The sequence below is a fragment of the Balaenoptera musculus genome, chromosome 2, assembly GCF_009873245.2.
Source record: "Balaenoptera musculus isolate JJ_BM4_2016_0621 chromosome 2, mBalMus1.pri.v3, whole genome shotgun sequence".
NCBI lineage: Eukaryota > Metazoa > Chordata > Mammalia > Artiodactyla > Balaenopteridae > Balaenoptera > Balaenoptera musculus.
This window is the reverse complement of record NC_045786.1, coordinates 151262611-152336528: the sequence shown is the minus strand read 5'-3', so window position 1 is coordinate 152336528 and position 1073918 is coordinate 151262611. Positions and strand designations below refer to the sequence as shown.

Here is a 1073918-nt window from a genome sequence, read left to right as displayed (position 1 = left end):
AATGAAGACCCAACGCAGCCAAAAATAAATAAAATTAAATCTTTAATAAAAAAACCATTCCCATTCAATCCAACCACTCCTTGATTTTGTCCTCCAGATGGAGTCCCACTGCACTTTGGACTTAGTCTAACTCTGTAACGTGGCCTTAAAGAGACCTAGATGACCTGGCTTATACCTAATTCTCCAACTCCATCTTCTGCCAGATGACCCCTTACTCACTACCTTCCAGTCTCCCAGACCCACTTTTTGCTCTTTGAATGTGCCAAGTTGTTTCCCAACTCAAGGCCTTTATACTTGCTGTCCCCTCTTCTCTGGAACACTTTTCCCTAAGATTTTCATGTGATTGGTTCATTGTAGATGTCCACCTCCTCAGAGGCCCTCTCTGGCCCCTCATCTAAAGTTAGCCGCCACCACCCTGAAAGGCACTTTATCCCATTACCTTGTTCTATTTCCTTCGAAGCACTCTCCACTTTCTGAAATTATTTTATCTATAACTGTTCATAGTCTATCTATCTCCTTAAAAAGACTGTAAGTTCCTGAAAGCTGAAACTTTGTCTTGGTCTCCCCCTCTATCTTCTGTGTGTGGAAGAGTGGGTAGCACATAGTAGAAGCTCAGTAAATATTTGCTGAATTAATGAATCCAGTGAATCAACTGCCAACCTCATACTCAGATTTTTATATAGCATTCATTCCACTGACATATTTAGCTGGCTTTAGTGACACTGATCCCCAGAGACACACATTTCCACAGGTGATGAGTTGACCACCTCTCCACTTAACGTTTTTCCTTCTTTTCTAAATTGGCACTGAGTGTTGGAGAATGTTTTTTTTCTCCTTCATCCCAAGGAAGGATGGGAAGCTTAGATGTACCTTCCAATCAATTCTCTGCTAGGCAACAAAGTGAAAAATAAAGCCTTATTGCTGTAACAAAATCTGGAAATGCTGCTGGTGCATCACAGCTGGAACTATTCATTTTACCTGTCATGCTTATAATTATTTATTTACTTTTTGCAAAATGTCAAAAGAAGTATCTATGAATTCCAGTAAGGCTGATTCCATTTGGGGACTGAGTTGAATACTGAGAAGACTTATCAGAGGACAAATGCAAAGACTGGTTTATTTTACTTCTTCAACTTTAAAGAAATAATCTACAATTATCCTGATAAAATGAATGTCCTCCAATTTAACACATTACTGAATTTTTTTTTTTTTTTTTTTTTCTATCCCTCCTCTCTCTTCCTCTAGTCAACACATTCCTACTTAGGCTTCTTTTCTAATTCCCATCATTCTCAGGTCTGTTAGAGTTTATTTTAGGCTGATATATTAAGTATTTTTTCTTAGGTTTTTAGCTCCAGAGATAACTCCTAGACACAGCCTGCATCTATAGTTCCAGCTGAAGGATTTGTCATCACCTAGACTACCACCAAAAGCTCCCCTCTTTCCTCCTGAGTTGTCTTTTCTAGTGGGCCCTTTGAATGAGAACACTTAGCAATGAGCTCCAGGATGAAGACGAGAGTCTACTTTTAAGATAGAAAGGAAGAGAAATAGATTTAGAAACGTTATGCTCACCACAGATTTAAAGTTGAAAAGTATAAATAATTTCACAGGAACAACCACGCTTAGCTCCACTTGGATAAACCCCCATGGCATCCTAACCAGACTTTCTGGAACCTTAAGTTTCTGAATGGAATGCAGTTTCAGAAAAAAAAGAAGCCTGTGGCTGGATTTGCCTAGTTAATAGCTTGGTTTGTCTATTATTTCAATCTGCAGAATTTGGCATTATAGATTTCTTCCCCTTGTTTTAATCTCCCCGCTTCTCCCCTCCCCGAAAAAGACTGTCTCAAGACAAGGTACGAGAATCCTGACCCATCTGACACTCTCTGTCTTCCTTCGGTGGGTACCTCAGCTATAAAGTAGTCTGGCGAATCTTCTGGCTCCTAAAATAAGCCTCATGATAGTACTTAATCGTGTCAGGTGCCAGGAATTCTAAATGTGGCGCTGCCCTGTCAGTCTCTCACAATACATTTTGTCTCTGCATGTGCCTTCTCTCACTTGCACAGACTCTGACTTTCCCACTTCGCTGCTGGCAGGAGACACCCATCCGGTTGTTGTCGCAAGTACAGCTAATCTGACTGCACAGACACAGAAAACACTGGAGCAGTCTGTTTCTGTGTGAGCCCTATACTCCAGTGAGGGCCCTTTTCTCCCCTAATATAAAGAGTAGAAATCCTTACTTTTTCTCTTGAAACAGAGTTCCAAAAAGTAAGTTTAGGGAGGAGAGAAAATAAAAACAAAAACGACTAAACTCTCATAATGTGAAATGAAATAAAAGTCCTGAAAAAATACAGGTGACTGTTAACATGGCTATAAATATATCCAAGCGTTCTATAAAACAGTCGAACTTTGCTTTATTATATGTCAGTAGGTTTATTTATAGCCACATAATTCATCCTTCCGCTCATTTATTTAAGAAAGCCATCCTGCAAAAAGGCAGATTTTGATGACACTTTACATTTGGGAGTATAAAATAGAAGCTTTATCCTTTTAAGTATAACTCCTACATGTATCTGATTAAAAAAACAAAGACAATGGCATTGTTGTATAATTTTATAGTTTGGAGACTATATATGTGGCTGCTGTTCCTTTAACTTATCCTTCATATAAACATCCGTAGTTGTTTTCTTATCCTCCTTGTGGCTGAAATGGGGATATCAGGAGTTTGGATGTTGAGAAAAATCACTCTAGGAAATTTTCCCAGTCTCTTGATCAATGGCACTGGGATATCTGCTTTGTTAGAATCTCACACATTACTTTAAGGAAAAGAAAAAAATATGAAATATTCCTGTTTAAACCTTAGCCAGCTTCGTTTGCAATCCAAGTGAAATTATTTTATACCATGGAAACAAATGTTTGCGTTTAGTCAGGACAGGAATTCAATTACTTCTTCATAGAGAGATTTGGACATTTAAACCCCTGTTAGTCTTCTCTAAGCTTACACTGGCTATCAGAGATCATGTAAATTTTTATCCAGTTTTAATGACCCAAACAATGATAATGATTGTTCTATAATAACGGAAGTAATAATATCATTTGTATGTTTAGAAAAAAAAATTATCAAATCAAAAATTTAGAAGAGACTTTGAGAGTGCATACAGATTTCGATTTTGGGCTCTGGTGCTTGACTGCCTAGGTTCAAATCCTGATTTTGCTTGTTAGCGGCTGTGAAAAATGTTGGCAAGATCCTAAGCCCCTCTGTATCACAGCCTCTCCATCTGAAAAATGGGAATAATCATACTATCTATCCAAAAGGTTTGTTGTGAGGATTTAGAAAGGTATCATCTGTAAACTGTGTATAAACAGTGCCTGGCACACAGTAAATGGTCAATAAATGTGAGTAATGAAAATAACTGTCTTTTTCTCCAGAGGACTCCTTGAAATTTATCTCTGCTTATGGTTTTCTCTTCTTGTTGACAAATCTCAAGAGGACTGAATAAACAAAAAGCTCCCCTTACAATTCCCAAACATAGAATGGAAAGTCACTTCCGTGTGTTACCCGACTCATTGGATTCTCTTGGCCCATATTTTGCAGAATGGGGAACAGCTTAATCACATCCTTCTCACAAATATCCTTCAAGCCAACTCCAAAACAATAAAGCTCACCATGGCCCCAGAACCAGATAATATGGACTACCAGAACCCAGCCCTGTTTCATAGCTAATCATTTTCCAGCAGAGGGTGGAACTCACACAATCTCAGTCTGCTTTGGGATCTGGAAGGGCTCTCTGGCTACTTCTCTTTCCCATCTCTTTATTTTCTCACCCTCTTTTCTTAAATAAACAATAAATTCCAATTATTTCGCCTTCCCCCTAAAAAGCATGCCTTCTAAATATTTTAATAATTTCCACTTGATTTATTTGGTATTTCATTAGAATTCAATAATTTATTTTATTTAAGTTACTGAGAATGTACCTCTGAACTAGGTTCTACTTAGTATAGAAGAAACAATTATTTTGCTGCATCAATTCATCTGTTTCATGAACATTCCATTTATGCTAACCATGGGCAAGGCACCAGGTGAAGTGGGTGGACTTCCAGGGGACTCCGGCATGAAAAAGAAAAGATTTAAGGGCTTAAGAAGTTTATAATCTAGCAGGAAAAAGCCATCAAAAACAAATCATAAATTCCATCCATATATTCAGCTTCCCAAATACAACGTGTTATTAGAATAAAGGTATAAACAACGTATACAGAAGAAGAGAGAATGGAATTAATCCACTGGAGGGAGAAAAAGGACTATGAGGAGGGATTCATACACAAGGTGACAAGTGACCCTAATGTCAAAGGACTAGAGTTCAAAACCTGATCTCTACTTGGCCCTGTGACCTCGAGCAAGTCACTTTAAACTCACTGAGCCTATTTCCTCAATAGTATAAACATGAATAATTCAAAACTCACAGGATTGTTTTGAGGGTTAAATGAGAAGATATATTTGAAAAGAATATTGTAAACGTTCAGGTTAACTATTACCATGAACCTGGACTTGAATGATTTCAAATAGGCAGAGAAGCAGAAATGTAAAGTAAGGAGATTATCAATGTGGGGTTGGAATCAGCCACAGAGGGCTTCCCAGTGGAGGGAAAGCTTTAAGCTTAGCTTTCACTTGTCGTTTAGATTTTGCTAAATCCTGAAAATCTCAATGGGGACAACTTTTATTTCAAAAAAGAAAAAAAAAAAAAAGCACAGGTGTTTCATGGGATAAGGAAAGGAAACAAAAGGAAAGGAAAGGAAAGGAAAGGAAGAGAAAGGAAGCAAGGGAAGAAAAGGAAAGGAGGGAAGGGGAGGGAGAGGAGAGGAGAAGAAACTCACATGTTGGAAACTAGGTCTTTTATCTCAAATGACAGGGTTCCCCTATTCAGAGATGTCAAATAAACACCACATAAATAAAAAGTTAAATTGTAGCACAGCCAGGAGTTTTCCTTGTTCAATTTCTTCCACACAATTACTTGTCAGATACTAAAATACCATTGGATCCAATTCATAAACTATCGTTTAATTCTAGGAACATCATAGTTCAAACATCCAATCTTCTCATTCAAGTAGTCTATCTCACTCACAACGCCATGAAGAGTATATATTCTAAGAACAGAGGCACAGATTTAAAATAACTGGCCATTTTCATTTTCTCTTTCATATGATGTAGTCTTAAACCCACTTAACAGAGAAATCTTGGTGGGGGGGTGGGGAATGAGATGAATGTTCCCCAAACAGAAGGTACGAAGTGTTATCTAAGCAGTTCCAAAAATGTCTGCAAAGGTGAGTAACAAGGGCATTTCTCAGTGGTATTAGGATTTAGCCCTTTCCAAACTGATGGTGAGGACAGGGGAATATTGAGATGTAAGTTTATGTCATAGTAAGAGAAACAGGCTGTTCTTAAAATAGATGAAACAGCCATTTAAGATAAACATATTTTGTCATTGATGATACCTATGTCTTCAAAATCTACCATTTCCAATCTGAAAAGCAGAATTCGTTGTTCTTTCCTATCTTCTGTTAACATTTGTCACATTCTATTATTATCAGTTGGGTTTGTATTGGGTCCCCTACATGATTTACAGACGAAATCATGTAGGGAGCTGGGGACCTCATCCTAGAGTCAACAGCTTAAGTTCTAGGGCCAGATAGCTTATTTTCAAATCCCTTCTCCATTATTTATAGCTGTGTGACCTTGGGCAAGTTGCCTATCCTCTGAAAGTCTGTTTTTTCATCAGTAAAATGGAGATCACAATATTCCCTATCTCAACTTGGCACAATACCAGGACAGTATAAGGACACTTCAACGGATGTTTGTGCAAATAGTACTGACATACATTTAATTACTATAGGAGAGAACCTTTCATAGATAGATAGATAGATATAGACACATACATACTTACATACATACATAGGATATATATCTCTCCAAATATGCAAGTATCTCATTATAAGAAAGAACTTTTCAACATTTGGAGCCATTACAAAATTGGAAGGGATGCCTTGCAAGGCAGTGGGCTCTCCATCACAGGAAATGTTCAAGCAGTAGATGCCTTTTAGGGACACTGAAGTTGCTGTCTTGCAGTAAATGAGAGGATGGAGTATATAACCTCTAAGTTTCTTTTCAAATTTATATATAATACCAATTAAAATTTCTTTTAAAATTAATATTTGCCCTTAACCTCTGCATTTACTTAAATGTAATCTCTTGGCTTTATTTTCAGGCTTAAAACCAATTCCTTCGTGCTACAAAAATCATAGCACACTGGTGTTTATTAAAACCTCACACCATGAGGTGAGAAATTTTAGACTTCTGTAAAATGAATCTAGTATTGTTGCACTAAAACTTCATTTTTCATTACTGCATGCAGTACAAGTTGTCTTTAGACAAATTAACAATTTTATGTTTCTATTTTAAACACCAAAGATTACTGTGGGTTTTTTTCTCCCCCCACTAGCAACACCTACACAGCTGCTGTTCCTGTGATCTAAGAGGACATTTTTCATTGGTGAAGAGCTCATTGCTATGGGAAAAGTATGCTGACTTGCTTGCCCTATTGTCCTTTATCTCCCAGCAGGGAATCCTGGTGGACTGAACATAAATAAAACTGAATTCCCTTAAATAAAGACATGTGTCTTAAAAATCCTGAACAAAAAGAAAAACTACTCTTCTCTCTCTAACCAAGACAAGGCCATTCCTCCTCAATAACTGGTTTGGACAAGAAAAAGAAAGGTATTCAGAAGACACTTAACAAAGTTAGAGAAACTGAGATACTTAGACAGAGAATGACTTGTTTAATAACACACACCATTTCAGTGTCAGAAGAAGCTGTAATATTCCTCTAGAATATTACTCTATAGAGTGTAGCATGCATGGCTCCTACAGCAACATCAACATAAAATAAGATTATAAGAAAAATAATTATCCAGTAAGAAGATTATCCACCATGAGAGACAGTTAATAGACTCAAGAGTGGGAGAATAAGAAACCCAGGAATGTGAGATAACAGAACAATCTGGAAGAAATTGTCCCCCAAAATGGTTGAAATGACTAAATAAAGAAATTATAGAAACCATAGAGGAGAAAAAAAAAGAATGTGATAATGGGCATACTTAAGAAAGAGCTAAAATCATTTGGAAATGCAACACAGTCAATGAAACTTTTTTAAAAAGTCAGTGGATAGATTACATAACTGTAGTCGAAGAGAGAATTAATGAACTAGAAGAAAGAACTAAAGAAACTTCCTAAAATGTAACACAGAGGGAAAAAGATTTAGACAATACAAAAGAGGGTAAGAATTATGAAAAATCAAATGAAAAGTTCAACATACATCTATTAAGATTTCTAGAAGAAGAAAGTAGAGAAAATGGGGCAAAGGGTAATATTCAAAATGATAACAATTTGGAAATTTTTTATATTTAAGTAATGTGAATTCTTATATTAAAGGATCCTAAGCAGGGAAAAAAAAAAAAAGAGAAAGAGAGAGAGAGAAATAGCCACACCTTGGTTCATCATCATGAAACCAAAAACACCAAAACTAAGATAAAAATCTTAAAATCAACATATGACTTTTAAGTAAAGCTCACAAGACAATGAATATAATAGCTTTGTGTTGAAAGAAAAATGCCTTTCAATCTAGATTTATTTAACTAGGCAGATCGTTTAAGAGTGGAGGCAAACCTAAGACATTTTCAGATGAAGGAAGTTTGAGAAAGCTTACCACTCACAGATGATCACCAGCATAACCAGTAAAGGACATACTTCAGTATAAAGAAAATAATCCCAGAGAAAGGGAGTGACATCTAAAAGGAAATGATGGGTAAAAGGAACTGGTATGATAGGTCTAAATTTAAGTAAGCATTGTGTAACTATCACTACCACCACTGTCAACAACTTGTTTGTGGTGACTTCAAAACAAGAATAATAATCAACATTTTCTTAATGCTTATAAACTAGGTATTATTATTGTCCCTATTTTGTAACTGGGGAAAGGAGGTACACATTGTCACTTGCCATAGCTAGTAGATGGTAGAGCCAGGATTTGAACCCAAGTCACCTATGTACTGAATCTATGGTCTAAATTAATTTACTCTTCTGTTGCTGAATGCTACACAAGTAATGTATGCAACTTCCAACTCACATCTTAAGAGAATGACACTTGCTTTCTAAGTGCTTTCTACTTCCTCTTTGTCCCTTTTCTGGAATGCAGATGTGGAGATAAGCCAACTTCACCATGTGAATGAGGACATTATATCTGTTTTCTTTTGGTTGACATTTGCCAGATATATTAATTAGGACATTGATTTGTCAGTTTTTAACTGAGACCACATAACTATGTTTAAACAACACAGAAGGTTCCTTTATCTCACACAGAAAAGCCTAAACTGGTAAGTGGCCCAAGGCAGCACGACCGAGAAACAAGAAAAAAGTAACCTGTGGCTATGTATGACCTAGAGAAGCATAATTACCATACCCTCAAATCAATATTCTAACAAATGTACTTGGCAAATGTTAACCAAAAGGAAACAGATTCAGAAATATTACTGTCAGACAAAATAGACATTATCACCAAAAATGTTATCATTGTGTCCTGAGAAAAACCATTAACCCAGGGGATATAACAGTCCTGAATCTGCATGTACCTAATAACATAGCCTAAAAATATATAAAACACATATTGATAGACTGAAAAAAATGACAAATCCATGATCAAAAACCCCACTAAAATGTATGTTCCATGGGGGTGGATATTTTTGTTTGATTACTGCTAATTTCCAGGACTTACAACAATGCTTAACCCATGTTAAGAGCTTAATAACTATTTATTGAATATAAATACTATATCCTTTTTGTTAAAACTTACAGAATAAGCTGGGAGAAAAAGGCTATAACTCTTTTAAAAAGCATAATTAGCAGACCAGAAATAAATGACATACCTACAACCCTGGATAAACAATTAGAGGGTCCCATCCTTTCAAAAACATGAGACATAATGCAAAAAGTAGTCATGTATTAGAATCATAAATAAATAATGAAGAATCAATAATTTTATTCCATATCTTCTGACCACAATGCAGTAACGTCAAAATCAATTACAAAAATATCTGCAATATTTGTGACTGAACAAATTACATAATCTCTCATTTTATCAATAAAATGAGAAAAATTCGATAAATAAAAATGATAAATGAAAGGAGATAAATTAATGCATGCTTAAAAATATTGTGTCCTTAATTATCACTTTCTGTATATAATGGAATATTAGAGGGATGCTTTCAGAAAGAGACCTGAGATCAAATTCTTCTAATTTTCTCCTTTTTTAAAATAATAATGCTCATCACAAGTTATATAACATACATATCAAAATGCTTGCTCTGTAATGAAATAAAGCAAATTACATACAAATGGTTGTCTCAGAGTGTTGGCTATTAGATGATAGTTTATACACCCTTTGTGTTCTTTTGTGCAACACTTAAAGCCAAAAAATATGTTTCGTATAAACAACTTTCAATTATATATATAAGAATTAAATGATGCCCAAAGTATTTGCATTAGATATTGATTCATATTACATAGTGCCTGGGCAATTTATACTTTACAGACTAAAAATAGTTTGTGTTCACTATCTGAAAACAGAAAGGCCACCTAGGGTTGCATTTAATTAGCTGCTAATCCACAATATATTCTGTATTCAGATAACCTGTAGCTATTCATAAAATTATTGGAGTCTTAGGAAATACAAATAAATAAATTACTGCCTGTGCTCCTGTCACAAATGACAGCCAAGCTCTTTATCTTGGAAGTTGCTCCCTTCCCTTCGTAGGTCAGAAGGAGTCCCCAGAACACTTACACCAATCTTGTTACTATTTTATGAATAGAGAAGATGTTCATTTCCCAAGATTGCCAGTCTTTACTCCAAAATCCAAGAACCTGACAAAATCAATTATAATTTTAAAAACTACTGCTCAATCTGGAAACTAAATGCAACGAAAATGCTTCTGACACCCTCTGATTTTTGATCCTCTCTAAGTGAAAATCCTGGAAACAATATTCCAAAAGAGAACTTTGATATGAGCAGTATCATCATTAACAATAAGGTACACGGAGTTTATTTTTAAGCCATGAAAGAAAGAGAAAGAAGAAGACAAAAAGCATATATATATATATGAAACTTGGAGCTAGAGAAAATTGGAAGGATTTTGAAAAGTTATACCAGAAGAAAGACCACATTTTTGTCCCCTTAAACCAAGTTTTAATGAAGAAGGAACTCTATTATGTATGATTTCCAATGGTTTTAATATGGTGTGGTTGAGAGATGTATTTGTCATGCTGCTTTAGAAATGGAAATAGCTGGATTTTAATTCTTTGCGCTAACATTAATTGCCAGACGTTAAGCAACTCAATCATAGGCTATCTCATATGGATTATGAGTTTTTTAAAATTTAAATGTGGTGGGGGGCGTGAGATGAATTGGGAGATTGGGATTGACATATATACACTCATATGTATAAAATAGACAACTAAAAGAACCTGTTGTATCAAAAGTAAATAAAATAAAATTCAAGAATTAAAAAAAATAAATAAAATTTAAATCTGTATAATAGAAACTGAGGCTAACAAGTACACAGCTTTGGGATAATAATACCTACTGTTTATTTCCCCTGCTGTACCTCTCCCCGGCCTTGCTTGGCCAACAACTCACTTGTTAATTTCAAGCAAATGAATGCAGAAGACGAAGCGTTTGCTGTGGATTCTCTAGGAATCAAGAAGAAGATTCACAGGGGAGTGATGGTATGAGAGGCAGAAGTCTTCAGTGCCATATATCTTAGCCCAATTCAGGGAGAGTGAGCCACTTCATCCAAGGGAGTGTATCTGTGCGGCAGTAAAGGATCACAGAGGGAGTCATGGTGCTTGACAGGCGCAACTTCCTAAAATGCGTACCTCGTTGGTACAGAGAAGATGAACACAGAAAGGTGGGTGCATCCGAAAAGAGAAGGACAAAAGGACAGTGTGCTCTTGCGTGGTGCTGAATATTCTTGGAGGGTCTGTAACACCACTAACAGGTTTGACTCATTGCTAAATAAATTAAACCATCACAGAGTCATGGTGAAGCTTTAGGAATAACAGCATCCAGCACATTTTTTAACCCTCTTCTCTTTGAAAGTCTCTTCCTGAGCTCCTGCTGGGACTAGGGGAGTTAGGGGTGGGTGTACAATGGCTGTTGCTTTGGGAGTTACTCAGCGGATGGTGGTTACTAAATGTGATGCTGGGGGAGCGATAATAAATTTTAAAAACTACAAGAAACTCTTGGCCTTTTCTCCTCAGCCCCCACTCTCCCACTACAGTGAAAAGAAAATTGGGACTAGCAGAAATAGCCACCCCCAGCTGCCCCACCCCCAGCTACCAGATGTGGAAGACACTTCTGGTTGCTTGATTTACGTCATAGGAAGATGATTTCATGCATGGCCCAAAGAAAAACAAAAACTAAAAATATTTATGGGTTATTATAATTTCTTCTCTCCCAACTCATTCCCTTCCCCAGTATGTACAACCCTTGACCAGGGCTCTTGATGACCAATTCCAAACAAAGTTAATTTATTTCTACAGTACCAAGTTTTTAAATAGTTTTTTTGTTTTGTTTTGTTTTTGTTTTTTACTACTAAAAACAAACAAACCAAAACAAAAAACCTCTGTGAAAGTGTTCCTTCTAATAAGAATAGTAGCATAAAGATTTTGGTTATCAATTATAAATCCCCATTTCAGAAAGCAGCATAGTTTATTCTAATTTTTGATAGACCTATTTGTGTCTTTTTTGATGTGGAGGAGATTTGAAAGATGCTTTGATTCACCTAGCTGTTAACTATTACTCTCTGCAATGCATTTACCAAGTTGGGGTTTGGTATAGACTGAATTGTGTTTCCCTAAAATTCATATGTTGAAACTCTAACCCTTAAATGCGGCTGTTTTTGGAGAAAGGACCCTTAAAGAGATACTTAAAACTAAATGATGTCATAAAGGTGGGAACCTGATCCAATAGGATCCATGTCCTTAGAAGAAGCAGCAGCAACACCAAGAGTACGCAGGCATGGAGAGAAGGGCCATGTGAAGACAAGAGAGAAAGTGGCCACCTGCAAGCCAAGGAAAGAAGAAGCCTCAGGAGAAACTTCACCTACTGGCACCTGGATCTGGGATTTCCAGTTCCAGAACTATGAGGAAGTATACTTCTGTTATTTAAGCCAGTCTGTTGTATTTTGTTATACAGCCTGAGCTGACCAATACAAGGCTTTGGATAATAATAATGACATTTGTGGAATTAGGGACATTCAAATCCATAAAGAACCTTAGAGCTCACTTGGCCCAAGAGTTCTTAGCCTGGAGTTCAAGGAACTGCTATGAAGAGGGCCACCTCTTTGCACACTTCTGAAGGGTTATCAACAGTCTATATGAATTGTGCCCCTTAGAGTTGTATAATTCTAAACTACATATTTATGTAGTGCATAATATCTATGGTTGAATATGACAACCTTGAAAATGGTCTGTAAAACTCCTTCCTGAAACTACATTCAATTTAGTCTGGTTGTGCATTTTTTTTCCTTGGAAAGAAGGTGCAAAGATTTCTTCAGATTTTTAAAGAAGTTCATGACCCCCCAATTATTTAAGAACCACTGATTACTTCAAATCCCTCATTTTACAGATGAGTAAACTGAATTCTAGAAAGAGAAAGTGCTCAAAGATGCATAAAAACATGAGTAAAATAAGATCCATATCTCTTACCTACTGATTTGATTGTTAACATGTTCCTGCTTACCTCCGGTTACTAGTGAATAAGATCACACACACACACACACACACACACACACACACACACACCTCTTACAAAGATACTAAAATATGCTTTTATAGGAGTTGAGAATTTCACCTGAACCCAGGGCAAAAGAGAGCTTCCGAAGTACATTGATGGGTAGGTAATACTCAAACTTTAGCACGTTCATTTAGATAATAGGGTTGGTAATTTTTTTTTTTTTAAACGTATGCCAATACTCACCCAGCATGTTATACAGACATGATATTCCATGGCTGACAACATGGAGGTTTCTGTACATACGGCTAATAAGAGCATTCCATCAAAGAATGCTGTTTAAGCCTCAAAATTACAGCTTCCAAGTTGCTCTGAATCTTAATATAAAGCCTTGTGTCCTTCCATTTGGGAATGGTCAAAAGACAGTGAATGATTAGAATTCCATTTCCCTAATAGTTCATTATTAAGACTGGGGTCAGGCACGCAGGCCAGAGAGAATGTGTGTGCACACACTCACATTACACAAACATTTAAAGTGTGTAATCCCCTAACCTCCAGCTGCAGAGATCTCACAGAGGAATTCCAGCAGAGGCAGGACTTAATAGCTGGCAGAGGAGTGGAGGCCGAGAACCAGCCACCTCCTCCCTCACCTTGTACCTATCGACTGGGGAACCATCCACTCTCCCCAGGCCTCTGTGAATGTCAATAGCCATTTACCTTCTCCTAAATGTGGAGCTCGCTCTGCTTTGAAGGGCCTCTTTTTTTTTTTTTTTTAACATCTTTATTGGAGTATAATTGCTTTACAATGGTGTGTTCGTTTCTGCTTTATAACAAAGTGAATCAGCTATACATATACATATATCCCCATATCTCCTCCCTCTTGCATCTCCCTCCCATCCTCCCTATCCCAGCCCTCTAGGTGGTCACAAAGCACAGAGCTGATCTCCCTGTGCTATGCGGCTGCTTCCCACTAGCTATCTATTTTACATTTGGTAGTGTATATATGTCCATGCCACTCTCACTTTGTCCCAGCTTACCCTTCCCCCTCCCCATGTCCTCAAGTCCATTCTCTAGTAGGTCTGTGTCTTTATTCCCGTCTTACCCCTAGGTTCTTCATGACCTTTTTTTTTTTTCTTAGATTCCATATATATGTGTTAGCATACGGTATTTGTTTTTCTCTTTCTGACTTAGTTCACTTGCCAACAAACACATGAAAGAATGCTCAACATCATTAATCATTAGAGAAATGCAAATCAAAACTACAATGAGATATCATCTCACACCGGTCAGAATGGCCATCATCAAAAAATCTACAAACAATAAATGCTGGAGAGGGTGTGGAGAAAAGGGAACCCTCTTGCACTGTTGGTGGAAATGTAAATTGATACAGCCACTATGGAGAACAGTATGGAGGTTCCTTAAAAAACTAAAAATAGAATTACCATACGACCCAGCAATCCCACTACTGGGCATATACCCTGAGAAAACCATAATTCAAAAAGAGTCATGTACCAAAATGTTCATTGCAGCTCTATGTACAATAGCCAGGACATGGAAGCAACCTAAGGGTCCATCGACAGATGAATGGATAAAGAAGATGTGGCACATATATACAATGGAATATTACTCAGCCATAAAAAGAAACGAAATGGAGTGATTTGTAGTGAGGTGGACGGGCCTAGAGTCCGAAGGGCCTCTTCTGAGTGCAGCACTTGCAGTCGGTTTGGCTGCCTCTCTGTCGGCGTCTGTCCTCTCCCCTAATTCCTGACACAGAAATGACTGTTTCAAGTTTTTAATAGAAGGCTTATGCCTTTGAAAAATGTTTGCAAAGATTCTTCTTCTCCTACTCCTTCTTTTCTCCCATGTCTCAGAATTCAGTGACCAGAGAGCACCCCCAACCTTAGCATAGGGACTTATGTGCATGGGGAGAAATTTGAGCATCAGGCACTTCACTTGTCGTTTTAGAAGAAGTGGTGGGCAGGAGAGCCCAAGGAAAGAGGGGCTTATGATTATTTCACAAAATACAGACTGACGCAGTCTTTCTTACAACCAATTTCATACAATGTGTGAACCAGCATTCCAGGTCCTCCCCATTTGCTCAAAAATTCCCTTCCCCCATGTTCCCCTGTTGCTGATGTCTGGGATACCCTAAGACATGATCTGAGCTCCAAAACCATGCTTCTCTCCCTACCCCCACCTGATCAGGATCTGAGAGTGCCACCATGGGTTGGGTGGCATTTGGGCCAGAGAAGAGGCAAGAAGGGGGGAAACCTCCTTGACCACTAGCCCCCAGCTGTCAGCTTCTCAAAGCCCCAGGTCCTCTCCCCAGTACCCTCTCCCATCCTCACTCCTTCTCGCCCACTACAGCTCCTACTTGCCTGTGGGACTGGAGTCTCTTTGGAGGTCAAGGAGGATATATGGTGCCGAAGAAGAAACTCCATCCTAGAAGGTAAAATCATGACTTCCCATCCCTTCTAATCCTCGACACTCTACAGGCATGTCCTCCTCGTTCTCTCCACCTCCCCTGCACTGCCCCACCTGGGGACTTGGATCTCACCCGCCCTCTTCCTGGATTGGGCTTATCCTTCTATTCCCTACCTATCTCAGGTAAGTAAAATCCTCAGGCCTACCACAAATGCTTCCTCTTCCATCAAGTATTTCCTACTCCTTCAATCAGAATAAAGCTCTCCTTCCTGTGCTCTTACTGAATTTCTGGCCTCGTACTGAACAGTTCCTCTCCATGAATGCTAATCTGCATATATGTCCGTCTCCTCCCCTCACAGAAGGAACTGAGTATCGATCAACTTTGCTCACTTTTCTGGCACAAATAGGATTGGGTGTGGAACAAACTGAACAAAAAGTGTGGAATTTCACTGAACTATGTTCTGCTTCTATTCTTTATTAACCGCTGAAGCCCCACTCCTTCAACTTCCATCCCTTCTCCTCCACCTCCCCATCCCCAGGGCTCTGATGATTCCCCTCAACCAGATCTCACTCTCCTCTTCACTCCATCCCAGAGCATCCAGCCCAGCGCCTCACCACAGCTTTTCTAGTTGGAGCCTCTTTCTGTCCTTGAATCCCTCTTCACGTCCACCTTGACCCAGATACAAGAGCTACCCTCCCTGGAATGTTTGGAGACAGAAAGTGCACGGTTGGGTAGCCCAGGCCTTGTTATCAAATCTGCAGTGGTAAGAAATATGTTGTTAGCACCCCAAACCCGAATTCCAAATATATACTCCTTTAGAAAACATTTCCTATGAAGCCAGGTACCTGATAATAGTAGTAGTGCTAGACTAGGATGTGGGGAAAGTCCTAGATGTTTGAGTTCTGGAAATAGAATACATTGTATCTCTGGGAAAACGTAATCTGAGCTCTGAGAATTCATCAAGTAACTTCCGGAATACAGCCCTTTCGGAAACTGAGGTCTGCCTGCTCTTCTGTTAGGCTGTGGGCGGCAAGTGGGGTGGTGGCATGACTATGATATCGGGCTTTCTATTTCTGTAACATGGCAAGGATGCTGAGGAATTCAGCCCCCAGACTGAGAAATGCAGAAGAGCACCCGATACTAAATCGTGCAGAGACAATATACACCTATGTTGTGGGTGGCTATGGGGGTGGGTGCAAGGGACTTGTCAAAAGTACCCTTCAACACGTGTCTCCCTGTTCTCTGGTTTAGCCTAGTTCTGTGAGTCCTAAATGGAGGAGAGTTTCCTTTTCCATTTCATTTTTTTGTTAATCACTTTCTTTTCAGTGCTCTTTTAAGATATGCCATCCTTCCTACCTGTTGGCACCCCAAGACTTCTCTTTCAGTTTTCATTCTGACAACATTATTCAATTTTAACTAGACCCTTTAAGACAGAATGTAGGGGCTTCCCTGGTGGTGCAGTGGTTGAGAGTCCGCCTGCCAATGCAGGGGACACGGGTTCGAGCCCTGGTCTGGGAAGATCCCACATGCCACAAAGCAGCTGGGCCCGTGAGCCACAATTACTGAGCCTGCGCGTTTGGAGCCTGTGCTCCGCAACAAGAGAGGCTGCGATAGTGAGAAGCCCGCGCGCCGCGATGAAGAGTGGCCCCCGCTTGCTGCAACTAGAGAAAGCCCTCGCACAGAAACGAAGACCCAACACAGCCAAAAATAAATATAAATAAATAAATAAATTTAAGAAAAAAAAAACAAAAAAGAAACAGAATGTACATATAGCAATGAATCCTCTTTAAATCCATAGCGTATGTGTATTTGTATATGAGAAACATGACGTATCTCTTTAAGGTAATGATAAGGTAAATATGTATGTATTGACTTACCACAAATGTGAGAAAAATGTGAAATAGAAAATACATTGACAAGGCTTGAGTAAATTTCAGGGTAACCCATAATCAGTGTCATTCCATAGTTCAAATTCATCAGCAATTGCCCTCTGGTACAGTTGGGTGAATGCCATTCTTCACAGCATGGACAGGTAAAGAGAAGGGTGCATAACAAGGAACAGGAGAAGAAAATAGACTTTCTTCCCAAGTTCTAACCTTTCCATGGAATATACTGAAGAGAGCTCAGCACTGCATCCAAAAGACCCCAGGATAGCATTCTCGGGCTCAGTTTTCATTCAACATTATGACTCCAAGTTGAAGAAGAAAAAATTGTATATGCATAGGAAAAACTGAAGCATTACTATTGATGTGAGAACCGGAGTGATGTTCCCTTCAGAGAAGGGTCTTAGAAAAACACTAGAGAAGCTATAATTGCTGACAACAGAACAAGTTCTTCATCTGAAAGACAGAAGTTTTCTGTATGAGATAATGTGAATCAGAAGGTAGGAAAAAAGGCTGGAAGCAGAGCTTAGAACAAAAACTAATACCTCTTCTCCTATCACTGTGAACAGCAGATAAGGAAGGCCATTCCTTTTGACACACAGTGTTTTTATTTAACTTCATAAACAAAAGCTCAGCCTCTCCTGCCCTACCAAGGGACTAACTAAAGATCGGATAGTGGGATCCTTTTAGCAGCGGCCACACAGGGACCACATAGGTTGTGATTCTTCTCTGTTTGGTTGCCTCTTATCTCTTCCTGCAAATGTGTCAACCTGGGATGCCTGCAGAAGAATCCAGAAAAGAAAAGGCAAGGAAAAAAAACTCCCACAAACCTTGACCATAGTCTCTCTCCACGTCAGTTTGTTTGAAGGACATCTGATCCCTCTGGTGTTTGACATAACCAAAAGACACCTCCATTTTGTTCCTCAAAAGAGAGAGATGTGAGAGTTGAAGGAAAATACCAAACTTTCTTCTCCAGAAATTCTACCTTCACTCAGTCACACATCCCTCTTTTCTCAGACCACCTGTATATTTGGGTGTCTGATTCACACAGGGCAGTAGGATGATTTGAGCCCATGTCATCTCCAACCAGAAAGGAAGGACTAGTTAAGTAAGTTTGCCACCAACAATAAGCCAAGAGCTGAAAGCTAGCTTATTTCATTTCCACACAGAACCTAAAGAACTAATCCTCAGAGAAATGATAAAACTCAATAACTACAGGAGCTCCAGAAGATGAAAGAACAGAGCTCAGATTTGAATTAAGAAAAAAAAAAAAAATCAAGTCTGAATTCATAGAAACTGAAGGAGAACAGATTGTTTCAAAAAAAAATTATAGCCTTCTGCAGAAAGTTTTCAGCATGGATGTGGTAAGAAAACACCACATGAGCTGGTGGAGGGGAGCAGGCATTTACTATAATGAAGATTAAAACACCAGTGCTACACATTCTGAAAATGAGAAGCAAAACTGATCCTATCTTTTTATTCCAATCATTACTATCTCACATTGGTCAACTTACTTTCTCCTATAAAGGAGTCTTTAACCACTGGGATTCAAAATATTACAGAAGAGAATAGTCACAGGCTGTTTGTTTTCAGGCTGTTTTAGGTAAAACAACAGAAAAAGTTTAAAACTGAATTTGAAGAATCCTTCCTCTCATTCTACAATTTCCTGGCCTATAAGTCAATTTCTCAAGGATAATATAATTATTTTCTGGGGGGGAGGGTTCCTGATGTTGCTCTTGCTTCACACATTTAAAAATCAGATGCTACTTGTACTAAATTTGGTATGATGCCTTTCAGAGCTATTTATTCAGTCATTTCTTCTCCTGTCTAACTTTTCTTATTTCCCAAATACACAAACGCATTCTCACATGCACTTGTTGTTGACAAAAGTTTCTTCGAGACAGGCACCCACCTCCAGTACCAACCATCACTGCCAGCACCACCGCCATGACCACTACCAGGGCTGAGAGAGACAGTTGCCGTCCACAGAACTTCTAGCACGTGCCTCTTTATTTATTTTTTTCTTGTTGCTCATGGAAGATGCTTTAAATTGTAGTAAAATACACATAACATAAAATTTACCATTATAACCATTTTAAGTGTACAATTCAGTGGCATAAAGCACATTCACATCATTGTGCAACCACCAGCACTGTTCATCTTCAGAACTTTTTCATCATCCCAAACTGGAACTCTGTACTCATTAAACAATAACTCCCCATTCCCACCTTCCCCCAGCCCCTGGTAACCACCCTTCCACTTTCTTTCTTTATAAATCTGACTACTCCAGGTATCTCAAATGCATTGAATCATATAATATTTGTCCTGTGTCTGGCTCATTTCAGTTAGCATAGTGTTTTCAAGGTTTGTCCACATTGTGGCATTTATCAAAATTTAATTCCTTTTTCATGCTGATTAATATTCCATTCTATGCATATACCACATTTTGTGTATCCATCCATCCCTAAATGGGCATTTGAGTGGTTTCTTCCTTTTGGCTATAGTAAAGAATGCTGCTATGATCACTGGGGTACAAATGGCTGTTCACGTTCCTGCTTCTAATTCTCTTGGGTATATGCCTAGAAGTGGATTGCTAAATCATATGGTAATTTGATGTTTAATTTTTGAGGAACTACCATACGGTCTTCCACAGTGGCTGTACCGTTTTACATGTCTACCAACAATGCACAAGCTTTCCAATTTCTCCACATCCTCACTAACACTTGTTGTTTTCTGCTTTGATTTTGCTTTTTATAATAGCCATCCTAATGGGTATGGAGTAACATCTCATTGTAGTTTTGATTGCATATCCCTAATGATTAGTGATGTTGAGCATCTTTCCATGTGCTTATTGGCCATTGTATTATCTTCTTTGGAGAAGTGTCTATTCAATTGGGTTTTTTTTGGGTGGGGTGTTTTATTGTTGTTGTTGAGTTGTAGCAGTTCTTTATACATTTTGAATATCAGTCCTTTATCATATATGATTTGCAAATACTTTCTCACATCCCATTGGTGTCCTCTTCGCTCTGTTGATAGTCTCCTTTGATGCACAGAAGTTTTTATTTTGATGAACTCCAATTTATCTATTGCCTATGCTTTGGTGGTATATCCAAGAAATCATTGCCAATTCTAATCTCATGAAGATTTTCCTCTATGTTTTCTTCTTAGAGTTTTATAGTTTTAGTTCTATATTTAGGTCTTTAACCCATTTTTTTAAACATCTTTATTGGAGTATAATTGCTTTACAGTGTTGTGTTAGTTTCTGCTGTATAACAAAGTGAATCAGCTATCATATTACATATATCCCCTATCCCCTCCCTCTTGCGTCTCCCTCCCCCCCTTCCTAACCCCCCCCTCTAGGTGGTCACAAAGCACGGAGCTGACCTCCTGTCGCCATGCCTCTTTAAATAGCTGGACATCTGGGGGACTATCTGATACTTGTTACACTCCGTCGCATGAACGGAGGTTGGCGGGAATTTAGCAGCATGTCGTTTTTTTACCTCCACCCTCCCCGTCACCCTCCCTGCCTTCGGAGAGCGGTTTAAGCATGCACTCTGTTCTGATGCATGGCCTCCCACCTTCCTCCCCATGCTGCTTTAAACGAGCGGCCCAAAGCTTTTGTTCTACGCCAAGTGGGCCCCCCTTAAATACATAGACCAGCCAACCCTCTTCATTTCAGCAATAAACTATGTGAACTTCATAAATCAGGTTACCTCAATTGTTCTCTCTCTCTCTCTCTCACACACACACACACACACACAGACACCAGCTTTAAACATTTTCTAATAAAAGTCCGCCCACTCCTTTATGAAACTCTTCCAAAGGAAGATCATTAGCAGCTTAAGAGAATTGCGTTGACTTGACAAAATTAATGGGACTCTTTAATTCAACTGTGACCTGACAGAAAGCCACCTGCTTTGCCTCCAGCAGATCAGGCTCTCTGAAAACTCTCCTTCCCTATTCCAGTTGCTGGGAAGTCAGATGAACAAATATCCGGAGATCAATGCTGGGCATTTAAACTCTTGGAGAGCCTAGATCCCTCAATGGTGAGAGCTGCCCCAGATATTTAGTAGCTGTTCTTTAGGGTCTTGGAGCAAATTGAACACAGAGGTGTGTGGAGGTGCTAGGGGGTGCTCTACCACAGGAAATGGCGTTGGTGACTTAGTATGGAGCTTGCAGAAGGGGGGAGTTCTGTGTAACTGCTAACAGTCTGATAAGTGTTATCACAGAAAGTGGCGATACCCACTGTTGACTCATGTAAACAGTAATTGCTATTAGGAATAGTGCTAATAAAACAACTCCAAGAGTTTGAGAATTTTACCTTTCTTGGAACAGCCCACAGTATTTTATAAGGTCGAATTCTATAATTCTTCTTAACATTCCTTCAGGTAGCAGAACTCTTCTGGGAAGTGCGTGAGTGTGTGTGTTTGTGTTTGTGTGTTTGTGTGTGTGTGTGTGTGTATGTGTGTGAGACAGAGACAGAGAGACAGAGACAGAGAGAGAGGGGGGTGGGATACACAGGAAAAAAGCAATGCATTTAATATATATATAAGCAAAGTATTCACCCTCAAGCACTCCCGAGATAAAGCTTTTTGTCTTTTCCTTTTCCAAGAGTGAGTATGGGATTATTATACACTCTCTAGTTATGTGCCCCCAGATTCTCCATGGCAATATTCAATCCTAGATTCCAAAAGCTCACAATTGGGGAAATCTGATAGAATCATCCTCGCTTTCAAAAATAGAGGAAGAGAGGGTAGTGATCTAAGACAGCACTGCCAATCAGTTTCTTGAGCAGAGATTTAAAATCCATTGTCTGAAGAAGAAAATGTGCCCGGCTATTATCATAACTATCATCCCTCTGGTCTTCAGCCACCAGGTTTACTGTGTAGCAATTTCAGAATCTAAGATCCTTGCCATATAACAGGGTGTTGAAAATTATGCTTAAGCGTTTGGAGATATGCAATGGATGAGAAGAATAATAAACATTTATTTTTTTACTACAGGCTAGGTATTATGATTGTTCTAACACAGATGATCTCATTTAACACCAAAAACAACTTACAACAGCTACAATTATTCCCATTTTATAAAGGAGAAAATTGTGGCTTAGAAAGGTGAAGTAACTCAGCCAATGTCACACAGGGATTAAATGGCAGGATCTGAAAATGTCTCTGGCTCTGGACATCACACATTTGTACCCTATTCTGCCTTTTAATCACTACCTGAAACACACCTGGCATGGTAAGCAACCTGAACGTATTAGCTATCATTAGCTGGTATTCCCTGGTGCTAGGATGATCCGGCTTGTTGTGGAGAAGGTCCAGAGTACATCTGGAATGCTGAGAAAAAATTTTATTTCCAGCATTATAAAGGCAGGAAACATAGTTGAAGCAGATGGCCTGGGCCACTTCCTGATAGTGTAACTTTGTGATCATTTCTAAGCAATGAGTTTGGGAGGATTGAAGAAGAGTTCCATTTCAACATAGGGTCAGGGAATCCAGGAAAGCTTCCTGAAAGAAGAAATGATTGAGTTGTATCTTTAAATGGTCTGTAATGAAATGAGGATGCCATTCCCTTGCAACGAGACAGGCCTTAAATCAACACTGCCCTTCTGAGGATTATGAAAGTGGAGGCAAAATTGTCAAATAAAAGCAGGTGAAAAGTGAATGAAGTGAAAAGATGAATGAAGGGGAATCGAAGAGACATCTATTAAACAACAAAAAATAAAAGTGGGGATTAACCAAGATGCGGAGTAGAAGGACGTGCTCTCACTCCCTCTTGCGAGAGCACCAGAATCACAACTGGCTGCTGGACAATCATTGACAGGAAGACCCTGGACTTCACCAAGGAGGATACCCCACGTCCAAGGACAGAGGAGAAGCCACAGTGAGACGGTAGGAGGGGTGCAATCAGAGTAAAATCAAATCCCATAACTGCTAGGTGGGTGGCTCACAGACTGGCGAACACTTATACCACAGAAGTCCACCCACTGGAGTGAAGGTTCTGAGCCCCACGTCAGGCTTCCCAACCTGGGGGTCCGGCTACGGGAGGAGGAATTCCTAGAGAATCAGACTTTGAAGCCTAGTGGGAATTGATTGCAGGACTTTGACAGGACTGGGGGAAACAGAGACCCCACTCTTGGAGGGCACACACAAAGTAATGTGTGCATCGGGACCCAGGGGAAGGAGCAGTGACCCTGGGGGAGACTGAACCAGACCTACCTGCTGGTGTTGGGGGGTCCCTTGCAGAGGCGAGTGGTGGCTCTGTTTCACCGTGGGGATGAAACCACTGGCAGCAGAGGTTCTGGGAAGTTCTCCTTGGCGTGAGCCCTCCCAGAGTCTGCCATTAACCCCACCAAAGAGCACGGGTAGGCTCCAGTGTTGGGTTGCCTCAGGCAAAACAACCAACAGGGAGGGAACCCAGCCCCACCCATCAACAGTCAAGTGGATTAAGGTTTTACTGAGCTCTGACCGCCACAGCAACAGGGAGGGAACCCAGCCCCACCCATCAACAGTCAAGTGGATTAAGGTTTTACTGAGCTCTGACCGCCACAGCAACAGTCAGCTCTACCCACCACCAGAGCCTCCATCAAGCCTCTTAGATAGCCTCAACCACAGAGGGCAGACAACAGAAGCAAGAAAAACTACAATCCTGCAGCCTGTGGACCAAAAACCACAGTTACAGAAAGATAGAGAAGATGAAAAGGCAGAGGGCTATGTACCAGATGAAGGAACAAGAAAAAACCCCAGAAAAACAACTAAATGAAGTGGAGATAGGCAACCTTCCAGAAAAGAATTCAGAATAATGATAGTGAAGATGATCCAGGACCTCGGAATAAGAATGGAGGCAAAGATTGAGAAGATGCAAGAAATGATTAACAAAGACCTAGAAGAATTAAAGAACAAACAAACAGAGATGACCAATACAATAACTGAAATGAAAACTACACTAGAAGGAATCAATAGCAGAATAACTGAGGCAGAAGAATGGATAAGTGACCTGGAAGACAGAATGGTGGAATTCACTGCTGCGGAACAGACTAAAGAAAAAAGAATGAAAAGAAATGAAGACAGCCTAAGAGACCTCTGGGACAACATTAAACGCAACAACATTCGCATTATAGGGGTCCCAGAAGGAGAAGAGAGAGAGAAAGGACCAGAGAAAATATTTGAAGAGATTATAGTCGAAAACTTCCCTAACATGGGAAAGGAATAGCCACCCAAGTCCAGGAAGCGCAGAGAGTCCCATACAGGATAAACCCAAGGAGAAACACGCCGAGACACATAGTAATCAAAGTGGCAAAAATTAAAGACAAAGAAAAATTATTGAAAGCAGCAAGGGAAAAAACGACAAATAACATACAAGGGAACTCCCATAAGGTTAACAGCTGATTTCTCAGCAGAAACTCTGCAAGCCAGAAGGGAGTGGCATGATATACTTAAAGTGATGAAAGGGAAGAACCTACAACCAAGATTACTCTACCCAGCAAGGATCTCATTTAGATTTGATGGAGAAATCAAAAGCTTTACAGACAAGCAAAAGCTAAGAGAATTCAGCACCACCAAACCAGCTCTACAACAAATGCTAAAGGAACTTCTCTAAGTGGGAAACACAAGAGAAGAAAAGGACCTACAAAAACAAACCCAAAACAATTAAGAAAATGGTCATAGGAACATACATATCGATAATTACCTTAAACGTGAATGGATTAAATGCCCCAACCAAAAGACATAGACTGGCTGAATGGATACAACAACAAGAACCATATATATGCTGTCTACAAGAGACCCACTTTAGACCTAGGGACACATACAGACTGAAAGTGAGGGGATGGAAAAAGATATTCCATGCAAATGGAAATCAAAAGAAAGCTGGAGTAGCAATACTCATATCAGATAAAATAGACTTTAAAATAAAGAATGTTACAAGAGACAAGGAAGGACACTACATAATGATCCAGGGATCAATCCAAGAAGAAGATATAACAATTATAAATATATATGCACCCAACATAGGAGCACCTCAATACATAAGGCAACTGCTAACAGCTATAAAAGAGGAAATCGACAGTAACACAATAATAGTGGGGGACTTTAACACTTCACTTACACCAATGGACAGATCATCCAAAATGAAAATAAATAAGGAAACAGAAGCTTTAAATGACACAATAGACCAGTTAGATTTAATTGATATATATAGGACATTCCATCCAAAAACAGCAGATTACACGTTCTTCTCAAGTGCGCACGGAACATTCTCCAGGATAGATCACATCTTGGCTCACAAATCAAGCCTCAGTAAATTTAAGAAAATTGAAATCATATCAAGCATCTTTTCTGACCACAACGCTATGAGATTAGAAATGAATTACAGGGAAAAAAATGTAAAAAGACAAACACATGGAGGCTAAACAATACGTTACTAAATAACCAAGAGATAACTGAAGAAATCAAACAGGAAATAAAAAATACCTAGAGACAAATGACAATGAAACACGACGACCCAAAACCTATGGGATGCAGCAAAAGCAGTTCTAAGAGGGAAGTTTATAGCTATACAAGCCTACCTAAAGAAACAAGAAAAGCTCAAGTAAACAATCTAACCTTACACCTAAAGAAACTAGAGAAAGAAGAACAAACAAAACCCAAAGTTAGCAGAAGGAAAGAAATCATAAAGATCAGAGCAGAAATAAAGAAAATAGAAACAAAGAAAACAATAGCAAAGATCAATAAAACTAAAAGTTGGTTCTTTGAGAAGATAAACAAAATTGATAAGCCATTAGCCAGACTCATCAAGAAAAAGAGGGAGAGGACTCAAATCAATAAAATCAGAAATGAAAAAGGAGAAGTTACAACAGACACCGCAGAAATACAAAGCATCCTAAGAGACTACTACAAGCAACTTTATGCCAATAAAATGGACAACCTGGAAGAAATGGACAAATTCTTAGAAAGGTATAACCTTCCAAGACTGAATCAGGAAGAAACAGAAAATATGAACAGACCAATCACAAGTAATGAAATTGAAACTGTGATTAAAAATCTTCCAACAAACAAAAGTCCAGGACCAGATGGCTTCACAGGTGAATTCTATCAAACATTTAGAGAAGAGCTAACACCCATCCTTCTCAAAATCTTCCAAAAAATTGCAGAGGAAGGAACACTCCCAAACTCATTCTATGAGGCCACCATCACCCTGATACCAAAACCAGACAAAGACACTACAAAAAAGAAAATTACAGACCAATATCACTGATGAATATAGATGCAAAATCCTCAACAAAATACTAGCAAACAGAATCCAACAACACATTAAAAGGATCATACACCACGATCAAGTGGGATTTATCCCAGGGATGCAAGGATTCTTCAATATACGCAAATCAATCAATGTGATACACCATATTAACCAATTGAAGAATAAAAACCATATGATCATCTCAATAGATGCAGAAAAAGCTTTTGACAAAATTCAACACCCATTTCTGATAAAAACTCTCCAGAAAGTGGGCATAGAGGGAACCTACCTCAACATAATAAAGGCCATATATGACAAACCCACAGCAAACATCATTCTCAATGGTGAAAAACTGAAAGCATTTCCTCTAAGATCAGGAACGAGACAAGGATGTCCACTCTCACCACTATTATTCAACATAGTTCTGGAAGTCCTAGCCACGGCAATCAGAGAAGAAAAAGAAATAAAAGGAATACAAATTGGAAAAGAAGAAGTAAAACTGTCACTGTTTGCGGATGACATGATACTATACATAGAGAATCCTAAAACTGCCACCAGAAAACTGCTAGAGCTAATTAATGAATATGGTAAAGTTGCAGGATACAAAATTAATGCACAGAAATCTCTTGCATTCCTATACACTAATGATGAAAAATCTGAAAGAGAAATTTTGGAAACACTCCCATTTACCATTGCAACAAAAAGAATAAAATACCTAGGAATAAACCTACCTAGGGAGACAAAAGACCTGTATGCAGAAAACTATAAGACACTGATGAAAGAAATTAAAGATGATACCAACAGATGGAGAGATACACCATGTTCTTGGATTGGAAGAATCAACATTGTGAAAATGAGTATACTACCCAAAGCAATCTACAGATTCAATGCAATCCCTATCAGATTACCAATGGCATTTTTTACGGAGCTAGAACAAATCATCTTAAAATTTGTATGGAGACACAAAAGACCCCGAATAGCCAAAGCAGTCTTGAGGCAAAAAAATGGAGCTGGAGGAATCAGACTCCCTGACTTCAGAGTATACTACAAAGCTACAGTAATCAAGACAATATGGTACTGGCACAAAAACAGAAACATAGATCAATGGAACAAGATAGAAAGCCCAGAGATTAACCCACGCACCTATGGTCAACTAATCTATGACAAAGGAGGCAAAGATATACAATGGAGAAAAGACAGTCTCTTCAATAAGTGGTGCTGGGAAAACTGGACAGCTACATGTAAAAGAATGAAATTAGAATGCTCCCTAACACCATACACAAAAATAAACTCTAAATGGATTAGAGACCTAAATATAAGACTGGACACTATAAAACTCTTAGAGGAAAACATAGGAAGAACACTCTTTGACATAAATCACAGCAAGATCTTTTTTGATCCACCTCCTAGAGTAATGGAAATAAAAACAAAAATAAACAAGTGGGACCTAATGAAACTTCAAAGCTTTTGCACAGCAAAGGAAACCATAAACAAGACGAAAAGACAACCCTCAGAATGGGAGAAAATATTTGCAAATGAATCAACGGACAAAGGATTAATCTCCAAAATATATAAACAGCTCATTCAGCTCAATATCAAAGAAACAAACACCCCAATCCAAAATGGGCAGAAGACCTAAATAGACATTTCTCCAAAGAAGACATACAGACGGCCACGAAGCACATGAAAAGATGCTCAACATCACTAATTATTAGAGAAATGCAAATCAAAACTACAATGAGGTATCACCTCACTCCTGTTAGAATGGGCATCATCAGAAAATCTACAAACAACAAATGCTGGAGAGGGTGTGGAGAAAAGGGAACCCTCTTGCACTGTTGGTGGGAATGTAAATTGATACAGCCACTATGGAGAACAATATGGAGGTTCCTTAAAAAACTAAAAATAGAATTACCATATGGCCCAGCAATCCCACTACTGGGCATATACCCAGAGAAAACCGTAATTCAAAAAGACACATGCACCCGAATGTTCATTGCAGCACTATTTACAATAGCCAGGTCATGGAAGCAACCTAAATGCCCATCAACAGACGAATGGATAAAGAAGATGTGGTACATATATACTATGGAATATTACTCAGCCATAAAAAGGAACGAAATTGAGTCATTTGTTGAGACGTGGATGGATCTAGAGACTGTCATACACAGTGAGGTAAGTCAGAAAGAGAGAAACAAATATCGTATATTAATGCATGTATGTGGAACCTAAAAAAATGGTACAGATGAGCCAGTTTGCAGGGCAGAAGTTGAGACACAGATGTAGAGAATGGACATATGGACACCAAGGGGGGAAAACTGCGGTGAGGTGGGGATGGTGGTGTGCTGAATTGGGCGATTAGGATTGACATGTATACACTGATGTGTATAAAATTGATGCCTAATAAGAACCTGCAGTATAAAAAAACAAACAAAACAACTAATACTAAACTTTCATTGGGTTATTTGTATGGAAATATGTTAATATAAATGTTTCAGACATTACATGAAATTTCTAAAAATCTTATATTTGTATTTGTATGGAAATATGTATGGAAATACGTTAATATAAATGTTTCAGACATTACATGAAATTTCTAAAAATCTTATATTTGTATTTGTATGGAAATATGTATGGAAATATGTTAATATAAATGTTTCAGACATTACATGAAATTTCTAAAAATCTTATATGTTCTGGTATAATGTTATAAGTAATAATCCTAGTTATTACTTTAAAATGTGTATCTCAGAAATAACTAATTTTCTTGTCAACTGCATTATTATGAACTTTCATCAAATCTTTAACCGTGGTCATTTTTAAGTCTTTTGTCATTTACAGACAGTTCTGGGTGTACTCTGATGATTTTGCAAATATGTTCCTATAAAAGGGTTTCATCTTCAAGAAATTCATGGAAAAGACTCTGACAAGTACAGGTTTCTGGTAACTGACTGTACTGCTGAACTGAATGAATAAGCATTTTCAGAACTCTAATGAAAAACTGATGAACTCATAAAAGTGCTAATAGAAGATCAAGATGAATAAAAAAATGAATTACATGGGACTGAGTGAACTGATGAGGATGAGAATAATTTTTGTGACTTTCTGTCTGAATTTAAAAAAAAAAAAATCCCACAAGGACTCAGAGGCAAAGAATATACAAATCAATTTTCACTGCAAAGTAAAGGAGCTGTTACAGTGGAGGATTACTGGACTGAATGTCAATATTATGACATAGTATGAGTGTGTTTCATGTTTGGTAATTGCAATCATTGTTGCTTTTGTTGTGGTCATCCATGTACAATGCTTGGTGTCAGTCTATTTATCTCTTGTAAAAATAAAATACAGTGTGTGTGTGTGAAAAAAAAAAAAATAAATAAAAGTGCCTCCCAAAGCACGCGCAATGTTTTTTGCTGGTGTTTCCCTCTGAAGCCTGCAATGCAGGACAATTTTTTTCTTCACATTTCTTTCTTGTCCTTTCAGCTAATTGTAGCTGAAGTGGTCTGAGGCCAGCATGCTAATGTACTTTGGCTGGGAGGCGGGAGGTCTCTGATCCTAGGCAACCTCCTCGCTGGTCTGCCTGTATACCCATCACCTGTTTAGCACCACTTCAACATAAATCATTAAAGCTCCTATAAAGGAAACAAAGAAATACACTTAATACCTCCCCTCTCTTCTGCTGGAGCCTGCACAGCACAGTGAGAAGGTGAAATATCCATTTTCAATGTCTAAGATTGTCTCTGAAAAGTCACCAAGGAGCCTCATTAAGTAACAGTCTTTGCAAATAATAAGCTGATTTTCTCCATGGCTTGAGACCAACTGCTCTTTTTGTTGTTGTTAACAGACAACAGATTGCTGAAAGTGAGTCTCTGACACACAGTCCTCAGCATCAACTAGGATTAACAACGTATTTTGGGGGCATCACTGCCTGCCATGCTTTCTTGCAGCTGTGAGGGCAGCACAGGCCATTATGCTGGACTCTTCTCCAAGGAGGACACGGGAACTTTTGGAAGAGCCATCAGGTTGCACCCAGGGTGTCATGGCAGAAACACATGGCTCTCAGACTTTCCCCTTCTTGCCTATAGGAAGAGGGGAGGCCCAGAATAAAATAATTTAGACCATAGAACAGAAATGAGGAATGGACCCCTTCATGTTATAATTTTCTTATTTTTTAGCTGACCTTATGCTGACCAAATTAGAGCAAGCCCATGAGCTAAAACCATGAAGTTACCAATGTGCCCTGCTTAGAACCCCACACTTTGCCCCAATATTTTGAACACACACTTTCTTGATTAGCAAGAAGTCTAGCCTTGCCCTAGGATCCCCTGCCCACTCCATTTATTTTCTAGAAATTCCTGGTTGGGAGAAGAGCTTACATCTATCAGATTTCCAGCCTCATGCTCTAGAGGCCAGTGTGTCCTTGAAAGCTTTTACTCTGTCCCCAGTAGAGCTGGCAAGCACATCTAGACAAGTGTCTTCTAGGGCGCTGGTCCCTCTACAGCCAGTGGTAGAACATCTTCCTCTTGTCACAATGCAGCACTTTCAGGGGCCTCTCCCGTGGAAGGACAGGAAAGCCCTGAGAGACACGTTCTCTCCTTTGCAAACTCTCTCTTTCCCAGCACCCACAGGCAATGCAGGGAAAGAAGATCTAAGGATATTTAGAATTTGTTTCAAACTTGACCTGGAACCACTTCTTTTCCTCGACATCCTAGGCATGCTATTTAGTCTAGCTGATGGGTCACTCATGGTGAGCTTCCCTGAGGACCCCCATTTCTCTCTTTTTGGTCTCAGCTCCTTGGCAGCCTTCCGGTCTTCACAAGATCTCTATGTGACTGAATCCCATGGGTTCCATGGAAATCAATGAATGTGGCTGGGCAGCCCTTGCAGTGCATTCTGAACATTTTCTTAACAGTTAAAAAGTTCTCCAAATGTCATATTATAAGCGGGAGGCTCATCTTCCCAGAGCACAGAAGAAAGGTGTGTTCTAGCTCCACAAGCCAGTAGAACAATCTTGTTTCTGACTTCACCAGCCCCTACTCCTCTCCTGTGCTGGTCATTGGTCTGAAGGTCTCATTCACTTCTTTCAAAGTCATTTTTGCATGATCTTACTTTTCAAATTCCCTCTGAAATGCCATCAACTTTCTCTTAGATCTGAGACAATTCCAAAAGTACTATCCCTGGCCACCCACCAATCTCCACCCCCCCATCCCCCTGCCATACATATACACACATCCTGTTTCTATTTACCTACCCCTCTCAATATCTAATCTCCTTCACACTGATCTTTAGGGAAACCATAGATGATAAAAGGAGATTCTACTGCAGCTTAAATAACTGGCATGATGGGAGGAAACAAGACATCAACCACAAGATCTTACAGAAATTAAAAAAAAATTAAAAACGGATCCTGTTTTCCATATAAATATCTCTAGTAATTAAAAAAGGACAATGACAGAAACAGATAGGGTGAAAAATAAATGAAAAGTAAATAGATTTCACTTCTAAGCCTGATAAGTCAGAAAGGTTTCCTCCTGAGGAGGATGCTCTATTAAGATCTTGGAAGATAAACCTAATTTCTGGTTATTATGCATTACCGTTATGCCAATCACCTTGACATCCAGATGTACCTCATTCGAAGAGGTAGAGGTGGAGGCATCTGATTTACCTACTCTAGTGGGCAAGACCTTTGGTTACAATAGGATATGTAACTACAGGCTAAATAAGTAGCTCTTATTTTGGTGGAGGGGATTGGTTACTGTTATAAATTCTTGATAAGGGTATTCTCAGACAGGGAAAAAATGAGGGTAATGGTGCAATGAACCTGACAATTTCTCATTCTCAAACTTTCCTTTAGTTTGTCTTCTATCACCTACAACTTAAAAATGTGTTCCCCCCAAGGCTCTATCCTCAGTAACATTGTTCCATATTCTGTCTCTTGATGACTTCATGTGAATCAACCCATGGATTCAGCTACTACTTCTAAGCAGAGGACCCCAGGTCTATGCTCTCTAATCCCATCCAAAATCTAAGCTATAACCAACTATTACAACCAACTCTTTCTATAGATGACCCAAACTCACCATTTTCATTACTACTTTCCATATGCCCCATATTACCCCAAACTTACTATGTGTTCCATACCTTACTTAGTGACATAATTTTTCCATTTACTCAGGCTCAAAACTTTAAAGTCATTCCTTGGTCGCCCCATTCCCAGAGCCCAGTTCAGTCCCTCGATACCTCTTGGTCTGAACAAATATAACAGCAATATAACAAATATAACTATAACAAATATAACTAATAACTGATGCAGTTATTAGTTGCCAACTCTTTTTTTGAAAAGGGCCTGCTACACAGTTTCCCCAGCGAAATCTTCCTAATGCACAGTTCACATAATTTCACCCCTTTGAACAAAATCTTTCAGTGGCTACTTATTGCATACATATGGAAAGTTCCATCTCTGTATTATGGTACTCAAGGCCCTCTGAGGTGTGCAGTATGGCTGGAATCTGGATGAGGGAATGAAACAGATGCTTCTGGAAAGGGAGAGAGACAGCAGACCATGATAATCCTTGTGAGTGATAAAGCATTTGTATTTCAACCTGAGGTCACTGAAGTGTCATCTGGAGGGTTAAGTGGGGACAGATATTGATATTACGTGGACTTTAGAAAGTTCACTCTGGGGTTGGGTTACTTCATAAACATTTAAAAAATATCACAGGCTATGAGAGAGCAGGGTTGGTGACAAGTGGTGAGATGTAAACTTAGAATGTTTTTCATAAAGGTCAATAAACACACACACACACACAAACACACAACTTAAGGCATTGCAATGCAAAATAAGAGAGGTAGAAAAATTCCCAAGTTTTTTAAGCATTAAGGATATAAGCCTGAAGAGCAATATAAATGCAAGTTAAAATATAAAAGAAGCTTATTTACGTAAGCAAAACTTCAGAGAAAAACATATACATAATGTGAAAAAGGAGTGGGGAATGGATTCAAGGAAAAAGAATAAGGCAACTACCTAGCTCTTGGCGGCTATTTCCATTTTAAAATAAGACTGGGAAAGTTAGAAGGGAAAAAATATTTATTTTTGAAATGGAAAAAAAAATAAGATGATAATTTTCTGTCGAATAGAATTGTGTGGGGGGACTTGCTGGTCTTTCTTCGCAGAAAAAGACCTGCCGTGGAAGGTTCTGCGGATGAAAGGGTTTGATTAGTTTTAAGAAAGTGGACTTGTGAAGTGGGCACATGAACAGATTGTTCTATTACTGCCTGTTAGTAGGGCAATAGCTATTTCGCTAATTTTTTCTTAACCTCTTCTTGATTTAGGGACATTTAACGCCAGAAGTGCAAAATAAGACTGCAGGACTTAGAAGCAGAATTTTTCTTCTGGTCCATAAGCTGTAAATCTTTTATAATTCATCTTCCATTGGGAGTAAAGATATTTAGGTAGCTGGGAATGGGGAAATGTAAGTAGAAACTGTGGAAGTGACAGAAAAGAGAGACTATAATTAAATAATAGCATGTAACACATCTAGTTTGGTATTTCCTTTTCCTGTCCTTTATAGCACGGTTTGCACAATCAAATGCCTCCAGAGTTTAAGCAGGTAATGCAAATTAATAAAGTAGTCTGGGTTTAAGAATTCTAGTGTTCAAGCATTTTCATATTTAGTTGTCATTATCAGAACTGGCCATCAGCTTTGGTGTTGGTGGGGAAATAGAGAATTCTGGAAACTGCAGCCACCCAAAGAATATCTAAAATAATTGCTACTGATCTCTAGCAAAATTTTGCCACATGGGAATGCAGGCCCAGATTTTGCAGAAGATATTTTTGCAATGTCTTCTGACTTGCCAAGAGTAGCTAACAATTTTCATTTTTATGTGAAATTCTCCATTTTTAAAATGTTATCTCAAAATTATTTTTCAACCTTGTTACAGGAAAAACAAAACTCATCTGAAAGCCCCATCCAGCTCTGCTTTATAGTAATTGAATACAACAAACTTTAGAAAAGAATTAGCTTGTATCTTTCTCTTTCACTTTCTAGGACCTTTGTTTCTTTTCGAAATTCCTGACCTTTAAAGAGGCCACAACGTGAGAAGAGACACAAATGCGTGTGTCAAGAAAGGCTGTTCGCATGTTTGAAGACCGCAAGGGAAGGGTGAGATTTGTGCTGGATAAAGACAAGGCTGTTTGACTAGATGAATGGGATGTATGGGTGTCCCAGGCACAGAGAATGTAAGAAGAGTCTCAGAGTTGAGACTACAACCAGTAGTATAAAACACTCTCACTAAGGGTGTTTCATTTGGCTCCTTGAAACTACCCCATAAGTGAAAGAAAAAGGCATGTGGAAAATTCTGGAACTAGGAATAGGCCAGTCAGGCTGGATTAGAAATCTGAGCTTCCCAGGCCAAAATCATCCTTGGCTAGGCCAAATTGTTTTAGCCTAAACAGAAACAGAAGCAATTCAACTCCCTTTGCGATGTTGGCTATTGGATCACAAGTCCACTTTCTTAAAACTAATCAAACTCTTTCATCTGCAGAACCTTCCATGGCAGGTCTTCCCAGCCAGAAGATGCTACTTTGTGAAAAGTCTCCCTTAGAGTATCAATTCCTCCTATAGGAAGAAAGGAATGGGGAAAATACATTAAAATTCAAACACTATAATGTGTGGACATTTGGTTTGTTTGTCTTGCTCTTCTGGCTTTGGTGAAATGCTTTCAGAGGTAGAGCTATCACTTTTCAATAGGAACTGCAACTTTATGAAAATTCTGGCTAGAACCTAAACTGACCTGCTACTCCTGCAGTGTTTGCTAGGTTACCACCCTGTGTAGCTTCTGACACTTTATCAAGCACATTACTGTATTCCTCCTTCCTTCTTTCTCTCCCTAACTTCTTGTTTTGTTTTGTTTTGTTTCTTCAAAAATAATCTGTGAGTGTTTTTGTGTGATGCACGCTGTCCAGAGATGAAAAACCATGGACTCTGCTTTCCTCAAAGACTAGCAGAGAAGGTAGAAATTGAAATGAACAATGAAAATCGGAGGATGGAATCTAGAACATAATGTGTGCTAGGAATGCTCATAACAAAAAGGAACCTATCATCAGAAACGATAATATTAGATTCTATTAATAAGAGTTTGTTACGTGCCAGGCACTGTGGGAAGCATGTAATAGAAATCATCCCATTTAGTCACCCAAATAGAGGTAAGACGTGGGCTTTATTATTTACTGCTTTACTGATAAGGAAACTAAAGTTTAGAAAGTATAGACATCTTGTCTTGGCCAAGATTTCTTCTCTTATTCCCTCTCTGTCTCTCTCTCCTCGCCCCCAACCCTTGGACTCCATTTCTCTCTATTTCTCTCTCTTTTCCACAGTCGCTCTCCCTATCTCTTGATCCTGAGGATGGGCTATTGGATCACAAGTCCACTTTCTTAAAACTAATCAAACTCTTTCATCTGCAGAACCTTCCACGGCAGGTCTTCCCAGCCAGAAGATGCTACTTTGTGAAAAGTTTGCATGCAGAAAGCATGCAAACTATGTTGCACAGTGTATGGCAACTTTATAACTTCTCAATAAATGGTGGCTATTATTTCTTGGGCACATCAGGAAATGCTTTTCAGGGGAGGCAGTGCTTGAACTAGAAATTGAAAGATGCTCAGGTCAAGTAACTGTGACATTTTTCATTTCATTTAATATTTATTAGGAACCCTGTGAGATGGGTATCATTAACCTCACCTTTCAAACAAGGAAACCAAAGCTCAGCAAGCTTAAATGACTGGCCCATGGCCAAAGAGCTAGCAAGCTGGAGGCTTGAGACTGGGACCCAAGTGTCCTAATTCAAAGGCTTAACCTCTTTCCACTATTATATCTCTGTCCTGATGGCTTTTAGACCCAAGGGTTGAAACCCCTAATCCTTTAGTGAAAGCAGGGGGAGACACAGAATTGATACCAGCTTCTTGTTAATCCTTATTCCCTGGAGTATAAGCGTTCCCTTGGAGAGTTAAAAGATACATACAAATGAGTAAAAATCATTGCCTATTCAGTAATGCTTCTGATATGTGCTTGTATCTTCTCAAGTAACTGAAATAATTATATGAAAGAAAGGAAAAGGAGAGAAACCTGGTGCAAAGAGTGTGTTTACAGGAAGGTCTTTTTAATGAGCTCTCTGCTCAGTACATTTTGTTGTCTGTAAAAGAAAGGTGTGAACAGAGCCAGTGTGGATCTGCTAAGAATCAGTCCAACTTGCTCCCATCAATTATACTGAATTTTTTGACAAACCTCCACTACTCATGGGAAATTTCCTGACAGGATGCTAATAAATCTACCTAACCTTGTCACCCCCCACCAATATGCCAAATTTGCAGCATTCAAGATAAATAACATTCATGCATTATGAGACTTAACTTGACTTCTCAGAATTTCCATAAGGCTCTAGCAGGTTAATGAGAGAAAATGCTATTTTGTCTCCAGAATATAAAAGAAAATGCTTGTCTTCAGCAAAGCACTACCCTGGCAGGCAAAGTATTTTGCTGCTGGGCCCATTTGAGATGCCAAGGACCACGGGGTTGAGAGGCATCAGGCCATAGTCATGTGTTATCTGTACAATACAGTGCCATGCTGGAGAAGTGTGCAGTGAATAATATAGAGCATTGCATACACGTACTTAGAGGAACCCAGATGCCTAGACCTTGGGGCTAAGCGGCTAACAGCAAAGCTGATATCTGCAGGTTTATTTTCCACCCAAATCATTAACTTCCATTTCAGAAAGGAAATTCATCAAAAGCTAAAACCAAACTCATTGCCCGAGGGCAAGAGTGACTACTGAGTCCAAGAAGAACTTTGCTTTGCTTGGGGGTATTCCAAGGTGACATACCAGAGTTAATGGTAGTGTGGCATCTTTGTGAAGAGCTGGGCTCTGAAGCCAGAGAACATGTGTTCAAATCTCTGCTTTGCTACTTGCAAAGTTTATAAAATGGTGATAATAATAGTACACATTCCATTGGGTTGTTTTAAGGAAAAGATTAATTTTGACAATGCACGGAAAGCACTCAGCATTCAGTTCAACACACAGTATACCCTCAGAAAAAGATTACCTTTGTGTAGACCATGCTCTTAGTTCATGCTCTGCCCTGGTGTCACATCCTATAGGAATCTCCACCTCCCAAATCCAGCTGAGCCAGTTGGTCACCTGCTCTGCTCTCATGATACTCCACCTATGCCTCTATCACTACACTTCACACATTGTATTATAGACTATGTCATTGTGTTTGCTTCCACCAGTAGATTACAAAACCCTTAAGGGTAAAGAATCTGAACTTTTACATTGTATTCCATTGTATTTATCTCCAGTGCCTAGTATATGGGAGGTTATCAAAAATGTGTGCTGAATTAATGTACAAATACATTGTCTCATTTTGCTCACCTGAAACATAGAAAACACTAATGTCTCAACTTCTAGGTTGAAAGGGCAGCTAAACAAATTGTTAATTGTGTCACGTTAATGTCAACTAAGATTCTTCTGGGTTTTTTCTCTCGATAAAGTTATGGGAGCAAAGACCTCTTAAATTCCTATACATTAATGGTATAATTCCCAACGTGGATGTGAGGATGTCCATTGTAAAATAGTTTTCACTATTATTGCCCCAGTAGAGAAAGTACATAATGAATGAACCACAAGTTCCTTCTTAGAAAACTCTTCCTTCCAGGCAGACGCTGCAAAAGGACACTTGGGTTGCACAGGCCTCTGCTGGATCTGCCTGATGAAACTGAAAGAGACATTGCCCTCTGAGATGTCTTTCCTCATTAGAAGACTGGAAGAGGAAAATCACAGAACTAAGAGAAAATTCCATTAGAACTGCAACTATTCCTCACCTGGAGGTAACAACCTTCACTCCAGCTTTCGGTCCAGGGTAGAGTAAGTAAACTCCCCCAATGGAATCCAGAGGGCATACAATCAAAACACCCCACAGAGCTGCAAATATTTTTTTAAACAGATCTTGAACATTCAGCAGGAGTGGACAGACAATAGACAGGCAGTCTTCTAGCCTCAGAGCCAGTATTCCTGCTGACTGGCATGGCATATTTCTTTAGCCGATCTTCTAGAATCTGGGCTTTACCTCTCCATAAGGATATAGAATTTCAATCAGTTAAAAGCCTAAACTTTGTGCTCAGACAGACCTGGGCTTGAATCAATGGATGTGTTACTTTGGACAAGTTACGTGAGTTTTATGAACTTTGTTTTTCTCATTGGTAAATAGGTGTAATCAGTTACCTACTTCTTAGGGTTGTTACAAGGATTTAATTTTTAAACATGTGAAAGTTACTGGCACAAGAAATCACCAAGAAATGCTACCTTTTGTTGTCTTCATCACTATAGCCTTTTGTATCATCCACCTTGCACTTGGTTCTCTTTCTGATAAGACTATGATCCACGTTAACTCATTCTGAAGGAAAAATTGGCCTTCTAATGTTGGTCTTCCTTGATTTTTACCAGGCTATTTTTTTGTCTGTCCCATCTGAGAAAAGTTCTTCAAATCTGTCCATGTGACACCACCACCATATAAATACTGCTCTGATAAAGAGTGACTGTTTTTACTCTAAGTTCTCTGGGATTTGTGCCATTTCTCCAAGTAAATTCAAATGTGGTTTAAACAATAGACTGTATTTTATAAAGATAAATATAGAGAGAAAGACACACACACACACACACACATATACACACACACACTTGCACACTTTTAAATTTTATTGCATGGACCCAGTTGGGAGAAACAAGATTTCACTTTTAGATTCTCCACCTGCATGGCATGGGTGTAATGAAAACGTCTGTCAGGGAAAGTAATGTGTTTAATATTGCACCAGTCTTAAACATCAGCAGAGATTTCTGTGCATTGCAAATAATTCCATCACCTGCCCATGTTACATCGCTCTGTGTTTCATCTGTGGTAGAATGATATCAGTATGTCAAGCATGAGGAAAAGAATGTTTTATGAGATTGATGTAAGGAAGCACAATGACGAGCACATAAAAAGGGCAGCCAAAGATGCCAAAAAAGTTGTCAGATGGGCTTCCCTGGTGGCGCAGTGGTTGGGAATCTGCCTGCCAATGCAGGGGACACGGGTTTGAGCCCTGGTCTGGGAGGATCCCACATGCCGCGGAGCAACTAGGCCCGTGAGCCACAACTACTGAGCCTGCGCGTCTGGAGCCTGTGCTCCGCAACGGGGGAGGCCACGATAGTGAGAGGCCCGCGCACCGCGATGAAAAGTGGCCCCCGCTCACCACAACTAGAGAAAGCCCTCGCACAGAAACGAAGACCCAACACAGCCAAAAATAAATTAATTAATTAATTAATTTAAAAAAAAAAGTTGACATTAAAAAAAAAAAAAAAAGTTGTCAGAGGAAAAGGCCGTGATCTCTCACTGGTGTGCACTGAGTTTATTTTTCTCACCAAGGGTCCAGAGGCCATCAAGGCTGCCTGTGGCCTTGATTAAGGATTTTAAAGAAGATTAAACCACACTGATTTTAGAAAAAGGCCTTTCAGCAGCCACTGAATGTCTAGGAGGTGAATAATAGGTTAAGGCTGTTAGTGAGCCTATAAAAAACAAACACCAGAATGTTCCAGGGTGTACTAGCGAGCAATTCCCAAGAGAGGCTGATTTTGCAAGACACCATGGAGGGAAACTTCCTTGGGACCTGGATCATGATTGGAGGGAGGAGGGTAAATTTTTCTCTAGAGAAGAAATTTGCATATGGAGAAGAAGAAAGGTGATCTTCAATCTAGATGGATACCATTCTTACAGAAGCAAAATTAGAAAAGAGAATCTGGAGATAATTTTCTTAATTTCTACTCTTAGTGTCCCATTTTTGGCCTTTGTTACCTCTTCTCATTGTATTATTTAGTATTCCTTTTTATATACTGGGTACTTAAAATCAAATTAACTGCTTTATATTCCCAGTGCTTACCCCACACCTTCTCACCTCTGTATGCCTGCCATGCTATTTCCATTACTTGGAATGCCTTCCTTGGGTGTCTTCACCTACATAAATACTTCTTATCCTTCAAGGGCCAAATAAAATAGAATTTCATCCACAAAGCCTTCTCTGATCACTTTAGATTTAAAGATTCCTTGCCTCTGAAATTCCATGACACTTGACTGACATCTCATTGATTTGTTTTTAATTTTTTATTATAGTTGTTTAGATATAGGTACTGGAATACAAGCTCCTTGAGGATAGGGTCTACACCCTTAGTCATGGGTCAGAAGGTGAGACTGGCACAAAGTGGCTCTCAGTAAATATTTGCTGAGTGATTTTTTTATATATACTTTTATTCACTATAGTGTCTTGTACAGTGCATATAGTAGGTGCTCAATAAATATTTATTGATGGAATAGATAGATGAAGTTAAGGAAGTCCCTGAAATGCTGAGAATAGCTTTATATGTAAAAAGAAGCATGAAAAAGAAGGAAAGGAGGAGGAAGAGGAGGAAGTGGAGGAGAGGAATTTCCTATAGGCACAATGAAACAACTTCTCAGAGCTTTATCTTTCAGAAAATGTGGGTGCGAATAAAAAATCTAAATTACCAGTGAGTATTCTTCTGAACATATATACTAGTATATTTCTAACTCCCTTTTCATTCAAGATCTCTGATACAAGGTGGATACGTGACAGGTCACATTTCTAGAAGCTGTTTCTAAAATGTACTTGCCCCTAATTTGGTTAGCTGCATTTGCAAACAATCTTACACTAGTGGTGGCTTGGCATCCAATAGGGACTGGATTGTATATAGTGTATTGCTTGGTGAAGAAAACACCTTACAGTGATTTTGAACAGGGGCCCAAATAACACAGAGAAATTCTAGTTACAACATTCTTTTTTTTTTCCTCTGAGGCTGCTGCTGAGGGCTACTAGAAAAAAGAGTCACCAAATTCTCCCACTTATAAGTAAATATGAAAAACACAACATCAGCAATCTTTTCACTCAGTGTTTGGAGAGCATGTCTGGAAACAACCTGCATCAGAAGCTCTTGGGGCACTTGTTTAAAAATGCAGATTCCTGGCCTCTTTCCAGACCTATGGATTACTTAGATTGCCATATTTTTGTAAGGTGGAGAATAAGATATATTACTAACATCTATCATTTATTTCATTATATATAGTCACATATACACACATATATATACACAATATGTATTTATATATTTTCATAGTTCTTGGCCTTGAAACATAAAAGAGGCTTTCAATTACTGATATTTATTAGATTTAACTTTTTTTTTTTTTTTTTTTCAAGTTCACCTTCTTTCCTGGCCCACAGACCCATACATACAACTTTCACTCCTCCACATTTCCTGCATGGGAGAGTATGTCAATATGCATGTATGAATGAATAGATGGGTAACTGTTAGATGTATAAATAAATAACTTAGTGATTACTGTATTTGGTATGCAACTCAAGGAAGCACTTATACACTCAATATGTCCACATCCAGGATTGGTTACATAATTCACGACACCCAATAAAATGAAAATGTGCAAAACTGAAAACTATTTAAAAATTATTGAAACTTTACAGATGGTGACGGCAGACCATTAAAATAAGCTCAGCACCCTGTGCAACTGTGCAGGCAATCTGACCTTGCCTACAACATAGACAATGTTCTTCTCTGTGGAATGAATGAATGGAGGGAAGGCCCAGCGTGTCTTCTGATCTCCAGGTAGAGAGATGCGGGAAAGGGCCACCCAGCCCTGCAGCCATACTTCTATCACCTATGGGCCATCTGCTTCTTGGATTTTCCCCAGGCACCTTTGGTCATATTCATTTGCATTTCCCCAGGTCGTGTGGAATTTAGATAGCTCTTATTTGTTTCTAATATCCTGCTTTCTAGCTCTCATCTTCCCTGTTATCTTCAACCATCAATCTGTAACTTGTAACCTCACTAGAGCTAGCTATTAAGCCCTTACAATATTCTAAATAGAATCTGAACAAGCCCTGATCCTTTCGTAAAACCAGTGGTTGCCTCTTATCCAATCAGTTGCTATTGCTAGTCTCCTTCCCTCTTCTGCATTCCTGGGCTGCAATGAAATGTTGAGACACAAGTTCATTTTAATTAATTTTTCAAGTTTCCTCCCAAATTTAACAAAAATATTACAAGCAAAAAAAAAGGTAAAATAAAATAACAACACCCTTGTGACACTACACAGTATATAATTAGTGAAGAACAATTTTTTAAAAATATATGTACATGTTTGCAAGCAGTGAATATTTTTATCGAAAATAAACGCAGGGGGAGGAATCTCAGTTCGTGTCCTTTTATGATATATGGATCTAACACACTTTAATAAGAAGCAGCCCCCAGGCAAAGAGGTAAGTATAATTTCTTCACCCAGGGGAATAGTTAATATGCAGTTTAACGCTCTTATGAATGTTGATGGAAAAAAAGAATTTTCATATATTTAAAATTTTTCTCCTAAGCTTAGATATTGAGAGTTTGTGTATTAAGGAAAAATTAAAGTAACAGTGGCTAACACTAGCAAATTATGAATCATCTCATATCTCACAATCATACGTATGAATCACATATTACACATACATAGATACATACACACACAAGTATACTATGTAGATATTTATATGTCTAATGCCTAGAAGTAAATCATGGAGTGTTTTCTTGTATGAATTTGTGGAAATGTGAAGGTGAGTACAAGCATACGTATGTGGTATCTGGATTTGAAACTATTTTGGAAAGTTGACATCTCAGGTTTATAAATATATCTCATGTTTTCACAGCTTCAGCCAGATTTTCTTTTCTACTTTTTCTCATGGCATTGTGAGAGGATATCAATAAGGTGTAATTATTCTCTTGCTGGGCCATATGCACAGTAAATTTCCAGATAACCAAATTCTGTAACTGTTGGAAATTTCAGAGGGAACATTATTTTAGAAGAGCTGGTATTTTAGGTCTTCAAATGGTAATTAAATATGGTAAATCTCTACAGAATAAAAAAGAATGAATAGAATCAGATGACTAAACTCCCACTGATCTTAGGTCATTCTTTGTCTTATGAAAGAACATTTTACTTATGGGGGAAAATAGTGGTAACGACTATAACGTTTACTCACAGTCATTCATTACAGTTTTACACCTCCATACCTAATCACTTTGCCCCATAATTATTTTCTAGGCTTGAGTAAATAAACCCTGGACTAAAGATCCACCATGTGTGTTTACTTGTCTCTTGATCCAGGGGGTGTTTTTTTTCCCCAACAATTATTTTTCCTCAAATGGACTTTTCGCCGAAACACAAGTATTATTGACAGCATCTTAACTATACGGAGGGAAAACAAGTGAACAAATGACAAGGAGAAGGCACTAAGAAAAAGAATAAAATTAGAACTGGTTAGTGAATGGGATCATAGACATACATTACATTATTGGTTAGAAATGAGGACACTTTCTTTTAAATCACTGAAGGGATTTACTCAAAGGTCAAAATTCTGTTCTTATTTAATCCCCACATCATTCACTTTCAGGTGGTGGGAAGTAATAGTCATTTTAATTATACAGTAAGAATCAGAGAGGTTATTTGTTGGCCCCAGTCTCACAGCAAGTCATTGGAAAATAAAGGTTTCCTGACCCTTTTATCCAGTTAATTTCCTCTTATTACTATCCTCCGCTGTCACATAGTTTTTAGTGGCTATTCAGAAGTAGGCTTTTTCCCTTTCTTATATAAATATAGATATGCTTTCTTTCATATGGCGTAAGAAATGTCCTGAAAAGTTGAATATAAATTGAGCTCTCATAAATCAAATGCTGAAGCAAAGAAATGCTGGACTGGGAGACAGGGTAGGAGAGGGAATTATAAGCTTAAATTTTTAAAAACATGTTTATTATCTTTTCAAAAGTGATTAATGCTTTTAAAAACCTCTTAAAATACTATTTTAATGCACTTGAGAAACTCACATTAAAGGAAATCTGCATAAAAGACTTAAATAACTTATTAATGTAAGTAAGTACTCCATTACTTAGCTGGATTCCCCTGACTTATTTTATACATGTATTTTTCTAGTGTAGTATTTCCCAAATTGTGTTCCCAGGAGCTGAATATTAATAAGTGTTATATCAATGAACATTATACAAGTGACTGCTCAAATGAATATTTTTTTTTGCATTTTTGAGTGTTTTATTTATATCAAACTGGATAAAATGTGTGTATTTCTCAGACAGAAAAGATATGTCGTGGTAGAAATGTACCTTTCAACTATTCATGGGTATACAAGCACACTGGGGAGATTGTAAAAGTGCAGATTCTGATTCAGTAGTTCTGGTGGGCTTGAACTCCATTTTTTTTTTTAACATCTTTATTGGAGTATAATTGCTTTACAATGGTGTGTTAGTTTCTGCTTTATAACAAAGTGAATCAGTTATACATATACATATGTTCCCATATCTCTTCCCTCTTGCGTCTCCCTCCCACCCACCTTTCCTATCCCACCCCTCCAGGTGCTCACAAAGCACTGAGCTGATCTCCCTGTGCTATGAGGCTGCTTCCCACTAGCTATCTATTTTATGTTTGGTAGTGTATATATGTCCATGCCACTCTTTCACTTTGTCACAGCTTACCCTTCCCCCTCCCCATATCCTCAAGTCCATTCTTTAGTAGGTCTGTGTCTTTATTCCTGTCTTGCCCCTAGGTTCTTCATGACCTTTTTTTTTTTTTTCTTAGATTCCATATATATGTGTTAGCATATGGTATTTGTTTTTCTCTTTCTGACTTACTTCACTCTGTATGACAGACTCTAGGTCCATCCACCTCACTACAAATAACTCAATTTCGTTTCTTTTTATGGCTGAGTAATATTCCATTGTATATATGTGCCACATCTTCTTTATCCATTCATCTGTTGATGGACACTTAGGTTGCTTCCATGTCCTGGCTATTGTACATAGAGCTGCAATGAACACTGTGGTACATGACTCTTTTTGAATTATGGTTTTCACAGGGAATATGCCAAGTAGTGGGATTGCTGGGTTGTATGGTAGTTCTATTTGTAGTTTTTTAAGGAACCTTCATACTGTTCTCCATAGTGGCTGTATCAATTTACATTCCCACCAACAGTGCAAGAGGGTTCCATTTTCTCCACACCCTCTCCAGCATTTACTGTTTGTAGATTTTTTGATGATGGTCATTCTGACTGGTGTGAGATGATATCTCACTGTAGTTTTGATTTGCATTTCTCTCATGATGAACGATGTGGGGCATTCTTTCATGTGTTTGTTGGCAATCTGTATATCTTCTTTGGAGAAATGTCTATTGAGGTCTTCTGCCCATTTTTGGATTGGGTTGTTTGTTTTTTTGATATTGAGCTGCATGAGCTGCTTGTAAATTTTGGAGATTAACCCTTTGTCAGTTGCTTCATTTGCAAATATTTTCTCCCATTCTGAGTGTTGCCTTTTGGTCTTGTTTATGGTTTCCTTTGCTGTGCAAGAGCTTTGAAGTTTCATTAGGTCCCATTTGTTTATTTTTGTTTTTATTTCCATTTCTCTAGGAGGTGGGTCAAAAGGATCTTGCTGTGATTTATGTCATAGAGTGTTCTGCCTATGTTTTCCTCTAAGAGTTTGATAGTGTCTGGCCTTACATTTGGGTCTTTAATCCATTTTGAGTTTATTTTTGTGTATGGTGTTAGGGAGTGTTCTAATTTCATACTTTTACATGTACCTGTCCAGTTTTCCCAGCACCACTTATTGAAGAGGCTGTCTTTTCTCCACTGTATATTCTTGCCTCCTTTATCAAAGATAAGGTGACCATATGTGCGTGGGTTTACCTCTGGGCTTTCTATCCTGTTCCACTGATCTATATTTCTGTTTTTGTGCCAGTACCATACTGTCTTGATTACTGTAGCTTTGTAGTATAGTCTGAAGTCAGGGAGCCAGATTCCTCCAGCTCCGTTTTTCTTTCTCCAGATTGCTTAGGCTAGTTGGGGTCTTTTGCATTTCCATACAAATTGTAAAATTTTTTGTTCTAGTTCTGTGAAAAATGCCAGTGGTAGTTTGATAGGGATTGTACTGAATCTGTAGATTGCTTTGGGTAGTAGAGTCATTTTTACAGTGTTGATTCTTCCAATCCAAGAGTATGGTATATCTCTCCATCTATTTGTATCATCTTTAATTTCTTTCATCAGTGTCTTATACTTTTCTGCATACAGGCCTTTTGTCTCCCTAGGTAGGTTTATTCCTAATTATTTTATACTTTTTGTTGCAGTGGTAAATGGGAGTGTTTCCTTAATTTCTCTTTCAGATTTTTCGTCATTAGTGTATAGGAATGCAAGAGATTTCTGTGCGTTAATTTAGTATCCTGCTACTTTACCAAATTCATTGATTAGTTCTAGTAGTTTTCTGGTGGCATCTTTAGGAGTCTCTATGTATAGTATAGTGTCATCTGCAAACAGTGACAGCTTTATTTCTTCTTGTCTGATTTGGATTCCTTTGATTTCCTTTTCTTCTCTGATTGATGTGGGTAAAACTTCCAAAACTATGTTGAATAACAGTGGTGACAGTGGGCAACCTTGTCTTGTTCCTGATCTTAGTGGAAATGGTTTCAGTTTTTCACCATTGAGGATGATGTTGGTTGTGGGTTTCTCATATATGGCCTTTATTATGTTGAGGTAAGTTCCCTCTATGCCTACTTTCTGGAGGGTTTTTATCATAAATGGGTATTGAATTTTCTCGAAAGCTTTCTGTGCATCGATTGAGATTATCATATGGTTTTTCTCCTTCAGTTTGTTAATATGGTGTATCACATTGATTGATTTGCGTATATTGAAGAATCCTTGCATTCCTGGGATAAACCCTACTTGATCATGGTGTATGATCCTTTTAATGTGTTGTTGGATTCTGTCTGCTAGTATTTTGTTGAGGATTTTTGCATCTATGCTCATCTGTGATATTCGCCTGTAGTTTTCTTTCTTTGTGACATCTTTGTCTGGTTTTGGTATCAGGGTGATGGTGGCTGCATAGAATGATTTTGGGAGTGTTCCTCCCTCTGCTACATTTTGGAAGAGTTTGAGAAGGATAGGTGTTAGCTCTTCTCTAAATGTTTGATAGAATTCACCTGTGAAGCCATCTGGTCCTGGGCTTTTGTTTGTTGGAAGGTTTTTAATCACAGTTTCAATTTCAGTGCTTGTGATTGGCCTGTTTATATTTTCTATTTCTTCCTGGTTCAGTCTCGGAAGGTTGTGCATTTCTAAGAATTTGTCCATTTCTTCCAGGTTGTCCATTTTATTGGCATAGAGTTGCTTGTAGTAATCTCTCATGATCCTTTGTATTTCTGCAGTGTCAATTGTTACTTCTTTTTCATTTCTCATTCTATTGATTTGAGTCTTCTCCCTTTCTTTCTTGATGAGTCCGGCTAATGGTGTATCAATTTTGTTTATCTTCTCAAAGAACCAGCTTTTAGTTTTATTGATCTTTGCTATCCTTTCCTTCATTTCTTTTTGATTGATTTCTGATCTGATCATTATGATTTCTTTCCTTCTGCTAACTTTGGGGTTTTTTTGTTCTTCTTTCTCTAATTGCTTTAGGTGTAAGGTTAGGTTATTTTTTTTGTTTTTGTGTTTAAAGATTGGAGCTTTTTTTTTTTTTTAATTTATTTTTGGCTGTGTTGGGTCTTCGTTTCTGTGCGAGGGCTTTCTCTAGTTGCGGCAAGCGGGGGCCACTCTTCATCGCAGTGTGCGGGCCTCCCATTATCGTGGCCTCTCTTGTTGCGGAGCATAGGCTCCAGACACACAGGCTCAGTAGTTGTGGCTCATGGGCTCAGCTGCTCCGTGGCATGTGGGATCTTCCCAGACCAGGGCTCGAACCCGTGTCCCCTGCATTGGCAGGTGAACTCTCAACCACTGCACCACCAGGGAAGCCTGGTTAGGTTGTTTATTTGAGATTTTTCTTGTTTCTTCAGGTAGGATTGTATTTATTAACTTCCCTCTTAGAACTGCTTTTGCTTCATCCCATAGGGTTTGGGTTGTCGTGTTTTCATTGTCATTTGTTTCTAGGTATTTTTTGATTTCCTCCTTGATTTCTTCAGTGATCTCTTGGTTATTAAGTCGTGTTTTGTTTAGCCTCCGTGTGTTGTCCCAGAGGTCTCTGAGACTGTCCTCAATTCTTTCATTCTTTTTTCTTTATTCTGCTCTGCAGTAGTTATTTCCCCTATTTTATCTTCCAAGTCACTTATCTGTCCTTCTGCCTCAGTTATTCTGCTATTGATCCCTTCTGGAGAATTTTTAATTTCCTTTATTGTGCTGTGCATCACTGTTCGTTTGCTCTTTAGTTCTTCTAGGTCCTTGTTAAACGTTTCTTGTATTTTCTCCATTCTATTTCCAAGATTTTGGATCATCTTTACTATCATTATTCTGAATTCTTTTTCAGGTAGACTGCCTATTTCCTCTTCATTTGTTAGGTCTGGTGGGTTTTTACCTTGCTCCTTCATCTGCTGTGTGTTTCTCTGTCTTCTCATTTTGCTTATCTTACTGTGTTTGGGGTCTCCTTTTCGCAGGCTGCAGGTTCGTAGTTCCTGTTGTTTTTGGTGTCTGCCCCCAGTGGGTAAGGTTGGTTCAGTGGGTTGTGTAGGCTTTCTGGTAGAATGGACTAGTGCCTGTGTTCTGGTGGATAAGCCTGGATCTTTTCTTTCTGGTGGGCAGGTCCACGTCTGGTGGTGTGTTTTCGGGTGTCTGTGGCCTTATTATGATTTTAGGCAGCCTCTGTGCTAATGGATGGGGTTTTGTTCCTGTCTTGCTAGTTGTTTGGCATAGGGTGTCCAGCACTGTAGCTTGCTGGTCGTTGAGTGGGGGGGGGTCTTGGTGTTGAGATGGAGATTTCCCTTTCTCTTCTTTGTTTGCACAGCTCCCGGGGTTCAGCTTTGGATTTGGACCCGCCTCTGCGTGTAGGTCACCTGAGGGCGTTTGTTCCCGCTCAGACAGGACGGGGTTAAAGGAGCAGCTGCTTTGGGGGCTCTGGCTCACTCAGGCCGGGGGGAGGGAGGGGTACGGATGCGGGGCGAGCCTGCAGCGGCAGAGGCCGGCGTGACGTTGCAGCAGCCTGAGGCGCGCCGTGCGTTCTCCCGGGGAAGTCGTCCCTGGATCACGGGACCCGGGCAGTGGCGAGCTGCACCGGCTCCCGGGAGGAGCGGTGTGGAGAGTGACCTGTGCTCGCACACAGGCTTCTTGGTGGCGGCAGCAGCAGCCTTAGCGTCTCATGCCCATCTCTGGGGTCCGCACTGATAGCCGTGGCTCGCGCCCGTCTCTGGAGCTTGTTTAGGCGGCGCTCTTAATCCCCTCTCCTCGCGCACCAGGAAACAAAGAGGCAAGAAAAAGTCTCTTGCCTGTTCGGCAGTTCCAGACTTTTTCCTGGACTCCCTCCCGGCTAGCTGTGGTGCACTAACCCCTTCAGGCCGTCTTCACGCCGCCAACCCCAGTCCTCTCCCTGCGATCCAACCGAAGCCCGAGCCTCAGCTCCCAGCCCCCGCCCGCCCCAGCGGGTGAGCAGACAAGCCTCTTGGGCTGGTGAGTGCTGCTCGGCGCCGATCCTCTATGCAGGAATCTCTCCTCTTTGCCCTCTGCACCCCTGTGGCTGCGCTCTCCTCCGTGGCTCCGAAGGTTCCCCCCTCCGCCACCCGCAGTCTCCGCCTGCGAAGGGGCTTCCTAGTGTGTGGAAACTTTGCCTCCTTCACGGCTCCCTCCCACTGGTGCAGGTCCCGTCCCTATTCTTTGTCTCTGTTTTTTCTTTTGCCCTACCCAGGTACATGGGGAGTTTCTTGCCTTTTGGGAGTTCTGAGGTCTTCTGCCAGCGTTCAGTAGGTGTTCTGTAGGAGCTGTTCCACATGTTGGTCAAATTAATTTGAGAACCCTTGAGTTAAATAAAATTTAAAATGTATTTATACTACAAGACTTCTTAAAACCTTTAATTTGCTAATACGCACTGTGAATACCTAAGGGTAGGAGCTGTATTAAAAAGCTTCCCAATGTATTTTTACACAATGTATTCTTTTTTTTTTTTTTGGCTGCCTTGGGTCTTTGTTGTGGTGCGCGGGCTTCTCATTGTGGTGGCTTCTCTTGTTGCGGAGCACGGGGTCTAGGCACGCAGGCTTCAGTAGCTGTGGCTCGCGCGCTCTAGAGCACAGGCTCAGTAGTTGTGGTGCACGGACTTAGTTGCTCCACGGCATGTGGGATCTTCCTGGACCAGGGCTTGAACCTGTGTCCCCTGCATTGGCAGCTGGATTCTTAACCACTGTGCCACCAGGCAAGTCCCCCAATGTATTTTTACTGAATATCTTCCCTCTTTTAATTCCCAAGGACCATACCGTAGGACTGTTTTTTTGTTTGTTTGTTTTTGGCCACACCACGTGGCTCGTGGGATCTTAGTTCACCGACTGGGGATCAAACCTGGGCCCTCGGCAGTGAGACCGCAGAGTCCTAACCTTGGACTGCCAGGGAATTCCCAGGACTGTTTTTTAAGAGAATGTATTTTGGGAAACAACAGTGTAATGATATTTTTCTTTAAGTGAGACCACCAGTATGTCAGTTGCTATCCAATGCTGGGCTAAGGCATGGCCCCAAGAACACATGATTTTGTTTGTTTCTTATACATCCATTAGGTACCGAACTGAAAAGGTCCTATTCACTTCCAGAGGTGAAAGTTCTATCCTCTTTGTAACCAAAACAGCATTGCTCAAAAGAAATGTTTAAATATTCCACAAATCCTTTCTCTCAAAATATTCCACAAATCTTTTCTCTCAAAATTATTTAGACCCTTCCTTCATGTCTGGCCTTTCATTAAGTCAAACAGCAACAAGTTTAGACACGGTCATAGTTTGGTCCAAAATAATTTTTTTTTTTAAATGAAACCAAACTTAAAATTTAAACATGGATATCCAGTTTAAAAGGGTGTCTTAATTGTTATTCTCTATCATTTTTCTAGGATCAACATGGGACCTGCCCCTAGAGTTTATCTGGAAATTGTTGTGAAATTTAAATCTAATCATCTTTTATACAGAATTTCTCTCTCTCTCTCTCTCTCACACACACACACACATACACACACACGCATCACACACACATTGAAGTTATACTAGAACAGACATCTCTGGACCACTCCCGTTTTTGAAAAGACCAAAGTCTTTCCATTCTAAAGTAGAGCATGATCAAGTCTCTCTAAATGTCACCTGAACTAAATGGAATCCATTACAGGCTCTTAGGACTAAGAGCCTATAATGGACTAAGGGCCTATGAATCAGACTAGGTGTACATATGTCAAAGCCTAGGTGATCTGATGACCTGTCCAGTAAGAGGAGGACATTGGATGAAGAAGGATCTTGCTAGTATATTTGGAAGAATTTCCCAGCTCTCTCCCACTGGACCCTCAGCCCTATTTACCATTTTATGTCCAGCACTGTGCACACTGCTGACTCTCACCACATATTGTTGGAGGAATGAATGCAGAGAGTGAGCTAGGGATGAAAAAACTCCATCTAGAATAATGGTGTTAGAAGTCAAATCTCTAATGAGATTTCAAAGCAATAAAGATTGTTAGGCTGCTATGGAAACTTGGTGCTATAAGGACTTACCGGTTAGTAAGATTGACCTGTTTTTTTCAGAGAAATTTAACAGAATTTATTTGACAGAATATTCATGAGGATTAATGAGCTCATTTTGGGAAGGTACTTTGAGATCCCTTGAGGAAATGTAAAACGATTTTAAGTAGTTTAATGAATCACTATTTCAGTTATATAAATAGAACTCTGTCTCAAATGTTAACAGTATTTATTTTGCTGCATATTAAATACTTATCCATGTATGACAACCATTATACACAGCACATTATGTCATAGGTTCAGATTTTATACTCTGTGCATAATGAAGTTCTATAAGAAAGCTTTAGGATAGCAGAAAGTTGCATGCTGCTCTTGGCCTTGTGTATCTGCAGGATGCTAATGGGGAAAATTTCTTCCTGACCATCATAGGTAAGCAGTTAATTCCCTGAAGGATGAGATCGGATTACCTTTACCTGTACTTCACACCCAGGCAGTTTATTGGATCTGTCATCCTAACGGAAAGAAATTCTGATGTGGTTCCCATGATTTTAAGAATTTCTCCAACTAGAAAGCAGGTGTCACTGAAAGTGAGCAACCTGTAAGGGAATTGTAGGAAGAGATGCACTCTAATTTAATATTGAGATGTTCAACAGCCAAGAAGTATGAAGTATTTTTCTATAGCATTCAAGAGGGAAAAAAAAAAAAACAGTCTCCCTGTTTGAGACTATGCAATTGATATGGATTTTCAAACTTTTAAAAATGAGGTCCTCTATTTAACACAATTTCAAAATAGTAGATACCTAGATATCAACTCACTCGTCTAACATTTTGTTCCTTAGTCAGGATCCTAAACTATTTTTAAAAAGAAGGAACAGATTAAAGAGGTGGGGATGGACACAGAGGATGAATAAAGGTGGAAAAGAGTAGCAATTCCAGATTCCATAAGACACAAAAGCTGACCAATTCACTCTTCAGAGCTATAGTCAGATGAACACAGGCTCAGATCCAGATTCTAACACCAGATTCTCCTGCCATATGATCTGAGCCAAATTACTTTTTCAGCCTCAGGTTTCACTTCATAGCATATAAAATAGTTTTAATGTTTCTTCCCTTTCTAATTACTTCCCTAGGTGTTCGTCTTCTTCTCTGAGACCATTAAAGTAGCTAATTAATTTTTTAAATGCCTAATATTTTTTGTTTTCTTTTTCCTGTGGCTCCTGAAATCTCAACTTTCTCCCATCATTCCCTCAACCCTCGCTCTACCACAACCAGCTTAGCATTTTCTTCCCAGTGGAATGGTCATTTTAATTGCCCCCATTTTAGAGCAGTACCACTTCATAAAACAAAAGTCTATTAACCTATGCTTTAAACGTGCTTTCTCTGTTTAAATACAGGCATGCTTCTAAGACAAGCTAAACTGCTGCTAGTAAGTGAAAAAATTGAGAAGATATTCTTCCCTTTGGTACGCTGGCAGAGAAGTCAGAGCATCCTGGCTATTTAATCACTGAACGCCTCTGCCTCTTATTGCTGGGCTCTGAACTGCATGGTAGTCTTGGTCCTCCGTCTGAGGGAAGCACCCCTAGAGAAACAGGTTGGCGTTGCCACCCTCCATCTAGCTGACAGATGAGCAACATACCATCCTACTGAAACAGTGGGACACCTTTACACCAAAGTCGACTATTAAATGGGGGTGGAGTGGGGGACAGAGAAGACATTTGGTTTTCCTCAATGATCAGCTTAACCGCTTTTGCTACTCATCATTATGACGCTAACAAGCACCCACGTTGGCTCTGACTGAAATCTATAAGAAACAAATGCTATCTCGGCCTTTTACGTTTTGCAAACTAACTGTATTAAGGGACTAAATGGCAACTGGTCTATTCATATCCCTAAGGACATTTTAAAGAGTTCCCTTTAGCCTCAGGATAAAACCTTACCTAGTTCTTTTTTCAGTGAAATAAGGATGGGGAAAGCAAAGTCACCGAGTCAAGACCCCCCAGTGGTGTGATCCAGAGAATCTAATTGGTCTTGCTTTTGAACATCCTGCTTTGAAACAGACACTACTTGTGTGCCTGAGGAATGAGAAAGGCCTTAGATACCATTAGTCAGGAATAATAAGATAGCCCAGAAGAGTTTAAAATAAAAATCAGCCTCTTTGAATGAACATAACTTACCCTACAACGGCTCATGATAGTATATAAAGCACTCTCAATATCTCTTGAATGCTAAGGAAAGGATAAAAGCAGGGCAATTATTGCTCTCCCCAGTTTACAGATGAGTAAAATGAGGCTCAGAAATATTAAGCGGCAATAGGTGGTCATATTACTAGCAAGTGTCTTAGCCCTTTGAGAACCCAGTCTTCTGGTTCACAGGTGAGGGTCTTCTGTAAACTTCAGTGCCCTGCCTAGGCCTGTCGGGAGGGAAGTGGGCAGCAGAAGACAGGATCACAAAGATACCTGCTCCATGAAATGAGTTATTTAGGACAGTAATTCCCCAAATAAGAAATCCTCCCTCACGGATCCCCAAGGCCAGTGAACTTTCAATGAAATGAGCTTCTGGGCTATAGCTGCTCCCAGGGAGGATTTAAAATATAAACAAGATCAGACAGCAATAACCAAGGTTGATGGTTTCAACCTGTACTTTATGTGGCTAATTCACAAGGGTGGAAGGTAAATTCATGTCCCACTTACTCCCGTAGGGAACGTAATGACCATGGTTTCAAACTTCCAATCTTCATTCAACGGAGCGGAGATGCTGTACTAGAACCCTTGGCCCGGCAGCCCTTGTGGCTTTAAAGAGACAGGTAGGGTCCACTGGGTAGCTCAGCCTCCAACAAAGGCAGGAAAGTGTCTATGGTTTGGTTGTATGAGGTGGTCATGCCCACACCAAGCTTCCCTCTTATATCAATCTTTCTTCAAAACTGTTGCCCAAGAAATATGCCCTGAATTCCCTTTGGGAAATAAAAAAGATGAAATATTTCCAGTGTACTGTGTGCTTTCCCCAGAGCCTTTTCCTTTCCCAGATGCCAGTTTGAAATGCTCAGGCTCAAGTCCAGATACCCAGCGCAGCAGATTACTTCATTTAGTTACTGTGAGCCTCATTACGGCTCACCTCTGGTTATGTAATCAGCCTTTTATTCACCTAACAGGATCATTCTCTAGTAAGGTGTTCGTTTAAAGAGTTTTCCCCACAGGGTCTGTCTTTCTGAGAGCTTCTGGGAGCATTGATTGGAAAAATGAGCATGCTGAATAGTCACTCACTGTAAACAAGTTTCCCCTGCCTTCCAGGTCTTTAACTATTCCGAAGCCTGTGTGGTTGCATTAGATCTATAAGCACAGGCTTGTCACTGGTAGAGGAAAGGAGGGAAAAGACAGAGACATGGTAGGAAAAGACGGACAGCTGGCAAATTATATCCAAGTGGGCTGCTGCCCACCAGGAGAGCAGTCTGGACTTCCTGGGGTAATCCATCTTTCTGACACATCCCCTTCCTGGGAGTTAGTTTTCTCTAACATACTTTTTGCTCCTGACAAACAGGACGGATCTGTCTTTACTCTTTCTTCCTATTGACAAGCTGCAAGAGTCACCCCTGGCATGCCTTCAGCACTTGCCTTCTCTCATGAAACAGTTATCTATCTACCACCTTTATTAATAATTATCAGAGAACTCAAGGAATGCGGTGGTTAGATAAAAGTTTCTGGCCAGAGGGGGCCATTTGCCCCTTCAACCTCACTTTAAATCAAACAAATGGGAAATTAAGTATCAAAACAGAATGGAACTGTTAACCTGGTGAAGCGTCACCAATTGTGTCAAATTTTATTCCAATTAAACTGATTTTAAAGGCACAGAAATCTGATAAAATATGCTTAATGGAGATTAGAAAATACACTATTAGGTGACCTCTTAAAGAAGAGGAAGAAACATTCTGTATTTAAGATGTTTATTTAAGCAACCATAATGTCAATGGAGAAAAGGGGGGAAAAAAATAAACACTATGCTGGAAATTAGATTAACCTAGGTCCTAGTCCTGGCCAGGCTGCTAAATATTTGAGATTTTAAATCTCTTCTTTAATCTCTCAGGGACTCAGTTTGCCAATCTATAAGAAGGGGGTTGTAACAGCTGATCTCTTTGCTCCATTTGAGGGTTAAAACTCCATCTGGAATCTCATTCATTTCAAAGGTGATGTGAATAAAGAATGTGCCATGACTGCTCTCCTCTAAAAAATTAAAAGGTCAACTTTAGTACATGTGTAATCCAGAAAGATATATGGTATGTTTACATTTCCAAATGTCTCTCTGATTTTTGATAGGAAGAACTTTCAAAGCTTCCCAGACTCAAAACCTAATTGTAAATCTCTTCTCTTTGGAGACCATAGGCAGGCACCAGGTGCAAATCAGTCAGCTATAGCTAATATATTTTGCTAATGAGCCCAAGGCACAAATATACTCTTTCTCCATATATGTAAGGAAAAGGACTGAAGCTATGTTGGATGTCTCTTTAATTCTCTTTACCTGCTCACTGCTTCTTTTAAGACTCTGGGATGACTCTGATATGGGATGAGAAGTTATTTCTGGTGAAGCAGTTAGGCATTAAACATTTGTCTTTGTCAAGTACCTGACTGGCACCGGAACATCAACTATCTTGCTGCTTAGCCACACCTAAATTTAATGCAAATTTTTTATATTTAACTGAGTTACTCAAAGTGATTATTTTTAATAATTTTTTAAAGATTTTAAACAACGAATTATTTAATATTCCCCAAAAGTCTTTCAAGTGTTCATTTCTCCCCTTTCACATCCAAGAATTCAAATGCAGGAAGCTTTATCAGTGAAACTTATACTACTGAGCCCCTAAGGTGATATGTCTGCTAACACTTCAGGGAAGTTTTCTGCTATCTCTCAAGAACTGCATAAGCTCTGGGAGGTCACCAATATCAGCTCCATTGAGGAGATCCTCACCTAACAGGCAAATTAATATGAAGAATGGAACATCGGGGCAGGCAAAGTTACCTAAATCTATAAGACTTTCTCAAATATGTAGTTTCTTCTTCTTTAAATGTGAGTAACTTGTTTACCTTGACCTACTTAAATCATTATTTGAAAAGTGGCCTTTCTACTTCTTTGGGGGACGATGTCACTAGTTTGTGATTAACTGTCACATTTGAGATCAGGGCTGGTCTCACCATTTGGGAGATGAAGTGAAGAGGCCTAAAAAGGAAACATTGGAGGGGCACCAGGAAGGGGCCCTAATAAGATATATATATATATTATCTTTAGTGGCCTGAATAGTATAGCTACAATTTCACCAATAGAAAGTTAATTTTTGTGGGTTATAAGGAAACCCCTTGACAGATAGCAGATGTATACAGAGCTAACACATTTCACGTTTTGGTGGCATTTTCTTAATTAAACTCTTTCCAAGTAGAGTCATTCAAAAGCTGAGCCACAGGCAAATGAGATGTAGGATATGAAATTTGGATAACAGAAAGGGTAACAAAGATGTATAGATGTCAAGATAAGGAGAAAAACAAAATCTAAGTAGGCAAGGGTTAACCATGAAGGGGAAGAGAAAACTTAATAAAAACAAGTTTGTATTAAGGCAATGCATCCGACAGGGACCTTGAACATCTGAATCACTGGTGTGTTTCCAGTGCTTAGAACAATACCTACTACAGAGTAGGTAGTCCATAGCTATGATTACATGAATGAATGGTCTTCAAAGACATTTTAAAAATATATTTTTGTAGTGTTTCATTTTTAAATAGATGTGAGAAGAGAAGGAATGCCAAAATATGCATGAAACCCGCATGAGAAAACAAGAAATAAGTAAGTGTCCACACTTGGTGATAAAATCACTAAACAGAGCTGAAACTAAAATGGGAGTCAATGACTGTTATCAGTAATATGCCTCTTAGGTTGTTTAAAAGGGGCAGGGAAATAGAAGGTGATAGATAAATGGTGTAATAACTTGATGGGATGAAATATTCTAATGGTAACTGGATGAAATTAAGTAAGCAAGGAAAATTTAAGTTAAAAAATGTGTTGGCTGATAAGAAACCAGTCCCATCAAAGATGTGTCTGATGTTCTTAACAGTCAAATATTTTCCATTAAGTAGATTCAGGTTTTAAATTTCAAATCGACAAGTTGATAACAGGACAGACTTTTAAAAATACTGTGCAGATCACGTGGAGGCTGGCTTTCTCTTCTTGCTTATTTTTAACATTTGCTGCGTTTCGATAAAGCTCTGTTTCCTCCTCACAGGTTTGCTGCTCCTTCTCCTCAGTCCTGTTGGGAAGTTGTGCTGTTCAGCTGCAGATAAGCTGCGGTAGAATAATGGTGACCCAAAGATGTCCATATCCTAATCTCCAGAATTTGTGAACACATTGAGTTACGTGTCCAGAGGGAATTAAGGTTGCAGATGGAACTGAGTTTGCTGATCAGCTGACCTGAAGAAAGGGAGATTATGGATTATCTGAAGGGCTCCATCTAATCACATGAGTCTTTAAAAATGGACAAGGAGGCAGAATGGGTCAGAAAGATTTGATGGGAGAAGGACTTGACCAGCTGTTGCTGGCTTTGAAGATGGAAGAAAGGGGCCATGAGCTAAAGAATGCAGTAGCCTCTAGAAGCTGGCAATGGCCCTCAGTTTATAGCCAGCCAAAAGGCAGGGCTCTCTCTCCTACAGCTGCAAGAAACTGAATTCTGTCAACAACCCAAATGAACAGGAAACAGATTTGCCCGTAGAGCCTCCAGAAATGAATGCACTTTGATTTTAATCCAGTGCAACCCATACTGGACTTCTCACCTAACTGCACAATAATAGGTTTGTCTTGTTTCAAGCCATAAAATTTGTGGTGACTTGTTATAGCACCAATAGGAAACTAAGACATAACCCAACCATTTCCAGAATAATTCCTGGGAATGTGGACCTTTCAGGATTATTATCAAGAAAGATAAAGTAGGTAGAGAAGCCTCAGATAATACTGTGTTAAATGTACATGAGGTTCTCTATGGATGAGGAGAGAAGCTATGTGATCAGGGATGGTTGCTTCCTCTTTTTCAGTGTAAAGCAAGATACCTGGGCTTTTGGTTATACCTTACCCCATGTTTAAGGGTTTGTTCAAACCAGAAGTGGTCCAACCCACAGCTGTCCATTAAAGTGACTTGGGTAGTGAGCAGATAGAAATTGGCAGAAACGCTGGCATCTGGTACAGGTGAGTGCCAAAAACTCTTTTGCTGACTATTCCTCATTAGTCTCCCTGGCTCTTGGATCTCTGCCTACATATCTGGCTTCTGAGATCTAGTTGTGGCCACTCCAACTTGGTGGCCTCTGTGGAAGTCCCTCAGTGGCCAACTGGGCTCAGCAGCCTCCTTGATTCTTGTATTATTTGCTAGGGCTGCAGTAAAAAAGTACCACAAACTGGGTGGCTTAAAAAAACCAGAGATTAATTTTCTCCCAGTTCTAGAGGCTAGCAGTCTGAAATCAAGGTGTTAGTAAGGGCCATGCTCTCTCTCTCTAAGCTTCTGGTGGTTGCCAGCAATCCTTGGTATTCCTTGGCTTGTCCTGCATCTTTCCAATCTCTGCTGTTTTTCTCTGCATGTGTATATGTATGCATGTTTCTTCTCCTCTTACTATAAAGACGCCAGTTATGTTGGATTAAGAGCTCACCCTATTCCAACATGACCTCATCTTAATTATATCTGAAGCAACCCTATTTCCAACTAAACTCACATTCTGAGTTTCTGGGAAGAACATATATTTTGAGGGGACATCCATTTCAACCCAGAATAACTCCTAATTCTGAATAGGTCCTAGATGTTGTCATCTGCCTAAACTCAGGTGAGTGAGTTTCTTCATCTACTGTCATCTTGACCACTCAATGCTGCCCTGACTGTCAAGTACTAAGAATATGTTGAGTTTCATGTGTGAGAAACTAAATTGAACCAATAATTATTTTCTTGTATTATAATTTATTATTAAACTTATAAATGACTTTATATATCCCCAAGAGATTCACACTTATCTCACCTGTGCCTCATATGGACAATGGTAATGCAAATCTCATTATCTTCATTTTGTAGTGAGATAAACAGAAACATACCAAAAGAGAATACATTATCCAAAATTGCACAGTTAGTTAAGAACCAAGTCAAGCTAAAGACTAGACTTCCTGACTTCTGGCCCCAATCTTTCAGTCTCCTCTTTACAATCATAATAGGAAAAATCACCCTTGTGTCTACAACTGTCCAAAACAGAGTGTTCCTAAGAGCTGAAAAGAGCACAATGATGATCTATAGAATCTCTGATCACTGCCACACAGTATCTACATGTCCTCTCTAAGCCATTCTATTCTATTGCAAATGAGTCCTTTTTCCTTTTATTCCCCTCCAGGATAAAATAAGATGCAAAATAAAATATGAATTGAGGACCAAGCATGGTAAAACTATTCTTCCTGCTCTGTCACATATAGAACATATTTGAGCACAATAAAGTTATATGAGGTAATTTGTAACTAAAAACATAGTTTCAAAAAAAAAAATACCAGTCATATGAAAAGTTCAAACTTATGTATGTTTGCCACAGCTCTGAGAGGAAATCCCTTTTGTGTCCTAACATAGTGTCTTGATTTATTATCATCATGAATAGTGATGGTAAGCTGTGACTGGCTGAAGCAAAGTGCTAAACAATGTGTAAACCATGGATTTGATTCTTGAAGGGGACAGGAAGCTCTTCTTTATTCATCTGCATGATCTCAAGTATTGGCAGAGGGTCAGCATCATCAATGCATACTCTACATGCATTTGGGTAAACACCATTTTTCTTTTTCTAATAAGAAATGTGATTCAGTAACATGATATTCCCATTGAAAGTATTTAATTGCCCATAGAGATAAATAGCTGCATCCCCTTTAGATTTTCAGTGGAATTTCTAAAGAGAAGACAGTGGTAAATTTCTAAAAGGAAAGACAAGAGTAAAAGGAACAGAACAGGAGAGTATTTAAACACTTAGAAATGCCCAGCAGGACCCTTACTTCAACAATCTAACCTAGATCACTGAGACCTTCATGGGGAAGGAAAACAAAATCCATAATATATTTCCAGCAGATTAATGAACAATGTCCCCAGCTCCAAGGTATAGTTCAAATAAATGCTTTACATATTTGGTATCTGCCTCTCTTTCTCTGTAGGTAGAAAATTGGGACGCACGTCTCTTGACTCTAACTTTTAGTGAATTTGCTAAGACTTCCTGATCCCTTTCATTATATTTCACTGAAATTGTTGTGAAAGAGAAAATTGGTACAGGTCAGTTTTCTAACTCAGATGAAACCAGGAAAATAGAAGATAATGTGCCCTCTAAATAAGATTACTAAGCTTTGGTTATTCCTTTGTCTAACTCTACAATTAAAAACATGATAGAACTTTCACGAGAATGAAAAGATAAGCCACAGACTGAGAGAAAATATTTGCAAAAGGTGTATCTAATAAAGGACCGTTATCCAAAATATACAAAGAACACTTAACACGAAACAATAAGAAAATGAACAACCCAATGAAAAAATGGACAAAAAATCTGGACACCTCATCCAAGAAAATATACAAATAGAATATAAGTGTATGAAAAGATGCTCAACATCCTATGTCATTAGGGAATTGCAAATTAAAACAACAATAAGATACCACTACACACTTATTAAAAAGGCCAAAATCCAGAGTACCAACAATACCGAATGCTGACAAAGATGTGAACAACAGTAAACTCTCAACAATTAAACTCTCATTCATTGCTGGTGAGAATGCAAAACGATACAGCCACATTGGACGACAGTTTGGCAGTTTCTTACAAAACTAAAAAACTCTTAACATACAACCCAATGACTGCACTCCTTAATATTTACCCAAACGAGTTGAAAACATGTCCACACAAAAACCTGCATACTGATGTTCATAGCAGCTTTATTCATAACTGCCACAACTCGGAAGCAACCAAGATGTTCTTCAGTAGGCAAATGGATATATAAATTGTGGTACATCCAGAAAATGGAATAGTATCCTGCACTGAACAGAAATGAGCTATCAAAACCTGAAAAGACATGGAGGAACCTTAAATGTATATTATTAAGCAAAAGAAGCCAATCTGAAAAGACTACATACTGTATGATTCTAACTATATAACATTCTGGAAAAGGCAAAACTATAGAGATGGTAAAAAGATCAGTGGTTGCCAAGGGAAGGAGGGGAGGAGGAAGAGGAGGAACACAGAGGATTTTTAGGGCAGTGAAATTACTCTGTATGATACTATAATAGTGGATACATGTCATTATACGTATGTCAAAACCCACTGAATGTACAACACCAAGAGTGACCCCTAATGCAAACCATGGACCTTAGGTGACAATTATGTGTCAATATAGGTTCATCAAGTGTAAGAAATGTACCACTCTGGTGGGGCATGCTGACAGTGTGGGAGCAATGGGTATAAGGGAACTTTGTATTTTCTGCTCAATTTTGCTATGAACCTAAAACTGCTTTAAAACATAAAACCTATTTAAGGGGGAAAAACAGGATGGATAAAACACTATCATCTCTACCTAGGAAGCCTCTCTTTTTAACGTTCTTCAAGTACGGAAGGATGATTTCACTGATGCAGGCAGCATCCTTTAAACTGGAAAGCATATCTTAATCTCAGTTTACAGGCCTGAAACTGAGAAAAAAGATGGCAAGCAGTTTTCTAGTAGAAAGTGAAAAGTAGAGATATTTAGGTTGAGAACTGTAACCTACATTTCAATGCAGACCCTTTGCCTTAATTATAAACTACCCTTCGTTTATATGGCCTGTCAAATAGCTTCCTACAAGTAGCCTGCTCCTACAGTGAGCAGTGAGGATTTGCATTGGTCTTAAGACCAATGCTGATCAAATTTAACATTCTGAAAGGTAGTATTTATGCTGCTTTTGCATACTTGTCCCTATTTTGATGGGGAAATAATACTGCCTGTATAGGATCATGAAACTAATTTGGGTTGATCATAGAACCACACTGTACAAAGATTAAAAACTGTGTTGGGATGCTAAAATACAATTATTTGACCATCAGATGTGAAAATAAAAATAAATAATAAAAATAAACATCCATTAAAAGTGTTGGCTCTTTGCACTTACCCTTATTTAACCCACATCACTAAATTAAGTAGCCTCCCTCTATAGAGACCTTAAGCTAACCAGGCCCTCTTAGTATCATAGCACACTCAGGGGGAAAGCCTTTAAACATGATACATACATTTTGAAAAAACCTCTCTGATTTTCTTATTAAATCTTTCTGCAAAAGCAGTGCTAATGACAGAACAAGATCTTGCCTTAAGGTTTTATTAACACTAATGATAATATAACCAGGATAATAGCTAGTATTTATTGAGTGCCCACAATGTAAAGCTAAGTGTTTTACTTACATTTATGTACATTTTTAAAATGGTTTCTATTTTAGCGCAGATTTAGGTTCACAGCAAAATTGAATGCCCCTTTTTCTTTTTTTTCATTTCTGTCGGCACCAATCTAAAACAAGACACCGTCGTATCTCACTTGGACAATTACAATAGCCTCCTAACTGGGTTTCCCACTTCCCTCTTGACTCTCCATAAATAACAGTAGGTAATTTACTCCCTTGCTTAAAATTCTACAAATGCTCACCCTCAGACTTACAACGAAGCTAAACTGCTCCCCCCGGCTTACATAACCAAGCCTCCACCTAGCTGTCCACTCTTACTCTCTTCACTCTGTCCATTGCTGATTACATGCCAGCTCTCTGCCTTTTCTTGGTTCTCAAACAAGCTAAGCCTTTTTTTATTTTTTATTTTTATTTCCCTTTACTTCAACTTTTTATGTTTTTTAAAATTTTATTTATTTTTGGCTGCGTTGTGTCTTCGTTGCTGCGCACAGGCTTTCTCTAGTTGTGGCGAGCGGGGGCTACTCTTCGTTGCGGTGCGCGGGCTTCTCATTGCGGTGGCTTCTCTTGTTGCAGAGCACGGGCTCTAGGTGCACGGGCTTCAGTAGTTGTGGCTCACGGGCTCAGTAGTTGTGGTGCAAGGGCTTAGTAGCTCCGCGGCATGTGGGATCTTCCCGTACCAGGGATCGAACCTGTGTCCCCTGCATTGGCAGGCAGATTCCTAACCACTGTGCAACCAGGGAAGTCCCAAGCTAAGCCTATTTTTGCATAAGGCTTTTCCATTAACAATTCCTCTTAGATGTGCTTTTCTGGTCCTTGCAGAGCTACCTTTTATCATTTGGGGTTTGAGCTTTTCCTATTCACACAACCTAAAGTATCTCCCAATCATACTCTCGCTCCACCCTGTTTTATCGCAGCTTATATCAGAAACTGACAGTATCTTCTTTTTAACTTACTTATTGCCTTTCTTCCTCAAACTGTCCTACTCATCACCATACACTCTTTGTACAGAACAGGATCTGGGAATAGCCATGTGCTCAGTCAAGGTTTGCTGAATGAAAAATGAATGATTTTAATTCCTAAGGCCATTTCATAGAACAGGTATTCTATTTTCTCCCAATTTATGGAATCACAGTGAGCTAGAAAGATGGCTGAAGGTTATTCAGTTATATAACTGTGGCAGAGCCAGGATCCAAACCCAGATCCATCTGCATTCATGGTGAATCTGCACAGCAGATTGATCAGGTAATCAAGAAAACGTGCTTGTAGGTAGGAATAGTTCAAATGCTTTTGGTTGCAAGCTATAGAATATCCTAACACCTGGCTGAAAAAAGTAGGAAACATCATCCCACATAAAAATAGGGCAACTATAAGGTTGCTCTTTCAGTGGTTCAATGATCATCATGGAAACAAGTTCTTTTCTGCTTTTTGCTTTAGATATTGGCATGTGGGCTTTGTCTCCATGTCACTCATGAAACCAACAGAGTCTGCTGTGGAATAATCTATAGAAGAGTGAAGAGGCAAATGAGTGGCTGCTTAGATTAGCGTCCTATTGATAAGAATTCACTAAGGCAACTAAGCATTACAATTAAAGGTGTTTTTCTTGTATGCTCTTTACAAAGAGTTTATGAGAACAATGGTTCACAAGGCTGGCTGCACATGAGAATCTCCTCGGGAGCTTTTAAATTCTGACGTCTGGTTCACACCTCAGACCAATTAAATCAGTGTTTCTTGGTGCCAGAGTTTTTTGTTTTTGTTTTTTATTTTTTAACTCTGTAGATGATTCTTTTGAGCAACAAGGGTTGAGAATCACTAGAACTTCGTTGGTGTATGCTACTATGCCCTAAATATTTCCACTCCTTAATTATTCATTAATTTCTCTTCTTGCTTGTATGTTCCCATTTCTTATTTTCCATTCTCTGATGTTTTTCCTATAATATTTATTAAATAATGGTTATTGTTAATTGAGCTATACAAATAAAGAAAGTAATGTCGATTAGTTCCCATATATTATCTTAGAGCATTCCTAGAAAGATGAAGAAAGGCAGCATTTCAGATACAGAGCACTTTAAAATGATCCATCTTATATTAGCATGATGAAGTGCCTGATACACTTCTCAAACAAACATTATAAAAATACAATCATATCATACTTTTTGAAAATGACCAAATAATGTCTGTGGAGAAGTGTATTTTTCCAGACAGCCATAAAAAACATCTCCCATCCAACTTGCTCTTTTGCAATGTGACCTTGCCTCTCCCTAATCAAAAGGGGGGGGGGGTCTAATTTTCTCTCCCCTTTAATCTGATTGGCCTGAGTGACTCACTTGTAACCAATGAAATGTGGTGGGAATGTCTCTGTGTGCTTCTGAGGCTCGAATAGGCAATGCAGTTTCTACCTGGTTTCTGAGAACGTTCCCTCTCAGGACAGTCTCTCTCAGAAAACCAGACTGTGAATAAGAAGCACAAGCTGCATAGAAATGCCAAGTAGATAGTCCCAGCTCAGCTCAGCCTTCGAATCCTCCCAGTTCAGGCACCAGACACATTATAAGTAAAGAACCCTCTGGGTAATTCCAGGTCCCAGCCATGCAAATCACTCTCAGCTTTTCAAGTCTTCCCAGTTGAGACTCTAGATATCAGGGATCAGAGACAAGCCATTCTTGTATTGCTCTGTCCAAATTCCTGCCCCACAGAATCCATAACATCAGAAAAATGATTGTTACTTAAAAGCCACTGGATTTGGCGTTGTTTGTTACACAGCGTAGATAACCAGAATAATCTCAGCAGAGCCACACCAGGAAAAGCACAGAGAAAACATCTATCTCTTTAAGTTTTGTTCTTTTATTGTTTCTGTTTTCCAACTTCACAAACTCCTTCTAACACGTGCTTCTAAAACTTTTACCACTCTGACCCCTTTAGAGACATACATATAAAACCCGCAACTCCATTTCCCATTTCTATTGTTTCAAAGAGCTTTTGAATTTATGTAATCATTTAACAAATATTATTTGAGGTATTATATGTATATAGATATAAATATATATAATTTGACAAAATCCTTCCCTCAAATAGTATTGGAAAGGACCATCAATATTGTGGAGATCTATAGCTCTAGGAAAGCTAAAGATATAATAACTACAAAATGGAGCTTTCTTTTGAAAAGAAGGATCTTAATATAAGATACAGCTTTATGCCCATTCTGTTGAGCAACCAGTAGTACCTGTGCCAGTCTCAGAACCATCCAGTAGTACCAGTCTCAAGAAGGAATGAAGCCATGTCCGCGGTTCAAAATAAAGATTTCCTCTAACTTTACTGGAACTTCAGCTCACAATGTATCCCTAGAATTCTTTTCACTGGTGTCCTTTCCCTCTGAATTTGGAGAAAGTGTGGAAGAGGGAAAGTAAAAGGAAATAGACCATAAGTAAAAGACTGCATGTCAATGGAAGTCTAAAAGAAAAAAAAGAGAACACTTATAAAAACAAACTAAGAACTTGCTGCTGAAAACGTCACCATGTTGCCAACCCCCGATAAAGGCTCTTTGCTCTTTCCACAAAATACTGACAAAGATAAGAAAATGTATACTCACAGAGAACCATGAACACAAAAACTGATAACCTATTGCCAGAACTGGAAGGAAACTATATTCAAACGGATCTGGCTCAGGAATAAGGGAAAATCCACGTAAACTTTGATTTGCAGCACATTCCTCGATTTTGCTTTCTGAAGCAAAGACCACTCTAGAACAGCTAGGAAGACAATTTGAGTGCCCTCCACGTTTGCCCTCTAACTCAGACACTGGGCTCTTTATCACCCAGAAAACGGGACTGTCTTCTTTTATGGACCAATGGGAGCCATTCCAGGTGACCAGAGAATTATCCTCACAGCCACCTCCTCTCCACATACGCTGTAGACAGCGACACTCAGAACACAGAAGGACAATGAACTCATTTATTTCATAATCAGAAAATGTTTTCTTTAATATAACTAGGAGCCTCATGAAAAATGGGTAGTATGACGGAGCCCAACGTAGGATATATGTGGTTATGACTATACCAAGTTTAACAATAAAACGTTTTCATTTCAACACATTGTTTTATGAAATTAGTTGACTTGGAAGGGAATAAAAACATGTCTTTATGATTGATTTTTTAACACCAAATATCAATAGCATAATTTTCCAAGAATGGAAATGCTACGTGGTTGTGTGAGTGCTTTACATTATGGCAGTCACAAGGACCAGTCTCTCCTAGAATCAGTGCTGACACACTGAGAGAATGAGCTGGGCCAGAGTTTGAAGCCCAACAAGAGAGTTCTTGACCCCTGTCACATGGGTTCTAAAATGTGCTACCTACTATGGTAAGAATCTCCTTTTAAGGGCTTCCTTTTGCTTTCCCATTGTTTCTTTAAAGTAATTTGTGATATAGTGTATTATGAATGCTACATTAAAAAAAATTGCATTGTAGCTTTACTCTGTTACATTTGACTCCATAAATTTATGTTGATTCCATGAACATGCCAAAGTGAAACTGATAATAAAAAACATCTTTAAAATGTGCACAAAGACAAATCCAGGATATGTTTATTTTTCATACAATTTCTTGATATCTAATTAATAAAACCCACCCACAGATTACTTGCATACAGCATAACTAACATACCAATCCACCTACAGAGGAATGAATGTACCTCTACCACTTCCTTATCGTTCTTCTTTTTATGTATGCTCATGGCTCTATAAGGTCAGGAGAAAGATGGAGGGGGAATGAAAACAGGGTAGCTACTGAGAGAATGTTCCTGCAGAAGCTTCTTAGAACCACAGCTTCTGGGAGTTACTATAAAAATACACTTGTAACATGAAAAATTATCCATAAAAAAGTTCACTCGAACTAACAAGTCAATTTACCCAAGCAACAACATAAATTTGTGAACTAAATCTTAAAAATGAAATGAAAACGATCTAGTCCATTGTTCTCCAAAGTGTTATCTAATAGAACATTAGCCCCTAAGCCACTCCTAAAAAAGCATTCCAAGGTGAGTTTTGTTTTTTTTTTTTAAGGCTCTGAGAACACCTGCAGTGAAAAGACCTACTTAATATTGTTTCATCCAGCATTTCCCACACTTATTTGAGCACAAAACTGTGTGCGTGTGCATGTGCGCACGTGTGTTTTCTTTTAAGGAGGATATGGGAGGGAAGATAGGTAAACTATCCATTGTATCCACAGAGTAAGAAAGAGCTGGTCTCGTTTTGCAACAACAGGTATAAAGCATAGCTGTTAACAGACCCAGTTTCCTATAAAGGACTTCCCAGGAGCAGGTGGGAACAGGGAGGAAGAGACAGTGGTTGGGATTATTTGAGATCCTTCTCATCTTAGTTTTGTAACACCTTCATCCATCTTTCTTGTCCCTTTTCCCCCAAGCAAGTTAATAGATTAACCTAAGAACACAGAGTATCAGAGGCCAAAACTCTGCACCTGAGAAAACACTGTAGCTTCACATGTACAGAGGAATAAATCATTTCACAGTCTTTCTCCAATGAAGCCCAGAAAGAAAAATCACAGACAGGGGGATTTGTCCTTTAGACGATTATTACCCATAACAGGTGGTGGAAATGCCAATGGTTAAAAAATGCATTTTGGCAACCAAAGCTGCAGCCCAAACCCAATGATGTTCACAGGGGCTCCGTCTGTTTTCTGGCTGCTATGATACTATATTAACATCCAAATAGTGGCAGACAAATTACTGTGCTTGTTCCCTTTGCCACAGATTCCTGAACAGGTACAGGAAGTTCCCCTTCAAGCCAAGATTGAAAAAGGAAAAAGTAGAATGAAGGAAAAAGAAAAAAAAATACCAGAAACAACGACTAAAACAAAACAAAACAAAACAAAAATTCTTTCAACATCCAGCCTCAAGTGCTTTAATTCCTTAATACTCAGAGCAACACCAGGGAAAATTACATTGTTAGTGCAATAACAGGGGAAAAGGCAACTTAGCTGCACATCTTTAAAAGTTGTTTATAGAGTTTTTAATTATATTGATAGAGTTTATAAAAATCCTGTGTTTTCAGGATTTGGACTGGCTTTGAAAGTAAGTGATCAAGGCAAGGATTCAGAAAGATTCCTCTGGAATAGCCATCAGAATTTATAATACAGGACTAAGGCTCAATGAAGGAAGATTATAGGTGTGACATAGCATAAGTTTTAAAGTCAGATGGAGCTACATTCAAATCTGAACTCCACCACTTAAGAGCTATTTAACCTTGAACAAAGTATCTAATCTTCGGGATCTCCAGTTTTCTCACTGGGAACATAGAATAATAATCATACATACTTCAAAAAGTTGCCAGATTTAAACTGCATAAGATAGACAAAGCATTCAATTCAGTTCCTGGACGTGTCAAATAATCATAACTGTACTTATTATCATCATTATCTTAGAGTTGGAATGAGCTAGTGGTCCTTTTCCTTAATTCCCGATAAGTAAGTGTACATATATCCCTTCCTAATAAAAGCAATTTAACATTGAGAACTTGTGATGCTCCAGTCATTCCACTAAGCTCATTTTATGTATTATCTCACAATAAGCATATGGGGAAAGTACTCTTAACAACCCTATTATAAAAATGAGGAAACTGAGGCAAAAAGAGGTTAAGTAGCTTGCTCAAGGTCAGTAATAGTGAGTAGTAGGACCACGACACAAATCTAGGCTATTTGGTTCTGAAACCTAGACACTTCACCTTTAGATACAGGTAAATTAAATGACTTGCCCACAGAAAAAAAATATATAGTTATTGTTATAAGGGAGACTAGAGATCACACTTCCTGCTTGTTTTACTAGAGGAGTATGAGGGATGGGTAAGGGACAATTAAGTCAGGTGGCAAAGAGGAAAGGGCAGTTCAAAGAGCCCTGTGTTTCACCATCTAGACAGGGCTTACAAACCCCCAAGGAACACCATGGTCCCACCAAGCAAACACTACTAAGAGTCCCTACAGCATCAGACTGGCTCTATTGTCTTATCTTAGCTAACCATGTAATCCACAACAAATGAACTGAGAAGTGACAAAAGAAGTGACTTTGTAGAAAACAAACATATGGACACCAAGGGGGGAAAGTGGCGGAGTGGGGTGGTGATGGTGGGATGAATTGGGAGATTGGGATTGACATATATAGAATAATATGTATGAAATAGATAACTAATAAGAACCTGCTGTATAAAAAAATTAATTAAATTAAAAAAAAGAAGTGACTTTGACCCAATCATCTTTTCTGGGCAAACAGCAAATATGCAGAAGTCAGGAATGTTTGTTATAACCTTAGAGCTCTACATGAAATCCAGACAGAACTCTTGGGAGACCGGGGCTTCCTACATTCAGGGAAGTGGGTAAGCATTCTCCCCAATAAGACAAATAACACCTCAAAAATTCAAGCCAACTAAATCCCTACTGAAGCAATTTCTGCTGCCCACACTCAGCAGTTCAACTTAGATATAAGTAAGAGAGAACCAGTCACACAAATTCTCAATGCTCAAAGGAGTTACCCAGAACACATAATAGATTCCAACTGGGTTTCTTGATGGGTAGGACATACTTTGACTAACTTGTTCACATATTCAGTATTCTTTTGGAATGCTTCCTATGTACCATTTTTTAAGTGTTGGGGATTCCATGGGGAACCACACAGATGACACACTTCTCCTGATAAAACAAGCATATTCATCTAGTTGAGGTACATGGTAAATTGTTAAGATACTTGCTTTCAAAATAGTATCTCTCAGAACACCCACTAGTGGACAGAATAATCTTAAGAGGATTTGAAAATAGGATATTTAATAGCTCATGGCTTTATCCATGGAAGACAGGGATTGAGGAAATTGATTAAGATGGGTACCTAAAGGACACAGCCCTTAAGAAAGCATAGAGAAAAGTGCAGCCAAACTCATCTATAACAACAGCCTAATATCATTAAATGGCAACTCCTAGGATAAATCCAAGGGGAAATTAGCTCCCGTTTGTAACCAAAGGGCCAATGTTACTGATGCTTTAATCATTAGTCCTTTCCTGTTTACCTTCATCTACAAGGCTGAGTTTCTTAGATAGGGTCATAAAGGATACTTTGCCCCATGTGCATATTTTGTCTCTTAACAGTGTTGTACTGCAGCCTAACAGCTGTGAATGAGAGGTGAAATGGTGAACTTAGGCATTTAATAGGACCAGCATTCATTCATTCACTCACTGATTCATCATCTCTGGGTGTCTTCCATGTTTCAAGCACTGTTTCAGGCCCCAGAGATAAAATGACTAGTACAGGAAAGGTCTCTTGACTCCTAGAAGCTTATGTTGTAATGAGGAGAGAAGCAATGAACAAACAGAACAGTGATAAGTGCTATAAAAATGTTAAGAGAGGAATGGGATAGAGAGTGACTGGCAAGTTGGGGAGACTATCTTAGATAGGGTGGTAGGAAAAGATTCTCTCTAAAGGTGACATTTAAACTGAGACCTGAATGATCTAAATGATGACAAGGAATGAGTGTCTCTCACATACCAGGAGTTTTGTTTATGGAGCAGAGAATTTGTAACACTTTACCCCATGTGACTTTTGGAGAAATTCCTTAGTATCAATACTTATATGGCAGTGTATTATAGACAGACGGAAACATATCCTTGATTCCCTCTTTTGAGGCAGCAGGTAATTGGACATCCTGGTTCTTGATAAAGCCTGGTAGACATCTTAAAAAGAACTCAGAGTTTGTTCATTCACAAGTCATTTCTTTTAAACTTTTCATAAAAATCTTCCTATGTTGTTGGTGGAAATATAAATTGGTGCAACATTCCTGGCCGGAAATCTGATAAAATGTGTTGCAAACTTTAAAATATGCACGCTCTTACACTGGCAATTCTACTTCTGAAAATTTATTATAAGGGTATAATTACAAATATTTTCTATAGTTTAGCTACAGATATGATTTGCTGCAACACTGTTTATAATGGCAAAAATTGGAAAATTAACATAATGTCCAATAAAACTGAGTTAGTCAAAGCAAATTGTGCCATTTCATACAATGAAATATGGATAAAACACTTGAAACAGTGACCACACAGAGTAAGAGCTCACTAACTATAAGTTATTGTGAATATTATTGTTATTCAGCCAGTCATAGAAAATTAAATTTTCAACAAATATTAATTGATACAGAAAGATGTTTTGGGAATGTGGAGATAAAAAATATATTCTTGGCTAAAAAAAGATCCTTGGTAAAGACTTCAATGTTCTCAGTGTGAGATCTTGAGCTCTTTTGGCCAAAAAGAAATAAAAAATTAGGGCACTGATATTCTTGTCTCAGCTTTAGAAAAAAAAAAAAAAAGAACCATCATGGCAGAGTCTAGTGGATGAATTCTGATTCTTTAATCCTACCTCATATGCCCATTTCCATAAATCCAGGAACTGTCCTACATGGGATTATGTAACCCCACCCAATTTATCATCATAAGAAGCACCAGAAAGTTACATTTGCTGCCACAAGTGTTTGAATTCTTTTTGAGCTGCAGGTTCCAACTCTTACAGAGTTATTCAGTCTAATTAATTCAAATAGCACCATTTGCGATGGACTCGAAATGTAGTTTTCCTTTACATACAAATGATGATTTGTTTCCTCCCAAGTGTGGAGTCATTACGCTTGCTGTCTCCTCTTTATGCCCTTTGGGGAAAGTTACCCAACTTCCCAGTTTTCTTGTCTGTAAAGTGGTTAAGAAGATTAAATGTGCTAATGTATATCCTAAACCTTTAGATGTGCTTCTCAATTACTGATAATCAATTATCTCAATTATTGAGATAATTCTCAATTGAATTATCATCTGGGAGGGATTCCTTGGTTTTCTTCCTGTTTAAGATCTCTCTCCCATCTTTGTCCCTTCTCTTTAAACAATGCCAAAATACATACCTATCAACAAACTCAGAAGATTCCAAGCACAACTTGCAAAACCTTTCCTCTATGCATGTTCAACAATTCCCTGAGACCCAGGTCAATTCTAAACAGGATCTTTCGTGGCAGGTTGGGGCAGGGAGAGCTGGCCAAAGAAATAAAGGGAGGAAGCTGAGAAGGGGAACTCGTATGGTGATCTCAATTTTGGCTTGTGCTCGGGCTCATCTTCAGAGCCGTCTCCTTCTCAGTGCTCCCAGCTCAACTGCGTCTCCTCACTCGCCCCTGTTCTGAACCTTGCTGCAAAAACCCTATCTGTACAGCAATCGTTAGTCGGATATATTTATATGATGCCTCGAGAGAGGCAGTCTCACTTTCTTTTGAAATGCCTGCTCTTCTTACTTCAGTTTCTTTTGTCCTATCATGTCCCAAATGTTTATTCATGTGCACTTTCGCTTTTCTACAAGCTAAGCTGGTGTTTCTCAAAGAGAAGTCTGTGGACTGGCTACATCAAGGTCACCCGGGGGGGGGGGGTCAGTGATTGGGGCTCAGATTTCTGAACTCCATGCCAGACCTAAGGAATGAATCCAGGGCTCAGGAATTTGCATTTATAAAAGAACCCCAGGGGACACTAATGCACACTGAATCCTGAGAACTGCATTCCAAGGAATGACAGACAGTGATGGACACAGGACAGGGATTTGTAAGCAATGTTCCATTGATACAATGGTAGTTGAAAATACCTTCAAAACTCAAAGGGGTTTGAGAGCTTGCCTCAAAGGCCAGAGAGCCAGGAAGTAGCTATGAAGTGTTGTAGCATGCTGCGAGATATTCCTCTCAGAGTGGGAAAGGCTATAGACAGGCTAATGTCTGAAATTTAATCTGGTAGAGAAAGAGGCTTAGTGTTCTTTTCTTTCTTTTCTTTTCCTTTTTTTTTCTTTCTTTCAAATTTCATACCAAAAATGCAAATGAATTTAATAGTTGTAATGAACACTGAGACTTGTACATTAATCTCCTGGTCACACGCATTGTGTTCTGCCTTTCTAATTAGGTAATCAAGTTATTAATTATGACTAATATTTGTATGTTTGCCTATTAAAATTAATTGAAAACCAAATGTTTCCCATTGATTAAAAAAAGAAAGAAAAAAAAAAAACCCACAACACTCTTCCCACTTACAGCCCAGAAAGCAGCATTGTGATGTTAATGATAATGACTTAGTAGAAATGGGGCTGGAAAGGCAGAGTTGTCACAGCAGAGGGTGACAATAGTTAACATTCTAGAGCATGGACAATTTTCTGGGCTAGCCTTCGGACACTCGCATATTTCAGCTCCACCCTGTGAGGTTAGTATTAGTCATATCCTTAGTCGTCATTTACAGTCAGGGAGAGAAGGGCCCTTGGAACTGCCACACAGCCAGTAACTGGCCGAGGCAGACCCTGAACCCACGTAGTCTGGTTCCAGTTTACTCTCTTACCTCTATGACTCAGTGATCAGCTCCTCCAAAGGAAACTTCTCATCTAGAACATGGGGATATGATATTATCCACCTCAAAAGGCTTCTATGAGGATTAATACATGAAAATCCTTTAATAGAATGTCTGTCATAGTACCATATGTATCTGCTATAATTTATTATTATTAATATTAATAATTCATGACCAATATAATTAGGACTGATGTAACTATAGTAACATATAATAGTAATCACAATAATTATTTATTGACAGTCACATTCCATTGGACAGTAATATAACAAAAAACATAGGCAGAATAATGAATGCCTTTTATGAGGGCTGAGTGGGACGTCCCTTAAAATGTGTTCTTCCAGACACCCTATATCAGAAGCATCTGGAATGCTTGTCACAAAAAATAGAGAGAGAGACTCCAAGAGCTCCAACAGAGACCCACTATGATGAGATACCCAAATTTGTTTATTTTGCAAAGTTCCTAAGTGCTTCTTCTGAACACTAATGTTTAAGATTCCTTGATAGAGAAAATTAAAACATGGGCGAATAGAAGAAAAATCAGCTGTCAGACAACCTACATATTTCTCTGCATGTATGAGTTAAATACCTCAAAGGCATATATAACTTAGTCCTTCCAGGAGGTGGTATTTCTGACTTCTGTCATAAAACTAAATGATTTCTGACTTGATAAAGTTTGCACTTATAATGTAATTAAATAATTTCCATACCATTGTGCTCTATTAGGACTGGATTAATCCAAGCAATAAAAATACGGTAATAATGATGATGGATAATAGTAGATAAAGATGGATGATGATGATAATTATGAGGTGCTTGATGATCTACATCAAAATTATACAGTCCTATTTTCATTACCTTTACGCTAAACTATGGTGACAAGAGTGACTTACAAACTTTTTAAGCAGCAATTCAGGAGTAATTCCAAATGATTGGTTGTATTTATGATGCGTTCTTGTATAGCTCTACCTATCTTTGCTGGCATCTCTATGGTAGGACTTCTTAGCTCTAGAATTATAGCTTTAAGGTGTTTGTTAAAATACCTCAACATTAATAAGCATTGAAAAGTAAAAACTGTCTAATAAATGGATTGAACAAAACACTCCAAAAGCAGAGCCACTATAAAATTAGGTTCCCAACCTACAGGGTATTCCATTTTCAAGTATGATGAAATGTCTAAGGAAAACTTACTACTAATGGAAATTATATATCGTAATTCCTTGTCCAGTTCCACCTGGCTATTGCCACTTCCCTGAATCAACCATCAAGTGTCAAGGAAGAAAATATCTCCAGTCTTTGAAGCATAAAAGCAATCATTGCTCTCACAATCTACAATGCTCAAATATTTAGTAAACACAAAGGGAAATAGTTGGTAATGATGTTCAGAGAGAAGAATTTGATTCCTCCTGCCAAAGAGTTGCCAGAAGGAAGCGACCAGCACATAAATACAGCACTGTGCATGTATCTATATGAAGTCTCATCTGTGTCATGTTGTGAGGACTGTCCAAAAAGCAGTGCTTTCTAAGGAGACAGCTAGAAAGGAACCTGGATGCATGCTCTTCGTTTCCTTCTCTGTGCATAAATATCTCCACCTGTGCCAGGAGACTAAAATAGGAGGGCAGCACGAAGGGTGCTTTTCTTCACTATCTACCCAACAGATGCTTGGTTTTCACTGACAGCCGCTGGAGGTAGCCCACAAGAAATGTGCCTGCAACTCTGTAATTGATGATGACTTAAAGTATGAAAATGAGCATATTCAGACATTTCTCTTCATGAGGAAAGAATAAACAGTCAATATCAGAAAAACCCATTTCTCTTATGCCAAGATTTTGATGGTGGTTTCTTTGGGTAGGCAAATGTTTCTTTTTATACCCAACTCTTAGCTGAATGCTACGTATTGATAAAACATGGATACTTTGTGTTCATTTTTCTAAATAAACCTTGGAATTTCTTATAAAATCCTTCACTTTCCTGGATAACTGTTGCCATATAAAGCATTTATTGGAAGAGGAAAGTAGAAAGGGAGGGTGAGACAGATAGAGGTAAAGAAAGAAAAAAAAAGCAAACAAATACAGAAAGAATAACTGGAGCCCCTGTACCAGAGCAGGCAAAAGAAGTTTCACAATTAGAAATGTAACTAAAATCATCACCTCTCCTTTTCAGGCAGTATCAGTACCTGATGGGAGTTCTTTGTAATGGATTTCTTTTTTCTGTGTATCTTGTAATTTACTTATTAATGCTGCAAATCTTATTTGTGCCTGGGAATGGGAGTGAGCATGGGACACACATAGTGACATAGAACAGGTTTGTATTGGCTCCCAAGAGCCATTTAGTTGTCCGTATTATTTCCCAACTCTGTGTTGGGTGATGCCACAATGGTAGCTTGAAAGCAGCTTTGGTGGGAGTACTTTCACCACAGAAATCAGCAAATGCTACAAACCAGAGCTTCCCCCCCCCAGCACCCCAGGAAGACGATTGTTAAATAAACATCTACCAGAGTCCACCAGCCACACAGACTCTTCTTGACATGTATCTGTAATAATAATTAAGCACCTACTATGTGCTACAAATATAACCTGTGTATCATATTTAATCCTTACAAGTATCCTTAAGAAGGGGTAACATATCTGTTGTTATTCCTGCTAGACAAGGAGAATGAAAGCTCAGAGATTAAGTAAATCATCCAATATCACAAAGCTTTAATTAAGATATATTTTTGAATCCAAAATCCACCTTCATAGCCTATACAATGCTGTCTTCCAAGGTTAATGGATGATTAGATCCTGGAGAAAAATGCTGGCCAAGACTTTTTTGTTTTTGTTTTTTTTTGGCTGTGTTGGGTCTTCGTTGCTGCACGCGGGCTTTCTCTAGTTGCGGCGAGCAGGGCCTACTCTTCGTTTTGGTGTGAGGACTTCTCATTGCGGTGGCTTCTCTTGCTGCGTAGCACGAGCTCTAGGCGTGCGGGCTTCAGTAGTTGCAGCACATGGGCTCAGTAGTTGTGGCTCACGGGATCTAGAGCACAGGCTCAGTCGTTGTGGTGCAGGGGTTTAATTGCTCCACAGCATGTGGGATCTTCCTGGACCAGAGCTCGAACCCATGTCCCCTGCATTGGCAGGTGGATTCTTAACAACTGCGTCACCAGGGAAGTCCCGAGAAAGTCTTGATATGCATGCCAGTGGACAACATTGTAATCAGGATGGAAAGATGCAGGCTGGATATTCGAGAAGTCCTGGGGGAGTGTCCAGGGGCCAGTTGCAGGGGTCCACACTCTCCACTGCCCTAATCTTTTATATGTTGCTCAAAGGAAGACACAAAAGGCATGCTTATCAAATCTACTAATGCCACCAAACTTGGAAGGATATATTATCTTACTTGTCTATGAGGTATATTTGTGTGAACCATCCAATACCCTTTCTGGAATAAGGCAAATTTTACAAAGGAAATAAATAAAACAAATGCCATATGTGCAGGTGAAGGAGAAAATGATATGAATCCTGAAGAAAAAAGATTTTTGGAGGAGTTTGAAGGCTGCCTTCAGCTTCTGAAGAAGAAATTCTTCCATCTCTGTAGAAGAGACTCTTCCATCCAGGGAGTAAAACTTAACCAACCAAGGAGAGGTATAGGAAGGAAGATTCCATTTCAACAGAAGGAGGAATTTTCTAGTACAAAGTAGTGCACTTCTCACCTCTCAATTTACTCAAGGAGAACCTGGAAGTCATCTCTCATGAAGTAATTATTAAATATGCAGGATTTGGAGCCAGGAGACCCAGGTTCAAAGCTGACCTCTATTGCTTACTAGCTATATGACCTTAGGCAAGTCTCAGAGGTTTCCTCATCTGCACAACAAGGATAATAGTACCTAATGCAATGGGTCGTTATAAGTATTAAAAGAAAGAATGTAAAAATTATGTAGAAAGTCTTAGAATAGTGGCTAGCTCAAGGTCAGTCGCATGTAAACATTCAGTTCCATTTTGCTATCAAGAGAATTCCTGCTTTGAGATAAATCATAAGCTTTATCAACCTTAAGAGTCTCTAATTTTGGGTTTACTTAACTTCCCCTGGAACACAGTGGCAAACTCTTGCTGGGCCTTCAACAAATACTTGTTGATGAATTGAGACTCAGAGTCCTTAATAATCTTTATTAAGACTGCCATGAAAAATGATAGCATAAATTCTAGGGAGGAAGTGGAGGCAACACTTATTAAAAGAGTTTTTAACAACCTCTGAGTGTTTATGAACATATTAAAATAAAGAAAATATCATACCTCTAAGAAACAGCCCAACAGACTAGCCTTGACTTTTAACAACCTTTTAGAAATCATATTCCTGATTTCATATCTTAGTACTTATTTTTTTACCCTTACTTTCATTCAAACAGGAAGTGAGTTGATACACAGTTGTCATTGGGAGTAAGAGATAAAAGATAAAAGCTACGTTTCTTTCCACTTGACCACAAATTTTATGTTTTTGAGAGCTGTCCTATGTACCTATTAGTTTTGATAAGTGCTCTCAGGCTACAAAAGATGCACAGAGTTGTTCCCAAAAGGAGTCATCATCATTTCATTCTTTAATTTCCACCAATAGGCAAACTTGACTCCACTGTGGCTCTCAGTCTGAGCCATTGCCCTAGGAAGAAATGCCCATAAAGAAAGGATAAACTACTTAGTATTATTTAGCCTGAAGAATAGAAGGCTAGAGAGAAAAACAAAAACAAAACTTGTGCAGTACCTATTTCAAAAATATGAAGATTATTACTTGAGAAATAGTTACCATATGTTCTTCATGTCCCCTGAGGATAAACAAAAGAAAGTCAGAAAAAAAATACAGCTTAAATGAGAGCAATAGAGATTTTGGATAATGATTTTAAAAAGAACCCCTGGGTAACAAGTGCCACTGAGGATCAGAACAGGTTAGCAAGAGACAGTGTGAAATCTTTTTCTCTAGGAGTGTCAGTTGTGTGTACATTGTTTTCCAATTTGTTTCACCACCTGTTTTTCTATTTGTATTAATGAAGAAGAACCAGTAAAAGCTAGCCCATTCCTTCCCAGGGATGTTAGTCTACAGACAAACATATGATCACCACAAAAGACTTTTAAGTCGCCGTCTGTTCTTCATCCCAGGTGATCCACTTTTTCCTCCATGATATGCAGCTGGCCTTAGAGTCCAGCTCCCCCATGGTTCTGAAACACACATTATTCCATCCACCGCCTGGGTTCTCTTGTTCTTCTAACTGCTCCTCTTTTCTTCAATAGTTCCCCACTCTCTTACTATACATTCATCATGGATATGCCAAACCCTCTGAACACACTTCTTTTGTGGAAAATGTCATCCATTTTCATGGATTCAACCATCATCTTTAGGTGGCTAACTCACAAATGCACAGGTGAGATTTATACTCTCTCCCAAACTCTAGTTCAGGATCTCCTTATTGATTAGTGGGTATTCTCACTTGGCTATTTCATAGTCATCAAAACCTCAAAACCAACACCTTCACAAAGCCACCTCCCTTTCTTGACTTTTCAAAATATTTTTCAACTGATGCTTTCATTCACTCTATGTGCTGACCTTCAAAATGTATCCCATTTTTATCCTTTTCTGGTCTAGGCACCTCCCACCCCTACTCTCCCACCCCCAATCAGTGACCTGGCCTCTCAATTCCTGTTCTATTATATTGCTCACAACTTTCTTTCCCATAGTTATTATCAATGATTCTCAAGCATGTACTGATTAGACTGCAAGTTCTCTACTTTGACATTCAGGGCCCTTCACAAGCTGACTTCAAGTCACTTTCTCATACTCATCCACATTTAAAATCCTTCTACATGAGCCAAACTTCTCTAGAGCTGCCTCTGACCCTTTGCTCAAACTCAGACCCAGGCATGGTTTGTCTGTTTGAACCTCATGCAGTGTCGTCCAAAATCCAGCTCAAGGCCCACCTTCCTTGGACCACCCCAGCGAACAGTGCTTGTCTCCTCATCCACACTTCTATCTGTAACAGTTAATTTGTTCTTAACACATACTACCTTAAACTGTTATTTTTCTTTCTCATGTATCGTTTTCAACTCATAACTTTTTCAGCTTTCAATGGATTGCAAACAGTTCTAAAGCATGAACTCTTATACATCTTTATATCTCCTCCCTTAAGAAATACATATTAGTGAATATTGATTTAATTGATTTTGCTCATCTTTGATTCTGTGTTTTGCTTCTTTTTCTATGTCATAAGAAGAATCGTAAACAAAGCCCTACACACTTAATTTTTTCCTTCTCATAAGACTAGCAGTTTCTAATCTTATCATTTCACTCTAAGGCCTATTTAATCCCTCATATGAAAATTGGAAGGAGCAAGAGGAAGAGAATAAGCTAAAGTCAGGGAGAAAAGAAGGAAGAAATGGAAAGTAAAGAAGGAAGATGAGGAAAGACAAAAATAAGAAGAGAAAGAATGCCCCTTGTTTTTGCTTCCTCCAAGTCTGACAACTCAGAAATTACTTGTGATACTTCTCACAGTTCAATCCCCATTTTGGAGAATCAGTCAGGAAGATTATTGCTCACATCAGTTATTCTCAGGAGACTATTCCTCAGTTTCAAGGTTTCTAAGTAAAACAACTAACAGCTTCACTTCTACTATGAAGCAAGTTCCTGGCCATTCAATTGATCTATTTGAATGGAATTACTTCCAGTCAACTTCTGAGTATCACAGCTGAATTTCCTTCTGTTAATTCTAGGAATATTGCCTCTTTGGCTACCTTAACATTTTCTATCATTATGATTTTTTCCCCTTTAGCATTAAGTAAAGAGTAATGTATATCCTTCTGCTGTGGCACTGTTGTTTAGCAAAGCAAATTATATCATTCTCACTAAATCCATCAAATCCACATACTAAAAATGAATTCCTCCTGGTGGCATAAACAAACTGGTCTTTAATACGAAGAATATCATAACAGATTGTCCTTTGCTGTTCACTATACTGTATGTTCTGACACTTGTTGGTATGTTTACAGTGTTTCTGCTAAAAAAAGAACTGATCAAGGGAAAACAGCCAAGTTCAGAATGTTTTAAATCTACATTACATACTGTCAAAATAACTTTTAAATATATGTGAAAATGAATATTTGCAATTCAAAACAAGAATGCATAAGGGGGAAATAGAAAATGCTTCCATTCCATATAAATCCTATTAGAAAGAAGTTATTTGGATCAACCCTTTTCTACCAGACTCATGGAGAAATTGATGGCAGAGTAAGAGCATCACCCTCCCAGAAACTGGCCTTATAATAGAAAATAACAATCTCTAGAAAGAAAGAGATAAAGACTAAATACGAATAGCTGAACAGGAGATAGTTCGGAGAATGATGACAGATAGCCTTCTGATCGTATAACCATCATTTTGACATGCTAATGGGAACTCTATAATCAGATAACAAGTATTTATTAAGCAACTACTATGCAACTGGCACTGTCTCTGGTTCCTGGGAAACACAGAAGAGGCAGAAGATTTGGTGCCCCTGCCAAAGGAGTAGGTAAATCTGGTGTGGGATATAAAGACAATGAAAAGAGAAATTGAGAGACTACAAGGCAGTATGGGATTAAATCCAAACCACTGGCATTGGCTAAAAGAGAAATTACAGACATTCAGAGAAGAGAGAGAGAGCTGTTTAATGGAATAGTCCATGTGGCTTCATAAAGGAGTCAGGGAAAACATGAGATTGAGATGGGGGCTTCATGAATTAACACATTTTGATTCAGTGGTCAGAAGAGGTGAGAGGACATTTTCAACAGGAATCTTCAAGAAAAGGCATGGCACCAGGTTTGATAAATGGGGAGCAGTTGAGGGGGCCACCCCAGCTGGGGAAGAGGCTGTGTACTGTGCAGGAGAGAAAAATCAGTGTTGATGAGCCAATTTTGAATGGTCTTGTAAATAGGAACTTGAGACAGCACTGCATGTGGTTAAGGCCACCAATGAGATGCCTGGCTTGGATCTCTGACTGTGGAGCCAGCAACAAAAAAAGGAATGAATAACCAAAGTTGAATCAAGTACGCTTTTCGGTTTCCAATAAATCATGGAACGAGGAAAACACAGAAATCGCAAACGTAACAAAGAAATAGAAAAAGAGAAAGAGACGCTCTGAACAACCTATCCAAAGGTCTTTCCATCAATAATCAGGTTCAAATGACTAAGCTGATTGATTTATTAAGACCCTGTTCTGTGTAAGCAACAATTGAGAATAATCTCCTCCTTATCCCTACTCACAGCAAAGTTAAGGAATTCAAACACTCAATGTCATTAATTATTACATTATTACTATTTTTGTCTTTTGCACATTCTTTTATTTTCCAGATGGTTCCAGCAAGCCTAAGCAGTTACCTTACCTAACATAACCATACCTCCTGACTAGAAAGTTCCTTCCCCAAGCATTTAGATTGGGACTTGAGGATGTCAATTTGGCTGTTCTCTTAAATGGGCGTGAGGCACACCTGAGAATGAGAATGGCCATATAGCTGTTTGGCCCAGGAAGCAGCAAAGACTAATCTGCAAAAATAGAGAAGAATATTCCAGAGCCAGGCAGCTGGACACAGAAAGAGGCTGAAAGATGTGTCGTTAAAACTGACCCAACCCAGCCTAGTAAAGCCCACATCACTGAACCTCATCTGACCTCCAGGCCTATAAACAAACGCAGCTGAGATTGGCAGAGTTATTCAGCCAATTCCAGGCTTCAGTGGCTAACCCTCAACCAACCCACAGCTCCACAAAAGTGTTTACTGTCCTGTGCTGCTGAGATTTTGTGGCTGTCTGTAATGCAGCTAATTGACTGAATTAATACCATTCCTGACCTAATTTGAGTTTCACAACATACCTCTGAATTCTTACGTTTCCTTTTTTGCATAAATCAGTTCAAGCAAGCAAACAAGATCTAAAATACTAAAGCATGCTAAAAAGGAAAAAAAAAAAAAAAGCCACAACATATTGAGGTCAACATTCTCTTTACCTATAATGGGGAGGTTCTTGTGCAAAACATGGGGAGACATGATCCAGGCCACCAAGTCATTCATTTCACTCCGCCTGACTAAATCTGCTAACACCCCCTTCACTCCTTCATCATTCCTAAACCCTTCGACCCCCACCCTACTCCCAGGCTGTGCGATGTCCCTTTCTCAGAACTTCTTTTCTCCTCCAACCCATCTCAACTTACCTATTCCATTTCCCATGCTTTCAGGGCTACTGCTGTCAACTAGCGATCTCCCTAATATATGGATCTGCTAAGGAAATTCGTAAGAGTACAGTTGATTAGGTCATACTGTATCATCTTTTCTACCTAGAATCACTTCTGTTTCATGGCACCCCGTGGAGATGCAACATCTTAATCCAAAGGTATGAATCTCTAAAAGCAGAATTTCCAGCCCTGCAATGGGTTGGGTAAGTTTCCTCCCCAATCTCCTCAATTAAATAAGAGTACAGACTGGGTCCTATGGTGTCCAGAGACATAAACCAATCATAAAATGAATGGGAGATTCGTCAATTTTTTACAGAGCATGTTTGCTTTTGTTTCCTCTGAACACTTGGGAAAAACAAAATTGGAGAAACAGTAGAGAGTATGAGTATGCCTACAAGTGTGCTTCTGGGTTGGTGAGTGAAAGGAGGCCTAGGTGTCTAAACCTTGGGAAAGACTCAGGACTCATCACTTTCTAGCACTATTGCAAAGCCATCCCTCCCTGAGTTTCTCACAGTATTAAAACCCAGGGCATTGGAAGAAGTGCAATGCAGGGATGAGAACTTTTTCTTTCTTCTTTGTTTCTGCTTTTCCCAAAGGCCCGCTGACATGGAGAGATCGATGGTGGCCAGTGATAAGAATCAGAAAGTCTACCCCTTGATGCCTGGGATCCAGGAGACACATTTGTCATTCCAGTGCTTTCCCCTCGGTGGGAACTTGTTGTCATGGGGCCTGGCTTGAATGCTCCGAGGACAGGGAGCCAGGGGCACAACAGAAGTGACATCATTCTTCATCACTCAGGCAGGAAAAGAAAGGATAGAAGAGGAGGGAGAAGAAGCCATCCATGACTGAGTGTTGATTAATTACCAGTCGTGACAGTGACAGGAATGTGAAAAACAGAGCACAAAGGTAAAAAAAAAAAAAAAGAAAGAAAGAAAGCGGCTTTATAGCCTCCTACCCAGAAAATAACTGTACCTTAAATTAGAAAAATCAGTTAATCACATCAGATGTCTTACAGTCAGAATCTGAGAATTTGGAAGCTATAAATAAACAGAGTTCAAGGTTTGTATTTTCTGGAGGGTCGAGCACATCTAGAGACCTGAAGGTAGAGGAAAATGATCTCTGAAAACCGACCCCAGGTTTCTGTACATACATTTCATTTGTATCCTGTGTGCCTTGTTTCTGTACTGTTGACGAAAAGCAACTGTAGCCAATAAACAGAGACACCGAGTTCTCTCAGGTCTTACTGCCTAACCCCTCTTGGAAGTGAGCCTTCCTAACCCCTGGTTTCTTTTGTGGGAGTCCTCTAAAGGATATTTGTTCCTTAATTTCTTCCACAGCATTGACTGGCCTCCAAACTACCCAGCCAAAAAAAAAAAAAAAAACCAAAAAAATGCCCTCCAGCTACCTTCTGGTGTGTTAGAAATTCCCAGAAGTAGAATTGTTCCTTTAGGTTGGAGGAATCCCATTCCTGGGAGGCCTCGGTCAAATGCCAAATACGTTCATTTGGAAATTCTCAAAACAAACTGTCAGCTTCACAATGTAACCCAAGGCTAGGAAGTTCCTAGTTCTTTCTGGGAACAGGGGGAAGGAAAAGGTTCTGGGTTTTTGTTTTTATTTTTATTTTTTTGTTTTTTGTTTGTTTTGTTTTGCATGTCAAAGGAAATAAATGTATGTCATCAGTTGAAATAATCTGAGCAATCATTGGAAACAGGACAAAGTGAAGGTTAGAGGAATTCTGAGAAAATAGAACATCAGGGTCTGAGTCAAATGGAAATTGTGGTTATCCAAGGATCCAGGAAACCTCTCCTAAAAAGTTTCTGTTTCTCCATGGAAGTATTGTTGAAATAAAACACATCCTCTTAAAATTGTGCTAATCACTTAGAACAATAAATTGTATCATTGTCTAAGTGTTTGAAGAAATTTAAAACACTTTTAATTTTAAATTTGTATGTAGTTATTCTTGATAATACATTATGAGGTTGTCTTGTTTGGATTGCATTATTCATATCTGCATTCTGAAAAGTCCTGTCCGGGAACTAATTGACATCATCAGATAATGTTCTATGGAGCTGTGTTGCTCATTAGTAAACAATATGTTCCATTTTTTTGTAGGAACTGTAAGATACTCTCATCCAAGAAAAACACATTAGAAAACTTTTTATTCATTCAGGACTCTCCTCCAACATATCTTCCATCCATCTTTTTTTTTTTTCTTTTCTGTACTAATCTCAAGGTGTTTCAACATAACTGTGATTGAACGAACTGTTTAAACAGATTTTCCCCCCACTTACTAGTTACTTTGGCCACTTGGAACCTCAATTTCATTTGAGAAGGGTCTTAATGGTTAAAAATGTTCAGAGCTTAAATAATTAATAAACATTGCTAAAAATTTGCAAAATTAAAAATAAACTGCAACCTATGATTAAAGTACTTAGAACAATGATTTATACAAAGATTAAAGCAAAAGCAAAATAATCTAAATTTAAATAAATTAGATTCCAAGACGCTCATGCTTGTTCCTATTTTTCCCTCTCTCTCTTTTAACCATACCCCTTGTTCTGTGACACTGCTAATACACTACTAAAGGTTGAAATAAATCTCTAAAACCAATCTCTCACCTGTGCAATTTAAAACCGGAGTCAGATCCAGAGGGTAAAATCCATCTCTCTTTTCTTTTTAGTGTTCCCTTTAATTTAGATTCCTTTAAACATCACTATTCTTATTTAGAGGCTACAGCATATTTATATTATCACCATTCTTCCCAGAAGTTCAACTCTTGTCACATGTATCTTTTTATTCTCTTCAAAACCCTTCTATGCCAAAGCCAAAGAGTAGGTTTATCATGTGGCTAATTCTATAGAAGAATGATAGGTCTTTTAACATACTGCTTTTCTGAGTGTATCAACCCCATTCTTCACAGTGACAAACTTTGCACATAGTCGGTGCTCAACAATCTTAGTCAGACTCTCAGAGCTGGAAGAGATCTTTGGGAACATCTAAGTAGTGATTCTGAGAACAAAGGAGGTGAGTGAAGTCACTTGTTTATCTTTCAGTGTTCTTTCACTATACTGGATTAAATGTTGAATAGCGTTGGTTTGGTAATTATTGTATATGTACCAGAAAAGATGTCTAAACCATCCCTGAATACTTCCTGCTGGGTCCATTTTACCACATCAAATGCTTCAAGGCTACATATGGCCAACACCTGCTTGATTCTTTGATGAGATAATGAAGAAGATGACGGTGACCATGGACTAATGATACCATGTGTCCAGCACTGAACTAAGTGCCTTAATCTTGACAACTATCTAAAATAGGCACTATTATTATCCTCGGATTATCACATTTTACAGAATAAGAATCACACCCCTAGAGAGGCTGAGTAACATGGCCAAGTGGCACAGCTAGTGAATGGAAGAACCAAGATCTCAATCCCACTCTAATTCCAGCACCTAATAACTAGTTCCTACTAACTATATCCGTAAGGTAGAAAGTGACCAGGAGTTAGTAAGCACTGTCCTTTCTGGGATCTCCTTTGTTTCTATAGCTGCCTGAGCAATCCTATTTGAGATTCTTCTGAGAATCAACTTTTCTGTTAAATGGGAAGACAGCCTTACACACTGCCACTGGAATATTCATATATAGCATTTAACACAGCGGAAAGTTCAGAACATTAAATTGGGACATATTAGCAGGCAAATCCATATTCTGCCGATTACCTGCTAAGTAGTTTCAGCCAAACTTGACTTCTTTGAGGCTCAGTAGGCTGTTCCAAGAGTAGGTTGCTACAAGGCTTCAAAATCTTACGTCAAATGCCTGGCAAATAGGATGCTCTCAATTAATAGTGTCTATTATTGTTGTTGCTAAATGGCAAGTTCTTATATTTGTCCATCTCTGCCATGATGCTGCAAAATGTGGGCACTTCCTATTTTCTGTCAGTGGACAAATTATGCCAAGATTCCAATGAAAGTGGATACACAGTGATTCGGGAAGTCAGAACTTGGATAGATCCCCAAGCATACTGGTTTATGGCTCCTTTGTGAATGGGTAGGAGTTTCAGGCCACTTTGATCCACCACCATCAAAAGGCTGCTTCCTTGCAGAGCAGTCATCAGACCAATTGCTTGCACTAGTTGTCTTTACCTATCATGCATCTCTGATCTGCCCTGATCTGGCTATCGGCTATGCCTTTGCATTTCAGCTTGCTCTCCCTACTTCCATAATTCATTTGATTTGGTATCTGGCCTGTGTTCTAATGTCAGTTTCCCTTCTGAAATATTTCTGAAGTATTCAGAGTGATGACTTCTCCATAGTTCATGTGTCTTATGTGATGGGCATAGCAGTGTCCTTAGAACTCTACTCTGGCTGACACGGACAGGCCTTCACCCAAAGACCACCTGAGAGTATTTCCTGCTGGAGAGCTCCCTGCTGGCCTCTGCTGGCTTCCAATTGTTGTACCCAAGGCACAGTGACCCTGATTCACTGGAGATGGAAAGCTCTATAGGGTATTCAAGCATGTATACATTTGACCCATGCTGAATCTTTGCTCCTATCAATCATGCTTCAGATTATGTGCAGTTTTTATAAGGGTAAACCCTGAACCTTGAAGACTCTCGCTAGGGCATAATTCCTTCATAACGTCTGTGTAAACTCATTCTCAACAGTTTCTAAGAGACTTAGTAGACGGTTAAGAAGGAGTTATACAAACGAATTATTTACAAAACAGAAATAGAGTCACACCTGTAGAAAACAAACTTATGGCTACTAAGGGGTAAAGGGGGGGAGGGATAAATTGAGAGATTGGGATTGACATATACACACTACTATATATAAAACAGATAACTAATAAGGACCTACTGTATAGCATGGGGTATTCTACTCAATACTCTGTAATGACCTATATAGGAAAAGAATCTAAAAAAGAGTGGATATATGTATATGTATAACTGATTCACTTTGCTGTACAGCAGAAACTAACACAACATTGTAAATCAACAATTCTCCAATAAAAATTTTTAAAAAACGATTTAAGAATCAGAAGAGGTTTTGAATAAACCAGATCAAGTTTCCCTTTTTTCCTCCCTGTATCTCCACCAGGATATTCAGAATTCCAGAGGACCTCAAAAATAATTTCCTTTTTCAGAGATTCTCTGGATTAGAATGAGAATGGCTGTGACCCCTTTTGATCTATAACCTTGGAGAATTGAGAGAAATCAAACAGCCTTAGAGTTTGGACATTCACCTTCAGAGCACATCAGGGCCAGGAATATATCTCAATGCCAGCAATGACCCTAATGAATCCTGAATTTCAGGAAATAACAACTAAGTGTCCATTAGAAAATGACCAGTGGTTAATACCGCATTTTACAAAGCGTAGACCTTTAAAATAAAGAATTTTTATAAGTATGTATAAATTAGACTTGAATCCAGTTCATTTATTCAGTAAGAGTTACTGAATAGTTATTATGCACCATGAGCACTGGGGAGATAATGGATATAGAAGGGGAGAAAGAAAAAGAAGAGAGAAAATATGTCAATTCAATGGGGAAAAGCTGATATTTTACTGACTGTCAAGCATAGCATGATGACAATAAAGAAAATTTTCAATAAGGATGATAGACCTGTTCAACTTAATGTGAAAATGTCTCCATGACAAACATACAGGCATGCCTCGTTTTATCATGCTTCACTTTATCGCACTTGGCAGATATTGTGCTTTTTACAAATCGAAGGTTTGTGGCAACCCTGTGCGAAGCACGTCTATCGGCACCATTTTTCCAGCAGCCTTTGCTCACTTCATGTCTCTGTGTCACATTTTGGTAACTCTCGTGATATTTCAAATTTTTCATTATTATTATATTTGTTATGGTGATCTGTGATCAGTGACTTTTATGTTACTATTGTACTGTTTTGGAGTGCCCATATAAAATGACAGACTTAATCGATAAATGTTGTATGTGTTCTGACTGCTTCACCAAATAGCCAGTCCCCCATCTCTCTCCCTCTCCTCAGGTCCCCCTATTCCCTGAGACATGACAACATTGAAATTAGGCCAATTAATAACCCTGCAATGGCCTGTTAAGTCTTCAAGTAAAAGGAAGAATCACGTCTCTCACTTTCAATTAAAAGTTAGAAATAATTAAGTTTAGTGAGGAAGGCACTCAAAACCCAAAACAGGCTGAAAGCTAGGCCTCTTGCGCCAAACAGTTAGCCAAGGTGTGAGGGCAAAGGAAATGTTCTTGAAGGAAATTAAAAGTGCTACTCCAGTGAACACAAGAATGATAAGAAAGCTAAACAGACTTATTGCTGACGTGGAGGAAGTTTCAGTGGTCTGGACAGAAAATCAAGTCAGCCACAACATTCCCCTTAAGCCAAAGCCTAATCCAGAGCAAGGCCCTGACCCCACTCAATTCTATGAAGGCAAAGAGGGGTGAGGAAACTGCAGAAGAAAAGTCTGAAGATAGCAGAGGTTGGTTCATGAGGTTTAAGGAAAAAAGTCATCTCCATTACATAAAAGTGCAAGATGAAGCAGCAAGCACTGATGTAGAAGCTGCAGTAAATTATCCAGATCTAGCTAAGATAATTAATGAAGGTGGCTACACTAAACCACAGATTTTCAGTGTAGACAAACAGCCTTATTATAGTGGAAGAACATGTCATCTAGGACTTTCATAGCTAGAGAGGAGAAGTCAATGCCTGGCTTCAAAGGACAGGCTGACTCTCTTGTTAGGGACTAATACAGCTGGTGGCTTTAAGTAGAAGCCAATGCTCATTTAGCATTCTGAAAATTCTAGGGCCCTTAAGAATTATGCTAAATCTACTCTGCCTGTGCTTTATAAATGGAAAAGCAAAGCCTGGATGACAGCGTATCTGTTTACAACATGGTTTATTGAATATTTTAAGCCACTGTTCAGACTTACTACTCAGAAAAAAAAAATTCCAAATATTACTGATCACTGACAATGCACCTGCTTACCCACAAGCTCTGACAGAGATGTACAACAAGATTAATGTTGTTTTCTTGCCTGCTAACACAACATCCATTCTGCAGCCCATAGATCAAGGAGTAATTGTGACTTTCAAGTTTTATTATTTAAAAAATACATTTCACAAGACTATAGCTGCCATAGACAGTGATTCCTCTGACGGATCTGGGAGACGAAAATTGAAAATCTTCTGGAAAGGATTCACCATTCTGGATGTCGTCCATTAAGAACATTTGTGATTTATGGGAAAAGCTCAAAATATCAACATTAACAGGAGTTTGGAAGAAGTCGATTCCAACTCTCATGGATGACTTTGAGAGGTTCAAGACTTCAGTGGAGGAAGTAACTGCACATGTGGTGAAAATGGCAAGAGAACTAGAATTAGAAGTGGCACCTGAAGATGTGACTGAATTGCTGCAATCTCATGATAAAACTTCCACGGATGAGGAGTTGCTTCTGATGGACGAGCAAAGAAAGTGGTTCCTTGAGATGGAATCTACTCCTGGTGAAGATGCTGTGAAGATGGTTGAAATGACAATAAAGGATTTAGAATATGACATAGACTTAGTTGATAAAGCAGCGGCAGGATTTGAGAGCATTAACTCCAATTTTAAAGGAAGTTCTGTGGGCAAAATGCTATTACACAGCACTGCACGCTATAGTGAAGTCATTCACGAAAGCAAGAGCCAGTCAAGGCAGCAAACTTCACTGTCGTCTTATTTTAAGAAATGGCCACGGCCACCCCAACCTTCAGCAGCCATCACCCTGATCAGTCAGCCGAAACATTAAGGCAAGACACTCCACAAGCAACAAGATTACAGCTCACCGAAGGCTCAGATGATAGCATATTTTAGCAAAAATTATTTTTTAATTAAGGTACATACGTTGGGGGTTTTTTTAGACATGATGCTATTGCACCCTTAACAGACTACACTTAATAGTCTATTATGCCTAATAGACTATGTGTAAACATAACTTTTATATGTATTGGGAAACCAAAAAATTTGTGTGACTCACTTTATTGCAATATTTGCTTTATCACAGTAGTCTGGAACAGAAACTGCACTATCTCTGAGGTATGCATGTGTTCCCCTCTTCCTTTTGATGCAAAAGGAAATCTGAGCAAATGAGTAGATGAAACGTTATTTCCCTTTAGGGGATTTTTCAAGGAATGTCCAATATAGCCTAACTTCCAAATGCAATGTGCTTCCTAGTCAGAACTTATACCCGAGTGTAATGTAAATTCCTGCCACTGCTATAAGTATTGTTTTCAAGGAAATCTTTCTCAAGGAAGAGAAAAATCACAGTATAAGACATATGGATAGACACAACAAAACTGTCACCCTTTTGATGAATCGATAAATATGTTTTTATTGTTACTGTGAAATAGGTTATATAGGTATATAGTTGTATGACTCTTTTTTTATGCATGAAATAATGTTGCATTCACCATGGATTGACTTACAGTTTTCACTGTTCTGTGTCACTGTCAAAAGTTATATTCACAGGCGTCCACTGCATATATCTTTCTAGGAAGGAACTCGGGGCGGGGGCGAGGTGGAAGGGTAGTCTTTGCTACAAAAATAAAAGCCATACTCCTCTTTAGATGACTCCAACTTTGCTTTGGAAATTCTCCATCTTTCAGATTCCTGGGACTGTTCCTTAGTCCTTCCTCCTTTATCTCTTCCTTTCTCTTCTTCTCCTCCCTCCTTTCACTGAGCAGCTCATGAAAAACCACATGACCTCCCAACAAGGACCAAAGAAAAAAGTCCTAAATACCTACCAATGTCAGTTGAAACAGAATGATCAATTAGCTATTCAAAAGTGTGATGGATTTAAGGGTGGCTGGTGCTCCCCTTGGGGAGTTTGAAGTCATTTGACTCAATTGCCTTGATGGGTTTGCTTTGGAGAAGAAGCTGCCTTTTCATGGAGGTTCATTAACCACATGTGCATGGATATCCTGTGAAGAGGAAACTTTTCTATGAAGGTTATGCCCCCAAAAGATATCCACTAGAAATTTCATCTTTGTACAGTCTAAGGAAAAGAATCATGTGTTTTACAGGCTAAATGGCTAGCAGTAATACAAATTTGCTTCCAAAAACCCTATTTTCTTTCACATATCTCTAATTTAGATATTTAAATAATTCTGGGGTGTCTGAAATAGGGGACTTGGAAATACTTCTTAATGCTTGGCCATGATGTTTGGAAAGAGACTCACCACCATAACCTCCACCTCCACCACCTCCACTTTATTTTACAATAAAGATTCACTTTGAATTCATTACCAAAAGTACTAGAATTAATAAATTCATTCTACTTTTTCACTTTATTCAATGCCCCTTAATAGTGACACAAAGCATGTTATAGGTATTTTCTTTGCAATGTTGAATGAAGGAGCAAAGGAAACATGTATAATTACCTCTGTGTAACAAGACAGAAACTCTAACTGACCTCTTATGGTAAAAACCTTATGCCCACCAAAGGCAAACAAGTACCAAGATAACAACCTCTTGGATTACAGAATTGGGTATTCATCCATATGCACAACAAACATTTCCTGAGTTCTTGCCTTATGCAAGCACCACGGTAAGAGACATGTGGGATGGTGCATACCAGGGCATGACCCATGCCCTCAAGAAGCAAATGGTTTAGTAACACCAGCTGAGATGATTCTCAGCCCCACCAGGAAGGGTTCATTGTTGAAAATGTCAGAAGGATCTCGTTGTAATAATATATCACCTATAAAAGTCTAGTATGATCCTGGAGAACAACATATGCCTTTTTCCCCCATGCCTACACACTCTTCAGAATGATTAATCCAGAAAACTGCATTATCTGTTAATAGGGTAAATCTTTACGGTGAGCATTGAATACTTCTAGGGGGCAGTATGACATTTACTCAAAACCCAAGAGAAAGGGTCATTTAATCTGATTTAGCTCCAGATGCCTCTTCTATAAACAGGATATAGTAATACTTTCTACCTCATTGGTATATTAGAAGGATTAAGTGAAATAATGAATTTGAACCACTTAGCCCAGTTCCTGAAAATAAATTTTATCTCTTAAAAATAATAAAAATAATAATATAGTGTCCTGCCACCTGTGAAAACTGCTAAGTGGTTCTGAAAATTTACCTACCTGCTTTATAGATGCGTTCCAAACATGCTCATGGTACGTAGATTAGGAATTTGTTCAAAAAGAAAAATTTATTTACATGCTTGAAAACTGCAAGCACCACACTTTGGTGCTCTGGCCAGCATCCTCAATTTTAGAATGTTTCCAGGTGAATGAAACTCATGGCCTAAGTCTACTATCAAGGCTGAAAAGTGGGGATAAGGAAACTCAATAGCAAGAAATCTGTCCAAATGTTTATTTCCCTTCATTTAGATCCATAAAACATATAGATCAAATTCTCAAAGCTATTAGGAGCATAGAAAAGTGTCAGAATCGATGCTGCAATGCATTTGGTGCTTACCCTGAATTAATGTTTCTAGATCAGCGTTGTTCCTTATTTAACTTCTTGTTAATGGCCTAAAACGTTTGATTTATATCTTTTGCCAGCTCAGATACAGAAAAATCCACATCATGGATTCCCTATAGAGTCACGAGGAAAGGAATCTGCAATGCCAACAGAGATGGCTAGGAACTATGCCAGGTTTGAGTGACACTTCCCTTCTTGGGAAGTAATCATTATAGAGAAATTTGATGCCTTTACATCACACAATATAACTACTATCAAAAGAAAAGCTTTCACTCTCACCAATAATTAAAATCGAGCTTGTTTTTAAAGAGTAGAAAAGTCTCAGGGAGTTGATTCCTTTTCTTGTTCTCCGCTTTTAGGACAATTTCAATAAATAACTGTTGAAACCACAGAATGATCTAGCAACAACTTTGGGGTCTTCAGAAGTATGTCTTATTATGACTGGACCACTGCTTTCCAAACTGAATTCACTGGAGATGTTAGTAGGTGGTGCATGAAAAAGAAAGCTACTCTGATAAAATAATATGAAGAAACATATCCATGAGCTATAATGGTATGCACAATTCATATAGACAACTAATGAGAACCTACCGTATAGCACAGGGAACTCTACTCAGACCTAAAAGGGAGGGAAATCCAAAAAAGAGGGGATATATGTATACATATAGCTGATTCACTTTGCTGTACAGCAGAAACTAACACAACATTGTAAAGCAACTATACTCCAATAAAAAAATTTTTTTAAATGTCTGAGAAGCCCCACAGTAAAGCAAAATTTTTAAATGTGTATGCCACTGAATGTTTACCAAAAATATTTAAGTAAGAAACTTTTTTTTTAGATAACACCTTTGGCATCCTGGTATAACTATTTACTGGCAAGCTTATCAATTTCATGTTAAACCACAGAAATGGAATGGAGTAAAGTAGAATAGCTAACATTTACTGAGTGCATAATATATGCCAGCCAGATATTCTTCTAAATACTTTGCATGTATACTATAAACACATTTTATCCTCCCAGAAACTCTATGAGGTATGTACTATTATTAACCCACTTTACAGAGGAACCAAGAGGTTAAATAACTTCTCAAGGTCAGATAGATAGTAAACAGTAGGACCAGGCTTCAACCCAGGCAGTCTGGCTCCAGGTCATCTCAAACTAGTGTACAGGTAGAAAACTCAAGGTGATTTTTAGAGAAGTGTCAGAAAATAAAAATGAAAGTGCTTTTTTTCATCTAGAAAACAGAATGCTAAAAAGAAGGAATAATATTCTCATATATAAAATAGGATTCAAATTAAAAAAATTTAAATTAACCATAGGAAAAATCCCCAAGAGCAAAATTGCTGAAATAGTAGAGAAAATAGACATTGCAGAATTGTTTTCTCTATGAATCTTTTAAAATAAGAATCTTTCACTATGTATACCTCTTAGGACAGTCTTTACTAGAAGCAATTGGATTAATAATCCCTAACCTCTCATGAACATGCAAGTGCCCCTGGTTTCACAAGAAGAAGTTGGTAGAAGACAGTAAGTGTGGGGTGACTTTCCTTCATTATAAGTGAGCCAGCCCACAGCAAATTTCCTAGGTATTATTATTTCCACCTGAGAAATGAGCTATGATGAAAATGATGTTTAAAAGGCACAAATAATAACTTAATCACCTCTTGAGATGATGAAAGCCTTTATAAACAAGTTGGCTGTGTGAGCTGCACTTCTGCAAAATATCCTGAGGTGACAAAATCGTTGACAAAAATACAGCACCACTTTATTGACACAAATACCACAAAAACTTGAGAGTACCTAGAGATAAGTCAAAATATTTGTTCAGCATCCTTAACTATCCACATCATCTTTCCATACACAATAAAAATTAAAAGACTGGGGGAAATTGGGGAGCCATATCCATTAACAATTGTCAATGAAGGATGGTCCCTAATAGGGAAAAAATGTTATGGTATTAAGAGTGAAGTCCCAAGTACGACATTTTCTTTTGATAGTTACCCTCAGGCACTCATTCCCATACCCTTCCTCCTGGTTCTAGCCATTAGTGAAACTTAGGTCCTACATTATTCAGATCTTCTCCTTTACTGTCCTCCAGAGGACTCAGGTTAGCATGTGTAGGAGAAGGTTCTTTAAATAAATGTCTATGATGGAACTGGAATATGTGAGTACATTGGTTTGAGGAATACCTCTGCTTCCAATAAAGACAGTATTGGTACACTGCCGAATTTCATAAAGGTAGAAATAACACAGGTATCCTAGGTAATATTCTCTGAGAAGGATAATGGAAACCTAAAGCTATGATCCATATCTAGCAAATGTTATCTTGGAAACTTTTTCCTCCGTTTTTCACAGACAAGCATAAATCATCTTCTCTTGCTGTTTCCTTTCCTTCTTTGTCTCCTTTTTATTACAAAATTAAAAATTATTGGCCTGTATCCCAATACACTACAGATTTCACATCTTGTGTGGGCTAATTATATCATCCAGTCTGCCAAAATGGTTTCATCAATGAACCTGCATTGCAGAAGCTCTCCTAATCAATTCTTTGACACTTAATTAAGGACTGTCTGTCTCTGAGGATTTGGAGCCTAAAACAGGGAGGTGCTTCTGTGTGGCAGGTAGTTGTCAGAGTTCCTTGCAAACAGAAGCCCACATCTCTCACCACCTGTGCTATTCTGGCTGCTTTGATATTACTTTGAACTTAGGGACTCTTTCTAGCCCACAAGCCTCAATTTTCTTCTTGGTTACTATCATCTAAGACAAACTGCTAGTAATGGCTTCAAAACCATTTGAGGGTTCCAGATTTGCTCAGAGACAGATGTGCCAGGCTAGAGTATGGAAGTCTACTTTGAGGGTTAGAAGCTTCTTTCAGCTGCAATCCTTTCATCTCTCATGAGGTTGAATGGAGAAGGCCTACCAGATAGGAAAAGTTTTAAAAGTTAATAAACAGAATGCCATTACAGGCAATGGGTTGCGATTTGAGGGTGAGAGGCAGAGCCATTATGTGAGCACAGAGCAGAAAAGGGAACACCTACCAGGGCTGTGGTTATAAACTAGAATTGGTCCCACTGAGAACTTGGATGGAACTTTAAAGTTTTACCTTTTAGATTAAGTAACTAGATACTGTTTAAAGAGGATATAATCAAGATTCCCCAGAGCAAATGGCTTTACTGAGCATCTGTGGGTTGCATGGCATTTTACGTGCTGCTATGGAGTTCATGTAGGGTTTGGACCTTCTTTTCAACAACCTTACATTTGAATGAAGACATACGGGAAAGAAAGCCCATACATGATATAAAGAGCCACTGAAGTACATGAGGATCAAGGTAAGGATGGGACAGAAGAAGATATGGTTGGGCAAACTCTAGTACAAATCTTGCTAAAACACATGGGAAAAACTCAGTTACGGGGGAGTGGAGCTCCTGTTTTAAGCATATTGATGAGTCTTTGCTAACAATTTCAATTATTTAAGCACAAATGAATCAAATACATGAATTTTAAAGTTTAATAAAATCCAAAAAGATTAGAATTAAGGATATGAAAAATTAAAGTGTGCTCAGAGCAAAATAATAGACAACCATATCTTCAAAATACATGCTTAACAAACCTAACACATGGTAGAATTCAAATGCAGATTTTTATAGTATTTAGTCTGACTGTATAGCAATACTCTTGTTTTAATATGTCTCAGATTTTTCTTTATGCTTATATTTGTAGTGAATGTTTTTCAACGTCACTTCCCTGTTAACAATTGGTTTAATCAACAATACTAGCTTTCAATGATGAGCAAATTTATTTGACAACACTAAATAATTTTGTAGTAAATTTTCAGAGATCTCTTGTAGAATTTATTATTTCTCCTCATCATAATTGAACTTAAGTAATTTATTGTATAATTACTTGTCTAATGTGCAAGCCTACTAGGATGTAGGCTCTGTGGCGGTAGGGACAGTATCCATCTTATTCCAAGCTTTGTCTTAGCACTTAGAATATTTTTGCCTTCACATATTGTAGGTACTCAATAATTATTAATAAGTGAATAAACAAATAAACACTGTATTGATCATTTTATCAATGCCATAAATATTTGGAAGACCATGATTGTAGATAGGGGCAACAGCAAAGATTGAAAATATCAGTGGAAGCATTGTCTCTTTTGTATCGCAAGTAAACCAACCCAAAAATGTCTCCATTTTCATAGAACAGGGGGCCATCTAATTTCTAAGTCGTGTTATTCTTCCTAAAAGCTGAACTCTGGAATCTGTGATTGAGATGCTTTTCACATAAGGCACCCCAGCACTGTGTGTACCCCCAGTAATGTAAATGCACATTTTCTGGGGTCACTTCATAAAAACTAAGTCTTCATTTCGTAGTAATTTCTTTAAGGGGAGAGCCTATATTTCTTATTCCCTTGGTTAAATCTTAACCCACAACCATACATCTCTCTCTATCCTAAATACCTATTATACCCTCCACATGATCCAAGAAAACAAAACTCTATACTGGGAAAAGAGAAATCATCTGATCTCATTCAGAAAAGGATTGAAAGTGAGGGAAAATGAGGTAGGAGCCATCTAGCTATGATTTTTAGTTTTCAAAAAGGACTGGGAAAAATAACATAAGAAAGAGGATTATTATTAATAAGATATCAGATTAGAGAAAGAAAATGCTAGAGAAAGGTCAAAAGGTCAAAGTGAAAGCTAGGATTTGACCCAGTCTTCCATTGACATCTTTGTTAATTTTAGACCAAGTTCATACCTTTTTTATAGTTTGGAATATCATGTCTATATATTATTTGTTTAGTTACTATTTTACTTTCATTTTGATAGCTGTTTGCTTTGTTTTCCATATTAGATTTGTATCCCTTTTTGGAATGTCTGCTGACATAGAAGCTCTTTGTTCCTGACTACACTTAACAATGTCTCTCTCTCTGCTACATGTAGCACTATATACTACATTGGAGTGTAGCTTATAGTTGTGCTACCACATAAATATCATCAGATTGAAGGCATTGTAGAAGAGGCACTGGCATAGAACTGGGGCCCTATGTGACTGAATATTTATTAATACTGTCTATTTTTTCAATTGTTTAAAAGCTTCCACTGTGCCTTATGACTAATTTTAAAGTATCTTATGCTATCTGCTGTGAGTTTCTAGGTATAAATGAAATTCAACAAGTATATCCATTAAAGATTGTACTATGTAAGATATACCATGCAGGATAGGCTGTTAAGATTAGAGACTTAGAGAAATAATAGATAGCTGTTAATTAAGAATCCAAAAGCATAAGAGCTAATTCAATTTTTATTCAGCAAAATACTACCCTTCATCTGTTTCTGATACACATGAAAATGCTGGAAAACACACTCTTAAAAACCTTGATATTTACCTTTAAGAAAATGTGCAAGTATTTCCCATTTGTACTTATTATTTGGGTGGTCAGGGGGAGAAATGGGGAGAGAGTCCATTTATTTCTTCCTAGAGACTACGATTTCAAATTTCAATTAAAATGAAATGAGCAGCACGATTATCACTATAGAGCAGGCTGTGGGTAGCAGCAATAGGCCTTCTTTCATCGCTATGGCAACTGGGCTGCATTGTCAAGGCTACCTTGGCGCTACATGTAATTGTCAGTGTGTGAGCTAAACTGATAATACACAATCAATACCCCATAAGCCGAAAAACACATTTTGAGCCTGAAAGAAAACCTACAGCAAAAGAGGTAATTTATTATTATTTTTATAAACATAGTCTGGGACAGACACAGGTATTGTAGCAATCTATAACTTTTGCTAGAAGGGGAAGGAAAGCGAACCTGGATTGCAATATCTGGACTAAATACCTCCCACAATTATGCGGGATACGCCTTCAATGGTCAGGGGCACTGACTGCACATAAAACAGCATAGAATGCAATGCTAGTTGTGACTGGGGGCTTGGGAGAACTACCAGCTCCCCCGCAAGGGGAATTACCCATGCAGGGGCTTAGAATGAAGTCTAGAGTGTGGGGTTTGAGGGAATAGAGTACGTGTGCACGGTGTTCCTTGGGTAACCTTTTCACCACTGCCAAGCTGCCAGTTATTTGCAGCAACCAAATAAAAGTGTCTCAGGCAGACACCGATTTCAGTCAAGGATACATGAATATCAAACAGGAAGAGGGCGAGACTCCTCCATGTTTTCCACCCAGTCCTGCCCTTCCTTCCAAATCCCTTAAACTGGTCGTTGCCCAGCCGTAGTATACACGAGAACCTCCTGAAGGGCTTGTTAAAATACAAATTGCTAGGCCCCTCCTTCAGAGTTTTTCACTCAGTAGGTCTGAGGTAGGGCCTGAGAATTTGGTAAGGCTGTTGGTTCCAGACCACACTTTAAGAACCACTGCCTGAAACTAATCTCAGTGGTGGTGTCACTGCTTATAAAAAATAATAATGATTTCTCCTAGCAGAGTAACGATACAACTAAAACATGTATGTTTTGGAAGGAAAAGGCAGTGAGACAGTTGCATTAACACTGAGTGACCTTGGTCCTAGACAAAACTCAGACAGGACTTTTGTTTGTTTTCTTGCCCCTTGTATATGTCTTACTTAGGAGTTTGAAATAGGATAAGCATCTTTGAAGATAATTAACAATGAAGAGCATCAGGTATGCCAGAGTAAAACCTATGAAATCATAGAGAAATACATCCTTTAGGTATAAAGACAAGCCTGAGACATCAGAAGTACATTTTTTAGGTGAAAGGAGAAAAGAAACACTGCAGATGGGTCTCTTGACCTGTTAACCCTTACCATTGGCCTCATTTTGGGAGTAGCTGCTCAGAGAAAGTCTTCCTTTTAGCAGAGAGTAAGCGGAACAAAGCCAGAAGACTGGTGCTGGGAGGGTTCTTCAAGGAGGAAAATGCTGAGTGGTAGGAAATCTCTGAAGTGGTTTGGACTTGGGCAGAGATTAATGATTTGGCAGAAAACTGCTGACCTAATGACATTCACAGCACAGAATAAAGTCATTTTATCTCTTGGTTTCCAGTGTGTGGTATGGTCAAAACATGTATGCTTTGGAGAGATATTGATAAAAGACACGCCCCAGAATGTATGCATAAGATATGATGCTGTCTTACTGCTTTTCCTGGTCTTTACTGTACTCCCGAGGATAGGATCTGACAGCATCTACTTAAATCAGGTTTCAACTATTCAGATTTACTCTCAACCTGATACATGGAGAAATATCATGGGTGTGTTTCAAGTAATAGCAATAAAGTAGTGACAAAAACTACAACTCAGTCAAGAGGCTACCCAGTTTTATGAAAGTAAATGCTGTTTTTCCGTTCCTTTAAAATAATGTCCATCCCATGTTGCCTTGGAAAATGTAAGGCAGTTAACGTTAACAGTGAGTATAGCAGAATTTCAATCTTCAGAATAGTAGGTTAATAAAATGGCATTTTAAAATATCATCCAATTTTTGAAAAAGAAAAGAGAAACTCACTAAGACACTTAAGGTTCACAAAATGAGCCCAGCATTTAACCACAGATGATCATTACAGTAAATTTTCTTTTCTTTAATCTTACCAAAATATTGGAACAGAACAATGATTCCCAAAGTGTGGTCCTAGACCAGCAGCATCAATTTCACCTGGGAACTTCTTAGAAATCTGGGTTGTATCAGGCCTAAAAGATGATGCTGATGTACGAAGCTTCAGAATCACATTAATAGAGTGTCCCTCTCTTCGTCCTTGCTCTCAGTTACTGGCCTTATATGACACAGTCTACAGAACACAATCAAACAGCCATTTTTTGATGACACAGTTACTGGAAATGATGGACTATTCTTTAAACACTAGTCATAAAAATAAGGATCTCCACCATCCTTTACCTTACCTTTTATTATGATTTTCCCCTCTGTTCACACTCAATTCAATCTCGATATGCATAAAAAATCAACAATAATGATAATAAGCCAATTTACCACAAACTTGAAAGCAAACAGCTAACTATACTATTTTCCTCTCATTTTTGTTGTTAACAATTTAGCAATTTAAGATCCAATCGTCTCTTCCCAGAATTCACCCACTTCTCAAATGCTACAAGATCATTTTTCAAATGTAAATGTATCAGAAGGAAAAGACACCTGAGAGTTTCTTTTCTCCAGTGAAACAATTTGCTCATAGATTAAGTTTAAATAATCCCTCAGAAACCCTAGATTGCAGCATTAGGTACTCAGGTTGTTTTAGAAGGTATTTTTCCCCCCACATTCATTAAAATTAACTTGTGCATTTTATGACACGAAAACTTATCAAAGCATCTTAACTGTGAAACTAAATAAATATCCCCAGCATTCCCCACATTTAAAGAGATTATTTTCTCTGAGGGCTGATAAAAGTTCTGATGGCACATTTTCTAATTTTAAAACCATTTTCATTTCACACTTCTGAAAAACTTGAAGTCAGGAGCGAGCTGGTGGGTCTGTGTGAAGTGTGATTCACACGTTATGCTCTCTTCCCCCAACAGCTCATGCATATTTATAACGCCAACCAGACTTCAGGTTTTAAACATGCCAAAGAAAGGGACTATTTTCGAGGATAATAAGTGTGCTGTCGTTATGTAGCCCTTTCTGTCCAAAATATCTACCCTGTTTACAAATTTTAACTCACAATTTCCAAAGATAAATAATAGAGAAGTCCTCCTCACCTTCGTCTTATCCTACAAAGGTCTTCATAAAAAAAATTTTTTTCTCTAGAGCTCTTTCAACAGTAACTTTCCACTTTCCTTTTTCCAGATCTATAATATTCACTATTTCACTTAATGATTCGTTCATTCATTTATCAGCCAGTCCATCCATCCACCTACCCACCCAACAAGTAATCTGTCAGTCAGTCAACAAGCACCATTACAGGGATTCTGTGAAAAAGCCAAGGATAGGCCAATGAGATACAAATAGAGTACCCCATCTTTCTCCTTTGAGAGTCAGATAGGTAAATAAGTTATTATATCAATATGAAAAGTGCCACAGTTGATAACTAGATGGAGTAATAAAGAAGCAAATACTTAACTTTCTCCAGATATGCTTTAAAAAGGCATCATGAAGGCAGTGGCGTTTTAACTGAATGTAAAAGGATAGAATGGAGTTCACTAGGTTTATGGGGCACAATAAGCAATTCAGCACAGCTTCCTGTAGCTGAGGGACCACCAACTCAACACCATGGGCTAGGGGTTTCCTATGGGAAAACCAGAGTGTACCTCACTTAAAGGCATTCTAATTCAATTTATTTAAAACATCAAGCAGGCTCAGGAAAGCACACTTTCAGGTTCAGATTCAGCACCTCTTGCTGATTCCTAAAGCTAACTGGAAACCATGAGAAAAAATTAAAGGGGTCATACGATTGGATTTGCATTTAGCTGTGTGGAAGACAGATACTAGTGGAGTGAGGCAGAGGGCAAAAGTACTGGTTAAGAACAGCTGTAACAGTCCAGTTCCTGTTAATATGTTCGTTCATTCATTCATTTGTTCAACTGATATAACTGAGTCCTTAAAATGTGCAAAGCCCCAAGCTAAGCTCAGAATCAGATCATGTAATTGTCTTAATGGAAAGCTCACTGAGTTGCTTTCTGTTGGTTGTTTTTGTTTTTGTCTCCCTTTAGTCGGTAAACTTCTGAGAGGCAGCAGCAACACCTCTTTTAAATGCAATCATACGCTTGCCTAGAGTGCTACTACAGTGCTGTGCACGCTCCGTGCATGCCACAAATGTGTGCTGATGACATTCAGTTTCACGGCTACAACATTGTTTTGTAACTTAGCCAGGAAACAGAGAAGTGCTGTGATTCAAACACACCATCCCACTTCCTCCCTGCCAGCAACACAGCCCAGAAGCCAAAGCTCTGGGCTTGGGAATCAGATGGCTGGGAAAATTCTGGGACTCGACTGCAAGCAGTGCTGACTCTTGCCTACTCTGAAGTAGCCTACACTTTTCAAGTACGCAAGTCACGCATCGGACTGAGGCAGTATCATGGAGTCCTCTCAGTACCCCTCTGTTAGGGGTATGATTTGTTTTCTTAAGTGAGAAAATATACAGATTTACCACTTTTTAAAAAATACATAGTTTTTTTAAAACATAGTTTCAGAAAATTTATTATAAAGGAGAACTCTATAAGAGCTTACTATTCGTATTTATATTGAACAGAATATAAAGCACATACAGTAAATTCTTTACAAGTTTCTAAATTCTCCTCTTAAGAGAATGGGTGATAACATCTAATCAAGAACAGCTCCAAGTGAATTCTTAGTCTTCTGTTCTTTATCCTACACTGGCCCTGTTGTACCCAGTTCATTTGCTGTGGTTTCTCTACCTTATTTCAGCTCTTTTTTTATTTTTTTATTTTTTTTTATTTTTTAAAAATTTATTTATTTATTTATTTATGGTTGTGTTGGGTCTTCGTTTCTGTGCGAGGGCTTTCTCTAGTTGAGGCAAGCGGGGGCCACTCTTCATCGCGGTGCGCGGGCCTTTCACTGTGGGGGCCTCTCTTGTTGCGGGGCACAGGCTCCAGACGCGCAGGCTCAGTAGTTGTGGCACACGGGCTTAGTTGCTCTGCGGCATGTGGGATCTTCCCAGACCAGAGCTCGAACCCATGTCCCCTGCATTGGCAGGCAGATTCTCAACCACTGCGCCACCAGGGAAGCCCTTCAGCTCTTTTTTAAAAAGCTGAATTCTAAGTTATTTTACTTATGCACATATCTAAAGTTTGATTTATTTTCCTCTTTCACATTCCAAATTTCCCTACTGTTTCCCTTCTTCTTTCCATCTCTTGGCAACCCAGATTGACAACTTGTTTTATTCTTATCTCTCCCTATTATTATCTTATTTCCTCACTTAACAATATATTGTGGAAATTCCTCGAAGTCATGTGGTTTAGATCAAGATAGATCAAGTTCATTCTTCTAAGAACTGTAAAACAGTCTCTAAAGGGGATTTATTATGACTTACTCAACAATTCCATTTCCCTATTTATAAACATTTATTTAATTATTTATTTATTTATGGCTGTGTTGGGTCTTTGTTTCTGTGCGAGGGCTTTTCTCTAGTTGTGGCAAGTGGGGACCACTCTTCATCGCGGTGTGCAGGCCTCTCACTATTGCGGCCTCTCTTGTTGTGGAGCACAGGCTCCAGACGCGCAGGCTCAGTAGTTGTGGCTCACGGGCCTAGTTGCTCCGCGGCATGTGGGATCTTCCCAGACCAGGGCTCGAACCCGTGTCCCCTGCATTGGCAGGCAGATTCTCAACCACTGCGCCACCAGGGAAGCCCAATATAAACATTCATTTAATACTTCCTCTTTTTTAACCACTATAAAAAAAAAAGTCGCCAAAAAACCTTTGAATGTATATACTAAGATACTGATATTTTTATTTTTATGAGATAGATTCTCATAGTTAGGATTCCTGAGGAAAAGGGTATATGTATTTTAATTTTAATAGAAATTGCCACGCAAAAGTTAATCTTTGTTTTTTTTTTAAAAAAAGCTGTAACGATTTAAATTTTTTCTCCATCTTAAACAGCAGTAGGAGTTGGCACACTTTCAAATTTGTGCCAATCGAATGAATATAAAGTGATATTTCATTGTTACTTAAATTTGCAATTCTTTAATCACAAAGGAGATAGGACATCTTTTCATAGGTTTAAGGGCCATCAGAATGCTTTCTTTTGTAAAGTGTGTATTCATATTCATCACCCATTCATCTACTGGGCTCTTTTCTTTAGTAATCAATTTGCAAAAATTCTATATATAATCTATCTTTGTTTGTGGGAGGTACCGCTAGCCACCTATCCAGAATTATTACCGCCCTTTTCCCCATAAAAGAACTCTAATGTTAAGGTTGGAATATGCCCAGATGAAAGAAACAAAAACAACAACAAAACAAACTGCATTAACCAATCTCCCTTTCACAGCTGCGATAGACACAGTTATGGTGAAAGAAATGTAAGCTGACATCGCACGGTGAGACTTCCAGGTAATTTCTTTTGAAAGGTGCAAACTTAGCTGGTATATACTTTTTTGCTTTCACCCTTCCTACTTTTTCCTTCCTAGAAGTTGGATCAAATACTGAAGGTGCAACAGCCTTTTAGTGAACATTAGGTGACAAACGTGAGGATGAAAGCCCATGGTCAGGACAGCTGCTTAGCGATTATTGTACAGAGCTGCTGTATGAGCTCTGGATTGCTTACCTTCTGACTTCTTCTTACGTGAAAAAAATTAAGACACCTAACTTGTTAAAACACAGCTATTTGAGTTCTGGGTTACAACTGCTTGTAATTCTAATAGACTTATTTCATTATAACTTTTCCCAAATATATCATTTACACATTGAAGTGTTAATGGAATCTTTTACTATAAGTTTTTCCTTAAAATTTTAATATGTTGACTATTTTCTTTTTATATTATAGCATCTGAGATTCCTGTTTTGGTTAGATATGTTTCAACCAATCACTAGGTTGTATAGATAGTACACGCTTTCTTCCAATATTTTTGGTACTTAAAAAAAAAATCTTTAAGTCTTTAATTTGTTAGGAATTTATTTTATGAAGTGAGATAGATACCCATATGGATTTCTTCCATATGGATGGTGGGTTGTCCTTCTACCATTTGTCAAATAAACACTTTCAATCTCTGCACTAAATTGTGATAACAGCTCTGTAAGCAATTAAATTCCCATGTATGCTGGGGACTATTTCTGGGCTACTCTTCTCTTCCTTTAATCTACTTGCCCATTTCTATGCCAGAACTACATTATTTTTTATTTACTACAATGGTTTTATATTGGAATTATAAAGTATAGTCCTTCCTCAAAATCTTCTTTCTTAGATTTCTTTTGGCTATTCTCAGACATTAATTCTTTCATTTGAACTTTAAGATCACTCTGGGTCACCAAAAAGCCACCAGCAGATTTTACTTGCAATTACAGTGGGGGATCACTTTGATATTAAATCATCCCTCCAAGGCCATAGTCTGTCTTTCATTTGGCCAGATATTGTTTATTTATTTCTATAGTTTAAAAAATAAATATGGGGTTTTCATCTTGTTAAATATATCCCTAGCTATTTTTGACTTTTGTTATCTTTTGTTTGTTGTCCTATATCTAGTTGTCCCAGACAAAATAACAAATATATACCTTTCTTTTTCTCTTTCCCATCCATCCTTCCTTTTTTTATTTCTCCTGTCCTTCCTTTCTTTCTTTTGGAGATATTCAACATTGTTAAAAGTAAATGCAACACAATGAAAAAAAAGATAAACTGGTCAGAACAAATATGAGGCAAAAAAGATAAATTTATCTATTTTTACTGATATTTTGAGGGCTTTTGTTTTTCTCTCCATTCTTCAAATAAAGGCAACTGAAGCTCAAAGTTAGGGGTCTGGTAAGCATCATAGTCAGGATTCAAACTCAGGGCTGTATGGCTCCAGAGTCGTCACCTTTTTCCTAGCACGTCATTGCTTCTCTATGGCAATTTTCTGCAAATATTTTGTTTCATTTATACTTGCTTTCTACATAGATGCATTAAGAATAATTAAGCCAGATGTCAAAGGTGAGAAGATAATTTACAATATGCCCCCATCAGTAAAAGAGTTCTTTCCTATTCTCACTGTGTTATATCTAGAATGTGTCCTTTTATTTTTAGGATTGTTGCAAGATAAAGTTAAATATTTTTTCCTGGTTTTAGATGTACTGCGATATTACACTGACCTTTCTTTTACTCCTGAAAGTTACAGTTGCACACAGCAGAACCCACTAAATTTTAACACAAATGGGTTTATTTTTTCAACGGGACAGGAAAAAAACAAAACAAAACAACAACTAAATAAGCAAAAAACTCTCCAAAGAACAGGAACTTAAGATTCAGATGCAGGGCTATCTCTCTTGGCTATAATTTTGTTTCCATACATTTTCAACAATAGCCAAAAAAGACGGGAGGTAGAAAAGCAAAAAAATCTGACATACCTGCACACACATAAACATCATACCCACTCTTCTGATCAGGCATGCATTTAAAAGCCTTGTCTATATTTAAATGTAAGATGAATTATCATTTTGAGCTTTCCCTCAGATTCTATAGGATGATATCATTATGCATGATATTGAACTAATTAGAGAATTGAGTGTCACCAATGTATGTGCAGTATCTTCAGTGATTTTGGTTTTGTTAAGTACAAGGAAATATAACTAGACTCCAGTGAGAGGTAAGGAAGAAACTGGAGTGATTTCTGGGCACTCATTTCAACTACTTTCTGCAAGTACTGCTATCATAACTCCCTGTGACTCTACTTCAAAATCCAATTTTCCTCCATTCCAAAAGAGAGAGAGAACATTTTGGGTACACCGTTCCCAAGGAAGAGAGAAGAACAAATGTACTCATGTCCTTCCCTCTACCTGTCCTTTCTTCAATGGAAAGCAAAATAAAAAGCTTGTGTAAAGGTTTAATTAAGGTCAGAATTAAAACACAGATCCTGCTTCTGTGCCTGGGGGAAGTCCAGTGCATGTTTCTTGAATTCTAATTTCAAGGGCAGAGTAGAACCTTGTAGAGTGGGTTTTTCCTTCTAAATGAACCCTCAGTGAGGAGTCTATGTGTTTAAACTTCTCCTGAAAGGGTTACCTGCATTCCCCTCCTCCTCAGAAACATACATTAAAGGAGAAATAATTCTCCCCTTGGAAAAGTTTTATTTTGAGATGTGCCAGTCCTTGATTTGTGACAGGGACAGACAAGAGATCCAAGGAGCCACCAATTGATATCCCAAACTCAAGAAGTTGGGTCCATTCAGACATCAAGAAAGCATAATCTTCTCTTGAAATTCTAACTACCTCAAATTCCTGTATCACACAGAACACAGGTTCTTTTAAGATATTTGGTATGACTAAAACAGCTAGATTCTGAAAATGTAGAAAAAAAGTGGAGAGATAGAGAAAATCCAGAATGGGAAAAGGCAGAACAATTCTAGATGTACTTCTTGCTAAACCTTCCACCACCCCACTCCCCGCCCCCCACAACACACACATACAATAACTATCAGGTAGTGTATTCTCTCTGTAACTTGCCCACGCTATTCGGTGATGGAGATTGATTTTTCACCTAAGTCTATCCTTTAAGGCTCAATTCAAATTCCAGCACCTCCACGAATACCTATCTACCCCGATTTCCAGATATCTTTCTTTTCTGCGTACCTATAGGACCTATTATGGATAACACCCATCTTACATAAATATGCAGCCATGAAAATGGCTACTTTACTTGGAGTTCTAGAATTATAAGGAAACTAAAAGACCAACTCCAATCCCTCATTTTGCATATTAAAAAAATCTTGTTAGATATGTTAAATAATTTGTCTAAGTCACACTGACAATTTTAACTGGGTGTCTCTTCTCCCCAACTATATTGCAGACTCTTAGAATGCAGAATAAATGTCTTACACTCCCTTGGACCCCTGCTTGTCCTAGCCCAATCATTTTCCCATAATAGATGCTCACTAAATATGTTTTGATTGAGGTTTAACATTAAGCTTTAAGTAAATTTAACTTAACCTTGGTGCAACCGAAAAATATCTCTTGAATATGTAGTAGAAGAAGTACTGTTAAGTGAAGAAGACTACTGTTCTCAGAGAGCTTGCAATCTTGCATAAAAGATATGATGTTCCAGCTATGTCTACCCCAGTTAGAGTCATGGATGTCTTATATACATTTAGGATTGGTCTCTACTGGATGGTAAGCCAATTCTAACAAAGGAAGGGTGTATTCTTAAATCACAATCTCACTGGTTGATGGGCTCGCAATGACTGTATTTGGAACACTTTATGGGCCTGAAATTACCATACTTTGGAACAATTTGGCCTCCTCCCATTGGTGGATCTTCCCTATCTCTGTTTCCTTTCCTTCTGGGACTGCAGCCTTCCATGAAACCGACAACTACTAGATGAAACCCACAACTATTAGATGAAACCCTAAAAAAATTATTTTCAATCTCCACGACTTCAAAGTATGTTTACAAAGTATGCTTCAAAGTATGCTCATTCAGTGATCCACGCACTTTACGTAGATTACCTTATGCAATAGTCACGTAAACCTGAGCTGTCAGGGTGCATATATTTACTTTATTAATGAGAAAATGGAATTTCAGATGGCTGTAGCATCTTTCTCAAGGTCCTATACTTTACTAAATAACAGAGGTAAAAATGAAATACAGGGCTATCTGGCTTCAAAGATTCTTCCTTTTTTTAATCCATTCCATACACTCTTCCTAAGAAAAGTTACAATGAACCAGTCAATGCCAATTCTATTAATCCTTGGATCTCAGAAATAAAAATAGAGACTCTCCTTAAAATTTAGGTCAATATCAATTTTAACTTTTCTGGACTAAAAAAAAAAAAAAAAACTCAACTAAATAAAACCAAAAAAATGAGCATTTTCCACACATACAAGATGAGATGAGATTCTGTCTTAATTTCTCAGTTATCATGTTCAAACTACCAATGCCACTCTTTCTGATAAATTTCCATTTTCTATAGATGAACTTTTGTGTGACCCACAATAGAATCTTTGTGAAATTTGCCCATTTTAATCAATGCAGCAATAAGAGTGAAGAGGAAAGAGGAAACGGATCAGGATGGATGTATCAGTGATTAAATTAGGTTTAACCCTCAAGCTGAGAATAAGCCAGCTTGATGAAAGACTATTTGTACTACTTCTTAACTCTAGATTTCTAGGAAGTTGCCCTCAACCACCCCCCCGCCACTCCCACTCCCACTACAAGGAAAAAGCTTTCAGAAAAACCCAGGATCAGTGGCACATCCCTTGAATTCTTTCCAGATATACATGATCTAGAAGGGACTACTGTAAAATAATATTTGAAAAAATAATAATATGACAGAAGTAAACCAGTATTGGAATTAAAGGCAGCTGCAAAAGAAGCTGTAGAAGGGCATGCATTTTTAATACTGCAGCACATAGAACATTCTCTCCCTGATCCCCAGGTGTATTGCGACAGCCATTTGTAAATCATTTTTAATTGTCTTATTAAGCAGCTTAGAATGCAGCAATCCAAAGCTCGTGGCATTGTGAGTCCTGGCACAGGCATCAGGCATGGATCAGCAGTCAGGCCAATGGAAGACGCAGGATTATATAACCAGTTATGGTCAGCAGGGAAGGCGATTTGGAGAGAAAGCGGTACATGGTTGATTTTGAAGAGATGCTAATCTCAGACAATATGAAACCTGACATTATGGTTCCCGGGAACGGAGACCCCTCCTCACATATGCACACACATCAGTCATATGCAGTCTGATGACTGCATTGAGAAAAGCTAACTGTCAAAAGCAGTGATCTCTTTTCAAGGAGAAATTTCTCATGCCGTGTTCTGACTCATGACATAAAAGATATTTGGAAAACAGGCTGCAAAGGTTGGAATTTTTTTGATGGAAATTCCCAGAAACTACATCAGGAAGTTGGTTCTTGCTTTAATGAGCACATACAAAATTGCATGAGAGTGGAATCTGAGACAAGATACAGCTGTAATTCCATAAAGACAATTTTCTGAGGTAAGTGTGTCATGTCACAACTTTGTGATTCACAGTTATGACATCTTTAGACCTAAAATAGATCAAAGATTCCTTCTCATTCCTCTAAAGACTTAATTGTCTTACACTGCCCTAAAGCATCCCAGGGAAAAGAAGCAAACTCCTGAATTAATTATTATGCCACTTTAGGCAGTAGCAAGAGCCAACAATCTGTGGTCATCGAGATGAGGGCTGAGCAAACACATGCTGAGTTCCTAACTGAGTGATCCAATGAAATATGTTATTCTTCATAAACCACCTCTTACTAGACAATAACCATTTTCAACTCAACCACCAAGAGTTTGGCCAAAAACGAGGAATGTACAAAGAAAGAACTTATGTTTTTAATGGCAATGCATTTGTAAACACATTAAGAGAATTCTGTTTTAATACAACATTAGTGGGGAAAAAATACCTGGTCTCTGGGATTTATAGTTCCCAAATTATATGCAGCAACATAAATAATATATAGCTTTCAATGTTTTCTCTTGATTTTCTAGCCATAGGCAAAAATATTTTAAGTCTGTTTTCACATGTGTCTGGCCTTATCCAGAGAAAGAAAGCATAAAACTTTCAGTAAGGACACTGTTGGTCAAATGTTGCAGCAGTCTTAGAAATCTCATGATTATACACTATGTGTTTTTCTGAGCAACGATTAATTTCTTCTAGCTTGAGATTTTGAAATAAGTCTAATTAGAGACACAGTATAAATCATCTCATTTGTGACAAATATGCTTGGATAAAGGATATAGAATGGGAAGGATTTCCCACATAGGTATTCTTTATCATTTTCATAAGGGATACCTCCTTTTCCCCAAATATCCCTCTTTCGGTTTAACCATGCATATAGCATTTCAGAAACATTTTGGTAAAATATCCGTGAACTTTCTCCATGGAAATTATAATGATTTCACAAGTGGCCATACTCCCGAATGTCTCCCAAAGTGATTACATTAAATAAAGTAAAATTAAAATGATTTAACCAGACCCATAAACCAAACTGACTAAATATTTACCTTTACAATGAAAATGGAGAAAACAAAGAAGGGCATATATAAGTCACTTATTTTATTGTTAGGATTTGTCGAGCCCTTGCTTGAGAGTCCAGGGGGATCTCAGCTTGCTGGCTAGGTAAAACAGACTAGGTAAAGCATCCTTGAGCTTGGTCTTGCTTTATCAGAGATATGTATCTACACTAAAGGGTCCAAAGCTGTGTAACATTAGCAGACATACAAATTACAGTTGAGAGGTGTATCTTAAAAAGAAGCAATGATGAGTGACAAATCTAAAGAGAGATGCAAGACATGCAGAAAACTTAGCCATAAGATTAAAACCAGAAAAATCAGAAAAAAATTGGTAAGTAAAGAGCTAGGCAGGTCAGAACAAGGCAGAGAATAATGTGTAGGATCAAGAGGAGTCTTTTATATCATGCTGGCTGAATGGGTCTAGCATGGCTTAACAGTTTAAAGGAGCCACACAGCACTGGGACAGGGATAACAGGAGTGCTGTTGCTGTTGTTGTTATTATTATTTTATATTATAACAATTATTTTTAGACAAAGAGTATTCTTAAAAAGGATAGGAAAGGGGCATGATTTTATCCTTGTTGTGCCATTTTCTTCAGTTTATTAAATGAAAGAAATTGCTTTGGCAGAGCTAATTTTGTAATTAAAAAGCTTATCATGGTTTTCTGCAATGAGTTTAGTAAACAGACAGTAATTCATTTTCAATATTTACATAGCTCATACCAGGGGATGTCTGCTTACTAAATTAAATAATATGGGGAGATGAGGAAGAGATCATATAAAATGGGGGTGAAGAGAGTGTACCAAGGGCAAGAAGGAATTCAGATGTGGCAGGTCATCGCTGCATTTCTTATATTGGCACCAGGTCAGGAAGTTCGCTATTTGCATCTCCCCAGAGACAGAAAACACTGTGGCCATTGGCTTCATTAGACTGTGACTCCCATGAACTCTGGTTCATCTCCCTTGAGAAAGAAGGTAATCTACTTGAGACCAAAAGATGCCAGGTTTTCCATTCTCATAAAAGGAATTCTTTTCCTTATGATCCCAAAGAGTTCCCTGGAAATCACTATTTATCTTCACTGGGAGAGGAACACAGATATCACTTCCTGAAACAGGGAGACAACGAGGGAGGAGTAAGGATGGTAGTTGAGAAGGTAGTTGAAAGCCTATCAAGCCTCTGTGGAGGTAGACTACAATTGCTCAAATGATAGCCTCTCAAAGTCCCAATAAGTTTATTTTTGAAAAAAAGTGTCAAAATAACTATAAGTTTCACCACTGATCAGTACCTCTCTTTGAAATGTCCTCTGAAAGATGAAACCCATAAGGACCCATATCCCTGAATTACCAAATTTGAATATTGACTCAGAGTAATTCAAAGAGAGACAGAGAGAGACAGGCAGAGAGACAAAGAAGGGAAGAGAAGAAAAGAGAAAGGAGAGAGTGGGAAAGGATGGGAGGAGTGGAAGGGAGAGAGAAAAGAAGGGAAGAGAAGGGAGGTGAGGAAGGTGAGGTGAGGAGAGAAGGGGGGAGAAAAGAAAAGGCAAGAAGCCACAGCCTCAGTATCTCAGCACCTGGCTTTGTCTTTCGATTTGATAATTCAAGTAATGATTAGGCCCAACACTGCTTGCCTTAAAAAAAGAGGCAAACTCATCACCTCAGTTAATATAGCTGCATTTAGTAAGACTATTCAAAACCGCTTTTGAAAATTACTGCTTTGGGATAAACCACAGGACTCAAATTTTACAGCTGAACCTGCAACTTAGGTGTTGCTGTGCTGTGAACTGTAGTCTGGGCTACTCTTTACCACCTGCCTCTACTCTTAGTTTGCTAAATTCCATGGGATCCCATTATCCCAGTACCTTTATTACTAAAGTCAGTGCAGGTCAAGGGATTCCAGTCACTTTCCTTGGAATCTTGTGTCCATCCTCATCAAAGCTTAAGCCACTCAAAATCCTCAACGAAACACTAGCAAACAGAATCCAACAGCACATTAAAAGGATCATACACCATGATCAAGTGGGGTTTATCCCAGGAAAGCAAGGATTCTTCAATATACGCAAATCAATCAGTGTGATACACCATATTAACAAATTGAAGGAGAAAAACCAGATGATCATCTCAATAGATGCAGAAAAAGCTTTTGACAAAATTCAACACCCATTTATGATAAAAACCCTCCAGAAAGTAGGCATAGAGGGAACTTACCTCAACATAATAAAGGCCATATATGACAAACTCACAGCCAACATCATTCTCAATGGTGAAAAACTGAAACCATTTCCTCTAAGATCAGGAAGAAGACAAGGTTGTACATTCTCACCACTATTATTCCACATAGTTTTGGAAGTTTTAGCCACAGCAACCAGAGAAGAAAAAGAAATCAAAGGAATCCAAATCAGAAAAGAAGAAGTAAAGCTGTCACTGTTTGCAGATGACATGATACTATACACAGAGAATCCTAAAGTTGCCACCAGAAAACTACTAGAGCTAATCAATGAATTTGGTAAAGTAGCAGGATACAAATTTAATGCACAGAAATCTCTTGCATTCCTATACACTAATGATGAAAAATCTGAAAGAGAAATTAATGAAACACTCCCATTTACCACTGCAACAAAAAGAATAAAATACTTAGGAATAAACCTACCTAGGGAGACAAAAGACCTGTAGGCAGAAAACTGTAAGACACTGATGAAAGAAATTAAGGATGATACAAACAGATGGAGAGACATACCATGTTCTTGGATTGGAAGAATCAACATTGTGAAAATGACTCTACTACCCAAAGCAATCTACAGATTCAATGCAATCCCCATCAAACTACTAATGTCATTTTTCACAGAACTAGAACAAAAAATTTCACAATTTGTATGGAAACACAAAAGACCCTGAATAGTCAAAGCAATCTTGAGAAAGAAAAATGGAGCTGAAGGAGTCAGGCTGCTGGACTTCAGACTATACTACAAAGCTACAGTAATCAAGACAGTATGGTACTGGCACAAAAACAGAAATATAGATCAATGGAACAGGATAGAAAGCCCAGAGATAAAGCCACACACTTATGGTCACCTTATTTTTGATAAAGGAGGCAAGAATATACAATGGAGAAAAGACAGCCTCTTCAGTAAGTGGTGCTGGGAAAACTGGACAGCTACATGTAAAAGAATGAAATTAGAACACTCCCTAACACCATACACAAAAGTAAACTCAAAATGGATTAAAGACCTAAATGTAAGGCCAGACACTATCAAACTCTTAGAGGAAAACATGGGCAGAACACTCTATGACATAAATCACAGCAAGATCCTTTTTGACCTACCTCCTAGAGAAATGGAAATAAAAACAAAAATAAAAGAATGGGACCTAATGAAACTTAAAAGCTTTTGCACAGCAAAGGAAACCATAAACAAGACAAAAGACAACCCTCAGAATGGGAGAATATATTTGCAAATGAAGCAACTGACAAAGGATTAATCTCCAAAATTTACAAGCAGCTCATGCAGCTCAATATCAGAAAAACAAAAAACCCAATCCAAAAATGGGCAGAAGACCTAAATAGACATTTCTCCAAAGAAGATATACAGATTGCCCACAAACACATGAAAGAATGCTCAACATCACTAATCATTAGAGAAATGCAAATCAAAACTACAATGAGGTATCACCTCACACCAGTCAGAGTGGCCATCATCAAAATATCTACAAACAATATATGCTGGAGAGGGTGTGGAGAAAAGGGAACTCTCTTGCACTGTTGGTGGGTATGTAAATTGATACAGCTACTATGGAGAACAGTATGGAGATTCCTTAAAAAACTAAAAATAGAACTACCATACAATCCAGCAATCCCATTACTGGGAATATACCCTGAGAAAACCATAATTCAAAAAGAGTCATGTACCACAATCTTCATTGTAGTTCTATTTACAACAGCCAGGACATGGAAGCAACCTAAGTGTCCATCGACAGAGGATTGGATAAAGAAGATGTGGCACATATATACAATGGAATATTACTCAGCCATAAAAAGAAATGAAATTGAGTTATTTGTAGTGAGGTGGATGGACCTATAGTGTGTCATACAGAGTGAAGTCAGAAAGAGAAAACAAATACTGTATGCTAACACATATATATGGAATCTAAAAAAAAAAATAAAATGGTTCTGAAGAACCTAGAAGCAGGACAGGACTAAAGATGCAGATGTAGAGAATCGACTTGAGGACATGGGGAGGGGGAAGGGTAAGCTGAGACGAAGTGAGAGAGTGGCATGGACGTATATACACTACCAAATGTAAAAGAGATAGCTAGTGGGAAGCAGCCGCATAGCAGGGAGATCAGCTCAGTGCTTTGTGACCACCTAGAGTGGTGGGATAGGGAGGGTGGGAGGGAGACACAAGAGGAAGGAGATATCAGGATGTATGTATATGTATAGCTGATTCACTTTGTTATACAGCAGAAAGTAACACACCATTGCAAAGCAATTATACTCCAATAAAGATGTTAAAAAAAAAAGAACTTGTACACATACAGAGAAAAGCTTAAGCCATTCAGGACCATGGACAGTCCCCTGCCTCCCAAAGTAAAGGTCTACAGACCTGAGGGCTTAGTTTGCTCCACCATTTTAAATCACACATGGAGTGTATCATGGAACAAAGCAAATACTTGTCTTTGTTCAACTGAGAGGTTTTCAGCCTTGAGTGAATGGTATCACCCACATCCTTGTGATTTAAAAGATATTTCAAAACACATACTGCACATACTTTACCACATGTCCAGCTGCATTTGTCCTTTCAATCTTTCAAAATGGGATGCTGTTAAAATCAATTCAAATAATCACTATGTGTCAAAAATATGCCCATCAGGATATTTCTGCATCGTGCTCTACATTGGAAAATGCTGATGGAAGCAATCAGATGTCAAAAGTCTCTTACCTTCAGCATTAAGAAACAGGGTCAAATTCTCTGAAATTTTAGAATGCAGAAGTTTCTGGAGTCTGTGATTAAGAAGGATGTATAAACTCTTCCCAGTGTCAATATTTTATAAATATTTCTCGAAAATATATTATGTTACATACCACAGCTGAATAAGAATATGTCCAAGGAAAACAAAGTTTTAAGAAATGCTCCACTTAGCCCTCTTTGCTCCCCCATCCCCAAGGTAAATTATGTTGCTGTTAATCTCCAGTTATAGAAATCCAAGTAAATGCATTATACAAAGAGGAGGAACAAGAATCTTAAATTGAGTAAGCATCCAAGTTGTATGGCTTAAAATTAAAGGTTAGGATAGTCTCCTTACCAACAGACATAAGTGATATCCCCTTGCATCACTACTTACAGGTTCCCTCCTCAAAGACCAACTGCAAAGTGTTACTGAGAATATCTATAAACTGGCTATTTGGAGAATAAAGGAAGTAACTAATTTCCTATGATTTAAAATATGGCCGTGACCTTTTCCCAAGCTCTTCCACACCAGTGCCTACTTGGCTCTGCCTTTGCTTCTTGTGTTGCACCAGCCTACCACCATGTGCCATCTGTCAGCTTCTGCCTGTAACAAGTGAAACATCCTAAGTATCTGAGTATCATTTTAGATCCTATTTTTCAGGTTAAAAGCAGTAAACTGCAGATGGCAAGTGTTTTTTTTTTTTTTTTTTTCCTTGAGATTACTGAAAGCTGGGGTAATTTTGTCGTGAGTCACATTAAAAAAAGAACAAGTGATGTTATACAGCACCTACTCAACATGAATATGCGCAAACAGCAGCCATCCACCCAGCCATCCATTGAGCAAAGGAGGCAATGATTGTGCTTTGCTTTAAGGTGACAGATTTTGGAGTGAGAGAGTGTTTGTAGTTCAGTGTGCCCTGTAAGCACAATCAGAAACCATGTGTGAAAATGCAGGTGAAAAAAGCAACAAACTTGGTGCAGCACCTCCAGTGTGCTGAGTTATGCTAGGCCCTACATAGAACTGACTCATTAAAAAAGCTGGGGAGGGGGAGATCCAGGTCAGGGGAAAGGCTAAAATCAATACGGCAAAACACTTTCACTCACAGTCTAAGATTAAGAATTCATGTAAAAAGTTTTAAATTTTCTTTATATATGTTGATTTCAAAGTTCTGGGCTTAAAAATTCCAGCTTCAACTTAACTGTTGAATTTTAAGAAGCCCTGAACTATGTTTCACTGTTTGAAGTGAAACCATTTTATAAGCATCCTCAAAGGAGTACTACTGCAGCAGAGGTTACAGCGCACAAGGAAAAGCTTTGGGTAATGCTGGAGCCCAAGAAAGGAAGAGGTTGCCTCAACTTATTTTAATAACACTTATGATTCCTGGTAGCATTATATCCATAATCCATCTCTTTTTAAGGGATTTTATTTTGAAGTCTCCAGCAGATGACATTTGAAGGTTTCTGCAGCCTTGAACTCTCCAATTCACTTAAAATAACCCATGGATGGTTCCTTACTGGAATCAATCTATGTCCTCATTTCCCACTATAAATTTTAGAACATAGCATAAGACATATATGCAGATGAATAAACTTATTTAATTATGCTGCTATCTACCCTCAAAGCTAGGCACTGATGAATGATAAATCAATACATCTAAGACACAGAAACAAGTCATAGTAGAAAAGAAGGGTGCTTACAAAGTAGGTAGGTGAAACAAGGAAATTTCATTAATAATAACACTAAACCATATGTTCCAATGAATGTTTTTGGGTTTTTTTTTGAGTTACAGCAATAAAAGCCTTGATCAGCTTCATTCATCATAAGAACAGGTGTTTATGAGGTTCTCAAAATAATTTCTAGCCTAAATTTATCCCACCCTAACTAATCCATTAATCTCACTATTAAATATGCAAGAGTAGTGCCTTAAAGCAAATATATCAAAGTATCAATTAGTAATAACTTCTGTGTTTTAGAAAGGTGTAGGGTACCTTATTAGAGCCATTCCTAAATGGTTTGATTTGAACATTTTTCTTTGAACACTGGTTTTGATTGTAGGGAAGTAGAAAGGAATACTTCTGAGAGAGAATAAATCTAGAGGAGAGTCTCCAGGAATAAAAGAGGGGACTAAACCAATCATGCATCTGAGTAATAAGAGTAGAGTAAGGAGCTGACAATATAAGGACATGATGGAAACAGAAACAAAAATTATTATCTTTTCAATGTAACCAAAAGCACAACTCACAAAAGAAGACCTGCTTCCAAGAGTGGATCTTTACTTAACTGCCACCTCCTTCTCAGCTTAGCCTTAGCATAGCAGCAGTTCAGGAAAATATTATGCACATAGGCAATTTCCACGTGGCAATATGTGAAAAGTGGTGCTTGCTAGGTTCCATTGCAAGCACCTTTCTCCTATAAAATCCTTCTCAAGTCTTTTGTTCTAAGTTCTCCTTTGTACTTTCACTTCCCTCTGCTCCATCATCCTTCCCAACAAAGTACCCCAAGTTCTTTTACTGGTCTAACAGGTAAGAATTTGAAATGGTGTTGTTGATATGAATTTTGAGTCAATTATCCATCAAATGATGGCACATGTGTCTGGGGGCTCCAAAAGGCTTCAAGAGCGTTTCCCTAAGTAGTGATGATAGGGCAATTATTATAATCTAGATGGGGAATATATGAGTATGGTATCTTCTGGCCCATGTCACTACACCATATGACAAGATGAGGATCTGCTCCTTTCTCTAATTATGCAAACACAAAAAAGTGAGGTGCAATACCAGCTTATGCTGGTGAAAAAGAAAAAAAAAAAGCCCCTGGAATTTTGGAAACCTCAGATTAACCAAAAAAGCAATCATAATGTTGTCCATTCCTTTTCTGATTTCCACAGTGATCCCAGGCCAGCTCAGGCTGATAAGAGTCCCATTCACTTCTGGAAGTCACCGTGCTTGATTAGTACCTTTAGAAAATATCCTTCTTTGAGAAGACAATCTGATAGAAATCTAGATTCAGTACTTAAACTAAAAACATTTAGATATATATGTTATAATGCCATTGTTTTTTCTACTTCACTGTTATGACTTGAAAATCGAGAGAGATTTTATTAAGACCTAAAGGATTCTAAGCCTGTCCTCTCTCTAAGCAGAAAGAGAAACCTTAATACAGGTAAAAAGTGACAACAATAACACCACTACCAGCAACAATAGCAGATATCAATTAACAGCAAAATGAGCAGAAAAGTACCGTGAGCTTACTTAGGTAATCCCATGGTTCTTCACCAGGAACAATTTTGCGAAGTCTGATAATATTTTTGATAGTCACAACTGGGGGGATACTACTGGCACCTAGTGGGAAAAGCCCAGCAGTACTGCTACACATCCTACAATGTACAAGACAGCCACTTCCAGTGAAGACTTATCTGGCCCACAGTGTCTACAGTACTGAGGTTGAGAAACCCTGCCATGAAGGAGGTGGAAATAGGAATGAGGTAATGATGAAAGGGCATGGAATGAAATATTGGTGGGAGTCATTGCTAGCAATTTTAAATGAAGTCTTGGGTTCTATAGACTTCTGAAATTTTTACTTTTCCCTGGCTCTATGAATTCCCACAGAACCTTACTCTCAAATTTGTCTTCAGAGTCTTTTTAATAAAATAGCATCACTTTAAGGAATTTAAGTAAAGCAATACGAAGGAAGGAAGGAAGGAAAAAAAAAAGGAAGGGAGAGAGGGAGGGAGGAAGGCAGGGAGGGAGGTTCATTGAACATTCATTTGAAAAAACAAACAAAAAAACCCAAAGTGATCAGTAAAAGGTTTTTTGTTATTGTTGGATATTTGCTTATTTATTTTACTTTCTGAACCTAAATCCAAATTGTAAAATTTGATCTTTCTAAGGTACAGAAATTTCAGAATGCCAATCTTAATTTCAGTGAGGTAGATGATTAACATACTTTACAAAAACAATGAACTGTGGCCTCTTACTATACTTAATAATCTTTTTTTTTTTTCCTTAGAGGTAAGATTATTTCAGGAAGAGTTAAGATTTCAGGCTCCAGAATCAGATTGTCTGATTTACTAGCTATGTAATCACAGCAAACTAATAGATTCTATTGTAAGCCTCATTTTCCACATCTGTAAAATGGGTACTTTAATAGCATTTACTTTATGGAGCTATTGTGAGGACTGAATTAGAATATAAAGCACGTCCACTGGTATCTGAATAAATAATCATTTAGTACTTTCTTGTTGTCGTGGTTGTTTGATTATCGATAGTGAAGACTTTGGTTTAAAGAAATAAAGTCCCTTATTCCTTTAATTAAGAAATGAGGCAAAGAATAGATTTTTTAATAAAACTTAAAAGATATAACATCCCAGCAATTTAGATCACATTATGGAAAACATCCACAGATAAGGATAAAATCTCCATATACCATCAGAATACATGAATACCCCATGTTTGTGACTACTATATTGGATATGTCAAATTATTTGAAGCCATAATAAAGAAAACACTAAATACTAAAACATATGCAAAATTAACTTTTTTTTAAACTTTTGAATTTTATTGTATCTATTTTTTTATACAGCAGGTTCTTATTAGTTATCCATTTTATACATATTAGTGTATATAAGTCAACCCCAATCCCCCAATTCATCACACCACCACCTCCATACCGTGCCGCTTTCCCCCCTTGGTATCCATAAGTTTGTTCTCTATATCTGTGTCTCAATTTCTGCCCTGCAAACTGGTTCATCTGTACCATTTTTCTAGGTTCCACATATATGCGTTAATATACGATACTTGTTTTTCTCTTTCTGACTTACTTCACTCTGTATGAGAGTCTCTAGATTCATCCATGTCTGTACAAATGACCCAGTTTCGTTCCTTTTTATGGCTGAATAATATTCCATTGTATATATGTACCACACCTTCTTTATCCATTCATCTGTCGATGGGCATTTAGGTTGCTTCCATGACCTGGCTATTGTAAATAGTGCTGCAATGAACAATGGGGTGCATGTGTCTTTTTGAATTATGGTTTTCTCAGGGTATATGCCCAGTAGTGGGATTGCTGGGTCATATGGTAATTCTATTTTTAGTTCTTTAAGGAACCTCCATACTGTTCTCCATAGTGGCTGTATCAATTTACATTGCCACCAACAGTGCAAGAGGGTTCCCTTTTCTCCACACCCTCTCCAGCATTTGTTGTTTGTAGATTTTCTGATGATGCCCGTTCTAACTAGTGTGAGGTGATACCTCATTGTAGTTTTGATTTGCCTTTCTCTAACAATTAGCGATGCTGAGCAGATTTTCATGTGTTTCTTGGTTATCTGTATATCTTCTTTGGAGAAATGTCTATATATGTCTTCTGCCCATTTTTGGATTGGGTTGTTTGTTTTTTTTAATATTGAGCTGCATGAGCTGTTTATATATTTTGGAGATTAACCCTTTCTCTGTTGATTCGTTTGCAAATATTTTCTCCCATTCTGAGGGTTGTCTTTTTGTCTTGTTTATGGTTTCTTTGCTGTGCAAAAGCTTTGAAGTTTCATTAGGTCCCATTTGTTTACTTTTGTTTTTATTTCCATTACTCTAGGAGGTGGATCAAAAAAGATCTTGATGTGATTTATGTCAAAGAGTGTTCTTCGTATGTTTTCCTCTAAGAGTTTTATAGTGCCCTGTCTTATATTTAGGTCTCTAATTCATTTTGAGTTTATTTTTGTGTACAGTGTTAGGGAGTGTTCTAATTTCATTCTTTTACATGTAGCTGTCCAGTTTTCCCAGCACCACTTATTGAAGAGACAGTCTTTTCTCCATTGTATATCCTTGCCTCCTTTATCATAGATTAGTTGACCAGAGGTGCGTGGGTTTATCTCTGGGCTTTCTATCCTGTTCCATTGATCTATATTTCTGTTTCTGTGCCAGTACCATATTACCTTGATTACTGTAGCTTTGTAGTATAGTCTGAAGTCAGGGAGTCTGATTCCTCTAGCTCCGTTTTTTTCCCTCAAGACTGCTTTGGCTATTCGGGTCTTTTGTGTCTCCATACAAATTTTAAGATTTTTTGTTCTAGTTCCATAAAAAATGCCATTGGTAATTTGATAGGGATTGCATTGAATCTGTAGATTGCTTTGGGTAGTATAGTCATTTTCACAATATTGATTCTTCCAATCCAAGAACATGGTGTATCTCTCCATCTGCTGGTATCATCTCTAATTTCTTTAATCAGTGACTTATAGTTTTCTGCATACAGGTCTTTTGTCTCCCAAAGTTAAAATACCTAGGTAGGTTTATTCCTAGGTATTTTATTCTTTTTGTTGCAATGGTAAATGGGAGTGTTTCCTTAATTTCTTTTTCATATTTGTCATCATTAGTGTATAGCAATGCAAGAGATTTCTGTGCATTGATTTTGTATCCTGCAACTTTACGAAATTCATTGATTAGCTCCAGTAGTTTTCTGGTGGCATCTTTAGGAGTCTCTGTGTATAGTATCATGTCATCTGCAAACAGTGACAGTTTTACTTCTTCTTTTCCAATTTGTATTCCTTTTATTTCTTTTTCTTCTCTGATTCCGTGGCTAGGACTTCCAAAACTATGTTGAATAATATTGGTGAGAGTAGACATCCTTGTCTTGTTCCTGATCTCAGAGGAAATGCTTTCAGTTTTTCACCATTGAGAATGATGTAAGCTGTGGGCTTGTCGTATATGGCCTTTATTATGTTGAGTTAGGTTCCCTCTATGCCCACTTTCTGGAGAGTTTTCTTCTTAAATGGATGTTGAATTTTGTCGAAAGCTTTTTCTGCAGCTATTGAGATGATCATATGGTTTTTATTCTTCAGTTTGTTAATATGGTGTATCACATTGATTGATTTGTGTATATTGAAGAATCTTTGCATCCCTGGGATAAATCTCACTTGATCGTGGTGTATGATCCTTTTAATGTGTTGTTAGATTCTGTTTGCTAGTATTCTGTTGAGGATTTTTGCATCTATATTCATCAGTGATATTGGTCTGTAATTTTCTTTTTTTTGCAGTATCTTTGTCTGGTTTTGGTATCAGGTTGGTATCATGGTGATGGTGGCCTCATAGAATGAGTTTAGGAGTGTTCCTTCCTCTGCAATTCTTTGGAAGAGTTTGAGAAGGATGGGTGTTAGCTCTTCTCTAAATGTTTGATAGAATTCACCTGTGAAGCCATCTGGTCCTGGACTTTTGTTTGTTGGAAGATTTTAAATCATAGTTTCAGTTTCATTAGTTGTAATTGGTCTGTTCATATTTTCTATTTCTTCCTGGTTCAGTCTTGGAAGGTTATACGTTTCTAAGAATTTGTCCATTTCTTCCAGGGTGTCCATTTTATTGGCATAGAGCTGCTTGTAGTAGTCTCTTAGGATGCTTTGTATTTCTGCAGTGTCCATTGTAAATTCTCCTTTTTCATTTGTAATTTTATTGATTTGAGTCCTCTCCATCTTTTTCTTGATGAGAAACCATTCTGGCTAATGGTTTATCAATTTTGTTTATCTTCTCAAAGAACCAGCTTTTAGTTTTATTGATCTTTGCTATTGTTTTCTTTGTTTCTATTTCATTTATTTCTCCTCTGATCTTTATGATTTCTTTCCTTCTGCTAACTTTGGGTTTTGTTTGTTCTTCTTTCTCTAGTTCCTTCAGGTGTAAGGTTAGATTGTTTATTTGAGATTTTTCTTGTTTCTTCAGGTAGGATTGTATTGCTATAAACTTCCCTCTTAGACCTGCTTTTGCTGCATCCCATAGGTTTTGGATCATCGTGTTTTCATTGTCATTTGTCTCTAGGTATTTTTTGATTTCCTCTTTGATTTCTTCAGTGATCTCTTGGTTATTTAGTAACGTACTGTTTAGCCTCCATGTGTTTGTGTTTTTTATGTTCTTTTTCCCTGTAATTGATTTCTAATCTCATAGCGTTGTGGTCAGAAAAGATGCTTGATATGATTTCAGTTTTCTTAAATTTACTGAGGCTTGATATGTGATCCAGGATGTGATCTATCTTGGAGAATGTTCTGTGTGCACTTGAGAAGAAAGTGTAATCTGCTGTTTTTGGATGGAATGTCCTATAAATATCAATTAAATCTATCTGGTCTATTGTGTCATTTAAAGCTTGTGTTTCCTTATTAATTTTCTGTTTGGATGATCTGTCCATTGGTGTTAGTGAGGTGTTAAGGTCCCCCACTATTATTGTGTTACTGTCAATTTCCTCTTTTATAGCTGTTAGCAGTTGCCTTATGAATTGAGGTGCTTCTATGTTGGGTGCATATATATTTATAATTGTTATATCTTCTTCTTGGATTGATCCCTTGATCATTATGTAGTGTCCTTCCTTGTCTCTTGTAACATTCTTTATTTTAAAGTCTATTTTATCTGATATGAGTACTGCTACTCCAGCTTTCTTTTGATTTCCATTTGCATGGAATATCTTCTTCTATCCCCTCACTTTCAGTCTGTATGTGTCCCTAGGTCTTAAGTGGGTCTCTTGTACACAGCATATATATAGGTCTTGTTTTTGTATCCATTCAGTGAGCCTGTGTCTTTTGGCTGGAGCATTTAATCCATTCACGTTTAAGGTAATTATCGATATGTATGTTCCTATGACCATTTTCTTAATTGTTATGGGTTTGTTTTTGTAGGTCCTTTTCTTCTCTTGTGTTTCCCACTTAGAGAAGTTCCTTTAGCATTTGTCGTAGAGCTGGTTTGGTGGTGCTGAATTCTCTTAGCTTTTGCTTGTCTGTAAAGCTTTTGAGTTCTCCATCAAATCTGAATGAGATCCTTGCTGGGTAGAGTAATCTTGGTTGTAGGTTCTTCCTTTTCATCACCTTAAATATGTCATGCCACTCCCTTCTGGCCTGTAGAGTTTCTGCTGAGAAATCAGCTGTTAACCTTATGGGAGTTCCCTTGTATGTTATTTGTTGTTTTTCCCTTGCTGCTTTCAAGAATTTTTCTTTGTCTTTAATTTTTGCCCATTTGATTACTATGTGTCTCAGCATGTTTCTCCTTGGGTTTATCCTGCCTGGGACTCTCTGCGCTTCCTGGACTTGGGTGGCTATTTCCTTTCCCATGTTAAGGAAGTTTTCAACTATAATCTCTTCAAATATTTTCTCTGATCCTTTCTCTCTCTCTTCTCCTTCTGGGACCCTTATAATATGAAATGTTGTTGCATTTAATGTTGTCCCAGAGGTCTCTTAGGCTGTCTTCATTTCTTTTCATTCTTTTTTCTTTATTCTGTTCCACAGCAGTGAATTCCACCATTCTGTCTTCCAGGTCACTTATTCGTTCTTCTCTCTCAGTTATTCTGCTATTGATTCCTTCTAGTGTAGTTTTCATTGCAGTTATTGTATTGTTCATCTCTGTTTGTTCTTTAATTCTTCTAGGTGTTTGTTCTTTAATTCTTCTAGATCTTTGTTAAACATTTCTTGCATCTTCTTGATCTTTGCCTCCATTCTTTTTCTGAGGTCCTGGATCACCTTCACCATCATTATTCTGAATTCTTTTTCTGGAAGGGTGCCTATCTCCACTTCATTTAGTTGTTTTTCTGGGGTTTTATCTTGTTCCTTCATCTGGTACATAGTCCTCTGCTTTTTCATTTTGTCTGTCTTTCTGTGAATGTGGTTTTCGTTCCACAGGCTGCAGGGTTGTAGTTCTTCTTGCTTCTGCTGTCTGCCCTCTGGTGGGTGGGGCTATCTAAGAGGCTTGTGCAAGCTTCCTGATGGGAGGGACTGGTGGTGGGTAGAGCTGGCTTTTGCTCTGGTGGGCAGAGCTCAGTAAAACTATAATTCACTTGTCTGCTGATGCGTGGGGCTGGGTTCCCTCCCTTTTGGTTGTTTGCCCTGAGGCAACCCAGCACTGTAGCCTACCCAGGCTCTTTGGTGGGGCTGATGGCGGACTCTGGGAGGGCTCCCGCCAAGGAGTACTTCCCAGACCTTCTGCTGCCAGTGTCCTTGAGCTCATGGTGAGCCACAGCCACTCCACACCTCTGCAAGAGACCCTCCAACAGCAGCACGTAGGTCTGGTTCAATCTCCTATGTGGTCACTGCTCCTTCCCCTGGGTCCCGATGCACACACTACTTTGTGTGTGCCCTCCAAGAGTGGAGTCTCTGTTTCCCCCAGTCCTGTCAAAGTCCTGCAATCAAATCCCACTAGCATTCAAAGTCTGATTCTCTAGGAATTCCTTCTCCTGTTGCCGGACCCCCAGGAGGTTGGGAAGCCTGACGTGGGGCTCAGAACCTTCAGTCCAGTGGGTGGACTTCTGTGGTATAAGTGTTCTCCAGTTTGTGAGTCACCCACCCAGCGGTTATGGGATTTGATTTTATTGTGATTGCGCCCCTCCTACCGTCTCATTGTGGCTTCTCCTTTGTCTTTGGATGTGGGGTATGTATTTTGGTGAGTTCCTGTGTCTTCCTGTTGATGATTGTTCAGCAGTTAGTTGTGATTCTGGTGCTCTCACAAGAGGGAGTGAGAGCACGTCATTCTACTCTGCCATCTTGAACCAATCTCCAATGTCCAAAATTATTAACTTTTAATTTTTCTTTTGATTCTTATTTCCTCATAGAGAAAATTGGTACTTATAGGTCTTTAAGAGTTTAAGACTTGTCAGTTTCCTTTCTTTTTCTCCTTTCTTTCTTTCTTTCTTTCTTATAAATAGAGAGTAGCCCTTGGTTTTGGCAGGCTATAATATATAGCTAATATATAATAACATTTTTTTCTTATTGCTTTTATATTTACCATTATCTTTTATTTGTGAGAAGTGATACTGACTTTTCATTCACTTTATGGTTATATATTTTGCTTTTAAAATAAATGTATTTCTTTTAAGTAAAAGAAATCAACTTAAGACAAACAATGGCACAGGTGATAAGTGAATATGACAAAAATGGTGAAGGTGGTATTCATATGACACAGGTATAGCAAATACTCCATGACCCTTCATGGCTCATCTCTGAATGAGTACTCAAATCATGTAATTCCATGGGGTTTTACACAGTCTATATTTTGCCTATCATTTTGCTTAATATTTTACCAAAGGATACATGAAAGATCCATAATATTCAAGAGCCAAATATATCTTAAGGTTTGGAAGTGTCTTGTGATGGGTATTCCATTCTAACACACATGGTTTCAGATTTCTCTTCTCCAGTTTTAGGTGGATACTCACCATAGAGGAAGCAGAGGTCAAGAGTGAAGAAGGGATACTCCACATGACACCAATTTTCTGTCATCAGGAGGAAAACGTCCAGAACTTGACAATGAATAGACTGCCACAACCTCTTGAATGAAAGGTGGCCTCTCGATCTTTGTACGGTCACAAGAAACCACAGGGGAATATAGAGAGAATGAAAACATGCCCAGAAATTTAACATTCTACAGGCTTTAGGCTGGTCTGCCAACCAAAGGATGAAGATTCACTCTTATAATATTAAAGTCAAGAAGCTTTACTTGCAGATACTAGATGTTGGGTTTGATCACATTTCAATACCATCAAAATAATAATCATAACACTATTAATGAATTTAATGATAATATATTTTATTACACTGTGCTTTGTAAGTTTTACAGTCCTTTTGCCTACCTAGATTACCTCTTTGGGTCATCGGAAGGTCTCATCATGTACGCAGGGCAAGTAGGATGGCAATTTTACAGATGAGAAAACTGCCATCCAGAGAGGTTAAATGAGGTCCAGAAAGGCCAAGCCACATATCAAAATTCCTATAGCAGCCTGGCAGGTATCATAAATGTGGGAATAAGCTTGCCATGACAAAACAGAGTGATGGGGCCTGAGGCAAAACCTGAGCGCATATGACCCGCCAGAAACATGACATAATTTCAAATGTTTTTTAAAAAAAAAAAACAAAAACTTATTGCCAAACAGCTCATGTCTGTGGGGCAGATTTTACTCTTGGGAAACCAATTCATTCCTTCTGGTAGTCAGTGGAGTTAGGGCTGGTCTCCTGACTTGGTCAATTTAGTTGAAAATTTATTGAAAACTTTTTGTATTCCATAATCTCTGCCCTTTAAACATTTACATCCTAGTCGGGCACTGACAACAAGACTATCAGGTCTGGTTATGCAGGCCATGCAGGCACCCACTAGAAGAGCCATTCGCACCCCAAATTCAGTGAAATGAGTTGTGCCATACACTGTCTGGAAACCATCCTGGTTTACCAGCATATAAGAAAACATAGGATAATCATGTGAGGTAAGAGACACAGGAGAGTACTAAGTGCCAGATGAGTGGAATGGGAAAGACTTTACAGCTCATTGGTGAACACCATGCCCTGTACACAATGGCCAATCCTGCCTGACCACAGTCCCATTTGCAGAGCCCCAGGCAATGCAAGCAGTGTCATTCAGACGTCCTCTGTGAGGCTGCGACTCCTTCCAAATCTGGATTTTCAGCTTCACAGAGACTTAGCCTTCCATTTTCTTCTCTTCAGGGTTCCACCAGGCTTGGGCCTCTGCATTTCACGTACAAGATAAACTAAAACATGCATTGAGGAGAATGGAGTGAGGGAAAATCTCTTGACAAATCACCAATGAGTAGTTTATTATGATATCCTTAAGAAGGACAAGTGAAGAAGAGGTCTACCAAAGACAAAACGTTAGAGACTTTTTAGCAGTATATTCCTCTAAAATATAGTCACAACCCAAGTATCAGTGGTGAGCTAACCAGGTGTATGGATTTTCCTCATAATATTTCAGTAAAAGTGATTGATGTACTTCAGTTGAAAGTTCCCAAGACAGGGCTCCCTCTTCTTTAGTTGCCTTCATAGTCATATTTCTAAATTTGTCATATTAATTTCTTCAAATAAAGGAAGAAAATCTAATCTTGGATTAGAAATCTTGGATTTCTTGGATTCAAATCTTGGATTCAAGAAATCTTGGATTTCAAAAATCATTTTATGAAGATGGAGAAATGTTTTGAAAATGGTTGTGTGTAAATAGCTTTAGATAGAAATGCTGAGGTCGGGATGAGACAAGCCAGTTGTTAGGCTGCATGTCATCCAGATACTCAGTTTGTAACAAGATAAATTTTTCGAGCAGATCAAACTGCACCTTGGGAACTTGTTTTCCCACTCCCCACCAGCCTTCCCAAATCAGGAAAGGTTTCATGTTACAGTGGTAATCAGCTGGTTTCCTCAATCTCATGGCTTTGTGAACCCTAGATTTTTTAGGTCTGGTATGCTCAGGAAATGACCTAGGAGTGGTCAAGAGTAAAATGTAAGCCCACGGGTCTCATTTCAGGGTCTTCTACCTCTCCCCCACTTATGACCCTGACATTTCACTTTTTATCCAAAACTTCCCACCACTGCCTCTTTCCCACATACACATAGAATTATACGTGCATTGGTATTTGAGTGTGCGCAAGGCTTAGAACCTCCAAGCTGATTCAAAATACACTGATAAAGTTCTCTGTATTTCCATTTGGTTACCAAATGAAGAGTGTGAGATTCAAAGAAGGACTTTTAAAGTACAAATAAGAAAAGAATGTGATCCGAGACAGCTGTTACTAGACTCCAACCAGCTGACTACAAATAAAATTCAAAACATTCTATCTTCATCCTCTCAGTACTTCGCACAGTACATGACTGTCTAGTGGAAGGAGGAAAACAGGAAGAGCACAGTGTCTGTAGAAAATCCCTGTTCAAAACAGCAAGTCACTCAAAGTTGAAAAGAGACCCAAATACACAACATGGAAAAATAAAAGTGGTTAGAGAAAAAAAAATAGGGATGAAATAAGCCTAATTATTAGCACAGTTGTTTTGGGAGGATGGGAGTAATTACTTTTTTTTTTTTCACTTTTCTTTATCTCTCATTTTTAAAAATATAATGAGCACATTTTACTTTTAGAGTATGAAAATATAAGATAATGTTTTTGAAAAGAAAATAAAGCACATTGGCTTTCAAAAGATACAGATTAGAAAAGTAGCGTGTCATAAATTCATTGACAGCATAGTGGAGGAACTCAGGTTGAGTCTGCACGCTCTGGGCCAGTTTTCTCAGTAGCTAAGAGTTTGTTGACATGTTTGCAGTGGCTGCATCTACCCCGAAGGACCTCACAGAATGGTGAGACTCTCGCCTCTCAGTGGCTGGCTTCCATGAGTCCCTGCACTTTTGAGCTTCTAATTTGAGTCGACCATTGGTTAAGTGGCTTTCCTTTGTCTCAGCTCCTTAAACAGTGCACCTTACTTCTGGGACATCACCAAGTCCAAGGCCAGTGTGGATCATGGAACTGGAGCTCTAGATTCACCTCTGTCCTGGAACTTGCCCCCAAGAATGTTATTACAGAGAACTGTGAAGAGTGACAGGGCAGGACCTCAAGTAGGTATACAGTAGGAGCCTGTGAGTTGTCAAGAGGCCTGAGATTTTAGAAAGCCTAAGCTGGAGATTTCTCACCCACCAGAAGCAAAATTGTATCACGCATACAGACTTAATAGTCTGGCATCTTCAGTTGAGGATAAATCAAATACTGACATCAATCAACCAGGCCCCAGTTCACCACTATTTGATAAACATTTTAATAAATATGTATCTCTGTGAATTAATACCAAAGACTTAAAATCCTTTCAAAGCCTGACCATATTTGTAAACCAAAAGGCTTTCAGAAGAATATTTTTCTTTTCATGGAGTCAGGCAACCCCTCAAAAACCAGTTTCACTTCATTTTGTAACTGCATGAAGCATCATTCATCACCTGTGTCACTGCACTGAGATCTGGGACTTCTGTTGATTCACTGGCTCACAGAGAGGCCACCACGTGGCTTCCGCCTTTATTTAAGTGATTGGTGGTTTCAAATTATTTTGATTTTTGAGAAAGTTTAAAATTGTGTAACTGATTTAGTTTGCCTTATTGGAGTTTATCCTACTTGTATTTAACGAGGTTGTAATTTCCCTTCATTTTGTTTGCTCTAATTGGGCTAACAGTATCTGCAGAGAAACAGCGGTCTTTATTTTAGTTCATGGGGTGGATCTCCTGGGAGGTGGCTGCATCTCCTCGATAGCTGGGTCAGAGGACAACCCCCCACGGAAGGTGGACAACTGGATTAAAGCTGGAAGTGTGAAGTGCTGGCTTTGGTTAGAATGCAAGCAGCTCTTGCCTCTTTCTCGGCCTGTCACTCTGTTTGGGAACATGTCCAGGAATTAGTTGAGGCAACAGTCACTTCTTCTCTCACTCTCATTCATCCAGTGAGAAAAGAGGCTTAAGAGAAGTGCTGAGTACTTCTGCCAACCTTCTCGGCCTTTCCAACACAGCACACGTGACTCCTGTTGCTAGATGTAGTGGGGGAAGAGGGTGGGGTGCAGAAAGCTATAGGCAAGTGCCAGAGGGAAAAATACACAATTTTCATTCTTCATTCCGTTTCAAGAATTGGACCTGACCTTGATTAATATCAGAACTGATCTCCACTCCTGGGCGATAGGGCCCAGGAATAAAATTAAGTAGTTACCATCAGGAGTCTCCACGAGCAAGCCAGAACCCACAGTTTGTGAAGTGGATACTCCACAGTCATTTCAACCATACACAAGGGCAAGATTTAGAATGGTCCACGCTAGGCTTGTCTGTGTCTCATGTGAGAACAATTATGCTAAACAACAACAACAACAAAAACAAAAACAAAAACCCCAAACAAAACTGATGTATTGGGGCTTCCCTGGTGGCGCAGTGGTTGAGAATCTGCCTGCCAATGCAGGGGACACGGGTTCGAGCCCTAGTCTGGGAAGATCCCACATGCCGCGGAGCAACTAGGCCCGTGAGCCACAACTACTGAGCCTGCGCATCTGGAGCCTGTGCTCCGCAACAAGAGAGGCCGCGATAGTGAGAGGCCCGCACACGGCAAAGAGTGGCCCCCGCTCGCCGCAACTAGAGAAAGCCCCCGCACAGAAACGAAGACCCAACACAGCCAAAAATAGATAAATAAATTTAAAAACAAAAACAAAAAAAAAAAACTGATGTATCATTTTAGGGCACCTGGTTTCTTCCAGAAGAGGGATTCCAGAAATAAATAACCACTTATGACCTAATCCATTCTCTTCCCCAAGATAAATCAGGATCCTAAGAAAGCTGGTGCTTTCTCAGATCTACCTTTTCTTTCCTTTCTGCTAGCCATCATGCTAAGACTTTTTAAAAGATTCTCTTTTTCCCCCTATCCAAGACAGTGACACCAAGAAATAGCTATGGAATGGTGCTACCAGATTGCAGGTGGGTGCAGACTGGACTTGAGCTTTGGGACTTTGGAAGTGCCCTGACCTCTCTGAGCCCCAGCTGGTCTCCTTCTACAGTGTTCTGCCAATTCTTGGGCTGATGATCTCCCCAGGTTTTTGTGAGAATCACATGAAGTGATACTTACAGAAACACTTGTGAAATCATAGTGCATATCATAAACTATACATGTGAGGTTTTCATCTGCTAATGCAGCAAAGTCAGGGGAAAGTACTGCACATACTGAGCAGGATGCGGGGGCTGAGAAAGCAGGATTTGGGGATTCTCATGGTTTACTTTTAAGGTAATCACTTCTGCACTGCATATAGTGAAGCAAAGGGGACATCTGGATAGCAAAGGTGCATTCCTCCCATGCCCATCCCTGCTCACATCAAAAAAGACATCACTGCTGCCTGTCTCCTGAAGATGGACGGTGAGAAACTTCTGACACGAAACAACATATGCCTCTGTGTCTGAAGTCTTCTGGGCAGCTTGGGAGGGATCGTCCCTCTTAATTCTGTTTGAAAGGCATTTATTAACCAAGTGATAAAAGAGGGAAGATTCAGAGCAGTAAGTCTTTATAAGAAACCAGGTTCACAAGGTACAGAAGCTTATTTCCTCCTGTCTAAAATTGGGCAAAATTAAATAGGGTACTGCGGAAATAGGCTTTCCCAAGATCTCCTCTTCCCAGTGTCAATCTCTACAACCTTCACAACTCCGCTTCTGAACCCCTGCAATGATGGAATGCAGTCAGTTGACTATTAAGATATTCCTCATCTATTAACAGAAAAGCTGCTAAATTGCTACTCTGAGCAAATTTACATAGAAATCACCAAGGATACTCAACAAACAAGAAGGGAATTACCACAGAGAAAAGCATAAGCGTCTGACTTCTGGTCCCTGTGGAGCTGCTGGCTTCCCAGCGCAACAGTCAGTGCCCGGTTACTGGGAATGCAGAAGAAACCGCAACTGGCAAACAGGAAAATCAGTCAGTGCTCCCCTTGGCTGCTCCCACCCTCTTACACCCATTTGGACTTAATTTACATCTGGCTTGCTAAGACGTTGGTCCTTTCCCAGCTTTTACTCCATCATCCCCCTCCTACATTTTCTGCAGCTCCCTCCTCCATATAATGGAAGAAATTCTGCTCTTAATTAGAGTTTCACACTCATCACCAAAGGTTAATCGCTCAGTTGTCTCTGCTCCGCTCCGTCTCAGCACTTGCTGCTGCTCACTGGTGTTCGACTTAGAGCAGCGTGCAGTGAAGTGTGTTGGGATAAAACACCCCCCAGAGTTCCTAAGGGCTGGGGGCGCCTCTCTTCCTTCCCCTGCAAATGTCCTTTTCTGCTCTCTTTCCTGGTATCCAGATGAGCTCTCTGGGTTCAGACAGGCTCTTCTTTCCTGAGGCTTTGCCCAAGAATGGCTCTTGCTTTGCTGTTCTGAATTTCTCTCTCCTTCCGGGGTTAGACTGCAGCCTCAGCCTGCCTGGGCTGAGTGATCTGCTGTCTGCTCAGGGTTTGCAGTGCACACTTGCTTCTCCAGGCTCTTCGAAGCTTGCCCTCCAAAGCCTTTCAGACCCCATGGTTGCCGCCCTCCCCGAAGTCTACTCCCGCCAACTCCATACTCCAGGAGAATAAAGTCCTCTCCTTCGCATATTATCGTGTCACATATTATAGCTCTATGCAGAACAAAAAGAAAATAAAACGGACTGTCCATGCCATTCCCATGTCTCTGGGACACCCTAGCCTTCTCCCCTACTTAGACCAAAGTCCAGATCACTCTTCAAGAACCACATCAATCTTGCCTCCTGTGTTGCTGTTGTCTTGCCATCTATAATCTAGCACCACAAGGTAGGCCCACGATTTGTAATTTTGTAATTTTCTGTAGTGGTTAAGAACACAGGCTCTGGAGTTCGACAACCTGGGTTCAAATCTTGAATCTACCACTTATGAACTGTGAGACAGTGGCTGAGTTACTTGATTTTTCGGAGTCACAGTTTCTACACCAGCAAAAATTGGGATAGACAGTACTTACAAGGCTATGAGGATTAAGCAAAATAATGCGTGTAAGATAATTACCATAATAAAAACTCAATTAATGTTAAACGTTGTAGTTGTTACTTTGTATCATTCATGGTGCCTAGTTTAAAATGGAATATTTGTTGTTGGATTCAATTCTCTCTCTCTCTCTCACACACACACACACACACACACACACACACACACACACATGCAAGGAATCATTCCTAGAAAAGACCTGATAAATTCCCAACCCTCTTCAATCCAAAAGAACTCCTCTGTAAAAAGTGCTGCAAAGAATGCTGCTGGGATCTGAATAGGTAACATAAATGAAAATCTTGTGAAAGTAGTAAAGCATTCTAGAAACGTGAGACCCCTACATGCGAGAACAACCCATTAGTTGTACCCGGTAGTCCTGCCCCGTGTGGGAGTTACAAGGTTTATGTGAAATGAAAGAGGCAGCTTATTGTGGAAAGAACACAGGGTTTTCATGAAGAGCTGGATTGGAGCTGTGCCTCTGTCGTTTACTAGTTGTGTGAACTTGTGCCAGGTAAGTAACTAATCTTTAGTGTCTCAATTTCCTAATCTGTAACATTTAGAAAAGACCTCACTAGTTTCCTGAAATCACTGGCACTGCGTAGGTATAAATAAATCTTGACTGGCTTCTCCTCGCCCTCCTGCCCCATGATTTCAAGGGAAAGTTTGGAACCACAAAACAGAATGACACTCATGAATGCTTAATTGAGAGCTGCCCTTTACAAGAGAAGAGAATTGTGAGCAGCTTTAACAAGCATCCTAAAACCATTGCAAAGGTGAAGATACTAGATTTTCCTTGTGAGGAAGATCTGCCTGGCTTTTTCTAGAATCATTTGCTGCTGGTTATAAAACAATTTAGCATGTAAATCTGTCCCTATAGGCTCTGCAGTGGCCCATTAAAAACTTCACAGAACTATGCAGGGATCAGAGCATTCATAACATGCCATCACTTTGGGGGTGAAAAATAGCACCATTACTATTTCATCTATTCTGAGTATCAACAATGGACTAGGGATTGTACAACTAAATGGGATACGAATTTTGGTGTCTGATGCTGAAGTTAGGCCTGAGGTCTCCCAATAAAAAGTTTCACGAAAAAAAAGGGACAAAGAGAGGTTATTTTTAAATGGCCCAAGGGAAATTTTGAAAAGAAATCTGAAGACACAAAACTGCACTTATACCCTTTAACCAAATAACACACATGAATCGAGACTTCTTATAGATTAAGGCACAGAGTTACCTGATGTATCTCAATGACTGTACTAAGTATGCACGAAATACTCAGGAGAACTCTAGAATCATGCCCCTTGATGAGCAGGCAGGGCTTTCAATTTAAATGATTCATCTAAAGTGAGTCTCCCACACAGGAAATTGCATGAGACTTAATTCATTTACCTAAAAAGGATAAAGGATTGACTCAAGCCAAGGAGAATTCAAACATCAATTCTCCAAGCTTTATGACAGAAATTTCTAATCACCTAATTTTGAGATCCTAAGTCCATTAACTCTTGCTAAGATTTTCTAAAGAAATGAAGAAAGAAAAAGAGACAGGAGAAAGAGGGTGAGAAGGAGGGAGGGAGGGAGGGAAAGAAGGAAGGAAGGGAGGAAGGAAGGGAGGAAGGGAGGAAAAGGGAGGGAGGGAGGGAGGAAGAGAGGGAAGAAGAAAGAAAACAACCAAGGAGGCAACATAGTCCTAGCTCAGAAGAAAAGTGAAGGCATTAGATCTAAAAGAAACAAGAAAATGCTATGCTTCCAAGACTGCTCAAAAGGAGACCATTTCAGAAAAAGCATTACTAGCTTTGTACCTTAACATCTTTACTGGCCAGGACTCTCAATCAAATACTTTCATGACACATCATCTTGTAGAGCAAGTGCTACCAGGCTGGCAAGGGTGACGGTTCAGAGTGGCATGGGAAATGGAAAATATATTGGCAAACACTTTATTTTTGAGAAGACCTGTGCAACTTCTAAGGTGACTTGGGGAGACAGTCCAAGAGTGCCTTAATTGAAGGATGTTTGCCACTTGTTCACTGCTTTCTCAGGAACCACACGTCTGACTTCATTGCTAGGGAGGAACCACCTTCAATCAAAGCACACAGTTACACTAAAAACCTTTAGCAAGGCAGTCATACTCACCTCTTCTGGGAGTTGGAAGTTGATACACGTGTGAACTAGGTCAGACATTATACAATAGAGGTGACGGTGCCTGTGTTAAAATGGAAAGGTCATGCTCAACCTAGTATCATTTAACATGGGCCAAATATACAGTTTCAGGGCTAGATTTTGCCCCCGGAGATGCTAGTTTGCAATTTCTGTAAGAGAAAATGAATCCAACTTTTGTCAACTGCAAAGATGGGTATGTGACAACGTAGGCATCTTTTGGGCTCCTAAAGGATAAGAAAACGTTTTCTACCACCAGCAACAGCGTCACGTAGCCATTATTCCACCTTTTCCCCTTCACACCACCTTTATGAGTTCAAATCCATTTTCTTTCAACACAGAAAACATCAACAACAACAACAACAAAAAAAAAAAACCCCTATGATATTTAAGGCCTCCATAGAAAAATGGAAAACTATCTGCTTACCCCCTGTCTGGAGGAATATATACTTCAAGATAAAGACACAGTTGCATACAGAAGTATCTGTGTGAGTCTTCCAACACCTATATCTAGTTAATACAAATAATCACATAGGGAGAAAAAATAGGATTCCTTGAAAGGTAATAAAAACCTCTGTAACAAATATCTCTAAAGTTGAAGGAAATCTCCCTGTAAAAAGGGAGCAAAGTCACCATAACTCCTCTAGGCTTCTAGATCTTAAAGCAATCAGCCCGCTAATATTTATTCAACAATATGGACAAAAGTCTCCCTTCTGTCAGGGGAAGAGAATGAATTGTTTTCTTTTCAATCAATTTCCCTTCAAGCTTGATTTAAGAAGGTACCATGTCAGAACCTTAGCCTGGTGGATGAAATCTGGGACAGTTCCCCATCAAAGGTGAAAATTATGAGAGGCAAACCTGTGCAGTTCAATCTAGATGCTGCAATACCCCCTCCTCCTCCTTTTCACTCACTCACTCACTCTCTTTTTCTTCTTGTCAACTAGAAATGTTTGCAGCGCTGGAAAAACCTCATAGGAGCCAAAATGAAAAGGCTGAGATAGGGATTTCCCTGAGATAGGAGCCAAAACAAAAAGGCTGAGATAGGCACAGCGGTTAAGAATCCGCCTGCCAATGCAGGGGACATGGTTTCGAGCCCTGGTCTGGGGTCCAAGCCCTGGTCCGGGATCCAAGCCCTGGTCCGGGAAGATCCCACATGCCATGGAGCAACTAAGCCCATGCGCCACAACTACTGAAGGCCACACGCCTAAAGCCCGCAAGCCACAACTAGCCCGCACGCCTAGAGCCCACGCTCTGCAACAAGAGAAGCCACTGCAATGAGAAGCCCGCACACCACAACGAAGACCCAAGAGAAAGCCTGTGCACAGCAATGAAGACCCAGTGCAGCCAAAAATAAAAAATAAGTAAATAAATTTATTAAAAAAAAAAAAAAGAAAAGAAAAGGCTGAGATAAACCAAAGAATTGGAACACAGACAAGAAAACCCCCTAGGCATTTTTCCTATTGCCATTAAGTACATTCAACCTCAATCCAATTCATCAAATATGCGTGGAGTTCTACTCTGTGTCAGGCACCAACATGCTGGGTATTTAAAAGATGAATGACATAGACTTGGCTGTCTTTGCCCTCAAGGAGTTTAAAGTCTAGGTAAACTACTAAAATACAGTGTTAAAGGCTATTATAACTACTTTTATATCAAAATACAAGATGTGGGGGCTTCCCTGGTGGCACAGTGGTTGAGAATCTGCCTGCTAATGCAGGGGACACGGGTTCGAGCCCTGGTCTGGGAAGATCCCACATGCCGCGAAGCAACTAGGCCCGTGAGCCACAACTACTGAGCCTGCGCGTCTGGAGCCTGTGCTCCGCAACAAGATGAAGAGTGGCCCCCGCTTGCCACAACTAGAGAAAGCCCTCGCACAGAAACGAAGACCCAACACAGCCAAAATAAATTAATTAATTAAAAAAAAATACAAGATGTGTTACTGTAACAAATATGGCAAATGAATAGATGGTATTCTTGTAATTAAATCTAATCTGTATTGAAAAAAAGGAGCTTATTTAGCTCTCTGTGCTGGCAACAATTATCCACTCATCTATCTAAGCCAGTTTTCTGTCTTCTCCATTTCACTTATTCTGTATATTTCATCAGGTGCTAAGCCCTGTCAAGTATATCCACAACATTTTTCTGACATCTTTTCTCTTGCCTTCATGGCCACTTCCTTAATCTCAACCCTCATCATATCACTCCTGAAATCATGCAATGGTTTGACTGCAGTTTGAGCCCTGGCTATTCTTCCATCACACTGCTGCCAGTGTTACTTTTCTAAATCACAAATCAGGCTATGGCACTCTTCTTCCTAAAAACATCTGCTGCAGCTCACATACTACCAAATCATCTTCAAACTCCTTAGCCTAGCACACAAGGCGTTTCACAGCCAGACAATAGTCACTTTTGCCACCAACACAGTTCGACCATATTGGATCATTCACTGTTTCTTGTTCCTTAATGCCTTTGCTCAAATGGCTCCCTCAGTCTGAAAGGAGCCACCCTACCTATGCCCTTCTGTCTGTATTAATTGTCTATCCATCATTTAATACCGAATTCAAGTGGCACCCCTCCTAGGAGCATTCCCCGCAATCCCAGGAAGAATTGCCTTGCTTCTCCATGTGTACTCACATAGTACTTTATATGTAGCTTATCATATGATGTTATGGATATTCTCAATAGATGTTGATGTTGGCTGAAAATAAAATCAAGGGGGATTGACCTATGAAAATTTCATAAGATTGTGCTTAATGTAACATACTGAACATACACAGCAGTTTGAGACCACCAGTAGAGGTTATTTAGAACTACACTTTGGCTGTCACCTCAGGTAAAATGCATTTAAGTTTATTAAGTAAATCCCTGGCTTTTAAGACAAGGCATGAGTTTAAAATCAGGCAGAAGATACAAGAGAGATCTGGTGTCTCCTTTATTTTCTTGGGAATATTTTGGGGAAAAAAAGACTCACTTAAAAGTTTGGTATAGAAGAATAAGCACTGGCCTAAAATATTGGAGTTCTTAATTCAAGTACCTATATTACCGTTCACTAATCCAGAGACCAGAGACAAGTCAGATAACCTGCTAACCTCTGTCAGTCTCAGATTTCTTCTAATAAAATGGGGATTAAATTATTTGCCCTAAAAACATCAAGAGGATGTGGGAAGGATCAAAGTGTAATAACGATAGTAGCTTACATTTATTGAATACTCACAAGGAGTCAGACACAGTGCTAAGTGCATTCCACAAATAATCTCATTTATTGGTGACATGAGGAAGGCAGGCAACAGCAAGATGGGAATAAGGGGATGGTTACGGACAGAAGAACAGGATAGAAAAGTAAAGGCTCTTGGGAGAGGTAGGTATAATCTATCTCCAAATCAACAGAGAGAGCTTGGCTCTTAGACACTCCAGTGGTTGTAGGATTCCACCACTGGGATGAGCTCTGTTGCCATATCATGTATCATTCAGCACACCACACTCAGAAAACCGACTTCTACAGCAGGCGTCAGTAGAGTTGAAAGATATACCTGTTATATTTGATAAAACTGCTGCATCTTACACAATTTGTAAATTTTTTCCTACTACTCACTGTTTCTCTTAGCTTAAAGTGTTTATATTTTTAAGTATGTGCACATATATACACACATCATATAAAATACATAAACCTGTGTGTGTGTTTCTGTTTCTGTGGCTGTGGGTTTGTATTTTCATTCAGGACATACGAGAACACATCTGCTGAAATGTTAAACACTGAGGACAAGTTAAGACCCTCTGAAAATCATTTTATTTACTGAAACTAGCGCCCAAGGTAGAGTGAAAGGAGAGAAAAGGTCAGCATCAACTTTTCTTGTATTCCTGTATATTCCATAGATGCGGCTACTTCCTGTGGCACAGTTTTCTTTATATAGGTGACTTGTGCTCACCCTGCTTTTGACAACAAACCAGTACTAAAGACCATTTAACTTCACAGACACACACTCAGAAACACGCACACACACAGATGTGATAATAACAGTTGCATCCTTATGGCACTCTTATGGCTAAAGAAAATTATTATCCACTTATCCTCAGAAGTTATATTGGGAGTGATCCAACATTAAGAATACACCTAGTGGCTGCAACTGTTCTCAGCTCATTAGAGGACATCCTAGCTGGGTACAGAGGCAAACAGCATACAGTGCCACTTGCTCACAAAAGGCAAGGAAAAGGCCAAGCTTTCCAAGTCTCTCAAACCCCATATACCTGTCCAAACATATGTATGTAAGGACAGTGTATTAAAACTCAGACTAGCTCAAATCAAGGTTTTCCGGTTCATCTAAGCACCATATGTCCAAACCAAGCATCTATCATTAATTTCTTAATTCTGTTAGACAGAGTCTGAGCAAGAATTATTTTCCCATGGCATTTTCACAGCCTGTTTCCCCTGTCTCCAATCCAAGTGAGAAGAGATAGAAAATAATAGATAATGGAACAAATGGATTTGGTTTGAACGACAAACAAGTTTACTGTCTTTTTAAAGATGACAACTAATATAGCTTCCAAATATGAACAAAAGTGGGGTTTTTTTCACATAATTTCCTGTGCTTCTATTGTCAATTATAAAATACATGTGTATGGCATTTGTATAAGCCGTTTTTTCAGGAAAGCCTCTGAGTGTGCAATCCTGACAGTATTTAATTTTAAGTTGGACTTAAACGCAGATTATCACCTGAAATATTGATTTTTTTAAAAAATTTTGATTTTGAAGGCTAATCAGATTTTTTATCAAAAAAATCTTATTTGGCATGTATTACTGGAAATTCTTTGAAGTTTAATCATCAATTAAGAACTTTTAAAAATAATATGACGTTTGCTACATTTTGAAATAGAGGTAGAATGCATACAGCTAACAAAGGGTTTAAACAACCCATTTGTATTAACAGATATTTTCTAGATATTCATTTGATATGTGTGAACTTACAGAACAGACATAATACTGTAACCTTATTATTTTTTATATTCAACATGACATGAGAATAAAATTTCAATTATAAAATTAATTGATACAAGTGAAATCCATAAAACACATGCCTGGAATATGGATGTATTATTTATTAGGACTTTCTTCCTTTCCGTACAACAGAATACATAAATTACGTCAAATAACAGGATGCGTGCATACAGATAGGCTTAGCTATCCAGGTCTCTGTTGACTTGCTGTCCAAGGGAACTCCTAAAGTATTCTGAGACAAGACAGTCAGTACTCCTTCCAGAAAGGCCAAATGGAACTAAGTCTTTTATTTTTGAAAGTCATTAGATGACCGCATGCATGGAGACCCATGGTGCCACATTCACCACTCAAACTAGATCCATAAGCAAAGGTCATTGGACAGTTCTCTTAAAATACTTTAATGTTCTCATTTTAATCATGTCATTTCTCATTCAAAGGCACAATTCAGGCAGCAATAGTAGAGCCATCAGCTCTGAAAATGAGAAAGAAACATGAAATCATAGGGTTATAAAGAACTTGGAGAAGAAAGGCGCTTTACTGGCAAAGTTTCCGTTAAGTCATCCCTCACAATCGCTCGCCCTCTCCTACGGAAATTCACCCCCTAGATGCCTGGTCTCATTTCTTCTGCTCTGGGGTCAGCTCAATAGCTTGGTTCATTCTCACCAACTTTTGTGTACTATTTTCTGAAGGAAAAAATAGGTAGTGTTTTAAGCTTGAGTTGCTGTTTTGGAATATCAATTTTGCTTCATTTTTCAGACCATGGTCATATATCTAGAACTACTTTTGTCCTGATGTTTCAGAAAAGTTCTAATGCCAATCACTACCTCCTGCCTCCTTTAAGTTCCCGAGCGATTTTAACAAGATATGCAGTCATTCACGTTCTGTCCAACACTGATAATTTACAACTCTGATAGGGTCTTGGTCCTATAAATCCCAATTAGGCAATGACCTTATGATTTAGCCTACAAAGTCTCACACTTCTGCCATACCCAATCCTTCAAGAATCACTCTACTGGGACTTCCCTGGTGGTCCAGTGGTTGAGAATCTGCCTTCCAATGCAGGGGACACGGGTTTGATTCCTGGTCAGGGAACTAAGATCCCACATGCCGCGGGGCAGCTAAGCCTGTGTGCCACAACTAGAGAGCCCATGGGCTCTGGAGCCCGCATGCCACAACTAGAGAGCCCACGCGCCACAACTAGAAAGAAGCCTGTGCGCCACCAGGAAGAGCCTGCGTGCTGCAAGGAAAGATCCCTCATGACGCGACTAAGACCCAACGCAGCCATAAATAAATAAATAGAACCACTCTACTTCACAGCATCTTATTTGCAGTGATCCCAGTAACTTCTGGAATATAAGAGTCATGATACTTAGATGTCCAAGCTTTATTCCTATTCCTATGTTTTATTCTGATTTTTTTAATTTAAAAGAATATCTTTAAAAGAATCATTTTTTAATATTTTCTGTATTTTTAACTGCTTAGCAAAGCACTTTGCTTCTGAGAGATGCTACCTCACTGTTTTCTACACAATGATCCAAAGGATGTTTTCCTGGCATAAGACATGCCATGGAGATAGACTGGCCTTCTCCAATGACAGTGAAATGCCAAATTGAACTTCTAAGGCAGAAACTTTCATGGTCCCTTTTTGAACTAATCCTTTGAGGGACTTTACGTATTACTTTGTCTTGGCCTATACCCTGGTACCAGAGGGAAAATATGTATCTCAAAATAGAGAAAGCAAGAAAAAAATATAATTTAAAATAAGAATTTAATAGTTCAGCCATTTCTTAGGCTATGATACCCTGGGCAAAACCACTGAGCCTGGCTTTCTTTGTCTAAGAAATGGGTAATAAGTAAATACCTTACAAGGTCTTTGTAGAAGGACAGGAGAAAATAAATATGAAAGCACTATTATAAAACTGTAAAGTACCATAGAAATCTGAATTATTTTATTAGAACCAGGTTATATAACCCCAAATTTCTGTTATTACTCACTCTTCACAAATGGCTGAATTTTTATATTATTTGAAGTGCTCTGTATGAGTGTTCACAGTTCTAGACGTTTGTGTCATGTCTCGGGTTTTCAGGTGCAGTGTGTGTGTGTAGGGGCGGTATGCATCACTTTTCATAACTGATTCACACCAAAATGCTAGCTTTCAAGAGGCAGAGCAGTACACAGCAACTGTATGTAGGCAGTTGCTGTTTCGACTGTACACAGTTACTCTGATGACAAGCAGATTTTCTGCAGGAACAGAATGCTTTCCTGTCATCTTCCTCCAGATGAAGGCCAAAATACTCTAGAAATAGCAGATGGAGACAAGTTGGGACCTAACTGAAGATCTACCTATTGAGAGAGTAGCAAATGCCTGAGAACTTCAGGGTTAGACTTTCCTCTCCAACCAGGCAGCATACAGAATCCGTGACATACAGAACAAAAGAGACTTACTTCCCACTGGGTTGGCAGAATATTTTCCAGCCACGTGGTCCCTACATGGCCCAAGGGGTAAATGCAGATTAAGGAGTCGTGAGGAGAACACAGCCTTGCCAAAGTTTTCTAGCACCAGAACTCTTCTGTGGTTCTCGGATGGCTCGTGGGATCTCTGAGATCTTTTCTACATCCCAATTCCTGGTATTTCACAACAGTATTAGTGACCAAGCTTGGGGAGTAGGACTCTATAGGTGTTTTAATTGTTCTGGCTTGTGTTTTACAGTGTTCATTCTTGCCTTTATATCCTAAGAATTTCTTTAATACTTTCATTGTATACTTTAATATCTTACAATTTTGTCAATTACACTTCCATAAATTTCTTTTCTAATATTGCTAAGTAAAGCACTGGCAGTCCCTGGAGAAAACAGTACAGTCAGTCCTCCGTATCCAAGGGTTCCACATCCACGGATTCAAACAACCACGGATTGAAAATATATATATGTTTTAATTCCAGAAAGTTCCAAAAAGCAAAACTTCAATTTGCCACATACTGACAACTACTTACATAGCATTTACACTGAATTAGGTATTACAAGTAATCTAGAGATGATTTAACGTATACAGGAGGATGTGCATAGGTTATATGCAAATACTTTGCCATCTTATACAAGGGGCTTGAGCATCTGTGGATTTTGGTATCTGTTGGGGTCCTGGAACCCAGGATATTATTTTCTCTTTTCATCTGCTCTTATCAAGTGCTCTGTGATGCTACAAGCACCTTGGCCCCATGGTAAAAGGGGCAAGCCTGGACTCAGCAATTGTAACAACTGTGAAGGTAATACATTTATTTGTGATTCACTGAGTCCTGTTCTCCAAATCCTATTACCTTTTAATCCATTCAGGTTCTTCTAATGGATTTCCCCTTCTAACTTGCAAATTACCACGGGAAGCTGAGGAGTCTGGAAGTAGAACAAACCCCATCACTTATTCATTTTGAGTGCTTAGCGTTGGTCATTAAAGAGGAAAAAAAAGGAAACACGAGACAGCACAGATTATTTCTAGCTTAGCAACGTGTTCTGCAGAGGACACTTTAGGTGTGGACCAACAGACCTTGATCCGTGTCTGGTCCTGTTTGGTTGAAGGTTTCTGGGAAAGGCAAGCACAGTGTGTTCCAAACAGTATGAACACATGCGTCCAGGGACTGTGGAATAAATTATACCTTTAGGGAGTATCACAGAGACCAATGAAATTACCTCAGACACCATCCTTCAGTGATTTTATATAGGATATTACTAATTCCTAGAATTTATGCCTCTGGAAATTCAGTCTATTGGTTTGGAGACAAAGACTTTTATCCTGCTTTATGGCTATAAATTAAACTCTAGACAGGAGTTCGTGAATGTACCCTTGGAGGAAAAAAAGACAAAGACAATCAGATACTACATGATAAAGAGAGTAAAAAAAAGGAGGAGGAGGAGGAGAAGTAGTAGTAGTGCTGGATAATTACATGGAGGCAGGATAGTACCACATGGTGGAAATAGCTCTAACTCTGAATACAGCTCTGGTTTCATATCAAGGCTCAGTCAACAACGAGCTGTGTGATCTTGGGGGATTGGCTTGACTTCTCTGAACCTCTCTGTTTTCTCATCTATAAAATACTTCATAGAAATTAAATCATTTATGTAGGTCACCTGTACAATTAAAGTATCTCTGCATATGATAGCTAATGTTTATTTAGATCTTTGCTCCTTGAAGTTAAAAACAAATGTAAAACCGATAACTAGTGGGAAGCAGCCGCATAGCACAGGGAGATTAGCTCAGTGCTTTGTGACCACCTAGAGGGGTGGGATAGGGAGGGTGGGAGGGAGGGAGACGCAAGAGGGAAGAGATATGGGGATATATGTATAGCTGATTCGCTTTGTTATAAAGCAGAAACTAACACACCATTGTAAAGCAATTATACTCCAATAAAGACGTTAAAAAAAACCCCCACTTATTTGGCTTAATAAATCATATGCAGAGTCACCAACTGTCTTATTGATATTAAAAAAGGTTTCTTTTTTAATAGGAGGAGGGGAGGATACTGTGGATTGCCAGAAAACCCTTCTTAGTCCTCTATGTTACTCCTATATTTCAGATATCTGGACATTCACATCAGAGTCAGCCTGAAAGTTACCTTAGGAAATTGTTTTAGCAAACCCCTAGAGGACAGGGATAATAATACCACTGTCATTTATATTGTGCCATCTTTCTTAATATCTATGACTTTATTTTATCTTCCAAATCTCCCTGGAGGAAATCAATAGGATTTACCATATATATATATATATATATATATATATATATATATATATATATATATATATATATATATATATATATATATATATATGGAGAAACCATGGGAAGGAGGGGTTTCATGACTTTCCTGAAGTCAAAAAGTATTGGAGGTAAGACTGAAAGTCACATTTCTTTTTCCCAAGTTGTTTAAGTTTTCACAGGCCTACATACACATTATGTCACATATAAATAAATCTTTGGATAACCATGATCGGGGACAAATTTGTTCTAAACTCTCCCAGAGCTGAAACATTTTCCCCAAGATGTGTCTCATTCCATATCATGTACTTCTCATATTCATTTCTATCATGTCTCAATTACTTACACATATGCAAGATGAAATGAAAATTACCAGTGGCATTTTAGCCTGAGTGGCAGAAAATATCCACTAGGCACTCTGAAGGAAACGTTTTTAAACCAGTTCTAACCTTGGTCAGCAGTGCAAGGCAGGGATTCAATAAATGCCAGTGAAATGAATGAAATTTCAAATTTCTCATATACACACAAAATATTTGATATTTTATTGACAGTCAAAGAGAAGCTAGAATAGAGAATGAGTCTGAGAAAGAGAGAAAGCAAGAGTTTGTTCTCATTTCTGCTAATGGATAACTTGAAGCGAGACAACAAACCTCAATGAAATTCAGTTTAATTATCTCTAAAATGGAGATGATGAGATGATTCCCTTACATCTCCCTCAAAAAGATAATTTGAAAATGGGGAAAAATGATACATTGCCTGGAATTTTCTACACATAGGCAACACAGAATTCAAGTTACTGCTGCTTCTCTAAAGCCTCAAAGCAGCTGCAATTTCTCTGTGGGAATGAGGAAGACAGCATTATGTAATACCGCATCTGCCCTGATGGTCCATTTCTAAAAAGAGCCCCACTGAAGGACCCAGCTAGCCTCGTTCCAAAACATTGGCAGGACTTTGTTCTTCCTTTTAACTGAAATTAAATTGCTGCCTAAAGAATGGAGGATATATTTAGAAGACAGACTCTTTCCATTTTTTGTTTTCTTTAAAGTTTCCTAATTGAGATTCATATTCCATAAAATTGCGTAGCAGTGTAAAGGACCGGGGAAACAGTCAGGAGGACTGGAGGGAAAATGAAGTCTTACTCTTTCTGACCTTTTCCCTCTCTTCTCTCCATAACAAATACATAGCTGATCTTTTCTGTTTGCTGACAGTATGTGCCCCCCCATTCCACTCAGATATTCTCTTTCAAATTCACCACAGGTTAACACTCACAGTCAATGTATTAAATCTTTTTAAATGTCAAAGACATGCAACACAACTCTGAATTTTATACCCAAATTTCCAACAAAGGGTTAATGAAGATTTCCATATTTTATTTCTTTACTGCTGAAAGGCGAGGGGGAAATATCAAGGATATAATGGCACACAAGCATTCACTGAGGATGTAGATATAGAATAAGGACACTATTGGTTGTCACACATATTTATTCTTTCAGTGAATAATTTACTTGGTAAGCCTCTGATGTAAAACAATCTTTGAACAAGGCTGCATATATATATATAATATATATATATATAATATATATAATATATATATATACATAAAAAATATATATATATTTTATATATATATATATATAATATATATATATATATATATGGTCCCTGTCTTCAAGGAGTTAACTTACAAGTAGCAATGAGAATTTGACAAATACAAAAGTTCATTTTCTTGTAAACTTTCATGGAAAAACATAAAGTCTGGCCAATGTTGTCTGCAACCATCAGAGAGCATTACATGTGGTCCCAATCATGGTGGGGCTGAAGTCAGTCTGGTCTGAGCTTATAAACCAACACAAACATCTAGAGGAGCCAGGCAGTAATGAAACAGGAGCTAAGCCAGAGAGGAGCCAGGAGGGAGAGAGAGGATCAATGAGAAACACACAGTTCACACCATGGCCTAAGAAGACAGACTTAGCTTCAGCTATGACTTGGTGTTAGCCAATACCTATGATAAAAAATGACAATAATCAAGATGTTTAATGTGAAATTTTTAATAAAAAATGTCAATATGATGGACACTGTGATGTACTGCCCAGATCTCCCCGCAACTAAGGACATGTCCAAGCTGCCAGGAGTGCTACCTACAGAGAGCCTTCAGCTGTCAGCCCCTTCAGGGTTAGCCTCAGGTACAGAGAGTAGCTTATCCGAGATCATGCTCTTCCAGGATGATTCAGTGACTTATTGATGCAGAGGTATAAAGGCCTGGCCACCTTGGCCCAACTCAGGACAATGTGACAGCCATTTCAGATCCAGAGCTCCCCGTGGGCGCCTCGTGGGGTTGGATGATGCTATTGCTGGGCATGCATCACAGCTCAGCTCCTCCCACTGCACAATCCTACTTCCGTCCCCTCCCTTGCACATGTGGTGACCCCCAGGAATCTCCTACAAATCACGTGGCACACTAAACTCCAGCTCAGAGTCTGCCCCTGGGGAACCCAACCTGTGACTCTTAGCAACTGATGGTTTCTTGTTCTGTTCTGTTTTGATTATTATTAACATGATAGAGATCAAACAAAACCAATACCATTTTAAATTATCTGGCCTAAGCCAATAAACAGTCTAGGCTAAGTGTTTTCTGATGGGAATATAATACAAAGCAAATATGTACTTTTTAATTTTTTAGTAACCACATTAAAAAAAATAAGGAAATTAGAAAAAATAATTTAATAATAATATTTTGACTATTTTGGATTAAATAAAATATATCATTCTAAAATGCAATCAAAATTTTAAAATATTAGTGAGATATTTTACATTCTACTTTTAATATTAAGTCTTCAAATCCTGATGTGTATTTTATACTTACAGCACATCTCAATTCAGAAGCTTAATTTTTAGTAAAAATATATGATCTGTGTAGGAATTTCATAAAATTTACAATTAGAAAAGCAGATTCACATACCCAAGTTGACTGAATTGAACATCGATTTTGATAGTTAAATTTAAATTAAATTAAATTAAATTGCATTAAAAATCCAGTTCTTCAGCTGCACTAACCACATTTAAAGTGCTCAATAGCCATGTGTGGCTAGTGGCTTCTATGTTGAACAGTGTAGGTGTACGCTGTGCTCCATTTTTTTTAGGTACTTTAACGGATATTTTGAATGCTATGACATTCATTAAATGCAAAAGCAGTGAGTAAAATAATTGAAAGCAGAGTTATGTTAATAATGAAAACAAAAGTACAACACATGTTTTTAATGAAAGTGGTTGTACAAGTATGTGAAATCATTCATTTGACAATAAGAAAAATTCTGAGTGACAAAGTATAAATCATGCAGTGCATGAAAGTGCTGTGTCTTTGCAGTTGACCATCTTCAGCAAGAGATGGAAAAGATGGACAAGAGGAAGTTGAATAAATGTTTACTCACATGACAAGATGATTAACATTGCATGGCATGCTACTATACTGAGGGTGATTCAGGAGAAGGCTGAGAATAAACGACATAAAGGTCAAGCATAGCGAAAGGGATGCTGATGAAAATCTGGTTCCAAGATGTGGCAGAGTCCATATTCAACAAGGTTATGCAATGAGTCCAAATTTAACCATATGGGGGTTACGCAGCATCAACCTGGTAGTGAAGTGGTGAGGGCAGGAGCTGGAGGTGCTAAGAAGCTGCCTATCTAGTCACAAAAAAATCATGAAAGGAGAGGAATGACTATTGCAAAAGATGTTCAGTAAAGACAAAAATACGGTCTATTTTCTATCAGTCCATCTAATAAGCAAGTATTTACTGAGTATCTACCTGTCGTCCTGTCTTCAATATTCTTACATCCTAGTAGGAAAAGCATACCATTAATTCATTGGTAAATAAGCAAGAAAATGTTATATACCAATAAATACTGAGAAAATGACGTAAGAGCAATGTGACAAAGCAGGACAGGAGTCTGTGAGTCACTTTAGCTGTGGTGACCAGCAAAGGCCTCTCTAAGAAGGGTACACTGAGATGAGATGACAGGATGAAAAGGGGCAGCCAGAGGAAGATCTGGGGGAAGAGTGTGCCAAGTAGTGCTTCGACTGTGATAGGTTAAGTACTTAATCTTAATATAAAATTTACAATTGTCCTTGTACGTATGTTTTAGCCTGAATTGCAATGTTTTCTTGAATAAAATCATTGCAGTCACTTTCTAGGCACTGCATACAATTCTGATATTCCCGTGGGAATGTACTGTGCATGAAAAGGACAGCTATCTCATGTACCTCAGTAAAAATTTTAGGGAATCTTTGCTTAAATTTAAAGTTTTCCCAAACTTATAAACTCATGAACTGACTCAGTGACTCATTGTCTGAAGTCTTAGCCTACTTCCAGGGCCATGATTCATGTGTTATTTGTGTTTCTCCTTGGAAATTTCCCTTCAGACAGAACAAATGGCAAGATCATCATATATCCCTTAAGAGTCCCTGTTTGCCTAGGGATGTCCCACTGTTATGCTGGTATGATTATTAACAGCACCCTCTTTTACCCTCCGAGGTATCCTAGTTCGGAGATAAACTGTATATGTTCACTCTAAATGGCATCCCGCTGACTACACTGGGACGGTAGAGGTTAATGCTCCTAGTGGATCACTCTGGCACACAAGCACACATGGGGGTATTCTGTACCCTTGTGTGCTCCCAGCCAGTTCCCATCTGCCAGAGATTAAAGGTAAATCATGAAGACTGTAAGCAAATGGTGTGATTTATATTAAGCGCCACAACTTGCTCTCATGCAGGGCAGTGTATTGTCTCTGAGTGTGCTCATCCCCCCTTGCCTCCCCCTGACCTTACCAGCAAAGAGAGCTTCTTGATTTGATGATGCCTGACAGCAGGCACTGAAGACTCCTGGCGTTTTTGATTCTACATCTACCTCTTCATTTCATTTAGCTTGGTTTTACTTTTTGTTCCTCACCTACGGCAACCAGCATGACCCTTTGGGCCTTGTGTTTAGAGCTGAAGCAATCAATCCTGATTTCAAGTAACACGGACAAGCCCCAGACCTACATCAGAGCTGTAAGCAGGACTTCTGATTGGAGCCAGATGTTATCATTTTCAGGAGAAAAGATGTGTTGCTCATACAGTGGTGTGACATGGAGGTGGGCAGGGTGGGGTATAGAGCCATCCCATTACACTGATTAGATCCTTAAGGCACAATTTAGAAATAGTTAAAAACCGAGAGAGGAATTAGCAGAGGGTGTTAAGGATGAGAAAAACAAATCTTTCAAAGAAGCAAAAAAAAAAAAAAAAAAAGAAGAAGAAGAAAAAGAATTTGCTGGCTGGAATGCATTTTTCTCCATCCACAATTTTGCTTACTCGGCCTGTTTTGCTTATTCATTCTTTATACACCCTCCTTAAAGCATAATCACCACCGAAACACCTTCCCTGACTTATACCCCAGCCTCCAAGACAGAACTAAATATCTCTGTCCACTTCTACAGTCCCAAGGACATTCTATTAGAAATTACACCAAACGTTTTCAATTTTATATTTGTACATCTGTCTCTCTCTAGATTTCAAGTTCCTTAAGAGGGGACAGTTTCTTATCCATTTCAATAGTCTCAGCCTAGAGCTTGCATGCAGTAGTCACTCAATAACTGTCCTCCAAATTTAATTGAAATCCACATATACTGATGCATTTTAGGTCCTTCTGTTGAGGGAAGGAATGAATAACTGGGTGAATTATAGCACTATTATATGGCTATCTTATTACATAGCTATTTCCTAGCAGACAGACGAGCTCTAAACTCTACACGAGAGATTCAATTTAGGGGAAACAATGGAAAATTGGAAAACCCATCTTGACAGTAAACATTGAGATGCATAATGGACAAAGAAGTGGGCTCTTCTTTTCCAGGCATGCACATGCACACGCACACGCGCGCGCACACACACACACACACACACACACACACACACACACGGCCATACAAAATCATTTAGTTACAGCCCCATGCGAATGGAGAGGAGTAGACCTGAGGGCTTTTCCCATGATGAGTCTACCCTCTAATTGGCATCCTAAATAAAGGTGAATTATTGCATTCATTATTTCTGTACTTGGTGGGGTGATGACACAAGCTGAAGACAAACTGAAATATACTCTACTCTCTCCTCGGTTATGAACTTTATCACTGAAAATTATATTTTCATTACTTCCATGAAATTATGTTATACTCACTCCTGGCTTTCAAAGAAACATAGGAGAAAAATAGGTATCTTCATACCACAGAGCTGCCTTTTGAACCAGGTATGTGTGTGTGTGTGTGTGTATGTGTGTGTGTGTGTGTGTGTGTTTAAATAGATTTCAGAAGTCTAAGAATCTCACAGGTGAGAAACTTGAAGAAGTGATTTGACCCTGATGGCATAAGCCTGGTGTGGTGCCTGGCACACAACAGGCCATAGTAAAAACGTGTTGAAAATAAATTAATGAATAATTAATGAATAAATGAATGATGAAACATAGCTAATAACTGGCAAGGCCATGAGTTAAACCTAAGTACTGCATATTCCAAGTAAGGCTGTTTCCATTGTACACACTCATACTAACACTGGGTCTAACTATCTTAACAAACATACTTATCTTCGTTGAATTTACAAAGAACATTAAAATCTCTCTCCAAAAAGCTGTTCCCAATTCTTTTATTTACCTATCTATTTAGTATCTGGAAACGGGAATGCTAACTGAATCAGCATTGTATGGGATCATGATAGCATAGTTCCAGTGGGGAAAAAGTCTCCCAATATTTGTACATTATTAACAGTGCTGCCATTCTCTCCAAGTCATCCGAAGTCAGAACATGCTTCTGGCCAGTTTCTTTCAGCCAAGCTTCCCCTCAGGCTGCAGTGATGTGTAAGAGTATGCCTCAAAATGTCAGAGAACTCCAGTAAGTCCCTGCCTGCTACTCATTATTCTGTTTCCTCTACCAGCACCCCAAACCCTTGGGAAACCTTCGTGTTAACAACTAGAGTGAAATTTCATTTTTGCTTCTGTGCATGACCACCTGCACGTATTTGTCAGCTATTACGGGTCAAAACTTTTCACCAGAACATAGAATACATTGCAGGACAAAAAACCACATTGGAATAAATGGGCCAACAGAGATAAAATGAAGAGTATTTGTCTTAGAACACACTAACCTAGGCATTATAAGGCATCAAGTTTGTGGCATGGTGTGCTGAAGCTACAAAGTGAAAAATACTAAACACACACATACACACAGGTAGTCCTTATTTTACATGGTTCTGATATGTACAGGTTTTGTTTACCATGATTTAGTTAATAACTTCAGTATCCAAACAATAGAGTTTAATTTTCAGTTACAGGAATAGTTCGGAGACATTGCAGGTTCAATAACAGACCAGCACAATAAAGCGGATATCGCAATAAAGTGGGTCACATGAATTTTTTGGTTTCCCAGTGCATATAAAAGTTATGTTTACACTATACTAGAGTCCATTAAATATGCAGTAGCATCGCATCTAAAGAAACTGTACATACCTAAATTAAAAAATAAGGTATTGCTAAAAAATGTGAAACATCATCTGACAACACAGGGTTGCCACAAACTCAATCTGTAAGAAACACAGTATCTGCAAAGTGCTATAGAGGGAAGTGCAATAAAAATGAGGTATGCCTGAACTATGCTATACTAACTGTGGGTATTTGCATGAAGTGTAAACTTCGCTGCTAGTTTTTCAATCCACAATCATGACATAAATCACAGATGTACATCATGACCCATGACCAATCCTGTCAGTTCATTCAAAGTCTGACAGTGAACGGTCACCAAGCATCTGTTACTCAATTCATGCACAGACAGCCAAACAGGTAGGGTGTTGCCTCTTTTCTCCCAGTGATGCATCCGTGTGATATTTTATAATAAAACTGGATAATCAAAATAGAGAACTGGCCAACAAAAAAAAAAATGAAAATGCTGAAAGTGAAATTTAAGTTGGATGTAAATGGAACTATGGAAGAAACAGCTGACTGTGTGAAAACGTTGAGACTGTCACCACTCAAGAGAGGTTTCCAGGTCTGCATGCAGCCAGGAAGCTCTTCCTGAAATCCAAAGTTGCTTCTTCACTTATAGAGGCACGTTTCATTGTTGATGTATGTCATGCCAATGGGTTCACGATCCCATGCTTTTACGACACACACATCAACGTGGCCGAAGGAGGCCTGAGCAGACTCCCTGTTGTCCTGAAAAGCCACTCAGAATACTGTCCTGTTCCCCACTTTTGGATTCAATGCTCTTACAATGATGACTCTAAAGCAGTTAAAAGCACCACTTGCTACAGCAATCATGAGAAAGCTCTTCTTTTAACATTGTTCTGAAAGATCTATGAGCCCATATTCCCCTGGAATTGCATCTCCTCTTTACTGCCTTCCACCTATATGCTCACAGAAGAGAGTTCATGAATAGAACTCAAGTGACAAGTCTTTTGCTGTTAATTTCCCCCCCAGAGAGCAACGCAGTGAAGTAGAAATATGATATAAAAGATTATCTAGAATCTTCTTCATTCTAAAGGGAAAGCATGGACACAAAAGCAAAATATCACCTAGTTAAAAAGAGTAAGCAATCTTTGAGATTTTATGAATATGCTGTGTATACAAGATTCAGTATCATGAAAAATACACAGAGCTATTTCCGGCTAGAAATTTTTCTTTCATTATTTAAAAAAATAATATTTTTGCATTCTCATTACAAGTTAAAATATGCTTAAAAAACAAAAGCTGGATAATATGAAAAATTTAAAAGCATGGCGAGGAGGGTAAATCAATTTTAGAGTAGACCCTTTCAGGCTTTTCTTCAGGGGCATGCATGGATACTTAGTAAATACAGTCTCACACTCTACCTGCTTTTCTAGAGTTTGGTTTTTCTATCAGCCCCTGTTATGAACATTCCCTGATATTTACAGTATACTGATCATCTAGATGAAAACTGTAAGTGGGAATCAGCAACCAGTTGGAGAGACATTACCAAAAATTATGCCCTTCTCATGGAAAAAATCAGTATGAACTTATGACTTTAGAAAGAAATACATTTTTCAGCTTTATTACTTGAATTGCTAAGAACAGGGGCACTCGGGCCCACTATCCACACTCACATATGCAAGATTCTCTGCAGTCCTGTTGATTTCATGTCTTGGGAAAGGAAATAATCTCCATGAGTCTAGAACTACTGTTGTTGCCAAAACACAAGTATGTTCACAAAAATATCAAAGAAAATGCTGAAAGGACAAACAGCTCACTTAAAGGAGATCCTACTAGCCAGCGGGTGATAATTTGAACACTAAATAAGATTAATAACCACAAAATTACTCATTATTTTTGTTGTTGATTAAAACAAGCTAAGTCTATGAAATTCATAGTGATGCTCAAAAAACAGTTATATAATATAACTCATATTACATGTAGTTGTAATATAAAAGAAGTATGAACATAATAAAATACATTTAATTTTTATTGATTTCAATAAATACGACACACTAATCTAGTAAGCTAAGGAGAAATAACTACTCAGATTCACCCTCATCTCTTGGGAGATGAAACTGCCAGATGGTCCTCGACTTTTTAAAAAGTTGCTTATAAGAACATATGTTTTTAATAATGTTAAATAAGGACAATATCTAATAATGAACATGGTTCATATAATGTAGCCAAGTGTAAATATAGGTAGATTATTTGGGGGGAGAGACAGCAAGTTGCAAGAAAAAATTCAGACTTTTGTGAAGGCAGTTATATCTTGAAACAATAAATGAATTTAATGGTTAAAAAAATAATCTCAGCCAGCTGACCAGAAGCTGAGATTCGATTCACCTTGAAAAGCGACTGCTACTCAATATATTACCTGGGTATTAATATATAACCCTGGAAAACATAAAAACAAGTCCAGATTTTTTGATGATGGCCATTCTGACCAGTGTGAGGTGATACCTCACTGTAGTTTTGATTTGCATTTCTCTAATGATTAGTGTTGTTGAGCATCCTTTCATGTGTTTGTTGGCAATCCGTATATCTTCTTTGGAGAAATGTCTATTTAGGTCTTCTGCCCATTTTTGGATTGGGTTGTTTGTTTTTTTGATATTGAGCTGCATGAGCTGCTTGCAAATTTTGGAAATTAATCCTTTGTCAGTTGCTTCATTTGCAAATATTTTCTCCCATTCTGAGGGTTGTCTTTTCGTCTTGTTTATGGTTTCCTTTGCTGTGCAAAAGCTTTTCAGAAATAATGATAAAATGAATCAAACTCATGACTTGCTATAGATTTAAGTTTAAGAGTAGAAGTTTAAGTGTAAAAGGTGTGTATTTTAAGGTATTTGAAATGTTCTAAAAAACCATCCATACAAAATATGGAATTAATATTTAAATTTTTAAGAGGAATTAATTATCTTATAAAGAAAATTTAGTATTTAAAAGTTTGAATTTTAGATACATAATTTAAATAAATGGAGCATTAAACAAAATACAGAGAGTAATGATTGCTCCTCTCCACCCACAAAAGCCCCTCAGATACTAAAGCATCCACCAACACAGTGTTTACGTTTTGTCATATCCCCAAGCATTGCACTTTTTAAAGTGGCCTTAAGTCTTCCAGGACTAAAATAAACAAAACATCTTTAAGGAAATTGTCCTTCATGGATAGGGCTGTGGGTATAACAGGATGGTAATTTGGGTTGTGAGAAGAGGTTTATAACATTATACAAACTTTTGCCTCTATTCGTTAAGAAAAATAAAACATCTTACACTTACATTTAATCAAATGTGTCCATTATAACAGGCCAGGTTATGCTGCTGTGACAAACAAGCCCAAAATCTCAATGGCTTAACGTAAAGGTAAAATAATGGTCTATTTTTGCCTACGGTGGGTGGACTGCAGGCTTTGCTGTATATTGTCATAGTGCTCACTCCAGGGGCCAGGCGAATGGAATGGCCACTGTCTGAAGATTGCTAGCAGCCTTGGAGAAGGGGAAAGAGAGAGCTATAGAGGGTCTCATATCAACACCTAAATGCCTGGCCTGGAAGGGACACATGTCCCTCCCCTTCACAGCTCACTGGCTCGAAACGATCACATGGCACTATTCAATACAGGAAGTTTCAGGATGTGAAGGCTTACTATGTGCCCAAAACAAGGAAAGTCAGAAATATTTGATGAACTTTGTTTTGTGCTGGAATTTGCATGAGCAAAATAACGCTATAAAACTACATGTGTCCTCTGGAAAAAAAAAAAAAATGACACCAAGTTCAGAGATAGGGGCATGGCTTTGTTAAGAAAAGAGTCATTACTTTTTCTTTTCCCCTGCTGATGTCTGAGGATGATTTGTGCTCCCCACTGGGATGGGATTCACCATTTTTCTGCTGACTTGCCATGATCTCAGCACCAGTCAGCCCCATCTTCTTTCACTAAAATGTGTGCCCTGCATCTCTGAACTGGTTTTGCATCTTTGCTCAAGCAGATTCAAAGAGAGAGCTTTCTCTATTCACTGCTGTCACTCCCTCCACATCCCTATCCCACCGCGTAAAATCTCTCACTCTCTGAGCATACATCCAGGTGTTAGTATCATTTTCTCTCCAGGCATAGCCCAGACCCTGGTGGGATCATTTCTCTGTCAACTCCAGCAGTGACTTTTTTCTTATTTTCCTTTTCTTAAGGGCTCAACTTGAAAGGAAGTGTCTCCTTCAATCTGTCTGATGCTGACAGGTTAATAGTTGGAATCTGACAAATGCCTAAAAAGACAGAAGTGCTGCCCAAGACCTGAAACACGTTTTTTTGTTTCTTTTGTTTTTGCCACTAGTGCTTCCCCTCTCCCACCCAACAGCTACCTCTGCTCCTCACATCTGTCTGTGCAGCTTTAAAAATGATCTTACAAATTTATTGCTGCACACACTTTTGAGGGGTACACTTCAAAAAAGAAAACCCATGATTTCAGGAAATGTAATAAAATCCTTTAGGGACAGCTAATGGTCATTTTTTAAAGAATCTACAACCCAGACCATATTCACATGTCCATGATTCTTTTTAACAGCTTAGTAGTGAAATATAAATATGTTGTAATGACTAATAACACTCCTATTTTTGCAATTACATTAAAAGGAAAGACACTCTGTACCCTTCTGTGGTTATCTTACTTCCATCTAAGTCCTTTCCTCCACGTAGACTATCACAGGCAATAACAACAACAAAATATATATATATATGTAATGTTATATATATATACATTTTATGAAATGTGTGAAATAGTCAAGAGAGATGTAGGATAAAGTAGAGAATATATGAGAAACTTATAAATGAGATATGATATGTTATGTATTATATATAGTATATGTCATATTTCATATAAGAAATATTATGAATGAAAGGACAACATTAATGGATGAATAAAAAAGATGTGGTACATATATGCAATGGAATATTATTCAATCACGAGAAAGGAGGATATTCTCCCGTTTGTGACAACATGGATAGACCCTGAGCACATTATGTAAATGAGACAAATCAGACAAAGAAAGACAAGTACTCTATGATATCCTTAGATGTGGAATCTAAAAAAGTCAAACCTATGAAAAACAGAGTAAAATGGTAGTTACCAAGTGACGACGGAAGGAAGGATAAGAGTGATGGTGTTTAAGGGTACAAACTTGTAACAAGTAGTAAATAAGCCATAGAGATCTAATGCACATTATAATTAATATAGATAATAATATTGTACTATAATTGTATAAAGTGATAAATATAGCTACATTGACAATCATATTACAACATGTAAATGTGTCAAAGTAACACACTGTGTAAGTATACACCCGAAACTTACACAATATTACATATCAAATCCATTCAATATTTTTTTTTTTAAATAAAAGACAACCTTTTAGAAACACATGCGGCTACTTTCTGGCTAATATTACTAGAATGTAAACTCTTGGATAGGAGCCATGTTTGTCTTGTTCCCTGATATATCTACAGTGCTTAGGAAGGTGCCTAAATAGAGTAAACACAGTATTTTCTAATTGAATGAATGAATATCAGAATCTCTAGTAGAAAAAGATATAAAAATTACTACCAAAACAAATTTGTTCATTTTTTCCAATAAGGATTACCGCTAAGTGTGGTGGCATAGGGGGTTGCAGAAATTTTTGGAAAGGCCTGGAGAAGAAAGAGGAAGGAAGGCTGAGGATGATCAAGACCATTATTTTTCCATCCTGGTATAGCTTTTGCTGTTCCCTAACAAAATATTATGAAGACAAAGGGATGTTGGAGTGAAAATGAAGTCTCTCCAAAGTTCTGTAATTATTGCATTTGAAACTATGATTTCTTGATATCTCTGACCTGACATTCACTTAAAGACACTTCACACATCAGAGAAACATCAATAAGGGAGATATAAGTAGGGGTTACTCCATCAGCATCAGTGATCAAAATAATATCCACTCAGAATGAGTCAGGTTTCCTTGTTTCTAAAATGAGGCAGCCCCTCTGGAACTGTGGCCAAACCTTATTCATCCCCGCTCACAGGAATCTTGAACATGCAAACAGTAACTAAGCCAGAGCTTTACAACTGTGGCACATGTAAGGGGTCAGCCTGGCAGAACAAAATGCTGCAGTAATTTTGCATCCATTACAGCCTAGAAATGGAAGTTATGAAAGAGAAAGGGTATGCAGGAGAGAGTCAGAGGTCTGCAGATGTCTCTGTAATAAACTCCCACAAAGAAAAGCTCTCCTCTGTGTCCCCTTCCATTAGCCAGCTACACTGCTTCTCTCACTAATGGGTAACCACTTCCACCATCCCCTGGAGGTACAGGGTTGAATTGTATGGCCTCTCCTTTTGCACCCAGGTCTTAGATTCTGAGGAGGATGGGTCTGGTTATTCACAAATACCAGGTTCTGGGGATCATGTCCTAGAGCAATTGAATTCTGTGCTATTAGAGAAGCATCAATTTGGTTGTTGGCAGCCTGTCTTCAAGTCCTGATTCTACCAGTTATGATACGTGACCTTCAGTATATTCATTATCCTCTTTAACCTTTAGTTTCCATGGGTGCATAATGGATACAATATCAGAATCTACCCAATAGGCTTACTATATATAAGATGACATGCAAAGTACTTATTCTGATGCTTAGAAAATGCTCAAAGATGGTGGCTATTATTAGTATTGCTGATAATACCAATAACAAGGACAATATACATGGCATTCGATCAAGAAATAAAATATATGGTGGCTTCCTCTAAAGCAAACCTAATGAACAGATTCATGTTTGTGAGAAGATAATATCCTCATACTACTTCTTTGTCTGAAGCATAACACATCAGATTAGCACTTTCTTCAAGCAGTATTGGACTGAGTTCTACACAGGCATATAACTTTGCTTTTCCTGGGAGTAATGGGGCATATGCTTCCCTGGCCAATCAAAACACTAGATAATCTCATATGGAATGGTGAGGTTCTCTTTTAGTTTTCCTGAATATTTGTGAATTCCGTGCATTGCTGCTAGAGTGATATTTCTGAACCATACATCTTATTTTACGATTCTCTTCTTAAAAGAATCATCTTTTAGCATTTGTACAAGTTAGGACTGTTTAAATGGGTAGAGACACATCAACAATACACATTTGATTGGTTACAAAAGGAAGGGAGAAAGACTCGGAAGAAATAATGCCAAATATTTTTTCCACAGTGAATTCTCCAGTGATGATTACCATAATGGAAGTAAAGAAGTCTCGTACAATAAGGATAAGTTTAGTTTGGGCATATTAACCTTAAGATACTGGTGGCTCATCCAGTTGATATTCATCAGGCAGTTGGAAATCTAGGTGAGGACTCAAAAGTAATGCCATATTTAAAGATATACCTTTGGGAGTCATTTACAAAGAGGCTTGAGCTGAAGCTCTGAGAATGTCTGAGATTGACAAGAGAGAAGTACAGTCTAGAAGGAAGATAAGAGGGTCATTCTCCTTGGAAAATGCCTACCTTCATAGCAGTGTTTCTCAATCTTGGCACTTCTCACATGTGGGGGTGGATAATCTCCTTGTCGTGGGAAGCTGTTCTGTGGATTATAGGATGTTTAGCAGCATCCCTAGCCTCTACCTACTAGATACCATTTGCAGCTGGTACCCTCTGCCTCCGTACCTCCCATCCGCAGTTACCTGTGATAACCAAAAGTATCTCCAGACATTGCCAAATGTCCTCCAGGGGGCAAAATTACCCTTGTTGAGAATCACTGAGAAGTAGAGGGAACTAGAAAATGTGACCTAAATTGTCAGTGGGAGTCAGTGTTAGGAAACTATGATCATGAAAGGCAAACTGAAGCACTCAAGAAGAGAATAATCAAGACGTGGCTTTTGAACTGTGATCCCCACACCAGCAGCATGGGCACCACCTGGGAACGTGTGATAAGTGCAAATTCTCAGGCCTGGAGCTTACCAAGTATGAAGCCCAGAAATCTGTGCTTTAACAAGCCCTCCAGTGATTCTGACACACGGTAACATTTAAGAACCATTGATCAAGAGTAGCAAAAGTTGCATGGAAGTCAAAAAAGATGAATTCAGGAAAAGTTCAGCAAATGTGATCATTGGGATATTGGATTGCAGCATTTGGGCAAACTGGGATATGTTCCAGAAAGTGAGGAGGTGAAGGCAGACACTGAAGATTACTTGTCTAAGTTAGTCATGATGTAAAGAAAGAAAATATAGTCATTTTAAACCTTTGTATCATCAAGAGCCATTTTGATTTGCTCTAGGATAAAGGAGACAATCAACTCCATGATCAGAGAAAAGAAGTCAGGAAAAAGTTAGAGACAAGATACGAAGGCTAGAGAGGATAATTAACTGATGGAGGAATGCTGTTCTGCTGGTCAACTGGCCACTGTTTACCTACCCTTTGCCCACATGGCATAGATATTTAAAAGGTCCAATAAACAATGAGTCCCCCCAAGTTAGACTGCCCCACCATACTACTTATGGATTTGGTACAAAGAGTACATCTTTTTTGTAAGAGTACAGATCTTCCTTCTGGTCAATATGTGCCATGGCAATAGTTCTAAACTAGGCATGTTTTTCTTCTTCCCCACCCCTCGGGACATTTGGCAAAGTCTTGATTTTCATAAGTGGAGGCAGGTGCTACTGGCATCTCCTGGGCACAAGTCAAGGATTCTGCTAAACATCCTACAGTGCACAGGACAGCCCCTCACAACAAATAATTATTTGACTCAAAATGTCAATGGGCGCTGAGGTTGAGAAACCCTGGTCTACTGGGAACAACTCCTTTTATCACTTGGTTATACTACGTGAATTTTATGTAACAAAGTCCTGCCTCTTCAGGTATGAAATTCTCATCTCAATTCTAACTTCTGCCTTATCTTTTTCATCATTGCCATCCTACTACAAAGAGGGGCTCACCTAGTTTGGCTATAAATCCTATGACATTTCAGCTCAAGAAATTTACTTTGAACTTTATCACTGTGTATTTTGGTCTATATTTGTCCATATGCTAACAGATGTGCAATGCTACATGCAGATGCTCATATTTTATCCACTTGTGGCCAATGGGATATCTTTATTCAGAAGGTAAACTGTAAAGCATCCAGAGACCAGCCCAGCTTTCTCTAAGGTACTACAGTTTACATTGTCTAAACTCTAAAATACCAGACATGTGCAGACAACACTTCTGAAAGTGCTTATTTCGCTTTTTTATGTACACATAGTCTGTTGAATAAATCAACAAAGATGCTAGCTCTTTATATTAATACCATGTCCTACTTTATTCATCCAAAGTTTCAAGAATCCAGACACACAGCAGAGAACTCTGCCAAAAATTACAGAAGGAAGGAACAGACAATGTTCTGTTTGTTTGAAAGATCCATTGTCCACAATACTGCTACCAGCCGGGCTTCAAGGCTGATGAACAACTGAATGTAGAATGCAGCCTTCTCCCTTCTCCCACCAGTCCACGCCTACACGCTGGAATTCTTAAAACTGCAAGGTGACAAGGAAGATAAAATAAGAAAAAGCAAGCAGGGGCTGGGAAGAAGAGGGACATACAGCTCCAGAAAGAAGCACTAGTTCTGCAAAGGGTTACTTTTTCAACATCTCCTCTTAGAACATTTAAGATTAATGGTTATGCGGAGGAAGAAAGAATCTGTTGATATTTTAGTCACTTTTATGTACTCAGCATAGTTTTTAAAAATAAGATGATAAAATACCATAATTAAATGATTACTCAGAAGTGGACTATATTAGGTTTTGTGGGTATTGCTGAAAATAGACTGTAACTTCTTGGAGATTCTGGTTTTGAAAGTTCTGAGCACATAACTTAGTCACGCACACACTGGACTCCTTCTCCATTACGGAGAACAAGTTGATGAGAACACTGAAGTTAGATGAACTCGTATTTGTTGCCTTCACAAAATCATTCTAATGGCTGCCCATTTTTTTCTCTTCCAAACTCTCCTTTGTTCTAATGTTCTTTTAAGACTTCCGATTATATAAGAAATTACACAGTTAAGTCCTACTATCTTAGCACTTGTTAATGCAATTTTAAGCAGAGAGGGGAAATCTAGAATTCAGAGCTGTGAGCAGTTGGTACCAGCAACCATCAGGGAGCAGGCAAAGTGGCACAAGTGAAAGATAGCAACTGGTGAAACTTCATAGTAGACAACGAGTATTTGAGATTCCAACTCCAGATTTTCTTATGGTTTCAAGAAAAGTTAGGTAGCAGCCAAATTCAATTTAGTCCTTCAGAGGCACCTGCTTGCATTCACATCAGGTATTTCTTGCCCCTGTACCCATACTTGTCTTCCTGCACCGCTCCAGAGTCAATGGTTCTCATCCCTTTCATATCCTTAGTCCCCTTCTTCCTCTTCCATTCTCAATTCTATGTCAACTTTTTTTTAAGGTAATTTCTGACTCATGGAAGAGTTGTAAAAATAGTACAGAGTTCCCAGATACCCTTCGTTCTTCTTCCCCTTGTGTTAACGTCTTACATAATCATAGGATTATGATCAAAACCAGGAAGCTGACCTTAGTGCAATGTTATTATTTAACCTACCAATCGTCATCAAAACAATAAGTGTCCTGGGTTAGAGCCCCGGTCTGGGAGGATCCCACATGCCACGGAGCGGCTGGGCCCGTGAGCCACAATTGCTGAGCCTGCACGTCTGGAGCCTGTGCTCCACAACAAGAGAGGCCACGATAGTGAGAGGCCCGCACACCGCGATGAAGAGTGGCCCCCGCTCGCCGCAACTAGAGAAAGCCCTTGCACAGAAACGAAGACCCAACACAGCCAAAAAAAAAAACAATAAGTGTCCAGTTCATTCATCCATTTGGCAAATATTTATGAAGTTCCTACTATATGCTGTGCACCATTCTAAGCATCTGGAAAAAAATCAGTGGATAAAGAAGGCAAAAACTATATTGGAACAAATCAGTGAAAAATGAAGGCGAAAATGACACTGGTGTCCTCGTGGAACTTACATCCTAGCTGGTAGAAGACAGTTCAGTTAATTATGAAGGCAGCATTATTACTGAACATCATTTTAGACAATACAAGAATGGATGCAGAGGGAACAGAGGACAATCTTAGTTGAAAATTGGCCCATACCACTAGTTCACAGGAGCTATCTTCCACACGCTCTTAGCAGTTCCATATGTGCACTCTTTTAAACCTCTTGGAATTTTCAAATACCTTTCTTCTTGTCTCTGTTTATGTCATGAAAATGGCTGTTTTCAAAATATTTATTATTTTTCTTGAATTTATTTTTCAATTACAACAAAGCTGGGAAAATAGAATAATGTAACATTATACAAATAATTGTCTACTACAAGCACATTATTTTAATCTATTATTTTATAATACCAAATGAAAGAAGGATAGGAAATTTTTATTTTTTACATCTTATTAGCCATGCTGCCCAATTTTCAAGGCTTTCATATCTTATTTTTTATAGAAAACTGTAGATTCAGAGATTTGGCCTAGTGTGCTTTTTTGGTAAGCACTGGGAATACAGGCCAATGCTTATTTTCCAGGTCAGGTTAACTCTTATATTACCAATTGGTTTTGCAAACACATCTAATAATTTCCTTAAACCCTCTTTATAAGAAACTGAGGCTATATGGTTTAATATTAAAAATACTGGGTACAATTGCTAAAATGGTCACCCGAAAAATACGTAACATGGGAAAGAGAGACAGCTTAACAGAGAAAGAAACTCTTAATTCTAGGAGGGCTCTAAAGCCAGCGAGATCTTAGCACAGATAGAGCAAGAAGTTGCCAAATCCTCACAAACTTGGGGAAAATCTGTTTAAATGGTCATTTCTCTCACGCATAACATTAAAAAGAGGGCTCTGCCAAATATTCAGACCCTGACCCCCTCCTCGTCTAGTTTCGAAACCCTTCTGCTTCTGCTAAAGACATGTCCTTTATTCTCCCAGGCTTTGAAGAAAATTACCCTCAAACCTTTGCTTATAGAGCATACATAAAGAAATAAATCAGAAGGAGACACAATTATCTAGTTATTGTAAGTCTGGTTAATGAATCATCATTTCTGGGTAAACTGATAAGGTTAATTTTCTGAAGCTATAAACCTCTTGGCAATCCCAAATCCTAGTTTAAAAGTATCAATGGACAGACACTCCACAAGGCTCAAGGGAAGTCCACCCTTGTGAATACACAACAGAAAAAGACTGAGAAATAAGCAACCAACAGGGAAGTCAATTACAATCAATGAAACACTCATTGACTATCTATTATGTAAAGGAGTATGTCTTTGGACATTGAAACGATACGCTCTACCTGAAGAGAAATTGTCATATCATCCATCCTAGCCAGTAGGTTATTTTTAGAGTGATTACAAGGGAAATAAATGTGCTTCAATCGCACTAACCTCAAAACCTTAAGAGATTCTGAGGTTTTATTTACCCTAATAATGTTGCCTCCACATGAGTTCTCCCCAGATTTTCTCCCAGCAGCGTAAAGAACATAATTCTCCCATCTCTCCTCCTTCTGTCCTCCACCACAAACTACCTCTCCTTCCCCAATGCAGAAAATAAGAAGGTTTTTTTTTTCCCTCCTTTAAATGAGTTTGGAGTATGTGTGCCTTACTGTACTGTATTAAGCTAGAAGCAGAGAACTGATTCATTTTAGCGAAAAATTTATCCCTTTCAGTGCCATTCAAAAAATATGGTGTGTTACAACGTGATAATCATGGCTGTGGACAGTTTGAGATTGCCATCTATTAGTTTTGATTTCAAGTTTCAAATTTCAGACAGACATTCTTAACGTTTAGAACTCTAAAAGCAACTATGCCCTTCATAGCTGTTATATAACCTTTCAGTTTGATGTTCTACATATCTGGCTAACATATGGTTCTCTACTGAGTGCTTTACTACATCTGTCAGGTAGCAAAATCTGAGACCAGTAAAAATGAATATACTCTTGAACTTCCCCAAATATTTATTGATGATGAATGCATAACTGTTTTCATTCTAGGCAAAAGAGAATTAGTCTGTCTATAATTCCATGAATATTCACACAAAGCACTATTCTTGAAAATGGTTTGGAAAGAAAAATGATTAGGGTTTTCTAAAGATCAACCATAAAATACCTTAAATTGCCACCTAACCCAAGGGCATCCACTTTTATAAGCTCACAGTGACATCCTGTCCTCACACATTACCACACAGAGGCACACACACACTCACCACGCACAGTGCAGTGACACACATCCACTATCATTTCCACATTCACAAATTCTACCAACTCACATCCCAGTGCCAAGATGACCTTCAACCACTATGAAAATTAATGACTGTGTTGTTTGTGATATAGGGAGAAGATATTATCCATATTTCATGATTTCCTTTGGCACTTTCATATTGGTCCTGACCAAAATAAAATATACTTGGCTCTAGGTGAGACTTAATCTCTTTTGATTTGGATTAGACAACCCAAGTCAAATAAAATATAAATGCTAGTTTAATAAAATATATTCCTGTTCTACCCAGCCTTCCCCATCTCAGTAAATACTACCATAGTCCACTCAGGCTATCAAGTCAAAAAGGGTAGACATCCCCAGTCTCTCCCTTGTCAATCCTCCCACCTCCATATCCATGAGCCATCAGCAAATTTTGTTATCACTGTCCCAAAAATATACTTCCAACACATCCACTCTTTCTCCACACTTCCCACTGAAAGCCTCCTGAGTAATTTTCCCTCTTCCTCTCTGTCCCCCTCTCCTACAATCCACCTTCCATAAAGCAACGAGAGTGACCTTTCAAAATATAAATCAGCTGATGTCATTCTCTCAAAACCCACCAATGTTCTCTATTGCTTTTAGAATTACACCTTCATTGCTTCCCACGGCCTTCAATGCTCTGCAGAATCTGGCAAGATGCCTCATCAATTTGGTTTTTTACCCTTCTTGCTCACTGGTCCCTTCCTCTTTCCCAAGCACAAATTCCCCTCAAAACCCATGTACTTATCACATGCCTGGCCATTGCTCAGCCTTCATGTCTCAATTTCAATGCCCCCACAGAAGACTATGCTACATACTCTTCCTCCAAGCCAGTTACCACCTATCACGTCACTATGATGATTTCCACTGTAGTGCTGGTAACGGTCCATAGGTATTTTATTTGCATATCTATATACTTATAGATTCTCAGACTCCACCATGAGAATTTAGGTTCCTTGATGTCAGGAATTTGTTGGTTGTTCACCTGTATCCCCAGTGCCTAGCACAGTACCTCTCCCCAGATAAGGCCCTCAATAAAGTGCTGGTAAATGAAAAAATATGCATTGAAAGGATGAATTAATTCCCCCTCTTGGCTTGTTGGCCTTGGGAATCACCTTCACACTGGCTTTAGGAAGTGGGTGTACTCTGTTCTCTGTTCCCTAAAGGCACCTAGTGCCCTTATCAGTAAAATAAGATAGTTGTATTCAATAATCGTTACAGTGTCTATTAGCTGAGGAGACTTGTTAACTCAAGGTAGGAGAATAATATAAGCTATTAGTAGTAGAGTCGGTCATGGAATACAAGGCTCATCATTTTCTTTCTTTATTCATTAGTTAGTATGCTTATATTTCATTTTCTATATTTGCATAGGGAAGCAATCTCTGTATGTACGTATGCATCTCTTTCTCTCTCTACCTATCTAAATTAGCTATTTCTATCTCTACCTATCTACCTATACTTCTATAGTATTTTATCACAAGATAAATAATTAAGTCAGACTTCAAAACCCATTTTTATTTGGAAACAGATATAAAAATATACTGCATTAACTAATTATATTCACTGATAAGGAATCACTCCTATATACCTTCTCTTGAACCCCCTGGATATTGTGCATAAAGAGATTCTATCTGGTGAATTTTATAAGCCTTTCAATTGTTCTTATTTTAAAAACTGCTCTTTAAGGTAAATTACTACATATGCTCGATTATATTAAGTTTCATATAACACTCTCAAATTTAATGGAAAATTTCCAAGATATTAAATACTTTAAAGTTTCTTTGTTTAAATTACTGGATGTGCTCAAAGGTGTGGAGGATGAAGAAATCATGCGGCAAGATCAAATGAAAATGTACTTTTTTATTAGTTTAATTTTCCTTTTTTTGCTCATTTTTTTGGGGTATGTTTTGCTTTTTCCTTATGTACTTAACTTTTTTCCTTTCTTAAAATGCAAAACTCCTAACTAGTATCTTCCTATAGGAATCGAAGAAGAGAAAACACATCTGAAGAATCTGGGCTTGGGTATAAGCAGTTCTTCTGGCTTATTCTCTTTCATTCCATTAAAAGAAGGAATATCCCCAAGATAATATCTACACTCAGCAAACAGGTTCCAACTCCTGAGTTAGGTTTCAACCCGAGTCATCTCTCCTCACCCCAGTATGTGCAGCTGTCCAGGGCCATTGTGTTGGAAGATTATGAACTATGACATCATATCATTCTCTGGTGCCCATATGGAGATGATAGACCTTAAATTTACTAACCTTGAAGACACAGGAAAAGAAGGTCTATGGTGCCATACTGAAGGGAAAGAAAGGAGGTTTGAGGTCAGAAAATGGAGAGCCTAATTCAAAATGATTGAAACTATAGCAAGAGCTGCCTGTCTCTAGATATTTATTTAGTACCTACTATGTGCTAATTATTGGGTATATAGTGGTGATCAAGACAGAACTTATACCTGTTTCAGGAAGCTTAAAATCCAGTAGGCTTAGAAAGAGAAAAGGCAGGAAAAATAATAACAATAGAAGAAGAAAAAAAGCTAGAGCAAAGAAATGAGTGCATATGTTATGATCAGGAGGAAAGGATTTATTTTAAATCCCTTATCCTCCCCATTGTGGACCTGCCTCCTGGTCTTTGATACATTTTCTGGTGCCTGTTATAATTGGGAGCTTATGCTCCTCCATTGTTTCTCCGACGCTGCTTTTTCTGTTAACTCCTTAAATAGTTTTAGCCTTTTGGCAATCTTCTCTTTCTCTCTTAATTTCTCTGCACGGAGAGAAAGCTCTATTTGCCAGCTCTGCCTGAGACTGGGTAAGAATTTGGTAGTGGGGGTGTGGCATGGGGAAGTACTTGGCAAAGAGGATGGAAACTAAAGAAGCCCATTCTCAACTTTATCAATAGTGTGGAATTCAGAGAAGCCAGGAGAAAGGAATGAATGACTGCTCTGAAACTCCAAGAGAACTGTATTAATGTGTATTGGGAGACTCTTCTAAGGTATAAGTAGATGGCCATTCTCATTTCGGTGATGCATATTGCTTTCATGTACTTTCTTTAACACAGATGTCACATGTGAAATAAACAAAACCAAAAAAATTACAAAAAGTCATTTGAAAAATCCTATTCTTATTTAGAAAGCTTTCTATAGGATATTTTTATGGAAAGGTAGACAGCCCATCTGTGACTAAACAAGTTCTCTCTTTGGCTGGAGATGATTTGTAGAGATAATATTTGTGCATAAGATATTAAAATGATGTTCATAAGTGAAAGTGATGTTATGGATCTGACCGTGGATTATTTTTTGTGGTGGTGGCATAGCTGTGCCATGAGCAAGTTACTTTTTTCATCCAGTTTTCCTTATAATTAAAAGCACATCCCTGAGAAGTGGCTGCCTGGGATTAAATAAAAGGATCCTATGATCACAGGCAAAACCATATTATTTAAACAAGGATTAAGCCACTATTTTGGTCTAAATGTGTTCTGACCAAATGAGCAACTGGACCTAGCCATGAAATACCCTGAAAACTGTGGAAGTGTTACATGCAGTGAGTGAGTGCTGGCAAGATAAAATCTTAATGAAAGGACACCTCACTTCACTAAAACATGGCTTTGAAATGCTGGATGAAGCAACTGCTAAAGGCTTACCCAAGAAAAAAATAAAACCCTATCATAAGATTAAAGATTTTACAAAACCCAGAAAAATTAGGATGTGATAACTAGGGGGAAGGTGAAGTTCCTTTAAGTGATAAATAGGAAAGTGATGATAAATTAAATGTTCTGAACTCCATGCCAGCAGTAAAAGGGAAAAATACCATCTAATGAGAATTCTTAATGAGAAGTTGATTACTCCAGCACTGGTGTCAACTCATGAGATAGTTCAGACACTAACAGAAAGGACTGTCTAGTTTTCCTCATATATTTTCCATACAACGTGGCCCAGAGCATAAATGGAAAACTGCATCTTCTTAGAGGTCAAGAAGTTTGAAAGAAAACACTCAAAGTTTACCAAAGCAGTAATCCTCATTAGAGAAGACAGTAAGTGAGTTGGAAGTTCATTGTGGAGTGGGGAGGATCCTCTGAGCTCTGCCTATTTTCCCCAGAGTGCATGTCCACTCTGTACATCTCACTGACACTCACAGCCTCATTTATTCACCCATCCACCATCTATCTATCCATCCATCCATCCATCTATCCATCCATCCACTCATTAATGTACACCCATAGTCTATAAATTGAATTGCCCATTCATGCTAGGTACTGTACTCAGAGGTTAGAGAAATATGTAGATTGTTGCTGCTGACATGAAACTCCTATTCTAATAGGGAAGAAAACATTAGAGCACAAATTACTCACACCTCAATAAGTGTTATGGCATAAAAGAGAAAGGAAAACTGTTTTAAGTGTGAGGTCATGGATAGATAGATGTTTCCCTTATAAAAGATGTTTCAGCTGAGCATGTGTGGAATGAGTTGGAACTGACTAGGTGAAAGGTATGCATGTGTATGTGAGCACGCATGTGCGTATGTGCACGTGTGTGGGTGTGCATACAGGGGGCACCTATGTGTGTTCATAGTGTGTATACATTAACCTATGTGCACGTACACATACTCATGTATGTGTGTACTATGAGGGTGTGCACACATGTGTTCACATGTTTGTGCATGCATACTTGCATGTGTGTGCTGCTGCATGCATGTGCTGGTGTACAGGTGACTATGTGTGTTAGGGGGGTGCTTCCTGTGGTGGAAAGGAATCTCACAAATGTCTCTGAGAACTGAAATCCAGAGCCTGAGCCTGAGGGCGAATGTACCTCAGGATGCAGCTGGAGACACAGGCAGAGCCAGATCACAGTGCCTTGCCAGTCATGTTAAGGCTGTAGGTCTTTTTCTTGAAAAGCTCCATGTAATTGCTGAAGTGACTTAGGCAGTGGAATGACAGAAATGAGATTTATATTTGAAGAAAGGTCACTCTGGCTGTACCACCATGTTGACAAATCACAAATGGATCTCTGGCCCTGGCTTCCCGCCTGAGCTCCAAACCAAAATTTATAATTGTCTGCTGGACCTCTTCCACCAGGCACTTAAAACTCAAAGCAGCTAAAAACAAAATCATTATTTCTTTCAAGACTATGTCGTTCCTCTCTCTAATTCACCTTGAAGAATGGCACCATCCTCAAACCATTATTCAAAGCAAGAACCTTAGAGCCAATACTCTCCTTTTTCATTCCTTTCAACCATCAGTTGACAAACTGATCATCAAACTTGGGCAAATATGTCCCCTTCTTTCCACCTGGATTCCTCTTTTTAATCTCACATCAACTCCTTCCTGTAGTGCCATAGCCACACTGCCCCCGGTCTCTGAAGTCCAGTGAATCTTCCACTCAGGCTATATAACTGCTACTGTTTCTCGAGAGCTTCCAAACTTTCTCCGTTTCTCTTTGCAGCACAGTGTAGTGAGAAGAACAGGGGCTGGGGATTTAGGCCTGGCTTGAACTCTGGCCTCAACCACCTACCATCTGAATCTGTTGAACAAGTTACCTGTATCTCCTAATTTTCAGGTTGATCCATTACATAATGCCGCCTCTCAGGTTTGAGAACATAGTAGAAACAACTAGTACAGGACCTAGCCCATAGTAAGCACTCTCCAGTAGTTTACAGTCTGGCCTTAATCCACCTTCTCCTCATTTGTTACCATTCTTTTCACCCACCCAATAGTCTAATAATACACACTAACTCCCTCTTTTTCGAAGTTACCATGTAATTTCTCATAATATTCCCTTGTCCTAGAACGTCCTTTCCTGGTCTGCCTGACAAAATCCTGCTCATCCTTAAAGACGCAGCTCAAAAATGACCTCTAAGTGAGGACTTTTATGATGACCATCCAGTCCTTACGAAACTCACACCTTCTCTAAGCTTCTGTGATGCTTTATAAACATGGCTATGTAACTCTTTGTGTCCCTCTGGATTGTTGGCTCATTGAAGACTAAGTCTCTTTCCTCATTGCCTTGCACATGGGACGTTCTCAGTAAACATTTGCTGAAAAAAACTGACAAGTCAAAGTTGTAAGAGACACTCTTTGGGAAGCGTATGGCAGAGTGAACAGTCAGGAGAGCAGGAGGTTTGACCTTGGGAACTAACAACCTCTTGCTCCTTGTATCTTTCCCCCCAAAACCTGCCTCCTGAAAATATAAGTGTAACAGAGTGAAATATCTGAAAAAGACTAAATTGTACCAGCATTTTCTTTATCCTCTCCAACCCCAGGAAGAGTAGCCAGCATCGTACTTCCAAATGCTCAGTGGAGAGGGATTATGCTCAATGACCCCAGTGAGGGGGAGAGACAGCGGAAAGGACTTGGTAAGAAACACAGCATCTGCACAAGGGAAGGGAAAGAAGGGGACTGTATTATTTACCTAAGATTGCTATAACAAACCAGGTGGCTTAAAATAAGTGGGTGATGTATTTTTTGACGGTTCTGGAGACCAGAAGTCCAAAACCAGGCACAGGCAGGGCCATGTTCTCCCTGAAAGCTCTAGGGCAGAATCTGCCCCATGCCTCTCTCCTAGCTCCTGGCATTGCTGGCAATCCTTGGTGCTCTTTGGCTGGTAGATGTATCATTCCAACCTCTGCCTCGGTTGTCACACAGTGTGTTTCCTCTGTGTGCTGTGTCTTCTCATGGCAGTCTCGTCTCTGTGTGTGTCTGCCTCTGTCTCTTCTCCTCTTTTATAAGGACCCCAGCCATATTGGATTAGGGACTTACCCTACTCCAGTATGACCCCCTCTTAACTTACATCTTAATCACATCTGCAAAAACCCTATTTCTGAATAAGGTCACATTCACAGGTATCAGGAGTTAGGACTTCAACATATCTTCCGGGGGACTCAATTCAACCCATGACCAGGATCAAGGTAGGAAAGACAAGTGCTCTGCTTCCGCAAAAGACCAGAATAGATGTTTACCAGAAGCTGGATGGTGGCCGGCGGGAGCATGTATCACTAAACACAAGTGGAATGATAGCGTTTGAGACGAAGCACAGCCTGAACCATCCAGAGCCAAAAGAACGAAAATAAAGATGACCCCACAGCAAACTGAAAACTATTCTCTTCCTCAAGCTTTTCTGTGATCACTAGCTAGAGAATCATATACAACTCCATTATTAAAAAAGCAAATCTTTGCATTTCCTGCCAGTCCTGAAGGTGGGGGAACTCTGGGACAATTTAAAGTTGGATTGGAGGGCTTCCCTGGTGGCGCAGTGGTTGAGAATCTGCCTGCTAATGCAGGGGACACGGGTTCGAGCCCTGGTCTGGGAAGATCCCACATGCCACGGAGCGGCTGGGCCCGTGAGCCACAACTACTGAGCCTGCGCGTCTGGAGCCTGTGCCCCGCAACGGGAGGGGCCGCGATAGTGAAAGGCCCGCGCACCGCGATGAAGAGCGGTCCCCGCACCGCGATGAAGAGTGGCCCCCACGTGCCTCAACTAGAGAAAGCCCTCGCATGAACCGAAGACCCAACACAGCCAAAAATAAAAAAAAAAAAAAAAAAAAAAAAAAAATAAAGTTGGATTGGAAAAATAGAGAGAAGAGTAATTCTTACATATAAACGGTGCGGCTAAACGCCAGTGCCAGTCTCACTCCACAAGTACGATAGTGTGACACTCACTGTGAGGGGTGAGGCTGCTGAAAACAGCACCTCTGAGTCTCCCCTGCTTTGTTAGATGGCTGCCGGCAGGGCTGTTGGCTGTATGTCAAGAGTAAGTAGAGGAAACAGCCAGGTCTTCCAGCATACGCGCTTTAGAGAGCTGAATCTGTTATCTTCTACCTGAGTATTAAGTGTGCTCTGTACCCACGTTCTTACCTACCCCTTAGGAAACAAACGTAAAGATCAGAGAGATAATTAATTATGGGCTGCTGGGATATTCTAGCAGTAGAGCTGATGTTTCAACATTCACACGAATCCACCCCATCCACCTATTTCTCTGCAGTTTTGGACCAAACAGAACGCTCCCTGGAAGCAACAAACAACCTGCAGGTGATGAGCCCAGATACTGGAACATGATATGATTGACCACAGTGACCTTTGATTACACCCAAAGGCGAGGGGTTTCTTGTACCCACCTTAGGGTGCTGAGTTCTGTGACAGGGTATTTCATGCCTTGTTTGCCATCTAAATCACAATACTGTCATCAAGGCCCAGCGGATGACCTATTCCTTCTGGGAGCCCAGACCGAATGTAGTCCACAGATTAGCAGCTTTGCAGATCAAGAAATAGCCCCTTTCCAAAGCAACAGAAGCTTGTTCAGAAATACGAGGTTTCTGTTAAATTCTTGACGGAAAGCTGGTATTTTTAAACTACTCATTTCTAATATCCATGCTCTAATTACATAAACCAGAAATCAAAGCAACATCTTAGTGTCAATCACAATTTCTTAGAATTATTTAATAAGGGGCACACTGGACCAATAAGAAAAAGCAAGAAACTGGATCCTGTTCTTAAGAAGCCGGAAGGAAAGACTGAGACTACAATGTAGGGAAGTACAAGTCTCTTTACTATTCGTAAAACGTTTACATTAGTATTTAGCTGAAACTGAGTGGAAGAAAGGGATGATCTGGGGTTTTCAAAATAATTCCTCTTACTTTCTCAATAGCCACACTCAATTTTGAAAATACCTTCCCTAGATGTATGTTTAGGTTTCTTCTTGCACCTCTTATTCTTTCAGATATATATAGATGGTCAGCTGGAGTCACTAAAACAGATTCAGTGATCTGTTTCAATGAAAAGGCTCTCCTTTATTGTGACTGACAGGTAGAGAACATTCTGTGAGCACAAGAGCAAAATGCAAAACTAAATTACATATGGGAAAGAAAGTACCCTGGCATATTTTCTTGGAGGGCAAAAATCACTGGTTTTCCCCTTCCTTTAGCAAGATCATTCACATGTTTCATTCACACTTGAACACATTTGTCTGTAGAAGATTAGTCTTCTACTGTTTTGGTTATTCTCTCACACAAAGCTGTTTTTCAGGCTTCCATCAGCAGCCAAGACCAAAAAGATCCTTAGTACAAAAATATCAGTGATAGCTAAGCCTTGGCAGGTTAGAAGAAATTAGAGGAACACTTGGCACCGACACGGGATAAAATAAAAGATAAACATTTATAGTTTTCCAATATAAATATTTGATTTTACATATGCTAATATTTTTTCCAAATTCATCCTAGAAGATCCATACGTTCTGAGGGGTAAAAAAAAAAAAAAGTAACTGTACCTTCTATAATAGTCTACTTCTAATGTCTCATAAGATTTAGGATTTAAACAAAATTAAACATAAACTTTGCATATACATTAGGAATTTTCTATGATTTTAAATAAATGTGGCATTTTCTCCACCTAAGAAAACTTTTTAAAAATAAACTTTTGCTTTTCCACTAACATTTTAAAATAGACTCCCTCATATAGACCTGGCTTGGACATATATTTTACTTTGCCCAGGATGATTTATACCTGTTGACATCGTAGAATTATTCATAGCATCTTCTTTGACTCTCAAAACTGTCATGATTTAAATTATAAATTATATTGTCACTCTCCTTATAGGGGACTCTTTTTAGATGCCCATTTGCTTACATTTTTCCCAGGACAACCCTACGTCCTCTCAAGCCTTTCTCTCTGCATGCAGTAAAAGAACTGGGATCCAGGGTGGCATCGAACAAGGAAATAGCAATTACGTGAAAATATCCCAAACGAAATAGAAAATTCTGCTTAGACCCTTGCACATGGCATACAAAATACCATGAAAGCCATCCACGACTCCTCCCGTAGCAAACACTATTGTATGGTCACCTACTCCACATCTATTCTCCTCTACCTGTTAACTAGCTGGACTTTGGTTTGGCTCAGGAATTGGGTAACACCGTGCTCAGGAAGATGGGCCCAGCCCCAGGAGATACATCATGATCTGGGCTCTACTGGGCTCTACTAATCATGGAAACCCTATTCTGCTTTGCTGGTGGTTGATTTAGGGGTGACCATAGGTCCAATTTTGACCAATCAGACACAAGGGAAACTCTGCTGGAGGTTGGGTGGGGAGGCTTTTGGGAAAAGATTTCCTCCCTGATAAAAAGTGAGGTGCATGAGAAAAATCTATCTTCCTTTTGGCCTTTGAATTTGGCCTATTGTGAAGATATTTGAAGCCGCAACAGTCATCTTGTGTGACAAATGGTCAGGACTCCCAGTTACTTGCTGCCCAAAGGACTCTGACATGCTTCCTATTCCAGGCATCACTGTGGCATCCAGAAAACTCAATAGGGAGCATTTCTCTGAGTGCTTGAATTCTGCAGCTTTGTGAGCATACGCATCAGATGTCCTCAATGCAACTTAAATTAGGGAAAGGGTCTAAATTAGCCAGACTTGGCAACATTACAGGAAAAGTGTGGTAGGGTGAGAATATGCGGAAAGACAGGTAGCACACCCAGAGCCAGAACAATGCCATGAGTTTCTTCCCTAGGAAACTACCCAATGAGGAAAAAAAATACTCACCTTATTGCCAAGAGATGATGCATATATCTACTGATTAGAGAAGAAAAGGCAATGAGGCTGCAAACAAAAAGGAACTGCAAAGTAAACTGCTTTTTAACTCATGTGCAATAATGCGTGTACTTTCTGGGGATTGGGGTAAAAGTTTAAAATAGAGGGGAGGGCTTCCCTGGTAGCGCAGTGGTCAAGAATCTGCCTGCCAATGCAGGGGACACAGGTTCAAGCCCTGGTCTGGGAAGATCCCACATGCCGCGGAGCAACTAAGCCCGTGCGCCACAACTACTGAGCCTGCGCGTCTGGAGCCTGTGCTCCGTAACGGGAGAGGCCACGACGGTGAGAGGCCCGCGCACCGCAATGAAGAGTGGCCCCCGCTCGCCACAACTGGAGAACGCCCTTGCACAGAAACGAAGACCCAACACAGCAAAAATAAATATAAATAAATAAATAAATTAAAATAGGGGGGATACGTTTTCATTAAACAAATCAGGTTAATTGAGACTGTTCTTGTACTGTAAATCTGAGATCAACTAAGACAGAGTGCATCCAGAGCAGGATGACGGGCATGCTTATTTCGGCAATAATAAAACATTTTAAATCCCAGATAAAGGGAGCATCATGGGCCGTCCTCTTCCCAGGCGATTCCGTCAAGGGCTCATTATTCTAGTTTGTTCTGCCACGCAGGTTTAGATAGCAGCCCAGAAGAGTTCTCCAGAAGAATAAGGCAGTAACAAGCACTTTGTAGAGGGATCCCTTTCTGAGAGGCAGTTGTAGGAGAGTAATGTAAACCCAAACAACCTGCTGAACCCTTGTTAAGAATGTATATGTGTCTCCTTTATTTGATCTTCAGGGCAGACTTTGCAGCCAACTATCGGGATATTGTACAGCATTTCTGACATGAAGCACAGACTGTGAGACTCTCATGTATTAGCACCATGCTATTCACTGCATTGAGTAGCAGGGGAACACTACATTAACATGAAAAATATGCACAAAATTCCCCCTCTACAGTGATAAGCGATGTACTGAAATAAATGATAAGGGGGTTATTCATTCCTGGCACATCCATTGAATGCAATGTGGAAAATAAGAGGAAGAAGAGATGTACCAGAGCCACAAATTCTAGTCAGGAAGTGAGTATTGGTTCACTTAGTTCATCCACAAATTACTCACTCAGTGATGTTTTTCCCTCTTCCTTCTGGACTCATCAATGCAGCCTACAGAGCCAGAAACCCTTTTGTAAAGCTCCAAGTGAATTCACTCCCTAATTTTCACCTGATGGTGCTTCATGATGCACACCAAGGTACTTGGTTGGCACAGCTACCTTTGGAAAGCAGGCAGAAAATTACTATGTCTCTTCCTCTTACCAAGTTACACAGAGCCAGGGCTTTCTTAGATATTGGCAGCAGCAAAACTCCTAGGGTTACAGCAAACATGGCAAAAATGTGGTGCAAGAATAAATTTGCTTCTGTTGCTTTCTCTTCTCTTGTTTCCTTTGCTCTCCAACCTTAGGCTATGCTCCATTTCGGCAAGACCTTGATCTCGGTTTAGCCCATCTCAGGTGCCAACTGATGATGATGTCAGATGCTAACCAGGAGGATTTCAGGTTGAGAAGAAAAGTCTAGAAACCTAAAAACCTTTAAAGAGCCAAGGAAAGCATCTATACTGAAGAAAGTCCAAGCACCACGGCAAAGGGTAGAAAAGGTCATTTTGACCAGGTAGTCACGTTGGCTGAACACTTAAAGGCTGCTTTAAGATTGAGCCTATCATCACGATATATCAAAATTATCTCAAAAGCTCAATTTCTCAGAAGCACACTGACTTACTATGAAACTGGATTTCTCCGTGGCAGAACAGGGTCAACATAAGAGATCAAAACCTTACCTGGAGAGGACTTAAATATGCTAGGTATGAAAAGCCAAACAGAACACTGCACAATAGGCTCAAGCACGAAAGGGGCATTGGTATCTATGGCGGGTGGGGCGGGATGTGGGTGGAAGCAATGGAAGCACTGCATTGGGAGTCTGGAGAAGGCAGGGGGGATCCAGGCAGATTCACAGAGAAGACTGGTGAGAACCAAGCATGGGCAAGTAGATGATATGGTGCTAGTATTTTTTTTTTCACATAATATCGCAGTCCTTACAGGAAGTATTGCATGATTCTACAGGTAAGGAAATGTGGCTCAGAGAAGTTAACAAATAACTGAAGTCACATATTTATTAGTGGTAGAAACACAGCTAAGAGAGAAAAGGAAAATCATTCTCTGTATGCTAATTTACACAGTTTATGATTGCTCTTTCCTGCCAGCACACTGAAGCGTAGATTTTCCAGAGAGAGGAGGAGAACTTAAGAAAGAATCAAAGAGACAGAAAATCAATCAACCAGCTGGGAATAGTACAACTGGGAGAGTTGGCAAGAAAATGTGAAAAATTTCTAGAATCTAGAATTCAGAAGGTAATATCCTGTTCTTGTCCAGATGCATATGAATTCTTACAATGAAAATTCTTACAACACACACACACACACACACACACGCTCCACCATCTTTTTGAAGCCAAGAAGTATGAGTCAGAATTTTTTTAAAGCCTCATTTTAAACTGTCTCAATGTCTACAATCCTTTCTATTGCCTTCAACATATATAGGTTTCCAGGGATTGTTTCCACGTTCCAAAGTAATCATCAGTAAGAAATAAGGAAATATTTTTCCTAGGTCTTTAGAGGGATAGTACTAATATATCATCCCAGTAAAGGCAAAAACAACTCCTTGAAATCCAGAGGACAGACAGAAAAAACAATGAAAATAAAAGTTTGCAGAGGTTTCCCACGGAGCTGTGTAGATAAAACCATACTGTGACTATCAGCATGGAGAAGTATTTTTCCTCAAATCTGACTTGTATTTCCTAGAAATTCCTGGTAATATCTCTCCCCCCTAATGCATATTGCTCACAGTTTTATCTTCAATGCCTAAAACATTGCCTAGTATAAAGTATTCAGTAAATATGACTTGCATGCATAAATGAATGAAACTCCTTGATAAATCACCAGTCTGCCTTGCAGGGGTTACAAATGTTTAGCATCCAAAAAAGTTTAGCTTATTTCTAATGACAGATTTGGATTTATAAGGGCGAAGAATCATAGCTAACTTAGACCTAAGTCTATAACGATATTTTACAGAACGTGAAGGAAAGAAATAAATTGTAGACTCAAGTGCTAAATAAGAATAATAATTTATAATGGCCTGTGGTGGCAGCCAGTTAAATTGGTAAAAGCTGACTGTAGACACCCAGGCCTCTACCACTTCCATTAGAGGGAAAATTAAGCAGGAGTAAAGTGGCTGTCTCAGCAGAAGCATACAACAGAGGACAGCCACATTAGCATAAAGCATGACTGCCAGGAATTACGACTGTTCCTAATCTCTGAATGCTCAGGAGTTTGGTTACATTCAACGAAATGACCTGTCCATTTTGATGCATTGGCATTTCTTCCCGTTTCATACACACACACACACACACACACACACACACACACTCCACCATCTTTTTGAAGCCAAAATGTATTGGTCAGAATTTTTTTTAAAGCCTCATTTTAAATGGTCTCAATGTCTACAATCCTTTCTATTGCCTTCAATTTCAGCCCAGTACTTTTCCCTTCGATATTTGATGGCCAGAGGTTTGCTGGAGTCCAAGAGAAAGCTGATCATCACTGCATACATTTCTACAGCTTTCTAATGGGTATTAACTGTCGTTTTTAAAAAATCTCAGAATTCTCTTAAAACATTAACAGACATATGTTCCTTCAAGGGCAAAGGATACATATATATTTTGGAAGGATTGTTTTGTCCAAATATCCTAATTCCTTAAAACTGTATCTGTGAACTGGAATAAGCCAGAGTTGTATAAAATCTGAAGAGTGAATAAAAATTCTGCAGAATAGAGGGACTGTCTTCTGAAGAAGTGGTTGTATTTTATTGTAATACAATCCCACCCACTTTCCACAATCCACTTATCTTTACAAAGGATTTTTTAAAAAAATACACACACACCTTCAGTCTGCACCTTTCTGCTTTAATAAAGATGAATGCTTAAGCTTTGGAGTCTTTGCCTTTGGAGCCACTGGCACTAAGAATAAAGGAAGCTAAAACAGAAAACATAGGTGAAAGCAAATCCAAGCCTTTGGGAGCAATGACAGCTGTCGTCGGCAATTTAGAGCTTAGCTGTACCCCACTGCTCAGGACACTGGTTGGTCATTTCACACCTCTGCTGTGGCCCCTTCTTACCACTCCCCTCTGGCAGAGACCAACACTCTCCAAGCTTGGGCTGCTGATCTATTTCCCCTTAGCTGCTGCCTGACCTTATTCCACCCTCCATGTCTCTAGCTCAGCTCTGAGTAACAAAACAAGAAGAGGACAATAGAGCTAGACTCAGGGGCTTGTGATAATTGCATATTTGGGTTGAGTTGCCCTGATGTTGTCTCATCACAATCTCTATTTCACCCCTCTCCCCCTTTATTTGAGTGGGGGGAGGAAAAAGAGAAAAAAAATCAATCAGAATGATAAATGACTCGTCAGTTCTGAAGCAAAGCCCAGTCATGTAGAAAATAGAGCAGGCACTGTACCCTGAGTCCAAAAGATAGGGTGAGCAAGCGCCAGCCTCAGATGCAATTATCTCTCGAAAACAAAGCAAAATAAAGAATGCACTCATATATATACACCCTCAGAGACAGATATTTATCTAACCTCCGCATCAAAAGCATTCGGCTTTGCAATGTCAGAGTTAACTGCTTCGCACGTGGTTTATGCAGTTTCTGAAGCCAGTGCTTCCGCAACTGCACGGACTTGCTCACAGGATGCAAGAAATGCCTCCCAAAACTCATCACGTTTATCCAGCCCCATAGCCACTGCCACAGTTAAAGCCACCATCACCTCCTACCCCAGCATCCACAATAGCATCCTAATGGTCCCCCTGTCCCATTCCATCTGTGCTCCATCTTATAAACCTTATAAATCACACCTTGATGCCTCTTAACATTCTTCAGTTGTTCCCCATGACTCTCAGAATAAGGTTCAAACTCCTTTAGGAGGCCTTTAAGGTCAAAGAGATCTGCCCTGCTTCCCTGTCCCAGGAATCACTTGTCCCAACCTGCCAATCCCTGACAGGCGCTCTTGGACCTTTGGCATGTGTTCTCCTCTTTCTCCAACGCTCCTTTCCTCCACAGCTCTCTTCACCCAGCTAAGCTGCAATCATCCCTCATCCCTCAGTACTCGGATTAGATGTCTTGTCCAGGAAGCCTCTCCTCACGCCCTCAAGTTTGCCTAGAAGCTTCTGTACACTGCACTGGTCAATGCACAACTCACACTTTCTTGTAATTGTCTGTGTCCTTGTTTGTGTCCCTCACTGATCTGTCATGTCCTTCGGCAATGACTGGACCGTGTCTCTTTCACATTCCTATCTCTAGCCCTGTGCTCAGTGTCTCTGCCATATGGTAATGTGAGTATGAATGAATGAATGTGTGAATGAGTGAAGCCAGATGAGAGCCTCTAGTTGTCTAAAAGCACACCATCATCTTCAACCCCAGGCCCTGCAAGCCCAGCGCAAGCAGAGCTAGAAACCTGAGAATGTAACAGGGTTGGGATCCGTTGGACAAGGCCCTTGGGGAAAATGTTTCTTTTCTGCTTTTAAAACTGGGAAGAAGGAAGCCCCAAGGGTCTGTAACTGCCCAAGGTCTTCGAGAACAACGCAGCAGGGTGGGAGCTTGCTGCGCTCACTCCTTCCCAGGGCTCGTTCATCCACAGAACCAAGTCATCATGCTGTGGTAGAAACTGGCTGGCTAATTTCAGCCACATCTTATCCACTCCAGCCTGAGAGCACATATTCAGGAGGCAGCTCCAGCAAACCTTCACATTTCACTTTGACTTTCAATAAAGCTTACATATTTCTACATATACCAACCGGGGAAGATATCCAGGATATATATTTCTTGTATTACCCTGTATGAAGACTAAACAACCTTTTAGGGCAGTATGTATGTGTACACGTATGCATGTTCCTATTTGTAAAGGTAGATTAACAGGTTTGGACGTCTGTACCTTGAGATGTCAACAGTGATTCCCACTTGAGAGAAGAGTAGGGTTGGAGATGGTCAGAGGGGACTTTTATTTTTCTTGATATTCTTCAGTATATTTTGAAATCTTTTCAATAGCATGCATTAATCACATAGTTAAAAATAAAAGAAAGGAGAGAAAATAAAATAGGTCTCTGATCTGCTCCGTAGGGATGGTCCTAATTCAACCGAGATCCAGTTTCAAATGGATTCCCTACATATTAAGATTAGTGGCCACAACTGGGACACAAACCATAAGCCTCCTGAATCTTTCATTTCATCTCAAGTTTGATGTAGAATTATTTATTATAAATAACCTTAAGATAGAAAAAAATGTAATAAAAAATACAGCTAATTTATTATTCTTTTCATTTTCTTTTTAAAAACAACTATCTGTTGCTTTTTCTTCAGGTTATCAGAGGAAGCCATGGTCAATTCTCAGCTGTGATTTAATTCCGTTTTCAGTGAACAAAGAAGCCCAACAAAAATATAAACATAACAAAAAGGGACACATTAGAAAAGATAAACTTGGAGGGATTTTTTTTTTTCCCCAAAGCACTAGAGGAACACACTGTCCCCTCCTTAATCATTCACTTTTGTTCCTGTTTGGTAAGTGGTGCCACCACACTTCAGAATGTGCCATTGCAAAGGTATGGGAAGCAGCCCGGTCTCCAGGTCTCCTGGGGCACTAACTAGGTCTTTAAGATCACACATCGCCTGATGTAACCGCCTTGACACCATCACCCACTGGCTCAAACAATCACCCTTATAGTAATACCCTCAGCATGCAGAGTGCTCCTGATTATATAAGCTACAAGCAGGAACACCTGGGACAAAGTGCCCTGTGGGGAACCTCTAAGATAAGCTACTTGACTTCTTAATCCTTCTGTCCTTCTGTCAGCTCAGCTGGAAAGCAGGAATAGGGGAGGGGGTGTGAAAAACCTCCCGAGGAATCCGAGGCTGAACGTGAGCCAGATGCAACTTACATTTCTTACATTACAAAATGTCACTATTATTCCTCCTTTTTGTGCTTTTCACATACAGGTGAAAAAGAACATGGAATGTGAAGGAATATGGATGGAGCTTCCCACTACCTATTATATTAGTGCAAAATTCTTATCCTGACATCCAAGGACTTATATACTGTGTCCTTAAGGTTCTTCAGCGTTTTTCACAGTCAAAAGTTTTCAAATAATAATTAACTAAATACCTGGCAATAAGAGGTGCTTTCATAACATATAGCACATCCGAACACAAAAATGACACTAATCAAGACAGAATATTGTTGGGGTGAAAGAGGGAGGATGCTTATTTCATTCTGTTTGTTTTGGGTCACTCTCCTTACAGAGATGGGAGGTTGTTTCTACCAAAAAGTAATCTGGGACAAACCTCAGTAACACAGGACCCTCCCCGTGGGTCCCATGTTGTTCTTGGCAACATGGCTTGTGTACTCTGTGATTTCTGTTTTTTCTATCAGGTCCTTTACCTTTAAATGTTGGGGTTTATGTCCCTGCTAAAAATTCCAGGCTTTGAGTCCTGGGAAATTATCAGTCAATTTCTACAAAAGGCTTTGCTTCCTTGTAATACCATGTATGTCTGGGCAGCGCTACAGGCTTGATTCTGTAAGCTTCATATTCTTTGAATCCCTACTAAGTGTCACGTGATGTGGTGGACAAAGTCTACTTCCTAAAGAGGCTAAAGAGTTTGGACTTGCTCTGTTGACAAGAGGTGGAGGGCTGGGAATGAAGATCTTTGAATCACGGATGGAATGACAAGAAGAGGTAATGGGGAGCAAAGGGACACTGAGGCTGAGGGGAGTGTCAGATATGAGACTGTGGCAATTTAAGAAGCTGGCAGGGAGAATGGAATGATTAGGAAAGACATGGGGGGTAGGATGACCCAAGATGCATGAGGTTCTAGTTACTTGATAAGTCAACTAAGGGGAGCAAAAGACCAAGGAGAAAGATGATAGAGATGACAAAGACAAAACCCAGAATCTGAATATCATTGGAAGACTGGGATTCTGCAGGGGCAAAGGAGCAGGTCTATTATAAGAGTTGCTGCCCATGGTGGCCAGAATTATCCTCTTCTCTAAAAGGGAAGGCAAGGATTTCCAGTGCCTGGGTACCTTCACTTGATGCTAGGCGTCCAGACATGCATATTCAGAGACCTTAATAATCACTATTTTACATTAACAGGAAGCAATCAGAAGTCTAAAAATAGCCTTTCTGCATAAGGAGATAAGTATTATACTACACAATCTAGAACTAGGAGAGAATTAAGCCCTTAGCCAAAATTTCTTGATATTTAAAAGAGAAAGTGTTTCTGAAGTTACAGTGTAGTCAGTCCTCCACAAAACTGATAACTTGGCTACGTATTCTTTGAACTATCAAAGCGAAGGTGGCTTTATCATCATAGCAATCCAAATTGTGTTAGTTCAGAGGCTTGGCTCAAGGAAGTACTCAGATACGATTTTGTGATTATTTCAAAAACAAAAATAATGCAAAATTCCCACTTGACTTATGCCTCAGACTGAGAAATGAAAAGTCACTATCTTAATTCAGGTCAATTAAGTGTTCTTGAAACAGGCCAAGAGGTACGATAAAGTTAAGAGATCCCTCTCAGAAGTCTTCTGTGTTCCTTTCAAGTCCCCTAAATGGTGCCAAAATGTACAGGAGAGATCTTGACTGCTCTCTGCATGAGTTTGAAGGTGTGAATGAAAAGTTCTGTAGTTGTCATCTCCGTGGGAAAAAATCTGATTTTAGTAACATCTTGCTGTGTACGAATTATTTTTTGAAAAGGTTTCTAAGCTTGTCAAAATATTCCTAGGTGCGAGTATAGTGTTTCTTGAAAAAATGAAGAGGCAGAAAGCAAAAGGCAAACCCTATGACTATGTTTGGCCTTTTTCATTCATGTATGAAGTAACTGTCAATTAAGGAAGAGACATAAAATTCCTTACCTACAGGGAACTGCGCTCGCATGCTTGTGTTTATGATGTTGTTCTCATCTATAGGCTTTTACTCCTCCTCTCCTGTTATTGGACTACTTCTTGTTGATGGAAGCTCAAAGCAAATAACCTTCTTACCAAGGCAACTTCCTTGTTTGTTGCCAACAAAATTTCTTGGAAACTAAAAGCAGTTATTCTTTTTTTTAAACATCTTTATTGTAATATAATTGCTTTACAATGGTGTGTTAGTTTCTGCTCTATAACAAAGTGAATCAGCTATACATACACATATATCCCCATATCTCCTCCCTCTTGTGTCTCTCTCCCACCCTCTCTATCCCACCCCTCTAGGTTGTCACAAAGCACCGAGCTGATCTCCCTGTGCTATGCGGCTGCTTCCCACTAGCTATCTATTTTACATTTGGTAGTATATATAAGTCCGTGCCACTCTCTCACTTCGTCCCAGCTTACCCTTCTCCCTCCCCGTGTCCTCAAGTCCATTCTCTACGTCTGCATCTTATTCCTGTCCTGCCCCTAGGTTCTTCAGAACCATTTTTTTTTTTTTAGATTCTATATATATGTGTTAGCATATGGTATTTATTTTTCTCTTTCTGACTTACTTCACTCTGTATGACAGACTCTAGGTCCATCCACCTCACTACAAATAACTCAATTCCATCTCTAAAAGCAGTTATTTTTTATTGGACTCATTTAATATTTAAGTTGGGCAATTTAATATATTGTTGGGCACTCATGTCATAGTTTTCATATTAAGTTTATTAATACCTTGAGGTCAGGCGTACCTACCTCATCGTGTCGCCACATGGTTTTGCATATAGCAGTTGCTCAATTGAGCTTCCATTGGCTGATTCCCTCGTAGGCAGAACAGATAAGGAGGATTATAAAAGATGCCTGAATTCTTCTGCCCCTGCCTGCCACCAATACCACATCCCCCCAAAATCCTGATACAGATACTCAAATCATAAAACTATGGTATTTTTGGTTTTATATTGTTTTTTGGGGGTGGGGGGTTGTTGTCATATGATCATCAATAAAAAGGTTTAGCTGTGCAGAATATCCTTGCTTTCTAAATTTCACTGAAATATCCTACATGTCTAGGACAATAATTGCATAGATTAGAAGAGATACCTCTTGAAATTAAACAGCTGCACCACGATTTAAGATGCCTTATTTCTAAATATCCAGTCTTGACTGACAAGGCACATTTTCAACATGACATACAAAAAAGAGCTAATATAACAAAGAGAAAGTGAAGAATATGAAAGCCAATACAATAAAAAACAATTATTTGCATTTAAAGAATGAACTTATCTTCTTTCTTATATAGACTTTAAGCAGATTCTCACTTAACCCTACCCTTCCACAGGTACTGCATCTGAAGAACTATTAAGAGACTTCTTTTTATATATATATATCTTTACTGGAGTATAATTTCTTTACAATGTTGTGTTAGTTTCTGCTGTACAACCAAGTGAATCAGCTATATGCATACATATATCCCCATATGCCCTCCCTCTTGAGCCTCCCTCCCATCCTCCCTATCCCACCCCTCTAGGTGGTCACAAAGCATCGAGCTGATTTCCCTGTGCTATTCAGCAGCTTCCCACTAGCTATCTATTTTACATTTGGTAGTGTATATATGTCCATGCCGCTCTCTCACTTTGACCCAGCTTCCCCTTCCCCCCACACCCCGTCCTCAAGTCCATGCTCTATGTCTGAGTCTTTATGCTTGCCTTGCCACTAGGTTCATCAGTACCATTTTTTTAGATTCCATATACATGCATTAGCATACGGGATTTGTTTTTCTCTTTCTGACTTATTTCACTCTGTATGACAGTCTCTAGGTCCATCCACGTCTCGACAAATGACCCAATTTCATTCCTTTTTATGGCTGAGTAATATTCCATTGTATATATGTGCCACATCGTCTTTATCCATTCATCTGTTGATGGACATTTAGGTTGCTTCCATGTACTGGCTATCGTAAATAGTGCTGCAATGAACATTGTGGTACATGTCTCTTTTTGAATTATGGTTTTCTCAGAAAACCATGCACTTGATCATGCCCAGTAGTGGGATTGCTGGGTCATATGGTAGTTCTATTTTTAGTTTTTTAAGGAAACTCCATACTATTCTCTATAGAGGCTGTATCAATTTACATTTCCACCAACAGTGCAGGAAGGTTCCCTTTTCTCCACACCCTCTCCAGCATTTATTGTTTGTAGATTTTTTGATGATGGCCATCCTGACCGGTGTGAGGTGATATCTCATTGTGGTTTTGATTTGCATTTCTCTAATGATTAGTGACATTGAGCATCTTTTCATGTGTTTGTTGGCAATCTGTGTGTCTACTTTGGAGAAATGTCTATTTAGGTCTTCCACCCATTTTTGGATTGGGTTGTTTGTTTTTTTTTTGATATTGAGCTCCATGAGCTGCTTGCATAGTTTGGAGATTAATCGTTTGTCAACTGCTTCGTTTGCAAATATTTTCTCACATTCTGGGGGTTGTCTTTTCGTCTTGTTTATGGTTTCCATTGCATGCAAAAGCTTTTAAGTTTCATTAGGTCCCATTAGTTTATTTTTTATTTTATTTCCATTACTCTAGGAGGTGGGTCAAATAGGATCTTGCTGTGATTTATGTCATAGAGTGTTCTGCCTATGTTTTGCTCTAAGAGTTTGATAGCGTCTGGCCTTACATTTAGGTCTTTAATCCATTTTGAGTTTATTTTTGTGTATGGTGGTAGGAAGTGTTCTAATTTCATTCTTTTACATGTAGCTGTCTAGTTTTCCCAGCACCACTTATTGAAGAGGTTGTCTTTTCTCCATTGTATATTCTTGTCTCCTTTGTCAAAGATAAGGTGACCATATGTGCGTGGGATTATCTCTGGGCTTTCTATTCTCTTCCATTGATCTATATTTCTGTTTTTGTCCAGTATCATATTGTCTTGATTACTGTAGCTTTGTAGTATAGTCTGAAGTCAGGGAGCCTGATTCCTCCTGCTCTGTTTTTCCTTCTCAAGATTGGTTTGGCTATTTGGGGTGTTCTGTGTTTCCATACAAATTGTAAAGTTTTTTGTTCTAGTTCTGTGAAAAATGCCATTGGTAGTTTGATAGGGATTGCACTGAATCTGTAGATCACTTTGGGGAGCACAGTCATTTTCACAATGTTGATTCTTCCAATCCAAGAATATGGGACATCTCTCCATCTGTTTGTATTCTCTTTGATTTCTTTCACCAGTGTCTTATAGTTTTCTGCATACAGGTCTTTTGCCTCCTTACGTAGATTTATTCCTAGGTATTTTATTCTTTTTGTTGCAATGGTAAATGGGAGTGTTTCCTTAATTTCTCTTTCAGATTTTTCATCACTAGTGTATAGGAATGCAAGAGATTTCTGTGCATTAATTTTGTATCCTGTTACTTTACCAAATTCATTGATTAGCTCTAGTAGTTTTCTGGTGGCATCTTTAGGATTTTCTATATATAGTATCATGTCATCTGCAAACAGTGACAGGTTTACTTCTTTTCCAATTTGGATTCCTTTTATTTCTTTTTCTTCTCTGATTGCCGTGGCTAAAACTTCCAAAACTATGTTGAATAATAGTGGTGAGAGTGGGCAACCTTGCCTTGTTCCTGATCTTAAAGGAAATGCTTTCATTTTTTCACCATTGAGAATGATGTTGGCTGTGGGTTTGTCATATTTGGCCTTTATTAGTTGAGGTAGGTTCCCTCTATGGCCACTTTCTGGAGAGGCTTTTTTATCATAAATGGGTGTTGAATTTTGTCGAAAGCTTTTTCTGCATCTGTTTAGATGATCATATGGTTTTTCGCCTTCAATTTGTTAGTATGGTGTATCACATTGATTGATTTGCGTATATTGAAGAATTCTTGCATTCCTGGGATAAACCCCACTTGCTCATGGTGTATAATCCTTTTAATGAGTTGTTGGATTCTGTTTGGTAGTATTTTGTTGAGGATTTTTCCATCTATGTTCATCAGAGATATTGGCCTGTAATAGTCTTTTTTTGTGACATCTTTGTCTGTTTTTGGTATCAGGGTGATGGTAGCCTCGTAGAATGAGTTTGGGAGTGTTCCTCCCTCTGCTATATTTTGAAAGAGTTTGAGAAGGACAGATGTTAGCTCTTCTCTGAATGTTTGATAGAATTCACCTGTGAAGCCATCTGGCCTTGGGCTTTTGTTTGTTGGAAGATTTTTAATCACAGTTTCAATTTCGGTGCTTCTGATTGGTCTGTTCATATTTTCTCTTTCTTCCTGCTTCAGTTTTGGAAGGCTGTACTTTTCTAAGAATTTGTCCATTTATTTCAGGTTGTCCATTTTATTGGCATAGAGTTGCTTGTAGTAGTCTCTCATGATCCTTTGCATTTCTGCGGTGTCAGTTGTTACTTCTCCTTTTTCATTTCTACTTCTCTTGATTTGAGTCTTCTTCCTTTTTTTCCTGATGAGTCTGGCTAATGGTTTATCAATTCTGTTTATCTTCTCAAAACCAGCTTTTAGTTTTATTGATCTTTGCTATTGTTTTCTTCATTTCTTTTTCATTTATTTCTGATCTGATCTTTATGATTTCTTTCCTTCTGCTAACTTTGGGGGGTTTTTGTTCTTCTTTCTCTAATTGCTTTAGATGTGAGGTTAGGTTGTTTATTTGAGATTTTTCTTGTTTCTCGAGGTAGGATTGTATTGCTATATACTTGCCTCCTAGAACTGCTTTTGCTGCATCCCATAGATTTTGGGTCATCGTGTTTTCATTGTCATTTGTTTTCTAGGTATTTTTTGATTTCCTCTTTGATTTCTTCAGTGATCTCTTGGTTGCTTAGTAGCATATTGTTTAGCCTCCATGTGTTTGGTTTTTTTTACAGCTTTTTTCCTGTAATTGATATCTAGTCTCAGAGCGTTGTGGTCGGAAAAGATGCTTGATACGATTTCAATTTTCTTAAATTTACCAAGGCTTGATTTGTGACCCAAGATGTGATCTATCCTGGAGAATGTTCCATGTGCACTTGAGAAGAAAGTGCATTCTGCTGTTTTTGGATGAAATGTCCTATATATATCAATTAAGTCCATCTGATCTAATGTGTCATTTAAAGCTTGTGTTTCCTTATTTATTTTCTGTTTCGATGATCTGTCCATTGGTGTAAGTGGGGTGTCAAAGTCACCTACTGTTATTGTGTTACTGTCAATTTCCCCTTTTATGGCTGTTAGCGTTTGCCTTATGTATTGAGGTACTCCTAAGTTGGATGAATAGATGTTTACAATTGTTATATTTTCTTCTTTGATTGATCCCTTGATGATTATATAGTGTGCTTCCTTGTCTAAGAGAATTCTTGACTTAAGTGCAAGTCATAAGGAAAATCCAAGAAATCTGTTTTCTTCAAAGAGTATAATTATTTACACTATAATGAAATATTCAAGAATATATTGCACACATATGCATGAATATATTAAAGCTTCAGGGAAAGGGGGGAGATCTTGAAAGCATTCAAACCTTTGTTTGCTCTCGTCATCCTTCATCCCGACAGAATTTGGGATGAAGCTGCTAACTCGGGGAGGCTGAGGCCGAGCATAGTTAATATCACCACCTTTAGCAGGAGGCAGTAAAGGGCTCTCGTTTCACCCAGGCTTTCGAGTCACCTTACTTGATGCTGCTCTTTGGGGAGAAGGGTATGATGGTAAGAAGAGTGGGAGAGGCTCACGCAATTTTTTCTTATTAATTGGAAGCTGAGACACTTCAAAGTTCAGACGGTTAAAGGGATTTATCTGAAAGACTGCAACAGACTTTGACAGAGGTTTGTAAGGATCTAGCTGACCCCCTTCTCTCTGACCTATCAGATGCCATCTCCCTCCACATAACAAAGGAGGACTCTGCTTTGTTCCAGAGGAAATTCACCAACTCACTTCAAGTGCATTTGGCCTTGGGCAATTTCCAGTTATTCTGAGATGACTCCAACTCACATGAATACTGCTCTTGCTTTAACTAGAGAAGGGTTAACTGTGATTTCTCAGAAATACAGGTGACCGAGCACCTCATCTTCTTCCCAAGTGCAGCTGAAAGCATATTCTTATCTTCTGTCCAGGAAAGTTCTCAAAAATAAAAGTTTTTTTGGTTAAGATGGCAATGGTTGCCTGGTATTTCTTGTTCAAGGAGTTATGCATGTGTTTCTCTAAAAAAAAGTGGTAAAAACGTGGATATCCGTTTTGATTGGGTTAAATGGGACTGTATTGGGGTAGGCTTCCTGTGAAAACACGTGGGGGTCTATGTTTCCCCAACTCCTCCACCAGAATGCTCTCCTATTCTCTACCAGGAAATCCGCATTCTTCAAGTCTCCACCTAAAGGTCAACATGACTGTGAATACTTCCCTGCCTGAGGCTGGCACAATTGGTTCTTTGTTCCCACACTGCTCTGTTCATACAAACATTAGACTTGCCAAGCTGTTGTTATAAATATGTTCTTCCCCCTCTAGAGTATTAATCTTTTCAGGAAAGGTTTATGAACTCTTCCTCATCAGAACTCTTACAGCCAATTTATGTCGTTAATATCCATTTCTTTCCCCAGTTTCCTTTCAAATTTTCATGAGGTTTTTTGCATTAGAAATATAAGAAATACCTTTGCCTATGTCTTAATAAATACCTGTTCATTTCCGTGGAGAACACCTAATATTTTGTAGAGTTACAGATAGACCATTAAACTTTTCATACAGCAGTCCAAACTTGTTTCAATATTTTTATTTTATAGTTAAATCTTAACTATATTTATTAGAAAAATAAATATAAGAAGTATTGAATATAAATTACCTCTAAGGTCCTTGAAAGCTGAAGAAAAACTTTCAACTTACACACCTTTCATTAAATGCTGACATCATAGCTCAAGAACGTGTGATGATTCTGCAATATCCATCAGCTCAAGTGCTAAGTGGTCCACTGAATAACAGAATTTCCAGGTTTCCTATGCAAACTTAAATCTCTGCAGCACATACCCTCAATTTAAAATGGGACAAGTGATTCAAGATTGGATGTTAGTGTTACTCTTTTCACCTTCCCAGGCATATAGCTCCTGGCACAGACAGAGGGAAGGTTAAAAAACCACTTCTCAAGCATTACAAAGAGAGCATAAGATCCCATGTTATAGGAAGGAATGATGTCCTAGTGGAGAGGAAAATGAAATGGGAATGGGAAGATGTGGGCTTCTTTCCTGCCTCTACCTCTGACCAGATGTGTAACCTCCAAAAAAAATCACTTTGCCCCAGGAGTGCTCAGGAGTTTCCTACTCTGTGTAATAAAGGAGACAGGCTAAGTGACCTGCATGATTTCAGCCAGTCTAAGAGGTTGTGATTTCATTTGAATTCTCTCTGGCTTTTCCTTGCAGCTCAAGATTCTGCAGACCCCATATCCTATCTCCTATCAACCTAACACAAACTCTCTGCCCCCAATATCAAGCTATCGAAAGTGTACAGCATAAGAATCATAAGAAATGACTTTTAAAAAAGAGAAAGAAAATCATCATGGAAAAATTTAGAGACTCTGCAGCTCTTATCATCATTCCTTAGTGATCTTAATTATGCATCAATCAACCTCAGCTCAACTGGGAGATGAGAAAATGGGACTTTTTTGCTGATCTCAAAGGACAAGCTTAACAGGCAAGATCATCAGAATCATTACAGCTGAACAGGTAGTTTTATCCACCCAGAGGGAAACCATTCAAAATTTCCAATCATTTTTCACTCTTCATATTCAGAGGTTTCTAGAAAACTCCAATATGAGTCCTCTCCAGAAAACTGTCTGCCTTATTTATTTAAATCATCTTGTAGTCAAATTCTTTTTCTCCCTTTCCCTCACTCCTTCTCTCCCTGAAGTTCCCCTCATTGTTCCCTCTTTTTTTGTGCTTTCTTACATTTGGGTAGGACTGCTATGGCACATAAAACCCATTCTATAAGCCCAAGCCGTTACATTACTTGGTAGAAATGAATATTTTTGATTTACATCTAGTAGCTGAATTTTTTTTTCCCTTTTGAAGAAGACCATTTTCCTGTGAACCATAAAGATGTGTTACTTGAATTTCTTCTCAGATAATATACTTTAATGTGTTAAAAATAAAATGGGTACATTCAAACATCTCTATTTTATTATGAGATCACCAGAAAATTATAATATAATTCACATAGCTTTAAGGGTGATTTTAATACCAGGTCACTCATTTCATAAATTATTTTTATCTTGGTTGACATTGATAGCCCTAAAAGATAGTGCTTAATATTTTAATATTGGAGACAATAAATTTCATCAAACAACCACTTAATAGTAGGTAATCACAAATGATAAGTACCCATATAAATGTGTTCAATTTAAACACTTTGAAACTCCCCCAAACCCCCAACATAACTCCTAATTTTTTCCTATTTAAGCTAGTTATTTAAAAAAAATATACTTCAAATGTGTTTAGGATTCCATCCCAGCAAATGAATAGCAGCAGATAAAAGGGTAAAACCAGGCAGGAACCCAGGCATAATCACAAAGGATTGCAAATAAAATGTCTCATCAGCTTTTAAGCCTTAACGCATTTTACCTTAAACATTTACATTAACAGATGGTCCCCGACAGTGCTGTAAACTTACTCCTGAGTTCATTTCTGTGTCACTCTCAACCCCATTTATCACTATCCATGCAGTAGAAAGTGCCACAAGGGGTTTAAATCAGAACAGTAAGGAGCAGGGACAAACTCTGAAGCAACTGGTGTCACCTACAAACATGTGTTTGACCTTCGTTTAAAAAAAAAAAAATCAGAATTTTTTCAAACGAGGGCGCCAAGCTGGCCGCAGAGCCGAGGGAGCACGCATGCGGGACCTTAGTTCCCTGACCAGGGATCGAACACATGACCCCTGCAGTGGAAGCACAGAGTCTTAACCACTGAACCACCAGTCTGAGCTGTGTGGATGAAAGGCTCTTGGTGCTCCAGCCAGGCATCAGGGCTGTGCCTCTGAGGTGGGAGAGCCAACTTCAGGACACTGGTCCAGAAGAGACCTACCAGCTCCACGTAATACCAAATGGCAAAAATCTCTCAGAGATCTCCATCTCAACATCAAGACCCAGCTTCACTCAACGACCAGCAAGCTACAGGGCTGGACACCCTATGCCAAACAACTAGCAAGACAGGAACACAGCCCCATCCATTAGCAGGGAGGCTGCCTAAAATCATAAGGCCACAGACACCCCAAAACACACCACCAGACGTGGACGTGCCCACCAGAAAGACAAGATTCAACCTCATCCACCAGAACACAGGCAATAGTCCCCTCCACCAGGAAGCCTACACAACCCACTGAACCAACCTTACCCACTGGGGACAGATACCAAAAACAACGGGAACTACGAAACTGCAGCCTGTGAAAAGGAGACCCCAAACACAGTAAGATAAGCAAAATGAGACGACAGAAAAACACACAGCAGATGAAGGAGCAGGGTCAAAACACACCAGACCTAACAAATGAAGAGGAAATAGGTAGTCTACCTGAAAAAGAATTCAGAATAATGATAGTAAGGATGATCCAAAATCTTGGAAATAGAATAGACAAAATGCAAGAAACATTTAACAAGGACGTAGAAGAACTAAAGAGGAACCAAGCAACGATGAAAAACACAATAAATGAAATTAAAAATACTCTAGATGGGATCAATAGCAGAAAAACTGAGGCAGAAGAAAGGATAAGTGACCTGGAAGATAAAATGGTGGAAATAACTACTGCAGAGCAGGATAAAGAAAAAAGAATGAAAAGAACTGAGGACAGTCTCAGAGACCTCTGGGACAACATTAAACGCCCCAACATTCGAATTATAGGGGTCCCAGAAGAAGAAGAGAAAAAGAAAGGGACTGAGAAAATATTTGAAGAGATTATAGTTGAAAACTTCCCTAATATGGGAAAGGAAATAGTTAATGAAGTCCAGGAAGCACAGAGAGTCCCATACAGGATAAACCCAAGGAGAAACACGCCAAGACACATATTAATCAAACTGTCAAAAATTAAATATAAAGAAAACATATTAAAAGCAGCAAGGGAAAAACAACAAATAACACACAAGGGAATCCCCATAAGGTTAACATCTGATCTTTCAGCAGAAACTCTGCAAGCCAGAAGGGAGTGGCAGGATATACTTAAAGTGATGAAGGAGAAAAACCTACAACCAAGATTACTCTACCCAGCAAGGATCTCATTCAGATGTGATGGAGAAATTAAAACCTTTACAGACAAGCAAAAGCTGAGAGAGTTCAGCACCACCAAACCAGCTTTACAACAAATGCTAAAGGAACTTCTCTAGGCAAGAAACACAAGAGAAGGAAAACACCTACAATAACAAACCCAAAACATTTAAGAAAATGGGAATAGGAACATACATATCGATAATTACCTTGAATGTAAATGGATTAAATGCTCCCACCAAAAGACACAGACTGGCTGAATGGATACAAAAACAAGACCCATCTATATGCTGTCTACAAGAGACCCACTTCAGACCTAGAGACACATACAGACTGAAAGTGAGGAGATGGAAAAAGATATTCCATGCAAATGGAAATCAAAAGAAAGCTGGAGTAGCAATTCTCATATCAGACAAAATAGACTTTAAAATAAAGAATATTATAAGAGACAAAGAAGGACACTATATAATGATCAAGGGATCGATCCAAGAGGAAGGTATAACAATTGTAAATATTTATGCACCCAACATAGGAGCACCTCAATACATAAGGCAAATACTAACAACCATAAAAGGGGAAATTGACAGCAACACAATCATAGTAGGGGACTTTAACACGCCACTTTCACCAATGGACAGATCATCCAAAATGAAAATAAATAAGGAAACAGAAGCTTTAAATGATACATTAAACAAGATGGACTTAATTGATATTTATAGGACATTCCACCCAAAAACAACAGAATACACATTTTTCTCAAGTGCACATGGAACATTCTCCAGGATAGATCATATCTTGGGTCACAAATCAAGCCTTGGTAAATTTAAGAAACTTGAAATCGTATCAAGTATCTTTTCTGACCACAACGCTATGAGACTAGATATCAATTACAGGAAAAGATGTGTAAAAAATACAAACACATGGAGGCTACACAATACACTACTTAATAACGAAGTGATCACTGAAGAAATCAAAGGGGAAATCAAACAATACCTAGAAACAAATGACAATGGAGATACGACGACCCAAAACCTATGGGACGCAGCAAAAGCAGTGCTAAGAGGGAAGTTTATAGCAATACAAGCCTACCTCAAGAAACAGGAAACATCTCGAATAAACAACCTAACCTTGCACCTAAAGCAATTAGAGAAAGAAGAACAAAAAAACCCCAAAGCCAGCAGAAGGAAAGAAATCATAAAGATCAGGTCAGAAATAAATGAAAAAGAAATGAAAGAAACAATAGCAAAAATCAATAAAACTAAAAGCTGGTTCTTTGAGAAGATAAACAAAATTGATAAACCATTAGCCAGACTCATCAAGAGAAAAAGGGAGAAGACTCAAATCAATAGAATTAGAAATGAAAAAGGAGAAGTAACCACTGACACTGCAGAAATACAAAAGATCATGAGAGATTACTACAAGCAACTCTACGCCAATAAAATGGACAACCTGGAAGAAATGGACAGATTCTTAGAAATGCACAAACTGCCGAGACTGAACCAGGAAGAAATAGAAAATATGAACAGACCAATCACAAGCACTGAAATTGAAACTGTGATTAAAAACCTTCCAACAAACAAAAGCCCAGGACCAGATGGCTTCACAGGTGAATTCTATCAAACATTTAGAGAAGAGCTAACACCTATCCTTCTCAAACTCTTCCAAAATATAGCAGAGGGAGGAACACTCCCAAACTCATTCTACGAGGCCACCATCACCCTGATACCAAAACCAGACAAAGATGTCACAAAGAAAGAAAACTACAGGCCAATATCACTGATGAACATAGATGCAAAAATCCTCAACAAAATACTCACAAACAGAATCCAACAGCACATTAAAAGGATCATACACCATGATCAAGTGCAGTTTATCCCAGGAATGCAAGGATTCTTCAATATACGTAAATCAATCAATGTGATACACCATATTAACAAATTGAAGGAGAAAAACCATATGATCATCTCAATAGATGCAGAGAAAGCTTTCGACAAAATTCAACACCCATTTATGATAAAAGCCCTGCAGAAAGTAGGCATAGAGGGAACTTTCCTCAACATAATAAAGGCCATATATGACAAACCCACAGCCAACATTGTCCTCAATGGTGAAAAACTGAAACCATTTCCACTAAGATCAGGAACAAGACAAGGTTGCCCACTCTCACCACTATTATTCAACATAGTTTTGGAAGTGTTAGCCACAGCAATCAGAGAAGAAAAAGAAATAAAAGGAATCCAAATCGGAAAAGAAGAAGTAAAGCTGTCACTGTTTGCAGATGACATGATACTATACATAGAGAATCCTAAAGATGCTACCAGAAAACTCCTAGAGCTAATCAATGAATTTGCTAAAGTAGCAGGATACAAAATTAATGCACAGAAATCTCTTGCATTTCTACACACTAATGACGAAAAATCTGAAAGTGAAATTAAGAAAACACTCCCGTTTACCATTGCAACAAAAAGAATAAAATATCTAGGAATAAACCTACCTAAGGAGACAAAAGACCTGTATGCAGAAAATTATAAGACACTGATGAAAGAATTAAAGATGATACAAATAGATGGAAAGATATACCATGTTCCTGGATTGGAAGAATCAACATTGTGAAAATGACTCTACTACCCAAAGCAATCTACAGATTCAATGCAATCCCTATCAAACTACCACTGGCATTTTTCACAGAACTAGAACAAAAAATTTCACAATTTGTATGGAAACACAAAAGACCCCGAATAGCCAAAGCAATCTTGAGAACGAAAAATGGAGCTGGGGGAATCAGGCTCCCTGACTTCAGACTATATTACAAAGCTACAGTAATCAAGACAGTTTGGTACTGGCACAAAACAGAATATTGATCAATGGAACAGGATAGAAAGCCCAGAGATAAACCCACGCACATATGGTCACCTTATCTTTGATAAAGGAGGCAAGCATATACAGTGGAGAAAAGACAGCCTCTTCAATAAGTGGTGCTGGGGAAAATTGGACAGATACATGTAAAAGTATGAAATTAGAACACTCCCTGACACCATGCACAAAAATAAACTCAAAATGGATTAAAGACCTAAGTGTAAGACCAGATACTATCAAACTCTTAGAGGAAAACATAGGCAGAACACTCTATGACATACATCACAGCAAGATTCTTTTTGACCCAGCTCCCAGAGAAATGGAAATAAGAACACAAATAAACAAATGGGACCTAAGGAAACTTAAAAGCTTTTGCACAGCAAAGGAAACCATAAACAAGACCAAAAGACAACCATCAGAATGGGAGAAAATATTTGCAAATGAAGCAACTGACAAAGGATTAATCTCCAAGATTTACAAGCAGCTCATGCAGCTCAATAACAAAAAAACGAACAACCCAATCCAAAAATGGGCAGAAGACCTAAATAGACATTTCTCCAAAGAAGATATACAGATGGCCTACAGACACATGAAAGAATGCTCAACATCATTAATCATTAGAGAAATGCAAATCAAAACTACAATGAGATATCATCTCACACCGGTCAGAATGGCCATCATCAAAAAATCTAGAAACAATAAATGCTGGAGAGGGTGTGGAGGAAAGGGAACTCTCTTGCACTGTTGGTGGGAATGTAAATTGATACAGCCACTATGGAGAACAGTATGGAGGTTCCTTAAAAAACTACAAATAGAACTACCATACGATCAAGCAATCCCACTACTGGGCATATACCCTGAGAAACCATAGTTCAAAAAGAGTCATGTACCAAAATGTTCATTGCAGCTCTATTTACAATAGCCAGGACATGGAAGCAACCTAAATGTCCATCGACAGATGAATGGATTAAGAAGATGTGGCACATATATACAATGGAATATTACTCAGCCATAAAAAGAAATGAAATGGAGGTATTTGTAATGAGGTGGATGGAGTTAGAGTCTGTCATACAGAATGAAGTAAGTCAGAAAGAGAAAAACAAATACAGTATGCTAACACATATATACGGAATCTAAGGAAAAAAAAAGCCATGAAGAACCTAGTGGCAAGACGGGAATAAAGACACAGACCTACTAGAGAATGGACTGGAGGATATGGGGAGGGGGTGGGGTGAGATGTGACAGGGTGAGAGAGTGTCATGGACATATATACACTACCAAATGTAAAATAGATAGCTAGCGGGAAGCAGCCGCATAGCACAGGGAGATCAGCTCGGTGCTTTGTGACCACCTAGAGGGGTGGGATGGGGAGGGTGGGAGGGAGGGAGATGCAAGAGGGAAGAGATATGGGAACATATTGTATATGTATAACTGATTAACTTTGTTATAAAGCAGAAGCTAACACACCATTGTAAGGCAATTATACTTCAATAAAGATGTTTAAAAAAAAAAAAATCAATAGGAGAACTGATGGCTGATGCATGGAGAAAGACAAGGATAAGAACCAACCAAAGTCACCACATTTGACCCGCTGGAAGGAAGATGCAACAGGGACATTTACCTATCACCCTGAATCCTTAAATGCCTACATTTTTCTGATTCTCCCAACAGCATGAAGGCATAGGCAATGATATAGCCATGGGTTACTACAGAAGACACAAAAGAAAAAATTTTAAGAACTAGATGTAAAGATCATAATTTTATCTTGTGTGAGAAATGATGCTACTTCTTTTTTGTCATTAATTAGAGTTTAACAGTCAGTTGACAATATTGTCAAATAATATCATTTTTGTTAGACATCCACCAGCATAGAGTTGACAACCTTTTATTGAAATGTTTTTACGTTTTATTTTTTAAATCATCATGGAGTAAAATTGAGGGTTTTTTTTAAATTTTGGTGTACATTTCTATGAAATTTAACAAATGTATTTGTTCATGTAACCACCACCATAATCAGGATAAAGAATATTTCCATCCCTCCCCAAAACTCCCCCATGCTATCCTTTAAGAGTCACTATACTTCATATCAAATAAAACTTAGCTCTGATAGTTGTAAACCCTCATTCTAAGGAGATTTTTAAAACCATTTTATATAAAACCTCTAATGACATTTCCTGCATGTTGCTATACTTTTACTATTTTTGCCTTCAAGATTCTAGAAATTTTCCAGTCACAAAATATTCTACTGGGATCTTGAAGAAACATCCCTTATAGCAGATGTCATATTATCTTATTTTTTACATAGGGGAAAACAACAAAAATAAGAACAATTTTTTTTTTACATTGTCTTCTCTCTCTCTCTCTCTCTCACACACACACACACACCAATTGATGCTAAAGGAAAAAAGTGATAATGCCAGTTCACTGTTTCAAGTATATGATGGGAGGCTAGCAGAAAGCCTGGAACATTGAGTGAGCTCAGTAAAATTTCCCTTCATCCTTGCTTCATTTCTAAGGTTCTATTTTCAACTGGGTGTTTTACATGACCTTTGTTTTTGAGAATGCACAAAAGCCATCACTTCTGACAGGCAGTGCTTCCCCTTGTGTGGTTCCCATCCAGATTTACAGATCAGAGTTTCAGACTAATTGCTTTAGTGAAGTCAGATAAGTCTTCTTCAGTCTGCCAGTACTCCTGACAGAGTGACTGGCAACGGAATTGTTATTTTTATGGGAGTTCCACATTGCTGCAAGAATAAAACTTCTGTGCCTCAGGAGGATCAAACTTAGACTTAGTAAAACATCTCGCACAGTGCCACTGATGGGAAATAAATGGGAATTTGTCATCTTTTGTTAGGAGATGTTGCCGTGAAGCATGTCACCGTCCATTTAAAAATGAAGGAGGCAGAAAGAAATGTTCCATCAATGTCCTCCTGCCCGCCTGTGTTATGAATGCAAATAGCAGTTGAGTAGTATAAGAATCCTTGGTCTCCTCCACAAACCAAGTCTCATGTATTTGAGGCTGCAAATATACAACAGAATCCATGCTATAGTGTATCGGGCCTTTATTTGGCCCATCTGTAAAATCAGGAAATTATTTTATTTAGCTGAATCTGAATTCCTAAATTAATTTGCCAAAAGTATAAATTTCCTTTAGGTTTTGTATGGCTTGTATATTCTACTTGTTTCAGCTTGAACTTCTCTCCAATTTGGGTGCGTTAGACAGATTTCCAGTATTTCTTCCTGATGGAAAAGGCGTGGCGAGGTAGAAAGAGGACTCATCTGGAAGACAGAACTTTGAACCCTAAATATGGCTCCATCTATTGCTCCTTTGTCAAGCCATTTAAGTTCCCTTGGCCTTAGTTCTCATGTGTAGAAATGGAGACTCAGGCTCGAGATAATCTGCAACAACTCATCTAGTCCTAGTTTCAATGATGCCTTCACTATGACTCGGATTATTACAATCATTTTAAGTCCTCTTCTAAGGTAGAAGAATGAAGTCAATGCCCCACACAGTACTTAGATGGGATGAGGTATAAACAAAAGATTTGGGGTGCTCTGTCGAATCAATTTTATTAAACATCTAAATTTTAATGGGCCTTAAGCTAGTAGAAGACAGCTTCTTGAAACGTGATGTATGTGTATATATCTGTGTGTATACATATGTATGTATAGATATTTATGTATATATGGATATGATTATGTATATTTATGTATATGTGTATGTATAAATATGTGTGAATATATATGAAATTCTTTATATTCCCTCTTGAGCATTAAATCCAAATTCAGGGTATTATTTTGATCTATCAGCAGAGGTGGCAGACTGTTTTGCCCTCATGTCTTTTCAAACTTTCTTTCCTATTTATAATACCATCCATATCAACAACCTATGGGGAAATAGTATGATATCTGACGTAACCATGAAAAGCCTGCTTTTATGATAACCTGGACTATTTTAGGACACCCTCAGTTTGCAATGAGGAAAATACATGTCTTCTTGCTTATTTTATCTGCCACAGAATGTTGCTATACCTCTGTAAGAGCACTTTAGTACCTGTTGTAATTTATGTTTTGTACACCTATCTCCTTCATTAGATGGAGAGCTTGGACAGAATCCTATCTTTTTTCTCTGTTTCCATTAACTAGCATAGTGCCTAGCACAGCATAGAGAAGTAGTCTAAACATTAACCGTTTGGGATCACAAGTCAGCAGATTTGGTCTTAATACCGGCACTTACACTCACTACCTACAGGACCTCTGAGCCTTAGTTTTACCATCCAAAAAATGGAAGTGATAATGGAACCAACTTTACTAATTGCTCTAAAGAGTTAATGAGATAATAAGTGCAAAGTACTTAGCACAGTACATTGTATTCATGAAATGCTAAAAGAACAGCTGACATCTCTAGTTTAGGAGATGGAGAAGGGAAGCAGAGGTTTACAAAACACACCAACACAAAAGTTGTTGGCAGAGGGATAGAAGATAAACCACCAAATTATGGGATGAGTATTTCCTTTTGGCCAAAAGACAATTAATTATGTTTGGGTCACTAGATCTTAACTAATCACGAAGGCCCAGCTGTAGTTGGGGGGATTACTGGAAGAGGAGTAAGACAAAGACCATGACAAGTACATAAAAGGTGAGCAGGACAAGTGTTCAGGAAGGCTCTGTTTTGGGAATCTGAAATCCAAAAATTGTCAAAGGCTTTCTTCTTTTCCTTCAGAAAGCTCTTGTTGGATATGGGACTCAAGAAGAAAGCAGAGGGGCTTCCCTGATGGCGCAGTGGTTGAGAATCTGCCTGCCAATGCAGGGGACACGGGTTCGAGCCCTGGTCTGGGAAGATCCCACATGCCGCGGAGCAGCTGGGCCCGTGAGCCACAACTACTGAGCCTGAGCGTCTGGAGCCTCTGCTCCGCAACAAGAGAGGCCGCGATAGTGACAGGCCCGCGCACCGCGATGAAGAGTGGCCCCCACTCGCCGCAACTGGAGAAAGCCCTCACACAGAAACGAAGACCCAACACAGCCAAAAATAAAACATAATAAATAAATAATAAATAAAAATTAAAAAAAAAAAAAAAGAAGAAAGCAGAGGAAGCTAGTAATGTATCTAAAGGGCAAGACAGAGGAGAAAGCATCCACGTGAAAGATTTGGAGGGTCTTAAAAGAATGAGAGCTGGGAAAAGAGACGAGAAAGGGGTATAAAACCTCCCCATAAATGAGGGAAAACCGGTGTGGGAATCAGAAACTGCTAGAATGTGGATATAAACAGATTCCCTTTAGCCACTGATCCTAAATGATAAGACTTTAGCCTTACTGAGTACACTGCTGGTATTTTGGTGATCACTCCCAAATTAAAACTCCTCAGAGAGGCTCCATCTGTCTTTTATCTGACATATAAAAAGCTGCACATAATCAATGTATACAACTTAATGAGTCTGAAGATAAGTATACGACTGTGAGACCATCTATCTTAAAACAATGTATTCCACTTGCTTACTGTAGTTCAAAGAAAATAGTTTATCTACCTCTCTTGCATTTCTTAAAACCATCTTTCAAATCCCTTATGTATCTGCTTCTTCCTCATGCTTATGCTTAGGCAAAAGAGCACTACTGACTTTGTTTCTGAGGTGAGTGAGTCAAGGACATTCAGAGGTTTAACTATCCTCAGTAGAACCCAGGGGCTTTAAATGGTCCGGTTTCAGATTTCCATACAAACCAAACCACAAGCTCACATGACTTCGGGATTCCTCCAGCTGTCGATCCAGAAGTGTCAAGTGAGGGCTGATTTGGAAGAGGTTCCACTTTCCCTTCAGGTGGCTTCATCGGATCAAACGGCATAGTGATCTTAACATACTAACAGCTAACTAGTGAATGATGATCCAGTCTGACTTTCTCCTTCTCTCTTACCTGTAGCTTTTGATCTCTTCGCCTGCCTATTGGAACTTCTTCCAAAGTGTAAGAGAGGCAGAAACATTATAATCCTTCTACTATTCTCTTCAGAATATCTCTGGGCAAAATTTTAAGGTGTAGGATGTTAAAACAAGCAGTTGGTATGAGACTTAAAAACATATATTCAGTTGACCCTTGACAACATGGGTTTAAATGCAAAGGCCCACTTTTTCAATAGTAAATTTTATAATACTACACAACTTGCAGTTGGTTGAATCTGCAGGTGCAGAACCACAGATATGGAGGAACAGCAGGTAGGGTAGGGAGGGCCCACTATAAATTATATGTGGATTTTCGACTGTGGGGACGGTTGGGGCCCCTAACCTTTGCATTGTTCAAGGGTCGACTGTATTTGAAAGTTTAAATTATCCATAATACCTCTGATCTCATTAAAAGGCTGGTTCAAGTTTTAACCTTAATATAATGATTTACAACATCAAATAATATATTCTGTTGGTTTATCTAAATATCCTTTTCTTCACAGAGGAACAATTATTTCAGTAACATATTATCTTTCCGGTTGTTATTCTGCAGTAGAGAAAAGGATAGTTTTAAAGGCAGATATTTTACTATGAAATGGGTTTCCAATCAGTCTGCAGTTTCATAAACAAATTGATTTGTTTCCCCAGATCCCAAGATTCTCCCCATCAGTTAGGTATGCATTGATAACATTTACCTGGTAATTTAGCTCAAGGGTCTTTCTACAGCTGAAGACATCCCCCACGAGAAAGGGACCGTGGAACTGAGTACAGCCAGCAGGAGTCAGAGCAGTGCTGGGATGAGAACTGCTCTCCAGCAGCACAGTCGTCTCCATAAGAAGCAGAGGAACACAGGCTTGCTTTTGTCATTAAAAGAAGCAGTGTTGACTCAAGGACACACACACGATACCATGAATCATAAAGATTGGTGACAGAAGAGAAGTTAGGTCCTCTCTTTTATCATCTCCCAGTATCCCTACATAAGAATCATGGACTAATAGGACGTTAGAGCTAGAAGGGAACTTTATAGATCATCCAGGGCAACCTCCTGCCTTTACATGTACTGGAAGTAAGGCCCAAAGAGAGGAAGTCATTTGCTTAACTTGTGCTGCAAAAACAACTCAAATTCTCTACTTGTAAGTATTCCCAGAAATGGCCGATCATCTCTTAGAAATATATATGTAGGTGTAAATAAAATTATATCCCAGGGGGTTTTTTAATCTGACAAAACTGTACATTACATAGCAGGGACAAGCATTAACAATCAGAGCCAAGTTATTAATACATTCAATGAATTGAAGAATACCTTATTTTGCCACCTCTTGCTCTCCTGTTTAGAAAATGTACATATTGAAACAAGCTTCATCTTATTCAATCTCCTCATACATGGACCAGTTAAAATAAAATGGTTTAGGCATCATTTTGCATAGGCTTCTGGAAGGTATACAGAGCAAGCTCGGGTGGATTTTTACGATATAAGGCCACTGGGCAGTATTATAGTGGAAATGGGCCTCTGCCACTTATTTCCAAAGGAACAGTGAAAAACATGATATCTACTCCCACGCATCAGCTGCCAAAAGTCTAACCTCCCACTGGTCGGCACACATGTGCTTTGTTCTACCTTGGAAGCTACTCTGACCACTGGAGTAGCCTAAGTGATCATAAGTTTAACAAAAAGATCTTCATGGCTGAGTGAACTCAATGACCTCTAAAGTTTGATTCAACCCTGAGATTCTAATAGCAGCGACAGACGCCCTGGGCATATTTCAAGTGTCATTCTGAACAAAGCACATCAGAAGGGAAAAATCTTTTAGATTCATTATCTTGTCATTTCAACCAATATAAAAACCAGCTTCATTACCTAAAAGCTTTATTGGAATGTCTACATAAGTCTACATACATTTCTAAGTATCTCCCTCAAGCAAGCATCCTTGTCTATAAGACAACTCAAATATACCCTATTTAGGTACCCCTGATGAAATAGGCGACAAGCTCCCAGACAGATGCTTTTATCCCCTTGTTTGAAGATAATGTAAATGGAGCAGAGCCCTACCATATAGTATAGCATTTTATCACAGTCTGGACTGTATGACTTGTCATACTTTATGCCTTATATCGCAGTTACATGTAATTTGTCTCATACCATATCACCAATTATAAGGGGCTGATCTGCATTACAACTGATAGGTCTAGTTCTATGGGGCATTTCATTTCAGTTATAGTTTAATTTTCAGTTTTACACCTGGGTCATTGTTATCTCTCCTTATAATCACCCAAAAGGTCAGGAACCACATGAAATGTGAAGTGCTTTTCGCACCTACCCATGTGGAAGTAGAAACCTAATAAATACCTTTGACAATGGGATTGACAAGGATGATGATTTCTCATCTTCTGTAAGAGAAATCAAGGATGTGACTACAGAAGAATTCAGAAGGAATAGTCAAAAACCACTGTCTTCCAGATTCACAAAGGGCAGAGAATATCTTTCCAGCGCTTCAGGCCATGTGGTTAAGATTACACACACAGTGTGTTTTGCCTGCTAGTTATTGAACTTCCAGATGAGACCAGATTAGCAGAGAGAACGTTTTCTAGGTCATGAGGGAATTAATTCTTATCATCTACTGTGGAAGACTGGCAACAGCAATCCCTGCCCTAAAGAAGAAACTCCTAATTATGGTTAAAAAGATAATTCAAGCAAGGTCACTCTAGACCAGCTTTAGTTATTCCTTATTTTTGAATGATTAATTTCAGATTTAAATCCATTCCCTTGATGCCAACTGGAGCAGTGAAACACAAGAAGGACATTGTCTGTAAAGGATAACATCAAACATTAATCTCCTTGTAACAGGGAGACGCTCATCTTTTTAATAAAATAGACGGAATTTCACAGGCATGTTGGTACTTGAGTGCCCAGTATGCACCAGGCAATGTGCTGGGGGTGATGGGAAACAGGATGTAATGCTGCTCTACTCTGTGGCAGGCACCATGATAGTACTTCATATATGCAACCCCAGTAAGCCCTGTAATGTAGGCATTCTAATGTCCATTTCATCCTATTTCCACCTGTTGGAAGCAGTGTGCTACATGGTCCCCAATCATCCCTGCCTCCTGGTATCCATGCCCTTATGTCACCCTCTCCCCTTAAATATGTACTGGACTTATCACTTCTAAGGGATGGATAGAATATAGCAAGAGTGATAGAATTACTTTCAAGATCAGATTGAAAAAGACAGTGGTTTTTAGCTTGGTTACCCCATCTCTCTCTCTCATTTATTCTGAGGGAAGACAGCTACTATACTGTAAGCTGTCCTACAGAGAGGTCCATGTGTCAAGGAACTGATGTCTTTGGCCAACAGTCTACAAGGACCTAAGGCCTACCAACTGTCATACAAAGGAGCTTAGAAGAAGATCCCTCCCAAGTTGAGCCCTGAGACTGAAGCCCCGGCTGGCACCTTGGTTGCAGCCCTTGAGGGACACTGAGCCAGAGTCACCCAGCTATGCCACACCTGGATTTCTGAGCCACAGAAACTGGGACGCATTCCTATCATTTGAAGGTGCTCAGTTTTAGAGTAATTTGTTTTACAGCAATAGATAACAAATATAACACTATTTCTTCCTCGCTAGTCACCATGATCTAAGAAGCAACCCCATGAAAGAGGCGTAATTGAGAGGTGGGAATCAAGAGTCAAGTGATGGACCAGGCAATCGCATGACTGCCAGCATCTCTCTTCCAGAGGCTGCCCGTCTTCTCTAAGACAGGACTCCAACCCATGAGGATGTCTCTCACCACAGAGTTGCAGGAGGCCCTTGGCTGGTGTAGCAGTACAGGTAAGAGAGCCCTGCAGACCAAGTCTTACATAGTGACCATGTCTCAGCTAACACAACTACAGCTCAGATTGGCAAAGGGCCAGTGGCATCTGACCTTCTGCTTTCCATTTCCACCATAAATTAGTTAATGCCTGGGAAGGACATCCACCTCATTTTCCTCCCCTGCCCTCTCTCTGCCACATGCATTGAGGGCCAGAATGGTTCTTTGTAAGACTACCTGAAATACCCTTGATCTTAGCCAAAAGGCCAAGAAGCAATTAAACAAACAAACAAACAAACAAAAAAACTACCTGAAATAAATGATACTTCCCTAGTCCTCTTTGCAAGCAAATCTAGATGGCAAGTAATCAAACAGCATGCATTTGGCATCAACTTATGTTTGAGCATTGCAGGAAGAAAAATGAAAAATATGCTTTGGCAGAGAGTTAGACAGAAAGGAGGACTTAATTAAAGATCTGAAATGTACACCACTGGAACCAATTAATAATCATCAAGGAATCAGAAAAGGGAGGTCAGTACTAAAAATAGTCTGCAAAGTCAAATTTTTAAGTGAGAGAGAAGGAACCCCGTCCACACTCTTCTGAACCAGTAGATTGGTAAGAGGCATTTATTTCATATCCTTCTGACTAATATTTAGTCATTATCAGTGGCCTACTGGCCTCAAGAAGTTTATGGTCTCCCTGGGAAATCATGACATGTAAACCATGATTATAAATGGGAAAAAAAAATTAATACAATGTGTGTCAAAACACAAGCTCTAGTCAGGGTTTGACTGCTTTGAAGTTCCTCAGCCCCCACCTACCAGCCCATGTGGACATTTACACAGTCTCTCTTCAACAAGAAAATAATTGTACTATGTAAAAATCCGCTGGTCAACTGAAATGGAGCAATTTATATAGGTGGGGAACCTAAATCATAGGGCAAAAAATAAAATACATAAAGATCACCCAGCAAATTAAGTAAGAGATTTTAAGCTCTGACACTATTTGACTTTCATTTTTCTCTACCATGATATCCATCACAGAATAGTGGCAGCAGCTTGAAAAATCAAAAAATAAAAGTAGGTATGTTGAGGAAGGAAGAAACCTGCCCCCCTCTTCAATGGTTTTGCAAATTTGAGTTAAAAGATCAATTGGCAGAGGCTGGAGTGTGACCAAGGAGGACCCCATCTTATCCTGGATCTTTCAGCCCAAGTAGAAATCAGTACAGGCTTTTCTGCCACCTGACTATTTTGTTTCCACTCAAGCAAAACAAGGGGCTTATCTCCCTCAGAGATCAGCATATGAGCTATGCCTCAGATATGTTTGCCTGTCAGACTCATAAACGCAACAAGGTATGCCAGCAGCAATGGAAGAGGAGCCCTGCTTCGGTTCATGGATTACAGACTGCAACATCCATCAGCATAAAAACAAACAGCTCCAAACCACTGTCCTTGGAACATGGCCTAACAGTGTGGAAGGATGTGAAAAAGGAAGATTAAAACTCCCCAGGCTTGCTAAGGTTATCTTTCATAACAAGAAGCGGCCAAATATAGACAAGAGCGCTGGTAGGCGAATGAGAAGCCTCCTTCTTGACTGAGATGGGGGACCTTGAAACACTTTTTCTATATTCCCAAGAATTGACACAGGCTGCCGGTTTCTAGGTCATGGTGCTCACGATGACAGCCAACCTCTGGATCAGGTACGTCTGTCAAACCTTAACTATTTAACACAGCATAGTTCTCCCTGAAATTGATTCAGTAATTTGATAAACACTATAATCCCTCACATTTTTTTAAACTCATTAGAAGTACATTATCACTTGGATAATTATGATTATCCTTTGAAATATGTTGGATAAATATTATTTCTATTTTACAAATAAGAAGACAGCTCCAAAGAAGTTTAAACTGCTGTGCAAGGTCACACAGCTAGCTATTCAGTAGAAAAATGGAATGCAACCATGTGTCCTCTGTCCCACTCTGATTTATTGATGCATTTAGTCACCAAGTATTTATTGCATATCTACTGTATGGAAGGTACTATGCTAGCTAATGTGAGCAATGCAAGTAATCTACTAAGCCTTATTTTATATAACAAAACTTATATAGTGCTTACTGTATGCCAGGTGCTTTTCTAATCACTTTACAGAGATTAACTCATTTAATCTTCCTAACAAGCTTCCTGTGAAGTGGATACTGAGGCACAGAGAGGCTAAATAACTTGCCCACGGCCACACAGCAAGTAAGTAGCAGAGCTAGAGTGTGAACACAGGCAGTCTGGCTGTAGAAAATGTTCTCTTACCACTGTACTATGCTACCTTACAAAGACTGGTCTTTGATAGGACCAAAGAGGGAATGAGTGTTCAATAGCAATTGTGCGATAGGAAGGAACAGAATGGAAATAGAATCCTTCAATACATCCTGGCTTAGCTTTTAAAGAAAGGTTGGTAATAGTTGCAAAGCGAAGGGACTAAGAAGAAAAGGCTTCACTTAACGCAGTCTGTACTGCAAAGAGTTTTCCAGTTTCTTTAAGGCTCTAAGGCACACATAGAGGTCTCGTTAACACCTATCACAGAGATTAACTAGGACTCCCATTTCAGCATTGACCTAATTCACATCCACAGGAGGAAAATACTGGTCTAATCTGCAATTTTCTTACACAGTCCAATGAGATGTCTGTAAGAATAAATGCTGATTTGCCTCTAAGATATACATCTGGAGCAGGTACCTATGGAAAATAGTTAAAGGCATGTCAATATTCTCTTTGATTCTGAAATCTATCTGTAGAATTAATACTTGGGATCCCTAAAGTCGTTTCTGTGGTCTAGAGTATCTCCAGAAGAGGGGGTAGAAATCTGTTAACTGTAGACAGCATGACTTCCAGCTTAGAAAATAACATATAGATAGGCTCATAGTGGAATGTCAACACATACTGACCGCACTGGAACAACAGGGGAGGAAGGGGACGTGGGGAGACAGAGTATAAGGGACAATCATTTTAGTCATTGAATAGTGACTATTCACCAGAGTGAACTCCTCAACCCAGCAACAACAGTACGAGTAACTGGTAGTCCTTAAGAGTAACTAAGCATTTGCACATGCTTTATCTCACTTGGTTCTCATTACGGCACTATGAAATTAGCCTAGTTATCAGCTAGGTCAAACTGGTGGACACATTCAAGGTTGCAAATGATTTTGTGTTAGAAGAGAGACTTGATTTTATATTCTCAAACCACAATAACTGTATTCTTTCCATTATACTACACTATGGCATTAGTTTTATATTCCAGCCCAAACCACTCAATTTTTACTTGGGCTTGGAGATTTATGAACCACCCAATGATTTTTTTAAAAAACAAAAGCAAAAACAAAGACATTATCTCCAGTCAGTGCCATCTACTCTACAGCCAAAACCTGGAAAGTTTTGGAGAAGATCAGGACACCACTGGTAACCACCTTAAGAAGAGTGCAAATGCTAGCTGCCTAGTTCCTTCCTCAGTAGAATCTTTGGAACTGGCAATCTATCTAGAATGGCTTGTAGAAGCACATATCGGTAGCTATGTTACATATGTTTATCAGCTTCACAGACATTCATAAAAGTCAGAGAAATATTTTTCTCCTACTATCCTGCATTGGGTCTAAATGACTGTTAAAAGAAAAATCAGAAACCACCAGCCACTCAAGAATGGCAGTAACCCGTCTCCCACACAACAGTTAGAGCACATCGTGGATGAGTGACAATCAAGGGACCTGCCATGACCCTCTGAAATCAGAAAGGAAATCATAAGGTAGTTACTTTATTATCTATCTACATATCTATATATACATTCATAAACTCACCCATCCTTTCATCCATCCATCCTTCCAAATTTGATTTCACTGTTAATTCAATGGTTGGAGGCCAACTGCTAATGACAATACATGAAAAAAGCAAGTGACTTTTATTTCTCTGTCAGTTTTTTTTATTTTTAAGTCTTTATTGAATTTCTTACAATATTGCTTCTGTTTTATGTTTGGTTTTTTGGCCCCGAGGCATGTGGGATCTTAGCTCCCTAACCAGGGATTGAACCTACACCCCCTGAATTGGAAGGGAAAGTCTTAACCACTGGACTGCCAGGGAAGTCCCTCTGTCGTTTTTAAAATGCACTTCTCCCACTGAATTGGAAAAGTGTTGAATTGGAATAGCGTTGAAATTCAGTATTGAATAGAGCATCTGAGAAGCCACCAAAGAAGCATACTCAGAGATACCTGATTAGGTTTTCAAGGATTCCAACTTTCCAAAGTTCTCAAGTTCAAAGAAGAATAAAGAAGCCAGAGAACCAATAGATCAGCTTAGAATGTTAAAGAGTAGAAAGAATTTAACACTGATTGCTCTAGGGCAAGAGCGTTTCCTACACACAGGCCTAAAACAATGCTGTTACACCATCAAACTGAGCCCCACCCTGTGTTTTTGCCCTGTCCCTGAGACTTCATGTCTACATACACACCTTCAAGAAGGATACTGAAAACCTTTGTAAATGATTGTGATTTATTTTTTCCATGACAGGACCTAAATTCGTCCACAATAAATGTATTTGTGTAAATAGCTATAATAATTGCTATTATTAGGACAATTTACTTAAAACTGGATCGCTTTTGCTATTGTTATTGTTTTTTATTTGAGGTTTAGTTAACTTATTTCCCCTGTCAGAAAAAAGGAAGGCAAAAAAAGAGGGGAAAGTATATTCAGGTACGGAATAACAGCAAGGAAAAAGCAAATTTTTCAATTCCAACTGCCTGATTACATGCAACTGTCTCTAAGAGGGAAAATAATAAAGAAACACACAAGGGGAGAAAAATGTGGAAATAGGTTATTAAGGAAGCCCTGACTGTGGCTTGAGTGTTGTCCAAAGTTTTCCAAGAGATACTGAAGGAACTTTAATTACTCAAGGCTACCAAACATCATAGAGCCGTGATTTGTTTCCTTTTAAACATTCAGCTGACAAAGAGGGGCGCTACAGTCAAGAGCGGTGATTTGTGTTGAGAGTGCGCCTAAATTTGCCATTTCCCTTTGTTCTCCTTTTTTTTTTTGAGGAGTAGAGGGAACCCTACCCCTTCTCTTTACCATACAATCTGAGGATCAATGTTTCAGATTAGAATCACATAGAGTTGTGTTTGTTTAACTGTCAAGGGCATTATGGAAACTGACAGTCAAATTACCAATTTAAGGGAAGCCTGGTGTTATTCAGAACAAACACAGGAGGCTTGTGTATAAATGCAGTGGCCAATTAGAGGGTCATCATATGCTTCTTAATTTGTTGTGACAGTGATTTGCCAAATGAATGAAATCCAACACATACAAAACACTATGTCTAGAGCAAAGGAAAAGAGGTAGAGATGGAAGGATACATACAGAAAAAAGAAGTTAACTGTCATATCCCGCTTATCCTGAACAGCTCTCTTACAAATTATCATATTGTTTTCTCTTGTCATAGAGCTTTCATCTATGACAATTCCAAACACATGAGAGAAGAGGTCCTGAGGTTCCATGTCCTGCGATCATTGTCTAAAATTATAAATCTATCACATTCTCCAGGCTGGAAGCAAAATGCCCTCCTAGTTGTCCATTATGATAAAATTTTTTAAATGACCGTAATGTGTTGTTCATCATTGTTTGTTTGCTCTTTAGTTCTTCTAGGGCATATACCCAGAGAAAACCGTAATTCAAAAAGAGTCATGTACCACAATGTACATTGTGGCTCTATTTACAATAGCCAGGACATGGAAGCAACCTAAGTGTCCATGGACAGATGAATGGATAAAGAAGATGTGGCACATATATACAATGGAATATTACTCAGCCATAAAAAGAAACGAAATTGAGTTATTTGTAGTGAGGTGGATGGACCTAGAGTCTGTCATACAGAGTGAAGTAAGTTAGAAAAAGAAAAACAAATACCATATGCTAACACATATATATGGAATCGAAAAAAAAAATGGTCCTGAAGAACTTAAGGGCAGGACAGGAATAAAGACGCAGACGTAGAGAATGGACTTGAGGGCATGGGGAGGGGGAAGGGTAAGCTGGGATGAAGTGAGAGAGTGGCATGGACATATATACACTACCAAATGTAAAACAGATAGCTAGTGGGAAGCAGCCGCATAGCACAGGGAGATCAGCTCGGTGGTTTGTGAGCACCTAGAGGGGTGTGATAGGGAGGGTGGGAGGGAGACGCAAGAGTGAGGAGATATGGGGATGTATGTATATGTATAGCTGATTCACTTTGTTATAAAGCAGAAACTAACACACCATTGTAAAGCAATTATACTCCAATAAAGATGTTAAAAAAAAAAATGACCATAATGTGTCACAATTTAATCACCAAGGCCCAGATACTGGTACCCAAATGTCACTTTCAGGGAAAGTTCCTGGAAGTTTCAATGCCCACAGAATAAACACTAAAAAAATAACAGGGTCACAGCTTTATAATTCATCAGAAAAGCAGTCTCTTCTCTGACCATTCTATAAAATTTTAACCTCCCAATCTTTATCCCTTTTCCCTGTTTTATTCTTTTTGCAGAATTTAGCACCATCTGATAAATTATATAACTTATTTATTTTGTTCACCACTCCCAAACTCCCCCGAAAAAGAAAATTCCACAAAGATAGGGAATTTTGTCCATTTTGTTCAGCTCAGCAAATAGTTATTGAATTAATTAATGACTGTCTTCACCATACGACTGAGTGTGGGTTTATAGAGCTAAACTAATTTGGGCAAAGGGAGAAGATAAAGATAGAGAAGAGAGATGCAGAAGATATAATCAAGGCAGTGTTAGAAAAGAGTTGGTCAGGCACACAAACTGCTCGTGGATTCCCGATCCTCGCTCTATATTTTCATCTACTGTTTTATTGATGCCATTTCTTCTCACACTCTAACACTTTCATTTTAGCCAAGAGTCCCAGCAAAAGGAGTTCTTTGCCCTGGAGGGAAATTCAGTCTATGCTCCTATTCATCCTCCCCTTATCGGTGGGAACCACATCACAGAAAGTTATGCCATGTTAGAGTCCCTAGAATATAACACAGCAACTCTCCTATTATTAAGATGCTAATCAATCATTTTAAAGGCTTTGAGAACCTGCACCCCATAAGGCCGTTCCTCCTCTGTCTTCTTCCCTGCCCTTTCCCTGAAATCTCCCGTCAACTTGAATAGCATAACTGAGAATACAGCTGAAAAATAGGCAACGTTGAATAATTCTTCACTGGAGTATGTTTATTTGGATATACTCCCAGTGTGCATATGCACTCTGCATATTATTAAACTACATATTTATTGGTATGCACCATTCTTTCCTTTTTGTCAAATTTCATTTTAAATGACTCACCAACTAGAACACAAATAAAACAAACACACAGAAAAAAACATCTGGTACCCCCAGAAAAGTAAATGCTAATATATACTATGTTAATTCAACCAAGAAGTAGAGACTTTAAATGTGAAGAAGCCAAGAAAAATCAAATTTATGCTTCCCACTGTCCCCATAACAGCTAGGCTGCATATGCACATTTTATTAAGACATAAATATAACGTAGCAGACATGATCTAGAGTTAAATAGGCAACTTAGAGAGCAGTGCTGTCTTTGACTCAGCATGTGACCATGATGAAATATTATCAGTGTTGAAAGTCTCATTCCTTCCTTCTCCTCCATTTTTTTTTCAGGAAGACATTTAACTCAGAAATTGTAGAAGTTAAAAAAAAAAAAAAAAGAAAAAGAAAGAAATTGTAGAATTTATAAACCCTTTTGTCCAGCAGGTTTACAGTTAAAGTATTTTTATGATAAAATCATTTCCTATGTGATTAAATTAAATGGACATTCTAAAATAAGTGTGCCTTGAACAATGAAAAACCTGCATTGGAAAGTAAAATAAAAGAACTAGGGACAAACGAGAGAGAAACGCTCATACTTCATTTCCAGGAATCCATAGATATTTTTTCAAGTCTCTGTTTTCCTTTGGGTTTTTTAAGGAAAAGTAAGGTGCCTAGAGAGGGTAAGGATTTCCAGAGGGATTGGATTGTATTTGACTGGCTTCCAATCCTTCAATATGTTCACAGCCTCATATGTGTTCTCCCACCATCATTTCTCTATACTTCAGCCTACTTTAAACAGAGTTAGAATTATCATCTGAAAGAAATATTTTTTGTCACTTCATGTTACTGGTTGAACTATGTCCCCCCCGCAAATTCATATGTTGAAGTCCTAAGCCCCAGTACCTCAGAATGTGACCTTATTTGCGGTTAGAATCCTTACAGAGGTAATCAAGTTAAAATGAGGTCATTAGGCTGGGCCCTAATTCAAAATGATTGGTTTAGAAAGTAGAAATCAGGACACAGCATGCACACATACAGAATGCCACAGGAATATCCAAGCAGAGGTCAGGGTAATGCAACCGTCAGGTAACGGCTGTACAAGACAAAGAATACCAAAGATTACCAACAGCAACCAGAGGAGACAGCATGGACCAGATTCTTCTTTACAGTCCTCAGAAGGAACCAACCCTGCCAATACCTTGATCTCTGACTTCCAGCCTCCAGGACAATATGTTTCTATTGTTTAAGGCACCCAATTTGTGGTACTTAGTCACAGCAGCCCTCACAAACTAATACACTTCACCTTCATTTATAACATCCCTTGGCTCCTAGTAAAAATTCAAATTCTCTGGTCTAGGCTATATGGTCTAGATTACTTAATCTTCTATATGAGATTACTTAATCTTCTATATGAGACACCTCAGGCCCCCAAATTCTAGCAACCTTAACTTTCCACAGTCTATTCCATGACCTTACAAAACTCAGTGCCAATGCATATAATAATGTCCTACCTGTCCCTTTCCTTTCTTCCCTGGCACAATCTTATCCATCTCTCAGGATCCAAATCAAATGCCACCCCATTGAAGAATATCCAGTCTATCAGGAGCTTAGCCATCAAAATCACAAAGCTGAAAGAAAGAAGCATGATGCAGAGCAGTGCAAACAGCATTGTACTATGTAAGTAAATTGAATAAACTATATAAAAATATCATATGCTGGGCTTCCCTGGTGGCGCAGTGGTTAAGAATCCACCTGCCAATGCAGGGGACACGGGTTCGAGCCCTGGTCCGGGAAGATCCCACATGCCGTGGAGCAACTAAGCCCGTGCGCCACAACTACTGAGCCTGTGAGCCACAACTACTAAGCCCATGTGCCACAACTACTGAAGCCCGCGTGCCTAGAGCCTGTGCTCCGCAACAAGAGAAGCCACCACAATGAGAAGCCCATGCACCACAACGAAGAGTAGCCCCCGCTCGCCACAACTAGAGGAAGCCCGCGCGCAGCAACGAAGACCCAAAGCAGCCAAAGAAAAATAAAGTAAATAAATTAAAAAAAACATCATATGCTGAGTTTTCTCTAGACACATATATGTGCATGTAAGTGCATATTTTAAAAATTACAAGTATCCACGCTGTGATAATTAATTTTATGTGGCAACTTGACTGGGTTAGGGGTACCCCATTATTTGTTTAAACATTATTCTGGGTGTATCTGTGAGGGTGTTTCTGCATGAGATGAACATTTGAATTGGCAGACTGAGGAAAGCCGACTACCGCCCCCAATGAGAGTGGGCCTCCTCCAACCAGGCAAGGGCCTAAACAGAACAAGAGGCTGAGCAAGAGAGAATTTGCTGTCTCTACCTGACAGTCTTGAGCTGGGGCACTGGTCTCCTCCTGCTTTCAGACCTAGACTGGAACTTACACCTTTGGCTCTCCTGGTTCTCAGGTCTTCAGACTCCAGATCTTGAGACTTCTCAGCCTCCATATCACACAAGCCAATTCCTTATAATAAATTTGCAGCTACAGATATAGTATGTAGATATAAAAATATATCTCCTATTTTTTCTGTTTCTCTGGAAAACCTTGACTAATATACACACCAAACTCAAAATAGCGATTTCTGGGACTTCCCTGGTGGCGCAGCGGTTAAGAATCTGCCTGCCAATGCAGGGGACATGGGTTTGAGCCCTGGTCCCGGAAAATCCCACATGCTGCGGGGCAACTAAGCCTGTGCACCACAAGTACTAAGCCCGTGTGCCACAACTACTGAAGCCCACGCGCCTAGACCCTGTGCTCCGCAACAAGAGAAGCCACCGCCACGAGAAGCTCGCACACCACAATGAAGAGTAGCCCCCGCTCACCACAACTAGAGAAAGTCCATGCGCAGCAATGAAGACCCAAAAATAAATTAAAAAAAAAAAAAATAGTGATTTCTTTGGGGATTTGGGGGGATAGAATATAGTTGAGGTGGAAGCACACGAGGACAGTTTAACTTCATATTTTTTTAAGAGAAGAAAAATATATCTATATGCTGCTTTACAAACTATTAATAGTGGTTGATTCTAGGTAATGGGAAAAGTACTATCCTCTTTGTAATTTAGTAGAGTTTCTTTTTAATTTATCTTTAAAGTGGAATAGTAAGTCCAGTCCTTAAAGATAGAGGAAGAGAAGAAAGGATGTTTAGTGTTTAAAAAAACAAGACAACAGACTCCAAATGGAGTCAATTATGCCAAGCCCCACGTCCCAAACGGAGACTTAATCATAGTTTTGGCTCTCCCAGAAATGGAATCTTGAAACAGTCAATCAGGAATCACCAGATCAGCACTAGTTAGGTCATCTGCCTGATAGACTCCTGCAACCCCCAAAGGAAAGTAATTCTGTAATAACCAACCTGCTTTTTCGCCTAGAATAACTTCCTGTAACTGCTCCCTTCTACCTGGTAGCCTTTCATTTTGTACAGATCCCTGAAGCTCCCTTCTATCCATTAGATTGGATGCTGCCCAATTCGAGTTGATTTTTGCTCAAATAAACTCTTAAAAATTTTAATATGCCTCAATTTATCTTTCAACGTTAGGAAGCCATCTGGAGAGCAAGAAATACCTTTAGGAATTTGATCAGCCAAAGACACCCTCCTTTTCCCGTAGCCTCAATGGTCTTCCTCCTGTGCATTCCCTTGGGGCTCTTCTTGGAAGGATAAATGGAACATTATTTCATCCCTAGGAAGACTGTAGTGACTCCCTAAACTCCTGTATCTCTTCTAGTTTATTAACAACATTGAGAAGAAACTTTGTGCCCTCGTAAACCTGGTCTTTGTGAAGACTTTACTTCTACTTCCTAGCTAGCATCGTGGTGCTGCTTTGAAAGAAACTGTCATGTGGAAAACAGGAACCCTGGGTTCTACTCACGGCTGTGCCACTATCTCCACGTTTGACCTGGTGATTCTCTCCCAGATAAAAACCACCAATGATCATGAGAAACTGATTAAGTAGCTTAAGATGCCTTATAAGCTTATATAAACACAAGCAATTTACCTTTTAATTCATTAGGAATTCATCTTGTCTTCCTTTAGTTTTACATAAATACTCAGAATACTTATAGAGTCATGCATATGTCCTCACACACAGGTTTTTATGAATATGTGGAACAAGGAAACATGTATGTAGGCCAAGATAAATAATAGGAACATATACATATTTTGAAGAGTGGATTTAAGTGAAAAAACTTTCAGGAATAAAATATTATTCCTATATCCATTTCCTCATTTTTTAAGTCAATATACAAAAAAGGCCTACTATTCCAAGATGTTAAACTGTTTTATTTGGCTTCCTTAAGGGTAATATTTTAGAAGTCCCTCTATCTTGAGCAAACATAAATAGGTTGTGAAACCTTAAAACAGTTTCTTGTTCTTGACTTTTTCTCTTCTCATCAGCTTGTATTCAAAGATGGCACAAGCTTGTTTGTGACACATCACTTTGTCACCTTGGAAATGCCTGTGATGATGTGGCAAGATATCTTTCAAACAAGATTTCCTCTGGGTTCTGAACTGCAAGAAGTAGGTTTTGTTAATATAAAAGGTAGAATAATTGTCAATTCATTGTTTGCCTAACCTCCTTACCTTAAAGGATAACTGCATTTGGGTCCCTTTCCTTTCAAGATTGTGTAAATTCTCAACAAAAGAATTCAGTGTTTGGAAGCTGAGAGCTTAATTTGACATTCAAACCAGAATCTGTTCAACAGAAACAAAACCAAATGCAAATGCACATCCTTAGTTGAATACACCAACAGTTTGCTTCCTCATTTATCACAAAATATAAAGATAAGCTGTGTTAAAATTCACCTAAATTGTTACTTAGTCCTCCCCGCTTCTTTAAAATATATACTATACAAATCATTGCCTTTAAGGGAGTAATTTCAGGTTGTTCACCTCAGAATCATTGCTGCGAATTGCTATTATGGTAAAACCAATTTTCACTGCAAGAATTCACAAAACCCAGAGACTTGGGGGTTTTTGTTTCGTGTTTTATATTTTTCTCTTGTACAGAAAAAAAAATTGAATAGCGACAGAGAAACAAACATGAGAGTATTACAAAACCTTTGATTACTCTAATTACACCTAAAAGGAAAATAAGACCCCTCTCTTGGTACCAGAAGTATTAATAATTAATGGAAGGAAGGAAGATAGAAAGCTATAAACCACTGTTAACTGGTCTGCAGGGCCACCAGAGAAGGTGTTGTGCCCTGAAAAAAGTGACTCCTTATTGCATTTTCTCCCCAACACCTGAAGAGCAGAGCTCCTCCTCTCCTTTTTGCCCCTGGTCTTATAACTCACTGTGGAGTTGTTTTCAAATGTATTACTACCCTTCTGGGCGGCCTGTGTCAGTAAGAAAGACATTCCTGGAAACTTTGTCATTGTGCTGTATTTGGAAAAAGAGTGAATTGTGAATGGTCACCTTCTTAAGGGCAGTCCCAGAGAAAACTGGAGCTTTGTAAATGTTTTAATTACAATTTCCCTCATTGAATTGAACCCACTGAGCATAACGAAAGAAAGAAAGGACGGAGGTGTGGAGGGAGGGACAAGCACAGAAAGGGAACTGGCAGGAGGTTTCAGCCTGGCCCCTGCAAGAACCGGCTGCTTGCTGCTCCAAGCAATGAAAATCCTCGCATGTAATTAATTCCAGAGATCAAAAGCCTGCCTTGTTTTTCCACGTAATGGGGAAGCACTGTTCCTGATGGGACCCCTTGAAGATACCAAGTAGCCAGAGGCTAAATCAAGCAGTTTAAAAATTATGGGCATTTTGCTAAATAAATGAGCATGCTTCAGTGGTGACAAAGAGGATTTCCAAACAGCTCCCTACTTATTTATTTGCTTGTGTGTTTCACCTTAGGACAGAGAATGCTCAGCGAGCAGAGCTGGGGTCTCTGGGTGAAGTGTGATAGATTAGCTCAAGCCAACTGAAACAACAGCTGTCACTCTTCTGCCCACTCTGGCACCAAGCACACTGTGCTGGTCCATGGACCATGGAGGCGGGGAGGGGCACGGGGCCAGAGGGCACTGCTCATCCTCTTCTAAAGGTGACAGGGTGAGCTGGGACAAGGACATGCACAGCCCATGTATAACCCAGTGTGGTTAGCACAGACAAAAAGGGGGTAATTCTTTTTTTTTTTTTTAATTATTTATTTATTTTAATTTTGGCTGTGTTGGGTCTTCGTTTCTGCGCAAGGGCCCTCTCCAGTTGCGGCAAGTGGAGGCCGCTCTTCATCGCGGTGCGCGGGCCTCTCACTATCGCGGCCTCTCTTGTTGCGGAGCACAGGCTCCAGACGCGCAGGCTCAGCAGCTGTGGCTCACGGGCCCAGTCGCTCTGCGGTATGTGGGATCCTCCCAGACCAGGGCTAGAACCTGTGTCCCCTGCATTGGCAGGCAGACTCCCAACCACTGCACCACCAGGGAAGCCCCGGGGGTAATTCTTGATGACACAGATCTTGTCACGGATGTGACAAGATGTCCTCCAGAGAGCAGGCCGGGCCCACTTCTAGGTGCCAGCTCATTCTTCAGATGATATCATCTCTGCACAGCTTTCCACCGCAGCTTGAGTAAGAACCAAACTTCTGAGCATGGTCCCCCATGCAAGTCTTACCTTGAACCTTGCTCCCTGGGCTCCAGCCACGCTGGCTTCATCTCGCGTCCTCATCACATTCCCTCATGCTGCGGGTGCTTCCCACACTCTGTTCTCTATGACTGTGAGGCCCTTTTCTCCCTCTCCTGGTTACCTCTGCTCATCCTGAAGATCGCTGCCCACGGCTACTTCCTCAGACAAGCGCCTCCTGACCTTCTAGATTCCATCAAATCTCTGAATTGAGCAGCACCAAGTTCCATCACTGTGTGGCCCTCATCACTGCTGCAAATGTACTTTTGCTTGTGACGGTATTTGATTAATGTGTGTCTCTCCCTCTAGGATACATGCCCCACATGAACAAAGACAGCGTCTCTCTTTACACACCGTCATGGCCGCAGCCTTAGCACATACGAGATGCGTAATAAGTTCTTACTGAATAAATAAATTAGGGAGCTCCTCTCCGTTGCAGATCATTTCTAATTTTCTGGTTTCTAAAAAAAGGAGAGTTGGCTGTACATATAGACCACTGAGTAGATGTTTGTCCACTACTAATTATTACGACCCTATGGTGGACAATGGTACAGACAGACTAACAAGGCCAGAGCATGTCACACAGTATCTCAGGTAATCACTGATGCACAGCGAGCACAGACTTTCCTCCCAGTCCCAGTAAGAGGGGACAGCCATGGACTCTGCCCATAACCTAGTAGAAGAGTTATAGCAGAAGCTATAATACAACACACTCATAGACATATGGGGAAGGTGTAAGAGGAGGTTACAGGGGAAAAAAGGAGGAAATTTCACCCTATTACAAATCTAAGAGAGAGATCTCATAATCCTAGTATTACAGGAAACTTAGGTACAGAGAGGTTAAGCGACTTACCCATACGAAATTGACATGCTGTTGAGTGAGAACTCAAAATTGGGTTTCTCAAATTCTCAAAACGAAATTATCTCCATCACAGCATTAGGGCTCCTTTTGGTGGTAGGATTTCTCTAGCATTTGCCACTGTAAAGAACCTAAAGTTTTTGGCTACACGCACAAAGTAAAAGAAGTTACTTTACCATTCATAAACCACTGGAACAGAGATGGAGGTGGGAAATTGGCATCCTGACATGTGGGCAATTTCCACTCACACTTAATGAGCATGTACCATGGGGCAGGGTCTGTGCTTTAGAGAAAGAAGCTTAAATGCCGTGATATCAAAGTTCCTACAGACAGCTCATGCTGTTGAATCTCTTGCTTTCATTTCAAGGCTACTTTCGCTCTTGAGTTCCCAGTAAATATTCTCTCCTCCAACAGAACTTGTGTGGGACTTTGATCTACCTCAGAAGTACACCAAGAGGCACTAAAGCCCTGGCAAGCATTCAAAGCCCCTGGTTCCAGAGAGTCTGGGGCATATTTCAAATGTGTTGCTTAGTGCTTTTAGCTGTCTCAACAGCAAGGGACCTGGTCCCCAGGGTGAAATCTGCGGGTTCACTGAAGAAATAACACATATTTGACCTCTGTGTCTCCTAAAACCTGAAAGCAAAGGCCAGAGGGAAGTGAACTGGGTTTACTGGTGTTTGTACGGAAATTGGGAAGTACAAAAAAGAGCTGTCCAACTCAAGACATGGGATTCGGAACGGGAAAGCACCTGGCATTGAATCTCACCCTCTGTTCATCTCAAGTCCACTAGGCTAATTGCTCCATTCTTTTTACTCCTCCTCCTCCTCACATCACCTCCCGTCCAGTAGAAGTTGTAAGAATTAACAAGAATGAAACAAAAGGAAGGCTGTCTTGTGACCTGAGTCAGAAAGACCAAAAAGCTGACTTGAGACTGAAGCCCCTTGTAGCTGCACTGAAATGAAAATAAATAACTAGAGACCAGATATGGATCTACACAGAAGCAGAACAAGTATCTACCTAGAGGTTTTGACTCGAGTAGGACCTAAGGACAGCCTTCCTATCGGAGAACAATGCCCTCATTAGCTTGATCCACTAGGGATACAATGAAGGAATGAAAGATGATACTACAAAAGGAGAGAAGTACAAGTGAGAAATATCACCTAATTTATTTTTCTTGAGGCCATTCCTGAGAGAGACACCTTGGTATATCTAAGACTTTTTTGTACGTACTATGACAATTATGACAACAGCATAGGAACTGGCTGTGGTTTCTCATGTCTAGAATAAAAGAATCTTGGAATTAGAAGGAACCTCAGAGGTCACTCAGATCCAAGTCTCACCCAGTGTAAGAGTCCCGCATTCCAATATCCAAGAAAAATAGTTATCCCAGGGGCTCTCTCTTTTCTCTCATCAAATGTGCCCTCTCCTGATTCCTTCTACTTCCCTCCCAAGCTTGTCTTCAATTGGCCATTTATTTACCTGTGCCCTTATCAGCCCTTTAATCTTCTGCTGAATCTAGCTGGTCATTCTCCAATGCTGGAGCAAACCAATTCCTCCTTTCTTTGTTTCCTGTTCCTGGGCTCCCTGATACTGTTGGAGAAATGTTCACAGCTGTGCTGATCATTACTATTTAATGGTTTCCAATCTCAGTTTGAACCATAACAATCCTTTCATTCACCCCTGTTAGATTCCCTACAGCAGATGTTCTAAACTTGTTTCTATTTTTTTTTCCCAGCCCACACCTCTCTACAAACCCTTTCCTTCACATTCTACTTCAGAGAAAATGTGGAGTCATCAGGCATCAGCTCCCTCAATTTTCCTCTCTGCTTCCTCCAAAGATTCATATTTTTACCTGTCTAAAAGGAAGACAATTCCCAATTGCTCTAATTTGATCTTTCCATTTTATGCCTCATTCTATACCTGGCTTCATCAATGATCACTCTCCTCATCTCAATATATTATCAATTCTACTCCATTAAAAAAAAAAAAAAGTACCACCTTTCTTTAACCTTGCTTCATCCTTGGAACACAACTGCCTCTCTCCTTCCCCTTGCTGACAAACTTACCAAAAGAGCAGTCTGCAATCGCTCCATTCACTGACTTCTGCTCACTGCCCAGGACACAGCAACCTGGAATCTTGACAGCTCTTCTCCTTAGAGTGTCCTCTCAGAGGTCAACAGAAGCCCCTACCTTTCAGAACTGATGGCCTCACCATTTTTCATCTGCGTAATGTGCCAAAAGGATCTTTCTTCTTAAAGCTCTCTCCCCTCTTGGTCTTGGTGATACTCCTCTTGGCTCATTCTAAAGCCCACCTTTTTTGGTCATCCTCCTCACTCATCCCTAATGTTACTTAGGATTCCATCTTTGGTCCCTGTTCTCTGCAATGACTCTTAAAACATTTTCTTTTCAGTACCATCTTGGGTGCTAGGGCATGAAGTGGCACATCTGTAGGGGTTAAACCCACATTAATTAAAACACAAGCACTATGACAGAAAAGCAATGTTTTCTGATGTCTGAAAACACAGCCACAGTTACCACCTTATGTACTTGATTACTCTTTGTAAACAACCAAATCTTCACTGGGCTCTAGGTTAACATCATGTTTTTATCTCTCTTTGTCTTTTGTATCTTGCTTGATAATATACTGCATCACCTCCTCAGGCATGACTATGGCATCATGAATCCTCAGATATAGAAGAAGGAAAGGCTGTATATCAAGTAAGATTTGATTGCCCACTTGAGAAAGATTATCAGTGTATACAGACTAGTGCTCAACTCACTTGGAAAAATTTGTATTCATAGCTTCAACAATCACCTTAAAACATACAAGGCAATGACAGTCTTTGGAACATAACAGATCAAATATATACAGTGTGGAAAAAAATTTAACCAAATACATAACATAAATATCCAAGTGTTTGTTTTCATTTAGAAAGTATGAAGATCTGGCTGCACAGACTAACCTTCCTACACGGTAACATTCTATTAGAGCTGAGCAGCACTGCCTTCTGGAAAAGGCATTTGCTTTACAATTTTCCACAGTCCTCAGTACTCCTTATTGTCTTATGCCTTGTCCACTTCACTTATTTATAATATCTGCCTATCTTCTGAGGACTTTTGCTTTGATGATTCTTGCTTATACTGAAAACTCCACAATATATTACCCCAGCCCTCACTATTTTGTAAGCTCTAGATTCATATTTCCAAGTGTTTCCTGGGCAATTCCATGTAGATGTCCTCCCGATACCATACAAATTTTCCCTCTATTTGACTCCTCAGCCAGTTTTCATCATCTCAGCTAATAACTCCTCTCGACCCTGGACAGAATGAGTTTCCATAGTCCTTTGTTCATATCAATAATAAGTATTTCACTCACTTTAATTAGCTGTTAATTATCTCAGGATCTCAGGCTCCTTAAGGGCGGGCTCAGTGTCTTGTGCATTGTTACCCAATCTACAGCACATACAAAGCATTTAAAAATATGTCTCGAATTAAAATGCTTAGACACATTCAGTGATGGATGGTAAACTTAGGCTTTCAATTTTTGGACCATCCTATTGTACTGAAGTTAAAATATATTTCTCCCATTAATCCTTACTATGTCATCTGTAAATAAACAGAACAAATAATCTCCTTCTTTCACAAGACAGCCCTCTAAATACTTTTTAAACTGTTAGATATCCCTATGGACCCTTGTTCCCAGGTCTCTGTCTGATTAAAATCTTTCATATCTGTGCTCTTTTATCTACTCTCACTGTCATGACATTAAGTTAGAACCACCATCATTCCTCACCTGGATTACTGCAAAAACCTCCAACTTCTCCCCATAAATCCATACTTATTTTACACATTAAAGTCAAATGAAATCATACTACACCCCTGCTCTAAATGCTTCACTTCTGCAGAGCCCTTAGATAAGGTACAAACTCCTTAACATTTCCAGACCCTTCATGATCCATTCTCTGCTTGCCTCTGCAGCGTTGTGTCTCTGTTCTCCCTAACTTGGGCACTATGCTCCAGCTACCCTAAATGACTGCAGTCCCCAAGTTTGCCTTCTCTGAGTTGTTATACATGTTGTTTACTTAGCCTAGGATGCACCCAATGCCAGCCTACCTTTCTCTCCCTAAAATCTATTTATTCAGGACCCCATTCGTTTCCTGGGCTAGGTATGATGGTCCTTCTGTCTATTCCCACAGCATCTTTTTCCTTCTCCTGCTGTGGTAAAAACATTAACACATAAATACTGCTCGAGCTCCCCCAATGAGTCATGTGATTTTTCAGGCCTGTTGTATTGTGCCTGAGAAATGTAGATAGATTTAATTAAATCATCTTGGATGTTTCCCCGACCTTTCTTCATTTGCCAATGTTTCCCTTAAAACGTGTTATTCAGATCTTAACACAATTCCCCCCACGTGGTTAGACCTCTGCAGGGTACAATGAAGAAATTACATCACTTGCTTCAATCACTACCAAGCCAAGATTGCTTTAGCTTCAGTTTCTTCATCTGTACAGTAGGAGCAATATCACCTTCCTTTAAAGCTCTGAGGACCGAGGACTAAATAAGATGATGAATATAGCAGTTGGCCCAATCCTGGCAAACAGTAGGTGCTCAAGTAATAACAACTATTATTACAATGGAGTGTAGCATCACCATGATCTCCCTGTCTTGGAATCCTATAAGAAGTAGTCTTATGAATAAGAAAGAAGGCGAAAGGATCAAAAAGTTCTGTTTTGGTGGAATGGAAACAGAGGGGCAGTTAACACCAAAGCTGTCTCTATGTGTCCTGAAGGAACAGAAATGGAAGGGGCCATGAGAAGTCACAGTGGTAGGTGGGGATAGTGGAATCCCATACACTAGTGCAACGCAGTGCATGTGGGGATGACTGCTAGACACAGCAGCTTGCGAGCCACCACTGGATTTACATAAAACGTCTACTTCAACTGAACCCTGCGGTTCACAGAAAGTAATCAAAATAACATCTGTTTACATTTCCAGCAAATGCTGTATTTTGTCCTCTACTTCAATAGTCTTCAGCAGATAGGAGACTCCTTCAAAAAGGGACTACTCTTGTTGTTTTTTACTATCCCAAACTGCTGCTATCAGATATCCATGGATAAGGCAATTAAGCAGAAAAAATTATTAATAAGAAACTTCAGGGTGCCCAAAAGAAAATTTTTAAGTAGCACTGGCCCTACTTCCAAGTGTTCAGAGTAAAATTTCCATGCTGCACCCACAGAATGCTCAGTTCATCCCTCCTACTGGGGTTCACTCAGGGCCTTGATTCTCAGCATTTCCAATGGCATATTCTGACCAGGAAGCCTGCTGAAGTGGGGCTCCTTGCACAGAGGGCGAATCCCCATATGGGAAATATTTGTGTGAAAAGTTTCTGCTTAAGTCACAAATCCTCTTGTAGGGAATGGAAGCTCTAAGTGCAATGAAGTGGGAGATGGCCATCAGGGAAGCTCTGTAACCGAAGAGCACACACAGAGCCTTGCCATTCATCCAAGGCCACGCCTCCTTCATCTCTTGCCTGGACCACTGCAAGAGCCATGGACCCTTGTATCATGACAGCAAGAATGATTTTCTTTTAACCTCAGTTGAATTATTTTACTTATTTTGTTTAAAATATTTCCATGACTCTACATTCCAAACTTGGCATATAAGACCCTGCAGCCCTGCCCCTGCCCCACACCGTCCCAACCTCACATGTATCCCCAATTCTACCATAAGCTTTCACCCAACTGGCCTTTCCATTTGAATTGCCCAAGCCTCCATCTCTCTCTTCTCACTCCCAACCTCCTTTTCCTCAGGACCATCATGCATGCTGCTTCCTCTGCTAGGAAGCCTGTTAGGCTCCTGCTCTACTCCAAACACAATACACACACACAACACACATACAACACATACAATACTCATGTAAAAACCATACATACACACACTCACTTCACCTGCAAGACTTTCTCATCTTTTTGGTTTCAGCTTTAATGACCTTTCTTTTGAGAGTCACTTCCTGACCATCCAATATAAAGGAGATAACCCCCATTATTCAATGCATTATAGCATCTTGACTAAAATCATGAACCCTGGAGCCAGACAGCTCAGGTTCAAATCCCAACTCTGTCACTTCTTAGCTTTGTGGCCTTGGTCTAGTTCCCTAAAGTCCCTGATTCTTCAGTCTCCTCTTCTTGAAAAGGAGATCATAGTAGCATATGCCTTATACGCCAATTGGAAGACTTAAGTTAATATACAGAAAGTCTTAAAACTGCAGCTGCCATGTATCAAGTGCTGAGTAGATGTTAGGTTAGCTCTCATTCTCAGTGAGTTTAGCTGCTTCAATTTCCACAACTAGATGCAATCCACATGAGAGTAGCATCCTTCTTTGTTTCCTTCATTCAGAGATCTCCAACACCAGCACAGGAAAAGGCACATGGTGACAACATGGCTAGTTTTGAATGAATGGATAAATTTAATTAAATTTGAGAAGTAAAACATGGAAAGAAAAGAACCTTAGCATCTTCTGAAAGAATACTGTTCATCACACCCTCCTCTCTTTGTTTCACTACCTGGTACTCAAAGACCAACTGCTTCTGGGTGTCCCTGTTAGGTAAGCACATTTGTGCATACTCAAGAAATGACATGGGGGTGGGGGAGTCGATGCAAGGAAGGAAGCCCAGAAAACACTGCAGATGTGGGCTCTAAACAGGCAACCTCTGATCCCTAATGGGCAGGTGAGGTGAATTTTATCTTATCTACTGGATTTTTGCATCTTGATTGGAGGAGTGACATTCTTTGGGGATAACTGTTCATAAGATAATAGTCTAAGAGACAAAACTATGGCAGAATAGTCCTTTTAGTGTCTAAAAGCTAGGAAAGTTGTGTGCCATCTGGCAGTGAAAAAGCTCCCTACAAAGAGAAACAGCTTATCTCTAACCCTGGGGACACAGAGGTTCAGGCAGGGTTTTCTGTCTCAGCCTATTAGGACACAGACTTGTGCAGACTGCAACCCGACCTTCTCTACAAGTCAAAAACCAGTCCGGGGTAACTATGAGAAAGTCAGGAGTAAGTAAATGAGAATTAGCAAGTCTCAGGTGTTCTGGGAAGCTGGTATTCCAAAAATTCAGCCTTAGTTCTTTGTAACAACATGAACTCTGAGTTTCTTAGCCCAAGCCTTATCTGAGTTTTATCCTAGAAATCATTTCCTCTTCCTACTGAGGGCCTGGATTCCCTAGACACACTTCCCATAATTTTGAAGTTCCAATACATGTACAGAATTCACTTTGGATGAGGAGAATCCAAACTCTTCAAAATGCCTTAGAGCCACCACTAGGACTTATTTTCAACCTGTCCACACCAGGGACAGAGATGTGACAGCTACTCCTATCTCTGTTTAAACCAGTTTTCTTCAAATTTAAAAAAAGTGTGTTCCTCAGAAAGAAAATCTCCACACTCTCACAAAGCTTTAAAAATTAAATAACTTAAAAAGTGTGACTCAACACAAATCAAAACCAAAACAATTTTAGAAAAAGAAACACTTTTTTTTACTCCAATCACAAGATACCAATGTGAATGCTGACTCTGCTTGCCTGATGCAAACTTTTCCATCCTAGATAGGGGAGATGGAAGAGCAAGTCCTAGGTCAAGTTCAAAATCACTCCTCCAGCTCTGCTTTCTCTTTGGAACAAGCATCCCCCCACCCCCTGCCTTCCAGATGTTGACACCTCCTCTGGGAGGGCACTGCCATCCCTCCCAATGCTGCCCTTTCTTGAGAATTACTGGTTTAAACCACAAAATGTGTCAGGTCACACTGACCAGGGAGACCTTGGAGAAAAGCCAGTTCTTTCGAAAATCGGTTTGATGCCAGCTCCATAAAAATGAAGGTAGTCTATATCAAACCAGAGACCTTCCAGCTCAAAAACAGCTAAGTGTAAATGTTTCTCCAGCGAAACTTTATTTAGTGCATTTTCTGTTTAGTGTCTCATCAATTAGAGCTGGACTGAACAAATGCCATTTTATTTCGACATCTCTGCAGTCCTCCAGGGGGAGCAGCTCCTGGAGTCAGTCTGTCCAGGTCCACACTCTTCCCAGCTGTGTGGCCATGGGCAGGTTCCTTTAACGCTGCACATCTCGGTTTCTTCACGTGTAATGGGGGATGCAAAAAATAACACTTTCTCGTGAAGTTGTGAAAATTCCAGTGAAATAAATCACTTTGCACAGTGACAACTGTCTATTTAATATCACCTGTGATCATACACATTCACTGATCACTCATTGGTTTACTTCACTGAGATTTTAGTTCTTTTTCCAGAGGAAATAAACCTCCTCTACCTGCTCTCCCACAGAGAGGAAGCAGGTTGGAGAGGTGTGGCTGCTGGAAGCAGCATTCTGCATCTCCAGGCTGGCTCTCTCACTTGCAAACTGCATTTGGGGCAGGTTTTTAACCCCCATATGCTTCAGCATCTGCAACTGTAAAATGGGGAGTCACAATAGTATCCCCAGTAGTATAGCAACACAGCAGGATATCGTGAGAATTAAGTGAATTCATGCATGTAAAACATTCCACGGAGTACTGGGCATGGAGTGCTTACTCCTCAACTGTCAGTTACTATTAGACTCCTTGCAGTGTGAGAGGATGTTTGCATTATTTATTTAATACTCCATGCCCGAATGAAACAATGCATTTAAACATTTCTTAAAGGCTATAACTCCAAATATAGGAGAGTCCAAGGAATAAGGAAATCTCTTATGTGATCTGGAACACATGAAGACTGCAGTGGCAATGGCTCAGGGCTGGCAGTCAGCAGATCTGGGAGAGAACAAGCTATGTGACCTTGGGCTTATGTGGCCTGGGTTTCAATTAAGTCAACAATAAAATGATGGAGCTGCAACCCAGCCCTGAAATTTTATGAATGAACGCATGAGTATTTTTAATAGATGTCCTTATGGCTGTTTCAAGACGAATGGTATGTACTGCTTATCAGACCCCTGTCTAGTCCTGGTCCATTTCTTCTCTTTCCTTGTCCCTGCTCTTAGCAGATCCATGTGCCAAGTGCAGCATGGCACATTCTGTAAGTGTGGCCTGGGATTTCATCTCTGTTTCAACCACTGTACTGCTATCAATCTGGCGGAGGAATGGGGGTGCATCAATTCTTGTTTCAAGTGTTTGCACTGACATTGATTTGAAGTGTGACTACAGGAAGATTATTTTAATTGGTGCCATGACCTCTCTTTTTCACAGGACATTACCATTTTATGACGATGTTAATGAATTGGAGTTTGTAATGTGCATGGAAAAATCTGAATGAAGAGTCCAGCTGAGGTGGAAAGGGCCATCAATTCTATTCTACAACAGAGAATCCACGATGAGGCAGGGACAGGAAGGCCGAAGTTCAGAAGCCCAGAAATGAAGGGCAGCTGTAAGAGATTCCCCCTGGAGAGGATTCACAAAGGAATAATTGATCTAGAGGGGAAGGTACAGGCTTTTAAGAGATGCCCATAATTAATTAAAAGGGCTTTTGTTTACATGTTATGATATTCCTATTGAGACAGGCTGGGACCTGGACCCTTTGCTGCAGTGCTTGCCCCTGGACACACCTCTGCTCAAGCAACAAAATACAGAGAAACTATATGGGACCAAAAATAACTGTGTGCATGTGCAGTTGGGGGAAATGCTGGACAAAAAGATACAAAAAGACAAAAAAAACCATCTGTCACTTCTGAAGAGCCAGGAGCAAAAACAGAGTGTCTGGAGCAAAAGCAGGGTACTGTGCACGCCCCCTGCACTCAACACCACCTAAGCGGTGGGCAAAACCCCTAAGCCACCCCTCGGCCCGACCCTTGGACACACCCTTAACCCTCACTCCATGTAAGGAACCAGCTCGCCACCCTCCCTGCCAGGGAGCGAGCAAGGGAAACCTGTTACTTGTTCTTGCTCCCCCACTGCTGCAGCAGGGGCCCCAATAAAGCCTTGCCTGAATTTCTTGTCTGGCCTCTAGTCAATTTCTATTGATTGTGGAAGGCCAAGAACCCTGGTAGGTATCACTATTTCTCTGTTTTCTAGATGATGGTCAGCTGCAGAGAAGAAATTCTGATGGAGGAAAATAATATAATAATCTGGGCTCAGAATGATTTTAAGTATACAATTGGGTGAGTTTTAACAAATCAATATATCCATGAAACCAACACTCTCATCAGGATACAGAACATTTCTACCACCCCAGACAGCTCTCTCATGCCCCTTCTTTTCAATCCCCACCCCTCATAGTTGCTCAATGTTATGATTTCTAATGCAGATCGGTTTCGCCTGTTCTTGAAAAGGCAAAACCAATTTTTATAATTCCATAAATTTTAATTCTATAAAATTTATGGAATTTTTATAATTCCATAAATGGAATTATATAATATGTATCCTTTTGTGTTTTTTCTCCCATACAATACACTATTTTGAGACATATATCTTGCATTTATCTGTAGTTCATTCTATTTTATTGATTATTAGTATTCCATCATATGAAAATAACATATTTTGTTTATCCACTCTCTTGCTGGTGGACACCTGTCCCGTTTCCAGTGTGAGGCTATTATAAAGCTACCATGAATGTTTTTTACATAAGTATTTTTGTGAATATATATCTTCATCTCTTTTGGATAAAGAAATTTGCTGGGTCTTAGTTTAGACAGACTATACTTAGTTGTATTAGAAAATGTCAAACAACTTTCCAAAGTGGCCATGCCATTTTTCCTCCCTATCTGCTCTGTATGAGAATTCCTGTACTCTCATGCTCACCAATATCTGGTGTTGTCAGTCTTTTTAATTTTAATCATTTTCATGAGTATGAAATGATACCTCATTGTGATTTTAATTCCCCTGATTACTAAAGATGTGGAGCATCTTTTCATAGGCCTATTGGCCATTTGTGTCCCTTCTTTTATGATATGTCTATCCAGTTCTTTTGCCCAATTTTCACTGTCTCTTTATTAGTGATTTGTAGAAGATCTTTATATATTCTGAAGACAGGTTGTTTTCATATATATATCTTGAAAAATATTCTCTCCCAGTCTATAGCTCACCCTTTAATTTCCTTAAGGATATTTTTTGAAGAGCAGAAAATTTTAATTTTGATCAACACCAATCTACTACTTAGCGATTTTGTAGTCTCTCCAGGAAATTGTTGTCTACCACAAGGTCGCAAAGATATTTTCCTATATTTTCTTCTAGAAGCTTTACAATTTTAGCTATGCATTTAGGTTTATGATCCATAACAAATTAACTTTTTCTCAAGGCTATAACTCAAAACATTTAACTCCTGCCAGGTCTGAATTGCTCCAAAGTGGTCCAGGAGAATAACATTTAGATTATTGTACCAAAACTAAAAGTAGGTGGTTGTTGGTGGTGGTGGGTGTTTGTTGTTGTTGTTTGTTTTGTTTTGTTTGTTTGTTTTTGGTGGTGGGGCAGAGGGGACGGTTGCTGCTGGGTTTTGCTTGCCACTCTCTAAGTACAACTAGAAGAAATATATAAAATCTATATCATAATATCAGGAACACTTACCATGTGCCAGAAACTCTTCTAAGTGTTTCACATGTAGTAACTTAATTAATCTTCAAAATCCAGGAAAATGAGACCAAGATAAACTAAAGTAAATATATCAGTGGCCACATGGTAAAGAAGTAGCTGAGCCGGCTTTCAAACCCAGACAGGTAGACTCCAGAGCCCCCAGAAGTAGTCTACCACAGACTGCTTAATTCTGTCAAATTTCTTATAAACAACCTGCTTCACGGTAGAATGGAATTAAAGTTTATTGAGTGACTATTGTGCCAGATATTATATTAGGCCTTTCTGTTTCATCTCATATATCTTCAAAAATATCCCCTTAAGTCCCTATTATCAGGTTTTTACAGAGGAGGAAATTTATGCTCAGAGACTTAAGCAGCTAGAGCCAGGCTGTGTAATCAATGGTGGGTCTGAGAGTTAAGTCCAGGTTATCAGACTCAAACCCCATGCTTGTTCCACTACAAGACCCTGTGTCTCCACAGATTCAAGTCACATATCACTGGAAGAAACATGTAGGGAAGGGTTTGATGAGAAAGTAAAGTTGAGTTAGGTCTATAGCTTGTTTCATTTAGGCAAACAGATCAGGGGAGTTCCTGTCTCGGAGCATGTCTTAAGATTAAATCCTTTAGCCACAAGCATACTCTTTGCTAGTGTCAGCTTATAGGTCTTACTCATCGAAGAAAATGACCCCATCCAGGCCTCAGGCACATGGACAAATTATTAGACCTTCCCTGCCTCTCGCTTCTTCCATTCACTGCCCTTTTGCAGGGACCATGATAGACCCCAATTGTGTCTCTTGAACTCAAAGCATAGACTACAGTTACTACTGTCAGAGCTGGAAAGGAAAGGAAAGTTTCTGGAAACTGTAGAAAGGTGCAACATAGGTTGGGTGTTGCTCTGTTACCTAAACCTAGATCGATGGGTGGAAGCAGATTCTGACAAACCACCAGCATTGTTACACTTGCAGCTGAACAACAAAAGAACCAGCTGTTCTCTGCAGTGCTGGCTTGAGACCGCTCAGTTGCAGCAGTGATCTGAGAAGAACCTGGAAGGCCATTTACCAGGAGACTTTTTTTTGAATCATATTAGGGGAAGGAGACTACACTCAATAGTAACTATATGCCTATAGTTCTCCGGGTCTCTGATATTTCATAAACATAGAGGAAGTCTGTTTTACCCAAACCAACTGAGGAGATTACCACTGTTTCCTGTAAAAGAGAGCAAGTGCCACTCCAAAAGAAATGATTCTGAGTTGGGGAAAAGAGAGCTCTGAAACACTCTAGGATCTCACCACGCAAAATGCGGTTGAGAGATGAGCCATGCCAGCCTCACCTGGTGGCTTGTAAAAATGCAGATTCTCAGGCCCCACCCAGACCAACTGAATCAGATCACCCTGGTGATTCCCACACATACACACTAAGAGGCAGCTAGAGGAGGAAGAAGGGATCTGTGAAAGGTGTGTGCTTATTCCCCAAATGCTTCCCGTAGGAATGTTATTCCAGGTGATACCTTCGTCAATCTCTGAGCATCAGTGAGCTGCAGTGGCCTCTACCATTTCATAGGGATCCCTTAAAAAGCCTCTATGGATCTATGAGTGGGTGAGTTCTCTTAGTTGTGAGATTACTTGGAAGTGTCAGGCCACATCATGGAGAGGGCATCCTTGGGGACCCTTTGCTCCAGGTGAGGAAGCCCTGCCTCAGGGCTCTGCGCCACCTGCACTCACTGCAGCTCCCCTGCTAGGCTCTCTCTGAGAGCATGATTCATGGCGCGAGTGCGACGCCGGCTTATTCTTTACGGTCCCATCAAGCTGTCATACCTCTCCCAAACAGGAATGTGCAGTGCCTGGGATTAGGACTGGCCTTCTCTGTTTACGGCCTCTTCTTGGTCATAAATTTGGAGCAGGAGGGCAGAGTGATTGCAGGTTGTTGTGGGGCTGGAAGGGGAACAGGAGGAGGTAAAAGGGGAGGGGTGTGGTCAATGCCATGAAAAGCTAACACAGAGCCGGTGCTCCCTCAAGGTCACTTTGCTTCTGCAGCAAAAAAAAAAGGATTTTCTCATTTCCTACATTTCTCCGCCATTGCAGACACAGATTTGATAAAGTTCTGGCCACAAGAAAGCTGCTGTTTTTTGGCTTTTGCTTCTTAAGATGCCATGGTGTTTATGAGGAGGCCTAACCAATGAAGCATAAAATCAAAAGTCACTATAGGAGTTTTCTCATTGGTGCAAGGGCTGCAAATCAAGGAGATGATTTGTTCTTCGTCTAATGGTGGCTCCAGAAGGAAAGAATGGGAGGAAAAAGCTGGGAACAGTGAGACCAAAAGCAGAAAAAAACAGAAGAGCTAATCAGAATGTCCAGGATTTGTCCAAAGATATTGTGTAGCTAATCAGACTGTAATGTGTGCACATATGTGTAAGTCTATTTTCTGAGATTAAAAAATGTGGAAAGTATCTTGTAAAGAAAAACATAACATTGGTAATAATAACAAGATGACTAATTTTTCCAAAATTTTATCAGTGATAGTAATAATCACAGGAAACATCAAGCACTCACCTTGTGCCAGGCACTGTGTTACAAGTTTTCACCACGCTGTCTCATTTAATCATGACCACAACAGGATGAAAAAGGTAGAATTGTCATTTTCCTCATCTCACAGATACAGAAAGGGGGACTTAGAACTGTGAAGTCTCTTGGCCAAGGTCACATAGCTACTTGGTAGCAAATCATTAACTCAAACTCAGGGGATTCTGGCTCAAAAATATGTGAATATAACTACTGCCTTCATCAACTTCCTATTTCACATGTGGGGACAATCAACCACTAAAGATTAAAATGCAGTACGTTTTCTCAAAAAGAATCAGAGATTTCTGTTGGAAGTCTATCTTAAACGAAGGCCTCGCATTGTTGAGCATAATTAGGAGGAAGAAATAAAATCGGTGGTCTTACTTCAAAGGGCACAAAATCTAAGGCAGTGGTTTTCATGCAGGAGCAATTTTGCCCCCCAGGGGACATTTGGTAATGTCTGAGATGTTTTTTGTTGTCACACTGGGGGAGGGTGCTACTGGCTTCTAGTGGGTAGAGTCCAGAGATGACGCTAAACGTCCTACAAGGCATAGGAGAGCTCCGCGACAAAGAATTATCCAGTCCAAAATGTCAGTAGTGCCAAGACTGAGGAATCCTACAGCCATGCTATAGTCAGAAAAGATCCCCCACGTGGTAGCTTTAAATTTTTCTCAGTGAAAACGAATGTCTCTCAACCTCACACTGTCATGCTATCAGAGACAAAACAGACCTTTTCACCACGCTTTGCAGAACTGGAATCAGCAGGTTAGACAGCCAGCACACACTCACAAAGAACCACACCGTGCTTTGCTGCCTCTGTGGGACAGTGGCCATACACAGCCTGCTGCAGCTTCACACAAGATCAGTCCGTCCAGGACCAGCACAGCAGGGGTTGTCCCAGACCACAGGTCCCAAGATGCCGGGACCAAATGAACTTCATCGAGTCTACTGCCATATCTCTAGGACCTGGTACTTCTCAGAAATAAAGGATTTGGGAAAACTGGATGAGTATGTAATTTCAAATCCTGCAACTTGTTTTTCTAGCAGGAATCCTTGCCAGGCCTAATACGATGGAGGGTCATAGTGCAAACTGGCTTCGTTCACTCAAGCAAATAGTCACCTACTAAAATCTTTGATCCTAATCCGTATTAACCCACACCTTTCCTGACTTCCCGGCGCATGACATAGCCTTGCTTTGCTCTCAAGTCTATCGGCCGCTCCCAGTATCTAAAATGGATATTTGTCAAGGATTCTAGGTAAGTGGTGTTGAGGAAAGCAAACTGATGAACTGTAAAGATGCCAGTGAAAAGAGAACCCAGAGGACAATAAGTTTTAGGTGCTTATTAACCAATTCACTTGGTAGGGCTTTTGACAGAATTTAATATTTTTATGACAATTCCCACCATTTCATTTTCTTTAATTCCTTTTTCATTGCCTGGTTGCCTGATTTAACATAGGATTATTCTAAAAAATAAATTCTTGATTAACTTTTTTTAAGAGGTAGAAAAAAATGAAATGGCATTTGTTTGTGCCGTACATTCTGAAGCTTTATTGCGCTGCTCATTGAGTGGAAATAAAAGATTTCTGACTTTGGCCAGCCATTCTACCACAGTAGTAATTAAACAAAATCTCACCAAAAAAAACACCCAAACAAACAAACAAAATAAACCACACAAAAATCCCTTAGCTTCATTTTGAATCCTTTCCCCAGCACTAGTTGCTCCCTTTCCAAGACAGCAGGACAGACCATACCAATTTAGGAGAATGTGCAATAACCCAGATGGCAGAACTTTATTGTTCAAGTGAGCAGTTTTAGCTACTCCCAGCACAAAGGCACACTTGCCATATCTTTCCTATTCTAATTTTCAAACAACATTAAGGACAGAAAGAAAGAAAAAGATACTTTCTCCAAAGATAATCTTATATTTCAAAATTAGCCCTTAATAAAACATAATCTCACCCTACTTATTATGTATACACACTAATTTTTATTTTTATTTTTTAAATTAGAACATACATTATGAACTTTGGAGTCAGAGAGAACGAAATTTAAATCTGGTTCTACCACTCAGGGCTTATTTGACCCTAGGTAAATTATTTAGCTAATCTTAGCCTCAGTTTTCTCATCTCGAAAATAGGGATAATAGGAAAACCACGTGTTAAGTATTCATCCAATAAGAGTGACTGTGGATGGGATAAGATTCCGGAATTTTAGTGATTTTTTTCCCCTTGTAAGATGACCTCCTCAAAAATCAGGCTCAAGTTTGCTTATACTGTTTATTGCTTACTGAAAAAGAGCTATCAATCAGCCAAGCCTTACAATTTTGCAGGTATTCTTACAGAAAATAGGGATCCAGTGGAATGATATTCAGGGAACTGTCTGCTTGTAAAGAAGACTGACAGGCCCCCAACACAACTGCTCACTTTTCAAAGAGGCAGCCATACAGTGAAGAGGAGTGGAATGTTTTGTTAGAAAAATGAGAAGGCTCTCTTCCCTTTTGCACAGATTTCCCTCCACTTTGGTTTCCTCTCACTGTGCTGATCTGTTTCACCACTTTGTTTTTCTTCTGTGTTCTCCCTTTCCTTTTGTTTTCACCTCTAGGCTATCTTTAACATCTTCCTAGTTGCTCCCTATTCTTCTAACCTTACCAGTTTCCCATTCTTTTTAAGTATGCACTTGCTAAGTGACACCGCAATTCACCATGACAAGCCTTAGAACATCAGGAGATCTGGCCAACCCCAGAATCATTATTTAATTTATATACATCTTCGTATAAAATTATGAACTGCGGAAGCACCTCTGCACTGTGAAAATGATTAAGAGGCTGCTCCTCTTTCCACATCACTTTCATTATAATACTTCAAAAAGCACCTTCCTGTGTAAGCTTAATGTTCTAGAGAGAAATGATCTTCGCTTTCCTTATTGAAACCCTCAAGAAGAGGTTAAGTTCACATTCAGGTATTTTTGTAATAACAATAAGTTTAAGGACAAGGATATGGAGACACTATGAATTGATTTTTTGGAGTCCCCCAGAACCCAAGGTTATACTGAGATTAGAACCTATCTCCCCAAACCCCAGGTCCAGCCTTCTATGAATAAACTACATTTACTCACAGTATAGTCCCTTTTCTGCAAATGTGATTATCCATTCTAATTATGGCATTATAATAGACCTGCTCCTTGACTTTAAATAACAGTTTTCTAAATGTAGCAGGTCACCTAAACTCAGTTACAATCTTCACGGATCAAAGTACCTGCTAAAAACCAGATTCTTTGACATACACTATTTCATTAAAAATTCTGAACCATAGATTATGATCCCTACTCAGCAAGCAACGAAACTGAGATTCAAAGAGAAAAAAAAGGTGACGGTCTTGTGCCTGAAATTTAGAAGGCTCTCAAAAAATGTTTATTAAACACATGGTCCAAAATCAACAGCCGTTAAGAGGAAAAGTCAGGATTCTTACATTGTTATTATACATCCATGTTTACCACACAGTTCTATCTGTGTGTGCTTGTTTATGCTGCTCCAAGAAGGCTTTCCCCACTCTTTGTAATCTTTGTATACTGAAACCCCACCCATCCACCAGACTCAGGTCATATATTCCTCCAAGAACATCCTAATATTCCCCTACTATTCTTTCTTCCTTCCTCACCCATCTTTATCTCTATCGTCACAGCATTTTGCTGAAATTTTTGTTAGAATATTTAACAAACTTCTCCTGGGATTATAATTGTTTGCTTATATTTCTGTCTCTCCAGGAACATTTACTCACCCAGGTATTCACTTGTTTATGAAACAGTTATTGGGGCTTACTCTGTGTGGGACCTGACAGTATAGGATAAACAAGTTAGGCAGGATTCTTGCTCTCATGGGGTTTACATGGGGAGGGGAGGTGAAACAGGCAAAAATAATTACAAAATGTGATCACTGCTGTAAACGAGATCATCAGGGTAACAGACAGAGGGTAACCGGGGAAGGCCACTTGAGATGAACCGGACATTCCTAGGGAGTGACATATGATCTGAGGCTGAAGAGGGAGAATAAAAGGCTATGAGAAGATCACGGAAAGGGCGCTACAGGCAGGGACCCGGGTGAGTCCTGGACTACTGAAGTAGGTCAGAGTGCCCGGAGAACTCAGAGTGAAAGTGCCAAGACCTGAGCTTGGAGGGGGCAGGACAGACAATGTTCACCTCCTGCCTGCAGCAACGGTGTGGTGCAGAAGATGTGTTCTGTACTCAGGCACAACTGGGTCCAAAAACTGTCTTGTCCCTTACAGGCTGTTTGACCTTGGACAAATCTCTCAATCTCTCTGATTCTCAATATCCTCATATGAAGAAAAAGTGAAGATAAAGAAAGAAATCAATAAAAATGTATTGAATGGGAACTGTTTTGATCTAGTCCTGAGTTGGAAACCTGGGGAGGAATGAGGCCCGTAAAAAACAGCTATGGGTTCCGCTAACATAGATAAAGGGAAATTACCTAAAATTAGGCTCAAGCAAATGGATTTTTCTAAGTACGTCCCTTGCAGTCAGTTTAAACTGAGGAAGAGGCAGGTCAATACAGGCATGATTTATCTAAGGACAAGCTCTAAGACAGAGGAACCTCAATATTCTATGGAGATGGTTGCAAGGTTTGCAGTCACGCTGAGGCCTCTCCTCAGAATGGAGAGTCAGGTTGTGGCACTGTCACTCTACACCGCACTGACAAACGAGCACAACACTCTCAGAGGCTGACTCTGTCTTCTGAGTTCTAAAAGTAGAACCTACTTGACAATAGCTTTCATTCTTTCCTAAACCCAATTTCCCATCCTCCTCACAACCATTAGAGATGGTACTCCAGGGCCCTCAGCCACTCGCTGAAATGAAGAAGTCATACTTTATGCCAAATAACGATGGAGAATTTGTCCAGAGATAAGACAGAATCAGGAAAAAGAAAGCCATGTGGTCAGCGATCCTGTTTGCCTGTGGCTCTGCTGAGCAACAAGTATCAGGGGGAGCCTCTCCTTGGAATTCATTTTGATGTGAGTAGGGCTCCTTGCTGCAAAAGAAAAACGTAAAGCGCAAAGAAACAACTGGGATTTTGTAACACTTTTGGAAGGTGAACCCAGTCACCCTTGCCCCCAAATAAAATGAAACCATAATCAGTCAGCACTAATCACCTGGAGGTAAGAACAGTAAAGAAAGCATGCCCACTGTTAGAAGTCAACTCATAAATGCAGAGTCAACTTTAAATGGAAAACCAGAAATCTGCTAGAAATTTTGGTCCTACAAAGAGATTCCAAATCTATTCTTTTTAACTGACTAGCCACACTCAAAAAATAAGGTAACACTATTTTTCTTCATAATTGAAAAAGTAATCCAACGATTTAATCTTTGGCTTAGCGGCCTAACTCAACTGCACTTTCCCACAAAGCAGAAGTCCTCTCTCCACTGTTATTAAGTGTTAAGTCTACTAAATTGTACCAGCAGGGTATAACTGTTTATCAGTTCTCTGTCTTTTCATTACATATTTTTATGCCTGTAGGTCTCTATTTCTTGACTCTGGGGTGTGGAGGAAGAAATCATATTCTCAACAGTTTTTCCCAGATAAATACTCTATAAATTGCAAATAATGTTTCTTGTATTCAATAGAGATTCAATATATTAGATTGAAAAACAGGTCTAGATTTTTACATGCTGGTATTTACTGACATTAATAATTACATGGATTTATAAATATCCATACACAGCCTCTTCATAGAGCGCCTTAATTAACTTGTCCAGGATTTGGAATCCCGACAGTCTACGAAGTCAGCAGGATCATTAAACCCAATCATATTTTCAGTCTAACCCAATATTTCACTAGAGCCATTCAAATCAATTTACCCAACAGAGACATTTGTCCCTGGCCTGTCACCACAGCCCGTACCAAGCGTCCTACACTTCTTTATCTTTTGGCAGGGCCATCATAAGCGAGCAACACTGAGGGTGATGTATGAGAACTCAAATAAGTCATAAATCCTGCAGCCCTTCATCTCCCTTGAGGAGGACTGAATTTACGCCCACTGGCCTTGGCAATGGCTCTCAGCTGAGCTCTGAGAAAGTCAACTTAAAATGACACACTCTCTCAGGAGTGAATCTCCTCTCAATGTGGCAGGGAGAAAGAAACCACAGAAGGGAAGGGAGAAAGAGGAGCTGCCCAGATACTTTGCTCTGTAACAAGGTAGAGGCCACTAACCTCTTTTCCCTCTAGAATTAAAATACTTTTACAGAACAACACTCCCCCTTGTTTCACCCCAATTCTAAAATGACCAGAAATCATCCATTTTATTTTATATTCTAATTGGTATGAGTGGCACAGAACTAAGAAAGTAGGAAGTGGTACTCAGAGAATATGTGGCTATCATAGACCACAGCAACAAAGATTTGCCTAAGGAACTCAGGAACCGGGCAGCTTAAGTGCTCTGTAAATAACTGAAATAGGTCCTTGTAGATACAAGAGCTTTCTGCCGTGTGCGCATTTGTGCCTGCATGCACATATGCACATGTGTTTTTCATCAGGGCTTTAGTTAAAAGCAAAGCATTCAGATTGGGAGTTCTGTCAAGCCCCACTCTTTAGGTGAAACTACCCCAATAGTTCATGGAATCTCTTGGAAACAGGATTTTACACATGAGCTATGTCTGTTTCTATATGAGGAAGCTATAGCACTCCCTTCCTTTTTCCTCGTCTAAAAAGAAAAATGTTACTTGTAATCCAAGTAAATTTAAACAAATGTGATGTCACCTACCAAGACACTAGGAATTTAGAGTAAATCAAAGGTACTGGAAGTTAGAAAAACAGATTGAAATAGCTGCCAGTAGTAGTTTGAGACACTTTTATGTGTTTTTATCCCTCTAAAACAAGTGGAAACTTTGTCGTTCATAATGTGTATTAAAATTAACCCAAATAGTTCCACCTGGTCCCCTTTTCCCTTCCACTCATTTTGATCGTCAACAACACCATAAAACCAGCAAGCCATCCTGCCTTCTCCATATAGCTCATTATCAACCCTTCTTAGTATACAACTTGAGCAGTGCAATTTACTTCAATGTCACCAAGAAAGCCAAGTCCCTTCAGGACCGTCATTATCATAAACCACAGTCTGCTGCCAATTTACATGTCCTTAGCTGCTCCTTGTCGTAACTTCCTTTAAAAAACAAAACGAAATCAAAACAACAACAAAATGATGACAAAGTAGTTTGAGTCCTGGTTTCCATTCAATCCTGTGACTTTTCCATCTTTGCCGTTGGTTTGTTTTTGTCATTGTATTTATCGATTATTCATCCAGGGTACAGAACTAGGGATAAGTGGAGAATACATCTTCTCATGCCCTTTCCCCATCCACATGCACACTCCTACCAGTATTGTAAATTATCTGGCATCTCCTCATTTTACTTTGGGAAATTTTTTTTTCTTGTGTTCAGAAAAGACATCAGAACATGATCATAAAAGCAATCAATTAGTCACAGTGTTTAAACAAGGAACACCATTTGGTGATTTGGAATTTTGTTATAAGAAGCTGGAGGTGGGAGATGTATCTTGTTGAATATTATATAAACAACTTACTGATTTCTGAATTCAGTAATTCTACAGTTATATTTCTCTTGTCCAAAAACAGCTTGCAGTGCTGAGTAAAATGCAACTGTCCTTCAACATGGAAAGATCATGTAAAAACTTTGCAATGCTTTTCATATCTCAAGAAGAAATGATAACATTGAGGTAAACAATATCACAGCCGATTAATTTTCCCTCCCAGAAAGATTTAAATTCAGGCCAATAAGGTTATCAATCAGATACTAAAATTCCACTATCAGAGTAAAAATACACACACACACACACACACACACACACACACACACACTCTCTCTCTCTCTCTCTCTCTCTTAATATTTGTTTATAAAATAGCAGAGGAATGATTAGCTCTATCTATCCTCCTCAAAAAAAAAAATCTAGAAGGACAAATTTTACTTCAAATTAAAAGTAGCAATACTTAGACATGTAACTAGAGAGATAAAACAGTACAGCAAGTCTTCAAGATTAATTTGGGGTTCATGCTCCCTGAGCTGGTGATTTTATTTCCTGTATTCCTGTTCCTCAGTGTAGAAAATGGAAATCACGTAATTTAGACTGAGTTGGATTTGGGACTGAGAACCCTTGACCACATGTGTCACTTGACAGAAAGGGAATATGATACAGTTACTGACTGAAATCTTTAAATTTCTGGGATTAATACGCTCTATAAGCATAAAGTATATTTTACTAAAAATCTATGATTTCTATGAATATGTACATGTAGGCGATGGACAGAAATAGGACCTGTTCTTTTCACATGAATGGCTGTCAAAGGAGAATATCAGATCCATTTTCATGAAAAGGCCAAATGTGGCATGTTTTATGCAATGAAAAGAATACATTAAAATCCTTGTGAAAGTGAAAAATGAGACAAGACTGGAGAGGAAGGCCTATTAAAAGGACAGTACTCCAAATAACTTATCTCAGTATCTTCAGAACTACTGTACATGAACAAAACTTGGATTTCACCTATTTTCTGTCAAAGTTATTTTGTCTCCTAAGCTTTTTCAATGTACTTTGATAGACTGAACTTAAATTTGTTACCATTTAAAAAAAAAAGTTTACACTTACAGAAGGAAAAAGGACTTTTCTTAAAAGTATAAAACAGCTAACTTAAACTTGATGTCAGGCTTTGCGAATTTTCCCCATTTATTTTAATGTGCTATGTAAATCTGAGGTGGAATTCTTAGACATGACATGATTGATAATCTTACTCCCACAGCATCAGAAAAAGGACTGATTTCATAATGAATGTCCTATTTGTTTTCCATAGCATTTGCTCATAATGTGGAATCACCTTAGAGTTTAGCATAATGATTCCTAACATTTAACTATTGTTAGAATCAAAGTGAATGCTTTATAAAAATCCTGTTCTAAGCAATCCCAGAGGTCTCCCTTACTTCTAACAATCATGTTTAGTGTTTAATAAATCTGAAATCAAGTGATCAAAATGTACTCTTAAACCCCATAGAACAGCAAACCAAACTAGGTTACTTAGAAAAATATCATTATGTGTAACAAGACTACCATTTCACCGAATCTGCATTTATGTATCATAATACCTTATTTTTCATAGCACTTCATATTTCACACTTGATTTTCTGTCTTTCTTGCTTCATTCTCTCTACCCCCCATGCAGAGGAAGGTCAGATGGCACCATTCCTGTTTCACAGACGATTACTGTGAGGCTCAGACAGTGAAGTGACATGCTCAACAATCTTTCTTCTCACAGAATAAAACATCTAAGTCCTTATAACTTTTAATATGTATATCACATATATATATATACATACAGATGTATATATGTGTATATATATATGAAACAAGGACCATATTGATGATAATTCCACATGTAATAATTTTATGACTTAACAGAAATTACTTTGTAAACCTTGGACCTATTGAAAGATTTCCATTTTCAAAGTGGCTTCTACTCAGGGTCAATCCAGAACCATAGATCTTAAACATTTGGGGGCATAAGGATCACAGTGGACCTCGATACAAATGTGGGTTATTAGTCTCCCACTCACAGACTGCCTTATCATTAAGTCCAAGTTGAGGCCTCAGGAGTCAGCACTTTTAATAAGTGATCCAGGTGATTTTGATTCAGATGATAGGAAATCCTTAAAACTTATATTGTGTCCATAAACCCTGAAATTCTGGGTCCTGCCTTTTTAAAACCACTATGCCCCATGTTCTTTGCTCAGAGAAGACCTCTGGAGGGTATTATATGAAGCCAGGTTGTAATAGCTAAAGCAATTCTGTATCTCTGAATGGCTTCAATTTACTCTCTATAGTACCCATTCAAGATTCCAGCTCAAACTAGCCTCTACGCAGAGCTGAAGCCCTCACTGGGTCTCTCACAACCTCTTGAAAAGGTCCTAGGACTGGGGGAAAAAAGAGAAGTCTTGGTTACAGCTGCTCTGATTAGCTCTGAATTGCATTGCCCAAACTGTGTTCCTTAGGGCACTCTGCTTGGGTTTCACAATTTATTAATAAAGGTGGGTTCCAGATTCTGAACTATTTGGGAAACTCTAGGTTGCACATGCTTCTTCACTGCAGTTAGAGCTTTGCTAATCAAAAGTGCAACTCTTTAGGAGAGACCTACCCCCAATTCCCTATCTTACTTGACCACGTATTCATCATTCCAAACATACCTGGGAGCATCTGGAGATACCAGTGTTCTACAGAGACACCTGCCTACTCTTAAACACATACACCTGAGCATTCAGATATTTAGTAATTAACCTACATCCCTTTCCTGGATGCTCACTCTAGATTTGCTCATTCAGCGGAGGCAGGAGGCTCCTGACTGCATCCCATGAACGAAGCAGTGTCAGGAGCTAGAGCTGCCAGATGCACAAGGCAGAGTTTCTGCCCCCCAGGGGTGCATACTGTGGGAGGAACAGAGAACTAAACAAGTAAATACAAGGTGTTGGGACAGAGGGAAACTCAGCACATAAGAGGGCTGCCCATCCTTCAGGGCAGAGTCCGAAGTCTGGGTCCTAAAGGTCAAGTTGGAGTTAGTGAGTGAAGGGGATGAAAGGAACAGCATGCAGAGGTTCCAGGAACTCAAAACCACCCAGTGGAGAATAAGAGAAGGGCAGTGTGAAGGGATGAGGCTACAGAGGTGGCAACAATAATAATAGTTAACATTTATTGAAGGTTACTGTTTCTCTACAAATCACCTCACTAGCACTAACTAGTTTTCATTAACATCAATCCTGCAAAGTGGGTGACATTATTATCCCTATTTCACAGATGAAGTAACTGAGCGATAGAGACGTAAAAGAACTTGCTCAGGGGCATGCGAATAGATAAGAAGGGAAGATAAGATTTGAACCCAAGCTCTAGCTGCTTGACTTCCTACCACTGCATACCATATGCTTCCCAAGATAAGTATCAAGCAGGACAAAAATCTCAAATGTCATGAATCAGAGCACAGATTTTTATCTAAAAGAAGTGAGGAGGGCTTCCCTGGTGGCGCAGTGGTTGAGAATCTGCCTGCCAATGCAGGGGACACGGGTTCGAGCCCTGGTCTGGGAAGATCCCACATGCCGTGGGGCAACTGGGCCCGTGAGCCACAACTACTGAGCCTGCGCGTCTGGAGCCTGTGCTCTGCAGTAAGAGAGGCCGCGATAGTGAGAGGCCCGCGCACCGCGATGAAGAGTGGCCCCCCGCTCGCCGCAACTAGAGCAAGCCCTCGCACAGGAACGAAGACCCAACACAGCCAAAATAATAAATAAATTAATTAATTAATTAAAAAAAAAAAGAAGTGAGGAGCCATTGACTAGTTTTAACCAATACAGAGCTACCAAAGCTCATTAAATATCGAAAAGAGTTGGCCATAGTGTGGAGAATGCACTTAGATGGAGGAAGAATGAAGAAACGAAGAGACCAGTCATGGTGTTGCTCAGTCCTGGTGAGTGTGCAGATATAAGAAATATCAAGTGGAATTGACAGACAAGGAGACTGGCAGATGTCACCTTCCTCTCTCAGGCATCCTCAGGTTAGAACATGGTTTCACGTTATACATTCACATACTTGTTGCCACTTTGGTTTATGGTAGAAACATTATTAGCCGAGGCAGTGATGTTTGACAAAAGTTAGCGGAGAGCCCGGTCAGAGTGGAGATCTCAGTGATACTCTCCCTCCCCAACCCTAGCACAACGACCATGGAAATAAATACTCAATAACTGCTAGAAGCACAGAATTTGATTGAACTGAACTTAATTACTAGAAATTTTAGGAAGCTTCAAGGGCTTGGGTATTTGCGTGATTTTTCAGAGAAAACAAATGCCCCATCTAAAATATCAAGCACCCTCCAAATATCAATTGCCTAGAGCAGTCTTTTTAATGATGTATTATTGTATTCTTAAATTTATTTAAGTCCAGACAGGGTACTGAAAAAATTTATCTTGAACTAGAAAGAAAAGAAACACTTCCTTCCCTTGTTTAGTTTCTGTTTTCCCGGTCAAATCCAAATTTCCATCCTGGTTTTCTTGCGTTTGTTTTTTGGTTTTTGTTTTTTTGTTTCAGAAACCTTAACAACCCTCTTCACACAGTCCTGCCATTCTCAGCAGCCATTACTTTTCCCTGTACCACACTTAAACAAACAAACAACAAGAACAACGAAAATACTTAAGAGCCATAACTTGATTAATTTACATATGGTCCAATTAAGCTGCATGTTTTTAACATGTTTCTACTATAAAATAAATTTTACTGAGCTTACAATTCCCTCTTGTTTTGGTGAACCAAAATGATTACACATTTTAATTGATTAACTCTTGATACTGGTTTTGATTTTGGATACACAGTATAAACAATCATTAAAGGAAGATTAATTTGGTTACACCTGATGGATTCCAATCTGTTTTGCAAGTTTATTACGATTCTCATACAAAAACGAGAAGATTGAATAGTTTTCACTGTCCTTGAGAACCTCATAGGGCCCTCATTCTTGGTTTGGACATTCTTTAGGAACCAAGGAAAAAGGTAGGTACTTTACAAATAGCCAAATCCTGTTCTTAAAGTTTTTTATTCCCAAGCCTCACCTAAAGCAATGTACACATCTCTACAAATTATTGATTTCATTTCACCTAGCATTAGAAAAAGAGTTAATCTCAAGAATGAATTACCTATTAGTTTTCTAAGATAATTGCTTATGATGTAGAATCATTTAAAATATATTTTTATGATACTGATTTTATGAAAGCTTAAGTATTTAACCTCTGTTGGATTCAATATTCTAAATGTATAATTTATAAAAATTCAATTCTATAAAATAAAACAAAGTGTTGCCTCTGAGCGGTTAACTGAAAAGTCCATTCCCTGTCCTCCCCCTGAGGCTTATCATTCAATAGAAGTACAAGGTTTTCAGAACATGCCTAAAGAACTTCCTACCCAGAGAAAGAGATCTTGATAGAAGCCTGGTACAGATGGATCATTTCCAAAGAAAGGCAGAAATGGAAGAGAGGTGAATAAACAGAAAAAAAGACAATCAAAAACAGAAATGTCATGTAAATATACCAACATCCTCCAAAAGTGAGAGGGGGTCATGAAAAATACCTGGAGAGATACAAACAGAGAGAAGGAGACTAAAAGACAAGCAGTCACTCAAAAAATTTAAGGAGAAACCCAGAAACACAGTCATTAAAAGAATGATACAGACTGGGGAGATAAACACCAAAAGGCTAAGCCCTAAAATGAGATAGAAATCTGGGTAGAAAGACAGACATTGATACAGGCAGAGAAAGGCTCCACATCAAAAAGGGATAAAGGAGACACACAGAGAGACACCAAAGCAATACAAATCGAAAGGAAAAATAAACAGAGAGGAACTGTACAATGAAAAGTTAAAAAAAAATAAATAACAGAGGTAAATAGAGAAATAGACAAAAAGCCCTTTACCTCTGCAGTTGAGGCACTGGAAACTGCTAAGTGTCCTTTGAAAGTGAAAAACTGCAAAGATTCTTGTAAAGTACTGAACTGGGAAGACGCTGTAGATTAGATTATTCCCTTGCAGATGGGAAGATGAGGTCCATAAGCAGGTGCCCAGGCATGGCTCTTGGGGTCAGCAGGATTCCAGGCTGCTGCGTGTTCAAAGTCTTTCCCTGGCACTCTGAATCAATGGGTAAACAGCAGCACTCTGTCCTAAAGCAGTGATTCTTGACAGGGGATGATTCTGCCCCTCTCCAGGGGACATTTGGCAATGTCTGGAGATAGCTTTTATTGTGACAACTAGTGTGTGTGTGCGTGTGTGTGTGTGTGTGTGTGTGTGTGTTTGGGAAGGGGGGGAGGTTAACTAGAAGCATCTAGTGGGTAGAAGCCAGGGAAAGGCCAAATATCCTATAACATACAGCACAGTCCCCCCTAAGAATAATCCAGTTCAAAATGTCAGTAGTGTAGCTGTTGAGGAACCCTGCCCTACACTGTATTCTTACAAAGAGAAGATCCTTCCCATTCATCTGTAAACTGGAATTTGTGATCCCTGAAACAGAATCAAGAATTTGCTTGTCTCAGATATAGTAAACAAACTAGTGGTTACCAGTGGGGAGAGGAAAGGGGAGGGGGTAAAACAGGGGTAAGAGATTAAGGGATACAAACTACTATGTATAAAATAGGTAAGCAACGAGGATATATTGTACAGCATAGGGAATTATAGCTATTATCTTGTAATAACTTTAATGGAGGATAATCTGTAAAAATATTGAATCACTATACTGTTCATCTGAAATTAATACTATAAATCAACTATACTTCAATTAAAAAAAAAGAAGTTTCATGTCAGAGTCTCATAAATCATCCCTTTCCATCTTCTGGACTTTTGGGTATGGGAGTAAGCACTGCAAGAGACCCAGTGCAGCCCATTAGGAGACCTGGGTCCTGCTACCATTAATCAGCTGAGTGGTTTGTTCACATAACTGTCCCTGTTTGGATTTCCTTTTGTCGTCAGTGAAGTGGAAGGCCAGACTAGAACAGCTGTTCCCAACCTTTCTAAGTTCAAGGGTTCCTTTTAAGGGTTAAAAAAAGGATACAACTATTTGAAAGCAATCATACTTTTAGTACTTTAGTGTCTGTTGAGACGATACAGACTATTAAAATTTAGTGAGATTCAAATATGCATTTTATTCATTATAATTTGGAATTATTTTTGCTTTCCAACAATAATTATATATACTCATACAAAACAGATTATTTATTATTAATATGATTTACAGGCAATACTTAGATTGCATATGGATTTATAGATTGCTTACAATAATCCTGAGATACCTGCCCCTCTTGACTCAAAATGGAACCACGTTTATGATTATCTCACTAATGTCTCTTTCTGAAATGGACTACATAGTGGGGACGGGAGGAACAAGTAAGGAGTGGAAACCTCCAGGGCCATTCAGGTAACAGAGACGAGGAAATAAGCTCAGGAAGTAACAGAAGTGAAGAACTGTTCCCTTAAAAGACAGCAAGTGCTATTCAGTTGCAGCAAAGGATAGCCTTCATGGGGATACCTATTCTTTACTCCAAAGCTTACCATTTCTCAAAAGAATTCAGACATTTGGGTTTTGCAGTGCGGGCTCAAAGATTTAAAAAATTGTGAGCCCAAACATCATGTTTATAGACTGAATGTGGTCCACAAAAGGGCCATTTTGTGATCTTTGGGTTATTACAATTTATAATTTAATATGATTGCCTCGGGCTTCCCTGGTGGCGCAGTGGTTAAGAATCCGCCTGCCAATGCAGGGGACATGGGTTTGAGCCCTGGTCCGGGAAGATCTCACATGCCGCGGAGCAACTAAGCCCGTGCGCCACAAATACTAAGCCTGTGCTCTAGAGCCCATGAGCCACAACTACTGAGCCCGCCTGCCACAACTACTGAAGCCCGTGTGCCTAGAGCCCATGCTCCACAACAAGAGAAGCCACCGCAATGAGAAGCCCGCGCACCGCAACGAAGAGTAGCCCCCGCTCGCCACAACTAGAGAAAGCCCACGTGCAGCAACGAAGACCCAACGCAGCCAAAATATATATATATATATATGATTGCCTCAAACTCTTCATTAGAAAAGCCCATGAAATAACTAAGACCAAGCCCTGAACTTAAAGAACAACATTTTTAAAATAAAAAGATATATAAACTCACCCCTCACATCTAATCCATAATCAAATTCTATTAGATGTTCTTCCAAAATATATCCCAAATCCAAGAATACCATCTTAGTCCGAGTCACCAGCATTTCTACCCTGGCTGTTCTATCACCCTTCAAATTGGCCTCCCAACTTTTACCACCATCCCTATCATCTGTTCTCTACACAGCAGCCAGAGCCATACTTGTATCACAAGTATCACATTAGTTTACTGCCTTTTTTGAAACACTCTAATAACTTACTATCCTGAAAGGTCCTACATCGCCTGGCTCCCATCCACCTCTCTGTCTTCATCTCCTATTCTCTCATTTGCTTCCTTCTCTCCGGACACACTGGTCTCCTTGACAACCCTCTAACACATCACTCTTACCTCAGGGCCTTTGCACCTGCTATTCCCTTCAGATGGAATGTTCCTCCTTAGATGTCTACATAGTTTGATCATTCCTTTTATTTTGGCCTCTGCTCAAAAGTCACCTCCTCAAAGATGTCTGCTTAAGCATCCTATCTAAAATAGCAGATATGCTTCCCCCAATCCTATCATTCTCTAACCCTGTACAACGATTTAGTTGACTTCACATCATCTATCATCACTCTGTAGTATATGATATGATATCATATATATTGTTTGTTCTCTCCAATTTATATGCAAGTTCCACGAGGGCAGGTATTTTTGTTTGTCCACTTGTGTATCCCAAGTACCTAGAAGTGACACAAAATAGATGCTCCATTAATATTTGTGAGGAAAATGAATGAACGCATGAACATAAAACCTCTGACAAAGCAGAAGGCAAATACAAGTTACAATGGTGATGTGTTTGCAAACACTGTCTGACAGCCTGCCTTATATTATCATAATAATAATTATTATTATTGAAACTAAGCAAATGGATGCTAAATGTTTATAATAGCTACAAATTAATTGCAGGCTTCTTATGATTCCCTGGGGCAAGTTAGACCATCACGAGTTCACTCAACTCAAATATATCAGATGTAGATTAATTGACGCGCTAGATTCCTTCCCTTCTTCTCTTTTCCCTCCTTCCTTCCTCCTTACACTTTCTCGCATGCTTCCCTGCTTGCTTGCTTTTTTGCTTTCTTGCCTTCTTTCAACCACATGTATTATTCTTTCTTCCTATGTCATCTTCCCCTAGGGATCTCGCAGCTTGGCTGAGCAGAGCTCCATTCTTACCCCTCGTGCTTTCTCTCTGGGGAGATTGCTGCACTTTGACCGGAAGGAGAGCTATATTTGAGTGAATGAGGCAGTGAGAAAAGAGCAAGAGAACCGGACCCTTTCACCGTCCCTTCCATATATGGCACAAAAGCTTTGGATCAATGGGCTAATTGAAAAGTCTTCTCCATGCACTCTTCATCCCCCTGAAACTCCCACCAATGACTTCCCACTGCCAGTCAACACCTCAGTCAACCATGACTCTCCTCCACCGCAGAAACCTGGAAATCATTTACGTCCATACTTGTGCTCTCTCTCATCTGTCACTTCCCAAACATCAGTCATTTATACTGCAGTAAACAGTACATTAGCCACCAGACAGTTCCTAATCTATCATCCCTTTTTGTCAGATCCGCTCTATCTATTCAACAGAGGGGCTGATCAGAGAGACTTCCCCTCACTAATGAAGAGTCAGACTTCTAACCTTGCTCACAGTTTGTTCTTGGGCAAGGTGGGTGGAGGGTGCTAAAAGCCAAAGTGTGACCTCCTTGATCTTTGTGATTTCCTTTTTCAGACTCCAATTTAGATAAGATGTTTAAAGAATATTGAAGGAGAGCTCTCAAATGAAATAGACCATTTGGCCATGCAATGGGAGAACTAATCATTTGATTTCAGTGTCTTATTCTACATGCCTAGCCCTGCGAAAACATGAAAGGAATAATGAACAAAAAGAGAGATGGAGTCATCATGTTTTCCGATGACCAAAGCAGTGAATTAGATATCAGGATTCTGGTCCTGTTTCTGCTATTAATCTTAAGTATATCTGAACATTCCTGGGGCTCAGTATTTTTGATGATGATGACGATGATGATAATGATAATAATAATAATAAGCTCACATTTAACACAATATATGTTATGGTAAAAATTTTACATACATGATCTCAAATTTTCTTCATAACAATTCTATTACGTAGATTATATTATTGTCCCCATTGTATAAATTAGAAAAATAAGTCTTATTGGTGACATGCCCAAGTCACACAGCTAGTAAGTGGTAAGGCAAAAACTTAAGTTCAGGGACTTCCCTGGTGGCGCAGTGATTAAGAATCTGCCTGCCAATGCGGGAGACATGGGTTCGATCCCTGGTCCAGGAAGATCCCACATGCCGTGGAGCAACAAAGCCCGTGCACCACAACTACTGAGCCCATGTGCCACAACTACTGAAGCCTGTGCGCCTAGAGCCCATGCTCTGCAACAAGAGAAGCCACCACAATGAGAAGCCCACACCTGCAACAAAGAGTAGCCCCGCTCATCGCAACTAGAGAAAGCCCAAGCACAGCAACAAAGACCCAACGCAGCCAAAAATAAATAAATAAATATTTCTTAAAAAAAAAAATAACAAGTTCAATTCTACCCAACTCCAAAGACAAGGTCTAAATCAAGTTCTTAACATTTGGCAGGGAAGGGGTGGCAGGCTGGCGGACCCATACCTTCCTTTGGATATGATAAAAGCTACGCTTTCTGTTCCTTAGAATATATATAGCACATGCAAAGAAATGACACATACAACTTCAGACAGTTCACAGACTCTGGACGTGACAGCAATGTCTTTCCAGAGCTTAAGTTCTATGACCCTGTGATTCTCATGCCTGAATCCTTGGCTACATAGTTAAGCTGGTGGCTTGACCCTTAACTAAAGAGGACATTATATTCTAGACACCTAGATACAGATTGTGCTATATATGCCATGGTCAAATTTCAGACAAGTGACAGCTAACTGCTATCACACGGCAGTAACTTTCAATTCATATTAACCTGTACCAGCATTATGACCAGCAACTGGAGGTAACAGATTCTTTATTCTAGATCCAATTCTGCATCCCCAAGCCATCCAGCCCCCCAGCTGTTCCCTTTTCTGTTTTGCTTTGTTTCATAAAGATAGTCATTTAAATTCACATCATCATCAGCTCCCAATTGCCACGACCAGAAGGAATAACTCACTGCTGGGTAAATCTGAGACTATTTCATTCTGTGACATTGACTGAGAGAGTCCATGTCCCCACAGGAGAATTCTAATTGAATCATTTGGTTACCATTCTTCCCAACATCTGGCAGGGTTTTGCTTTTGCTTTGATCAAAAGAAAAAATGGGGGATTTTCAACACATTTGAGAGAGAGAGAGAAAGTTATTTAATTTAAAATGCACACATACAGGTTGTTGTACCATAAAGTTTTTTTTTAATACTTTTTAAAAAATTCATTTATTTATGTTTTGGCTGCGTTGGGTCTTCGTTGCTGCACGCTGGCTTTTTCTAGCTGCGGCGAGCGGGGGCTACTCTTCGTTGCGGTGCGCGGGCTTCTCATTGCCGTGGCTTCTCTTGTGGAGGAAGGGCTCTAGGCGCACGGGCTTCAGTAGTTGTGGCACACAGGCTTAGCTGCTCCGTGGCATGTGGGATTTTCCGGGATCAGGGCTCGAACCTGTATCCCCTGCATTGGCAGGAAGATTCTTAACTACTGCGCCACCAGGGAAGTCCCCTGTACCATAAAGTTTTAAAGTTTTTTTTTTTCTAAGAACTTCAAATTTCCTACTACATGGGAAATTTTGTTCTACCTTTCCTGGTAGTGGGAGGTAGGTGGCTTAAGAACGTGTTCTGTCATATAAATATATATATGATATACACACATAAACACTTTTTTTTTCAGGGATCATGCATGATTCTTCCACATGTACCTCTTTTGCAAATCTTGCTAGATGGATATCACTTTGCCATTCCCTCCCACCAAGTGTCACTTCTCAGAAGCAGGGTTCCTCTGTGTGATTTCAGGTGATGGGACTGTACAGCTGACGGGCCCACAGATTGTTATTTATCCTCATTAAACACCTGAGATGTGTGAGTTATTTCCACATACCTCAGTATCCACAGGTCAACCCTTACAAATATTCAGAAATTTCCTGCCCTCTCTTAACTACAAGAGAAATGAATCTCAAACACTTCTGTAGTTCTGTTACTGGGGCAATACTTTTTACCTACTGAGAAGAGTTTATGGGGCCTGGCTGGTAGGAGATATTCTCTTCTTTGATTCAACTCTTGCTTTTTGTTATTGTTTTGGGGACTTTTCAGTACACCAGCCAGGGCCTCCAATTGGAAGAGAGAAAAGGGACGGGCATTTAGTCAGCACCTTCTATGTGCCACATAATATAGGCTGTGGGCTTTACCTCATTTGGTCATCACAATAACTCAAAGAAGCAAGTGTTACTATTAATCTAATTGTTTAGATGAGGAAACCCATCTTAGAAAGATAAGTAACTTAAGGCCATATGGCCACCAGGCCATGTATTTGATAACGAGGCAATCTAACTGTTCACATTTCTTTTTTTTTTTTTTTAACTCCAATGTTCTCCCATTGAAAAAGAGTAGAGCATCATTTGAATTTAAGAATTTATTCATTAACCTTTGCTATGTCTGATACTACAGGCCGGTTCACTTAAGACCAATTTTTGGCCACATTTTTCCAGTCTTGCCTCCCCTATAGAAGCTTCAAAGCCCCAAACTCAATTTCCCAGCTTCCCTTGCAGCTAGAGGTGTCATGTTACATAATTATAACCTTGCTGACCAATGAGGTATACCTGGATTTCTGCTGTTCCATTCCTCCTGCCTGGAGGTACAGCACCTATACTATGACTAAGGTCAATAAAAAGGAGGCTGAAAACCAATATACAGAGAATGTTGAAGCAGAAAGAGTGTGGGTCCCAGATGGCATAAGCGCGTAGCTGTACCACCCTGGACTACACACTTCTGGACATTTTGTTACTTAAGACCATCAACCTCTAACTGGTTAATAAGTCAATGGCAGTTGTGTTTTCTGTTAGTTGAAGCTGAACAGTTGCCAATCACTAAAAATAACAATAATAGTAATAATTCATCCGCAGCAAGGGGCATCTTATGTAAAATAAGCAGTTTCTATTGAAGGTTTATTTCAAATAGGACCATTTTATAGACCTTTGGAGTTTACAGAAAGTGTTTAAGAAGGGAGAGAGCAATATAGCCAGAAAAAGGGAAGATGAATTTCATGGATGAGATAGAAATTGATCTAGATCTTTTAGACAATATAGCAAAGGAGGCTGCCCTTTAAGTAGGGCAAACAGTGTGAGCAAAGTTATCAAGGGAAGAACATACCTGGCATGTTCCAGGGACTCTCGTGAACTCAGCCACGTGGCTGAGATAATGTTGGATAAATAAGCTGGGGTAGATTACGCAGGGCTGTAAAGCCAGCGTTCAGAGCCTGACTATTATTACACTGAGAACAGTGGAGAGCACTGAACAATTGTAAGATGAGTAGCAACGTGGCAAAGTGGTACTTAAGGTAGTAAATCTGACAACAGTCTATAAAACTACTTGGTGTGGCAAACAATTGGGGGCTGAAAGACAGGCAGAAAAGTACAATACTCCAGATGTAAAAGGATAAAGGCTCTGTGAGAAGAAAGGAGTAGGGCTGCAAATGAATGGATAGATTACAAAGAATCTTCTAAGAAGGATTCCACAGGACTTAAGGAGGAAGGAATGGGAATAATAGAGAATGATAGTGAAGTCTCAAGGGGAGGAGAACAGTGGGATGTTTTGGGAGATGACTGACAAAGAGAGTGAGCGGAGGATTGGCTTCACAGGCAGTTAGATCCAGGGGCCATCAGAGCCTTCCATTTATACTGTGGGGCTCTATGCGTCTTTAAGTCTCAGGGTGTTTATCTGCACAGTAAAGAGAACTAGGTTCTACGGATGATTGTGTTAGAGATGACACAATTTAACAGTTGCTTAGTAGATACTTTCTATTGTTATTATTATTATTAGCAAGTGGAGAAGGTACACAGGTTACCTTGTCTGTAGGGGAAGAATTTCCCTCATGAGTATGACTTTCAGGATTTTTAAGAAACTGACAGAAAAATAATATCAGGGCTTCAAATATTATAGGCACAGCTTTGGGGATAGTTACAGAATGATGCAGATTACAGTGTTACACCTACCTCTAAAAAGGCATCCCTACCATGACTGTCTCTACAGATCATTAGTGAGACTCAGCATCCCTCTGGCAAAATGGCAATCTAAATTGCCAGGTGCCACAAAAGTCTCAGTTGCCCACAAAACTTACCCTTTTCTACTTTTGCCCCACTCCAATACCTGACTGGGATGGCTCTCACCACTACGTGTGTGTGTGTGTGTGTGTGTGTGTGTGTGTGTGTGTGTGTGTGTGGATTGTGGCATGGGAAGTGGTTGTGGTATTATTGATACGTTATCACAGATAGTAATCACTAATTCACTCCAGGTTACATTTCATTCATTTTAAAACCTGAATTTGAGGCACTTGTGTTTCAGGAGACAGGGAACAAGAGAATAGGAGGGGAGGAGGGAGAAGAAGAAGTGAAGGGAGAGGACTGAAGAGGTGGAAAGGAGGGCAGAGGAAGAAAAAAGGAGAGCAAGGGAGGGGAGGAGAGGAAAGGGGAGGGAAGATGCTTCCCAGTGACTTGCCTAGAGATATAGGATGTGGTGTTCAGACAGTAGATGGTAGCAGCCCTCTGTGTGTGAGAATTCATCTTAAGTCATTTCCTTGAGTTGCAAATGGAGAGGAAGAAGCTCACATTTTTCTGAACACCAGTAAGGTACTAGACACCGTGCTATAGATTTACCTACTCCAGGTCATACGATATTACTTGTGCACATTGAATGATTCCTGGTAGGTGCTCAAGTTGAAATAAAATAAAATAAGATGAACACAGACCACCTGAAGGATCAAGATGAGCTCTGCACTGGCTGTCCTCTCTGCCTGGAAGGCCCTTCTTACGACCATAGGTATCCGTCACTTCACTTCATCTCTCCTCAAATGTCCTTTCCTCAGAGGAGTCCTCCCTGACCACCACTTGCCCCATTCTTTCTCTCCTTACCCAATTTCTTTTTCTTCAGAGTGGTTTTTTTTTTTCACTTCTGGTGTATGTTTATTTGTGTATTATCTGTCTCTCCCACTCAGTGAGAGCTTCAGAAGCTCAGGGCTTGGTCTGTTGTGCTCTCCCCATCTCCCCAACATTCTGAATATTATTGGGCACAGAATAAGTTTCTAAACTATTTAAAGCAATATGCCTGACTCTCAAAGAGAGTAAGAATCTGTCCTCAACGTTTCCCAGACGGTTCCAATCCCCAGTGTCACCCAGGAAGCAAAGAAGTGGCAAGAGGCTGTTGCTGGGACTCCACCCTGATTGTGTCAGAGCTGCACGCTGCCCTCCATCTACTGGAGTGCTGAATGAAGAGGTACCCAGACTGCACACCAGCTTGCGTTCTTCCCTACGGATCCCTGGCAACCGGGGGCCCCACTGTTTTTCCTTTCCTCTCCTGGACTTCATGCCATTGGCACTTGCTCCAAAGGCACCTACCCTCTGCTTTATAACAAATCACCGATTACCTGATCTGAGGTAATGCAGACTCTGATCAAGGCCAATGAAGACATGGGGGCCGAAACCCTGTTTGCAGCGCATAGTACCATTCGGGAAGACTAATCACCTTCTAACCAGCACTTCTGTATTCTGGCTCCAAACAGCTGGAGAGGAGAGAGAAGCATCCATCACCTCATCCAAGCAACACCAAAGGCAGCTGCAACCAATCCATCAAGGAGGCACTGACCGACTGCACCAGGGGCGTGCGGCAAACAAACTGCAAGGGTGTTCAGATTAATATGGAGACAAACATCCACAGGCCGACAGAGAATAGCGCAGCGTGCTGAGAAAGTTAGGGAAGGAGAGCTCCTGCAGTCAGATGTGTATTCCCAATAACGTGGCAGTGGCTAGCTGACTTCTGACCTTTCGAGGAACCATATCCCCCTGATTGTTCTATTTAGATATAAACTCTTAGAAGACAAAAGCAGTGTTTATTTCAGCTGTGCATTTCAGAAATGATTGTGACAGCACCTAACACACGTAAGTGACGCCAGCAAGTGAAGAATCAGGAAGCATTTATTAAATGCCTATTTGTGCATGGTACATTGTACTAGCTCATGTCTTTGGTTTTGATTCCCTTCTTCCAAAAGCTTGCAGTACACTTGAAAAGGAATTGTAGTGTAGTGTCTAGTACCCTCCTTTTACATCCCTATGAAAATGTATTACAAGATTGTTTACCCAGAATATGTAGGACGTGACCTTCTCTGGGCTCACAGTATTTCTGGAGTTCAGATTCCTTAACTCCAAAAAAGTACCCTAAAAGAAAAATTAAAACCAACAACTCTATATAACATATATGTTTGCACAGTTGCAGTTCAATGTCCTGAACAGCTCTTACCTGCCAAAACACACCAAGAAGCCGGAAGAGCCGCAAGGCTATGCACCACCACTGTGATTGTTGCATCCTTACTTCCTTGCCCATGAGGCTGGAATCACCTATCCCTACAACACAAACTGGGCAGCCACTAAAGATGACGTCATTGCCATCTATACATTCTTCACTTATTACACAGTCTAGATTCAAAGAAATGGATGATCATGCTTAAAATAAAGACTCTTTAAAAGAGTTCTATTGTGCGACACTTCCAGTGTTTAGGCATGACGACAAGGCCAATTTTCTAATTATTCACATAGCCTTGTATCTCTGAATTAAGAATCCATTGTCTGTCCACCTCTTACGGTGCTTATCACATTCAATCTAGTATTAGAGCAAATTACGCACTCCCATCCTCTCCACTAGATTGTAAACTCTTGAAGCATGGGCTGAATCACACTCATCCATAGATCCCCTGAAGTGCCAGGCACTTTGCAAGTGAATAGAGGCACTTAATAAACATCAGTAGAATTGGATTTTTTCAAGAGACCATACATCAAAAGAAGTAAAATGAAATTAATTTAATTGAAGCTTATTAAAATGCACTTTCTCCTCTCCCTCCACTGCACAGGAACTTCAAGCCAGCAGGAGCTGAAAAGCATCTTCAGTATCAATTCAGTATCAAAACTAAAGAGTATTATTGTTCTTCAAGTCTTTTGCTGTAACTAGGTGACAGGGTGGTGGTTAGGGTCAGAAAGACCCTCATTTGCAATAAAAAAAATGTCCCTTAACAAGCTGGATGACGTTGAGCAAATTCTTTCATATCATTGAATCTCAGTTTCCCCATCTGTCAGCTCACAGTGTGGCTGCAGGGACTGTAAATGGGGTAACATATATACCAAGTGTCCAGCATAGTCCTGGATCACAATGAGCATATGTCTATAAAAGTTCCAACCACATTTTGTGGCTAGAATTAAGCTCCACTGTGGTATGACCTGAATCTAAACTTTACACTATTAAATAGCACAATGTAAGATCATATACCTAAATTAGAAACTCAATATTAAAAAAAAAAGACTCTACGATTCCAGAATTAAGCTAAAGAATATTCACCATTATATTCAATTGGTTATGAATTGATAGGGATGTAGAGAGGTGTAGGTGTGTGTGTGTGTGTGTGTGTGTGTGTGTGTGTGTGTGTGTAGGTAGGTAGGTAGAGAGCATTTTGTAAGGAGCTTGGTTTATTGATGTGTTTATGCAGAAAACCCTGCCATTTGGAAAATGTGATTAGAGGTTGTTTCTATGATGATACCCTTGTACACTGTAAGGATTAAATGGCTTTCTTCACCCAAGATAAAGAAAAGAAAAAACTTTGTTTTTAAATGTTCCCTGATGAGTTTCCTCTCCTACTTGACCTAACTCAAATCTCCACCTTTCTACTCAAGCTCACCACCTAGCACCCCCTCAACATATTTCACTAAGAAACTTGAAGCCAAGCCATCTCTAGCCTTACCCACATTCAATCCTTCTCTCTTTGCTCTGCATGTGGCAATGCTCCTCTGACCAAATCATCCACCCCTGCCTTTCCTTTCATCAGCTCCTGCCTCCTTCAAGACCATGCTCTATCAGTCATCATCTCGCTCCTAAATTTTCAGTTATCGCCTCTCCTTCTGCTAGATTCATAATAGAATTTTTCAAATTAAACTATAATCTTCCCTTTGACATATTTCACCCTCTGGCTACTGCCCAGTCTGGTCCTCCCTCACTGCTTGACCTCAGGGGACACCCCCTTTACTCCTGAACCCACTCTTCTCACCACTCCACCAGCCCTGCTCTTACCCACTTATTAAAGTCATCTCCCACTTGCCAAACCCAGGAGGCATTCTCAGCAGTTCTCTTTCTAGACCTCTCAGGAAGACAGGATTCTGACATTTAGGATCTGAAGCTAAGGATCACTTCCTTCTTTGTAAAACTCTGTTGGCCTCTGTGTCACTGAGTTGCTCTTTCTGACCTTCCTTCACCATATCCATCAAGGGCACTGCTTCCTCTCAAGCACAAGGCCTGGTGCTCTCCATCAATTCATCCAATCTGTAGTCAAATGTCCCTTCCTCACAGAAGCCTTCCCCAACCACGTTACCCCTGGTCCTGTGCATTCTCTCCTTACCTTGCTTTATTTGTCTTCTTAGCACTAATCATTATCTTCATTATATGATACACACTTATTTACCTATTTTCTAAAAGCAAGTTAGATATTAGGTTACTGAAAAAGATATGTAATCCTTGAACTTACACTCTAAAGAGTGAGATAAAATATGTGCAAATAATAAGATCAGTTGCCTTTTACTGAGCCCTCGATAAGTTCCAGGTATCAGAACAGGCATCTTGTATACAGGTCCTCATCTCACATTCTAGACCAGATGTCCTACTGCAAAAGTTTATTATCACCATGAGGGAACTCAGGGTCAAGGGAGGTAACTGCCATCCCTGAGTGGCAAAGGTAGGACTTGAACCAGCGTACTCACTCCAAAATGCTTGTCTCTGTATTATCGATGCTGAATGAATGAGAGCAGCAGTTTGTTGTAATAGAGATCAGGAAAGAAAAAATATTTTTCCAGATCTGGTACATAAAGAAAGGCTTTACTGAGTGAGGAATTAAAAATTAAGCTAGTCTTGAAGGATGAACAGGATTTTAATAAATGGGGAAAAGATGGGGAGACAGATGTACTGAAACAGATTGATCGGCAGCTATAATTCCTGAGAACCAGGGCAGGCGTGCTCAGCAGCCTGGAAGCACCTGGACATTTTAGTAACCCTTTATTTAGAGAAAGATCATTTTTTTTCTGAACCAGATAATTTATCCTTTTGGAGGCAAACAGTGAGACACTAGTAATAGGTTTATTGGACTACATTTAAAAATCCAAGGCAGGGAAGAGAAAAAGTATCAGAGAAGTTAGAATTAATATATCTACTACATATTTATCTGTTGATTCACTTATTCATTCTACACTTATTTATTACGGACCTAGTCTCTATAAAGAACAGTGAGAGATGGAAATACAAATAAAACACTGTCAAGAAGGAGCCCACAGTCCTATAGGGATTAAACAAAGTACAAAGTAGTACAAAGTGATCATAATGGTAGAATTATTATCAGAGAGATCCCAGTTGAAGCTCTCTAGGATCTCAGAAAGTGAAGAAATCACTTCTTTTGATGTACATTGAAGGGGCAGTGCTATGAAGCGGTGAGGGAAAGCAGTGGTGTCAGAGAAAAATGTGTTTCTCCCATGAAGGCTTTTTTGTTTTTTTCTTATTGTTTTTATTTTTAACTTTCTATTAACAAACGCTTTTATTATAAGAAGTGCCCAAAGGATTCCCTTTGATGGTAAGGACTCAATTGTTTTCTTGATTCTTTATCAGAGAAGTTGATTTGCTGTGTATGGTGGCAAGCTGGCTTCACCAGCTACTGAGAGCAAATGTCCACAGATTGGCTTCCAGGTGCTTCTGTGGAGAGAAGTTTCAGTCCCTTACAATCTTTTCCTGCAGCCCATCATTTAATTCCCAAAGCCATAGCCCACTGTTAACAGAGAACCTTGCACACAAACTGTGATTCCCTCAGCATTCATGTGGTATAGAATATCGAGGCTTACCCTTGCCCCTAAGGGTAAGCTGGGACAAAGTGAGAGAGTGGCACGGACTTATATATACTACCAAAATAGATAGCTAGTGGGAAGCAGCCACATAGCACAGGGAGATCAGCTTGGTGCTTTGTGACCACCTAGAGGGGTGGGATAGGGAGGGTGGGAGGGAGACGCAAGAGGGAGGAGATATGGGGATACATGTATATGTATAGCTGATTCACTTTGTTATAGAGCAGAAACTAACGCACCATTGTAAAGCAATTATACTCCAATAAAGATGTTAAAAAAATTTTTTTTTAATAAATAAATTTTAAAAAAGAAAAAAGAATGCCTAGGCTACCCTATCTACTGTGATAATTTGCTTCAGTAACCTTTGGAGTATTGTGACTGACCCTAGTCCTAGATGGGACCTGAACATTTCTGGTCAGAGTGACTTTTCCCATATCCCCTCCAAGCAACCTGGATAACTTCCCTAACTCCAGTGCCCTTAGGCAAGACTAGTGGAGTCTGAGCTCCACAGTGGAATGTAACATAAAAAGTAGGTAACTCAGGAAGGCAGGAGGTTAGGGGAATGAGATGGCACAGTAGCAGGACGACTCTCATCTAAGATGAGTCTCTCCAAGTGGACGGAGCTGCCTCGTATTTTGTTGTGGCTCCACAGCACCATGACGGGACCAGATGCTTCTCAGGGCTGCAGAACTAGAGAAGTTCTTGTACAAAGAGTGGATGAAGGCAACCTGGTGGCCCGTGGGCTGGCCCACACTAGGGAGGCAGTGGGCATCTGAGCCACCCACTGACGCGCTCCACCTATGGAACCAACTGCTCCTGCCTGTGTTCCCAAGAGGGCTCGACCCTAGTCTTAAGAATCAGGCACAGCAAGTGACAGTGACGGCGGTCAGCCATCCACCCATCCCACGGATATGTGAGGGTCACTGTGCTAAGTGCCGGGTTTATAGCAACAAGCAAGAGAGACGGAATGTCTAGCATGGAGGTTACTGCCTGCCCACAGGCCTTTTCTCCACTTTCCACTCGATGCTCCGGAGCAAACGAGACGCCTCCTCTGTCATTTGCTCCGTACGTTTCCTCTCTACACCCAAGCTGACTGCTGTTGGCAGCATTCTCCCCTGTCACTACAGCTCACAGGCTTGGGAGCCTGAGTTGGAGCAGAAAGGGCTTGGGGAGATGGGGGCTAAAAAGAACGGCTCTTAATTACAGAAAAGTTAAGTCATTTGCTCAGGGTCATTCAATCAGACAACGTTAGAGTTAAACAAAAAAATCCCCAAATCCCCCAGATCAGGTTACACCCTTCCGCTGTTTGCATCTATGGTACCTTGAATCTTGCCTTTTGTAGCCTTCAATGCTCTTGTAGCTGTTTATTTAATGCCTGTGTTCCCCAGCCAATTTCAGGCTCTACTAGAGCTGATACCATGCCCATTATTTTCACTGTGCTAGCCCCTACATGTGTATACCCTTGGTGTAAAGTAGGTGGACAAAAATACTTGTTGAATTTATTTTAAATTTGCAGTCACCTGCCCTAGCTGTCTATTAAAAGTAGTCTCCCAAATCTAAAAATGTTTCCCTTGCAGAAATTTTTGAGCCTGGAGATCCAGTGTCACTACAAAAAGGGCCTGGGACCCAAGGCAGATTTTAGAGAGATGGGACTCTAAACCAAGACAAAGACAGATATGAGCCAGAAGTGTGGATAAAGATGTTCCAAGTGTGTAATACAGATGTGAACCAGTGTAGACTAGGAGGTCTTGGGTGTGTAGTATTAACACAAAGATTTCTTCCCCATTGCACAAAGCTGCTTCTATTCAGCTCCTGCCACTTCACAACAAGCTCCCTTGGCTTGTAGCTGCTGTATTAGCAAGGCTTCTATATTCAGAAAGAGCAAAGAAAGGGTACAAGGGGACGTGGGTGAGGTGAGAAGGAAAAAGACATTTGCTTTGGAAAATCACTAGCAGCCAAAGACGACTACCCTTTCTGATCTGGTCCTAGACACTGAGGAGCGAGTTGATGGTACCCTTTAAGAGGAAGGAGTAGAGAACAATGAGGTATGGAGGACAGAGCAACCATTCACACTAGAGAGGCCAGAAATCCCAAGGCTGGAGAGAATTTATATCCTGTCCAGAGAACCCAAGAGAACCATAACGAAACGGCTGTCTGCTGCAGGATGTCATACACCGGTGCTGGACTTCTGTGCTTAAATGTGCTTGAGCAGCTGGCAATGCATGGCAAGGCCACACCCCCTTTGGATAGAACACAGAGCCTCTCCTCTAGGTCATGAGTCCAAGTGCCAATCATCTTGGGATGAGCTAGACTTTGAGACTGGAAATTAAAGACTAAGGAGGTAAGCCTTAGAATAAAAGAAAGGGAAGTTTTTCTCAGGCCTCTCTTTGCTTTGGGCTCAGAATTCTAGTCATGCTTAAGGATCTTAAGACAAGGGTAGCCTCTGACTGGGAGGAAGCCCTGGAGGGACCCCATGAGGCATGACCGTGGCCCGTGGGCCCTCTCTGAGCACCCACAGCTAGTAGCCAGTGTGCCTCCCCATCCATGATTCCAAATCTATCAGAGGAGTCTTAAATACTGCAGCCTGTCTCAGCTGTGGTTTACAGACTCGAGGAAAGGATCCATTGCCCACACCTGGGTCAGAGCAGGGGTGTGGCTGTATTTCTCTCAGCTGGTACAGCGGTGGCAATAGAGAAAGGGATTCTCAGGGACAGAGAGAGGTCCAGCAGGTCCCACCATACAGAGATTTTCACTTCTCAGCTCACTTCAGAGAATGATAGTGCCAACATCATTGATTCTGACCAAATGGATTTTCACACCTGGTCTTGGAGAAGAACTTGTGGTTCAGTGAAGTATGGGTAGTGCAGGTGTTATAAACTTCATGAGGGCAAAGATTTTTTTGTCTTGTTTCCCATTTTATCTCTAATGCCAAATACAGTATCTGCTACACAGTAGGAATTTTATTACTGTTTTTATGAACAAACTAATTAATGAATCCTACATTTTGCCTTGTATACCAGTAAAAACAATATTTGTGAATGAATGTATTAAAATGAACATCCACTTTAGAAACATATAAAGTCATGTGAGGTGGTTACTTAGAGATTTTCATTTACCTATTTGGAAATATTGGTAAATTCTCTAACTACTAAATTATTAAGGGGAAAACAGAGTTAGTTTAATGAAGACCCTGACCTAGCATTTCATAGTCAACAAGGTGGTTGGCAAAATCTAACATGAATGGAAATGCATTCAGCATTTCAAGAACAAAAGCTTCTTTAGAAGAAGTTAATAGTCCCTTTCAGAGCACTGCCTACCCACAGAAAATGAAGTGGGCTGTTACTGGGATTTTGTTTTTGTTTTAGTGGGTACTGAATACCAACGTGGTATAAGTAACTTTGGTACACACAGAATTAGGCAAAAACTGGTCTGCTGTAAATCCTGCCACTCCATCAAAGCAAAGAAAACCAGCGAATAGATGCATCAAGGATAGTACAAATTCACAGCGGTTATGATCCAAGGAGTTTTTGGTAAGCTAGTATCATACTCATGCAGTAAGATTTTTTTAATCTCCTTTAAAATAATATTTTAATTTGGGAAGAAATCACAAGCATTGGTGGGTTTTAAAACAATTTAGGAACCCTTACTGCCTTGCTGGAAATGTGACTCCACATATTCTTATTAGGTGAATTTAATACAGGCAAAGCTGAAAAGTCCCTGAGCTAAATCTTTACCACTGCTGCCACCTTCTACCCCGTGCCACCATACACACACACACACGCTGTATTTTTCCACCACCTTCCAATACAGCAAGACCGGCAGAGAATGTAGGACCAGAATCAGTGTCAAAAACATCACTATGAATTTCTGCTTGAAAATGCTGAAGGAAATATGCTTACCAAAGGTTAAATGAGTATGATCGTAGTTAAACCATTCCAAGGCCATTCTGTCTACAGTTTGAGGAAAACTAAAATGTTGAAAATAGCAAGCAACCTTTAAATAATTAAAACAAGGAGCTCATCTGCTCTTGCATAAGCTATTCTTCAGTAGCCTGGAAAGCTTGAGAAAGAGAGCCAAGATCTAAATTCCCATGAAAGAAAGACCATGATAGATGGTCTGCACAGACTCTGAATCTGGGTGGTCACCTGCGGCAACTCATCTGCTCTCTGGGATCCCCTTGTGCCTTCTGTAAAATGGGGATGAATGACCCACCCTTCTTACATGGTTATGTGGGGAGCTATAGGCTCTCCTATAGCTTATAGAAAAGTAGCTCACACTCAGCTTAGCACTCAAAGTCTCCCAAATTCTGGCCCACCTATGTCCTCAGTGACATCACTATGCTTCAGGTTACCAAACTCTTTGTCACTCCCCACACTCACTGAGGGTCTCAAGCTTTTTTACACCCTCCTTCCTCTGCCTACCTCTCTCCCTTCTTCTCTTGCCAGTCTAGCCATCCTTCCAGACTCGGCTTGCCTGTGTCTTATCAGCCGTGCCATCTTCATTAGACTGCCCTTCAGGTTTCTCCCCCGCCACCAGACTTCCTACTTGTAACCTATGCATAAGGCCACCAGTCACTGAACACACAATTATTCAGCTGTCTCTTTACCTTTCTCATTAGACTTCAGGATCCTTAAGGGATTGAGCATAATTTCAGTATCCTCAGTACCTAGCACCTTGCTTGGTACATACTAGACATTCAGAAGTGAGTAGATAAATAAATATGATTTCACAGCCAAGCCATTTAAGGAACTTGTCTGTTTCACCAACTACTATCTCATACTCTGGCCTTATCCCAGAAAATTACGCCCTGACAGCAGGAATGCTTCATTTGTTGACAAGTCAACAAATAAAGTCCTTTCACGGTAATGGAAATGAGTGATTAGGTTTGTTCGATTTGGACTAATGCTATTTATTTCCCCATTCAGCTGCTTCCTTCCCACCCCAGTCCTCTTTGATGGCAATGTGTTTAAATCACTGTCCACTCCCCTTTTTGTCTCCACTGATATTAAAATAGGAAGAAGAAAATCACATGTTGGGTTATGTGTATGTCCCAGAGCAATGTCAGGAGCCAGTGTGCTTTACATACGGACACGCAAATGACAAACTCGGTTGACCATAGTTTCAGTCACTTATGACTTGCTCCACTTTGTAGGAAGAAAGACCCATTACAAGTGCAGGCTGTTGAGACAATACGCTGATGAGATAACTGAGCTACTTCCAACCACTGATGCTCCTTCCCAAAATGCGTGAATACAATTTCTGCAAAAAAGAAGCTGAAAAGGAGTATCTAAAATTTTTCAATGGGTTTAATTATCTTGGTTATACACAGAGATAATGATGGAGAAAACCCAAATTGAACAAACCTGACTGGCACAGTACTCTTAATCAGCCTTCTCCTGGACCAACATCTAGGAGGAAAAAAAAAAGAAAAAAGAAAAGAAAACGAAAAAGAAAGAAATGCAGGCTCATTAAATTTGACCTACGAGATTAAAGCACCACCTAGAGGGAACAATGAAAATCAACCACTTTTGCACAGGATCTCCTTTTTTTTTTTTTTTAACATCTTTACTGGAGTATAATTGCGTTACAATGGTGTGTTAGTTTCTGCTTTATAACACAGTGAATCAGCTATATGCATACCTATATCCCCATATGCCCTCCCTCATGTGTCTCCCTCCCACCCTCCCTATCCCACCCCTTTAGGATCTCCTTTTTAAACCCAACAAACAAATGTTTCCTTGGATCACCAGTCTCTCAGTGTCTAGTGAATTTACAAATTCTTCCCTTTTAAATTTATGCTAAAAATTAATTGCAGACTTGCAAAGAAAGAATAAACAACAACTTCTTTTATTATCCCACAAACCTGTTAACACAAACACTTGGGGCCTCGATGTAAATAGACATGTGTGGGTTGTGCACCATCTGTGTGTGATGCTGTTTGCCAAGTACCCTCTTACAGCAGACAGCATGGACACAACCAGAGCTCCTGGCCATCTGTATCTTCTCTGGACTTTGTCTGATCCCTCTCTGGGAAGGTGGTGAGGTCAAAATTCTATTTTGTGCCACAGCATATGGAAAGACAATATGGTAGAGGGGTTAAGAGCATGAACTCCTAACAGACAAACCTGGATTAGAATCTCAACTCCCTACTTCCGAGATTTCTGGCTTGTGGACCAGACATCTCCATGCTTATATCTCAGTTTTCTTCACTGTTCTAAATGAGAGCAATAATACTATCTACTTGCTGGGGTAATAATATCTAATTGAAAGACTGTTATAAAAATCAACCATGAGGACCAGTCCCTCCCATCGGGAAACTTCCACAAGCCTCTTAGACAGTCTCATCCACCAGAGGGCAGACAGCAGAAGCAAGAAGAACTACAATCCAGCAGCCTGTGGAACGAAAACCACATTCACAGAAAGATAGACAAGATGAAAAGGCAGAGGGCTATGTACCAGATGAAGGAACAAGATAAAACCCCAGAAAAACAACTACAAGAAATGGAGATAGGCAATCTTCCAGAAAAAGAATTCAGAATAATGATAGTGAAGCTGATCCAGGACCTCGGAAAAAGAATGGAGGCAAAGATCGAGAAGAGGCAAGAAATGTTTAAAAAAGATCTAGAAGAATTAAGGAACAAATAAACAAAGATGAACAATACAATAACTGAAACGAAAAATACACTAGAAGGAATCAACAGCACAATAACTGAGGCAGAAAAATGGATAAGTGACCTGGAAGACAGAATGGTGGAATTCACTGCTGCGGAACAGAATAAAGAAAAATGAATGAAAAGAAATGAAGACAGCCTAAGAGACCTCTGGGACAACATTAAATGCAACAACATTCACATTTATAGGGGTCCCAGAAGGAGGAGAGAGAGAGAAAGGACCTGAGAAAATATTTGAAGAGATTATAGTCGAAAATTTCCCTAACATGGGAAAGGAAATAGCCACCCAAGTCCAGAGAGCAGAGAGTCCCATACAGGATAAACCCAAGGAGAAACATGCTGAGACACATAGTAATCAAATTGGCAAAAATTAAAGGCAAAGAAAAATTCTTGAGAGCAGCAAGGGAAAAACGACAAATAACTTACAAGGAAACTCCTATAAGGTTAACAGCTGATTTCTCAGCAGAAACTCTACAAGCCAGAAGGGAGTGGCATGATATACTTAAAGTGATGAAAGGGAAGAACCTACAACCAAGATTACTCTACCCAGCAAGGATCTCATTCAGATTCGATGGAGAAATCAAAAGCTTTACAGACAAGGAAAAACTAAGAGAATTCAGCACCACAAAACCAGCTCTACAACAAATGCTAAAAGAACTTCTCTAAGTGGGAACCACAAGAGAAGAAAAGGACCTACAAAAACAAACCCAAAACAATTAAGAAAATGGTCATAGGAAAATACATATTGATAATTACCTTAAAGGTGAGTGGATTAAATGCTCGAACCAAAACAGTACGTTACTAAATAACCAAGAGATCACTGAAGAAATCAAAGAGGAAATCAAAAAATACCTAGAGACAAATGACAATGAAAACACGACGATCCAAAACCTATGGGATGCAGCAAAAGCAGGTCTAAGAGGGAACTTCATAGCAATACAATCCTACCTGAAGAAACAAGAAAAATCTCAAATAAACAACCTAAACTTACACCTAAAGAAACTAGAGAAAGAAGAACAAACAACACCCAAAGTTAGTAGAAGGAAAGAAATCATAAAGAGCAGAGAAGAAATAAATGAAATAGAAACAAAGAAAACAATAGCAAAGATCAATAAAACTAAAAGCTGGTTCTTTGAGAAGATAAACGAAATTGATAAACCATTAGACACACTCATCAAGAAAAAGAGGGAGAGGACTCAAATCAATAAAATTAGAAATGAAAGAGGAGAAGTTACAACAGACACCACAGAAATACAAAGCATCCTAAGAGACTACTACAAGCAACTCTATGCCAATAAAATGGACAATCTGGAAGAAATGGACAAATTCTTAGAAAGGTATAACCTTCCAAGACTGAACCAGGAAGAAAGAGAAAATATGAACAGACCAATCACAAGTAATGAAATTGAAACTGTGATTAAAAATCTTCCAACAAACAAAAGTCCAGGACCAGATGGCTTCACAGGTGAATTCGATCAAACATTTGGAGAAGAGCTAACACCCATCCTTCTCAAACTCTTCCAAATAATTGCAGAGGAAGGAACACTCGTAAAAACATTCTATGAGGCCACCGTCACCCTGATACCAAAACCAAACAAAGATACTGCAAAAAAAGAAAATTATAGACCAATATCACTGATGAATAGAGATGCAAAAATCCTCAACCAAATACTAGCAAACAGACTCCAACAACACATTAGAAGGATCATACACCATGATCAAGTGGGATTTATCCCAGGGATGCAAGGGTCCTTCAATATATACAAAGCAATCAATGTGACACACCATATTAACAAATTGAAGGAGAAAAACCATATGATCATCTCAATAGATACAGAAAAAGCTTTTAACAAAATTCAACACCCATTTATGATAAAAACTCTCCAGAAAATGGGCATAGAGGGAACCTACTTCAACATAATAAAGGCAATATACAACAAACCCACAGCAAACATCATTCTCAATGGTGAAAAACTGAAAGCATTTCTTCTGAGATCAGGAACAAGACAAGGATGTCCACTCTCGCCACTATTATTCAACATAGTTTTGGAAGTCCTAGCCATGGCAATCAGAGAAGAAAAAGAAATAAAAGGAATACAAATTGGAAAAGAAGAAGTAAAACTGTCACTGTTTGCAGATGACATGATACTATACATAGAGAATCCTAAAGATGCCACCTGAAAACTACTAGAGCTAATCAATGAATTTGGTAAAGTTGCAGGATACAAAATTAATGCACAGAAATCTCTTGCATTCCTATACACTAATGATGAAAAATCTGAAAGAGAAATTAAGGAAACACTCCCATTTACCATTTCAACAAAAAGAATAAAATACCTAAGAATAAACCTACCTAGGGAGACAAAAGACCTGTATGCAGAAAACTATAAGACACTGATGAAAGAAATTAAAGATGATACCAACAGATGGAGAGATATACCATGTTTTGGATTCAAAGAATCAATATTGTGAAAATGACTATACTACCCAAAGCAATCTACAGATTCAATGCAATCCCTATCAAATTACCAATGGTATTTTTTACAGAACTAAAACAAAAAGTCTTAAAATTTGTATGGAGACACAAAAGACCCCAAATAGCCAAAGCAGTCTTCAGGGAAAAAAACGAAGCTGGAGGAATCAGACTCCCTGACTTCAGACTATACTACAAAGCTACAGTAATCAAGACAACATGGTAGTGGCAAAAAAATCGAAATACAGATCAATGGAACAGGATAGAAAGCCCAGAGGTAAACCCACACACCTATGGTCAACTAATCTATGACAAAGGAGGCAAGGATATACAATGGAGAAAAGACAGTCTCTTCAATAAGTGGTGCTGGGAAAACTGGACAGCTACATGTAAAAGAATGAAATTAGAGCACTCCCTAACACCATACACAAAAATAAACTCAAAATGGATTAGAGACCTAAATGTAAGGCCGGACACTATAAAACTCTTAGAGGAAAACATAGGCAGAACACTCTTTGACATAAATCACAGCAAGATCTTTTTTGATCCACCTCCTAGAGTAATGGAAATAAAAACAAAAATAAACAAATGGGAGCTAATGAAACTTCAAAGCTTTTGCACAGCAAAGGAAACCATAAACAAGACGAAAAGACAACCCTCAGAATGGGAGAAAATATTTGCAAACAAGTCAGCGGACAAAGGATTAATCTCCAAAATATATAAACAGCTCATGCAGCTCAATATTAAAAAAACAAACAACCCAATCCAAAAATGGGCAGAAGACCTAAATAGACATTTCTCCAAAGAAGACATACAGATGGCCAAGAAGCACATGAAAAGCTGCTCAACATCACTAATTAGAGAAATGCGAATCAAAACTACAATGAGGTATCACCTCACCCGAGTTAGAATAGGCATCATCAGAATATCTACAAACAACAAATGCTGGAGAGGGTGTGGAGAAAAGGGAACCCTCTTGCACTGTTATTTTCTCTATCATTATAACCTAATTCTTGGTGCTATTTTGACAACCAAATCATGACTGTTTGTTTTCACTTCCAGGTCTTTAAACCTGTGGCTTTCCCCGTCTAGAGCATTCTTTCCAGGATAGTCATAGGGCTGGCTCCATCTTATCTTTTCACAGCTTGAATATCATTTCTCAAAGACCCTCTCCCATCTCGACTGCTGTTTCAAAATGTCTCCTCTTAGAAAAGGGAACCCTCTTGCACTGTTGGTGGGAATGTAAATTGATACAGCCACTATGGAGAACAGTATGGAGGTTCCTTAAAAAACTAAAAATAGAATTACCATATGATCCAGCAATCCCACTACTGGGCATATACCCAGAGAAAACCATAATTCAAAGACACATGCACCCCAATGTTCATTGCAGCACTATTTACAATAGCAGGTCATGGAAGCAACCTAAATGCCCATTGACAGATGAATGGATAAAGAATATGTGGTACATATATACAATGGAATATTACTCAGCCATAAAAAGGAACGAAATTGGGTCATTTGTAGAGACGTGGATGGATCTAGAGACTGTCATACAGAGTGAAGTAAGTCAGAAAGAGTAAAACAAATATCGTATATTAACACATATATGTGGAACCTAGAAAAGTGGTACAGATGAACTGGTTTGTAGAGCAGAAATTGAGACACAGATGTAGAGAACAAACGTATGGACACCAAGTGGGGAAAGCAGCGGGGGGTGGGGGTGGTGGTGGGATGAATTGGGAGATTGGGATTGACATGTATACACTGATGTGTATAAAATGGATGACTAATAAGAAAAAAAAATAAGTAAAAAGTAAACATTAAAATAAAAAATCAACCATGAGAATATAAATAACCTATCATTGTATCTAAAATTAGGAAGCATTCTACAAATATTTGTCAAAAGTTTTATCATTCTATTTATTAGCTTATTCTAATTTCTACCTAATTGTTTCAATGATGCAAAACAAAATCCATGAAGTGGAATTTCACTAAGGTGAAATGCTATCCCTTTTTGCAGTATGCAATTCTTTAAAGAAGTCACCTGATATATTTCAACAGAAAACCTTTAGGATTTTGTAATCAATCTAGTGATGAATTATACTCCAGTGGGTGCTAGATAAGCTCCTGCAGACACCATGTGTGATGTGTAGACATGACCCAAATGTGGTTGATTGGTTTTATGGCACAAAACACCGCTGAACCAAGCAAGAAAGACAGGACAATAGTGTCCCCAAGTCATCATGCACAGGGCTTCCCTGGTGGTGCAGTGGTTAGGAATCCGCTTGCCAATGCAGGGGACACGGGTTCGAGCCTTGGTCTGGGAAGATCCCACATGCCGCAGAGCAACTAATCCTGTGTGCCACAACTACTGAGCCTGCACTCTAGAGCCCATGAGCCACAACTGCTGAGCCCGTGTGCCACAACTACTGAAGCCCACACGTCTACAGCCCGTGCTCCGCAACAAGAGAAGCCACCGCAATGAGAAGCCTGCGCACCGCAATGAAAGAGTAGCCCCCGCTCGCCGCAACTAGAGAAAGCCCGTGCACAGCAACAAAGACCCAAAGCAGCCAAAAATTAATTATTTTTTTTAAAAAAAGTCATCATGCAGAAAGCCAACATGCTTACTAAATTTCATTTTCCCTAATTGGAATTATAGACTCCCTTCAACCAATCAAGCATTCTACTACAACACAGGCTAAAAATGAAACATATAAATGGATCTAGCTGAAGGCTAGAAAGAACTGACATTATAAATTCTGAAGGTCCCCTTTGTGTTTTCCAAATTGTCCAATACTGAGAATAGTTTTTTTTTTTTTTTCCAATAATATGTTTGCATCAGAGCCTTTAAGGAATCTGCATATTTGAGTTGGAAGGAAAAGAGTCATTCCCCTTATTCCTCAAAAGAAAAGGTGACAATACAGGAATATCTTGTTGTCTCGTCTTATTTGCTGGCTTTTTCATTCTCTTGCAAAAGAAGTCTGCATTTAATTTCAAGGAAGAAGGGAATGAACCAACCACAGGCATTTATAACAAAGAGACAGATGGCTGAACTGGTCACCTGTCTGCAGAAATTATTCATGGAGAGGAAAAAAAGCAGCAGAGAACAAATAATTCTTATGTGTATGTATGTGTTTTCTAATAACCTCAAACTACCCTTTCGTTTTAAAAGATGAATCTCAATCAGAGTAGTAAAAAAAATGGAGAAAAGGACAGAATTGTTACTACTATCCTCACTGGAGATGGATGATATGAAATACTCCCATTTGATCATGATAGATGATCCCTGCTCTCTACTCTGGAAAATGAATAACCTCCCTCAGAAGCACCTCCCTATAGCCTCCCTGAGGAAAAGGAGGGATCTCTCCTGTCCAAACCTGACAAGTGGATTTAACGGTGCATGGAAGTAAAGTGTCCCTGGGGTGTAGCATCACGTTGACTCAGAAGTGGTAAATGAATTCAGCTTGGTCCTTGCACTTTCAGTACAGACAACCAAAAAAAGAATCTCTTCTTTTTCAATATTCCTTTGGCTATGTTTTCAATCCAGATCTGCATGTGAGATTACCACTTCTTTTTTATGGAATCTATTTTTCCTGGCTCTCAAAACCAATATCACTAAGAATGGTACCATTTCAGATATTGATGGTTTTCCCCTCAGTCTTATGAAGAACCAGCATGAACCAAAACTTGATAAGCACTTAAAACATTCATACTTAGTAAGTATTTTAACATGTATAGAGAACACCGCTTTCCCAGGAATAAGCGGGGAGGACTAATGAGGGAACAGAAGAGACCCTAACAAGATAGGACCATAATTGGTTAGGTACTCAAATCTCTTTCTAGCAAAAATCATTCTCATACCACCTAATTTAAAGACCAATAGGAAAATTTTCAGATTCAATGCAGACATCAGAATCTAAACCCCACGAGTTTCCTTTTTTGCATCATTTTTTGTGGGGACAAAGAAGCCTGAACTGGTAAACTCACAGTAATCGTGATTTTTTTTTAAGACAATGAATCTATAATTCTTAAGTTGGGTGGTAGGTGCATGAGCATTTATTTTGTTATTTTTATACTTGACATATATTAACATATTATAAATATTATTTGCATGTTTTCAACAATTAAGAAAAACATGACAAGTATTTAAAGAAGAAATGAAAAGGTAAATTACAATCTTCAACAATTATGGTAAAAAGCTAACACTTTAAAATAAGGATGGTGGGTACAAGGGTGTTGAATATTTTCTGCATTTTCTAAATGCTTGAAATTTTTCATAATTTTAAAATTAAACTGGACTTTAAAAAAGAATCACATGCTGCTGCTGTTTTTCACCTAATTTAGTTTTTGGTGACAAGGTATAATAGTGTTGCTTCTTAGGAATGATTTTCTAATTTCTCAAAGGGAGACAGTTTCCATCTTAAGCCCCCCAAATATTGAATAACCCTTTCTTCTGTGGATATCTAAACAATTTACAAAACAGTGGTAGCGTTTATTTCTCAAAAGGTAAAATAAAATCACAAAGAATATTAGTAACCTTGGGTTGTCCTGCTTTAGCTACTTGACAGAGCCTAAATTTCTAAGCCAAAGAACCAGAAAATCATAGGATTAAGAAAGAGGCAAATAGTAGCTGACCTTGCACCCCTCTCCTCAGGGGTGGTATATGCCATGATTTATCAGTTTCTCCCACCTAATCCTATCAACACAATTGCTGTGTTTTCTGTTAAAAAAAAAAAAAAAAAAGTCTTCTTTTTGAGAGATAATCCCAGGCATGTAACATGGCTGAATTTCACCCAACAGCACACTTTGAGGATTCTCTTCAACAGTAACAGTTGACAGAAAAGACAATCAGCTGTGAACAATAAGTGAAGCAAGGAGGTAGTGAAGAAATGAATGGAGCTCCATGTTTCAATGTGCATGGCCTGAACAAAAGTGTTAGAATACATGTATGCCTTACAGATGCCTTGATAACTCACACCAAATGGTGTCAAAAGAAAAAAAAAAAAGAAAACCTAATATATTTGATGTACCTCATGCCTTTGCTACATAAATTTTTTTGACCAGAATTCTGTAAGATTAAAAAAAATGTATCAAAAGATTTTCCTGTTGCAGGGGAGGTTTCTCGACCCTCTAAATGTTCAGAATGTGTCCTTTTTAAGAAGGAAAAATTGCACACATTTCACACTGAGGCAGGAAATAAGTTTTGAATGCTTCAAGCATTTCAGTTTAGCAACAGGGAGCTTGGGAAGGATTCTGAGGGCTGAAGAGTCAGAACCCTCTGGTATTTCTATCAGCGAGAAACCTGGAGCCTGGGCACAGGGGCAGAACTCAGATGACCGCAATTCTGCCTGCATCAGAGGAACAATGAACTTGGAATGAACTTGTTCCTAGACATACACAACCAAGGGTATTAAAAGTATAATTTAATCAGAGAGACCATAACAGTTCATTCCATTAGAAATCATACAATAAATATGATCTAACAATTTTTAAACCAATGTATGTCTGAAATACTACACACTGAGTAATAGAGAAAGAGGTTTTAATATGAGAAGTGAATTCTTCTTAACTTTTAAAAAAAATTTTTAGTTGGAAATAAAAACAAAGTGAAAGCTAAAAGGAATAATTATCAAAGCTTATAAGATTACAAAGTAGATTTCCTAAATCCTTGCCACCTTACCAATTCTTTGAATATTACAATTGGTTGTTCCTGCCTCCACATGGCTTGTACTCTGTTTTCAGTTGAGGCTAACGCTAAACTTCTCACTGCCAACACTAGCTCTTGCCACTTTGCTATATACCCCAGCTATAACAAGAGCCTCCTAATGGCTTTCTTGCTTTCACTAGTTCTTCCAAAAAATATTCATTGGATCCCCCCTGTGTATCAGACTCCGCTCGAAGGTCCGATTATTTCAGTGGTAAACAAATGGATGTGGTATCTTAACGTATATGGGCCTTACTACCTTCTTTCAACTCACTCCTCACACTCCGCCAGGGGGCTCTTTCTAAGATATACTTTGCCCATATCACGTATTTGCCCAAAACCTTCCACTGGTCCTCTTCCTCCAAAATCTTCTGCCCCTATGAGCCCATGATCAGACCTCATCCAGGCCGCCTCTCACACACCCTTCACCCTCCCTCTACTCCAATTAAACTTTCTACTCCCCAAACGATCCCTGACCTTTCCCACCCCCTGCCCTTGCTCACCTTGTTCTTTCTATGTAACACTGAGCCTGAGCAGAACTGGGCCTATATTCTAATAAAAAATAAAGGAATACATTGGACTCTGTAAAAGAAAGGGTACATCTAGATCCACTAGTTAGGGAGGCCACTTGAAATGGGTTTAGTTTATAGTGAAGGTTAGAAAAAAAAAAAAAAAGAATAGAGGAAATACTTAAATATGAAGTCATCTACAAGAACAAAATTATTTTCTTGCAAGGGACAGGGAGTAACTCAGCACACATATTAAGTTGCTTTTACTCTTTATCTTTAGGATACAACACAGTAATTTTTGCTGTAGAGTCATGCACTTGCCTCTCCAAGTACAGAGACTTCCTTCTAACTTGTCCCTTCTTTGAACACCCATTACCTCTGCCCTCTATTCCCCGGCCCTTTACTTCAGTCTAGTCAGTAAATGTAAAGGAGAATGAGAACTAGTGGGACATGATATTACACAAAACACTGTTTAGAAAATATTGACTTAGGATCACTGGCTAGAGAACCAACAGTCAGGAGTCCTGGTTCTTGCACTCTGCTACTCATTAGCTGTGCGATCTTGGAAAAGTCAATACTTCGTTTTGAACCTTATTTTTTTTATATGTAAAACAAGAAATAAATGAGATATTTATTTATAAATAAACAATTAATAAATTATTTGTCAACTAATAATGAATATAATTTATAAATCAATAGTTTTATGCCTTGCATGGCCCAATACAGTAGTTTAATCCACACTATATACTTCCAAAGTAAGCTTCTGGTTATCTTCATTACCCTTAATTGGTATCCAATGTTTCCTATACCCACCAAAAATGTACTGAACATCTATAATCTGCCAGTTTCCTCATAAAATACTGAGAATAGAAAGATAAATAAGTCATTGTACCTATTCTATAGAATTCACAGTTAACAAATGAGCCAGAATAATTAACAAATACTTGTGTGATAGGCACTATAATGGAGAAATATTTAGTGAAAGGAAAAAAGTGAGGAAACCTCTCTTTTTCAACAGCTGACACTACGTGAAGCACTGTACAAGGAAAGATAATCACACAGTCCGGATCCAAACTAGAAAAAAAAAAAAAATACACAGGTAAGCATGTTGTATAAACATGGAAATTCTGCACAAATATTCATTCAGTACAAGGCCCCATTCAACATATATAGATGAATAAAGTAAGGAGGGTGAGCCAAATAGATGAGGTGAGTTTAGGACACATTTGGAGAAGAGAGTTTTCCCACTGGTGCTTGGGTTTATGAAAGTGAGTCCTAGAAGACCTGAAATGGGAAATTATGTTTGAAGAAAAAATCCTGGAAAGTCTTAATTTCCATACCATGGAGATTTAAAGTGTTTAAACAGGCAACAAAGTTTATGAAGAAAGACTTACAAATAGCTCCTACTAGGTGAATGCTAACTAGCAAAGTAGAGAATAGGATATCATTGGAGAGAAGACAGAATGGTCAGAATTTAGGGTCAAAGCTTGGATGGCCACAAAAAGAAACACATTGAGGGCATTGCTAAGAGTAAGAGGATATGATTTTTGCAGTGAAACCAACTGCCAAGTGCCTGACTTTCCCTAAGTCATAAGGTAGCAGCCAAGAAACCAAGCAGAGGAATTTACTTGAAATTTGGGTAGTGTGGCCAGGTCACAAGGCAAGGGATCTAGAGTACTGGTGGGAATGTCATTTATATTATTGACTTGGAACTCCAGATGGTGTACAAAGGCAAGTGAAACCTTTGACACTATGGAGGGTAGAAGGTAGAGTCAGGAGGCCAAGGTCAGAGAGAGGTGAAAACATAGGAAGTGGTAACAGCAAAAGAAATTCTCTTTGCTAGGTAGCCAGGCTTCTGAGGAAGTCAGGTTATCGGGAAAATCATAACACAGAAATTGAAGTCACCAAGGTTAATTGCAAAGGATGCAGTGTGATGAAGGCTATGATCAAGGAACTCAGTTCAGACTGTCCTTCACATCCTGAAGGTCAGGAGATGCTGATGATGAGGATGGGAGAAAATGGCATTAAAGGCATATGGACCTTAAAAGAAGAGATATCATGGAACAACGACTGTGAACTGTGCTCTAGTTCCAGGAGTAAAAGGATGGAAGAAATTAGTCTCCACCTAAGGAGACTTCAAGGGATGTTACATCAATGCAGTATATCCAGATTTTAGTTAAGGCACAGATGCTGAAACTGTAAGAGAATTTGTTCACATTAGGTAAATACATATGAAACAATGGTGTGCCCATGTGGTGGCAATTACTTAATCATCTGTGGTCTACTACTTACTTGGCATCAAATATTTGTCATTAGAAATAAACACTATTTATATAAACACATTTCTACAATGCAAAGGCTGAGAAGTAAATAAATCACATTTTCCTCTAATAGACTGAATATAAAGAGAAGAGTCATTCCCATGTGAGTACACTTTAAAAAGAATTTCAATCTCCATCATCTAAATATTCTAACCAAATTCTTAAAACCCTTTGAACATGTGGGTTTTAAGAACCACGTTCTCAGGAACAACTAGGCTCTGGAAGTGAAAATTCTCTACATAATTATTCTCATTAGTGCCAGTTATTAAGAAGACTGAAATTTATCTTTCAGATTCCCTCTCCACCAATCTTCCTCCCAGACACTAAGCAGTCACACTTATCATACTTCCTTTCCTCAAATACTACCAGCTTCATAGGTTCCAAAGAACTAACGGCATTCTGCTCGTTGGAACTGATTATCACAATCACCGTGATTAAGATTTTGGTCTAATCGCCTAGCGTTCACAGCTGAGTCCATTATGGAGGACCCCTGGGTAACTGGATAAATATAATAATGTTACTGAGACACGACTTCTTGTTCAGTTAAACTCCACTGGAAATCAATATGCAGCCATCTTCCCACGGCAGGCGATAATTAGCACATTAGGCCACTCAGATAATAAATCAGTACTCTACAGTTCTGTTTTTGTTTTGTTTTCTTTTTTCTGGTCAAGAATGAATAGGGAATAAGAGGTTGGCTATGGGTCTTCTACTACCTGGGCCTCATGTTCAAAGTTAAAGCAGATCAGTGTCAAACTTGGCCTGGCCTGATCTTAGAGCCTCAGGCTCAAAGAGTTTTGAACTGGGGAGAGATAACTAAAGTCATCTACTGTAAATAGTCCATCGTGAACACTAAATTAGGTTATACTTTACTCCTGCAGATGAGTGGATTTTAAAATGAGTTAATTATCTACAAAGTTAAGATTATATATTGATATTCTGATAATGACAGAGGCTGCAAAGATTGTGATTTTCTTCCCTTGGTCCTGTGAATGACAAGAACCAAAGATTCCCCCTGGATAGTAATTCTTCCATATACCAGGAAAAAACCAAAAGTAGGACCTGAGATTACTGAAGGTTCCAGAATCCTTCACACTGCTCTTAGAAGCCTGTGCAAGTATTGCCTTAAAAAGTCCTGATATTTACAGGAAAGGTAGTAGGCCCTCTGAAACTTACTTAGGTTTTTGGTTGAATTACACAGACCCCAAATCAGGGACATGTTAAAATTTAAAATTAGAAGAGACAGAACATCACTGCTATTTGAATAATCTAATCCTAGTAACCCTTCTACCCACATCCACTCAACACAGTTACCATCTACTCTAGAGGAAACTATAGTCACCACCACAGGCAAATTGATTCTCTAGGGAATAGGATGAATACACAACAGAAGTGGTCCTTAATCTACTCAAAATTCTACTTGTTTTATTCATTGGTGACATTTTGCTTTAATGGAAGGTTCACGGGTTTTTTTGTTTTATTTATTTATTTATTTATGACTGTGTTGGGTCTTCGTTTCTGTGCGAGGGCTTTCTCCAGTTGTGGCAAGTGGGGGCCACTCTTCATCGCGGTGTGCGGGCCTCTCACTATCGCGGCCTCTCTTGTTGCGGAGCACAGGCTCCAGACGCGCAGGCTCAGCAATTGTGGCTCACGGGCCTAGTCGCTCCGCGGCATGTGGGATCTTCCCAGACCAGGGCTTGAACCCGTGTCCCCTGCCTTGGCAGGCAGATTCTCAACCACTGCGCCACCAGGGAAGCCCAAGGTTCATGTTTTTAACTTAAGTTGCTACCTTGAACTTTACAAAAACTATTCTGTTAAGTCCAACGCTCTGCTTTACATCTATTATTTCTAACCCTATTAACAAAACTGGGACTTTTGCAAGGTACATATTGTGAGGTTGTGTTGCATTAATTGCCAAAGACCACCCAGTTAGGAAGGAAAGGAGCAGGATTTGAACCCACTACTCACTCTCAAGTCCATATTAATTTCTTTTATGTGCTGAGTCATAATGTCTCTCAGTTCTGAATATAAATGTAGTGGGATTTTGGAGAAGTGATCAATATAGACTAAAGTGGTCAGAGAAAACACAAAGGAATAGGGGAGACTTGGGCTGGACCCTAAAAATTGTACAGGATTTGAAAAGCCATGTCAAGAGGAGGGAAGTTTCTCAGAAGGGAGGAATGAGAGTGGCAAGGGCATAATGACCATAGAATATGCTAGTGACAGTGAGGACACTGGCCTTATTAGAGGGCACGGTAAGCCATGAATATTAAAGAAAAACTAGTTCAAGAGACAGATTTTAAAAAGTAGATTACTGAAGACCTTGAAAACCAAGTGTGGGGTTTTAACTACATCAAGAGGGGGCCGTAGAAGGTTCATGAGCAGAGTAGTGATTAGACAAAAACGGTGTCCTGGGAAGATAAATCTGGAATGGGTACATAGGACAGATTTCAGAAATAAAAGCAAGGAGGCCAACAATGGGGAGCTCAAAGCCTGCCAAAGGAAGCAGCCGGAGAATCATCTTTAGCACGCTCTATGTTACCCAGGTGATTTTCACTACCATGGCTTCGAAAGAATTTCAACGTAACACTCCTCCCTGCCTTGCTCTATGTCTGATGAATCTGCCACCAAAACATTCCATGTGACAAGTAACGCAGCTTTAGGAAATATAGCCACAATCAAATATTGCCTAGGAAACCAAATGTAACTAAATGCAAAATGTTACCCCATACTGGGAAATAGCTGTGAGATTTGGTTATAGCTGTGTTTATTGTTTATTAAACTTTATATAATAAGAAAATATGCTAAATTAATTCAAATGCAAATTAAATAAGTTAGATGTTGGAAAGACATGTGGTGTGTTGGGATTGGAATAAAGCCTCTACCAACGCTGAGAGTTTGTTTGGCTGAACTTACTTGTTTTAATACATTCTTTTCCATTTGTTCCATTCTCATGATTTTTCATGAGTCAGGGACACACAGGTATGTGTGACGATGTGTGTGTTGAACTGCAGGCCCTTTGCCAAAGGTCCCCCAGTGCCAGGTCCCTGGTGTGAACTTTAACTAGGTGATACCCTTGAGCACTCGCATGAAGGAGCCACCTGGGAGTTTCAGGCAAGGAGAGGAGAAAGAAAGATTACTCTTAAGGAAAAATAAATCCCAGATGATGTCTCCCTGCCAAAATCCTTTTTTCAGAGATAAAATTATACCCCAAATATTGAGTATTCAGTTCAGATAAAGGGGCTTTCTGCTAAATATCCTCAACAGCAGACAGATACCTGATCTGCGGCTCCCTGACACACAGAAACAAAGGTATTTGGATAGAAAAATTATTTCAGAACAATTGGGAAAAAATTCTAAAGGAAATTTGTATTTATTTGTAATATGTATATATGTACAGGTACTTATTTTTATTTATATAAACACGAATTTGGTTTTACTCATATAAAGATATCTGGGTAAATTGCAGTTTTACAGTTAGTTGAGGGTTGATTACAAAAAACATCCAGTGAACTGACTAGGAAATAATGCCCAGAGTCAGAGGCTGTTGTTTCCTATCAATGCTCCTGAAAGTGGTTGCAAAGAGTCTACTAGGTTTGGATGAATTCTCCTGCAGAGATATAAAAATTCTGAAATGCAGGGTGTACAAAAATCAAGAAACCTTTGTGTTTTACATTTTTCAGTATACAGTGCATCTAAGTTCTTCAATCACGTATTATGTACTAATTTAGGTCAACATAAAACTCAGCAGAAATTGATGAATGATATTAAAGCAGAAGAGTTCTTCTGTCTCACTAGACCTCTAGAGTACTAGAGTGTTTCTCGAAATCTCATCATGTGAAATAAACCACAACATCTCTCTGGAAGCAAATGCCATGGAAAACAACTGGAACCCGAGAGGCTCCTTCCCTATACACATTATAAGGGCCTTTCCCTCAGACTACAATCCACTGCAAAACTATTCCACTTATATGCAGACGCATCCATGTGTAACTGCTCAGAAACTGCACGGCTTTCTGTGAGAAGGGATAAGGGCAAGAGAGAAAAGAAATAAAAACATCTTGACATTTCCATTTTTCATCCAAAGAAGAAAACTGCATATTGGGATGCTCATTATAATTCCTGCATGCCTAAAAGCATTCCTTCTGGCAAGAAAACACCTAGCCCTGGTAGAAATGCTATTCATCTCATGAAAAGAACACTAGGACCTTTGCACAACTCAGACTCTGAAAATATGCAAGGCTCAGTCATTCAATCAACAAATATAGTTTGAGCATCTATTATGTGCTTGACACCATGCATAGCCTGAAACAAGGTCATATTAAATAATTGGTAAAATCATGCATGTTTTTTCTTGTACTTTTATGCATTTTCCAGATTGTCAACAGTGAGCTTGTATACCCTTAATTATCAAAAAAAACTCAGTTAAAACTAAAAAGCATCAACAATGCAAGGTCCCTCCTTTTTTTCTTTTTGTAGATATGCGTCAAAAATAAGTACACGAAAGCATCTAAAGATCAAAATGAGGACAGTCAACAGCCAAAACACTCCCTGGCATAGAAACACCTCCACTTCCCTGAAGAATCCAAATTTTTTGTTTGAAAACACTTCTTAATTTCATTTGGCCAAGAGACATGGATCAGGCGGCAAAGATCCACAGGACAAAGGTAGGTGAGAAAACAGACTATAATTCTAGGTAAAGAAAATAAGAACTGCTAGCTGCCAAGAGCCAAATCAATCCCTGCACCCACTGAGCTTAATCAAGTGTTAGCAGAGGGACTGGAGGGAAAAAGCAATAGGGACCTTATAAATGAAACTCAGATGAAACACTTGATGGAGACACATTTGCAGGTATTTAGCTTGGTGCAGCTTCTTTTGCTATAGAAGGCTGTTTGATTACAGAAAGTCTATAACTGGAGTTGAAGGATACCTCACACACACACCAAAAAATTAATGAATTAATTTTAAAACCAGGTTCTAGAATATTCTAGGCTACCAGGGCTGTTCCAGAGCTAATGCAAAGCGTTAACTCATCTCTAGAGGTTGTGGTTTAAATCACAGCACACTAGGTGTTATGTCATCAAGCCTACCTTTCCCTTCCCCCAATGTCAAAGTGTAAAGGTGAAGTCAAGTAAAAAGAAACAGGTTGGGGGCTTCCCTGGTGGCGCAGTGGTTGAGAGTCTGCCTGCCAGTGCAGGGGACGTGGGTTCGAGCCCTGGTCTGGGAAGATCCCACATGCCGCGGAGCAACTAGGCCCGTGAGCCACAACTACTGAGCCTGCGCGTCTGGAGCCCGTGCTCCGCAACAAGAGAGGCCGCGATAATGAGAGGCCCGCACACCGCGATGAAGAGTGGCCCCCACTCACCACAACTAGAGAAAGCCCTCGCACAGAAACAAAGACCCAACACAGCCAAAAATAAATAAATAAATTAAAAAAAAAAAAAAGAAACAAGTTGACACCCACTTCCAACCTCAATAGAGTTATAGTGATTGGATCTGAAACAACTGACCTGAAACAAACAAGAAAAGGACAACAAATGTGAAACAATGGCTTGCAAGACACTGGACATCAGGCAAAGGACAGTGATTCCTGAAAGGGAGAAGACAAACAAGGTGAGCTGCAAGATTGTCCTCGTTTATGGCCTTGGAGGACGTCTGCACCATGGCACAGGGAAGGAACCCCAGGTGCTGCCCGGCAGACTCCTTCAGATGAGGAGATGGAGCCGAGAGTCAAGAGAGAGCAAGGCAGCCAGAATGCACAGGGACATGGATGCATCTTAAACACATTCCATGGAGCTAGAGAAAACAGAAATAAAAGACCCCATCGTGGGCGATCCCATTGATACATATTCAACAACAGACAAAACTCATGTATACTGATACAAATCCAAGCAGTAGTGACCTCACAGAGGAGAAGGAATGACTAAAAGAGGCTCGAGGGATCACTCTGGGAAGATGAAACTGTCCTTTATCTTAACTGGGGTGTTAGTTACGTGGCTATAAACATTTATCATAATGCACTTAAGATCTGTGCATTTTGCTGAATGTAAATTTTACCTCAATCAAAAAATGCCCCCCCCAGAAAAAAAGGTAACAGAAAAAAATAAGGGAAGGGAACCAAATTATATTTATTAGCTCTATTTTACAAGGGAAGATAAAGTCATTTGCATCTCTTTTGCCTTTACATGTAAATGCTAATAAATGGAAATGAAAATAAATGTAGGAAATTATGTCTATATTAAAAAATACATTAAAATTGTACCTGTAGGTGACTAACAAGGTAATATAAAATTATCCTCTGTGAACCAATAGGCTCTCAGTGGATTACTACCATCACCATCAATAAGTAACTAGCCAAGCACACCAGAAATAAATGGGCCATAATTAAACATAAGCAATAAAAATAGTCTATGAGGGACTTCCCTGGTGGCGCAGTGGCTAAGAATCTGCCTGTCAATGCAGGGGACATGGGTTCAAGCCCTGGTCCAGAAAGATCCCACATGCCGCGGGGCAACTAAGCCCATGCGCCACAACTACTGAGCCTGCACTCTAGAGCCCGCGAGCCACAACTACTGAGCCCTTGTGCCACAACTTCTGAAGCCCACCTGCCTAGAGCCCATGCTCCACAACAAGAGAAGCCACCACAATGAGAAGCCCGTGCACCACAACGAAGAGTAGCCCCCGCTCACCGCAACTAGAGAAAGCCCACACGCAGCAACGAAGACCCAACGCAGCCAAAACTAAATAAATAATAAATAAATTTATTTTTTAAAAAATGGTCTACAAATACAGCATGCTGTAGATGGATGAAATGAAATTAGTGAGGCCACAGATTGCAACAACTCAAAACAATCCCTGACAAGCTACAGGTCCCAGAAGTGCAGAGACCATTTCTCCTTGAACCATAAGTCCAAGTGTCAACTGGAACTTGTAGAAATGAATGCTTTACCTGTGAGTCCCAGATCGTTTCATGCAGGGTTGTGTAAAACAAAAGCTGCAAGCAGTCCTGGCTCTTGCTGAATCTATATGACACTGTGTGTGTATTAATATCAGCAGTACAGCAGATTTTAGGTACAAAATAGCCCCTTCTTGATATCAGGGGCATTTATAAGCAAGAGTGATTCCCATGGGCAACAAGCTAGCCACAACCTGCATCTATGAAACTGTTCTGAAGAGTATCTATACCTTCATCCTCACTCTAAGAAGACTCTGGGTTTAATTGCCATCCCCTGGCCTTCTTTTAGACACACTGAATATCTGTGGGCCCAGGAATGAAACACAGATGCAGAGAAATAACTTGGAGCATTCCTTTTGACGCTGCCCACTCATGAATGCTTCTTTTGTATCTGTCTTACCTTCTGGATCTTGCCGACCAAGGTACCAGGCTGCTCCTCCCAGCCTCCCTGACTTCTCTGGACTCAGCCTCTGCCTGCCTAGACCTACCAAACCTGCAAAATGGCACCTGTTTGATGGGACTTCTGATCTTACTACCTGAGGGTATCAATCCTAATGTTGCCCCCTGCCCCATAACAATGTAAACACTAGAATATACAGTGTAATTGTTGCCATAAAAGTAGTAAATTTCTGGGGCTAATGTTAATCCCTATGTGTTCAGATGAGTGCTTATTAAGAACATTCCTTGAGGCATTCAGGAGACCTTGGCAGTCAAGAGCCCAGACTATGTGGTCAAATGTAAATCTGAGTCTTTGTCTCCCCACCTAACAGTTTTGTGACCTCGAGCAAATCACTTGACTTCTCCATGTCTCAGTTTCCTCATCTGTGAAACAGGGATCGTAAGAATGTCTTACTTTCTCGGGTTGTGTAAATGACAAAATGACACAACAAATTCAGCACGGTGACTGGTACACAGTTAAGTGGTTAAAAAATAAAAAGTGATGGTATGAGAGAGATATTCAAGGTAAAAAAGGATTTGTAATTGAACAGAGCATAATATTATTAACAAAAATTATCTAAAACTTAAGAAAAAGCCTAGGAAAGACACGTGTCCTTTCAATGTCATAAAGGGATATTGTTTAACATATCCACACAAGAAATACTTAATTCTACGGGAAAATGTACCTGTGTTTGGCATAGGTATTTACTATTAATTAAGGCACAGAGTCTGTGAGATGATACATTAACCTGTATTTTTTTTTTTTTTTAAACTTTTATTTATTATTTATTTATTATGTTTATTTTTTGGCTGTGTTGGGTCTTCGTTTCTGTGTGAGGGCTTTCTCCAGTTGCGGCGAGTGGGGGCCACCCTTCATCGCGGTGCGCGGGCCTGTCACCATCGCGGCCTCTCCCGTTGCGGAGCAGAGGCTCCAGACGCTCAGGCTCAGTAGTTGTGGCTCACAGGCCCAGTTGCTCTGCGGCATGTGGGATCCTCCCAGACCAGGGCCCGAACCCGTGTCCCCTGCACTGGCAGGCAGACTCTCAACCACTGCGCCACCAGGGAAGCCTAACCTGTATTTTTGTTCAGTAAAGACACAATGTTCAGTAGAAAAGATAACATCAAAAGTTAAGAGCTCTTTACCCTGTGAGACATTCACCAGGTTATTTAAACTAAATTTGTATTTTAATATTTTTTTTAATGCCTATAAATATCAGTTCTTCAAATAATCTTTTGCGATCTTGTTGTTTATACTTCAACCATATTGTTGTTTCCCCCGTTAAGGAGTTAAATACACTTGGCACACATTCTATTCTATTCATTCCCATTTATATGAGTTATGTTTTAACTTTATGAAAATTACATTTGTATGAGTCATGTTTTAACTTTCTGAAAACTGTATTAAAGAGTAGCTAATGGTTCTGTAGGGGCTATTACATGTCATGTCCTGAACTTCACAATTATGAATCTGACTTATCCTTACAACACTCTTATGAGATGGAACATATAAATATTTACATTTTAGAGACATTGAGGTGTTAATTAATTACTAGCACCAAGGTAACACAGCTATTAAACAACAGAGTCAAGATTTCAACAGAAGCCATCCACTCTACATCAACTGTCTCATCCACTATGCTTTATGACATATATTGAAATTGCAATAAAGTAAAAATTAAAGATGGAAATCAGAAGATGGTCAACTGAGAATGCAAATATAAATATTTGGGGCTATGGGGGGATATTCTGATTCTAAATCTATAATATCTAAAGATGTTCTAACTAAATGGCCCCATCTGAGTGTTAAGACAGAAACAACTGAAGTGTTCAGAATTCCAGAATGTGATAAAATAAACAACCAAGAACACAGAGCTTCTCTTTTCCCAGCCTATATTCTTATGTATCAATAATTTGGTTGTCTGAGAAGACTTGCCCACCTGGAATTTTAAGCCCTCTAGTCTAGTAATTAGTGCAGATGTTCACTGTGATTATTTCTAATAATGACTAAGTAGTAGCAAATCTAATAATAATGTGAGCTTTCATGTCAAACAAACCTGGATTCAAGTTCTGACTCAGCTACTTCCTAACTGTGTGACCTCAGTTTTCCCACTGTTAAAATGAGGACAATAGTAGTATGGTATTTCTTAGGGACTTTGGGATGATTAAAGGGACAACATCTTTATAAAGGTCATAGTAGAACGTTAGGATTTGACAAATATCGAGGGATTTGACAAATATCAAATACTATTTGATTTGACAAATATCAAATACTATTAGTTATAATAAAAACTGTTACTACTCCTATTTATGATGTGTGCTGAAACAAAGGAGGCTAATTCAATTTCATAATATTAGAGTTAGAATTGGCATTTAAAGCAGTGTGATTCTAAAGCTAATTAACCTAATGACTATACTATGAAGTCTTTTATAATGTAATAAGTTATATATATTACAAATCAACCTTTTAAAAATATGGTTTATTGTAATTAAATTTCCAAGATAAATGTCTACCAATGGTTCAATGAAATAAGATTTGGGCCCTACTAGGCCTACACCTAGGATCCAGCAAGAGATTCAACACAGGGGATTCTTCCCCAGTGAACTGGGCACCGTCATGGGCATTCTACTGAAGAAAATTAGAAAATCGAATGGTTTTTACACTTTGAAAATGCATATCATGCAATGAGAGCACAAATTTTAACCTGAGTGTAATTTTAACCATACAAATGCTTAGAATAAAGACTGGGAAGAAATGTGGTAATCACAACAGCATTTTCTAAATAGGTAGGGGTGGAGCTGAATCCACACAATACCGGAATACCGTATTCTGACTTGGTGCCAGAATAGGCAGGAGCTGAAGAACAGATTCCCTGAGGGAAAAAATGACCTGCTCCTTAGAATGGGAGCCCTAAGATCTGTGGCAGGAGGGACAGCCAGCCGGAGACCCCAAGGAGAATTAGTCACGCACTCATTCACGCAACACGCGCTGACTGCTGCAGGCTCTGTGCCGTCTCACGGGGAGAGAGGGAAAGGGGCCAGCTCCTGTCTCAGACAGCTCACCCCACCCAGACACCCACTCTTCAGAACTAAGCTCTAAAGGGCTTGACCACCAAAAGGAAGGAATGCTTCCCTCCAGGTCCCTTGGAGCCCACTGAAGAAGGGCCATCGAGGCCCCATCCCTGACTCAGGCGGCTTCCAGAACCTCCTCTGGCTCAAGGAGGGTTGCTGGACAGGTAAAGCCTGAGAACTGAGGTAGGAAGTAAACACATTACCCAAAACATGAATATACCGTAGTCTGATATCCTGGGAAATTATTGCTATAAATATAACAACATAGGCTCATAACATAATGCCAGGGTACCTATATGGACCCAAGAGACAGAATCAGCATACACACACGTCTGTCCCCTCCCTACACAGTCCCACCCCACTCCCAACCAAGGGAGGGGTCTTTGAAAGCTCCCTTGATCTCTGACAGCGACAAGTGTTGGCACACGGGTTTATTCACAGGTACAACACCTGAGCAAGAGTATGCCCATGCGATTTGCAAAAGCTTGGGGGGGCGGGAACTGGGAGGAAATAGCCAGAACATTAACAGAGCCTATAGCATATTTCTCTCTGCTTGCTGGAATGCCACTTTTCCTTTCCAACCCTAGTTCATACCATATTTGCTTAGGAAGTATTTACAAATTTTTCAAGACTCATTTGTCAATGAAAACTTTTCTAAAAGCAGTAGCTCTTCTTAATGGAGTCTCAACCCCAGGGAGAGTTGATCTCACTCCGCTTTATGACCTCTCACTGTACACTGTTCATATTTCTATTAAAGCACGTTCATATGTGTCTTCCCCCATTAGACTGTAATGTCTTTAAGAACAGGATGTATCTTATTCATGATCATATCTGCAAATAAGAAATGTCTGGTGAGTGAATGAATGAGTAAATGATAAAGTATGTTCTAAGCAGAAAATAGATGTCTTAATAGTGAACTTCTCAAATACGGCCTAGTTGCTGGACAGGTAAAGCCTGAAAACAGAGGTAGGAAGTAAACACATTACCAAAAACATGAATATACTGTAGTCTGATATCCAGGGAAATTATTGCTACAAATATAACAACATTGTCTGTCCCCTTGTTTGTGCACTAAGTAATGTGCATATTGTTTATTTTTTTCTGAAGCCTGAATGGGAAATGTGTTTTTAACAGATTTAATCAATATACCAACCTACATTAAAAAAATAAATAAACCCACACAATAAATAAAAAGCAAAAGGCCAGTCAATAGCTAACAGTGCAGCTTAACAGCCATTCCAGCAGAAAACTGTCTGAAAAGGCGCTTCACACGCCACTGTCTGCACAATCCACAGTGGCTTGCTATTGATTTGTTGCAAGCAAAGAACATCTATTATCACATGCCAGTATGAACCAAGCAATTTCTCCAACAAGTAGCCCACAGTGTACATGGAGCAATGTTGTGTGGGCAGCTGGCTGCTGAAGGTGGGCTGAGAACCCACATTTATTCCCTTCTTTTCACCCCACGAGGCCATTATAAACACCCGATTTATAAATCCAAGAACTTGATGTGTGCACTCACATGCCACAGACTGTCCCACATTCACTGCCCCAGGGCACAGAAGCAATAACGAGACTCCAAAATTATACAACTCAAAACAGTTGTCATGAACACGCCTAAAGGTAATAGCTGTGAAGTGCTTAAAATCGCTATTTTCAGAAAGTGCTCCCAAATGATAACTTTTTCGCATATGTGTGGGAATGTGCGAGTGGGTTGGGTTTGCTGAGACCTTGTGTGGAGTTGTGAAGAAGAGAGGAACTCAGCAGTAGGTTGCCAATGGGGTTGGCATTGCCATTCAACACAGGAAACGGATCCTGGATTCACCTGATGGTGTAAGGTCTACCACATACTGAAATTGCTCAGACTCTCTGTCCTGATTTAAAATACCAATAAGAACCCAATATCCAAAAGGAATCTCCTTACAAGGACCCTTAAAAGGCTTCCTTCCTTTTGTTGCTCTTCAAATGTAACCCCTACAACATGTCATTAAGTTGTATGCAGGTGGTGCTCACCCTCGGGGAAATCAGCCTCCCTCTGCTTTGAATTTTTCAGAACTGAGGATATTCTTTGGAGAATGTTCCTTGTGTGTCCTTTCATGGATCTTACTGGACCCTACATGAACTCAAAATTGCTTCTGGGATGATTTCGTCCATTGTAGTTTCAAACCAGCCTGAAACATCACCTAATGAAACTCCCTATGATTTTACCATTAAACGAAATGGTGGAAAGTCATGTCTTAAAACTAGATAAGACAATTAATAAATCAATTATACTTGAGTTTCCAATCAGATGATTTTTGTTTTCTATCCAATACAAGGAAATCACTCTCATACAAGGTAACCAGCTACAGAGAATACATGTCATACTTTCACAACCACTTATATCAGTTTTACAGCTATCTTTGTAAGAATGAACAAGAAATTTACCCCACTGGCTCCATCAACCCACCATGCTTTCACAAAGAATGACGGAATAAAGTTAAAACCATCCAGGCTTGGTCTATTCATACTAAACAAGACACAGTTTTTAAATGTAAACTCTACTCATGGAGGCCGTATCTATGTGACAGCACCTTGACATTGTCAAACAAATGCCAAACCTAGCAAACAGGCAAGAAAAAAACAAAGGTTATAAGTGATAGAACCAATTCTAGAAGAAGTGAGCAAGACTCTAAAATGCAGACATTTCTTTAGAAACTTGCAAGTCATGTCCAGATATAATTGACTTTTCTACATATGATGAACTGAGCACTTTATTTTGAAAAACACCATAGTCTAGCCATTTCCCTTTTGAACAAGTTTCAGTTCTTGGATATGCAATAATAAATAGAGATGTTTTCATTTCTATTAATTGAGGATCAATCTGCCGTCCTGAGAAACTGCTCAAGGAAAATGAAAGTATTCAAACATTTTCCCCCGCAAAAACAACTTTAGCCATTAGATTGAATTTCTAACCAATTCACATGGTCTTATGACAGTATTTTAAGGAATATAATTTATTTTAGACATATGCAACATTCTACAAAACATGCTATTCCCAAGAATTGGGTAAAGGCCAGATTTCCTTGATGTCATTCCACTCACAATGCATGGCCCATTTCTGTTATTTAGGTCAAAGGCAGGCCACCTGTGACATGCATGTTACCAAAGCAACTATTAACCACCTTTGTGCTCTCTCATAGAAGATGCAATCTCTGCTTTTCTCTATATTCCTTCTCTTTCATCCTTCTTCATCTTCTATTCACTTATTTTACTCTTTCTTCTTTCTTTGCAATTTTCCCCACAGCTTTTGCCAATGATAAGCATGAGCCTTTTTCAAATCTGCTGGTGACACTGAGGGTTAATACTCAACTCCTGATGCAAACAAAGCTACCATGATTTGCTAACAAAGGTAGGCACATAGCGTATTAGATAGGTAACATCATCTTGAAGTTGTTTGTGGAGTAGCAAATTACAACTCTAAGGATCAAGGTTGATACAGAAAATAATAACCTATGATGTAAAGAATTGAGACTGATTTTCTTAGGTGGAACAAACTGGCTCTGATGCTAGTTCCCAAAGTAAAGTTACCCCAAATACTTTAATACAGAGACATTCATTGTAACAATTTTAAGCAACCTACCATTTTGATATATTTGGTTGGGTTTCATTAAAAGTTTACATCTGAACTTCATAGTTACATCATGTATATCTGAATTCCATATATTCCCCACATTCTGCTATTAAAATGTACTTGCTCACATATCCATATAGCCATCCAGTCACAGAAGCCCTGGTCCACTCTCCAAGAGGAGGATAGGCAAGTAGATTATTTTAATGATTTGGGCTCAGAAGTCTTTTACAAGCAAAAATTCAACTGCATTGTTTATAGAATAAAAGTCGAAATACATTACCCTAAACCTGGAAGTCTTAGCAACATTTTTGAAGGATGAGAAGCTATTGCCACAAAAGAACGCTGACCTTTCCCAATCCTGGTTCTGGTACTTCATCAATCAAACACTGACAAACTGTTCAGGTCAGATAATGCAATAGTCCTCATCCCAGACTGAGGCACAATCTTTTCTTGACAAAATCAGAAACAATCATAGAAAACTGGAAAGAATCCTGGTTGATTTTTAGCAGAAAACAATGCCTAGCCTGGGTGGTAGAAAGGAACTTTTCAGTGAGCAAAAAGTGCATACGTACCTTCTGAAGACTGCGCCTCTGCACCGCAGTTAGCGTAACTTACCTTTCTGTCCTTCCTTTGTGCAGTCTCTTCCTGACCATGTTTTACTGGGAGTGGTATGTATGTGTGATATGCAATAAACTTGTGAGGATAAAGAAGCATTATGCTACCACTTAGGAAAAAAGCCTCCCATGCAGACAAATTGGAGGGAAAAGAAAGAGCATATAGAACAATTCCTCAGGAACTCTGGATGGGTCCATCACTGCCTGCTTCAGAGTGGAACAGTATTTCCAAATCATAAATATGGAAACAGGACTTTCAATAAAAATAATACCAAATAATTGGAAAGAGCCATCTAATGCCAAAGCTTTCTGCAGACAGTGTGTCCTTTGCATTATAAATCCAGAGGCAAATGCTGACACCTAGATCAATGAGGTTCAAAGAATTTTCTCTCTACATTTCCAGATTCCCCACTTGTTTCTCCTTAGTGTATCTTAAGAGACTGACAGGGTACATAAAGAAAAAAGGCTATGAAAAAAATGGAAAATAGGACAGGAGACAACTACACACATGAAAAAAGTTGAGATATAAGGAATCAAGGAAAACCAGATAGACATAACAGAGATAGCACTGTAACTGGCGCCTGCTCCCATGTGTACAAACTGTAATGTAACTTTAGTATTTGCTCAGATAACATTATGCATCTTTTTTATAAAACCAACTGATGACAACTATGAGTTCAGGTTATAAAATAAACTCCTACCATTAAGGCTGCACTTAGAAAATGAGAAGGTCAGCAGGACCCACTAAGTCAGGGCTTTTCAACAAATCACTTTGCAATAGGTATTCAGAAATTTCAAATGTTTGCTCATTTCTAAAAGTGGCCATGTTAGAAGGACGTGGAGACACAGGCTATAGGCTCCCACAGAACTGAAGTCTCTCCACCATCAGTGCTAGAATCACCTTCATGAAATCAGTCTTCTCCTAGAATTAAAACAGTTGATGTACCCGAAGCATCACTAGTGGACAAAAATAACAACTGGCTCTCTTCCAATACGAAGCAAATACACAGATACATACGTATAAACATACTCACAGAATAGAAATACATATATATAAACAGAATGCCTATGTATATATAAACTAAATAGATATCAATAAATTTAGCCAGAGGGAATCTCTGCCTACATTTGAAAGACCCTTGAGAATGCATTAAACATTTCTAGTTGGAAAAAATAATAAACTCTCTTAATGTCTTCATCATTTGGGAGGCCTACGAAATTCTCTAAATTCAGACTTTTTGAGAAAATAGCTACATTCCTTAAATGTCCTCCAAGTTCTAGGCAATGTAAGTGGGAGGGTCTCAAAATTGTTATCCAGATGATTTAATTAATGGAAAACTGAACTCCTTAGAACAAAAATATTGTCATAATTGTTTTGTTTGTCAAAGGTAATCTAATCTAAAGAAAACAGGGAGTAAGTAAATGGAAAAACATCTAGTATTGTTGAACAAGAAATGTCGCTTTGCCATTAGACCATTAGTCCTTTATTTTCCCAGTTTCTGGATGAGAAATTGCTTATGAATCTTTCAGAAGAGCCATCCTTTTACGTAATGTCCCTTATGGTTTCTCCAAACCTCTGAACTCTTTGAAAATATCCCAAGTATGAAAAGGTTGTACTCACGATCATTGCACTGGTTTCCAGAATAGGAGGTCATGGAACAGTCGCAGGTGAAGCCTTCCCACTGCTGCATACAGACCCCCTGGTTGGCGCATGAATCCTCCTGGCAGGTGGTACTTGGTCCTAGTAATTCATAAGAAGAGCAGGAAAGAAGAAAAAAGGAGAGAGAGAAAAAAGTGTTAAAATTAATCAAATTCAAAGCAATCACTTGAATTTACTATTCTCATGCCCCAAAACATTCAAAGACACAACCGCCAAAAATGTCAACTCTATATCATGCAAGAAGAATTGACTACAAAAGACAACAGAAATACACACTTAGCTACAAACTATCAACAGTTACACACAGAAGGGAGAGGGCTGAACACACTGTTCTCTTTTTGGCAGACTTTGCAAAGGAGCTTCATCTCTACCATTCAAGTAGAAAGATATCTCACTTGGAGCATGGTCTTTCTAAATGAATAATGTTAAAGCAGAAAAATGCATTCCCATGATTCTTGTGAATTAAGGCACAAAAGTTCTTACAGTCTACTTCGTGACACTAGAAAGATGTGTGATGATAATGAGGAGGAGAAGGAGGAGGATAAAGCAGCCAGCATGTATTGTTGTTTTGTAGGCGATAAGCACTGGGTGAGAAGCACTTTGTCTAGGTTATCTCATGAAGCTCGCCAGTGACCCTAAAATGTAAGGAATTATGATTACCTCTGTACCACAGATTTTAAAAACTAAGCTCACAGAACTAAAATAATTTACCCAAGGTCACACATTGGATAATTAAAGGATCCTGATGTCGAACTTAGGTAAACTAACTCTGAGACTAACTACCTCAGGGTTCTTAAAGCATAGTTTCAGACCAGATCACCTGGGAAGTTGTTAGGAATGCAAATTATTGGGCCACCCCATACCTACTGAATTAGAAGAATTAGAATTAGAAGAAACCTACTGAATTAGGTTTACAGAAGAATGCATTCAAACAGAGTGTGCATATACCAGAGGGTGTATTTGAGGTATAGGAAGAAAATATTAGAAATTATGTTCATTTTCTTAAAGTATACCTATCTTGGGGACATTCTCAAAACCTTTTGCAGATATGAGTGAGCAACTGAAAAAGTTTGGCGATCTCTGCCATTTTCCTAGGTCATCCTGGGACCTCTCTTTAACCATTCTCTTTTTCACTTCTATTTTCTGCCTTTATCTTGGCATCAAAGATAAACCTACACCTTTGGAATTATCTAAGCTAACAAGAAATATCTTAATATTCAGGATAACTCCATGAATTTCCCAGAAAGCCTCAGCAAAGGAGGTGGGCCCTTTGACTCATCAAATGTAGTAGTCAGGATCTGATGCAAAAAAGCCCTTGACACAGTAAAAATATATCCATTGCAGTAAGCGCATATTCCACAATTTCCAGGCTAAGCCTCACACAGGCACAGAATATTGAACTATAAGCCTATCGGGTCCTAAGGGTGCATATTCAAAAGAGATGCATGACTACAAAGGGGTTGTCTTCTGGGTGGCAAGACATTTTGTATTTAGTCATGAAGGGTAGAAGCAGTACAGACCATCACTCCTAATACAAAGCTATTAGGATATGACATAAGAAAGTTCAAGACAATTACTAACACTGGGGGAGCAGCACAGCTGCTGGGTTTCTGCAGCTCCTATATGCCATGTGGTTCCCCCATGTGGAGATGAAAGGAGGTTCATGGTCATGTTCTCAGTGGGTCTTAAACTTGAGCATTGTGTAGTACACGGCTCATTAACAATGGCAAATCACGACAGCTTCTTTCAAAGGACAAAAGCTTCTGAGAAGTCCATGGGGCTCCCTGACCAAACAGCTCTCACCAGACAATGGGCTAGTAATTCAATTGTGCTCAAGAATCAGAAACACATGGAAAGCTTTCCCTTGGAAGGCAGCAGAACAGCAAAAACTTTGGGAAAACAATAATTCTTTGCATGTTCATTGAATCTGAAGACAAAAGTTTTCCCATGTCTTTCTCTTCCCCTTTAGCCAAATTTTAACCATTTTCTAAGGACCAGCTAAAATGCCTCCTGGATATCAAACATTCCCCAGTAACTTCAGACAACAATTGTCCCACTTCCTAGTGGCCACGGCACGTATTATCCGCATCACTAACATTTACATATGATAATATTTAACACTTTATTACACATGGCACTCTACTCTGCTTACATAATCCTCTAATTCTTTCACATTTTTTTACTATTTGTCCCAAAAAGAGTGAATGCTGCCTACAGTTAGAAAGCATGTACTATGCTTTGGTTATGTCGCTGCTGTACCAAGCATGTACTATGCTTTGGTTATGTCCTACGTTGTGCCAGATGCAGAGAAAGTATTTCAGTAAATGTGGAGCTGATCTGAATTGCAGCCCCTGGATTTGCCATTATCTCATACTTCTAAAACCTGGGCGTGGGAGAATGGTTCTCTGCAAAGCAAGCGATCAGTCTCGTTTGTCAAAGGTTGGTCGGAATCCCATACAGAGGGAATTATAGGCCATTTCCAAAGTCCACGGGATTTGTTTCCCATGCATTAATGGAAGAATGCCATTCAGAATCAGATAACCCTCAAAGACTGACTACACGGTAATCGTCTAAGAACAAGGGCAGTTTCAGGGTTTCAGTGAGGACCAGGAGAACCTGCAATGACTTCTCATCCATCTGAGCCTGAAATCGTACTTCCTTTCTAGGGTGAGATCTCAGGGCCCCTGCCTCCTCCTCCAGACTCATTTCCTACTACTCACCTCCAGCATACCACGCTCCAGCCATCCCTTCTTCCTTCCAGTTCCTCTCTAACACAATGGTGCTCACAGCGTAGGCCTGAGTCAGAGTCAACAGCACCTGCATCCCCTGGGAGCTTGTGAGAAATGCATGTTTTCAGGCTCCACCCAGACCTACTGGCTGGAGGCGGGGCTCAGGAACCTGAGCTGTGACAAGCCCTCTGGGTGGTTCTGAAGCTGCTCAGGTCCAGGACCCCTGCTCTAACACTTCAAGACCATCCCCTACCTTCAAGGTCCTTTGCTCTTGCCCAACCCATAGCCTGAAATGTCCTTCCTGCAGATTTTCAAATGACTGGTTCATTTATTCTTTAAGTTTCAGCTCAAAATGATCTTTCTTCAGACTATCCTATTTAAGGAAGCCATCAGCATTTCATTTACTCTCCAGCCTATTTCCCGCTTTATTTAACTCACAACAATTACATGGGCTGTAACTAAGTTATTTATTAAATTCTTTATTGTCTGCCTCATCCTTCTGGAATATGAGTTCCTTGAGGGCAGAAGTCTTGTCTGTTTTGCTCACCTTTTATATCTCTAGTTTCTGATAAAGAATTCGGTGTAAAGTAGGGGCTCAGAAAATATTATTGAATGAAAGAAAGAACAAGACACTACCATATATAAAATAGATAACTAATAAGGACCTACTGTATAGCACAGGGAACTCTACTCAGTACTCTGTAATGGCCTATATGGGAAAAGAATCTAAAAAAGAGTGGATATATGTATATGTATAACTGATTCACTTTGCTGTACACGTGAAACTAACACAACACTGTAAATCAACTATACTCCGATAAAATTTTTTTAAAAAAGAAAATTCAAAAGATGTTGGAAGAAATTTAAAAAAATAAAATAAAAACATACTTCTACTTAATAGATGAAATTTAAAAAGAAACAAGAGAATAAAAAAAATAAAGAAATAAAGTCATTCTTTTTTTTTTTTCCTTTTTAAAAAAAAATTATTTATTTATTTATTTTTGGCTGTGTTGGGTCTTCGTTTCTGTGCAAGGGTGTTCTCCAGTTGCGGCAAGCGGGGGCCACTCTTCATCGTGGTGCGCGGGCCTCTCACTATCGTGGCCTCTCTTGCTGCGGAACACAGGCTCCAGACGCACAGGCTCAGTAGTTGTGGCTCACGGGCCTAGTTGCTCTGTGGCATGTGGGACCTTCCCAGACCAGGGCTCGAACCCGTGTCCCCTGCATTGGCAGGCAGATTCTCAACCACTGCACCACCAGGGAAGCCCCAAAGTCATTCTTTTGTGACTTAAAGCCATGTGGTTTTCCTAACTAATTTATCCATAGAATTTACAAGTATCAACTTATATAAGCAATGTTCTACTTGGAACCAAACATTTTGGGGGTAGTGGTGGTATTTAATTGACCACATTTCCTCTTCTGATTTAACTGTTAGACTCATTTAATCTCAGCAGATGTTGGGACAAAGACTCTCAGGTCCCCAATGCCCAGGGACAGTATGCAATAACTGCGTTGAATGAGTGCAAGTTTGGACTAGACTCTAAAACACTTTCTAAATGGCAATATAAGCTCCTTTTCTTATTTCAAACTATTTAAGGACATCCTTTCCTGAACAGACTATATCTTAGATCTGTATCTATTTCTCATATTCTCACATTGTCTTCAAAATTGAGAGGGAGAGAGAGAGAGAGAAAAGGGAAGGGAAGGGAAAGAGGGAAGGAGGGAGGGAGGGAGAGAGAGAGAGAAGGAAGGAAGGGAGAAGAAAAGAAAGGAAGAAAAAGAAAAGGTAAAGAAACATATCAAAATGCTCTGGAAAAAAGGAAAAAGAAAAACTTCAAACAATGTTTCTAACTGCACATCCATTGATATAATTTGATCTTATACGAATCAGACCGAGGATATAACAATAACAAAACAAGGGACTTACCTAGCACTTATCATGTGCCAGACAACGTACTAAGTGTGTTTCAGATACTAGTTCATTTAGCCTTCATAAACACATGATGAAGCAATTATAAGTATTAAAGAATCAGAAAAACAGGAACAATTTTCTCATGGAAGACATCCAGAACTTCAAAAACAAAAGAATTTTTTGACTGATGATCAAGTTGGAAGGCAAGGATTTCAGAAAAGTAAACTAAGTCACAGAACCATCAGGTGATTTTTTTGCAAGGTCCCACAGGTAACAAGTAGCAGGGTGAGGTCTCAAACCCAAGCTTGCTAACTCTACAACTGATCCACCTAACCTCTATGGATGTGGATAAACCAGAGTGTGTGTGTGTGTGTGTGTGTGTGGTGTGTGTGTGTGTGTGGTGTGTGTGTGTGTGGTGTGTAGTGTGTGTGTGTGTGTGGTGTGTGTGTGTATGTGGTGTGTGTGTGTGTAGTGTGTGTGTGTGTGGTGTGTGTGTGTGTGGTGTAGTGTGTGTGTGGTGTGTGTGTGTGGTGTGTGGTGTGTAGTGTGTGTGTGTGGTGTGTGTGTAGTGTGTGTGTGTGGTGTGTGTGTGGTGTGTAGTGTGTGGTGTAGTGTGTGTGTGTGGTGTGTGTGTGGTGTGTGTGTGGTGTGTAGTGTGTGTGTGGTGTGTGTGTGGGGGGGGGTGTGTGTGTGGTGTGTAGTGTGTGTGTGTGTGGTGTGTGTGTGGTGTGTAGTGTGTGTGTGTGGTGTGTGTGTAGTGTGTGTGTGTGGTGTGTAGTGTGTGGTGTAGTGTGTGTGTGTGGTGTGTGTGTGGTGGTGTGTGTGTGGTGTGTAGTGTGTGTGTGGTGTGTGTGGGGGGGGTGTGTGTGGTGTGTCGTGTGTGTGTGTGTGGTGTGTGTGTGGTGTGTAGTGTGTGTGTGTGGTGTGTGTGTCGTGTGTGTGTGGTGTGTGTGTGTGTGGTGTGTGTGTGGTGTGTAGTATGTGTGTGTGGTGTGTGTGTGGTGTGTAGTGTGTGTGTGGTGTGTGTGTGGGGTGTGTGTGTGTGTGGTGTAGTGTGTGTGTGTGTGTCTTGCCATTAGATTAGCAAGAGTACGCTAACCTACATTTAATGTAAGGATGTGGCTATTTTAACAAAGAAAATGTTCAAATGCTATTTCTGTTCAAAATTCAATTAAAAATAAACAGAGAGATCTAGTTTTGTCTAAGTATATGAACAAAAATCTATATCAAATGTGTATGTTTATAAACATAACAGATATTTCTGAAGACTTAATGATTTTATCTAAAACATTCTTCCAAATCAACCTAAAATTCCAGATACTCTAAGATAACATAAACCTTTGGAATTACATATTTAGAAAGTTTTTAAATTATTAATAGTAACTTCAAACTGCACTAAGGCTTCAGGGACCCCCTGTATAGGGATGGTGCATTAAATATGTAATGAATCCTCACTAAAATAGTCACATATTCTTTTGAGAACGGATGGTGACTTTCTTTGTGTAGTAGGGAAAGTGACAAGGCAACAGAAGAATGCATGAAAGGACTAAGTAAGTTGTCAATGATGTTTGTAGGTATTTCGGTTTTAACTCCCAGCTCTGTTTTTAGTTTACTGGAAAGCACTACACTGTGTCTTTTTTCTTTATTTTTTTCACATGGTAACTCTGATGGCTGCCACAAATTCCTCATTATTCTGCTTGAATCTGGGGTTGTTTTTATTTTTAAGAATTGTCCCAGACAGTCATTTCATGCCTGTTACTGCTAAAATCCACCTTTGCTGTACATGCAAACTGACTCAGTCAACTCCTCTTCAAGGTCTCGAAAAATCACAAGTTGACAGACTGCCTTTTATTACTTGCAGGTCCTTGAGACAGAAGGGCTGTTGGAAGCGCAGGACACTTGTATCAGAGTGTATTTCTGTTAATGCCTAAGTAGGATTTAACCAAACCTATGCCTCAAACATCCCAATTTAAAATGGATAAATAACCAGCACCAGCTGGTCTTGGCCATAATGGAAAGATAGGCTTGGTGAGTGGGGGAGCCTGGAATGATACATCTGGGCTGATTCCCAATATCCATTTATCCTAAAGGGCAAGGCTGGTATCCCACTGGTGGGACCAGGTGGGGCTGGTTTAACAATATTCATCATCTTTAATCACACAGCATGAGGTGTTTGTCAAAGGGCTTAGTATCTGTGACGGGAACCTGATTGTGAAGCATCACCACAGTAGAACTTTGTGCCAGTCAAAGGGTTTGCTGGCCCCATATAAAGCCCAGCTGCCATGGGAAGAAGCTGTATGAGAGCGGCCATGGGCTGCTTAAAGAGGTATCTTCCAGCTTCAATTTTATTTCCCACTTCTGTAAGTTCATAAACCCTTCCGCTTTTACATTTTTAAATTTACATTGTTTCATAGAGGAAGGATGACTGAGCAGTAATTGAGTGGGAGAGGAAAAAAGAAAAAACAAAAAAAGGAAGATGAATATACATAGATATATGTATCTGTGCATATGTGTGTATGTGTGAAAGATTCTTACCAACTTCCTGAACAATCTACAGTCTCTATTGCTAAAATATAAGAATTAAAGTGTTGAGGCTTCATGAAAGGTATTCTTGACATTAGGGATAAGGTTATCCTTACTTAGCTGCAAGTAGGTCTTGGTCCCTACAACAAAGATACTTCTGTAGCTCTCAAAGTACTTCTACATTTACAGTGTTGGGTCCTCTTGGGTTTTCCAAAGGGAGTCATTTACAGGCAACATAAGATTCATCCCTTTTAATTGGCAGAAACCCAACTCACTTCTATTTAATTTTAAAATAAGAAAGCAATGATCCTTAAATGTGTCAAGCATCCCTCTTCATAAAGAGCCAGCTGAGAAGTGAATGCTCTAGTTCCCACTTTACAGAAGATTAAGCAAAGTCAGAGAACAGGGTCCTAAATGTTATTATAAAATTCCATTGGCAGAAAGACCTAAGAGCAGCTGTGTTCCCAAGATCTTCTTACTTTTTCGTCTTGAGGGCAGGACCTATGCCTTGCTCATGCTCAGAAAGGCACTGAGACAGGGCTCATCAAGCATGCTCAGGTGTTTACGGCTTCCTCTCCTCAAGCAAGGGTTCAAAACAGTTGCTTAGTTAGGGCGATGAGTGAAAAAGACCAACAATAAAATCCAACAGTTGTGGGACATGGGGACAGTTTCAATAACACCCCGGTTCTCCTCAATCACTTCAGCCCTCTCACCATACAGTGAGTTAAAATAAGTCAAGATGGGCATGGGAATTGGTTGAAACCAAGACGCCTTCATGAGTTCTTTATCTCCAGTGGCCTTTGATTTCCTGTGTTCCTGTTAACAACTAGAACTCCGAGGGAAAAAAAAAATCATAAAACCTGATCTGTAACATTTATGTAAGCTGATTTTCATGGCGTAAAATACTCCCACCACAGCCAATTTCAAGCGAATATGTGTTACATGATGCCAATAAGCTTACAAAATTCCTGAAAATTCCTGTGCTGGTGCCAGCTCTAGCACAGCACTTCCCTCAATGGCCAATGAACAGCAAAGAATAATTATACTTGGTGAGTAAAGCAATTTACCCACGTGACACTTCCAGACAAGAGAGGTAACAGTAATGCCTGCCCTTGTTGGAGTGTGTGTAAAGGTGAGAGAATGGTGTCATCATAAAGCCTTCTTGCTCAATCCACCCTGTTTTCAGAGGGTGCCTGGGTAATAAAGGTCAAATGATTAGATCATCCCTTCTTTTTAAAATCATGAACAGGTCCTCAAAAGTCAATGCTGCCTCAGAAAATGTAAACTGGGACCTCATTTTCTGCTTTTCCTTCTTTTCTCAGCACTGATGTAGCAGCTTGTTGGAGCAGTAGAGGGAATTTTTTAAAAGAGAGAGAGAGACAAGGGATTTCTAAGGCCAGGCTGGACAAAAAGCTAATTTAAAATACTTTGTTTTAATGAACATTGGACACAAATCATCTAGAACTTAGTGAAATAGTATTGCTATGAAAACCAGCTATCATCAAGTCAGCTGGAGGACACTTGGACACTCTCTGGTTATCTCTGTACTGTTTCTGCTTTGGAAATATGCAAATCCAGACTCACACCATATAGCACAGTAGGGGAAAGGCCATAAGCTTTAAAATCCAGCTTTATTACTTACTAGCAATGTGATCTTGGGCTAGTTACCTAAATTCTCTGAACCCCAGTTTCCCCATCTATATAAAGGAGAAATTGTTTCTACCTCACACGGTATAAGGATTGAATCAGATAATATATGTAAAATCTATAAAGTCATCCATGAACTGGGGTAACAATATCTACCATGCAAGGTTGTCATCTTCATGGAGACACAATATCCTTAGCATGTGCCTGAACTAAGGAAACCCTCAAATAAAGGGTATTCTCAATTCCACTGGAAAGGAAAATCAATTTCTACCCATTTCAGTTGGGTGTGTAATTGGTCAGGAGTGCAGAAATGAACACATTGAGGTAGTTAAGTCATAGTTTCAGTTCTTTTGTGAAAAACCTCTGTCATGCAACGTTGAGAGACAAGAGGCAGAAACCACTGTGGAGAGTTCCATTTAATTCCTGTCTCTCTTGTTATTTCCCATAATGCAAACCATCTTTGAGGAAGTGATTTCTATGAGGTCAAACACTATATTTTACTACACAAAACACAATAGAGAAAGTAATGCATCTCTTAGCTTTGGATAAAATGAAGTGAGGAACTACAGTCCTCACAGTAAGGAAAGTTGGAGAATTACCTATTAGAAGAATTTGGCTGATGCCAACTCTTAACCTAAAATGACTTGGAAGAATCTTTGGGTTTTCAAGGTATCCAAACTCAAAAAATTTATTGACTTACTTAGGATACGCAGCACTTGGAACCAAATCTGATCAATCCTTGGCCCTCTCCTACCCACCTGCCCATCATCTGGGCAGAGGGACAACTTACATTTCTAGAAAAGAAGCCATTCAACTCCAAAAATAGAAGCTGCTAAGGGGCATTATAATGGAAAGCAGGGAGAGGATATTCTGATTAATCCCCTAAACCAATAAAGAGCTATTCTTTTATTTCTCATGATTATGACTCATCTGCCTCACTCCCAAAAGATCAAACTTAATATTTCTTTTATAGTTGAGCAGGTCCGTTCTTAAATGAACATGCTTTTAGGGAATCATTTCCTGTCTAGGAATACCCCTCTTGCAAATAAAAAGGAATTAGAAAATTACTTCTGAAAAGTCCATAGATATTGTTATTCTATTCAAGGGACCTTGAGGTTCAAGGGGCTGTACCTCTCAGCAATGCAACACCTCCCATGGACCTCAGGGGAGCTCCTACTCCCTCTCTTAACCTGGAGGGACGCAAAGTGTGACCTAAACCAGGGCCGTCAATCAAGTCCGTCCCTGACACCTTTGGTCACGATGTACAAAAGCATCTGCTATGAAACAGAGCAACACTGCAGGGGTGGGAGGGAAACACACAGGAGAGAAAAGCTCATCTTCTTCCTCACCCCTCAGAGGCGTCATCGGAGAGAGAAACATGTTTATCTTCTTAGCCCACAAGAGTAACAGCTGTCAGGTTCACACCTCTTCCCTCCGTCCCGGAACACGCTACTTCCCTCCTAACCACTCTCTGCGTCCGCTTCCTGTCCTCCTCGTGCATTCTCCACTCTGGTGTCAGAGTGACCTTGAAAAGGTGAAAATCTGATCCAAGTCTCTGTCCTCCTGACAGCGCCCTTGGGGTAAAGTCCAACTCCTTACACAAGACGTCTGTCATCACCTGTCTCCATCCTACTGCTCCGGCTGTGTGTACATCACATCCCCACGTGAGTATTATTTCAGCCCAGTGGAGCTTCCTGTAGGTGCCCAAACTGGCCGAGCTCTTAAGTGAGCTTCCACCTCTCATCCATCTAAAACATGTTGCCCTTCAGACTCAGTTCAAACTCTGCCTAGAAAATGTCCCCCGACTGCCCACCGTGATCATCACGACCCCACACAGCGCAGCGGCCCTCCTCCGCAGACACACTGCGTGCTCCATGTCCGCTCTAGCACCGCAGTTTTCACTCTGCACTGTAGCTACTGGCTGATCTCCTTCGGATTTATTTGATGTCAGACTGTACCTCACCTGTAATCCCAGTACCTCGCTAAGTATCTGATACACAGGAGTAGCTGAGTTCCTGTTAAACTCAACAGCACAATCACTGGAGAAGAATGAATGAATGAATGAACAAACAAACAAATAAATAAATAAATATTTTTAAAAACACCACTCCAGCAACACGATGACAAGAGGATTCAAGCTGTTGACTTGCCCCGACCCATCTCACCACTTCCTAGACCCACTGTTATATTTCCTTATGAATATAATGTGCCTTTACTTTTCAGACTGCCTCATTTCTTTGTCATATGTTTTTATTGTCCTTCACACTTAATGTTAATTAGTCCTATCCGTGCCCACAGGTTGTAGCTGAAAAAGCCAGCATGAGTAATGGTCCATACCCCAATGTCAGGAAAATAAAAACGAAAGGCATTCACATCCTAAAGGTCTTTTGCCATAATACTGGGAAGGAGTAAGATGACTCAGAATAATTACAAAGAATAACAGCTCCTGCCACAAAGAGACTGTTAAGTCATTACAAGAATGGAAGAGAGTTTGAGTCAATGGACTAATCACATAAAAACCATACTGATGACTAGACTGCTTCTATAAATGAGCAAATTAAGACACTCTATTATGTCCCCAAATCTATATCTACACTTTGGTCAACAATTTATAGTAGGCATAGAAATCAACTAGTTCTTTGTATGAGTCCTACAAACCATTTCTCCTTTGAATGGAAATTTTAAGATCGTTTTGCTACATATGGAGTCCCCATGTAAGTTTCTGGGGATTCAAAATCCACTCAGTTACTACCATGAAGAACGGTAAAGTCTAGGGGGAGATGCAGGTGTCTAGTTTTATCTAATAAATCTGGTCACAAAGAGCTTTGACAACCTTGAATTGTCTCATTATAGATCAAATCCTGTCCCCTTCTCTGTCCCCTCCATTTACAGAGTGACATGGAGTAGAACTATTTGGAAAATTGAATAGAATGTCTAAAAACAACAGCCTTCCATATTACTGAAAGGACCCTACATATTTGAAATTGAAAACTATTGTACAGCTACCTAGAACTTCAAAGTACTAATCCAGTGCATGTTCTTTTCATTAATTTTATGAAATATTAGCATATTTGTGAATCTGCTAAGAGGGGATGAAGAAGAGTTATAGTAAAATGGCTAGAGAGACCTCATCTAGTTGATACGCACCCGAGAGAGACACTTGTACTGGTTACCTTCATGACATATAACAAGTCACTGCAAAGTAAATGATCTTTTAGGTGAAAAGTAATTTGTAAAGCTACCTTTGTCTTAACCTCTTCTTACAATTTGTGCTGATCGCAAATTCGCAGAGGCCATCCAAGGCTCAATTCTCCCCTTAACTATCAGCTGAAAGATACCTAAAATGCAGGTTCTCGTCTTGCTACTCTGAGTCAAAGTAGCCTGACACGACAGGACAGGTGAACCATTACAGACTTTGCAAGGTGCCTCTTTGAATGGTAGAAGAAGCAGTATCTGCAGTAGATATTCACTGATATCTAACATGCAGGCATTTTAAAGGGTATTCAGGATAAAATCAATAGATCGATAGATCCTCTTCTTCCCCAAGAGTACTTTTTTTCTTTAGAATCACAAAACAGGAAATTAAAGTGCTCAATCAAAATGCCCAATAGGAGACATAAAACTCTAGAATGTTTTAATGAGATTAATATCTCCCAAATGCCTAAAAGATTTCTTTAAAATGAGTTAAGAGAAAATGGCATTCTCTTTCATAAGGTCTAAGCACTCAAAAGTCCTGCTCTGAGAAATGACCTCCCTGACCCAGAAAATAATAAATTAAGAACTCAAATGGGCTTTTTCTTTTTCTTTTTCCAAGTGCTCTCTTCTGTCTCTAGTGAATAAATTAAAAGGAGCCAACCCCTCCATGGCAACTACTTGGAGAGGCATTTCCAGAAGTGGATTAATATGCCCGTGGGTAGTCACAATATAGGATGCTGTCAAACCTCTCTGGTCCCCCCAAAATGGAATCATACTCCCATCCCCAAGACGCCTCGCCTTGGTTGTTATTTTTCATGCAGTGATTTGGGTTTTCTGCCACTGTTCATAAAGAACACAGGGTTCAGCCCGCTCCCCATAACCGCTGCTGTCCAAGAGGTGTGACAGCTTGAAGTCCTCTAAAGATAAGATACCAAGGGTTACCCAGGACATCTTTCAGTCCAAAGTGGTAATGGGAACAAGAACCTTCTCTACCTTGCAGGTCAGCTTTGGTCAACGCAACTTTGTTAGCAAAAGAACAGAAAAGGCGAAAACAATAACCAGAGGTTAGTAAGAGGTACAGCAAACCAGGGTAACATTACAGAAATGAAAACACAATCGGCGTAATCAACATCACTGGAACAGACAATTGAAATACTCTACAGGTTCTCCAGAGACAGCACAGACAGGGGATGCACAGACCAGGGTGCAGCAGGCCTCGTCAGAGCCACATCAGCAGAGCAGGGGCAGGGAAACGTTGGACTGGACAGAGCACAGGCAGTGGTTACAAGAGCCTTCCCACAACCATACAGCCAACCCCAAGGCATATGGTCCAGAAAAATGATTTTCCATTAGTCAGGATAAACATCAAGAAATAAGGGTAGTACATGGCCAGACTGAAAGACACGTGTGCACAACCAGACAGAGCCCACAAAAATAATTGTGAACATTTAGGAGTTAAGCATGGAAGAGTCGCTTGGGAGCACTCCTTGTAACCTCCAGAAAATGCCACCAAGGAATTTGGCACTAGAATTGGGCATTTGTATGAAGGTGATTTGGGAACACCAACAATCTCAGTTGGCTTAATTTATAAAAATGTAGCCAAACCCAAATGGCTGTGGGCAAAATGACACCAAACCAATGTCCTTTTTATTTATTTATGCCAGTCTCAAAATGAAGCACGTATGCTTCTCTCAGATGTTTACCACCTGCAGTTGCGGAATCGAATTTCTAGCCAATACATGCCTTGGTCTCTGCAGCAAAGCTGGCCTCAAGATAGAAAGAGATATTTACCAGCCAAGTACTGAATCAGACATTATAAAAAATTCCTAGTCCAAATTGAGAGGTTGCAAGTCACAGCTAGATGTTGGCTAGGCTGTCCAGAAATTGCACTTAATTTCTAAATTATATACTCTGAATATATTAGAAACATAAAATAAAAACCTAATTCAAGATTTTTTTTTTCTTTCTTACTATAAACAATCAAGAGCCAAAGAGTAGTGTCTTTAAAATAATTTCAGACTCTTTTGGGTTAGATATAATATGGAAAGTAATCCAATTGCTACTTAGGGATCTTGAGTCATTATCAATGACTTTGACACATATAAGAACATATGATATATCCTAGCCTGTGTACCCCAAATATGTTAAAAATAAAACACATTCACCATCATGACAAGTTTCAGGTTTTAGTTCTTAGTAATGAATCCTTATCCCCTATTTGTTTCCTATTCTAGGCATAGAAATGATAAATCAAGAATTGTGTTCTGTTTCCTATGACTTGCCTAACTGTCAAAGGCCTTCCTGAGGGTCCTGTACTATGTACAGAGATTCACAATAAGAATGATACTTTTCTGCAGTCTTTCCAACGTTTTGTGCCCTTCATTTCCCTCCCCATCATCTTCCACAGTGCCCTAAAAAGCTCCTGGTATCTCTTACAAGGGCTTATTCACAATAGTGCAAACTTCCAATGACAGTAATTTATGCCTTAACGCACTCTTTGGCCATTTTTCCTGGCCACTTAGGCTAATTATCCAAGTCATCTGTGTACAATAAACAAGGGCTTTCTTCCCTCAGAACTCATCCTCCACTTCATGCCACCCAGTGGGGTGGTCATAATGCTCCATGGGTAACCATCATAATTATCTCCATGGCAATAGAGTGCAGTGTTATTAGGCCCCTAGGACTTGCCATAGATGCAGATGGTAGAGCCAGCAAGCCAGAATATTCCGCTTTGAACAGTCACCCATACTCAGAGGAAGGTCAGAACCCACCATAATGCATGTGATGAGTCATGCCAAACTGCACGCAGAGCTGTAGGTAGGGACAGGAACATTGTCTCCAGTCAGACGGGCAGTTTCTTTTCCCTAATGCTCCCACAACTTCCCCTAAAGCTCTCGTAAGTGGAGTCCATTCCACCTTCACACTATACATTTTAATCCACTTTTATAAAGGTTGGTTTAGACTTCCTTTTAATCAAATGCTACAGCTTTACCTCCTTACACCCCAATTTTTGTACTCTGTAGAACTGTGCCTCCGATACAGTAGCCATAGATGCATGTGGCTACTGAGTACCTTAAAGGTGTGGTCTGAATTGGGGTGTGCTACAAGTACAAAATACACACTTGGTTTTGAAGGCTCATATGAAAAAAATAAAATGTCTAACTAAAACTTTTATATTGATTATATGCTGAAATGATAATATTTTGGATATATTAGGTTAAGTTAAATAAAATGTAAAATTAAACTTAACTTTACCTGTTACTTTGTATCTTTTTTTTAAATGCAGCTACCAGGAAATTTAAAATTACGTATGTGACTCACATTATATTTCTATCAGGCGACGTTGCAATGGAGTTAAATGGATGATTCCTGTTGACTTTTAAATCTACAGAACTGATGGCATGATAAAAATATTTAACATTTGAAGAGAGCCTTGTGCTTTTGAATATGTGCTTTTATATTATGATTTTACTAGATGTGATTAATTATTCCAGGAAAACTGGAATTTCTATCATTCCACAATCTCCTAAACTAATATACTCAAATTAATTCTCAAATGGTGCATCAATTTCAGGACTTCCCTTAACACCCAAAAGAACTAAGAGCAGGCCAATAAGACAGAAACTTTTGAGTTGAATGAAATTGTGCATTTTCAGGAGAAGAAAGCAAAGTGGCTGCTTTAAATGCTTGGTGATTCCCAACTTCCTGTCCCCCCTGTACATAGACAACACATTTGGCTAACAGAATTTAAGAAATATTTCTGGCTAAAAGAAAACTGGAGAGGGTTATAGGGACAATCAGCCTTATTACTAGTGCAAACTGGTAACAAGAAACTGACCCTTAGGCAAAGGGAAATGACTTCCATACTACAAATAAGCCAGGGAAGCTGATTAGAAGCTTTTATTAAAATGTGCGTTAAGATGGCAAGTGCAGGATCGAAGCTGGTTAAGAACAGGAGTGATAAATGAAGTTGAACAGTTAGAAGATGAATGAACAGGTTGGATGTGGTAAATTAATGAGGGATACAAGAAAACACAGTATATTGCACAAAAAACCATGAGGCTTCATCAGACAAAAGAATACATAGGTCCTGGTGACTGATCAGATCATCCTCTTTGCCTTTCAAGTTAGACACGAGTCACCTTTTCAGCCTACCCAAGGAGTCTGGGGAAGGCTGAAAATGTGTCTGCTCTCCCCTGCTGGTTAAAACTAGATAGCTTTTATTGTAAAGAGCTATTGGACTCGACCTATAAAATTCAGTAGTATCTCAAGAGACAGTGGATTATCTACAGAAAGAGGGTGAGCATGGTTTGTTGTGCATGGGTGGGCATGCAATGCTATTAAATGTCTCACATGAGATAATGTTTGTAAATAATAATCCTACCACTTATTGAGTATCTACTATATATGTACCAGGCATTCTATATATAACTCTGACTTATATATATTACCTTCCAAAGTAAGTTTTATTGTCCCATTTTACAGATGAGGAAGATATCATTCAGCGAGGTTAAGTAACTTGTCAAAAGTCACACAGCCAACAGGAACTACTACCTGGACCTAAATCCAGGTCTTTCTAACATCAAAGCCCATGCTGTTCCACTACACCACACCAAGAAACTGCCAAATGATGCCTGACATCTAGTAAGTACTCAATAACTGTTACTTCCTTTCCTCCATCATGGCATTCTGACATCATTTTCCTACCTTCTGCTCAGTTTGCATTAAATAATGCAGTCACTATTAGCAACATAAGAAATATCTTATTTATGGTGACTCTCATATAAAAGTCTCTGATTTGTACCTCCCTGTGTATTAAGATATAAATAAAAGTCCTTGATACCCTTTCAGCCATGCTGGAAGCAAAGGCACAAGTCAGGAGAAGCCTGATGTCAACGCCAGGAAAGGTCCTCTGTGGCAAGTCTGTGACACTGGAAAGACATCTGCCAACATACTGTACATTCCTGGAGCCTGTGCCACATGTCTTGACATACTCAGCCAGTGACGGGAGGACATCAATGGTGATGCAACGTCAGACAGTGAATGGGATGAGAGGGGACTGGTAAACCAAGGAAGGAGGCGCTGGCAGAGGCAGCAAAGAGGCCTGAGACAAGAATGTAGCTTAAAAAGAAAAAGGTTGTACCTTCACAGCCACGCTCAATCTGTCCACTCCGATGGAGGGCATCGTTGATGAGGTCTGGCAGGCGTCCATTCAAGTCCACTGATGCCAGACAGCCCTGAAAGCCATCCCGGGAGGCCACGAGCTTTGGGAGGTTGCTGTACATGCCTTGGGCCAGACCTGCCATGTAGAGGTCACCTAGAAAGGAAAACAGGTAGTAAAAGCAAATGGGTAAATGGTATGGAAACCATGTCAACAAAAGCCAAGTCACATTAGACTGTTTACTAGATAATGGTAACATAGCTGGGGGGAAACAGCATAAACAAAATTATTACCAGAGTTTCTACATTGTAAAAAGAAGAAACTAACATTTCTTATGTGTCATTCATTTTATACACATCATCTCACAAATTTTCATAACTATATCCATTCTATGAGGTAGGTATTGTTCCCATTTTATGATGAAGTAAAGATTAACAACATTTTCAACAAAGCAACCACTACTGAGTGCTTTTTATGTGCTTGTTACCAATAGCATGCTGAGGATTTTACAGACATTATTCCATCAAAACTCCTAATTGCCCATAAAGGTAGTAACAATTATTATCCTCATTTTGCAAAAAAAAAAAAAAAGGAGATAGAAGCTGAACAAGGCTAAGAAATTTTACCGAAGTCACCCAGGCGGTAAATGACTCAACTGAGATTCCAAAACCTACATGCCTTCCTCTGTATTATGACCCCTCCAAATTTTGGCATTTATCACCTCATCACTCAGCTCCCACATGCCCAAGGTTTACAGAGAAAACAAACCATCCCTAAGGAGTGGTGGAAGTAAAAACTGAACAAATTGCATCATGTTATAATTCAATGTTGTTAAAATAGGATATGCATGATGTATCAAAAATGCATGGCGCTCCTAAACTGTAGTTTACCTCTGGAAACAGCCTTTCCACTGTAAGCTCTAAAAAGGAGAAACTTCTTTACAAGGTTTACCTTTCAAATCCAGATTTTTGGCACCATTGATAACCTGAGTGACCACCTTCGTGTCCACTTTCAGGCTGTGGGTGTTGCTGTTGTCCCGGGTGATGACGACGTTGTGCCACTGGTTGTCATTCAAGGGGCGGTCACTATTGCCTTTGATCACATTGGGGCCGTTTCCGAGGTCAAACACGTAGTGTATGTACCTGTGAGGAACCACAATCACCCAATGACTTGAGATTCCCTGGAGTGGTTTAAAGGCAATGTGTACATAACTGGCATTGGGGGCTTCAAATCCCCCAAGCTAGACTGGCATCATGCAAGAATAACTAAAGCTTGATTTAAGAATATAAAAATAATCAGTTCCTATTCTACCAGACTTCACTTTAGTTCTATACTCATTGAATCTATTTCTTTAACACTACCTAGTAAAAATCCAGAGACACAAAGCAGTACAGCTGGTACACTCCAAAACATTAGGGGGCGACATTTAAATTCACAGTCAATCATGCATCTGTTTTTTGGGTTTTGTTCTATTTTTTGTTTTTGTTTTGACTACTTCCCAACACACAGTAGTAAAATATCTTGGAGCAAGAACAGCTTTTAAAAATTTGCATCTATGGGCTAATGGTAGTACTGGAAATATCTGTATTTCATTTCTTCCTATAAATTTGGTGGTTGCAGACTGTATTGCCCCAGAGATAGATGCAACACATACCCTATCCCTCTTTTGCAAAAATAAGCTTTTTTCCCATAGGTTTAAAGGACTACAGTTCAGATTAAAAAGCCTGACAGTATTGAGTTAGAAGATCTTTAAATAAACTCATGAATCTCTCTCCCTTCCAGCGCTAATGATTACAAAGATATTTTTAATCAATGGGGATGAGAGCATAAATCAGGAATACAGGGTACAGAGTAGAACAGATAGTTTTTTCTGTGCATATTTTATTCAGCGTTTGAGCTAAGACATTTAGTATAAACTAGGCGATCTCTTCCACTTACCCCTTGACTAGCTCAACAGCAATGAAGTCATTGCCATCACCGCTATTGAAGAGAATGAAGCCGTCAGCGGAGGTGGTCTTGAACTGGAAGAAGAGGTGCATGGAGGTGTAGGCCTGGAGGGTGGCCAGGCTCAGGTAGCTGCTCTTGGTCTTAAAGGTGACAGGGTCAGCGATGATGTTCCTCAGTCCAAAACGAGCCTTCAGTTCGCAGTAATCAATGTCTCCATTTTTGCACAAGTCAATGTAGAGCAGCCCATTAAACATAAGGCTCTGCAGGTGGCCAATGAAACTGGAGGGGACGACGGAGATGTAACGTTTCTCTGTCATGATACCAGTTTCAATGTTGTGGAATTCCAAGCGGGTATGGTCTCCCACCATTGTACCTGTGAAAATCATAGATGAGATACATACAGGAGAAGTCACCATGTTTTGTCATAGCACCCTTACTACATCTTTTAGGTCTAATTTGTTTCCACACAAAATATTCAGTTCCAGAAAACAAAATACTCAATATAGTAGATATCTGACTTGGCTTCAGCCGGGGAGCTGATGACTGGCCCAGCCCAAGTTAAACGCCCTGCATCCCATGCCCTCCTGCAGTTGCTCAGAATGCCCCATCATATAAAGGAAAATATGAGCTCATGGGCAACTCAAGTTAAAGGATGAAACTATTTGCTTTCTCCATTCAGGAAAATAATTGGGTACTAGTACATACAATAAGAAGGAAAACTTTTATTGCTCTAACCCTTGTAAAGATAAAATAAGCGAGCCTTAGGCATTCATTATTAATATTTCTTGGTGTAATAATTCACCACCCAGTACTTGTGGAAAAGTTTCTATTGTAGAACATATTAATTTTATCTGACCAGCAACCGTTGCTTTTTCTGATAATAACAACTAATCTTCCTTTGGGAAGATACCCTCCTCACTTCACCCTTAAACCATCTGGGCTGGATGAAGATGACCCCATCCCAGCCCCTGAAGTAATCAATCTACCTAGGCAGAACCACTCAGTGTATTTTTATCCCTCTAGCCATAGAGTATGGTCTACGGACTAACAAAGTGGTCTTCGGACCTTAGCATGCATCGGAATCACACAGTTCACTGAGCCCCACCCTTAGAGTTTATTATTCAGAAGTCTGCAGTGTAGCCTGAGAACCTGCATTTCTAACAAGATTCAAGGTGACGCTTACGTGACTGGTCTAGGGACCACCCTTAGAACACTGGATTAGCAGCAACCCTAGTTGGTCCAGTAATATTCCCCCTGGGTTTGTGCTGGAACACTTCGGAAAGAGACGTTCTTTGCATACAAGGCTTTCTGAAGGGGTAAGAAGAAAACCCAGGGCTGCTGGAGGCCACGTGATAACTGGAGGGCTAGGGCCTCCCTGGTGAGACAGCTGACCCAGAAGACAACCACAAAATGGAGAGGAAGAGTTTCTGCAGGATGATGTCATTTGAAGACCTGGATCTAGCTGGCCAAATCTGGACTTTTAAAAACTATATGGCAATAGATTCCCCTTTATGCTTAAAGCATTTGAGATGGGTGTCTGATATTTGCAAGTAAAATATCTCCAGCTGATACAAATAAACTATTAGACCGCTCATTACCTGGTTTACCCAGAAGTAGTGAGAGGCTGGGGCAAGGGTAATGAGGTCGGCTTGAAATAAATACAAAGAGACTGGAAATTTTAGTAACAAAGTCAAGGAAAACAGCATTAGTATGGCCAGAGTAGAAGGTGGCTCTCTCACATTTCTTTAGATAAATCATATTAAAATTCAACAAACCATGTCCTAATGCCCCAGAGGTAGAAGGAAGAGAAGAGGAATTCCCTCTTCCTTCCCTCTCCTGTTGTTACCCTTCACTTTGAAGAAATTCCATTAGCAAGACACTCCTAGAATCTCTTACTGCCTCTTTTATCAATTTCCAGAGTAAAGGAAGTGACAAAATCTGAAATATTAAGGATAGTCTGTAAAGAGAAACCATATGTGCATAGCTCAGCCTCTGGCATGTCCGTTAAGGGAGCAAGCCGCCTTCAAGAAACACCAGTTTGGGCTTCCCTGGTGGCGCAGTGGTTGAGAATCTGCCTGCCAATGCAGGGGACACGGGTTCGAGCCCTGGTCTGGGAAGATCCCACATGCCGCGGAGCAACTAGGCCCGTGAGCCACAACTACTGAGCCTGCGCGTCTGGAGCCTGTGCTCCTCTACAAGAGAGGCCACGACAGTGAGAGGCCCGCGCACCGCGATGAACAGTGGCCCCCGCTTGCCGCAACTGGAGAAAGCCCTCGCACAGAAACGAAGACCCAACACAGCCAAAAATAAATAAATAAATAAATAAAAAAAAAAAAAAAAAAAAAGAAACACCAGTTTACCTCACTCACTCCTCCGCAGCATGGATGTTAGAGGAACAGGCCTTGCTTCAGTCCTGCCCCAGTCCTGAATTAGTTAGTGTTTGACTGGGCAATTCTAATTCTGAAATTCAGTACATGTAAACCACATGTTTAAACATCAGTGTTATCACTAATAAAAATATCTCATTTCCACCAGACTTGCATTTGTTTTTCTCTATTGGTATAGAACTCAGGTGGCAAAAATTAAAGGAGAGGAGGGGATCGTATTTTCTTGGGTCCTTAAGCTTCAGTATCTGGGAGCTTCAACCAGATCACACCCTTGGATGCTCAGTATTAATTTAATCCCTTTGGGAGCATACACAGACCTAATTCAAAGAATCGCTCATAAGCACAAAAATCAAATTTACATTTTATGAGCTTCTATGGTGAAGACTGGAGTTCAAAAAAAAAATCTAAAGAGACAATTTTAAAGTTAATTGGGATCTTTTAGAGAAAAATAGATAAGTTTATAGATAAATCGGCCCCCAGAATTGAGGGGTTAGGAAATTCTGCTCATTAGGACATGAATTTCATAAAGCAAGAAAATCATGTACAGTGTTGACTGAGCTCTTCAAGAAGAGCTTGAAGAAAGGCTTGGACAAGTAAGAGAAGGGAAGCTAACAATGAAATTTGAGAATTTAGCCCAGGGATGCAGACTGATTTAAAATTCAGGATAACTCAGACAGCTTCAACTTGAAGTTGGTGGGGTTAGGGGGGGCGGGTAGGGGAGTGAAGAAGGTAACCAAATTAGAAAGGGGCCAAATTAGAAAATGAACTAGCTTCACTATGTGCTAAAGGAACTCACTTGGCTGCAGACAGAGATTCCAAAAAAACGTATGCTATTGCACCTAGAAAATGCATTGAAGAGATTGCTTAAGTTTGAAACTTGCGCCAAACTAAGCAAATATACATATATTTTTAAATCTGTGTATCACCTAAGCAAAATTAATAACCGGGAACCTTTTCACTCAACTCTTCTTTTTTAAGTCATTTCAATAAAATAATCTTTATTATGGTGTAGTATGTAATGTTAAAGTTATAATAACACCATCAATTTAGTTGTATTATTCTCTATAATAGTCTTAGGTTTCTCAGGTAGGTGTTACCAATCTGCTTTTTGTTGTTGCTTCCCAAAGAATCAATCAATCAATCAATCAATTTATTTATTTCTAAGAGACGTCCCTTTATAATTTTATTTTTTTATTAATTTTTATTGGAGTATAGTTGCTTTACAGTGTTGTGTTAGTTTCTTATTGGGACTGACATATATACACTACTATGTATAAAATAGATAACTAATGAGAACCTACTCTATAGCACAGGAAACTACTCAATGCTTGGTGGTGACCTAAATGGGAAGGAAATCTAAAAAGGAGTGGATATGTGTATACATATGACTGATTCACCTCACTCATCTCTTTTGAATGCTGTCTGTAAATTAAAACTTCCACTTAAGGGGAGAATGTATGCATACTTCACAGTAGCTGCTTTCAAACTTCGGAGGAGAGACAAGTAACTTGGGAGAAACTAACAAGCAAAAACCAAGACTACTGAATAGTCCCTATATGCCAGGCATCTTGCTAGGCACTTTATAACCACCATCAAATGTCACTATCACAATAAAACTGTAGAGAGGCACCACTGTCTTGCTTTAGAGGTGAGGACGCTTTGCTTACAGAAGTTAAACTTCTATCAAAGTTCATACAGGTGATAAATGGTAGACCCCCAAATTGAACACAGGCATGTTTTAGTCCAAAGCCCATATCTTATCTGGTACACTATACTGTTTCTGGAGAAAAAGCTTGACTCGTTCCTTGCATTATTGCCCAAGAAAAGCTGTAGGTGGAATTTAACTGGTGAAATTTCCATGCAGAAATTGTGATGAGTTCACACTCCTTTTCAGTGGCCGAGTATCATAGTGTCATTCCATCTAATTCACGGGTGATGTATCCAGCACCTTCCCCAGGACAGCCATGCTGCCTTGACTCCTATTCACACGTTCACTTCCGTAGTTCACTGATGGCCAGCAAGCAGTTTACAGACCAGCCTGACTCAGAGTATCGAAGTTTGTTGAGAACATAAACCTACTCAAAATTTTGGCCAAGTTCAAGTTGTAACTTCCCCCACAAGGCATTAGCATATAGTGGATGAGCATGTAGGCTCTGAGGCTTGACTGCCTGGGTTCATAACTTTTCTGTGCCTCAGTTTCCCTGTGAAATCAAGAGGAAATTATCAGGGTTAAACGTATCAGTACATATAAAGTACTTAGAACACTGCCTGCTAACTATTACTAATTATGTAGCTTTCATTTTTTTTCCTTTCTCTGAAGTGTGTTAAGAATTTCCTGGTGACTTCATTTATTGCTTTCTCCCTTTTACCAGAACACAAGCTCTTTTTAAGTAGGGACCACGTCTTGCCTCTTCTCTACGCCCGACAGGGTTTGGCAAAGGAGCCCAGGCACAGCAAGCATCCCTCACCTCTGCGGAAGGAGGCTGTATCTGAGACATCTGCTTTGGGGTCACCACTAAGAGCAGGCCAACACCGAGAGCTCAGCAAAGACATCCGGAGAGGCTTAGCGGAGGCAACTTGACCTCCCTCGGCTCACAGACATGGGGAGAGAAGTTAAGAAAACTTAAAGGCTTACAAAGCCTTAGTAAAGAATGCACATTTTGGGCTTCCCTGGGGGTGCAGTGGTTGAGAATCCGCCTGCCAACACAGGGGACACGGGTTCGAGCCCTGGTCTGGGAAGATCCCACATGCCGCAGAGCAACTAGGCCCGTGAGCCACAACTACTGAGCCTGTGCGTCTGGAGCCTGTGCTCCACAACAAGAGAGGCCACGATAGTGAGAGGCCCGCGCACCGCGATGAAGAGTGGCCCCCGCTCGCCGCAACTAGAGAAAGCCCTCGCACAGAAATGAAGACCCAACACAGCCAAAAATAAAATAAATAAATTTATGAAAAATAAAGAATGCACGTTTTGCCCACAGTCCTCCAGCTCTACCACTCTCACACCCTTTTCTCCTCGACATCAACATTTTTCAAAAGTATATACTGTAACATGCTTTAGTAATTTAAAAGAAGTTCTGGTGCCAAATAAATTGGGCAAACACTGCATATGTAATTATTGATGATGAGCAATGTATATTAGCATATTAAAGGGTCTTTAATAGGTCTTTCAAGTAAGAATTCCACTTCATTTTGTTTAACCTAACATTTTCCAAATTGATCTCATCCCTCTTTTTTTTTTTTTAATTAACGTGAGAAACAAGTTTTTTCCTGGAAAATGATTTTTACAGCTTGGTGCTGTATATGCTATATAGGATGAGGGAAGGAAAGGAGAAAGTCAACATGGACCAGAGGAGTCAGAAGAGAGGTGAATTTCTGCACCAGCAAGAAGTTCTGGGTGGCGCAGGTGGTCCCTGCAGTGTCAGGTCCTAATGCTGAGGAGCGTAACCCAAGTGAGGTGTTCTTTTAATTTACTCTTAATAATAGAAATCCAGCTCAATCAATCAATCAATCAATCCTTATTAACTGTCAACTGAACTTAATACTTTTTCCAGGACCACATTATATTACAATAAATGAAAACTGCCAGGCCGAGGACTATTTCTTTCCTTGCTTTAGATTTCTTATACGTCTGACCTATTCTTCGCATCATTTCTACAAACTAGCTGAAAATCTGACCTCCCGGGCAACTTTAAACAGCATGAAAGGCATTACTAAATAAGCCAATAAGACACTACTTAATAACCTGAGGACTATGCGGTTTTTAGTTTCATTGCCTGATTTTATGACTTCTGTGAGCTAAAATTAAAATTCCCAAACCCCTTATCACTGTAAGAAGCAATCCAAGGTTGTGGCTCATAAGCAAAATAGCTCTTTTCTTCTCCCAAGTTTCTTTATCCTTATGGCTGCTTTTTTTCCATCAGCAGCAAAGTAGGGGGTAAGGCAGAAAATGAAACAGCTTCATTAATTTCAAATATCAAATTACTGGATGACTTGGGCATCCATGGTTTAATCCTGCCTTTTAATTATTAGTGGTAAGAGAAAGCACGCTTATAATTACCTTTATTGTAAAGCTTCTAAAAAAGAATAATGACTGAGGGAGGCAATACACATTACTGTACCCTCAGTCCTGCAGTTCTTTATGACTATAGATTTCAGGGTATATAATTTCCCTATGGAAATAAAAGGAACTTGCTGTCTGGAAAGGGCAGGGTGAGGTCGCCATCTAGTGGCTGTTTATTCAAAACACACTGCAAATAGCACTGTTGGCTTTACTGGGCTAAACCCAGAGGAGGCACCAAGGGACGTGAGACGTATCACTGCTGCCTTTGCAGGCTGCTCTCTGCATTCCCTCACGGGGATTTCTTGAAGAATTAATTCAGGTTGCCTGTGGGTTCTAAAGCTTACAATCATTCTGCTTATTTTCATTACATAAAGCTAAGTTACCCTTCAGGCATAGAGAACAGCAACTGTTATCTCCCACTACTAAGTTATGTCTATGTACAATTGGAGGGTGTTGGCTAATCACTGTAGTTCTGTTTGTCTTCTCTTTGGGAGGGAAGGGGTTGGATACTGTTGTGTACCCACCGAAATGTATTCCTCACCTCACCCCAATCCATTCCACTATATTTTACCTATAGTGTAAGACATCATTTTCTTAGGATGAACTGGGAAGTCTGACAAGCAGCTTGATTTGGTCAAATCACACAGACATGAATTTAGAGCTTACGCACACAACTCCCTCTAAGTTCATGTTGCCCTTACGTAAAATGACAATAAGAACACTTAACCTGCAAGGCAATGGTGCGCTCCAGAAGATTACAGGAGTTGCTATGTGTACAATGGCTAACCCAGCACCTAATGCCAGCTGGGCACTGGACATATGTGAGCTGTTCTTCCTCCTTCCAGACTCTCCTTCTTGACTCACGCACACCCCCCCCCACACACACACACTCCTACCTGCACAAACACATACATGGCTCACTATAATTCCTGACTCCAGGAGAACAGAAGCTCAGGCTCATGATTATAAAATTAAATTACAGAACCCAAAATTGCAGAAACTTCATTCTGAAAATAGTCTTAGCAATAATAGAATTTCAAGGTATAAAGCATTTTAGTGACAATGACTGTTAACCCCGAAGGCTGCTGACTCTAACCTGTCTTATTCACGGAAGAAACTGTAGAGATGGCTTAGGCCACTGACTTCATTTGACAGGTCCAGAAACGGTAAGTGACCTTCCCAACATCCTGCAGAGAATCAGCATCAGGGTCCAGGTCTCCTGACACCAACAGCATTCCGCCTAATACCCCATCCTGCCCCATGTTTTCCCTTCCCACACGGACAAGAAGTCTGCATAACAGATATGCACGGCTCGCAAATATCGGAGAGTAAAAATTTTAGAATGGGGCTTCCCTGGTGGCGCAGTGGTTGAGAATCTGCCTGCCAATGCAGGGGACACAGGTTCGAGCCCTGGTCTGGGAGGATCCCACATACCGCGGAGCAACAGGGCCCGTGAGCCACAACTACTGAGCCTGCGCGTCTGGAGCCTGTGCTCCGCAACAAGAGAGGCCGCGATAGTGAGAGGCCCGCGCACCGCGATGAAGAGTGGCCCCCGCTTGCCGCAACTAGAGAAAGCCCTCGCACAGAAACGAAGACCCAACACAGCCAAAAATAAATAAACTAATAAATTAAAAAAAAAATTTCAGAATGCAGCATGTAAGATGCACTTAAAGATGCCTTCTCTCTTCTGCCCTAGATCTTATTAAATTATCCATCAAATTCTGCCCAAAGATCTACCTTCCTAAACCACTCCAGATTTCTCCAGCCCAAACTGATAATTGAGAAAATTATCTTCTGATTGAAAACTATAATCTTACCCACCTGAATTAGAATCTCATTATATATTCCTTGTCTTATTTTCAAATTCCCAAGTCCTATCTCATCTACAAAATTGGTTCATTGTTGAAGGAAATAGGTAATTTTGTTCTTCCTTTTTATCTTCTACAATCCCTAGCACATTCCTGAAATATAACAGGCTGTCAAGAAATACTTACTGCTTGTGTGAGGGTCTGAATGTTCCTTTACGCTTGTATGGATTCATTCACTTATTCCTTGCCCTCCTAGAATGTAAATTCCACCAGACCAAGGACTTGCCTAATTGTCCACCACCACATTCCCAGTGCCTTCTAAAGCAGTGCTTAGTACAGAGTAGGTACTCAATTAATAATGATTAAATAAATGATTAAATAAATGAATAATTATTCAGCACCTTCTAAGTATGCATGCACTTACTTCGGTACATACTTGTACCTATAATGTTCTGAATTTCTGGTTTATCCATCTCCCTCTACTGGAGAGTGACTCATTCAAAAGGGAAGGAACTGGCACTCTGAAGGATGACTGATAAGTGGTTTTTGAGTAACTGAATAATAGAAGGATCTGTAGAACTCTACGTCTGTTCTCCAGACACATACTCTGTGCCTAAGGAGAGAGCCCCATCAATATGTAACCACAGTAGTGGATAAGTTCTGTAATACAGATCAATGAAAAGGGATTATGAAAATATAGAGGAAGATCTTCTTAGTCTTACCTGAGCTTGTCACACAGAACAAGACATGTGACTTCTGTTTAGCAAAATACAAGGTTTTCAAAAACAACACTTTGCTCACTGAACGACCAAGAGGAGTCTGAGAGCAGAGAGACAGATTCACTGCAGCTGTACTCACCCTCAGCCACATCATCGTCCACGGTTAACTTAAGGCTTTTTCCCCTCCGCACCACCCGAACGGTGTGCCATTCGTTGTCATTGAGCTTCTGCCCCGCATACAGGGTCTCTGGTCCTTTGCCTAAGGGCAGTGGTAAGTGCCAAAGTTAGAATCAATTCTAAAAGTAGTGTTCATGGCATCAGAGTTGTCAAAGCCACACTGGTGCACATGACCCAGTAGCATTCAAGGAATCGTATCCCTCCAGAGCCCATCTGAGTTTCACTGATCCAACAGGGTCCTCCACAGCAGTACCCAGAGCAAAATCTCAACTGAATCATAATGGACGATAACAGATAAGTGCCCTCCTTTATCTAAAGGTGCGAGATATTTAAAATGCCAATGGCAACAAGCAAACATGTACAGGGAACAGTAGTCAGCTGTCATTTTGTTTCCTAAAGGCTTAGACTTCAGATGAATTTCTTGAAGGTACAGGAAATTCATCATACATTCCTTTAGAATCATTGGTCACTCAGGCATAATACACCAGTCTGGCTTTTGGAGAGTATCCACCAATTCGATGAGAAAAGAGCTATGCTTTTAACTTGACATTTCCATTAACCCATGGTCTTACCAGAATTCAGTGACCATAGAAATCACAACAGTAACTGTTACCATAATAATAATGTCAAGGCTTAAACCCCATTATAAATAATGCTCCTGAAGGGAATATGATGGGCCCCAGACCTATTCATTGTTCATCATCTTCCAAAAAGATCCAAAGACTTAAAAAATGAAACAATGCAAAATTCCAAAATTGAACCTGTTTAGGTCAAAAGAATATTCATTAAAACGTGCCACTAAATAAAGGAATAAACCAAGTTGCCTCAAAAGATCCATGATCAAGATGCTCAAGATGATGTTCAAGTGAACCCTAGGAAGAATCAGGTGCAACAAGGAATTATGGTATTTAGGGGCAGAAGTTGGCAAGACAAACATTGAGGCATTGAAACATTTCAGTTAGTGATGAGGGGGAGTGGAATATTATGTTTCACTCGCCATTGAACTGAGATGTAAGTTGAAAGGACAAAGAAGATTGCACAGAACCAGAAAACTCAGAACAAGTTTGCTCTCTCTACATAGATAGCTGATCCCATGCAGAAAGATACTGCTTAAATCTTCCTACATTAGTCAGTCAATATATGTAAAGCCTTACTTCCGGAAATAACTTGCAAAAAAAAAAGATGAAACAGGTAACTGGGCAATGCATCTCTATGGATGTTATGCATCTGCAATATTTCAGAAGACTACACACTTGGCTCCAACATATAGGAGCACAGGGCCAGGTACACAGTAGGTGCTTTAATGAGTGCTTGTTGGATAACTGATGTCTACCTATGTCTTTACTTCTTTGGAAACCATCAAATAAGGTCAATATACTTTTATCTAAGTAATTTTGAAACTTTTATTATATATCTTTCTTTAACCACTCTCCCCACTCCTCTACCTCCAAGACTGAAGATATTATATATCGTTTAGGGGAGAAAAGAAAAAAAGAGTATCACTTGGGTAGAGATCTTTTAAGCTAGGTCATTTTAAATTGGATCCTTTAATTTTGAGTAATTAGTATTTCTATTAAGTGCTGCTTATAAGAGTTATGACAGTAGCTGAAGTTTGGGGAAATTTCTTTCTTGAAAAATAAACAGGCTCTCAAAGTGGAAAGGTTTCTTTCAATCACAATGTATTCAGCAGGTAATTTGTGTTTAATATTTTTCAGAATGTACCTATACCCCACGTGCAATCCATAGTTACAAAAATCCTGAGAATTCAGTGAAGAAACTTAGAATGGACCAAATATACCCAGAACTGAGTAATGATGCTATGAGACCAATGAAAAAAATAATTCTACAACAAAAGATGTAATATGCAATCTTAGCTTCTCTTTGTGAGTATTCCTGTCTTTCATATTATCGAAAATGTATACACTGTAACAGGCTTTTCCCTACATTTCAACTGATTAGATAGCACTGTTCCTTATCTCATTAAATTTAGGTCTAAGAGTGATAACAACAGCACACTGTGTGGGCATTGGGAGAAAATGGACCCACATCTTGTGGGTACTTTGAAGCAAGAACAGATGTTCTCAGAAGAAACAAATCTGCCTTTGTTTTTTTATGTTTTTATCCTCTTTATTCTACATGCAAATGCTTCAATAAGAAAGAAGAAAGTAAAGAAAGATGTGGAAAATATTGGCTACGGAGGCAGAACTGCTACAAACATAGGCTATTTAAAGAGCTCTTATAGGTGGCATCTGTTCTTTAGACAATTTTCGCACATCGCTTAATTTTTAGGATTGGGAACAGATAAGAGGGAAAAATACTAACACAAACACAATCAGTTATAGGACATTGCATTAGTGCCATATCAGCCATAGAGATGTAAAAACAAGCTTTGCCTCAGCCCAGTGTGTGTTAAATGCTGCTGATATTTTGCAGGTACTTCTGGATTCCTTGAAATGTCCACTATGGTCAGATTGAAAATTTGACCCTAAAACTTTAGGATGTGATGGCCTGTGACCAAAAATGTGAAAAAAATAACTGAAACCTCTCATACCCTGCTGCTTGATTACACTTTACCTCCCACCCCACTAATCCTCATTACTCTAAGAGTAGAAAAAAAGATTCATACTCATCTCCATAAAATGGCAGGGAAATGAGTATTGTTTGATATTTATTTTCTAGCGATAAATAGAGAAATCTCAATGAGCTTATGGAAAACTCTCAGCCTCCAAAAGTGGAGAGTCAATGGCATTTATCTTTAATCAAGCAAAAAGGTCAATTTGTCCTACTAGAAGGAAAATGAGGTTTAAACTCAGCTGGAAATGTTCACAAATAGAGGGGAAGGGCAAATCTAATCTGTAGCCTAAGTATAAAAATGGATTGATAAGTGATGCAAGATGCAGACACAAGCTGAAAGTTGAAACATACAGATGGATAGGTTTTAGGAATAAGAGGATTCAGTTTGGAACAACTTCTCTGGAAGATTCAAGCATGAAGCATCAGTAAAACAATGAATGTGAAGAGTTCTTTGCTGTTAAGTAAAGGATGGTCCAGATAAGAAGGAGGAAATCATTTTGTAAGTTGAGATTTAAAATGGAACTGGTGAGAACTTCAAAAAATATTATCAAAGCTATCAATTATCCAGCACTGTCCTTTTTCTTTTTAGTAGCTAGGAGAAGTATGATCTGCAATTGGGTACATATTGGATGCATGTATTAGATGCATGTTTCCTTCTTTTATAGTTTAAGTAATAAAGATTGATCACAAAACAATCCTTTGATTCCCTTTAGGCTGCTTAGATCATTAATGTTTGATCTAAATACAGAAAACTAATAAGTTGTCTGACACCCTGTAGTTGAATTTCCCAGGTAATGACACCCATGACTGGAGTAAAGAAGCAAAATTGCAGATGAAGATTTCTGGGATGCAGCAGTCTGTAGCAGTGGAGCATTGAATCATTTGTTATTGTAGAACAGAGATCCTTCAATGAATCCTCTGGGTAACACCACACAAATGCCCATTCAATACAGCCTCACTGCAAACTCATGTAGTATCATCTTTTTTAGTTAAGGCTGGTCTCACAGAAGATCCTCTGATGAACAGGGGATAGAGAATGAGAATCATGGATGAAGGACACAAACTAGACTGTTTTCTTGACCTATCCTACAGTAACCCCATGGAAGCTGGAGCTAAGAATAAAATCAAAATGAAAAATTAGGAGAAAAGTACCCTTTGAGAGAGAAATCATTGCTGATTGCTTGGAGGAAGATGACACTCAGATATGAGCAGAATGTCCCCTCTTTTGGCAGATAGGGAATAGAAGTATGTGGGAAAGATCTACATTTGAGCATTACTAAAGGCACCCACCTTCACAAGGTGGACTTTGGATTTTAATTATTTTGAACCCATTTAGTTGTGTGTTTCTTCTTAAACAGACTGTTCACAATACATGCATTTGTTATTCCCCCCAGGAGCAATATAACCAGCAAAACTACAAGATACCCAAATATCTCGTATTTCAATAATCTGTCAATATATTTCTAAGACCTGCCCAAACCAACTAAACCAGATGGTTTTGCTCATATGCAGGGAGTAGAAATTCCTTCCATGTTCCACAAAGTGCTATTTCTAAAAGTGGGTGGGTACCACTTAGAAACTTTGGCGGGAGGGGTAGGAGGGACTAAGGAGGCAACACCTGCACCATAATCACTGAACATCTTCCTATTTGTGCAGGAAGGGAAAAGGGACAATATCTTGATTTCTCTTGGAACTATGTTTCACATGAATCAAAATTCCTACAATGAATTTAAAAAGATGAAATTCACTCCTTTAGAAAGGTATAGTGAAATGCATGTGATTATACATCTAAATGACATGGCAAATAAATACACAAAGTGATGGACCGTGTTAGGTTTAAAGAACACCAAAAATATTTAAAAAGAGAAAACTTACCTTATTTCCACCAGCACCTTAGGTCGGGCTAGCTGAGCTGTGACAAACATTTTACTAAGCCTATATAGCACCATATATTTTATGAGTCTTCCTCTCCAGAGAGAATAGATTCAGCAAGTAAAGCAGGGGTAAGGAGGAAAAGAATGGGACTAAAGAATAAGGAGGGTGACAGGGAAGTAGGAAAAAAGCATTTTATTTGTCCCCCAAAATTTCATGTTCTGCTTGTTTTCTTTGGGCTGACAACCCAACAGAGAGTGAGAAGTGTTTTGTTTTGTTTTGATCAAACTTATTTTTGTCAAAAGCACTCATTTTCTTTGAAAAAAATTAAATCATATTTACTTATAGAGCCAGTTTGGTGAAATATTTCAAATAGATCATTTCATTTTTTACTGGAGTCTTCAGGACTCAGGAAGAGCTGTCATATTTCCTACAATAGATACAAAAAGCAGAGGAGGCTTTCTGGAAGCGTTGTATTAAGAAGTCTCCCAGTGAAGTATGTGAGAAAGACAAGTGAGCAAATCGTTCAGCTTGAGCCCATACACCCTCCTGGAGGCCTGCTTCTAGTTAAAACCCACTGAAGACACCAGCGATATGTATTGGGCTTGAATAGGTCCATGTCCCACCAGGCCTGCCACATGCAACATGTATGTCTCTGGGCTGCCATCCCTTTCCCTGTGGCTCATTCTCTACTCTGCTTTTCCAGGTGCTGACAGAGTCCTGTTACTAACACCAACCACGTATCACAGAGTTTACTCACATATTTAACAAATGGTAAAGGAGCATTGGCTTGGGTGCAGGCACCATTCTAGGTGTGAAGGATGAAGAGGTGAACAAGACAGACCAGGTGCTCGCCCTTTACAGAGCTCACAGGCTAGTTTGGGGTGGGGGGCAATGAAGGATAAAATACAAATTGAAGAACATGAGATAATTTCACATAGGTTGGGTTCTATGAAGAAAATACAACAGGGTAATAGAAGTAATTGGGGTGGGGAGTGGGAATAGAGGATTGGCTACATCACAGAATGTTCCAGACAGGCCTCTCTGAGGTGGCATCTCTATTCTGGCCCTGTACCAGGTTGGATGGAGAGCTATTAAGTGAGATGGTACATTTGAGAAGGAGCCAAGCATGCAAACATCTGAGGCAACAGGAACAGCCAGAACAGAAGCCCAGAACGAGGCTGGCATGTTGGAGGAGCGAAAAGAAGTCCCTTATGTCTGCAGAGAGGCTGTGACAGGAGAGAAGATGGCAGCGTACACAGAAGCCAGATCACAAGAGGCCCTAGAATCTGAATGCTGCTCTAAATGCAGCAGGAAGCCACTGGGAAGTTTTCAGCAAGGGGATCATAGGACCAAATTTAAGTTTTAAAACTCACTCTGGATACTATGGATGCACTGGCCCAGAAGAGACAAACAATGGAGACAAGGAGATGTACTAAAGAGCTGTTAAAGGCAGGAAATGAAAGTGACCTGGACTAGGGAGGCAGCAGTAGAAACAGAAGTGGTGAGGTTTGGGATGTATTTTAGAGGTGGCGTCAACAGTACTTGGAGATTGGTTTGGGAGGTGGATTGGAAGTGGGAGAGAGAAAGAGAAGAATCAGTGATGACTCCCAGATTTGGTCTGGGAACCTCGGTGACGGAGGCACCTTCAACTGAGATGAGAAAGATTCCAGAAAAAGCAAGACATGATTGATCCTATTAGCCAGGGGAGCTTACTTCTGTTATTTGTGTCTTTCCTACCTAGCATCGGTCACACTTGTTATCGTCTCCTGCCAGCTTCCTACTGATGAGAAGTGTGAATCAGAGTTCACTGCTTGCAACCTTGACACAGGGTTGCTGGGTTTCTGTTATCTTTCTTTCTCTGACTCTGTCTGTCTGTCTCCCTCTCTCCCCTCTTCTTCCCTCTTTCTTTTCTCCTTTCCTTTCTCCCTTCCTTCCTTTAAGAAAAAACATGCTACCTTTGTAATCCCCAACAACTAAGCAGAGTATCTTACACCAAGGAGGTGTTCAACATACTAGAAAAAAAAAAAAAACAACTACTGAGTGAATAAATAGAATTGAATGAATTAAATAACAAATTAGTAGACAGGTTGAGGGAGGGAGAAGAAATGGAAGGGGAGCTGAAGAGAGTTACAAATAGTATTTTAGCAATATAATGAATTGGACCAATTTCAGGAAGATATTCAGTACAGAAATAAATACATTTAGTTGAATTAAGAAGTGAATACGTAAAATTGGATGAACAAATAAATAACAGAGTAAATTTGTTGAAGGTAGAGGAAGAGAAGGAAGGGAAAGGAGCATAAGAGACCTGAACATTGCATTTTGTGAATTAGTGAATTAGACAAATCTGAAGCTAAAAGACACCAGGCAGCAGATATAAATAAAGACACTACCTTTCCTTTTAAATATATATATATATATATATATATATATATATATATATTTTTTTTTTTTTTTTTTTTTTCCCCCAGCCAGAAGACAATGCATCCTTCTGGGAAACTCACATGGGGATAAAGGAGCTACCAAGTACATTCATACATGATATTATTTAGGTTCATAATATGAGGCTGATACAGTTTACCCAACTTTACAATAAAGAGGCAGGGCACAGCACCACAAGGTCAAGGTCACACAGCTATAGGACTCAACCCCCAGTCAGTCCGTCTGCAAAATCTCTCCACTGAGCCTCATTTGTTCTCACAGCTCCATCAAGGTTACACTCCCAGGTCGTCTCAGTCCAGGTATTTGAGGAGGATTGAGGTGAGCCCAGGTAAAGGACATGGAGAAAATCAGAACACTGCCTAATATGAAACAGGAAATCTAATTTGGGGGGTTAATGAAAAGTAGGACCTGAGTTCACTTTGTTTTTCCAATTTCCAAGACTAGGATCTAGTCTTAGCATATAGGACCTACTAATAAAACCAAAAGAAGTTAAAAGTTTATACTGGAAATATAAGTGAAGGGTAAATACGCCATCATATTTTGGTGCACCAGCAAGCGACGCTTTCGGTGTCCCACATCGCGTCCCGAGCCAACCTCAGATCTCAGCCACAGAGGCAGCGGGCAGTTACTGCTACACACCGTCTCACACACAGTCTGACAGTCCCCGCCTCAGGCAGGGCCAGCTCTCAGGTCTTCTCAGGCTTCTCTGAAGCCTTCCTTCTCTGCACACAAGAGCAGCAAAGTGGGGTAGTGGGGCTGACAAACAGGGGGGATGGAGCTCAAGGATAAACGTCCCAGTCGCCTGTCTCTCGGGCAGACAGCTCTTGGAGGTGCTCATCACCACACCCTCCATCTGCCCCACTTCCATGTGGCTCACGGCAGAATCCTTGACCATGGACGCTTGCATTGGTGTTTCTTCCTTCATGCTCGCTATCTCTGCTCCTTCATTCCTACTTTTGGGATCCCTCCCAGATAAACCACCCGACCCAAGTCCTTGTCTCAGACTCTGCTCCCAAGGGAATGCAGACTACGATGAAACACGTAGCACTTGATCCCTTCCTGTTGACCTCTTCCTCCCTAGTAACTTAAGATGGTACAACCACGCTGTGAGGTGGGTGATACCACTTATATGATGAGATCCAGAGAGGTTAGGTGACTTTCCCAAGGTCACAAGGCTATTATATTATGACGTTATTAAATCAAGAATCCAGGCTTCCTGACTCCACAGATAGAGCTCTTTCCATTAACCTCTAGCTGCCTGAAGTCTATGAAGTCCAGGGAAGACAGGGGACAGTGGTCTGCTATCAGCACTGAGGGCAGACTTCGGGGCTATGGTTGTAAATTAGCAAATAGTGACCAAATGCTTGAGGTTGTGAGAAAGCGGCATAGGTCTCCGAGGACAATCACCGGGCTCTCTGCTATGAGGACCCATGAGGACCCATGAGGACCACGGAGGGCTTTTGAGAAGGTGAGATCACCATCATTCTTAATTAGCTTAGGTCTGTTCAAAATAAAAGTTAAGAGATATGGTCTCCATACCCACAGTCCCTTCAGGCTCTATGTTTTTAATAATTACCACATCCCAGGTGGTGGACTTTATTTTAAATATAAAGATATAGTCACTGGGTTTTAAAAAGTATCCCCCAAACAAAGAGTTCTGTGAAATGGCATTTCCATATCAATCCCCTGTCTGCAGCACCTCCTTCCCACAACAGAAAGTACTAAATCTAAGGTAAGAATAGGAAAGCAATGGTATTTCCAGCCTATCTCCTTGGGAGGATAATTACAAGGTCTACTGGCTTATGAGATTGATGACATTAGCTGATCACCCACTGTGGACACGGGCAACTGCCACACAGAATGGTCCTATCACCTGGGTGGACCCTCTTATCCTTTTAACATCTGGTTTGTGCAACTGGGGAATCCAGGAGGTTGGATTAGCAGAAAGATCACTCTATTCTGGTCCTAGTTCACTAAGATGATGATCCTTTTCCCCCCTAAAATAATGTGTATGTAGGTTTGAAAACATGAGAAATTATAGCTCCCCATCTCACTAGAAATATCATCTCTTTATGGTACTCACCAAAATAAAACTTGCAAGACAAGCACATAGAGGAAAAAAAATTAAAACCAGAGCATTAACAAAAATAGATCTAGTATTTTAATTCAGATGTATTTGTCTCCCCTTAAGTAATGTAAATGCAACGGACTGCTCATGCAGCAAGTGCAGCCTTGGGTCAGACATGCAAAGTGGCTACCTTGGCAAACATGACTAATTTCCTTGTGCTGTCTTTGCACCTTGGTGCGATGCTTTGGGTATGGTATGGACATGAACTTCAGACTGCTGAGTGCTTTATCCATACACCCTGAATTCCTGACTCAACTGGGGGCATCAAACAAAAGGAAATTGTTACTATTGAAGAGGGTGAAATCACCACCCCACTTCCAGGCTGTATAAAGGATGGTAAGTTTAATTGAGAGGTTCACTAAGTGCTATAAAGCATTGTGGAAGTTTCTGTAGGTGCAAAGATGAAAAAGACACACTCACTGTAACCAAGGAGTTCAGAGCCTACTGGAACAGTTGAACAAATAAAAACCAACTGTGTGGGAGGAATGGGTACAGAGGTTTGCCCTGGGTACCCTGGTGGTCGGGTGCTTAGTCTATCAAGAAATCTGAGTCATTAACTACCCTTTTCTCTTCATATTTGTTCATGCAGGACCATACAGATCGTATAAGCCAGAGACCAAGACCTTCATTTCTATAGTCTCAACTCTAAATAGTACTATCTTTGGCATGCACAGTGGATTCTCAAAGTTGAAGAGTGAATGAATAAATTTCTTTTTCTTCTTACACTTGTATTAGACTCTGTTAATAATAGCTAATACGTATATTTTACTTACCAGACACTGGTGACTGGACACCAGTCTAAGTCTTTCACTAATTAATTAACACATTAATCACATAAGGTTGTCGTGGTTGATTGTATTATTGACAATATTTGCTGCCCCTTCCTATCAGCCTTTTCCTAAATAGGTCCATCCTCTCTGGAGGATTATATTTCCTGTCCCATTAAGTCAGACATTTTGTGTGGCTTGCTTTATAACCAAAGAAACATGAGGAGAAGTGTCTTGGGCCGCTTAGAAGGTGTATGAGCCATCACATCACATCATAAGCTCTCTTTTCCCTTTGCCACAAATCCAAGATGTGACACATTAGGGCTGCTTCTTCAGCCAGGGTCTAGAAATGAAGAGGACGTGAAGCTGAGCTGTAGCAGAACCACGATGGACAGAACCAGGATGATGCAGGGAGGTGTTTTTGACTGAAGTATAACTGAGCAGAGCTGATCTATCAATATCCACACTTGAACTTGAGGAAACCAAGGTAGAAAATATTTCAGTCAATTCTCCAGGGCCACATAAGTAATCATTGCTGGGATTTGAATATGGCAGCCTGGTTCCATTTTGCCCTTAACGATTACACTCTACAGCCTCTATTAGCCGAGGGATGAACTAAGGATGGCTAAGGATGAACCCTCACAGTGAAATATTCTACACATGCCCTCGAGGAAAAACATACAAAATTATTAAATCAATGTATACAATGGAAACACCTTTAATTTCTGGGTGTATAGAAGACAAAGAAAGGCAGAGAAGAAAAAGAAGGCAAAATAAAATGGGACAAGAGAGAAACATACAGAGAAAATGACAGGGGAAAGAAACAGATTAAGAGAAATCTCAATGTTTGTCAAATTGCTCAGAGGCAAATCTCTCTACTGGAAAAATAAAACTCTTAAGATTTTTTATGTCTAAAATGCTGCCAGAACACAGAACAAACAAAAATGTTTAGAAGCATGTATTTTGGAAATTATCTGGGTTTTTCCACTTTAATAAAATATACTCCTCTGTTTGTGATCTATATAGGATGACAAGAGGCACATCTCACCCAGGGGAATGTCATTTAAATGCATGGAACGGTCCTGTCATTTTAACTTTCAGATTTTCCAGCGCTGTTAGGAAGTAATTTAGGCCAGTGGATCTCACATTTTAAATGTGGTAAGAAGCATCTGTGGATAATGTTAAGAATTCAGATTCCGGGACTCCAGACATTTTATTTGTCTTTTGCCAATCTTTATTTCTCTCCTCAATTCTGTTTTCCTATTTCATTTTTTTTCCAGGTTATCTCCTAGACATACCTTATTTTCCCAACCCTTTCTTTCCTCTGGTAAAGAGGAATGACCTCTTAAGGACATCACCACCCAGCTCTGCAGGCCATTAAGCTGGCAGTCATCCTGGACTCTCCTTTACCTCACCTTCTGCACCCAAACCACAGCCAAGCCAGGCAGTTCTATCTCCCAGGTACTGCCTGAGTCTATTCTCTCCATTAGCTCCCACCCCTGCTGCATGGGTTCTGGCCTCCCTCTGTTCCCACTTTAAGGAGACTGAGAGCGCAACTTTAGCAATACCTATCTATCAACCTTTCACACTCTGGTCAGAACTACTATCCTTCAACAGAAATTTCTTCACGACAGTTCCTACTGAAAATCCCCAGAGGCCACTAAATGTCTAGGTACAGTGAAGGCATACAGAGTCCTTGGGGATCTGGCCCCAGCATAAGTTGTTATAACCTCACTTCTCACAGCAAATATAACACACCAACTGCACCACCTTGCACCTGGCTATTTCATCAGCTTAACCCTATGCACTCTCAGAACCTAATTAAAACATTGCCATACCGAAGCCCTCCCCACCAAATTCCTTAAACTCACTGTAACTCTATTTTTTTTTTATCTGTATAGTAAAGAATAGTAACTACCTCACAAGGTTTTGTGAGGATGAATCAAGGTATTATGTGTAAAACATTTCATAGTGACTAGTGCCTACTACATGCTAAGGGAACATTACCAATCATAGCGATGGCGTAAATAGCTTTCTCCCTACCATGTATGTGATTATGAAACCCACATTCAAGGCCTGAAGTAGAAGCCCACAGCAAACTGAAATTTGAACAGTATCATGTGATGGGAGACATGGTTAACGCAACGCCGTCACATCACAAAATCAACTTGGAACATGACATCTGCAAGCAAAGCGATGGTTTTCATGAAAGTTTCTCCTCTTTCTCCCTCTTCCTCTCCTTCCCCCTCTCCTTCTCCCTCTCCCTCTCCTCCCTTCCTCCCTCTCCATTATTGGTTGAAGAAGAAACAAGGAGGAAGAAGAACTAAAAACACTTGCTGTTTACAGGCTACCTAGTATGGACCAAGCACACTATTTTCTATATCCCACTTACCTCTCATAAGCATAGTTATCTAATACTGCCTGAAATTTGAATTTCTCATCCTATTTTACATGGAAAACAACTGAGGCTCAGAGAGTTTAAGCACCATGAATAAGGTCATTTAGGTTGAAAGTGGCAGAAACCAGGTTCAGACATCTATCTCTATGACTCCAATGGCAGTGCTTTATTCAGACACCTCAACTTTTTCCAGAGCCAATTATTTTTATTAGCCAGTACGTTAGTGCTTGAGATAAATTTCAGTGGCTATTAAAATAATATTGCTTATAGAGCATTTAGAGCTATTTATCATTTTCTTATAATACTGTATACCCTTATCAGCAAGTGTTTGGCAAAGAGACGTTTTAAAGATATCCTCTCAAGATACTCATTTTTGTTTCTTTTAATCCATTACTAGGAGTTCTCCCCCCATTCTTATATATTTGGAAAATTCTGGAGAACCAACTTCACTTGAAAAAATCATTTCAAATGCATAATTCAGTGTGCTTATTAATTCCTTTTTTTCCCAACCTTTCACATCTGGCATATGGGTACCAGAGATTCTCCGGGTCTCCTTTACTAGTTGTGGCTCCCATGGCTGGGGATAGAGCCTCAATACAAAGACAGGAGGAGCCGGAGACTGGGCTGCTGAAGGTCACAGGGAAGGCTGGGATGAATCAGTCACAAGACTGCTGGAGGCTGGTGATAGGCTAGCTGGTGAGGGAGGAGGAAAGGGTGTTCTGAGGAGAGGAACTAGGAGGGACTTGGGAGAGAGCTTTGCGGGGTACACGGTGGCTCCACGCGTGAAGGAAGGAGCTTTGTCCTGCTGGGGTGACTCTCCTGGACAAACCTATGCACTGGCTCCAGAGCTATACACACCATATTGGCTCCTCATCGCACTGTCTACCCAGATGACCTTTCACTTGGTCAACATTGGACCAGCATCGGTCCCCTGTAGCTAGAACACAGCCTCGCAGTTCTACTACTCTCTGACCCAAAAGCAAGCTCTTTCCGATTTTCTAACACTAAATGATGCGTCCTTTCCACACCCCTTTTGCTAATAGTGGGTCTGTTAGAATACAAAGCACTAAAATAGGGTCCTTGTCCATTTCAGAGGGTAATTAGACAGTCCCAGAGACGGCATAGGGTTGCTAGGGTGAAGGGCTGCGGGAGAGCTGTACGGATGATGGGGCATGAAATAACTGCTATACTTTGTATTGGGGCTTAATATTTAATTCTCACAATACTGTGAAGTAAGCATTGTGATCCCATCTTATAGATGATGAAAATTAAGGAAAAGCTAATAAGCAGATCCAAAGCCACGTTTATCTGAGTGTCAAGCCTTCATTCTTATACTAAACTGCCTTCTGGATGGATGATGAATGTGTGAGTGGAAGGTGGACCAGGTGTAGCGACCAATGCTGTCCTGCAGGAGTAGTAGTGGAGGTTGGGGGAAAGCACCCTGGCAGGAGAACCAGAAATGCTTCTTTGAACTGATTCTCAGGCTGCGTAAGAATGAGGGTGGGTAGGTGGGTGAGGCAGCAGGGGAATCCCAAGGAGGGACATGGATGGGAAAAGGGAAATGCCTGTGGGCCTTGGATCATGCTTCTGGGGGAGGGACATTTGCATATTGGGGTATTTGATTATTCAATGAATTTACATTGACTAGGACATGCGTTAATATTTGTGGGAACTCAAGTGTCCCCCCCCCCCCCGGTTGGATTTGAGGTGGGTCACTCTGGTCTCAATAACCTTTCTATTTCCCAATGATTCTGAGGTCAATGGTGGCTGCAAACTCCATATGGCCAGAGACTGCGTCAACCTTTTTAAAGTTCTCATCCAAGGCTGAGATGTGGTCATTACTCAACATGCACTTATGTGAATGTATATAAATGCAGCTTATGGACACTGAAATTCAAACAGTGAATCAATCAACATGCTCGAACATGGAAATAGGGGGAAAAGTGGTTATGTGCTATTACATCTAATTATCCTGTTTGAAGTAACTTACACTCCAACCGCCTCATAATCCTAGCTACGATTCATACAATGTTGTGATTTGATCCAGTTCCCTTGGGACCAGTGGAAAGACAAGTTCTAATATACAGTTTCGCACACAGTAGGTGTCCAATAGATTAGTGTTACTTGTTGTTATTATTCATTTATTAAGACATATTTAAGTGATTTTTAAAAATCAAGTAATAGGAATAAATAGTACTTTGGATAAAACATTCAAAGGAAGAAATGAAGGGAAAGAAGGTCCCATAAGGACTGAATTTTAAAATGACAAGTGTAAAAATCCTCCTCACTTCAAGAACAAATATCCCCCCAATGGTTGCATAGTAACATTCATTTCTTTCTTATTAAATATTCATTAACTCAATAACTCGGCAAATACCACTCATTTATAACATGCAGGGCTTTGGCTAGTGGCTGAGGATAAAAGGAGAAATATATTAAAAATCCCTGAATAAAAGTTACTCAGAGTCTCATGGAGGACAGAGTAGTGTAAAAAATGTAATACAATGTTTTCAGTGCTCTCATAGTAGCATGTGCTTCTTACACTCTACTTTAGGAGCATAGCGAGAGGGAGGAGGTATTTCTGTATGTGTGTGTACACGTGTTTGCCTTTTGGTCTGGGTTTGGAGTTAAGAAGACAGCCGTGTTCAAGTAAGACTTCCTAGAGAAAGCAATGCTTATGCTGCGTAAAGGATGGACAGGAGCTAGTGCTCCAGGTGGACCACAGACGGAAGAACGTTCTGTACACAGGCAGATTTGCAAGAGGCTGGCAAGTGCAGGGAATATGTGGGGTTCTATGTGGTAGGGAAGTGGAGGGCACTTTTAATGAGAGGTAGGAGATGAGTCTAAAGAGTGCTAGACTGTAAGGACCTTTATGCAATAACATATGAAATAAGATTTTTTATTTTGTTTTCTAGACCAAAAAGAGCTCTTAAAATATCTTAAATAGGCTGCAATGTGTGTCTGCTGTATTATTTAGGATTATTCAATTTTACTATAGATTACAATAAAAGCAAAGGGCTAATAAAACTTATAGAATGTATTTAGTATAGAGAGCAAATGGTAACCTCTGACACCTGTTAAACATACAGAAAATAAAGAGAGCATATGTATTTTAAACAAAGATAAAATGGATGGACCAAACAGAGAGGTACTTGCCCATAGAAAGGGATGGAAGTACCTAGTAAACCATATATATTTATAAAGCTCAGACCTTGTCTGATTGACAGCTGTCATCCCTAAATCGGTCAACTCATTAGTGACATTCACTATGGCCCCATTTTTTCTCCGCTTGAGACACATAGATAAAACATATATGTGGTCATCAAGCTAACTGGTGAGCTATAGCTGTGGCCAGATCTATTTGCTCTTGTGTCTCCAGTAGGGCAAGCGTGTGATGACCCCAGATGCCTTCCAGCTGCTGTAATCCCTATCTTAAGCTCAACTCTGGTCCTTGTAACCACCCATCAGCAGGAAAGGCTGATATGGCAGAGAGGGAACAAACTACATGAACACTGTGTGACCAAGGATCCAGGTAGAGTAGTCTTACCATCCTGCTTATTATCCGAAGTGTGATCATCTGCCTGATCTCTTTCCCCTTGCTTTTTGCTGTGCACTTTAAGTGATTTAATGAACCATGTAATTACACATCTTAATCTGGTCTATGAGCATTTCTGTGCCATGACCCTTAGGGCAGCCTGCCTGAGTACACTTGGAGTATGATGATGATTTCCCACATGCCACAGGGATTGATATGATCAGATCACAGTTTTAGAAAAATCACTCTGGCCCTTCAAGTGTGAAGCCTAGAAGAGGGGTAAGGCTGGAGGTAGAGACCAATTCCTGAACCCCTTTGCCAGCCAATGAAACGCAACTCGGATTTCACAAAGCAAGGGTTAGATGAGAACTAGAAGCTCTAGTCCCACACAGGAGAAAATGTCCGGAAGACCCCAATTCTTTACTGTTAAACCAAAATAAACTCCACTCCTAAAACACCACAAAGACCATGCAAAAACCACTTAGAAGAAGAAAAAGAAGAAAAAATAACTAATGTCAAATAAAGGCTGAGATTCCTCCACATCCACCCAAGGTTATGCACCCTTCCTGGTACACTGATGGTGTCAGGAGAGCTTGCAGAGTTAACGGCCCACCACAATTACAACACAGTTCCATAATCTCTCCTGCAGGCCGGCAAGATACCCCGAAGAAACTGAAACCAGCACACTAAAAACACCAGGTGAAGGAAATGGCCAAACGATAATTCAAATGCCTCACAATGAGTAGTGAGCCGGAGGGCATGACAAAGAATGTTGGATTTCAAGCTAGCCAAACTTGGCTTCCCAAATTCCTGCTCCATAAGTACTAGCTGTGTGACCTTGGACACACACCTAAATGTCTCTGAGCCTCAATGTCTTAGAGTTGGAAACTGGTACGAACAATCGTTTTCATCAAGGGGCTATGGTGAAAGACATATGAGATAGCACAACGAATGTGTCCAGCTTGTCTGAATGTGACTGTCGTACTCTTATTTCTTCAGTCTCTGGTTTATCCCAATGCTAAAAATGTATTCCTTTAAGCATCCTAACACTGATGTTACGTTGCTAAGGAAACTTTTCTAGAGATAACCAAGGCTAGCATTGGGTCATTTAGATTTAAGCGCTTAGGCTTTGAGAAACGCCAGCAAATTCTCCTCTCTGGGGAACACTGTTCAGCCATGAGCTTTGGGATGACTTAAGAACCTTACAAATTCCTCTCACAGTGAACTCAACTTCAAGGCCACTGTGTGAAGCCAGTGTCATTTACAAGTGCCTCAGAGATGGAAAATTTCCCAGCGATATCTTCCATTCTATAAAGTCTGTCATAGTCTCATAGAGCATCCTTCTATTTCTCATTTTTCCTTGCATTTCTTTTTTAAAATTATGGTTTTTCAACCTAACTAAAAACATCCAATTATTGTTAAATTGTGAAAAGGAGAAGATGAATTTGCGAGGCTAAATGATATGATGTGCAATTCAGATGGGTAATTTACCCAAACAAGGAAACTGGAAGCCCAATTTCTCTGCTACTGTAAAGGAATATTGTACCAGATGAGCCCCTGCAGTTTCAAAGAGGGATGAAATACATAGGAAAGAAGCATGTTTAACAGCCAAGGCATCACCTACAACAAAGGAAGGGTAGGTACACACCATTAACATACTACTTGAGTAAGTATAGGTACCGCCAAAATATCTGTGGAATGAATCTGTAAAATCGAGATGAGAGAACTCTAGAAATTCAGAAGCTGACTTGAAGATGATCAAGTCCAGTCCTATTTTATCTTTGACGAGGGTTCAAAGGCACAAAAAGGTTAAGTGACATGCCCAAATTCTTAGAACTAGTAACAGAGCGTGAGCCCAGGACTCTGGGAAATCACTTCAGTGGCCTCTCTATCAAGACACGAGTAACTCTTCAGGGTAACCGAGGCTGAGACTATGGAAACGCCTGATGGGAATGTTACCGGTAATGTTTTCCTTTAGAGTGAGGTGTAATTGACATATAATAAACCACACATATTTAAGGTGATCAATTTGATAAGTTTTGACATATGAATAGACCTATGAAATCACTACCACAATCAAGATAAGGACCATATCCACCACCTCCAAAAGTGTCCTTGTACCAGCTTGTTATCCCTTCTTTAGGCCCCTCTCTAGGCAACCAAAGATCTACATTGTCACTATAGATTTGTTTGCATTTTCTAGATTTATATAAATGGAACCGTACAATATTCTTTTTTGTCTGGCATCTTTTATTGCGAGCACAGTCCATTCCTTTGTTCTAATAAAAGCTTACCTTCTGTGAAAAGAGGTGGTGGGGCATATTTGGCTTGCAGCTTGTAGTTTGTCAGCAGCTGCTCTAGTTCTAGAGCCCATGTGCTTATTTCTATGCTGCACCCCATCCAGCAGAGGTCACTGGAGGTAAAATATGACTGACTGCTGGAGGTCAGACAAAGTAGGGAGGGCATTTGTGTTTGTGTGCATTGGGGAGCAGAGTGAATGTGAGTTACGAAGTGAGAGTTAAGGCAGGAAAGACAACAGATGATGTATAATGCTAAGGAACTGGACATTATTCTGTAAACAATTGAGAACCTTTGGGGAATTGAATAATAATATTAAGAAGAGAGTGGAGTGGATTAGATGAAGACCAGAACAGACAGACTACAGAGAGACCACTGAATTTAGGAAAGAGGTAAATAATCTTGAATTTAAAATACTCTATAGCAGAAAGAAATAAGTAAAGGGTGTGAATAGAAGAGAGAGCTAGGTGATCAGCTGGGTGACAGGGTTGGGGGCTGGGAGGGGCAAATTAAGGATTACTTCCATGTTTCCAGCCTGCTTAACTTGGTCTTGCCACTATTTTAGATGAAACAAAGAAAGATAGATCTGGGTTTGGAAGAAACACTGTTAAGCTCTATTTTGTATGTCCGGAGTTTGTGGGATATACGTGTGGGAATGACTAGGAAGTAATCAGAAATGTGAGCCTAGTATTCCAGAGCCAGATGGAGAAGATGAGGGCTTACATGCTCATATACATATATCCACAGCCCTTTGAGTCTGAAGAACTAGTTTTCATTGATCACTGTCACCTACAAACTGCCAAAACCTCCCAGTGACATCATGAGTTGTGCCTAATGATGTTATGGGAGCCATGGCTGGTGTTTTTCAAATTCTTATCAGAGACGCCAAGCCAGAAATTGATAAAGCACTGTTGTCTCAAAACTACAGTGACTGACTTACCTTTCCCAGGTACCTGGGAGGCATCTGCTTAGGCACAGGGAAGTACATGAAAGTGAGTCAATGTTTAATCCCACTGTCTTTCTCTTCTTAAACCAGCACCCTTGGATCTCCACCACCAGGATAAACTACTGTGGATTGAGGGGCCTGGAGTGAAGGCATCCCTAGAAGCGTTGGAGCTGCCATGGTTTGTGAATCTGCCCCAGAGCTTCCTCTCCAGAAATAGCGCTCTGCTGGGCCAAGGGGGGACCCTTAAAATGCTTTAGAGCAGCATGTGTGCAAGGACACTTTCTAGGATCTCTTCACATGTGTCCCCTTCCCGTCATGCACAGGCATCTGCCTGAGCTAGAAATAGGCTGCAGAGTGACAATAAATTTAGCAAAGTCCCTATTCAAAGCCAGCAGTTCAGTGGTTTGCTTTGTTTTGTTTCTTGTTCTCTGGTGCCCTCCTGTGTTCTATTCTCAGATAACACCTGATTTACAAGATTTATAACACTTGATTTAAAGTAAGTTCAAGTACAAATGACTCTTCCTTTGAGAGCATAAAAAGACCACATGACCATATCCTACAGGCTTCAGTTTGTTTCAACAAATACGTTTCCATATCAACACTGTTTTAAAACAGTAGAAGACAATCCCTAACGTTTAACACATTGCCTGCCATAAAGTAGAAGCTCAAAAAATATTTGTCAAATGAGTGAAGGTCCATTAGCCACAGAGTTAAATAAGGAAATCTGTTCAGGCTTTTTGGTATATTTCATTATAGCAAATTTATAGGGAATTGCTGAATTGCTTTCTTTAGCTTGGATTATATTTGTAACTACTTTATAAACTGCAACAACTATAAAGGAAGAGTCCACCATTTATTCTTTCATGCATTCCTTCATTCAGATATTTATTGACTTTGAACTATGAACTACACTCTGTTTTAAGTGCTAGGAAGTCAAAAAGGAAGATACAGTTCCTGCTCCCAGGTAACACACAGTCTAGTGGTAAAGACAGAAAAGTAACCCTAACATTTCAGCACAAGTAAAACCTGCTATAATAGAGAAATGCTTTGGCCATCTGCAGAGCACAAGGGAGGGACAGATCATTCAAATCACAAATATTTTATGCTGCATATCGCAAACTCCGGAGCTGCTTGTGGGCTATCTTTCCAGCCCCACAGCTAGACTTTGAGTCCCTACAGGGTGAGTTGGTAGCTCCTATTTGTACAAGCCAGCATCTCCAAGAATTCTAATTAACACATAGAAGGTACCCAGGATTTTTAACCTATTCACTGAACTCCTCTTATATTGGTTTCTACATCATTTGACAATAAGAACATATAAAGCTGGAAGGAATATGTCAAAAAATATTCCTTCATCCGCCTAATGCCTGGGAAGTTAGAGCTGAACGTTTGGAATTACAAGCATATGCTCCTTGCTTGCCTCTCTTGGTCACATCTAAGTTGCTAAATTCAAACACCACTTTCCAGCCACAGTTCACAAATGTGTTCACTCCTTTTTCCTACCCTCAAGACACTTGTCCACCTGACTGCCCTACATCTACATTATCAGAGCATTCTTTTTGCAGGAGTTGTATCATCCGGTGATCTTGGGATATTTTATCCTTTGCAAGCAGACTCTGATTCCATATCCACTATTTCAATAAAGCCACTATTCCACCTCATCCTTTGAAACTCTTCTAGATCAAACAGAAAAATCAGACCACTTTTCAACAGGGCCTGGGGCTAAAATCTAAGGCACTAAACTGCCATCTTCCTTAGGCTGGAGATCTGCCTTAATTTTGTTCTCTAGAACTTGACTCCAAAAAAATGTGAGTTCAAAAATATCACTGAATTCAACCAGAACCATGTGCTGACTGCAAGCTCCTCCACCAGCCAGCACCACAGAGCCTGACTTCTCCCATTTTTACCTAATTGCCAAGCTCACGCCGCTCTCCCTTCTAGTCAAATGGTTTTCTTGGCTTCCTGGCTCACAGTCTTCCGCTTCCAAGAATTTGCTTGTGAACTTCAGTGTTCTTGAGACAACTGCAGCATTACCTTCCTCTCCTCCTTGGAAACTGCAACCCCAAACCAGCTCCTTTGGGATATTTTCACCTAAACAACATGGTCTAGAGTGGAGAGAACAGTTTTCTCAGGGCTCAGCACTGAACCTGGGTTCAAGTTTCACTTCTGCCCCTTCAGGTAAGGCACTTAACACTAAATATCTGATTCTCAATGCCCCATCCGTGAAATGGGACTACTCATACCCACAGCATGGAAACCTTCAGCAAGCATTCAATAAATGCTGGTTTCTTATCCTCACTTCCTCTCTGATTAATCCCACTCATTTTCTTATCTAATATCATAGAGTTCTATGATTATTGGACATTGATTATATCCCTGGGTTGGTTTTATTTTTTCATATTTTCTTCTCTCTCATTTGATCTTCTAAGAGCAGAGACCATCACGTATTTCCGGTAGGATGCTAATTAATATTTTAGACACCAGATGCTATTGGTCCTTTACATCAGTACCCCCACCAATCAGACTGCTCCCCAAATCCTGCTTTACAACCCCAAGGCCTTGACTTTTTTTTTAATGAAAACCTCATTAGTTCTATGTCCAAATAATCTGATAAATCACAAGGGTTGAATAAGTCTGCCTTATAGTGGAGGTCACCTAAGGGGGGCAAAAAAAGACAATTTCAAGTTGTGAATCAATGAGAGGGCAAAAGACAAAAAAAATCTGTGTACAGTATGCCTGATCACAATTCCTTCATCTTACGCCTTACGCTCTAGATCTTGCTTAGGAAACAAAATTCTCCTTTTATTACTGTTGTAAATAGCAGGGCATCCAGATACTTCATCGCTTTTTCTCTTTCCACTCAAATTACATATGTGTGAATTACCCCAGTTTCATATGAATATATTTTAAATTTTGTTAGTCACCACCTGTACATTACATCACCAGCACTTATTTATCTTATAATGGGAAGTTTTTACCTTCTGACCACCTTTACCCACCAGTTTCATATTATTTTTTGTGCAATGAACAAAAAGAAAATTCCAAGTGCCACATGCCCTGGAGCTCTATGACCATATATTAGGAGAATCACCAGGATTTTCTGCGAAGGGGGCAGGTGGCGGGTAGAACACGCCTAGGGTATGGCTCACTGTGCCCTTCCACCCATCACCACTAGAGCCAGGCATGATGGAAAGAGCCCTGGAGAAGGAAAACTTTGGTTCAAAAGCTGGTCCCCCCCCCCCCCCCCCGCACGTAGCAGCTGTGGGCCTTAGTTGACGTGCATGTGTTCTTTGAGCTTCAGTTCGTCATCTGCTAAGCTATCTGCAGGGCACATTAAAGTATATAAAAATCTCCTTCCTTCCTTCTTCCCTGTCTTAGCCCAAATGAACTCTTCTCCCTTCTCGGTACAGCCATGGCACTTTGTGCTGTAATCTACCTGTTTATGTGTCTGTCTCCCTGACCAGACTTGAAACCAGGAAGCAAGTCACATTTGTCTTAAACACCGAGTATCAAACAGAATGTCTGGGACATAAGAGGACCTCGACGGATGTTTGTTAAAATATTCCTTCTTAACATACCATGTTATACTTAAGCAGAGGCACTACTGACAGAATTTTTCAAAATTTTAGCAAAGCTCTGGAAAACCATCTATCTCCCTAGTGTGCCAGGAACATGAATTTCATTGTCAATCCATTTTGCTTGTATTTCATGAGGCTTTCACTCAGCGCCCACATCAGACTTCCCTGAAGCACAGGAAGCCTGGCCTTTCACCCCACTAGCTTAGTCCTTTCTTGAAGTCTGCACATCTCCTCCACTGGCACAAGTCTATAACTTACAGGCCAGCAGGAACTTGAAGAACTTCCAGGCTCCAAAAGTTTACACAGACATGAGAAAGCTGCCAGAATTTTTAAAACCTGTAGTTGTCTACAGCTGTTCACACCATCTCTTTAGAGATCATGGGAAGTAAACCAACATTAATAATAATAACAATAATAACTAAAGCTACGTTTATTGAAAACTAATGTGGCAGACATTATGCTAAGCACTTGATTGGAATTATTTCAGTTAAGCTTCATAGAAGCTTAACTCCATTATTATCACTATACCTTTTATAGAGATGAGGAAATGGAAGTAACAAGATGTCTAATCATTTCCTTAAGTTAAAAACTGTAAGTCATAGAGCCAGAATTTGCCAGAAGGCAGCCCTGTTCTAAAATCTGTACTGTCTTCACCTGGGGTCCTTCCTAAAAGCAGACCTTAAGACAAGGATTGGACTGCAGGTAGTTTATTTGGGAGGGGATCCCAGGAAGCAGGGGGAGGAGGTTGGGCAGTGGAACAGGGACGGGAGGAAATCAGGTTAATAGCCAGGTAATTGCTGTGGACAACTGGGGTGTGGTCTCACCAGGGAGCCTCCAAGAGAGGCCCACCTTTCTAGCACTTTTAGTCTGTCTTGAGCAGGCAAAGCAGGCTCTCGTGGCTGGCAAACACCCTCAGGTAGACAGAGGCAGCTGCTGGTTCAAAAACTGTCCACAAGGGACCTCAAGACAGGCTGAGGGACGTACTGACAGAACGAGCGAAGGTGTCCTTAGCCACTGCACTCTCCCACGCAGGGGAAAACGCACGAAGGTGAGCCAGGGCAAGCTTAGAAACATCTCTTCAGAAAACAGACCGCCACATTCGACGTCAAGAACAGGAAATACAAAAATGGATTACTTCTCTCTTTGTTTTCTTTCTGTTGCTAGTCTGGGGACAGAGATGTGTAACAAAAAAGTTATGTAGCAGGATGTTAAGTGAGAACTTTTCTGATGTCTGAGGATTGTGCCCAAGACCCACACAGAGCCACCAATAAACTGGCCACAAATTGGAGACACACACCTCCCACAGCCAGGTCTTCCTAGAAGGGAACAGAATCTACCCAACTACCACCAACTGCCAGACTGACGATGGGTGGAAGGGAACTGCATTTTTATGGGAAACGCGGCTTTTGTGAAGAGAGTTGTCTTCTTCCCTTCCCCAATGAACACTTGGCTTTAGTAAGGAGCAGTGGTAGTCTTCACTTGCAGTCACTCATGGAGGACGCATCTTCATCTCATTCCCTGACTAAATGCTTGCTGGGCCCTGCAGGTGCACCCATTGCTACTCCTGGAAGAGCCATAATAAGAGACTTCTTAAAGAGTTTGGCAACTGTCCCCTGGAATACGGAGGGATATGTAAAAATTATGACTGATGCTTATTTCCAGTCTAGAAATTTTGAAAGATTCAAGCCAGCCATAGTAGATTGTGCCCATAGAGCTTGGAGAGGCCAAGCCTGAAGCCTAAAAGATGAGGCAACCCCATCCCAATTCCTCAGGGACTCTGGGGGTCCCAGAGAGACCCTCAGTAGTTCCTGTATTTCTACTTTAAGGAGTGTGAAGGTGAGAGGAGAAAAATGCCCTTGGTCGTCACTAGGTCAAGCAACCAGGTTTGCCCAACCAGGAGAAGCTGCAGGTGGGATTGTGGCAGGGCTCAGGGTCAACTAGGCTGACCCGTCTCAGGGGGTCTTCAGAGGAAAAGGGGCCAAGACAAACCTGACCACCACACTCTGGAAAAGGATATACCACCTAGGCAGATCACCACAACCACAGTGAGTGGAACAGACTCAAGTTGGCTAAGACTGAGGCGCTTTCCATAAGCAGTATGAACCCTAAGAAGACTGTGCACTTCCCACAGAGACCTCTTCCAGGTTAAAGCACTCCACACCTGAGGAACCTGGCCTTGAAATCAGCCTCTGAGTCACAAGTCTAGTCTATGATGGGGGAGGGGAGCTTTACATCAGGTAAGAGAGGAACACAGGCTATACTGGACTAAATTTTTTTTTTTTTTTGGCTGTGTTAGGTCTTCACTGCTACGCGCGGGCTTTTCTCTGGTTGCAGCGAGCGGGGGGCCACTCCTCGCCACGGTGCACGGGCCTCTCACCCACGGAGCACGGGCTCCAGGCACGCGGGCTTCAGTAGTTGTGGCACGTGGGCTCAGTAGTTGTGGCTCGCGGGCTCTAGAGCACAGGCTCAGTAGTTGTGGTGCACGGGTTTAGTTGCTCCGCGGCATGTGGGATCTTCCCAGACCAGGGCTCGAACCCGTGTCCCCTGCATTGGCAGGCGGATTCTTAACCACTGCGCCACCAGGGAAGCCCTGGACTAAATTTTAATAAATGAAATGAATGATAAATTGTGGAACTTGTTCAAGATGTAGCTAAAGGAGTAGAAGTGAATATTGGACATAGTATGGTTGAAAGAGATTACTGGAAAAAAAGACAAAAGAAAACCATGACATGTTTATTCCTCAAAGAACTGAGACTCTATAATAAATTCATTACAAGAGAAAAAAATCCCTGACACTTGTCGGTCAGGATTTTCACTACAGAGTGAAGTGAATAGATTTAAACTCTTATTCTAATATTAGTTAAAAGCCTACATATTTAGTTTATGAAATTTTTTAAAGCTACACAATCCCACCCATGAGAGAGAGCTCAGCCCACCTTGTGTGGAAATCAACACTGGCCTCACTCTTCCGTAATCCTGAGCAACTCAGAGTGCTTCTCCCCTTTTCACTGCCCACAAAAGGCGAGTGCCACTTGGAAAGGGGGCTGCTGTAGCAACGCTGACAAAACTCCCACTTACGTGAAAGATGGTAGAGAACATGATTATTAACTGGAGAAACCAGCTGAATAGTAATACAGTATATTCAAAGCCGCTTACACTAGCTGTGTCTAAATTGGTTGAAGGCCCATAAACAGGATGAACTTGATCTGACAAACATAGCTCTCTTTACCTTTGATGCACAACTGTTTTGGTTTTTGTTTGTTTTGTTTTTTTTCTGTTTCGTGATCTTGGCCTCAAAATTGGAGACAATATTTTAGAAACTATGATTCAAAAAATTCACAAAGTAAGATTCTGAGATAAATAGATTCCATACTTAATTACATTCTAGAAAATTCAAAATGTTTAAACCAGAGACTAGAGCATCTTGTTTTACTCACAAGTTTGACTCAATTGGATTCAACCTCATTATGAATATTGATATTTTTATAAGAGGGAAGGGTTTACTCAAAAGGTATAAAATACCCATAAATGGCAGTGAAATATCCTAGCTGCACTCTTCGTTACTGAGTGAAAAGAAAACCTCTATGTTCTTACATGTGTGATCATAGCGAAAAATTAGTTGTGAGTAGATCGATTTCAAAGAAACCATCAGGGTTACAACTTCGGCAGAACTAAATAAATAACTTCCTATTTAGAGATGTGGAGAAGTCATAAAGGGTAAGGAGAACAAGAACAAAAGTAACAAGATGCGAGCATTCTGAAAAGTATGCCTTTTCAGGGATTTTTTTGAGTGATTCTCAAAGGAAGTTTTAAGATTTCCATTAAGATTTCACACTGAAAATCTCCTAAATTCAAAATTCAAAGAAAGAAATGTAAGCAATCTAATATAGTTCTACATATAACTAGCTTATATGCAATAATCTATTAATTTATATTTTTAAACAATTTATCAATTCATGTGTTCATTAATCCATGTATGTATTTGTACATGCATGTATTATTCTGCATGAACTGTATAACCTAGATTGCACCCTGCAGTAGTATTTAAAAGCATCTTCTCTATTTGCCTATACTTTCCTGGCCCCTCCATCCAGCATGTGTCTGTGCTTTCATTAGAAAAATATGCCAACCTTAGACCACATCTAACAGATGGGATTAAAAGTGATTCAGGTCATAAGAAATTCAGTGTCAGCTTCTCCAATTTTCATCACCATCCCATACCCAGCATCTCCTCCTTGCTCCCAGTTTACTCCTTACTCACATATGGAGGTAAATGCTTATGAGAATACAGGTTATGTTTCATTTGTCTGTTTTCAACTTTCACTAACACTTCTCTAGGCTGATCTCCCCTTCACTGAGTTTGCCTAACTTGAAGTCCACAAGGACAGGGACTGTCTATTCCATTCATCACTGTATCCCCATGCACCCAGCTGGGCATGTAGGTGTCTGTGGTACAATAAAAATAAATACATGGTCTTTCTCCCAGGTTCTGGGCACAGAGTGCCCAAAACCTTCAGAATTTATTGCTTGTTTTGTATGTTAACAAGATGACTCATGGGGGGGAGGAGGCGCTAGAGAGCTTCAGGGTGGGGCTGGTGGCCAGAAATATTGTTAGATTAGGGCTAGAATTCTCAGTTCTACCTCCAACCTTCAGACTGGGGAGACAGGCTAGAGACTGAGTTCAATCACCAATGGCCAATAATTCAATCGATCATGTCAGCATAATGGTACCTCAATAAGACCCCTAAATGATAGGGTTTGAGGAGCTTCCAGGTGGGTGAACACATCAATGTGCTGGGAGGGTGACATGCCCAGAGTGGGAACGGAAGCTCTCCACCCTCCCTCTCCCATCCTTGCCCTCTGCATCCCTTCAACTTGGCTGTCCGTGAGTTGAATCCTTTAAAATAAACCGAAAATCATTAAGTAAAGTGTTGCTTGAGTTCTGTGAGTCACTCTAGCAAATTACTGAACCAAAGGCAGGGATCATGGGATCCTCCAGTGTGAAGTTGACTAGGCAGAAGTATGTGTAGCCTGGACACCCCATTTGCAGCTGGTATCTGAAGGCAGGGGTGGGGCTGTCTTGAGGGACTGAGCCCTTGACCTAAGGGGTCTGCATCAACTTCGGGTATTGTCAGAATTGAATAAAATTGTTGGACACCTAGTTGGTGTTGGAGAACTGGTGTCATCGGAAAAAACACAGTGTTCAATATTTATTTGTTGAACAACTGATTGACTGAATAAGTAAAATCAAATCTATGCCCTTTTAGAAACAAAATTGCAGTTTCAGGTTCAGAATAATTGAGCAAGATCCTATTTTTTCCTGTATGCCTTGACACTTTGCTATGCTTTATAGTTCTTTGTACAGTGGGCCCTCAATGCTGAGTGAACAAAGATGGAAAGAAGGAAAGGAAATTTTTCCTCCTAAAGAAGGAAAAACTAAATGCCTATTTCTCGTAAAGAGGGTAATTCTAGAAATGACAAGTGCTGTCTGTTTTGTTATCCCACTGCCCATCTGTGGCAGGCATTAGTGTTTGCAATCAAATATTTCCAGTACCTTCGGGCACAGGGTAAGATTGCACTCCCCACTTCCTTGATGCTTGGTGTAGCCATGTGCCTTGCTTTGGTTAAAATAGCTGGCATCACCTCTGGGCAGAAGTGTTAGGGACCAATGTATGATTCACCACTCTTCCCTCTATCATGGTGGCCAGTCATGTTCTAGATGGCGACTGCCCTGTCAGCCTTGGTCCCTAAGTAAGGACAACATGAGACAGAGCTCCCAGCACAGCAGAGATGCAGCAGAAGATGCAGTATCAGTGAGAAATAAATTTTGTTGTTTTAAGCCATAAGACTTGGTGGTTGTTTGTTATCATGGAAGATCCTAGCCCATCCTGACAGAGAACATTTCCCACTTCTGTATTTCATCATTTAGAATGTTGAATGCTATGCTGCAAATAAGTATAACTGAACACTGGCATTTTCAGAGAATGGCATGCATTCAAACTGAGCAAATTAAATGATGAATATGGGAGGCTTAGCACATTGTGACTAAAATATAAGTGGTTAACAAAATTAACTATTATCATCATTATTATTAACAGAGTTAAATTTGAAAACTCCAAATTAAAATTATGTAATATAAATATCAATAACACAGCTAGATTTTTTTAAGAGACTCTAATGAGTCATACAGTAATAAGGTCAAATAAGTTATATTATCTTTTCCCACATAGATGTTTAACATGTGTTCACATATGTGACCTTGACTAAGTCACTAACCTCTCTGACATTTGTTTGCTCATCTATAAAACATATAAATCATACATTAGAAAAAACCCATGTGAAAAGCAGATGACATATAGAAGCAGCAAATGCTAAAGCATTAGTTTACCATGATGAAAACAGAAGAAAAGGGATTTTGTCATTTATGATTCCGTCTAGTAAAATCCACAGGAATTATTTTGCCCCACCTCAGTTTAAATGCCCATTTGATATTCTAAAACAATTTTTTTTATTTAAAATCTAATTCTCCCCCATGTGTCTAATCTGATAATATCAACTCATCTCCTTCCCTGGAAAACAGATATTGAAAATCATTGCCAACATTAAGGTAAAGTTACATGAGATAACTTAGTATTTTGGTGCCGTTCTTCAACAACTGTATTCCAAAATTTCTGTGTTGTTATAAATTGAAAAAAAAAAATTACCCTGCTTCCAGGAAGTTGGCCAATTATTAGTAATACACAGAAGCATGGGTATTAGCACTGGATGCACCTTTAGAGGTCATCTATTTCAATTCCCTGCAGGCAAAAAACAATTTTAATGGAGAATGTTCTAATAAAAGAAAACTAGTAGTTGGTGTGTTCTATTTGAGGTGAAACAAGCATCTCTCATATAACAGATGCTGAGAAAGACTACATTTTTAAATTTAATAAAAGTCTGTCAAACTATATTTGGAATTACATGTTTTCCCTTGATGGAAATTATGTGTATTCATGTTCCCAATGTTTAGACTAATCGTTTTTCCTGTAAATCTAAAATTGTCTAAAATCTCTCCTGATCACTCTCTGTGAGACAGCCCTGAGGCGGTGGGTGCTGGTGACGCCCAGAGCCAGGAAGACCCAGTCCAGTCACTGGACTAGGGCTGGGTCAGTTAACCACTTAGCCTTTGCAAATGGTCTATGAACTAGATGTGTCCCTTAGACAGGAAACAAGAACTTAGGTGGAGGAGCCATTGAGAGCTGCATCTTACACCAAGTGAGAATATTTAGTTGAGGACTGCTTCAGAGACAAGAGGAAGAGGACATACTCCCAAGCTAGCTTCCACCTTGATTATCACGATTCCTTCCAATACATCTAATCCCTTCTCAAAACCCAGCTCTTCAATTTCGCCCTCATGGCATTAACGCACACTATTCTGTTCAGGCTTTCTCCCTCTGCTCCCTACACCCCGCCAGCAGGGTTGATCCCGAAGCCTCCTACTCCATGAAATCTTGTTTGTAATTCTTTGATATTTCTTGGTAAGATCATATCTTACAGTGAGTTCAAAAGAAAATTATAATTGATAAACTGCCCTCTCTTATATCACCTATCATCATGCCATCTTTTCAAACTATTTATTTAACCTTCAATTTATGATCCTTTATTGCTCAAGACTTATGCTTAAATAGGTTTTTAATTCCCTTCTGCCTTCTCAAAAGTCAACTCATTTGGAGTTTTAGCTTTTCTGATCCTAGTTCAACAGCCATTCATTTCTCTTTTGTTTTTGTACACTACTAAATGTCTTTCCTTCCTCCTTCTACAGTGCTGTTTCACCATGAGTTTTCCAGTCACATCATCTTTCTCAGTGAGGGTATCCACCACCATATTGTCAGAGGTCAGATTCTAGAAGGGCCTCTTCTGCTTTATGTAGATTCCACTTCTAGGCAAGTAGAGAGCCTATAACTCTATGTGACCTGGAACTCCAGGACACAAAAAGGCGAAAATGGCTTAGGGATGGCACAGGAAGAAGGCCCAGAGCAAAGGAAAAATGAGGATGTGCTCTTGGTGAAGGAGTCTTAGGTACTGAAGGGGCAGCCCAAACATCAAGTTCAAAAGGGTAAATACAAATGAAGTAAAACAAATTGAGTTCCTGAGTAGAAAGTGGAACCAAGAGAAGGAACATGAAGCAGCTCAACTCTGAGAGAAGAAACTTGTTTATGGTACTTATATGCACATTAGTTCATTTAATAGGGTTCAGTCATAATATTCTTTCTTTTCCCTAAACTGATTCAGACAACTTCAAGACACAGAAGTCAATATTTCCTATACTAAATGCCAAGATGTCATGGTTACTGTTGTCCAAGATCTCTGTTCTGTTCTTCTACCTCGTGACCCATACTCACATTCATCAAAAGTTTTTCTGGAATAACTGTTTGCCTCATCACTTGCTTATCATGGAATGACCAGAATATAGCTTTCAAGATTCTTTTGAGAAATTAAAGTTAGCAAATGTTCTGATTTAGTTCTTTCTAACTCATACACACACACACACACACACACACATATATATAGAATCATATATCCAGAAAATATTCAGAGAGTTTAAGATAACCACGACTTTTAGACCTTGCTCCTGGATCAACTTTGTAATAGACATTAGGAAAATATCTCACGTAAATATCACCCCACCAAGTAGGGTGCCGCTCTTATGCCTGTGTTTTCACACTCCAGTACCTGGAATTTGGACAAGCAGGTGACCTTCCTCATGTGCCTCCATGTATAATTCCTTTTTTCCTTCTGTTCTATCACCCATGAACAAAGGACAGTCATCCTTGGCCTTTCCTAGGTCCTACCACTCCAGACCTTGGTGCCACCAGGATCTCCTATATACCTTATTTTGACAACCATTCAAGATTTCATGTTTTGTTACACACAGACTGTTCTGACATCTAGACAACTGAATAATGTCTTCCCTTAAGAAATCTTAATACTACCCTCTACACAAAGCTTCTTTCTATTTTACATCATGACCTCCATGCTAACTGGAAATAGAGATATAACTGTTTTTATCCATCTTCCCTTTAAAATTGAGTTTAAATATTTCTTATTCAGTTAATGGAATCTCCCCCCCCATTTCTTTCCAGACTTATTGAGGTGTTATCAGCTGAATTATATCTCTCTGAAAATTCATATGTTGAGGCCCTAGCCCTTGATACTGTAGAATGTGACCAAAAGGAGATAAGGTCTTTAAAGAGGTAATTAAGTTAAAATTAGGTCATTAGAGTGGGGCCTAATACAACATGAATGATGGCCTTACAAGAAGAGGAAATCTGGACACACAGACACATATGGGGGGGGTGGGAAAACAATGAGAAGAAATGAGGAAACAACAATCATGGACAAGCCAAGGAGAGGGGCCTGGAATGGATCCTTCCCCCCTGGCCCTCAGAAGAAACCAACACCGCCAACACCTTGCTCTTAGACTTCTATTAGCTTCCAGAACTGTGAGAAAATAAATTTCTATTGCTTAAGCCACTCAGGCTGTGGTGTTTTATTACAGCAGCTCTAGCAAACTAAATACATGAGACACTTAGCATAAAATCCAAATTCCTCACCATACCTACGTGTATGGCCCAACGTGAACTAGCCTCTCCCTACATCTCAGACCTCGTCTCATTTTCCAACCGGATAAGTTTTCTCTAACAGGCCTTGCTGACTCCCAGGACAGGACTTTTGCTGTGTACCCTGCCTGGAGCACTCCAGCCACAGATCTCCCCATGGACTGTTCCTTGTCATTCAGATCTCAGCTCAAAAGTCCTTGCTCAGAAAAACCTTCCTTGACTTTCTATCTAAAAGTAGTTATCTCCGGGCTTCCCTGGTGGCGCAGTGGTTAAGAATCTGCCTGCCAATGCAGGGGACATGGGTTCGAGCCCTGGTCCGGGAAGATCCCACATGCCACGGAGCAACTAAACCCATGTGCCACACCTACTGAGCCTGCGCTTGGGAGCCTGCGAACCACAACTACTGAGCCCGGGTGCCACAACTACTGAAGCCCGTGTGCCTAGAGCCCATGCTCCGCAAAAAGAGAAGTCACCGCAATGAGAAGCCCGCACACCGCAACGGAGAGTAGCCCCCGCTAGCCACAGCTAGAGAAAGCCCACGCGCAGCACTGAAGACCCAACGCAGCTAAAAATAAAAATAAATAAAATAAATAAATTTATAAAAAATAAAAATAAAAGATGACCCAACTACATGCAGTCTATAAGAAACTCACTAAAAAATAAATAAATAAAAATAAAATAAAAGTAGTTATCTCTTCTACCAAAACTTCGTATCTACTTTCTTGGTTTATTTTCTTTATAACATTTTTTTAAATCAGGGAACTTAGTTTGCACCATCAATAGGTATAATTATGACCACTTTGCAATGAAAAACAGATACCATTTGGTGACCATATGCCTGGGTTTGCCAGCACAATTCTAATTTATACCTATTCCAGTGTAATTATTAAAAGTACCCCCTTTCAAAGTAAAAACTGTCCTGATTTGGATAAAAAATGATAAAAATACACCCTGAAAGTCATTAAAAGGTTTGAGCTGTTTTCTACACTAGATGATATATCTCAGCTCCCGAGACAAGACCCTCTCTTAAGTTCCGTGCATCTCTGCTTTCAAATACTAAATGAAAAAAAAAAAACAAAAAAACCCCTAAGTGAGCCATGTGATTTCACCCCTCTGTTCCTTGGCAAGTGAAGTTTCTTCCTCTCCCTACCCACCACCCTCAAATGCTGGCTCTCCTACTCATCCTTCAAGACACTGCACAGAGGGAAATTCCTTGATTCAATTCAACAAGAATTAGGCAATCCCCTTCTGTGTATAACACTATAGTATAATTTCTTTCTTTATTTCTATATACTTCCCATTAGATTATAGGCTTCCCTTGAGAATAATTTTGTTTCACTCATATTTATATATCCAGTATCTAGTATCTAGAATATTTGTCATAACATGGTGGACATTCAATGATGCCCAATAAATGGTACTAAATGGACCACTGAATGTTCTCTAACTCTTCTAAACTCATGTTCTTTTCCTGTTCCACATACTGTAGGATTTGGGGAAAGGTGGAGGAAAAGGTAGCTCAGTCATTCATACGGTTATAAAATAGATTAAATAAAAGTATTTTATAGGACTTCCCTGGTGGTGCAGTGGTTAAGAATCTGCCTGCCAATGCAGGGGACGTGGGTTCGATCCCTGGTCCAGGAAGATCCCACATGCGGCGGAGCAACTAAGCCCATGTGTCACAACTACTGAGCCTGCGCTCTAGAGCCCACGAGCCACAACTACTGAGCCCGCATGCCGTAACTACTGAAGCCTGCATATTCTAGGGCCCGCGTGCTGCAGCTACTGAAGCCCAGGTGCCTAGAGCCCATGCTCCGCAGCAAGAGAAGCCACTGCAATGAGAAGCCCGTGCACTGCAATGAAGAGTAGCCCCCGCTCACCACAACTAGAGAAAGCCCTCGCGCAGCAACGAAGACCCAACGCAGCCAAAGAAAAAAAAAAGTATTTTATAAACCATACAGAATTCCATATATCTGAGACTCTCAAACTGAAAACTCTATCCTTGAATTTTCCCCCTACTTTTATTCTAGCGTCTTTAATTTACATTTTCATATCCAATTGGCAATAGAAAAACACTTGTGTCTCAGGATCATCTTTTACATGCTGCTCTTAGACCTCTCTTTCCAATATTTCCTGTTCCATCATTACATCATCACCTGTTTACTATCTCAGATAATTCTGACATCTTATTTCCTTTCGTCTCTATTAACACCCTATCCACTAAGTTCTTCCATTCTTCTATCAAATGGAACAAAGGGAGAAACCCACTTGAGCAAATTATCCCCCATCCACAGTCTTTATTTCTCCCCTGTTTTGTGGCAACCACTTCCAAATGATGTCCCTGCACCTGCCCTTGCCCCCTTCATTCTATTTTCCACACAGCAGACAGGGTGATCCTTTTAAAACCGAAGTCAGAACATGCCACCCTTCTACACAGCCCTCCCTCATAGTAGGGGCCAAAGTCTCAACTACAGCTACAAGATCATTCAATGGACCACTGAATGTTGGTCCTGGTTCTCTGCTACTTTTCTGACTGCATCTCACTCACTTTGCTTTAGCCACACTTGCCCCTTGGTTGTTTCTCAAATACGCAGGCACCTGGCTAAGTAACATCACACCTGCTGCTTTCTCTGGAATACTCTTCTCCCAGACAGCCATGTCATGACTCCTTCATGTCCGCTCAAATTTCACCTTCTCAGAGAGGTATTCTTTGGAAGGGTAAACTTTCACCCTCCCCACCCGGACGCACCCTATCCTTCTTTGCTCATTATCGTCCAAAGAGCTCATCACCATCTGTTTTACAATCTTATTTTCTTCTGCATTCGTTTATTGTCTGTAACCTCCACTAAAACATATGCTCCAAGAGGGCATGGATTTGAAGGGGATTTTTGGTTACTGTTGTTCATTGTTTTATTCCAAGCTCTTTGGACAATGCTTGGCACATATTTGGAGCTCAAAATATATTGACTGAATTGATGGATACAATTTCCTTCCTTTCTAGTCTCCTTCACCAATCCATGCCTGGACGGCAGCTGGGCTAATAGGTGGCTGGTTAAGAAACCTGAGTAGGAAGTGGATGTGAGAGTAATCACTGGTGGGAACCACAGAAACTGAAGAAGGTCCAGCTCTGGTTGCACAAACCCAAAGAAGATGCCAGAGTTTCTTTCTTGGCTTGGGTCAGTACATGAAGCATTCAGAGAGTCCAGCACAGAACTAGGAACAGTGCTGGGACTGGGCAGTTTAGGCACTGTCTGCAGAGCTTATTTCTGTCGCCTTATTTATTGGGAAGCCAATAAACAAGGAAAGCCTAGATAGTGTTGAGATTTCTAGAACAGTCGTTTTTCAAACTAGTGCCACAGGGTCATAAAGAGATGATCATGGGACTGCCAAGTCTAGAAAAAGTCCAAGGATCCAGAGCTCCCACCTACCCATAACCCAACCCCAAACAAGAGCAATTCAGATTTTTATGATTCCTATTGATCACAGGTAAAGTCTGTAAAGAGTACAACAAGCCATTTGTGATTAGAAGGCTATTAATATCTTAGAGGCAACAGCTTCCATAAGGTAGAGATGCTCTCTTCAAACCAGAAAGGGTTAAGCAGTGAGCTGGACTGCCATTTACATGCTTACTTTTAACCCTGTAATTGTCTTCAGTAGATCTTATCAAAATTCTAACTAAATAATTAAGTAGTATCTTGTTTAACATTTGCCCTCCCGGCTAGAATGTACAATCTATTGAGAGAGGAACCATATCTGTCTTATTCACTGTTACAACCCAGGTTTCCAAGGCATAATAGGTGCTCAATAAATATTTGTTGAAAGAATGAATAAAGGAATAAGGGGTGAATACTTAAACAGCAGAGGTAAAGTTAATTCTCTCTTACAATAAAGTTAATTTCTCTCTTACATATAGATATGAAAAGGGACTTTATTTTTTTTTAAGATTTTTTTTGATGTGGACCATTTTTGAAGTCTTTATTGAATTTGTTACAATATTGCTTCTGTTTTATGTTTTGGTTTTTTGGCTGCGAGGCATGTGGGATCTTAGCTCCCTGACCAGGGATCGAACCCACGCCCCCTGCATTGGAAGGTGAAGTCTTAACCACTGGACCACCAGGGAAGTCCCTGAAAAGGGACTTTTAATTAAACAACAAAACTTGCTTCAATCTTTAATTTCCAGAAAAGTCTGCCATTCTCTACATCTTCTCATCCATTTCCTAAAATACATGCATCCAAGAGTAAACCATCCAGAACACTTCAAACAGTCTCCAAAGAATCCTACTTTGAGCTCTCTGCTGCCCAGACAGCTGATTCAAAATCTCAAGTAAGATAAATGTATTGATAAATGGAGGACTGTTGGAAGAATAGATAGTCTTCTAAGTTCTATCTATCCTTTGACCATACTATCTGGGTTTTCCACTCCTTCTAGATTTGCTTTCCTTGAATAATGCTTCAGTGTCTTACTCTCAGCTTTTACCAAGGGACAAGACAAGGAGGAGTCACATGAAACCAAACAGTTCGTGGTAGGTATGCTGCAGAAGTCTTTGTTCATGCTATCACTGACAGGCCCATGTAGAAATGTATTATCAAGCTATGAAATTGGAAAATTGTGTTTTCCTTGAATAACTGGCATGAGTTTTCCTCACTGATAATAAGAACTGATCGTGTCTCTATTTTTTTTAATTGGCTATCAGGCAATTTAAAAAAAATAGAAATTTCAGGTTCAACCAAGGCAACTGTGTGTGGTTCCTTTAGGTCTGAATATTCATATATCTCTCAGACCATACTCCACCCCAGAGTCCTGTGTTTTACTTTTATTTATTTTTCGCTGACCTGATTTTTTATTCCTACCTACAACATCATTATTTTAGAATATATTATTGTGGCTAGTTACTGTAAATCCTCTGGGAAATAAGATGAGATGTGAACATGCAGAAAAGAATATGCTTTTCAAACTACAGCAAAATAGGTTTGGTAAACTATATTTCCACTAGAAATACTAGTTTGTAGTTCACAGAAAGGCCATATAGTGTATCTTGTCTTTTATTAATCATTTACCAACTTCCCCACAGCAACTTCATCATGTGTTCAGCCTTATGGATACAGAGCTGATTGACAACATGATCAAAAGGTATTGACTGTTGGCTCAGTATGAAAGGCACTGAAGTGTCACAAAGGCTTAGCCTTGGCTTGGGCATCTTATCATCACAACTTGAACATAGATACAGGTCCCCTCTACTTTGTGAAAGTTCACTCTATGCCACTTCACTTTTACAAAACACCTACATTAGTACCTGTTTCCACTAACCGAAAGAAATCCAAAGAAGATTTTTGCTTTTATGAAAAAAGGAGAAAAGTGAAAATAGCTTTCAGCGTTTGTTTTGCCATGAGCCCATACAGAGGCAGCACACAGCCCAAGTGGCCAAGAGTGGCACCGCCAAGCTCCCTCCCCTAGAACTACATTCAGCATCTCACTACCAAGGGGCCATAGATTTGAACTGTGTCTGTGAGCATCTGTGCTTTACCTCGATTTATTTTGTACAGTCATTAGCAAGATGCATCCTAAGGTAATTGCTTCTTCACTTCACATCATTTCAGCTTATGCAAGGTTTCATAGGAATGCTATATTGGATAGCGGAGGAAACCTGTATAGATGAAACACAGATCAAATTTGCAAATAATACAAAGCTCAGAAGAAGGTTATTTATAACAGTGATGAACATGCAGCCTATGAAGTCAGACTTCCTGGGTTCAAATCCCAGCTCTATGACCTACTAGCCGTGCAACTTTGGCAAGTTACTAGCCCTCATTGTGCCTTGGCTTTCTCATTTTTAAAATGGGAATAAAATGATTTTTGCATCATAGGGTTGTTTTATGTATTTGGTTGGCCAAAAAGTTCATTTGGTTTTAAGTAAAAATAAAAGACACATTTTTCATTTTCACCAAGAACTTTATTGAACACCATATTCACTAACTGAATGAACTTTTTGGCCAACCCAATATTTTAAATAAGACACTATGTCAAGGTTTATGAGTGCTTCTTATACAGTAAGCACTCAACACATGCATAATGTTATTGTTACCATAAAATGACCATAGTTGCTAAAAAGTTCAGCATCAAATTCAAAACACTATGGGAATACTGGAATTCTACATAGAAAGCAAGAAGTCATATTTATTAAGGATCAGTACAGGTTTGGGACTTAGGTTTTAAAAATTCATTACAATGAGATGGGATGGGGGAGATCGATCTTAGAAAAAAATCATCTGAAAAGTACCTGGATGCCTTCATGGACTCAAAGCTTTTATGCAACAAAGTTTGCTGTGTGCTTAGCATGTGCAAGACATGATTCTAGGGGCTGTGAACATCAATCAGTAAATGAGACAAAAGAGATCTCTGGCCTCATGTCTCTCATATTCCAATGGAGATAAAATAAACTAATAATTACGCAGATTAATGAAGAAGTCAGTGTCAGACAGTGATAAGATCAGTGAAGAAAGTGAACTAGAGCACAGGGATAGGCAGTGACCAGGGCAAGAGGAGACTTTTTTTTTAACATCTTTACTGGAGTATAATTGCTTTACAATGGTGTGTTAGTTTCTGCTGTATATCAAAGTGAATCAGCTATACATGCACATATATCCCCATATCTCTTCCCTCTTGCATCTCCCTCCCTCCCACCCTCCCTATCCCACCCCTCTAGGTGGTCACAAAGCACCGAGCTGATCTCTCTGTGCTATGCAGCTGCTTCCCACTAGCTATCTATTTTACATTTGGTTGTGTATATATGTCCATGCCACTCTCTCACTTCTTCCCCGCTCACCCTTCCCCCTCCCCGTGTCCTCAAGTCCATTCTCTAGTAGGTCTGCGTCTTTATTCACGTCTTGCCCCTAGGTTCTTCATGACCATTCTGTTTGTTTGTTTGTTTGTTTAGATTCCATATATTTGTGTTAGCATACGGTATTTGTTTTTCTCTGACTTACTTCACTCTGTATGACAGACTCTAGGTCCATCCACCTCACTACAAATAACTCAATTTCATTCCTTTTTATGGCTGAGTAATATTCCATTGTATATATGTGGCACATCTTCTTTATCCATTCATCTGTTGATGGACACTTAGGTTGCTTCCGTGTCCTGGCTATTGTAAATAGAGCTGCAATGAACATTGTGGTACATGACTCTTTTTGAATTATGGTTTTCTCAGGGTATATGCCCAGTAGTGGGATTGCTGGGTCGTATGGTAGTTCTATTTGTAGTTTTTTAAGGAACCTCCATACTGTTCTCCATAGTGGCTGTATCAATTTACATTCCCACCAACAGTGCAAGAGGGTTCCCTTTTCCAAGAGGAGACATTTTGAAACAGCAGTCAGAGTGGGAGAGGGTCTTTGAGAAATGATATTCAAGCTGTGAAAAGATAAGATGGAGCCAGCCCTATGACTATCCTGGAAAGAATGCTCTAGACGGGGAAAGCCACAGGTTTAAAGACCTGGAAGTGAAAACAGTCACGATTTGGTTGTCAAAATAGCACCAAGAATTAGGTTATAATGATAGAGAAAATATTCAGAACAAAGGGCTCCCTGTTGGCCAAGGATGTGATTCTCTTCATAACCCTACCAGGTAGCTACCACTGACTGATACCTGCACTCGACAGGTGGAAAAACCCATGTGCATAGAGGATGGGACTTGCCCAGAAAGAGGCGGAGCCACAATATGAGTCCATGCAGCTGGGCTCTGGTCACTGGGCTCTTCCTGACACATTCAGAATAGAAGTAAACTGCACATCACAGTGAGCAAAGGCCCGATGGACTCTCTCCTTTGGCAGGAACAGTTTACTTTGTTTTTGTTTTTTAATTTATTATTTATTTATTTAGTTAGGCTGCGCTGGGTCTTTGTTGCGGTGTGTGGGCTTCTCTAGTTGCAGCACGCAGGCTTTTCTAATTGCGGCAGGCAGGCTCTAGAGCACGCAGGCTTAGTTGAGGTATGTGGGATCTTAGTTCCCGGACCAGGGATCGAACGTGGGCCCCCTGCATTGGGAACACAGAGTCTTAACTGCTGGACTACCAGGGAAGTCCCCAGGAATAGTTTACTTTGGATGGTGTATTTTAAAAAGAAACTGAAATGGAACAGGAATGGCCAGCAGTAAGAAAAGTATCTCGCCAGGAATGACTAAAAGATCTGAATGTGGCCAGCAACATGAAGAGAGAAGGCAAGAGGAAGATAGGATAGCTTTATTTAGGTGTTTGAAGAAAGCTGTATAGATAAATAAATGAGAGGTAGGTGGAAGGAAGGAAGGAAGGAAGGAAGGAAGGAAGGAAGGAAGGAAGGAAGGAAGGAAGGAAGGGAGGGAGGGAGGGAGGGAGGGAGGAAGGAAGGAAAGAAGGGAGGGAGGGAGGGGGGAGAGGGGAAAGGGAGGGAGGAGGGAAAAGAAAGAAGGAGGAGGAAGAAAGAAGTGTGCAAAAAACATTCTTATATAATTCTAAAAGAAAATAATATGATCAACAGAAGGACAGTAGGTGACAAAAGATTCTGGCAAAGATTGGTCAGGGGAAGGAGTCCCAGCAATCCAGAAATCTGAGCTACGACACTATGTTCTGGTGAGACGGCAAGGTCCTCATAGCCTATAATAGTACATATTTAAAGTAAGAGAACATGACTCGTCGTTATAGGTTTGCATAAGGACTTCTGCAAAGCTGAAGCACTGGACTAGATAAATTCAAGTTCCTCTTACAACTCTACATTCCTTGTTTCTATAGTGGAAGTCATAAAAGAGCACATTGGATTTAACCAGAAATGTTATTAACAACAGTTCCTGTACAGCTCAGGAACTGTAGGGTGACAGAGACAGAAGAGTCGAATGTGTTCCCTGGTGACACCTCTGGCGTGTTCAGGAAATGTGATCCCACAGCACCCCATAGGTTGACGGAGGGTTTACTATGGAGCAATGCTGACTTTATAGTGATAAGAAAACAAGATCCAAAAACCATATAAAAGTGGCCGTATCTGCAGGTTGTGCATCTGCAGATTCAACCAAACATGGATCAAAAATACTCGGAAAAAAAAATCCCAGAGAGTTCGAAAAAGCAAAACTTGAACTTGCCATGCTCCATCAACTGTTTATCAATACATAGCATTTACACTGTATTTACAGCTATCTACATAGCATTTACATTGTATTAGGTATTATAAGTAACCTAGAGATGATTTTAAAGTATACTGGAGGATATGTGTAGGTAATATGGGGACTTGAGCATCCGTGGACTTTGGTATCCACAGGGGGTCCCAGACCCAATCTCCCTCAGATACCATGGGACGACTGTATGTAGTCCAATTTCAACAACGAATGGAAAAAAGACTTAAAGGAAATGTCTTACTGTTATCACTGCCTGTCTTTGTGTGTTGAGGCTATGAACTGTTTCTTCTTTTTACTTTTAGGGGAGATACAGGCTTTGTCCGCCTGGCACCACTTTCCTTACTTCTAGCAGACACTACTCCCTGACTGTGAGGAAAACCATGACCCAGGCCAGGACAATCACTGCACACACCATGCTTGGCCATAGTTATTGTTCCAGGGATGAATACTTGCCCCAGGTCAAGGTTATCGAAGTCCTTCCCTAAGTGGATTTAGCAGGAAAAAATTTCTTTTCCCTCTGGTAATATGGCTGTAAATATGTAAGCCTGTATCTGCCAAGGTCATGGCTCCAGTCTTGTGGGGACAGCAGGTCTGAAAGAAAGAAACCAAACTACAAAGAGAAGAGAAGCGGGGCAGAGAATATGAACGAATGGGTCCTGAATGATTGAAGTTTCTGAATCTGGTCAATGAGGCCAGTTCAACTCTTGCCCTTTCTGTAGTTAAGGCCATGGGTCTGCATGGGGTCAGGGGGATAAGATGTACTGGAGACAATTATTTCCCTAAAGAAATCCTGTTTGGTAGAAAAGTTGTGTCACGCCCATTTGCACCAACTGGACATCGTAGAAAGATAAGTGCCACAAAAGAATAATAAATGGGTAAGGGAGTTCAGAGAAGGGTCTGATTATTACTAGCGATCAAGGAAAGTGAGTTGGTGGTATAGGTGATATTTAAGTAGTGTCAGGAAGGGGTTCAGACATGGGGGAAACTATTGGGAAGAGCATTCTGGGTGGAAGAAACAAGAGAAGCAGTAAAGATGGGAAAACATAGGGAGAATTAGTTGGCATCTGGTTTGGTTGGTTTGTAGGACACAGCATGAAGAGAAATGCTGGGAAATAAAACTGGAAAATTTGACCAGGGCCAGAATGTAAACAGCCTTCAATGAATTTGAATTTGATTCACTGAAGTTATAATTATACAATGTAACAGATCTCCCGGTTCCATTGTTACTACCATTGAAGTTTCATCTTCTAATAACAAGTAGAACTGTGCCATAATCAAGTTCAACAAATCAGTCAAGTTAACAAACAATGCACTGATTTTTATGGCTTAATTGTCTATCAGTGACATAGGAAATATAACTGTTTTTAATTTTATCTAATCATTCCCCTCATAAAACATGAATGATCCTATTTTTTCCCCCATTGCCATTCATATTTTCAATTTTCCCTTCCACCAAATCTTGGTTTTATAAACAATTTTTTTATGTTAGCTTACGTAAAAAATTTGCAAGTCCCCCAACATAATGATTTTTAATATAATACTCACATAAACTCTATCAACTTTAGTTTCATTATTTTTATGTATTCTCTATAAACCTTATAGATTATGGATAATTTTTCAAATGGGTAGAATATTAATACGCTTTGTAGAAGAGTGACACATTATGTCATTTTTATCATTTTATAGATGATTAACTCTCAAAATGATTTCATTTTACCCAGATCACACAGTTAAGACTTTTATTCAATAAGCTATGATATCAGGCCCTGGGAGAGAAAATGAAAAATTCACAAATTTTCCTTTGGAAAAAAAAAAAAACTGTCCAGTTGGAGTGATACAATACAAACATATAACTATTTAAATGAAAATTCAAAGGGAGAACATAGCCAACATAAGTGGTATAGAAAAGGGGAAGAATAAAAGGAAATGTAGATGATCATAACAGTCTTAAGAATAGGCAATCTGGGCTTCCCTGGTGGCGCAGTGGTTGAGAATCTGCCTGCTAATGCAGGGGACACGGGTTCGAGCCCTGGTCTGGGAAGATCCCACATGCCACGGAGCAGCTGGGCCCGTGAGCCACAACTACTGAGCCTGCGCGTCTGGAGCCTGTGCCCCGCAACGGGAGGGGCCGCGATAGTGAAAGGCCCGCGCACCGCGATGAAGAGCGGTCCCCGCACCGCGATGAAGAGTGGCCCCCACTTGCCGCAACTAGAGAAAGCCCTCGCACGAACCAAAGACCCAGCACAGCCAAAAATAAATAAATAAAACCCTACTACCAATAAAAAAAAAAAAAAAAAAAAAAAAATTTAAAAAATTTAAAAAAAAGAATAGGCAATCTTTGTGTAGGTGGAGGGGAACTGGGGCAATCCATGTGGAGACCACAGTGTGGGCAAAGGGATGAGCATGGGATACTCAAGAGAAGGTGAGGAGGTACTTCAGATGAAGATGACAGGGTGGAAAGACAGGTGCGGGTCAGATCCTGAGGGATCTTAAGTGCTAGATGCAATCTGCACTGTACCAATGACAGAAGGAGATGCTAAAGGACATGGGGCCAAAGAGTTAGTTTAGGGAAGTTAACCTGATGATTGTGCAAGATAATATTGAAAGAGAAAAAGAATGGAGTCAGAGAGATCAGCTGGAAGACTATTACGGTAATGTCACGAGACATGAAGACGACCTAGATCAGGGTTACGGTGAGGCAAACAGAAACTGTGAAAACCAGCTTAGGAAAAGGTCATCAGTATCCAGTTACCAATTGGAGAGGATGCAGTGACAGGGAAAGTGGAAAGAACAGTGCAAAAGAGAAGAGGAAATGAATCCAAGTTTCCAGCCTGGCCAAGGAGAAAACAGTCCCTCTGATTTAAAGGATGAAGCCACAAAGGGAGAAATAAGGAGTGACAGGTACTTTGAATTTAAAGATCCTGGGTTGGAAGTGTGGGAAGAATCGTTCAAATAAAGTGACCTCCTGAGAGCTGTAAATAAGAAGTCAGAATGCTATTGAGAGGTCAGGATTCTGTTTATAAATCATCTAACTTTGATTTTTGGAAATCATCTCTGTAGCCTATAAACTCAGTTGCCATGAGTTCCTACCTGGTTTGTTTCTGTTAAGCAGCCTTCCTTAACCTGGGCACTATCAGTATGTTAGGCTGGATAATTCTTTGTTGTGATGACTGTCCTGTGCATTTGAGATGTTTAGCAGCATCCCTGGCCTCTACCACTAGATGCCAGCAACACCCCGTCCCCCAGCTGTGACAATCAAACACATCTTCAGACATTGCCCAACATCCCTGGCCTCTACCACTAGATGCCAGCAACACCCCGTCCCCCAGCTGTGACAATCAAACACATCTTCAGACATTGCCCAATATCCCCTGAGATGCAACATCACCCCCAGTTGAGAACCACTGCCCTAAAGAGAGGCCAGTCTTTATAACCAGAGTGCCTGATTTGGAGTCCCAGTCTGCCTTTTACTATTTGAACAATCTTGATATATCACTTATTCTCTCTGAGCCACAGTTTTATCTGCAAATAAACAAAGATAATAACTGTCCCTATATCATATTGTTGGCGGTAAAGATAAACTGTGATGATGCAGAGAAAGTGCCTGGCATCAAGTGAGTACACAATAAATGGAGGCTGTTACTGTGCTGTATACACGGTAGGCATCACCTAGTCTATGTCTCTGAGGTCATTCGCCATTCACTTAGGCAGGCAGAGAGGCCCGATGACTACTGACAAGGCAAGAAATGCATGTTTTTCTTTAAACAGCACTTTGTTCAAGGCCTAATATAAAAGTGAGCCAGTCAACAAATGGCATCTATTATTATATGTTGTGTTATACATCAGTCACACATCTCCAGGGTCCAAAAGGTCACATGGACCTGACATAGTTCTTCACTGACGTCAGTAACAGTGATTTTTCTCTAAAAGAAAGACTAAAGTGTGTACTGACTTAAAAGGCAGAGTCATAATAAAAGGTCATTTTTTAGGTGAGTTAGAAATTTCAGCATCACCTGAAAAAGATTTTAACTTTTGTGTGCTTCACGTTAGTTTGACATTCCAGGAAATGGGAAGGATGCTGTTTAATATATATTTCTTAGGCCCCCTTAGGCCCTAAAGCTGGACTAGAAAGATGAAACTTCATGGTTTCGGTCCTCAGAACATAGGTCTAGAGAGGAGAAAGGGAATGGCTAGTACAAAATAAGAGCTCAATATGATACAGTGTTATGGGAAATTAAGGGAAAGTAGTTTCAGCCTGGCCAGGGAACTCAAGGCTCACCTCACAGAGGGAGAGGCAGGTGAGCTGAGACTGGAAGGCTGAGCCTGAGTTCACAGGGGGATAAGAACAGGGCACATGTTCCGGATGGAAGGAACACACAGAATACACAGTCATAGCTGTGAGGGTCATTGATCTACTCAAGGAATTGTAATGGTGTGTGTTTCTGGAGCATAAAATTCAAGGTGGGCAGTTGTAGGGTTGACTCTGGACTCAGGTAGGCAAGGGTTAGATTGTAAAGGGCTTTGCATATCAGGCAAAAATACTAAATTTCATTCTACAGTCAGTGGGAAACCATTAAAGAATTTGGTGGTCACTATCGATGTTCTCTGATTAAGAAAGAATGTTTTAGAATTAGGTGTTAATTTTGATTTGTTTCAGCATTCGAACCTCTCCTTCTTCTCCTCCGCCTCCTCCCTCTTCTGTTTCTCCTTCTTCTTTACTCCTACTACTTTAAATGCCTCCAAGAAAACATTAAATGGCATTTTTAAATATTCTATTTTAGAGTAACTATAAAATGCCTGTCGTAACTTACCACTGTACCACAGATAATCCAAAATTAAATAAACATAGAAAAAAATAAATACATAAGAAGTGACCAAACACATTCTAGGTTAGAACATAAATTGGCAATAAAGTCTTAATGTCACGTAAGAAGCTATTCATGGGATAACTCGGCCACACAGTCAGGCATGTTTAGATGGTGCCACTAGAGGGAACCAGACTGTGAGAGTCTGCACAAGGCCTCATTACCAGCATGCCAGTGAACCAGGAAACAGAATTATTTTGCAAATCCCTTTGTCTGCTTGTCTATTTTGATCAAAATACTTCAGTCTTGCAGAAATAATTCAGCTGATGCCAGAGTCTATTTAACACACCAAAAGGTGGATCATTACTGATGCCTGGTTTTCAGGCTGGAATCAAACTCTCAGTCCCTATTTCTAGCCTCTTTGTATGTGAGACATCCTTCAAATAGGCCTTGAGTAAGATGGATTGCTGTCTCAGACTCAAGTGTCACCTCCATCGTGTATATCTGGGGGGAGTACGAGGAGAGGAAAGGAAAAGAAGAAGACGAAGTAACAATCTAGGGAAAGGAAAATTCTTAGCTCAGACTTTTATAAATCAATGAGGAACCAGAGATTAATTAGAAGTAAGGAAGCACCCTGGGACAGTCAAGGATGGCTGAAAGCAATTCCAACGGAGGGAAGGAAAAGCAGCCTGTTTTCCCCATTCATCTTGCACACCTTAGATCTGGAACTGAAAGAGGAGGGGAGGGTGACCAGGAGCTCCCTAGTGCCCACGCCCAGCTCTAGTTTGGAGGGTGAGGCTGAAGGGGATGTAGGACTGTGAACTGTTTGACATTCAACATGAAAACAACAGCAAACTGAGCTGCAGTTAACTTTGGTGGTGATCATTTCATTCTCTCTCAAAATAAATACATTTTACCCAGATCCCATAGTTAGACTTTCATTTCATAAACTATAACATCAAACCTGGGCAAGAAAACAAAAAATTCATAGGATCTCCCTTAAAAACACCAACTGTTCAGTTGGTAGGATAAAATTCAGACATGCAAAATATTTGAATAGAACGACAAAGGAATTAGCACATGAGTTAGGGCCATGGTACATGGCATAAAAAAGGAGAATGAGAGGGAATTTAAATGGTCAAAAAAACTTCCAGGTTGGGTCCATAAATATGGACACCTGTAAAGAAAGATCGTTCAGGAAACACAGAGAAAATTAGATACAAATCCTCCCCTGGAAGGGCACCCAGGCTTGAGATGGGCCATGAATTGAGAAAAAGATCTTTTTTAGAAGTATTATTAGCAGGTGGAAAAGAACATTTATAAGTCATTCTTTTAGAGGTGGATCTGGGAGGTGGATGAGAGAAGGGATGGAATATTTATTGCAAGAGGCAACGGGACCATACGTGGGGGAAAGAACTGGGACTTCCAACTTGACCAGTCTGGAAATTTCCACCCCACCCACAATGCCTCTGTGACCTTGGGCAAGTCACTTAATCTCCCTGAACTTGTGTATCTTAAAATGGGGCTTATCAAATCTACCCGGCAGAGTTGTTTTGAGGGATAATGTAGCAAGAACAGGCACCAATAAATAGTGCAGTTTAAGTAACTGATCGTAGTGATGCCAACAGCAGGCATCTCTCACCCCTCCACTCCTCAGCCTTTCTCCCTTCTCCCTGGGTCAATCCAAACTTGGGGACGTGCTAGTGTTATTCTTAGGCTGCAGGAAAGTTTTCTTTAAAGTAAAGGAAACTTTACGTAAAGTAATATCTATGAAAACATAGATATTATTATTTTATTTTTTACAGACTAATGGACGATATTACATGGATTCACCTGTGTCCCAGGCTTTGCAGATACCCCACTGAAGAAGAAAGAGCACAGGATTTCCAGGCAAAGGAGTATTTTAAGTTCATGTTTAGAGGCCCCAACTCTGCACCAAACATATGATAATGACAGTTATTAAAAAGAGAAAAAGAAAGAAATGAAAGTACATGCTGCCTTCAAAAAAAGACGGAGTCTTCACAAATGAGAAAGAGGACAGAAACCCAAAGTAAAAGGTGGGGCTGAAGCCATGAGCCCACTGGACTCAGAAGCAGGCAGAGGTCTCAGGAGGCCAAATTCCCTCAGGCTTCTAACCCAGGCATTCTGGCTCCTGAGATCTTAACCACAAACTAAGGACTTGCTTGAAGCTTCAGTTTCCTTATCTGCAATAATGGGAATGATAAGAGGACTCACTCCTTGGGTTATTGTGATGACAAAGAAGGAATGTTAGACCACTTAGAGAACTAAGCATGGAAACTGGCATAAACTAAATGTTCAAAAATGTTCATGGCAGTCAGTTTAGTTGTTTTTAGATGGGAGAAAAAGTACTTCACCAATTAAGTTGGAGGAAGTCAAAGTGAAAACAGATAATGACAATTATCGAGAAAACAATGTTTCCAGGTTGGTTTCCCAGAGCTCCTTAAAGACAGAAGGGAGAGGAGAAGACAGGTCTGAACACAAGGGAATCATGGACAAAAGTTCTACCTTGTCTCATTTGAAGGAATAATATCACTTCCTTAAAAATGAAAAGGAAGATTAAAGGTCTATCTAAATCAAGGTAGAAAAGAACTTGAGGTATTTTCTTTTCAAAATAAAACTTAGATCATCAGTACTTTTACAGGGAAATCTCAGAGTTTTTTACTTTAGGTTCACAAAAATGATTGTGCTGAGCAATATGAATTTATATGAGATGCAAACTGGTACTGCATCAGCTAAAATGTCCTCTCTGTTCTCATAAATGTGAACATGTTGCAACAATTCTGTGAAGATTGAATATTACATTAAAATGATGGGCATCCATAAAGCATAATAACCCTTCAGTCTCCCAACTCCAGAGTGTCAAATACTAAAAAGACTGCAGAGTCCCATGAGAAGAATGTGACCTGGGCTGGTGGGGAACCGATCGCCCCTGGAACCCACACAAGCAAACCAACACATTCTAGTGAATTTCTACTACATGCCATGTGGCAGATGTCACACTTCCCATCTGATAAATATGATACAGGTGAGTAAAATCTTCCCAGGTGAAACAACCTAGAGCATAAGGAAGAACCAATTCTTATATTTGGGGCTGGGCATCACCAGGGGACGAGGCTCCCCATCGGATGTGTTTCTTGATTTCTCAGGGAGTGCATACCCACACCGTGGTGTAATATTCTCCTTTTCCCCTTCTCCTGCCCTCTCTTTATTCCCTTTCTCTCTTCCCTGGTTTTCCAAAACAAAGGGTAAAAGAAGTTGCTGCTAGGGGGTAATTGTTGTCCCATTGCTGCATCTCCAAAGCAGCATCCTATCTTACTTTTGGAATTGTATTTCCTTGAGGAAAAGGTCTTGCCACCTTTCCTCTGGTTCCCAGCAGAGGGACGATGGTCACTCAGACGGAATGCACTCTCTCACACAAAGCCAGCGCTCTGGCCGGCCATTCGCTCTGGCCCTCGGACTCCCACTGCAGGAAGCATGCTGGAATACGAGAGCAGGAGGGTTTGGAAAACTTACTGTAATTAAAAAAAAAATCGTTTCCAAACATCGCTAAAATACCTCACAACTTTTCTCAATATTTTAATTGAGAACACCTACACTAGACCAAGATGTTCCCCTGAAATTCTACAATAAACGAACAGGAAAAAGCACTGAAGTTGTTACATAATTATCAATCATCCAATTATTTTCACTCAAGACAAAATAGGCTTACAAAAATAGGTGGGCAAAATGAGTCATTTGTTAGAAAGATACTAGAGATGGAACATGGAGAAAACTAAAGAAGAGGAGACTATGAATCCACAGACTATAACCTACAGCACAATATATAAGCCACATCTTCAGACACAGACATGTACACACACCCATACACACGACAAACCAGCTGTGCTTTGGACAGCGCCACCTGAAGAAGTTTATGCATCTCTGCTTAACGTGGACAGTTCCTGCCATCTTTCCTTTCTGGTTCTTGCTCCTTGAAGATAAATGTAATAAAAGTCCAACACCATTCATACCCTTAATGTCCCTGGGGAGTTCTCGCCACAGCTGCAGGTTCTCTGGGGAAGTTTAGCCATGTTTGCATCATTCTTCAAGGGTCTCGTTTAAATTAAAGGCTAGATTTTTTTTAATGCACTTATATAGATACCTACACATCCTCTGAATTCTCTCAACAGAGAGTCTCCAGTTCTGAACAAGGGGCACCGATTAGCTTGAGAGCTCTCCAGAAGTTTAACTTCCAAGTACTTAATAAATATGTCACCACCCTTTTATGGCACCATGTTGGCCCCCTTATGAAATTCCATGATTATTCCAGTTACAAGTACTATATTTATTACAAAGCAGGGGAGAAGACAGGTGCTCCTTTTCAGCCCTTGTGCCTATCAGGGAGGCACCTTAAATGGGACCTCTTGATCCCACTGTTGAATTTTAAAAAGGCAGAATATAGTCTCTGCCGCTGAAAACTGACAAAGCCGTTATTACGTGAGCTAAATGCTGTAACTTTTAAGTGAGTTAACCATGCAGAAATTATTTTTAAAAGATCACTAAGTATAAACTAATAAAGTACATGCCATCCATTGAGAGCCAAAGAAGTTGCTGATGATGAAACAAAACCAAACAAGGAATTTGCACATGTGAAATAACCCTGGATTAAGTCTTCCTCCTTCCACCCCCATCTACAAGTGGTAAATAATTGATAGGTGCAAAGAAGGAAGCTCAAGTGCATTATCTGTGAGAAACATGTAGTGTTTGAGGGCTGGGCGCTGGCTAGGGCAGAGAGAAGGTGGAAAGTTAATGTAAGCAGAGGTAGGGCTGCCTTGAATGTTTGAAAAGTGTCATGGCCAAAGTCCATCAAGACTGTAGCTTCACCCTCTGTGAATCACTTCTGGTGACACACTTGCCCAGATGTATTCAGATGCCTTTCCCCAGAAAAACTGAACATGGTCCAAAAGGAACTCTGTCCTCTAACTACTCTCACATTGGTCTTTCGTCCAGAAAAAAAGCAAAACCTCCTACTGTTACCATGATATCTTAACAGAAATATATATTCACTCATTCATTCATTTAAATATTTAAGCCTCTAAGTGCAAAACTTCTGCTCTAAGAAGCATCTATGCTTTCACCACTGTCCATTATGACCATGGATTGCCTATCCTGGCATAAAAGAATGTTTTACTTCATGGAAGTGAATCAGGGGTCAGCTGGATTTCTATAAAGGGCCAGATGACAAATATTTTCAGTTTTGTGGCCAGATGGTCTGTATCACAACTATTCAGTGCTGCCACTGATACATGAAAGCAGCCACAGACAATAAACAGATGAGGGAATGAGTATGACGTGTTCAAATAAAACTTTATTTACAAAAACAGACAGTGGGCTGGATTTCATCCGTGGCCCATAGTTCGCCAACCTCTGCTCAAAACCATTAAGGGTTCCTCACTGCTTGCCAAATTAAATCCTATGTCACCTTTCCTTCCCCAGTCTACCTTTCCAAACTATACCCCACCGACTCTCATAGTCACCAGTCCCTCCCAAATATGAGGTAGGTACCCACAAACACTTCCTGTACTCTTCCATTTCCATGTCCTTTACTCTGCTAGAATGTCCCTTCTCTTCTTCTCTATTTATCAATATCCTCAGTTATTCATATTTCCTCCGATGGCTTCTGTAGACTTTAGAAATATATATATATATATATATTATATATGCACACACACACACAAATACATTCTATCTCTTCCTCATTCAATTCTCAACCTCTGGAAGCTAGTAATCACATCCCATTCACCATTAAATTCAGAGCATCCAACATAGAATCTTGAGCACGGATGTTGAGTTGAATATATTAGAGAACACATAAGGGCCTCTTTGCTTAAAATATTGAAATAATAAAATGTTGTAATAATCATCGTATTTAGCTGATTCTATCATTATTATTATTATTGTTAGTATTATTTTACTGAATGGAAGAGAGAAGTGTTCTGTGCTGAAACAAAAATATGTTGACATTTCTAGTGGACGCCAAATGTCCTTTTGAGACCTTATATAATTTCATATTCATTAACAATGAGATTACTAGGCAGTGCCATACAGTTAGCTGTTGTCTAAAAGCCTCCTCAAAGGATAGAAAAGAAATCTAGTATCTGGATCACTTAAAACTAGACTGGATAAAGGACTTTTAAAATCCTGGACTAAGTAAATTCACACCCTCAAGAAGTCCAAAACTGAAGAAAACAAATGTGTGTAGGAAGGCTCCTGGAGTGTTAGATGAAATATGCTCAAGAAGACATAACAGTTTTGCCACGAAATCCTGCAATTCCATTAGAAATGTGGGAAGGATAGCTGGAATGGTCCCATTAGGGCCTAAAATAAAAGGCCCTTTCTGCAGACGAGGTAAATGATAATCAGTACTTCTGACCTTTGTGACTGACTCAATCCCTCCCCAATTTGAATATCATGAATCACAGCTATTTCATCAGTGGGCTTTTACCTTCCTCACTCAACAGCAGACCCAGCATGGACTCCCTCACCACCAGCATGATGGATACACAAAGAGATTACTCAATAGAGGGAGAACGAGCTGGCTGAACCAAAGATTGACTAAAGATTGGTGCAATAAAAGAGAGATGAGGAAAGATTCTTTTTTAAGCAATAAACCAATTCATCCACCTGCTCTTGCAAAGCAGTGGATCAATTATGCCAACAAAAGAAGGCACAATGAGGACCGCAAGGAGAAAGCCAGTGAATGAATGAGCTCATCCAGGGTGTGGATGGATTGAACTATACAGGCTGACCCGGGGAAGGAGAAAGATGACGTAAGTAGATAATGAAGAAAAGGAAGGTGGGTGGCCAAGCAGGTGCCCACAATACCGGACAAACAGAAGTAATCAGGGATAGGGACAGAATTATTTCCCTTCCGGAGGACTCTCTTGTGATGCTGGTTAAGATGCTGGAGTTAGTATCGGGAGAGGCCACCTGCACCACTTCCGAGCACAGTCACCCCTCTGACTGCCATATAACAAAGGAAGCACAGGCAGGTGGCAACATTTTTCTTTGTCTTTATGCAGCTTCCTAAAGCCCAGCTGAATTCAAAAGCAGCTGTGTGACTCCCCACAAGCAAAGAGAGCATGTGTGAACGCACACATGCACACACACGCACACACACACATACACACACACACGACCCGTGGGCATTGCTGAGTTATTGAAATTAAGTTGCATCTGTCAAAGTAGTCAAAAAAAGAACAGAGATTGTCATGGCTCCAGCCAGGGCACATAAATAATTCTTAATGTTTAAGTGTTCTTAATGGGGGGAAAAAAGATTGATTTAAGACTGTGAAGTTCTATTAGCTCAGTACATCTGCTGAATTACATTCACTGGGTACCGAAAAAAAAGAGGGGGGAGTAGCTCTGATCACACTTCAGCCCCCACTCAGAAACTTTCAATCCTTCAATGAATCCCTATTGCTTTCAGAATAATGTCTAAACCCACGCAAGTCATTCAGAGCCTTCGCCTGACTTCCATCCAGGTTTTCAGCCATAGGCAGCCTGCACTCTGACCCAAACAAGCTAATTTTGATTCATGCTCTTCTCTTTGACTTTATTCCCTTTCTTATCCATTCTACCAGCCAAAATCTACTTGTCCTCCGCGACTCTGCTCAAATACCACCCCCCTTCAAGTCCTCTCAAATGTCCCCATCTGAAAGTAATCTCTGGCTTCCTTTAGCACATTCAAGCTCTCCTGTAGCCCAGTGGTTCTGACACTTTCATGTGTACCAGACTTCCCTGGAGGACTTCTAGAAACATAAATTGCTGGGCCTGCATCCACAGCGTTCTGATCCAGGAGGTCTATGGTGGGGTGAAAACATCTGCATTTCTAACAAGCCCCCAAGTGATGCCAATGCTGCTGGGCCAGAGACCACACTTTGAAAACCACTCCCAGAATAACTGTGAGTGTGTCTCACCTCCCCTCAAAAAGCTCCTTGGGAGCAGAAAATAAATCTGTGATTTCCGCCACTCTTTCAGTCCAGGTTTACATTCAGTGAGTACGCAACAAATATTTGTCGAATTAAACGTACGTGTTCATGTTGCTTCATATATATTTGTGTATATACAGTCATATTCATTCAACAAATATTTATTGCAGACATATACATTTGAAATATGCATCTATATGGTGAGAATATTTAAAGTACAAGCAGGTTTCTTAATCGTCTCACATTTGGCAAGCTAAAGGGAAGTATGAATATGCTATGATCCATCTTGCAAATGTGTTCTTCAGAAGAGCACCATTAAAATTCAATATGAATCTCTGTTTGAAGAGTGTCCATCTGTGTTCATTTGCGGCAAATGTAATGAATCTCTCATTCTGCCTGAATATCCAGTTAACCCATGCTATCTAGTGCCTCAGCTTCAAGACAAGGAAGCGTGGGATAGTCATTTCTCATTCCCTGGATTTAAAGTCAGCTCCCTGAGATCACTGTAGACATGACTCATATTCCAGATACTTAATAATTCTTCGGCAGACCACCTCTACCCACCAAAAAGGCGTAAGAGTACAGATGCTAGAGTCATCCTGCCTGGGCTCAAATCCTGGCTCTGCCCATTTTAAGAGTCTGACCTTGGACAAATTGCTTAACTGCTCTAAGCTTCAATTATCTCATTAGTGAAACAAATATGGACAATAATCCTATATGTACTTCCTGATTGTCATGAAGACCGAAGGAGTAAGTACCTGGGAAACGTTTACCCTGGCACGACCTAGAAGTCGCCGTTAGTGCTGTTGTATGATATAAATACAGATATGGCAGCCTCCCACCAGGCTCCCACTGGCCTGTATCTTCTGAGGCCCAAAATCTTATTTCACCCAGTTATCAGCTGGAGTCACCATCAACTAAGCTAATCAAAGCTAATAAATGGAAATGTTAGTATTTTAAACTTTCACAGTACTTAAAAATTATGTATAGTACTCATTAACATTAGTGCCTTACTCTGAGCTATTTTGAAAACTAAAGGGAATGGTCACCACATTTTGAATGGGGAGTGCAGTGCTGCCTCAGTGCCTTCCATTATTGGTGAACTGATATCACCACTCAGATCCCATAGCCACCACCAGCGAACAACAATCATTTTGCTCCAAAACTCCCTAACTCACATGAGACTAAAAGTATGGGTGCCTAAAGATAATTTTGGCTTTCCAGCTTCTGAGACAAATACCACCTCATCTAAATTTCCTGATCTACTCTCTAACACCCCTGGTGGGATCTATAGGAGAGGGCCCGCCCTTCTGTGAGGCTTCAACACTGTTAGAACTGTGGCCACGTGAACTCTGTCAAGTTTACACACATGTATTGTCTGATAAGTTAAAAAGAGACCATGAAAATGCAGAGGTCATTCCTGTTTGTGATTTCACTTGTACTGCAGCTTGATGTGGGCAGGGAGCTGCATTTCTCCTGTTTGAAGAACACTGTTCCATGAGAAATTGGCAATTGTTTCTTGAGATGGCAATTTAAAATTAAACTTTAACATAGGATGTTGCCATAAAACTGAAATTATAGGAAATAATTTGTGCTTAGTTTGTTATTTGCAATGTTATTATTGCAATATAACTGGTGCATATCAGGCAATGATGTTTTCATAATTCAATGCTTCTAGACTGATTGTACAGTAAAGACCATCCTTCCAATAAGAAGTAAACTTTGGTGTGTTGTGTCATTTTATATATTGTGTAGATTATCCTGTTCCATATTGTATTAGATTTCTAGGGCAGCCCTAATAAATTACCCAAAATTTGGTGGCTTAAAATAACAGGAACTTATTCTCTCATAGTTCTGGGGTCCAGAAGTCTGAAATCCAGAATTCAGCAGGGCGGTACTCCCTCTGAAGGCTCCAGGGGATACTCCATTCCTTGCCTTTTCCAGCGTCTGGTGTCTGTCATCATTTCTTACAGCTGTACCATTTAATCTCTGCCTCCCTTTAATCTCTTCACATGGCCTCCATATGTCTCTATGTCTCATATAAGGAAGGACACTTTTCACTGGATTTAGGGCCCACCTAGATAATTCAGGGCAATCTCATCTCAAAAGGCTTAACTTAATTATACCCGCAAAGATCCTTATTTCAAGTAAAATCACACTCGGGTTCCATGGGACATATCTTTTTGGGGAGCACCATTCAACCCCTACACTTGCTATACAGCGGGTATGTCTTTCATCTCTCTACTGCAGGTTCCTTGAGTTCAGGGATTTGTTTTCTGTATCAGTGATTCCAGCAGATACTCCATGCTCAGTACTCAGAGTACCTGCTCATATTAGGTGCTCTTTAAATGTGTGTTGAGTGAATGAATGAACATCATCACAACTCCTGCATTGTTTAGCAGCAAAACATTGGGGAAGTGTTCAGAAGTGGAGGGATGGCCATTCCAATAACCATCAAAAGGGCTAGTCATAAACTGTGCTAGGAGCCAGGATGCAGCTGGTGAAGTAAAGCGATAGAGTAGAAAAAATGATAATAAGATCATGATCCCAGATTCAAACTGCACACCAAGCACAATGCTTCTCTGAAAGCAGACTGCTCTCAGCAGCTCAATGGGCACTCACAGAAAGAAGGTTCCATGAAGGAAAACGCATTCAGACATTTCCCCAATGAAAAGATGAATAATAAAACTTGTAACAGATTTATGGAAAGTTAATCTTATTTATCCTTCCCCTTTGAACAAGATCTTTTGCTTGTCAGATTAAACATCACAAAAAATGAAGTCGGTTATGTGAAATCGGATTCTAAAAATGAAAAAATAAACTTGTCCTCCTGCATCTCTAAATATGATTTAGATAATGAAAACTAACATTTTCATCATACTTCATAGTTTTTAAGATATTTTTGTAAGTGTGATTCCATCTGACATAACCAATAGTCTCCTGAAATCAGATATCTCCCCTATCACACAGACAAGAAAACATGTGTTGAGAAATTAAGTGACTTGTTCAAGGTGACACGAGTGACAACAGGCAGACATCTACGTGAACGTTGTTTTTCTGGTTCCAAATCTGGGGTGTGTGTATGTGAGTGTGAGTGTGTGTGTGTGTGTGTGTCTGTGTGTGTGTGAGATTCTTCTCCCCCCTCACTTACAGGCTCCCTCAGGGATCTGACTTCTGCATCAGTGATTCTACCAGGTACTTTCTTATGCCTGGTTGTATAATTACATTACAAAATATTTTAAAAATCTGACTCATAAAGATTTAATTTTCTTCACAAAAGTCTGCCTGAGAATAATCTTGGAAAACTTTTATGGATTCCAATAAAGAGCAATACGAAGAAAATTAGACCTGGATTCAGGAGGAAATGGGGAATAGAGAGAAAAAGTAACACATTGCTTAGAACTTGTCTATGCCTTCGTAGAAGAGGAAAACTTACTTTTCCTGGAAACAGGAAAAGTGCTGTTCTAAAAATGTGTCACTTTGAATTGCACTAAATCAGAATACCATTTAGCATTTGTTAACAAAATGTTTTGTAATGTTCCCATGTTGGTACTAACTATACTGACCAATTATACGTTTCTAAAGGGCAGGAGTTATGTCTTACATTAGTAAACAGTTAGGGTCCACATTTCCCCCAGCTTACCCTCAAAACGAATGCTGGACACTCAGAATTCAATAACTTGCTACCGGCTTAGAAAGAGAACAGATTCTCTTGATTGTTAGGGGTCCCCAGGAAATCTCGTTCTGGGGACATGGGCTCCCCTGCATCTGCCATTTTGCGGTGAATCATGATCCCCTTTTTCCTTAAATTAATCAAAGCCTGAACTAGAAAGCTGAATGTTGACTATAATGTAGCAGTTGGAATTTAGACATAAATGCTATTTCTGAAATGTCAGTGCATAACTTGCTTTTAAAGGACTACTGGCTTCTTAGCCCTGGTCAGTCTACTCCTAAGTGCTAAGAAATGAGAGCCAGGACCATACCCATGTGACCCCAGGAATAAGAAGGACCCAAAGGCCCCCCAGGAAGCCAGAGGCAATAGGAGGTACCTCCCATCCCAGGTGCTACAGGTACGCAGCCTGAGACCCTAGGCAGAGCCCTCAGCCACCAGAGCGAGATCCTGTCCCTAGTTCCCTCAGGACACGGAGATATGAAATAACCTTGCCACTGCCAGCGACACCACTTCCTCCTCCAATCAGCTTGAATCAGCAAGAAGCTGTGAGTCTTCCTCTCCTCTCTGTTAACATCAACTCTTTCTTCTTTCCAGGCTCCACAGAGGCCAGGAGTTTGCTATAAAATCTTGCTTTTAAAAAAATTTTACTCACATTCTGTGAGTCTGTGTAATTTCTGTGAAGACTCACTCATTTATGGGGGAATCTATTCCTTACCATACCTGTGAAATTAGAAAATTAGCCTTTAGTCAAACAAGCATATCTTTGCATGTTCAGGAAGAGAACATGGTACTTAACCTTCTTGAGGTCGTAGGCCTTGAAAATCTGATACCCTATGGGCTTAATTTTCATAATAACACAATGCCCTAAATTCAAGAGGTCCCTGGAATTCCTGTAGCACATTCAGAAACACCCTGGGTTTCTTGAACCCTGAACAAAAATACGCAGGAGCCCATACACTTGTGTTTTAGTCCTCACCCTACATTTTGAAAAAGTTACTATAATGTCTGTGTAAATCTCTCTTTCTAGAAAAAGAGGATAAAATTATCTTTCACCCTTAATAGCCTAAACAAATGATCATCAGCCAGAGGGCTTGAGTACACAGGCTTTGGGGTCAGGCAAATCTGTATTTGGATTCTGGCTCTGTTCCTTTCTAAGACAGATAACTTTAGACAATTTACCTAACCTATTTGAACATAATTTCCCAAATCTCTAAATATGTACAGTGAGACTTATCTAACAGGGCTGATGTGAGGAGTAAAAGAAATAATATCTATAATGTGATTGATGCAGTGCCAAGCCACAGTTGCTAATGCTGATTAAATGACCCATGCCATCATCAGTTTCACCATCAGAAAGAACACAGTTGTGATGCAGGTAGGACTGGAGCATATTAAATTACAAAAAAACACCAAGAGCCATATAAGAAAACTCGAAACTCTATGAAAAACAAACCAACCTAGACAATCCCCACCACTAGAATGGCCAGCTTACCACAACACAGATCTTAGATTACGCTACCATTCCCAGCAAAGCATGAGAGGGCTTTCACCACGAAGTGGAAGTGGTCTCTCACCTATGCAGGATCCCATAGACTGGGCCCCGAGGGCCGCATTCTGTTAAGGCTGGGGTCTCACTAGCACAAGTTAAAGATGGAGCTGAGTGTAAACTTCCTAGAATAGTATATCCATGTTTGACAGAGGATTACTTAGTCTTTCTTAACTCTGGTAAACATTTTCATGAAACTAACAATTTTGAAATGTTTACTAATACGTTACATCAATGTCATTTTCTTTATTCTTGTTTTGGTATGCCTTTTCCCCAAGATTAAATTTGTCTTTGATTCCTCATCACTCGTCACAGTGCCTAGCAGAAAATAAAGCCTCTGAAAGCCTTTGAAATCAGAAAAAAAGAGAGATTTACAAAGGAAGGAAGGAAAGGAGAAAGAAAGGAAGAATGAGGCAAGAAGATGGGGAGTGTGTGTTCATTCGATCACTCAGGGAATACTTAGTGAATATCTAATACATGCTAAGCTCTGAGTCAGGCACCAAAGGTACAATGATAGGTGAAATAGGGTTCTTATTCTAAACAAGCACATCCAATTCAGTGCTTTTTCTTTCTTTTTAATTAAGGAAGAGGAGGGAGAAAAATGAGACTAGCTCTGTTGTTATAACGCTACTGTAATAAGGGTATGGCAGAGATCATTCACTGGCCACCAAATACTTGTGCTCAGCACTGAGCTGTTCAGCTAAGCAATGTCGGCCAGAGACTACACTTCCCAGCTCCCTTTGCGACTAGAGGTGGGACCTTGGAACTAACCTCTGGCCAATGAAGTGTGACCAAAAGTGATGTTTGCCACTTCCAGGTACTTCTGATACCTAGAACCACCTTGGAAGCCCAATGTGGAAGACAGCAGGGCCTCTGTCAGCTTGGGTCCTGCGTGACTGCGTGGAACAGAACCTCACTTCCCTTCACTGATTCTAACTGCTTGGACTACATGTGAATGAGCAAAACTAATACTGAAACAAAATTCTTCTTTTGGGTTAGTTTGCTGAGATTTGGGGGTTTGTTCAAGTTAGAAATCTAAATTCAATTTTCAGATAGCCTGAGATATATCCTACGTGTACTGATAATAGAATCAAACCGTCTAAGCTGTCAAGATTCTTTGCTTTTGAACTAGACTTCTGCCAAGTTAGCATAGTAATACTCTTTAGCATATTCTGATCGGATGCTCTATTAAACTGCCAATGATGTCACAGAAATTTGGAGACATGAGTGGTGGACTGTTATTGCAACACATGCAGAGTGGTCAAAGTAGGTGTCATTGCTTTGACAATAATTATTTTAATGGGAGAATAAAGGAATCATTACATATTACATGCAATTCTTCTGGTTGGTAAAATCATTTCAAAACACCTTGAGTTTAGCCTCACTTGCAGATTTAAATATAAGACTTTTGAATCAACACTTCTTTTGCAGAACATGAAACTCTCTCCCTTTCCACTTTATGTGCTTTTTTTTTATTAGTAACATTACAGATAATTTCTTCTAAAAATAATTACCATGGAGACCTTCAAGATGGTGGAGGAGTAAGACGTGGAGATCACCTTCCTTCCCATAAATACATCAGAAATACATCTACATGTGGAACAACTCCTACAGAACACCTACTGAAAGCTGGCAGAAGGCCTCAGACCTCCCAAAAGCCCAAGAAAATCCCCACACAGGGAATCCCTGGGTAGGGCAAAAGAAAAAAGAAAAAACAGAGACAAAAGAATAGGGATGGGACCCGCACCTTGGGGAGGGAGCCGTGAAGGAGGAAAAGTTTCCACACACCAGGGAGCCCCTTCACTGGTGGGGAAGAGGGGTGGGCGTGGGGGAAGCTTCGGAGCCACGAAGGAGAGTGAAACAGGGGTGCAGAGGGCAAAGCGGAAAGATGCCCGCACACAGGATCGGTGCCGACCAGCACTCATCAGCCTGAGAGGCTTGTCTGCTCACCCACCAGGATGGGTGGGGGCTGGGAGCTGAGGCTCAGGCTTTGGAGGTCAGACTCCAGGGAGAGGACTGGGGTTGGCTGCGTGAAGACAGCCTGAAGGGGGCTAGTGCACCACAGTTAGCCAGGAAGGAGTCCGGGGAAAAGTCTGGACCTGCCGGAGAGGCAAGAGACCTTTGTTTCATGTTGTGTGAGGAGAGGGGATTACTTCCCTGTCTGCCCATAGAAAGCGGAGCACCACCTAAGCTACCTCCAGAGACGGGCACAAGCCATGGCTAACAGTTCGGACCCCAGAGACGGGCATGAACCGTTAATGCTGCTGCAGCCACCAAGAATCCTGTGTACAAGCGCAGGTCAATATCCACACACACACACCGCCCCCGGGAGCCTTGCAGCATGCCACTGCCAGGGTCCCCAGATCCAGGGACAACTTCCCCAGGAGAACACAGGGTGTGCCTCAGGCTGTTGCAATGTCACCCCAGCCTCTGCTGCCTCAGGCTCACTCCACATTCCAAATATGACTACTGTACCCCTCCCTCCCCCTGGCGTGAGTAAGCAAGAGCCCCCTAATCAGCTGCTGCTTTAACCCCCTCCTGTCTGGGTGGGGAACAGACTCCTGAGGGTGGCCTACATGCAGAGGCGGGGCCAAAACTAAAGCTGAACCCCAGGAGCTGTGTGAACAAAGAAGGGAAGGGAAATTTCTCTCAGCAGCCTCAGGAGCAGCAGATTAAATCCCCACAATCAACTTGGTGTACCCTGCACCTGAAGAATACCTGAATAGACAATGAAAGTTCCCAAAACTGAGGCAGTGGACTTTGGGAGCAACTGTAGACTTCGGGTTTGCTTTCTGCATCTAAGTTGTTTCTGGTTTTATGTTTATCTTAGTTTGGCATTTAGAGCTTATTATCATTGGTGGATTTGTTTATTGGCTTCATTGCTCTCTTCCTTTCTTTTATATATATATACATATTTTTTTATTTTCCTTTTTCTCTTTTTGTGAGTGTGTATACGTATGCTTCTTTGTGTGATTTTGTCTGTATACGTATGCTTTTACCACTTGTCCTAGGGTTCTGTCTGTCCGTTTTTTTGTTTTAGTCTTTTTTTTTTTTCCTCTTCCTTTTCTTCTGAGCCACATAGCTGGCTGGGACTTGGTGTGCCAGCTGGGTGTCGGGCCTGAGCCTCCAAGGTGGGAGGGCCAAATCCAGGACATTGGACCACCAGAAACCTCCCAGCCCCACATAATATCAATCAGCGAGAGCTCCCCCAGAGACCTTCGTCTCAACACTAAGACCCAGCTCCACTCAATGGCCAGCAAGCTCCAGTGCTGGACACCCCATGCCAAACAACTAGCAAGACAGGAGCACAACCCCACCCATTAGCAGAGAGGCTGCCTAAAGTCATAATAAGTTCACAGACACTCCAAAACACACCACCAGACGTGGCCCTGCCCACCAGAAGGACAAGATACAGCTGCACCCCCCAGAACACAGGCACCAGTCCCCTCCACCAGAAACACTACACAAGTCACTGAACCAACCTCACTCACTGGGGGCAGACACCAAAAATAATGGGAACTACTAACCTGAAGCCTGCAAAAAGGAGACCCCAAACACAGTAAGTTAAACTAAATGAGAAATATGCAGCAGATGAAGGAGCAAGGTAAAAACCCACCAGACCTAACAGATGAAGAGGAAATAGGCAGTCTACCTGAAAAAGAATTCAGAGTAATGATAGTAAAGATGTTCCAAAATCTTGGAAATAGAATGGAGAAAATAAAAGAAACGTTTAAAAAGGACCTAGAAGAACTACAGAGCAAACAAACAGTGATGAACAACACAATAAATGAAATTAAAAATACTCTAGAAGGAATAAATAACAGAATAACTGAGGCAGAAGAATGGATAAGTGACCTGGAATATAAAACAGTGAAAATAACTGCCACAGACCAGAATAAAGAAAAAAGGATGAAAAGAATTGAGGACAGTCTCAGAGACCTCTGGGACAACATTAAACGCACCAACATTCCAATTATAGGGGTCCCAGAAGAAGAAGAGAAAAAGAAAGGGTCAGAGAAAATATTTGAAGAGATTATAGTTGAAAACTTCCCTAACATAGGAAAGGAAATAGTCAATCAGGAAGGAATAGTCAATCCAGGAAGCGCAGAGAGTCCCATACAGGATAAATCCAAGGAGAAACATGCCAAGACATATACTAATCAAACTATCGAAAATTAAAAACAAAGAAAAAATATTAAAAGCAGCAAGGGAAAAACAACAAATAACACACACGGGAATCCCCATAAGGTTAACAGCTGATCTTTCAGCAGATACTCTGCAAGCCAGAAGGGAGTGGCAGGACATATTTAAAGTGATGAAGGAGAAAAACCTACAACCAAGATTACTCTACCCAGCAAGAATCTCATTCAGATTCCACGGAGAAATTAAAACCTTTACAGACAAGCAAAAGTTAAGAGGATTCAGCATGGGCTTCCCTGGTGGTGCAGTGGTTACAAATCTGCCTGCCAATGTAGGATAAACAGGTTCAAGCCCTGGTTTGGGAAGATCCCACATGCTGCAGAGCAACTAAGTTAATGCGCCACAACTACTGAAGCCTGCACACCCTAGAGCCCGTGCTCTGCGACAACAGAAGCCACCACAATGAGAAGCCTACGCACCAATACGAAGAGTAGCCCACGCTTGCAGCAACTAGAGAAAGCCTGTGCCCAGCAACAAAGACCCAATGCAGCCAAAAATATATAAATAAGTAAATAAATAAATTTATTTAAAAAAAAAAAAAGAGAGAATTCAGCACCACGAAACTAGCTTTACAACAAACGCTAAAGGAACTTCTCTATGCAGGAAACACAAGAGAAGGAAAAGACCTACAATAACAAACCCAAAACAATTAAGAAAATTGTAACAGGAACACACATATCAATAATTACCTTAAATGTAAATGGATTAAATGCTCCAACCAAAAGACACAGACTGGCTGAATGGATACAAAAACAAGACCCATATATATGCTGTCTACAAGAGACCCACTTCAGACCTAGGGACACATACAAACTGAAAGTAAGGGGATGGAAAAAGATATTCCATGCAAATGGAAATCAAAAGAAAGCTGGAGTAGCAATTCTATATCAGACAAAATAGACTTTAAAATAAAGACTATTACAAGAGACAAAGAAGGACACTACATAATGATCAAGGGATCAATTCAAGAAGATATAACAATTGTAAATATTTACACACCCAACACAGGAGCATCTCAGTACATAAAGCAAATGCTAACAGCCATAAAAGGGGAAATCGACAGTAACACAATCATAGTAGGGGACTTTAACACCCCACTTTCACCAATGGACAGATCCTCCAAAACGAATATAAATAAGGAAACACAAGCTTTAAATGACACATTAAACAAGGAGTTAATTGATATTTATAGGACAGTCCATCCAAAAACACTAGAATACACTGTCTTCTCAAGTACTCATGGAACATTCTCCAGAATAGATCATATCCTGTTTCACAAATCAAGCCTCTGTAAATTTAACAGAATTGAAATTGTATCAAGTATCTTTTCCGACCACAACGCTATGAGACTAGATATCAATTACAGGAAAAAAAACTGTAAAAAATACAAACACATGGAGGCTAAACAAAACACTACTAAATAACCAAGAGATCACTGAAGAAATCAAAGAGGAAATCAAAAAATACCTAGAGACAAATGACAATGAAAACACGACAACCCAAATCCTATGGGATGCAGCAAAAGCAGTTATAAGAGGGAAGTTTATGTCAATACAATCCTACCTCCAGAAACAAGAAAAATCTCAAATAAACAACCTAACCTTACACCTAAAGCAATTACAGAAAGAACAAAAAAAAAACCAAAGTTAGCAGAAGGAAAGAAATCATAAAGATCAGATCAGAAATAAATGAAAAAGAAATGAAGGAAACAGTAGCAAAGATCAATGAAACTAAAAGCTGGTTGTTTGAGAAGATAAAATTCATAAACCATTAGCCAGACTCATAAAGAAAAAATGGAAGAAGACTCAAATCAACAGAATTAGAAATGAAAAAGGAGAAGTAACAACTGACACTGCAGAAATACAAAGGATCATGAGAGTTTACTACAAGCAACTATATGCCAATAAAATGGACAACCTGGAAAAAATGGACAAATTCTTAGAAAAGTACAAACTTCCAAGACTGAACTAGGAAGAAATAGAAAATATGAACAGACTAATCACAAGCACTGAAATTGAAACTGTGATTAAAAATCTTTTCCAACAAACAAAAAAGCCCAGGATCAGATGGCTTCACAGGTGATTTCTGTCAAACATTTAGAGAAGAGCTAACACCTATCCTTCTCAAATTCTTCCAAATTATAGCAGAGGGGACTTCCCCCGTGGCACAGTGGTTAAGAATCTGCCTGCCAATGCAGTGGACATGGGTTCGAGCCCTGGTCTTGGAAGATTCCCACATGCCATGGAGCAACTAAGGCCATGTGCCACAACTACTGAGACTGTGCTCTATAGCCCACGAGCCACAACTACTGAAGCCCACGCACCTAGAGTCTGTGCTCCACAACAAGAGAAGCCACCGCAATGAGAAGCCTGGGCACTGCAATGAAGAGTAGCTCCCACTCTCTGCGACTAGAGACAGCCCATGTGCAGCAACGAAGACCCAATGCAGCCAAAAACATATTAATTAGTTAATTAATTAATTTATATATATATATATGGCAGAGGGAGGAACACTCCCAAACTCATTCTACAAGGCCACCATCACCCTGATACCAAAACCAGAAAAAGATGTCACAAAAAAAGAAAACTACAGACCAATATCACTGATGAATATAGATGCAAAAATCCTCAATAAAATACGAGCAAACAGACTCCAACAACACATTAAAAGGATCATACACCATGATCAAGTGGGGTTTATCCCAGGAATGCAAGGATTCTTCAATACATGCAAATCAATGAATGTGATACACCATATTAACAAGTTGAAGAATAAAAACCGCATGATCATCTCAATAGATGCAGAAAAAGCTTTTGACAAAATTCAACACCCATTTATGATAAAAACTCTCCAGAAAGTGGGCATAAAGGAAGCTTACCTCAACATAATAAAGGCCATATATGACAAACCCACAGCCAACATCGTACACAATGGTGAAAAATTGAAACCATTTCCACTATGATCAGGAACAAGACAAGGTTGCCCACTTCACCACTATTATTCAACATAGTTTTGGAAGTTTTAGCCACAGCAATCAGAGAAGAAAAAGAAATAAAAGGAATCCAAATCATAAAAGAAGAAGTAAAACTGTCACTGTTTGCAGATGACATGATACTTCACATAGAGAATCCTAAAGATGCTACCAGTAAGCTAATCAATGAATTTGGTAAAGGAGCAGGATACAAAATTAATGCACAGAAATCTCTTGCATTCCTATACGCTAATGATGAAAAATATGAAAAATAAATTAAGGAAACAATCCCATTTACCACTGCAACAAAAAAAATAAAATACCTAGGAATAAACCTTCCTAAGGAGACAAAAGACCTATATGCAGAAAAATATAAGACACTGATGAAAAAAATTAAAGATGATACCAACAGATGGAGAGATATACCATGTTCTTGCATTGGAAGAATCAACATTGTGAAAATGACTATACTACCCAAAACAATCTACAGATTCAATGCAATCCCTATCAAGCTATCAATGGCATTTTTCACAGAACTAGAATAAAACATTTTACAGTTTGTATGGAAGCACAGAAGACCCAGAATAGCCAAAGCAATCTTGAGAAAGAAAAATGGAGCTGGAGGAATCAGGCTCCCTGACTTCAGACTATACTACAAAGCTACAGTAACCAAGACAGTATGGTGCCAGCACAAAAACAGAAACATAGATCAATGGAATAGGATAGAAAGCTCAGAGATAAACCCATGCACATATGGTCATCTTATCTTTGACAAAGGAGGTAACAGTATACAATGGAGAAAAGACAGCCTCTTCAATAAGTGGTGCTGGGAAAACTGGATAGCTACATGTAAAAGAATGAAATTAGAACACTCTCTAACACCGTACACAAAAATAAACTCAAAATGGATTAAAGACCTAAATGTAAGGCCAGACACTATAAAATTCTTGTAGGAAAACATAGGCAGAACACTCTATGATATAAATCATAGCAAGATCCTTTTTGACCCACCTCCTAGAGAAACGGAAATAAAAACAAAAATAAACAAATGGGACCTAATGAAACTTAAAAGCTTTTGCACAGCAAAGGAAACCATAAACAAGATGAAAAGACAACCCTCAGAATGGGAGAAAATATTTGCAAATGAAGCAACTGACAAAGGATTAATCTCCAAAATTTACAAGCAGTTCATGCAGCTCAATATCAAAAAAACAAACAATCCAATCCAAAAATGGATTTAGAAGACCTAAATAGACATTTTTCCAAAGAAGATATACGGATCGCCAACAAACACATGAAAGGATGCTCAACATCACTAATCATTAGAGGAATGCAAATCAAAACTACAGTGAGGTACACACCAGTCAGAATGGCCATCATCAATAAATCTACAAACAATAAATGCTGGAGAGAGTGTGGAGAAAAGGGAACTCTCTTGCACTGTTGGTGGGAATGTAAATTGATACAGCCACTATGGAGAACAGTATGGAGGTTCCTCAAAAAACTAAAAATAGAACTAGCATATGACCCAGCAATCCCACTACTGGGCATATACCCTGAGAGAACCATAATTCAAAAAGAGTCATGTACCACAATGTTCATTGCAGCTCTATTTACAATAGCCAGGACATGGAAGCAACCTAAGTGTCCATCGACAGATGAATGGATAAAGAAGATGTGGCAAATATATACAATGGAGTATTACTCAGCCATAAAAAGAAACGAAATTGAGTTATTTGTAGTGAGGTGGATGGACGTAGAGTCTGTCATACAGAGTGAAGTAAGTCAGAAAGAGAAAAACAAATACCATATGCTAACATGTGTATATGGAATTTAAAAAAAAAAACAAAATGGTTCTGATGAACCTACGGGCAGGACAGGAATAAAGATGCAGACATAGAGAATGGACTTGAGGAGATGGCGAAGGGGAATGGTAAGCTGAGACGAAGTGAGAGAGCGGCACTGACATATATACACTACCAGATGTAAAACAGATAGCGAGTGGGAAGCAGCTGCATAGCACAGGTAGATCAGCTCGGTACTTTGTGACCACCTCGAAGGATGGGATAGGGAGGGTGGGAGGGAGACGCAAGAGGGAGGGGATATGGAGATATATGTATACATATAACTGATTCACTTTGTTATACAGCAGAAACTAACATAAAACTGTAAAGCAATTACACTCCAATGAAGATATTAAAGAAAAAAATAATAGCCACATTTAATGAACGCTTTCTATGAGTCAGAACCTGGCTATGTACTTTTCACATATGTATTTTATATTCATCTAATTTACATATGCCAAACTTCACATTATGCCACATGTCAACCCTCTAAAATAGATACATTACCATCTTATTTTATGAATATGAAAATTGGTATTACTAAATGCCAAATAACCTGACCAAGTTCACCTACTTAGTAAGTGGAAGAACTGAAATTTGAACTAGGGCTACCTGACACTGAAGTTTCACAGTGCCCGGTAAATTTTAACTGAAATTTTAACTGAAGATAAATTTTCACTGAAAATTTACACCATCGTGTTAGGTCAGGGGTAAATAATAATAGCAGCCAGTATTGCTGAATGTTTGCTATGTGTCAGATACTCTCCTAAATACTATTTATTAATTTACAAATCCTCACTACAACTCTAAGAAATAAGTACTAACATTGTCTCTTTCATACAGATGAGACAACTGAGGCCCAGAGAGTTTCAGTGACTTGTTCAAGATCACATAGCTAGTTAGTGGTTGAGCTAGAATTCAGATACAGGCTATTTGGTTTTAAAGTCTGTTCCCTTAACCACTCCACTAACTGCAATAAGGTGTGTTAATGTGTCTTTGATTGAAGAAAATACATAGACTTGTTCTTATTTCAGAATGACGCTGGGTATGGTCACAGTCATTGTTATCACTATGTAATCAATTTCTTTAAAAAATTCCTGAATCTAGAACTAATATGAAAATACAGTACCACAAATGCAAGTTGGATAAGTAGATTGTCTTAACAAGAAATCTAATATAGAGCAACCCCAGCAGAATCAGAAAGGTGAGCAGCAGTGGAAATGTCTGTGATTTTGATCTCAGGCAGGGAGTTGGAAGGTTTACTGGGAACTGATGGGGGCAGAAGTTTGCAAACAGTTGACAGGTCATATATCCATCAGATATTCTGCTGTCAGTAGTTCCTACCTACCTACATGGATGTTTTCTTTAATCTTTCATATCCCAGAAACAAAACTCAATTTGATTTTTTTTTAAATATACAAAAACGCCTGATTAAAAAATGCTTTCTGATTACGACAGGCAGTGAATGAAAGCAAACAGAGGTGGGTCACAGGTGACATGTAATACAATGATCTGTATAGTAGGATTCAAACAGGGCTTTAAGAGCAATTAGATATCATCAAAACAACATTCTTGAAATAACAATGTCATGACTAAATGGACTGAAGAAACAATAAGTCCAGTTCCTATTTTTAAGGGTATATTGCTTATATACACTACCAAATGTAAAATAGATAGCTAGTGGGAAGCAGCTGCATAGCACAGTGAGATCAGCTCAGTGCTTTGTGACCACCTAGAGGGGTGGGATAGGGAGGGTGGGAGGGAGACGCAAGAGGGAGGAGATATGGGGATATATATATATATATAGCTGATTCACTTTGTTATAAAGCAGAAACTAACACACCATTGTAAAGCAATTATACTCCAATAAAGATGTTAAAAAAATAAAATAAAAAAATAATGGGTATATTGACATTATAAAAATAAATGAGGCAAGTAAGATTTAATCATGGAACTAGTCCTCTGAATGACTCAACGACACTTGACCATTACTAAACCAGCCTCTTTACACAAGTATAAAGGGCCAATCTCTCCAACTAATAAGGGGGGTACTATATACTAACCAGGTATTAAAAGAAATCCTTCCTCCAGAAAGCTTTATCATTCAACAAACTCAGCAAAGGTAAATTCAGCCAAAGCTGAATTGAGACTGATGGATCTGGAGTCAACAAACCTGGACTGGAGTGACAGCTCTGCACTTTCTGAGGGTGTGATCTTAGGCAAGGCTCTTAACCACTTTAATTCTCAGTTTAAATAAATGTGAAGTGAGTGTAACCCTAGTAAATGCAAACACCATGTGGTTCAGTCTCTAAACTACATCTCGTTCAAAACTGCAGTCCAATAACAAATAGAAATGTTAAAAGTAATTACATTCTTCACTCAAGTTTCTTGAAGGGTATTAAAGGTAATCCAATACAGGTAACCTGTTTTCCTACCCTTTCTTTACTTCCCTCACAGTCTTAAACTGCTGTGGTGCCTTAGCTCTTAAAATTGCTGAGAAACTCCCTCACACTCTCATTCACTCATTATTTAGATTAACTTAGTCTCTCTTCCAGCAAGAAAGAATCTCTCCTCTTTAGAAAAGATGAAAGAGGGAACTGAGCTGGTGAGCTGGAATAAGGTGTCTGTGAACACATTTACATTAATCTCTGTTACATCACATGGGAATAATAATGCTTGTCTCAAAAGGGTTTTATGAATATTAACTGAATAATGTCTATAAACTTTCTTGAAAGCAGTGAGAGCTTTCTCATGAGCATCTGCACCATAGGTGTAATACATATATGTTACTTACTACATAAAGAGTGTACTTGATATTTTGTTTGGCCCTTTGGATTCATTCTCCACCTACTCCCGCTCTCTGGGAAGCTCATCTTTCTGGGTTGCATCAAGTGGAAGGCAGTGGCAGGAAGCTGGGGAGTGGGGAAAGTGGGACTGTGGTATCAGTACCCCGGTTCCCTCCCAGCCAGTCCTCAGAGGCTGGTGGCACTTGCATTTCTCTGCTGAAGTGTGCAGACCCTCCGCTAGTTGTAGCCACAGCTCTCTCTCTTGGCTCCAGGAACTATTCTTTCCTTTTCCCTGCTAGGCCTATCCGTGGTAACAGCTATAAGGGTGCTTTTTCACACCCCATGGGCATCTCTGACCACAGACTTGTCCTGCCCACGTCATTGTAAATAGGTCAAGTGTCATCATACTACTCGTTTGTGTGTCACCAGTTTTCCCACCAGGACCCTGACTGATATAAAAGGCAAATCAGTTTGGGTGTTTTTCATCCATAAACTCCTTGATCTGATGTGGAAAAAGTGGCACATAGACACTCTACGTTTCATTTGCTTTGCGCAAAAGCCGTCACAGCTCTAGGGAAGCAGAGTCTAGAGCTGGTGTAGGTGAGTGTGTGTGGGCAGGGACACGTGTGGAGGGGTGAGGAAGCAGCGTGGGGAGTTAAGCAACCTTGAGAAGACCCATTCCTCATCTTTAAAATGTAACATTCCACTGGCTTCTGCTGGAACGCAAGTTTTCCTTTCACTCAAATTACCTACCAGACAATACAATAACTGAGAAATTCATTTTGCATCATATTGGCTGGCTCCATGTCAGTGGAGAATTGCTTATAATTCTTCAATTAAAATATATGTCCAGGAGTCTCATTAAATAATTTTGTCTTGTTATGTGGAAATATTCTGTAAAGGTTACTTGTGCCCCCTGGACTTTTTAATAAGTGAAAAAAAGTAAGTTTAAGTAATATAGCTATGGTTTTCAAAACTCGTTATCAAGGAAAGTAGATCAATGTACCTTTGTATATTTATTTCTAACTGAATAGGACATGCCCAATTACTTGTGATTACGAAAAACAATTCAAAGCAAATTTCACCCAGCAGCTATAACTTTTTTTTAACCAGAAAAATGATTTGCCTGACCTATTCTCAGTAGCCAAATTTAATCTTACTAATGAACAGTGACCAAATTGTTGGAGTTAATAATGGATAGGAAAAGTAGTTTGGAATTCTTTATTGACCTCTTTCAACAAAGAAAGGTCTAAATGTTTAGTCTGCCAAAGCAAGTTTTGATATTATTTCCTTCTTATTTCTTATTATGTATAAGCTGCAAGCTCTGTGGGGTAGAAGCTGAATTGAATTTTTTGTTGAGTTGAATTCCTAGTGCCCACCACCATAGTACCTGGCACCTAGAACATGCTCAACATATGTTTATTTATTGATTAACAGGATGAATGAATAAAAGATGAGTTAATTTCTAATTAATTTCAAATCCTACAGGATTTGGTCACCTTGTTGAAAGGATAAAATTGTAATTAAGTCATTTGTTTTTACTATTTCTACGGAACTTACAGAACTTAGTGTTGCATATGGGTTCATAAAAGCTTGTTTACTCACTAATCAAATATTTGTTGAGCACTTACTATAAGCAAGATACTGTCACTATAGGGGACCATGTGGACATTTAGATATGGGTGCTTTCTTCTGAAGGTGTTGTTAGCAGGAATAAAAGAATATAAATTACTGCTCTACAAGGCAGTCTTTCTTTGAATACCAAGGAAGTTCAGTTGACATGGAATGGGAGTGCAGAGGAAGGAGAGCTGACAACTGGAGGTTGGGGAGCTCAGGAAAAGCTTCAGAGAAGAGGTAGCTTTTATCCTGGGTCCTGAAGGAGTAACTGAATGTGGACCTTCAGAGAATATCGATAACCGATACTCATTCAACACCACGGAGTCTGCAAAGGAGAACTTTCACTAGATACCTTCATCTGATCCTCACAGCACCCCAGTGAGATGGGTATGATCATCTCAATTTTAGAAACCGTTCAATGACTGAAGAAAATTTAAGAGATATACGTTTGTTCAGCCAGAAAGTGATCAAAGGAATGAATCTCACCTTCCTGGGAGTTCTAGAATAGATAGCACAAATTGTACTTGTGAACTTTGGATTTTAACCAAATGTTCTGAATTCCAAGTGATAGATCTTTCAACTACATTGCACTGCCCCCTTGGGGAGGATCTTGAGGTAGAAATATCCACAAAATTATATAGTAGGCCAGTGAGAAAACAATGATTTACTGAGGTTTCAGTGCAGCAGCAACAGAAGTATGGTTTCTTACAATATAGCTTCCCTGGAGTGCCTGACAACAATAATAATAGCTAACATTTATTGAGAGCTTTTTATGTGGAATGCACTATGCAAAACCTTACGTGCATGCTCTCATTTAATCCTCACAACAGCTCCATGTGGTAGGTGCCATTATAAACCTATTGGTACAAATGAGAAACATTAGGCTCAGAATAATTAATAACTTAGGCAGAGTCTCACATTTGATAAGTGACTGCACAATATTTATTAACAGCCCTTTGGAAATGCAACCAAACCTTTAATTAAGAAGATCAACAATTCACATCTACTTCTTAATAAATTCTACCTGTGAAGAAATGTTACCTGGTATCTGAGCCATCAGTGGTATTGCTGGGTCTAAATATTCATCCACTAATTAGTTGCATCTTCATTAAATTTGTTCTGCCATATATAATTATTATGCAATATCTAAGTCTGCTGTCAATCTTATCAGAGGATTTTAGTTACCAATGCAACAGACAAATAAATCTTCAGATACATGAACTTCTATTGGTTCACTGGAGAAGGAAATCCGCTTTTACCTTTTATGCAGTTATAGCTCCTCAGGGCTAGCTTACCACTCCTTTATATCTAGTCTGACATTCACACTTTCAAATTAGGTCCGTGGCACAGAGTTTCCAATTTTTTTCCCCTCTTTGCCTTTGAAAACTTCACTCCTTAATAAAACCAAAGACACCAATTACTTTGGTTTTGTTTTTGTTTTAAAAGATGCTTTACTTTTGTCATTTGGCATTTGAGCCTTTAACAAAGCCAGGCTTTACTGATTTAATCTGATTTGGGTCAGAATCAGCCCTGCAGAAGTAATTCATTCTTAAGTTGAATGAAAATTAACTTAGAATGAAAAAGAGTGCTGGACTGCCACTAAACAGTAATGAGACCCCAGAGCAGTCCCCCCACTTCACCTCTCTACCTCAGTTTCTTCATCCGTAAAATAATGGAAGGGCACTGACTGTACTCTATTGTTCTTTAAAATGTGAAATTCTATCATTCTAATGCACACGAATCTTTATGCATCTGTTCATTTATTCATTCTTTCTTTCTACCGACACTTACTGAATGCCGGCAATGTTGCAAAAAATAGAGGTAAATTCTTTAAATACATTATCTTTTCCCAAATATAACTGGGTTGAAAGAGAGCATTTTTAGGAAAAATCTCACATTATTTAGAATAAAGCACGTTTTAAAATTATTTATTTAGCTCTCTTATTGGGAAATGTTTTAAAATGGGTTGAGAAATGATATTCAAATGGAAAATCAGTGACTTTAAAATAAAATCCTTAGTACAGATGCTCAAACTAGAGTCTCACATATTCTATAATTTCTCATCTTACAGTCTAAGAAAAAAAAAATAACTGACTTCCAAAGTATATCTTTATTAATAACCGTGCATGCTTAAAGTTTAAGAACTATAGAATATTTTTAAAGTTGATGTAGACTATATCCCGAAGACCACTTTATACTATATTCAAGAAACTACCATACTGTTATTTTTGTCTTCAGAGCAAGCTGCTACTTTAGCAATTAGCAGTCCATAAAAATGTGGGCAATTGGCTTCCTCTAGACTAATTAGCAAGTTTGCTGTGTTGCTGTCCCAGCTGGTCATGCTAGTCTTTTAACTTAGCTCAGGCCTAGTTGTTTTGCCAGTTCTAGAACCTTTTAAAGTTTGTCAGCAATAACAGATACCTCAATTGGTTTAAACTCTTCAGCAAAACAATGTTATCCAAGCTGGGTCAGGATTCTCAACTCCTATCTCCTGTTCTCAATAGAAGCCCAGGGAACTCCCTACTCTCTCCAAAGCTCCTCCAACTATGTTCACCCAGTTCGGGAATTTCCTCCATGACCAAGTCTCCCTATCCCAATGCTCAAGTCTCTGTTCTTTGAAGTCTATCCCACAGTGTCACTTGTGGATTCTCACTCTTAGCCTCAGCAGTCAGGTGGGACAGACTATCAAGTGTGTAGTTTCTCCATAAGGTGACTCTTCTTGCATTATTCCCTTGCGTTGTGCCACTCATCAAACCCTTCTGGCATTTCTCCTCCATCAAGCCCAGGCTCTTGATTCAGAATCCCAGACTTGACCCAGGCCAAATCAGTGTCAGAACATACTCCCTGACAGCAAATGGATAACTGGAGGTTTAGGTGTGGACGTGCGCAGTAGCACGGAGCAAATGGGAAAAATTAAAGTAAGGGTGTTGTCCAGGGTTAAGGTAGGTAGTCTGCCAAATGAACAGATTAGGCTCAAAAGTAGATGTGATTTGGGGAGAAGGCAAAGGTGGGGAAAATGGGAGCAGGTATGGTAGATCTGCAGTAAGGGTTGGTGGGAGGTAACTTGGTGGTGGGGAGGGGAAGGAGGGACGAAGAGAAGTATTGGCAAACGGAAGACATTTGGTCCCTGAGGGACATGATGATGAAGAGGATAATGTAAAAAGGTGAAAGTCAAGTGGCCAGAGTAAGAAGCCAATAGTAAACAAAGGTATATTTGCTATAGAACCCTGGAAAGATATAGGAATTGGAGGCACTGCATATTTCTGAAAGCAGGGGTGAGGGGCAGGGCTGAAAACAGGAGAACTGATTGGAAGTTATACAAGGACCAAATGGACCCACAGACACCCTCTCCACTGTGGCAAGGAAATACATACACTCAGGAGCTCTTTGGATTTGGGACCCAGGCTCAGGCCATGCCAGGTATGTGAAGTCATAATGAAAATAGGAGGGTTACATGTAACTTTACACATTGACCCCTGAGACCAATCCACCTACCCTAAGCCCTCTCCTCCTCAGTTCTCTAGACACTGCCCACCCACCTACATACACAAAACACTCACACACACAGAGAAACTGACTTAGACTCAAGAAACTGAATTATTGGAGAAACTAAATGACTTGAGAGAAAAGATCTAGAGATAATAGGTATTTTTAAGGGGCAGCCCTTTGACAAAGTGGCTAGGTCCCCACCTATTTATGTTCTAACTTTACCAACTGATTAAAAAAAAAAAATCGCCCATAATTATAGCTTCTAATTGGCTTGTTAGAGTTTTACCATTAGCTGAGAATAAACAGCCACAATTCACCAGACATTGTAAGATAGCCTCTAACAGAAACATGAAAGCCAGAGACTAAGATAAGAGGGGAAAAAAAGAAAAAAAGAATTAAAAAAGACACAGTGCAGGGAACAGAAAAATAATTATTTTAAAAGCCTCATTCTTAATAATGTTAACAGAGATAACTTGCATCTATTAAAAACCACAAACTGAATGCTATTAAAATGAAAAATAATGAAGCACAAAGCTCTTAGAAAATAAAAAAAAATTATATTTATGTATATTTGTTAGCAGAGATTTATTTAACAGAAGGATTGGAAGATAAAATTGAGGATATTTAGAAAAAAATTTTAGATGGCTAAAATGAGCATTCATGTATAAAATGTAAATAAACCAAAACAAAAAGTAATGCACGTAATTTAGAAATATGGATGTAAAACCAGAAGAAAAAACTAAAAGAGTTAAAAGTGATACCTCTTGATTGAGGTGGGGAGGAATTAGGCCAATATTTTTCTGTCTTATTATTTTCATTATAAGCTTTACAGGAACACTTTTTATATATTTATATGCGACAGTTTGTTAAAACAAACATGAAAATTTAACTTAAAAAAAGACAGTAGAAGTTTAGTGGAACCCAGCAATATGTAACTTGGTTGAGACAGTCAACAGACTGTAAGCAAATGGAAGTAGTTTTTGTAGAGGCTGATTTCAACTTAACATAGAGAACAGATCTGTGACACTGTGATATAATAAGAAGTACATATTTGATCTTCGTGCCAAGTTGCTGCTACAGGGCTTCTAAAACTATTATAATTTCCTGAGTGATAGGGTAAGAGAAGCAGCTTTAATTATTCATAACAAACCTCTTTCAACCATACCTGAGTTTATGCTAATGAAGTGACTCTTGGAGGATGGGGGCTGGTTGCCAGAGGAGCCAACCCCATGTGATTAGAGGGTTGGAACTTTCAGCCCCACCCCGAGACCTCTGAGGATTGAATTAATAACTGACAGCCAATGAATTAATCAATCATGCCTAAGTAACAGAACCTCCATAAAAACCTTAAACAACAGGGTTTAGAGAGCTTCCAGGTGGTGAACACACTGAGGTGTTAAGAGTGTGGTGCACTTGGAGAGGGTATGGAATTTCTATACCCCTCTCCTATATCTTGCCCTGTGTACCTCTTCATCTGTATCCTTTATTACATCCTTTATAATAAACCAGTAAGTGTAAATATGATAAACTAGTTTTGGGAGCCATTAGAGCAAATTATTAAACCTGAGGAGAGTTCTGTGGAACTCCTGATTTATGTATAACCAGTTGGTCAGAAGTACAGATGACAACTTGGGACTTGTAACTAGCATCTGAAGTAGGGGGCAGTCTTGTGTGATTGAGCCCTTAACCTGTGGGGTCTGCATTAACTCCAGGCAGTTAGTGTCAGAATTGAGTTAAATTGTAGGACACCCAGTTGAGGTCCACCAAGATTTGAAGAACTGCTTAGTGTGGGGAAAAAACAGACACATCTGGCGACCGAAGTACTGTAGAGTAGAAGAACCAGTTTTTTTTGTTGTTTTGTTTTGTTTTCAGACCTAACAATGTAGAAGTCTGACAAGATCAGTAGAGAATCATATCATCAGATTAGGTAGAAACTGGATGTCCATAAATCCAAGCCAAGATTTCTAACAAAGAGGAAGACTGTACTTCCAATTACTGAAATTCCTCAGTTCTATTTGTGTAACTCTTATATACTATTGAAAGGGCATAAATCAATCCACACAAATTTTACTGGTGTACTGAATTCAATTATATCACAAATTTTAAAACCAACAAAGTAGCACCTCAGGCAAAAATACAAATCTCTAAACTAAAGGCTTACATTTACCAAAGGAGATTTTCACTGGGCATAAAAAAGACAAATATTTTGAAGACAAAACATGAATAGGAAAGCTGTGAATTTCACATCATGTGATTATTTAAAAAAAGATAACATATGGTCTGCTATATTAATTTTTCCCATCTAAAGGCTGACATAAGATAAATGAGATATTTTCAGAAATATTAACTTATAAATCACAAAGGATGTCCAGAGTTTATTTAGAGGATGTAGAGAGAAAAGCAAAAGATACTTTTGCCTGCCTGTATTCCAACACTGCATTCGCTTCCTTATTTAATTGCATTATACACACAGACAGGCCAGATTTAAAACAGCCTGAGTTGTCAGATAATGGATCCAAATTAGAATTCAGAACTGAAAGCTGGGTCACTGTCCTTTAAAACTGCTGCCAACCTCCTGGATTCAGATAACTTTAGAAAACATAATTCTGCCTAGGGCACCAGCTATTTAGAAATAAAACATTCTTCCCTAAAGGCATTACGCCAAGTCATCGCAAACTGGTATTTGACAGCAGAGTTCAACTGGTGAGCCATTCTAGATCCTTTCTGGAACAAGACAAGGCAAGTGAGAGAGAGTATGAGAACAGAAACAAGAGACTGAGATTCACTGTCTACACCAAAAATAGTTACCACCTCAGTGTTATTCAGGAACACTCAAGACCAATTCCATTTTGGTCACCCAGGGGTTCTAGTTCGAAACATTGACTTTGAATATTTCCTTACCCTCTGCTGAATCATCAGCCATCAGATCCTGTCAGTTCTTAATCCTTCCCCACTTTCCATCTGCCCTCTCGATACCTCCTATTTTCCATGTTTACACCATCTTCCTCCTCCAATTTTCCAAGTCTTTCTTATTCCGAAGTTATGCTCTAAAGGGTCATCTTTCTTAACCCCATAATGACTCCCCACGTGATAACGTATACATTTCTTAGAAGGCCACATAAGGCATTTCCTGACATAGTCTTTACCTTTCCTTCTAGTCTCATGTTCCTCTACTTACCCACATAAATCTATTTTACAAGTCATTCTAAACTACACGTGTGATGGGCAGGATTTTGAGATGGGCCCTAAGATAATCCCCTCCCCTTGAGTGCAGGCAGAACCTGGACTTGCTTCTAGACAAAAGAATATGGCAAAGGTGATAGGATATCATTCCTATGATTATGTGATGGTATATGACAAAGGCAAAAGGATTTTGCAGATGTAAGTAAGATCCCTCATTAAAGACTCCGAGTTAATCAAGAAAGACTATCCTGGATGAGCCCAACCTAACCAGGCTAACCCTTCAAAGACAGCCTAAGGCTTCCCTGGAGGCAGAGACTTGAAGCAATAGAGACACTCTCCACCATTGGTCTTGAGGAAGCAAGCTGCCATGACTTCAGCAGCCACAAGGAATAGATTCTGCCAAAAATCCAAGGAAGCTTTGAAGCAGCTGTTACCTCACCAATCTCCAGATGACAATTCAATCCAACAAACATCTTGATTTCAGCCTGAAGATCAAGCTGAGACCATGAGCAGAAAACCCAGCCAAGCCCACCCTGACTTGTGATCTATAGAAACTGTGAGATAATAAATGGATGCTGTTTTCAGCCACTAAATTTGTGGTAATATGTTGCTCATCAACAGAAAATTATTACACTATGCCATTTGATTTTACACCTCCTTGTCATTTCTACACTTGTCCTAGCAACTACCTACTTATCCATCCATGTTTTTGTTATGATCAGATCAACCAACATTTGTTGAGCAACTATTATGTGCCAAGTATTGCACTTAATGGGAAATACAAACATGAATGAGATACTGTGTGCACAGGTGCTCTAAAAAACAGAGAACTGCACTTGATTCAGTGGAGATTTGAGATGGGAGAACTGCAATATCTTACTGGATTAGGGACACTGAACGACAGACATATAGAACTCACCCTGTTGGGAAAGGATATGAAAAGGTATTACAAAAAGAGGAAAACGCATGGAGGCATGAAGTGGGGTGTAATGTTCTTGAAAGGACAAACAATTCTGCAGCATAAACATATCATGAGAGGTAGGGAGAGGCCAGACCACAGAGAATCATCAGGATAGATATTATCCTATAAGCAGCAAGAAACCCTTGCAGGGTTTCAAGCAAGGGGGAGGTGGTGCTAAGCTTTAAGGTTTTAAATAGTCTGGATGACGGTTTTGAGGGTGATATGCCTGGAAATGGGAATACCAAATAAGCCAGCCCATTTTAAATCAAGATGATGAGAACTCCATGTAGGTCAGTGATGGGTTTAGAGAAGGACATGGAGCAGAGAAATGATTAGCGGTGAAATTGGCAATCATTGATAGAATATTTGCAGGGTAAGGGAAAGAAAGTGCCAGGGATAATTCCAAGGTTTCTGGCTTTGTTTAGTTTGATGTTCAAATGTCCCTTTCACAGTTTTCCCTCTCTCCCACCCACTCCCAAGACATTTCTTTTTTCTCTATCCTAGGCACTACCATTGCCCCTTATCCATACTCTTTTTACCATGTATTTCACTGTATTACAATGATTCATTTCTCCATTTATCTTCCCCAAAGAACCTGATCTGTTACATGCCAAGCAGGACCTGTAGGACTTCTGTAACTTTAAATTTTTGGCTCTGATTGTCCTAAATTCAAGCTATTCAACCGAATGCCATTATGATGCTAATATTTAGAGAAAGGGAATGCCATTCATCTGCAAAGCTCTGTTTCAAGTAGAAATGCTTTGGCTTTGAGGGAAACTAAATACTAATTCCCTCTAGCCCTGCAGGGTTTGGCTTTACTGTCACTAATTTTTATATTTTTACTGAGTAATCACCTGTGAACAGTTTTATAGATAAGATCAAGTAGGCCATCAACACTGTTTTTAGGTCAATGAAGACTGAAAAGTTCCTTCATTAGACCACAGAAGGTCACACAAAGAATTAGAAGAAAAGGAACTGCCAACTAAAACTTGGCACCGGCCATCTGCCTCTGCAAGGATTAAGTCACTAGCCACCGCAGCCGCTGACCTTTAACACACCCTGAAAAGAGTTCAGGGTGGAGATCAGGAATGAGGCACTCTGTGCTCTGGGAAAAACTGGCAGAACTGGCCTTTGGAGAGTTAGATATTTTCAGGAGAAGATTTTATGAGCCCAAGTTCTTGCATCTCCTCGAATCTATAGAAAAGCACTAAAATCATCAGTAACATCTGCTCCTCGTGACCAGCAGCAAGCCTCTGCCAATATGTGTGCTTGACTGCAGGTACCCCCTTCACTAAAATCATAGATAATACTGACCTTCCCCCCTGCCTCTTTGGAGCAGTTCCTCAGAGCTATCTGAGATGCTGTCTCCAGGGCTATAGTCCTCCTTTTGCCCCAAATAAAACTTAACTCACAACTCTCACATTGTGAATTTTTTTTTCAGTTGACAGAACTAATATCTACCAAGCTACCACTGAGTGTCAGATGCTATGCTGGGATCAGAACTTGTCCTAAACTGCCTGGGGATTGTAGAAACAGTTTTGTCTAGCACTAAAAATTAAGCCAGGGCTGTTACCCATTTGATCAGTAAGAATCTCTAATAGTATCTATGCATACAGAATAGATATCCTTTTTAAAAGAGAGAATCAAAAAAATAATTTGTCTGTAATTATAAAATAAAATTAATTTTCCACAGAGGCCAAAAGAATATATTACACTTGAATCCAAAACACTGGGGTTCCCATGCTGGTTTTTTCTGACAGTCTATGGGACTTTAGGAAGTACCTAAACTGTATTACGCTTTTCTTACTCATAAAACAAGTAATAAAAAGTCTAACTCACTCTAACAGTTACTATGATATTAAACCATAAAATACACATGAAAGCATTTGGAAAGATAAGGGAAATATATACATGCAAAGTGATAGTATTTTTATTTTTTTATACTCCTGCATCTAGGAATTCATGATCTCTAGAATGTTGCTTAATAATATCGTTGATCATATAAAGATAACCAATCCTGTGGGTTTTGGGAGCTATGATAGGCTAATCAACCAGCAGGAACACTATTTCATTAAGTAGCATTCCTTATGAGCTTCTCTGTACTACTTTGCAGTCTAATCAAGAAAATGAATGCAGACTTCTTATTTTCCCCACCAAGTGCTAAAAATGCTAAACTGTATTCATTCATCATAAAATTACAATATGGCCCTGTCATTAGTGGGTTAAAGATAGCTTGTGTCACTGCTTCCAGATTTAATCAGACTTACTAATAATCATTCATTCCTAAGCTCAAGGGTAATGATACATATTCCACACAAAATAATGCTGTACTTTCATTAATGCCTCGGGGATCAAATGATTATAGCTATCACTATTCTAATTTAGTATAATCAACACAAAATTATTTAGGGTTTGTTGGCACTTTTTCAGTGCAATGACTTTTTCAGTGTGAAGAAAAAAAATGCTCTTTTTTCCTTTTCTTTCCCCAGAACATCTTCATCTTAGAGTTATGCTACCCTGGGCACATAAGAACAATTTGATCTCAACTTTAAAGCCAGCACAGACTATGGAATTCTTAGGACATCAGCAATCTAAACATCTGTATAACCAAAGAGGCCCTGAATGTCATTATTCATTTGTAAAACAGACCTGATTAGTTCGAAGTTTTGGTAATTTGGCTATGAATCTGGTGATAAATTAGTTGCCATTTGTTTTTTTCTTTCCCGGGATTCTGACACTGCAGTAAAGAGCAAGGGTCATTATGGAAGCAACAACTGTCACCTATCTGATAACGTAATGCTCATGTTCTGGTTAGGGGCTCTGCAATTTCCCCAGGGCCTAAGTTGTGCTGTTCTAATTGACATCTCTCACTGATTGAATAAATGTTAGTTTTGGCCATAAAATGAAACGTCTATATATTGACTGCCTTATCTGTCTTGTTAAAAAGTGACATCTACAGCAGTCCCTGGAAAAACATAGTCCCTTTTGTTTAATTCCAAAAGAACCTAATTTTAGAAGTATCCACTTTAATATATTTTAAACTAGAACTACTTTACTGTAGATGATGCTAGGCAAGACATTGATTTTGAGCAAGTCATGAAGTATAAATCTAGTTTTTTCCTCTGGAAGCTTTGATAGATATTTAAATTTAAAAGGTACTTTTATTAGCTATATTTATACTTCTATAGGCTGTACTCTTTAAGAATGACTAGTTTAATAGATTCCTTGGTTCATTTCTATGTTCATAGCAAGTGTCAAGTTGTCACATTTTATTCATCAGTATTCCTTACCTCTTGCACTTTTCAAAGTTCTGTGACTTTCAAACACATTGAACCTTCTTACTTTTACAACTTCACTATCAATCATTATTTTACTCATTATGTCAATATTACATTATCTGCCTTCTGAATTTTAACCACCATGTTAAGAGAAATGGTAATGTAATATATTCTAAATGTCACTATGAGTGCACGGGCAACAGATCAATTGTAATCAACTGGTTGATTGTGAGGTAAGAATGGTTGTTCATGAATGGGTAACCACTACCTTCCCTGTCCTTCCTCACAGCTCACAGTATTTCAAGTTGAGACGTTAGCTGGGTGCCATGTATGATACTACTACCAACTTACTCTCAGCAAATGTCAAATATCCATAGTGAATAGGGTACTTTTAATTTTCCATATAGTTTAAGGTCAGGCAAAGCACAAAAAGGTTAAGGTTAATGACTTAAGATAGTGATGACAATGATAATTCACTTTTATGGAATGTTTACTAGGTGTCAGTTTCTGCACTAAACTTTTAAGTATATATTATCTCATATAATCCTAATAGCAATCTTCAGTGTGAGGATGTTTTATCATGTGCAGTTTACAGGTGAAAAAACATAGATTCGTAAGTTGGATATTTACCCAAGATCATATGGCTAAGAAATTTTAGTTCTAAAATAATAATCTAGACTGTTTGATCAAAATGCTTAGATTCTTAACCAGTCTAGTCATGTCATTCTTCTTAAATCACAATGGGTGAAATTATAGAATGATGTTTAGGTGGGACACAGTGTAAAACCCTTGCCCTAATCATTGACTGACAACACTAACCCCAGCTCTCTAACTAAATGTGTTCTGAGTTTTCCAGTTAGCAAGGAAGAGATCCTTCCTAAAAGAAGCTAGAGGTATCTAGTAAGGACAGGTCTCCATTTGCTTTAATGAGAATAATTAAATTACTAAGTTCAAAGATAAAATATTCACAGGAAACTACTTATGCTTATATATATTCTATTTTTAAACTATTAAGCCTAAATTGTCATAAAATTGTTTTATAACCCACTTTTTAGCAAAACACCACATGTTATATAAATATTTCACCAGTTAAAATATCCTTATTATATTTATAATGATGATGAAAATGACAAGAAGAGGAAAAGGAGAGAGAGGAGGAGAGGAAGAGGAGGAGGAAAAAGAAAGGGAGATGAACAAGAGGAGAAGGATGAACAGGGGGAAGAAGAAGAAGAAGAAAGAAGGAAAAGATAGATCATGCTTATATTTTCAATTGATTTTATGTATTATTAGATGAATTAATGATTTCAAGGCTATTTTTAGAGCTTCTTCTATTTTTCACGGACTTAAATAAAAATTTTAAATCACTTTATAATTGAAGGTAAAATCAACGATCACATTCTTTCAGCAAATAGAACTGTGAGCCAAGATACTTGTGTGGGAGGCTCTAGGTGCAAAATTTAATTGGTATCTGGTTAAACACAAGTTGAAAAATGCAGTAGGTTAGAAGGTGAAACAAGCAGGAGTCAGGACAATAATGTGTCACATGGTTGCTAAGATCAATTAAAGAGTAATCAGGGCAGGTAACCTGGATAGGCAAAGGCAGGAAAGAGTAGTTCAAGCACAAAGACTAAGGGTGCTGACTCGCCAGTATATGTTCAGCACCTTGGACAGCTCTTCGGGGGTTGGGCAGATAACATTTTAAGTGTAGACTTCTAAACTTCGAACCTCAGAATAAGAGGTTATAATAAGTACATAACCTATTTTAAACCAGGATTAATTATAAATTCAGAAAATCTGTTAATTTCCTTGTCAGACTAAAAGATGTTATCATCCTGCCTGACTTGGAGACCCATGGGGATGCCCATGGTTTTAACAGAGCTGGAGAGCCAAGTAAAGGGCTTCATCATCTTGCATGTTGAGCAGGAGTTTAGCTGAGGTCTGGGGCCCTATTTGCAAATCACAAGTGCACTATTATCCAGAGAGATGCATTAGTAGTGATATTAATTTAAATTTATAAAGGACTCCACCATAACAGAGATCATAGAAAGCCTTAATTCAGTTTTATAAGTACATGTCAAAAGATTTTTTAGACCGCCAAAGTATTTTTTAACCTTCTACACATCAGCTGTTATCACCTTTATTGATCAATTCCACTCTCTTCTGAAGTTCCTTTTACTATTTTTCATATTCTTAACATTGAGAAAATGTATTTCCCAGTAAATATACTTAGGATCCTATTTCTGTATTTATTTCCGTAACTGCAGCATCTTATTCATGTTTGCATACCCAGAACTAAAGACTCAATTTGCCGTATAGTAGGACCTTGGTAAATGGTTGTTGAATGAAGTAATGAACAGGCGGCCATTCTATATAACCAGTAAATTATACAGGCACATTATATAAACACAGATTAGAGATGTAATCAAATAAACCATATGACAAAAGTTAATTGGTATGTCTGTTGATCAAACTAGACATTAATCCAACTTCTAAAATCATAAAGAATCCCCTAGGGACATATTGCTGGCACAGAACATTTTACTTACCTTAAGCTAAAGTCACTTCTCTCCTAAAGCTATGTGAACATTTACACAACTATCAACACTAACAAATCTTTATCTGCAAATATCTGCTCTCTAAACTTCTCTGGTCAATCTGTTCTTCAAACGTGCCAAACTTGTTCATACCTTACTGTGTGTACTCTTGATGTGTGTGCCCTTGGCTTTGAACAATCTTGTTATAGATATTCTCATGCCTGACTGCTTCTTCTTATCTGGGTCTAAGTTCAATGTCACCAACTAGAGAGGCCTCCCTAAATAGCCAATATAAAATAGTATGCCCACTCCATCCCAGTACCACATTGCTCTGATTTATTTTTCTCTCGACATTCATCACTAACTTAAACTACCTTATTTAGGGACTTTAACTTGTTTATTGTTTCAGCTAGAATGCAAACTCAGTTTATCTGTCTTGTTCACAGTTGCATCTTCAATGCCTAGAACTGTGCCTATCAAAAAATACTTGTTAAATAAATGAATAAGTAAAGCTGCCCTATACTGGCTTTATAGATTGAAAAGCAGGTCTAGTATCTAGAAGAAATAAGAAGATGGGAAGCTAGTTGAATTAACAGAAAATCTGAGTGAGACATTGGTTACTCATGGGGGTAACTTTATACTTGGTTTTACTGATGTCAGGTTATAAGAGCATGGTTACAACAGAATTAAATTCAGAGTAGTTATCAAAGACTACACCCACACCCACACCCACACACACAGGATTCCTTTAGGCAATGAACATTCAGACTGTTTTTCTGTGACAATACAGGATCATGCACTTCTACTTACAACATACACATGAAATAAGAAGGGTGCATGTGACAAGGCTCTGAGAAATGAGCTGGTAAGTCATGTGTCTGTTTCCTGAGTTTGTATTATTCTGATAGCCATGTTAATGTTATCAAAGCAACTCATAGCAAATTTTAAGAAAGCATGAAGTCTGTTCTCAAGAATATTGAATATTCAGCATGATTCAAAAAAAAAAAAAAAAACTCTTTTAAAGCTTCATTCAGTTAAGACCAAAAATTCTAATGTTTAAACATGTATCAGTGTTTACTAATATATATATATATATATATACACACAATAAATAGAGTATGTAAAGCTACTAAAATTCCTGGCGTAAATCTTCTATTTGGCTTGCAAAACTTAATTTTCATAATAATGAAGCCCGTACTTCTGTGATTCCGTATAATATACCTTATAAAATAACTTGTAAAAGTTATATTCCATACAACATAACTTGTATTTTATGTTGTGATTCTATTCTACAATTACAGTTAATATAACTCTCAATCCTGCTTTAGCTTTGTGGGGAATTTTACGCAAATAAGTGGGAACTATTGATACGACAACATCTGATAATATACACGACACACATATATAATGATCACCTAGAACAATGTCCTTCACGTCACCAATGCAGAAAATGCTAATGGTGGTAATGTTCTCCCCCAGTTCCACTTCTTTTATGAAAAGACATGCATCATAATTGTCATAACCCAAAATGACAATTCTAAGAGATTAGTGTGCAGTTGGCGGACAGAAGCTCCAACCTCTAAAATTTATTCCAATGGGGTACTGCAAGAGTGAGATTAGAAAAATATCTGTTTGCCTCAACTATCAAATCTATGGCAGTTAGTACATAAAAGACTGATTTTTCTTGGGTTAAGGGTTATAGAAGACAAAGGCGGTTGAGGGTAGAAGTTAAGCACGAATCTGAATCCTGAGTTCACCATTTAAGAGCTGGGGGACACTGGGCAAGTTATTTGATCTCTTTAAGCCTCATTCCTCATTTATATAATGGGGGATGATAATAATACCTGCAAAATAGCTAATACAGAGTTGTAATGAGAATTAAATGTGACAATGCACATAAAACACTCAGCACGATACTTTGCATATAAAACATTTACACATAAAGCACTTTATACATAAAACATTTAATTAAATGTTAAATGCTTTGCTAATAATGTTATTTCAGCCTTGAGATTTTCATCTCATGGCTAGTAATAGCATAGTACTCCTGAGCGTCCAATTGGGTCAGACAGTCAAAGAGAAAGGAATTAAGCACACACATTTTTTTTCCCTGACACAAAGTTCTGAGTTTTAGGATCATAATATTAGGATACGATCTTCAGTAGTCCCTACTTCTCAGAGAACCAAGATCCTTAGAGGAAAGGCGAGAAATGGGTGATTGAAGTGACGACGGGAGGGGACCAAGAGAGAGGGAAGGAAACGTGTCTGAAGTGACCCTGTGTCTTTTCACTCCTTCCATGCCCTTTACAGATCAAAGTATGAATAAAAGGAAGGCATTCTATATTCCTTGTCAAGACAATACAACGGTAAACAGCTATTTATTGGACATGTGGGTTCTTAAGCTATCCTTGTACTTTGGGAGATGACATACGTATGGCAAGATCACAGTCCCTAAATAAGCTGATGATTTTGTTGAGGGCTAAGCACTAACAACTGTACCAGCAAATAACAACGTGGTAAACAGTGAAGTACTATGAAGTGTAGGGGGAGGTCTGGGGAGAGGTGTTCCATCTTCTTCTTTCTGTCATCAACTCAACCTGGCTACGAAAGCTCAACCACATGGGGCTCATATCAGGTAGACGTAGGTGAACTGTGAGCTCCCCATGCTTCATCAGAACAGAAAATTTAAAGAGCCACATTGTGGATGGGAGAAAAGAGATGGCTTGACGTTATTATTGGCTTTTGGGTTTTCTTACTCTTTATTCCAGACTTACATAAGCCAGATTTGATCCTATGGATCATCCATGCCTACAGAAAACGTACAAAAATACATAGATTTCTAAAAGAGCACCAAAGGCGTGAAACACTGAATACCTGGAATTGCAAACTCTGAAGACTTTACTTAATAGAGAGAAAATGAGCTCACATATTTGACTTTAACTTTCCCCTGGGAACAAACACTTCAAATGTGCTAGTTAAGGAGTCATGTGGAGGAGAATAAAGGCTCAGTCAGAAGTTAACAAAAAAATGTCCTCCAAAGACCTGATTCAATCAAGAACTTAAATGTTTATAAAACCAGATCTGAAATACAAAGATCCAATGTCAGGGTGAGGAAGAGTAGAATTCCGAAGTAGTTGAGGAAGAGCAGAATTCCAAAGTAGTTGAGGAATTGATAAACCCCAAATGAAGTTGACTGTACCCTTTGTTAATTAGCTTCACTTAAGTCCTGTTGGTCTCAAGACTGTAAATGTCCAAATAAAAGGCAACACTGAGACCCCTACTCCCTGGACAGCCTTCACCCCTGCCTCTCTTTTCAGATGAGGAGGAACTCAATTGCTCTGCTGAAGGTAGAATGTGATTCCAACATCTACCTACCAGGCTAAAAATCTACACATACACATTCCCTACCACCTATCCCCCGCCTCCTCCCTACCAACCCCCCAAAAACAGACAAACAAAAAGCTACCTCTCCATTTTCTCTCCCAACCAAGAGAAATCTTCCAGTGTCATAACAGGTCCACATGGTAAGTTGAAGACTGTCTCTAAAGTTAAAATCCCCAAGACGGCCATAGTCAGAGGTCACCCCGTCAGTGACATCTGCTCTTCCATTACTTCACACAGGCTTTCCCAGCACTACTGGCCTGTCAGATGCTTTGTGCAGATGAATTCCCTATGTACCTCATATGGAGAGGAAGGCTGACGCACGGTATAAACACTCTCTACCACCAGAGGAATCCACTAGCAAGCTAATTTTCTGGAACCTTCCTTCATAAGCTTACCTTCTTTTCACAACATTCCACCTCCCATCCACAGAAGCCCACACCATCCAAAAAAAAGGCTGAGTAGGAGAAACTAATTCAGAATCTTGGGTAAGCGTATTACCTAAGAGTTTGCTTCTCCTTGTCTCGGCATTCAATAACCTCCACTATACTTTCCCCCTTCCACCCTCCACCTACCGTTCTGCAGTTTCTACCTAATATACATTGGAATGTCCCTTGTTTCCTCCCCACCCCACCATCTATAATGCATCTCAAGTTGCAGTCACTCTTCCCATGCACACATGGAATCTTCCTCTTTGGGGATCTTAAGATAATATCTCTGCTGGGAATAGTGCTTCCCCATTCATATTCATCTGACTGCCTTGTCCCAACAATCTAAATTATTATTCTCTCTCTCCTCATAATGCCTGAATTATTTTAGCGAATGCCTATATCCCCCAAGATGTTTTGCAGAGTAGGCACTTATTTGTAGATATGAACCATAGACGCACACACAGACTCAGTGAGTTGTTAATTTCACCTTTCTAATTTCAGAGAGCTTGGATTTCCTTTAAGTAATTACAAAGTATGAACAAGTCAAATTTCTAAAAATTCCAATCTTTGTAGAGCCTCATTCAAGGCTCTACAGCTTCCATGCTTCTAAGGACTGTGAGTTTTAGCCCTAAAACTGTCTGAATAATTTCCTTCAGCATTGCTATATGCAGGGCTTTTTTTTTTTTGGCTCATCCTAACTGTTCATTTTATAATGTGAATGTTAAAAAAGAGGGGGAATCTACATATTCAGAAGTCTACAAATTGAGAAAAGGTTTGGCAAAGACAGCAAATATGCCTAACCTATCCCTTTGAAAAGAAGAAAAGCAATTCACTGTTACCATAATCCTATATAGGAGCACAAGTCTTACCTAAACAATTTTATACTTAATGTATAACATGAAAACATTTTTTATTCAATAACATATGTAGCCATGGGTCTGAAAAAGAAACATGCACAGCACAAGGAGAGTTGAGTATCACCTTCAGAGATAATATTATTTATCCATAAGACACGCTACAGGGCAGAATGACTATAGGAAGGCCTTAAAAGTCTACAGATACATCTGCCACCTTGTTACTACACTGAACTTCATCCTCTGGAAAAGCTTCAGAGGAGACAGCTTTCAAGATGGTTAAAGAGATATAACAAGGAGTAAAAAGGCATCAGTAATCTTACTTTGCTGTTGACTGAAAAAGGGTTTACAAAATAATTGATATTCCAGGTTTCCAAGTACTCAAAATACGCATCATAAATTCACTAGAGATTCAAGAAGGATTTAGATTAATTGATGTATAGTTACTTCAAAAATGGTTATTAATTTTAGAAGAGTTATACTTTGGATATATCCTCTAAATTCTTGAGGTGGACGTCATAAGAAAAAAAAAATCTATGTTTTTTCATGTCTTCAGTCTTGTTACCAGCATAAGGAAAAACATGCTGAACCAAAATGGTATGTAATCCAGCTTTCCACATGGGAAACATTCTGCAACTGTGAAAAACCTAAAAAAAATCACCTAGGGAAGGTGTGTAGGTACAGTGTGCTTGGAAAGTTTTATAGAACAGTCATAAGCTACGGATTAGGGCTGTGCATAGCAACATGGGCGGAACTAAGAAGAGACATAGGGTTCAAATACTCTGATCCTCTCATTGTACCAAAAAGCAAATAAGACTCAGGGAGATGGTTAAGAGGCCTGACCAAGGTCACACAGCTACTTACTACGGAATCATGACTAGAAATACCATCTCTGGGCTCTTCCCTTTTTATAGGACAATCTTTGGACCTAGTCCATAGAAAGATTAGAGATAAAATACTGTGACTATAAAGTCCTGTGGCATTTCAATAACAAGCTCTCCTTGGAAGGGCTATAAGAGATATCTGTGTATTCTAGGAAGATATATAATAGTGAATGAATCTCCAGTAGAGCAATACCCCAAACTAAAACCTATATTGCTGCTAAATTTGAAAAACACTTCCTGATACACTGCATTCAAATGATTTTTGACAGCAACATTCATTGTCTCTGGGATCTTAGAATTTGGTAGAAAACTGGTTTTGTTTTCCTGTGCTAAAACTGTTTCTTTTCATGATTTCAATTACTAGCAGTAAATGCTGGTTCACAGACATATTCAGGAAAGCACAGGTTTGACACAATCACTAGGCTTTGGGATGATTTTTTTTTTTTTATTCTAAAAGTAAAGCTGAAAAATTTCCTCCCAATCCTTTCCTATAACTCATTATAGTTTTACCAGAAGAGATTAACAAATCTTTGAAAGATAACTTCCAGCAGGTAGGTTTTTGTCTTGTTTGTTTTACTTATCTTTACCAAAATAATAATATCATAAACATCTGTCTCCACAGAACCCTAAATCATCTGGTAGGAAAACATAAAGATCATTCTAACCTAAGAAACTATAAACTGTGTGAACATAGGGACTGTCATTACATACCTGTACTTCTTTTATATTTTTCATTCTATCTAACCTAGTGCATAGTAAAAACCTAGTTTGGGAGAAAAGCAATAAATTTGAAGCCAGGAAACTTTTAGTTTAATTCTTGGCTCTGCCACTGACTAGTTGTAAATCTTTTTTTTTTTAATTGGGGTATAGTTGTTTTACAATGTTGTGTTAGTTTCTACTGTACAGCAAAGTGGAGTTCCCTGTGCTGTACAGCAGGTTCTCATTAGCTATCTATTTTATACATATTAGTGTACGTATGTCAATCCCAATATCCCAATTCATCCCACCCTCTTCTTTCCCCCCTTGGTGTCTGTACATTTGTTCTCTACATCTGTGCCTCTATTTCTGCCTTGCAAACCAGTTCATCTGTACAATTTTTCTAGATTCCACATATCTTGAACAGAATATTTAACTTCTACAAGTCTCAATGACCTCATCTGAAAAGACCTCATCTTCTTAGATTGCACATCTCACAGGACCGTTGAGAGGATTAAATGAGCTAATGTATATAATCAAATAATTAAGCAAAAGACTCTAAGACTATAACACTGTAGGTGCTCAAAAAAATGTTAATTTAATTTATTCACTGCTGGCATTCCAAACATAACTGTTAGATTGAAATGGACTGAATTCACCTCCCATTGAAATGTGGCCCAGTCTCGGGAGGGAGAGAGCAGATGTTTTTGCTGATTGATATGCTGCGGAGAATTCTGTGAAATGAAGAAAAAGCAAAGCCAGGAGAGGGAGCTGAAATCACTTGTAGAGACTACCTGTAGTGGAATGTGGCCGCTAGCACACAAGGTAAGGTCCACAGAGTGATGACTAACTCAGTTGAAACAAAGCGTGTTTGACAAGGATGAAGCATGTGTTGGGGAAACTCGGGACAGGATGAGTACCACTAAAAATGAGAAAGACCAAATTTGGCTGCTGACAGCTGCCAAGGATATATAACAACTAGGAAATAGCAACAGAACATGTAATCAGAGGATGCTTGACCTTGGCTAAGTGGATTATTCCAACAGGTATAATTAAAGGCTGCCATATGGACTGCGGAGTAGAGAGTTACCAATATGACTGTAATTTCAGAGGCATCAAAAGGAACCCACTGCCAAATAAATACCTCTCTCACCCAGGCCTCAATGCTGAAATTACACTCTTAGACTATATCTCTGCTGCAATGCCTTGAATATTAATAATGAATTCTTTGTTATGTAATAATTTATTATATCATTTTCCTAGATCAGACTTTTACATGGGAAAGAACGGGGAATAAATGAGGACCTTGGGTACTAGGGAAGGGTAGAAGGCAGGGGAGTGACAAAGGAGAGAAACAGATACGAACCTGAGAAGCTGTGGACCGGAACTATAAATGGCTGGCTTCACTAGCAGGACTTTCCTTGGGACACGTAAGTACTGCCCGTTTGAGAGTCACTTCTCAAACAGGTCAGGAAGAACCTAGTGGCAAGACGGGAATAAAGACACAGACCTACTAGAGAATGGACTTGAGGATATGGGGAGGGGGAGGGGTGAGATGTGACAGGGTGAGAGAGTGGCATGGACATATATACACTACCAAACATAAAATAGATAGCTAGTGGGAAGCAGCCGCATAGCACAGGGAGATCAGCTCGGGGCTTTGTGAGCACCTAGAGGGGTGGGATAGGGAGGGTGGGAGGGAGGGAGACGCAAGAGGGAAGAGATATGGGAACATTTGTATACGTATAACTGATTCACTTTGTTACAAAGCAGAAACTAACACACCATTGTAAAGCAATTATACTTCAATAAAGATGTTTAAAAAAAAAAAGTGTAAAAATGGAAACTGTACTTCTTGAAACTAAGGCCAAGTAAACATATCTAATTGAAAAAAAAAAAAATGGACCAATAGTAGCTGTGCATTAAATGTAAAGTTATACATGTTTTACAATATTATATATTTTTAAAATAATGAATGCTATAATTGCCAACATTTGTTGACAACTGGCCCTGTACAAAATGTGTTATGTACACTAGGCCCTGAGGTAGGTCTGTTATCATTCCCATTTTATACCTGAGAAAGCTTGGGTTAGGATGGATTAGCGAATTTGTCTGTTAAATGGCAGAGTCAGGACTCTGGTCAGACATTATGACAAAGGGGAGCAAATGTAGACACATATGAACATGAGATCCATGTCTATACCATGTCATGGCAACAGAATGAGAAGGTAGGTTCTTACAGAGCTGAGAATTTCTCTTCTAGCATGATGACAGCAACAAAAGTGCTTTCAGACACCTCACTTATAACCAGAATTTTTACACCCAAAAGTAACCTATCAATTATTAGACTACTTAAGCCCAAGCTGTTATAATAGTAAGCTAATTTATAATCATTGTTAATTATAAAACCGTCAAACGTTAAGTAACAATACAATAGCAACAAGGGTAAACTATCCTGTACCAGGAAGAAACAGACTCATGCAGTCAACTCCAGGCTTACTTTCTCAGAATACAGGCATATTAACAATGATGGATGTGTAAGCAAAGAGGTATAAATCTGGATGCAGGGACTCTTGCACATCAGCTAGAAGGAATTGAGATGACCAAGGGCTCTGCTTTTGCCAGATACCATTTCACATATTCACCAAAATAGTCCATCATCTGCTCTGAGGCAATGAAGTTGTTTAAGTTCTTATGTCTGCCCTGCTTCTTTCAGTCGCACCCAGCTGGCAAAATAATTTAATTTCAAGGTACTAAATAGGAATCTATTCTTCTGTATCTTCCTACAAAATAAAGAAAAGCATTATGGTATATTACTGTATCTATTTTTAAATGCCACCCAAAAATTCCGTTTTCTGATAACCAAAATTCTTGCCACTGCCCAGCATCAAAGATGATTTTGCTGTGAATAGCTATACACCAAAATGATAAAGACTTAAACTAAAGTTCTGCCTCCAACCTCCTTGTTGACACTAGTGCTGTAAAGGTCTTCTAAGAATCATTCTGGGCTTCCCCGGTGGCGCAGTGGTTAAGAATCCACCTGCCAGTGCAGGGGACACGGGTTCGAGCCCTGGTCCGGGAAGATTTCACATGCCGCGGAGCAACTAAGCCCGTGTGCCACAACTACTGAGCCTGCGCTCTAGAGCCCGCAAGCCACAACTACTGAGCCCACGTGCCACAACTACTGAAGCCCGCGTGCCTAGAGCCCATGCTCCACAACAAGAGGAGACACCGCAATGAGAAGCCCGCGCACCGCAACGAAGAGTAGCCCCTGCTCGCCGCAACTAGAGAAAGCCCGCGCACAGCAACGAAGACCCAACGCGGCCAAAACAAATAAAATAAAATATATAAATAAATTAAAAAAAAAAAGAATCATTCTGAATTTTGATTCTGCTAAGGGTAACATTTGTTCCCCATTTTCATTGTTTCCTTCCATTTGGAGAGATGTCCCATACACGCAACACTCCTGGTAGGCCCCCAAAGAAGGAACTGTGGTTTAAGTCTGCCTAATTCTGAAGAGTAGTATTAACAAGACTGCGTAGCTATGAGACCTGAGCATCACTCTGTAACACAGCCTTTATGGTGATGGACTCAAGCACTGGTGTACAAAGACTGTTTGTACTGGCTTGCAAGAGCCAAGTGTGTGGATCTCTGCCCAGATCCAAATTCAGTGGCATCACATTGGTAGCTTGAACCTGACCAAAGTGGGAGTACTTACACCACAGAAATCCATAGACACTAAAACCCAGCCCCTTCACCACAAGTGTTAGACACCTGCCAGTACACCACCGAATAGAAGACATATTTTAATCTTCACCTATCTGACTCCTGTGTTCATCTCAGTTGATAATGACCTCAGTAGGGGGTACCATTTACTGCACTGTCCCAATCTCCAACAATTTCCAGAGGATTTTCTACTTGCTATTTCTCCCAATCATCAGGGAAACGAAAGGTTTTTAAAAGGGTATCTGTCTAGTTCCATACGTCTCAGCTCAAAAAGAGAGTAAATATAAAACCTTGAAGAATGGCCAGATTGTAAAGCAAAATAAAATCCACAACCATTTAAAACTTTTCTGGAAACTGTTCATAAAACTCTTTTCCTTGAAATAAGTAAAACAAGAGAAAAATAGTCTTCTTTATTTTCTCATTCTTTCCTGTAATATTTTATGTGGCTTTATAACTTTAATGCATAGCCTCCTTTTTTATAAAAGGTTTATTCACCCCTGAAAAATCTGAAGCTGTAATTTTAGCAGATTCTATACAGCGGTGGTGGTATTTCAGTCACATGATCTAAATTACAGAGTACCTGCTCTGCCTGCAATTCTGATGCTTCCCTACTCAGCCTCCTACAGGGCTATAAGCAGAAGTTTCCATCACTTTATTTACAAAAAAGATAACACTTTAATTAAAACAGCTGCATGGAAACAGCCACTGGAATTAATAATAATATTCTAAGGCAACTTTAAAAGAAAAGCTTGATTGAAATGCAGGTAGTCTCCTTCTTAATTTTTACCTTTCTTCTTTCGAGCTTTTGTTAAAAGAATGCACCAAATCTTACCCTGTATACAAATGTACAATAGTCAGTTTGACCATCTGGGGCTCATGTGAAGTCACTACAGACTCCATCATACACAGTGTCCTGGAGAGAATACTGAACAGGTAAAGACTTGACGTGTTACCCTAGATTTGGTGAAACCACATAACCTTGGGTGGGTTCTGTAATTGTGCTAGGATCGTCCTCTCATCTATAATATTATTCTACAGGGTTTCTAGGCCCTTCCTGCTCTGGCATCCCAGGCACCCTCTCTCTGTAAAGTCTCAGCGGTGGCCTGCCTCCTCTGTCTCAGCTACAGGCATGTTACCATAACCTGCCATGCATTGTTTGAGTTAATTAAAGGGAAGTGATTACATTTTGCCTTTTAAACCTTTCTGAACTCCATGTCCTACCTCCCATCTCCACACGCAGTACATAAAATGGTGCGGTGCTATGGATACGGCATCATTGCGCCTGTTCTCCCTGAAACCTCTGCTGTCAACATTTCTTCCCCACCCTTCGCTTCTCAAATAATTAGAAGGCAGTGAATTCCACTTAAAGTCTCCTGTTCCCCGAAGTCTCCGCCCCCTTTCACACTCAGGATGGGATCTTTGTTCGGTTTTCTTACAGCCACTTTGACGAGCTGACATATTGGCTCCAGACCCTCCGCCTTTCTCCCCCCTCTCCCACCCCCTATTCCACTCCTTCCCTTGACGAGCTGGAGAGGAACAGCTTGAGATAGTTGTTTCAATTATAGGCTGCATTAGTTAAAGTGATGGTATTTTTTACACAGAACAGAACATTTTGAACCAAATTTAAACATGGTCGTTACTATCTGCTCATCTCGGTAAGGTTTCTGTGGGTCATCATGGATCTTCTAGAATCACCAAGTCTCTAGGCTGGAGGGCCCCCGGGTGCCACCTGGTCCAGTTACCCATCTGATCCGCAGATCTCCATGATGCCTCTGTCAAGGGGACCTTCAGCTTCTGCCCGTGCCCACCCCGCAGCTGGAAACCCACCACCAGACAGAGAGGCAGCTCTGGGACAACTCAGACTGGCCTTGTACTCAACTTTTACATCTTATATCTAAACAGCGTTTGTGTATCTCCGAGTCTAAAATATATATTCTATTTCCATCCCAGTTTAACAGATGGAGGGAAATGGGGACGGGCAGGCTAAGTCGCTTGCCTAAGGACTCACGGAAGTGTCAGACCCAGGATATGAACCCAGACCCACCCCTTAAGTCCCGACGCTATACTGTCTCTATCTTCATAATGAGTACTGAAAACGCCCCCTTGATTCAATGTATTAAACCACTTTAAATATTTACATAATTCATTTTTTATTTGCAAGTGTTCTCTGTGTCTCATTATTTACCGCTAACTCTCCACTCTTGCTTGCTACTGACTTCAAAAACAAACCCATTCCAGCTCCCTCGGCCCCTATAATGAGAACGTCCACCTCCATTTCCCTCATTTATTCTAATCTTACCCACCCTTCAAGGCCTGGCTTAACTTCATCACCTGCAGGGACTCCTCCCAGCTACTCAATTCAACAATTCTTCTCCCAACAGAAACAGACGGCTTCCTCACTCTTGCTAAATAATTATTCTTAATATCTGGGTTCTCAGTTTGACTGTAATCTCACCTACAAGGTAACTGATAGCTTGAGTTTTTTATTAGCGTCCCACTGGCCCCCATAGCAGTAGTTTAACAAACAGGCTGAACAATTTCAGAATATGACTCTGAATACCTTAAGGACGCTTCTGTCTTATTTTCTTTGAAAATGCTTTGGGGTGACAGATTCATCAGTAACCTCATTTCTAGTCTGGGATAAATAAATTATTCTGAAACTCACCCAACTAATGTTGACATCTTCTCTACTTGATAGCAAGGCCTGAAACGTATCTCAGGGGCTTAGCTGATGCATTTCTGCAGGCTGACCACCAGAGGGCGCACTTTCCTTTCTTTTCAAGGCTATCCAGCCCCTGACCCAGAGCCTTCAGAAATCTGAAAATCTACTTTGCAAAAAAGCTTCGGTGACACTGCTTCATCCAACCACCCATGCCGTAATACAAAGAACCCAACATTATCCTAGTCTCTAGAAAGGAGAGGATCCTCAAACACCATCCTGTATTAAGTATGTTCACTAAATAGATGGGAATCCAGGGAAAAGGGATGGGAATAGGGTGGATGGTACACCAGTTATACATCCCAAAGCCCACACTTTCCCCTCCACATTCAGTATGACACCTTCATATGGCAGTAGGGCTGAGCACTGGACAAGCCTTTAGATGCCTCTCCTTCTTAAATTCTAGGCAGATCAGTTCTTAGCCAGAGAGGCTGAGGGTGGAACTCTATTAATATCCCTTATTCACTGCAATGCCCCAAATATCTTGAGAACCAGATTTCCTTTCCCACGTGAAGACAGCCTACCATAGTTCTTTCCTAAATCCTTGACAGTTTTACAAGCAGGGTGGTGAGTGGCCTTTCTTTCTTTGAGAAAATGTATATAAATGTACCTATTCATAGAAATCTGACAGAGCTGACACCTGGTTCTCCAAAAATGTAGCTTCACTCTAACCACATTCCACTGACATTTATAGAATATGATTATTTTTGATAGTGGGGAACAAAGGGGGAAGGGTAATCAGAATTGTAAAGCACACGCTTTCATCCAAAGTTTCCCCACTGCAAAGTGAATCGTTATTTTCAGGATAAACGTGCGGTACCCAAATGTAGAATATTTCTTCTCTTCCCTTCTCCTGGGAAGAGATGCCTTGCCTCTCCCTAGTGGACCTCACACCTGCTCCTTTATGCTCTTTACTTCACTAGACATTCCTCTTCTCCCAGACCTGCTGACGTGCACGTCCAGACAGGCACACAAAGCTAATGGTTCTCTGAGAAATGACAAAGTGCTTTTTGAACAGTACACAGGCCTGCTCTCTTAAGTGTTGGGGAAAGGCCATCAAATTCTGGGCAGGATGCAATTCAAGTCAAATTTGACATGTTGAAAGTTAATGACTTTATTATGCTTCATGGTTTATATTATTCAGTCATAAGCCATGGCAGGTTGGGCACATTTTTTTCAGACAGTTAAGAATTAGGAGGACTTGAGGCTGTCAGCTTTACCAGATGGTCACTAACTGGAAACATGCTATTTAAGCAAGATACACTCAAGAGGGAAAAGGCTCAGAGAGTTTCATTCGCCCTGAACATCTTCATACCTACCTCTCAGGCAGAGGTGAGAGTCGCAGAGAAGGAAGGTGTGCTGAGAGAAAAGGTTTGTCTTACCTCTTTCCTAGCTGCCCTCGGCAAGGATGAGGTGGCAACGTGCACACTGTGTGAATTCAACTTACAACATCAGAAATAAAGTAACTGTGTCAACAGCACAGAAATTCATTTCCACATGCGACAGTCTTCACAACATGCTACGAACTTGAGACCAAAAAGGTGAGAAGAAACTGGGCACAGAATTTCACTGGGGCAAAGTTGAAAGAGTGGGGATTAAGTAGGGATAAAAAAAACAGTGGAGAGATGGTGAAGGGGGGAGCAGGAAGGCAGACCGCAGAGGTCTGAGAGTAGCGAGGGAGTTTCTGAAAATTAACTAAATGCATTTTATCTACTTCCACTGACCATAAGTGGTTTCATTTTCATTGTAACACGTTCAAGGGATTCTGTCCAGGACCTGAGATTCCCTCAGAGTTGTTGGGAATCTCAACACTTGTGTTTAATGACATACCAGGGAGCCCAGGGTACAAGACAGGTAAGATAAATGGACTAATGGAAGGACTGCATCTTATAACCACCTGTTTATGAGCAAAACCCAGTCATAAAAGCAGCTGTAAGCAGAAAACACAGAAACATTATTTTGTCCTTTTGACATACATTATAGTCTTTAAACCCCATAACAGCAGCAAAGATTGTAAAGAACTGATTGTAATTGTCATAATTAACCGCATGCACTTCTCCACTACATCGTACAGCTTTGCAACTGGTAGACCCGATCAGGTATAAAAGAAAACAGAGCTTTTGAAATCCCAGGAGATGGAGGAAACGACCCTTATCCAATCCCTCTAATTCTAAATTACTATTGGTAGAGGCAAGATAATTCCCCAGCCATTTCAAATATGGAAAACATTCATAGAGAGGACACAACTGGCATCTAAAGTCATATTTTGCCATTTTGGATGTGATTTGGAATGGGGGTTGGAAAAGAATGGAAACAATGGTCAGATGAGATATGTATGAACACTGAAGCAGATGTTCTTATAGTCATTTCTTGGAAGATGTGAAATGGTTGTATGAAAAAAAAAAGCAGTCATGTCTTAAAGAAATAAACTTACCTGGAAACTCTGAAGACCTCTAAAGGGTTGGTTGAGTAAAAGCAAAAATCTCAGTCACTTACACACAAACACACATACACATATAACATGCTCATACGCTTCTGCAAAATTTGGACTTAATATCTTCATTACTTTTTTTTAAATAACTTCAAGTAATCCAAAAAAACCAAGATATGAAATAATAAAAAATTCTTCCTTTAGATTGGAGAAAGGAGATAGACAGGATAGTGATAGGATTCAGCTATAGAATGTGAGATTTTAATTTAGGAGCTAATATTCAGAAGAATGTAAGTTCATGGGATTTTAGAGCTGGAAGACACCTGGCCCATTATTTTGCCTCCTGCCTATTCCAATTGTCACATCAACTTTACTATAGTTCACAGAATGAAATATTATGCATATTCAAGGTCAACATTCTTTCCATAAGCAAGAAGAAGGAGCAGAAGCCAAGGGGGCAGAAGTGTTTGAGCAGAATAAAGAAAGAATGAGCCCAGAAGACACCGAAAAGGTGTGACTGCAGAAATTAAAATGACTAAAAGTAAGAACCTGCAGAGGAACCCATTAAGAGGTTAAATTCTGAAAAATGCCTTGACTTTAATTATGCTATTCCTATCTGTGAATGTTGGCTAAATTTCTTCAGTTGTCTCCTAATTCAGAGAGACAGAGCTATTCCAAATCACAAACAACTCAATAAAATCTATGCCATGTATTACCACAAAACTCGGATATTATATTTTAGTCATATCTTTTTGATGAGTGTTTTTACTTCTAGATGTAGAAATTACAGTTCAATTAAGAAAGAGCCTGGAATATGAATCTGTAAGTACATAACTCAAATAAGAATTCTGTAAAATGTGGATGATAAATTCTATACTGCCCTTATAGTTTCATTCAGCCAAAGATTGTTTCAACAGATTTTTTTTGCAGACCTGTGACAGCAAGACATCACTGGTTTGTTACTCTCAACTATCACTCATTATTATTTGAAGAATTTGACATCACATAGTAATATGTTATAAAATATGCTAGTGGGTAGGAAGCAGCAGAGAGCAGACAGAAAGGAATTATTAAATGAGGCATAGCCAACATATAATGGTTATCTGAATATAACACCATTTTTGTGGCTGTTCTATGCATAATGGTGAACTAAATATAAAACCATTTTGTGGTTGCTCAATAATATTTTTTCGAACAAGTCATAAAACTTTAACAAATTCTTGACCAAATGTAAGTCAACCTTACCTTTTTCTTTGAAGTAAAACAGTTTAAAATCTGTTCTACCCTCTGAGTACCTAGAACTAAGGCGACTAATTATGTTGAGAACTAAGTTAGGGAACATCACATACATTCTGTCTCTTCTGTTTCTCATTAAAACTCTGTAAATCGGGCATTGATATTCTCATTTTACAGATGAGAAACCTGAATTTTAGAAAGATGTGATAACTTGCCTAACTGTGGATAGTTATTCAAACAAGGACTTGAACCCAGGTATGGTGGATTCAATGGCAGCCCCATGAAAGGATATGTCCACATCTTAATCCCCACAACCTGCGATGATTACCTTAAATGGCAAAAGAGTGAATATTACTGCATACAACAAAAGATGTGATTAAGTTAGGCATCTTAAGTGGAGGAGCTTATCCTATACTGGCCAGGCGGGTTCTAAATGCAATCACAAGTATCATCATAAGTTAGACACAAAGAGGAGCAGACACACACAGCAGAGAAGGCCATGAGAAGACGGAGGCAGAGATAGGAGTGATGCAGCCACAAGTCCAGGCATGCTGACAGCCATACACACTGGGAGAGACAGGAGTGGGGACCCTCCTAGAACCTCTAGAGGGCGCGTGACCTCCAGGAAGCACACTGACTTCAGACTTCTGGCCCCCAGAACTGTGAGAGAAAAAATATGTATATAGTTGTAAGCCAACCAGTTTGTGGTAATTTTCATGGCAGCCACAGGAAACTGATACAGGAGGTCTTCTGGCATCCTTTCTGCAACCCCATTCAAGTTCCCTGATGTGAGACTGCCAGGCTGAAGACCTCAAAACATGGTAATCTAGACCCTCCCCAGGTCCGTACAGACTTGGGATCAGCCACAACAGACTTCAAACTGAGGTTCTTCAGACTATATATGAATTAGTGTTCTTCGTATTTGATTCAAAATGCTCCCGTTAGTACAAAGAAAATATACAGGAGCACAAGTTCATGATTTCATGGGAGTGTCTTTCCTGCGGTGAATGGGATTGCCCAAGAAGAAGGAGAACAAAATGAAATGCTCCTTCACTTACTGTTCTCAGTGAGACAACTTTGACACTGCAGCTTTCAGGCGCTTAGTATTAAATGTGTAGAAACGAGGGTAGATTTGGTCTAAAAGATTTTAACATTCTTTTCTGCCTCTAAGCATATCTATAATTATTCTCAATAAATAACTTGTTGAATGGATAAAGGAATCAATCAATGAATGAATATGTTGGTATATGCATGGAGCCAAAATAATCAAGCCCATCGTGTCTCAATAACTAATGTTTAAGCCAAAAAGAATGAATGTCTTACACAAATATCACTCTCTGGGGAAATAACCTGAACAGATTATAAATGATTGGATTAAAAGGAGTAAACTAACTAACTCTATGGCAATAATACAATTAAACTCCCTGTGATGAATTCGTATAGAAAGGACATGAAATTTTAGGTATAAGGCAGTGTAAGAAAGAACCTGAAAAGTGAAATCTGAAGGACAATTTTGACTCCCAAGACAAAGGGTAAAGAGACCATTATTGTACTTTCTCTGTGTCAGGTAATATTCCAAGTTCTTTGTAGCATGAAACTATTTAATACTCACTACACAAGTCTAAGAGGTAGGCACGCCATTATCCCCATTTTATAGGTGAGACAACAGGTTACAAAATTTATCAAAATCATACAGGCAGTAAACGGAATAATTAAGAGCAGAGTGGCTATCTGTCCAAACATTGGTGAAAGAGATAATCAGGGAAGAGCAGTTGAAGAAGAACCTGAACTCTGAACATGAAATCCACCAGTTCATTGATTCTTTCTTTCATTTTTAAGATATATGTGCCAGGCATTTTGCTAGACACTGGAGATATAATGGGAAAGAAAATAATGAACTAATAAAATGTTCTAAAACAAAAGGGAGAGACTTAATTCACAAATAGGAGAAAACTAAAACAGAATTGAAAACAAGTGATTTTGGGAAACATGCTTATAAGTGAATTTTTAAAAAGTGACTACGTTTTCTAAGAATTCTTCAACTACGAGCCTTCCCTAACAGTGTCTTGGTGATCACAGGATGTTCTAAGCCCTAGTAATCCTAGATGCTAGAAAAACGTGAAAGTGCCTGGGAAGTCAATTCTCAAGGAACTCATGTGAAGGAAAAATTATCTTACCAACCATAAAAACAGGAAGCTAAGCAGAACAGGGCTGGGAAGAGTTTACAAAAAGAAAAATAATCCATTTGGTTCTAAAGACCAACAAAGCCAGAGGTGATTTTTAGCAAAGCAGAGACATGTTTTAGCAATTCTAAGTAACCAGGTCAGAAATCACTTTACTCTGTTCCTTCCAGCACTATGCAAAGTAAGTTGAGAGACCTCACTTACATGATAGGAATCTTGGAGAAATGCTCAGACTCTCAAATTAGGAGGAAGTAGGTTTGAGTCACAGCTCTGTTAAATACTAGCTGTGTAACCTTAGGCAAGTTACTTAAAGACTCCCAGTTTTAATTTTATCCTGTGGAGAACAGAGATAATAATACAACCCACCTGAGAGGTTGGTAAAGAATTAGATGTAATAATGTGTGTGAATTGTTCAACAAAGACGCTGGTACATAGGAAGTGTTCCATTACTGATAAGTAGTAGTGTTATTATCATTTGATAGGCTGATGGATCAATTACTGTGGCTAGAGTAATGATTAAATTTGACCAGAAGTTTCTCATTGTTTCATCAACATTCTGGTTTTCCTCCTAAAGGAGGACTGTACTTTCTTGCTGCCTTGGAGCTACGTATCACCACGTGATTTGCCTGAGCTAACGGAATGTATGTGGAAGTAAAGTGTCACTTCTGGGCAGAAACATTTCAATGCCAGTCACAATAGCCCTTATTTCCTCCCTTTTTCCAGGGGAACCAGCGACATTCCCGATGGTGAAGGGCCCGTCAGCCTAGCTCCCTGAAGAGTGATGACACAAAGCAGAGCCCCGGGCATTCTGTGATGAATATGAAGTATGGAGTGAGAAATAAGCTCCATGTGTTAAGCTACTACGTATGGAGTTTGTTACCAAAGCACACACCACCCTGTTCTGACTAATAGAATAGCAACCCAGACTGGCTGTGACCTTCGATGTGTAAGTAATAGAAATACCTGAAGTCCATTTATCTATTGATCCAATCTTTCGCAATCTCTTGTTTTGGTTCTTGTTACCCTTATGCCCTTTTCAAATATTTATAAATCAAGGCTGTCTCATAGCTTGAAATTTTCCCAGGACAGAGGCTATGACTTTGTAATTTTCTTTACAGCAGCAAAACACTAAACAGGATTTACCATTTAATAAACGCCTCTTTGACAATGGCAGTGACAGTGATGATTCTAAAGCTGTCTTCATGATAATCCCTGAATGTCCATTCTCACTGACCTTCTCTCTACCTAATAGCTCTCTTAGAAGAAAGCTATGTATTTTTAAAACAGCTGTCACTGAAGAAGGCATGTAGGTAGGCATGTTGCTCTCTGTTTTAAACCTATTCTGGGAATAGTAAAACGAAACTGTAAAGCTGATATTCCCAAGCCTTGCATTCATGTTCCAGAACAAGAAACAAAAACTCAAATGTGTTCATGTTCTATAAAGGAAGCATAAAAACAATTAGTCTTTATACAAGTTTCCCTTATCGGAGCCCTGATGCGTAAAAACACTTAGAGACTATTTGCACATCTCAGAGAAGCAGGAGCTGGCTGAGTAGTGTCTATGCGTGCAGATGTGGGGGGGGGGTCTCTCTTCGTTCCTGCAGAGCCCTCCAACGTCATAAAGACATGAGATCCTGCTTGCTTCATCTGGGCAAATCAGTGGCCAGAGTGGCAAGGCTGGTCAGCCTGCCTTGGACAGGTTAAAGGGGCGAGGAGAGGTGGGCAGGGAGGAGAGTGAGCCTCAGGGTCGGGGAGACAATGTGCGCAGCCCACAGAGAAGACACTTTTCACCTGCACCCCTTTGCTTATTCCAAGAATGGTCTGCAGAGCCGGCGTACAGCCCACGGTCGGGTCTACGCTCACTGCCTGTCGGCACTTCCTTCACTCCAGATGAGGCTATGGATTAGTGAGAGGCTCAGGTGACCAGCACAAACAGACGAGAAGCAGAAAAAGGTGAGGGGAAGGCTGCGGACTTGGCTTCACCGGGGTGAGAGGTGAAAGGTGAAAGGACGGGAGCTCAGCTGCAAGATGCTGACCATGACTGACCAGGGCCCACATGCTCTGACCTCCCCTCCTCTCCAGCCTTGCCTGCTGCCGCTCTACCCATACCTCACCTGGCCTCAGCCACATTCACTTTGTGTTCTTTAAAGGGCCTCTTCATGCCCCCTCGCTCAGCAAGCTAACCCTGGCTCATCGTTCTAAGATCTGCTCAAATGTCACCTGCTCAGGACACCCTCCTTGACACACCACAGCCACCCCAGAATAGGACAGGCCTTCTGGCCATACACCTTTGCACATGGAAATTCCCCTTCATGGCACTTAGGAAGTTAAGTTCTTCACTGTGCACCAGGATGTTTATTTGTTTAGTGCCTGTCTCTACACTAGCTAGTGAGCTACATGAAGGAAGAGCAATGTCTGTCTGCTCGCCTTTGAATCTCTAGCACCCACTACTCTCCCGGACACACACAATGCTCATCAAACAGCCATTAAATGAACGGAGCTAGTGGAGGGTATGGAGTACAGCACGCCCATAAGCTTCGTATCTTTTGGCTTAACCCACGTCCGCCTCCCCGCCCGCAGCTGCTTCTCTGAGGCCTTTTCCAGTGTGGATCTGGCAGCCTGTCCTTGGACAACTCCTGGCCAGAATCCCCACTGAACAGCACATTCGTTGCGAGGACCCACTTAAAAGGAGCTGTCCCCTGAACTGGAATGTGGCTAAGAGAGTCCCAAAAGCAGAGGGAGGAATTCAACCTTAACCCTTCAGCCAAGAAAGACAAAAGTTTTCCTTTACTCTCTTCCTGGAAAAACTTAGAATTAGATGAGGGTGTGAACCTAACACAGATTGACTGTCATATCCTCCCGGAGGCACTGATGAAAAATAACATTTCTGGATCCTGAGGATCTTTTGTTTCTTCCCCCCAAAGGCTCCATGTTTTTCATGATGATTCAGGTCTGGGAACATCTGGGTTAGGGAATTTTTTCAAAAAAACTCAGCTCCTCTATTCCAAGTGTTGGCTAAAGGTTTGGGAACTGTGATCACTCTTTCTAGAAAGAGAAGAGCAATGCACAGGTCAATGCAATTTCTAGAGGTAACAAGCTCTGTGGTTTCCAGGACCTTATATACAAGAAGCACTGCCACAGGGCTGTACTGAGGAAGTGGAGAATGTGGACTTCCTTGTTAGCTTTGGAGACCCCCAGCCCCAAAGAGCCAGGTCTTACTGAATGCACAGGAGGGGCGGGACAGAAACGCACAACACGAGTAGACGTTCCCCCTCCTGCAGGGACAGGCAAATGCCTTACGATGACCAGAGTAAGGGGCCCACAACTGGAAGCGTGGAGGGTGTTATGCGGCACGGAAGCCGCCCTCTTCCCTCAACAACGACTCACCCATCCTGCTCACCCTGGCAGGTGCCGTCCCTCTGTCCTTCCCAAACAAAGAATAAAAGGCTGTAAATCAAGACTGAAATCTCCAAACAGAGCTATTTTGTTGCAGGAACTTTTAAGGAGAAAAAATTCAACAACAACACTCTTGAAAATGAGCAGAGATAAACCTGTGGATTAAAGAGCGACTTAGCACTAAATGAATTTGAGCCAGAAGTTTAAGAATGTGAGCTCTGGAAGGAGGATAAGCCGAGATGCAAGTTCATTGTCTGCCGTTTACGAAGTGTGTGTTGTTGGCCAAGTCAGTCTCTATGCGTCTCAATTTCCTCATCTGTAAAATGGAAAGCATAGCACTGACCTCTCATTGTTATTCTGAGAATTAAGTAAAATAATGGATGCAACAGCATAGTCCAAAGGCCTGGTAGACAGCAAGTGCTATATAAATAATAGCTCTATAGAAAACTAATATTAATATTATAATTTAACATGTATATAATATGCATTTAATATATGATTTGATATGTATGAAACCAACTCCACATTATAAATATAGTTATCAGGAATAGCAATGCATCCACATTCTCCTAGACAATAAAGAGGTCTATAAGAATTCATGTTACAAGAATGAAGTAATATTTTTAAGTAAGGCTGTTAGCCTAAAAAAATTCTTTTAATTAATCTTATAATGATCCAAAAGCATAGCATGGTTTAAGATAGCCTTTATGAAGAACTTCTAAAATACAGAGATACTTTAATGACTTTTTATAACAGAAGAAAATTTGCTAGAGGAACAAAGAGAGTTAAAGACTTTGTTCTTGGTTATAAAACCTCTATTATAATCCTAGATAGTAGAGGTTTAGGAGAAAAAAGAAAGAAGCTGTGCTAGTCCTATTTTATTCTCCTTGGTGATTGCTCTGTATCTGATACCAAATACCAAATATCTAACCTATGTCACTAATTCTAATCAATACCTAACATTATTCTATATCTAAGATAGCTCAGTGAAAACTCTATTTAGCCTTCCCTGTACTTCAAATACAGATATTCTGCCTTAGGTTCCAAGAAATCTACCTGAGAAGATGCTGGTTAACCCAACCTAAGTCTAAAGATTATAAAAATAAGATTTTACATCTATGCAAACATCTGTTCTCTGGAATATTATCCTAGGACATAACATGCAAAAGTGGGTCTTCACTAAAGATGGAAGCTCAGATAACGGATGGATTTCAATATAAGCTTAAGCAAAGAACAAACACATGGAAGGGAATAGCCAAAGCATAAGACAAGAGAAACGCATAGGATGACTTCCATCTCCAGCTCTAGAGATGTTAGGACAGGAGCAAAGGGCCAAAAACCAGCAGTAGGAATTTCTCAAAGGACACTTGCTCTTTCCAAGCGAATCAGAGAAGGGTGCTATATGAGAGTATTTCCTGCTGAAGTAGGAAACAATCTCAAGGAGAGAAAAAAGAAATCCACCAAAATAAAGAAACCAAGGACTAGGGCAAAGCATTTTCAGATTTCCTTCCATAAATTAGCTTGACAACTGCCAGGAGCACTCAAAAGGCCCAAAGTGGCCATTATTCACAGTTGGAGCTAACACTAAATTCCCAAATCAATAAAAATTTTAAAGCCAAGAAAGTGGGCCTTAGGCCCTCTCTTAGGTGGAGAGAGGTTTGTTTTTGTTTCAGTCAGAGCTTGGCTGATAATCCTAACCCCAACTTTGCTTCTGGATTGAAATAAAGGGAGACCTTAGAAATAAGGATAGAACTGCTATAATTCTGAATAAACCATTGTAAATCAGGCCTCCTAAACAGGGGTCCACAGGGGTGCATTCACAGTCGCCCCTTGCACTCAAGGTACAGCCTCTCACACCTCATCTCCACCCAACCCCGAGCAAAAGTTTCTTAGATGGGGATGGAGGTGGACAGTAGGTGGCGATGTAGGTTAAATGAACTTGAACACGGACTTCACTGAATCCAGACAGACTTCAGGGGAGGGAGCAGGGGACTCTGTCTGCACAAGCGAAGCAAAGGTGGCTCTAACCTGGGGTGCAACAAGGAAACAGCTTCCTCGACACACTGTACGACTTCAGCCCTAACTCCCCTCCATCACAGTTATTTTCTCCCCGCTTTTTGCTAAAGCTGAAAGCCTTTCCACTAATGGAAATTGTCCCATTCACACCTTGACATGGAATATACATAAAAAGGCAGTAACTTGGCAACAAATCAAAACAAAATACATGTCATGAAATAAACTAATACTGGAGCCCTCTAAACTATCACGGAAAACACAGATGATCCTGATTTATTTTCCCACAATTTCCTCTCTTCTCAAGGGTTCCAAATTATAGCCCTCACTTGTGAAAAAAATTCTATCAAAATTTAGACTAGGGTTCTCTAATGGTAGTCACCAGGCAATCTACATCAGAATTACTGAGCATGCTTATTAAAATGCAGATTCTTGGTCCCATCTTGACCTAGTGAATCAGATGTTCAGAGCCTGGATACGAGGAAAACACATTTTAACCAGCCCCTCACTTAGGCAATGAAATTGCTCTTCATATCTTATACGTCACTGAATAGTCTACCAAGAAGTAGGCAAAAGCCTTTTTGAATAACAGTATTTATATTCAGGGCAGCAGCAGAAGCTGGAATTTGTAAGGAGAAAGCTGTTTTTCTCCCCTCTCCCCACCGTATCATGACAGATAATAAGTAACAAAGACTCTTTCCTTTTTTCCTTTTATTTTGTATCTTGCCTGTTTCCTAAGACTCCCTGGTCTGGAAAATTTAAACGTCTTAACTTTTTCAAGTGCATACAATTTTAATACTTAGAGATTTTGGATGAAGTAGACAAATTTTACAAGAGAGCTTAAAAACTGGTTTTAGGGTGTGCTGTGTGTCAGAGCAAGACCACAAGTATAGCAAACTATAGGGGCGCCCCTACAGTGCTCAGGGGAGAACTTGGATGCAAAAAACTAGAATTCAAAGTATAGTGGCTGGAGGAAAACGAGTACAGAATTCTGAGAGCCCGTGAAAGATCACTTCATTCTGAGAAGGGGTCATATTTCTAGATCAGATTAAGGTGAGACACACTGCATTTTCTGCATGCCATAGGCTTAGCATATTTGAGGGGCAGGGCCCTTTATAAAAGTTGCACTTAGTTTTACTACACTATTAGACCCAGTAGTTGTACAGAGGTTCCTTGGTAAATGAAGGCCCTGGATAAGACCAAAGTGTTACAAGGTTGAGTGCTCTGCATAGCTGAATCTCCCAACAGAAAGTGCAACAGAGAACAAAGTCTATGTATACAATAAACTGTAGCAACAACAACGAAATAACAGACAGACATACAGTGGGTGTGAAATATAACCGTTTTTTCATAACTCATCTCTCCAACTCATTAAAAAAGATTGGGGGGAAAAAAAAAACTGGACATCAAGTGCCCAGGTCATACTTTAAAAAGAACACAGATGCCTGGGGAGTTCTAACAGGCTATGACAAACCTCATCTCCCTGTGTGCGAGCCTGTCACGTGCCCCCAACCTCTCGCTTCCTCCTTCTCTGAAGGTGTGGCCGGCCCACTGCTGCCACCACCAGCTACCACCAACTGCAGGAGCAGCTGGTGAAATGCATTTCAGCAGAGAATCTCAGCAAAGTGCGTAAATCCCGTACGGGCAGCTGTAAGCAGAGCTATCATCAGCCTGGCTGAGCTACTTTTGGAACCATCTTAACTGATAGTCCTCTGCTATACTCTCTTCCCGCTTTCCTTTTCCAGCCGTCCTCTCTCTCTTTTCCCCAACCTGAGACACCCAGGAGTGACTGATCCATAATACGATAAAGAGCAGACAGCTGAAGGGAACTGGTAAACAACTGACATAAGTAGATAGATTCAGGAGCCATACATAATACAGAGGACGTGGTTAAGGCTGGGGCGTCTGTAGACAGATAGCCTGTGTAAGAATTCAGGCTTCACAGATGGACTGGGGGTGGGTGGGAGGAGGAGAGTTGGGGAGGGGAGGCTGCAAAACAAAATAAAAAATCCTGAAGGAGCATTCTCTCCTCCACACCCACCACATGCTGTATGGGGTTCTTGATTTAGCAGGGCAAAGAGTGCAATGGACAAGTTGCCCCTTAACCTTCCAAAGCTTGCTGTTCTTTGTGCTTAGTACGTGCTGGTGAGCACAGGAGTGGCTAGATAGTCGGTTATGAGCGAGAAGGAAGAGAAAATTCAGCAACGGAGTTTCAGCAGACCCAAACCAACTCCCCCGCTTGTACCCGAAGACTCAGAAGTGAAGCTTTGCTCCTCTTAGTGGAATGTTTAGACAGGAGCCTCCCCTCTGTGACCTGGTCACAGGGGTTGAAGATCAACACAGCAAGGGACGCACAGACGCACTCAAAGGCGAGCTGACCCCCAGATGCCCAGGAGTTGGCACTAACAGCCCTGTTACATTTTCCTAAAATAATGGAAGCTTTGGATTTAATGTTTATAGTCTGGTTTTCCCCTTTATCATTGTCTACATTCTTTCTTTTCAGTCTCTTATTAACAATGATGAAGTAAAACAGTACAGCATGCTGGGAAGGGTGTTGAAGGCAGAAAGACCTGGGTTTGAGGTCCAGATGAGTAATCCAACCCCCTCCCTCTTTCCTCTGTACCTGTCTCCCCTTGAACAAACTACTCAAAGTCTTGAGAGAACACTAGAATATGTAAATTGAATCACACCACTCATCTCCTTAAACATCCCGAAAGCTTCCTGTTCCTCTTTGAATAAGATCCTTATTCAAAGGATACTCTGAATAAGACCCAAACTCCTTGCCTTGACCTGCAAGACCCTTGCATGGCCCATGTCTCTTTTCTTACCATCTGCCTTCACCTGTGCACTCTTCAGCCTCATATGCTTTCTTTCTATCCTGCAAACACACCTACTGTGTTCCCAAATTCCCAAGACCCTCTGCCTGGACCCTTCTCCCTAGACGCCCACAAGGCGGCCTCCTGCTCTTTATTCAGGCTTCAGATCGGCGGCCCCTGCTGGGGAGGCCTTCCTGACCACCCTCCTACCCCGACTCATAAGGAATGCCGTTGCCTCATCTGACTTTTTTCATGACATACTGCCCCAGGAAAATTATGCTATTTATCTGTTGACTTGCTAATTGCCTATCTCCCTTCTCTAAAATACGAGCTGTCTTGTTCAGAGCGACGTTATCAGCACTTAGAAATATGGGCACTCAATAGATATTGGATGAATATTATTGAATACACTTGTTTCCTCACCTCAGAGAGGAATGATAATACCTCCTTGGCAGTGTTGTTAAGAGGACTAAACGAGAAAATGAACATAAAGTGTTGGCCGCAGTGCCTGAAACACAGTAAGTCTTTAATGTTTGGATTTTTTTTTTTTTACAGATTTTGAAGGCCACTCCCTACCACCTGAAATAGCTTTCTTTTACCCTGATAACTCAAAATCTTTCAGTCTTTTTCAAATGCTCATTCCAAGTATGTCTATAAGTTTTCCTGACCCAAGATTCCTCCTCTTGACCAAGGTGCTTTGATGCTTTTCTTATTAAAATACACTAAGAAAAACAGTAAGTGAAAAGAATCGCCTGAAATTTTTAGATTACGTACGGGAACAAAGCCAACTGTTCAGGCCAAGAAATGCCCATCTAGCTGTACGTAAAGGATAGATGGACACACTACGATCCCCACAGAAATGGTGCTAGGAAACCATGAAAATGATTGTTATGTAAGCTTTGCACGACTAGAAATCTTGGAAGCTTCCTGACATGTATAGGCTAGTGAGACTGGAGCTCCAAGGGTTACTGAAGGGAGAGGTCACTCAAAAGGCATGAGGTCTTAGGCAAAAAATGAAAAACGAGATAACCAGGAGCACTGAACGATTTATAGTATACTAATTGCAGAATTTGCTAAAGAGTATTAAAATAAACCATTTTAGTTACCAAAATACAGAAACAAGAGAACAGCAGAGAAATGAGCAGAGACACAGCCATTTTTAGCTTAGCAGCTCTCCCACAGCGTGGGGTTCAGGGACGGGGTGGGGGGGGGCTGGGGGCGGATCAGCCTCACAGAAGTCCATTTCCAACCCCTTGGTTACAAACCTTCAGGGGCAACGTTTTAATCTCTTCCCCAGGGAGTTATTTCAGTGTATGAAACTAAATTGTAAATTCCACGTGATCAGGACCTGGAGATGACTACAACTCTTGCATCCTTACACAGTGCCTGGTGCAGATTCAACAGAATCGACACTTTCCAACTGATACATGGGCTCCTTTTCAAAGTTCTACATAACAAGATTAGTCCTCTAAAGGACTGAAATCTCTGAGTCACGGGGCCACTGATAAGAACACTGAGGCTTCTCTGATCCCAGCATTTAACGTCACATTATTTAAACCACATCTGAGATCCACTAGTTTTCAAAAGTTGGGGGAAAATGTCCAAGGAGATGCCTTTTGCTTACAGTAGTGCCTGCCTTTGGTCTAGGTGCTTTCGTGTATCCATTAATGCCCTCATCCTCCTCTCTTTTCTCTCGGGGAAGTAGGCTGGTATTGACCACTGATGGACACCAAGGCACGGGGAGGACTCGTGCAAAGCAATGGCAAAAGGGGAACAAAGACTAAGGTATAGCCTCTCTCCTACTTAGCCTAGTTGCAAATTCTCATGCCATGTACCATGTTATAATCAGCTGTTAGTTTAATTATGAAAGGCCTGAATGCTGTGTAATTACAGCTGTTTTTCACGAATGACTGCCTCCTTATAAAGTGAAACATCCAGCTAAGTAGTAACACCTGGAACCTGGAAGGATCGTATATTCACAGAAAGAACAACTCAACAGAGCAGCTGATTGTGTCAAGGCCTTGTGTAGACTTCTTGAAGCAGTCTTCATTAGCTGTCTGACAGGTGTAATTATATGCAACTGGAAAACCTGAAACGGTTTTTGATCCAGGACCCAAAGCTAAGTATCCTCTGAGTTAAAAACAATTTTCTAAAATATATATATATACACACACACATACACACACACACACACACACATTTTTTAAAGAATTTCTCATTTCAAGGCCAAGGTAAGTGGAAAGCTACCCTGCAGAAAAACAATTTCATATGTAATTCTGAACAAAAGCAAGGAATGAAAGAGAACAATTTTACCCACTTAAGTGATGGTTCCACTATTTATGAAACAATCAAATGTAAAATGTGAATGATAATTACATTATTTTTTGCTCACTATTACTAAAGCATAAGAGAAAGTGAATTGTGAAGACGTTAGCATTCTAAACCACAAGACTTTTCAGGAAATGCAGGAAGAGATGTTTATGTTCACCCATGAAAACTCTGCTAAAATTGCAAATAACTGAACATGTTATTGTCCAATCCATTTGCAGTGAGAATTGTGGCTTGCTTTATCCGTTTTCTGATATCTGCATGCTATAGTTTGGAAACCAAAAGGCTAAGCCTAATCACCAGCTTTAGCCACAAGAGTAAGTCACATGCCCTTGCCATGACAAATGGTTTAGAGGAAAAATAATACTTCTACTATCTTTTCTATAAAAAGTATCAAGCAACTTGGTAAAGTTATCAGCTTATTCTACTTCCATGTCATGTATATTTCTCACTTTTTCATTACATTAAAGTTCCCAAACCAGGAACCACCCTTCAATATGTGATTCCTGGTTGTAAGAACATGTGAAATGTTTTAAATATTTGCTAAGCATTTGATGATACTCAATAAAACTCCCATAGATGGGTAAAGTAGCATTATTTCATCTTTGTCAGATGAAAGAAGTTGAATGTGCCATATAAAATGGAAACTCTGATGGATATGGCACTAGATGTGATTAAGATCCATATTTCAAAAATGTTCCCTTTATAAGAGTTGCTGCTACCAACTCCCAGGGAAGAGATTCAGTACGCTTAAAGGAATACATTATATCTTCGTAGAAAAAGGAAAAAAATTAAATGGGAATTCCAAATATATTTTATTGTTAAATAATTTTCTTTATTGCTCCCTGGCATGTGTATTATTCTAGTCACACATATGAAACACCAGGAAAAAGTGAGTATATTAATCCTGATTTAAATTAAAAAAAAAATTTTTAATTCCTTTATTATTTTGTGTTAAGACAAGGTAGGAAAAAAATCCCATGTTACAAAATATAATCTCTTAGCTTCATTCTCCTGACCAATTAACTTTGGGAAATCCTATATTATGTTAGCAGAGATGCTGCATTTACACTTCTACCTTCAATAAAACTTATTCAGAATCAAACAAAAATTTAGAATTTGCAGCAGAATCTAGGTTAACATGTACCTTTATAGTATCCATAAAAATAGGTATGTGAAGCAAATTAAGATATCAAACCAATTTTTCTGAACCTATTTGCCTTCTTACAAAAATAAAATAATTTTAAGCATGCTACAAGTAACTTGGAAGAAATATTTCAATTAACTGAAATGGCAGTAATAAGTCAGGCTTATGTATTCTTTAAGATCATTTATTGGGATGAAGGTATACAACACACACACATACACACACATATCTTGGTCTAGTTATTGCACGTTTTTTAAAGCAATTTTATTTCTTAAAAAATCCATGATATACTCTGTCATTAATTCAGAATGACTTCTCCCACTGGCTGTCTGAAATTGTAATAGGTTACTGCTCATTGTGTTAGTCTCTTCTAGTAATTCTTATCAGAATGTAGAATTCTTTAGCATTCATCTGAAGCACTGTTATCAAACTCCGTTGCCTAGAAAACTAATTTGTTTTCCAAGGCAAGACACTCTAATTAACTTCCCTGAGCTGGCCTTAATTCTTTTAGAACCATTTTCTCAAATTCTATTTAACTGAGGCAAAGGACTTGATTTTGAGTCAAATTAACTCAAAGCATTTTATTTAGATACAAGCAATTCTCCTTAGATAAGTGTTTTCACAGCCCCAAACAATAATGGATTAAAAATAATTTTTTCCAAAGTTTCACAAAATTACTATATAGTACAAGGGCAGATGCATTATTTTCTGTGAAACAAACTGATTTGATTATTTTAGGGTAGGATAAGGTTTTTTTCCAGTCTACCGTATCCAATCAGCTGGTGATTTTGGAGCATCTAGGCATGCGTACTGAAACTACCAATGGTTGAGCTGTTTTACCCAATTACGCAAAGATCATTGACTATTGTGAAATCCTCTGTATTGCCCAAATAATTAGACCTATGAGTCTGATGCAGTTTCTTAACCCCACAAGTCTTACCTCTAACGTCCTGGTTTCATCATTTCCTTAAATATGGTTCAAATGTTGATTTAACTATTTCTCAACTGAAGCACTGGCTTGCTTCTAATTTAATAACTGTGGATTAGGATTTTTAAAAAGTATACTCTAACAATGAACACTTACTCTATATACCTGTGAATCCGTCTCCCCAAGGGAATAAACAAGAATCAAACAAAGGATGACTGTGAATCACAAGGTGAGTTCCTTAACTCACAAAATTGTGATTATAGGTCAGTCTAATGGGGACAGTTTAAGATAGAGACATACAGTCCTTTTCCCTCTGCCCCACCTGCTACAGTTTAATCACAATGATGTCTTCCTGTTCCTCAAGCCAACTATATTCCTTTCATAAGCCCTTGACTTCTGTGAATGCCTCTGCACAGAATGCTCTTTCCCTAAACCTTCCCAAGACTGAATCCTTCTCATCATTCAAGTTTCAAATGTCCAAAGCTCAAATATCATTTTCTCAGAAAGGCTTCCAGGATGGTCCTACCTAAAGGTGTACTTCCTCCCACTTCCAGGCATGCACTTCATTCTATACAATTGTATTCATTGCATTTGGCACTATCTGAACTCACTCAGGTATTTACATGCTCACAAACAACTCAAACAGCATGAAAACCTCGTAAGACTGGGCAGCATTGGTCTTGTTTAGCACTGCATTACCAGCATCTAGAATAAAAATTGCTTTAAATGAATAGTTTTTCAAACTTCCATTTGCCCTATCATTTGGAATCCCAGATAGTTTAGTCTACTTCCCAAACATAACTTCCACAAATGTACCTCTCTTTTGGTTCTGGTCCAGGGATTGGCAAATTATGGCCCTCAGGCCAAATCTGGCCTGTTGCTTCTTTTAGTAAATAAACTTTTACTGGTACTCAGCCTTGCCCATTAGCTTACGTATCATCTATGGCAGCTTTTGTACTTCACGGGCAAAATGGAGTTGTGACAGAGAATTGAGTTGTTGTGACAGAGACTATATGGCTCACAAGCTTAAAATATTCACTATCTGGCCATTTATAGAAAAAGTTAGCCAACCTCTGTCTAGACCTTTTAGAGTAGACCACCATGTTTCTAAGTCTTGATGGAAATATTCAGAGGTGAAGTTTATTCAATGCCAAAGACTCTCATTTGTGAGACAAATATTTAAGGAAGAGTTTCATTATTTTTAGTTGAAGCAAGATTCTCTCCAAAAGAGAGTGAGTTTGAAAGTTAACCTGCCTCCCAAACATGGAACTTGCCATCAACAGAATTACTCACTGATAGCACTTGGATCAATAATAATTGAACAATAAATTAAGTGGTAATTTAGAAGGGAAAGTGAAACCAACATATAGTCACATTAAAAACTGATGAAATCCTCATCAATAAACACTTGCTGCCTGCAGGTAACTGTGCAATAAACCATCAGTCTTGGATACAGAGGGTCTAAGTAAACCAGTTCCCTGGTACAAAACAATTTGAGTGGAAGGATATTATTACTCCCAGGAGAGTGAATATGTGCCTTCAAAGGTGGTGACAATAATATCAGACACAACTAAGTATACTGCTACATAGAACAAAGGATACTGCAGGTATGAGGAAATGCTCTTCCATGAGTACAAATGCTATAAGAAATCTAGCTTACATCCCTGAAGGGATGTTGTCTTTTCCCCGACACTGTTTTGGGTAAGAGCTGGCCTGAGGCTGAGATAGCCAGATAGCTCAGCATGCCAGCTCCCACCACACTGCCCCAAAACACAGGGAAGACAGGGGCAAGGCAAGCCAGCTGCTCAGTGGAAGCCTACATAAATTATTCTTTCCACAAAGACACTGAAAAATGGCATGGCCTGGTGGCCCTGAGGAATGGCAGTCATAATAGCCACAGCAAGTGTTTCACCTTCATTAACTCGAAACCAATTTGCTCTTGTTCTGTTCCAAAGATTTTGTGGTACTTGTTGGAAAAGACAAAGCTTTTCCTTTAAAATATTCTGATGGGACCCAATAGTTTTTTCATCATCCATTCCCTCTGAAGGGGATTTACTTGATTCATCTTAGATTAGGTAAAGGTGAATAGAGAACAACAAATTAGAAACAAAGGCACTGGTAGCATCATTATACAGATGGTGAATAGTCAATTATTTCTACAATGTTCCTCTTTTTTCCTTCTTATTTAGTCCAAGGGATTTCTGCAGCAAGGGTACATTAGTGTGATAAACTCCAAATTCTGTTTCCTAGTTACTGATGCTCCACCAGAGCAATGAAATGGTAATTTACGCTTTTAAAGGCTGAAGTTCAGTAAAACTGGACTCGTAGTTTGACCTTCCATTCACAACTGGGCACTAGAGGAAGATAATCCTTAGGAAAGGGAAGTGAAGACATCATAACAGGGCATGTGTGATTACCGATCACACCCACTCAGGGAGAACTGATTTTTACTAACAAAATTATGCCAAAAACTTCAGTCCCTTCAACACTGACATTGCAAAATAAAGCATGTTTCTGTTGGCCAGGAAAATGTGATGCATTTTTGTATGCCATTGTGCAAACCTCTCCGGAAAGGATAGTTAATATGATTCATAATGTGTCCTTGGCCATGAGGAAAGACATCCAGGAGCAATTAGGACTTACAAAATGCATTGTTAAAAGTCTACTAAAATTTAGAACAAGTTGTTTTTAATATGTTTTAGTAATTAAATGGTGGACAATTATGCCACCAAAAAAACAAACCATCTTTCAGATAACTGAAGTTTCCTCATCTGTAAAATTCAAATAATAATTTTATCTATTTCTAGGGCCAACTTAACAGGCATGCAACCAGCAGAGTCACAGAGAGCCCTGTTGGTTTGGGGCTCAATGCTTGGCAATCGCTGTCTTAAAATTCTTAAGAATTTTATCTTTGAACATCAAAAAGCAGCTTCAGTGTGAGAATCTGAGAAGGGAGATCTTCTAGCTGAAATAAAGATACGAGTTAAGAAATATCAGAGGCTCAAAAATAAGATAGGGGAGGGCAGACAGCAGAAGCAAGAAGAACTACAATCCTGCAGCCTGTGGAACAAAAACCACATTCATAGAAAGATAGACAAGATGAAAAGGCAGAGGGCTATATACCAGAGGAAGGAACAAGATAAAACCCCAGAAAAACAACTAAATGAAGTGGAGATAGGCAACCTTCCAGAAAAAGAATTCAGAATAATGAGAGTGAAGATGATCCAGGACTTCAGAAAAAGAATGGAGGCAAAGATTGAGAAGATGCAAGAAATGTTTAACAAAGACCTAGAAGAATTAAGGAACAAACAAACAGAGATGAACAATACAATAACTGAAATGAAAACTACACTAGAAGGAATCAATAGCAGAATAACTGAGGCAGAAGAACGGATAAGTGTCCTGGAAGGCAGAATGGTGGAATTCACTGCTGCAGAACAGAATAAAGAAAAAAGAATGAAAAGAAATGAAGACAGCCTAAGAGACCTCTGGGACAACAACATTCGCATTAGAGGGGTCCCAGAAGAAGAAGACAGAGAGAAAGGACTCGAGAAAATCTTTGAAGAGATTATAGTCAAAAACTTCCCTAACATGGGAAAGGAAACAGCCACCCAAGTCCAGGAAGTGCAGAGAGTCCCATACAGAATAAACCCAAAGAGAAACACGCCGAGACACATAGTAATCAAAGTGGCAAAAATTAAAGACAAAGAAACATTCTTGAAAGCAGCAAGGGAAAAATGACAAATAACATACAAGGGAACTCCCATAAGGTAACAGCTGTTTTCTCAGCAGAAACTCTACAAGCTAGAAGGAAGTGGTATGATATACTTAAAGTGATGAAAGGGAAGAACCTACAACCAAGATTACTCTACCCGGTAAGGATCTCATTCAGATTCGATGGAGAAATCAAAAGCTTTACAGACAAGCAAAAGCTAAGAGAATTCAGTACCACCAAACCAGCTCTACAACAAATGCTAAAGGAACTTCTCTAAGTGGGAAACACAAGAGAAGAAAAAGACCTACAAAAACAAACTCAAAACAATTAAGAAAATGGTCATAGGAACACATATATCAATAATTACCTTAAACGTGAATGGATTAAATGCTCCAACCAAAAGACACAGGCTTGCTGAATGGATACAAAAACAAGAACCATATATATGCTGTCTACAAGAGACTCACTTCAGACCTAGGGACACATATAGACTGAAAGTGAGGGGATGGAAAAAGATATTCCATGCAAATGGAAATCAAAAGAAAGCTGGAGTAGCAATACTCATATCAGATAAAATAGACTTTAAAATAAAGAATGTTATAAGAGACAAGGAAGGACACTACATAATGATCAAGGGATCAATCCAAGAAGAAGATATAACAATTATAAATATATATGCACCCAACATAGGAGCACCTCAATACATAAGGCAACTGCTAACAACTATAAAAGAGGAAATCAACAGGAACACAGTAATAGTGGGGGATTTTAACACCTCACTTACACCAATGGACAGATCATCCAAAGTGAAAATAAATAAGAAAACAGAAGCTTTAAATGACACAATATACGAGGTAGATTTAATTAATATTTATAGGACATTCCACCCAAAAACAGCAGATTACTCTTTCTTCTGAAGTGCGCATGGAACATTCTCCAGGATAGATCACATCTTGGGTCACAAATCAAGCCTCAGTAAATTTAAGAAACCTGAAATCATATCAAGCATCTTTTCTGACCACAACGCTAGGAGATTAGAAATCAATTGAAGGGAAAACACCTAAAAAACACAAACACATGGAGGTTAAACAATACGTTACTAAATAACCAAGAGATCACTGAAGAAATCAAAGAGGAAATCAAAAAATACCTAGAGATAAATGACAATGAAAACACGATGATCCAAAACCTATGGGATGCAGCAAAAGCAGTTCTAAGAGGAAAGTTTATAGCTATAAAAGCCTACCTAAAGAAACAAGACAAATCTCAAATAAACAATCTAACCTTACACCTAAAGGAACTAGAGAAAAAAGAACAAACAAAACCCAAAGTTAGCAGAAGGAAAGAAATCATAAAGATCAGAGCCGAAATAAATGAAATAGAAACAAAGAAAACAATAGCAAAGATCAATAAAACTAAAAGCTGGTTCTTTGAGAAGATAAACAAAATTGATAAACCATTAGCCAGACTCATCAAGAAAAGAGGAGAGGACTCAAACCAATAAATTTAGCAATGAAAAAGGAGAAGTTACAACAGACACCACAGAAATACAAAGCATCCTAAGAGACTACTACAAGCAACTCTATGCCAATAAAATGGACAAACTGGAAGAAATGGACAAATTCTTAGAAAGGTATAACCTTCCAGGACTGAACCAGGAAGGACTAGAAAATATGAACAGACCAATCACAAGCAATGAGATTGAAACTGTGATTAAAAATCTTCCAACAAACAAAAGTCCAGGACCAGATGGCTTCACAGGTGAATTCTATCAAACATTAAGAGAAGAGCTAACACCCATCCTTCTCAAACTCTTCCAAAAAATTGCAGAGGAAGGAACACTCCCAAACTCATTCTATGAGGCCACCATCACCCTGATACCAAAACCAGACAAAGATACTACAAAAAAAGAAAATTACAGACCAATATCACTGATGAACATAGATGCAAAAATCCTCAACAAAATACTAGCAAAGAGACTCCAACAACACATTAGAAGGATCATACACCATGATCAAGTGGGATATATCCCAGGGATGCAAGGATTCTTCAATATATGCAAATCAATCAATGTGATACACCATATTAACAAATTGAAGAATAAAAACCATATGATCATCTCAATAGATGCAGAAAAATCTTTTGACAAAATTCAACACCCATTTATGATGAAAACTCTCCAGAAAGTGGGCATAGAGGGAACCTACCTCAACATAATAAAGGCCTTATACGACAAACCCAGAGCAAACATCATTCTCAACGGTGAAAAACTGAAAGCATTTCCTCTAAGATCAGGAACGAGACAAGGATGTCCACTCTCACCACTATTATTCAACATAGTTTTGGAAGTCCTAGCCACAGCAATCAGAGAAGAAAAAGAAATAAAAGGAATACAAATTGGAAAAGAAGAAGTAAAACTGTCACTGTTTGCAGATGACATGATACTATACATAGAGAATCCTAGAAATGCCACCAGAAAACTACTAGAGCTAATCAATGAATTTGGTAAAGCTGCAGGATACAAAATTAATGCACAGAAATCTCTTGCATTCCTATACACCAATGATGAAAAATCTGAAAGAGAAATTATGGAAACACTCCCATTTACCATTGCAACAAAAAGAATAAAATACCTAGGAATAAACCTACCTAGAGAGACAAAAGACCTGTATGCAGAAAACTATAAGACACTGATGAAAGAAATTAAAGATGATACCAACAGGTGGAGAGATATACCATGTTCTTGGATTGGAAGAATCAATATTGTGAAAATGACTATACTACCCGAAGCAATCTACACATTCAATGCAATCCCTATCAAATTACCAATGGCATTTTTTATGGAACTAGAACAAATCATCTTAAAATTTGTATGGAGACACAAAAGACCCCGAATAGCCAAAACAGTCTTGAGGGAAAAAAACGGAGCTGGAGGAATCAGACTCCCTGACTTCAGACTATACTACAAAGCTACAGTAATCAAGACAATATGGTACTGGCACAAGAACAGAAACATAGATCAATGGAACAAGATAGAAAGCCCAGAGATAAACCCACGCACCTATGGTCAACTAATCTATGACAAAGGAGGCAAGGATATACAATGGAGAAAAGACAGCCTCTTCAATAAGTTGTGCTGGGAAAACTGGACAGCTACGTGTAAAAGAATGAAATTAGAACACTCCCTAACACCATACACAAAAATAAACTCAAAATGTTTTCAAGACCTAAATGTGAGACCGGACACTATAAAACTCTTAGAGGAAAACATAGGAAGAACACTCTTTGACATAAATCACAGCAAGATCTTTTTTGATCCGCCTCCTAGAGTAATGGAAGTAAAAACAAAAATAAACAAATGGGACCTAATGAAACTTCAAAGCTTTTGCACAGCAAAGGAAACCATAAACAAGACGAAAAGACAACCCTCAGAATGGAGGAAAGTATTTGTAAACGAATCAACGGACAAAGGATTAATCTCCAAAATATATAAACAGCTCATATAGCTCAATATTAGAAAAACAAACAACCGAATCCAAAAATGGGCAGAAGACCTAAATAGACATTTCTCCAAAGAAGACATACAGATCGCCGTGAAGCACATGAATAGCTGCTCAACATCACTAATTATTAGAGAAATGCAAATCAAAACTACAATGAGGTATCACCTCACACCAGTTAGAATGGGCATCATCAGAAAATCTACAAACAACAAATGCTGGAGGGTGTGGAGAAAGGGGAACCCTCTTGCACTGTTGGTGGGAATGTAAATTGATACAGCCACTATGGAGAACAGTATGGAGGTTCCTTAAAAAACTAAAAATAGAATTACCATATGATCCAGCAATCCCACTACTGGGCATATACCTAGAGAAAACCGTAATTCAAAAAGACACATGCACCCCAATGTTCATTGCAGCACTATTTACAATAGCCAGGCCATGGAAGCAACCTAAATGCCCATCAACAGATGAATGGATATAGAAGATGTGGTACATATATACAATGGAATATTACTCAGCCATAAAAAGAATGAAATTGGGTCATTTGTTGAGACGTGGATGGACCTAGAGACTGCCATACAGAGTGAAGTAAGTCAGAAAGAGAAAAACAAATATTGTATATTAACACATATATGTGGAACCTAGAAAAATGGTACAGATGAACCGGTTTGCAGAGCAGAAATTGAGACACAGACGCAGAGAACAAACGTATGGACACCAAGGGGGGAAAGCGGCGGGGGGTGGGGGTGGTGGTGTGATGAATTGGGAGATTGGGATTGACATGTGTACACTGATGTCTATCAAACTGATGACTAATAAGAACTTGCTGTATAAAAAAATAAATAAAATTCAAAAAATAAAAAAAGATTTTATCTTTGAATTTTTTTTTTAAGTGATGTTCAAAGGGAGCCTTCGTTCATGCATGGTCTTGGCCCCCAGGATGAGTGTCTGGCCACCCTCTTTTCTACCTCCACCCAGGAAACAACTGCTGCTACTTTCTGCCCTTTGTGCTGAGCCATGGGGTGGAGTCTTGTGTGCCTGTGAGGGTCTGCACTCACCCCATGAGTATCCTCATGCTTCAGGGAGCACATCAGATGGCAAATTTTAAAAAAAGAAAAGAAAAACACCATCACAGGTAGAGAGAGTCAGAGTGTTAAAGAAAAGGGAAAGCTTCTTCCCTGCTTTTTTAACAAGGGGTTCACATTTTCATTTTGCACTAGGCTCCACAAATTATATACATGGTTCTGCCTACTGCATATAATTATTGTGGGATTACAGAATATATGTAACAACTGAAAATATTACGTGCCCCAAAATAAATGCTCATTAAACACTGGCCCATTTTTGTTGTTTTTGTTTCTTCTGTATATATCTCTTCATGGGCAAACATAAAAGCGTGGCACTTGTACCACTCAGCTTTACCAGGGACAGCTTAACCTCTCAGGCATTAAACTGAACCCTTGATCCCTGTGACTTTGGTAGATGAGGATCCTCACTCTTAATAATATGACCTTACTTGGAGTGAGAGAAAAAGCCCTGAATTCATTTCACACAAGATTCTATACCAGCTGCTACATTAAAACCCTGGAAGTTATCTCGGGCACACTCAGCTTCTTCAAACACTGATTCCTGTCCTGTCTCCTGTGAAATATTTTACAAAAGAAGCAATTTCCTTTGAAAAATCAGAAAGGTTAGGCAAGTACCCAGGAGGCCTGGGGTAACTGATGTTTCTATTGTTACAAGTTCAAATGATCAACGAGCAATCCAAGCTGTGAGACATGAGGGCCACAGGAGTGACAGTGGGTTTTGGTGCCTGTTTAAATGCTGGGATGAAAATCACATGGTTGGGAGCAAGGCTTCCGTTCAGTTATTTTTCTTCTTCATCAAATGATGTTATAGCTATTACTACTAATAATGATGGCTCAGGGAAATTGCCTCAGGGACAAGGGCTAATGAGTAGCAGAGCAGGTATAACTGAACCCAAAAGTTCTTTTCTTCCCACCAGGTAACGCTGCCACCCATGCTGTTGTTGTTTGTTTTTGTTTTGTTTTTCTGCTCTGAGTAATGTTCCTCATTCTCTTTAGGATCAGTTTGAAGCTTAAAGAGGCCTATGAAAATAATACAGGAAAGAGTATAGATTTCTATCCAGGGTGGGTGAGACATAAAACCTACACAATTTGACATGTACAGAACAATACTGCCCAAAAGCAATTTGTGCTTCCGATGTTTCTTTGAACCATCAAAAGAAGAATCAGATCAATTTGAAATCACATTTCCTCATTTTAAATGTTAGCCTTCTAACATAGTAGTATTTAGGAAGGGTTTCTAAAAACATATTTCTCTTTAGGACCTGGACAAATATCCTTAACATGGTAATCTATGGTATTCTAATTGGATCTGCTGAGATTTCCTTCTTTGTAAATATGGAACAATTTTCCTCTTACTAAGTAATCTGTAATCATACATGGAGATTTCTCTTGTCATCCAAAGTTTCAAGTCATTAGGCTTATAATTATTAATTCCATAAATGTGCATTAATGCCAACTATATGTCTGGCACTGGCTAGACAGTGAAGATACAATGATGAATAGGACATTTTCCCAAACTGTGAGGAATCCAAAGATTGGTTCAGGAGGTACACATGTAAGCAAAGAAAGCAACACAAATGTGATAAGACTTCTGAAAGTTGTGCATTCAGGGTGCTCTGGAACTTTAGAGATGAACAAACCTAGACATGCCTGAGGAAGGGAAGGCTTCACATGAGGGGTGACCCCTGAGCTGTCATGAAGGATGAGAAGCAGTTGGCTATGGAGATACAGACAGAAATGGTACACAGTGCATAAGGTAAAGCATGGATGCAGAAACGGAGGTATAAGAGAGCTTGGGGAAGTCGGGTAACCACAATCTGTTTGCTGAGACTAGAGCACTAGGGTCTAATGGAAAGAGACAAAAGACAAGGAATACCAACTAGGCATCAGGCATATGGAGGATGGCTCAGCAATTAGCAGTTGTGGCATTCCAACACTACCCTCTTCTTAGTCATCCCTATGTCTGTGATAATTCCTAATTCACCCTCTATGCATCCCTCAATGCCAAGTACCTTCTGGTCACAGAATTAAGCAGTGCCTTAGAGACTAGTTATGAATAAGAATGGGACACTAACATGCCTATAAAGCTGAGGTGAGGAAGCCTGACTCTGGAAAGGTCAAGGTTACAGAAAGACAAGCTAAAGAAATAGGATTTATTAGTGACTAGATGCAGCGTCTTTCGTGAAGACCATTAGCCCTTGTCCTGGAGTGCTGATTGCGTTCATTTGAGCATCAGCATTTCAGCATCTGAGCAGGAGAGGCAATACGTGCTGTCGTGAGGAGCACAGCATCGAGGTCAGATATACTGAATGTGAGGCCAGGCAAAGCGTTTCACATGATTAAGTCTCATTTCTAAAATGAGGATAATAACACCTTATAAGACCATGGTGAAGATTAAACAAGATCATGCAAGCAAACTGATCATCTCAGAGCCTGGCATGCAGAAAACAATCTTGGCTATAATTTTTACTGTAACTAGTAGCCATCTGTAAAGTCGACCACTTAATATAACGATAGCAAAGGTTTAAAATCTGTTATTGCAAATGTCCTTGTATATGGGCTTAGCAGCATCCATTTTTGCTGTAACAAAGGAAGAAAAGCATTCAGGGAAAATTTGTAGAGGGGAAAGAATGGGGTTGTGTCTTCACTTAGCGTTCCATTTTCTTGCCTTTGAGATGTCAATCATGAGATTCTCATTCTACCAGGTATGTAGGGGTATGGATAAACTCAGTCATGGATAAGTGCCTGGGCACTTACCTAGTCATTAAGGTAATAGAACACCAAGCTTTTCTATTTCTGATAATCAGCAAGTTTTTTTAAATTGGTTCCTTTATCAAATAGGGAGTTTGCTTGTCAATAACAATCAGTGAATCAAACAGTTAAGTTAAACATTCCAACTACTGACAGGTATACAATATGACTTTAATTTCAACCATGAATTTCTTCTTATAAGGAGATGGCAAGCCTTCTCTAGCCATCCCCTAGGCCAACGGCTTCACCATATTGTCCTTATTCACCTTCTACTGTGTTTTCTGTTTCTTTGTGAGATCAGAAAGATACAGAATTTTTCTACAGCGATAAAACACATTTCTCTTATGTTACTCCGTTACAAATACTGATGTGTGTCCTTTCTCTTGGTCTTTGCCTACTTTGCACACATTATGTTGTTGACATCTGCTGCTTCAGCTCCTTTCCTGTTTTCTGTCTCTGCTGCTCTCACCACCCCACTCCTCGGGGCATTCTCCTTTCGGTCAGTGGGGTAGTTCCTTCTCCTTGGAAGGAAAAGGGCTTCCTGACAGACTGTCACAGGAAAACCACTCAGAGGAAATAGACGGGCCTTCTTCTCTCCACCTTGAACATTTCTAATTTTCTTACTTTTTATTTTCTTAAGAACAGAGGAATAGCCCTCTGTTTATTGTTTTGGATTTTATCCTGCCCACACTTGTGGGTAACATGAATTTCATTTCTCTGTCATCTCCTAGACTTCAGAACTAAACTTCACTCTATTCATAATGCTGTTCACCCAACAACCAAGAGTTTAGGTCACAATATCCTTCCTAATTTGGTATCTTTGCAGTGGTTCCCCACCCCCGCATTTTTTAAAACTAATTCTGAAGAAAATCATGTCTCGTAGCATCATTAAAAGACTACAACTTAGGTGACAAATAGTGTTCATTTGATTAAGAATCAGAAAATGAAATTTTTGAAGACTCATGCCTGCCACTAATCACCCTGAGACCTTATGCAATGCACGCACCTTCCACAGGCCTTGGCTTCCCCATTTGTAATATGTTAATATTTAAATATATGCCCCCGACAGGCCTACTGGGAGGATCCCGAGCTCATCACCGTTCAAAGACTTTGCTTCAGGGGATATGATCTCTATCACATTTTGTCTCTCTTTTGGAACACATGCCTTTTAACATTTTCCTATTGCAATATAATGTCAGCCATTCAGGAAGACTTAGATTACTATAACTAAGCACCATATACCTCTTGCTTTCACAAGGCTTTGGGGATGACAGCAAAATTGTTTTGTATACAAACATTATATAATCAGATTTACTCTGAAACAACTTCATTTTCAGAAGGAAAATGTAAACATCCCCTTTAAGATTTATTTCTCTAACTTCTAATAAACATCCAGTTAGAAAGCCTTGTGATTTTAGTCACTTAATCAATAGAACAGCCAGAAAATTACTCCGTTTCTTTCAGAAGCAACATCCCCTGGTGTCTAAGTTTTCTTCCCAAAATTGATTCTAAAACTGAGAAAAACTCTGTTGAGATGCTCTGAATCAGACTTGCACTTTGTGGTTAACTGTTCCAGAAATTCTATAATTCAAATTATAATCTTCTCCTAAATAATGTATGAGTGAAACCTGCTGCACTATATATATATATACTATATAATGAAAAGCAACAAAAAAGAAGTATATTCACTGCTGCATTTATCTTGTTATCAAACAGGAATAAAGGGTTTGGGTGGTAATGTTAACTTGCCAAATGGTTACTACACGTACTACACCTCACTGATAAAGTGATCCTTCCTAATTTTCAAAATATAAACTGTTCCTAAATATAAACTGTGCCTAACACTAATACTTAGTGAACTTGTCACCTTGTAAACCTTACTGCGGCAATTAGACAAATAAAATGGATAAGAGTATAAAAAGACATTTTCAAACTGTAGAAGAAAAAACAGAAACACCATTTATAGTCAAAATTACAGCGCTTGAAACATCAGCTGTTGACATTTTGTATGGCTCTAAGCAGGTGGTCAGATGCAGGAGGACAAGCCAAAACAAAAAAAGGAAAATAAGGAAAAAGACGTGACTAAGGAGACCCAGTGTTCAGGGCCTCAGCACTAGGAACATACATACATTGTGAAAAAAAGAAACCATTATGTTGAATGGAATACTGAAATGAACCATTGCTGAATAAAATCTATGAGAAACTCATCTGATTTTAAAGGTACATACATCTGAGTTTCAATTTCTCTAAGAAAAACAGAAAATGAGGGGAAGATGGGAGTGTGCCTAGTCTATGAGGATTCCTTCTGCATTTTCCTTGGAAATCCATAGTACAAATCCCTAAAACTGACATCAACACTTGGAACCCAGTTAACTCTCAGTAAATGTTCATCTAATAAGTGAACAAAGAGTGACAACATGTAATATTTACTGATACACATTCACCTTCCTTCATGAAATTCTTCTGACTCCAACCAAAGCCTGGCCAAATTGGATTTCATGAAAACCTTCATTTTGTCTGAAATTCCCTGCTTTACAGAGAAAATAATATTTATTCTTTCAGATTATTAGGGATAAAAGAACAAATTCACTCCAGCTATTTTTCTTCCTTTTAGAATGACAACAAAACAAAGAGTTGTAGTTTATATTTTTCCAGCTTGTATCTCTGTATCGATTCCTAAGAGTATTTGTAAAAATAGATCACCATAGATCATTCCTAAATTGGCAAGGTGTTTGCTCATTTTTAGGATGTTAAGATAGAGAAATTTTACTCCTTTATTTATCAACCTTTTCTAGAATTCAGTAACTCTATCAACTTTGTTTATATCTATATACTTCGTGAGGTGTGTTTTTAACTTCTTTGTTTTTTCCATCTCCTTTGCTATTTCCTCTGCTTCTTCCTTTTATAAGACAAAGCACTCTCCTTGGGAAGCCACTTATTCATAATATAATGCTTCAATCTCAGTTCTATCTACTCTTTAATTGGGTGCTTGATCCCAATCCCTTTATCCTTTCTAAAATCCAGATGGATTACAAATGTTAAAATACCTTCCTGAGTGGACTTTTCCATACCAGGAGCCCACTGTACGTAAGAGAAGCAGACCAAAAGGTGATAGATTTGCATGTTAGAGCCCAGGGATCAGTTTCAAATCACAGAAAAAGTGGTCTTAGCTAAAGCCACTGAAGGAGACGTTCCTTCTTCTGTTTTTCTCTCTTTTAACCTGTGCTCAAAGGACATTCTCAGAATTTGGGGATGGATGGTACTGTAGTTATAACTGCTAAATGGTCATTAATTCTCTACTTCTCTGGGCATCATGTATAGATCTGATAAGGCCTGAACCACCAGCCTTTGTGTATGTGTATGGAATATGTGTAATTTCAATTACCCAAAGGTCCACATGTGAATCTCTTAACATACTAACTTATGCTATGCTTCAACAAACTGGTTGAAACCAAAATACAAGATCTCCTAAGAAGAGGATGACTCTCTTCTCCTCTTGGTGAACTAGCCCTCCTTTCTCACAATGGTCTGAATAAACTTGATGACTTTTAAATCCATGCCAGGAATGTGCCAAGGAAGACAGACAGACAGTAATGTTCTTAGCCAGAAATCTGTACCCTTGCTGCAAAAACTCTTATTTCTCTGACTTTCTTTTACTTTAGTTCCTGTTTAGATTATACAAAATTGATGTTAGAAGATATTAAAGTCACAAACATGATATCATTGAATCATATCTGTGCATTTTAAAGATAATATTTTCATTTTAGAACACTATTAAGCTTTTATTAAAATGATATCAGAGTCTCCCAGACAAAAACAGAAGAACTCATGAAACCAAAATATTTTCATTAGTTCTGGGTTAACATGAAGTATTTGTTTATCATAATGCACTGAGGGGAAAAAAAAAACAATGTGATGTTCTCATCAACAGTATTAGTAATGCTATTGATGCAGAATCCAATGCAACTTTGATGGCCTTGAAAAGAGTTTATTTTTGCCCTGAGTAATAGACTGAAGGAAGTAGGATGCTCATTTTACAGGCATCTATTAAGCTACCAAGAATGGTTTTAAGAATACATAGGTATCCATTCTTGAACAAAAACAGTTCTCAAAAGATCATCTTTCCAGTTGTAATACTCTGCTAGCACTAGTCATCCTCATCATCACCAAGACCATCACCATCACCACACATTTAGCACATGTTACGTTCTAGCTTCTGTTCTTACTCAAAGACACAGATACTATAATTATGCCCATTTTACAATTGAGGAAACTGAGGGTTAAAGTAAATTGTCCAGAGACACAAAACTCATTAGTGGTATAGAAAGGGTTGAACCCACCCTATTTGGCTCCAGTGTCCTTTTGCTCTTTGTAATATTCAATGTTTAGGAAGCATCCTACTATCACAGTCAAATCTGCCTATTATTGATACTATGAATAAACTTACATGTGAGGTATTTTATATGTCACAAGAAATATAAAACATTCCAAAGAGAAACAAAATTATGTGTTATCTTTTAAAATTCAGGCTTTGGTAAAAGTTGAAGTACACCATAATCATTCCATAAAGAAATACAAAGTCTCAGGTGTGATGCTGATAGTTGGATAAAGAATAATACATTATTGGATACAAGATTCTGCCTTGTGATTTTTTCCATCTTCACTAAAACTCCACTAAGAGAAGTGGTATGATCAGGCTGACAGCAATGGCGATCCAAATCTCGGAACGGACACCAGAGAGGTTCTACAGTTTCCTCCCCAGAGACTTAATAATGAAGAAGTCAGCCTTCCTGGTGGACCTGAGGTAAGTGTTTCTGAGTTAAAGGGATAAGCTAAACAAGTCAGCTCTGGGATTTCTAGATGAAGCAGGCCTAAAGATGATGTCACTTATTCTGGTACCACAGACAGAAAAGACAGAGAAAAAGAGAAGAAAACCAGAAGTCTAGTGTAATAAATTTTAATGCCTAAATTAAGCAAGAACCACCCACACCCTGTTGACTTTGCCAAAACACTGGCATTGAGTCTGCTTGGAAACCCAAGGCAGAGAAGCGAAGGCAAAAAGCAAAAAACAGGTGCGAGGCAGAGCAAGTGCAAGAGAAGGAATATTTAGTAAATACTAGTAGCTTTCAGCGGTATGATTTGGAGATATGTAACATCCTTGTGATGTTATTTTCTTGCAGCTCTTATATTATTGTGCATCTCTATGATTCAAAGATAACAGAGTCTGTGGGAAGTGGACAAGACTATAAAAGCTGTTCTCAGACACAAATGACTACATTGTGGCACTTCATTGTTTTAAGGTCAGTATATTTTTGTATGTCAAAGAAGGAAAAAATTAATCTTATCACAGGTAAACTAGTAAGGCTTCAAGTTCAAAGTGACTGGGGGAGCTCTACATATACCTAAATAATCAGGCATATACACAAAACTCATGATTTCCTCACAACTTTCATGTGATATATGCCCTCCTTTCCAGAAAGATTGAGAAAATGGCCACACACAGAGGAATTAGCCTTTGAGAGAGAAAGATTGGAAAAAAGGGGGAACCTGATATTCATTAATTTGTGTTCACTATATTCATTCATACTATGCTCATATTTAATCAATATGAGGTCACTGTATTCATTCATACAGCACACAGCTTAAAAGGGATGGGATGAAGGAGGGGCTAGGAAATCGTAGGGCAGAGTCACAGTCAGACAAGGTTAAAGACGACAAACCATTTTACAGACTTTCACTTGAGCAAACACCCACGAGATCAACAAGAAGTTCATACCTGTTTTCAGAACTGCATGCCTCTTAGGTACTGCCAGACTCATGGAACTGGAACCACAGGAATGAGAGATTTCCTCCAGAAATTCCCAGAAAGCAGCCCTGTTTTCTTTAGCCGTGCTCCAGGTCACCCTGGAGTTCAATCCACCATGATGACTGCCAACTCTGTTGCTCTTTTGCAGTTTTAAAGTCAGTTCTAAATTGGAAATTTCCTTACTGCTTATTTTGAAATATCCCTGGCAGATGAATCAAACACAGCATATCCCCAATTCAACCAAAGACTTTGATTGGCACAGTCTCTAATAAATGTTTGGTGATAACAGCCTGAGAAGAGTTTATGGTGTGCAGGATTTGGAAAGCAGTGGTTGTAAGATTTGGAATGAGTAATGATAAGTATATCATAGATATTATGGGGAAAGACAAAGTACTGGAAAAGAGAAAAGTAAGAAAGGGAGAAAGGCAGAGAACCTGATTAGAAAATTGTTTCTGCTTCTTGGAAACCCTTGTCACGGAGCTGCATCAGTTACTGACAGAAGGGCCAGCCAAGAAAGCCAAAAGGAAAAGGTTTTTGTCTTGTGATCACTGCCCTCTATCATGTCCAGTTGTTTTCTCCTCACACTGGAAGATGGTCCTTCTTCATGTTCTTCTTGCCATTAAAAAGACAGTCACACAAACCCTTGGAAATAGCCATTTCCCTGAACGAACAATATTTTGAGGCAGATGAACAGGAAAAAAAAAACAGATGATGTCATTCAGTATGTTACCTGACTGACTTTTCACAGGACAGGCCTTCTAAAAAACAATTAACTGGAAAAATTCATGAACTTATATCCAAACTTAAAGTTTAATTCACTATGTCCCTTAAAGAGAAAAAAGTTTTGTGTTGCAACTTGAGCAATTACACCCTATGACAGCTACTGAAATGCCAGCTGGAGCTCAGGAGTAAGTGAAAAGTCCTTCCCTCTCACGCTCAGGCTGCAAATCAATCTTATTTCTTGTACTCTTCCAGTGAAAAACTGTGTAAGAGACAGGATCCACACAACTTGAGATTACAGAAACAACTTGAGATTCTATAACAGGTTGAACTATGAACTCTGATATGTATGTGAGAAGAGGGGTTTAGAAGTTCTAGTCACCTAATTAGTTTTATCTCCTGATTTAGTTGTATAGTCTTCTCAAACTTTTCTACCCAAGTGCCAATAATGGTGGGAATGGAATAGAGAAGATACACAATAAAAATGATAGGTCTTTGAATTCTTATGTTTTTTCTTAAAACATAAGAATAAGATTTATCTATTAAATAAGATTCATGTTTATTTGCATTCTTCTGCATCATATATCACTTTGCTTTCAATTCAAGTTTTTACTCCAAATCAACAATTAACTTCAAGAAAATGTATCACATACACTTTGTGACTCTACATTACCCTGGGTACACATCTATACACCTCAGCATTAAAGGACTTAGATTAGTTTGAAGAGCTTGTGTTTTGTTTTGTTTTGTTTCTATTCAACCCCTGTGCAACTAGTGGGCACTATGTATTCTTTCTCTGATGCTTTCACCAAAACTAACTTCCTTAGTATGTTAAAGATTTATCATGAGAATTCAAAATTGATTTTTCAAAATCCAATCTTGGCTTTTTACCTAAATATTGATTTAAACCAGTTACATTCTTTCTATTCTGTGATCAAAGTCGGGAACGCATCTTTGCTGTGTGCATTTCCTCTCGATGCTGCTTTTGGTGGCTCTGAACAGAACATCTTTTATCAGGTTTAGAAAATCTGCTGGCATCTGTGTCCTGGAGAAGAATCACTGTATTCCCAGGAGAAAGAATTTGAGAACTTGTCTTATGATGACTCTCCATGGCTGATCAGACGGAATATATGGAATTTAAATGTAAGGTAAAGTAGGGATAGAACACAAAAAGCAGGCCCTCATACCCTGATCAAATAACTCCCTCAGTTCTCTGTTCTGCAAATAAGTCTCTGAAGCCAGAAGGTGCCAGATTCAACTTTGGAAGGCGTTTTCCACCTTCATGCTCAGCTTTCATCGTATTTCCTTCTGGAAACTAATGCAAAAGGGAAAGAAAAAGTTTTCTATAGATATGCTGTATTTTTTTAAGAAGCCAGACACAGATGACTACATGTTATATGATTCCATTTATACAAAATGCCCAGAAAAGGCAGGTTTATAGAGACAAAAGCAGACCAGCAGCTGTCTAGGACTATGGGGAGGAGCAGGGATTAACTGCAAAAGGACATAAGAGAAATTTGGGGAGTGTTGGATATGTTCTAAAATGTGAATATGGTGATATTTGGACAACCCTAGAAATTTAATAAAAATCACTAAACTGTAGGCTTACAATGGATGAACTCTGTGGTATGGAAATTATGTATCAATAAAGCTGCTTAAAGAAAGAGAAAATGCCAGTCTTTGGAGAAAAAGGATGTTTCAATTAGACTTGTAATGATCTAAATATCATGAGAAATTTCTGGCTAATTAGAAATATTTAAACACAGCAATATAGGACATAGTTTAAATTAACTGAAAGTGATGCCAAGACAAGCAGAAAGCACTGTACTTTAGGAAGTTGCTGTTTATATCAATTTTTTACATTTCTTTTTGTTGTTGTTGTTCATTTATATGGAACATTTGCCACCCAGAAGTGGATTTGGGCTTTATTAGTTTGTCATCCTGATAATATATCTCCCAAGAAAGAAGGTTAAACCAGCTAACACCTTTAAAATTTTTAGAAGGATGGGATAAACAAGTAAATGAAATGTAAGAGGCTATCTCCTTTTCTGAGTTTGTTCCTACAGAAAGACCCTAGCAAGGAAAGAAGCAAAAAATCAGGAGATAATACTGAGAATCACGTGTGTTTCAGGAGATAATACTGAGAACCATGTGTGTTAGATGCTCAATCAATCCAATTTTGTCTTCCTGGTCCACAGGAAGACTGTATTTCCCAGTTTCCTCTGAGTTTAAGATGGAACCACGTCTGACAAAATATAAGCAGAAGTGATGTATGGCATTTTTAGGCAAGGCAATAAAACATTGCATAACTATCCAAGCTCTCTCTCTCTCTTCCCTATGGATAGAACTGGAAGTGAAAAACTCCAAGGTTGTTGAACCCAACTCATGGAAGAATCTTAGATGCCTGAATTACTTCTTTGAAAACAGCTGACCAGGAGAGCTGCTCAACTGGCATTGGACTTTGCCCGAACAAGAAAGAAACCTTTTTTGTTGAGCCACTGAAATGCTGGGATTGTCTGTTGTAGCTTATCACCCTAACCAATTACCCTAGTTGCTTAGTTGTTATTTAATTGCCTTAACTAATATAACACACTATAGAGCTCAAAGTATATTTCTTCCTTTCTTCATTTTATCACCTAGTTCTATTCTTTCCCTCATGCCCATCTCTCGTCTTTCTCCTCCTATTCCCCTACTTCATGACTCCGGTTAATGTGCACTTCTGAGACAGAGGAAGAAATGCGTGAGTAGTATTCAGCCTGTTCCTCATTAAGACCCTTCTTCAAGAGGTGGAATATTTGAATGGAATGAGGTAAAAATAATAGTCTGCCATTCTTTATGCAGAAGAGGTAGAATGTATCTCAAGTCTTTGGTTAAAATGTTGCATTACTACCAAGAGCAATGCTTTGCCCACCCTCCTTAGGGGAAAAAATAAATAAATAAAACCCTACAGCGATAAATGCCAAGAAAGGAACGTCAGAGTCGGCAGCCACCTTGTGGGTCATGAACTTTGCTCTCATTTTCTGAAGCTTCTGGTAGTGGAGAAGTGCATTCTGGTTGCTCTAATGCTTTTGGTCCACCCCTGCGAGTTATCTTCCCAAAACAACAAATTACCATTTCAATTCATTTTCAAACTATGTCATTATCCAGGTACCCTTTCCTCCTTTTCTGCATATAGAACAAATGCAAGGAAAGAAGAGAGGACCTGCCGCAATTCCGAAACCACACCCTGGGCCACACTCCGCCCAAACCATCACCCCAGCCCTTCAGCTTGTCAACCCCAGTTCCCCCCAACTCCACTGTCAAAAAATAAAACAATTCAAATAAAAAACAGCTCATAAAACAGTAAACAAAATAAAGTCAGTTTTCTTTTTTTTTTTTTTTTAAAGAACAAAATGAAACTTGAGGGAAAACTTACTGGAGTTACAGTTTATCCTGATACAGTCTAGATGGGGAAAAATAAATGAAAGATGAAATTGCATCCTTCAAGGTAACAGCTGCAGACATCCAAAAACAATCAGTCCACCCTTCCGGGGACAGACACACGCAAGAAATGTGGCCATTTTATATATATATATACAGTATGCACAAGTTTAAGGGTGGGTGTATATGTACAGTATATTGTTTAGTAAAGTTGGATACATATATATATACACACACACACATATATATATACACGTATGTATAGCGATATATACTGGTATACATATATATCCACAATAGACACTGAGTATGCTTCTTTTTTTTCTTTCAAAAATCCTATTCACTTAGATAAAGTATTTCAAAATTGGACTTTGAAATATTAATTTTGTTAAACTTGGAAAACACTGCAAAAATTTCCCCACCAAATGCAGGTTTTAGTTTGTTTCCCTCTACAATTGGTTTTTCTTAAAATTTATCTTTAAAAGTAGCATCAAGACAATTTTGGTTTTAGTATTTCAAAGATATATCACCAGTTTGACATATTGTATCATTTAAAAAAATCTGTCCATGAAGTTTCTCAGTGCAGTATTTTAACCCTTTCTCTTTTTCTAAAACCAAACTCCCTCCACCCTCTCTCCTCAGGTCAGGCCCCAAATGCTATAGAAATTTATGTAGGCAGATTTGCCGTTATCCTCAGAGGTAAGGAAAGGGTTAACACCACCTGGTCATTTTCTGTCATAAAATGGCCACTTGCAAACAGCTAACCGCACAAACACCCATCCCAGATTTTAGAGAGGCGGGCTCGGGTGCTGGGTAAAAGGAGTTGTATGATGCTATCATAATTGATTGGGGTCTCCGCTGTGGTTTCAAAGGCCCCCAGACCAACTCGCTCATGAAGCCCATCTCCGTCTTCCTGCCTGAATGCTCAGACTGAATCAAGCGCCCACAGCATTTGAGGAGAAGGCGAGACAGGCACATGGGGAGGAGGTCTTGGGCACCTTTGACATCCTACCTATTTTACTCTGTGATCCTGCATCTTGAAGAAAGAAAATTCTTTTTTTTTAATGGGAAAGAGAGGGAATAAAGGGTGGCTAATTTTCTTGTGCTGGTCACCAGACAAGGTATTGTGTGCCAGAGATCAGAGTATCTGTCCTTTTATTAATATCTCTTTGGAGTCAGGGACACACAGTGTAAAAGGTCTAGAGCAGAGTCAATGGGTGTTAGTAGGGGTTGGGCAGAATGGTCAGAGAAATGTCTCAGGTTAAATGTTACCAGGCTGCCCAGTTGAACCTAAGTTTGGTTTTCAATGGTGGGAATTCCTATAAGAATTTGTTTAAAGCCAGACATTAAAAGGTAGAAGTAAAACGATAAAGAAAAGGAGAAAATTACAGGAAAAAAATACAGTTAGAAACTGTGCTCTTCTTCTAGCTAAGGTTAACCCAATAGTTTTGGAGGACTTGTGGAAGATAATGCCACGATTTGAATTTCCTGAAATAAACCATTTGAAGCAAGCGATAAAGAAACCAGTGGCAAATGACAGGGCAGAATGAAACTACGTGAATCCAGATAGGAGCAATTTATAACACCCAAGCATTCTGAGGAAGGGGGCAGGAAGCTTATTTGTTCCCCAGAAGAACATCTCTTGAGAAAAATCTGGGTTTGGTTTCGTGCGGTTAGGTTTGTCATGTGTCGTCAACCGCAACAGAAAAGTGGGAGCAAACAGCCCTGGAGCAACTGGTACGATCACCGGACAGAGGAGGCCATGCCCCTGGTGAGGACTGGGGAAGGGGATGGCAGGGAGGGAGGAAGAAGTGGGGCCTCAGCTGCCGGTTCGCCTACCATCACCCGAGGCTGGAGAAATGCCCCTCACTGATGGATTCAAGAAAGAGGGGAAGCAGAAGTATGGGCATGCTTCAGAGAGGGAAAGGGAAAGAGTGAGCCTAAAGCAACAAACCCAAGAACTTTAAACAAGAAGTGGTTTTCTGCTTTGGTTTCTGTGCTGCTGAGGATTTATTCTTAGTCAAGGACCTGGTCTAGGCAGAGGTGTTGGGTTGGGCTTGTCCTTCTGGGCTCACTCAAGTGGTTCCATGAACTGAATGGTGTCTTTAAACCAACGTGAGGACTTGGAGCTTTCAAGATAGCAGACAACTGGGTATGTTAAGTCAAGAAGTGAAAAATTATTTTGCTACTTTACTTGAAGAATAAGTTTGAGGAGAAAAATCTACCCCAGTTCCTTGTTCACAGGGTCTGAGAGGGTGGTCTTGATAGTGATGATGTATTTTTTAATGAAAAATGAATCAGAAGAACTGACCTGGGAAGGCAGTTTCCTTTAGATCTCCAGTAGCAGCCGAAGTTCTCTCTCTGCCTGAGCCTTGGCATGGTGTTTGAGGGATGTGGGTATGTGTGTGTGTGCTGTTCATTCTGTTTCAGTTTTTTCATTTAATTTTAGTAAATAAGGAGAAATTATTATTTGCTATATTGATGAGCTTCAGGTTGAGCACGGAAGAGGTGAATGTTTCTAGGAGTCTTATGTCTTCAGTGGTGCATACGGTAAACAGTAGTCTGCAAGTCCATGCTTCCAGAAAGATAACATCTGGAGAATCTGAATGCAATTAACCAAGCTGCATGGCACTGCCTACAAGCCTCCACCACTGAAGAAGGGTTGCCTGCATTCTGCTGAGGATTCTTACAGGCCCATGAATGAGGCTGTACCAATACTGATGGACTTTTCTGCTGTATGGCTCAATTCAAACCAAGCACTAAGAAGAAGATGCCTTCCGTGCATGTTTAAAAGGTGACCATCATGAAAGCAGTTAGAAGTCATTAAGTCTGCCACATCACTGATCCACAGTATTGATCTGTGGAGGTGACGGATAACCCATGATGACTGAGTAGTTTAGAAACATGGGTAGTCCCACCTCTGTGACCTACTTTCTTTGTTTCACATCTATCAAGCAATCATAAAAACACTATTGATTTATCTCAGAAAGTTACTGTGAGATTAAAATAAGGTTTTCAAAATATTTAAAAATACTATAATATTAAAAATTATTATTGTATCTTTTAATACTAAGAGATAAAAATATGATTGGTCAATGGCCAACCTCAAAGCTTTTAAAAACGTGCTATGTGTAGCTGGACATTGTTCATGGCTGCTATTGCCACGGCTGGCTATTTTCAGAAAGCAAGGCCCTTGGAAAAGCCTAGTCCCCTTGATATTTAAGAGACACGTTACATCAGAAAAATACAGACATTTATATCATGACCTTTTATGTGTGAACAATTTGAAATAAATTGGAATATCATTCGTGCCTGTGCTAGAAAAGAGACACAACTTAAATGGAGGGAGGGATCCTTTGAAATTAGTTTTGGGGATTGTGTACGTAAATGCACACCCTGTTTGGAGATGTTTTCTACTATAATGAAAAAAAAAGGGTAATATGAATTCATGACAAGGAGAAAAAAATGCATTTATGAAGGGCTATATTCTGGGGAGGGGGGGAAGAGAACCTTCAAACAAAGCATGAGTATGAAGAGTTGTGTACACACGTACAAGGCATTTAAGTTCAGTTTTCTGTGTTAGGTTTGAAAGAAAGTAAATTCGAACCAGTAGTTGTGGTGAACCATACCCTTCAGGGAAACAAGAAGTGGCCACTGTTTCTAGAGAAGAACAGTGCTCTTTTGCCTAAGATGCCTCAACTTAGGAGGAGCTACAATGATCACGTGCAGAAAGGAGCCAGGAGGCAAAAGCAGAGTCTTTCAAAAAAGCACACCTCCCAGATTTTCGTGACAGTTTAAAATGCAAAAATAATGCTTCTAGGAATACACCTGGGATCTATGACTGTGTGTATGTGTGCGTGTGTGAGAGAGAGAGAGACAGAGAAGGAGAGAGAAAGAGAGAGAGACAGAGAGAGAGAGAACATGTTCATCTCTTTCTTCATCCCCTTTTATCTCCCTCCACCTCCATTTTTCCTTCTAAGATGTGAGACCTGTCATAGTTGGCCTTCTAATCTTACAAAACAACATCTAAAAAGGAAAAAAAAAAAAGTTGTCTGTTTAAAGGCAATGTGCATTTCCCCAGGACCCCACGGGGCTGAATATTCCTTATATCTCTGGCTCTCTCTTACCTTGAAATAGACAGTTAAAAACTGACCCTATCTTCTTTTCTGTGAGCTAGTTAGGAGGTCACATTTGTTTTCGTTTTAGTTGTGGGAGGGGTTATTTTTTATTTTTATTTCTTCTGTTGTTTTTCAGAGAACTTGACAGTAGGCTACTGGTGGTTGGTTTCAGGTATGCACGCTGGTTGGTTGGTTTTCAGGTGGGGAGGATGGTGTAGGGAGGGGAAGGTGAGGGGGACAGGGGAATGCCAGTCCCTGCAGGCTGCTCAGTACACTCTGTTCTCAAGGCTGTTTGCTATGCGGGCCGCAGGCTTTGGGCCTTTGAAGGGTTGAATACCATCTTTTGATTTACCATGGCTGATGGTGGGGAGGATTGGAAACTCAAGAACACCCACAAAGATCTAGCAAAATAGAAAAACAAAATCCAAAATAACCAAACACACACATACACAAACCAAAGAAAAACCAAGAGACACACTGACAACAGAAATCAAATGTGCTTGGAAAAGAAAAAGGGCATAGTGTTGTAAAAGCTGCAACTTGGAAAAAAAACAAAAAGAAAGACACAACTAAACAAGCCACTGCTCAAAACAGTCTTCTGTGTCCTAGAGATTTTTAGGATTGTCGTACAGGCATTTTTCAAGAGTGACCAGTTGACCTGACAGCAGATAAGACTGGTATTGATTTCCCACCTTCCCACCAGGCCACCTAGGGTTGTGTATCGTCCTGCATCTGATACATTTGTCCATCATGTCTTCTCCATGCCTCTGACAAGTCACTCCACTGACATCTTTATGAAGGAGTTGTGTATCTAAACATATTCTACATAGCCAAACAAATCAGAGGCTTAGAAAGTTTGAGCTCAGCTGTATCACTAATCCTGTCAACCCAGGGCACTGACTTTCTACTGAGTAGAATCAGCAGAAATAGACATTGCTTTTTTTCCTTCCAAAAACCAAGAGGTCCTCACTCTCCATAGAAGATTGATTAGAATCCAGTCAAGAAGGTCAGCAGCCTGAGAGGATGTGAGGCCATAAAAGAGGAATTTCCAAAGTATCATTATAGGTAATTACAGTAAAAGAACAGGTCCTCTCTCAATAAAGCTACAAATTTGAAACTGTCATAATTTTTCAACACTAAGGAAAAATGGATATGTATTATATAAGAACAGAGTAACTGGTAACAGTGTGACTTAGTAATTTTTATAAAAAGGGCTGCCGAGTGAGGGTAGGAATGTCAGGAAGGAAGAAGGGATACATATCAGGAGCCACACCATCCTTCCATGTGTCAGAGACTCTAAACTTATAGAATTTTTCCCCGATGGGACAACAGAAATAATGTGACTTGTGCTCCCCACTAGGAGAAAGTAAATATAAGGAGATACTAGTGTCATCAAGGCCACCAGAATTTCCCATGTGAATAGTCCTTGTGGAGCTTCAAACAATGCATTTCTCATCCCACTCACATGGCTTCCTTCTTTCAAACACCACCCTCCCATTTTGCTTCCATCTCATGCCCTGTCCCTGTCCTCTGCTTTGACTGTTTTGAGTGGTGACCAAGGAGTTGGACTTAATGGGAATGTGACTGATCAAAAGATGGACCAAAGTAGCGTGTTTTTACACAAAGCTAAACGATTCCAAAAAACCAAGAAAGGAAACTTAGAAAACAAATCTTCTAGTAAAGAAACCACCACTGTCAGAAACCAGAAATTGACATCAAAACCTCATGCAGAAACAAGGAGAAGGTGTTTGTTGCTGTTGGGATTTATCCTTGGCCTATTAAACAAGAGGTGAGCAGCTAAATTTCAAGAAACAAACAAAGAATTCAGTCAAACCAATGAAAATCAGAAAAGAAAGGGAAGACAAGCCCAAACAGAGTGGCAGAGGGTACTTCATACGATACCTAAGTTAACCATGAGCTTGACGCGCCCCCCATCCAGCTCCAAACGCAGGGTGTCAGCAGAGTCCCTGGAGGTAGTAGCCACCAGCAGCCCATAAGCTCGCTGGGACATGAAGCGGAAGGACACGTCCTCTGCCTCGGTGTGCATGACCATGGGCATGATGATCTTCATGTACATGCTGCCGTCGTAGCTCAGGATGGACGCCTCTGCAGAGAAGAAAGGAGGGGATCGTCAGGATGAAGGATGCCAGAGTCTGCCTTTGTTTCCAGGGTAAGCAGAGTAGAAGGAGAGGGCACCAAATTAGTAGACAGGTGGCTTGTGCTTGCTAGACCTCCATTGCCACTTTTAAGCTGTATGCAGACCCCTTAAACTCTGAGGTTCTATTTCCTCATTTGTAAAAGGCACCTGATGGCACTGGTCCCTGCCTTACCATGCTCACTGACTTGTCAATGGTACCACATGAAATAATGGATGTGAAGGCATTTTGCGAAAGTGAAAATGCCCTCACAAATGGTAGTAATTCTGTATGCTGTAGACACAACAAAGCAAAACAAGACACTAAACAAAACTTGAGTCCTGTAAGTATTTCATGAAGAACAGGAGGGAAGCAGCAGTTTATAACCACCACAGCAAACAAATACATACTTGCCAGAGTGCTGCTAGAAAAAGAAAAGAGCAGCAGTATAGCCAGGCCCCGTAACATCTCTAGTGGCCAGGCCTTGTAGAAGTTTGCTTGGCCCGTTCAAAGAAGACTGATGGAGCCAGGGCCAGAACAACAACAACAAAAGCTAAGGACACCTTTGGGAACCAGACATTTTACTTTTATTCAAATAGCACTTTTATAGGAAAGGAAGAAGCTCACTTTTATTTGAAACCTTCTCTAGTCCAAACACTTTGGTTATGAGCCCTCCACCCCCTCCGATATGTTATCTCATTTAACGCCACAACGTGGGTCTATCATTCCTACTTTCGAACAGAAAACCAAGGCTCTTAGGGGGAGCATGTTATCATCCCTAAGTTACACAGTCTGGATTTTAACCCAGTATATCCAATACCAAGTCCAGGGCCTGTAATGTAGCACCATGTTGCTCAAAACGTGAATTTGCTTAATCATTTATTTAGCAAATATTTTAGAGAACGCAGGAAGAGAGTATCACTCACATTCCTATGAAGCCAACTGCCACTGAACTCAGCAACTGGCACTGAAAAGGTCCTTACTAAATATTTGCTACATTCCTATATGCACTATGGAGGGTACAAAGGTGAAGCAGACAACATCCCCTGTCCTGAAGGGAGACTAAGCACACACAAATAACTGTACTAGAATATAAACATGGCTAAATGACCCAGCAAAGATATATTGATAAAGCCAGGAGCATTCAGAAGAGAGAGGCTATAGCATGCAGGTGAGTAGAATTGATGTGGTAAAGTCTGAAGCTGGTCTTGATAGATGGGTGGGGTTTTTAATGAAAGAAGTGATGGCATCAGATTTCACAGGTAGATAAAACAGTATCTCTATACACAAAAAGGAAAGAAGAGGGGTATGCTCAGATAATAGCAAACTTCAACTTAACAGAAGTGTCAAGCATATTTTAAGAATAGTTATACAAAGGTGCTTTGAGATTAGAATAAAATCAATGGACTTTGGTAGATACTGGGAAGTAAATGAATAGTTTTAGATTATGAGGTACCACAATATGCTCATTCGTGACTATATACCAGGCGCTCTTCTAGGTGTTGAGGACACGACTGAACAAAAGAAACAAACATCTTCTGTCCTCGTGTATAAAAGGCATAGGAACACGGAGAGACCAGGCAGACCACATGGAAGGTTCTCAAAATAGTACATCATCATCATACACCCAACCTTATTTACACAACACACAAAAGGTCCATGAAAAAAATATAAATACACTTGTCATTCCTGGGAATCAACCTTCACCTGGGTAAAATCCATGACATGCTCATAGTTGTATATTATAATGTGCAAACTCTAAAAGGATCACAAATAAAGGTGTGGCAGTTACAGATACCATCAAAATGAAAAACATATTTTGAAGATCTGTTCTTAGATGAGAAGCATTATCTAAATGTAACACATGCTCAAGATGTAAAAGAAACGTTTATCTCCTGAAGGAGCAGAATCAAAAGATCAATAACAATAGCTAAAATTTATTGAGCACTTACTACTTGCCTGGTGCTTTCTAGGATTTTACATGCATTAAGATGGCACTTAATCCTCACAAGTACATCGTGAAGAAGACAATATTATTATATTTTATAGATACCAGGTCACACATCCAACAACTGGCAGAGCTGGAAGTTAAATGCAGGCAGTCCGATTCTCATGGCTGTATACATAATGATTCTGCCGAATTGTGAGAGAGTAATACCAGGAGCACACCCATGTTTCTTAGCACACAAAGTACATCTATAATGCTTCATGGCAGACTGTGGTGTTCTTGTGTGTGTGTGTGTGTGTGCGTGCACATGCATGCACACGTGTGCATATATATACATATATGTCATTATTTAAAGTTGTATTTTATGAACATATAGAATTATATAGAGATGATATGTATTTCTAAATAATATATTGTTATATATTACTAGGCACAATGCTGTGTGTTTGTGTAATTATGAACACCATTAATTATTACTATATACTTTCTACTATAGACACCCACACAAAAATACACTCCTTTTTAAAAGATGTTAGGGTATTCAGTGAGCCATGAGATGGTTGTTTTGATGCACTCGACTTAAATAATTCCAAAACTAATGGCCACTTTTATCTCTCTGGATATGTATAGTGACAGAATATATTCATAAATGAATGTATCTTTATGTCAATATTGGTAGTGTCAGAGAACAAATATCAGGTGGGTATGTAGTTAAACACCTAATGATACAAAATAAAGTATGTATCTCAATGTATACCTTTGTGTGTATCTTGGTGAGTATGTTCTACTATTAACATAGTATTTTTAAGGGGAGGGTGATGAAGCAAAAAACTTAATACAGGAATCAGCTGAAACAAAATTTGTTTCAGAATTCATATTAATTTGGTTAAAAGATTTCAAACACAAGGGGTACCATGAATGGAATACTATTCAATGGAAAATAAGTCTAAATAAGGAAAGTTATTTGACCTAAAAACTATCAGATTATTGAGTGTTGAAAGACCACCCACATCATGAAATGTTGACATAATAGTACTTACACAGTTCTCCTTTTTAAAATTAATTATTTATTTATTTATTTATTTATTTATTGGCTGCGTTGGGTTTTCGTTGCTGCACGCGGGCTTTCTCTAGTTGAGGCAAGTAGGGGGCTACTCCTCGTTGTGGCGCGTGGGCTTCTCATTGCCGTGGCTTCTCTTATTGTGAAGCACGGGCTCTAGGTGCACGGGCTTCAGTAGTTGTGGCATGTGGGTTCAGTAGTTGTGGCTCACGGGCTTTACAGTGCAGGCTCAGTAGTTGTGGCGCATGAGTTTAGCTGCTCCGCGGCATGTGGGATCTTCCCGGACCAGGGCTCCAACTCGTGTCCCCTGCACTGGCAGGCGCATTCTTAACCACTGCGCCACCAGGGAAGTCCCCAGTTGTCCTATTTTGTTCCTCTTTTCCTCCTTTACTACTTCTTTTTGTCTTAAGTGAATATTTCCTAGCATATTATTTTAATTCCTTTGATGGTTCTTAACTAAATAAGCAAGTAACTAAGAGCCACTTTCTTAGTGGTTGGTCTAGGGCTTACAACATACATCTTAATTTATCAGAATCTACTTCATATTTATACTAACTTAATTCCAGTAAGATACAGAAACTTTACTCTTACATAGCTTTCTTCTGGTCCTCCTTTTTGTGTTATTATTGTTATTCATATAATGTCTATATATGTTTCAAACTCAAAAATACATTGTTATAATTATTGCTTTATAAAAACTTCTTTTTATGAAGTGAAGAAAGGAGAGCTCAGATATATTTATAGAGTTTTTTTTTAAAAAGCTTATTATTTACCATGTCTGTCTCTCTTCATTTCTTTTTGTGGATTAGCGGTACCATCTGGTGTCATTCCCTTTCTTCAGTGTAGCTTCATTCATTTTTTATTATCAAATATATTACAATTCTATATGTTATAGGCCCAACAATACAATTTTATAGATTGTTTTATGCAATTGCTTTTTAAATCAGTTAAAAGAAGAAAGAAAAAGAAATGTGTGATTATACTCTTTTATCATTACCTACATAATTACCTTTATTGGAGCTCTTTGTTTTTTCATGTTGATTCAAATTACTGTCTGCTTTCACTTCCTGAACTTCTTTTAGTAGTTCTTATAAGGCAGGTATACTAGCAATGAATTCTGTTTTTTTGTTTACCTGGATACATCTTTGTTTCACTTTCACTTTTGAAGATGCTTTTGTTGGCTATAGGATTCTTAGTTGATATTATATTTTTTTCAGCACTTTCAATGTCAACTCACTGCCTCTGGCCTACATTGTTTCTGAAGAGACATCAGCTGTTAATCTTATTGTGGGCCTTTGTATATAATGAGCCACTTTTCTCTTGCTGCTTTCAAGATTTTCTCTTTGACTTTCAACATTTCTATTATAATGAGTCTGGATGTGAATGAATTCCTTTGTACTGATCCTACTTAGAGCTCACTGATGTGTAAATTAGTGTTTTTCCTCAAATTTAGGAAATCTTCAATCATTAATTCTTTAAATATTTTTTCTGTCCTATTCTCTCTCTCCTTTTTTTCCAGGACTGCCATCATACACATGTTGGTACACTTAATGATGTCCCGTATTTCTCTGATGCTTTGTTTATCTTCATTCATTTTTCTTTCTTCTATTTAGACTGTATAATCTCTATTGATCTATCTTCAAGTTTGCAGATTCTTTCTTCTGCTAACTCACATTTACTGTTGAGCCCCTCTAGTGAATTTTTCATTTAGATTATTGTGCTTTCAAGCATTTTAGATAGATAGATAGATAGACAGACAGAGAGACAGACAGGGATAGATAGGTAGATAGGCAGATAGATAAATAATCCCCAAATGATAGAAATTTTGGAATTGAAAAGTTGAAAAATAGATATATAAATATATATAATTTTAATCTCTTTACTAACATTATCTATTTGATAAATCATTGTTATCTTATTTTGCTTTAATTCTTTAAGCACAGTTTCCCTTAATTCCCACAAATCCCTTTGAAAATGTTTATAATAGCTTTGGTGTAGTTGTCTGCTAAGTGCAACATCTGGGCAGTTTCTATTGCCTGTATGTACTCCTATGTATGGGTCACACTCTCCTTTTTTGTGTATGTTTCACAATTTTCTGTTGAAAACTGGACATTTTAGATAACAGACTGTAGCACGTCTGGATACTGCTCTCCCCTCCCTGACCACCAGGGCTACTTCTTTCTGTTTGTTCATTCGTTTATTTGTTTAATGACTTGGCTGAACTAATTCTGTGACATATTTTCCCAGTAGTGTGAAGGCTCTGACGTCCTTGTTCAGATATTTTTCCATTTTTTATCTTTTAGCCTGTCTTCCTAGGTCAGTATAAGCCACTTATTGCTCAACTATTATACCTAAGCCCCCTTGGTCAGTTAATTTTTACTCATTATCTGGTGGATTTGTGTGACTTGGAGACTGCTTTCACAGTTCAGTAAGCTTAAGACTTTGCCTCACGTTCAGCCAGGGACTAGTACTTGGAAGTTGCCCCTCCTGTCACTCCTGAGTCGGTGCAGTCTTGGGAATATGCACAGTCCTCCAGCCCACCAAGAATAAGTGTGGTTTTAGCTTTAAGCCTGGTCTCCTAGGAGTATCCCCTGGCTAAAAGCAGCTTATCGTTCAGTCAGTTAAGAGGTTGTACTTAAGCCCCTTGAGCCAATAGGCTCTTCCTCTTACTGATGGATATATGTGTAGCTTGGTAATACTTTCAAATCTTCCCCATCTCCTTCTCTAATTAGCTCTGAGTGAGTGTATCCCAGCAAATGTGTACAACCAACTAGACTCCATGGTTTTCTCTACCCCTGATTCTCTTTGCTAAACTTCTGACATGAGCAAACTTCTGGTCTGCCATTTCACTCATTGCTACTGGTATCATAGATCTACCTGTCCCTTCAGAATTGATAGTGACCAAGATCACCATTATTTTCAAAAGTCCTTTACCCATGAACTTCTCTAATCCTTGTTCTAAACAGTCAGGCAGAGTTGTAGAGCTCTTCATCCTAATAACTTGCATCTACCCCAGAGCAGAACCTCTGTGCCACTACACAACCCAGCTGTGTGCAGAAACAGTGGCCCACTTCTCCCTGAGTGACATTCCCATTCTGAAAGTGGGCATGGGAGGAAGATGATAGGTCCTGGTCTTCTCAGCTTGCCCCTCCTAACACGAAACATGACTAAGCTGGGGCAGGGACAATTGGAGCCCCTACATGCTTGACATGCCAAACCTGGGATAGAGCTTCTGCTCTATGAATGGAGATTTAGTAGGAGAAGTGAGCCCTCTTCTTGGCTGTGCCTACCAGGAATATTGCTTCTGCAACACGGAACTGGGGAGAGTTGAGAGGCACCAGTAGCCTGACCATCTGAGGTGAAACTGTAGTCCTGGTGAAACTGTAGTCCTTGTGTAACTGGTTGGAGAGGGAGATCCTGTCTTCTTGGCCACAACCACCTGGAATGAAGCTTCCAGAACAAGGAGCAGGGTTGGGGTAGGAGAAGGGAGCAGGTTGTGGTTTAAATACCATAGCTCTCACTTTTCTTAGTGAGATTTAGTAGATCTCTTAAATAAATGTTTCTCCATTTGTTGTATGTCCTTAGAACAATTTTCAGAGATTTTAAATGGTTGTGTGTGTTTTAATAATTTTCACCAGTTAAATGGTTGTTTCACTGGGGAGATCTGCTAAGTTCCTCGTCCAGCCATTCTAGAGTTCCCTATTTTGATTATTACAAATGTCTTATATATCTTTTCCCATAAAATTCTTGGACTCCAGATTGAGGTGAGGTTCCCTGGTTGGTAACACTTTGCATTTGTTGTTGCACATCACTCCTGAAGAAATTAAGCACACGTTTTGTTCACCTCAACTGGAAGAGTACTCTTGGAAGCTTGGGCTTGTTTTCCTCCAGACTTTGCCCCACATGCCTTCTCCCTTTGCTGATTTTACTCTGTAACTTTTGCTGTAATAAACCATGAACATGAATATAATATCTCGAGTCCTGTGAGTCCTTCTAGAGAATTATTCAAATTGAGAGTGGTTCTGGGGACCTCTGATACCCACATACAGTTGTGCTCAGTGTACCGGGGGATTGGTTCCAGGACCCTTTGCGGACAACAAAATCTTTGGATGCTCAATCCCTTATGTAAAATGGCACAGTATTTGCATATAACCTACAAATATCCTCCCATATACTTAAAATCATCTCTAGATACTTATAATACCTCATACAATATAAACGCTATGTAAATAGTGTTAAATACAATGTAAATGCTCTGTAAATAGTTGCCAGTGTGGCAAATTCAAGTTTGGCTTTTTGGAAATTTCTGGAATTTTAAAAATATTTTTGATCTAAGGTTGGTTGAGTCCATGGCTGTGGAACCCAAGGACATTATCAACTGTATTCTTTGTTCTACATTCATAATGCATATGATCATTATGTGTTTGTTGTATATTCAAATATGGTCACTATTCTCACCATGCCTTTTGCCACAGTTTCTCCATTTCTGAGTAATTTTATTTCATCTTTTAAGTGCTTGGATTTTATGGTAACACCTTTTTATTTTATTTTATTTTTTGTTGTTTTTTTGTTTTAAACATACTCATCAGTTTATTTCTTTTTTTTTTTTAACACCTTTATTGGAGTATAATTGCTTTACATTGTTGTGTTAGCTGCTGGTGTATAACAAAGTGAATCAGCTATACGTATACATATATCCCCATATCCCCTCCCTCTTGCGTCTCCCTCTCACCTTCCCTATCCCACCCCTCTAGGTGGTCACAAAGCATATGGTAACAACTTTTTAAAAAGAATTCACTAGTATTATTATTACCAAAGTTTGTTCATGTTTGTGAAAGTCTATTTGTGCTCTTGATATTTGAATTGCATCGTGGTTGCGTGTAATTCTTGAGTCACACTTCATTTCATGCAGAATTTTATAAACTTTGATTTATTGTTCTTGAGATTGTATAATGCCAAAATTTCCTCTCATAGGTGGTAAATGATGTAAATTTTGTATAAATGCCTAAAGAATATTATTTTATTCCTTGAAGCCCAATGACATAATCAATACACATCTCAGTGTTGAATATACTATATCTGATTTTCTTAGAACCCATCATGCTATTTTGAACTTTATAGAGTCAGTTCTTTATATTAAGAACAAATTTCTGGTTTGATGCCTTTAGGTAATCTCTTTGTTAAAGTACTCAGTTCTTCTGTTTCTGAGGTCCAATTATCTTGTCTGTCCTCCATATCTCTTAGTTTCTTTATTATGGATTTTGGTTCTTTGACTTTTCATCAGCATTCACTGTGAAGCATTTTCCTTCTATCAATACATCAATATTTAGCCATGTATTCTCTGCCCCCCTGTTGTTACTAATTATTTCAAATAAGTTATGTGATCATATTTTGGCTCTCAGATAGTCCATATACAGTCTCTCTTTTCCATTCACTCATTTAATTTGTTTTTACTTTTTCTTTGAATTCTTGTACCATTAATTAAATTCTCTTAAAATATTCTATAGGGCAAATGAGCTACAGACTATATAGCTCATGGGAAATTTTACTGTCCTTTGGTTTGTTTTCTTCTAGATCAAATTCCTTCAGTTTTCTAAGCTATACCTATGTTTTTTTAAATTTTATTTGCCTGATGTTTTCTATTTGCACTGTCATGTCATTGTCTTTCCTGCTCATACTCAGGTGGCTCTGTCCAGAGTTTCTAGTTGTTCACATATAGTTTCAGTGACTTACTGGCTCCCAGAGTCATCTACAGTTTAATGGCTTCATATTTTTAGTTCTATGTACTTTTTTTTCCTGTAGGCTGAGAGATAGCAATGTGGAAGGAAATGGATGGGAGAAATGAAGAGCTCAGCCGAGACTGTGTGTAACCTTCATTTAGCTTTCAGAGCTGTGCTTTCATTTCTGAATTCAGAAATTCAGAATTTTGTTAAATGTCCTGTACTCAAAGACAGCCCACCTGGTTGAAGAGTGCATCCCAAGGCCATGGTGGTGGGAATGATACATTAGAACTTTTGAGCCCTTTAGCCCTGCTGACATCTCTTTTGATCCTCAGTCCTGTTGTTTCTGTTACATGCATTTGCCTCTTACAGACATTCCCATTATTCTTCACTCAGATAAGAACATCTACTCAATCTATTTCTTTCCCTTTATAACGGTATTTTAGGGATAATTCTCAATATTTTTATATCAACTAGACAGTACTGTACCTGAGGAACACAGGCAGGGTTGGCAACCTCATCATGTTTGACCATTCCTCTTAACTTGGCTTCAGAATCATTTATCTTGCTCCTATTTTTTGAGACTTATGACACTGAGTTGTGCCTCTTTCCTTACTTACAGCTGATGATTATTTGGCTGGTATACCCTTTTCTGTTTAACTTGAAAGAGAGAGTTTCTGGTAGGCAACTTTCCCCTACCATCTTCCTACTTCTTTTCATAATCAAATTATTGCATCTAGCACCAAAGGAACAGATAGGACATAATCAAAATGGAGGGTTCTTTAATATTATTATAAGCATATGTTGTTTTAGATGTGATGAGGTCCTAATCAAGAAGATAAGTGAAAATTATAGGGAAAATTGACTGTAGAAAGTAAATGGTACAGAGAAGTTCTTCTTGCCTACACAAACTTGGAAGTGACACCATTTACATTTCCTGTAGTTTTAAAGGAGAAAGCCAGATTGGTAGGCATGGACAGGGAAGGGATAAAAACAAAAGCACTAGACAACACAATCGATGTAATGCTGCTAATGAATGCAAGGGGCCCCTTGACATCGATACAGTACCATGAGCAACTAGCAATGTGCTTTCATGTAGTAGACTTCCCAGGTCTCACTTCGCACTTAGCATACCAAGCAGACTTCCTACACTATCCACCGGCCCTTAAGTCATCTACTGTAGAGAGAAGATACTCTCATGGCCAGCCCTGTAAGCAAAGTACCAATAAACAATCACCCACCTCACCATCTTCTCTGTTTGTACCTTCAAGACATCCTCCTGCTCACTCATGCAGCTACTGGCCTCATACACTCCCTAAGTGTGTTTTATTCTAACAAAGCTTCCAAAATACACAGATTGCTTCCTCTCTACCCAAACTGGGCTGATCTTAAACACTGTGCAAATCTATGCAGGAATGCCCACCAGGTTCTAATTCTGTATTTTGCAGCAGCAGGAGCAACATACATTTCTAGGTCTGAGCAGACCCAACAGTAGCCAATAGTTCCAGGGAATCAAAACTGATACGAGGTGATGTCCTCCCTCTTATGGACAAGGCTGAGAAGAACTAACTTTTCACATTCTCAACATCATGCTGCCATTACATACAGTTCGATTGCCTTCCCATCCCCAAACAATTAAAGCACTCTAAAGCCATGACAGAAGCATTCTCTTTAGTCATGACAACCCAAAGTATCTCCAGACATTGTCAAATGCCTCTTGGGGAAAAAATCCCCACCCCCAACCCAGGTGAGGATCATAATGATGATCCCATATGGGCTAGAGTATATGGATTGGAGTGATAAAGTTAAGACTGAAGGGAGATGCAGAGGGTCCATTATAAAAGAGCTAATAAGCACAATTAGGAAGTTTGGATATTAGTTAACATAAGAGGGTTTTTAAGACAGGAAGTGACATGATAAGACTTGCTTTTTAGGCTAACTCTGGTGCTGCAGGGAAGACAGAATGGCGTGGTAAGAGATTAGATGCAATCTTACCCAATTTTCCTCCAGATACTATTGCCGCTGCTTTATTTTGCAAACGTATAATGAAATTTCAAAACAATATTTATAAATGATGGTGGTATGTTTCTTAGAATTGATCTGACTCTGAGTCAGTTCAAGAAAGCTCTATCGTGCAGAGCTGTAATTACACATATGTAATTACACCTATTCAGAATCATTGCTCAATGTGCTGTCACTATGAGTATACAAGCTTGGAGTTAGAAAATTTGGGTAGAATCCTAGATCTGCAAATTATTATTATATATATATTTTTTTAGCCATGACTTGGAGTTAGAAAATTCGGGTAGAATCCTAGATCTTCAAGTTATTTTATTTTTATTTTTATTTTTTTGGCCTCACCGGCATGTGGGATCTTAGCACAGCATGTGGGATAATCTTAGTTCCCCGACCAGGGATTGAACCCATGCCCCCTGCTTTGGAAGCATGGAGTCCTAACCAGTGGACCACCAGGGAAGTCTTAGATCTGCAAGTTATTTAACTGTGAAATATTCTCGGGCTTCAGTTTCCCCATCTGTAACATGTATAATAATAATACTGAATCAGCCAGGATACTAATAGGAAATAGACGGCCAACTCAAATTATGCCATTTGATGAAGGTTTAATAAAAGTAATATTTACAAAGGTAAAGGTAGGGAATAGTGAACCCTCCAGAGGTAATATGGTATTTAGGGCTATTAAAAGCAGACCCATATTATTACTATGCCTAGGCCTGATAGAGCAAGGGGAAGGTCAATTGCCAGAACCCTGAGGGGGGAGTGGAAGAGGGAGAGAGAGAGAACAAGGGTGCACTATGAGTGCCTCACAAGACTGTGACCTTATGTCAAGGGGTGCAGCCAGTTGGCAGCCATATCACAGACAAGAAATTAAATATTCAGACCTCATTCTCATCATTCCTTCTCATCTTTCTTGCATGCTTCCCATTGGGCAAATTCAACTGGAATACAAAAGGGTAAGAGAGGCTGTTAATGCAATCCCTATAGGATAACCTTCCAGGGTACAAAGCTGAGTAAAAAAGTATGAAGAAGAGTGAAGAATGGATCCCGGGTTGCAAAGAAAAGCTATCCATCACAAAGGTGAGCCCAAGAGAATGACTGCGAAGATATCCAAATGTCTGAAATTAATGGGTCCTCAATGAATGTTACATGTGTACGTGCACACACACGTGTTTTAATTTCCCCGATGTCTAGAGATGACCCATTGCTTTCACGTGCAGATACTTCCATATTAGAGGCAGCATTGATCAGCAGAAAGAGCCTAGGTGTCTGGAGGCCAACATTCCACTCCCAGCTCCACCTCTTATGGGCACGCAACCTTAGGAAAGTTGCACATTCTCTGACTTTCCTTTTCCTTTATGTAAATCTTCAATCATTTTCAAAAGTCATATAAGAAAATATGTTTGAAAGAGCTCTGCAAACTGTAAAGTGGAATGTAATTGTGAAGGGTTAAAGTGTTTTGTTAGTCTTCCTCTTTATTATAAAGTCTACTTTGGTTAAATAGAGAAATAAGGTAGATATTCTGCTTTCTTCTGTTCTCAAATTCCCTACACAATGGGTCTACTTTCATAATAATGGTAGAGATTGCATTCAAGAACACTAGAGTCCTATTATTTACCTTTGATAATAAGCATGGCTCATTACAGTCAAAGGCAGACTATGTTCAGTGATTGAACCTGGCATCCAGCTATGATTTCCATCCTGAAAAACAGACAGCACTATTCTGTAGACTTTCATTTTTGCCCAAAGCTTGCAGCCTCACTCTGTCATATTCTTCCTGTCAGTATTCCAGAGAATATATTTGCTCTCTCATTATCATTGATGATCGGTTACTAAAAATTTGAATAAAAAAAGTTTTACCTCTGATCTATCAACAAGGATGACTGATTGCAGGTATGGAACTATACTGAATGGATTTGTATACTTATCACCTTTACTTTATTCTAGAACACTGTTAGACAACAGCATTGAGCAGACACAGTAAAGTGATTAATGGCCAACTTGCAGCCTGTCCTGGTTGTGTTTCCCAGGCTAGTTTTTGATGTTTTCATTCCCAAATGACTGGATTGAAGGCTCAGAGAACTGTTCTGCACATAGCTGTGCTCACCAGAATGTGATCGCTCCATTATTGTCTAAGGCCAGACCAGAGAAACAAGTTCTCCAGGGCAGCAAAAGAGAAGACACTTTCTACTTGCCAACTGTTCTGCATTGTCGACCAGCTCAACAAACCTCAACAAACCTCAGTTATGTACAGATTTCTTTCTTTTTTTTTTTTTAATTTATTTATTTATGGCTGTGTTGGGTCTTCGTTTCTGTGCAAGGGCTTTCTCTAGTTGCGGCAAGCGGGGGCCACTCTTCATCGCGGTGCGCGGGCCTCTCACTATTGCGGCCTCTCTTGTTGCAGAGCACAGGCTCCAGACGCGCAGGCTCAGTAATTGTGGCTCACGGGCCCAGCCGCTCCACGGCACGTGGGATCTTCCCAGACCAGGGCTCGAACCCGTGTCCCCTGCATTGGCAGGCAGATTCTCAACCACTGCGCCACCAGAGAAGCCCTGTACAGATTTCTTATAAGGAGAGACTGGGCCAGTATTTCAACATGAACCAAAATCAAATTGTCTAGGAATATAAAATACATTTCCTAGAAAAGTCAAACCAATGAAGAAATTGCCAGAAGTCTAATTACCTGATTAAAGTAGAATCAGTCTCTTGTGATTTTATATGAAAAAAAAAAAAAAAAAGGAATACAGAAGTTGTAAAATTACTCTTTCTGAATTGCAGAGAAATTTAGAGTTCAAAACTTAAAATTCACCTGCATTCAAACCTTTATTTCAAAACTGAGGAGACTGAGGTAATATTTAAGAGCTTTGATTTTTTTTTTCTTAAGGAGATATTAAAGACCTTCCTTTTATTCCTATTTGGGATCCTGCTTCCAAAATCAGGCTGTACAAAATCAGCAATGATCTGAAACAGATGAATCAATAGATCGATACACACACACACACACACACACTTAAAGATCTATTGAAGCACCTAGTTCAGAGTACTGTTGATACATATATATATGATATACATATATCATATGTATATAAGATATATATGTTATATATATGACATATATGATACGTATACAAGCTATTCCCAACACTACTTAAGCAGAGTTAACTATGGAATGGAAGTACAAAAGAACTGTGACAGTGCCAGACATTGCACCCAATTCACGATGGACATGAATTAAAAGATATTTTTTTCTAAAGGCTGTAATTAAGAGAATTAATAGAGGGACATCTCACAACTCTACATTCGTGTACAGTAGAATCTAGAGTCGTCCGGGTTAATAAACTAGCCTTGGAATTGAATTCCACATAGTTTTGCAAAACTTAGAATGTTGTTAGAGTGAATGTTGGATCCTATGTAGTGTCTCAGGTTGACACATCAGTTCATCAAGCCCCTGGCCAACTCTTGCTCAGTAGAACATGCTCTTCTACATCATATGTGGTATTCATTTCCAAATCATTAGGGCACATTTTTAAGCTAATAGTTGGGCTTATTTAATCAAAACATAGTATTTTACTTCCTATTATGTTTCCCGGCACTGTGCTAGACTGGGGATCTAGAAATCGACAAAGTCCCCACCTGTGGAGTTTTAATATTAGCTATAGTCTCCTGGGGGTAATGTGAATAGAAGTAACCTTGTTAGTTGAGTGATATAAGTGGCAAGTAGCTACTGTAACACACTAGGGAGAAAAAAAAATCAACAGGCATCTCTCTGATTTTCTTATTCTCAAGCCTTCTATCAATATCATGGTGTAAGACCTTTAGAAGAGTAAGACATCAGCTAATTTTATCAAGGCATAAGCCACAGCCATGGAATATCTAACAATTATGTCTCAATTCCTTTGTCCTAAAAGATGGGGGTGCATGCTAGGGCTACCACTTCCTAAGGTAAGGGACACTGGGGAGGCTATTACGCAAAGCCTGATGTTATGCTTAGCTTGCCAAATTAAAAAAGAAAAGTTGTAACTATCTGACCCATGACTAGGATGGTTCATATGTAGGCTGCTACTGCGGTAACAATGGAGAGCACAGCTAAAATTAAGCTATAAACACTTCTTCTTGTCAGGCCCCCATTCCCCTGCAAACAGAACGTTGTTTTACAGGGCTGGCTAACTGTATTGTAAATTATATTACAGCCTGCAGCTCAGGAGTTTCTAAGTCTACAGGGAACAAGTTATCTGGCTCTGCCAACATGCTTAGCTTGCCAAAATTGCATGTGAGGCACACCAGTCTGAGAGAGATTGCTAAAACTTAGAAATGAGTGGGCCAAGAACAGCACTGGAGCAGAAGAAGAAAGTTACATGGTACATGACATTAATTTGTCCCTAAAGTTTTCCTCTTGGAGCTTCTTGATGACTCAGCGACACTACCCAGCAGTCCCTGAGTCAACACTTAATTATACTGTAAACCACTAGACAATCAAGGGTGCATCTAATGAATGGGTGGACAGTTTCTAGTACAAATGAAAGGCCCCTCACCTTATTATACCACCCTCAAAATATTTCTGGTTTCTTGTTTATTCCTCTAACTAGCAGAAGGTATCTCTATCTGTTTTCATGGGGGGTTTTCCTTTGCTCTTTTGTTTTCCTCAGAGTTGACCTAGTGTCATTTTTCTAAAAACAAATCAAATCATGTCATTTTCCAGTCAAGTACTTTCAATGGCATCACAATATCTACTACTTAGCATTGGATTCTGTCTTTGATGATCTGGCCCGTGGTCACATCTCCAACACAGTTTTGCCTGTCCCCTCTGTGCCCCTTCAGTTTTGCCATAGAATACACTATGGGCTCCTAGAATATGACCTGCTCCTGTGACTCTGCTCATGCCACTACCTTCGTATGGAATGTTCTACAGTCCCTAACCAACTGGCTAATCCTGGCCTATCTACTAAGAGTAAGCAAGGCTCATTGACTCTGCTTTCAAAACTGAGTGAGTCTCCTTTTCCGTGTCTACTTCCTTAGCTCAAGTCCCCATTCTCTGCCTGCTACCTGGACTTCTAATCTTCCCCCTACTTTCATTCTTCACTCTCAATAGTCTATTCTCCACTTGGCAGCCAGAGCAATCACTTCCTTCCCCTGATCTACCCTCCCATGGCTTCCTAATGCACTTAGAATACATTTGTACTCCTTGCCTGACTCACAAAGTCCTACACAATTTGTTTCTTCTCTGTAGGGTGATCTTATGTCTAGGTTTGACCCAGACAGTTCCATTTTACTTCTATTGTCCTGGTGTAATTATTAATAGCACCACCTTTTATTCAAAAGTATGCCAGTTTGGACTTAAAGACAGCTGGTCAACCTACTTCTACAGCTCATCTTCTACTATTATCTCCTTGTCCATTATAGCCCAGCATGCTGGCCTCTTTTTGTCCTATTGAATAGGACACAGCAATTTGTTCCTGTGGTCGGGTATTCAGCCAACCTGTTCTTCATCATGGAATTACCTGCTCCCTGATTTTTTTGCATGGCTTGCTCCTTCTCATTCATACCTTGGTCCTAACAGCTTAACTATTAGCTCCTCAGAAAGGTATTCCCCAATCACCCTATCTAACTGTCCGTTTCCCCCTGCATGTTCTATCACACTGGCTCATTTATTTTTCATCCCAGAACTTAAAATGTCAGGTTTTTGTTCATGTGTTTATCTGACACCTCCTTCTAGAATGGAAGCTCCATGAAAGCAGTACCTTTTCATGTTTACTACCATGTAGCTTCTTTTTAGAGGAGTGCCTGGCCTATAGCAGGTTCTCAGTAAAATAGATGGTAGATAAAAGACCTCAAGCATCACCTTCTCTGTTCAGTCTATCCTGGCTACCTGCACTCCCTTTCCAGATAAGATCGACCACTCCTTCTCCATGGCCCCTTTCTATCTGGTGCACACATATATTACAGGCAATGCCTACAAGACTGTTTTTGTGTGCCTTTCATTTTAGTTTACAAGTTTGCTTCTCTCTTCAAGCTGCAAGCAAATCTGAAGGCAAGTGTATTTCCTGCTCATTTTTTTGTTTCATTTTGTTTGTTGTTTTAAACCTTGTATTTCAAACTTACTTACAGAAAAGTTGCAAAAACTATACAAAGCATTCTCTTACACCTCTCACCCTATTTCTCCTAATGCTAATATCTTGCATAACCATAGCATGATTTTAAGTAATAGGAAATTAACATTGGCATAATATTTTTAATAAACTTCAGATCTTTTTCAGTTTTATGACTTTTTCCACTAATGTTCTTTTTCTGTTTCAGGATCCTACACTGCATTAGTTGTTATTTCTCCTTAGTTTTCTCCAGTCTATAATAGTCCCTTAATCTTTCCTTGTTTTTCATGTCATTTTAAAGAGTACTGGTCAGATATTTTACTAAATATCTTCAATTTGAGTTTTTCCAATGTTTGTTCATGACTGGAGTGAGGTTATGCATTTTAGGCAAGAATACCATGAAAATGACATTGTGTCCTTCTCAGTGCATTATATCAAGGGGTTCATGATGTTGACATGTTTTTTTACTAGAGATGTTTTCTTGATTACTTAAGTTGGTATCTCCCAGGTCTTTTAAGCAAAAAAGTTAAATACATGTCTTTTCCTTTGTACTTGATAAATATCTTGTGGAAGATACTTTGAACCTATGCAAATTCTGATTCTCCTCAAACTTTCACCCACTAATTTCAGCATCCATCAGTGGATCGTATCTGCAACATTTTTTACTGCAGTATTTGCCTAATGGTGATTCTCTCTTGCCCTCTTTCCTTCCACATTTGCTAATTAGAATTCTATTGTGTTCTTATTCACTTTTAACTTCCCTGCTAATGCTTATCATCACATTTCTGACACACATGTGCCTCTATAAGTACAGATTATAGCAGAGCAATTATGCTCTCAGGCTGTATACAAGGCCTGACAGGAGCTAGCTTTGCAACTGGACAAGTTGCAAAGATTAACAAAGATTAACAAGTTAATCTCTCTGAGCTTCAGTTTCCTCATTAATAAAATAAGGATGATTAGCACATGACTCATTAGACTCTTGGGAGGATACTCAATTCATTCCTCATCAGTTCAATCATCCATTCAGACACTGGAGATACAACAAACAAAAGAGGCCATTTTGACTTCTTTAAGTCTTGACTAGCCCAGTCCTAGACGTATATTAAGCATAGCAGGGCTCCAAAATTGTTTTCTAAGTTATAAATAATTAATAATTGTATAGTTTCCTTGCCAATTCTGGATTCTTATGGATTTCAGTGAGTACTCAGATGCCATTCCTCACCAACCAGAGCCAGTTTTTCTCAAAGTTTCCATGACGTGAGAAAAATCAGTGGTGTGCCCCGCCCCTAACAGGTATGCAATTTCAGTAATTAATTTTTTCCAAACATATCAGAATCCTAAGAGGGAAGCCCAATTAAAACACAAGTACAATCTTTAATGAAAGGTAAATGTTAAAAGTTCTTAAAGGAGGGGTCACCTCCCTCTCAACCACTCTCTTTAGGTCCCAGTCTATGGAGGGGCTGGATCACCTTCTCGTGGGCCAGAGGAAATATTTGAAGATGGAGAGAACTGTAGCTGGTAAATGTTATTGCTAGCTCTGGGGGGTGAGGCTAATACCGCTGCTCTGAAGCTTGGCAGGTCCCCGGGGAGCACAGACACGCGGGCGAACTGATCACGCAAGCCCAGTCCAAATGTCACTCTAACATTTGCAGAGCTGTGTGTAACTGCTTAAGGAGGGGTTTCTAAAGAGAAGGTCAAGGATGGGAAAGCTGTTTGGGGAGCTGAAGGATGTACTGGGGAAGGTGCAGCCATTTTGTGGAGTATTCTTTTCCCTTCACATGAGCAGGTTTTGTTTTATTTTGTTTTATATTACCCTGTGTACTTTTTCAGGCTGGCGCTTGCTCATATAGACAGATAATCCTTCAGGAGGGCGAATGCCAATCCTCTGGGCTGATTTTAGGGAGGAAGGAGAGATTATATATTCTTCTCAACTTTATGTCAAACAGCATTTATTTTATGTTGTTTTCATTTTTATCCTTTTAGTCCTTAGTTGGTTTTGTATGTCTATAGTTGGCCCTTGACATTTCAGAATTTAACATTCACAATTTTGACATTTTCCCAAAGAGTCTGAAGAGTTATGCTATGTGGTCATATATAATTGTAATCAGTCCCATTGAGAGCAGGAAGTACAAGAACTTAGTGAATAAACCTGGCTGAGCACTCAGCATCCATGACCTCAGTAAGGCTAAGCGGTCCTTTATTTAACTTTGAAATGTTTCATTCAAACAAATAGAAATAAAAATATAATAAATATATGTGTATCTGAATCTGTTTTTTAACTCCTAATATTCTGGTGTATTTGTTTCAGATCCTTTTTGAAGAAATAGAATGTTACAAACATAGGTAAATCCCCCTCATAGCAGTCCCACCTTCCTCCCCAGAAGTAACCTTTTTATTGGGATGTTGATCATGTCCAGGCATGTTTTTTTTTTATTCTTTATATATGTAGATCTTTACATAAAGTACTTTGGATTATATGGCATGTTTATAAACTTTACATAAAGGGATCACGCTGTACGTTTATTGCATAATTTGCTTTTTTCATTCAAGACTATGACTTTGAGGTTTACCAATGTTGTTACATGCAGCTCTAGTTCTGCTCCACTGCTGGATGGGATTCTATTGTATAGAGATACTACAATTTATTTATGTTCTCTCATGCTGATTTAGATCATTTCTAATTTATTTTTAATTGCAAGTAGTGTTCCAATGTACATTCTGGTAATTACCTAAATACGAATTTGTTAGAGAGTCTCTCTAAAGCATTTACATAGATGTACAATTATTAGGTCAAATGTCATGCTCAATTTCAATGCTAAATTGCACTCCAAAGTGGTGGCCTTATTTCACACTCCCACTATTTAGTATATGAGGGTTCTCATTGCTCCTCCTCTTTGCCAACACTTAGTATCATCAGAATTATTAATTTTTGCTAATCTGGTGGTTTGAAGTAATGTCACAATATTATTTGCAGTCTCAGGCTTACTATTATGACTGTACATCCTTTTACATGTTTACAATCTACTTTGTTTTGGCATCTATGATTTGCTTACTCATATCCTTTGTTCATTTTTTTGTTGTGTTCCTTTTCTTTTGATGACTTGTAGGAGTTCATTATACAACTTATAATACCAATCCTTTGTATATTACATATATTCATTGCCAACAGTTTCTCCCAGTCAGTGGCTTATGTTTTTTATCATGTTTTTCCTTGAAAAATTTATCGACATTTTCTTTATGGTATATGCTTTGTTTCTGGCCTTTTTAAAGAAATCTTTTCCACACATAGGTCATAAAGCCATTCACCTTTATTTTCTTCTAAAAATTTTAAAGTTTTGCATTTTAAATTTAAATTTTTAAGTATTCAATTTATTTTCATGTTTGATATAAAGATGAAATCTAATTTTTCTCCATATAGATAACCAGTTATCCCAGCACCATTACTGATTAGTTTGTCCACTGACCACTGATTTGTAACATCCACCTGGTCATGTATGAATTTTCTATATTGTACAAGACAGTTACTGAGCTCTATTCTATCCCACATGTCTTTATGCCTGTGTCACACTATCGTAATTATTATGGCTATAAAATATGTCTTGATATCTGGTAGGACAAGTCTTTTCTCTTGTTCTTTTTTTTTTCTTCCTCCAGAATTATCTTGGCTATTTTGGCTCCTTGCATTTACACATGAGTTTTATAGGGTCAGCTGTGTCAGGTTACATAAAAAATTCTGTTGGGATTTTGAGTAGAGTTGTATTAGATTTACGGAATAATTTAGGGAGAACTGGCATCTTTATGTTATTGAGTATACGCATGAAATGATAGATATTGATGATTTACTCAGAACTTTATAATCTTCAATGATACTTTGGCATTTGTCACTTTTTTCCATAAAGGTCATGAATCTTTTTAGATTGATTTATAGCTTCTTTATATTTTTGTAGCTATCGCATACAGGATTTTTTTTCTGTTCTACATTTTAATTGGTAATTATAATTGCAGAGAAAAGCTAATAAGGTTTATATGTTTATCTTCTAATCAGCAAACTTGCTGAAATCACTTTTAGTTCTAATAGTCTGCCAAAGGACCTTCATGGACTTTCCACAAATAAGGAAAGTTCAGTATATTCCTCTCCAATCTTTATGCATCTGATTTTCTTTTCTTATTCTCTTGGTTAGTTTCTCTATTTCAACAATAAATAGAAATGATAGTGGGCATCCTTGCTTTGTTTCTAACCTGAATAAATATGATATTTGCTATAGGTTCTTGATAACTTCCAATTATCAAGATTAAAAATTCTATTCCAATCTAAGCTTGTTCAGATTATTTTTAATAATATATATTGATTATATCAATTACTTCCTTGGTTATTTCAATTACTTCCTTGATTATTTAAATTATTTTGCTTTTCCACCTTTATCTTTAATATCATTATTACTATCTTATATTAAATTTAATTAATATATTTCCTGATGTTATCCTTACATTCCTAAGAAAATCCCTCCTTGTTTATGATGTATTTTTCTAAATACAGAATTATATTTGCTGGTCTTTTATTTTATTAGAAGCATATATTTAATGCACATACAGTTGTGCTTTGGAATGGAAGATATTATAATGGTATAAAACTGCGCCTGTGTTGGTTTCCATCCATGTTGATTCAGTTTCTGAATTACACCGAGGTCTTCATGACGGGTGGTCTCACCACTACAGAGGTCCCATATTTAAACTTCAGCTCTAGTGGGTTTTAATATTTAAAATAAATAAACTCAGGTACATTGTTAAGTGTGAAATAACTATGTGTAGAATGAATAAGGGAATTAATGCTTAAATGAAATAAAGAAGAGACAGAAAGAAAGAAAAAAAAAAAGAAGAGAGAATTTCTCATGGCAAAATTTCAAAAAGTGATGATACTTTTAGGTAAAGTAGTTTGTTAAGAGGAAACAAATGAAAAAACAAAACACTTAAGGAATTTGCTTCTGTAAAACTCATTTCAGACTTGCTTCAGGAGGAAAGTAAGATTGCTCCAATATTTTTCTGATCCTTCAGAAATAAAGAGATCATTTGTTCATTTGACCAATGATTGAGTCTTGATCACAAATAACTTCTCAGAGGAAGCAGTGTTTGTCTGATGTCTTTTTGTAACTTCAGGCTAAAGGAGGTTCTATTGTTCTCACCCTATGGGCGGCTGCCTCTGGAATTCCTTTAGCCTTAAAAGCAATCTCAGTGTATTAGACTTTTCTATTATCGTGGATGTAGGAAAAATAAACCACTCTCAAAAACAGTTGAGAAATAGCATGTAAAGTAGACCGAATGCCTCTCTTCTATTGACCCTCACATAAACTCTTCAATTATCAAGATAAAAGACATGACACTTTGAGGTATTGAACTTTGTTTTAATGTGACCATGTTTAACCCCAATTTACTCACTTCATATGTCTTTGTAAAGTCCCTTTCAAGCTAAAACTCCCTTTTCTCCCTCCGACGGCACCACCTGATTTTCTGATAGTCAGTAAAACAGCATCCAGGAGAGGGGTTGTCATCATTTGGCCAGTTGGGGCTATTTAGACAAACACAGTAGTTATTTCACGATAAAACTGTGAGGCAGTATAGTTTACAGTCCAAGAATGGAGATTCTAGCCCCAAAAATCAGAGTCTAAATCTCAGTACTGTCCTTATTAGCACTGTGACATTCAAAAAGTTACTTAAACCTCTAAGCCTCAGTTCCCTCACTAGTAAAATAGATATGAGTAATACCTACTTTATATTGCTTTTATGAAGATTAAATATGATAATGTTTGTTTAATACTTGGCATGGTATGTGGCACATAGCTAATAAATGTTAGCCATTATTATGAGAATCAGCTTCTCTGCCAAGTAAAATATATAGAAAAATCAAGATGGACCTATTGCATGGAAGTGAACACTGATAAATCACTAAGCATGTGGCTAATATTAACTATATTTGGAGCCCCAAGCAAATGGCAAGCATTGAAAAATGGGACTGAAAGCCTCTAGAAGTCAATCCTTCACTCCTTGCTCTGTGCCATGTCGCCGTATTAGTTGCTTTTTATGCTGAAATAAGAACGTGGCCCTTGAATAACTGGAACGAAGTGCAATAAATCTCTATGGGGACCGTGGTGTGGAGGGACAGGTAGGGACCAGGCATGCAGGATATTCTGGATAATAAGGATTGGAGATTTTATTACAAGTGCAACAAGAAACCACAGAAGGGCTTTTAGCAGCAAATGAACAGGATCTGATTTATACATGTACATGGATGACCTCTCTTGTGTCCTCAGTTTTCTCACTGGTAAAAAGAAAGCCTTAAACTAGAACAGTGGTTCTCAAAGTATAGCTCCCAAATCAGCAACATCGGCATCACCTGGAAACATGTTAGAATGCATATTCTCAGGCCTCACCTCCTGAATCAGAGGCGTTGAGGTGGGCACCCAGCAAGCTGTGTTTTACTAAGCCCTCTAGGTGAACTCACACACACTGAAGTTTGAGAGCCACTAGACTCAACAAGCTCAGATATTCCTTTCAGCTCCAAAGTTCAATGTTCCTAATACGGTTAAGTCCTTCACAATGCAGGTCACGAATCCTGGCAAGTAAGACTAACCAGCTAGCATTTTCATCACCAACATTTTGTTTTACAGAGGAATATCCAAAGGAAAATAACCACCTACCTAATGCACAGATCTCATGTCAGTACACATTTTATATCCTGAGCCAAATTTGTAATAAGATGAAAGTGGATTAAATATAATGCCACACTGACCTACAAATCTTGTCTCACAGTTATCAAAATGAATTTCCCTAAATCCTATTTCCCCTATATGATTATCTGGTCGGGTTTATACAAAATTCTGAGACCACTAGAAGGATTATATCTGCCTCTGTGTTATATAAGGATCTATACAAAGAAGGTATTCAATCAGAGGCAGAATAGAGTGATGAAAGGGAATTCTGGTTTCACAACTGATCTGAAAATCAGAGTTAAAATGTGGAAAGGTTCTGGAAGATAACCGGCACACTCAAATATAGTTAGCACTATATTAACGTGTGCTTGAAAAACTGTTCATAAAACATAACCACATAACTATGTTCCATAAGATAATTTTCAGACCGTATTTTACCAAAATCTGCAGTCTTAGGTGTGGGTACCTGACTAGCTAAAATGGACTCTTGGATCATATATATAAAATTGTTCTTGGTGAATTCCTAGAGATTAACAGAATCTAATAACTATCCAACAGAATCATTTTAAAAGACAGACATCAAACATGGTCTTGTTTAGCAAATCCAGGAATAGCAAAATAAAGGAGCATATCTTCAAATTTAAAAAATATATTCTATTTTTTTAGCAGCAGTTATCTATTCTGTAAGCATCAGAGATACTTATTGACCTAGTAGAATATTCCAAGCTACTCTATCCCACAATGGCATGTCATTTCTCTGAACCATAATACCAATTTGGAAATTATTTGTGTACTACTATGGGCTAGCTCTTATCCTACTAACTTGTATTCATGCTTAACTCTTTTATGAATCTAAACCTTGCACATATGTAGACATTGTACCCCTCATGAGATTTTGAGAAGCTCTTGAGCAAGTACTATGGCTTCTGTTTCTATGTATTTCTTAGCAGAACTGGGCATAGTGCATTACACACATTAGATGTAGAATGAAAATACTGATTATGAATCATGTTATTTGGGAGGTATACAGGGTGAAAATAAATATATTCAGGAAAGGTACAAATGCATCTATTGTTGATATTAAATGGGCACAGTCTAGTAGTTAAGAGCATAGATGGTAGAATTACATAGTTGGACTCTAAGCTTAGGCACTCATGAGTTATTTAACCTCTATTTTTGACTCTCAGGTTCCTTAACTGTAAAGCAGAGATAACAGTATCCACCTCAAAGAGTTGCAAATATTGACTAGATAATGTACATGATGTTTAATACTTAGAGATCAATATGTGATAGCTATTAATAATGATAATAATAATAGATATTTATAGCATGGGATCTATTCAAGATATATTTTAAAATTTGAGTTACACAACTTCAAAAGAACTATGATATCCCTCAAACTATCAAACTATTCTTTTTGTTCAGACACAGACATGGACTGAATGAACTAGATCTCATTTAGTTGGGTATTAGATTCTCATGATTGATTATTAATTAACACATGATGGAATATTATGCAGCCATTTAAAAATCATTTTAAAGAACATTTATCAACATGGGGAAAGTGCATGCTAAAACTTAAGCGTAAAAAGATTAAGGTGCTGTAAATGTAATATGATTCAGTTTTGTTAGAAATTATTAAATTTTATTTAGTTCATATATATGTATGTGTGTATATATATATGAGAGAAGTATACTAAAGAGTAACATTTGTTAACTGTGAGTAGTGTAATTATGTATTATTTTATTTTTCTTTAAAATTTTCAGTATCTACCAAATTTCTACAGTAAACATCCATTAATTTGATAATCGATGAAAAAAATACATGTAATTTAAAATAATAAAAAGGGCAAAGATTTTTAACAACATAGGGAAGTGCTTATAATACAGTGTTAGGTTTAAAATCAGAAATATCCAAAAAATTAAGTGTACTCTCTCCTATGCATAGGAAAATGCTTACTATACTAAAATGTAAATTATAGTTATTTCTGGTTGATAAATTTGGGTAATAGTTATCTTTTACTATCTCTTTTTCAATATTTCCCAGTTTTTTCAAATTGGGCATATGCTGAGTTTATTATTAATTTATATACATACATATATATATGTAACATATACACACATGTACTAACACATACATATAAATTTGTATATATTTATATACATATTTATAGATAGATATTTAGAGATATATTCCCTCTCTCCCAAGGGAACTCAAGTCCTGATCCTTTATCACAAATTGTCTCTAAATCAGCAGCGCTTAGTTACCAGCCCTGGTATTTAACCATTATAATGCTGTGTGACTACTGAGTTTTCTGAACAGAGTATCCGGCATAGCTAATTCCATATTTCTGGGAAACACCACAGAAACTAAGTAATAGCAGGCATAAAACATGCAAATAAGAAATTAATAAAGAAAAATACACGGATTATTAAAATTAATTGAAGAAAACAACCTAAAACAAATAAATAATTGTGTTTTGATTTTTCACGCTGGTGAAGATGTCAGTGCTGAGGAAGGGTGTCGAGCAGTAATTACAGCCTAGTGACAGCATATGAGCTGGAAGACTATGGTACACAGTTTAATTTGTTGTTCTTGACTGAAGCTTCTAAACCTAAAATAAAAATTTTTAAAAGCCAAGTAAGGTCTATAACCACAGGGGAGGGAGGGAACTGAATTCTGTGTTGTTCCTTTATCCTGCTGTCAGAGATCTGCCCATCCCCAAAATGTACTTTCGTAAAATCATAATTACCAGGTTCTGGCTGGTAGGCAGCTCCCTGCAGCAGGGGAGTGCCTGACTGACACCACATGCTCCCTTCCCTGTCCTCCTGGGACTGGGCCTGAAGGACAAAGAAAGGAGGGAAGCAGGAGTCCCACCCCTGCAACACTCAATAGCCTTGACCCACAGAGTCTCCCACCAGTAGTCCCAGGAGCTAGGGTAACAATTTAGGTCGAAAGATTTTGTTATTGGATGGCAATGAGCATTGAGGGAAAGAGCACCCACTTAGAGTCAGAGGACCTGAGTTTGTGGAACAGCTTTGCCCTTTATTGTATTACCTTGGACAGCTTCACTCCTCAAGTACAAACAAGCCTACTTTAATAAGATCATGATTATACAATACTTCACAGCACTCCTCTGCTCAGTGTTTATTATGGGCCAATCAGAGGTCTATATTTAAGAGAAACAAGAACAAAACATGACCAAAAATGACTTACAGAAATAAAACAGGAGATGACAGAATTGAAAAACATTGCTAAAGTTTACAGGAAAAAGAACCCCCCTGAATGTTTAGGAGATTTTTTCTTTTCCCAAAGTTCATCTTTAAAATAGCATTTTAAACAACATTTTAAAGTACCACAAAAAAATTGGAGTTCACTTTGTTTCTCCCCCTCTCCAATATCACCTAAAACTTTACACTCAACATATATCTACCCACCAGCCACAGGAGCATCCCCGGGGAGCCTGTTAGAAATGCAGAACCTCAGGCCCCATCCCAGACCTACTGAGTCGGTATCTGCATTTCCACAAGATGCCCACATGACTGGTGTGCAGATTAAAGTCTAAGAAGCAGTGACCTAAATCTGATCTCTCATTTCTCACTTTCAAGTGTCACCTGGATTGGCCCCTTTCTCTTGCTTTTCATTGCCATTACTCTAGTTTAGACCCTATTACAAGATGATTTTTTTTTTTTTTTGAAAAGTCACAACTGATTTATTTACTGACTCATTCTTACACTCATTTATTCATCAAATATTTACTGGGACCTACTTAGTGCAAGGCCAGGTGTGAATGCTCCAAAGAAAACATTTTCACTTTGAAGATAGGCAGATAGCAGGAATAAGTAAGGGTGAAAGTGTGAATGTTTTATGGGGAACATGCAGCAATTCCATTTTGCTGGAATATCCATGGTGAGTAATGGAAGGAGGATGAGAAACTTGAAGACCAGGATCAACATCCCACAATGGCCACCACTTGTCAACGGCACTTTTCCCAAACTTTGGTCAATGATGTAGCAATGTCACACATTTACCCACCTATATATATCCTGAATTCTTATTTACTTCATCTTTTTCTTTAAACCGCCTCATTTTTTACTTAGCATATTTGTATTTTAAAATAAATTTATACTTGTACTAAAAATGGAAAACCAGTATAATTTGCCTATAGAAGTTAACCATAAAAATAAATAGAATGGAAATAAAATAATGTTAATAATGTCTCTAAAGACTGAGCCCGAGGCCTGATATCTTTTTGCAAATAAAGGAAATTAATAAGGGTTAGGGGGTGTTAAAAACAAACAAACTTGACTTTTTCCTTGATATAATCAAACAAAACACACATTTTCTGTTCCACTCAAGCCCTCATTCCCACCTGATCCACCCTGATGCCAACTGTCTGTTTCGCCAAAGCATGCCAAGTGCCTTCAAATTCTGCCACTCTCACCTCCTCAATTCCGAGCATTGTTGCCCCCTTGGAACTCCTCTCTCTGAACCTTGAATAGGCCATCAGGAGTATGCAACCCAGCAGTTAATGCTCATTCATCACTTTGTGTGTGTTTGCCCTACCTCTAAAACTAGGCTTTGAGCTCTCATAAGACAGGGAAGGGCCCCTATTCAGAGAGGGATAAATTTATGTGGATGATGGTTAGATCTGTACCCCCTTGGGAACCACCTAGAATCCATCTGAGGTGTCAGGAGGCACTGAATAGCTTAGAATCGCTCCCTCAAATTGCAGCACTAAATCTTCCTACCAAGCCTCCCAATAGCTGTCTTGCAGCAGCTTTCAAGAGGTGTTTTCACTCCAGAGACCAGAATCAAGCCCACTAGGGCTGGGTCTGCCTGGCCTTGCTCCACGATGCCACCTCTGAAGGTGTTCAGCACAATTAGCAACCATGGCTTTACTTAAGTGGCACGAAGCATTTGCGAAGTCCAGGAAACCAGAATGAGGCGAGTATTAATGATAGCACAGAACCACAGGAGTGTTCTATAAAGGGCCGTCCATGAAACTGCATTGTTCTGATTGTTATTTCCCTTCTTAACGCATTACCTCTAATGACTACAGTTACTACGCTTTTTGGAGTGGAGCATATTTGCCACGATTCCAAACAGCTCCCTTTAGCACCTCCCCAAATCTGTAGGCTTTTCTTAACAGAAGCCTCCCTCCATCTCTCCCTCGTATCCACCATGTCCCTGCCTTACTTTGTTCCTGCTCTCCAAATCTTTGCCAATTTCCTTTTTTTAAAATATAGTAGAAAATACACTGAACTTGAAGTAAGAAAGCCTCAAATAGTCTTTACCTGGCCACTAATTTCCCATTTGATTTGAACATTTATCCTTTTATTTAAAAATTATTGATCAACTACTAAGTATCATACACTATATATAAAGAACAGTCACTTCAAGTCTCTTAATTTCTTATTCTTTATCTAGAAAATAAATAATCTAAAGGTCTCCCAAACATTTTTTTTACTCTCAGATGCTCTTATCTACTTGAGTCATTTGGCCACTATTTCCCCAATCAGCAAATCCACCAATTTTTATAAACAAGAATGGAGAAGCAAGAGCCATCTTTGTACATCTCTGTTCCAAGATACATTTTCATCCAGTGACCAAGTGCGTGAATGTTATTGTTATCTTCAAAAGTCCCCCGACACACAGGCATTAGTCCCAAGATGACATGGAGAACTCACTCTGAGATAAATTACGGGTAAGTGCACAGCACCAAAGTGCTGGTTTCCCTGAGCCCAACCATAAGCTGTGCTGTGGAGGTTAACAGTGTGTGCTCTGGGACCAGCCAGGATGGGGTTCAGTTCCTGGACTGTGATGATTAATTCTGTGTCAACTTGACTGGGCTTAGGAATACCCTAAGCATTTGAATTGGTGAACTGAGTAAAGTAGATGGACCTCCCCAATGTGGGTGGGTATCATCCCATCCACTGAGGGCCCAAAGAGAACAAAAAGGCAGAAGAGAGGTAAATTTGCTCTCTCTGCCTGAACTGGTACATCCACCTTCTCCTGCCCTTGGACATTAGCACTCCGTTTCTCAGACCTTTTGGTCTCAGACTGAATTATACCACCAGCTTTCCTGTTCTCCAACTTGCAGACAGTAAGTCATGACACTTCTTAGACTCCATAATCATGTTGTGAGCCAATTCCTAAAATAAATCTCTCCCTCTCTCTGTATGTATGTGTATGTGTGTGTTTATATGTGTGTGTGTGTGTGTGTGTGTGTGTGTGTGTATCTCCTATTGGTTCTGTTTTTCTGGAGAACCCTGCCTAATACATACACCCAATGGTTACCAGGGATGTGTGACCCTGAATGAGTTTCTTATTGTTTTAAGTCACGGTTTACTCATCTGCAAAATGGGGATATCAACACAACCCAAATCACAGTGTTGTTATAAGAATTAACATCTCGATATCAAAACCCATCACCCAGTAGTGTTGGTAAATCCTACTGTTACTATACCTGTACATGTACAGATCCCTGGGCAACACACACACACACATATCTGGAGATGCCCTGTCTTCATCAACTAGCAATAAAAATAGACAAGAAAATCCCATGAAGTTCCTTTTCTTTTACCCAGACAATGAAAACCTGTGATGCCATACCCCTCTACCCCTGTTCCTCTAAATTCACCTTATGCTCCAGGTGAATTGGACACCTTGCAGTCAGCCATGCAACCTATCCTATGTTTTCTTATCTCTGTGCCTCTGCTAAGACTGTTTCTGTCCCTCAAAATTGCTACTGCCCTCCCGCAATCACCTCCTCAGCAGCTCGGTCATCTCCCTTTTCTAGATCTCCACCCAACTTCATCTGTGTTGTACTCATTCTATTCTGCCTCCCAGTGTAGTTATGTGTGCCCTTGCCACTGCTTTCTGAACCTCTCTGGGGTCTTGCCTTGGGTTCAGTATAATGCATGGAAGTGAACTCTACTAAAGTGAGTAGGCTAGACCTAAAAGCAACTGGGACATTCTGATTATAGAATCTATCTTCAAAGTACTTATCCCTAGAGAGAACCACTGAGTTTCAATCACAGGGTAGCTCCGAAGAAGAGAAGCCAATTAGTAATTGTCATGGGTTGAACTGTGTCTCTTAAAAATATACGTTCAAGTCCTAACTCCTAGTACCTATAAGTGTGACCCTTATTTGGAAGGAAACAGGGTCTTTATAGATGTAATCAAGTTACGTTGATGTCATATTGGATAGGGTTGGCCCTAATCCAATGACGTGTTTCATTACAAGGAAGGGGAAATCTTGACCAGAGACAGCCACACACAGAGGAGGACGAGATGTTAGTTCCACATGAATTATCGTTGTCCTTACTAAAGGTGCTGGTGTGTTAAGGACCTCAGGCACCAGGCTATCACTTCCCTTTATATTATGCTGGCCAAATCCACATCCCTAGCTCACCAGGATGTACAGTATAGTTCAAGGATGGCAAATAGGTTTTGTAACACTTCCCAGCACCAATCAAATGGTAGCTTCTATCTTCTGCATTGTCCTTCAAAGAATTTTGAGACTGAGTCTGGACACTCAGGAAACAAAAGCTCTGCATCAGTTATCTTTGTCTACACTGGAGAGGAATGTGAAAACAGATCACACTTTCCCAACTGTTTGCCATCTCTGATTTCTTTGGAAAGATGAAACTAATTTCACTGAAACAATTAGCAACCAACACAGACAGGAGGGCACACTGTGGCTTGTTGCACTTTGAGAGTGTGGGGGGCAGATCCTATGGTGACCCCCAATGCTCTTCTTCCTCATCTCTAGGTGTTCACACCTTTGTGTAATTCCCTCTCCTTGAGTATGGGTGGAGCCTGTGACTTGCTTCAAACCAAAAGAATATAACAAAAGTGATGAGATGTAACTCTTGTGATTATGTTAATAAATATATAAAAACTTTACTTTCTTTACTGTTGGCTTCAAAAGAGCAAATTGGTTTTGAACTGTGAACTGCCTATGGAAAGGGCCACATGTCAGGGAACTGTGGGCAACCTCTAGAAGCTGAAGGCCTTAGTCCTGCAACTGCAAGGAACCTAATCCTGACAACAACCACGTGAGTTTGGAAGAAGATCCCAAGTCTCACATGAGATCACAGCCCTGGCTGAACCGTGACTGCAGCCTTGTGAGGACTTAAAGCAGTTGGGCTCCAACCAACCCATGCCTGGACTTATGACCTCCAGAAACTGTGAGGTAATAAACCTGTGTTGGTTTAAGCAGTTAAGTCTGTGGTAATTAGTTACGCAACAAGAGAAAGCTAATAAGGGAGTTGCTGGGAAATTATGTTAGAGGATAAGTACAATTTGAGTGTGGAGGATCTTGATATCCAGTGAGACTTTTCTTAGATACCCATCATGGCAGCCCTACGAGGAATTACAGACCTCATTTTAAAGATGAGGAAAGTTGAGAAGAGAGGGTTCAGGAATCCTGCCCAAGGTAAAAGGAGAATGAGTGACAAGCTGGGTTTCAAACTCAACTAGGTCTATCTGACTGCAAAGCCCATGTTCTTCCCAAGACACTATAAGCTGCTGACCTGAAATCACAAAATTGTGTTGGATAATGCCCCCTTCCTTGCAGTGCTGGCCCCATCTCATGTGACTGCTTCTCTACATTTCAGAACCCACAAAGACAAGGCATTGAATCCAAGGAAGAAGGCAATGAGGGGAATGTGGGAGTTCAAGAGTTGGTTAATCACATGTAATTCAATTCGATTCAGATATCAGCAATCAATTCTGGAGATTCTTATCCTTCAGACACAGACCGCAAGCTAGAAATTACCGATATGGGTGATGGCAGTGGAAAAGGAAAGTTTTTTTTAAAAGCGCCTTAAAAGCAATTAAATTTTTTTGCAACGTAATTGGTTAGGTAGACTACTATAAATATTTTCCTTTTGTAAACCAAATTACAGGAGTATAAGCCAGAGAAATTATTTTGCTTGTGCAGCCTAATGCGATTTTTCCTTCCCATTGCTTGTTTTCTCCCTCATTTTGCTTTATAAGAAGCTGTTCAAGGTGAAGACAACTAGAGGTCCTATAGCAATAGATGTTTGTCAAGGAACATCCATGATTATTAAATCCTTTCTACTAAGATGTCATCTTTAGCTGGGGAAGAACATCTCAAAACCGAGGTTGAGTTACCTCTCATTGGAGGTACCTCTGGCACTAAGCCAAACCAAGGACTATTTCATGGGCTGGGTCCTGGTCTCTGCATAAACACTATCTCCTTCAGCTGGAGGTATTTCAGTCTGCCTAATGGCTCCCAGGCATAGTTACAGACTGTTAAAGTTCTTTTTGTCATAACCACTGAGAAGCTCAGAGAACCCTTCAACTAGTGATAGATAGAGCCTAGTACGCAGGATGAAACGAAAAGAAGTCAGGTGACCTTGCCCAAAGAAATCAATGAGTGGAGTAAAGACTACAGCTTTCAACATTTATTTGTCCAATAAACATTTATTGAAAACACTTCAGTCGATAAATGCACTCTACTGGCGAGTAGCATACAAATATGAGCAAGCCATTGTTCACCATCCCACGTTGACTCCAGTAGGGGAAATCGACTTGTCAAGGAATCACTGTAACACATGGAGTCCATTCAAGGACAAATGTGGAAGCTAGAAAGTATGCCTGAGGAAGGCCGTTTCTAAAAGGAGTAGTTATTCGGGTCTTCAAGGATGATTAAAAGTATGCCAGGTAAACAAAAGGGGGAGAATAATTTGGAGGAAGGTACAATGTGCCACACTTTCTTCCCCAGCTAAGGTGACCAGAGCGTGAACTCAGCTCCCTCTCTCTAGCTGGGAAGCTAGGTGGGCAGCCAGCTGAAGGTCAAATAATTCTTGTACCCACTCCCTTCAGTAGCAAAACACACTGTCTTATTCCTAGTTTGCATGTCATGACTGGACATGTACCTCCCAGGCATTGACCCCCAAGCCCTTTGGTAGAGCTGGGCAGGCTGGTACAGTCACCTGGATGCCAAGCAGCCAGTCAGGGGACCTTGGAAGGTGGCTGGCTGAGTGAGGTCTAATGGTGTTCTCCTGGTGAAAACTCTTGGAAGCGAGATCTAACTCACCACCTCCTTTTTGCATTATCTCAACCCTGAGTGTTCTCTCATTATTTTCTACGTTCAGGAAATGATTACTTCCTCGTCTCTGCTAAGTTGCTTCTCACCGCTCATTCCAAACTCACCCTCGAGCCAGTAGTCACTTTGGCAAAACAGGAGAAAAATTCTTCACATTCTTACAACATATCTTAGGCTTAGCAATTGTTAGTCTTTATGGAGCCAGAGCAAATCAATCACAAAAAAATAAAAACAAAAGATAAATGAAGGAAAAACTGAAAAGCTGTTGTTGTTTAAAAATATGTTTCCCATGTGTTGTTCTGGAGTGTGAAAGATGGGCAGCTTCATGTTGAGCGGAAAGTGAGAGCTGGTTGTATTTCAGCTGGAACACAGGAAGCCTGATGGTGCTAGGAGAGGTAGTAAGCCCTCCTGGAAGGAGTTGTTGGCCTGCCTGGAATGTACCTTCTCCTCAGCAGTCATTCCAGCCCTTGGTCAGCTCTCTTCTTTAACTCCTTTGATCCTTACTTCTACCAGCATCAGGAAATACATAACTTTCTTCTGAAATATCTAACTTCTGTTGCTTTGGAAGTAGATGTTTTGCTTTCCTCCTTCTACTCTTAACTAATTTGCAAATTATATGCACAATATAAATCTTAACTGCGAATAGGCATGATCATTAGGAGCACTCAGGAGTCACAGAGATCACCCGTGAGCTCTAATTTTCCTATGTACTGGTTGTATGACTTTGGGCAAGTTCTGCTGTAGGGAGCTTTAGACAGACCTAAAGCCCATTCCCACAGGGAATGCTCCAGGGGAACTGACATCCAGTGTCACAGTCAACTATCAGAAACGTGCTGGGGTTGCTTGGCACTCACTACCCACAGCTGGTGTACAGGCCAGCTGGTAGTGGCCAGAATTTATTTCCAGAACAGTGAAATGTGGAGGGAAGAGTGCCAGGAGATAAACACCCCTTGAGAATAGCAAAGGGAGCTCCCTGCACCCAAAAGAATCCTTTGGTCAGGCAGGCGATGACATCCCCAGCTGCATGCTCCATAAGGGGCATTAGGAGACCCGAGAAGCTACATCTCTCTCTTGGACAGCCTTTAAAGCAGCAGCTCCACTATACCACCTCTGTATGCTGCTGCAACCTTTGTCATTAAAGAAACTTTATATCCTCAACTGAGCGTGTTGGCATCTTTGCATCAATCATGTTACCATCCCATTTTGACAGTCATATACTTTCTAAGGTTGAATTTCCTTCTCTGCAAAATAAGGATAATATCCATACGTACCCACGTATTTACTTATTTTTTTGTATTTATTGGGAAGATTAAAGAAGGTATTTCCTATAGAGCCCTCAGCACAGTGCTTAGCACTTAGCTATAATTACAAATAGAAGTATAACTAAAATATATATCAAATATATTATGTAAATCTATAAAAATATATTTGTATGTAAATATAAATTATCATTTTATTTATAATCATAAATACATAACTAAATAGTATTTTTCTTTTTCTGAGAATCTACCAATACGTCACGTACCTTACGTGTAGTACCTAAGTGTTTACAGCAATACTTCAAGGTACATAATTATTACTTCCTTTGAAAATTTGGGGAAGTGAAACCTCAGAAAGGCAATGTAATTATGCCAAGATCACCCAGCTAGTTAGTCATAAGGCAGGATCTGAATGTAAGTCTGTTTTTGTTCCACTATACCTCTCTTTCTTTACAATTAAACCCCAAAGAATGTTGCTCCCAAACATCTGCTAAGGTTCCTAATAAAGGCTGTTATGAACATAGTGGATCGGCAGGAAAGGCGACAGTGTTGTCTCTAATCTGCACTTTGCTAGATATTTTTGTTTTCATAAATTTTGAGATTCCTTGGCAATGACACTGCATTCCCTTCCACCCTTACGCCAACACCTGCCAGGAGTCCTGCGGTCACTAACTTTCGCTCCATTGAACTAAAGCTTAATTATAAAATTAACCATCAGGGAGCAGAATTTTGGACAGCATGGAAGGCTCTTCCACATTCATCAAGACCCAGCTCAGATGCTACTGTTTTTACAAAGCCTTCTCTGACTTAACCTAACAATTGACCCTCTTTCTTCTGAACAGCTATAACACTGGTGAAAGCCTATGTTTGAGCACTTAATAATTACTATTATCATAGCTAGAATTTACTGAGCACCTACTGTGTAGCCAGGCACTATTCTAAGTGTTCTCCATGCCTTATCCCATTTAATCATCATCCTAAGAGATAAATAATGTCACTACCCTCATTTTTCAGCTGAGGAAACTGGATTGACATAGATTACTTGTCTGCTCCCCCATCCGTTGGACTATGAGTTTCTTCACGGTAGAGACTGTCTCACCCATCTCTCTTTTCACCCAGCAGCCACTTGTTGACATCTCCAGTGGGCTAGGTGACAGACATTACCACACTTATCCTTACAAAAAATATGTGGTCAGTACCAGTATAAATTCCATCATTCAGGTCAGGAAACTGAGGCTCAAAGAGATGAGGTAACTTTCTCAGAGGCAGAGTCACAGCTGGTCTATGCTCGCCCATTCCCTTACCAAACTCTGTCCCTCATGTTAGGTATAAAAACGAATGCTTTTCAGCTTTAAAGCATGCAAGAATAGAATGAATGAATGAATACTGTGTTTTGCATTAGGTGGCAGGCTCGGGGAGATGTGTTATATGCTAGAAGAGAAATGAGGAACCATCAACCCATCACAACTTCCCGAGAAGAAAGGCTTGGTCCAGCATGGACAATGATGATTTTATAGGAAACAGACCTTTGGGAATCACTATTCATCAACAGTCCAGTGGTTAAGAGAATGGTCTTTGGAGAAAGACAGTTCTGACTTTGAATCCCTGCTCCTACTTTCTCTGTGCATGACCTGAGGCTAGTCACCTAATCCACCTGAACTTCAATTTCCCTATCTGTAAAATGAGGATAACAATGCCCCCAACTTGATGCGAACTGTTACGAGGATTCCAATGAGATTATGTACACAAAAATATCTGAATAAACTCTACATGCCATTACATCCTTGTTATTTCATTTCTCTCCCAGGGTTTACACCAAATGCTGTCCAAAAAGTGTCCATCGGCATCCATTTCTCACATGTTTACACGAAGATATTCCTGAGGGTAGTTCCCACGAAGAGCAGCTTTTCCTTAATCCTGGTTAATTCTTCAAATGAGGCCCCAATGTGTATATTACACCAGCCACAGACTTCCATTAGTGAAATGATAATTTTTTTTTCCAATTGCTAGATTTCATTCCCAGTTTTATAACCCTGATAAGAGTTTATAGGTGGGAGAACACAGTAAAGTCCAACCTCAGTTTTGTTCAGAACTGATACTGTCTACTCTGCCTGAGATGAGAAATAAACGAATGATGAGTGAAAATGTCATTGAGTTAAACAAACTAAATTATCTTCAGAGAGATTGACTGACCGCACAATCCCCCTGGAAATCGAAGCCACCCACGCATTCACAAAGCCGCTTTATTTCACAATTCCCCCTGGTTTTTTTAAATGGGTTTTGACTTTCACACTCTCAGCCTATTGGTACCCAGGAATCATTTTTCTTGACTTTATTATCAGCAAGAATCCAAATACTACCTGGATTAATTTCCATTTTCTCAGACAGAGGATTTTTCTCAGGATATCCAGGACTTAAGAAGAAAGACACATTGTAAATGGTCAGGAGGGAGAAGAATGATGGTGAGGGATTTGGGTTCATTTTTGTCTTTTCCTGCAGCTGAAATCTCAGGGAAGATTGTTTTTGATGATTAACTTTCCCCAGTTCCAGATACGGCATTCTAGGGTAATAACATAATGAAATGCATTGAAATACCTTCAATTTACATAAAACACGAGTTGCTCAGAAAATTCCAAATACTCTATTAAAGTGATCTAAACTGCTCGGTTTGGTTACTAGAACTTTGAAAAGCAAAGGAAATAGAGGTCAATAACCAAGACCTTGTTAGAACCAGGTATTTCACCTACTCTTTTCCAGGCCATGGTATCTCCCACTTCTTCATGCTGACATTCCCCTCGGAAAATTATAACCATTTCCATTTCCACAAACATGTCATTCGTTTAGTCTTGACCCACTACTCAAAGTGCTTATGAGAAAAACTTGAGGACAGTTTTTTATTTAGACTGCTGCAAGTCACTGTTAGGTAATTACACAATCTTCACCATATGGAACCGTAAAATAGCAGAGATGATTTGTGCAAACCTGGACAGGCACAAAGCGATGACCTTGATAACAAGGAAACCAAACAAAGCCCAAACTCCTTAGGCTGGCTAAAGTCGGCCTTGCCAAATGTATGTTCAATCCCTGTGCTACACAGAAATCCATTAATTGCTAGCACATCACTGGTATTTCCCCCTCTGTGTCATTGCTTTTGCTATTCCCCCCCTACCTGGAACAGCTTTCGTCTTTTATTTGACCAAAGGAAAAAGGTGTTCATCCATTCACTATATATCAAGCACCTACTATGTGCCAGACACTTAGGATACACCAGTGATTAGATATTTCTGCCCACTTACAACAGGATGGTATACTAAGAGTGCAGGCTCTAGATCCACACCACCTGGGTTGTAATCCTGGCCTTGCTTTCAGTGGACTGTGTGATCTTGCACAAGCTGCTTAACCTTTGTGTACTCTATTTCTCCTCTGTGCAATGGGGATACCAATGGTATGTACCTCCTAGAAATGCCATGGGTTTTGCATGAATTCACAGCAGTCATGGGCAAGAGCTGACAGCCAGTAAGCACTCAAAAATTAAGCTACTATCATAACTCACTGCTTATCCAGGCCCTACAACTTCCTTTCAAGACTGAGCTGAATTTCTACTCCTCTGTGAAGCTTTCCCTTGACTGCCTCAGCCCAGAGATTTGTATCCTCCTTTCTGTCAACAAACATTTATTTACTGGATGGAAAATAGAACTTATCAACCCTAATCAATAAACGATGACTGCCTAGAGTCAGGGTTAAGAAGCAATGTGAGGTCAATTCCAGAATCTCCAGGGGGAATAAAATGAGTGATGTGTGATATGAAGTAGGAAAAGTAGCGTGTCAGTGTGCAGCTATGTATTTGCATAACCAAATTATTTTCTCGTCTGCTTCCTATAACCTTAAGGTTATATTTGGGTAATTTATTTAACTTATCTGAGCCCCAGTTTCCTCATTTGTAAAAATACTTCTAAGAGTAATATCCTGCAGTATTATTGGGAATAGCAAATCAGATAGTGCACGTAAAGCACCTAGTCAGAAGTCGGCTCACAGTAAGAACTTATTTAATGGTTTTATTATTAGCTATTATCACCAATTGGTAATAACACCAAGCGGGCACTGATTTACATCTGCCTTACATTGCGAGAATGTTCATGCATTGCCCCTGTCTCCCCAGGCAGCAGCCCTCAGACTCTCAAGTGCCTGACCCCCGCTCTGGAGGAGCAGGTCCTCAAAGTGTACCTGTGGTGCAGGTGAAGCTGAGGGAGGGTGTCTTTGCTCCTGCACCCAGCTGAGGAAATTCAAAGCTGGGGGGTGGGGAGGGAATGAACGGATGAAAAGTTCCTCATTCCTGCGCCGGCATTGCTGCTTTGCTGCTACACAGAAAGCAAAATGAAAGAAGACAAAACTGAATATTAGGATGGGTTTCTCCTTAAGGGAAAATCCAGGGCTATCCCTCTTTGTGAAGGATGCTGCTCAGACCACAAGGCAGCTAAGCTAAGGTTTTGCATCCCACTGCCACAGGCTTTGTGCTAAGTATGCTGAAATAAAGCAGAAAGGGACGGAGTGACAAAGTCAACCCTGGAGGTATAAGGGGGGAAGCACTGCAGCATTCTCAGAAAATGACACATTTAACAGTACAGCGCTGTCATGAGACCATTTGAGGCACCATAAGAAAAAAAAAGAAAAAGAAGAAAAAAAAAGCATGGAGCTGTCCCAAGGTGGAAATTACAGAGCAGAGCTATCGAAATGCATAAGATTGCTGTCCTATCCGGAGCTGCCCTTCGCTGGCACACCAAAGGCCAAGAAGAGCCTGCAATGCTTGGGCCATCCACCAGAAGAGAATAAAGCACACATTTTTTCCAAGGCCATTTTTCCAAGGAAGGCCTTGTCTATCTTCGATAAAGAATCAGCTTTCAGGTTGTTGAAGGCGCAAGTCTGGGAAGTACCGCTCTCGGCTGTCATTAGTCACCTGTGCCATGGCTGGATGGTTTTCCAGTACCTTTCCCACATTTCCAGAGCACAATAATGAGAGCACTTTCAAGGGCCTACTTCATTTTAAATTCACTATGCAGAGTAGCCCCATTACCTGCACAAGCAAAACAGTATGTTCATTATACAGATGAAAAACCCAAGGCTCAGATGGGTTAACTGAACGACGATTACACAATTACAAAGTGGCAAACAGGTGTCAGGGTCATGAAGTCAAGCCTCAGTGCTGCTTCACAAGACCATGGTCATTTTGCACAGCCCTGATCCACAAAAGGCCAGTTCATTCCCCAATGGTCAGTCAATTCCTCACACATCTTCTAAGACTGAGGGAAGAGGGAGCAAGAATACGGTGCTTTCCTGAGAACAACTATTTCCCACAAATATCATAGGAATTTTCAATTAAGTTCCTACTAAAATCCTAGCACTTTCATTTAAAAATAAACATTTTATTTTGGAATAATTTTAGATTTACAGAAAAGTTACAAATCTAGTACAGCCAGTTCCCATATGCCCTTCACCCTGTTTCGCCTAATGTTAGCATCTTACATAACCATGGTGCACTTGCCAAACCTGAGAGATTAACATTGGCCCATTACCACTAACTAAACTTCAGATTTTATCCAGATTTCACCAGTTTTCCACTAATGTCCTCCTTCTGTTCCAGGATCCAACCCAGGATACTACATAGCATTTAAAATTCCATTACGTTTAGCATATTATTTAGCAATTATCCTTTGTGCCTCCTTTGTGAAACTAAGAGTTTCAGTATTTTGAAGACAGACACCAAGCCTTTCCTGATGCCCAGCTTTGCCCAGCCCACTGGAAGTACATGATGTTTGTTGATGAATTTAGCTACACAAAACCCTGTTTTAATCATCATTATGAAAATCTGGACCATCAGCCTTAAAATTCAGGTAAGTATATATTTTTTAAAAAGGTGGAATGGGAGCATGTTCAAAACCTTAGCAACAATTTTGGCTGACACGCAAAGCTAATTTTCAAACGCAGAGTAAATACGAAATATAACAGACATCAGCTGGAAAGAGAAAACAGTCTGTTAAACACTTAAACAGCATCAGCTTTCCCTTCCGCCAAATCTGACAACCCACCAAGTGAAAAATTAAGGAAGAAAAATAGGAGCTGTAAGAACTTAGAAGAAGTGTAACTAAGATTTTAATCAGTCTATCGCATGGACCAGAGTTAAACAGTGGCACACCGTTAAACATTCTCATCCTGGAGCTGGTATCTATATATAGCTGTTAATTGTGCAAATTCCCCAGTTCCTCAATGCCGTGAGTCCAAACCAGCTGCCAAGTACAGCTGTTTTATTTTTTTTTTAACAAAGGCAATTTTTAAAAGTGGGAGGGAGAGAGAAATGGCATAAATGATTTAGACAAGCAAACACAGCCAAACTTTCATTCTACGTCTAAGCATTTTGAACTGTTAAATGTGGAAATAGTTGCCCTTGAATATGATACTTCCCACACAAAATGCATAAATATTATCCAGGGTAGCCAATGGCTTTGGGCAAATAATTCAATGGGAAATAGAATACTCCTAATATTATTTTAGTTGCTACAAGCAGCCTTGTGAGAAATCTCTCTCATGACTTCCATGTCCAAAAACATCATGCAAATCCATAAAGCAATCTATATTTTTCAATTGGAAGCGTTTTGTCCTCATCTGATTATCATTCTCTAGAATACATCACTGTCTACCTAACAGTTTATTATAAAAACGTGCATGCATACAGAATGTACACACACACAATCAACAGGTTGACATATGGACAACAGAAGCTCTTTGAGGGCAGTGCTCATTTGGGTAACCCCAAGAGCACCTAGTATACTGTACTCAGTAAACACTTGAGTAAGGAAGGGAGCAAAGCAGGTTTATTTCAGGTGGGCACCATCATGTTTCCCCTACTGGATCCCTTAAATATCAACGGAATCTACTCAAAGAAGTTTTGTACCTAAAGCTGTCACATCTTTGATATTTCCTCCAAAGGGAAAACCTGTAAATTCACTGGACATGCCTAGTAGCCACTAGAATTCCAAAGCTTCAGTTTTTTATCTGTAAAATTGAAAATAATACCTCTTTTAAAAGTTGGTACAAAAATCAAATGAGCTCATTCATTTATCCACTAAACTGTTAACTGAATATCTAATGTGTGCCAGATAGAAAGTGAAGAAAAACAGTCACAACTCAGGCTCTGCTTTGATGGAATCAAGAGCCTATGAGGCTCCTCATAAAGACGTCAATTAAAGAAGGACACTGAAACAGTGGTTCTAGAACGCGTGTATGCTGGAATGATCCAGACAGTTAGTAAAATGTGGGTTACCGGGCCCCATCCCCAGAGTCTCTGGTTCAGTAGGTCTGGGGTGAGTGGAAGAATCTGCACTTCTAACAAGTTCCCAGAGAGTGCTGACGCTGCTGATGTGAAGATACGCTGAGGATCGTTGCACTAATAAGTAGAAGATGATGATTTTCCTGAGTGTTGCAATGGAGAGGTATGTGGAATTAACAGAACCTATACTAGGGGGATTTGATCTAGTGAGGGAAGCTAGAGATGGCTTCCCAAAGCAAACGACTTTCAATATGAGATCTGAGTTGGTGTTAGAGAAAACGCACAAAAGTGGAAAGAGTGAAGAAGTAATTCCAGGCGTTGGGAACAGCATGTGCAAAGCCCCTGTGGGCAAAGGAGCAGGGCAAGAACTGGGGACTGAAAGAAGGCGGTCTGTGTGGCCCGGAGGAGAGTGGGTGGGGGAACGCCCAGGACCAGGGCTGAAGAGAGAGGCAGGGGCCAACTGCTGCAGGGCCTCACAGGCCCACCATAGGTACATCTTATTCTACGAGCCTTGGACAGCCAAGGAAGGTTGTTGGTAAGCGATGAGGTGACGTAACTAGATCACTCCATTTCTGGAAAGTTTTTCTGACTTCCTCTCGGGGACGGACCACTGTCACACCATCAGCGCTGAATGTCTCCTATCTGGATCTCAGCTCTGCCAATTACAGCCTGCATGGGTCACCCACCCTTCTGAGCATCAATTTCCTCACCTGTAAAATGCCGATAATTCCTTTCGGGTAAGTTTTGTGAGGATGGCTGAATCGATCGTGTGTGATACTTAGACCCATGTCTGGCACAGAGTAAACATTCAAATTCTAGCTGCCATTATCATCATTATTCACTGAGAACCGCCCCCCCAAAAACTGTTATATCCACAAGGCAGGAGAAAATATATTTAACTTTCTTAAAAGCCTTTTCAGGTAACTTGTCTTACTGTAAAGGTGGCAACAGCTTAAACCACAAAGGAAGAGAGGAGAATCTCTAAATTGCCCCAAACGCAAGCAGTTTCAGTGTCCACAAAATTAAGAACTTCACGGCAGAAATCAATATTGCTCCCCACCCCAACCCCAAATACAAGCTCCACGGAATTTTTATTTTTTCTGTTTTGCTCACTGTCACACCCCAGGTACCTAGAAGAGCGTCTGTAACTCATTTCTTATTTGTTGAGTGAGAATGAGAACCCTTCCATGTTATTACGGTCGATTGGATTTGGAGGAGTTCATTCCACCACCATCACCAAAACTCCCAGCTCCCGTTTCTCCTCAATTTCCCACCACTTAAGGAGAGAGGAATGTGTGAACATATTGTTTCTGAATTGACGGCTGGGGTCACTGTATCTAATAGCATAGTCAGTGGAACACTGTCTCCCTGAAAGCTGCACGGTGCCTGCACCAATCCCCGCAGCCCAGGAGGGCTGCCCCTCTTTGAATGCTGAGTCAATGTCCAGCCTGTGGACGACGGTCAGGACATTCTCTCACTGCCCACCTCCTGCTCAAAATTCTGTTACAAACCCCTCAACAACTTCCCAACATCCTTACAATAAAGCTCGAAATGACCAGGCTTATAAACCCCTGTATGAAGTGACCTTGGCCCACCGCTCCAGCCTCATCTCACACTCCCCCAGCTGGGCCCCACGTTCCAGCCAATCTGAACTGGACCTGAGGACAGTCTCTGTGCCTTTGTCCACTGCTTCCTCTGCCTGGTACACCTGGTACACCCTTCCAACCCCTACATTTGTCCGTACGTCAAGTCTCAGCTTAACATCTCTTCTTCCAAGAGGTGAGCTCAGTGCTTAAGAATCCCCACAGAGCCCAGCTCAGGGATATTTATTCAATATACCCCTTCCCTGTAAATTCCTTAAGAGGGGTACCAGGTTTGCCTTATACTCGAATCCACCTCCAATGCTTGGGGCTCTAAATAAATATTCGTCCAATGACATTATTATTCTCATCCTTTCACAAGGCCAAAACATGTGCACACATGCATGCATGCGCGTGCACACACACACACACGCACACAGCTGCTAAGGAATGTCATGAATACCCACTGGTTATTTGCCACTGGAGACTTCAGTTTCTACAGAGATGAATTCTTTCTATAGAGTAGCTCATAGTTTTCTTAATACCCAGGATTCTCCCTGTTTAAGTCCTGGAATTCACCCATTATCTTAGTTCATTTTGACTGCTGTAACAAAAATACTGTAGACTGGGTGGCTTAAAAAACAAACATTTATTTTTCACAGTTCTATAGACTGGGAAGTCCAAGATCAAGGTGCCAACAGATTGTGTCTGGTGAGAGCCTGCTTCCTGGTTCAGACAGCTGTCTTCTGGCTGTGTCCTCACATGGCAGAAGGGGCAAGGGAGCTCTCTACTATCTTTTTTATAAGGACACTAATCCCATTCATGAGTGCTGCCCCTTCATGACCCAGTCACCACCCAAAGGCCCAACCTCCTAGTACTGCGGATTAGGATTTAACATATGAGTTTTGGAGGGACGCAGTCAGCCCATAACACCCATCTATCTATTTCCTGCCCAGTGCTTCCCAAACTTTAAGGTGTTTATGAATCACCTACCGGTCTTATTAAACTGCAAAACACAACTGATTAGGTCTTGGGTGGGGCCCAGAGCCTGCATTTCTAACAAGTTCCCCAGTGCTGCTGTGGCTTCAGGGGGCCACACTTTTGGGCGAGGTCCTCAATCATGGAAAAGCTTCCATGGCACTCTCCTCACCCACTCCCCACTTCCATCCCCCCTGGGCAGGTGCACATTCCCCAGGAAGCAGCCAGGAGTGGAGGGAGAGCAAAAATCCCTTAATTAGAGGAGAGGGATGGCAGGACCACTTCTGTCCAGGACTTAATGAGACACCCACAGCCGATTCACCCACTTTCAGGAGCTTAATGTGGTCTAATAACTGTGATTTTAGACTAGCACTGGTTGTAAAAACAGAGTGACAGGAGACATGGCCTACATGAATTAAGGGGGTGAAGAAGGCGGTGGCACCAGGAGGGAAAAACACTGAGGGAAAAACATGAGAAAGGCAGCAGCTGGACTCACCCCCGGAGCCAGTCTATCCCCAAATGTGCATCACCACACTGGGGGCAACTTTAATTAGCTGAAAGGGAATTTATCCCCAGGTGAAACATACGCTCCACTTCCTTTGCTCAGAACACCAGGGATGCCATGGAGAGCAGGTGACTTCCCTTTAATACCTTAAACCCACCAAAGTAACTCAAGCATTCTCCGAATCCCTGTTTGTAGGGTCTTCCGGGTCACAGAGACCACAGTGTAGACAGTAATTGTGAAACTGTAAAGAATGTATTACAAAAAAAAAAGACAAGAGCATAACCGGTGTTACAGGCAAAGCCGACGATTTGTTTTTTAAGAGACTTCAGAGACCCTAACAGCTTTTACTGTCTCTCCTCAGGCTAAGCTGCATGACAGAATGGCCCCCCCACCTTGGTAGGAATTATGCCCGTCACTCTTTATGTCAGCTTAATATATATTCAATATAGTGAAACTGTCATGGTAGGATTCTGGAAAACTGCTCCTCTGGGGTTCTTGAGTAATGAGCTATCAACAGAAACTGGAGGAAGGGTTGGCACTGGTTACTTGAGCTCTGGGAACTCTGGCCCTCAGAGAGGAGAAGAAGCCACCTAAGCTTTTAAAGTCCTCAGCCTTTATGGAATTAAATAGAAAAGAGTGAGGGGGAAAGATAAGATGTATAATACCCTTCAATCACATTTCCCCCAGAGTGTGGACTTTATCAATCATTTCCCCCATACCCAGAGGCTTTCTTACTGTGGAAAATGAAAGTACTTGAATAAGTAAGTACATTTATAATAGAAAAGTGCCTGACTCCAAAACAGACTGGGAGGAAGTCCCACAACGTACAGGACAAGGTATAGGGAGAAGAGAGGGGAATGTATAAGCAGGGAAACTAAAGGAGGCAGAAAAGATCTCTGAGCTGAAGAAGAAACAGTCTGGAAGTTAGGAGAGGGTGACAGTGTGAGAATGGTATTTCAGGAGATGATTGAGAAGTTGCAACTAAAGATGGTTATCATGTAGAAGTAAAGAAGCTCTCAAAACTACAATTAAGCCTGGGTGCAACGCCATATTCTCGTTGGAACTCATCATAAAAGAACCTGCAAGTTCTCAGACTGGAAGGAGAACAGCAGAGGCCCTAAGTTCAAATAAGGAGGAATTTGGAAAAAGGAAATCAACTTCTCCAGGAACAAAGTAAGAGAAACTCATGGACTGGGCCCTATAACCACTGAAGTATATAAAATTGGGGTCAGAAAACTCTTGTTGAATCCTTGATCTCCTCTCTTACTATACACAGCCACATGGCCTCATCAGATCACTAAAGCTCACCGCACCTTGGTTTCCTTGGTGAGGAAAGGTGAAGGCAAAGGAACTAACAATTACTGGATACCTTACTTGCATATGTTATTTCACTCCATATACATAAAAAGTAGATTTATGATACCCACATCACAGATAAGTGAGGCTTAGGGGAGTTAAGAAAATGGATGAAATTTACATAAGGATTTGAGCTCATCTGTTGGCCTCTGAAGTTCACACACAACACTGGCCAGAGAGGTCGCGGTGGAATGTAGGACATTGGACTCTCAACCCCTAGTCCTGGCTCTGCCATTTATGAGTTTTGGTGTCTTGCCAACTCACTTAACATCATCCCTGGCACTTGGCCTTCCTCTTCTCTAAAATGGACTGCCCACACCTGCCCTGTCCACCCACATATTCCTTATAAACAGAGACATAACCAGATTTTAACATCCAAGGATCACGACACGGGAGAGGGTCAGGATTTGCCTACCTTGACGAGTGTGTCAAGGTCTGCCTTCTTCAATTATCTTTTCATCATAGTCTTAACAGCAATCGCTCAACAAATTACTTGGAAAATGTGTTGAAAAGGCATTACTCTCAGAAAATGTGCTCCCCCAAGCCCCTTCTTCACTAAGCTACAGAGTATGAAGAGGGTATGGGGAGCAAATGTGATGGGGTTGTGCAAGCACCCTGCACAAGTAAAAGTAAGCACACCCATGAGTGGTCCAGCAGCTCTACTGCAGACTTCCCTATTTAGTTCCTGTTTCCCACTTTCCTTAAGTAGAAAGGACTCCCTCAGTTCTTTTAGATAAGGTTATCGGGTACAATTACTTAGGGTGTTATGAATTTCCTGTGTCTTCAAAGACTCCCACTTTGACAAACCAAGACACCCAGAGTGGGTTTGTAAAGTCAATCAACAGTGTTATCTTCTTAAAATAAAGTCATGAGGTTTTGTCCCCAGAGTAGCTCCATTGTAAGAACTTGTCCAACTAAAGGTCAACGCACACAGAGTTACATGCTCCAGGCAAAGAGCATGCCTTTGTGAGATTTATAAAGGTCTCTGTGTGTTCTCACTTAGAGCAACCCAACATAATATGACTGCGTGTCCTGGGAATCCTGTGGCACAGAGACGATGCCATCAATCTATGTCATTTCTGACCCCATTAGAAACCAACCTTCAGAAATGTGGGCAAAAATAAGCTTACAGCTTAGAGGACACTGGCAGCCTTTTAATCTAATGAGCCTTGGGTACCCTTTCATTTTTCTCTAACATGCCATGGTCTATGATTTGAGCTGCCAGAATCAGAGCATATCAATACCCTTCCTTTTCCAGAATGCATTTATCCCCCTTTCAAAAATCAGTATCCAAGTTTAAGTGGGAATAAACTAGCACTGACTGAGTTCTTACTATGTATATTAAATAAATTAGTGTACTTAACCTTGCTTAAGCCTTATAATCCCCATAAGGTAGTTATATCAATCTTTACAGGGAAGAAACAGGTTCAGAGAGGTTGAGGAAATCTTGGAACTAGGTTCTGAACCCAGTTCCCATTGACTCAATAACTCCTGCTACTTCCATTCTAACATACACACTCTTGGAAAACAAACACGTTCTAATCTAAGCAAAAAAGAATCAATTGTTGAGATGCAAAAAGGAGCTACTAAGTGTCCCTGTTACTCTGGATGAGAATAAAGATGGAAAAATTGATTCTTTCAGCATATCCTATAAAAGAAAACACTGTGCCTGGCACCATGCCCTACAGAGTCTATAGGAAAAGGGCCGAAAGCAGAGAGCTCCTGATAAACGTAGATATGATGGAAATAAGACTATTCGTGAGAAAACAACTATAAATTCACACACAAAGGCTCAGTGCAGAGATAGACGAAGTAGATCAAAGAGATAGAATGTTTCCCAGTCTAATAAACTCCATGATAATATTATGGAGAGTATCAATGTATCTAAAGAAATGATGTGTCAATCAGAAGGGGAACTGGTCAGCAATGGAAGATGGAGGGGGTGAAGGGAGAGTGGGCAAAGCCGGCGCTGATGGGCTTTCTCTCTCCACAGGAGATAGCATCTTGATGAGCAGACTTAGTATTCTGGTGCTATTGACAAGGTTCAGAAAGATAGCAGCAGCAAGCTAGCTCAGCTGAGGAAAACTGCTCAAGATGACCTAAACTCCTTTTTTTGAACTCCAAGTTCACCGAGCAACTTTTTGATTAAAATTTAGCTTCTCTACAGAAAAAGAAAGTACAGTTAAAGTGAAAGACATGCCAACAGGCAAGCTTAGGTCTATCTGAGAGTCTATTTTTTACTGTACTTTAGTAAATTGACATTATGGTTTTATACATCAGTCTCTTGGAGCTTAACTAATGTGGGTCCATGCCTGGGAGATAAAGCCGCTCTGGATGTACTGACCAAGACTGGTGATCAGAACCAGGGTTCGGACTCTGCAAGATTGCTGACTGGGCTGAAGCCACAAAGAAGTTATCATGATAAGGCATCCTGTGGACATCTTGCATCTCCCAGTTTGCCTTTTTTACTTGATACCTCTATCTCTGTGTGTAACTTCCATTGAGTCTACAAGTCTCTGTACGATCCTAGCCGCATACAAGAACAGAAAAGAAGGAACTTACCTCAGTGTGGTATCATGGAAAATGCATAGGAGTTAAAATTAAGAGATTTGAGTTCATTAGATGACAGGTTTGCCATTCACTGGGGGTACCTTGTGGAAAACGTCACCGCAGAATATCCTATTGATGACTGTCAATCACTTATTTTGGAAGACATTCTTGGGATCAGATGTTATGAAAGAAAAATTTATATGCAAAAAAAAAAAAAAAAAAGAAAAGCCGTACCTCCTCAAGCCTAAAAACCCATATCTATAAAATGGACAAAATAATGTCGCCAAAATAAAGCCCTTCAAAATTTTTTCCTTTTCAAAAAAAAAAATGCTGCCATGTAAAAATGTATGAAAATAGACAACTGAAATTCTCTTTTTCTCCAAGGCAAACCCACAAAACTGTATCTCAGGACCATAGGATGCCACTCTGGTGTTTGCCGTCTGCCTGCTGAGTGACCTTGGGCAAGCTGAGAAACTCTGGGGTATCTGTTACTTTGTAAAAGAAAATTTTACCAGCTTATGAAGAAGGCCCTCCCAACTCTGAGGTTTTGAATCTGACCATGTTACATACTTGCTAAGAAGCCTTCCATTGAAAGATCCCTTCCTTGCCTTCAGAATAAAAATGAACATTTTCTGCTTGGTACATAAGGTCCTCCACAATCTGGCTTTCGCCTTCGTTTTCTCCTTTGTCTCCCATCTCTCCTCCACACATACTTAGTGATTTAGTCTTAAGAAATGACATTCAGTTATGGATGGTTCTCAGATATCTGGTGATGAGAATTCTCTTTTGAGTTGACTGTGAAATATCTAGTTAGAAATGTCAGGTAAGCAGGCAGATCTGTGTGTCTGAGGCTCAGGGGAAATGCCGGCTATGGGAATAAAATCTGAAGTCAGCCGGATAGACAAAAGTTGACCCCATGATGCAAGTGAAGGAGATCGCCTAGGAAGTTATGCAGAGAGCAAAGAGTAACAGGTTGATGGTGGAATGCTGATTAAACAAATACCAACATTTAAGGACTTTATCTGGCCCAATTCACACAAAACATTCTACAAGGTGAACACTAGACAGGGCAGAATGGCTGCGGAAAGATCATCCTTCCTAGCGTCACTGACACCTGTGAACAGAATAGATAACCTATTTTTCAGAAAAAGAAACTGAGGCTTTCAGAGGCTATAGTCATTTGAGAAAGGTGACCAGGCTGGTTAACGAGGAAGCTGAGTTTATATCCAAACTTTTTTTTTTTTTTAACTTTAAAGCCCATGATCTTAAAATTACACTCCCGCGTAAGCCTGACGACAAAATATCTATCCTCCTCTCTCGGGCAATGCTAGAAGCAATAAACTAAATAAAGCTCAATGTAAATAAAGAAGTGATTATGATTGATACTAAAAGGACTATTAGACTTTAAGTAATGAATTGGTTAATGGTGGTCCCTTAAGCTTATTTAACTAAACGGTTATTTGCAAGAAGTAGAAAATTAAGGAGTTATAGCTAAAAGAAGAGCTTTCTTATCTTCAGAGTCTACGGGAAAGCAGTTCCTGTGATAATTTATTATATGGAGAAGCTTAAAATTTCATTTCCCTGTAAACTTTCATTACCTGTAAAATGGAATAAGAATAGTATTACAGAGTTAAAGGCAGGCCTTCATTGTAAAGTCATAAGTCCACTTTTGATGGACATTAGAAATTTGTGATCAACCTGTCAGCCATACCCTGGCCAGATCTTCTCTTACTCCAGACAGAAAATCTGGTCAAATGTGCAGTAATCACTCTATCACCCAACACATACCTTTGGCTAATGGAAACGCCCTTTAAATTTAATGCTGCTTAACTAATGTTTAAGCAAAACAAGCTATTTATGCAATGTACATTCAGCAGGTGATATGGTTTATTCCCTTATTTATACTCATTACCTTCTCTAAGAGCTCTGAAATAGTTTCTAAATTGAATTTCCTCATTATTATTATTTAATGCCTAATGCAAGCTCTTAGGGACAAACAGTGAAACTGCCAAAACCTAATGTGCAACAATTTATTGGACTGTGGCATGACTGCCATCCACCTGGAGAAAGCTCGTGGGCTCGGGATGGATGCCCACCGACATGTGTGTGTGTTTCCTCCCATGGCATCTTGGTCTGTCCAAAAATGTTGTTCCCTCAGACACTCCTGCACCATTCTAGATGAAGACTGAGAAGTAAACAATCACCAGATGCCATCAGTTCCTGTGGGAAGCCGGCTAAAAAAGATAATTCTCACAGGGAGTAACATGAGGAAACAGCCCCTTTGAAAACTCAATTTGTTGAGAGGAGGCTGCACCACATACAACCAGGGGCAACCTGTGCTTTTGTAGAGATCAAGGTAAGGGTTCCAAAAATACTTGCATTACTTCCTGGAAATCCTGGTCAGCTTCTCACCCTCTGCTCTGGCTTCCAAACAAAATAAAATGTTGATGCTTTTCCTCTGAGGTAAAGGGTTCATTCCCTTCCATCATATCTTCCCACTTATTGTTAGAGTAGAGAGGGGCAGAGGAAGAAGTTGGGGTGAAGGGAATTCTGCACTAGAACTCCTCAGTATGGATGGAAGATAAGGATTCCCAGATTTCTTGGGGGAAAACATTGTATCCTCTTCCTCCTGCTATGAAATGCACAATGGTCATTGCCAATTGCTAACTGCAGCCTGGTTATCCTGGTGAGGGACACACAGATTCTCAATGCTTCTCTACACAAGCAAACGCTTTATCACTACCTGCTAGGAGAAAGCATGAAGAACTACCTGCGTTCTTAAGCTGCAAGACACCGAGTGATATTCATTCAGGCAAATGGGCTCAGTTCAACCAGTGAGAAATGATCCATTCAAACACAGCCACAAAACCAAATGGTTTCTTTTCGAAAAACAAGTCTAGAAAACCTTCCAAAACTAGAATTGTAATCCAGAGACTAGGGCAGGGCTCTGAGAATTCCAAAGTGCAACGGTATGTCAGAAACTGCACATGAGCTTCTTCTGGACATCAAAAATATTTGCATAAACAGACACCACTTCCCACACCTACCCCCAAATTAAGAGACTCGAGGGCACCAAAGCTAGGCAAAAGGAGGGCCTCAAAAAAGAAGGGTGGCAGACGTTGTCCAAGAGCCATTGCTTCCCTTCTTCCCTGATAACAGAACCCTGGTTTGTTCAGGTAGGGGTGGAGGGCCCTTGTTCTCAGAGCAAGTAGGCCCCTACCTACACCCACCCCCAGAAGATGAAGCATGATTGGTGCAAACCAGGCAGAATAACTGCATCCCTGCCTCCAATTACTGGTCTTAGGATGAGCAGGTGGGCTCATAAGATATGAGAGATTTGCTGTGGAGGACTGCTAATGCCTCATTCAGAGAAAGTTCTTTGTCCTCCTTCCTTCCTCCAGCCTGGAATGAGGGCATGATGCCTGGATGTCAGGAGCCACACTGTGACCATGAGGCAGAAAACTTGAGGATAAACGTCAACATGCTATGGATGATGGACTGAAAAAAAAATGTATTCCCTAATGGCATTGTTGGACTGTGGTAGCAGCCCTGGACTGCCCAGCTTGGAACTCATGGGTACGAAAGAAAAAAGCATCCCTATTTGTCTAAACTACCATTCTTTGATTTTTCTGCCACTTTTAGCTGGAGGCATTCCTAATTCATACAGGAGGAAAACAGTAAAAGGAAAGGTCATGGCAGAAGGAAAATGATGAAAAAGGACAACGCCTCCTGTGTTAATCCAGATGGGAATGGAAGAAGTGAGGATTGGTAATGAAGACTTCCTGACTGAGAACAGGATCTGGGGAGGAGAGTGGAGGCCTGGTGTCTGCAAGCAGACTCTAAGAGAGGCACAGACAGAATGTAATAAGCACATTGCAGTGCTGCTGCGGCTGCACGTCTTTTAATTCTAATTCTGTATTCAATTCTAATCTGTACTTATGGCTGCACTGTTCTCGTTTCTTCTGCAGGCCCATTAGCCCCATGAGCATGGCACAGTCAATGCTGATTCCTCCCAGCACTCTGCTTTACTCACAGCTCCCTCCTCCACCTGCCTTCTCATTATTTTCCCGATATGATACCTGTGTGCTTCTGGCTCTGGTTTAAAAGCCCACCCATAGTATTAAAATGAAAAATAAAATCATAAAATAGATAAAACAAAAGACAAAGAAGGAGAAAACCATGAGGGACGAGAAAGAAAGAGGCAAATGTTTCTTTCGGCCTGTGTCTTTCCAGCCTTCCTCTCCATGTTTAGGGCTTTTCCCTAAAATAGGTCAGGGCAACAAAGAGAACAGAAGGTCTCATGACCAATGACCTCAAGGTTTTTAGCAGGCACTCAGGTCCCTCTGAAGTGATGTGCAGCAACACCCAGATGGAGGTTAAATAAAGACACCCCTTCCCTAAAGGTAGGGTCTGAGAGGCAAGGGAAGGACAAGGGGTGGAGCTTTCACATAAGTTGACATCCCCCATCTGGCTGGGAGTGAGAGGACAATGCTGAGGCTCATTCCTCCAAAGGTGAGCTGACATCTCTGGGGACCAGCTTTGGGTTCCTCAGATGCTCCATTTAGTCTTCTCCTCTAGACTGCAAGCTCCATAAGGAGAAGGACTATGGCTGCCTTAGCTCATGCTTTACTCCTGGCGCTTATGGCACAGAGCAGATGATCAATAAATAGTGAATGAATAAGAACTGACTGTTTGGGGACGTAGAAACTTCTACATAAGCATTAGCTATTGTTGTTGTTGAGGTGTGTTGTGGATGTACCTGTTCTTACTGCTGTTATTGTTGTGGTGGTGGTGGCAGATGGAAGACACACAATTCCTTCCTCAATCCTCAGTCCTTAAAAATCAAGCAGTCGAGATAGCCTCATCCACCAGAGGGCAGACAGCAGAAGCAAGAAGAACTACAATCCTGCAACCTGTGGAACAAAAACCACATTCACAGAAAGACAGACAAGATGAAAAGGCAGAGGGCTAAGTACCAGATGAAGGAAAAGACAAACCCAAGAAAAACAACTAAATGAAGTGGAGATGAGCAACCTTCGAGAAAAAAAATTCAGGATAATGATAGTGAAGATGACCCACGACCTCAGAAAAAGAACGGAGGCAAAGGTCGAGAAGATATAAGAAATGTTTAACAAAGATCTAGAAGAATTAAAGAACAAACAAACAGAGATGAACAACACAATAATCGAAATGAAAAATACACCAGAAGGAATCAATAGCAGAATAACTGAGGCAGAAGAATGGATAAGTGACCTGGAAAACAGAATGGTGGAATTCACTGCTGTGGAACAGAATAAAGAAAAAAGAATGAAAAGAAATGAAGACAGCCTAAGAGACCTCTGGGACAAATTAAATGCAACACATTCGCATTATAGGGGTCCGAGAAGGAGAAGAGAGAGAGAAAGGACCCGAGAAAATATTTGAATAGATTATAGTGGAAAACTTCCCTAACATGGGAAATGAAATAGCTACCGAAGTCCAGGAAGCGCAGAGAGTCCCATACAGGATAAACCCAAGGAGAAACACGCCGAGACACATAGTAATCAAATTGGCAAAAATTAAAGACAAAGAAAAATTATTGAAAGCAGCAAGGGAAAAATGACAAATAACTTACAAGGAAACTCCCATAAGGTAACAGCTGATTTCTCAGCAGAAACTCTACAAGCCAGAAGGAAGTGGCATGATATATTTAAAGTGATGAAAGGGAAAAACCTACAAGCAAGATTACTCTACCTGGCAAGGATCTCATTCACACTCGATGGAGAAATCAAAAGCTTTACAGACAAGCAAAAGCTAGGAGAATTCAGCACCACCAAACCAGCTCTATGACAAATGCTAAAGGAACTTCTCTAAGTGGGAAACACAAGAGAAGAAAAGGACCTACAAAAACAAACCCAAAACAATTAAGAAAATGGTCATAGGAACATACATATCAATAATTACCTTAAACGTGAATGGATTAAATGCTCCAACCAAAAGACACAGGCTTGCTGAATGGATACAAAACCAAGACCCATCTATATGCTGTCTACAAGAGACCCACTTCAGATCTAGGGACACATACAGACTGAAAGTGAGGGGATGGAAAAGATATTCCATGAAAATGGAAATCAAAAGAAAGCTGGAGTAGCAATACTCATATCAGATAAAATAGACTTTAAAATAAAACATGTTACAAAAGACAAGGAAGGACACTACATAATGATCAAGGGATCAATCCAAGAAGAAGATATAACAATTATAAATATATATGCACCCAACATAGAAGCACCTCAATACATAAGGCAACTGCTAAGAGCTATAAAAGAGGAAATCGACAGTAACACAATAATAGTGGGGGACTTTAACACCTCACTTACACCAATGGACAGATCTTCCAAACAGAAAATTAATAAGGAAACACAAGCTTTAAATGACACAATAGACCAGATAGATTTAATTGACATTTATAGGACACTGCATCCAAAAGTAACAGATTACACTTTCTTCTCAAATACGCACGGAACATTCTCCAGGACAGATCACATCCTGGGTCACAAATCAAGCCTCAGTAAATTTAAGAAAACAGAAATCATATCAAGCATCTTTTGTGACCACAACGCTATGAGATTAGAAATGAATTACAGGGAAAAAAATGTAAAAAACACAAACACATGGAGTCTAAACACTACGTTACTAAAAACCAAGAGATCACTGAAGAAATCAAAGAGGAAATCAAAAAATACCTAGAGACAAATGACAGTGAAAACACAATGATCCAAAACCTATGGGATGCAGCAAAAGCAGTTCGAAGAGGGAAGTTGATAGCAATACAAGCCTACCTCAAGAAACAACAAAAATCTCAAATAAACAATCTAACCTTACACCTAAAGGAACTAGAGAAAGAAGAACAAACAAAACACAAAGTTAGCAGAAGGAAAGAAATCATAAAGATCAGAGCAGAAATAAACGAAATAGAAAAAAAGAAAACAATAGCAAAAATCAATAAAACTAAAAGCTGGTTCTTTGAGAAGATAAACAAAATTGATAAACCATTAGCCAGACTCATCAAGAAACAGAGGGAGAGGACTCAAATCAATAACATTAGAAATGAAAAAGGAGAAGTTACAACAGACACCACAGAAATACAAAGCATCCTAAGAGATTACTACAAGCAACTCTATGCCAATAAAATGGACAACCTGGAAGAAATGGACAAATTCTTAGAAAGGAATAACTTTCCAGGACTGAACCAGGAAGAAATAGAAAATATGAACAGGCCAATCACAAGTAATGAAAATGAAACTGTGATTAAAAATCTTCCAACAAAAAAAGTCCAGGACCAGATGGTTTCACAGGTGAATTCTATCAAACATTTAGAGAAGAGCTAACACCCATCCTTCTCAAACTCTTCCAAAATATTGCAGAGGAAGGAACACTCCCAAACTCATTCTATGAGGCCACAATCACCCTGATACCAAAACCAGACAGACATACTACAAAAAAAGAAAATTACAGACCAATATCACTGATGAATATAGATGCAAAAATCCTCACCAAAATACTAGCAAACAGAATCCAACAACACATTAAAAGGATCATACACCACGATCAAGTGGGATTTATCCCAGGGATGCAAGGATTCTTCAATATATGCAAATCAATCAATGTGATACACCATATTAACAAATTGAAGAATAAAAACCATATGATCATCTCAATAGATGCAGAAAAAGCTTTTGACAAAATTCAACACCTGTTTATGATAAAAAACTCTCCAGATAGTGGGCATAGAGGGAACCTACCTCAACATAATAAATGCCATATATGACCAACCCACAGCAAATATCATTCTCAACGGTGAAAAACTAAAAGCACTTCCCCTAAGATCAGGAACAAGACAAGGATGTCCACTGTCGCCACTATTATTCAACATAGTTTTGCAAGTCCTAGCCACAGCAATCAGAGAAGAAAAAGAAATAAAAGGAATACAAATTGGAAAAGAAGTAAAACTGTCACTGTTTGCAGATGACATGATACTATATACATAGAGAATCCTAGAAATGCCACCAGAAAACAACTAGAGCTAATCAATGAATTTGGTAAAGTTGCAGGATACAAAATCAATGCACAGAAATCTCTTGCATTCCTATATACTAATGACGAAAAATCTGAAAGAGAAATTAAGGAAATGCTCCCATTTACCATTGCAACACAAAGAAAAAAATACCTAGGAATAAATCTACCTAGGAAGACAAAAGACCTGTATGTAGAAAACTATAAGACCCTGATAAAAGAAATTAAAGATGATACCAACAGATGGAGAGATATACCATGTTCTTGGATTGGAAGAATCAATATTGTGAAAATGACTATACTACCCAAAGTAATCTACAGATTCAATGCAATCCCTAACAAATTACCAATGGCATTTTTTACAGAACTAGAACAAAAAATCTTAAAATGTGTATGGAAACACAAAAGACCCCGAATAGCCAAAGCAGTCTTGAGGGAAAAAAGTGGAGCTGGAGGAATCAGACTCCCTGACTTCAGACTATACTACAAAGCTACAGTAATCAAGACTATATGGTACTGGCACAAAAACAGAAATACAGATCAATGGAACAAGATAGAAAGCCCAGAGATAAACCCACGCACCTATGGTCAACTAATCTATGACAAAGGAGGCAAAGATATACAATGGAGAAAAGACAGTCTCTTCAATAAGTGGTGCTGGGAAAACTGGACAGCTACATGTAAAACAATGAAATTAGAATACTCCCAAACACCATACACAGAAATAAACTCAAAATGGATTAGAGACCTAAATGTAAGACCAGACACTGTAAAACTCCTAGAGGAAAACATAGGAAGAACACTCTTTGACATAAATCACAGCAAGATCTTTTTTCATCCACCTCCTAGAGTACTGGAAATAAAAACAAAAATAAACAAATGGGACCTAATGAAACTTCAAAGCTTTTGCACAGCAAAGGAAACCATGAACAAGACGAAAAGACAACCCTCAGAATGGGAGAAAATATTTGCAAACGAATCAACGGACAGAGGATTAATGTCCAAAATATATAAACAGCTCATTCAGCTCAATATTAAAGAAACAAACAACCCAATCCAAAAATGGGCAGAAGACCTAAATAGACATTTCTCCAAAGAAGACATACAGATGGGCAAGAAGCACATGAAAAGCTGCTCAACATCACTAATTATTAGAGAAATGCGAATCAAAACTACAATGAGGTATCACCTCACACCTGTTAGAATGGGCATCATCAGAAAATCTACAAACAACAAATGCTGGAGAGGGTGTGGAGAAAAGGGAACCCTCTTGCACTGTTGGTGGGAATGTAAATTGATACAGCCACTATGGAGAACAGTATGGTGGTTCCTTAAAAAACTAAAAACAGATTTACCATATGATCCAGCAATCCCACTACTGGGCGTATACCCAGAGAAAACCATAATTCAAAAAGACACATGCACCCCAATGTTCATTGCAGCACTATTTACAATAGCCAGGTCATGGAAGCAACCTAAATGCCCATCAACAGACGAATGGATATAGAAGATGTGGTACATATATACAATGGAATATTAGCCATAAAAAGGAACGAAATTGAGTCATATGTTGAGATGTGGATGGATCTAGAGACTGTCATACAGAGCGAAGTAAGTCAGAAAGAGAAAAACAAATATCGTATATAAACGCATGTATGTGGAACCTAGAAAAATGGTACAGATGAACCGGTTTGCAGGGCAGAAGTTGAGATACAGATGTAGAGAACAAACATATGGACACCAAGGGGGGAAAACCGCAGTGGGGTGGGGATGGTGGTGTGCTGAATTGGGCGATTGGGATTGACATGTATACACTGATGTGTATAAAGTTGATGAGTGATTAAAAAAATAAAGTAATAATAATAATTTGCTTTTCCCAATCTTTCCTTACAACCCAGAGTGTACATGATCAAAAGGAGAACAATATATTCAAAATCACATGGTTACATAACTTTCCCAGTTACATAAATATCTTGATCTATTGATTAGTTATATTTTTATATTTAAAAAGTAACTTTTGGGGCTTCCCTGGTGGTGCAGTGGTTGAGAATCTGCATGCTAATGCAGGGGACACGGGTTCGAGCCCTGGTCTGGGAAGATCCCACATGCTGCAGAGCGACTAGGCCCGTGAGCCACAATTGCTGAGCCTGCGCGTCTGGAGCCTGTGCTCCGCAACAAGAGTGGCCGCGATAGTGAGAGGCAGGCCCGCACACTGCGATGAAGAGTGGCCCCCAATTGCCGCAACTGGAGAAAGCCCTCGCACAGAAACTAAGAGCCAACACAGCCATAAATAAATAAATAAATAAATATTTTTTTTTAAAAAAAAGTAACTTTTGTATGTAGTTTTGATAAGAGATATTTTTAAAGTATTTCAGGACTTTTCTGTTTATATTACAATCTCTGAGACTATGGACAAGTTACTTTATTTCATTGAACCATAATTCCTAATATTAGGAAAATAAAAAAAAAACAACAACATGATCATCTCAATAGATGCAGAAAAAGCTTTTGACAAAATTCAACACCCATTTATGATAAACAAAACTCTCCAGAAAGTGGGCATAGAGGGAACCTACCTCAACATAATAAAGGCCATATACTACAAACCCACAGCAAACATTCTCAACGGTGAAAAACTGAAAGCATTTCCTCTAAGATCACGAACGAGACAAGGATGTCCACTGTCGCCACTATTATTCAACATAGTTTTGCAAGTCCTAGCCACAGCAATCAGAGAAGAAAAAGAAATAAAAGGAATACAAATTGGAAAAGAAGTAAAACTGTCACTGTTTGCAGATGACATGATACTATATACATAGAGAATCCTAAAGATGCCACCAGAAAACTACTAGAGCTAATCAATGAATTTGGTAAAGTTGCAGGATACAAAATCAATGCACAGAAATCTCTTGCATTCCTATATACTAATGACGAAAAATCTGAAAGAGAAATTAAGGAAATGCTCCCATTTACCATTGCAACACAAAGAAAAAAATACCTAGGAATAAATCTACCTAGGAAGACAAAAGACCTGTATGTAGAAAACTATAAGACCCTGATAAAAGAAATTAAAGATGATACCAACAGATGGAGAGATATACCATGTTCTTGGATTGGAAGAATCAATATTGTGAAAATGACTATACTACCCAAAGTAATCTACAGATTCAATGCAATCCCTAACAAATTACCAATGGCATTTTTTACAGAACTAGAACAAAAAATCTTAAAATGTGTATGGAAACACAAAAGACCCCGAATAGCCAAAGCAGTCTTGAGGGAAAAAAGTGGAGCTGGAGGAATCAGACTCCCTGACTTCAGACTATACTACAAAGCTACAGTAATCAAGACTATATGGTACTGGCACAAAAACAGAAATACAGATCAATGGAACAAGATAGAAAGCCCAGAGATAAACCCACGCACCTATGGTCAACTAATCTATGACAAAGGAGGCAAAGATATACAATGGAGAAAAGACAGTCTCTTCAATAAGTGGTGCTGGGAAAACTGGACAGCTACATGTAAAACAATGAAATTAGAATACTCCCAAACACCATACACAGAAATAAACTCAAAATGGATTAGAGACCTAAATGTAAGACCAGACACTGTAAAACTCCTAGAGGAAAACATAGGAAGAACACTCTTTGACATAAATCACAGCAAGATCTTTTTTCATCCACCTCCTAGAGTACTGGAAATAAAAACAAAAATAAACAAATGGGACCTAATGAAACTTCAAAGCTTTTGCACAGCAAAGGAAACCATGAACAAGACGAAAAGACAACCCTCAGAATGGGAGAAAATATTTGCAAACGAATCAACGGACAGAGGATTAATGTCCAAAATATATAAACAGCTCATTCAGCTCAATATTAAAGAAACAAACAACCCAATCCAAAAATGGGCAGAAGACCTAAATAGACATTTCTCCAAAGAAGACATACAGATGGGCAAGAAGCACATGAAAAGCTGCTCAACATCACTAATTATTAGAGAAATGTGAATCAAAACTACAATGAGGTATCACCTCACACCAGTTAGAATGGGCATCATCAGAAATCTACAACAACAAATGGTGGAGAAGGTGTGGAGAAAAGGGAACCCCCTTGCACTGTTGTTGGGCATGTAAATTGAAACAGCCACTATGGAGAACAATATGGAGGTTCCTTAAAAAACTAAAAATAGAATTACCATATGACCCAGCAATCCCACTACTGGGCATATACCCAGAGAAAACGACAATTCAAAAAGACACATGCACCCGAATGTTCATTGCAGCACTATTTACAATAGCCAGGTCATGGAAGCAACTTAAATGCCCATCGACAGACGAATGAATAAAGAAGATGTGGTACATATATACAATGGAATATTAGCCATAAAAAGGAATGAAATTGGGTCATTTGTAGAGACGTGGATGGATCTAGAGACTGTCATACAGAGTGAAGTAAGTCAGAAAGAGGAAAACAAATATCGTATATTAACGCATATATGTGGAACCTAGAAAAATGGTACAGATGAACCGGTTTGCAGGGCAGAAATTCAGACACAGATGTAGAGGACAAAAGTATGGACACCAAGGGGGGAATGCGGCGGGGGTGGTGGTGGTGGTGTGCTGAATTGGGCGATTGGGATTGACATGTATACACTGATGTGTATAAAATTGATGACTAATAAGAACCTGCTGTATAAAAAAATAAATAAAATAAAATTCAAAAATTCAAAAAAAAAACAAAACCAAGCAGTCCATTAGGTTCTTCAAGCCAATGCGGAAGCATGGCTTTTCCTGGTTCCTTTAGCTTCCCTTGTGAGGGATGGTACCTCCCACCGCTCAGTGACAGATATATCAGAGCAATCTTCAGAGACTGCGGGATTAGGGGGATAGCCTGAGGCAGGGGGTGCTGCTACACTCAGGTCACTGCCACAAAGGGATCCATCCTCCCCTTTCCCAGCAGACTGCCTGCCAGCCCCTAAGCAGCCTCTAACGATTTAACTGCTTGATAATGGCGCCCCTCCTCAGGGGTCACATGCTGCTCCCAAATGGAAAAAGAGTTTCAGTGATTAAACCCACAGCTGTCGCTGATAGCTAAGACTGGATATCTGAAACTAATTTGAAAATGTTTACATCCCTATGCCCTTTTTCTACTGCATCCTGGTAAATTCTTTCCCTCCCTCTCCTGGGGGTCGGGGTGGGTGGGTGTTGGAAGCAAAGCTCTCCTGGGCTGCAGCTGCAGCTCCAAGCCTCAAGGCCCTACCTACAGTTTGAATGAAGGCACTCACCGTCTGCAAAGAGGACAGGCTGGGGAAGCCCAACAGGAGGCCCTCAATGGGCTGAGCAGATTTTCAGGGCTCACCCCCGGGGTGCAGGCTAAGGTACCATAGTGCCAATTCTACAACTTCCTACAGTGCACTTGAGAGATGCACTGGACCCCTGGGACAGTTCAGCTTCCAGATGCCAAACCACTCCAGCATGGCCCAAGCCGAGGAATTAAAAAGATGGGACCACTTCGTATTTGTTTTATTTGTCTTAAATCTTTGTGGAACAAATTGGGGATTAAGTGGGGAGAAGGGTAGGTAGATTAGGGGATAAAAGAAACATTCAACTTCACGTCCCCAGTGACTAACATAGGCAATACCACAGATGCTCAATGCATTAAGGGATTAAAAGTAGGAAGGCGGGGCAAGGGAAGGAAGGGGAAATCTACCAACTGCTATATTTTACCAAAAAGCAAATTAGCTCAACTGGGCCTGCAGTCTCCATAGGCACACTGACCGACCTCCCGGCTACACCACACTCAGCAACTCCCTGACACTTTCCCACCCCCTACTTTACTTTGTTTTTCTTTTAGCTGTTTCACTTTTCTCCAGAGCACTTATCTGACAAAAACATATACATATTTTAATGTCTTCTGCTTATTTTCTATTTCTCCCCACTAGCTTGTAAACTCCATGGGGGCAAGAAATTTTGTCAGGTTTTTTTCTCTGTGTCCCTAGAAGGATGCCTGGAACATATTAGGCATATGTGAATAAAAAGTGAACAATAATAAGTGAATAAAAAAAGATAATTCTGTAAAGCACTTTGCACAATGCCTGACACAGAGTACATGTCCAATAAAAGGATGGCTAACATCACTATATCCCCATCTAATACTTGGAATAATCAAGTGAAGCAATTATAAGTATCCAACTCTACAAATGAAAAAAATAAGGTTTCAAGAACATAAATGACTTGACCTAGGTGACAACAGCTAGTGAATGTTAGACACAGGATTCTAACCAAGTTTTGCCTGCCCCCAAAGACTACAGTCTATCTGCCACACCACATTCATAATCTATCTGTCACACCAAAGTCACGTCTGCCTTTCAACTACATCCTGAACCCCAGGATGGCCAAGCCAAGCACAAGATAGAGCACGATGATGGGAATCGAAAACTTAAGTAAGGGAATTGGATTAAATTTCAAATTGACATCTTGCATCCTTCAGAATAAGATAGGCATGATGTGTGTATAGTAAATATCTGTGGATATAGCTGTGTAGCAGATGGAGAGGGTGGAAAGCACTTCAATCTGCTACCTGGGAGGAATCTACAGTGCTACACCGAAGTGTCATGAAAATTCCCAGATGGGAAGCAGCCACATAAAGCAAGATCATTCCCAGACTGGATGTTGGAAGTTCAGGGTCCAGGTCACAGTCTTCCTACCATCTAGCTGTGATATCTTGGGTAAGTCAATTTCCCTCTCTAGAGTATGGCTTCCTCTTCTGTAAAAGAAGTGGACAGAAGACTGACTGCTAATCCAACTCTTCCTACTCTAACAGACTTCTTTGGGCGTTGTGAGGGTAAATGAACTCAAGGCTGTAAGAAAACTCTGCCAATCCCTAAAATAAAATGAAGATATTGACTCTCCCCTAGAGAAAGGGGTACAAGGATTCACTGATCCACTGAGAAGCTTCGGCCTCTCCTGTTTGCCCCTGAAAAGTCATCTCTTGGGTCATGGCGGATTGTACTGTAACCAAGCGTTCACAATTGCCATTTCTTATCCTCTGCTTTGTCTTGACCAAACTTGAGTCATTCCTACAGGTCCCTCACCTTGAACTGTGTGTGCCCCCAAGCTTGAATACAGACACAAAAAGTGGAACATGACTCCCTTATCAGTTTCTCCTGGGAATCAGCCAACCACAGTGAGACCTTATTGCTGTCAGAACCAATGGCTATTTCCCCATGCTTGTCCAACATCCCCTCCAAAGATTCTGCTTATCCCTGCTTGCCTTTTTTTCCCTAGAAAAGAAAAAAAACCTTTTTTTTCTGTTTTGTTTGATTTTCCAGTACTTTCAGAACTCATTGTCATAGCATTCTCCCTATTGCAATAGTGCCTTTCCTTCCCTTGCAATAATCTTTTTGAACAAAAGTCTCTCCTTACCAAGCCCTGATTTGTTTTTCTTTGACATCTCAAATGCTATGAATATACGACTTCCTAAAGATATCTCAAATTCTCTCACTTCCCTTCACATTCAGTCACTGCCCTAGTCCAAATTTAGTCCACTATTGACTCTTTCCTGGAGAACCAGCATTTTAGCATCAACTGTTAGTCTCCTCCAATCCACTCTCCATCCCATAGCCAAAGTGATCTTTAAAAACTAAATCCTGAAAATAAATAAATAAATAAATAAATAAATAAATCATAAATCATAAATCATGGTCATGTTACTTCTCTGCTTATCACTATTCAACAATCTGTCATTGCCTTTAGGATAAAGTCTAAATCAGTACCACACTGTACTATCAGAGGTCTATATGACCATGCCCCTGCCTCCCCCTCCACTCTCCCTCTCTGTACTCCAACCCCACCAACCCAGCTTCTGTTCCTTGGACTTTACCTTGACATTCTCCTTTTCATCCCTTGGGCTTGCAACAACCTTCTGCCTGGAAGACTACATCCACCCTTGCCTGGGCACCTCTTGTCTATCTTCCAAAGATCAGCTCAAGCATCATTACTTCGGGAAAATATTTCTGGATCCTCCAACTAGGCCAGGTTTTCCACACTTCTCAAGTTTAAGAAAGTTTCAAATTCTATGTTTAGTTGATGATTATTTGATGCCTTTCTCCTGTCGCCAGACTGTAAGTTCTATGAGGTCAAGGCTGGGTCAATTTTTGCCCACCGCTGTATCACTCAGGGGTTGTCATATTCTGTCTGGCATATTGTAGGCACTAAGTAATATTCGAATGAATATCATTTTAAGTGATGGTGTGAAGAACAGCATAACATGCAAGAGCTTTCTTTTATATAGTATGATACATCCTTGAAATGGTGAGTCTTTGGAATAAATGACTTTTCCCAGTTGTATTGAGATATAAGTGATATATAGCACTGTGGGAGCTTAAGGTGTACAGCATGACTCGATTTATACGTATTGTGAAATGATCACCACAGTAAGTTAACATCCATCATGTCATATAGATACCCTCCCAAAAAAGAAAGAAAAAAGTGGTTTTTTTCCTTGTTATGAGAAATCTTAAGATCTACTCTCTTAACTTTCAAATATACCATACAGCAGTGTTAACTATAGTCATGTTAAAATGACTTTATTTTGATCCTGCATCTGAAACTGCGATAATTTCATCAGTCACGGAATAGCAGATAAATGAACCAGTAAACTGGAAAGGGTGTGTGTGTGTGTGTGTCTGTTTCATTTATCTTCACAGATGTAGATGTGTGTTATTTGGCTCTCTTAATATTTTACACTAATACCCTGATCCTCACCTAGCAGAAGTTTTTCTGCCACTTTAGAGAAAAGTCTTACCATGCTCACTGTTTCTGGGAGTAGAGAAATTGTAGTTCTATTTTGACTCAGATCTAGGCCCATTCTCTTCCCCTCTCCTCCTCCACCTCCAATTAATCTTGTACCTTAAATAAGGTCGTTCATGCAGCAGTAAGAACGGGATCTTGGTTATATGGGCTTCATGTCCAATCTATCTTCCTGGATGCAGTCACCTAGCATGACCTTGAGCTTCCTGAAGACTGAAGACATCATTTACCTTTTGTATCCTTTGTTCTTATCCTGGTGGCTATCACATGATAGGGTCTCAATCAATATTTGCTGAATGGTAGTAAACCATAGTGGTAATAGATGGTTTTCTGCTAACATTCTATGGCATCAGCCTTACCCACACAATATCCCTTCCACCACCCCCCAAATCAATTTCTCCTTTCCTTCACACTCACAGTGTCCTGATGCAATATAGTTGACCTAGGGCAACAAGCTCCTTATGAAATTCTGGCCAGGAAAAGTTTCTCTTTGGAGAGAATACAAGTTATTAAGCCTCATCAATTTCATTAGTCTCTGTTACCACTGACCACTCTAAATCAGCTCTTCTAACACTGACTGATGCCTTGACATTGGCAAACTCTGCTTGGATAATCATGCTCCTTCCTTAGAAAATTATATTTGAAATAAACACATAAAAACTAGGTTTCCTGCAGGAAATTTTTGGCTGTAAGCATGAAATATAAGCCTAGAGCAAGACGATGTGCATGGGAGGGAGAATATATGGATTAAAAAGAAAAGATTTGTCAAGTTTTTGGATGAAAAGATTGAGGGTACCTGTGCCCTGAATCTATCATTATCAACAAACATGTGTTAAGTACACACTATACATCAGGCCCTGGGCAGTGGTGAAGGCATGGTTCTGGCCTTCCTAGAGCATGTTATCTACTGTGCAAAATGGAGTATGTATTTCAAAAAATAAATACCAACTAAAAGCAGAGGGACAGATACAAAAGAAATAAAATTTAGAGGTCCATCAGGAGAGAAACAGGACACCAAGCATTAAGAACAGAGAAATACCAAAAATAATAGCCTGAAAAAAAGAAAATAATAGCCTGAATACCAGAACCCTAAGCAGCACACATTCAGAGCCCTGATAAAACCTCAAGCAGGAAAAGAATTGCAGACTTAAAAGTAAATCAGCACAGATTACAAGAGCATAATTCAGTGATTCTGAATTTTAAAACAAACAAAAACATGGGATTCAATCATTCCTTACTATTCCTAGAGAGCCCAGATGTCTGAGCACCTTATCCCACTGAAGTTTCCTGGCCTCTGTTATGTTTTGTGGAGCCACCCTCAAACCAGGTATCCCATCTTTCTGCCTCACCTCTAGTGCTGAAGCTGATGATTTTCCGCAACTGATCCTGCTGGGTCTTAGGCTTCTTCTCCTTAAGCCCTTCTGCAATGATGGTCATAAGTATTATCTTGCCAAGAAAATACTCCCTGGGTAGCTTCTGGTCCAAGGAGAATGTGAAGACCATGGAGTGGACTCAAATCCAACTTCAAAACCTGCAGCTATGTCCAGCCATTTCACAGCTTGGAGGACAGCCTCCCTGACCTACCCACAGATCTGTAGTTATAAAATTTAAATGTTGTTTGCTGTAGGCCACTGCGTTTTGGAGTGGCTTATTAACAACCTTACTGAGGCAGTAACTGGCAAATATAGCTACTGTGAAGTCATAAAAAATACTTTTAAGGGTTTTTTTAATAATTTGAGATAAAGGTTATAACATAATGCTAAACTGACATTATGATATAATTTTGAAATTATGATATAATTTTGAAATTATGATATAATTGAATCTATGAAAGCTAACTGAAAAACTCAGGATAGAAAATTACTTTTAAGATATATATTTTATACATACATTGCCCAAAGGAATAAAATAAAGCATTCCAGCATGTTAACAATGACCATCTCTGGCTGGTATAGTTATGCTTGATTTTAGCTTTTTTCATTATCTGCCACGAAATAGGTACTCAATATTGGCTAAATAAAAAGTTGAACAAATAAATTTCCATATATCCAAATTTTCTACAGTGAACATATATCACTTTTGTAATCACAAGTGTTTATTTTTTAAAATGGAGATCCATGACCTAGAATATTGGTAATAATCCAATGGTGACAATTCTTTATGAGGCTTCTTCCCAGCAGTGGTAAACACTCCTAACAGAACTATAACCTGGAGATTACTTTACTGATTAGCATTTTATGAAGACATAATAATAAGAGTCCTACCAAAGTCAAGGTTCGTTATTTCAATTGTTCCGTCAGAGCCCCCAGGAACACTTCTCTGGAGTGAAAAAAATGGGATGGGTCAAACATGTCATACACAGAGGGAAAAAAATGACAAGTGTTCTGAAAGGGCTGAGGGCAAGAAAAGCAGGAAGGTGAAAGAAGGGTGAGCAAGAAGTGAGAGAACTGAAGGAAGAAAGGGGAAAAGAAAACTTACAAAGAAACCTTTCTGTTCAGCTTCATCTTGAGGACATACTGCTTCCCCATCACACCACTGCCATCAACCTCCATTTACAGAAAGCCCCAGGGGGCAAACCCAACATTAGAAAGAGAGAGCCTCTTCTGCAGCAGCTAAGTCATACCCTCGAGTAGGGACTGATATCCCAGTGCACTGCTCTGCGTTCCCCACGAAATTTTAGCCATTTGGTTTTGCAGAGTCATGACCCCCTCTTGCCAAGACCACCTCTCATTATCACAGTTCAAAAAGAGATTGCTTCCAGGTTAGGCAATGTGCTTGCAGAGGCCTTGGGGGCCTGTCCTTCCCTTCTACCTCTGTCACCTGTCTAGGCAGACCTAGGTGTCAGCCCGCATTTTATGGCAGCCTCCATGCCAATCATTTTGAACAAACAAGGGTCAACTTCATCCCTCTGGGAAGGAACTGTCCATTAAAAGGTAGACATCATTGCTGTATGAAGCCTAAAAGATGGATAGACAAGGGAAGAAAGGACTGTGTGAGACTGACCAGGAAGAAATAAAGAAGAGGAAAGAGGGGGAAGAGTAAGGATGACAGGGAAGGGCAAGGGAAAAGAGTGAGAGGGAGCAAAAGGGAACTGGCAACTCTTCTCACCAAGGTCAGTGCATTGTTTCAGATGGTAGAAGTGCCTGCCCAGGATGCACGAGTCAGCTTCTCCTTCTACCCGAGCTTCGTTCTTTCCAAGCCTGCCCATCTGTCCACTAAGCAACACTGACTCTTGCTTCTCTACAGATAATGCTGGGAATAGCTGTTACAGGGCAAAGACACTAGGCCTCGGCCTAAGGGAGCTGCTGGACGACTCTCCTCCAGGCACATCTCCACCTCTGCCCACCAGAAAATCCCAATCTGTGTGTGTGTGTCTGGGGGTAGAGAGGAGGGACATTCAGGCCCCAGGTTTCTCCAAATTTATCAGCTAGTAAACCAGAATTCTAACTCCAGTAGAGTAACTCTTAGAGTTAACCCCACTCATTTAGGCTTTCATTCAGCCTTTCATGTTTTCCCTCCACAAACACGGAGTGAACTGCTTTTCTATCCTTGGCAGTGGGATACTTGATACATGCTTGATGGCAGGAGACAGATAAGCAAAACAAAATACAGAGAGGTCCAGGTTTATGGCTGAAGCGTGTGGTGTGTCTGTGTGTACATGTGGGTGTGAATGTAGGTGTGAATTTGGGTACATGGTGGCCCTGGATAAACCGTGATAGGGCAAAGTCTATCGCCACCAGCCCCAAGCTGTATAGATTTTGTGCTTTTTTGGAGCAGCCCCATGGAAACTTAAGAGCTCCTCTCCTTTACTCAGGAATCAAGAATGTAGGCAAGAGGATGGGGAAGATCCCGATCACTCTTCTAAATCCTGAATTTACTTCAAATGCACAGCTTCTAGCACTGCTTATTCCTTCGATTCACCCCTGAAAGTCCTGAAGCAGAGAACAGACAGGGTTGGAAGATAAACAAGGATCTCTCCATTTCCCCACAGCTCTGATTCCCTCATGTGATACCAGATCCGACCTCCAAGACCTCCCATTTTAAGGAATGGCAAAGCATAACAGAAAATCTGATGGACTGGGTTTTACCAATGCTCCCTCCAGGATTCACTAATGTTGTGACTATGACAAGTTATTTCATCTTTCTGAGCCTTGGTTTAATTAAAAGATATGAATGACACCTCAAACTTTATAAGCTTGTTCTAAATTTAAATGAGAGACTAATACTCCTCCAGGTAGTAAACACAAAGTTACAGGCGTTGTGCTAAGATTTTTACATAATCATTTTATTTAAGCCTCACAACAACCCCGAGTTTGTTTTATAGATCAGAAAGCTGAAGTTCAGAGAGGTTAAAAACACTCCCAAGATCATATAATAATCAGTGATGGAATTAGCATTCATATCCAGCTCTGTTCGACACCAGAGCTCCTGCATCTTAAACATCAAGTTATACCTGGCATGTAACAGGTACTCAGTAAATGTGAATTCCCTTTTTATACCTCCTGAGGCGTGCATTTCAGTGGGTTTGATAACCTTGGTACGACCTTACACTCTCTCCAAAGTTGCCTTTCAGTAGTTCCCCTATTCTTGGAGATGATCAGGAATCTGAATATTCAGACCACTTCTTTAAGCATCTCTTTTTAAACAGATGTGTTGATAATGTAAGGTTTGGGTAATGAGATTTCCCAGGCGATAAGCTGCTAACTGTGAATTAATTGCCTAGCCTATTTGCAATAAATAAAGGGACTATTACATGTAAAAAAAAATCACAAGGACCCACTGAGCTTGTGCAGAAAGGTTCGGAGCTGCATTGCACAAGGATCTAACTGTCAGCTACACAGGAAGACTACCCCAAAGGCACAAAGCTAGAGCACCTCCTGACATTGCTTTAGGATCGAGAGCTATGGTCCAGGTTTCAAAATATTGAGATACGAGTCCCACCATGACTACCTGTATGACTTTGGACCACTTGTGTAATACATAACCATCCGAACCTCAGTTCTTCCTTTGTAACTTATCAGCACCAGAATATATGATTTTTATGTTTCTGACCAACTCCAGCATTCAATGATTCTATATCTGCTGATATTTGTCAAAACCACGGTTTCCTTGTCAAGTGATACCCTGAGATATTCCTAAGGCCAAAGATAAATGTAGCCTTGCTTTTGAAATATGTGATTTAACCACACTCAGTCTAGGACTATTTTGAGCAATAAGATTAGGAAATAAATGTGATGCTGTCTATTGTGGGCTCAAGATATTTTTTTTTCAGGATATGCAACTAGCAATCACCTCTCAGAAATATACCAGTGAATCCCACTGGCCTCACAAATCCATAGTCCATATGACGTTACAATGTCCAACAATCATATGGGTTATTGCATTAGTAACAAATGCCTGCTGCTTAAAGGGGCAGAGCCACAAAGTTCCCTGGTCCTGGAAGCCATCCTTGCATTCAGTGAATACTCAGCCCCTCCTCACCTTCCTTCATTCCCTCAATGACTAGTGGATTATGGAGGAACTCAAAACCACAACAGAGGAGGACTACTTGAAGAAACTAATAAAGTTTATCCTGAGAATGACTGACAACCTTTCAGTGGAAAAATGACAATCCTCTTTAACTAACTAAAGGTCTACTACAGAAGAGCGTTTAGGTTTGATAGTTCTATGTATCCCAGGTGTCCAAGGCACAGTAAGTACCAAGTAAATATTAATTGAGGGATTAAATCCTGTATAGTTCCCAAAGCCAGAACCAAGATCAAAAGAAAGATATTAGAAGAATAGAGACTTCAGTTTACAGCAAACGGGAGATATTTAGAATAAAGGTATACCTAATTTTATTGCACTTTGCTTTATTGTGCTTAGCAGATATTGTGTGTTTTACAAATTGAAGGTCTGTGGCAACCCTGTGTTGAACAAGACTATCAGCACCATTTTTCCGATGGCATTTGCTCACTTTGTGTCTCTGTGTCACATTTTGGTAATTCTTGCAATATTTCCAACCTTCCACCAGCAAAAAAGATGACAGCTCACTGAAGGCTCAGATGATGGGTAGCATTTTTTAGCAATAAAGTATTTTTACATTAAGGTATACATATTTTTTAGACATAATGCTATTGCACACTTAACAGACTACAGTATAACATAAACATAGCTTTCACGTGCACTGGAAAACCAAAAACTTCATGTGACTCACTTTACTGTGATATTTACTTTATTGAGGTGGTCTGGAACCAAACCTGCAATATCTCCGGGGTACGTCTGTATTTGGTGCTCTCCAAAACTGAAACAGCAGCTTCTTAAAGAGTGAGCTCCCTTGTCACTGCGAGCAGTAGAATATCACAAAAGAGTAGGCTCTGGAGTGAAAGGTCCAGAAGAACCAGGTGACCTTAGGCAAGTTATTTAACCTAGCCGTGACCCCCATTCCTCAGATGTAAACTGAGAATGAAATAGCACCTATCTTACACAGTTATCGCAACGATTAAGCTACACACTACTGTGCATTTAGCACAGCATATGGAAACAGAAAATGTTCCCATAGAGTCCATACAACATTTCAGCGATTTTGTCAAGGGTGTTCATGCATCAGATGTTAGGTCAGACTCAAAAACCTCAGAGGTCTTTTCCAACTAAATATGAATCTAAATTCTGATAGAGTCACCCCCACCCTCATCCCAATAAATGTTTTTATCACCTGTACAGCTACATGACTTTTACTCATCAATCTTTTCTCTTTCTACTTCTGCCTCAACATAGACTTGACTTTGTGGATTTCCACAGGAGGCTCCATCTTACGGTGTCTGGAGAAGCTGGGTTGCTTGTGAAATAAGTTTCATTACAGCCTGAGAAATGGGGCAAAGGGAGCAGAGACAGCAGCTGGAGTTGAGGTCCCTGTCAGCAACCGCCTGCCACCATATGTGGTGACATTAAGAGTGAGCCACGGGCTTCCCTGGTGGCGCAGTGGTTGAGAATCTGCCTGCCAATGCAGGGGACACGGGTTCGAGCCCTGGTCTGGGAAGATCCCACATGCCGCGGAGCAACTGGGCCCGTGAGCCACAACTACTGAGCCTGCGTGTCTGGAGCCTGTGCTCCGCAACAAGAGAGGCTGCGACAGTGACAGGCCCGCGCACCGCGATGAAGAGTGGCCCCCACTCACCGCAACTAGAGAAAGCCCTTGCACAGAAACGAAGACCCAACACAGCCAAAAATAAATAAATAAATTTATTTAAAAAATAGTCACTATTGGTCAACTTCCGTAAAGAGAAAGAGATAAACTAAAAAAATCTTTAAAAAAAAAAAAGAGTGAGCCACTATCTTCAGATCCTTTCTGGGGGTCTGAAGATTTCTGGACTAGGGAGATTTCAAGTAAGCAAACATCAGAGCAGTCATCTTTCCTTACAATGTCGCTGATGGAGATTAAAAATGTACTAGCCTTAGCTGGTGTCAGTATGTGGCCCTGGGAGACCACAGGAAAACAATATTCAAATATCTGTGGGTCACAGCAGGAAGCTCCAGATGAGGGGCTTGCAGAGAAGACTGAAATCTGAAAGACACACGGCTTTCTTTCCCTGGAGGCAAAAAGAGGGGGCGCGTGCTAACCCCACAGATTTCATAAGGTTCCTGATTAACTGGCCTCTCAGAAGGCTCTGCTGGGGCTTGTCATTTTGATGAGAACGCCTTGCTGTAAAGGTTAAACATGCTAAGAAGCATGAAGTGATCTCCAAGAAACCTTGCATTTCCTTGCCAGGGACATAGCTGCCCAATATTCCACAGAAGGGGGCCTTTGGGAGCTATATACCCAGGGTTTCCGGCCCCAAGTCCCAAATGCACTTGTCACTCCAAAATTCTCTCTGTTGGGCTGGATTTATTTGTCATATGGGGTAATATGGGATCGTTGATGAAATAAGAGACATGTACACATGTCTTTTCCCTTCATATTTCTTTTCTCTAAATCAATTGTCAACATTCTAAATAAATTTACCAACAAGAATAAGACTGGGGCTTCCCTGGTGGTGCAGTGGTTGGGAATCTGCCTGCCAATGCAGGGGACACGGGTTCGAGCCCTGGTCTGGGAAGATCCCACATGCCGCGGAGCAACTAGGCCCGTGAGACACAATTGCTGAGCCTGCGCTTCTGGAGCCTGTGCTCCACAACAAGAGAGGCCGCAATAGTGAGAGGCCCGCGCACCGCAATGAAGAGCGGCCTCCACTTGCCGCAACTGGAGAGGGCCCTTGCGCAGAAACGAAGACCCAACACAGCCATAAATAAATAAATTAATTAATTAATTAATTAAAAAGAAAATCTACCACCTTAAGGGATTCAAGGGCATGACTTCCCGTCTGACAGTCCAAGAGCTTTAAAAAAAAAAAAAAGAAAAAGACTGGAGACTAACCAAATACCTTTGTTACAATGCATGATTGTACTGCTTAGTAATCCATGGGGACATAAACATACATCTTCATAAAATATGCACAAATACTGCTCCTGCAGTATCTTCGGATTTCTTTGAAAAATCCAATGATAGGAGAACCAAAAGGAGGGGCTAGAAACACTATATTCTATTCTTTGGGCAACTTATTTCCTACCTGGAGCCCTCAGTTTCCTGATCTAGAACTGGGGGTTGAGTGGTTGTGCTGGATTGTATCTGGCCTCTGGCGAGATAAATAATTCTACAGCGCTTTACACTCATCTGGTTTTCTTTGGATCAATCCAGGTCTAGGTTTCAGTTTGGCCCTTCTATTCATGACTGTTACATGTTTGCGTTTCTCTTCCTTAATAATCTCTGATTATATTAAAAACAGAACAGAAAAACATCTCAGAAACTAGAGGGAAACTACACGTGTGCTCTATCACTCACACATACACAACCCTCAGTACTGGGTGCCATTGATGTGAAGTCCTAATGGGAGACCAGAATACAGAGAAATTAAAAATACGATTTTTCCTACCTATAAGGAAAGAATCTTTTAGCTTAATCTCAAATATGGCCACTTTTACAAGAGAAAGAGAAACAATTCATTTTTCCACCAAATATATGCAAAGCTTGGTTGAGATAATCACAGTAACAACAGACCATTTTAGCATAATTCTTCAAAATCTGGGATTACACTAGTCACGTCTTGATTCCAAATACAAACCATGTGAAGTATGGAGAAAAGCATGCTTTGGTATGTTCCCTTCTGGTGCAACCTTCCTTCCCCCTGTTAAGTTCTAGCCTATATCATATACTTAAACACAGAAATCATATCTAGGTCATTTCTACAACACAAGAAAAAACTGAGTAATGAAAACACCAGTCTGAGAATTTTTTCATTCTTGAATTGCAGAATTCTAGCTTCAGAAAGGGACATGCTGGCTTATGATCTCTGTGAGCACAACATACACTTTGACTCTATAATAAAGAGGCTCACAAAAAGCCAATTAAGCAACCATTGTTGATATTCTCAGTGGTAAATAGGGAAACTGAGGCACAGAGAGAGAATAAGTCACATATGTTCAGAGTGGGACCAGTATATATAGGCGACTCCTAGCTATATCCCCTTAATCGCTACCTCACTCTTCCCCACTCCTCCCAAGACTCTCCAATTGATCTGAGATGCTTGAGTAGCACAGGGAAGAAACAACGGGCTTCTACGACCAAACCCTTATTCTAATCCAGTCTCGGCCACTCTTTAGCTGTGTATGACTGGTTAGTAAATCCTATCAACATTGCCCCTTAAATATCTATTGGATGTGCACCCAGAACTCGACCTCCATTCTCCCTATCGCAGTTAGGACTCTTATTTCCCACCCTGAGTTAATATAAATGCAAACTGAACTAACGCACACTGGTCTCTTGGCCTACTGTCTCCCACATGCCAATCATCCCTTGCCAGAGGGATCTGACTTTGTGACCCCATTGCTAAAACTGGCATGCCCCCTTACGAGTTTGGCAAGGTCCAAACTTGTGGGGAGAACAAACAAGGTGCCTCACAACTGGCCCTACCACTTCTTCAGCTACACCTTCTAAAACATCCCCTCAAATTTAAGACTTAGATACCATCCACGAGGAAAACTTCCTGTTTACAGAAGTCATCTTTGCATATCTGTTTCTTCTGCCTGAAATACTTTTCCCTGCCTGGTCTTCCCGGGAGATTCCTGCTACTCCACCAAGCGTCAGCTCTAGTGTCACCCACGCTCTGACACTGTCCATGATATTTCTCCTCGCATTTATGTCCTTTCCTCAGGTATCAGAATATATTGATATGTTTATGAGGAACATCACAATCAATTCTCTTGTATCTCGAAGGATCAGTGCGGCCGCTGGCACACAGTACTCAACAGGTGCTTTGGAATGAATGACTTGGGGCCTTATTTTCTTCATCTAGGAAATGAGGCTAAGATTACGCAGCCTGCAGAATGGATGTGAGGGTTAAATGGCCCAGTGTATATTAAGAATACAAAGCAGGCATATAATTTCTCTCAAAAAAGTTAACTTTCCTTTCCTCTTAATCCAGACTGGAGCAAGGAAGGGTTCATCTATCTGTGAAAAGACCCACAAAGCCAAAGATGCTAAAAAATGCTATGACAATCCCCTTGTGTTGCATTTTGAAGCACTTGTTTCTCATAATTTAGCAGCATCTCAGTTTACTGCATCAATAATGGGCAGATGTCTGCTGGCAGTTAAGCAGCTTTTAGCAAAGGCAGTAATAAAGGTACAAAGCAGTAATATAAATGGCCACCATGTCTCTGCATTTGGCAGAATCACAGCCAACAGCAGGTGTGTCACAGTTCTAAGCAGCTGTCACACGCTGCCTCAAAGTGCTGACCTTCACATTCTCAGGCTGAACACAGGCCTAGCTGTAGATTTTCCAAAGATCGCCAAAGTCCCCAGCCTGTCCTTCTGAGACCCCTGGAGCTTCAAGCTTCTCAAACAACTAGAATCTTCTTCCCTTACTCTCTTCTTTAGACCATTAGGAGAAGCTCTGATCAGGGGTATCTCAGACCCTAACCTGGCAGAATAACACTTAGGAAGGGTTCATGGACTATAGGACAATTTCCTGGGATCATACAATCCTGGGCCTGTGGTAAGGAGAACAGGAAGAGAAACAAGAAGAGGCTGAATCTGAGCAACACTACGGTCATCACCAGAGATATAGCTGTGGGTCTTAACCCAATTAAAAAATGGGCAGAAGACCTAAAGTGACATTTCTTCAAAGAAGACATACAGATGGCCAAGAGGCACATGAAAAGATGCTCAACATCACTAATTATTAGAGAAGTGCAAATCAAAACTACAATGAGGTATCACCTCACACCAGTCAGAACAGCCATCATCAAAAGTCTACAAACAATAAATGCTGGAGAGAGTGTGGAGAAAAGGGAACCCTCCTACACTGCTGGTGGGAATGTAAATTGGTACAGGCACTATGGAGAACAGTATGGAGGTTCCTTAAGAAACTAAAAACAGAGTTACCATATGATCCAGCAATCCCATTCCTGGTCATATATCTGGAGACAAACATGGTTCAAAAGGGCACATGCATCCCAATGTTCATTGCAGCACTATTTACAATAGCCAAGACATGGAAGCAACCTGTATGTCCATCAACAGAGGAATGGATAAAGAAGAAGTGGTACATATATACAATGGAATATTACTCAGACATAAAAAACAGTGCCATTTGCAGAGACATGGACAGACCTAGAGACTGTCATACAGAGTGAAGTAAGTCAGAAAGAGAAAAACAAATATCATATAATATTGCTTATATGTGGAATCTAGAAAAATAGTACAGATGAACTTATTTGCAAAGCAGAAATAGAGACAGAGATGTAGAGAACAAACTTATGGGTACCAAGGAGGTGGTGGGGTGGGATGAATGGGGAGATTGGGATTGACATATATACACTACTGTGTATAAAATAGATAACTAATGAGAACCTACTGTATAGCACAGGGAACTCTACTCAATGCTCTGTGGTGACCTAAATGTGAAGGAAATCCAAAAAAGAGGGGGTACATGTATACGTATAACTGATGCACTTTGCTGTACAGCAGAAACTAACACAACATTGTAAAGCAATTATACTCTGATAAAAATTTTTTTTAAAAAAGATGTGGTACATACATACAATGGAATATTACTCAGCCATTAAAAAGAATGAAATAATGCCATTTGCAGCAACATAGATAGATGGACCTTGAGATTATCATGCTAAGTAAAGTAAGTCAGACAGAGGAAGATAAATATCATATGATATTGCTTATATGCGGAATCTTAAAAAATGATACAAATGAATTTATTTACAAAATAGACACAGACTCACAGACTTAGAGAAGGAACTTATGGTTACCAGGGGGGAAGTGTGGGAGGGGAGGGATAGATTGGGAGCTTGGGATTGACATGTACACACTGCTATGTTTAAAATAGATAACCAACAAGGACCTACTGTACAGCACAGGGAACTCTGCTCAATACTCTGTAATAAGCTAAATGGGAAAAGAATTTGAAAAAGAATGGATACATGTATATGTACAACTGAATCACTTTGCTGTACACCTGACACTAACATAACATTGTTAATCAACTATACTCCAATATAAAATAAAAATTAAAAAAGCACCAATGGATAAGAAAAAATGGGGAGGGCTTCCCTGGTGGCACAGTGGTTGAGAATCTGCCTGCTTATGCAGGGGACACGGGTTCGAGCCCTGGTCTGGGAAGATCCCACATGCCGCGGAGCAACTAGGCCCGTGAGCCACAACTACTGAGCCTGCGCGTCTGGAGCCTGTGCTCCGCAACAAGAGAGGCTGCGATAGTGAGAGGCCCGCGCACCGTGATGAAGAGCGGCCCCCGCTTGCCGCAACTAGAGGAAGCCCTCGCACAGAAACGAAGACCCAACACAGCCAAAAATAAATAAATAAATAAATAAATAAATAAATAAATAAATAAATTTTTTTTAAAAAAGAAAAAATGGGGACATGTTGGTTGATGTTGATAAATTATGTATTTCTTGGGGGCCCTCTTTCTCTAATACATGTATTTACCCTTGAAAGGGGGTAAACAATGGACTGAAAAAGAGACAGTCTTTAATGATCTTAAGAAATCCAAGGCTCTATTCATTAATCCAGAAATTAAAACTTTTAAGTCATGGACCTGAAGTATTCCCAGTATATCAAGGTATTCGTATTGAATGAATCAGAGAGGTGACAACTTCACTGCAATGCTGATATGACTAAACTGAGCCTCCTAACCCAGACAGCACTGCAGACCGCAAGGAACAAGGACTAGCATCCCTGCCCTGCCCTTCACTCACCTTTACCCCTCTACTCAGGATAAGGAAGCCACTGCCAAGCTGATGACATTTGACAATCACAGAGCTTTATAATTGGATGGGCCCTGAGAGAGCATGAAACCCAATTGCCTCATTCTATTTTTGCAGAACAGAGAGGCCAGAGGATCCAAGTAAGAATCTCAAGGTCACATATCTAAATAAAGGGCCTGGATGTTCCTAGGGGAATAGGAGCAGAGCCTCAATGGCACTGGAACAAGGGAAAGCAACAAGCTTTTTTATATTTGACCCTGGAAGCCAGGGTTTCTTTTGTTCCCACACCAGTGAGTCAGTCTGAGCAGACCCCAGCAGATCCAGAACTGGTTATAAAGTGGTATATCATGTTGGACATATTTTGCTTTCTAATTGTTATCTCATTCTTTCCTATGATATTCCTGGATCATTGCCCTTGGTAGATTGCATTACAATTTGCAGATTATTAGACTGTGAGCTCAAGAATTGCAACTATGTCTTCTACAAATTTGTATCCTCACAACTTAGCTCACCAAGCTTGGTACAGAGAAAAGGTATGGAAATGTGAATGTTGAAGTTAATTCCAAAGAAGTATCATAGCTTCATTTCCTGCAATTTGAGGGACCAAAAGCCACTGAAACTAAAGCTACTTAAGAATGTGTTGAATATTTAAATATTTTAATAATCTCACTTCAATACTCTGAGGAAGGCGCAAAATGAATTTGAGCTTTTCATAACATATGACATGCTACCTAGTTTTCCAAAGAAGAGATCGATGTAGGTTGACCTAGGATGATAGTAGTGGAGAGGGAGAGAAGTGGACAGAAGCAGGATGGATTCAGATGAGGAGACGACAGGAACTTGCTGAGACAGACTGAATGAGATGGGAGAAGAAAAATCGAGGAAAATGCCAAGGACAGTGGTGATGCCATTTACTGAGATGGGAAAAACTAAAAGTAAAAAAAAAAAGAAAAGAAAAAAAAAAGGCTAGGGCAGGGAGGGGGCACTGAAGATTTCTATTTTTCAATGTTATGATTAAGATAGCTATCAGATATCCAAATGAAGATGTCAAGCAGACAACTGGATATAGAAATCTGGGGTTCCAGAGAGAGTTCGAGGCTAGAGAGACTGATTTGGGAATCACTGACATATAGATAACCTTTGACACCATGGCAGTGGATGAGGGCACAAAGGGCAATGTGCAGACCAGGAGGAGACCCAGGACAGAGGACTGGGACCCTTCCTCCAACATTTAATAACCTCGTAGTATGTGTATAGCACAGTGCTGGAGACTGTGGGAAAACAAAAATACCTAATGCACTGTTTTTCCTTCAATGACCTTATAATCCAACCCCTTTCATATATAAGAGGAGGAAAGGCTACTCAATGTAATGGAAAGTACAGTGGATTAGGCGTCAGGATCCATGAATTTTAACCATTCTACAGCTGCTCCAAGTTAAAGTGACATTAACTTCTCAGGGCTTCCAATTCCTCCCTTGCTGGAATAAGGATTAGGTACAGGTAACATCAACTGAATCTGCCAGGCCTGCTATGTCCTGATGCCCTGATTTCCATGTGGCATCCAAATGACGCACTCTAGCCTCCTCTAAAGTCAGTGTCTCACCCTTCCCAGCAGGATGTACTGCTGCCCCAGGAGCACACAGCAGCCATCAGAGGGGCTGGCTGAAAGCGAAGTCCCCGAGCAGCTGCTGCCTGCAAGCCTTTCCTGCTGGAACAGGGTCATTTGAGAGAACTCGTAATATCTGCATTCTTGGTTTTCAGCTGGTGTTTATGTCAGATAAATGGAATCCCGGGGACCAGTGAGAAGAGCAGATTTACCCTCTCTATCACATTTTCTTAGTTCTACAATTTAATATTCTCAAAGGCATCCAATTTCCATGACCCCAGGAAATATTTCTGTTTATCACACAGAAGTAGTCCATGTGGCTGGGCATCTATAACAGGACATGGCCTTATGGATCAGGGTACCCCAAGCTTAGCCATGAAAGAACACTAAGAAAATGGTTCAGTAAGGTTATATATTTACATGTTAGGTGATCCTTCACATCTATTCTAGGTGACTGCCCGCCTGGACAGAGCTGACTGTAGAAGAATAGGCAGATGAACTAAACTGGGCCAATCAGGTTCTCTTTTTGGAAAACATAAACCGTGAATGGAAAACTCCAGAACCTGTAGGTCAAGAGAGACGCATCACTTCAATCACAGTGGCTTGGGATCCCCAGAGTTGTTCTGCTTCCCTTTTCAAGATGTAGTTCGTCAGATCGTCATTTGATCAATAACTCTCTAGGTAATCATGCAATACGTCTTCTTCCTTTACTCTGTTAGCCATTGTCAATTCTGTAGCTTGCAACCAAGAGAACCTTACCTAGTAAGTATCAGTGTCCCCATTTTACAGATAAGGAAACTGAGACTTGGATGAAATAAAAAATTTGTTGTATATTACCTAGCTACTGACAGAACCAACTCAGGAACCAAGGTCCATCTGACTAAAATTCATGCCATTAACCACTAGGCCATCCTGACTCTAAGTGCTATAGTATAGGTTATTTTTGTCATAGGGATGAACCTGTGCTGAGTCCTATTTTATTTCTTGCTAAACAAATGATGGCATACATTCAGGAAAAGCCATCTAGGGAAGAGGATAGAATGTGCAGTGGCCTCAAATTGAAGCTCGATGGTCCACAAATAAATTAAATCCACAGCCTTGCCTATTGACACTTGGTCCCCACTAATTGAACTAAGCAGTCTGGCTACACTGACAAGGAGAAGATACCTCTGTTGTCCCAAGTCAACTGATCATATCATCTTAGATAAGACAGAATGTTTCCTCTACACAATAGGATTTTAAAAATGGCAGGCAATCTTCCAGCAGAGTAAAGCATTTCAACCAAACAAGGCATGAAGTAGCTAAGCAGACCTTAGCTTTTTAGGTCATGGAGATGTCTCCCACATCAATATGATTAACAAATAACAAACCAGAACAGCTACAGTTGAACAACTGGAAAGGGTGGATCTATCTACATCTCCTTAGAACAGTATCAGATCATGGTGAAAAAAAAATCTAAATACAACATCAAGCCAACTGTTATATGTCAAAATTTAGAGTTGCTCATCTTCATAGGCAGTAGAAGCACTCTTGTGAGGGTACAAGCGAGAGACATCCATTTTTACTATCAGAGAAAGACACTCATGCAAATCAACCTTAGTCTCATGTACTCATATATTTCCTATTTCCCTTGCCTTATTCCTTTGTCTTTGGCTGACACCTTTAACCTGGGAGTTGTACCTTAGACAGATGTGCTTGCTCACTTTGCTTGGGTTCTTGGGCTATTTTGATCCAGTGTCTGACCTGAGCCATCCCTGACTCTGCTTTGTCTCTGAATACCAGTTTTCAGCAACCCACTTATGCTTTCTCCATTTTATAGAAACAAGTGCCTCTTTCAAACACTACCATTCCTGTTGTGGGGCTAGTGATACCAAGGGATGGACACTATTATGAAGCCCAAGTATAGGACACAGTTGGGGCTAGATGGGACACACTGCCTTAGGAATTGTCTTAGTCTTATCACATTTGGTACAAATGATCAATTCTAGGCTTAGGGTTAATGCTTCTAGGAAAAAATTAGAGAATGGTAAATTGAGTGAACTTGTTGATGGTGTTATGGTGGGTGGCGCAGCATTCCTTGACAAAGGGGATCACGCTCTTGCATAAAGAATGTTAATGCTCTTCCTTTACCACTCTTCAGAAGTGCCTATAATGCATACTGAGGGTCAGAGGTAGAGAGAGGCCATAGTTTTATTATTAATAGCAGACCAGAAAATCTAAGAAACCTCAGGTCCCCTTTTCCCAACCATCACTCACCCATGTAGCCACGGCCTCTCCCATCTGTCTACCCTGCTATTCCCCTAAAACATCAGGCATGACATCTACCAAGCGTTAGCACAGTTCCCACCTTTCCTTGTCCAGTAGGACTATACACCCCTTGATCAAAACCAGAAGCTGTGTCGGTTTTTGGGTTTCTTTGCATTGCCAGCATCTAATACAGTGCCTGGAACAAATTAGGGTTTCAATAAATGTCTGCTGCATGTATGAAAAATGAACAAAAGTCAAAAGCATCTCCACTGACGAATCAGTTTCAATAAAGAAAAACAGCGTCATAGGGAAACGATTTTCCTTGCCAGCAAAGCAGAGTCCTATCATTTTTACACTCCACTGATTCATTCTGAACATGGTGTCGGGAACAATACAGGGCCAAAAAAACAATTAGTGGGGGAACAAAACAATCAGTTGAACCATCTGGGATTTGAGCGACATGTAGATTAAATGTCTTAAATTTGCCAGGCTCCTTCTCATTTGGCCACAATGGATGATTCTTGGCTGCACTGTACCAGGAATAATTGTCCCTCATATATCCCCAATCAGCTGCCTTTTAATGACTAGTCAGAAGTGACAACGTAAAAGGTGCAGTGACTTTCACTGTACTTGGCAAATCTTGGACCAACTCCCATTGATTTGCCCTTGGAACAGCTGATCTCAGGGACACCTTGCTCAGCTGTCTCCAGTCACTGCTGCTTGTCTTCAGTAACCACAAGGCCCTTGAGTTGGAAAGATACCCAGGAGAAAGAAGTGAGATGTCTGAAGGGACCTTCAGTTCTTAAACTACCTTCCTAGACAGTGGATGATCCACAATTTCCTGGCTTATACCAAAATGGTCTCATGCATCCCAGAGGTCGAATGACTTTTCTATCTCCCCAAACCAGCAACCAGGATAGTCTACCCTAAAAAGAGATTTGGAAAGAGTTCAGGAGCTTGACAGACTGGCCAGCCAAATGAGACCCACTTCTGTTCCAGATGGCCGCCTCCCCGTCTTAGCTCATGTTCTGGGGTGGCTGCTTTGAAAATTCAGTGAATCTGAATTTCACTTCTATGAGCCCCAAAAAAGCTCCTTTTCCTTTACTCCAATATCTTCTGTCCTCCTTTTGGTCCAGCTGTAGGGAAGGTTTGCAGTTCTCTTGAAATATACTTTAACTAGCAATATGGTTGACCTCACAAAAATGACTCCTTGAAAATCCTTGACTGGTTATCCAAGCATGTTCCAGGATCCCTCCTTATCAACAGACTTCTGATACCTGGACAATTCTGGCCACTGGTAGTCTTTAAGGATGAGACCCTGCATGTCCCTCTCCTCAGGAAAGTCTTCACTAAATTTCCATGTCCCCCTAGTGGTCCAGCCCATGCTGCTGCCTTGTATCATTTTATTACTGCTTCTTATATCGATGTGTCAACTCCTCAGCTAAAGAAATGATAAGCTTCTGTAGACAGAAACTATCTCTACTACAGACACAGTATCCTCAAAGCCCTAGAATTATGCCCTCAGCAAAACTTGATAACTATGTAAATTATCCTTTCATACAAAATAGAGACTGACAACTCATGGACAGCCAGCCAGATTCTGTGTGCTTGGCATATAAAACAATTAACCAAGCTGCAATCTGGATGTGGCTTATAGACTAGGATCTCCTTGTCTTGATGTCGTCTCTTTGCTTACCTTTATCTCTGCCCTTTACCCAAACTGTAAATTCAGTGCAAGTGTAAGGTCATAAAGCGGTAGAGAGAAAGGGGCTTCCCCCAGCATCCTGGCCTGTTGTAAAGGGTCAGCCCCCACTCTTTGTCCCCCAACTCTTCAGCCACCTCTCACACCCTTCCCCCCACCTCACTACACACTCCATTCTGTTATGGACTTTGTTTGGTTCCTCAACTGTGCCATGGTCTCTTTTTATTTTTTTTTAGAGGAGATTTTTTTTTAAGATTTTTTTTTTCCTTGATGTGGACCATTTTTAAAGTCTTTATTGAATTTGTTACAATATTGCTTCTGTTGCTTATGTTTTGGTTTTTTGGCTGCGAGGCATGTGGGATCTGAGCTCCCCAACCAGGGATCGAACTCGCATCCCCTGCATTGGAAGGCGAAGTCTCAACCACTGGACCGCCAGGAAAGTCCCAGTGTGCCATGGTCTCTTACCTCTTGGCACACGTTGTCCTCATGTAAAAGACATCCGGCTTCCTCCCACCTCGTTGCCAAGCTAACTCTTACTTACATTTCAAGTCTCAACCTATATATTTCTTTCTTGAAGAAGCTTTCTATGAACCTCTACAGTATGTTGGGTCCCCTTGCAAAGGCCTCCCAAACTTCTCTGTGCTTTTCCTTTAATGATGTTGATGACAATAATTATGACTGTAACAATCGCTAACATTTACTAAATGCTTTCCATAGTCCAGAAACCTACTGACTCACTTAATCATCATTAATATCCTGTGAGGTAGGTACCTAATTATCTCCATTTTGCAAATGAGGAAATAAAGTCTCAAAGATCTTGAGAAAGTTTGTATCGCTCCATGAGGGCCACATCTCTCACCCAGTCTGGCCCCAGAATTCATGTTCTTAACCAACACATAACACTGCTTCTTATAAAACTCAACATGTCTGTGATTATTTAACAGCTAAGTATTCCACTAGGCAGCAAGCTCCATAGAACAGGGCTGGGGCTATTTTGTTCAATAGTGTATTTCTAAAGCCTAATCCAAGAGCTAGCATGTAGAAAGCATCAAAAAGCATGAGTTAAATGAACAAATGAAACATTCAGTTGGTGAGCCCACCCAGAATCCCAAAAGAATTCACCTTCTCAAATAGAGGTCTAACACTTAATCAAGAAACTATCATGATCATGGTAATATTTACTCTAAAGTTTCCCTCTCTGCAACCCAACCCTAGCCAAACAAATCCAAGCATCCGGAACTAGAAAGGGTATGATCTGGAAAGCAGTGAACCCAAGAAATTTCTTCTCCAGAAGAAAGCAAGCACAGGGAGGACCAAAGGGAGCGCCTGTAGTAGCAAAGGAAGCACAGGCAGGTCTATCCAGGGACACAGCTGCAGCACGTCACCCCCACTCAGACCCAGTGGGCCACTACGAGGGCCTACTCACCCCTCTCGCAGGTTCGTCCCCAGTAGCCGGTGCCCGTGCAGTCGCAGATGAAGCGGTTCCAGCCATCTTTGCACACGGCGTTGTTCTTGCAGGGGTAGCTGTCACACTGCTTAGCGCTCATCCGTGAGCAGGAGGACTTGACGCCCGCAGCATTCTGCATCTCTGCCAGCTGCCGGATGTTCTTGCTGCGCCCGTCAATGAACAGGTCACGGATGCAGCCCACGTAGCCATAGTTGAGCATGGCGGTCCAGAGCTCAGTGGGGAGGATGAGGCCAGCACGGTTCTCCGGCAGCCCGCCCAGGTACATGTCCCCCTCCAGGTCCAGGATCTCGCTCTCCCCACTAGCGGTGAACGGCGTGCGCCTGCTGTTCACTGATATGGTACCTGGGATGGGAGGACAGAAACAGAGTGAGCTAACAGCCCTCTTGGCATCACAGGTGAGGCTACCAGTTGATGAACCAAACGAAAGGAGCCTAGCAGGTGAGATGGGAGACCACTGTTGCCTGGCCAGGAAGGAACAATGTAAGCAAGGGAACGAAATGCCGCAAAATGGTAAAAAGGACAATGTACGCCATTTGGTTCCAATCCCTGCCAGCTAAGACAGCCGGGCCCAGAGGAGGACCCAGGACAATCTCAGTGGCCTAGCACCTAGTATGATTATCTTTTTTTCTACCTGAAAGTCTTGGCTGAGAGGGTGCACATCATACAGGTTGACAGCAGCACAGCCCCTGCCTGCGTTTAAATCCCAGCTCCGCCACATACTAGCTGGATAACCTTGAAGAAGTGACTTCTCTTTCCTGGTCCTCAAATTCCTTATCTGTAAAATGGGAAAAGAACTGTCCCCACCTCACAGGTTGGTGTGATAAGTAAATGAGCTCATATAGGTAAGATGCTTCTTACTCGGTACCTGGGACAGAGGCTGTAGGTCCTGCCTGAGTCTTCATCACTGGCTCACCATCACCAGAAGGATGGAACCTGCTCTTCTCTCTCTCTCTCCATGAGCTGATACCCTCTGTACTGGCCTTAGCTACCAGCCCTGCCAGGGCATATTTTCGACACACATTGCCTTTGATAAATTTTAACTGGAACATGTTTCTTTCTTTTTTTTTTTTTTCTCTTGACTATAGATCTAATTTTTTTTTAATGTTTTTAACACCTTTATTGGAGTATAATTACTTTACAATGTTGTATTAGTTTCTGTTGTACAACAAAGTGAATCAGCTATATGTATACATATATCCCCATGTCCCCTCCCTCTTGCATCTCTCTCCCATCCTCCCTATCCCACCGCTCTAAGTGGTCACAAAGCACAGAGCGGATCGCCCTGTGCTATGCAGCTGCTTCCCACTAGCTATCTATTTTACATATGGTAGTGTATATATGTCAGTGCTAATCTCTCACTTCATCCCAGCTTACCCTTCCCCCTCCCCGTGTCCTCAAGTCCATTCTCTACGTCTGCGTCTTTATTCCTGTCCAGCCCCTAGGTTCTTCAGAACCATTTCCTTTTTAGATTCCATATATATGTGTTAGCATGTGGAATTTGTTTTTCTCTTTCTGACTTACTTCACTCTGTATGACAGACTCTAGGCTCCATCAACCTCACTACAAATAACTCAATTTTGTTTCTTTTTATGGCTGAGTAATATTCCATTGTATATATGGGTCACATCTTCTTTACCCATTCATCTGTCAATGGACATTTAGGTTGCTTCCATGTCCTGGCTATTGTAAATAGTGCTGCAATAAACACTATAGTACATGACTCTTTTTAAATTATGGTTTTCTCAGGGTATATGCACAACAGTGGGATTCCTGGGACATATGGTAGTTCTATTTTTAGTTTTTAAAGGAACCTCCATACTGTTCTCCATAGTGGCTGTATCAATTTACATTCCCACCAGCAGTGCAAGAGGGTTCCCTTTTCTCCACACCCTCTCCAGCATTTATTGTTTGTAGATTTTTTGATGATGGCCATTCTGACCGGTGTGAGGTGATACCTCACTACAGTTTTGATTTGCATTTCTCTAATGATTAGTGATGTTGAGCATCCTTTCATGTGTTTGTTGGCAATCTGTATATCTTCTTTGGAGAAATGTCTATTTAGGTCTTCTGCCCATTTTTGGATTGGGTTGTTTGTTTTTTTGATATTGAGCTGCATGAGCTGCTTGTAAATTTTGGAGATTAATCCTTTGTCAGTTGCTTCATTTGCAAATATTTTCTCCCATTCTGAGGGCTGTCTTTTCATCTTGTTTATGGTTTCCTTTGCTGTGCAAAAGCTTTTAAGTTTCCTTGTGTCCCATTTGTTTATTTTTGTTTTAATTTCCATTTCTCTAGAAGGTGGGTCAAAAAGGATCTTGCTGTGATTTATGTCATAGAGTGTTCTGCCTATGTTTTCCTCTAAGAGTTTTATAGTGTCTGGCCTTACATTTAGGTCTCCAATACATTTTGAGTTTATTTTTGTATATGGTGTTAGGGAGTATTCTAATTTCATTCTTTTACATGTAGCTGTGCAGTTTTCTCAGCACCACTTATTGACAAGGTTGTCTTTTCTCCACTGTATATTCTTGCCACCTTTAACAAAGATAAGGTGACCACAGGTGCGTGGGTTTATCTCTGGGCTTTCTATCCTGTTCCATTGATCTGTATTTCTATTTTTGTGCCAGTACTGAACTGTCTTGATTACTATAGCTTTGTAGTTTAGTCTGAAGTCAGGGAGTCTGATTCCTCCAGCTCCGTTTTTCTTTCTCAAGATTGCTTTGGCTAATCGGGGTCTTTTGTGTTTCCATACAAATTGTGAAATTTTTTGTTTTAGTTCTGTGAAAAATGCCATTGGTAGTCTGATAGGGATTGCATTGAATCTGGAGATTGCTTTGGGTAGTATAGTCATTTTCACAATGTTGATTCTTCCAATCCAAGAACATGGTAAATCTCTCCATCTGTTTGTATCATCTTTAATTTCTTTCACAGTGTCTTATAGTCTTCTGAGTACAGGTCTTTTGTCTCCTTAGGTAGGTTTATTCCTAGGTATTTTATTCTTTTTGTTGCAATGGTAAATGGGAGTGTTTCCTTAATTTCTCTTTCAGATTTTTCATCATTAGTGTATAGGAATGCAAGAGATTTCTGTGCATTAATTTTGTATCCTGTTACTTTACCAAATTCATTGATTACCTCTAGTAGTTTTCTGGTGGCATCTTTAGGATTCTCTGTGTATATAGTATCATGTCATCTGCAAACAGTGACAGTTTTACTTCTTCTTTTCCCATTTGGATTCCTTTTATTTCTTTTTCTTCTCTGATTGCTGTGGCTAAAACTTCCAAAAATATGTTGAATAATAGTGGTGAGAGTGGGTAACCTTGTCTTGTTCCTGATCTTAGAGGAAATGGTTTCAGTTTTTTACCACTGAGAACGATGTTGGCTGTGGGTCTGTCATATATGGCCTTTATTATGTTGAGGTAGGTTCCCTCTATGCCTACGTTTTGGAGGGTTTTTACCATAAATGGCTGTTGAATTTTGTCGAAGATTTTTCTTCATCTATTGAGACGATCATATGGTTTTTATCCTTCAGTTTGTTAATGAGATTGATTTGTGTATATTGAAGAATCCTTGCATTCCTGGGATAAACCCCACTTGATTATGGTGTATGATCCTTTTAATGTGCTCTTGGATTCTGTTTGCTAGTATTCCGTTAAGGATTTTTGCATCTATGTTCATCAGTGATATTGGCCTGTAGTTTTCTTTCTTTGTGAAATCTCTGTCTGGTTTTGGTATCAGGGTGATGGTGGCTTCATAGAATGAGTTTGGGAGTGTTCCTCCCTCTGCTATATTTTGGAAGAGTTTGAGAAGGATAGGTGTTAGCTCTTCTCTAAATGTTTGATAGAATTTGCCTGTGAAGCCATCTGGTCCTGGGCTTTTGTTTGTTGGAAGATTTTTAACCACAGTTTCAATTTCAGTGCTTGTGATTGGTCTGTTTACATATTCTATTTCTTCCTGGTTCAGTCTCAGAAGGCAGTGCCTTTCTAAGAATTTGTCCATTTCTTCCAGGTTGTCCATTTTTTTTGGCATCTATTTGCTTGTAGTAATCTCTCATGATGCTTTGTATTTCTGCAGTGTCAGTTGTTACTTCTCCTTTTTCATTTCTAATTCTGTTGAGTCTTCTCCCTTTTTTTCCTGATGAGTCTGGCTAATGGTTTATCAATTTCGTTTATCTTCTCAAAGAACCAGCTTTTAGTTTTATTGATCTTTGCTATTGTTTCCTTCATTTCTTTTTCATTTATTTCTGATCTGATCTTTATGATTTCTTTCCTTCTGCTAACTTTGGGGTTTTTTTGTTCTTCTTTCTCTAATTGCTTTAGGCGTAAGGTTAGGTTGTTTATTTGAGATGTTTCTTGTTTCTTGAGGTAGGATTGTATTGCTATAAACTTCCCTCTTAGAACTGCTTTTTCTGCATCCCATAGGTTTTAGGTTGCCATGTTTTCATTGTCATTTGTTTCTAGGTATTTTTTGATTTCCTCTTTGATTTCTTCAGTGATCTCTTGGTTATTTAGTAGCATACTGTTTAGCCTCCATGTGTTTGCATTTTTTACAGTTTTCTTTTTCCTGTAATTGATATCTAGTCTCATAGTGTTGTGCTCGGAAAAGATACTTGATATGATTTCAATTTTCTTAAATTTACCAAGGCTTGATTTGTGACCCAAGATATGATCTATCCTGGAGAATGTTCCATGAGCACTTGAGAAGAAAATGTATTCTGTTGTTTTTGGAAGGACTGTCCTATGAATATCAATTAAGTCCATCTTGTTTAATGTGTACTTTAAAGCTTGTGTTTCCCTATTTATTTTCATTTTGGATGATCTGCCCATTGGTGAAACTGGGGTGTTAAAGTCCCCTACTATGATTGTGTTACTGTCGGTTTCCCCTTTTATGGCTGTTACATTTGCCTTAAGTACTGAGATGCTCCAATGTTGGGTGCATAAATATTTACAATTGTTATATCTTCTTCTTGAATTGATCCCTTGATCATTATGTAGCGTCCTTCTTTGTCTCTTGTAATAGTCTTTATTTTAAAGTCTATTTTGTCTGACATGAGAATTGCTACTCCAGCTTTCTTTTGATTTCCATTTGCATGGAATATCTTTTTCCATCCCCTCACTTTCAGTCTGCATGTGTCCCTAGGTCTGAAGTGGGTCTCTTGTAGACAGCATGTATATGGGTCTTGTCTTTGTATCCATTCAGCCAGTCTGTGTCTTTTGGTTGGAGCATTTAATCCATTTACATTTAAGGTAATTATCGATATGTGTGTTCCTATTAGCATTTTCTTAGTTGTTTTGGGTTTGTTTTTGTAGGTCTTTTCCTTCTCTCGTGTTTCCTGCCTAGAGAAGTTCCTTTAGCATTTGTTGTAAAGCTGGTTTGGTGGTGCTGAATTCTCTTAGCATTTGCTTGTCTGTAAAGGTTTTCATTTCTCTGTCGAATCTGAATGAGATCCTTGCTGGACAGAGTAATCTTGGTTGTAGGTTTTTCTCCTTCATCACTTTAAGTATGTCCTGCCACTCCCTTCTGGCTTGCAGATTTTCTGCTGAAAGATCAGCTGTTAACCTTATGGGGATTCCCTTGTATGTTATTTGTTGTTTTTCCCTTGCTGCTTTTAATATTTTTTCTTTGTATTTAATTTCTGATAGTTTGATTAATTTGTATCTTGGTGTGTTTCTCCTTGGATTTATCCTGTATGGGACTCTCTGTGCTTCCTGGACTTGATTGACTATTTCCTTTCCCATGTTAGGGAAGTTTTCAACTATAATCTCTTCAAATATTTTCTCAGACCCTTTCTTTTTCTCTTCTTCTTCTGGGACCCCTATAATTCGAGTGTTGGTGTGTTTAATGTTGTCCCAGAGGTCTCTGAGACTGTTCTCAATTCTTTTCTTTCTTTTTTCTTTATTCTGCTGTGGCAGTTTTTCTACTATTTTATCTTCCAGGTCACTTATCCATTCTTCTGCCTCAGTTATTCTGCTATTGATTCCTTCTAGAGATTTTTAAATTTCATTTATTGTGTTGTTCATCATTGTTTGTTTGCTCTTTAGTTCTAGGTCCTTGTTAAACATTTCTTGTATTTTCTCCATTCTATTTCCAAGATTTTGGATCATCTTTACTATCATTACTCTGAATTCTTTTTCAGGTAGACTCCCTATTTCTTCTTCATTTGTTTGGTCTGGTGGGTTTTTATCTTGCTCCTTCATCTGCTGCATATTTCTCTGTTTTCTCATTTTGTTTAACTTACTGTGTTTGGGGTCTCCTTTTCACAGGCTGCAGGTTCGTAGTTCCCGCTGTTTTTGGTGTCTGCCCCCAGTGGGGGAGGTTGGTTCAGTGGCTTGTGTAGGCTTCTTGGGGGAGGGGACTGGTGCCTGTGTTCTGGGGGGTGGGGCTGGAACTTGTCTTTCTGGTGGACAGGGCCACATCCGGTGGTGTGTTTTGGAGTGTCTGTGAACTTAGTATGACTTTAGGCAGCCTCTCTGCTAATGGGTGGGGTTGTGTTCCTGTCTTGCTAGTTGTTTAGCATGGGGCGTCTGGCACTGGAGCTTGCTAGCCATTGGGTCGAGCTGGGTCTTAGTGTTGAGACGGAGGTCTCTGGGAGAGCTCTCGCCAATTGATATTACGTGGGGCCTGGAGGGCTCTGGTGGACCAATGTCCTGAACTCGCCCTCCCACCTCAGAGGCTCAGGCCTTACACCAGGCTGGAGCACCAAGACCCTGTCAGCTACAAGGCTCAGAAGAAAAGGGAGAAGAAAGGAAAGAAAAAAAAATAATAAATTTTAAAAAATTATTAAAATAAAAACGTAATAATAAAAACAAAGGGAAAAAAAGGAAAGAAAAAAAGGAGAGCAACCAAACCAATAAACAAATCCACCAATGATAACAAGCGCTAAAAACTATACTAAGATAAACATAAAAATCAGTAACAAATCAGTCACAGACAGCAAACCCCAAGTCTACATTTGCTCCCAAAGTCCACCGCCTCAATTTTGGGATGATTCATTGTCTATTCAGATATTCCACAGATGCAGGGTACATCAAGTTGATTGTGGAGATTTAATCCGCTGCTCCTGAGGCTGCACAGAGAAATTTTCCTTTCTCTTCTTTGTTTGCACAGCTCCTGGGCTTCAGCTTTGGTTGTGGCCCCACCTCTGCGTGTAGATCGCCTTCAGGCATCTGTTCCTGCCCAGACAGGAGGGGGTTAAAGCAGAGGCTGATTAGGGGGCTCTGGCTCATTCAGGCCCGGGGGAGGGAGGGGTACGGTTGTTATACTTGGAATGTGGGGCGAACCTGCAGTGGCAGAGGCCAGCGTGACATTGCAACAGCCTGAGGCGCACCGTGTGTTCTCCCGGGGAAGTTGTCCCTGGATCACAGGGCCCTGGCAGTGGCGTGTTGTACAGGCTCCTAGGGGGGTGTGGAGAGTGACCTGTGCTCGCACACAGGCTCCTTGATGGCTACAGCAGCAGCGTTAGTGTTTCATGCCTGTCTCTGGTGTCCGTGCTGATAGCCGTGGCTCACACCCATCTCTGGAGCTTGTTTAGGTGGTGCTCTGCTTTCTTTTCGGAAGTCTGAGGTCTTCTACCAGCATTCAGTAGGTGTTCTGTAGGAGTTGTTCCACATGTAGATGTATTTCTGATGTATTTGTGGGGAGGAAGGTGATCTCCACGTCTTACTCCTCCGTTATCTTCGGAACATGTTTCTTTATGTACTCACGTAACAAACATGTATTGAACACCTGTTCTGTCTCTAGTATAGTTCTAGACACATACATGAACTTGACAGGTGTGCCTCCTCTCGTGGAGCTGATATTCCACAGCAGAGGAACAGAGAATAAACAAATCACCCAATAAACAGAAATTGGAAAATGACGAGTGGGAGGAAGAGAGTAAAATGGGTGCTACTGCAGCCCACAGGTTCAACTTTAAACTGTACGGTCGATAAAGGCTTCTCTAAGCAGGTGAGAGGTAAGCTGAAACCAGGATGTTGAGAAAGATCCAACCATGCCAAGTCCCAGGGGGAGAATATGCCCGGCACAGGGAATGGCACTTACAAAGGCCCTGGGACAGGCAGGAGTGTGGTTAGGGTACAGGAGGCCAGAGGAAGTCAACAAGAGATGAGATCAGAGCTAGACCAGGCACATGAAATCACAGAAGATATAACCCTGGAGACTGACCTGGGAACTTGGGAACAGGGATTCTAGTCTTTCTGACCCTGTACCAGTCACTGAACCCCTCGATTTCCTCCACAGCTCAGTTTCCTAAACTGTTAACTCAGAGTGATATCTAAACTTCATGCCAGGAATTTTAGAAATTTAGTATTCACTTATGTGAGTCTCAATTCCCTCAGCTATGACAGGGGACAGTCTGAAGGGCCTAGAAGATCAAATGAGATCAAGAAAGTGACGTACACTCCAAATCACAAAGTCAACCCAGGGGTAGAAGAGTAGAAATAGCATGCGGGGTCGCTGGAGGGTTCAGCTGGGCGTGCTTCCCCCTACTCTTCCCTGGAAGTTTTCTCCTGGAGAAATCTGCTTTGCCTTTTTGCTTTTCAATCTTTCAAAAACCTACGTAACAATAAAAATGTCCCAGCCACCATTTTTAGTACTTTCTATGCTTTTCTGGACTCAATCCTCAAAACAATCCTGTGACGTAGGCATTCGTATTTCCTCTATTTCACAAATGAGGAAGTTGAGGCTTGGGTACTTTTCTTCTCTCTTGCAGTTTTGCTTTCTTTACCCACCACACGTCCACAGAGTTAATCTGATCACCAACTAACAGGGAGGAGCATCTATTGCCAAGTAAGAACGGTACCCAAACTGATTTAAATAGTGGACCCTTAAAATACATCCTGAGGAAAATTCATCGTCTGAGTGTGGGACCACAACTGTTTTGAGAATCAGTCCCTCAGCTGGGGAATGAAGATGAAAGTTTCCTGAGATCACCTCTCAGTCATATTCTTCAGGATGAGCAGGGAAGGAGGTACCACAATTAGATACACTTGTGTTTTTATAACTAGTCATTTTCATTCAGGTCTGCAAGAACATACCAGAAAATATCCTCATGAAGAAATGAAGTTTAGTATATCATATTAAAATTTTGTTATGCTGCTTTTACATGACAACTATTTGTTTACTCAGTAAATTTTTATAGGCTTTGATCAAATTTATCAGTATTTCAAAGTATTAGCCAATGCCATAGCACCCAGGTATAAAATTTAAGGCTTCTGTAATCCAAACTTATTTGTCAAAAAATGGGTCTACTAATGGTTCTAACAAAACAAAATAACTGCCCTACTTGAAAAAGCAATTAGTGTTGAGAATATCAGAAACAGACATGTGGCGGTTTTACATGTTCTAGCCTGCCTGTGACACAGATAGGTGACATTTAAGCTGTGCCAAGGTCTAGGTTAGTCAATCATGAAACCCATCAACCATGTCCGAACTCCAGAGACCCAAAATGCATAGTCTTAAGAACCAACAGGAGTGTGTCCCTTATAATTCTGAGACAGTTTCTAGCTCTCTGCCCCTGCTGACATTTTTTAATGGATAAACTTCAAAAGATTTGGCCTCAGAAATTATTTTTTGTGTATTTTTCTCTTAAAAAAGAACAAAATGTTCATTCTTGCCCAACAAGCACATTTAATTTGAAGCCTCTTGGTTCTGATCAAATTTCAGGCAATTGATAAAGCATCCTGCTGGGCAATAAACCATCCAGGTCTGCAATCTGCCACCTGTCTGCCCTCTGCACAGAACCCAACCAGCTCCTTACCTAAGGGCAACATTGCTCATCTCCATCATCCCTCTAGCTCTGGAATTATGCAGAAAAGCCATCCCCGCAAGCTCAGCCATTAGTGGCTACAGCCTTTTAGGGGAACCTATTGCTTTCTATTGTTGGCCAAACGCAAAAATGTCTAAAAGGAAGACATTTTTGTGTTTACCAGGAGAGTAAATCCTTAAAAATATGGAAAATATAGCCAAGACCATTACTGAGTACGATACTACCTAAATGGAGAATCAGGAAATAAGTGTGAAATTCAAATGCTCTAATTACTACTCTGGGTGAAATGCCCTTTCTGATGGCACAGAATGTGACCTTCATTGCCACATGTCCACAGAAAGTGAGGCAGACTGTTCAGGCATTCAAAAGCCTCAGACTCTCTATTTGTGTTTCCTTCCACCCCGCCCCCCTTTGTTACTATTCCAGAGTGGCTATGTACGGCCTGGGGCTAGCTTGTTTGGTCTGCGGCTGCAGAAACAAACAAAGCCATTTAAACCCAATGTAAAAGGTTACGAAGAGGCAGGGAGAGTTAGTAAGGTCTGAGCGAAGAGTGAAATATAGGCTTTCCCACCAAAGGAAGGCTTTAAATGGAACATGACTTTAGGAAAAATCAATTTGCCTTTTCCTTTCTTGTCATAATTTTTCCCTGCAATATGACTCTTGCCAATTATTGAAGGGTGTATCACTGCATAAACTCTTGCACAGTGCAGCTTGTCCTACAGAGCAATCACATAATGCAGCATCTGTGATGTCACAATTGGTTTCCATGGTGATGGAAAAAGGAGAATAAAGAGGGAAAAAAACCATCACACAAAAGTGACATGACAGTCACTTTGGTAGCAGTGGAAATGCTTCTTGTAAAACCATCCTTAGCCCCAGGGTCTCGGAGCTATCACTGAGACCATCGTGCAGTGAGTGACAGGGGCGATGAGGAGGAGAATGCCAGCCATCGATGAGACAGGTGTCTGGTTCAGAAACATAATCTTACGTAATCATATAACAAGCATTAAGGAGGACAGCAAAAGAATCAACACGCAAACAAGTCCAAAACTAAAATAAAAAAATATACGGAAGCAGAAGCTTTCCCCTAGTCTCGGTCACACACCCTGCTTCTTCCTACCTGATCTGCCATCTCGCTGAATGTCCACATGGTACCATTCCCCATCGTTGGCTTTCTTCTGAGTGGCTTTCACTTTAATGGTGCCTGAGCCCATGTCAAGCAGTAGGTACAGGTTGCCGTCGAGGAGTTCCGCGGCAAAAAAGTCCACCTTGGTGTTCTTCTGGCTCCGAGCCTCCTTCCTCTCTTGGGGCTTGCCGTGAGTGAAGAGGATCAGGCCGTTGGGCTCAGTGGTGCGAAAGTCAAAGGAGATAGAGCCCATGCGTTTGGTGTTCCATTTGGGCAAGCTGATGTAAGCCTCCGGGGTCTCAAAGTTGATGGGGTCCAGTGTGGCCACATTCTCACACTTGAATACAACCTCACCGTAGATTTTCATCTTGGTGTCCCCAATTCTGGCCAAGCGAGACAGCTCCAGACGGATGTCATTATTCTTATAAACAACCTGTCAAAAGCCAAACGAGTGCCACATGAATCAATCTTGCAAACAGTAACCGTCCATCGCTCACTGGGCACCCAGGAAAAAGGCCCAAAACGAAGCTTCAGGACACAACAGTCTGAAACAATGAGAAACACGAGACACGGCACTTGAAAAAGCATCTGCACAGACCTCTGACGTGCCCACAAGCCCTGAATAAGCCCCTATATTTCCATTATATTCCTTTTGTCTGTTTCCTTCTGGCCAATTTTTTGCATTGTCACAAAGTTAAACAATATAAGCTTGCAAGTAGAAACCAAAAGAGACTGAGTTGCACAGACACAAACACTTACCTACAGAGATATTTACTGAAATGTCCTCAGTAAAGGACCAGAAACAACCTAAATGACCAGCAGTAACAGACTGGCACATCTTTAAAATGGAACATTATGCAGCCCTAATAAACAAGGTAGTACTCCCAGTTTTGACATAGATACTCTGAGTAACATTAAGTGAAATTAGTAAGGAACAGGACAGCGTGCATTATGCTATCATTGTGCAAAGAGTGTGTGTGTTGGGAAGTGTGTGTTACATGTATATATGCTTGAAAATGCATAAAACATTTTTGGAAGGAAACACAAGAAACTATAAAATTGTCACTGGGGAGAGGATTTGTGGGATTAATATTCAGGAGTGGAGGGAGACTTACTTTCCACTCTACCCTGTTGTATTGTTTTTCTTTTTAAAGAAGATGATTGAGTGTTAAGCGTTGGTGGAGAAGGAAATCTATATTTTTTTTGCACAATTGCACATGTCCTCTATATACACACAGTGAGAGAATGAAACACCCTAAAAAATTTTTAAAAACCTATTATGACTTTCTAAACCCGGTATAATCCATATAAAAGCAGGGATTAATCTTGTTCCCCAAGATCAGAATTTCAAAAAGGTTTTGCTGTTATTAGAACTGAATTTTGATGCAGTACCCTTGGATAGTTCTTGGTCCTCTGATCTCTATGCAATGTCACATCCATACTATATAATAATAAACAAGCAAAAACAGAAGGCAAAGGGGCTAGCATTTGAGTATTGGTTATGCAAACCACGTTGCTAGGTCCTTCACATTGTCTTATTCAAATTCTAGATGAGGACCCCCATTTAGGTTCAAATCCCACATCCACTACTTCTAAGCCGTGCGAACTTCAAAGTTATTTAACTTACTTGGGTCTGCTTCCTCCTCTGAAAATGTGAATATAGGACTAGACTATTTCTTAAGGATGAAATGAGTTAATACATGTAAAGCACTTAGAAATGGCACATGGTATGGGCATAAAAATCTCAGCTATTTGGGGGTGGCTGTCGTGGCTGTTAACTCATTTTATCCCTTCCACAGAGAAGCCTGTCTTATCCTCTCCATTTTCAATAAAGCAACAAGACTTAAGTGCTGAAGTCTTACATTCCATCTCAGTGATAAAAAGTTAATTGGATGAGTCATTCCAGTATATACCATTTAATCCCTAACATCCAGCTGTAGAACTGCTTCCCTTCTCTCCAACACCAGGAGAGAAGCAAGCAGAGATATTTGCCTTTTAAATATCTAACTAACAACAAAGAATTGAAAATGTCTCACCTACTAGATGACCTTCACCATGGGTGTAACCATAGTCAACAACAATGAAAATAATAACAATGCTAATATTTACTGAGCACCTACTACCAGGCACTGTGCTAAGGATCTGAAGCCTAGCATCCCATTAGATCCTGACAACACCCATTTGAGATACCTACCGTCATTCCCCCATTTTACAGATGCAGAAACAGACATGGAGAGTAGTTAAGGAACCAGCCCATGGTCACACGGCCGGTAAGTGGCAGAGCAGGACTTGAACCAAGAGAGTTAGGCTCCGGAGTCCATGTGCTTTACCACTTGTGGACACTCAGAACAACAACAGTTACTACCAGCACCCATGAAGCTCATCTTTAATAATACATAGGAAATCATGCATATTCATCTTCCCAACTCAAAAGCTAAATTTCTCATCTTAGCTCTACTGGACTGACCACGTGCAAAGGGGAAAAACTGCAAGATCCTTAGGCAAACACTCAAGTGACTAAACGAGAAAACAAATGATAGAAGTTTAATGACGCGGCTTCTCCTTTCTAACTCCCACTCCCCAACATGTGAGATCTCTCTGTCAAAACCAAACTTCAACTTTCTCTGAATCTGGGTTAAATGCCTACGACCAGAGCTCTTGTAAAGGTTAATTATTAATGTAGAACAATAGCTCATCCCAAAGGGACAGACTAAGGCTTGGCTTCATTGAACTATAAGTGAAGAAAGAGCTCAAACATCCCTACAGGAGGCAGAAGGATAAAAAGAAAAAAGGCTAAAAGGATGCAGTGTCCTATGAGGAGGAACTCTTCTGTGAAATGGGTATATGACCAAGACTGGGACACACAGTGAATAACTAGAATGCAGGTTTCTGGAGAGACAGACAAGAGAATCCGGGCCAGAAACTGCCAGACAAAGACTTCTCTCAGAAGCTACTTGAAAATGAGCTCTCTATCTACTCCATGGTCCTGAAATTACTTGTCTGTTTATATGCAGTTTCCACACCTTTCCCACTGATGGTTGAGTAACCTCTTTGAGTCCCATTTTATTTATTTCCAAAGGCAAGAGACTCAATACCTATTCTAGAAACTGCTCCCTTCCTCACCCCACAAGGCAGTTATCAAGATTAAATGGGATATTATACATGGTAGAACACAGAAAATCCTCAATGGTACACAAACCTAGGAACAAGCAAGAGTATACCTTGGTTCCCAGCAGTATTGGGGTACTGCTGGAAACGGACAGGGGCCTGGACTGATGCTCTTCTGAGGACCTCCTACCAATAAGAAAGGGACAGGGGGGCAGGGGTCTTGTAGCCCAGTGATACTCAGTTGAGAAATTCCATGGCTGGCATCTTCACCTTCCCCCCTACCCCCCTGCCCAGTGCAAGACCACGGCATGGCCATGAAGAAGCATAGTAGTACTTTGGGCAGAGCGTCGTGGCAAGAAACCCTGCTGGACCGCCTTACAAGGCAAATTAGTATCTGGTATAGTATTTTCTATAAATTCAGACTTTCATCTAAATGAACGTCCCCCACCCCCGCCCCCGATGACTGAACTAGGAAGAGATGTGGCAGCAAGTGACAGAAAGCAGCCTTGGCTGACAATGGCCCCAACAAGGAGCAAGTAAAGACAGAGTGGTAACAGCTCCCCACGGGAGATGGCACACAACCTGGGAGGCACAGAGGCAGAGTCACAGAGAGTGACAAGCAGGTCTGACCACCCCAACCTTGGGCTTGTAAAGCTGTTGTTTGGACTTGCAGCTCATGCTTAGAAGACCAGACAGTTAAACAGCTGGGGACAGAGTCTCAGGGTTAGGACAGACCCTCTCGGAACAATTCTTGTATGTCTCCCTAATCTTTGATACAGAGGCACACAGGAACAATACCAGGAGTAAGGCAAGCCATGACAACACGAACAATACAATGAAAATAGCTACCACCTATTGAGAGCCTACTGTGTGCCAGACACTTAATAAAATTTCGAATGTATATCATCCAAATTAAGGAAGTGAAATAGGTAGCATTAGCATCATTTTGCAGAAAAGAAACTCAGAGGTCATAGGTACTTGCCCAAGATCATATAGCCCCTTGAGGGCATAACCAGGGCTTGAACCCAGATCTCTCTGACTGCATGGGGGCAAGGCCATCCTCCAGAGGTGGCAATTTCTAAGCTCTCCGGTAGCACATGCCTACCCACAAAGCAGAAACCTCTTAAGTCAGGCACATAAAACACACCCAGCTCCATGCAGAGGTGCTAAGCCCTTCATACCTGGTCTCTCCTCTCTATCGGATCCCTACTCCTCCCCACTCCAAGGCAACTTGGAGGGCTCTGTGTGAACTCAGTATTAGAACTTCTACATACTTGCTCACCTTGTAGGTTTCCCAGCCTACAGTGCCTTCCTCTGGTCTCCAGCCTCTAATGGTGCCCCTTCACCAGGATCTACATCCAAACCTATTCCAGGCCCTCTCTGACGACTCTGGTTGCTACTGATGCCCACCATTTGATAAACTCAGAATTCTTACATTGCCTGCCTATGATGAAGCTGTCTGCCTTACTGGCCAAACCACTAAGCCTGATTGGAAAAGGAGAGGCTGTTCTAATCTACAAGATGTGCTTTTTCATGTTAAACTCTACCATGGTGCTCGAGGCATATGGCAGGTCCATGAGAGTGAATCTAAGGGGTAGAGACAGTCCCAGTTCACAGGAGTATTTTTCTCCCTCTTCCATCTTATCCCAGGACACGCTGTTCTCAGCTTTCTGAGAACGTTATGTCTACAAATTCTGCTGTAAATGCCACATTCCTATGCACTTCAGCAAGGGATCCAGAAGGAATGGGGGAGTGTGTGTGCCCCGCAGTGTCCAGATGGCCTCTTGGTACTGTTTCTCCTGTCCAGGAAGAGAAGGTTTACCACCTGGCCTTTCCTTTCTCTTGTTTTTAAAGCACCTTTAATCCTCTATGTGTCTACACAAAGGGCAATTTCAATAAAAACCACCAGATCGGCTTATGGGACCATGATTTATAGGCCTGTGACTTGATGTCTGAGCACCTGATCCAGGTCAGTGGAGGATATCTGAAGTCAGGACACTGGGGGACATTCTCTGGAGTATCTAGGCCAGACGAAACAGAACGGTGGCAAAAAGCCAGTGTCAGGGGGCCTTGATGTGGAACAGTGTTGACAACAAATCCCAATAAAGCCTGTCAACTTTACACCTATGTGTGGAGCAGTTTACATACAACAAGCAAAAGACAAAGATTTGTTCCCCACACCAACTTAATCCTTCGACAATAGATAATAACAAAATGAGCTTATTCTCTTCAGCTTACAGGATGGTGCAGCTTCTAGATAAACTGGGGGGGGGGGTGGCTAATCTTCTTATCAAGTGACATTCCTACTCAGGGTAAATAAATAAGAAGCCCTGTGAAAGAATCTTGCTTCTGGGGTTGTCACAGAATCACACATCCTACTTTCTCTCCACCACTTCCCCTCCGTCCTTCAGGCAACTGATGACTCTGGTCAGCTGTGATTTTCTTTCCTATGAATTATCTGCTCCACTCATTTGTCACTCAAAACACTCAACCTTGTTATCTTTGAATAAGCACAGGTCTTATCTTTTAAGCAAACCTCAAACACCTTATTAGCAAAAAATACACATTACAGCTTTTAAAATCTGAAACAGCACCTGGTTGTACAGGTGCTTAATAAATGCTCATATCTTCATTAAATTAGATGTTGGGCTCAAGTGGCAGCACAGGGTAGTGGTTAAGATCACGGACTTCACAGCCGCCCTAAGTGGGGTCTGAGTCCTGTTCCACCCTTTGGACAACAGTTAAGGTGCCGCAGCCTCAGGTTCTTCACCTGTAGACTATAGGTAACGTCTCACTTCACAGGGTTTTAAGAAATAAATGAGATAATATGATCATATATCAAAGTACTTTAGCAGTTTCTGGCACTTCATAAGCATTCAATAAATGGTAGTTATCACTATTAATTTTGTTATTCTCTTTGAGAAGCCATAACTAGATCACCAGACAGTATAGCCTGGCATGGAGTCATTAGAATGGAAAGATTGTCTCGGAGGCTAAGTTCTAAGCCAGCTGTCAGCTCAAGAGACTAGTGACAGACTCTGGATTTAACAAATTCTGAAGTTAAAATAAGAATTAAAAATTATATAATTGCCTAATGTGGCATTTATAATATGTGAAAATGCCTAATGGTAGCTATTCCGTCTCTCACACACACACCATGCACTTGCACAGATTTAGGATTCATTAGCATTAACATCATTATCTATCACAGTGTTCCACTGACCAAATTCCAACCGTGAAGTTCAAGCACAAATGGGGCAGCAGATGGTCCTCCTAGCTTCCAAAGTCAGAAGAAGCTAATATTTGGCATGGCTGGGGCCACACCTACATCTCCGGTCTTTCTAACAGGGATCAGTAAACTAACTGCCTGATGAGCTACAGCTGACATCCAACCTGGGGCCCAGAGTCCCCACTGCTGCAGAGCAGGGACACCACCCTTTTCATGCTTTATATTCTGTTCACAGTGGTCAGGATCTGCCAAAGATAAAAACTAAGCACCAGAAATACAAAATGGGAATTGAGTTTCAGACTTGCAAGGCAGGAGCCAAAAAATGTCTAAGTTCTAGGGTTCAAAATAAAAGCCAAAAAGACTCCAGATAAAGTTGAAACCAGTAGTAGAAATGTTGGCAATTAATTAAATTTTAAAAAGGCTGTGTGATCCAACACTCTGTGGGTCAAACAAAACATATCTGAAAGCTGGATATCACCAAAGACTACCAGTTTATAGTTTCTGATCTATGGTTTAATTTGTAAGAGAGTGGTAGGCAAAGATAAAAGGGACAGAAAGCAAGCTGGAGTAGTAGGAACAATCCAGACAAACTTAAGAACTGAAGTTGAACCAGCCAAGTCCTCAGTCCCTTCCTCATTTAAAAAAAAATAAAGCCATCCGTCACCTGGCCATGTAAGCAGTCCAGAGAGAGAGAGAGCACCTGAGCAAGCATTATGGACCAGCCAGTTACTCTAACCTTATAAACCCAGGGCAATGGGTGCCAGCCCAAGAGCCTCACTAATGATGCAAGTCATTATCACTTACACTCAAGACCTCAAGACTTAGACAAACATTTATTTTGATGGATTCTTTGTGAGAAAGCAATGATCAGGTAAGTTTGTGCTCAACTACAGACAGAAACACTAAGAAGTTTAAGACTTCCAAGCTTTGGCATCATGAAGGTCTCAATTTTATTCTTCTCAAGAAGAACTTTCTTAGGACTTTTATTCAGCTAAAAAGGCTGATTAGGAACATATGTCTATGTATCCTGTAGAAAAAATTTTCAGCCAATCCAATTTGTGGGGTATTTAGGATACTGTCAAGGTTCAGTCTGTCACAGGAGATAAGATATGCCAGTTCAGGCTTCATCATCCTCAAAGAGCCTGCTAAGCTTTTCCTAAATTAATGAACCACACACTTGGCATAACCAGAACCAGGCAAAGAAATAAGATATGAATGTGTGTGTACAGGATATAGTTCTCCAAGACTGGCCTTAACGAATACTGAAAAAGTTTCCAGATAATTTAGAGAAGTTTTCCAGGTGACCCTTTTAGCCACACCTAGATAGAAAACTCTCCCACCTCTTAGAACCATATGGACAAATACATTTCTCTACTCTTCCTTCCTAGAAGATGGAATTCATTGTGAATTGATGTAATTCTATTCTACTCCCTTTCTCATTAAACCCAGATGAAGCCTCAGAATTCTCAAGGTAGTGCTCTATGAAGTTACCACCAGTCCCAGAGCTGGAACTTGAGGTGAATCTTAACTCCACTCTGGTTATCCTCTAACACAAAAGCCAACTTAATGTAAATTAAGAATATCAGGAGACCTTCAAGATGGTGGAAGAGTAAGACTTGGAGATCACCTTCCTCCCTACAAATACATCAGAAATACACCTACATGTGGAACAACTCCTACAGAACACATGCTGAAAGCTGGCAGAAGACCTCAGACCTCCCAAAAGGCAAGAAACTCCCCACGTACCTGGGTAGGGCAAAAGAAAAAAAAAAAAACAGACAAAAGAATAGGGACAGGACCTGCACCTCTGGGAAGGAGCTGTGAAGGAGGAAAGGTTTCCACACACTAGGAAGCCCCTTCACTGGTGGAGAGGGGGGGTGGCGGGGGGGAAGCTTCAGAGCCACAGAGGAGAGCGCAGCCACAGGGGTGCGGAGGGCAAAGCGGACAGATTCCCGCACAGAGGATCGGCGCCGGCCAGCACTCACCAGCCCGAGAGGCTTGTCTGCTCATGCGCCGGGGTGGGCGGGGGCTGGGAGCTGAGGCTCGGGCTTTGGAGGTCGGATCCCAGGGAGAGGACTGGGGTTGGCTGCGTGAAGACAGCCTGAAGGGGGCTAGTGCGCCACAGCTAGCCAGGAACGAGTACAGGAAAAGATCTGGACCTGCCTAAGAGGCAAGAGACCATTGTTTCGGGGTGCGTGAGGAGAAGGGATTCAGAGTGCTGCCTAAATGAGCTCCAGAGACGGGCGCGAGCCGCGGCTATCAGCACGGACCCCAGAGGCGGGCAGGAGACGCTAAGGCTGCTGCTGCCGCCACCAAGAAGCCTGTGTGCGAGCACAGGTCACTCTCCACACCGCCCCTCCCGGGAGCCTGTGCAGCCCGCCACTGCCAGCGTCCCGTGATCCAGGGATAACTTCCCCGGGAGAACGCACAGCGCGCCTCAGGCTGCTGCAACATCACGCTGGCCTCTGCCGCCGCAGGCTCGTCCCGCATCCGTACCCCTCCCTCCCCGCGGCCTGAGTGAGCCAGAGCCCCGAATCATCTGCTCCTTTAACCCCGTCCTGTCTGAGCAGGAACAGATGCCCTCAGGTGACCTACACGCAGAGGCGGGTCCAAATCCAAAGCTGAACCCCGGGAGCTGTGCGAACAAAGAATAGAAAGGGAAATCTCTCCCAGCAGCTTTAGGAGTAGCGGATTAAATCTCCACAATCAACTTGATGTATGCTGCATCTCTGGAATACCTGAATAGACAACGAGTCATCCCAAAATTGAGGTGGTGGACTTTGGGAGCAATGATATATGTATTTTTTTCCTTTTTCTCTTTTACCGTGTAGCTGACAGGGTCTTGGCGCTCTAGCTGGGTGTCAGTCTTGTGCCTCTGAGGTGGGAAGCCGAGTTCAGGACATTGCTCAACCAGAGACCTCCCAGCTCCATGTAATATCAAATGGCTAAAGCTCTCCCACAGATCTCCATCTCAACACGAAGACCCAGCTCCACTCAACGACAAGCAAGCTACAGTGCTGGACACTCCATGCCAAACAACTAGCAAGACAGAAACACAACTCCACCCATCAGCAGAGAAGCTGCCTAATATCATAATAAGGCCACAGACACCCCAAAACACACCACGTCCCTAACATGGGAAAGACAAAAGTCAATCAACTCCAGAAAGCACAGAGAGTCCCATACAGGATAAATCCAAGGAGAAACACACCAAGACACAAATTAATCGAACTATCAAAAAATTGAATACAAAGAAAAAATATTAAAAGCAGCAAGGGAAAAACAACAAATAACATACAAGGGAATCCCCATAAGGTTAACAGCTGATCTTCCAGCAGAAAATCTGCAAGCCAGAAGGGAGTGACAGGACATACTTAAAGTGATGAAAGAGAAAAACCTACAACCAAGATTACTCTATCCAGCACGGATCTCATTCAGATTTGATGGAGAAATGAAAACCTTTACAGACAAGCAAACGCTAAGAGAATTCAGCACCACCAAACCAGCTTTACAACAAATGCTAAAGGAACTTCTCTAGGCAGGAAACACGAGAGAAGGGAAAGACCTACAAAAACAAACCCAAAACAACTAAGAAAATGCTAATAGGAACATACATATTGATAATTACCTTAAATGTAAATGGATTAAATGCTCCAACCAAAAGACACAGACCGGCTGAATGGATACAAAAACAAGACCCATATATATGCTGTCTACAAGAGATGCACTTCAGACCTAGGGACACATGCAGACTGAAAGTGAGGGGATGGAAAAAGATATTCCATGCAAATGGAAATCAAAAGAAAGCTGGAGTAGCAATTCTCATATCAGACAAAATAGACTTTAAAATAAAGACTATTACAAGAGACAAAGAAGGATGCTACATAACGATCAAGGGATCAATACAAGAAGAAGATATAACAATTGTAAATATTTATGCACCCAACATAGGAGCACCTCAATACATAAGGCAGATGCTAACAGCCAGCCATAAATGGGGAAAGTGACAGTAACACAATCATAGTAGGGGACTTTAACACCCCACTTTCACCAATGGACAGATCATCCAAAATGAAAATAAATAAGGAAACTGAAGCTTTAAATAATACATTAAACAAGATGGACTTAATTGATATTTATAGGACATTCCATTGAAAACAACAGAATACACTTTCTTCTCAAGTGCTCATGGAACATTCTCCAGGATAGATCATATCTTGGGTCACAAATCAAGCCTTGGTAAATTTAAGAAAATTGAAATCATATCAAGTGTCTTTTCTGGTCACAACGCTATGAGACTACATATCAATTACAGGAAAAAGAAACTGTAAAAAATACAAACACATGGAAACTAAACAATATGCTACTAAATAAACAAGAGCTCACTGAAGAAATCAAAGAGGAAATCAAAAAATACCCCGAAACAAATGACAATGAAAACACGACGACTCAAAACCTATGGGATGCAGCAAAAGCAGTTCTAAGAGGGAAGTTTATAGCAATACAATCCTACCTCGAGAAACAAGAAACACCTTAAATAAACAACCTAACCTGACACCTAAAGCAATTAGAGAAAGAAGAACAAAAAAAAAACCCAAAGTTAGCAGAAGGAAAGAAATCAAAAAGATCAGATCAGAAATAAGTGAAAAAGAAATGAAGGAAACAATAGGGAAGATCAAGAAAACTAAAAGCTGGTTCCTTGAGAAGATAAACAAAATTGATAAACCATTAGCCAGACGCATCAAGAAAAAAAGGAAGAAGACTCAAATCAATAGAATTAGAAATGAAAAATGAGAAGTAACAACTGACACTGCAGAAATACAAAGCATCATGAGAGATTACTACAAGCAACTATATGCCAATAAAATGGACAACATGGAAGAAATGGACAAATTCTTAGAAAAGCACAACCTCCTGAGACTGAACCAGGAAGAATAGAAAATATAAACAGACCAATCACAAGCACTGAAATTGAAACTGTGATTAAAAATCTTCCAACACACTATAAAACTCTTAGAGGAAAACATAGGAAGAACACTCTTTGACATAAATCACAGCAAGATCTTTTTTGATCCACCTCCTAGAGTAATAGAAACAAAAACAAAAATAAACAAATGGGACCTAATGAAACTTCAAAGCTTTTGCACAGCAAAGGAAACCATAAACAAGACGAAAAGACAACCCTCAGAATGGGAGAAAATATTTGCAAACGAATCAACGGACAAAGGATTAATCTCCAAAATATACAAGCAGCTCATGCAGCTCAATATTAAAGAAACAAACACCCAATCCAAAAATGGGCAGAAGACCTAAATAGACATTTCTCCAAAGAAGGCATACAGACGGCCACGAAGCACATGAAAAGATGCTCAACATCACTAATTATTAGAGAAATGCAAATCAAAACTACAATGAGGTATCACCTCACACCAGTTAGAATGGGCATCATCAGAAAATCTACAAACAACAAATGCTGGAAAGGGTGTGGAGAAAAGGGAACCCTCTTGCACTGTTGGTGGGAATGTAAATTGATACAGCCACTATGGAGAACAATATGGAGGTTCCTTAAAAAACTAAAAATAGAATTACCATATGACCCAGCAATCCCACTACTGGGCATATACCCAGAGAAAACTGTAATTCAAAAAGACACATGCACCTGAATGTTCATTGCAGCACTATTTACAATAGCCAGGTCATGGAAGCAACCTAAATGCCCAACAGACGAATGGATAAAGAAGAGGTGGTACATATATACAATGGAATATTACTCAGCCATAAAAAGGAACGAAATTGAGTCATTTTTGAGACGTGGATGGATCTAGAGACTGTCATACAGAGTGAAGTAAGTCAGAAAGAGAAAAACAAATACCGTATATTAACGCATGTATGTGGAACCTAGAAAAATGGTACAGATGAGCTGGTTTGCAGGGCAGAAGTTGAGACACAGATGTAGAGAACAGACATATGGACGCCAAGGGGCGAAAACTGTGGTGGGGTGGGGATGGTGGTGTGCTGAATTGGACGATTGGGATTGACATGTATACACTGATGTATATAAAATTGATGACTAATAAGAACCTGCAGTATAAACAAACAAAACAACTAATACTAAACTTTCATTGGGTTATTTGTATGGAAATACGTTAATATAAATGTTTCAGACATTACATGAAATTTCTAAAAATCTTATATGTTCTGGTATAATGTTATAAGTCATAATCCTAGTTATTACTTTAAAATGTATATCTCAGAAATAACTAATTTTCTTGTCAACTGCATTATTAGGAACTTTCATCAAATCTTTAACCATGGTCATTTTTAAGTCTTTTGTCATTTACAGACAGTTCTGGGTGTACTCTGATGCTTTTGCAAATATGTTCCTATAAAAGGGTTTCATCTTCAAGAAATTCATGGAAAAGACTCTGACAAGTACAGGTTTCTGGTAACTGACTGTACTGCTGAACTGAATGAATAAGCATTTTCAGAACTCTAATGAAAAACTGATGAACTCATAAAGGTGCTAACAAAAGATCAAGATGAAAAAAAAATTAATTACATGGGACTGAGTGAACTGATGAGGATGAGTATAATTTTTGTGACTTTCTGTTTTAATTTAAAAAAAAAATCCCACAAGGACTCAGAGGCAAAGAATATACAAATCAATTTTCACTGCAAAGTAAAGGAGCTGTTACAGTGGAGGATTACTGGACTGAATGTCAATATTATGACATAGTATGAGTGTGTTTCATGTTTGGTAATTGCAATCATTGTTGCTTTTGTTGTGGTCATCCATGTACAATGCTTGGTGTCAGTCTATTTATCTCTTACAAAAATAAAATACAGTGTGTGTGTGTGAAATAAATAAATAAATAAATAAATACCTAAAAAAAAAAAAATCTTCCAACAAACAAAAGCCCAGGACCAGATGGTTTCACAGGCGAATTCTATCAAACATTTAGAGAAGAGCTAACACCTATCCTTCTAAAACTCTTCCAAGATACAGCAGACAGAGGAACACTCCCAAACTCATTCTATGAGGCCACCATCACCCTGATACCAAAACCAGACAAAGATGTCACAAAGAAAGAAATCTACAGGCTAATATCACAGATGAACATAGATGCAAAACTCCTCAACAAAATACTCGCAAACAGAATCCAACAGCACATTAAAAGGATCATACACCATGATCAAGTGGGGTTTATCCCAGGAATGCAAGGATTCTTCAATATACGCAAATAAATCAATGTGATACACCATATTAACAAATTGAAGGATAAAAACCATATGATCATCTCAATAGATGCAGAAAAAGCTTTTGAAAAAATTCAACACCCGTTTATGATAAAAACCCTCCAGAAAGTAGACATAGAGGGAACTTACCTCAACATAATAAAGGCCATATATAACAAACCCACAGCCAACATCACTCTCAATGGTGAAAAACTGAAACAATTTCCACTAAGATTAGGAACAAAACAAGGTTGCCCACTCTCACCAGTATTAGTCAACATAGTTTTGGAAGTTTTAGCCACAGCAATCAGAGAAGAAAAAGAAATAAAAGGAATCCAAATGGGAAAAGAAGAAGTAAAACTGTCACTGTTTGCAGTTGACATGATACTATACCTAGAGAATCCTAAAGACTATACCAGAAAACTACTAGAGCTAATCAATGAATTTGGTAAAGTAGCAGGATACAAAATTAATGTACAGAAATCTCTTGCATTCCTATACACTAATGATGAAAAATCTGAAAGAGAAATTAAGGAAACACTCCCATTCACCACTGCAACAAAAAGAATAAAATACCTAGGAATAAACCTACCTAAGGAGACAAAAGACCTGTATGCAGAAAATTATAAGACACTGATGAAAGAAATTAAAGACGATACAAAACAGATGGAGAGATATACCATGTTCTTGGATTGGAAGAATCAACATTGTGAAAATGACTCTACTACCCAAAACAATCTACAGATTCAATGCAATCCCTATCAAACTACCAATGGGACATTTCACAGAACTAGAACAAAAAATTTCACAATTTGTATGGAAACACAAAAGATCCCGAATAGCCAAAGCAATCTTGAGAAAGAAAAACGGAGCTGGAGGAATCAGACTCCCAGACTTCAGACTACACTACAAAGCTACAGTAATCAAGACAGTATGGTACTGGCACAAAAACAGAAATATAGATCAATGGAACAGGATAGAAAGCCCAGAGATAAACTCACACACATATGGTCACCTTATTTTTGATAAAGGAGGCAAGAATATACAGTGGAGAAAAGACAGTCTCTTCAGTAAGTGGTGTTGGGAAAACTGGACAGCTACATGTAAAAGAATGAAATTAGAACACCCCCTAACACCATACACAAAAATAAACTCAAAATGGATTAAAGACCTAAATGTAAGGCCAGACACTATAAAACTCTTAGAGGAAAATATAGGCAGAACACTCTATGACATAAATCCTTTTTGACCCATCTCCTAGAGAAATGGAAATAAAAATAAAAATAAACAGGACCTAATGAAACTTAAAAGCTTTTGCACAGCAAAGGAAACCATAAACAAGACGAAAAGACAACCCTCAGAATGGGAGAAAATATTTGCAAATGAAGCAACTGACAAAGGATTAATCTCCAAAATTTACAAGCAGCTCATGCAGCTCAATATCAAAAAAACAATCAACCCAATCCAAAAATGGGCAGAAGACCTAAATAGACATTTCTCCAAAGAAGATATACAGATTGCCAACAAACGCATGAAAGAATGCTCAACATCACTAATCATCAGAGAAATGAAAATCAAAACTACAATGAGGTATCACCTCATACCAGTCAGAATGGCCATCATCAAAAAATCTACAAACAATAAAAGCTGGAGAGGGTGTGGAGTTAAGGGAACCCTCTTGCACTGTTGGTGGAAATGGAAATTGATACAGCCACTATGGAGAACAGTACGGAGGTTCCCCTAAAAACGAAAAATAGAACTACCATATGACTCAGCAATCCCATTACTGGGCATATACCTTGAAAAAACCATAATTTAAAAAGAGTCATGTACCACAATGTTCATTGCAGCTCTATTTACAATAGCCAGGACATGGAAGCAACCTAAGTGTCCATCGACAGAGGAATGGATAAAGAAGATGTGGCACATATATACAATGGAATATTACTCAACCATAAAAAGAAACGAAATTGAGTTATTTGTAGTGAGGTGGATGGATCTAAAGTCTGTCATACAGAGTGAAGTAAATCAGAAAGAGAAAAACAAATACCATATGCTAACACATATATATGGAATCTAAAAAAAAAAATGGTTATGAAGAACCTAGGGGCAGGACAGGAATAAAGATGCAGACGTAGAGAATGGACTTGAGGACACAGGGAGGGGGAAGGGTAAGCTGGGACAAAGTAAGAGAGCAGCATGGACTTATATATACTACCAAATGTAAAATAGATAGCTAGTGGGAAGTAGCCGCATAGCACAGGGAGATCAGCTCAGTGCTTTCTGACCACCTAGAGGGGTGGGATAGGGAGGGTGGGAGGGAGACGCAAGAGGGCGGATATATGGGGATATATGTATAAGTATAGCTGATTCACTTTGTTATAAAGCAGAAACTAACACACCATTTTAAAGCAATTATACTCCAATAAAGATGTTTTAAAAAAAGAATATTAATTAAGTTAACTTAATGTAAGCTAAAAACATTGGAAACAACAACAAAAAAAAATCCATGTAAATGTGCCAAATAACTTTATCTCTAGACCATGGAGGACACAAAGTAACATGAGATATAATCTCTGGTACCAACATGCTTAGAAATGTTGGAGGATGTTTTATAATTTATATCAGAATTGGAGCGAGATATCTGTCACTCCAGTTAATGAACATGCAAGGACCTATAATCAGAAACTTGACCCAGATTTTATTTCTCTTCCCTCTGCTTTCTAGGAATGGCACTGTTACGGTCTTCTAGACTTTATAAACAAAGAGGCTGTGTGTTTCTGATGGCGTAACCAATGCATCCCCAGTGTCTGGCACACAGTTGAGGCTCAACAAATATACACTCTAAATTCTTGTATTTTCTTAAGTACTACACTGACCTACCCAGTGAATACCTACATTTCCTTCTGTATTAGAATATTTGATGTGGGCACCAACCTGACTACAGTGAAAGTTACATGTCACAAAGCAGAGGAACTAAGATCAGATGAGTAGGTGGTACCTGATTATGAAAAGCTCTAAAAATATAGTCATTATGCAGTTGGGAAAAAAGGAACCATTAGAGTAGACAGGAAGCCTTTATCGGTTTCATTAGAAAGGTGACAAAATTTAAAAGGTGCCTTCCTGAATCACTAAGAATCTACTGTTATTTTTATTCTGAGGACTAGACATGACTCTAATCACCTTACTTTTTCCCTGGGGATTACATGCCCTTCCCTGCTTAGAACCCTTCAATGGTTTTCTACCAACTTCAGAATCAAATGCAAACTTTGAAGCATTACATAGAAGTCTTCCTGACCTAGCCCCCTCCTCATCATCACCAGCCGTGCCAAAGTTCTGCAGTTCTTCCAATAAACCACCGCCACCTCCCACCCCAGCATAAACCTCACTTGGATTCTCTATCTGAATAACTACTGCTCACCATGAGAGGCATAGTTGAGGTATCACCTACTTTGGAAGCCTTTCCCAACATTCTTGCCCATTCCACTCCCACCCACGGCTGATTTCCTTCCCTCTGCTCCCAAAGCTCCATATTCCAACTGCTATCAGAATTTATCATGTTGTGCTGTAATTGTCTGTCTCCCACGGTCTATCCCAGTGCCTGGCACAAAGTCAGTATATGTTTTTAGGAGGATGTGGAAGAATGGAGAGGAAGAAGGGCAAGGAAGATCACAAAGTCTACATCCTGATGCCTCTATGTCAAGGAGGACTGAAATGCAGAAAGAAGCCTCTCCATTCATTCTGCTTGACAGTAAGGGATGAGACAAGAATGTAGAAAGCTAAAGTATCACAGTTAAAAAGAATCTGATAGAACCATTGAATAGTTGTTTTCCCTAGTGTGCATGCTTAAGAAATGTGTTTATATTTTAAGGCTATAAATATGGAAACTTCTGCACCCTAGAGTGGCAGCTGTCATTAGTCTGTGTGTCTTGGCAGAACACTAACAGAAGCAGCAGCGAAAAACCCAATCACAAATTCTAGCAAGGTACTCTAGGAGACTGCCTGACAAAGCTCAGCACCAGCACTGCCTCCCACTCTTGTAGCATGCTAAGAGACTACTGTACACTTCTTTATGACTATGTAGCCTGGACTGTCATAGAAAACATATTTTGAAACAATACCTCAGAGCCTTTATCCCCTGCACCCAGAGTCAAAAAACCAAGAATGAATCCCCAACAATGAAGTCTTTGGCCATAGCTAGCAACTTCTGGCCGCCACCAACTATCCTGCAAGAATATAGATTACAAGAGGAATGCCAAACAGCTTCTGAAGAAAAATTGTATGAAAAGCCCAAAGGCAAAAGAGCAAGGGAGAATTACTATAAAAGGACTCAATGAAACAGAACCTTCAAGATGTCTAACATAGTTGGCTGGAAACAACAGTAGCATATCAGGAAAGCCAAGTATTCCATGCAGTCCGGAAAAATAAAAGCAGTGGGTTCAGAACCATGGACAGTGACAGACTACACCAAGAGGTGCTGACCAACACACAAGCTCCAGGAGGACTATCTAAGGCTAACAGGGCAAGTTCACATAGGGGCTTTGCAGTTCACCCTCTTACAACATGAAGCCCATTCATTCATATAAACTACTCGTGGACCAGAAATGTATGGCTTCCTGATGGTCACCCAACTTTCTAAGAAGGGGATCTGCCTGTCAGAAGCAATTATCAACTATTTCTTGCCTAGCCTGCTAAGCAGCTCTGCTTCCAGCCTAATAAAGGCTCTAATCAGATGGCTTTTCAAAGTGATCCAAAGAGCCCCTCTGCAACCAGCAGAAGAGGTGAGGAAAGTATAGGAAGAATATGCCAGGCTGGCGGGTACCTGATAACATAATCATTTCCAACCTTGTGCAAAAGACAGCAAATAAGAGTTGGGTTCAAACTGACAATAATATAGACAGAAATGCTAGGACTTAAATTAATTTTTTCTAAACAGGTTCCTTTACCCTTGGTTAATTTCAAAATAAAGAGTCGTGCAACAAACAAGGCCAACCTCCTTATAGGGGCTCCCTTTCAAGGTGATGGGCCTTAGCCCCAGTACTTACACCTGTGACTTTACCTTTAGTAAATCTGCAGAGACCTACATAGCCACTAGATGTCCCTTATGCCACATAAAACCAACCCGAGATGAATTTCACTACCAGTTACACAAATCATATTTAAAGAAAGCTTTTCTAAGTCTTGGATCTTAGGTGTCAACTATAACTCCTATTACAACTCACTCCTTCTCCTTATTTATATTTTGTTCATTTCTACAGTATTTCAATAGTCTTTTATGATGAAATATTAAATTACAGGCAGAGAATAGGAAACTATTATGAATTAAAATTTAGAGGTAGAAATGATAGAGAAATAGAGAGGAGTATTGCAGGAAAGGGATATAGGGTGTTTAAAGAGAGCCAAAGTTCATTATCACTTTTAGGAATCAAATAAGTTTCAATATAAATGGAGAAACCCACAAGCTAAGCTTAAATTCAGAGCCTCCATACATTGGAATGTTAGATTCAATGAAATTAGGTGTGGCAAATAATTTTAATTTCACATGTCAAGTTTGATCAATTAAGAGTGACTGCCTAGGACACAAAATAGGAAAGATTGGTCACCGCACAATAATGAGCAACGTCTAATATGGTTATGAAAATGCGGCATGGTGGCTCCCATGATATGCATTTGCAAACCTGAGTTAACCCCCAGCTCTAAGCCTCCCAGACTTGGGATGACCGTGAGTGATGGCAGCAATGATGATGGTAGTAGTAGAAGTAGCAAAAGTAGCAACAGCTAACCTTAGTGGAGGGCCTTCCATGGGCCAGGTATTGTTCTTAGTATTTTACATAAAATAATTTAATCCTCATATGGCAAATATCCAAACCGACATATAAACCCAAACCAAGATATAACACTACTTTTGAGAGTAAAAGAGAGCACTTAATAATTCACCTGGACAACAGGTAACCCAGAACTTTCCAAGACTCCCTGAGTTGGATGGTCACCCTATTTGATCCTCACAACAACCTGAGGCATGAGAGGCAGCATAACTAAGGTACTGGCCTGCAAGCCTTGTAGCTGCCCAGCTTCCAGACTGAAGAAAGAACCCAGCGACAGCTACAGAGACATCCGCAGTTTATTGGATGGGGATCTTACATGTCTGCAGCAAAAGGGCCTGGAGCGACACCCCTGTGTGTGGAGCAGACAGGAGGCGGGACACGGCAGCCATATTCCCTACTCAGGAGAGGAGGAGGCTACCACTTATAGGGGGAAATGACGTCAGGTTGGTTCACCAGTTACCAGGGAAACCAGGGCTGGGGCAGGGGGCAAGCACGCCGGCGATTACTGATTAAGCACTACAGTTAAGAGGACTGGATGGTCATGTGAGTGAAGCAGGGGCTGGTCAGGAGGATATACAGGGAGCAAGAGAGCAGCCATCTTGAGTGGCCTGACTACGCATTTCATCCCTACGTACCCTGCACGACCCTTACAATCTCGGTCCACGCCTCTTCTGCAACACGCCTGGGGTCAGTTAGAGGTACACTGCAACCGGATACCACAACTGCAATACAGACAGCAGCTAAAGAGTAAGCCAGGTGTTTACTGGGTCGATTTTTCATGAAAGCCCAGAGGAGGACAACAATGGCATCTCACTGTAGACCCAGCAATCAGACTCATTTCACAGTGAGGCCGCCATTCTTGGCCAGTCTGCAAACAGATCTCCCTCTGCTCAGACTAGGGGTGAATGTAAGATGTTTAACAGGCACGATACAGGGGAGATCATTACCATCAGGCAAAATACAAGCAGTAGCAGCATCCTGAGATAACATCACCCTTAGTCCTCAGTCCCCACAGCTGAGGCCAAATACTGGCAAGGCGGTTTAACAACAGACCACAGGGTTAATATAATGGTGCCTTTCTCCAGTAGGGGGCCTGGATTAATTACCTTAGTCTTAAGTGGGGCAGGTAGAAGACAGGTGAAATCCAAGCTCTTTTCTAATCCTGTTCCCCACGGGGTGGTACACCCGAACAGCCGAGGACTTACCGCCAGTCCCAGGGCCTTTTTATAATGTGTCCCCCAGGTAGATCCTGTGGCAAGGGCAAAAGCGAGCTACTGTCCTGACCGACAGCTGGCCGAGGTCCTTTGCGGTTAACGGTTGTACTCGGAGGGTGTTTACTAGTTGCCTCTGGGTTAACACGGCGTAGGCACTGGGACCATCATTCCTGGGATATTCAGTTATAGTTCGTAGGGCTCGAGTTAGCCTCCTGGTTCTCGTGTTGAGAGACTGGTTTCCCGTCTCACCTGTTGTTTAAGTAGCCTGTTCATCCTTCCAATTAGCCGGGCAGCAGTGGGGTTGTCGGGCAGGTGGAAATGCCAGCGTACGTCATTTTTATCGGCCCACTCCTGAACTTCATGGCCGGTAAAGTGGATCCCTGGGTCACTATCCAATGTCCATGGGGGTCCTGTACATCACGCACAGCTGTTCTAGACCCCGAATAGTGATTTTTGGCGTTGCTCGAGGCCTCGGGTAGGCCTTTTGTAAGGTCTCCCACCTGTTGTAACGCTGTGTAGATGCATACGGCTGCTGTTCCATCACACTATATGGTTGCTCTGCCCACTTCCGTAGCTGGGTTCAGGAGCCCAAGGACACTCTTATTAGTTTGCCGTTGCCACGGGCCCCAAGCAAACCCTTCCAGGTAACTGGCCACGTCCAAGTCACAAATCTGTCCCTGAGTTAATATCCCTAATGCCTGTGTCTGTAACTGTTTAGGGGTGGAGGGTCAGACAACACCTAAGTATCCGATAGATAATCCAGGTCCTTGCGTTTTTCTCTGTATTCACCAGCGATCCCCGTGCGGTCAGAGGAACCACAAGCACGGGGCTATTACTTTTAAACTGGTAAGAGATTCCGAGGTTAACAGGATATCATCAATCTAATGGAAGAGAAAGACATCTCCCATGGCAGTCGGCTGCCCCACAGGCTAGTGGACGGCCACCTCGGGATCACCCCTGCAATTTTCCATTCCCCATCCTTATTTCCTGACATCTTGGCGCTCACAGGAGTTTTCTCAGCCTCCTGGCTGGCTCTTCAGTTGTTGGGCTGCACCCGAGGGCCTGCAAGCCTTGTAACTGCCCAGTGTGGAGACTGAAGAAAGAGCCCGGAGACAGTAACAGAGACATTAACGGTTTATTGGACAGGGGATCTTACTGGTCCGCAGCAAAAGGTCCTGGAGTGACACCCCACTGTGAACGGCAGCTGACAAGCAGACCACGGCAGCCATCTTCGCTGCTTGGTGGGGAAAGAGGCTACCATTTATAGGGGGAATTGACATCAGGTTGGCTCATCAGTTACCAGGGAAACCAGCAGCTGGGGCAGGGGGCAAACATGCAGGCAGTTACTGATTAAGCCCTATAATTAACAGGATTGGATGGTCATGTGAGTGAAGCAGGAAGTGGTCGAGTAGGGGATGCACAGAGAGCAAGAGAACGTCGATCTTGAATGGTCTGACCATACATAGGGTTAAGAGACTTTTGCTGAAGTCAAACTATATGGGTTCAAATCTTTACTTTGCTTCTGGTTATTGTGTAACCTGGACAAGTTACTGAACCTCTCTGTACCTCACTCAGCTTCCTCACCTCTGAAGTGGGAATAATAACAGTACTCTTACCTCATAGGGTTGTGGTGAGGACTAGAAGATTAGGTAAACGTAGGGGGTTTAGAATAGCTCTTGGCACATTGTCAGTGTTGGTTACAATTATCTTCATTTTACGGAAGAGGAAACGGGAATCAGAGATTTTAATATCTGTCTAAGGTCACACAGCTATTATGTAGTGGAGCCAGAATCAAATAAGAGTAAGTCTGGCTTGGGAGCCTGTGTTCAGTAACTATTACTATCCTACCTCTACACAACAGAAGAAAACAAACAATGTTTCCATAAGATCCCTCCTATCATCCCGTTTCTCCCACTAGCTGGACTGTAAGAGAATCACTAGAAATGGGAGTCTCTCCTGCCTGAGGCTTAGGCCAGCAGGTTACAGTCAAGAAGGCACATGAATGAAGTATGCTCAGGGCATCCGTCAGAGCCCTGTGGAAGATCTCTCCTGGGGTCCATGCCCCCCTTAGGCTATATGAGAGAGGTGTAAAGGAGGTGTGGAGGAGCCAGGAAGAATCTGCTTCCCAAACTCAACTGCTGAAGTTCGCTAATTCAAACACTGGTGAAGACCCGGCTCCGACCATGCACACGGGGCCCGATCCGGAGCTCCTCTCTCTTGAGTCCACCTGAATTTCCCTCCCAGTGACCACCTGCATCCTTTGTGACCCTCCTAATGAAAAAGATGGCAAAAGCAACTGCTGGACACAGAAGAGTGAGTGCCAGGCTAGCTGAGCACATCTGTTCCCCCAGAACTAGACCATGATACATCCAAAACAGGGCCAGGAACTGGCTGCCACTGCTGACGTGCCCAGAACTCCAACCAGCTCTTCTAGTACTTACTCAGATCCTCAGTAAGTATTAACTGTTTATTTTCATAATGAGAGCTGGGAATGTTACCATAGCCACCTGTCCAGCGACATGAGACTGACCTAAATTAGCCCCGTCCTCATAGTAGCCCCTGGCTTCTTTTAAGTGGGCCATCAGTTTGAAAATGGTTTACTCATGAGGTATGCCTGTAAGCAAACCAAGGTCCTAGAAGAATAAGCACTTTGAGCCAAGGGGAAAAACATCTGTCTCTTTGAAAGGCTGAATAATTTTTCCCAAAGATATCAGGTCCTAATGGCTAAAATCTGTAAAATACTACCTTACTGGAAAAGGGTCTTTGCAAATGTGGTTAAGTCTCTTGAGATGAGATTATCCTGTACTATCCAGGTGGGCCCTAAATGCAATCACCTGTATCCTTATAAGAGTCAAGCAAAGGGAGATTAGACATACAGAGAGAAGACAACAACGTAAAGGTGGCGGCAGGATTGGAGAGATGCAGCCACAAGTCAAGAAATAGCAGCGGCTACCAGAAACTGGAAGAGGCAAGCAACAGATTCTACCCTACAACTTCCAGGGGGAGCGTGGCCTTGCTGACCTCTTGAATTCTGCCTGGTGAAACTGGAAACTGATTTTGGACTTCTGACCTCCAAGACTGTGAGAGAATAAATTTCTGCTGCTGTGTTAAGCCACCAGTTTCTGATACTTTGTTACAGTAGCCAAAGGAAATACATACACCTTTTCTCTTCTCATTCCCCAGCCCCTATTAAAGTTTGACTTGCAATAACCCCCTCAAGGCAAAGCCTGCCTGCTTTGAGGCTTGCCATACATGGATTTCTCAGGTTTGGCAAGGAAGAACCAAGTAAGAGTGGAAAATTGTCCAGGCCTATCAACACTAGTAATCCAATCCTAGGATGCACTGTCTCTTAAGTTTAAATTACCAGCTATGCTTAGCTATCAGGTTTTTGATCCCACAGCTTTATCAAGTATATGCTTATATAATAAAGAGAGGCTGCCTGACTCTCATAACCCACCATAGCTGGAGTTCAAATCAAAACAAAAATTAATATAAGAATTAAAACATGAATTATGTACAATTCACTGTGCTAGAAGCCATCTAATTTTTACAACACAATCTCTTTCCTGAAGAACTTAGCATGTTCTGGGGAAAACAGACATGTATATTGTTATTCATTCACTGAGCATTTACCTTGCAACTACTATATACAAAGGACCATGCTGGGAAGTGTGAGGGATACAAAGAAGAAAGAGACACTGGCTCTTCCCTCAGAGATTTTTTTTTCTTTTTTACTCTATTAAAGGAAACAGATAGATACACATCTATTCAGTTATTCATATGTTCATTGTCTATTCATTCAGTGTCATGCTCTGTGGAAATACAAAGATGAAAAAGATAAGTCCTCCGTTAGAAGGGGAGACAGTCAGAAAAGTTAGCAATTTGCATGACAAAGGTTTCTAAAAAGTATTCCTACTTACCATGAAAGCAAGGATGAGCCCTAATTCAACTTATGAGTGGGAGAAAGGGTCAATCAAAAAATTGACCTTCCAAAGGATAGAGTACTAAGGTGAGGCTTAATAAATGATTTGCATCAGCCAGGAGAAAGAGGAAAGTAAGAGAAACAACATGCGGAAAGAGAGACAAGGGTGAAAAATCTTACGTATTCACAGAATGGAGGGTGATTAGTATGGCTGAATTACACAGAGTAGTGGAAGGGATGGAGGTGATAGTAGAGAAGATGGTAAAAAAGGAAACTGGGTAAGACCCCAGAAGACCTCCTGCATTCAGCTGCAAAGTTTTAATTTGGTCCTAAAGGCATTGGGGAACCACTCATGCGGGAGAGTCATGAGGTCAGGTTGGCACTGTATAAAAGATTAATCTGGTGGCCATAGGAAATGAATTAAAAGGAAGCAAATTTTAAAAAAAGCCAAAAAACAACTTGAAAATCTACAGCAACATGACATATGTAAGACCAAAAGTATAAAAAGTGCAATGAATAGAATTATTATGGCTTGGTGATGTATGTGTCAGGTAAGAGAAAAGTGTAAAGAAAATGAAGAAGAAAGGATCAAGCTGATAAAATAAATTCATGCCAAATCACAGTCTTAAAAATGAAGCTAAGGGGACTTCCCTGGCAGTCCAGTGGTTGAGACTTCGCCTTCCAATGCAGGGTGTGTGGGTTCGATCCCTGGTTGGGGAGCTAAGATCCCACATGCCTCGGGACCAAAAAACCAAAACATAAAACAGAAACAATACTGTAACAAATTCAATAAAGACCTATAAAAAAAAGAAACTAAGCACCGAGGATCCAGAGCAGGAAAAACATAATCAGAAACAAGTTTTATGAAAAACAATATGGCAACTGTGTGCAGCATATTAAAAAAATATCCAAATAAGAGAAAGTAATTTCCAGGTCTAGAGCAGTGATGATGAAAATGGAAGGAGGGGAAGATTCTAGAAAATTTTCAGAAATAAAGCTGAGAGGGCTTGATGACTTGCTGGAGGCCCTGGGAAGGCTATACTGGCTGGGTCGGCTGAGGCATCCATCCAGTTCTCCATCTGACACTGCTAATGAAGGACAGATACTAGGTGCCAAGAACGGTGATAAATGCTTTATATTTAGAATCCCCTGTAATTATCACAACAATTCTATGTGGTAGCATCATTGTCCCACTTTACAGATGAGAAAACTGAGACTTGGAGAAGTCAAAATGACTTACCCAGGCTCAAAAAGCTTTCAACTGGCAGAGGAAGGATTTGAACTCAAGTCTATCTGACTCCCAAATGGATTCTCAAAACCATTAGGCTCCCATTGTAAAGCAATTATACTCTAATAAAGATGTTAAAAAAAAAAAACAAAAAACATCAGGCTGCATGGTTGGCCCGTATATTCCAATTACTTTGGACAAAACAGTTTACAAACAACCTTTATTCAATCACAATGCTATTACTACTTCTCAGGAAATCATCCCCACCTAGGAACTCCTCTGTTCACAGACAAAACCACAACAAAGACTTATATGCTGTTGTACATATGAATCAGTGTGTCACTGCATTTACCAACTTTCCTTGAAATCCAAATCAGCAGCTGGAAAGCTTGGTACCATCTAATCAGGCCAAACTGGAGTGATCAAGGAAACAAAAAATAGGCAATGAGCCTAGGGAATACATGGCATTTGGGGGACCTTCCTGTAGCCAAAGGTCTAATAGATATCCTGAGAGGAAGCTACGACTTTGGAAAAACCTACCCACTTTTACCTCTGCCTCTTTGATTTTTAGAATTTATTTTTGGGCTGGCATGAAAGTAACCACTATCATGTGTTTCTCTGAATGCTTCCTAAGGAGGTGTTGACACTAAAAAAGGATAGCAAAGTGTTTCTACCTGTAAACAAAGCAAACAGTATAAAATTAAATTTATGGTTGCAGAGTTTACCAAGAACCTTTCCTGGAACTTTCATAGCACTGACCACATGGTCACTATTTTCCCCATTTCTAATGGACCATTTAACTGGCCGTGCCCTTGTCTATGTTTTCTTTCATCCCAAAGGTAGAAAATGTTTATTTTCCTGCCTGACATAATTTTGACAAGCAAGTGTCTTCTGTATTTACCACAATCCAAGGATTGAGGAAGACATGGATAATGGCATCCTTCTCCCTGGCCTCCTTATGGGTTGCCTTGAAGAAAATGCTGACAGCATGGCCTATTGCACCTAAAAGATTGTTAGAGTCTATCTAGGGCTCTCTTACTCTTACTCAAACTATGAATGTACAGAAAGGGAAAAAAATCAAGAGAGACTAGAATGTTCCTAGATCCAGGGCAAAGAAAAGACAAGGCATCAATTTGAATTCTATCAGTAACCCTAAATCTACTGCTTAATACCTCACAATGAACAGAGAAAGTCAAAAGTGGAACCGGAATAAATCAAGACACTTGGCTTTTATCTCTTTGGCTTCTTTCACTGGATTCCACTTGACTGTGTGGCTAGAGGACACAGTTCCAAGAAAAAACAATAAAAGGTATTTTATTTAACCACAGATGCAAGAGGAAAGAATTTTTACTACCTTGTCTTTGCAGCATTCAAAATACTGTGTTTTAACTTAGTGGCTTTCTAAGATAAACCATTTTAAACTTATGAGTAAATAATTCTGAAATAAGATTACTAATGTTTATTAACTAAATTTAAATAGGCCTCAGTCCTCCGAACAGTCAATGTCTGTGAAATAGCTTTTTTTTTTTTTTTTGTCTATCACTTCCTTCTCAAAATTCTCTTTTCCAGGGTTTCCTGACTGTACATTTTCCAAGTAACTCTTTGATGACTCACTTTCTGCCTCTGTCATCAGCATCTTTTCCAAAGTGCTTAAAAAGAAGCTTTCCCCAAGCATCTGATGAAGGTTCTCTTCCTCCTTTTCACTACTCTATCTCAATTGGTAATATCCTCCACTCACACATATTTATCTCTAGACCAAACACTTTCCAAAGCCCCACAATCCAAACTGAATTGTCTGCTGGAACAATCATCTACCTAAAATTAAAATTCTTCAAAGAACCTTAGAATCAACCTGTTTAAAAACAAACTCATCGACTCCTCCTCCCAGATTCCTTATTTCTGCTAATGGTCACCCAAGTTCAAAGTTTTGAAGATATATCTGATCCTTCCCTCTTCATTGCCCCTAGTATCAACTTGTTACCAAGTCCATTTGGTTCCACATCCAACAAGTCTTTCACATTCATTTTCTCTCCTCCATTCCTGCTGCCACTGGTTCTGTTCAGGCCTCCATTTTCTTTAATCATCCACTGAACAACCATAGAGAACTTACTAAATGCTAGGCTCTGTAAGGAATGGTATGGTCCCTGACCTTAAGAAACTTTCCTCTTAGTAGAGCTGTTTCACAAATAAACATATATGTACAGTGATGTTAGAAGAGGAATATGTATGGGATGCAGTAGATTCTCAAGGCAGAATGGTCCATTCTGCCCTGGAGAAATGGAGTCTGAATTAAGTCTCACATGGACTAGTATGATATAGATTCCTAATGAGTACTAATTCCAACTCCGATGTCTTCTCCTTCAATCTGTTCTTCATACTGCTGTCCTACACTTGGTCTGTGGTCCCTAACATTACAACAATCCAGAAAAGAATGAACAATTGTACTAAGAAAGTGGCAATGGGTAAGACAGAGGTGAGTCTAGTCAACATACCTTAGGGACAGATGGGTCTTGGAGGAGTGTTTAAGGAAAGAAGGGGAAGCAATAATGACTTCTAGGTCTCTGGCTTGGGTAACTAGGTAGATATCAAGTCACTGAGAGAACAAATTCAGTAGGAGTAAGAAGTTCTGTGGAGGAAGGAGGGAGGAAGGAAGGAAGGGAGGAAGAGGGAGAGAGAAAGAAGGGAGGGAGCAGGGAGAGAAGCAGAGGGTGGGAGGGTTCAACCAAGAAGCCAAACATACCACCAGAAATGAAAATGAACCAAATTATACTCCAGAGAAGGTGTGTCATAAAACCACATTATCCCTAGCTTAAAGAAGACAGTTCTCAGGAACAAGACAAGGTTGCCCACTCTCACCACTATTATTCAACATAGTTTTGGAAGTGTTAGCCACAGCAATCAGAGAAGAAAAAGAAATAAAAGGAATCCAAATCGGAAAAGAAGAAGTAAAGCTGTCACTGTTTGCAGCTGACATGATACTATACATAGAGAATCCTAAAGATGCTACCAGAAAACTACCAGAGCTAATCAATGAATTTGGTAAAGTAGCAGGATACAAAATTAATGCACAGAAATCTCTTGCATTTCTATACACTAATGATGAAAAATCTGAAAGTGAAATTAAGAAAACACTCCCGTTTACCACTGCAACAAAAAGAATAAAATATCTAGGAATAAACCTACCTAAGGAGACAAAAGACCTGTATGCAGAAAATTATAAGACACTGATGAAAGAAATTAAAGATGATACAAATAGATGGAGAGATATACCATGTTCTTGGATTGGAAGAATCAACATTGTGAAAATGACTCTACTACCCAAAGCAATCTACAGATTCAATGCAATCCCTATCAAACTACCACTGGCATTTTTCACAGAGCTAGAACAAAAAATTTCACAATTTGTATGGAAACACAAAAGACCCCGAATAGCCAAAGCAATCTTGAGAATGAAAAATGGAGCTGGAGGAATCAGGCTCCCTGACTTCAGACTGTATTACAAAGCTACAGTAATCAAGACAGTGTGGTACTGGCACAAAAACAGAAATATAGCTCAATGGAACAGGATAGAAAGCCCAGAGATAAACCCATGCACATATGGTCACCTTATCTTTGATAAAGGAGGCAAGCATATACAGTGGAGAAAAGACAGCCTCTTCAATAAGTGGTGCTGGGAAAATTGGACATATACATGTAAAAGTATGAAATTAGAACACTCCCTGACACCATACACAAAAATAAACTCAAAATGGATTAAAGACCTAAGTGTAAGGCCAGGCACTATCAAACTCTTAGAGGAAAACATAGGTAGAACACTCTATGACATAAATCACAGCAAGATTCTTTTTGACCCAGCTCCTAGAGAAATGGAAATAAAAACACAAATAAACAAATGGGACCTAATGAAACTTAAAAGCTTTTGCACAGCAAAGGAAACCATAAACAAGACCAAAAGATAACCCTCAAAATGGGAGAAAATATTTGTAAATGAAGCAACTGACAAAGGATTAATCTCCAAGATTTACAAGCAGCTCATGCAGCTCAATAACAAAAAAATGAACAACCCAATCCAAAAATGGGCAGAAGACCTAAATAGACATTTCTCCAAAGAAAATATACAGATTGCCAACAGACACATGAAAGAATGCTCAACATCATTAATCATTAGAGAAATGCAAATCAAAACTACAATGAGATATCATCTCACACCGGTCAGAATGGCCATCATCAAAAAATCTAGAAACAATAAATGCTGGAGAGGGTGTGGAGGAAAGGGAACACTCTTGCACTGTTGGTGGGAATGTAAATTGATACAGCCACTATGGAGAACAGTATGGAGGTTCCTTAAAAAACTACAAATAGAACTACCATACGACCCAGCAATCCCACTACTGGGCATATACCCTGAGAAAACCATAGTTCAAAGAGAGTCATGTACCAAAATGTTCATTGCAGCTCTATTTACAATAGCCAGGACATGGAAGCAACCTAAGTGTCCATCATCGGATGAATGGATAAAGAAGATGTGGCACATATATACAATGGAATATTACTCAGCCATAAAAAGAAATGAAATGGAGGTATTTGTAATGAGGTGGATGGAGTTAGAGTCTGTCATACAGAGTGAAGTAAGTCAGAAAGAGAAAAACAAATACAGTATGCTAACACATATATATGGAATCTAAGGGAAAAAAAAAAAGGCCATGAAGAACCTAGTGGCAAGACGGGAATAAAGACACAGACCTACTAGAGAATGGACTTGAGGACACGGGGAGGGGGAAGGGTAAGCTGGGACGAAGTGAGAGAGTGGCATGGACATATATACACTACCAAATGTAAAATAGATAGCTAGTGGGAAGCAGCCGCATAGCACAGGGAGATCAGCTTGGTGCTTTGTGACCACCTAGAGGGGTGGGATGGGGAGGGTGGGAGGGAGGGAGATGCAAGAGGGAAGAGATATGGGAACATATGTATATGTATAACTGATTCACTTTGTTATAAAGCAGAAACTAACACACCATCGTAAAGCAATTATACTTCAATAAAGATGTTTAAAAAAAAAAAGAAGACAGTCCACTTTTATTCCGTTTGATATTAAGATATGTAGCCACCACTTTACCCTGCATCCACATGCCAGGACTGTTTATCTACATATGCTTCTTATATCTAACTAACCTGAACAGAGAAAAAACTTCTCCAAAGTATTCTAGTGACACCTATATATGAAGCCTTAATCTCTTGTATTCCCTCTGAGCACTTCTTCTTCTTCCTGATTCTCTGTTATCTTTCCTAGGAAACTGAACTGAAAGAACTTAGGGCAGGAATCATGTTCATCTTTGAAATAAGCACTCAATAAGTACTCAACATATAATCGAAAGTGCTATCAGTATACCCTGCTATTCTAAAATGCATACCTCTCAGGAGTTCTAGCCAAATTTTTAAAATACCAAAATAACTGCTCCAACGAGGTCTAATGGTGATGATAATTATTTTGATAATGACGATGGTGACAACTGATGATGATGAAGATGAAAGAGGAAGAGAAACAGGAGAAGAAAAAGATAGTGATGAGTATGGCACTAATAATATCTTTATTTTAAGTAAGCTTTAGAGAAATTTCAGAACAATGAGAAGAAATAATAGCAAAAAGAAGAGTGAAAAGTATCAATCCCATGTATTTGAGATTAAAAAATCCATTATCCCACGTGTTCCACAGTTCTTAGCTATGTATTTAACCAACTGCAATAGTGTCTACAGCAAATCTGGCCTGAAAGCATAGAATGTGGACTACATATTTATGAGAACATAGAACTTGAAGAAAAACCTCTTGAAAAGGTATTGAAACTCTCTTTCTTTGATTTGTATGACACATAATCTAGTCAACCTATTTTCTCCCATTTCTTAACTAGCTACACTTTCTTCTCCTGATTTTATTAATGTGTGTTCCCCTAAGGCTCAACCTTGATCTCTCCACTTTTTTTTCTCTACACATTTTCTATCAGAGCTCACTGACATTCCCAGTTCCAACTCTTCTCTATGCAGAGGGCTCCTAAATATTTATGCCAGCTCTGATTCTTCTCTATGTTCAGATTCATATCTCCAACTATTATCTGAGTATTTTTCATTTGGCTGCCTTTCTTTTAGGTCAAAACATTTCAAGAGACAAAATCATCCTCTTGCCCACAAATCTGCTCCCCCTCCTGACTTCTTATCTTCTTGGTGCCATGTCCCTCCTCACTACAGACTCCATTTGACTGCTCTGATTAGAGAAAAACCCTTCCAAAAGTTGTTTGTACCTACTTTCATCAATTCCACACTTGCTATTCTCTCCTCAATCCACTTCAAATTAGTCTCTTGCCCACGTCACACCACGGGAGTGGTCAATAGCTTGCCAGAACCAATAATAAATTCTCATTTCCCTTGACCTCTCAGCATTCTTCTTGCAATATTTGCTTCTCAAGGTCTTGTAAGATTCCATACTATCTTGTGTCTCTACCTACCTAAATAATCTCTCTGTTTTCTTTACTGGTTACTACGCTATAAGACCTCTACCTGTTAAGAGTCCAAGAGTTCTGTCTTTGGCCCTCTTCCTGATTCCAACTACATTCTGTGAGTCTCATTATTTTCAAAATGTTATATATATACATGTATGTATGTATATGGTTGATGCTCAAATTTACATCTCTAGCCATAGCTTTCCTCTGATCATCAGATTCACATTTCCAGCTGCCTTCTTGGCATCTCCACTTAACAGGCTTTTAAATTAAACGTGGCTAAAAGAGAAATACTGATTTCACCTTTCCCAAGCCCATTCCTCCCAAGCATCTCCACTTGGCCAATGTTATTAACAGTTATCCAAACCTGGAAGACATCATGGAGTTAACGGTGCTGCTGTCTGAGTAGTTCTGACCCTTTACCTCCCTGACATGAGATAGGACTGTATTTCTTGGCCACCGTGCGGTCGGTGGGGCTGTGTGATTACTTTTGACCGATTCCTTTTGAGCAAAAGTGATATGTGTCATTTCAGGCCAAACATTTCATTCATTCATTTCTCTTCTCCCTTTTCAATGTCAACCACCAATGTTCCAGTGAGTGGTTACCCTGTCATCCCACGTCCCAGAGTGAGAACAATAATAAAAATATCAAGGCCCACCAGCCAACACACAAAGGATATGAAGTGTTAGTGAACAGTACACCTCTTTTGTTTTAAGCCTCTGATATTCTGGAGGAGTTTGTTGGCACAACACAACCTAGCTTATCCTGACTAATAAAGATATCCACAATTACTCACCTCTCACACCCAACACCCAGTTCATCAATAAATCCTACTGACTCTACCTCCAAAATACATCCCACATCCGTCCACCTCTTACCACCTCATTGCTGCTACTCTCATTCACACTGTTCTATTTTCCAGCCTGCCTGGTAGCAGCAGCCGCCTCCCCATCTTCTCTCTCTACTAGTGCACACTGTGGCCCATCCCCCCACGGACCAGTCAGAGGGAGCCTTCTAAATTCAGACCAATCACTTCCCTGCTAAAAAGTGCCCAGTGGCTTTTCACTGTAATCAGACTAAAGTCCAAATCCCTCACCAGGGCTTAAAGGCTCCATGCAACTTGGTCTCGCTTCATTCGTTCGCTTGTATATCCCTTGAATTCCACAAGCACCTCCTTCTCAGGTCTTTGCAATTACTGATCCTTTGACAAGCAAACATCAGCTCCCTACCAACCCAACTCTCTAAAATGGCACTCCGTTATCTTCCACTACCTCACCACATTATATTTTGTTTCCTCTCCTCAAAGCATTTGTATCACCATATGTAGTACTTCAGATTTACTTTCTTACACGTTGTTTCCACCTACCATAAGGTAAGCTCTATGGAAGCAGGGACTTCTGTTGTTGTTGTTGCTATTCACTGCTGCATGTCTAGCCTCAGCAGAAAGTAGTAACTAATGAGCTCAAAGTGCACTAGGGGAATTCTATAAACCTTCCCCAAGCATCAAGGGTTCCACCGAACCTTCAGAGTTCTTTGTGGGGTTCAAATCTTTGGACTTTCGGGATCTTCTATTTTGATTCTTTAGGTCATATATATTTACGCTTACATATACAAAAGTACTTATGTAAACGTACAATATACACAAAGAAAAGTATGTGGGTGCACACACATACACACACACATATATACACACATAGTTTTAATCTAACAGCTAACCAGGTATTACCAATCAAATTTCTCAACATGAGGGAGGCTCTTTTGGCCAGCCCAATCCTCTCCTACTCCCTCTCCCCAATACCAAACCCTGCTTTCCACAACTGTTACTGAGATGTTATCTCAGCAGAACCCAAGAGTTCCTGACAAGTTCTGATTAAATCTTGTGTCCCCATTACAAACTGTAAAGTCATTCCAGAGAAATAGTCCATTGGGGAATAATCACTTCTGCTGGTGCCAAGAGAATATACTCATCATTCATCTATCCATCCACTTACTAGGCAAATATATGTGGAAGATACTGCAAGAGAAGAAAAATAAATTACTCATTCAACAAATATTTATTGAATTAATACTATATGCACAGGTATGGTCCCAAAGTGGACAAAATAAAGTCTTACCCTCATGGACCTTAAGATCTAAGTTGATGAGGCAAATAAATAAGTGAACTTACAGTATGTCAGATAAGCAAGCTAAAAGAGAATGTGTGTGCTGGGATGGGGTGGAGGCTTGCTACTATTTTTGCAGGATAGCTAGGAAAGGTCTCTAAAATACTGTGATATTTCAGCAAGGACTTGGAAACACTGGGGAACAAGCCCTGTACACATTTAGGGAAAGAGAATTCCAGGCAGACAGACAGCAATTACCTAAGTTCTGAGCAGTCAAGTATGACATATTCAAAGAACATCACACAGGCTGATGTGGCTGGATCAGGGGGAATGGTGAGGAGCAAACTGGAGATGAGGGCAGAGAGGTAGTATGGGCCAGAGCCCACAAGGTCTTACAGGCCTCCTAAGAACCTGAACTCTGCTTCTGAGCAAGATGGAAAGCCACTGGAGGGTTTTGAGCAGAGGGGTGTGTATGTTCCTTTTATGTTTTAAGAGGAAAATTCTGGATGCTAGGGAGCCAGAATAGACTTGGGGAAGGAGGAAAACCAGAGGTGAAAACAGAAGCAGGGAGAGCATTTAGAAGGTTGTTGCCGCAATCTAGTGAGAAAAGACGGTGCCTTGGACCAGCATGTCCCGCTTTACAGCCCTTCCTTCCTGACCCCCAGATCACTTTACTGGCCCCTTCGCTAAGATCCTGAAACACTGAGGCGGTGCCTCATTAAAGCACTTCACAAATTGCATGATAAGAATTTGTTTACTTGTCTGTTTCCCTGACCTGAGACAGAGCTCTTCAATAAAAAAAGACATGTCTTAACTGCTTTTTCAACGTTGTCTTCACACATTCGTTACAAAAAAGTGAATCAATGAACCTGAAACAGTTAAAGCATAATACAAGTCAATTTATTTATTAACACAATAAACAGTACAGGAGAGTTGCATCATAATTTACATGTAACTTACACAAATTCAGTTGCCCATACTCAGGGGTAAATGAGAGGGAGTGAGAAAATTGTCTATTTACCACCTAATGTTTTGCCTTATTCCAAGTAGACCTGGCCTTCATATCTCCTGGAAAGAGTTGCCTTAGAAATGCAGAGAGAAATCAAGGATGCTAACTCTTGGTTTTGGGGCTTTCAAGGGTCCTGGACTCCAGGGAGTGATTTTAAAGACTTGTTAAGGATAAAGTTGACTGTAAGCTTTTTTTTTTTTTTTTTACCTCATGTGCCAACTTTAAAACATAATCTCCACGTAAATTGTGACTCTTCTGTGCCACCCCTCTAGAGACCTCCATTACTCCACACAGCCATAGCCTGTTTATAACACATGCCCAAGATCCACAGACCCCGACTGTTAGAATCTGGCATATTTCCAAGGTCTTCCAATTCCAGGATCAGTATGGTTAATGCAGCCAGTAAAAAGAGGCCCCCAAATAAGATACAGTCCTTTATCAACCCTAAGGGACAAAGGGTTAGGAAGAGAACAAGACCTCCAAGTAGAAAAATGAGAATCTTTATTCAATGGATGGCAATATCCATCTTTGGGAGTTCTCCAAGTAAACCATCCTTAGAAAGCATTTATATAAATATCGCTGGTGTGATTAAGTTGTCTTTCTAAATTTCACCAGGGAATCCTTACTCTAAGATGTCACTAACATAAATACCAAATATGGAAATTTTAATATATCATAAATTATGAGGCCAATCATGACAAAATAGTCTGTTGATCAATAAAGAGTTCTACAAGGACACTTGGAAAGTAAACTTTCATCAGTCTAAAGGCACTCCTTTTCCTGACGTCCAAGATTCCCTACAACTTGTCCCGCTGCTACCTTAACCATACATAAGGCCCCTCCCCTCTGCTATAATATACTCAGTCACTGATACAATCTGCAGTCCTGCTCCACCTGTCTGAATCCCAGCCACCTGTCAATACCTACGTATCTGTATTCACTTATTTTCACTTAATCTACCCTTCTATATTCTGCTCTGTAAAGCCAGGGAACTCTGTTGGAATAAGAGTAGTTCAGTGTGCTCTTCTACAGCCCAAATGAAATATCCCTAAAATGGACCAGCACCTCTTGCTCGGATCCCATAACTCAAACAGTGGACAAACTGCCCCAAGCTGACCACAAGCTAATCCAGGGCAGTGACTGAGTTTTACAGGTAGAAAGAAAAGGGTGCTCTAGATTATTCATGTTTTTCAGTCTCTATAGTAGTGTTGTCTGAAACCAGACTGTATGGATTTTAATTTCATTTCCAACTCTTAACTGGCTGTATGGCTTTTGAGCAAACTATCTTTGTTCTCTGGTTTCGTTTTTTTCTCTTCAATGACAGTGTGGTACCTATCTCCTAAGAGTTAGTATGAAGACTGGATGAGTTCATAATGTAAGCACTCAGGACACTGCTTAGCATATAGTAAGTGATCAATTAATGTTGATGATATCATCATCATCGTCATTATCATCATCATTAGCTAAAACTGAACCTCTGAGACCACAGGGATGCAGATCAGACTATGGCTAAGGTAATTCCACAAGGGAACAGGCACCCACCTTATTAAGGCCCAGACTCCAACAGCCCACTTACTGTAGAGCTGCCACACTCTTTTGGGTCCTTGCCTGTTTCCTTCAGTATAAGCACCTGCCTGTCTTCCTGCTCCTCCCACCACTGTCACTTTGTGATGCAGACAGACTCACACTCATCTATGGTTCTGGAGAAGAACTAGACAGGGCAGTGAATAAACACACAATTGAAACAGAATCACAGAGCATGGAAACCAATTCCAGATTGGTTTTGGCAAATCCCTCCCAATTCCCAACACTGGAATGAACCAGCAAAGGGGTATCAATTATGGATTGAGAGAAGGAGTATGTCTTGGTCTCCTGCACATCTTCTACCCAGAGTGGTTTCTAATCTCCATCATTGCCAATAGGACACACATGGGATGGCAATGGAATGAGAACTTAAGTAGGAGACCCACTTTTCCAAAAACACTTCCTGCAAATCAGCCAGCTGCTTTGGGAGGTCTAGCTACTTTCCTTTAGGCTCAAGCAGTTAATAAAATAAGCCAAGTCCATTTCTCACTGAAATTTCACTGCCGGGGAATGACTTTGGTCCCAAAAAAAGAAAAAAAAACATACTTCTGTTTCCACCTCTGCTGTTATCAAGGAGTCTGCACGGAACAATTTACACACCACTAACCTGAAGTATCTCACTGATTTTGAAAACTGAAAACATGGAAAGGATCTTACAGTAAAGATTCAGGAAAAAAAATTCCATTTTTCTATTTTTTTTCTCTTATGGTATTTGTTTCTATATGGAAAAGTGTCTTCAAGAACACCACAAAGCTGGAAGCAAAGCTACTTATCCAGCATGTGGATGCTGATTCCCCCTCCAGGTGAAGACGTGGCTTTGCCATGCCACATTTGGATAAACAGCCAAGAGATTCCAGAATTTGAAAACATTCCTTTAAATGGACATGCATAGATTATTGGTGTCAATTCTTTTAGATTGTGACGCAAGTCCCAATCATACAAGGCAGAGTCATAATAAGACCTGAGCTTTCAAAAAGACTTGAAAGGACTCAATCCCAAGTGAACAGTGTCTCTTGTTGCTGCTCGCTGCTATGAAGGACTTTGGGTGCCAAGCGAAGCTGTATTCGGAAACATTACATCTGTTCCTGCCCTATGTGGTCACCATGTCTCTAATAGTACTTTTATCCCTGAGAAATTGAGAAATTAAATGAAGTGTGTGTTTACGGTCTCTTCCTGCCAATCCAGAGCCCACCTGAAATACTAGAGTATAGTTCAGGGTGTATTTCTTCAGACGGTGGACAACCTGGTTCAAGAGGTGGACCAGCCACCGCAGGCACTGAGATCCTCATTGTAGGCCCTCTTAAACCTAGGGAATTCACTTAATGACATCTATAAAGGAGAGAGACAACAACAGGCCAACAGTTACAAAAAAGGCGTTGTTTATGTAAATTGACAAAACCAAACCACTCTACTTTGTGTTGCTATAGATCAAGGAACTAATTTAAAGGAGATGCAAGACTCTGCATTCATGTATAAGCTGAGAAGGAACGGGTTTCCAGGAGAAAGGAAGTTAAATTCCAAACTCAAAATTTTCTGGCAAAACCAGTCTTTAGCTGGTGGTATTTCAAATGCAGTCCAATCCAAAAGTCCATGTTAGAGTTTCTGCTCAAGAACCTGTCATCTCTTTATGTTTTGCAATCAATTTATGACACTCTAGAAACAGGATCCAAACTGTATATTTAGCCTAATCTCCTACCCTTCTCCCCATACATAATCAACATTCTAGACATAAACACTTGTTAACTGAAAATAAATCCTTCCACTTCTGTATATTTGGCTTAGGCTGTTCCTTTAATGGAACATTCTATCCCTATCTCTTCTGTCTGGAAAAATAATCATGGCCAATTTTCAAATCTGCTTCAAGCTTTCTCAAGCAAAATATATTGTTCCTCTCTTGGCTGACATATTTTTTAATTTAATTAAAACATACATTCAGAAAAGTAAACAAATCAAAAGTCAAGAGCTCGAGTAATATTCAGAGTGATCATTATATGTACTCACCACCCAGACCAAGAAATATAACAATTACAACACCCCAGAAGCCTCCTTCTTGCTCTCCACTCACCCCATTCTTCTTCAAAGATAACTGATTTATAAAAGCATAGAATAGTTTATCCTGTTGAAAACTTTATATAAAAGGAAAATTATAATATGTATTCTTCTGTATCTGGCTTGTTTTACTCCATATTATATTTAGAGATGTATCTATGTTGTTGTAGATAGTTCATTCATTTTTATTACTGTATAACATTCCATTTTGTGAATATAACACAGTCTACTGATTCTACTGTCCATGGCCATGTGGGTTATTTCCAGTCTGGGACTTTTTTTTTTTTTTTAATTAATTTATTTTATTTATGGCTGTGTTGGGTCTTCGTTTCTGTGTGAGGGCTTTCTCTAGTTGCGGCAAGTGGGGGTCACTCTTCATCGCGGTGCGCGGGCCTCTCATTATCATGGCCTCTCTTGTTGCGGAGCACAGGCTCCAGACGCGCAGGCTCAGTAATTGTGGCTCACGGGCCTAGTTGCTCCGCGGCATGTGGGATCTTCCCAGACCAGGGCTCGAACCCGTGTCCCCTGCATTGGCAGGCAGATTCTCAACCACTGCGCCACCTGGGAAGCCCTGGGACTATTTTAAATAGTGTGTTTATCGACATTTTTGTATAGATCCTATGATGTAATATGTATGCATTTCTGTTGGCATACACCTAGGAACGGAATACTGTCAAGGCCCCTCCTTACGGATAAATCTGGACTCAATTTCTGTCTACCAGCTCCATGAAACTACTGAAGGTTCTGCTCACATTCTCAGCCCCTTTGATGGCACTTCCTGCCTCTTGGGAAACGTCTTGAGGGGAAAACATATGCTTTTTGGTGAGACTTCTGGTCTCACATTTTTGTGCTTTCCTTCTCTTTTTTCAGCATCTTGGCCCTTTGAGTCCTCTCTCCCTTGGTAGATCTCTGATGTCTACAGACTGATCACTTTTATGCTTTGTCTGGCTTTTCTAGTTGTCCTTAGTGACAGGGTCACTCTGATAAAAGCTTATCCATCAAAACCAGAAATCTCACATAGTATTTTAAACATCTTTCTAATTTGGCATCTTCTATTCTTCATCATAATTACTACAATTATTTCCAACATGCTTGCCAATATTTCTCACTGGTCTCTGGGCCCCTTGAAGGAAGGAACCATTTTATATTAATTCTGTATCCCTGTGGCTAGCACAGTGCTTAATAATAATAGATATTTAATATACGCTGGCTAAAATGAATTAAATTAAACTGGAGAAAGAGACAATGAGAATATCACCAAGGGAGAAATGTCTTTTCAGCTTTTTAACACTATTTGAAGACAAATTAATTTTTTCTTACAAAAATTATAGACTTTATCACACTTTTCATTCTTTGCTTCAACTTCTTTCTATGCACTTGCATATTAAAAATGGTCACTTCATGCTATGACTTCTTTCTGTGTGTCTCTGTGTCTCTATCCCCACTGTCCTCTTTTTCAACACTGAATACAAAACACATTTATAATACAAATTCATGTTGCAGTAAAAATATTTAGAATATAAGAACACATACATACGTAATCTTAAGTCACATATCACGCATCCTTAATGTTACTTTTCAAGTTAAATGTTAAAGCCATAGAGATATAGGGATCCTTCTGTTTGGCTATGGAATCTCATGTCCTTAAAAACCACATTGATTAAAAAGATGGTGAAAACTAGACCTCAGATCTCAACAAGGTATGGAATATCTTCCATCTGATCATCATTTTATCTTCAGCACTTAGCACAGTACCTGACATATAGAAGCACTTAATAGTTATTTGATAAATTAATCAAGGAATGCTCAGTTTATTCAAGCGCAATAGTTCAGTGATCTCAAACTTTCCATCCTTGTCAAACTACTTCTTTCAATTGTCTGTAAGGCCATTGTAGCATCGAAATTCACTTCTCACTCACAAAGACTTGAAGCAAAACTAACACCATTCTTGGTAGAAAAATCTCAACACACTGATCCTGAAAAATTAGGCAGTTTTCTATACATTGGTATGCTATTGAATCAATTCATCAAATTGAAATTAACCATTAATTAAGAACAAGGAATTTGTTTTTCTCACATCTGGGTCTTCAAGCTAAACTACATGATCAAGCTTTGATTTGTTTCTTTGTCACATAACAACAAAAATAAATACTTTGCTTTAACTATTGTAGAAAATGTAAGAAAAACACTTATACATGAAAGGGTCAACACTAATAGTAATGATAGGTGAGGTCAACTACATAGTCCACTATAAGACATAACTTTATGACTTTCCATGAGAGGAATCGTTGGGAGCCATAGGTCTGAGAGACTCAAATGCTGACCACACATTTTAAACTCTAGGGAGAACACAAGGATTTCCTATCTACCCATCAATACCCCAGAAAGGGAAAGCCTAAAGTGGGAAAAGAATGAACACATTTGGGGAACAATATTTTTCATGAAAACATCCTTTTATAACAGTTTTGATGCCTTCATTTTCAGTTGCTCAGTAATCATATCTGCTTTGGGGATTTGGTTATGTTTTGCTTTATCTTCTTTTTTTAATGAAGTATACTTAATTTACACTGTTTCAGGTATATAGCAAAGTGATTCAGTTTTACAAATATATTTTTTATTTTTCAGATTCTTTCCCATTACACGTTATTACAAGATATTGAATATAGCTCCCTGTGCTATACAGTAGGTGCTTGTTGTTTGCCTATTCTATCTTTTTTTAGTCTTAATCTTATTTTATTTTATTTATTTTATTTATTTTTTTTTATACAGCAGGTTCTTATTAGTCTTCAATTTTATACACATCAGTGTATACATGTCAATCCCAATTGCACAATTCATCACACCACCACCCCCAGCCCCCTACTGCTTTCCCCCCTTGGTGTCCGTACGTTTGTTCTCTACATCTGTGTCTCAATTTCTGCCCTGCAAACCGGTTCATCTGTGCCATTTTTCTCGGTTCCACATATATGCGTTAATATACGATATTTGTTTTTCTCTTTCTGACTTACTTCACTCTGTATGACAGTCTCTAGATCCATCCACGTCTCAACAAATGACCCAATTTCGTTCCTTTTTATGGCTGAGTGATATTTCATTGTATATATGTACCACATCTTCTTTATCCATTCATCTGTCGATGGGCATTTAGGTTGCTTCCATGATCTAGCTACTGTAAACAGTGCTGCAATGAACATTGGGATGCATGGGTCTTTTTGAATTATGGTTTTCTCTGGGTATATGCCCAGTAGTGGGATTGCTGGATTATATGGTAATTCTATGTTTAGTTTTTTAAGGAACCACCACACTGTTCTCCATAGTGGTTGTATCAATTTACATTCCCACCAACAGTGCAAGAGGGTTCCCTTTTCTCCACACCCTCTCCAGCATTTGTTGTTTGTAGATTTTCTGATGATGCCCATTCTAACTGGTGTGAGGTGATACCTCATTGTAGTTTTGATTTGCATTTCTCTAATAATTAGTGATGTTGAGCTTTTCATGTGCTTCTTGGCCATCTGTACATATTCTTTGGAGAAATGTCTATTTAGGTCTTCTGCCCATTTTTGGATTGGGTTGTTTGTTTTGTTAATATTGAGCTGCATGAGCTGTTTATATATTTTGGAGATTAATCCTTTGTCCATTGATTCATCTGCAAATATTTTCTCCCATTCTGAGGGTTGTCTTTTCGTCTTGTTTATGGTTTCCTTTGCTGTGCAAAAGCTTTGAAGTTTCATTAGGTCCCAGTTGTTTATTTTTGTTTTTATTTCCATTACTCTAGGAGGTGGCTCAAAAAATATCTTAAGTGATTTATGTCAAGGAGTGCTCTTCCTATGATTTCCTCTAAGAGTTTTATCGTGTCCGGTCTTACATTTAGGTGTCTAATCCATTTTGAGTTTATTTTTGTGTATGGTGTTTGGGAGTGTTCTAATTTCATTGATTTACATGTAGCTGTCCAGTTTTCCCAGCACCACTTATTGAAGAGACTGTCTTTTCTCCATTGTATATCCTTGCCTCCTTTGTCATAGATTAGATGACCATAGGTGTGTGGTTTATCTCTGGGATTTCTATCTTGTTCCATTGATCTATGTTTCTGTTTTTGGACCAGTACCATATTGTCTTGATTACTGTAGCTCTGTAGTATAGTCTGAAGTCAGGAAGTCTGAATCCTCCAGCTCCGTTTTTTTCCCTCAAGACTGCTTTGGCTATTTGGGGTCTTTTGTGTCTCCATAGAAATTTTAAGATTTTTTGTTCTAGTTCTGTAAAAAATGCCATTGGTAATTTGATAGGGATTGCATTGAATCTGTAGATTGCTTTGGGTAGTAGAGTCATTTTCACAGTATTGCTTCTTCCAATCCAAGAACATGGTATATCTCTCCATCTGTTGGTATCATCATTAATTTCTTTCATCAGTGTCTTGTAGTTTTCTGCATACAGGTCTTTTGTCTCCCTAGGTAGGTTTATTCCTAGGTATTTTATTCTTTTTGTTGCAATGGTAAATAGGAGTGTTTCCTAAATTTCTCTTTCAGATTTTTCATCATTAGTATATAGGAATGCAAGAGATTTCTGTGCATTGATTTTGTATCCTGCAACTTTACCAAATTCATTGATTAGCTCTAGTAGTTTCCAGGTGGCATCTTTAGGATTCTCTATGTATAGTATCATGTCATCTGCAAACAGTGACAGTTTTACTTCTTCTTTTCCAATTTGTATTCCTTTTATTTCTTTTTCTTCTCTGATTGCCATGGCTAGGACTTCCAAAACTATGTTGAATAATAGTGGTGACAGTGGACATCCTTGTCTTGTTCCTGATCTTAGAGGAAATGCTTTCAGTTTTTCACCATTGAGAATGATGTTTGCTGTGGGTTTGTCATATACGGCCTTTACTATGTTGAGGTAGGTTCCCTCTGTGCCCGCTTTCTGGAGAGTTTTTATCATAAATGGGTGTTGAATTTTGTCAAAAGCTTTACTTGCATCTATTGAGATGATCACAGGGTTTTTATTCTTCAATTTGTTAATATGGTGTATCACATTGATTGATTTGCGTATATTGAAGAATCTTTGCATCCTTGGGATAAATCCCACTTGATCGTGGTGTATGATCCTTTTAATGTGTTGCTGGATTCTGTTTGCTAGTATTTTGTTGAAGGTTTTTGCATCTATATTCATCAGTGATATTGGTCTGTAATTTTCTTTTGTGTAGTATCTTTGTCTGGTTTTGGTATCAGGGTAATGGTGGCCTCGTAGAATGAGTTTGGGAGTGCTCCTTCCTCTGCAATTTTTTGGAAGAGTTTGAGAAGGAGGGGTGTTAGCTCTTCTCTAAATGTTTGATCGAATTCAACTGTGAAGCCATCTGGTCCTGGACTTTTGTTTGCTGGAAGATTTTTAATCACACTTTCAATTTCAATGCTTGTGATTGGTCTGTTCATATTTTCTAGTTCTTCCTGGTTCTGTCTTGGAAGGTTATACCTTTTGAAGAATTTGTCCATTTCTTCCAGGTTGTCCATTTTATTGGCATAGAGATGCTTGTAGTAGTCTCTTAGGATGCTTTGTATTTCTGCAGTGTCTGTTGTAACCTCTCCTTTTTCATTTCTAATTTTATTTATTTGAGTCCTCTCCCTCTTTTTCTTGATGAGTCTGCCTAATGGTTTATCAATTTTATTTATCTTCTCAAAGAACCAGCTTTTAGTTTTATTGATTTTTGCTATTGTTTTCTTTGTTTCTATTTATTTCTGCTCTGATCTTTATGATTTCTTTCCTTCTGCTAACTTTGTGTTCTGTTTGTTCTTCTTTCTCTAGTTCCTTTAGGTGTAAGTTTAGATTGTTTATTTGAGATTTTTGTTGTTTCTTGAGGTAGGCTTGTATTGCTATCAACTTCCCTCTTAGAACTGCTTTTGTTGCATCCCATAGGTTTTGGAGCACAGTGTTTTCATTGTCATTTGTCTCTAGGTATTTTTTGATTTCCTCTTTGATTTCTTCAGTGATCTCTTGGTTTTTAGTAACGTATTGTTTAGCTTCCACGTGTTTGTGTTCTTCCTGTTTTTTTCCCTGTAATTCATTTCTAATCTCATAGTCTTGTGGTCAGAAAAGATGCTTGATATGATTTCAATTTTCTTAAATTTACTGAGGCTTGATATGTGACCTTAGATGTGATCTATCCTGGAGAATGTTCCATGCGCACTTGAGAAGAAAGTATATGTCCATTCCATCTGCTGTTTTTGGATGGAATGTCCTATAAATATCAATTAAATCTATCTGGTCTATTGTGTCATTTAAAGCTTCTGTTTCCTTATTTATTTTCACTTTGGATGATCTGTCCATTGGTGTAAGTGAGGTGTTAAAATCCCCCACTATTATTGTGTTACTGTCGATTTCCTCTTTTATAGTTGTTAGCAGTTGCCTTATGTATCGAGGTGCTCCTATGTTGGGTGCATTTATATTTATAATTTTTATATCTTCTTCTTGGATTGATCCCTTGATCATTACATAGTGTCCTTTCTTGTCTCTTGTAACATTCTTTATTTTAAAGCCTATTTTATCAGATATGAGTATTGCTACTCCAGCTTTCTTTTGATTTCCATTTGCAGGGAATATCTTCTTCCATCCCCTCACTTTCAGTCTGTATGTGTCCCTAGGTCTGAAGTGGTTCTCTTGTAGACAGCATATAGATGGGTCTTGTTTTTTTTTTTTTTTTTAATATTTATTCATTTATTTATTTTCGGCTGTGTTGGGTCTTCGTTTCTGTGTGAGGGCTTTCTCTAGTTGCGGCGAGCGGGGGCCACTCTTCATCGTGGTGCGCGGGCCTCTATCGTGGCCTCTCCTATTGCGGAACACAGGCTCCAGACGCGCAGGCTCAGCAGTTGTGGCTCACGGGCCCAGCTGCTCCGCGGCATGTGGGATCCTCCCGGACCAGGGCTCGAACCCGTGTCCCCTGCATTGGCAGGCAGATTCTCAACCTCTGCGCCACCAGGGAAGCCCCGTGGGTCTTGTTTTTGTATCCATTCAGCAAGCCTGTGTCTTTTGGTTGGAGCATTTAATCCATTCACGTTTAAGATAATTATCGATATGTATGTTCCTATGACCATTTTCTTAATTGTTTTGGGTTTGTTTCTGTAGGTCCTTTTCTTCTCTTGCATTTCCCACTTACAGAAGTTCCTTTAGCATTTGTTGTAGAGCTGGTTTTGTGGTGCTGAATTCTCTTAGCTTTTGCTTGTCTGTAAAGCTTTTGATTTCTCCATCGAATCTGAATGAGATCCTTGCTAGGTAGAGTAATCTTGGTTGTAGGTTCTTCCCTTTCATCACTTTAAGTATATCATGCCACTCCTTTCTGGCTTCTAGAGTTTCCGCTGAGAAATCAGCTGTCAACCTTATGGGAGTTCCCTTGTATGTTATTTGTCGTTTTTCCCTTGCTGCTTTCAATAATTTTTCTTTGTCTTTAAGTTTTGCCAATTTGATTACTATGTGTCTCGGCGTGTTTCTCCTTCGGTTTATCCTGTATGGGACTCTCTGAGCTTCCTGGACTTGGGTGGCTATTTCCTTTCCCATGTTAGGGAAGTTTTAAACTACAATCTCTTCAAATATTTTCTCAGGTCCTTTCTCTCTCTCTTCTCCTTCTGGGACCCCTATAATGCCAATGTTGTTGTGTTTAATGTTGTCCCAGAGGTCTCTTAGGCTGTTTTCATTTCTTTTCATTCTTTTTTCTTTACTCTGTTCCGCAGCAGTGAATTCCACCATTCTGCCTTCCAGGTCACTTATCCGTTCTTCTGCCTCAGTTATTCTGTTATTGATTCCTTCTAGTGTAGTCTTCGTTTCAGTTATTGTATTGTTCATCTCTGTTTGTTTGTTCTTTAATTCTTCTAGGTCTTTGTTAAACATTTCTTGCATCTTCTCGATCTTTGCCTCCATTCTTTTTCCGAGGTCCTGGATCATATTCACTATCATTATTCTGAATTCTTTCTCTGGAATGTTGCCTATCTCCACTTCATTTAGTTGTTTTCCTGGGGTTTTATCTTGTTCCTTCATCTGGTACATAGCCCTCTGCTTTTTCATCTTGTCTATCTTTCTGTGAATGTGGTTTTTGTTCCACAGGCTGCAGAATTGTAGTTCTTCTTGCTTCTGCCGTCTGCCCTCTGCTGGATGAGGCTATCTAAGTGGCTTGTGCAAGTTTCTTGATCGGAGGGACTGGTGGTGGGTGGAGCTGGGTGTTGCTCTGGTGGGCAGAGCTCAGTAAAACTTTAATCCGCTTGTCTGCTGATGGGGGGGGGTGGGTGGGTTGTGTTCCCTCCCTGTTGGTTGTTTGGCCTGAGGCGACCCAGCACTGGAGCCTACCCGGCTCTTTGGTGGAGCTAATGGTGGACTCTGGGAGGGCTCACACCAAGGAGTACTTCTGAGAACTTATGCTGCCAGTGTGCTTGTCCTCACGGTGAGCCACAGCCACCCCCCACCTCTGCAGGAGACCCTCCAACACTAGCAGGTACGTCTGGTTCAGTCTCCCCTGGGGTCACTGCTCCTTTCCCTGGGTCCCGATGCACACACTACTTTGTGTGTGCCCTCCAAGAGTGGAGTGTCTGTTTCCCCCAGTCCTGTCAGAGTCCTGCAATCAAATCCCACTAGCCTTCAAAGTCTGATTCTCTAGGAATTCCTCCTCCCGTTGCCGGACCCCCAGGTTCGGAAGCCTGACGTGGGGCTCTGAACCTTCACTCCAGTGGGTGGACTTCTGTGGTATAAGTGTTCTGCAGTTTGTGAGTCACCCACCCAGCAGTTATGGGATTTGATTTTATTGTGATTGCACCCCTCCTACCGTCTCATTGTGGCTTCTCCTTTGTCTTTGGATGTGGGGTATCTTTTTTGGTGAGTTCCAGTGTCTTCCTGTCGATGACTGTTCAGCAGTTAGTTGTGATTCTGGTGTTCTCGCAAGAGGGAGTGAGAGCACTTCCTTCTACTCCACCATCTTGGTTCAGGGCTCCTTTATCTATTATATATATAGTAGCATGTATCTTTTGCTTTATCTTCTGAATGTGGGTATTCAGACTGTGATCTTCTCATATATCCTGACATTTTTTTAAAGGCAGTACATCTGAAATACTGCAGTTGGGTAATAAAATTCTGTAAGCACTAGAAGAATTACACATTTTTAAGTGGTAAGACAGCAAGTTTCTTCTGATAAAGAGACAAGCTCCAAACTGACACCTGAATAGGCAGCCTCTCACTGGGGCTTAGCAGAGTAAGAAGGAAAAAGGTAAGAAACATGCAATTTATACCCCCTTAAGGTCTGTAGATTCTCAGTTGGAATGAGGAACTTAAACTGAGAGAAGACTGTAGGTATATATTTTATAGGGTCAATCTGGCTTAAACTCCATTGAGTTGGCTTATACTGTATTATCCGATTTACAGTCAATGGCAAATATTGTCAAGGATCAAGGACACAGAAACATTCACATACTGCTAGTGGGAGTGCAAATTTGCACACCGCTTTGCAGAGCAATTTGGCAATATCTGGTAAAGTTAAAGATACACCCAGCTTATGACCCAGCAGACAACTTCACTTCTAGGTATATGTCCTAGATAAACTCTGGCACAGATGTGAATAAAAACACATACAGGGGTATTCACTCTAGCCTTAACTGAAATACTGAAAACTGGGAACAACATAAATATCGAGCCATACTAGAAAAGGGCAAGAATAAGTAAAACAAAGTATATTCCTACAATGGGATACTAAATAGCAGTTAACATGAATAAATGAACTCTACTATCTTCCATCTTAAAATGAATCTTCTATGATAAATCTTGAAAATGTTATGTTAAATAAAAAAGTAAGTTGTACAAAGATATGTACAGTAAGATATCATTTATACAAATTTTAAACACTCAAATTATAGTATATATTGCTTAAGGACATAAACACATAAAGTTGTAAAACATGAACTAGAAAGCAAAATAGCAACTCAAGGATAATTGTTTCCTGTGACGCCAGACTCCTTCGTAACTCTACCATTACCAATGTATCTGATCTGGCATAATAATAAAACTTATTTTTTCCTATAATTTCACTAGCGATAGCTCAAAGCTTGTCTTCTCACCCTTTCTTCATGCTTTGAAATTGGTTGAGGGCAAAATTAACTCATCAGTGACCCAATGGACCTACTCAAGAAGGACTGAAAGCTTTTAGAGGGATAACATTTTAATAAATGGAAATAAAGGGAGCCACTTACTCTCCTGGATCTCTGCACACAGCTTTCCTCTTGGGTCTCTTTTCTATATGATGGGCTCTCAGAAGAACCACCTCTTGAGTCTTTCTCTTATATGAGACTTAGACTCCTCTCATCCCTTTATTTCTTACCTCTCATGTTTTGGTTGCTGTAAGATGACCTTGGGCTGATTCTCATTTGGGAGACCTCTCCTGCCTCCAACGCTTAGAAGGCTAAGTGGTCAAGAAGGTGAGGTTCAAAGGAAAGAAGGCCTCTCAATTGTGCCTCTCATCTAGGCCTTAAGTCAGTTCACAGGACAGTGAGACCAGACAGAGCTTCAAAGCTGCATTTGGTCTGACATTTTCTACACAGTGAATAAGTGCTTCTTCTGGGCCTGGCCTCACCTACTTGGCGGCCACTCTAATTGCTCATCGTCCTACAATGAGTACTTGCTGTGTGGAGAACACACTGCTGCTCCATGTTCGTTCTTTGCCTCGGTAATTCATGGACTACATCTTACAGCTAAAACAGTTTGTACTGTCCTTAAATAGAGAAAGCCTCGCTCCTCTTTTGTAATGGGAAATTATGAAGAGTGAGGGATGCTTTCTATGGATGCTTCTAACTAAGACAGTGAACTTAGGATGGGACAGAAAAGAACTACTATTTTCCTGATTCAAGTGAAATATTTTAATGTGACCTGAAAGACATAAAAGTCATTGGTGTAAAAAGCTGACAAGTCACCTGTCTCCCTAAACTCCTTTCCTCTAATAGCCTATAAATACCAGGCTGTTTTCACCCTGGGGACCAATTAAAGAACTTTCACCCGCCACACTCACTGCTAACGGATCAGCACTGACACCACAACACATTCTGCCCCAGCCACATAAACACTCACAGTGTGGTAAGAAAAGTTGTTCCCTGCCAAAATTACCTGGACACATGCCCTAGGCATGAAAGCCTCTATTTCCCTTTCTGAGCACTGATGATTCATTTGAAGAGACCTCTGAAGTAATGATTTTCCTATCCTTGAGATGTTGAGAGCCTCTTGTTCTTAGTTACGGATTTCAATATGCTGAGTAAGGTACAGTAGCCAGGGATCTAGGGCTTCAGAAAGGTCCCCCATTGTTTGCAGAAATATCAATCAGTGCCCATAAATGTATTAGAAGTCCCTAAACACCAAACACCAACTTCCTTTTATAAGCAAATAGATTTGAATGAGGCTTTGACGATGTCAGACCAGCTCCTGCCTTGTTTTAACCTCAAGTCAGCATGGTGTAACTTGAGAGACCCACAGGGCCCCGAGCTCCCTTCTTTCCTGAGTCAGTCCTGATGGGACAGGAGTAGCCACCTCTGCCCCAGAGTGTGGGATTAGGTCTGTAAACCCAGGGGTAATCCTGCGCAATGGGCTCCCACATGGTCACTGTGTGACACTCGTTCCTGCTCTACTGCAGGCCTGCCTTCTCTTGAATATGCTGCCTTGTGCTCCATTCCTTTTGAAATACCTGAGACAACTGTGAACCTTAGTCTGCTTAGATTGGCCTTCCCTGCTTTGAGTCCCAAGCCTTCCCAGGTGCTATGGACTGAATGTTTGTGTCCCCCCACCCAGAGTCATGTGTTGAAGCCCTAATCCCCAGTGTGATCGTATTAGGAGGTAGGGCCTTTGGAAGGTAATGATGTCATGATGGTCGAGCCCTCATGATGGGATTAGTGCCCTCATAAGAAGAGGCACAAGAGAGATGATTTCTCTGTCCACCAAGACAGCCATCTAAAAACCAGGAAGAGAGTCATTAGATATCAAATCTGTGGGAACCTTGATCCTAGATTTCCCAGCCTCCAGAACTATGAGAAATAAATGTCTGTAGTTTAAGTCACCCGGTCTATGGTATTTCTTATAGCAGTCTAAGCTGACGAAAACACCTGGGAATCTGAATCTTTATCTTAGGATCCACACCCCTAATTTGACAGGTCTCTTTAAACTATAGCACAGCTTTACCTGAATCCTACAACTCCAAATGCCCCAGGCCACCTGGTGGAGGACACCCCTTGGCATCAACAGTGGCTTGGGCCACCTGGTTGCCCTGTAAAATGAAACAAAATCAAAACAAAACAAAAACACCCAACAGCCTCTGTGGCACAATTAGCTCCACCAGCCTTTGTGAGACATTCCAAAGAGCAAGTCCAACCCACCCAGGCTTGATTCATTCACCCCACTCCTGGGGTCCTTTGTCACTGCCAATCCCAGCAGGGCTACTACATAGGTCTGTTAATTTATGACAGGCGACTTAGATTTCAGGTCACAGGATTTAACCTGCAGTAAATCCAAATTTGCATAAGGATAATGGGCGTTCTACAACACTTTATGCCAATAAGCCCTAATGTGGTAATTAACCACTGAGCACATTTACTGATAAGCTGTTCATTAGAGAAAAACCTGACAACTACCAGTGTTATCAGACTCCACAACTTTCAAATCTCTTTCAGAAAGGCTTTTTTGCCTATAGGGACTAAAAGCTAGCAAAAATCACAGAGCAGTCATTCTCAATGCTATTTTCGTCAAACTGCCACTGTGATTAACCCATAGAGGTGAGAACTAAAAGTCTTATGGATTTCACTTTATTTTTTTCATAAAGCTTTATCTTAACCTTAAATTTCTTTCATAAGAAACTGCTACGGTGGAAGCACTGGTTATTTCTTTTTTGTTTGTCTATCTTAAGCCAGAATTGGCTCATTCATTCACACAGGAAGCATGTTTTTATGAATCAAGTACTATTGTAAGGTAGGAAGAAACCCAGGGGGTGTGACCAACTCCCATTGATCATGCATCCAACACTTAGCCTTCTCTTCTCCTATAAAGACATTTTCACTCCCTGTCCTCTACAGGTGGAGTTCTTACAATTCACCTTCTCTTGACCTTGAAGCTCTTTGTCATTGGCACCCTTATTTGGAGAGCGTCCACAAAGCACACGGTCCAACCTGCCTCCACCACACTAATCCAATGGCCAAACATAATCAATTCAGCACTGACTGTGCACTTAATAAATGGTAGCCATGGTGCCTTGGCCCAGGGGAATACAAAGATAAGACACAGTCTGTCCTCAAGGAGCCAACAGTATTTTGATGGCTTGGATCACCCCTTGGTACTTTATCACTGGCATTTATTCTTCTATTAAGAGTACTTCAGGGGCTTCCCTGGTGGCGCAGTGGTTGAGAATCTGCCTGCCAATGCAGGGGACACGGGTTCGAGCCCTGGTCTGGGAAGATCCCACGTGCCACGGAGCAACTAGGCCGGTGAGCCACAATTACTGAGCCTGCGCATCTGGAGCCTGTGCTCCGCAACAAGAGAGGCCGCGATAGTGAGAGGCCCGCGCACCGCGATGAAGAGTGGCCCCCGCTCGCCACAACTAGAGAAAGCCCTTGCACAGAAATGAAGACCCAACACAGCCAAAAATAAATAAAATAAATTAATTAATTAAAAAAAAAAGATTTAAAAAAAAAAAAAAGAGTACTTCAGTTAAATTCTCTCCAGAGAAGAACACCATATAGAGCTGGTAAATGGAGATGCTTCCAATATTCCAGTACATGCTAGACTCTCCCTTCCTGAAAGTACACCTTGCTTGTACCACTGATTCTACATGTGATAATAGCATTTCATTACATTTCTTCATGATTAGATTCAAGTGCTTTTGTGTATGTAAATCATTTCTCATCAACTACATTCTTAGTTGCTGTAAATCCTTTGTGCAATAAACATACAAAACAGATAAGATGGTAAACTGTTTGAGAGCAAAACATTCTGTCATATCACTGTTAATAAAAATGCATGGCATTCAATGAATGACTTAAATTGAACTGAACTCAACTGAATTGACACTGTGTTCTAGATATTCTTCGGTGTCTTAAAATTTCACATCTATGAGGTTGGTGTCCCATTTGCTAATCACATAAATATATCCCCAAAGTTTTACTGTTCTACAATTATGGCTTTTAAATTTTATTATAACAAATAGATGTTGAGCCCCTCCAGCCCACAACTTCAGTAAAATCTAATGATAGAGCTAATCAACTGGGGGAAGGAGAATATAACTACAAAACATGAATCACTGAAAGATTATATAAAAATGCATTTCTAAAAAACGTACTACAACTCAAAATATAAGCCTACAAAATATAAGATTTCTTGTACATACTTTACTTAATGAATACTTAAGAAAAGTTAGGAATTATCTCCTGGGATGTTGTTTCAACATTTATGTTTCTTGTATCTTTAGCTTTCTCCACTTCTACTGGCTTTTTGCCTCTGAATTTCAAAACAATTAAGTTTCTCTGATTCAAAAGCAAAATAAAATTACCCATGACCTCTGAACTCTCAGCTACAATGGCCCTTTCAGTTCTCAACTTACTGGTGCTCTCTTTGGCACTAAGCCCTGGAAACTTTCTACTTTCTTGCCTTCCGTGATACCACTTTCTCAGAGTCTCCTCCTACCTCCCTGATTTTTACCTTTTAAACCTACTCTTCTTTTAAATTTTAGTGACTCTCAGGACTCTTTTATTTTTTTAAACCATTGTTCTATAGGATGTGCTTTCTTACCTGGGTTCATCGATTTTAAATAACTTAACAATATTTCCTCACATTCTTATTACAGTTACAGCTCCAACTATCTGAACTTGACTCTGAACTCCAGATAACACAAGCACGTCCAACACAACACATTCAACACTAAACTTAGCATTTTCCCCATTAAGCTTGCCTCTCCTCCAGTAGCTCTATATTCCATTAATGTCACCAAGCCAGAAACTTGTGACCTCTCTCTACCCTTACCCTCAATGTCCAATCAAGTTGAGAAGTCTTACTAACTGCTTCCTCGCTGCTCTTCTCATCTCTAGTTTCGCCCACGTATAGAATCATATCCTAGCTCCAGTACATACTCACAGCTCCTACCTAATCTCACATCACCCAGCCACACTGAGCTCTGTTTCTAGGAGATGAGTTAGCACATGTGAAATACTAAGAAGAGTTCCTGGCATACAGTAAGTGCTCACTAAATGTTAGCTGCTGTTATTATTATTACTACCACCACCACTCCCACTCCCTTTATTCTTATTATTAGTTTCCCGCACTCACCACACTATTTCACATGTTTCACATTTTTATGTCTTTGCTGATGCTATTCCCTCTTCCTGGAGTTGTTCTATTTGCCTAACTCCTCACTCAAAAAAACCAAAAAAAACAAACAAGCAAAAAAAACCTTCATAGTCTTTCTCCTTCAAGAAACCATCTCTAATATCTCAGGTCAGGCTAACTGCCCATATTTTAAGCTTTACGATAAACCTATGAAAACTTTGACCATACACCTTAATATACTGTAATTATCTGGTTTTGTTTACCATGTCACCTAGAGCAGGGGACAGTAAACTACAGTCCTAGGGCCAAATCCAACCTACTTTCTACTATCTTATGTAAATAAAGTTTACTGGAACACAGACTTACCCATTTGTTTACATATTATTTGTGGCTGCTTTCCTGGTATAAAGGCAGAATTCGGTAGTTGTGACGGAGACCCTATGGCCCACAAAACCATATCTATACTATCTATTTACTATTTATTATCTGGTCCAGAATTTCTCAATCTTAGCACTATTGAGATTGGGGGTTGGATAATTCTTTGCCATAGAGAGACTGTCCTATGCACGGTAGGATGGACAGTGACAGCCTTGGCCTGTCAGCATTGGCCTGTCAGCCTTGGCCAGGAGCATTCCTACCACATCACTTCACTACCTCTTTGCTTCACTCCATCTACCCACCCCCCACTCCAGTCTTAACAACCAAAAATATCTCCAGACACTGCCAAATGTTCCCTGAGGTCAAAATTGTCCCCATTTGAGAGCCACTAACCTGGCCCTTTACAAAAAAAATTTGCCAATCCCTGAACTATAAGATCTTCCAAGGAAGGAACTGTACCCAGTTCACTTTGTATTCCAGACACTATACTTGGAACATAATAGAAGCTCATTAAATCAATCATTTAAAGGTAATTGGGGGATTTTAAGACATTTCAAAGCAATTTATAATTTATAAGAATTTTAGACTTGAAAGCGACATTGGCGGCCATCAAGCTAATACATGACGTTATAAGTTTTATTTCCTTTAGCATTTTAAACATCAACTTTCAGAACTGTTTCATTTAAAATATCTGTGAACAAAAAGTATGCTAACACCATCACAACACGATTTGATTACCAGGAATTTAAAAAATATGAAATCACTGAATTCATATTTCATGGATGCACATACCTTTCATTCATCCGTGAATGAAGTTTTTTTACTGTCTATAAAGAAGAAATTACAATTTTCATTTTGCAGATGGGATCATCTCAATTGGGGTCAAACTATGGTATGGAGAAACAGCAACTTCCTTACCAAGTCAACCAAGAAATTCGTTCGAGGGATATAAATTACTTTCTACTCCCTTTAATTAATAAACCTATGGTATAAACAGCATTGCTGAAACTACAAAAACCTCTCTGCCGCAAAGGGATTATATGTCTGCCAGAAAAGCTAACAAACAAATGCAGGTCATTTTTTTTTTTTCTTTTTTATTTTTTTAAAGACACCAATTGTACTTGAACATTTGTTACCTTTTCTTTTAAATTAATTAATTAATTTACTTATTTTTGGCTGTGTTGGGTCTTCGCTTCTGTGCGAGGGCTTTCTCTAGTTGTGGCAAGCGGGGGCCACTCTTCATCGCGGTGCGCGGGCCTCTCACTATCGCGGCCTCTCTTGTTGCGGAGCACAGGCTCCAGACGCGCAGGCTCAGTAATTGTGGCTCACGGGCCTAGCTGCTCCGCGGCATGTGGGATCTTCCCAGACCAGGGCTCGAACCCGTGTCCCCTGCATTAGCAGGCAGATTCTCAACCACTGCGCCACCAGGGAAGCCCCCAATGCAGGTCATTTTAAGGACCAAATAAATGGCAAGAATAGCCAATATTTACTAAGCACTTACCATGTGCTGGTATTGCATTATTTCATTTGATTCTCATAAAAATTCTATGAGGTAGGTACTATTAAGAAACCCATTTTATGGCCATCATTAAAAAGTCTAAAACTAACAAATGCTGGAGAGGGTGTGGAAAAAAGGGAACCCTCCTACACTGTTGGTGGGAATGTAAATTGGTAGAGCAACTATGGAAAACAGTATGGAGGTTCTTTAAAAAACTAAAAATGAGCTACCATATGATCCAACAATCCCACTTCTGGGCATATATCCAGAGAAAACTATAATTCAAAAAGGTACATGCACCCCAATGTTAATACCAGAGCTATTTATAATGACCAAGACACAGAAGCAACCTAAATGTTCATCAATAGATGAACAGAAAAAGAAGCTGCAGTATATATACACAATGGAATACTACTCAGCCATTAAAAAAGAATGAAACAATGCCATTTGCAGCAGCATGGCTGGACATAGAGATTATCATACTAAGTGAAGTAAGTCAAAAAGAGAAAGACAAATACTATATGTTATCACTTATATGTGGAATCTAAAATACGACACAACGAACTTATTTACAAAAAAGAAACATACACACATAGAAAACAAACTTATGGTTACCAAAGGGGAAAGGGGGTGGGGGAGGGATAAATTAGGAGTTTGGGATTAACAGATACAACTACTATATATAAAACAGACGAACAACAAGAACTATATTCACTATCCTGTAATAAACCACAATGGAAAAGAATATGAAAAAGAATACACACACACATATATAATATATACATAAAAAACTGAATCACTTTGCTGTACACCAGAAACTAACACAACCTTGTAAATCAACTATACTTCAATTAAAAAAAAAAGAAATCCATTTTATAGATGAAGAAACTGAGTTTCAGAGAAGCCGACTGACTTGTCCGAGGGCATGCAGATAGTAAGTGGCAGAACAAAAATTTAAGCCTGGAAGTCTGCCTCCAAAATCTGAGCTCCCACACAACATACCATATAAACGTGCTTGGAATTCAGAAATAAGAAAGACCATGCTAACCAGGGTGATCGGTCAAGCAGGCAACCATGAGATGAGTCCTGGAAGAATGGGCAAGAGTCACATGGCAGAGAAAAAGGGTGAAATCCTTGGCTGGGATATCCAGAGAAAGAAGTTTTAGAAGCAAGAACTCAAAACATATATTTAGAATAAGATGAAATAGCCACTCTGGTTAAATAGAGAGAGGAAGTATGAGGAAGAGGTGACAAAGTTGAAGCCAAACTATGGAAGGCCATGAGTGGGCGGCTGAAGAACACATGCTCTTGGTGGGCACTGGATGTTACTGAAAAGCAGCACGGAAGGCAAGGTGGGGCAGAATGCAGACTATAGAGACAGACAGAGAGAATGGAGGTGGGAAAACTCGTTATGACACCACCACAACAGGTGAGGGCAGAGGGGGAGGAGAGAGCCGACTGTCCAGAAAGGAAAGAAATGAATGAGAAATACAACAAGGGGATTGCCAATGGGATTTTGGGCTGATGCGATGAGGGCAGAGGGGAAGAAGGGGAATGAGAAGGGAAGATCAGAGCTCACGCTGAGGTTTCCAACTTGAGTGAATGCGTGATGACAGTAGTGTCAGCTGTTCTAAACCTACTGGACTATACATAACCATGCATTCTTCTCACACTTGACACACTGCCCCGCCTCTGTTCTAGAAAGATATGGATCATCCCACGTGAGTTTTCTCATCATTCCTTTCTCAAACCTCTAAACCATTCTGTGTGTTGTCTCCTTTCCTACCATCTCTGGGAAAGAAGTATTCTTTCTCTCCCTGAGTTTAAGAAGGTACTGGTCAAGGGAAGGATTTCATGTAAGGACAGGCTAGACTAGCACATGTTTGTAGCCTGCAAAGGAAAAACAAATAGAGAGGCAAGGATCTAAGGTGCAAGACAGCGTGGGGATAATTGAAGAGTAGATGCCAGGAGGTGACAGGAGAGAAGGAGATGCTCAGCAGAGTTGAGCAGGTGAGCTTAGAAACCTGGAGGGACACCTCGTCCTCTGGAATAAAGGGAGAGAAAAAGTCAACCTAGATAGGAGACAAACAGCAAATGAAGACTCCAAGGTGGAGGTAAGCTTGATAGGTTGATATTGCCTAACTTGGACCTTTTAAGGCAAGTCGGATGTCTAAGCACAAACATTTTTTCCTCTCACCGCCCCCCCCCCTCACTGAGCCACAGCCACAATGGTCTCCTTACCATTTCTTTTTTTAAAATTGAAGTATAGTTGATTTACAATACGATTTTAGTTTCGGGTGTACAGCATAGTGATTCAATATTTTTACAGATTATACTCCACTGAAAGTCATTATAAGAGAATGGCTGTAATTCTCCCTGTGCTATATAACATATCCTTGTTGCATATCTATTTTATACTGAGTAGTTTGTATCTTTTAAGCCCATACCCCTAACTTGCCCCTCCCCCTGCCCCACTCCCCTCTGGTAACCACTAGCTTGTTTTCTACATCAGTCTCCTTGCCATGTCTTGAACATGTCAAGCTTTCCCTTGCCTGGGGTCCTTTTCATCCTTGCAGCTTCCTTGGATTGGAAAAGCCTCTCCCAGATCTTTGTGCAGTTGACTCTTTCTTGCATATTAGGTCCCAGCTTAATTATCACCTCCTCAGAGAGCCCTTCCCTGACCACTCAGTCTAATAATGGAGACCCAACCTCCTTGCCACTCACTACCCCGTTTTTCTCTTTTACTTCCTTCATACCACATATCATTATTTCAAAGTATCTTAATTAGGTCTTTACACATTTGCTATTAGTCTCCTTCAACCATAACATTAATTCCATAAGCTCAGGGACCCTATACATGGTCTCATTCGCCACATACTCCAACACTTAGAGCAGATCTGATAACACAGTAGTCACTCCACGAGTATACACTGCACTCATGAATAAGTCAATGAATGATATGCTGTTGAGAAAATGGATATAGGCAGAAATGGAAATTTAAAGCAATAGTTTTATTACTGATATTCACAAATATTAATTTTTTGAAGAATATTTTCCATATACTCATGTGCCCGGACTTATGCAACTCTAAAGGGAGTACTCAAACTGTAGAAATCCTAGTCCCTGCTTCCAGAAGCCCATACTATTAGGGAAACATATGAGCACAGATCATTAAAATACAATGTACTATAAACTATAATAGCACTTATAATGCAATGCAGTTAAGAACTGAGAGCTGTGAGAGCATACAATAAAGTGCTCCTAACTTAAGCAAGGCAAAGCCAGAAGACAATTCTACTAAAGTGCTGAGGACAGGTGTGGCGCTTTGCTGGGTGGCTGCAATTGCAGAGGGTATGAAATAACCATGAGGTAGAGAAGGTGGGACACACATACAACTCTCCCAAGAAGTTTTCCACTGAAATAATGAATGAACTAAGATGCAAATTCATCAGGAAACAGAATCAAGAAAATTATTTTGAGCATGTGTCTAGTTTGAGGGAAAAGAAAAGAGGTGAAGAGAAAATCTAAGGTAACCGAAAAGGGAGGGATTCCTTAAAGGGGCTAAATCTCAGAAGAGGCAAAAGAGAACAGCAGTTACACTCAGAGAAGAGGAGGAGAGCTCATCCTGTAAGACAGAAGAAGAGAAGGTAGCAATAACTATCTTTGAAGGTAAATCTAAAAGTGGAGGGAGAGGAGTTTTAGCAAGCATAAGCTAAAGATTTTCTATTTTCTCCATGAAGCATGAGATCGACCATCTGCCAATACTGGCTGCTGAGGGAGAAGCTGGGGGAAAGGGAAGGAGGAGAATTTTACTGGTTGATAATTGGTGTGCAATGTTGCTGCCCAACGCTACATCTTCACTGATTTTCAAAGTGAAAAATGTGTCCTTCTATCTCTGTTGAAATTCATGCAGAAACTAGTCGTGGCATACTGTCCACATGGGGGGATGGAACACAAGGTTACAAAAACACATAACACTAATGTCAGAGTCGTTCTGGCATTTGCAAAGCAATTTTAAAAAACATTAGCTAATTAATTAGCTCAATGATGACTTTAACCCTGTAGGTATATGTGTACAAGGACTACTTTTTCTGTCTCCTTTGAGGCATTTGAAGACACAAGAGACTTTGTCTCAGTGGGAATGCTGTGGTAGATTACATTTGCTGTAAATAAGCGACATTTTTAGAAAGCAATGAGTTCCACTGAATTTATCCTGAAGAGAAAACAAATGGCAAAGCTAAATGAGAGACTCCCAGAATCAGACTGAAAATTCACCAGAAGCCCAAAAAGCTCCTCATTCTGGCTTTCTGAGGGTATTGGAGGCAAATAGCTCCAACTTCACAGAAAATATTGGGCAGGAACAAAAGTACAGATGTGCTGCCCATCTCATGAAAAAGGTGTTCCACTGCTTGGCGTTTATACCAAGAGGAGCTACTGCCTACTCGGGTCCCATAATAAAAATCATTTCTCCATTAACAGGTTGAGCAATATGAGTTTGCCCAGTCAGAGTCGGAAATCAAGCAAAAGCTGCCTTCCTCTCAGAACAGCCAATGGCAAGGTGAAAGAAATACGTAACTGTATCCAGTCTCCCAGCAGGGCATTTTTTGCCTGATTAAATGACCTCTCCTCTGAAGTGAAGCCTCTAAATAGTAGTGAGAGACCATTCCCTAGAGTGGGTTTAACCACAGAATTACCAACCTTTTCCTGAAAAGCTTTTTCCTTTTCTTCTTCACCGAGTCTTTCGATTGAGTTGGTAGAGATGGCAGCAGGAGTCACGACGGCAACAGTATTTAGAGCTCAGCTCCAATCCTTGCTAACTGAGTGGCCCTGGGCAAGACGCCCACTATCTTTACATTCAAATTAGTAATGATAACAGAATCCACCTCATAAGTTTGTTTTGAGAATTAAATTAGGGAATACATACGAAGCACTTAGCCACAGAGACATACTTTGCATGCATCCACACTGTGAAGTGCTCAATAACTGGTAGTCTTTATTGTTGTTATTATGATTATAATTGCTGTGGTTATCATGGTTTTGGAGATGATGCCAGTGAAGGTCTGAGGAAAGAGAAATAATTATAAGTGACTAGTAAGTGATGACAGTGGCTGGGAACCTCAAATCCTACCGCAAGGGCCACTCTATGAGTCTCGGTGGGACATGTGTAGTCAACTGATTTGGAGATTAATCAGGAAAGTCTTCAACATAATGAACCTGGTCTAATTAATAAGTCCCATTCTTTCTTTTCAGAAGGCTCATTCACTATAGAGCTATAGGATCTTATGTGGGTTTTTTTTCTCCCCAGCTTTATTGAGGTATGATTGACATATAACATTGTAAGTTTAAGATATACAATGTGATAATTTGATACATATATTGTCATACTGAGTGAACTAAGTCAGACAGAGAAAGACAAATTATGATATCGCTTATATGTGGAATCTAAAAAAAATATAGTACAAATGAACCTATTTACAAAACAGAAATAGAGTCACAGATGTAGAAAATAAACTTATGGTTACCAAAGGGGGAAGGGGGGAGGGATAAATTGGGAGATTGGGTTTGACATATACACACTACTATATATAAAACAGATAACTAATAAGAACCTACTGTATAGCACAGGGAACTCTACTCAATACTCTGTAATGACCTATATGGGAATACAATCTGAAAAAAAAGAATGGAGTATGTATATGTATAGGATCTTATGTTTAGAAGGAAGCTAGAAAATCAAGGCTGTCTACTCATTTGACGCTATAATCTCTTCTACAACCTCAGCAAGATGGTTGCCCAGATGTTGCTTGGATGCCTTGAGTGACAGAGAATACATTATTTTAAAGGCAACTTTGGACAGCTCTCACTGAAATGTTTTCCTTGTATTTAGTACCCAGCTTCCACTCATTTGCCCCGGTTCTTCTTCCTGAAGATAGATGAACCACGTTTAAATCCACTTCATAAGACAGTCCTTCACATATGAAGACAACTCTCAACCCATGAGCTCAGGCATCCTTCCCTCAGGTTAAACGTTCCTGGATCCATCAGTCAACTCTTTTTATGTCAGACTCTTGAGCACACTGCTATCTTTTTCATAGCTCAGCTCTAAACATGTTCTGTCAACTAGTCAGCTAACCTTTTAAGCGCTTATCATCCAGAACTGAAGAGAAATATTCCCAGTAACCAGATTATCACACAGTGGTGATGATGATGATGTTGATAAACACAATTTACCAAGCATTTTCTATATGCCAGGCATTGTTCTAAGGGTTTTAAAATTATTATCTCAGTTAACAGAACAACCTTATCAAGTAGGTATAATTATTCTACCCATTTAATAAATAAGCAAAGTGAGGTACAGAGAGGGTTAAATAACTTGCCCAGCATTCCACAGATAGTGGGAATAGAGGTGGGTTTTGCAGCCAAGAACTCTAGCTCCAGAGCGTACTATTTTCACCAATAAATTATACTATAGAACTGTCATCTCCTTTGTTCTCATACCTTTATTAATTCAGTCTCAGAACATTAAGGCACATATTTCTATCATTCTCAGCTCCCTGCCATTCACAAAGTTGGTGAGCACGCTCTCTTACTTTCCCTCAAGCCCCTAATAAATGTCGAGTAAGACAAAGCATTGGACATTCACCAGAAACTTCCATGTAAGTCAAAATGGACCCATTTACCAGGACCCAGTGGTATACTTAAATAGATACTCCTTTACTCAATAGCTCTTACATCCAATCCCTTTTTCCCCATCTTGTGGATGAGGATATCACAAAGTGTATTGCCAAATACCTTGCTGATATTTAGCTATGCTAGGCCCACGGTACTTTTCTGAGCTTTAAGTATAGTAACAATATTGAATAATATGTGAGTTTAGTTGTTTATATGGCTTGTTTTTAGTGTTTTTAGTGAATGACTATGGTTCTCTTTTTTCTTCGGTGGGCTCATATCTTCTGTTAATAATGCAATCCAAAATCTTTCCCAGATGCCAATGAAGTTCGTAAGCCCATAACTTGCACTATCTACACTTTTTCCATCTTTAGTCATTACAAACCTCCCCGATTCTCTACAATTTCTCAAAAACCAACTGGATTTCAAAAATCTTATTTTCAAATTCTCTCTGTATCATTCATCTAAGTCAAGAAATTTGAATTAATGCAGACCAATTAGGTGCTTTCTAACAGGCTCTGATATTAAATTTCCTAACTTTGTCTATCTTTTCCTGGCCAAAGACCTATTTTCTTGTCAGAGAAGACAGGGGTAGAATAGGAGTGAGGAATTCTTTTACATCATTTAGGGCTCTGTTGCAAATGACAGAAAATCTAGCTCATGCTGGCTTAGACAGAAGAAGGAATGTAATCAATCATGGCTGGAAAGCCAGAGGTAGTCTAGGTGGAAGAATGTTTGATCCAGGGCCTTAAAATGTCACCAGAACCTAGTTTCTCCCCATATTTTAGCTCTGCTTTTCTCCATTCTAGCTTCATTTTTAGTCCCATTGTGGCGGCAAGGTGGCGGCTAGAAGGTCAGTTTTATACCATCCCAAGTTGTAGCTCAAAGGAAGGAGAAGTACCCCCTACAAGATATAAACAGAGTCCTGAGACTGAATGTCACTGATCCAAACTGTGACATTAGGTGTGGGTTAGGTGCCCAGCTATGAACAAAATAACCACAGCCAGAGTAATGGAAGTTCCTGATGGACTTAGAGCTCACATGCTCATCAGGTGAGCCAGGAATGGAGTCAATGCCACTAAATCACTGGACTGAGCATGAAGGAAAATAAAAATCAAGAAACATTTGTTGAAATAAGGGAAAATGAATACCAGATCTCTTAAAAAAATGTTTACCGTATCTTACTTCTCCATCAATAGTCCATCAATTATAAGTAGCAAACCATTCTTTAATATCTTCTTCCGGCATTAACTGAAGAACGTCTTTCTGTTTGTCATAGCCCTGCAATAGTAAATATCCTGTGGCTTCAGCCCCCTTGATACTCTTCCTCAGGTACACACCACTTTCTTATAGCCACCCTGGGCTAAGTGCTCACACCTTGCCTCCTCTGTGAAATAAACCTCATATTCATCATACATCCCCAGTAGCTCAGGGCTTTGTCTCCTCTTCCTCTGTGCCATCAAATGCCATTCTCTCCCCTGCCCATTTCAGCTCCTGGTAATCCAGAAGGTAATCTCTTTTCAAGAAGATCCAATTTATCCTCTTCAAAAATTTTCATTCTTAAACTGACTCACATGACATTGCCAATATTTGACTTTTTTTTTTTACCCAGAAAAATGGCAATTTCTATGGTCAACCCAATAGGCCTCTCCTGAGACACAGTTTCTCCTCCTTCTTGTCCTCTTCTGCTACATTCTTCCAATTTCCCAGATTCTGATTCATGTTTCTACTTTTTTCTGCCTTGTTGGAATCTTGTCCCTCTTGGTCTCCTTTTTGTATTGGCCCTTACATTCTGCCAGGGCATTCTTCCCTCCAAGCTCACACTGTGCTTTTCTGCATATCTTCCTAAGAATGGGGAAATAAATTCTGCATTGCTGTCCAACTTGTCTTTCTACGTTAGAAGTATAGTGTGTGTTTGGTTTCACAATGATAACGATCCTCATTTTACAGATCAAGACATGGGTGTTCAAAGAGGTTGCATGGTTTTCTAATTAGTACCAGAAATGCATCTGGTAGCCAGGTTCTAATTCAGTTGCTCTTTTTAAAGATACATTGGATTCTCCTAACTTCTGCAGTTTTTTAATTGCAGAAACAGCAAATAGCAGTAAGTGGTTCCTTAAACATACCTGATCAATTTGGTTTCATTTATTAACATAAATAGTAACATTAGCATTTCACAGTGCTTTACAGTTTATAAAGCACCTCCATTTTTTTTATCCCATTTGTTCCCAACATGAAAATGCCTGAAGTAAGTATTATTATTTGATGAAAAAACGGAGGCTAAGAGCATTCACATGGCTTGCTAAGAGTCTTGCAGCTGGTAATGAATGAGTCTAGGCAAGACTCAAACGCTGGACTTGTGCTTCCAAAGTCAACCCTCCTCTCATCTTCCACGTTGACCCTAAAACCCTCACTTGATCTTGCTCATCATGGGACCACACAGTATTCTCAAAGCTAGGAAAAGGGGAATTTTTAGGCCCAATGCCATGACCTAAATTTGCCTAGTTATGGACAGAGTGATTTATCCCCACCTGAGAAATCAGGAAGGACACCAAAACAAGAGCCTGAGAAGCACAGAGGCAGGAAAAATGAGAACAGGGGTAAAAAAAGTATAGTGAGTGAAAAAGAGGACAATACAAAAGAAAAACCAGAAGAGAAATTGTGATTGCATAACAGATAGCAGAAAAGACAGTGAGACAGGACAAAATAAGCATATATTTTTTTTTTAAAAGAAGCAACAACAAACACATTATCCTAAAGCCTGCAGGTGCCAGCAATTCAAATAAACATATAGCAATTAACAGAATTAACACAGCCTTAAATAGCTTGGCTCACCAGATGTGGACTCCTATCAGGGTTCTATAAAATGTAAAGTTATTACAGATTAAACCATTAATCATCTGTTCAGAGACTATCTCTGGCTGCAAAATCCCATTCGGTTTTAAATGGCTAATAATCACAAAGGGATGTGGATTGTAATGTGCACAATGATGTTCTACCCAATCCTTTTTCCTTTAAATATGTGTTCCACTCTCCCCGTTCTCCTGCTTTCCTTCCTCCCCACTAGAGATGCCATGAGAAAAGAAAGGTGGGATAGACCAGTCGGTCTCAGAGTTCTCAGCAGCAGGTGAGCTTCTCCATGGGCAATGGAGAGGCAAATGGAGAACCAACATGCCAGTGGAGAAGTAACAGATTGAGGGGAAAGGAAGACGGTGTAGAAAGAACCAAGTCAAACAACACAGAAGACGCCAACACATAGGAAGATATTGTGATGGGCTTTAGTCAGCTCCCTGGTCCTCATAATAGAGACACTATCCATGCAACTCAGCCTTGATTTGGCTTTCCTCTACTGCACTTTGCTTCATCCAACAATAGTAGCTCAGTAATGTCAAGGACAGAGGAAGGGAGAAATAAATGTTCTGACAAGGAGGATCATTGGAAACTGAAATGGGAGTTAGAAGGAAGCACTTTGCTGCAGAAGCCTGAAGATTGAGACAGGCACTCTCCTGGTCCAGTGCTAAAGCCAATGGACCAGACTTCCCAACTCTTCCTCATCTCCCTAGGACAAAAAGATAAATCAAGTAGAAGTAGTAGATGGACTAACTTCAGTTCTCAAGGAATTTAAAGCCTGACGGACAAGCTGTCAATCTATGTCATTCTACTACTTCAGATCCTTCAATGGCTCTCCATTACCTGAAGTCCAAGGGTAGAGTGTGATATAAAGCTCTCTATGACCTGGCCCCTACCTAACTTTTCAGAACTCCTGATCTTATATTTTGTGCCCTGACAAACTGGCAAACTGTTTGTAAGTTCCTCACCCAGACACCACGACGTGCCCTGTCTCTGGGCCCTTGCTCATGCTGCCCCATCACCCCAGAGCACCACTTCTTCCCTGTTCATTTCTATCCATCTTCAAGCCTCCCTTGGGCATCATCTCCTCCACAGCGTTTTCCTGAACGCCGTGATATACTAAGTCCTTCTCCTCAGCAGCCCCACCTCACCTGTGAATGCCTCTTTTTTTGCGCATTAACTGCTTTTCCTTGAAATTATATTTGTGTGTTCCCCACTAACTGTGAGGTCCTCTGAGGCAAGAACTGTGTCTGATTCATCTTTGTGTCTTAGCACAGTCCTTGGCATACTGTATTTTTTCAGCATATACCTGTGGATCTAAATTCCGCCAGATTTTAGAGCTCCATGAGGTTCGCTCAGTAATGAATTAATTTATTTATTTGTTCCAGACATGCTTATTGAGTGTATTATTTTATGCCAGGAACTCTTCTAGGTGCTGGGGAAACACCTGTGAACAGATGAGGCCTTTGTCCTCAGGGAGCTTACATTTTCATAGAAGGGAGATTGACAGTTGTCAAATAAACCAGTGTCCAAAGGAAACAGACTAGGTAATGACTGAGGGTGGGTAGGATGGGTTATCCCTATTTCAGTGAAGATGAGAGAATTTTAGTAAGGCAAACCTCAGAATAAAGTTGTTTTTTCCCCCAGATAGTGATTTGGTAATATGGGAAATACAAACATACGCATGTGCTAATGTATATTCACTTACGCTTATATTTATTTCATAAACTGTTTTATAAGAATGATTACATGATCCTTAATCATAATTATTGTAGCAAAACATCATTGTATATTTATGTATGGTTTCACTTTTACATATATTATTTTATTTGTTCTTAAGAACACAACAGAGGTCTTATTATCTCCATGTTATGGGTTAGTAAACTGAGGCTCAAATAAGATTGGTGGCTTATTCCAGGCCATATAGCCAGTAATAAAGCTGGTATTCCCAATCAGGTTTTCTGATTTTAAACCCAGTATTCTTTTCATTTATACTATGATGCCTCCTCAAAGCCTTTTCAATCCTGTTCTTCTCAAAGTGGGTTCCAACCCATTTCTTTTAGTCTTGCTGGGCCTTTTTATGTAATACTTCACTCATACCAGATAGCTGGGAGGTTCCTAAAAGATTCAACTATTGCCATGTCAGGATGTTCTTTAATGATCCCAAGAAAGTCACACTGTCAATAGTGCCTAAGAGCATTTATCTAAAAGCTATTTTTTAAACTTACAAACATGTGATTTCATTTGGCAAATATTTATTGAGCGCCCACTAGGTGCTAAGAACAATTCTAAGAGCTGGGGACACAACAAGAACAAAAATATGACAGACATGTTAAAACACAAAACCATGAAGAGGAACAAGGTGGGGATTTTTGTGATGCTTGAGTGGACACAAATATTGAATTGATAACTAGGGCATGCAGAGTACTTCAATGATTGGATGATAACGTGGACCCTCTCTGTCACGCTTTTACTCTGGTATCAAGTTAGGAGCTGTGCACACAGGTGAAATCCACAATCACTTTGACTCAAGAGTGGAGCCAGCAATATCACAAAAACAAACAACCCAATCCAAAAATGGGCAGAAGACGTAAATAGACATTTCTCCAAAGAAGATGTACAGATGGCCAAAAACTACATGAAAAGATGCTCAACATCACAAATCATTAGAGGAATGAAAATCAAAACCACAATGAGGTATCACCTCACACCAGTCAGAATGGCCATCATCAAAAAATCTATAAACAATAAATGCGGCAGAGGGTGTGGAGAAAAGGGAACCCTCCTACACTGTTGGTGGGAATGTAAATTGATACAGCCACTATGGAGAACAGTATGGAGGTTCCTTAAAAAACTAAAAATAGAACAACCATATGACCCAGCAATCCCACTACTGGGCATATACCCTGAGAAAACCATAATTCAAAAAGAGACATGTACCAAAATGTTCACTACAGCTCTATTTACAATAGCCAGAATGTGGAAGCAGCCGAAGTGTCCATCAACAGATGAATGGATAAAGAAGATGTGGCACATATATACAATGGAATATTACTCAGCCATAAAAGGGAATGAAATTGAGTTATTTGTAGTGAGGTGGATGGACCTAGAATCTGTCATACAGAGTGAAGTAAGTCAGAAAGAGAAAAACAAATACCGTATACTAACACATATATATGGAATCTAAAAAAAAAAAAATGGTTCTGAATAACCTACGGGCAGGACAGGAATAAAGACGCAGGCGTAGAGAATGGACTTGAGGACACGGGGAGGGGGAAGGGTAAGCTGGGAAGAAGTGAGAGAGTGGCATGGACATATATACACCATCAAATGTAAAACAGATAGCTAGTGGGAAGCAGCCCCACAGCACAGGGAGATCAGCTCGGTGCTTTGTGATCACCTAGAGGGGTGGGTTAAGGAGGGTGGGAGGGAGACACAGGAGGGAGGAGATATGGGGATATATGTATACATATAGCTGATTCACTCTGTTGTACAGCAGAAACTAACACAACATTGTAAAGCATTTATACTCCAATAAAGATGTGATAGATAGATAGATAGATAAAAGAGTGGAGCCAGAACTTAACTTTCAGGTGTGAAGTAACTGTAGTTCCAAAGATAAAAACTATTTTGTGTCACACACAAAGTATCAATGATCTGGAAGAGAAATCCCATAGGGTCTTCACCATGTCCCCATTTTGAAAAAAATGAAACATAAAAGCACCCAGCTCAGCTTAAGGCAGCTTAGAGCCACAAATGGCCAGAGGTGACAGAAAAAGAAAGAAAGAGATAGAGAAGCTAAGAAAAAGTTGTAAAATAACTGCTGACTGTTCTAAGGGGAAATAGTTAAAGTGGGTAAGTGGGATTTATCAAGAAGGGAAGTCCCCACATAGCTGGAAGCTTTTACTGTTTACGAAATTGTCAAAGAGAAATGCCAGGAACAAGAGGAGAATTTCCTAGACTTTCCCACAGAAAAGTGAATTGTAATGATTAAATGGAAAGAAAGACTATGCCAGGATTTCATTAAACTCAAAGCTATCTGTTTAAAGCACTCAGACAAATGAGAAGGTCTCCCAACTCCCTTAGAAAGACCATACTATATACGTAAAGGAGAGATGGTGCAAAAGTTTATATTAAGTTCTTGTTTCGCCTACCACTTCCTTCACTGTTTTGGACTTTCTTTCTTCTAACTTGATCTGGATTTAAATTCTGCTTAGCTGCTAGCTAAGATATGTGCATATTTTTATTACTATTACTGTTATTTCTGTCATTGACACTGGTTTTCAGAACTGTCTTTAATTTTTAAGCTATTAAGTGCCACTTTTCACAGACTTTTGAAGCGGTCTGCTCTCCACCTGGACAGTGTAGTATGTGAGTACGTGTGTGTGTGTGTGTGTGTGTGTGTGTGTGTGTGTGTGTGTGTGTGTGTGTGTGTGTGTGTGTGCACAGATTTTACTTACTTTAGGTTCTGCATGGATAAAATCATCAGAAATATCCATGTTTTTATGAGGCTTGTTTCAAAATATTCAGGGGCATCCTTCCTGATTGATAGATTTGCAGTTGGGAAATTGCTCCTTTGTCTCAAAATAGATAAAGGAGAGATGGTTCAACATAATTGTGTGCAGGGGAAAATTTGTCCTACAGTCCACCCCTAGATCCAGTCCAGGAGAAACTCCAGGCTCAGGGCTGTTTCATGACAAAAATGGACCAGCTCTCCACAGCAATCAATGCCTCATTCATTCCTGAGCTACAAATGTGGAACAAGAATGCTCCTATCTATTTCTGATGAGAATGCAATTCCAATGGAGTGTGATTTAACGGTGTTTAAGAATCTTTCAGGGTTCATTAGACAGAGTAGTTTATACCGTTATTCTTTTCAAATAGGAGTAAATCCCAGGGAAGAAGTGCACTATGTCTACTGCAATTCCGTCAGGAATGACCTGTGGAGTCCCTGTAGCCAGCAGAAGCCTAGGTAATGTCCAGCAGAGAGAAGAAAACTCTCTAAGACTTTTCTCCTGTCATTTTTCCTTCAGACCAAGAACAATACAAAGCTATAATTGGATTTTTCCCTCCTTTGTCATGTCTCTCCTTCCTCCCCCTTTCTCTCAATGCACACATGGTTTATTGCAGCAAGGCCCAGCTCAAATATCAGTTCTTCTCCAATGCTGACTCCCACCTAAAATGTATCTGTTTCCTCAGCTCAATTAGATCACTTCATCTGTGGCACTGAACACATAGTGTCCTGAGCTATAATTGTTCCCTTACAGATCTCATCTCTCTTCCCAGATTATAAAGTCTTCAAACACGGAGACCGTGGTTTGCAAAGAGCCATTAAGGTTAGTTACAGCACAAAAAAGGTACCCAATAATTATTTGATAAATGTCTCCATTCAATAAATAATTATTATGTACCTGCTCTATGCCAGGTATAACAGACGCAACTCCTGTCTAGACACAGCTCACAGCCGAGTGGCGTGAGTGAATGCATGTGCGATGCCATCTCATATGTAACTGATGTGCAACAGATTTCAAATAACCATAATAAGAATAAAACATGTGCCCTGAGAGGAGGCTCATAACATGTCACAAGGGATCTTCATCTACAAGAAAGAACACTGTTAGCTTCTCAAGGAATTTCCACAGGGAAATGGTATAGCTATCTTAGGCAATCAAGCTTAGTTTAGATTAAACAAAAAAGTGCAGTGCACTGCTCTGATGACACTGTGTGCTGAAAGAACTCCAGCAAATCAAGTCTGATTCTTTTTGCCTCAACAATTGACCTTAGAGATTGAACTTACACTTGACTGAAGCTCCTTTGCTCTCAGACAGAGGTCTCAACACATTAGCTACAACAGTAATAAATGAGTAGTGGTAAAGCCCCACTGCTTTCTCACAGCTGCTAGTTCTCAGGGAGGAAAAAAAAAGGAAAAACGAGTCTTCTGGGCCTTAATATTATATTCTGAGAATTTTCCTTCGTCTCAAATAATGAGACTCTTGGGAACATCAATCTTAGCAAAGGTAAAATAATACATATGTTATGTTTTAGACAAGACACACAACCACAAATTGAGCCACTTTTAGCTAAGGCTTCCCTACTTGCCAAGTCAAAAATACAAAATCAAACTTCACACAGGTCTAGTTCCTTGTGATTTCAAAGTCCTTTCATCTGAGTTATTTCATTTAATTTATAAAGCACAGCTACCTGTGGATCAGGTTCCTCATTAGTTAGATGAGGAAACAGAACCACAGGGTACTTAAGTGGCGAACCCTAGGTCCTGTAACCAGCTTAAACTGGGATCAAAACCTAGGGCCTCTACTTTTAAGTCCAGAGTCTTTTCTGCTACAGCCTATGGCCTCACAGAATAGATTAGAGGACAGATCCAGTCACTGAACTGAAAATTTCATTTGTTCTTAGACAGTCAGTGCATTAAATGGAATGGGTGAACCTTACCTCTTTAAGGCAGCCCATGAAGTTGTTGCTGACGGGTGAGCCTGGCAAGTCAGCGGTACTTGGGCTTCCTCCCACATAGAAGAAGTCATCTGAGCCCAGCATGGTGTAGTCCTCTTGAGTGTAGCCCGTCGTGGTAAGGATGCCATCCACAGAGATTGTCACCTGGTGGAGGGACATAGGGACAAAAAAAAAATCCCAACAATGACCTTACAGTCCTATCAAAATCCAGGGGCTTCCCCTACCTGTGGCATCACTTTCATTAAGATTTGGGTGAGGTATTCTTTCTAATTTGGATTGATTTTGGTAATGTGCAGCCAAGTTCCATTTTCTGGTCTGCCTCCCTGTGACCCAAGCCTCCAGTGTTTCCCTGCAGACTCCTGGGAGAGTTTTTCGGAACCGCCAAGCTGAGCAACTCGCTCTACCCATTGCCCTCTTCACTCAGTCAGGCTAGAAAATGGAACTATCCTCAGACGTCTCAGTTCATTGGTAAAATGATCATTTACTTTTGAAAGACTGTAATTTACAGTGGTCGTGAGAAACAGCAAAGGAGATGTTTGACAATGGGGTTTGTTAGGGGGTTGGTCTTTGGTTGTTGATGGTTTTTTTCTTTTTTCTTTTCTTTTTCTTTTTTTATTTGTTTCTTTTTGGGCTCACACCACGCGGACAAACATGCATTCAGGGAGGGAAGGAAAAGGGTCTTGATTTTGATGAGTCATGGGTGATACATGCCACGGACTACCCAGGACACCAACCCCTGTCCTCCCTTGTCTGCCATCACCACCAGCCAGAGAAGAAATGATCCAAACCAAAAAAGGCAACGCTAACAAAAAGAAAGGAATGATGAGGCATAATAGCCAAAATAATAACAACGCCCACAGGAAATAAACAGCACCCATACACCCAACATCCATGAAAGGAGCGGAGGGCACAGAGAAGAGATGGGGCTTCAAAGCGTGCACGCGCCGTACACTGACACACCCATGCGAAAATCATCTGGAGCCAAGAGAGAAGGCAGAAGAATAAAAGGGAGGGAAGTGGGACAAGGGTGAGGAGCGCTAAAGAAGAGAATCAAAATCCACTTCACACTTACATGCACTAAACCAACTGAAAAACAAGATGGGAGTGAAAAGAAGAAAACACACTCAAAACTGAAGGGTAGTCTTTCCCCTGCCTGCCACCTCCCTTACTAACAAAAAAAGAAAAGAAAAAGTCCAAACCCAACCCCAAAATATATGAAGGGTGAGAGGAGCATGAAGAAGCGTGGAGACAAAAAAGAGAGAGAGGAGAACGTGGAGTGGGGTTGATGACTGGTAGGTTGTTAGTACTGAGGAGGAAAATGAGGGAACAGATTCTGATGCCCATGGGGAAATTCACGAGACAGCAACATGCCATGCAGAGTTTGTACGGAGAACACAAATTGGCACAGCTCCCTTTGGCCAAGGTGGGAAGTAAGGTGAAAGGAGGGAAAGGAAGAATACAGGAAGTCGAGTACTTTCCTCCCCAGATCACCTGTGGCAGCCGTGGCCACACAAAAGGGAAAGAAAAAAGGGATTCGGGAGTGGGGAAGGGGGAAAAGAAAGGAGGACGAGTGAGGAGTAGGAAGACACGGAGAGAAGAAAGTCCTCAATAGAAATCTCTGTTGTCCCTAGTCTGTAACTTGGAACTTGCAAAATAAGAAAACAAAACAAAACGAATTTAGCTCAACAAAGAACATTTCTTTAAAAAAAACTTTTTTTTAGGAAAAAAAAATTACAAAGTGGAGAAAAGGAAAACTGTCCCAACCAAACTCATCCAAATAGTGTCAGGACAGGTGCATCCCCTTCCATTTTCTTCTTAAAGAAAAAGAAAGGCTTGTATTTAATTCAACAAAAAATTTTAAAAGAAGAAACAACTCTAAAGAGGATAAAAGGGGGGTTTGGGGAGGAAAAGGGGGGCAACACACGGCAAACCCAAAAAAAGAGACAATAAGAATGATATCTACCAGACAATGTAGTTTGTTTACCATAGCGTGTCCGATGCCTGAGTGCTTTGCGGAAAAGGGGGAAGAAAGGAAATTAAAAATTGTGAACAGAACGATTGTTAATTAAAAGAACTAAAAACAAAGATGAGTCGTTAGGGTGTTAGTACATTAGTCGGTTAGTAAAATGACACATTGCATGAATGATCTTGTGTTAGTTTTTCAAAAAAAAGGCACCCGACACAGAAAAAGAGAGTGGGGGAAGACAATGAGACCAAGACTCTATGGAAAACCTTGGCACCTGGGGCACAGCCAGGAAAGGAGCTGCAGCCCACCTTGTCGTTGTTAACGCCCCTCTTCTCCCAGATACCACTCAGACCAGACCTCACCCCAGTCAGAATTAGCATCATACTTACTTTCCAAGAGCTGTTCTGAAAGAACACCGCCCCGCTCCCTTCCCACCCTCTAGCACAAACACAATCCACCTGTCCTGAAAGAAAAGACCCCCAAGGTTTATCGTTCCACACGTAGATAAATAGAGAGAGCTGAAATAACCAATACTTTGGGGATTGTTTTTTTCACATCTGACTCTGATTACATGCATGGACAATCATGATTTTCTCCTAGGACAAAAAGATCTTAAAACATTTACAGGTCACATCTAGCATAGGAAGGCTACATATGTAGTTTACTCTGGGTTGCCATAGGTAATTTAAAGATCCACAACCCCCTTGATTTTGTGTGGATTTGTGCAGCAGGAGGGCAACTTTCTCCTCTTTCCTGTTCTCTCAGGTTAAAATAACTGTGTCGTTAGAATGCCTCAAAATAGTTGGAGTCTCCTTCACTACAGTAGCCAATACTGTTACTTTGTTTACCTTGCCAGAATGTCTCCTGTTAGAATCACCCTCCCCTCATTCCTCTTTAAGAATGCTTTTCAAGCTTGTAAGCAATTTCTTGCATGGATAGCAGAGAGGACTGGCAGGTTACGCATGATTAGAGAAGCCCCACAATTAGTCTTTTCTTCGCTGTTTTCAAACGTTAAATTGCCAACACACCCTGAGCTGGGAGGCTGGAAGGCTAGAAGATGCGTAACCCCAGTTTTGTGTTTGCGGTTTGACTAAAGTGGCATATAAAGGTAAAGCACTTCCTGTGATGGCCATGACCTTGGACTCAGGTCCTGGTTATAATTTAGAACAGATAACCCACCTTCCCTCCATTAATCAGTACCCCCAATAAAGTACCTGACCTTGGCCTGACTTGGCCCAAAAGCAGAACCGTAGCAGATGACCAAAAAGGAAGAAAGGGGGAAAGTTCTGCTCCATCTGGTAAGGAAACCCCAAGTAAGCTTTCCTCAGATGAATCTTTACCACAGAAGCCATTTAACCTTACCAAAAGAGTAGGCGAGACTGCCATCAGCTTATTGTTAAATATTTATGAAGTGATTTACAGTTTAACTGAAATAGAAAGGGGCTTCCCACCCCTTCAAATGTATCCTAGGGAACTCAAAAAGATGTTATAAATGTACTTTTAATGGGAAAAATAATAATCTTAGCTGACTCAGGGTTGAAAGGATTGTATTTGCAAAATCAACTCTGCTTTTCTGAGATTTTTTCCTCTTTCAACAAACTGCATTTGGATGCAGCATTCAGTCCAGATTCCGATGAGGTCCAATTTTAGGTGCGCTTTCTCTACAAGATTCATACTCCTTCTGCCGAGAAATGCCCCCAACACCCTAGGGCCTCAGTAGCCTTGTCTTGAGAGCTCTACTTAGCTGCATCCATGGGGACAGACAGAGGCAGTCACCTTTGAAAGAATACTCAGCATGTAAATCATGTGCATGTCCCAGCGAGTCTAGCACCCAGACAGACCATGGATGAGCTCATAATCCTTCTGGAACATAAGGGGCTTTGCATATTTAGCCACCACACGTGGAGGATTGTAATCACCATCTCACAAATGGCAACTGTGGTGTGGAAAGGTTAAATGCTTTGTCCAAGGGCACAGAGAGGAGTCGGGTCTTAGAACTTGGAAGAGAAACCCTACAGTGTTGCCTTACCTCTGCTTGTTCAGACTAACTCAGCATAACCAATATTTGAATTACAGTTTGGTTCACCCCCATTTCAGTGTAAAGGACTGAATTAGGGCCCAACTCTATTTTAGAAAAGTGTTTTTAGTGGAAATGCAAGTGAGCCTTTTCCGGCTAATTGGAATCATTCTAGAACGGCAAAGAAGCATGTGGGGTGGGAGAGAGAGAGAGAGAAACAGACTGGCTGGTGAGAACCACAACCTGATTCCGCTCCCCAGTACGTGAAAATCCCCCCTTAGCTGACTAATGCCAGAAGGGTATGACCGTGCAACTGCCAGTCAAAACCGACAAAAGGTCATATTCTACTTTTTGGTCTCATCTCTGCTACTCAAACCTTTCAAGCCCTTATATGTTAGCAAATGAAAACTTGATGTGGGCTCTCTTGGCAGCTGAGGGGGGCCCTCCTGTAAGTACAGGTGGGGAATGACGAAAGGAAACGTCAGCAACAGGATTCTTCGGCCTTGCAGGAAAAACACAGGATGGTGATTCAAAAACGTTCGACCCGTGTGTCTGAGGATGACGGGGGATTCTAACTCTTAGGATATTGGCAGCTTCATCACAGATAGAACAGAATCTCCAGCCATGGGGCTTCCTTGAAATGCTTAAGTGTTGAAATGGGTATTTCAAATATTGTGTGTTTCCAATGTGGAGGAGCCTTCTCCATTTACGGAGCGTTATTAAGGAGTTACACTTTTATCAAACAGAAAACATAGGCAAACACCTGTCAGTTCTCATGCTTTCATGTTTACATTAGAAGGCATTAAATCAATCACACTGCAGAAGCAAATTTGATAAGCACCTTCTGGAAATTTACATAATGCTTTCTGATTTAATAAAGGATGAATGCTGTCCAACTGGGTTTAATGACAAATTCACAAGTAGAAAAACCAAGTGAAAACAGAACCTGGAAAAGGCAGTCTCAGAACAGACCTTGACTTTTACAGGAAGTGTTTTTAATTTTTTCCTGATGTGGGCTGGCGACGTATTATTATCGTTGTTATTGTTATCACTATTATTAGTTATGAAACGGAAAACAACTTCACTGGGCTAAGGCTTTCTGAGAGCGCTGTCACCTGACGGAGTTGCCTGCTTAGAATCAGCAAGCGATGGGAGTTCTCAAGCACGGACAGAACCAGGAAAGGTTGCTCCAAAGTTGACTTTTTTATGTGGGTCCTTCCACTTTCCAGGCCTCCTAGTCAACTGAAGAGTGTCAGAGGTAGAGACAGGGGCAATAAAGTATACCACAACACCAAGGAACAGAGAAACAAAGGAATTCAGAAAGATCCCAGCTAATTCACTCCAAGGCTAGAGGTTAACACAACAACCCAACAGAAAGAATAAAAGTGGACGAGGGGTTGGTAAATTAAAAGGAAGAGAAAAAGAAAGACTTTTTCCGGAAGGAATTAAAATTATGGCATCATGGCAATGGCTAACTTAATTAAAAAGAAAAACATATATTCAAAGAATGAGGAAAATCTACCAAGCTGCAGAAACAAAACACTCTCCCTAATTGATTTAACAATAATACAATATTCAAAGGTAATCAAGAAAATGATAAAAAGGAAAGCAAAACAAAAGGAAAGTATTTATAACTTTTATCTATACAACTGAATTTTTTTCTTAAATAACAAGCACAAATGGAAAATTGAAGTAAGAGAAGAAACATATTCTAATAATTATCCTTGTGAAATTGTAAAGGCTGGGAGAAAGTTTGACTTCGACAAATCCAAACCCATAGGGTATCTCCACCCCTTCTCCATGTGACCTAACCCACCACCTACTTCACAAACTTCCTCCCCAGCCACCTAAGAGGAGCCTCTGGGCACTCTCTCCCCTCAGCCATTACCTGCCGGAGGTTGCGTGTCACTTTGACATCATGCCAGGCGTTGTCATTGAATTTTCCATTCACTGGCTCCACAATGGCCTCAAAGGCCCCAGACCCCAGGTTAATGACCAAGGAGACTGCGCCATCCTTCAGAGCCAGGTTGACGTAGTCAGCCGACTTGCCCGTGTGCAGGATGAGCCCATTCCGCTGCCAGGTCTTAAAGGACAGGGTGATTTCATCACTGCTGCTCTGGATTGGGTTCTGAGACAGGTCGTAGCACAGGTACTCTGAGCCTCGGAAAGTGGCCACATTCTCCTCTCGAGCTACAGAGAAAGAAAAGGGGAAAGCAGTCAACGCTTGACTGGCATGAGCCAGGTCTATGCAAATACCAAACAGAACACACACACACACACACACACACACACACAGGGCAGTGTCCCTGCCAGAGGCCTGATACCAGCACAACACTCCCTCCAACTCTTCCACAAGACTTGTATCTAAGTACCAGGGAAACTAGCAGAGAAGGTAACTGCAGAGAAGTTATATGTCCACACAGGGGTAGAAGACTAACACGATGGTGCAGGAAAGCTTGCTACCTTTCCTTCAAATTTTCTCAGAGAAAAACCTAAAGGGAAATTTCATGCAAAATGGTAAAGTGAGCTTTACTTGCTTTTGCATCAATATTGGCTTTTAAATGCTTGTAGAAGAGCTGGTTTAGAATGGATAATTAACAGTTCTGACGAAGGGTTCTTTAGCTCTAGGTACCTTTTATTGAACAATAACTAAAAATCAATTCGCCTGAAAGATTTGGCTCTAATTTCCATCCATCAGTAACCCAGCTAACTTTGGTTTCCATGGTAGAGTCCTGTGCCCAGCGGAACGTGACTGGGTTTTTAAATAGGAGGTTGGACCTGAGGAAATGATTGAGCAGATGAGGAAAAGGGAACAGAATGGAATTTGGTAATACGTTTTGATAAGACAGCAATACTTCCCTTAGAGTCAAAGGGACCTCTGCCCTGGAGGTCTCCTGTTTGAGATGGCCTGGTCTGACCATCCTATGGAACATCTCTCTCCATAGGACCAGGGGTCCACAGAGCCAACATGGCATTCCACTGGGACTCATACTCTCCTTCAAGACCATATTCAAGACCCTGGGGTCCTGTAATTCCCTACCCGAAGAGCCCCAAGTCTGTTCCCAGGGGTTGTGCAGCCCTCCTCCCTGGATCCGTTTTCTGAAGGCAAATCACGCTATCAGTGTGCATACCTCAAGGTCTGAGGGCTAGCCCTGGGGGACTGTTTGCACAGGTTTGGACAGAGCTTTGCCATGTGGGTCGAGGCATCCACGTGCATTTATACCAGACCTCTGTGATATAGGATGGAGCCGAATGTGGGCACAGGAAGGGGAAAGGCCACAGGCTGAGGACCAGAGGGGCTGGCTCTCCCTGTGTTGCTATTTCCCAATGCAGAACTCCTAGGAATCCAAAAACTCTAAATGTGAACCTGACTTAACCAGGTAGTGTCAAAGGTCTATTTTTCAAGGTTAAGAGGATAGAATGTATTTTATTTAATTATTTGTTGATTTGATTTATAACGTAGACACTCAGCATGTACACCTCCATTTGTCCTCTTGTCAGGCAGCCTCATTTAGAGAGTGGCCTACTTCATATCAGCGTTGGTCAAAAGCACCTCCTCAATGAAAAGAAATGGGCGACAATACAAGTTTAGATAGGCAGCTTCCCTTTAAAGAGGGGTGGCAGGGTCTACAAAGTAAGGTTGAGGGGACTCTACTTTCCCTTCTAGACCTACACTTCCGCCTTAGTCACCAAAGCTAGTCCACATTAATTCATATCCTTATCGACCATCATAGCCCTTGGTAAGTTCCCTAAGTAAAATCAAACAAGTATTTTCTCATCATGAGGTAAAGGAGTCACTCTTACAATGTGAAGAGATGACCACCCAATATATACTGTTGAATTCATTGTAGCATCACATCATTAAAACATGAGCCTTAACTTCACACTCCAGAGAGTTAGAAGATATTAAGTGTGTCCTATATCTTCCAGAGGGCCTCAAGGATGTGTGTACACCTACACATTTCTGTTTGTACACACACTGGTATAAGCAAAAGGGACTTGTCCACCTCTAGGGGAACCAGTGTTGTTTACACATATAAGTAGCGAGTACTACTCAGCACATAACCCATGCCAGATGCATTTTACCAAAATTACTTCCTCCAAAATCACAGAGCAGAAATTTGGCACTATCTTTATGTTTGAAACGGGTCCATCCATGCAATCCCCTACTGCCCTATTTTCATGATCTCTCATTTCTGAAGAAATGGTTTTGTTAAAATTCAATTGGACAAGCTCTTGTTCAGTAGACTGGACGTAACCCTGATTTAGAGCAGAAGATAGCAAATCAAATTCAGTTATCACCGCTAAGCTCTTTTCCTAACAATGCAAATGTACACACAGCCAACTACTATGCCTGTCCTTGGCACCCCACATGGTATATTAGTGGGAGACTTCTATAAACATTTATGTTATACCTTGTGTGCCTAGTGAACTGAGATAAATGAGCAAGGAAAGGAGTGCCTCTAAAGAGAAGCCTCAATTAATCATCGAGTACCCTTCAAAGCAGGAAGGGCCTGACACAGAACAGCAAGGCACCAGGATATTATTTACTGTGCTATGCAGTGCTTAATATTTTTATATAATTAGACTAAGGAGTCTATCACAATAATAAATTTTAGAGCTATAAAGGATTTTAGAGATTGCCTGATTTAACACCCTTATTTTATTAAGGAAGAAACTGATGACTAGAAATAAGTGAGTTGCCCAAGACCAGACAGTTAGTTCTACCCTGGACTTCTACTGCCTCTGGACTTTTCTCTAAATATCAGTTACCTTTCCTTTTGCCCATCATTCTGGATATAGCACATGCTCCTACTCTGCTTCTCAAAGGGCATGAATGATTCCACTGAACCATGTATTGACTTACAAACCATCACAAACCTTGAATAAACTGAGCCAGAGACCTATTCCTCCTGCCCCATGTAAATCACACTTACTCACCAAAAGAAATGTTTCCCTTCCCTGCATCCCCCCACCCCGAATCAGTGTGTTTAAAATAAAAGAACTTGTTTTATGTGGAAGGCCATAGAAGAAAAATGACATCATTAAGAGAAGAGGCCCTAGTTATTACCTTAAAATGTATATCTCAGAAATAACTAATTTTCTTGTCAACTGCATTATTATGAACTTTCATCAAATTTTTAACTGTGGTCATTTTTAAGTCTTTTGTCATTTACAGACAGTTCTGGGTGTACTCTGATGCTTTTGCAAATATGTTCCTATAAAAGGGTTTCATCTTTAAGAAATTCATGGAAAAGACTCTGACAAGTACAGGTTTCTGGTAACTGACTGTACTGCTGAACTGAATGAATAAGCATTTTCAGAACTCTAATGAAAAACTGATGAACTCATAAAAGTGTTAACAAAAGATCAAGATAAAAAAAAATTAATTACATGGGACTGAGTGAACTGATGAGGATGAGTATAATTTTTGTGACTTTCTGTCTGAATTAAAAAAAAAAAAAAATCCAACAAGGACTCAGAGGCAAAGAATATACAAATCAATTTTCACTGCAAAGTAAAGGAGCTGTTACAGTGGAGGATTACTGGACTGAATGTCAATATTATGACATAGTATGAGTGTGTTTCATGTTTGGTAATTGCAATCATTGTTGCTTTTGTTGTGGTCATCCATGTACAATGCTTGGTGTCAGTCTATTTATCTCTTGTAAAAATAAAATACAGTGTGTGTGTGTGTGTGTGTGGAAAAAAAAAAAAAAGCAAACAAAAAGGAAAATAAATAAATAAATAAATAAATTCCAAAAAAAAAAAAGAGAAGAGGCTACCACAGTAAATAAATAAGAAATAAAACCAATGTGAGGAAAAAAGTCTATGTAAATAACATGCATACTTATGCTAATATCCATGCAAATTCATCAATGAAGATTTTATGTAGCCTTGAGAGTACATTCCTTTGCAAATATCTAATGAAAACTGCTGCAAAAGTTCACAACCTTCCCAATCTCTTCATTCAATGATGAATTTTCCCAGTTTACCCTTTCCCTGGGCTGGAGAAAAACACCAGAGCAGCGTCACCCCAGATGCTGGCTGTCTCCTTCACATGTCAACAAACAATAGACCACCGAAAGCTACTCTCTGAATCGTATTCTAGATAAGCAAAATCATATCATTTTTAATTCATGGGATACTTTCCTCCTGATTGTTACAGGAAGGAGAGGCATTGGCAGTGCATGACCCAGTCTTTAAAAGAGCAAATAAGGGGCTTGCAAGAAGAAAGAGAGAGGACCTTGAAGAAATTCTTCCTTTGTATACTCTCACAACTGACATTTTTCTCCTAAGATCCCAATCTGTCTTAATTTCCTTCCAGTGGCTAAAGCTCGAGCATTTTCTTATCACCTTGAAAACCATACCAAGTTGATAGTGAACATAACTAAAAGGTGCAAAACCAAATAGTGACAAACACATTTCTAAGCCCATTCAATTCTCCAAACTCTCCGTTAGAAAAATGTAAGACTGCCCCAAATCTGTTTTCTATACTGAGTGTTTACACTGGGAAGGAGGTTGAAGAGACAATTCAGTCACCTTGTATGTATTCAGGCTAAATAGGTAGAGAAAATGAATGTAGGGGATTATGTAACACAGTACACAACAGCTTAGCATAAAGCTACAGCTTGGCAAGAGGGTAGGCACTGACATGGCTAATGGACTGTTTAGATTCATTTAGATTATATCACCCCAAAGTTTACAATTAATTGCATAAGTGTTAAAATAAAAATGTTACTCTCACTGTGCGAAAAGCAGAGCTCAACCCTGTATGACAACAAAACATTTACCCATTATTTGTAAGTGTCCAATTGATTAAACACTAGATGCAATCAAGGTAAGTATAACTCAAGGTTTTGAATCAGTTTGTATAAGACATATAAAGCACTGATCTTTCAAATGGCTTGTTAATCCAAGTACTGATATATACATCGCATTAACAAGCATTTACTCAGTCCTATTTTCCACTCTCTCCCAAAAAACATCCAACTACTGATTTATGTAATAATTCTATTTCTCTGAGAAATTCTAAAACAGATTAAAATATTCTGTGTCATTTTTTTATTACTATACAACCTAAGAAGTATGAAGAAATGCATATCACTGTTGAATTGGGCCTGTGGTCCTCATAGCTTGGTGTCTTAGGCTGTGAGATCAAGAAATTTGGACCTTACTCTGAAGGTTCTGAGGAACGACTGCATAATTTTACTGAGAGGATGGAGGGTCAGATTTGTATTTTTAAAATACAAGATTATGCAGCCCAACTTCTGCTGGGTTGAGAGTGAAGTGGAAAGAAATGAGAGCTGAAGGCAGAGAGCCCAGTTAAAAGAAGAGAACACATATGAACCTCTTTTCCAGGGGGTGCCTGAAACTGGTTCAACCTGAATGTTGATATAACCCAGTGAGATCTGCATTTCATTGGGCAACAATGGAAGCAAAAGTTCCTAGAAGAGACAACCTAAGGAACTGAGAGGCAGACATTCTGGAAAACCAGAGACCATAGGATACTTAAGATCCAAATGCAGCCAAGGAAAACCAAGGGCCAGAGGTAAAAATTGAGGACAAGGACACAGCACTAGGCATGAAAGGGCTCAGGTGAGAACAGGTCAGGAATGGGTAAAGAAGGATTCTATTCACAGCTTTTAAAATATCATATATTTCCAAATGCTCAAATGCTTTCTTAATTGTTGTTTGTATTCCATCAACACTCTGTGAGGTCACTTTGCTATGATTATATTAATGTAAGGAAGAGGGGGCACACAGTTTACATAGGGCATCCAAGGAGCTTGGAAGCATTTAGGCCAGTTCCAAAACCTTAGCCCACTGATTCTCAGTCCATTGCTTTTGCCACCACATCACACCACCTCGCCAGGAACTCAAATTCTCAGGGAATAGGTACCTAGGACCCTGTATCTGACATCCTGCAACTGCATGAAGTTCCATGTGTCAAAAGGAGAAACCACTGACAATGACAGGTAAGAGCCCACTCAGGCAGCAGAAGCCCACGCAGGGGGATCAGGGAGTGGGGCTGGCTCTATTCCAAAATGCCCTAGTAGCAGGTTGGAAAAAGTCAAACTGAGATCACACTCTTCACCGTCATCAGAGAGAGAGCCCGAGAAATGGAATTTTTAGGTACACCTTAGCAGAGCCTATTAAAATGCCAACCCCTCTGGAGTGGCTGTACGCACTGGTCCTGAGCAGAACACCTGCGGTTCTCTAGAAAGGGAGCGGGGAGCCAGCTTCTGAGGATGCGCCCCAGAGACAGAGGCAAAACTGTTCTCATCTTTGAATCCTTTGTCCTTCAACTGGCCTCCACAGCAGCATGGTACTTTAGTCTGCACCAATGCAAAGATAACCCTGGCTGGCCATCCTGGCCGGCCCACCCTGGAGCTAATGAGGCACAAAAACACAAGCTACTGCTGCCCTCCCTGCCAGACAAAGGGATGTCCTACGGTCCTGGGGCTGGCCCGCTGACTCCCTTCCTCTGATCCACAAATTCAGCGGGGACAGCACTGTCCCTCCCCCGTTGGTGCAGCTGCAATGTGAGGTTTCAGGTTCTTCAGTTGTAAACTAACGTATCACCCAATTCTACGCAGGCAAAGAAGCCATGATGATGATGGAAGAAGTGCAAGCCCAAGGCAAGGGGTACACAAAGCAGAAATAAACTTTCTGAGAAGGCCACAGTTCCACAGTTGTTCTACTCATTCCTACAGGGGCCGCATATCCACTCAATTCTGAAAGTCGCCTTGAGCTACAACACCAATTTGGGTTGTTTGCTGGCAAAGGAACAAGTTAAGGCAAATGTGAGTTTGTTCTTGCACAATTCTGTTTTCTTTCCATGCAACCTGCTAAGAATGCAACATCCAGAACAACAATTTCCACCTCTAAAGGCTTCTTACAAGTTATGGGTAGACAAGACACCCAAGTTAGCTGTTGAGCTGTGAGATTATCGTATTTGCAAAAATGAGGGAAAAACAGAAATCTTTTTACTACAGGGAATTCTATTATACATCACCTAAGGACATTTCCAGCTAGAATTAGGGAAGGAACACACTGAGTAAAAAACGAAAAAGACTGCACAAGTGACTACCCTCTTGCTTCTTCCTGTCCCATTTCCCTTACAATGTATTTTAGGGCCAAACAAAGCATTTGAATAGATCAAACTGCAGAGCCATCCCCCAAGGAGAAACAATGAACCTTTCCATGCCACATCCCATCATACAGGTATTTTAAAAGCAGAGTGTACCAGCAGACAGCAAATTGTGTCGTTATGAGCAATCCTGCACTACAAAAGAAAACACACAGGAAATCTGACCTCCTAAGGCCATTTCCAACCCTTATCCTCAGACTCTGTAGGAAAGATGCAGCAGAGAAATAAATGGACTTTTCCACGCTGCCTTGGTCACTCACTAGCCGGCAGATGCTTCTTGAAAGTGATGAAAAAGAAAATAGTAAATCAAGTTGACACTTGGAAAAAAACAGCCAGCATCCTGGTGAGGGAAGCTGCCTGGAGTCCACAAAAGAATGGCCTGGAAAATCATGCTTCACTGAAATCACTAGAAAGCTAATGGTATCCTAAAGACTGCATTGCTCTCAATTGTATTTCAATAAAAGTTAAATTTTCTGTTCATTCATTTAAGGAATAAGTATTTCCAGGTGCCTACTATGCACCAGGTGATGTGTCCAGAGTTGAATGCACTTGAACCACCCAGGAACACGGTGAGTAGGAATAATTAGCCGACATTTTACTAAAGAAGAGAAATTATAAATCTAAAAAAACTCGAATGCTTACTAAGCGCCAAATCCTCACATGGACTCACGTTAAACAGGGCATCCTCCTGTAGCTCAGAGTGTAGTGGAAATGTGGACTTGATTACATGGAATTTAATAATAAGGCTTTGAATTGGACAGACCTAGGTTTGATATCCGGCTCTGGAACTTACCTAACTCTATGGAACCTTAGCTTATTACTTAACTTCTCTAATAGCTAGTTTCCTAATCTATAGAATGACCATCACCATAGTACGTATTTCATAGAGTCACTGTGAGACATGAATCAGATAAAGTTCCTGGCCCAGTTCCCAGCCACAGACATGTCAGCTGTTGCTATTGTCGTTGAGAATGCACATACAAACAAGTGATTACAAGTGTAGTAAATGTTTACATAGGTGATACAGGCACACAGAAGAAGGAACAACTGACCCTTGGTGTTAGGGAAGGCTCCATCCAGGAGGTCAAACTTAATCTGGGTCTTGAAGTATGAGTAAGAGTTCACCATACAAAAGGAGGGATGAAGTTCTAGTTAAAATAAATAATGTATTCACTGGTGTGATCACCAGAAAAGCACGGGGTGTCCAGGGGATGGTGAGAAGTTCAATGTGGCTAAAGTGGCAGGCATGTGAAGCTCAAGATGCAGGTTGGGGTCTTATGTGTCATATTCTTGGGGCTCTGGGGATGGAGAACCAGCATAGGAGAACTTCGGCTTGTGAGTGGCACAATTATACTTGTATTGTATCAGGGGTCCAGTGGGTGGACTAATGGTTAGAGAGGTAAAGAGGAATCCAGGAGACATCTCCAAGGTGGAATGGAGATTGCTAAGAAACCCTGGCCTGAGGCAACCATGCTACATCTGCCTGCCTGCCCACTTATAATAATTTATGCAATATGTTGTACATTTTATTTCCCACAACCACCAAATCTATATGAGTCAAACTGTAATTATGCTTCTTTTACTGTCAGCTTCTCATTTTAACTGTGGGTCAATCAGACGATCGTTAAACACAATTGCTGCACTCTTATCCTGTAGAGGGAATTCCATTTCCCTGTACCCGCGACTTCAGGAAAGCATTTCCTCCCCACCCTCCAGAAGGGGGTCATTTGGAGTAACACTTTGACCTTCTCTCATTTACTCATTCACCCGCTCCAATGAAAGAAGTAATTCACCTCCTTGGCGATATAATAAGGGTCTGACACACAGAGGTCCACATTTCTTATTTAGGTAATCACTGTTTCCATATGACTTGCCTTTCTCTTCCCTTCAGCTCTGCCCTTCCTATAAGGATTGTGAGTTCTCCTATAGGCTCCCCCATGCAGTGAAACCTATCAGAGTAGCCTCTGCCCCTACGTAAGAAGGCCTTTGGTTTTCTAGCTCTTCTGCCTATGGCTGTGTGGCTGAGTTTAATTCAGGGGGAAAATTACCAGGAAGCCCAGTAGGACTGCAGATCAAAGCCACGTTCTCTAACGCAGCTCTACCAGCAACAGAACTGATATCTGGATCCTTAATCTGACTGCCAGTTTGAGTCTCGTGTCTGTTCCTCAATTAATTCAGAACGCATGGTTGTCAGTGGTCACCTCAGACAACCAGTCCTTGCACTGCTTTCACTCTGATTGGGAAGATAACAGACGTATCTGAAACTACATGAGGTCAATTATTAGTAAATATATCAATTATATCAATAATTTTAAAGCCAGCTTTGCGCCACAGTGTTACTAAAACACATTTCTTGAAGTTACACCAAGGATACGGATGACTAGAATGGTGAAAATTTAACCAGGGTCGCCTTCTTGAAGATAAGTTTTAGATTGAGTTTTGATGTTTTTGAATAAAAAATTATAGAAAATACACACATCCGCAAACCTATATAACCTTTCACCTGTGGCCCAGTCCAGAAAGAATAACCTGCATGTTTATTTTTCTTCAACCAGCATCTTTTATCAAAGTTACAAAACAACTAAGGCAATTGTACTGGAGTACCTAATGGCTCATTGTGAGACTATATTCTACAGAGTGGATGAGGACAAAAAAATTCACTAGGAACACAGAGCAGGAGAAGAGAGGAGAAGACTGCGATTTTGATAAAAAACAAAATTAATAATAATGAAAAATATCTACAGTGATCCTGGAGCAGGAAGTAGATCATCTGAAATGATTTTTTTTTTTACAGTGGCACATACACTGACCCTAATTGCTACCTAAATTAAATACTCACTGTATTCACACATACTGTTCAGAAAGGAATATAAATGTCATAAAAGGTTCACAGAATTTGATAAAACTCGAACAGATATTAAGATATTTAAAGGCAATACATAGATTTTTAAATGCATATAGACTTTTAAAATATTAATTTCTGTAAAATTTCTCTTTTCATCTGAGATGAAACCTTCATAACTAATCATCACTGTAGCATCAGAAGAGACCTTGGAAGATGACCTAATATACCTCTTACCTCAATAAACCTACATCTAAATCATCTTGCTGGTGAAACTCTCCACCTTTAAGTATCCAAAGAAAACAAGATAATTTGGTGTTATGTGAAACTTCCTACAGACATTTCTGGAGCTCAAATGGTTCCTGGTCCAAAAAGAGGAAAGCATATTGAGAGACTGCCAAGGTTCATTTGGGTGATCAACAGGGAAGTATAAGGTGTTAAAGATTTTTGCCAAATATTTCCTTCATTCAGCCCAGAATATACAGAGAATAATGAGTATAAACTGTGGGTAGCTAATAAACCTTACCTCCACTAATTTATACACACACACACACACACACACACACACATAAGGATCACTAATCATTATATATTACAGTGCTATTCATATGTAACAAGAATGGAAAAAAATCTACCCATCAATTTCAGGTAGTGTTTACTTCTGGGGAGGGAGAGAAGAAATGGAACCAGGGAGATATTCAAACAGGACTAAGTCTTTATAAAAGGATATAAGGCAAAAATGGCAAAACATTGAGATTTGTTCAATATGGGCAATAACTAAGCCAATGTTTACAATATCCTCTACTACAGGTTTATACTCTTTTATGTTTGAAATTTAGCATTCATTTTCAAAAAGTTAAATCCCTGCAGATGATTCTGATAAAATACCTAATCACCAAATAAATCTTGAACAATTCTCTAGTTATTTTACACGTAGATGTCAACTCCTTGACCATATCTTGCGAGCAGCAATTTTTCATACCTTTTCAAAATCTCCCACGTACCCCAAAGTGTGTTAAATAAAGACCGAACTGAATTGAAATGAAGTTGAATTGATCGCAGTGATGCTCAAGTAACTGGTTCTCCTCCTGCCTTCCCCACTCCTTCTGGAGACCCACCGCTCAGTACCTCAGCATCCCAGAGTTCAGCCTGGCTTCATGGGGGAAAAGAGGAGAAATGCTGATGGAAGTGAGGGAAGAGAAGACACTTGCGTTTGCTGCCGTGTGAAAGCTCCACAGCAAATGCTGAGAGCGGGAGAAGGCTGGCTGGGGTCTGGGGGGGTGTGACAAGCTTCTGCACAAGCCTCCCAATAGCAGAATAAAATCATCCCAGTTCTTTAAGAAAATCCCCACTGGGAAACCTGAATCTGTGCCCATCCCTCTGGCCTTCCCTGGCAGCAGGCAGCCCAGCCCTCCTTTGTTAGCACTGAGGGCTCTAGCCTGCAAGTCTAGACAGAGTGGCTGGTTAAAAGGCCCTGGAGTCAATGCCTGGACAAGATCAATAAGGCTTTTTATGACACAATGAAAACTTTCCATTTTGTTAAATGCGGCTAATCTACCATTTCTGCAGTACCCTTAAAGCTTTCAGTGCTGAGCACTCAAGCCACGGTGATTAAAACCCTGTTCAGAGACACAACTGGGGAACTTGGCCAATGCAGAGGTACAAATCCCAGAGACGTGGGCTGCGTCTTCTTTTATGGTGAGGTATGCATTTCCTTTACCTCCCACAGAAATAAGCGTGCCAGTGAGATGGGGCTGATTCTGACAAAAATTAAAACCGCCCCATTCCAGGGCTCTCACGAAGGGACTGATGGTGCCCACGGTCCAATGTAATTAAACAAAGGGGTCTGAACCTGGGGGTGGATGAGGATGGGGTATGCTAAAAGGGGGTAGAGAGGGAAAGTTCTCTAAAATGGAAGCAGACTTACAAATCAGTGACTTAATTTAAGAAGCCTTAAATAAAGGAGAAAATCCTCAGTGATTGCAAATTCAATTATAGAACTAAACAGAACTAGAATAAAGTGTTTATTTCATTTTCATCATTTCTTCACCTCAGACTATTAGCAGAGTTTTTTAACAGAAGATTTTTTGTGCCATAGTATAAAAAGGACAGGAAATTAACGTTTATTGAACGTGTATTATGCTCTGGCTTTAATCTAGAGAGGGTCTGAATAAACAAACACTATACACGAAGTACTTGACAAGAATTAACCAAGACTTGTCTTGGTGATTTGAGCTACAAGAATTCAAAATACTAACCACCAGAACCAATGTATTATTAATAGAAATAACATACATGTGTTCATATGTTATCTGAAAGGAGAGCTTTTTTATTAGGATACTTGGTATGTTTCTTATTTAACTCTCACAAAAGCCCTGTGAAATAAAGTTTTACTAGACCCATTTCACAGATGATAAAACTGGCATTCACAAGGGGTGAAATACATGTACAACACCACGGCTAGTAAGAAGCAGATTCAAAATACACACCAAGGTCAACCTCTAAACACTGTATGCTTTCCATTAGAACAGGCTGCCTCCTACTGAGGGTTGGGTATCTTTTGCAAAGACCTCTGTCAACAGTATTTCTGTGGGAGATGAACTATTAATTTAAACACACACATACACTTGCATAGCATGTCATATTTTCCAAACTGCTTTCACATACGTTATCTAATTTTGTAAAGCGTCCTTCTGCAGCTTTTATAGGAACCTCTATCTGCTCAACAAGGGTAGATTTTCAGCAAACATTTAGATATATTAACCACATATGCTGGATATGAATATAGACCATTAGAACGATGGAGAAAATTGTAAGAATTCTCTACATTTGCAACACTGCAAATATATAACTGCTAAAAAAAATCCTTAATTATGAGAGCATAAAAAGGAAATCCCCTTCTGATGCACTGAATCTAAAATGGCAACCCACCTTCTAAGTCAGATGATTCACAAACCATCACTCCAGCAAGCTCACTGAAGCTCCAGGGCCATACAGCTGGACCCTGAGTTATAACACCAATGGGTACAGTCAGAAGTATGCTCAAGGCTTGCAGAGGGGGAAAAATTATTTGACTTGTTATTAGAAAGAGCACACAAAACTGAGATATAAGACTCTCTGAAATAGTTATTCAAATTGGTTTAGCTTTCTTGGGTAGCCATTTACGATGAATATTTATAGTTCCTATGATGTCGATAAAACGAAAATCCTAACCCTCTCCAGAAATTAGGTAGCAGGTAAGATTACTCAATGATATTTTTATCCATGGGTTAAGATAAAATAAGGAATGATTTGGATATCCAGCTATGATATGAAGATGTTGCATAGGCGATCCCAGACTTACGAGAGGTTATGATATTTGCACATTATCACCAGGTGGTCAAGGTTTCTGACCACACTTTGTCGGTGAATGAATCAGAACAAAGAAAAGCATGGAGACTTAGGACATAGAAAACCACCATCCAAGACTTAAGAAAGTAAGCAGAACCGCTGGCTCATTCCTGCCAGTTATGGTGGCATCCCCAAACAGATATCAGCAAAGATGCATCTGGATACGGTGGCAGCTGAAGTCTGAGAGGAAGTTGACTGAATCTCACTGTCTGATTTAAAGGCCCAGAAACGTGGTTTTATCTCTCTCCAGGAGTGATCCTATAATGAGAGATTGACTACACCAACTAAAATCAACATGTGACTGAGGTAGACAGCAGAATGTCATTATCATGATTTACAATGAAAAATTACCATCAAAAAATCCTATAGTCCACAGATTTGGAATTAACCATTGGTTCCCAAACAATGGTCTCAGTTAAAGTTTTTACCAATCCATAGTACAATCAGGAAAATAAGAACAATACTGTACATTCTTTAATAAAAGCTAAACGTATGCAATACTCACTCATGCAACACACATCTGTGTAGGACCTACTCTATACAACACTGTGGTAGGCACTGGGAAGACAGCACTTTCATTCTATTCCTTTCTCATCTTGGAACTTCCTGTCTTTTATAAAGTAATGATGATGACAGATGAAATTTGGTAATGTCATCAACTGGCAAAATAAAAAGTAGTCAATCCTATTTTGCTCCTTCCCTTTTCTGTAAAAATGTTACTTGTCAAAAAAATTCAAAAGTTTGAAGAACCACTGAACCGGAGAATCTTTTCTAGGTGTGCTGTCAGTCAGATGTTGACCAAAATGTGGCATTCTCCTGAAAAGGGGTTTACCAGGTGTTTCAGATAGGGTACCCAACCATCCCAATTTGCCTGGGACTGAAAGAGTCCCAGGACATGGGACTTTCAGTACTAAAAGGGAAACAATCCCTGGGAAACCAGGATGGTTGTTAACTCTACATGGGTCACATGTCAGGAAGTAAAAAAATAAAGCAGATCAAATAAAAACTCTCAATTACCTAGAATTCAAGGGAAAAAGAGGCTTGAATTAGTTGGATGCTTTTGTTAGGGATGAATGCCCAGCCATTTCAAACTTGACATTCCGGTTTTTGAAGAACAAATGATCACGTTAACACTACAAGTAATGTATTCATTGCTGTGGTATATTATATTCTAGAACTTCAAACTAAAGTCACCCTAAGAATAACCTGGACTTCCTTTGAGGGTTCAAAACGCTCTTTGAGATTTCATGGACCTCAGAGCCATCTAACTCCCCATTGATTATCATTGTACACCACCACAAATAAACAGCTTCAACCTCCTACTGTTTGAATTAGGGATCATTAGTGTCTTCTGTATTATAAGTAACTAATAAGGTTGTATGGAATGATTTATACAAGCAGTAGCATTCCCTTGGGGATACTAGGATAATTTCAGGAACAGGCAGAACTTTACAAAAGCTTCAGAATCCCAGCCTCTGGTGCCCTCAGGTTTGCCCGAGTGCTGCTCATTCTTCCTTCCCCTCCCAGCTACCCCAGTACCCACACCTCAACCAGCAAAGACCAGTCACCTTCTGGGGCCTCTGGAACACCCCCTCAATGACACTGGGCCACTTTACAAAAGAGCAATAGTGCCCCGCTGCCCTCAAATGAAACAGAAAAGTAAGAAGACATCATCAAAGAAAGGAGAAGGAAAGAAGCTAGTACTCACTGTTCCTCTACTATGTGCCTAGCACAGTGAGAGTCATTTTGCAAATATTGTTTTTTCAATCCTATGATGACCTTAGAAGAGTAGGCATTATCACTGTCTTACATACCAGAAAATGCCCACAGTCCCTGCGATGCGGGTGACAGTGATGATGCCGACTACCATATTTGAAGCTTACTGTGTGTCAGGGGCTTTAGCTCTGGCTTTACTATTACGCAGATGACATTTAATACAGTCTTCACCATAATCCATTCAGGTATTATTATCTGCAGTTTTCAAAGGGGGGAGCTGAGATTCATAGGCTCAAGGCTATCCAGTTAAAATAACAATAATTGTCAAGGAAGGAATTTAGAATGAGGCTAGACTTGGGTCTAACTTCAATCTCACTGTTCCCTCTATTGCAACAAGAGTTAGGTTTTGTACAGTATGGAGGTTTCTCAAAAAACTAAAAACAGGACTACCATATGACCCAGCAATTCCACTCCTGGGTACATATCCAAAAAAAACCAAAAACACTAATTCAAAAAGATACATGCACCACAATGTTCAAAGCAGCATTATTTACAATTGCCAAGATATGGAAGCAACCTAAGTGTCCATCAACAGATGAATGAATAAAGATGTTATATATACATATAAGAACTGCTCAGCCATAAAAAAAGAATGAAATTTTGCCGTCTGCAACAACATGGATGGACTTGGAGGGCATTATGCTAAGTAAAATAAGTCAAACAGAGAAAGACAAATACTGTATTGACATCACTTATATGTAGAATCTAAAAAATACAACAAACTAGTGAACACAGCAAAAAAGAAACAGACTCGCAGATATAGAGAACAAACTAGTGGTTACCAGTGGGGAGAGGGAACTGGAGAGGGGCAATATAATGGTAGGGGACTAAGAGATACAAACTACTATATATAAAATAAGCTACAAGGATAGGGACCCTCCCTGGTGGTCCAGTGGTAAAGAATCCGCCTTACAATATAGGGGATGCGGGTTCAATCCCTGGTCAGGGAACTAAGATCCCACATGCCATGGGGCAACTAAGCCCGCGCGCCACAACTACTGAGCTCGCGTGCCTCAATGAGAGAGCCCATGTGCCGCAAACTACAGAGCCCACGTGCTTTGGAGTCTGCACACCACAACTAGAGAAGAGAAAACCCGCACGTCGCAACCAGAGAGAAGCCCACGCACTGCAAAGAAAGATCCCACATGCCTCAACGAAGATCCCGCATGCCACAACTAAGACCCAACGCAGCCAAAAATAAAATAAATAAACAAAATAAGCTACAAGGATACATTGTGCAGCACAGGGAATATAGTCAATATTTTATAACAACTATAAATGGGGTATAACCTTTAAAAATTGTGAATCAGGGCTTCCCTGGTGGCGCAGTGGTTGAGAATCTGCCTGCCAATGCAGGGGACACGGGTTCGAGCCCTGGTCTGGGAGGATCCCATATGACGCAGAGCAACTGGGCCCATGAGCCACAGCTACTGAGCCTGCGCGTCTGCAGCCTGTGCTCCGCAACAAGAGAGGCTGCGACAGTGACAGGCCCACGCACCGCGATGAAGAGCGGCCCCCGCTTGCCGCAACTAGAGAAAGCCCTCGCACAGAAACGAAGACCCAACACAGCAAAAATAAATAAATAAATTTTAAAAATAATAATAAATTAAAAAATTTTTAAATAAAAAAAATTGTGAATCACTATATTGTACACCCATAACTTATGTAATACTATACATCGACTATACTTCAATTAAAAAAAGTCAGGCTTGGTATAAAAGCCACTCTCCTGAGATCAGGAGTGAAGCGACCCACTGTGTGATCTTTAGTGTCTCTGTGGTTGCCAGTTTGGACAGTGACCCTCTTTGATGACTCTCTCAAGCTGGCTCTCTCTAGTTCTTTTCCTTTTGGTTTCTATAGCAAGACAGCAGACCTACAAATATAACCTGATTACATACCCTTCATGTCTGGCATTATCTACCCAAACTCCTCATTGTATCCAATCATTACTGAGAGTCAAATGAACAGAGTTGACTGACTATGTGTTACCTGAAGACTTTAAGTCACCCACTCACTTGATCATTTAATCACCCATTTGGATACCACATTTTGAGAGCACTAGTAATGTGGTAGGTTGAGAGGGAAAACAGAAGAGTCCTTTCAAATTTTAGCATGTCACATTTCTAGGGTAGGCTAAGATAGAGAATATCCTTAAACCAGGTCATTCTGAAGTATGAACAGGCTTTGAAAACACACAGAGAATTATGCAACCTGGTGGCATTATTATTCATATAATTTATTCTCTTTTTTTCCCATTCCAGAAGATGTCCACCATTTCTTTAAATGCTCTGTAGTATTACACCATGAATTTCCTGACGGACAGGCTATATAGAACCCTGACTTTGGGTTTACCTCAAGGCACTGAGGGAAAAAGGAATTAACTGGTTTTCACATCCACGTCTGAGGAAGGATATGCTTCTCACTGCTACTTTGCAGGTAGAATTTGTAAGGTGAAATCTAGCCATTAGCGATGGAAGGTACTTTGAAATCACATTTTTCTACTTCTTTTTACAAGCCTAGCACAGTTCAGTGTTTGTCCAAAGGAATTATCAGTAGAGGCAAGACCAAAACCCAGGCTTTCTGATTTTTATATAAGTGAGTTAGTTGCGAAATAACTATGGGGTGGACACATGAACCCAATAACAGAAGGGACAACTCTAGAAGTTTGATCTCCAGGATGCTGGATGCCTAATTCTCACTTGAGTCCTTTCTCCAAGGCCTCCTGCATGTGTGTCTCATCCAGATGCACATTTACATCAATGTCCCAGAGTCACAAGAGCTGGCACTGGGCAATGCCTATCCCTGGAGAAGGGCTCTGGGTAAGCAGGGTGCTGCTCAGAGCTCTCATGGCTAAGCCACTCCCTCGATGTGGGTTACCTCTTCTACTCTCTCAGCTTCCTTTTCTCTTCCCCCTGCAGCAGTGGAGACTCTAGAACTTCAGGGAGGGAATGCTGCTTAATGACTCCAATGCAATCTCCTGAAAGCCTTATCAACGGTGTACAGCCCCTCTTCTGACAGCTGACCTTTCCCCTCATTCTCAGGTCCAGGGAAAAACAAAAGCACCAAAACAATTAAAAGCAGTAAAAGAGGAGGAAGGAGGGGAAAAGAAACTCTAGCTTAATGCAGAGGTGCAACATAGAATTTTCTTAAAAAGAAAAGAAAAAAAAAAAGGAGGGGAAGCAAAAGAAAAACCAAGACAGTAAAGAGGGACAAGCACAAGAAGATTAGATTCTCCCAGGCCTCTTTATTTCTCTTCCTGATGGCTGCAGGAATCATTGAAAAGGCTGTTAATATATCTGAGAACCATGCTGGTGAGGGAAAATAAAGAGGACCAGAAAAGAAGAAGCGATGGCGTGCAATAGCTGGTGATATATGAAATGTCTCTCCACTCTCCTCGAGCCCTGACAAGCATTACAAGTGGTCCAGGTGCTCTGTGAAAGAGAAGTCCCTTGTCTCAGTAACACAGGTGAGCCCACCACCTGGCAACAGCCTCAGACCTACCCTTCAAGGCCCTCCGAAGTCCCCACAAACACACTCTTTGTGTAATTCCTGCCTGGAAAACAGCATCCCTTTCCCATCTCATCTGAAATACATGGATAACTTTTATCTGACACTGACTTTAAAACACATTTGGGGAGATGAATATATTCATCCATCCACAGAGAGATCAGAGCATTCTCAGTATTTTGCGATTGAATTGTAAACAAACATACGTGTCTACAGACAAAAGAGAATTCTTTTCTTAAGTTTTGACATTGATTTTGAAGGGGAAAAATAATGATATACCTGTTTAACTCTGGACATTTTAGGAAGGCCCATGATGACTGTTTTCTGCAGACCTGTCAAAGACGCATTTCATTTCTCTGTCCATACTGAACATGACATGAACTACGCAGACAGGGTGACCCCGCTGGTTAGAGAAGTGAAGGAAACCTACACACTATGGTTAGAATTCCCCATCTAACAAGCTTTACCAAGGGAAGTGAAGCTGAGAAAAGTTGAGTGTTTCTGGAGGTCAAGTTCCTTTTCCCGGGGTTCTAAGTGGTTCCCCAGGTGCAGTAACTCCAAGTGGTTTGTTCCCTTATACTTAGCTTTTCACTGTTTAATAATAATGGCGGCAACTGGTTCTGGAGGTCTGGCCATGCGCTGAGCGCCCCGCTCACCTCCTTCTCTGGTCTATCACAACTCTGAGGGGCAAGCGCTCTCGCAGTCTTTGTTCTACAGACATGAGGGTTGAGGCTTTGTAATCTGTCTTTGGTGGCTCAGTTGGTAAGAGGCAGCATTAGGGCTCAAAACCAGGTTCCGCTGACCCAAGAGCCTTCACTCTCTACCCCCGCCCTGTACTGCCTCACCGGGTAACCTCAAGCCTCATGCACACATGGAGTGAGATCAATCGCTTGATGCCTCATCTGAAGTCTCAAAGCCTACTTCAGCCTCCCAGGGATTCAGCCTTGAGGAAGTTCTAAAGCTATGGCCGATTGCCAAGAATCATTCCTGCTTCACTTCCTGTGGGGGAATAAACTGTATCCTGCAGGTCTGGAGGTAAGAAAGGCTCCCTTCAGCTCCTGCATGTAGGGTCTTCTTTGTCTGAGTCCTTCCCAGACGCAGGCAATCCAGGCTAAGTAGAAAAGGTGTTTGCCTCCCTGGAAAGAGCAAGGAGGTTGCCAGTGACTTTCCTTTGGCATGGGATATTGGCATCCCTGGTGTCCTATCAATCAAAGGCTAAACTGTAAAACAAAAAAAAAATCAAACAAAAAACAAGAACACAACCCTAACTTTCCTTGACAAAGCATAATGCATCTTACTTATTAGATGTAATACCCTTTGGGGGCACCAAAGATGATAATATTATGTTAGGGACATAACAGTTACCCCTCCATGTGAGAAAAATTTGCATTTCTTTAAGAAAGGTGCATTGCTCAATCCAATGGAATCAAGCCATAATTGGGATATTTCAGGCTTTGGAAGGACTATTTTGTTTTTGGTTGGGGTAACTCCATGGAGTCCCTCAAATCCCACCTCCTAGCAACTGTCAATTCTGACTGTGCATAATGCTTGCTCTGCCTCCATGTGAGGTGGAGAAAGCATTTTGACTATTAGCTACATATGTAAAACAAACAAATCTGCAGGTGTCAGCTCTCAGCTACAGCCCAGAGAAAATCTACATGGGCCGAAAGCCAAGGAGAGGGCACAATAATCAAGGATTCATTATATGCCCACTGGGTGTCCAGCCCTACAACCATGAACCTCCTTTCCAATAATGTTCTTGTTATTCCCCTAGTTGCATGGTGAGGGGCATGTGTGCTAGTGTCAAAAATGGAATCTACTATAGCCAGTCCTTTATGCTCTCTGCATAAAGAGAGGGGGACTAAAATATGTCAGCAAACAAATCAACTAACAATTTGAGAGTATTCACATGTTGGTGGACAAAAAGGATTTTCCACACTTTAGAGATAGCCAAAGGCCTTTCTTAAGTAAAAAGACACCCATTTTAAAACAACTCTTCCTCTCTACTGGAAAGAGAGAGGGGTCAATAATCAAGGCTACTGAAGAATTCGAGAGATCAGAACCACAAATTCTCATGAAATCTGAGTTCTGTAGCCCAGTAATAAGGAAAACACAGGGTTAACATACAGAATAGTTTTTTTAAAAAAGGCAGTACTGAAACATTGCTCAAGCTTTGGAGTCAGACAGAATCCCACCTTTCCTTAGAAGTCATCTGATTTTTCAGCAAATTACTTAACTTCCTTAAGCCTCAGTTTACTCATCAGCAAATCAGAAAAAAATAATAACTTGTAAGTCATAGGCTTGTTGTCGAGACTAAATGACATAATATATGGAAAGCCTTTAGCACTGTGCTGGGGTCATTAGTAAGTAATTAATAAACGGTAAGGCTCACTATTAGCAGCCTATGAAAAATTACACTTTAAATCTTAAAACAAGTCATATCAGTTACTTCAAAGGATCTTAGTACAAAAGAACAACAATTTCTAAGACAAAGCTTCTGCCTTGCAAAGTTTAAAAGATGACAATATGTAAAGGTCAAGAAATACACAATCCAGAACATTTCTCCTACAAATCTTGTGAGCTCGTGGCCTTGCGGGAAGAAGAGGACTTGCTAATAACCCCAAGCGCCTTCCCTACTCTGTACCCAAATCACCCTGCACTCATGGGGGAGGAGGGGCGGGGGGGGGGTCTTGTACCACATTAAGAAGCTGAGCTGTTTATAAGCTCCAAGAGAGTGGGGAAGTCAGCAGAAGACTGTTCAGTTCTCCTAGGATTTTTTTTCTGAAGTTCAAGATTACTTTGTGAAGCCAAAAGGAAGAGAGAAAAATCCTCTGAGGGAATTCCCAGGCCCCAGATTCCCAGGCATGTCCTCTGGCCACAGTGAAAGGCTTCTGCAGGACCACAAGATAAATCAGCTGAGTTTTTCATGATAAAGTAACCATCACAGAACAAAAGGCCTACAGAAAGTGAATGAGATATACCAAAGTATCCTTTCAATACTTGTGCCATCACCATTTTGAAACATGTCTGTTCATTGTCCTAAGTCACGCTAGGGTTTTGTCTTGGGTAAGAATTGCGTGCAGTGAATGCTGTCTCAAAGGTTGTTCAACCTGGGATCTCTTGGGGGGTGGGGATTTCCAAGTAATCACTAATTCAGGAGGACCACAGGGCATCGACCCAACTCCATCCCATCTCACCTTTTAACTTTAAATTGCAAAATGAAGTATTTTATTGCCAACCAGAAAAGTCTCATCTCAGAGAACCAATGTTTTAGAACTAATAGGCTGTAAGTATAAACTCTGTACTTAAATCTGTAAGAGTCTACCACCGGTATAGTGCCAACCCCACTGTCATAAGTGTCCAAATGTCCAAATTCATTTCAGAGATCAGTCCACCTCACTCAAAAGTGGCAGCTTTCTAAATGCTATCCCAAATAATAGACGCAAGCAAATGCATCAACCAAAACAGACGGCACTGAGGTAAAAGCTAATTATTCAAACAAGGACAACAGTACTTACACACAATGTAACAGAATAAAATCTCACTAATTGATCCTAATTGGAAGAAATATCAGTATGACTGAATTTTAAAAATTAACAAATGCTTTTTATATCTCCAAGGATATAAGGGAAGAAAGAGTTCTGCTATATGTATGGGAGAATCTTGCAAGAGACTTAAAAATGGATATTCTTTTGAAATTAGTGCACTTGTTACTTGAATACAAATAATTGCTCTGAAGTAGCTGGGACTGGTGCTAATTTACCGACCCGACCCCACAGAACAGAATAGCCATTTTCTCATTTTGTTTTATAAATCCTCCCCAACCCATAATGTTCAAAGGCAAATTTTAGCTTAACATGACTAAATTAGGAAAATACATCATTAGTGAAGTCAACACTTAAGGGATTTTATTAAGGAGAAGAAAATGCTAACTCATTTCTTCATGCTTCTCATCTGAAAAACAGAAAGAAATTTTTCTAGGTGCTTCACATAACTGCGGGACAATGCAAGAGCAAATAGGGCTCCAAAAAATATCTCCTCTCAATGTTGTTAGTTCTCTGCCTTTCTAGTTCAGGAACTAGACTGAACATGACTCAGATTCAATCTTCACCCAAGCCCATGTTCTTCCTTGCTCTGACAGCTTATAAATCAAAGGAGTTAAACATTCCTTTAAAATACTGGCAGGTCCTTCTGAAGTTGAGAGAAAGATGAGAACTTCCAGAATCACAATCCTTCCCAAACTGATGGAGACTCTTATTGTTTGGTATCTCATTGGGAGTTGAGGAAAGTTCTTATCCTGATCCTGACTCTCATAGTTAACCGATGTGAACTTGGGAAGTTATTTAAACTCTCTAAACCTCCTTTTCCACACCTATAAAATGGATGTAATAACATCATAACAGCAAGTCTCACCTAGGGTTGTGGTGAGATATAAATGAACACATGTAAAGCATTTAGAGCAGAGCCTGGCATATTGTAACCACTTGACAAATCATCATCATCATCATCATCATTTTACTTGGCTTTCAATGTAATCTCCAACCACAAACTAAGACAGTCCTCTCATCTTCCTCCATATTCTGATTCCCAGACACCAATAAACACCACCACCATCCATTCCGGGAAAGGGTGGGCCTGCTTTTTCAGTGATTCCCCCTTCTGCCATATCTGCTATTCTGAGATGCAGTGGCGTTCACCAGAACCCACCTGTACCTCTCATAAAGAAGTGTTCATTTTCTAGCTGCTCTATATTGATGTGCTTACTGTGAACAAAGACATGAGAGGGAGGGGGAATAAATCAGAAGCAGTTCAAGCAGGTTATTTTTCTAGCCATCTAACACATTATCTGCATGCAGCTAAGAACTGTGCTATCCAAATATTACGTAAAGGGCCAGGGCAACACCTCAGTAAACATTCTATCTGCATTTGTCTGAAATGACAAAAAGTGTCTCAAAGTCAGAATTGTTTCAAATGCACTTGGTGTTTGACTCCTTTCTTCAGGCCCTACAACCAGTATGCCAACTTGCTAATTGATTCCCAAGAGAATAAAACTAAGAAATCCCATGCCTGTAAGATATCTCCTAGCCCTATTTCACCTACAAGGCAAGTGTCTTAGTCAGTGTGGGCTGCTATAACAAAATACCATAGACTGGGTGGCGTCAAACAACAGACACTTGTTTCTCTCAGTTCGAGAGGCTGGGAAGTCCAAGATCAAGGTCCTGGTTTGCAGATGGCCATCTTCTTGCTGTATCCTCCCATGATGGAGAAAGAAAGTGTGCTCTCTTCCTCTTCTTTTAAGGTACTGAACCCACCACGGGGGCTCTGCCCTCATGACCCTGTATAAACCTGATCCCTCCCAAAGGTCTCATCTCCGAATACCATCATTTTTTAAAATATTTATTTATTTATTTTTTGGCTGCGTCGGGTCTTAGTTGCAGCATGCGGGATCTTCACTGCGGCATGCAGGATCCTCCGCTGTGGCTCGTGGGCTTCTCTCTAGCTGTGGCCCGCGTGCTCGGTAGTTGCAATGCACAGGCTTAGTTGCCCCGCGGCATGTGGGATCTTAGTTCCCCGACCAGAGATTGAACCCATGTCCCCTGCGTTGGAAGGTGGATTCTTAACCACTGGACCACCAGGCAAGTCCCTCCAAATACCGTCATATTGGGCATTAGGGCTTCAACATATGAATTTGAGGGATTGGGGGAAGAAGGACAAACATTCAGTCCATAGCAGCAAGAACAAATGGAAAACTCGAAATATAATTTTAGAAGCAGGGTCATCCATATGAAAAGGTGTGACGAGAGGGCAGGGGTCCTCAACCTTTCCCCAACGCTCAATGGCTTTTGATCTCACTAACATCCTGTGACTCTCAACTGAGGTAGAGGAGGAGCTCCGCAGAAAATGCAAGCAGCAGGTGAAGACTTCTGGCTTCTGGATAATGCCCCTCCCTCCCTGATGGAATTCCTCAAGGAGATAATCTTGGTTGCAACAGTAATGGGTTCAAAGGTCCATTATATAAGGTTCCAAAATTGACTGGTAGAACACAGCCACTGCATTAGGGTGTCACACATGAAAGTCACAAGAATAATCAGAGGGCAGAGAGAGAAGCAAAATTCCTGAAGTTCTAATAGTGCTATTTTCCCCGTTTAACCCCTCCAGAAGTCCCCTTCTATTTGAAGAAAGAAATTGTTTTTTCTTCTTTGGCACCAAAGCACTAAAAAAATGTTACTACTGATGCCTGCAACTAACAGGGGAACCTTGATTAAAAGCAGCTAATTTCCCTGATCCTCAGTTTTCTTATTCATATAAAGAAGAGAGCGTTACACTTCTTGGATTGTTTGAGGATAAAAAGAGATGACGAAACAGTAGAGAGCACACGGAGGAAGCTCACGGAGGTGAGCTCTTCTGGGAGAACGTTCTCTCCCAGCTATTCTCTAGGCCCTGATGTTCAGAGTGTGCACTTCCAGAGTCAGCATTCACAGAGCACACGATCTTCCAGAGGGATGGGAACTGCGGTGCACTGAATTCCAAAGCTGGTGTGCTGCGGACACTGTCCTTCAGCTGACTTCCCAGCATGTACAGGCCTGAGTTTCGCACTCACATTCTTGGTAATGATGGTGTGGGTGTGCTGGGTGAATGTCTAGCTTCAGGTTTCTTGTCTTCTGATTTATGTGTTCATAGAGTCCTTCACCTGATCTAGGTACTAGTTTAGCCAGACACATATTAACACTGTCACAAGGGCCAAAGAACTTCTGGGGTGCTAAATGTAAAACAGTGGGCTGAGAAGAAGGGCAGTAGGAGATAAACATCTAGATAGATAGATAGATAGATAGACAGATAAATAGATAAATGTAATATATATACATTTATAATTTGTAAGTATATCTTTTTTTTTGTTTTCTACGAGACTCTTAGAACTGAGAGGACAGAAATCTTCCAGTCTGGTATCTCATATTATATAGACTGAGCAGACTAAGGCCTAGGAAGGCGAAAGGTCTGTCAGGATCACAGAGCAGACTCATAGCAAGAACCCAGATCTTCTTCCTCCCCTCTGCTCTCCCCATCCCACTGGCATAGGATGGATGAACAAGGAAAGGGGAAAAGAAGGTAATGAAACAGGTCAAGAAGCATCTTGTCTCCTGATAAGGAGATTCAGCCTGGGGTTTGCAGTAATGCTGCCTGCGACAGAAGGATTCTAAAAGCCCATTCTGTAGGACAGAGATATCTACTGCCAAGTCATCCCCAGACGTAGAAAGCCCAGCTCCAAGCCCCAGCCCTAAAAACCGATGACACTACAATTTTATGGAGAAGCTCACACATGAGACAGAGCCTGCAGGGCGTCTCTGGCAAAAGCAGCAGCCCTGGAGCGCTGTGGGATGGTGACGTGTAGTCTCTCCTGCTCCCACCAGCTCCTCTCCTTTGGTAGCCACTCAATGGGAACCGGCTGTCAGCAATTTCCTTCCTCCAACAGCTGGGAGATGGTTTTCTGCAGTTAGCTGCCATTTATTTCAATTATGTGTATTAATCATAGCCTTCGTCCTGATGGTATTTTCAGGAAAAAAAAAAATCAGAGCTTTTGTTCTATAACCAACCAATCGCTTCCTCACTCAGAACAGACTTCAGCAGTGGCAAGAGAAAGGGAAAATGATAGGTCAGAGGCTATTGGTTCAAGTGCAGCCGTGGTGCAGGGGAGGGGGGTTCTCTAGTCCACTGAAAGCAGGGAAGAGGATATGCACTTGGGACAGTGCATTCTAACACCATATACATAAAGAAAGCCCAGCAGTGGAATCTGTTCTGATGCATACACACCATTCTTCTTTCATTACACCACTGGTCCTGTATTCAAACGTGTACTGAGCTCCCACACGCGTCCAGCTGCATGCTCTGCCAGGAACCCTTGGTCGCGTTTTAAGTAAGAACAAAACCAAAGGGAATTAGGAATTATTTCAGAGGCCGAGTGGCACTGTCTCACACTACTCTTGCCCATCTGTGCCTTCTTCGGCCCATTCATCACCCCCCTCCCTTTTTATTTAAACAAATATGTATAGCAGTCCGGCTCTGAAGCAGGCAGTGAGCTATGTGCTGAACAGTCACTGTACACCAGTTTCCCTGGATCTTGTTCCTCATCAACCTTGCAGTCACGTGAGGGAGACAGCCCTCAACAAAGAGGCCCACAGGCGAACGTTAACTGTGAATGTGTCAAGCTCTGTGAATACAAGATCAGGCTGGTTATAATAGCAAAGAGAAGTGGGAGGGGCTCATTTAGACTGAAGATTCAGGGATGTCCTCTTGAGGAAGCGGAATTAAAACTGAAGCCTGCCAAATGACCACAAGTTAGCCATGGGAGGATGGGGAAGGAGAGATTGGCAAGGGCAGAAAAGAGCCTGATGAGTCTGAAAGCTGTTGGGGCCCAATGGATCAGGAGTAAGGGGAGAGCAGCATAAGATGAGGTTGCAAGGTGGTCAAGTGCTAGATCGTGGTGGGCTTTGCAAACTTGCCACAAAGTTTGGACTTTAATCTAAAAGATCGATAGGAACCATGAAAGGATTTTAAGCTTACAGTGATATTATATGATTTATAGTTTTTAAAAAAGCACTCTGACATTTATGTAAATAATCAATTGGAGGTCTAAGAGTGAAGCAAGGAGGACTGTTGCTAGGCTTCCCAATCGTCCAGGTGACGGATGATGGTGGTGTAGAACTCAGGACAGTGACAACGGAGAGAGGACCAATGTGGATGGATAGAGTTTTAATTGGGGATAAAATCAGCATCTGTTCATCTCTTTGAGCCCTTTATTGTCCTTCCTTATAACAAAGAATCTAATAGTAGTGTCTTGCCAATTCTATAGGATTATGGTGAGGACCCAATGAGATAAAAGTGTAATGTTTTACAGGTGAGATACTCTTATTATCTCACCTGTAAAACAGGTGTGGTGTTGCGACGACCATGATAGTCTCTACTTCCAGCTGGTTCAAAAACCTCAACCCGTAAGAGAAAACCAGTCTAAACCTAAGCAGGGCAGTGGGAGAAGTGTCCAGACATTTGTTGTTTTATCTGTCCATGAACCTCATGGAAGTGGGGTACAGGGGTGTCCAAAGGGCACATCTAGGCTCTGCTCTACCTGGGCCCACACCATTTCAGTGGAATAAACTGGGCACTGAAGGAGGCTTAGACATGCTTTGAGGCCCCTAGCGTTTCATAGTTGTGGAGCCCCCATCTAGACTATTATCACAATAGTGCCCTAAGTTGCATTCAGAAGGGCCCACAAAAGTTCTTTCAGTACCTAGTCACTATTAGAGAGTGCCTTGGGCAAAAATGACCCATAAAATGCCATTAGCATGACCCTATATTCTTTAAGAATTCCCAGAAACAAATAATGCCTCAAGAGAGCAACAAACTTTGAGTGTAAAATATGTTTTCTGTAGGGTGATACAGCTGTGTCTATATACAGAGCAAAACCTCACTTGAAATGTGGACTCTGTGGAGGAAAGAGTAAACCTTTAAAAGCCCAAAGATTTCCAAATGTTTAATATTTTTAATGAATGTTTCTAAAATGTATTGCACGCTTTCCTTGTGTTAGAAAACAGAGTATGTTGGGCATAGTTTTCTTAATTAAAAAAAAAAATTGTTGGTACAGTATTATTGTGGTTCTGCCACTATCTTTCTAGACCTTGTTAGATAAATCCTCTATCTTCTCATATGTAAAACAAGGTTCTTTAACTACATCATGGATTTGCCAAGTCTTTGTCGTGAGGAACCAATTTTGGTTTTTGTTTGTTTCTTAAATTTTCAATCAATCCAGGCCAATACATGGCCCTACAGCAAAGAACTAGTAGCTCATGCCACATGTGACGCACCAGGTTGAGTTTGAAAACAGTGCACTGGTTGATACCCTGTTCAATGAGACCAGTCCACTGACCTGGGTGTGCCCCCAAATGGAGATGCTATCAAAGTGTCTCAATGGTCCTCTCAGTTTCCATATTTTATTCTTATGGATGAGTAATAGTCCTGGACAGCACTGATCTGCAGGAAACACTCTGAGTGGCCCAGAGCTAGATGATGTCTAAGATCCATCCAACCCAAAGAGTCTAGTATTTTATGATCTTGATGAACGTCAGTTATTTCACCGATGCTTTAATGATGCTACTAAGAAATGTTGAGTCCTCTGTGACGTCTGAGCATGCTTTTCTGGTTTAAGAGTACATTCGATTCTCCTGCGTTCTCTCGAGGCTCTTGCTTAAGCCCTAAAAGGTCTGGTCTCCTGAGCTAGTCTGTTAGGATTTCCTTCTCTGGCCTCCCTTGGGTGCACTTCTTTCCCTGCTGCTGCCCTCCCACCTCACAGCAGGTTTGACTACTTCCAACATTCTCCACTAATTCTACTTGCTGTCTCTAGCCCAGCTCTTGGCTCTTCTGCCTGATATAAAAACTAAGTCTTAAGTTCTCTGGCTAGGCACATGCCTTTCCTATGGAAGAAAGTTCATGGGCCATGAGACAACTCTTCCTCTGGTATAAGGCTGCACACCCTTATCTCTTGCTAACTTGAGATCTGCAATTGTCTTGGAGGTTCCAAATTCCAACAGCTGGAGAAAGGGCTTATTATCGTACATTTCTTTGAATAATGAACAACAACAACAAAAAAAATCTGATAATGGGGCAATTGCTAAACAGTCTTCTAAATGCTAAAATCTAATTTTAAAATTTATTAAAATAAAACATTTACAAATATTTCTCAATCCTCAAAGCACTCATCTTATGAGCCAGCCACGTTTGCTTTTGAAAAGAAAATACAACTACTAAAATACTATAAACACTGAATAAATGTTTCCATTTTTAGATTATACACCCTTAGGTGAATGATGGCAGTAAATCCACTAAGAACTTAAAGCAATCAAGCAAATTAAAGGGGGCAGAGAGACAAGATAGCAAGGGGGTCCGTTAGCAAAGGAAGCCTTTGGCCAAGGAGTTGCTTTACATGCAGTGAGGACTTGGACAGAGAGACTGTAGAAGCGGAAAAGTCTCTGTCTCCTGCCAGTTCTAACATTCCATGATTGCATGATATGCCATGAAGGTTCACTTCACTCTAAGGAACCATCCACAGGATATAACTGCACAGGCACTGAAACTAAGCAGCGGCAACCAGAGACTGTCCATAATTTTAGCAGCCTGATTTCCTTAGCTTCCTCACCACCTGGAGAGCATTTTTCCAGAGGCCTATTTGAATTTCCATGGCTAAAAATGGGTCTGCCTTCAGAGAATAGAATCTTGCAGAAGAGTTTCAGCGTGCAGGAATTCAAAAAAAAAAAAAGAGAAAGAAAGAAAAAGAAAAGAAAACATCACAGACAGAAAGACAGAAGAGGAACAATACAAAACAGCAATTCTTGTTTGCGTCACAGACAAGTTGAAAAATTAAACACCTCATGAGGGTAACTTTTCCAAAGCTACAGACCTGGCAAGTGGCAAAGCAAAGACGTTGGTATTGCCAAAGCTGGTGGGTTGAACCACTACACTGTACCGCCGTGTCCATACAAATTTTGCATACGTTTTTAAGGAGTTCAGAGATCCTAGGTTAAAAACCCCTGCGGTGAAATACAAGCATTGCTCTCTTTATCAGCACAAAGCCTTCTTTCCTAGATTAAAAAGCCACTATTTATGACATACACTGTACCTCCTCTAGATGTCCACATACATTTATGTTATTCAGTTCTTTCCTCATCCACCATTACCAGAAATGAAAACATAATTCGAATATCCATGCTTATTTTATTTGTAAACCTCCCAAGACCAAATGAACTCAGGAACTTGATCCCAGATCTCTCTATACTTTAGAGTCCACTAGATAATATTCAAGACAAGACGGGGCGAAGAGTGGCCCCCGCTCGCCGCAACTAGAGAAAGCCCGTGGGCAGCAACAAAGATCCAACTCAGCCAAAAATTAATTAATTAATTAATTAATTTTTTAAAAAAAGACAAGACGGGAGCTGTATGTAGATCCAACCAAGAAGGTCTAAGAAAGAAATCTTAATCGATGGCAACAGCTGAGAGGAGGGTTCCAAGCCCATCAGTGATGCCTGTTGGTTCTCAATGAACTCTGTGGTCTTTTGGCAAAAGGGAAAGCTGACACCCACCAAAATGCCCCCACTTTCAATTCAGAGAGTACACTGTGTCCCTCCTGTGTGCCAAGATTATGTGATTACACAATGATACAATGATAGGTAATAAGCAGATAGAGGTGTATTGGATTTAAAAAAATAAAAACAAAAACAAACATAAATCCACACTTATCAACAACCCAAGGCAGGATCCGCAAGAGGCTGTTAAAGCAAAGATCTAAAGACCTTCCTTCTAAGTCCCAAAGCCTGGGGGACTTGTTCTGGGGCTGAGGATTATTCAGTAGAAACAGGACCCTGATAAAGTGAGTAGGGATTGGTAACTCTAAAGGTTCCACTAAGTAAAGAGGAAAGAACCCTCTTTACGGGCCAGGAAATCTGGGTTGGAATGAAGGTTCTGAAATTTAACTGCTTACTTGACCTTGGCAAATTGTTCAACTTCTCTGAGCCCTTTTTAAATCTGTAAATAAATATCAGCACCCAAGCCTTACTCATCTCACACAGTTGTCTCATCATCCAAATGAAAAAAGAAGACATAGCTGAAAATTTTTGTAATTTGAAAGTCATTGTGCAAATAATTGCTATATTACTAATATATATGTATGCTTTCATATATCCTCATAAGTGATCAGAGAGGGAAGACAAGAAGGAGGGAAAATGGAAAGAAGAAGTACAAAAAGAGAAGCTATAGAAGAGAGGAATGGGAAAGACATGAGGAAGAGAGAAAAAAAAAAAACTCTGCCATGAGAAAGGAGGAATAAAAAGAAAGGAAGGGAAGTAAAGAGAAATCTGGGCTGGTACAGTAACAAATAAATCCCCCCAGCATGACAGCCTTCTGCTGAAGCATTTCATTTTCCCACAACATAATGGTGTGTTATTGCCCATTATCTGTTCTGTCAGTGCCAGAGTCGATATTAAATGAGGGGCAGCTGCATTTAGCTGCCATTTTTCAGCTGTCTTCACGTTGCCATGGAGACCCGGTTGTTTCTTGGTGAACCTGCCAGGAAAGCGTGGGAGAGTCAGGTGGAGGGGGAGCAAATGCTGCCAGGGGAATGGGGTGTCAGAGGGGGAAAGACAGGAGGGCCAGGGGCTGTGACAGAAGGAAGGACAGCACAGAGCTGTCTGTGCTCCGCCTGCACCTGATAAATCAGCCACTTCGAAAACACAATCTATATTCCAGCGGCCCCTACCCAGCAGACCCTCCTCCACACTGCCTCTCAACTCAAATTCTGGCAGGAGCGCAGTAGATTGGGGTCCTGAGATCATCACAGACTCCTTCTCCTTACTCCACCCTCTTCTCCCCCGCACTCCCCAGTCTCCACACTGCTTCACCTCCACCCTGGTGCCAACCCTAGGGGATGGTTTTAGACCTCTGAATGTTCAGCACTCAGAATAGAAAAACCAGTTTCACAAAGGACATTCATACCTGGGCTCTGCCCAATCCGTATGTTTTTTTCTAGAACATGTTTATCTTTTCACAGAATTATGGATTTGTAAATTTAAGTAGGACTTTAGAAACCATTGCATCAGTCCAGTTACATGTAAGAGAAGTGAGGCTGTCATAAGTGACTAGCACAGACCCCGGAGTGATGGGCCTGGAGAGAACTGGAAAACTGACTCTTCACCCAAGAGGGGCAGCAGCCCTTATGCCCTTGGAGGAGTAGGAACCTGGTTGGCCAGATCTTCTGATTTTTTTAAACAGAATCCAGGAATCTCCATTTTTGAGTAAAATCTCCAATTTTAAGTGTTGGCCCAAATTTTAAAATATTTCTGCATGCTAGTTACACGGGCTGTCAGCTTGCAGTTGAACATCATTTTTAAATGAGGCTTAGAAAGGCTAAGAAGCTAGACCAATCTCTTCGTCTTCCCAAATATAATTCTCCCTTCCATAATCTATCTGCCTCTCTCTCTCTCTCTCTCTCTCTCTCTCTCTCTCTCTCTCTCTCATCCTGTTACACAGTGAAGGTAAACAGGGCTGTGAATTCAATTCTCTGGGGATCCCCAGTTTTACTGGTATCATGCATGAATTTGCTTATGACACGGATCTTTCCCAAGAGCCCTGAAATTGTTGCACTAGCTGTCAGAAGGAGACCAGTTTCCTGTCAACTCAAGCCCCATAAACACCTGTGCCATGCCTTTTCTACTACATTTCTGGCTTTTAATTACAAATTACAAAAGTAAGAAAGTGGCCATTTACTCAGCACTTAGTAGGTACTAAAAAGTTCTTAACATGTACATTCTCACTAAATTCTCACAAGAACCCTTTGAGTCATGTGTTATTATTACCCCACTCAACAGATGAGAAAACTGAGGGTCAATAACATGCCCAAGGTCATACATCTGGTAAGAGGCCAAGCCCGGAATCAAATCCAAGTCTGTCACACTCCAAAGCTCTAGTACTTAACTATTAAGTTGTTAACTATTAAGTTGTACTGTCTCCCTATAAAATATAGGAACATCACGGAGCCTAGTTTTACCATCTTCTACTCACTTCCTTTTTTTACCCCCAAGTTGAAAGCAGTCTGACTGCTTTTCCCAGGGCCTGGCTTCCTGTATCATCCTCATAAACAGTCAGTTTAATTAATAGCATCTTCCATTAGAATCTTGACTTATTAAAGTTTACTTTCGCATGTGCCATCTCACCCCTTTTCACGGAGGTTATCTCCTGACCTCTCCCTGCCTCCATCCTGTCCTTAACCACTCCCTCCTACAAATCACAACAAGAGTGATCTTTCCAGGTAGAGAGATGACTGTGTCACCCTCCTCCCGTAAGTCAATCAAAGACTCCAGTCATCAATTTCAGGATGAACGTCCACTCCTAACTGAGCTGTTCAAAGCCGTCATGGTCTGACTTCCTTTGTGACCTGGCCCCTGCTGTCCCCTGAAGCCTCATCCCCAGTCACCCCCCCCAGAGCAGCCTTAGTGCCTGCAGTCCCCACCCACCCACAGCCCCCCAAATACTGCATATGGCTACCTGCCTCCATGTGCTCAGTCCTTTTCCTGGAATTCCTCTCCCTCTCCCCCTTGTCTATCTGTGCTCTGCTCATCCTTCACAACACAGTTCAAGCCCCATCTCCTCCAGGCAGCCTTTGTGAAGTCTATTCTAAGTCAGCTGCTCCTTCTCCAAGTGTTCTCAGCCCCCGGGACCTCAACGGTAGTATTATCATACCATGCTGTGATGTTCTTTGAGGTCAGGGACCCTGCCTGGGTCACTCACCTCTGTGCCCTGGCACACTGTTGGTTGTCATAAATGACTACTGATTCAATGAGTTACCCATCTCAGTTGACAAAGAAACAAAGTGATTTTCTAAATCTGTACCAACTTCCCTCCCCGACATTAAATACAACTGATCAGTGACAAAGGGATCAATAAGAAGAGTTTCCTTGCCCACACTACACTACACACCAGGCTTCCTAAAACAGTGCTTCCCTGTCAATCACCATGTCCCAACTAGTGGGAATTTAGTGCAATATGTATATAAGTATGCACATAAATACATGCTTACATAAATGAGTGGATCTATTTACTTAAAAACAGTAAAGAGAAATGTTTTAACACAGTGACATCTGGGATATATCTGTTCTACACAGTGGCTTTGGATGGCAACATCGGTAGCACGTCTCTTTTGGCTGAAGGTATATTATAGGTTAGGGTGTCCAGAATACAACTGTATGGGAAGTTCTGACATCTCAGACCCACATCAAGGACTCCACTGTGACCTCTGATGCCAATGGATAGCAGGTGACTCCCATCCAAAACATACATAGAATTACTACCATCTCTACCAACATCCTCAGGGTCCAACTTTCGTTTCTTGTCTCTGGTGCCTTTTATGCCTCAACATTTTTCTCTTAGCAAAGGGCCATTTCACTCCTGTCTCTGTTTTTCATTTCAAAGGCTTAAAAGCAAAATCTTCCCACATTGCTTACATACTAACCAACTTCAAGCTTCCCCTAATAGCCATGCTCCCACTTCCTTCACAGTGCCCAGAAAAGCACTTGGGACCATTTGTAAGCCAGCTCTTTTACTTTAGCATCTTAAGAATGCTAGGCCAAAAACGTTCCCTAGTAGCAGAGGGGCTGTGAATACTTGAGGGCATGAACAAGAAGGATAGACTGCCATTTCCTTAAATAAACACACATAGTCACAGAAACCTCAACAAACCAAGGCTTTAGCTGGAGAACAGCAACACATCACACCTAGCTCTACCATTACTTACCAGAATGGAACTCTCCAGTTTCACTCAAATAGTACATTTGATAGGAATAAATCTGATTGGAAAGCGCTCCTTGATAAGGTCACTAAGCACGTACTCTGCCCTCGGTACTTGTATCCTCAGCCTCTAGCACAATTCCAAGCACACAGTAAAGTGCACAATAACAGAACGGACCTAAAGAGGGGATTAGGAGGACCTGCACACTCCTCATGGCTGAGCCAATGAGGACACAGGGGGCTGAGCATAAGGAAGCAAGATCACTATCTCAGGACAGTGGGCCAGAGCTGAGGTTTGCCCAAAGAGGCAGTTGTCCTGCCTGAGTTCTTAGACCTTGGTCCCTTGGGATTAATAAAGGAGCCAGCTCAAAAGAGGCAGGCAGGGAGAACAGGGTGCTAGCCATGGAAGCTTAGCAGGAAAGGAATCCATATTTTAAGATTCATCTTTGAATCCTCAAACTACTGATCTGGTAATAAAATTATGCCACTGCAGTGAATGCTTTGCATTAATAGAGACATCACTGGGCACCCTGAGGTAGGGGGGAAGCACTGCTCCCCCCCGGGTCGAGATGGAGCTCTCCCTCCACACCTCTAAAACCTATCAAAGGCTCCTCACAAAAGCTGATGACAGCCTAAGACCCAACAGACCATGTGGCTACGATCATAAAAATTCGAGGCATGGGCCGCTGTTGCGGGGCCCGGGCGAGCCCCCGAGGTGTGGGGTTGCGTCCCGGGGCGGCACTGGCGGCTCCCGGACGCTCCTTCCCATTCCGTTTCCTTTCCCCCGTCTTCTCGGTGTGATTTTCTTGGTGAGTTAAGTGAGGAAAAAGGGCAACTGTAGAAACCAGCCCGTTCCCATCGCACGCCTTTCCCGCTCCGTGTCTTCCCCTTTGCGCTGCTCGGCGGTGACCCCAGCGCTCTGTCCGCGCCCGCCTTCCCGGCGGCTTACGTCCCGGGCTCAGCCCCGCCGCCACACGTGCGGGCGCGCCCGCGCCCCGCCGTCCTCCCGGTTCACCTGTCGCGGCCCGTCTCCCCCTCGGCCACCCGCCTCCCTTTCTCCTGCACCTCGCCCCTTCTCCGCCAGTCTACCTCTTGATCGGGCCCCTCCTCTTAGGTCTCGGTTTTTTAAACGAGAAGCCTAAACCTGACGGAGAAGCCTTTTAAACGGGCCCTTAAATTGTTGCCCATTTTTTTTGGTGTCCCTTTTTGAAAACGATCTTAGAAGAGGTTTTATTCCGTTTGAACCATCTGGTCTTCCATGAACCTACTTATTCGCATATGACTGCTGAAGGAAGCTCACCATCCCGAGGCTGTGAAAGACATTTTGGCAGTATGGTTCTGAACCAACCTTAGCGAGGCCACTCTGCCCGAAGGGAGTAAGGATGCTGGAAGATAACAGAAGGCCAGTTTTGGTCATCTCACTGCCAGGGTGCTCGGTGGAGAGATCAAAACAGCCTGGTGGCTTGGTTAACTTAAAAGGGTTTTGCTGAATGTGTGGGTCTTTATCATCTTGGGCTCTTAGAATTTCATTAGACAAGAATAAAGTTAGTTTTTTCTTAAAAAAAAAAAAAAAAAATTTCGAGGCATGCCCACCAGAATGTCAGGGAATTCATCCTAGGAGCACGGGGAGCAGGAAAGTGACGAGGGCTACCTAAAGCCACGGAAGGTTAAGGAAAACGCTTCCTCCTCGCTAAACAAAGAACCACAATAGCAGTTCAGACACTTAGATATACACATTCCTTGAAAACAGTCATGATCATTTTTTATTCCCCAATAAGGGCTCACTCCATGTGTGGAAAGGACATGTTTTGACTTTGCAACAGACAGCGTACAATGTTTGTCAACACATGGTCAGGTGCTAAACAAGAAATGACCCCTAGTTGACTGTCTCCTCTGAAAGCAAGCCTCAGCTTCACTGAGGATTGGAACATTAAAATGGTAATGCGTTTAAGCTTAAGAAGATTCAGGGAGCACTGAGGACACCATGTTAGGGCTCCAGGAATACAGACCGGAATAAGACATGGCCATACCCTTCTGGGGCTAGCAGTTGGCAGCCTCGTGGGAGAGACAGTAAGTATTCATTTAAATATAATGTGCTCTCAGAGTACAGAGCTGGCAGACACGGCAAGAAAGAAAGGGGCAAAGATAGACGAGGTTTTTCTGGGTGGTGAAACAGCTGAGCTGGTCTGGAAGAAGGAGTAAAAACTGGCTAGGGGAAAAAGACACAAGTCTCCAGGCAAAGGAAGGAGCATGATCAAAGAAAACTTGGGTTGGTATTTCCTAACTAAAAATGTCAGATGAGGGCATAAGACCACAAAGGAATCAGAGGGGAAAATAATTCCAAACATACGCATTGAAGACAGCTTGTATTTATAGCACAAATCTATTTTTTAGGTGTTATGTATAAAGCCCTAGAAAAAAGTGGTTATTGCCATAAGGGGAAAACACATCCCTTTGATTTTTCCAGTTTAAAGAAATTCTCTTTTCTTCTAGTCTTATACCCGTGTCCCTCTTCCTGCTTGATCATTTTTTTTTTTCTCTCTCTCCTTTTCATCCTCTACCTCCTCCTCACATTTTTGTGCTGCTTAAAATAGTCATCAGCTATCTTCCTTCACACATTTTGTAATTCTGCTAATCCTACGGAATTAAAAACATGTAGACACACACACATACACACTCACACACCTGCAGTCACATGAAGATTCAATATGTTGACCTGCAGGATTATTTTATTATTTTTTAAAAAGCTGACTGCAGCACCTTCATTTAAAAAATGAGTCCAATATTTACATGTAGACATTTTGTACACCGATGAAAACTGAAGCCTTTCCCAACTTGTTAAATATGATTTACTATTACACCACTTAACACATGTGAAATGTGATTCTTCTGTTTATTTTTTTAAAGAAATCCCAAACAAATGTAGATGTTTAAACATAGCAGTTTTGGATTGTGCTTGTAAAGGGTGTGAAATGCATAAAGATTTTATAGAAAAATACCAGACGTGGCGCCTCCCATATTTTTACTACTGTGTATTAATAAAGCTCCTTGCCCAGTAGCATTTTTATATGACATTATATTCCAAGATCTCACAGGGTTAGTTTTGATCTGACTGAATATCAAATTAGGGGCCAGAGACCCAATATGTATTATTCACTTGGATTTTTTTCCCCTCTGGATTTCTTTTAACATTCCAATGGCATCACCCAAACAGAATTTCTCTCTCCTTTTATAAAGCACAGTCATTTACTGCCAGCAGAGTCTGTGTGTGAGACTTCAGCTTTTCTCTCTGAGCTCCAAGGAAGTGCTTTAACTTATACAATTAGACGTCAAGATACTAACGATTCCTTGTTCTTGGAGAGTGAGGACTGTGACATCAAAGGTGACTCATCTCATCAAAATACAGCAGAGTTCCTCCTGAGCCTCAGGGAAGACTAGGACTTAAAGGAACCAAAAAACAACTCCGAGTCATCTTGTGGGGTGGAAGGTGAAGAGGGTAGTAGAAAGAAATCAAAACCCTTTGCCTTAACGCCGTATCTCTTTAGAACCATGCTTTCAGGAAGAGGTTTCAAGAAAACCCTTTGATTGTGAATCCCCTAAGCTCAGGATCATGTATTTTCTGAATCTGGTCTTGAATATCATTTGAGACTGTCTTGAAAGGTAGGACTTGGTATTCAAGTCTCTGGTCTGTCATAACATCCATGTTGTAAGGATGGTACTGCAAATAGGGCTGACTTTAAACATGTATCTATATTGTTATTCTAAACTGGGCTACTAAGGGGTTCTTATAAGTGTCTGAGGCTGAACAGCCTAAGGGTTTCTTTTGATACGCCCACTGGAGACCGCCAGTCCCAGGCCTCTGAGTGGCACATGAGTGGCTATGCCTCTTTGCCCAATTAATGCCTTAACTCCTAGACTCAAACTCCTCTCCAATAAAATCAGCAGAACAAAGAGGACCTCTCAAATCCTTTTTAGGGCCGACACTCAGCTATGTTAAAAGTAAGCTAGTTCTCACTTTTTCACATTCACAATCAAAAGGAGAATGGATCTCAAAAATGCTGAACAGGATTTTGCCTTGACTTAAAATTAAATTTCCTATTAGAGTGGTTGGTACTCAGTTGAGACCCTTAATTAGGGGATTTCCTTTTTACACTCTTCTTGGGGTTTTTCCTCTGTACGATCATTTCGTAAGCATGTAGAATTATCCTGGTAACCCTCCTTCCTCTCTGCACAAAAATAAATGAATAAATGGTATTTTCAAGTTCACACACACACACAAAAATTTAATGGCAAAGGCAGAAAAAGAGAAAGTAGAAAATCTGGGAACCAAATTCTTATTTTCATAGCCATGACTGACACTGCCAACAACTATGACTGCACTCAGTCTGCGAAGGTCACTCTTTTTAGCTCATGGGGCTAGTGTAGGTGCTCCTGACCCTTGAGACTGGCCGTCCAAAGTCAAAGAGGTCCCAACAGGCAAGGAGAGGTCTTGTGCTAGTGATGTTGATTGGTATTAATCACAGCCCACAGTCACAAAGAGGCAAGCAGTAAAATGAACATGTGTAAGGCCACAGTGGCTATTATCATAATTCCTAATTATGACTATTTACAGGTCTCCCAAGGAATATAATTAAGTTTAACATGCCAAGTGATAAAGAAAAAAAATATTAATCCATCTTCTGTCCTCCCCTACCACCCTCCAATAACTCCTCTCGCTTCCTGAATTATCTGTAGGATCCTCTACACTGGCTCTGTTTTTCCACAAGTGGTACTGTCAAAGGGAATTCATTCTTTAGAGGACAAGGCAGTTGGCTGGGAACCCCACAGCTGCTTCAGGCAGCCCAGGATTTCAGTTAAAATGCTCGATTGCAGACCTTAAGACTAAAAAAAAAAAAAGAAAAGAAAACATGATGGATAAAGAAATGAGGGTCCTTGTGAAGTAAGCAGGTAGGCCCTTTAATGCCATAAGAACAAACAGGGCAGAAGGGAAAGCAATAGAGCGCAATGGAGAAAACCTTTGAGCATCCCGGAAACAGGCAAAGGGTATGAAGCAATTCCAGGCATGGGCAAGGGGCATGCTGCGTCTAACAATTTTGCTTGGAAGTTTAAGTGTTGTTTTTTTTTTTTAAGTCTACTGCCCACTACCCCTCAAAAGAGAAAAAAAAACTGCAAACAAATAGTTGAATTTGTAATTGGAAGACCCCAGAGTGCCAACCTGCTGCCTTGTCACCCCATGCTGAGTACAGAACAGGCCTGCAGGCTCCTGATGCCCCTTGACCCTAATTCCCAGCCTGAAGGCCATGGATGAAGGGACGTGGTCATTTCACTCCTTCTCCAGATAAGGTCATTCTGAAGGAGTTTCTCTGATGCAGCACCACAGTGGGTTTATAAGACATGACTTGACCCAAGTTATCTTTACTCAAGGACTCCAAAGACACCAGGCTGGTCCAGAATGGCACTCAACACTCCTAGCTCTAGCCAGGGGTTCAGGGTGATGAGAAATAAGAGTAGGGATCCAACTCCATCTGATCTAAACCCCCCTGCAAATGGGACCATGACTCACAGACCAGAAAATGGTCACCCTGAAACTGGAGATACCTTAGAGTCTTCTGGAGACCCTATGGTTGTTCCTCAGTTCACTACTCTCTCAACTAAAGCTGAGTTGACCCTGAGTGATGTATCAGACATGAAGAGTTAGAACAACTGCTCAGTTCACTTTCTCTTTCATGTCATCCCTGCTCGCTCAGGAGATCAGTCCCTGCTGACAGTCAGTAAAGAGAAAAGAACCCAGGTGACCTGGACAGAAGGCCAAGAAGAGAGGAGAGCAGGCCTGATAAAACAATGAGTCAGGATCTAAAACCCAAGGCACGGTCACTTGGGAGAAGGATGTTTTGCTTGCTTTTGGAGGTAGATTTCCTTGGAATTAAAAAAATAGCTAATATGAAAAGCAAACCAGACTTTTTTTCCAGGGAGAAGCCTCGATATCCCATATGTATTCAAAAAAGAAAATTGTTTTCTGAAGGTGAAGCACCAAGAATGATTTCTATAGAATTAATCACTGTGAGTGTTTGAAAGGAGGACGACAGAAGACCCTGAGATTCCTCGTGAGCTATGCAGGTCAGCAGCACATCTCAGATGACTGCATTGTGATTCATGCAGAACAGCAAATCTTAAAGCTGTGTCCACCTATGAATACCATCCCGAGCTAGGCAAAGGTAACTCCAAAGTAACTGCTAGCATTTTCCCAACCTTCTCAATGACCAGATTTTCTGAGATAGGATCTTAATCTTCAAAGAGAAGCCCAAGGAGGGGAGAATTTAACTGAGCATGTTAGGAACCCAGACGGGAAGAAGCATGAATGGAATTAAATCTACAACTATTGGTAAGAGGGACCAAGATGGAAGAAGATGAGGGTACCAGAAGGAATCTACTTTCAAAGTATACATACTCTTCAGGCTATAGAGAGACAAGAAACTTTCATGAAGGGTTACCTTCATTAGCTAACCATAATAGGAAATTATCATGAAGAAGCTCTGTATTTTACTCCCAAAGTTAACACAGGACCAAAAATAATGGCTCTGGGCATTGTTTGAGAACCTCACGAAGTGATGTTATCTCACAGATGGATTTCTTTTAAACTAGGAACCCACCAAAAGGTATTTGTCGGCCTTTCCTATACTCATTCGTGGTACTGTAATAGTGTGTTTGAAGACTTCTGTAAGAATGCAGATTCTATTAAATAACATTTTGTTTAAAAACTGTATCCAGATTTTCTTTTAGAGACTAACCTATGCAGCTCCTGGACACACGGAGGCAAATGTCAGAGGCCAAATAAAGCTGATGAAACCCTGAACGAGGGCAGTGTAGAGAGAGAGAGGAAGGGTCAGCCTGGAAAAATATTTGAGAAGTAGAATTCCAAGACCTGTTGACAAATTAGAGGTAACAGGTAGAGAGGCAGATGGGATGAGCAAGAGGAAGACGTGTAGGTAATTATCGAAGTAAATGAAGTCTTCCATTCTCTCCATTTATTTCTACTCTTCTAATGAGAAACAGAGAAGCAACTTTTGTGCAGCAGAGAATGAATTCAGATTTAGATGTGTTATTTGAGGTACCTGTGGGACAAATCAGTTGAGATGTTTCATAGGAAGCTGGTCTGAAGCCCAGGAGAGGGATCCGGGCTGGCAATTTGAATTTGAGGTTCATTAACATTAAGAAGATGGTTGAGCTTGTCCAGAAAGAAGATGTTAGGAGAAGAAAAGGGAGGCCAAGGACAGAACCTTCAGGAGCACAAGCATTTCATAAGCAGCCAAAGGAAGTAAATCTCTAAAAGTGAACGAAAGAAGGGGGCAACCAGATGTCACAGAAGCCAAAGGTACAGAAAGGAGATCCACCTGTAAGGGTGGATGTCCTAAGGCTTCTCAACTGTGTAATCAGGTATGAACACGGAGGCCAGCATTACATGGAGAAGAGGAAGGGAGGCCCCAAAGACAAGTAGCACACACTCCTGACTTTGTCACAGTGTGTGTGATAGGGAAGGCTGCGTGAGTGAAATATAAATATCTATAAGTCGGGGCATTTTTAGCACCAGCTGGTGGGAGCCACCTGCTCTCCCATAAGCCCAAGCCATCTCCCCCTATTTGTGCTGCTGTGTAACAAACAGATTGGGAGTGGGAAAGCTGGGTAAGTAGTGGGTCAAATTCTAGTGGCTTCACTGTCGGGCATCCAGGACCAGTGTCAATGCAGGAAAAAACTGAGTAATAAGTGAGTTTGTTCTTCAGGACCCCTATACACTCCTCTTATGTGCCACTCCCTCTCTTGTCCCTAAAGTACACGACTGAATCTAGTTAAAGGTGGTACCTCAGCCATCTGTGAGCTGGAAAGGAAGGGCATGACATGCAGTGCAGTGAAGAGCATCCAGAAGTCTCTTAAGACACCTCCTGCCATCCACTGCCTGGCCCAGCCTGTCGCTGCAGCTGGGAGGCCCAATCTTCCCACCACCACCCAACAAGCCTCTCCTCATGGGACCCCATCCCCCCTGCCTGTTCTTCCTCTCTTTCCTCAACATTTAACCCTGTCCCAGCAAATACCTTAGAATCACCACAGGTATTTTTGGCATGTTAGCTCACGAGGGCCTCCCAAAGCTAAAGAGATTTTTGCATAGAGTGAAAACAGAGTGATCTGGTTAAAAACTAATATCGTGAATGGATAAAGAAGATGTGTGTGTGTGTATATATATATATATATATATATATATATATATATATATATATATATATATATATACACACACACACACAATGGAATACTACTCAGCCATAAAAAGGAATGAAATAATGCTGTTTGCAGCAACATGGATGGACACATATATTATCATACTAAGTGAAATAAGTCAGAAAGAGAAAGACAAATACCATATGATATCACTTACATGTGGAATCTAAAATATGACACAAATGAACTTATCTAAGAAACAGACTCACAGACATAGAGAACAGACTTGTAGTTGCTGGGGGTGGGGGAGGGGAGGGATGGATTGGGAGTTTGGGATGCACAGATGCAAACTGTCATACACAGAATGGATAAAAAACAAGGTCCTACTGTACAGCACAGGGAACTTTATTCAATATCCTGTGATAAACCGTAATAGAATAGAATATGTATATGTATACCTGAATCATTTTGCTGTACAGCAGAAATTAACACAACATTGTAAATCTATACTTAAATAAAAATTTAAAAAAAACCTAATCTCAGGCTGTTAGAACAAAAAGTCAGCAGGGTTGAGTGAATGACTGAAATGGAGGTTGGTGCTGTTTGGGGTAGTGATGGGGGCTGGAGAAGTATGAATAAGAGAGGAATAATCAATGGTGATTCTAAAGCTTGGAAGACAAGAAGTGTGCAGGCAAGGAACATGGGCTCCATTATAAAATGTGTACTTTTAGGTGAAATGTCTTTAGAAGGCACCAGATTGTTATATGTTAACTGTGTAATGGAGAGAGTAGGGAGTGAGAAATAAGATTAAATTTCTATTATAAAGTAATAAAGGTAATTCAAGCTCCTCACTTTCAAAGGAAGAATTGCAACATGCTATAAAAGAGGATCATTTAAGCCCTCAATAGCTTTACCAGCATAAGGTACATTCCAAACGTCCATCGATGGAAAGCCACTGTGTTTACAAGCAACCCCTGTTCAACACTACAAAATGCCTTATTTCCACCCATTCCCTTTCCATGACTTATACTGCTGGAAGGGGAAGTCAAGGAAGAGGAGTTTTGCTGGGTCTTGGGCATTCCTGCCCAAAAGACAGGGGCACTGGAATACCAAGTATAGCCTTGACCATGCCTCATGGACTTTTGGACTCTCTCCTGGCAGTAGAGGTCATGCTGCATAATCTACTCATCCTACTACACTCTTCGGCCTCTCCATAAATTAATCCTCTTGTTTAATTGTCTATTACCATGGGCAAAAGTTAGAGTAAGGGAACCCTACTAAGAACCCTCTACCTGAGCCCAAGATCAACAACATGAGTATGACCTTCAGCAATTCTTTTTTTTTTTTTTTTTTTTGCAACTAGTGTCTAGGGTTCTAGCCTTCTTGGAATAATCTCCACCTAGACCCACCTTCAATTTTACTTAAAAAATCATTTAAAATATGAACCATGATAACATATTCTGCAAAGCTGCTGAGTCCCAACGATGACAAGTGCCCCCAGACTGCCTCGCTCCTTCCCAATCCTTGGCCAGTTACTAAGATGCTGGCTCCTTCTGCTACAGCTGCATATAACACTCTCTTCAAAGCCAGATGTTAAAAAGCCTCATCCATATTAACCAGCTTTCCTTGGGGAGTATTAATTGGAAAACCACATAACGATGTCTGTTTGCTAGAGACGACCTTTGACTGAGGCAGAAGGGACACAGCAAAGGTGTAACTGTTACAGCAGATTCCAGGTGCCTCAGCTACCCACAAAACACAGATACCTGACCTCACGTCGCAGCCCTGCAGCTGGATACTGTATGACTGGGCAAAACAAGAACCTCTCTGTGCTGCCAATCTTACCCCCAGAAATAGGAGGGATGGTAGACCCTCTGTATCATCTCAAGTCAGGAGGTGTGCTGAAAGGGTTCCCTGAGCCCCCTGGATGCTCTGTGCTCCAGGGTGACCCTGTGAACCCTGGCTCAGGCTCAGCTGCACCGCCAAGCCAACAGAAGTCTAACTCTGGGGGAGTTGCTGCGCATTCTGCTCCACTCCGGCCACTAGAGGGCAACAGAGTCCCATGCACTCCGCGCGCTCTGGTTCCATCAGCTGAAAGAGAAGTAAACTGTACACAGATACACTGCCATGTTCCTAAAATTGAAGTCTACGGTCAGTTATCCATGAAAATGAGGAATTCAGGGTCTGCTACTTTGTAAGATTGTCCAAACTCTGCTTTATCTTGTCAACTTTCTATGCAAGTTGGCCCACAGCTGTGAGCCAGTGACCTTTTGAGCTCTGCATCTTCAAGGGTGAGTTTTAAACTCCTGCTCCTCATTCCACTGACGCCAGCATCGGCAACCCACTGCCCACGTCTTTCTGGGAGGACAACCTGCCAAGAGAGATCAGCCATGGCCTCTTGACTCACGGACACTGTTACATACCCTTGAACCAGGCAACCCCCTAGATTATGGGCACCCTTTGGATCCCCCTGAACCATGACCACCCCCTACATCCCTTTGACCATGAATGCCCCTTCCATCTCCCTGAATCATGGCCACTCCTTATATTCTCTTTAAAGGACTCAGATTGATGAGAAAATACTGACTTGGGTTGAGAGATGGTGGTAATGAAGGAGAGGCTTCCCTGAGCAAAATGATAAGAAGAAAAGCCAATCTATAATCTTGTAGTAAGAAAGTCCCTTGGAGATATCTAATCCCATCCTCCCACTTAACAGGCAGAGGAACTAAGGCCCAAAGAGTTTTCATGGCTTGTCCAAGGTTAAGCTACTTAATGACAGAGCCTGGCCTACCCCGAGGTCTCCTGGTCCCTGGAGTATTCTTTCCTCTACCCTTTGCAGGGCTCTTTCGTCAGACAAAAGATACGGATGTAGGTAGAAACTGGAAAAAAAAAAACCAGGGGATTCATCAAGTCCTATGCAACCAGATTCAGACGCCCAAAAAGAAACAGCAAAGGGCTTTAGGGTCATGAGAAAGATGTTAACCAGTGACATCCCAGGGAAGGTATGTGGTTATAGCCAGTTAACTTAGATACTCAGGAAAAGCAAGGCAGCCTTTATTTAGAGCCCACACTCAAACCATGGAGTTAGGGAAAGGATTTCCTCAGTTTTTGTAATCATACGATATCCTTTGGGATAAGTTTAGGACAATATTATTGGGTTAGCCAAAGAGTTCGTTCAGCTTCTTCCATAAGATTTTATGGAAAAACCCGAACTAACTTTTTGGCCAACCCAATACTTCTCTCTCTCAGGAAGAATAGGATTTTGTCTTTAATTATAGAAAGGGAAGCTTTATTCCCTCTTAAAGGAATTTCAGATGCCAGTGAACAGTTCGAAGGGAGATTTTCTGTAGGGGGCTCGTCTACATATTTCTGAAGGTAGACCACTAAGTTAACCTCAGCCCTTCCTGTAAGACTGACCCTGCACGTGTTACAGCCTCCAAGACTGCCTCAGCCCCCTGAGAAAATCTTCTTCAGCAATGTGCTGGCTGCATGAGATAGTGGTCCCGATGCTGTCCTCGTATCTTCTATACCTTTCACAGTGGAAAAAAAAGTAAGAGGGTATTCCCAAGATATTCTGCAGTTGATCTGGAATCCTAGGACTTTCCCAGCCTCCTATGCATTGGCCAATGTCAAATAAGAGGGGAAATTTTTGCAGCTCCCTCCGTGCTATTTGATCTTCATAGCCATTACTTGAGCTGTTTTCTCTTCATTTCCATTAATTAAGTATTCTGTTTCGACTGCGCCCTCAGAGCTCTGACAGAGGTGGGAGGAGGGCAGCAACTTTATTAATAAAGTTCTCGTATTACATCTAGAGGTAATCACGATGCAAGAAAGTGAACAAAGGACATCTGAGTAACTGAATAAGAAACCACACATCTCCCCCCCTCACTTTAACAATTCCCAGGTGTATCCCTGGCTGTTTTCCTCTGAGCAACCTCTTTAGGTCCCTGACAGCTCTCTCTACGGCTCTTTTAGACTCTAATGTACAGAACTCTAATGGTTCTACAAATTGGTGTCATCAGAGGCAGAATAATGATGGTTTCGTTTTACTAGCGGTGTAAGGACTGGTAATAGCACATTTATATATTACTTTCATGAAAGCACTTTCACATCTATTGTCTCCTGGAATTCTCACGACAAACCTGAGAGGTGGCTGGAGGAGGTGTTCTCCCCTCCGTTTTACTGGTGGGGAAACCACACTAGAGACAGTTAACTAATGCCTCCTCTTGGCCACAGACCTGATGCAGTACCACACCAGGGCCCACTCACCCTGAGATCTAGTTTTTCATCTCCCTTCACTAACAACAGCTTAAATGGCAAAGAGACCTGGGAAAAACCACCATCCCAATGGAATCGCAAATAGCCATTGTGATTTTAGTTTGGTACCTGGAGATACCATGTGGCAGTAACCCCCAGGGCAGAGATGCAAGAGAAAAGAAGCAAAGAGCAGTTTTCACTGTAAGACTTTCGCTCAGGGTTTCTCAGCCTTGGCACTACTGATATTTGGGGCCAACAACTCTTTGTTGTGGGGCTGCCCTGTGCGTCACCAGATATTTGGAAGCATCTCTGGTCTCTACCCACTAGATGTCAGTAGCACTCCCTATCCACCTCCCAGTGTGACAAGCAAAGATGTCCCTAGATATTGCCAATTGTCTCCTTGGGGTGCAAAATTTCTCTTGGTTTAATCCATGATATTATGATACATAGCTTATCTCTCAATATTTCTCCCTCCTTCTCACCCCACCCATACCCCTGCCCTAGGAGGTTTTTCCTGGGCTAGTCATCCTCAACTAAGATTGTCCAAAAGTCCGTATCTTATGAGTTTGAAGCTTGTTTCTATCTCTTCCTAGATGAGCCATCTTGGGAGAGTTATCTTATCTCTTGGAGCCTCAGTTTCCTCATTCGTCAAATGTGAATTATACCACCCTCCTTCCATGGCTTTTATGAGGATTAAAAGAGATGATGTACCTACAGGCTGAGCATGAGGTCTGGGTCAAACTAAGCATCCAATAATATACAGCCAGTATTATTTTGGAGGAAAGAAAGGATTTGGACTAGATGGCATATAACTGAGGATGACCCCTTCAGGTAGAGTTTGCTCCAGCTGCCCCCTCAGTCCACCTGCCTACAAGGCACTGCCACTCTGACCCAGCAGAATTACTGTGCACCTGGGGGAGGAGCAATGACTTCACTGTGAATACATAGGACTTAGTAGCCCATTAACAGTCTCTGCTTCTCCTTGGATGACAGAGCAGAAGTTGTCATTAATGGCTAGAATGTTTATCCTCGGCTATTCATCTCTATGACCCACCTAAAGCTTGACATTCTGATTACCTGCTGTGGCATAGAAGGCCCTGCAAGATATGGCCACTGCCCTTTTTACTATCCTTACCACTTAGCACTTTCCCTCTCATTTGCTCTTCTTCTTTCTGTTCCTGGAACCTCCAAGCTGGCCCTGACTTGGTTTTGGTCTCACAGTTAGTTCCCTCTGCTTGGAACAATCTGCCCCTAGAACTTCTCTATCTCCTTTCCTACACTGAGCTCTTGGCTTACCAAATCCAAGTAGCCTCAGCCTCTAGTCACCTTCAATCTCCTTATCCTCCCTCACTTTCATCTCAGCTCTCTTGTTTTCTGGTCTGTATCTCCCCTTACAATGTTAGTTTCAAGAGACCAAGGGCTTTGCTTTGTTCACCATTGTAGCCTAAACACTTGGAACAGTGTCAGGCCCATAGTAAATAGTCCAGAATATATTTGTTGAATAAATGATTAAATGACCTCCTCAAGGGCAAGTCCCATGTTCCTATAACTCCCAGGAAACCTGACACTAGTTGACAGAAGATACTCAATTACTATTTACTTAATTGACCTCTAGCACTTGTGGAGCACCAACTGTGATCTCTGGAAGCTGCTAAGCCTCAGAACACTTTTGCTGAGAGGCCAGCTCTGTCCTTAAAGAGGAAGAGAAAGAAAGCATAGCCCCCAGTGTCCTCTTGAACTCCTCAATCCTTCATGGCTAAATTTGCCACTGACGCTAAGTATTAGGAAGTGGGCTGGAATGGGGAGATCAGGTGTGGACTCCTGGCCCAATTATGAACCTAGAATTGTACTTAGAAAGGGCCCCACGGGGGTCCACATCATCAAAGGAGTTAAACTGCTGGTTGCCCTGGAAACCAACCAGGTCCTCAAGAGTAGTACTGATGGCTACTCATCATTACCTGCGCAGGTAGTCCGAAGGCCCAGTCCCTCAGTTTCACACACCTTTGCTAAGAGAGCCCCATTTGTTTAAGAGCAGAGGTCAGAACTGCAGTGGGTTTAGGGATAGGGAACAGTAATGACATCCCAGATCCTGCCATCCGGTCTCCGCCACACAGACCCTGCCCTGGGAGCCAGCCAGGCACACGAGGTCTGCAGAACCCCTCGGAGACCTTGTCCTTCAGGTGGCTGGCAGGCAACTCAGCTTGCCGAGGAGGCACGCCCTCGATGCCGGGGATTGCTGCTTCCGCATTTCGACTGCATCGTGTTACCTCACTGCCAGCCCATCCGTGCCTCCCCAGGCTCAGCACACGTTCTCCCCTTTGCCACAGACATCGCCTCGTGTCACTCTCCACTCCTGGAGCACGCTGCGCCCAGGGCCTGCCGGGGTGGGGTGGCATGGGGGGACGCGGCGGAAGCAGAGGGAAGGCCACCAGAGCCACGGGCACCAGCAGCCTCTACCCACCCCCCAACCCCCGGTTCTCCTCCATCACGCATACGATGTTAGAATCACAGGAGTGCAATATTCAACATGTCCAGGCCCCTCTCAGTTGGGATGTGAGTGGCAAGAGGGTGGAACAGGGGTGAGGAGAGAGTTCAGCAACCTTAGAAGAAGCTGGGTTCTAAGTCACCCTCAGAAGACTGGTGAGGTCAGTGGTCTGCAAACGCCTTTAAACCAGGCCCCTGCCAGCTCCACACCGGGTGAGGACGACTGTTTCCCCACTTACTGACTCCAGCCCTGGCTCACTTGCGCCCAAGACCAAATTTCAGCCACTGGCATCTCCACTGACAAAACAGAAGAGCAGAGACTAACATTTTAGGAAATCAGAGGGTCCCTTACAACCAAGACATGCCCAAGTTGTTTTTTTTGTTCGTTTGTTTTTTTAATAAATTTATTTATTTAATTTATTTATTTTTGGCTGTGTTGGGTCTTTGTTGCTGCGTGCAGGCTTTCTCCAGTTGTGGCGAGTGGAGGCTACTCTCTGTTGTGGTGCGCGGGCTTCTCATTGCGGTGGCTTCTCTTGTTGCGGAGTACGGGCTCTAGGTGCACGGGCTTCAGTGGTTATGGCACGTGGGCTCAGCAGTTGTGGCTCGCGGGCTCTAGGGCACAGGTTCAGTAGTTGTGGCGCACAGGCTTAGTTGCTCTGTGGCATGTGGGATCTTCCCGGACTGGGGTTCGAACCCGTGTCCCCCGGATTGGTAGGCGGATTCTTAACCACTGCACCACCAGGGAAGCCCAAGACATACCCAAGTTGTTGAAGTGAGAGAGTGGATCTTGGGAAGGGAGTTAGCAAGGTAGACTTAGAGCTGGCTAACCATGTGGGTCCCCGTGTACCCAGCCTGGGCTCAGGGGAGCTGGCTCCCAGGAGGACAGGGACCAGAGAGAGAATGGGGCCCACAGCCTTGCAGTGAAGCTGCACCACCCACATGCTGCAGGCAGTCCTCCGTCTTCTTAGAAGGCTCCAAGCTCATCCTAGAGGGAGACTTTCAGAGAAGGGCATTTTATCTTCATGCTGTCTCACTTCAAAGGTTTTTCCTCCAGATAGAACCAGAGATGTTAATATATCTTTAAGTAGAGAAAAGGGGGGAGTGTGGGGGACAGAATGGGAAACCAGGATAAATCTTCACAGGGTGTTCAATATTTTACACAAACACAGCTCTCCAGCAGCAATAATGGCTCCGCAGATGTGCCACGTGTGAGCACTGTTAATAGATTTCCACGCACCACGGGAGGAAGTGTGGCCGGGAACATGGAGGAGAAATACAAATGAGGAGCGAAATCAGATGATTCAGGACAACCTCCATTCAACGTGTCTGTGCACACACAAGGGGCGGGGGTCGCTTCCTGCCCACGTCAGACCTCTGCCTCCCACGTGGTTTTCCTTTCCACTTTGCAAGCCAAGAGGGCATCCCCAAATAGACTTTGACTGCTGTAACTCTGTCAGCCCCTCGCTGGGTAAAGGGATCCATGTTTGAGATCATCTTGCCCAGCTGTCACACCCCATGCCCAGAAGGGAGATATCGTAAACATGTTCATCAGAGAAAAAGTCAGATTACAGTAGAATCATGGGCCTGCTGCACATGGAGCAGACTGCATAATTCCTAAGCCAATGTGCTGCATTTAAAGTGCTAACAAAATTTTATGGAGGCAAAGAGGTAGCGGCCTGAGAAGGTCAAAAGGAAGTTGATCCTGGTGTCATGCTTAGACGGTGGGGTTATTCTCTCACCTTCCAGCCCTCAGTTGATACATCTGGGTAGGAAGACATATTTTCCTTTAATACAACCACCATGACAATTGGAAAGTGATTCTTTCAGATGGAAACAGGTCAGGGAATGCACAAAAGCCACCCCATGTTAGAAGACACATAATGTCTTCTTAAATTGCCCTCCATTCTCAGAGTAACTGTCTGGGTGCCCCTTTTGCAACAGGCCCAAGTCCCAACAGCCAACTGTGAAAGATGAGTCGGGCCCTGAAAAAGGCTTAAAAAGAAATCACTTGCCAACTTGCCATCAGCTGCTTAAAAAGCAACAAGAACCAAAAAAAAAAAAAAAAAAAAAGGTGCAGTTAGTAGAAAAGCTTCAGTCCCACTTTGCAAAGCTGATTTATTTTCAGCCTTTTTTATTTCATTTATTACCTAAAGGATAATGCACACATTTTCAAGACCTGGTTAAAAAAAGAAACCTATTGCGTAACTGTAATAGGCCCAGCAGCTATTGTTGTAATGAACAAACTGGACATCTCATCTCAGAGAAATGGATTCAGAGGTCTGAGGCCTAGGCATTCTTTTAGGGTGTCCAGTGAGCCAGCTTCCCAGGCAGAAAGGACAGGAGAATCCTAGGGGTCACAGTATGAATCTAAACGTGTGCTAAGGGGAGAGGGGAAAGTCACCTCTGAACCATTAGAGGATGGATATGGGACAGGGGTCACTGAACTGTAGTCTCTTCTTTTCTTACAAATAACAATAGAATCTAGTATCCACTCTTTTTTTTTTTTTTGGCTGCGTTGGGTCTTTGTTGCTGCGCACGGGCTTTCTCTAGTTGTGGCGAGCGGGGGCTACTCTTTGTGGCGGTGTGCGGGCTTCTCATTGCGATGGCTTCTCTTGTTGCGGAGCACGGGCTCTAGGTGCGTGGGCTTCAGTAGTTGTGGCACGCGGGCTCAGGAGTTGTGGCTCATGGGCTCTAGAGCGTAGGCTCAGTCGTTGTGGCGCATGGGCTTAGTTACTCCGCGGCACATGGGATCTTCCTGGAGCAGGGCTCGAACCCATGTCCCCTGCATTGGCAGGCGGATTCTTAACCACTGCGCCACCAGGGAAGTCCCTGGGCTACACTCTTAAAGGCACTGGGCAGAGGCTGACCAAACCACCCACAAATAGTGAAGGAACCATGCAAATCCCCACGTTGCAAGACCACTGGGTACAACCTCCAGGGTCAACAGGCTACTCTAAGGAAGGACAAGGCAGAGGTCTCCATTCTCTCTGGGTCTGTAACAGAAACAACGCACTATATAACTGGAGAGGGTCTAGTCCATTTCCCTCTTCCGCTACTGCTGAGGAAACTGTGGGTCTCAGAGAGCCCGTGACTTGTCCAGGGCCACACACAGGGCTGGAACTCAGGTTTACTGCTTCTTCCTCCAACGCCCACTAGGACCTTGGCCACTCAAAGCGTGGTCCACAGACCATGAGCATCAACATCACCTGGAAGCTGGTTAGAAACGCAGTCTTGAGCCCACCCAGACGTCGTGAATCAGAATTCACAGTTTCCAGGACCCCCAGGTGATTAGTACGCATGTTAGAGTTTGAGAAGCATCATCTAACCCAGCACTGTCCCTGTGCACAGATGGGGGGGGGTGGGAGGGCAACTTCTCAGCAGGGAATCTGTTCACCATGGCAACTGACCACTCAACTCCCACTGGCCCTCCTGCTCTGAACTGGTCTTTGAAATGCTTTTATGTGGACACAGCTCACTACCTCTGAAAACAAACCTTTTCCCACTGAGAAGTAGATTTCCCCGAGTACCAGTATCACTAAGCCATCGGCTAATTAAAGCCAGAGGTTTGTCTATATCACGGTTCCCCCACCTTGTCTTCTTGTATAAATAGCATTTACTTCTCTGATAACAGTCACTACCCACCATTTTGTTCCGTCTCCTCTTAATTTATTGCAATTCATTATCCTTAGGAGAAATCAGCCCAATCCTCCGTCCCCAAACCCATGCAATCTTTCCTTTTCTGCTCTTAAATGTATAGGATCTTCACTCCCAATGAAGAAAACACGAAACTTCCCTTTAGGGACGGTCTAGCTTTTGGTCTCAAAACCTCCACTGCTTGAGAAAGGAAATGTTTCTACGTCTAAAATACTTTAAAGAGGTACTCCTTAGAACATCCATTCATTACATAAGAGATTGGTCCACTCCCAATTCCCTCAACTCACTTGCTAGGACCACGGAGCAAGAAAGGACTGATTCCAGCTGCTGCATCTCACAGGTGAGGGGAGTGGGGCACTGTGGCCTGTGTGGACAGGGCCCAGAGGTGAGATCTACACTTCCACAGGCCCCACCCCTGGGATCAGACCGTGATGTAAGTATCCAACCTGAGTGAGTCCTTTAAAAGAAATGGCCTGTTTCCACGCCAAAAAGAACACCAGGCAACAGCAACAAGGCCTCCTAACCCTGGCAGGGGACTCTTCACAGCCTCAGTCCTGAGCCACTTGTCTGACTCCTCATTCTTTGACTTCTAGCCTTGATTGTGCCCCTGACTTTGATCTCCTTCCTCCTTTGGATAAGAAGTTCGAGCCTTAAGGGCACTCAATTCTTCCTTTTCACTCTGCTGCCTTTGGCTGCCCTGGAACAACTTCCTGCAGCATCCAGCCCAGCCCCAAGGACACAGTTCCTCAGCGAAGCTGGGGCAGAAGTCCTACTGCTCCAGGTGCATCCGGGCCCAAGAGCAGAACTGGTACAGATAAGACCTTGCACTGCTCTCAAGATGGTGATAGACACACCCCTAATAAATTTACCTAACAAGGCAACAGATGATAAGTGCCCAAGAGAATCTCAGGCAAGAAGTGCTGGCAGAGGTCAGAGGTGGGAGGGTCATGAAGACTGAAGGATTTCGTGATTCCAGGAAGGTAGGACTTACACTGGGCTTTAAAGAGTGGATAGGGATAGGACTGGCAGAAAGGTGAAGTGAACTGAGTTAACTCTTCCAGAAGCTTCCTGCAGAGGGTGGAAGTCTTCCTAGGTGTCCTTCAGGTGACGTAGCTGTCAGAATCCTCTCCAGGGGAGAGGAAGACACACAAATAGACTCAACTGAAGGGAACTGGCTATTCAGGAAAGTGGATGTCCCTTTCAATCTCAGTGGTGGTGGGCTTCTTGGGGGCCTTCTTGGAGCCCTGGATCTATTCACCACTGAGGTCCATAGTGGCCTTAACCAGTGGAAGGCATGCCTCTGTCTAACTGAGAATCCTGGCTGGTAGGCCCAGATTGAAAGACCCCAGTGCCTTCGAGGAACCTGCAGGGGTCAAGCAGGCATGTTGTCTAAACACCTGGCATGCCCCACATCTCAGAATGCACCAGATTCCAAAGCAATGAGAACAGCCAAAACACTGCATTCCACAATACAGGTTTTTTGTGGTGTTGTCACTGAGTGTTTTTGTCTTTCCCGCCAACATTTTCTTTAGTGAATATGCACTTCCTCTTTGTGACTTCATTTTACGTCTGTGTTGATTGGGTATGCTCTGAAGTGGGACAAAAAATATAGCACGGTCCCAAAGCCTCTGAGCCGAGGCAGCTGGATACTGGGGAAAGGGATACTGAAGAAGCAGCCTTTAGGCCTACATGAAGCCAAAATGCCTTGGATGCACCTTACCGCAATGCCTACCAGGTGTATACAGTGTAACATTTCCACTTGCACTACTTATTTGGATTCCTGCTACACTGCTCCAAGGAAAGAGGAGCAAGCATTATCATCTGCATTTATAATGTTGCAGCTCCAGGCCCAGAGAAGCCAAGTGATTTGCCTAATTCCATGCAGTCACTTAGTGGCAGAACCAAGCCTAGAATGCAGGGTTTTTCACATGTCAGCCCTATGTACTTTCTCCCAGGCTGACTCACGAACCCAAGGAAAGTAGAACACCAGAAAAAAGGAGAGTGGAAGAGGGGGTACCTCAGATTTAGTGACTACCTTTCATTCCAAAGAGCAGTAATTTAGATGTGAATGAATGATACGTTATGAATTATATCTTTTAGGAAAACACACATGTCAATAACAGAAAGAGATGCAACAAATAGAAAAGTATAACATGGGGGTAAACGTTCAGAAGAAGTGTGGAGTGATAAGTATTGTATGACAATTTTTGTTATTCAAAACATTAGTTATTGGGACTTCCCTGGTGGCGCAGTGGTTAAGAATCCGCCTGCCAAGACAGGGGACACGGGTTCGAGCCCTGGTCCGGGAAGATCCCACATGCCGCAGAGCAACTAAGCCCGTGTACCACAAGTACTGAGTCTGCGCTCTAGAGTCCGTGAGCCACAACTACTGAGCCCGCGTGCCACAACTACTGAAGCCTGCGTGCTCTAGGGCCCGTGCTCCACAACAGAGAGAAGCCACCGCAATGAGAAGCCCGCACACCGCAACAAAGAGTAGCCCCCGCTCGCCGCAACTAGAGAAACCCTGTGCACAGCAACGAAGACCCAACACAGCCAAAAATAAATAAATAAATAAATTTATTTTTTTTTAAAAAAGCCAGTTATTGAGAATATGATCAGAAGTAAACAGTAAAGCACTCAAGAATCCAAATTTTACACTACAAAATTCAGGTACAGAAGTTTACACCTGAAAAAACATTCCCTCAGCTTTTCATCTGGTTATTTACTTGTATTTTTTACTTATTTATTCTTGCTTTACACACCCTATTAACCATCTTGATTATTTCAGCCCCTGTACAAAATCAATTTAAAAATAAAAAATTAGAAAGTGATAGGGCTCCTACTAGGTATACTTATGGTAATAACAGCTGATATGCAGACAATGAAGAAGAAAGCCACATACAAGTAAAAATAAATTTTAAGCTGAAAAACTGGTAAAGAATACACAGACATAGAAGTATGGTGCCAAAAGCCCTATACCCAACATAGCAAAAATTATATTCATTCATGATTATGCCCTGAGTCTTTATGGAAAAGCTAAACTATGATTGGTATCCTGTCACATTTTTAAGAAAATGAGAAAGCATTCATTTTGGAAAGATGATTGGCAGATCAGCTCAGAATAAAAATGGTCTGAGATGTATAAAGTGATAAAATCTGAAAAATTCTCTTAGCAGGAATTTCTTACTGTCCCAAAATGGGGATCTTTTAGAAGAATCTTTAGAGGAGTGGTTCTCAAACTTTAGCATGATCAGAATCACCTGGAGGACTTGTTAAACTCAGGAGATTGTTCATCTCATTTAATCTTTAAAACAATCCTGGGCCATTATTATTCCCATATTCCAAAGGGGAGAACCACATTTCAGAGAGGTTAACTAACTCGCCCAAGGTCACACAGCAAAGGCTGCTGATTCCATGGTTTGGGGTAGTGCCCCAAACGCCAGTCACAAGTTTCCAGGTGATGCTGATGCTGGCAGCCCACAGGTCACACTCTGAGGACCACTGCTTTAGAGGCTAACCAGGGGAAGTGGCCATAATAGACAGAAGGGGACCAATAACAGATGCAAAAACAAGTGAATGGGAAAGGCCAGATTCTTTTTCATAACCGCCCCAAAAGGAGAGACACTCCTGTGGGCTCCCATGACTCTGGACCCAGAGGGGACCAGCGGTGAAGCTGGCAGGCTGAATGCCAAACCAGTACATGATGCAAAGTAATTCTTTCCTTATCCAAGCCTTGGAGCTAGGATCTTTAGAAGAGCCCCAGTGGGTCTATCTCACTCCCTCTTCAAGCTTCTCATCTAAGGCTCTTCCTGGGAGAAAATATCCTGGTTCTGAGCAGGATACCAAGGCCCTTCTCCAGCATTAGGGGTATGCGGTATAACTCCCCAGGTGAGAGCTGCCAGCCAATGTTGTCACGGGCACAGCCCCGCAGGAGCCTATCAAATCCTGACACATGCAATGTGTTGACATTGGTAATCTCATAAAATGGATTTGCCGTTTGCTCAAAAGCTTTCAGTAAAGACTGTTTCTTAAAGACAGAGGTAAAAGCAGATGCTGGAGGGCCAGTGCTCTCCTTCAAGGTTCCCTTGGGGGACAGGGGGCCCTGGCTCACCTTCCTCCTGCTTCTTCAGGGCCTGAGCACAGGTCACGGGGCTTACTCAAGGGGGCTGGGGGTACTCATCACTGTGAATTTTCTCTCTAGTACAGAGCCTAGGCTGAGGACTGTGGCTAAGCGAGTAGAAGTGGGAGCTGTAAGAATATTTACTGAGCACTTACTGCATGCCAGGCCCAGCTGTAAGGGTTTTACCTATATCATCCCATTTCATTCACAACAACCCTGCACTACTACTATCCTCATAGGTGAAGTAACCTGCCCAGTGGCACACATTCTTAAAGCCGGTGATTAAAAGCCTTACACCACCTGGCCTATAGTGCAGAATCCTGGGGTCCTCCCCTCATGCCTGGCTATTCCTTCTGAGTCTCCTTTGCTGGACCCCCATCATCTCCTTGTTCTTTAATCCAAGTTGGACAAACTTGTCTGTAAAAAGATAAATTCTCTTGGTTTGGCGGGCTGTACGCCTTTGTCACAACTATTCAACTCCACCATTGCAGCTCAAAAGCAGCCATAGACAATGGATAAAGGAATGCAAATAGCTGTATTCCAATAAAATTTTATTTACTAACAGAGACAACAATCCAGCTGCTGTCTGCCATCCCCTGCTCTAAACAACAGGTCCCCCAGGCCTTCCTCTGGATCAGCCCTTTCAACCTTTTTATTATCTACACTCAAATCTTTGTGTCTCCATCCAGTCTCAGCCTCTAAATAATATGTTTATTGATAATGACTCCCAAATTCTGAACTCCAACCCAGACTTCCCCCTAAACTCCTAACTTACACGTCCAACCGCCTATTTCACTTCTCCCCTTGGGTACTTCAGGCACTGAAACTCGACAAGGCCATACCTCAATCCCTAATTTCAACCCTCCTCCCAAACCTGCTTCTCTCTCAGGTTCTCCCGTCTCAGTGAGTAACAAGTCATCACACCAGGGGCTCAGGTCATAAACCTTGATGTTTTTGATGTCAACTTTGCCCCTTCTCTCAACAAGTCCTATCAGGCTTACCTTCAAAATACATGCGGAATCAGACCTCTTCTCCCACCTCTTTCACCACTAACACCGTGGTCCAAGCCACCATCATCACTAATCTAGATTATGACAATAGTTCTCTAACCAATCTCCTTCTGCCCCCCTCCCTCTCTTGTCCCCTAAATGTCCATTCTCCACATGCAGCGAGAGTGATCAGCTAGTGATAGCATATCTCACTGCTCAAATCTGCCCATGGCTCCATCTCATTCCCAGACCCACCCTGTTATCTGGCCCCTTTAGAGCTCTGACCTCATCTCTGCTCTCAGCCTCCTTCCCTCTGTCCCAGCCACACAGGTCCCTTCCTGTGCCTCCAAACTGCCAAGCACATCCCCACCTCAGCGCCTTAGCACTGGCCGTTTCCTCTGCCTGACAGCATCTCCCCTGGTATCCTTCTGGCTCACTCTCTAACATCCTCAGGAATGAGCTCAAGGACAACTTCAACGTAAGTCCTTTCCTGAACTTCAAACAAATTAATCACCCCCCCCATTCCCCTTACCCTGTCTTACTTTTCTCCATAGCACTTATCACCACCTCATCATATATTTATTATTTTCCTTTTGTCTCTCTTCCCCACACAGAATGTCAGCCCCACGAGGACTGGGGCTTTGTCTGTTTTGCTACTGCTGGAATTCCTGAACCTGGAGCAATGCCTGGTATGGATTAGGCATTCAGCATTCTTTACAATAAACAAACGAGCATACTAATAAAAACAATACAAAGAATGATCATCTCACTTAATTCTGCAACCACTCTCCCGTAAGGCAGGGCATCCTAATGATGAAGAAGCTGAGGCACAGAGGCAGAATGACTGGCTGAAAGTAACACAGATCACAGATGAGTGGCACTAGGACATGGTCCTTCTGATTGAAGGTCTGGTCAGCCTCCCATACAGAATATAAAACACATAAATTTCTCCCAGTGAATGCCTCCAGGGAAAAGGAGGTTATGTTATGAGATTACTTTCGTATCTTACCAGATGACTCCCAAAGCAATGCTTAGCAAGTTATTCAACAGCACCTGTCCACAACACAAAGAATGAGAGTACCTGCCACTGATGCTGGTTGAGAACTGGAGACATGAGCAGAGCTAGCGGGGAGCTGGTTGAAAAAGAAGCAAGTACGGCATATATTTGATTCCCACCTTCTTCCTTTAGAGCAGTGATTTTCAGTCTTTTGGACTAGCCTTCTTAGAACATCTAAAGATCTGGAGGACCACCACAGGAGAGAACTCAAATTTTAGGGCCAATGACAGAAAAAATATTGATGACAAAATGCTGATGTAAATTCAGCATAACTTTTACGTGGATTTTTATTTGATCGATCCCAACAGCATCTACAAACATCGGGAAAAACTACTACACACAACATACAGACAGCCCACAGATGAAACATCATCTGCTTCTCTGAGAGGAGTGTGGTTTAGTGATTAGGAGCGGGCTCTGGAGGCAGATGGCAAGGATTTGAACCACGACTTTACCTCCTAATAGTAGAGAGACCTGAGACAGCTCACTTCACCCTTTTGGGTCTCAGTTTTCTCATCAATAAGGAGATTAAAATGTTACTGGCTTCACTGGGTCACTGAATTGAATGAGTAAATACATGAAAGTTCCTAGAACCGTGCCTGGCACATGAGAAATGTTCAATCAGTGGTAACTGTATTATTTGAGGCAGACAGTGTGCTATGTTTGGAAGCGTCCAGAGTCCACTTGCTGTCATCTCCCAGCCCCAGGGGAGTCCAAAGCCCCCAGTGCAGGAACCACTGCCCTACAGCACTGACTTTCAACAAGCGAGGCACGGAGGAGAATGGCAGTCAGATGCAGCTTTAAAAGCACCCCAGGAGGGTTTTCCCTGGTGGTGCAGTGGTTGAGAATCCGCCTGCCAATGCAGGGGACATGGGTTCGATCCCTGGTCTGGGAAGATCCCACATGCTGCGGAGCAACTAAGCCCGTGAGCCACAACTACTGAGCCCGCGTGCCACAACTACTAAAGCCCGCGTGCCTAGAGCCCATGCTCCGCAACAAGAGAAGCCACTGCAATGAGAAGCCCGCGCACCGCGAGAGTAGCCCCCGCTCACCACAACTAGAGAAAGCCCGCGCACAGCAACGAAGACCCAACGCAGCCAAAAATAAATTAATTAAATACATAAAATTAAAAAAAAAAAAAAAGCACCCTGGGAGATGCCGTCACTCACCACCAGTATCTTGGTCCAGGAAAGTTTTCAAGGCACCATACAGAAATAATCAGAACCAACTCTACTTCATTTCTAGTTTCTGCAGACTGATTTCTAGCACTGTGCTCATTAAGAACCAATTCTATTATAACAAAACAATGGTAGCTGTGCTCTGAGGGTTCTTATAAAGGGATTTTGCATCTGTTTGTAACCAGTAAAAATTTTACTAGTACATTCAATAAGTTGAGAGCTTAAGACTCCACTTCAGGGAGAACTGGAATACTTTTTTAAGTGCATTGGGATTTTTCATTATAAATAAATTTTTCATTATTAATATAGGATCATTATTAAAAGGAAATGTAAAAAGAAGAAAATAATTATCCACAGTTTTCCCTCCCCCATCCCACAACTCTATTAAAATTCTGGTGAACTTCAGGAGGAGTAAATCTTAACTCCATATTCTGTCTTGTCATCTTTCTGAGAACACCATGTCTCTGGATCTATGTGGGAAGTGGTCTCCCAAGCTTTGATGAGTCTCCTTGGTGGCCCTGGGTGGGCCCCAGAGATGACAGGAAGGGAAAGTGTTTCCCTGTGTGGATACTTGTATTCCAGAGGCGTTGATCAGAACCACAGGGTGCCTTGCAGAAGGGTAAGCAGTGGGGTTTATGCAACATTTCCAGCCAGTCCCACATGTGAAGGCAAAATGGGGTGGTATGCACATATGCAGACATGTCTGTGTACACCTGAAAATTTCTAGAAGGAAACTACATGAAATTGATAATGGTTGTTACCTCTACAGAAGAGAACTGAGTGTCTGGGATAAATGAGACCTTCTTTGCAGTGCATTTATTTCATTTATTTATTTAACAAACACTTATATAGCGCTTCCTAGACCATCTAATATATCATGTGTATTATTCTCCTGATATAAGCATTTAAAAAAGAGATACTGTCTGATGATAAGATAAAGAATCAGCAGAGATGCTTCTCATTCATCTAAGCAGTAATGAGGAGGGGGCTGTGTGGGGAGGGGAGCACACCGTAAAACTACACACATGCTTTTAAAATGCAGTGTAAGCTGACTGGCAGCTGCTCAAGACCTCCCAAGCTCCCTAAACTCCAGATCTCCAAAATCCGGAAGATCCTGATATCCTGAAGTGTCTCTCTCAAGCCCTTCAGATGGGAGTAGCCATGGGCTCATCCACAAACACCCTGAACTTATCCCTCACTGCCAGGGAGACGCTTGTTTCTTTACTCCAGCCTTACAGAAAGGGACATAAGAACATCAAGCAGGATGCTGTGGAAATTAATAAACACTTTCTGGAGGACAGATACTGGACCAAAGAAAGGTACAAACAGACTTTAATGAAGAGATACAAATGCTGAGACCTTTGAAGCCCTACCAGGGTTCGTCCTAGGCTGGGCTGAGCTCAGATGCAAGCAAAGCATACATTGTAACAGGTGTGCGCGCCTTTGAAGTTGAGTCCTGCTCTTTTTCTTCAGTTCCTCCTGCTCTGGAGTAACGAGGCCCCCAGTAAGCTATCATGTGGGGTACAGGGTCTAGCCAGTTGTACACTCTCAGAGAACACGTGTGCACGATGAAATCACTGCAACACCAGAGAGCAAAGGAAGAAATGTGAACAACAGTGTCCCTGTCTCCAGAGAAGAAAACAGATGCTCAAGCAGGAAAAATATTTAAGAATATTAAAAGATAGAAGAGTATTTTTATTGATATAAACCTGTAGAGGAGAAGTTAAGAGCAAGGCCAGTTAGTCCAACTTAGTATTAGATCAATAGTTTATGCCACATAGTAAGTTTGTGATCTCGGTCACGTAGTTCTCTAAGCCTGTTTCTTTAACTATAAAAATGGGGGTGGGACTTGCCTGGTGGCGTAGTGGTGAAGAATCCGTCTGCCAATGCAGGGGACGCAGGTTTGATCCCTGGTCCAGAAGATCCCACATGCCGTGGAGCAACTAAGCCCGTGCACCACAACTACTGAGCCTGCGCTCTAGAGCCCGTGTGCCACAACTACTGAGTCCGCGTGCCTAGAGCCCACACACCACAACTACTGAAGCCCCCGCACCTAGAGCCTGTGCTCCACAACAAGGGAAGCCACCACAATCAGAGGCCCTTGCATTGCAAACAAAGAGTAGCCCCTGCTCGTCACAACTAGAGAAAGCCCGCGTGCAGCAACAAAGACCCAACACAGCCAAAAATAAATAAAATATTTTTTTTAATTTTAAAAAATAAATAAATAAATAAAATGGGGTTAAAATAGCTAATCCATAGGATCAAATGAAAATGTATGCGAGTCACCTACTTTAATGGAGTACCTGGCAGACAGCAGATGCCTATCCACGTTGGCCAGTATTGCTGTGTTTGTAGAGGAGCCTGTGGCAGGGGTGTCATGGTAACAGGTTGAGGATAAGCAGAACTCTCTCCCTTCTCGAGGAACAAGGATGTAAGCATTCCAATGTACCACAGATCAGGCACCTCCAACCCAAGAGGAATAAACAGGGCCCTCGCGACCCTCAGACCTGACCTGGCCCCAAGGCGGGGCTACTTTCTTCTGTACAGTTATCAAACCCTCTAACATAAGCCACGTATATGGTGGGTGGGATTCAAGGAAGGACTTGGGCGGAAGGGCACTGTTTGAGAGTCATTTCCACAAACATTTTCCATCGTCACACGTCCGACGGGTCTGGGCTGGCTGCTAAGGGCAGCCCGAGGGTGGATAAATCCTGACCTGCTCCAAACTGGGAATAGGGTCGCATGTGTGCAGGACACTGAACTGGATGCCAGCGGTGAGGGAGCGAGGGGGAGGGAATGACACACGAGGTAGTTCTTCCCACTGAAAGGAGCTCACAGTTGAAGTGGAGATAATGCCCAGAGGAACCAACTAAAGAACATTTCAGAGAGGAGTGAGTCCACAGCTATGAATGAGCATGGCATCAATGGAGGGCGAGTGCTGAGCAGCAGTGGGAGAGGGTTAAGTGGAGGCTAGTCCTGAAACCTTGGTGCTTAAAGAGACTGGCAGCCCCTGAGTTCAGGCTGCTAACTGCAGTCGGGGTGGGCCAGCTGGCGCAGGTGCATTTCAGCAGTTGTCAAGGTGTCCCCACCTCCCGACACTCATCACGGGCTCCCGAGGTCCCAAAGGCTCCCTTGTTCCTTCCATGGGGCAGGAGCAGCTCAGAAATTACAGGGAAATATTAAAGGCTAAGATGCGGCTTCCAGACAGGGTATGGCAGTTAATAAATGTAACAGCACAACAATCAGCATTCAAAGACCACTTACCATGGGCTTCACTGGTGGCGCAGTGGTTGAGAATCTGCCTGCCAATGCAGGGGACACGGGTTCGAGCCCTGGTCTGGGAAGATCCCACTTGCCGCGGAGCAGCTGGGCCCGTGAGCCACAACTACTGAGCCTGCGCGTCTGGAGCCTGTGCTCCGCAACAAGAGAAGGCCGAGACAGTGAGAGGCCCACGCACCGCGATGAAGAGTGGCCCCCCGCTTGCCGCAACTAGAGAAAGCCCTCGCACAGAAACGAAGACCCAACACAGCCAAAAATAAATAAATTAATTAATTAAAAAAAAAAAAAGACCACTTACCATACACCAGGCATGGTTTTCAATACTTTCTCAGTATTAACTTATTTAAGCCTCCCCAAAAGCCTATGAGATCGATACTATTATTGTAATATTACCATAATTTTTCATAAGAAGAAACAGGCATAGAGAGGTTAAGTAAGAAGCTGGGATGACTTTGAAGAACTTTTTGATAAACGTGCACTGCTATCAAATTCCTTCTCATGCCCCACACTACTTATTTTCCAACCAGAGCTGCAGGTTACAGTGCAAACAGGCTGTGAGACTTAATCAAAGGAAACAATTTAGATGAGCTTTCATGCTCCTACCTTGGTCTCATCAGCACTCTCTTCTAGAGATTTGAGATAATGGAGCACAGACACTGTGGCGCCACCGTGTTGACCTTGAGCAGGGTGATGAGGTGCCCCACCACTGGTTCCCTCCTTGTACTGCCAAGTGCCTCCAGCTCATCTCCTTGGCCTTTGCCTCTATCACTTCCTGTTTTACTCAACCCCCCCACCTGCCCCCCACAAGTATCTTAATCACACATTGATTAGTAGCCATGTGGACCTCACTGTGGTCTTAAACACTTTCTAACAGTTAAATCTGAGTTTGAACACAGGTTGGAAATGAGGCTACTGATTTTCTTAGCAAGAGAAGTGAAGTAGAGAAGACTGTACTTCACCCTAAGGGACATATTAACTGAACCTGTTTTATCAAAATCTATTCAGTTTTAGTAGCATGCTTGTTTAAACTGGCTCTAACCGAACACTTTCCATCAAGAAGCAGCCAACAACTATCCTAGGTACCTCCAAGATACTCCTAAGTAAGGCACATTAGCAGATGGAGCCCAGGTGCATATGTGCATGCCACAGGAGCATGTGTGGGGGTACATGTGGGATTGGGGGCTAACAGTGACAACTGTTATGCTTGAATCGTAGTATAAACAAGCATGGGTCGCTGGAGTCCATCTAGACACAGAATACCTAGACCCTCACTGACTGGCTGAAATCTCCACCTGAAGTCTACAACAGGCTTGCAAAAACTCAGCTTCCAGGGCAGTCTTTCTCCGCAAGCCAACTGGCACAAAGAAAAACCAACACCGTAGAAGCACTAGGAAAGAGAACCTATAGGTGCTTATTTTTTAGGAGCTTGGATTCTTCCTCCTATTGCTTGGTGAAGAAGCCTCAGATCCCAGTCTCTTTGTCCCTACTGGTTTGTGTCCATTTCTGAGTATTTGCACCCTCTGTGATCCAAGAAGGCTTACAGAAAGCCCTAAGTGGATAAAACGTACTAATTTAGCAACAGTGACATGTTTCCATGCCTCAATTTAACATCTGGCTTTGGCTCAGAACAATACACTCAAGACACCAACATCTCTTCGGTATTCTCCAAGCCAAGGGCTCTTCAAAGTATGTTTCTCTCTTCTTCATCACCACAATAATATTCGACCCAATCCTTACTCTCAGAGGAATAAATAACTAAAGCTTTCTTTTTCTTTTTGGATAGCCTAGAGACAGAGCTTGGATGAAAGGGAAATAAGACAAAGGGCAAGCAGAAAACAAATCAAAGACTCATTTCCGAGCAGACCAACCCATCAGTTCCATGGACAGAGGCCCAGGCCCTGGTCTCCTAACCAACCTCCAGTTTTTCAGAATCACTCTAGTGAAGGTAAGCTCCAGGGAAAAACACTCCATCACCCACCTTAATTGGCTCACAGCAAGAAATTTAATCAATCTAACCAACTGAGATGTCCCTAAAAAGCTTATCTGATTCTACTCTAAATCTGCAGAGCTTACCTTTTGTATATGCTAAATAATTAATATAATTGCATAGACTCCATGTGATACCTGTGATAAATTATGTGCTCAGAATTCGAGATGTATCTGCTTGGGAGCCTTAATGTGATTTAACTGATAAAGTCCACTATTCACCTGAATCATCTGTCAAATTTTGAAGCCAGAATAATTTATGCACCCAGACATATGTATTGAACATATGCATACAACGTTCACATAGCTGGTTTAGATGACTCAATCACTTAAAAAATATTCTTACTTTCCCTGTGAACCCACGAAATGCAAAGCACTCTTGCAAAAACCAAACCAAACTACCCATGCTGCTTGGAAACAAACAAACAAACAAAAGACAGCTGGGCCCCAGAGTTCATGTTGTGGTATTGTCTCAAGGGAGCGTTAAAACAGGAATCAGCAGAACTGGGCTGCAATTACAGTGTGCTATTATTTATCTTTAGGACAGGAGGCAAGTCATTTAACTCCTGTGACGTTCAGTTGCTATACACAATGTTGAAGTTTTTTTTAATTCACCCATAATTCCTCTACACGGAGATATACTAAAACATTAACAGTGGTTAATTGCTTCCAGACTTTTCTGCAGGCAACTTTTTATCTACATCCATGTCTTCAACCACACACATACCCATATTAATAGCTATCTTCTTGGAACAAAATTGTATAAAAAACAAGATTGAATTCTTAGCTTTTTTCTGGCCCTAAAAAACTCTGAGATTCTGGGAATAAAGAGGACTAACAATTGCCCTGCTGCTTGGTGTAGGTGGCAGAGACATGTAGTAAATGCCTGCTGACTCAGAATGGTTGGGGAAAGGGCTCTTATGGATCACTGAATATTCCAGATAGGTGACAGGTGGTCAGCACAGGTGCAAGGTAAAGTGGGCGGGAGACCGGATGAAGAGGAGGAGTAGACCAGAGACTAGGGCAGCTCTGGGGTCACTCTGCAGGGAAAGAATCAGCACAAAGAGAAAACGTGCAGCCCAGAGGACAGGGAGAGATGCCAATCAAAACAGCTACGATGGAAAGTCATAAATCACTCCCAGAGTCAGCAAGAGTAAAGAGAACTGGGAAACTGCAAAGTCTCTTACACCGTTACTGGGGTTGGTTCAGGCTTGCTGGAGAGCAATTTGGAAACATCCATCACAAGCTTTAAAAATAAGGATGCCTTTCGACCCCACAGGGGAAATTGCAAATTTGGCCCCAATTTTTCACCCTTCCTGAATCCATGACTTTGCCATGTAACTCTGCAGTACCCTGCAACTGTTTTGCCCCTTGATGCTGGGCTCTGTCACATGACTTACTTTGTGATGTCCATACATGTGATATAAGCAGAAACATGAAAAGCATGTGGAAGAATGAGCTTGCTGTGTCTCTGCCAATGACATGAGAACAGGTTTGGGCCAGCCTGCTGGAGAATGAGAAGCAATGGAATAGAGCAGCAGTCCCCAACCTTTTTGGCACCTGGGCCCGGTTTTATGGAAGACAATTTTTCCACGGATGGGGCGGGAGGACGGGGAGTGTTCAGGCAGTAATGCAAGTGGATGGGGGGGATGATTCAGGCGGTAATGCGAGCGATGGTTCAGGTGGTAATCTGAGTGATGGGGAGCGGCAGATGAAGCTTCACTCACTCACCCACCGCTCACCTCCTGCTGTGTGGCCCGGTTCCTAACAGGCCTCGGACTGGTGCCGGTCCATGGTCTGAGGGTTGGGGACCCCGGAATAGAGCCAAGTTCCCCCAGTCACCGGGCCCCAGACAGCCTAGATCAGCTAACAGCCAGCCAACTGATGCCTAGGCATGAGAGCAGGCCCAGCCAAGATCAACAGAGCCAGCTAGTGGACCCCCAGCTGACCCCAGTCTTGTGAATAATGCTTACTGTTTGTGCCACAGAAGTTCTGTTTTGCAGCATTACTGTAGCAACAGATAACTAATATTTCCATCAGCTCCGTATCTAAGAATTTGTCGAAAATAAATCACCATAGATATGTACAAAGATTTGGCTACATATATGCTCATCACAACACTGTTTATAATATCAAAAATATAGAAACTATTTACATGACAATAATAGGGATTAATCATATCATGCTCCATCTGTACAATGAAATACCACCCAGCCACGCTGTAGAAAAGCAGTAAGATGAAAAAGAATATTTACTATGCACTAAGTTGATCATCAAACTATATATAGAATGATCTTGTACTTGTAAATATGTATAATTAGGAAAAAAAAGACTGAAGACTAAACACCAAAATATTAGTAGTTATTTTGTCTGGGTGGTGTGCTTGTGGGAGATTTTTATATTCCTGATCTAGTTTATATGCCATTTCTACAGTCAACATGTATATCTTTAGAAATTCTTTTTAAAGTACTGTTGAAAATTAAGAAGAAAGACCTCAGCAGACAAGGGCACTAGCGTTGTTCATGGAAACGTGAGTGACGAATGGAGACGGATAAATATGGACTGATACCAATCAGAAGCCAATGCCACAAAGATGGGAGGGCACAGGAAGAGACAAATGCTAGCAGAGAAGGTCTGAGCAGGGTGAGAGCTGCTCTTTCACCTGACTCTCTCCATTTCCTCCTTTTTAATTTGGGATGGGGAAAAAAAAGGACAGCTGCATTATTAATGCATTAATTATGATAATAGTCTGTGTGCGACTAATACATGTCAAACCGTCTTCATGCCAAATTGAAAACTGACATTTTTACTTCATGAATATTGCTCCATCAGTGACATTTATGTACGTTCCCAATCTTGCAACAGTGAATGTCAGGTCAACTATCAAGCATTTGCTTTCTTTCTACTTTATTTCCTGTTTTAAAGCAGTAAGCTGTCACTGTTAATTGTGATGCAAAGTCAGATTGCACTCAGAGAATCTGACGCCACTTGCTTCCTGAACATCTTGCTTTGGCCCCTGGAAAACTACACTGCACCAGGGCTGCCTGTCTACCCTTGTCTTCTTCTTTATCCTACTTAAACTTTAAATCATCACCAGAACCCTAGCCTGCCCTATCTCTATTTTTTTGTTTCGTTTTTCTTCAGAGCACTCATCATCATCCAGAATATGGTATATTTACTTACTTTGTTGATTGCCTATCACTCTCTATTATAAGTTCTCCAAGGGTGGGAATTTTTGTTTTATCCACTGCTATATTCCCAACAGCTAGAATAATCCTCACACATAACTGGTGTTCAACAAATATTTGTTGAATGAAAGAATCACTTTGCATGAATGGACTTCTCAGAATCCCCAGAGGTGAAGTGTTCTAGCCAAAGAGTTTATCCCATTTAAACCATACAATGATTTTTTGAATCCCAACTTATTAGTGACCTACAGGACAATCCATTACAAAACAGACTTTTCAAAAAGCTGCATCATTCAAGCACTCATTTTTCATCTCCCATTTCATATGTACTCTTGAAAACCCTCGACTGCACTCCCCTGCCCCTGCCATGTGTCTACTGTACTACCATCCCATAATCACTCATTGATCACCAATTTTCAACCGCCATGTTTCCTGGAAATTTTCACCAACCTACATCTACATAGTTCCTAAAACAATCAACAAGCATTTATTCATAATCCACAATGTGTTCATCACATCACGTATCACTAAGGAGGAACAAAGGAGAAAAAGCATAGCCCCTGATAGCAGAAATGTAAACTTTAGTTGGAGAAAGGAAAACTTTGGATGTGATGTCATGTGGAACTGCTGCTGTAACTTCAAACCTGCTATGCCCCAAACTGAACTTACTATATATCTGCCAAACATTCCTCCCTAGCATTTTCCCATGAAAATGGCATGTGGTCAATAACATTAATTAATAAAAGCAGGAGTCATTATTATGTAATAAATAACATTTTATATAGATGGTCACACTGATTAAAACCACAGCAATCACAAAAAAGAGAAATTGTGATTTTTTAGCAATAAGGAAATCAAAATGAAAATGAAAAGTATTTTGTATGTTTAAGAAATAAAGACGACGTGTGTGTATCTGTGTGTGTAAAGGTTCACTGAATTCGATGAATAAACCTAAACAGTTACTAAGCACCTAAGGTTGAAGGAATTGAGAAGCAATTAGGAAAGGAGATGAAACAGGCTGGGCCACGACATGCCTAGCACTGTGCCAGAAGTTACTGAAGACACATAGAAAAAGGAGACATTCCCTTGCTGCCCCTTCCCCATGTCTGGGAAGCTACATGGCATCATTTCTACTATTTCAAGAAAGAATATTCTTCCTCTCAAAGGGATATCAGATTTTTTTAAATTAACCTACAGTTACTTACTGTAAAGAACCTTCCTTTATACTAAAGAATGTCTTTCTTACATTTTGGAGCTAAAATGTCCCTTTCTTTTATGATACAATGGTAATAACAGCTGGTGAAACTTTTTTAAAACATGATCCTTAGTTGACAATATCATATTGGTCATCATGATTAATTTTAAAATGTGATTTTGAAACCAAAAGTCAGACCATCACCATTCTAGGCTACCTTCCACCACCAACAGTGGAATTGTGACCACAGGAAAAGGAAGATATATCCTATATCTTAGGGTATATGGGTGTGGATGTACCTGTCACCAAGTCCTGATATATTACATCGTTACATGTGGAGAGGGAAACTAACAGCATCCAAAGAGCAAACATGCTCTTCAGGAAGATTAAAAGTCTCCAGGATCTAAAATAACCATGTAAAGCTCCTGGTTTGGTCTGATCCAAAGGAAGGTTTGGTTTCAGATCTAGATGCAGAGGAGAGCCAATCATGGCACTAGGAACTGAACACACCAGAGATGTCCCTGTGTAGCCAGCCAAGGCCTTGGCATCTTGATACATTAAAGGGGAGCAGCCTCTCTAGACCAGGCTCCCTGGTGGCCATGAGAAGCCAGCTTCCTTTCGGACGTGTGGCTCTCTGACATACAAAAGAGCAAGCATCAGAGAGGGGGAGAGGGAAGGTGAGCCTAGAACTGAAAAGACAGAACGAGAGAAGTGACAGGAAAGCCGTGCAGTCAGGCAGCTCAGCATCGTGTCAGTAGAAACACCAGATGCGAACTGTAATTACTTTTTCCACCTAACTCTGTTTGTGTTTTACAAACCAGTACTGACACTTGAACAAAGAGCCTTGAAAAACCAGGCAGGAGCTAGGTATGTAAATAGCCGGCACTTTGGAGCTACCCATCACCATCTTTTAAAGAGTGGAGAAGACGGTGGTGGCAGCTTCCCAATCGACACACGGCAAGGAGCAAGTGCATAGCTCTGGCAGTGTACGCATCCACTCAGCATAGGGAACATTTAATTGTGAACCCTTCAACTCACTAGCAGGTGATAACTCAGGGGGGTTACTTATAAGCGAGAGGCAAGAAGAGAGAAGGTTTATAAAAGCAGCCAAGAACACACCCTGTTCTAGTACAGACTCCACATGGGTTCACCGGGGCCCTTGAGGAAATCTCAAGACCAATACATGCATGCTCTCTGCATTGTGTCATTGTGTGTGTTTGTGTAAGATCATGTGAGATTTTTCCCTCCATACTTCCACCCCTTTTCAACACCAAAATCAAAAGAAATGGTATTCTTAAACAACTATCAATGTCTAACATCTAGTAAATGCTCAATGTTTGTTGAGCTGAAAAGATCTGAAATGGAGACGGCCGTAGCCAAGCTATACTCCAAACGCAACCCTATTCAATAAATTTTATCTTGCCTCTTCACCCATTTGGGGGTATCTAACTTGACAACAAAATGACTACTTATCCCCAAAAGGCAACTAATGCTGCACACAAAACCAAAAATCATTTTTGTCTTCTAAGTTCAAAGATAAAATCAGGCCTCCAATCGTCAGATTTGGTCAAATTTACCTCCTAAACGTTTCTTTCTCTCTCTCCATCCTCACTTCCTCAGATAATTGCCTCCTTATTCGTCTCCCTGCCTTGTCACCTGTCCTACAATCCATGCTCCAGATGGTGGTCAGTTATTTTTAAAATAGTTTGTGATATGCCACTTCACTGCTCCAAACACCACCACTGGCTCGGCGTCATTTACGAGGTGAAGTAGAAATGGATTTGATGAAAGAACCTGAGAACCGTACGTGGAAGATGAGCAGAGATGCCAGGAGGCTGCCACAGCAGCAAGCATGCTGGCCCAGGAACAGCCTGATGGGGCCCCGTGCTGCTGGCACTGTGCCCCTGATGGGCTGCGGCCCCCTCCTGGCCATCACCAGAGTAGGTTCTTCCTCCCACCCACTAAGCCTGGCTCGCACGGTTTTCTGAGGCTGGGGAAAGTGAAACTAGCCTTTGGAGCTTCAGTAACAGAATGAGGGTCCCAGCTCCCTTTCAGACTCACACCGGCAAACTCCTCATACACAGAAAGGGGACTCAACTACTAGGCAGCCTCAAAAAATCACAAATACAATCATTCATCAAACTGTAAGCCACTCTTTGCCCACCTATCTCTCAGAACACGGTAAGCACAAACAGGATGCACTCCCACGCAGCTCTGTTCCTTAGCCCTCAACACAGCTCTTGACCAGACGCAGAGAAACAAAAGACCCCACTGTCTCTTTTCGCCAGGGTTCTGTAAGATGGAAGACTGTCCAGATGGTGCTGCAGGACTGCTTAGCCACCCAGACTTGCATAACGAACTTAAATTTAGTGCTAGAACCTAGAACCAGAATTAACCTGACAGAATTCCCTGTATTTCCTATCTGAGCTTCACACCGAACCACAAAAAGCTCTAAAGCTTAAAAAATAACTCCAAGTGGTTAGAATGGCTCCAAGAAAAATCATGCCGCCTTGTACAGCATCCGCTCTGTGCCAGGTATTCTACATACGGTAGGTAACGTTTTATGTTCATAAACACCGTTACGGACCGAATGTCTGTATCCCTCCAAAATTTATATTTTGAAATCCCAAACTACAACGTGATAATAGTAGGAGGTGGGGTCTTTGAAAGGTAATGAGGTCATGAGAGTGAGCCCTCATGAACAGGATTCCTTATAAGAAACACAAGAGGAATGATTTTTCTCTTGGCCACGTGAGGACACCCAATCTGCGAGCACCTTGATGTTGGACTTCCCAGCCTCCAGAAATGTGAGAAATAAACATTAACTGTCTAAGCCACTGAGTCCATGGTATGCTGTCATACATCCTGGATGAACTAAGACAAACCCTTTGAAATAGGTCCTATGCCCATTGTCAGATGAGGAAACGGAGAATGGGCTCTCGTCCTCCAGGCCAGTGCTACTGAAAGTGTGGTCCCTGGATGTCAGCATCTCCTGAGAAACTGTTAGAATTGCAAAGTCATAGGTCCCACTTCAGACCTGCTGAATCGGAACCTCGGAAGGAGGGGCCCAGTAACCTACAGTTTAACAAGTTCTGCCGACACCCACTAAAGCTTGAGAACCACTACTCCATAGCAGTGTTTCCAGAAGTGTGGTATGATTTCCCTTGAGGGTATGACATACTTGTCACATGGATGAACTTCTTAAAAATATAGCTGTTACATATTCATTTTAATATGGATTGGGTAAAAATCCTGGCTTACACATTAAACCCATGATTTCACAGACATACTGCTTAAGAAGATGCCAAATCTCCTTAAGGCAAACAAGAGCATCAGTATAAAGAAAACCAATACAGTTGTAGAAAGTTACGGTAAATTCGGTGAAGCTGATAAATAAATTACTAAAGTCTAGGGTACACTTCATACCCCCAGTCCCAGCTGTAAACTAGCGATAAGAACGTGAGCCCCACCTCTAACTGAGCTTCTTTCAGGATCCACTACCCTTTCTAAAATCTCTTCTACCTGATACCCAAACTTAACCTTAGAACCTTTGTCCATGGCTTTCAACTTTAGTCAAAATCAAGACAGAGGAGTTTGTGGCTCTATCTCATCTGATAGGATGAGAGCCTAGAACCCCGAATGAAAGGCACAGGGAGAAGGAATGACTACAGAAGTGGACAGGGGCTCAGAGCTGAGAAGCTGCAGGAAACAAAGCCTGCCACCTGCTCCAATGACTGGTCCCAGTGTCGCCTGCCACGCATCACCGGGCACTACTGGCAAAAGGACCTGCAGGTTGGCAAGGTTAAAATGGGAAAGGGCAGTCAGAGCTGACATCATCATTTTTCTACTACTACTAATAATGCTTACTTACTATTATTATTATTATTTATAATAAAGCCATTTAAACCCCATTCAATAAGAGGTTTAACAAGCCCATTAAGAACAGGAAACCTATTTCCTACCTGGCACTGTTTATGCACATCACTAGGAGACACTCGCTAGCTAGGGGAGCCCCATTAACTCTAACCAAGAGTCTTGGCAGGAGGTCCTGGAAGGAAAATAAATCCCTCAAGTAGAATTACTGTGTGGTCAATGAGGTCACAGCTCCTGTTTGGCTAGGCTGTACTCTAGGCTGAAGATCCACAGACGCACCAGGATCACTCTATAGTTATGCTGCAGACAAGAATCCTCCTGTCCCTCTACCTTCTGAAGCCAACTGGGCACAGCGTTACTAGCACAGCCAGCTCTGGGGACAGCTGAGAAGTGATAAAGGCCATTCATCAGCTACCTTCCTATGCACTCTTCCCCCATAATGGGCCATATTCTCCACTCTCATCTGGCTCTTCCTGCTCTTTTTCTGCCTCCTGGACACTCAGAACGCCCACTCTCTGATGGCTCCTTTTCAGCCAAGAGACCACCTCTGGACCCACCCTTCTGCAGCCCCCTCAAGACTCAACTTCCCTCTGTCACCTTCCCTTAAGAAAGGACTGTGTCTAGCTAACTCAGTAAGCAAAGCTACCCACAGTGTTTAAGGCCACCCATAGTGGAAAACCTCAATATCACAATGTCTGACTTAGGTAAGAAGAAGCCAGGGGTCACCATCCCCAGGGACGCACCTCTTGAACAGGGAACTCGAAGGATCCAAAGCAATGAATCCCTAAGAGTTGGATTCCAAAGTCTAGTGCCCAGCTGAGACCACTCAGGAAACGCCGTGGTGCCAGGGATTTTCTGATGCTTCCTGCCCTCCCTCCAAGCCTGATCGCACAGTAACCACAGACTGGACCGGGTCTGCATTGAGGCTGGTTTCCTGGTACAGAGCTCAGCGCTTCCCACCCCAGTGACGCTTTCTCCCCAGCAGAGGGCAGCAGCCGTCAGAGGCCGGGGCTACTGGTGCGCAGCCATCTCAGAAGCAGGTCCGGTAAAATGGGAGGAAAGAGAAGCAGGGGAAGAGGCAGCATGGGGGCGTGGAGGGAGCACGGAGCGCTGGCTACCCCATCACTGTGGAGTCTGATTTTCCAGCCAATGCTCCCCACAGCCCAGTGCTTTTTGGCGAGTCTGTCTCACCCTGAATGGCCAGTCTGGAAGGCTCTGGGTTATTAATCTGGCCCAGCAAACACCAGCATACTTAAACCTCTTAGCTTTCCCTTACTCAGCAGCTGATGCCACATGGAAAACTCGAAGAAAAAGGAAAGGAGAAAAAAAAAGTCCCACCGCATTTGAGTCAGAAGTAGTTCTGCTTCCACAGCAGATATTTTCTACATTCCACTGGATTCTTTCTACGGCAGCGACATTTACATGAAAACAGGGCCTAGGATGGCAGACTCCCTGGGTCTAAAGTCACTGTTCGTCCTTGCTGGGCTGCCGCCAGAGCCAGCGGCAGCGTGAGATCAGGCAGCGGCATCCGGTTTTCAGAGCATCCTTTTGGAGGAAGGAGGCTGAGCACAGGCTCCCAGGATTACTCTGGAGGGACGAGTATGATCGGGAAGCTGGATAAAACAGATGAACCAAGAAACCGAAAAGTCTTCACAGAGGCAGAACTTTCAGCGAGTGGAGCAAAATCAGAGTGTTCTGAAATGTGTAAGGGGTAGAAGTGTGTGGAAATCCAAAGTGTTCGAGGCATGCCCAGGTCAAATGTTTGCCACACACTTAGCCTCTACCTGTGGCTGCTAAACTTTCAGATGTGACTGCTAGGCTATAATCCTGTTTCCAGCATTCATCTACCTGTGGATCAGCGTTCAGGCCCTACCGAATAGCAGATTCCTCAGCTGGTCTACAACTGCGCAAGGAGACCTAGTGCAGAGCGCCGTACATAGCAAGCCTCCAGTAAATATTAGCTGAAGGTTAGAAGATGCTGCCAGGCTGATTCCTGACATTCATATAGTCTTTTATGATGTCCAAAATACTTTTACATTTATTATCACATTGGCACCTCCCAGCAACCCCATAAGGTAGACAGCAATTATTAAATCCATTTTATGGATGGGGAAATTGAGGCATAGAGAGATTGACTAGTAAATGACAGAGACAAAACTGATATTTGTGTGAGATTCCACTCCAGTCTGCTATGGACTTAAATTTGATATTCTAATCCCCTTCACTCTATTGATCAAGATCCCTTGATTATCAAAGCACTGGATGTGGCAGACCTCGGACACTATGAAAACTCTTCAATTAAATGATCAGTTTCATGGATCAGGCTGGGACAAGAGCCTTTAGCTCTGAAGAATCTAAGTAGCATACCTATGTGTATAGGGGAAACAGTAAGATGAAAGGCCTTGTTTTAGGCACATTTATGATTTCCAAACTGAGTAGACTGGCATCAAAAGGCAGCCTTCTTAGGATCGTGGCTTTCATTTACTCCTTGATGTGACCACTTAGTTAAGGAATATTAACTGAACACCTTCTATGTTCAGGGAACTATCCTGGACTCCGAAGGTGTATGAAATAAGCACAAGGCAAAGTTATCCGTCCTTGTAAGGCACTTACAATTTAATTGGGTAGACAACATATGGACATTCAAAATAGCATAAAACAGTACCTGCCAAGTGCCAAATGAGCAGTGATGATAAGGAACACTAAAATTTTGTAAAGGGGGGGGGGCAGCAGTGAATGCTAAGGAGGTCAGAGAAGGCTTAATGGACGAAGTGGGACCCACTTTGTTCTCGTAAGTATGGGCGGGAATCAGATGTATGGAGAGGAGATCTAGTGGAAGGATCCCCAACATGCGGGAGAACAGTGACTAAGAACCCCCTACTACACCATGTGCCAAGCACTGTGCTCGGCCTGCATGAGGTCTGGATGGAGGAGTGTGCAAAACCTACCAGCGAGGCAATGAAAACATCAGCCCAGTGAACAAGAGGACAGAAGGACCAGTAAGAGGTGGGTGAGAAATGTAGACCAGACAGAAGGACCTTCAATACCAAGTCAAGGAACTGAGACTGGATTCTAAGCAGCAGAAACATGTAATGCACAAGCTTCTCAACTATATGCCTCCTGGGGTTGAGGGTGTGCCACTGAGAGCTGAAAGTGCCCAGAGGTAAGGAGTAGGCAATGGTCCCTGGCAAATCACTAGAGAAATCACAGTGATTCTGATTTCATGCAAACATGCCTCAAAATCAAAGAAGGAACAGGTAGCGGGTGAAGTAGGAGCCCAGTTGTCTCTTGATAGAAGGAATTCGAGGAGACATTCATGAACCTCCAATGAAGAAAACGTGGGAGGCTGCTCTTACAGAGCCAAACTTTGCAACCTTCACACTAAGGCAGGCATGGGAGGAGGGGGACAAAAGAGGGCGGAGACAAAAGACGTTCAATTAGCCAGTTAACTGGCATCAAACCCAGAATTCACCTCTTCTCTCCATTATTACTGTGTTTTATTATTATTATAAGGGAGAAACTGCTATTCACTAGGCCTTTTTTTTCTCCCTAAGTATTTAAAATGCTGCTGTAACAGTAAATATCACCTCCGGCGTATTTGTCCTGGGAGAAAAGAGTGTGATTTGGAATACCTAATTGAAATGTGCTACAGGAGATAAGGCGGCTGCAGAGACTGACATTTAAAGGTAGGAAACACCATGGAAGACATGAAATATTACTGCTGCTGCCTCAAAGGCAAAAGCCACTTTCATAGAATAGAAACATCCTCTGGCTCTGCCTCCCCCTCCTGGCCCCCCCCATGGCCCTGCTCCCTACATCCTCTGCTATGCGATTCTGCTTTCAGTACCCCACCCTGCTGGCATTGGGAATGCTGAGGGACAGGTGAAAAAGAATATCATTCTAGTTCTCTTTTGCTCTTACATACCCATCTCAAAATCCTAGGTCTTATTTCTTGATAAGGCTTTTACATGGAGGTGGATAGGCCAGACAAAAAAAGGAAAGAAAAACATCTGTCAGGACATCTCAACAGGTCTCATTAAAACACTGCTTTATGGGCTTCCCTGGTGGCGCAGTGGTTGACTGCCTGCCAATGCAGGGGACACGGGTTCGAGCCCTGGTCTGGGAAGATCCCACGTGCCGCGGAGGAGCTGGGCCCGTGAGCCACAATTACTGAGCCTGCGCGTCTGGAGCCTGTGCTCCGCAACAAGAGAGGCCACGATAGTGAGAGGCCTGCGCACCGTGATGAAGAGTGGCCCCCGCTTGCCACAACTAGAGAAAGCCCAGAAACGAAGACCCAACACAGCCATAAATAAATAAATAAATAAACAAACATTTAAAAAAAAAACAAAACACTGCTTTATGCCACTATGCAAGAAACATGGTAAGATACTAAAGGTTATCTGTGCTTAACGGCCAGCAAGCCCTGTCCATTACTAACTGGGATATTGTTACTTCCCAAAGGATGAATCTAGCTAGACAAGGGTTAATTCACCACTCATTCTCTTCACCTAAGATCCAGAATAGGACGGTTTGCCAACCAACAATCAGACCTAGTGCAATTCATATTAACCACATTTTCATCCAAGCTGTTTCCATCATGTCTTTATCCACCTAAGTAGCTGGTCTCCAGGCCCCCAATGAACCATGACTTAAAGTATTTAAGCCCTTGTATAGTCCCCTCACCTTGAATATGAGCTGGCCCTGGGACTCGCTTTTGATCTACAGAATATGATGGAAGTGGCATGGAGTGACTCCTGAAGCTAGGTCATAAGAAGTCTTGTAGTTTCCATCTGGCTTTCTGAGAATGTTTGTTCTTAGGATCTCTCCCCTGGGAACCCAGCCACCCTGCTGTGAGAAGCCTAGATCACATGGAGAGGTCACGTGTAGGTTCTCTCCAGCTGAGTTCTCTCATCAACTGCTAGGAATGCACGTGAATAAAATACCTTTGATGTCCCAGCTGATCAAGACACCAGATGATTGCAGCCCTGGGCGGTATCGCAGAGTAGAAAAACCCTCAACTGATCACAGTCAAGCCGCGGAACGGTGATACAGAATAAAAACCCTGTTGTTTAAGTCCACTAAGTTTTAGAGCAATTTGTTTTGTCACAATAATCAGAGCAGAAATGATTTAAGAAGTGGGGTGCTGCCAAAACAAGCACCTAAAACATTTAGCATTAGCCTTGGAAGCAGGCAAGAAGCAGAGACTGAAGGGCCTCCAGAAGTACGGGAGGAAATTTGTTATTGGAGGCTGGAGGAAACATGACAAGCATTATGAAGTGGCAGGAAGTTTAGCCACACTGTCACCTGCAGTAACATGAAAACTGAAAAAATACTCCCCGAACTGGTGGAACTGGCTAAGGAAATTTCCAGGCAGACTATCAAAAGTGCTAACTAGTTTCTTTCATTTCTTTATGACAAGGTACAAATAGAGATGAGCTAAGGAAGGAATTGTTACATTTTCAAACAGAATTTAGAGGAAATATGGAGGAGTCAGGACTTAAAGTGTTTGAAAATAGAAGTATTTTTTATCCCCAGTCTTTCCAACCAGCAAATCTTTCTAAAAATAAGAAATAGGCTCACAGTATATTGATCAAATTCAGGACCCTTCCTATAAAATGGAGCCTTAAGATTACATTTAGATCAAAGGTACAACCTAAGACATTTTATTTACACCTAAGAAGAGTAAGGTGATGCCTTATAGACTCTCTCAACTAGAAAAATGACTTCTTAGAATCATAAGGTTATATCTTCTAACACTCTTCAGACAAAATGACTTTTAAGAACCTTAAGAGTTTACCTCTGGTAACAAATTCTATTCTGGTTATTTATTGCTTCATAAAAAACTAGCCCAAAATGTAATGGCTTAAAACAATGTATCATTTCTCATGGTTCTGTGAGTTGGCAAAGATCAGCTGGGTGATTTAATCTTGGGGTCTCCCACGTGGCTGCAGCCGGGTTGCAGCTGGAGCTGGTGCTGGATGAAGCCTCAACTGAGAGAGGGCATCCAACATGGCTTCTTCCCTCGCGCACCTGGTGTTTCCTTGGCCTCTCTCTCTCTCTTTCTCCAGGTTGCATTTCATTCTCCAAGACCTCTCCACCGAACTTGGGCTTCTCTTAGCAGTCATACTTCTTCACTGGCTTCCAAGTCAGAAAGTAGAAGCTGCCAGGCCAGGGAATGGCTACTCCCAGAACTGCCTCAGCATTAAACCACCATATGCTATTGATCAAAGCCATGATACGGATACGGTCTGTCCAGATTCAAGAGGATGGGGAGAGAGATTCTACCTCCTGAAGTTAATGAAGAGTGTATGGGACAGGAAATATTATTGTAGACATCTCTGAAAAATACAATCTACCACAACCAACTACCTTAAAAAAATAACTCATACCCCTCCTTGGGTTAGAAAAATCTATATGAGGCTTATAATCGGCCAAAGGTACAATATGATTGTCAGAAGGACTAATGAAATGGTACCTGCCAAAATAAGAATCCAAAACAAGGAAAACCAACAGATCTTCTGCCTTCTACACTGATGAAACCACACACAGAAGAAAGAGTATGTTCATGGCTAAGTGCTGAATTTACAAAGGGCCAATGAAAAACTGGGGCATGTTCTGGGGACAGTGATCAGGGTAGTGGAGAACTGAAAATCGTATCAGTTTAGGAGTATATGTTATAAAAGCAACGCTGGTCTACCTGAAGGAGATGTGTGGACAAGATCTCATCTGAGCTTCTCACTTCTTCCCTTCTGGGTCCCCTGTGGTGTGAACCTCTGGACCTCCCGATGTATGGTTTGAACCCACTGGCCTAGGTCCCCTCTAAGATACTTACATTTTAAGTCTATGGTTCTCTTCTCTGTGAGGGAATGGATATGATGCTTACTGTATGAAATTTTCTGGCATCTAACAAAGCTGTCACCATTTTCCCATGAGCGACATCACTGTGGTAAACATTAAAAACATTCTAGGGCTTCCCTGGTGGCGCAGTGGTTAAGAATCCGCCTGCCAATGCAGGGGACACGGGTTCAAGCCCTGGTCCAGGAAGATCCCACATGCCACAGAGCAACTAAGCCCATGCGCCACAACTACTGAAGCCCATGCACCTAGAGCCCATGCTCTGCAACAAGAGAAGCCACCACAACGAGAAGCCGTGCACCGCAACAAAGAGTAGCCCCCGCTCACCGCAACCAGAGAAAGCCCATGTGCAGCAACGAAAACTCAACGCAGCCAAAAATAAATAAATTAAATAAACAAATTTTTTTTAAAAATCTATATTATTTCCAGTCCTCTTTTCTCTCTGGGAAGATAGGAGATTTACACTTCTCCAGCACCTTGTAATTAAGCACAGTCATGGGACTCGCTTTGGCCAATGGAAGCTATGAAAGCGCTGAAGAGCCAGTGCGTAATTTCCTCGATCTCTTCTTCTAAAGACTCATGTGGAAATGGCCCCATCATAAAATGGCGGAGCTTCAAAGTCTGTGATAAGCAGAGCCCCACTGTTACCAGTGTTCAACATGTAATATGAGTGAGAAGTAAACCTATATTGTTTCAAGATACAAAGATTTGGGGGTTAATTTGTTGCTGCAGCATAATCAAGTCTACGCTGACTAATATAAAGCATCCTGAGAAAGCATAACTCTGAAACATGTTTAATCTTTTAGGGACTCAGCTCTATAACTGAAGTCCTAAAACCTAAGTGCAACTATATTTCAGAGTAGTTCCTGAAGTGACTGGATGAGATTTCCAAGAATAGCTACTCCTTAAAGCCAGAAGTTGTAAGGAGCTTCCTCCAGGAGTTTACCTAGAACTCTCTTTACCCCAAAATTCCAGTATTAGGGTCTCCACACTTGCCTGCATTCCAAGAGCTTATGTATAAAGAGAAATTCAAGGTGAGGAAGACAAACTCTACGCCACAGCCTGGACTTCAGCTGCTGAATGATTCAACAAAAGTGGCCACACTGACCCAGCCTACTCTTAATAACTCCCATAGCATGTGCCTAGAGGCCTATGGGGGAGTGAAGGGTCCACATCTTGGAAAAGCTAGCGCATACTCAACCCTGAGGGAAAGGTTACACTGGCTATATCTGCACCAAGAGTTTAATGAGAAAGTGCTGCTGTTTGTTTAATAAGCACTCATGCATTATGAAACACATCATCCACTCTGCACAGCAAGGCTGGGACCTGAGTCCCTGACTGAGAGAAAAGTATTTGCTATCTCTGGGAACTTCCCTTCCCAAGCCCAGCCAGAATGTTACCAGAAAAGACAATGAGTTAATAGCCTGGCATAACGTTTAGCTGTCAATTTAGGGAAAAACATCCTGTATGCTTAATAGTCTGGCTTTACCAGAGCAGTTTCATAGAGTTCATCTATCCTAACGTAGTAGGCACCTCTGGTTAAAGAAGGGGGGAAATAGCCCAGGAAAGGAAGGACTGAATCACCCATTAGAACCGAAAAGGATCGCCTGTGGCTTTCTCCGCCTAGCTCCACCCCACCCTTTCCCAACCAAATGCTTCTTACTGGCAGGCAGTACCTTCAGAAACTCAGATAACTCATTTTCGAAAACACTTACTGAGGGTCTTGCTATGAGCTAAGCATTGCAGGACACGCAAAGGTGAGGAAAAAAGACAGTTTACAACCCATAAGGTGGTCACTAGACACAGGTATACATATAGCTATCGTACGAAGCAAAGCAATGTTAGCTGTTACGAGAAACACATAAACCAACCGCTGGTGGGTGGGGAGGCGGTGTCTGAGGAAAGGCTTCGGCTCCCCTGCCCGGTATTCAACCACATCCCACCTGCTACCCAAGCTGCCTCCGCGGCGTGCTCAAGGCCTCCAAACTTGTAGAAGGCTTTTACTTATGCGATGTCTTTTTACGTATGTCGAATAGCAGTGATTACAAAAGTGGATAATGTTTTACCGGGAAAAGCCCATCCACTGGCTCCTGTACCGTATTCTGTGGGTGAAGGTCTGAGACGCCGAGAGGGTCGCGAAGCACTGGGACAGGCAGAAGGCCCACCTGAGGATCCGCTTCAAGCCAGCCCTCTTCCGGCACGTGGGCACCCCTCGCTGGCGCGCAAGATCCAGACACTGACGCACAAGGACTTTGGGAAGCAGGCTCTGCAGCCTACGTGAGCACGAGCCTCCGCACGCACAGCCCGTCCCCCTGCAGGAGGCCCACCTGCGCGAGGCTCTTTCTGGACCTCCGCTCCGGCTCCCGGGGGCTCCACCCGCTTCCACTTCCGCTTCCTCCTCTGCCGCTGCGTCTGCGCGGCGGCTCTTCTTTCTCAGCCGGAGCAGCGAGCCCCCAGAGGACAGTCCTCCAACATCGCTTTGGAAACCCCTGCCGGACCAGGGGGCCCTCGGAGCCCTGGGGCCCCTCCAGATGGGCTCCTTCTAATGCGTGGGGCGGGGGCCCTGCCTCAGGCCCCCTGGAAGCGCTGCGCCTCTCCATCCACACAGACTCTCCCGCGTGGGTCATTCTGAGCGAGATCCTCCTGAACAGGCCGATTAAGTGGAGGGCTTCTGAGGGTGCCCTTCGCTGACCCTGAAGCCCGAGAGACAGGTGATGTCGTGGCAGCTGCCGCGGCCTGAGGGCATCTGGCCTGCGCGCGCTCCGAGGCCTGCGGTCCGCTGGCCCGAGGCCCCAGGAGCTGATGCTGCCCCGCCCGTGCCGCCCGGAAGCGGGCGCACCCAGCCACCTGGAGCCAGGACGTTCTAGACGAGCTTTTTCCTGGGCACCCGCTGCCTCCAGCGCCAACACTGGAAAGCATGTATTACTTTATGTGCTATGTGTTTTACTCGTGGATACAGTTGATTTTTTCCACATAGGTCCACATGTATAAGAGCCCGACTTGTAATAAAGGGTTAATGAAGAAGAAGAAAAGAAAAAGGTGGATAATGCCAAGTATGTCAAGGATGTGGCAGTCCGGAACTTCTCCTTAGGCATAGCTGCTGGGAGTTTAGACTGGTATAGCCCTTCTGGAAAGCAATCTGGAAGCCTTTGGTGTAATTAAGCATGCCTACACCCTCTAACCCAGCAACACCACTCCTGGAAATAGAGCCCCAAGAAACTCTCACTGGGCACCATGTACCACACTGTTGGTTAGAGCAGAGCTGGAACAGAGTTTCAGCACTAGCGTATTACATATGGAAGACAGTGGATGCATATAGGGCGGTGCTCTGCAGCAGTTACAAAGGAGAAACTAAATGGAAAACATGGCGACACGAAAAGGTCTTAAACATAGAGCTGAAAGAAAAAAATGCATCAAGATAACAAGCACATCAAGAGGTATAGCCCACTGCTATTAACATAAATTTAAAATGTATAACAATAAACTCACATTACATATCTTACAAAGGTAGATGCTTATTTAAATATATACATAAATATATATATGTATATTTATATATTTAAATATGTAAATATATACATATATTAAACATATTTAAATATATGTGTGTGTGTGTGTGTATGTATATATACTTTGTATTCTCCATTATATATAACAGAATAGAAAGTATGATTAAGGATGAAGGGGAAAAATAAATAAAACCAGGAAGGCACTGCACTACCGGTGACTGTGTTATAAACTCTCTTTACCCGAGGTCAAAAGGAGGAAAAACATTTTGCTTGATTTGGGCAAAATATGAGATTTGTGTTTGAACTAAATTTATACATAGTGTGGTGTAGTGGTTTAAGAGATCAGGCAGTGATGTCAGAAAGACTTGCTTTTGAATTAGAACCCTATCGCTTATTAACCATGTCTGCCAGGATTAAGAAGAGATAATGTATGTAAAGCACTTAGCACAGTGCCTGCTGCAAAGCAAGCAATAAGTAAATGGTAACTATTCATAATAGGTAATATAATTTATTATTTTTTCTATCTCCCTTCTATTTTAGTGCACACACCTTGAAACGTTTTACATGGTAAGAAAATCATCATAAGCTTCTTATTGGCTTATGGTTTATATCCTCCCTACATCCAAGAGATTTGGAGGAATTATATATGATTAATCAATAAGAAAAACAGAACAATCAGGGATAAAAACAGAGCAGATGTCCTCTAAAGGAAGCAGAAAAAGTAAATATCAGCAAGTACCTGAACAGAGCTGGTAACTGCACCTGGGCACAGAATTGGGCCCAAGAGCCATGGAAATGGAGGTAGAAAGGGAACTCTATGAGCTTCGTACTTTTCATTTCATGGCAAGTAAAACTGACAAAATCCTTTGCAGAAACACACTCTGCTTATATACTTCATCACTTGGGTTTTCACATTAGGACTATTGGATAACATGGAACACAATAACTTCAACAGGCTTGGCAAAGACAGAAAGTTCTACCTAAACAGGTGACTGATGCACTGAGGGCTGGACCTTAAATTGTTAGGAAGGGGGAAGGGGATGCTGAATCCTAATTTTAGGTCTCTTGATTTCTGAGAATCTCACTAAACCCAGGGAAAGAATGTGATGAATCTGGAAGAATAGCTGGTGAACATGACTGTTAAGACAATCTTTCTCACACAGTATAGTAGTCAAGTTCCCAAGCTCTGGAGCCAAACCACCTGGTTCAAATCCTGCTCTGCCACTAACTAGCTCTGTGATCTTGGGGAACTTACCTAGCCTCTCTGTGCCTCAGTTTTCTCGTCTGTAAAATGAGGGTGATAGTACCTAAATCATAGAGTTGTTGTGAGGATTAAATGAGTATTCTTAAGGCACATGGAAAGCACTACATGAGCTAGATGAGCACATGCTAAGTAAATGAAAAAATAAGTATCAAACTTACACAACATTGTAAAGCAATATACTCCAATAAAGATGTTAAAAAAAAATAAGTATCAGATGCAGTAGGCAAACCTCTGGCAGGTGCTGAATTGCAGTAGATTCTGACTGAATTATCTAACAAGTACCTGGAGTGCAGATACTCTTTGATGCTTTAAGTACCAGCTGTGAGGGAGGCGAAGTTGTCTCCTGTGAACGGTTAGATGCTGAGCCTGTATTCTCACACAGATAAAATATACTCTTTTTACCAGGCACTGGAGGGAGATGTAAAATCACAGCAACCACAGTAATCCTGTAACTATTATAACTGAAGCCCACTTGGTGCCTGGCTTTGTGCCAGGACTTTCATGCATCTTAGCTCTCATCCTGGAAACAAAGTAGGCACTATCATTAGCCCCATTTTACAAATGAGAACACTAAAGCCCAGACAGGTTGGGTGACTTGTTCAAGGCCACACAGCCTAGTAAATGTCAGTCACTTCAGCTCAAACAAGGCCTGTGCTCTTTCCACTAAATTATACTGTCCCTTCCTTATCCAATTAAACAGGGGTGGAGGTGGAAGAGGTGTGTTAAAATGGGAGATCTCCTGATGTCTTTTCTTGCCATCATCTGCTAGGAAGAAACTCAATGACCACAATTCTACCCTTAAGGGTCTTTGAAAATGAAGATCAGGCATTTGTTAACACAGAGGAGCTTAAAGTTGATTTATTCCTTTCTTTTTCTAGTGCAACCAACATGATGAATGATATTAATATGCAAGGCACACTCCCATGGCAAAGAATCTCCAGAGAGCACAATCGGAATGCAAGTGGGTAGAAGTGATGTTTTAGCAATAACCCTGAATCTGATCTAATTTAAATTTCTAGTAAATGTTTGGCAAAATTTCAGTATATGAATTATTATTTACTGACATATTACATGTGATTGATCATGACACATCAACATGTCCCGGCACCAAGGTTGATATCTGCTAGTTTAAAAAGCACCAGGAAAAGTCCACCCTCACATACACATTTCCTTTAGAGTCAGTAAAACACAATGCCTGATATTACACCTTTTTAGATTTGGCTGAGTTTTTAAGAATTTTGGAGTTTCAAGATGAAAAATGGAAATGCCATCACGCTGTTATTACTTAACAAATTAAAGAATAATCTCCAATTTAACCAGCCTGTTGACATGCATCATGGAATAGATGTATGGATTAGTGGTGCCAGAAAGCCTGGGCAGGCTAAAGAATAAGGAGAACCAATGGAAACCATCACTTCCTTTGCATTCTTCTTGGGAAATGGCCTATATCCACCTAATCAGCAGCAGTCTGAGCTAGAGAAGAGTTTTTAGTCAATGGGAGCAGGGCTGGTCCATACACACATGGGAACCTTCCCTTTGGAAATGGAAGTCAGAGCTCCTCACACACAGGTTCCCAGTCTCTTATTTCAACATCATCAAAATTTAATATCTTTCCGTAACGGCCAATTGCATTATTCATTTTGTTAAAAAGACAACCTCCAAATCCAAAACTACAAAAGAATAAAGACATAACTTAACCTCTTTTGTTTTCTTCTTCTAAGAAGACACAAGTTTGTTTTCCTTGCACAGTGTAGGAAAGAATATTCTTCTCTTTCTCCAGGATCAACAACACTCTATCATTGGCCCTTAGTGATATTTCATTCTGAGTTTCTATTTTAGCTACGTAATATATACCTAAGATGCACACATAAAGGGAAATAATCACTGTGTTTCCTTTAAAGGTGGGGGAATTTAAAGTTCAGCCAGATGAAGTGATTTGCCCAAGATCACAAAGCATGGCGACTATCCAAGTCAAGGGTTCTCTCCTCTGAGCCACACATCTTTGGAATAGGGCAGCTGCGTGACATTTCCCACCTCCTCTTCACCCTGTTGCACTAGTGGAGTTGCTAAGGGATAGTATGAGCATGTCTGCATGTCAAACCAAAAAATATAAATAAATGAACTAGAACCAGAAGACCTGGGCTCTGGAGCCAATTTTGTCTCTTCTTAGTTGTAAACCTTGAGAAAGTCACCAATCCATTACATGACTCAATTTTCCCATTTATTAAAGAATGATCTTAAAAACCCTGCCTTGCCCAATGTATAGGGATATTACCACAATATAAATTAAAGCTTTTTTTTTTAATTTATTCATTTATTTAGTTTTGGCTGTGTTGGGTCTTCGTTGCTGCGCGGGCTTTCTCTAGTTGTGGCGAGCGGGGGCTACTCTTCGTTGCGGTGCGCGGGCTTCTCATTGCGGTGGCTTCTCTTGTTGCAGAGCACAGGCTCTAGGCATGTGGGCTTCAGTAGTTGTGGCATGCAGGCTCAGTTATAGCTCACGGGCTCTAGAGCGCAGGCTCAGTAGTTGTGGCGCACGGGCTTAGTTGCTCTGTGGCATGTGGGATCCTCCCACACCAGGGCTCAAACCCGTGCCCCCTGCATTGGCAGGCAGATTCTTAACCACTGCACCACCGGGGAAGTCCCTAAATTAAAGCTTTTTAAAAGTTGACCCTTACAGTGCTATTTACTTTGTGCTCAGTATATACCAGGCACAGTACTAGCCACTTTATATCTGTTATCTTATTAACTCTCACAACAGTCCTTTGTGGTGGATGCCATTAGGATCTCCATTTTACAGATGAGGAAATAGAGACACAGAGATTGTAGGTGATTGCCCAAGACAACTCAAATTGGTGAGTGTCAGAGTTAAGGGATGAGCCCTTAACAGCTCCAGAGCCTGGGCTCTTGACTGCTCTATGCTGCATATATAATAGGCTGCATAAGGGATTTGAAAGGACAAATGGATGGCTTTGGTGGATGGCTGGAAGGTGGGATCCAGAGACATTAAGTAGACTGTCACCCCCCAAAAAAGGAGTTAGTTGTTCCAAGTCTGAAAAATGCTGGACGACACTCCCTGGACCACCCCTTCTGCTGATGTCAGAAAACTGGCCCACAAAGGCTATAATGTCAGCATCCAACTCCCCTCTGTTCAAGCTCCTGGTGCTCTGAGCATCCTGAAGGTGAAAAAGATTAACAATCAAAGATGATGCTGGAGACCTGGAATCACAGACTAGCAGCCAGAGCTGCTGTTCCCCAGTGTAGCTAACTTGGAAGATTCAGAAGTGCAGAAGCTTTTGTTTGACAAAGTGTGTAGATGTCACGAGAATTTTACTTTTTTCATTTCCTTGGACGGCCTGATTCTGGAGCCTCTGTCCTCCACAGAGCCCGCCCTAGCCTGTTTCCAGCCATGCCTCTCTGCGGGCGGACCAGGGAGGGCAGCAGCACGCAGGTGGAGCCAGGAGGACCAGAACCCAGCAGAAGGCTCCTGTCCCAGCTCGCCCACCACACACCCAGCGGCACTTCACTGGGTCCTGACTGCCAAGCTGAGTAAGCTCAACGTGTCCTCTCTTCTTTCCTCGTGAGCAGCTTGGTTGTCTTCCTAATAAGCCCTTCATTAATTAGGAGGAGGTGTCAGCATGCCAACAAAATTAGCAGTTTCAATATCTCCCTAAAGTCTGAGTGTTCCAAAGAAAACGAAGGCTTGGTCACTCCCTGGTTATTTTTATTCTCTGCCACCCACCTGCCTTTTGGGCAATCTGTTCCCATCAGAGAGCACCCTTCATCTCGCTCTACACACTCTTCTCTCCCTGCCTTTCGGGTTCTTTTTTTAAAATGTTACGCACGTCTTTTCCCTTCTTTTTTCAACCCTGATAAATCCCAAGGAGGGTGCATTTATCCACTCTCTCCCAACCCTACTGCCTGATAAAAAGAGTTAATAAGCCAGTTGCTGTGGGCACAGCTAACCTGGGGGCTTATTTGGACCAGGAGTTTAAAGATAAATTAAACGGGTGATGAAGAAAGAAAAGGAGTGAGATTTAGATAAATTGGCCAGGGCACGGGGAGGTGAAGAAGGGTAGAGATATAGAATCTGTGACAGAGGGCTTCGCTGGTGGTGCAGTGGTTAAGAATCTGCCTGCCAATGCAGGGGACACGGGTTCGAGCCCTGGTCCGGGAAGATCCTACGTGCCACGGAGCAACTAAGCTTGTGTACCACAACTACTGAGCCTGCGCTCTGGAGACCACGAGACACAACTACTGAGCCCACGTGCCACAACAACTGAAGCCCGCGCACCTAGAGCCCGAGCTCCGCAACAAGAGAAGCCACTGCAATGAGAAGCCCGCGCACCGCAACGAAGAGTAGCCCCCGCTCGCCGCAACTAGAGAAAGCCCGCGCGCAGCAACGAAGACCCAACGCAGCCAAAAAATAAATAAATAAATAAATAAATAAATAAATAAATAAAAGAATTTGTGACAGAGAAGCTCAACTCCCCAGACTTACCAAAATTGGAACTTTTTACCATGAAATCACAAGTGTTCCACCTCCTCCAAGAACAAACACCACTGTCAGGCCTCCCATGGATGAATAACCTTCCTGGATTCTTGCTGATAGAAGCCTTTCCTGCAACTCTGAGATGGGATGGGTAGATGGGACTGGGGCCCCCCAGTAGGAGGAACAAAGCTTCTGGAGCTAAGGTTGGGAGGCAAACACAATCTGTGGACCCCTGAAAAGAGTAGGCCTGGAAATTCGTGGGGACTGCAGAGGGGCTCACCAGCCAGCGCTCTGGTGTTTGGAGGAGCAGATGAAAACAAACCCCAGACAGCCAGAGCCTCACATTCTGCACTCTCGGGCTCCCCACACTGGCCACTAGCTCTTCTGTATCAGGTGCTCAATACATGGTGGTTGAATGATATCCAAGTATATACCAAATACTTATTTGGGATCTGAAAACATAGACAAGGGATGGAGTAAATAATCCAGACTTATGTAAACAGTAGCCCCCCACCCAAAAAAAAGCTCTGCCTACAGACAGTTTACAGTCCATGTGGTTAAGAAGAAGAATAGTATTTATTTCATAGGGTTGCTGTGGAGATTAATTCAAATAGTCCTGAGAAAGTGAATTCACAATCAATGTTATATATTTTTATTTCCTGACTCCATGCCAGTGTCTGACCAAGTTTGGAGCACCTGATACAGAAGAGCTAGTGGCCAGGTGTGTGGGGTTCTGGGTGGGGTCGATGATGCTGACCAGCCATTCTGCCTTTCTAAGACGTGCTCCAAGGCCCACGAGTGTTTCGGGCCCCTCTCCTCAACCATCATCCTGTGCCTTCAGAGAGGTAGTCAGGATTCTGTACGGTTTCCCAAGGGAAGGAAGAGAAGAAACAATTGTTAACGCCTACTACGTGCTGACCAATCTGCCGATTGCGCCTTGTTATTTAGGGAAGGTATCATCTTCCACTTCTAACAGATATAACTGAGGATCCACAGGATTTAATAGCTCAGCCAAGACGAGTCCATTAGTAAGTGGTGAAATTAGGACTGAAATCCAACTCTTCCTGAATTAAAATAAAAATATTCTGGGACACCCCACACAAATATCACTCCAAGTCCCAATGCTGACCTTTCTCATCCAGCATCACTAAGGGCAGGGCCTGGCTTTTTAAATGCTGCCCAGGGTTTCATCACCAACTAGCCATGTCTGGGAACCTCTGAGCTGCTTGATCTCCAAGGGCATTTCCAGCCCTAATATTCTATAATGAGGAGAAAATGTCTCTCTTAGCAGCTAGAATGAATTTTTTCTTCTTAGGAAGAGACTTGCCTTTGTTAAAACAAAAAGGTGCTTTGATGAGCCCACTTACAGAAAAGAAAGAAGTGAGAGCTCCAGGGAGGAATGGAAGGGGATAGAGGAGAGTTGGGGGGAGGACAGAAGGGGAGAGGAAAGATGGGAGGAGGAAAGTGGGGAAGAAGGTAGAGGGCAGGGAGACGGAGAGGAGGCTTGTAAAGGGAAAATAGAAGAGGAAGTGAGTGTGGAATTTCTTGCAGAAATCAGTAAGAAGCCAAGTTCTGCATGGGGATTAGAAAGGGGGCAAAAGAGAGAAAGCATACATAGATAGAAGGCGGAAAAAATAAACTGGAAAGGGGTTTTAATTTCATAGGTTCATTCATTCATAAATAAGCATAAAGCAAATCTTGATCCTTCAGCTAAAACAAGAGAGGCTTAGACTGGCCCTTCTCTGGTGACACGGGGCCCTACGTTTGCCTCTATTGCACTATAACATTGATAAGAGCCTCATTAACTGAGTGCTATGAGCCATGCATGTATGTGCTCTCATATAAATTATCTCATCTCTCTTTAACCACCCTATGAGATAGGTCTTCTATATGACCCTTATTATATGGATAGAGAAATGGAGGAACACAGATGTTAACAAGTTACACAAGGTCATTGACACCTAATTAGTGTTAGGACCAGAGTTTGAATCCAATCCATTCAGACCCTGCAACGCTCATGCTCCACCATCGCACTATATTGACTCCTAAAGGCTTTACATCTCTTATCTCATTGATTTCTTATAACAAAGTGACAGTATAGGTAAGATACACATTACTGTCCTCATTTTACAAATGAGGATACTGAGACCCAGAGAGGTCACATGAACTACTTAATGTCACATAGTTGGTACATGAATGGAACCTAGACTTGTCCCCCAAATCTCCAAATCCAGATATCCTCTGCTACCTCCAGTCTAATCCCCAGGCCATGCAAGGCTGTCCTCAGGCATCTCAGACAGAACTCTGAGTCCCTTCCATACAGCAAGCTGAACCTTACTAATAATGGCCTGCTCACCCCAAAATATCTCCCCAACTGATGCTTACCTGAAACTTGGCATAGTTTTTTATTTTTTAAACTATTTCTCTGGTTTTCTTTTAAAACACAATTGCCATCAAAAGAGTAGCTATTTGAACTTCCCTAATAATTGTGTGTGAGTGACTTTACTAGGTAGTCTCCTTTGGGGCACCAACACCTCAGTTGCACCATGGGTGTACAAAGGGGTGACTGTCAGGGAGAAACCAAGAGAAACAGAAGGTCATGGAGGAAGAAGCTTACAGGACCAATTCCATCTTCTCCTTTAGGAAGGATTCCTAGAGGTTCCTATTTTACTAAATTGTCCAACAGGGAGAATGAGGGTGATAAGGTAAAGGGCAATGGGACCAGCGTGATGTTCAAATAAGATCAAAATAACAGACAAGAGAAGGGGATTAGGCCCAGGATGCAAGGAAGAAATGTATTATAGTCTCAAAGTTCACCAAGCATCCACACAGCAGCCCCATTCAGAGACAAGAGCTGGAAGGTTAATGGAATTAGAAAAGAAAAGGTAAAATTAGATAGCAAATTATAAAAAGATATGACCAACATCACTGCTAACAAAGCATTGCTTAGTTCATTCATACATCTGTTTATTTAGAAAATACTCACTGGGGTTACAGTGGACCCCACTGATGGCTCACTGGGGTCACCCACTATTCTAGAGCACGCTGATGAGGCACTGACAGTCTAACAGAGGCAACAGACACATGAACAGATAATCACCTGAATCAACGTGGTAAGCTTCTGGCAGTTTGTGGAGGTGGGGGGGATATCTAATGTAGACTGGGAGTGTGGGCTCAGGAAAGGCTTCCCAGGGGAGATGACACTGGAACTGAAGCTTAAAAAATAAGAGTGAGCAAGTGAACAGAGAGATAGGAGGAAGGGCATTCTGGAGAAAGGGAATACCAACAGCAAAGCATAAAGGTGAGAACTCAAAATAAGTTTTGTTTGGATGAACAAAGACCTACTTACTAGGTGTAAGACATGGTCCTGGATGTTGTGCAGAGTTAAATCAGTGAAGAAGGCAAAGAGGATGGAACTTGTTAGGTTGGACCTGGCTTCTCTGAATGAAAAAAATAAAATGTATTATGGCTTACAAAAAATAAAACAAAAACCCACCCTCAAATCTTTCCCCTTAAGGAATCACCGTTGTTCCACTGAGTAGAGTCTAGTGGAGCTGTCCTAAGGGCCTTTTACCTCCCTAGCCAAGGGGCAGGAAATGATCCAAGCTAAGGCAATCAGATACTCCCTCTTTAGAATTTGAATCTTGAGAACTAAAACTGGCTAATTATTGATAGATAGACAAAGCTATTGATTTTATATACTTAGCTTGTAACCAACCAGCTTACCAAATTATCTCATTCAGTTAGCAAGTTAACTATAGTACTTAAATTTCTTGACATATAATCACAGTATCAGCAAAAAGAGATGGTTTTAATTCTTCTGATTTTTATACCAGTTATTTTATTTTCTTGTTTATTACCTTGGAGGTTCTAGCAAATATAATGGTTATTATTGGTAACATGGGCATCCCTGAATACTTTCTGATCTTATTTGAAATGATTTCCATGTTTGTCAGATTTGCTGTTGTTTTTAGTAAATAATCTCTATCTAGCTAAGCAACTGTCTCTTATATCCATTTCACCTAGATTTTATGAAGAATGGCTGCTGAAATTTATTAAATGCTATTTCAGCCTGTATTGAGATGATCATTTTTTCTCTTTTAATTAGTTAATAAAAAAGATTATCTTGATAGTTTTCTTCATATTGATTGCATATCAAATAAATATACAAAATCAATACCTTTTGTCTACCTCAGTAATAATCACAAAAAATAGAAATGAGAAAAATATTTTATTTATAATATCAATAAAAACTTTAAAATATTTATGAATAAATTTAACTTAAAAATGCAGAGAGCAACACAAAGAAAAACACAAAATATCACTTGAAAATATAAAATAATATCTAAATGAAGAGAAAGCATACTATGTTTTAAATAAGAATAGTAAATATGAACATGCCAATTGTCCCAAAATTAATATTTAATGTAATATAATTTCAATAAGAATCCCATCAGATATTTTAAGTGAATAAAATTGAACATAACTTCTAGAAGAATGAATGCCTGAAAATAGTCAATAAATTAATGAAAAAAGATCTAGGAGGGAGGATCGGGGATTGGACTATAAAATAATAATTATCTATTATAAAGCTACTATAATCAAATCAATAAGGAATTATTATAGGAATAGATGAATGGATCAGGGAACAGAATAGAGAATCTAGAAGGAGACTCTGGTATATATTAGAATTTAGTAAATGACAAAATAAGTAATGAATTTAGTGTGAAAGAATGGATTACTTAATAAATGGTCCTGGCTCACTGGTTAGCCAAGCAAGAATCACTGTAGTAAGAGTGTGGACTTCAGTGCCACATTCTCTGGGTTTAAAACCAGTTTCACCACTTTATCCACTATGTGACATTTAGACTAGTTACTCAGCTTCTCTGTGCCTCATTTTCCTCATCTGGAAAATGGGTTTAAGTAAGAAACTCTAAGATTTGAGTTGTGAAGAACAGGGGTTAAAATAGTTAATACATGTAAAGTGCCTATGTAATAGTGCAGCACATAGTAAACCCTCAATAAGTATTACCTATTATTATTATTACTATTATCGTTAGGAAGAAAATTAATGTGAACCTCCAGCTTACACTAAACAGAAAAATAAATTTCCAGGTGGCGTTAAGATTTAAATATAAAAAGTAAAGCCAAATTAAAAAAAAAATTATGACAATCTAAAAAACTAATCACACTCCTTAGAGATGGGGATGGGAGAAACATTCTCTACCAAGACTGGAGACCAAAAAGCTATAAAATTTAAAAACAGACATTTCACTACATAAAAAAGCAACACATTTGATGGCAAAATATACCCCGAACAAAATGAATAAGTAATAGACTTTAGAAAGACAAGAAAAAGGACAAACATCGCCACTGAAGAAATGAGCAGAAATTACGAATAGTCCCTTCACAGACATGCTAGGCTAAATGGATTACAAACAAAAGCAAATATGCACAGATTCACTAAGTCTGAGAAATGCAATTAAGATAACAGTGAGCTAGCTCTTGATACTCTTCAGACCTGCATATTTAAAAAGAGCAATAGCCCCATAACTCTTTGGGGTGCATATAAAGGGTGCTCTCACACTGCTTGAGGTGACACTTGTGAGGGGTAAGACATTTTGGAAAGCAATAGAGTAACATCCATTCATATTAAAAGAACATATCTCCTTCTCTTCATCAACCCACTCCTGCACTATACCACAGAGATAAAAGCACCAGTGCAAATGCACAAGGAGTTACTGCAACATTGTACATGGTAGAATGAAAAGCTGGAAATGAAGTTACAATCAATAGGGGAATGCCACATATGTAACAGAGCCTCACAATGGAATATTATGCACCCCTTAAAAAGTCAATTAGAGGTGACAGCACCAGAATCACAACTAACTGCTGAACAATCATCAACAGGAAGACACTAGAATTCACCAAAAAAGATACCCCACATCGTAAGACAAAGGAGAAGCCGCAATGAGTTGGTAGGAGGGGCACAACACAATAAAATCAAATCCCATAACCGCTGGGTGGGTGACTCACAAACTGGAGAACACTTATACCACATATTTCCACCCACTGGACTGAAGGTTCTGAGCCCCACGTCAGGCTTCCCAACCTGGGGGTCTGGCAACGGGAGGAGGAATTCCTAGAGAATCAGACTTTGTAGGCTAGTGGGATTTGATTGCAGGACTTCAACAGGACTAGGGGAAACAGAGACTCCACTCTTGGAGGTCACACACAAAGTAGTATGCGCATCGGGACCCAGGGGAAGGAGCAGTGACCCCATAGGAGACTGAACCACACCTACCTGCTAGTCTTGGAGGGTCTCCTGCAGAGGTGGGGGGCGGCTGTGGCTCACAGTGGGGACAAGGACACTGGCAGCAGAAGTTCTGGGAAGTACTCCTTGGTGTGAGCCCTCCTAGAGTCTGCCATTGGCCGCACCAAAGAGCCGGGTAGGTTCCAGCACTGGGTCGTCTCAGGCCAAACAACCAACAGGGAGGGAACCCAGCCCCACCCATCACCAGACAAGTGGATTAAACTTTTACTGAGCTCTGCCCACCAGAGCAACACCCAGCTCTACCCACCACCAGTCCCTCCCATCAGGAAGCTTGCACAAGCCTCTTAGATAGCCTCATCCACCAGAGGGCAGACAGCAGAAGCAAGAACAACTACAGTTCTGCAGCCTGTGGAAGGAAAACCACATTCACAGAAAGATAGACAAAATGAAAAGGCAGAGGACTTTGGACCAGATGAAGGAACAAGATAAAACCCCAGAAAAAGAACCAAATGAAGTGGATATAGGCAACCTTCCAGAAAAAGAATTCAGACTAATGATAGTGAAGATGATCCAGGACCTCGGAAAAAGAATGGAGGCAAAGATCGAGAAGATGCAAAAAATGTTTAACAAAGACCTAGAAGAAATAAAGAACACCTAGAAGAAATAAAGAACAAACAAACAGAGATGAACAATACAATAACTGCAATGAAAAATACACTAGAAGGAATCAATAGCAGAAAAACTGAGGCAGAAGAATGGATAAGTGACCTGGAAGACAGAATGGTGGAATTCACTGCCACGGAACAGAATAAAGAAAAAAGAATGAAAAGAAATGAAGACAGCCTAAGAGACCTCTGGGACAACATTAAATGCAACAACATTCACATTAGAAGGAGAAGGAGAAGAGAGAGAGAAAGGACCCGAGAAAATATTTGAAGAGATTATAGTCGAAAACTTCCCTAACATGGGAAAGGAAATAGCCACCCAAGTCCAGGAAGCACAGAGAGTCCCAGGCAGGATAAACCCAAGGAGAAACACACCGAGACACACAGTAATCAAACTGACAAAAATTAAAGACAAAGAAAAATTATTGAAAGCAACAAGGGAAAAACAACAAATAACATACAAGGGAACTCCCATAAAGTTAACAGCTGATATCTCAGCAGAAACTCTATAAGTCAGAAGGGAGTGGCACGATATATTTAAAGTGATAAAAGGGAAGACCCTACAACCAAGATTACTCTACCTGGCAAGGATCTCATTCAGATTCGATGCAGAAATCAAAAGCTTTACAGACAAGCAAAAGCTACGAGAATTCAGCACCACCAAACCAGCTCTACAACAAATGCTAAAGGAACTTCTCTAAGTGAGAAAAACAAGAGAAGAAAAGGACCTACAAAAAAAACCCAAAACAATTAAGAAAATGGTCATAGGAACATACATATCGATAATTACCTTAAACGTGAATGGATTAAATGCTCCACCCAAAAGACACAGGCTCGCTGAATGGATACAAAAACAAGACCCATATATATGCTGTCTACAAGACACCCACTTCAGACCTAGGGACACATACAGACTGAAAGTGAGGGGATGGAAAAAGATATTCCATGCAAATGGAAATCAAAAGAAAGCTGGAGGGCTTCCCTGGTGGCGCAGTGGTTGAGAGTCTGCCTGCCAATGCAGGGGACATGGGTTCGAGCCCTGGTCTGGGAAGATCCCACATGCCAAGGAGTAACTAGGCCCGTGAGCCACAAATTACTGAGCCTGCGCGTCTGGAGCCTGTGCTCTGCAACAAGAGAGGCCGCGACAGTGAGAGGCCCGCGCACCGCGATGAAGAGTGGCCCCCGCTTGCCGCAACTAGAGAAAGCCCTCGCACAGAAACGAAGACCCAACACAGCCATAAATAAATAAATAAATAAATTAAAAAAAAAAAGAAAGCTGGAGTAGCAATATTCATATCAGATAAAATAGACTTCAAAACACAGAATGTTACAAGAGACAAGGAAGCACACTACATAATGATCAAGGAATCAATCCAAAAAGAAGATATAACAATTATAAATATATATGCACCCAACATAGGAGCACCTCAATACATAAGGCAACTGCTAACAGATATAAAAGAGGAAATCGACAGTAACACAATAATAGTGGGGGACTTTAACACCTCACTTACACCAATGGACAGATCATCCAGACATAAAATTAATAAGGAAACACAAGCTTTAAATGACACAATAGACCAGATAGATTTAATTGATATTTATAGGACATTCCATCCAAAAACAGCAGATTACACTTTCTTCTCAAGTGCACATGGAACATTCTCCAGGATAGATCACATCTTGGGTCACAAATCAAGCCTTGGTAAATTTAAGAAAATTGAAATCACATACAAGCATCTTTTTCAACCACAACGCTATGAGTTTAGAAATCAATTACAGAGAAAAAAACGTAAAAAACACAAACACATGGAGGCTAAACAATACACTACTTAATAACGAAGAGATCACTGAAGAAATCAAAGAGGAAATCAAAAAATACCTAGAGACAAATGACAATGAAAACACGATGATCCAAAACGTATGGGATGCAGCAAAAGCAGTTCTAAGAGGGAAGTTTAGAGCTATACAAGCCTATCTCAAGAAACAAGAAACATCTCAAACAAAAAATCTAACCTTACACCTAAAGGAACTGGAGAAAGAAGAACAAACAAAACCGAAAGTTAGCAGAAGGAAAGAAATCATAAAGATCAGAGCAGAAATAAATGAAATAGAAACAAAGAAAACAATAGCAAAGATCAATAAAACTAAAGGTGGTTCTTTGAGAAGATAAACGAAATTGATACACCATTAGCCAGACTCATCAAGAAAAAGAGGGAGAGGACTCAAATCAATAAAATTAGAAATGAAAAAGGACAATGTTACAATGGACACTGCAGAAATACAAAGCATCATAAGAGACTACTACAGGCAACTCTATGGCAATAAAATTGACAACCTGCAAGAAATGGACATATTCTTAGAAAGGTATAACCTTCAAGACTGAACCAGGAAGAAATAGAAAATATGAACAGACCAATCACAACTAAAGAAACTGAAACTACGATTTAAAATCTTCCAACAAACAAAAGTCCAGGACCAGAGGGCTTCACAGGTGAATTCTATCAAACATTAAGAGAAGAGCTAACACCTATCCTTCTCAAACTCTTCCAAAGAATTGCAGAGGAAGGAACACTCCCAAACTCATTCTATGAGGCCACCATCACCCCGATACCAAAACCAGGCAAAGATACTACAAAAAAAGAAAATTACAGACAAATATCACTAATGAATATAGATGCAAAAATCCCCAACAAAATACTAGCAAACAGAATCCAACAACACCTTAAAAGGATCATACACTGTGATCAAGTGGGATTTACCCCAGGGATGCAAGAATTCTTCAATATATGCAAATCAATCAATGTGATACACCATATTAACAAATTGAAGAATAAAAACCATATGATCATCTCAATAGGTGCAGAAAAAGCTTTTGACAAAATTCAACACCCATTTATGATGAAAACTCTCCAGAAAGTGGGCACAGAGGGAACCTACCTCAACATAATAAAGGCCATATAGGGCAAACCCACAGCAAACATCATTCTCAGTGGTGAAAAACTGAAGGCATTTCCTCTAAAATCAGGAACAAGACAAGGGTGTCCACTCTCACCCCTATTATTCAACATAGTTTTGGAAGTCCTAGCCACGGCAATCAGAGAAGAAAAAGAAATAAAAGGAATACAAATTGGAAAAGAAGAAGTAAAACTGTCACTGTTTGCAGATGACATGACACTATACATAGAGAATCCTAAAGTTGCCACCAGAAAACTACTAGAGCTCATCAATGAATTTGGTAAAGTTGTAGGATACAAAATTAATGCACAGAAATCTCTTACATTCCTATACACTAACAACGAAAGTTCAGAAAGAGAAATTAAGGAAACAATCCCATTCACCATCACAACAAAAAGAATAAAATACCTGGGAATAAACCTACCTAAGGAGGTAAAAGACCTGTACTCAGAAAACTATAAGACACTGAGGAAAGAAATGAAAGATGACACAAACAAATGTAGAGGTATACCATGTTCTTGGATTGGAAGAATCAATATTGTGAAAATGACTATACTACCCAAAGCAATCTACAGATTCAATGCAATCATGATCAAATTACCAGTGGCATTTTTTACAGAACTAGAACAAAAAAATCTTAAAATGTGTATGGAGACACAAAAGACCCCGAATAGCCAAAGCAGTCTTGAGGGGAAAAAACGGAGCTGGAGAAATCAGAATCAGGAGTCTGACTTCAGACTATACTACAAATCTACAGTAATCAAGACAATATGGTACTGGCACAAAAACAGGAATATAGATCAATGGAACAGGATAGAAAGCCCAGAGATAAACCCACTCACCTATTAGTTGACCTATGTCAACTAATCTATGACAAAGGAGGCAAGGATATACAATGGAGAAAAGACAGTCTCTTCAATAAGTGGTGCTGGGAAAACTGGACAGCTACACATAAAAGAATGAAATTAGAACACTTCCTAACACCATATGCAAAAATAAACTCAAAATGGATTAGAGACCTAAAAAGACTGGACACTATAAAACTCTTAGAGGAAAACATAGGAAGAACACTCTTTGACATAAATCACTTAAGATCTTTTTTGATCCACCTCCTAGAGTAATAGAAATAAAAACAAAAATAAACAAATGGGACCTAATGAAACTTCAGAGCTTTTGCAAAGCAAAGGAAACTACAAACAAGATGAAAAGACAACCCTCAGAATGGCAGAAAATATTTGCAAACGAATCAATGGACAAAGGATTAATCTCCAATATTCATAAACAGCTCATGCAGCTCAATATTAAAAAAACAAACAATCATCAAAAAATGGGCAGAAGACCTAAATAGACATTTCTCCAAAGAAGACATACAGATGGCCAAGAAGCACATGAAAGGATGCTCAACATCACTAATTATTAGAGAAATGCAAATCAAAACTACAGTGAGGTATCACCTCATACCAGTTAGAATGGGCATCATCAGAAAATCTACAAACAACAAATGCTGGAGAGGGTGTGGAGAAAAGGGAACCCTCTTGCACTGTTGTTGGGAATGTAAATTGATACAGCCACTATGGAGAACAGTTTGGAGGTTCCTTAAAAAACTAAAAATAGAATTACCATATGACCCAGTAATCCCACTACTGAGCATATACCCAGAGAAAACCATAATTCAAAAAGACACATGCACCCGACTGTTCATTGCAGCACTATTTACGATAGCCAGGTCATGGCAGCAACCTAAATGCCCATCGACAAGATGAATGGATAAAGAAGTTGTGGTACATATATACAATGGAATATTACTCAGCCATAAAAAGGAATGAAATTGGGTCATTTGTAGAGACGTGGATGGATCTAGAGACTGTCATACAGAGTGAAGTCAGAAAGAGAAAAACAAATATTGTATATTAACGCATATATGTGGAACCTAGAAAAATGGTACAGATGAACCAGTTTGCAGGGCAGAAACAGAGACACAGATGTAGAGAACAAACGTATGGACACCAAGGGGGGAAAGCGGCGGGGGGGCGGTGGGGGTGGTGGGATGAATTGGGAGATTGGGATTGACATATATACACTAATATGTATAAAATGGATAACTAATAAGAACCTGCTGTAACTAATAAGGACCTGCTGTATAAAAAATAAATAAAATTAAATTAAAAAATTAAAAAAAGAATCAATTAGAGCTCTGCCTTTTTTTCTTCTTTTTTTTCTTTTCTTTTCTTTTTTTTCTTTTAGAGCTCTGCCTTTTGACAGAGGGAGTTCCATGAGGTGAAGTTGAGCAAGAAAAACAAAACATATAAAGAGAAGCACAGGATGGATTCCAGAGAGTAATGTTCTCAAGGGGAAGAGGAAGAAGAGATGGCAGAGCGGCACACAGGCACATTCTAAAGCACCAGTAATTTTCCATTTCTTAATTTAAGGGGTAGGTTCACCATGAATATTTGCTTTACCATTCTTTAAACCATATAAATACATTTTAAAAACTCTTCTGTATTTATTCTATATTTCACAATAAAATTTTCTCTAGAAAGGAAATCAAGATACCAAATAAGCATGTAATACCCCATTTTATAAAACACTGACCTGAAAAACATGTATATATGTCTATATGTATAAATTATATGAGTATAGAGAAAAATATGGCAGATATATAAAAGGTTATTTATATAAGCTGTCTTAGAGTGGAGTTAGGGGACCAATATAGGCAATATGGAGAAGAGGGGAAATCATGCAAAAATGGAAAGGAAGACTGCACTTAGAAAAATATTAATTAAATCATTGCATTTGTACATTTATGTAAAATCATGTGTGTGTGGTTATGCATGGGTAATTAAGGACGAAGATTTGGAAGAGAAAGAAAAGGGAACAGAAGGATGGGTGCAAGGAAGGAAGAAAATAGTTGAAGTTCATTTCCATTCAGTCTCTAGCCTCCCAGTATATTCCCTGTTGCACTGGGTTCTGTTGCTTGTAACCAAAGGGCCTTAACTGATGCAAGTAGGAGTATCTCATAGGCTTATTCTCAGAGACCTCCTCCCTGCACATGCTTTCTTTAGATTCCAGAGCACAGGGTACCCATTAGCAGTGCAGCCTATCGCTCCTGTATGTCCTGGTTCTCCCAGACTCTCAATCTTCCTTCTAAATTTTACAAGAGAAGAGTCAGTTCATCAGTATCACGGAAGTCAGTTTACATCTGTAGCAATGCCAATAAATCAATATTTAAAACTATTATTAAGGGAAAAAACAATGGAAATGAGTTTTTTAAATCAACTGGTCTCCATAGCAACCCGTGAAAGCGCAACAGCAAAAGCATGCTTAGCTGCCAACTTGGGAACCCAACACCTACACCCAGAATCCCCATGCAGTCTCTTGGGTGACCTCTCCCCAGTCATCTCTCCACTGCCACCCCTGCCCATGCTGTAGCTCAAACCAGCTGCAAGCAGAAGTTCCTTGTGGTTAAGATTTGTCAGGTCATACACGGGTATCCTCTCAATAAGATGGTGAAACTACAGAGCCCCCATCAGCATATCTTTCCTTAAGCTGTCTTTTACTTTTCTGATGATGTGTTGCCAGGGAGCAGAATGATGTCATAGAAAACTCTGAGGAAAGAAGAAATTGGCTCCATGATGTTTTAACTGTGGGACCCTGGCCAATTCTCATAGATAGCCTCTGTGAGCCCTAATTTTCTTGTTTGGAAAAAGCAGGAATTCCACTGTACGCCCTACATAACCCAGAGGACTGTTTGAGAATCAAATAAAATAGCCTGTGGAAATATACTTTTCCCAATTATAAAGTTCAATTCACCACATTTCCTTATCCTTATGATCCATATGTGCCAACAATGTGAAGATGAACATGGTCTCAATGAGGAGAGATAACTAGAGCGGAGAAGGTGTATCAGACACCTCTGTGCCCTGCCTCATGCCCACTCTGCCCACCTTTACACTCCAGTGACTGCTCCTACTAACAGCTGTGTTTAGGTATAACGCCACAGCACTTTGCCTCTGCTGCATCATATATCTCTCATGTTGTGCCTTGGGGCTTCTCTGCCACCAACATGTGGGAAGTCTGCAGGAAGCTGCAGAGCTTATGAGCAAACCAGGACATATAAGAGAGTTAACGTCCCATGAGACAACTGTTGACTTCTGGGTCCCACAGCGCCAGGTCTGAGCCCACGTGGGGCCCCAAGGAGCACTATCATTACACCTGATGTGATCAGTGCTCAAAAATATTCCTTCAGATTATCTTTAGCAATACAATTTTTAATATTTTGAGAACCCCTATTAAAATCCAAAAACTCATGACTTCTTCCCCAGAAAAAAATGCATGTAAACACAAAGTGTTTAATAAAATATCAGGAGGTTCGTGGACCCTGTGAAACCCATTCATGACCTCAGGTCACAACTGCATTATCCCAGTTGGCCACATTAGACAGATTATAGGAAATGGAAATCTGGGCAAATTGTCTCCACTCTCCCCAGGGCTTATCTTGTCCTCAGCTAATCATAGACTACAGATCACCTTAAATCAGGGAGTCCAATTTTAGAGAATCCCTAATTGGAAGGACACTAATGTTTGTGTGCCCTTGAGGCTAGAATGGCCCTCAAAATCTCATATAAACCGAGACCTCCCCAGGAACAACCTCAAGCCCCAAATTTAGCCCTGGAATCAATGTGATGATCCTCTTTCACCCACTCTTATCCTGAAACCTACAACATCCTTCTGATAAAGAAGGTCAGATAAGATCTCATAGCCTCTACCAACCTAAGCACATTGACAGGTATCATTTTAGAAAAGATTTAATTGGCCCCCATCATTTTTTTTTAGTTAATTTTTATTGGAGTATAGTTGCTTTACAATGTTGTGTTAGTTCCTACTGTACAGCAAAATGAATCAGCTATACATAAACATATATCCCCTCTTTTTTGGATTTCCTTCCCATTTAGGTCACCACAGCGTGTTAAGTAGAGTTCCCTGTGCTGTGCAGTAGGTTCTCATTAGTTGTCTATTTTATACATAGTATCAATAGTGTATATGTGTCAATCCCGATTTCCCAATTCCTCCCACCACCACTCCCAGCCCCAGTCATTTTGATTCCAAGCTACATATTAAGCCTTGGACCAGACGAAACTAGTTCTGTTATAAAAAGCTCCCTATGGTAATAATCCAGATATCAAGATCTATGTGTAATAATTCTCCATAAGCATCCCTGGGCTTGTCGAGGAGGCTGTGTGTCTTCGTTTGAGTTTCTTCGGAAGTAAACTTTGAGACCAGGGTTGAAGTGCAAGCAGTTTACTTGTAAGATGTCGTGGGAGTGTGACACAAGGATAAGACAGCAGCCGCCACAGGGTGCATTATCAATCCAGCTACCACTAAGGAAAAATAGAACTCAAACTCACTGAGGAAAGTCTAGGAGCTAGTGAAGAACGCCGCCAGCCTTTGATTAAGGGATGTTGAAGAAGGGGGCCGTTAATGCCTCTGCACTTCTGGCCTACAGCAAGGACACAAAGTAGGGTCCAATGTCAAGGAAAAGCCCCCAGGCAGAGAAATGCACGTGCCGGTAGAAGTTGGGCTGGTATGCACTGAACTGGTAAGAATAAGGGGATATGGGAGGGACCCTGACAGGAACTGCTATCCCATAAAATACTCTCAGGCATCAAACTTTGCTCTAAAAATTAGGAATCATGAGTCTGATGGGAACATTAAGCAGAACAGGACACATACAGGATTCGTACCATAAAAAAGTCATTTGGGAATGACACAAATCGCAGCTAAGTGCTATTCAGCATCAGTAGCATACCACCACAATTGGCATTTACTTAGCTCCTACTAACAGGAAGATATGGCACTCAGCAACTAGGCACTTACACATACATTGTCTTATTTAATCCTCAGAACTGACCTATAAATAGACATTAATATCCCTTTTTATATACAGAGAGAGATGATAGACTTGGAAAATGATGGCCCTCAAAGTTCAAATTGCTTTATCCAACATGATATAGCTGGTGAAAAATGAACACAGGATTCAAATGTCTAACCCCATCCTCTTTCAACTACATCATATCATCCTTTGGACGTCTTAGTCACTTCCTGCCCTCCTTTTTCTCATAGAGAATATTCACTGCACTCTGACTATATAGCAGCTACTAAAGTAAGCACTAGCACATTAAGCTTCACAAAAACCCTGTGATGTGGACTTCCCTGGTGGCGCAGTGGTTAAGAATCCGCCTGCCAGTGAAGGGGACACGGGTTCGAGCCCTGGTCCGGGAAGATCCCACATGCTGCGGAGCAACTAAGCCCGTGCGCCACAACTACTGAGCTTGCACTCTGGAGCCCGTGAGCCACAACTACTGAGCCCGTATGCCGCAACTACTGGAGCCCGTGCGCCTAGAGCCTGTGCTCTGCAACAAGAGAAGCCACCGCAATGAGAAGCCCGCGCACCACAACGAAGAGTAGCCCCCGCTCGCCACAACTAGAGAAAGCCCACGTGCAGCAACGAAGACCCAATGCAGCCAAAAATACATAAATGAATAAATAAATTTATAAAAAAAAAAACCCTGTGATGTGTGTGCCATAATTAACCCCTTTGTACAGTTGGAATAACTAGATCTTAGAAAACTAACTTCCTAAAATCACAAATTAGTAGAATGACAAATGTGGGACCAGAAATCAGGTCTTTCTAACACCAAAGCTCCAGCTCTTGATCCTTACACTATTTTGCTGCATAATCCTAAGAGTAACACAGTTAAGAATGGATGCATGCCTGCTGTTGAGTGTCTGTTGAAATCAACCTGCCAAATAATCCAGAGTAAAACTAAACCCCAAATTCAATAGATCTTTTCCTTTCCCCTTCCCACCCTCCCTCCAGGATTTTAGCCAGTAAACATTAGAGCAGCAAAGTGTCAGTTACCCTCATATTTGGCAAAAGCAAGGCAGCTCAGCAGTCTTTCCTACTTCAGGGGAAATTATTTTTTTTCAGTTACAAGATAAGACAAACATTTCATCAAGGAACTGGCTCTTATTTCCTTGCATTATTGCTTTAATTTGCTCATTACACACAATTATTAAATGTGGTTTATTATGATTAGATGGTCTTTACTTATAACAAAGGAACAATCAGGTCTGCCCTTGTTTGAATTTGTTTGTGTACATACACATATGGGGAAGGAAGGGGGGGACAAACTAATCTTTAAAGTGCAACTATTGTTAATGTACAAACAACCATTATCATTAAAAGTACATGTAATTGCCTACTACAAAAAATACTGCACAAATACAGGTTGGAGCACACCTGTTTCTGGTAAATATCAAATTTTTAAAAAGAGGAGAATCTAGGGGTCCTAGCGGAAAATAAAAATGCTACGCTTTATAAAGGAAAATGTAGTCCAGGAATGTTGAACAGGAATGTGGCATAGTGATCATCTCAGAATTCTGTATGAGAATCTGGTTTGGAACTTCACATTTTAAAGAGAAAGCAAGAACATAAAAAGACTCTGAGGGATGCCTTGACAATAATTCAAACAAAACAGGATCTAGAAATTAAGGTTAAAGAAATGAGAATGACTGCATCTAGCTAGCTCTTGTGCAACACCTTTGCTCCCTACTGCCTTATAGAGTATTCTTTATGGATTGGGCAGCAACTCAAATGCACATTTCATTCTTACCTCACTTTCTGAATATGATTATAACCTTCTCTAAAATCTTATTTTATAAAATTTACATTTGTATAAAATTCAGTGTGGCCTTCACAGAACCAGTGACATCTGTGATTGACATTTTCTTCCAACTGACAGCATTTATCTATAGTCATTATTGTCAGTGAACATTCCTTCATATTTATCTCAGTTTTGATAGAAAATACCACCATATGTTTAAAGGTCTCCACAATGGATTCCATGTTATTCAAAAGAGAGGAGGTCAACTCCGTGTTGCCTCATCATCTCCCAGTGGTGGAGAACAACTAAAGACTCTCTAGGGACTTCCCTGGTGGTCCAGAGGTTAAGACTCCATGCTCCCAATGCAGGGGGCCTGGGTTCCATCCCTGGTCAGGGAACTAGATCCCACATGCCGCAACAAAAACGAAGATGCCGTGTATGGCAACTAAGACGCGGTGCGACCAAATAAATAAATGAATCAATAAATATTTAAAAAAAAAAGACTCTCTAGAAGTCATTTGGTTTACATCAGTACTTCCATAACAGGGACAAATAGGCTACAGAAACAATTGTCAAAACGTTTTAACACACTGCCCCACCAATTTCCCCTTATTCTATGGGAAAAGGCTGGATTTTTTTCAAACCTGCTCTAAATTTGGCATAAATGTATTAAACTTACATTTATTTAGCACCTCCTGTATGTCAAGAACTCTGCTCAGTGCTACAGATGCAAATGATGTACTGAAGGAGTATGGTGACATATTGAGGAAAGCAAATACAGGAACAGAAAATCATAATTCAATATAATGAGTGCAATAGTAGCCCACATGCACAGCATTTTATACCAACAGAAAGGAGTGTAACTAACCCAGTGTGGTAAGGGATGGAGAGAGTGGGAGAAACATTTGGGAGGCTTGCTGGAGAGATGATGCCTGAGCTGATTCTTAAAGGATGAGTATAAATTAATTAAGCAAATAGGGACAGGCCAATATTGGCAGAGGGGAAAGCTCAAGCAAACCATGGATTTGAGAAACAGTATTTTAAATACAGGGAACTATCAACAACTGGGTGTCACTGGAGGGTAAAAAGTAAGGTAAAGGTTGGTGGGCACAAAAGGCTGGAAAATTGGTAGCCATACTGTGGAGAGCCTCGTAGAGAAAATGTAACATTATCCTATAGGCAATAGGGAGGTAATGAGGGTTTTAATCAGATTAGCTTTCCACTTTACATAGTGAATGTGGGCAGAGGTACTCTAGTGATATGGGAGGATGGGCTTGAATAGAAGAGGACTGGAGGAAGAGATATTATTTAGGAGGCTGGTGCAGTGGGATAGCAAACTACATAGTTCTACCAAACACTACCAAACATTGGTGGTGGTAGTAGGAATACAGAGGCAAAGATGGCATTGAGAGCTGTCAAGGAAGAAAAAAATAAGTAGAAGTTAACTGTTTGCATAAGATGTGAAAAGGGGCAGGGTGAAGCTTCTGGATTAGCTAGGTAGATGACAGTGGTGCCATGTTCAGAAATGGCAAACATTGGAGGAATAGCAAGTTTGCTGAGAAGATAAATCATTGGTCTAAGGAAGATTCATTGGATCAAAAAAAAAGATAATTCAGATTTCAGTGAGCTGGGTAAGAATGGTGATTTGGATTTAAAAAGAAAGAAAGAAAGAAGAAGGAAGCAAAAAGAATCAAGATGGGAGCTAAAGGGATGTGAGGTCAAGAGAGGGATATTTGGTAGGTGGGGTCATGGGAAAGGCTACTCTGATAGGATGAAGCCAAGTAGAAAGGGAAAGGCTGCAGTTTATCCAGTGGGTGGGGGGGGGGGTGAGTTTTGAGAAAGGTCCTGCAAGATAGAAGAGAAGGGACTAGTCTTACACCAGAGGAGGAACCTCTAAGCCTGAAGAAAAGGACGTGAGAATAAATCAGAAAGAAAGTTTGAAAGTAAGAGGGGGCTAGAGAACTGAAGGCGATACCATAAAATAGCATCAATTTTCTCCATGATTTAGAAGCAAGATTTTCCAATGAAATTGAGGGTTAAATAAGGGAAATAGGAGAGTGTTGATATTTTGGAATCATCTTTGAAGGAGATGAGATGGAGAAACCACCAGTCTCCAGTAAGGTTGAGTGAAAATGCTGAGGCCCTTGCTGAGGTTGAAGACAACCCTTATCATCTCACAGGGTTATAATGAAGATCTGAAAGGACTGGGTGTATGTAAAAGCCTGTCTGAGAATAATTATTTTTTTCTTTATTATTATTATTATTATTTTTTGACTGCATCCGGTCTTAGTTGTGGCATGCGGGATCTTAGTTGTGGCATGTGGGTCATTGTGGCACGCGGGTTTTCTCTCTCTAGTTGTGGCACATGGTCTCTGCAGTTGTGGCGTGCGGGCTCCAGAGCACGTGGGCTCTGTAGTTTGCGGCATGCGGGTTCTCTTGTTGAGGCACGCGGGCTCAGTAGCTGTGGCACGCAGCCTTGTTGCCCCACCGCATGTGGGATCTTGGTTCCCTGACCGGGGATCGAACCCGTGCCCCCTGAACTGGAAGGTGGATTCTTTACCACTGGACCACCAGGGAAGTCCCTCCGAGAATGATTATTAATACAAAAGCACTTCCGTGCTCTATGAGCTTTACCTATTCTCATGGTAATCCCATGCCTTTGGCCATGGCTAGCTACACTGGTCATCCTGTGAACCCAGACATGATCAATATTTGCTATCACAGTTAACTAGGAGCAAGGGAGAATGAATAGTATCCTAGGATGAACTGAGGCTGCTAATACATAATGACATGTATTTAGGCCACCCCTAAAGAGTCAAGGGAGAGCCCTTCATTTTAGCACCCTCAGCTAATATAAGTGAGACCATTTCCACATCTATAAAACTTTTGCCCCAAAAGATTCACCTTCTTGAAAAAAAGCATAAAAAAATTGAGTCCCAAAGTGTCCACAGTGTTCCTAATGATAGAAAGACAGTAAGCATCAGAGAAGGAGTCTGTGTGCCTCTGGCCTTTACCACCTAAAGAAACTCTTCCCAATCTCATGGAGGGTCCCAAATACCATGTCAGACTCTCAAAAGCCAACAGAAGGCACTAGCACAAACATAAAAGTAAATGGCACTCTGATTCATTTTACAGATAGCAGAAAATATCTAAGCTACATCATGAGCCCTTTTGTAAAAACAAAAAAAACAAAACACATATGTCCCTGAGTAAACCCTGAATCCCTTCTCAAACCAACATTATAAGATAATTTATGGTTCAAGTAAAATTTCTGCTCCTACCCTTCCATCACGTAGTCTTGGTTTTAGTGATTCTTATTGTGGTATGCAAATACCCAGTCTGGGATACCTCTGATTTTATGAGAGTGTAGGAGGAAAACCTCACTCTCATTTTTCAAAGCTGGGACACATACAGAAATAGCCACATGGATCTGCTCCCAGGTGCAGGCCAAAGGGCAGGTATCTCTGACATTTGACTAATCTCCATCAGCTCCTGTCCTGAGCTTCCTCACCAAAGGAACTCAGGACATTTACTATCATGAGAAAAGGGCCAGCTCAGATTGTATATGATGGCCAGAAATGGGGCAAAAAGGAAGAGACAGACTATAAAAATTTAAGATACTTCAAGAAAATGGAGGAAAGGCATCAAATTTAGAAAATAAATGAAAGTCAGTCTGGACCCCAAAGGGTCTGGAATGAGAGACCCCCACCACACACTTAAAAAGTCATTTTGATATGCCTTAGTAAAACTCTGCATTTGTATATAGCTAATGAACATGTACTGCAATGTTCACTGCAGCTCTATTTACAATAGCCAGGACACGGAAGCAACCTAAATGTCCATCGACAGAGGAATGGATAAAGAAGATGTGGCACATATACACAATGGAATATTACTCAGCCATTAAAAGAAACAAAATTGAGTTATTTGTAGTGAGGTGGATGGACCTAGAGTCTGTCATAAAGAGTGAAGTAAGTCAGAAAAAGAAAAACAAATGCCGTATGCTAATGCATATATATGGAATCTAAAAGAAATGGTACTGATGAACCTAATGGCAGAGGAGGAATAAAGACAAAGATATAGAGAATGGACTTGAGGACACGGGTAGGGGGTGGGGAAGCTGGGGCAAAGTGAGAGTAGCATGGACATATATACACTACCAAATGTAAAATAGATGATAGCTAGTGGGAAGCAGCAGCATAGCACAGGGAGATCAGCTCGGTGCTTTTCGAGACCTAGAGGGGTGGGATAGGGAGGGTGGGAGGGAGGCTCAAGAGGGAGCGGATATGGGGATATGTATATGCATATGGCTGATTCACTTTGTTGTACAACAGAAACTAACACAGCATTGTGAAGCAATTATACTCCAATAAAGATGTATTTTAAAAAAAAAAGAGGGCTTTCCTGGTGGCGCAGTGGTTGAGAATCTGCCTGCCAATGCAGGGGACACGGGTTCGAGCCCTGGTCTGGGAAGATCCCACGTGCCGCGGAGCAACTAGGCCCGTGAGCCACAACTACTGAGCCTGCGCGTCTGGAGCTTGTGCTCCGCAACAAGAGAGGCTGCGACAGTGAGAGGCCCGCGCACCGCAATGAAGAGTGGCCCCCGCTTGCCGCAACTAGAGAAAGCCCTTGCACAGAAACGAAGACCCAACACAGACTAAATAAATAAATAAATAGTGTTCCCTTAAAAAAAAAAAAAAGAGTAATGGGGAGTAATGAGCTTCATTCTAATAATAATAATAATAATAATAATAATAATAATAAATGAGTTCCAAGAACACACACAAAAAATAAAATCAATGAATATAGCTAATGAGAAGACAAAAGGAGTCCTTAGGAAAGGCAGGGGTGGGGAGGGTATATCACATTGCCCCTAAAAAGGATTTAACAGGGTCTGAGAGTTAGTCAATCTGGCTTTTGGGTTTTACAACCAAATACAATAAAACTTGAAAGTTTGGGAAGGATTTATTCTCACAAGTGTGTGTATTATATTTCGTCAGTTAAGCCTTGGTGGAATTTACTAATTCTCCTAATTCTTGCTCTGGCAATAGGATGACCTCAGGTTGGAACCTAAAGCCAGTACTCAATGAACAACTGGGCCCACTTCCTATGTACACTTGGTTACGTGGATGAGGGCCATTCCTAGCATAGGAGACACATCAGCCATTAGTAGGGACACCCACCACTGGGGGTTGCCCTGGAGCCTCAAACTCAGAAGATATCAATTTCCATGGCAACCCCTCCCCATCCTCCGGGCACCTGAAAACCAACCTGTAGAAGCTTAAGTGCCTTAGCAGTTGGAAAATGCAAGCCTGCCAAGGGAAAAGGGAAATAAAAAGGCTCTAAGTGAATTTTTTCCTGCCAAAAGCGGGTAATTTCCACCACAGAGAGCCCTGTCTCAAACCTGAGTATTTCTTCATCCTGATGTTCAGTGAGTTACAGATAAAAGGAAACGCGGTGCCTCTATCCGTGGTGCTGAAAACCGCCAAAGGCGCACAGGGCACACCAGCAAATGGGCCTGTTTAAACAGGCAGGATCCACAGTCCTGGTAGCTGGAGTACATGGCTGTTTATCAGGCCACATGCAAAATGTCACAGATTTTTTTTATTTCTTTCATCTCCCTGATTACCCACACTGTGGTTCTGCTATGAAATGTATTGCCTTTTGGCCATTTTGAAAATTCCTATGTGAATTTTAGGAGATACCTAATTTTGAGTGAACTGAATTGCACTTCTGTCATTGTTTATTCATGCAGTAAGTATTGTTGACCTCCTACTTGCACAGCAGAGAACTATGCTAGATGCTGAGTATTCAGTGCAGAGCAAAGTCAAGCCCCTGCCTGTGTGATTCTCTTACCCAGTCTAGATGCATGTTGTCCTACATAAAAGTCATCCAAGAAAAGGCAATGTGGTTGCAAGGTGATTTGTTGATTAGGGATGTGATGGCCCAGCATGGGAGGCTAGAAATGCCATAATGGGGACAGTAATTGTGAAAGAGCCAATGTTTTTTAGAGCAGAAGAGAGCCAACTCAAAGGGATGGAAAATGCTGTAATCCAGGACCCAGAGCTATAGGAGCAGATAACTGAGGGAAGGATAGAGAACTGGGGAAGCAGTCTCTGCTGATTAGAGCTGCAAAGATAAAACAAAGGAGAAGTAGGATCAAGGAATTTCTATGGGGAGGGAGAAGAGGATGCTACCAAACTAGGGTTCAAGTGTCTTCAGAAAAATAACTTTGACCTGAAATTGAAGGGGATACCTAAGACCCAGAAAGAAAGCAGAAGAGACATTGCTTCTCTAAGTGAGGAACAGAACTGAAGAACTTGTTTTCTACTTGTGGTCTCTCACCCCAGTTTGTCACAGTCCCACCACTTATTTACACACGACCCAATGCATTTGCATTTGCCACTCTTATTTTATGTCATTTTCTAGAAACCAGTGCAGCACATCACTTCCCACACTGTCAAGTATTTCTTTCTGCCTAATCTAAATTCTACCTGTTGCAACTTGTGGCTGTTTCTACTTTCTGGCTAAGAGGAAGATTTGGTACTGAACAGACATGTGCAGTTCAAGGCCTCTGCACTTTTTTCCCTGGTACATTTAGTCAGGCTTTATTCTGAGGTCACACCCTCCTGATGCTCATCTGCCACATTTTTTCAGTTCCACCTAGTGTAACAGGAAGAGCACTGAATTGTGACTCAAGAGACGTGAGTTACTGGTACCAGCTTTGTGATTTTAGACCTCAGTTTCTTCATGTGGAAAAGGAAGGGATATGATTAGTAGCCTACCTAGCAGTGTGCCTGCTCTACAGGGTTAAGGCTAGGGTAAAGCAAGTGCTTCATTCATCTTGGGCACAAAATGCAAGGGAGCACCAAAAAAATCCTCAAGATAAACAATATTTTAATGCAACGTTAAAAAGAATTTAAATGGATGCAAAAATCCATGATGAACGAAATCAAAATTTTAAATAAAGACAGGATCCAACTCATACTTGCATGACCCTCCCTCATTCTGCAAGACAGGTCCTATAAGAGAGGACCTTCTGCCTATGGGATTCGATGATTCTCATGAATTCAGTTCAGACTAATTCCATGGGCAATTTTTTCACTACCTTTATCCCAAATCTATCAAAAGTTCAATGAAGGAACTAAGTCCACCATGTCTAACACTAGGAATTATACTGGAAGGTCAAACATGCCTGGCTCTCTCACTTACTGACTCCACCCTTACCTGTAAAATGGGGATAATGTTATCCTACCCTCATGGAGTTGTTGGGAGGATCAAAAGAAACAACAATCCAGATAACCTCCCATATTTTGGCTAATCACCTAGAAAAGTTGGGTGATTGTCTACAGATGATTTCGAGTGTGGAGACATAAAGTAATACAATCCCCTTCCTAGGAAAACAACACAAAATATGTATTCCACTAAATGGAAGTTGTTTTATCGCCTCCATCTAGGAAGGCAAGAAAATCAAGCACTGCTTTTGCCTCTGGGCCCACAGCTAGGCAAACCAAAATAACAGAGACAAAGTGTGATAAGATCAAAAGCTCTCAGTTCATTTAAATTTGAGTTGTCTTTCTGCCATTAACTCCCTCAAACTCACAGAAGAATTTTAAAAAGATAATCTGTAACTGGGAATACTTTGAAAAGCAAAGGAGCTATAAAAGAAAGTGAATTGAGTTTAATATTTATACAGGGCAGTTCTAATTAAATTAACACACTCACAGATATGCTAAACAGCACAGTTGCCCGCTTTTCTTCTTTTTATCCTTCCCCTACCAATTACTGCACAGATTTTTTAAAATTTTTCAATTCTCCTTGATATAATTTTATTTCACAGAGAAGGAAGAAAATTAGCAAATGACAATCTTTTTAAGGAAGAAAATAAATATTGGAAAGCATGTCCTCCAAATAAGAGAGATGCAGTCCTGTAGTCAGTGACAAATAATAAATCAGCCATCAACATGGCTGCCATCAGGCCTAACAGCGATATTAGTTCATCACTGACAAAACACTTCAATGCCTGATATCTTATTTAACTCTCCTATTTACACCCCCCTACACACTAGTCAGTTAAAGGTATTATTAATCCCATTTTTCAGATCATGAAAACTGGAGCTTAGAACATTCAATAAGGCACAACTCTGGAAGACAACGCAGAAAAGAAGGTACAGGGAGAAGTAAAGGGATGGATTCAGTGTATTGATATGATTCTTGGTGACTTTTGGAGGTTTGCCAATAGAACCTCCTCATAAGTAAACTCTGGAATTCACATGTACTCTTTTTTTTTTTTTTTTTTTTTTTTTATTCACACACACACACACTGTATTTTATTTTTACAAGACATAAATAGACTGACACCAAGCATTGTACATGGATGACCACAACAAAAGCAACAATGATTGCAATTACCAAACATTCACATGTACTCTTAAACAAGCAGTTCCTATTCAGTCCTAGAAGATCCGTTAGATTATATTTCTCATGACCACCTCACTACCTCCATGCACAAATAGTCTTCCATTTGGTCCTCACTGAGATGAAATGGCTTCATACAGCCAAGACTGAAAACAGAAAGCCCCTTTGGGGTAATTCTAGGTTATATCAGCAAAAGCAGTCACCTGACTTGGATATTCAGGAAGATCAGGAAACATGAAGCCCCTTCCTTCTACAAACTCCATTCAGTGCTGCTTTATCCCACTTAGTTCAATTAAGTTTCCCCATCTAAATAAATAATCATAATTCCTACCTACTTCTTAGGATTATTGTAAGTATTAAATAAGAGACTAATGCATAAAAAGTGCTTACCACAGTGCCGGGCTCATAGTAAGCATTCAGTAAATGTTAGTTAACTATTATCGGATAAGGCAGAAATGTCCATTTTTATTGATACAAAAATGAAGATCCACAGAAATTAAGAGCCCAAGGTCACAACCTGAATGAGATAAGTATGTAAAGCAGCTCAGTGCTTAGGATATAGGGAAGCTCAAAGTTAATAATAATGGCTGGGGGGCAGATATCATACTGGAATCCAGTTCTCGTGACTCCAAACCCTGTATCCAGAGAAACATTTGCATCATGTTGACATGAGAAAGCCGAGCCTGCTGGCTATAGTGCTTTCCGTGCAGATTTGAAGTTTGAGGCCCAGGGGTCTCTTCAAAGTCAAGAGAGGGATTGCAGACCGTGTTCAGACAGCCACTTGATGTCATCCTGCACGGCAGATGTCCACAGTGTCCCGACAGGCTTTCTGATCGTATCAGCCTATTTTTCTGCTATTGAGCTGTGACATCCCATAAGATACTCCTCCCTTGCAAACTCATCTCTGGGATGCAGCTGTTCGGGGTTTGCAACTAAGCAATTTTATGGCAATCTAGGCTTCCCATGGCTTCACTCTAGCCACACTCTCTTTTTGTTTCACTAGCTGCACAATTCTGTGACCTGAGTTCCAGGAACAAGATGAAGAAAGCCATGAAGGAAGGCTTTATCAACCCTCTTTCAGGAAGCAATTCAGGAATGCATTTGGAGAGCTTATCACCTAGTCCTTCTACTTAAAACAATGAAGAACTAAGGACCTAGAGAAATTTAAAAATCAAGGTCACTCTGCTAAAAAGTACCCAAACCAGGAGAACTCATTGCACGACACTATCTTGATTTCCACTGGTTGCAGGCTAATCTCTCCTAAAGTATTAATTGATAATTACAGAGTAAGCTGATAAAGGGATTAAGGTTAGACCTCTCTCAGGAATATTTTAGAGACATTTGAATTTCCAACCAGCCGGATGAAGTAATTATGGTATAATGTCAAGCAGAGGGACTGAAGTACTGGGGCAAGTGGTCATGCCTTTTCAGCCCTGAGGTCATTCTCTGCAGAAGGCAGAACACAGATAGGGCTGGGTCTATAGGAAGAAAATCCCAGCCTTTATCTATGGTAAGTGAAGGATGTCCCTCATCATGCTCTCATTTCCTTGATGACACAAACAAAAGCAATGTCAAGCTTATTAAAGAACTTTAACAATAGCCAGGACATGGAAGCAACCTAAGTGTCCATCATCGGATGAATGGATAAAGAAGATGTGGCACATATATACAATGGACTATTACTCAGCCATAAAAAGAAACGAAATGGAGGTATTTGTAGTGAGGTGGATGGAGTTAGAGTCTGTCATACAGAGTGAAGTAAGTCAGAAAGAGAAAAACAAATACAGTATGCTAACACATATATATGGAATCTAAGGGAAAAAAAAAAAAGGTCATGAAGAACCTAGTGGCAAGATGGGAATAAAGACACAGACCTACTAGAGAATGGACTTGGGGATATGGGGAGGGGGAAGGGTAAGATGTGACAGGGTGAGAGAGTGGCATGGACATATATACACTACTAAATGTAAAATAGATAGCTAGTGGGAAGCAGTCGCATAGCACAGGGAGATCAGCTCGGTGCTTTGTGACCACCTAGAGGGGTGGGATAGGGAGGGTGGGAGGGAGGGAGACACAAGAGGGAAGAGATATGGGAACATATGTATATGTATAACTGATTCACTTTATTATAAAGCAGAAACTAACACACCATTGTAAAGCAATTATACTCCAATAAAGATGTAAAAAAAATAAATAAAAAAAAAATAAAGAACTTTAACAGCTACTGATTAATGTTGTCAGCACCTAGGCACGTGGGCTAATATATATATATATATTTTTTTAATAAATTTATTTATTTATTTATTTTTGGCTGTGTTGGGTCTTCGTTGCTGTGCATGGGCTTTCTCTGGTTGTGGCGAGTGGTGGCTACTTTTCATTGCAGTGAGCGGGCTTCTCATTGTGCCGGGTTCTCTTGTTGCAGAGAACGGGCTCTAGGCACGCGGGCTTCAGCAGTTGCAGCACGTGGGCTCAGTAGTTGTGGCTCGCGGGCTCTAGAGCGCAGGCTCAGTAGTTGTGGCGCACAGGCTTAGTTGCTCCCCAGCATGCGGGATCTTCCCGGACCAGGGCTCGAACCTGTGTCCCCCGCATTGGCAGGCGGATTCTTAACCACTGCACCACCAGGGAAGTCCCAAGGCTAATGTATTTTAAAAGTTCCCTCTACCCCGCCATCCTCTGATTCAGCCCAGCAGTCCCCTGACCCATACCAACAGTGTACAAATTAGGATTCAACTTACAAAGGAGAAAGACTGTTCAGGTCTCTCCCTACCAAATTTTGAAAGCTGGAAACATTGCTCCCAGACTTTTCATATAACTCCAAACTATACAAAGGGCTCTCATCTTCTAAGCGTCCCCTAAACTCAAATTTGTATCAAAATGGAGAAACAGTGTTGATTTTCCCATGTAATATCTAGAGGTTCTCAAAAATAGCAGGAAGCTAGCAAACCTTAGAAAGGATTGTCAGAGAAGTAGATCAGATAAAATACTGATAGAACACATGCAGTTAAGAGGATTATGCCAAGTGGATTAGCTACCAGGAGAATGCAAAAGGGGAAAAAAAACAAAGACACTTATTGGAATTATCATTTCCTCTTCAAACTCACATTCAGGTGCCCAGACCCTCACTCTGTTCCCTTTCATGATTCTCTACCCTCTTCCCTACCCCTGCAAATCTGATTCATTTTGATGCCACTTTCAGCCACTTAATCTAGATCCAGATGAGATTCAAGTAATGGATCTTATTGAGAGAAACAGAAACATCCCAAGCATGGACACCCTGGAATCAGAAGACAAATAAAAAATAGAACAAAGAACCAAGAAGCAGCTAAGAAAGCATTCTGTGACCTTACTTGCTCTCCACCTGGGCCTCAGTAGCAGCACAAAACAACAACAATGTCGACAATAACAATAGGAAAGGGACTGGAAACAGACTTATTCTGCAATGCCAGGGATTTATGTGAGATGTGAGATATAGCATTTTGAAAATGAAGTTTATTGGACAAAAGAATTTGTTGTTGAGAGAGGTTGCAGATATATTTTTCTAAACATCTTTGAATATAGGTTAGATTCTTATCCGGCTCATGAGATTTCAGAGTGATGTTTTTTAACTTGAAGGTAAAAGATAAAGGAATCCCTAAGGGCTAGTCCGTGGACTGGCCTAAGAATCACCTGAGGAAGTTGTTATAAATAAATATTCCTATGCCTTACCCTCCTACCAGAAGAGATTCTGATTCAGTAGGTCTTGGGTGGAGCCCAGGAACCAGTGTTTTTAATAAGCTCTCCAGGCATTCTGTCATGCAGCTAAACTTGAAAATTACTGGGTTAGAAAGATGATCTCAAGTAGTCCCTATGGACCCTGGCTCTCTTTCAATGATTATGTTAACAGACATACACACCCTGTAACATGACTTCCTGAAAACACACACATGCGGGGCTCCTCCTCCGTAGATCACTGTAACACAACATAAAGGCTTTTTCCCACTATGGTCTATCCCTGGAGAGCAGGCCCACATATAGGTGGAAATATAAACAAGTTCAGTAAAGACAAAGAAGCAACATACATGAAGATAGTGCAGTGATTTCCACAATGCTGACCAGTTCTCAAGCACTGTGTTTGCAGTACATCTTTATGTCAGAAATCACTTAGGAGGTGTATGCTAGCAAACATGATGATGATGATGATGATGATAAAGTACCAAAATCTGTGGATGATATACTTCCTTTTTCCCAGTCTGATTCCCTGGATTGAACAGGACATTGATTGGGCCATGTTTTCTAGTGGAAAAACGCACTGAAATTGAAAGCTCACTCATTTGGGTGTGGCTGTCTGCCCTGTTCCCTGGCTGTGCAGGAAGCTGACCCACATTTAGATTCCTGATTAAAGTCTGATCTACTTATCATCCTCTTAGATGTTTTACTAAGCAGTACTGGGCACTGTGGTCTTACCACTGGCTAGAGTTAAGATTTGAATTAGAGGGCTTAGGTTTGGACTTAAACCCTATGCTCCAACCAAGTTTATGGGAAAGCTGTTGGGACTTTTGAACACACATACAATTGATAATAATAAATCAGCACCTCATTTGTCATTTGGCTTTATTCCTTGAGTTTACAGCAGCCTCTGGGACCTCACAGGGAAGAGAGATGGCTCAATCAAGGCCAATCCAGGCATTCCCCCAGGCATTACACAGAGCCTGAGGCACTAAATGTATTTGTTGGGCAACCAGTTGATCCTTCAGGGAAGTTCAAAGATAATCTGGGAAACAAGGGCAGGTGCCAAAGTCTTCACAAGGTTTGGATCAGACTTGTGTCCACTGTTATGGGATGTGATCAGTGCTGTCTCATTGACTATAGATATATTATTTATCAGCCACTCACACAAAATAAGATAACATTGCCAGATTTTTATGTATTTAAAAAGTAATTTGGTTGCAAATAACATAAACCAAGATAAAATAAAAACATTATAGAGTCACATCCCTTTAAAGAATTTAAAAAATGGGGTCCAGGTGTGGCTGGATCCAGGGTCTTAAAGAGTATCAACAAGGCTTGACTCTCTTTTTCTTCCTTATATCTCAGACAAGCTCTTTTATCTCAAATTAATGGAAATGGATCCTACTAGTAGTCTCAGCCTTGCATTATACATGCTTAATAACTCCAGTGGAAAGAGAGCATCTTCCCTGATGACTCTAGCAGAAAGGTAAAATCAGCTTGGAAAGCATGAAAAATCAACAGCTGTGGACAGAAGAATAGGCTACTCTGATTGATCAGGTCTAGATTATGTGCCCAACCTTATAACTGGAAGTGAGCTGGAGCAGAAGGAGTTCCCACCTTCATCAGAAAAACGTAGTTTTTAATACCGTTAGGAAAACAAATTCCGTTGCCCAAGGAAAGGGCAAGGATGTCAGTTAGGCAACACAAAGATGTCTGCTACTATAGTAATACTAGGAATTATTCTTATTACAGTCAACTTACTTCTGATAATAGATTAATGGAAAAGGCTAAGAGAAACCAATGGGTCCACCCTTTTGCCTTCAATAAAGATGAGTCTATCAACAAATATTTATTGGGCATCATAGTAAAATATGAAGAGTCTGGAATTTAGAGTCAGACACACCTGGATTTAAATCCTGACTGATATATCATGGCTATGTAACATTGATCAAGTTACTTAGCCTCTTTTATTTTCAGTTTTCTCATTTGTAAAATAAATTTAGAAATAATCTAATTTATAGAGTTGTTGGTTAAATGAGATAGTGTATGTAAAAAAGTATAGTACCTCATTCATAGCAGGTGCTTTATAAATATTAATCCTCTGACTTGAACATACCCTCCCTCCACCATTACAGCCTTTTTCTTGCGGTAAGATGATACCTAAGTCATACCAACCAGATAAGAAAGATCCTACTTTGAAAAACCTATGATACAGGAAATAAACAATAATGATATCTCATTGAAGTTCAACTTACATCATTCCTCTTCATCTCTTTTCTATTCCTCCCTGCTCATGTATCAGTGAAATTAAAAAGTAGTGGACCACTATCCTTTTTAACAAGAATTCTTCAAACAATAAAAGTCAACAAATGTTTCACCCTTCTCTTCTATTGGTCCCCAAGTTCCTTTTGTATATCCTCAAAAAATGTACATTCCATCCTTTCTATTTCATCAGGATATACATATAAGCTCTACTCAGAGAGAGAGCCTATTATCCAGTTATATTATTATATCTTACACAGTAAACCATGCACTGTAATTAAAGCCTTTACAAGTTTTTATTAAAGTATACGATTCATCTCCCCCAGAATAATCTGGGAGTGTTTGCCCCACCGCAGAACTTACATCCACTCCCCCAAAATAATTAATACAAGAGCCTATAAAATGTTGCTCATTTCCCATCCTTGATTTCTAAGTGGTCACTGGAAAAGTCAACCCTGGGCTACAGGTAGAGCATTTCTCCTCCTGCATAGCACTGGCTAATTAGCTCTCTGTGCATATGACTTTCAAGAAAAGGAAATCTTTCTTCATTATTTACTTCTGATGATTAATATCTAAATGGCCCTCATTAAAGTGAGAGATGCCTTTTTTTTTTTTTTTAAGATGTGTCCTTTGGAGAAGAACAGCTGCCAAACTGACCTAAACATCAAGAGAGATGGGCTGAAGAGAGTGAGAGCAATATTTTCTAATTGGCCTATGCTATTCATGTGGACAGGTCTGAATACCAGAAAGGGGAAGAAAGAAAGGATGGTGGAAAGAATAGGAGGGAAAGTGGTGTGGGGGGAGGAGAGAGAGAGAGAAAGAACACAAGGGAGTGTGCAATGGGTCTCCCATAAATTACTCCATCTGGACTTGAATTACATTGATTGATATGCATTTGCCAGTGATAGGAAAATGAGACTTTTGTTCCCTCCAGACTTGTTTAGCCTCCAAATGGCAAAGTAAAACAATGTCATTCAGAAGCCATAAATCTGGCTGGGGAGAGAGCCCCATTGACAGCCTCCATGCAGAGGTATTTAAAAAGGGAAACAGATTAACTTCTCAGCACCATCACTAATGTCTGTCTCCTCTGCCCACTGTGGTCCTCACAGCCCTGAACCTTCACTGTGGTGACGAGCAGTGTACTGTCTCTTACCCTCATGAAGGGCACCAGTTGGACAACCACCTAACCTATCCAGTAATCATTCCCAGACTCATCATTTTCAAACTAATTTCAAAAACATGAGGATATGTGAGTCTCAAATTTGTGAGTAGACAGGAAATAACATATCTATATTTTACAAATAAGGATATATTGAGGCTTCAAAATCAGTTAAGTGACTTTACCCAGCTTGTAAGTGGTGAAATCCAGATTTGAACTTGTGTCATGTCTTCTGTGTCTTCATGCATGCAGTTCCTTTGATACAAAGTCCTCTTCTTCCCCTGATTCACTAGGAAACTCCTACTCATTCTTCAAGGCCCTGAACAAATGTCACCTTCTCTGTGAATCCTTCCAACCAACCTAGACAGTTAGTTGCTATCTTCTTAAGCAATTTGCATGTGACTTGATATTTCTCACTCTGCATTATAATTGCTTTTAACCTTTACAAGTAGAATAAGATGAGTTCAAGGATGAGAATGGTGATTTATTATTCTGTTTTTCCAGTGCCAGGCACATTATATATGCTCAACTAATGTGTGCTGTAAATGAGTTAATGAATAAATGGTCTTAAATTAAACATAATGAAGAACCACTTCAACAAAATGCTTCCTAAATAATCATACAGGGAATGGAGGTAGCCATGGGATGTAACAAAATGAAGAGTTTCTTGTGAAGACACCATGATGACTACAATAGGCCAGTAGATGTGAGGAATTCAGTCACTACAATCATGGTTATCAGAGCCCTAGTTTTCGTGAGTCTGGGTGGTGGGTAGAAGAGACCCCTTGGTTTGCCAAAATGGCCTTTAACATAGGTATATAAATATTTCATAAATGGCTCCAAAATTATCCTCCTAGATTCTTTGCCACTATTAACAACTTCTTTGTAAGGCTTTTACGTACTAAAGATTTTATTTTTTGTCTACTGTGATACGTAGACAACTTGCATGGAAAATCGCTGAACCACTCTCTGACATGTTGCAGTAAATTATATACCAGAGCCAATCTCTGTGTAGCCTAGAGGGAAGCTGGCTGTCTGACTCCTTGGAGAAGACTGACAGTTACTGGTTATCGTTCTTTTATCCCATGACTAGGCTCCTGGTGGAAAAGACATCACAGAGAGAAAATTCACAGTGATCAAATAGGCAACCCATCACGGGCCTGTCTTGCCTCCCATAATGCCTCCAGAATGGACTCTTTTCCTTTCTGAGGTGTGCTTTAGTAAATAAAACAAGAATTACTCCTACCTACTTGAGGATGTATCCACCTGTGAACCAATCAGGGCAGGGTCTGAGACCTCGCCACTTTCTAGCAGAGGAAGAGGAAGAGTCCTCAGTTCAAAAAGCCTGGCTTCCGGTTGAAATTTTGCTTCTGGTGAAACTTGCTCCCATATACCTCAAGGATAAAAACCAAGTAAGAGCTGTCATATCTATCCCTGGTTACAGCCTAAATCCAACCCAGTTCTCCTATTTCTGCTGCACCTCTTGACAGGGACTCTCATTTGTTCTCAAGCCACATTTGCTCAAGGACCCTCACTTTTTTCTCTTTTACTTCACCCATGAAGCAAAAGTCAGATTAAGCACACCCCCTAACCAACTGTTGCTCTGGAACTCCAGGCTGAGTTAGATAGCCACCTGGAGAGGAACTCAAGTAACAAAGAGTGCCCCTGCAATTGCTGTAGGTGGGTGCAACTCCAGATAAACTACCATTTCCTCAGAAACTCAGCTTCTTTTCTGACCTCCTATATCCTTCACTGTAGGCATCACACTGGAGTTCTTGGTGTAAAGGCGTCATGAGCAGACATCATGCTTTAGATCTTTTTTCCATACTCCATAGATGAATCTTCTATACTATCTGGGTTCCAATAACTTAAAAGCATATTACTCTATTTGCAACTCCAGCTCATATATTCATCTAAGACATCATCCCAGAGGATCCATTTGTCTAGTCAGAAAGTTTAAGCATGGGAAGTTGGATCTCTGGTTTCTGCCATGAGAATATATGTGGAATGACAACTTTACAGATTTTGGACAAGCTTTTTTGACAGTCTAACTGACAATGAACATCTTGTGTTTCCCTGTGATGACTTAAGAACAGAATATGAACTTGCATTGGTAGAGGTGAAAATTTGATTTTTGACAACCGGAGAGCCCATCTAATTGTCCCAGGCACTTTTCCTTTCTTTACTGCTTGCTTTTTTAGAATAATTGAAATGAAGGCCAAAACACCTGCGAGAGCTGTAAGCTTTGATAATGAATTACTAAATGGTTTTTACCTCTCTCTTAAGAAGAAGAGCAGTCTGTCTGGCAGCTGACAGTCTAGTTTCTGAACTTGACAAATGCAATGGAGAGAAAGGTGAACAAAATGTGAATTGAAGATTACATAAAAGTGTTTTGATACTGAGCGTAGGGAGTCTGTTTCCGTGACAAATACGCTGGCAGGGAAAACAGGTACACTCAAAATTCCATCTCCATGCCTGTGCTCTAACAACAGTGGGGGTAGCTCAGCAGACGCCCTCTCTCGCCAAATTCGAGTCACCCACATGGCCTTGGCAAAGGCAGAGTTAGGACACAAACTAACGTGATATCCTAGTAAGAGCCTGGTTATTACCATTCAAAACCCACCAGCATTACTTAAATCAACATATTAAATAGCCTAATAACCCTTCTCGCTTCTAGTCATGAAGCCATTGCCTGCGCCCCAGTAAACACACATTGATTTAAACATTTCTACAATGTCTATGTTCTTTCACCCCATGAGAAAGAAATCCTAAATTACATTCAAATAAAACAAAGCTGAACATGGCCTGAAAACCTGGGAAGGTGAAGTACTTTCTCACCTGCTGCCTTAAGCTTGATACCACTAAGCTTCTCTGTACTCCACAGAATAATAGTATTTTAAACAAAAAGGTGGATTAGCCATCACCTAATCCAATTCCCTTATTTTTCAGACTGAAGAATCTGAGGCCTAGATAATACCAATCTCTTGTGTATAACAGAGTCTAGCACACAGGTTTCCTAATTCCCAGTTTAGTGTTATTATATATAATGTTAATGATAAGATGTTTGTGTTCTCCTTTGCTAATTCCTCTCTTCATGATCCACTGATTATAGTTATTTCTTAAATTTCAACTCAGTTCTTTCCAATATTCAACTTTATCCACCCAGAGAACCCAACTGCTTATTTGGTTCTCATTGTCACTTTTTACACAAGTTCTCCCCAAATCTTCTACACTAGCTCAGATCAACTTTCTCTCCAGGGACACAGATCCAGAAGTCTACACTGTAACTGTAGCTGCTGACCTTGCTGCTTCCCACCGACACTCAAGCGAAAGGTTGAAAGCCCCCTGTCATCCATCACTATTTACCAGTACCATCATTATCTTTAAAACCACTTCAGATTTTCTAGGCTCCAGGACTGGCCATCTAACTTTTACATCTACTCCCAGGTTAGCAATCAAAGCCATGGATGACTTAGAATTTTTCTCAAAGATCACCGTGCCCAACATTTGTCATTTATAGCCTTCACAGCCAGCCTCTCCCCTGCAGCTCTGCCCAGCCCCATTCCTTCTCCTCTGTTTCATACAATTAAAAGGCATAAAGTATATCAAGGGAAGCAAGTGACTGGCACATGGTAGACACCAGATAAATGTTACTTGATGTGAATTTAGTCAAATCCTGATTCTCTTTGAATACCTGGGCACTATAGTTTGACTTCCTGACATTTTCAACTTAATGGTAAGAACTAAATGGTAATTTCTCTTTTTAAATTTTATTTTATGTTAGAGTATAATTGATTTACAATGTTGTGTTAGTTTCAGGTGTACAGCAAAGTGAATCATTTGTACCTATACATATATCCATTCTTTTTCAGATTCTTCTTCCCATACAGGTTATTACAGAATATTGAGTAGAGTTCCCTGTGCTATACAGTAGGTCCTTGTTGATTACCTATTTTATATATAGTAGTGTGTATTTGTTAATCCCAAACTCCTAATTTCCATGATAGTTTGGTTAAAGCTAGAGCTAAATGATAATTTTGACAATAGTAATGATCACTACAATGAGCGCTACCATAGAGCGAGCCCTTACTAAGTGCCAGGCATTGTGCCAAGCCTTTTGCAATTTCTCATGAATCCTCACAGCAATTGATGACTCAGGTACTATTATTCCCATTTTACAAGTGAGGAAACTAAGGCTTAAAGAGTTTAAGGAATTCATCCATTTGGATGTTAGAGCCCTCGTTCTTGACTATGCAGCCTCACTTGATATTCTCATTTAAGACTTCAAAGAGACAAAGTCTGTCTGTATCATTTCCTACTCTATTCCTTGTAATCACACATCATCTTTCTTGTCCCCCTCACATTTTCTCTAAGCTCAAGAGCCTCCTCTTCTGAACTCTATCTTGTAAGACTCTCATCCTCTCTCAGCCTTGGTGGCAGCTCTCCATCCATCTCACACCCCATCTGTGCCTGAAGCCAGTCTTTCTCCTCTGTGGGATCTGTGTTCTCCTATTAGTGAAATCTCCCACTTTTTTTATACAGAACATGTAAGGCAACATCTAGTTTTTACAGAAAAAAAATTTGGCATGTAGAACTATGTTATAGGCTCATTATTTAAATTGCTTTTCACCAGGTTCCTCCTCAAGCAGAAGGGGGTACCTGGGAGAGTCTTTCCAGCTTAGGATCAGCTGCCTTGTTCCCTGGCTCTGAGAATTAGATCTCTGTGATCTGCAGAAAATGAATAAGCCAAACCCTAACTCTTTGGCTCCTGCAATAGTTGGCACAAATAATTTCAGCAAACTGGCAAGGGAGACTAACTAAGAACATAAGGACCTCACTCTTGGAACAGTACACTCTGGACTCCATTGGCCACCAGGTCAAGGATAATCATCCCTTCAGCTCCAGCATACTCTTGCAGGATTACTCTCCCCACATCGGTCCTTCTCCATCACATCCTGCAGTGTCCTCTGCCTGCTTAAAAAACTAAAATAAAAAAAGCCCTTCTTTTGGCTTTTCTCTCTAATGAAGTCCTTCTCAACCTTGGCTACCCATTAGAATCACTTGAAGAGGTGTTAATAAGGACTGTGGCCTGGACCCCACCTCAGAGATTCTGATTCATCAAGAGTAGGATTGGACCTGGGCATATCTTCCCAGCAGCCTACAGAATAATCCGATCTCCCATCCCATTTCTACATGCTTTTCCTTGACCCTACCAAGCTCATTCCCACCTTAGAGCCTTCATGCTAGCTGTTCTTTTGCCAGGAATACTCATCTCCCAGACCTTTCACATGAATAACCCCCACTGCTCATTCAAATCTCAATTTAAATTTCACCTACTCCAAGTGACCATCTCTGTCCTCTCTCTCTAAAATGGTGTTTAATTCTTCCAATTATGCTCTATCACATTCCCTTGCTTTAATGTTCCATAGCACTATGATTATCTGACATTACCATATATATTATCTTCTTATTTTTGTTTGCTCCACACTTAGGATATAATCAGCATGAAGGAAAGAACCTTTCCTGTCCTGTTCATTGCTGAATTTGGGGGGCCTAAAACAGTGCCTGGAATTTATTGAGTAGGTACTCAATAAGTATCTGTTGGATGAGTGAGTTAACTGGCATGTAGAAACCATTCCAGGCAAAATGATCTCCAACTTCCTCTCAAAATTATTTCCTAGAGCAAAGGGGCTACTTTCCTGTACTACCTGTAGGAAACTTGATTGTGCCACTGAAAACTCTTTGAGCATTTATACCACTACTCTTTTGGTTATGGCATCTTCCACTTCGTTATCAACATAACCCAGCTCAAATCTCGTAACTTCTATGAAGTCTTCCCTGATCCCCCAACCCAAAATGACTTTTCTCTAGTCTCCTATAGCAATAATAACTTAAATGTTAGTTAGTGATATGCTACTCTGACATCTCTTCCATTGACATCTTGGAACTGTTTCCTAAAGAGACCTTGAACTCCTAGAGACCCTGGACACAGTTATTAAAGCCACCTTCTGGTTCCCCCTAGCCTTGCAAACCATAAATGCATATCAAGAACAGCGGAAACACAGGTATCATTCTGAGAAATAATGCTTGGTTTAGAGAAGAGATGCACACGAGTGGCACATTCCTAGATCTGAGCAAGAACTTGGTCATAGATTGAAGGAAAACTGACTCAGGACAGAACATGCCTTAAGGAAGACTAATAAGGAACAATGAAGAAGCCAGGTTTATGGAAATAGACTAGATATGGAGAAACAGGGGGAAAGTGGATTCACAGTTGAAGCCAGTGGCAGTAGGGCTGGGGGCACTAATGCATGTCAGGGATGAGAGTAAACAAACTATGAGGATCTTAAACCAATTATTATACTGATAATTCTGAATATATGTAGCCGGGATGGGTTTGGTCTATTAGCCCATTAGCTGATGGTGGAGACCACAATAAAACACTTCAGTCCAACTCATTTGATTCCCAAATACTTGAAAAAAAATTTTTTTACACAATAGGTAGTGAGTTTAAAAAGTTATTGCAGTCTCAGTAACTGAGCTGTTACTTAACTCCCCATGTGTTTACTTTTTATCTCTCAAGTAGACTGCATATTCCGTGAATCTCATAGAACTGTCATACTAAATGAGGCTGTCTAGGTAAATTCCTTTAAAAACTGATTTACCATACAAATATGGGCTAGGATTTGAATGGTGAAATAAGTTCAATTTTTCACTGTCTCCTCATCCATTCTTCCTTTCTAGGCCTTCTACCCCAATTTGTGATCTTTTTCCTGTTAGACTAATGGGAAAAATCAAAAGGAAGAAGGAAAGGAAAATCAGATAATAATAATAACAATAATGGCTAACATTTAATAAGTACCTACTGTGTGCCACACTCCTCATAAATATCATTTTGATCCTCATAATTAAGGCTTACAGAAGTTGTATAACATCACACGGAGCTAATTAATATGGTGGGGGCAGCGCTGGAACCTGGACAGTTTGACTCCAAAGCAGGGAGCTCTGTTCTCATCTCCCTCATCATCCATCAGGCTATCCTGGGCTCATTTACATGGTGGAAGTTGCAGGGATCCCCAAGAGAAGCAAGAGATGGCAAGTCTCCAGACATTTTTCAAGTCTCTCCTGTATCACATTTCATATTGTCCCATTGGCCAAAGCAAGCCATGTGGCCAAGCCCAGAATCAGTGTGGGAACAGATAACCCTAGGGCCTGGATTCAGGGTGGAGAATTATTGTAACCATTTTTAAAAATTTAGAGTATGAATATGATAGATATTATTTATTTCATATGCAGTGTGTGTCAGACATTGTGCATTTAATACTCACAACCACCCAATGAAGAGGTTATTAAAATTATCCCTTTGCAGATAATATAACTTGCTCAACTCCCAAGTGGTACAGCCAGGATTTAAACCCAGCAGAGTGACTGATGCCAGGGTGCTCTCACAAAAGTGGGTCCTATGTGGAAGAAGCACATTAACTCGCCTAGGAGTTGGAAGTCCTGGGTTCTAGAACTAGATCTCCCGGGAGTAGAAAAATAAACAAGTTGATTTATAGACCCTTTCCAAGTCTAATACTCCATGATTCTAAGTAATGAAGGATAAATGGCTAAAAGGAAAGCAGTCAGTTTCACCTTTGTTAGCTCCTTTTCCACCACAGTTAACAATAATTCCATCTGAAGTTCCATCTTACCTGCTTACTATAACTTTTTTACAAAAACAAGCAAACAAACAAAAACTACCAAAAGTTCTTTCTTTCTCCATCTGTGGATAGACGTCTACACTGAAGGCTTCCTTTGAAGCCACTTGTTGAAGATGGCCAAGCCTCCATCGGCCTGGATCTCTCACTACCTATCTACAGCTGGGCTTTATATATAAGTGGGAAATTAACATCTATTTTGTGAAGCCACTGAGATTTTAAGGTTCATCTGCTAATCAGCTAGCATTAATCTAGCTAATATAAGCAGATTCCTTTAATTTTTTACATGCTTTCTAAGAGATGACAGATGAGGAAACTGATCAAGACATACCACTGAATCATGACACAAAGGTTATAAGCCGATAGTTTAAAACATGCCCAATATATTCATATGCTGAATCCTGGGAATAGCATGAGTAAGCACTGGCGTTGTAGTTAGATGTTTTTCTTAGCTCTCTGATGAGTAAGGCAATAAACATCTCAGTGACGTCGGAGTAGGAAACATTGGGGATGAGCAGATACTGGGGTGTGGAGGGAGTGACAGGTCAGGGACATGCTTTACTGCTCCATTCAAGCCAGAAAGAAAACACTTCCATAATTTATGAGACCCTAAGCCATGCAAGAAATACAATTTTTTTCTAAGCAACCAATCACACATAACCATAGGGAAAGGCAAAAATGTGGTGCTTATCAGCTGTCACATCAGGTTGGAAGTTATTATCAGGGTGAAAAAAAAAAATCAATGCTAACAATGGGACACTGTTACTTATAGCAGTTGGCCTGTTGTGGCCTCGCCTTGCTAAGAATCTCAAGGAATTATACCTGAAACTTAGCAAGACTTACAGCAACACTGGAAAGAAGTGAGACCAACACTTAATGGCCAGGGATCAAACAAAAAAAGTAAATTACCCAGATTTAATAAGGGACAGGGCTTGGCTCAATCTCCAAGTCATACCTGAGTTTCAAAATGGCTTGATTATTTTACACACTTGAGTAATTTTCTTTCTGTGGTCCAGCTAGAATTCCGAAAGCAAAAAGATGAGAATTTCATAAAACGATAAATTTATAGCACTCCTCTGAGATATGTGGATATCTTCAATATCCCAGAAGGGACTCCTTACAAAAGATTTTTTGGAAGCATCTCAGAACCAATACCAAATTTAGTAGAGAGTATTTCTCTGCTTTCTTGGATTTGTTGAAATTAGAGCTAAGCAAAGAGTTCCAGAGGATTAAAACTGAATGACCAGTCTTGGTGATGTTATGTAATAATAATAATAATAACAACAACAATAGTTATTATCATAGCTTCCTCATATTGAGCACTTTCTACATGCCAGGCTCACTTTTTTCATGTACTTCACACATATTAATGTACTTGTTTCTTATAATAATTTCATGATAAAAATACTCTTATTATTCCCATTTTATAGATGAGGAAATTGAAGCATGGGGAACTAAATAACTTGCCCAAAGTCAGCAGTGAGTGGGCAGAGCCAAGATTCGAATTCAAGCTCTCTGTCTCTGAAGCCCCACTTGCAACTATTATGTTACTAATACTAATGTTTGCATAGCAAAAAAAACACAAACAAACAAAAATACTGTTTGGATAATCATTTCTTTTCTTTTTCTGATTTGTTTTCATTTTATTTATTTTTTTAATTGTGGATAATCATTTCTTGTTCTAGCTGCCTTGGACATTCAGAAAACGGAGAAGCATTTTCACCTCCCCAACCAAGAAGATCCTAGGGCATGCTGTTCTGAGCCTCAGATCCTTTACTCTCCAGATCACTAACAACTTCTGTGACTTAGAGCAGAAGACTCAAAGTTAGCAGACACCCAGAATTCAACTTCCCTCATACAAAAGTTTGTCTGGGAGCTTAGGCTGATGGAGTGCTAGGGTTTAAGGAAGTAGAGAGCCCAACCAGAGGGGATGGGCTTTTCTGAGTTAGAAAAGGGATAATGAATTAGTGAGTTTCTATGAATAACAGAGACCCAGGTCCCCTTTGAAGTAACACCCAAGATAGAAGGGATTCCTGCTGGTTCCTACAGAACCAACACTACAGCCTGAAGAAGAGCAGAAAGTGTTTCTCTGGCCAAGTTAGTGGTCAGTAGAGGGCCATTATGAGGAGCCTCTCTGTAACCAGCAAGCCTATGAGCTCGACAGATAGTGAAAGACCAACCTGGAGAGCTGCATCATGTGACAAATAGAGAAATAATTACAATGGGGCCCCACGGGAAGGATGCAACCCTCTACTCCTATTTTCCTGATCTCATGAAAGTTTCACCCAAATTTTTGAAGAACCCTAGGCAATGTGTTCCCTCAAACATAATGCAATTGCTTTTTTCACATACTCTTCCACTAGATGAGAGCTCAGAACCAAATTTAATTTGATTTAGGGAAACTAAAATAATATGATATGTCTTGCCCTTGAGTGTTATAGAGTAATATTCTCTACCCATACACTTACAGTACTACGTGCAAATACTGCCTATGATCTGTGGATCAGTCTGACAATCTCGAGGGTTGATTAGATGCTTAAAATAAAATTTTCTTTATTGTGGTAAAATATACAAAACATAGAATTTAACATTTTAAGTGCACATTTCACTGCCAGTAGGTATATTCACATTGATGTGCAAGCTCAGAATCAATTTGCTTAAAGAATTCACCATGGTGGCGAAGAAGAAAACTTCTACGGGTCTTTTGATACATTTAGGGCAACCAGTTAAAATTGGCCCCATTTTTTAACATTTCTGATAAAAAGGAAATACAATTTGGCCTTTAGAAAGCTCAACAAAAGACTTAATATTTACTTTAGTGTGCATGGTAGAGCTCATATCTTGAATTTTCTTTACTTACTTTCTAGCATACAAAACAGAATATAAGAAAAGGCAACTGTAAAAGAGCCCTAAAATAGACAATCTGAAAACACTTCAGAAAGCTAGATGGGAAGAGCGTATAAAACCCATCTGACCACGAAAGCCAGGGTTCAAGTAATAATGCAAATATAAAGAAAGCCATTAACCTCTGCCTTCACCCCTCTTGGGCACTGGTGTGCCTGTGAATATACACCATAATGGCAGTGACTGTGAGTAAATCTTGGTGTGATTTGCCAAGCAATCTGAGGCCTATGAGATGCACTGCCGGATTCCAAATGGAGTCTGGTGTTGTGATCAAATCAACAGAATTTCTGTCTTAGTCACACCCTTCCAGTTTTTCCTCTTCCCAGTATTCCAAACCAGGAGAGCACACGGTTTCCAGAATGAGATCCACATTCCTATGTGCCCAAGCATCCACATTCACCCTTTCATCCCCTAATGAGGCAAGAAATCCAGGCAGACCCTGGATCTCAAGAGTTTTATTCCCATACCGTTATCCTCATCAAAAAGCATTTATTAAACACCCAATTATAGATAATGCAGTGAAAGTTTTCATCTCTGTATAAAACGAACTATATAGACGCAAGCCTAATCCTCTAGGAGTTCCTAATCTATTCAAAAACAAGTGAGAGGCACAGATTACAACTTCAACTTCTCGTTCTGGTTTTGTAGCAACTCAGAGAGATTCAAGGTGTGTCAAGAAGTGTCACAAAATTCCCAGTATAAAATGAATGATAATTTACCTTGATTTTAAAGATAACTGGCAGATCAATAGATAGACACACACATACCTCCAATTGGAGGCTAATAGCCACATTTTGGTTACAATTCAGGAAGCTTAATTTCACGCATGAAATATCTAGCTAATGTGGAATCTAGATAATGTAGACTGAACATAGGGACTTCAAGGACATGGAAGGGTGATTCCACAAAATGGAATAAATCTAAGCTTGACAACCCCAGAAAAGGCGGTAATCAATTACTAACTCGTAGTTCATGCTAATCAAAGGAGAGCCAGTCCAGCATCTGCATCATATACCAGTGGGGCTGACCTTTGGAGAACAGTGGCATGGCCCTCGACGCCATAATAGTGACCATAATAGTGATGTAATAACCCTGAGAAGGACTCTCCCCTCCCAGAAGATGGGAGGCACAGCACCACCAAGTCTGCAGGTCTTTGCAGTCAAACCAACCTGAATTCAGACCTGCGCTAGCCACTTGTAGGCAGTGTAAACGTGGCAGTCACTTAACTACTCTGAACCTCACTTTCATCTGTAAGATGGGCATGATGATTTCTAAACACAGAGTTGTTCTGAGAACTTTATGAGGTGTTATAAAATGCCTAAAACACTGTAGACACCCAGAAAATCGTGTTCGTTTACTTGAGTGACAGGTTCTCCCTTCCACAGCAGTAAAACAGAGATCATTGACTGGGAGTCCATAGGTCTTATTTGGCCAATAAAATGCTTTAAACATTTAAATTAAATGCAACATCAAAAAATCAGAAACGCTAAAATAAAATATAGATTTTCAACTTTTCTTTAAAAATGGAAATTTCTGGCAAAACGATGACCACATTTCCCTGAGGCAATTCATCCAATGACCCTAAAAAGGGCAGTCCCCTGTAAAAAGGGCACGTCTTCCTCAGGTCACCATTGCAAACCCCACACAGCAGACAGTCCTCATTCTCTACATGTTCTAAGATTTCGCAGGCCTCTGAGTTTGAAATCCTTGCTACAATCCCAAGGAGCCTGGGTCTTTCAATAACATTAAACGAAAAAGTATTCTTAGGACCAGCTGAAGACATAAAGCTGCTTGTGCTACTTGTCTGGATTTTAACATTGTAACAGAAACACAGCAAACCTATCTCTCCTTTTCTTGCTCTACCTTATTTTAAGAAAACTTTTCTGTGTGGGTTGACTTCAGTCTGCCCACCTGATAAGACCTAGGAGATCAATGCTTCATCATTCTCCCTGGATTAGCTTTGATACTGACCCATCCTACCAGGCAGACAGATAAAATGTGTCAGTATATGGTGCTGTTTGTAATGGAATAGTATTATGCTTGTTACCGCTCCATATGAGTTCTATGTCACAGCCTCAGGGCAAAGACTCAGACTGGAGTCTTGGCTCATGTATCCATATCCTGCGGAGTAGCTGAGGGGTAGGTGTAAGAGGCAAGACCTTTTCTTGGGGCCTGCAAGGGACAGCCTCATATGAGGAGATCAGGCCCACCTAAAGGTCCATCTTTAAACATTTTCTGTATCTCCATCCATCTGGGGATAATAATACTGAATTTCAGGGTTATTACGAATGATTGTTTAGCATACAGTGGTAAGCACATGCATGTAGAAAGCACATAGCATAGGATGTGGCAGGTAGTAGGAGCTCAGCATATCCACACTCACATAATTGAAGAAAGGATCGTTATGGTGTTTTATCAGCAAAAGGATCCCTCCACAGAACACTCCCACGACGAAATGTTTCTCAGCAAATGGTTTCAGGGCCACCCTTAACAGACTTATCTGAAATGCTGGTTAAAAATATGTATTTCCTGAGGTCCCCTCCCCATGAACAGAGATACACACACACACACACACCTGCTGACCCATTATCTCTTCAATAACCTTTCCTTTAAGGACACCATGCAATGGAAGGCCAAACAAAGAAAATTCTCTTCCTTTCCATGTCCTAACTAGTAGGTGGGTTTGCCACAGGGCTTGAGAACTAGTCATTTTTCAGATTGTTACTCTAGCTAGTCACAGATAACATATAATGCTGCTCATGTTAGTGAATAATCAGCAAACTAGAAGACTGCGGCACGGTCTACACTTGTTCTCTCAAGTAATTATTTATTTAACACATGGCTGCTGACTTTGCTGAGTATCCTAGTACATGAAGGGTGATAACTCACTTCCTTCTATGACCCCATATTCAATTAACTAAAGTTCCCCAAAGTATGCCCCTATAGAATAGTAGTCTCGGGGGTACCAAAGTGTGCCAACAGATCAACTTAGGATGGGAAACTAAGAACTCTCTTCCCTTCTTGGAGATTTACACTCCACATCAGCACATTAAAGACAATGAGAAGTCCTGCAGTGAAGAATCCTATTTAACTCCAGTTAATGCCAGTTTTTCCATACTTATATGACCAGAGAATTCTGCTTTTGTGGCTTCTGTGTAACAATTTACAAAACAGATTTTCTATGGAACACATTTTGGGAAATTATTAGCATAACCGTGTAACCTTCCATTTATCATTAAAAATGACCAAACCAGTCACTTTTACATGAAATGGGAGCATTATTAATTACTATACTGGAACAAGTATAAAGTGGGCCCATCCTAGAGAAACTAGGACATATGGTGACTCTAGAATAATGCACCTCCTTTTGTTCAGTGTCACATAAAACCCAAATTCAAGCAAGTATCTCAGGCCCTGGAACCAGCCTTGCCTCTGGTCAAGGAGAATAAAAAAACGTTCAAAACCCGTGAGACTTTATCCTGATCTTGCTGACTCTGGTCCTGACCTGCCCAAGCCCTTGTATCTCAGATCTCATCATTCTTCCCTATCTTGCCCTGACCTCAAGTTGTTGATACAGGCCTGCTCCACACTGATCCTCCCAAAGACTGACATCCCATCCCACATCCTAGATCCCTGCCAGATGTCCCTGAGACCAACCATCTGTTTCCTCCTGGGCCTCTGTCTACTGCATGTAAGGACCTGCTGGCTTCTGGGATACCCACCTGCTAACTGCTGCCTTGCCTTTTTGATTTGCATCTGGCCACATATCCCACCATTCTGTTATTAGTCAAGATTTCTTTTTTTTTTTTAATTTTATCATTTCTGTGAGTGGCTTTAAAAAAAATAACCTAAGAGTGAACAAATAATTTAGTATTTTGCCTGCAGGTAGTATTTTATTTTATTTATTTATTTTTAAAAATATTTATTTATTTATTTATTTTGGCTGCTTCTGGTCTTAGCTGCGGCACGCAGGATCTTCATTGCAGCATTCAGGATCTTTTTAGTTGCAGCATGTGGGCTCTTTAGCTGTGGCATGAGGACTTCTTATTTGTGGGATCTAGTTCCCCGACCAGGGATCGAACCTGGGCCCCCTGCACTGGGAATGCAGAGTCTTACCCACTGGACCACCAGGGAAGTCCCCTGAAGGTACCATTTTAATATGCCAAGACTTGCCATAAACTAAATAAACAGACTGCAAATAATGTCATTAAGCCAGGTAAGAGCCAGTAAGTTACCGATCTTACATTGGTAACACCCTCACATTTCTGCCAGTGACATTAAGTATAAAATAAAATGGCGCTGTCCCCTTCCCAAGTAACTACAGCTCCTTTAGTACATCATTTATTCTTAGATATTGTCTGGTGCAAAAAGAGAGCTCCCTCACAAATATATAGAGAGTTTATAAGTTACTCAGATTTACACTGGACAGAGACTCAGGGTGTCAGGCCGTGGAAGAGGGTTCTTGGGGTCAGCCAACCATCATTACTCCCTCTCCAAACGTGCTGTAGCCATTTATCCTCTGCCTCCTCTTCTCTGTGTGATTAGTTCAAGATTTCCAACAGTATCACAAAACAAATGGAGAGGCAAGAGAGTTCAACCCTGGGGTACCATTTCTTGCAACTGCCCTAAGTGGCTACCGTCATATCAAAGTAGCTGAGGAACAGCTGGGTCCATTTAGATGGCAAACAGAAAGTAAAAGCTGATATTTTTGACAGGCGGGCTGCTGTTCCAAAAAAAAAAAAAAAAAAAAAATGGAAACAGCAAATGTAAAATTCTCTGATCAAGCCCTTATGACTTTTTCAGCTATTGCTATTCAAATACAGAAAAGAGTATTCATAGACTATTGGACTCGGTTCTGTAAGCAGACTTGCAGCTATATTACACAGCACGCTCAGCCTGCAGCCCCAGATCTAGTGGTTTCCAGAAGGAAGTCAGCCCTGCAGATGAGTGATGAAATTTATTGACCTAAGTGTGGCAGATATGTTAATTATAAAACTAATACTTATCCTAAACAAGATTTCTTTTCTAGGCAAAAAGCAGAATCAACCTATGTTACAAAGGCATTGCTAGACAGGTAGCATGCAGATGACAAGGTTCCTGAGTGAGCCTTTCAGTGTGGCAGGTGTTTCTGTGCTGGGGGAAGTAGATGGTAAACACTGGTCACATGACCTCCCATGAGGCTCTGGCAGGGACTGAAGAAGAAGGAGGTCATCTTTGGGAAAACGTCTCTGGGCCTGTGTGGATCTCCTTGGAGATCCAGTGTGGGGTTACACAAAAGATAACCAGGCCACTGTTTCTTCATTTGCATAAGGTCGTCTCATGTCCTTTCCAGATTTAGTATTTGATAATTCTTTGTAAAAAATAATATTATTTCTTTTGGCCTCTCATTCCCAATCCCATGTCTGTCTGTCTGTCTGTCTATGTGCTCAGACAGAAAATATGAAAAGGGCTGACAGCTCTGGATGGGCAAGGGGTAGCTGATAGGTAATTCATTATGTCTTAAGCTTCTCATAACAACTACCTTCTAGAATTAAAATATCACTCTGTCCACAGATGACAAGTTCTAAAATGGCTCCCAAGGATCCTTGCCTCCTAGTATTTATGCCCACGTGTAATTGTCTCCACTTTTTTAGTTCTGGTGAACTGCTCTTAATGAACAGAATACAACAAAAGTCATGGGATGTGACTTCCTAGCTTACGTTACAAAAGACTGTAGCTTTGGTCTTGTTCACACTCTCTGGCTCTTGTCACTTGCTCTCAGATAAAGCAAGCTGCCATGTCATGAGTTGCCCTATAGAGAGGTCTGTGTGGCAAGGCAATGAGGGAAGCCTCTGGCCAACAGCCAATGAGGAACTGAGACCTGCAGTCCAACACCTTGCAAGGAACTAAATCCTGCCAACAGCTATATGAGTGAGTTTAGAAGCAGCTCTTTCCCCATTAGACCTTTGAGATGACTGCAGCCTCACTTTGATTATCTGAGCCAGAGGACCCAGCTAAGGCATGCCTGGGTTCCTAACTCATGGAAACTGTGAAATAAGAAATGCTGTTTTCAGCTGCTAAATTCTGGGTTAATCTGTCATGCCGCCATAGATAACTAATATATACTGCCTCCGTAGAAGTGCTATGTAGTAAGGTAAAGAAAGGGAGGGAGAATAAACTGGGAGTGGGGCAATATAAGAGGCTTGATCATCTGCATTTGCCTGTATTCTCAAGCCCCTATGAAGGAGGAAAATAGAGAGCTACCCACTCCCATTAATGGTAGAAAGAAAACAGTAAAGATTTGGAGGATAATGTTTGAGCAAATAAATCTTTGAGGTCTGGGAATATATATAATTGTAACTCCATCACCTAGCACAGTAGCTGGGTCATAGCAAATGCGCAAGAATATTCGATGAATACATTAAAGGAGTGAATAAATTAAAGGACTCCCTATTTCAGTCTAAATAGTACCGATTAGAACCATGTGAATGGAAAAAATTATAAGGGAGCTTTTTCTTGTGCCTGTATCAACCTGCAGCCATGTTCCTATATTGCTTGTCTTCCCTTAGAATCCTAAGAGGAGGTAGAGAAAGACTTTCACAGTTAGATGCTCATAGTACTAGCCTGTACTCTCTTCTCAGCTCATCCATTTGTGTGGAAAAAACAAACAAACTGGAGGTCCAAATATCCAGATTTACATAGATAAATTAGTGTTAACCATCCTTAATCACTGTAGATGGCAGTTTCTCTTTATAAAGTGTGCCTTAAATAGGAGCTCTCCCAGCACCTCCAAGTACTTGCTTCCAGATCATTAAGCGCTTAACGGAGAGGCCAAGGAGGAAAAGAAACTTAAAACTGTTCTCTCTGTTAGGAGTGACTGCCCAATGACGATCAATCAGAAGGAAAACAAAGCGCCCCTGAAATTGCAATGTTCATTAATGGAAACATAAATTTCTATTTACAGGGGAAAAAAGTATAGCAAAACTGTAAGTTTCTGGAGAACAAAGCTTCCAGAATTCTGTTGGAAAACTGAAGGGCAGCTATACCACTTAGACTTGCTCTGATTAAACTGGATTCTGTGGACTGAGGTTTAAAATAAACCTAAAGTTAAGCAAAATAAAGAATGTGAAAGACAACCAAGAGGTCAGGCACGCTGTGGCAGACAGACAAAGATGGCCTCCAATGGTGTCCACCTCCTAGTATTTACGCCCTTGTATAATGGCCTCCTTTTGAGTGTGGGTGGAACTGGGGACTTACTTCTAACAGAGTATGGCAAAGGTATTGGGATGTCACTTCCGTGATTATGCAAGATTGCAACTTCCATCTTGTTGCTGCCTCTTTCTCTCTCGAGCTCTCCCCACATCTCTCCTGCCCCCCCTCCCAACCTTTTGCTGGCTTTGATAAAGCAGACTGCCATGGCTGGCGGGGAAACCCACATAGCAAGGAACTGAGAACAGTCTCCAGCTAACAGCCACTAGGAACTGAGACCTTCAATCCAACAACACTGCAGAAATAGAATTGTTCCAACAACCCTGTGAGCTTGGAAGTAGATCCTTCTCCAACTAAGCCTTCAGATGAGACCCCAGTCCTGGCAGAAACCTTGGTTTCAACTGTGAGAGACCCTAAGCAGAGGATCTAGTCAAGCTGTGCCCAGAATCCTGACTCTCAGAAACTGTGAGAGAATAAATGGGTGATGTTTTAACCTGCTAAGTTTGTGGTAACATGTGAAACAGCAAAAGATAACAAAAGATAATAGACCGTTACAATTTTCATTCAACACAAAATCACAAAGAGTTATGAACAGGTACCCGTTCTGTGTTCTATCACGGGGAGCAGCGGGAAGAATAGAGAGGCCTAGTTTTTCAGTTGAATTGAGATTCTTCTTTGCACCAGAAATGTGAATATTTTGCATTAGGTTTGGTGAAAATGATGAGAATATCCCTGAGAGATTAAGGATAGACTTGAGAGGCCCCTATGAAAGGAAAGTAACATTTGTTGATTGCTTATCTGTGTCACGCACTGTGCTGGGCAGTGACCTACCTACACAAATATCTAACCGAATCTTCACAATGACATTATTCTAAATAGTAATAGTGGCAGTGCTAAAAGAAGAAGAAAAGGGGGGGAAGGAGGAGGAAGAGAAATAATAGCAAACATTTGCTGAATATTTCTTATGAGCCGAGAACTTAAGTACTTTAAAAATATCTCGTTCAATCCTCTCAACTATCCAATGAGGTAGTTTATAATTGTTAAAAAACCATTTTACAACAAAAAGCCAAGGCACAGAGAAGCTAATAACAATGCCCAAATTTATATGGCCAATAAAAAACAGAGCCATGATTTGAACCCAGGCAATCTGGCTCCAGAGTCCCCCCCTATTTAATCCACACAGGTGCTGAAGTCACCATGTGATTATCACCTTAAATGTGACATTTTTCTAGAGGCTTTCCCATGCCTTTGCACTAAGATGGGTCATAGCAAGTTTAAGTGTAAGCGCCACCCCTGTATCTTGCAAAGCTACAAGTCCTGTAAGCCAAGTGCTTATTACCCTTACTCCAATCAGGTGTGAGGAGGAATGACCCAGAACTAATATCAAACATACCTGAAGTAAAAAAACAACAACAAAACAAAAACTAGCCCTGTTCGTCCAAGGTTAAACTCTTTCTGGAATATATACAGAGACATACATTGTTCGCCACTGGGATCCCCACCTGTCTGGACCATGTATTAGGACAGAGTCCTAGAAGTGTCAGACAAGTCATTGACACAAAGACAAATCAAGCCACATCCCAGGAAGAAATCGCTCTACATTTCCAGGCCAGCCGAAGCAGCTGGGGCATCATCTCCCTCTGCCTGCGTTCAGTTGTTCCTGCTCTGCTCCCCGTCCTTGGCTGGCTGCCGCAGTGACACCCCCATCTGGCACTGGCCTTGTGCAGACACACTGAACACTCCTCAAGGACAGGGACGTGCATCTGTTCCATGAAGTGTACGCGGATATGGTGCGTGTGCCAAGCACTGTGCTAGGCGCTAGGGATGCATCTCTACCTCCCATTTCTCACAAAAACCCCAACTCTCTCCTTAACACTTAACACACGTGGGGGCCTTGATAGGTTGCTGGATGAACTGGTGAGGAGTGAACTGATGAAAAGTGACACAAGAGAGGATTAAATGCAGACTCAAACAAATAAAACTACTCCTCCAGGACAAAAGGAAAGGGCCTTGGATCAATTAACTTTGTGATTCTAGTAACAACTCTGTGATATATCTTTGGTTGTTGTTCTCATCCTACAGATGAGGAAACTGAAGTTCAAACAATATAACTTACCCAAGTCCTATGGCTAAAGCCATGGCCAGGATTCAACTCCAGGCAGTTTGAGGCTACAGTCCATGCATCTAACCATGAAATATATTGCCTCCCAGTATGGTACCTGGCACAAAATAGTCATTCAATGAATAGAAATTGGACAGATGGATGGATGGATGGGCAGATGAATGAATGTGAAGATGGGTGAATGGATGAATGGATGAATAGACAGATAAATTAATGGATTTACTATGTAGATCTACAAAAGGAAACAGAGTAGCATATAAAATGTGGTGTCTATTTCCAAGTTAGTGAGAACAGCAAGTGATAGCTTCTCTTTTCTTACAAATCAATGCAAGTCTTCCAAGGCTGGGGCTTGAGGTTTCTTTCATTATGTAGGTGGTGGATAGATGCATTCTTTAAGAGAGTCAATGAAAGATGGCAAGGCAGATTTATGAGTTATGGGGTAATGAGGCCTCAGACAATGAACTTACATAATTGTAAAACCACTAATTATGTTTGTGGCTGTGTCAGCTGGAAATAATGACAAAAGTAATCAAACCTTGGGCTCAGGGGGAAAACGTATTACCTTTCCACTGTCCTTTTCCTAGGCACCATACACTGTTGCATTTTACCAAGAAAACTTGCCATAACATATTTCAGAGTGAACAGTCGGTGGACCTAGATGCTCCAACATCTCATCAGGAATGTACAGCAATGGCTCAGTGCCAAAGTCAGTGAGATCTGTTTGATCTAATGACATAATTGCACATAGAAAACTGGAACCATGGGGCAAGAAAACTGTTTTTGGTACATTAAGATCACAGAAGCCAAAGCAAGCATCTCGTATTAACTCACACTAGTTATCTGTTCAAGACTCTGTGATGCCTCCCCATGTCAACTCAAGAGTAAAAGCTGAAGTCCCTTCAATGGCCATATAGACCCTACATGCTCTGGCTCCCAGTAGTAAACTGCCCCCCTTCTTCACTCTGCTCCAGATGTGCTGGCCATATCTTCCCCAAATGCCTACATGGCTAAATCCCTCATCTTTGGATCAAATGTCTCCTTCTCCTCCTACCCAGCATTCCTATCCACTTAACCTGATATGCTTTGTCTTTTTCTATAGTGCTCATCACCATATAACATATTATAAAAGTAAATTACTTGTAATGTTTATTTTTTATCACCCCTCCCCCACCAGAATGTAAGCTCTACAAAAGGAAAGAATGTTTTTCTCTTTTTGTTCATTGATGTATTCTAGATCCCTAAAACAGTGTCTGGCACATAGCAGACACTCAGTAAATATTTGTTGAATAAATGAATGCAGTTTATATTTTCAATGGGAAAGAAAAGAAAATCACCTATTTAACTTTTCCATTTTTAGGAAGTGGTTCCCCGAATTCAAAACAAAATATTTCACATCAAAACTCCAAAACACAGAGAGAAAAATTCCAAAATGAAACAGAGATTTAAAAAAATCTACAGTTGAATCAATCGAAACTTGGGGAAACTTTAGAGGCTGACTTTTTTCCCCCAATTTCAACTGTCTTCTGAGGAGGTAGGCTTCCCTCTGGCTAATGCACGTACAGTGTTGAAGAGGCTACGATGATTGGTGTTTTGGCATTCTCTCACACAACATTTTAAAAAATAAGAATAAAAATTAAATACCTAAGTAATACCTGGAGATTCAATCCAGGTCATTGGTGAAAACTGTATCCCTTTCTCGCCCCTCCATTTGTTCTGATGCGGGCTCAAGCCCTCCCAACTCCTATAATTGATGTCTTACTCTTGTTAAGATGGTGGTATCAGTAAATGGGAGTAAAACACAGTTCTGAGGCAGAAATGAAAGCAGTAGGATGGGTGGGTGCAGTGGATGGTCTAGTTACCAGTGATAGCTGATTTATAATCATATAAGGTCCTTTGGGACATGAGTCTGCCCAGGCTGATGGGGTGGAGAGCAAGAGGCCAACAACAGTGATGTCAGTCAGAGATTCAGGAAATTCTCACCCTCAATATGGGGTGAGGGGTGAGTAATGGGAACCTCAAAGCACTCGGTGCCTGACTCTTCCTCCAGAGAGCATCAAAATGACCCCCAAACCGATTTCCCATCCAGACCTTGTTCCTAGTCCCTGATGTAAGAAATCAAGAGCTCTTTAGATCATTCTCTGCGAAGACTCACCAGCGCCACTAAAGAAACTCTAAGCTTTGTAGTTTGTGTTGCCATTTAGTAGAAACACTGTTTTCTTAGTCACTGAAATTAACCAAGACAATAGGTTAAAAGCCTGATACATAGCAGATGTTCCCTCTCTTCTCCTTTTCCTGCTGGGACATGAATGGTAGAAACAATGTTGCTGTTGGGATCTGTGTACAGTTGCTTTGGAAAAGGAGACATGATATTCTATTTCAGCATTTAAGAAATCTCTTAGTTATCTTCCTCATAAGTAAAATTAGCCACAATATGTACTTCACTCTATGGGATCTCAAGGCTCCTTCTGGGTATGTAGAGGTTGTCAATTTTGCTCATTCCAGTAGAGCTGGAGACAAGAGAAAGTACAGTGACATCTCAAGGGTCTACTAACATGGCACTTCCCCCTCAAAACACACACACACACACACACACACACACACACACACACACACACACACTGTTTGACAAAATAAAGAAGAGGAGGCTACAGGAAAAAAAAAGCAAGAATTTTTTCAGGGAATGCCAGACTCCTCATAATGGGTGCCTGAGCTTCTGAAAAGAACCATGCTAGGCAATTGCTTCCAAATTCCATGAACCAATCCATAGAATTTTTGCAAATATTCTTTCAGTAGCTACAGCCACATAATCTATTGCTTTCTTTCCCCCACTCCAACCCTTACCTAAGGTTACACATAAACCAGTCTGATGACTCGGACATATTTTGTCTACGCCCCTATTATTAAGTTTGAAGAACAGAAATAAAACGAAACAAAAATCTCTGAAAGGCTTTTTTCAAGCCATTGTGGTCTCACTCCCTTTACCCAAGCAGCCAAACAGGCTGGATGTGGGTTTCTATGCCATTAGGAGTTAAGCACTTCTTCTCACCCTGATTTCAACTGAATTAAAGAGAATGGTTTAAAACCACCTCCCAAAAACCTATGTTAGACTATGAGTTGGCAACCTAAGCATAATGTCTTTCTCATAGCAACAGCTCCATGAAGGTTGGTTTTAACCATTAATGTCAATGATATCTCAAAAAGCATAGCTTAATGGAAAGTACCTCTGCTATGGATGGAAAGTAGGCCTGCACATTTGTGCTAAGTGACTCTCCTGGCAGCAATCTCTTCAAAATAGCCAGGGCTAAGGGAGAGAAGCGCTGAGATCCACCTCCTAGGAGAATGAGCAAAAGAAAAGAACAGTATCTTCTACTTCCTTTGCAGGCATCTTATATTTAGAAAAGGACAATTCCACGGGCTGGAAAGTTATTTCAGCCTTTTAATTTCAATCCATGCTGACACTCTCCTTAAATTTTTTTTTTTTATTTTATTTATTTTTTTATACAGCAGGTTCTTATTAGTTATCCATTTTACAAATATTAGTGTATACATGTCAATCCCAATCTCCCAATTCATCCCACCACCACCACCCCCCCCCCGCCGCTTTCCCCCCTTAGTGTCCATACGTTTGTTCTCTACATCTGTGTCTCTATTTCTGCCCTGCAAACCGGTTCATCTGTACCATTTTTCTAGGTTCCACATATATGTGTTAATATACGATATTTGTTTTTCTCTTTCTGACTTACTTCACACTGTATGACAGTCTCTAGATCCATACACGTCTCTACAAATGACCCAATTTCGTTCCTTTTTTTTTTTAAGATTTTTAGAAATTTCACGTTATGTCTGAAACATTTATATTAACATATTTCCATACAAATAACCCAATGAAAGTTTAGTATTAGTTGTTTTGTTTGCTTTTTATACTGCAGGTTCTTATTAGTCATCAATTTTATACACATCAGTGTATACACGTCAATCCCAATCGCCCAATTCAGCACACCACCATCCCCACCCCACCGCAGTTTTCCCCCCTTGGTGTCCATATGTCTGTTCTCTACATCTGTGTCTCAACTTCTGCCCTGCAAACCGGCTCATCTGTACCATTTTTCGAGGTTCCACATACATGCGTTAATATACGATATTTGTTTTTCTCTTTCTGACTTACTTCACTCTGTGTGACAGTCTCTAGATCCATCCATGTGTCAGCAAATGACTCAATTTCATTCCTTTTTATGTCTGAGTAATATTCCATTGTATATATGTACCACATCTTCTTTAACGATTCATCTGTCGATGGGTATTTAGGTTGCTTCCATGACCTAGCTATTGTAAATAGTGCTGCAATGAACATTGGGGTGCATGTGTCTTTTTGAATTATGGTTTTCTCTGGCTATATGCCCAGTAGTGGGATTGCTGGATCATATGGTAAATCTATTTTTAGTTTTTTAAGGAACCTCCATACTGTTCTCCATAGTGGCTGTATCAATTTACATTCCCACCAACAGTGCAAGAGGGTTCCCTTTTCTCCACACCCTCTCCAGCATTTGTTGTTTGAGATTTTCTGATGATGCCCATTCTAAGTGGTGTGAGGTGATACCTCATTGTAGTTTTGATTTGCATTTCTCTAATAATTAGTGATGTTGAGCATCCTTTCACGTGCTTCTTGGCCATCTGTATGTCTTCTCTGGAGAAATGTCTATTTAGGTCTTCTGCCCATTTTTGGATTGGGTTGTTTGTTTTGTTAATATTGAGCTGCATGAGCTGTTTATATATTTTGGAGATTAATCCTTTGTCCGTTGATTCGTTTGCAAACATTTTCTCCCATTCTGAGGGTTGGCTTTTCGTTTTGTTTATGGTTTCCTTTGCTGTGCAAAAGCTTTGAAGTTTCATTAGGTCCCATTTGTTTATTTTTGTTTTTATTTCCATTACTCTAGGAGGTGGATCAAAAAAGATCTTGCTGTGATTTATGTCAAAGAGTGTTCTTCCTATGTTTTCCTCTAAGAGTTTTATAGTGTCCAGTCTTACATTTAGGTCTTTAATCCATTTTGAGTTTATTTTTGTGTATGGTGTTAGGGAGTGTTCTAATTTCATTCTTTTACATGTAGCTGTCCAGTTTTCCCAGCACCACTTATTGAAGAGACTGTCTTTTCTCCATTGTATATCTTTGCCTCCTTTGTCATAGATTAGTTGACCATAGGTGCGTGGGTTTATCTCTGGGCTTTCTATCTTGTTCCATTGATCTATGTTTCTGTTTTTGTGCCAATACCATATTGTCTTGATTACTGTAGTTTTGTAGTATAGTCTGAAGTCAGGGAGTCTGATTCCTCCAGCTCCGTTTTTTTCCCACAAGACTGCTTTGGCTATTCGGGGTCTTTTGTGTCTCCATACAAATTTTAAGATGATTTGTTCTACTTCTGTAAAAAATGCCATTGGTAATTTGATAGGGATTGCATTGAATCTGTAGATTGCTTTGGGTAGTATAGTCATTTTCACAATATTGATTCTTCCAATCCAAGAACATGGTATATCTCTCCACCTGTTCGTATCATCTTTAATTTCTTTCATCAGTGTCTTATAGTTTTCTGCATACAGGTCTTTTGTCTCCCTAGGTAGGTTTATTCCTAGATATTTTATTCTTTTTGTTGCAATGGTAAATGGGAGTGTTTCCATAATTTCTCTTTCAGATTTTTCACCATTGGTGTATAGGAATGCAAGATTTCTGTGCATTAATTTTCTATCCTACAACTTTACCAAATTCATTGATTAGCTCTAGTAGTTTTCTGGTGGCATTTTAAGGATTCTCTATGTATAGTATCATGTCATCTGCAAACAGTGACAGTTTTACTTCTTCTTTTCCAATTTGTATTCCTTTTATTTCTTTTTCTTCTCTGATTGCCATGGCTAGGACTTCCAAAACTATGTTGAATAATAGTGGTGAGAGTGGACATCCTTCTCTCGTTCCTGATCTTGGAGGAAATGCTTCCAGTTTTTCACCGTTGAGAATGATGTTTGCTGTGGGTTTGTCGTATATGGCCTTTATTATGTTGAGGTAGGTTCCCTCTATGCCCACTTTCTGGAGAGTTTTTATCATAAATGGGTGTTGAATTTTGTCAAAAGCTTTTTCTGCATCTATTGAGATGATCATATGGTTTTTATTCTTCAATTTCTTAATATGGTGTATCACATTGATTGATTTGCGTATACTGAAGAATCCTTGCATCCCTGGGATAAATCCCACCTGATCATGGTGTATGATCCTTTTAATGTGTTGTTGGATTCTGTTTGCTAGTATTTTGTTGAGGATTTTTGCATCTATATTCATCAGTGATATTGGTCTGTAATTTTCTTTTTTTTGTAGTATCTTTGTCTGGTTTTGGTATCGGGGTGATGGTGGCCTCATAGAATGAGTTTGGGAGTGTTCCTTCCTCTACAATTTTTTGGAAGAGTTTGAGAAGGATGGGTGTTAGTTCTTCTCTAAATGTTTGATAGAATTCACCTGTGAAGCCATCTGGTCCTGGGCTTTTGTTTGTTGGAAGATTTTTTGTTTGTTGGAAGATTTTTAATCACAATTTCAATTTCATTACTTGTGATTGGTCTGCTCATATTTTCTATTTCTTCCTGGTTCAGTCTTGGAAGGTTATATCTTTTGAAGAATTTGTCCATTTCTTCCAGGTTGTCCATTTTTTTGGCATAGAGTTGCTTGTCGTAGGCTCTTAGGATGCTTTGTATTTCTGCAGTGTATGTTGTAACTTCTACTTTTTATTTCTAATTTTATTGATTTGAGTCTTCTCCTTCTTTTTCTTGATGAGTCTGGTTAATTGTTTATCTTCTCAAAGAACCACCTTTAGTTTTGTTGATCTTTGCTATTGTTTTCTTTGTTTCTATTTCATTTATTTCTGCTCTGATCTTTATGATTTCTTTCTTTTCTAAGGTAATTATTGATATGTATGTTCCTATTACCATTTTCTTAATTGTTATGGGTTTGTTTTTGTAGGCGTTTTCTTCTCTTGTGTTTCCCACTTAGAGAAATTCCTTTAGCATTTGTTGTAGAGCTGGTTTGGTGTTGCTGAATTCTCTTAGCTTTTGCTTGTCTGTAAAGCTTTTGATTTCTCCATCGAATCTGAATGAGATCCTTGCCAGGTACAGTAATCTTGGTTGCAGGTTCTTCCCTTTCACCACTTTAAATATATCATGCCACTCCCTTCTGGCTTGTAGAGTTTCTGCTGAGAAATCAGCTGTTAACATTATGGGAGTTCCCTTGTATGTTATTTGTCATTTTTACTTGTTGCTTTCAATAATTTTTCTTTGTCTTTAATTTTTGTCAATTTGATTACTATGTGTCTCAGCGTGTTTCTCCTTGGGTTTATCCTGCCTGGGACTCTCTGTGCTTCCTGGACTTGGGTGGCTGTTTCCTTTCCCATGTTAGGGAACTTTTTGACTATAATCTCTTCAAATATTTTCTCGGGTACCTTCTCTCTCTCTTCTCCTTCTGGGACCCCTATAATGCGAATGTTGTTGCGTTTAATGTTGTCCCAGAGAACTCTTACGCTGTCTTCACTTCTTTTCATTCTTTTTTCTTTATTCTGCTCCGTGGCAGTGAATTCCACCATTCTGTCTTCCAGGTCACTTATCCATTCTTCTGCCTCAGTTATTCTGCTATTGATTCCTTCTAGTGTATTTTTCATTTCAGTTATTGTATTGTTCATCTCTGTTTGTTCTTTAATTCTTCTAGGTACTTGTTCTTTAATTGGTCTGTGTTAAACATTTCTTGCAGCTTCTCAATCTTTGTCTCCATTCTTTTTCTGAGGTCCTGGATCATCTTCACTATCATTATTCTGAATTATTTTTCTGGAAGGTTGCCTATCTCCACTTTATGTAGTTGTTTTTCTGGAGTTTTATTTTGTTCCTTCATCTGGTACATAGCCCTCTGCCTTTTCATCTTGTCTTTCTGTGAATGTAGTTTTTGTTCCACGGGCTGCAGGATTCTAGTTCTTCTTGCTTCTGCTGTCTCTCTCCTTAAATTCTGACATAACAAATCTGAATCTTAAGTAGGTTTTGTTTTTATATTAACCTGATTTGATTTTGGCTTTTATTTTGTCATGATTTAGAATGTATTGAGTTTAGAGGTTTGGAAATTTTTTAAAAATCCATTTTACTACAACACTGAAAGTCATTTCACCTCTACATGTCAAATTTCTACTTTTCCAAGATGTTATCCCCTACATAAGGCTGATTCCCTTTCTATCAGCAGGAGGAAGAGCCACAGTTTTCCTCCAAAAGAGGGTAATCCAAAGATGAGATTCTTTTAGAATTTCTCCCAGCTAATTACTAATCAGGTTGGTTGGAAGGCAGTCTGTAAAAGACTGGAGTGGCTGGGATGGGGAACTGGGACATAAAATGCACAACACCCTCGGAAGAACATAGGCAAATGTATGAAGGTCAACCATGTGATGTAATTCCCCATCACTTGCTAAGTATCCTTTGGTTCTGGAAGCATCATCTGAGAGGGCACTACCCTCTGTGCAGAACCAGAACTGGCCACGGACATACGTAAAGACAAAACCAGAGGGCTGAAATGCAATAATTAAGATGGGTGAATCTATACAGATTTTCCAACGAATTTTTACACTTGGTAAATTTTATGTCTTCACACAAACATATTCTTGGATTTATAACAAGATGATATTCTTCTTAATCATTATAAATGTTGACTTTTATTATTATTGAGAGATTTAATCCATGTCTAAATCAACAATGGAAGACAAAAGATAGGCTGACCCCATGCCAGAGTTTTCTTACTTAATGACATTATCCACCCTGTGGGCATTTATGTCTGGGACCCCCTGGCTGGAGTTGGGGTGTGTCTGTAAGTAGCTGTATATTAGGGGGTGGTAGAAATGGTATATCTGTGTATAAGAGCCTATTTATATGTCATGTTAGGGAATTTGGACTTGATTTTCAATATTTATACTATACCAATACTAAAACTAGACTAGTATACTAAACACAATACTTAGAAATTTTTAAGTGCTTATCAAATGCCAAGAACTGGATTAAGTACTTTATATGCATAACCTTATTTAATTTTTACACACCCCCTTTGAGGTAAGCTGAATCCTTACTTTGGGGATGTTAGCATGTCTTTTGAAATATGTTACTAGATGGCAGTTGTTTTTAAAATATTCTACAAAAATCTTAGCAGTCCTAAATTTGTTCTCAGTATTAAAAATCTAAAAATCTGGGGATCACTGCACTAAGAGATCTTACCACTGTACAGTCACACCCATCTCATACTGTACCTGCTGGATCAGTGGAAGGTGGGAGGGGTTTCTCTTTTCTTAAGCTGTTATTGTGTGATAGACCTTCTATAATGTATATCAGATATACTATTTCATTTCATCCTAAATATAAAACAACCTTGCAGGGTTATCATTATTTATTCCCAAATTTGATTGATGAGTAAACAGGCTTGGAGAGATAAGTAACATACCCAGGGCCAATGCTGCTCAAATAGTAAGTGGCAGAGGCAGAATTTAAATCTAGCACCTGTGAGGTCCCAAATGCCATATTCTTTCTGCAACATCCTACTCGTGCTAGGGCTTCCATGGTTGAATTTCAGAGAGAAATTATTAACCTTCTTCTTAAGGATGATGAGGGAGGAATCTTTTTCAGACACATTCCCAACTAAGAATTCCATAGACTTTACTAGTGATTCATGGATGCGATCTTTCGACAGGAGAAAGTCTGGAGAGCACACATCAATGTGACATAGGGATTATGTGTTTGATTTAGAGTAAGGAGTTGGGGCTCTTTGGCAGCATAAAACTACATTCTTAGCACAATTTCAATTCAGTTTTTGTTCCCAAAGAATCATAAGATGCACGATATATGCCAGATATTGATAGTTTTGTGTATGTATATTCACATATATGGAGTTGTATGAGGTCATGTTAATTTGCTAGCTTCACAGTCACAGAATGCCGAATCAGGAATTCCTGTCTCTGCAAAGGTCATGAGAAGACATTCGAATCCAACAAGGTATTGTAAGGCTTGAATGTCTGCTAATCCTCCTTTTCTTCTGCCTCGTTCCCCACCAGCTTCACTCAGAGAGAAAAACAAAGAGCCCACCTCCACAGCTCTCTCTGGACATCACTGGCCTGTGACCTTGGCCACACAGTAGTGGCAGGAAGGACTTGACCAGAATCCCATCCATTTTCCCTCCCCCTCTGGGTGGCCAATGAGCTGGAAAATGAAGGACACAATGCAGGTTTATGAGACTCATAATTAGGTCATAGCTGAGCCTAATTCCCTTCATCTAGCAGCTGGGGCCAGTAGACCAGCAGACCAGCACATGCTACCCAACCAGTTTCCAGGGGTGCCCCACTTGAATACCTCCTTTCTTCCTTAGGACGCCCCCTCCCCAGAGCTCCTAGCAGACCAGCAGCAGCAGGCCCAAGGAGACCCAGCGATGCTACTCTTCTCTGTACAGGTCACGGCACTCTTGGAGAACAGGGTCTCCTTTGGGAACCGCACTTTAAGAAGAGGCACATGCAGAAGGGATGTCTGACAAATGGAGGACTCAGAGAGGGCAAAAGAGCAGTCTTCCAACACTACACATCGGCTACGGACAGAAAAACAAGGGTTAGTGGGTAAAAATTATAGTCACATGACCTCTGATAAGTCACCTAACTTCTCTGTGCCTCTGTTTTCTTACATGTAAAATTGGAATAATAACAGTACCCACCTTACAGGATTGCTAAGAGGAATAAATGTAACAAATATTAATATATGTAAATGGGCCTGGTGCAGAGTGAGCATTACATGAATGTTAGATGATGATAATGATGATTAGGCAGATTTGGGCTCAATACAATTTTTTTTTCTAAAAATTATAAATAAATGTAAAAAAATGACTTGCATTAAAGGCAGTGGTAAGCTGATTAAGTCCCCCACCACCAGAGATATTCATCTGGGTAAGACACGGGGGCACAGAAACAAGCCCATGGCAGAGATGCTACAGAAAAAATTCCTACATTGGTAGGGGAACGTTTAAAAAGTAATAATATTATGTTTTGTGGCTCTTTAGTGCTTTCAGAATATTTTTCCCACATGATTTTTCTTTCAAAGCCAACCAGGGAAGTAAGTAGGGTAAGTAGTATGCCCACTGCACAGAAGGTGAAACCGAGGCCAGATGTCTTGTCTAAAGCCAAACAGCTTTATCTGAAAGTGTAGGAGTCTGAACAGAGAGGTCTTGTGGCATCTTAGAAACTGTTTCTCCCTCCATCTCATCTCCTTGCCTCCATCTCATCTCCTTGCCTCGTCTCAGAAGTGGCCGCGTTTCTGTGCAGATTTATTCCTGTTACCTTCCACCCCATCTGAATCGTTCCCTCTCGGTCTAATGCTGACATCTGCTTGCTTGAGCTTCCAAAATCCCGTTGTCTCACAAATCTCCTCGCTTAATCCTGCATTTGTCTCTCAACATAATTTGTTTAGCATAGGAGGCGGGGGGAAATAAATGTTTAAGCTTGAGCTTTGACTCTAGGGTTCAAGGAAGAGGCTTGGAAATCATAAAACCAGAAGGGCCTTCAAGAAAGAGAGAGGTAGGTGAAAATATCCTTGGGGGGGGGTGCCCCCAGGTGTGCACGACACACTTTTCCATTGTTCTTCCTAAATTGCACATCTACCAGACACACTCACACTACCCAGTCTGTCCTCGTCTTAGAATTCGGGGGAAGGTAAAGGCCATTGCCAAGCCTTTTGGCAAGCAGGACAGTACTGGGTTCAGTTTCAAGAATATCTCATGGGGTCCCAGGGGAGATGGATGGCCTGGCAGCAACTAAGAGCTTCAGGCCCATAAACCAAATTGCCTGAAAGAGTGAGTCAGTTATTTTCTCATTCATGGTTTCCAACGGCACCAACAAAGCTTGAGCCCTCAGAGTCCCTGGAGAGACATTTTCTGCCTGTGCACACATCTGTGCTTATCAATGTTGGATGACCCTCAGCTATCCACACCAAACAAGCAACCCCAAGCCCTCCCTCTCCAGGGCTGCATTTACTTTCTGCCCCTGTTTGCATATATCTGATCGGCTCGCTTCGTCCTCATGAAAGGACCTGGATCTCCTATGAAAAGGAAACACATGAACTCTCTTGTCAACCCATGGTAAATGCTGGCCACGCTAATTTCTCTTTTCTCTGTTCTCCCGTGATCACACTTTCTTCCCTCCTGTCCCCTCTCCTCCTTCCCCTCCCCCTCCTCATACTTCTCCTTCTCCTCCTCCTTGTTCTCTCTTTCTCTCACTGTCTCACTCCCTCATCTTTTTTTCTTCTCATCTTCTCTTTTTCCCCTCCCTTCCTCCAACTGACATGACAGTTTTCCTTCAAATTTCGACTATTTCCTATCCTACTCGCAAATCCCCTTCTCCCTCCACAATTTGTTGGTAATGCTACTGGTGTTGCCCTCTGCAACACCAAAACAAGAAAAAAGTTTATGGAGCCATGATTCTCTTGGCTCACCTTTTTTATTGTTATGGTAAAGGCAGTTCTCTAGATTAATTTCCCAGGTCTAAGATGTTACAAATATACCCAAATGCAAGCTTCTGAAGGAGTCTCTAGAACGCAGAGTTAGCAGAGGGAGAAATTGCTGCTTATTTTTCTTAAAGATATGCCTCACCCTGTGTCACCCCATAAACTGTGTTCTTCCGAAATTTATGCATTGAAGCACTAAATCACCCAGTGCCTCAGAATGTGGCTTCATTTGGAGATAGGGTCTTTAAAGAGGTTAAAATGAGGTCATTAGGGTAGGCTCTAATCCAATATGACTGGTGTCCTTATAAGAAGAGGAAATTTGCGTGCACAAAGAGACAATCAGGCGTCACACAGAGAAAAGGTCGTGTGAGGACACAGCAAGAAGGTGGCCATCTGCAAGCCAAGAAGAGAGGCCTCAGAAGAAATCAAACCTGCTGACATCTTAATCTTGGACTTCTAGCCACCAGAACTATGAGAAAATAAATTTCTGTTATTTCAGCCACCCAGTCTGTGGTATTTTGTTATGGCAGCCCTAGCAAACCCTTACACCCTGCGAAGTAAACAGGGTATTTGTGAAGTAAATACAGGTATTTGCCTGTATTCTCTTGCATTTGGAGAATCTGGACAAAAAGTACCCTGTGCCTGTCAAGTTATTATTCTTTAAGTTTAAGGAGAACTCTTTTGTGAAGCAAAAAGGACAAAAAATCTATAAGACAAGTAGCCCTTTGGCATCTTTTTTCAACTAGCATGGTTCAGAAACAGAGATATAACCTCAAGGCTGCTTGTGTTCTGAACACCCAGGAAGCCTGCCCTGGCCTGCCCAAGTGTTGGCATGACACAGTGACACCTGGGTATCAAAAGGAGTTCTTCAGAGTGGAGTTGGAACTGATTTAATCATGCTCCAAATATATCAACCAGATTCCTCCAAAAAAAAAAAAATTCATTTGAGAAACAAAACAACAAAAATTGCAAAATTTTAATAAGAAAAAAAAAGTTTACATCATAGGCCTAAAGGCAGTACTGGATACATTCCAAAGGTCAACCAGACCATGGAAGTGACTGGAAATGGAAAATTACTAAAACTCAACCTATGGGGCCCTATAGACTTCAGTTTGCTCTTAGGCACCTAAGAAACTAGTAGAAACTAGTCAGCCTATAGATTCTTGTGGACCCAAGCCAAATTATTAATTCCTCTGGAAGCCCCTTTACTACATTGTCTTGAGGTCTGCATACAGAAGTCCTTCTGTTCGGTGGTTAATAAATGAAACAGAATCTGAGTGGCCCATGAATAGCTCTTCTCTTGACTATAACCAAAGCCCCACCCACTTTTATGAGCCTGATTTTGCCCAGATAAATCATTGATGCAGGAGATTGTAGCCCCTGACATCAACCTCTAATAGACAAGCCCACAAAAGCTCATACAGATGCACACAGAATTTGTGTGGTGTAGCTATCTCTAATAAGCTGGGGAGGAAAAGGAAAACCCCAGGTATGGGGATCTCCCCTGTGCTCCTATTTTCTCTTTTTTCCTAAGCTCCTTCTCTCACCAGACAAACCCTGACTCTCACAAGCAGCTCTTCCATCCAAAGGGAGGCCATCAAGTGGCTTAACAAATCTGTTCACATAAATGGACTCTGCTTTGCTCTGAGAGAGCCCTTGTCCCCAGGTAGAAGTATCTCTACACTTGCTTCCTACATCAATAGGTTAAAGAAAAGGGAAAGGCAAAGACTGAATGGGGCAGAGGGTACACCTGTTCAGGCTACAAGTTGGTCTCTTAAGAAATGGCTCACAGACTTCCTGGGGGAATGGGAGGCATCTCATGTTAACATGATGCCCTTGAAAAGTATGTTGAACCATCCCAGGAAAGCACAGCATTCACCATTCACCAACTTGGACTTGAAGGATCAGGGACAAGGGGGACCCAGAGAGGACATTCGCCCAGGCTTGTATTTCCAAAGGACTCCTCAACATTTTAGCTTTTAAAATTGGTTTTATTATGGTGATGTTCAAACACTGACAAAAGGAGTAAGAATCACCACCAGTCTCTTGCCCGATTCAACAATTATTATCAACGTGGTTTCATCTAACTCTCTCTTTTTGTTGTTCTGGAGTATATTTAAGAAAATACCAAACGTAATATAATTCAGTCTCTTGTTATTACTTCCAAATGATTCTGCAGATAGAGTCAACGCTAAAGAGGATACAAAAAGATGTAAAATGTCAACAAACAATTCTAAACTAGAGTTCCATTCCTGGGCCACCTGCCCATAGTGTACTGTGAATTAATATCATCTCTAAATTTAGAGATTCCTAGTTTGTGACTATACTGCATTGGGTTTTTGTGTTAACAAATAATTTCTTAAATGTTAACATTTAAAGGTTATTGTAACTATGTTTTTTCATTTCTTCATTTTACCAGTGTGCCAAGAACTTTAAAGCAGAGAGGAGAAAGAAAAAAAGAAAAGAAAGGAAAAAAGAAACAAAAAGTAAAGACAATGTTCAAGGGCTCTCTGAACCTCTGAAACTTCCTGCCCCCAGAGAAAAATTCAATATGAATTAAATTCCATGAAATGATACTGATAATAGCAATGATTTATTGAGTGTTTATTATACCATGCCCTTGAGGAGAAAACTCCGTTATACAGAGTATGCACTATTCAGCTATGTCCACTCCACAGTGCCTTGTACACAGGAATGTCCAGTTTCAAACAACATATAGCCTGGGGCACATATGGAAAAGAAGAGGGGGTGAAGACTAGTCATCGACAGTCTAAAGGTAAACCTTGTCTTTGGGGGAGAGGGAGCAACTTCTGCTAAGGAACTACTCCCTTTTCTTTCCTTTAGCTGGCTTACTACCTTCTTGAATCATTTTACAGTTCCCCTAACCAGGGGACACAAAGCAATTGCTTCTTTTTGCTGTGGCCTCATTAATTTAATAAGTAAACATGGAGTTCTTTATTTACATTCTAAGAGTATGCTGTCACCAGCTGGCCCCAGGCTCTCCTGGAGGCGGGGTTCCCTTTGGGAACCTCTAGCTATAATACTGTAGCCTTGAGACTTTGCGGTGTGGGAGGGTTGGCCCAGAGTGACAAGAGGCAGGACAAAGGATGAGGCAAAGGAAGAGTTAATGCGTTATAGGAGTGTCTGAGTCCATCCCAAAGCAGTGTGCCAGTACACTTCATTTTCTCTACCATTCCGCTTCTTCTTCACTAATTCACAGTCATTATCATACCTGAACAAGCATCCCATGCCTCATTTACTGACGTTAATTAATTCCCCACCCCCTGCTTTTTATCTTATTTTAAAAGACGGAAGAGGGAAATATCCCATTCTCTTAGGGAGAGAATACAGGTTTAAGAGCGGTTGGCAGCTGGCTTTCTCTAGTGCAGATGAGGAAAGGGAAGCACGAGCCAGCTCACTGTTGAGCTCACTGGACCATGGCCGTGGCGACACCTTTCACCTCCTGTCACCACCCTCAACCCACAGCCCCACTCCCAGACTCCAGCCATCTTCAGGCTCAATGTTCTGACACCACCCCCTTACGTGCAATGATTTTCAAAGATTGGTGATGGGAGAGAACGGCCAACCTTGGGCACATCTCCCTCCCCTCACTCATACCCAGTCATGGCACGGAGGAAAGTAATAAATGCATGAAAAGGATTAGCTGATAACGGCCCAAGGAGCACACCTTGTACTTTCCGGCTCAGCCCCTGAAACCCGCAACTTCACCACAGCAACTAAAGGCCCAACTTGGCACATCTCTGAATGTCCTGCGTACCTCTCAGATGCAGAGGCCCAAGGGCTAAAGAGGCAAGTTAAACTGAATCACCTAAGTGTTCCCATTAGAAAGACTCTTCCGTGAATGTGCGTGTGTTCCCCCTGTCATTTACTCTATAATTAAATTATGTAATTCCCCAATGGTATTATTTATTATTATCTATTATTAAACTCTGTGGCACTAGCATATTATTCAGCAGCTGTATTAACACTCTGCATTCCTTACATTCTACCTGTGTTAATAACTCTGCTTAGTGAATCCAGACAGAGATGTATCTACATGATGGCTTTTTTTTGGGGGGAGGGGGAGGTGGGAGGGTGGTTGTCAAAGAGCACACCTTGGTTCATATTAAAGAATGACCTGAATTATGGTTTTCTCAGGGTATATGCCCAGTAGTGGGATTGCTGGGTCGCATGGTAGTTCTATTTTTAGTTTTTTAAGGAACCTCCATACTGTTCTCCATAGTGGCTGTATCAATTTACATTCCCACCAACAGTGCAAGAGGGTTCCCTTTTCTCCACACCCTCTCCAGCATTTATTGTTTGTAGATTTTTTGATGATGGCCATTCTGACTGGTGTGAGATGATATCTCATTGTAGTTTTGATTTGTATTTCTCTAATGATTAATGATGCTAAGCATTCTTTCATGTGTTTGTTGGCAATCTGTATATCTTCTTCAGAGAAATGTCTATTTAGGTCTGCTGCCCATTTTCAGAAAGAGAAAAACAAATACTGTATGCTAACACATATATATGGAATCTAAAAAAAAAAAAAATGGTCATGAAGAACCTAGGGGCAAGACGGGAATAAAGACACAGACCTACTAGAGAATGGACTTGAGGATATGGGGAGGGGGAGGGGTGAGATGTGACAGGGTGAGAGAGTGGCATGGACATATATACACTACCAAACGTAAAACAGATAGCTAGTAGGAAGCAGCCGCATAGCACAGGGAGATCAGCTTGGTGCTTTGTGACCACCTAGAGGGGTAGGATAGGGAGGGTGGCAGGGAGGGAGATGCAAGAGGGAAGAGATATGGGGACATATGTATATGTATAACTGATTCCCTTTGTTATAAAGCAGAAACTAACACACCATTGTAAAGCAATTATACTCCAATAAAGATGTTAACAAAAAAAAGAATGACTTGGCCTTTCCTCAAAAGGAGGCTCGCACTGGAAAATCCACCTGGCAGTCTAGCTAAGTCTAGGTAAGTCTAAGTAAGTCAGGAACTAAAACTGCCATAATTTAGTTCACATCCTCCTTGGCCAGCCGTACTTCTCTGGGCCTTGACTTCCCCATTTACAAAATGAAATTGTTAGATGAGATGAACTCTCATTCCCTTTAAAAGCTCTAGAGTTCTGTCTACTTAGAGTTTAGCCAGTGAGTTTCATATCCTCCTCTCTCACCTGGGATTTCTCAAGGCTAGAGAACACTGAACATTCTGAGTTCTAATTCTGCCTGAATTTTGTTAATTTCTCTATTCTATTGGAAAGGGAGCAAAACTTTGGTTGCCTCTCATCTGTAGAGCAGGGATCAGAATCCCTCTTTGTGTGAATTCTACCTTTGTATAATTTTTTTTTTGAGAGTTTTTAAAATAAATTTATTTATTTAATTTTTGGCTGCGTTGCTGCGTGCGGGCTTTCTCTAGCTGCGGCGAGCGGGGGCTACTCTTCGTTGTGGTGTGCAGGCTTCTCATTGCGGTGGCTTCTCTTGTTGCAGAGCATGGGCTCTAGGCATGCGGACTTCAGTAGTTGTGGCACGCGTGCTCAGTAGTTGTGGCTCACGGGCTTAATTGCTCCACGGCATGTGGGACCTTCCCGGACCAGGACTCGAACCGCTGTCCCCTACCTTGGCAGGCGGATTCTTAACCACTATGCCACCAAGGAAGCCCGAATTTTTTTAAGATATAACAGAGAGCCAATGGAAAATAGAGAACACAGTTTAAATAGCAAAGATTATTACTAGTTGATTTGTTGGATTCTTTCTTGGATTCACCGATGACATGCAGTCGGCAGAAAGCTTGCTCATTCTTTCCATAGCCAAGTCTCCATGCTGAAGGCAGTAAGGAAACCTCAGCTGTGACACGGAATGACTACTAATAGAAACACGAAATACAGAGGAATTTCAGAGTCGCCAATTCATTCCCAACAAGTTGAGCAGCAGGTTAACTGTAAATGTAACTTTCCTGCTAAATATTCAAACAGAGTCACACAGAAGCGGTTCTAGATACATTCAGGCTCTTTTGCTTAAACCAAAGTCTGAACATGGTTTTGTTTATTTGTTTTTTAATGATTGTTAGTTCATTATCTTTTAGTGAGCTCACGCTTCCTCGGACCACTAGAAATGCTGTTTGTAACAGGCATCGGAAAACAGGACTTAGCACATTAAGAACTTAAATAAAAAAGCTTATGGGGAAACGAGAAGGGGTCAAAGAGGCTGGTGGTGGCGGTGGATGCAGGGAAGTGAGTGGTAACAGAACGTATCGAAGAAGGACAAAGACCCAAATGGCCTAAAGAAAACGGGGGAGTAAGGTAACATCTAACTCAGAGTAACAGTCTAGATTGATTAGAAACCAGTGCAAAGCATGAGAAATGACATTAAAAGGAGTGAAGGGGCAATACTGACTAACTATGAAGCCTGTCACTCTAACACGTCTCTTTAAACAGTTAAGAAACTTCATTCACTTATCTCAAGGTTATCCACAGAAACAAATCCAGAAGGTCACTATGTCTGTAGTCATGTTATCTACTCTTTTTGTCAAAATATGACTAATCAAATCAGGAAGGTCTAAAGTCCGTGTTGAAGCATATGGGACAAGTACTAAAGAATATAATAGGGTCTGGAGTCAGTTCAGCCCTCAATCCATTGACAGGTATTCATTGAGGGCTTACAGGGTGCCCAACACTGCCACTCCTGATTGCAAGTCGAGACGCTTGGGACAGAGCCGGAGGTCTAGCTCCAGCTATTTCATTGTCTCCTTCTGCGAACTCAAAACAAATGATCTAGTTTGACAACATTTATCAAGCCTCTGTTACGAGACAGGCATAGCCCTGGGTATATAGGAGAGCCAAGAATTAGAAGGTTCACTCTCTGCCTCAATCAGACAGAACAAGGGAATGATAAGCAGGTATATAAATAACAGTTAGACACAGCATATACAGTAACTTTAAAACAAAAACTTTAATAGGGTTTCCTGATCTATAAAATGGAAATACCAATTAATAAGAATATACCAGTTATTTGAACTTTGGAGTTTGGGAAAAGAAACAGTAGTCCACCGACATAAATACATCCAAAGTTTTGCATTTGTGGGAAATGAAATGATAACTTTGGTCAAAACTCAAAAAATTTTATTGGGATTTAAAAATACGTGGTTTCTCTGTTTCATGGGGCTTAACCTTTGGTTGAAACCTTGATATAAGGAATCACTTTATCACCTTGTTTACAAAGATAATATATATTACTCAAGTGAGTCAGGCTCTGGGGGAAAAAGGGTGGGGGAGATACCTTAAAAAGTAAAGGAAACCTCAAGAAACAGATATTTCCTGAAAGAATGCTATAATAGAAAAGTAAGAGTCTTGAGTCCTGGTGCAGGATGAGCAAAATGTCAGATGTCTTCGAAGGTTGTAGGAAGAAACCCCCTTTCTGTTGGGGGCAGTAACCTAAACTGAGCATTTCTACAGTTTTCCTCCATAGAAAAACCTCCAGTATTCTTCTTGTTATGAAGACAGACACCTTGAAGGTGACTTTCTCTGCGTGACTCTATTTTCTCTCCCTCAAATTGTCCCTTCTCTAGCTGTCATGCTCACTCTTCCCTTCATCTACCTTAAAACTGATCACTACAGTTCATTCTCTATATTGCTCTCTCTCTCTCCTTTGTGGAGCGTGTGTGGGTGCTTGTGTGTGTGCACGTGCCTGCAAACATTTCAACAAAATAACAAATCTTAGTCTTTGAGAATCTCTCTTCCCCACCCCCCAACAGGGACTCATACAGAACCTGTTTGTGTCCACCCTCTGCTTTTTGTCCTAGTTCAGATTTGGCAGTTCCACTTCGGCACTTGCCTCAAGAAGGAAAGCAAAAAATAGAAAGGTAGAACAGCTTTAACTAACTAAGCTCTAAACCTCTTATTACAGGTTATAGGCAACCCAGAGTGAAACAGGAAAAGTGGAAAGAATATATATCACTTCTCCTGTTATCTGTGCAATTGAAAACACACTGTGGTCATCCATTCTGATGACCAAAACCCTCAGACTGTGCCTGGGTTCTACGACTACGGTGTGTTTCCATGACAACAGATGAGCCAACCACAACGGACCTTGGTGCCACACCTCAACCATCACCTCAATCAATAAAAGTCCCTCCTCTAACGGATCCTTCCTTGCTTCTGACTGGGAGATGATTCTTCCGTGAAAGCTAACATTTTAGTAGGTGGGGGTAAAGGAAGTCTGAAACATGAAAGAAAAAGAAATACTCCCATCATATCCACAGTGATCTAAAGCACTTGAGAGTTAACTTGGTAGGACTCACTGACCACATTGAAATCAGTTAAGATTCATTTTGTACACGTTTTCCTCATTCACTGACAAAATGTTGATTGTTGTATAATTTCCTCTCACACACACCCCTGCACCCGTCTCCCTCTCACCCATGAATCCTAAGTTTTGGTGACAAAATCATTTTATTTGGTTCTATTAACCCCATACTCACTAACCAAAATGTCATGGAAAGGTTGTGAAGGTTTCCTTCTGGCCTCCTCACCTTCTGCCACTCCCACCCACTCCTGGGGAGAGACCATTGATTGACAGGTCTCCAGTGACCTTCCTTCCCTTCCTGCCCACTGAAATGGCCACAAAGAGAGGTCACAGAAGAAAGACAGCCCAGACTGAAGATGGAACATGGACTCATGCCAGGAAGGGTGGGCAAGAGAAGAGAGAGAACAATAAGGAAAAAGGGGGGAGGAGTAGATAAAGACAGGGAGATAAAGGGGAAGAAAATCCATCTAAATGAAAATTCGACATGGTCCTCATTTGAACCATTTCCTCTATAAAAGGAGGAAAGAGAGCAAAATAAAAGCAAAGCCATACAATACCTAAACGAAAGTAAAAAGACAAGTGGGGGAATAATATCACACACCTAAAAATATATATCCTGAACTTTAACATTTTAGCTAACAGGACATTGGTTGAAAAAAGAAGTCAATATATAGCAAATTCTTTAACAGCAACTCAGATCAACTATGAAAACAATTTTTCTCCTTCATAGTCCCTAATCCACTATTACATAAAATGAGTTTCTTAGACCCACTGTAACAGAATCACTTATTTTTGTTAGAGATTCCTAGATGCCACCCAGGATTAAGACTCTTTGGGAGAGGAGCTTCAAGATGGCGGAAGAGTAAGACATGGAGATCACCTTCCTCCCCACAAATACATCAGAAATACATCTACATGTGGAACACCTCCTACAGAACACCTACTGAATGCTGGCAGAAGACCTCAGACTTCCCAAAAGGCAAGAAACTCCCCACATACCTGGGTAGGGCAAAAGAAAAAAGAAAAAACAGAGACAAAAGAATAGGGATGGGACCTGCACCAATGGGAGGGAGCTGTGAAGGAGGAAAGGTGTCCACACACTAGGAAGCCCCTTCGCGGGTGGAGAGGGGGGGAGCTTCAGAGCCACGGAGGAGAGCACGGCCACAGGGGTGCGGAGGGCAAAGCAGAGAGATTCCTGCACAGAGGATCTGTGCCGACCAGCACTCACCAGCCCGAGAGGCTTGTCTGCTCACCCGCCAGGGTGGGCGGGGCTGGGAGCTGAGGCTCGGGCTTTGGTCGGATCACAGGGAGAGGACTGGGGCTGGCAGCGTGAACACAGCCTGAAGGGGGCTAGTGCACCACAGCTAGCTGGGAGGGAGTCCGGGAAAAAGTCTGGACCTGCCGAAGAAGCAAGAGGCTTTTTCTTGCCTCTTTGTTTCCTGGTGCGCGAGGAGAGGGGATTAAGAGCGCTGCTTAAACGAGCTCCAGAGATGGGCGTGAGCCGCGGCTATCAGCGCGGACCCCAGAGATGGGCAGGAGACGCTAAGGCTGCTGCTGCCGCCACCAAGAAGCCTGTGTGCGAGCACAGGTCACTCCCCACACCGTGCCTCCTGGGAGCCTGTGCAGCCCGCCACTGCCAGGGTCCCGTGATCCGGGGACAACTTCCCGGGGAGAATGCACGGCGTGCCTCAGGCGGGTGCAACATCACGCTGGCCTCTGACGCCGCAGGCTCGCCCCGCCTCCTCTGTACCCCTCCCTCCCCCGGCCTGAGTGAGCCAGAGCCCCGAATCATCTGCTCCTTTAACCCCGTCCTGTCTGGGCGGGAACAGATGCCCTCAGGTGACCTACACGCAGAGGCGGGTCCAAATCCAAAGCTGAAACCCGGGAGCTGTGCGAACAAAGAAGAGAAAGGGAAATCTCTCCCAGCAGCCTCAGGAGCAGCGGATTAAAGCGCCACAATCGACTTGACGTACCCCGCATCTGTGGAATACCTGAATAGACAACGAATCATCCCAAATTGAGGAGGTGGACTTTGGGAGCAACGATATATATATTTTTTTCCCTTTTTCTCTTTTTGTGAGTGTGTATGTGTATGCTTCTCTGTGTGATTTTGTCTGTATAGCTTTGCTTTTACCATTTGTCCTAGGGTTCTGTCTGTCCTTTTTTTTTTTTTTAGTATAGTTTTTAGAACTTGTTATCATTGGTGGATTTGTTTTTTGGTTTGGTTGCTCTCTTCTTTCTTTCTTTTTATTTAAAAAAAATGTTTAATAATTATTTTTTATTTTAATAACTTTATTTTATTATATTATATTATATTTTATCTTCCTCTCTCTTTCTTTCTTTCTTTTTCCCTTTTATTCTGAGCCGTGTGGATGACAGGCTCTTGGTGCTCCAGCCAGGCGCCAGGCCTGTGCCTCTGAGGTGGGAGAGCCAAGTTCAGGACACTGGTCCATAAGAGACCTGCCAGCTCCACGTAATATCACATGGCAAAAATCTCCCAGATATCTCCATCTCAAGGCCAAGACCCAGCTCCACTCAACGACCAGCAAGCTGCAGTGCTGGAAACCCTATGCCAAACAACTAGCAAGACAGGAACACAACCCCATCCATTAGCAGAGAGGCTGCCTAAAATCATAAAAAGGCCACAGACACCCCAAAACACACCACCGATGTGGAACTGCCCACCAGAAAGACAAGATCCAGCCTCAACCACCAGAACACAGGCCCTAGTCCCCTCCACCAGGAAGCCTACACAACCCACTGAACCAACCTTAGACACTGGGGACAGACACCAAAACAACGGGAACTACGAACCGGCAGCCTGCAAAAAGGAGACCCCAAACACACTAAGTTAAGCAAAATGAGAAGACAGAGAAACTCACAGCAGATGAAGGAGCAAGGCAAAAACCCACCAGACCTAACAAATGAAGAGGAAATAGGCAGTCTACCTGAAAAAGAATTCAGAATAATAATAGTAAAGATGATCCAAAACCTTGGAAATAGAATGGAGAAAATACAAAAAACGTTTAACAAGGACCTAGAAGAACTAAAGAGCAAACAAACAGTCATGAACAACACAATAAATGAAATTTAAAATTCTCTAGAAGGGCTCAATAGCAGAATAACTGAGGCAGAATAACGGATAAGTGACCTGGAAGATAAAATAGTGGAAATAACTACTGCAGAGCAGAATAAAGAATAAAGAATGAAAAGAATTCAGGACAGTCTCAGAGACCTCTGGGACAACATTAAACACACCAACATTCGAATTATAGGGGTCCCAGAAGAAGAAGAGAAAAAGAAAGGGACTGAGAAAATATTTGAAGAGATTACAGTTGGAAACTTCCCTAATATGGGAAAGGAAAGAGTTAATCAAGTCCAGGAAGCACAGAGAGTCACATACAGGATAAAACCAAGGAGAAACACGCCAAGACACATATTAATCAAACTATCAAAAATTACATACAAAGAAAAAATATTAAAAGCAGCAAGGGAAAAACAACAAATAACACACAAGGGAATCCCCATAAGGTTAACAGCTGATCTTTCAGCAGAAACTCTGCAAGCCAGAAGGGAGTGGCAGGACATATTTAAAGTGATGAAGGAGGAAAACCTACAACCAAGATTACTCTAACCAACAAGGATCTCATTCAGATTTGATGGAGAAATTAAAAGCTTTACAGACAAGCAAAAGCTAAGAGAATTCAGCACCACCAAACCAGCTTTACAACAAATGCTAAAGGAACTTCTCTAGGCAGGAAACACAAGAGAAGGAAAAGATCTACAATAACAAACCCAAAACAATTAAGAAAATGCTAATAGGAACATACATATCAATAATTACCTTAAATGTAAATGGATTAACTGCTCCAACCAAAAGACATACACTGGCTGAATGGATACAAAAACAAGACCCGTATATATGCTGTCTACAAGAGACCTAGGGACACATACAGACTGAAAGTGAGGGGATGGAAAAAGATATTCCATGCAAATGGAAATCAAAAGAAAGCTGGAGTAGCAATTCTCATATCATACAAAACAGACTTTAAAACAAACACTATTACAAGAGACAAAGAAGGACACTACATAATGATCAAGGGATCAATCCAAGAAGAAGATATAACAATTGTAAATATTTATGCACCCAACAAAGGAGCACCTCAATACATAAGGCAAATACTAACAGCCATAAAAGGGGAAATCGACAGAAACACAATCATAGTAGGGGACTTTAACACCCCACTTTCACCAATGGACAGATCATCCAAAATGAAAATAAACAGGGAAACACAAGCTTTAAATGATACATTAAACAAGATGGACTTAATTGATATCTATAGGACATTCCATCCAAAAACAACAGAATACACATGCTTCTCAAGTGCTCATGGAAAATTCTCCAGGATAGATCATATCTTGGGTCACAAATCAAGCCTTGGTAAATTTAAGAAAATTGAAATCATATCAAGTATCTTTTCCGACCACAATGCTATGAGACTAGATATCAATTACAGGAAAAAATTTGTAAAAAATACAAACACATGGAGGCTAAACAATACACTACTTAATAACCAAGAGATCACTGAAGAAATCAAAGAGGAAATCAGAAAATACCTAGAAACAAATGACAATGAAATCACAATGACCCAAAGCCTATGGGATGCAGCAAAAGCAGTTCTAAGAGGGAAGTTTATAGCAATACAATCCTACCTTAAGAAACAAGAAACACCTCAAACAAACAACCTAACCTTACACCTAAAACAATTAGAGAAAGAAGAACAAAAAACCCCCAAAGTTAGCAGAAGGAAAGAAATCATGAAGATCAGATCAGAAATAAATGAGAAAGAAATGAAGGAAATGAGAGCAAATATCAATTAAACTAAAAGCTGGTTCTTTGAGAAGATAAACAAAATTGATAAACCTTTAGCCAGGCTCATCAAGAAAAAAAGGGAGAAGACTCAAATCAATAGAATTAGAAATGAAAAAGGAGAAGTAACAACTGACACAGCAGAAATACAAAACATCATGAGAGATTACTACAAGCAACTGTATGCCAATAAAATGGACAACCTGGAAGAAATGGACAGATTCTTAGAAACGCACAACCTTCTGAGACTGAACCAGGAAGAAATAGAAAATATGAACAGACCAATCACAAGCACTGAAATTGAAACTGTGATTAAAAATCTTCCTACAAACAAAAGCCCAGGACCAGATGGTTTCACAGGAGAATTCTATCAAACATTTAGAGAAGAGCTAACACCTCTCCTTGTCAAACTCTTCCAAAATATAGCAGAGGGAGGAACACTCCCAAACTCATTCTATGAGGCCACCATCACCCTGATACCAAAACCAGACAAAGATGTCGCAAAGAAAGAAAACTACAGGCCAATATCACTGATGAACATAGATGCAAAAATCCTCAACAAAATACTAGCAAACAGAATCCAAGAGCACATTAAAAGGATCATACACTATAATCAAGTGGATATCCCAGGAATGCAAGGATCCTTCAATTTATGCAAATCAATCAACGTGATACACCATATTAACAAATTGAAGGAGAAAAACCATGTGATCATCTCAATAGATGCAGAGAAAGCTTTCAACAAAATTCAACACCCATTTATGATAAAAACCCTCCAGAAAGTAGGCATAGAGGGAACTTTCCTCAACATAATAAAGGCCATATATGACAAACCCACAGCAAACATCATCCTCAGTGGTGAAAAACTGAAACCATTTCCACTAAGATCAGGAACAAGACAAGGTTGCCCACTCTCACCACTATTATTCAACATAGTTTTGGACGTTTTAGCCACAGCAATCAGAGAAGAAAAAGAAATAAAAGGAATCCAAATGGGAAAAGAAGAAGTAAAGCTGTCACTGTTTGCAGATGACATGATACTATACATAGAGAATCCTAAAGATGCTACCAGAGAACTACTAGAGCTAATCAATGAATTTGGTAAAGTAGCAGGGTACAAAATTAATGCACAGAAATCTTTTGCACTCCTATACACTAATGATGAAAAATCTGAAAGTGAAATTAAGAAAACACTCCCATTTACCATTGCAACAAAAAGAATAAAGTATCTAGGAATAAACCTACCTAAGGAGAAAAAAGACCTGTATGCACAAAATTATGACACTGATGACAGAAATTAAAGATGATACAAATAGATGGAGAGATATACCATGTTCTTGGATTGGAAGAATCAACAATGTGAAAATGACTATACTACCCAAAGCAATCTACAGATTCAATGCAATCCCTATCAAACTACCCATGGCATTTTTCACAGAACTAGAACAAAAAATTTCACAATTTGTATGGAGACACAAAAGACCCCGAATAGCAAAAGCAATCTTGAGAAAGGAAAATGGAGCTGGAGGAATCAGACTCCCTGACTTCAGACTATACTACAAAGCTACAGTCATCAAGACAGTATGGTAGTGGCACAGAAACAGAAATATAGATCAATGGAACAGGATAGAAAGCCCAGAGATAAACCCACGCACATATGGTCACCTTATCTTTGATAAAGGAGGCAAGCATATACAGTGGAGAAAAGACAGCCTCTTCAATAAGTGGTGCTGGGGAAACTGGACAGCTACATGTAAAAGAATGAAATTACAACACTCCCTAACACCATGCACAAAAATAAACTCAAAATGGATTAAAGACCTAAATGTAAGCCCAGACACTATAAAACTCTTAGAGGAAAATATAGGCAGAACACTCTAAGACATAAATCACAGCAAGATCCTTTTTGACCCACCTCCTAGAGAAATGGAAATTAAAACAAAAATAAACAAATGGGACCTAATGAAACTTAAAAGTTTTTGCACAGCAAAGGAAACCATAAACAAGACAAAAAGACAACCCTCAGAATGGGAGAAAATATTTGCAAATGAAGCAACTAACAAAGGATTAATCTCCAAGATTTACAAGCAGCTCATGTAACTCAGTATCAAAAAAACAAATAACCCAATCCAAAAATGGGCAGGAGACCTAAATAGACATTTCTCCAAAGAAGACATACAAATTGCCAACAAACACATGAAAGAATGCTCAACATCATTAATCATTAGAGAAATGCAAATCAAAACTACAATGAGATATCATCTGGTCAGAATGGCCATCATCAGAAAATCTACAAACAACAAATGCTGGAGAGGGTGTGGAGAACAGGGAACCCCCTTGCACTGTTGGTGGGAATGTAAATTGATACAGCCACTCTGGAGAACAGTATGGAGGTTCCTTAAAAAACTAAAAATAGAACTACCATACGACCCAGCAATCCCACTACTGGGCATGTACCCTGAGAAAACCATAATTCAAAAAGAGTCATGTACCACAATGTTCACTGCAGCACTATTTACAATAGCCAGGACATGGAAGCAACCTAAGTGTCCATCATTGGATGAATGGATAAAGAAGATGTGGCACATATATACAATGGAATATTACTCAGCCATAAAAAGAAACAAAATTGAGTTATTTGCAGTGAGGTGGATGGACCTAGAGTCTGTCATACAGAGTGAAGTAAGTCAGAAAGAGAAAAACAAATACCGTATGCTAACACATATATATGGAATCTAAAAAAAAAAAAAGGTCATGAAGAACCTAGGGGCAAGACGGGAATAAAGACACAGACCTACTAGAGAATGGACTTGAGGATATGGGGAGGGGGAAGGGTAAGCTGGGACAAAGTGAGAGAGTGGCATGGACATATATACACTACCAAACGTAAAATAGATAGCTAGTGGGAAGCAGCCGCATAGCACAGGGAGATCAGCTCGGTGCTTTGTGACCACCTAGAGGGGTGGGATAGGGAGGGTGGGAGGGAGGAAGATGCAAGAGGGAAGAGATATGGGGACATATGTATATGTATAACTGATTCCCTTTGTTATAAAGCAGAAACTAACACACCATTGTAAAGCAATTATACTCCAATAATGATGTTTAAAAAAAACAAACCCAAAAAAAAGAAGTCCCACCCCACCAAAAAAAAAAAAGGGGGGCTAAATAAATAACTACTATTAGCTATTATTAAACATTCCTGGTACAACACAATATTTTAGCAATATGCAATCCTTAATCTCAACTCTGATTCCCAGGGAAGAAATTTACATTTTATATCTGAAAAATTAAAGCATTTATGTTGTAATTAAAAAAAAAAAAAGACTCTTTGGAACTGTGACTTGGGACTCTTAACAAGTACTGCTGGTAATTCTAATATCTTATAACATTTGAAAGATGCTCCTCAAACCTTTACACTACCTGTGTTGAGTACAATTACCTAATTATGTTGAATTTGCAAAGCATGGTTTTAAAAGTCACTTCTGCAAATAGCAAGTGTTGGCAAGGATGTGGAGAAAAAGGAACCCTCGTGAATGTTGGTAGGAATGTAAATTGATGCAACCACTGTTTTCCATGGAAAACAGTATGGAGCTTCCTCAAAAAAATAAAAATAAAAATAGAACTAGCATACAATCCAGCAATTTCACTCCTGAGTATTTATCCGAAGAAAATGAAAACACTAATTTGAAAAGATATATGCACCTCTATGTTCATGGCAGCATTTATTTACAATAGCCAAGATAAGGAAGCAACCTAGGTGCCCATGAATAGACAAATGGACAAAGAAAAAGGACGTTACTGCTGAAACATCTCACATACAGCTAGGATTGCTGCCACTACATGAACAGGTGTGTCTGTTATTGTACCATAAGCCCCATAATAAAGCCTTTTCCCTCAGGTGTGATCTATTAATACCTCAGAGAATCTAATAGAATCCATTCTATAGAGTTTTTCCCATAAAAATAGCATAAAACAATGACCAAAATCCTTATAGGGTCACACATTCAACTTATGTAGTTAAATAGTATTTGAAGCAAGATACAAAAAAACAAAACAAAACAAAACTATTAAGCTATACAGTAGTTCACAAGTGGTAGAAACCAAGATAAAAACCTGGAGTTCTCATTTAAATTGCAGGTTCTCAGGCATTCTAATTCAGTGGGTAGAGGGAGGTACTCAGAATCTGCAGTTTCACAAGTATGTTCAAGGGCCAAACTTTAGGAAATGTTTAGCATCACCTGGACCTGATTCAGCATCAATAGTTTGTATCAGTGTTTATCCAAGTGTGGTCCCCAGACCAGCAGCAACAGAGTCACCTGAGGACATTTTAGAACCACAAATGCTTGGGTCCCATTCCAGATCTAATCAGAATCAGAAACTCTGGAGGTAAGACCCAGAAGTCTGTGGTTTAACAAGCTGTCCAGATGCAGTTCATTTACATCAACACTTAGAGGAGTGGTTCTCAACTTTAGAATGACCTGGGGAGCTTCAGAAAATCCACTGCCGAGACCACTTTTCAGACCAACCGTGTCTCTGGGGCAGAGGGAGGGGCTGGGCATCAGTAATTTTTAAAGGTCCCCAAGTGATTGCAATGGGTAGCCATGCTTGAAAACCACCAACAATACTACTTTACTCACTCATGAAGCACAGGAATAGTCACACCCCTACCCACCCATTGTAACACACTGCTTTGTCATCCAAAAATTATTCACGGTTATCTCGGTTTCTCTAACCTGTTTTGTTCACTTCAGCCTCTTGGATGTCAGTGGTATAATGACCCTCACATCTCTGCATAGAGCTTGGGAGAGGAGGGAAAAGAGGTGCATCCAATTTGCTGTTAGATCAAGTTACTTACCTAAGATGATTTTAAAGTAGAAAGCACTGAATTTCTTTCAGCTATGAGCTCCCTACCTCTAGATGAGAGACACACATAATGGAGGCGGGGAAAGCTACCCCGGGCACTCTCTTTCCAATCTGCCATCAACCCCATGATTATTTCCTCCATCAACCTCGGTGAGTGGGCTGGGAGTCACTTATCCTCCTTTAAATTGCCCCATTTGTGTCAAGGTTACTTTGTACAAAATGATAAGCATTACCCACTAATTCTCTTCTGCACCTCCTACATTTTTCCCCAAAGCCTAGGCTCTTAGAAAGGCTTTCTCTTTCTTCCTTCTGTCTCCTTTAAAAAAGAACTCTAAAACATTGTTACCCTGGGGATTTGTCATGCTTTTCCATCCTGTAGTCTGTGAGCTGACAGACAGCTAATCATGATTATAATAAAAATGAGTTATTATTATTACACACTAAAAAGAAAATGATGCCAAGTCCTGCATTTTCCTCCAAGTCCAGTTATATGCCTCCTCCTCCATGAAGTGTTCCTTGTCGGCCCCTCCAGTATTAATAACGTTCCTTTCTGTTGATTCCTGTCATTATTTGTTTCTTGCACTGCACTACTGAATGCTTAAGTTCGTATAATGGCGTGTATTGTGTTCAAGTTGTGTAATGTAAAGTCGCTTTTTTCTTTCCAACTCTCTGGTAAACTTCCCAAGGGCAGACACCACACCTTCTAGTTCTTTTATATCCCTCACAGCCACAGCACAGTTCTGGCAAAAAGCACAGAGCAGAAATCCAATAAATATTTGACTCTCATTACACCTATTTTATAAAACATCGAAAACATTTAATCATTATTCTGGCTTCTCAGATATATTCTCCAAGTTAGAAAGCAAAACTAAGATTGGCATCCTATCTCTAATTTCAATAACTAAGTTGAGCCTAATTCTCAAAGATCAGAAAGCATATTGACTCGTGTGTGTGTGTGTGTGTATGTGTGTATGTGTGTATGTGTGTGTGTGTATGAGAGACAGAGAGAGAGAGAGACAGAGAGAGGACTGTGTCCCTACCTTAATGCTTCTAGTGCGTCTTGAAACTTCTGTGAAAATTAAATATATTTTAGTTTTTGTAACTCAGTCTTTGCTCTTGTTACTGCCTTCAAGTCTCTGCTTTTGTCCTGTTTAATTATTATTAGAATTTAAGAAATATTTCTCAGATATATTTAAACATTTTTATCTTAGAAACCATTACAAATCTTGAAATTCAAGTTTTATAATTGAAAAGACACTTGTTCCTTATGGGTAGCATTCGCATTTTAAAGCTGGTCAAGGCTGAGGTAGTGCAGACTTTCAAAGCTGATTTGAATTCATCATGAAACATATTAAATTTTCATTCTAAAAACAATACTGTATTTTTGAGAAATCGTGCTCCCTTCTTTGGAGAAGCATACGGCTTAGTGATTCATAATGGGAAAGTTACTAAGTATATTTTGGAGAATAAATATACATGGCACTCAAATATACAGTGAGCTTACATTAAAGATTTTCATTGCATTCTTAGCATGTAAGTAAATTTCTATGCAAACACAATCTATCCCCTCGGTCTTCACATTTATTTCTATAACCAGTGTAAATAGAATGGAGTTTTAGAGATGTGTGAAATGTGGAGGATGAGTGAGCAGAATCTCTTCTGTGATTAACTGGGTAAAAGAGGACCCAGTGGTATGAGGAATGATTCTCTAGACAGCACAGGAATAGCAACAGGGAAAAGAAAAATATGGTGAACACCTACAAAAGGAATTGTCTCCTTTCCTAGAGGCACAAAAGAGGATTTAGGTGATGCATGTACCCTAGATGGACAGCAGACCAGGGTACACAAACCTACTATTTGGACAGGGATGAAAGAGATGGCAGCACCCAGGAAGCGGAAGTAGAGACAGCTAAGGGCTGAGGGAACTTCCCTGGCTGCTCCAAAGTTCAGGTAGCTGGGAAGCTAGCCACAGAAAAAGTACACCCCAAGATCTCAAACACCAGCCAAGAAAAGAAGCATTGTATCAAAGGTGTTTCAGAAGATAAATGGATCTACAGACTAATATTAACCACAAATTCCCAGTAACTATCTGAGTCAACACACTTAATAACTGGTATATCGCGGTATGATATTTTTGTTAATTGTACTATTTAATGAAATTTTATTATAATAATGCTTGTCCTGCATTTTGGATTTTCTCGGAGGGTACTGGAGAAAAGAGAACTAATTACAAGAAGAAATTTACATTACCAATCAATTGATTTAAATGTTATACCTGTCTCTGATGGAAGAACCAGGCAATATTTAACTGGAAAGACAAATAGTTTTCTAGGAGTTATATTGGCTTTCAAAGTCAGATCTATGAAAGAAGGTTACTTTTCTCCTTAATTACTTTAACCAGTCTCCCAATCCCCTGAGGTTTATAAAGGCACACTGGCCTTATTGCTATACCCTGACCTGCAGAGCCCAGGACCTTTGCCCCGGTGCCCTTCCAGCTTGGCCTGGGATGTTCAGCTGCACAGCTGGCTCCTCCTTGTTATTCAGATTTCCATTTAAATATCATTTCTTGGAGAGGAATTCCCTCAACTAAACTAGCCTAGCCTCCCCAGTTACTCTACCAGTTCTCCTTATTTTAGGTCTCTGGGTATCACTATCATATATTTCTTGGGTGTCTTTGTTTAATTGTTTATGGTCTTTTTCATGCCTTAAAAAGAAAAAGGTACCATGAAATCATGAGATGTGTCTTGTCTTACCACTGTATCTCCATTGCCCAGCACTGTGCGTGGCACACAGTAGGCACATTTATCTACTCAATAAATATTAATTGAATAGATTTGTTATAATTATTATCATAATTATTATAACAGTAACTATTATTATTATCATTATTATGTCAAAGCCCTTTACTTTGGAATGATATTTACTCTAACTTTAGTATTTATTCCCTTCCCTGCTTTGTTTTTCTTACTGGCACTAATGACGATGTGTCATTGTATTATGTATTTATTCACTATCTATATCTTTTGCTAAAATGTAAGCTTCTTTGTCTGTTTGGTTTACCTGAATATCCCTTGCACCTAAAACATGTCCTGGCACATGGTAGCAGCTCAATAAATTATTGTTAAATGAAGCCAATAGTCGTAGCATGTCTCTTTCCCTCCTTTGTCTTCCCTAAGCAATTCACAAGCAACTTGCTCCTTTGCTATTTGCCACTGAGGGTCTTTTTCTTGACCATGTTGTTGTCTCTGTGTCTGCTACCCTGGCATGCCCAGATGCTCTTGGCTGATTGAAGTAGAGATGTTCAATATGGCTGAAATACTCTGTCTGCCCTGTCCTTCATCAGCAGTAATTTGCAGGCCTTGGCTGTGCTCTATTCAACTCTTTAGCTTTTATTCCAGTTTCACTCTCCAAAGTCACAAACCATACTATGATGGTTTCACTATTGCTATCTACCTCGAGATACTTGGAAGAGAGAAGGAGGTGAGAGGAGAGCTTGGCAATACTCCAGAGTAACTCAACTTAAAGCAGTCACAACATGCAACGTGCTCTGGCTGCAATGGATTAATTCCCATCCAGAATTCCTAGCCACCTCAGATGAACTTGCTCCCGTGTGATAATACACCTATTGCGAGACTGCTGCAAGTAGTGTACCATGCTAGCCTCTATGGGAGCTGCAAAATTATACAGCATCTAGATCCTACCTCTAATGGCTTATCATCTGGGAGAAAGGTAAACATCTACAAAAATAATGCTAATAAAATGCCCTTCCATACCTGTCCAGACCTCACTGTACCCCTCATGCATGTCAGCAATTCACCTAGTAAATATCATCCATGCAAAGTCTATAAAGCAACCCCTTACATGCCAGCCATTCTACAGACTAAACTCCTGCTGCTATGGGTTAAATAGATATGAAGTCAGTAGACTGCAGTTAAATTAAGTCATGCCTAGGACAATGTATCTCAAAGTGTGGTCCCCAGACCACTTATAGCAAGACCATCTCAGGTGTCCTAGACCCACCGAATCAAAATCCAGGGGTAGGCTTGAAGATCTGTAATTTTTAACACTCCTCAAGTGATTCTTCTGGATACTAATATTTGAGAACCACCAGACTAAGATTTATGCAGGATGTGACAGTATTTCTGTACATGTAAGGAGACTAGTCCTTGCATATGCTGATACAGTAGTATAGTGATGGCCTTTCAAACTGTCACTATTGGACATCAGCCCCACCCTCTATCTATCTCTCTAGCAGCCCTTACGATATGGGAGCTTTCTAATACAGGTGCCACCTTTAACAATATGGCCATGGAAACATTTGGTAACTATCAATTCCAGCCCTTAGCAACTGGGTGCCCAATTCTGAGTTGGTTTTCTGAGGTCAGGAAAAAAAATCATGAATAGATATTAAGCAACCAAATATGGCTGCCATTAATAATGATTCTCACGCAACAAATTTTAAGCCTACCACTGCCTGATAAGAGGAGCCAGAACAGTGGGTCCCAAAGGTACTTACTTAGAATCCCTAGGAGTAGAAACCTGGTATCTGTATTTTTAACAACACTTTGGTTGCTTTTTAGTAGTTAACACAACACAGGTCCACAGACCAACAATGGGGAACCAGTGATCCAGTATAAGGTGTGGGACAAATATCCAAACTCCTAAAGATAAAAGATTCACCACAGTCATGTATACTTCAATATAGGCTTAATCACTTACCCATGACTATGAATAACGGCAGTGATTTATTCTAAATCTATAGATAACTAGAAAGTTAACTGTATCATTCCCTGTCTCTCACTCTCTCTTATCAGATGTGTGATGTTTAGTCCTCTAAGCTGGTTTCTTTAGAGGGTATTCCAATAATATCACAGATGAACTCATGCTTAATATTCTTAATATTAGCCGGCCTCCAAGCAGGCCCTTGTGTGGTCCCCTCCCACAATGAAGAGCCGAACTGTGTAGTCAATAGGACATTGAGGAGATGAGAGAGTGTGACATCCAAGGCCAGGTAATAAAAGACAGCGCCACTTCTACCTTTGCCTCCTTGGATCACATGCTATGGAGATGTAGCTGCCATAGCATTAAGACACTCAAGCAGCCTTCTAGAAAAGTCCACATGACGAGAAACTGAGGTCTTCTACCTACAGCCAGCACCAACTCATTATGCATCTAAATGAGCCATCCTCGAAGAGGATTCTCCAGTTCCAATCAAGCCTGCAGATGACTGCAGGCCTGGCTGTTGTCTTAACTGCTACCTATGAAACCCTGAGCGAAAACCACCCAGCTAAGCCACACCTGGATTCCTGATCCACAGAAACTGTATGAGATAATGAATGCTTGCTGTGATCTAAAGCCATTATGTTTTTTGGTAATTTGCTCTGCGACTATAACTTATATACCTAGTCTAACCCAAGAGGGCATCAGAGCTCCAAACTCAGGGCTCTCTCCGTGGCCATAACTGAACAGGCATCCTAGGCAAAATTACTTCATCCCTTTCTCCCTTAATTTACTCTATTAAAAAGAAGTTTCACAATAGGGAGGTTTTTCTTTTAAAGAGCCTTAGTAATAGCCCTACTGTATCAAACAGGATTGGTTTTAAATGGACATTCTCGTACTTCTCTACCTGTCAGGGAAGCTGTGAGGCTTAATTAATTACAGATCTTTGGATGAAAGGAGCACAGAGCACTAAGAATTATCATCAAACAGGACTAGGAAAAATGGGGAAAAAAGACATTTTCTCTCTTTGCTTGCTAAATCCATTTCACCTAAGATTTAGCAAAGGCTGAGTCACCTATTGTTTAGAGAATATTAAATTTTTGCTGAGTGCAGAGTGGAAATAAGTGAGCACAGCCGCAGAACAGGGAGCCCCTGTCCTTTAGATTAAAATAGACCCCTTTTCCAAAATAAACCCCAATCCCTCTTTTAGGGAACAGCATGGGCATTTGGATCTTTTGAGCTTTCAAGGAGGAACAATGAGGTGAAATAGACATGTAATCTAAGCCCCATCTAGCAGAACTATCTCCATTTATAACCAGAGGCTTCCTAAACCATGAGCCAGACAACCTCATGGACATTGATATCTTCCCTGAGCAAACACTCAATGGAAGGAATTTATTTGGGGGTTCTTTTTCAGGTTCTAATGGCAATGTTCCTGCCAGAGGAAGCCCAGCAGAGCAGAACTGAGTCTCCACGTAAGAATGAGATGGTGGTTGCTAGAGGCCAGGGAGTACAGTGGAAAAATCACTAGGGCTTGTAGCCCAAATTCAAGAGTTCAAATCCTGGTTCCTCCACTCACTAAACAAATGACCTTGGTCGAGTAAGTGACAACTTCTCTGACCCTCAACTTCCTCATGGTACAAATGCACCACTAGACATACTGCTTGGGCTCTAGACCCCAAGGCTACCATGCCCTCCCTCCAGGCCCCACAGACCTCCAAATCCCATAGGCATTGCCCAAGGAGGAGAAAAAACTAGTCCACTGGCCCTTAATGCTGTCTGGGGGTTTCCAGCAATGAGGGGTCTGGTCCACCCTTCCTGACCTTAAGAAATAAGGCAAGGCCTGGGGGCTTCTGTAGTGGTGCAGTGGTTAAGAATCCGCCTGCCAATGCAGGGGACACGGGTTCAAGCCCCGGTCCGGAAAGATTCCACATGCTGCAGAGCAACTAAGCCCGTGTGCCACAACTACTGAGCCTGTGCTCTAGAGTCCGTGAGCCACAACTACTGAGGCCACGTGCCACAACTACTGAAGCCTGCATGCCTAGAGCCCATGCTCCGCAACAAGAGAAGCCACTGCAATGAGAAGCCCGCGCACCGCAATGAAGAGTAGCCCCCGCTCGCCGCAACTAGAGAAAGCCTGCACACAGCAACAAAGACCCAACGCAGCCAAAAATAAATAAATTTATTAAAAAAGAAAAAAAAAAAGAAAGAAGGCAAGGCCTTATTCTCCAAGGCCCTTTGGGGCTTTCTCTTCTGATATGTCTTTTCTACAAAGTTAAAGAGTTCCAGCTCCAGAAGGCCGGGCCCCATCTCTTGCATCCATTCTCTTTTCTCTGGGACTTCTCAGCAGGCATGCAGGGATTGGATCTGAAATCCTAACATCAGAAATGTAGGTCTGGCTTTTCTTTTAGGCTTCTCAGGTCTGCCCAGGTTCTCTATGTGGTGCAGCCTAGCTCACCAGAATCCTGATCAGTGCCTGGGGGGGGCCTAAGCCCCACCTAGCAATGGAGTGGTCCCTCTGCATTGTTTCATCCCCTCTGTGCATATATTTGCCTTAGTATTTCATGGGGAACGGTGGCTGGTCTAGGGAATTACATAGGTATTCCTGGACTACTGCTATTATAATCGTGCCTGGATAGTGTAATTATCTACATCAGTGTTGTAATGATCAAGAGAAATAAAGAGGATGAAAAGGCCTGTATACATTAAGACATGGTACCAAGGTTAGTTAGCATTACAGCCCTATGATGAACAACTGTGACCTAAAGCGAAAGGGTCTGCTGCATAAGAAAATTTTAAGTGTGTGTGTATGTGTGTGTGTGTGTGTGTGTGTGTGTGTGTGTGTCTGTGCTGGAGGGGTGAGAAGAAGGTAGGGGAAGCAGGCTCTGAGTGGGGGGCCTCCCTACCTTCAGCCACAATGGGTTAAACCAAAATAAATAAATAAATAAAGATGTGCTGGGTTGAAGTAGAGACTGTGGTGATCCCATGACCTTAATTTATCTTGTTGACTCCATTAAACCCAATCACACTGACAGTCAGTGCTACATGACCTGGAGCTTCCTCAGATCCCAAAGCCATAACTGCATTTCTTGGGGGGTGTGTGTGTGCGTGTGTGTGTGTGTTGCATGTGTAAGAAATGAGAGGAGGAGGAAAGAAAGTGAAGAAAGGGAACACAGTCAGGAAGCACAGACCAGTTGTGTTTTGTTTGTAAGCAGTAGCATGAGCTCCTTCAGCAAGCTTATTGACCTTTATTACGTCAACGCATGTTTCCAAGGACCCTCAGGACACCCTCCACCCTGTTCCCTATGCCAATGTCATGAACCTCTCCAACGAGCCACCTTACCTCATACCACAAAGAGACACTCACCCAGAGGAAGAGCCAGTCTGGGTTACATAGACCTAGTACAGATTAGGAGTGACAGAAAAATCCCTGCTCTAGGATTAAGTCCTGAGTTCTAGCTCTAGTCTTATCTCTGACACTTTCTATCTGACCTTGAGTGAGGTGCAGCCAGGAGTCTCAGTTTTTCTATCAGTGAAATGGGGAAGTTAATACCTGCCTGGTCTAGTCACTCTAGGACAGTTGTGAGGAGGTAGAAGGGCTTGGAATACTGTAAAGTACTTTAAAATGTAGAACTTTATGATACTGGACATTGCCAGAGGTGACACTAGACCATTCTTACACATATACTTCTTTATTCCCTCTCCATCTCCATTTCTCTCTTCTCATCTGCCCCACTATTTATTTCCTATACTCACTGTTCCCCTTCTCTTTTTCCTTTTACCTTTGCTTTTATCTTAGGTGTATCAGGTGTGCAATATAATCTATATACGTTGACCAACCCCACTGATAGTCAAGACTGAATTGCAATGGTGATTCCTAATGCAGAACATTTTTGGAAACTCTTTAAGGAAGGGTCTATGTCTTGATTATAATGAGGTTTGTGAAGCAAGCCTCCTCCAACCAAAAAAAAAAAAAAACAACCCCATGTATTTGACTTCTCCTCTAAGCATAATACTTGCAGTAATAACTACAGTGATGACTCTATAACTGCATACATAAAAATCACCCCAAAACATGTGAAAAGTACAGATGCCTGAGCCCCATCCTCAGAGATCTGGTGGGACTCAGAAATGTACTCTTTTCACAAGCCCTTCCCCACCCCAAGGAGGTTCCGATGCCCACTTTGAGGAAACCTGACCCCGAGACATTGTCAGTAGCACAAGTGGACAACAGGAGTCCACTCTGCTATTATGCAACTGAGTATTTCCCTCAAATAGATGAGGCTTATGGAGGCCAAAAATAGAGGAAAGTCAGAGAGGCAGTCAAAAACCCAAACGATTAAAGCTCTGCTAAGAATGATTTATGAACATGAGAAAAAAACTCTAAATATTCTGTTGTTGACTCAGTGACTGCCTATACACAGACAATGGGTCTACAAATATTTATAAGACATTAACAACAAGAGGGCCCAGGAATCATCTAAGATGTGACAAGGTCAAAGTTCAGACTAATGGGATGAAATCAAGGAAGAGGCAGATTTGGTTTGCAATCAGGGAAAACACATACATATTGAGATCTAAGACATTATGAATTCCCCTCCTCAAAAGAAAATGATGGAAGTTGCATTGTCTGAGTGCTACTACAGAGGAAACTAATTTGAACTGGAGGACAGGGGAGTCAGATGACATCATGACATTTTATATTCTGGACCTTTTCAGGGAGATTTCCCAACATCTCTCCTGGAAGCAGGATTAACCCTGAGATGTCCTTGTACTTCAAGTGCCAGGTGTTGATCCAGGTTGGGTCCTCAAAGTTTCTGGTCTCATCCTCTGATTGCTCCTGTCCCCATGCCCCGGCTGGCACCAGCAAGTTCATGCTAATTCTGAACCTTCCCAGAGCTTAAGGAGACTCTGTCATAGTGCCCCTTTGCTATGGCTTGCAACCTGAAAACATTTGATTATTCAGTGAAAATTAACTATCTAGGTCAGTGGTTCTCAACTCCAGCTGCACATTAAATTTATCCAGAAAGACTTTTTTTTAATACAGTTGCCTAGACTCTATCCCAGACCAATGGAATAGACTCTTTGGTAGTGGGGCTCAGGGATCACTATTTGTTATAAGGTGTCCAGGTGATTCTAATGTATGCACAGAAGGAGATCTAGATAAAGCTTCCAACTTTGGCGGTACCTTAGAATTTCCTGTGGTTATTTAAAAAAAAAAATAACACCAGGCCCCTTTCCCAGAAATTTAATATTAATTGGTCTCAGGTTAAGACTCAGTTATCACTATTTTTCAAAAGCTGCTTACATGATTTTAATGTGCAACCCGGTGGAGAAGGATTCTCCTTATGGGAAGAGCTCCAGCATATCAAACTCTAAACCTATTAATATTATGTACCTCCACCTTTGACCTCTCCAATTTCCCATCACCCCCAAATTGAACCCACTTTTCCTGCTGAATGTCTTTTCTCAGTTAGAAACTTCACCAACTTCTCAGTCACCCAGGCTTGGGTTCCTTGGAGTCATCTTTGACGACCCTCTACCCTCTTCCTCATTCCTACACCAAAGAAATGGCAGAGCATCTCATGTATCCAATCCTTCCTAAGCAGTATCCCTCTCTCACCAAGAAGGCTAGTGTAACTTCCTAATAGACCTCCTTACCCCGACCTCATATCTACTAGTGTAGATTGATTGCCAAAATGGCTCCAGTTATTCACATCTACCTGTAACCACACCCTTTGAATTACGAGTCTGTAGATCTAGGTGAGTTTCTCACCTAGAAATAGGCTGTGGAGTCTATTTCCCCAACCTTGAATCTGGGTTAGCCTTGTGACTTGCTTCGGTCAACAAAATACCCCAAAAATGATGATGTGCCAGCTCCAAGCCCAGGCCTCAAGAGGCCTTGCCTATGTTCACTCTTTTACTCACTTCTCTGTTGTCTCCATAAGAATGTGTCCAGGCTACCCTAAAACCAAGCCTGGCTAACTTACTGGAGGGTGACAGACCACTTTTAGCAAAGCTGAGTCATTTCTGCTAAGGCTCCAAAGATGTGAGACAGCCCAGCCAAGATCAGCAAAGCCAACTAGCCTACCTGCAGCTGACCACAGATGCATGAATGAGCCTTTGTGCCCCCAGAGCAGATGAGCAGATCTGTCCAGCCAACCCAAGACTCATAGAGATAATAAATGGGTGATAGTTCTAAACCCTGAGTTCTAGTGTGGTTTGTTACACGGCAATAGCCAACTGATATGCTTGCCTGATAAAAATCTTTGACCATGATAAAACTACCATTAACAACAATAATAAGACTTCTAGGAGGTATATACATATATATTCTCACAAAGAGGAGGTGTAGAACCACAGGAAGGGTGAGAACAGTCTGTGTGTGTGTTTATGTGTGTGTGTATGGTCTAAATTTTCATACTGATGATAATATTTTAAAATCATCTATATGACCACCTCATAATTGAGTATACTATGCTAGTGCTCACACTTGGAAATGTGTCTACAACTGCACTGGTGCCGATAGTATGACATTAATTATCATGGGCCAGTGAGGAAAGAACAGAAGTGGACCCAAACATAGAAGACGTGTTCATGCTAAGCAAAGGCCAAACACCACTGCACACTATACATACAGTATTTCCTGGGAATTGGAAGAGGAAAATCTGGGGGGAAACTGAGTGGACTCACAGCACAGAGAGTATGGGAAAGGGCAGACTTTAATGATCTGGGTTGTAGCAGACAGTACCATATTCACATTATTCATGAAGATTTATTTTCATATAGATGACAAACTGGTGACATAATTAATATCGTTTAGTTTAAATTGTGTTGTTTTCGTATTGTTATTTGTAATGTATAAAGTTCTTCTGGTTTTGGGACTTCCCTCATAGTCCAGTGGTTAAGAATCCAGCTTGCAATGCAGGGGATGCCAGTTCGATCCCTGGTCAGGGAACTAAGATCCCACATGCTGTGGGGCAACTAAGCCCGCACGACAACTAGAGAGCCCACGTGCTGCAACTAGAGAGCCCACGTGCTGCAACTACAGAGCCCACGTGCTGCAACTACAGAGCCCACGTGCTCTGGAGCCCGCACGCCACAACTAGAGAGAAGCCTGTGCGCTGCAACGAAAAATCCCGTGCGCTGCAACTAACACCCACACAGCCAAAAAATAAATAAATATTTAAGAAATAAAGTTCGGGCTTCCCTAGTGGCGCAGTGGTTGAGAATCTGCCTGCCAATGCAGGGGACACGGGTTCGAGCCCTGGTCTGGGAAGATCCCACATGCCACGGAGCAACTAGGCCCGTGAGCCACAACTACTGAGCCCGCGCGTCTGGAGCTTGTGCTCCTCAACAAGAGAGGCCACGACAGTGAGAGGCCCGCGCACCGCGATGAAGAGTGGCCCCCACTTGCCACAACTTGAGAAAGCCCACGCACAGAAACGAAGACCCAACACAGCCAAAAATAATTAATTAATTGATTAATTAATTAAAAAAAAAAAAAAGAAATAAAGTTCTTTTGGTTTTACACCAATAATAGATCATGAAACGTAAGAAATGCATAACAAATTTAATTTTTATGAATATTCAAGTAACAGTATCGTAAAAATAATTTAACATGAGTTGGGGGTGGGGTGTGCCAACATTTTTTACCTTTAAGAAATATCTATTCACCATTCATGTTTGAGACATGAATGCTGAACATGTCATCACAGTATTATTTAGGGAAAAAGGACCCGGGAAATTGTTTAGATGCCTAAAGATTGGTCAACATTAAATAAATTATGGAACTCATGTGTGATGTATGTATGTAAATCGTTTCATTTGATTTTTCTTTTAAATCAATTCTTAGAAGCAGAGTGGAGGTATGCATTTTTGTGTCTCTTCTTGCCCAAACATTACTCAACGTGAACAACTATATTAAGTTGTTTAATCCTCATGTCCACACTATAAAGCTGATATCATTGCCCCTAAGTAATGAGTGAGGAAATGGATGATGAGAAACGTTAAGTGATTTGCCCAAGCACATACCCCTAGACACTGGCATAGCTGGGATTCTGACTCCATGTCTGTCCGATTCCAAAGACTGCATCTTTACGTTATGGGTCAAGTCCACCTCCCTCTTTAAAAACTTCTCCATAGCTCCCTATTGCCTTCAAATTAAATTCTAATTCCTCAGCAAAGCATCCAGGGTCCTCCACAAGCCATTAAACCACTTTGTCAGTCTGGGTCCTTTCTGCATCTTTCAATCCACACTACATTTCATAATCTTCAGGCAGCTTGCCTCTCTCACCATTCACTTCTGTGCCTTCATGCCCAGAAATGCTCTCCTCTGCCTACAGAAATCCCCCTGGGTCTTCATGGCACAGCTCGAATGCTACCTGTGGAGTATTTTCTGATGCTCAGATCCCATCAAAACCCTACAGACTTTGGGGCACTGATTTTGCTCCATCAGACACTGTGATGACTTGTTTAAATGTGTCTCCTCCACCAGATTGAGAATCTGCTCCTTTTTATTTTTGTGAAGATAATAGGGTGTGGTTTTCGTAGTATAAAGGCAACAGTTGCTCATTGTGGAAAACTTAGACAATATCAGAAAGTAGGTTTAAGGAAAGAAACTTTAAATCACTGTCACTTGGTGATACCTCCTTCCCATATCTATCATCTTCTTAAAAATCTTACGATAGAGATAATGCGATAGAACCAGTTTTATACCCTGTTTCTCTTATTTTTCATTAAATTAAAACATGAACATTTTATCATGTCACTTAATGCTTCTCAAAACTTAGATTTTTAATGGCTTTTACTGTGATTCCATCACACGTGAGTTCCATAATTTATTTAATGTTGACCAATCTTTAGGCATCTAAACAATTTCCATGGTATTTTTTTCCTTAAATAATACTATGATGACATCCTTGTATGTAAATCTTTTCATTTGATTTTTCTTTTAAATCAATTCTTAGAAGCAGAGTCGAGGTACGCATTTTGTGTCTCTTCCTGCCCAAAACTTACTCAGCTGTCTTCCACACAATACTATAAACACTTGCACATACTTTTCACATAAGCCCATGCCTCACACAAAGAGGCCCTCAAGTAATATTTGTTGAATGAATAAACAAATAAATTAATGAAAAAATGAATAGTAGACACTCAATCCAAACAAACCTTTTAAAATCAACAGTAAGGGGGACTTCCCTGGTGGCGCAGTGGTTAAGAATCAGCCTTCCAATGCAGGGGACGGGGGCTTGATCCCTGGCCAGGGAACTAAATCCCACATGCATGCTGTAACTAAGAGTTCACATGCCACAACTAAGGAGCCCTCAAGTCTCAACTAAGGAGCACACGTACCACAACTAAGGAGCCTGTGAGCCACAACTAAGGAGCCCGTCTGCCCAATTAAGACCTGGCACAACCAAAATAAATAAATAAAATAAATTTTAAAAATTAAAAAAAAGAATCAACAGTAAGGCATGGAAAACCTAATTTTATTTAGAGGATAGATATGAATGTTACTATACCTTAATAATGGATAAGTAATAGTAGGACTGACAGAAGGAGTGATGAATGGAAGGCAGCATTTAGGGATGTAGCTCTAAATCCTTCATGGCAAGGAGTCAAAAGATACTGCCTACATTTCATAAATCAAGGAAGTATGTTAGAATCCTGGTGGTAGAACAGAACATTTTAAAGTTTTACCACTAGAGACTGGGCTTCAGGGGGGATAATTTTAATTTGGATTGCTTCTGTAAACATTTTAATATTTTTACAATATATACAAATTGCTTTTATAAATTTTGCTTTTCTTTTTTATTTTTTCTCATATAATTTTAATTTTAAAAGTATTAAGGACAAAAACATAATTAACCTTTTGCCTTTGAGAGAAAGATTAAATCAGACTGTCTAGTTTAAGTCTTCAGAGGATCTCTTCAGTAGATATGGATCAACGAGCTCTGAATTCTCTTTACCATGATCTACCGTGATTCTAAGATTACAAGACACCCCTAATTTCCCCTTTCAGTCATCCCATCACCTTTGCCCCCACCCCTATCACAAGCTGTACTTCATCAAAAATTCTCCTTTTCAAATTGAAAAAATAATAATAAAATTAACAAACACACAAATAAATAGGCATCATACATGGTTTATTTTTCCACCTGAGTTCCTTCTTTCCCTTCTCTGGCATTGTTCAGTGTTATCAGGAGAGTAGAGGGAGGAGGAAGGGGGAGAGAGATTAGGCAGCGAGAGATTCAGGAAGTAAGAGAGGAAGAGGGGATGTCTCTCTGAAGAAAAGGGAAGTCTGTGCGATCCAGGGGAGTGTCCATCTTACTTGTCCAGTAGGTCAAAGGTTACGTGAGGCTTTAAACTCTGTTTCATGTTCAAGAATCACCCACAGTTCTCTGAATGCACCCCCTGATTATGTTCACAGTCTGCAAAGCTCATAAAGGAAATGCTCCCTTTCTACCACTCTGGGGCACCATATTATTGGGGGGCAGGGGAGGGAGCGGAAAGTAGGCCAAGAAAGCCACATCACTTGAGGCTTATTTTACTCAGCAAAGAGGCTGAAGCAGGGGATTGGCGGCCCCGAGGAGAAGGGACAGGGGAGCTCAAGGAACAAGAGTTTCAGAAAAAAGTGTTTTGCAAATTTTAAGGTCTGTTCAGGCACCAGAGCAGCCTCTGGAGAGTTCTCTGAAGAATGGGAGTTGGAAAAAAAATTTTTTTGGAGAGAACATGGGAAAATACTTGCCACATGTGAAATGGTAGGATCACTGTTTCCCACCAGAAAATAAAAGAATTAAAAAAAAAATAAATAAATAAATAGGCGTCATAAAAAATGGGAAATAATAGTAATCGTCAATCTCCATAGCTAAAGGTCAAGGAATATTCTGTAAAGGGGCAATACTGAACATCTCTATTTTGCATAATGATCTATACAAACTTACATGTAAAGGCTGGCTGGGGGAGGCAAATGTCCTTTGGTCCTAAGCAAACAGTTGCTGAGTACCTGCTATATCTAGAAGAACCTCCCTAGTGGCCACAGTGATTATCAGGAAGCAAGAGAATCCTGTGACCCCTGCTGGTCTGTCTCCCATTTCCACGAGACAGAAACAAGGTGCCTCTCTGCTGTGTTGCCCCTAAAGGGTATCTGTGCCTTGAATATAATTAATATTGGGCACATTGAACACACACTGTGTCCACTATCATGAAAGAAAGGAAGAAAGGAAAGAAAAAATTACTTTATTGAGGACCTACCATGTGACAGACGTAAGTGATAATAATCATTATATGTGTATGTTTGTTGTTGCTTAAAGAAATAGGACAGAGAATTCCAGCAGAAGCCCATAGTCCTTCCATTTTTAGACCATCCTTCACACAGGAGGGTAAGGTGGGCCACAGGAACACTTCTTCAAGGCCTCCGAAAAATGGCTTGTAGGTCTGAGGCACCAGACCAACTCCATTTCTGTTGCTGAGGTGAAGAGCATCATTATATTATTCTTAAATTCCTATAAAACTACTTAGACAGACTGATACCAAGGATAATAAAGCGCCCCTGGGATGGAAATGGTGTACGTTGACACTTCAGCGGGACAGGTTTAAAAAAGTGAGTTTTTAAAAATCATGCTCCAAACCAACAGTCAAGAAGTGGGTAGAGCATGTAGGGAGGGAGAATAGCACACAGCCAACTTAGGGACAGAGCTCTAGGGGCAAGTAGGTGTTGTTTGAAGGGTGGAAGAAAAGTAAGATGTTTGGTTTGCAGCCATATAAACCCTGAGGTCAAATGTACTCAAAGCCAAGGCCTTTTTACACCCTACCCTTTATTCGATAAGATGACCTTGTCCCAAGAGGGGAATAAAAAGTCAGCCTCTGACTACTCTGAAACAGAAGAAATGGGCAGGTATTAGACAGACAGATAGATAGATAGATAGATAGATAGATAGATAGATAGATAGATAGATAGACAGACAGACAGAGAACTATACCTGCAGTGGGGGAATTCACATATCCAACTTTATTCCCTACTTTCTCTCCAAACAAGCCCTCCAATCTGACCAGTGACCCCCATGACCCTCACCCAATCCAGGCTCATCCCAGCCTCTTTCTAGCTCACTGCTATATCTCCCAGAGACTTCATTCATTCATTCTACTCATTTGTGGAATGAATTAATAAGTGAATGACTATCAGCGAGTTGAACACGCAAGGATTCAAATCAATGCCAAATTGTGGATCTATAGGTTGGGACTCCCAATACGATTTGGAACAGAAGCAGTGTGTTGACTCCAGATGATTACTGAGAGGAGAAGGTCCATGACACATGACACATTCTGAGGCCATGAGACTTTATCCTGGGAAAAGCATCCTGCTTTTTAACCTGTGGGGAAAGCTTGCATCAGCTGCCAACAATTCTCACCCTCATTATTGCCATTGCTCAACCAATGTGCGTTCAAAGCAGTTCAAAATAAAGAATAGACCTCCCTAGGATATGCTTTAAATTACAAGGTCATTGTTATTATAAAAGCTTCCAATCCAAGGGGAGGAAAGCACCATACCCAATAAGAACTATATTTAATTATAGTCATTTTATTTATTCATTTTGCCAAGATCATTAAATGCAAAACGATGAAGGTAAAATAAAGGGGAAAAACAACAAAGCGCAAATTCTCCTCTTATTTTTTAATAAGTAAATAAATTAAGATGTCTGATAACGGAAGCTGGAGAAAGACAGATGCTTTAATTAGCACATCCTGATGTGCAGGCTGAGGCAGCGGAAGTACAGAAGGTCTTTTCTCATTGCAGTTTGTGCCAATTTATGGTATAATTACTACTCTTGTCTCATATGTTGAACTCTGAATTTTAAAAAGTGGACAAATCCCCCATCTGCTTTTCAGAGCAACCCCACAAACACAGAGTGATGTGACATCTGGTGACAGCCACCCTGGGAGATCTGTCCTTCTGCCCTCCTGTATGTGCCTGGCCTCTACAAGAGAAAGGAGTGAAGGTGGCTCTTTTGGAGACTGATAGTAACACACCCATCTGGAAGCTGTCCATAGATCATCGAGGCATCCGACGGGATCAGCGGGAATTCAGGGGAGGCTTAACAGAGCCCCAGGAAGCTGAGCCTCCTTCCTAGAAAGAGAAATGACCACGTGCTGAGTGCCACTCCACAGGCATTGCGCTTGCGGCTTTATCTCATTTATCTCCCACGCAAGCCCGTGGGGAAAGTATTACTCTCCTCATGTTATTAGAAGGAAATTTAAAGATCACACAACTGTTAAGTGCAAAGCAGGAGTTGGGAAACAGCTCTCTCCAGCCCCAAAGTACTGCTCGTTTGACGGAAAAAAAAAACCGATCTTAGCTCAGGTCTCACTTCACACATGTACATATTTGATTTAGGAAGTGGCCTGGAAATGTGCACTTCAATTATTCTGATTTGCTAATCGAATTTTTTGAGGTGAAAAAAACACTTAGGATTTGGGCCTCAGCAGTTGTCACAGCTCACAGTTATCCCTGACAGCTGGGAGAAACAAATTCAAAAGGCCTGAAGCCACCCTGCATTCTTAAAATAGGTCAATGTGTCATATCCATATTTCTCTCTTTCCCACAGTTCTACAAATACCTCTTTCCCTCCTTAAATCAGGGCTCAGTCCTCTGACTAAACTGTTGGATGGCTAGATGCTGGAAATGGTCCCCCAGGGGAGAGGTAAACATCCCATTACCAGAATTACCTGAACGCAAACTAGGTTAGAGTCTGAGAGGACATCCATGCGGAATGAGCTGCGTATTGACCATGGCAGCAGAATTATTCATCTGAAGCATCTTTGCAAAAGCCTTTCTGCACTAAAAGAAGAGAATAAAGGAACATCCACGTGGCCACCAGGACACTCAGAACAAAACCCCTATGTCTTGGAGTAGGTCTGAGTTTGGTAACATGGCTCTGGAAAAAGTTCTGCCTCTTTCAATACAGGTTTTATTTGATCATAATTCTAAATAATTCTGTCATAATAACATATACTTCTCCAGTACCTTTTCATTGAGTGCTTAGCTTTGCAATGTTAATTAATAAAACCTCTTACACAGCTGCACACACACATGCACACACACGAGATTTATGAGGGTTGTACCAGGAAAAACGCTGATCAACACTAGAATGTTCTAAAACATTAGTGTCAGAATCCTGATTTGAACCTTGTGATTAGGATTTGACAATCCATGTGTTGGTTTGTGGACATTTGACAATGTTCCTGTGAATATCTGTCTCTCAGTTAATGAATGTTAGGCATATGCCAGCAGGCCTGATTTCAGAGATGCTGATCTTCAATTACAGATGAATATAAAGGAATATTTGTGGAGGGAGGGAGGAAAGGAGTTAGAAAGAAAAGGAGCAGGCAGGCTGACTGGCTAGTCTACTGGTAAACCTCTGAATTATCTTCAGATGTCCACAGGATGCAAGAAGAAAAAAAATTCCCAGTATCACAGATCACCAGGCACACTCCTAGTACCTTAGCTACATATCTACTAATTAGTGACCCAAGAGGGACAGAATCTCAGATCCAGTCCATGGCCCTTTCATTACAATTGATTTGTGTGCCCAGCCAACCCTATTTTGACCCTTTGTGCACACGTCAGTGGCCCCAGCTTCTGCCCAGAAAGTAGCTCCTTGAGTCAAAGGATCCACAATCTCCTCAGTTATTCACAACCTCACCACACCTAAAACCCCTATCATCCAATAACCATGCGAGGGGGCACTGGGTCACCCCCCCCCCTCAGATGTCCCACACTGTGCCACAAATCCTCCATTAGGCACTTACAGGAAGTAATCCTGCAGGGGCTAGGGAAGAAAGGCTATCCTGTGGGATGACCTTGTCTGAAAGAGCAGAGGCCCTTCCACGGCTGAGATGAGGCACAGGACAAGAGGGTGATGACATTTTTAGTGAGGCAAAAGCAAATTTTACATTCCACCAGCATCTTTCTTTTGAGCACCTCATACACTGAACATGAACTCATTTGCTCTGCCAATATCCCCATGAGATAGACAGCCAAGAAGGCATTATCTTCTTCATTTTCAAGAAAGGATACCTGAGGCACAAAGAAGTTAGGCAACTTGTCCAAGGTCACATAGCTAATCAGCATCCCCTATCTTTTGATGCCCTGCTCAAAGTTCACACACTCTTCCCATTATTCTCGTGACTTCCTTCATTTCAACAACAATAAGACATAACCAGGTCTCCAGCAGAAACTTCAGTACATTAGCCACGTACCTCTACATCTATCCACTGAATAAATGAAGAAGGCGAAGCATGGGTGAAGCATAGGACGTAGGGGTGGGGGGAGGTTGCCTGTGCTGGGAGTAGAGTTCAAATTGGCTAAAAGGGAAAGGGGCATCTTCCAAATAGCCAGGGAGCATCATTGGCCCAGTTTCAAAGTTGGAAGAAGCCTCAGGCTGCATGTCTTCTGACACAGGATCCCATTCTCCAAGCACACATTCCCCTGTGTCATATTTCTTTGAGAGTTTTCTGTGTAGTCAGAGGGTTCCAACACAGCACTCTAGTGGAATCTGGGGGCCCCCTTCATAGCCAATGGTGAGAAGGAGATGTTACAATGGGCATTCTTCTCATAATCCCTGTTTAGAAGAGAAGCATCTCTAGATTAATTGCTTCACTTCTCATGTATTAAAGATTAAACTATGAATACAATGAGATATCACCTCACCCCTGGCAGAATGGCTATCGTCAAAAAGAACACAAATAACAAATTTGGAGAAAAGGGAACCCTCATAAACTGTTGGTAGGAAGGTAAATTGGTGTAGCCACTATGGAAAACAGCATGGAGGTTTCTCAAAAAACTAAAAATAGAACTACCTACCATATGATCCAGCAATTCCACCCCTGGGTATATATCCAAAGAAAACAAAAACACTAAATTGAAAATATACATGCACCCAAACCTTCATAGCAGCGTTGTTTACAACAGCCAAGATATGGAAGCAACCAAAGTGTCCATCAACAGATAAATGGATAAGAAGATGTGGACTTGGAGGATATTATGCTAAGTGAAATAAGTCAGACAGAGAAAGACAAATACTGAATGATATCACTTATATGTCAAATCTAAAAAATAAACTAGTGAATATAACAACAACAACAAAAAAAACAGATTCACAGATACAGAGAACAGACTAATTGTTACCAGTGGGGAGAAGGAAGGGGGGAGGGGCAAGACAGAGGTAGGGGATTAACAGGTACAAATTACTATGTATAAAATAAATAAGCTATAAGGATACATTGTACAGCATGGGGAATATAGCCAATATTTTATAATAACTATAAATGGAGTATAACCTTTAAAAATTGTGAATAACTATGCTGTATACCTGAAACTTATGTAACGTTGTAAATCAACTGTACCTCAATTTTTAAAAATAATAATAACATTCCCAGTAATAAGGAAAAGTATGACAACCAGAAAAAAAATTAAACTACAAATGCTGTCTGGTAGGATTAGGAACCTCCCTATTTGCCTCACAGGAAAATCTCAGACCACAGAATTGCCTCAAAACACATGTTCTCCTTCTCCCCCATGTAGAGAGAGGGACATACATACACAGATTCACAAGAGGAGAAAAATGAAACACAAGGAAGAAATATGAAGAATACAATTTTACACAGCTAGAGTAATTGAGGAAATAATCAGCACAGTAGAAACTGCCGGGGGTGTTGAGGCAGAAAACCACAATTGATTAGTGATGTCTGTTTGGGCGCAGATTTAGAGAGTGGTGGTACACACATCCCACATTTTCCGCCATCTCTAAAGTTGTCTAAGCCCCTCATTTTACACCTGAGGGTCTTCCTTAGGAGACAATTCTCTATGAATATCTCGCTTTTGTGCATGGACCGGGCAAAGGGCTCCGTCAATCTTTTCGAGGGTGTTTGCATAGTAAATCATCCTCGGAAGCTAAGATAGTGTCTCTCCAGGTCTGAAGGCAGATTTGTTTCACCCATAAACAAAGATAGACAACACCTCCCTCCCCAGAGCCATTCCAGGAGAGTGAGGACTCCAACATTTCCAAGCAGATTGGCTTACATTCCAGAGTACAGTTCTCTGTCTCCCTGGAGGGGAGAACGAGCAGGTCACCAGCAGCCCTAGACAAAATCAGTTTCCTAACTTGGGGGTCCTCTCCTTGATACACCCCCCTGTATGTGCCAGTTTCACCCAGCCCCTACCATCACCCTCTGGGGATTGGGACTCAGAGAACTGAGGCAAGAGACTGCTCTGGTTGCTGCTTTTGTCATAAGTAACCAATGTTTTTTGTCTCTAACCCAGATATTTATTTATATATATTTATATATATGTGTGTGTGTGTGTGTGTGTGTGTACGTATACATACTGACAGTAATGTGTGTATACACATATATACGTGTATATACATATATGCGCATATGTATTCATGTGTGTATATACTATATATGGATATATACAAATACATATATTTATCATATATGTGTATATAAGCTCACACACATATATATATATATATCTGTGGCAGACTAACTTCTTAGCTTGCAAATAGGCTACAGTCTCAGACTTTTCATAGCTTCTCACTTTAAATAATTCTCAGTTCAATGTTCTTTCCATTCACTGCAATGTGTTGCCAAACCCTATTCTGACCCATTTTGTATACTTCAGTGCCACCTGCTCCTGACCGGAAAGCAGCTTCTTGAGTCAAAGGAGCCACAGTTCCCTCAATTATTCACAACCTCACCACAGCCCACAACCCTATCACCCAATGACAATGTGAGGAGGTGCTGGGCCTTTCTCCCCACCCCCACCCCCACCCCCAGCCCCAGATGACCCACACTGCACGGTAAATCCTCCATCAGGAACTTTCAGGAAGTAAGCCTGCATGGGCTAGGGAGGAAAGGCCATCCTGTGGGATGACCTCATCAGAAACAGCAGAGGCCCTTGCATGGGCTGAGATGAAGAGGAGAACAGGAGGGTGATGACATTCAGGGCAGCAGCAGAAGGAAAAAAATGAATGAAGATGAGAGAGATGGTAAGAAAGGAAAAGTCGGCCAGAAAAAGAATGAGCTAGAAATGGAGTATGTACAGAGAAGGCAACATGAAGATAGAATAGTATGGTAGACGGAGACAATTAGTCAGTAAGGTAGATTTTAAAAGTGTGAAGTCAAAAACAGTGCTGTAAAAAATCCATCCCCAAATGCCTGAGTCATTAAAGCAGAAAACCCTTAACATACTTGCATTTTTATCAATGTCCCCATTTAACATATGAGAAAACCAAGGCACAGAGAGCTAAGCAAACCTGTTAATACGCATTATTCAGCTGCTCCAATGAGCCTCAGGGAAGCAAACCTGAGCAGCTTTCTGTGTCTTTCTTTATGAGGTTCATTTTCTCTCCCAGTTCTTACAGAGGTGCTGTCACCAGGAGCCTCTGATCTGAGGTATCCTACAGTAAGAGAGGGAGGCTGTCACATGCAGAAAGACAACAGTGCTGTCTGCCCTGCAATGTTGACAAAGGACAGATGGTGCCAGATACATCCACAGCGCCACTGACAGGCCTCTGAGAAGAGGCGGCAGGGACAGCGGTGGCCCTGCCGAACTCTGTGTGTGTGTTTGGACGTTCAGCAAGACATCTGATGCCCATCAGGAGATTGTACTTGCAGATTCACTCAAATTGACTAAGAGAAGACCAAGGCTTTCCTGAACTGAAACACAAAACCACAAGGCGGGAGAAGAGGAATAATATTCAGAGAGAGAAGCCTGCAACTTGGAAGGTGTGAGGGGTCAGATGGGCCCCTGAGAAGCCAGTACAGCTCCGTGAGTTGGGTTTTGGGCAAATGGAAGGAGAAGAGTCCCCCCTGGAGAACGGGGGTGGCTGGCCACAGGGCTCTCAACAAATCAATGAACCCTCAAGGGCTTCCTCTGTAGAATGGGGACAGCAGTACTTTGTAGGGCTATTGCTTGGAAAAGAAGAAAAACGTACAGAAGGCACTCGGTAAATAATGAAGTGCCGTACAAATGGCAATAATAACGTCAGATTTTATTTAACATCTTCATTAAGGACTCAGAGTGGAGCAGGCAGGCTGTTAATGAAAACTGCAGAGAGTACTAAATTGGGCACTGCTGGCAACAGCGCAGCTCGGACAAGCAAACACCCAAGAAACACTATGCACCGCACCATGAACAAACCTCCAGGACGGCGGGTTTGGTCCTTCTCTCAGCTATCAACCCACCTGGCTGAAGGGCCCTCCTACGAGGGCGCCTGGGGGAAGTCACACTGAACTTTCTCCAACCCCCAGCCCCCAGGTTTACCCAGGTAAAATCGGATTAAAAAGAACATCGGAAAGGATGCTAAACAACGGATGTGAAAGCTGTCCCGGTGTCCACCCAAGATGCAGACGTGTGGAAAGAGTGTCAGGAACGTCTCACTGCTAAGTCTCAGTGATGGTAGGTCACAGTTAGGGACGTGATACAGTCGTGTTACTTGGGGGTCTCTCTGGAAAGCTGATGATACTCCTCTCGTGAGCTGGGCCTGCAGGCTTGGGTTCCAAGACACACATCCTATCTGGACTTCTGTCTTCAAAGAGAAAAAGTGCAAGCTTCTAAGCCCATACCTGGACCTGTGTGAGCACCAGTGCCAAGAGATCAAAAATCAGCCTGGAGGACTTCCCTGGCAGTCCAGTGGTTAAGACTCCGCGCTGCCAAGGCAGGGGGCGCGGGTTTGATCCCTGGCCGGGGGAATTAAGATCCCACATGCCATGTGGCATCGGCAAAAGATTTAAAAAATAAAATAAAATAAAATATGTCCACAAGTTTAAAAACAAAAAAGACCCAGTTCAAATATCTCTCTTAAAAAAGAAAAAAAAAAATCAGCCTTGAGAGCCATGGTTATGTCCCCAGGACAACCCATATAAGCCTCTGGCAGAACCCAATCTCCTTATCATGGCTTACAGGGCTCTTCATGACCCAGCCCTTGTTACCTTTCTAGCCTTGCCTCTCACCACCCACAGACGACTCCAGCCATGCTGAGCCACGTCCAGCTCCTTGACCGTTATGTACACACTGTTCCCTCTGCCAGAAACGTTCTTCTTTCTCCTCCTTGCTTGCCTAAATGGACTTATCTTTTGGGTCTCAGTTCTCCCACAACTGCACTGAGTACTCATCTTCTATGCACCAAGAGCATCTTACACTTTTCTCATTATAGATCCTGACTTAATTATTTACTGATTGCCTTCTCTGAGCTCAGCACTGTGGAAAGGATATGTCATTCCTACCTCATAGGAGAAAGTGGTCCTCAGACCTGGCTACACATTAGAATCACCTGGGAAGCTTTTTAAACCCATCATTACTATTCCAATTGAACTGGTCTGGAGTGGGGCCCTGATAATGGGTATATTTAAAACAGTAGTTCTCAACAATGGCAGTCTCCAGAATTAAATAAAATACTGATGCCTTGCATTCCCACCCCAGTCCAAGTAGATCAAAATGTCTGGGAGTGAGGACTGGACCTAAGTTTTTTATTTATTATTTTTTTAAGTTCCCAAGAGATTCTAGTATTTGGCCATGGTTGAGAGCCAACAAGCTAGAGGGTAGAATAGATATTAAATACTTATCCCATTGCTAAGAATGGCCTGTTTATTTACCTACATCCCTGCTATTCTATGAACTCCTTAAAAGCAAAGATCTTACCTAAGATACTGTTTCCAGTACTTGGCATTGTGCCTGGCACACAGTAGGGAATTGCTAAATACTTACTGAAAAAAGGAAGGACAAACTCTTAATTATCCTGGTTCAGTGGTGTATTAGTGTGCTAAGGCTGCATGAAAAGTACCACAAACTGGGTGGCACTTTTGTCTCACAGTTCTGGAAGCTAGAAGCCTAAGATCAAGGTGTTGCCAGGCTCCGTTCCTTCTGAGGGCTGTAAGGGAGAATCTGTCCTTTGCCTCTCTCCTCACATCCGGTGGTGTGCTGGTAATGGCTGGCATCCCTCGGCCAATAGGTGCATCCCTCTGATCTCTGCCTTCAGCCTCACGTGCCGTTCTCCCTGCATGCATGTCTGTCTCTATATCGAAACGTCCCCTTTTTATAAGGACAACAGTCATATTGGTTCAGGACCCAACCTAATGACCTCATCTTAACTTGATCATCTGCAAGGACCATCTTGCCAAATAAGGTCACATTCACAGGTACTGGGGGTTAGCACTTCAGCATCTTCTGGGAGGACACACTCAACCCAGAGCAAGTGAGATGCTCTTTCTGAAGCTTAAGGAAGAAGGAAAGAAAGGAGGACAAACTCTTAATTATCTTGGTTGAGTGGGATGCTTTCTTATCCTGGATCACAGCTCCCTGTTCTAACTTGTCTTCAGTCAGAACTTCTTCCAGCAGCTCTTTGCTAAGCAAAAAGGCACAAAGTAGGCTGGCCCTTGGCAAAATGTGAATTAGCAAAGATTGTCCACCCTCTCACCTCCCAAGGCACCTTGCCTATATTCCAGTTCTGAATTGGATTAAGGTATCTAGCTGTCTGCTGCATCCAAACAGGAAGGAATAGACTTCTTTATACGATACTACATGATTTAGTGTAACGTATTGCCCTCTTGGGGATATTGGATATTTAACTGAGTATTCATTTAAAAAAAACAACACTAGCAATGCCCAAAAGACTAAATCCCTAAGGACAGAAATGTAGGCATTTTGTCAGGGGAGGTATCGAGAAATGGGGGGAGGGCAAAAGTGGACTCCTTGGTAGCACCCTCCCCATCTGACCCACCCTCTTCCCTGAAACACATGGGGCGTTATAGGGCTTGGCCAACTAAAGGTTTATTCTAGGTCACTCTAGAAAAGAGAAAAAAACTCTTTAGAAAATATAACTTCCACTCCACATTTTATCCTGATGCCATCAGTGGTTACTTACCATATTCTGTGAAGCAGCTGTTTGGTTTTTTTTTCCTAATGGAAACTCAGAGCTTGACCTATATTCACCACACCAGTTGACTCTTTTCTTGATAGGTTGCCACCTATCAGTGAGGCTTCTCTGGACCTGGCCCAGTTGTATCTAATGCCACTTGGTCCCTAGCCTGGGTGTTAGCCGCAGTGCCACTCATTAACAAGTCCACTAACTGCTGCTGAAGCCACAGCTGCCAACCTGGGGTGGGCATACAAACTGACCCCAACTTGTGAGGACTTTTTTTTTTTACATGCTTTCAGGCACTAGAGTTTAATTAAGCAAGCATCAAGGCTTCAATTGTTCTCACCAAGGTTTTCAGCCATTCTGAAACATTGTTACTTATGACTGACAGCTGTCAAAAAAGATGGTATTATGGGGGATATAACTGATCCTGCATATTTTCCTCAGAGCAAGGAAGAAGTACTAGACTGGAGTCATAAGACATAGATTTTTGACCTAGATCTGTCACTACCTGGGCATCATCAAGAAAATCACTTCCCCTCCTCTTATCCTCAGTGTCCTCAGATGTTAAATGGAGACAATAATAGCCAGGCACACTTCTAAACACTTTATAGCCCTAGAAGTAGTATTATTATTTAAATACCTACCTTAAATATAAGAAGATTGAGGCCCAAAGAATTAGGTTGCCTGAGTTCCCACTACTAGTGACTAGTGAGCTGAGATTTGAACCAGGTAATCTGGCTCCAGTGTCTTTCCTCTTAACCACTATGCTGTAATAATGGCATAATAATAACAGTAACTACTTCACCAAAAGTAGTGAAGATTAAATGAGATAACGTACTTGAGAACTTGGCAAAATATTTAACAAACATTGGCCGTTTTTATTATATCATGGAGTAGGATTTTAATAAATGTTTAGTAGGTGGGTGGCTGAATGCCTTCTCCAGAGGCATCTGTAAGTCTTTTCCTGAGGATGCAGCCCACAGTTCACTAGATTTCCACTGTTTCCCCAACTTGATAGAGAAACATGAAAAGGACAATACAATGTAAGTTTAGAGAAAAATGTCCAGTTAAGCTAATGCATAATCCCATTCTGATGCCTGCAAGATAAGGCCAGTCTTAAGAACAGCCAAAGTGGAAAAACTTCCTAATCTAAAAACAGCTTCCGTATCTAGATACTACCTTGCATAAAATGCTGCATCTTGGCTTAAGGATTGCCCTCTACTTGTCCACCAAGAGAAGACTTGCATTACGTCCCATCTGCCATGCCACAGTATAAGCTAGTTCATTCCAGTCTTTTTTGGGAGAATCATGTATGTGAGCTACGGATATCTATAGAGGAAGAGAATATGAAAAAAAGAAGTAAAACATCCCAAACTTTGCATGTTTCACAACTTGGGTTTGAGCTACCCTGGTTCCAAGCCCATTGATTTTGCTTCTCATTTCAGCCAGTCATGGCAGACAACGCAGGGCACAGAATGGAACTAAATTTATAGGGAACAGACCAAGTGTCGGGCACTGCGCAGTGTGATTTCTCCAGTATTAGTCCCTTTAATCCTCACAACAATTCTGAAATGTAGATACTCTCAACTCCCACACCCACCACCTATTTTGTTTTGGTTTTTTAATGGATAAAGACAGGTCAGAGATATAAGTAATTTGCTAAGGTCCCGTAAGCTGCAATTGGCACATCTGGGACTAGAACTTGGAGGTGTCCAATTCTAAGGCTTGCTCTCTGCGCCACCCCACACCGCATGCACGAGCCACTCATCCTCACACAGCCCCCTCGGTGGCAGGGTGGGAGACGTAACGAGAGAGAAGTCCTATAAACCAGCTGATGAAACAGCCCAGAAGCCCAGCCCCAGTTCTGCCCCTTCTGCCCTCGCCACTCATTCAGACGCAAAACTCCAGAGGTGAAAGAAGTGGCAGCGACTGAGCAAAGGCCCCGAGACTGTGCACCCCTGCTTTCACACACACGCTCTCTCTCCTTCCCTCTCTCTCTCTCTTTCTCCCTCTCTCCACATCAAGCACCATCATCTGAAGCATGGACTCCGCTGCCAGCCAGGTCCCTGTGTGGCTGAGAGGAAAGTTATTTACAGCAAGGTCTGGCCTCTCGCGCCACCATGTAATTCAAGGCAATTGCACTTCCAAATAGATCTTTTTGGAGAAAATCAAGTGTCTTTGCTTTCAATCTACTGGAAAATGAAGTCCTGCGAATGTGTTACGTAAGTCCACAGCAGGCAGACTGAAGAGTGCAGGAGCCCACAGCTCTGCCAAGACGGGGTGAGGCCTGCCCTGCTGTGTGCTGTGGCTTTGTGGAGTGGACCAGGGCTAAGGGGAGGGAGAAAGGTGTGAGTGCACCCTGCCAAGACCATCACCTGGGGCTTCAGGGGAGAAACAGGAACCAGAGAGGCACAGAATGGCCTGTTGGAAGAGGAGATCAGAGAACTGTTCCTGCTTTACTCACCCTCAGTTTAATCCAACACAAGGTGGTAACAGCCACCACACACGCACGCAATATCTGTGCCCAAATCCTCTCTTTTCCCCCACTTTTTAATGTTTATTTTCCATTATAAAAGTAATAAAATCTCACTGAAGAAAATCTGAAAATACAGGAACACAGGAAAATAAAAATAAATTGTCCATAATTCCACTACCAAGCACAGTCATTGTTAACGTTTTGATGGATTTCTTTCCAGTCTTTTTGTGTTTATCCATTTTTAGCTTAAAAAAAATTATTCCTGATGAGCTTTCCAGAATGCCTCAGCCATTCACCTCTGGGATCTTCTGTCAAGATTTTGATTGATGCACACTCAAGAGTTCTAAGAGGATAGATGGTAAATTGATTGGCTGGATAGCTAGCCAATGGTTCGTTAGATCACAGAGAAAGACTCAAGTGGGATAAAACGAGCACTAAACTGTGAATCAGGAGATGTTCATTCCAGCTCCATTTCTACTACTGATTACAGGACTGGGGGAATGTTCTATGTTCCTTTTGGGGCCTTATTTGTATCATCCATAGTAAGAAGCAGAATGGTAGAATTCATTAGGAGACCTTGTATTTCTTATATTTTCTGAGAAAATCACTTCCTCTCCCTATATATGAGTATTTTCATCTGTACAATGGGGATATCAGTAGCTGTGCTCCCAAACTTCTCCTAGCCATTGTGAGTGTCAAATTAAATGGTTCATGGGAAAAAATGGCTTTGATAACTGTAAAGAACCATACAAATGAAAGCTATCATTATGATTTTTAAAAAGAGAAAAATACCTGAGCCACGTATCTTGTGAAAATACAAGGATAGTGAGATGAGGTGATCCAGGGAAGAAACACAGAGAGAGGTGCTGTTCCTGCAATCCAGACAAGAAATCTGGAAAAATAGAGGGCGTGCAGGGGGAGCAAGGAATGAAAGTACCAAAAGACAGAGATTCTTCTCCCTTTACCCGCCTTGGTCCCAAAAGGCACTGACTGTTCACCCCCTAAGAATCCAGATGGGAGATACAAATGCAGAGGGTGCGATTTGAGTTTGGTTCTGCACCTTAGCACGAGTTGAGAGGAAGCTGAGACACCTCTATCCCATCTCAGTGGGAACCTTCTCAAAGAAGAAAGTCCATAGGGGGGCATTCTCCAGCCTACAGACTGGAGTCAGTTTCATGTTTTTACATCATGAAGGGACAGAGGACGGGATAAGGAGAGGGCAGCATTGAACCACATAAAATACAGAGGAGAACTACCCATCAGAATACCACATCAATTTGGGGGATCCCCAGGAGCAAAACTGCCAGACCATGGAATTAGTGACAGTGAGCCACCTTCTGGTGGGCCTAGATATTGCACAATTCCCTGTGTCCATGAATTCTAACTTTTGTCCCTGCTTAGAGCTTATAAGGTATCTTTCCAAGCTAAAACACTGGTTACACGGCATCTCCAAGACCAAAATCAGGCCAGGAAAAACTGCTACAATGATGAAACATGTCTTTAGCAGCTCCCACTTTCTTATTCAACTTGCTCTCTCCAGCTTCTCCCTTCCACCCTCATTTGGCCGCTTGAGCCCAGTGCTCTTAATTGATATTGGGTTGGCCAAAACGTTTGTTCGATGTTATGGAAAAACCCAAACAAACGTTTTGGCCAACCCAATATATATGTACTAATAACCTACTGGGTCACTTTCCCCAGCAGTACTTGTATTTTAAAGAAGACCTAAGGGAATGGGAATAACATCCATCTTACCCATTCATTCAAATGGGTAATGGGCATCTACCGTGTGCAAGATATGATCCCATCTTCCAAGATCTCATAATCTATTGAGGAAAGTAAAAATGTACTAAAATAACTACACTACCATATTTTAAGGAAACAATCAGGTGAATAGTAAAGAAAATAGATTCTCTAGGAATTCTGGAAAGAAAAAAAAAATCACTTATGGTTGGGGTGGTTACAGAAGGTGATGTTTGACCTGATATTTGAAGATTTTAACAGGAGATGGAGGAGAAGATATACCTGGTGAAAAGAATAGAACACACAAAGTACGGAACAGGGAAAAGGCAAGACCTGCTCATGGGATACTTTGACCAGAGCATGTCAGAGAATAATGACAACTAATGTTTACATGATTTTAGAAAGCCTCTTTTAAAAATTTTATCTTCTCAACCATTTCGTAAGGCAGGTATTATTACTACTGAGCCCATTTTACAGATGGAGAAACTGAGTTTAGAAGAGGTTAAATTACTTGCTTTATGAAAATTCTATAGCTAGAGAAAGAACCTAGACCAAGGATTCAGTCTCCAAATCTCAGGCCATAGCAAATACGATTAATTCAAAAAGGGAGAATGCAACCAACCGTTCTGTGAAGGGCAAGGAATACCAAGCTAGAATATCAGGCTAATGGTGATATTTCAGGCCCTGTGACAGTAGAACAGAGCTTCCCTTTGGGGCTCGTAAAGGTAACCAGGTGTGATCTCCTTCGTCTTCTCTCCTTCCAGACAGAGGCTGACTCCTCAGTGGTCATTATCTTTCTTCTTCTTAGAGACACACCCTGAGCTATACAGCTATACAGCAGCTTGCAAACAACACAGAAAACTTATTTCTTTGTTTTTCCAGTGCATTTATCAGTTTGTTTGATTTCCTGCTTGCTGCATTATATGTTATTAGGCCTTCGGGTGCCTCAGTGAATTAAAATGATATAGTCAAAATGTGTCATTAAAAGACTGAGCAGCAATAATAAGAGCATAATCATACCATGCATTCATATCCCACTTTAGCATCTGTTATATCATTTACTCACATAAAATCAGCAGCACTTTGAAGCAGGAATGACAGAATGTAGCAATCCAATTTTACCAGTGGGAACACTGAAACAGAGAGGTTAGGTGGTTTGCCTGGGGCCACACAGCAAGTTACTGGAACTTTACCCAGATCCCTCAACTCCCAAGCCAGCCTTCTTTTCACAGTAGTTCAGTCTCTGAGCTCAGGCAGGCTGTGCAGATGAGAGGTACCATGTGGTACCATCTGCTTCTGCCTCCCAGGAGCTCTGATTTCAGCACCATGGACAGAGGCACGCAGGCCCGAAGCCATTCTTCAAAGGCATACAGTGCTAGTTTCCAAAGTTCACAAACTGAATTCTGGAATGTTGAACTGTGTCATGCACCACAGGAACACTGCATGGGTGCCTAAAAGTGATGGCAATAATAATCACTTAGAAACAAGCCAGAGTCTGGAACAGACATCTTCACCACCCTGATCTAGGCTGAGGCAAATGCAACCTTCAAACAGAGCAGCTACTCATTCCTCATAAAGCCTGGAATTAATGGATGATCAGTAATGTTTATCCTAGTCTCCAAATGCTTGACTGTCTCCAATTAACTAACCTTGTTTTCCCTTTTCACATCGCAGGATATTGTGGAAAACCCCTAACTATCAGATGTGAAAGTAACAGCAATATCAACTAATGTCTACAGAGTTCTTGCTTTGTGTCAGGGTCTGGGCTAGGCACCTAAATGCTCTGTCACCATTTGATCCTTTTAGTAGTAAGTGTGAACTATATCTAAGATAGAGAGGCTATGAGGAAAGTACTTGGGAAAATAAAGATGCTAGATTGAAAAGATAGACTGAGTCTGGAGTCACACAATCCTGCTTCAAGTCCCAGATCTGCCTCTCGCTAGCTGTGTGATCTTGGACATTTATTTAACTGCCCTGAGCCTGAGCCTCTGCCTATGTAAAATTCCAGAATCACACTTTCTTCATAGTGTTGTTGAAGAGACTAAACATAACGCACATAAAGCCCAGAGCACAATGTTAAGCACATAGTAACTATCCAATGGACGCTATTGTCTAAGTTTTCTCCCTCTCCCCATCTTGCATGTGTAACTTTGGTTTCCCTTTAGCCTCCTTTCCCAGGCTTCACCTCCAACTCATTGGCTTGATATCAAGATAAAAATAAAATTTGGGAAAGGAAAGGGAGTAAGTTAAATGAAAATCAGCTCACAGATCTGAAGAGAGTAGGACCTGTATTGAGTTAAAAAATGATAATGCCTCTAATGGCAGTTCCTGAAGTGTATAAGAAGGGGAAAGATGGTGGACGCAATGTGTATGATGGTTATAAGAAAAGTCAGGTATATACACTATCACACTTACTGTGCCTGACCACAGACCAGCAATGGGAACAGGGACTGTGGCAAGGTTGTAAGCCAGTGCACACCATTCCTGGCTTTGCTTCCCACTCACATCATTTTCAAGGCAGGTTCACAACCCAGGAAGGCAAGGAACTAAAAGTGAGTAGTTTTTTTGTTTTTTTTTTTACCAGAACCATAGGCATAACTTCCAATGTTCACCTATATCTGCAAACATCGACTCACCTTTACTTACCCTTCCTAATATGAGCTTTAGAATCTACTGTCCCATTGAGAAGAAGAGATCCCCAAAACAAAACTGATGTATGAAGAAGGTCTCTAGAAAAATGGAATCGAAAAGAGCTTGGTTGTTGCATCCATTCTTTCCACCACTACTCACTGATCACCACAAAAAATAGTTGGTCTTCTCCATCAAGAAACTCATAATCTAGTGAGGGACATGACGCTCATGGACACTAGAGCCTGGTGAATGCTTTAATAAAAATGTTCCCATGGGACTTGAGGACACGGGGAGAGGGAAGGGTAAGCTGGGATGAAGTGAGAGCATAGCATGGACATATATACACTACCAAATGTAAAATAGCTAGCTAGTGGGAAGCAGCCGCATAGCACAGGGAGATCAGCTCGGTGCTTTGTGACCACCTAGAAGGGTGGGATAGGGAGGGTGGGAGGGAGACGCAGGAGGGAGGAGATATGGGGATGTATGTATACGTATAGCTGATTCATTTTGTTATACAGCAGAAACTAACACAACACTGTAAAGCAGTTATACTGCAATAAAGATGTTTAAAAAAAGTTCCCACGGCACTGTGCATGGAGATGGGGAAGCCTAATGCCACCCACCCCCATCCAGGAATACTTCTTGGCCCACTGCATACATAGATAGCCACTGAAGCTCTTTCTGCACCCAGCTGAAACTCTGCTTGTTCAGTCCGATCAGGATCTCTGCCTCCTCTCACTTCCCAGGCCCTCTGACTGCTCGCAGACTCAAAAAACAACATATGCTTTTATCTGAAAGAAACCCCAGATATCATCTTTCTTGACCTTTTTATTTTACAAACCGAATCCCAGAGAGAGAGAGAATAACTTCTCCTAGGTTGCAAAGCTGGTGGATCAAGAACTAGGACACAGGTCTCTCAACAATCACAACCACACAGGAAAATATGTTATGCTACAAGTGTTTTCCTATCTCTTATGTGGTTCTTTGACCTCCTTGGTGAGTTCACAATTCTGTCCCCTTTGTAAACCCATTTCCCCACAAGTTCCTCCACTGCTCTGCAAAGCCTACCAGGATGACCAGAAGTGTTAGTTAATCGGCTAACAAGACTCAGCTCCGGTGTTTAATTCCAGGGGAACTGATATAATTTCTTCTATCTGTACTCTAACTCTACTCACTCAAATAATAACCTGCAGTATATTACAGATCTTGGGTAGACTTTCTCAAACCTTCCTCAAAATGATAGTGGGCATCAGGTCCATAAACAGTAGGACAGGGGAAATCTCGTGGGTCTAGCATTACCTTACTGGTCAGGTTCTATGCAAACTCCTCCATCCCTTATTGCTGAATGACTGGGAGGAAACCAGTTCCCTGGAATCGCATATTGTGTTCTTTGGCAACTGGGAATGATAGTGTTGCTCCTCTTGATTAATCCTTACACATGGGCTCTTCATGAGCTATATTTTCCCCAGGGCTCCTAGGGAAGTAGCACGGTGGGGCATAGGAGCACTGGCGCAGGAGTTAGGCATCCTGCGTAGGAATATGGTTTCTCAGCTATGTAACCTACAACGAGCAGAATTCCCTAGGTCTGCATTTCCTCATCTGTAAAATGGGGATAATATTACCAACCTTGTTGGGCTGTTGTAAGAATTAAATAAAATATTTGAGTAAAGGACCTGGCTGATATTAGGGGGGGCTAATAAATATTAGTTTACTTCCCCTTCCATTAAACTGGGAAAACAAGCATCCCTATTTCTGTTTAAGCCCTTATTATTAACTGGCATCTGAGTATCAATTTCCTCTGTTCAAGTCCTTAGCTTCCCCTTTGCAAAAAGGACATCTTCGTATCTTCCAGAGAATAATGTGACAGAACTACTCAATTTTCCCTAGATAAAGGTATGATTTACAATAGAAGCATAACTTTAATAGCAGAACTAATCATGTGTGGGTGAGAGGGAGAAAATAAATGAAGACTAAGTGCCTACTATGTGCCAGGCAATTTAAGCACATTATTTCACATAACCTTATAATACTCCTGGGAAGGTATTTGCTATTATCCCATTTTACAGATGTGGATTGGTAAGGTTAAGTAAACTCAAACCAATGTAGACATTAAGTAGCAGAGTTAAGATGTGAACCTATCTGTGAGCCTCCAAAGTCCACTTTCTTTCCATTGATGCAACACTTTTATTTGAGGAGCAGAATCATCCACTGCAGCTCTTAAGGAGGGAGCAGGCAAACATAAACCATGCTAAATGTGTTGACTCTCCCTGGGTCCTCCTGACCCAGTGATCTTCCTTTCATTGGAATTTTAGATGATCAGGTGATGGATTTATGCCAGTGACCACCAGAGGGGGATAAGTGCTGGCCAAGTGCAGACCGCACGTGCATGCATGTATGCAGACACACACACACACACACACACACACACACACACACACATACACACAGTTTCCCCAGTAGCCTACCCAAAAAATAACAGAGGATTAATGTACACAGAGATTCCTTTTAAAACAAATACGCTTGAACAAACAGTGCTTCCTCTCAGCCTCTCCACTACTGCCAAAGCCTGTTGGGTTTCAGCACAGCTTAGGCGAAAGAAGGAAAAGCAGCATCCCTTCTTCAGGCAAAGTATATTCTTGTCTTGGAAAGAATGAAAAGCAGATTTGACCCAGTAGGTCTTATACTCAAAGAACGTCAAATACACACTTAAAAAGAAATGGGGGCTTCCCTGGTGGCGCAGCGGTTGAGAATCTGCCTGCCAATGCAGGGTACACGGGTTCGAGCCCTGGTCTGGGAAGATCCCACATGCCGCAGGGCAACTGGGCCCGTGAGCCACAACTACTGAGCCTGGGCGTCTGGAGCCTGTGCTCCGCAACAAGAGAGGCCGCGATGGTGAGAGGGCCGCGCACCGCGATGAAGAGTGGCCCCCGCTTACCACAACTAGAGAAAGTCCTCGCACAGAAACTAAGACCCAACACAGCCATAAATAAAAATAAATTAAAAAAAAAAAAAAAAAAAAGAAATGGATTTGGAACCAGAAGACAAGCGTTTTTGAAGTCCTGGCTCAACCTCACCAGTTGTATGTATGCTTATGCCCGAGTCCCTTTACGCCTCCGGTTGTCCGTTTCCTCACATGTAAAGGCGGATGCTAACACCCACCTTTCAAGGCTACTGTAAAGACGGAATGAAATGAGGTGAGGCGAAGCACTCTGTAAACTCTGCAAGTGGCAGCTGCTCTTACTGGTATTGTAATTATGATTATTTACTCAGTAGTGGCCCTCCAACTATGGCAACGCTCGTCCTTAACCACACAAGGCCTGGTACAGGAGTAACAGGGCTTGGATTGTATGAAATAGAAGCAGGAGGAATCAGGGGTAATAAACAACAGCCTGGAAGGAAGGGTCCAGATTCCCCACACTGTTATTTTTGTGTTCTTCCTGCTCTCCCCGGCCCACCTGTTATTAGTTTATTATTTATTAGCCTGTTATTAGCTTTCCAGGGCTGCTGTAACAAATTACCACAAACTGGGCAGCTTGAAACAACAGAAATTTATTTCCTCACAATTCTGGAGGTCACACATCTGAAGTCAAGGTGTTGGCAGAGCCACTCCTGCTGGAGGCTCTCAGTGAGAAGCCTTCCTCGCCTCTTTCAGCTTCTGGTGGCTGTCAGAATTCCTTGGATTCATTGGCTTGTGACCACACCACCGTGATCTCTGCCCCCATCTTCACCTCACCTTCTTTTCTGTCTGTCAAATCTCCCCTGTGTGTCTCTTATAAGGACACCTGTCACTGGATTTAGGGCCCATCTGATTAATCCAGGATCAACTCTTCATCTCAAGATCCTTAACTTAATTACATCTGCAATGACCGGTTTTCCCAATAAGGTAATAGTCATAGATTCCAGAAATTAGAACGTGCCGTATCTTTCAGGAGAAAGATTAAACCATTAAACCCACTACAAAGCTAAACCAGAGCAAACTCAAAGACACAAAACCATGTGGACTCTGTGATGCCATAACTGTGAGACACACAGAATGAGATGCCAGCCCTGACCCAAAGGAGGGAGAGGTGTGAGAACTAAGCAATCCCAGGCACAGAAAGCAAGGCTAATTCTGCCTGCGGAAGACAATGGGAAGGCTTCCTGGAGTGGGTGACATTTGAACTGAGCCTTGAAGGATGGGTTTTGATAAGGAGTGGTAAGAAAATAAAAGGGAAGGAAATTCTTACGGAGGAAACAGCAACGGCAAAGATGCAGAAGTTGAAAAGGGGTATTTGGGGAAGAAAACAAGGAGAAGAAAAGATAAGATGAAGAAGAATATATCTAGGTAGGAGACTTAAAGGTAGAAGCACCTCACCCAGGGCCCCAGGGTGAAGCAGAGAGAATGCTAAAAAGCAGCCGTAGTATGAGGTTAATTCCACTTCACTGCCCCCTCCTCCGACCTGCTTCACTGTTTCCATGGAGGACCCATGCACTCTTGCTCCCTGATCCAGTGGTCTAAAAGAATAGCTGTTCTGCCTGTCCAAATTACTCCTGAAACATAAGCCCTGCCCTGGGTAATTCAGCCCCTGCCTGGGATGCAAACAGTTCTGCAGAGAGGCACAGCCTCAAGGATGGGAGCTGGCTGACTAAAGACAGACAGACAGACTGTCAATGATGCAATGTCCTGCAGAAAACACAGCAGCCCCAGTCGATCCCTATGCCTCAGGACACAGACAGTTGGACCTAGTTAATTGAAATATAAGCTTCGGGCAACAGAATTTATCCAGACACCAAGAATATAGCAGGAGGATGTTAGCAGCATGCAAACAGATGAGATGGGAGCCCTTGAAGACAATCATTCAGACCGGGTAGCCCAGGGGCAGACAGCAGTCACGCTAGCACACCACCCACCCTAACCCCTTCCTCACATCCTCCTGGCTCACTTCTCCCCCTCCCATGGCTCCTGGACAAGCCTGATTTGCTCTAATAAAAGTGGCCTCAGCCCCAGGGAGCCCAGGGGAGGAACACAGCTGATTTCACCTCCTTAACCCTGAAACTAGGAAAACAGCAAACGCTGACTGTCCTCCCAAGGGAGGATCCCAGAGCTCTATCTCTTGCGTTGCACAACCTCTAGGAACCTCTGCATATGTGAGATAAACCCCCTGTGCCCAAGAGGAAAACTACTTATCTCCCAACAAAGCATCTTTATAAATTACTTTTTTTTTTTTTTTTTTTTTTTTAGGGAAGGATGTATTTTTTAAAAAATAATAGCTCCAATAACAGTAATAGTAATCAACATCAGGGGATGCCTGCATCCTGGCCAATGCTTCGGGGAAAGAGGTACGGGGGCTTGCAGGGCAGGACTGTGCTGGGACTGTAGGTGACTCCTGTGCCAGGGGTGGGCAGCTTCCCCAAGGGTCCTGAGCCCCCTGTCTGGTTTGAGAGATAGAGCCGCCACCTCTCTTCATACAGAATAAACAAATGATTAACTGTCTCATTAGCGACTGTGCGGGAAGGCACACAACTCACGTCCCCGCGGGTGGTGCAGCCAAGAGATTTATATTATTTAACAATAAAAGCAAAACAAACGTGGCGTTCCACCCACTGCCTGCCTGCATGGGGCCCCCCACGCTAGAGCAGGGCAGTGGCACCTGGCCAGGCGGAGGATTCCAGCCAGAAGGAGGGAGCAGGTGCTGGGCCACCTTCCTGGCATTTCAGGACTGGGGTTAGGGTGGGAGTAGGGGTGGGGCGGGTGTTGGAATGGAAGCGGGAGAGAGGGAAAGAGACTGCTCAGAAATGCAACACGATTTACTCAGGAGCTATGTGTGGGTGTCCGCGTCCCGGGAAAGAGAACTACAAGTCAAGAGACTCCAATTCTAGCCAGCGCTCTGGCCCTACCTAGATGTGTGACAAGTCTGGCAAATTCTGCCTTGGTTTCCACACCTGTAAATGGTTTCCACACCTGTAAAATGGGGAGACGTGTTTTTTTAAGTACCACGAGAATGTAGGTCGTCATTCCTGCTGTCTTTTTATCACACAGGATAGCCATTAAGAGATCAAACTCTGAACCCAGACTCTCTGGGGTCAAATCCCAGCTCTACTACTTACTAGTTACGTGACCACAGGCAATTAACTTCTCTTTGTGGGCTGTAAAATGGGTATGCCTATTACATTTACCTCTTGGGATTAAAAACAGTAATTCCTGAAGAGCACTATACAATGCCTGGCATAGAGGAGAAGGCCTTCAAAGTATTGTAGATGTTACCATGTTTATCCTTATTCCTCACCAATGCTCTCATTTTGAACAATCTAGAATTACGCTTCCAAGAATTCCAGTTATGAATTCTTGCCCCTACCTCTAAGCTTTTCTCTATTTTTTCCTCCTATCCCAAAGAAAGAAGTACTCCAACTTTTTCTAAGATATGATCTCCTCTTCCCTCTGCTGGGATTTCAATTCAAAATCATGTTTTCACTATCTTCAGATCCTCTATTCCACTGGATCTGGGTCCCCTCTTCCTATAAACATGCTCAAGTCTCACTCATCCTACAAACAACCCTCTGTCAACCATGTCTCCCCACAAGCTAGCATCCTTCCTCTTCCTTTTTCCTCTGTAGAGAATAATCTATATTCCTTGCCTCTACCTTACAACTTTCATTCACTCTCCTGGCTTCCATCCCCCATCACTTTACTGGTGACAAAAGGTACCAAACATGTCCAGCTTGTCAAGTTTATCCGATGACCTTTCTCCAGGCTTCAGACTGAGTTCTCAGTGAGAAAGACCTTTCTAAAAATAGATCTGTTTGCAGAATTACTTTATCCTCTGCATACTTTCTACACCTCAAACCTGTCCTCTCCTTCTACTTACCTCCCCATTAAAATTCTTCAGTGGTTTCTCGTTGGTTAAATTGTACTTGAAAATCACCTGGGAAACTTACAAAAATGCAGATTCCCGGTCTTCACCCTAAACAGTCTAAGATACTTGTTCTCAGCGAGCCTCAGAGACTATATTTTTAACAAGCACCCTGGAGGATTTTAATACCAGTTCTCCACAAATGACACTTCTAGAAACTCTGAACAGAAACCACAGCATAGTTGTTAAGAACGTGGACTTTGAAATCAGGCTGCCTACGGGTTGAATACCAGCTCTTCCACACATAGCTGTGCCTTTAAGCTCGAGGCCTTACTCTCTGTGCCTTGGTTTCTTCATCTAATGTGTAAGGGTGATAACATCAATACCACCCGCGTATTCGATGCTTATCACATGCGAGGCACCATGCTGCAAGCTTTAAATGCAGAGACTCTTGCAATCACCATAACAAGCATATGAAGTGGATGCTATTATTCAGTCCATCTCCCAAATGAAGAAACTGAGGCCCAAAGAGGACAAGTAACGTACCTAAGGCTGCGGGGCTAACAAGTGGCAGAGCTGGGTTTTGCATGCAGGCAGTTTGGATCCAGAATCCATGCTCGTAGCCATCACCAACAAGGTTTTCGTGGAGATTGCAGGACACAATCTACTAGAAGCACTTAGCACATTACCCTGAATATAGTAAGAGCTAACTAAATGGCAGCCCTTATTTCTGTGGCGGTTGCTAGTACCACCCCTGTTATTACAGAGTCAACTCCATACTCCCCAGTCTGAAAAGCAGCAGAATGTTATGGTTAAGTAGACTAGCAAGCTGCCTTGTCCAATACAGTGGCCACTAGCCACATGTGCCTACTTAAATTTAATCAAAATTAAATAAAATGTAAACCTCAGGTCCTCAGTCACACCAGCCACATTGCAAGTGCTTGACAGCCACATGTAGTTAGTGACTACTAAAACGGAAGTGCAGATTTAGAACATTTCCATCATTACAGAAAGTTCTAATGGACAGCACAGCTCTAGCGGTACATTGCTGGATTAAAATCTTGACTCTGATAGTTGCGGTTTCTTTGGAATGATAATTCACCCGTGCCTCAGTTTCCTCATCTGTAAAACAAGGATAATAATAGTATCCACCTCATATGGCTGATCTGAGGAATATATGAGTTGATATAATTAACGTACTTATAATTAATGTGCCCTGGCATACAGTGGGTAACATATAAGTGTTTGTGTTTATTAGTATGGGGGTAGTGGTGTCATTATTAACATTATCATTTATACCTGAGCCACTTAGCATGACAAGCATTGACATTTAAATCCTTGTATCTTGCCTCTACTTGAGAGGCCCTTCTCTTGCACCTTCTACTTTCCACTCACCTGACAAACTCCTACACTTCCTCCAAAACCCAGTCAACTTGTGATTTTCTCTCTGTAGCTTCTCCCAAAGCGATCTCACCTCTGGTACAATCCATCTCTTCTCAAGCCTGGAAAGTCTGAGGGCTACGCCTGATGTTCTCCACTCCAGGACCCTGAATTCCAATTGCTCTAGGTTCTTACTCCTAACATGCTCCTTTGAAATTTCTTCTACTATTCACAGTTCTCTTTGGAAATGAGAACAGGCCCCCCATTTGGGGGAACAGACTACTGCCTGTCAGCAGATGGAGCCTTGTAAACCCTTTCATGATGAAATGTATCCAGAAAGAGAAGCAAATGTGATCTTGTGCCTTGGGCACCATGTCCATCACAAACCCCTGGGCACCGGCGTGCATGACCTTTGCAAAAAGTCACATTGGCCGAAATACCTCTGTAATGTTCTTTGCTCAGCAACGAATTATTCTGGGTGGAGATGAACATTTTTCCTTGAGTAATTTCTCAAATAGCTGAGCTGGGAAGCCTAGGAGTTTTGGACTGGGAGGGGGATAAAAGGTGAGGCACTACAGTTTGTTCTCACAGAATATTTGCTGCTCTAAGTGCATCCTAGACAAACAGTGAGCCTTTTCGAAAGAAGAAACTTGCCAAACTTTAGAAGAGAAAGGGTTTGTTGTGAGTACAGTGATGAAGCCAGAGTGCTGTGGGACACGGAACGTCACTACTCACTAGTTCTCTAACCTTGGCCACAGCCCTGAAGCCCTTCTGAGAGTCAGCTTCCCCACATGTGAAATGGAGGCAACAGTCTACCTTGTAGAAGGGGGGTGAGGAATAATGTACGTGCACACTTCTCACAAGGCCTGTCATACAGTAGATTCTCAATCAACAGCAGCTAGGGCTATTACCAAGTTCTATCAAAACTTTCCTTCCGGGGCTTCCCTGGTGGCGCAGTGGTTAAGAATCTGCCTGCCAACGCAGGGTACGCGGGTTCGAGTCCTGGTCTGGGAAGATCCCACATGCCACGGAGCAACTAAGCCCGTGAGCCACAACTACTGGAGCCTGTGCTCCGCAACGGGAGAGGCCGTGACAGTGAGAGGCCCGCGCACCGCGATGAAGAGTGGCCCCACTCGCCGCAACTGGAGAAAGCCCTCGCACAGAAACGAAGACCCAACACACCCAAAAATAAATAAATAAATTAAAAAAAAAAAAAAACTTTCCTTCCAAAAAAAATCACATAAAATTTTAAAAGAATCAAGAAGGTGGAGACCAAATAGAAATGCATTCCTGTGATATGAAGGCTGAGATTTACCAGGCCACAAGTAAGCAAACATCGGTCTCCAAAGTAACTATAACTCAGCCAGATTGCACACATCTCTATTTGCAAAGGCCATTTAATAATATGTGCAGTTCTACAAAATCCCTGTGGGGTAATAAGTTTCCATAGAAGGGGGCATGTGGACAACATGCTCTGGAAATAGCTGGGGGCTTTAGCGTGCCACTGGTTCCTCTCTGTCCGTTATTTCCAGATACCAAACAAACAAGTCCAGGTCTCTCTTATTCAACCCTGTTTTCTTCTCTTCTCACCGTTTGTCTTCCTCTTGGTCACAGCTGCTTCTTGAGTGCAGCAATCTCCACATTCTCCACCCCACTGAAGCTGCTCTCACCACAGCTACCAGCGATCTCCTTTTTACTCATGGCTGTTCTCACATCCCAACCGCTCAGCAGCTCTCCTGGTTCAGGGACTCGGGGGCGGCAAGCAAACTCCTAGGAATGACCTGTCACCCTGTCTTATCTCGCCTTTGAGTATGGGTGGAACCCATGAGTAGGATGAGATATCACATTTATGACTGATATGTTTGATGGTGTTATGGGTTGAATTGTGTCCCTGCAAAATTCACATATTGAAGTACTAACCCCCAGTTTCTCAGGAAGTGACCTTATTTGGAAATAAGGTTGTCTTAAGGGCGGGCCCAAATCCAGTAGGACTGGAGTCCTTATAAAAAGGAAAAATTTGGACATAGGCATGCACACAGGGAGAACACTATGTGACCATGAAGACAGTTACCTACAAGCCAAGGAGAGAGGCCTGGAGCAGATCGTTTCCTCGCAGCCCACAGACGGACCAACCTGGCCAACACCTTGATTTCAGACGTCTAGCCTCCACAACTGTGAGATAATAAAATTTTGTTGTTTAAGCCACCCAGTTCGTGGTACTTTGTTATGACAGTCCATGCAAATTAATGCATATGGCGAAGGGATATAACCCAGGTAAGCCCTAATCACACAAGCCCCTTAAAAGCAGAGCTTCTCCAGCTGGTAACAAAGAGGAAGTCAGAGATTTGAAGTACAGGTAGGATTTGATGCTCCACTGCTGGCCTTGAAGATGGAGTAGGTCCCAGGACAAAGAATGTGGATGGCCTTTAGGAGCTAAGAGTGGCCCAAGGCTGACAGCAAGCAGAGAAAGGGTCACTTCAATCCTACAACTGTGAGAAATTAACTTTGGTCAACAATGGGCCTGAGGTTGGAAGGAGGTTCTTCCTAGAATCTGCAGATAAGAGCCCATCCAGCCAACACCTTGATGTCAGCCTTGTGAGATCCTAAGCAGAGGACCCATCCAAACCTATCTGCACTTCTGACCTACACAACTGTGAGCTAGTAAATGGATGTTGCTTTAGGTCACTAAGTTTATTAACTTGTTACAGCAGCAATAGAAGACTAATTTAGACTCCAACCTCAGATCCCTTTCCTGAGGGTTTTTCTTACAGGATAATGTGAATTCCGGACTCTAAGCCATAGACTGCAAAGCCTCGACTAAGTCTTCTCCACTCTTTCCTGCCTTACTTTTTCCCACTGCTCAGACATTCCTAGTTCCAACAATGAAGGCACACTGCTAGTCGAAGTCAGGAAATGACAAAGGACTTGGAGTTGGAGTTAGTAAGAGCATCACTGAACTTCTCGTGTTATCCTGAGGTACGAGAGCTCTCCCAGGCTGCCAAAGCTCCCTGCCTCCCTCTGGTCTTCCCAGCTCTGTGCACGTGTTCACCATCTTCAGCTCCCCCCACAAAATGAGCTTTTCATCACTACTGGGATCACAGGGTCAGAAGCACTCATTCCACCCAGTGCTGAACAGCTAGATACCTCACAGAGACACATCTTGGCAGCCAGCAACAGGACAGCAAGCTGCAAAGTCCCTTTAGAAAAATGAAGACAGCACTGCGGGTACACATGGAGGAGAGAGGAGCTGAAACATGTCCAAAAAAGAAAACCTTGACTGCAGCTTTTGAAGATGGGTCTGGCAAACCATACACACACTACAGAGCAGCCTTGCCAATGAGTTGCTAGAATTCCTCTCTGGAAATTCCACAGGGCAAGTCAAATGACTGGTGTTCTGAATATGCAAACCTTAGGCTGTAACTTCCCAAAACAAACTCCTTTTCTTTACTGTTACTTCTTCCCCAGTCTCCAAACTCATCTATCCTCCTGGAGGTCTCATTAGCACCTCCAAGTCAACACATCCAAAATGAATGCATCAGTTCTCCCCCCCCCCCAATAATGGCACCACCACCTTCTCTGAACAGGGTAGAATCAGGGCAGTGGAGAAAATACAGCCTTGGGTTCAAATCCCAGCTTTGCCCCTCACTGGATCACTGACTTCTGAGCCTTAGTTTCTTCATCTGCGAAGTGGACATAGTAATAACACTTATCCCCAAGAGATATTCTGAGGAAACAACATAAATCCATGTGAAGGAGAAAAATCCATGTAAAGCATGTAGCTCAATAACTGCCTGTAGAAAGCATGCGATAAGTAAACTCAAACATTGCTGCTACTATTATTATCATTATTATTATTTTCTAATGTACAAAATAAAGTTAACCAGATAATCTCTAAAACCCATTTCAACTCTTAAGAGTCCATAAGATCTACACTTAAATTTTTTCCGATCATTCTCCCCTGCCTACCATACCAAAAACAAACACACCCCATACACATTCTTTCCTTCCCCTTTGTTTCTCTTTACACATGATGTTCCCTTGCCCACATGATTTACACTTATTTTTGTCTAAATCCTATCAATTTCCTAAGGCTCAACTAAAATGTCGCATCATCACTGGAACCGTCCCTTATCCCTCAACTAGAAGTAATCTCACTCACCCCTGAACACCTGTTGCAGAACATTTAGTGAACATCACCTTGCTTATGGTATGGGCTTTCGAGGGTACTCATCTTCCCTGCTCATTAGATTTAAACTTCTTGAGGTCAAGTACTGAGTCCAATTCACCTTAATTTTCCCTTAGTGCCAATCAAATTCCCTGGACCTATAAGGAAGCTACACACATCATTTAAATGAATGACTAAATGAGTGCAGAATCCTCTCTGCACCCTTTGGGTTATAAAGAAGAACTACTTCCCAGGGAAAATGCACATGCTGCCTTGCTGGCCTGCTTCAGAGGTTTCCATGTTTTCTAAATATGTCAAATCAGGACTTAAGGTGGATTTCTGTCACCCATTTTAAAATAACAATTCATTTAGTATGAGTTCACTAAAAATCCAAAAACTTTTTAAAAATCAGAAAAGAATGAAATTGAACACAAAGGCAGGGGGATGAAGCAGATGCTAATAACGTGGAACCTACAATTCCCAGAATTCTCCTCAGTGAACATAAACTCTAAATGCCCAGAAGGAAAACAACAACGATAAAATCAACTCCCTAAAGTTGCAATCCATCTTTACAAGGTCAGTACCAAGTGAGTACAACCTTTGGCTGTCTGGTCAAGGTTGGTGGAGTAGGATTTATTTCTTTATTGTTCCAAATGGTTTAGTAAAGAATTGTTTCCACCACAGTGCCCCTACCTCTCTGAACAAGAGCTATCCAGTGCAGAGGAATGAAAGCCTTTACTCTGGTGTGGCAGGAAGAATTGCAAATCGCTGAGCGGGAGTACCACGTACATGAGGATCCTAAGATGGATCCTAGATGGTCCTACTGTTCTCTGGCTATAGATCTGAGGAAATAAGATGAGTGAAGGTATGGTGTTCTGACAAGAGCACTGGACCAGGAGTCCTGAGACTTTGCGTGTTGGCTTTGCCTCTAGGTATCTGATTTTTTACAAGTTACTTGACATCTTTGAGCCTCACTTTTTCCATCTGTAAAACAAAGGCTTTGGCTAGATCGGTGGAGCCACTTGGCAATAGTATGCTACAGCATACTTCTAAAAATACCAATAGCCAGGGTTTGTCCCCAGAGATGGACCAATCGGTACAGGGTGAGACCCAGGCATCAGAGATTTTAAAGTTGAGAACCACTGGGTTAGATCACCATTCATTTCAGTTCTAACATTCTGATTCTACAGGAATCTTTCTAGAAACCAGGAAGCTTCCTTTTTCATCATATGGGATCAATCTGAGAGAAGAATCTGGCAGAAACCTAAGTGACCTATTTGAGTGACAATACAACCTATTTTTCATCTCACAGTGGTCTATAAACCTATATTCTTTGCAATAAGACATCTTTAGGGGTTGTGCCCATGCCTCTGTCCCTGGCCATACCAACCTCACACAGACCCTATTAAAATAGGGTTTGGTCAAGAGAACGGGGCAGGAGTTGGCGCCAGCAAATGGAAATCGCTCTTCGTGTCTGAGCAGTTCCTCATGCCGAAGGCAGATGCTAACCATATTGGGTTGCTATCTGAGTAAGAATCTATTTTCCAATGTCCTTTCCCTTTCACGTCCATATTCCAGAGATAAATTATCAAGTTATAGTGTGACCTCACCACACTGATCAGCAAGTTGTGGTGGCTAAGATAGGATTTAGCCTATCTTAGAAAACTGAGGCATTAACAATGCAGAGCAATATTTAATAGTATTATTAGGGTGGAGTTAGGTTTGGCCTTGGCTTGGACAGAAGGTTGGGGACAGGATTAGGGATAATGGTAGTATAATGGTTAATTTTATGTGTCAACTTGACTGAGTCATATGGTATCAAGATATTTGCTCAAACATTATTCTGGGTATTTCTGTGAGGGTGATTTTGGATGAGATTAACATTGAAAACAGTGGACTGAGTAAAGCAAACTGCCCTCCCTAACGTGGGTGGACCTCACCCAGTCAGTTGAAGGCCTGAATAGAACAAAAAGGCCGACCCTCCCCCAAATAAGAGAGAGTCCTTCCTGTCTGATGGTCACAGAACTAGGACATCAGCTCTTTTCCTGTCTTCAGACTCTAACTGAAACATCAGCTTTTCCTGGGTATCAGTCCTGTGAGCCTTCAGACCAGAACTACACCTTCGGCTCTCCTGGGTCTCAGGCCTTCAGACTGGCTGGAACCACACCACAGCTCTCCTGGGTCCCCAGCTCACCCTGCAGATCTTGGGACTTGCCAGCCTCCATAATAGCACCAGTCAACTCCTTATAACCAGTGTCTATCTCTCTTTTATGCATCCTGTTGGTCCTCTTTCTCTGGAGAACCCTGACTAATACAGTTGAAATAGGGTTGGGAATAGAGTAGGGGTTACAGTTTGGTATAGGGTTAGGATGGGTCTGGGGTTGGGATTCGAGTTAGGATTGGGGATAGATCTGGGCAGAGGCTTGGGGTTGGCTTTGGCCTAGGCTGTGGCTTAGGATTGCTTGGGGAAGGGTACAAATTGATGAGGGAGACAAAACAGTGAACATCTTTTCCTAATGGTATTATTGCTGATATGACCTTGAAAAAGAGAACAGAAACTGATTACTGAGTGACTACCCAGTACCAAGTGTTATTCTTGATTCTCTTATTTACGTAACGATAATGGCAATAATTGTTCTTAAAGCTCAACTGTGTGGTTTTTTTTGACTGTTATCTCATTTAATCCTCTTAAAAACCCTCTCAAAGAGATATTACCCCATACTTTTAACACAATGGGAAACTGAGGGCCTACAGAAGTAAGGAACTACTAAGCGGAGGATGCCATGTTTGAACTCAACTCTTTCGGACTCCAAAGCCATTTTGTGCCAAAGCACTGGCTGGGATGGTAATGAACTGGTAACACCCTCCAGAGGATAAGAAACCAGATGGGATGGATCCCTTCCTCAGTGGAGGGTCAGGAAATGCCTCTGGCTAGTGGGTAAAGGCGGGAAGAGGAAGGTATATTATCTTTCTTTCAGGGTAGCAGTGACACCTGTGTTCTCGGTCTGGACTCTGATTTATAACTCCCTTCCTGAACAAGGCTGGAGCCACACTTTCCTTCCAGGGAAGACTCTGTCCTCCCTCAGCCTCAGCAACATGCAGCCTCCCCATCGATCTTGTGCTCTGTGACATCGTCAATGAGTTATTTCCCAATGTCCCATTGCATTCCCAAAGATGCAATTTCTTTTATATTTTTCTCCTCTTTCAGAAGCCTCCTTCCAGAGATACATAAATGTTGGATTCAGTATATCACTCTCAGGTAGAAGCCTGTGTTAAAGAGGCTTCAATCGGTCTCCTAAATAAAGCTGGCAAAATATTGCACTTACTCTGGGCTTTCTGTTCCCTAATGTGGTCAGCCCGGCTTCTCCTCCTGGTCCCACCTGCTTTGCCAAGGAACCCAGCATTCTCTCCCCACCCTGGTTTGGCTCATAACAAACAGACTTAGGATTTGAACAGGTCCTTTCATCAGCAGATTTTTAACTCTCATGAGGGAAAAGACAGTGTGCTCAGTTTCTATTTCCCCGCCGGGGAAGTTGAGAAAAAGAAAAGTGAGATCATTTAAATCAGGTGAATCCAGAGAAAAGCTGCAGCTCTGATTTCTGGGCAATGCTTCCTCCTTTGTGGAGGCCCTTCTGCCTCCCTGCAAGACCCCTGGAGGCACCTCACCTTGCCCTTGACCCTTCTGCTTCTCCCTCTCCCCCTCTATCCTTTTATCTCACTGGTGCTTTTAAAAATCATTTTCTCCTCCCAAGCTGACTCTCCTTCTGAAGCACTTAGGCAGCTCTGAGGTCCTGCAAAAAGCATCAGACTTGGGGATTAGAAAATTGTGGTTCAAATCCCAGCTCTGCTCCTAGCTGTTTAGACAACATACTTAACCTCTCTGGACCTCAGCTTCATGGTCAGCACCTGTGGGTGGCAGTGGCATGGGCTTCAATGCACGAGGTCCCTGCTTCTCGAAGAAGCCAAATGGATGTGCCTGGAACAACAGCAGACCTACAGTGTCTTTGGGGGACCACTGTTTGGAACACCCTAAAAGGGATCTCAGAGCCCTCCTCCAAGGCCTCTCCAGCCCCTGATCCAATTTCCTTTCTGCTTCCTCTCCAGCCTGGCCTTTGAAGAGACATTTAACTTGAGGAAAGTAAATGTGCTGTTTAGGAAGCAAGAAGAAGCAGACAGGCCCTCGTGCTCCCCAGGATGCTCCCCGCTTGGCCCTCAGGGCAAGCGACCCCAACTCCCAGCTGCCTCTGACCTATGATTTCACTTCCTGGAACAGCATGGTAAGTGCCACTTCTGGAGCTGCCAGGAATCAGGTGCCCAGGCCACTCACATGGTGTCTATTTATAACTTCTTGGGCCCTGACAATGGGCCAAATGTTACATTCACAGCTAATTTCCTATTAATTAGGTGCTACAATTCCTCAGCTAAGAGAATAACAAGCCAGACAGGAGCCCTGAAGTTCAAAAATGCCATAGACTATGGTGCAAATAGAAGCTGGTTGGGGGGAGGGGGGCCTGGAGCCAACATGGGAAATGGGGGAGGGGGAGAAAAGGTACTATTCTGACGGCTGCTTCCGCAATCATGAAACTACTACTTGTTGGCCTTATAAAGCCTTTAGTAGACATTCTGCTGAGAATGTTTCTAACACTTGCTTCTCAGGGTCAGAAGAGACTGAAGGAAGGTGGAGGGTCTAGTCAAGGGGTGGAATGGGGGCTCCTTGGCCTCTGAGCCAGTGTTTCTCTGTGATGGTCCCTGGACCTTTCCATCAGCATCACCTGGTCCAACCTGAATCACTTGCGGTGAAATCTGGGAAACTGCACTTTTAACACCTCCCCCCAGGTCATCCCTACGGATACCAGAGATTAGGAAACATTGTCCCAGGGTTACTGGGATTTCTGGGCCATAAGGAGCCAAAGGGCCTTGGCTAGAATTTATAAACAGTTCTAAAACTCTTAACTGTTTACCAAGTACCTTCCATGCACTCCCTCTTCTCTTTAGTTCTTACAGCCCAGTATGAAGTAGAGGCTACTATTATCCTATAAATAAGTCAGCTGAGACTTTCAAAAATTAAGGAGCTTGGCTAAGTCAGAGATCTAGGAAATGGTGGAAGCAGGCTGGTGCATTCTAGGTGCATTGGATACTGTGTTTATTTGCTAAAGACATCTTCTTCCAGTCTCACCAGATCAACACAATGAGACTCCTGATAAACTTCTGAATCTTCTGTTCAGGCCAATCAGTACATCCAGCTCTAGGTAGCTGGAAAGGATCGGATAAGCCAGGAGTATGAGACAGTGGCCAATCGAGGGACCAGCTTGTACATGACCAGATTCCAGAACGTTAAGAATGCAGCTATGGCATTCGACTGCCTCTTTCCAAATCTAGACTCTACTCCACTTTCTACTTTAGAAACTTTGGGTAAGGCAGTTTATTTCTCTGTGCCTCAGTTTCCCCACTGTATAATGATGACCACCGCAGTGAGCACCTCACTGTGTCACTGGGAGGATTGGGACGGCACAAGACTTTGGACCTCCCGCAGATTCTAGGCTCATCGGTTGCGTCAACCACGGTGATTCAAAGCCCACCAACCCTAGATGTCTCGTCCTGTTTCTCCCCAAAGGTAATACCTGGATCATTAGCACAGATACTTTGCTTTTGCTCTGGGGATGTCTCAGATTACAAAGACTGATTCCCTGATAAATGCTTTACAGGACATTTCCTTTTGCGCTATGAAGTTCTTCCATAAATAATTAAACTAAACTGGCTACCGAAAGAAATGATCAAAACCCACAGTTGGAGGACAGTGGGAACTCTGTTCTGACAGTCTGTCCAGGCACATCCTGACTCCTTTTGGGACCCAGGAGGATGAAGAGAGGAGCACAGAAACCCATTGCGGAAGAGCTTTCACACTGGAGATGTAAAGGGAAAAGGCCCAGGGTCCAAGGGTAGACACGGGCCTCAAATTCAGAAGGGACAGACATGAAGACTGACAAGGAAAGAAGACATCCAGATAGACTTTCCTTGAGAGTGTCCCATGCAGGACCGATGCAATGACAACATCGTAGCAAAACAGCTAGATGGTAGCTTGGCCAAATCGAAGATCGAGGAAGTGGCAGAAGCAGGAGATAAATGCAGGAGATACAACGTGGGAGAAGAAAGCAACAGTGCAGCACAGGATCCCCTCACCCAAAGAAGGGCCTTTAGTTCTGTTCAAGAACCCCCAAGGGATGCGTTATCTCTCTTGAGCCTAGACCATTACTCACCTTTCCTGGAATTTACTTAGGATGCACCAAATCCTAGCCTTAAGTTTTTGCATACGCTTGTTCGCTTGTTCGTGTATTCATGCCCCTCGGGGGAAAATATTTCCTTAAGCAGAAAGCCTTCCTCTCAATGCGAATATCCCTTTTTCTCCAAAAATAATGCAGTAAAACCTTGCTAACGGGCTCTAACTGGACTGCTCTAATTAAGTGGGCATTAAAGGACATTTAAGAATAAATGCAGACTTATTACTGTCCAGCACAGAAAATGACTACACAGAGGCAGGGAGCTAGCAAGAGGTGTTGGCAAACCTATAAATGTTTGCTCTAGGAGATAAGAATCAGCTGTAACTAGGTTGCTAGGCTTGCAAACAGTTTGTTGGCCTTTAGTCTTAATTAACAAGCTTCTCCTTCCCTTCCTCCAACTCCTTACCTCCACTATGTGGACAAACTCTAGCCCACCCGAGGACCAGCTTATTACAAATGCTACATGGATGAGGCCCTGTCATTCCAAAGACAGCTCAGCTCAAACTTCCCAAACAGTGTGTGAGTGTGTGTGTGGAGTTGGGGGGAAGCGGTGGGAGGGGGGTGGTTATAAATTGTCCCTAATAGGCTATGAGCGTAGCCATTTGTCCTCCCCGCCCCTCCATGTGAACTTCCCTCATAGATTCCAGGAGGGGAAGAATGATTAGGCTAGAGACTGAAAGTAAGCAGTGGGCTTTGCTGTCTAAATGTATCCATTGCCCACATCATAGTTCCCCTAACAGCCCATGTCTCACTTCTCTTCCTGTCCTTGGTTTCCATATAAAGGTGATTGAGGAGGAATTCTCCCTTTGCATTTTTAGAGAGCAACCTTTCAGGGTAGCTGTTTTGTCACATTTCAGCAGGGAAAGGCTAATTAATTAAGCTAGACCAAACTACCCCCCCCCACCCCGTCCCACCCCTGAAAGGCAGAAACCTGCTAAACCAACACAATTCAGAGCCATTAACTCCACAATTATTCAAATGGGAACAGTTTGCTTTTTAGCTCATGCTTCCAAGTTCAGGTAGGCACCTTATGATTTTTTGTTTGTTTTTAAGATGACACCTTTGCAATAATCATCAGGGGCATTTTCCCATGCACATCTTTCTTGGGGAAGATTAACTCTGGGTTTCACTGGACCCCACGGCGAAAATGCTGGAGCTCAAATGCCACTGGCTTTTCATGGTCCTTTTCCAGGCATGGCAATCACTGATCAGTCACTCCTACCCCCGGCCCTTCCTGTCTCCTGGATTCTGCAAGTGTTAATAACCCCATTTCACGAACTGAAGGAAAGAGGCAAAGCTGCTTCCCAAAGGCCTTAGTGCCTCTAGCACTGTGCTGGGCACGTGGTCTGCACTGGATGAATAGATGTTGATTGATTTCTCGATTGATTGACCCACATTAGAACGCAAAGCCTTAGCTCTCTGGTGTGTTGAATCATATACTCTTTCCCAGAAAGAAAAGAAATGGCGTAGCGACTCTGCTAGGAAGCTTTCTCTCAATTAACACTATCATCTCTCCAGTCCACCTCAAGATATCAGATCTGTCTTCCCACCAGTTGATTCAAACCTTTGCATGGAAGAGTGTATTTATTCATTTAACAAACATTCGTGGGAGACTACTATATGCCAGTAATGAGGGATAGTCAAAAATGACAAAACACATAATTCAGAGGAGGTACCTCACATTCCTCTAATAACCTCAATAATGAATATAAAATTGCAATGATGATAGGAGTTCTAAAGTGCTACAAAGACATTCAAAAGGGGAACGTGGACCCCTATTCCAGGGAAGATTACCTGGGAAAGCACCAACTGAGCCAAGCCCTGAAGTATGAAAAGAGGTAACACTGGGGAAAAAGAAGGAGTGGGGGCAGAGTAACCACCCTGGCTACAGACCTTCACTTTCAGACAGCACGGAGTCACTCCTCCCAGCTTTCAATGACCCATGAGGAAAGCAGGGTCTCTTGCTTACCCTGGAATTGGAAGCGAAGGCTTGTCCTCCATGAGCCAACTAATAAACGCAGCATTCAGGACCAAGCCCCTCTGTCTAGCTCCCATTGCAATTCTGCATGGGATGAACATGCCACAGTAGAAACACCTGGTATTTGTTGCTGTTTTATGGTTGGAAAGGTAATATGTGATTGTAGAAAATAACTTGGCCAGATAGTTTCAAAGAAGAAAATTAAAATCATCTGGTACACAGAGACAATCACTGAAAAATGTTTGTATGTTTCTTTAGAGAATTTTTTCTAGGGATGGATATAGATACTTTAAAAAAACCAAGATCGTACTTTATAGAAAGAAATCTTCTGCATTTTTTTATCCAAATATATTTGTATCTATACTTATCCATCTAACTACATCCATGCTATCAAATACTCTTCAAAAACATGGTTTTTAATGGCTGAAAAATATTCCTAATATTCCAAATATTAGACATCATAATTTAACTATGTATGTCCTTCTTGATGGGCCATTAGGATATTTTTAACTGGTCACTATTCTGAATGATGCAGTAATAATTCTCCAGCATCTAAAAGGTGATCCCATTTCCTAAGGAAAACATCTAAAGGCCCGAGTGCTGGATCCCCATGCTGTGCTCTCCTTTCCACTTTTTATCATCACTCACACACAGTGAGTCTTTGCGCCCTGGGGGTAAAGATGCTCTCTATTGGAGCCTCCACTCTCCATCACCAGGGTCCACTTTCGAGACCCCATTTGGAAGGTCCTGAGTCAAGACCCAGAGGTTCTGCCTACAGCAATGGACCAAAGTCAGGGTCACCAAATCACATGAAAGCTGAAACCTTGGCCTGGGGCCCCTCAGCACTTAAGCCATTGAGGCTCTTCCAGCCAGGCCAGGATGTTACAATGACCAATTTTCGGATCCATGGCACATTCCTTAAATTGAGGTGGACCTTATTGTGTGTGATCTCAAAATTCATAGTTTTTAGGGAGGAATATCCACTCTTAACCTAGTTCCTAGCAGTTCCTTTGCCTACCTATTATTCTTCCAGCGACACCCTGAAGCTGCACATTTGTTCCCAAGTGCAGCAGAAGACAGTGAGCAACAGGCGAGCAGAGTAAGTGCTTCACCTGGAGGTGGAAAACGATCACATTAGTTTCGTGTGACCCGGCTAAAGACATGATAAAGGACACACAAGTTTCCCTGCATCCCTCCCATAACATCCTCTGAACTTTACTAGTAATGATATTTCAGAAGTCCGACACTCACAGGTAGAGACATGAATCACTAGCTGCAAACAGATATAAACTTTGCTCTATTACCTTTCCTGTATAAAGATTATGAGAACTTTACTGTTTCATAAAGGTTTGGGGATTAAAAAAATATTTGTAGGTTTTATGATTTCAAAAAGTTTGCAAATCTGCTAATCAAGCTAATCTATGAAAATACTGTCCACATACATATCTGCCTTACTTCTCTGCTTAGACTTCCATGACAGCTTAGGGCAAATGGTACCACTCCATCTTTTTTTTAAAATCGCCTCTGCCCAAAAGCATAAGTTGAGTGCTCTGCACATAACAGGTACTCCTCCTACCCCCCAAAGCTGTGTATTGGTACCATTGGTAGTGAGGACTTCGTGTGTGTGTGTGTGTGTGTGTGTGTGTGTGTACATATATACATACATGTATATACAAATATACAAATAAATAAACATACACACGTAAAGTCCTCACTACCAATGGTACTAAAAGCCTACAGAGGGTCAATTTTCCTTGGTCACCAATATAGCCCCTAGTGCAGGTCAGTGTCATGACATGGTGTTCTGGCTTCAAATACAGTGGGATGAAACAGGTTCCCATTCACCCAGTCTCTAGAACTGTTCCCTCTGATACACGCTCTTAGTTGTTCTTCAGCGCTACTGTTTTTGGAGCCCACGCTCCCCAACAGAATCCACCACCCTCTTCACAGACATATGGCCTTTGCCTTCGAAGAAGATGGTAATTCTCTTTGGGTCTCATCTTCAGGAAGGAGATGAGAACTGGCTGCTGAGAAGGAGATCTGGATTGATGGAAAGAAAACTTTTCCTGAACCAAGATAAAAAAATGGGACAGGGGTCTTAGGAGATGCAGAGCCTGAGAATGAATCCAGATCTGCTGTGAACTAGCTGTGTGACCTCAGACATGGTGCTGAATCTCTAAGTCTCAGTCACTCCACCTCTAAAATGAGGACAATAATAATGACCCGCTCCAAAGGCTGTGGTGAGAGGAAATGAGGCTTTCCATGTAAAGAGCCTGGCAAGGGTCCAGCACACTGTTAGCACCCAATAAACATTAGTTGCACTTTTTACTATTGTTGTTATCCTTATTATTATTATTTGGAAAGTAATATAGTGCCAAGGTTAGGACTATAGTTCTCCGTTAGACTGCCTGAGTGCAAATCCCAGCTCCTCCATTAATTAGCTATGGAACCTTGGGCAAGTTATCTTTGTCTCTCTGTGCCTCATCCATAACGTGAAAATCAGATTTATCTTTCTCATGAAGTTGCGAGTTGAAATCAAGGAGGCCAAGTAAAAAGTTTGGCATGGCACCTAGCACGTAGAAAACTTTCAATATATATAAATCATTAGTAGTAGTAGTAATAGTAGTACTATTATCATTACTACCAGAATAACTTTCATGAGGCATGCACCTAGAATAAAAGATGTAGAAGAGGCTTCTTTTTGAAGACCCCTGCCACCTTTCTTCCTGCACTTGCCTTGTTTCCTTGTAAGGCACACACCGACATCTGTCTCTGAACCTGCATGGGGTTTCTTGCCCCATCTGCCTACAGATTACAGTTTGAAAGGGGAGATCCAGTTCCTAGGCTCAGAGACCTTTCACTTCTCTCAAAGGAAGGAGTGCATGCACTTGGGCTAGGAATGTGGGAATGGATTCTCCCTTCTCCTACCACCCCTGGAACTTACTCTCAGATTTCTCATTTCTAAGGGCAGGGTGAGGAACAGGTAACTGAAGGCAAATGGTTTGGGAAGCTCTGTGAGATCTGACACCCCAATCCACCAGCATGAATGAAATGATCATTCAATCTTATTTCTAACACAGGAAGGCCTCCAGAAATAAAGCTGAACTCAAATTCATCAGTGTGAAGACTTGCTTAATTTCTCACTTAATGCTAAATGTACAAATACTTCCAAGCCCTTCCAGACTAATCTATCTCTGGGCCCTTGCCCAGGCTTTTGTTCCAGAGCCATATAAATTTCACCTTTGCAGTAAATACTCATACTGATTCCCATCCAGATATGTAACGTCAAAACAGGAAACCCCTGAGCTAAAGGGAAACATATTCAGCATCTGGGTCAATCAGTCCTGTGCCGGTTGGTTGGGATACCAACATTATTAAAATGAGTTCCTGGCTTCAAGGAGCTCACAGTCTGTCTAGTGGCAGAGCGAGAGGCATAAATAAGTAATGATAATGCAGTGTGACGAATGAAACAATGAGAGGAGTGAGGAACCCGGGAGGGGGTGTTTGCAGTGCATCTTCCCTGACCAGGGGAATTGGTGGGGTAACCGGGAGAGCACATTCCAGGCAAAGAAAAGGACATGAACAATGGTGCAGAGAAGCAGAGTACGGCGTGTACAGGTAGAGCAGAAAGTTCAAGATGGGGATCAGAGCAAGCTGAGGCTGGACACGTGGGCAGGAGCCAGACCAGGGAGAGAGAATTTGAGCCTGATTCCTGACCAGTCCTTATTTCTCTGTTTAAATAAGATCCTTACCTTTAGTCATCAAAGCACTCATCACTCATTCAATAGAATTACTAGGTCCACCCTAGATCATACTGACCCAAACTGCACTGAAGAGAAAGTTCCATGCTTCACAAGACCACAGGTATCTCTGAACCAGCTAATCTACAAAGGTTGCAACAGTACAGTTTCCCTACCAACCTCTTTGTCCCAGCCATGGACGAGCAGACAGAAGTGACAGCTCCCGTCTGGATCTATGTGCCTCCAAGTGAGTGTAATTCAGTGCTGGAGCCAAAGCCGATGACATGCATTAGTTATTACTGTAAGACGGCAATTCGGTGATAAAATACAATATTGTCACTTTCAATATGTACTAAAAGTGATTTACCAGAGCTCATAGGGAACAACTTAGATGACTATCTGATTACAATACACAGGATAAATCACCCTCATTTGAGGGTTAAATTATCCCATCTGACAACTCTAGATCAATTTGACAGTTAAAATCAGGGTCCCCATCTTTCCTCTCCAACTTACAGAGTTTGTCCTGGTTCACATGGGTGAAAAATCAGAACCACAGATAGACCCTCTCCTTTTTCCTTCCATAGCAATTTCCCATCCTTCATGCAGGGTCCAACTGAAGCTCTGTTAAGTCATCTCTAAAAAAACTAACGCACTCCACAGGGTATCAGCCTTCATGGTAAATATCTGTAGCTCAAAGGCAGCACTCTGTCAGACAGTAAGGTCTAAAATGAATGTTTCCACAAGAGAGAGTCTTCAAATATGGCTGCTGTGATGGTTAATTTTATGTGTCAACTGGGCTAAGGGATGCCCCAACAGCTGGTGAAACATCATTTCTGGGTGTGTCTATGACGGTGTTTCCAGAAGAGATTAACATTTGATTCAGTAGACTGAGTTAAGAAAACCCACTGTGGGTGGGCCTCATCCAATCCACTGAGGGCCCGGATACAACAAAAAGGGAAAATACACTCTCTCTGCTTGAGCTGAGACCTCCATCGTCTCCTGCCCTTCGTCTAGGGCTTTCAGGCTCAGATCAGGACTTACACCATCAGCCCTACCCCACCTCATCCCCAATTCGCAGGGCTTCAGGCTCAGACTGAATTACACCACCAGCTTTCCTGGTTCTCCAGCTTGTAGATGGCAGACTGTGGGACTTCTCAGCTTTTATAACCACAAGAGCCAAGAAATCTCCATATATATACATATATATATATATATATATATATATATATATATATATATATACACACATATATATATATGTATATATATATATGTATATATATGTGTATATATATATATGTATATATATGTGTATATATATATATATGTATATATATGTGTATATATATATATATATATGTATATATACATATATATATATATATATGTATATATATATATTCTTATTGGTTCTATTTCTCTGGAGAACCCTAATACAGCTGCCAATAACTCCTCCTCTTCCAACACAGACACGCCTCTCTGCCCAATAAGACTTGGAGTCTGATTCCCCTCCCCCTTGAATCTGGAGTGGCCATGTATTTGCTTTATCTATAGAAGTGACAGTCTGCTAACTCTGGGTCTAACGTTTAAAAAGGCAGGGTGTTTCAGTCTGGGGGCTCTTGGAGTCCAGCTGCCATATAAGAAGCTTGAGCTAGACTAATGATGATGAGAAGTGTGTGAATGAGGACCACAGGCCTCCTTGAACATCCCTTCTTGGAGCTCAGCTAAGCTCCCAGCTAAATGCAACCACCTGAGAGACCAGGCTGACATGATGTGCAACATGACGGGGTGGTTCACCCAGTCAACCCACAAAACCATGCCAAATAATAAATCATTGTTGTTTCAAGCCACCAATTTTTGTAGTTGTTTATTATTAAACAATAGAGACTGAAACTGTTTTTTCCTCCCCAACTAGACGGAAAGCTCCTCATGGATATATTATAATAACTGGTAGAGAATAGGTGTTTTTTATATGATAGGCATTTTACATACATGATGTCATTTAATCCACAGGAGTTATACAAGCTAAATATTCTTATCCCCATTGGACACATGGGAAACTGAGGCTTAGAGAGATTAAGTAACTTTCCCCAAGTCACAGAGCCAGTACTCAAGTCTGCCTCCCTCCAAGGTCTGAGTGTTTAACCACTCTTCTATACTATAATTCATGGTTCAGAGCTAAGTGGGTAGACATCTTAAAATCACGTGTTTATTAAAACAGTATAGCAAAGTAAGATGTTTCAGCTTTAGAGTTAGACGCACTGGAACCAAATCCCATCTACAGCATGTCAGCCTTGCCTTGCTCTCTTCCCCCACACTCATCATGGCAAGATTTTTATATTAATCAAAAACATGAGACTTCCCTATTGTACAATACGATATTTTCTGCTCTTTGGTGAGTATGTGCTTTTTCATCATTTTCTCCTTAATCTTCCTTTCTTTGATGCTGTGACTTGTTTCCTTTACTACTTACATGCAAACTGTTTTAACAGTGTGTCCTTGGAAAAATTGCTGACCTTCCCTGATATTTATTATCTGGACCAGAAAAAGGATCCTACTATTCCTTATCTTGCAGGGTCATAGGGAGAATTAGATAAAACAGTTATACAACTAAAGCCCCTGGCACATAGCAGGCATTTAATAAATTGTGTTGGTGTTGGTGTTAGTATTAATATTATTAGTCTGAGTTGCTAATTCTGGACCTATCAGATTGAAGCTGCCTATTTCACTCGGAAGGAAAACATCCCAAGAGTTGCCAAAACATTTTTGGCAGCCACCTTGCCCATTTAAAAAGGTACAAAGTAAAGAGAAAACTTTCTCAAGTGACAGGCGACATGTATCAGTTCCAGGTCCAAAGGTCAGGACAGAGGTCTTTGACCACCTTGCCCTCACAGTCACAGACACAACTCTTGGATGTCAACAAAAAGCGTGTAATAAGGCCCCACTGGGATCACGTTCCACTGCTGTGTTACACACTTTGCTGCCTCCCCTTAGCTTGACCCTATCACTCCCTGAAAAAGCACAGATCTGGAAAGGATGAGTCACTTACCTCAAACTGTAGTAGATGCTCTTGGTACATCTTCCAGATCCCTTTACCTGGCAGGTGCACCCATCTCCCAATTGCTGCAGGTGTTGGCTGTAACTAGCTCACACCTGCATCCTTCTTGGAGGATTGCCTTTAGCCAATGGGAACCACCTCACCTGGAGATACCTGGGAGGTTACAACCAAGGCCAATGACCAACCTACTCAGGGGAATGAAGGTTCAGTCCCCTTGCCTCAATGCAGAACAAGCTCTTTATAGTACAAATCATACACCATAGCTCCCTCATGGAGTGAGGCTGAAGCTAGACTTCAGCTATATTACATCTTTGCTTAGCTTCTTTCCCTGCCCTATCCTGCCTCCCTCATTTCTTTACAGGTTTCTCCCAAAAGCACTTCATTAATAACATATCATATACACAAGAACCCCCATCTCAGTCTCTGTTTCTAGGACTTAAGATAACCACTTCAGTGCCTTCAAGCAAAGATAGGAAAAAATGCCTTCCATATTCTTAAGAAGTTTCTTGTCTCCATACCAAAGATTTTGGTTTAAATAACAGGCTAAACACCGAAAAGTGGTCAAGCAAAGAAAATGAGAGACTTCCTGTGACAACCTGAGAGTTAGATAACCACAGCAGGCCACTCTGCTGATTTCTCAGCCTCACCACCACTCTGAAGAGTAAAAGCCAACAGAAGAAATCATTTCCTAATGAAACTACAGGGGATGCAGTTCAAGAGAAAGGGAAGGCAGAATTAATATTGGCTGATCGCACCAGGAAACCACAGGCTTGGTCTATGGAGTCTGCAGAATAGCGACTAAGAGCACGAGCTCTAAAGTCAGACAATGTGGGTGTAAATCCTCCCTCTACCACTTACTAGCAGGGTGACCTTGGGCACGTTACTTCACATTTCTGACCTTAGTTTCCCCATATAAATATGAGGATGATAACGATACATCTTTCTAGGGTATCATTATAAAGTGTGGAGTAACGTGTGTCTGGCACATAGCAAGTGCCCGTGATGCTAGCGATGACCTTGGGCCCTAGAGGCCAGGCTATGCAGCAGGAAGAACACCTCCAAAATCTTAGTCCCTCCATACACCAAAAGTTATTCTCCCTCGTACTACATTGGGCAAGGGTAGGGAGGTCAGGCATGCTAAATAGCCACCATCCCAAATGTTAAGGTGACTGAGCCAGAAGTCACATATTGGCAATAAAATGCTCTGATCCAGAAGTTACAGACCTCATTTTGACCCACTACTCATTGGTTGGACTTAGTCACATGGCCCCATCCTACAACAAGGGATCCAGGAAGTGTCACCCTACTACAGCCCACATGAGGAGAGAACTGGCCATCTGTGAGCAGCACTGAAGTCCTGCCACACTGTGCTCAGCAATTACATACATTTTCTATTTAAATCTCACAACCATCCTAGGATGTGGGGATTAGAATTAGCCCCATTCTAAAATTAAGAGATTGAGGAATAGAGGGGTTAAGCAACTTGCTCAAGGCCACACCACTAGCAATTGTAAGGGTTATTTCCCAAAGGGAAGTGAAATCATAGGCACATAGAACCTCGGAGTTGGAAAAGGACATTTGAGGTCCATGAAATCCAACCTCTCACCCAATGTGGTAATCTGTTCTATAAGTAAATCACAGAAGCATGAAAGCAGGGTCGTCCCTTAGAAAAAGCAACCTGGCAGTCAACCTGGCCCCATGCTTGGACAGGGGAACGTTAGGAGCAACTGCTCTGGTGGACTTGGATTTTACAGAAATGTCTATGTATGGCCATTTTAGGGGGCTCCTCCAATACCAGATGGGGTACTCCAGGGCTATATCCTTCCACAAACTGCCATACAGTAACATTCTGAATTGTAAAATCCCACAGAATGGTCACTAATGATGTAAAGAATTGTAACAAGGCCAGGCTTTAACATGAATTGTCTCAAATCCTCACAGTAACTTTCCGGGCAAATATCATTTAACCTAATTTTACTGAGCAAAATTGTGAGGTGAGAGATTCAATTTACTTCCAGAGATGACATAGCTAGTCAGGGGCAGAGCAGGGACTCCAACACAAGTGGCTCTGATCCAATGACTGTGCTGCAGGAAGGGCGGGGCCCACTGAACCTCCATTTTTCTGTGGGCTGGTGCAACTGCTCAAAAAATACTAAATCCAAAAAAAAGGAAAAAAAGAAAGAAACATTAACGACAAGTTAATTTTAGTCACTTATTATCGACATGCTTAGTGTCATAAAGTCATGTACTGAGTTGAGGGAAAAACTTCCAAGTTGTTGAGTATCTAGATTAGAGTTTACAGACAGGGAGGAAAAAGCTGAAGCTGATATTACGTTTTCTACCATGGGCTGAGCTTGTGCCAGGTTTTGCATAACATTATTTCATTCAGTTTTTACGAGTTCTTGATGAAGTAGCTATTTCTATTATCCCCATTTACAGATTAGGAAAGCTAGACTTGATAAGAGTAAGTGAATTATCCAAAGTCACGTAGGTAAGTAGCGTCAGTGTTCTCTACCAAGTTGCCTTTGCCAGGGTCAAGGGCAGAAAATCACTGAGCAGTACTACTCAGGGCAGGAGGCCCTGGCCTCTCCACCTAGTAGCCCCTATATGATATGTCTCAAGTCTGTGTCCAGTGGAGTTTTAGTCATTCCAGAATTTGGTTTCTTTTTCTTCCTCCTTACAGAGAGGCTGCCAGAAGTTCACATCTTTCCGTTAAGGAGGTTTCTCTTCATCAACTGAAACCTCAGGACTTTTCTCTTGACTTGAATCCAACATTCCAACTCAGCCCTCCTGACATCAGCCACTCCCACCCACATATCTCCTCATATGCTGTTACCCAACCAACACCATCTGTAGGAGCAAAGATGTTCTGCGTCCCTCCGCTCTAAATAAGCACCCTGACTCAGGAGTGAAAGAACTACAGGGCCATTGAAACAGCCAATTTATGCATTATAGTCTCTTGAGCTATTTCTTCTTATTCTCCATGTCCCTGAGCCACTTTGGGCAACTGCTGAGACTTCATGTATTGATGGGTAAGAAGGAGAATAAGAGGGTGTGGGCCTTCTGGATGCTGCCAGCCCTGGAGGGAAAATACTGTCTGAAGGACCTAAGATATAAGTCATCACTTGAGAAGTTTCCAGTGAAGAAGTCATGACCTTTCTCCAGGGTGAACTGAATTTTCTTGAGGATTCACTGGTTACCCTCTCTCATTCCATCCTTATACCAATTGGCCTACGATAATCAGTATAACTTCTTTTTCTGGGCACAGTGCCTACTCCAGGAAGAAGCAGGCAACTTAGTAGGGTCAATAAAAGAAAAGCCCAGGATTCTTTTTCTGATTATTCAGAAAAGGAGCTCTTATATTACCCCACCCCCACCCCCAGACAGAAGCTAAGCAGAGTGAGATTTGGAGCTGCTACATTAATCCTGTGATCATAAGGCAAGAGGAGAACAGAACTAAACTGAAAGATGAGAACATGAAACCTGGCACCGTCACACGAGACTCTGCATCATAGAGCTACTTGATGTAGGTACAATAGCTCTGCATCAAATAGCTACTTGATGTAGGTGCAATAGCTGTACCTCAATCCAGAACAACTCCTAGATTTTCTCCTTATGGACTCCACTAAAATTCCCTTTTGGCTTAAAGCAGTTTGGGTTGGCCCAGTCACTTAAAATCAAAACAGTCCTGAGAGAGTATCATAAGGAAAAAAAAAGCTCGCTCAGTCACAATGTCTAGTCAGAACAGTAGAGACTGAGGTCCACCTGCCCAACAATCTCCCTCCATCTGTGTGCCACTTTATTTCCTATTGCCCTTCAGCCTCACGACCAGAACTGGCTTCGGGAAAATCAAGAAGCAAGCCCAAATATTCCCAAATGCCCTCTGCCCCCTTAGGCTCTGCTCTCTCCCACCTCAGGTGCCAAATGTTTGAATGCCAGTCCAAATGATAGTTTCTATTAATAGCTGAGAAACAGACAAGTTGGTTGGGACAGCCATTCAGGAAGAGCTCTCAGCCTGAGATGGAATCCTCGTCCCACCCCACCAGAAATGTCCATGCTCAACCTGACTTATGATGATGATGGTGTAATGTGTTTCTTCTTTCCTCCAGCATGCAGAGGGGAGGCCCACCAGGAACTCTTCCTGCCTTGAGGACTGTCACACTCATGAGAATTTTCTGATACTTGTCTTTTTTGCAGCATCCTAAAGTCAGCTCCTCAGAGGCACTTACAAAACAGGCTTTTTCTTCAGTCCCTAGGCTGCCATCAAAGCAGTAGAGAGTTGTGAGCAGTCAGCTAGGTGTTTCTGTTTTCAGAGGAAAAGAACCTTCAGCAGAGATACTGTAAAAGAAAATCTGTTGCAAGGCAAGTGAGGGGAGGGAGGCAGTTCTGATGGAGAAAGAGATTCCCCACCAAAGAAAGAAAGCATTTTCACAGGCTAAATTTCTCTTGGTGTGGACCACAAGTCCCATACAGTGTTAACAATTTCTTCTACTGTCTTCTTGTTCTGATGTATGCTTGGAAGAGCAGAAGTATAAACAGGTAATTCAGTTGGGTAAGTAAATTGCCTCTCCTCCCTGACAAGCTGTGAAGCGGGCACTTCTAGCATTGCACAGCCTTAGATTAAGTTTCCCAGAGCCCGGCTAAATGAGGATGGTGAAATGAGAGCTCAGAGGGGTAGGGGAGGATATCTCCCTCAAGACGTGGGAAGACTTGGGGATGGTCTTCCCTGCAGAAACAAGCACCTCGGCTGATGCGTCCATAAAATGGGGGGAAATCGTGACTTCAGACACATGGTAGGTTAGAGGCAGAAGGACCTAGTTCTTTCCCATAAATATTCGTAGAAATACTGACTCATGCCTATCTTACAAACAGGAGAAGTTTAGGAACTCAGGGCCTAAATGTTTCACTAAATTTTACCTATCTCATTATCTCATTCCTCATTCATTCAAAAGCCATTTGTTGAGTACTCTTTATGCCATGCACGGCGAGGCAGCAATTGTAAGAGTCCAGTGAGGGATGAGGCAGCATTGGAACACGAGGGATGAACAGGATGGTGTGGGTTTAAGCGGGATTTGGTTATAAAATCAATAGGACTTCGTTGACTGATGGGATGTGTAAAGGCAGAACGGAGAGGTTAAGCAGCAGAAAAGAGAGGCAAAGACACGGAAGCTAGGATGATTCCCAAGTGTAACTGGGCGTGGTGTGGCATCATTTACAAAGGAACAAAGCGGGGGGGGGGCGGTAAGCTCAGAGGGTGACTGCAGTGTGGCACTCAAGGAGTCAGCATTCGGGGCTCCTGATGCCCGTCAGAATCCTGGCTGTAATTCTATCAACCGTCAAGTCACTTCTGCAGCCCTTTGCACCTGCTAAATCTAGTTTGACTCAAACACAGGCAGGAATGGCCTTCCAAAGCATAACCTGGATTTCTCTGCTAGGGTAACAAAGCTTGAATGTAAAATAATTCTGAGGAAAGAAGAGAAGAAAAACTCTGTTGGGGGCTGACCAGCAGTCAGGCATGCTGTTGCCTACTTTCTTGTTTGATCCTCACAAACCTGGAAGGAACTCTCACCCCCACTTTACAGAAAAGGCTCAGAAATTAAAGTAATTTGTAAAAAAAAAAAAAAAAGTCAAATGAGGAACAGTAGATGCAGACCAAGCTTATGTCTCCTGATTCCTCCTAGGACAGCATTCTTTCCCATTACCCATGAAGCTTCTCCGAGAAAGAAAAAAACACATGAGCTCTATGGTTTGATGGACCAAACACTGAGCTTCCTCCTCATGACTTCAGCATAAACCCCCAGATGCATAAGCCCCTCGAACAAACCTAGGCATTGGTTAATAGAGGGTTGGTGAAACAACAAGTGTTGCATCCTCCTAGGACCATTCAACAGGCTTCCAATCCCTGAGACCCTCTCTCTGTCTCCTTACAGGCTGCTTTATCCCTGAGCAGAGGGTGACCTATAAGACCCAACTTATACTGGAGGGCGTGGCCAGGAACCAACATCAATGGACCCTTATGGTGCAGGGATTGTGCAGCCCCAGAGCAGAGATAGAGAATCTTAGGAGCAACCAGGGGAAGGACCACCACCCATTTACACTGATATGACCCACCCTGCTGGATATACTTATTTATGCCTCATTATTCTAAGACCCATCCCCCCACCCCCCGCCCACTGGAGTTCAAGAGGGAGTTATCAAGTGCAACACGGCGGTTCAAGGGTCAGATGGCACTGGTAAGAAGTCATGGCTGGCAAAGGCAGAGCTGCAGAGCTGGTATCCTGACCCCTGACCCAGACCCACCCACCCCTAGGTGCCACCACTGCTCCTGCTGTATTTCTGCTCCCCTTGCCTCTCTAAGTCCTCTGCTAGGGGATGATGGTAGGCCGCCAAGCATCCACCTCCCCTGCTCCCACCCTCATTTTCCTCTGGGGAACTTGCCTCTCTGCTAGTTTCACTTAAGCACTCTGGGGGACAGTGCTGAATGGCCCGTTAATTTGTCTCCCCCCGGCCACAGTTGGGTCCGATGAGAGAAGGTGAGCTCAGGAACTGTCTGGGGGCCTTAAACTCCTGCAATCATCCCACTGCCAGGAGGGAAGGGGGCTACTGCTACTGGGTGGGAGAGTCCAGAAGTCAGTGAGCAGATCCTGAGGATAAAGCCAACACAGAAGGAGACAACAACACACTGAAGGAAATCCAGACCTTGGTGACGTCTTCTCAGTTACATGAGCCAATAAACCCTCCTTTTTGCTTAAGCCAGTTTGGACTGAGCTTCTTTGTCATCTGCTCAAGGCCCACCTTAATTTCTACTCCTCTATGGGCCCTCCCTAAGCAAACTTTTCAACCCTTAACGTGTCTTATAAAAGAGTCTTTTCTGAAGGTGTCTTTCCTTACAATGCATAGTGTTGTTGAAACAAACCCATACTTCAAAGTAAACAGAGTTTCAATTATGATTCATCTATTCACTAGCTGTGCGATCTTAGGCAAGGTGCTTAAAACATGTCTCAGTTCCCTCATTCATGAAATGGGAAAAACTCTTTTCCCTCCCAAGATAAATAAATGAGACAATGGAACAGCATCTCCTACGTGGGTAGCAGAGTAGACTTCATGGGGGAAGGGACCCCTGCAGTTGACTCTCAAGTGCACAAGGACTCTATGCCCTACACATAGCAGATGTTAAGTCAGTATTTCTGTGCAGGCCGAGTGAATGAATGTGTCCCTCCCCCAGCTCCAGGTCAGAACCTGGGAATATGAGCTGAGCCAAGTCGACCCAGCATGTAAAGCATCTGTCCACAACCCACTTGGCTCCAGCCAGGCTCCCAGCCCTGGCAGTTGCAGGAATTCATCAGCACACCCGGAATCCCCCTCCCCATCCACAGCACTCACACTAAAGGCAATTCAAGCTGACAAGCCTGTGTCATTTTATGTAAACTGCAGCCAGTGACAAAAACACTGAGCAGAGGAGGAAGTGGTCAGTGATAATAGAATATTTTAGTAGCCGAGAAAGTACTAGAATATTATATTAAGCAGGGAGACCATGGGAAGGCAGACCATACTTTTCCTGTTTCAGTTTCAAATATGGGGAGAAAAAGTAAGCAAAGCACCGTGTGGCTACAAAAGAGCAGCCCAGGTTAAAGAGTGGAGAAGGACCACCCAATTATCTGCTTTATCACCTCCCAAGGGCATATGTTCAACCAGCCCTCCCTGTATGACTCAATCACCTGTGCCACTGTTACCTGCCTTTTGCTGAGAGGAGGGCCAAGCGTCTGTCTACTTTCCTCCATGTTTGCAGTATCTGGAATGAGGTTGGTGGAAGATGAAGTTGAAATAAATGCTTAAATCAAGAATTACAGTTACTCTTACATTTCAGTCATCTGTAGGCCATGTCACTGCAGAACCACAGAAGATCGACCTCTGGATGAAGGCTTATCTTTCGTCATTTTTATCTCTAATGATGCTAATCTGCATTAAATCTGTCTTATAACCTACCTGAAGTTCTCCTGAAACCAGGTGGTTAATAAATGAGAGAGAGAGGGGCTTCCCTGGTGGCGCAGTGGTTGAGAATCTGCCTGCCAACGCAGGGGACACGGGTTCGAGCCCTGGTCTGGGAAGATCCCACATGCCGCGGAGCAACTAGGCCCGTGAGCCACAACTACTGAGCCTGCGCGTCTGGAGCCTGTGCTCCGCAACAAGAGAGGCCACGATAGTGAGAGGCCCGCGCACCGCGATGAAGAGCGGACCCCACTTGCCGCAACTAGAGAAAGCCCTCGCACAGAAACGAAGACCCAACACAGCCAAAAATAAATAAATTAATTAATTAATTAATTAAGAAAAAAAAAGATTTTATAAAAAAAAATGAGAGAGAGAAATGAATGGATAGATAGATAGAAAAACAGATAGTCAGATAGATAGACAGATAGGCAGACAGATAGACAGACAGATAGATAGGCAAGCTCTGTATTTATGTCTCCCTGTCCAATGCTTCCACTTGAGGATATTATTCTACTATTCAGCAGAACTCATCTCTTCTTCATAATTTACCCTCCAATTAGGATTAGCTTTTCTTATTACTCCATCTTGACATTCAAGGATAACCCAGCATAGGAATCCGAGCTCACAGAACACGTTTTGGTACTAATATTCAATCAACATGGGTTTCCTAAGCATGCACTCTGATCCACACAGTGAACTGAATGAGGCACAGCTCCTCACTCCCTCAAGCCAATCACTGCCATCCTAATAATTATCTCCAGAGTCGTATTACGATTTCTCCTAAACTCCAGAGCAGTAGAACATTTTACTTTCCCCACTGTAATGTCCCAGTCCCTCATTCATACCCCTTGCCTGGACATTCCCTTGCCCCCAGGAAATTCAACCCAGGTGCCTCTGGAAATTGGGAGGCTGCAGGCAACATCTGGTGCACCAAGGGAACATGTTTGCCTCAGCCCAGCTCAAAATAGTATCTGACAAGCCTGAATCACACAAGTTCTGAAAAACTCACAAGAAATAACCTAAGAAATCTAGGGCTGCCCCCTCCCATTTCACTCCCTGTCTGGCTGCTTATTGACTTCTTCAGCCTGTATTGACAGCATGCAACCCTGCTTCTGTCTGCCTGCTCCCATGCAGTGGTAACTAAACAAGCAGGAAAAAAACACAAAAGGAAAAAAAAAAAAAGAAAAATAGGGAAGATCACAGCTATATCTCATGCCAAAGACCCTGTCCTGGAGCTAGGCACCAGCGTGGAGGCAAAATTTCCAAGCAAAACGGGAGAAAATGCCCGAGTCCCCTTCCCTTCCTTTTGTTCGTGCCCCTACCTCTTCCCCCAGGGCCACGTAGTTCATCTGGCTGCTGCAAACCTCTGCTCCACATTTAAGCTTCCAAATATCACTTCTGCACCAATAAAATGTGCCTGATGTAAGCAAACAGGGAACGGCACACCCCACCACAGCTCTCATACCTTTTTTTTTTTTTAAAGGTGACCTGAAAGACTTACCTGCCAAGCTCGAGTTAATTTCACTGCAGAAATGGAAGTACAGGGTACATTTCTCTAGGAAAGCACCACCTCAGGGAGCAGAAACCACGAAGAGGGGGACCACCACGTTCCCTAAGCCCTCCAGTCCTGTGTCTCTCCCGGAGCAATTGATAATCTCACGAACACCTACAACAGTGTGCAGGAAGCTGCTTTCCTAACACCGCCCTCAGTGTTCGTGATTTTGCAACTCTCTCACCCTTCAAATCTTAGTGAAGCGCTGGCAATTAGAAACGTGCACACATCTGGGGCCTGGGATAGGGTGTTTTGTGCATACACTGGGAGCTTCAGCCAGCAAAGGGGACACTCAGCAGCCTCATCCTCTGTCCGGGGATTTATTTGCATCTGCAGATTGTGTCATGCCAAACCTATCTTCTTGCTCAGTGTGAATCACCTACTCAGGAAGTCACATGGACCCAAGATTCCCAGAATGAGAGCTCTGTTCTGGGAAATACTGGGGGTATCTACTCTCTTATTAGCAACAACCTTTAAATAACTACTTTGATCAGAATGCATGACTAGAGAGGATATTATGAAGTGGAGTTGCTATCGCAGTGAACAGAAAAGAAGTCAGCTCAAAAGCCAGCTTTCTTCCTACAGCAAACAGTTCCCCGGGGCCCCTTCTTCCTACCGGCTGGTTCAGAGTTTCAAGGTAGCTACAAACATCTGGAATACTCTGGAATAAATGCAAGGGTCTTGAAATCCTCTTGTTTCAGACCTGTGACATAGCAGTCCTAATCCCTAACCTAATCCCAGGGTTAGCCGAGCCACCCAAGAATATTTTAGATTGAATCTGTCATTTCTTTGCTCCTACTTTAGATAAGAAGCAGAAATGAGGGGGTAAGATGCTGTATATGGATTTGCCATCTTGTGTTGCTCACAAATATAGACTCAGTTATTACCTAAACCTCTCAGAGGGAAAGGGCATCATCTTTCTTACTTCCTATTAATAGTGTTAACAACAACATTAATAATAGAAGCAGTTGGCCTTTGTTATGCTGCGAGTACTGTTCATAGCACTTTTCATGCATTATCTCATTCAATATCCCAACAATTTTATGAGATCCGTGTACCTGGTATTCTCCCCAATTTAGAAGTGAGAATACCTGGTGGTGGAGATGCTTAGTAACCTGCTCATGGTCACGTGACTAAAGGTGGTTTCAAGATCAGAATCCAGGTCCATCTAACTTCAGAATACTGCTCTGTTCCACCACGTTGAGTAGGCACTCAGAGTAAACCCTAAATCATTTATACCTTTCATATTGGAAATCTATGACCATTTATGTGTACCTCACCTTCAGGTTACTCTTCTGCTATATAAAAGGGTTTGTTAAGGAATATCATCAAATGCTTGAGATCTCAGAGAGAATGACCAAGTTTCTTAAAAGAACAAACTGCTTTTATGCACTTGGGTAGCACCTTCTTGCTTATAATTCCTGTAAATATAAATTTCCTAAGAATTATTACAAACTCAATTTTTAAGAAAACATAGATCCACTTAATAAATCATTGTTCTCATTATTGAATGTTCTTGAATGTGATTTTTAAAAATTTTAAGTAATCACTTATTCTGACTTTTCACCAATTCAGACTTTTCTTGTTATCAAATGATAAAGGTATGCTTGTAGAACTTTTCTTCAGAGATGTCTAATACTCATAACATCCTCAGGGCAGATAGAAAGTATCATTTTCCTCATCTTATCAATATACAGAAGAGCATGCATAGACCTTTGCCAGGTCAGTGACACAAAGCACACAATGTACAATGTATAATAAACCACATCGTTCAGAACAGTTCATCAGCCATTCAGAGATTCATCACTCACTACGTGCAGGGAGACTGAAACACCATTTTAAAGAGCACAGTAACGCTTTAAAATTGTGTGGCTTTGGAATCCAGCTAACCTGGGATCAAACCCAGGCTCCCAAACTTACTAGTTTGATCTGGCCAAGGCATTAAAAGTAATCCCATGAAATAAACTAAGTACTTGAGGGTTAATAGACTGACAGCTAAGTAAAATTTCTGTAAAAGATTCTCACGAAGCTCAAGAAAGGAAAACTGTCGCCCCTTTAGTGGAGGAGGATGTTAGGTCCTAAAGACACAACCAGTAAAATTACTATCAGGTATAGGAAGAAGCGAAAACTTTCTTTAGAGGTCAGGGAAATTTTCAGATGTAATCTTTCTGTTTCTTACCTATTGCATTAGGAATGGGATGGATGGAAGGAATAACTACCACTTCTTGGCTCCAAGGTCAACTCATAATAAGAGGTTGCTATATTTTTTCTATTTCTGAGAGAATTTTCTCTTAAGAAAAATATCTTCTCTACCATGGCCACATCATTCCCTTTTAATATTCTTAGTAGAATAAAGTAAAATGTTTTGCAGTTATTTCTCTGCAAATACTCAAAATTGAGGGAAAAGGAAAAGAACAAAACTCAATATAGCCAATTATTTATTTTATTTTCTGTTCCTTACCCCTTAAAAGTAAAAGAAAACAATGAATGTAGTGTAGATGAAAGGCACCAGAAAATTTCCTCTAGTTGTAATTAATTCTAGTTTCCCTCTGAAGCTATTAGCATCTTGAGGGAAGGGCTTCTCTTCTGTTTTGCATTTTTCCAGAGGACTTGTTCCACAAATGGGCAAGTCAATGGCTAGAGGTAACTGACAAAATCAATTAAAGACCATGACAGTGCTGTGAACTTTCCAAGGATCTAGTAAAACAAGGGTATGGCTACAGTGATAGCAAATACAAATTATTATCAAAAATAGGCAATATATAGCCAGTTATTAAGGCCCAGTTAAGCATGGGTTCACAAGGCAGCAGTTAAAAATTGAGTGTGATAGAGCAGGACAGAGTAGTTAGAAGTTGGTACCAAAATAAGCAAAAACAGAAGAAAGGTTTAAGGCCATTGGAAGCAGTAAAACAGAGAGATGGAAAATTCTCATCCACTGGGCCAGAGACTAAGGAGAGTCCAGTACCTCAGAGAGCTCCCTGGGAGCCTTACTCTGAATCCCTTGAGAGTCAGCCTATAACTGACCATCAAATGGTCCCTCAGTTATCATACATTTATCAAGTGCTTTGGTGTTTTCAAAACAAAGGCACAGACTTCCAGACCTCCACTTCAGAGAAGATGGAGTAGACATCTCTGTTCTTATTCTTTCTATTAAGTACAACTAAAAAAAAACCCCTAGATGTGATATGTAAAATAAGCATAAACAGACTCTGAATCGTAGAGAGAAGGGAGACTGAGTAGAGACCTCGGGACCTAAAGAATGACCTATCAGTGAGTTCCCTGAGTTTTCTTTTTGTCTCATATATCTCAGACTTAGCTACTGGAGAAACTGGACATAGAAATACCATAGGGTGCAGACGGAAAAAAAAAAAAAGCCCCATCAAGCCAAAGAAACAGGAAAGGTCTAGGAAGGCAGAAAACTTTGACAAAGTAATTGCTGTACTCCAGCCAAACACCATAAGAAGAAAGAGTGGTTTCACTTACCCAGATCAGCAAAGAGCAAGTGGGGAATCTAAACCTCCACCCTTGCCAGGCTATAATGAGGCATCCCAACCTGCCCATCCATGTGGTGTCAGAAAAGGCCAAGTGGTTACCAGAACTTTCATCTCTGCCATGCAATAACAAAATCCCCCATCTTCATGGTGTCAAGTGAGCACCACATGCGGAGCCTGAATTTTTTTTACAGTAATAAGCAACCACTCTCCATGCCCTCTGGGCTTGTGTCAGAGGAGGTCTTTTACCACCATCTTGCAGTAAGGAAGCAACTCCTCCACTATCATCTTGGTCTCAGTGGAGGCTAGCAGGGAGTCGGGTCTCCAAACCCTTCTCAAGAGTAACAAGCCCCACCCTCCAGTACCAACAGTGAGTAGAGAACCTACACTTCCACCTGGACTGAGTGGTAAGGGCGTGGCTCCCCACACCGTTCCCTAACAGAACAGCGTCAGACACAGCCAGGTAAATCAGAAATTTAAATAAGATATAGAGTCTCATAACATACTAACAAAATGCTCAGATTTCAGTTGAAGATTAGCAGTAATAGCAAGAACCAAGACAATCTCAAACTGAATGAAAGGAGACATCAGTAGAGGCCAACAGTGAGATGACAGAGATGTTAGAATTCTCTGACAAAGATTTTTAAGTGGCTATCATAAAAGTGCTTTGATGAGCAATTATGAACACACTTGAAACAAATGAAAAAATTAAGTCTCAAAAAAGAAATTAAAGTATCAGCAAATAAAAAGACAGTATAAATAAGAACAAAATGGACATTTTACAACTGAAAAACACAGTAACCAAACGAAAAGCTCAGTGGATGGCACAACAGTAGAATGCAGGACACAGAGGGAAAAAAAATCAGTGAAGTGGGAGACAGAACAATAGAAATTACCTAATCTGAGGAAAAGAGAGAAAAGAGATAGAAAAAAAATGAGCAGAGCCACAGGGACCTGTGGACTATAACAAAGGATGTAACATTTATTATGTTACTGAAGTCCCAGAAGAAGAGGGGAAAGGAGGCATGGCTGAAAAAAAAGTCAAAGAAGTAATGACTTAAAACTTCCCAAATGTGGTAAAAGATATCAACCTACAGATTCAAGAAGATGAATGAACTGCAAGCAGATTAAATCCAAAAAAAAAAAAAACAAAGTCCACACCATGACATATACAATAGACTGAATTGTGCCCCTCAAATTCCTATGTTGAAGCTCTAACCCCCATTGTGACTGTATGTGGAGATAGGACTTTTAGGAGGTAATTAAGGTTAAATGAGTTCATATGGGTGTGGTCCTAATCCGACAGGATTACTGGCCTATAAGAAGAGGAAGAAAGAGAGAGATCTCTGTCTCTGCCATGTGAAGACATAGCAAGAAGGCAGCAGCCATCTGAAAGTCAGGAAGACAGCTCTCACTAGAACCCAACTACACAGGCACCCTGATCCCAGACTTCCAGCCTCCAGAAATGTGAGAAAATTAATTTTGGCTGTTTAAGCCACCTAGTCTGTGGTATTCGGTCATGGCAGTCCAAGCTGATTAAGACAACACATCACAGCCAAACTTCGAAAATTAAAGACAAAGAAAAAAATCTTGAAAACAGCCAGAGAAATATGACATCTCACCAATAATGGAAAAGTAATTTAAATGACAGTGGATTTCTCATCAGAAACCACAGAAGCCAGAAGGAAGTGACACAACATTTTTCAAATGCTGAAAACAACTGTCTACCTAGAATTTTCATCTAGTGAAAATGTCCTTCAGGAATTAGAGGAAATCAAGATATTTTCAAATGAAAGAAAATTGAAAGGATTTGTTGCCAGCTCCTCTACCTTAAAATAATGGCTAATGGAAGTTCTCTAAATGGAGGAAATGACAAAAGAAAGAATCTTAAAGCATCAGGAAGGAAGGAACAACCCAATAGGCAAAAATACGAGTAAATAAAGTAGACTTTTCATCTCCCCTTGATTCTTCTAAATTATGTCTGACAATTGAAGTAAAAACTACTACACTGTCTGATGTGGTTCTAAATGCACGTAGAGAAATTATTTAATGTTATACTATAAATGGGTACAAAAGACATAAAGGGAGGTTTATATGAGGTGTCTACATTTCATACAAACTGTTCAAATGATGATACCAGTAGACGTGATTTTGTATATGTATATGTGTGTGTGTGTGTGTGTGTGTGAAATATGTAGAGCAAGCACTACAAAAAGCTACACAAAGAAATACACTCAAAGCACTATAGATAAATCAAAACACTAAATCTAAAAAAGAAAACTCACGTAACCAACAGGAATGCAGAGAAAAGAAAAGAGGAATAAAGAAACAGAGAGAACAAACAAAAAAAAATGGTAAACTTATACCCTAACATATGAATAATGACAATAAATATAAAAGGCCTAAATATATGAACTAAAAGAGAATGGCAGGATGGATTGAAAACATGACCCAATTAAATACTGCCTACAAGAAACTCACTTCCAGTATAATGATATAGACAGGATGAAAGTAAAATGATGGAAAACATACATCATGCAAAAATTAATTTAAAAAAAGTAGGAGTGGCTTTATTAATATCATATAAATTAGACTTCAAGACAAAAATTAACATATACAGAAAAGATTATCGTATAATGAAAAAAGGATCAATTTACCAAGAATACATAACCCTATGTGTGACTGTACCAAACAACAGAGCTGCAAAATATGTGAAGCAAAAACTGTTTAAACTGAAAGGAGAAGTAGGCCAATACAATTATATTTGAAAACTACATACCCCTCTCTCTTCAATTGATAGAACAAGTAAAGTAGAAAATCACAGAATATAGAAGAACTGAACAACACCATCAACCAACAGTATCTAATTGACATTTATAGAACACTCTCCCCAACAGAAGAAGAATACACACTACTTTCAAGTATCCATGGAAAGCCCACATCCAAAACAGCCCTCATCCTGGGCCATAAAACTAACCTTGACAAAATTAAAAGACTTGAAATCATACAGAGTGCACGTGCCAACCAAAATGGAAACAAACTAGAGAGAATTAACAAAAACGTAACAGGAAATTCTCCAAACAGTTATAAACTAAACAGGACACTTCTAAATAATACACAAGTAATAAAAGGAATCTGAGAAAAATCAAATAATATGTTAAACTGAAGGAAAATAAAAATACAACATATCAAAATTCGTGGGGGCTTCCCTGGTGGCACAGTGGTTGGAAGTCTGCCTGCCAATGCGGGGGACACGGGTTCGAGCCCTGGTCTGGGAGGATCCCACATGCCGCGGAGCAACTAGGTCTGTGAGCCACAACTGCTGAGCCTGTGCGTCTGGAGCCTGTGCTCCGCAACGGGAGAGGCAGCAACAGTGAGAGGCCCGCGCGCCGCGATGAAGAGTGGCCTCCGCTCGCCGTAACTGGAGAAAGCCCTCGCACAGCAATGAAGACCCAACACAGCCAAAAATAAATAAATAAATAATTAAAAAAAAATTTGTGGGACAGAGTTAAAGCAGCACTGAGAAAGAAATTTATAGCACTAACTGCATATATAGAAAAGAGGAAAAGTCTCACATCAATCATCTAAGCTCATACCTCAAGAATCTAGAAAAAGAGCAAAATAAATCCAAAGCAAGGAGAAGAAAGAAGAAAGAGTAAAAAGTAATAAAAATGAAAACAAAAAAACACTGTAGAAACCAGTGAAATAGAGATGGTTCCTTGAATAGATCAATAAAATTGGAGAAACCTCTTGCCGAGGCTAATAGAGAAAAAAGAGAGAAGACACAAACTATCAATATTACAAATGAAACATGAGATGTCATTGTAAACCTTCAGACATCAAAAGAATAATAGAAGAATACTACAAACAATACTACATACATAAATTTGACAATGTAAATGAAACGGACCATTTCCTCAAAAAACACTATCTACCACAAATCATCCAGTATGAAATAGATAATTTGAATAGTCACTAAACTATCAATGAAATTGAATCAATAATTAAAATACTCCCCAAAATGAAATCTCTAGGCCCAGATGGTTGCACTAGAAAATCCTACCAAAATTTAAATAATTAACACTAATTCTCTATAATACCTTCCTGAAACAGAGGAGAAGGGAACATTCCAATTCATTTTATGAAGCTGGTGTTACTCTGATACCAAAATGAGACAAAGACAGTACAAAAAAGAAAACTGCAGATCAATATCCTTCATGAACACAGACACAAAAATCCTTAACAAAATATTAGCAAATAGAACTTATCAATACATACTTAGAACTATAAACCATGACCAACTGGGGTTTATTCCAAGGATATGAGGTTGGTTCAATATTCAAAAAATGTATCAGTGTAATCCACCATGTTCCCAGGCTCACAAAGAAAAATCACATTATCATATCAACAGATGAAGAAAAAGCATTTGAAAAAATTTAACACCATTCATGGTCTTTTTAAACTCTCAGAAAAATTTGAATAGAAGGGAACTTCCTTATCTTGATAGAGAATATCTATAAAAAGCCTACAGTAAACAACGGTGGATGACTGAATGCTTTCCCCTGAAGATCAGGAACAAGGCGAGGATGTGTCATCATTCTTATTCAACATGGTGTTGAAAATTCTTGCCGTGAAATAAAGCAAGAAAAGAATGCATACAGAATTGAAGGAAGAAATAAAACTGTCCCTATTTGTAGATGACATGATTTTCTATGTGGAAAATCCCAAGGAATACACACACACACACACACACACACCTAGAACTAATATGTGAGTTCAGCAAGGTCACAGGACACAAGATAAACATACAAAAATCTATTATGGGACTTCCCTGGGGGTCCAGTGGTTAAGACTTTGCCTTCCAGTGCAGGGGGTGCAGTTTCGATCCCTGATGAGGGAGCTAAGAGCCCACATACCTCACGGCCAAAAATCCAAAACATAAAACAGAAGCAATATTGTAACAAATTCAATAAAGACTTTAAAAATGGTCCACATCAAAAAAATCTTTAAAAAAATCTATTGTATTTCTATGTACTAACAATGAACACATGGAAATGAAAATTTTAAAGATAACACCATTTACAATTGCTCCAAAAAATTAAGTACTTGATATAAATCTAACAGGACTTGTACATTGAAAACTACACAATGCTGATGAAAAAAATAATAAATTAAGAGACATACCATCTTCAGGTATTAGAAAACCTAACATAGTAAAGATTTCAATTCTCCCAAGTTGATATACAGGTTTAACATGACTTCTGTCAAAATCCCAGTGAGATTTTTTTTTGTAGATATAATCAAGATTATTTTAAATTTATATGGAAGAGAAAAGGAACTAGAATAGCTAAAAGAATATTGAAAAAGAAGAATGAAGTGGGAGGAATCAGTCTGTCCAATTTCAAAACTTACATAGGTATAGTAATCAACACTGTATGGTATTGGTGGAGGGACAGACTTACAGACCAATGGAGCAGAAAAGAGAATTCACAAATAGACCTACACAAATATGTTCAACTGATTTTTGACAAAGGTACAAAAGCAATTCAATGGAGGAAAAATAGACTTTTCAAAAAATGGTGCTGGAAAATTGTACATCCATATGTTCAGGCAAAAACTGAACCTCAACTTGTCTCATTCTTTATACAAAAATTATCTCAAAATGCATCATGGACTTAAAAGTGAAATTTAAAAGTATAAATTTTTTAGAAAAAAAATAGAACAGAAAATTTTCAGGATATAGGGCTCTGCAAAGATGAATAAATATTCTGTATCCTGTAAAATATTCTGTATCTTGACTACATCAAAATCAACATCCTGGTTGTGATATCAAACAATAGGTTTGCAAGATGTTACTATAGGGGGGAACTATGTAAAGGATACTCAGATCTCTCTGTATTATCTCTTATAACTGCATGTGAGTATACAATAATCTCAAAATAAAAAGTTTTATTTTAAAGATGTGGGGAAAAAAGTTCCATATATTCTCTGATTATTTCATGGGTTAGGTCTTTTCTCTGGAACTCTCTGGATGTAAAATGAGCCTTGCTCCTATTTACAAGGCATAATCATTAAAGAATGGTTTTCTCTTTTCTAGTAGATTAATGAAAAACCTAGGGCTCTGAGAAGCAGAACTTTCTCTCTTCTAACTCATCACCAGGCCACAGATTCTCAAAGATAAAGCCAATTGAATTTCTCCTCCTTTTACCTACTTTACAGCACTCTAGGAATTACAATTATTCTTTCAATAAATAAAGTTGTTTTAATATTTAGCCTCACTCTTCCCAAAAGTAAATCATCCCTTTTTTTTTAGTTCAAAGCCTGGGGTAGCATATTTAGCAAAATATTATTCTTTTATCCTATGTGATGCCCTTTTGGTCTGAAGAAGGAGATAGTATCTGAAATACACCCAACCAACTTTCAAAGTTTTAATACCAGCATGAAACACTTTTATTGGACTTCTCTAGATTCAAGGTCTTCTTGCTGCAATCCACTACTGGAGATGACTACTTTCTCCAGAGTGATCCTTGTTTCTAAAATGAAGAGACTACAAAAGATAATAATAGTAGATAATCTAAAATAATAGTAAAGATGATGATAATAATAAATTAATAATACATAACATTTACTGAGCATTTGCCATGTGTGGAGCATTATGTTAAGCAATTTATATCATTTCACTTAATTCTCATCACATTCCAAAATGGTAGATGCTATTCTCATCCATATGTTATAGGCTCATTTAGGCTTAGAGGGTTGAACTAACCTTCTCAAGGACACAGCCAAGATATAGGGCAACACAGGTTCAAATCTAGACCCTCTGACTTCCTAAAGCCCACAATCTTAGCCGCTACTTTAGGGTTTAAGCTTCTTTCAAGATCTACGAATTCGATAATTCCGTTCTGTCAGAAATCTCACGGGATGAAATTTCTACACTGGGTGGCCGGTTCGTCGCTGAGCTCTTATCAACTCTTAGGGTTTACGATCTCTGAGGAGTGTGCATGCATTGCAATATCAGTTGATGGCAGAGTTAAGAGTACATATACATCGTTGAGCACAGATATTCAACAAAGCCAAACCTCTATCATCACCACCGTGGAGCTCTGGATAGCTAACCTATGCTCAGTCTCTGCTGCACACCTTGACATATTTTTCAGTCAGTGACTTTTTGTAAGACAAAATTCTCTTGAAAGATTATCATCAAACCACATTTCTCATCAGTGGGTCTCTGCAACACTTCTGTTCCTATTCCCATTCTCATTGGTCTCTCTTCCCTCTTTATTTACATTCAAATTTCTTTCCTTCCTCTTGACTTCCCCATCTCCTTGATTTCTACCATTCAGCAGAGGAGATGTCACATCCCTATTTAATCAATCCTTGCCCAGTTTGAAGGAAGGAAATGTCTTGAGGCTGCAAAAACCACACCCCATCCTTCCATTCTGAGATGGTGAAAAATAATATATTTTTTAAAATTTTTAGCTCTTGGTTCTTATGAAAATAGTTATTTCTGCACGAACCTGCACCAACACAGTTTTTTTCTTTATAGCATTCTGAGACTACACCAGAAAATACACGTGACTTTTAAAAAGCTTACTTTTTCTTCTCTTTTTAATTTTCTTTCTCTTCTGTGTGTGTGTGCAGGCTCACACATGCACTTATACGCACGTGTGCACACACAACTTTTTAGGCATTACTGTCAGCCTCTCAGGGACCTCTGACCAGCTAAAACAATCCTTCATAGCCCACTGCTGAGTGCATAAAAGCCCATTCCAGACCACACAGAGAAGACTAGCACTTCCCACTGAGACAAGCCAGAGTTTCAAAACTGTCATAAAAATAAACAACCAAACAGAGACTTGTGTATTTGCTGTGGGGTATGGTCTGTCCTTGTATCACTATTCAGTTTTCCATGGAAGTCTCACTTTAGCATCCCTCGAGCACTCCATGAGCGCATGGCCCACTCCTGTCCCAGAGAAGGGTCATGCAGGGTCTCTTAGGTATACCCACATGCTTGAAGACGTAACCTTCCAAGAGACTCTTATTGCCTTTCATGAGCCCATACTTCTTGTTCCTCCCATCAAAGCGCCTCAGACTCCCCTATCTTGAGCCCTCAGCTAATCTAGATGTAAAGTCAACTTCTGCGCCCTGGGGCAAGTGGAGAGGAAGTGTCATGAGAACATGAAAGCAGTGGATGATCTAACTCACTTCACTGGCTATGAAATGATCTTTCAAGCAGTCAATTTATGTAGTTGTTATTTTGTTTAGGTTAACACTGTATATTGATTACCCCCCTACCCCCAGCAAAAGAAGTGTCCAGGGTTGTAGAGAGAAGTCAGACTGGGAGGAAATGCTTTCTATCAAAACAGCAGTAAAGCTAATGGGAAGACCAACTGCAGACAGAGAGTGTTGTCTCTATCTTAACTTCCTCCTTACTGAGGAAGAATAGACAGAGATGCAATACATTGGAGCACAGAGCCAAAGTCTCACTTGGAATCTGCAGCATGCCCCAAGAAGTGGGGCCTAGACCTAGCGGCACTGGTTTCCTATTATACTTCCTATCCCAAATCTTCTAGACCTGAGGTCAGCTACCTTTTTGTAAAGGGCCAGATAGTAAATATTTTAGGCTTTGTGATTCATAAAAATCTCTGTCAAATCTATTCAACTCTGCCATTGTGATGCAAAGAATACATACACAATGACATATATATATAATATATACACAAATGAGTGTGACTATGTTCTAATAAAACTTTATTTACAAAAACAGGTGGTGGGCCACATAAGGATTGTGGGCCATAGTTTAACAACCCCTGCTCTAGATGCTTATTGGTAAAGTCCAATGGGCACTTACATTTTTTAAACAGTGTGTATAAAAATAAAGAATAATAAAAGAGGATTTATTATGCCCTACCAGGTATTTGTCTGAACTGTAATGCTATAACAACTGGAACAGTGTAAAACTGGTATAAGCACTGCTGAAAGATTACTGAGCACAGTAGAGAGCCTAACATATATGAAAATTTATGTAATACAGGAATCCACAAATCAGTAAGGGATAAGATGAATTACTTAAGAAATTGTGCTGGGAAAGTTTGCAATTTTAAAACCAAAAAGAAGTAATTCAGTTTAGTACCCTATCCCCAACATAAATTTCATAAAGAGTAAAAAGTTAAATTAAAAAAATAAGGAAATGCAAAGGCATATTTATCTCATCTCTGAATCAGGGACATTTTTCTGAACACAGAAATGGCAATTGGAGAAATCATAAAAAGAAAAAAATCAATAGACTTTACTGAATAAAAAAACAAATATTTCTGCCCCTCAAAGAACATCATAAAATTACGACGTAAAATTGAAAGAAAAAAAGTGTTTGTCACAAGTATGTATTTATAATACCAATTGCAATGTTGGTTACAAATGGGTTTCTTGCTTGTGACTAATACAATGATTCACAGCAGCTGCACGGGCTGTTTCCCTGTGGCTAGTGTATAACCAATAAGCCTAAATGTAGTCCAAAGAGCCCTACACTTGGAGTCAGAAACCCAAAGTTTAAACCTTGGCTCAATCACTTACTAGCTAGGTGATTTCAGGCACGTTATTTAACCAGAGCTTTCGTTTCTTCACTTGCAAAATAACAACTGTAATACCTACCACACCTGGTCAATTGTTCAAAGAGGTCGTGTAGGGGAGTATCTGGCCCTGGGCTGACACATATCAGATATCATTAGAGATCAGTGGCATTTCCCTTTGGAAGGTACTAGAGTGAACTCTGGTTTGAGAGTCCATTATACTTTGATGAGGAAAGAGGATGTTGCCAACATCAGGTCGAAAAGTCTTAAAAACCTTCTACTTCACCCACATCGCATAACTATCAACTGACCTAAGAATGCAGCTCTGGCTATGACATCCATATGTTGACTGCTTTTTACTCAACTGGCCAAGTAATTTATATCAGTAACAAAATACATAAGACTATATTGTAAACATTTATATCACAATAATGCAGGCAGCAGCTCACCAGCACTCTCCACATCATTGTTTAAGAGCCCTTATTGGGTCAGAGCTGATCTGGGAGTAGGGAGAAGAGGGAGGGATGTGACTAGAAGATGGCAAGAGAGACTAGTCTGGCAAAGAATTGCCCAGGAACTCTTTGTTCATAGACTGACTGCCTTCATTCCCAGGACAGAAGCCACTTGGATCATGTTTCAGCCAGGAGCCCCAGTTCCTGCAAGCACTCAATCATGCTGCACATGAAACCAAGGCTTTATAGTTGGTCAATCACTTCCATAACTTGAGATCCTCTAAACCACCCTATGAGGAATGAAGGGCAGGTATTATCAAGCCCTTTATGGAAAGGAGAAGAGATTTCAAGAGGCTAAGTCACTTACTTAAGGTCACTTCAAAGTCATGTGGGGTCTTCTAGCTCAATGTTTTTCCCATTAGATAATCAAGATCATCTTCTGTCCCATAAATGTCACTCCTAGCATAACTTAGAAAGGAGTTCATGAAACAAATAATTTGTTATGTCTTTTTTTATAATTTTTTTTAAAATTTATTTTATTTATTTATGGCTGTGTTGGGTCTTCGTTTCTGTGCGAGGGCTTTCTCTAGTTGTGGCAAGCGGGGGCCACTCTTCATCACGGTGCGCGGGCCTCTCACTATCGCGGCCTCTCTTGTTGTGGAGCACAGGCTCCAGACGTGCAGGCTCAGTAATCGCGGCTCACGGGCCCAGCTGCTCTGCAGCATGTGGGGTCTTCCCAGACCAGGGCACGAACCCGTGTCCCCTGCATTGGCAGGCAGATTCTCAACCACTGCGCCACCAGGGAAGCCCTGTTATGTCTTTTTTGATGAGGATGAAAGACATCCTCCAAACTAAGTAAATCATTATTTCCTTCAGTATTAAGTTAGAAAGCACTTAAAGAAGAAAATGCCATTTAATTAACATTTATTATACATAATGTACTGCATTGGTATTGGGATGTAGGCGTGAACATGGCAGAGAACCTCAAAAACAAGATAAGATATAATCTAGTCATCATGGTTAAGGGGTGTAGCAAGGATAGCACTGTCTTTAGAACCCAAAGTCCAGGATTCAAGTTCTGGCTCTGCCACTGCTAGCTTTGCTATATTGGTCACTTATATATTCTAGCCTTTAGTGTATTCATCCATAAAATGAGAATAACCATTTCTAACTTGCAGGTAAGTGAAGACTACATTAAGACAAGACAAACACAAATGTTTTCTGTAAGCAAACATAAGGCATTGTCATGCTAGGCAGAAACATGGGCTCTGACATTAAAAGGCCCATGGAAAACTATAATGTGACTTTTAATTTCCTGATGAGATGCTCTAGGCTACATTCTCCCATCTTGCTATGCTTCCCTCCACCTACAGCCACAAAGAGCCTTTATCACAGGGGCCACAATGAAGCCAATTGCAGGTGACTAATCTGGTGCTGGGTTTGAAACAATGACCACTGAGACCATGGAACAACTCTGGAAAGCAAACTTTAAAATTGACTTTTCTTTGCCTTTGTCTATCTCCTTTTAAATTACAGCAAAGAGAGGAAAAGGGAAAAAAAGATAATTTTAAGAAAAAACACTCAATTAACTCTGAAAATCAAACATAATAAACTGAATATAGATCTGTCTGTCTGACTACTGTACCATTTCTGTCTGCCTCCATCTATCTATCCATCTATTATTCTCCCATCTCTCTTTAAGGAAACAGATACTGAAAATGGGACTTTAAAAATTTTGCTGGTACAGTTAAACCTAATTACCTTAAAGTGCCTTACAGAGGAGAAAAAGGAATAAAAGGCAGAGAAGTTTTCTTCAGTTGCTCTACCCCCTCCTTGATTTTTTACAGGAGTTCGAGTCAAGGTGTGTTTTAATGATTGTCACAGATAGTTCTGAAGGCTTATTCTTGACCTTGGGATCTCATGGCATTTATCAAGAGCTCCTGGTGGGTGTCATTTAGCCAAGACTACAGTAACTGGAAGGGACAAAGAGTATCTTACCTTCTAGGCCTTAAAAGACAGTCTAGGATACGGTACTAGGAAATAAGGAGATTGATTCTTAAATGTCTAAGAAGTTGAATCTGCCACTGATCTAAATATCAGCATGGGGCCAGACAATCAGTATCCAAAAGAACGCATCCTTTCCCATGCGGAATGGCCACCAGCCACCTCATACACAGAATATTTTCCAATCACTGGTCTTCTGTCCCTGGAGGAATGAGGCACATTCATCATATGAAGAGGTAAGAGGGCTTCCATTATAAGTTCAGGAAATGTGGGTTCTTAAATTTATATCTGTACTGGCTCATTGAGCTTACAGTCAATAAAATGCTATTTTTAAACACTATTAATTTCAATTTTTGTGCTGACTTAATAATCTTTTTAATTGACTTAATTACTTTTGAATGAAAATGTGTTCATTTTTAATAACTTTATGATTAGGAGAGTTACATACACATGTGTTGCTTCATGTTCAGAAAATAGAGAAGTTAAAAAAAATCTAACTTGCCCTTAACTCCATTATCCAAAAGTATCCCTTATTAGCATTTTGATTCTTTTTCCTTTCCTCCTATTGTTTTCCCTTTCCTCCTATTGTTTTCCCTTTGTGTGAGTAAAACTATATGGTATATGTAAAGTATGGTGTCTTTTAGGGGGAAGTCCTTGTTTTACTTGAAACACATTTCTCCTCAGTTTTTTAGCAGATTCCTCCAATCAATGAAGAGACAACCATCAGCTAATAGGCAGGGACAACTAAACAAAAAAAATGTGGGGATTTCCACAGGATTTTATTGGCCTGGTTTCATATTTTTGAAAATGAGGGGAAAAAATCAAGTTTAATCAAACTGTCTAACTTGCTACATGCAAAACCAAAATAACCAGCCTTAACCTACCTCTCCAAGAGTGGGTACTGACAAAAACAAGTAAAATTAGTGACATTCTAAATCCAGGAGTTAATGAATCACCAAAGGTTACATCTGAAAGAGATCTGAGCAATTGCAGAACCAGTGGTTTTCAAATGGTGCTCCAGGGAACCCTGGAGGATCCTTAAAGTACCCCAGGAACTTCCAAGTCTTGGGAAGGCAGTGGCAGGGCATGGGGATGGAGGATTGGGAATGAGAAGGCTGAGCAAAGTTCTCTCTTTCCACCCTCACCCGCTCCCCCAACCAGAGCACGTCCACTTTTGCATGCTTTACATCTTGGGTATCTAAATAAGATTTCACCTGATACAACTAACTGATCAACTGTTTAAGAAGTAAAAGCTGAAAAATGCTGGTGTGGTACAGAACTCTAATGTTACAGATAAATAAAATGAGGGTCAAGAATATGAAATTACTTCCCATAGTCACACAGCTAATTAACATCAGAGCTTAGTAGATATTTGTCATTTGGGCAAGTGGTTATCCAACATTCTGTCCCCTTCCCATCTTGGAGGAAATCCCTATTGCATATAGTATGCTATGAAAGCAGAATTGGGGATAATCTCCCTTTTCCCATGCTCAAGCAGCCAAGGCATGAACACATGACACAGGCTCAACAAATTAGATGGTCTTCACCCAATTCTGAGTCACAAGCAAATGATTCTCAAATATATGCAGAGTGGCAGAGGCCTGCTCTTAGTCTCCCAAAGCTCTCTTGGTTCATTCAACACCTGCTCTTCTAGGCACCCAGTGATTCTGTCCTCTTCCAATAAACCAATGTTTGGGTTTAAGACAGACAGCACTTCCAGATACACAGATCACGTGCTAGAAGCCAGAGCTCCTTACTGCTAATCCACTTCTCTTTCCTCTGTACCACAGAGGAAGCACTGTGTTTAGCCAGCTGGCATTTTGCCATGTAGATCACATGTAACCATAACATATCCATTGGGGAAAATGCACCCCACTTATCAGGGAACATTATAAATCAAGATATAAAAATTGTTCCAGGTGGGAAGTCGGGTAAAGGCAAGGATTAACATTTGCTGAGCACATACTATGCACCAGGCATCATTTTCCACCCTATCTGCCTCTGGTAGGTAGATATTATGATCCATATTTCACTGTTGAGGAAAATTAACACCAAAGCCTAACTTAGTTTCAGAGTCAGGAATAGAACTCAAAAACTACTGACCTCAAAGTGGACAGATTTAAGTTCATATGTCTTATTGGATTTTATTTTACACTGTAGATAAGATCTGTCTCCTAAAACAGGTTATTACACATACTGTAGAGATCTTATCAAGGAATCCTAAAAGTTCTATGCTCAGGTCTTCTCAGATCAACTCATTCCCATCTGTTTATTTTAAATTAGATTAGATAAAAGTCAGACAGCTAGAGATAATTAGACATGAATATGAGAATAACACAGTGATTTACTCTCCAGGTATTTCTCTACACTGGTTTTAAACCACATGGGGTTTTTTTAGATACCACACAGGGCTTTAGGCTGTGCAGAAGGCTTACCACTGGGGCCATCTTGCCCCAGCAGCAAACTGTGTTTCCCATTACTCATGTTCACCCTGTTTTCCATAACTAAATGAGCATGGCCAGAGGAGACTGTGAACAAACCTTGGCAGAGCAGGTGATGAAGCAAAGACACCATGCCAAAACTGGCCTCCAGTCACTCCCAGTTCGCTCCAAGCACAGATGTCTGCTCTCAGATATACCAGACACCTGAGGGCAGAGCATGGTCCCTGATTCACATGTAGGAGGGTTATCCAGGACAGAGTCTGGCACATGGCACCCTTTACTGGAAGGAATTTGATTAATCATTCTCATTACCTTTCAATTCCCTGCACCTGAGCTCATTCACTCTCTGCCCAAAACCCGCAGTGAGTGTTTTAAATGGCACATGAACACCTAGATTAACTATGATAAGCAGATGGAGAGAGGGTACCCTCACCCCGCTTCTGCAGTGGCTCTTAGGTCAGAGAGATCACCCAGGCCTTGTAGCACCTCATCAAATACCTCAATCCAACCTACCCAGCTCTAGGCAAAAATGTCTCCTTATGTACCCTAGGCACTGCTGTCTTAGAATTCTGGGTACAAATTGTAAAGGATGGGGAATAGGGACCTCCTCAGAACTAAGTTTTTCCTTACTAGGAAAAAGTACCAATAACCATGACTACGTGTCAATAGAAAATGGATAGCAAGGGTCTGCAAGGCAAGCAATGTCCACTGTTTTTAGATATGTACATTTAGCCATTTCTCCTTGACTCTATTTACACATACTTCCAAGGACTAACTACAACCACAAGATCTCCTAACACTGCCTTGTAACCTTTATAAAGCTAGTCCCACTGCAATATCACAGTTAAAGAAATGCATTGGTTAATTTCTTTCCCTAAAGTTCTTGAAAACAAGAAAAGTCCCTCAATACATCACAAAATGTAACACTAACAAAAACCCCATGGCTGTTCTGGAGTCTTTCTATCCACCAGTCTACAAATCTTCTCTCCCACCCAACATTTTTCTTCACTCCTCTCTCTGCCCTCACTGTACTTTATTATCTAAATCAAGGGGCGCAAAGTAGTAGTGAACAGGCAATATCTGGTCAGAACATATTCTGATTGTCTAACAGTAATTTTCTAATTAAACTTTTATTTTGAGCTAATTACACATTTACATGCATGTTGTAAGAAATAATACAGGGAGATCCCAAGCATCCTTTACCCAGTTTCCCCCAAAGGTAACATCTTGCAAAACCTATAGTTCGATATCACAACCAGAATATTGACATTGATACAGTCAAAATATAGGACATTTTCATCACCACAAGGATTCTTTTATAGTCACAGCCACTCCTCCCTCCCCTATCCCTGGCCATTGGAAACTACTAATCTGTTCACCATTTCTATAACTTCATCATTTAAAGAATGTTATATAAATGGAATCATATAGTATGAAAACTTTTGGCTTTTTTTCACTCAGCATAATTCTCTGGAGATACACCCAGGTTGTTGCATGTATCAATAGTTTGTTCTTTTTTAGTATTGGAAAATATTCCATGGTATGGATGTGACAGTTTAACTCTTCATTCATTGACAGACATATGGGTTATCTCCAGTTTGGGGCTATTACATCTCCCATAAACATTCTGTACAAGCTTTTGTGTAAACGTATCTTCATTTCTCTGGGATAGGTGTTCAGGACTGCAATTGATGGGTTATGTGGTAATTGCATGTTGTTTTTTTTTTTTAAACGAATTATCAAACTGCTTTCTAGAGTGGCTGTATCATTTCACATTACCACCTGCAATGTGTAAGTAATCCAGTTTCTCCCCATCTTTGCCAGCATTTGGTATGTCACTCTTTTTTATTTTAGCTATTCTGATAGGCATATAGTGATATGCCGTTGTGGTTTTAATTTATGTTTCCCTAATGGTTAACAGATATCAAACATCTTTTAATTAGTTTATTTGCCATTTTTATATCCCATTCAGTGAAATGTCTCTCCATGTCTTTTGCACATTTTACTAATAGGATTGTTTGTTGGTGTTTTTTTTTTTTAACTGTTGAGTTTGGGGAGTTCTTTATATATTCTAGATACTAACCCTTTTCCAGAAATGTAGTTTGCAAGTATTTTCTCCAACTACATGGCTTGCCTTTTCATCCTCTTCACAGGATCTCTCACAGAGCAAAAGTTTTTAATTTTCATGTTTATTAATTTTTCCTTTTAGGGACTGTGGTTTTGGCATCAAGTCTAAAAAACTCTTTGCCTAGGCCTAGATCCTGAAGAAACCTTCCTGTATTTTTTCTAAAATTTTATACTTCTACATTTTACATTTATGCCTATGATCCATTTTGACCTAATTTTTGTATAAGTTGTGAAACTTAGATTAAGGTTCATTTTTTCTCCGAATCGATATCCAATTGTTCTGGCACCATTTGTTTAAAAGACTATCTTTCCTCCATTGAATTGCTTTTGCACTTTTTTCAATAATCAGTTGGGCATACTTGTGTGGCTCTGTTTCTGGGTTCTCTACCCTGTTCCACTGATCTATTTCTCCACCAATACTACTCAGTCTTAATTACTGTATCTATAGAATAAATCTTAAAATTGAGTAGGCTCATTCCTCTCATTTTCTTTTTCAAAATCATTTTAGCTATTCTATTTGTTCTTCTTTTCCACATAAGTTTTACAATAATCTTGTCTGTATGTACAAAAAACCTTGGTGCGATTTTGATAGGAATTGTGTTAAACCTGTATATTAGTTTCTGTAGCTGCTATAACAGATTACCACAATGTTAGTGGCTTAAAACAACAGGAGTTTATTCTCTCACAGTTCTGGAGACCAGAAGTCTGAAATCAAGGTGTCAGCAGGGTTGCACTCCCTCTGGACCTGACTCTTCCAGCTTCTGGCACTGGTGGCATTCCTTGGCTTGTGGCTGCACCTCTACTCCATTTTCACACTGCCTTCTCTGTGGCTGTGTTCTCCTCTGCGTGTCTTTTATAAGATACTTGTCATTGGATTTACACCCACCTTGATAATCCAAGGATGATCTCTCTGCATCTGTGTTCTCCTCTGCGTGTCTTTTATAAGATACTTGTCATTGGATTTACACCCACCTTGATAATCCAAGGATGATCTCATCGTGTCAAGATCCTTAATTACATTTGTCTTTTTCCAAATAAGGGAACATTCACAGGTTTCAGGAATTAAGATGTAAATATATCATGGGGGTGGAAGGGGGCATCATTTAACCCACCACAACCTGGGTATCAATTTGGGGAGAACTGACATCTTTACTACATTGTCTTCCAATTCATGACACATTATGGCTGTCCATTTATCTAGACCTTCTTTGATGTCTTTTATCAGCATTGTGTAGTTTTTAGCATACAAGTCATGAATATGCTTTGTTAGATTTACACCTAAGAACTTCATTTCTTGAGTATTCTATTTTCAATTTTGATGTCTATGTGTTCACTGCTGATATATAGAAATATAATTGACTTTTGTATGTTTATATTGTGTCCTATGACACTGCTGAGCTTACTTATTAGCTCTAGAAGGGTTTTTTTCCAGGGGATGGGGTAGATTTCTTGGGATTTTCTATGTAGTTAATCATACCATCTGCAAATAGAAACAGTTTCATTTCTTCCTTTCCAGTTTGTATGCCTTTTATTCCTTTTCTGCCGTATCCCATTGGCTAGAACTTCCAGCATATGTTGAACAGGAGCAGTTAGAGCATATATCCTTGGATTATTCCTGATCTTGGTGGAAAGCATTCAGTCACTCACCATTAAGTATACTTTTAGCTTTAGGTGTTTGACAGATGCTCTTTATCAAGCTGAGGAAGTTCCCCTTTATTACTATCTTTCTGAGAGTCTTTATCATGACTGGGTGTTGAATTTTGTGAAGTGCTTTTTCTGCATCAATTGATATGGTCACGTGATTTTTCTTCTTTAGCCTGTTAATATGGTAGGTTACATTGATTGATTTTCCAATATTGAACCAGACTTGTACCCCACTTGTCCACAGTGCATAATTCTTTTTATATATTGCTGAATTATACTTGATAATATTTTGTTAAGATTTTTATGTCCATATTCATGAAAGATATTAATACTAACTTCATAAAATATATTGGGAAGTGATCTCTCCTTTTCTATTTTCTGGAAGAGAATCTATACAATTACTGTTAACTCTTCTGTTTGGTAGCATTCTCCAGTGGAACCACCTGAACCTGGAGATTTCTTTTGGGGGAGTTTTAAAATTATGGATTCAATTTCCTTAATTGTTATATGTCTATTCATATTGGTTGAGTTGTGGTAGATTATGTTTTAAGAAGTGATCCATTTCTTCTAAGTTGTCAGATTTGTGTGTGTAAGGTTAATTTATATTATTGCCTTATTACCTTTTGTTATCTATAGTGTCTGTAATGATATCCTCTATTTCATTTCTTATATTAATAATTCTTGTCTTCTCTCTTTTTCTCTATCAGCCAAGCTAGAGATTTGTCAATTTTCTTGATCTTTTCAAGGAACCATTTCTTTTTTTCATTGATTTTTCCAAATGGTATTTTCTGATTTTAATTTCATTGATTTTGCTCTTATCTTTCTTCTGCTTGTTTTGGATTTATTTTCCATTTTACTCTATAGATTCTTTGGGTGTGAGTTTAGATTATTAATTTGAGACTTTTTATCTTTCCTAACATATGAATTTAGTTCTATAAATGCACCTCTTAGTATTGCTTTGTCTGTGTCCCACAAATTTTGTTACATTTTAATTTCCATTCAGTTTAATGTATTATTTGATTTCTTAAAACTTCCTCTTTGACCCATGGGTTAGTTAGAAGAATCTTGTTTCGTTTACAAGTATTTGGAGAATTTCCTGTTATCTTTCTGTTACTGATTTCTAGTTTGATTCCATTTTGGTTAGTGAACACATTCTGTATGATCTCAATTCTTTTAAATCTGTTGAGGTTTGTTTTATGGCCCAGTCTATCATGGTATATGTTCCATGGACACTTGAAAACAATGTGCATTCTGCTGCTGTTGGGCTAAGTGTTCTATAAATGTCAATTAGATCCTGTTAGTTGATGGTGTTGTTGAATTCTTCTATACTCTTATGGACTAAATTGTGTCCCCTTCCCCAAAAAGCCACGTATTGAAGTCCTAATCCCCAATGAGACTGTATTTGGAAACAGGGCCTTTAAAGAGGTAATTAAGGTTAATAGAGGTCATAGGGGTAGGGCCCTAATCCAACAAAATTGATATCCTTAGAAGAAGAGGAAGAGACACTAGGGATGTGCGTACACACAGAGGATACAGTGGGAGGACAGCCATCTGCAAGCCAAAAAGAGAGGCCTCAGGAGAAACCAAACCTGCTGACACCTTGATCTTTGACTTCTTGCCTCCAGAACTGTGAGAAAATGCTTCTTTTGCTTAAGCCACCCAGGCTGTGGTATTTTCTTACGGCCACCCTAGCAGATTAATACATATATCCTTGCTGATTTCCTATCTAGTTGTTTATCAACTTGTTGAGAAGACTGTGAGTCTCCAACTATAATGTGGATTTGTCTATTTCTCCTTTACAGTTCTATAAGTTTTTGCTTCACATATTTGGCAGCTCTGTTGTTTGGTGCATTCACATTTAGGATTGCTATGTCTTCTTGTTGCATTGGTTCTTTTATCATTAAATAATGTCCTTCTTTGTCCCTAGTAACAGTCTTTGTGCTGAAGACTAGTTTATCTGATGTTAACATAGCCACTCTTTCTTTAGATTAATGTTGGTATGATATATCTTTTCCCATCATTTTATTTTCATCCTGCCTTTATTATTATACTGAAAGTGAGTTTCTTACAGATAGCATATAGTTGGGTCATGTTTTTAATCCATCTTGCCAGTCTGTGTTTTTTAATTGGTGTATTTAGACCACTTACATTCATTTACACTTAATGCAATTATTCGTATGTTAAGACTTAAGTCTATCATTTTATTGTTTATTCTGTTTTTTCATTTCTCTGTTTTCTTTTTCCTGCTTTTCTGATTATTTGAACATTGTTTTAGAATTATATTTTGATTTACCTACAGTGTTTTGGAGTATAACTCTTTGGGTAGCTTTTTTAGTGGTTGTTCTAGGTACTACATTAAATACACATAACTTGTCACAAAACTTACCTTCCTTTACCCTCCCCTATTTCTTACATAATTGTATTAAATATTTCTGTGCTATTTGGATGGAATAGAGTAGTTATTTCTAAAATTTTTCTGTCTTGCTAGACTTCCCTTTTTCTATTTGGAGGCTAAATAGCATAGGCTTTTCTTAGGGCTCTTTTGTCTATGCCCATTGGTGTTTCTAGCTTTTCAACTTCCTTAGCTCCAAATCTGGAATATAGGAGGCAAAAAGAAAACCCAGATAACTCACCATAGTATATTTCCTTGGGTCCCAAGGTCCTTAGCATGTTTGCCCTTTTCTCATATAATACCCAGTTAGTTATACTTAATAGATAGAACAGGGACAAGTATGTCTATACTATTTTCCTGGAAGGGGAAGTTCCTATGGCAGTGTTTTCAAAATTGGAAAATCTCATATAAAAAAACAGGTATATTACTGTTCTTGAAAAATTGGGGTGTATGGCAATACTGAGCTTGCATTATGCATTCCAATGATATTCTCTAGCTGAGTAGCAGCTGACCTGTTTATATAGGGTATGTCACAATTGCAGCCATGACTCTTCATTGCATTACACCCAACCTGCATGACTCATTTATGTTACCCTTAGCTTCTGTAAGAATTTGAGTTTGCAACCTCCAATGCTGCCTCCCTGGCAAAGCATGCACATTTTCCTCCTGCCACTCTAATTCTTTCTTTCTCCTCAGTCTTTCAATTCTGTATCACAAAACTCCTAAAAACTGACCTAGCAGAGATATTACCTTTAGGAGAATATGTATATATGTGTATATACATGCACACAGGTGTGGTTGAGGAGAAGGGGAGAAGTTGAACAGGCAGAATGGAGAATTTGCAATGAGGTTGAACCATGTCAATGTAGCTTTAAAGGGTTCCTTGTCAGTCATGGGAAGAGGGGAAAGTCATGAACGCCCATCCATTAATAACTTCTGTCACTTCATTCCCACCTCAGAGCTTCTGCAATTGCCGTTTCCCCACCTGGAACTTCCCTCCTCAAGACTACTGCACATATACTGCATTGCACTCATGTCTCAGACCAAATGCCACTTACTCAGAGAGATCTTCCCTGACTATCTTATCTATCTAAAATAACCTATCTAAAATAGCCCTTCTCTATTGCCAAAACTTTCTATCCTTTACTGTATTTTTCTTTACAGCACTAACATTACCTGAAAACATATTATAAATTTATTTCTCTAGTTTCTTGTTTATTGCCCATTTCTTTGAAGATGGAGAACTTGTCTGTCTTATTCTCCATTATATCCCCAGTTCCTGGCACATAATAGGAGCTTAATAGGCATGTAATGAATGGATGAATCATGTCCTGAAACATCTTAATAAGAACACTGACAAATTAGAAAGTGTTTGGAATAGGATGGTGAAACAATTTATAACCATAAAAATGCTGAACAACTGAAGGGTCTGAAGTTGAAGATACTGAAAGATGAAATGATCACTTTCTTCAAATATGTAACGTTTTGCTTACTGGAAGAGGGAGTAGATAAACATGCCCCACGTTGTTTCAAATGGCACCCCGACAGTCACCTTGCAAAGAGACAAATTTGTCCCCACTGTGAAGAATTTTCTAATAACTAAAAATTCTTCAACAGTGAAGTAGAGTGAGTTCCCAATTACTGAAGCTGGTTAAGCTAAACTAGACAACTATCTTAAGGGTCAGTTTTAAAAGGAATCCCAACTCTTTTGGGGACTTTTAACTGGGTAACTTCCAGAGCCCCTTCCAACTCCACAATTCTAACATATTTTAAGGGACATAGAACTGAGCTTTCACTTTTCACAACTCCAGGAGATACAACAGACAGTATTACAGAGAGTTTTGGAAATGTAAACCGATCAAAAGGTTTAAGTCTCTGCTAGGATGAAATATGAAATAATTGATTTTTTTTTAAGATTTTTTTTTGGAAGTGGACCATTTTTAAAGCCTTTATTGAATTTTTTACAATATTGCTTCTGTTTTATGTTTTGGTTTTTTGGCTACGAGGCATGTGGGATCTTAGCTCTCCGACCAGGGATCGAACCCACACCCCCTGCATTTGAAGGCGAAGTCTTAACTCACTGGATGGCCAGGGAAGTCCCTGAAATAACTGATTTTTACTTGAGTGTGTTACAATTGAAACTCAACAACAGTTAGATTTCTTTAGAAACCAGGATGGGAAATGTTCTATAATTAATAAAGACATTTTCCCCATATGACTTTGAGTTTTAAATGATTAGTGTGTTTAAGGCTATTTCCTCACAGATACTATGACTTTGATTTGGGCAACTACTAATTGCTGTTAACTGTAATTACACAACATATCTCAAATAAGTATCTTATAACCTTATACTAGTTGTAGTACAATATTTATGGAACTTGTTTTTTAGTCAACAGGGATTTTTTAAGGCCTTAAAAATAATTATGAACTGTGTCATATGGCATATTTAAAAGAACAATATAGAAAAGATTTAAAGAACGACAAACTTCTAAGTATTTGATATGCTCTCTTTCAACAACTGTTGATTAATGAAGCTTTCCTATTTTAAGCAATAAACAAAATTCATACTAAGGACTTCCGTGGAGTCAAAGCCCCCCTTAGGCATATAAACACTTCTGGCTCAACCTACAGCACTTTTGAAGTTGTTTCTCTAACCTGGTATATGATCAAAGAATCTAAGATATTCATATCTAATATTTATGGTACTATTCTGTAATTCTAATGCCCATTGTAATTAAACATGTATCAGTATGTGGTAAGCCTTAGGACCCACTAGGGATCTATTTTTTACCACCCCATTTTCATGCTTACATGGGGTTCAAACTGCCCATCTTTTATTTTTCAAACAAATCACAAAAGCTTGATAACTCACATTTTTAACACTGAATAAAAAACACACATTCAAAGTCAAAATTAAAAAAAAAGAATATTGCGATTATTATTCTGGCAGCTCTAGCTAGCAGTCTCCTTTAGGTCCAAGCTAAAAGCCTATAACACACAGGTCTTCTCTTCTTATAGAGATAATACAGCAAAGGTGGGTGATGAGTTCTCCCACCTTCCCCATCAATTCCATTTCAATGGCTCTGCCAGGAATTTAGGAGGGCTCCCTCTCATTTGCAGGTGGCACCAGCTATCCTCTTTGGGCTTGCATTTCCATCACACCACAGCTTCCTACTCCCACTCCCTCACATCTAGTAGTCCTTCTTTTGCTGCTGGATCACCACACTGAAGGAAGAATGGATACTTTTCAAATCCTGTTTCATCCAGGAGATACACATAATACAAGTGCTGTCTCCATGAACAGCTATAATTTGCAGGCACCAAGGATACACAACCACATGGCTTTGTCCCTGGTTTACACATTTCCGGTGAGGGTTTATATATTTAAAACACAGCTGTTTTGCATCAAGCTGTCTCCACACCGGTGGAATACCTGCTCATCAGCTCAAAAAGAGGACATTAAGGATCAAGCAAAAGATAGTTTCCGTGGGCTGCTGCTGTACTGTCTGTGCTTCCTCTGTGGCATCTGCTTCATTACTAACTGCCTAGGGCTGCTGCACTCTAAGCATCACCTTTCCCATCTCAGCCCTCCTGCTCCCACCCTCCTGACGACCACTGTCCCCTCTGACCTCAGAGAAACACACATCTCCACTACAAAGGCTCCCTTTTCCTTTGCACTTAGCATCCCTGACCTCTAATGTTTAATATACTTGAGATACTTCAAATGTTAAAGTTCAGGGTTGAAACAGGACAAGGTTATCTGGGTCTTGCGACTGAACACCAGTTTAGAGACTTCCTTTTTAGGAAGCCCAGAGCCATGGTAATACCATGAATATTTGATAGAGTCTTAGGTGCGTTAACCCAGAACTGATTCATTATTCCACCTAAGCTTCCTGCCCTAGTCTTTCCTACTTGCCTCTTCTAATGTCTTCTGCTTTATGATACACTGCCATTTATTTTTTATTAACACACACTTTTTACCTAATTTTATTCAAAAGGAAGGGGAAGAGAAGTGTTTATTGGGGAAAAAAACAGTCAGAAATAAATATTTGAACACGTACTAAGTGTGTTCAAATGCACAATGTTTTAAACATAACTTATCATATCCTTAATCTTTAGATGATCTCAAAGAACTCTAATAACATGTACAGCACCAATATCTTGTAAGTGATAAAACCAAAAATTAAATCTAGGACTATCTGACTCCATAGAAAATATGCTTTCCTCTACACCACATTCTCTCATATTGTTCTGCAATTATGTGGAGTATAATTATGCCCCTGTGTGTATGTCACAGTATCAAGAGACAGACTCTGAAAGCAGAATGCCTAGTCATCACTACCCAAGACATTAGGCCAGTCACTCAGTGTGCTTACATTTCCTGTAAAATGAGGGACAATACTAGTGCCTATCATCTATGGTTTCAGTGAGTATCAAACATATTAACATAATTATAGCTTAGAATAATACCTGATACATACTAGTCACTATGTAAGTATTAGCCATTTTTGTAAATCTAACTTCCCAGATAAACTCTTTGAAAATCAAGGTAATCTAATTTTTGCCTTCACACTGGTATCAAAAGTAGATACTCTGTAATTTGCTGGATTAATTCTTTTGTTGACTGATGCCCTTTCCATTGTTTACAACACCATCAAAGAAGACATACAGGTGGCTAAAAAGCACATGAAAAGATGCTCAACATCACTAATTATTAGAGAAATGCAAATCAAAACTACAATGAGGTATCACCTCGCACCGGTCAGAATGGCCATCATCAAAAAGTCTACAAACAATAAATGCTGGAGAGGGTGCAGAGAAAAGGGAACCCTCCTACACTGTTGGTGGGAATGTAAATTGGTACAGCCACTATGGAGAACAGTATGGAGGGTCCTTAAAGAACTAAAAATAGAGCTACCATATGATCCAGCAATCTCATTCCTGGTCATATATCCTAAGAAAACCATAATTTGAAAAGATACATGCACCCCAATGTTCATTGCAGCACTACTGACAATAGCTAGGACATGGAAGCAACCTAAATGTCCATCAACAGAGGAATGAATAAAGAAGATGTGGTACATATGTACAATGGGATATTACTCAGCCATAAAAAAGAATGAAATAATGCCATTTGCAGCAACATGGATGGACCTAGAGATTGTCATACTGAGTGAAGTAAGTTAGAAAGAGAAAAACAAGAATCATATGATATCGCTTATACGTGGAATCTAAAAAAAGGGTACAAATGAACTTACTTAAAAAACAGAAATAGAGTTACAGGTGTAGAAAAACTTGTGGTTACCAGGGGGTAACCATAACATTGAGAGATTGGGATTGACATATACACACTACTATATATAAAATAGATAACTAATAAGGACCTACTGTATAGCACAGGGAACTCTACTCAATACTCTGTAATAGCCTATATGGGAAAAGAATCTAAAAAAGAGTGGCTATATGTATTTGTATATGGATTTGAGAATCCATTTCACAGGGCAATAAATTGAGATGCAAAGAAGATTAAGTGATTAAGATTAAGGCACCCCAGAACCTACAGAACTGGGGCTGGAACCTGGATCTTCTGACTCCCAATTCACTGAGTATATCTGCTTACCTGGAGCGCTGGTCCAACTTGGGGGACCAGCATGTAATCCCAGGTAAGGAGTAATTTATAGAACATTAACAAATCATGTTCACTCTGTGGCTCTGCCCCAATTTACAGCTCAACTAGGAGTTCTAGTGGTTGGGATGTAGTCTCTCGTGACCATATCCTCAGTCTTTCTTAGGACCCCCTAAAACCTCAGAAATCTGTTCTTAGGGGCTTAGGAGCTCATCACAGTTCAATATTGTCTAAATCCATAGCAGATGGCCATATCCATAGCAGTTTTACATCTCCAATTTTTCACATTCCATTTTAGGAAGCATGTGAATGTTTAACTTCAGGCATTTCTGGTCATAAACTGAGGCTGGGCTCACAGCATTCCCATGCTCTGTACCCTAGTAGCTGCTGCTGTTTCCAAATTGTTTTTTAAGTACTCTCAAATTTTTCCCATGTAAAACATGTTTCACTTTGCATGTCCAATTATAAAATCCTCAAGCAATCTTAATGGGATAAGGGATAAGGAAGGCCAACCCAATGTAGTAAAAAGACTAAATAATGGTATTTTAAATGGTAATTTTCTTACTTTCCCATAGCTAAAACTGCCAAAGGGCTACCTGCTAAAATTTTTGGAGTAACAGCTTCAATGACTAAATAGGAGAGGCTTGTAATTAGCAAATCAATTGTTTGTAAGCAATAGGTACTTATAAGACCTTTTAAAGTCATTCCCCAGACTTTTGTTGAAAACCTACTTAGTAGTGGGAATAAAGGAAATATTTATCCTTAGTGATGCAGTAGGTACCCATGTTCCCCAACAACTTTGTTTACATTATCAATTTGCATCATCTAGACCTTGGAAGAAAACCTTTGAGAGGCAAAAGTAAACTTCAACTTAGGGAAAATCCAAATGAAATCAGGACCAGAATCAGAAAAATACCAAGAAGTTCCAAATGCACAGCTGCCAGCTTATTTCTTTCTTATTCAAAAAAAAAAAAAAAACTCCTTACCTAAGACTTGGTTTCAACTGAACCAAGTCCGTTATGCTTTGGTCTCTGTTTCTCTTGAGAGATAACGGCACATCTCACACACAGGGTGAGCACAGAGTAGTTGATGGCCAAAAAATGACTGTTGACTGTGAACTGTAAGCACACAGTCTATATCACTGGAGGATGAGAGTGAGGTGACTAGTAGAACATCATAAGTATTGAGCTTCTTCATCCCTCAAAGGATGGAGAGTGATTTATTGATTGGTTTTATTTAGCCCATAGAGGTTAGCAACTTCCAGGAGCCAAGGCAGGTCTTAGATGACTATCAACTAAGCAAAAAAGAGCCAGGACACCAACTCTGTCTTTTTGAGATATGAATATTTTTATAAGTATACCTGGTTCTACCAACTGCCCAGAAGTACAGAGCAGCAATATAAAGAAAAATGCTGGTTAGTATTCAGGAAACAGAAGTTTCCAGCACATTTTTTTTTTTTTCCAGCACATTTTAAAGAAAGGAGCTGAAATTGTCCAGTCAGAGAGCATCAGCAATGAGAGTCAGACAGTGGCAAAGAGCCCACTGGGTTGTCTGAAGACCTGTCCCTGCTGCTACAGAGAACCTCTTACCCAAAGGACTGTGGAGGGGCAAGAGACAACTCTGACTGTAGACCCTGAATAACTGGTGTCAAGCTGAGGATCTCACCCTGTGTCTTCCTAAGCTTGAGCCCATGTAGGCAAAAAGACAGGAAGGAAATACAATACATAATACACACATGATAAAAGTTGTTGTGTCTGAATAGTAGGATTATGGGTGATTACCAGTTTTGTTTATGTTTTCCCACAGTATCAATATTTTCAACAACAGGTAGGCATTAATTTTAAATATATAATTTTTTGTTAAACATGCACTTTAATTAAAAAGCAAATTGCTAAGCACAACAATGACCTGATAACCAGCTGGGTAGCAAAAGAAGAGAGAAAGTCCTCTCAGATCTAACTTGTTCTGCAAATCATCAACCCAGGTAACCTGCACGGGTAACAGCATCATTCTTCCTAATAACTGCTACTACTTGACTGGCAGTATTATCATAGCTACCACATACTGAGAGCTTACTCTGGGTTAGGGTACAAATTAGAGAAGAAACGAAATCCTATTTTATCCACGCAAGTGAGCACATATGGCTTAAGGAGGTGACTGGGAGCCTGTGTGATGTGGGGACAAGACCCCGGGCTATGAGTTACAATAGCCAGAACCGTCTCTTCAATAAAGTCAACCCGGCCCTTTGTATCTCAGTGTCCTTATCTATGGGACAGGGACAGTAATGCCTGCCCTCCCCACTTCCCAGGGGCTATGCAAGAAGCATAAAAATAAAGAACTGTGGGCAAAGAGACTTCCCATAGTCCTAACTTGAGTGGGCTGCAGGAGGTCTCCACAGAGGGAAACTTGGCAAGAATTTAAGAAGAGAGATTCTCCAAAACAATGAGCCTGTTATCTACGCTGTCTTCCAGGAAACCTTGAGAGCAGCTTAGGACAACACAGGGCAAGAGAAGCCCTAAAAGATTCTAGATTTTTATTCCTTTAATCAAGAGCCTTGAGAGGATAAGCTCACAGTGGATACATGAAGGAGCAAGCCTATACATGCAAAGTACAGAACACACAGCAGACTCTCCAATCAGGCACAGAGCACCTAACCAGGGGTTTAATAGTCAGGGTCTGGGCAGAGCATTACAGTGGGCTTTGAAGTCAGGGCTGAGTTCAAGCTAAGGCTCTGACACTGACAATTTTCAGGTAATTTAATCAACCTGTACATGCCTCAGTTTCATCATAGGTAAAGTAAGGACAATAATAGTTACTTTGTATTATGTTTATGAAGCTTTAATGAAACAACAGCTATGCCTGATGTAATCCAGGACCTGGCACATAATAGGTTCTCAATAAATAGTTATCTTCCTCACTGTCATTATCATTCACTCTTCTTGCCCTTGCTTAGCCCGTCTTAAAGAGGAAATAGATGAGGCATAGCTAACATTTGCCAAGTACTTAAGAGTTAGGCTTGGCAAGCGCTTATCAACATCAGAGGTTAGAGAAGTGCTTCGTGGTGGGTCATGCAGAGTGGATACTCATGCCCTGCAAGTCCTTGCCAAGAAGTCACGGGTAATGAGCAGTGAAAACAAAGCAACAAACCCTGGCCAGGTTGGAGGAGGGACAGCGGGTAGGCAGCTGGCAGCCAGCAGCAAAAATGACCTTATCGACTCAAGGACACCCTAATGAAGCGGGTGAAGAGCAAAACAGGAATCCGAAGGCCTTGACAAGAGGATCTTACTTCTTTACCAAGGAAGAGGACACTCTTGTTCCAATCTAACCTATCTCATGCACTAGCTGTGGCCTTGAGCCATAGCCAAGCAATCTGGCTCTCTGAAGCTCACATTTCACTAAACTCTGTCCTTGGAGAAACAATCAAAAGGCCTCCCTCAACAGTGTCCCACACTACCACAATCCCCCATGTGAACATAGCATCCTTTCATCATTTTAGAGGGTCTTGTCAGCTGTTAACCAAGTCCAATGTCATGTGTACAGATCCCAGGGAGAATTGTGAGCTTGGATCCACCTTATACCCTACAAAACGAGGTTGTAATTCTTAGAGACACATTTAATTCTTTTTCACAAGAGCACCAAGAGAGATAGGGAAGTGGATGATTACGTGCATCCGCCTCACCACGACTAGACAACTCAAAATTCTTCCCTTCTTGACGGTAAGCCCTGCTCATGCATAATGATATGAACAACATCCCCATTAAGTACAGGCTGTGTTTGAAGTGTTCTCATGCATGCCCTTTGAAAAAGATAGGCTAAATCCTTCTTGGTGAAAGGACAAGCATTAATTATTTAATTAAACAAAGTAGTTATTGACTTTTTAAAAGCGATAGGCAAATTTTCCACAAAGAACAGAATTTTTTAAATACATGTGTCATCTAGTTCCTGCTCCTGAAAATAAAATAGCTGAAAATTTAACCCCAGAGTGAAAAAAACAGGTGTTTCTGAAAGAAGTAATGTGCAAGCAGAACCTAGAATTCCCTCCTATGATTGTGACTTGGCCTTTGAAAAGTATCTCAATTCAATTGCTATTATAGTATAAATCCCAATAGTTTCACAAACAAGGGGAGTCATTTCATGAAGTGGAGGTGAGAGCTATACCAAATCCATGAGAATAATATTTGCAAAATACCCTGTAGATAATACAAACTATGCCACTTAATCAAGTACTGAAAAGGTTCAAATCAATCCAGACTTCACTACAGTTAATATAAATGTCCCAAGTCAATAAATCTTGATATTGATTAATCTACCCCCCACCCCCATTCAATTTTTAAGACCCACCAGTTCCCACAGGCAGAAGGGGCAGATGAGACAAAAGCGATTTACAAAATCAATACAACTCAAGAGAGCTAGTGAAATTAACTACAGGAGAGACAACCCATTAAATCATCCGGTCCACCTCCATCTCCCTCTTGGCCCCTTGTAGACTGCTCTCTTTCAATATATCTGAGCTACTTTATCCAAGTAAGTTGTAAAGGTCAACAGATATGAGGGCTTGTTCCTTTTCCCAAGAAACGAGTCCCATTCCCTCCCTCCCTATACTGAGTCCCATGTCTTACTCTACATCAATTCTCAACTCAGCAGCACGTTAGATTCACCCAGGGAGCTTCTGAAATACACCAGTGCCAGGCCTCAGGCCCAGAGACTTCTACTTAATTCATCTGGGATAGGACCTCAGTACTGCTGGTATACTTTTTTTTTTAATACCCAGTGATTCCACCGTTCAGAAAAGGTTGAGAACCAGTTCTCTACAACTTCAGCAGTCTTATTTCTTGTCCAGCTTTTGAATGCTTTCTTCTTGACCATGTTAAAATTAACTCAATACTGCCAGACTGGGAGTAAGGTCCTAGCAGACAGTAAGCCAGTGAATCCCAGCTGGTTGAGGACTCCTGCCATGGGAAATCATTACCCCTGATGGGAGCAGGACAGATACCTTAGGTGGACTGGGGCACCTGAGAAGGGGAAAATGGTTGTGGACTACGGTTTTGAACTAAGAGAGAAAGGACAACTTTCCCAGTAACTATACCACATGGAGAGCTGCCAAAGACAGAAACCCATCTGATTTGGAGCTCCTCTATTGATCATCGGAACCTTAGCTGTGGGAGGAAATAAAATTTAAACACACAAAAAGCTAACCTTTCTTGAATCCTCAACACAGGCACAGTTCTAACTGCCTTACATGTATTAAGTCACCTAAACCTCACCACAGCTCTGTGAAGTGGGTGTTATTATTATCCCATTGTAGAGGTGAAGAAACTGAGGCATCGAGAGTCACCCAGGTAGTAAGGGACAGAGTTGAAATTCCAACTTAGGTGGAGGGGTTCCAGAGTCCATGCTCTTAATCATTAATCACAACGACCTTTCAGCACTGTATAATTTCAACATAAAGCAAACACCTGAAGTTAGAAACGAAAGGTAGCGCATTGTCTTATAAGGGATAGGGTGCAATTTCTTCAATAATTATCTGTAAAGCAGTGGTTTTGAAACATTAGCACGCACAGAAATCACTGGAAGAGATTTTAAAAACTATTGCTGGCCCCTTTCCCTAGAGATTCTGATTAAGTAGTCTGGTGGGAGCCATGAACTTGCATTTATAATAAGGTGGAAACATCTTTTGACACTGTCAAGCTCACCAGAGAAGTTCAGGATGGGAACTGAGATAAAGCAATTTCAGCAGTTTGGAGGGAACCAGCATGCTTGCACGAAGTCCTTTCAGGCAGCTGGGGTGGCAGAAGCTAAGCTACAAAGAGTTAAAGAATGGTTATAAGACCTTAAATGTAAATAGATTAAATGCTCCAACCAAAAGATATAGACTGGTTGAATGGATACAAAAACAAGACGCGTATATATGTTGTCTACAAGAGACCCACTTCAGACCTAGGGACACATACAGACTGAAAGTGAGGGGATGGAAAAAGATATTCCATGCAAATGGAAATCAAAAGAAAGCTGGAGTAGCAATATTCATATCAGACAAAATAGACTTTAAAACAAACACTATTACAAGAGACAAAGAAGGACACTACATAATGATCAAGGGATCAATCCAAGAAGATATAACAATTGTAAATATTTATGCACCCAACATAGGAGCACCTCAATACATAAGGCAAATACTAACAGCCATAAAAGGGGAAATTGACAGAAACACAATCATAGTAGGGGACTTTAACACCCCACTTTCACCAATGGACAGATCATCCAAAATGAAAATAAATAAGGAAACACAAGCTTTAAATGATACATTAAACAAGATGGACTTAATTGATATTTATAGGACATTCCATCCAAAAACAATAGTATACACATTCTTCTCAAGTGCTCATGGAACATTGTCCAGGATAGATCATATCTTGGGTCACAAACCAAGCCTTGGTAAATTTAAGAAAATTGAAATCGTATCAAGTATCTTTTCCGACCACAACACTATGAGACTAGGTATCAATTACAGGAAAAAATCTGTAAAAAATACAAACACATGGAGGCTAAACAACACACTACTTAATAACCAAGAGATCACTGAAGAAATCAAAGAGGAAATCAAAAAATACCTAGAAACAAATGACAATGAAAACACGACGACTCAAAACCTATGGGATGCAGCAAAAGCAGTTCTAAGAGGGAAGTTTATAGCAATACAATCCTACCTTAAGAAACAAGAAACATCTCAAATAAACAACCTAATCTTACACCTAAAGCAATTAGAGAAAGAAGAACAAAAAAACCCCAAAATTAGCAGAAGGAAAGAAATCATAAAGATCAGATCAGAAATAAATGAAAAAGAAATGAAGGAAACAATAGCAAAGATCAATAAAACTGAAGCTGGTTCTTTGAGAAGATAAACAAAATTGATAAATCATTAGCCAGACTTATCAAGAAAAAAAGGGAGAAGACTCAAATCAATAGAATTAGAAACGAAAAAGGAGAAGTAACAACTGACACTGCAGAAATACAAAGGATCATGAGAGATTACTACAAGCAACTGTATGCCAATAAAATGGACAACCTGGAAGAAATGGACAAATGCTTAGAAATGCACAACCTTCCAAGACTGAACCAGGAAGAAATAGAAAATATGAACAGACCAATCACAAGCACTGAAATTGAAACTGTGATTAAAAATCTTCCAACAAACAAAAGCCCAGGACCAGATGGCTTCACAGGTGAATTCTATCAAACATTTAGAGAAGAGCTAACACCTCTCCTTGTCAAACTCTTCCAAAATATAGCAGAGGGAGGAACACTCCCAAACTCATTCTACGAGGGCATCATCACTCTGACACCAAAACCAGACAAAGATGTCACAAAGAAAGAAAACTACAGACCAATATCACTGATGAACATAGATGCAAAAATCCTCAACAAAATACTAGCAAACAGAATCCAACAGCACATTAAAAGGATCATACACTATAATCAAGTGGGGTTTATCCCAGGAATGCAAGCATCCTTCAATTTACGCAAATCAATCAACGTGATACACCATATTAACAAATTGAAGGAGAAAAACCATATGATCATCTCAATAGATGCAGAGAAAGCTTTCAACAAAATTCAACACCCACTTATGATAAAAACCCTCCAGAAAGTAGGCATAGAGGGAACTTTCCTCAACATAATAAAGGCCATATATGACAAACCCACAGCAAACATCATCCTCAGTGGTGAAAAACTGAAACCATTTCCACTAAGATCAGGAACAAGACAAGGTTGCCCACTCTCACCACTATTATTCAACATAGTTTTGGACGTTTTAGCCACAGCAATCAGAGAAGAAAAAGAAGCAAAAGGAATCCAAATCAGAAAAGAAGAAGTAAAGCTGTCACTGTTTGCAGATGACATGATACTATACATAGAGAATCCTAAAGATGCTATCAGAAAACTACTAGAGCTAATCAATGAATTTGGTAAAGTAGCAGGGTACAAAATTAATGCACAGAAATCTCTTGCATTCCTATACATTAATGATGAAAAATCTGAAAGTGAAATTAAGAAAACACTCCCATTTACCACTGCAACAAAAAGAATAAAATATCTTGGAATAAACCTACCTAAGGAGACAAAAGACCTGTATGCAGAAAATTATAAGACACTGATGAAAGAAATTAAACATGATACAAACAGATGGAGAGATATACCATGTTCTTGGATTGGAAGAATCAACATTGTGAAAATGACTCTACTACCCAAAGCAATCTACAGATTCAATGCAATCCCTATCAAATTACCAATGGCATTTTTCACAGAACTAGAACAAAAAATTTCACAATTTGTACGGAAACACGAAAGACCCCGAATAGCAAAAGCAATCTTGAGAAAGAAAAACGGAGCTAGAGGAATCAGGCTCCCTGACTTCAGACTATACTACAAAGCTACAGTCATCAAGACAGTATGGTAGTGGCACAGAAACAGAAATATAGATCAATGGAACAGGATAGAAAGCCCAGAGATAAACCCATGCACATATGGTCACCTTATCTTTGATAAAGGAGGCAAGAATATACAGTGGAGAAAAGACAACCTCTTCAACAAGTGGTGCTGGGAAAACTGGACAGCTACATGTAAAAGAATGAAATTAGAACACTCCCTAACACCATACACAAAAATAAACTCAAAATGGATTAAAGACCTAAATGTAAGGCCAGACACCATCAAACTCTTGGAGGAAAACATAGGCAGAACACTCTATGACATAAGTCACAGCAAGATCCTTTTTGACCCACCTCCTAGAGAAATGGAAATAAAAACAAAAATAAACAAATGGGACCTAATGAAACTTCAAAGCTTTTGCACAGCAAAGGAAACCATAAACAAGATGAAAAGACAACCCTCAGAATGGGAGAAAATATTTGCAAATGAAGCAACTAACAAAGGATTAATCTCCAAAATTTATAAGCAGCTCATGCAGCTCAACATTAAAAAAACAAACAACCCAATCCAAAAATGGGCAGAAGACCTAAACAGACATTTCTTCAAAGAAGATATACAGATTGCCAACAGACACATGAAAGAATGCTCAACATCATTAATCATTAGAGAAACGCAAATCAAAACTACAAGATATCATCTCACACTGGTCAGAATGGCCATCATCAAAAAATCTACAAACAATAAATGCTGGAGAGGGTGTGGAGAAAAGGGAACCCTCTTGCACTGCTGGTGGGAATGTAAACTGATACAGCCACTATGGAGAACAGTATGGACGTTCCTTAAAAAACTAAAAATAGAACTACCATATGACCCAGCAATCCCACTACTGGGCATATACCCTGAGAAAACCATAATTCAAAAAGAGCCATGTACCAAAATGTTCATTGCAGCTCTATTTACAATAGCCAGGACATGGAAGCAACTGAAGTGTCCATCAAGAGATGAATGGATAAAGATGTGGCACATATATACAAAGGAATATTACTCAGCCATAAAAAGGAACGAAACTGAGTTATTTGTAGTGAGGTGGATGGACCTAGAGACTGTCATACAGAGTGAAGTAAGTCAGAAAGAGAAAAACAAATACCATATGCTAACACATATATATGGAATCTAAAGAAAAAAGAAAAAAAAGGTCATGAAGAACCTCAGGGCAAGATGGGAATAAAGATGCAGACTTACTAGAGAATGGACTTGAGGATACGGGGAGGGGGAAGGGGGGTAAGCTGGGACAAAGTGAGAGAGTGGCATGGACATATATACACTACCAAACGTAAAATAGATAGCTAGTGGGAAGCAGCCGCATAGCACAGGGAGATCAGCTCGGTGCTCTGTGACTACCTAGAGGGGTGGGATAGGGAGGGTGGGAGGGAGGGAGATGCAAGAGGGAAGAGATATGGGGATATATATATATGTATAACTGATTCACTGTGTTATAAAGCAGAAACTAACACACCATTGTAAAGCAATTATACTTCAATAAAGATGTTAAAAAAAAAAAAAAAAAAAAAAAAAAGAATGGTTACAAGGATGTGGAGCTGGTGAGAGGCAGCTCCTCTTCCCAAAATCTTCTTGGTGAAAAGTAGTACTTTGAGGAAAGTTATTTTTAGATGAGTGGAAAGTGCCAGAAGAAAAGGAGAGATTAAAAATTCAAGAAAGACAGGGGGAAACTGATGATGGAGCAAGGTTCTGGAGAAGGCAGGAGGGGCACAGCAACTTCAGTGAGTCCACCTGCCAAATTCTCCATCAAAAGAGAGGCCTCCTAGAAAGATGGGCTCACACCAGGCCTCTTGGCACTGTGTTTAGCAGTACAAGGGTGTACTTCCCAACCAGTACTGGATAGCAAGGTTAATAATTATCTTAGCAACAGTTTTTCAAAGTCTCTTGAAAAGAAAAAATGTACCATAGGGTACAACACCACCATGACATGTCCAAACCTCCATGGGCACCAGTGCTAAGCTTGAATGACATGCTGCTCCTAAGAGGACCATGAGCCGGTGCATGTGGTTCAGCTGGTGCATCTTCTTTTATATGGGATGCTCTCAGCCCTGGCTGAAAAACTAGCTACATAATTTATGGAACTCAGTGAAAAATGAAAATGTGAAATCCCTGTTCAAAAAGTATTACGAATTCCAAGATGGTAACAGTGGAGCATTAGGCCAAGTGCAGAGCCCTTCTAAGCATGGGGCCCTGTGTGACTGCACAGTTTGCCTACCCATGAAGCCGGCCCTGCCTGGCTACACATTAGACTCACCTGGAGTCTTTAAAAATTCCCATGCCCAGGCCACACCTAAAACCAATGAAAACCAGACTTTCTGGGGGTGAGAACCACACATCAGAATTTTTTAAAGCTCCCCATTGACTCCAATGTGCAACCAAGGTTAGGAACCACTGCTTTCTTGTCATAGAATCTGACTTAATACCAGCTTTGAATTATTTTCTTTAAGAAATTCCATCTGGGGCTTCCCTGGTGGCACAGTGGTTGAGGGTCTGTCTGCCAATGCAGGGGACACGGGTTCGAGCCCTGGTCTGGGAGGATCCCACATGCCGCGGAGCAACTAGGCCCGTGAGCCACAACTACTGAGCCTGCGCGTCTGGAGCCTGTGCTCCGCAACAAGAGAGGCCGCGATACTGAGAGGCCCGCGCACCGCGATGAAGAGTGGCCCCCGCTTGCCACAACTAGAGAAAGCCCTAGCACAGAAACGAAGACCCAACACAGCCAAAAATAAATAAATTAATTAAATTAAAAAAAAAAAAAAAAGAAATTCCATCTGGAAAAAAATATATCGGTCCCACAAAATGGACTAAAGCCTTATGACATACTACTGCATCGCATTTCTCCAGCTATCCATTCCTGCAAATTGGCTCAAATTATTCGTATAAAAGAATGCAAATCTCTTCCTATAATAAATACATGTTTTGCCATGTAAATGAAAAATAAGAGACAACTTGAGCAATGGAGACCTTGCTAAATTCCTTTAAGGTCCCTGCCTGAATTTTCTTGGCTCTACTAGATGATTTCTTCCAGGGTCTGGGCACTGGCCCAGAACTCATCCAAGTTTCTCAATAACACATGACACAAGGTCCTTCCAAACAACAGTGAGCTTTGCATGGAATGCTCAGTTAAGGCAGGAGAATCTGACCCTCACCAAATCCAAAGCTCGAGATTTATCCCAAGAGACAGGATCAACTGAGGACGATCATCCAAGCAGCAGAGCTGGGCAGCTCCCAGCCGGATGCATAGCTACCCAAGAGTTCTTTGCCACAAACCCAGCCACCTAAGGAGAAGAGCTGCTGTAGAGAAGAGGAGAGGTGGGGCTCCCCACAGGAATCTAAGACCCAAAATGCATGAGGGAAGCCAATTCCTTTATAGTGGTCTCTAGACAAGCAATACTGGCTAAGGCAAATTACAGAGACCTCCAATGGTGCCCCCTCAGTATGACAGCAAGGACTAAGGTCTTTCATTCTGATCCTATCAGCAACAGAATGACAGGAAATGCTTTGGAGGTAGATATTATGGCTTAGAATCCTGGCTCTACCACTTATTATCAGTTGTATGACCTCTCTGTGCCTCAGTTTCATCACCAAAAAAAACTGAATTGCTGTGAGGATTAAATGAGATAAGCCATGCATGGTGCTTAGAACAGTATTTAATACACGGTGAGCATATTAATACTAAGGTAATGTTACCTTAGCGACCATCATCATTACCACCAGCACCACAGCACTCCACAACACACACATGACTCACGTCTCTCCTACTTTGCTCAAAATGAAACCAAGACTCAAAGGGCTTAACTGATTGGCTCCAAGTTCCACAAGGCAGTAAGAGCAGAGTCAGGACTGGAACCCATGTTTTCCATCATATATTCTTAACTTCCTCATGTCGCCCAGCTTGATAACTAAGCAGAGACTCTCTCTGCAGCCTTTCTGGTGTGGTACGCAGCACCACAACTTGCTCTAGGTGAGGACTGAAGGAGATGATGTAGACAAAGCTGAGGAGAGCTGCCTGTCACATCAGAAGCACTTAATCCACGTTAGGTATTGTTACTATCACATTGTCACCATACAATTGATGAACTACCCGGACATCCCCATGTAAATGGACCATATCCACCATATTGGAGACTCAGTTAAAGAGCTTGCTACCTTAAGAAACCTAATGTCCAACTCTTCGATATAAACAGAATTCTCCCTGATTAAAATCACCCCACGTAAATTATCCCATGCATATGTTAGGAGCCTCCTGTATTGGCTATGCTTAAAATAATAGAAGCCATACTTCCAAGTTGTCATGAGTAAGGGACAGAGCAAAGGTGTAATTTTAGAAAAGAAGTCAAACTTCAAAAACCTACAGTCCCACAGCTGGGGATTGGCCAGTATGGAAATGGAGCTTTAAGTCCCTTCTCTTCGGGAGAAATTGTATACCACCAAGCCAAGCCCAACTCACCGTTTGTCGTAGATGTTCGTATTGCCACAGTTCCAGGCCCTTGAGGAGGGCCCAGAGGCAGCCATGTCGGGGCTGCACCCCTACCATTTAGGGGAAACTTCCTGGCCAATCAAATGGCGTTAAGTCATTGGATGTATTATTCCACCCAAGTGAATGCCGCTTCCAGAAAGAAACCTGCCCTATGGCATCAATTTCCCTCTTTTGCTGAGTGGTCTAAGGAAAAAATAAAAATGTAAAAAACAACAATGAATCCGTGACAACTAAACTGGCACATAATGAAAGCCACAAATACATAATTACCATGTCCCACTTGGTACAATATACTCCAGAGTTGCCAAAAACTGACCACTCTGATAGCAGTTGCCCTCACGCAGACCCTGGACTCTGCAGCTGCATCTCAATGAGCCCAAGTCAGCTGCCTGCAATGGTTTCCCCGGTAACGAGGTTCTGGCTGAGGGCGACAGTGCTCATTGCCCCGAGGAATGAGTTTCCACTTGCAGGGAGACTGGGTGAATGCCAAAGCAGAGAATCTGGAAGCAGGGGTCAGGGTCCAAAGGCGTATGGGAGTCACTAAAACCCTGGGATGGGGTCCTAAGCTTTTCCCTTTCTGAGATGGAGTGACATGTCAATTTGGAGACTTGAGGACTTTTAAGGTGAGGCCTAGCGTTGGAATATCCCATACTCCTGACTTGCCCACGTTCCTTATCAGGAGAACTGGCCTGGTTGTCAGGAGGCATGAATTCTAGTCCCAGCTCTCACTGGGCGAATTGGATAAATCACATCTAGGTAAAATCAAGGGAGTTAGGATTAAGTGATTTTCTAGGGCTTGAAAGCTAAGACCACCTGAGAAGAGAGAGGGCCAACTCAGCCCACGACAAAGTGAGACAAGAGTTTCTGTGTCAACGACCGTCCTTTCCTTCCACATTTACGTTTTCTAATTCTCCTCTCCTGTCTCAGACATACCTTCAGGACTGAGTTCAGATTTTCTACCACCTGTTCCCAAGATTGCCTAGAAGAGAAAGGTTACCATCAGTTTGGCCAACTTCCACCACCAGTGGAACAAATCTGAATGCCACATGGGGATGAAGACACTCTGTTGCTGCCCAAGTACTGGGAGCAGCTGCAGGAGATAACCCTGCCAGACCCTTTCGTAGTAACGACTGTGTGACTCTCCGAGTGGCTCACCCTCACCAACCATGCTTTAATCATTCATGAACAATGAATTCATGGGATCTCAGAGAAGGAGAACGGGGAAAAGCATTCCAGGCAAAGGGAACAGCATATGTACAGCCTATGTGGCTGATGAAAGTGGGTTAACAGGAGGCCTAAAAAAAACGCCAGTATGGTTAGAGGCCTGAAAGCAAGGGTAAGAGTACTGAGAGATGGGGTGGGGGCAGGGGTGTGTGGAGGACAGGCAGCAGATGGGCAGGAGTGAGATCATGCAAGCCTTGTTAGTGGCTATGGTTTGGTTTTTATCCTAAGAGTTTTAGAAGCTCATAGCAGGAGAGAAAGGTGGAGGTATTATGACAAGATTTTATTTTGAAAATCTTAATTTAGTTAAAAATATGAAGAAACCAATCAGGAGGCTATTGCTATGATCCAGGCAAGAGATGATACTGGCTTGATGGATAATTTTCAGAAGGGGAGTAGAGCTCCTACGTGAGCGGGGGCTGCAGCCCTCTTACCGCTCCCTCTGGTTCCAGGTAAGGTCTCCTGGTTTATCCGTATCACCTTGTTCGGCCTCATCCCCAGGCACTGTGTGCTGACTGTCAATGTCTCACCATGGAGAGTGGACTTCCTCTGCCCCTCAACAGCCATCACCTCTGTCCTCTTACTTTGCACTGACATCTTACTCAATTGAAAGCCTGAAACTCTCTGGAGAATCTTCTAGTCCTTATTCCCTCCGAAAGCACATAAACCTTGTTACCGGTGGTTAAATTTTTATCTCACAACAGTCACATGCAATGAAGAGAGAATGTTCAGCAAACACACATCTTTTAGGCAAGGTGAGATTAAAAACAAACAAACAAAATAAAACAATAAAATCCTTTCTTCTTACCACTGGATGCCAAAAGGTCGTGTAAGTTGTGTTAGGAACATAGGAACCTGGTCCTAGGACCCTTCATGTGCCCAAAGTATTGCAACAGCTGAGGAACAATACCTTTAAAAATTGCCCCGGTGATCATTTGAGATTGTGTCTGTCTTAACTGAGTTCCAAGCACACAGCTGGGCAGTGGACAGAAAGAGGCACGTAAGACTTCTGCAGCTCTCAAAGATGGGTGATTTGGTTGCAACAGATTGGTGGACTAGACAGGAGAGTCTGGGGCAACAGCCTTTCAGATGAAAAGAGGTAGAAAGGGAAGTGCGGCGACCACACATTCTCTAATATTTCTCCATCCAGAGACAGGGTCTAAGTCCCCTGCCCTTGACTCTGGGTTCTGTGCCAGCAGAATACAGGCAGACCTCAGAGATATTGTAGTTTCAGTTCCAGAGCATCACAATGAAGTGAATATAGCAATACAGCGAGTCACATGAAGTTTTTGGCTTCCCAGTGCATATAAAAGCTATATTTACACTATACTGTAGTCTAGTAAGGGTGCGATAGCATTATGTCTAAAACAATACATAATTTAAAAATACTTTATTGCTAAAAATGCTAACCATCATCTGAGCCTTCAGCAAGTTGTAATGTTTTTGCAATAGTATTCAATAACACCACAGATCACTGATCACAGGTCACCATAACAAATATAATAGTATTGAGAAACTATGAAATATTGTAAGAATTACCAAAATGTGACACAGAAACACGAAGTGAGCAAATGCTGTTGGAAAAATGGCACCAATAGAACTGCTCGACACAGGGTAGCCTCAACCCTTCAATTTGTAAAAAACACACTACTGGTGAAGCACAATAAATCAAAGCACAATAAAACAAGGGATGCCTGTACAAGAGAATGCAATGCGTACGACGCTGTGCCAGTTTCTCTTCAAAACCCCGTAAGTCTACAGAGGCTTCCCTGTTTTGAAGATATAAACATAATGAAGCTGGATGATTATTCTTATATCAAATGACGCTTCCCACTTCAGACAGATTTTCCAGAATTTCTTTACAACTATTAGATAGCATCTGCTGAAATAAAAGAACTTAAAGCTATAGCGTGAACAGTCACTAACAAGTTAATATCAATCAGAAACGAAGCTAAAAGACTTTTCAAATAGAAGTGCAGATCACTGGGACTAAACAGACTATTTTTTAAGGTCTGATTTACAAATGACCTTTTAAAGAAATGTAACTTTGGAGTGAAGTGAAGTTTACCTCCATAAACTCTCCCAGGACACTCCAAATGCTTTTTTGTATGAGAAAACAGAACTTCTGGATTGTTGCAGGTTTATCTTATCCCCCTCTGAATTTCAATCTCTACCTCCCCTGGGGCCCATCTCTGAGGATATAGAAATTGCCTATTTCCAGGAACCAACGTCTCTGCAAATGTAGTCTCTCCCTTAGTCCCATAGCACGGAGGCCTCCACACTCTCAAGGACACAAGGGCACACATAAGAAGAGTTTTGCAGATTTTTTTCTCTTAGAATCTTTTTTTCTCCAGTCAGGAGAACTGCAGAATGAAAAGCAAACTTGAGTGGGAGACCTGGATTCTCGGGCTCCTCCCTCCCCCTTTCCCCAGCACTGCAGGCTAGACGAGCTACTGAACCTCTCCCCATCTCAGTTTCCTCCTGTATAAACACAAAAACACACGAAGGACAATATCACCTGGCAGGTCCTTCCAGACCTAAGAATCTAGCACACTTTTGACAGAGAGTGGGATCTGTCCTCCCCAGTCATGAGAAAGTCAGAAACTCCCAGCCAGATCACAGCCTCCTTCCAATGGACGGAGCGCCTGGCTCGCCATGTTGAGAGGGGAGGGCTGCCAGGAGGAAAGGCAAGACTTCCACCCTTCGCAGGTGGAAGGAAAAAGGAGTGGCCACTCGGGGAAGTTTTGGTCAGTGCAAACCAAGACGGGTGAGAAGAGTCACATACAGGGTTGAGGAGGCCAAAATTTCTTCTCTCCCTGAGTTAGAGAAAGGTGATGTCTGACTTCTGTAGCTTCCCAGAGCCTTCCTGATGGCAGCAAGCTCTCCAAGCACGGGCCCAGCAGCCAGCTGTGTGCTCTCTGCTTGCATTTAGGTCTGAGGTGTCACAGAGGCCTGCAATCTCTGAGACTTTTTCTTTTTCTGATTATATCCTCACTCACTCCCTCAGCCAAGTGCAAACCTCTCTTATCTCAAGACCATATCTGAGATGGTGAAAAAGCCAGAATTTGCTTTTTGTGCTCTGATTTTCACACAACGCCTGTTGAAGGTGCAGATGGTAAATGTCCCCAAGGAGCCCAGTCAGGAAACCAGGTTTCCCCAACAATGGTCACGGTAGTCTTGGACTTCACCAGAGCTCTCAAGAATCACCAGAAGAAGGTAACTGATGGTGCTGGATAGCAGTGCGGGTGGAGCTTTTTAAAGTGGTGGCTTTTTAAAACACTGCGGTGTCCGCTCAGGGTTAAACACATAGACTGATGCACAGAAAAGAAAGCCCTCAAACAAGGACCCATAGAGGATCTGGGTATACATTGAAGGGAGCACTATAATTATGTGGGTAAAGGATGGATTGTTCAATAAATGTTGTCGGGTAACTGACTTTTAAAGGAAGAAAGTAAATAAATAGAATTCTATTCCCTATGTCCCTTACCACATGCGAAAATATACTCCTGTTGCATTAGAGACCTAATGGTAAGAAGCAAAACTTTAAAATCCTTTATTAGAAGGATATACAGGGTCATGCCTACTAGCTTTATGACATTAAAATAGTAAAAGATTTTTTGGACAAGCCATAAAAAACATCTCATGGAGGGCCAAATTAATACCTTTGCAGCATCAATTTTTTGGAAACCTCTTTTTAGAAAAAGATATCATCAAGTTTAAAAATGAGATAAAATGAGAGAAGATATTATTTATACATATATACCCACATACATATTTTATATTTTATATACACATGTGCATGTATGTATATACAGAGAGAGGATTGATAGAATATATAAAGAACTCTAACAAATCAATTAAAAAATTGGATGAAGGCAGTCAAAGGCACAAACTTCTAGTTATAAGATAAATAAGTACTGGGATGTAATGTACAACATGATAAATATCATTAACACTGCTGCACGGTTATATATGAAAGTTGTTAAGAGAGTACATCTTAAAAGTTATCATAAGGAAAATTTTTTTCTGTTTCTTTAATTTTGTATCTATATGAGATGATGGATACCCACTAAACTTACTGTGGTCATCACTTCATGATGTATGTAAGTCGAATTATTATGCTGTACACCGTAAACTTACACAGTGCTTATGTCAATTATATCTCAACAAAACAGGAAGGAAAAGAGTTGCAAACCCAACCCCCCGCCACCAAAATGAGCAAATGGTATAAACAAGTAACCCACAGAAAAGGAAACTTTAAGGCTAATACACATGAAAAGTTGCTGAATATCTCTGATAATTAAAGAAAAGCAAAGAAAAATCATTCACATCAGAGTGGCAACCTTTATAAGGCCCATAATAACAAGTGCTGGAGAGGACATGGAGAAACAGACTGCCCACTATTGGTGGGAGTTTAAACTGATAAAATCAAATCTGAGAGTCTTTGGCAAAATGTGCTAAATTGGAAAATGTGTATTCCTTAAGACCAGCAATCCCATTTCTGGTATATATCCTAGAAAGACCCTCATACATATCCACAGGAGAAGTGTGCAAAATGTTCACGCTAGCTGAAATGTTTGCAAAAGCTAATAACTGTAAACATTCTAAATGTACACCAATACGAGAATGGAGACCTATTCATATGATAAAGTACTGTTCAGTAGACAAAATGGATAAACTAGAGCTAAATGTGTCCACACACACACACACACACACACCAATTCGCAGGAAACAATGGTAACCATTTCCATAAACACTACATAATGTTTATGAATACTTAAGTATGAGACTAACAGAAAAGTCTGAACTGTAAGGACACATACCAGATTCTTAACAATGGGTGGAACTAAGCAGAGAAACTTTATCTGCAGTTTTTAAATTTTTATAATAAAAAACAGATCTGAAGCAAATGTGACAAAATGTAAATATTGTGTTTATAACCAAGGAAGGCAAAGCAAATAATGTTCTCATATTGAATGTAAACCCTCACACCCTAAATATGTCTATATTCTATCTCCTCCATCTCTGCCTGGCTCAGACTCTCATCTCTTCCTGGACAGGCTGTTACTGGTCTCCCTGCCTCCAGTTTCCACCTCTACAGTGTCACCAGGGTGATTTTTCTGAAATATAAATCTTTAAAAACTATAAAAGGAAATTCAAATCTAACTCTCTTAATACAGACCCTTAGCCTTCAAATAAAATCCTAGCTTCTTTGCACGGTATACAAAGGCCTCCATAACCCAGGCTCTGCTTCTTTCCCTGGCCCCAAAAGCCACAGTCCCTGCCCTCGCCCACAAGCACACCCCGTGCTCTGGCCACACTGCTGTCCCAGAGCCCCAGCTCCTATGAGCCTTTGTAGAGCACTCTTCTCTCACTCACCTCTCTCTCCACTTAGTTTGCTCTTCAACACTGGGCTCGGGCATCACTTCTTGCCTGCATTCGGGGCTCTTTCCCCAGCCTCCCGGAGAGCCCTGTTCAAACCATTTCTGCACTTAGCACATCATATTCTAACCACCCTCTCCCCAGGGAGACTGCAAGCTTCCAGTCTGCAGGAACCACGTCTCATAAAGCTCTTTCCCTTGTGCCGCAATGCATGCTCAGTAAATTGTGTCAGATTAATAAATTAAAATATGCAAGCATATAGGAAACACCCAAGGAGCACAAAGTATCATCCTAAAAGTGGTCTTATTCATTCTACAGTGACTAGGAATAACACTAATAACAGTAGCCCTCCTTTGTGGGGTATTTATAATGCACTTGGTAGGCCTTGAGGGAGAACACAAACTAAGGCTGGGACATAAGCCTGTCTTCAAGGAGCTTCCAGTCTTGCTGGAGAGATACTATTAAGACATGAAGCCTCTAACTAGACGTGGGTAACTCAAATCTAAAGTAAGACCCAGGGGCTTCCCTGGTGGCGCAGTGGTTGAGAGTCTGCCTGCCAATGCAGGGGACACGGGTTCGAGCCCTGGTCTGGGAGGATCCCACGTGCCGCGGAGCAACCAGGCCCGTGAGCCACAATTACTGAGCCTGCGCGTCTGGAGCCTGTGCTCCGCAACGAGGGAGGCCGCGATAGTGAGAGGCCCGCGCACCGCGATGAAGAGCGGCCCCCGCTCGCCACAACTAGAGAAAGCCCTCGCACAGAAATGAAGACCCAACACAGCCATAAATAAATAAATAAAGTAAGACCCATTTCCAGCAGATTTCCCCTAAAGCATTTAGACACAGAGTTGCTTTAAAATCAACAAGAGGTAGGAAACAAGAAAGAAGAGAAATGGGGAATGAGAAAAGAAGAAAAGGCCACAAAAGTACTAATGCTCATTCCAAATCTCCCGGTTTACTGCCTGACGGGAGTAGACCCTGAAGGCTGGAGCAGGCCCAAATCAGGTCGGAGCCCCCATCAATGCCTGCCTGTCAAAATGCCCTGTGTCCCCAGGATTAATAATTTACGGAGAAAGGGGGCTGGCACTAGCTGGCAACTTGGCCAGACAGCCCCAATTCTTCCCCTGCACCAGGGCCCTGCAGTTCAAATCAATATTCGTTAGCCAGCGGAATGAGCTCGTTTCACGCATGTTCTAATTAGACAATGGAGATTATTACAAAACACCTGCAATGTTTGTAATCGTTTAAAATAATGAGAATCAATATTAGCTTCCAAAGGCACCATATGGTAAATGTTCATTCCAGGCATGTGGTCCCTGATATACTCTCAATGCTTCAAAACTGATCATTAACATTTTTTAATTTGCAAGAAGTTGCTCCTGGTTAATGAATTGGCTGCCTGTGTGTCCTCTGCACAGTGACTTCCTCTAAGTGATCATTTAATTGTAACATGGCCTCAGTACCCATCGGAGCACTTGGGGTCTGCCTCAAAGGACATGCTCCAGAGTCAAGTACACGCAAATATCCCACCACCACCACAGGGCACTTCCCAGGTGTGTGATCTCCACGTCGCTAAAGTGGTGGTTCTCAAGTCACCCAGAGAACTTGTGAAAAATAGAATGGTGGATCCCATCCCAGAGTTTCTGATTCAGCAGGTCAAGGGAAGGGGCCTGAGATTCTGCATTTTCAACAGGTTCCCAGGTGATGCAGACGCTGTTGGTCTAGGGACCACACTTTGAGAAGCACTTGTCCTACAGCCTGACACCCAGCCCCCACTCCAAGCTAACACCTTCCGCATCGGCAAGAAGCACCCAGGAAGGGTGAAGATCGAGGAAAAGACTTAAGTTTTTTCCATGTTCCCTGAGCAAACTTCCAGGCCACATCTAGTGAGATGGGCAGTGGGCCTCATGGAACATGTGCTGAGCCAGACGCTATGCTGGGCACTTCCACATCTTGATTAATCCTCACCACAACCCAGTGAAGGAGGTGCTACCACCACATTTGACAAAAGAGGAAACAGATACAGGATTGTCCAGTGTCAGCCTGGCCTACTCATGGAGGATTCTAATTCAAACAACGGTTTTGTGCCTCCAGTCCCATGTTTCATCCACAACTGTCCACAAATGAGCAGAGAGTAAGTGTGTACCACTTCACTCCTCACCCAGAACCTGTTTTATCCCATTACCTGGACTGTCCTAACCACAGTGGGATGCAAGGTGGGGAGGCTCCTTTACCCAAGCACACAGATCATGCAAATTCCCAGAACCAGGCCAGTATTTACTCTTTTCCCTTCTAGCCTGGTCAGAAATACTTCCCTCACCATAAACTGAGCACACAGCCCCTTCTGGTGCTTTGCTTTGACCTCAGTTCTCATCTACTAGCCTCCTGCTTCTCAACTTTTAATGTGCACAGGAATCACCTGGGGATCTTGTTAAACTGCAGCCTCTGAATGCATAGATCTAGGACGTGCCAAGAAGCAGTATTTCTAACCTGTTTCCTGTTGGTGCTGATGTTGGCCCCAGGTGATGCTGATGATTAGTTCTGTATCAGCATAAATACAGAGGACCTGGTGTGGGGGGAACATGAACCTTGGAGCCAAACGCACCTAGATTCCAATCACCTCCAATGTGTTTTCCCTAGAGTGATTTACTCAGCCTCTCAGAACTTGTTTCCTCATCCCTAAAATGGGAATAACACGTATCCCATAGAATTATGACATAAGTAACATCTGAAACGCACCTATCATCCCAGCACCCTTTCACCCCTCTGCAGCTACTCCACCCTCTTTGATACCTCCCTTCTCTCACTTCCTACCACCCAAGCTTATGAGCCAGGGAGGTCAGACATTTTTACCTGGTTTACCAGTGAGGAAATCACAGGCTTCTGATAGACTTAAGTCTATAGCCAGCCCAAGGCAGGTCTCAAATACAACCCAGGGCTCCTGATTCCAAGCTGAAGGCTGTCTCCCATGCCCCAAGGACCGAGGCCTCAGCAGTTGCAGTTTGGTGGTAGAGAAAACACATGAACAGAGTCACCACACGCCAAGATCACCAGAGCTCTGCAGGAGTCCTAAAGAAGAAACGAGTGGCTCATACTCACCTTTTGTTATCTGGAAATAGAAATATTGGCAGTAGGGGAGTGGAGGGGGGAAGTGTGCAGACTTCAGCACGACAACAGCTTAGAAAGTAGTTATACATTGTCTTATCTCTAGCTGGAGCTCTATTCTCATCCACGCAGTGAGTTGGTAAAACACTCCTTGGGATAACACACAGGACACATCTTAGCCCCAGGCAGTGAGCCCAGAGAAATGTACAATATCAAAAGAAGGAAAAGAGATAAAACTGAAAAATCATAGGTAGGATTTATAGCAAAGTTTGCTCACGGGCAGGTGAATTCACTAGGCTCCCTGAGCTTTCTTTTTCTTCTTCCTTTGATGTTTTAAAATACATAAGACTGTTGTTTTAAATCATCCCATAAAACATCGCCTGCTACAGAAGCTGCAATCAGGCATTCTCTCGGCATCTGCATTTGTCACCGAGCTCGTAATTCACAGCAATTGATAAACTTTTTCAAAATGCTGTGAACGTAACTTCAGGGGGTTAATAAAACAGCTTTCTACTCCTCTGTTTCTTTCCATTGATAATTTATTCAAATTGTAATTGCCCGTAATGTGCACCCTCTATCACATTACTGCTCACACACCATGCACTCTCCCTCACCATCCATCACCGCAGCTGTCAGCAAAGTCCTCCTTCCTGCCCTGCACACAAAAATGGGACTGCTTCTCTTCTCACGTCTAGTGGACAAGCCCCTGCCTACTTGCCACCCTCTCCTACCCCCTCCCACTGATGTCCTAAATGGAGGATCCCACTGGCCCCTGCCCACTTGATGGCAGACATTTAGTCTCAGGGCTATCCATGCCCCAGCCACGTGTCTTGTGGCACGGAGGTTTGCTGGGTTAGGTGGTTTGGGCAGAGTTACCTGAGCTTGTGCAGACGGTGTAGTAACAGTGCAAGGTTCTCCTGGCTAAGGGGGGTGTTGGATGAACCAAAGATTTGAAAGTCAGAAGACTTCTTCTCATCCTAGCTGTACTGTGAATTCTGTGTGAATGTAGGTAACCCAAGTAACCTCTCTGAGCCTGTTTCCTCACCTAGAAAATGGAGGCCGTGATACCTGCCCTCTCTATTCCACAGGACCGCTGCGACTGTTTCAGAGAAGGAGATTATTTCTCAGGCTGACTTTGACTCACACAAAGTCTGACATTTCCTTCCATTTTTTTCCCCAATGGAAAGCAAGTTACTGTGTGAGTTATTGAGGTAGGCCTAGGACCAGGGGACCAGGTGGGGAGGGAGGTTATGAAGGTGGGACCGATCTTCTAGGAGCAGATAAAAAGGATACTGAATTCGTCCTAGAATTAGTCCAGTTGTTTGGTGTTGGGCAGATGGGTATCTGATTCTGGTGACCCCAAGATGGCAAAAGCAGAGGTCAAGGCTGCAGCCGGACACCAACCAGTGGCCCTGATGCCTTCTGGGCATTGGGCAGTAATGCATCAGACGATGCTCCTTTCCCCTACTGCTCCGGCTTCAGATCTCAGTGTGCGTCAGCAGTTTCAGAGCCTCATTACTGAGCGGGCACCAATGGCCTCTCCTCTCCTGAGTATCACCTCTTAAGCTCCCTAGATGGGCCGAAGGATGGAGTCACCGCCTTTAACAGCCTTTCCATATGATAACATGCGCACCTTCTCAGAAGTTCCTGTGTGACAAAACCCACCCCTGGCCCTGCAGAGTTATAGAATAAGTACGATGCTCAAGGCCTGTCTCCAGGGATCTGATGCACAGAAAAGCCGCATCCTTTCAACCCGTGGTATTTTCAAGTCGCAGCACCCACCCCTACTTGTTAAAATTCCCAGCAACAAGTGGCAGCAGTAGGTTTGCCCAGCAGGTGCCTGAATGTAACTAAGAGGGAAGGGAAATCTCAGAAATCATTGCCAACAGACCTCCCAGGTCCCCCATCATCCCTTAATGGGCTCCTTTTTAGAACACGTGGGAGAAGCCAACTGGTTTCCTGCATTCACCAAGGCTGAGAAGTGGCACTAAAACGAGGGGGAGGAGCAGAGAAGAGAAGTCTCTCTCTAAACCCCACAGTTAAGCTTCTGGCCCTTTGCCGGAGCCCCTGGGAGCCCCTAGTCCCTTAGGAAACGGCAGGTGTAGGAAAATGCTCTTTTCTGCAGCTGCTACCACTTACCACAAATCATTTATTTCATCTTCTTAGCAAGCGCAAAGTGTATCCAATCTCACCAACTGCTTTCGCAAAATCTTAAGACTTTGCATTCTCTGGTAGGACTTCTTTCCGAAGGAGATTGCCTTCCTCGTGCGATTTACATTAGCAGGCAGTGTTATTAGCCTGATATTTTATCTCTAACACTGTGAGAAAAATTGCTGCCATAAACCCGGGTGCCCTTAGTAAAAGCTGAACTACTTGGCAAAAGGTAATAAAGTGAGGAACGACGAAAGCATTTTGCTATGAATGCGGAAGCAGCAAAAACAGCCGCCCCCCAAGCCTGGGCTACAGGCATGCGCAGGTCTGCACACGCGCACACACAGACGCGCGCACGAACACGCACGTGCCCGAACACGCACGCACACGCCCTCCGTGTCACATTGCGTAAACACTGCCACGATCCCCTTTTCTTTTGCCCTTCCTGAGCCGTTGCCTCCCAGCCCAGGGCTCTTCAGTCCAAGGGTCTCATTTGTTTATTCCTAAAAACGGATGGATCCAGGCTTTCTTAACTATGCCAAGGTTCGGAAGGCAGAGGAAACGCCCGGGGAGCTTGCTGAGGATTCAGATTCCCAGCCCCCAGCCCCTCCGGAGATTCTGAGAGCAGGATGGGGTCTGGGAACCTGCATTTGTAACAAGCATCCCATGAAGAGCCAAGGGGGCCGGACTTGTGGGCAGGATAACAGACAGGGCCCTGCCCCTGCACCACCATTGAGTGAACGAAGCAAGGCCGACTCAGTCCCTATTTCAAAAGATTTGGTTGTCCAAGTGCCTCAGGTCAAAGCAGCCACATCGGAACAGCAGCTTCTGCCGTCCTGAAGGCTGGTGCCAGGCCAACTTCTCAGTATATGTCTCGCGTGCGGGAGGAAGGGAGGATGATTGCTCGGTTATGTTAACGAGCATGGGCTGTCAGTCAGTGGACACGCCCAAAGGAATTTTAATAAAGACAGCATCTCTTCCTCTGGCTTTGGCCACCTGTTTAAGAAACTTTGCTACGTGAGAGAATCCTAAATGCCGTGGCTGGTGGTAAATGGTGATTTGGCTCACAAAGGTTGACGGACTCCAAGATGCCCAGGGATAAGAGTGTTGGGTGTGGTCCTCACCCACCAACTGCTTCTGGTTGTGAATAATGAGAAGGAAACAAAACCACAAGCTGGACAAGCAATGAACTAGCAGCCTGCCTTGACGTTTTTAACGGGTGGTTCTTTGCCCAGTGACGAGGCTGGAAGGAGAGATGAGGGGGGATCCGCCGTGATGGATAGTGAGCCTGCTTGGAGCCAAAGAGGTGGCATAACGCTGTGGTTCTCAACCCTGGCTACATAATGAAATCATCTGAGGAATTAAAATATAATAGAAACCACTAACCCTAGAGATCCCAACTCTGTGATCTAGGGTGGGGCGGGGCACAGGTATTTTTTTTAGGGCTCTTCAGCTGATTCTAATGTGCAGCTAGAGTCAATCATCACTGCCTGATATAATTTCCAGGGAGTTTAAAGCTGGATGCTCAAGCTTCCCTGAGTTGAACCTCCTGGGGAACTTGACAATGTATTGATGCTGGGGTCCCACCCCAGAGAATAATAGGTGTGGGCTCTTTTAAAATATCCCCGGGTGATTGCAGTGTGCAGCAGAGGTGGAGAAGGGCTGGGAGACATTTCATGCTGATGGCCGCCTGTCCTTTGCCTCTAGTTTTAACCACTGACCTAGTGGGAAGCTCTGGATTTTGAATCAAGAGACTGAATTTAAAGCCTTGGCTTTGTCCAAACTTGCTGTGGCAACTTGGAAAGTCATTAACACTCTAGGCCTCAGCTTTCTTGTGATCCTATCTCACAAAACTGGTGTAAGAATTAAATAAAATCATTTAAAAGCACTCTGAACATAGTGACCTGCTACATAAATATTGCTGTACCCTTTCTTAGCCAAAAAACTGTTTCTACAGGGTTTATATCGAAGCAGGCAGGGAGAGCATGTGCTATGAGGAAGCTGACCCCACAGGCAGATAATAGTGACAACGATGATGCTTTAATGGTTAAAATGCGTTTTTCCACCATTCTTTAATTTGACTTCACCCCAGATAGAACTGTGAGATTATGATGTCCCATATCAGAGAAGAGGAAACGAAGGCTCAGAAAGTTCATCACTCAAATAGCAGAAGCAAAATTCAACTTGGTTCTGCTGATTTGAGACCCCAAGTTCTTTCCATTATACCCACGGTTCTCAAACCTTACTGTGCAGCAGACTGTTGGACCCCGCCCCAGAGTTTCTGATTTTGTAGGTCTAGGGTGGGGCTCAAGAAATCTGCATTTCTAACACTTCCCAGGTGATGCTGTTGGTTCGCTGACCACACTTGGAGAACCACTGAACTACACCAAACCTTCTTTGATGGTAGAGAATTGCCCTGGAGAATGAAACAACTATACTTGTGGCAAAAGAGGGGGCAGGGAGGAAATGGGGAAAGAAATGGACAATCTAAGTGTTATCAACTGCACCTCCCCCTTTTTTTAGCATATAAGGAAACAGTCTCAGTGAAGTTAAATATCCTGTCAAAGACAAGCATCCCACTATACCAGGGAAAGGGGCCAGGAAAGGGCTCCTAGAAGCTGGAGAAAATACCAGGGAAGGCTTTGGTGCCATGGACTCACGAATAATTAAGGGTCTAGAGGGTTTGAACCCCATTAGCTTTCTGGACAAGTCAAAACAATTCTCTAAACCACAATTTAATTTTCTGCAAAATTGAGAAAATGAGAGAACCTGTCTCGCAGGATTGCTGTGAGAGCATTTAATAAGATAATGAATGTGAAATATACAGTTTACCTGACGTTAAGCACCCAATAAATGTTAGCCATTATTTATACTCATTATTGTTATTACTATCACCATTCAAACCACTGTCACCACCAACAAGCACCAACTGAACACCTAATTGTGTAGAGGGCTGAGAAATGTGGCCCAAAGAAGCAGTTCCCAACCTGTATAGAAGTCAAGGCTCTGTTTTTGTCACTTATTGCAGTGTCTACGATTTCAAGTTCAAATAAAATAAAATGGATATTCCTCTGAGACTCTTTTAATCGTCTTTGAGTTCAGGGGAGATGTGTTGTCACCAAATCGTTATAGTGGGAATTGATCATCTGAGAGCTCACTGACTTTCTCCCTCCCTCGCTCTATCCTGGTTTGCCTGGAACTGTCCTTGTTTTAGCACTGAAAATCCCACATCCTGGGAAATCTCTCTGTCCCAGGCAAACAGGACAATTGATCAAGGACTGCCCTTTCACACACCTGAATACTCTTTAGTAAGATGAATATTTTAATTATCAACATTGGCAAGCATATTTTAAAGGTGGAGAGCAAGGTAAGGACCACCTGTCCTACCCTAGACAAAAGTATAAATGAGTTATAGCCTCAACTTTCCTGTTCCAGGGTCCTCTTCTATTCTCCTTCAAGAAGGATCCTAAATACATTTATTCTGGGATGTAAAGACTGTTTATCAGCTTAAAAGGATTCCTAGTTCAGGCAATTTGCATATCAATAGAGAACCAAATATTAGCTGAAGACTTGAAGTAATCATGAGTGGAGAGAGATTTGTAGTTGAGGATGAGGGATTTAGGGCAATCCTTTCTGAACCCCTGAAATTATAGACTTCTAGTACAAGGGATACAAGTCTTCCCTTCCTTGCACAAAGGATTCTCATTAGAGAAGGGGACACATCAGAATCATCATGCTCAGGGGTCAGCAAATTACTGCCTGCTTGGCCAAATCCTGTCCACCGTCTATTTTTGTAAATAAAATTTTATTGGAACACAGCCATGCTCCTTTGTTTACACACTGTCTATGGCTGCTTTTCTGATACAACACTGGAGTTGAGTAGTTGCAACAGAGACCCTATGGTTTGCAAAGCCAAAAATATTTTCTCTCTGGACTTTGTAGACCAAGCTTCTTCAAAGTGTGGTCCATGGGCTGTCATGCACATCACCTGGGAGCTTATTAGAAAGGTGGAATCTCAGGTCCTACCCAAAACCTTCTAAATCAAAATATGTATTTGAACAAAATCCCCAGGTGATTCATGTGCACATTAAAGTTTGAGAAGCACTGGCCTAGGAGGATTTTTCCAAATATCCATGTCTTGGACTACAAATTCTGGAGGCCAATTCACTCCTACAGCCTCCACCCACGCCCCCATGAGAATCTCTCCCTTGGAGAGCCACTGTTACCACAGGATAGGGTTGTGAAATAAAACATAAACTGCCCAGTTAAATTTGAATCTCTAAAAGGCAACAAGTACTTTAGTGTAAGTACGTACCAAATATTCCATAGGATATACTTATAATAAAAAGAGTTGTTTATCTGAAATTCAAATTTAACTAGACATCCTGTATTTTTATGTGCTAAATATCGCAACCTATAAATTGGGGGCTTGATAATTTGCTGGAACAGCTCCCAGGACTCAGAAAAACATTCTACTTACTATTGGATTATTCTAAAAGATACAAGTCAGGAACAGCCACATGGGAGAGATGCGTAGTGCAAGGTATGAGGGGAGGGCTGCCCCACTCTCCCAGCATCTCACTGTAGTCACCAACCCAGGAGTTCTCTGAACCTGTCCTTTAGGGTTTTTATAAAGGTTCCATTACATAGGCATGATTGGTTAAATCATTGACCATTGGGGACTAACTCGATCTTCATCCCCTCTCTTTTTCCTGGAGGTTGAAAAGTGGGGCTAAAAGTTCCAACTTTCTAATCACATGGTTGGTGCCTCTGGCAAACTGTACCCACCCTGAAGCCATCTAGGGGCCCGTCAAGAGTCATCTCATTAGCATAAACTCAGTTATGCTGAAAGGGGCTTGTTATAAATAATAAAAAAAATACTCCTCTCACTCCTGTCATTCAGGAAATGTCAAGGGTTTTGGAAGCTCTAGGGCCAGTAGCTGGGAATAAAGACCAAATATAAAGTTCTTATTGTGATTCTTTATATCATGCTATCACAATTCCTATGCCTGCAAATATGGCTGCCAGTAATTCATCCCATCCTGATGTCCACATGCCACTTCTTCCATCAAGAGGTACATCCTATTTCCTGCCCCATGAATCTGGGCTGGCCTTGAGACATGCTTTGATCCACAGAAGTGCCAGAAGTGATGCTGTGCCAGTTACAAGCCTAGCCCTTAAGACATCTGACAATTTCTGCTTTTATTCTCTTGGGACCCAACTACAATTCTACAAGGAAGCCCAAGCTATCCTGCTAGAGAGAGGGCCATGCGGAGAGGCCCTGGAAGATAAGAAGCCACGTGGAGGAGAACCCAGGCCCCAGATGTGTGAGAAAGACCTTCTTGATCTTCTAGCTCAGCCTTTCTGCCAGATGAATGAAGTTGTACAAGTGACCCCAGTAGGAGTACTTGGGGCAGAACTACTGGGTCAACTCAAAGAATCATGAGAAATAACAAATTGCTATTGTATGCAATCTTTTTGTTATGCAGCAGTAAATAACTGACACACTTTCCCTGCCCCGAATTAGACACTTGGTTTCACTCTGAATAGTCTGTTCCTTTAAGGATGTATCTGACAAAGGAAATAGCCATCTTCAAATCTAAAGGCCTAAGAAAGACCGGATAAGTCCTCTCAGGACAAAATGGTCCTTCTTTCCTCGGCTCACCATCTTGGAGGATGCAATTCCGTTGTCTGCCACATCGGTGGCTGGTTTTCTCAGTTCCCCTTTGGGCTCACAGCTGCAAACCAAGCTTCTGATGAGCTGATATTTCTCTCCCAGGAACCGGTACAATCCACTGGATGAGAACTGCTTTCTAAGCCATGAACAGCATTCTTTTCTGCCTTCCCTTCACCCTCTCTGCCTCCATGAATTTAAGCTGTTGGCAGAATATGACCTGTCTTCTCAGTTACTGAAGACACTGGGTTAAAAGGAGAAATCTAAAGTCTCTCTTCCCTTTTTGGGCACTTATCTCACTGCTCTCCTTCTATGTTTCCTTTCTTCAGAAGCTCCAGAAAACCTGCCCCTTGGCATCCTCATTAAGCAAGTCCCTGGCACTAATATCTGGAGCCAACTTGGTTGCATAAAGGTATTTACTTTTATCTGATCTCAGCATCCAGGGAACTTATCTTAAGGGCTCACATGTGTTCAGAGCAGGGGTCAATGGGGCCCTCTTCTCTTCCACCAATATAAAAGAGGCAATCCCTTTTTGACTCATGCAGTTGGACTCCAAAGAAACTGGCAGCCCCATTTGTCCAACCCACTCCAAAGCTTTTTTTTTTCTCCTCACACACATGGCTGAGAGAATCCTATGTCCAAGAAGAGGTTGACCCAGGGTCTGCTGACATCCTTCCCAAACTCACATCCTCAGACACAGGCAATGCCATACATGCACCTCCTCTCCAGGGCCCCAGGTCTCTCACCTTGTTACTACTGGGTTTGCTCATTACAGAACTGTGGAATGGTGCAAAGACCAGGCTTTGGAATAACACAGACCTAACTTTGTATCCCATCTGCTTACCAGCTTTGAGATTTGGGGCAAGATTCAAATTTTCTCTGAGCCTCAGTTTCTTCATCTGTTAAAATGAGAAAACAATATCTACTACTCATGTGACAATATATTAAAAAGACTTCGCACAGTACCTAGTATATGATAAAGATTCAAAATAATATTTCCCTCTCCCCTCCAACAACTAGGGTGTCACAAGGCTTAGTAGGGTCAAAGACCCCCAGACAATTAGTCCATTTGCTCTGATAGGGGTCTTCATCAGAAGAGAAAAGCAACTCATTATGACCAATCAGGCTATGACCTCTTCTTTTCTTTGAGAGGCAATGTGGTCCAACACAAAAAGCGAAGAATTCAAGGTCAGGAGCTACAGATCCTACTTTCAGCTTAACCACTTCCATGGCCTTGCACAAGTCGCTCAACCTCTCAAAAACAACTTCCTCATCTCTAAAATAAGGGAAATAAAACCACCATGAAGGGACCTTCAAGCGCTCAACTATGAAGTCCCAGGTTTTAACCTAAAAGTCCCAATAACTGCATTTTCCTGGGCATGGATTCTGTTCCTGTTTCTTTTAAATCTAATTCACCCCTGAGTTGATTAGTCCACGCACTTCCACTGTAGCTTATTTTACCAATTTTTGAGCTCCAACAGGTTCTGTGCCACTCTGAACCCTGTAAGTCTGTCTTTCCCTCTCGTGGACTGGCCACCATCAGGTGGCCCTGGATCTGTGGCAACTACCAGGCTCACTGAGAAGGAAGGTACCCATTTCCATACCTGCAAACACAGGCCCAAGGGAGTTCTAATCCCCCAGGGACTTTGAGGCAGCTCTACCAAATAGGAATGTCTATGATGATGGAAATGTTCTACAGTTCTGCACTGTCCATTACATTAGCTACTAGCTACACGTGGCTATAAGCGCTTGAACTGTGACTAGTGAGAGGGGGAAACTGAAATTTTAATTTTATTTAATTTTAATTAATTGAAATATAAATAGCCACATGTGGCTAGTGGCTATTCTATTGGATGGTGCAGCTTTAAGGGAACTGTTGCAGAGAAGCAGCTTAAAGGGCAGAGCTAGTGGGAATCATAAATATGTCTGTGGATGACATTTACTCTCCTAGGAATGATTCATTCTTTGAGGGCAGAAAGGTCTGGCTCAGTCTTAGCAATAACAACCTAATCACCAAAGGGAGGAGAGGAATATACAATATTCACCCTCACTCTTCATCCACCCGCAGGTGTTCATCCTTCCACCCACCTCCCCACTGAGTACTCAAGCTCCAGGAGAGCCTAAATTGGGTCAGAAGTGACCCTCAGGGTCTTAGATTTTGACTGTGAGCCCATCTTCCTACATACTTCATTGCCCCCAAACATTGCTTATTCATCTATTCAACTCTAGATGCTCTAAACAAAGGAAATTAAAAAATAAAGACCCCAACTTCCTAGGAGAATAATATCAATACTATACACTGTGGCCTTTGCAGGGCTCCAGGAGTGTAAAATAAATTAGAATGCTTGAGAGAAATAAATTTTATTTAGATCTTAAGCCTTTAGAGAAAATCTCCAGTGCTTTGACTAAGACGCAGGGTTGGACAGCATTTGCAACTCCAGAGGAGGCCTTGTACACAGGCACACAGCCACCAGTCAATTAAAGACTGCCTGACTCCCTCCCAATGACGGAGGAAGAAAGCGGTCTCTCAGCGCAGGTCACTATTACTTCATCATCCCCAAAGTCTCTTTGCCTTCTCTCTGCCCCTTCTCTCTCCATTGCCCTCTTTTTCTCTTGTAACCTCCATTGCCTCCTTCACTAATTATCATTGGTACTTACACCCCAACAAGATCCATAACTGGGATGAGTGACCAGTGCTTTACTCCAAGACAGCAGAACTTAGAGGGTGTGAAAATGGCTGGTATCCCTGAGCTCAAGGTCAAGGACAGGGAGGTCATGCACCTCCTTCTGTACCATCAGGGAACCCACTATCTCCCTCTTCCATTTGGTTCTTTGCTCTCCACTTCCAAGTACGTTCCATTGCTCTGAAGGCATATTTGATATCTATCCCCAGAGGTGAAAATCACAGCAAGCTACAACTTCACATCTCAAGATAGATGAGACAGACACCAAATAGACAAAAGTCAGGGCTTAGACTGAATTTCAGAAAATTCTTGGAAATTAGAAATTCTAGAAAATTGGAGAAGGACCTGGGCTATAAACATCCATCTGACCCAAACACCATGATGGAGGCACGTAGGGTTGAATGACTTGCCTTAACCCTGGCAGAAAGCCATTGTCCCTGTGCAATACATTGTATCCAACAAGACGCTGTTCCCTGGCCATCTCCCAAAAAAGTGGTCTCACAGGAGGGCAGATAAAAGGGAACCCAGTGGTGGTCATATGTGAATATTTACCCTTCAAACATTAAGTGCTTAGAATAGTCAAGAACTGAAAGCACACCCTACCTGTTGCACCTCTGTCATGAAGAGTCACCTCAAACAGGTCACTTATCTTCTACAGGCTCTTCCTTTCCTCCTCACCCAGAAACTGAGGAGTGGAAGACCTACCTCTGCACAAGTGCTAAGTACACACGTGCTAACTTGAAGCCCTGGAATTGTCTTGGAGCTTCATAGAAGAGACTCCTTCTGCGACCATAAATATTGACCCAGAAGTCTCCTAGAACAGAAACTTCAGGAGAGCAGGGTCTTGGTCTTATTCACCCCTGTTTAATCTAAGTGCCTAGAACAGGGCCTGGAACAAAGCAGATCCTCAGTAAACACTAAATAAGTGAATATATTTAAGTGTCCTTTCTGCCTTCTAAAACACCAGTTCAAACTCAGGCCTGGGAAAGCAGTCACAGCTTAAAGTCAAATAAGGACTAAGCCCGCAAGACAATTAGTGAGCCCATGTGCTGCAACTACAGAGCCCACGTGCTCTGGAGCCCGCACGCCACAACTAGAGAGAAGCCCGTGCACTGCAACGAAAAATTGCAATCTTCGTTGCGATGCGCGGGCTTCTCATTGCGGTGGCTTCTCTTGCTGTGGAGGACGGGCTCTAGGTGCACAGGCTTCAGTAGTTGTGGCTCGCGGGCTCTAGAGCACAGGCTCACTAGTTGTGGCACACGGGCTTACTTGCTCCACAGCATGTGGGATCTTCCAGGACCAGGGTTCGAACCCATGTCCCCTGCATTGGCAGGCGGATTCTTAACCACTGCGCCACCAGGGAAGCCTGCAATTTTCTCTTTCTGACTTACTTCACTCTGTATGACAGACTCTATTTGTAGAGACGTGGATGGACCTAAAGAAATGCCTTTTTAAAATGGAAAGTTGGAAGGCTTTTGAGAATCCAGGCAAAGCCATCCCAATCCACCTTTCACTGATCTATTGTACTCCCTCCACCCTCCCCGGCCCCGCCCCTATCATTAGAACATAAGACCCACAATGGGTAGGACTGTTTCTATTGGTCTTATTCTCTGACACATCCCTAATGCCTACAATGGTGTCCAGCACACAGTAGGCACTCAATAAATCTCTCTTGAATTTGGACTTGGAAGTCACAGTGCAAATCCCTCAAGGCACTGACTTCATAGGCCTCCCCTACCACATGCTCCCCAACAATTCCTTCCCCCTGCATCTGGCTGGATGACCAGCCTCCCTCCAGGCCTGCGGAACTTACCAGAGTCCAAGACCCTGCCAATCTAATGCCTAACAATCTAGGGAAAATAGTACTGCCTTACATTTGGATGCTCTCCAGCAACAACTAGATTAGCACTTGCAAATTTATCCAGGGACCAAATCAAGAAGCACAATCTCTGGAAAGGCCCAGTGCAGTAAACTTACTAATGAAGCTGTGCACAATCCCACTGGCACACGAGCACCGGCACAGTAACTGTATGTTAGTCTGACTTCTGATTAAAGCAGTCCTGGGGAGCCCTCTGTTTCATAGCCAGGCTGGCTTTACAGGTAGGTAGGCAAAGGCCACATGAAGAAAAGGGTAAAAAAATGTTCAGAAATTCATAACTTGTGGATACCAAGATGGGACCGGCCCCAGACAAAACCGACTCTCGTGCCAGCAATCCAGAAAACAGAAACTTCACCATTAGAGATTCATTCCTTTAGGTCAAAATGAGTTTTCAAACCTTCAACGTGCCTCTAAAAGTTATAGGTATTATGCTTGCGTTAGACGATACTTAAAGCCTTTGGCAGCCAGCTCCATGGGAGGAGTAGCATGACAGCAAACTGAGAGCGTAGCTCTGAGAAAATGTGGCATAGGACAGGGGCTTGATGTAGAGAAGAAAAGAGTGGGGAGGAGGGAGAAAAGGAATTAAAGAGAAATAAAGGAAAAAACATTTACTGCGGGCCTGCCTTGTGCCAGGTATTCTGCTACCTTCTTTACATACATGAACTCATTTACTTCCAAAACACTGTGATAATTTCCTCTTTATTACTCAGGTTTTAGAAGAGGAAAATAAGGTTCAGATAGGTTAAATGACTCACCCAATCACCCAGCTGATTAGGCTAGAGTCAGGGTTCTGACTTCAGATTGGTTTAGCTCCAAAGGTCATGGTCATTTCTCCATGACAAACTCCAGAGATAGTTAACACTCAGCTATTTTATGATTTTCCTTCTAATTGGCCTGGCTGGCTATAATTAAGTGGCCCTTGTTTTAAGGTAGCCTGTAGTACTATATACTGATGAATGGGCACCACATTGAAATTCTAGATCTCAAGACAAAATTATTTTTATGTGGTGTAATCAAACACTCGCACTGAGATACATCATACAATAACAGCTCGTTCTCCACACGCTCTCCAATTTCCAGCATGCCAATCATCACTCTTCAGGTGCCAGCCATTTCCTGGGAAGTGAAGAGTACTTCCTCCTCAGTCCATGAACCCTGGAACTCTGTGCTACCTGTTCCAGGAAGTAGCCTTCAAGCACAAATTTCTGGATTGCATTCAACTATAATTGGTCCTTTCTGGGAATAAAGCTTTTTCGAAGATCTGGTAAGCACTCTGCCTTTTTTGTAGCTGAGATTGGGGGGTGCCACATGCAGCCTGCTCTCTCTACTCCAGACGCTTTGCATCTTGGGACCTTGGAACGTTTTCAAATTTGTCTCTTCATTTCGTGTATCTCTTTTCCATCCCACCATACATGTTTCAAATACTGGCGGGGTATAACTTTTGTTTCGTTTTAAAAAGAACGGTACTTTTAAAGACAGTACTCAGTAGCTGAACTGGGAAGTAAATTTAAGGTCATGATGGGAAAAGGAGGCTGATCACCCCTGGGTGTTTAAAAACTCACATCTGGCCAGACTTTTCCAAACTTTAGTGAAGGTTTAAGATTTAATCATCCTCATTTCAAGCCTATAGAATCTACTCTCAAAGTCAACTTATACATTTTGGTGACCTTTCTCAAACTGGGCTTTGTAAATCCTTGTGGTTATTATTTGACATTACAGGCTCACGCCAAGCCAAATACCTTGCATAAAGTATAGGAGCCAGAGCCCTGACCCTTTAGAATTTGCATGCTCAAACACAAAAGCAAACAGATGCTGGCTCCAATGTTTAAACTATATGAGAACATAAAACTGAAAAATGTTAGGAAATTTACCAATATCTTTCATTTAATAAGGGGAAATGGGTATTAGTTAATAAGGAAGAATGGCTAGCACATTTGTATATGTTATCATTCCATCTGCAAAGATATTAATTAGATAATACTAACATCTATATTAAGTACATAATAAAAATATCTAATTGCAAAGATTTTAATAATTAGTTAATGTAAAGACTTTAAGCCTGAATTCTAGGTTTCAGCCCATTAAAATGTTGACTGATCTTTGCTCCCTCCTGTGAAGGGCAACAGATGCTACAAATTTAAACAAAACACAAGTATCTCATCACGTGATGATGGCTTTACTCACACAGAGTATCTTATTTAAAGCAGATAAATTATGTTGTGGAAAGAGCAGAGACTTGAAAATTTAAAACCTGAGTTTTAGACCAGATTTGAGATTAATGTAATGTGATGGAGAAAACTGTGTTCATTATAAGTAGCCTGAAAATGTTTTAAATTTATTTGGGAAAAGGTTGGAATGGAGGAAGAGTTTACCAGGGCCACCTAAAACTGGGTGGGCTCATTCTTTTTGAAACAAGAGGAAGAATTTTATTGGTGTTCTGGAGAAGAAAGGCTCAGAAAGAGAACAGGAAAGAGGATGGGGATAGGAATCTAGAGTAATGCTCATAAGGCCATGTTTTGGGAGCTCCTGTCAAGCTAACCAAAGCTCCTCGTGTCAGAGTGGCCACAGCTAACATCTAGGTTACACTTACCAGTCACTTAATCTCTGTCAGCTTCATGAAAATGGGAGAGGGGGTTGAATTAATTATCTCTGAGCTTACTTAAAGCTCTAAGATTTTAAATATTGTCTATTTAGCTATGATACTAGGAGTACAGAGACCAGCCTACTTTACAAAGAAGTCAAATTCTGCAACCATTCATCAGTGTTGGGCCTTCCATTGCATACGGGATGGCACACCAAGTAAAATTCAACAAGCACCAATTGTTTAGGTGCTCATAACTCCAATCATAGCCAATGTGTGTATACTTGAGCAATATTGATGAAATCTTGTTGTTACCAGTGTTCCCTCTTGCGAGGCCTCTGCAAGTCATATTCCTAACAATCCTCAAATTCCAAAATATTATGAGAAAAATGGGCTTCCTGATTTTCTTCTTTTGCTCCGTTTTGCCAACCAACAGGCCTTTCAAAGAGAGTGGATAGAAAACACTCATGGAATTCCAGGTGCTGATCCCAACTTCCCTGAAGAACCTCGAGGACAGAAGCAGGTAGATCTTCTGTTTGGAAACTTCTCACTCATTCCCACTGGCTCCCGCCCCCTCCTTCTTTTTGGCCTAATGCATGAAACTGCCAGTAGGATGAGAGTCATTGGGTGGTGACTGCAAGGAATAACTGCATTTTATAACAGTCCATTAGCGCAAAGCTCTTAATGAAAATGAAAGCCATTAATGAAGCCAAAAGGCAGTGGAAACCTCCATTCTGAAGAGGGCAATTAGATGGGAGTGGGAGGGAGAAAAATAAATACAAATCCAAAACAAGGTGCTCTGTGATCAAGCATTACACATGATGTAATCACAACAAATCGGCCAATTCATGTCCTGCTTTTTTAAAGAGACATATACAAACACTGAAAACTGTCATCATCCCAGCACCCACCCCTTCCCCCAGATTCTATGCTGCCAAATGACTCAATCTCAAAATTTTGGATCCATTGGCACTTTCGAAATATAAACAGCAAGTGGGATTTTAACTCCGAGAAGGGTTCCCTGTTGAGTGCCGTGGTTTAGAGCAAAGTGAGTCATGAAAGTGAACTTTGTAATTACTATATTATTTTTATAACTCCTCTGAATCAGAAGCTCTCTTATTTTAACACACTGCAGACAAAGGCAAAGATTGCAGGAGAATAGGCCTCCGTCAAACATACTATTTTTGAGCGGGATATTTCCTGTGAAACGACAAGTCTCTAGAAGTTGTGCAGTGTCTGGGATGAGCACAAGAAGATCTCTGGTTTTAAAAGCTGTGACTGGGTCCTGAGGTTGAATCTTCTCCTCACCCCCTACCCAACTCCTGCTGTGCTTCCTCTATAGCCCAGGTTTATACTTCGGAGACAGTACCTTGCCTTGTATACATGTGGGCTCATCTACTAGACCATAAGTAGTCTGAGAGTGAGGACATCATCTTATATCATCTTATATGCAGGTAAGACATTATGCTGCTTTGCCCAGAGAGACTTACACATTTCCTGCTCACACATTTCCTGCTCATGACATTTCCATCCCTGGGCATACTTCTGTTTACACTGGAATAAAATTACATATCTGGAAAATTCCCAATGTCAAGGTCCGTCTCTGTATCCCTGGTGGTTAGCACAATGAAAGTTCAATCAATACTTACAGAACTTATGCATCACCTCCAAACACAGCCCATTAACGTGCCTGTGCTGAGCACAAATATTCGGGGAATGAATGACTAAACAAATGAATGATCAAATTGAGCAGGATAGTTGTCTCCACATTTGCGTTAGTGCTTTTTTTAATTCCCCAGAGCCACGTTCTTGTTTAATTTTTTATTTCTATTTTGTGGAATAATTACGTCAATCAAATTCTATTACATCAAATAGCTGAATATGATGCTGTGGTTAATGATGATTGATGCCACTAAAGTCTTCCTCCCCAGGGAACGTGAATCAAATCTCCTCCCTATTAGTTACCATCTGGGCACTCGGGTAAACTGCTGGAAAACCAAAGGGACCTTGCCCTGAGAAACAGCTTAAACTGAAGAGTCATTGTCTATTGGGCAAATAGTCAAGAGCGTCTCATGAGGATCTTTTTCTAGATTTCCTAGGAACCTCCACCCACCCATACCATGCGGTGGCTTTGCAATGTGTCAGCTTGGCTAGGCTGAACTATGTTTCCCAGAATTCCCTTTCTTGTATGTTTCCACATTGGGGAGGCCCCAAGGGAGATTCTTGAGGGCTCTGAATGATGGAAGAAAAGCGGTAGCTGTTTTGCAGCTCATACACAGTGTTACTGATCTGCTGATTTGCCTCATTCACATGAAGCAGCGCTGGACCTGCAACTGCTCTGCCCTCCCCTGGATCCTCCTTCAGTGTCTCCAACTCCTGGTCCTGGGCAAGTATGTGTTTTCATTTTTCCAAAGAAGGGCCCCAGCTTTTACAGGATGTCCGTACCACTAACACCAGAGGTGACCAGAACTGACACAGGTTTCAGTCCATCCTCATGAAGCTCATGCTGTGGGGTCCAACCCACCCTTGATCTCCCCCAAACCCCTATTTTACACTCTTATTCTCTTCCTGACTACCTGCCTGGTGGACTAAAGGCTCCAACATCAGACACAGAGACAACATCTCACACATTTAACCAGCTCCTACTGTTACATGATGCCAAATCTCTGTAACAAACTCATATTTAGAGAGGTACATTTATCTATATATATTCTCCATCTCCTAGCGGTTCTGCTTCTCTGGTTGAACCCTGACTGATACACCCTGCTTCCTCTTTGGTATCATCCCTTACTGCCCTCCCCTCACTTAGCTCCAGCCTTACTAGCATCCTTGATATTCTTCAAACACAGCAACAGTGCTCCCACCTCAGGGCCTTTGCACCTCACCTTCAACGATCTTTCCTCACACATCCATGTGACTTGTCCTTCACATCATCCACACTCCATTCAGGTCTCCACTTTCTCTAGCCACTCTATTTAAAACAGTACAACCTTTTCCCTCTCGCTGCTATCACTATATCCTGCTCTATTATTTTTCTTCATAGTACTTATCACCACCTGATATATTATATATTTTTCCTTTTGCTGTGGGCTCCTCCACTAGAATGGAAGGTCCATGAGAGCAGCAGTTTCTTGGCTCACTGCTGTATGCCCAGTAGCTACAAGAGTGGAAGGCATGTAATAGGTAATCCATAAATATTTTTGAATGAATAAATGATTGAATCAATCAGTGAATCTACCAACCAAAAAAAAAAAATCCCTTGTAGCTGAAGAACTGTAGGGTAATGTGTTGAGTTCAGGCCTGGGATTTGAACTGTAAATAACAAAATAAGCAAGATACTCAGCATCTTCTGTTGGCAGCTGCATTAATCAGCAAATGCAGCAGGAATCGCTATGCACATCTCCTAAGAAGGCAGGGAGAGCTCTAGCCAGCTTTTCTAGGCTGATCAAATTGCCAGCTACAGCCTCAGACCTTGTTCTTATTTTTTGCTTCATCTAGGATTCCCTTTTTCCCAGCTGGCAAACCTCTGCAGATCCTTTCCCCACCATTCAAATATCACCTTTAGGTTGACAGTACGTTTCGATGATCTTAATTCTTCCCCCTAACCTGGCTTTGCCTTGGCTGTGTTACCTTTGTACTTTAAACATAGTTCTGCTGTGCCTCATCTTGAAATATTACTATTGATGATAATAACAATAACAACAATAATAATAGCTAACATTTATTGAATGACTACTACCTGTCAAGTCTTGTACTGGGCACTTGGAATGCATTAGTTCATTTGAAAATAATAACAGTAACAACAACAATAATAATAGCTAACATTTATTGAATGACTACTACCTGTCAAGTCTTGTACTGAGCACTTGGAATGAGTTAGTTCATCTGATAATAATAACAGTAACATGAGCCATGTGCCAGGCCTTCCTCTAAGTGATTTAGATACGTAAACTGATATAACGCTCACACCTTAATAGGTAGTTACTATGATTATGCTCCTTCTACAGATAAGGAAACTGAGGTACGGAAAGGTTCTGTAACTTGCTCAAGGCAACACAGCTAGTAGGTAAACCCTTGCTTTTCAAACTACACACACTGCCCGTCTCCTCCACTAGAACAAAGAAAGGATGGTATCATCTTTGTGCACTCCCCGCAACTAGAACAGATCATGGCGTAGAGTAGGTAGATGCTAAACAAATGTAAAATGTAAAAGTGTAACTTTGGAGTGGTTTTGCCTCCATACGCATTCCTCTGTGGATGCCTTGCCTCAGCCTACTGTCTCCTCCTTCATGTCCTAGTTACCGTCTCTTGCCCTGCATGCACGCACGTGTACCCTGCCTGGATGCATGGGCTTTTGTTCTTTTTTTTTCCTGCTAATCAATTACTTCCTCTACCTTGTCAATCATTTGGATGACTCCCTCTCAGCACCCTTCAATCTGTCACTTGCTGATCCCTGAAGAATCCAAAAGTGAACGTGTTATTCTAGACAGAGCTCTGGAAAATAAGACAAACTCCTTCTTTCAATTCACTCTTTCCATGGAGAAGCCTCACACGTATTGAACCTGTGAAGTGGTGCCCTTTGAAGACTTACTACTCTCCTGTCAGTGCAGATGTCAAGGCTGGAAGCAGCCAAGCCGGCCTGAGTAAAAGTATTAAGTGGGACTGGGTCAATGCAGATATGAGGAGTAGGCACGAGAACACCTGGGCACCTCCATTGCAACACTTCTCCTGATAACACAGCTTCGGTCAGCCCACCCCTGCTATGGACTGAATGCTTGTCAGAATCATATAGTGAAGCCCTAACCCTAATGTGAGGGCATTTGGAGGTAGGGCCTTTGGGAGGTTATTATTTTATGAGGGTAGAACCATTATATGAAGAGACAAAAATGATCTCTCTCTACCATGTGAAGACACAGCAAGAAGGCGGCCATCTGCAAGCCAGGAACAGAGTCCTCAACAGGAATAGAATCGACCTGCACCTTGATCTTGGACTTCCTAGCCTTCAGAATGTGAGAAGTAAATTTCTATTGTTTAAGCCACCCAGTCTATGGTATTTTATGATAGTAGCCCAAGCCAAGAAAATGCCTCATGAAAAATGTTGAATGGCTTCCTAAGGGTGCTTCCAATGAGCTCAACAGAACTACTCAGTTCCCGCAGATGTGTATTTAGACCATCATGCAATACTCCTACAGTCTGGCAATTATCCCATGGGCGGGCTAGCCAACCATCCTGGTTTGCCCAGGACTAAGGGGGTGGAGGGCTTTCTGGGATGCAGGACTTTCAGTAATAAAAGTGTATGAGTCAGCTTACCCATGGGTGGCAATTGCTGGCAGAGAATAGGTCTGCAGGGAAATATGTGCTAGAAAATATGCTTCAAAGCTGACAACTTGAACAATACAAAGCCGAACTCACTTTTTGTCTTTGTATAGACTTATGAACTTTTTGAGATAGAAGCGACCTCACATGTGATCAGGTTCATCCCCAGATGTTTGTAGATGTGAAAACAGGAGCAAAGGGGTAAAGTGACCCATTCAAGGTCACCTATAGCAGAGCTTGGAAAAGAAATTAGATCCCTGAACTTATGCTCTTTTCACTCTGTCAGTAGTTTTCAAATCATGTTCTCTGGGTGTTTCTTCGCCCCCTTTAACCAGAAAGGCCATTATCTGTTAAGTTGGTATATTCCACCACAGGTATAGACCGTGCCCTGAGGACAATGGTGATGATGATGATGAAAATAATAATGATAATAAAAGGTAATATTTATCAAGCACTTAGCACATACCAGATATGGTGCTAGCCCATTCCATTTATCTGGTCCTCATGAAACTCCTAAAGTAGTACTATTATTCACCCACTTTACAGATTAAGTGATAGAGCCAGGATACAAATGTGCACAGTGTGACATGAGAACCCTAGCCCTCAAGTAGGTAGTGACACTCTAAAAGTCAGTAGTTCTACCTCTAAGACCATCACATTAAAGAGGGAGGAAGGGACTGAACCTGGCAGGACCATGGCTGTTAAAATACCCACCATGTCTCAGGTGCCTTCCTGATCCCCAAACATACTTCCTGGGCACTCCTCATGTTCACTCCTTAAATCATGGAAGGATAATTCCTTGGACAGCTTAAGATCTCTAGCTCTCATTTATGTCCTGATGTTACTAGATATATGCTTTTTTAATGTTCGCGGATTGTCCTCAAGGAAATTCCCTCCATTTGTCCTTGCCTGCATCCTCCCTCACTTTTCCTGCCTGCATCGCCGTGGCCTCCTGACCTTGACTGCCATCCCCTTATTCTGTGCTTCCTTTCACGAGCCATCACGGTGACACCTCCTAGTTTAGCATCATGTATGAACGCCATTACCAGGAGCTTAGTTGTTCTTCCAGATCATTAAGTGATGATGGCTAAATTGGGTCTTCTCACCTGACCCCATCACAGCCGGAGAACTGCGGTCATTTGTCATCACACCCACTTCCCTCCCAACTCCCAGCCAGTTCTCACTCTGAATGGCACAGCTTCTACCCTGGCCAATTTGAATTAATTTCTCAGGCAAGATTTCAGGCCATTTCTCCTTCAAATGATTTTATTAAAATCTAGATGTATTACATCCACTGCACACTTCTCACCTTCTAGAACTGTGACTTGCTTTTTTATATTGATCAAAATGTCCTGACATGATTTGTTCTTTTATAAATGCACTCTCTTTGCTTTTCTCTGTTTAACTGTCTTTGTAAATTTCCCACATTGCTTAATCTCTTAATTTGGTTTTGTTATTTATACTTCGGAATGAAGGTGGATTTAAACAGCAATGGCTGCCCATTAACATGAATTTCTCCTTTCTGAAAACACAATTGTTCTTAGATGGCTGCATTTTTTCCTTCCCTTCCCACTTTCTGGCAGGTCCCTCTATTAACAGATTATGACTAGAATGTCCCTTAGTCTGAGCAGTGCCCTGGCTGTCCTATCCCCACTGTATCCCAGACCCAAAGCAATGCCAAGCATGTCGTAGACGCTCAGTGAATATTGTACATATTGTATACAGTGCAGTGCATACAGTCTTTCCATATCCAATCTCTCACCACATCCTCACATGCCACGTAGTGAGCGAGGTGGATGTCATTATCTCCAAGGTACAGATGAGGAGAATGAGGTCCCAAGAGGTTGAAGGCAGCAGAGCATAGTAGTTAAGAGCTCCGCATTGGCAGAGGCCTGAGTTCCAATCCCAGCTCCTGATTTTCACTAGTTGGTTCCCTTGAGCTGGTCTGTTAACATCCCTGAAACTCTTCCCTCACTTGTAGCAGGGATGAAGTAAGATCATAGCCCTAAAGCACTCAGTCTCTGGCATTTCTAGAATGTAATATTCATGGTTGGCAAGTGCAGAGAGGGGACCACAGCCCAAGTCTTCAGCTAGTTCTGTGGCTCATACTGACACTCCAGGAACCGTGTACAGTAACCATGGTAACTGATACCCTTAGGTTAGGACTGGCCTCCCACTTGTGCCTGTCACAGGCAAGGTCAGGGCCCACACACCTTACCCTTCTTCACCTTCACAGGCCTGGGGGAACACTTCCCTGTCACGAGAACATTTGCACAGATGCGGCACTACTGCAGGGGCCTGCAGGATCTGACCACAGGCTTCTTCCAGTCTGGTCTCTCCCCTTCTGTCACAAAGACCTATCCATCGATCCATCCCCTGCCACAGTGTGGCTCTGGGAGGATTCAGACGATAAATGATGATGATGCCGTTTATAGTAACAACACTCCTTTCCATTCACAGTGCACCCTACAGTTTGCAAATTGCTTTCATTTGATCTCCCAACAGACCAAGAGCAGGCAAGGCAGGGTCCTAATTGCCCTCTACAGACAAGGCTCCAAGTGTGACTTATCCAAGCTACACAGTGAGAAACGCAGTCAGGACTTTAATCCTGGGCCCCTCAGTCCACACACGGGGCTCTTTGATTTGGGTTCCCTTCATTACTTCCCAACTCACCTCCTTCAGTTTTACTCTTCTCTTTTACCCCCACTCTCAATTTCTGTATCCCCAAAGCCACCCTACCTCATCCTCTATAAAAATGAAAGTACTACATTGACTATGTTTGTAGGTTGAGATTTGGGAGGATGTAAAAATTGGAAATTCACGTTTAATTTTTTTTTTCTATCTATCCCCCATCCTCTGGTTATGTATTTATGCCTGCAACTGTAAGAAACCCTGTGCAACACTAATTAATTAGACACAGCCAACCTACCATCCTGTAACCATCAAGCATCTACCTGGAAAGGCATCATGGTTGTCACACCACAAGGAGTGGAAAATGAGGTGCCTAGCCTCTAAGAGTTTACAGACTGGTTGGGTAGACATGAAGAGAGAGATATAAACTATAGACAGGGACAATAAAGGGTAAGTGATCGGTTAGTGGTTCTAGAAAGCACTATGGCATTCTGAAGAGCTGAGATGGTCAGGGAAAGTGTGCCAGAGGGAGTGAAACTTAAATTTCAACAGATGGCTAGAACTGGGGAGAAGTTACTGACGCTAAGGGGAACAGAATGAGCAGAGTCCCAGAGGAAAGACTACATCTGGGATATTGAAGGGTCACGAGTTAGCAGGGCCTGTTTCTGGCAAAGGGTTTCATAAATGGGAAGGGAGCTGAGGTTAGGCCAAACTGTGGCATACTGAATGCCAGGCTAAGGAGCTTGGACATTATCCTGTAAGGGGGTAGGGGATCAAAAACAGTGTTTCACTGGGAGAGTGACATATGGAGTACAGAGTTTAGGGAAGATTTATTTGTCTGCAGTCTTACAAAAGATAAGTGTATCAAGGCAGGCAACACGACAGAGACAATCAGAGAACAAAGAGAAATTTAATAAGGCTACACAGCATAACGTAATACGGCTGTTGGAACGCATGGGCTCCAGAGTGCATTATCACACAGCAGCCAGGGCAAGGGCGCAGACACGAGAGATGCATGTTCAAACAGAGCTAAAATCCAGGGGAAATGATCACTCCTCTCCAGATGCCAGGGCGGGCAACCCCGACTCCACCTCCCTAGTGCACTCTGTACTGCTCTTTCCTAACATTCATGGCTTGTGCAATTACACATTTGACAGCTGTCTTCCCCCCGACCCCCTAAAACTGTATGCATTCAGAAGCAAGGGCCAGGCCTATCTGATTCATGCTATATACCCAGCCCCTAATAACCTGTAGAGGCTCAATAAAGTTTTCCAGTTTGTACTAAAGTGAAATTCGGGAGCCAATTAAAAGAAGAGCAAGGTTGCTGTATGGATTGAGGTAGTATGGTATAAAGGAAAGAGAAGTGTGGAAGAAACAGGAGTTTGATCTTAAGTTCAGTGAGGAAGGTGAACAGTCAAAAGCAGAAAGCCTGTACCAAAAGTCCCCGCCTGATATGCCTTCAGAGCCCTCCCTCGTCTGTGCTCAGGGACCCTTCAGGTAGGCAACTTTTTGTTGTCCAATAACTTGATCTTCAAATCTCTGACACCCAGCACAGGACAGACACTCAACAAGTGGATTTAGAAGGAGAACAAGTGATGCTTTGAAGTCCATGGAAACCATGAAGGCACAAAGCACTGTCAAACGCACACCTCTGTCTACATTGGCTCAGGGACCTTGCAACTTCCAAACTATGGAGGGAAGAAGTATGTCTGGCCCCTCCTCCCCTATCTCTACCATAGAACCAGGTACCCTGCCTTGATGACTGAAGACAGAAATGTACAAAGCACCTAGATCTGCCATGCCTTGCTCTAGGCAACTGTCTCAGAAATGTTTTATCAAGAAGAATAAGCTAAATCTAACAGAGAGCCTTGAGGGACGCTTTTAATAAAACTCATGTGCTCACTAAAGAGCAGGGAATAGAAAAGGATAATAGAATTTACACCTACAAATATTTACGAACCTAGAAAGAAACAGAGACAGGAGAGTGGGGTGTGAATTATGGGGAATGGGTTTTGTTCTGTCTTTACTTGCGGTTGTAACCCCCTGAACTATCTGCTTGCACCTTTCTAGCCTGGGGAAAGTTCTTAAATGTTTTCATTGTATCTGGTGTCTTGGGGCAGTGGAAAGAGTGCAAGGTGGGGGGATGACAACAGCTTGGACTTGAACCCCAACAATGATAATTCAGAGCTGGGTGACCTTAGGTGAGATGCTAAATCTCTTTAAACTCCCTTCAGTGAAATGGGAACAGGAGAAGCTCCCTCCCTGGATTACTGTGCAGATTCAGCTGGAGCATGTTGCAGGGAAATCCACACCGTGTCCCCGACACCCAGTAGATTGACAGTGTGAGTTGGCTCTTGCCTGCTTCTAACCCTCTCCCTTCAGACCTACTGGGAAATTATGGGATTAAAAGAAATCACTGACACATGTGGCTCCTCTAACCACATACTAGGTAAATATTCACATCTTATGAACAGCAAGATAAAGGGTCTTACTTGGATTACTCTCAAGGCAAATTAATCGAAGCCGAGGTGTCTGGCCAGGAGCAGATAAAGTCAGATCTCACACAGATGACCTCAAGCCTGCTCAGACGTTCCTGTGCGAAGGAGATTAACGCCCACTCCACACTTCTGGGACCCCAGTGATGGAATAAATAATTCATTTCCATCCATGTTTCTCCTCCTGCTGCCTAAATTCAGATTTAAGTTTCAAACGCTTCCATTTGTAACTATAATAACAACCAAAATCCCAGCGAGGGCTCCCCCTCACAAATGGTGTGTGTTTTCCCTGACTCGCCTGCTACTGGATTAGTCCCTGGGGAAGCCTTAAGACCCACACTTTAACCTTTCTCAGAGCGGATTGAATAACTAGCTCTACTTACAGCTGTTTATGCAGCATCCCTGAAGACACCAGGTAAACACCTGAACCCAGGCAACTACCAGCTGGAAATCGGAGCCAAGCTTCATCATAAATCCATTAGCCAACACAGGCACAGGCAACCAATTGTGAAATAAGAGCTCCTGATTCACTTTTGTTCCTCCAGCAGCCATCCCAAGGTTTTTTCCTCCTCCGTCTAGTCCAAATAAAATGGAGTCAACCAGACAGTTAAATATCCTGCTTTGTTATATTGTCAGATTATATTTCTTACACATTTTCTCCTTTATGTTTCTGTTTAGATCTGATTCTTACTGGGGGATTATACAGACAGGAAAGAGGGAGAGTGAAATCAAATAAGGCCAAACAGAACACTGCATTTGTGGAGCAAACTTGATTGAGATCATACCCAGAGGACAGCCCATGTGCGGGGCTGCAGCCTCAGCCCCATGTGGGCAAGAATGTATATTGTCATCACCACTGACCCACAGCAACCACTTGTGTGTACAGGGAACTCTTGTGAATTTGGGTAAGGGGGTGGGACTTGGGACTGGGACACATTTGATGTTCTTACCTGTTGATAATTACAATCAGCATAGAATGGGAGTTTGTGAGTTGTGCAGACTCCCTGAAATGTGTCTGGGAAGTGACTTGTTACAGACACAGGCTTTTTTTAGGAACATGAAGTAGAGTATGGTGGAGATGGAATTATACTCTGTCCCCCATGTCTCTCTACTTGTGGGACTGATGAAACAGCACTTGTATACCAATCACAAATGCCATGACTGAATGTTCCCCAGGCTCCTGGGAGCTAAGCCAGTGTCACCATACCCCATCAGACCTGGAAACAGAGGCCAAGATTATCACTCCACCTCTATCATCCAAGGAGGATGAGAAGCCTTGTGTTTTATCAGTCACCTGCTCAGGTGCCTGATGGTAATAAATGATTCCTAAGAATTTGAGCCCCAGGTCTCCCCTCCACTCCCAAAGGAGTGCTGCTCTCCTCCTTTGTGTACAGACTTATTAAAGAACCAGATGGTCTCACTTGCAAGATCATTCAAAGTGATGACCTTAAAGACTTGCTCCTCCAAACTATGGTCCGCACACCAGCAGCATCGTGGGCATTCCCTGGTAACTTGCTAGAAATGCAGCATCTCAGGCTCCATCCCGACCACCGACCCTCCCCAATCAGAACCTGCATTTTAACAAGATGTCCAGATGATGCATAGGCACATTAAATTGTGAGAAGCACTGGCCTAGAAAGCAGCTGGAGAAAGGTCAAGTGCAACCTTGTTGCTAGGGGCAGCAGCCCATTAAAGAGGGGGCTTTGTTCTCGTGGTGCTTGGTTTGGAGACCATAATAACCAGGTCCATCCACCTACTGCCCCTGAAGACTCATTCTGTTTTGCCTGCCACACAGGCTGCCCCTTTGGCCACAGGTCCCTGCTACACTGGGGTGTAAGGCAGGTGATGAGAGTAGTGGCCACAGGTCAAGGTGGAGCTAACATCAGCAGCCACACTGGAGAGGCACTGCCACAAAAGCCTAGACAAAATGCGTGGCTAAGAATTAGGTCAGTGTGCTAAGGGGCAGCAGCTGATTAAGCAGCAGCTAAAGAGAAAGACTCCACAGATGAGGCGAGGCATTTGAGAAAGAGATATTTACTGAGAGCTACTCTGTTAAAAACACACTTGAGACTAGAGGGCTGCCTCACTCAGCTCTCCATCAGTAGCAATCCATGTCAGGTGACCTAAGCAGAGGCCTGAGATCAAGGCAGGAGGAAAAGACTCCACCAGAGCAGTTTCACCTGAAGCTAGCTGGGCCTGGCATTCACTCCATTCCCGTGCACGTTTTCACTGCCTCTTTTCACATCAGTGAACTAAGATCCCCAAATGCTGACACCTTGATTACACAGATGCCAGGACGCCAATGGCCTTTCCCTCCCAGCTCTCTGCTTCCAAATGGAGCCTCTGCTGAGGCTCACCCCCCCCCCCATGGACATCCCCTCCTCATGAAATAGGACCACTTGACAGCCAGATGGTGAGGGTGAATGATACCCACCCAGTTTCCTGACTTTTGATGAAGGACTTAATTGGGTTTGGCTTCGGATTTTGAAATTCTTCTATTCAGGTGCTGTTGGCTTCTGCTTCCACTCCCCTATTCCCAAAATTTGGGGTGGAATATCCAGACTCCCCCTGAATCCCATGGGCTGCAGGAAAAGCCAACTCTTCCTCTTAGTTCTGGAATCGAGCATATGAGTCAGGCCCAAGATACCAGCAAAACCCATCCCTATGATCCCTCTGATTAGAGTGATTGGTTCAGAAATAAACGTGTGACTTAATTGGTCCAATTAGTTGGAAACTCCGGAATTTTTGTTGAATTGCTGGGCAAGAGAGTTACTCTTTATTTACATGAACCAAAAAGCAGACCACCCTGGGAATGGCCATCAGCCGTGTCAGGATCACAAAGGAGGTAGCCTGCCAAGAAGCCAACACCAAGAAAGCGAAGCCAACACCAAGAAAGCGAAGCCAAGAAATGGGTGAAGTGAGACACTAGTTCTTGGTCATATTGTTTGAGTTACTAGACTTTTCAAGAACTGAGCCCATGAATTCCCTTTGTTGTTTAAGGCAGTTGAGCTGAAAGTTCTATTATTTGCAGCTGAAAGCATCCTAACTGACACATCAGGTAAATAAATAATTCCCGGCTGGGAAGAAAGATAACGTCTCACCAAAATTCTTTTGGCTGGGCATATATTAGACCCTCCTGGCTCCCATCTCCCCCCCAAATAAATTGTCAGACAGAAAAAAAAAAACAAGTCTCAGATGAAGAGGTTGTTTAAACAAGTTGCAGAGGAACAGAAAAGTGGCTGCCCTGCCTTCCTGCATCCCCAGCTCTATGAAACAATAACCCCAGACCTGCTTAGGTTTTCAATGCTGCTTTCTTTCATCAGGAGTTTCTTCTTCCCGCTATCTAGGGATTTAAATATCGGAAGCAAATTGTCCACCCCTCCCCCCCATTCTGCCTACGTCCTCCAAGTCTCCACTCCCTCCTTCACTATATTTAAAGTGGGTTCGGGGTGGGCGGGGGGTGGGAGGGAACCTTATTCTAATCCCAGCGCAATTCTGTCAGCTCTTTCCTAATCCCTCCACCTGTGAGATAATTGCTGGCATTTAGGGGAAAAACTCAATAGTAATCATAGACTTGCACACAAAGACACAAAAAGAGGCAGATAAAATAAAGGAAAGAAAAAAATCACAAGCCCAGAATTATCCACACTCTGACACTCATTCTAGAAGTACAATGCAGCCAACCACTCTCTACATGGAATAAAGGCACAGCTTTACAGGAAAGGGGCGCATTTCACAATATCATGGTTTTTATGATTTCTACACGTAGAGTAAAATAATACAAATCTAAAAACTAAAATAGGTTGCCATCATTTGACTATGCACAAGTCAGACACAAAAAATAAGCAGGCCTATCAAACAGAGACTCCTATTTATTGTCTTAATGTAACAAGAGAATTCTCTTAATCAAGGGTGTCCCTTGTTAGGTGGTAAAGGGGTGAGGGGGAAACCATGCTAAAGTGTTCCTATCCAGTGACCAGAATGAAATAAAATCCTGTGAATCAGGTATTTGGTCCCACTATCAACTCAGGCTAAGATTTCAACCACACTTCTAGCTCTTGGTTTATGGATGCCAGATTGAGATTAAACCTCTTAAAGATTACAACAAAAATTCATGCATAACAACTAGGTTTATAAGCTACGATAAATGTGAAACTTGCTTTAAACTACATAAAATACAACAAAATACTTTTAGTAAAGTCTCATATGCTTCCTTTTTGGTTTGCTATATTCCTTGGAATTTGCTACAACACTGTGTATCTCAAACTTGCCTGATCATAAGAATAACTTAGACCTGCAGATTTTGTGGTCCTAAGAGTAAAACAAAGAGTCTTTAGTTTCACAAGTTCCCTGAGTGATTCCTATGAATTTGAGAAACACTACTGTAACTTTGTAGGGTTTTATTTAAAATAAAAATCATGTATATGCATATTATAGAAAAGGGAATGGACAGGGGCCCTCTAACTCATAGAAACCACAGAGGCATTTTTAAAATTTGTTTGTTTGAACAAAGGTAAACTGAAGAAGGCTAATAGGCATGACACAGATGATGTAAGAATAGAACACAACTCACCCACTGGGGCAGGGACTGACATTGTATCCACCAAACTCCTTTCCCTTTTCTCCTGGGCACACAGCTAAATTACATTTCCCAACATCTTTTGCAATTAGATAGGATCATGTGATTGAGTTCTGGCTGATAGTAAGTGGCACACATTACTTCCAGGCTTGACCCTTTAAAAAAAATCCTTCATGTTCCTCTCTTTCTCTCTCCTCTCTCCATCTCTCCATCATTCCATCTCTCTCCATCTGCCAGGTGAATGCAGTGAAGGACGAGGTTCTAGAAAATGACAAAGCCATAGGAGGGAAGGTGCCCAGGTGCCTGAATGACTCTGTGGAGCAGAGAGCTCTCCTGCACCACCCACTAATTTGCCCTGAACTGTGATGTGAGTGAGAAACTTTTGCTAGTATTAAGCCACTGGAATTTGGGAATTATTTGTTATAGCAGTTAGCCTACCCTAATACACACCATTACTTCCCTGTACCTCTCTGTTTTGTCCTGTTCCCAACCCACTCTCTGGACTTTAGTATCAAGTAAACACAGAATAGTGGGGAAACAAGCCACAGGAGCTGCCACAGCCATGTCAGTATAATATTACAACCCCACAGGAAACTACTTGCCCCCAGAAAAAGGCTCTCACATTTTAAGTAGTGTTTAGTACAGACAAAGCCCAAGACTAGAGAAAAAAATATGAATTGTTTTTGGAATTCATTATATAGATGTTTTCCTCCTACTATATTGTGAGCTGCTTAAGAACAAAGACTGATTTTTATTCCTGTATCCCTTATACTCAATGCTTGTTAAATTCAATTTTACTTTATTATTACTGTCAAGAGCGGAGGGAACATATTATTTATTAAAATTGTAGCAAGAGCAAGGCCTCTTGTTATGCGCTTAACATATGTTAGTTCATTTACTTCTCAATTTTACCAAAAGTAATGTATTATTTATAATACACTATATATCATATTATTTATGTACATTATTAAAAATATACTATAATGTATCATTATCCCCATTTTACACAAAAGAAAATTAATTGAAGTGATGGTATGGAACGTAGAATCAGCTTAGGCTTTGGGGTCAGACAAAACTAAGTTTATCTTGGGCTTCCCTGGTGGCGCAGTGGTTGGAAGTCCGCCTGCCAATGCAGGGGACACGGGTTCGAGCCCTGGTCCGGGAGGGTCCCACGTGCCACGGAGCAACTAAGCCCGTGCTCCACAACTACTGAGCCTGCGCTCTAGAGCCCATGAGCCACAACTACTGAAGCCCACGCGCCTAGAGTCTGTGCTCTGCAACAAGAGAAGCCACTGCAATGAAGAGTAGCCCCCGCCGCAACTAGAGAAAGCCCACGCGCAGCAAAGAAGACCCAACGCAGCCAAAAATAAATAAAATAAAATTTTAAAAAAACACAAAACTAAGTTTATCTTGGTTCTGCTACTACAGTTGACCCTTAAATAATGCAGGGGTTAGGGGCACAACCATTTGTGGAGTCAAAAATCTGTGTACCACTTACCGTCAGCTCTCCATATACATGGTTCTTCTATATCCTTTGTTTCCTATCCATGGATTCAACCAACCATGGATCTTGTAGTACTGTAGTAGTTACTATTGAAAAAAATCTGCGGATCAGTGGAGGCTACAGTTCAAACCCATGTTGTTCAAGGGTCAACTGTAGTTTTGTAACGAGTTTTGTAACCTTGGACTTCTGTTTTCTTGTCAATGTGAATGGGGATAATGCCATGTATTCATTCAGAGATTTCTTCTTTAAAGTGAAATGAGAAAGTAGAAAAGAAAATCTTTGCTTTAGGTCAAAAAGGAATTGGTAGAGAAACGTAAGAATCATTTCAGACAAGATAAACCATTTCCAGGAAAGAAGAGGCAGTGATCCTCACCTCTAAAACATACTGCCAAGCAAGGGTTGAAAGAAGAGTCAGTGAATGGAAATTCAACCTCTCATCTCTAGGGAGAATTGGCCTGTCTCTGTCCACTAAATGGATGAAACAAAAAATGCACAAAAGACTTCCAGCTACTGGGTTGGCCAGAAAGGGCATACAGGATGCAAAAGAGAAAGTGAGCCTGTGAGTTCTCAAATGTATTTTTTTCCTTATTATTTTTGGAGCGAAGCCGACCAAAACAGGAAGGGATCTGGAAAGTTGACAAAAATCATTACTCTCCACAAATTACTTTAACCTTGCCGAGGCAGTGACCTTCACACTACCACTGGTTTAATGGCATTTATTTCAACATTAGCTGATTTCACTATTAAACAAAGATGCAGAGCACAGATAATACAACTAAATCACTCTTGTAAATATTTAATATCATTGCCTTTCTTTTGCCTTTTAACAAATCACTATCAAAGCTGAAGCACATAGTAGAAAACACATTTATTCTATCCTGGAAAAAAAAGCTTAGTGCTCATGCATTTTATTTATCTAGTTCTCCAAATGACTTTGACACTTGAGAGCCCTTGTGATCAAAACAGTCTGAACGAAGGCAATTTCGTGACAATTTAAGAGCTGATTTCATGCACTGATCAACATCTCCCAAGGTTGCCTCATGGAAGGGTACTAAACTTAACCTATCAGACACATGGCTAACACTAAAGGAGAAACTTCATTTTTAAAAGAAAACAAAGAAATGATATTGGCTTAAAGACAAATACATTCTTACTTGAGAAAAATGAATTTTCCTTTTTAGTTAAAAAAAATTGTAAGTAAAATTACTAAACTATTCTTAAGGAAGAAAGGAAGTGGAAAAACTATTAAGTAACAGTTTGAAAGTTAGTCCTAAGTGGATTTCCTCACAGGCATCCACTCTGTTATAGACTGTCAACCTGGGAACAGTAAAAAGAAAAACAAAATGGGTGTAAAAGCTTTTTTAAGTCAACTGGTGTCACCATCTTACTTCAGCCAAGACAAAGCAGTCAACAGGGCAAGTCCGTAAGTGATACAAAGCATTATTAAATCCTGAGAGTCAGAGCAATTTACTGACAACTTCAAAAGCTAGGGTTGCATTAGTTCTTAGGGCAGTCAAGTAATTTAAGAGACAGCCTTGCTTAGAATGCATGCACTCCGATATCTCCAGAATCTTTCTTACATGACATTATCGATAATGATCTCAGCAGCCTGTGAATGATCTATAACAAATGCCACTTATGCAGCGAAGATGACTAAGAAAACTTGAGGCAACTTCGTGGGAGGGGAAAGAAAATAGCACCAGGAGTCAGGAAGTCCGGGTCCGATCCCAACAGCGCTGTGCACTGTCAATAGAGCAACACACACAGCACTTATGCCCTCTCAGCATCTGTTTTGTCATCCAGAAAATGACAGTAGGACAGACTAAAGGAGTTTTAAGTTCCCTTTCAGCTCTGAAATTACATCCTTCTAAGATTTGGGGAAGCAAATCAGCTCTTTTAAAAAAGTAACTGTTAGCTAAATGTTTTTGTTTTCTTTATCACCCTTATAGTTTTATCAGGTAACATAAGGAAATCCCATAGCTCTTTATGCACAGAAAAAGAGCAAGCACATCCACTGAAGACTTAAAGAACAATCAGGCTTTAACAGGATTACTTTGTTTTTTTCTGTTATGGGTGGCTCTAAAGGAAGAGGTCAATGGTTCCCTTTTGCAATGGAGGTGCCCCAAATCCTCCTAGTGAAAGTGCAGTAGTATCAAGGAGGCACTTGGGACTGTCCATGGTACTGAACTCTGCTAAGCGTTACTAACTCGGTGATTCCTAGTGCCCATTCAACAAATATTGACTAAGTCATTTCCACTCTGAGGCAGGCACTGTTACAGGCACTGAATATACCACGACAAACAACACAGATACTGCCCCTGATTTTGTGGGGCTTGTATTCTCATGGATTACTAATTCCTTAATGTTGTATAGTGCCGTTTTAATTTGCACAGCACTTTTACCTGCATGATATCAATTATTACCCAGAAGAAAGCCACCAAGTAGGCATTTCACAGGTAAAGACTAGAAGATCAAAAAGATTAATTAATTTGTTCAAAGTTCCCAGACCGATGGTATGCTGACAAGATGTATTTATGATGAGGATAACTAATGCTTATTATTAATGTTTATGATAACTAATATTTATTTATGTTAGATCCGAGCTCTAGCATAAGCCTTTTCTATACATTGTCTCAGTGTCCTCCCAAGTAGGTAATATTATTGTTCCCATTTTACTTATTAGGATATGAGGCTTAATGAGTTCATATAACTTAAGTGTCAAGCATTAACATCAGTGCTTTAATCTACCTGTTTTCTTCCTCAGCACCCTGAACTAGGTCTCCTGACATTTACCTCAGTGCTCTTTCTACCCCATAGTTCTGACATGCATTAGAATTACTCACACCTGGATATTTGGTGTTCCAGGCTCAATTGCCACATGGATCAATTAGTTTAAAACTGGGAATCTCACCTATAACAGTTTTGGCCAATGCATCGGTAAATGCCCATTATTGGTCACTTGGGAAAATGAGGGCGATTATGGCTGGCTCAGCAAACTCCATCTCCAAGGCCAGATTAATAGCCCCAGGCAAACGGTCTACTACAGATGGATCAATAGCAGCCACTTCATACTGAACGGGCAGCACATAAATAGGACAAAGTCCTCAGGCTTGCAATGAGAGAGCCACAAAATCCTTAGCTGAGCCAATGATTTCTAAATAAAATACAAGTAATTCTTACCAGAAAGAATTTCTTTCACCTACATGTTCACTGTCTGGAAAAAAAAGCCATTGATAGCCAAACTCTCAGAGTGATAAGATGAATGACCTTAGCTATACAGTAGAGAAATAACCATGGTGACTGTTAACCTGCTCCAAATTTCAAAGCAAATAAGACTTAATAAGGTTCCTAGTAATTTTCCCATCTTATGCTGAGATCAGCTTTTCCTAGAGCTAAGCAGGCCATTATCAGAAGCATTGTTTACACACACTATATGGATATCCATTATAGTACTTAGGTAATACAAACTGGGAGTACTTTAACAAGACTAGTGTCTTTAAAACCACAGTTGTTTTAACATCTGTGTTATGCACTTTACCAGGAAGCAGTAATTTTTCCATTGAAACTAACCCATCCACAAAACTATTCCCAATCAAACAGAAAATGTAGTTAAAAAGGATTCTTGAGTGAAGGCAATCCAAAAGCCTCTTTCAAAATTTAGAGACATTAAGGTTTTTAATTTTAGACTCAGAAGGGACTTTAGAATTTTGTCCAAAGTTTTTCAACTGGAAAACTAGTTTTAATTCTAGCTATCTCATCCAAAATGTAAATTACAGAAAAGAATTTCACGTCAAATAAATTTGGGTAACTTTGAACACGACATTTTCTTTCCTAGAGATTCAAAATTTGCATTGTCCTGACAAAGACTCTGAGAAGTCCTAAGGTCAAAAAAATCTGTTTAATTTTGTTTTAAATCTGTGTTTTAAGAATTTATTTTTCCTGTACTTTTTTTTTCTTGAAATATTATTAGCACTTGTCAAAATTCTTCCTGAAAACAGCAACGTGGAGTAACACACTATATAATATCAGATTCTGAAAGATGACAAAATTTCTCCCAAATCACACACACTTGGGTTTTTCCTTGGGGCTATTTTGAAACCAGGTGATTAGTTTTAAAGAAATATAACATTTTAAAACATCTCCAGTTCCTCTAGACTTAAACAATAAGCAAATGGTTAGCATTGATTGTGTTCCACAGTCCTCCCATCAACTGTGTAACATGTCAGTCACTATAGATATGATATTAGACCATAAAACTCACATTATTAAGTTCATGTTCAGAGATGTCACCAATAATTCAAGAATGTGTTTTTTTCAATGCATATTTTAAGCCATTCAGTGATTCTTAACAGCAACTAGGAGCAACTGGTTATAGTAACATACTAAGTTCAGTTTAAATATTTCAAGAAAGTGGGTTGAGAGATTTTCGTACCTTTCTTTGTTGTTTGATACACATTTTATTTTGTTTGGGGAGAAGTGTAATACACACACCCACACTCACACACACACACACACACACACACACACACACACACACTAGTATTTGAGGTTTGATATTTATTTTTGAATAGTATCAAGCCAAAGTACTGACTCCCCTTTCAATAATGGATCTGCCGGCATTTGCAAGAAACAGTCATTAGCTTATCTTTAAGTAAATATTTTGATTGTCAGACAGCTCGTTGCAAACAAGGTTCTTTTCCAAACACTCACTCCCGATGCATCCAAGCCCACTTGCACATCATTCATTCAATAATCTCTGTCTGGCTAAAATATAAAATCATCATAAGGAAGTCGAAGTACAGAAAAAAAGCTTACTTTGCTGGCTTTTCATTTACAAGGGCTCCAGAGCATGTGGGACCTGGTTCTCTTTCAGTTCTCTGGTCTTTGCTATGCAACATTACCATAAAGCTTAGGAAATGAGCTATTACACACCATCATCCCTCCTAACGGCTATCACAGAAAATCACACACTCACAAAACAGCATTAATTGTCAGAATTAGCAGCCATTTAAAAGGCAGCTGTTCTTTCACTTTTAAATGGGCTCCAAATTTCAGATCTTCTCCCCGTGTTGGCTGCTTGAACTATCGCTGTTACACACTTTTACATACACAAGCACACACAATGGATCCTTAGCCAAATGAATTTTTTAAATGAGCTATATTCAAAAGACCCAAGAAAATATTGTTTACTCAGCGACATTTTCCACACCAGCGCTTGCCATCATTGTTCCAACTGGCTGGAAAGCTTCCAACCTGCACGGAAGCACTTGTCACAGCTCCAGGTGAAAGGAACTGTTTTCTGAGGTGTGTGGGGAGAAAAGAGCAGTATCTCTTTAAGAGTCAACAGTAAATTAACTTGCCCAAAAGAGTGAAATAATTAGCAGTTAGTAGCTTATTAAAAGGATGGCAAAGGCCAAGCTGCCATCTGGGATCTCCAGTTTCTTGTGATTGTTCTTATGTCAAGAGGTGCAAGTTGCATTAGCTTTCATGTCACCGTGCCTGCCCTTACTTTATATGTAAATTTTAATGAAAGATGCGTCACTTTTAAAATCAGACGTCCATCACAAAGTGCTATTCGTCTGGCTTTTTACAAAGCATATGGTCTTTTCTACCCCTGCTGTTCTATTCACCACTAAATGCCTTCAAAAAAAGAGGAAAACCCAATGATATCAATTAGATGTTCTCTTTGTGCAGAGGGAAAACTGAGTATCATCAAAAACCGAGCAAAGCTCCACCTCACCAGAGGGCAACATTTCTGCCTCTATTTACACACAGTGAAAACCACAGTGCCTCACTGTCTTGCAAGGTTAATCTTTCTTAATGAAAATTAAAGCAATCTGGAGACTGCCTGCTGATTACTACATGGAATCACACAGTTTTAAAGGAAGTAGGAGGAATAAAATATATTTATTAAAAATAAGCAATAGAAAGTGGCAGGACAGAACCTTATGGGATGATGGGCACATTGTATATCTCAGTCTGGATGGTATTTAACGTGGGTGTATATAGGTTAAAAAATATTTAAGCTGTACACTTAAGAGTATGAATTTCATATGATTTATTTACACTATGTATGCTGTCCTTCAATAAAGATAAACAAATAAATAAATGAAAAATGCCCAACATTTTCACATACAAAGCAAGTTCTCTTTTCTGATTCTGAGAAGTTAAAAGGTGGAGAGTCAACTAACTGAATTGTTACCTGACAGTTTCCCTTTAAAATAAATAAAATCATTTTAAGACTACATATATAATAATAAGTCGAAAACAGAACTTATGTAAGGCTTTAGAAGGAGAGGTGGTTTTGACATTTGAAAACCATTTTCAAACTCTACTGACTGTTAGCAAGATATCAGAGGACAGGCCCATATTTCCTGGGTCAGCCCTGTGTACTTAATACCTAGCAAGTGGCCTGGCCCGTTGTTGGCTCTCTGTCAATATTTGTTGAATGCTGAATAACCATTGCTTTTCAAGGGTTAAAATACACAATCTGCTAAATTCAGATGTATATCACACTGGAATGAATTATTTTTAGTACTCTACAAATGAAAGCTACGTGTAATAACATACTCAACCAGTATAAACCTATTAATAAGTATTTGGACAAATTGTACCTATACCCAGATGCATATACACTGCCCCACACACCTGAAAAACACACCATGGCATAGACAAACCTAAGCACATAAGGAAATGCATTTTGCTTGAATTCTTTATAAATGAGATGTTTCATAAAGATAATACAATTTAATAAAACATCCTGTAGATGTTATCAAAGTTGAAAATTATATGTCCTCTACGATTAACCAACTTGCCTTGGTAAGCAAAAGTCTATACACGTACGTAGGTCACCATTCACCTTGGAGGAGAAAATGTTTTATGATATATACACACAGAAACGAAATCTGTGTGTAAACACTAAATCCAAATAGATAATTGAGAAGGAGGAAATAGACATATTGGTTAGAAATCTGAGAAATATTTTCCTTTATATGTAATGCCAATTGGAACTTAATTGAAACACCCCATTGATCCATTGTTCATTTTACTAATAAATCTACTGTTCACATTTACACATCTTAAAAAATGCTCCACGAAACACCTGTTTTTAAAAAATTTTTTCAGTGTCCAATGAAAATTTCTAAACAGGGAAGGAGAAAAAACATTTTTCATATTTTAAAGCACCATTTTAGATATCACTGTCAAAAACACAGAGTTGCTAAAATCAAGCAATTTTACTTCCTGTGTTTAAAATAAACCTATTTTCCCCCTGCAGACTTTCAAAACATTAGAAGAAAATAAAAAAACATGGAAAATAGGCTTCTTTTAAAAACAAAATGATGTTATTCATTGTCAAGAGGACAAATCAGTGGTGGATGAGAAACAGATGAGGCAAGAGATGGAAATATAATATTGCCCCTATTTTATTATAATTAGATATTTATAGAGCACAGATGAGTTTATTTTCATAATTAGTAGCTGGCATTGCATTTACTAATTTGCATAAACAGTTGGCTATCAAAGCAGTAACTTATTTGCAGGGCTCTTGAGTCCTAGCAGGGACAAGAGAGGCCTCAACTCCCGAAATGAGCTTTTTTAATGTTATTACCAGCAAAATATAATCTACATGAAATCATGTTCAAGTTCATGTAGCTTAATTATCTCTTTCCAGTTTGGCCAGTGTTGACTAGTTCATCATTAAAAGGCCAATGATCAAATCTACAGGGGAAAAATACATATAAATTGGAAGGGGTCTCTAAAATCTGATGGATTAAAGTAAACTTAGGGTCAACACTATCTAGTCTAGTAGATAAAAAGTTCTGTAGAGCAAAAGGAAAAAGGAATTAAATGCCCCCTAGCCACCCTTACTATTTACAAATTGTGCTGGTTCTTGGCAATTGTTGAAGGTGTCAGTGACCTCTCTTCTTGGTCATTCTGGGCATTCTCTATACCCTCTCCACCCATGCCCACTCCCCTCTACAAAACTAACTTCAGCCAACACATGGCTCAGGCTCCCTGGCAGTAGTGCTAAGGGTAGGAAATATTCCTGGTGCCCTGACCACTGCTGTGGGCAAAGCGAAAATTAATCAAGCATGCTGCCTACTATTGACATTCAGCAAGAAACCTTGGAGGAATATTTTACTCCTCTTTTCTCCTCAAGCCAAAGGCCAAAAGCTTGTGGTTCATGGGCCAAATCATTTGGCTCATGTGAGTGTATGTGTGTATGTATACATATATATATAGAGAAAGAAAGATGCCATGAGCTGACATTTTTATAAAATCTACTCTGGCTTATCTTGAGGCTCTGGTGACACTGGGCATGCATTCTTGCATGGCAGCAATCAGCTGGAGCAAAGTAGAGGCTGCTGCCCTTGACGGGATTTGTGCTTTCCAGTTTGCCACAATCTGTACCACTCCCTACTGTTGATCTTACACTAGGACTTTTCTTACTACAAGATCTGCTCCTTGATAATACTTGTCAAGCCCCTGTAGGCATCTGAGTCTGCAACGCCTATTCCAAGTTCATTTTAATGGAAAGTATTTGGTAATCTAACCCAGGATTGTCAATCCCCAAACTGACAAGAAAAGGGGGATGGAGGCCAAAACACACTCTAAACACTTAAACAAAGGCAGTCAAAATCAAGTCAAAAAAGCTGACCAAGACTGATTGCTGAAGAACTCCTTTGGTCAGCTGCTTCTAGTTAAAGTCATGTTTGCTTTTGGCCCAGTGCAGCCCAATGACCTCCTGAATGTGTCGATTATCGTTATAGCCTAAACATCCTGCTCAGTTTTGTAGATTTAACTTCACAATTCTTTCCACTACACGTTTACTGCTTCATCACTCAGCTTTAAAAGAATGACAAAATCTGAGGCATTCTTTTCTCTGACAAGCTCCTAAGAATATATCCAAAGACTTTCTCACCTTTATTCTGATGTAATCTATGACCATTTCCCTCCGTCACTTGCACACACAGAGCCAAGAGAAGGCCTGAGTGAGGAGGGAACTGGAGCCAGAACATCTGGCCTCACTCCATGACCTACTGGGGCTCCTTTGCTCAGTTGGTTGGGGTAATGAGGGTAGTGATAAGGGGCATAGGTTGGTGTACAACTCTGGACAAAGTACTGAGCTACGTGCAGTATGGGTGCAAGGTTCTTTAGGGACTGGGGTGATTGAAACACATGAATAAGTCTGATTCAGGGCAGTTTGGCCTAGGTACTTTATAACAGAAACACGAAGTCTGGCGCACCTAGGAAGCTTGAACCCGAAAGGGTGATAAGGGGGAGAAGGGTGTTCCAAGGACATTCAAGAAAGAGGATAAGAGCTTGAGGAAGAGCCTGAGGCAGGAAACCATAGTGTGGCTTCAGGCAGAGTGATCTGTTGACTTTAGGTCGAGACAAGGGGCCTGGTGGGGGTGAGAGTGTAGAGTAGGCTAAGTTATTGTAGAAAATAAAGTGGAGAAGGCACGTTGACAATTATCCAACAAGAACCCTTCAAAAGCTTTTGAGCAGATTGGCTACACGATCCAATTTAATTTTAATTTTGCTTTATTTTCCCTTTTAGGAAGATGACTGACAGCAGGATAAGAAGGATTAGAGGTTCTGAGTCCCTTCTTGGTATATAACCTCCTATGCTTGACCCATCTGGGCATTAAAAAATGAATACGTTTGTCTTCAACATACTTGCAATCTAGTAGTGGGGAGTAGCCCAATTCCCAAATAAGTTTAATATAGGACAGTAGGGGGGTACATGGAAGGAAAGCTCATATCTGAATGGAGCGTGCAGAGCATTCACATCCTCAACTAGGCAAGAAAATCTACGTATGATTTCAGTGGGCAGAAATAAGAGGAGGGGGAGCTGTCATAGGGGAGAAAAACAGAATAGGTAAAACTAGGAGACAAGGAAAGGTCCAGTAAGATTATTTGGTATCATATTTGGCAGTAATTTTGCATCAAAGATTCACAGGGGGGAAGGTTCAAGGTAAAAAGGCCATATTAGGGATGGCTTTGAAAGTGAGATAGCTAATCCTGCACTCCATATGGGGGACAGCAGAGCTTAAGCAGTTCTCAGTTACTGGACAGACTGGAAGAGAACAGAGACTAATTAGGCTAGGGCACTAATCTAATAAGGGCTAACTGGGAACTGAACCAGAGTGTCAAATAGAGATGCAAGAGACATTCCAAAAAAAGAATCCCAACAACCTCTCTTAACATCACCTGGGAATAGGAAAGTTCAAGAAGGAAAAAGAAAGCAATTGCTGAGTTCAAGCCCAGGTGATAAGGAAGACGGGAGAACCATTAACAAAAATAAGGAAGCTGGTTTGTGGCCAGATGGTGCGAAGGTTGACTTTAAATATTGAAGTGACAGTACAGTTATATGGACATGTGTTATGGAGAATGCAAAGTGGCAGGTTGGAACTTGAGCCAGGTCAGTGCCAGGGAGATAGTTGGGAGGCATATCCACGGATGTCATCCTTGGATCCAAGAGAGGCAGTATAGAGTAGTGGTTAGATGCTCAGATTCTGAGTTTCATTTTTAGTTAGTAGCCGTCTGACTTAAGTTATTTAACTCTCTGAGCCTTGATCTACTTGTCCATAGAGCAAGGATAACACTATCATCTACCTCACAAGACAGCTGTGATGATTTAGTGTGATAAGGCATATAAAGCACATGGCACAATGGCTGCCACATAGGAAATGATCAATCAGTGTTAGTAGCAGTGACCGGAGAAAGAAAATAAGATACCCATGTGCAAAATCTAAAAACACTAAAGACCTCTATCTTATGAGATGTTTTAGGGGATTAGGGAAAGAAAAGGAGAGAGGTTCAGGGGTTGGAGTGGAGGGCAGGGGAGACTGACCCTAATGTGTTCTCATAGAAGCCAGTGGGAGAAGGGACAAGTGACACAGTGCCACATGCTTCAGAAAGGTTGTGTCCTGGGCAAAGACTGGTGACTTTGCCTATGAAGAGATCACTAGAAGCCTCTGGTTGTATACAGTAAGTAGAGGAGTGGAGTGGGCAGCCAGATGTACCCTTTCAATCGTCATTCCTCTTCCTCGTCCCCCTTTCCCACCTCCTTTCAAAAGGTATCAAGCTCATAACAGGGTAAGAGTTCCCCATGACAGATTTCTGAGAATGAACCCCGCCTCTGTGATTAGCATAAAAGGAATAGGCAATCAATTAACCCCAAAGTGACAGGACTGAACTACTTCAAGGTAACCATACATAACTTCTTAAAAATCAAGAAAGGCATGAAATTCAAATGAGAGATGGCCAGTTCACAGACTAGTCATCAAATCAACATTTTCAGTATCTTGCCAGCCCCATCTTTCTTCAACATCTTCACGCCAGAATTCACATTTCCTGTTTCTGTTATTTGCCAATCTTTACAGGAAACAGAGGCACATGGCTTCACAGAGATAGGGACTGGAGAGTTAGGAAGGAAAAGGGGAGAAGCAAATGCAAATACATGTTTATAATTTATTAATTAACCTCTCCCTTCAGTACTGAACAGCTAATCCAATTTGAGCTGGTGAGGCAGGTTCTCCAGGCTCAGGTCGCTGACAGCTTTGATTAGGAATGGATGAGTGAGCTGTGGTACCCAAAGGTGTGAAGCACTGAAAGGCATGTCAGAACATCAGAGCAAGTGCATCTGCTCAGCGCCTCTCCTTTTCCCAAGCTACCCAGCAAAAGGTGGACTTGGTAAGTTAAAATCCAGTGTTGCCTCTTTCTCCATTTTCTCCTTATGATGTAATGCACTGTCATTCCTATGTTCTTCCACACCTTCAGTCCCACCATTCTCAGCTCATCACCCCCAATCAGAAGACTTCCACTCCCCAAAATACAGAATATGTAACACAGAAGATAAAAGAGCAATAAATATCCCCCAAATTTCACATTAAATAAAATTTCAAGCTATTCACCAATCCTCTCCCCTTGCTCATCTATCATCCTTCCCTCCCTGAATTCAGTTATTCCCAAGTGATGAAACATTGGCACTTCATTTCACATCTTTCCCGTCCCTTCAATACATTTACTGGAGGGGATCTTAGAATACCCTGATTTAAGTAAAACATATCTTCCCAACACTGCACAACCACTTTCAGAACCCCCCATTCCTGCTAGAAACAGCACACCATAATGGGTAAGGCTCATCCTGGATTTAGAGGGAGGCAGGCCAACTCAGAACGATCCCCAACCACTGAGTATGAAGTACATTGAAGGAAAATGGTAGCATTGGCTTTTTATTTTTTATTTTTTTTAGTTTTTGTTAAAAACACTGTTAAAATCTGGACTATATTCATCAGAATCACAATTCCCCTTGGATACATGAATATTTCAGAAGGCAGATTGATAGTTATAATGATAAAAATAAAATGATCTCTACCTTTACTTCTACCTACAGAAAGGAACGTCCAGTTATGTAGAGGAAGCATGGTGTCCACCATGGAGGCGGCAAGAGAGAGAGAGAGAGAGAGCAGGGAGAGTAAAACATCAGCACACTGCAGACACACAAAGAAATGTAACACACATAGCAAAACCCACAATAGTAATGGCAACAGCAGTACAATCTTGAGAAGGCAGCACAAAATAAATGCACAATGTTTTGCTTAAACAGTGTGACCAGCAAGGCTGCTTCCATCAGCTTCACGTTTAAGCTTTTTCCCATTAGCTTCTTCTCAGTCCCATCCTTAGAAACATGACCAAATCTGCATGCAAAAGCACTGCATAGCCACATGTATGTGAAATTGCACACACTTAACCAATGTAAAATTGTTTAGGGAAAGTTTCAGAGAATCTAAGTTCTCCTGTATTTTCTCAACATTAATATGAGTCATGAGGATCAAGAGTATGACATACATGTATAGGTGGTACACACACAACATACATAAGTATTTCCACACATATTTATGGGCATCAAAAACAAATTCTGGAGATTCAGCAAGAACCAGACAGAAATCTCTTTCTTTCATGTTGAAGGAATAAGGAAAAGGAAAGGAGTATTGGCTTTTTAGGTAATCATCACAAGGGCAAGAACAAACAAAGGGTGGGAAATGGAAAAGAATGAGAGGAGGAGGAATGGAGTCAAAGGACCTTCTTAAAAACAAATTAAACAGCAAACTGCACCTTCAAATCTTAGTGACACTGACCACCCAGAAGAATTCTGCATTCTTTTTTGAAAACCTGTCTAAAGAGGGATTCACAGTATCCGTGTCTGTCATTATTTCATTGCCTAAAGCCTCTTTTTCTAGAAGATTCCTGACTTACCCCCACCCCAGAGCATATGTACATAGTATGTCTGAATTCTCTACTCATGTACACTTCAATGTTGAGTGCCCAAGAGAAGTTGAGTAGTAGGCGGAAAAGTGGGAAGGGTATACAATACAGGTTCTCCAAATGCTTTTCACACCAACGTTGGGATTTAGCCCTCTGAAATGCCTGTGCTTCATCAGTGGGTCTGAAATGAACTGAATCAGGATTAAAGAAGTCCCTACCAGCCTATCTCATCTACCTAGACTCTATGCTATGACATCAGCCATATGATACACTCAGACTTCCAAGCCACTGTAAAAGCTAGAACTCCAAAAGGGCAGCTGGGAGCATAAGATGAGACAATGTAGAAGGGCATTTTGTCATCAGGACTCTGAGGGCCTGCTTTTTCTGGTGGAACTTGTTATCAACGTTGGGCCACCGAATTCCAGCAATTCATAGAACTTGGGTCTTACCACTCTGTAGAGATATGCATAACTCTCTCAAACTACCTGGATACTAAGTCAACATGAAGAGCACCCCCTACTCATATTCACTTCATAGTAACCTGCTGTAGGGGGATCACTTCTCTCACTCACCTACAAGAATAGAGAGACTTCATCCCAACCTCTTCCAGAGCGCCATCTAACACTGGAAAACTCACCTGACCCCCTCCGTCCAGCTCTGTTCTTTGACATCTGCTCCTATACCAGACCATGTGTTCATTGAAATGCCCAGAGTCCACATCATGGATCTTGGCTTAGGTCTGGAGGATACAATTCTGTTGATAAAGTGTGCTTCCTCCTTGTCCTGCCTTATCAAGTCAGGACGCCCTCAATTGCCCACCTCTGCAGCTACCTGGACACCATAAGCAAACTTCCCTCAGACCTGGGTTGTTCTGATCATACACTCCCCTTTATGGCAACACTGTCTGATGGATCCAGTGTAAGGAAATGGGGGTGTGTGTGGGGGGTGTCCTTCCGTGCTGCCCCACCCTACTCAAAAGATCAAGAAAAAACGGCAGAACACGGAAATACCCCTCCTTTCCCTTTTCTTTGGCCCTCCAAAAAAAGGCACTGAGTCCCATGTGTATTTTGAAAAGAAATAGACAAGAGAAATTAAAGTACAGTCTTTTGGTGTCAGGGCGTGGCAGGTAGACCCATCTTGCAATCATTCCAAAGCGCAGAAGAAACACAATAGCAGCAATTGAACGGTGAAGAAAAAGACAATTTTAAGTAGGCTCAGTTCTTGAATCCTGATTTAGGCTGATAATATGGAAAATTTTTATTTAGGAGAAAAAGGCTTCATTCACAGCCCACCCTGTGCTTAGCTGAGCTGAATTTCCTGCACAGTTCATTTCCTGCATAATTGAATATTTTAGGTTGCAGATGCTGAATTTACAGATCTTTATATGCAGTTTTCTTCAGGGTGTATAATGAGTTAGAATCCTGCCATGAGGACATTAGCATGTTCTTTCGGTGGTTTTTGCTTTTATACAAAACTGAAAACAGTCAAACCCCCAAGGGTTCCCTTTGACCATTCGGGGCTGGGGCTAAAAGTCATTACAATGGGCAGTGGGATGGAGGGGAAGACAAAAAGCAAACCTTTACTCAGAGTGAAATTCAGAGAAGCCCAGCTCCTCTCCCCCAACCTGGGGCCCCAGCATGGGGCTTAGGGAAGAAGTTAACCGCTCTGTTGCTCTGAAATTAGCTTCATTCACCCCCATTATCGACACCGTCATGGCTTGTTTCATGCTTCTCTCTTGGAGGCAGCCCGGCAGAGCCAGTGCCCAGGATGACAAATGATGGTGCATAATGGAGAAGCCAAGGGGGTGATGGGGGCGGGAAACCACGATGCATTGGGAAAGGTGCCCCCCACCGCAGGATGGCTCTGCTGCAAGCCTGGCCCATGGCAGGAGAGACAGGCAGCAAATGGCCTGCCAGGGCTGATGAGGCTCTGAGCGACCAGCCAGAGGCACGAAGGCAAGCAATTCAGGCAGCTGCAGCACCACAAGCACAGAGCACCTACCTTGTTCACTCATCATGAGGTGGGAGAAGCCTTGAGGATGGAAGAGAGGGGAGAAGAGGAGTCGGGGTGGGGGGGGGGGAGGGGAAGGAAAAAAGAAAGAAGACAAAGTTAGAATCCCAAATGCCAGGCAATCTTCTCTTAATTCTTGAGTGGAAGGGGTGGCAGGGGCATTCACACACACTGAGGAACATGCAACGAGCACTGAAATGCAGGGCAGAACGTCCCGGGCCATCCAGTTCAAGGTCAGTCTTTTGTTTGCTGAACCTCTCGGCCACATCATGAGAACTTTCCTTTCACCATTGTTTCTATGCAATAGGTAGGATTTGAGATAAATCTATTAAAGGTTAGGTCCCTTAGGAAAGAGACTCCAGGTGCCGGGCAAAGTCGGTTTCTTTCTTTCTTTTAAATTGTTTTTAGTAATAATACATGGTCACTGTAGAAACTTTGGAAAAGTCAGACAAGAAAAAAGAAAAAAATAAGCTGTAATCCCACATCCAGAGATTACCATCCAACTTTTCTTTCCCCCTAGATACAGTAGTCGCTTCTACAAAAATCGGACCACACTGAACATACAAAATGAGTTCCTGCGGGACTTCCCTGGTGGTCCAGTGGGTAAGGCTCCACGCTCTCAATGCAGGGGGTCCAGGTTCAATCCCTGGTCGGGGAACTAGATCCCGCATGCATGCCACAACTAAGAGTTCGCATGCCGCAACTAATTAGTCCACATGCTGCAACTAAAGATCCCGTATGCCACAACTAAGACCCAGCACAGCCTAAACAAATAAATAAATGATAAATAAATAAATTTTTACAAAAAAAAATGAGTTCCTGCGTTCAAGAGTTAATTAGACAACCTGGAACTATCTCCATATGATCCTTGTCTTCACCCAGTGACAACCACACCCCTTCCCTCTGTCCCTCCTCCACCGCCAACTTTTCCTAGACAGTCCCTCACCTTTGATCACAGAGGCCTAGCCAAGCACTGAATGGATTAAAGAAGGTACACGGAGGCCCAATAAACAAGTAGCAGAACCTCTCACTATGTTCTTGTGGAAGTCAAACAAGGCTCTTAAGAGCTCATTACTTCAAGGGAAGCATAAGCCCTGATACATCTAATAAAAGAAAAGATTTCCAACCAGTAGCCAACCGTGAGGGCTATTTGCTCTTCCGTTGCTTTTATTACTACCAGAGTTACCTGGAGATCACCCCAGAGAACTTTACCCAGAGTAAAATTCAGGGATATAGGAGATTAATAAAGGAGAAAAATCTCTAAAGTATGGAAATCTGTAAATGTTTTTGGAGATAACTAGAGATTTAGAGAAGTAATCAAAGACAAAATATGGGTCAAGCAATTGACATTTTAAAGATCAATGATATATTAAATACATAGATACATGTGGCATAAATGTCAGTCATTTTTTCTAAACAAATTTCATTAAACTATTATCATATTTTAAATGTACCTTTCTGGCGTTCATCTCTCAAGGCCTAGGATATTAATACTCATGGAGGAAGGGAATCATGCCAAAGCAAGTCATTCTCATAATTTGTTTTATTTAAAAAATTAAGTTTTGGTATTTTATGGGAGGGGATAAGAAGAAGAAGGAACAAAGGCACTAGATTTGACTAAGAGAAACCTCGGCAGAAGTAACTATTCATAAAATGCCTAATATTTCTGGACCAAGCCATAGCCTTCAGCATCCAGATCAAGCACTCTAAGACGGAGGGTCTGGGGCAGGTAGGTGGTGTATGTGAAGGGGGAACGGGAACAGAATCGGTGTGTGAATTCACAGGAGGGTTGTCAGCATTAAGAAATGAGAATAAGGAAGATCCAAAGAGATCCCTAAGAGCAAAATGGAGGTTAAAAATAAAAGGACCATAGTACTATATTGTGTACTTGAAATGTAAATGCTCAGAGAGTAGACCTTAAATGTCTTCACCATAAAAAGGAAATGGTAACTATGTGATGAAATGAATGAAGGTGTTTCATATGAGTGTATCTAATCAACACATTATATACTTCAAGTTTACACAATGTTATATGTCAGTTATCTCAATAAAGCTGGGGGCTTTACTGAGATAACTGTCCTTTCATTTTTTAAATGAAAGGACAAACATTTTTATACCCGCAATTAAAGATGTTTGGCAGCTGGGAGGTGTGAGTAGAAGAGAAGCAGAAGAGTAAACAAAAATTTGCCAAATGAAGAGGAAACGGGACACTTGGTATTCAGAGGGTGTTCAAAGCCCTGGAGAAGCCCCTACAGTTGGGCCCATTTATGTATTACCTGTGTTTCTTTGAAGCTGTGTTTCCCAAAACACATTTCACTGACCACCTGCATCAACCGCCTGGGGATACTTATCAACCGTGAAGAGCCTGGGCCCCACCCAAGTCCTAATGAATTAGAATCTTGGGGAGGAGTTGGGGAAAGATCTGAATTTTAAATAAGTGGCACTAGTGATTCTTGTACTCACTAGAACTTGAGAGCTACCCCTTTAGAGTGACATATAAATCAAATTTTGGTAAATTAAATTGTATGATAAATGCACTAAGAGGAATTGGATATATAATGGAACCCTGCAGTGGATCCTTTTGTAAAAGGAAGAATCCTTTTAAAATGCAAATATCCACCACCTGTGTTTTAAAATTTAAATATGTACGCGTCAGGTTTTATTAAGCTACATATGTAGTTGCAGTATTGTGACTCAAATAAAATGTACATATTCTTCAACTTATAGAAAATCTTAAATAGAAATATCAGAACAGGAATGCAAATCTGAGATCCTGATGTCAAAACTTTGGTTTTGTAGGCAACAAAGCAAAACAGACATAAACAAGTATAACAGGAAATAACATGAGAGAGGGGAGAAACTGTGTAAACATATTATGGTTTGAGTTTTATTTTGCTTTTTGAGAAGGGAATTTTTGCCCTTTCATGAGCTTTTACATTAGTGTCTTCTCTTATACAAACCTACCCCCTAAGCTTGCAGAGTTAAGAACTGGAAACCAGGAATTCCAGAGGGTCTAGGTCTATTCTGAAATTCTGTTTCTCTCCCCTTCCACCCCAAAACACTCCTACTTGCTGCAAAAAGACCTCAGTTCCCCCCAAAAGTGAATGGAAGAAACAAGAATCAATCAAACAAATGATTCAAGTACCTACTATATGTAAAGGCTGCATAAGGTAGTGGAATGCAAACAAGTATGGTACATAGTTGTCAACCTCGAAGAGTTTAGAGTCTAGTTGACAAGGTGTGTGTGTGTGTTTATATTTACACAAACATACATATGATATATATATAGTGGTACCTGACAGTGAAGGGTAGGGGTTAAGATCAAGGACTTCAGAGCCAGATTTGAATCCCACCTTTGTTACTTTCTAGTTTGTGACCCTAGGAAAGTTGCTAAACATCTCTGTGCCTTGACTTCCCATCTGTAAAATTTGGATAATTATCATGACAAATTCATAGGTTGTTTTGAGGATTAAATAAATGAATATATGTAAAGCAGTGCCTGTACATGGTAAGGACTATATAAGGGTTATTGTTTTTTTTGTTTATGCTATAACAATATACTGATGTGTGAGGCAACACGAAGCCTAGTGCCTGACACACAGTAGGTGCTCCGTATGTATTTGGTGAGTGAATGAGGAGTGAATGATGAGTAATTGGTAAGTGTCAAACGATTAATTCAGACAATAAGGACAGTAGGACTGTGAGGAAGGCCCTGGGTGTGCAGCAGAGGTTTCTGGAGGAAAGTGGGATTTACAATATGCCTTGGAAGACGGTTTAGGATTTAGAGTGATGGAGGACGTTCCAGGTTAACACCACTACCTCCCAAGACCACCAATTGCATTTGTAAGGACTTTCCTGTCAACTTTCTGGAACACCTAGGACACTGCCAGGCACACGGTAGGTACGTAATGCATGCTGTACGAATAACAGTGAACACATACAAACGGTTCATCTGAGGAAGAAGTGAAAGGTGATCTTAAGGATCAAAGTATGGAACCATTGTATGAAGACCTTGAGTTTCCAGGCTAAGGAAAAAGGACTTGATCTTGCAGCTGATGGGAGACATTGAGGGCTTGTGGGCAGGAGAATGACCCAGGGAAGATGATGTTGAGGAAGATGGCTTTGGCAATGGTGCAGACAGAATGGATTAGAGGGAAAAGAGAGGCAGAAAGATCTGTCATAGGCAGAGGGCCTGAATTAGTATCATGGCAGCAGGAAGGAAAAGGGAGAAAGAGGATTCAACAGGCTTTGGGTGACCGATGAGATGCTTCAGGGGAAGAACGGATGGGAGACTGAGTGAAGCATTGTCAGAAATAGGAAGGTGGGATGGAGTTGGGAGATGGATTTGGAATGAGGGCGATAATGAGTTCTGTTTTAGGCATGATAAGTTGAAGAAACAGAAGAATCACTCAAGCAAAAAGTCTAAGGTGCATTTAACAATATAGGACTAAGGTCTGCAAGAAAGTCAGGACAAATATAAAAGTGTATCACCTCCACTTCATGAAAGAGAGGGTCTGTGCCCATGTAAGTGAATGAATCCTCAAAGAAAAAGGGGCTAGAGCACTGAGTCTTAACCTGGGAGGGATGGGGGATATTAAGATATCCTGGAGGTTCTTTTTTCTACATGCATATTTAACATTAAAGTAAAATTTTACATTCAGAAAGAAAAAGGAACTATATGGCTTTCCAATATAGATACAGAAAAATAATGCTCAAAAAAAAATCTTAACTGAGAAGGATATAATTAGCAAAGAAGGAAAAGCGATCTATGCTGGCTGTGTGTTATGTATGTGGTTGATGAGGAAAGCCAGGGGGTGGGGGGGGAATGAAGATCACCCTTCTTGTCAATTTCAGAAACAGAGGGTCAGCAGCTGCCCCCCAGACCACACAGCTAGCCTTGGGACTAGCACCTGGCTGGGTTTGCAGTTTGGCATTTAATCTGAACCTGATGTTCAGGGCTGCCAAAAGACAAGATGTGGGCTGGAACAGGGGGCTCAGGGAAGCAAAGGGGACCACATCTCTCCAAAACAATCCCACCATCAGCTCTGAATTTGAATAGTTCTTCAATGAAGACTCAGAAGCCAGCTCCATAAGAGTTCACCTAATGGAAGGTAGGGAACAGGAATTGAGCTCGGAAGAGCCTTTGATAGTCAGGATATTGAGAATTTTCAATACAGAATTCTTATGGAACTACAATGCCTTTTTAAAAATAATTATAAAAATTAGAAAGCAACTGAAATGTTTCCTATGTAGATGTCACACACTATCAAAGTGCTACCCTAGCTGGATTCAGGGACCATTCTGGATCCCACGAAGATGTCTGATATTTTTTACCCTTCTCTTCACTCTTTCTAGTGCTATATATATCCCATGCCTTCCTGTGCCTATCTATCTGTGGTGCACAGGTTCTCAGGGTACATACAAGAACAAGAAGAGAAAAAGATCATCAATAGGTAAGATATACAAAGTTGAAATTGCCATAGAACAGACTGCAAATCTTATGTAGATTATATGCAAAATATACGTATGGCCCTCTAAACTATGTTATACCCTTTGGGAAAATCCCTATGGAGATAGCTGCTTTTGCAGCTCAGGAGAATGGAAATGGCTACGAAAGCAAAGTCATCTGTAAGTGGCTGTGGCCATCATGAAGCTTGTCATGAAAATGACTAATATAGAGAATAGAAAACATTTACTGAAACAGGCAAAAGGAAGATGCAATGTTCAGGAACCAGGCCAGAAGTTGAAGGCCTCCACCATTTAAGCTAGTACTGTGTCCCCCTCAAACCTATAATATCCCACCCCCTCAGATGGTTTTTAATCCTCCTTCCTTCCTTCATTTTGGCTGGGTAATTGGGGAAAGTATTTCAGGGGAGGAAGGAAGTCACTCATGGAAAAAAAAAAAGAGAGAGAGAGATTTGGGGGGGTGGGGAAAGCAAGTTATCTCTGCCAAGACTTTTCTCTCATTCACTTTCAGGGTAACTTTTCTCCCCCTGTAAAATCCACACATATCATCTCTTTTTCCATACTGAAGTAGAGAAATGAAATGTCACTAATTGCTGTAAGTGCCAAGTGCCAACGTTGAATTTTTATGAAGCCACAAGGACTTTTAAAAAGAGTAATTACATAAAATCAGAAGGTAATGGAAACATTCACCCTATGTTTCTGGAGGAAGTAAGGAGTCGGTGAAGATGGTAGGGGGTGGGGCCTGACAGAAAGAGAAGCCACAGGTAACCATCGTGTCTGCAGGGTGATTGGGAACTTGGACAAGAGAGAAGGGGAAAGAAGAAATACACATCTTAGCATTTTAAGCGCTTAAAAGAGAAGAAATTCAGTTAATTTGGTAAAAAGACAGAATTATAACAGTAGCTAATATCTGTTGACTGTTTGCTATATAGAAGCCATGGCTATGTGTCATGCCATTAAATATAGCTCTATGGGAAAGTCATTGCTATAATGTTGATTAATGTTGTTAATGTTTTACAGGTAAGGAAACCAAGACCTAGAGCCAAAATCCCACTTCTTAATAAGTGGTGAAATGTGGATTCTAAGCCAGCAGGTGGATTCTGCAGGCTGGATGGTAGCTATGACACTAGCTACCCTGTCTAATTCAGTGCTGGTGGCGAAGGGAGGAGACATGTCTTGGAGAATTCAGGAGCAGAAAATAGTGTCTGGACATTAATTCAACTTCATTTATGATTCTGGTGTAGCATGATTTAAGGTGCACTGGGGAAACCCTTTTACATAAATGGCCACCATCTCCCTCTCCTCAATCTCCATCCCCAGATTCTACTAAAATATGAAGCTTTTCCTTTCCTGGGTCACTTCTTGGGGTTATTAAGCAACTTCCCTCATTAAAATGCAAATCTGAACACGAGCTGCACTCAGGCTCCTCAGTCATTGCACTGCCCTGTGTGTGAGATCATCAGGAAGCCAAGCTTAAGACCTTTCTTCAGAGACAGGAGTGGCACAGGGACATGTGAGAAGGAAGGATGGAGACACGCAGTCACAGGTTGAGGAAGTCTGCCACCATGGGCAGGGGAGAACACAAGGGACAGGCTGGGATTGGGGAGAAGGACGCTTAAGCGGAAGAGGTGGGGCCTGAAGGAAATCTCCACCTACTTCCACAGTCACGTCTCAGACCAGCCCTTCCACAGGCAATTTCCTGACCTTCATCATGAGCTTCATCGTGGACTTCAGTTTCCTTGTCCTGTCTGGGGTTCTCCAGTGGCTTACAGCAGAGCCTAGACCTGCTCAGCATTTTGATAAATGACTTGGCTGAGAACATTCATGACATGCTGTCTGGATGTTGTAATGAACTAAAGCTGAAAGGAATAGCTAACTCGTTAGTCATTGGAATTAGGGCCCAAAAGATGTGGCAGGCAAAAGCAAAATTTAATTTTAAGGGGCAAATATAAATTGTGGCACTTAAGCACAACCTTCCACTACCCCCACCAACCCCCAAAAATCACAAATAAAAAGAAGTCAACAGTCCCACCTCTTCTTATCACTGATCACAAAACCTAGGGTTCTGGTTCAGAGAACAGTGCCATATATTAGGAGGGGCATTAATGAGGTAGACGTATCCAAAGGAGAAGAATCAGATGGTAAGAGGTCCCAAAGCATGTCACATGCAGAATGGCTGAAGGAACTGCTACGTACAGCCCAAACAGGAGAGAGCCAGGTAAGGACATGAGAGCTACCTTCAAACATTTTAAAAGTTGCACATGCAAGATAAAGGACCAAGTGCATTCAGCAAGATGAGGGTGGAATAATAGGGGATATTTCATTTGCCAGAATGCCACAGAAGAGAGTCAAAGTGGGGTTTTAGAAGATAACCACCAAAAATCCATTCCAACTCTAAGACATAGAGTTTCTATGAACCAAGATCATTTCTGAAGAGGCCAAGCAACTACTTACTGGGTAGAACCATATGAAATTGCTGATATTTGACTGGTTTTGACCTACAAAAATGACAATTAAAATGGTTCAAACTGATACCCTGAGAACATCACCCATAATCAAAAAGGTTGAAGCACGAAACGAGGCATCAACAAACCACCCAACAGCAATCATGAACTGACATGAACAGAAGATCAACCGTTTGCTTATATGATTTTGGCTTTTCCACAAGCCTTGAACAATACTGGGGATGAAGTGAATAGTTGGACTGATGATGGTGATGGTTTCCAGAGGAGAGCCTGTTGCTATTTCTCCAAGGCAGGTGCCTCTGGGTTGGTCCTTCCGTGATGCCACTACATTCCATTCTCACCACTAAGCCCTTTGTTGGATGTAACTGTGCTAGCACACTCACTATTTGCCTCTAGACCAACTTTGTTCTTACAGCATGGTGACCTGGACTGAACAGAAAGTATTTCCTCAATGGCGCCCATGAATCACCAGAAGTGTCTGCATGAGAAGAGGAAAGAATGTCTGCAGCACCTTCCCAATCTATTCCACCTCTCTGGAGGGGTGGGTGTGGCTTCTTTTTTCATGAATACCATGGAAGGAAGAGAGATGAAGGCAATCATGCTTGTCACTCTAAGGGTTAAGGCATCAGCAATTATGGCTTCTAGAAAAGACTCTTCCCAAAGAAGAAGAAGTCCTTGCTCTCCAAATGTCATGAACTTCTCTAAAATAGCTCTTTGTTCATGAATGACATGCAGCTGGAAGGGTTGGCAGATGTGCTAGATGAATTAACTGTATCCAAATAGACCATGGTGTGCTGGATTTTAAAAATCCAGGGATGAATTTGACAAAATCAAAGAATGGCCCCAAGTCTAAGTCAAATAAACCAATTGCACAAGTGCAGGAAGGGGAGAGAAATGGCTTAGCAGCAGTGCACACAAAATCTTAAAAGTTTTCAGTGACTTTAAGTTCAATTTAATACTATAGTCATTTTTTAAAAAGTAAGGTTTTTGATGCTGCCATTAATAGATGTAGGGAGTCTAGAAAAAGGGAGTAATGCTACCACTCTATAATGAACCGGTTGCAGCATGTCCGTAACACTGTATGCTGTATGGGCATCCTTCTTTGGAAAGGAAGCAAAAAAATGTTATTTTTCAGAGAACTATGACCTGGATGAAAGAGCTGAAAACCCTTGTATGAGAATGCCCAAAGAAACTGGAGTTGTTTTAGCCTTTAGAAAAGAAAATCCTTAAAGACAAAAGCCCTGTCTTCAAACACTGGAAGTGTAATTAGATCTATTTTGTGTGTCTCCAAGGGCTGGAAGCAATACAGGTGGTGAAAGCTATAGTGACTCAGAATAAAGGAGAGCTTGTGAACACTCAGTGCTGTTAGAATGGAACAGAATGGTTAAAGGAGCAATGAGTTACTCATCACTGCAGTGGTTCAAGCCAAGTTTGAATAAACTCTTACAGAAGAGATTCAAAAATTAGGTGCACAAAGAACCTTGACAACCTTTTGGTTCCTTTCCATCTCTGAAATGCTGATTCTAGTAACAAAGTTTATGAACACATACAAAATGGCAAGTAGAGGGGATGCAGGCATGGATAAGTCTCTGTTCTCAAGCATAAGGGACTCCCTGTCCTTCAAGAGCCCACAGTGGCCGATGTGGGCATGTGGGGGACAATACACAGCTGGCTATAGCATAGTGTATTATGATGAGGGCTCTACTAGCCCCGTGACCTGAGGTGCCATGGAGCTCAGACAAAGGGGGATCATTCATCCCACCCTCCCTTCTATCTCCTCACCCCCACCTCCCTGCTTCCCTGAATTTATGGAGGGTATAAAACAGCAGTTAATGCTGAAGTTTTTAAGTCCCTTCACTTTCCTTTAAAACACTGGTTTTCAAACTTTGGTCATATCAGAGCACCTGGGGGAAATGTCTTACTTCAGTGAGCCTGGATCGCATTCATTAACTCTCCAGGTGATTTTCATGCTCACCAGAATTTGCAAACCACTGCTCTAAATAATCCAAAACCTGGATTCAAATCCCAGCTCTACCTCCTGCTAACTGGGATTTTGAGCATGTTAACTATTCTGTGCCTTTTTCCTGTAAAACAACTGCATCTCACTTGTAAGATATCTTCTCAGGATCACTGTGACAATCACATGCAATCACGTATGGCTAGCACTAAGCAGAGTTCATGGCACGTAGGAAGGGCTCAAAAGCTCGTCGTCACTGCTGCTGTTATTCAGGAGACTGGCGTATCTAGGCCCTCTCTCCTCCACCACCCCCCCTCCCATCTCTCGCCGACATCATTTCTCCAGGAAGCTGGCAGACCTGGCAGACCGCCTACCCAGGCGTCCTCAGATGCCTCCCTCCATGGTCACAGTCAGCTAAGTGGCCACATAAGGGCACCCACTGTCCTCAACAATCAGCTGTACTCCACCGCCCCACTCCTCCTGAGGCCTAGCCCCACAAACTGACTAGCTTAGCCCAGGAGCTTTCCAGACTTTCCTAGGCAGGTCTTCGGAATGGGAGGGTCTCCAATGCTACCATAAATAGGCTGTGTGACTCAGCTGAATTACAGGGAAGTTCTATGGCCTGTTTTCTCTCCTGTACAAAGAAGGAATTAATCTAGAATAGTTTCTCTTTGGTCTCACCAACGGCATCTTGAACAGCACAATCTCTGAATGAAACTTTCCCATACATTGCAGCACATTTAGCGTTCGTTGTCCCTTCCTCCTAAAGGCCACCAATGCCCCCTCATTATTGGAGCAACAAATACCCATCCTACACATTTGGCAGGGTCAGGGGTAGGGGCAGTACTATCCCATTGAGACAACAGGGTCACTTTAATGGTGTTTCCAGCTCTAACCCTGACCTTGCCCTCCAGAACTGAGAAACAAACTGGGACCATAACCAGCACCCCAGTGAGTCTGCCTTGCCAAGACAGTAAAGGAGGTGATTTTAAAAGGCTCTAGAAAAAGGCACCAAGGCCTAGTGATCTGCTTCTTTGAGTTAGCCGGAGCTGGAGGCACGCTGGGAAGCAGCTCCTTACTCACACCTACTCATCAGGAACAGCTACAGGAGCCAAGGGGCTCTTCCCAGGCCCCAGCCAGGCAATTGGCTGGGAGCTGAGCACTGCTAGCCCAGCCAAGGGCCCCTTTCCAATCCAATTATGTGCAGCAGTGGTGGATTTCCCTACAGCCTGCATTCCCCACTGAGCTGAGCCCAAGATGGGCACTGAATAAACACTGGTTCAATTACCTTCTGTCTCAGGGTGAACCCCAACAAAAAAGCAGCCTGTCTTTTAGAGCGGTGTGGGGTAAAACTAAAAACTGAGTCTTGAGCGCTATTCGTTCATTGAGCAAGTGTTTATTCTGTGCCTATGAGGTACTGGCACTGTTCTAGGCTGAGACCATACAGTACAGGAATGTACCTTTGTTGGGTGAACACTCTAGGTGGAACTCCATATGAGACATCTCCAGGGCCAGACATACCAGGCTTTGCATCCTGCTCCACCACTTTTTACTGGGTGGGACTGATGAGTTAATATCCCTGAGTGTCAGTTTGTTCATGGTGAAATGGGTTTAATAACAGAATCCACCTCCTGGGCATGTCAAAAGAATTAACTGATGCATGTAAAAACATAGTATTTCAGTGCCTGGCTCAAAATACAAGCTCAATAAATGTCAGATGTTTTTCTTAATAAATAAGAGAGAAAAGCCAGTGGGACTATTGTCCAAAAGAATAGGAAAGAAAAGACAAAAATATAACGGGTAGCACTGGAGTTAGGAGCTGTCAGTCTCTGGTAATGGAGGAGAAGGCATTTTCCTGAATCCTCCTCCCCAAGAGAGCTCAGTTAGATGGCCTAATCATAGATCTTCAGAATGCAAGAAGCCTGAGAGGTCATTTGATTTAAAGAAGCCTGATACCCAGAAAGGTTAATGACTTACCCAAGGCCACACAGCTGCTGGGGAAAGCAACAGAGCCAAAGGAAGGCAGAATGACAAAGCAGAGACCCCAGGATGCATTTAAATCTTGATACCTACCATACTTGCTTCTGGCCTTGGGCAAAGGATGCGATGTTTTGGAGACCAAGTTTCTTCACCTGTGAAGTGGTAGGGACCTGGCACATGGTGGATCCTTTATAAATATCGGTCCCCTTTCCTCCCTCTTACTGGGATTTCTTGGCCTCACTTGAGAGCAATGGTGGCCAGGATCTAAGTCTGAGGGACCTCTTTACTGAATGCATAAGGATCAGGAAGGATGGGAGAGAGTGTGTGACAAGGAGAAAACAGCAGGTGCGTTTAGAGGTGTCTACAGCTCAACAGTGGGAGCAACCTCTGAACAGTTAGGGGAACCAAGACACAGGAAAAGAATGATTTCTTTTGTTTTTAGACCTCTCTGAGCCTAAGTATCTTCATCTGTAAAATAGAAACACATGTGGAAAGGATCAAGCAAGATAACTTAAAATAATAGCTAACTTATACATTGCTTACTATGTGCCAGGCACTGTTCTAAAGATTCGACATGCATGAGCTCATTTAATCTTCACAATAGCCCCATGAGGTAGGTACTTATTGTCCCCATTTTAAAGATGAGGTAAGTAGGGCCCACAAAGGAAAAGTAACCTGAACAGGCCGTACTGTGTTGGGATAGAGGCAGGATGTCAACCCAGGCATCTGGCTCCAAGCCTGTGCCCTAACCCAGAGGTGGCAAACTTTTTCTGTAAAGGGCCAGATGGTAAATCTTTTAGGCTTTGCAGGCCATAGTGTCTGTGTTGCAGCTGCTCCAAGCTGCCTTTGCAAAGCAGCCATAAATGATACAGAAATGAACAAGCGTGCCTGTGTTCCAATAAAACTTTGTGAACACTGAAATCTGAATTTCATAAAATTTTTGCATCACTAATTATTCTTCTTTTGATTGCTTTCAACTATTTAAAAAGTGAAAAATCAACCTTAGCTTGAAGGCCGTGTGAAAGCTGGCAGCTACCTTGCCTCACATATATAGGAAGTGCCTGAACAGAGATCTGCGCAGACCAAGTGGTTGCTAAGCGTTCATTCCCTTCCCTTTCCTTAATCTCATTCTTCCTCTTCGCTCCTGTCAACCCAGAAAGTGGATATTTCACTCTGTGCCCAGAAGAAGAGATAAGGAACAGGGCTTTAGCAAGGTGGAATACACCTTCCTCAGTAAACACGGCCCTGTGGGCCCCAAAGAGACGGGGAATTTTAGGTCAGTGTGTCTCCAGCTTTAATGGGCAGACCCCTGGGGCTCTTGGTCTTTGCAGACTCTGACTCCACAGGTCTGGGGTGATGCCTGAGATCCGGCCTTTCTAACGGGCTCCTGGGCGAGGCTGGTGCTGCTAGTTCTGTGGGTCCGATCCCCTCTCCGAGCAGCAAGCTTCGAGAGCAAACCCTCCGTGTCCATAAACACAAGGCAGTGTGTCAGGCACTGCCTCCTGGCTTCGGGTGAAGAACGGTGTCCCTCAGGCTGGACGAGGGACTCCCTGCAGACATAGCAGGGCTCAGGACAAATCAGCAGGTCCCCTCTCCAAGGACAGCACTGAGATGACTTAAAACTGGAGGAGGAAGACAACAAGGGGCAGAGATCAAGAGCAGGCAGAGGGAGGCTTGAGCAAAGGCTGTCAGCTGCTTCCGGCAACAGCGCACCAAGGCCCCCTCTGGGCCCCGGCAGACAGGAGCCCCTCCTCCCGCGCCTGCCAGGGTTCCGGTGGACCGAAGCAAGAGGCCTACTTCCTCATCAGGCCTCTGAATAACTAGGGCACTTCCACAAGGTCACAGCTTTTCATTTAAATTCCAGCTCTAATCAGCAGGCAGAGCCTGAGAAATTATCCCTTCCGAGGAGAGAAGCTGTTATTGGAGCACCGTAAACAGCACCCCAGCCCACGGCTGGGGGGGGGGGAGTCTCTGGGGGAGGGGTTGAGAGGGGTCTCACAAGCACAGGCCCCAGCCCTGTTCCCTGCCTCTGAGATCCTCCTCTACCCCGTCCGCTTCCTGACCTCCAAAGCACTTCCTCTCCCTTTGGCAGAGAGTTCTAGAACACATCGGGGGTGGGGAGAGGACTGAGGGCAAACAGTTTGGCAGGGCTGGGACTGCCCACTCCTGCCCCACAGGCAGCCCAAGGACAGATCCTAATGGCCAGGAGCATGGCATAAGGAATCCCTTCAGGGCCACAAATGGGTTACATGGCCTTGGAGATGCCCCTCTCCTCCCTGGGCCTCCATTTCCTCCTCTGAAAAGTAAGAGAGTTACAATCCTTAGACAGGATACCCTTTGAGCTCCAACATGTCTCGGGACCCTACAGACCCACACTGCCCCTGGTGCTTGTGGCCACCCTTTCAGCTCAAGAAGTACTTCTGAGGTCCTACTATGGTGCCATGCACTGTGCAGAGTTGGGAATGCAGACACAGATAAGATGTACCCCCGGCCCACAGCTCTGCCTTGGAAATGTCAGGGTTTTGAAGAAAAAGGCACAGGCTTTGGAGGCAGACCCATCTGCGATCCTGGTTTGTGCTAGCAGCTGGCGACCGTGAGCAGTTACTGAACCTCTCTGCGTCTCCTTTTCCTCTTTTGGAGTGAGGATGACGACACTTACCTGGAGGGGTAGATGTGAAGAGTTCAATAAGAGAATGCATGGGAGGCATCAGAGCTGAGGATCTCTCACCTCCTTCAGGTCAGCACACCACAAATGCCTCTTGCCACTTTATTATCGTGAAACTCCTTCCCAAGGACTAGGAGGACGGGCTGTGGATTTTCCCACACAGAAGTCCATCGAAATACCGCTTGCCCCTTTTCTCCTACCAGGACACTCTTTCTGAGTCCCCAGCTCATCTCCTGGACCTTGGGAAAGGTGTTGCCTGCCAGGCGCCATCTCCAGCTGCGTTTTATAGTAGGGTTACTTCTAAGCAGTCTCCTCAACATGTAAAATTAATCAATTAATCAATCATCACTTTATAGTATTCCAGCGGCCCCTGGGTAAATAGTTACATTAGCTCATAAAATCCCCAATTTGTCTTCCTGAGCGGAAGGAAAACATACATCAGAGAACCACTCAAGACCTCCTGTTTCGGAGCCACAGCACCGCTGGCTCCAGGTTGCCTGGCCAGGGGCTCGGAGAACGGGAGGCCGCCCACTGACCTCAGCCAGGGCCGGGCAGCTCAGGCTGCCTGCTGCTACGGCCGGGGCCACAAGGGAAGTTTCTGGACCTGTGATTTGCTTCAGGCTCAGAACCCACAAAAAAAGCAAGGGTCAACAGGGTGACAAGATTGGCAATCAGCTCTTGACACCTCAAGGGCAGAATGGAGAGTGCAAGGTTCAGAATCAGGCTGGAATCCCCTCTTGGTCCTGTTACTCAGCTGCTGGGTGACCTCAGCACAGCACTTAACCTCCTGACTTCAACTTCCTCAACAGAAAAATGGGGCTCACGCAATGTACCTCAGAGGATTATTGAGAGAACAAAATGAGATAATGGCCATGAAACTGAGATAGTGCAGTGTTGTGCTAGTGATAGTTGCTATTTCTAAGGTAGGGTCACCCACTGACCTCCATCCCTTTGAAGAGATGGAGGGGAGCCTACGGGTCCTTAGCGTTTCACCCCACCAGGACCAGTAGGGCGCCTTTGTGAGAATTAGGAAAAGGTGCCCCCAGGTTAGAGGCCTGCCCCTGGGTGCAGGCGTGGCAAAACACAGATTGGATTTTGGCCTCCATGCGTTCCCTGAGCTGGCAGTGCTATGCAGGACACAATATGCACAAGTCTAAGTGGAGACCCTGGGTCATCTCTGCCATGAACCAGGAAGAGAAGAGGTTAAGCCAAGTGGCACTTTTACAAACAAAATTTTTGATGTTGGGCTTACTCCCTCACTTGAAGTATCCTAAAAAACATCAGCTTAGCAAAGAGACCTTCCTGGACCACCCTTTTTAAATTAGCAACTTCATTTTTACCTGCTTCATTTTTCTCCACAGCACTTATTACCCACCACCTGATACAACAGACATGTTACTATATACATACATATGTAAGATGTATATATGTTTGTATATATGTGTGTATATTTATCTATATATAGATATATATAAAGATACATATTTTTTTTAGTTCCTTGTCTTCCCCTATCTATAATAGAAGATCCATGAGGACAGGGATGGTCTTCTGTTTTGTTCACTGTTTTATCCCTTGTACCTAGAACAGCGCCTGGTACATTGTAGGTTCTCGATAAATAAATATTTGCTGCATGAGTGACTGAACTAAAATGTTATTAAATAGAATAAATTTGATGATATCTTCCTAGAAAATGCCGTCCTGTGCTTTGGTTCAAACACCAGTTATTTTCAAAGGTGCGGGGTAGGCAGAAGAAACAGAGGCAGGGAAACCCTGTGTATTTGGTAGGGATAACAGTATTATCCTTTTGTGTTGTGTAATATTCCATATAGATCAATGATCAGAAACCCTACTTAAGTCTGGTTGATTCTTTTACATATTCAAAAGCGATAAAGGATAAATTCATTTGGAAAGGGTGCTACTAATAAAGAAAAAGTCACATTACCTCTGCGCAAAAATAAACAATAGTCCCATTAGGAAATATGAGATCTTCAAGTGAAGAAATTCTGGGATGGGACCCAGCATGTTCCAATGCAGTATGCATGGGCTTTGGAGTCTGAAAGCCCCAAGTTCAAATTCCAGTGTGCTGACAAGCCCTATGACCTTGGACAAACTGCTTAATCTGTCAGGCCCTAAATTTCCTTCACATTAAAATGTATATAACATCGACATGTACACACTGCTATATTTCAAATGGATAACCAACAAGGACCTACTGTATAGCACAGGGAACTCTGCTCAATGCTGTGTGGCAGCCTGGATGGGAGGGGAGTTTGGGGGAGAATGGATACATGTATATTTATGGCTGAGTCCCTTTGCTGTGCACCTGAAACTATCACAACATTGTCAATTGGCTATACTCCAATATAAAATAAGAAGTTTAAATAAATAAACAAAATGTACATAACAATACCTATCCTATACTGATGCTGTAAGAATTAAATGTTAAAAAGACTAAATAAGAAAATATATGTGAAAATACCTAAGAAAGATGATACCCCCTTCTTATTTGGTAAGGTTACTCTTAACCCAAAGTTCTAGACAGTCTAGAATGGTTTCCAACCATTCTAAATCACCTGACACTTATCTATAAATGGCTGTTCCTCTCATATGCATCTATGTGTGTGTGTGTACACATATATGTCTATACACACACATTGCTTACAGTTAGGACTCTGGATGAGTATCTATTCATCCATTGATAAAAACCATTCTTCTTTCTTTTTCTGTTCTTTCTTTCTTTCTTTCTTTCTTTCTTTCTTCCTTTCTTTCTTTCAACAGTGAACATGTATTAGTCATTATAAGCATTAGAAAAAAAATATGGCTAATTCCACTGTGGAAAAGTAAAGTCATTTCTTAGAATATAAAGAAAGAAACCTTCTTTTACCCACATCATATTTTCCATGTTAAGTATATCATATCTTCAACTTTCAACCACATGAAGCTATAGAAGATTTATGAAGACAAGGCAAAAATGCTTATTAAATTGGAGAATACATATCATAAGAAAATCTTTAAAAAATATTTTCAAAAATTGTGCAATTTCCACTTCTTTTATTCACCCAGAAATATCAATCAGAAGAAAGTAATTGTATAAGCATGGGAACCACATTCCTTTGGTTTTAATATGGTTCTTCAAAGCCAATACAAATCCATCAATTCAAGGCATTTCTTATAAACCTAAATCAATGAAAATGCAATGTACTTAGATTTTTGTTCTGTTTAGAGTCCCTAGGAAAAGGTCTCCCTCAGAGTCAAACCATGCACAATCTGGCAGAGGGGAAATTTCCACAGCAGCTGTACAAACACAAAGACTCACCTGGACCTTGACTGACATCTGTGGCAGCATTTTCAAAGGGAGGGAAAGGGAGAGGAGAGAAAGAGGGAGAAAAGGGAAGAAGAGTGTTAGCAGCACACACACACACAATACACTGTGTCCTTGCATGACTACCAAGTTCATGCAAGACTCCAAATATGCTCAGACTCTGAGCACTTAGTTCTACCGTCACCCAAAAACCACCCATGCAAGCCGAGGGGCCAAGCTCCCTTTTCACTGTGCATGTAGCAAGAGAGGTGAGCTTCACATCTGTCCGGAAAGACATCATCCTGGAATCAGATAAGGTTCCAAAGAGCTAAGCAGACTGGAATCCTGCAAGAATATTGGTTAAAATATTCTGGTTGATTTCTGCAATCCAACACCCAAGCAAATCCTCTTCCCCTCCAGTTACAGAACACTGGACATGAAGTCAAGCAAGGTTTCCCCACAGAGAGAAAAAATAATAATAAACCATTCCCTTGAGGAACAAAGGAAAAGGCATAAGAATTAAGAGCAAATTGCAGCGTTATTCACTTCATAAGACTGGAGGACACAAGATCACAAAACATTTATAATTCCCTCCCTCCCCAGTATTCCCAGTGACAATTCTTCATCACAGACAGCAGTGTGTGTGCATGAGATTGTGTGTGAGTAGATCATTTGCCACACAAATTGAAATTCTGCCTCTCCTAATTTTTCTCCTTGCATTTCACACCATCATTAATGACAGAAATTGCCATTTGAAATCTCTTCTGACAACTACAAATAAACATCCAGCCCTGGGAAGGTTGACATTTGAATTAAACCAATGAACTTTCAAAAAATGAAGAACGGTTCACTCCCATCATCTCCATGAATACAATCTCCTCCTCCCACCCTCAAATGTAAAATAGAATTATGCTGGGGAAGCCCAACCAAGAGCATCCCAAAGCATTGTTAAAAATCCCTAGGTCTGACCCGGTAGGATATACTACAGCTTAGGAGAAGGAATGGGGTTACTTCATGAAACCACTGGCCGTCCAGGCCATCCTGGGTGACTCCCTTAGAATCACTGAATGATGGGTCTGGGACATCCTTAGACGTTATCTAGCTCAACTCTTTTTTGCTAGGATGGAGGATGAAAAAGGGTTGAGAGACTTGTCCAAGGTCACACAGCTAGTTCAGGGAAGGGATCCCAGAAAAGACCCTGGATCTCTTGCATCCCACCCAATTCAATGTTCATTCAACTGAAACCCAGGTCCCTCCAGGGCATATGGGACCGGAATTCAGTTTGCAAGCTCAAGTGAGCACCTGAAACCATGAGGAAGCGGTGAGAGCCTCCCAGTTACCCTATGTGCTTCTAATCTACAGCAATCAGATTTGCAGAGCTACAGCTCCAGTTCCTTAGGGCTCTTGCCCCAACAAAATCCAGGCGCTGACCTAACCTGCAGCAACAGCCGGGAATTTCTCCAGCCCACACCCTGCATTCCCTGGAAGCTGTATTTGCTCAATGAGACTTACAGAGAGCTCTGAATCATTCCTCAGCCACACCCACTTCCAGGTTTTCTGGTGAGTTGTTAGATTTAGGGCTGGAGTAGCAGCAGGGAGGAAGAAAAGAGGCAAAATAGAAGAGGTGGGAAGGCAAAACATGCTGCGTAAATAACAAAGCAGAGCCATTAACCGTGACTGATGGACTGCCTGGAAGAGTGGTCGTTAAAATACCCCTTCATTAAGCAGGGTATCAAACTATTTACACATGGTGGAGTTCAGTGGTGAACGTGTCAACACTGTTGTTCATAGAAACGCACTCTTCGTGGGCATCAAGACCCAAGGGAGATAGGACACCTTGGAACCCCAAAGTTCTTCTGACACTAAGTTGCCCATTTGGGCACTGTAGTTGCAATCCTAAATTATGGAGAGAGATAGTACAGGTTCAAATCCTGACCTCCTTGATGACCTTGAGTCAACCAGTGAACGGATTGTTTCCTTCAGCTGTAAGATGGGAAGATAACACAGCTCCCCTCCTGATAGTGTTACGATAATTAAATGAGATTAAATACTTGTAAATCACTTAACTCAGTACAAGGCAAACACTGCATAAAGGTTAGCTGCGCTGATTGTTATCATTTTGAATTACCTCGGACAGAATTACCCAAATATGTTGACCAGATGGCTCCCTGGAAACACCAAGAGACCACAGGAAATTTTTTTTTAATTTATTTATTTTAATTTATTTATTTCTGGCTGCGTTGGGTCTTCGTTGCTGCGCGCAGGTTTTATCTAGTTGCGGCGAGCGGGGGCTACTCTTCCTTGCGGTGCGCAGGCTTCTCATTGCGGTGGCTTCTCTTGTTGTGGAGCACGGGCTCTAGGCCCGCAGGCTCAGTAGTTGTGGCGCACGGGCTTAATTGCTCCGCGGCATGTGGGATCTTCCCGAACCAGGGCTCAAACCCACATCCCCTGCACTGGCAGGTGGATTCCTAACCACTGCGCCACCAGGGAAGCCTGACAACAGGAATTAAGTTGTATTTCGTTTGGTGACTTGGGTTCAACTTTTCTGCTTGTGAAAGAAGACGTTGCTCCAGCCCTCCCCTCCTTCTGGGTCTCTTTCCTCCCTCCCACTCCTCAGCGAGAATTGGGGCAAAGGGGAGTTCAAAAGTTCTAGGTGAGCAGAAGTAGGGAGCAAAACAAATTCCATTCTTATTTCTTTTGTTTTCCCTCCTGAAGCCTTAATACAGCCCAGTTCTAGTCCTGCATATAAAAAATACAGCATCTCTTCTTGCCAAAGAGGGGCAACAGGCCACCACGAAAAACCCTCTTTAGCTGAGGGGTCAGCGTCTAAGCTCAGTTCCTGACTGTGGCACCAAGCCAGAGGCAGTTCTGAGCGTTCATGTCCAACCTGAGGAAAAGAGACACAGTATCACCTGGCACCTGTTCCAAGAAGCAGTGAGTGACCTGAATCTCTGCACTCAATTCTGACCAACAGAATGAAATGGCAAAGGCTGGGGTGTGGCAGTGGGAGAGCGGAATAGGGGGCGATCAGAACCTCAACAGTACCCATCTGCTGTATTGTGTGTCCAGCATCGTTTCCCCCTTCTTTTTGTATCTAGTCCCAGTTGTCTTCTGGGGAATCTCCTTTCCCACCCTTAATCCCTGTGGTTTGGTAAAGATGACCCCCACCCTCACCCTGGCTCCAAGGGTACACATGTCCTGCAGGCCAGGTCACAGGGATTAACGCAGAGAAAGGGGGGTCCACAGCTGGATTACTGGCATTTAGGCTCTGGCTCTTCAGGCTGCATGGACTTTGTGCCAGTTACCTAAGTTTTCTGTGCTTCAGTTTCCTTATCTGTAAAATGGGTGTGTTAATAGTTCCTACCTCCTAGGGTGGTTAGGAGGAGCTCAGAACAGTGCCTAGCGTCTAGAAAGCCCTCAGTCAATGTTAGCTGGTAATTTTATTACCTTCATATATGGGAGGGCAAGGGTGTTTTTTAAAAAAGCAACCTTTCTTGTGGTTACACAGCAAGGAAGTCTGACTTAGGATGCAGCTGGGGGTTTCTAGCTCCATGCCTCGCTGCCTCCCCACTTCCAAGGTGGTCATCCCCAGAGCACCTCTGTCTGTCATTGCTGCTGGTACACAGCCTGGAGTCTGCGTACGAGGGAGCAACATTGGGCCCTAGGACGGATCAGAGGAGACATATATATATGTGTGTGTGTGTGTGTATATCAATTTTTTGATAGATAAAAAGTGGGCGCAAATTGCCAAAGAAAAGGCAGTTGCCAACCAGATGAGATTGATCCAGGGGAGCTGGCATCCTCTCCCGTGCCAACACTTCCTCAGCTCCCTCCTGCTGTTTTATTTTCTCACACTGCTAGGCCTGTAGTTTTCCAGAGCACCACTGCATTTAAATCTATATTCTATTTTCTCTCCTAGAAAATAGGTCAGACCCAAGGCAGAGTTCACCAGGTGGGGTCCCAGAAGGTTTGGCTGGGCCTCGCCTCCAGGAGCCTGGCTGTGCAGCCTGCCCCATGCTCCCCAAAGCTCCTCCAGGGACGTGGGGTGGCTGTTTGGAGGTATAAAAGTAGCAAGCGGGGGAATCTTGGACTTCTGCCTCTTGAAATGATCTAGCCCAAATGAGAGGTGAGGTGGGGGGGCTCCCCGAGTTGAGCTGTATTCTGCAACAGCAGCAGATGGAGGGTCCTTTCTTTTCCCCCACCTGGTTAGAAGAACCGCATCTCCCCAAATTGCAGGAAATTGTTTCCGGTGAACTTTAAAATAACCATGCTGGGCATATGCACTTGTGGCTGAAATTATTGTTGAATACGCAGTAAGCGTCTGTGGGGCACTGAGTAGAGGTGGGACTGCCCTAATTTACTTCTTCCCTGGTTGTGACGCCAAAGAGAGTGGGTGAAGGGTGGCAGTGGCTTTCAAATCCTTCCTCTCTTGTGGCTTTCCCATCCCTGGTTTGAGCATGGCACTCCTAACAGAGGTGGCCCCAGCCTGGACCAGAACTCCTTTTTATCAGGATCCCACCTGCAACAATTTCTCAAGCACCTGCCATCCACCGAGGTCAGTGTGAGTGCCAGAGCTTGGAAGACAGGAGAGGGAAGGTGCCAGTTTATATGGGCCCGTCCTCAGCCCTCCTGTCAAACCGCAGAAGGAACTAACATGAATTGAGCAGGTCCTGCCTAGAGCCTGTGCATTTGCTATTCCCCTGCCTGCCTGAACAGTCTTTGTCAGACATATGTAAGACTGGTCCTCACTTTCTTCAGGTATCCATTCAAATGTTCCTTCTTAGAAGGATTTTTCTCTAACCACCTTCTCTAAAATAGGGACCCTCCTCTACCATTTACCCGGCTTTTCCTTTCTGTATGGCACTAAATCACTATCTGACATTATAGGATGGGTCTGTTTTTATTGTTTAAATCCCCCTTGGAATATAAGTCACGAGAGCAGTATTGCCTGTTTCATTCACTGCTTGTATCCCCAGTGTTTAAGGAGGATCTGGCCTACAAGATGTGCTCAGCAATACGCAATGAATAGTGACTAGATCATCTCAATTGATACAACTCACTGAGATAGATGTTACTGGTGTCTCCATTTACACATGAGAAAATTGAGGCTCAGAGAAGTTAAGGTATGTGCCTATGGACAGAAAGGCAGAGCTGGGATTGGACTCTGGGTCTGTCTTAATGCCCTTACTCTTATTAAGAACCCTGTTTTCTTCAGCGTTGGCCTCATTATCAGGTGAGTTGTCTCCATATGGTAACAAAGATGGAATCTGGCAGCTCTAGAGAAAAGAGAGCAGCCTATTTCCTGGTAATTCCAGTAAATTCCCTGGGAAGGCTCTCATTGGTTTGGCTTAGGTCACATGTCTGTTCCAGAGCCAATTACTGTGTCCATCATCACATATCAGAGGATGAATTTGGGGATAAAATGGGGAAATGCCTCTACGTCCCTGGCACAAAGCAATACTAATCATAATAAAGCTCACATTTACTGAGGCTTCTCTGTGTGCTGGGCACTGTCCTAAGTGCTTAATATACATCTTCTCATTTAATTCTCACCACAACCCTAACAGGTAGGAACATTATTCATCCCATTTTACAGATAACGAAATTAAGACCCAGTGAAGAGGCCCTGTCATTACTAATACCTCTTATACTCAGAGAAGCACATCAGATAAGGGTCAACCTATATTTCTGAATAAAAGAGTAAACCAGGAGAGGTACCATCTGACCCATCAAGCTATAAACTAGGGATAAGAATATCGGGCATCTCATAGGAGTGAGAAAAAGGCATAGCCCAGGCAGAAGGAGGCGGTCAGATGCAGTGTGACCGTAAGTCTGGACAACTGGAGCTCCTGCCTGGGCCGTACACTTTAGAGGAGCCTCCTCTGGCCCCTCTGCAGCCGCATCCCACCACGTGAACTGAGCAGTCCACAGCGCCAGCCGGATTTGCCCACCCGGCACCAGCAACACCTCCCACTGACCCCGAGGACACTCAGATGCTCAGGTACTCTGAAGTCCAACTGCCTCAAATCCACGTGGGCCTCTTCCCTGTGTCCCTTCTCCCAAAAGCAGACCAACCCACTGATGTGTGTACCCTTGTGTCAAGAAATGGCCAAGGGGAAGCTATTTGCAGGAGCTGTGGACTTCTACAAGCTGGGGCATCCACAAAAATGTGCACAAGGATATTTGTGGTGCTGGAATTGGAGAGAAGGGAGGCTGACCCCTGGCCTCCATGTGTATTCTTATCCCAGGCTCACAAACATCGGGCAGGTTTTCAACTCAGGATTACACCTGACTTTTAACATTAGGAGAAAAAAAATTAAAAAGGCAAAGACTGCATCTCCCCAACAGTCTATCCTTTCTTGCCCCTGAAGAAAATGAGCATAAGATTCTTCCCTCGACTTCAGGAACAAATATACAGAAACAGTAATTTTTTTTTTTTTAGTTGAGAGCTAAAGCAAACTTCCAGCAGCAAAGAGGCTGGGTTTCCTGCATTCTGGGGCTTTTTCTGGCTCTCAGTATCTGAGCTCTTCAAACACAGGAAGAGTTGTCTTTCCACAAAAGGCCAGGTGGTGTTAGCTTCATCCCCGACACAGAGCCCATTTATCCGCCTTTGTAGGAGACTGAGCCCTCCCAAGCCCTGGTGCTGTTTGCTTTTGTTCTTTGATGCTAATAACTCCAGATTGCAAGATGCAGCGGAGGGGTAGCTGCTGTGTCAGGTGCCAGCCTGCCTGGGAAGGCAGAGGCAGGGAGAGGAGCAGGATGAAAAACAGGAAGGAACAAGGATGGCACTCCTGTGGGCCAGGTCACCGCTGCGCCCGAACACTTTAGGGGCTACAACACACTTGTAGTGGCTGTGGCTTGAGGAGACTGAGCTTGACCGACACTTGGGAGGAGAGGGAATCTACTTCTTACAGACACAGTCGGAGATCAGCACAGACAGTGGGCTTTGTTCTTCGTGTTTTTTTTTTAAATTCTTTACAGGTTCTGAGCACAGACGGGGGGCGGTGGGTAAAGCAATCTGGGCTTTTTAAATCCTGTCTTTGCTATTTGTTATTAAAAATATTTTTGTTCAGTTTCTTACTTTACCTTCCTCTTCAGCCACATGGGAATAATGGCAGTGGAGTTAATTCTCCTAGAAGCACCCATGCATCCCTAAAAGTCAATGTGCTGTGCAAAATCACATAGTAGAAACCACAGGGCTTACAGGGAAAACAGGATTGGGGCACAGGACCCCAAAATTTCATCAGTGACACATAATGAAAGATAGGAACCCGTTTTACACATGTTAGTGGTTAAGGAATGCATAAATAATACAGTAAGTATAGCACTTGAAAAAGACCTGAAGTTGCTTGTGGAAGTGGGAAACTTGCAGGTTGCTTTGAAGTAATGAAAGGAGGGTCATCTGAAATTGGACAGGAAGTTATAACACCAGATGTTGATGGGTGTGGCTCATAACACGCCTGGTAACTGAAGTAGCTGGCACGTGTTTAGGTGTGTGCGTTTTGTGCATTCCTACACAGTTTGGTTCATCTGGCTGCAGTTTTCTGCCTTCACCTAGAGCTTCTCATGGGCAAAATCATGCATAATCAAAAGTGAAATTATTATGCTCAAATTGTTCCCTAATATATCAATAGCATTGGAACAAATTTGCATTTTCAAAACAAGCATTATAGCAGAACTGACTGTACCTAATTGAAATGACTGCTATGAGGACCAAATGAGATGATTCATACAAAGTGCTTGGTACAACGCCAGGCACAGGGTAAATATTCAATAAACACTTACTGAAACTGTTATTATTAATGTTTCTTCTGGCTTGTTGATACCTCCCTTGTAAAGGGAAAGTACCCAGTTGAGCCTTCTATCCAGCTGCTTAAGCCTTGCAAACAAAAGGCATCTCTAGCTAACTGCTACTCCCCACCTTAGGCCATGAGGTTGGCACCTGCAGTAGGTCCCCACCTAACAAGACAAGGGTTTTAGAAAAGTCCTCACAGCAGATGGACACTGCTGGAGACAGGCTCCAAATGTCAACTTCTTAGGTAAAGAAATGGGTGTTGGCCTCCCCAAATGAGCATGACCCACAGGGAGGAAAGTACACACCTGCATCTCAGAGAACACCAGGAAATCAAAGGAGAAACTGACCCACATGAGAGGATGTCCCATCATCTGGTAGGATAGAGAGGAGTGCATCACAGGAGGGGAAAGAAATCAGTCAATCCTCATATTAGGAAAACAGCCTAGATGCAGACATTTTCAATCTCCCTGTCTCCTGCAGAGAGCACAGGGGTTAAGAGGCAGGAAGAGCTGAGTGAAAATCCTGGCTCTTCCACACACTACGTATATGAGCTCACGCATGTTAACTAACCTGAGCCTCAACTTCCCCACCTGTAAAATGGGGACAATCTACTTATCTTCCGTTCTGCAAGATGAAAAGAGTTCATGGAGACTGATGTTAGGGTTATAAGGCGCTAATGTATGCAGAAGCACTGAGAGGGTGTCTGGCACTGAGGGAGTGCTAATCAATGCTGGCGAATCATAATTATTACATTTCCTCACCTGAGCGATTTCCATGAGACAGAGTTTTTGCCCTCTTTCCAAGAATTCCTCGCTCTCTGGAAAGACTAACTCCTCGGGGCTTATGCCAATTGGAAGAACGATCTGGAAGAAGCAAGGGTTTCAGTGGAGGTGAGTTCTGCAAATTCTGCAATTCAGTACAAAGAACCTTGGAAGAGGAGGCTTATGTCTGCTCCTCTGTAGGGGGCGCTGTTGTAGAATGTGGGAAACAGCCCCACGCTTAGAATCAGAAGCCCTGTGGTTTTTGTTTTGTTTTCCTAAAATTTTTATTGTGGTAAAATACATATAACATAAAAGTTACCGTCTTAACCATTTTTATGTGCACAGTTCAGTGGCGTAAAGTACATTCATAATGTTGTGCAACCATCACCCATTTCCAGAACTCTTTTCATCTTGCAGAACTGAAAGTCTTGTACCTATTAAACAACAGCTATCTATATCTCCTACCCCCAGCCCCTGGCAACCACCCTTCCACTTTCTGTCTTTAGGAATTTAACTACTCTAGGAACCTCATATGAGTGGAGCCATACAGTATTTGTCCTTTTGTCACCGGCTTATTCCACTTAGCACAGTGTCCTCAAGCTTCATCTATGTTGTGGCATGTGTCAGAATTTCTTTCCTTTTAAAGGCTGAATAAACTCCATTGTTTGTATACTGTAGTTCCCCCCTTATCTATGGGGACTACATTCAAGACCCACCAGGGGACGCTTGAAACCGCAAATAACACTGGGCACTATATATATACTATGTTTTTTCCTGTACATATATACCTATGATAAAGTTTAATTTATAAATTATCCAGCTGCTTAAGCCTTGCAAACAAAAGGCATCTCTAGCTAACTGCTACTCCCCACCTTAGGCCATGAGGCTGGCACCTGCAGTAGGCCCCCACCTAACAACACAAGGGTTTTAGAAAAGTCCTCATAGCAGATGGACACTGTAAGAGATGAACAATAATAACTAGTAATAAAATAGAACAATTATATTGTGATAAAGTTATCTGAATGTGATGTCTCTCTCTCTCCCCAAATCTTACTGTACTGTACTCACCCTTCTTGTGATGATGTGAGATGATGAGATGAAGTTAGGTGAAAGATGTAGGCATTGTGATGTAGCATTTAGCTACTAATGACCCTCTGATGATAGGTCAGAAGAAAGATTATCTACTTTGGATGATCCTGGAGCACTGATGATGTCAATGGTTGGATGTCAGGATCAGATGATGTTGATGGGTGGGGATCCCGAGTGGGACAGAGCAGGATGGCACAAGATTTCATCATGCTACTCAGAAATGCACACAATTTAAAACTTATGAAATTGTTCATTTCCTGAATTTTCCATTTTTTTGGACCATGGTTGACTGTGGGCAATTAAAACAATGGAAAACAAAACCGCAGATAAGAGGGGACTACTGTACACCACATTTTGCTTAGGGAAGCCCTGGTTTTGAGCCCTGACTTTCCAACCTACTACCAGCTCTCTGACCTTGGGCAACTCACACAGCCTCTCTAAGCCTCAGCTTTCCCATCCATAACTAGCAAGAATAATGACTCCAATTACATGACCAGGTTGCAGTGAGGTTGAAATGAGATCGTAAATGTGGAAGCATTTTGTAAACAATAAAGTGCTGTCATTCCTGTGTTCACTCCAGAAATATTAATCGAGTGGCAATTCCTTACTGGCCCCTATGCTACATCCTGGTATGAAAAACACTAAGCAGAGTCCCTATTCACAATGATATTACAACAGAAATTTTAAAAGAAGAGAAATACAGGGATCACAGTTCATTATAATCCCTGCTATTTACTGAAGGCCTCCTGTGTGTCAGGTACCTGTGGCAGTGTCGGATGTGTATGACCTCATTTAATCCTGATGTAGATACTGTTGTTATCCCCACTTAACACACAAGGAAACCAAGGCTCAGAGAAGTTAATATTCCCAAGTCCACTTAACTCATAAGTAGTAGCGATGATTCGAACTCAGATTTCTCTGAATATAAAGCTCTTTTCCGTCCCACAGTACCACCCATCCTTCCCCTATTATTTCTTCCTTCACTGGTCTAACCACCCAAAGCTATCACCCTATGGGACATGGGGGCAAATTTCAAGAAATTGGTGTGGAAAACTGATGGACACTGTTGAGTGTCCACAATATCTTCTGCTGGGCAGGATCTCCAGATCCGTATGTCGGAGAAAGAATTATAAATCGGGGCAACATACCCAAAACTGAATTCCATAAAAATACAACACCTAGCAAGATGTGAATAGGAGTTCCTTGCCAAAAAAAAAAAAAAGTGTGGTCAAATACATTTAGAAAACAGTGAGCTAAAGCAAGGTAATCAAGTATCTCTATGGCAAGACTTCAGAAAGCCACACCTACACTAAGGTACATTGTGAAGTCCAAGAGGCGATATAGTCTGCAGTTTTCCCAATGTTTTTGGAACATTGGACACTTTTTCCTCTGTAAAACACCTAGTAACATCTCACAGAACACAGTTTGAGAAAGGCTGGCTTTGAGGCTCTCAGAACAGCTGGGAAGCCTTTCAATTTATCACAAGCCTTTATCCTCACCCTTTCAGTTCCCATAGTGAGACTTTGTATCTGGTTCAGTTTGAAATAGCTAACATTTATCGACCACTTAACTACATGCCAGACAGGGACTTAGGTGCTAGAGACTCAAAATAACTGCCGGGGATGCAGTTATAGTAAATCTAATAACCAAGAGAGTGTATAAACATGATAGGGCGGCCATATACGGCCATCTAGTATCACACTTCGCATTAATGGGGGATTTGGGGTTGACAGAGACTGCTTCAAAGTCTTTTGCTGGAGAAACCTTGCAGTGGTCCCCAGAGGATAAACAGCAACAATTAAGTGGAGAGAAATCTTGTAAGAACATTTTACCAAAACAGGCCAGTGGTCAGATTGACATCCCTGAGGGATGGGCTCCCAGTAAGGCATGTAGTGCACCAAAAAGACCATAAGCATTGAGCTTAAATCCCAACTTTGTTATCTATTACGTGACCTTGGATAAGTTACTTAAACTTCATCTGTGAGATGGGAATCATTACATCAATTTGAGTTGTTAAGAAGATCAAAAGAGTCAATTGTATATACAATGCCTGATGACCTGCCTGGCACCGTGCTTAGTTCCATTTTCTTTGACTGGTAACATCCCAGAGTAACGTGTTAAGAAAGAGTCTGAGGCTGCATATGCTCTTAGAAAGAAAAGAGGGTCATGATTGATTTGCAGTTTCTGCCAGGGGCTTGAAAAGGAGGGGGTCATATATTGGCTCAAGCTAGCTGGAGAGTTTCAACTGAGTGCTTTCCCAGGGGTCCTTGCCCTGAGAAAAGGAGTTTCTAATGACCTGGGGAACCTCAGAAGAAAGCAAGTAGCCCTAACAGAGGCTTTCTCACTACTAGCGCCTGTCAGCATTTCTGCTTTCCTTTATACCCTTCCCTTTCTTTCATTTTCAGGAAATGAACAAGGGTGATTTCTTGTCTTTGCAAAGCAAGGGTGTGTTGTGATGTGAAATTAGTACGGTATTTGCTCTGAACCTAAAATAATTTTTTTTTGAGCCTGAAAACCATGCATGTAGCCTAATTAGTACCAGTCCTATTTTAAAAGGCTCAACAGGATTCTGCAGACCCTGCTAGAGGGAGCTCAGAAACCCAGGCAAGGAGGCATTCCACTGCCAGGAACTGCAGATATCAAGCAAGCAGAGAGGGAGCCCCTAGAAGGAAATTTACATTTTACATATTGATAATATGCTTTTTGAGTTATAATTAATATTAATCGCCATTTTTATCTTGTAACGTCTGTGGTCAGTTAAAAACAATAAAAACATTAAAATTTGATTGTTTCAGAGAGAACAGAGTAGAGTAGACACATTGAACTTTAGAAGTGGAAGAGTGCTGGTATGTCAAGCAGATCCATCTCTTTTGGTTAACCAGGTCATTCCATCGACGTGTACTCGTTGAATATATCCATGTCCAAGGGACTGTGCTAGGCACTGGGGTGATGGCTAGTGAACAAAACAGACACAGGCCTTGCACTCTTGGAACTGAAAGTCTAGGTGGGGAGATGGGCCACAAATAACCAGACAGACATTTAGCTATTTAGTTATAATTATGATCAGTGGCATAAGGTTGCACAGGATCCTTTGATGCTCAGATGAGAGAAACAGACCCAAGACAGGGGAATTGACATGTCCACCCAGCTGGACAATGTTGAAGCTGAAACCAGAATTCAGGTCATCTGCATCCCAGTTCACTGTTGTTCTCACTGTGCCACAGCTGGGGGACCAGTGCCCTGAGAGGGGTTTGGGAGAAGAACCCAGTACTAAGAGTATGGTGGTGGCAGCTGGGACAGAGAAGCAAGTGGCCAAATATCTGCAGCTTTCACAGAAGAACAAGAGTGTGAGCCTGGAGATTTCACTGTCTTCTCAGACACTCACTCATGCATCGCAGCAGTGGAAAATGGTTTCAGCTACCCTCCGGTGGGGCCCTAAACGCTAGAGCCTTCAACAATCAGGACAACAAAGAGGAGAGAGGAAAGCCTCCCCCCAAACCAATTAGAAAGGACAGAGAATGGGAAGTGTAGACCCACCACACAGACTGAGCTCTAAGCTATCTGCTGTACTTTGCTTGGGAATTAATCACACAAATCCCTTATAAATCTAGGGCCATTATTAGACAACACTAATATCCCCCTTCGAGTAATCCAGACAAATACGTTGAGAGAAGGGGGAGCCCCAAGCGGCTGGAAAACAGAGAGCTTTCATGTTTGCACGCATTCCCCAGCCCCCCACCCCCAGATGTCTGCTCCCAATAGCACCTCTGGCTTCTGCCCCAATAGCTTCAGGCAAGAGGAGTGAACTGAAGGATGGGAGAACTGAAGGTCTGGATCCCTCCCCTCCCCAACTCTGCCACTGACCTAATTCTCCACAAGGGAGGATTTTTCCTTTTTGGTCCTGCTTGTTTGTAAATCACACACAGCTTAAGGGGGGCCTAGCTAGGAAGCAGGGAGAAGTGAAGACGCTTCGAACGGTGGCCCCAGCTGCTATTTCTTAGGGAGGTGGATCACTGGGAATTCTGTTAAGCTCAGAAGAGGGGTCGGGAGGTGGAGGGTAGAAGAAGGAAGGCACACCATCAAGATCATCCCAATCTTACAATCTTACTCTGCCCTTTACTGAACTAGAGATGCTTTATATTCTAAAATGACCCAACAGAACTCTGCCACGAGCCTTATGTATGACTTTGGGTAGGTTTCTTAATTCATCTAGGTCACTGGTCTCTATAAATGACACAGGATATTTTGACCCTGATGTTATGACCCCTCAAGTATGTTTTGGAACTGCTTTTAAAAAAAAAAAAAAACTGTCAGGAAAGAGACTGATTTTAGTTGTAGGAAGAAGATATGGTTCTATGAACTGCAAAAATTGACCTGGAAAAAAATTAGACCTGTCAGAAAAAACTCAACACAAAATGGAACTGACAGTGGCTAAAAATGCACATGGTAAAATTTGTCATTGACTGAAAAACTGAAGGAAGAATCAAACATTCTTGACAAAATTTAGACAAGCGAATCTGACGTGAGAAAATTGGATATAGTAGAAACAATGACCACAAAAGAGTGGTCACAATGGTAGAAGCTACGTGGGCAAAATTAGATAAGCACACAAAAAAATAACTGATCGATGAATCAAATCTTCACTACAGAAGGCACGTGGAGCAGAACTGATCTTGTTAAAAATAATTCAGTGAAATAAAAATGAATTGGAAAATTAAGAAATGGTTTAACTATGCTGAAAAAAAATGGATTGAGGAATTACATGAGCCCTACATCATTTGCTTCTAAAAAACACCCCCTTAATAAAACTGTTTTAGTGTTTGTATAATCCTGATTATATTGACATAGAGTTAAAAGTTCTCAGGGTCAAATTGTGCAATCAAAACATCTTGATAAATGCTGAAGAAAAATAAGTTATATAATCTCAGTGGTCCTATCCAGGTGCAATTTTTTTCTGATAAAAAACCAGAATAGAAAGTGAAGAAAATTATACAAATAGTTTACTCCTAGGAAGAAAATAGCATGGGAACCAGCTATTCCCTGCAAGAATGGTTCTCACACTAATAGATTTTATATACTCATACTTCAAGCAATTTAAAGCAATTTTAGAAACTAACAATGGATAATTATATTATCATTTTTCCAAGAAAGAACAAAAACCTGAAAATGACACTTTGTATTACCACAGTTTCTTAAAAAGAAAAGGCATTTTAACACCCCAAAAATAAAAGGGCATAATTTCAGAATTAAAAAAAAAAAATTGAATGTGTCTTTACAATAAACTTCTACATTATGTTTATTTTTCTCGTTTTCCTGAAGAATTATAAAATTTCATTCTAGTTCTTTTGTGTGTCTTTTGTACCACTGGGCAGAGGGCAGATGGGTAGTCTCTCTGCAGTTCAGTCTTCTCATTCGTAAAATGGTAACAAAAGATAAAGCTACTCACACAGAGCCTAAAACACTAGTAAGTGTTCAATAAATGTTAGCCTAAAACCCAGGAAGCATAAGCCATGTAGGATCAAGCTGATTCCCAGCCTCAGATTGTACCCCTACTACTCCAAGCTGAAAGTTCTTTAGATGTTCTGGAATATAAATGCCCCTGGTACACTATAAAACCCTTAGAGGAAAACATAGGCAGAACACTCTTTGACATAAATCACAGCAAGATCCTTTTTGACCCACCTCCTAGAGAAATGGAAATAAAAACAAAAATAAACAAATGGGACCTAATGAAACTTAAAAGCTTTTGCACAGCAAAGGAAAACATAAACAAGACGAATAGACAACCCTCAGAATGGGAGAAAATATTTGCAAATGAAGCAACTGACAAAGGATTAATCTCCAAAATTTACAAGCAGCTCATGCAACTCAATATCCAAAAAACAAACAACCCAATCCAAAAACGGGCAGAAGACCTAAAGAGACATTTCTCCAAAGAAGATATACAGATTGCCAGCAAACACATGAAACGATGCTCAACATCACTAATCATTAGAGAAATGCAAATCAAAACTACAAGGAGGTACCACCTCGCACCGGTCAGAATGGCCATCATCAAAAAATCTACAAACAATAAATGCTAGAGAGGGTGTGGAGAAAAGGGAACCCTCTTGCACTGCTGGTAGGAATGTAAATTGATACAGCCACTCTGGAGAACAGTATGGAGGTTCCTTAAAAAACTAAAAATAGAACTACCATACGACCCAGCAATCCCACTACTGGGCATATACCCTGAGAAAACCATAATTCAAAAAGAGTCATGTACCACAATGTTCACTGCAGCTCTATTTACAATAGCCAGGACATGGAAGCAACCTAAGTGTCCATCATTGGATGAATGGATAAAGAAGATGTGGCACATATACACAATGGAATACTACTCAACCATAAAAAGAAACGAAATTGAGTTATTTGTAGTGAGGTGGATGGACCTAGAGTCTGTCATACAGAGTGAAGTAAGTCAGAAAGAGAAAAACAAATACCGTATGCTAACACATATATATGGAATCTAAAAAAAAAAATGGCTCTGAAGATCCTAGGGGCAGGACAGGTATAAAGATGCAGACTAGAGAATGGACTTGAGGACACGGGGAGGGGGAAGGGTAAACTGGGACGAAGTGAGAGAGTGGCATGGACGTATATACACTATCAAATGTAAAATAGATAGCCAACAGGAAGCAGCTGCATGGCACGGGGAGATCAGCTCGGTGCTTTGTGACCACCTAGAGGGGTGGGATAGGGAGGGTGGGAGGGGGACGCAGGAGGGAGGAGATATGCGGATGTATGTATATGTATAGCTGATTCACTTTGTTATAGAGCAGAAACTAACACACCACTGTAAAGCAATTATACTCCAATAAAGATGTTAAAAATAAATAATAAATAAATAAATAAATGAGCCTGGTAACAACAGCTAAAAAGCGTGGATTGATCAGGGCAACCCCCTCTACCTCTTCACCTACCAAGAAAACACATGTGGCAGGAGGGAGGACCTGGGAGGGCAGGGAGCAAGAATGTAAGTGCTAGGAAGAAAGGGAAGCTACTGGAAATGCATGAGCTGATCTCTGGGCTGTGGGTGGGACTCACGCTGTATGGCTCTTAGAGGAACAAGTCTCTCTAGGTTGGCGGCAAATGACATTCACTGTGGCTTTCTTGTTCCAGCAGCCTTTCATCTTCACCTTCTCCACACAGAGCTTCCTTTAGAGAGAGATTCTATTCCCAAATCCTCCCCGGTAGGATTCTGAACTCTGGGTGGAGATGTCCAGGTTTATGCCCACTTACCAGACAAGATCAGCTCTCCTCCTGCTGTCACACTGAAGGCTTCCCTCCCCAGCCCCAGACAGTTCTTTATCCATCCACCCATCCATCTGTATTACCCATCAACCATATCCCAAACAAATACATAAAAGACATAGTTCCTGCCACGAATATTAGACGGATCAACCTTGTCCTTAAACTGAACAGGTGACAATGCACGTACGCAGCCCCTCTCCATTGCTTTCTCTCTGTTCCTCCTCATCTTTAGATGTCGCTCCTCAGAGAAGTGACACCCTTTTTCTCACTAGATCTCCCCTCATCCTGTTCTTTCCATCTGCAGCACTCATCACCATTGTAATTGTACATGTATTGGTTTATGTTTTCCATAGCTCTAATTTGTAAGCTCCGTGAAGACAGGCGGCACAGCTGTTTTGATCACCATGGATTGTGCTTGGCAATCAGTGTTCTTCTGAATCAATCGATTCTCTTTTCTGAGCGTGATGTAGGGGAATGAGTGCTAGACTCAGAGTGAGTTTTCCTGGGCTCTAGCCCCAGTCCCCTGGCCACTTGCTAGCTGAGTGGCCTATTGTAAGTTACCTTGCTTCTTTAAGTCACAGTTTCATGAAAGAAGAAGGTTGGATTGTGATGTTCAAGATGGGGGAGGGTGATAAAAATGTATGTGCTGGGGTTGGATACGCAAATCGTAACAATACTCATTTTACAGCTTAATACAAGCAAAAGATTTCCACCAAAGCTTGACCAAGGCCTCTTGGATAGTGGGACTATGCTAACAAGAAAATGACTTGGAGACCGTGGGTTATAAAAGACTGAGAAAATATGGGATTCCAGTGCAAGTAGTTCATGGTTCATTTAGAGCTCACGGGATGAAATAAGACACCAAGGATAAAGGCTCGGGGAGAGGTGGGAGGGGGAATTCCAGGACAGTTTTTACGTCCCTCTTTGCAACATGTGCCTGAATTGGGATCAAAGTCAGTCATGTGCAGGAGAGGGAGAAGTCAGAAGACAGGTTAGTGAAGAGAAGAAAGGCAGTGCCCCTGCACGCTAGAGGCACCCCATTTGGGCCAGCAGAGCACGGAATTGGGTCTTCAATGGCCACAGAAGCCACCGTTCAGTGCCAGATTGAAGAGGGGACAGGGTGAGGCGATAAGAACTCAAACTGCAGATCATCCGACTGCCCAGACTCATGTCTTAGGCAGATAGATTGCTTTCTCTTTTCAACCTTGTTCCCTGGTTTAGAAAACCAGAAAAACAATAGAACCTCCCTGGTGAGAGTGACTGGGAAAATCAAAGGAAGTCACATTTGAAAGCACTTAGCTCAGTGCCTGGCACATAGAAAGCACTTCATGAGAATTAGTTCATCATCACCATTGTTATTAAATTTAGTCAGTCAAAATAGACAGCTGATAAATCATACGATTTCCATGATATTACAGTTGGCATCACTGAGGCCATACTCAGCAAGAATGACTAGAACGGGGCACAAAGCTAAACTCAGCCCTAAATCCACTGACTTCACCTGTGATCCTTGGCCGGGAGACTCAGGCTAGGAGAGCCGGCCTGAGCACTGGGTCCAGAAAAAGCCCTGGACCTCCTGTAATTCCTTGGAGTGTCTTAATCACACCCCTGAACTTCACAGAGTCTTTGCTCTGCCAGGCGTGAAGAGGGACTCCTGAAAGCACAGAGACCACTGTTATGTTATCCTTCTCCTTTCAAAGCATCCATCACTTGATTATTGCTTGGCTAATTAAGCAGCATGAAGCCATGACTGTCTTGTTCACCACTCTACCCCCAGTGCTTCTCCTGACACATAGTGGGCCCTCAGTCAGTGTGTCATGTTGTAGGGGGTGGGAGAGGTACTTTCGAATAACATCCCTGGGTTTCTGTAAGAGATTTCATGTGAGCATGCATGCTCACGTATGCTCCATTTCTTGGTTCTCATCACACGCCAGCTGGGCCCCTAACACCTCAATTTCTTCTGCTTTGAAAAATGTTAGAAGGCGCTCCCCCTCCTCCCCAGGCTCCCCATTCTGAGTTACGCTGGATAAGCAACTTCAGATTGCTGAACAGCAATGCACAACACAGCTGGGCGAAAATTCCTGTGTCCTGAAATTCCTGGAAAACCATGATGCACAGCAAGCATTTGGAGCATGGACACACACACGATCCCCACCCCCGGGCCCGGAGAGTCGGAGACAGGGGGAAGGCAGCAAGCAGGCAACCAGAACCGAGCCTTGATTTCCTTAAGAAAGTATTTTGCTTCCTTTCCAAGCGCCCCACCCTGGGCAGAGATAGAGAAACCACAGTGAATTAATTACCAGTACTTATATCCCTGGCTGTTGAGCCGGGGCTTCTAGCACCTCCAGTTTAGGGGATCTTGCTCTTTCAGCTCCCAGGAGCCAGAGTGAGAGGAATCTCTTCCCCAAGCCCAGGAGAAGGTGTGTGGCTTTGAGCTGAGTGTCACCGCTGGTATCCTGAGAGTTCAATGCCCAGTTCCGAGAAAAATGTAGCTAAGGCATTTTATGTTTAGCTCACATGGTCTCAAAGAAACACGAAGTACAAATCAGAACACCAACTTGCTGATCTTGGGCAAATCACTTCACTCTTCTGGGTTTGTTTCTTTCAGATCTTTGAGCTCTTGATTCCAATGAGATTCTAACATTCTAGGAGCCAGAAACTCTAGCATGTTCATGAGCAGAACATCCAAAACCCTCAGGTTCATCATCCCTATATGAGACTTAAATTTCCATTTGTAGAAATTTTCCCAAATGGACAGATCTCACTAAATTGAAGGCAGAAGAAAGACCAACGTGAATAGTTTTTAAAACTAAATTACGTAATCTTTCCATGCTGTTTTATTATATTCAAATGCATGCCCCAACTTCAACCAGCTTGAGAAGGTATATTTTTTCATTCATTGCCCAGTAAAGAATTTGAAGGAACTTTTCTTTGTTCCTAGTTTCCTTCTATATCTCTGGTAATCTGTTTCAGTCTATCTTGTGGATTCCTTTTCCTCTACTATCCTAAATATTAAGGTTCCGGAAGGTTCTGAGTTTAGCTTCCTTCTCCTCTCAGTTAGACTCTTTGTCTGGACAACCTCATTCCTGTGCCAGCCTTCCCTCACCCCTACAACAACAACCCTGACATCTGCCCAGCCCCATCCTCCTCCCTAGCACAACCATTGCCCTCACCTGCCTCTGAACATCTCCCTGCAGGTATCCTACAGGTTCTGAAGAGAAGGTGGGAGGGACATGGACAAACCAAAATCTATTATTACCCCTCTCCCACCTTCACCCCAAATCTGCTCCTCCCACTGACTTTCCTAGCTATACCTACAACCAAAAGAGCATATTATCAAAGTTCTTTTTTCCCCTTTTCAATCATCACCATCATCATCAATAATAATTAGTAATAATGGCTAACATTCACTGAATGCTCACTGTGTGCCAAGCATTGTTCTAAGTATTCTATGTGTGATATCTCACTGAAGCCTGAAAGCAATCTGAAATGGTGGGCACTATTATTACACCCATTTCACAAATATTTAAGTTGAAACACAGAGAAGTGAAGTCCTTTGCCCAAGTTTACACAACTAGTATGTGTCAGAGCCAGGTAGCCTGAGTCCAAACCCACTAAAGGTCATTGCTTTCCAGTTATTAAGTGCCTCTTCTTAACATCTCTGCAGCTGGCCCTTCTTCCATCACTACTCCCCCAGTACTGACTCTTCTCTCACCAAAACCACACAACAGCCTCTACCTGGCCCCCCTGCTTTCGGCCTTCCAGTTGCCAACCAATCCGTCATGCAAACTGCCCCAGAGCCATCTTTCTAAAATTCAAATCTTACGGTCACTACTCAATTGAAAAGCTTCCAATGGCTCCCAGGTGCAGGAAAAAAACAATGTCCCAAATCCTTACAAACATTTAAGACCCACACTACCTCAGTGCTCCTCATATTCCTCCTCCATGGGCCTCAACCCTTTAATCCAGCCACATTAACTACCGCAAACTACTGGCAAGAGCACCTGCTGTTTCATAGGGCTACCCTGAGGGCCCTTTCCTCCCAGTCTGCTAGCTAAAGCTTCCAAGTCCAGCCTAAGAGTTTCCACTGTAAGATGTCCTCCAACCCCTGGCTCCCAGCCTAAGCACACACACTCATACCCCAAGCAGGTGGAACATTCCCTTTTGAGCTACTCCACAAACATTCCACCTGGTATTTTAGCGGCTCTAATGTGTACAACACCTCTTTGCCTGACAGCCTTCCCAACTAGACCATAAGATCCCCAAGGGCAGTGCCCACACTGGTAGACAACAGGCACTCACTCAGTGAATGTCAGAAAATGCACTTATTCCAGTAAACAGACGGTCTATTTCAACAAATAGATGATTATACATCAAGGACTGCTTTGCAAATGCTTGAACATACTTCAAAGACTTTGTTCTCTTACACAATCCAAAGTTGCCCCAGCAAACACTATGATTTTTTTTATGCTGAAAAAAGCTCTGAGATAGTAGATATTACCAATAATTCCAAACAGTGAGGCCTCTGAAAGAGGAAGGTGTCACTGGAGTAACTTCCCATGGGACCCTCCAAAGCCGCCTGGCCAGGTCAACCAAGACCACCACACACAGAGCTGAAGACAGAGTAGAGCTGAAGACACACCCCACTGGCATCCAGAACACTTTGGGAATCAGCCTCTACCTGAAACCTGCGAGCCTGGGGGTCGAGTAACTATAACCAATTAGAAATAAATGTAGATCTGAGTGTTGATCAGTGACCTCCAAAGCTTTCTGAACCAACTCCCCATTAGGAAAAATAATTTTACTATGTTATCCTGGGAGATGTATATTTATTTATAAATAATTTGCATATAAGTTAACTATACATTTTAATTGTTTCCTTCCTATATCCCCCCAAAGTGGTCTTTGCATGTGCCCCTTTTTGAAGGCCACTGATCTGGAGAATAATCTTCCCACATCCCTGAACTGCAGAGGACGTACATGATCAAACGTAAGGGTAGGCCTGGCTGCTGAGACCCCCAGAACCATGGAGTCCTTGGTTTGAAGGCACGTACACACCAGCACACACTTCTGACAGGTGTCACTCCAGCACCTACTGCACCCCTCCCAGCAATAGGACTTGGCAACGCTGTGCATTCAATGGCCCAACAGCTCTAAGCATCAGAAATCCTCCTCTGTAGCTCTGATCCCTTCAACCCTAGAGTCTGATATCCACTCCCTCCTCTACATGGCAGCTCTTCCGATATCCGAGGACAATTATCTTGTCCCCAGTGAGCCTCCTCTTCTCCAGGGAATCCACACAAGCTAATGGAGCCTCTCCATCTCCAGTGACAACAACGTGCTTGCCTCAAACAGCCATTCCACAAGCATTTACATGGTCCCAGGCTGGCTGCTGTCTATGATTGTTACAGGAAACCACTGGCTCATAAACAAACAAAAAAAAGTCTTGCTAGTTCATCTTCAACTAGATCAAACCAAGTGGAACGTACATGTGTTTGACACAGATTCTGTGAAAACTGCCCCACAGCAAACACACCACTTTTCCTATTAAAACAAGGTATTTCCAATGGTGGTCCATGCCACTGTGGTCCAAGTCATAGCTGTAATCAATGTATTAAACAGACATTATTGAGCTCACGTTCTTGATGGGAACCTGCATCCATCCATCACACGTTAGTGAGCACACGCATAGGTATGCATACAAAACTTGAAATGCATGCACACACATACACACAGAGTGTGCTTTATTAAGGCAACAAACATTTATCAAGCACCTGCTTTCTGTCAGATACCAGAGACATGCCATTTAGCATACAAGCCTGGAGCATTAATTAACAAAGGGAAACAGAGTCTTCCCATGGTTTCATGTCTTACAGGTCTCAAAGAGAGTTCCTCCTCACATACACTCCTGCAAAAGGAATCAGGAAACCCAGCTGAGCTACTGCAACTTGCATTAAGGTTGTGAAAGCCAAACAGAGCCACGAGACACATTAAAACGTAGCCACTGGTTATATATTCTACGCAAGGAAAAAATAGCTCCAATCTGCATTAACACAAGGCTGAAAACAACATCAGGATGAGCAAACAACAAAGTTCCCACAGCAACTAAAACCCAATCATCTTCTTCCCACGTGGCAATTACCACATGACTATGTGAGATGGTCATGCCCATTTCCCTGCACGGGCATATGCAGTACAAAGAACCCAGCTAGACAATGGGACTGCACAGTAGAAGTCAGTGACTCTGAGTATATTTTAATGCTTGGACTCAAAAGGATGGCTGTGGGCTTTGCTCTTAAAAGTAAACTATTTTAAACCATGAATTATGAGACAAATTCTCCTTTCTTTGCTGCAGTGTCAGTAAAATGACTGTCAATGGGGAGGTGGCTGAGAGCCAAGAATAGCCTCATCCCCGTTAGGGTGCAGGAGGGCATTTGCTTGGCGGGTTTCCAGTCCATGCCAACGTGGGAGCAACATCTTCTAGCCCTGCCTAATCCTCTCCCTGGGAGACTTCTTCCCAACAGTGCCAAAAACATGGGATACCCAAGGCAACCTGGCAGAGTAGGAAGCATTTTTGAATAGGGCATATGCTTCCAAGGCCAGTTGCCAGGAATAGCTACTCAATACTTCTTCATCTCATACCCTTATCTTTTTTTAAAGCATCATACTAGGCTTTTTAGCAAAATCTTGATGTCTGTTGGGGTGTCTGACCCTGGCTGCCACGATGGACTTGTAAAGCAAGTCCAATCCAATTCCATTTTCCTCTACTCCATAGCATTCTAGAACTTCTCATCTTATATCTTATTGCCATTAGAGATTTCCAGGGGGCGCCTTGGAAATTCAGAGATGCTGAAAAGCTGGCTGAATATGGAGGAAGATGGGACGTCTTAGGGGGATGAAATGAGGCACAGATAATAGAGCCAGAGATGGGGCTAACCATGAATCTTTCAGAAGCTCCCCAGGAACAAAATGACTGGAGCATGAATCACCTGCTTACATCAGAATCTCTTCCCACATCAATCTCTCCCATGTTGTTTAAGATTAATCAGAAGCAGTCAATTCTAAATAACTCAGTGGTGTGTATACTGTTAGTGCTATATTAGAGAATCCCTTATGAATTTTACTTTGCACAAGGGTTCATTCCTACAAAGCATCATCCAGAAATGTTATGACCTACCCACCCCCCTCACCCACATGGCCCATCGCAAAGGTCAGATTGCTTTAATCAGAATGAGGACCAGTGAGGAAGTGTCTGAGAAGCAGACCTTGGCCTCATGTAGGAAGAGCTCCCTGATACTCAGTATAATCAGAGATACATCAGGATGCCTTGAAAAGTGCCAAGCCCCTGCCACTGCAGTTGACTAGGGGTTTTTTGGGGGGTGGGGTGGGGGCAGAGATATCTTATACAGTGGAGAAGAGGATGGGAAATGAATAGTTAGACCCAATGACCTTTAAAGTCCCCTCCAGTAATGTACAGCATGGTGACTATATTACTGATAATACTGTATTGCATGTTTAAAAGTTGCTAAGAGAACTGATCTTAAAAGGTCTCATCACAAGGAAAGAAATTCTGTAACTATGTATGGTGATGGACGTTAACTAGCCTTATTGTGGTGATCATTTTGCAATATATACAAATATCGAATTTGTATATTATGCTATACACCTGAAACTAATATGTCAATTATGCCTCAGTTTTTTAAAAAAGGCCCCTCCAAACATATTATCCCATGATTCTTAACATGCACCTTGGTTTTCAGTGCATTACACAAGCAAAGCCATGGCTAGAAGGTGATATAAATGTCTTACTGTCCTCTACATGGGTCACAGGACCTGTGCTTCATCCCTCACAGGGGATTTCTCCCACAGCACCAGAGTCCCCCCGCATTTCAGTGTGTCTCCTTAAAAGAAGAACTCACAGCACATTGCCTCAGCCTAAACTCCAGCCTTGTCTTTCCTGACCTAGATCAAGCAAATATGCTAGGGGATGATCATTAGTCTTTCAGAATCCTAAGGGTGAGGGGCCTAACACCCTCAGGCCCACTCTTCCTCATTCCCTCAGCCCTCCAAGGCTAACCACGTGAGACAGGACCCCTTCTGGAGAGGAAAGAAGCCCGAGAGAATGAGAGGAAGGCAGAGACCGTGAGTGTTTGGTGAGCCCTCTCCCACTGTTTGAATCACAGAGAAGTGATTTCAGCCTTGCTCATCCCTCCTTGCAATGGGGTACTCATTTTTATTTGAAAGCAACGTATTGAGTATACAAGCTGTACACTCTCTTACTGCACTTTTTCTATTCCAGTCATAGCTGGAGGAGAGGTTATAGAATTGCCTGGAATGCCCTGCCTGCCAGAGTGGAAACACCAGCCCTAACACTGCCAACAACCATGGGACTATCAAGACGCTGGCCCCTAAGGACTTTGCACCAGCAAACAGGACCACTTCAGGAGAACCAAGTCCACAGGCGAGAGGCCAAAATGTCAGAAAAGGGTTGGATGCGTACAGTCTCATGGAGAAACTTGAAGGAAAAGCTCCCCAGAGCCGTCTCCTTAGGTGCAAAGATACCGAACTTAAATAAGAGCCTCGGTAAAACCGAAAGGATCTTAAATGCATTTCACAGCTTAAACCAGGAGTTCCTGTTGCCTACAGCTTGTGTCCCTGCCTTTCTGTCATCCCCACCCTCTTTGGGACCTTGCACACCCTTCCAGAGAACCGCATTTCCCCCTTGAAGAGCTGAGAGCATTCATAATTTTTAGGCCCACATGCAAAGTAAGTTTTATCACAGAGTGGAGCTGGGTAGTTTGTCTGGATGAGTATGAGATCAATTTGTTTTGAAAAGCTACTGGTACTAGTTCCTGGATATTAAAAAAAAAAAAATTTTTTTTTAACTTTGTAAAATACATTATGTAGGAATATTGTGGACAGCAGTGGAGGTTTGAGAGCGGATATAGATGATGACACATTTAAAGGGGCCCCATATTGCTTTTATTTTATTTTTAATTAATTAATCATTTATTTATTTTTGGCTGTGTTGGGTCTTCATTGCTGCGCACGGGCTTTCTCTAGTTGCAGCGAGTGGAGGCTACTCTTCATTGCGATGCGCGGGCCTCTCATTGTGGTGGCTTCTCTTGTTGCAGAGCACGGACTCTAGGTGCGCAGGCTTCAGTAGTTGTGGCCCGCGGGCTCTAGAGCGCAGGCTCAGTAGTTGTGGCGCACGGGCTTAGCTGCTCCGTGGCACGTGGGATCTTCCCAGACTAGGGCTCGAACCTGTGTCCCCTGCATTGGCAGGAGGATTCTTAACCACTGCACCAGCAGGGAAGCCCCCATATTGCTTTTAAATAGGTCACCCAAAGACATCAGTTTTTGGAGAACAACACCTGTAATGACAACCCACTGGCACTGTCAGTTCCCACATAGATCACGGAGACAGGCCTGTAGAGCCACGCTTTGTCCCTCTCCTCTGTCATCCACAGCCTGTCACCTGTAACACAGCCCCTCAGTGAGCCACGGCAAACCAAGCATCCCAACTTCAGCTGGGAAACCTCAGGAGGGACCAGGATGCTCCTTCTGTTTAAACAGCAGCCGCGTCCTCTAAATCTACAGCAAACATTTCTAAACACGTCCTCGTTACCCACTGTATACCCTAGATGGCCCCCACTCCCACCACACCTCCGCAAACAATATCCCTGCATGCCTTCATCCTCCCACACTCCCTCTCCATGGCTCTTCCTGCCCTGTTGGTCATGAAGTGAAGCGAAATGCGTCTGTGATGAAGGGTCATCGGTCACTGGGGAATCACTCATACACCCAGAGCAACATTGCTGTCACTGGGCAGCAACAAGCCGTCTTAACAGAGGCAGAGCCACAGAGGTGGGGACCAGAAGCTTATGATACTGGGGATTCCTTAAGAAAAAAATCACCAGTACAGTGTTAGGCATGGGGCCTTGAAGGGGCCCATGCAAGTGAAGATACACGAAAGGTTTAGTTTTGTGGCAAATCCACCTCTGTACTAATCTCCCTCCCACACACACAAAGGAAAAGAGAAGAATAAACAGAGAGAAAGGGAGTTTGGTTTTGTTATCTGGGAAGAGAGTCAGCAGGAGAGCAAGAAGTGTGAAAGATTAATCCAGGAGCTCCACCTTTTACCACCAACCCTGGGTGGGCTGCTGGACACTTCCTGGTACCTGGGAAACTAAAGGTAAGTCTGAAGAGGTCGTGCTGTCCGGCAATGCTCCAGTGTAGGGGAGCCGTGCTCCAACTCCCTCGGGACCCCCAGGTCCATTCTCAGGCACTTCATTTCAAACCAGGGTCTTGAGGGTGGGAGTTGAATACTCATTCATTCATTCATTCTCTCTCATTCTCTCATATCCTCTCTTTCTCTCTGGCTGCGAGGAGCAAGGCTCCTGGGACTGGCCAAGCTGATAACCTCCTGCACCAGGAGTTTGACATTTTGCTTATCACCAGCAACCAGGGAGGCAATGAATGCTCCATTTCACGATGGAGACACAGGCCGTTTGTGTTAATGAAGGGAGCCTAGGAGCAGAAATAAAATGCCATGTTGAGGATCTGGGCTCTCGGGTCCCAGAGCCACCTGCCAAATAGGCAGCGTCCAAGCTTGCCCTCATGCTGTCTACCCACAAGTCCAATGGCACCTTGAGTCTGGGTCTCCTCACTTATTCAGTGGGATGGTAAGGCCTGTCCTACCTACCTCATCGGGATGCTGTGGGGACCAGAACATCACAGTTGCAGGCAACACACGGTCCAAAGGGCACAACCATTGTCAGTGACCCCATGCTCTTAGGCAGGGGCAAAATGGTGATGGGATTGGATTCTATACTTTCCTGAAATTCCCCTCCTTTTCTCTCTGCCACTTCTCAAACTGGGATGAAGGAAAATGGCAGAGGTGGGGGTAGTCAAAGGGTTTCTATGAAACCAAATCGACACATAATTTGTTCTTACACCCACCCGGCGGCTAACAGCCCAGAGTCAGGACTCATTCTCTCCCAGAGACTATGCTGATAATTTTATACATTTGATCTCATTTCATGCTCTCAACAACTCCCTAACGTATGACTTCTCGTTATCCCTGCTTTGCTGCAAGGCAGGATAGCACAGTGGTTAAGCGTGTGGGCTCTAAAGCCAGACTGTTTAGATACAAACTCCAGCCCTGCCTCTTCTGAGCTGTGTGACCTTGGGGGAGTTATTTACCCTTTGTCCCTCAGCTTCCTTATGTACAAAATTAGAATAATAATAGTGTGTCAAGAGTGGTTCTGAGTGTTACAAGGGCTAATACAGAGCAGGAATGGAGTGAGTGCCCCGTGACTGTTAGCTGCGATTATTATTATTCTTGTTGTTATTATTACTGTTAGCTGCTATTATTATTATTATCCTTGTTGTTATTATTACTGATGAGGATGCTGAAGCTTCCAAAACCTTCTCCAAAGACAGACAACGTGTAAGTGGACAAGCCTAGATTTAAGTCCAGATCTTTTTCACTCCAGAAGCCATGTTCTTAACCACCAAACCTCGTTCAAGTTTTAAATTTCTCTGCTCCTCAGTTTCCTCATCTGTAAAATAGGGCTAGTTAATGATATCAACTGCACAGGAGTGCTGTGAGGATTAGATGAGACAATGCACCTAGGATGTCAGGCACATGGTGGTACTCAATAATAGTAATAATAACATCATTATTATTTTTGTCTAAGAAGGGTACCTGACCTTCAGAGCCCTGCCTCAAAGCCTCTCTCACTCCACTTCCACCTCTGGGGCCTCACTGTTCTGGACTCACAACAGAGCCAGTGACTCCAGGGCAATAGGAGTCATCATCGGGGAGGGCATGTTAGTTCCATCCCCCAAGCACAGCCCACACCCCACCTCTTCTGCCCTGTGACGGAGGGAGAATACCTAGCTGAGGGCAGCTGCTCCAGGAACTGGAAACCTCTCCGGGACAGCCTGCAAAGAGAGATAGGGGACTTGATGATTAGCCCCCCAGCGCTGGGCCTGTGGTGTCTCATTACCAAATGCAAATGCAAGTTCACTGCTACTGGAAGGGTTCTGGCAGAATGCCTGCCCGACCCTCAACGCTGCTGAATATGGACCGAAGCATTACCCAAGGCCCACCTCCTTTGCAGCCAGCAGCTGGTGTGCAGGCTATGCGAAGGGAGAAGGCTGCTCTCACCCCACTGAAGGGGGGACTAGGAAGAAGGGTCTTATTTCTTTAAAGGAGGCAGAGATGCTATTGTGGAGGGGGAGGGGGGGCAGTAAAAAAAATTGCTCTTCCCTCGCAGTTAAAAGAGGGATAATTGGAGCAAGTGGCAGGCGGCTGCCCTGCCATTTAGCATACAGCATACCCAGGAAATCTCACTGGGTAATCAGAAGCAGAGGAGGAGAAAGGAGCAATCAGACCCCTATTCAGGCTCGTTTAGCGACAGCCCCCGCTGGCTGGCTGACTGGCTGGGCCGGTGGAGAGCTGGGCTGGTCCTAAAGCCCGAATACCAGGTGGGAAATCAAATCTCAGAAGCAGCCGTCCTCCCTGCTTCTGTGCTTCTGTCTCTCCACACCAGGGGGAAGGATTCTGAAAGGAGCTAGCCTTTACTCCTGATTACTTACTACTCCCTGCCCCCCTCCTAGGCCATTCAGGGTTGACTTAGATTAGGAACAAAGGCACGTTTGTATTCTGGCGGGAGGTGCAAGGGGGAGGCGGAGGCGGAGGGGAAATGATTGTATTTTTACGCAAGTGCCCAAAACAGGAGGATCCAGCTGGGGCAATCATCGGTACCTTAACTATAGCATCAATGTCTTTGGCTCTTGGTAAAGCCTCAGGGGTAAGCACCTTCTCTTGGAATACCTTTCTGTCCTAGTTCTGGCTTTGAGAAATGGGGGAAGAGAGGCAAGATTCTCAGTAAAAAGAAAACGAATTGAAATTCACTTTCAGGAAGGCATACCAAGGCTATGCAGTCGTGTTGAGCCATCAATCAAACCAAGCTGAGTAGGATGTCAGCTTCAGATAGCAGGAGGGATGGGGGATGGGAGGCCAGTGGGTATCACACAACAGCCTGCTTGTAATAAGACTGGCCCCTATCACCCACACCCACAACTGTACTTCACTGCAGGATCCCAACACCTGAAAACTTAACAGCTGAGACTCAAAACAAGCAGCTTTTGGTCTGGGCACCTGCCCAAGTCAGCAGGAAAAGATAGCAGACAATGAACCAACTTTTTTTTTTGCCAGCTGAAGAGGACCTCATGTCTCTTCACTGAATTAACCTAAAAACATGGACATACAAATGATATGTGACATAGGTAGACCCGTGTATTAAGATTTGAGAGTAGAGATCAACCTGTGAAAGCTTCCCCATCTTTCCTTGGCTCCACCCCACCTGCAACAGGCTGACTTCATGCTAAATGAACTCTTTAGAGAAACTGGTACTGAAATTTAGACACCTTGGCGGTGAATCAATTCTTCATGGCTATAAGATTGTTGAGAAATTGCACATTCATAACTAAGGATGTTTTAAAAATAAACAATCAAGCTTAAACTCATTTCAAGGTAATGACAAACTCCCAATGACCCATGAGGGGGCTGCTCTCTGGAGGGCGCTAGGGGTACCTCTTTATTGCCCAGAGAGCTTCAGGGATGCCCAAAACAGGACAGACTGGACTAAACAGAAAAAGCCAGGTGAATATGATCCACCGCAGCTGGACTATATTCCAAACCAGATATGCATCATTTTAAAGTCGTTTAAAAGATTAAAAGTCAACTGGAACAAATCTGAAGTTGAGAACCCAAACATTTTATTTATAAACATCACACCTAGAAGTAAAAATCTGGGACCGCTTCTCCCTCCATCGTGTGCCAGAATGTTCAATGTGACCATTAATTGGTTTGGGAGTCTTGGAATGAAGTTTTCCCAAGTAGGCTGTATGGAGTTCAGTCTGCAGCCAGAGCTAATAGCCTTTTGCCTCAGGAAACAGAAGATACTGTGTCCATAGCTCTTCCCCCAACTCTCCCACAGCAACTATTTCTGGTGTCTTGTGGGTCTTCCGGAGAAAAGATACCCAATGAGGGATCAAAATAGCCCAAAGCAAATAGAAGAGATGGGCCCATCTGCGCGTTCTTCCTGGGGTGCAGCAGGGGGACATTTTGGAGCCACTGAGGCATGGAAAGCCAGACAGGCCGAGCGAACATCAATACTGCCAGCATGCTATAAGCTAATGGACCGCAGAGAGCGCCTCCAACAGGCCCCGACCACATCCATCTGAAACTGCAGGAGCCTTCCCAGCTCTTCCTGCTCTTGAACTGCTAAAGCATGAAGCCCTCACACAATCAAATGGCACAGCCCATCCTGCAAAGTGGGACAATCAGATGCCTGGTACACAGGACCCGCTGCTGGGGCTAAGTCCCCTGGATTCAGTTCTGTGACATTTGCAATTTAAAATGGGGGAGAGAGGAGGGAATAGATGCATCCTCACTACCCACTTTACACTATCTTTAGGAAAATGGGAAGGCATTTATTTAGGCTATTTATCTTGTGTTATGCAGATCTGCTTGACCCTTAGCAGCTGTGATTTTTTTCCCCTTCATATTTTACAGGTGAGTTTTCCCTGCTTACTCTAAAAATTAACTGTGTGTGGAGAGAACGGGTATTTTCTAAAAGCCTGAAATGCATTTTTGTGATTGATTAGACGTAATGACAATTACCAGGATCAACAGGCTTCAAGTCACCAACAATAAATTCTGGTATCTGCCCCAACATCCATCCTCACCTCAAACTTTGCACTGCTCCAAACCAACCGAGTGTTAGTTACTACACAGTTTATTTGCTGTATTATGTATCCAGAGAATAATGAAATATGTTGTGTGTTTGCCTTCTACAGACAGAGGTGTCAGTCCATAGCCACGAGATGATCTGAACCCTATAGAAAGAACTATTATTAAAATATACCTATTGTATTTAGCTGTTAAAAAATTGACTGCCTATCATCTGCTCTGAAGAGATTCCTCTGGAGACCTCAAACACACACACACACACACACACACACACACACACACACACACACACCCGAACCAAAGGGGAAAAAAAAAGAGAGAGAAAAGAAATTGTATACATATACAGTATAGAGATTCTTCCTGCAGAAAAGTGCTGATCCAGACCTGCCCGAGGAAATGAGTTCTTTTTATACACAAAAAATGCAATCAGGGATAATCAGCAAGTTAACAACACACTTGCAAACACCCTGGTCCCTAGAAAGGAAGAATGCCGGCTTCCAAGGCAAATTCTGAGAACAGAACAGATCCTTTGGGCGGAGGAGAAAACAAGTGATCATGTCAGCATCTTCAGGCAGAACTTTTTCCAAAGCCAAGAAGCTTTGGAACTGCAGTCAGCTCCAGGAGGGACCTGCTTGTGATAAGTGCTTCAGTAACCACAGTCCCAAAGTGCCTTTGTGGGTTGGTGTTGCCTCTACCCCTCCTCCCCATCCCTTCTTCCAGTGGGTTCAGTGGGGAAAAACAGAAGCCAAAAAAGGATGAGATGCATGTCTTGCATCTCCCTCTCCTGCAGCCCACCCACAGGAAGGGAGGTATGATGACCAGCCCAAAAAAGGAAAGAAGCACTCGAGGTAGCCCATAGTTGACCTACAAGGAGTCTCCCAACAAGATCCCCAAAGTGTCCTAGTATCCAGCATGTATCACCTGTGAAATAAACTTTGTTTTCATTTTTTAAAAAAATTTGTAATACCTACTAGTTGCTAAAATTCATATCAACCACAACCTGCTTTAGGGATTAGGCAGTTCTGGGAAAGTTTGAGGAACACCTGCAGACACTGTTTTTAATTACAAATCCCAAGGCAGTGGCGCATCACCTGAATGAAGAGATCATGGGAGTCAGCACTAAGACACTCACCTGGCCGCACCTACCTGACTTCCCTTGACCTGTTGGTTTCCAACTTTAGCTGCACAATGGAATCACCTGGGGAGCTTTAAAAATATACAAATGCTTGAACCCCGCCCCCTAGAGATTCTGATTGAATTGGTCTGTGGTGTGGCCTGAGAGTCTTTTAATTCCCCCAGGTGATCCTAACGGGCTACCAAGGCTGAGAGCCACATTCCACCACTTCTATGAAGAGACCAGCATGGGATGATGGTGACACAAACATCTCTAAACAAATAGAGGGCTTAACGCAAAAAGGAGAGGAGGAAATGTAACTTCCTTGCCTCTTCCTCATCCCAACCTCCCAACACACATACCCATATGGTCACTTTGTCACTTCAACAGGTATTGAAATCTAGGACTTTAGTGAGTCCAGGAATCTGGAATCTAAGTATTTGTCAAAGTAAAGTCTAGACCACTTTTCTCCTAATCCCAAATAGTAAGAATTTGGTGAAAAAGGTGAGGGCAGCCTAAGTCCCTGGGCATAAATCCCTCCTTCCCTCTCCCTGGGAAGCTGTAGTTGAACTTGGGAGGTTCTCCAAGGCCATGCTGAGTATTGCCAGCTCCCCTGGGGGCTTGGCTGGACATGTTCCTGTCTGTGCCTTCTTGCACCAGGAGAGGAGAGGACAGGAAAGAGGAACCACACATGGAAAATCCTAGTACTGGAACAAGGAGGCAAGAAGTCCCATCCCCAGATGCCCTGTCCGCCTGGTAGACACCTTCCGTAAGATTGCAGGAGGAGGGGCACAGCTGAAGGGCTGGATTTACAGCAGGGCCAAGTGTGGACCTGCAGTCCATCTGCCCTCATTTTTCTCTGCACAGGCATCCCTTATGTTAGGGGCAATAAGGAAGAAGTGATGGGGAGTTTCTCGTCTATCCCCAAGGGCCCAATTCTCAAGGGATCAGGAGAGACAGAGATAACCACTTTGCCCATTTCTATCTGACTTCTCACCTTGGGCTCATCCTGCTAAGCTGCACTGTGGTGGAAGGAACTCAGCTAGGACACACATCCTGTAGTCTACTCTATCTTGCTTTTTGAGTACAGCCAAATATTTGCGTAAGGAGCCCATGGTTGAGTAGTCAGGATTCTCTGCTGCTGAGTTCTGATGGATTTTCCATTGAGAGCAAGCAAAGGATTTCTACCACCTCCTCAGGGAAAGGGACGCAATAATCTGACATGCAGCTAAAGATGCACTTCAATGACAGAGCTGGTTTCCGTCAGGGGTCTTGGTCCTTACCCAACCCAGCGGGTGGGCCTCTAGCGATAGAGGGATAGGGAAGAGGGCCTTACCTTCTGAGCAGAGCTTGCCACCATAGCCGGTGGTAGAACAGTCACAGGTGGGGTGGCCATCCAGGAGAAAGCAGATCCCACCATTTTCACAGGGACGCTCACCGCAGGGTCCCTCGGCATCCAACTGGACCCCCTGGCTCCCCAGGAGCTGAGGCTCTGAGTTGCCATACTTGAGGTCCAGGATTAATCCCTTGAAGCCGGCCATGGCCTGTACTCCATCAAGGGTCAGGGCAGAAGGTCGTATGTCTGCGGGGACTCCGCCGAGGAACAAGTCACTGACCACATCCATGTAGGGCCGCTGGGGCTGCAGCTCCCCAGACTGGCCCTCACCATCAAGCACCAGCACAGTACGCAGGCGGTCACGGCTCACCATGAGAAAGTGCCAGCTGCTGTCGTTCACCTGTTTGCTGGACAGCACGGCGGTCTCGGCACAGTCCATGCTGAAGCGGAGCTGCACGTGGCCATCCACCAGGGACAGGCAGAGGAAGTCACAAACGCCGCCGTCATCCAGGTAGAGGAGCAGCCCCGTGGAAACATTGGTCTTGAACTGGAAGCTCAGGTCACTGCGCGTGCTGGCATCCCAGCGGAGGTAGCGTGCCCACTGGTTAGGAAGGCCCATGAACTCAAGGCCCAGGCAGAGCCCCAGCAGGGACCCCAGCAGGACGCTCACCTTCAGGGTGAAGAAAACCGAGTGCACGGTGAAGCTCATCGTGGCTGCCGGGATCAAGCCCCGGAGGGGCAGACAGGCGGGGAGCAGCCCTCGGGGGAATATCCCCCTTTGCAGTGGAAGGGAGAGAGCAAGAGGAGATGGGTGGGGGACAGAGAACACACCAGGGGAAGGAGGCACACGCACAAAGATCAAGAGGCGGAGGAGGGAGGAAAGTGAACAAGACAGCCGCAGATGGGCACACGAGCGAGAAATTCAATAAAGAGGGGAAAGACAGGGCAGCAGTAGAGGAGGACAATCAGGTGGAGAAAGTGAGGGTGCAGAGTGAGAAGCAAAGTGCCTTTCTCTGAGAAAAGATCTCAGCTATCCATGTGGATCCGGAGGCCTTGATTCAAGGAGGAGAAAGTGCACGGCGGGTGGAAGCCTTCAACAATGCCGTCCTCCCAACGGACCCCCAAACACCCCAGCCAGGGAGGCCGGGGAGAGGGCTGGGGTCAGGGGGGCCGTGATGGAGGAGGAGCAAGCAGTGAGGTGAGTCAGGTGAAAGGTAGAAACAGGCCGAGGAACAGTCCTGAAGGTCTACCTCCTAGCAGCAGGGGGCTGCGGGGAAGGGAGCAGCCGGAAGCTGAGTGTTCAGGCAGAGCAGGGCCCGGGGCAGAGCGGAAGCAGGCTCAGGCTTCATGGTGCAGGCCAGAGGCAGTCCTGCCCATAACCTGCCTCCCAGGACTCCGGAGAAAAGACCTGCAGGATGAAGGGGAGGGTGGGGGAGAAGGAAACAAAGATTAGGGCCACGTGTCAGGAAAAGACTGCATCCCATTTCACAAATATTGATGGAGTGCTGACTGCGAGCCAGGCTATTCTCATGATTCCCACAGTGCTTGGTGCTTCAGACAGAAGGGAGGGCCCAGGTTCTTCCAGAGCCGCATCAGGACCCCAAGCTCAGTTCCTAATGATGCACTCAGTTCTTCCGTGTGCAAAAATAGTATAAAACCCCCAAAGCCATATCAGTACATCTTTACGATATTCATATCACAGGTTCACCTAGACAAAATTTATTTTTAAGATAAGTGCTAACATTTTATACACTCAAATACACACATACAATTTTAACTCGTTTACCTATTAAAAGACATGAACATGAAAATGACATTTTTTTTTTTAGATTCTTCTTTTTCAATTTGACAACCGAGTGTTTGGTGTAGGCACCCTAAGACAGACCCTCACCTTTAAATTTTTGAGAGAAATATTGATAGGAATCAGTGAAAATAAATTAGAAGGTGAGTAATGAGCACAAACACTCATCTCTTAACTAAACATTGGGGGAAAAGGTCTTATTGAAAAAAATATGTGCTTAGAGCCTTAAAAAAAATAAGGCTGAGTGAATCCTAGTTCTTGTATGTGGAACTTTGAGAAAATGTCTTAATCTATTTGAGTTTCTATTTTCTCATTTATAAAGTAGAGAAAATAAAAGACTTTTTCCAAGGTTGGAGAGAAGGTTCAATGAGATCATGTATTGGAAGATTCTAGTATGAGGCTACATACATAGTAGGTGAACAATAAACACTACCTTCTTTCCTTCCTTATTTCTAGGTAGGAAGGGACGAGAAGAAGTGTCTGTACGTGTGAGTGTGCATATGTCTGTGAAGTGGGGATAGCATATGAAAACACATTTTTTTAATTAAAAAAACTGCAGAATGGACAACAAATGAACAGTTAAGGAATGTCACAGACCTAGAGCATATCATGCGTCTTTTATACTGATTGGAAATGCACCAGCACCCAGTCAAGGCGGTGATCTGGTTTCTGAAAGCAGACTCTGGCCACATAGCTGAGTGGAGACTTCTGTGTTCACATGAGAGCAATGAGTGCAATTTCCAAGAGCTACGCAAGTTGCTGCCTATTAATAGGCATGTTTGATAATTCACCATGGTCTCTGTCAGACCACTGTCCACTATTTTTATGATGACCACATTAGCAAAGCTAGCTATTACTCCTGCTTTGAAGAGGAAAACACTGTCCCTTAAGCAGGAACAAACACCTATTTCCCCTGAACAAGCAAGTACAACCAAAAAGAGGCTGATTAAATCCATCATAAGGAAAGCATCTGTTGTATAAAAGGTCTTTTCCATGCAGTGTTTTCCAAAGTGTGGCATGGGCACCTCCAGGGGGGCAAGGGATGCTTACTAGAACATGGGCACAGCAGTGTGGAGGTGCCAACTCATGCGGAATGTGAGAACCAACTATTAAAATTTCAGAACTTTTTGAGCTGGTTGATGACACTTTGGTAGCATGAAATCAACTATGCTAGGAATATTTACACCACGGAAATAGGCAAACATCACAAATCAGAGTCTGAGAAGATGAGATTTAAGGAAAGTCTTCAAAGAGGGTGAGAGAATTAGCCACATAAATATCTGGGAAGAATGTTCCAGAAGTAATAGTCAGGGCAAAGGCCTTAAGCCTGGAGCAGGCTGGTATGTTTGAAGAACAGCAAGGAGGCTGGTGCTATTGGAGTGGAGTGAGTGGAAGACATGAAGCCAGAGGTGGGTATCAGGCAGCTAGAGAATAAGTGATGACCTAGTCTCGAAGAACGTGATCGTTGTACGAGGCGAGTTATGCCAAGCAAGGCAAAAGGCAACATCCCAGGGGAGAAAGGAGATGCTTGTCCCCAAAGAGGGCTTCTTCTGGTCCTAACATCTGCCACGTCTACATATTTTTTTCATCAAAGTTTTGAAAAGGGGCCACTTTCAGGGAATGTGCTCCGAGGACAGCAGCTCCCCTGTCCCCTCCCCCTATCCTGCATCTGATTTAGAAGAGTGGGGAGCAAGGCAGGCGTGAGCACGAAGCACAAGCCTCTCCAAAGGAGTATCCCAAGCCAGGAAATATTAATGAGCTGGGAATGTAAAAATCATGTGGTATGTGATGGAGCCCACGGTATGTGAGCCCCAGAGGCTTGGGCAGGTGTTTCCTCAGTGACGCCACCCTGGCTGCTGCACCCCCCTCTGCACTCCCTGTCCGGCCCGTTTAGACCAAGGGGTCCAGCTCAAGGCAAGGCCCAGGCTCAGACGGCTAAAGCCAGCGGGACCCTCAGTGGGAGGCAAGGACATTCAGATGGAGGGCTCAGTGAGATGGATGAGCAGGGAAATGGGAATCCCTCTAAGTGGATAGCTCCAGAAGCTTTCAGACTGGTCTAGATGTCAGCTCACCTCTGGGGCCCTGCAAGTCTCTTACGTGTCTGCAGAAATTAAATGACTTGCTCAATTCAATCTAACTACTTACTGAGCTCCGATCTTTTCCAGCCACTCATGGATCTAAGCAGAGGAAGACATGGTTCTCGCCTTCAGGGGCATCACAAAGCAGTGGGGGAAAGTGTATTTTAGAGACATAAAGCAGAGCAATAAAGAGTCCAGGCACCGGAAGCTCCGTGGGAAGCTCCCTGGGGGCACGGACTGCTTCACCCTGGTGCTGCCACAGGGCCTTGGCATGGAGCGGGAGCTCAGGAAACATGTCCAGGAAGAATGAACAGTAAAAACACAAGCTGAAGAGCATTGCTGAGGATCATTTGACTTCTGTCCCACGCAGTGGCCTCCACACCACCCCGCTTTGTACAACGATGGCAGTCCTGCGCCTCCACACTTCCCTGGATGCCCGCCTCACATGACCCCTCAGGACAAAGCAGCACATGTCTAGTGATCTGGGGTAACCCACGAGTTAAGAACGAAGCCGCCCAGGACCATGTGCTGTGAGGAGGATCATGGGAATTTACCCAGCCTGCTTTGGGGTGACCACGCTATCCCCCCTGCTGAGCCCCCTCCATCAGATCGGCAGTCCTCCCCTCCAGCCTGGACCAGCACTGGAGATACTGACATTCCCCTGCCTGCATCTTGGGGAGTCAAAAAGGCTAACCAAGGAAAACCAAGCTTTCTCTCTCACAGGCGCCAGGTAGAATCTGATTTCAGGACTGGTAACACCAGAATTGGGTTAATCTAGACTTGACACCCTATGGTCCGCCCACATTCTCTCCTAAAGCCCTTCCATTTCTTTCTTGGACTGTGGACATTCCCGTGGCCTCTAGAAAATTGCCACAGTGGCCCAGCCAAAAGCTAGAGATGACCTTGCATTTAATATCACAGGCTTCGAGCCAGCTGCCCCAGGCATTTACCCTTTGGCCTTCTCTAACCCTCTGGCAGGGCTGTGCGAGGCTCGAGAAATGGGAAATGGGAGCCCGGGAGCCCTCTCTACTGGGTAGGCCAACTGCTACCCTCCCCTGAGCCACAGGAGGACCCAGGCAGCCGCAGGTGCAGGTGGTTGGCTCCAGTGCCCACATGGAGGGCCCAGACTGGTGCAGAAGCTCAAAATGCTTGTCTACTGTGTGAGAATCCAGCAGGAGAGGGAAAGTGAGTGACATTATCTAATTGCCAGCTAATTTACATAATTATTAAATGGCACACTTCTTATGGGGGGTTCACATCTTTGCAAACGTCTCACGATCCAGCTGCTTAGGAGGCAGCGGGGCCCTCACACAACTCCGACACATGGGCTATTTGCCATCGGCACAGCTCAGAAGATCTGGCTGCCCTGTGCCCTTCCACCTCCCTCCCTACAGCTCCTCTGTCCCCTTGACAGACTCAGAGGGAAGTGGGGCCTGTGTCTAGAACCACGGTCAGTGGGCAGGCACGATGATTGCTGTGCTCAATGCCTCAGACTGGGCTTGCCCGTTCTTCCTCTAGAACAGCGGTCCCTAACCTTTTGGCACCAGGGACTGGTTTCGTGGAAGACAATTTTTCCACGGACCGGGGCAGGGGGGATGGTTTTGGGATGATTCAAGCGCATTACATTTATTGTGCACTTTATTTCTGTTACTATTACATTGTAATATGTAATGAAATAATTCTACAACTCACTGTAATGCAGAATCAATGGCAGCCCTGAGCTTGTTTTCACTTGCCACTCACCGGTAGGGTTTTCATATGAGTCTGCAAGCGACTGATTTATTATGGTCTCTGTGCAGTCAAACCTCTCTGCTAATGATAATCTGTATTTGCAGCCGCTCCCCAGCGCTAGCGTCACCGCCTCAGCTCCACCTCAGATCATCAGGCCTTAGATTTTCACAAGGAGCACGTAACCAAGATCCCTCGCATGCGCAGTTCACAGTAGGGTTCGCTCCTAAGAGAATCTAATGCTGCCCCCCATCTGACAGGAAGCGGAGGTCAGGCGGCAATGCGAGCGAAGGGAGCGGCTGTAAATACAGAAGAAGCTTCGATCGCTGGCCTGCCGCTCACCTCCTGCTGTGCGGCCTGGTTCCTAACAGGCCACAGACCGGTACTGGTCTGTGGCCCAGGGTTTGGGGACCCCTGCTCTGGAACTTCTCATCAGCATCCTTCTTATGTCCCTCATCAGGACCAGAAAGTCCCTATAATGGCTCTCTGTTGGTTCTACTTGCCTCCCTTTCACCATACCCCTTGCCCCCCTTTGAAGGTAAAATGATTTTCACCACCAATCTGAGTCCAGGTCATTTAGGTGGCGTTCATCCCAACCCCAGATCTTGTGACCCAATTTAGCCAATTAGGACATTCCAATCTCCTGCCATAGTGATTAGTTCAAGGATGGGTCTGTCACCCAAACTGAGTCAAACTGGAGCTTACTCTGGAACTTTTTCTGGAATTATTGGGAGAAGGGCCCTTTTTTTTTAACCTCATTGTCAAACAACTGTAGTGAAATCCAGAATTGATGAGAGATACCATTGTTACTATTCAAGACAATCTTGTCTAATAATGAAGACAACAAAGAAGTAGAGCCGAGAGATGGATAGAGATGGATTTCTAGTGATGTTTTAGCACCTAAATGTAGCCAGACCTGAAGCCCAATGGATCCCGGGACTTACATTACATGAACCAAAACTTTCTTTTTTCTCCTTGCTTAAGTAAGTTTTAGTTGGGTTGTGACCAAGAGTCCTGACTGATACACTCCTAATACTAGACCTTAAAAAAATACTGTCATTGACACATCAACAGAAGCTTTCATTTCATATGGCCACTCATACCTGGCAGGACTCCCTGTGACTTGAGAGACATGTCAGATGTCTCACCCCCACCCCCAATGCTCTACACCCCGCTTGCCCATGTCCCTGGGCATGCTGTACCCCCAGGTGCTCTGGAGGGGGCTGCAGGCCCATCCTTGCACAACAGCCTCGGAGATTCACTCTGTCAACTAAACTATGCCCCTCCTGACACTACACCACTAGGGCAGCCCCTCACACTCAGTACTCTCTATCTTAACTCAACAGCAAAGGCTCTACTGCAGGCGGGGTGGAGGGAAGGGTGAAGGCATGAATTCTCTCCGAGATATTAAAGTAGTTCAGGGTAGGGATGAAGAGCATGGGCTTTGGAGTCAGGCAGGGCTGGATTTAAACCCAGACTGTCATTACTATAGCTATTTAGCCTTGGGCAACTCTCTGAGTCTTTGATTCATCAGAGAGAGAGAGAGAGAGAATGATAATACCTATCTCACAGGGTACTTTGGGACTTTATTAACTTTTAAAATGCACAGAGGTACAACTACTTTTGGAAAATTGCACGGCAATAGCTACTATAGCTGAATATTTTTGTCCCATGACTCCATAATTCCCCTCCGAGGTACATGCCAACAGAAATGCTTATATATGTCCAACCCAAGACATGTACAAAAATCTTCATAACAACATTAGTCATAATAGCCAAAACCTAGAAAATAACCAAATGTCCATCTGCGGTAGAATGGAATAGTAAATTGTTTCATGCAAAATGCCACACAGCATTGAGAATGATTGGTCTTCATGTCCAGACAGCCACATGGATGCGTCTCACAGAAGAGCACATATTCTTTTTTTTTTTAACATCTTTATTGGAGTATAATTGCTTTATAATGGTGTGTTAGTTTCTGCTTTATAACAAAGTGAATCAGCTATACATATACATATATCTCTATATCTCCTCTCTCTTGCGTCTCCCTTCCACCCTCCCTATCCCACCCCTCTAGGTGGTCACAAAGCATGGAGCTGATCTCCCTGTGCTATGCAGCTGCTTCCCACCAGCTATCTATTTTACATTTGGTAGTGTATATATGTCCATGCCACTCTCTCACTTCGTCCCAGCTTACCCTTCCCCCTCCCTGTGTCAGTCTCTAAGGTCCAAACAGAACACAGGCATTAGAGTAAGTGCCCATTTCAAGGAGGTTAAACCCATGGGCTCTGGAGCCAGATCTCCTGAGTGGAAATCCGAGATGTACCACTTGCTACCTGTGTAACCTGGAGCAAGTCGCTTACCCTCTCTGAGCCTCAGCTGCCTCATCTGTAAAATGGAGTTAATAGTGAGTTACCATGGAAGGGCACTTAATAAGGGTAAAGCCCTTAGAGAGCAGTGCTCGGCACAGATAAGTACCAAGTGAATGCTAGCTACCGCTGCTGCTGCTGCTGTTACTTGATGCTTGTATTTCCTCCTAGCAGCACGGCTGATGTTACTGCCTCAACTGGCCTGCTCGGGGAGAGTAACGTGGACAGATGGACATCTTTTAAACTTCATCCCAGTGACACAGACAATGGTAAGAGTCACACCTGAGTCTTCGTGTGAGGAACCTTTGGAAGTACCGGGGTGTTTGGACGTACAGAGGCAACTCGACAGTAGCAAGAGCAGTGTCTTCAGAGGCCTGAGGCAGTCTTAAATTGGAAGGGAGATCCCACAGGTTCTTTCAAGGACAGAATTTCTGTCTAGTGAACGGAAGTTCTAGAAAGAGTATTTGTGTCTTTATCTTACACACAGACCACCTTCAGATGAAGTGGGCTACCCCGTCACTGGAGATATCCCAGAAGAGACTGGAAACCCTTTGGCGTTGCACGTCTAGTACTAAATGGGTCTTAGCATGAAGTGCAATAGAGTCCAGAAGAACAAAAGATGACTCTGGCTCAGTGTGGTCAGGGAAGAATTCTCAGTGGAGGGGGAACTTCCATGGAAACTTGAAGGATACAAGGCATAGGCAACTGAGGAAAAGTCTGCTGTGGGGAAAAGACCGCTAGACCGGAGTCAGAACGAGACTCTGGCTTTCCACTAACTATGGGTCAAGTGACCTTATGGGAAACTCTATGATCTATCCAATTTTTATTTCTTCTCTTGTAAATTAGGGAGAACAATGAATACACCTTCCAGGATGTCGTGAACACCTAAGGAGGTAAAAGACTACCCAACGTAAGGTAATAATCATGCCTTCTTACCATGCCTGACAATCCTTTAAGGTTCATACTAAAAGCAACTCATGGCATTAGTCTCTGACCCTCCTATCACTTGTACTCCATCCTAAGGGTGTCCTGAGTTTTCTAGTGGGCAAAACGCAACCACGACAAACTCTTCCCCGCAGACCACAGAACTCAGGCCTTGCAAGGTGCCGACAGGCTCCCCAGCAACCCAGGTACAGCTACGAATTCAAGAGGCTGTGGTCATTCCCTCATTCATCCTCCTCCCTTCCCCGTCCCCTCCTCTCCCAGACAGCGGGCCTCCCAGCCCGGAGTTCCAAGCCATGGGCTGGGAAGCCATCTGGCTGCTGGGAGAGTTAATAATTTATAGTGAAGATAATCACCCTTCAAGATCTTCGCCTCTTGGGACCATTAAAAAGGATTCAATTGAGAGTCAGTGAGTTCTTTACATGAGGGGACAGGGAGAAGGGGAGAGGGGAGGGCTGGATGCGGGGAGGAAACGGGGAAGAGAAAGGGAGGGGAAAATCAGCTAGATGCTCAGCTGATCTTTCGCCTAACTGAGGTAAGGGGAGAGGGAAATTATTCAGTTCATGAAGACAATCTTATCCAGCTTTCGCAGCACCAGCCCAGAAAGAGTGCAATTTACGGGTCTTTTCTCCTAGCCAACTCTCTCTACACAAAGAGAAAAAAATCAAACATGCAAGAGATGCAGAGAGAGATGCAGACAAGAGAAAATAAGCCTGCCCAGCAATCATGTCTGGGGCTGCTGGGATGGCTCTCTCTGTTCTCTTTCCAGGGCACAGTAAGGCCCCCACTGTGCTAATTATTCCCATTACTCGACAAATTCTCCATTAACAAAGCAAGTGGTGCCAGAGCTGACAGGGGTAAAGCAGAAAGGCTCTGGACAGACTCGAGATGTGCAGACCCAGACCAGTGAGTTCCCAGCTTCATTACGGGGCAAACGCAGGGCCTGACACAGCCCATCTGCGGGGTGCACTTTGGAGGTGTGAGGTGCAAACTACGCTTCCTGCAGTGTGATGCGACAGCTGAGGGTAGAGGAGCATGTGAGGGCAGGGACAGGGAATGCCATCTCTAGGAAGGATTACAATGGGAGTGTGGGCTGAGCCTGGGGGTCTGGGACGGGCTAAGGACAGCCTCTAAGAAGGAGGCAGAGCCGATCAGTGTGTTCAGGACCAAGGCAATGGCAACTTGGTCCTCCCATGATTTTGGAAAGCCACACTGCTCTCCCAGCACACACATCTTATCAAAGAGCAGCAGCGGTCACAGCACGCACTCCTATCACACTCACTCTGTGCAAGGCATACACCAAGTATCTTAGACTCTAGGAAGTAGTAACTACTATTATTCCCATTTTATAGATGAGTAAACTGAGACCCCCAAGAGATCAAATAATTTTCCCAAAGTCACACAGTTAATAAGGGGCAAAACAGGTCTGGCTCCAAAATCCATGCCGTGGCTCTGCCATCTCCTCTTCTCCACACTCAGGCTGCCCAGGGTTCCCTGACTCTGTGTCAGGTACATTCCAGTCTTGGCCAGAGAGCCAAGATCTCAAAGGGGAGCACTCTGGCTACACTCTGATCAATTTAACTATAACAATGATTCCCCTCTCCCCAGACCAGGTACAAGCATCCTAACAGGTCTCCCTGCTTCCATCCTTGCCCCTTATGGGCTATCTTCTACACAGTAGTCAGAGTGACCTTTTAAAGTGGAAGTCATTATTTCCTTATTCAAATCCTCCAATAATTTCTCTACATACTCAGAATGAAATCCAACATCCTCCCTGTGGTCTACAAGACCCTACATGGTCTGGCCCCCAGGCCACCTCTCCAATCTCATCTACTACTTCTCATCTCCTTACTCCACTGGGCCTCAGACATGCTGCCTCCTTGGAGTTTGCAGAATTCACCAAGTACAGTTCACCTCAGAGCCTTGCATGTGCTGTTCCCACTGCCTGGACTGCCCTTCCCCAAACCTTCTCACGTTCCACTCCTTCTCCTCCAGATCTCCACTCCAGTGTCTCCTCTTTCTAAAATAGCTTTGGGGTCCCAGTTAGCACTCTCCAGTCTTCTCACCTTCCATCTTTGTGGGGAAACTGTGTGCCTCCATATCTTCCCATCCTATCTGTTGCCTAGCAATTGAAAAGGAGATGCAGGTACTGCCACGAAACAACAAGACCTTAGCGCCGACCCTTCCCATGAAGTCATCGCCTGAGAGAGGGAGGTGGCCAGAGGAAAGGGATCTAAATCAGAAAAGTGTTTTTGTCAGATGAGCATCCCTGTCAGTGGCTGAGGAGGCCTGGGCAGGGCACAGTGACCCAATGACCGCATCTGCTGCAACACCCCCAGATCCCACTGTCCACTGTCCCCACTGCCAATTCCCACAGACTATAAATTGTTACCAACCCTCATAGTCTGTCCTGCAGAGAGGCATAAACATGTGAGGAGAGAAAGAGAAGAAAGGAACAGTGGCAAGGAAAAGACACAGCTAGGGGGCACTCTTGGGACTCTCCCAGATCAGGGCAAGTTATTAGCAGCTTACAAGCTTTGCAGGAATGTGGCTATGGTGCCTGGCACACAGTCAGTCATAGATAAATGTTTGCTGAGATAAATGTTTGCTGACCCAACTAAGGTGAGGAAGCAAATGGAAGTTAGAGGAATTCAAGGGAGAGACTTCTGGGTCAGACCACTGGCAGACCAGTTCTAGTATCTCATTCCTGACAATATAATAGGTACTGCTGCCGCCCCACACCCCCCGAAGATGAAGAACGTCAGAGCTCGAGAAGACAGTGAAGATCACCTGATTCAAACCCTTCATTCTATAGGCGAGGGAGGGAGGAAAGGACCCTGGTGAGGTCAAGCTAGTGTCCAAGATCTCACAACCTGGGCAGTGCAGAAGTGACACTAGACACCAAGGGATCTGCACCCTTTGTCCAGGATCTTTCAATGAGAACAGTGGCTTTCCTTTCTTAGGTCACTGAGATACTTATTTCTTCCAAAGAAGAAAGTAATGCATCAAAACCCAAAATGTGACAGTTGAAAAGCAGAGTTGCTCTGTAGAAGTGGGGGTGAAACTCCCTTTCCTCCACCTTGACTTCCAGAGTGGTTCTCAAGATTTTATCATCAAAACCTCTAGAGTCCTAAAGGACAGTTTCAAAACCACTGTACCATACCAGCCTCAACATATAAAGGGATATCCCTCAGATCTCCTACTTTCCCCTCAAAAAGCTACAAAGAAACTGTCATTTACACAAATTTCTCTTGAACAGATTTGCCTTTTCATTCGTACTAGCTTGGGACTGAGTCTTACAACCTTTGCATCCCTTACAGGTGCTAGCATCAGTGAATACTCATGAGAGGGACACATTCCTTGAGTTTACCACCCTCTGCATGAAATGGGTCTGCCTGTTATTTGTCCTGAGTTTCTCCCCAGTAAATTTCAAGCAGTGTCCCTGCCCTCTGCCCTGGTATTCTGAGATTTGGTTAAGAGCTGGACTGTGGAGTCAGACAGAACCAGATTCTTATCCCAGCTCACCACTTAGGAGCTATGTAAACTGTGGCAGTTACTTAATCCCTCTGGACCTCAGTGTTCTCAACTGTAAAACAGGAGAGGTAATACTAGCACCTAAAGGTTTGCTGTGACAATTCAGGGGCAGCGGGGGTGTGCACATAAAGCGCCTAGCAGAAACTGGCCCACAGTAAGCATTCAATAACAGTTAGCGGCTACCATCGCCATCATTGCTATTTCTCTGCTTGCCTTATGCACATAATAATTCTAGTGTTAAGAACCAAAATTCTTCACCTCTATCTATCTCTAGGCACTTTACCATCTAACATTACTACACCCAACCCTTGACACCAAGCTCAGACATGTGACTTGCTTCAGCTGAATGGGATGTTAGCAAAAATGACATGAGCAGAGGCTTGGAAAGTAATTTTACATTTTCTTATGGCTCACTCTGACTCCTCTGCCATGAGACCACGCCTAAGCTCACCTCCTAGAGGATGAGACATGTAGAAGAGAAGTGAGTCATCACAGACAGCCCCAATCCGGAGGCAGCTAAGGAAAGAAAGCCCAAGTTCCTAGCTCCAAATTTACTGTGAGCCCTTAACATGGAACCTCCGAGCCTATGAACCCCATGATATGGTCCAACCTCATCAGCTTCAGTGTCACTGCCTTTTCTGACGGACATCACCACAGAGAAGCCAAAAGGCGGGAGCCTGGTGAGAGCCGAAGCTAGGTGGTATGTAAAGTCAGTGGACCAACACAGCTCTGTACACTGGGAGCAGAGATGTAAAATCGGCAATACACATGGAAAGCGTCATACATAACATGCATGGAGCAAACAGATAGGAACTAAGTACCTATGATGTCATAAGGTTCATTAAAGTAGTATGCACTAATGTGTGAAGAGTACCTCAGAGTTACAAAACTCTCTCAATCTTACCTTCATAGTGACAAGATGTCAATTTTTTCAACTCTCTTTTACATATGAAGAAAGTGAAGCTCAGGAGAGAGAATGTGGTTTGTTCAGGTCCACAGAACCAGTAAGTGATATAACTGATCTTAAATTCAGGGACTTGAAACAGGAAGTCCTATGTTTCTATCATTATGTCACACTGATTAGCATTAGATCATTATTTCTGGGATCTGTTAGGTAAGGAAGGTGAATACATGAATCCTCCCTTCCCATGTCCACAGTACACTTCACTAATCAATCATAGAAACTTTCTATTAAGCCAGATGGAGCCTCAAACTCCCTCCCAAACCAACAGTCAAAGCATATACTACCCATACATCAATTACAACATAACATTTGAAGTGAAACCTCTGGGCTTACCCTGCGGTAATTAAACACATTGGATGGCACGCAATGGATTCACCTATGCCAGACTTTGTCTTATAACAGATAGTGAGTTGTTACATAATGACAAACTTTTCATCTAGGTTAGTAATCCAAAATTTGCAATCATTCAAACACAGTTTTCATTATCCTCAAAAGGTCGAAAGTTCAATGACATCTTTCTCTACAGAGTTCTAGGTTTAACTTAATAGTAAAATATTTTGAAGTTTCTAAAATAAAAATCAGGGTCACTTTCAAACTCACAGCTCAAAAAATTAACTAGTCTATCAACATGGCTTCAGCTTTAGGGCTCATTGAATAATTCTGTAATATTTATGGTCTTTTGTTTATGATACATTATTATATATCAGGACTACCTGTAATTTTGCATTAATTTTCCCAATTTAGTTATTAGTACCTATTTATATCTTAGCTTTAAAAAATGTGCTATGTTTGAAAGGTAACAAAATTACACCTCTTCTTTAAAATACCCTATAACTCCATCTCTCTAAGCCAGAATGGGCTTTTGTTATTCTAAACTAAGGAAGTCTTCTTATAAACAGAAAGGTGAGTACGTAAGAGAGGGTGACCAGAGGGAGCTAAGAGGTCACAATCTTCACTTCATTCAACACAACTCACATTTATTCATTCATTCAACAAACCTCCAATAAATACCTGCTACTTACCAGGCACCACGTACGGCCCTGACTCCCAAAGATCCCAGCCACTTAGGGAGTGAGGGGAGATAAACGTGCAAGCAACAATCATAATGGGAGGTGATGGTACTTTAATAAAAATGTACAACTGTTATATGAGCACAGAAGATGGAGCCAATGACTAGCCAAGAGGCAGAAGAAGACTTCAAGCTGCACTTCAAAAGAATGAGGGTTTTGCTAGACCAAGCCATGGGAGTGGTATGCCAGCAGAGGAAAGGCATGAATGAAGGCAGGGAAAAGTCAAAGATCATGGGATACTCAGGAAGTAATCAGAAGTTCTATTTGGCTGGAATGTAGGGTGGGTGGGAGGTAAGAGTGGGGAAAAATGTAAAGCTCAAGAGCCGTGCTGGTACACTGATGTGTATAAAATTGATGACTGATTAAAAAAAAAAAAGAGCCGTGCTGGAGGCAGAGTTCCAAAGGGCTTGGGTGCCAAGCTAAAGAGACCTTGGGGACCCACTGAGAGACTTTAAACAGAGGGAACAATGGGATAAAGTCTGCATTTTAGATGGTGCAGGAACTAGTTTTACAAGGAATACATGAGGACACAGAGAAACCAATTAAGAGGTCATTGCTCTTATCCAGAAGGTTAGGGAAAGATCCTGAACTTGATCCCTATACCTAGTTTCTTAACCATCCATGGCCATACCCCACACACCTGAACAGCCAGGTTGATCCAATACCCGAGACCACATCCTATCCACGTAGATAATCCAAAAGAGGGAGAAAGTAGCTAATAGCCCCTGTTCTAGATTCAGTGCTTTGCCTTGGAACTGCCTGATTTTCAGAATTCCTGACTCTATCTTGACATGTCCAGACCTCTCAACCTCTGGTCACATGCCTACACAACCCAGTGCTTTTGTCCTCAGGCCTCCAGATAAATAGTTATCTTGATGTCTCAAATCCTCCCTGGGGTGCAGGGTGCTCAGGGGTGAGCCAGGGCTGCTCTAGGAATAGTGGACCAAAATAGAAGCTTAGCAGGTACGACCCAATTCTGGAAACCTGAATACCCACCTCCAACATCATCAGGACAAAGGATGACCACATGTCTGAACCACTGGTGCTCTAAAAGGCAGCCAACCCCATCCTGAGCACAGAAAAAGAAAAAAAGAACACCATTAAGTCTGGTGCAAGTGTGCCTATGAAGGTGGGATAGGGAGGACCTTCAGAAGAAATTCTACAAGGATTAGTCCACCAGAATTAGCCTAAACCCACATTTCCTGAAGTGTGCGCCTTAGAAAACCAATCCTATGAGATGTTCTAAAAACAAAAAGAAAAAGAAAGAAAAGTCTTCATGGTCAAATACATTTCAGAAACATTGCTATTGACAGAATGTTTGTCAATTTTCATTGACAAACATTCATATATAGAAGCCTGATACCCAATGTGATGGTATTAGGAGGTAGGGCCTTTGGGAGGTGATTGGACATAAAGGTGGAGCCCTCACAAATGGGATTAGGGCCCTTATAAGGAGAGCCATGAGAGAGCTTGCTTCCCCCTCTCTCTGCTCTCTGTCATGTGAGGATACAAGAAGACAGCCATCTGCAAACCAGGAAGTGGTTCCTCCCCAGATACCAGATCTGCATGTACCTTGATCTGAGACTTCCCAGCCTCCAAAACTGTGAGAAATAAATGTTTGCTGTTGAAGCCACCCACTCTACAGTATATTTATTATAGCAGCCTGAGCTGACTTAGACAGACATCAAACTGTTTTCCCCGTTTTAGAGATTTGCAATGAACAGTAGAATATTAAAGGCTCCAAGAAGCCTTGTAGGAAAGAAATGTGAATGAATCTGGTTGAGCTTCCCCTTTTGAAGATGGGCAAACTGAGGCTTGAAACATTTCTTCATAGCTCTTCATTGTTAGTTACTGTTCCCTAAGCTGCAAGTGAAGATAAGCGACCATCTGGCAAGGACCATGCCTTACTCTCTATGAATGCCCAGAGCCTGGTCACCTGCTTGATATTCAAGAGGCCCCTGAATATTTGTTGACTGATGTGGACAAAAGAAAGTTTGGAGTTCTTTTAAGTGGAGATCAGTAGGCAAGCCTTAAACATTTTATCATTCTCTCATTCATCCACTCGAAAATATTTATTGAGCACCTATTATGTTCTGTGTGTGCTGCTAGCCCTGGGAAAAGAGCTATGAATAAGACAGGCCCAGCCTTTACCCTCAGCGAGCTTACAGCCTCATCAGGGAGGGAAGATCAAGAACGCTTGAAGGTAGTGACAGGCTCTGCAAAGATAAAGTATAGGTTTGAGGTGCTCCAGCCCCCTCCATCTTTCTCCTAGAGTCTCTCTTTCCAAGGATGGCTGTTATTTCTATTACTGTATCACCATTAAAATAGTTTCCTTCCCACACTCACCTCTTGCTCCTTATTTGTAGTGCAAAAAAAAAAAGAAAAGAAAAAAGAAAAAGAAAAAAAGAAAATTCCCAACACACTGTCAGAGTAAAAGCAATTGTGAAATCCCAAGTATATATGGAGCTGTGACGGCCTCTCCATGGAAACATCTCCTCCCTAGGAAGAATCTGCCCTTCTCAGTTAGTCAGAAAGAGCCAGCACACAGAGCCCCATTCAAGGCAACGTGGGGGCTGGTCTCTACAACACCTTCCCCAAATAATAAGGCTCCCAGAGAGTTTACCTTGGGTCAGCCCAAGCTCCTCTAGCAGCTGTGTGTGTGTGTGTGTGTGTGTGTGTGTGTGTGTGTGTGTGTTCTGCCCATTTTATTCCTGAGGCTCGGACTTCCCCACTCAGGCAGTTGCTCTCCAACCCTGGGTAGCCAGCTGTGCCTCTTTTGAACTCTTCCCTCTGTGGCCTCTGGAATTCCTGTTGTTCATATTTGACTTCTCACAACACAAAAGACTGTATCTTCTCTAATCGAATGATTTCTTTGCCAAAACACTCTTAGTTGGGGCCACTTGTATCTCAGGGTGGGAGCTGAGTAGACAATGTCCTTTCTTCCCACCCTTGTTCTTCCATTGTCGTTCAAGGGTCCTATGCCATCTGCAACCCCATCCTCTCTCTGTCCTCATAGCGCTTATCTACTACCTGTGGTCAATTAGGTTATTGTTCAAAAATATTCGCTTACCAACCCAACTACCTCCATGGGTAGAGTGTACTTCCCCACCCCTTGACTTTGGCCAAAGAAATGTTAGCAGGCATGACATGACCAAAGGTTTGAAAACTGCTTGTTCTTTTACACTTCTGCCATCATGATGAGAAGAGCAGCCTGAGCTAGCCTGCCAGTCTCAAGAGGTGAATGACCAGAGCCATTTCAGCCAGCCCCCTCAACCATGACCAACCTAGATCAACCAGATCCCATACAACCTGCAGATGCAAAATCAACAGAATTAGCCAGATGAGTCTGGCCCAAATCTACTATCTCCAGATGTGGAGCTAAATCAATGTGTGCTATATGTTACATGCCAGCAAGATTTTTATAGTTATTTGTTATGCAGTAAAAACTGACCAATACATCATCCCAAGATTACTCTGTCACATTTGCTGAGACATTTAACTGGCCAACAGTTCCCTCCTGCACCCTGACTCCTACCATTGTGTACAATTCCCATGCGCACAGTGCCCTAGATTCATAGCCCTTGTTCTCTTCTGCTCCATAACTTTCATCTTCATCCTTACTCCCTTCATACCCACTTGGACTTTGACCTCACCTGAAACTACTTCTCCACCAAACACCTATCTCAGAAAAATCTTATTTCTATCTCGCATCTTGTCCTAATCCTCTTCTTTAAACTTATAGAGCCACAGCACCCCAATCTCTTCACTCTCACAGTATATCGCCCCTTCCCCACCACCTTCGCTTAACATCTTACCTAGAAGTTCATGGCCAGTCATTCCCTCACCCCTTGGACTCCCAACACATCCACACCAACAGTCCTCTCACTTGAGGAAATCTAAGCACACACTTCCCTTGCCCCTGAGCAACTGATTAGTACCAGAAACCAACAGCTCATCTGTGTCATTGAGCTCAACTACAATTCTGTCCCTGTCACCCTCAGTGACTCAGCAAGCCTTAAACTTTTTCCCAATCTGCTCTCTTCTACAGCTCTTCTAAACCCTTCCCACCTTCTTCACTAAGCAGGTGCTACAGGGGCTCCTATGTTACTGAGAAAAATTGAGGCCTTTAGTCATGAAGACCTGTAATCCCCTCCCCTTCAGCTACCACTTTCCTCCTTCCCGTCTCGATGAAATCTGGTCCTGTCAAGACTGACTCCTCGTCAGTGCTTTCTCCCAGCCATCCCACCTCCCAGGAGCTTCTTCTATCAATACTTCCCTCTCTTCTGTACCTTCTCCACTCCTTTCCCACCTACCCACTGCTCAGCAGCATTCTAGTAATCTGAAAATGAAACAAAAATCTTCCCTCTTCCCCCACCTTTGAGATAATCTCTGTAATTCTTTTCTCCATTAAAACTCATAATCTCCATTCCTCCCCTTCTATCCTAATCCTCTGCATTCTGGCTTCTGTCTCTCATGTGCCCCCGACTCACAAAGCTCTTCCCAAGGTTACCAGTGGCTCTGGGAATACCCAAACCAGAGCTTCTTCTCAACTCCCACCCTCTGAGGACTTCCGGCTGCTTTTGAGCCTGTTGGACTCCCTCTTACGAATCTCCTGCCTCTATCCTCCACCTCCTTCTTTGAAAATCGCTCTTTCAAAGCCACTTCACCTTTGAAAGTCACTCTCAGTGCAGTTGCTGCTCTTCTCCCCTCCTCCTTTGGATGTCCCCTGGGGCTCTGTCCCAAGGTTTCACAAACTACCTACTTCTGGTCCAGGATGTCACGTAGGCAACTCAGACATACCTTAACTAAAACCAAATTCATTATTTCCCTCTTCCTCATCCTCTCTTAACAGTTTCTCCTGATTTTTTTATCTTTCTTAATATCATCATCCATTCACTAAACCCGGCTAGCAACCTGGGCATTATCCCATTAGCCTCATCTCACAACTCCACATCCCATCAGCCTTCATATGTTCTGATGCATCTCTCAAATATCCCTCATTTCCTTCTCTCTCTCCTGTCGTCTTTCTACATCCCTCTCTCCTCCTTCCCTTCCTCCCCACCCACCCCACTCACTCAGTTCAGGCACATCTCTCTCATTTGGATTATTTCATAACCCTAATAACTGACCTCTATATTTCCAGCTTCTTCCTACTCCCAACTCTCCTTGTACACTGCTTCCAAGCCAGAATTAACTTTCTAAAACTCACATTTAAACATAGCACTCCCATGCTTCTAAAGAAATTCCAAAGCCTCCGTTGTTGCCAAAAGGAAAGAGTCCAATCTCCGTAGAATCAGACTCCAGGATCAACTAACATTTTTGAAATCTTACCAGATACCAAGCACTGTTCTCATTTTGTTCCTACAGAAACCCACTGATATGTTATTACTTCAATTTTAGGGATCGGGAAAATTGAGATTACAAGGCTGAGTAACTTGCTCAAGGTCACACAGCTAGGAATTAGCTAAGATCAAACACAAGCCTTCTTACTCAAATTGGGGTGCTTTCCATTGAGTCCTTTAGTGATTAGCCTTTGAGATTAATAACTTGGACTTTGGCTGCATGATAGTCTATGTATAGCTGATGGAGCTCCTCAAAAGTGGCCTCCCTCTTCCAAATTTGTCACCCTATTCAGTTTCCTCTGGAAACCAAAATTTGAGTGGACCTCACTTTAATCCTGGGTTTTCTAGTCCTACCAACCTTAAACTAGAGCTGTGACACAATTTCATTTTCCCACCAGCTGGTCAAGGACTCCTGTGACCTTTGATTATTGTTATATTCTAGGAAGATTAAGTTCTAGGAGAGTATTAACATCCCAGATAATGGGCCTGCTTTCCAACCAGGACTGGGGGAATCTAGTCTTGGGTTTTCAGACTTACAGATATCGTGGAGGAATAAAACCTGATCCTCCCCAAAAAAGACAGCCAGCCTAATATGGGACATAGAGTTATCGATATTTTATTTCATCATGTAAAGACATTTTTTAAAAAAACAAACTATAGATCACTTTAAAAATTATACACACACAAACACGTGTATTATATATGTATTTATATCAATATGGCTAGATCTAAAAAATGTTGAAGGGAAAAACAAAGCAAGATGCAGAATATGTTATGATACTGTTTATATAAATTAGAGGAATACTTATGCACAACAACACAATACCACGTATTGTTTATTCAGGCTTGTAAATGTATGCAGAAGTATGAAAAACATTTCTAGAAGGATACATATTGATATCATGGTAGTGCTTCTCTCTACAACAGAACTTCTCAATCTAGAGACTATTAACATCTTGAACCAGATAATCCTTTGTTGTGTGTTAAGGGTGGTGAGGGCTGTCCTATACATTGTAGGATGTTTAGCAACATCCCTGGCCCCTACTGACTAGATAGGAGCAGGCCCAAAATTGCCCTGGTTGAGAACCACTTCCCTGAGAGAAAGGAGAGGACAATGTAACTGAGGAGAAGATGGTTAAAAATAATTTTAAAAATCTATGCCTGTGACATTTTTATTCTTTTTTTTTTTTTTTACATTTTTATTCTTAAAAAAGTGCTTGAGTCAAATACATGTCTTTTGTTGTTCATTTGAGTGATAAGAATACTAGGGGTTTACTTTTCTGAATATTATAAATTTATAAACTAAAAAGCTACCATCTATGATAAAACCATAATTTCATGAAAAAGAATGGCATTTTAAAAATCAAACAAGCAGGAAGGGCGGGCTAAAATACGGTGTTGTGGGTTAAATCGTGTCCCTCAAAAAGATAAGTTGAAATCCTAACCCCAGGTACCTGTGAGTGTGTGCCCTTCTTTGGAAATAGGGTCTTTGCAGATGGCATCAAGTCAAAATGAGGTTATACTGGAGTAGAGTGGGCCCTAAACCCAATGACTGGTATCCTTAGAGGGAGAGAGAGGTTTGGACACTGAGATATACAGGAAGATGGCCATGGGATGATGGAAGCAAAGGCTGAAGTGATGCAGCTACAAGTCGAGGAATACCAAGAATTGACAGTAGCCACCAGAAGCTAAGAAGAGGCAAGGAAGACTCTTCCCTAGAGTCTGCAGAAAGAGCACGGCCCTGCCAACACCTTGATGTTGGTCTTCTAGCCTCGAGAACTATGAGAGAATAAATTTCTCTTGTCTTATGCCACCCAGTTTGTGGTACTTTGTTAGAGAAGCCGCAGGAAACTAATCCATAAAAGGAAGGCTATTCACCTTTTCAAACTCACTGCATTCCTGGGAGGGTCTTCATTCTCCCGCCACCCAGAGAAAACTCTGTCTCCAGCAGGTTTGCCTTTGCCACCCACTCAGAAGCTTACAGGGTCTGGTCGGCTAGAGTTCAAGGGGCCCTATGGCTCTGCCACCTCCAGTCAGGGCTGTGGGAGGTGGTGGGACAAGGTGGGAAAGGGGCAGAGCTGATACCGGAGCTGCCACTAGTCCCGTGGACTTTGCCAAGCTGGGCCTCAGTGTGCACATCTGCGAAACAGGAACAAAAACAACCACCGGGCACAGGGACACCAGGAAGACACAATGAGATCATGCACATGAAAAACACAAATTCACACTGTTATCAGCCCCAAGCAGTCATTTCACAACTAGACCAAAAAAAAAAAAAAAAGACAATTAGCCCCAGAAAAGACAATTAACTTGATACCTGTAGGGAAAAAAAGAATCCGTCTTTGACTATAATTACTTTTACACTTGCTTGGGAAATCTCTATCCAGTCTCAAGAGGGTTAAACATGAGGAAGGGAAACAGATACATGCTGAAAACAGTATCAAAAATAAAACCAGTTAAAGTTTTTACTTCATGTTCCCTAAAACTTTTTAATCATACTTGCTCCTCTGTTTTCTCTTTAGTTGGTCATCTTGGCAGAAAATTCCCCACATTATCCTTAAACCCAGAGTGGTTACCAGTCACCGTGCTGGGCTTTTCTGATCTGGAGTGGCTGCTGACACCAGCGCCATTTCTTGGAAGTTTGTACCTGAGGAGGAGGAAGGTAAACAGAGAGAAAGGGCCACAGATTCAGAATGCAGAACAGCGGTGGGGTGGAAGGCCCGGTAGAGCTTTCACCAGGTACATAAACCCTAGAGCACAAACATAGCAGCAGCAGGAAACAGGTGTGCACAACAGGAAAGAGTGTGTGGAAAGGGCATCTCAAGCCCAAAACTTCACAGCATCTTATGCAGTGTCAGTTATCGGTAGGGTGGATATCACTTTAAACGCTTCCCAGTCTATTTCCCCCGTTGCAACAGGACTATAATTGGGTTTTTCTTTTCTTTGCAAAGACCTCCAGAAAGCAATTCCCACAAACGTGGTTGCCTTCTCCATTTCCAGCATTTAACTACCCTCAGTGCCAGAAAGTTCCTTCTGGGATTCAGCAAATCTCTCAAGCTAGAGGCCATGACAGTCCACTCTTGCTCTGTGCCCTGTGTTTGGGAGTCTGTTCAATAATACCCTCCTCCTTCCCTATTTGAGCCCTTCCTATTCATGAGGGTCTGTGGGGCTTCCTATTGAAAGGAACCTTTAGACATCAGTTCCACAGTCCCTCCTGTCACTGATGAAGGGACCCAGGCCCAGGGAGGCTAAGCAACTGACCCAAATCATCCCTCAAACGTACTCTATTATTCATAGAGCTGATGCTCCAAAAATTTAACTTTTTCAGCTCCTTTGAAGAAGAGGGGGCTGGAGTGGGCTCAGGGAACATGATTGGTGACAGGGCCTGGATGGTATCCTCACCCACCCCCATCACTGGTGACTTTAGTTTTCTTTTAGCAAACAGAAATAAAACATGATACAGGAATAGCACCTGTAAAACACTATAGAGTTTACAAAAGGCAGTCTTTCCCATATTATCTCATTTAATCTTCAAGTTTCCATTTAAAATACACATTATCATCCCCACTTTACAGATGAGGAAACAGAGCCAAACAGTTTAATGACTTAGTCCAGGTCAGATCTAAGGTGAGAGTGGATCGAGCCTATATGGAAGCCAGGCATCCATCTTCAAATCGTATGCCAAGTGACCACACACAGCCTCCCTTAGCAGAGTGAGCAGGGGAGTCGGACTTGAGAGACTAAGGTGTGAGCCCCAGCCCTTGAACCCACGAGCCGTGTGAACATGTAGAAGCTGTCCCACCAGCCAGGCTGGTCTGTTCCGAAGTGCGACAAGGACCTTAGAAGTCACTTCCGGCTCTGGAGGAGTCTCTCTTACCTGCCTTTTATTTTGTTGCTGTGCATATTTTACTTTTACTTATTGGACATCCTAGTATTCTTTTCACCTCCCCCTTTGTGAATTACTCACTAGAACAAAACGTTTGATTGAGCATCTCCAGTGTGCCAGGCACAGAGGTACAATGATCAGCAAAGACAGAGGCGGCCCTGCCCTTGTAGAGCTTCTATTCTAGTCTAGTGGGAGAGCCAGGGATTGAATAAACAGCCAGCCAGAAAAGATGCAAAACTGTGCCTGTGACAAACGCCACCAAGAGAAGGAACATGGTATGTGAGAGCCACTATAGGGGACTTGCACCCTCCCTGAGGAAGTGAGCCTGAGCCAAGATAGAAAGAAGAGAGAAGAGGAAGGAAAGAGCATCCTGGGCAGAGGAAAATCATGGACAAAGGCCCTGTGGTGGAAATGAGCCAGGCAAGGACAAGGGACTGCAAGGTCAGTGGGGCTGGAACAGGGACAGGGAAGGGGAGTGTGGTGTGTAATAAAGATGCAGGGGTAGGCAGGGCCTGGGGCCAGGCCACAAAGGCCAGGATCAAGGGAGTGGTCTTTATCCTAAGTGCAGTTGAAAACCATTGGGAGGGTTTAGGAAGCTACGGTGCAAGGATGACGTGACCAGTCGCATCAGGGTAGCTTCAGGTAAGGAAGAGGGATCTGTTGCTGTAGGCCTGCTCCCAACAAGCTCAGATGATACCCTCACACAAGCTGCACAGAATCCCACTATGGTTGTCCCCCTGGTCTGGAAAATATGCCTTCCTTTCCTTCCTTCCCTTGTTTCAGCAAATGCCTCATTGCTCTCTGGGTGGCCCTCACCTATAGGGGTGGCCACGGAGGGGCACCACTCAGATCTCCTGCAGGAGGACTTGCTACAGGGAGCAGAGCTGACAGACAGCCCCAATGGCCACCCCTTTGGATCCATCGCGGCCCTCATACTGAGGTCACACCCCCCCAGGGCTGCTCCCAGTCAGTGACCAAGCTCATAGGGGCACTGGTGGTGGCCATTCCTGTGCAATGCAGAATTCCGCTAATAAGCAGCTTTTGCTTGGAAACTTCCCATCAGCCTGACTGAGGTTTTCTCAGAGCTGTGCTGCAGCGAGGCTCCTCCTCCCCAGTCCTTCCTTCCTTGCTCCTTACACAGGTGTCAGATCCGCAACAAGGTCTGAACACTCTCCGTGCCTACACCTGCCCCCTCCCCCTTTATCCTTCACAAGCATTTCCCCCAATAATATTCTTGCATATCTAATCCTGTCTTGATGTCAGCCTCTTGGAGGACCCAAACTGACACACCTACCATCCTCACCCTGTTTTCGTTCTCCTCCCCCCCCCCCCTCAGATGAGTAATCCTAAGAGAACAGAAAAGATCCTCACTATCCTGGTCTTGCTTTCACAGGGGTTTTCTGGGACTCAGATAGCATACCCTGTCATTTCTTACAGCATCTTGCCCAATATCCAGGCTTCCAGCCCTCCTAAAATGTCAAGAATCATTTGCCTTCAGGGAAAGCACTAGATGAGCTTTGCCAAAGCTATGGTTTCTCAAGCAGTCAAACCAAGGGGTTCCTTACAGAAGAACTTTTCAAACCATACCTATGATACTCAGGCACTTACCAATACTCTATGTGGATCTAACAAAGGGGAGACCTGGTTGGCAGACCTTAGGGGCCTCTAGCCCCACTTTATCCAGAACTGCTCCACTTTTATCTTTTTGTTGTTGTTTACTTTTGTTTTTGATATTGAGATCCTATTTAAGATTTCATTTGGAAAAAAAAAAAAAAAGTTCTGCTGCCCTAAGTAGAAATATATGTAATTTTAAAACCACTATTGAGGACTTTCTGGTAATTGCAGGCTATTACCATTGAAAACAACTAAAAATCTGGATAAAATGTACAATATATCTTTTTTAAATCATCAGAATGAAGATTACATAGTAAGGAAATACTAGTTTAACACTGAAGGGAATCAGAGTAGATTCTCCCAGAGAAGTATGGACATCACTTTTGCCATGAAGGTATTTTCTGAGTCTAGCAAATATGAACTTTGTTTTGAAAGCCTGGCAGTGTTAGAGAGATGGAAGTCAATGCCCAGAACCTGCATAAGATCGGGGGACCAGAAGGTGACATTTCTCACAATAAGCTGGGACCCTTGAGTGAGAAGGAACAAGAAACTGACTAGCCCTGAAAAGGATCTGTAGAAAAGGTTTGAATTTGCCTGTTGTTGAGGGCACCTTAGGCTTTTAATTTGATTTGGGAGGTAGGGCTGGGGGTGGGGGTCCTAGGTTTAGAGTACCTTCAGATTCCTGCTAGAAAAAAGCAAAATTTCTCTCTAGAGGAAAGCATCTTTTTCGTCTCAGCTCTTTAGAGTTATAAATGGATTTCATGTACAATGACCAACACACAATCAAAGATAACCAGGCAGACTATAAAACCATGACTGAGAAACCAAAGCACTAATAGATATGAATGAGCTTCACTTTCCCTCAGCTCTGAGACCCTGTTGGTACTAGAAGTATCTCCACTGGGTCAGAGTAACTGAGTTCTTCTAGGACTACCACCTGGGATCTGACCAGCCCAATCTATAATCTCCTTTCTAGCAATGTGGGAGCCTCCATTCTCTAACCAAGAAGCTCAGCTCCCATACTCCCTAAAGAACATACCGAAAACCTGAACATATGATCCCAGAGTCAGCCTTATGCTTTCACCACGGGGAGAAAGTTTCACAGTTCCGTCCTGTGGGAAGGTGGAATCACTTACATCATAAAGACAACAGTGCCTTCTCTTCAGACCATGACCATCACATCACTGCCCCACTTTTCCACTTTCTTCCTCCTCTCCAATAGTTCTGACCCTGCCTGTCCTCCCTCTTGATCAAGACTGCTCTCCTAATTAAAATAAACAAATGTCAGGAAGCAATTACTGCAAAGAGGAGGCAGATGGTAGAATAGTGGCACTCTGGTATTGGATTAAGTAGTAACTTGCTACCTCTTCAAAGTTTCTGCACTTTAATTAAGCACCGTTACAGACAGGTTCAATGAGCTTTGGAGTGGGGTTTATCAAATTAGCTTCTTGCCGGGCTGATGCTATATGATTGTAAGAGGTGTTCCTGATGCACAGCTCAGCTGCCTGAGAGGGCCCGGGAGAGAAGCAAAGGGCAAGAAGGCTCAATCCCACCCCTCTGCAGGCCAAATCAGGGGGTGAAACTCTACTCACAGGGGCAGGGATGGTGAAATAGACTGGGGTAGCTTAAGTGAACACTGAGGTAGGGAAGCCAGACATCCCAGAGCTGAGCGCTAGCTCTTCTCCTTCTTGTGTGTGCACCGCACACAGGATTCTGGCTTGAAGGGGAAGGACCAGAATGGGGCAGGTGGTAGAACACAGAGGTTAAATCAGACAGACTCCGTTCTGATCCTTCCTGCATTCCAAATAACACTGGTCAAACTACCTTACTTTTCTGTGCCTCAGGGCTTTTTCCTTCATTTGCAAAATGGAAGTAATAACAGCTAACAATTATTGAAAACACACTTGTGCCAGGCACCATTCGAACCACTTTATGTGTTTAGTTTACCTCATTTAATTCTTCTCCCAACAATCCTAAGAGGTAGGTATGATTATTACCCTATTTAACAGATGAGAGGCCTGAAGCACAGGGAAGATAAACTTGCCCAAAGCCACACAGCTGGTAAGTGGAAGAGCCAGAATTCCAAACAGTCAGCCTGGATCCAGAGTCCACGCTCACTCATCATCACAGAAACCACAAAGCAAAATGAGAAACTATTTCCCACCAATCAGCAATAAAATCAAATGAACCACTGCTACATGCAACACAGATAAATCTTAAAAACTTTACCCTGAGCAAAACAAGACATGAGTGTGAGTCTATTTATATGAAATTATAGAAGAAGCAAAGCCAGTAAATAATGACAGAAGCTACATCAGTGATTGCCTGGGGCCAGGGATTGACCACAAAGAGGTACAAGAAAACTTTTGGGGGTGATGGGAACGTTCT

The 1073918-nt window shown here is 40.9% G+C and overlaps 1 protein-coding gene across 1 annotated transcript; it reads right to left on the bottom strand.

The window, feature by feature from the left end:
• Window positions 1-301326: 301326 nt before the first annotated feature.
• Window positions 301327-1046911, bottom strand: LOC118889935 (neurexin-3). Its single transcript, XM_036842062.1, has 16 exons — window positions 1046203-1046911; window positions 1012063-1012080; window positions 994205-994234; window positions 991314-991325; window positions 650266-650567; window positions 644377-644538; window positions 572219-572657; window positions 561300-561683; window positions 474743-474946; window positions 468718-468744; window positions 330361-330480; window positions 321239-321620; window positions 320252-320442; window positions 319283-319456; window positions 302051-302217; window positions 301327-301398 (listed from the first exon to the last, which is right to left on the bottom strand). Exons 1-16 carry the CDS (start codon window positions 1046909-1046911, stop codon window positions 301327-301329), a joined length of 3393 nt encoding a protein of 1130 aa, XP_036697957.1.
• Window positions 1046912-1073918: the final 27007 nt, after the last annotated feature.

Excerpts from the sequence above, each read along its gene's own strand:
- LOC118889935 (XM_036842062.1), bottom strand. The coding sequence starts at position 1,046,911 with ATGAGCTTCACCGTGCACTCGGTTTTCTTCACCCTGAAGGTGAGCGTC. Across the intron at positions 468,745-474,742 it reads CAAGCTCATGGTTAACTTAG|ACTGTATCAGGATAAACTGT; the intron begins GTATCGTATGAA and ends TTCCCCATCTAG. Across the intron at positions 330,481-468,717 it reads CAGGATAAACTGTAACTCCA|GCAAAGGACCAGAGACCCTG; the intron begins GTAAGTTTTCCC and ends CACTGCCCTTAG.